The 970,731-nt window shown below is 43.3% G+C and overlaps 4 protein-coding genes, 1 long non-coding RNA gene, 1 other non-coding gene and 1 pseudogene across 15 annotated transcripts; 2 read left to right on the top strand and 5 right to left on the bottom strand.

Annotated features, from left to right (window-relative positions):
- Positions 1 to 22,050: 22,050 nt before the first annotated feature.
- Positions 22,051 to 23,678, bottom strand: FBLL1 (fibrillarin like 1). The gene is made up of 2 exons (XM_059174254.1): positions 23,660 to 23,678; positions 22,051 to 23,420 (listed from the first exon to the last, which is right to left on the bottom strand). The coding sequence occupies exon 2, from the start codon at positions 23,165 to 23,167 to the stop codon at positions 22,172 to 22,174; it is 996 nt and encodes a 331-aa protein (XP_059030237.1). The 5' UTR covers positions 23,168 to 23,420; positions 23,660 to 23,678; the 3' UTR covers positions 22,051 to 22,171.
- A 25,866-nt stretch (positions 23,679 to 49,544) lies between these two features.
- Positions 49,545 to 76,372, bottom strand: RARS1 (arginyl-tRNA synthetase 1). Its single transcript, XM_059174252.1, has 15 exons — positions 76,260 to 76,372; positions 74,580 to 74,714; positions 72,865 to 73,053; positions 70,960 to 71,068; positions 70,345 to 70,445; positions 69,655 to 69,776; positions 67,964 to 68,084; positions 66,176 to 66,305; positions 64,575 to 64,679; positions 61,291 to 61,469; positions 60,671 to 60,780; positions 56,359 to 56,464; positions 51,381 to 51,553; positions 50,996 to 51,243; positions 49,545 to 49,760 (listed from the first exon to the last, which is right to left on the bottom strand). The coding sequence occupies exons 1-15, from the start codon at positions 76,302 to 76,304 to the stop codon at positions 49,651 to 49,653; spliced, it is 1,983 nt and encodes a 660-aa protein (XP_059030235.1). The 5' UTR covers positions 76,305 to 76,372; the 3' UTR covers positions 49,545 to 49,650.
- Positions 76,373 to 97,120: 20,748 nt separating this feature from the next.
- On the bottom strand, positions 97,121 to 248,768 carry WWC1 (WW and C2 domain containing 1). Of its 3 annotated transcripts, none has more exons than XM_059174249.1 (23): positions 248,018 to 248,768; positions 175,386 to 175,495; positions 166,586 to 166,789; positions 155,473 to 155,549; positions 154,036 to 154,115; positions 148,844 to 148,973; positions 147,309 to 147,455; positions 146,045 to 146,118; positions 142,431 to 142,673; positions 136,786 to 136,875; positions 135,462 to 135,997; positions 132,283 to 132,391; positions 131,763 to 131,843; positions 131,027 to 131,113; positions 129,661 to 129,853; positions 120,065 to 120,217; positions 118,203 to 118,294; positions 112,166 to 112,283; positions 110,767 to 110,931; positions 105,263 to 105,355; positions 101,711 to 101,962; positions 99,143 to 99,264; positions 97,121 to 97,951 (listed from the first exon to the last, which is right to left on the bottom strand). In XM_059174249.1, the coding sequence occupies exons 1-23, from the start codon at positions 248,134 to 248,136 to the stop codon at positions 97,885 to 97,887; spliced, it is 3,342 nt and encodes a 1,113-aa protein (XP_059030232.1). In that variant the 5' UTR covers positions 248,137 to 248,768; the 3' UTR covers positions 97,121 to 97,884. The 3 variants fall into 3 exon arrangements, with proteins under 3 accessions (XP_059030232.1, XP_059030233.1, XP_059030234.1); XM_059174250.1 differs by having other exon boundaries at positions 101,711 to 101,944; XM_059174251.1 differs by lacking the exon at positions 175,386 to 175,495 and having other exon boundaries at positions 248,018 to 248,153.
- On the top strand, positions 229,311 to 229,412 carry LOC131832882 (U6 spliceosomal RNA). The gene has a single exon (XR_009354233.1). It is a non-coding gene; the product is annotated as a U6 spliceosomal RNA (small nuclear RNA).
- Positions 248,769 to 248,782: 14 nt separating the features above from the next.
- LOC131831884 (uncharacterized) lies at positions 248,783 to 270,821 on the top strand. Of its 3 annotated transcripts, none has more exons than XR_009353851.1 (5): positions 248,783 to 248,918; positions 250,214 to 250,366; positions 251,110 to 251,208; positions 266,959 to 268,464; positions 270,461 to 270,821. It is a non-coding gene; the product is annotated as an uncharacterized LOC131831884 (long non-coding RNA). The 3 variants fall into 3 exon arrangements; XR_009353849.1 differs by having other exon boundaries at positions 266,959 to 267,111; positions 270,461 to 270,732; XR_009353850.1 differs by lacking the exon at positions 251,110 to 251,208 and having other exon boundaries at positions 266,959 to 267,111; positions 270,461 to 270,732.
- A 382-nt stretch (positions 270,822 to 271,203) lies between these two features.
- TENM2 (teneurin transmembrane protein 2) lies at positions 271,204 to 934,047 on the bottom strand. Of its 6 annotated transcripts, none has more exons than XM_059174241.1 (28): positions 933,924 to 934,047; positions 648,975 to 649,184; positions 570,493 to 570,727; positions 539,672 to 539,910; positions 487,485 to 487,607; positions 474,521 to 474,726; positions 451,779 to 451,974; positions 445,947 to 446,048; positions 422,230 to 422,424; positions 416,342 to 416,542; positions 414,399 to 414,611; positions 383,386 to 383,532; positions 359,394 to 359,604; positions 355,133 to 355,252; positions 351,508 to 351,769; positions 350,465 to 350,732; positions 344,917 to 345,060; positions 344,040 to 344,289; positions 336,286 to 336,306; positions 333,064 to 333,296; positions 331,701 to 331,855; positions 329,591 to 330,465; positions 322,663 to 322,838; positions 320,925 to 321,160; positions 288,031 to 288,327; positions 284,970 to 286,584; positions 275,038 to 275,168; positions 271,204 to 273,395 (listed from the first exon to the last, which is right to left on the bottom strand). In XM_059174241.1, exons 1-28 carry the CDS (start codon positions 933,967 to 933,969, stop codon positions 272,634 to 272,636), a joined length of 7,869 nt encoding a protein of 2,622 aa, XP_059030224.1. In that variant the 5' UTR covers positions 933,970 to 934,047; the 3' UTR covers positions 271,204 to 272,633. The 6 variants fall into 6 exon arrangements, with proteins under 6 accessions (XP_059030224.1, XP_059030226.1, XP_059030225.1 ...); XM_059174243.1 differs by having other exon boundaries at positions 414,426 to 414,611; XM_059174242.1 differs by lacking the exon at positions 336,286 to 336,306.
- On the bottom strand, positions 571,101 to 571,671 carry LOC131831878 (protein C10-like; annotated as a pseudogene).
- Positions 934,048 to 970,731: the final 36,684 nt, after the last annotated feature.

The following is a 970,731-nucleotide window of genomic DNA, read 5'->3' as shown; positions in this document are numbered from 1 at the left end:
CAGAACTTAACGTTTATTAAAATGTAGAAAACATAACTTTTTCTCAAAATGAGGCCATGTTACCATATATAAGGAATGAATGTCAACAGAGGGGTTCTTCCAAACTCTGGACATGCTCTACAGGAGATGCCAGAACTTTGTGTTCTCTTGGAAGTGTAACTTCATACATGCTTCCTCTAAACCAAAACTTCATTTACTTATTTTTTTATTTTTTTAAGATTTTTATTTATTTATTTGACAGATCACAAGTAGGCAGAAGCGCAGGTGGGTGGGGGGGTGTGGATGAGCAGGTTCCCTGCTGAGCAGAGAGCCCAATACAGGGCTTGATCCCAGGACCCTGGGATCATGACCTGAGCCAAAGGCACAGGCTTTAACCCACTGAGACACCCAGGCATCCCTCATTTACTTATTTTTTTTTTAAAGATTTTATTTATTTATTTGACAGAGAGAGATCACAAGTAGGCAGAGAGGCAGGCAGAGAGAGAGGAGGAAGCAGGCTCCCTGCTGAGCAGAGAGCCCAACACGGGGCTCGATCCCAGGACCCTGAGATCATGACCTGAGCCAAAGGCACAGGCTTTAACCCACTGAGACACCCAGGCATCCCTCATTTACTTATTTTTTTTTTAAAGATTTTATTTATTTATTTGACAGAGAGAGATCACAAGTAGGCAGAGAGGCAGGCAGAGAGAGAGGAGGAAGCAGGCTCCCTGCTGAGCAGAGAGCCCAACACGGGGCTCGATCCCAGGACCCTGAGATCATGACCCGAGCCGAAGGCAGTGGCTTAACCCGCTGAGCCACCCAGGCGCCCCTCATTTACTTATTTTTAATAGACAATGACTGTTGGATTTGTTTAAAAAAGAAAAAAAAAAAAGGAAAAAAGATGATCTTAGTATGTGAGGAATTAATTTGGAAAGTTTATCATTTTCAAATCGAATGTTCATTCCAGGCACATATGAATGGTTGAAAACATGAAGACTACAATATGACTTGGGGAGTACATAGCCTTTCTGTTTAAGGGAAAAAGAAATCCCTTGGAATGCCTGGGTGGTACAGTCATTTAAGTGGTTAAGTGTCAGACTCCTGGTTTTAGTTAAGGATCATGAGATCAAGCCCTGCATTGGGCTCCTCACTCAGCGCTGAGTCTGGTTGAGATTCTCCCTCTCTCCCTCCCCACACATTTCGCTCTCTCTGAAATAAACCTTTAAAAGAAAAAAAAAAAAATCCAGTAAACAGATGAAAAAAAGTGTGAGATGGTGACTAAGGGGAAAGATGATGAGTCTGGTGTGGAAATGCAAATTTGAGATGTAGTTTAGAAGTACCGCAAGCAACTGGGAATAAGTCGCTGAAGAACAACAAAAGTAGTTCAAGGTTATTACACGTAAGTGCTTCATTCAAAACTCACTTATTCTGGGAGGGAAAGAAAGCTCATACTGGATTCTATTCACAGAGCTTACAAATGTTGAAAGCAAAATGCCTCCTTTCTCTTGACGTGTTCCTCCATTAAAGGTATTGTATATTGAGCAAACACTGTTAATGCTTCTGCATCTAAGGTCTGTTGATCACTTAACTCTTTTTAAGATTTCCAAATTATTTTTTTTTTAGATTTTATTTATTTATTGGACAGATCACAAGTAGGCAGAGAGGCAGGCAGAGAGAAAGGAGGAGGCAGGCTTCCCACTGAGCAGAGAGCCCGATGCGGGGCTCGATCCCAGCACCCTGGGATCATGACCTGAGCCAAAGGTAGAGGCTTAACCCACTGAGCCACCCAGGCGCCCCAGGATTTCCAAATTATTCTTAAGTAACCCCTACCACCAACATGGCACTTGAGCTCACAACCCCAAGACCAAGAGTCATGCATTCTACCAACTCAGCCAGCCACATACTATTCTAAAAGCTTTGTGTATTTTGTATTTTAAGATACTCCTATGCTTCTGGGATTTGAGGGGTTTTTAAAGAGCTTTGCTTTGGGTTCTTTTCTAAAATAAACTTGGGAAAACCTAACATCTCTGGGACTGTACCTCTTTTACATGAAAAAAAAAAAAAAACTGGTCTTTTTAATGTTGCTTTTCCCACATAATAATAAGAACCCCAGAAGTGCATTCAAATGGATGTTGATATAAATAAATGGGCATCTCCAATCAGGGCTTTAAAAAGTAAACTTTACAGTTTCTGGAAATAGAAAAATTATGGAAACCATGATGGCATGTTCTTTTGGAATGAAGAGCCTAATTTGCTTGTTTTTCTCTAGCAAGAGTTTGGAGTCAGCTATCCCTGATTTCTGGGGGGGGGGGGGGGGGGGAGGGGGGGGTCAGGGAGAAACATCAACTACATCATTTAGAAAACTCAAGGCTCTCAACTTGAAAAAGATAAATGAATATATATTATGTAGCATGTGGCTTGGGTTTTGTTGTTTTTAAATATCCTGTTTTAAGAGTTGAAATTTTAAAATCCTGATGTTTCAAATTTCTAGAACATTTCTTCAGGTTTTTTCAGGATAACAGTTTAATACTTCAAAAAGTGATTTCAGTAAATTTGTGATACTGGCTTTTGTTTATTTTTGGTTTTGGACTTTTTTTTTTTTAAGTAGTCTCCATGCCCAGTATGGAACCCAGTGTGGGGCTTGAACTCAACAACCATGAGATCAAGACCTTAGCTGGGATCGAGAGTTGGACACTTAACCAAGTGAACCACCGAGTGCCCCTGGGACCTATTGTATAAAATCCTCTTATTGAAGTATAGTTGAAGTAAAATAGTAGTTAATTATATACTTAAGTAAGCTTGATAAATTTATACACCTCCACGACTACCACTCCCACGGTACTTCCATCATTCTTAACAGTTCCCTTGGCCTCTCATCTTGGTCCCCTCCCATACTAATCCTATGGCAACTGAGAAATGCTTTATGATAGTAAATTCAATTTACCTTTCCTAGACTTTAAAGATAAGTGGGCTCATAGGGTATTCATCCTTTTTTCACCTCCCAATACCCCATCCCTCCCTACTTTAGGCTTTCTAGAGTTACAATCTACTTTCTGTCTACAGATTTACCTATAATATGTACTCATACCTGACTGCTTTCTCAGCATATTTTTTGAAATTAGTGTATGTTGTATCAGTAGTTCATTCCTTTTTACTGCTGAGTAAATATTCCATTGGGTGAATATACCACAATTTATATATATCAAAGTATATTACTAACATTCTGTTTTTTTCTTGGGTTCCTTTCCATAATGCTACTTTAGCCTGAAATTGTCCCAGTGCTGTAAAGAAAGAAAAGCTATCTTGAATCCAAGTCTTATTTCAATGAAACTGTGCAAAAAAAATAAAGACTCTTCATCTAAGAGTAAACTTCAAATTTCAATTGCCCTAGTATCTCCACATTCCAGTAGCCAGTGACCAGCCAAGTTTGGGCATAGAGAATCCATGAGTTAGAAAGAATCTTGCAGGGGTGCCTGGGTGGCTCAGTCATCAAGCGTCTGCCTTCAGCTCAGATCATGATCCCAGGGTCCTGGGATTGAGTCCTGCATCAGGCTCCCTGCTCCCTCTCCCACTCCTCCTGCTTGTGTTCCCCCTCTCACTGTTTCTGTCAAATAAATAAGTAAAATCTTAAAAAAAAGAAAGAATCTCACAGACTGCTGATTCAAACCCAGGATTTTACAGGGAATTATAAAGCTCATGGAAGTCAATTGTCCTGTCCCAGGTCACACAGCAGGTTATTAACTGAACTCTAGCTTTTCTTAACCCACGCAGTGGTGGTGGTGGTGGTGGTGGTGGTGGTGTTTTTAACCCTCCTTCTGTTGGGCAAGTAGCATACAGGAAGAGAATGTTATTCAAATTAAAAAGAATAAGGTTAGAACATCCAAGAAAGAACAATCAATATAGAAAAATCAGAACAACTACAAGTACAAAAGCAAAACCATAGAAAAAGTATCTTCATAAACACAATAAATATAAGTGTACTAAATTTGCCAATTAAAGGAGTAGTCTGGGTTTAAAAGGAGGAAAACATATATATGCCTTTATAATGTAGAATATTAACTAAAGTAAAAGGTGGGAGAGGCAGAGTAACCATTTTAGAGTAACAATTTTAGAAAAATAAAAAACCCAACACCCAGAGCAACAATACAATAGGGAAGGATCTCACCAGATACACACTTCTCTAGAAGTGAAAAACCATATAGATGAGCATTCTTCCCAGGGCAGATCTCCAGAACAGGAGGTACCCAATTTGGGATCCCACATAAGGTAGTCCAGCCCTTAGGATCTATCCCAGAGAGAGAAGTTCCAGAACATCTGGCTTAGAAAGCCAACAGAAAAAATAATAATTAGAAAGCAGGGGTGGAGCACCTGTCCAGCGCACTGGGTAAAACATGTGACTCTTTATCTTGGGATCGTTAAATTTGAGCCCCACATTTTGGTGTAGGGATTACTTAAAAAACAAAATTTAAAAAAAAGAAAAGAAAAAAAGGAAACCAACAGAGCTAAACCAATGTCCAGGCATCCGAAAGTGCTATAGGAAACAGGTTCCTCTCCTGGAGGATTCATATTCAGTCTCACTAACCCCAAGACTCAGAAAAAAAAAAAAAAAAAAAGTTGGAACCCACTTTTGTGTGTAGCCATCAGCAACCCACAAACATACAGACTACCACAGGCACAGAGGACTTTCCTCAGGAGTGAGGGGTTGAAGCTCCAAACAGTACCTCCTGCTCTGGGAGATCTGTCCGGGAGAGATCTAGCTTTGAAAATTGGCAGGGCTTAACTCCAGGGGCTTTGAATATTAGTGTGTTTAACTCCAGGAGAGCCTGAGGGTTATGGATTACTAAATCTCTGCTATTAAAGGGCCCAGGCACCATCTCACTCACTCTGAGGCCCAGAACAGAGTCAGCAGTTTGAAAAGCACTGGGCCATAAATGTAGGTCTATTGACTGATTTTAGGTGCATGCCAGAGGGACAGAGATCTGTAGGAACATTCTCTGGGAATAAAAGTGATGCCGGGCACCATTTTTCTTGACCCTTTTCAACCTAGCTTGCCCAATGTTGGCAGACACTCTCCAAGTACATTGCTAGCAACATTCATCCCACCCTGGAATTTCCCTGTGGATTTACCACTTAAAATCCACCAATCCAGACAGGTGTATCTCCAAAACAGTTCCTGCCCTGCTTCACCCAATAGGCAGTCCATTGGGACCAGCATTCCTCCAAAGCAACACCCACCCTGGGGAGGAAGGGAAGTACCTCTGCCCACCAGCATACATGTAGCAGTGCTGGGGACCAGGCCTACCCTCTAACAAAAGCCCCACAGCAGTTACCTCCCAGGCATAACACGAGTGTGCACAAAGTCCACAAACAGGTTATCCCAGGAGCATCTAGTTCTGGGTACCAGAGGGAACTGTGCTTCTGGGCCCCACAGGCCCACACATAATACCACTACCTTCAAGACCAGGAGAGGAAGCTGACTACTAATGACTACTAATCCATAGAAAAACAGAGAATCAGACCAAATGAGAAGACAGAGGAATATGTCCCAAGTGAAATAACAAGACAAAACCTCATAAAAAGAACTAAATAATGAAGATAAACAATCCACCAGATAAGGAATTCAAAGAGATGGTTATAAAAATGGTCAATGAATTTGGGAGAAGAGTAAAACTCAGTAAGAACTTCAACAGAGATAGAAAATACAAAAACATAATCAAGCTGAAGAATACAATAGCTGAAATGAAAAATACACTAGCATGAATCAACAGCAGATTAGAGGATGCAGAAGAATGGGTCAGTGGTCTGGAAGACAGGGTAGCGAAAATCATCCAAGTTGAACCAAAAGGAAGAAAGAATTATTATTATTATTTTTATTTTTAAAGATTTTATTTATTTATTTGACAGAGATCACAAGTAGGCAGAGAGGCAGTCAGAGAGAGAGAGAGGGAAGCAGGCTCCCCGCTGAGCAGAGAGCCCGATGCGGGACTCGATCCCAGGACCCTGAGATCATGACCTGAGCCGAAGGCAGCAGCCTAACCCACTGAGCCACCCAGGCACCCCTATTATTATTTTTAATGATGATAGATTAAGGAATCTCCAGCAAAACATCAAGTGTACCAACATACACATTATAGATGTCCCAGAAGGGAAAGAGAAAGAAAGAGTATGGAAACTTACTTGAAGAAATAATAGCTGAAAACTTCTCTAACCTGGGGGAGGAAACAGACATCCAGATAGATCCAGGAAGCACAGAGAACCCCAACAAGATGAAACCAAAGAGGGTTACTAAGATACAGTAATTAAAATGTCAAAAATTAAACATAAAGAGAGAATTCTTTAAAAAATATTTATTTATTTATTTGAGAGAGAAAGAAAGAAGGGAGGGGGAGGAGCAAAGGAAGGGGGACAAGCAGACTTCACATTGAGTGTGGAGCCTGACACAGAGCTCGATCTTACGACCCCAAGATCATGACCACAACCAAAATCAAGAGTTGGATGCTCAACCAACTGCTTCACCCAGACACCCCAAAAAAGAGAATCTTAAAACAGTGAGAGAAAAGAAACCAGTAACATAAAAAGAAATAACCATGAGACTATCAACTGAATTTTTAGGAATTTTTCAGACCAGAATAGAAGGGCATAATATATTTAAAGTGCTGAAAAGAAAAAACCTACAATGAAGAATACTCTATCTTGTAAGGGTATCATTCAGAATTGAAAGATCGATAAAGAATTTCAGAGACAAAGAAAAGTTAAAGGTGTTCATCACCACTAAACCAGACTTACAAGAAATATTAAAAGGACTTAAGTGGAAAATGAAAGGTCATAAGTAAAAAAAATTACAAAAGAAAAAGTTCAACAGTAAAAGCAAACATATAGTAAAGGTAGTATAGATCAGTCATTATCAAGCTAGTATGAAAGTTAAAAGATAAAAGTAGTAAAATCAACTATATAATAATTAATTAAGGGATACTAAAAATAATAAGATGATGCAAATTCCATAAATCTTGTGGAGCAGGGCAGAGAAAAATGTAGTGCTTTTAGAATGTGTTGAAAGATGGGATGCCTGGGTGGCTCAGTTAGGCCGCTGTCTTCACCTCAGGCCATGATCCCAGGGTCCTGGGATTGAGTTCCACATCGGGTTCCTTGCTCCACAGGGAACCTGCTTCTCTCTCTGCCCCTGCCTGCCACTCTGCCTGCTTGTGCGTGCTCTCTCTCTCTCTCTCTCTGATAAATAAATAAATAATAAATAAAATAATTAAAAAAAAAAAAAAAGAAAGAAAGAAAGTTAAGTGATGGGACACCTAGTCAATTAACCATCTGGTTTCGGCTCAGGTCATGATCCCAGGGTCCTGGGATTTTGCCCTGAATCAGGTTCCTTGCTCAGCAGCAAGCCTGCTTCTCTCTCTCCCTCTGCCTCTGCTCCCCCTGCTTGTGCTTGTGTGCTCTCTCTCTCCCTCCCTCTTGCTCTCAAATAAACAAATAAAATCTTAAAACAAAAAGAAAGTTAAGTGACTATCAACTTAGTGGGTGGCTAAGTGGGTTAAAGCCTCTGCCTTCGGCTCAGGTTATGATCCCAGGGTCCTGGGATCCAGCCCCACATCGGGCTCTCTGCTCAGCGGGGAGCTTTCTTCCTCCTCTTTCTCTGCCTGCCTCTCTGCCTACTTGTGATCTCTATCTATCAAATAAATAAATAAATAAATAAATAAATAAAATCTTTAAAAAAAATAGACTGTTACACATATGGGTGTTATATATGAACCTCATGGTAACCACAAAACAAAAACTGAAAAGAAATACACAAAAAATAAAAATAAATCCAAGCATAACACCATATAAAGTCAACAAATCACAAGAGAGCAAAAGAAGAAAGAAACAGATAAGAATTACAAGAATAACCAGAAACCAACTAACAAAATGGTAACAAATAAATAACCTATCAACACTTATTTTAAGCTCTCTCCTCCAGTTATCCAAGATGCTGAAAGAAAAGAAGGCTAAGGGGAAGATGACCCCAGCCCCTGCTGTTGTGAAGAAGTAGGAGGCCAAGAAGGTGATCAGCCCACTGTTTGAGAAAAGGCCCAAGAATTTCAGTATCAGTCAGGACATCCAACCCAAAAAGGACCTCACACACTTCATGAAATTGCCCTACTATATCCAGATGCAGTGGCAAAGAACTATTGTCCATAAACATCTCATAGTGCCTCCTGCTCACCATAAGCAGGTGGGATTTATTCTAGGGACACAAAAATGGTTCAATATCCATAATCATGATATACCACATTAACAATATAAAATATGAAAATCATGCAGTCATCTCAAGAGATGCAAAAAAATTTGATAAAATTAAACTTCTATTCATGATAAAAACTCTCAATAAAGTGGGTATAAAAGGAATATAGCTCAACATAATAAAGGCCATATATGATAAGCCTACAGATAATATCATATCTAATGATGAAAAACTGAAACCTTTTCCTCTAAGATCAGGAGCAAGAAAAGAATGCACACTTGCACTTTTATTTAAAATAGAACTGGAAGTCCTAACTGTAGCAATCAGACAACAAAAAGAAATAAAGACACCCAAATTAGTAAAGAAGAAGTAAAATTTTCACTCTTTGTAGATAACGGATAGTCTATACAGAAACCCCAAAGACTTCAACAAAAAAAAACACTAGAAATGATAAATGAATTCAAGAAAGTCATAGGATAAAAAAAATCAATGTATCAATTTTCAAAAATCTGTTACATTTCTATGTCAATAATGGAGCAGCAGAAAGAGAAATTAAGAAAACAATCCCACTGAACGCAAGCTGGTGCAGCCACTCTGGAGAACAGTATGGAGGCTCCTCAAAAAGTTGAAAATAGAGCTACCCTATGACCCAGTAATTGCACTACTGGGCATTTACCCTAAAGATACAAATGTAGTGATCCGAAGGGGCATGCTCACCTGAATGTTTATAGCAGCAATGTCCACAATAATCAAACTATGGAAAGAGCCTAGATGTCCATCAACAGATGAATGGATAAAGAAGATGTGATATATATATATATATATATATATATATGTATATATATATATATATATATATATTTTATATATATATCGTGTGTGTGTATACACACACACACACACACACACACACACAGGAATACTATACAGCTATCAAAAACGAAATCTTGCCATTTGCAACAATGTGGATGGACCTAGAAGGTATTATGCTGAGCGAAATAAGTCAATCAGAGAAAGGCAATTATCATATGATCTCTCTGATATGAGGAATTTGAGAGGCAGGGTGAGGGGTTGTGGGAAGTAGGGAATGAAAAAAATGATACAAGATGGGATCTGGAGGGAGACAAACCATAAGAGACTCTTAATCTCATGAAACAAACTGAGGATCACTGGGGGGTGAGAGGGTAAGGATAGGGTAGCTGGGTAAGGGACACTGGGGAGGGTATGTGCTATGGGCAGTGCTGTGAATTGTGTAAGACTGATAATTCACAGACCTGTACCCCTGGGGCAAATAACACATCCTATGTTAATAAAAAAAAATAAAAAAGAAAAGAAAAGAAAAAGAAAACAATCCCACTACAGTTGCACCCCAAATAATAAGATACCTAGGAATAAACCTAACCAAAGAGAGACAAGACCTGTATCTGGAAACTATAAAACATTGATGAAAGAGATTGAAGACAACACAAAGAAATGGAAAGACGTTCTGTGTTCATGGATTAGAAGAACAAATACTGTTAAAAATGCCTATACCACCCAAAATATTATACACATCTAATGTGATCTCTATCAAAATATCACCATATTTTTCACAGAACTAGAACAACACTAAAATTTTTATGAGCCACAAAAGACCCCTAGTAGTCAAAGCCATCTTGAAAAAGAAAAGCAAAGCTGAGGCATCACAGTTCCAGACTTCAAGCTATATTACAAAGCTATAGAAATTAAAGCAGTATGGTACTGACACAAAAAATAGACACATAGATCAATGGAACAGAATATAAAATGCAGAAATAAACCCACAATTATATGGTCAATGAATCTTCAACAAAGTAGGATGGAATATGCAATGGGAAAAAGAATGAATCATCAATAAATGCTGCTGGGAAATCTGGACAGCAACTTGCAAATGAATGAGACTGAACCCCCATACACAAAAATAAATTCAAAATGGATTAAAGAGGGGGTGTCTGGGTGGCTCAGTGGGTTGAGCCTTTGCCTTCAGTTCTGGTCATGATCTCAGGATCCTGGGATCGAGCCCCACGTCAGGCTCTCTGCTCAGCAGGGAGCCTGCTTCCCCCTCTCTCTCTGCCTGCCTCTCTGCCTACTTGTGATCTTTCTCTTTGTCAAATAAATAAAATTTCTTTAAAAAAAGGGGGGGGGGATTAAAGACCTAAATGTGAGATCGGAAACCATAAAAATCCTGTAAGGGAACATGGGCAATGACCTCTTTGACATCAGCCATAGCAAAATCTTTCTAGATAGGTCTCCTGAGACAAAGGAAACAAAAGCAAAAATGAACTGTTGGGACCACATCAAAATCAAAATCTTCCACACAATGAAGGAAATAATCAACAAAACTAAAAGGCAGCCTACTGAGGAGTACCTGGGTGGCTCAGTTGGTTGAGCCTCCAGCTCTTGATACTGGCTCAGTCATGATCTTGGGGTTGTGGGATCAGCCCCATGTCGGGCTCCACTCTTAGCAGGGAGGCTGCTTCTCTCCCATTCCTTTTCCCTCTGCTCCTCCTCTGTCTCTCAATCTCTCTTTCTTCCTCTCTCTAAAAAAATAAATAACTTTTTTTTTTTAAAAAAAGGCAACCTACTGAATTGGAGAAGATATTTGCAAATGACATACCTGATAAAGGGTTAGTATCCAAAATATATAAATATCTTACACAGCTCAACACCAAAAAACAAATAATCCAATTTAAAAATGGGCAGAAGACTTGAACAGACATTTCTCCAAAGACAGAGATGACCAACAGACACATAAAAAGATGCCTGACATCACTCATCATCAGGGAAATACAAATCAAAACTACAATGAGAGGGGCGCCTGAGTGGCTCAGGCTTAAGTTAAGCGTCTGCCTTCCTTCGGCTCAGGTCATGATCCCAGGGTCCTGGGATCCAGTCCCGCATCAGGATCCCTGCTCAGCCGGAAGCCTGCTTCTCCCTCTCCCAACCCCACCCCCCGCTTCTCCCTCTCCCACTCCTCCTGCTTGTGTTCCCTCTCTCTCTGTCAAATAAATAAATAAAATCTTAAAAAAAAAAAACTACAATGAGATACCACCTCACACATGTTAGAATGGTTAAAAATCAACAACAGAAGAAACAACAAGTATTGGTGAGAACGTGGAGAAAAAGGAACCCTCTTGCACTCTTGGCCAGAATGTGAACTGGTGCGGTCATTATGGAAAACAGTATGAAAGTTCCTCAAAAAGTTAAAAATAGAACTATGCTCTGATCCAGCAATAACACTATTGGGTATTTACCCAAAGAATACAAGAACACTAATTCAAAAAAACACAAGCACCCCTATGTTTTTAGCAGCATGATTTATGATAGCCAAGATACAAAAGCAGTCCAAATGTCCGTCAACTGATGGATGAGGAAGATGTGGTGTGTGCATACACACACTAGAATATTATTCAGTCATCAAAAAGAATGAAATCCTGCCATTTGCAATGACATGGATGGACCTAGACAGTACTATGCTAAGTGAAATAACTCAAAGACAAATGCCATATGATTTCACTTATATGTGGAATCTAAACAACAACAACAACAAATGATTGAACAGAACAGAAATAGACTCATAAATACAGAGAACTAACTAGTAGTTGCCAGTGAATGGGAAAGTGGGCAAAATAAAAGGGGATTCAGAAGTATAAAATTCCAGGGCGCCTGGGTAGCTCAGTTGGTTAAGCATCTGCTTTCAGTTCAGGTCATGATCCCAGGGTCCTGGGATGGAGCCCCACATGGGGTTCCCTGCTCCACAGAGAGCCTGCTTCTCTATCTCTCCCTCTCTCTTTGTGTGCTTGTGCTCTTGCTCCCTCTCCTTCTCACTTTCTCTCAAATAAATAAAATCTTTAAAAAAAGAAAGAAGTATAAAATTTCAGTTATAAAATAAGTAAGTCATAATAATGTAAAGTATGGCAGAGGGAATACAATCAGTAATACTGTAATAAATTTGTGTGGTGACAAATAGTAACCACACTTACCATGGTGAGCATTTTGTTATAGATATATAAATAGATAGGGTCACTACACTGTACACCTGAAATTAATATAAGATTGTATGTCAACTATAGTTCAATTTTGAGATAAATAAAATTAAAAAATGATCAGGCAAACATTAACAGAAAGCTTGGGTAGTTATATTAAGGTAAGAAAATAAATGTGAAGACAAAGGCCATCATTAAGAACAGGGCCCATTGTACAATCACAAATGTTAAATTAATCAAAAGATATGATAATTTAAAATATATATGCAAGTAATAGAATAGCCACAAAAATAAAGCTAAAATTGATGAAACATTAAGTCATAAAATTGCCATCACAGTGGGATATTTCAACACCCTTTCAATTATTAACAGTTCAGGTACGGGCACCTGAGTGGCTCAGTGGGTTCAGCCTCTGCCTTCAGCTCAGGTCATGATCTCAGGGTCCTGGGATCGAGCCCCACATCGGGCTCTCTGCTCAACGGTGAGCCTGCTTCCCCCTCTCCCGCAGCCTCTCTGCCTACTTGTGATCTCTCTCTGTCAAATAAATAAATAAAACCTTTTAAAAAAAAACAGTTCAGGTAAACAAAAATTCAGCAAAATATAGGTTTGACTACTACAGTTAAGCTAGACCTAAAGGTCTTAACATTAACTTATCAACCAGCAGTAGGAGAGTACACGTTCTTCTCAAGCACACAGAACATTTACAAAATTGATCACTTACAAGACCACAGGGTCTCACTAAATTTCAAAAAATAAAACCACAGTCTCTGAACATATCACAATTAAATTACATGATAATAACAATGTCTGCTGATGGCTTGAGAGGAAGTGTAGAGCAGTGGTTAGAAGCAAGTGTTCTATAACATGGATTTAAATCCTGCTCTGACTTATGAGGCACACGATATTAGGCAAATTTCTTAACTCCATGTGCCTCACACATGCAGGACAAGGTTAATAATTGTACCATCTTGTGGTCTTCATTAATGTTGTTTAGCAGAAATGTTCAATATTCCCCTTTTCAGACACATAGCAGGATTGCACTTCCTGGCTCCCTTGTGGTTAGACTAGTTCTGGCCAACTAGTGAGTGAATTGTGATTGGAAATGATGTGCACTACTTCTCAGCTAGATCACTTAATCACTTGTTTGAGACCTTCCAGAGCCATCTTTTCCCTCTAGTATAACAACTAGCAGTATTCAAGATAGAGATCAAGCTAACAGGGCAAACACTAAGTGACTCAAATAAACAGTCTCCCTCACCCACCACCAAATAATGAATGTGCTGCAGTGTGAGGGAGAAAACCACTGTTCGCTTAGGCTTTTAAGACTTGGTTCATAGCATAATTCATCTGATATACCTATCCCAACTGATACAGATGTTGGATGAGAAATGGAATGCCACAGAACACCAAAAATTTTAAATACGTGGCACTGGATTAGGGGCCAGCAGCTAGGAGATGATGGAAGGGTAGTCAATTATGTTATGAAGAAGAGAAGCTTTCGTCACCCAATAACATGGAAGGTGGGTAACGTGTCCGTGAACTTGGGACCTTAGGAGAGGTTGAAAAAGAGTGTTGGTAGCATCTATTGGCAGCTTTATTTCCATTTGATCAAGTGCTCCAAGAAACAGCTGGGTTCAGAAAAGAACTGGACAAGGAATTCAGCCAGGACATAACTATAATGGACCATGAGATCTTAGCCAGGTAAAGAAGGAGGTGAGAACTTGGGGACAAGAATCAGGGAGTTGAAGGAGTGATAAAAAGATGGTGAATCACTAGGGCTAATAATACATTATATGTTTATTTAAAAAAATTATTAAAAATTAAAAAAAAAGAAGAAGGTGGATCAGAGAGTTGGGGGTCTTCATGGGGTTGAATGATTGTTGGATCTACCAGTCCTAAAGGCAGTGAGGTGGACAAATAAGTGGGAAGGAAGGAGGTTTGGATGAGAGAATATTAGAATCATAGGAGGAGATAAGAAAGACATGGTTCACCATAAAAACAACTTCTAGTTTCTTGCTCAGCTCTTCTTGTCCAGCATTTCTGGAAGCCGTCTTGTGTGACGGAGATGAAACACTCTGCCACACATAATGGCTACTGCATGTAGCCAGACTTCTTTTTTCTTTTTTTTTTTTTAAGATTCTATTTATTTATTTGACAGACAGAGATCACAAGCAGGCAGAGAGGCAGGCAGAGAGAGAGAGGGAAGCAGGCTCCCCGCTGAGCAGAGATTCCCGAGGCAGGGCTCCATCCCAGGACCCTGGGATCATGACCCGAGCCAAAGGCAGAGGCTTTAACCCACTGAGCCACCCAGGCGCCCCTAATTTTTTTTTTTTTAACTATAAGCAACAACTTTAATAAGATGTAAATTCCCAAGCAAATGAGATGCAGAACAAGAGGAATAGGGAGGGAGGAGAGACTTTATTCTCCCCTAAGCGCAGGAGGGAGGGATGGATGGATGGATGGAACAGGAGGCAGAGAAAACCGTCCATAGGACGTGTCTGAGCTAAGTCTGAAAGCACAAGGAAGGAGGAAGTCAAACAGATGATGTGGAGAAGAAAGTACATTATAGGAAGAAATAATCACGGGCAAGGCCCGTGCTTCTGAAGCACAAGAGAATACAAGCAGTTCAGAATGACTGAAACCTGACATTCAGAGTGATGTCAAACAAGAGTGAAGAAGTAGTTGGCGGGCCTTTGGTGGGCCTTTGGAGGGCTTTGAATGCCATGCTGTTTTAGTCCCTCAGGTGACAGAGGCAGGGTCGTTTACAGACAACAGGATCCTATTTTTTGCAGCGCTGAGGCTGGAAGTCTGAGATCAGGGCACCAGCATGGCTGGGCGCTGAAGAAGGTCCTCTTCCAGCTCACAGACCTGCAGCTTTTTGCTATGCCCTCATGTGGCCGAAGCAGGGGAGATCTTTTTAAGAGATGGCATCTCTTTTATAAGGCACTAAGCCCATTCCACAGGGCTCTGCCCTCATGACCTAATCACTTTCCGAGTCGGTTCTGTCCCCCAATGCCACCCTGTGAAAGCGGGGCCTGTCTCCGTCAGCAGTTCTCTGGCACCAGCTGGTTGCCCTATGACGCAACTCAGTTCTGACACACTCCAGAGCCTCCATTCCACAGGCTGAGGGCTCAGCCCCACAAGATTCCCACCCTCCTGGGGCGCCTGGGTGGCTCAGTCATTAAGCATCTGCCTTCAGCTCAGGTCATGATCCCAGAGTCTGGACATCAAATCCTGCATTGGGCTCCCAGCTCAGCGAGAAGTCTGCTCCTCCCTCTCCCTCAGCGGCTCCCCTTGTTGTGTTCCCTCTATCACTGTGTCTCTGTCAGATAAATAGATAAAATCTTTAGGAAAAAAAAATATTTCCACCCCCCCAACTTAGGACGCCAACAACAAGACAGGACTGTTACCTGTGCTTCTGAGTAGCTATGAATCAGAGGAGCCCCTGCTGGGGGATGTGTTCAGGCCCAAGTCCTGCAGGCAGAGGCGTGGCTGGAGGCAGTAGGTGGAGAAGTGTCTAGTGGACAGCGGACATGGAGCCATATTGGACGGGAGGCTGGGTGGCCACCAGAGAATGGAAACGGCAAGCAGGAGAAAAATAAAAGAAAAATGCAAAGGCAACATTTTGGGAAGAAATCTATACATGTTTTTGCTCAAGAGACAGAAAAGCCCATTCAAAGCAACTTATATGTTGAGCACTTTTAGAGTCTGGCTCCTGATTAAATATGGGTGCGCAGTCTCTTGTGTCTGGTCAGAGGGGATCGCAAAGGCTCCACTCCGCAGACCCGCTGTGGGGTAGGGAGAAGGTGCCTTCCCATGCCGGTCTCGGGGCACAGCCTGCACCCTGCAGTCTCAGAAGCACTCGGGGCCCCCGGCAGATAAATTCACATTTCTACCCTGTCTCCTCCTGTTTCTAGGCGTCCTTATCTGAGGCCTTAGAGGTCTCCTTCAGGCTTCTCTGCCACCTGTTGGAGGCTGCAGGGGGAAATGAAGATGCCTTTCCCCTCTCTGACTCAAAACTCAAAAACTCCTCCTCATCTTTCCTCTCATCCCCCATTACCCACCTCAGAGTCCATAAAAGTGTCTTTTGTTCCAGGTGCTGGAAATAGTGAGATGAGCCTTACTCCCGAACCCCATGTAGCTCTCAGCCCGCTGACCCTCAATCAGGACCATTGCATGGGAGAAGTGAACCACAGGGAGTCACCACTTTCTCTAGTTTTCGCCTCTTGCTTATTCCATGGCAGTAAGTACGGACTTAACTCTGATACCTGGCAGCTCAGCTGAACTCCTGACCAACATGATCTGCATGTAGCTCTCAGGGGCCAAATGCACAGAAACAGTAATAACTTTGTTTTCAGGCACAGACTTAAAACCTCTCCTCCTCTTTGGAATCTTAGGGAGTACTTGGGCTGTTACAGAGGCCCCAAGTACCAGCAACCAAAGAAAAGCTCAGCTACTGTCTTCCAGTTATTCAAAATACTGTACTAAATCTGCCTTTCCCAGGGCACCTGGGAAATTTTTCATTTAAAAACTTAACAAAAAGAGTTTTTCATTAAAAAACTTTTTTTTTTAAAAAAGATGTTTATTTATTTATTTGACAGACAGAAAGGCAGAGAGGCAGGCAGAGAGAGGAGGAAGCAGGCTCCCTGCTGAGCAGAGAGGCCGAATGTGGGCCTCCATCCCAGGACCCTGAGATCATGACCTGAGCCGAAGGCAGAGGCTTTAACCCACTGAGCTACCCAGGCGCCCTTCATTTAAAAACTTAACAAAAGTTTTCAGAGCCACTGAACCCTGGCTCAGTGGGTTAAAGCCTCTGCCTCCGGCTCGGGTAGTGATCCCAGGGTCCTGGGATTGAGCCCCACGTTGGGCTCTCTGCTCAGAGGGGAGCCTGCTTCCCTTCCTCTCTCTCCGCCTACCTGTGATCTCAGTCTGTCAAATAAATAAATAAAATATTTTTAAAAATAAAAAATAAATCTGTCTTGGGGCACCTGGGTGGCTCAGTGGGTTAAGGCCTCTGCTTTCGGCTCAGGTCATGAACCCAGGGTCCTGGGATGGAGCCCCACATCCGGCTCTTTGCTCAGCAGGGAGCCTGCTTCCCCCTCTCTCTCTGCCTGCCTCTCTGCCTACTTGTGATCTCTGTCAAAAAAATAAATAAAATCTTTAAAATAAATAAATAAATAAATAAATAAATCTGCCTTTCCCAATCAATGACAAGAATAGTATGGAATTGTAAATAGTGGGTTAGCCCTGGGTACACATTAGAATCACCTGCGAGGTGGATGAAAAACACTGAAGCCATGTCTTTCCCTGGAGCATCTGATTTTCATTTCATTAACTTAAAGAACCAACACAGTCCTGCTCTCCTAGTTTCCTTTTTTTTTTTTAAAGATTTATTTATTTGAGAGAGAGTGGGGGTGGAATGGGGAAGAGGGAGAGAATCCTCAAGCAGACCCACCCCTACCCCTGCTGAGTGCAGAGCCCCATATGGGCTCCATCTCACAGGCCATGAGATCAAGGCCCAGGCCAAAACCAAGAGTGGAACACTCAGCTGACTGAGCCACCTACGTGCCCCTGTTCTCCTACTTCCTCACTAAACTATACTGGGTGACTCATATCACTTTCCGGAGCCTTGGTTTCTTTATCTGTGATGTAGGGGTGATAACACCTACCTCCCAGGGGTAGTTAACCAAGGTGGACTAAGTTAAGCAAGGTGTCTGGAAGCCTAGTAAATGCTACCTCAATCCGAATGTGAATGAATCAAGGGCTTTCGAAAGAGGAATTTCCTGGGAGCCCAAAGGTCTGGAAGACTCCTTGGAAGAACTGGATTTGCATCCTTAAGAAGGAATGTTGACACTTGGATGGGTGGAGAGGTGAAGAGGCCACTTGAAGGCAGAAGCAACCAGTAGCCCCTTCCTGGACTTTACAGGACTCTGCTCTGGTTTTCCTATGTCTGCACCTTGCCCCGCAGGGCAAGGAATCCATAGAGAACAAGGCCATGCCCCCCAGGAATCCATGTCCCCATTTTCTAGATCCTGGATCAGGCGCAAGAACCCAGCCTGAGCAGCCTGGGTCTGCTTCTATTGTATTCTCCAGCCCAGTGTTCCTGAAAGAGGGTCACACTCCCAGTCTGACACTCTAGCTCTGTGGGGTGCCTTAAAGGAGGCTGTTTATTAAAAAGCATGGGGGAAACTTGAAGAGTTTATTAAAGAGCATTGGACTTGAAGGCAGGGATTCTACAGACATGCGCATGAGGACTTCAAGGTTATAGGCAGACCAGGGGTGGAAGAGGGGAAGGGACAGGCCACGGGCTTGCATACATTCTCTTGCTTCAGACCACACAAATGTTAGAATTAACTCCAACACCAGTGTTCATGTTATAGCACTCCATTAAACTGAACATTAACGTTTCAGTATTTTTCTGGTACGTTTGTTCTCATTATTAAATTTAAAATAATATTTTTTAAAAATCAGGGGCACTTGGGTGGCTCAGTGGGTTAAACATCTGCCTTCGGCTTGGGTCATGATCCCAGGGTCCTTGGATTGAACCCCACATGGGGCTCCCTGCTCAGCAGGGTCTGCTTCTCCCTCTCCCTCTGTTTGCTGCTACCCCTGGTTGTCTCTCTCTGTCAAATATATAAAATCTTTAAAAAAAAAATCAAATGGTACTTAGCTCCCAGCCTGAGACCTCCTAAGCAAAAAACACGAGTGAGGCAGAACGCAAACATACTCACTGCAACATGGGTGTGCACCTAGCTTCACAGCAGGACGGCAGCGAGGAAGGAAACTGACGGACATTAGGGTGATGGTGAGAGTAGGAGAGATTGGATCTGTGTGTTCTCCACACCACACCCCGCCCAGCTTCTGCTGACTTGCTTTGGCGCAGAGTTCATCACTCCTGATTTTCGAGTATCAGCCTCTTACCTCCCTGCACCTGTTGCAGGGGTGCCTACAGCTGGTCACGCACTGGCGCTTGGGCCAGGCTCCACTGTGGCTCTTGTCAGCCTGCTGATTCCCTGAAACTCAGCAGCCACTTGCATGTACCATTCAGCTGGAACATCAGGCCCCTCCGAAAGCCCTGCTGAGTTCCCCTCAACTCCAGTGCAGCCCCAGGCTTTTATGCTCCTCCTTAATTCTCAGCTACCCCGTCATCTTATATGGACAAACGGAGGAAAGATGGGAGGGAGAAACAGTACGCGGAGCTCGGTACGAGTATTTCACATTGGACGTTGCTTTCCTCAGTCAGTTCTCACAAACCAGTAAGACAGGCATTTGAGCTGAAGGTTCCTGCCCCACCCTCGTGTTATGGGCTGAACCATGTTCCCCCAACGTCAAGTGTTGGAGCCCTAACCCTCAATATGACTATATTTGGAGATGGGGCCTTTAAGAGGTAATTACGTTTAAATGAGGTCATAAAGGTGAGGCCCTAATTTAATAAGACTGGTGTCCTTACAAGAAGAGGAGGAGAAACCAAAGATAACTTTCCCTATCCCCTCTGCCCCCCACCAAACACACAGAGAAAAGGCCATTAAGGACACAGGGAGAAGGCAGCCATCAACTAGCAAAGGAGAGAAGCTTCACCAGAAACCAATCCTGCTGGCAGCTTGACCTGGGACTTTCAGCCACCGGAACGGTGAGAAAATATGTATTGCGTAAGCAACCCAGATTGTGGTATTTTATGATGAGGGCCCAAGTGGTCTAAGACACCTAGATAGAGATCATAATTTAATACATTCTAGGAACCCAAGCATTTCTGGCTCTGAGCATGTCAGGTGCCCAGTGTCACTGCTGCTTACTTCTGGGCCGCGCTGCCCACTGGAGTTACAGTTCCATTCTTTTCCCTGCCTTTATTCTCCAAATCAGGTTCCAGCTTCCTTCATTTGTTCCCTCAGTCTTAGTCCCATATTTCTCTTGGTACTTACTGTGTTGTTCCATTGGCCCAGGAACCCATCTACAACACAGAGATATTCTTTAGGCGGTTGTTTTTGTGTCATTTCTCCATTAATGTCCCCACTGTAAGCAGCATCAGACATGGACTATAAATCGGCCCTGTGGGTATACATAGGAATGCTCATGCCAAGGAACGAGGCTGAGTTTTCCCTGTAAAGAAGAAACAAGTGCTCCTTTTTGAGGCTGAGCCAACTCTGACCAGGACTGGATCCTGTCACATTCTGGAACTTTCCTGGGAGTCCAAACCCAGCCTCAGGGATTCATCCCAGCATCAAGTTAAATAAGCCTAGGATTGAAGAGCGGGATTTTCAAAGCAAAGGAGCCAGTATAGATCTGCAGGAAAGAGCCACAGATTTAGGAATCTGTTTCCAATGGGTTTGATTTCTGGCTGTGAACCCTACTGGAAGGTCTTAAGCTGGTTATGTCATCTTTCTGAACTGCAGTTTTTTCTCATCTGTTAAATGGAAATTATCATCATTGCTTTGCAGGATTGTCATGAAGATTTCATATTCTTTTTGGAAATAACAGGTTTGGGTTTCTGTAGGCATTTATTCCATTCAACCTATTCTTCCTGAGTCTGTCGGGGCCAACACACCTGAATGGTAGTTTTCACCCTGCATTATAGCATTTATGTGCATGTGGTGGGAAATGAGGAGAGGAGTGGAGATATGGACGCCTTTTTAAAAAATCTGATTTATATTATTTTACTCAGGAAATACCGTCTCAGAGAATGCAGACTAAGGCAATCTCTGCCCCTGCCCGTCTTTAGGAAGGCAGAACCATTCTCCAAAGAATGCATTAGTGAACAATCATCCCCAGACTCAGTATCAATGACCTTGGCAATGGGGATTTTTTTTTTAAATATATGAGTGAATTAATAAATAAAATGTCTTTTTAAAGGCCTAGTTAGGGAACATTCCCAGTTCCCCTGGGATTGCTTACTCTCCCACTCCCTTTGGACTGGTTTAGAGAGCCAGAATTAAAGGTCCAGCAACTCAGGGTCTGCAGGAAATGCCCTTCAGTAACATACTTTCTGAAGGCATTTTTCTGGTTGTTTCTCAGACACTCGGTGATACCATCTTGAGTATGTTCTGCCTTGCAGTGGGGACACTTTGCAAAGTAGACCCACATCCTACCCCCACCCCCACCTTATTTTGTTATTTTGAAATCTAAGGACAGCAGAGGAAGGTGAAAGAAAGAACACAATAAAACCACAGAACTCTGCATTTTGTCCAGTGTGGGTCATGTAGGGAAGAGCTATGATCCCAGTGGTATAGAGGAAATTGCTGCAGCTTTAGAGCCCAAAAGAGTGGGATTTAAATTCTATCTTCTAACTGATTATGCAAACTTGGGCAACCAGTTTACCTTTAAAAGCCCTGTTGCTTTGCAAGTAAAAGGGGCATCGTTAACAAAGCCATCCCAGCAGGTGGGGTGAATAAGTACTAGGGGATGCAAAAAGGGCTTAGTTGAAGAAGAAAGTACCAAATACACATTGTACCAGAACTCTGGCTTAAAGTCAGACACTCGGGTGTGTTATACTATACTATGGTCCATCAATATTCAGGACCACTCATTGGAGTCAGGGTCAGTCATGTGACTTACCCAATGTAAACCCAAGTGCTCCCTCAGTTCTAATGAGACTTTCCAGGCTCATTAGTAATTCCCCAGCCCTCTTCCCCATATCCCTGTGATGGGAAAGCATGTGTAAGGAGGAGCCCTGGGACATCAGGGCGCTAAGTGATTAGAGTAAGCACAACTCTCATGCTCTTTCTTGGTGGGTTCCTATCACCAGCTGTTTTAGCTCTTTAGGGATTCGAAGATTTAGAGACTTAGGGATTGATTGTTATTGCGGTAAAACTGTCTGGCTTTACTCATGATACGCCTCAGTACTGTTTCTTTATGCCATTTAATAGACGAAAGAAAAACAAGCCATGAAGAAAACACATACATAGTTATACTGAACACAGCACAGTGTTGGGGACATCGCGGGGACAGCCCTTGCTGGGTGCTACTTGCTGCTGCTCTTGGGAAGGGGCCGGTACACGCCCACGACCACAGCGTGGTCCCTCTCGTAGGGCTCCAGGGTCAGTTGCTCTTGGGGCTTTAAGTTCTCCTGCTGCAACTTCCTCACCTCGGAAGCAAACACCGCCTCCGCAGATGCAGTGGAGTCGATGCAGTTGGCCTTGATGGAAATGAGAAAGTGGCCCCCATTGCGCAGGAAGGTGTGGGCATTCAGAGCCACTATCCGAGACTGGTCAGGCTGGGCCACGTCGGCAAAGATCACGTCCACCATCCCTATAAGCATGCGGTACTTGAGCGGGTGCCGGGCATCTTCCAGAACCGGGATGATGTTGGTTCGCTTCTTGGCCACGTTCACCAGATCGCGGCCAGCGCGGTGGGAGAATTCAACTGCGTAGACCACGCCGTCCGGGCCGATGATGTCAGAGACATGAGAGACCGTGGTCCCTGAGGCAGCGCCCAGGTACAGCACTTTGGACTTGGGCTTGATGTGAATCTGGTCGACCCCGCCCAGGATGGCCGCTGCCAGCTTGGAGCGGAAGGGGTTCCATGTGCGGTACTCTTGTTTCACACCGCCCTCTGTCACAGTGACCCGCCGCTCGCCGTACACCGACTGGCCCGGCACCATATTCAGCGTGACGAGCGCGTCCTCCGCTCCACGATAGATGAAGACGCCTTCGTGCCTGTGTGGCTCCACCGTCACAGTATTAGCGCACTTCCTGCGGCGGTTTTTGGTTTTGCCCACACCGCCACGCCGCTGCCCGCTGCCACCACGGTCCCTACTGTCCCCCCCTCCGCGCCCCCGGCCCCGGCCACCGCCACCGCCGCCAAAGCCACGCGCCCGCGCGCCAAAACCGCTCTTGCCCCCGGGGCCGCCATCGCCTCCTCCTCCCTTGCCCCCTCCTCCCCGCCCCCCGCCCCAGCCCCAGCTACCACCCCCACGGCCACCCGACCCACCCCCGCGTGAGCTGGAGGCAGACTTCATGGCGCGCCCTGGGCACCCGGGTGGGTGGCTAGCGGTGATTTTACGGTGTCGCGGAGCTGGCGGCGGTTGTCAGGGGTTACCAGTGGCTTGGAGCCGTTGTCAGGAGTCACAGGTGGTTCTGGATGGTGGTCCTGACGTGGGACAATGGCGACAGCGGACGCTGCTGGCCTGGTTAGCCACAGCAGGAGACTGGGGCAAGGTGCGCAGTTGTCGGGAACAGCTTTACCGCAGTGCCCGCATCCCTGGAGCCGCCCTTTGACGCAAAGATGGGCGTGATTACATCACAGCCGCGTTGGCGACCCTGCAGCCCCGGAAGCCCCGCTTCTAACCCTCAAGCAGACGCAACCTGCTTCCTTTTAACTCTTCCCCTTCCTCATCTCCTGGTTTCTTAGGGGCCCTTTGCACTTCTCCTGGGGCGCAGAGAAGGAAGCATCTCTCCGCTGCAGATGAAGATGAGAGTACTTAATCGCTGTGTGGTCTTAGGAAGCTTACCTGACCCTCTCTGAAATTCTTGTTTCAACTTGGCCAAGTTTTTTGAGCTGAGTCTCAACATCCCATCTGTAAAACAGAACATACCTCAAAAGTTTGTGTTAAAGCGCTTCATACACTTATCCCAGCCATGGCGCATGATAATTACTTTGTGTTAGTTTTTTTTTTTTTTAATGCATTTCTTTTGGTCTTTTTATTGATGTATAAATAAATATAAATTGAGGTATAAATAAAATAAAATGCATTAATTTTTGTTTGTTTCTTCTAAGTAAATGTATTGCGGCTTAGAACTTTTGGCACTTGTGCAAGAGTGGTTTTTGTACCCTTATACCATATTGATGAGCAAATTGGTACACGTATTCTGACAAAACACTTAACCAATATACCCATACTCTAACTTATTCTACTTTGAAAATGTTATCCTAAAGGGATGATCCCAGCAATTATTATGGTAATTTGTTTGTTTGTTTGTTTTAGATTTTATTTACTTCTTTGTCAGAGAAGAGAGTACAAACAGGGGGAGCAGCAGGCAGAGGGAGAAGCAGGATCCCGCGGAGCAAGGAGCCTGATGTGGGACTTGATCCCAGGGCCCTGGGATCATGAACTGAGCTGAAGGGAGATGTTTAACTGACTCAGCCACCCAGGCATCCTACCAATGATGGTAATTAGAACTGCTAGAGCCGGGGTGGTGATGGTGGTAGTAATAATGATTACTGTTGTCAGAGAAGTGGCAGAGATGAGATGAAGTGGACTAACCAAGCCAAAGGAAGTATTTAGAAGATAGAAGTCATGGGGCTTTCTGATGGACTGGATATAGGAAGTCAGAAAGAGGAAAATTCCAAGTCAGAGATTGCCAAAGTAGAGTGACTCCCCTTAAAATAAATAAATAAATATTTAGAAAATTATTTATTTGTTTGAGAGAGTACAAGTGAACAGACAAGCAGGGTGAGGGGGGACTGGGAAGGGGTAGAGGGAAAGGGAGAAACAGATTCCCTGCTGAGCAAGGGGCTTAATGCAGGGCTAGATTCCAGGACCCCAGGATCATGACCTGTGCCAAAGGTAGACACTTAACCAACTGAGCCACCTAGGCACCCATGTGCCTCCCCTTTTTGGTTAATACTCTACAAGCTGCAGCCCTGGCTGTTCTCTACTTAGCTTTGCTCTCTTCCATCAACTGTGCTAAATCCCAAAATTTGTTCTGGGAATATGTAACAGCAAGAAATTTTTGATTCTTCAGTGTGAATGAGGATTCATGGGCTCAAGCCCTAAATCCTGTAACACAACTCAGTAGGAGCCAAAATCTTATGTTTACTCCCCAATTCTAGTCTGTTTCAAAAGCTGTGCTCTTTCCATCTACAGCATCTTTTTGAGCATTAAAAACAAAAACAAAGATGAAAACACTAGGCAGCACAATACAACAGGGAAAACAACTGTAAGGAAGAGAAGCATTCAGTCAGCACCTCGGACAGCGACACCAACCGAACCGTTTTACCTACTGTCACTGGTTTGGGACTCAGCCAAGAGTGGGGGAAGGTGGTGTATGTAGGTGGTATAAACAACCTGTGGACCTCCCTATTAGTGGAATAAAGTGTCTGCTCCAGAGAAAGACAAAACATACCTGAAGATGAGGGCAAATGTCAGGCAGGATGTACTGAATACACACATGTCAAGGCTTTATTTCATCCTGGACCAGAACTCTTCCTGTTTCAAATTCATGGACAGCAACACCAAATCTAGTTTTCTCAGAGGGCCAAAATGCCTCCTTAATAAGGGCCATAAACTTATGTGTTGGAATGCGGACAGGCAGTTAAAGAGTGCAATGTACAGTTCCTGAAGTGATGATTGTTATAAAACATTCTCCTTGGAGGTTTCTGCTCTCATTGCAATTGAGGAGTTCTCCAAATTGATGAACTACACTTGATGCCTTGGTTTGTATTTCTCCCAAGCCAGACCCTATAATGGTTAATTTTATGGATCAACTTGACTGGACCGTGGAGTGCCTGGATGTTCGATCAGACTTACGCAGATGTTTCTGTGAGGGTGTTTTGGGATGAAATTAATATTTAAACACGTAGACTACATAAGCAGTCTGTCCCCAACCCCCATTATGTGGGTGGACCTTATTCAATCCATTGGAGGCCTAAATAGAACAAAAGGCTGACGTTTCCCAGAGAGAATTCTCCTGCCTGAGAACCTTTGAACTGGCACATTGACTTTCTGGTTCTATAGCAGCCTGTCTGCCTTCAAACTTAAACTGCAACATTGACTCTGCAGATTTTGAAATCACTGGTCTCTATAATTGGGTGAATGATTTCCTTGCAATCTCTCTCTATATACAGATGTAGCTGTGGATGTAGATCTAGATGAGATACAGATCAATCTATTTATCTGGAGGACAGACTCTAGGACAAGAACATGGGTCCAGGTGGTTTTTTTGAGAGGTGATCCCAGGAAGCACATATAGGGGTTGGGGAAATAAGACAGGAAAATAGAAAGGCTAAGATAAGGTACATTAATTAGAAGATTACCACAGTGGGAGATGAGGGTTCAAATGTCCTGAGCACCCTCTGTGGAGGGCATTCAAGCAGTCTTCAATCACAGGCTGGGAGGCTAGGGCATTAATTCACCATTCTCCCTTTCTCTATTGTTGAGAGTTGTTTCTAGGGCATTAACTCTCCTGCCCTTTGAGTTGCTCCTCTGTGTGGCTCAGCAAACTCCTCTAATGCTGCAGAAAGCCATCAGGCAGAGAGGCAGGCTCTGGGGTAGGAAGATGCTGTCATGGTGGAAACTGTTTATTACAGCTGCAGATAAACTCAGAGCTGGGCCTAGGGAATATTAGGTAAGGCACTAACAGTTCACTCAGCTACACTGTCTCATATACAACCAGAAAGTTGTAACTGAGAAAATGTGCATGAGCTCATAAAGTTTACCTCAGCATGGGGGGAAGCTTATTACATCGGGAAAGAAAGTCATAATATAAATACACTAACATCACCTGTAATATAGGTATACAAACTCTCCTCAGTATTTTTCTTTTTCTTTTTTTTAAGATTTATTTACTTATTTATTTATTTGATAGAGAGAGAGAGCACAGCAGGGGGAGCAGGGGAGGGAGAAGCAGGCTTCCTATCCCCACCCCCAGCAGGGAGCCCAATGCTGGGCTCCATTCCAGGACCCCAGGATCACAACCTGAGCTGAAGGCAGACATGTAACCAACTGAGTCATCCAGGGGCCCTCTCCTCAGTATTTTTCACTCTAGTAGACAGCATCATGGAGGTCTGCAATTGTATTTGAATAGCTAATTCCTTTGTTGTTTTTATTCAGGGTATTAAAGCACAATCCTCCACAATGAACCCTCTCTATTATGCCTCCAGACCACTGAAGAGGATCCATATTCAACACCAAGAGATCCACCAACTTTTACCTGAGTTAGTTTAGATAATTCTGTACAGCATTCCAGGTATAAGCCGTTAAGGTCACAGCTACTGACACATTCCAACCTTTGTCTTATCACTTTCTATTATACTATTATTAACATCCCTTTACCACAATACAAGCAAGCATCTCTCAGGTTCCTGTTCCTAGCCTGTGTTACATGGACTGAGGTGGCTTTTCCAGTGCACATGCTGTTCATTTTAGAACTGAAATAGTCAAGAATGTCATGCATTTCCTTGTGATTTATTACATGGAATCTCCTGGGAGGGGTGGCTAGTGATTTCAAACTCTAAATCTAATAACAACATCTTCCTGAATTTGTAGTCATTCTCTGGGAGTAATTTCTGCCAACTGGCAACAGCAGTGGGATACCTCACTGGTGGTACCATCCCTCAGGTTTTGGTGGCCCACTCTGCACACCAGATTTCATGCCAGGGCTTGAGGCAGCCTCTACTTTACTATAACAGAGACAATTCTCCAGATCTCTTCTCCCCCAACCCCATCCCCCATCAGTCTCATTATGTTACTGCTGTCATTTCCAACTTGCTTAGCAGGTTTCCAATCTGCTAAGAGTTCCAGAACCACCCTACTTATGTATGCAAGCCTTGGGAACTTTCTTAGACCTCTGTCCCACTGCTGGTGACAGCCTTAGAACTGCTAAAAATTAAGTTTTCAAGTTTTGCTTTTCACCAGAGGCATTCTTGCCCAGAACAGGGTTTGATGACTCCCGGAGAACTTTTCTGTCTCCTGGCGTTGATTCCTACTTGGAAAAGCCATTTTTTGAATAACCTATCTGTTGTGATGCTGTAACCTGGGAGCACCCATGAGCCAGCAAGAGCTGTGCATGGCCCCGGAATGCTATCAGTGCAAGGACTCATGCCAAGGATTGGCATCTTAAGGCATCAAAAAACCCTTCCACTAAAATTTTCATTTGGAGCCACTGATAACGTTGAAATCTGTTTCATTCTCAAAGGTTCATGAACAATGTGTTCTACTTACTCAAGGTGCTTCCTAAAGTGATAATCTGTTTTTTTCTGAAGATTATCTATTTACATATTTGACACAGAGAGAAAGAGAGCACACAAGCAGAGGGAGTGGGAGGGAGAAATAGGCTCCCTGAGCAGGGAGCCTGATGGAGAACTCAATCCCAGGACCCTGAGATCATGACCTGGTGCCGAAGGCAGATGCTTAACCTGACTGAACCACCCAGGAGCCCCAGGTAATTTGTCATTATGATTAGATACTTCTCTCTGACAGTGAATAAGAACAACCATAGCCACTTTAAATTTCTATTTACAGTTGGACTTCGTATTCCATGATACGTCCTATAATAATAGGGCCTTAATAGTTAATATGGAGTACACCAGTCCTACTTAAAGACTTAAAAATATACATGAGCAACTTTGTTTTATTTCTCTCATATACCATTCTAGTAAATTGACTAACAAATGACTAGCCATGATTTAGATAAAACAAGCTGGAAGGCTGTGTAGCCTCATTCCCAGTCTCATTCGTATTTAAACAGTCATGCATGAAGTGGTTTCCCCAACCCGGTTTCTAAAAACCACGGTCCACTTCCAAAGGTGACTCCAGGGATTTGCATCTCCATCCCAAGTGACAGCCATAGCTGTATTTGATCAAGGTGGGCTGGGCCAAGATTCAGCAATGTGACCCTCGAATCTCAACGGATTAATTAAACTATGTTCATTTCTTGCTTACTTTTTAAAAGAGATTTTATTTATTTATTTGAGAGAGACAGAGATAGTAGAGAGAGAGAACAGGCTCTTGCTGAACAGGGACCCTGACATGGGACTCGATCTCAGGACCCTAGGATTATGACTTGAGGCAGACACTAACTGACTGAGCCACCCATGTGCCCCTCTTGCTTACCTTTCATGTCCACTGAAGATCAGTTGAAGGCTTGCTCCATGTAGTCACTGAAGGGCTCAGGTAACAATGTCTTGTGGCTGTAACATGAGAAACAGGAGAGCTTATATTGTCACCACTGGGGAAAAGTGTGCATGAAGAACTCACATTCCCTTTCCTATGGTTTGGCCTAGGGTTTGATGTAGTCATTTCTACTTACAACCCATTGGCTGGAACTAGTTATATGCCCTGTCTAACTGTCTATCTGGGAAACAATGAGTGAGATAATCAGTGATCAGTAAAATGTTTTTGCCAGAAGTATTTATTGCATAATGCCAGGCTGGCATACCTTGACCAGTGTATCCAACACAAAACATCACAAATGAAATTTACTGTTCAATGTACATATATTTAAATTTACTAATCAAGGCAAAATATCAGTATCTTTTTACTAACACAGGACTAAAACCCAGAGCCATAATCAAATACCAACCGTGTTTCTAATATAGCATGTTAAATGAAGTAGAAAAAAGAGAAAATGTCTCTCCTTTCCTAGTCTGTGCCCTAGAGAACAGCTTAAGTTCCTTAATTGGGATTCCATTAATATTTGGCTATTCCTTTGCTGGGTGTGGTACTTTGTGTTTAGGGTGGCTTAGACTCGCCCTCTATTGCCCTCTGCAAAATTAGTGACTGGAACTTAGTTAATGTTTAGAAAGCTTTGATGGGTGTATTAGTCAGGGTTCTCCAGAGAAACAAAAATTTATTTTCTCAAAGCTCTGGAAGCCGGAAGTGCACACTTAGAATGCCAGCCTGGTCGGTTTCTGGTGAAAGCTCTCTCTTTCTGGTCTGTGGAAGGTTGCCTTCTCACTGTGCCCTCAACTGATGGAGAGAGAGTGAGTGAACTCTCTGGTGTCTCTTCTCAACTGACCTCAACTCTTATTTATTTCCTTATTCTAAACACAGACTTTGAGAGTTAGGGCTTCAACATATGAATTTTGGGGAGACACAATTTAGTCTATAAATAACAACCTACCTTTTCAAAGATCTTCCTTCTAGAAGAAACCTTAGAAATCATGAGTAATTCCTCATGGAAAATGAGATTCAGAAGGGAGCCAGCTTGTCCATACTACAAATCCTCTAATCTACAATCCTTACCAAAAAAATTACCTAAAATCCCCACAAAAATACAGTGGATCTATTTGGGCTTTTATCAGTTTGTTACATTTTACATTTTACAAGCATTGCCTATACTTAAGTCATGGAAACGTTGGCTATTTGGAAACGCAAAGCATCAAACAACAACAACAAAAAATCAAAAAGTTTTTACCTCAACTGACCCCATGTAATTTCTCCAACTTCAATAAAACTTCTATAACCCAACTGAATATTATTTAACTAATTTCCCAAGACAGTTAATGCTGGCAACTTGAGCTGATATTGGCTAAGAAGGAAGTCAAAGACTGACAGGAAAATTACATCATGACCTAGTGTAAATTCTTTGTAAAAATTAATTGTTCAATGGAGAAAAAAATCAAGGCTGCCAGATGACTCATCATTTGCCCCAATATATTAAGAATGATTTCTCTATGACCCCATTTGTACTATTAGTTTGTTCTGCTTTCTAGGGAAACCACAATTATAGCCATAAAAATTAAAACAACACATTTAGGATCACCTGGGCATATCAGTCAGTTAAGCATCTGCCTTCGGCTTTGGACATGATCCCAGGGTCCTGGGATTGAGTCCTGCAATGGGTTCCTTGCTCAGCAGGAAACCTGCTTCTCTCTCTGCCTGCTGCTCCCCTTGCTTGTGCTCTCTCTCTCTCTGACAAATGAAAATAAAATTTTAAAAAATATAAAAATCTTAAAGGTTAAAACACAAGTCTGTCAAGGGGCACCTGGATGGCTCAGTCAAGTAAGCTTCTGCTTTGGCTCAGGTCATGATCTCAGGGTCCTGGAATTGAGCTCCACATCAGGCTCCCTGCTCAGTGGGGAGTCTGCTTCCCCCTCTCACTCTCCCTCTGTGCTTCTCTCTCTCTCTCTCAAATAAATAAATAAATAAAATCTTAAAAAAAATAAACAACCCCCCCAAAAAAAAACACAGGTCTGTTGAAGTACAATGATTCTGCCTCCACATAGTACTGTAACTGAACTCTTTTAATTCTGTTCCCTTGGTCACAGTATGAAATTGTTTTGGCCAGAAATATTCAGGTTCTCCAAACATGCCATTTTTAAAAGCAGCACCTTCAAAATATTCTCTATTTATCTTGGAAAGGCTGAGACTGTTTCACTGAAACACCTGCATTGTCTTCAGTGACTCCGGGACTCAGATTCCTCTGAGTTCCTTGGCTCCCGGTCCCCTGTGCAACTTGGTATGTTATTGAGGGCTCTGTGCCCTGCAAAGAAAGGGCACCCAGTATCCCTCTTAGTCCACCAAATGCAGGGTCATGGGAACAGATGACCTGGAAGCCATAGGGATAGGTGATTCCCCTGGTAAGGTTGCGAAGGTAGGCCTGAAATCTGGATAGACTCGAAGGAAAAGGAAGGAATCTGAAAAGTAGTGAGGAAAAAGAGGAGAGAAAGAGAAAGTGGAGAAGGAAAAACATACACTTCAAAGCAAATGGGCATAGGTCCCAGTCGTGGCTCCTTGAATTGTTAGTTGTGTCTTCAGTGGAAAAATCAGGTGGTTATAAGGATCGTAGAGCCTTATGATAAATGCTCAAATGAATAGTTCTTACCAAAGCTATTAAGGCAGAGCAGGTACAGAGGGGCTTTATGATGTTGGCAGAATTCCTTTGCTGCTAGATATTGGCACATTTTAACTATGCTTGAAATCTCCTAAGCATATAGGTATTTACTAAGCAAAATCATAAGAAAATATTTCTTCCTTTCTTTTCCAATCTCTACTCTTATTTCAGTCTCCTCAATTGGTGCTTCAGTCTTCTTAGATTTTTTCATTCAGTCAGGCAAGCCTGGTGACAGGAAACTCAACATCAGCCTAAAGGAATTGAAAGGATCATTTTTCCAAGAGAAAGGGGAAAGACTCTCGACAAAGGTAAAGACTTAATTTGACCAAGTCTCACTGATTCAACCCTGATTTTAGAGTTCCTCAGAGAAGAAACTCTTTGGGTCGTTAATTTGTCAGGCATTGTACATTATTGCTCTAAATGCTTTTTTAAAAAAGTTTATTTATTTATTTTTAGTAACCTCTATACCCAACATGGGGCTCATGCCCAGGACTCTGAGACCAAGAGTCACACACTCTTCTGACTGAGCACCCCTACACATTATTTTTCTGACATCAATTTCTAAAACATTCTTTTTTTTTTTAAGATTTTATTTATTTATTTGACAGAGAGAAATCACAAGTAGATGGAGAGGCAGGCAGAGAGAGAGGAAGGGAAGCAGGCTCCCTGCTGAGCAGAGAGCCCGATGCGGGACTCGATCCCAGGACCCTGAGATCATGACCTGAGCCGAAAGCAGCGGCTCTAAAACATTCTTAAGGGAAGAAATGTTCTGTGTGTGTTCCTGGTACTGAGCTAACAGTTTTATCCCTTACAGTCCTCAGAGGAACCTCGGGGAGAAGGTATTATTATCTCCATTGGACAGTTGGGAAAGCTCATAGTTGAAGAGAAGAAATAAGTTTCCTAAGCCAAGGTATATAACTTGTAAGTGGTAAGTAACATTTGATGAATGTCTGCTCAGAGCTATCTCAATTATTATTACTGGTAGTAGTAGTACCAATTATCATTGTTGAACACTGTGCCTATAGTAACTATATGTATATAATTGTTAGCTCATATATAATACATAATATATAATTCTGCAATTCTGTCTAGGTGGGAAGAGTAAATAAGAATATACACATACACACACATCCTCATTTATCTTTCTCAACTAGACTCTGTGTCCAGAGTCACACAGCTAATAATTGGTAGAACCAGGATTTAAAACCATCCATCCAATCTTACACATTCCACCCTTACCTGCAATGCTATCTGGCCACATCCCCACTGTGTTAGTCTATTTGAATTGCCATAACAAAATGCCACAGCCTGGGGGGCTTAAAAAACAGAAATTTCTTCTCTCATCATTCTCAACACTGAAAAGTGAGATCGAGATCCCAGAAGGGTTGGTTTCTGGTGCAAACTCTATCTTTGCCTTATAGGTGGCTGCCTTCTTATGTGTCTTCATAAGGCCTTTCTTCTGTGCATGTGCAAGGGGGGAGAAAGAGAAATACTTCTGGTGTCTGTCTGTCTCTTCCTCTTATAAGGACATCAGTCCTGTCAAAGTAGAACCCCATTCATGTGACCTCATTTAACCTTAATTACCTCCTTAAAGGTCCTATCTTCAAGTACAATCACATTGAGGGTTAGGCTTCAACATATGAATGGGTGTGGGAGGAAAAGGGAACAAAATTCAGTCCATAAACTCACCATCCTCAGAACCGATAAGCAAGATTAAGGTGAGGAGATATTAAGCAATCAATAAGTGTTTGAACTGTGTAAAAATCCAGTCCATATTTTGTGAATTTCTTCAGAGGAAGGACATGTCCTTCTCGTGTATTTTACAGACTTAGGGTACAGTTTTTAGGCTGATTAAGTTTTCCAGTACTAACCTTGCATTACCAAACCTGTCAAATTCAATGCCCAGCATTGATGAAGGTATAAGGACATTGTTGCTGAGACTGTGACATGGGTACCCTCTCTCTGGAAATCGTTTGTTAATGTGTGCTGAATCCTGTAATATGAGTGTGCCCTTTGACGCAACAATTCCACTTCTTTGCTATTTATTAGGAGATCGTCATGGATATGTGCAAAAATTTAACTCCAGGAATCTTCACTGCAGTATTACCTGAAAAACGTAAGATGAGAAATAAGCACTATGCTCAACAATAAATAATATAAATTAGTCATTTATGTAGTATATACATAAAATTAAAAGGATTTCAGCTAATATTGATGTTTTGTAAGAATATGCAAAGCCATGGAACAATGACCATGACATATTAACTAAAAAAAGACTGGTTAAAATAGGACTCTAGGGGCGCCTGGGTGGCTCAGTGGGTTAAGCTGCTGCTTTCGGCTCAGGTCATGATCTCGGGGTCCTGGGATCGAGTCCCGCATCGGGCTCTCTGCTCAGCAGGGAGCCTGCTTCCCTCTCTCTCTCTCTCTCTGCCTGTCAAATAAATAAAATCTTTAAAAAAAAAAATAGGACTCTATTCCATTATAAATGTAAACACGTGCAGATATTCATACACAAAAAAGAATAAATGTAATAGGATTATTGATAACTTATGTTCTTCTTTTCTGGTTCATCCATAGTTTCTAAAATTAGTTTCGTTGCAAGAAAAAAAAAACATTATTTTTTATTTTTTTTTTTTTTTTTTTTATTTTTTTTTTTTTTTTAAAGATTTTATTTATTTATTTGACAGAGGGAGATCACAAGTAGGCAGAGAGGCAGGCAGAGAGAGAGAGGAGGAAGCAGGCTCCCCGCTGAGCAGAGAGCCCGATGCGGGACTCGATCCCAGGACCCTGAGATCATGACCTGAGCCGAAGGCAGCGGCTTAACCCACTGAGCCACCCAGGCGCCCCAAAACATTATTTTTTAAACGTGGGGCTTGAACTCACGACCCTGAGATCAAGAGCAGAGATGAAGATTCAGATGCTTAATCAACTGAGCCACCCAGGCACCCACCCCACAAACATTATTGTTTAAAAGAATAACTATAAAATTACCTCTGAATTGAATTTTAATTAAAACAATTTGAGTATCCATAGAAACAAAGAAAATTTAAGAAGGAAAATAATAAAAACTTTACATTCCAGCTTCAGAAAAATAAGCTGCATTTTTCTGTAATACACTAAGGGAGTGGTCTAGATCAGAAATACGTAAGGTTCATGTAGAATACAATGCTCAGACTCTGCTTTCCTAACCATAAGCCAATATTTATTTTGGGGGAAAAAAAAACACCACTTTTTAAAATTAGGAGTTTCTTGAATAGTTGACTCAAACTCTCTATTGAATGTGCCCTTGATATTCTGCAAATCTTTATACAAATCAAAGCAAGGAAAGTATGCTGGTCTAGAAGCTCCAGAGGTCAAAGTTAGCAAAGAGCCCTTACACAAACCCCATACCCTTTTATTTAAATAAACTATTTTTTAGAGAAGTTTTAGGTTCACAGCAAATTTGAGTACAAAAGACAGAATTCCCATATGATTCCAATCCTACACATGCACGGGCTCCCCCACGATCAACATCCTATGCCAGAGTAGTACATTGTTCCTATCAGTGAACCTACACTGATAAAGAATTATCAACCAAAGTCCATAGTTTATATTGGGGTTTATTCTTGGTGTTATATATTCTATGCATTTTGTCAGACACAATTTATCTTCCTTAAAGAACTAATTTTATTAAAATTAGTTTCATAATTACAGCTAGTATTTACTGGGGAGGGTGAAGCAGTGTTGAGAAAGCCAACTGGGACTGAGGGAAGATTGCATCATTGTCACCATTCCTTCTTACCTAGGGGAGGGGGCAAAGGTGGTGATCCCAGCAAAGCAAGGGTTTCCCTGAGGGTGGTCTAACACAGGCTCTACTCCCTCTACACACAGTCTGCAAAATTTATGTGGGATTTCTGGATTCCTCCTGTGTCAGGTGCCAAGAGAGGACACCCAGCCTGGCATTCTTTGTGGCATAGCACCCTCTCAGCTCCACTGAGGTCCCTACTGTGCATCTAAGCTCTATGTTCAGTTAAGACCTGAGAATGGGGCCTGTCCTTCTCTTTCCTTTACAGAACACAGGGACCAATCCTGGATGGCCTTTGTTATGTCCCAAACCTCTTTTCCTTGCCAAACTAAACGACTCAAACTTTCTGAAAATTACGGTAATGCTTGTCTCTGGTTACTGTTTGCTGCCCCCCAGGTTAACTGTATAGACTATGTCCTATATATCTCTCTTCAAGCTGCTAGTCTCCAAAGATGCAAGCTCCTCCTGCTCCGTCCCACTTCACACCACTGTGCTGGAGGCTTTCTACTGCTTTCTAAAGTGAAGAATTCTTGTTCTGATCTATTTTGAAGAAAGTGGGTTGGGAGGAAGCCCTTCAGCCACACCCTAGACCTCAAAATTAGAGGCTTAAACTTTTTCAAGTAATTCAATTCACTATTTTAATATATTTATTCATATCTAATCTGGTTCTGGAAAGCATTTACAGAAGTTTGAAAACATTCCTTCCAATAAGGAGGGGATTGCAGTTAACGAGTCCATCTGGAGCTCTGGGATCTCCAGGTGATGAAGAGCAGATGCCACTGCACCCATTTCAGAAATAAGAAAACTAAGGTTTTGTGAGCTTGGGTCTTTTGTCCAAGGTACACAGTAGAGCTGACAATAGACCAGTTTCTTGGCTCTTGGTCCCTGTTCTGGCCTCTGAGGGGTGTTACCCTGCCTTAGAAATGGACACATCTTTCCCAGGCTCTGCTGGATGGTGACCCAAGCCTGGAGGTTCAGTGGGACTCTGAGTAAAGGCTTCTTGCCCACAGAGCACATGGATAGGCAAGATTAGGTATGGTAGGCTGGTAAATGTCCCTAAAAGATAACAAGTTCTAATTCCTGGAACCTGTAATTTTACCATGTATGAAAAAAGGGGTCTCTGCACATACAGTTAAGGATCTTGAGGTGAGGAAACTGTCCTGAATTATCCAGGTAGGCTCTAAAGGCAGTCACAGGTTACTCCACAAGAGAAAGGCAATGGGAGTTCTCACCAACAGAAGGAAAGATGATATGACGGAGGCAGAGACTGGAATGATGTGGCCACAAGTTAAGAAAAGCTGGAAGCCACCAGAAACTGCAAGGGGCAAGAAATAAATTTCCCCTAGAGCTTCTGGAGGAAGTGTGGCCCTGATAATACCTTGATTTTGTCCCAGTGATACTGATTTTGGACTTCTGTACTCCATAATGATGGAAGAATAAATCTCAATGATGTCAAAGTACCCAGTTAGTGGTAATTTATTACAACAGTGATTGGAAGTGTTATCCATTAGGATATGTTACAATTACAATCACTGTAAAAAAAGGAACGTTTACTCCATAGGGCAGAAACTATGAGCTGGTGACCCAGCAGCATTCCCAATTCCCTTTTTATAAGCACTGCCTGCACATGCACACGTGTATGTGTATATGTGTGTAGGAATTTAAGGGCTGCACAGGTTCACGGAAGATAATATAGTCCAGAGGGACGTAACAAAATGACAGAAAATCATGTCACCAGCAAGATACAGTCCTCCTTATTCACGATTCGTATTTGTGAATCTACCATTTTGGTAACATTTATTTGTAACCCCCAAATTGATACTTGATGAGTGAAGATTTTTTGCAATCATTCATGGATATTCACAGAGCAGTGAGAAGTTTGACTGATCCAATGAACACATTCCCAGCTGAATTACAAGGCAGTGTTCCGCCATCTTGTTTCAGCTATTGAACAATTGTCCTTTTTATGCCTACTTAGTGTCACACTTTCACATTTTTTGCTTTTTGTTGGTAATTTCACTGTTTAAAATGGCCTCCAGGCATAGTGCTGAGGTGTTTGTTCCTCAGTGCAAGAAAGTTGTGGTGCGCCTTACAGAAAGAACGGGTATTACATAAGCTTTTTCAAGCATGAGTTATACTGCTGTTGGCTGTGAATTCAATGTTGATGAATCAACTATATTAAATAATGTCTTACAACAGAAACACACATAAAACAAAGTTATGTATTGATCAGTTAATGAAAATGTGACCAGAGGCTCTAGGAAATCTAATCCTGTTATTTTTCAAGGAGTAATGGTTAAGTTTTCATGAATTAAATGCTCACAACAACTTTATAGAACATAACTACCACAAATAATAAGAAATGACTTCATAAAAATTTTACATTGTTATATATCAAATAATAGAACATTAAGATACACAAGGCAAAGTTTGACCAAATTAAAAGGAGAAATAGATGAATCTAAAAGCATAGTGGGGGGCACCTGGGTAGTGGATTAAAGCCTCTGCCTTTGGCTCAGGTCATAGTCCCAGGGTCCTGAGATCGAGCCCCGAATCGGGCTCTCTGCTCATCGGGGAGCCTGCTTCCTCCTCTTTCTCTCTGCCTGCCTCTCTGCCTACTTGTGATCTCTGTCTGTCAAATGAATAAATAAAATCTTCAAAAAAATAAATAAATAAAAGCATAGTGGGAAACTTTAACAAACTTCTTTCAGCAACTGATAAAATATCAGATAAAAAAATAATCAGAACATAAAAGACTTTTAAATTGGGACAAAAATCACATAACACAATTCATCAATTTAACCACTTAAAAGCGTGCTATTTGTTGGTTTTTAATATATTCATAATGTTATACAACCATCACCACAACCTCATCCCAAAACATTATCATCTTAAAAAGAAACTCCATGTTTATTAAACAGCCATTTCTAATCCCCCCTTATTTTTAGCTCCTGCAGCCACTAATTCATTGTCTTTATGGATTTACCTATCCTGGACATTTCATTTAAATAGAATCGTACAATTTTGTCTGGCTTCCTTCACTTAGTGTGTTTTCAAGGCTTATCTATGTTGTAGTGTGTATCAGTACTTCACTGCCTTTTGCAGCTAGTACTTCATTGGATGGATTAACAACTTGGCTTATCCCTTCATCAGCGGGTGGGGGTTTGTCTTTTATGAATAATGCAATTAGCATTGCGTACAAATTCTTGAGTGAACATATGTTTTTGATTCTCTTGGGTACACCTAGGACTGTTGTTGCGGGGTCAAGCAGCAGCTCTATGCTTGACTATTCAAAAGCTGTTTTTCAGGCTGTTTAACCAGACTGTTTCCCATAGCAGCTGCACATTCCCACCAGCTGTGTATAATGGTTCTAATTTCTCTATATCCTAATACTTCTACTTTTTTATTGCCAAACCAGTGGTTGTAAAATGTTGACACATTATGGTTTTATATTTGCCTAAGGGCTAATGATGTTGAATATCTTTTCAAGTACTTATTGGTCATTATATATCTTCTTGGGAAAATTTTTTTTTTTTTAAAGATTTTATTTATTAATTTGACAGAGAGAAATCACAAGTAGACGGAGAGGCAGCCAGAGAGAGAGAGGGAAGCAGGTTCTCCGCTGAGCAGAGAGCCCGATGCGGGACTCGATCCCAGGACTCTGAGATCATGACCTGAGCCGAAGGCAGTGGCTTAACCCACTGAGCCACCCAGGCGCCCCTTGGGAAAATTTTTTATTCAAGTTTTTTGTCCATCTTAAAATTGGGTTGTTTGAACCATAAGTGACTCTTAATCTCACAAAACAAACTGAGGGTTGCCGGGGGGAGGGGGTTGGGGAGAAGGGGGTGGGATTATGGACATTGGGGAGGGTATGTGATTTGGTGAGTGCTGTGAAGTGTGTAAACCTGGTGATTCACAGACCTGGGGATAAAAATATATGTTTATAAAAAATATATGTTTATAAAAAATAAAAAATTTAAAAAAAAAAAAATTGGGTTGTTTGTATTTTTGTTATTGAGTTCTTTATCCTGTAAGAGAGCATAGGAGATATATATTCTGGACAATACACTAATATTTGATTTGCAAATATTTTGTCCCATTATATTTCCAAAATATTATCTTTTGACTTTGATAGTGTCCCTTTGATGCACAGTGGTTTTTAATTTTGATGATATCCAAATTATTTTTTCTTTTGTGGCTTTTGTGTTTGGTTGTCAGATTTAATAAACAGTTGCTTAATTCTAGGTCATGAAGATTTATACCTATATTTCCTTCCAAGTTTTATACTTTTAGCTCTTACATTTGACATTGAGTCTTTGATTCATTTTGTTAATTTTGGCATATGGTATGAGGTTGGGGTCTAAATTCACTCTTTTGCATGTGGATATCTAGTATTACAGCACCAATTGTTGAGAAGACTACTCTTCACTCAACTGAATAATCTTGGTAAACTTGTTGAAAATCAACTGACAATAGGGATGCCTGGGTGGCTCAGTCAGTTAAGCATCTGTCATCAGCTCAGGTCATGACCTCAGGGCCCTGGGATCGAGTCCTGCATCAGGCTCCTTGCTCAGTGGGGAGCCTGCTTCTCCCTCTCCCCCTGCAGCTCCCCCTGCTTGTGCTTGTTCTGTCAAATTAAAAAAAAAAAAAAAAACTTAAAAAAAAAAGAGAAGAAAATCAACTGACAATAGATTATGGGTTTATTTCTGGACTCTAACTTCTACTCCATTAATCCAGGTCTATCTTTAATGACAGTTCCATACTTTTTTAAAATTAATTAATTAATCAATTAATTTTAAAAATTTTTAAAAATTTATTTTCAGTGTAACAGTATTCATTGTTTTTGCACCACCCCAGTGCTCCATGCAATCCGTGCCCTCTCCAATACCCACCACCTGGTTCCCCCAACAAGCACCCCCCACCCCTTCAAAACCCTCAGATTGTTTTAGAGTCCATAGTCTCTCATGTTTCACCTCCCCTTCCAATTTCCCTCAACTCCCTTCTCCTCTCCATCTCCCCTTGTCCTCCATGTTATTTGTTATGCTCCACAAATAAGTGAAACCATATGATAATTGACTCTCTCTGCTTGACTTATTTCACTCAGCATAATCTCTTCCAATCCCGTCCATGTTGCTACAAAAGTTGGGTATTCGTCCTTTCTGATGGAGGCATAATACTCCATAGTGTATATGGACCACATCTTCCTTATCCATTCGTCTGTTGAGGGGCACCTTGGTTCTTTCCACAGTTTGGCGACTGTGGCCATTGCTGCTATAAACATTGGGGTACAGATGGCCCTTCTTTTCACTACATCTGTATCTTTGGGGTAAATACCCAGTAGTGCAATTACAGGGTCATAGGGAAGCTCTATTTTTAATTTCTTGAGGAATCTCCACACTGTTCTCCAAAGTGGCTGCACCAACTTGCACTCCCATCAACAGTGTAAGAGGGTTCCCCTTTCTCTACATCTCCTCCAACATATGTTGTTTCCTGTCTTGCTAATTTTGGCCATTCTAAGTGGTGTAAGGTGATATCTCAATGTGGTTTTAATTTGAATCTCCCTGAGGGCTAGTGATGATGAACATTTTTTCATGTGTCTGATAGCCATTTGTATGTCTTCATTGGAGAAGTGTCTGTTCATATCTTCTGCCCATTTTTTGATATGATTGTCTGTTTTGTGTGTGTTGAGTTTGAGGAGTTCTTTATAGATCCTGGATATCAACCTTTCGTCTGTACTGTCATTTGCAAATATTTTCTCCCATTCCGTGGGTTGCCTCTTTGTTTTGTTGACTGTTTCCTTTGCTGTGCAAAAGCTTTTGATTTGGATGAAGTCCCAACAGGACCCATCCATATGTTGTCTACAAGAGACCCATTTTGGACCTAAAGATACACCCAGACTGAAAGTGAAAGGATGGAGAAGCATCTTGCATGCCAATGGGCCTCAAAAGAAGGCCGGGGTAGCGATACTCATATCAGATAAATTAGATTTTTTTTAAGACTTTTTTTTTTTTTTTTTTATAGAGAGAGGTCACAAGTAGGCACAGAGGCAGGCAGAGAGAGAGGGGAAAGCAGGCTCCCCGCTGAGCAGAGAGCCCAATGCGGGGCTTGATCCCAGGACCCTGAGATCATGACCTGAGCCAAAGGCAGAGGCTTAAACCACTGAGCCACCCAGGCATCCCGATAAATTAGATTTTAAACTAAAGACTGTAGTCAGAGATACAGAAGGACACTACATCATTCTTAAAGGGACTATCCACCAAGATGATCTAACAATTGTAAATATCTATGCCCCCAATATGGGAGCAGCCAATTACATAAGAAAACTGTTAATCAAGATAAAGAGTCATATTGATATGAATACATTAATAGTAGGAGATCTTAACATGCCTCTCTCAGAAATAGATCATCGAAGCAGAAAATCAATAAAGAAATAAGAGCATTGAATGACACATTGGACCAGATGGACCTCATATATATATATACAGAACATTCCACCCTAAAACAACAGAATACTCATTCTTCCTAAGTGCACATGGAACCTTCTCAAGAATAGACCACATACTGGGTCACAAATCAGGACTCAATACCAAAAGACTGAGATTATTCCTGGCACATTCTCAGATCACAATGCTTTGAAACTGGAGCTCAAACACAAGGAAAAGTTCAGAAGGAACTCAAACACTTGGAAGCTAAAGACCACCTTGCTTAAGAATCCTTGGATCAGCCAGGAGATCAAAGAAGAACTGAAGCAATTCATGAAAACCAATGAGAATGAAGACACTTCAGTCCAAAACCTATGGGATACAACAAAGGCGGTCCTAAGGGGGAAATACATAGCCATACAAGCCTCCCTCAAAAAAATTGAAAAATCCAGAACACACCAGCTGTCTCTGCACCTTAAAGAACTGGAGAATCAACAACAAATCAAACCAACTCCACACATAAGAAGGGAAATAATCAAGATTAGAGCTGAGATCAGTGAGGTAGAAACCAGAGATACAGTAGAATGTATCAATGAAACTAGAAGCTTGTTTTTTGAAAGAATCAATAAGATCGATAAACCATTGGCCACACTAATCCAAAAGAAAAGAGAGAAAGCCCAAATTAATAAAATTATGAATGAAAAGGGAGAGATCACAACTAACACCAAGGAAGTAGAAACAATCATCAGAAGTTATTATCAACAGTTATATGCCAATAAGCTAAGCAACCTAGATGAAATGGATGCATTCCTGGAAAACTATAAACTCCCAAAATTGAACCAGGAAAAAATTGACAACCTGAATAGACCAATATCTAGTAACAAGATTGAAGCAGTGATCAAAAACCTTCCAAAAAACAAGAGCCCAGGACCTGATGGATTCCCTGGGGAATTCTATCAAACTTTCAAAGAAGAAATAACACCTATTCTCCTGAAGCTTTTTCAAAAAATTGAAGCAGAAGGAAAATTTCCAGACTCTTTCTATGAAGCCAGCATTACCTTGATCCCCAACCCAGGCAAAGACCCTACCAAAAGGGAGAATTTCAGACCAATATCACTGATGAATATGGATGCTAAGATTCTCAACAAGATCCTAGCCAACAGGATCCAACAGCACATTAAAAAGATTATCCACCATGACCAGGTGGAATTCATTCCTAGGCTACAAGGATGGTTCAACATTCGCAAATTAATCAATGTGATAGAACAAATTAATAAGAGGAGAAGAACCACATGGTCCTCTCAATTGATGCAGAAAAAGCATTTGACAAAATCCAGCATCCACTCCTGACTAAAACACTTCAAAGTATAGGGATAGAGGGAACATTCCTGAACTTCATAAAATCTATCTATGAAAGACCCACAGCAAATATCATCCTCAATGGGAAAAGGCTTGCAGCCTTCCATACTGTTTTGATTACTATCACTTTGAATTGTTTTGGAATTGGGAATTTTTAATTTTCTCATTTTGTTCTTTCTTTTCAAGATTTTTCTCTAATTGGGGTCTCCTGCAATTCCATATAAATTTTAGAATCAGTTTGTCAAGTTCTCCAGTCACCTGGGATTCTACTGAAAAGTTTAGGTAGAATCTGTAGTTTAATGTGGGGAGTATTTCCATTTAACAACATTAAGTCTTCCAGTCCATGAACACGGAATGTCATTCCATCATTTAGGTTTTCTTTAATTTCTTTCAACATGGTTCTGTAGTTTTTAGGGCACAAATCTTACACTCCCTTGGCTAAACGTATTTGTAAGTATTTTATTCCTTTTGATGCCATTATAAATGGAACTATTTTCTTAATTTCATTTTGTATTGTTCATTCCAAGTATGTAGAAATGCAAGTAGTATTTTTTAAATTACACCTGAAGTTGTGGCAGCCATCTTGCTATCCACTTGAGACTGAAGTCAGTGCTAAGAGATGGCAGAGAAGAGATAGGGAAACAACTAGGGCTCCAGATGATACCACAGAGTTAATGAGTCAACTCAGTTTGCAATCTCTACAAGTGGACTTTGTTTCCTCATTACTTAAGCCAGTTTGTTTCTTCAAGAAAAAAAAACTTGATGTGGAAAACACTGCTGACCATCTGCCCAGTATTTCCCCCTTTATTTATTACTATGAGATATTATGAGAGAATCTCATGAGAGGTCCAATCCTCTCCTCCCCTGAGAGAGGGAAGGGCAATATGCCCAGCTGAAAACTGCTTTCTCTTCAGATCTTTTCAGCTAGGAATGGCCATATGACCCATGCAGTAATTCCAGCAATTGAGAGACAAACATTTCAGAGTGGGGACACATGAAAAATCTTTTTAATGTGAATAGGTTTTTTCCCCCACCTTCTAAACTCTGTCATATTGGGGGTTATAGATAATACTTGCTTAATTACAGAGTACATGTAGGTATAAATTGTATATAACTTCCAGAATTTGAAGTATGGCCTTGTTGCCACCATTTAGTTTCAGAATGTATACAGTTTACATAATTTGAGGTTGTTTTTCTTGAGTTTTGTTTTTGGTCACAAATTACTAGATAATAGTAAACCAGTCGCTGGTGTTGTTAAGTAATGCACCATATTTATTTTCTATTTGCCTTTGACTCCCTTCACCCATATCTCCCACCCTCCACCGTATCTCTGGCAACCACCAATCTGTTCCCCATGAGAGTTTTTTCATTTTTTAAAAATTCCACATGTAAGGGAGATCATATGGTATTTTTTGTCTTTCTCTGACTTAACTTAGCATAATGCCCCTGAGATACCTCCTGGTTGTTGAAAATGGCAAGATTTCATTCCTTATAATTGAATTAATGTAACAATTTAGTATCAATAGCATACAAAATCTTTGCTATGTCTGCTCTTGTTGTTTTTGTCACAGATTACATCTTTATGCCCATAAACACAGATTTATAGTTACTGTTTTATGCAGCTATCTTTTAAATAAGGAAAAAATTACCAAAAAATACATTAATTCTGCCTTTTATGCTTATCTATATAGTTACCTTTACTGGCATTCTTTATTTGTGTGGATTTGCAATATTATCTAGTGTCCTTTTATTTTAGTGTTTAGCATTTCTTGTAGGGAAGGTCTCCTTGTGACAAACTTTCAATTTCTGTTCATTAAGAATGTCGGTTTTGTCTTCATTGGGGGGCTATTTATTTATAGAAAATTTTAATTTCATTATGGTTAACATAGTATAGTATTAGTTTCAGGTGTACAATAGTGATTCAACAATTCCATACATTACACAGTGCTCATCATAACAAGAGCACTCCTTAACCCTATCACCTATTTCACCCATTCCCCGCCCCCTTTGGTAACTAACCATCAGTTTGTTCTCTATAGTTGAGTTGTTTCTTGGTTTGTGTTTTCCTTTTCCCTTGTATGTTTTGTTTTCTTAAATTCCACGTAAGTGAAATCATACGGTATTTCTCTTTCTCTGACTTATTCTGCTTAACATTATATTCTCTAGGTCCATCCATGTTGTTGTAAATGGCAAGATTTCATTTGTTATGGCTAAATAATATTCCACTGTGTATCTTCATTTTTGAAGTAGTTTTTCCAGACATTGAAGTCATAGTTAACAGGTTTTTTTCCTTTCACCTCTCTGAATATACCATTCCATTGTCTTCTGGTCCCCATGGATTCTATGGAGAAATTAGCTCTTATCCTGATAATCAATTGCACATGAGTAGTTTCTTTTGTTTTCAAAATTCTCTTTGTCTTTCAACAGTTTGATCATGTGTCTACGAATGGATCTGAATTTATTGAGCTTCTTAGAGTTCATCAAGCTTCTTGTATGTGTAGATTTGTGTTTTTCATCAAATCTAGGAAGCTTTTGGGGATGCCTGGGTGGCTTAGTTGGTTAAGCATCTGCCTTTGGCTCAGGTAGTGATCCTTGGATTGATTCTCATGGTGGGCTCTTTGTTTGGCAGGCAACCTGCTCCCTCTGTCTGCCACTCCCCCTGCTTGTGTGCTCTCTCACAAATAAAATCTTTTTAAAAAATTTAGGAAGTTTTCAGCTATTATTTCTTGAACTTCTTTCTGCCTCTTTCTCTCCTCTGGGACTCCTATTATACACATGCTGATGTTTTTGATGATGTCCTACACATCTCTTACGCTCTGATCCCTCTTAAAAAAAAAAAAAAAAAAGTTACTTAGACTGGATAATTTCAGTTGGTTTATCTTTAGGTTCACTAGTTCTTCCTTCTATCTATTCAACTTTCCATTGGGCCCCTCTAGTGAATCTCTTTCCAGTTATGCTTTTCAGTTCCATAATTCTACTTGACTTCTTATTCCTATCTCTTCATTCCTAGTCTCTTTTTGGAGAGATATTCTTATGGTTTCCTTTAACTCCTTAAATATATTTCAGGGGTGCCTGGGTGGCTCAGTGGGCTAAGCCTCTGCCTTCGGCTCAGGTCATGATCTCAGGGTCCTGAGATCAAGCCCCACACTGGGCTCTCTGCTCAGCGGGGAGTCTGCTTCCCCCACCTGCCCACTCTGCCTGCCTGTCTACTTGTGACCTATGTCAAATAAATATAAATATGCATAAATATTTATATATTTATATATAAATATATATAAGTATTTTATATATATATTTCAAATAGCTAATTAAGTCATTGTCCTGCATGTCCAATGTCAGGGTTTCCTGGGGAATAATTTCTATTATTTCCTTAGCTATGAGCCGTATTTTGTTTCTTTACATGCTCCTGTAACATTTTGGTTGTTGACTACTGGACATTTTAAATATTTGAATGTGGCAACTCTGTATAAATAAATCAGGTACTATCCTCCCCACCCCAGGGTTTGTTAGTGATGTTTGTTGTCATTGTTAACTTTTCCCCACTAATTGCTCTGTGCATGCTGGTACAACTTTCAACACTCAACCAGGAAGGTCATAATTCTGCCTCAGTATTTACTTCTTGCTTGCAGAGCCTTAAAAATCAGCTGGAGGTGGACCTTTTAAAGTTTTTGTTGAGTAGGTGCACAATCCTGGATATGAGCATGGCTTTCTAGATACCCAGTAGTATGTCAGCACTTTTCTAAGTCCTTATTCATCAAAGCAGTCTCATTCCCCAGCCTCTTCCCAGGATCTTTGGTTATTCTATACCACCCCCCAAACTGTTATTCATTCCCCAGTCAGCAACAACTAATACATTTGCCGGTGAGTGTTTTTGATAAATGCCTCCTAGATAACTATTTCCGTACTGGAGAATTATGAGTTAGGCAAGACAAAGGCAAATCCTTTGAAATTGTTCTCCAAGAAGCCACCAGATGGTTCAAAAGAAACAAGCACATTTTTTTTGCAAGTCAGTTCCATTATACTCACTGTGGTACTGGTATACTCACAGGGGATGTGGCTGTTATCTTCAAGGCCACTGCTAAGCTAAGGAGAGGGGGAATGAGACCAGGCGAAGTTAAAATGCCACAAAGCTATCTGCTCTTACCAAGATTCAGCTGTTTCTTCTTGATTACATTGCCCTGGTCTGTAAACTTTTAGTTAGTTTCCAGTTCTGAAAAAGTTGACTATAACAATTTTTGCCAGCTTTTCATTCCTTTTATGGAATGCACACTTAAGAAGTTCCTCAATCCATTTTTGCAAACGTCAGGATATAAAAGATTTAAAGAACTATACAGGATAGTGTATCCAATAAACTGCAGACATCATATTCAGGTATATGCGGTGCACTTGTAAAAACTAAACAACTCCTAGGTTATAAAGCAAGCCTCAACAAATTTCAAATAATTGAAATAATGCATTTTGGAATAGAAATGTGTTTTCCAACAATGATGGGATTAAAATAGAACTCAATGACAAAAAGATAATTAGAACCTAGCAGCCAGTCAGTTACTAAAGGATGGCTATAGAGACCATGACAACATGGTTTTCTGGGGCTCTGGTCATATGCATGTCAGATCATCAGATGTCAGGGTTGAAATGCAGGAACATTAGACAGGTTCTAGTCTGATACCTCCCCGCCCCCTTCACTTTCCTAGGAGACAGAAAACCAAAACAAGGTCACACACAGAACTGTTGGCTAAGAAATAGTTCTGTATACCAGGACTTTCAACACATTGCTCTGACAGAGAGCTGCCTCAAACCTTCCTTCATCCAGAGGTCTGGACTACCAATATTCACTTTCTCCCTCCAAAATCTCATACCCTCACTGGGAATTCTTTGTTTCCTGACAGTCTTCCCATTTTCTCCCAAAGACTAGCACCTTAAGCATAGGCTAATTAGAACTCTATTATTTCCTAAGGACAACTTTCTGTTATTACCTATTACCTGATATTTATAATTTCTGATAAGACAATGTTTTAAAGATTAAATAAGCACAAAGTTATTTTATCAGGAAGCAGAAGACTGACTTGTCAGTATACGAACTAATTATGACCTTTGGTTAATTTAACATGCACCTCAGTCTTCCATTAGTTCCTCCTATATCTCACTGAATCCTGTTTTTCACCCATAAAACTCCTGGATCTCCTGACCAGTGGACTCAGTAGTAGATTCTCTCTTTGCAGTTACCAGGCTAAAAGGATAATTGTTTAGCTTCAATGTTTGCTATAGAGTAATGATATTGTGTGAACATTTCAACCTTTTATATACCCATTTGTTTCTCAATTGTAGCTACTGTTTTAATTCATTAATATGATCTCTTAGGTTCCTTTGGGCTTGGAGATGCTTAAAAACAGCATGGTACAACACAGCTCATGTTCATTTAAGCATTTGTTTCCCAAGTATTGTTCTTTACATGAACTCTAATCTTATCTTTATATTGGCAAATTACATTAACTATTAACCCAACAATCACCCCCTTCCCTGACCACCTTCATTGTCACCAGAAATCTTTACCTAGTCTTTCTGTAACTCCAGTTTCTTGGAGTGAAAAAACTCAACGTGCCTAGGAGATGAATCTTGACTGATCTAAGCTAATAATGGCAATTCTGTGTTTTGTTTATTCAAGTTTTTCCAGCTTCCCTTGCAACTAAACTGGTACATGACCAATGACATGTGAAGAGTTAATCTATAGCTTCAGAAAGCTTCTGTAGCTTTCTGAAAAAGTTCCAGTCTGTTAATTTTCTTGACCTTCCCCTGAATCCAGGTTTGTTATATTCCCAATGCATCTTTTGCTAAAAAAGAAAGAGGTTAAATTGAGGAGTCAGACACACATAGATATGAATTTTAGTCTTCTATATGAGTACTCTAGGGCAAAATACTTACCTCTGCGAAGCCTCGGTTTTGTCACTTGCCAAACAGGGGTGAGTGTAACAAAAGAATAATGGTATGAGGACTATATGGGACAATGAAGACATGTGAAATTCCTGGGTCTATAGCAGAGCTCCATAAATGGCACTCCTTATCAAATTAAAATGAACAAGAAAACATCCAACACAGCCTACCCAATAAAAACTCTCACTGAAGTATACAATAAACCTTACTCCATGACCCCACTACATAATTTTTGCTTAAATGGTCAGCAGAAATTAGCATATTAGTGAAAGTAATGTTTTTCTTTCCAGAGGCCTGGTTGTTAGAAGAATAAACAAAACAAAACAAAAAAACACATTACATAGATCGCTGACAAATTTCCTTTACTTATTTTTGTATCTGCATGATTGTAAAAAAGCAAATAGTGTTAAATGGCTATTTTTGGTAAAAACACACAGTGTTCAAAGAAGGATTACATTCTTTGGACAGGTTTTATTCCCAGGATATCAAACGCCTTGGCCATAACAGCAGCTACCGCTTCACAAAGCAGCATACGCCACATGTTTACCTTCAACACTTGTCCTGAGAAAATAAAAGAAGAACGGGATTAATGTGTCTTTTAAAAAATCATTACTGAAGAGTCTTTGTTACTTCTGTATTTTACTGAAAGATGAACAGCCTACTCCATCATGTTTTAGAGCTTTAACTAGAATTACCTCCATATTAAAAAATACAGATAGATAGGTGGCACCTTGGTCTTTTTTTTTTTTTTTTAAAGATTTTATTTATTTATGAGAGAGAGCGAGAACGAGCACAGGCAGACAGAGTGGAAGGCAAAGTCAGAGGGAGAAGCAGGCTCCCCGCGGAGCAAGGAGCCCGATGTGGGACTCGATCCCAGGTCGCTGGGATCATGACCTGAGCCGAAGGCAGCTGCTTACCCAACTGAGCCACCCAGGCGTCCCGGTGGCGCCTTGGTCTTAACCAAGATCTCAGAGTCCTGGGATCGAGCTCCACATCGGGCTCTCTGCTCAGCAGGGAGCCCGCTTCTCCTCCTCTCTCTGCCTGCCTCTCTGCCTACTTGTGATCTCTCTGTCAAATCAATAAATAAAATCTTAAAAAAAAAAAAATACAGATAGACAATCTAAAAAAGAAAGGTGTTCCTGTTCAAGACATCTGTTTCTAACTGATAAGGGGAAATAAGATCTGCAATGATTTATCTTTCTTTTTAAACTCTTCAAGACTTTTATCTTAGGCATCATGGTCTGATATAAACTATAAACCTTAATTCCAGGATAATAGTGAGATTATTTTTTCGTAATACAGTTTCAGTTCACAGGCATGACCCTCAAAAACACCTACTTGCTCTATAACAAATTATTCAGTCTACTTCAAGAACTATGTAACCTTAAAGCTTAGATAAGAAAAGATACCAATTTTCTCCCAAGGGCAGTTTCCATTAACAAGAACTCCCAAAGACTCGTTCTGGGACCCTCAGTAATTCTGCTTCTGTTGGCAATGTCCTATTCCTAGTCCTCTTTCAACTGTTTTCTTTGGAGTCCTATGGTTCTATGCCATGTGCCTGAGGGTGGGAGAAACTACTCTGGGAATGAGAATTCCGTTTATGCTCTTATGAGATCTAGTTGAATTTTGTCTGTTATGTATGATATGGACCAGTATATAACTGTTTGCGGGGGAAAGCAGTGGGGGGTGGGGTGGGTTCCAGTAATAAAACAAGTTGAAAACCATCTACATCCAATTCAAAGAAATGCCTTGCTGATGCCCCACCCTCCAATATGACCACTGAATGAGACACTGACCAGTTTGCCGATCTTTTTCCACACAGTAACAGTTATCATAGAATTCTGTAAAAGTAGTTGCCAGCTCATAGATATAATCACAGAGAGTGTGGAGAAATAAGTCATCTAAAATCTTCTGGAGAATCTCAGGGAACCGTAAAATGCACCGCCCTAGTTTCCATTCCTTCTCATGGTCCAAAATGATCTTAGTCTCTTGAGCAGCCTTCTTGAGCATATCTTCATCAATATTGGCCAGACGTGCTATAGACCTAAGAAATCAGACAACAGCCATCAATTTCTATGGTCAGGCACATTCTTCTCCACTTAAGAGACAACACAGTAAGAAATGACTGATATAGCTGGAAATCCTATCAACTAATTCAAAATAAAACAACACTACAATTACCTGATTCTAGTGAAGGCATACAACAAGTAAGCAGCTGTGTTTCCTCTGTCATCCAGCATTTTGTCAAAGGAGAAGATGTAGTCATTCAACCGGTTATGAGAAAGATCTGCATATTTGATACAACCATAAGCAACAGATGTCTGAGCAGCCTTTAATTCCTCTACGGTTAAGACCTTTAGGGAAAAAACAAATACTTTATAGTTTACTGACCACTGCCTTTGTCCTGGTGTCTCAGGCTCAAGACAGGGATTGGGAGCATCTAATGGTTTTCCTTTATCAGTAAACTAATAAATATTGACACTGAGGGAACATGGGCCAATGTACAAAGGGAAGAATAATGAAAATACAACTCATCAGCTCTGGATAACAAAGAATGTTTCTATGAGAAACCTGATCTATAAAATATGAAGTGTTGGCTTGAATACTTTCCTCAAAATATATTCAGTAGAGATGAAATAGAAAACACCAATTATCAGAGAAAGACAAATACCGTATGATTTTGCTCATGTGGGACTTAAGAAACAAAACAAATGAACAGATTAAAAAAACACAAAAAACAGACCCACATATATAGAGAACAACCTGGTGGTTACCAGAAGGGAGATGGGTTGGGGGTATGAGTGAAATAGGTGAAGGGGATTAAGAGTACACTTATCTTGATGAGCACTAAGTATGTACAGAATTGCTGAATCACTATACTCTACCTGCAACTAGTAACACTGTATGTTAATTACATTGGAACTTAAACGAAACATGGTGTCAGAAGTAGGAGAAAGAACTCATGCACTGTTTTGTCAATTTTGGCCATGTATTCTCAAGCACTATCAGGCCACAAGTGATTAAGGTGCTGTTCTGGACATGAGGGAGTAGCCTGTAGTATACCAACCCTTCTACTACCAAAGGCAGCTATTTAAAAGTTGGATAAATCATATGAAACAACTATATGAAGTCACTAGAGAACATCAACACAAGCTAAGTTTGAGGGGCCATGTATAAGGGAAACACAGAAGTTGACTGAGTTCCACATTTATGTGACCTTTCCCCCTAGGACACTGTCCAAATCACTATGTGGTGGGCAAACATGGAACAAAAGCTGGGCAGAAAGAAGTGGTCTTACTGGATTAAGAGGACAGAGCTGAGTTTGGAGATGCCAAAGCAGTGAGGACAAAATCACCAAGTGGGAGCCACAGAGGAGTGAAAAACCACCCAATGGCTGGCATTAACAAGGCAGGACTCCCCACAAATCCAGCAAGAAAGAGCAAGTGGGTGGCTGAGGAACTGACCAGCAGCTGTGTGAGGCGAGGGCATCCAGCAGGAGCAAGGGGAAGGGCACTAGTGAATACATTAGAAGGGCCCTATTTCATCAATAAGAACCTTACCCCAAGAGTAAAATTGAAATGTTTCATTCGGCCCTAAAAAAACCCAAGACCAAGACTGACAGAATTAAGATAGTAGCTGGTACACTATCTGCCAGAGGAAGATTGAAATGATTATTGGAAGATGACATTATAGAGGACTTTTATAATTTTTCATTCACAACACCTAGCATCTAGTTTAAAAAAAAAAAGGGCAGCTTAATAAAGCTAATAGATGTGACTGAAAATCAAGTGGGGGGGTTAGGTCGGGGGGAAGATGGACAAGAAAAGGAAACAAAAACAACAAAAGCAACTTTAAATTTGGAACTGCTTAGAATAAAGATATGAGGGGCACCTGCGTGGCTCAGTGGGTTAAAGCCTCTGCCTTTGACTCTGGTCATGATCCTAGAGTCCTGGGATGGAGCCCCACATTGGGTTCTCTGCTCAGCAGGGAGCCTGCCTCTCCCTCCTCCCAGCTCCTGCCCTCTCTTGCTATTTCTCAAATAAATAAAATCTTAAAAAAAAAAATGTGAGAGACATGGAGGACACATAGTCAAAAATTCTAATACAGTACTCAGCATTTTGGAAAGAACAGAATATGGCAAAGATACAATAATTTAACAGCTATGGCTGAGAATTTTTCTAAACAAATGAAAGGTTACAACCTACAGATTAAAGAAGCCCAGCTACTTCCCAAGCAGGATGAGTTCACCCCCACCCTCCACCCACAAAAACCTCAAACCACACTTTGGTCTTTCTTAGTCAAAGTACTAAAAGTCTAAGAAAAATAGTAAAAGTAGTATCAGAAAAAGTCACAGTATCTTCAAAGGAGAAATAATGAGACAAGTGATATTCAAAGAAAGTACAGAAGCTAGAAGACAATGGAACGCCACCTTTAAAATGCTGAAAGAACAACTACCAGGCTAGAATCCTATGCCTGATAAAAATACTGTTCAAAACTAAAGGCGACAAACCATGAAAGACTATGGATTCCGAAAAACAATCTGAGGGTTTTGGAGGGGTGGGGGTGGGGGGTTGGGTGAGCCTGGTGATGGGTATTAAGGAGGGCACGTAATGCATGGAGCAATGGGTGTAGTACATAAACAATGAATTCTGGAACACTGAAAAGAAATTAAAAAAAATAAATAAAAATTAAAAAAAAAAAACAATAAACAAAACCTAAAGGCACTACAAAGATGTTTTCAGAAAAACAAATGCCAACAGAATTTATCACCAGCAGACCTGCACAACAACCAAAAAAAGTACTAAACGGAGATCTGCAGACTGAAGGACAATAATCCCTAATGGAAGCAAAAATACTTCAAGAAGGAAGTGCATAGGAAAGGGTAAATATATACATAAATATAAATGAATATTGATGGTCTGCAACAAATAATGGTTAAAAGACTTGAAAAGATCCTTCATAAAAAACAAATATACAGCCAATTAAGCATTAAAAAATATAATCAACATCATGACTCATCAGGGAAATGCAATTTTTTGATAGAGCGAGCAAAAGAGCAAGCACGGATGTGTGCATATGGAGGGGAGGCGCAGAGGGAGAGAGAGAATCTTAATTAAGCAGGCTCCATGCTCTGCTCAGAGCCTGATCTCATGTTCCTGAGATCATGACCTGAGCAGAAATCAAGAGTCAGAGGCTTAACCAACTGAGGCAGGCATCTATGCACCCTGAAAAACACAAATTTTAACCACAGTAAGATGCCACTGCCTTCACCAGAAGACTGACAAATCCAGTATTGGCAGACAGGGGCAACTGAAGTGGTCATATATTAGTGACAGGATTGCATACTGGTTATAGTACTCTCCTTGGGGGCATGTATTGCATGGAGCACTGGGTGTGGGTGCATAAACAATGAATCTTGGAACCCTGAAAAAAAAAATTAAAATAAAAACTAAAAAACAAAACCCCCCCCAAAAAACTCACAATACTCTCCTTGGCAATTTTTAATAAAATTAAGCATAAGCCAACTCTAAACTTAAGTCTACCAATGATATTCCTAGATATATATCCCAAAGTGAAAGTGCATGTATCCATAAAAGGGCTATAACAATATTGAAATTAACATTTTATTAATATCAACCAAGACACGGAAACAACTATAATGCCCATCAATAGAATGGATGAACAAAATCTGGTATATTCATACAATAGAACACCATTCATTAGCAATAAAAGGAAATGAACCTGATACACCTAGAAAACAGCACCATATTTTATGAAGTCCTAGAACAAATAAAAGTGACCCATGCTGACAGGAAGTTTTCTGGGGTGATGGCTGGAGTTACCAGGCATACATATGTGTAAGAGATCATCATGTTTCACATTTTACTGTATGCAAATTGGTCAAATAAATAAAAGAGCCAAAGCAGTTTTTACCATCACTCAGAATAAACAAATTGGTGAGATGACCAAAATTCCCAGCTTTCATCTGATTGTGCTGGATATGCCAAAGCCACGACTAAAAGGAAAAACTACTCAGGAGATACCAGCTGTGGAGGCTTGGCAACCACCTAGTAGAAGTAGAGAGAAAAGCTATTTTACATTTCGTTTTGTTGGCAATGGAAAAGGAGCGGGTGGGGACAATGTAGTCTCATAGCCTGCTTTCATCCTCTCTAGACTGTCCGTGATCTATCTGAACCAAACAAAAGGGCTTTCCCTCAAAGGACCTTCTTTTGTGTTTGGCTCTTTCATGTCTCTGTTTCATCCTTCTCTATTTCTCTTTCTGTAATTGTACTGTTTATAGTAGTTATGTTCATTCCAAAATATCACTTGACTTACTGAAGAGTAAGAGACACAAGACCCTTTGAATCTCACTTTGACTTTCCTATCTTAAAAAATGTTTTCCTTGGGACGCCTGGGTGGCTCAGTTGGTTAAGCGGCTGCCTTCGGCTCAGGTCATGATCCCAGCGTCCTGGGATCGAGTCCCACATCGAGCTCCTTGCTTGGCCGGGAGTCTGCTTCTCCCTCTGCCTCTGCCTGCCACTCTGTCTGCCTGTGCTTGCTCTCGCTTCTCTCTCTATGACAAATAAATAAATAAAATCTTAAAAAAAAAAAAAAAAATGTTTTCCTTGTCAAATTTTCTTCACTTTGCTTTAATCATTCAAATTACACACAAATCTAACCACAGTCCTTTTTAAGGGTGCTATGAAAGCCCACTACATTGTTGCTACTCTGATGGCTGACCAATGGCCTTGGGTGGTAGGTGTTGACTAGCCAGGACTACTATTTTCCAAGTGCTACCAGAAAAAGGATCTCAGTAGATGTAGCTCCTATGGTAAGCTGGAGAATCTAGCCTCTTAAATAGAAATAGTTTTGAATCATTGGTTCAAAGTGGTAATAGGAAAATGCTAACAAGAAGCAGAGATACTATGCCACATTAACACAGGAGGAAACAGAGTCTTTTTAATAGCCATAAACTGTATTTTCAAACTAAATACTCAGTAAGGGAACAAACTTACTGTGGAATAATTTCTGAGCAATATAAGTTTGTCCTAAGTGGATTTGCTCCTCATAATATTCCCCAGTTCTCTTGATAAAAACAAAAATGAAAAAATCACAATACAACACACAGTACAAACTATGCAGTAAGGCTTTGGATTACCTTATCTCTTTCTTTCTCCTTCAATTTGTCCATGGATCGTTTTAGTCCTTCTTCTAGAAGGTCTATGAGGCGCACTGTTTCACCTGACCGCGTTTTAAACTTCTTCCTAAAAAAATTTCAGAGTCTCAATTATGTAGATTTTGAAACAGAACTTCTCACTTAGAAATCTTTGAAGATGAAGGTTTGACACTGCCTTGTTCCAGCTGGCAACCAGGTAAGATGCCAAAATAAAGAGTGGTACTTTGGGGAAGGGAGGGAAAAATGAAACAAGACGAAACCAGAGAGGGAGACAAACCATAAGAGACTCTTAATCTCAGGAAACAAACTGAGGGCTGCTCGAGTGGAGCGGGGTGAGAGGGATGGGGTGGCTGGGTGATGGACATTGGGGAGGGTCTGTGTTACGGTGAGCACAGTGATGAATCACAGACCTGTACCCTTAAAACAATACATTATATGTTAATTTAAAAAAATAATAATAATTTAAAAAAAGAGTGATACTTTAAAATTATCTTTCATCTATTGCCCTCAACTCAAAGCTTTCTAGTGTTAGGCTCCTAATAGCATTCTTTTTATGTTGACCTATAATACACTGCCCAAAAGGAAAACAAAGACATTTGTTAATTTGCTTGTTTTCATGAACAAAAAGCCTGGCTTATTTTGCCTTCTCTGAAAAGTTAATAAAATACATGTTTGCTCCTAGAATGGTTTAGAGACTATACAAATTCCAAACTGGAATCTCCTTTGCATTTCTCTAGATAATAATCCCACCTGCTGACTGGCAACCAACTCTGGATGCACAACAGAAATCAACTTAAAAGCTTAAGAAAAGCAGGATGGGGGCATCTGGGTGGCTCAGTGGGTTGAGCCTCTGCCTTCAGCTTGGGTCATGATCCCAGGACCCTGGGATTGAGCCCCACATGAGCTCTCTGCTCAGCGGGGAGTCTGCTTCCCTCTTTCTCTCTGCCTGCCTCTCTGCCTGCTTGTGATCTCTCTCTGTCAAATACATAAATAAAGTCTTTAAAAAAAAAAAGAAAAGAAAAAGAAAAAAGAAAAGCAGGATGCCAGGGCTCCATTCATACCCACTGAAATCAATCTGAGGATGCAGTAAAAGCACTGATAAGCACTGTCCTAGGCAACATTATCATTAAAACTATTTCACAGGGGTGCCAGGGTTAAGCATCTGCCTTCAGCTCAGGTCATGATCCCGGGTTCTGGGATCGAGCCCCCTACTGGGCTCCCTGCTCAGTAGGGAGCCTGCTTCTCCCTTCCACCCTGCTCATGCTCTTTCTCTCTCTCAATCTCTCTCAAATAAACAAAATCTTTTTTTTTTTTTAAAGATTTTATTTATTTATTTGACAGACAGAGATCACAAGTAGGCAAAGAGGCAGGCTGAGAGAGGAGGAAGCAGGCTCCCTGCAGAGCAGAGAGCCCGATGTAGGGCTCGATCCCAGGACCCTGAGACCATGACCTGAGCCGAAGGCAGAGGCTTAACCCACTGAGCCATCCAGGTGCCCCTCAAATAAACAAAAATTTAAAGTATTTCATAAACATTGGATTTTCCTGGGGCCCTGGCTGGCTCAGTTGGTAGAGCATATGATTCTTTTTTTTTTAAGTTAATTTATTTATTATTTTTTAAGATTTTATTTATTTAACAGGGGGAAAGAGAGAGAGCATGCACAAGCAGATGGAGTAGCAGATAGAGGGAGAGAGAGCAGCAGGATCCCCACAGAACAAGAAGCCTGATGCAGGGCTGGATCTCAGGACTCTGGGATCATGATCTGAGCTGAAGGCTTAACCCACTGAGCCACTCAGGTGCCCTCAGCATATGATTCTTGATTTTGGGGTCAGGTGAACAGAGATTACTTTTTAAAAATTGGATTTTACCTATTAAACAGAAGTTTGCACAACAATGAGTTTATAACATTTTTTTTTTAAGTTAAAAATTCTTTGGTGTGTCTGGCTAGCTCAGTCAGTAGTACAGTGTGTGACTCTTCATCTAAGGGTTGGGAATTCAAACCCCACACTGGGTACAGAGATTAACTGGTCTCTTCTGTTAGTCCTTATCTGCACCTGTCTTGAATTTTTCTGCATTTTTGTGGGTTTATTCCTTGGCCCTGGTTCTAATACAAGGGATCCATATCTGAATACTGAAAGTTTTTTTAAAAAAATACCTAACACCTATTTCAGAACCTAATATGTCAATAACTGCCCTGGTGGGTGGGGCCTGGCATGTATAGTTTAACAGTCTCCCCAGGAAATTGTTCCCCTTCATAAAATAAGTTCCTTCAAGAAGGTCATGTTCTATTATCTCTCTGTATACACTGGAGCACCCAGCCAATGTCATGCACAGGTGCTCAATAAACAGGGGTCAAAGGAATAAGAGGAAGATGACTAAAGGATTAACTACTGTAAAACAAAACAAAACAAAACAAAAACAAAAACCAAAAAAACAAAAAAAAAACACTTTACAACAAAATTTAGGACACCTGGGCACCTCAGTCAGTTAAGTGTCTGACTCCTGATTTCAACACTGGTTATGATCTCAAGGTTATGGGACTAAGCTCTGTTTCAGGTTCCACACTCAGTGGGGAGTCCGAGATGCTCTCCCTCTCCCCATTCCCTTCCCCGCACTCATGCACTCTCTCTCCCTAAACAGATAAATCTTTAAAAATAAATAAAACAAAATTTCACTAAGAAACAGCAAAATCTGACCATTTTAATGTACATATTTAAAATATGGTAAGCTGCCACTGGTTAGCTATCATTAAAATTCTTTTTCTTGGGCGCCTGGGTGGCTCAGTGGGTTAAGCCTCTGCCTTCAGCTCAGGTCATGATCTTAGGGTCCTGGGATCAAGCCCCACATCAGGCTCTCTGCTCGGCAGGGAGCCTGCTTCCTTCTCTCTCTCTCTGCCTGCCTCTCTGCCTACTTGTAATCTCTCTCTGTCAAATAAATAAATAAATTCTTTAAAAAAAAATTCGTTTTCTTCTTTATGGCCTAGGATGCCACAACATGATGCTGAGTGCATAAATATGAAACAGCAAATAAAGGGAAAAAAATCCCTTAGCATTATACGGCCAACAAGTTAAATGCCAAGATATGAATATTAGTGATTAATATGGATATAAAAGTAAATCTGATCATTTCACCTAATTGTAAAAATAATCATCTAAACATTAGTCTAAAAAATGAACAGTTAAGAAACTAAGAAAATATAAGCCATACTCAACTTATTGGTTAGTTTTTAAGCACATTCTTTGGAGACCATGGATACTAAAATAAAGACTTTGTGTCTTTTCATTCTAAAAAGGTGCAGCTCTATAGAGGAGTCCTATATTATAATATAGAAGTGTTTGATGTTGATTCCAATAAGGTCTGTGATCTCCACATAATCTGTATCTAAAATAATAATCTGACACACCTAGCCTGACTTTTACAATGCTTAATTAAGGCTTTTGTAACATTGGCTAACCAAGCATCTTGAGCAATTTCATGCAGTTGTGTTTTTTTTAGGGTTTTTTTTTTTTTTTTTTTTAATTTGACAGACAGAGATCACAAGTAGGCAGAGAGGCAGGCAGAGAGAGAGGAGGAAGCAGGCTCCCTGCTGAGCAGAGAGCCTGCCGCCACCAGGCTCAATCCCAAGACCCTGAGATCAGGACCTGGGCCAAAGCAGAGGCTTTAACCCCCTGAGCCACCCAGGCGCCCCCTTCATGCGGCTTTTAAAACCATTACCACCTTTGTGTGACATTTGGGCTGTATCACTAACTCTAAAATGATTTTAAGAGACATGATAAGTAGCTAAGTGACCCTAAAACACAATCAAATGCAAGATGCTAAAAATTTTGTGCCTTTGAATTGATGAATACTATCTATCTATATATATTTGCTTGTATTAACCTTTTAGTTCATGAACATGGAAAAGAACATGGGGAGATGACTGGAAAATAGAAAAACTGGAAATATATTAACACGTAGGTCTCAGGGCACCTGGGTGGCTCAGTCAGTTAAATGACTGACCTTCGGCTCAGGTCATGATCTTGGGGTCCTGGGACTGAGCCCTACACTGGGCTTCCTGTAAATCTGTTAAGTCTATTTTATTCAACTTTGTCCATATCTCCCTAAAAGGCTACATTCTCTAGCAGTGATAAGATATAGGTATAAAAAGCCTCAGCTGGATTCACCACTACCACACATACAGACTATAGAAAATTGTACACGTTTTAATTCTAATATGGTATCAAATGAAATGTAGTCTCTTCCAAAGAAATCTGGGGGTCAGGTACATTACTAACACCCAAGACTCTCCAGACTTACTTGTCTTCTCCCAGCACCACACCAAATCCAGCATGAGACACTCGAGTTACTTTCGGGTCATACCAACCAGCCATCTGGGCAGCACCAAATACTGTCTGGAAGTGCACAGACTGCAAAGAAACAAACAGAAAGTGACGCACTCAGCTTTCTAATAACAAAAAAGTGACTTAAAACTCTGTGCTGAGGGATAAAGATTTGTAAAGTCCACTCACAAATCTTAGAAGGCAAGCATAATTGTAAAAACTCTTCTTTATACCCAAGAAGTAAGAGTGTAAATATGAGAGAGTAAGAGCAGAACTGTTGTACTTTCTAAGTCCAGAGGTTTTTAAAGTGGCTGAATTAAGAATAGCTTCCTATGCAATAATCTCAATTAAATTTTAGGTCCACGACCACCTTTTCAGATAGGAAGGGTCACTGATTTTTATGGAAATAAGCTGAAAAGCTGGAAAGTTCTAGAGTACGACCAAATCCAAACCCTGTTTTTCATCTTATGTTCCACTGCAGTTCTGAATTTTAGTCTTTGGGAAGACTTATAGTCTTCCAGTGCTAAATGCCATAAACCCCACCACACTGTCTCAGCTCCAAACGGATGATGTAAGAACGTAAATCTACAAACTCACTTGTCCACTGTCCACCACATAGATAACCATATCTGCTTTTTCCTCAAATAGTCTTTGTTTAAGAGCAGCCAGGTCAGATGTATCATAGGTGTAACCTCCATCTGATTTTACTATGGTTAATGGTATAGAACATCCTGGGACAAAAACAATCTTTCTGCCATCATCCACTTGCACAAATCCTAGGAAAGAAATCTTTATTAATAATGTTAAAAGAACACTAAAGGAATGTAAAAGATGATGCCATTATAAGATATTTACTAAAGAGCTCAAGAAATCACATTTTCCCCCCACATTATAACCTATTATGAGTTTTAGAAAATGGCTATTGTCAAGGTTGTATTGGCACCCACAATGTTCCCAGGACACAGCTGAAATATCCTGGTAGTTTTCTGGAGTCACACTATACTTGGCTCCAAATGCTTATAAAACACTTTACAGGGTGCTGGGTGGCTCAGTCAGTTGAGATTCTGACTCTTGGTTTCAGCTCATGTTATGATCTTGGGGTCTTAGGACTGTGCCTTGCATTGGGTTCTGCACTCAGTGCAGAGTCTGCTTGTCCCTCTCCCTCTGCTCTCCTCTCTCTCATAAATAAAAATAAAATCTTAAAAACACCTTACTGAAGCCCACCTACTCAAAGGTACAGAAACGGGAATCCATGCTCCGTTTTCAAATTAGAGCCATATACTTTCTCTGGGGAAAAGATGCAATTTCTACGACTGCCTCCTGAAATGTATTGAAAGGAAGTGAAAACTGTACCAGGGTCCAGGAAACAAACATGGCAGGGCTTAGCATTTGGAATGATTAGTGGAAAGAAAATATAAAGTCATGTTCATATATTCATGTTGAAAAAGGCAAAATTCTGGGGTTGCCAGGGTGGCTCAGTGGTTTAAGCCTCTGCCTTGGGCTCAGGTCATGATCTCAGGGTCCTGGGATCGAGCCCCACATCAGGCTCTCTGCTCAGCAGGGAGCCTGCTTCCCGGCCCCCGCCCTCCCGGCCTGCCTCTCTGCCTGCTTGTGATCTCTGTCAAATAAATAAATAAAAATCTTTAAAAAAAATAAAAAGAAAAAGCCAAAATTCTTTGATGCAGTAAGGGACAAGAAAGAACATGATGACAATAACAAAGCTATATTTGATTACTACTGTGTAGTAATTTCATTAAGTCTGAAATTCAACCTTCACAATAACTCTATGTAGCACATATACTATTAGTATTGATTTCTTACAGTTTAGGAATCTGAGGCTTGGTAAGGTAAAGGCAGTATAAGATTGTAGTTAAAAACAAGTTCTGAATGTGAAGAAAGGGGACCCTCTTGCACTGCTGGCGGGAATGTAACCTAGGGCAACCATGCTGGAGACTAGTACAGAGGTGCCTCAAAATGTTAAAAATACAGCGATTCTACAATCCAGCAACTGCATCATTAGGTATTTACCTAAAGAATAAAAAAACACAGATTCCAAGAAAAACATGCACCCAGATGCTTATGGCAGCATTATCAACAGCTCAACTATGGAGAGCCCAAATGTCTACTGAATGATAAATGGATAACAATGTGGCAAATAAACAGAATGGAATATTACTCAGCCATCAAAAAGAATCAAATCTTGCCATGTGCAACAACACAAATGGAACCAGAGGATATTATGCTAATGCTAAGTGAAATAAATCAGAGAAAGACAAATACCATATGATCTCGCTCATATGTAGAATTTTAAGAAACAAAACAAATGAACGTATGAGAAGGGGGCAAGAAAAAAAGGAGAGTGGAAAATAAGCTATAAGAGACTCTTAACAACAGAAAACAAACTGAGGGCTGAGGGAGGGAAGGAGGTGGTGAACGGGCTAGATGGGTGATAGGTATTAAGGAGGGCACTTATGATAAGCAGTGGGTGTTTTATGTAAGTGATGAATCACTCAACTATACTCCAGAAACCAAGAATGCATTGTGTTAACTACCAAAAATTAAAGAGGAAAAAAAAAAAAAGGCACTGAGGCTAGACTTCCTAGGTTTAATTCTCAGACTTATTAGCAAAATTACCTTGGTAAGTTACTCAATTCTCTGTGCTTCCTTCTCATCATTAAAAAAGTCCCTAAAATTTTACTGTCTTAAAAGTATAATCCCTAGGCCACAGATTTTGAATAATAAATATCAATTCCCATTCAAGGAACTAGGCTTTCTTGGAGATAACAGGTTAGCTGATTCTAGCTCTGAGGCAGGACATAACAAAATAATCTTAGAATGTTGGGTACTTGAAAGCAAGCAAACTATCAAAGACTAGAGACTATAGGGGTCAAGAAAAAGACAAAAAACAAGAAACCCAATTTGAGGAGGCTACCTTTAGCCAAAAATGGGACAGTCAGAATTAAAAAGGCAAATGATTAAAAAATATGAAATATATTAAATGCTGTTTATAATAATGCTAAAAACAACTCAGTTGAATCTAGAAGATGCTAAGAAACTAACTTATTATTCTGAAATGGACGAATCATACATTTACACTGTTTGTCTTTTGTGAACTGTACTTCAGGATAACCCAAAATAATTATGTGGCAAAGTGTGGCACAGGAGAATTCAAAGTAACAAAGGAGGAACAACAGAACACTACCAGTTTCCAACCTCCAATGAAGTAATGGATCAAAGTCATGATCATCAATAGCTGCTAAAAACAACAGAGAGGGTCTAACAGGAAAATCTGTGGACAGGAGACGCCTAGGTGGCTTAGTAGGTTAAGCTGCTGCCTTCAGGGTCCTGGGATCGAGTCCTGCATCAGACTCCTTGCTCAGTGCGGAGGCTGCTTCTCTCTCTGCCTGCTTGTGCTCGCTCTCTCTCTCTCTGACAAATAAATAAATAAAATCTTTAAAAAAAAATCTGTGGACAGATCAGACTGACACCTGAACCTACTAATCCATCTTAACATAAAGAAAGCCAACAAAACACTGACGACTGTTTGTAAATAAACAAAAGACAAAAATAGAAAACACAAACCATAATTTAAATCAAGCCTCTTCAGAAGACAGAGATGGAGGAAATGTTAAATAATACCATGTGGGAAATTCTCTAAGACAAATGGCCCAGTTTCTTCAATAACAAAAGGGAAAATAAGGGAGTAGGGAGGGACTCTAAGGATTTATCTAATTTTTAAGATGTATATTAAATGTAATGTATGTCTAGATTTAAAAAAACCTAATGATTAAAGATCATAATATTCTCTCCACTTTTACCTGTTTGAAAATTTCCATAATGAAAAGCTTAAAAAAGAAAAAAACAAAAAGTAGAATGCCTACCTTTATCTTCAAATTCCTTTACAATATCATTCATCCTGTCTTGATAGAAGGATTCCCCCCTCTCTACTAAAGAGATGTCCAATGCGTCATAGATTTTATTGAACTCTAGGGAAAAATGTGACCAAATTAAAAAAAAAAATGTGTAAGAATTTAAACAAATAGGAGACATGCATCTTACATTAAATGAAATTCATTACTGGGGCACCTGGGTGGCTCAGTTGGTTGAGTGACTGCCTTTGGCTCAGGTCATGATCCTGGAGTTCTGGGTTCAAGGACTACATTGGGCTCCCTGCTTAGTGCGGAGTCTGCTTCTCCCTCCGCCCTTCCCCCTCTTGTACTCTCTCTTTCTTTCTCAAATAAATAAATAAAATCTTTAAAAAGGATACATGTACAAAGACTTGTTTTTTAAAAAAAAGATTATTTTTTTTTAGATTTTCTTTTTTAAAGATTTTATTTATTTATTTGACAGAGACAGACACTGCGAGAGAGGGCACACAAGCAGGAGGAGTGGAAGAGCGAGAAACAGGTTTCCTGTTAAGCATGGAGCCCTATGTGGGGCTCGATCCCAGGACCCTGGGATCTTGACCTGAACAGAAGGCAGATGCTTAATGACTGAGCCATCCAGGCACCCAAGACATTTATTATTTAACTGCAACATTTTAGGGGCACCTGGGTGGCTCAGTCAGTTAAGCGTCTGCCTTCAGCTCAGGTTATAATCCCAGGGTCCTGTGATCAAGCCCCATATTGGGCTCCTTGCTCAGAGGGGAGCCTGCTTTTCCCACTCCCTCTGCACCTCCCTCTGCTTGTGCTATCAAATAAAATCTTAAAAAAACAAAACAAAACCCAACGCTGCAACATTTTAATTCATTTATTAAGTAAGCTTAAAATATGATGCACACTATATACATACTGCCATTTTGAAAATGTGAAAATACTGGAAGACACCCATCAAAATATTAACAGTCAGTGAGACTATATATTTTTTCCCTGTCCATTATGTTTTTTCTACAAGCAACAGGTGCTTCTTGTTTAACTTTAGAAATGTTACCCTTAAAAAAATGTAAATGAAAAGAAAAAATGAACAAGCTTCTTCCTCTCCCACTCCCCCTGCTTGTATTCCTTCTTTCTGTGTCTCTCTGTCAAATAAATTAAAAAACAAACAAACAAACAAAAAACCCTTAAAAAATAAAAGATCATGTTTGAAAATCTGAAACTGTCTTATATCCTGCTGTCTATTTCTCTTCACTCTGGTCTGACACATTTCTAAACAAATTTATTCCAATGAGTATTATATCTTTGGTTGCTACTATGAATAGGATTTACCCTCTTTCCTTTCCTAATTAAAAAAAAAATGTTTTTGGAATTGAATTTTTCCTAATTAACTTTTCCTGGTTTCTAAGAAAGTTAAAATTTGCACTTGACTATCTTAATAAACTTTCTTAATAGTTGTATCAGTGTCAGAAAGTATTTTTTTAAAAAAATCTATTTGCCCATCTTTTAAAGTTTAACATGTTGCTAAAGGACAACTGAGTAAAGATCCAAGGAAGCTGCACACAATGATATTTCTGGGATGAATAAATAAATTAAGCCTAGAAACTCACCTTGGCGGGAAACATCACAGATAAGCTTCCAACCTTTTGTAATATCTGGATTTTTACTTTGGAGCAGAACTACACACTGGTATGCCCGCTTCTTAAATTCCTCCTCAGTATCAAATCTCTTCTTGGATTCCTATGTTTGAAAAGGAAAAAGTAAGTAATATTTATTAAGAAAGAGCCAGGCTTTTATTTCTAGATCAAGAATTTATTCATTTCTAAAACAAAAAGCAAACACACACACACAAAAACGAGTGAGGAAAGTGAAAATTTACAACACCAGTACAAAAAAGAGAACAATAGTCAACAATAGTTACGAATCAATGTGCCAAAGAATCCTATGACTTCTTCTGAAATCATTTTCTTGAAAATACAAATTCTCACCACAGTGCTACCTCCACTTTTCCGATGCACAAAAACCTTCTCCACCCCAATGGCTTAAGAGTATATAAAGAATAACTAACAGAAAGGGTTGAATTTTCTGTGCTTCATCTTCCATTCTAGATATGGTCCTGGACGGATAATTAATTTTTTGTAATTAAAAATAAAACAGCTTTCATTGGTTCTATCTATTCTGAAAATAATACATGCTTACTGCAAAAAAGGAAAAAATATATAGTTAATCCTACCCCAACCTAACCATGGACTACATTTTGCTACATTAATTCTAGACATTTCTTTTTTTTTTTTTTTTTAAAGATTTTATTTATTTATTTGACAGACAGAGATTACAAGTAGGCAGAGAGAGAGAGGGAAGCAGGCTCCCTGCTGAGCAGAGAGCCCGATGCGGGACTCGATCCCAGGACCCTGAGATCATGACCTGAGCCGAAGGCAGCAGCTTAACCCACTGAGCCACCCAGGCGCCCAATTCTAGACATTTCTTTGCAAAAACATACCTATGTGTTTTAACAAAAACTGGAATATATGGCTTTTCTTTTACTGCTTTTTAAATTTAGTAATGTATCATAAACCCTTTCTAGCAAACAGATCTACCTTATTATATTCAGAACACAGAACTCCAATAGATTACAACATTAGTTATATAATTGATAGCCCCACATTAGTCAACACATTGTTTTCAATTTTTTCATTAGAAAATACTTACAAGACAAACCCCAAAAAACAACAAGAAAAAAACCCACACAAATGTTTACTTTTTAATACTGTAATCCTATTCTTGGGAAGTTGTCCATCAAAAGGAAATAATTTTAAGAACAGAAAAAACTTGTATGTACAAAGTTGTTTACAAAATGGATAAATGCACTCCAAAAATTTGGGGGGGGGGATGAATAGGGATTAGTATGAACTTCAGTACACCAATCCAACAAAACAATGTGCAGTCAAACCATACAGTAACATGAAAGTTGATAATGAAATATAACACAATACAAAAATTATATTATAATCACAAACCATGTAATAAAGATTTGTATATGGATGTCACAAAGGGAAAGTTGACAGTGCTTAATTTAAAATATAGTACCTTTGTCTTTTAAAAACCATTCTTACACATAACATTTTCAACTCATATAAAAAAGAACATCAAAAAAAATTTTTAAATACTAAAATCTTTTGATCAACAAACTCCTAAAAATTCACTTACTAATGGGTAACATGGTAGAGTTCAACTTTTAACATGCATTAATTAAAAATGGAAAAATGCTGTGTGAAAGGGCAGAGAGTTTAGTTTTAACCCCACGGTAGCTTCAAATACATTCTGAACTCCCTAAAGAAAACTAATAATTATTATGAATGGTAAACACACAAATACTGTAACAATAAATGGTTTCTAACCTTATAAAAGGCCTGAAGATCCCCAATTGGAGGTGAAACTGTTAGGTAGTCTGGAAATTTATCTTGTAGGTGAGCGATGAGCATGCCAAACTGGGTCCCCCAGTCTCCTACATGGTTTAATCTAATGCCAATCAAAAGAAAAAACCATTTAAATGACAAACATGCTTAAATTAGACAAACTACATTCCATTATGAACCACCAACATTTAAGTGCCATTACATCATGTTCAAATAACATCTTGTTTATTCAGCCGTCTCCTCAACTGGTCTGCAAGCTCCAGGAGAGGCAAGGACAGCATCTGTACATTTAGAAATGTTTACCCACTGCGGTGCCTGGGTGGCTCAGTTAAGTATCTGCTCAGGTCATGATCCCAGAGTCCTGTGATTGAGTCTGATGTTGGCCAGCAGTCTGGTTCTCCCTCTGGCCCTCCCCCTGCTTGTGCTCGCTGTTTCTCTCTCTCTCACACAAATAAATAAATTAAATCTTAAAAAAAAATTTTTTTTTTAAATGTATACCCACTGACAGTCTGCACATAACAGGCCTCCAGGATTTGTAGTCAATGAAGTTCCTATCAATGGACTGTGATTTGTTTATTGTATAGATAACTGAGACATAGGCAGGTAAACTAATGTTGATCATCACAACTTTATGAGAATTTTAACTTCCAACCAATTATCTTAGTGTGATTTAAAAACTAACATCAGGGGTGCCTGAGTGGCTCAGTGGGTTAAGCCGCTGCCTTCGGCTCAGGTCATGATCTCAGGGTCCTGGGATCAAGTCCCGCATCGGGCTCTCTGCTCAGCAGGGAGCCTGCTTCCTTCTCTCTCTTTCTCTCTGCCTGCCTCTCAGTGTACTTGTAATTTCTCTCTGTCAAATAAATAAATAAAATCTTTAAAAAATAAAAAAATAAAAATAAAAACTAACATCAGTGGACAAAATTCTTCAAAATGTGTCAATCCAACCACTTTACACCCTTTACTGTTTTTAACTAATTTCAAACCATCAGATCATCTCTTAACTGGACTATTACAAGAGCTGTCTAACTTACAATTCTGCCTTCTTTGCCTAGTTTCTTCACAGAAGCCAGACTAATCCTTAATCAGATTACACTGCTCCTCCTAATTAGGATTCTCTAATAGCTTCCCCTCACACTTAAGAATAAAACTCCAATTTCCTGCCATGGCCTACAGGCCCAGCATAATCTCTTTCTTGCCTACCTTCCTCCTAATAGAATATAACCCCATGGATACAGGAAGCACTCAAAAAGTACTTGTGGGGGTGCCTGGGTGGCTCAGTGGGTTAAAACCTCTGCCTTCGGCTAGGGTCATGATCCCAGGGTCCTGGGATCGAGCCCCACATTGGGCTCCCTGCTCAGCAGTGAGCCTGCTTCCCCCTCTCACTCTCTACCTGCCTCTCTGCCTACTTGTGATCTCTGTCTGTCAAATAAATAAATAAAATATTAAAAAAAAAAAAAAGTACTTGTGGAATGAATGGGGTAATTTTTCCTTGGTTGACCCACAGACAGTCTAAAAGGTATCAGTTCAGAGAAGCCCAGGACATAATTCATTTAAAAAGCCCACTGGGTGATCAGAAGCAGAACCATACTTACAAAACACTGATTAGTCAAAGATTCTTTCTCAAACAACTTTTTCCATTTTCTAAAGAAATTTCTAAAGGCAAGAGCACATACCTTAGCACATCATATCCTGCAAATTCAAAGAGGCGGCACATGCTCTCTCCTATGATAGTTGACCTCAGATGGCCTACATGCATCTCCTTAGCTATGTTGGGAGAGGAGAAGTCAACTACAACCTGAGACAGGAAGAGGAAAAAAGTTTTTTGGACAATATTGTACTTTAATTATTTAATGTGATAAATATAGGTACAAAGGCCAATTATGTTACAATATATAAATGTATCAAAGTAACATCTGGTAAATCTTAAATTTGCATGTCATGTCAATACCTTCAATTAAAAAAAGTTTAAAGAGGTGTAGACATTTTATTCTGCTAACATTCATTAATAACATTTAAAAATAAACTCAGACTTAGATAACAGGTTACAGTTGTAATTCAACTGTGTTAGATTTCTGGTGAATCTACTTGCCCATTAATTGAAAAAGAATCAAAATTGTTTATACAAACTTTATGTTTCAGCCAAACCTCATAAATATCAGCAGACTGCTTCAAATGGCTTGTGGAATAAAGTGGAAAGAAAAGCCACATACAATCAAGACCCAGGCAAAAGGCTATTCCAGTTATATTCATAATCTCGAATATTAATAATTAAATCTCAATATAAAAAGTGACCAACGGTTCCCTCCCAGCCCTTGTCATACAGTTCTAAGGTGTTAATATATCATTGCAAACTGTGCATATACCTTTTTATTCTCACCAAGGGCAGGGAGTTTAACCCCATTCACCAGGAGATTGGTCAACTGTTGCGATACAAAGTCCTTTCTTAAGTGAACATTTATAAAACCTAATGAACAGTAAAAGAGAGAAAAGAAGTCAGATAGTTTCCGATTTTAGAAGACTGCTCACTTCCAGAGACTAAATTTCAATTATGCTGGCTCCAGAGTGCTGATATGGCTCTGGCAAAACAAAGACTCCAACACCACCTGAGGCCCTCTTGTTAACTCCTTCTTTCAGTATCTATTTCAAATATTACCACTCTCTTGAAGCTTCCTACTTAATCGTGGGCCCCTTCACTCTCAGTATATGATTTGTTGGTGGCCCTTTTAAAACACTTATCTGCAATTATCACCTTTTTACTAAAGAAAAACTCAGTCACAGGGAGGTGAAATAACTCATCCACAATTAGGCAGCTCAGACTAGACTAAAACATCAGCTCTGTTAACTCTCAATCCAAGGTATTTCACCACCTTGTTTGGTATACCAGTTTAAACCTACACTTATATATTATATGGTTCTTTTTTATTTCAAAAAGGACCCAACATCAATACGACTACTTAAGAAGGGTAACGCTGTCATACCAGGGCCGGCAATTTCAACTTTTTCAATACACTCATTGTCTGGGAGGTGTTTGGTAATGTTTTCGGCAATTTCTCTTGGATTAACTTTCTGTTCCTTGGTTTTGAGGATCTATAACACAATGTAAAATGATTCATTACACAAGAGTCCAGCAAGTTACTCGAAAATACACAACTGATAAAGCATGAACTGCATCTGCCATTAAGACCCACCAAGAGGCAGAAGCAGAGAAGTCCAATGACCTTGTAGATGGACAGATTAGAGCAGCAAGCATCAACAGTGCCAAGAGGAATTCAAAATACAAAACAAAACAAATCTATACATTATCTAGAACTCTTTTATGAAGATTTAAAATCTTTAGTTATGGGGCGCCTGGGTGGCTCAGATGGTTAAGCATCTGCCTTCAGCTCGGGTCATGATCTCCAGATCATGATCTCTAGATCCTTAGATTGAGCCCCAAGTCAGGCTCCCAGTTCAGCAGCGAGTCTGCTTCTTCCTCCCCCTCTCCATATGCTTGTGTTCTCTCTGCTACTCTCTCTCTCAAATGAATAAATAAAATCTTAAAAAAAAAAAAACAAAAAAAAATAAAATCTTTAGTTATGATGCTGGTGAACAGGATATTCACATCTGGAATTTTCAAATCATCAAGGTGTGCAATATTCAGGCTTGGGTAACAAAAATAGTACCCTTATACCTTAACCAAAAACCTATTATACAATGCAGCTATTAAAACTCGGGAATTCTGGGGCACCTGGGTGGCTCAGTTGGTTGAGTGTTAGGCTTCACGCTCAGTGAGCACAGAGTCTGCTTGTCCCTCTCCCTCCCCTGGCTCCCTCTCTCTTGAATAATTAAATAAAAATCTAAAAATGTGGGAATGGGGGTGCCCGGGTGGCTCAGTGGGTTAAAGCCTCTGCCTTCGGCTCAGGTCATGATCCAAGGATCCTGGGATTGAGTCCTGCATCAGGCTCTCTGCTCAGCAGGGACCCGGCTTCCTCCTCTCTCTCTGCCTGCCTCGTGATCTTTGTCTGTGAAATAAATAAATAAAATCTTAAAAAAAAAAAAAAAATGTGGGAATGTTGTTGGCTTAGCCAATTAAGAATCTGTCTTCTGCTCAGGTCATGATCCCAGGGTCCTGGGATCAAGTCCTGAATCAGGTTCCCTGCTCAGCGGGGAGTCTGCTTCTCCCTCTGCTGCCTCCCAATTCATGCTTGCTCACCCGCTCTCTCTCATAAAGAAATTTTAAAAATAAAAAGTGAATTAAAAAATATAACTCAAGGGATGCCTGGGTGGCTCAGGTGTTAGGTGACTGCCTTTTGCTCAGGTCATGTTCCCAGGGTCCTGGGACTGAGCCTCACAACAGGCTCCCTGCTCAGCAGGAAGCCTGTTTCTCCTTCTTCCACTCCCTCTGCTTGTGTTTCCTCTCTCGCTGTGTCTCTCTCTGTCAAATAAATAAAATCTTTAAAAAAAAAATGTAACTCAAAATGGTTCTTATTTAAAAAAAGGAGCAGGTATTCCTCTAACAAAAAATGAAATACATAGGCCCACCTCAGATACCACAGTTGCATCACATATGTAATGGCAACACTGGTTGGTCAATGGCTAACCTGTAATCTCTCACTTTCCAATACTCATTAGTAACACCAAGCAATCCTGGACACAACAGGAGAGAAGTACCGAGAGTATCAACTACCACCCTTAAATACTGAAAATACATATAAAATATACATATAAAATTTGAATATTCAAACTTGTGTTTTAAAATTAAGAACATACTTCCCCCTTCCTTGAATTTTTCAGAACTGTGGAAAATAGTTTGCTACTATTTATGATGTAAAAAAAAAGTAATGATGATGATTAAAGTTCAAGAAAATCAAATCACCAAGAATGCTTTAAAATAATACAATCACCTGAGAGATACCCATAGCACTATTACACTGATAGTCCCCAAACTTGGGCTGTTGACTTGGTGTCACTATCAGAGGAGGATTTTCCAAATCTGGATATGCAGCCTTAATGGCACAACCAAAGACTTCTTGCAGTCGGCTATTGATGTTAATCATATTTTTAGTTGGTCTGGTTCTTTCTGCTTGAAGACTCTAAGGAAAGAATGAAAATATCAACAAAATATTAAATATTCCCCCAAATTTTGAGAAACCTTTAAATGTCTTGAGAAAAATTAGCATACATTGTGCAATGCTCATATCTGGGACAAACGTAATAGGACAGCCATCCAGTAAGTGGTTATAAGTCAGAGTGTGTGACGAAAGTGACCCAGCGAAAGAAGTAGAGTGAATGAATGGGTGTCCCACACAGTATTTTATTCATTTATGACTTGTTTTCTGTTGTTTGTGCACCTTGTGTTTAGCTACTGTTTTTCAATAGGGCAAAGTATCTGTGAAAGAACCCATGAACCGCACCCCCCCCACGAAACTGACAGTATTCTGTGTATAATGTGTTAAGTGTACACATTAAAGCTATTATGCATTATGGAAACATGTATTAGAATACACTGTACTTGGGGCACCTGGCTGGCTCAGTCAGTAGCACATGGGACTCTTGATCTTGGTTGTAAGTCTGAGCCCCATGCTGGTGTAGAGACTACTTAAAATCTTAAAATAATAACAAACTGTACTTATTTTCTGTGTTTTTCCTCATACCTTCTACCACACAAGAGACATCTAATAATATTTCTGAATTAAAATAATTACAATACTTGTGAATTAAAATAAATACAGAAATGAATACCAATGAGTGCAGAATAAATGAGGTAATCAGAAAAGTGAGGTATCTGGGGGAAGACTTCATGGAAAAGAAACGTTATTTTAAAAGACTCAAAGACAAAGTTATTTCAAACAGAAGAGATCCCAACAAGGTGATAAAAAGACTGCATGGGAGTGGGGTGGGCAGAGTCTGGATAAATGGAGTCAGCTTTGGAAAGAATTTAATGCCAGTGCAGCCTGGCTGAACGTAGTCTACACACACTGCAGAACAATTATGGGGGTGAGGTCATCCTCCAGGATGTGTCATCAGCAGACTTGAAAGGCAGACCAAGACATTAAAACCTCCACTAAATCAAGCTCAGTTTTTTTAAAAAACTGATGAACACTGTTAGATTTTAAGGTTATTAAATAACAAATAAAGCACAAGATTTGTGGGGAAAAAATTCTGAACTACTAAGTGAAAAAAAACCAAATATGATACCATAAAATATAAAATGATAAAATAACCAACTTAGGGCAGAGGACTGTGAGTATATTCTATAATATCTTCTTTTGAAAGAGGCAATTTACTTAAAATTCAAAAGTGGTCTTTTTAAAAAAGGGACTGGCATAAACTATTAAAAGAAATGTCTCGACCTTATTTGAAGCCTACTTCACGCTGGTCAGATTATTTAGCATGATCAAACATTTCAAGGGGCCTTGGAAGGACAAGGCTATACCAACTTCTCCATTACTTGAACCAACAACTCAATCCTAAGTAGCCTAAGACAGGGGAAAAGATAGGGTTTCTTTCTTCATGTCTCCATGTTCCTGAGTATACTTTCTGAATCTTGGATAACAAAAGTTTTGTAAAAGATACAGTAATTCAAATTACATAAGGAAGAACAACCTGGCGTACTTACCTTTCGAAGGATATTCAGTCGATACTTTAATTTTAGATTTTCTTCTCGCAATTGCTCCAAATTTGGAGAAGCTTCTAAACAGCCGCAATTTTTTAACCGATCAATTTCAGCAGTCAGAGACTTAATCTCTTTTTCCTAAGAAGGAAAAAGGCACTTTGTTCAGTCCACAGTCCACTTATGACTGATGACTTCTGTAATGGGAATGGTACCATAAACTTATTCTTTTCCTCTCTCCAACAGGGCATGGCAGAGGTGATGGGAACGAAGGAACTTCCCTTTGATAAGCCGTGATTTTTCCTCCTGGAGGCTTTTGATTACATCAGCATATTATTCTTTGGTATGAAAGAATTAAGTGTGTACGTTGCAGGAGAGGTATCAAGCACATAATGTATCCTGTTTCTCTGGTCTTAGTAAACCAGTCTGCTTCAGTGAGAGTACCAGCTAAGTTCAAAAGCAACCAGCCTGACACAACTACCAAATCTTAGAATTTGGGGCTGTTTTAAAAAGGGAATGCCTTTTGTCACATTGAATATACCTCAAGTGCCTTTTGCCCTTTCTTAGACAAAATGACTTCCCAATTTTCCCCTTACTTTCCATTGTCTCAGGTCCTAGACCAAGTATTTCACTCTAATATCGAAAACTAAAAACATGCCAATTCTTAAGAAAATAGTCTCCAACATAAAAAGAATTGCTAAGGAGGAGATTCCTCACTTGAAATTTGAGAACGTTTACAGCAGATAGTTACCGCAAGAACAGGCTGCCATAAATCAGCATATATATATATATATATATATATATATATATATATATACATACACACACATATACATATATATATTTATATATATTCCACATACAGCGCTAAACCTTTTCCAGAAACTATCTCTATGATTCTTTACCACAACCCGATGAAGGTACTTATACCCCCCACCCTGACAAAGAATATATGGCTCCAAACCAGGAAGAACTTGCCATTTTACTTCACCCACTTGTTTGTCGTGATTGCTGGTTTAATATAAACCAGTTCCCTTGATACAAGTACTTAAACCACTTTCTTATTACTCCTCCCTACCTGAGCATAAAAGATAATGGAAATGTCCCATTTTCACTTGTATAAGCTGTGACTGTTCTTCCCCCAGGAATATGGACAGTGGGGGGGCAAATGAACCACTGTGTGGGCTTGTTCCATTCCTCTTGCTCAGTATCAGTGGAGGACGGCTGAGCGGCGAACCAGGACCCAGGGCTCCGGCTCTTATCCCACCTCCCTCTCTGCCCGACCCCCGCATCCCGAGAGAGCACGTGTGTGTGCGGGTTAGGAGGACCACAGTGGAGAAAGCCTGTACTGAACACGCCAAGCTCCGGCGTACCGAAGACCCTGATCTGGGGGGCTCTAGGAGGGCGAGGACCTCTACAGCGGGCATGCTGGTTTGGAAGGCTGAAGATCACTGTCTCATGGGCCTTGTGAGGATGGGTTCTTCCTCTCCAACCCCGGAGGGGCATCCCTGGGAGGGTGTTCGCTTCCGAGGTAGCACAGGCCCGGATCTCTGGACAACGCTGCCCGCGCCTGGGGGGACCAGGACGGTCCCCGGGCTCCCTGAAACTGTCCCATTGCAGCTCGGGCGGGAGGCAGATCCTAGTCCTTCCTCTCCCAGGCTTTTCACTGGTCCCATGTGACCCTACCTGCTGCAACAGCCTCGCGGAGCACTGAGACACTAAACCTTCCATCCTCCCGTCAGCGACTCACACTTCAAGTGTCCGGAAGCGGAAACGAGCGGCCCCTTCCGGAAGCGGAAACTTTCCTTCCCGCGCCGCCCGCTCTTGTCAACTGTGTGCCGCCACCTCTGCTGCCACCTGGCGGGATCCCGGCGACGCTGCGGAGAGAACCGCACCCCGGGAAATGTTGCCGGCTCCCTTTGGACTCTAATGGTGGGGGAGGGGCAGAGAAAGTGAGGGGAATCGGCCAAGAGATGCCCTGTGCTTGGTCTAACCTGGACAAAGACACTTACCTAGCACTTCTGTCTCTCAAGGGCTTCAGTCGGCCCCTCTGTGAAATGATCACACAATTAACAAAATTCATTCATTTACTCAACTGGCGTTTACTGTGTATGTATACGTGGCGGACGCTCTTCTAGGCACTGGAACACGACCTCGAAACAAGACAGACAAGGTCCTCGCGAGATATGCTAGACAAAAGAAGTAAACACTCTCAGGTAGTTTTAATTGCCAGGCAAGTGTTGAAAGACCAAAGTCAAGTACATCTGAAGATTTAATCGGCTTTATTAAGTTATTCGTGAATGAGGCTGCTTCCCATCTTGCAGTTGGAAGGAAGATCTAAAGGGCTACAAAAAAGATAGGATTTATAGATAAGACAAAGAGTTAGTAAACCACAAGGATTATTTAGAGTGCGGACGCTTTTCTTGGGAGACAAAACGGCTTTAGGTTGATTATGTTATCTGCCTTGGGGGGGGGGGGATGGAGAGGGCCCAAGTGACAGATCGATATCAATCTGGTGTCAGATAATACCACTTAGGTATTACTGGTTCTGACCAGACAAAACGTGTTTTTTTACAATTTTTTTTTTTTAAAGTAATCCCTACATCCAACTGAACTCAACAACCCTGACATCAAGAGTCACCTGTTCCTCTGGCAGAGCCAGCTAGGCATCCTTGACCAGAACATTTCTAACTGCCCAATTAAGACTACATCTCTGGGAGAAGCTGAAAGTGCAATTAGGTTAAGTATTAAACTGGGCTTGGTGATTTGTCCTAAGTGATGCCATTTGGGCCCTGTGGTTTTCTTCTTAAAAATAATGAGGTAGAGTGACGGGTCAGGGAAGACCTCTCATCTGACTTAAAATTTTAAACACCTTACTTGGAATTTAAGTTCTGAGAGGACAGGGATGTGAATAGTCTTTTTACACTCTTCCCTATGGCCCCAGTGCTTAGAAGCGGTCTCTAAACTTTTTTGTTTCTGTGTCTTATAAAAGAATTTTAAAAATTTATACTCCAACAAAGATTTATTTTAAGTTGAAACCCCAAAGCTCTTGTCACAACTTTTTATTTTTTAAGATTTTTATTTTTCTGAAAATTTTATTTATTTATTTAACACAGAGAGAGAGCACAAGCAGGCAGAGTGGCAGGCAGAAGGAGAATGAGAAGCAGGCTCCCTGCTGAGCAGGGAGCCAGATGACATGGGGCTCCTGGGATCATGACCTGAACTGAGGGCAGACACTCAACTGACTGAGCCACCCAGGCGCCCCTAAGATTTTATTTTATTTTATTTTTTAAAGATTTTGTTTATTTATTTAATTTGTCAGAGAGGGAGAGAGAGCACACAAGCAGGCAGAGTGGCAGGCAGAGGCTGAGAGAGAAGCAGGCTCCCTGCCAAGCAAGGAGCCCGATGCGGGACTCGATCATAGGACCCTGTGATCATGACCTGAGCCGAAGGCAGCAGCTTAACCAACTGAGCCACCCAGGCGGCCCTAAGATTTTATTTTTTAAGTAATCTCTACACAACGTGGGTCTCAAACTCACAACCCTGAGATAAATAGTCGCATGCTCTACTGACTAAGCCAGCCAGGTGCTCCTGTCACAATTTTAAATAGTGGCAATGACCTATTTCCTGGCCTGTAAAGTTTTTCCAGCGAGATAAACACAACACCAGGCAAAGCGGGTGCAAGGCAGATTTATTAAAGGCACTCTCCGGTGAAGTTTCAAGGCTCAGGAGAAGGGGAGCCGGGAAAGTTGTGCCCGGAGGAGGTGGACACCCTTGGGCGAGGTTCCGTGACTCTGGAAAGCAGAGTGGCAGAAGTCGCACCCAAGGCAGGGAGAAGGGGACTTTTAAGGGGCCTCGAGGGGAGTTCAGGGGTCTTTTGGCAAGTTTCCCTTATTTGGATATTTCACCTGCTTGTCGGGGTCCCATTGGGTCCACGGGAGCCCAGGGCAGGAGGGTTTTCAGATTCCTGCTTGGGTCCTTGTTTTCCTGTCCGAGCTCAGGTTTTGTTGCGGGGACTTTGCCATCTTAAGTAGCCCTTTCTTTCTGCCAGCCCAACATGGCCTAATGTTTCTTTCTTTCTTTTTTTTAAGATTTTATTTATTTGTCAGAGAGGGAGAGAGAGAGAGCGAGAGCACACAAGTAGGGGGAGCAGCTGGGAGAGAGTGAAGCAGGCTCCCCGCTGAGCAAGTAGCCCAATGCGGGACTCAATCCTGACCTGAGCTGAAGGCAGATGTTTTAACTGACTGAGCCACCCAGGACTTCCTGCAAGATGTTTCTTGTGTAAGAATTTCTCAGTGTATTTTCATCAAAACTGTAGAGCTGCAACAAATGAACGAAAACCTGTAGAGCTGCATATTTAACCCATCTGGAATGTCACCATTTTAATTAATTGGCAAAGCCAGTTCTCCTTGTCAAATCAAATCGTTCAAATCATATTTACTTATTTTTTAACTTAAAAGTATATCTTTATTTTTTATATTTTAAACCAAGTAAAAGTGAATATATGTTCCTGTGACACCTTCTTATTTCTAAATTCTTAGATAAAAAGATTGATGTAGAGAAGGAGGTATGAGTTGGTGGATGGACAAAGCGATGGACAGGTAGATCTCCACCTTCAAGATAAGGCAGGAAATAAGGGCCGTCTTTTTACAAAGGATCTTTTGCTTGGTGCTCAAGGATTTGCTTTCAGGAGAAATTCATTCTTGGAGTGTACCTTATTCAGTTCCTGTTATTTTACACAGAGGGCAATGGGAGAGGTGTTGTCTCTTCTTGTGGACGGAGGAGTATAAAAAGTCGGGTAACTGCGTTGCAGGCAAATCAATTTTAGGAAAAAGGATACAAAAATTCAAGATCCGTGGAGAGATTTCCCTAATGTATCCAGATCCACAAACCTCTAAGAATGTCTTCTTATACCTCAAGGTATACACACACACACACACACACACTATATATATATATATATATATATATATATATATATATATATATATATATATCTCCCAATTTGGAAGATGCTTTACCCAGAGTGGTGCTTCTCATAAGGATTTGCTCAAAAACTGTTTCCTACCTGAATGAATAGGAGGGTTCTAAGCAGAGAGGTATCCAAAGCAAATGACCTGAGGCAGGAGCTAAATTTATTTGCAAATAGAAAAGAGGGGGATTGGATATGACCCAAGTGGGGAAATTGGCAAAAGGGAAGCACATAGGAATTTATAAATCAGAGCAGAGTTTTTAAATTTTATTCTAAGCACAATGGGAGCCGTTAGAGGGTTTGGATGGGGTAGTGGAGGAATATAATCTTTTGTTTTCCAAAAGGGGTGCTTTGGGATTAATTGTATTCCTCCCAAATTCATGTCTAAGTCCTAAACCCTAGTACCTCAGAATGTGACTGCATTACTGGGATGTCTATCCCGATCAAATGGGAGCCCCCAAATGTGGGGCAACCGTCCGGTGGGGACTGGTGGTGCAGGCAGAGAAAGGATTCACCAAAGGCAGAACAAAGGAGAGAGAAGTTTATTGAATATGCAAGGGATCTGCAGGCAGGACAGCAAAGGAGAGACTGGCTGCAACACAGTAGAGTGAACCGTTAGGGGTTTCTGAAGGTGGAAGATGAGGGGCGTCTGGGTGGCTCAGTCATGCATCTGCCTTCGGCTTGGGACCTGATCCCAGGGGATTGAGCTCCCCATCAGGCTCCCTGCTCAGTGGGAGGCCTGCTTCTCCCACCACCCCCCCTGCTTGTGTTCCCTCTCTCACTGTCTCTCTCTGTCAAATAAATAAATAAAATCTTAAAAAGAAATAAAGGGGGCAGATGAGGAGGTATGGGGATGTATGGAATTTTCCCTGTTTTGGTAAATGTGCCTGGTTGTAAGTAGCCCATTGGTCCATTAGGGTCTATGGATATTTTGAGGTGGGTTTGCCTGATGGGCCTATCTATCTATATTCAGCCAGGTGGGCCCTGTGGGGCCTATCGCCTTGATCAAGTTCCATTGCTCAAGCCTGTTGTCTAAAAGTGGTCTCTACTCTTACCTATCAATCTATCACAGCCACTAACTCAGGAAACAAAAAGGGAAGGCCCGGGAGCGCTGCCTTGGCCAATTCCTCAGTCCTAGAAACTCTTGAAGGAGGGGACAAATCAAAAGCACAGTTCAGTTCTTGGTTGGGTTTGCCCAACTTGTTGCTGAGTAAAACTCAGGTAATCTCATTGCAAGAGAAGCCAGTAACTCAAGGGATGCCGGTTTGGAAAAGAGAAAGGGAGAAATTGATTTTGGGTGCTGGCATCCAGAAGATGTGCAGGCTCCGGCCTTACCAACCAACCTTTCCACCTACAAGATGGAGGCCTCGTGTTGGCAGGGAGAGGTTCGGGGGGTGTATGCAGGAGAGCAGGTAAGCAGCACGTGATCATGGGTGGGGGTTGGTATGTGTTCAGTGCCTGATCCTGGGCCAGGAAAGGGACGGAATGTGGTCTTTTAGTCATTCCCTTGCTATCAGAGCTTTTCTGGCCTGGTGGTTGGAATGTTCCGGTCATTATAAAACATCTTTGTCCATACCTCAAGAAAGTGTGATAAGAAATAAGCACGATGGGTTTTAGTTGGAGCATGTGGTAAGCAGTCGTGTCTATTTCTGGTTTTAACTGTTGGGGATCTAAAGTTGAGCAAGAGGGCTAGCTGACAATTGTGTGTAGAGAGAAGGTCGTTGAAGAGGTAATTAAATTAGGGGCACCTGGGTCGCTCAGTCAGTTAAGTGTCTGCCTTTTGCTCAGGGGATGATCTCAGGGTCCTGGGATGGAGCCCCATGTCTGTCTCCCTGCTCAGCGGGGAGCCTTCTTCTCCCTCTCCCTCTGCTGCTACCTCCCTATCCCCCCACCCCCCAACGTGTGCTCTCTGGCTTTATCTGTCAAATAAATGAAGTAAAATTTTTTTTTAAAAAAGAGATAATTAGGTTAAAATTAAGTCAAGAAGATAGGGCCTTATCTAATCTGATCTGTGTCCTTATAAAAGGAGATTAGGACACACCCCCCCAACATCATGTGAAGACACAGGACGAAGAATGCCATTTACAAATCAAGGAAAAAAGGCTCAGAAATAACCAACCTTGCCTGCCAACAACACATCCATCTCAGTCTTCCAGTGTTCAAAACTAAAAGAAAATAAATTTCTGGTGTGTCAGCTCCTGGTCTGTACTACTTTGTTATGGCTGCCCTAGCAAACTAATACAGGAGGCTTTGGAAGTCCAATCTTTTCCTCCATGCCAGATTCTATGGGGACCGGGGATGATGCCTACAGGATCTTCTTGTGGCCAAGGCACAGTAACATTTCTGGATGCTGCTAAATTAAGGTGTAGCATTTGTGAGCCTTGTTTTGTATAACAAAGGCTATAGAGAAGTGATGATAAGCTTTGCTATATAGCAAAGCAACTTGAGGCGTCCATCTTGCAAGAGGTGGAAAAGTTGGTTGGTAAGGCTGGAGCCTGCACATCTTCTGGATGCCAGCACCCAAAATCAATTTCTCCCTTTCTCTTTTCCAAACCGGCATCCCTTGAGTTACTGGCTCCTCTTGCAATGAGATTATCTGAGTTTTACTCAGCAACAAGTTGGGCAAACCCAACCAAGAACTGAACTGTGCTTTTGATTTGTCCCCTCCTTCAAGAGTTTCTAGGACTGAGGAATTGGCCAAGGCAGCGCTCCCAGGCCTTCCTTTTTTGTTTCCTGAGTTAGTGGCTGTGACAGATTGATAGGTAAGAGTAGAGACCACTTTTAGACAACAGGCTTGAGCAATGGAACTTGATCAAGGCGAAAGGCCCCACAGGGACTACCTGGCTAAATACAGACAGGTCCATCAGGCAGCAAAAAGAAACCGCAGCCCTTTGGTTTCATCTCCAGATTCCCAGATTCCCAGTTGGAAATTGCTGGTGGAAGTTCTCCATTTGTTTGGAATCAGTCCACAGTTTCATTCTTTGGGCCTGCACATTTAGTTCCTTCCACACTTCTCAGATGATTAGTGTGGATCTGGGCAAATAAAAGGCTTAGCTGAAAGAAGTGGGGTTCTTTAAGTCCAGGCAAGTGAGCCTGCCGTGTTCTGGCACACCCTTTCTTTTTTTAAGATTTTTTTTTATTTGAGAGTTTGAGCACAAGCATGGGGAAGAACAGAGAAAGACTGAGAAGCAAATACCCCGCTGAGCAGGAAGTCCAACACAGGACTTGATCCCAGGACCCTGAGATCATAACCTGAGCTGAAGGCAGCCACTTAACCAACTGAGCCACCCAGGTGCCCTCACACCTTCTTTTCTAAGAACTATAGTCCCAGAAGTTGCAAATATCTAGTAAAATAGCAAAATCTGGGGCGCCTGGGTGGCTCAGTGGGTTAAAGCCTCAGCCTTCGGCTCAGGTCATGATCCCAGGGTTCTGGGATCCAGCCCCACATCAGGCTCTTTGCTCAGTGGGGAGCCTGCTTCCTCCAATCTCTCTCTCTGCCTGCCTCTCTGCCTACTTGTAATCTCTATCTGTCAAATAAATAAATAAAAATCTTTAAAAAAAACCCCAAAATTATTACAAAAATAAAATATAAGTAAATATAATAAATAAATAAATATATAAAATATATAAATAAGAAATAAAATAAAATAACCAAAATTATTTTTAAAAAAATAAAATAAAATAGCAAAATCTTACTAAAATCAACCTCGAGTTATAATAGCCATTATGGGGAAATGGTCCAATTAGATAAGATCATCTATGCATTTGAAAGCAAGAGCTTCCCCAGGTGCCTGGGTGGCTCAGTCGGTTAAGTGGCTGACTTCCGCTCAGGTCATGACCCTGCAGTTCTGGGATTGAATCCCACATCAGGCTTCCTGTTCTGTAAGGAGTCTGCTTCTCCCTCTACCCCTCCCTGCTTGTGCCCACTTGCTCTCTCTTTAATAAATAAATAAATAAATCTTAAGGAAAAAAAAAAAGGAAAGAAAGCAAGAGTTCCCAAGCTAAACACAATGGGAACTAACTGCATGCAGAAGCCTCTTAAAGGTTCCAAATCTGCAAAATAGTTTTACTGAGAGATTCCTTGCAAAAGAAATGAAGAATTAAGGAGAGGAAAGTTACCTACAACCGAAGACTTTGAGACAGATACGTAAGACTGACATAACTCCTCTTGCTCCCCTCTGTCGTCCCATCGCCGAGTGCCCATTCAGTGCCCATTCTCATAATCCTCCATCTGAATTGCCTTTCTACTCGGAAGAGACTTATGAAAACGGTGGCCTTTTAACATAAGATGACCTGAGGCTACAGGCAATCCTTTTCAGGCTTCTTTCTTTCACTCCTTGGTCACGGCCAAAAGAATTTCTTCAATCCAGGGAGAATCCTCAAAAGTTTTGGTAAATAGATTACCTCCTGAGCCCAGCAGAGAGAGAAAGAGGAAAATAAAAATTCATGTTGTCCCTTCCTTTTCAAATCCAAACTAATTGGTTATTGATCCTTTCTCTCTCAGGGATAGCTGTTGCCTTCTTGCTTATCTCATGTCACATCCTAAGGATTTGCCTTAGCTTTCTGCCTGCCTGGTACATGTAGGTTGTAGGTCCTTTCTCTCGCTATATTTGGGAGTGACTCTAGACCTGGTGAAGAGAGTATCTTTTGCACCCTCTTTAAGGACACCTCTTGGGTCCATTAAGTCATTTAATACTGCCAGAAATAGTTACTGTTTGTCCCAGCTGAATCCTGATGAGATATTTGCAAGAATTTAATGATTCTATGATCAGAAATCTGGCCAGTTTGGAAGGGGAGTTCTGAACCTGCTAGGAATTCCTTTAGGCATTCAGCTCTAAGCTAAATGTACCCAGAGGGAAAGGAAGATATCATAACTGAGGTGAGTGGGGTGTCAGTCCTTGATATTATTTATGTGGCAACCCAATTCTTTGAGGCATTAGAAACAGCTGTCCTTATTTTACAAGTCTAGTCTTTGCAGGACCAGAGGTATGGTTCCAGAAGTAATTCCAAGTTCACCAATCCTTTTTACTAATCCCCAAATTTCCCCTACTTATCTCAAATGACTTGTAGGTATTGTAAAAACTCTGGCCTTAAGTGAACAAAAGTCCTAGGAGGAGCTTGCTTTTCCCCCCAACCCCCACCCATGCCTTTAGATATAATTAGTGTACCCAGAGTCTTTTCCAGAACTCTTATCTAAACCATTTCTTAGATATGCCAACTTCAGAGGGCGTAATTCCTATCAAAAGGAAAAAAAGGGGAGTTGGGGGAAAGAGGTCTTTTGGAACGTGACCTGTCAAGGACAAAAAACATACCTTTAAGTGTCTTTTCCACAAATACTTTACAGAATTTTAGCAATCTAGACAGGTAAACTTAACCAATTCCATCTGCCAGTAAACAAGCTTAACTCCAGTTTATAACTGGTACGTTTTGTATTATCAAATCTATTTTATGGCAGTAATTTAAAACCAGACTCGTGCCATCCTGATGTCCGTGTACCGCAGCAACAGTCTGCTCCTGAATCAGAGAAATGAAGATGGGTCAACAGTGGCTGCCTATGAAACAGCTGGGGTTATAGGGAATCCAAGACAGTCCTCCTGCTACCTGACAAACTCCATTTTTCAGTGTTTGCATTCCTTCACCTATCACAGTACATTTAAGATGACTTGAATTATAAATAGATCTTGGCAGGGAGACTTCTATAAAAGTGCAAAAACAGAGAACCCACAATGTCTGATCTGCCAGGCCCATAATCCTGGAAAAACTATTTTTACTCCCAGAGGCCTCAGATTTCCTCCCTCTGGACCCTTTGAACATCTGTAGCCTGACTTCAGCTGTCACTTAGTATGCCTTATCAGTATGTTCTTGTATGGATGTTTTCTGGAAGGGTGGGAGCCTTTAGAGTGGCAAAAAAAAAAACCCCTAAGAACATGTTTCCCACTTGGGATATACCCTCCATCATCTTCAGGGATCAAGGCACCCCCTTCACTGGACAAATCATATGACCTTAATGAAAATCCTGCAGACTTCCTGAAATTAACACTGTTTTATCATCCTCAGTCACCAGGCAAGGTTGAGAGAACTAGGGGTGTTACCAAAACCATCACAGCCACCAACTCAGGAAATGAACAAGAAAACCCCAGTGCTGCTACCAGCTGCCTTATCCCAGGGAACCCTGAGAGGTCTGGACAAATCCAAAGCACAGCTCCCGGCTGCCTTTGCCTATGGGAGTTGCTGAGCAAACTCCCATAGACTCATTGCAAGAGAAGCCCATAACTCAAGAGATGAGGGTTTGTAAAAAGAAAGGGAGAAACTTATTTCAGGTGCTGGTAGCTGGGGAGGTAGCAAGTTCAAGCCTTAACAACTGACCTCTTTTGATAAGATGGACACCTACAGTTTCATAGCAAGAGGTTTGGGGGGGCGGGCGTCGATAAATGCAAGAAAGCCAGTGATGAGCATGTGATCATGGGTGGAGGTCCGTAGGTGTTAAGCCTGTGACAAGGGGAAGTATGTGGTCTTCTAGGCATTCCATTGCTATCAGGGCTTTTTTTTCTGCTCTGGGGGTTGGAATGTTGCAGTCATTGTCAAAGCCTAACCAAAGTGCAATAAGGAATAATTAATGTGGTCCAGTGTTGAGCAACAGGACTCACTCGAAATGGGATCCTCAAACGCAAAACTTCTAAACTTGCCAAAGCTACTGGACCTCCTGAGTCAATCTATTGCTTTTGGTCTTGCTGACAATCTGAAGTTCCCCATTCTGGAAACATAAACTCATGTTGCATGAGAGTCACTGGCAGACCAATGTCTATTGGCATACAACCTTCTGCTGATCTCTTGTTGTCTCATGCTAGTATGACCAGCCACTGGAAGTCTCTAATGTCTTGTGCTCAAGCTCATCATCAACAGATTTAAGAAGGTTTCTTGGATCCCAATTCAAAGGATACTGTTGGTCATGAGAAGACTTTACTTATATTTGACATCAAACTTTTTTTGTATCAAAAACTATTTCTTTAAATTTAAATTCAATTAGTTAACTTAGAATGTATTATTGGTTTCAGAGGTTCAGATCTGTGACTCATCAGTCTTACATAATACCCACTGCTCATTACATCACATGCCCTTCTTAACGTCCATCGCCCAGTTACTCCATCCCTCCACCCACCCTCCCCTCCAGCAACCCTCACTTTGTTTCCTGAGATTAAGTCTCTTATGGTCTAGTTTCCTCTCTGGTTTAGTCTTGTTTTATTTTTCCCTCTGTTGATTCTCTGTTTTGTTTCTTAAATTCCACAGATCAGTGAGATCATATGATAATTGTTTTTCTCTAATTGACTTATTTCGTTTAGCATAATACCCTCTAGTTCCATCCACGTCATTGCAAATGGCAAGATTTCAAGTTTTGATGGCTGCAAAATAGGGAGTGTGTGTGTGTGTGTGTGTGTGTGTGTGTGTGCGCGTGGCGCACGGCACACATCTTTATCCATTCATCAGGTTTTTTCTTTTTTTTTTTAAGATTTTATTTATTTGACAGAAAGAGACACAGTGAGACAGGGAGCACAAGCAGGGGGAGTAGTGAGGGAGAAGCAGGCTTCCTGCCACCAAGCAGGGGCTTGGTCCCAGGACCGTGGGATCATGACCTGAGCCAAAGTCAGATGCTTAATGACTGAGCCACCCAGATGCCCCTCCATTCATCTGTCGATGGATATCTGGGCTCTTTCCGTAGCTTGGCTATTGTGGACACTGCTGCTATAAATATTGGGGTGCAGGTGCCCCTTCAGATCACTACATTTGTATCTTTGAGGTAAATACCCAGTAGTGCAATTGCTATTGACCTCAAATTTTCTGAGTAAGTTCTTTCCAACCTATTTGTTAACTCAGGCAAAAGACCCTACAGGCAAAACACCCTGGGATGGGAACCCAAATTACCCCTCAAGCCATAGACTGCCCTGAGCCAGCAAGACTGCTTGTGATGGACTTGACCTTCACTGCTCACCTGCACACACTCACCAACCTTGGTTCTACACTTTCTTTTATAAACCTAGGAGTATTTTCAGCACCTTGGAGACAGTCTTTGAACATTCCTAGTCCACTGTCTTCTGGTGTTGGCTTCACTGAAATAAATCCTTTTCTTGTTTCACCACCCCATGTCTCTCTGCCTTTGGATTCTGTCAGCGGCAAGTGGCTGGACATGTTCTATTTGGGACCCCTGGAGCCAGGAGCTCTTGCACCACTGTGCCCCAGCTGCAGTCCTGATCTTAAGCCTGGTGACTGGATATTCTGGAAACGTATAAGAGGAAGATGGCCCTGGAGCTGTGGAAGGCTCCTTACCAAGTGCTCTGATCACGGACGTTGCTGGAGACCTCCACATCAACTTGATGAGAAAGAGAAGTAGCTGACATCGAGCTTGACTGCTCCCAGTTCATACTAAGTGAACATGAACACTTTCTCCTTTTCTTTTCCTTTCCTCGACATTCCCTTAGGAAAATAATGCTCTCACCTGTTATTTCCCATGACATCGCTAAGGGTGGGGAGGGGGGTGGTGGTGGAGTGTGTAACCTGGGATTTAGAACAACCTTTCATTTCCAGCTAGAAGAAAATCTAACTGCCTCTAATTTTTCACAAGCAAAATAAAAGACCTCATTGGTTGATAGCCCCCTGCCCCGAATTTACACTGTGGAGTTACAAAGGACCTGGCAGGAGGCTGTCAGGATTCAGGATTTTGGCAGGTCCCTATTTCTCTGGTTAGGGATAAAGACAATGAGGTTTTCTTCCAAAAAATTAATTCTTGAAACCATTGCAGAATCTGCCACTAAAGCAATAGCTGCCCGATGAAGATTTTTAGCCTCTCTGGTCAGAGTTATTTTTGATAGGATAGCTCATGATTATGTTTTAGCTGAGCAAGGAGGTGTCTGTGCTGTGCCTAACACCACCTGCTGTATCTGGGTTAACACTTCTGGGGAAGCTGAAACTCAGTTACTTAAGATCACTTGGCTTAAACGGCTGACTCCTGCAACGGGGTCTTTGATTGGTTTGGGTCTTAGGGACCATGGCTCCAAAGTACGCTCCAAATATTAGGAACTATCATTCTTATAATCTTCCTGGTGCTTTATACACTCTCAAAAGCTTTTTTTTTTTTTTTTTTAAGATTTATTTATTTGAAAGAGAGAAACACAGCGAGAGAGGGAACACAAGAAGGAGGAGTGGGAAAGGGAGAAGCAGGCTTCCCGCCAGCGAGCAGGGACTCTGTCCCAGGACCTTGGGATCATGACCTGAGTTGACAGCAGAGATCTTAAGCAGGCTCCACTCCCAGCCAGCGCAGAGCCCAAGGCGGGCTCAATCTTCCAGAGACTGAAACATTGGAGACGCAATGAGAACGAGTGATTTAGACTATAAGCCTGGAGTTGTGATCTGAGTGTATCACAGGGTTAACCCAAAAATGTCGTGAGCAGGGCGCCTGGGTGGCTCAGTGGGTTAAGCCGCTGCCTTCGGCTCAGGTCATGATCTCGGAGTCCTGGGATCGAGTCCCACATCGGGCTCTCTGCTCAGCAGGGAGCCTGCTTCCTCCTCTCTCTCTGCCTGCCTCTCTGCCTAACTTGTGATCTCTCTCTCTGTCAAATAAATAAATAAATCTTTAAAAAAAAAAAAAAATGTCGTGAGCAGTGGTTACCAGCAGTGGAGAAGAGAACCTGCAAGAGCTTTGGGGTTGGTAACAGGAATTAGCATTTAATGCCTTAAATTTTGTGCAAATCTCTCAGGCTGGGAGTCAAATCAAAGGGGGGAAAAGAAAACCACAGATCCTAGATGGTATCACTTAAGCCAAGTCACCAAGTCTAGACTGAACCCCTAATCTAACTGCAGTTTCAACCTCTCCTAGAAATGTAGTCTTAACGGGTGGGTCAGGAATTTTTTGGCCAGCATCAATGAGGTCATCTGCCACACGGAGCCTCTCTCTGCTCCAAAGGAGTAGGAGATAATGGGCACCATTGGACACCCTGCCTTCCCCCAAAGGGAAGGCGATCATGCGCAAACAACCCTTTTCTTTTGTTAGTAACTTCTTGCCCCACCCTCCTTCCCACAGAAACCTTGCATTTTGCACAACTCCTCATAGCACACTGGTACTTGCTAGATAGGGTGCCACAGATTCATGAATCATTTAATAAACTTATTAGATCCTCAAATTTATGCAGTTGCATTCTGCTTAACAAGGTCAGTTATTTAAAGTGGCAACTAATAGATTAGCTAGGATTAATTGTAAATTCCAGATGAGGGTGACTTCCACATCTTATGTCCTTTGGTACCTGAGTTTTTGCTTTTTTACCGCGTGTGCTCCTTACTTACATGATAATAGAAAACAAATTCTTTTTTTTATAAACTTTTTTTTTAAAAGACTTTATTTATTTATTTCACAGAGAGATAGAGAGCACAAGCAAGCAGAGTGGCAGGCAGAGGGAGAGAGAAAAGCAGGCTCCCCACCAAGCAAGGAGCCCGATGTGGGACTCCATCCCAGGATCCTGGGATCATGACCTGAGCCAAAGGCAGCTGCCCATCCAACTGAGCCACCCAGGTCTCCCAGAAAACAAATTCTGAACTAAAAAAAAGCGGGTGACACCCTCACAAACAGATTCCAGAGGAGGGCAGGCCCCCCTTTCTTAGCCTGGTGGTCCTGAAAACTCCCTCACACAGAGTGACTTCTACAGAGAGGAGATGGGACTGAGGCAAGGCCCTAGCAGGAGGCATGTCCTCCCCATCCCATCTGAAAGCCTCCACATCCCCTCCCTGCGACTGGAGAGGTGGTCCTGCCTCTCCTTCCCGCTGAGCCGTCCTGTGTCTGGGTGCCGCCTCAGTTACAGGGGGGCAGCACTCTTGTCCCATGGAGTTGAAGAATGAATCCAGCAGATACAAAAGGGGGAAGTGACATGAAAGTTTATTAAGAGAAGGTGAGCACAGAAAGTAAAGAAAAAGCTCTCCAGAGTGAGCAGGGTCCTGCATGGGCTGCCACCGAGGGCTCTCACTGGCAGTCTTGGATTGAGAACTGACCGGGAAGCTTGTGGCCTTGAGATTCTTGGGCCATATTGGTTTATACGTGGACTATCAGTGACATCCTTAATGGCTTACTTCTCTCAGGTCTGGCCATTTTCTGTGATTACAAAGTAGCTGCCAGCAAAATCTACTCCCTGACATCCTGGGCCAGGTGGCCTGGTTTGTTCCCTTATCTCTGGTTTTGTATACCTCAGCGCTTCTCCACATTTGGGATTTCTGTAAGCCCAGTCATACAGCCCCTGGGAGTGAGTCTCGTCAGGGGAGATAGGGGCCTCCTATCTTTCCCTGCCTGTACCTTAACTCTTTTCTTCCTCAACACCAATGTTCACACTCACGGAGGAGGAAGACAGAGAAAGTTGGGGCGGACTGGACAGTGGCAGTTTCCCCATAACTTCCCCCAGCTTGGAAAAGCACCCTCAGGACTCTTGAGGGTTAAAGGGAAGAGGTGGGCATAGCTTGGCCCCGGACATCCAACCCCCACTCCCTCCCCCCACCCCTGAGCCCCGTGCCCCAGAACCAAGAGTTCCAGCCAGGGAGATACCCTGTTTCACCTGATAGGCCCTTGTGTGAGCCAGTTTGAGCTGGATCAGAGCTGAGGACCTACACAGACTCCCACACCTCCCCTCCTCCCTAAGTTACCTTAGCCCATTATAATACTAAGATCTCCTCCTCTGGGCGGAGCGTTCTGCCATTTCTTGAACATACAATGTATGTACTAGCATGCTGACATGCTAGGTTTGTGCATATGAACCAGGGTGCTTATGCAAGTTCCCTTCCCTCAACCCCTAATACCCTGATTAAAAGCTTCCTGTACTAACTCCATGGGGAGACAGAGCTTTGAGTCTTATCTCCCTGTGTCCTTACATCACTAGGCCCCATGGCTCAGAACTGGGCACTGGGGACACAGATGAATTATCGTCTGTACTCACAAGGTGCTGACAATGTAGTATATTGGGAGAGAATCACATAAACTACCCTACCCCTCTTTTTTTAAAGACTTATGTATTTACTTACTTATTTTAGAGGAAGAGAGGAGTGGGAGGAGGGGCAGAGAGAGAGAGAGAGAGAGAGAGAGAATGAATCTCAAGCAGATTCCCTATTGAGCAGGGAGCCCAACATGGGGCTTGATCCCAGGGCCCTGAGATGATGACCTGAGCTGAAATGAAGAGTTGGCTGCCAAACTAACGGAGCCACCCTGGTGCCCCTCACATCTTTAAGAAAAGGAAGGTGTGTGTGGGTTGTTGATGGTGGTGGTAGGGAGGCCTGGGTGATAGGTGTTAAGGGTTTCTAGAAGTGATATTTGGGCTGGGTATGGGATGAGCAAGGGCATTCCAGTAGAAAGGAATGTTGCTGGTGGGGAGAGGCAGGTGGCACCTGAACACAAGGCCAAGTTGAAGGATAGGACTCGGGAGTCAACATTCTCTCTCGCCTTCTGGGTCTGCACTTGGAGGGGAAGAGGACTGGGTTCTGGGGGACGCTGGAGGCAGGGTTAGGCACTATTTCTGAAGCCTTGTGACAGATCCAGAGCAGTCATCTGTGTTCTCTCTCCTGTAGTAATGGGAGATGATCCAGACATGGGGGCTGGCACCAACACAGAGGTTGGGACTTGAATGAGGAGGAGGGGATAGCACTGCTGTGATTGTTTTTTGCTGCCTCTTGCATTTTTAACTAGATCAGCAATTTTTTTTTTTTTTTTTTTTTAAGATCAGTAATTCTTAACAATATGGATGCGGCAAGGGTTTAGAATTTCTGGATGAGGGAGATGTATTAGAAAAAAGCATATGCCATATATTCCATATGGTGATTTTTATATTGGGAGGGGCACCATTGCTTTAATAATATAAATTAGAGCAGATATAAGCTTTTAAAAATAGGCAGAGTTACCAAGAACTCAGCTTATTGCTGGTAAGGCATGGCTTCTGAGCCTACTTTCCTTATCTGTGAAATGGGAGATCATGCAAGGTGACCCTTTAGACCTATTCTAAATATATTAACTCAGTCTTTCCCAAATGTGTTTCCATCATCAGTGTTTTTGCCATTTCTTTGTGCCACTATATTATGCTATCTTTTCTTTAAATTGATTCATTTTTTAAAAAGATTTTATTTATTTCAGAGAGAGAGAAAGAGAGAGAGGGAGCACAAGTGCAGGAAAGGGGCAGAGGGAGAGGAAAAGCAGATTCCCTGTTGAGCAGGGAGCCTGACAATGCGGGGCTCCATCCCAGGACCCTGGGACCATGACTGGAGCAGAAGGCAGCCGCCCAACCAACTGAGCCATCCAGGCGCCCCTGTATTGATTCACTTTAACTTACATACTTATCCTCATCCAAAGCTGTAATATTTTCGAACACATGGGTTTGATATGCATGTTAAAATTATAGACAAAAATTAAGCTAGGTACCATCTAACATTTTATCTGATGCTTCCTTTTGGGAAACAATGTATCAAGTCATTGTTATCAAGACAGCCTGTTGAGAGGGTCAAAAACCACTGGAAAATATTCATCCAGGTTTATGTTACTTAGTAGGACTAGAATTAGAACTTTGGTCTTAGCCTAATTTATTCACCAAACAATTGCTTGATGGTGGTCCACCTGTCAGGGACTGCTCTGGCCTTAGGGATTTAAATAGTGAACAAGACATGAATAACACCTGCCCTTACACCTCCAACAGCCTCATGGGCAGACGGCCAAAACAAAACAAAATCAAATAGGTAAGTGCAAGTGGTAAAAAATACTGTCAAGTTTATGTCTCCTTGTTACTTCCAATTGGTTTTGCTCTGTGCTAATGACTTACCATTGTCTTCTAAATAAACTTATTTAGTCCCAAGTGCCCTGGGGAGAAGAAGTCTTCCTGATGGTGTAGGACAGCTTTTAAATTTACTTTTCCCAAATAAAATCTTTAAAAAAAGAAGGAAAGGGGCATCTGGGTGTCTCAGAGGGTTAAGTATCTACCTTCAGCTCAGGTCCTGGGATCGAGCCCCACATTGGGCTCCCTGCTCAGCAGGGAGTTTTCTTGTCCCTCTCTCTCTGCTCATGCTCTCTGTCAAATGAATAAATAAAACCTTAAAAAAATAAATTTACTTATTCCCAGAAGCATCCAGAATGTAATTAGAATATACTCCCCTGATAGAACATAACCACTTCCCTTGGGGCACCTGCGTGGTTCAATGGGTTAAAGCCTCTGCCTTCAGCTCAGATCATGATCCCAGGGTCCTGAGATGGAGCCCCGCATGGGGCTCTCTGCTCTGCGGGGAGCCTGCTTCCTCCTTTCTCTCTGCCTGCCTCTCTGCCTACTTGTGATCTCTATCTGTCAAATAAATAAATAAAATCTTAAAAAAAAAAAAGTTCCAATTAAAAAAAAAAAAGTAAAGAATATAACAACTTCCCTACCATTCATTAACAACTTGCATCTATCTGTTCAGGACCTAAATGGATTATTTCTACAAATCCTCAGGCCACTTAGAGTAAGTAGCAAACATGCTGAGAAGAAATGTCTGAGAGGCAGTTTACAGCTTCATGTGGCGCTCTGATCGTGCACTTCAAAACCACAGGCCGTCCTTAATCTACAGATACATTCATAGGCGTGTGAAAGGATGGAAGTACAAAGACCAATCAGACGCTGTAAAAGCAAGAGATTGGCTACAACATAACTGTCCACCAATTAATTTACGGTATACCGTTCAGTGGAATATTGCATCATTGCTAAAAAGAGTAAAGTTGTTTGGGGCGCCTGTGGGGCTCAGGACACGATCCTGGAGTCCCAGACTCGAGCCCCACACCTAGCTCCCTGCTCAGCGGAGCATCTGCTTCTCCCTCTGTCCCTCCTGCTGCTTGTGTTCGCTCTCTCTCAAATAAATAAAATCTTAAAAAAAAAAAAAAAAGCATGAAGTTGTTTATAAGTATCTTCCTGAGAACAGTAAGTTCATTTACAGACAGTTCATGTACAGACAGTACATTTAGTGTGCATTTTGCACATTTAAGGGTCCTGGTGCCTCCAGTGAGCGTCCTGAGAACAGACAGCGGGTTTAATCCCAGTTCTACCCCTTACTCTCTGTATGATGTTGGGCAAGTCACTCCTCTGAGCCAGTTCCCTCAATGGAAGGATCCTAACAGTACCTACCTCATGGGCCTGGAGTGAGGAGGAGTTAAAAATAAGTCAACATTTAGAACAGTGCCTAGGCCCACAGTGAGGGGAAGGATGGGCTCCCGAGGCTCCCGTGAACCCTTTGCATTTTGTGTGGTATCTGTGTCTTAGCTCTTAACATAACACGACTCATTGTTACAGGAGAGGAATGATTTCGGGGTAAATAACCTGACTTTTCCCTCAAACCAAGTAAATGTTGTGTGTGGATGTTAACCATCCCAACCCCTTCTGCTTCTTTACTCCGTAGGGTGGCCTGAGTGTATCTGGGAGGGGAGGGCTGCCCTGAGCTGAATCAGAGGGGTGTCTACAACCCCACACCCCAAAGAACAGCCTTCCGCACTCTTGTTCCACCCCGACTCTTCCTCTGCCGTGGTCAGGAATGACAAAGAGGGGAGTACATACAGCTCTGGAGAAGACATTTGATCTCATTCATTTGTTCCACAAATATTTACTGAGGACCCATTCTGCATTCGACTCAACGGAAAGCACAGCCATCAAGGTCCCTGCTCTGTGATCTCCCGTTTTTAGAGGGGAGAGACAGAGGAGGGGATGTGACCAGATGACTGCAGAGAACACTGTTCTGAACAAACTGGGTCGTTGTCTGAGAGAGGGACCTGTGGGAGGGTAAGCTGGATAGGGTGGCCCAGGGTCAGAGGGAGAGGTCTCTCTGAGGGGTGGAGGCTTGAACTGGGTTCGAAATACTGATAATCAGAGAGCTGTATGAAGACAGGTGAAGACGTGAAGGAAGAGTGGACTGGGCAGAATGAACCAGAATTGTAAAACACAGAATACAGAAAAGCAAGGTTGAGGTGGTTAGAGTCTGATTAGCAGGGGCACGGTTAACTGGACAAATCTTATTAGTCTTCTTGGATGTAGGAAGCACAAAGATCACCAATGCGTACATGGCAAAGGCTTTGTGGTCAAAGGTAACCCTTGGTTTTGTGAATGGGGCCGAGCTGGTTGGTCTTTTCTCAGGCTAGGGTGTCCTAGTCACACCACCTTTCTCAGATCCTCCTGCAGAGAAACCACAGGCTTTCATGACCTCATTCTTCAAAACCAAACATTCAAATTCCATTTAAAAAAAAATAGATTTTATTTATTTACTTGAGAGAGAGAGAGAGAGTGAGTGAGAGAAAGAGCAAGGGGAATGGGAGAGGGAGAAGCAGACTCCCCACGGAGCAGGGAGCCCGATATGGGACTCGACCCTGCGACTCCAGGATCATGACCCAAGCCTAAGGTAGACGCCCAACTGACGGAGCCACCCAGACACCCCCCAAATTCCCTTTGAGTAGGGCCCACAAATGACCACAGTGCCATGAAACAGAAACCAGAGCTGACAACACAAAAGACATTTTGGAAGCAATAGACAGCGTTTGTGTCCTAGCTCTGGCCATTTGTTATCTGAGAGACCTAGAGCAGATCTTTCCACATTTCTGGAACTGTGTTTCCTGAAGATTCTGGAGAACACATGTGCACGAATCTCAGTGAAATTTCTTTATCTATCCTTCAATTTCTCGCTGGGCAAGTGACAAGATGTATTTATTGCTGGTGTGCCAGTGAACTGCTTAGAATTCAATGGCATGGCAGACAGAAGGCTGCCGGCAAATGCTCTGTCAGCTGAAGCAACACTGAGACACACTGCTCAGGTAGGAGGATTTGCTCCACACAGCCTTTTCCACACACGAGGAGGGCGTTAGGAGCTCTGCTTCCCAGAAGCTGATGCTGTGGGTGTCTGAGGGGCTGAGACTTGCCGGAAGAGAGGACGGCAGATAAAGGTGTAACTGAGTGAAAAAAAATCCTACTGCATGACCTTCACGTTTTTATTAGCTCTCTCTGTTTAAAAGATTTTGTTTATTTATTTGAGACAGAGAGAGAGAGAGAGGCACAAACAGAGGGAGCAGCGGCAGGCAGAGGAAGAGGGAGAAGCAGACTCCCCACAGAGTAGGGGACCCAATATGGCGCTTAATCCCAGGACCCTGGGATCATGATCCCAGCCAAAGGGAGACGCTTAACCCTTGGAGCCACCCAGGCGCCCTTTTATCAGCTCTCTTGTCCTGGTTCACCAGAGAGACTACGACTAGAGAAAGGATAGAGGATTCAGACCTCTAGGTTTCCCACTTATATTTCCTTGTCTCTGAGGGACCGATCCCAGGAACATGAACCATGGCTACAGACAGCTTTGGGAAGAACAAATCCAGGTAAAGGCTGATTGCCCATCGTCTGCCACAGCCCCTGCTGGGCAGTGGTTTTAAACTCAGTGAGCAAATGCGTGGTGGTGCCTGCAAGAGAGAAACCGTCCCTCTGGAGACCGGCGGGGAGGAAATGGTGAGAGAGGAGCAGGAAACACTGAGTGAGACACAGATGAAGTGAGGGGTGGGGGAAAAAAGAGAGAGTGAAAATTCGTTCAGAAAGGCCACTTTATTGATGGAGAAGAAACTGAAAGGAGCTCTCCACAGCCCTCCCTCACTCACTTCAGTGGCTTCACGGGGCGTCTGAGACCGGTGTGGGCAGGCCTGTTGCCACACGGGCTGGGCCGAGGGGCCAGCTCCGTGCCGCCTGCCCACGTCAGGCGGCCACATACAAACACATCACAGCTCATGAAGACTTGCAAATGCACCTCAGAATTCCCCAAATGGTTCCAGACATTTTTTTTTATATTGTACAAAATATGGTAAGTAGGAAAGATCAGCTGTGCTGTTGACACCTGCGGGACGTCTTTTTAGGATTACCGTCCCTGAAACATTATTTTTTATTGCAGTGAAACCTCTAGAAGGTAGAGCTGTACAAAAAAAAAAAAAAAAAAACAACAAAAAAAAAAAACCCCAAAAACAAAAAATCTAAACAATTTTAAGAAGAGCAGCAACTTAACACTGCTTTAGTTCATTTAAATTTTCTTTCTCAAAAATACATTCCTAAATATACAAACTATACAATCTTGTCATTTTAATGCTGGTTTTCGTTTTTTTTTGTTTTTGTTTTTGTTTTTTTAATAATAATAGAACCCAAACTAAAAAAAAAAAAAAAAGTCTGTTCGTCTTCCAACCGACGAGAGCGCTAGAGGGATTGTGACTCAGTACCTTCATATAACACCACATAAATAACTTTAGCCACAGTCTACGTTCACAGCGTGGTCAGTGGAACAAAGGAAATACTTTTCTGGCGACTAGACATCATCTGCAGAGAGCGTCGGGATATTCATCCGAGGCTGCGTGAAAAATGCCATCTTCTCTCTGCAAAAGAGACCAGCCCTTCAGAGCAGGGTTTTCAACCTCATTTTATGGGTATTAAAAAAAGAAACAAAAAAAACTTTATTTATTTGACAGACAGAGATCACAAGCAGGCAGAGAGGCAGGCAGAGAGAGGAAGGGAAGCAGGCTCCCTGCTGAGCAGAAAGCCCTATGCGGGGGCTCGATCCCAGGACCCCGAGACCATGACCTGAGCTGAAGGCTGAGGCTTAACCCACTGAGCCACCCAGGCCTCCCCATCACTTTATGGATATCACAGGCAGGCTCTCTCTTAGTTGCAGGGGTTGTCCTGGGCATTGTAGGAGGTTTAGCAGCATCCCTGGCCTCCAGCCACTTGGTGCCAGTAGCAGCCACAACCCCCCACCCCTCCCTGCCTTTCTTCCAGTTGTGACAACAAAAAAAGGTCCCCAGACACTGCTAAATGTCCCTGTGGTGCCCAGTCACCCGTGGCTGAGAACCACTAGTTTAGGGACATTAGTAGGACCAGCCCTCTTCAGTTCAAATCACGGGCCTGAGTTTGAAAGGGCCCTCGGGCCACCTGCAGTGTTCATTTGTTTGTTTTAGATTCCCAATTGGTTAAATATTAAGAGGTGTCCAAATACAGTTAAACAAATGACAGTATATTTTAAATGTTTCTATTCCAGAAAGGCACGTTTCCTTTTTTTTTTTTTTTTGGAGCACATATAAAACCACGAGTGCCTTATCTAGGAGGATATCATGAGTCTAAATGCAAGGGCCGCTGTGAATGGCAGGCCCTGGCCAAATGGCATTTGGGGCCCTCTTGAGATGTGCCTAGATCCAGGTGGGCAGAGGCAGAGTCAGGGAGGCCCGGCCAAAGCACCTGTCACCCCCAGGCTTATTTATCCTTCAGCCAATCCTCCGTAATTACCAGTGATGGGAACGATCAAAGGAAAGCCTGGAGCAGGTGGCTCACGGGTTCAATAAGAGGGTCTAACCAATTAGTTCAAGCTGTGTGGGGACTGATAAAGACAGCTGAGGGAGAGCACCACGTGCTCCCAGATCGCCAGGGGCGGTGTGGCAGAGGGCGCACATCTGTTACAGGGAGCGCTAATGCTCTGCTGGTGGAGGGAGCACAAGCCGGGGCTGGGCAGACGGAGGTTGGGGAGGCTGCGTGTGAAAGGGCAAGGTGGGCAGGCCGGGGGCCCACCTGCTTACCTGAAAGACTGCACTTCCGGGGGCTCCTTACAGCTCTGGCCTCGAAGCCTGTGCACATCCTTGGCGGCTGCCCGCATCATCTTGTCTGTCTGGAGCTCACCCTTGTGCTCTCCTCGGTCCATCTGTAGGGCAAAGCAAGTGGGGCTGTAAAGTAGTACAGAGTCCTCAGGGCCTCTAGAAAGGGGTCAGCCAATGACAACTTCCTAGCATGAATGAGGAGTCTACTGTAGACAAAAAGAGGGTCACAGAATGGGCTCGCCCACTCCTTCCTGTTCCACAGCAGGATCTTCTGTTCAGAATGGTGAGGAGACACGATCCCACTGTCCGTCACGGTGGACAGGTTTTTAGGGCCAGGGAACTGACTATCTGTGTGGTAAGGAGATGAGGGCTGCCTAATGAGGGGTGTGCTACCTTTCTAATCCTCAGGGCCATAAAAAGGTACATTTTATAATTACTTCTATATTATAGAGTGGCAGAAATCCAATTCCAATCATTCAGCTGCACTCAAGGGCTCTAGGGACGCTGCACCCCTTCTTTTTTTTTTTTTTTTTAAGATTTTATTTATTTATTTGACAGAGAGAAATCACAAGTAAGCAGAGAGGCAGACAGAGAGAGAGGGAAGCAGGCTCCCTGCTGAGCAGAGAGCCCGATGCAGGACTCGACCCCAGGACCCTGAGATCATGACCCGAGCCGAAGGCAGCGGCTTAACCCACTGAGCCACCCAGGTGCCCCTGCACCCCTTCTTTCTTTCTTTCTTTCTTTCTTTTTTTTTTTTTTAAAGATTTTATTTATTTATTTGACAGACAGAGATCACAAGTAGGCAGAGAGGCAGGCAGAGAGAGAGGAGGAAGCAGGCTCCCTGCTGAGCAGAGAGCCCGATGTGGGACTCGATCCCAGGACCCTGAGATCATGACCTGAGCCGAAGGCAGCGGCTTAACCCACTGAGCCACCCAGGTGCCCCTGCAACCCTTCTTTCTAATGCAAACCCCTGTACGCACTTTTGAGAATAAACCACAAAGAGCCTTAAAATACCCATGTACCACATACTTGAAAACACTGCAATGAAGATGGAATTTTGGTCAATGAAGTCATGATTTTTTTTTTTTAAAGATTTATTTATTTGAGAGATAGGAGAGAGAGAGAGAGAGAGAGAGAGAGAATCCCCAAGCAGGCTCCTCACTGAGCACGGGGCCCGATGCGGGTCTCAATCCCAGGCCCCCGAGATCACACCCTGAGCTGAAATCAGCTGCTCCAGGGAAGCCATCATTTAAATGGTTCTTTAATGGGAGGTCACTCTCCTCTCTCTCTCAGTCAAATAAATAAATAAAATCTTAAAAAAAAAAAAATAGGAGGTCACTCTCAGACAGTCATGGATATCCTATTCTTTTGCTATTTGAGAGATCCGGTTTCCTCCCTCTCCTCTCTCCCTCCCTCCCTGCTTCCCTTCCTCTTTCTTTTCTTTTTCTTTCTTTCTCTTTGACTTTACCTATTGTAAGGATATGGCATATAAGTAATAAAGTAGAAACAAATAAACCTTTCTGGAACTCCTGAATTACCAGAGTCCATTTGAAGCCCCCAGGCGGGTCCAGACCTCAGGGGCCCACCACCCCTTTCCTACACTAAGGCATTCTCACCTGCACCAAGAGCTGGGACTTCAGCTAGTGGCACTCCCAACAACCCAGGCAGGTGCCCTCTGTAAGGTATTTTGTTTGGCTGCAGAGAAAACTAGCAAGGGTCATTCCTGCCCTGGGGGACAGTCCAGGAGTGGCAGAGATCTTATACGGGAGTTGAAAATGGCGCCTGTGTATTGACCCTGTGTTGCAGCTTTTTCAGGACGGGTTGGGACCTGTCAGCTCACAAGCCCTCTGGTGCCAACGTCAAATTTTTAAGGCTCTAAATATCCTATTGCTCTAAATATAGCTCAAAAATGTAAATTTTTTTTTTTAAAGTCATTTAGAAACTGCCAGCTTTGCAGACCCCATAAAGTTGTACCCATCATCCGCTAGCCATAGATAAGATAAACCTCAGGGCCATCAAGGACTGGAAGCTGCCCTCTGGAGCTCTCTGACCCAGACAGTCCTGTGCTGCTGAGGACCAAGTCTAGACGCTACATGCTCCCCATCCCCTGCCCTCCTCTCCTCTAGGTGGCGGCCCAGAGCCGTCACCTTTGGGAGTTCTCCTGCTGGGAGGGACCTCCTCCAGGTGCAAACGTGTTATCTTTGGAGATAGTATTCTGTGCAACCGCTGGAGCAGACGCTGGGGCAGGTCAGTGCTCTGTATCTACTCTATCCAGGTGTGTGCCCCATCGCAGATTAGGTCCCCAGGAAGTGTGACTAATAGGCCTTGCACAGACATGGAAATACAGCAAGAGGGCCTGCAGCCAGGTTGAGAGTTAAAAAAGGGATGCCTGGATCCCTCTGCTGATAGGAATAAGAGGCCCTGGGAACACTCTTCGGTGTGCCCTGGGTTTGGAGGCCCTGTCTGAAGCTCTGGCCTCCCGTCCCTGCAGCCCGGGGCCGCCCCCAGGGCAGACCGGGCTGCCCCCTTTGCCTCTTGCGAGGCTCTCACCCGCTTCTCCAGCATCCTCAGCAGCAGGCGGAAACGGTCATCCTCACGCAACCACTGTGGCAACTCCTTCTCCCCGTGGCTCTTGGCTTGTTCAAGCTGCTCCTTGAGCTCCTTCAGCACTGAGATCTCCTGAGTCAGCTGACTGTGCCACGTCCTGGTGGCCTGCAGGTCCAGCTCGAGGTCCAGCGACGTGCGGATCAGGCGCTCGGCGCGCAGGGATTTGACCGATGAAGGCTGCGGGGGAAGCGAGAGCTTTGACTGGTTATTAGAAGGCTGGATCCCATGAGCCCCAACAACCTGCCGCCTTAAACCTCAAATACCTCCCTATTGTTCATTCGAAGGCTTCTATTCCACAGAAATGGGGTTCGCCCTCCCCCAGAGCCTGCCTTGATTTCTCCCACGTCCACGGCTTATGTTTAGTGAGCATTTTTATGTCCCAAGCATGGGGTTGGTGGCAAAGCTGAGGCTGTAGCCCAGGCAGTTGGCCCCAGACCGCACCCACTCACTCCCCACACTGCCCGGTTTCCCGGCTCTCGGTGCCCTCAACGTTCACACTCAGTAAATGGGCTCTTGTCATGATCGTGCTCTGAAGTTGCCTCTCAGTACAGATCTGCCCTCCCTTGAGGGGTGACGTCATGTCTTCCTGACTTTATGTTCCCCTAATGGACATCTGTTGTTTCTGCTTGTCTAGCACCCGCTCCCCTGGTCTGACAGTAACCACCACAGTGATCATCTTCCCTTGGGAATCCACTCCTCTGGTGGTTCTCAGGGGACTCCAGGGACAGGAATGTGACCCGAACCTGGACAGTCAGAACCTCAGTGACCGCTTCAGGGTGAGTTTGTTGTCTAAACCCAGCCAATAACCTGCAATTCTGGCACCTTTGCTGAGCTCCTTGGAAAAAAAGAGTCTTTACACAGAGGTCAAGAAGCCAGCAAGATATAAATCTGGAACTGATCATGGCCATCTTTCCCACCATCTGGGGTGACCCTTTTTAAGAATTAAGCTATCTGCGGGGAGCAGGGCCATGAGATGGGGACTGAAGCTTGACAGTCTCAACAAAGGCTCAGTTCATGCCTGAAGGTAGTCCAGCATCCTGGGGTTTCCCATTTAATGAGCCAGTAAATTCCCTCTTGCATTTTCAAGCTATATTTGAGTTCTTCAGTTATCTGTACATAAACAATCCTGAGTAATACAACCACTTATTCTCCTTCTTGATCAAAAAATTCTGTAATGATTACAGAATAACTATATGATTGAGGGAGGCAGAATTCTCAGTTGGCCTGGAGTTTCCCACTCCCAACATACATGCTCGTAGAATGCCCTCCTCTTCAGTGTTGGGGGCAGGTGGTCTGTGAATATCATGGGATAGCATGCCCATGATTAAGTAATTCATCAGTTGACTCTGAGTTAAAAAGAGAGATGTTCCTGGGTGGGCCTGACCCAATACAATGAGCCCCGAAATGGTGAACTGGGCCCTTCTTGGAAACAGGTCTCCTGCTGGCCTTGAAGACACAATCTGTACTGTGGAAAGGACCACATGGCAAGGGCCCAAGAATGACCTCTGGGTCCTGTGAGCAGCCCCAAGCCCAAGCTAGTAAGAAAACACAAGGCGAGGGAGTCTGCCAGCTGAGGGAGGCTGGGAATGAATCCTTCCCTACTCACACTTACACAGGACGATGCAGTCAGTCAGCACCTAGATGTGAGGCTGCTGAGACCCTGAGCGGAGGCTCCAGCTAACCTAGGCCTGAACTCCTGACCTGTGGAAACTATGAGATACTGAATTTGTAGTATTTTAAGGTGCTAAGTTTGCTGTGACTTGTTATGCAGCAACAGAGAACAAACACAAGGGCTGATACAAGGATTTGGGACATGGTACAGAAGACACTACTGTGAGAGCTGCCCTGAGTCAAGGCAGCCAGCACACTTGTGGGACCATGAAGCAACTCAGAGCGGAAGTTCTGTAATGCCCTTCCAGGGAGAGCCCTGTCTAGTCTGTACTCGTAAGTAGCACGGTCAGGAAATCCAGCTGAGGGATCTCTGCGACTCAAGTTCTCAGAGGAACAAGTGAAGGTGCTTTGTTCTGACTGACATCCACTCCCGGAAACTTGCCCGGACAGGCCGAAGCAGAGACTAAGCTCAGGCATGGAGTGGAAGAAGAACTTAGCACCCAAGCACCCAGGCCCAGCCTCCGGACTCTCCTGTGTCTCAGATCACAGGGCCTGAAGGAAATGCAGGCTCAGATCCATCTGTCAAGGGCTCCCTCTATCAAGTCTTCCCCTTGGCTAAGAGGAAGAAGAAGGGAAGAAGGGTGAACTGTGAGAGCCTGTCTTGACAGGGAGTTGTAGGCAATGGAGGGGGAGCAAGTAGGTGCTTCCAGAGGCATTTCTCCTGGAGCGGATCATGAAACACTTGTTCTAGAATCTTCCAAGGGGCTTATTATAATGCAGTTTCCAGGACCCCACCCCTACTGCCTGAATGAGACTGTCTGGGAGTGTGGCCTGAGAAATGCGCATTGTTAGTAACCTCCCCAGAAGACTCCCCGTGCTCTTGAGACTGCAGCACCAGCTACAGCAGATGGGGGTGGAAAAGGGGAACCCAGGCTGGCAGTGGGCCAGCCCCTACCATTGGAGGCCAGGTCCATATTCCTGGGCAGCCAGCCATGTGCACCCTCTTCTGGGTGGCTTCCTTTCTCCTGCGCTCTCTAGTTCCAGAGACTGGGGGGCACGGTGGTGACAGACAAAGGACCTACTCCTGGTTGGCAGGAGTCTGCTGTTGGCAGCCAGTCTGTGGGAGGTCTGTGGGAGGAGCCCTTCCCTGACTGGGGCCGCTGGCACTTTCTCCCTGCGCCTTCTTTTTGTTTTGCTCTCTCTACTTTCTGACATTCCAACTCCTGTTTCTTCGAGTTCTGCAAACTCCCCAGAACTGCCGGGAAGTCTGTCTATACTGACAGCCCAGAGTGGGAAGGGCCCGTGTGCATCTCTGCAGCTCTGACTTGCAACCAAGTGTGCATATCAGGAGTCAGTCCTTTGCCTAACACGGTCCCAGCCTGATCTCTGAGCCAAGACTCCATCAGGCAAGGGGACATTTCTCTACAAAGGCAGCTTGTGGCCTCTTCCCAGTGCTTTTCCAGCTGGACTGAGAAGCCCGTTTGCACCTCCCCGCTTCTGGCTTGGAGGTGTCCAGCTTCTCTGCCAGCAGGGTGGGCTGTCAGAACATTTGCTCAGTCAGCTGCATGACGCGCTGGGCAGAGTCATGCAAGAGGCAGCTTCCACCAGCCTGGGACACCCTGAGTTGGTTAGTTCTTTATGACTTTGATTTCTACTCTGGAAGACAAGGATAAGTATGCACACTCTGGACCTAACCTATTCAGCATCACAATGATGTGACATTTGCCCTCTGACACCTCCCTAGTGCCTACACACGCCCTGGGTTCATAAACACTGCCACACTTGCAAAGGCAACCTTCTTCACACAGGGGCTGAGAAGAAACGGTCAGACACAGGGGCATGTGCTTGGGGAGATGACCAACAGCTCCGAGGGGACTGTCTTACCCGCTTCATCCGGACACTGCGCCGCTCCAGGGAGTTTCGAACAAAAGGTGGCTTCTTGGACAGCGTGGAGCTGTCGCTGTCACTTCGGTTCAGCTGCAGGAGATAAGTCCTGGGAAGTTAATTAGAACTCGAGTACGTCTGGAAGGCACACTGTGGCCAGAAGGGTGGTGGGGTTGCCACGCAGTTGGCAGTGCTGTGGGGCTGTCACCACATAGACTGACTCCAGGATCTCATGGCCCCTGGACCTAGCACAGCAAGGCTGTTTGCATGGACTCTTCCCTGTCACCCACAGAGCCACTGGCAAGACACACGTGGCTGAAATGTCTAAGTCAAGATGGGCGGGCACAGACTCTGTGAACTCTCCCCTGCTCATGTCCTCTCCCCAGAGGACCAACACTTACTCTCCGTGGCCGGAGATCACGCTTTTGTACCAAGAGTGCCCCTGACTGAGGAAGACAGGAGAGGGAGGCTGCAGCGACTGCACGTCCCAGGATACACAGCCCAGGGGTTTCTTTCTCGAATCACATTTGCAGGGCAGGGCGGTGCAATGGCCACGGCCTGAGGCAACAAAGCCCTCCAGAGAAGTTCTTTGTGCCATTACTTTTGTGGTTACTGATAATTATTAGTAATAATGTTATTTTCTGTATTATTAATAACTATATATAATTTATATATTTATGTATAAATAATTTATAATTAATTAGTAATATTAATAAATGTTATCAATCTGCAATGTTAATGGGCACAGGAACCCCAGGGATGTAACTGACAAAAGCTCCTGCAGGAGGCAGAATCTGGATCAGAATCAGGACGAGAATAATAGAAATAATCATATGGATTGTGCCACGTGCTTTATGGACAGTACATCTAATCTTCACACAGTCCTAATGGAGAACATTAAGGCCCAGGGAGACTTAAGAATTTTTTTTTTTTTTTTACAAACCGCAAGGCTGGTGAGCATCAGAACAAGAGTTCCAAGTCTGGTCAGTCTGACTCGAGGCCAGGTCCTCTCCTAGCCCCCAGGATGCACGGAGGGCCCAGAGTTGAAACTACATACAGATGGAGGTGTGGACCATCTTGACTGGGATGGGTGTGTACAATGGCTCGATACTCATACCAGGAGGCGGCTTTATCCCACACTGCTCCCATCCCAAGGCGACCCTCGCAGACTGTGCCATACCACCTAGCCATACCCATCAAAACCATTGATCCTGAGGTGGTAGCTGCTCACGGGTCAATGGTGATATTAGAGAAGAGTGACGAAAGCCACATTAGATCCTAAACTTATCTCTTCCTCGTGTAAAGATGTTTTGCTGCATTCACTCTCAGCCATGGTAGAGAATATTGTTGCTCTGTAATATTTCTATGTAATAACTAGGGAAACCAGCAATGAAGATGTGAAATATCTGACAGTCCGAGGCAGCTAGTTCAGGAAGGCGAGTCTTGGAAGAACTGTGTTCATCAGGTCAGGGTGAGCCGAGCATGTGACAGTACCGCGGAGAACTCTCCAAGTGTCAAATACACAGGGGCTGTGGAGAGCTGGAGGGAGTATAATTAAATACACTGTCCCTACACTCATGGACTTCAAGTTCAGCGGCGCGCCCGATCCAGGGAAACTAACCAAATGACACCGGCTGTGCTGAAGATCAAAGAAGGGAGAAGCCAGCAGAGGACACTTGGTATGCAAAAGTGTGACACCAGGCCAGCAGAATAGACAAGGCTTCAATAGACTGAGGGACAGCAAAGGAAGTCCTTCAGGCGGTGGCTCTGAGTAATAGGAAGACTGTGGGTTCTCCTAGCTTTGCACCTAATAAGCTGCATGACCCAGAGCAAAGTGTTCTGACTTTCTGAGTCTCGATTTCCGCATCTGTGAAATGGGGTAAACACAATTTACCTTTGCAGGCTTGTTTCTGAGATCAGAGGACCCAGAAAACATGTGCTTTTTTGTGGGAGAGGTTGCTGCTTAGCATCCCAGACCCCATCCCATGCATGGGGAAAGCCGCAGCTTAGGACTCAAGGTGGGAGACAAAGCCCACCCTACATGAAGGAGGCTGGCAGTGCCGGAGTGTGCCTTTCCTGGCCTCACTTGCAGCTACAGTAGGCACAGACATGGCTTTGCCCATTGGACGCAACTGTCCCAGGCTCTGAATCACAACTTGGTCAGCTGTACCCAATGCTCTGTGACTGGGCCTCTCAGACTGGACAAGCCCACCTGCTTCTGTTGCACGAGCATGCCATACCTGTACCTCAGGGAGGTAAGGAGAGGTGACAGCAGCAGGCAGAGTGGCTCTGGCCTCTGTAGGGCAGGAGCCTCTGGGGGAGAGATCAGTGTCAAATCCGGTGGCAGCAGTGGGACCAGCTGGGCCAAGTTCGGCAGCAGCTCTGGCTGTATCCTCACCTGACTGGCTGGGGTCTGGCCTGCCCTCTTCCCTTCTGATTTCTGAGGCTGGTTCTGCAGTTTTCCCACTCGTCCAGTGAATATGTGAGCTACTTGGTTTCTTTTCCAAAAGACTGTTTCCTGCAATAGCGTTCACAGTCTGTTTCTGTTGCTCCCATGAAGAACCTGACTGGCATAAGGAACTAGAGTGCCCTAAGTCCCAGACTGGGAAACATGGAGCTGTCTGTGTCCCAGAGGGGAGGCTGGGGCCCAGACCCCAATCCCAATATTTCCTGTTGAGAATTTGGTAATACTCATTTTGTGGGTCCAAAATGGAGGGTTACATTGTTACCAGACTGTATGCCAACAGAGTTTTAGGGGAAATGATAGGAAGAAATTTAGGCTATTGTACCACTGGCTTCTTCCTGCAGCCTTCAGTAAGATTTTACAAGATGAGATAACCTTGGGAGGAAGTGGGACGGTCAGAAAGCGAAAGAGGAAAAATACAGGTATGCCTGCTTTCTGAAAGTTTGCGGGACGTCACTTTGCCTTTACAAAAGACCCACGTTAGGACCTGTTTTTGCTAGCTGAAAGGAATGTGAAGAGGATTTTCACTTTTATGAAAAAGAGAAAGAACAAGGCTCAGTGTGGGATTTGCAGTGAGCCCTTAGGGAGGCAGCAGCACCCTGAGGATGATGGCGCACCCCCCACTCTCCTTCCCCAAAACTACACTGAGCATCCCAGCAGCCAGCTCCCATTGCTCTCAACTGTGTCTGAGAGCATCTGTGTATTATCTTGATTTATGCTGATACATCTGATACATCTCACTGTATCAGAAAGGTATCAGAAAAGCCTCTTTGAGGTTACTTTTTAGGTCTGGGGATGTTAAAAAATTTTCCATAAAAATTATGGTAACTGCTTCTTCACCTTTTGTCACTTTGGCTTTGCTGTGAGAAAGGCCCCTTTTGCCTGTTGCATGGAACACACGCCGCCTAGGGATTTCTTAATTTGCAGCCTTGCAGGGTTGGAAACTGGTCCGGATAATGAAACAGGGGAAGGGGCCCCTGTGGTGCTAGGTGTGTTACAGTTGCTTATTAAACAGCTTCAGAGATCCTGGTTATTTGAAGATGCCAATCCTGGGAAAGGGCCACTTAACATGAATCCATATAAACAGGGAACCAGGGATGCCTGGATGGCTCAGTCGGTTACGTGTCTGATCCTGGAATCTGGGGATTGAGTCCTACATTGGGCTCCTTGCTCAGCAGGGAGCCTGCTTCTTACTCTGCCTGCCCTGCCTGGCGCTCCCCCTGCTTGTGTGCTCTCTTTGACAAATAAATAAATAAAATCTTAAACAAACAAAATAAAACAGGGGACCAGAATCTTATAGTAAATATTGGGGGTGAAAAACTTCGTGTCTAGTTGGAAAGGGGAAATACTTTAACAAACTTATATCTTCTACATTCCATTTGACAAAATTACAATTGCATTCTTTAATTCTGATGAAAAAGAATGAATCAAACATGAATTTCTTTCGGTGTGATTTTTCTGACAAGTGGTGTTCTTTACTCTATGTCTGAATTCCACTGCACAGTCATAAAGCCAGTAATTTTGCCCAAACCAGAGGATTGGGCTTTTCTAAATCCTTCAAATTATTCACATTTGCAACAGGAGTTGGATTTTTCTCTTCTTCAGCTGTGAGTGGCTTAACTGCTGGATTCTCCACATGTGATTCATGAATCCCCTGAGGTCAACATTCCCTTCAGGGACTTCAGGAAACTCTGTACCTTTCCCGGGATATAGCCACCGTGACATGTTTACAAGCTCAATTAGCTAAAGGCGGGACACAGAAGGAAGGGAATTACGTTATTTTTGGGAGGGACTAAGGGAATGTTTTTGTGGGAATAACTGGTGTACCTTGTAAACTGGTGACACGATCATATTATAAAAAAATTAGCTTCTCTACTCAATCTTAGAATTTTGGCAGTGGATACTGAATCCCCTCAATATCCCCTGTTCCTCCCAAATTACAATGGACGGCTAAGTGTCAGGTTGACGACATAGGCTGGGTTGCATGGACTTCTCCTTCTCTGACGACTTACTGGAACATTAGACACAGAAGGTTCTGTCTTTGCTTCTAGTTACTGTTCGCTGGTTCTCCATGGTAGAGGGTAAGGAAGGATGTTGACCCAGGACTCAGGGGAAGTGTGCCTGTGTTATATCTGTGCCATCCCTGAGGAAGGCTGGGACCCTCTCAGACATGGGAAGGGCTCAAACCCTCCATTTATAGTGGAATGAGAGAAGGAGGCAGGCCTGGGAAGGGGTAGCCTAATGAGATGGATACACAGGGAAAGGGACGAGGGAGCACGAGCCTACTGCAGGACTTCTTAACTCCAGTGCAGCCTGTAAGAGAAGGCTGGCAACCAAAGCAGGTAAAGAGGGCCAGGGGGCCAGAGTGAACTTGCCAGCCCATCCCCTCCAACCATCTAAGGGCAGATGCCTACACTGCTTAGCTCCAGCCCCCTGCTGCTGTGAGAGAATGTGCAGCCCATGGGGACAGGCAGTTTTTCTTTTTCTTTTTTTTTTTCAAGAGAAACTCGAATTTTATGTAAAATCTCTTCATTTTTATTTTATTTTTAATCGCCTTCCCTGACTTTTCAATGTTAGCGACAGGTTCAATGAAATCCAACCAACCAACCTGCGGCTACGTAGTATGGACATGTTGCCTTTTTGCAACCTCAGACTGCATGCTAGGATCACCCTGCAAGTGGCGAAGGAATGCCCGTTTGGGGACAGGGAGGGGTCAGTCTGATCTCAGCAAGTGGTTGTGTAGAAGGGAAGGGCAGGCTGTGAAGAAGGAGGGGAGAGCTGGAGGGAATGATAAAGGAAACACTGGCCTTGCACAGCTTACCAAGCTTTTCCCATACTTGCTCTAATTCAATCCCTGGGAACAATCCTTTGAAGTCGCTGTATTAACTCTGCATGCAGTAAGGTGTTAACTTGCCCGAGGACAGCTGACAAAGTAAGATGCATCAGGATTTGCACCCAGAACTATGTGAGGCCCCAGCCTCTCATGACTCCTCGGGAAGCAGGTGTCCTAGGAGAAGAGCAGTACCGTGCATTTGCTTACCCGGCACACATACTGGCTTTGGGGTCCCGGGGAGAAGGTCTTAGAGCGGATGATGGTGCTCCCCCGCAGAAAGGGTCCTGGGGATGGTGCGCCCACCCGGCGGTCCTTGGGCCGCACCACTGTGGGAGAGGGGGCCGGGGTCTCTGTGTTGGTCTCTTTGTCCACCTGAAGAAGAAGTCAGATCTTTGAGGCTATTCGTATCCACAGTGTCTTGGCCACTGAGCTGAGGCTCTTGGAGCAGACTCCCCAGCTGCTCCCCACTCCCATCATCTGGCCGTTGACCCACAGATACAGCTGGGGGTTTTGTGCCAGGACAGCACCCGAGTGCTGGGCGGGCCTCTATTCCTTCATGTGGCTTGGAGCATATTCAGTCCCCAAACAAGCTCACTTGAGCAGTATGTGGACAGATGTCCTCGACTTCATGCCCTCAAGACGTCTATGCCAACCACATTTTGACAAAGCCACACCCAAGGCCTCCAGTGCTGCCGCCAAGAACCGCAGATGCTTCCCTGGAATTACGCAGGCAACCCACAAATCTCAGTCTTTCAACCCGGGGAGCAGGTTTTCTACTGTCCCTTTACAGGGGGCACCAGCAACAGACAAGCAAACAAGAACACCTGAATGCAGAGCCCTGCTGGCCTACAGTGCCTTTGCGTAATTTTGAGAAAGGCACCCCTTCTGACTGCAGAGGCTGTAAAAAGACTACTCCGGGCATGGAGCAGCTGGAAGGCTGCCCGAGATTCTTCTCAGCCCCTCTCGGCCAGGCACCTTTGTGCAGTGCGCAATCCGCAGCTCCACCCAGGTGCCCTGCTCGCCCACAACAGGTTGCTCTACTTCCTGCTGGAGCAGAAGACAGAGAGCTCTCTGTGGAGATTGACTCTGGTTATTGTGATTAACCCTTGCACAGCAGGGAAGGAGGTGGTGAGGTGAACCTTACCGGACTCCTTTTTCCTACTGTACTTTGGGTAGATCCAAACAAACAAGAAACACATTCCTTTGAAACTTAAGAATGTGTCAGTGAGGCTGGTATTATTGTATCCATTTTAGAGATGAGGAAATGAAGGCTGGAAGGGACGAAGTCACCTGCCTAAGCCTGCACAGCGAGAGAGTAGCAGAGCCAGCACCTGAACCCAGACCCAGCTGGCCACAAAGCTTGAGGTCAACCTGGAGATACGGGAGGAGCAGAGGGCAGGACAGAGGAGGGGAGAGCCAGCCTCTCCTCCTTTATGGTCACTGAGATGCCCTGCAGTACAGGCAGGGGTGCTGCTATACAACCTTCTACAGATCACCCCATTCCGAGGGCCCCCAAGGCTGGAGGCGCCTTTTTGGAATGCCTGGACTCAGGCACCGAGGGCTGTTTCCCCAAGACAGACCTTCCGGCCTCTCTGGTCCTGCCTACCTTTAACGCTGGGCCCTCGTCCCTATCAGGTGAAGCTTTCTCAGCGAAAACATCCTCTCCCTCTTCCTCCTCTTCCTCCTCGGCCACCGCTTCGTTCTCGCTGGTCTCCTCGTACCTCCTGTGATGACAAAGAGCTTTGGTTACCAGAGACCACTCTGATTTGCTCGCTTGCCTCTAAATGCACCTCGGGCAGGGCTTCCAAGCCTTTTCACAGCTGAGGACACATTTAAACAAACAAAAATTAGTGAGGTCTAACTGTTGTACAACACAATGCATTTTCATTGTATAGTTTCATTTGGCCAGCGTATTCCCAGCCGATGTATTCCCCCGTGTAACTACTGCCACACTCGATACAGAACATTCCCCGACCCTACATGGTTTCTTGTACCCTCTCCTACATAACCTTTCCTACCCCCAGCCCACCACTGATCAGCTTTCTGTCCCTGCAGGTTGAGTTTTCTAGCATTTTGTAAACATGCAATTAGACAGTATGTGTTCTTTTGTCTCTGGCTTCATTCTCTCCATCTAAAGTCTCTAAGATTCAACTATGTTGGTGACTGTATCGGCAGTTCACCCCTTTTCATTGCCGAGTGGCATTCTCAATGACATGGATACATCACAATTCATTCAGCTATTCATCTGTCTGGTGAGGAACATTTGAAAGACTTCCATTTCTTGGCAATTATGAATAAAGCTTCTTTTCTTTAAAAAAAATTATTTATTTCAGAAAAAGAGAGAGAGAGTACACATAAGCATGAGGGGGAGGAGAGGCAGAGGGAGAGGCAGACACTCTGCTAAGCAGCGAGTCTGATGTGGGGCTTGATCCCAGGATCTGGGATCATGATCTGAGCTAAAGGTAGGCACTTTACTGACTGAGCCACCCCACCACCCCACTCCTCTTTTTATTTTCTTCAGATTTTTAAATTTATTTACTTGGGAAAGAGCTAGAGCACAGAGGCAGAGGGAGAAGCAGGCTCACCAGATATGGGGCTTGATCCCAGGACCCTGGTATCATGACCTGAGCCAAAGGCAGCCGCTTAAATAATGGAGCCACCCAGGGGCCCCTATTTTTTTCTATATGGATATCTGATGGTGTTCTGGCACCATGTGCCAGAGAGTTTATTTTTGGTGATACTTTTCATGATTATTCTTTCCCTTCGGACGTCAGGGCTGGGAGGAGTCGTGACAAATAGACTGCATTTGTTAATTACTAATTTATCTTTAGTCCCATCTTCTCAAAGACATACATAATCACCAGTCTTCTTCCTTTTTTTTTTTTTTTTTTAAAGATTCTATTTATTTACTTGAGAGAGAGACAGTGAGAGAGAGCATGAGCAAGGAGAAGGTCAGAAAGAGTAGCAGACTCCCCATGGAGCTGGGAGCCCGACACGGGACTCGATCTGGAGACTCCAGGATCATGACCCGAGCCGAAGGCAGTCGTCCAGCCAACTGAGCCACCCAGGCGTCCCCATAATCACCAGTCTTCTGATCAGCAGGAGAAGGAACTGGGCTGAAGGAACTCCAGCCCAAAGCAGAGAATCTGACATCCAGTTAGCTGGCTCAGTGAGACTGTGGATAAGCACAAAATCTCCTTTGGGATTTTCCCGATGAGGAGAAAAGATCTTGGATCTCCAGCCTCATGACTAAAACCTCCCCTGCCCTTAGATGGGGACCAGTGCTAATGGACACCCCTTGCTCTCCCTCCCACAGCTTCTTGATCTACTCATAAAAGGGCCATTAAATATGGGAACACACGATGAGCACCTCCTTAAGAATCTGGCAGATGCCACATCACCCAGCATTTACGGAAGACTTAATAAGCATCAGGGGCCACGCTAAGGCCTTACAACAACACTGAAAGCAATTTCTGTCTCCATTTTACAGATTTAAAAGCCAGGATCAGTGAATTTCTAGGTCCCATCCAGTGTCACACACCACGAAGGGGGCAGCCAGGTTTTCCATCCAATCTGTCCAACCCCACTAAGTGCTTGACCACCAGGGAAGTCTTTTCTTTTTGACCGTGAACCTGATTTAAATATTTCCGGAAAGGAGAACCGAAAAATCTCAATTGTCATGAGAAACATGATTAAAGTCGACAACATCTTTTCACCCTTTAGAGTGGCCAAATATAGAGAAGGCATGGGAAACGGAGTATATGTCAGAGCAGCCAGTTTGCACAGTGCAGTGTAGCAGTATCCACTGTAATAAAACATGGACGTATTTTTGATGAAGAACTGTAGTTAGACTACATGTAGTATCAGAAAGGGTGTAGGGTTAAGGGTAGTCTTAATTACTGCTGGTGGGACCATCTTATTTGAGAACTATTGTGCAATGCCTATTAAAATGTAAAGCACACGTGCCCTGGTACCCCACAATACCATTTCTCAACCTCTGCTCTAGACACACACACACACACACACACAAGTTCCCAAGGAGGCAAACACAGGATTTTCACCCTAGTATTGTGTGTGATTACAGTCTCTTATATTTTCTAATACTCTTAGAACTTCGTTTTGCTTGTGGATCTTAAGAAAGTCCAGGCTTGTGATTGTGGGCACTAAATAAAGCTAAACAAATACAAGGAGGGAGTAACTATGGCATCCTGGCCCTTGGGTGCTGAGAGAACAGAGCGGAAATTAGAACAGAGGGCCAGTCTTTGGGGGACCCCCACATAGGACTCTGCAGCGGAGCGGACACAACGGAGTTAGTTAACATTCCAGGCCAAAAGAAGCCTCCAGTCTTGGGGGGAGGAGGCCTGCAGATGGACTGACTCCAGCACAGCAGCTCTGGGATTCCCAGTCCTCTTTGTAAGTCAGTGTCTAGGGAAGTTTGAATGGCAGGGGTGGGGAGAGAGGGGGCCGAGAAGGGAGAGAGAACAGAAGGCAGTTGCTAGGGGATGGCTTGAAAAGTCTCACCACAAGCTTGGAATTTGGCAGAAACCACTGATCTTGTGCCAGGGTTTTGGAAGACAGGTCCTGGGCCTATTTCCGGCATCAGACCTTTGCACAGCCCAGCCCAGCCCAGCCCAGCGGTGTGCCACAGAGAGAGAGAGAGAGAGGGAGGAAGGAGGAAAGGGGAGGGAGGAAGCGTTGGAAAGGGAGAGGAGAGACAGCGAAAGAAAGGGACATAGGGAGGGAGAGAGAGGGAAAGAGAGAAACTGAGACCGTTTCGAGTGAGCCCTAAAACAAACAAATGAACATACGAAAATTCAGGAACCTTGCCCTACCCTTTAATCGTGTGGAGAAATAAGATGGTAAAAGAGAAGAGTAAAAGTGGGGTGAGGCGGTGAGACAAATCTAGCCCATGGCCAATTTTGGAGAGCCCAAGCTGTGAGTGGTTTTTATATTTTTAAATGACTGAAAAAAAATCAAAAAGAGAATGATATTTCATGACATGTGCAAATGTATATGAAATTCAAATTTCGGCGTTCGCAAGTGAAGCTTCAATGGCAGAGACATGATGGTTGGTGCGTGTGCCACTGAGGACTCCTTTCATAGCACAATCACAGAGGTGAGTAGACACACCAGAATCCGCATGGCTCACGAAGCAGACATTTACTCTCTGGCCCTTTCCAGAAAACCTCTGCTGACCCCTGGAGTGAAAGGTATTAACGAAAGGCCCTTTCTGAGACCCAATGCATAACTGGGGGGAGGTAACAATAATACAGAAGAGCTCCTAAGTGTTTCCTATGGGACAAAGTCTGTGCTAAGAGCTTATCATGCATAATTCTATTCCGTCGGCTGAATATCCCAGAGTTGTGGCCACTCTTTAAATCTGTTATTTCCTGGAGGCAGAAACAGGTTTAGAGCCACGGTTGAAAGCTGCACATTTGGGTCACTCAGGGAGCTTTTAAAAATTCAGTGATGCTTGGCCTCACCCAGACCTAGGATCCCCCAGGAAGCTGACGGAGTCCCCAGCCCTCTGAGTTCAGAGCACGTGCACTGAAGCCTGCCGATATTTCCTCCCAGAGGGCAAATTCACAGGCTCTGGTCACTTCTGAGGTGGAATTTGCCTTCTGCCTTCTGAGCTGGGAGTTAGCAGGCTCTCTTCTCATTTTCTGAGAGATCATTTCTACCATCGACCAAGTGTCCACCATGAGCTTTGGGCTTCATCTTCATTACGGCAGCTTCCCCTTCAGCCCTACACAGCAAGCCCCCCGTAGCCGGTGTGACAGCCCAGCCCGCTTTTCCAGATGAGGCTCAGACGAGGTCACAGTGACTCGCCTGACAACAGCTGCCCTGTGGAGGGCAGTGGCCTGGAGGAAGCCCACTATGGGCTCTGGAGAGTCGGTTATGCTCTGTTTCTAGATCTGGATGCTGGTTACATGGGTACTTTGGTTTCTGAAAATTCACGGAGCCGTACACTTAGGGGAACTTTTAGGTAAGTGTGTCATACCACAAGAAAAAGTTAAAAACGCTTTGTTAAAGGTGACCAAAGCATAATGAAGCTAAGGTTTGAATTTTGGTCTATACCATTGTTTGCTATGTGTCAGGAGATCTCTCTTTCGGGATCCAAGAGACTAAAGAGCCTCGAAGCACACAGACAGAAAGCTGTCTCCAGCTCTCCTCTGGATACCGAGAAGTCTCTCTGGCAACACATGTCTTTAATATTGCTGGAACACTGACTAATCTCCCTGTTTAGCAGTGAGAGAAGACCTCAGGCCCAGAGCCTTAGTGAGCAATATGTCTAGGCATGTTTTATTGATTACTGCTTGATTTTCATGACATTTAAACTTTCTATTACCTTCTGAGGCAGACTTGTCTCATGGCCTACCCAGGATCCACTTCCACTGTCTTCCTTGGTAAGACAACCCTGATATTCATACCCAGCTTTACAGACCTCATTTCCCAGCCTCCCTTGCAGTTAGGTAGACCAGATGGCTATGCGTGCCCAATGAGAATCAAGCAGAAATTGCTGGGTGGGACTCTGAGGAATGCTCCGTGGTTAAAAAGCATACAAGCACATCTTTTGTCTTTCCTCTTTTCTGATGCCTGTCTGATGGCTGGTGACTCAGCATCCATTTTGAGCTATAAAGCAGTCTCGGTGATGGCAGTCACCCAGTAAAAAGAGCAAAGTGGAAGGAGAGGAGGAGCCTGGGTTCCCAGCAACACCATGGAGCTGACAGATGAGCCTGGGACTGCTTCCTCCCATTTTTCTTTGTAAGCAACAAAGAAATAAAAGATCTTAATTTAAGCCCATTATTTCTACTCTCTGTTTCTAGCAGTCAAATGCAATTGCTTATTGAAACATCTTCAATTTATGGCAGATTATACCTACTTCTGATATATAGTAATATAAGTCTATTTTTTACCAAAATAAATATAAGTGAGTAAATGCAGACACAAATATGTAAACTAGCACGAGTGAGTTATAGATCACAAAATGACCAATTGGGAAGAAATTTTATCAGGCTATATACAATTTATCTTGGAATAACACAAGTTATGTGCATGGGTCCACATATATATGGATTTTTTTGATAAATACACTACAGTGCTATATACATATCTTCTCTTCCTTATGAATTTCTTAACATTTTTTTCCTAGGGGCACCAGGATGGTTCAGTTGGTTAAGTATCTACCTTTGGCTCAGGTCATGATCTCCCTTTGCCTACAGCTCCCCCTACTTGTGCTCAATGATTCTCTCTCTCTCTCTCAAATAAATAAAATTTTTAAAAAATTAAAAAAAAATTTTTTCTAGCTTACGCTATTGTAACAATACAGTATCATCCATATAACATACAAAGGATGCATTAATGCACTGTTGAGGTTACTGGAAAGACTTCTGGCCAACAGCAGACTGTTAGTGAAGTTTTGGGGGAATCAAAAGTGCTATGTGGCTTGGGGCCCCTAGCCCTTGCACTGTTCAAGGGTCAGTTGTACTGCCTTATTGCCTGTAGAGAACCTGTGAGGAGAGAGGTTCTCCATTTTTGCAAAGGGGAACACTTTTCTTGGTTGCCCTGGGGTTTGGGAATCTCATTACTGTATCCAGGTCCACACCAGATCAGTTCCGGAAGCCCAGGGGAATGCTCCTTACCAGCCGTCTTCCAGGGTCTGCGTGCTGCTCCTTCCCTCCTGCCTCTTCTCCAGCTCCACTGCTGTCTGTTCCAACAGAGCAGACACGGCATCCTGTGGAGACAAAGGTCCAGGCCTTCATGTGCATGCCACTGGAGCCACCTCACGGGGCAAGAATTGGAGCTCAGAGTGTGACCCTCCCCTTGGATGGAGAATAAAACTGAAGAGCAGAGTGGGTGAGCATCCTGCCCCACAGTCACTTATAAACTGTAAGCACAGCGCTCAGTTCACCTAACTGGCAGTTCTCCTGAGAATAACCCCTGTCCGCTTGGACAGACTTTTGGAAGACAGTCAAGTTTAATAGTTGAGTGAGGCAGAATTATAGGTCTCTGGCTATAAAGAGATTATAGTGTAGCCGGGAAGACCATCACATGAACTGTCAATACCAAAATAACGTGATATGTAAGAACAAAGGAGCAATGGCAAAGTCAGCTTGGTGCATTCAGGGAAGACTTCCTGGAGGAAGATCATCCATACTGAATGGTGTCTACAGTGAGGAAGTCTGTGTGACTTGAGGAAACTAACCTCTCTGAGACTCTGTTTCTTCTACAGTAGTTTCTAATAACTACCACAAAGGGCTGTTATGAAGATTAATTGAGAATATGTCCATAAGGCATATTGAAGAGTACCGAGCACATAATTAGCATTCAGTAAATGGCAGCTCATAGTAGAGCAAAAACTGCTCTTGTAGTTTTCTAAGCCCATAGTTAATCAGCAAATACCTTTGGTCGTGTGGGCCAGAGCCTGAAAACCCCCTGAAATTTTCTTTTGGGGAAGAGGGAACAGAAATCAGTTGAAGGCCTGGTATACGTCATGCACTGATAAACAGCTTCTGTGTAGCATCTTATTTAATCTTTACAACTATTCTGATAGGTAGAGCTTACAATTATTCCCTTGAGAAATGGGAACAAGGAAATGAATGTGTCTAAGGTTGACGTGACTCACCAAAGGACATGCTCTAGAAAGCAGAGGATATTTTCAAGACCTTTGCCAGCTCACAGACTCCTTTTTAGAGTGAGGGAGACCTAGCTTTGTTGCTTATTGGATGTATGTCCTTAGGTAACCTTTCTGAGCCTTGGTAATGGCACATAATAAACACAGAGGGAAGTGCAGAAAATGAGGAGGATGAAAAAGGAGGTGGGGGGGGGGTGGGGAGGAAAGAGATTTAATCCTTACCCTTATCCTTAACTGGATGACCTAGCCCATCCCCTCCACTGAAATTCTGGGCAATGACTATCCAGAGTAACCAAGTACAGACTGTTCTTTACATGTGCTTCTTCAAACCTTCCTAATAACCTTTTCAGACTCAGATTAGACATAAACAAACAAACAAACAAACAAACAAAACCCACAGAGGCTCAGGGAAGTGAAATGATTGACCTGTCACCCAACTAACAATCACCCAGTTCTCTGATTGTCCTTCCTCTGACTTTCTGTTGCCTCTTAGAGCAAGCCTCCACTACGGACCACGATGCAGGGAGTGGCTTCTCAAAAAGGGTTAAAGTTTTATTTTACACAGGTTTCTCCTTCCTACTCCACTTCACTAAAAAAATAACAACATAAATTAAGGTTTTCATCAGCCAAGTTCTATTATGTCAAGCCAAGTACAAAAGGGGAGAGCACAGATGTGGAAGATGTGCAAATGGGAGCTCCCTGCCCCTTAGCACAGTAGCTTGTCCTTCTCTCCTTCTCTGTTCCAATACCCTCGGCTGCTTCCCCCACCTCTGACGCCCGCCCTCCTCCAGTTCTGGGAGAGGCTTTTCCGTCCATCCATCTAGGTGCTGCAGACATAGGAGGGTGGGGCCAACCCCGGACCCAGCTCACCGTGCTTTCAGGCCCTGGGGTGGAGACCTTGGCTCCCACTGGTTTGGGTTCCCTGCTCTGTTTCTTCAAGTATTTGTAGCTCAGGAGGTTGTACCAGCGAGTCGACCTCTCCCCAGACCGACAGACCTCAGCCAGGCTGATCTGGGCGCCTCCCTGTTGAGGATGGGAAAAGGCAAGAGGATAAGCCAGGGCTTGACAAGGTATTCTGGAGGAATTCAGCTCCTGAGGGAAGTAGGAAAAACACCCCCAGAGGGGATGGGAACTTCTGGGAAGAGGAAAGGATGAGTTCTGAATCATTTTCTACAACTCACTCATTTACTAACTTACTCATTCATTGGTTTACTCATTCACCAAATCCTTATTGAACACCCACTGCATGTATTTTTTTGTTAATTATGATAAAAAACATAAAACTTACCACCTCCTGTCCCCCAGTTTTACTAAAATATAACTGACATGTAACATTGTACTAGTTTAAGTTGTACAACATAAAGATTTGGGGGGTGCCCGGTTGGCTCATTTGGTAGAGCATGTGGCTCTTGATCTCAGGGTCGTGAGTTCAAGCCTCAGGTGGGATGCAGTTTACTTAAAAAAATAAAGATTTGGTAGAGTATGTTTTGTGAAGTGATTACCACAACAAGTTCAGTTAACATGCATCACCTCATGGTTATAATTTTTTTTCTTACATGAGAACTTTAAGATCTATCCCAACAACTTTCAAATAATACAGTGTTGTTAATTAGTCCCCACCCTGTACACCAATGGCCACAACTTACTTATCTTATAACTAGATGTTTGTACCTTTTGAATACCTTTTCCCATGTCCACTACCCACCCTCCACCCCCCATTTCTGGCAATGATCAATCTGTTTCTATGAGTTTGGTTTTTCAGATTTCACCTGTAAGTGAGATCACACAGTCTTTGTTTTTCTCTCTCTGGCTTATTGCACTTAATACGTTATCAAGGTCCATCCATGTTGTCATGTAAAATTTGCCCTCTTACTGTTAAGTGGATAGTTCAATAGTGTTTATATTTACATTATGCAATGGATCTCTAGTACATTTTCATCCTGCAAATCGGAAACTCTATACTCATTAAGCAACTTCTTTCTCTCCTTTTTCTCTTTCCCCGGTCCCGAGTAAACACCACTTTCTGTTTCTATGAATTTGACTATTTCAGATACCTCATATAAGTGGAATCACTCACTGATTTGTCTTTCTGTGACTGGCTTTTTTCATTTACCATAATGTTCTCAAGGTTTATTTGTGTTGTAGCATGGGACAGGATTTTTTCCTTTTTAAGGCTGAATAATGTTCCATTACACACAGAGATCACTTTTTTTTGAGACAGAGTGTGTGTGCGAGCCGGGTTGGGGGGTGTGGGAACAGAGGGCGATGGAGAGAATCCTAACTAGGTTCTGCGCCCAGCACGGGGACCGACGTGGGGCTCAATCTCACAGTCTCTGAGACTGTGACCAGAGCCAAAATCAAGAGTCAGGACTCTTAACTGACTGAGCCACCCCAGTGCCCCAGAGACCACAATTTTTAATCCATTTATCTACGGACACATATTCGGGTTGCTTCTGTCTCTTGACTATCATGAATAATATTGCTATGAACACAGTGTGCAAGTATCTTTTCAAGACCTTGTTTATGGGGGCATCTGGATGGGTCTTTGCCTTCAGCTCAGATCATGGTCTCGGGATCCTGGAATCGAGCCTCACATACGCTCTCTGCTCAATGGGGAACCTGCTTCCCCTTCTCTCTCTGTCTGCCTCTCTGCCTACTTGTGATCTCTGTCAAATAAATTAATAAAATCTTAAGAAAAAAAGACCTTGTGTATAGACCCAGATATGAGATTGTTAGATCACAATGCAATTCCATTTTTAATTTTTTGAGGAACCGCCCATGCTTTTCCATAGCAGCCCTAACGACTTAGACCCGATCAACAGTGCACAAGTCTTTTCTTTTTTCTCACATCCTTGCAAACATCTGCTGTCTCTTGTCCCTCTGATAATAAACATTCCAAGAAGGATGAGGCGCTTTCTCACTGTGATTTTGATTTGCATGTCCCTGGTGATTAGTGATGGTGATCATCTTTTTATGTACCTGTTGGCCTTCTGTATGTCTTCTTCGGAAAAATGATGATTTAAATCTTCTGCATGTTTTTAACTTGGATTGTTTGCTTTTTTACTGTAGAGTCGTACAAGTGCTTTGTACATTTTAGATATTAACCCTTTATCAGACACATGACTTGTGGACACTTTCTCCTATTTGGTAGATTGCCTTTTCATTTTGTTGACGATTTCTTGTGCTGTGCAGATGCTTTTTTTAGTTTGATATAGTCCCACTTGTTTGTTTGTTTATTTATTTATTTATTTATTTTTAAAGATTTTTTTCATTTATTTGACAGAGATCACAAGTAGGCAGAGAGGCAGGCAGAGAGAGAGGAGGAAGCAAGTTCCCTGCTGAGCAGAGAGCCGGATGCGGGGCTCGATCCCAGGACCCTGGGATCATGACCCGAGCCCAAGGCAGAGGCTTTAACCCACTGAGCCACCCAGGTGCCCCCCACTTGTTTATTTTTGCTTTTGTTGCCTGACTCCTTTTTGAAGTCAGATCCAAAAACTCATCACTAAGACCAGTGTAGAAGATTTTGAACAACTCAGAGCTCCGGCAACAGGAGACTGCAGAAATAAACCATAATATACCTACCCGATGGGCTATTATATAGCTATATACAAAAAAATGAGGAAAATCTCTAGGTGCTGATGTGGAGAGACTTCCAGGCTGTACTTTTTTTTTTTTAAGATTTTATTTATTTATTTGAGAGAGAGAGAGAGAATGAGAGAGCGAGAGCATGAGAGGAGAGAGGTCATTGGGAGAAGCAGACTCCCTGCAGAGTTGGAAGGCCGATGCGGGACTCCAGGATCATGACCTGAGTGGAAGGCAGTCGCCCAATGAACTGAGTCACCCAGGGGCCCTCCAGGCTGTACTGTTAAGGTGGGGGGGAACCCCACCCACAACAGCGCAGAATGGAATATGCCGTACACTACATTTTGTTTAAGAAATGGAAAGGTGGGGCACCTGGGTGGCTCAGTTTGTTAAGCAATTGCCCTCAGCTAAGCTGGAGTCCCAGGATCGAGTCTCACATATAGCTCCCTGCTCAGCAGGGGGTGTGCGTCTCCCTCTGACCTTCCTCTATCTCATGCTTCCTCTCATTCTCTCTCAAATTTAAAAAAAAAAAAAATGGAAAAAGGGATGAGAATACATATATTCTCTTTCTATATATACATACATTTTGCCCGTTTTTGAGGTGCAAGGTGAATATATGTGCAAAAAGAAATGCTGGAAAGATAAAGAAAACACTAATCAAAGCGCTTAGCCATCTAGGATGGGGGGGGGCTGGGTGCAAGGGTCAGGGGGAACATGATTTCTCTTCAGTTAATCTTTCTATATAGTTTTTCTTTGAATTGTGTAAACGGATGTCTTAAGATGGAGTGAAATGACACTGTATCAACCTAATTGAATGTAACCTCCCAGGGAGAGGATTTATTTCCAATGACACACATCCTGTGGCAAAAATGATAAAATAATTCTCACCACTCCTCAGAGGCCTTATTGTTTCAACATGCCCTCTTTCAAAGAGCCCTGACCAGGTCCGGGGTTTGGCTGACTCACCATCCCCAAAACAGCGGCTGTGCCAATGGGGTAGCAGAAAAGCCCACGAACCAGTTTGTGAAGTTGGCCAGTAGCCACGCGGTGGCTCGAGTGGCCCCTGAGATGAGGAGGGGCCTCTCCAACCCACCTGGGATCCTTTCCCCCAGTTCTTCCTTGTCAGGATGGACCAGGCATGGTACGGACTGTGCAAACCCAACGTGTGGCTCATGGCTAATTTCTACAACAGTGGTCAGTGGGGAAAACAAGGCTAATTTCTACAACGGTGGTGAGTAAGTGAGGAAAACAAGGTAAATAACTCCTACCCGCAGGACTAGGGTCAGTTCAGGCATTAAATGGCTGCTGCATTTTAGGCACCTGTAAAACGTTTACATATACACAAATGTGAGTGTATTACGCATTTATTCATTTAATAAATATCCTGTGAGCACTTCGCAGCAGACTTACACAGGAATATGGAAGACAAAGTTCTGCCCCCAAGGGGCTCAAAGACAGACAAAAGCATCAGACATTATGGTTCAGAACATGCCAGGTCATGTTCAAGGGGTAGGAGGGAATGAAAATAATGACAGCTTTGAGGTGTGACACTGCCATCAGATCACTAGTAATTCTAACAAGATACACCATGTATTTTGGGCTGGCTCATAGGTGAGAATATGGTCTACTTTGGTAAATGATTCACTTTGAAGGCATTCATTTATTTATTCAACACACACACACACACACACACACACACACACACAAAGTAGCCTCTACGTGCCAGACACTGTTTTGGGTGCTGGGGCTACCGGAAGATTTAAGGCAGATAAAAATCTCTGCCCTCACGAGCTCACATTCCAGTCTGGGGGAATCAGATAAACAAATTGAAAGTAAATACTAGCTTGTATTTCATGGGACTCTAAGATGCCATTAATTATACAATATACTATTTCATGCACTCTAAGAAAGAAAAATAGTTGCCAATTAAACTATGACCCGTCATCTAGTATAAAGTGCATCTTGATTTTAGAGATTCATTAAAATGTGAAAATCACGTATGCCCTAAAATCTGTGATATAAACAAAGGGGGAACATGCCGCAGAGAAAAAGAATACAGAGAGAGGGGAGCGGAGGCGGATAAGAGGGGGGGAAAGGGGCAGTGATTTTAAATAGGGTGGAAGGAAGACCTCACTGAGAAGGTGACTTTTGGGTCAAGCCCAGAAGGAGGCAGGGGAGTGAGCCTTGCCCATCAGTATCTGGGAGAAGAGAATTCCGGTCAGAGGGGACAGCAAGTGCAAAGGCCTAGAGCGGGGAGCACGCTGATGTATTCAAGGGGCACGAGGAGGCTGGAAGAGTCATCCTGGGATGAAATCTGGGACAGTAATGGGGCAAATCCCCGAGGGCTTTAGGGGGCAGGCAAGGAGCCCAGGAGTTGACTCTAGGTGGGGACAGAAGCTACCCTAAGGTTTTAGGTTAAAGGAGTCTCATGCACTGATTTGCAATTTAATAGGCTCCCTCTGGCTTCCATGTTAAGAGATGAAGGGAAGCAAGGACCGACACAGGGAGACCTGTAGAGCCGGCTGTAGGATCCAGGTGACAGATGGCAGTGGGGTAGTGGGCAGTGGTAAATGGCTGGGATCTTTTTTTTTTGGCAGAGGATTTTTAGTTTTGTTATTTTTAAACTTTATTACTTAGAGCTGTTTTAGGTTCACAGAAAAAAAACTGAGTGGAAAGTACAAAGAGTTTCCATACACCTTCTGTCCCCCAACACACACAACCTCCCCCACTATCAACATCTAACGGCTGGGATCTTTTGAAGATGGAGCTGCCAGAAGTTTCACAAGGACCGGATGTGGGGTGGAGAGGAAGAAAGGGGTCAAAGATGACCCTGTGGTCCCCAGCCTGGGCAGTGGAAGGACAGGGTTGCTGTCATCTGGGACAATGAAGACCCAAAAGGAAAGATCAGAGGTGTGCTTGTGGACAAGTTCATCTGAGATGCTTCCTGGACAGGCAAGAGAAGATGCGGAACAGAGAGTGGGAGTGTAAGGCAGCTGCGCGTGCAGAGGCCCCGGCTGGAGCCAGACATCTGGCATGGTGGTGGACACCAGAGAACGAGGCTCTCAGTCACTGGGGCAGGGATGCGAATGGACAAGGAAGAAGGGTGAGACCTGAGCCCTGGTGCCCTGCGACACAGCAGTTGGGGAACCGAGAAGAATCAGCGGAGACAGAGAAGCCAGTGATGAGGGGAGGATGCTGAGAGTGAGGTGTCCTGGAGGCCAAGTCAGGGCAAAGGATGCCGAGGAAGACTCGCCGAGCAGAGCGACTGAAAAAGCACAGCTGACTGACCCAGGGAGAGGAGGCCAGAGCAGTGGCCTCCGATGACCTCACTGAGCACACTTCTAATGGCATGGTGAGGACGGGATCCCATGTGAGCTGGTTTCTAGAGAGAACATGAACACCCTTTCCACATTTTAGTCTAAAGGAAAAAAACAAGGTAGTAGCTGGAGGGAGAAATGGGTAAAAAGCTTCTCTCTCTCTCTCTCTCCCTTTTCCTTTTTTCTTTTTTTGCTTTTTGGGTTTCTTTTTAAGCACTGGGGCATTCCCAGCATGTTGGTATACGGACAGGCCAGATCCAGGGGAGGAAGGACTGGAGAGAGGACAGAGCCCGAGTCACCAGTGCCATGGTGTCTCTGAGAGAAGCTGCTTCAGACGGGGCGTGGGGGAGGGCCGAGGTGAGAGCTAGGAGAAATGGCAAGAACGAGTGAGGCAAGGGCCTCAGCAAGGGGAGCCTGACCTGGAGAAGCTGCTGCTGGAAATGTGAGGACAGAGGAGAGGGTAGGAACTTGCCCCTGGGACAAGGGGAAGGCAATGGGCCGAGGGAGAGGCAGTATCGGTGCTGAGTAGCATGAGGGCTCATGACCCTAATGAGGTTTATGACCTCAATTTAATTTTTTTAAAAGATTTATTTATTTATTTGAGAGAAAGGGAGAGCATGAGCACACATGCACACTTGTGTTGGGGGGGAGGGGCAGAGGAGGGACTCTCCGGCAGACTCCATGCTGAGCGTGGAGCCTGACACAGGGCTCCTGGGACTCTCAGGGCTCTCGACCTCATCATGACCCATGAGATGACCTGCACCGAAACCAAGAGCTGGATGCTTAACTGACTGAGCCACCCAGGCACCCCTATGACTACTATTTTATTTCTTTTTTTTTTAAAGATTTTTATTTATTTATTTGAAGACCGAGATCACAAGTAGGCAGAAAGGGAGGCAGAGAGAGGGGGAAGCAGGCTCCCCGCTGAGCAGACAGCCTGATGCAGGGCCCGATCCCGGGACCCTGGGATCATGACTGGAGCTGAAGGCAGAGGCTTTAACCCACTGAGCCACCCAGGTGCCCCTCATTTTATTTTTTATTAACAAATAATGTCTGATTTGTTTTAGGGGTGCAGGTCTGGGATTCATGTCTTACACAATTCACAGTGCTCACCACAGCACATACCCTCCCCAGTGTCCATTATACGACTACCATTTTAAAATCAGACCCCAGGGGCGCCTGGGTGGCTCAGTGGGTTAAAGCCTCTGCCTTCAGCTCAGGTCATGATCCCGGGGTCCTGGGATCGAGCCCCGCATCAGGCTCTCTGCTTGCCGGGGAGCCTGCCTCCTCCTCTCTCTCTGCCTGCCTCTCTGCCTACTTGTGATCTCTCTCTGTGTCAAATAAATAAATAAAATCTTTAAAAAAAAATAAAAAATAAAATAAAATAAAATAAAATCAGACCCCATAGCTTGGCTGTGTTTCCCTCCAAGTGCAGGGGTGAAGAAGAGTTCACTTTGACAGGGCGGGGGTTTTCCCCAGTGGGGAAGGCAAGGTGAAACGGGGCAAGGGAGCCTCTTTGTTGTAATGGTTACCTATGGGATAGGAGTGGGGCCTGGGAAATGGGCTTTCTTAACAGAACCTGTGCCAAGTGGCACTGAGCTTAGCAGCTGGGAGTGGATGACCAGGGCGTGAACCACCAGGGCCCAGCTGGAGAGCCTGTGACCCCTGTTATGCCATACTCGAGCATTTGGTAGAACTGTTACCTGAGATATTGGGGAAGGCAGGCCTCGTATTCATCCTAACTCATAACTCAGGTCTGGAGGCCGGGGGGACACAGGAACCCCCTGAGAGGCAGGACAGTACAATGCCTGTGTGGGAGGAAGCTGCAAAGGAAACAGGCTTCTCCACCATCTTGACGGATGGCCTGGGCAGGCTACTTAGCAGTCTGGGACCTTGAATTATTTTTATTTTTATTATTTTTTAAAGATTTTATTTATTTATTTGACAGAGCGAGAGCGAGAGAGAGAGAGAGAGAGAGTATGTGTGTGTGTGTGTATAAGCAGAGAGGAGAGGCGGATTCCCCACTGAACAGAGAGCCTAATGCGGGGCTCTATCCCAGGACCCTAGGATCATGACCTGAGCTGAAGGCAGACGCTTAACCCATTGAACTACCCGGGCACCCCAGGGGGCCTTGATCCCTTGTCTGTCACATGGAGGCAATTCTGACATCTCTTCCTCAGGCTGCTGGGAGGGTTGAGTGCAATGCTGCCCACAGAGTTCTTTTACAGTCCTAGACATGGACGCTGCTCAGGATGGGGACCACTGCTGAAGGCTGGCTGATAAGGCAGCTCCAAACAGATCAGAGATTCCCCACACCCAGCCCTGTAAGGAGACCGCGTGGGAGCACACAGCCTTTCTCCTCGAGTCCCACGTCCTCGCCTGCTCCTCTAACTACCAAAACACGGCAGCCCGACACTCCACATCCCCACAGGAAACAGGAAAGCAGGTTTCCCATTGGCCACAGACAGAGACAAGCCACAGTGGGATGAGCGCTTTGGCTGCTGCCATGACAACCAGCAATGGCCAGACTTCAATTAGGAAGGAGGAATAAAAGACATCCAATTAGGAGAAGAGAATAGGATTCTCTTCTTATTGAGGAATTCCCAGGGCTGAGGAAGTGCTTCAGCAGAAGAGACTGGCTTTAGAAAAGCTTTCTGCTCTAACATCCAGTGCCTCCCCTGCTCGCCAGTCTCAATCGCTGTCTGAGCTGTGGGCTCCGGTGGGTCTGACATGAGTGGGCGGCGCGAGGGGACCTGCTGTAGATTCTAACCGCTCCAGCCACTGGGTGACCCTGCAAAGTTCTGTGACCTCGCTGTTCCTCAGTTTCCTCACTCACGTAACAGTACCTGTTCCATAAGATTGCAGTGAGGGTAGAGAAAGCACACGTAGGGAGCTTAGCTCAGCACCCGCCACAGCAGGTCCCTTCAATCTAGGGATGTTATCGCATTATTGCCAATAACAGTATCAGCAACTCTATAGACGGCGATGATATTGTTCTGTACCTCAGCTGCGGAGGGGCAGGAGTGGGAAATGAGAGCCAGCAAGCATCTAGTCTGCACAGACACATCACTGTTTTACTTGCTGTGGGAAGCAGCAGCCATCGGCAGTGCTTGGGAACTTAATAAAAATGCAGAAACTCCTGCTGTCCCCGCCTGCCCCCAGTCTTGCGGAATCAGAATCTGCATTTTTAACCAGAGCCCCAGGTAACCTGTGTGCATGTTCAAGTTCCAGAAACTCTGCTTTAATCCTCCTTTAATCCTCAGAGAGCCCTCTGTGAGGTAGGCAGTGTTAGCTGGATTTTGTAGATACGAGACAGAGAATTAAGAGTCGTAGGCAACACAGCTTCATGCACAAGGGACGCGGCTTCAGTTGCAGGGCTCAGAAAGGAGCTTCCCACTTCCTCGTCCCCTGCTCCGTGTGAGTGTGAGAACGCTGTTCGCCGTCTCAGAGTTCCCTGCCTGGAACCCAGGATGAGCTTGTGTTTTCTCTAAGCCTCCTCCCTAAACTGCAAGGTGCACCCATCCCCAGAAAGACAGAAGGCCAGAGACAGACAGACAGAGCCCTCACCAGGCACTCCTCCAGATGGCTCCTGTCGGTGGTACAGACATCGACTCTTAAGGTCTTCTGGTGAAGGGCTGGATAGGACATGGACACCCAGAACATTTCATTGAACACGAGGGTGTCTGAGGCGTCCAAGGGCCGGGTCCGGAACAGGCAGGTGGTGCTTTCGGAGCAGGGAAGGATAGCTACGCGAATGTTCCTAGAGGGAGACAGAGGAGAGCCCAGTTTAGTCAGGCTCTGGGCTGATGTGTTGAGCTAAACGGTTGCTGCAAATCCCTCAGCAAACAGCAGCGCGGAGTCCAAGTTCTCAAGGGGTTGTGCAGGTATTCGTAAGGGAAGCAGAAAGGGCCCCCGGATAACACATCACTCTTCCTTCTTCTGAATCCCCCAATCCCCAGAACCTCAAAGTGGCTGGAGCCTGAGGCCAACAGTGTGCAAACTTCTGTGCACAAAAGAATCAGCGAGTCTGCTTGCTGACACTCGGGAAGCCTTACACAACCGCCGGTAGGAAGGCAAAGTGCTACAGCCTCGCAGAGGGGACAATTACAGAGGCGCTGACCCCGTGACCCATTCAGCCGGCATCTGGATACTCTCCCACAGATACCCCTGCACAAGAACCAATGAGAGACGGAGCAGGTCATTCATTCTGGCTCTGTAAGAGCGGAAGACTGAAAACGACTCTGCTGTCCCATCTTGTCGTCCTTCTGTTTGGCCGGCTTTCCTCCCGCCTTTCCCCTTCCCACACATCACAGCCTCAGATGCTGGCTGGGTGCAGACGACGGAAATAGGAGCTCCTGTTGCTGTCCCAACGCGCACCGTCTAGTCAAAGGAGAAACATGTAGGCAGAGGAAATGCAATGAAATGGAGAGCCGGTGGGCCGTGGGAAGAGCCCACAGGCAAACAGGGAAGTGTCCGCTACATCATGCCCTGTTAAGGTAAGAGCCATCACACCCTTCCGACAGCAGCGCAGCGTCGGGCCCTGACTCCTGAGAATGGCATCTCCTTCTCCTTCTGTGTGGAATACTTGGGCTTAGAGCAGACAAAAGGGGCCATGACCACCTTCTTCATAAGGCTTCGAGTTCACAAGGGCAAGGATGTGCTCAGCACCCCATTCTTGGGCCGGCCCACGGCAGGGGCTCACAGCGTACGTGGGAAGAAACTAAAGCCGTGGAGAGTGCTTCCCTTTACAGTTAGTGAGTTCACCTTCACGCCTGAATCCACACTCACGGTACGGACGTGTGGCATGATGACGGTCATACGTATTAAACACACACGCAGCCCACTGTCGGAGCAGGACAGAGCAGGAGAGCACCCCCAGGGAAAGCCACAGAGGCTGAGAAGGTGACAGACACTGTGTCAGCGATATACTCACACTTTCTGGTCCTGCTGCAGCGGCAGAGCAGAGAGGTTACTGAGCTGGATGATTAATATTGCAAATTGCTTATTCTTCTCATCGTACCTGAAATGGAAAGGGGCATATGGAGCTTCTAGGAGTGACACATTTCTCTCTCCCTTAAGGATCACCGATGTGGCTGCTGGCTGCTCGGGGGGCTGTGGTGAGCTCAGGGGCAGAAGGCCCAGGCTTTGCTGCCATGCAGGGGTGTAGGTACAGAGCTGTCAGTCTCAACGTTTAAAGAGAAGCCAGAAGATTGCGCTATCTGAAATTTCTTGATATTTAAATGTTGGCCATTAATTTCTACTGAAAATAATATCGAGGTCATCCTACATTGAGAGAAAACCACAAGAATAACAAATCTGGGCTGCAACTCCCAGAGGGTGGAAACCTCAATGGGATGGTAAGACAAAAAGCCACAGCAACAGTGACGGAACAGACCAACATGCTAGAGGTCTCAGTCAGGGTCTGGCGTTGCCATCGGCCAGCTCCGTGGGTTGGGGCAAGTTGCAAGGTCTTCAAGACCTTATTTTTAAACTCTTTTGTAAAATGTGGAGCTGAGAAGGAGGGAGAGGGTTGGCCCCCTTTAGCTGGGAGCCCACAGCTCCTGGCAAGTCCTGCTGGTTCTGCCTTCCTCTCCGGGGCAGCCATGAAGGTCAAGGCTGGGAGGATGCTGCCCACCACCCCCACTGCATTCGTCTTCCCAGTCACTTACTTCAGGGCAATCTGAACCCGGGTTGTACCCACTGCTTCTGATTCATCACTGTCAAAAGCAGCGGCTTCTGAAGCACCCAATCTGGAAGGCAACGTAGGGAAGAAGAGGGTCAGGCTTCCCTGCAGTAACCTAGGGCCAAAACCATTTTCTAGACACGGGGTTCTCTCGGGCAGGGTGTGTCTGGGTCCTCAAAGAGGGAAGTCTGGGTCAGCTCAGACTCCCTGCAGACCCTTCCTTCCCACAGCTGCTCAGGATTCCTCTCTGGAAGGGGCTGTCCTTTTTCTAGCACTCGCCCCCTTAGCTATACGCTCCTTCGTGGCAATCACGGGACCAGCACTCCCGCAATGTGACGTGCCCCCAGCCCCAGGAGGAGCAGTGCTGTGTACACCTTCAACACAACCGAAACAGGGCTCCCGGCGGGGAAGGTGGGGTCACCTGGCCATGCCCTCCCACATACCAGAGGGGGCCCGGGCTCTGCATTCTCAGACTTCCCAAAGAAAGCCAAGACTCAGGGACCCACCTCTGCACGGAAGCCTCATACACACCACTGTCCCCGGCCACGGATTCATCTGACACAGCAGCTGAGACACAGGCCACTTTCAGGCTGCACCCCTGGGCTGTATTCATAGCTGGAGGAGGAAGGGGGAAAAAGGAAGGATGGCATGGCAGGGCTCAGAAACCAGGACACTGTCTTTGCAACATATACTTTTGATCTACTCTCTGTCCTAAGGTGGTCCTGCCAATACCACCTCTGAACTCAACAGCAAGGTCCTGCCTTGCTTTGGGGTGTACGTTTCTGTCGTTTAACATCCCAGACTTGGAAGCCCAAGTGCCTGGGTGCACATCTCAGCTCCACCACGTACTGCTTCGCGACACTGAGACATGGCCAGAGAGTCTGTGATTCCTTCTCTGTAAAACGGGAAAAGTAACACCTACCCTACGAGGCTGCTGGGAGGACCCAATGGGACATTCTAGAGAAGTCCTCAGTACAGAGCCTGATGCAGGAAAGCACTCGACAAAATTCAGTACCACTATCCTTACTGCAATGCTCATTCCCACCACTGTGCTGATGCCTTCTAGATCGATCCCTACGCCTCTGGGACAAAATAACAGCCCCTGGACCCTTGGGAGGGGCAAGAGGAAAACAAGGGAGGATTTTACCACTTGGCTTATTCCATCCCATTCCTCAGTCCGCTCCTTAGCCCCCTGCCCTTGACAGAGGCCCTCAAAAGTCTCCGACCCAGGGCTCCAACCAGGCACTTGGCCCATGCTGCACATTCCTTCTTCCCCTAAGTCGCAAGCACCGATGGTGAGCCAGGCCCCCTGCCAGGCTCTGAGCTATCAAGAGGGACAGGACACTTCCTGAGCTCCATGCAGTGGGGAAAACTGGGTTCAGGCCCTTCAACCCCACAGCCAGCATTCGGAGTGCCTGCTGGGTACCAGGCACCGGGGCAGCCCGGAGAAGAGACCGGCCCAAGCTGAGCGAAGGGATGGGGACAGTGAGCCTGGGGGAAGCCAAGAGACCATCTGGGTGCAGCTTTCCCAGCCCGCGCATCCCACGCCTGCTGTGGCCAGCGGAGACTTCCCGCCTTTAGACCCACGCATCTCCACCCTCCACTAAGCCACTTAAGGAGATTAATTTGTCTGCTGACTGAACAGCGGCACTAATCGCATAACCTGCTTAGTGTCAGAGCTCAGCCTGGCATCGCTCACCGCGGGGATGGCGTTTGGAGATGGCGTGAAGGAAATCCCCGTCCTGAGACATGTGCGGTCCTGGGCCCACAAGTCCCAAGGACACTCAGGGAGAAGGGGGGTCGCTCCGGCACCTTGCTGGGCCCCTTACTTGGCATGTCGCCCGCCTCTGACAGACTGTCAGGAGCTTCGGGAGCCTCCTTAGAGGTTCCACCCGCACCCGCTCCTCTCCAGGGGGCAGTTTTCTGAAGTTGGCCACCTGCTGTCGTAGGAAGCCTATTTTTATTTTTGTTTGAGAGCACTCAGCAAGACTCCCTTCCTGATGAGGGAGCCCCGGGGATCTCTCGGCTCCTCTTCTAAGGAAATGGCTGGCACTCACCCAGCGGAGCCTTTAATTAACCAGGAAATCTCATCTTCCCCCCACCTTGCTCCCACTGGCCCTTGCACTCGGATGGGTAATTCTGGGCATCGCAGCAGTCATCCTGACTAGTCCTGGCGTCTTAAGGCTGAGATGGGTCTAGCGTCTCCCACCTGGCCTCATGAGGAGCCAGGAGGAGGAGCCCTGCGCATACAAAGCCCGCACGTCTTAGTGTGGATCTGGGCAGGTGGTCCTGGTGCCAGTCCAATTCCATCACTTCCTAGCCATGACACTGACCTTACTGGGCCCCACTTCCTTTGTAAATGAGGATAAAAATTGCACCCGTCTCACAGAGTTATTATGAGGCTTAAGTGAGTAAATACATAACAGTGACCGTATGCTGTATACCTGCATTTATACCTGCACTGGGCTCAGTTTTGACCTTCACACCAGATGGGCATGGTGGGGCCAGTAAGCACCAGAGTGTCTCAGGAGCAAACATACAGAGCCGCCTCACATCAAGAGAGGAGTGCCATGATCAAGAGGTTGGGTGCTCGGGCAGGAAAACCCAAGTTTCAATCCCTTCTTTCCCCACCTGTTGGCTAGGGGATACCACCTTTCTGAACCCGCTTCCTCATCTGTGAAATGGGCATGATAGAAATAACCTATTTCACTGTATAAAGCACATTGCCCATCACATAATATACCCCAATAAATGCTAACTATTATAATTTAATATGTAGTTGCTGCAAAAAAAAAAAAAAAAAAAAAAAAAAAGAAGAATTTCTCTCCTGACAAATCTTAGCTATATTGTCAGCATTTCTGTCTTGAAGATTCCAACTTGAATCTCAATTCATGGCAAAATGTTCTTTCCGACCCCATGCAGAATGGGAGCCAGATCATATCATTCCCCAATTCAAGCGATCATATAGGTCCCTGCCGCTATTAGGATAAAATCCTAACTCCCTAGCATGGCCCGCTGGGCCTCAAATGACCCAGACTCTGCCTGATTCTCTGGTTTGCTGGCGACCTCTAAACGCTGGCCTCAGAGGTTTTGCTCCTGCTTTTCCCAAGGCTGGCTCCTTCTCACTCTTCAACTCAAATGTCCCCGTCCTTTAATGTCGCCCAGTCTGAATGTGCAGACCCCCCCCAACCGGAATGGCCCCACCGCATCCCATTTATTTTCCTTCTAGGGCTTTCATTGGTCTGACAGACCAATCTGACTTTCTGTGCCTTCATTTCACATGAACTTCCTGGGGACAGGGACCTTGAGCTTGCCTGCCCTTAACGCTGTATTCTTGTGACTAATCCTGTGCCTGGCACATGGCCTATCTGTTGAACGAATGAAGGAACCTGTGTACAACCATGAGCACAAGACCTGGCATTTAATTTTAACAGATACTTAATATCTGTTGAGAGAAGGAGTCCACCACGGAAAACCCCCTTAGCCCAGGACCCAGAACACAGTAAGCTCCTAAAAAGTGCCTACTGAATGACTAAATCAATTGATAGAGATGTGAAGGCTGGGCACACAGAAAGCAGTCAGTGAATGACCACAATTATCACTGGGATCTGTGCTCAGGCCTGAATGCAGGTCCTACCCTCCTCCCTCCCTGTGGTCCCCCTTCTGGATATGATGCTCTCTCTACCTTGGCCCAGTGGTTTGCCTTCCGTTCCTGGTTCGTCCAGCTGGTACCTCTCCCGGGTGCTGCTGCCGAGGCTCAGTTCACAGAGAGTGGTACTCAGCTCTGGGTCTTCAAACTCCAGAGGGCTCAGGAAAGCGTCTCCAGTCAGGAGGGGGTCAGCAATGAGAGGGGAGCAGGGCGGGGACGGAGAGGAGAGGGAGGAGCGGGGGGACAGGGAGGGCATGGACTTCGGGGTGCCAGACAGGGAGCGCAGGGCCTGCAGGCGGCTGCCCCCCTCTGCCTTCTGGGTCTTGGCCACCTCGTCCTCATGGATGGTGGTGATGCAGCCTGAGGGCCGGAAGCCCGTGGCCCCCTCCAGGATCAGAAACTCCACCTTGCTCTGCAGCTCTGAGTCCAGTGGCTCGAAGGGGTCATAGTAGAGGTCAGTGAAGCTGGCTGAGGTGGAGGAGTCCAGGCTGGAGGCGGCCAGGGAGCCCCGGCTGGATGTGAGGGACCCAGGGCTGCTGCCTGAGGACAGGGACTGCATGCTGCTTGAGAGGCTGGGGGCAGGGAGAAAAGAGAAGGTGAGTAACGCAGAACCGAGTGGGCCATCTGGAACCTCCTTCCTGGCTCGGAAGAGCACTATGGCCACTTACATCACCATTTTTGTTAGACCCTCTTGACAGTCTCAGGGGAGACCCTGCACCCCCATTTCACTAAAGAGGACACCCTCAGAAGCCCACATAATCAGAAAGTGCCAGAGCCGGGATTCAGACCCAAGTCAGCTGCCTTAGAGGTCTACCTTTTCTTGTCTCCCAAACCTCCACTGGCCCTAGTCCATTTTCACACATTTCCCTGTATGAATCCATCCCTATTTCTTGATAGTTTTCCTCAGATAAACTCGGTCATTACTCATCAATATGTTTATCTTAAAAAAAATTTTCTATCCTAAGTGTGATTGGAAAAGCAGCATCACTTACTGCAAATAGAAGGCAAGCATTACACATCTCTGATGGAACAAAATGTTATTAAATCCCAGCGATGCGCTGCTGCCCACCAAGGCCCAGGTCTGAGGCCCGTGTTCCGTGTGTCGGGAAAGCGGGTGGGCAGGTATTTGAGACGTCAGTGAGACACACAATGAGGGCCTGCTCCTTGGTGCTGGCAGAAGGACTGAGGGCGCCACAGTCCAGAGAGCTGGAGGACCCAGCCCCTGGCCACGCCGGGCCCAATCCAAGCCCACCAGCCTGACCAGCTGCCTGCGGTGCTTTGAAATGCCCACACTCAAGCCGTGGAGCACACTGGAAGGGCAGAGCCCAGCCGTGCGGCCACACTCACGCCTGCCACTCACCTTTTCAGCTGGGAGTGCAGCGCTGCGACTTGTCGGGTGGCTTCCTCCAGCTCTCTCACCAGCTGGTTCCTCTTACTGTTCAATTTTAACCTGAAGGGATAGAGGGCATGAGTGGGGAGCCCCAGGAGATCCAGCCTCTGTCTGCCTGAACGAGGAATCGTAGGCAGGTACTTGCGGAGATGTACACAGACCCACAGTCATTTATTTACACAAGAATCTTCCGGAAGCATTTTACCACGTTTTTGGAGACAGGGCCTCTGCATACGACCCTCTAGTCATGGCTATACTCATCACCTACTACATGCCAGGGGCTGTGCTAGGAAACGTCTAACGCAGCCTTAATCCATCTGCACAATAATCCTGCACAGCAAAAATGGCTTTAGCACTTCACGTATGAGGAAACTGAGGCTCTTAGAGTTCAATAATTTACTTCAATCTAGAGAATTAGTAGCAGAATTAGAATTCTACCCAATCATCCCTCCCTCTCTTTCTCCCCCTTCCTTCCCATCCATTGGCCCCTAGCCACCCGCCAGTATCTGCTGAGTACCTGCCTCATACCAGAAACTGTCGTTGGCACTAGGGATAAAGATGTTGTTGGCACTAGGGATAAAGATGTGAGCGACACGGAACTAGTTTCTACTCTTATGGAGCTTACATTCTGCTGAGGGGTGGGGGGCAAATATTAAGAGAATACTCAGATCTCTAGTAGATACTAGAGGTTAGCATGCTGTGTGTCAAGGTTTATAAGGAAAAAGTATAGAATGGCAGAAAAGAACGCAGGAGAGACCCAATTGAGACTGGCAGGTGGGCCTTTTTGAGCAGATGACTGTGTGGCTGGGCCTGTTGGTAGATCTATGCTCTCCTCTGCTCCCTGGGCCCACAGCCAGACGCCTTCACAGCTTCCTGGGCAGCTGGGTGGGTGGAACGTGGGACAGGGTTTCAGACAACAGGATGTGAGTGAGGAAGGCGCATCAGGCTGACGTGGTAAAGTTGGTGGATCTTCCCCCCAGCCGCCCGGAGGGCTCTAAGAAGGGAGGTGGGACGAGCTTGGGTCCTGACGGTCCTGAAAGACCAAACACATGGAAGCCTGCCTGTCAGCCATGCATATTTGACTGGACGCTATGCAGGCAAGACCCAAGCTTCTGCTGCATTAAACCATGGAGATTTGGGGGTTGTTTCTTGCAGCAGTTGACCTGCTGACTAGTAGAGACATTTAAGCTGACAGGAAGGATGGACAGGAGGTGGTCAGGAAGAGTGCAGGGGAAAGAACATTCCAAGCAGGGAATCACAGCAGGGAACTCTTTCATGTTAAGGTCACCATGGCTGCCGTGAGGAAAAGGGGTAGGAGGCTGTGGATGGGAGGCAGAGACAAGACGTTGGGGTGGCTACGATGGTGTGATTGAGAAGGCGTGGGTCAGGGTGACACTGGAGTGGACAGAGAAAGGTCACGGGCTGGATGAGGGGAAAGGCTGAGGGAGTTAAGAGGAAGACTGTGAGGTACCTGCCACTAGCAACTGAACAGATCTGAGATGGCTCCTGCGGAGATGGGAAGGTGAGGCACGGGGCAGCCCAGGGGAAGAGAAGAGTTCTCTTATGGATGTGTGGGCACAAACGCCAAAGAGCTGGGCTGTTGTGAAGGTGGGGAGCCCCCAACACATGGGTCACCACGCAGAAGAAAGGACCGTCTGCTATGGATTAGACTATGTCCCCCTGCCCCAGAATTCATATCCTCAGGTCTTAATGACCCACTCCCTCAAAATGGGATTATATTTGGAGAAAAGAATTTCAAGGACTTAAGGTTAAAATGAGGTCATATTGATGGGTCCTAATCCAACATGACCCAAGTTCTTATAAAAGGAGATTAGGACACAGACTCTGCATACAGAGCAGACCAAGCGAAGACATAGCAGACGTTCGTGTGTGGATGGCCGTCATCAAGCTAAGGAGAGAAACTTCCAGAGAAACAATTCTGGCAGCACTTCGGTCTTGGACTTCAGGCTCTGGAACTGTGAGAGAATACATTTCTTCTATTGAAGTCCCTGGTTTTATGGCACTCTGGTTTGACAGCCCTGACAAACGAATGCACCGCCATCGGGTAAAATATAATGGGGGAAAAGGAAGGGGCCAGCACTAAGCTCTGAGTATCTACAGCACCACATGGTTGAACAGATTGGCAATAGCAGGCAAAGGAGCCCAAGAGAGTGGGCCCAGAGAGTCCAGAGAAGGGGCAGGTGAGTGTGGTGCAGTGTCCTGGATGGAACATGGGAGCAAAGATCTGCACGGAGGAATGGCAAAGCAGGTACGAAAGACCTCCCTGGAAGCAAAATCCTTGCTTTTAGAAGAACCTGATGGATCCAGGCCCACCTCTCAGCCCCCAGCCACTCCTGAAATCCCACATGGAGGGCAGCTTGGGTGGGCTCTAGGGAGGGTGCTGGCCCCTGGAACGGCCCCCTCCAACCACTGGAGTGAGCCCCGCTCAAGGTCCCAGCATCTAACTGAGGAGGGGCTCCATCAGGCAAGGTTGTGCCCTCACAAACTCAGGGCATGGGCTGCCCTCAAGGAGCCACTATTTAGGGTTCTCAGTGTGTGGTCCGCCGACCTCCTAGAGCGGAAAGGGAGGTGTTCTAATTAAATGCTCCTTCTTGGGTCCTACTTTGATCAACTGAATCAGAAGGTCTGGGGCAGGACCCATGCATCTGCATCTCTGAGGGCTCGCAGGTGGTTTTGGGCACACGGAGCTGCTGCACCAGCGTGTCCTGCTCTTCCAGTCTCTTCCCAAGCTCCCGCAGTATTTGCTGCAAGGGCCACTTTCTCCCAGGGGAGGGAGGCGAAATTCCTTCTCTCTGCTGAAAGATCTGCCTGCTCTATGTCCCATAGACAGACGTGTTCCACTGTGGGGCTCATATCCCCTTAAGCCCCTTGCTAGAAGGACTAGCAGCCTGGCTAGGGCCTGGGAGAAAGAGTTCCTTCTCATGGAAAAACCTAACCACACTGGAACCTCCACCAACACATTGAGACCTGCAACACAGGCTCTGCAACGAAGACCAGAACTTGCTCTGCACAACTCAGCAAGGTGGTGAGGGACTTGGCCTGGGTCTCGGCCGCTTCGATCCCTGGTGCTGTCCTTCGAGAGTCCCGCCTGGGGCTGGCGGGGCAGGCGGCGGGCCAGCAGATGGAGCCCACTGTGCACAAAACCCTTGACCCAACAGAACGGAGAGGGCTGTGGAGTCTCCTGACTCTCCTTCAGAGCAGAGGCCTGGAAGGCTGTGGGGTTGCAGGGCCAATAAACAGCTGGGGCTCACCATTTCCACCTTCCTTTTCCTGTTCTTTGGGAGAAATGTCACGGAGATGTGTTCTGGGAGACAATACAGGTTCCATTGGAGCCCCGCCAGGATGCTAAGGGGACCGGGAATCGGGGGCCCTCAACTTCCTGAATGTGGGGGAGTACCACCTGGAGCAATACACAGGTGCCGGGCCCTCCTCCGGGGGCGCTAGGCTTGGCGGGCCGTATGGCACTTGCGTGTGATGCCTAGCACATGCTGGGAAGCCACGAATGCACCCAGCATGGAAGTAGGAAGAGGATCCAGAAGGTGGAGGTGGAACCCCCACAAGCTGTAGCTCCGTACCTGGGGTCCTGGCTCACAATCAAGGGCTTGGGCTGCATCTCAGACTAGGGAACTGGTCCCTGGGGACAGGCCAAGGGTGTCCGCGCTCTACCCAGCCCCCTGTGTGTGATGCAGAGCAGCTCTCAGAAGTGGTGCTGGGGGGCTCACGGAAAGGCAGCATGGAAGCAGGGGGGTAGGACGTGGGGTGCTGAGATGTCTGTGACTGAGGTCTGGCAGGCCTGTGGGGTGCTTCCTGGATGAGTCTATTCCTGTCCTCAAAGGCCCCTGGAGTGGAGCAGCTGATGTGTGAGGGTGAGGAGTCTGACTCTCCCAGCCTGAGAGAGAGAGAAAGAGAGAGAAAGACAGGAGAGAGGAACAGGAAAAACAATGGGAGAGAAAGAGACCTAGAGAGAGAACCCCAGAGTCCGGGGCATGAACGCAGACAAACACGGGAGCAGAGCGAACGGCTGTAGGCGTGGACAAACGACGGCCGGGCCGGCGTCTCCTCTCTCTTCTGTCGCGGCTGCCAGCACTGCGCTCTGACGTGCCCACTTCTACGAGGCCGCGCAGAGGCCGCTCACCTCGATCCATCTGGCCCTCTGCGAGGTGCAGCTGGGGCTCATGCAGGGCTAGGGTAGGAGCGAGAGTCGGGGGCTGTTGAGCTCAGAAGCCTCCCTGAAGGTATCTCAGGGCCCGTCACGAGGGGACACAGAGAGCGTGCCCCCCGGCACCTAAGGCGCCTGGCCTGCTTCCACGGGGGTGCAGGCCGCTTCACCTGCTTTATCAACCGGGCTTCTGCCTCTCAACTCCCTTGCTCATCCCTGTCCCTAGACAGACACACACACACACACACACACACACACACACACACACACACATTTGAAAATCACCTCCTTCACTTCAAAGCTCCTAAAGGGCAGGGACTTTGCTCAAAGTCTGCTGCCAAAACAAGTGAAAATGACCAGGATAGATTTTAAAGGCACTTGGACAGGGACTGCCACTTAATAGTTTCTGAATTCTCCAAACTGCCTTACACGGAGAATACACGCATCATAATGTTTTGCAAATAAATGAACCAACGATGGGCCAATGGACAGAATGAATGAATGAATAAGACCTAAGGACTGCAGGGCCTACTCTCCACACAGGGCTGTGCTCTGTGCATTGTGGGTGTGGAGCCTGGGGGGACTCTGAAGGAAATAAAGTCTGTTATCCAGAGAACACAGATCAGTGGCTTTTGAGCTAAAACATACCCAAAGATGAAGATGATTTGGCCTTCACAATATTTTTAAAAGTTACTGGACTAGTTGCCAGGGGTTAAAAGTTAAAAATGCAAACAACTCTTTTCTTGAAGTATGGGGACCTCTGGCCACCCAAGGCCCGAATTCCCACCTGCTGGAGGTGGGAGTCAGCACCCACTTGAGGCAAGTGGGGTCTACGCACGCCAGCCTGACCCAGTCTGCCTCCAGGAAGGCCTCCAGCATTGATACTGCCTGCCTGGCCCCTAGAAACATCTCACTTTGCATCCCCATCTAAACTAGTGTTTTGCAAAGTGCAAAGTGCAACCCCTCAGCCTGAGGTGACATCAGCTTGGTGGGTCGTGACCGTCACGAGAAGAAATGCAATGTAAGAGAGACAGTCTCAGAGGCTACAACGCAGAGAAAGAGTACGCACGATTTTGTGAAACTTCTGTATCACGGAGTCACCCGTCACAAAGTTGCCTAGTGACTGGTCTCCCTTACATAGGGTTATGCGGCTGACCTTAGTCATAACATAACTTCTGAAAACCCGTACCTGAGCAGACATTTCGGTACTGGGATTCCCTGTGCGAACTCCCAGGGAGCTGGCCTTCTAGACAGTGAATCATTTTCCCCAACTGGCTACTTCGGAGAGCTGTGGGATCTCTACACTGGGCGTTCCTAGGCCAGAGCCCTAGTGTCCCAGGTGGCCTCCCTCGCCCCTCCCCCTGCCTGGGCTGGAGGACAGACTGGCAGCGAGGGCAGGGTCCCATGCCCGCTCCTGGCCCCAGCCCAGCGGTACCTCTCTGTCAGGGCCTTGCTCTGCGTGTCCCGAGCTGCCTGAAGATCCTTCTCCAGCCGCTTCCGGGCCATCTCCAGTTGCTCTACCTCCCCCTGGGTCCACTTTCGGGGGCTGACGAAGCGCATCTCCTTCAGCAGCTCCTCCTTCTCGTTGATGAGGATCAGCCGGTCCCTTTCCGAGTCCAGCACTCCTGGCCAGGCCTCGCTGTCAAGCTTGGCCAGTTGGATCTTCAGGTTGGCGATCCTGTGGGCAGAGAGGCGAGCGTGACGGGTGTGCCCTGGGGCACTGCGGGAGCAGGGTCACAGGCTGTGTTTCCAAGGTTATGTACACGGAGCCGTGACAGCCTCCGAGCCATCTCTGGTGGTGACTGTCTTCACTGGACCAGCGTGTCCTCTCAAGGAACCTATTTTTATCTAGCAAATACATGTGGTGCCTCCTCTGTGCCAAAAATGAGTAGGCTCTGCAGGGGTGGGGAGGAGATGTCAATAAGGCAATGTCCTTGCCCTGAGGGACACGAGCCTGGTAGAACAGAGAGCAGAGAGCTGGATTCATCACCAGGCGATAGGCTCCTACCGCCAGCTATGGGACCTTGGGCAAGTCGCTTCGTGTCTCTGAGGGAAATAACGAAAACTCCTTTGTCATATGGCTGTGGTGGGAGGCTTTAGACATATACTAGGAACTCGCAAAGCCCGGTGTTTGGCACGGAGTGAGCACTCAAATGAATGCATCTGCTGCTGCCGTTTTATTACCTGGTTTGACAACTTACTAGGTGTATAATGTTGGGTGAACTCCCTGAGCCTTGCTCTGAAAATGAGCCACTAACGTATCCAGAGGAGCTGGCACAGGACAGGTGCTCAGCCACCGGCCGCGGGGAGCCCACTGCTATGACAGTGCACTCTGCAGTTGCTCACTGGGCATTCCCAGTCCAGAGACTGGGGTCAGAGGCCTTGAGCCGGAGAGTCTTAGATCATTGGTAATGTGAGTTTCCAGCACATGGCCTGGTATACCGCAGGCACTTATGAACCTCTTTGAGATGCAGTCTCCTCACTGCAGGTGAGGTCAGTACTGTCAGTACTGACCCCACTGTAAGGTGGGGGCAGTAATGGAACCCACAAGGTGGGTTATGAGAACCGAATGAAAACTCACCACCCAGAGCTCTTTATACGTTGCCAAGTGCTGGACAGAAATAAAGTTATCTTTGGACCAAAATGAGATTCACAATGTAAGATGAGTGCTACAAAGATCTCAAAGAGATCCTGACCTAATCCTTTTGGATTCAGCCTTCGCAAAGGCTTTCGGCATCACACTGTTGCCCCACCCAACCCCTATAGTGTGGATAAGACCTGGCAGTGAGGCTGTGGGACAGAGGGCCATAGGGGACCTGGCTCACCGAAGCCTGCATGGCATAAACACGGCTGGGACTTGATGTGTGCCCAGGCCTCTGGACTCTCAGTTCGATCTTACCTGCAGATGTGCGGCCCAACCTTTCATTTATAGAAACGTTGCTGGGGACAAAATCTCCACACCGTGTCGTGAAAATTCCAGGCAGACACACACATCTGGGTTTGCTCATTCCCAGCCAAGTGCCTCAGAGGAATTCTTGGAATTGATTAATTTATATGCCACATTCACAAAGAGAGTAATCTGGGACAACTTTGTAGCTTTTGCCTCTCTGAGGATGGAGTGGTCTGGGCAGGTCTGGCAGGGGCTCCACTAGGGATGGTACGCTGAAGGGGTGATGGATGCTTCATGCTTACATGTACTTTCTAGTGGAGCTTTCCCTTGTGCTCCTTAACCTTTGGGCCACCCACCTTTTTGTGGATCTGATGAAAAGCACTAGACTCGCTCTGCAGAAATGCACACATGACAAAACTTAGTGTGCAGACTTTTCATTACAGCCACCTGCCATCCCTTCTTCAAGCCCTGCAGCCTCTGCTTTCCAACCAGTGGGCCGCTCTGTCCTTGACACTTAAACTACCTCTGGGTGAAAAGGGGGTTTGAAACTGGGTAATGGCACATGAGCCAGGAAGCTCTGCGATTAGAAGTTTAATGGTTCAACCCCAGAGGGAAGACTGCAGTGCTTGGGTCTCTCCAGAACTGATCCTCTAAGATCGGCATTACTGTAGGCTAGAATGGATCCAGGGTTCAGAGTGGTCCCCTTCAGAGGGGACAAGGGGCTGTCCAAATGCAGAAGTCTTACTGTTTTGCTGGGCCTCTAGGGGGAGCTGAAATAATGCACAGTGTGTTTTCTCTACCTGATTAGGATCCAATTTCTCCTCCTCTGTTAACAATACTCCACATTTTCTTTGGGAAGTCACTCCTCCCATACTTAAGCCATTTGGTTCCCACAAAGCTGATCTCAATCCCCTTCCCAGAGTTAAGCACATGACCCATGCCTGGACCTTCAGAGAATTCTAATTCTTCCAACTCTGCAACAATGATTGGTTCACCAGGAAAAGCCAGGGAGCCTCAAACTCAAAACCCAACGAATCTCTGAGGTTGCTACCCTGATAGTATATAACTCTAGAATTACTGGGGGTCACCTTTACATTTTGTTAGGGAAGTCTGTCAACACAAAGGCAAGCAGGGTGGACAGGGGAGAAACTAAGTCTACATAACATGATTTGAATCCCTAGATCCAGCTGTGCCTGAAGGTGGTTTATCCTACAACTTTGGAATTCAATAAGCCAACAAATTCCCTTTTCCGCTTCTTCTAGTTTCTGTAGGATTTCTGTCACTGCTGGGAAGGGTTCTGCTGCTCACACAGAGTTGGCAGAGGGGCAGAGATGGGTGCTCCCATACTCTGTGTGGCCTGGTGTCAAATGTCCGTGGGCCATGTAGCATGTGGATGTGATGTGCCTGGCTTCAATCACCCCCACACTCTGTGGGTTCCTTCCCAGGAAGGTTGGCTCCGTGCTTAAGAAGATTGCAGACTGGGAGCCAGATTCTTCAGAGTTCAGAATCTGACTCCATCATCTTGAGAAGTCCTACAACATCTTAGACCTTACCTTTCTCTTCTCTACCATGGAGATAATACAAACCACGCTATAAGGTTGTTCTTAAAATTCAGTGAGATGATACACATAAAGATGCTTTACTATAACACCTGGGGTGCCTAACGGATGCTCCAAAAATAACACCTTTGCTTACGGTCTTAATTTTATTTGTGGCGTTGGATCCCAACTGGGGTCTACACGGTTTGTGAGCACAGCTGGCTCCTCGTTGGGCAGGAGACACTATAGTGCTCAGGATCCAGGGTCTGTTTTAGGATCCCTAAAACCTCCACTGTGCTCCTTCAAACCAGGCTACTCAGGATCACTGGAAAACCCTGATTACAGAAACCGAGCCGAGTAAGTGGAAAGAGAACAAGGCTCTGAGGTTTCACAGATCTGGGTTCAAAGCACAGTGCCACTTTTTACCTAGTTAAGTGTCTCTGGCTCGGTCATTTCTTCTCTGAGCTTCAGAGAGGGTTAAAATATAAAGATCGTAATCCTTATCATCCTGATCGTGGAGGATTAAAGAGGAGGAGGTGTGTGAAGAGTCAGGCAAGGAGCAGACACTGTGCAATGGTGGTTGTCATCACTGGAGCCATCCCGTCCCCAGCCCCTAATTACCTTCTCTTAGCCTCTTCGTATCGAAGGCGCAATCTGACCTTCTCTGCCAACTGATTGTTGCTGCTCGTGGCAAACTGGGGGAAAGAACAAAGTCGGGAATTATAGGGCCATTGTGGCCGGTGCGGAGTTGGATTTCAAGAGCTCATGAGAGACTTGACAGCTTGCGTGGGAAGTAACTAAGAATAGCCCCCAATTACTGAGTTGGCTGTGTGATAGCAGGGAAGCTAGTCAGGCAGACATTTTCCTTCCTACAGGCTGTGGGAAGACCCCCAAATTCAGACATCCATCACTTCCAGTAGAGAAGCCGAGCGCCTAGAATATCATCTTGCAGCCCCGAATGGCTTGGAGCCCATTCAAGCCCCAGCAGCATGGAGGACAGCTGGTCAGAAGGAAACAGGGGCAACCAATATACAAGAAAGATATCCTGGGCGAGATGGGGAGGGGCCCAGCTGAAAACTCAGGGAGGCTGCAGGCAGGACTGAAACACTCAGTGACTGAGAAGAAGGTCCTGGAACTGGCAGGGAGGCCTACAGTGGCTTGGAGCTGAACACCTGGGCAGCATGGAGAGGGAGGGCAGAGCCCACTGGCCGCATCATTCTGTCAAGAATGGCAGGAAGCTCCAGGGCTCACCCAAGCAGACATGGACAGAGCTTCTCCTCCCAAATGGGGACACAGCACAAGTAACCAGAGAAGAACAGCATTTAGCCACGAGGCTGGGAGGTGGGTCTGTGCGATGTCACCTGCTCTAGGAAAACAACAGTTCTCCTAACGATCCAGATGGCCGTGGGTCAGTCCTGCTCTAAAACTTCCATGGAGTAAATCCGGAAGGCACTCACACTATTTACTCCTGTGACCAGCCTGAGCTTTCGAAGAGAGCTGTCTGAAAGCCGCATGTAATGTTTCGGGACAAACAGAGGGAAGATATCACCTGCTTTATAGCTGGTGAAAGAAAAACAGAATGGTGATACAAATCTGTAAAAAGGGAGCCCGAGAGAGACCCTGGTCCTTCAGACCTGCTTTCTGTGCAACATCTGGAGATGCAAGCACGTGGACAGGCAACAACCAGGACCATGGAGTCGGCACTGGTTTTTCCTCACACTGTCACCTCATGTCATCCTGGGGCCAAGAGGTCTGCAAGAGAAGAGAGCTCCAGGAGGCTGAGTTAACAGCCAGGCCCACAGAGAGACACCAGTCCACACCTCAGGTGAGAAACAACAAGGTGGTGGCCCTCTACAGCCGCCTCCTGGACGCACGGCCTACTCACACTTCCCGAGATGTCCGTCTGGGAGCTCACATCCAGGTACTGTTTCGGCAGCGGGAAACCCGAACTTTCCAGAGAGCTGCTGCTGGACCACAGGTCAGAGTGGGACCCTCTCTCCGTGCGGAAGCCATCCTTCAGCATGGCGAGGCTCTGAAGAGGGAGGGCAGGGTTAGCAACACAACTCTGGTCTGTCCCCCTCCATGTGCTCTCCTCCCCGCCTTGCGTCATTCAGTAGGAAGCCACGCTCGTTCCGGGAAGGTAAGTAAAGAGCTAGCAGCAAGGGGGTAGTTGCTCGATGCCGGGGCTTTTCCCTGGGAGACACCGGTATGGACCCTGGCTCTGGAGCCACATGGCCTGACCTGGAATCCCTGCACTGCTACCTCCCAGCTGGGTGACCTGAGCTAGTTGATGAAGCACTCTGTGCCTCAGTTTCCTCTTCTGAAAAACAGGAAGAATCACAGGTCCGAGGTCATGGTACTATCAAACTGATTTAAAGAGGTGACCAGGCTAAGGTACAGGTAGTACAGCTGATTCTTACTACCTGTCAGCTTTACCACCAGCTTACTGAATCCTGACATCGGTCTTGTGAGAAATGACTGAAGAGTAGCCCCATTTTATTGATAAGGGAGTTTTTCCACGGAAAGGCTGGCAAATGACAGAGGACGATTTGGCCTGGTCTGTCTGACGGAAGACTTAGCACTCTTAATTGCTAATTACAATAGGAACACGGCTCCCTGTCAACCAGGGCCTGGATGTTTTCATGGGGCTGCTGCCCTGGGCAAGAGCTTCAAGATCATTCTCTGTCAGAGACCGTAAAGCTCCCTTCACGAAAAGGATAAAGCTTCACGTAAAGCTTCCTTCACGATAAAGGAGCCTGACTCCTAATCTGCCAATGGGAACACAAACACACCCAGTATCTCAGAGGTCAGGGTGGCTCCTGTGAGGGGAGGTGGAGTGTCCAGGGATTAAAAGAACAGGCTTCTGAGTCCAGGTTCAAATCCTGGCTCTACCCCTGACTCTGAGCTGTCCCGTTCGTTGTTAGCTGTGAGAAGGGGTGAACTAGGGCTAGTGTAAGAGATGAGTGAGGCACAAAGCGTGCAAAGTGCCCAGCATATGAAATCACACTGACTCTCATTTGTTCAGTCCTCAGCAAAGACAACAGGTGATGAAATACTTAGGAAGATGTTACATTTTGATGTTGGGGCTATCGACGTCGAAACCACCTCCCCATCTGGTCCTTTGAGAAGGAAGCCAGGTGGCCAGAGTGAGTGGTGAGGACATGACCTTTGGACCGGAGCAGCCGGCTGCTGTTGCAACTCTGCCAGCTCTGTGACCTTACACAAGTCACCTAATGCTTCTGAACCTCCTTTCCCTACTCTATGAGACTGGAAGGGCAAGAAAACGAGCGGTGAGAACTCAGCGACTGTGCAGCATGCAGAAACACCGTGAGTCCTGGCAAGGAGAGGCGCTCGGGAGAAATCGACGTGGGACCCCCCGCCCCCACCCCACCCCGCCGCTGATCCCTGGAACTCTCGTACCTTAATGAGATCTTGCTTTTCTTTTTCTCCACAAGTGATGGCCTTTTTGATGGCTTTTGTTTCTCTCAAGACGGCCTGAGCTTCATCCAATTTGTAGCTGCCCTGAGCATCAGACATTTTCTTATCGATTCTAGGAAACAGTCAATGGGGGAAGGTCAAACAAAGACAGGGTGAGGGATGGAGTCTGAGTCTCCCCAGGGCAAAAGCAGACGATGGACTTCAGTCCTGTGAGAAGGCTCCTCTCTGTCCTGCACACCCGCCCTCCCCAGGTCCTGCCTATGGGATGAGGCACAGCAGGTGCCTGTGAAATGTCTCATGGTGTGGGGCTTCTGTACCACCCTTGAAATCAAGCAGCAGCTCTTACAGGACGTTTTCCCTGATGACCTCCCTGTCTCTTCCAGGCTGGGCTAGGAATTCCCCTCACACTGTGTGTAGCTACGACACTGCAACCCTTACGTTGTGTTCTACTTAGTGCTAGACATGGTGGTGTCCTTGACTGATCACTGGGACGGGGTGGGACTGAATAAACTCAGTATCTGGCTTAGAACATTCCTTTGACTTGGGGTCTCTCAACCTCAACATCTTGACATTTGAGGAGGACGATTCTCTGTGGTGGGGGGCTGTCCTGTGCATTGTTGGATATTTAGAAGCCTCCCTGATCCTGCCCATGAGATGCCAGCAGCATCCTGACCCCGAGCTGGGATGATGAGGAGGACGATTCTCTGTGGTGGGGGGCTGTCCTGTGCATTGTTGGATATTTAGAAGCCTCCCTGATCCTGACCCCGAGCTGGGATGAACACCTCCATACTCTGCCCAGTGCCCCTTGGGGTCGAGGAGCAAGATCATCCCCAGCTGAGACCCACTGGCTTTAATAAGCATTTGCGAGTCAACAAGCACAATAAAGGAAAGCTGTGAATGATGAAAAACTCCCAGCCCTGTGACTCAGCAGCGTGACCTTGGGCATGGCCCTCAATGCACGGAGGCTTGGCTTGCTCCTCTGAAAACACCTGGAAAAGGTCACCTGCCCAGCTCATGTTCACGAAAATGTTAGGAATGTCAAACAGGATAAAGGATGGATAGTCAGGTGGTGGACTAGGGTGTATGGACCAAACCAGCTTATCGAGGCACTCCATCCAGGTTCCTTTTGGTGGTGGAAAAGAGTAAAAAAAAAAAAAAAAAAAAATTAAGGGTCTTGATGTCGCTTTCTGAAGATCAGACCAAACCACAGATAGTGGAGGTCTGGGCCCCCTGGGGAAGGAGGCTGTGGTGTGGAAGAGCTTCTGAGGAAAAAGATGATTTTTACTGCTTCACACTTTCCCCAAAGGCTAGGCCTGAGGTTCAGTCCCCAGTGGAGAAAAGGAAGTCTTACAGTCTGAGGGAACACCAGGAACCCATTATTTCAGGATGAGAAACCGCTCACAGGCATTCCTCTCTAGTTTCCTGCTAGAGGCCAAACTGTCCTGGGCTAAAAATAACCTGAGTGGGGAATCACTGATGGTGGCGGGAGCAGGTTTTCCTCCGGGTCTGTCTGTGCCTCAAGCAGGAGAGAGGGAGAGAACCCGGGTCTCAGCACGGCCCTCCCCCTGCCCGTCCGTTATGTCAGCCTCCGTGGAGAGAAAACAAAGCCCCATTTATGTGTCCCCACTAAAAATAGCCTGTCTATTCCTTTCGAGGACTTGGGCCTGAGCAAGCCTGCCAGGTTGGCTAAGACTGGTCTCAGATTTAGTTTGAAAAATTAGTCTAAAGGGAGCTTTCTGTAGCAGAGGCCTGCCTGAGATGCTCTGTGGAGAGGAGGGTCCCCCAGGACCGGAGGTGGCCGTGCCGAGTCGGGGGTGGGGGAGGGGTGCAGGAGAGATGCCATTTGCTCCAGCGGGGCTGGGGGCTCCGGGGAGGGGGCTGTGCCCTGCAGTCCTCTGCCAGCAGGATGAGGAAGGCTCTGAATCCTCAGCAGGATGAGACAGAAGCGGTTTGTCTGTTGTGCCCTGGACTCCTCAAACAGCCTCTACCTGATTTCTCTCAGGGGCCTTAGCAACCCAGGCTCTGGAATTTGGCTCCAGAGAGGAGCTCCAAGAGGGAACACTCTTAGGATTGGGGGGGGGAGGGGAACAAAGGGTCTCCATTATGTGCTCAGTGAATGAATCTCTCTCTCTCTTTTTTTATTTAAGGGAAAGAAAAGTTGTGTGTTTGCAGGGGAGGGGAGGGTGTAGTGGGCTGCGTGTGTTTTAGAATTTCCAAATCACGCAGCTGTCCAGAGAGTCACACACCCGCTAGCCACAGCACAGCCACAGAGAAGCAGGGCAAAGGCTCTGACAGCAGCCAACTCCTTTTGGTCTTGTCCAGGCAACTCTCACCTGGGCAAGGAGGCTCTGGGGACATGGGGAAAGACGCCGCATGGCCCTCCTCCCCAACAGAGGACATACCAAGTCTCTCAATTCTTTCCTCTTTACAAGGGCTCGAAAGTACTGAGCTTTCATCTCGACTTTCCTTTTTAGTCACCATAGAGGTGTCCTTCACTTCTCAGCAGCCTTTCCCTTTTTTGAAACTGGGATTGCTGACCATGAACATGGTCATGACAGCTGGATGAGTTTCGCCTTCTCCCGTGCTCCGTGAAGGGAAGAGGCTGAGAGGTAGACGGGACGAGATCACCTCCCACCACCAGCCTCTGAAAAAGACCCCCAAAGCACATGGAAAAAGGCCTCATGTTTTCTGGGTGTCAGGAGGGGGTTATTAAGGATGAAGCCAGAAAGGAAGGTATTAGCACATGAGTGGCAAAACACAAGAGTCCTGGGTTCTAATTCTGCCCTGCTGCTTACTGGTGGGGTGGGGGTGGGGTGGCGGGCTAAGGTCTGCATTCAACCTCATCAGTGCCCTCATCTCTTAAACAAGGCAGAACAAAAACTTCTCTTAAAGGGGAAGAGACAGTGAATTGAGGTGACTGATGCATAGTGTTTGCCCAGCATAGCCTTTAGCCTGGGGCTAACAGAGTTCCTCCCCAAATCGAAGCCAGCAAGTAGTTGGAGGTCATCCCCCCACATCCCTTGCTGACCCTACACTCACTGCCAGGCACTGTCACACGTTTCTGTTTCATCTTCATAATCACTTACTTTTCAGATAAAGAAACCAAAGCTCAAGGGGGTTAAGTCATTTTTGCAAGGTCCCAGGGAACTGGGATTTGAACCCAGGCCATTGGCCTCTTGAAGCTACATTCTTAACCCTCTCTGCCAAGGTGCGCAAGAAAGCAGATGCCTTCTCTCACGCCGAACACGGAGCCAGCTTCGGGTAAGGGGTGTGGGCGGTCAGGGCTGCCATGCGTCTTATCTGGGCCTGATATCAAACATCAGTTGGGCGGAGGGAGGAGGCAAAAAGGGAGGCTTGTCTTTGGGGTTTCAGCGTCAGCTTACCAAAGAACAAGAATTTTCAATGCTGTTACAGGGTGACAAAGTGGTAAAACAGGTTTGTGGTGGCTCAGAGAATAATGGGAAATGTTCTAACCAGAAGCTTCTGAGGATTGCAGGAAGGTGGGGGAGGGCCCCTGCGGTAGGATGACATGGGAGTGACTAACCTTTAAACTATGTGTTCAGAATCTGGAGGGCTCATGAGGCTATTTGCTTTATAGGTCACAAACAGGACTTTCCTAAGCTCATATTCCTGCTCTTGCTGACTGTCAGTGGCATATGGACATAGATGTATATTAATAACATATGTATCTATATAAGCACATAAATATATAAAACTGTATTTTATAATAATTTATAGTACAAAAATGTATTATTACAATCTATGCTTTCTTAGACCTTGTGTGTGGGGAAGATCATGGTAGCTCCCCCCACCAGGCCGTGAGGGCTTGGGGGATAGGAAGATGGGAATAAGAACCAACCAAACCCTGAGAGTGGTCACAGTTCCTTTGATTCACAGAGCCTGGAGGCAGGCATCCCAAGGTTTGGAACTGCGGTCACAGAGTGGTGGGGATGGATCTGAGATTCAGAGGATGAGGAAAAGGTACAGGCAGAGAGAGGGAGAAAAGGCAAGTGACTAGAGAAGCAGTTGTGTGTAGGGATGTGGCCTCCCTGGGAATCTAAGTGAGATGTCCCTTACAATGGAGAAACGGACTGCATGCCTGCATTGGGGCTTCCAATAGGCCCCCAGACACCCTGCAATGACTGTACACCGAGTCTACTAGACGCACTGAAAATGACTCAACACACAAGTATTCGCTGCCTGTGTGACTCTTCACAAGAAGAAGCTAATGCTTACTGAGCACCTACTATGGGACTCGGTTTCCTACAAGAACATTCCTTACAGAGTAGCAATGAGGATGAAATGAGGTCACCCAGGCAGAAACACTGAAAGTGCTTCCTGGAAGAGAAACTGCTCAGCAAATCTTAGTTAGTGTAATAATGATAATAGGAATCAATGCACCTGCTCTAAGGAAACAACAGAGCTCTTTGCTGGTGGCAAGTCAGCTTCTCAACATTCCATTTGGTCAAAGTTACCCTGGAAACTCCGTAAGTCGCCCGCAGAGTATAGTGAGCGTGGCGCTGGGCACGCTCGTCTGGTGATCTGTGTGTTATGGAAGAGAGCCTTGTTCCTTCAGCGGGGCACATGAGCTGCTCGTCTTTAGGGGCCAGGGGAAAGAAGACTGTGTTTTGTTTGTGTGTGTACCAGATCCTACTGGATCTTCCGGAGGAGATGAGACAGGTGACCAGAAATGCCTAGCAAACTTGTTTCTATGACTGCCTGGTAAAACTCAAGGAAACGGAACAGACTTTAGTGGCTTCAGGAATTCAGAGGACAATGAGAACTCTGGTTTGAAAGGATTTCCCTTGGAGCGCCTGGGTGGCTCAGGCAGTTAAGCGTCTGCCTTTGGCTCAGGTCATGATTCCAGGGTCCTGTGACGGAGCCTGCATTAGGCTCCCTGCTTGATGGGAGTCTGCTTCTCCCTCTGCCCCTCCCCCTATTCATGCTTGCATGCTCTGTCTCTGAAATAAAATCTTCCAAAAAAAAAAAAAAAAAAAAAAAAAGAAATGATTCCCCTTTTCTCTTCCCACATCTCAACCCTGGGAGACAGTATCTTCGGTAAATACCAGCGGACAGCTGGAATCGAATGATTAGAGTGGCCTTACAGAGAGACAGACAGGGGCAGCCAGGGGAGGATGGGACCTTCCCACACTCTGCAGACACAGTGGACTTACTTCTTCAGGGTCTGAAAGCCACGCTCTTTGAACTGCAGCTCTTGCTGGAGGTGAACCATCTCTCTCTTGAGCTTGTTGACCTGGATGGCAGCAGACCACAGATGGGGCCAGATCAGAGGTTGATATGGAACCGCAGGCTGCCTTCTCCTCCAAGGGGATCCCAGAGCCCCCCACAGCCCCTACATAATGCTTCAGGTTGATATCCCTTGGGCCCCATGGTCCTAACACCTTCCCCTCACTGATGTTGCCTTGGTCACTGATGTTGCCTTGGTCTCTGCAGCTGCCCATGCAGTCGGCAGCCCAGCCTGGCTATCCTGCAGGTCATCCCGGGTCAGCCCTCACTTGAGGGAAACAGGAGATGGACAGTGCTCCCTGACCTGAGATAGAGCTTAGCCTTCTTACTGCCTAGCCGGGTGACCTCTGTCAATCCACCTTGCCTCTCTGAGCCTCCCTTTCCCATTCAGACAGATGAGAAACATGGTCACTCGTAGGGCTGTGCATTACTTAGAGCAGGTAATGGGTATAGGGGTGCTGGGCATGGAGGCAAGAGGCAAGACACAGCCCATGGAGCCAGACTGGACCAGCAGGAATGCTTTGTTTGGCTTGTAGTTATTAAATAAAAATGTTAACTGCTAATAATGAAATATTGAGAGATTTCCTATAACAAGCCTAAGTATAGTAGTTTTCTAAAACTAGAAGGTCTGCTGACTCTGAGCCCTCATTCCAGCATGGCCCCAGTGGGACATGGGCTGCAGCTCAACTACACCTTTAGGCAGGGCCCAGCTCTCTCGGTCACTCACTTCCCACCAGTCCCTCCTGCTTCACCCCAAACCCACTGCCCCCTTTCACGTTCTTTTGCAGGCGTGTGAATTTGGAGAACCTACTCGAAGTGTAACTGAACCACTGTTCAAAATACTGGCTTTCCCTTGAGCAAGTCCCTTAACTGCTGTGCTTTCGTTCCACATCAGGACAATGGGGATCCTATTAATCCGCAAGAAGTCAGGAAGTCATTATGGTGAAGCAGTTAAATAAGACAATGGAGAGCATGCAACAACTAGAAAGACAGCACATGATGTGAAGCCCTGTGGAGGCAGCCTGAGTCCTTGTGACCCCGGGCGAGCTCCTCAGCTCCCCTCAGCTTGTGTGTGCTCATCACTAAAGTGCAGACGCGGACAATAGCTGCTTCATGGGCTTGCTTTGAGAACACGAGACATATAGCCCTGAGCCCTGTGCCGGGATGCAGTGAAATGGCAGCTATGGTTACCGGCACAATTACTGGGACAACTGCCGCCCCTACTATCATTTGGGATCCTGGCGGTCGGCACGGGCCACCACTGCCTGGTGGAAGCACCTGCTCTGGTCTTGTGGGCGGATGGGCAAGGGGCCTAGGGCTGCCTCCATGACCCCCCCTCCGCAGTATGGGCAAAGGGGACCTACCCGGGATTTCGCGGTGGCAATCTCAGCCTTCAGGATCTCAGGGTCGTACTTGGAGCTGGATGATGAACCCGACACCACTGCAACGAGAAAGAGAAGAAAAAAGTTCTGTAGAAGAAACACATTTTGGTAAAGATGGCTTGTTTGGCCATCTACATAAACCCAGAAAATAATGACTACAAGTGAACTACCTAAATGTCCAACAAAGGGGGCAATGTGCTGCGTAAACAGGGTGCGTGCATAAACGAGGACAACACAACTTGACGTGATTTAAAATCATGGCGCATGCTGGTTAAGCGTCTGCCTTCAGCTCAGTTCATGATCTCAGGGTCCTGGGATCCAGCCCTGTGTCGGGCACACTGTGCAGCAGGAATTCTGCTTCTCCCTCCGTCCTTCCCCCCTCCCTTCACTCTCTTTCTCAAAACAATAAGTAAAATCTTTAAACAAGTAAGATAAAATGATGGTGCAGAGAAATCCCAAGCAAGGGAAAATGTTCAAAAACGTGCCGTTACCTGAAAACAATAGTGTACAAAAAAAAGCAATAAAGAGTTACTTAAATTTGGAAAATATACAGTTGACACATACACACACAGATGCATCTAAAAAAAAGCACAGAAAGAAATATACCAAAAAGATAATAATGATATCTAGAGATGTAGATGATGAATAATATTTTCATTTTTGTATTTTTATTTTCTACATTTTCTAAGATGAACATACTTTTACAATCAGAAAAAATTACTAAAGATATTTTTTATCATACTTTGCAATATTAATATACATTTTTAAGGGAAAATAAATTACTCATTCCCTTTTTAAGGGAAAATAAATTACTCCCATCACCCCAATACAATAATCTTTTCTCACAAGTTATTTTCCACTGCTTATCGACAATTCCTTGTTTCCTTTTTTTTTTTTTTTTTAAGATTTTAAATTTTATTTATTTGAGACAGAGAGAGAGAGAACATGAGCAGGGGGAGAGGGGCAGAAAGAGGAAGAGTGGGTAATAGGCTCCCTGCCGAGCAGGAAGCCCAACGTGGGACTCGATCCCAGGACCCTTGGATCATGACCTGAGCCAAAGCCAGACACTTAACTGACTGAGCCACCCAGGCGCCCTGCTTATCCACAGTTCTATTACGTCGTTGTATTCTTGCTGCATTTTTAAAATGTTAAAATAGTATTTAGGTCTTGAAAAGACATCTTAAGACTTACAAAAATGAGCACAAGAGTAAAATATATTTAAAGTAAGAGAAATGAGACAAAGGAAAAACAAGAATGAGGAAGCACACCCATGGGTGTGAGGTTAGTTAGGGCTCAGGCAAACAGGGAAGGTCCCATTTCCTCACCAGATGCCACAGCCTGACTCTGAGCTTCCGAACTGGTGTTGTGAAGAGGGAAAGGGGCCCGATGGAAGATTCATGGTGCCCTTAATGTAAACACAACCTCACTGTTCAGGACAAGGACAGGCATTCTTGGTATGGAGGCTGGGGAAGTTTCTCCCGTGGGGCCTTAAACCCACCATACTTGCAATTCCATCCTCCCCCACCCCCCACTGTTACCGCAACAGTGTAGCAACAGTGTACATGCAGCGAGATCACCTGCTGGGACCTAGCGTTTTCTGAGGATAGGGACTGGTGGCAATGTCCAGGGTCCAGAGGTGTAAGTGACAGTTGCGAAGGGCATACTGCTCTTTGGATCTGGTTAAAATACTGGAACGGATCTTCCGATCACATGGCGGGAAAGTTAAAATGTAACACTGAAAAGTTCAGCAGAGGGGAAATAAGAATGTTCTGCCTAATAACAGAAAAGATGTTTTGCACCAAAGGCAGTGTTACATTCCTGCCCAGTTTACAATGAGGAAGAGGAGGAGGTGGGGGGGCTGGGTTTTCCTATAAGAGATGGGTGGCAGGAACACCTGGGTTGAGTGGGGGAAACCTTGCGGTCCTCCTTGTGAGCGTGGAACAGAGATGTTAGATGCAGATTCTGTTTCCAGCTGGAAGCGTTCATTTCCTGCCCTTCTAATTCCCTGGTGGCTGCTGGAGTTAGGGGTTTCAGGGTGGGACTTGGCTGGATACAGAGCTGGAGGCTGATTTAAGCCACATTTCCCAGACAGGCAATTTTCAACAAAATGTTAAGGTCATTGATATTTGTTACCCCCTGATCAATTGTAAAAACACAGTGGAGAGAGTCACTGATGAGGAAAATGGGGCGAGCTCAAGAAGGAGGGTGTCTGTTCTGTGAGCGGCCCATCCTGCCTCCGCTGTCCTCTGCTGTCCCGAGATGCTGCTGGACTAGGGTCGACAGACACTCCAGGGAACGGTAAAGGTGAGCATGGAAGCAGCCTGGGGACCCAGGAAAAATTGCGAGACCTTACCCCACCAGACAGAGCATGGCTGTGGGGACCGGCAACGCCACCCAGCGCTGACCTGCAGAACATGGAGTGGTCCTGGGGCATACTCAAAAATCCTGGAGGGACGGGAACCCAAAAAAGAAGAGACTCCCACCAACTGGGCCACTGGGGGGCTTGGATTTCTCTGATCTGGAGCACCACTGCTAAGTGCACTATCTGTACCACCGAGCTGCTGAATGGGATGTGGCTTGATACTATTTTTTAAGTAAACATTTTATCTTACTAAAAAATACACGAGGAAAGGTGCACAAGTCATGTGTGCAGCTGGATTAATTTTCACCAAAGAAACACACTTGAAAAAAAAAAAAAAAGAAACACACTTGAGCTCTTTCTACCCATGGGTCCTGCCCCTATGCTTTCATAAAACCACCTTTTTGCACTGGGAGCAAAGGAAAAAAAAAAAAAAGGTGAACACACTCACCTTACCAGCACTGTAATCAAGAAACAAATCTTTAACCTCCCTCCCCTTGGACCTCTGTCCCTTCACTACTCCTCTAGCCAAGGAATCTTATATTCAAACTGGACCGTAAAGGCTGACTTTAACTGCCCACCTTTTTATCATTTTTAATTGTTAAGCTTTTATTCAAGTTATATACAAACACCAATTTAACAGTCCCACACAGGACAAGGTTTTGCTCTAAAAGAACATTCCATAGGTACCTATCCCATATCTCATTCCTCAAAAGGGAGTCATTTCAATATGTTTAGTTCATTTCTTGGTTATCAAAAAGCAGCGGGGTGCCTGGGTGGCTCAATGGGTTAAAGCCTCTGCCTTTGGCTCAGGTCATGCATGATCTCAGGGTCCTGGGATCCAGCCCTGCATAGGGCTCTCTGCTCAGTGGGGAGCCTGCTTCCCCTTCTCTCTCTGCCAGCCTCTCTGCCTACTTGTGATCTCTGTCAAATAAATAAATAAAATCTTAAAAAAAAAAAAAAAAAAAGCAGCATGGTGTTTTTGGTTTAGGCATTATTTACTTACTTCTCTCTCTGGAGGCCAGGGATTTAGCTTCCCTCCCTTTTGCAGCCCTGTCCCAGCACCCGTGCCCCCTTCCCCGGCCCCCGTCCTCACAGACAGCAGGCTCGGTAAAAGCCATCTTCAGTGTTTGTATTACTTTTACTCTGTAAACACTCCTTGGGCCAAAGGCATGCAGCTGACTTTGCTTACTTTTCCTTTCCAGCAGATTTTTGGGGGTTTATTTTTCCTAGAGTTAATAATTGTCATTTTTATGCTTGCTCACTTTCTACAAACTTCTCACAGATTCCACCTCACGCTCTGCCAGTTATCTGAGCCTCCCCTCCCAGGGTCTGCGCGGCCGGTCAGCTTCCCGCCCGGTCCCACTTTTGGCACTGCCTGGCCTGGGCGCGTGAGCTGGTCGTTCTCTCTGCCCCACAGGCGCCCTGAGATATCCTCCTCACCTTGCTCCTCTTTCCTAAATACCATGTCTCCCCCTCCTACTAGCTCTTTCAGTAGAACACCAGCAGCTGTCCAAGAAAAGAAGGCCACAAGGGGAAGAAACTTTTGAAATCGTGCCTGTCTAAAAATATCTTTGTTCTACCCTATAGTTGATTAAAGGTAGTTTTGCTGGATATAGAATTCTAGGTCGGAAGTGATTTTCCTTAAAAATTTGAAGGCATGGCTCCATTGTCTTCTAGGTTTCCAGTGTTACTGTTGAGCTATTCCGAGTTTCGGTAATTTTTGTGTGACCTGGTTTTTCTCTCTGAAAGCTTTCAGGATCTCGGATGGCTCCATGTTTGAAGTTTCACCATGGGTATGTCTTGGTGTGAGCTGACTTTCATGCTTTGTGCTCACTGAGAGCCCTTTCAACCTAAAAACTCTCCTCCATCTGTTCCAGGAAATTTTTCTGAAATTATTTTACCCGACGCTCCTTCTCCTCTGTTTCCTCTGCTCTCTCTGGAACTTTTATTACTCTGATAGATTTCCTGGCCTGGTGCTCTATTTTTCTCTCTCTCTCTCATTTTCCATCTCGTTCTATTTTTGCTCTGCTTTTTAGAAGATTTCTTCAGTCTTACCTTCCAGTCTTCCTACGGATTTTAAAATTCTGCTATTATATTTTAATTTCTAAAGGCTCTTTTGTGTTGTCCGAGTGTTCCTTCCTGTAAAATGTAGCACCCTCTTCTTGTTTCATGGGTATGTAGCTTCCCTTGAGGTTTTCTTCTTCATGTGGACTCCCTGGTCCCTCCAAGCACCTCCCCACCCATATCACTTGTTTTCTTTCTTTCTTCCTTCCTTCCTTCCTTTCTTTCTTTCTTTCTTTCTTTCTTTTTTTTTTTGTATTGAATCACATTTATTTTTTCCCCCAGAGGGTAATGGCTATGATTTATTTTATAATTTTTTATTATGTTATATTGTCATCATATAGTACATCATTAGTTTTTTTTTTTTTTTAAGATTTTATTTATTTATTTGACAGAGAGAGAGGGAAGCAGGCTCCCCATTGAGCAGAGAGCCTGATGCGGGGCTCAATCCCAGGACCCTGAGACCATGACCTGAGCCGAAGGCAGAGGCTTAACCCACTGAGCCACCCAGGTGCCCCATACATCATTAGTTTTTGATGTAGTGTTCCATGGTTCAGTGTTCACGTATAACACCCAGTCCTCCATGCAATACGTGCCCTCCTTAATACCTAAACCAGGCTCACCCATTCCTTCCTCCCCTCTAAAACCCTGTTTGATTCCCAGAGTCCACAGTCTCTCATGGTTCATCTCCCACTCCAATTTCCGCCCCCTCTTCATTTTTCCTTTCCTTCTCCTAATGTCCTCCATGCTATTCCTTATGTTCCACAAGTAAGTGAAACCATATGATGATTGTCTTTTTCTGCTTGACTTATTTCATTAAGCATAATCTCCTCCAGTTCCATCCATGTTGATGCAAAGGTTGGGTATTCATTTTTGATGGCTGAGTAATCCATTCTGTACATAGACCCCATCTTCTTTATCCATTTGTCTGTTGAAGGGCATCTTGGCTTCTTCCACAGTTTGACGACTGTGGCTGTTGTTGCTATGAACACTGTTTTTCATCTATTTTTCATGCCAGAGGCTTTCCTCAGATTTGTAAAATCTTAGCTGTCTGCTCACATTTAAGAATGGGACCCCAAAACCAGAACAAGGTGGAGTTTGTTTACCGTGGGTTACGTGGTACATGCTTTGGCTAGATTGTTTCTTTCTTTCTTTCTTTTTTTTTTTTTAAGATTTTATTTATTTATTAGACAGAAAGACAGATGACAAATAGACAGAGAGGCAGGCAGAAAAGAGAGAGGGAAGCAGCCTTCCCGCTGAGCAGAGAGCCCAGTGTGGGACTTGATCCCAGGACCCTGGGATCACAACCTGAGCCAAAGGCAGAGGCTTTAACCCACTGAGCCACCCAGGTGCCCCAGACAGGATTGTTTCATCCAGAACGTCTTCCCATCTCTTCTATCTGGTCAGATTCCTCAGCTTCTGCTCCTGTCCAGCCTAGGCAGGAAGAGCTTGGCACCATTCTAGGGAACAAAGTGGTGCATGTAAACTCAGGTCTTAAATCCTGTGTGTCCATGTTCATATCTCACTTTTCATTGTGGTTCACCCCAGCTTTGAACTTGCCTTATATCCCACAGTCCAGAGAATATTTATTCTTTTGGGGAAAAAACCCCCAAAACAAAAAAAAAACACCAGGCTGGGGATGGGCAGAGCCAATTTGGGGAGGAGATCTGGTAGTCCTTCTCATAAAACAGCTTTCATCCAATCGTCTTTATTTCAGGCCTTCCTCTCCCCACAGCTTTTGCCAGTGATCTGCACGGACCAGAGTGCTGGTTTTCCTTGTGACTGGCCCGTATTCTCTTTTCTTGGGTCTATCAGACAGGCTGTCACCTGCTCATTTAATTCCCAGCTTCCACATCTTGTTGTTGTTCTTTTTTCTCCAGGTCTCTCTCTTTGTACATGTACTCTTCAAAAAAAATCTCTTATTTGATACTTCCTTTGTTTCAGGAGTGAGTGAGATTAGGTAGCTGGTTAAAATGGCATTTCTAACTGCTAGGTTCCCAATGATTTCTTTTTCACATGGGAGACCAAGGCCTAGAGAGAAGAAGGAATGTGATGAGGTCCCAAAGAACCCAGCTTTCCTGAGTTCCCATCTTTCAGAGGACAAGAAGACCCAAATGTAACATAAGAACCTTAGAATTTGACTGGTTGATTTGCATTAAGAGAAGTGTTTTTGAGGTCAGATACTCCTGGGTATGAAGGCTAGCTCTGCCACTTTTTACTGATGTGACCTTGGAGCAGCTCCTTCCTCTGTCTGGGCCTCAGTTTTCTGATGTGTAAAATGGGAATGACAGTATTTTGAAGGATTGTTCAGAGAGGGAAGGCTACTTTAGATAACATATGTGGAATGCCCATCATATTGCCCTGCAGGAATATAATAGGTACACATTAAATGTTAGTGCTCTTCTCCTTCTCTGTGGAGCTAGAGACTGCATGAGAGTTGACAACAAAGTCTCCATTCCCAGGGCAGGGACCCACCCATGGCCAGGCCCCACTGCAGCCAAGGCCAGGTGGCAAGACTCTCACAAGCCTGGGCAGGACATCTGAGTTAGAAGCAAGGCATGTGATCTCACCAGTTCAGCAACATGGTGCAGAGTTTGACTTGGAAGGCAGACCTGGCTTCTAAAGCCCAAAGAAAGTAATGAGACTTTAACTAGGATGCTTGGGCTGGAGACACCCCAACTCCTGGCTGGTTTGGATCTCAGATCTAGTTACCTGAGATGACCCTAGTCACTTCCTATGGAAGTTCTTTAACATTCAAATCAGTGGTGCCTTTGGACTTGGTGGAGCTCTTGGGAGCATCCAAGAGTCAAATGATAGGACTATATCATTACGTCCTACCACTGATCATGTATTTATTCTTATTGGCTAAAATAAGAACAAATAGATCTATTAAAATTTTTCATCATTTCAATGCCAATGAACTAATAATTATCAAATAATTATTATTTATTGAGAGCTTAAGAATATGACAAGTACTATTCAAAGTACTTTATATCTGTTAATAAATTTAAGCCCCATAACACCTCAATGAAGGTGATACCATTATTATGTCAATTTTATAGATGAAGAATTTGAGGCAGAGCAAAGTGACATAACTTGGACAAGGTTACATGGCTGGTGAGTTGCATATCCTGGATTTGAGCCCAGGCAGTCCAGCTCCAGAGTCCACACTCTCAAAATATTATGTGAAGTGTTTCCTGCTAAGAAGAATATTGAGCCATTAACATGTTCTAAAGGTATTGTTTTACCTATACCATTGGTTTTTGGCTGAGGTATTTCTGCACCCCCCTAGAATACATTTGGCAATGTCTGGAGATATCTTTGGTTGTTCCAGCCTGGGGTGGAGGGCTACTACCAGCATCTAGTGGGTAGAGACCAGATGTGCTGCTAAACATCCGACAATACACGGGACAGCCCCTACAATAAAGATTTATCTGGCCCCAAATGTAGGCAGTACTGAGGCTGAGAAACTCTGACATGAGCCCAGGAGACAAGGGGACTATTAACATTCCATATTTAAACAGAAGGAATCTCAAGTGTAAAGAGATGTGAAGCATGTTCCCAAAGAGGACAGAGTAGCCGTGGAATGGAGATTTGAACCCAGGCCCTTTGACTTCAGAGTCCAGTAACTTCCTTTTCCCACCGCACGTTTCTCTGTGGGAATGCATTTTTCCCATTTGGCTCTTTTCCCCACCTTGAACTTTTATTTTGAAAACTATATGTACAGAGAATTTGAAAGAATAATATAATTATGTCCTCCTTTACCTAGAGGTCCACCAATTTTTAACATTTTCCCACATTTGTTCTACCCATCCCTTGGTCCACTCCAATTCTTTCAGTAGGTCACCTGGTTTGTAGCAAGCCCTCAACAAATGAATGATGATTAAAAATGGTGACCCAAAATGAAAGTTTACCCTATTCAAATCTGCCCATGTGTCATCGGCAGCTACTGATCAGCTCCCTTACACTGACGGCACCGTTGTTTCTTTTCGTTCCTGCTTTTTTGAAATGAAGCTGCAAACAGGATGCTCTGTGCATGTCTTTGGAACAAGGACATTCTCCTACACAGTCGCAACATGATGATCGCACTGAAGACAACCTTCTAAATGCCCGAGAACGTCTTCTATGGCTGCTTCCCACCCCCTACCCCAATCCAGGGTCTAATCAGTCTGCAGACATTTAATTTGGTTTATGCCTCCATAGCTTTTTTTTTGTTGTTTCAAGTCTAGAATAATTTCCCCTTTTTCTGGTTTTTCAGGGTTTTTTTTTAACCCCCAAAGAGTCCAGGCCGATTATCCTGTAGGGTAGTCCATGTTATAGGTCTGTCTGGCTGCGTCCTGATGATTTGATCGGAGGCAAGCGTTTTTGTCAAGAAGCCTCCATGCCGTTCTTACTGCTTCGTATCAGACAGTGCGAGGTACCAGCTCGTCTCCTGATGGTGAGGCTAATTTTACACCTGTGTAAGGCAGTGACTGCAGCTCTCTCCCGTGCGAAAATAACAGTTTACTCTCTCAAATTACAAAGTGGTTTGTGGGGGGATCATTTGGGTCCATGTAAAAAGCATCCTGTCCCCTAGCAAAACTAGGAAGTTTTGCTTTTATACACACTTGTCACTTTTCAGACTGTAGGACTTCAGAGAGAAAAAAATGACCCTACCTCTTCAAACCCGAGTTTCACTGGGGACAACAGTATCTCCCTGCTAGGGCTGTGGCAAAGGTAATGCTACAGACTGAATTCTGTCCTCTGCCCCCGTAATCCATATGTTGAAGCCTCAACCCCCAATGGGACAGTGTTTAAAGATGGGCCTTTGGGAGAGGATTCGGTTTAGATGAGGTCACCAGGGTGGGGCTTTCCTGATGGGTTAGTGACTGTACAAGAAGAGACACGAGACAGCATGCTGTCTCTGTCTCTCTGCTAGGTGATGACACAGTGAGAAGACAGCCATCTGCCACCAGAACCAGACCATGCTGACACCCCGATCTTGGACACCAAGTCTCCAGAACTATGGGAAAAAACACTTCTGTTGTTTAAGCCACCTAGTCGATGAGATTTTGTCACGGCCGCCTGAGCTGCCTAAAACAGATTAAGTGCTCAAATGCTCAGGATAGTCTCTCGGATATTACTTGACCTTGAAAAAGCTAATGTGTATAATGAAGTTCTCTTCTACAATCCGAGATGCTGGGGGTTTACTCGGGTCACCAAGGAAAAGGGCAGGGCTGGGACAGGGAGGAACTGGGCAGGTTTTGTTCCCCCTGGGTGCACTGAACTTCTCAGAGTGTAGACTTCACACAGGAGAAGTGTCCAGTGACCCAGCTAAGCCATGGCCATCCTACCAGCATGGCCTAATGTAAGGCCCTTACTTGGCCCATAGTAAGAATGCTGGAGGGACAGAGGGGATGGGCTTACAACTTACCGCTGCCTCTCGCCAGCTCTAAGACCCTGTGCGTGTCCCCGACCCCTCTAACCTGTTTCTGTTATCTACGCAGGGGAGATTAACTGTGCTTGCCCACAGGGCTGCAGTGAGGATTCAGTGAAACAGCAAGTTCAGCCCCACATGTATCCAGCACTCAATAAACGTGGGGAAGGAATGGTTATTAGAAATAGTGGTAAGAGACAAAAACCTCCAACACAGAGCAAGAGGTGAATGGGCTCCCGTACAGATACTGATCTGGCAGAGCCCTGGGAATGAAGGACAGGGACCCCACATGCCCGTTCTTCTGGAGATACCAGCATAAGCCCAAGAGACAGGAGCCCCACCCCGACAGAGTGAATACGCCCGCGGAGGGAACACAGACGTGTAAGCAGACGTCTTGTGACACACGCTATGAAGGGAATAAACAGAGAGCCATTGCAGAGGCTAACGGGGGAAGGGAGTCTGTGGAGGCAGTTGTCAGAAGCGAGCCTCTCAGAGCTGACAGGAAGAAGGAGACCAGCAGGGTGAAACCGGAAGGGTTAGAGGGAGCCAGCTGTGCAAATGGACAGACAGAAGAGCATTTTAGGCAGAGGTGCAGCAAGAGCAAAGGCCCTGAGGCGGAAAGATGCAGGGCAGGCTGGGGGAGCCGAGTGGGGGGCTCTGGAGCCTCATGAATGAGCCCGAGGTGCAGGGAATGGCTGCAAGAGTTGAGGTGGGCATGGCGGGCAGGGGCCTGATCACTAAGGGCAGTGTAGGCCATGGAAGGAATGACAGGAAGCCACTGAAGGTTTTTTTTTTTAATTGTGCTAAAATATGACAGAACATAAAATTCACCACTTTAAGCATTTTTAAATGTCCCGTTCAGGGGCATTACGTACATTTATACAGCTGTGCAACCATCACCACTATCCATCTCCAGAACTTTTTTATCTGCCCCACTTGAAACTCCATCCATTAAGGATGAACTACCTACTCCCCACACCCCTTTCGGTGAGGAGCTCTGTCTCCCAACGAGCAGTTGGTACAGCTGGAGATGATTGCAGACAGATGAAAGCAATGGAATGACAACGGCTCATGAATCACTGAAAGGCACAAGCAGGAGCAGGAAATGCATTGGCGGTGGGAGAGGACAGTGGTTTGCAGCAGAAGCAGAGATGGAAGGAGACAGGAAGCACTGGGAGGCAAGCCAGGCTGGACGGAGCACAGCCCAGAGCTCCGGGCAGGGGTGCTGGCGGGGCGTGGGTGGGGGAGGTACTCACAGCTGACCTGGGAGCCCAGCTTGTGCTCCCAGACGGCATGTAGCTGCTGGTACTCCTGCTGCGCGAGCTCCAGGCGCTGCTGCTTCACCTGGTAGATCTCCTTCTGCGCGCTCAAGGCCTCCTGGGCCACCACCAGGTAATCCTTCAGCATGTGCTCCTGCTCCCGCCGCCATTGTACCCGGGGGTCCTCGATCTGGGTGGTTTCTGGAACAGACCCCAAACACCCAAATCAGCACCTCACAAATGTCTTGCTGGCTCGGTGGCCTGTGGAATCCACTCCCAGAAATCAAAAAACACAGTAAGTGGAAATCACAATAGAAAGCAGATTGGTTAAACTTACCTATTAAACAACAGTGACTCTCCACTTGGATTAAACAAGCAAACACAAAATAAACCAGAATCAATTTCCATACCCAAAGTCAAGCCATCTCAGAACAGCCAAGAGAAGGACAGTGCGAGATACCAGCTTGTCTCCTGATGGTGAGGCTAATTTTACACCTGTGTAAACAGGTTTGCGTTCTAATCTAGATAGAGGCTGAAGGACATTAGAGAAGCTTAAGGTCAACTGTTCTGGTGGAGTAAAGAAAAATAAATAATATCTTAGAGACTGTGGAAAAAATAGGGACCTCATTCCCTGCTGGAAATGTAAATTAGAATGAACTTAGAAGAGGACTGACTACGCAAATTAAGAGCTTTAAAATGTGAACACCCTTAGATCAATAATTCCCCCATAGTAATTTACTATTAAATATAATAAAGGAGTCAGGTAAAGATGCACTTGTACCAAATCAGGATAATAATGATAATAATAATGAGAATAATAACTAGCACTTATTTTACATTAATTGAATGCCAAGCACTGTTCTAACTACTTTATATCTCTTTACCCCCACTGGCCTTACACCAACCCTAAAGAGCAGATTCTGTTATGACCCCTGCTACTCAAAAGAGAAAATCTAGACACAGGTCAAATAACTTGCTCAAGGTCACATGGAAAAGAACTGGCCAAATAGGTCTGCTGTATTTTACATAATTCACTGCCACAGCCACTAAAGTGTCTTCGAAGAAATATGGATGAAGTGGAAAGGAGCCTCTGACAGGCGAGTGGAAGTGCAGGGGGTAAACTGCATAGAGAATTTCATGATTATTCAAATAATACATCCATTGTCAAAAAGATTAGGAAAAAATTTAGTATGTTGTCGAGAGTAGAGATGTCTTGGTAGTAGGATTTTTTTCTTCATTCTTTTAAAAAAAAATGATGTATAGAGTAAGTAGGTACAGCGATCATTTGGAAAAAAAAGTCAAAACCCCAAAAGATAGACATTTTTAAAAAGGGACAGCTGGCAGCCGAGCAGACACGAAAGAGGTCACATCAATGTCAAAGAATCAGTGCCCATCACCTGCCAACCCTCCAGAGAGCTCCCAGTGGTGGGTGGGGCTTGGAGGGGCTGACACTCTGGAAACTGTACCATTAGGACCATGTGGTGAATCCAGCCAGTACACACACAGGTGTTGCTTAACCCTAAGTGTTTCACTAACTGTGAGCTGGTAACTAGTATGTAAAAATGGGGAGACCAACACATTAGAATCCTAGTGTCTGGTTTCTCAGAAGATCCAGCCACGCTGAGGCCACAGTTGGCCGCAGACCTGTGCCTGGTCTGCTTCATTCATTTGTGTCATGAATCTGATTCCTGGGGTATTTGAGTTTATGCCACCTTTTGCAGGCCCTACAGCTCTCATTTCTCCTGAGCAGGACCAAATGAGCATTTCCAATGAAAGCAAGAAGGGATAGGGAGAATGATTTCAGAAGCAGCAGGACCGGGGTGCCTGGGGCAGGGGTTGGGGGGGGGGGGGGCGTGGGCGGGCAGGGCTCAGTCAGTTAAACACCTGACTCTTGATTTCAGCTCAGGTCTGATCTTTGGTTGTAAGATGGAGCCCCGCATTGGGCTCTGTGATCAGTTCGAGTTTGCTTGCGGTTGTCTCTCTCCCTCTCCGTCTGCCCCTCCCCATTGCTTGCATGCTCTCTCTCTCCCTCAAATAAATACATAAATAAAATCTTAAAAAAAAAAAAAAAAAAGCAGAGTCAAGTTTTCATTCCTGCCAATAAATGCTGTGTTACAATGAGCAGGCTGCTTAACCTCTCCGAATCTACTCCTATAATTACTAAAGAGACTAATGGGCCCTGACTCCCTGCTTCCAAGGAAGCCGTACAGCTCTTCTGCCCAGGTAAAGTAAATAAACAGTGGTTGAGAGTAAAGCTCAACCTATTTTCTGGGACCAGTTTTTTTTTTTTTTTTTTTTTTTTTTTAAGAGCATGCTGGTATTTTTTCTAAAGATTTTATCTACTCACTTGACAGACCCAGATCACAAGTAGGCAGAGAGGCAGGCAGAGAGAGAGGAAGAGAAGCAGGCTCTCTGCTGAGCAGAGAGCCTGATGGGGGGCTCGATCCCAGGACCCTGAGATGATGACCTGAGCTGAAGGCAGAGGCTTTAACCCACTGAGCCACCCAGGCGCCCCGTGGGACCAGTTTTTAAACTGTCCACAAATAGCAATACCTTTAGCTCTTCCTCCTCCCTTTTTCTGGGAAAGAAAACCAGGTCTGAAGGTTGCTGGCAGGAGCCACAAGATTGCTTCTTCTAAGAAAAGCTTTGCAACCTTTCCACCAAGAATGGAGGAGGAACATCTGCAAGAAAAGATTAAGAAGGGAAGTATTTATAAAGCTGGGCCCTGGGGTGCCTGGGTGGCTCAGTCAGTTAAGCATCTGACTTTGGTTCAGATCATGATCCCGGAGTCTCAGGATCAAGCCCCACATCGGTTCTCTGCTCAGTGGGGAGAATGCTTCTCCCTCTCCCTCTGCCTGCCACTCTGCCTACTTGCCCTCTCTCTCTCTGTCAATTAAAGAAATAAAATCTTAAAAAAAAAAAAAAAGCTGAGCCCCGTGTCCCATCAGTAGATGTGGACTCCCTCAGATTCAGTGGCTGCTGAGTGCCCCTCAAGCACTAGCCTCAGATCTCTAGCTGAGAAAAGACACAGAAAAGAAACAGCTGGTCTCGGCCAGGCTGGAGATGTCTTCTATTGTAACTTTTAAAACTCTACATTTTTTTTTTTTTTAAGATTTTATATATTTATCAGAGAGAGAGGGCGAGAGAGCAAGCACAGGCAGACAGAATGGCAGGCAGAGGCAGAGGGAGAAGCAGGCTCCCTGCCGAGCAAGGAGCCCGATGTGGGACTTGATCCCAGGACGCTGGGATCATGACCTGAGCCGAAGGCAGCTGCTTAACCAACTGAGCCACCCAGGCATCCCTAAAAATCTACATTTTTGAGGAAAAATACTGAAAAACACAAAAAAGGAAAATCTCACAATTCTACCACTGCAAATTTATCAAGTAGGAAGTGAGAGTTTCCATGTCTCTAATCCTGCTCCTCGGAGGTAACTGCTGCTAGGAGTCTCACACACTAGGAGACACTGTCTTCTGATGATACATAAATTGGTTTATACATGTGTGTCCATATGCACTAATTTATTTTTAGTGCAACATGGCCCCATGTCCCGTCTGCTAGTCTATAATCTGCAAATGATATATCATGTTCATCTTTCTTTGTGGGTACAGATGTAACAGCTTTTTTGTTATTTATTGTTTTAATTTTATTGCTGCTTTTATTTATTTTTAAATTTTTTTTTTTTAAATCTACTTCAACCATTTAAATAGTTGTATAGTATTCTACGGTATGGCATTAGGCTTGACTGGTGTTAGTGGTTTCCCAGACCACTATTGGGAAAACATTTGGATTGTTTTCAGTTCTTTTGCTACCACAATCAATACTGTAGTGACAATTGTTAAAAACATGATTTTATGAACTTGTGTGATAATTCTGCAGGATATATTTCTTATTAGAGGGAAGATACAACCAAATTACCTTCCAAAATGTTTTATCGATTTTTATTCTCATGAACAGCCTATGAAAGTGCCTCTTCCCCCAGATTCTCAGCAAAACTGCTTACAAAAAAAAAAGTTCATACTTCATCCAGTAATTTTGGGGTCTTGACAGTGTAGTAGACTCAGCCGAGGAGCTACAAAAACCAAAACCACAAAAAAGCCAGAAGTCTGCCCCAGAACACTTACATGGGAATTTCTCGGAGTGGGAGCCAGGCACTCAGAGTTGGAAAAGCTTCCCCAGGGGACTCTGAAACGCAGACATGCCTGAGAAGCCCTGACTGCGACATGAGAATCATTCCACGATATATTAACACTTCTTTTTTTTTTTTTTAAAGATTTTATTTATTAATTTGACAGAGAGAAATCACAAGTAGACAGAGAGGCAGCCAGAGAGAGAGAGAGGGAAGCAGGCTCCCTGCTGAGCAGAGAGCCCGATGTGGGACTCGATCCCAGGGCCCTGAGATCATAACCTGAGCCGAAGGCAGCGGCTTAACCCACTGAGCCACCCAGGCGCCCCTATATTAACACTCCTGATGCCCAGGTTTTAGATCAGAATCTCTGCAGGGTGGGAATGAATCAACGGCAATTTGCAAAGCTTGTCCAATAATTCCAATGTGTCACCAAACGTGACAACCAGATGGGCTGAGTGGTCACTGAGGCTGGCAGGCAAGGCTGGCTGGTGTGATGCTGAGTTCCAGCGCGGACCACCCACCAGAGCGCTCGCTGTAACGCTGGGCCCTGGACAAACAGCTAGGGCCCCCCCCCCCCCGCCCGGATGAACCCTCCCTCCAGTGCCTGCCCTGTGGCTGAGGCTCTACTCCTTGGAATACGAACAAACAGGACAACCTCCGCTGAAGGCTGGCTTGGCTACCATTTTTGGTGGCCCAGGATCTCTTGCAGCAGAAACCAATACAGATAGATGAATGTACACACAGACAAACAACACACAACCCCACATCAGAATACTGGTTTCAGCCTGGCTGCACACTGGAATTACCCCAGAGACTTCCATTTAATTGGTCTGCAGTAAGAAGAGGGCATCAGTACACTGCTTCAATCGACTTTACTAAGCCATCATTTAAATACAATGAAGTGCAGGCTTTTGAAGCGTATATAGTTCACTATGTTTTGACAAACGTGTACATTATAAACCACTGCTTGAATCAATGTGTAAAACATTCCCTTTGCCCTAACAATCCCTGTACTCTTTTTCCCAGTAGTCCCCCACCCCCTCCTCCCTTCGCTTCTGCCTGTTTATAACTTGGTATCAATGGACCCCGTACAGCGTGTGCTCCCTGGGCCTTGCTTCTCATGCTCAGTCTAAGGCTTTGAGACTCATTTATGGTTTGTTTGGGGTTTTTTTTTTTTTTTTGAGCAGAGAGCCCGATGTGGGACTCGATCCCAGGGCCCTGAGATCATAACCTGAGCCGAAGGCAGCGGCTTAACCCACTGAGCCACCCAGGCGCCCCTATATTAACACTCCTGATGCCCAGGTTTTAGATCAGAATCTCTGCAGGGTGGGAATGAATCAACGGCAATTTGCTCTCCTAGCTCTCCCTTTTATGTTTGGGTCTATGGTCAATTTGAGTTTATTTTTATGTATGGTGTGAGGTAGGGACAGAAGTGCAGGTGTACTTTTTTCCATGTGGGCCAGCTGTCCCAGCAACTGTTGAAAAAACTGTCCTTTAGAACTGGGCTTTTCAAAAGTGCCCAGGGGGTTCTATGGTATTGTGTTAAAAGCTGTTAACAGCTGTTAATCCTAAATTAGTCCTGAATTAGTCTTACTCTGAGGGGGTCCTCCCAGGCCCAGCCTCTTCCACTCATACTCCCCTTCCTTAAGCCCATCAAACCCAAACAGATACCTTTACACTCCGGCAGGATCTTTCACATCACCTTGTCTAGCTGCTTTTCAGTTTTCCTTTTTATTAAAGCCATACATGGACACAGTTTAATCACTCAGCAGGTTACAAAGTTGGCTACATAAAACAGCATTCCCCATTCTCTTTCTCCCCAAAAGGCAGCTACTGCCAACAAACATTTAGCCAACTGAGTGAAACCATCATTGAGAACCCCTTCTCTGTCCTCTCTCATGCTCCCAACCTCAACCTGCAAACACATTCCACACGTTCTCCACACTCCCGAACTCTGCGTTCCACCCCCGACCTCCTCCACACACCACACACCCACTTTCTACACACACCACACACACACCCACGTGGCTAACACTACTGTATTCTCCAAGGGCTTTAACAATCCTCTTAAAAACAGCTGAACATCTGGAGAATGCCCAACCTTGTTACTATGCAAATGAAAAGTAGGGAAGTAACAGTTTCAACCTATGAAGAATTTATCAAATAATAAAGAAATGAAAATAACCCCATACTGATCAAGGTATGAGGAAAACAGTACCCTTGCTGCCGGTGGCAATACAGACTGCTACAGTTTTCTGGAAATACTTATCAACCTAGGAATATGGACCAGAAGTCTCAAAAAATTTTCATGACCTTTCACTTAGTGACCCTGTATTTGGAAATAGAAAGGAAATTATCACAAAGGAGAGAAGCAGTATGAATAAGGATTCTCCCTTTGGTTTTATTTATTTATAACAAATAAATGGAAATAACACAAAAGGCGAGCAATGAGGGCAATTATGGTGCATTTGTTTTATGTGTTAACATGTATCACTCCATCTATTTGATGCATTAAAAATGACAAATAAGGGCCCCCTGCATGGTACAGTCCATTGAGTTTCAGCTAAGAGCAAGAATCATTGCCATTCTGCAACTCGTCATGTATCCCAAGTTGTGAGAACAGTGCCTGGAACATGACAGGTGGTCAGTGAATATTTGCTGACTGAATGAATGTTGGATAGTAGATTTAACTTGTTCCATTCTATTGGGTCTATAACTCAAGAAGGTAATTTCTGTCCATGAATAATACACACATGGAGGACTGGTCCAAGTCCACGGCTCTGAATGCCTGGGCCTCCTGGAGGGTCACAGTCACACCACTTCCATCCCTGGCTCCTTCTGCAGAGGTGGTGTCCTCCCTCCAAGGAGAACACGTTCAAAGCAAAAGGCACCTGCTAGCCTGAGAGCTGGTAAAACTCTCAGGCAGAATTCTTCTTATGGTGGCCCCCATTTATTCACCTGCCCATACACCCCGTTTCGGCCCTCATCCTCTCAAGAATAAATTCTGCTGGTGCCTGCTACTCCTTCCTCCCTCCTAGTTCTCCTGCAACTCCCAGAAGCACTGTAAAATCCCACTCTCGCCATCAGATTTTAACGAGGGGGATGAACTCAGCAATTAGACACAAGGAAAGAACTGGTTAGGGTCCCTATACATCAGTGTTTAACCCAGTATACTGTGCAGCCCTCCAAACATTAACCTCATTCCCCGCACACACTCAATTAGGCATATTTACTTCTCATTATCCAGCATGCAATCATGAGTGCTAATAAAAACCTCTGCTACCCCCTCAAAAGCAATTAATGCCATTAGCTGTCCCTCAGAAACTCTTCAATGAAGTCGGCTCATTCATTCACTCAGTCATGAATTCATGCACGTATGCCCTTTGCTATTTAACAAAGGTCAAGTGCACACCTACTATGTGCCTTACCAAACACAGGCCTGGGAATGGAGCAATGAATGAGATACTGCCTTGCTTTATAACAGGCAAAGTGATGAGCGGCACAATAGAGCCCGGCCGGGTGCTAGTGGAAACCTGAGGAGGAACTGAATGGGGAGGCACAACTTGCCTCCCTGGTACCAGTTCAAATCCCAGCTGTACCGCATTTTCGCTCTGAGTGTTAAGCAGCCAGTTACGACTTCTAAGTTCTATGTCTAAGATGGGGATATTCCTCCTAACACCCCACAGGGGAGCTGGGAGGATGAAACGAGATGACGCCTGTCTGGTGCCTCGCTGAACACAAGGCACAGGATGTATGTTCAGTGACCAGGGGCTATTAGCATTTCCTACCCTATTCTCAGCCTTCAGGCTTGGCCAGGCACATCCCATTTCAGCCCACTTTCCTCTGGCCTGAAAGGACAAAGGGAATCCTACACTTCAGAAGTTGAGAGTGAGACAGGCCTCGGACAAATGGGGCAGCAGATCTCAGAGGACACGATGAAGCCCAAATACACAACTCTCCCTGGCTGGGGGGGACCATGACCTGAGTTCCTCTACCTGTCAGCCAATATGCCTGTTCCTTTCTTCTCCCTTTCTCAATCTATCCCTCCAGCACAGTCCCAGAGACAGAGACCCTAGGAATGTGCACTCTGGATCAGGATACTTGGATCACGGGCACAAAGTGAGGGTGGGCTGACCAGTATGATGGGCCGGAGACACACACTGGTGCCCATCCACTACAGAGACAGGCATGCGCATGCTGCTAGGGACATGCTGGGGTTCTGGTTCCAAAATGGCCTGGCAATGACAATGACACATCTGCCTCACATGGGAAAAAAAAAAAATTGTAGGCACCAAAAATGGAGATATATTAAAAAAAGGAAAAAAACAAAAGAATAGATGCATGTACACACAAACATACAATTGGAACATTTCCGGAACGATACACAAGAAATTATTAGCAGTGGCTGCTTCTGCAAAACTGGGGAGCTGGGTTGCAAGGGGGGAGAGTTTTAGATTCTATTTAAAACCCTTCTAAATGGTTATTTGGTACGAGCATACATTATCTATCTATATCCACATCGACATCTCTATCTAACTCCACATAAAACAAAACACAATCTGGCTTTAAGAGCCTTTGCCGGCAGCTCTTTCAGACTCGGGGAGGGAGGTGGGTGTAGAGGTAGAGGGATGGGGTGCAGGAAGGGGAAGGGAGGCCGGCCAGGCACTTACTGGTATTGTGGTCTATGAAGTAATCTCCAACCTGCGGGTCATACGCCTCTTCCCATCCTAGCGGCAACTCATCACTAATGCAGTCAGCAAAGGTGAGCGGTTTGGTGTACCTGGCAAGGGAGAGGAGAAACAGACTCCATCAGCCCACCGTCCCCAAGACCTTGCAACTCCTTGCTTCTGTCAGCCTCCCTGCTCCTCTGGGCTGGCCCGACAGAGCCACAGACTTCGCCCTGGCCCCGGCTCTGCTGTCCCCATGGTCCCTGTTGTCCCAGGAAGGTGACTGGATTAGATCACCCAGGAGCGAGGTGGGGAATCTGCATTCTGGTCCCAGCTTTGCCACGAATTTGGAAATGATTTGACCAAGTCATCTTCCTTCTTTGGGCCTCTGTTGCTGGATCTCTGGGGGGTTTGAGGAAAAGGGTTCAAATGTCAAGTCTTGTTTCTGGACTCAGACTCTAGTCCTCTCTAGCTCCTTCATCTGCAACCCACCTGCCCACCCCACCCCCATTCTTCATTCGGGGTCTATCCCATGTTTGTCACGCCCACTAGTCCTCTGGAAAGCTGGCTTACAGCAGCATCTAGAATAGCAGATGTCCTATCTCTATGAATTTGGCCAAAAGAAGTATTTATTTTCCTCCTGAGCAGGTCCCCAAATGCCTACACCCACCACTGTCCTTCCCTAAACAATCCAGACCAAACCGATCTTTTTAGTAATAACCACCCTCTAAGACCCCATTTTGGTGGGCAGTGGTGGTAATTACCCACTTGGTGGCTAAGTGAGAAGACAAATCATCCAACCAAATGAATTAAGGGCTGTGAAGCCTGGAAAAGAGCACAAGCCATCAGTCAAACATTTCAGCCAGTGGGTCTGAGCCCGTGGGTCTGAGCAGCCCCTCTGGAAAGCCTTTGGTTTCTCCCATTGCGGACTCTGCTTAAAATACACATTCAGATGTTCTCCCTCTCCTGTGTGTTCCCACCCCTTCCCAATCCTGGAAAACCAGAAGGCTCTGTTTCATCACTCTTTGGATAGAGTGGCAAGCTGAGGTACAACAGGAGAGGAAGAGAAAGAACTGGATGGGGTCTCAGAGTTCTGATGAAGACCTTCCCTCCAGGCCTCGGGAAACTACCCTCTCTCTTATGCTGTGCAATCTCCTTTTCTATCCCCACTCCAAATCAGACTTAAAGAAAAATATATGGGGGGAGAAAGAAACACTGAAAGGGCCCCTGCGGACAGGACGCGGTAAGTTCATGTGCCATCATATATCCAAGTCAGGCAGGCTGCGAAAAGTACCTCCTGACTGAATAAATGAGAATCCAAAAGCTTCCGTTAGTCAGTAATTCACTGTTGTATTGTGGGAGTCGATGACGATGAAGCCAGAGGGATCTAGGATATGCAACAGACTCTGCTCCATAGAGGAAGGATTCAGTGAGCATCCCTTAGGGTGGTGTGTGGGTTTGGCAACTTAATCTCTTTGAGCTTCAGTTTTTTATTTTTAATTTTTTTTTTTAGAGAGGTTGGAGGGATGGGGCAGAGGGAAAGGGAGAGAGAGAACCTCAAGCAGGCTCCATGCTGAGTGCAGAGCCTGATGCGGGGCTTGATCTTATGACCCTGAGCTCATGCATAAGCCAAAATCTAGAGTTGAATGCCTAACTGACTGAGCCATCCAGGTGCCCCACGCCCCCCTTTCTTTTTTAAAGATTTATTTATTTGGGGGAGAGAGAAGAGAGAGAGAGAGAATGTGACTGAGGTCAGGGGAGAGGGGCAGAGGGAGAGAAAGAGAAGCAGACTCCCTGCTGAGTGTAGAGCCCCAGGCACGGTTTGATCTCATGACCATGACCTGAGCTAAAATCAAGAGTCAGACACTTAACCAAAGGAGCCACCCAGGTGCCCCTGAGTCTCAGTATCTTTATCTGAGAAGTGGGGATAATAGTAGCAACTGTCCAGATTGTTGGTTAGGTTAAAGAATGTCGTGTTTTAGGAACATGTAGCACAGATCCTGGTAGGAATGAGTGCTCAGAAAACACTACTGTTATCTCCATTTCCCAGAAGGGGAGACTGAGGCTGAAAAAGACAAAATAACATTCTCCAAGTCAGTGACAAGTCTGGGACTTCAAATCGGTCTCCAGTGCTCCTGTTGTGAGCTACAGGGTTCTCTCGAAAGCTGACATTCTCCGTGTACCTCCCGAGTCCTGTGGAAAATCATAAGCCACTGTAGAATCAAAGGGGGAAAAATGGAGAAGACACACAGGGGATGAGGACCTCCCTCCACAAAGAAGGCTCTTCATTCAGGCACACCTGTGTCAGTTTGGATAAAGTTCCTGCAAAGCTGTCTTCAGCCCACGCCACCATCCCCCATGCCCTGCACAGACTTCAGAAACTAAAGGCCACGTGCCACAGTGCCTCCCCATCCTCAAACTTCACCAGGTGGTTTGTTTCCTCTTCCTTATGGAGAATGAAGATCAGTGACCACCAGGAATCTAATCTCCTCCAACATCATTTTATACAGTAAATCTCTGAGAGTCTCTGAAAACTCCACACACGGGCATACCCTTCCACAGGGAGTCACTGTATTACTGAGGACAGAAAGATCTGGGAGGGAGCAGGAATGCACCAGTCAGACCTTCCTTTCTGGCTCATTCCTCTTCCCGCTCTCTGCCCTGAAACCTCTGCCTGCCAGCCCGGCTGCACACATATGAATTCTCTCTCTCTCTCTTTTAAAAGATTTTATTTATTTCTTTGGCAGAGAGAGCACAAGCAGTGGGAGCAGCCAAGGGAGAGGGAGAAGCAGGGCTTCTACCCGCTAAACAGATAGACCAATGCAGGGCTCAATCCCAGGGATCACGACCTGAGCTGAAGGCAGGTGCTTAACTGACTGAGCCACACAGGCATACCCACAGAAATATGAATCTTATTACATATACTGTCTGTAATCCAGAAAACCAAGAAGATATGCCCCTTCTGACAGGTCCCCTGGATCAGCACCTTTCATAATTCTTCCCTGGGGATCAATTAAGTGGTTTCATCCAATGGTGCATCTAAGCAAGAGATCCCTGGGTCCCCCACAACAGGTGCTCAATAAATATTTGCGGAATGGGTGACTATGATAATGAATATGTAGGAATGACAAATAATGATGTATTGTTCTATATGTTGCTAATATGGGAGGATGATCTCATATATTATGAGAAAAACAACACGGAAGAGAAAATCTACAGGATACTGTTATCATATATTTTGCCTACAAATCCGTGTGTGTGTGTGTGTGTGTGTGTGTGTAGAAGAGAAACTGGGTGCTTGCTTCAGCAGCACATAAAGAAGGGAAACTGGAAAGATGTACATTAAAATGTCATCTTGGTACATGGTTTCTAATGTAATTGTTTTTACTAATTTCTCTGTAATGTTCATATATCAGTATAATTAAAATATTTAATAATGGCTAAATGTAGGCCTAGAAAGCGAGTTATATATATCATGTTCTCTCTCTCTGGGTAGCAGGCACTCTTACTCCATTTTACAAATGAGAAAATGTGCCCAGTACCACACAGTTAGTAAACCCTAGAAGGATCACCTAAAGCCACCTACTTGATTCCCAAACCAGAGCTTTGTGAACATGAATGAACAAGACCGAGTGAGTCTCACAGCAACCTGGAGCACAGAGTAAGCTCCAGATACAGGTAATGACAGATGCCAGTCTGCAGGCGAAGGGCCCTGGAGCTTTCGCACATTTGCACCTTCGGTCATCAGTGTCTTGGTACAAAGATGTTCAATACACTTGGATCATGCAGAGCTGCTTGACGAAAAGAAAATCAAATGTTTCAAAGTCACCCAAGTCACCAATGCCACTAATTCACTGAACTCTCTCAGTGGGGAGGGGGACTGGAGATGGGCAGGTCTGAAACACCAAAATGCATCACTTTTCCAGAAAACCCTGAATTCCGCTGATGGTTCCGGCCTTCGACACGGGGAAGTCAGAAGTGAGATGAACATCAGCTACAAGGTTCAGTAATGTGACTGTCTTAAGACCACCCCACTGAGATGCCGACTTCCACATGCAGTGAACACAGCGTGCCCATCGGGGTAGAGAAGAGTGAGTCAAGAGGACCCGGCGTTGGAAGGAGCGGGCCCGAGGAGGAGGGGGGCTCTGGTTTGATATTCAGGGTTCCCCTCTGATGCAACCTTGGGGGAAAAGCCAGAGGGCTGAGAGCCTAGCTCCCAGAGCTCTTCCATGGGAAAGAGAAAACGCTTCTATGGGAAGACTATGCAACTTACAAGAAATCTGGACAGCAAGATTCTCTCTGGAACAAATGCCAAGAGGGAGATGAATTATTCAGTGTGCAGCAATGTGTCATTCAGAGAATCAGGATGAAGAGAAGTGATTTTAGTTGCACAAAGATTTAAACACACACACACACACACACACACATATGCACGTGCAGACATTCACTCTTCCTGCCAGAGAGAACCGTCTGTTTAAACCAGTGCCCTCTGGGAAATGGTGGGTGCTTCTCTGGCCTACAATGTTTCCCCTTGGGCAAGTGCCAAGAATGTGGGCTGGGAAGAGATGTCCACTTTCAGATGCGGCCCGGACTTGGGGGCTTGCCTGGAACTCCCAACCCCCACCCTCCAGTGAAGCGATTCACCCCATTTCAAGCTTTGGAGTGGTCTCCAGCCCCCCTGTCCTGGGCTACCAAAAACCCCAATCATGAGATCAAAATGGCCCAAATGCTGGAGGGGGCAAGAGGGAGGGAAGGAAGAGTGCCAAGAGAAAACTAGTTCTGCCTCTTCTTAATTACAAATCTCTGAAGGAACACAAACATTCCTGAATGTTTCACAATAGGCCCTCCTGGAGAAGTGGCCCGGATGTGTCACCTTGGAGACAGGTAGGCTCTGCCAGGAGCACCCTATGGGGAGCACATTACAGGGACCTCACCGGCCCACCTGTCCAGGAACACAGGCTCCCTGCCCTCCTGCCACGGCGTCATGTGACAGGGGCTCCCAGATCGCTAGGGCCAGTATTCGGTATTCAGATGCTGCATCCTTTCTGAGCAAGGCAGCTCAGAGAAGGAACGGAAGACCTCTTGCCAAGTCTAACACTGGGTGGTGATTCCCTGGGGACTGAGGAACGAGTAACCTATCTTTCATGTTCCTACTGCTTCCCCAGCGATCTGAATGCTTCCCACAGCAACCTCTTTATCGCTGTCCAGCAGGATGCTGGCCCCGGGAGTGAGCTCTCTTCGAAGGACAGCTGGGCGGGATCACTTTCTAAAGGGCCCTCCAGGCTGCAAGCCAAGAACTGTCCAAACTTTCAGCTGAACCTCTCCTCCCGCCCAGGCACAAGAAGCCCGGGCGGCAGGCTTCTCCGCCTGGGGGTGTTTCCCATGCATAGTTCCCATAGCTTCCATTGCACAACTCCGACCCCCGCAGCCTCACCTCCAGGCTGCTGCAGAACAGGGCTGCATGTCCCCTTCACCTTTGGCATGCTGAAGGCTGGGGTGGGCATTGAGAAAGTGCCATATTGGAAGTCCTCCCTTCCTTTAAGTCAGACCCGTCCAAACACCTTTATTCAGACATCTCTCCCAACCGAGGGCGTGGGGGGCAGGTGTGTGGAAAAAACAACCATCTCAGAGTTTGTGAGGAGGACTGGGCACACCGAACCCGGCTGAACCTTCATCGACGCCAACGGCAGAAGCGAACCAGATGGACAGGGACCTGCCCTGACATTCTGGTCGGGAGACACACCCCAACCAGGAAACAAGCTGCCAAAGTCCCTCATGGCAGAGATTCATGCTGTGCAGAAAAATGCCACAGGGGTGGTGGGATCAAGGGTTACGGGGGAGGGGAGAGGAAGGGAGGGAGTGTCAGAGGAAGCCTCTTGCAGGAGGCGATCATTGAGCAGAGACCCCATGGGGGGAAGCAATGGCAAGGGCTAGTTGGGGTGGGATGATGCTGGTGAGTTTGAGGGGGAAAAAGCCACCTAACACCTCTTTCTGTTGTAAGTGATGGGGTGGAGGCACAGGGACGAAGAGGACCGCCTTCCCTTGTAAGTGCCACCTCTAAACTAGGCTGCAGAAGCAGACGTAGAGAAGCTCCCTGCCTCACCCTCTGCTTTCCTTCTCTCCCCCCCACTTCCGGTAGTCCTCCAAGCAACAACCATTTACTGCAGGGACACAACAGCCTAGTCCCACACTAGACACCAGGGGGACTCTGACATTTGAATAAGCCTTATTTCTGCCTTCAAGAGCAGTGGGTCTGGCCAGGGAGCAAGGTTCACTCTTAAAACAGGCAGTGAGCCATCACCACGGCATTTGGTGACTGTATGAGGTGGCCATGCTAAGTGGGGCTGTGGACCACAGGCAATTAATTAGAGGATGTAGGGATCGTTGATAAGCTGCTAGGTCAGCCGTTCAGACGTGAAAAGGCCCAGGAGTTGGAAGACCGGAGAGAGTTAGGCAACAGGATAGTCAGGAAAGGCTGGAGGAGGAAGGAGCCCAGGCAGGAAGAAGAAGATGGTGGTCAGCTTCACAGTTGCTGAGGACGCAGACTAGCTATTACCCACAAAGGCTCAGGATCCCACGCTGTACCTCTTCCACAACCAGGGGCATGTTACATAACCTCTTTAGGAGGAGTGTCCTTCTCTGTGAAACTTGAAGTCCCGATCTCATAGGGTGTGGTGGGGATTAAAGGAAATAACCCACATAGAGTGCTCCGCGCAGAACCTGGCGCGGACGGAGCCCTGAGTAGATGCGGGTTGTTAACGGGATCTGTGGGGAGGACTTGTGTTCTGTGCACCATGAGAATCATGCCCGTCTTCCATCTCAGGGATCAGACATGTCCGTGACCCTCGGCAGCAGTACCCTTCACCCTAACAGGCTCTAGAGTCAGCCCCCTGCAACCCCATGCAGACACAGTCACTTACTCTTTGGCCTTGGGCATGAACCCTAACCTGCCCCAATCTGCTTCTTTGTCCGAAAAGTGGGGATGTTCAAATCAGCTGTGCTGAGCCCATGGCACACGGGGCTCAACCAACATTAGCTGGTATTATGAGCTGGGTTTTCTATCCTTATTTCCATGATGGGGAAACGGAGGCAAAATAAGTGTCCAGGTTAAGCACCAATACACGCCGCACTGTACTCCAGGGGCTGGCACTGCGTACACACTCCCTTTTTGGAAATTAAACCAGGAGTTGGGAAATGGCAGCCGGAGTGGGTTTGGCTCTCATAATGTGCTCTCTGGAGGAGGTGTTTACACTAGGGCCTTCTAAACTCTCGTTCTTAAGAGAACACTTCCCTCCCTCCCTCCACTCTCAAAACACCGATCTCAACATCCTGGCGTTTTTACCCCCAGACGTCTCTGCTTCCCTACTTTGGTGGGGCTGGATTATCTGGAGGCTTTCTTGGCCTGGTCACTCCCACTCCTGGAATTCTTTTATGGGGAAAACAAGAGGAGGGAGCAAACCAGAGGGAAGGTTCCAGACTGTTCTTCATGCTTCCCTCTCCTTTTTAGGCTGCCCCTTTCCCACACACACAGGTGGCTCACGCCGCTCCTAAATCTTGTCTTTACTCTGCCCTCACTGAGTTCTTGGGCCAGGCCCCTCCTCTGCTTCCATTCCCAGGTCTCTGTGTCTATCCATTCCACAACTTCTTCCAGCTCATGGACAGGGGTGAATCCATGCTGCTACCCCTCTGCATTTCACTTGCTGGGATTTAAGGTTACTGTGCTGAGAACCAGATTGTGCACTAGAGTAGGCATGGCCAACTAACAAGCGGAAGGCCAAATTCAGCCCACATTCTGCAATAGCCTGTTTGCCTATTACAGCTCTGTGTTTTGTTTTGTTTTTAAGATTTTATTTATTTATTTGACAGACAGAGATCACAAGTAGATAGAGAGGCAGGCAGAGAGAGAGAAGAGGAAGGAAGCTCCCCGCCAAGCAGAGACCCCGATGTGGGGCTCGATCCCAGGGCCCTGAGATCATGACCTGAGCTGAAGGCAGAGGCTTTAACCCACTGAGCCAGCCAGGTGCTCCGACAGCGCTGTGTTTAAAAGGAGAATTAGCATGCCTATGGTGAGCCACACTCCTGTTGCACACAGTACCCTTGCTCTATAACATGTTACTCTAACTTCTGTCTTACCTAAAGGCAGCATAGAGTAGTAGTTAAGAACACAGGGTTCTGGAGTTAGACTCCTGGCTTTGCATCCAGGCTCTGCCATTTTCGAGCTGTGCGACCTTGGGCAAGTCATTTAAACTCTCTGTAGCTCCGTTTTCAAATTTGAAAAACAGGGAAAAAAACACATTTATTAAATACTTACCGCATGCCAAGAACTTTTCCAAGCACTTTGTGGATATTAACTTACTTGACCCTAGTAACAACCCTTTTAGGTAGGTACTTTTCAGACCTGCTTCACAGTGTTGTTTGAGAACTGAATGAGGTAATGCACAAAACGGAACTTCAGAATATGTGTTGTCCAAATGAGGCCTCTGGTGCGGAGGTATTAAGAAATGATAAAACTGAGCAGGGGATTTGGAATCTGACAAATGAATGCCCTTGTTCTTCTGTTAAGAAGACTCGGGCACAGAGAGAGAAGACTTGCTCAGAGCCATGCAAGAATCCAGTGACAGGGCTGAGAATAAAGTCTGGAATCAACTCCAGGCCTGTATCACACTCATGACACCAAGAGATCAAGCCAACCCGGTGCAGAGTTCAGCTCTATAGGAAACACAGTGAGTATCTGAACATCCTGCAAGATAGAGGTACTGATAGTATTTTCTGGGCTAACTGCCCTTATGATACTGAAAGGAGAATGACCATTGGACAAGAACCTGAATGAGACTATGAAGTTCCCACTCATGAAGCGACAAGGCTGAGAGAAGGGCCCTTCCTTTGGCCCATTTCCTCATCGGAGGGTAATCTCCTGAAAGCCCAACACCCCAACAGAACAGGGCACCTGGTATGCATGTTTGTCCTGCATCCAGCTCCGCCCCACCTTCATCCTCATTCCTGAATTGAGAGTTAGGCTAAGGCAGTTCTGTGCTGTATAAAAGGGCCAGTTTCATCCTTCTTAGCTGTGTAATCTTAGTCCATTCTTTCTCCAGCTCTGAGCCCGAGTTTCCTCATAGGTATAAAGCAGTCAAGAAAATCTGCCTTGCAGGGTTCTTGCAGAGACTAAATGAATTAGTACATGGGAATGACTCAATATAGCACTTGGCATATAATGCTGGGTACAAATACAGAGCTCCCTTCTGTAGTCAGGATCTTGAGAACATTCAACTCCCAGTTTTTACTCCTTCCAGTCCCAGGAGCTAGGTTGCCAAGGGGTCTTCCCAGGTGCTGAGCTGTCCAGGAACCTCCAGCTCCAAGAGCAGAGGATTCCCCTCCCTGGAATCTGACCATTTCTCTATTCCTTGAGCTCTGACCTTCATCCTAATCATGCAGGCCTGAGGAGCTGGTCCTCCTAGAAGGAACTGGCCATGAAGGCTACTTTGGGATCCTTCCATGACAGCACAGCTTAGAGCACTGGAAGGGGAGTGAAAAGATCTGGGTTTGAATATTGATGTTGTCATTAGAATAGCCATGCTTGTGGGCTTCCTACCCTCTCTGGGCTTCCCATCTCTAAAACAAGGGAGCTGGAATATGGTATCTCTAAGGCCCCCTTTACAGTTTTAGCCTTTATTAATCTACTGTTGGGCTACCCATCGCAAAGGTCAAGAGCATGGGAAGGTTGCAATGAAACAATAATGAGAATGTCTTTTGCTGAAAGCCAATTAAGTATGAGGCACTGGACCATATACTCTATGTAAGAGGAATCATTTCCTTTATCTCCACAACTTTTCTGTGTGTCATGTACTGCCACCTTCATTTAACCAACAGAGAAACCAATACTGTTCAGCATTGGTTATGGTATGTTACAGTAAGAACAGTAATAATAATAATAATAATAATAAACAATGCTAGACTTTGTTGAGGTTGTACAAAGTAGCAGGCACGACTCAGGCTCCCTTCCACAGACTATCTTCCAGTTATCTTAAGCAGCACATTTAAAAATATTGTTTAACATCCCTGAAGTGGGGCTGTGTGTCACCATGCTTACTGACATCTTACAACACTGTCAGCCAGCCTGCAATCCTGATGGAGATTTCCCTTCCCGTGTACAGACATCAAAGGTGTCCTGGCTTGGGATGAAATCCTAAAGACAACAGTGGCGCACTTTTAACCCCTAGGAGCCAAATGGTTGTGGGGAAGGGTTGAGGAGGCAGTGAACTGACCTGTTTAGCAACATTCCCCAAGCAGGAGTGCAAAGTAAGTAGGCTAACTCTACCTGATTGCCACGCTGGCTGCTGGCTTCAGAGCCCAGCACCAAAGCCTTTGAATTCCCCTGTGGGTCCTTTTACCAAGGCTATATCACCAACACTTTGAGGGCAACAAGGACGCTATTCAAAGCACAGACACCAATAATCCTGGGTTAAAAAGTAACTCCTAAGAATTGGATTCATGAAACTAATATAACACTGTATGTTAACCATACTGCAATTTAAATAAAATAAATGTTTATTAAAAAAGGAACTGGATTCTGAATAGGAAGATGTTTTAGGAACACTGGAGCTTTATTTTGTTTATCTAGTTGGGTTTTTTCCTTTTTGTAATGTATAAAAGCAGTATGTGAGTTAAAAGAAATCTAAGTTCACAGATACACATATGTATGTCAAAACTCATCCAGTTACACTTGTTAAATATATACAATGTAGTGTGTTTTAATAATCAATTTCTCAATAAAAACTGTCAAGAAAAAAAAAACCCATATTTGATGTACCAGAATCTTAATTTGCTTACAGTAATCTTATAAGTACTCTTATCAGCTCCATTTTCCAGATGTGCAAACTGAGGCATAAAGAGGGGACCTGACACACCCAGGAACACTTGGCCAGTTGAGAGGTAAATCCAACTGGCCTCAATTCCCAGCTCTGCCACTGAGTGACTGTGGGTGGCCAATTCCCTCTCCCATTCTGGGCCACTATTTCCCCATCCCCATCATGAAAAGATGACATAGTGATTGCTAGAGGACTTTTCAGTACTGAGTTTCTGAGACTGTCTCCAGTACTTGTCCAAGGTCACATGGCCACAATGGAGGGGATCCTCCCAGCCACCCAGATTTCCTGACCTGCCCCCTGTTTCCCACACCCATATTCATTTATTCTATGAGAACCCTTCCTGGAATCTCCTTATTGTACACAGCAGTGGTTCTCAACCTTGAGCTGCATCAGAATCCTCTGGAGGGCTTGAGAATTCACAGACAGCCAGAACTCATCCCCATACTTTCTGATTCAATAGGTTTCTGATTCTGGGTGGGGCTGAGAATTTGCTTTTGTAACAAGCTCCCTGGGGATGCTGATATTGCTGGTCCTGGCACCATGCCTAGGGCCCACTGGTGTATAATAGCATCCCCAACCTCATAACTGCAGGGACTCTAAAGAAATGCCTCTCCTTCTCTATCAAAGCTTTCAGCCTCCCCATCCTACTCTGCAGGTCCTGTCATGGTGACTCAGCCTCTCCCTGAGCACAGCCCTATAGGTAGGCTGTATCAGCCCCTTGCTAGTGTTTGCTAAGCTCCTGTCCAGAACAATGTCTTGTCTGAGGTCCCACAGCCAGTGAGCACAGAGCCAGCTTTTGGATCTGATCTGGAAACTCAGGTTCTCAACCACTTAGCTGCTGTATATGTAGAAGGCCCTCAGTGAGGATCATTTTCTTTCTGGTTCATTTCACATTAAACAGCCCCCTTCCCTTTGCATCCATTTGCAGACGGAAGGTCAAGCAGGGCTGGGGCCTGGGGCAGGGGCAGGGGCAGTCAACAGTTCCTGGACTACAGACTCTACAGGACCTTGGTCCTGCAGGTGCAGGACTAGACCACAAAGCCCAGTGGCACCATCTCTCCAATCATCAGGGGTCTTCTGGTGTCATCTGTGTCTTCAGATAGACACCTGTCAACTTGGGCTGTAACTCACACAACCTCCATCAGGCCAGGCCCTGTGTATCTTGCTACCTCTTGCTGCTGCCATATGCATTTATCAGGGGCTCCAAACACCTGGCTTCCAATTCGCCCTCTTCTCCAGGCCTTTCCACCAGAACCACTGGAAGAAGCCTTTTCAAAGCTGGGCCACACATTTCACACTAGAGGTGACCTGCCAAAGCCCTGGAAGGAAGGACACTGTCCTCCCTCACTCCCCTCCGACCACCACTATGGGCCCCAGGGTCAGGGTGGTTTCCTGGGTTGCCTAGGTGGGCAACCCAGGCAGATAAGGGCCTTCCTGATATCTTTCTTTGACACTGCAACTGGCTGCTCTAGGGAAGCACGAGTCAGCACAATCCGGTTGCGTCCTAGAATCTGAAATGCTGCAGACACCCAAGTGTTCACGAATTGCATCACAGGGCGCAGACTGATCTAGTCCAGAAGCTCACCTTGTCTGCTCCTCTCACTGCTACTTCCTTATTTTCCAAGATCACCGAGCCCTAGAGTACCTGACTACAAAGGATCTCTGCACAGGAGTTGAAAAGGGAATGGCTTTCACCTCTGAGAAATAGGACTTTCTTTAAGGGCCTATTTTCCTCCCATCGTTTCTTTTTAAAGAAGAAAATAAATAGAATGTGTCATTCCCTGAAGGGAAAGCCCCACCTGCAAGTCAACATTAAACACCGAAGTGTGCTGCGCTGAAGACAGCCGAATTAAAGTCAGCAGTGAAACAAGTAAGCAATTAAAACAGCTATTTCAGGAAGCCCTGGAAAGCAGCAGATACAATATGAATTATTCATTCATTCTGCCAGGATGACTTCTGGGCATTGTCTTCTGTGCTCTGTTCTCTTACTCTTGTGCATGCCGCCATTCATGCACAGAGAAGGGACACAACACCCCGGCCCTGGGACACGGGTGCCTGCATGCACGCGCGCACACACACCCCGCAAGGAGGCCAGGTGGGCACTCCAGATGGTGAGCCACACGGAAAAGAAACCCACAGGTTGGCAGGCGCCTTCAGCTGCAGTGCCAGGGGAGAAGGTATGACTAGCCAACTGGCCCAAGAGAATTGTGGAGGGAGAAAGGGAGAGGGAGAGAGGTATCACGGAAGATTACCTGCACGGTGCAGAAGAGACTATGTAGAGTGTTTTTAATATCCCACAAACTTCCTACCTGCTCTGGGATTGATCTCGGAGCTTGAGAGGCAAGGGGAGGGATCTGGGACATCAGCTGATCTCCACACTGGGCCTGCCTGAGCTCTGGACATCAAAGGGTGTGTCCAGCAGAATTGGTGGAAGGGCCCCATCTGGATTCTGAAGTCATCAGGCCTCCTAGCCGCCTGACTGTGGGAGAAGCTCTGCTACATATCTTATATCCATCCAGGTGACCTTGGTCAAGACCCCTCCCCTCCTCGGGTCTCTGCTTCCCCCTGAAACAAGGAGGATGGACTCCATCTCAACCAATTCTTCCAGATCCGACATTTCATGGTGCCATTTTGTCATGAAAATCTAGAGTGTGAAGGATGCCTCCCATACTCCTCTGTAGGGACCCAATGTCAAAACCCTCAGAGAATAATAATACCAGCACACGTGCTGTTCCTTACATGTATGCCATTGGCATTAAGTTCTCACAGCAAGCCATGTAAGCAGCTCCTATGTTCATCCCCTAGCATAAACCAGTGGAGCCTTCGAGAATGATACTGAGTTGCCCAAGGTTGCTCAGCTGATAAGAGGCAGATTAAGGATTTGAATTTAGATCTTAGCAACTATTCAAAAACTGAGTAGAAATTGCTGACTACACCATTGGGTGGCCAGAAGAGGGGATTTTTTAAATACCATGGAATTTAAAACTACTTCCTAGAAGTTTAAACCAGAAAGTCAGGGAAGAAGGGAAAACCGGGGGTGGGGAGGAATATTTTTATCCCCAGCTACAAACTGGACATTAGGAGTTTTATGGGAATGTGGTGAGTAAGGCTGTGGGAGACAAGGAGGAAAAGAATTGCCCTAGATAAACTGAAAGAGATGCTCATCTTAGAGCCCCAGGAGCAGAAGTCAAGGCTGATGACTGACGAAACAGGAGTCAGAGAAGCACCCGATTCCTTAAAAACTTCATCACTTGTCTCACCGCTATTTTCAACCTACCCAGGTGGAAAGTTTCATACACAAAGATGTTCAATGCAGCATCATTTATCATATTAAAAAAATGGGCACAGGGGCACCTGGGTGGCTCAATGGGTTAAAACCTCTGCCTTCAGCTCAGGTCATGATTCTAGGGTCCTGGGATGGAGCCCCACATCGGGTTTTCTGCTCAGCAGGGAGCCTGCTTCCCCCCCATGCCTCTCTGCCTCTTTGTGATCTCTGTCTGTCAAATAAAGAAATAAATATTTTTTTAAAAAATGGACATAGCCTCAAAATCAATAGGGACTAGGCAAACTATATAGGGACTGAATGGTTGGTAATAACCATTTGATGCAACTATTTGAAATGTACACTCACGAAGCCTTTCGATGAGAGCAAAGAGTGCTTGTATTACAGAATTTAAAAAGAAATAAAACAGCAGGATATAAAACTGTGTGTGCAGCACAATCTTACCTGCCTGCAAGAAAAAGGGAAAAGGACTACAAGGAAAAAGGCCAAAATGTTGACCGTGTTTGCCTTTCAGTGGAGCAGGTAATGTTCAAGGACTCCCACCCCCCGCCCATATACACACTGCTTTTATAACCAGAAAAAAAGGCAGAAAAAAATACTAAAAATACCAAGTACATTTTCAACACAACTTCAGTTCTCCTATTTAGAACCTCTTACTACCCCTTCATTAAAAAACAAAAAACAAAACAAAAAAAACCCCACCATTCCAAATGAACCCTAATTTTCTTCGTAGGGAGAAATGCAAAGTATAGAAAAATATTAACACATTGAAAGAAAACAAGCCTCAACATTCGTTACATGATCCTTGCTGAGAAGTGGAGCCACAATGCCCAGTGGAGGCTGGAGAGAGCCCCACAAGGCCCTGGGCCGGCTGCCAGGACAGGAACGCACCCAGCCCTCCTGGGTCCCCACCCCAGAGCAGACCCCGAAGGGACCTGGGAAGCTGTCTAGGGGCTGATGTGAAAGGCCCTGGGGGGACCTGACAATTATTTCTAGATCCTCCCCACAAAGGCTCTGGATAGACAAACAGAAAAATCCCAAACCATTGTCCATCACCCAAATTACAACCAGTTAGGTTTCGCTGGAGGAGTGCTAGTGGAGGGTGGTAACCAGGGGGCAGCTTGGAATACTTTGTGTCAGACAGAATGTGGATGGGGATCAGACCAGCCTGTGACAACACAAACTGTGGTAAGAAGACTTGACAGAATCCTGGGCCGTAGGAGCTGTTAAAACAACTCTGACCCATTCACATCCATGATCCCCTCAGCCCTGACAAGGTTCTGGCTCAGAAAAATGGCAGCCTCCTGCTGCTGCGGCTGCGGCCATGGCTTCAAGGCCACCCCATGCATACTCCACGCTCTTTCACGTGCTCCATGCCTCTCTCTTTGCTGTTCCTGCTGCCCAGAACATCTTTCCCTGGGCACCTGCTGATCTAAAGCAGGGATTGAAGAGTTCTTTCTTTACCATCTGCGTCTGCCACCTCCACGAGTTTTAAGAGGGCCTGAGCAGCGTCCTACAGAGCACTGCCACCTCAGCACCTCACAGGAGGGAGTGCCGAGGGAGATGCTCACTGAATGAACACACGACCTCATGAAAGAACACATGAAGACGGAAATATTTCACTGGAATTCCCAGCAGGGTTCACAGTGAGGGCTTCTACCTTCCAAGTTTTGCTTGACCTAACAAAGGGAAAGTTGTAAATGAAGAAATCCTTTAGGGTCCTCAAAGTGCTTCCGCATGCTTGACCTTATGTGATTTGCAAATAACCATCAGGACGACGGCATTCTCACCATCATCATGGCCCCCCCATTTTACAGATGAGCCAACTGGGCACTCTGAGACTTTCTGAAACTGACAGGGCTCCCGGGGCCCCGGTTTGTGTCAGAGCTGGACACAGGCCACCTGAGCCCTGGCTCACTGCTTGTTTCCCTCCACCACGAACTCTTTCAATAGGACTCCCTCCTCATTCCCAGCTGGTAACCGGAGAAGTGTGGCAGCAGCCAGCTCTCCTTCCCTAGGAACTGCGTATCCCACTGGGTCCCCACGGAAGCCTCCGGCCCCTCCTCCTGTTCCATTCTCATGAGTACCATCAGCACATGCAGAAGGGAATCTCTCTCTGGCACAGGCATTCTGTGACCCTTGGACAGTCCTGAGGGAAGGAGTTGACACCCGAGGGCAGGAAGGATCCTTGTGCATTGTCTGTGGGTTTCTGTTACTAGGGAGCCACGGCTCCATCAGCACAGATGATCCCCAGACCAGGGCAGGGCGCGGGCCAGCGTCTCCCGAGCCCAGCTGACACGGAGGACCCTCGCCTGACACTGATGTACTACTACTGCTCCCATTTCACAGACAGCAACAGGGGAGCCCACCTAGGTCAGGGGAAGCACACCAGGCCTTTGAGAGCACAGAGCGCTGGGTTCCCCTCTGCAGGCCCCATGCAGCAAGCACCCCAGCACGGAACAAGGGCTCAACAGGGTGGGCCCCTGTGCTTCCTTCTACTTCCCATCTCTGTATTTGCTTATTGACGGGCTGACTGTCTGTCTTGTCTTTCCCACGGAAATAGAACTGACCTGCCCAGCTCACTGTTGCTGTCTTACTACAACACAGCATAGGGGTAGCTCCTATCTGTTGAATGAATGGAAACACAGGACTTGTGAGTGTCCTCTCTTTTCCACGGGGAAACGTTTTGAGTTGGTAGGGGCTTTGGGGGGTTTTTCCCCCCTTTCCTTCCCTCCCGAGGTAAAGTCACTGAGCCCAACACTTACAAAGCCAGCACCAGCCTTCTGCAGAGTCCCAGAGGCACAAAACACACAGCCCACTCCAGGGCCTGTTACAGGCTTACCCTTGAACTCAATGCCCTCCATACACCCCAAAGCAAACCAGAAACCCCCCAAAGAACAGGACCTGGGAACACTCCTTGTGAAGATTTTGAACTGACAGAACCAAAATAGGTCCACAGAGGAGAAACTCGCCAATGGAGGAGACTCTGTGGGCACCCAACACCTCCCTCTGCAGATGGGCAGAGGTCAGACCCTGTACCTGGGTTCAGAGTGAACACTCAAGTGTCCTGGGAACTTCAGGAATATTTATTTTGTACAAAGGACACTGCTAGTGCTTGGTTCAGCCTGGACCCAAAAAATGTAGAATGGAGGACAGAAAGGATAATTTTTTAAAAAGTAAGCTAAAATATGGGGTGCCTGGGTGGCTCAGTCGTTTAACATCTGCCTTCGGCTCAGGTCACAACCCTAGGACCCTGAGATCGAGCCCTGCATTGGGCTCCCTGTTTAGCAGGAAGCCTGCTTCTCCCTCTCCCCCTGCTTGTGTTCCCTCTCTTGCTGTGTCTCTCTCTGTCAAGTGAATGAATAAAATCTTTTAAAAATTAAAAAAAAGTAAGCTCAAATATATTTCAGAAATTTATTCGAATGCTTGAAATTTTCAGTTTCCCTAGAGAACCCAGAAACCAATGAGAAAGACTTAACAATTAAACCTCTATCTGCTCAAGGGCATCAATCCTGAAAAACATTCATTTTTGAAAGAGCCTAAGCTAATGATCAAATATCTTTTGCACAGCTACTATGCGCCTAGTGCCAAATTCTACATAAACTTAAAATCCCTGGAAATAAACATATTCATTCACACATGATAATATGTATATGGAGGAATGAAAACAATGAAGACATTGTTCAAAAGGAAACTTTCATGAGAGGTGCCACAGGATTCCCAAAAAGGAGAGATCCCTGTATGCTGGGCTATTTCTAGGAGGCTCCCGAAAGGAAGCAGGAAGTGGCCTGGGTCTCTAAGGGCAGTGATTGTTCAACCAAATAAATAACATTATATGTGTCCATCCTTCACAACCATGTACACGTCCAGGAGAGGAAACTAGGCCTTGAGAGGGGCTGTGATTGGCCAGTGGCACACACAGCTATGAAGGAACAGCCAGCCAGACCTAGGTGCAAAGGCAGAGGCGGTCCAGCTCTCCTGGAGACTTAGGGAGGGGAAGGGCAACAACCCTCCTTCTTTGGGGTGGGAGATGAGAAAAACCTGGGCAACTGTCAAAGCTGGCTGGTGCCAGAAGCAGGGCCGTCCTCTGTTTGTACATTAGTAGCTTCTTGTCTGTTTACTTGAGAAGTTGACATGCAAAGGGCAAGAACTGCCTCAGGGTCTGGAAGAACAGCAAGGGACTGGAAGAAAATTCTGGAAGGAAGAGACAGACTGGTCATGGTGTAGCTCTAAGGAGGCTTGGGGGTTGGGGGGGGGGAGGTAAGTGCCTCGTCTTAGGGAAGACAGGAGGAGGTGAGCAAATCTGCAGAAGTGAGTCTGGAAGGCCCGGGGACGACAGGCAACATGGCAGGAGCTGTTCCCGGTCCCCTAGTAGGACCCAAAATAGAGAGAAGGGTTTCCAAGTGGGGAGAGAAGCCTGTTAGCGAAGTGGAAGGAACAGCTGGGCTTTGGAGCACATAGGTCTGGGTTCAAATCTAGGTTCAGTCCCCTCCCAGCTGAGTAACTTCAACTCATTAGGTAATCATGGCAGCGACAGTCCTCATTTCCAAATGATTACTATTTGACAAGCATTGACTTAAGAGTTACGCATGCTAACCCAGTGTAATCCTCACAGCAATCCCATGAGAAGATTCTGCTTTGTATAATTAAGGATTGTTATCTGCATTTTAGATGGAAACTGAGGCCTGGAGAGGCTAAACCAAGTCGCTCAGGGCCCTACAAATGGCAAGTGGCAGAGCCCGGACTTGAGCCTAGGCAAGCAGTTTCTGCATTCTCGTAACCACCCAGCACCACCCGGCAATTAGTAAAACAGGGAATACAGATGCTCACCCTGTGCAAAGTTATTTTGACAGTCAGAAAAGACAAGAGTGGGAGGCCCTGGCACCAAGCTGGGAACTCAATGACACTAGAGCAATCAAGGGACAAGCCCAAAGTACGGCTGAGGCCACTCAGGCACAGGAAATAGCTGTGGAAGGCCTACTGTGCGGTTCTGGCTCTGTCAGTGTTACTGATCACCTGGCATGGGCATCCCATTTTTCAGATGATGACACTCGGGCTCGAGGAGGTTACCCTGCTTGAAGTCACAGAGCTGGGAGACAATGAGGACAGGAAGCCCACAATGTTTCAATTACTGGTTACACTCAGTAAGCGTGCATGGGACATATTTTCCAAAATCATATCTGTTTGTGTTTACTGAGCTCGCGCCATGCCAGGTTGTGTGCAAAGCACTCTCTGGGCCCTGGCTCCTCTTACACTCCCACCGTCCTTGAGGTGGGTACTCAAGATGACTGCCCGGTCTCCGGGAAGAGGGTCCTATGGCTGGGAAGGAGCAGCTCTGGGGTCTGCATCCCCATCGGCTGCTTCTCCTATCCCAGCTGCCACTCCAGGACCACAGGGCAGAGAATGTGGAGCAAACCAGGATGGAGAGCATGCAGGGAAGGGGCAGGTCACTGCGTAGACATCCTGGTCTCGGTGCTGAATGGACAGTCCACTAATCAACACTGTCAGGATCCAAGTATAAATGCGACACCTGAGTGGACAGAAACAGCACCGCCACGGGCAGGCCCCGGAAGCCCCTCCCCTCCCATCAAGGCCCTGCCACCGTCACAGGTTGCCCAGGGAGCCCTCTCTTCCGGTCTTCCAGCGCGTGTCCTCTGGACCCTCCTTCCCTCACGTCCTCCTTGACAGCACTTTCATTCGTGTTCTGCGGCTTCTCTCACCTACTAGAATGGAAGTCGCTTCGAGGCAAGGTGTTGTGTTGGATTCACTTGTGAACGTCATCAGTAATTTACATACCCCGGGTGTGCACTACACTGTTGGGTGGCACACAGGACAACAGCACCAGCACACATTCAAGGCAGGAGCAGGCACTGGCTCTCCCAGGGAGAAAATGGATACCCTTTTCAATTCCCTTCCAGCTTTTCAGATTCCACTGAGAACACAGTCTCAGTCTGGTGACACCGAGTCTTTAATCTCCAACATCTGCCGGGCTCCCTTTTCATAAAGCAACCTCAGCCCCCAGGCTCACAGCCTCCCTGTCAGCTAGCAGCTAGGGATTGAGAACATCATTTTGCTTCATGGCTTTTGCCAACAACTGGGAAGAGGGTGCCCCAATGACTGAAGTTTGGAAAACTCTTAAACCCACTGTCTGCAAGGCCTTAGGTGTTAAGGAGTACTTATTGAACAAAAAGCTGAGTAATCCAATGAGGAGAATGAGTACACGATTGTGATAAGTCCGGCTCTCCTCCATCCCCACCCTGCCATCACCACATCCCATTCATCGCTGCGTGGAGAAAAAGAGAACCTTGCTTAAAGGTAGAGGCCCAGGGTATGTGGAGAAGTTAGTCCACAAGAGGAGCTCTCCACTTCTGTCCAGGTGCCCACCTGGCCCATGTGGGCAGCCTGCTGGACTGGCCCTGGGGACGAGCAGGGGAAGGTATGAAGGACAGCTGCTGGGACTTTGACACCAAACAACCATTTCTACCTCTTTGGGTGAGCACGCTGTCAGTTCTCCAGGGCAATCATCTCTAGGATTCTTGGCCCCTGTGCTTTCTTTGGAAGGTGATTTCACCCCAGCTCTGGAGATGGACACTTGATGCGGGCTGACCGACCCCCACTCCATGCCTCTGAACCCTCAGCCCCAGGTCAGGGGCAAACAAGTGATCCAGTATGGGCCAGTGACAGATGACCCCCAGGGCTTCTGTCCTGAGCCACGAAGGAAAGAGACCTCTTTCTGCACGTGTCCTGAATCCTCGAAGCCCATTGTATGAAAACTGAATGAAACCAACATAGCAACAGCGGGAGTCAGGAGATGAGAGAAGCTATGTCCAATGAGATCACTGAGGGAACAGCAACTTCTGGACTTTTCCAGTGAGTGGTCCCTGGTTTCTGGTATTCAAGGTTCATGGAACCCTGAAGGAATAACCTGGAGGTAGAAGATGAAGCAGGTGTTTTAAGCAGCAGAAGTAGAGAGTGGATCACCACCCTTTCTGCTCAGTTGAGTACTGCTCTGAGGAAATCAAGGTTACTAGGAGACCTTGTACCTGTGCCTTCTGCAACTTACTGGTTACAAGGTTGGGGCTGTTGTAACTGCTGGTCCAGACCACCTCTTCTCAATGCAGGAGGGTTTGGAAGACCCTGGCCCAGTGGGCCAGAAGCAGTCAAGCCTACTCCCAGCCCTATGCTGCTCTCTGTCTGCCAGCAGAAGCAAAATGGGAGCCAGTTTAACAAGGAGAAGGAAGAACAGCATTCTTTGAGGACCTACTATGTGCCCTATAGGAGACCATGCTGTAAGTCTCAGCTGGGAGTAGCCACTTGCCGACTGCGTGAACTCGAGCCAGTCCTGTGATGGGTGGGCAGTAAACAGCAGAGGGCTGGTGATGTCTGCCTGCAGGGCTGTCCTGAAGGCAAGGCTGCCTGGCCATGACCAGGCCCTGCAGAGAGGGACAGGAGACAGAAAGCTTTGAGGAGGAAGAGAAAAAGGGGTCTCCTGAGCTAGACACAGAAGACATTTAAAACAAAAACCTCCCTACAGTCATAAGCTGGGGACTGCTATATGGGAAAGGAGATTTCAGGAGGCTTGCTCAGAAATGTGTATGCATGAGGAGAAGTGGAGAGGTCTGTTAACAACTGAGGTGCCCCTCTGTGGCTGGGGGACCCTACAAGTCCCTGTGACACATCACGGTGTCTCAGTACTGAGGACTTTGAAATAATTATGTCCATCCATCTCATTGTGGAGATGGGGACACTGAGGCCCAGGGAGGGGAAGTGACGTGGCCAGGGTCACTCAGTGGCAGAGTTGGAAGGAGAATTCAGCTTGCTCCTCCATTTAAGCACTCTAGAACCTTGGGCATGCCAGTTAACCTTATCATGCCTCAGTTTTCTCCTCTGTAAAGTGGGGCTAACAGTAGCCCCCACCTCACAGGGCTCCTGGGTGGGTGGGGCGGTTACAGAATATGTGTGTATGACACTAAGTATCGTGTCTGGCATATGAAAAGCAGTCGAGTCTTGTTAGCTATTGTCATTCCCGGACTACTCGGGAACTTTTCCACCAGGAGAGAAACCTCTTTCTTCCCACCTCGCCAAGAACCCAGACTATGGTCCGGGGACTGGCCACCCCACCCCAAACCAAATTCCTGCTAGGCCAACCACATTCAGGAACAGCCTTCTTAAGGCGCTCTCCTGGGCTGATCATTTCTATCTTTCTTTGTGTTTCTCAGGCAGACCCTAACCAGCCTACTCCTCCATCCCCTGCGGCCCCAGCTTTCCGGAGGGAGCCTTTGTATTTCCTCTTTGGAGAAGCCCTTGTTTGTGATGGCCATCACTCCCGGCTGGCAAGTCAGTGGAGCTCCCCTCTGGCCCATCCAACACCGAGGTGGGATAAAGGCAGGCCTGTGTTCACGGCCAAGCTCCCACCCCACCCCGGAACTTGTTGAGAGGTGTGTTTCACGAAAGGGACAATGATGTGTAGCCCTTCCCTCTGCCAGCAGCGCCAGCAGCTCTTCCCATCCGGCTGTGGATTAAAGGAGCCTGGGTAAGTGCCCAGGCGGAATAAAGCCTGCAAACATCCTGGGGACGTGCCCCTCCTTGGCAGTAAGACAGGAGAGAGGGTGAGGGTAATAGCTTGGGTCTCCCTGAGCTGCACCCTACTGTAACTTCTGCGCAGGCACACGTGTGAGACACACACACACACACACACACACACACACTGCAGTCACATCCCCGGAGCTCAGGGCCAGCTCTGCCACTTGACAGCTGTGTGCCCTGCTTACATCGCTTCATGTCTCCATGTAGCGTCCCACACCTGCCAAATAGGGCTGACAGTAACATTCACCTCATGGGGTAGAGGGGCCCCGCCATGCCAGGTGTTTGTATGGTGCTTAGACAGAGTAGGTGCTCGGTACTCTATACTCAGTGGTCTTGATCATGGCAGGTATGTCAAGTAATTAAATTACCATCACAGGAACAATACTCCTCCTACCTTCCAGACCAGGTTAGATCCCAGCTTCGCTTCGAATCACTTAACAGTCTGACCCTGTGGACAACGACCTTGACCAAAGGCAAGCATCAGCATTGCTCAGGTCACTGCGGTTTCCCCAGGGATCAGTGCCCAGAACAATGCTTATGATGATAATGAACCTATAGGGGTTTGGGTTTTTTGGTCTGACTTTGCCTGACAAGGACCCTATAAAAACACCTCCATCAGATTTCAGCCAGGCTAGGAAATGAAACCGATCCACATACGGCTTCCTCTTCATCTTGTTCAGCCCTCTCGCCTTGATTTCAGGGTGTATGTGGGAAAACGAGGCCGGTGTCCAGACTGGACCATGGACTGAGACAATGGCAAACATGGGGTTCTCGTTCTACCTTGGTGGGGGAACCACAAACAGGTCCCAAGAGAAAGAGCAAGATCTGCATAAGACGTCTTTTTCAACACCGGTAGCTCAACAGAAGGTGCAGGGGGATCCTGGAGCAGCCCCTGGGATCTGCGGCATAGAAATCCAAACTCCCTCTCCTGGCAAGGCAAGGGTGAGCCCCAGGGAAGGAAGAATGGAATCCCGGAGGGAGCCCTTCCAACACAGTGGACTAGAAAACAGTCCCCACAGACGTGCTTCACGCCGGGGGTCTGTCTTAGAGTGGGGGTGGCCCAGACCAGTTACATCAAGAATTTCCTGCATCCCAGGCCCCAGGAAACAGCGTTCACTCCACTGCTCCAAAGTCACTGCAGCTGACCTGGGGAGACCCCAGCCTTGACCTCTGAAGAGGACTTTTGTCACTCAGGGGCCAGTCCAGTGGGTTAAGGGCTCTTGCCAATGCCTGGGGGTGATTTCTGAGGACCCCATCAGGAAAGGAAGAAGGAACCTCGAGTAACAATCCCACTGTCACAGATTCAGAATGATTTTCTTAGGATCAGGAAACCATGGCTGCCTAAGACAGGAGCTACAGGTACATTTCTGGCTCTGCTCAGCTCCCTCTGCCCTTCCTTCATGGTCCCTGAAACGCCGAAGAGACCCTAAGAACATCTGTCCACGCCCCAATGTCAGACAGAAAGCAGGTGGGGGACCGACAGAGACACAGCGCCTGACTTCACCACAAGGCTCCCACTCAAATCATTGTACAAGGCCCGAAACATCCACTGTCTCATTAAAAAATAAGGCATGTCTGGCAATCATTTCTAAACCACCACCAATTTATGGAACAATCTCACTCAAAGAGCATTCCAAACCTGGGCCCTGGGAGGTCCTCAGCTTTTACTTTTTAACTAATTCTAAGTAGTCACACAAGTTTCTCAACAACAGCTCAGCTGAATTTCTTTGCTTACAGCAAAACAGGAGGTGTTCCAGCGCATTCTGCATGCATTTACTCTCTCAACAAGCATTCAGGCGTGCCTGCTAAGTGCAAGGTGTGTGCTATCTCTTTCAAGTGATTTTGCATCTCCAAAATACAGATTCCTAGCCTAACTCCAGATCTGCTGACAGGAATCTGTTAAGAATCTGCCCTTCCCATATCCTTTTTCTTTTTGCGGCTTCCATCAGACACAAAGCACCTAATTAATTTCAGGGAGCCCCAAGCTCCAAACAGCTGGAGAGCAAGGGCTGGGGCATGCCAGGCCACAGCTCTTGAAGGTGCCTTCCTCTCTTGGCCATCTGGTTCTGTTATGAGATGGGATCTGTCATTTCTCCTTGACAAGGTGGTATAGGGCGGAGCCTTGCACACCACATAAAGTCCTTGGATGCTGGCCATACTCTTGTTCCAGACTACTGCAGTCTCATTTATTTTAGACCTTGGATTTGGAGGTAGAGTGTTACTGCCATTGTGAACAGCAGCTCCACAGAAAAACTGCGCCACAGATAAGCAAGGTTCTAATGAAAACTATGAACAACAACACTTGGCAATAATAGTAATTAATACTTGCTGAGGATATAAGAAGTTCCAGAACTAAAGCAAGCTCTTCACAGCAACAATCTTATTTAATCCTCATAAGAACCTCATGAGTTAGTGATTAACACTGTCCCCTTCAAACAGGTGGGAACACCTGAGACTCCGATAACTTAATTATCTTGTCAAGGGTCACACATCTACAAGTAGATGCTGGGATAGAAACCCAAGCGTCCTGACTTCAGAGCCCACACTCTCGGTCATGGGAAACTCGATAACTGGATATTTATTATGTTGATCCCTGTACTTAGAAGATCATGAGCAGAAGCAAGAGTCATCACAATCTGAAAATTTAACCCAGGAACCAAACACTTAAAAAAATCAGTGCTACTCAAATATTATTCTCCACTTAACCTCGGTGTCCACCCCAGCCCAGGCCATTAACATTTTAAGTCAACATCCTCATGGGCTGGCTGGATGTCTCAGTGATTGACAAAGCAGTGCAAGGAACACGCACATCAACTGAAAGGAAAATAGCTAATATTCTAAGTGATGCAGGGTGAAAGCATCCTCAAACCAGGCCCAAAGAGTGGCAGAGTTCCTCAGTTAACAAGTGAGGAGGAGATCCACTGGGATGAAGAAGAGACAAGAGGCTGTTCAAGAGAGAAGAACGTCAGTGACAACAGGAATTAAATGAGGCCCTTGGGAACCGCTGAAGCTCTCTCCAATATTTTGCAAAAATGACCTTATGAGTCTGCTGAGAAAGTCAAACGAGAAGAGAAAGCTCTTATTGCTATTGTTAATTGTGCCCAAATAATTATGCAAAAGGGAAATCAACACTTTGTTCATACTAAGCATTACGGCATAGTTGCAATTATAACTTTTGTTAAATATAACATAAAATACACTTACTTGTCATGACTTTCAGTTCTGTTTTCCAAAGTGAAGTCCTAATAAAATGCCCCCTCCCCCAATATTTACTGTAAATGTCTGGCCTCTGTTTTAAGTGATTCCTCTTCTAAATGAACCCTTTCCTTGGAACAGGAATCCCTTGCACTGCTTTGTCAAGCCTCCCTCCACCCTCCTCCTGCTGTGGGAGCAGGGAGACAAGCTGCTAAGGCTTGAGCAGTAATACCATCGTCGCAGAGACGTAGAGAGGTTCTCCCCGCTCACAGTATGTTCCCATCTACTGCTTCATCAGGTGACTTCAAGAACCCCAGGAGCTAAGGCAACTGTGTACCGTTATCCCTCACATGTATCTCCACTTTGTCATTTGCAGAGCTCTTGTCACTTCTAGAATCTCACCCTGACCCACAGAACAATTCTACAAGGCAAAAGTAACACCCCCACGTTACAGTCGAGGAAGCAGATTGAGATCCGAAGAAATAAATGCGCAAGGTGCCACGACTTATTGGTAGAAGCTTTAGGCCTGGCAGCCGAGTTTTAACAGCTTGTCTTTTCCCATGGGATACTGGACTCTCTCAAGCTTAGAAGGACACATGAAAATTCTTCAGGCAAGCGGCGCCTGGGTGGCTCAGTGGGTTAAGCCTCCGCCTTTGGCTCAAGTCATGATCTTGGGGTCCTGGGATTGAGCCCCACATCGGGCTCTCTGCTCAGCCAGGAGCCTGCTTCCCCCTCTCTCTTTGCCTGCCTCTTGGCCTATTTGTGATCTCTCTCTCTCTCTCTTTGTCAAATAAATAAACAAAATATTTTAAAAATCAAATCAAATCAAAAGAAAATTCTGCAGGCAAGCTAGTGAACATTTTTTCAGGCCCATAAAGTTTCTTCAGAAACGATCTGCAAGGCTGCCTTAAAACACCCAAACACATCTTCTTTCCATTCACAGAAAGGGTCTGAGGTCTTTGAGTCCCAGAGTGATCATTAATACATTTCCACTGTCCTCTCCTGACTGTTGCAGGTGGAAAATAAGGATGAGAGGAGCTCTAGTTCAAATGCTCAGCACAGAGAGGACCTGCGAGCCTCTGCTGGAGTCTGCAGCTCGATGGCGTCTTGTCAGCTCCGCTTGGCCGTGGCGGTGCACTCTCGTCCCGACAGAACCAAGGGAGAAGCACACGGGTTACCAAGAAATGCCATCAGTGGAGGACTGGGTCGGGGTGCTGGGAGGAACCTCTGAGAGGTCCAAACCCTAAGGACTAGGAAGAAACACCCGGAAGCAAGAGTTCAGCTTCTGAGGTGTAAGTCGGCAACATCTTTGCAACCAGGTCTTTGTGCTGCTGCTGACAAACAGCATGGGGTGGTGAAGCAGGGATGTTCTAGAATCGGGCCGATCTGAACCCTGTGACCTGGGGCAAGCTACTTCCTGTCTAGGAGGCTCGGTTTTCCTCATCCATACAGTGGGGATTTATCACTTACACCTGTTGTGAAAAGTATGCAAGAGAATGTAGACACACCATTAGCCTAGAGTCTGCTTCATAGTAAACACTCAAAACACAGGCTATTACAGATAAATCTTGTGCAAGGCTCGTGACTGCACTCAAGACGTGTTAGGTCCTTCCATCCCAAGAAGGTACTTCTGTGTCCCCTAGTTGCTGGCAGCCCAGTTGTTCCTTGCAGGGTATAAACAGAAATGAGTTGCTTTACTTTGGAACTGAAAACGCCCTTTGCTCCCCACTTGGCGCCCAGACACAGGTAGTTGGCAGTGGGCACGAGGCTAAGCCCCCTGGGTCAGGGTGGGAATGCTCAGGAGCCCCCACCACAGTGTCCCCATGCAGGCACGACGTGATCTGTTCGCTGTGCTCTCCTCTCCTCAGGAATCTCTGTGGGCTCCTGTCACTTACAGGCTTCCTGGACTAGATCGAGGCTCTTCCTCATCTATGCTTTGGGAGTTCTCTGCTTTTCCACAAAACCTCTCGTCCATGCAGCACGGTCCCGTCCCTGGGTCCTGTCTCACTTCAATGTCTCGGCATGTGAGGTCTTCCATGACCCCTTGGGTCACCTCCAAACACATGAGTTCCTGCCCTTTCAAGAGCTATAAAACCTCAGGACCTTCATCAGGTCTCAGAGATCTCCCTCTGCTTGAACCCCATCAGCTTGACCCCAACCCCACATCTCTTTCCTCTGCTTAAAACTTGTGTGCACACTTCAACGGCTGAACTGTGAGCTCTTGGTTGTGGGGGAGGGGGGCGGGCTTTGCCATCTATGTCTGCGATTCACCCACAGCACCTAACACTGTGACCCAGACCCAGCTGAAGGCCTGCCCCATACCTGCCCGGGTGCCGAGGACCTCACTGTGCTACGAGACTCTCCCCTCCATGGTTCCTCCCCTGTTTCAGCTCCGTCAGCCCCTGGAACCTACGACCCCGATCTGTGTTTTCCCTCTCCCTTCCTCTGCTCCGCACAATTCAGATAGAACCAGGTGCACTGGACTCGAGCTGCGTCTAACCTTCCCCACCTCTGAAAGTCTCTCAGTGGGTTCCCTATCCCTCCCCGCTGAGACAACCCCCTGTAGAGGGCCAGTCCCAGGGTCTGAGGAAGCACTTGGAACCAGTGCCTGCATGGCCAGGACTGTAAGACAGGCTGCACACTCAGCTCCAGATCCTGCTGCCCACTGGCACCAGGCAGGGAGCAGCAGCGCCTAAACGTGTGGGATGCTCCTAATTAGCTCACGATACCCACTCCCAACCCACCTGGGGAAGTGGCAGGCTCAAATGCTAGCAAGAGATGACAAGGGCTTTCTCCTGCAGACCTTGCGTGAATGACCAGGTCCTCTGCACGGCTCACTTAAGAAAGGGTCAGAGGAGGACCTGGCTGGCCAAACCCCTGGCAGAAGTGCATCTGTGGATTGGTACCTTACTGTCCCTCAAATCCACTATTCATCGGCCAATGACACCCGTGCCTTTTGAAGAGGAATGGATATTCTTTTCCCTATTTGAAAGGCCTGTTACCTGGAGGGAAGAAGATAAAAACCACCACCCTAGGTTCAGATCTGAAGCATACCAACCTTTTGAGGTTTCGGATGAGAGGTGGGGACTGAAATCTGCACAAGTGCCTGTCCCCCACCCTGCGCCCCCCACGACTGAGACATCGGTATCATCTGACAGCAAGACAGGTCCCTGCCTGGTGCTTGGGCTGGAGAGGTTTTCCTCAGTCAGCACTGTGCCTAGGACCTGTGATCTATGGAGCCCTGTGCCTACTAACTGCTGGGTTAATGCCTGACCTCTGAAGGATTCATACTCCCCTGGCCCCACCCTGGAAGGCTTGCATGCGTCCGAGGCCGCTCTCCCCTTCCTTCCATCTCTGGTTAGCATCTCTGCATCTTGCAGACATAGTCTGAGCACCTCTCCCGAGGGCAAGTCCCAGGACCCACCAACCCCCCTGCCAGCACCTCATCTATCTTCCTGCTGTGACAGCTGTCACACTAGCTGTTGTGTGAGTCTTTGTTTTGTTGAAGATTTTATTCATTTATTTGACAGAGAGAATGAGAGAGTACAAGCAGGGAGACTAGTAGAGGGAGAGGGAGAAGCAGACTCCTCACAGAGCAAGGAGCCCTAGGCAGGACTTGATCCCAGGACCCTGGGATCATGACCTGAGCCAAAGGCAGATGCTTAACGGACGGAGACACCCAAGCGCCCCTTGTGTGAGTCTTTGATTATTTACAGCGTGTCTCCCAGTCAGCTTCATAAGGGCAGGGACATGTTGGCTTTGCCCTCCTGGTCTCTGGCTCCACGCACAGTAGCTGCTGCCTAGAACACTCTCAGGAGGGCACAGTCTCTGGAACCAGACGGCCTGAGTTCTGAGGGCTCTGTCACACGCTAGCCGTGAGATACAGGCAAGTGACGTAACTATTCTGTGCCTCGCTTTCCTTCTTGCAAAATAAGGGTAAGAACGGTACCTACCAGATACCCAAGAAAACGTAAACTGAGACACACACTAAAGGTCTGTAAGTGAATTTCATGCCAGTATTATTCAAAATGGCCCAAAGTAGAAATCACCCAAATATCCAAGAACTGATGGATGGCCCAGCAAACTGCGGTGTATTCATTCAGTGGAATATTATTTGGCAATAGAAAGGTATGAAGTGCTGAAACCAGGCTACTGCATGGGGGAACCTTGAAAACATGATGTTCATGATGTTAAGGCAAAGAAGCCAGACACAAAAAGCCACATATTACATGGCTCCATTTATGTGAAAGACCCAGAATCCATAAAGCTATGGAGACAGAAAGTAGATTAGTGGTTATGCAGGGCTGGGGGGAGGAGTGGGAGGAGATTGAGGGGGCTTATGGCTAAGGGGTACAGGGTATCCTTTGGGGTGCTGAGAATGTTCTAAGAGTGATTGTGGTGATGGCTGCAAAACTTCGAATATACTAAAAGCCATGTAATCTTATGTTTTACATGGTTACTTACAGGCTATGTGAATTAGATCTCAACAAAGTTGCTGAAAAAAATCGTAGTACCTATCTCACAGTATTAAAGTAGAGATTAAATGAAATGTATCGCTTGTGAAAGTGTTTATCTGAACTAACTATGTAATAATGAATATTCACTAAACCTTGCTTATGCACTGTGAGCTCTGCTAATAAGCCCTTTACAAAGAGAATCTTGTTTCAGTGGCATAACCTGGTGAGGTAGGTACTTACCCATTTTATAGATGAGGAAGTTGAGGAACACAGAGCACAAGTAACTAACCTACAGTGACATAACAGGCAAGTGGCAGACACAAACAAAACCCATACACTGAACCGTCACATACAGAGAGAACAGCATTCCCCAAACCCGGGGGCCCCTGGACTTGAAGTGGGAACCGGTTGGCAAGCACAGACCAACAACATGCTCCTTCACATTAAATGAGAGTGCCCCTGACAGGCCCACGACCTGTCAGCTGGATTCTCTCCTCCTAAGCAACTAGTGGGGGGGGCAGCTCCCTCCTCCCCTCCCCCAAGTCCTGGGCCCTCCACCCCAATCCCTCAGCTCTTCAGAGCCCAGCTGGTACAGTTCTGCTTCTCTCCTCTCAAAGCCCCTTCCTTCACATAACTCTCCCACAGGTGGCGGGGCACGGCTCCCCGGGAGCCAGGATTGGCTTCTTTAGCACCTCTCAACATTTTGAACACAGGAAAAAAGTCCCTTTCAATTCACAGTTTTAAAATCTTTTTTTTTAAATAAAGGAGATCCTATCATATCCCTGTTAAAGGCTTTCCAGTGGCTTCTCACTGTGTTTAGAACAAAGCCCACGCTCTTGCCCAGGCCTAAGTCTGACTCTCCAGCCTCCTCCAGCTCTGATCATTTTCCCCACAGCTCACTCTACTCCAGCCGCCGAGCACACTCAGACCCATGCCAGGAATGCACTCCCTCTCTCTCTGCATGGCTAGCTCCTGGGCTTTCAGATCCCAGTTTAACTGTCACCTTCCCAAAAAGGTCTCATCTGACTGAACCATCTTAATTAGGTCCCTCTTGCTTAATCTTCATCACGGCACCATTTCACTTCCTTCATTTTATTTCCTGAAGACACACGGCAATTTTATGTTTGTTTCTTTGTTTAGTCATATCATCTCTATTCCCTATACCCCCTGCAGTGCACACTGGGCGACAAGATCGACACAAGCAGCGGACCGCGTCTGTCTTGTTCATCACCAGGCCTATATGGTGGGTGCTCAACATGGCTTTCCAGGCGTCTCCACCTTGGCCTTCACCATGAGCCCTTGTTGATGTTTTGGGCCAGATGATTCTTTGTTGCAGGGGAACTGTCCTATGCATCACGGGGTGTTTAGTCACATCCCTCGTCTCTAACAATCAGATGCACCCTCTCTCCCAGTTTTGACAACAAAAACGTCTCTGGACATTGCCAAATGTTCTCTGTGCTGGGGGCGGATGGGGGAGGAGGTGTCAAAATCTTCCCCAATTAAGAATCACTGATCTATCTGTTGAAAGACTGAGTAAGTCAAAAGTAAGGAAAAGAGAATTCATCCATAAGTGCCATACATAGTTTGAGAGTGGGGGGTCTGCACACCGGGCAGGGCTGTTTGCCACCACGTAGACCTCCCAGCTCAGTGCCTATTTCTAACTATGGTCATAGTACATTAGAAATGATGAATGCTTTGCAATCGAGATTATTAACAATGACTGATAATTTGTGGAGCATGTACACCAATCCCCCAGTTTCATACTAGAGTCTGGGCAACATCGCCTCCTCGACACCCAAAGAAACAAAAGCGGGGGGGGGGGTGCCTGGGTGGCTTAGCTGTTAAGCATCTGCTTTCGGCTCAGGTCATGATCCTAGGGTTCTGGGATGGAGTCCCACGTTGGGCTCCCTGCTCAGCGTGAAGCCTGCTTCTCCCCCTCCCACTTCCTTTGCTTGTATTTCTTCTCTCACTGTCTCTCTCTCTCTGTCAAATAAATACATAAAATCTTAAAAAAAAAAAAGCAGGTTAGGTAGATAGGACAGGTTGGGTGACTTGCCCATGGGCACAAGCTTCAAGGTGAAGGTGCAGCAATTTCAACCCACTCAGGTTAATGCCTTGCAATAACTACTAATTTATATGGATTTCCTTGCAAGTCAGAACACCAACCACACAATGAACTTTCTATCTATGCCCTATAGTTAAGCCAGTTTCTAAACACACTGGAGGTGTATTCTGGGACATATGCTCAATATATTTGGCTTGGAGTCCCAAGGAGATGTTAAACCAGAAGGTATTGCTTTTTAAAATGAGAATGGGCCCTGGCTCTTCTATTAACTCCCAAATTACAGAAGCAGAGACAGCAGACTACACTGGAAAGGCCTTTGAAAGTTGCCTACAGCTGAGATTCTTAGACTAGGTTCTGTTTGAGAATATATGGGATATAGGAGACCCCCATATCCAGGCAGGCTGGTGACATTGGGAAAGGGAGGGCTTCACATGCCAGGGTTCAAGGTAAGATTTCACTTGAAAAGGCTCCATTGCTTAAAAAAAGAAAATAATTTGGAAACGCCTGACATTGTCCACTGCCCTCATTTTACAGATGAGGAAACCGGGGACCAGAGAGGAAAAGTGACTCTAAGCCACACAAACCTGTCTGCTGAAGGTACAGAAAAGCAAGGACTTTGCAGGTGGCTGAAACCGTGTTTGAATCCTGCTTCTGCCATTTAACTAAGTTCTGTAAGCCTAAGCCTCCGTTTAGTTATTTGAAGAAATGAGAGTTATCCTATCTCCCTTATCAAGTTTTGTAAACAAAAGAGCTAATGAAGTGGCAGGAAGACTCTGCTATGTTCAGGTGCTGGTTGTCAAGGCAACCCGGAGCCAGCCCAGTGGTCAGAACAGGGGGTAGGAAGCCTCGAGATGGAACTACGTTCAAATCCTGGCATTTCCTCCCCCAGCTATGTGACTGGGCAGATCGTTTCAATTCCCAAGCCCTGATTCCTCATCTGCTTAAGCGGCTGACTTCTTTGCTTACAGGTGTGGCGAGGCCCCCATCATGGGACACAGGAAAGAGGCTTATCCCAATGTCTGGGACATAAGAGATGCTCAGTGAGCACCTGCTTCCTTCTGACTTCTGTGGCACCTTGTTTGGGGTTACGGCTGCAGGAACCATTCCCGATAGTGCCCTGGGAGCATGAGCCAGGGAACCTCACCTCCTCCGCACTTGCATTGCCCAGGAATCTTGGGAGTCACACCAGCACCAGCAGGAAGGAGGTCGGGGTGATGAGTGGAGCTTGACTTAGAAGCCCCCACCTCACAGCTCCCTCAGAAAGAATGCTCTGCATGACTGCACCTTTTATCTTGATTTTTTTGAGAGGGGGTAAAAAATAAAGGCAAGAACTTCAAGGTCAGGTTCACTTCCCTGCAGGCTCCTCCTGGGCCCAAGTAAAATTTCAAGAATGCAGCCTCTGGGCCCAGTTTACATTCCCACCCTCTCTGGTATCCAGGATACCAGAGGGACCTGTCGCATTCCATCCCACCAATCAGCCCCCTCAGTCCCATCCTGCTGGGGGCAGGGCCCGCCGCGGGTTCTTGGGAGAAGCATCACAGCCTTGTTAGCAGAAGGGTCATCCATCCATTCATTTGTGTAACATAGATGTTCAGAGCTTACTGGAGCCAGGCACAGGGGATACAGTTTTATGGAAAACAGACCAAATCCCTGGTCCTGGGGAGCTTTCAGGGCAGTGAAGAAGACAGCCCGAAATAAGGAGAGCAATGCAATGAAGCGGCCACACACAGAGGCACGAGACTGTGTACAGGGGGTCTGACCTACTCAGCAATGTTAGAGGAGGCTTCCAGTTGAGCTCAGGGCTGAAGGGTGAGTAGGTGTAAACAAGTGGAGAGAGGAGGGAAGAACATTTCACGTAGAGGGACGAGCGTTTGCAAAGGCTCTGTAATGCCTCTGCAGACCTATCACCAGAGTAGGGAAGGTGGAGGGTGGGGGACAGGATGGGGCTTGAGAAGCAAAATCAGGGTTGTACTTGGGTGAACGTTCCAGGGGCCCTGTTAGAGCATCAGAATGTTTCATGTAAGGGGATGGCATGGATCAGGCTGCCTAAGAAACTTTGGAATAAGATCATCTTGGAGACTGGAATGGGAGGGGAGGGTAAGATGAAAAGACAGGACACAAGTTAGGGAATTTTAGGAGCATGTCCAAGTCCCCAGAATGATAGACCTGGGCAACTGGGCTGAACGGCAGGGGGAAGGGGGGGGGGGGGCGGGGAATATGATGCAGGTGGAGGTTGATTTGGCTGTCTTCTTTCCAGATGTCCGCCTCCTTCTGGAAGGCCCTGGCAGCCACCCCAGCACTGAGCTCAGTGTTTCTGGACTGACATTGCCTCAGAGGAGCCTCTCTGTGTTGCAGAGGTGCAGTCCACCATTAGTAACCTGATAAAATGCCACCTGCCCTCACATCAAGATTGCTATAAGGAGGGGTGCCTGGGTGGCTCAGTCATTAAGCCTCTGCCTTCAGCTCAGGTCATGATCCCAAGGTCCTGAGATCGAGCTCCACATCGGGCTCTCTGCTCAGCGGGGAGCCCGCTTCTCCCTCTCCCACTCCCCCTGCTTCTGTTTCCCCTCTCACTGTGTCTCTGTCAAATAAATAAATAAAATCTTAAAAAAAAAAAAAAAGATAACTACACGGAGAAGCCATCTTTCCCGTGGTGAGGCTCACATCACCACTGCCACATTATCAGACTTAGAGGCTCTGAAGCGATGGTCAAGGATTGTAATGACATATGCATTTTTCAGGCACCTCTGCTGCAAAATGGACACCCCCTCCAGTTCTAGAAGGAGGGGGGGTCCTTTAGATGTTTGACATTATACCCAAGAGACATGCTCGAAAACACGAGGAAAGAAGGGAGACAGGGAGGGAAGAGGGCAGGAACATAGCTAAATGGCTGGCGAGTAGTTTCTTTGAACACCCAAGAGCCTCATGGAGTTCTTGGTCTCCATGTTGGAGATGCTGGCTGCCTTTCGGCCTGGGGAGAGGGATAACCAAACCTGGCTACATCTGGGGTCCCACTCTTGAGATCTCGAACTCTGGAGGCCCAAGACAGGGTTGATACTAAAGGTTTCTTCACTTCTTTAAAGGAAAAAAAAATTAGAGAAAATAACAATGAAAAAGAAAAACGAGAAACACAAAAGCTCCACAAACACAGGCAACAGAAACCTTTTCCCTCCTCACGCACAGACATGAGCCCCTCAAGGAAGACGAAAGTTAAGGTTTCCTGTGTGTCCTTCCAGAAACATCTTCCCAGTCATACCAGCATGGGTCTGTACCCAGCACATGCACACACACGTGTGTGTACATGTAGGCTGATCGTACATGCTCATACTCCACAAAACTGAGAACGCAAGCCTCAGTGACATAACCGTGTTCTTACTTATGAAACGAAGAAAGAAAAACATGCCAATAAACTATAGACCCGTGCTTTCTTTACCTTAGAATATTTACTTTACATATATTGAAAAAGCTTTCACTTGGACTTATGTAGACATGTAATTACACAGCTCCTTTCCATATATGGAAAAAAAAAAGAAGCAAAATAAATGAGCTCAGGTTTTGATAAGACGGAACCCCTTCTCAGCGTTGCGTCATAGACACCTGTGCGCTGCTCACACTGGCGCTCTTTGTGCCGCTGGGAGCTGGGGCAGCACCTGCTCTGATAACGTCTCTGTGGTTTCCTTCCAAGCTCCTGAAAACTACTTTGAGTTCGGATCCTGATCTCTACTTGATTTTACCCAAAAATGCCAAAGAAAGGTTTTCTGATGAAAGAACAAAGGTGTGTCCACAGTCGTCCTTAAGCGGTCTGTGGCCAGAGCTCAGCGGGAGGGACAGCAGCACCGGCTGCGTTAGCGGGAACACAAGCGTCTGAGTGGGTTGTGGGCAAGGACCCGGGCCAAAAGCATTTCTGAGATGCAGCCCTGATGTGAAGATGTTAACACACAGAACGAAACAAAACAAAACAAAAGCCCACAAGTTAATCTTAAAACGGATGAATTATACTACAGGACATACATAATCTCCCTCACCTGACCCTCAGTTGACTTGGGGTTGCACACTCAAGTCACAACGCCAGCCAGGCAGGACACTGAGTGAGGTGAGAAAAGTGGGGCTGTATGAACACAAAGTGGTTCTAAAGCTGTGATTCCCCAGGGGTGGTCCTGGAGCAGCAGCTACTTAAATGTTTCCATGGAGTAGAGAATTCCTTCAACCCCCTCCATAAGATTAACACATACGGATGTATACATATTTTGAACCCCATTCTTTAAATACAGAATATACTATTCTGATTGCTATTTGTTTAATTATGTATTTTGGGGTTCTCTCCCTATCGGCACCTGAAGCTCGAGCTCATGCTTGTTAATTACTATGCAGCACTCCACTGCATGGATGGCCCTTAACTTCCCTCTGCTGCTCCCAGCCTCATAGTCAGGCTGTTTTCTGGTTTTGCTGCTCATATTCAAGGTTATGTGAGGAAGTGGCAAGGTTGCAGGCTGAAGCATGACCCTGAGTGTGGGAGTGGGGGTAGTCTGGTGACCCCAAACCTGGGAAGGGCTGTGTAAGTCACCCACAAGGGACTGTCTTGAGGTCAGTTTGGGGCTCTGGGAAGGCAGGAAGGGATTGGTTGTGGAATATTCTGACCACACCAGAGATTCAGCAGCTTGAGCGGTGAGGATGGTGAAGAGGGCCCAGCTCTTTCCACCTCTTCCTCTTCCTAATCTGCAGAGCCCTGTATCTCCTAAACCCAGCCACGGTCTGCCCACAGTCCCAGACTCCCTCAGGGCATGCCGCTCAATGTTCTAGGTCCCCTTCTCCTGCCCGGCCAGCCCCACCCGCTTCTAGATGAACAGAGATGAAAGAGCAAAGCAAAGGGGACCTCAAGGAATGAGTACCTGTGGAAGTGGAGGTATGTCTTAGTTTCTTTATCCCAGGGTCCCCTCCCACCAGATGACCTTCCTCCAGCACATTCCATATATATATGTGGGCTCTGTAGGGGTCACAGTAATGGTTACTAAACACTACGCTGAGCACACACAATCTCAAGTCAACCTCACAACTGAGAAGGTACCAACTGTTAGCTCCATTTTATTGATAGGAAAACGGAGTCTTGGAGATGGTGAATGCCTTTCCTCAAGTTACACAACACATAAGTAGTCTTCTTGGGCAGCAAATTGAAACCCAGAAGTCTTTTTAGTGGCAAGCGCAGGTCCCCAGGTCAATCCCCAAGACCCTCCTGTTCATGTCTGTGGATGTGGTGAAGGGAACCCAGGTTGGCAGGGTGGGGGGCGGGGGTGGCAGGTGAGTGGAGACTTCTTTCAGGAATCATGGGAGGAACTCAGAGTTTTACTAAAACCACAATATTTAATGAATGTTGCTTTACATCGTTTTACTTTCCCCTTTGTTTATCTCTCTACCCTTTTCTTTTCTTTTCTTTTCTTTCTTTCTTTCTTTATTAGATATTTTATTTATTTATTTGTCAGAGAGCGAGCGAGCACGAGCACAGGCAGACAGAATGGAAGGCAGAGTCAGAGGGAGAAGCAGGCTCCCTGCGGAGCAAGGAGCCCGATGTGGGACTTGATCCCAGGATGCTGGGATCATGACCTGAGCCGAAGGCAGCTGCTTAACCAACTGAGCCACCCAGGCGTCCCTTCTTTTTATTTAAAGATTTTATTTATTTATTTGAGAGAGAGACAGTGAGAGAGAACATGAGCGAGGAGGTCAGAGGGAGAAGCAGACTCCCCATGGAGCTGGGAGCCCGATGTGGGACTCGATCCCGGGACTCCAGGATCATGACCTGAGCTGAAGGCAGTCGTCCAACCAACTGAGCCACCCAGGCGCCCTCTCTACCCTTTCCTTAATTATTGTTTTGGCCTGTTCCTCCCACTTTCATTCACTGACAGCCCCCCTCCCCCAACACCCCAACAGGGGTGGAAGCAAGGCAGGTCTTCCTAAACTCTCCTCTCTTCCACTGGGCCATGGGCACAAGGTCCAGGAATTCCTACAATGTAGCAAAAAGGCAGTCTACTAATTCTAGGTTCATTAGCATGGCTCATTAATTATCAATGCTCCCCTCCCCAGCCACCCTTCTCCCCAAAAACACCCAAAACAGCAGATTAAGTTTTAACTTTTGCTGGCAGAACACCTGCTTCTGAAATTCCTCCTCCCTCCACCTCCTAGGATTTACAACACAAAAGTAAACATTTACACTGGTTAAGATTTACCAAAAGGAAGTGTGGCCTGGAATGAGTCCTTTGAAGTTCTGTCTCAAAAGAAGAAGGAGCCCTTTTTAAATATGGAAAATAAGAAACCTCAAAGCCTTCTAAGTGATATTGGACTTGGGCTTAGGGATAACTGGGCCTTCTCAATTTTTCACTTGGGCCTTAATGCCAGCATACGTTATCCTAAGTATAACTCCAAACTACAGGTCTCTGTGCTCCAGGGTAAATGAGGTTATCAGTCCATAATGCAATCAAGTGGCTTCCTGGAAACTCTAGGGTAGAACATTCTTCCCGAGATACTACCAAGGGGGTAGGAAAGGGTACCCTGAGAGGGGAGCCAAAGGGCAAGGCCGATTTTACGGGCAGGAAAGATCCTGAGGCACACCTGTTCGTCCAGACAGAGGGGATTTTCTCAATGAGGCATGTCTGTTTTACTGGAGGTGGGAGAAATGGGAGCAGCCAGCCCAGGATTCATGTTGGTGAAGCAGACCGAGTATCAGATGCCCCAGGCAAAGAGTCACCAGACAGTGAGGTCATGCAGATACCTTTGGGGAAAAGGAAATGAGACAATTCCCCATCCATACCCCAAGATTGCTGGCATAGACCAGTGGAAATGTTGGAATCAGAAAAGTAGGGATGGCTGCACCTAGATGTTTGCACCCAATCAGAACCTTCTGTTTTAGTGATAGCACCCAAGATGCAACCAACCAAGAATCCTGAGCACCCGGGGCAAGTCCCAGGCGGTGGCTGTGTGCACCAAGTGAAGGCAGAGTAGATGAAGCAAGGTTTCCTCAGGAAACAGCACCGTTAATAACTGACTTTGTCCTGGGTACCTGATGGCTGCTTTACCCAAAGAGCTCAATAGTCTTCAGCGCAGCCCAGGCATGCACGTGTTCTTATCCCCACATGCAGATGAGATCGTTGAAGCTGAGCTCACTTGGTCAAGGTTGCAAGCGGTGCCTAAGCCAACCCCCTTCTCATTGTACTACACAGCCTTCAAGTAGAAGATAGGTGTTAAATGCTGACTGTATGATACGCTAGAAGAAGCAGGGACCCTGGATTCCTCCACGGTGGGAGGCCCGGTTCAGCTCTTAGCTGAGTGACCTGAGCAAGTCCTTCAGTCCTCTGCAGGTGCTTCTGCCCCCACTGCTGTCCTCGGCCTCAGCACTTCCGTGGGTTGCGCACTGGAGGAAGGAGTCCACACCCGCCCCGCTTTGCTTCGACTTCCGGGCTGATCCAGCCAAGCATTGAGAAGTTTTGTCAGCAGGAATGCAACATACTCTGACAAGGCTTTTTTCTTGCTCCTGGATTCCCTATAAAGAAAGAAGCACGCTCCGTCCAACGTGAGCTTGTATTATCATCATCTATCCTTCCAGAGTTGGGAAAGGAGCCAATCTGATGCTATAGTATGTCATTTGACACTTGGGCTTTTGTTAGGGACCATCGACAAGCACTGGCCTTTCATCGTTCTTCAATCAAATACAGCCCCAGCAAGGCCTCATCTTTACTTGGAGAGAGAGAAAGAGAGAGAGAGAGAGAGACATCCAGAGACCCTGAGCATTTAATCTTGCTGCCTCCAGCTTCCTGGGGTCTCACAAAGCCATAATGTCACCCAGAGCAACACCGTGGCTCTGATTCTGAATTTGACCTAAGGACCAATTACAAACCTATTTCTCTGCACTCGAAAGCTCCATTTCCCAACTTGTCAACTGGGAAAGAAAGGCTTTATCACATAAGGTTGTCAGTGGAGAGCTCATGAGACCCCAGAAGGTAAAACTCTTTTAAAACCGTCTAGCATTAACTTTGTGCTGGGCCCTTTAACACACCATTTGAATAAGTTAATACTAGACACGCATGTCAGAAACAAATACAAAAATATAGGACACGGGGTGAACAAATGAACCAATGGATAAACGCAGAAGTGGAAGGAAGGAGAAGAGGAGGGAGAGGAAGAAGGACCTAGGAAGGCCGGTGGGGCCCTGAGTCAAGCTCAGAAATTGGGGGTATTGGAGAACCATGACAAGTTTCCAAGAAGAAGAGCAATTTGCTCTGGAAAGCCCGATGGAAGGAAATTCCAACAGGACTTGCAACACGCGTAGCTGGAAAATCATCTTGGGAGTCTGGCTACTCTGTTAGCCAGGGGCGATTAAGGTGGCCAATGCCAGAAATGAGACCTTAACTCAGTGGGTCACCACGGGGACACAAAGGACAAAGGATTGGCAGAGGCGTGGGGCAGACTTTAAAAGACCTCAACCACTGAAAAAAATCTTGACAGCTGATCCCTCAAAAATGCAGATTTATAAGGATAAACAATCTCAGAGGCATGTTTTTGTCACGTCAGTGTCCCGAACCACTAACTTCAATCCCTACATCCACCTCATCACCTCGAAACAAAACAGAACAGGAAGGAATCACTGCTATACCCTCATGGTCACTGGAGCATTATTTGCAAGAGCCGAAAGGCAGAAGCAACACTGGTGTCTACCAACAGATAGAGAAACAAGAGGTGGTGTATCCTTACCATGGAATATTATTCTGCCTTTAAAAAGGACATTCTGGGGCCGCCTGGGTGGCTCAGTGGGTTAAGGCCTCTGCCTTTGGCTCAGGTCGTGATCCCGGGGTCCTGGAATCAAGCCCCACATCGGGCTCCCTGCCGAGCAGAGAGCCCTCCTCCTCTCTCTCTGCCTGCCTCTCTGCCTCCTTGTGATCTCTGTCTGTCAAATAAATAAAATCTTTAAAAAAAAAAAAGGACATTCCGACATGAGCTGAGATGTGGGTGAACCTAGAGGACATGACGCTAACTGAAATAAGCCAGTCCCAGAAAGACAAGTGCCGTATAATTGCGCTTACATGGAATACCTATAGGAGTCAAATTCCTAGAAAGTAGAATGGTGGTTGCCGGGGCTGAGGGAGAGGCGGATGAGGAGTTAGAGTTAAATGGGGACAGCGTTTGGGTCTTGCAAGAAGAGAAGAGTTCTGGAGATCAATGAGGGTAATGGGTGCACGGCAATGTGAATGCGCTTGACACTACGGAACTGGACGCTTAAAAATGCTTAGGATCGTCCATTTTGTTAGATGGATTTAATAAGAATTTTTTAAAAGTTTGGAAAGGAAGGAAGCAAGTAAGCAAGCAAGCAATCGTTGCGGGAATTGTCAGAAAATGGGACAGCACGAAAACAATGCAGGTCTTTGCCAACCAGGCACACCCCAGCCGAGAACCTGCTCCTCCTCCCTCATCCAGGCAACTTTTCCTCACTGCTTTAAGATTCCCGTAACCCCTTCCCCCTCTCCTACCAGATGCTGACACAGCCCCTTGTTGCATCGGAATGGCAGGAGTCCGCCTCAGGATGGACGTGGCCACCTTATCCTGTGTCCTGGGACACCTAGAGTTCCCAGTGACCAACACTGACCATGCCCATCACTCCAAGACCCCAGCTGCCTCCAGCCTCAGGAACTACACCCCCATGAGCTGGCTGGCATTTCACGTGAGAGCGGCAGATTCCAGAAAATGCTCTGTAGCAAGAAGAGGTGGACTGCCTTGTGGGAGCTCCATATAAGGGCTCCTGTCACAGAGCCCCAGGGCCTGCCTTCTGAGAGGCACAGGAAGGACACCACTGCTCACAACGCTGAGCACAGAATGAGGCCATGGAGTCCAGCTTGCTTCTGCCCACCTCTGTCCTCATCACGGACTCAAGAAAATCAGGCCTAGAATGAGGAAGCCTTCCTCTTGCAAAAAGCTGCAAAACCAGCTCCACTGGATCCAGTCCCTCACTCATGTAGTTTGAACTCTGCTATTAGGTGTACACACATTCAGGATCTTTTTGAGGAACTGATCCATTATAAACAAGACCTCTGACTCTGTATCTGGTAATACTCTTCTTTTTGGCATATTTTGTGTTTTGTTATTATAGCCATTCATTTTCTATTGATTGGTATTTTCCCATCCTTTTTCATCCTTTTACTTTTAGCCTAGCTGTATATTTTTATTTAAAAGGAATCTCTCGGGGCGCCTGGGTGGCTCAGTGGGTTAAGCCGCTGCCTTCGGCTCAGGTCATGATCTCAGGGTCCTGGGATCGAGTCCCACATCGGGCTCTCTGCTCAGCGGGGAGCCTGCTTCCCTCTCTCTCTCTCTCTTTCTCTCTCTCTGCCAGCCTCTCTACCTACCTGTGATCTCTCTCTGTCAAATAAATAAATAAAATCTTAAAAAAAAAAAAAAAGGAATCTCTCAGAGGCAGTTTATACATTTTTGCCTTTTCCCTCCCCAACCCGACAGTATCTACCTTTTTTTTTTTTTTTTAAAGATTTTATTTATTTATTTGATAGAGATCACAAGGAGTCAAAGAGGCAGGCAGGGAGAGAAGAGGAAGCAGGCTCCCCGCTGAGCAGAGAGCCCGATGCGAGGCTTGATCCCAAGACCCTGGGATCATGACCTGAGCTGAAGGCAGAGGCTTAACCCACTGAGTCACCCAGGTGCCCCCAGTATCTACCTTTTAACTAGACTGTTAATCCATTTACTCTTAATAAATTATTAATATATCTGGATTAGAGTCTACAAACTTGCCAGTTGTTTTCTATTTGTCTTGTCTGTTTCTTTTTTTCCTACTCTAGAGAAATCATCCACAATACACTATTATGTTTGCTTTAAACAATTATCTTTTAAAGAAATGAAGAAAAACATTGAAGTCATTTATATTTCCGGGGCTCTTAATTTCCCATGGAGATCCAAGTGTCCATCTGATATCCTTTTCTTTCAGCCTGAAGAATTTCTTTTGACATTTCTTTTTGTGTAAGTCTGCTGGTGAGAATTTCTCTCGGCTTTTATCTGAAAATATCTTGATTTGACCCTCATGTTTAAAGGACTTTTTCCATTGGATATAGCATTGTAGAGTGACGGTCCCCCAACCCCCTGGCTTAGCACTGTGGAGATAGAATTCAATTTGGGGGGCTTTGTTTCTGATGAGAAGACAGTAACAGGGCTCATTGTTCTCCTGTTATATTGTGCATATTTATTTGCTACCTGATTTTAAGGGTTTTCTCTTTTTTTTTTTTTTTTTTTTTAAAGATTTTATTTATTTATTTGACAGAGAGAGATCACAAGTAGGCAGAGAGGCAGGCAGAGAGAGAGGAGGAAACAGGCTCCCTGCTGAGCAGAGAGCCCAATGCGGGACTCGATCCCAGGACCCTGAGATCATGACCTGAGCCGAAGGCAGCGGCTTAACCCACTGAGCCACCCAGGCGCCCAGGTTTTCTCTTTTTTTAAAGATTTTATTTATTTATTTGACAGACGGAGATCACAAGTAGGCAGAGAGACAAGCAGAGACGGGGGAAAGCACCCCGCTGAGCAGAGAGCCCCATGCAGGGCTCGATCCCAGGACCCTGAGATCATGACCCAAGCCGAAGGCAGAGGCTTAACCCACTGAGCCACCAGGTGCCCCAGGGTTTTCTCTTTTGTCTTTAGTTTTCAGCAATTTGATTATGATGTGTCTAGGTGGGATTCTTCCCACGATTCTCCTGTGTGGGGGACTGACCTTCAACGGTCTGTGGGTTAATTTTCATCGACCATGGAACTTTTCTGTCATTACGTCTTCCAATATATTTACTTCCTCAATTTCTGTCTCACTCTCTTTCCTTTGAAGAATCTAAATACACATTTCTTAGACTGCTGAATGTCCCACAGATTGCTGAGTTTCTGACCTTCTCTCTCTCCGCTGTTCTCTCTGGGCCCCGTTTGCATAGTGTCTATTGCCCTGACTTCATGTTCAGTGCCCCCGTTTTCCTACAACATCCAATCTACCATTCGATCCCCCTCCTGGATTTTTCACTTCAACTACTATAGTTTTCATCCAGAATTTTTATTTGGTTCCATTTCTCTACTGGTGCATTCTCCTTTGAATCCTAAACATACCTATGCTACTTTAAGGTCATTTTTCTGCTAATTCCGTTATCTGCCATCTCTGAGTTTGTCTCTGCTGTCTTTCCTCCTATGTTTAAGTACCTTTTCTAGTCTGTGCTGCACATGGGGAAGACTGAGCTGCTGAGAATCTGGATTTTGTGTTCTGTCTTTAAAAACCTTTGTTGTGGGGCGCCTGGGTGGTTCAGTCGGTTAAGCCTCTGCCTTCGGCTCGGGTCATGATCTCAAGGTCCTGGGATCGAGCCCCACATCGGGCTTTCTGCTCAGCAGGGAGCCTGCTTCCCCTCCTTCTCTCTGTCTGCCTCTCTGCCTACTTGTGATCTCTGTCAAATAAATAAATAAAATCTTTTAAAAAACAAAAACAAAAACAAAACAAAAAAAACTTTTGTTGTGGGGTGCCTGGTTGGCTCAGTCGATTACGTGTCATCTTTCAGCCTGGGTCGTGATCTCGGGGTCCTGGGATCCAGGACCTGCTCAGGGGGAAGCCTGCTTCTCTCTCTCCTCCCTGTTTGTGCTCTTTCAAAAAAAAAAAAAATCTTAAAAAAAAAAAAAAAAAGTTTTGTCATGATGGCAGTTAATTTATTGGCAGATTAACTTTATTCCCTTGAGCCTTTTTAAGCTTTGTTGGAGCCATGTGAGTATAACGATGGAAGAAACATGCTAAGAATGGTGGAGCAGAGATGCTGAAGGAACCTGGGTCCCTGGTGACCATGTGCAGCTACTGCTCCAACCCTGACTGGCCTGTCTTGTGATTTTTTTTTTTAATATGATAAAGAAGTAAAGTTAAATCTTGAAGTTAAGGGGCACCTGGGTGGCTCAGTCGTTAAGAGTCTACCTTTGGGGGCGCCTGAGTGGCTCAGTGGGTTAAGCCTCTGCCTTTGGCTCAGGTCATGATCTCAGGGTCCTGGAATTGAGCCTCGCATCGGGCTCTCTGCTCAGTGGGGAGCCTGCTTACTCTCTTCTCTCTGCCTACTTGTGATCTCTCTCTCTCTCTCTCTCTCTCTGTCAAATAAATAAATAAAATCTTAAAAAAAAAGTCTTCCTGGGCGCCTGGGTGGCTCAGTGGGCTAAGCCGCTGCCTTCGGCTCAGGTCATGATCTCAGGGTCCTGGGATCGAGTCCCGCATCGGGCTCTCTGCTCAGCGGGGAGCCTGCTTCCTCCTCTCTCTCTCTGCCTGCCTCTCTGCCTGCTTGTAATCTCTGTGTGTCAAATAAATAAATAAATCTTTAAAAAAAAAAAAAAAAAAAAAGTCTTCCTTTGGCTCAGGTCATGATCCCAGGGTCCTGGGATCAGGCTCCGTATTGGGCTCCTTGCTCAGTGGGGAGCTTCCCCCTCTCCCTCTGCTGCTCTGCCTCCTTGTGCTCTCTCACTTTCTCTGTCAAATAAATGAATAAAATCTTAAAAAAAAAATCTTGAAGCTAAACCACTGTTTTTTATACATTCTGACTTGTGCTGCCAGCAGCTAAATTGCTAAAAGTGCTGAATACCTACTAAGTAGACCAGACCAGGGGGTAGGTACTGGGGATAAAGTAATTAACAAATTAGATGGGGTTCCTGACCTGTAGCTTATCGTCTGGAGCAGAGGATGGCAAACTATCGCCTGCAGGCCAAACGCATGCCGCGCCTGCTTCTGTAAACATAGTTTTCAGTGGGACAAGCCATGCCTATTTGTCTCCATATTATCTATGACAGCCTTTGTGCTCTAAATTTGAGTGGCTAGGACAAGTGGTATCATCCACAAAACCTAAAATATTTACTATCTAGATCTTCATAGAAAGAGGTTACTGACTCATGATTAGGGTAGCAGTTCTCAAACCCGCTGGTCTTAGGTCCCCTTCACTATCTTAAAACCTGAGGACACCAAAGAGGTTCTGTTTATGTGTGTTTTCTTTATCAATATTTACCATACTAGGAATCAAAACAGAAAAAATTTGAAAATATTTATTAATTTCTTTGAAAATAAAAACAGTAATCCCATCGCATGTTAACACACACATGCTTATAATTAAATATAATTTTATATTTATAAATTTAATATAAATTTTAAAACATTTTACTGTATAACAGATTTATAATTTAAGTGCTTTTATACTTAAATGTTTTTCTAAGTTCCCTCCAAAAAAATTGGTGAGAAGAGCCACATTACTTTATATTTTTGCAAAACTTTAATGTATGGCTTAACAGACAGCTGAGTCCTAAGAGATGTATTTGCATCAGCCTGTTGCAAAACCATATATCATGTAGCCTCTAGAAACTCCACAGTCTTCTCATGATAGACACAACATAAAAAAGGCAAATGACTTCTTAGTATTATCATGACGTTTTGACTTTACAGACCCCCTCCGAGAATCTCCAGGACCGCCAGGGACCACACTTTGAGAATGGCTGTCTAGAAGAGTCCTAGGCTGACATTAAACAGAAAACACATGAGATCTAATTAGCTAATTATCATCGAACAACTGATTTAAAGGAAAAGAATACTGCTCTACGAGCGTATGTAAACACCAAACCTGGCCCCATCTGGGGAGTCAGGGAATGATTTCTTGAGGAAATGATGTTTCAAGCTGGGCTTGGAAAAGATGGTTAACCAGGTGAAGGCAGGAGAAGGGAAGCTCTCCCTTCCTTCAGTGAGTTTGCTCCTCTTGTTTGGCTAAGGAAATTGGGTTAGGCTTTAGGGAAGGATCAGGAATGAGGATGACTTTGCCAGGACATCTTCCCCTGAGGGTACCAAGTCAGAGATGTGCTCTGGGAAGCAGAGGGAAAGCTGTAACCCCAGGCTTCTCCTGGCATGCCTGGAATTTACCTCAGGGAAAGCAAACCCTGATCTCTCTGGAACGAGGCTAATGCTCTACAGATGGGGCACTATATGGAGGCTCAGACACTGAGACACAGGGGACACAGGCAATGCGGGCCTGGGAACAGTTACCCAGGCCCTATGGTCATACGGGTAGCAACCCAAACCTTAGCTGTCTTCCTTTAAGGCATTAGGAGCTATTCCTCCTCCAGATGGTTACTTGCTGTAAAGCCTACTGGTTGAGGAACCACAGCAGCTTCCTTTCCACTAGATGGCCAGGCCCAGTCCCACTTCCCTACCAATTACCAGCTCTGTAAACACTCACTCTCCAAACCAGATTCTGTCAGGTTTCAGGATGGTATCAAAGGCTGCCACGGTTCTTCTTCCCCCTGACGTGCCCACCCTTGGGATGTGAAAAGCCACCAGATTCTAGCCACCATCTCACCTCAAACACCCCTACTTGAAAAAGAGTTGGCAGAGAAGAAAACTATTCCTGGCTGATGGAAGGCAGCAGATTCAACTCTGTCCACTAAGAGTAATGACGCAAAGCCATCGGCCCATCCATAGCAAGTATTCTACAAGACATAACGGGATTAATGCCCTGAGTCTTCCCAGTAGGCTTGTGAGATCTGTTTTCATGGGATCCCATTTCACAGATGAGAAACTGAAGCACAGAGAGGTCTTGCAGTGGACCCAGGTAACAAAAGTCAGTAAGGAGTGGGACTCGCAATAAACCCAGGCTGTGTGGCTTCTAGGACTCAGCTCCTTGAACATACATTTTACTGCCTCTCTCTATTTGAAAGGACATGATGATTTTTTATTTTTTTTAAAAGATTATATTTATTTGAGAGAGAGAAAGAGAGAGCATGAGAAGCATGAGAAGGGGGAGAGTCAGAGGGAGAAGCAGACTCCCCACTAGCCTGATGCGGGGCCTTGAGCCCAGACTCTGGGATCATGAGCTGAGCTGAAGGCAGACGCTTAACCAGCTGAGCCACACAGGTGCCCTGAGGAGTTAGATTTTTTTAAGAATATCTGTGTAGATGCCCCACACTGCTTATTATCAGGGGAACGCAAATCCAAACCACGGGATGCCATTTCACACTCATTTGGATGGCTACTATACACCAACCCAGAAAATCACAAATGTGTTGGTGAAGGGGCGGGGAAAAGGGAAGGTCTGCACCCTGCTGCTGTGGGTTTAAATGGTACAGCTACTGTGGAAAAGAGTGCAGGGACTCCTCAAAAAATTCGAAGTGGAATTGCCATATGATCCAGAAATTCCACTTCTGGGAATAAAGCCAAAAGATTTAAAGGCAAGTACGGGAACAGATATTTGTACACCTGTGTCTGGAGCTTCGCTATTCATGACAGTCTAATGGGGAGGGCAACCCTGGCCCGTGAATGGGAAGTGATAAACAAAACATGGCATCTACATACAATGGAATACTAGTCAGCCTCAAAGAAGGAAAGAATTCTGCCTCATGGGACACCATGGATGAACCTGGAGGGCGTCACGCTGAATGAAACAGACCAGTCACAAGAAGACAAATACCGTGGGAGTCCATTCATATGAAGTCGCCCGAGCAGTCAAACTGGTAGAAACAGCAAGTAGAATGGTGGCCACCGTGGGCTACAGAGAGGCAAACGAGGAGCAGAGAGTTTAATGAGGCACAGTTTGGGGCGCCTGAGGGGCTCAGTGGGTTAAGCATCCTCCTTCAGCTCAGGTCATGATCCCAGGGTCCTGGGATGGAGCCCCGCATCAGGCTCTCTGCTCTGCAGGGATGCCTGTTCTCCCTCTAATTGTGTTTCCTCTCTTGTTGTGTCAGTCTTGCTGTGTTAAAAAAATACTAAATAAAATCTTAAAATTAAAAAAAAAAAAAGAGGAGTTTCAGTTTTACAAGATGGAAAGAGTTCTGGAGATGGACAGTGGTAATAGTCCCATAGCAGAGTGAATGTGCTTAACACCACAGAACTGGATGCTTACTATGGTTCACATGGTAAATCTTATGTATATTTTACCCAATCAAAAATACATGTTTTTTCTTTTTTTTAAGATTTTATTTATTTGACAGAGAAGGAGGAGGGGCAGAGGAATAAGCAGACTCTCCACTGAGCAGGGAGTCTGACGTGGGGCTTGATCCTGGGACTCCAGGATCACAACCTGAGCCGAAGGCAGATACTAAATCAACCGAGCCACCCAGGCACCCCCAAATTACATGATTTAAAAAGTAAACTAATGTTTCAAAAAGTAAACTAAAAAGTAATACATCTCCGAATGTCTATTATTATAATTACAGTAGAAATGACCCTAAATAATTTTTTTAAGTGGGCAGGGGGGCACGACGACTTTTCTGAACTTCTGATACTGAGAGGGCCCTTGCAAACAGATTAAATGCTATGGCCTTTCCCTGGTTCACATGCCAAGCCAAAAGAGGTTAGATTAGCAGGCTTACACTACTGGTTTCTAATCAGAAAGTTAAAAAAAAAAAATCCTTTGTCAAAGAGAACAAGAACAAAGGGCCAGCAGGCCCAGGGGTTATATAATTAAAGCTAAATCATGCTGTGTAGAAAGGGCTCTCCATCTCCTCATGGCCATGTCCTCCTAACACCAGGATCTTCAAGCCGTCGGAAGGCTATGGTACCATTCTGATAACACATCATTCAGTGAGGCCTGGCCCCTCACAAAGGCGGGCAGCACCCCTGCATGCAAGTTGGACGTTTAGGACACAAATTCCAGGAGTCATTAGCAATTGCATCTCAATGGTTCCCATACACTTGCCTCTCCTTCCCACGCAATCCTGCTTCTGTCTGTCTCTCTCTCCAGTGAGTAAGGACACCAGGAATACTGGAGAACAAGACTCTTTCTGAAAAGACCTCTGTGTTCAATTTTCCAAACAGCTAAGACTCTAAGAGGGCAGGAGCCAAAGAGGGAACTAGGAGAGGAGGCTGTGGCACGGAGAGGGCCCGAGTGTGAGAGCTGACGGGGGATCAGGTGCCCCGTGGGTCATCATGACCCCACCCCCTCCACAATCTCCGTCCATGCTGCCCACCAACCGCTGGGCAACACCTCCTGTCCTCACTGTCCTGCAGAGCAGGGTCTGTGGGATCTGGCTGCCCGTGGACTTTAGGAAGGAGATAGGAACTTCCTCCAGCGCCTGGATTCCAGTCGCTGCACCCTGGAGAGTGCAAGAGCTTAACTAATTCTCAAATCAGGACACATACACAAAACCCTCTGAGAAGTGGTGGAGAACTCAAAGAGTGTTAGCAATGTTACATCAGCGCGAGCCAACGACCTCCAGGAGACCATGCGGCAGTGATGAGCACTGAGTCCTGGATGGAAACCCAACCTCGCGCCAACTTGCTGTGTGACGCTGATAAATTCCCTGTATCCCTGCTCTCTCTGGGCCTCAGCAGCCTCATCCGGAAGGTGAGGACAAGCGAAATAGTGAATGCATGTACAATGGCTTGGTACACGGTGACTGTCACAACCTCTAGGAAGTTTCATCAGCATCCAGAGGGATTTTTGAACTTTATTATCTTTGAATATAAAATCCTGACCAAATAATGCACAGCACTGCCTTCCTCCTAGAAACAAATTGAGTGTAATCCGGGGAGATGAGAAAAGAAAGGGAATAGATTGAGAAATAATATCCTTATAAAAAATACACAAAAGAAACTCAGTAATTAACTATGATCTTCTAATACCTGATTCCCTCATGACATTATATAGCAAGCGCCTGAAGATTCTGACACAGCCCACATCAACGAGAACTGGACGCTTCCCTTTTACCAACTCAACTCAAGCCGCATTTGCTGAGGGCCTGCTGCATGCTGAGCCCTCAGCGGCTCAGCCCTGCCCCTCCAATTCAGCCACTCCTTTCTCTTCAAAGAACCAAGGAAGGTTCTGGCACCACTTTGGATTGAGAGCAGACTGCCCTTACCCTGCCCTCATGCATCAAGAGGTCAGCTGTCTCCTGTGCTGAGGTCCCCTGAGGTCACAGCAGTCTAGGCTAACCCCAGAGTCCCTCCAGGTGCCCCCACCTCCGTGCCCGTGCCATGCACACAGATAAGCAGGCAAGCTCAGAGGAGGGACCCTGGACTCCTACAGCAGGTTTTGTGGTACTCCAGTGAAGAGTAAGGAACTGCAGCTAGTTTTTCAGAGATGGGTGATGGGCAGCATTCTTCGACCACAGACAGCTGGCTCTCCCTTCACTGATGCGACAAAGACAGGCCATGGGATTCCCGCTGGGCCAACAGTTACCAGTTTGGCAAACAGCAATACGGAGGCTTACGCAGAAAACCACGGTAGCAAACGCTGAGAAACTTGGGGGTAAAGAACTCATGGGAGTTCCATGGCGCCAAAGCTCTATTTTTTAATGCCTCATGACAAGGCGAAGGCTTGCACATTCTAGCGGCCCTGGGTGTGGGGTTGGGCCGGGGCTGGCACACCATCCTTGAGTTTTTTTCTCCACATCAGGAGACTTCCTGAGCGGCAGACAGAGAGCTCGGCTCCCACAGGAGACGCCTCCGCCCCATACAGGTGGGCGGTGTCCGCAGACACTCAGAGCCCTGGGAGCTCTCTGGTCCAACACTGGCTCTCTGGGTCCAAAACCTGACTTAGGACTTCAGACTGACCAGAAGAGTCAGGACGTGACAGATTCTCACCAGGAAGCATCTATCATCATCATCCTTTATTCCGGGACTTTCCTGTCGCCTCTCAGGTGACTTTGGGAGTATCCATCCACTTGTTTACTGGTACAGTTGTGTGCAAGAGGCAGTGCTGGGCCCAGGCGGCTGATAGGCCACTACCCCATTCAGTGGAGAACATGGACTTGAAAAGGAGGATGGCTCCTGGTGGATGCATGGGGGAAAAGGTGCACAGCAGCTGCCCTTACGCAAGCTGGGACAAAGCAGGCTCCCTCAAGAGGAGGTCTTTAAGCCGGAGGAGGGGAGATGGGCAGCAGGGCTCAGAGGGAGAATCAGCAGGCAGGGCACACACTCGGTTCATGGAAAGCAAGGAGAGCGCTTCCTGGCGCGGGGAGGAGAGGGTTTCAAGCTTAAGGCGTGTTAGAATTGTCTGGGAGGCATATTTAAAATTAGATTCCAATAAATCAAATCCAATAAAGATGCAGCATCCTGGAAGCCCCCGCTGAGGTTCGGATTCAGTGTATTTCAGGTGGGGGCCCAGGAATCTGTTCTGTGGGCTCCTTGGGGGAGTCAAAGGCAGGAGGTCTATGGACCACAGTCTGAGAAACCCTGCTTTGAAGGAACGGGAAAAACAACAAAAAAAAGCCACTTGTGGCTTTGATGGAATATTGTTTTCCTGGAATGTTCCCAAAGGGACTTTGGACAGCTCACTAATGACTCGTTCTTCAGTCCTTTTACACAGACAGACATGACCAACGTCAAACAAACCGAAAGCGAACCCCAGCAGGGTGTGAGGAACTCCACTCACGTGGACGGCTGTCACTGTGTTCCATGGGATGACGGTGGGCCTTATCTCAGGAAGGTGTCGGGGCAAGGTCCACACTTTAGCCAAAAGGCTGTCCACAGGTGAACCAGGGCCCAGCGAGCAGTGACAGGTAAGCTTTCTGGAATCTGGCCACACCTCCTTGCCAACCTTGTGTCAGGAAAGGCAAGGCAGTCTACGGACGTCTTACAGACCTTCTCTATTGCCCGTGACTGGCTCCCTGCCCCTCCATCCTGGGTGCTCCATTGGGAGTCTGGTCTCTGTTACCCCAGTACCACCCCCTAAAGGCTCCTCCTGACTTGGACCCGGGGCTGCAGGTGAGGACTCTGGCTCCACCAGCCACTGTGGCTCCTCCACCCAGGCCATCGGCACTGTTTCTGCTGGCACCCTCATGGCACTATTTTTCCCTACCCGGAGCTAGTCCAGCCATTTATTTCACTGGCTCAAGCCCCTGCCTGGGAAGCTTATGGGGGGACCTTCCCAAGGACCCTACGCCTCCCTGTCTTGCTCTTGCTACTGTTCCCTGAGGGCTGGAACCCTGCCTTTGTGATCTCTGCCCACTGCCTGCTGGGCCACCTCCATATTATGTGTTAGAGTCAGAGGCACTACCCTCCTAAGACTTTCCACCTTCCAACAGCCCCATGTCCCCAAGGGCCATGTTCTGCCACCCTGGGGACTTCCCACACAGCCCCCTTCTGCTCTGGCCCAGCCGCTGAATACGCTAGTCTCCCGACCTGCCTTTTCTTGGCAGGGTGACCTCCTTTGAACTGACCTTCATACCCATCCAGCTTCATTCCCTTATTCCATGTGGAGCTCTGGGAGCAGGCTGAGAAACTCTTTTCCCCTGATGCTGTTTAGGACTGACTGTAATAATCCAATGTTTACTGATATTACAAATACGTGGTGTGCTCAACATCAGAGCTTAGTAAGAGGCAGTCAGCCACAGAACAAAAACAAAAAATTAAAACAAACAGAAAAACCAGGGCTGTGAAGTAGTAAGCCCTATTGAATGGTCTAGCTAGTGCTACTCGAACATCAACATGCTTAAGGACCACCGGGATCTTGCTAAAATGCAGTCTCTGCCGCTCGCTTCGGCAGCACATACATTAAAATCAGAACGATCCAGAGATTAGCATGGCCTCTGTGCAAGGCAGATACACACATTTGTGAAGCATTCCATATGAAAAACAAAAAGCCAAAACCAGTTTCTGATTCAGGGGGCCTGGGGTAGAGTCAGATCCTGTGTTCTTTTTTTTTTTTTTTTAAGATTTTATTTATTTATTTGACAGAGAGAAAGACCACAAGTAGGCAGAGAGGCAGGCAGAGAGAGGGGGAAGCAGGCTCCCTGCTGAGCAGAGAGCCGAATGTGGGGCTCCATCCTAGGACCCTGAGATCATGACCTGAGCCAAAGGCAGAGGCTGAACCCAAGAGCCACCCAGGCGCCTGAGATCCTGCAGTCTTAACAAGCGGGATCCCAGGCAGTGCTGCTGTGCTGGTCCACAGCCCACACTTCCAGCAGCGAGAGGGTAGGGGTCACACTAATGAGTGGGAGTCTGCCACATGGGGACGAGGCCAGAGCAGGGCTCTGAATCGAGCATGCGCTCAGATACAGGAACCACTGAGTCCTACTCACTGCCACAGAATCAAAACAATCAACTCAGAAGTTCTGAGAAAGGATGATCTAGGGATGGCCAACTGCCCACAGACTCTCTGGGCAGGCAGCTGCTGTGGTTGGTACCACAGGATCCCTGAGTCTGGTTTCCAGTACCAGGTGAGCCCAATTCAAGGTCAGCTCTGTAATTTTCCAAATCAGCACTAAATTTTTGGCCACTGAGTTAACTGTGGTTAACAGCTGGGCTGGAGGGTTATGAGACAGGCTGGGGCCATGGTGGGGATAAGGGTCCCCTAGAGCTCTGATAATGTCTAAGCTGTTAGCATTTGTGAGTCCTTAAGTCTGAGCCCTGCTGTCTGCTAGGTGCCTTGCGTGGAAGCATTCATGCTGCAGTTCTCCCAAGAACCCTTTGGAATGGGTGCTCATTTAAGAGCGGACACTCTGGAGCCAGAAGCCTGAGACTGAATCCCAGCCTGGCCACCTTCTAGCCGTGTGACCTTGGGCAACTAACTTAGGTCCTCCATGCCCCCACTTCCTCCTCTGTAGATGGGAAGAGTTAGAGCACCTCCCTTAGACAGTTGGTTGAGTAAATATAAGACATTTAGTGCAGCACTTAGCACTCAATAAAATCTGGGCTATTCTTTTAGCTTTATTTGTAAGAAGCAAGGACACGGGGGCTCGAAGAGATTAAGCAGCTTGCCCAAGTTTACACGGCAAGTTAGAGGCAGAACTGACTGTGAATTCATGAACACATTTTAGATCTGCTATTTGCAGGTATCGGGAGGTAGCAGAAACCTCTGGTGGCCTCCAGCTGCAGTCCCACTTGCCCAGCAGTGCGGGCCTCTATTCCCTTCCTTAGATTCCTGTGAAATCTAAGCTCACAGCAGCTTCTTCCTCCCAGAGCCATCTGATATGGGTTTTCCCTGCTTTGGACTAGAAGAGACTGGACTTAAAGTAGATCCCTTCCAGGCGGGAGCCGGGCGGGAGATGGTGGATGAGGGAAGGCCTCGTGGAGCAGGCAGCATCCCTGTGGCCTGGGAGGGATGTGGGGCTCCCACGGATACCGCTGGGGCTGGGAACCGGGCCCACACTGGGAGAACGGCATAAAGGCTCTGCCTGTTTCGGGACTGCCACTGACCCAGGTGGACCACACACAGAGGACTGATCAAGAGAGCTTACGAACCACAGCAACGATGACTGGCACCTACACGTTGCGGGGCACTCTGCAAAGTATTTAAATAGTTTAACAGAAGCTTATTAAAACTGGACGTAGCGTAGTTATGTAAGAACACGTTTTGTTTCTTATATACACATATACGGACAAACATGGATGTATTTAGTGGCAAAGAGACATGATGACCAACTTAAGAGTAATAACCAACTTAAAAAAAAAAGTAATAACCAGCTTTTTCTTTAAAGCAGGCTCTGTGCCCAGCATGGAACCCAACGTTGGGCTCAAGATCTGAGCTGAAATCAGGAGTTGGGAGCTTATTAACCAACTGAACCACCCAGGTACCCCTATAACCAACTTACTCTTAAATGGTTTATATACGTCATGGTTTCACATAATTACATATGTCTGTATACATAGGCACACATATCTAGACTCACATACTCACACACAAAATGAGAGACTATAAGCTACACGGGCAACAAGTAAAAATCGGTAAATCTGGGTAAAGGGTATATGGAAATTTCTTATATTTTTGTAATTTCCCTGTTAGTTTAAAATTATATGCCAACATGTAAAAGATACCAAAAGGTGCATGGGAAAGGTTTTTTGTAAAAAATATCTTTAAAAATAGGAGGAGGTCAATACTACTACTACCCTCATCTTACTAATGAGGAAAGCGGGGCAAAGCATTAGAGACATAGAAAATGAGGCAGGCCCAGCTTTGAGGAGCTTTGATGGTCAGGCTAAGAAGGTTGTACCTCCGCAAACTTGGGGGTGGGGTGACCAGAGTGTGAGAGGGGCAGTCAGCACTGGATTATGCAAGACCGATCTGAAAGCAGGCCACAGCTTGGCCAGAAGGGAGAGGCCTCTAGTTTGGCCTCTATTTTCAAACAAGCCTCAGTAGGAATAAACAGAAAAGGAAGCAGGTGTCAGAGCCTGTATAAGAAAGGGTGGCAGAACTTGGCAGCCAGACAGGGGCAGGGAGGGATTCAGAGGATGGTGGCCTGTGTGTAGTGGGGGAACTGGGCCCATGGGTACCGGGCGGAGGAATACCTACGTTTTGCTGCACACTTTTTGGATCTTTAGAAGTTGAACCAGGCATGTTTAGTCATTATAGGGGGATCTTCTCATGGGAAGGACTGGATTCAGGTTTAATTCTATAGTTGAGTACAGTGTGTGTCTGGACCCAGAAATGATGTCCAGCAGGAAACTAGTAATGGGCCCTTCAGGTTTCGCTGGAGAGGAGGTAGCAGGAAGTATGGGGTCACGGGACACTACTAGGGAAGAGCAATGGGAGGTGAGACTGCAAAATGCTCTCCCTGTCCTGGAACAGAGTGACCGCCCATAGAAGAGGGTCAACACCATCCATTACCAGAGGCCCGTCCACTGCTGGAGGGAATGTAAGCTGGGGCAGGCACTAGGAGCAACAGTATGGGGGCACCTGGGGAGCTCAGCTGGTTAAGCATCTGCCTGAGGCTCAGGTCATGATCCCAGGGTCCTGGGATCAAGACCCACATCAGCCTCCTTGCTCTGCAGGTAGCCTGCTTCTCCCTCTGCTGCTCCCCCTGCTGGTGTGCTCATGCTCGATCACTCTCTCTTTGTATCAAATAAATAAAATCTTTTTTTTTTTTTTTTTAGATTTTATTTATTTATTTGACAGAGAGAGAGGTCACAAGTAGGCAGAAGGCAGAGAGGCAGGCAGAGAAGGGGGGGAAGCAGGCTCCCCACTGAGCAGAGAGTCTGATGTGGGCCTCGATTCCAGGACTCTTAAGATCATGACCTGAACCAAAGGCAGAGGCTTATTAACCCACTGAGCCACCCAGGCACCCTCAAATAAATAAAATCTTGAAAAATCAAAAAACAGTATGTGGGTTCCTCAAAAAATGAAAAACAAAACTACCATATGACCTAGAAATCTCACTTCTGGGTAACACTGAAGGAAATGAAAACACTGATTCAAAAATATATTTGCACCCCATACTCACGGAGGCCTCATTTACAACAGTCGAGATAATGGAAACAGCCTAAGTGGCCACTGATGAATGAATGGGTAAAGGGAATGTGGTGTATATATATAATGGAATAGACCTACCATGAAGAAGAATGAAATCTTATGTTAACATGGATGGACCTTGAGGGCATTATGCTAAGTGAAATAATATAGAGAAAGACAAATACGATATGATCTCATATGTGGGATCCAAAAATAAGACAAAACAAGCTCACAGATAGAGAACAGGCTGGTGGCTGCCAGAGGCAGGAGGTGTGGTGGGCAAAATGAGTGAAAGGGGACAAAAGGTACAAACATCCAGTTAACAAAATAAATAAGTCCTGGAGATGTGTAAGCCTGGAGATGGGATATGCAGCATGGTGACCATAGTTCACAATACTGCATTGCATACTTGAAAACTGCTAACAGCAGACAGTACAAGGTCTTGTCACAAAAGAAAAAAATACTCTAGGTATTGAGGGATATTAACTGGACTTACTGTGATGATCATTTTGCAATATATACAAATACGGAATCATTAGCTGTACACCTAAAACTAAACTTACAAGTCAATTACATCTCTACAAAATAAACAAAAATTAAACAAAGACACCAGGAAAGGAGGAGGGTCCGCCGTGTTGTCAGGTGGTACAGGGAAGTCAGAGCTCACCGTGGGGCTCCTGTGACCTTTCTGGAACTGCGGTCAGAGGAGGAGTTGGGAGGAGGAGGAGGATGTCCAGTGTTGGAGCATGAGTGGGGGCTACGGAGCCAGTGGCTATGGAATTCCTCTGTGTTCTTCTTTGGGGTGGGAGCACAAAAGGCTGAACATTTATTCTTGGAGAGGGAATGCCAGAGCACACTGGAGAAGAATGCACAGAGGTCTGGAAGAAGGAAGAGATTTCCTCGATAGGAGGTCCAAAAAGCAGGCCAGGTTGGGGCAGAGGCCAAAGGGATTCTAGTCCTGGTTGGGTTCAGGGGCTCTCAAACTTAAGAGGGTATCAAAATCACTTGAGGGTGCCTTTCACACACACATGGGGGCTGGGTCCACATAATCCATGGGTTCTGATTATGCTGACGGGGGCTGGGCCTGGAAATAAGCATTTGAGCCACTCCGGCAGTTCAGATGTATGCAGTCAGCAGATGATGCCGGACTCAGGGGAAATGTGGCTCCTTTGCCCAAGGAGAGAAGAAACCCTGTTGGTGGTCACTACAGGGAGGATCACAATCTACTCACCGGAATTAAGAAGCCCTGTATGAAGAGGGAGACGAGTGATCATTACAAATGCATCTTATCTAAAGTTCACAGCAAACCCAGTTTTTCAAATTCTGGAACTTTACAACTTTATGCCTTGACCTCTGGTGTCAATCACAAGGACTTATTTTCTAATACAGCATCTTTTTCATTTTCATGATCTGTAATTATGTTTATGTTTTTATTATTTGGCTGTTAAGTTCCACGAGAGGCGATGTTAGCCTTTATTCACTATGGGATTCCGTTCCTAGTACAGTTCCCACCAGGAACCAAATACACAAAGGTAATGACATTCTTTTGTTTCAGTTCTAACCAAGTGCAATAGAATTGGAAGGTAGTTCATGCCCAGTTAGAGCCACTTCGGGCCTGAGATGCCCCAAATGACTTCTAGGGACCCCAAAACAAACATCCTAAGGATGTTCTAGTTGGCAAGCAAGAGTGCTGCAGACCAAGCCCATACGCTGGGCAGACACCAAGAGTCCAAGAGGAACTTGATTCTTGCTAAGTCTTTGGTGCCAAAGTAGTAAGAGATGGAGACTTCTTGAACACAGCCCATAAGGAGGGTAAAGTGGAGATGCTGATCACCGCCATGGACGGAGAAATTTGGTTGAGGACGTTCATCCCTGGGGGGTAGATTTTGAAAAAAACCTACTGTACTCTGAAAAACAGCTCACTCACCCTGCTTCCTGAAAAGGGACATCTGCTAGAACAGGAGTAGAGCAAACACGAAAGCCTGGCCTCTCCAAACAGACCCCGAGCAACTGGAAAAAGTGGTCAGTGCAGGAATCACCATACTGAAAGGGGTTCTGGTCTGAATGACCAGGATGAAGTCAGTGTTGCTCTCCCTTGACAGCCTTGCCTGACCTACGCGATCGTGAAGAACGTGCATTTTGGGGTGGGCAGACTGAATCTGAATCCCAGTTCTGCTACTTACTAGCTTACAATCGTGGGCAAGTTTTCAACCCCCTATGCATCACTTTCCCCATCAGCAGAATGGAGATGGTATCGTTCTTACTTCACTGGGCTGCTCGGAGAATTACATTGGATAATGCATTCAAAGCCCACAGCCCAGATCTTGGCACAGTCTAAGGTCTTAATAAATGTTAGCTATTATTAGTTCTTACCCACAGGCTATGATCTATATGGTGAGAATGTCTGCACGCCCCACTCTCTTGGAGTTTCAAGGACACAGATGTGTGCATGAAATCCAGACGGGGTTCTGCTGAGGTCAGACAGAAGCAGCACTGGGGGCCCAACCCCCAAGACTGCAACTCCGCAGTAGCTTAGACCAATTTGTTCAAAAGCATTACTGCTGCAATGGGAATTTAAAGATTTTCACATTAAAGTAAAGATGAGCTTAAATCTCTCTGATCCTTAACACTCCAGGAAAGAAATCACAAGGCAGGTACAGCAAGGTGACTGAAATCCCCCAAAGATCTACTTCTCCCCTACCACAACTGCTTTTTAAATATTTCCTAGATCATCTCAATTTTTCTATATAGAACTGTAGAAATCTTTATTTTTAAAACCTTCTAGGAGGTACTTTCATATAATCTCACTGAAACCTTGCAAGTGTTTATAAGACCATTATCTACCTACAGTCACGGTTCTCCAATCTGGCTCTACCCTGGAAGTCCCGTGCCCAGGCCATACCGCAGTCCAATTAAACCAGAATGTCTGGGAGTGGGCCAGACATGGGTATTTTTAGCACTCTCCTCCTGTGAGACCAATGTGCAGTTGAACTTGAGAATCACTGACTGATCCTTTTGTCCCCCAGGTCCAAACACAACCTCCTATCCTCTGTTGCAGAAAGGGGACCAAAGGTTATTACTCCTCCACGGTAGAGCAATGGAGGCTATGGCTCAGGGAAGGCAAATGACTTGTTGCTCTGACCAGAAGCAGAATCTAAAACTCCCAACTAGGGAGCATTCATTCCCTGACTCGTGCATTCCTACTGTGTGCCAGCCACCAGGCTACCCAACCACCCCAAATGGAGAACATGCAAGGAGGGGGCCACGCTGTTCTACTACAGTGTAAGGTGCCATGGGGGCCAGGCAAAGCACATGGGGAGGGCCTTTCTAACCTTCATTTGTGAGCTGAAGCTCGATGTGGGAGGTCAAGCAACGGTCGGGTCTGGTGAAAGTGTGAATGAGGGTCTATCTTACACAATACAAGTCTGAGGATGATACTAAAATAGTCATAAGCCAATGAAGACCATTTCAACTGGCCCCACCTGCCAGTGCTCAGAGAGTTCTTTAAATCTGATCAGTTTCAGGGTACCTGGGTGGCTCAGTGGGTTAAGCCGCTGCCTTCGGCTCAGGTCATGATCTCAGGGTCCTGGGATCGAGTCCCACATCAGGCTCTCTGCTCAGCAGGGAGCCTGCTTCCCTCTCTCTCTCTCTCTCTGCCTGCCTCTCTGCCTACTTGTGATCTCTGTCTGTCAAATAAATAAATAAAATCTTTAAAAAAAAAAAATCTGGTCAGTTTCTCCCTGTGATCACTAACAAAATATCTTAGGTCATTCTGGCTGCAAACATTTGGCCAGTTGATCTGAGACTGAGGGGCAGTAGAGTCAAGTTTTGGATCCAGTAGGTGGAATGTGAGTATCTGAATTTCTCTTTTTTGCTTTTTTTTTTCTTTTTAAGATTTTCTTTCTTTATGAGAGAGAGAGCGCGAACAAGTAAGCAAGAGAGCACAGGCAAGGGGAGCTGCAGAGGAGGAGAAGCAGACTCCCTGCTGAACAGGGAGCCCAATGTGGGGCTTCATCCCAGGACCCTGGGAGCCTGACCTGAGCCTAAGGCAGACACTTAACCGACTGAACCACCCAGGTGTCCCAAGAATCTGTTTCTATCTTTCTTTCCTTTTTTTTTTTTTTGGAGAATCTGTGTTTCTAATGGGTTCCCAGGAGAAGCTGATATGCTAGTCTGGGACCACATTTTGAGAACTTGGGCTGGGTGACCAGTAAGGAAGCTAAAAGAAATACCCAGGGTCTCCAATGCAGCTGGCAAATGTTTGTTTTATGTCAGCGATGGAAATAAAGCACTCAGGCTCCTTTTGAAACTCCTTGAGCTGTTAAGATACCTTTCAGTAGTCCCCTCTAGCAAAAGTCATTGTTTACTGGACTATGTTTATCGCTGAAGTATGATCAGTTCTCCCAGAGAAACAGGAAGAATATGGTTTATGCCCAAGAACTCTGGTACTCAAAATATATGAATTGAGCAGTAATTATATAGTGACCGATAAAGCTATAAAATGTACTAAGGAGGGGCATCTGGGTGGCTTAGCTTGTTAAATGTCTGCCTTTGGCTCATAATCTCAGAGTCCCACATCAGGCTCCCTGCTCAGGGGGGAGCCTGCTTCTCCCTCTCCCTCTTCCCCTCCTCTCTGCTTGTGCTCTGTCTCTCAAATGAATAAACAAAATTTATTTTAAAAAACATTTTATTTATTCATTTGAGAGACAGAGAGAGCACAAGCAGGGGAGAGGCAGAGGGAGAAACAGCCTCCTTGCTAAGCTGGGAACCTCCCGTGGGGCTCAATCCCAGGACCTGAGATCATGACCTGAGCCAAAAGCAGATGCTCAACCACCTGAGCCACCCTGGTGCCCAAATAAATAAAATTTTAATAATAATAATAATAATAATAAAATGTACCAAGGAGGCCTTACTTGCTGCTTGTAGAACTACCCAGAGAATAGTTATAGTTATTTAAGTTTAGAACTTATAATGAGACACCTCTAATTTGGTTTTGTGCAACCCTATGAGGTACACTCTAACGTATTCTCATTTGCCAGTGAAGACATGGAGACTCACTAAGGTTTAAGTAACGTAACCAAGCTCATAGAACTAGCCACTGACAAGGCTGGGATATAAAATCCAAACTGTGGTCAAGGGGACCAAGAATGGACATTGGCTCCCTCAAAATTGTGAGGATTCAGCGAGAATCCAGAGAGGGACTTGCCTCTTCCACACACCTCCCCTGTACTCCCTAGAGCTGAGGTCGGATGGGGATAGGAGGGTCTGAAAGTTCCAAGGGGTGAAGGAGCCCGGCAACCCTCTCTCTCGGCAGAGCAGCTGGGCATGGATGTCCTGGCTCAGCGCCAATGAGAAACAGAGAGGAGGGTTCCCTCTGATCCTCTCCTGAGTACCGATACAGAGATCCTATACATTCCGATGTAAAGAGAGGTCCCTCTGGCTTCCAGAATCCCTTCAGACTTCCTGCTTCCCTGTGCTTTCTTTCACAATGGAGGGGGGACCCCTACAGATTTTGCCACCGCTGGGCTTCAGGATAGCCAAAGAACTAGGACAAGGGTATGCTCATGCCATCACAGCCGTGCAGGGACAGCGCTTGCTCCCGAAACCACTTTCTCTCGCTCTCTTGGCATAAGAATGAGGACCAGGTATCCTCAGCCGCTTTCCTCGGTTTCCCTGTCTGTGAAACAGGAATAATACAGTCCTTTTCCAGGCTACTGTGAGGATTCAATGAATCGACTGCCGGGAGCAGTGCAGGGCAAGGACCAGCAGCAACATCTGGGGACAGGTTCAACACGCAAATTTCCAGGCCCCACAGCACCCCTATGGACACAAACCAGGCACCGGTGGCAGGGAGTAGGAGTGGGATTTAACAAGCCCTCCGGCTGGTTCTGATGCTTCCCCAAGTTTGGCAACCTCTGCTCTAAAGTGTAAGCTCCACGAGGACAGGATTTCTGTTGGTCCTGTCACTCCCAAGTCCCCAGTGCTGGAATAACGTCTGGCATATTACAGACACCCTACCCACTTCCAGGCACTCAATAAATATTTTTGAATGATTAAATGAGTCCAGTTGAAACAGGGGAGGAAGGAAAACCAAGGTCCAGAGAGCCTGGCATTTCTAACTCTATCTGCATAGCTTGATGACTCTCTTACTCATTTGTAGTAAATATTACAAGTCGCAGACGGACTGTTGTGTCTCACCCCTGCATTCCCAATTCCTAGTGCAGTGCCCAGTTCATCCTGACAGGCTCTTGGCAACACCCTGCCGAAGGCACAAATGTCTCCCAGGTCCAAATCTTAAGTTCACACCACAAACGCCAACAGGGGCAGCAGGAGGTGGAGGGTCTGTCCCTCCACCTTCCCAAGATGGGTAAAAGAATTTCGGAGAACACCAAGCCCCCCAGCTGTAATGTAACTTATCTGTTTCACTGTTTGCCCTTCTCCCTCACCCAAGGGTGCACCCTGCTGCCGCAGGGACTTTGCTCTGATCTCAGCCCTGGCGACGGAGCCTGAAGCCCAGTAGGCACTCAATAAATACCTGCTGGATGAGTGGCCAGCCCTGGCTGGGTGGGTCATGATAAGTACCAAGGACCTTCTGCACCACCACCACACTAAAATCAGCAGCTTGGGTCCTCAAATGGCTCTCCGGCAGTTCCGGAGGCGGGGGGTGGAGAGGAAGGAAGGACTTCTGGAGTGAGGAGACATGGTATCAAGGAGTCACAGATGAATTCCAGATACCTCCAGTTTCTGCAGCAGCCTTTTCAGTTCTGCCTTGACAACCGCGATTCATTACCCTTGCTTCACACTCAGCTCCGGTGCCAGCTCGCCCGCCAAGAGTCACTCCGCTCCAGAAATTCCAAAGAAGGGCTTGTCTCCGATAAGACTGGGGGTGGGGTGGGGGGTAGACTTTATTGACTTACTTATCTAACGAGTGCTGCCAAGGCGGTTTGCAAGCTCTGATGTCAACGTGGCCCAGAATGAGCCCTGGCCTACCAGAAGACACTGGAGTTGCCAAGGAAGGAATGATCATTCCACTTCCCCTACAGATGTACAGGAGGGCAAATGCGCCTCACCAGGAACAGGTGCCATCAGAAAGACTGATATGCACTCGGCACTGGGCTAAGACTTGCCGAGTCTGGTGTCATGTCATCCTTGGGTGTAGGGAGGTCCTACTCTGAGGAAAAGAAACTAATTTGAGGTCACTGACTATGTGTAACGAGAGAGCCAGAACTTGGTCTGGTGCCCTGCGAAGATCTTTATGAAGACATTATCAATTGCAGGGAATAGTGTGGAATTGTGGGACCCGTATTTGGCTGCAAGCACACAATCGTGTTTCTCCACAGCGAACACTACACTAATAGGTGTGTTTCTGTTGATTCCTCTGTCGTTAAAAAGTTCCTTTTCCTTATGCTTCCCTCTCTCTCTTCCCTTCCTCTCTCTGAATTTACTGAGAGTGCCGTCATGCCAAGAGGAAGGCATTGAAATCAGATGGACCTCGATTCAGATTCCAACTCTGCCTTTCTACCTGCCTGACCTTGAGCTTGTCATTTGCCCATTCTTAGTCCCAGTTTCCCTATTTGCAAAATGCCAGGAATCTACAATGAGCAACAGAGCTTGCCGCACGGCAGGTACTGGATAGAGACGATTACATCGAACTATTATTATCTTCATTATCGCCAACGTTAAAACCAGTTACTGTTTGCCTTGTTAGCAGTAAAAAGACAAGCCATGCACTTGGGAGGAAATTCCTGGAATACGAAGTGAAATGCTTACAGAGCCCTAACTATCTAAGAAAAGCCACAACAGATGCAAGATCAGAAGGCTGTCCCAAGGTCACCTCATCCTAGAAGCCACCTGATGCCTGTATCTTGATATTTCATCCTTCCAAGTCAGGCACCAGTCAGTGGATCAGAAGGGCTGCCCCAGTGACCAATCAAACAAGCAACCGCCACTGGGCGGGGAGAAAGCCAGCGTGGGGACAGCTGGGCTGCTACAGAACCAGGCCCAGCAACAGCAGGCAGCCGGCTGGGGAAAGTCAGCAGCTGCCGTTGGCCTGGTGTCCCGGCTGCCAGAGAGTGATGAATGGAGCAGGGGAAGAAAAAAGGCAACAAAGGTGTCCCTAATCTTGATGCAGCTTCATTTTTTTTTTTTTTTTTTTTTCTGGCTGACCATTGAGTGAGAACTTAAGCCTGGGTCCTTTTTCTTTGGCAGACATTTGAAACTGAAAGATCCCATTTCTTCCCAACGGTGAGATGTCATGGGTAGAAGCATTGAGGAGGCAACTGCGGGGGGGCGGGGAAGGGGGGAGGACTGGAGAATGTGACCCACCACACTTGTCCATTTTTCCACTCCTCCCCACTCTCTCGACTCCACCGGCTCCCCCCGCCCTCATCCAGCATCTTTAGAAAATGTTCTGTGTGCTCCCAACATGGCAACAGTGAACGCCTGTCCCCGTCTCAATCTCCCCCCATTATTTTGGCAAGAGGTTTTCTGCTCAGGAGCTGGAGGCTTAATGGCCTGCTGGTGAAGGTTGAATAACAAAACACCACTGTATCCAGTTTCTAAGTTTTCTCTTCTTTTATCTCACTCTGAAACAGGGATTCAAGGCAGCCCGAGAAGCTTGTCAGCAGCAAGCAGAGCTTCTCGCTGTTCTGTGGCAGGGTTTGCTACCGACTGGCCCTGCCCGTGCTGGAAGACACAGGCCGTGTGAATTTTTCACACACGCTCAGCCCAGAATCAGCCCTCAGCCCTGCCCAAGTGGAAGCCCCAGGAGATGTCAGCCCAGCCATTTCTCCAAAAGAAGTGGATTTTTCTTGTCCAGAGCCCCCCTCTGGGTGCTGGGGGTTGCAGGTCCTCACTGCCTGGAGGAGAGAGAGAGATGGCCCGAGAGAGCTCCTGACAATCAGCATGGACAGCCAACTGCCCCTCACTTGGCAAACCCTGGAAATGCCACCATAACTTGACTAAGGCTTCTTCCAGTTCAGGAAGGTCTGCAGCAACATGCCGGCCACCTTCCAACTCAGACGTATTTGAGCACTGTTCTCTCCTTATGTGCACCTGAGCTTGGTGTTACAACCCTCCCAGTAACTAAGGCAACCTGATTCTCTTCTCTTCAAAAGAGCAGTGTTTCACAGCTACCTGGGATCCCGGGGGATTGGAGAATCAGGTCAGTTTGGCTAGGCAAAAAGCCGGGGCAGGGGGAGGGGGTGATGACGGAGAGTAGCTGCCTTGGCTACTAATTCCCTGGCCACTGGGAACATTTACCCAAGCAACTTGGAAATGACTTTGAGCTCTCGACACACACTGTATCCTTTAGAACTTCTTTGCCTCTGTTTCTGTGCTCTCTTTCCCAGAGCTCTGGTTAGCTGGCTGCTTCCAGAAGGTGGGGTTTTTGCCCAACAGCCTCCTGATCTGCTGAGGATCTCACAGGCACTGATCAAGCATCCTCAATATCTCCCTGAGAGGCACAGCAGGTCGGCTTCAGCGCAGGAATACATGGAAACTCCCAAGCCCACCTTATTGACGGGTTATCTGGAACAGCTAGGAGTTCCAGATAGGAGTGTGGACTCAAGAGTCCCACTACCTGGGCTCCAATTCAAGGTGCATCACCTACTGGTGACCTTGAGCAACTTGCTTTACCTTTCTAAGTCTCAGTGTCCTCCTCTGAACACGAAAATAATTACAGTACTTACTTCACAAGGTTGGTGAAAGGATGAAATGAGATCCTAACAGGAAAGGCTCAGCCCAGTGAGTACCACAGAGTAAATTCAGTGTCACAGTATTCCCAGGACACGATTCACAAACGGTTGGGATGGTATGAAAGGAAACTGCCAGTCTACACAGTCAGAAAGGATTATGGAAAATAACTCAGCCACAAGCCTAAAATATTCCCGAATCATTACAATGGGTGAGGAGAAACTGGATCTGATTTTTAGGGAAAAGTTTATATAAAAGAAAGAGGGAAGGAGACCATTCCTAGTGATTCAAGGTGTGACCTTGGGCAAGTCACTTGTCTCTGAGTCTTCGTTTCATCAGTGAAACAAGAGGGAAGGGTTACATGACCGGAAAGGTCCATCCCAGCTGCAAACTGCTACAGAGCAGGGCAGAGACTCAGTCCCCATTTGATTTAAGTGTTCCACAGGCACTTCCAAGTAAAAGCCAGAAGGACTGGCATTCCCAAGCGCCTCCTGGGTATTGGGCTCTGTGCTAACTGCTCTACCTGACTTAGCTTATTTAACATCTGTAACTACCCTTGACAACTATGTGTACCTCCCTATTGTAGAAAAGACAAAAGCCAAGGTTTGCAACTTGCCAAGGTCACTTGGGTAGCAAGTAGGACATCCGAGATGCCACCATTCAAAAGCTCACCTCTTTCCACTGTCCACACTTGCTCTCTGGTTAACTGTGGCCGGGCCACACCAGAATGGTTACAGGTAAGTGAAGTCAGGCCTGTCCCCACTCCATTCCCCAAGGCCAAATTCTTTAGGCAGTGGAGGCCAGGCGGTGGAGCAGGGCAGAGCAGCAGTCAGATGTGTGGGCATCAGTGCACTTAGCAATCATATCTCGCCTCCACAAAAGCTGGCTTTCACCAAACTCAGCCCCCCGGAGCCTCAGGCACCTCAGAGATCATAGTACCTATTCCCAGGCTTGTCAGAAGGAGTAAAGGAAATCGCCCATATAAAGCTCTCTTTATAAAGCCCATATAAATTGGTGAGCAATTTCTAGGTTAATCTATGGCAGGAGTATGAACCTGGGGTCCAAGAGCCCCCTGAAATTATGTGCCAAAACTGAATTTGCACTTTCCTTCCAGAAGCATCTTTAGCCTTTATCGGATTCTCATAAGGATCTGTGGCTAGAAGGAGGTTAAGCTCTTTGGATGGTAGCCCAACTTCCTATAGTAGAAGTAATTTCTGAAAGAACAGGATTAGCACATGTTCCCCCAATCATGAGAGAAGTTGTGGAGTCCTCTTAACATGGCCTCTTAGCCATGTGGGCCTCCAGAACAGCCTCGGAAACTGTGCCCACAGAGCTCCTGGGTGGTTCCTGGAAGAAGGGTCTGAACGTACACCACCAAATGAGCAGGAATCAGGCTTCAGGAACCTTCTCTGGCAAGGCCAGTTCAAACAATCCATTCTTCCTCGGAGAACAATCAGCATATTTGTTTTTGCATACCACTAAGTTAAATACACAAGGAACGCTGGCCCTTTGTTGGGAGCTCCCAGAAGCACCCAGAGTTACTCTGCTGAAGGAACACTGCTCCAAGGGGCTGAGCTCTGAGGCCAGAGCATCTGATTCTCCAGGTCGGCCTTGCTTCAGGAGGAGCGTGTGGTGCTGTGGGAGCCTTTGGCCCAGTAGGCAGGGCCCAAGCTGCCCCCTGGACTCTCTCCGGTTGTTGGGACAACCGTCCTCAGGAATTTCGGCCTCCCAGTCCTGCCCTGGGTGAGAAGGGAAGAGAGCTGGCAAGGCTGGCTGCCTGGCTGCTCTTCTAACCCGCTGGTGAAAGGGGAAGCGGAAAACTGGATTCCCTACCCCCAGCAGCCTCCATGGCGGACAGCACAGAAAACAGCTCAGCCCCAGAGGGAGGAATGTGCCAAGACATTCTTCAGGGTTGGTAACCCGAGACGCTATTTTGTTCTTCGTGGCTAAGAAATCACTTTTCTGACTGAAGGCCTGTTTGACTTACTTCTTTTAAATTCAAGGGAATGGGTGGGCATCCCCTTGATTCAGGTAAGGAAAAAGCCAAGACAAATGCTAACACACACACACACACACACACACACACACACGTACATAAGCTTCAGGAGTAGAACTTTATTTTTTATGTGATCGTTTGTTTAAGAGCATTAATTAGATGGAGAGATGTAAACACCTTGGTAGATTTTTATCTCCCCTACCCCACCACCCCAAGGTGTCTGGCTCTTTTTGACTTTGTCATTTTTTTTTTCCTCTTCCTTGTTACAATTCCCCCTCTCCTTCTGCCATGGGGTCGGGAGGGGTAAGGTGAGGCCGAGGAGTCTGAAATCACATCTGAGACCTGGCAGGGTCCTGTGAACACCTCTCATCAACCATCTTCTCTCACCAATGGAGCACATACTTGTACCTCAGAGAGGTCAAGTGATTTACCCTAGGCCACACAGGTAAGACTGTAAGACAGAAATCCCAAACGGGGTGTGCAGGAGAGAAATCCCAGACAGCCATAAGTGGACGCCCTCCACTTAGCCCTTTCCCCAAATTTTCAGTTAGCCCACCTTAACAGTGACCCCAGGATTGTGCTAGGAACACCTCAGCACCCCAAACTTCGGCACCCCCTAACTAACCTAGTGTGGGTAGGATGACCAGGAAGTACAAAGATGCATTTAAAACCAATGACTTGCAAGGTGAAAGTGAGTGGCTCAGTTAAATGCTACTATGTTTTTAATTCCTCTCCAATGCTTGCCAGTCTGTTTAAAAACAAAGGCTGGGAATGGGGTACCTGAGTGGTTCAGTCGGTTAAGCATCTGCCTTCAGCTCAGGTCATGATCTCAGGGTCCTGGGATCAAGTCCCCTGTTGAGCTCCCTGCCCAGTGAGAAGCCAGTTCCTGCCTCTCCTCCCTGCTTGTACTCGCTCTCACTACCTCTGTCTCTCTCAAATAAATAAAATCTTATTAAAAAAAAAAAAAAAAAAGCCCACAAAGGTTGGGCATACCTATTGCTGAGATATGGGCAAGCTACAGTACAGACCTAACATATAATGGCGCTGGGTTGTTATTTTACTCCTCCTCTACTATTTCTTTCAGGATCCTTTCTATTTATGCCAACAGATATTACTAGTTTCCCATTTGTAGAAGTGGTTAAAAAATTTTCAAATTGAGTTGACTTAAAGTCACACAATACAAGTTCATTTAGTACAACATCAAGGTGGTGGTTCACATGATACCAAAATTTAAAAAATAATGCTCTAGCCAAGTCAGTTTTCCATTCGCCCTTGTCCAGGGATGAAAAATTACTGCTGTTTGAGAAGCTTTCTATAGCTATATTATCCTCCCAGAGGCCCCAGAGAAGTCCCTAGATTCGTGACCTAGGGTAAGTTAGCAGCGCTCAATGTGGGGCTATCCTCCAACGTCCAGCCGCTGACAGCACACCAGCCTCAGTGAGCTGCTGGGACCAAAACCAGGCTGGAAATAGAAGACTGAACTCATGTCTGTTCTATAAGGAACAAGGGGCTGCCCTGTTCACCAACAGGGCAACAGCATCCCTGGTACAGAGGACCCTGAGTGGGGCAGGGAAGGATAGTGAGTCAGGACAAATTTGGAGGTCAGAATGTCAAGAGCTGGTAAAGAGTCTGGCATATGGGGAGTGATGGAAAGATCAAGATTTTCAAGCAAATCACACCTCAGGGCCTCAAATTTTTTCTTAGGTTTGAAAATAAGAACTGGGCGCTGATTATCTATGCCCCTTCCAACTTTCAGAATTCTTCTATTAGTCCTTCCATTCCAAGCAAACAATTAATCTGACAAACAGGGAACCTGGGGCTCAGTGGTTAAAGCAGCTTGCTCATGGGATGCTTCCTTTAGCAAAAAAAATTTCTCTTCCAAGGCCACCTGGCTGGCTCAGTTGGTAGAGCCCACGAATCCCAATCTTGGGCTAGTGAGTTCAAGGCCCACACTGGGCATAGAGCTTTCTTTTCTTGATTTCTCTTCCAGGTTACATTAATGAGACATCCCGTGTGGTACTGAGAATAAAGCACGCACCCAGTAAATGTTAAATGAATGAACTTAAAGTGCTCACAGAAACTACTTGGAATCTCAACTCAAATTTTCTTTCTGCCTCTTTTTTTAAAGCCTCACCTTGCTACACACCCCATCTTGGACTTCTGGGACCTCAATCCCAACCCCGCCAGATGAAGGGTCCAAAAAATTCACCTCTATGGCTTTACAGGCACCTGATACCCAAGGTCGCGATGACGAGGTGAAAATTCCACATTCCTAAGACAGTAGGACCACAGACCAAGACATTAAGGACAAGGCAATCTCAGAGGGTGGTCCTCTCCACCCCTACCCCCAGGGGGCACCCCAGGATATACATGGGGATGGTATGTGTAAAGAAATGCCAAGCAATCAAAACCGGGAGAAAGTCTGGAAGCTAAGAACCACACCAGTCATCTCATCTCAGACTCCACCTGTCTCAGCACGCGCGCGCGCGCGCGCGCGCACACACACACACACACATCCCGTGCTACAGTCAGTTTGGTGCCCACCAAGGTCACGACGCGCTGGTACACGGCTGAGGAGCTCTGGCCCCTCAGGAAGAAAGGGAGGAGAACGAGGTGATGGGCTGGGCTTTGCGGGAGGCCTCTCACCTCCATCTGCATCCTAAGAGCTTCCAAGTTGCTGTAAGATTCCTGGAGAACCAATCTTCCCCATCAGCCCTCCCCCGCTCCTTCCTTTCCTTCCCACTCCCGGCCTCCAGGCCCCCTGGCTGCTCCTGCGCTCTTCTCAGAACCTCCCAGGCACCTGTCAAAAACCACACTCCAGGCTGCCTTCCCCTCTGCCTAGTGTCCTTCTTCCTCCAGCAGTTTCCCCCTGGATCCTGGGTCCCAACTACCCCCTCCTAACCAGATGCTTCCCCATCTCCCCCCATCTGCCCGGGAAAGACTCCCCCGGAAGCCCCAGAATCACTCGGCTAGGTTGCTTCCCCCGCCCCCGCCCGACCTCTTCCTAAAGGGGGCGGAGGGGGCGGGGCTAGAGCTTAAGGTCAAAACTCCGTGCAGGTGCCGGCTGGGGCCTAAGCCCTCCAAACGGGTGGCGGTGGGACTGCGTGGGCCAACCCACTGGCCGTCCTCTCCTCCCAGCAGCCCACCCCAGCAGGAGCAGCGCCCCAGACAGCGGGGGGTTGGGGAGGGGGTGGCAAACTAAAGACAGCGCAAGAGGCTCACAGAGTTCCCTTGCACCCCCGGCCCAGTCCCGGCTGGTGGTCCCCGGGGCAGGAGGGGGCCCAGGCCGGAACGCGAGGTGTGCGGGCTCCCCGGGGTCCTACCTGTCCCGCGGATCGATCCAGCTGGTGGTGCGGCTCGTGTGATCTATGTAGTAGACCTTGCCGTCGAAGTCGCGCGCCTCCTCCCAGCCCTCCGGCAGGGGCAGCTCCGGCCGGGGCATCTTCCCGAGCGCGGCCCGCGCTCCCCCATGCAGCTCCCGGTCGCCGCGGGGGCCCCCGGCTCAGCGGCTCCGGCCGGCCGTACTCAGCCCGGGCGGCCGCCGAGGCACCATGATGGGGGTGGGGTGGCGCCCGCGGACTGGGGGCCCTAGTGGGGGCCGGCCGCGGTGGCGCCGCGGTCCATGCGGCCCTGAGGCTCCGACCCGGCGCTGCCCGCTGCTCCCGCCACCGGCCTCTCACGCTGCCATGTGCGCCCGCAGCGGCGCGGTGCGGGCCCGGGGACGCGCCCGGCCGGCGGGACAGAGCGAGCCGAGCGCAGCTGCCGCCTGCCCTCCTCCGCCGCGCTGCGCGCTGCGCCCTCCACGCCGCCGCCTGCAACCACCGCCTCCTCCTCTTCCTCCCCCTTGGCCGGGCGCCGTCGCCACTCTCCGCTGCGGCGTTCTGCGCTCTCTCGCTTTGCGACTTCTGCCTCCGCCAGGTGCGGCTCGGGCGGTGCAGGTAACCGCGCTGCCCCGGAAACAGGAGGCGGAGCGCTGGGCGCCTGGGTTCCCGGGTCCCCTCCCCGCGCCCAGCGCTGCGAGGGCGGGTCCTAGGACCCAAGACGCGCCCCCTCGTGGGACAGTCCGAACCGCCGGCCGCCCCTAGGCCGCCCCTGCCAGGGGAAAGGGAGACCACCCCTTACCTGGATCCCCGACGCGGACTGGATCCCCAGGTGACTGGAGCAAGAACCGCTACGCCCCTGCTTCCCAACGCTCCTGGCTCTGCACCTCGCTTCTAAGTACAGGTGGCCCCAAATCTTACAACTCCCCACTTCTCTTTTATGTAGAATCACGAGTCAGGCAAGAAGTGGTTAAATGGAAACATTCTTACGATTCAGGGAACATAAGTTTTCCTGGATCTCTGATCCCTTCCCCCAACACACGCACCATCTGTCTCCCTCTCATTCCATTCTTCTCCCCATGTTGTTTCACCATCCCCCACCCCCACCCCCACCCCCATGTTTGCTAATGTAGCTGGCTCTCCTCTGGGTCCCTAAAATTAGGAGTGCATACTATGAATCCCCTCCCCCCGGGACGACTTCCAAGGGGTGTCAGGGGAAGCATTTTGTAAAGTAATAGGAATGATGGACTTGTTAGTTAAATAGCCCGTCCCAGGCTGTGGGCTCCAGCTTCACAAGCGGTTCTGTCCTGTGATAATTTGAGATAGGTATGTTATGGATTTGGGGGAAGAAGAAACAAAGCAAAATCACATTTTGAAAAAAATTAGAAGAAATTTTAAAATCAGATAGCGTTTCTTGAGAAATTAAAAATATGTAATTAAATATAAAAAGTTGGCATGACTATAGCTAGCTCGTCTGTGTTTCCTGAATGTGTGTTTAACCACTTTTGCCCTGGATATGTGGCAGGAACCTGGCTGGGAGGAATGGAGCCCAGTGCAGTGTATCCTCTTGTCTGAGAACCTCAGTCTCCCAGAGGAGCCAGCATCCTGTGCTGTATGGGCCAAAGTGTCCTGAGCAAGGGAAGGAATCCCATGTTTGTGGGCTCATTTTCTCTTAATAGATAAGACCCACTATGGCAGTTCCTTACCTCCAAATGCCTTCTGCAAAGTCAGTTACTTCCCTGAGGCCTGACCTAGGGCTTCGTGTTTAGCCCTTCTTACCCACCTTCATTCCACAGATGCCATGCACGGGAGTTCAGAATCATGGGCTCAGACTGGCTCACAACACCCAAAAGTAGGAGTTCCCCACCCTTTTAAGGAGGATTCCCATAGCCTTCATCATGTCCTCTGCTTGGGCCAAGCTTTCACAATATAAAATCCTATTATAGATTAGAGTAATAGCTCAAAAGCCAGCATGGTGTTGGGTGCTTTACACACATGATCTTATATAATCCTCAAGGGAACCCTCTGGAGTAGGGCACACTTATACCCATTTTACTGATGAGAAAACTGAGACTCTAAGATGCTATATTATTGGCAAGGGATATAGAACCAGTAAGTATACTCAGGTCTGTTTGATTTCGGCACTTAACCACTAACCTATACTTTCTTTTCTTTTCTTTTTTTTAAATTATGCTGCAGTTCCCATACCTACCGTAATCTGGATCTGGAACACTGTGGATGGTGATGAATGCTTGTCTCTTTTGATGCTTGCTTCATAAGTATTCTGCTAAGAAGCAGGAGCTCTGGAAACTGTTTGGGGCCACATCTACCCTGTTTTCTCCCAGTGTTACCGTGAGTAACTTCCTTAACCAAAGTCTCAAGTCTTAGGTCTGAAAACCATCCCATAGATTCCACAGGGCTTGTTTTAATGGCTCCAGGAGATGAGAAATATAGAGGGCTTGGCACTCAGTGGTAAGCCATCACCTCGGGGGCCTCATTGTGGTACATTAGGAGTGCCAAGCCTGGCAGCAAGCATGCCCCTATGAAATTGGAATCAATGAAGTCTTTTCTGTTCCAAAACACAAACCTGTGGTGTCCTTTGCCTTCTTGAAAATTGGGCGTGGTTGCTTGTGACAATCCTCCCAACTGCTGATTTCCTTTTTGTCGTCTCTTGCAACCTAGCCTTCTCACTGGTTGGTGTTTGTTGTGAAGGGAAACATGTTGGAGACTGTTAAATTCAGCTTGCTTTTTAAGCCCAGGTGCCCAAGCCCTGGGATTTTCCCTTTTTCTTTGGGCTTTGAGACGTGAGCAGGGGAGCAGGAAAGAGAGACCATAATAGAAAGTAACTCCTTAAAGCCTTCATCTGCTTTTGAGTCCTGACTACCTCCATCAAACCCGCCCCCAACAAAAGAATCCTAGGTTATCTCCCAGAAGCGGCAAGCAGGGTGAGGTAATAAAACAGATGACTGCTTGCCCCATGTGATGGCGGGTGAATCATCCCCAGGCATTCTCCAAGGCTGAGGACAAACGTGAAAGGGATTAAAGGTAAAACCAGCTCAGCCACGAGATAGGGCGAGCTGGACATTATTCTACAGGTGACTGAACTACAGGAATGTGAACTGAAGACAAGAAGCCCAGCCTCTCCCGGCCTTCCTGTTGGGGCCGTGTCTTGCTGCCCATGAGCTGAGCTGGAGGTATGGCCGGTACTGGAGCTAAGCAGAAGTGACCAAAGGACAAGCCTTTCCTCATTCGCTTTCACCTCCAGGGGGCCCATAGGAAATACCTGAGCCTGGCACAGGTCGCCTTGTTTTTGTTTTTGTTTTTAAGATTTTATTTATTTAGTTGACAGACAGAGATCACAAATAGGCAGAGAAGCAGTCAGAGAGAGAGGAGGAAGCAGACTCCCCGCTGAGCAGAGAGCCTGACACGGGCTCCATCCCAGGACCCTGAGATCATGACCCGAGCCGAAGGCAGAGGCTTAACCCACTGAGCCACCCAGGTGCCCCTCGCCTTGTTTTTGTTTTTTGTTTTTTTTTTTACAAGAGACGCCCACTTAAATCCTTTCCCTCACTGCATGAGCAAAGAAGAAAGGCCAGTTTGCACACATGTGTTTCAAGCATTTCAGAGTGGCAAGGTAACATTTCATGAACATGTCAAGGAGGAGAAATTAAGCTTTAAAAAAAAAAAAAAAGGAACAGACATATTAGCAGTAGAGTAGTTTCTTGTTCGACTCTACATTCTTCAAGGAAAATGGAGGCTGTGAAGACTTCTGCTGAGATTTTTCTTCCGACTCCATGCACGTACCTCCCTACCCCATGCTGTCCCTCCCACACATCTCAGACAAGGCACACAGTTCCATTTCCATGATTGAGTCCAGAATGTCCTTTTTCTATAGCCATGCATTATTTGAGGTTCATAACTGGGCCCATGGACTGTTCTTTTCAATGATGGGAAAACATGTCCTAAGCCAGAGAAAATTAGGATAGAAGAAACCTTAGCATTATGAGAGGCGAAACAGAAGAGATGGCTTTTTAATCTACTTCTGGGTCCTCAGTGCTTAATACAGTGCATGAAAATAAACTGATATAAGTCTGGCACAGCCTCCTCACTTTACAGGTAGGTGGAGTGTCTATGACTAATGACTCATTGCCCTGGCTCTTACTAGTCCCATTTTATGGATGTGTAAACTGAGACTCCAAGAAGTGAAGTGAATTTCTTACAGTGACATAGTAAATAATAGAGCCAAGATTCCCACTCAGCTCCTTCCAGTAAGTAGGTTTTAGCTTCTAAATTCACAGCGATATGAAGGAGTGCCAGTGAAGGAGGAACTTCAAGACAGAGGAATATCCAGATTATTTGGAACTCCTGCTTTCGTTTGGATTGCTTATCTGCTTGGCGTAGTTGGAGGTGGGAGGGGGCATGCTGCGGTCATAGCTGAGTTTACAATGAGAGGACAGGGTTGAGGTGGGGGTTCTGACTTCTAAGCTGAATAGAGACCAACATGATTCTTGACCTCCTCTAGTGCCATGGATGAGACCCATCTGGGGAGTTAGGTATCAGGGGGTTCAATAGGCTAAGCTTTCTCCATGGAACGAGGAGCACTTTTCTCCCTAGGCTGCTTGCCTCTCACCCCCCACCCCCGGACTTACCCCCCAACCTTGTTTGTTCATTTATTAACTGAACTGGATTTCTTCTTGACAGGGGGCTACCACAGGGCTGGTAGGAGAGGCTTTGATTCTCCCATGCAAGAGTCTTCTGGGTACGGGGGGCTGGGAACTGTTGAGTCTTTCACCCGGGGATGAGGAAATGAATTATGCACCGAAGGAGGAGGTGGAGAAGAAATCTCAGTTTCAGGGGTAGGGTGGGGATGTGGAGAGGAGAAAGAAAGTAAGTGTGAGCAGAGGGAGGGAGTTCCTGCTGAGGGGTGCTTTCCGCTACCCCCACCCCAGCAGCAGCAGAGGAGCCCTGGTGGGAAATGGGTGGGGGTGCCAGTGCCATACCCAGCAGGCTGGCTGAAAGGAGCCTCGGGTATTTATAGAGCTTGCATCACCATGGTACCCAGGCTCTGAAATAAAACTCCGGCCCAACTGCTTAGAGACGGGTGTAATGAAGGGCTCTTTACCTGTCCAGTGCTTGCCGTTTGATGCCTCATTCTCCGAATTTTAGATGAGCAATCTCTGTGAATTTAGTAAGACACTAGCAAGAAGAGTGTAAGGTTGGGGCTTAAACCCAGATAAATTGCCTCAGCAGGGGGGCTGGGTGGTGCAGTGGGAAATACATTGGTGGGGGTGGGGATGAAGAAGCCCGTGCATGAAACTTTGCATCTTGGTCAGTGTGTGACTTTCGGCATGAGACTCTGCCTCCTTGAGCCTCAGTTTCCCCGTTTGTAAAATGAGAGCAACAATACCCACCTCACTGTCAACATGTGACAACTAAATGAGATGCTGTAGATGAAGTGCAGGCTCAGCCCCCTGCAACATGGGGTGGGGGTGGGGATCTCTGTGTATCAGATCATGGGGGAAGCCCTCAGGACACAGGGTGGTTATTGATCCCATGGACCTTAAGTTTAGCAGTGGTGAGCTACACTATACAAGTCAGCAAATGAAATATTTGCACATTGTGGTCAATAACAAGGGGGGGGGATGGTGCAATGATAAAATTTAATAGTGTGGGGATTGGTAGAAAATCTACTTTTGGCAGGGATGGAGGAGAAAGCCCTTTCTGAAGAAGTGACATTTATGCAGAAAGCTGAGGTAGCCAGCAATGGGAAGAGGCAAGGAATGTGCATTCCAGGCTATGGGAGCAGCAGGAAGAAAGACCCTGAAGATTTAGTGTGTTCAACACACCAAGAAAACCCTGTTTCCATTCCACTAAAAACCACAGGAGGTTGTTTCCACAAGGTGAATCCAAGCTAGGAGGTGGTCACCCTGAAATCATGCAAGTTTCTCTGACCTCATGGCTTCCCACACTGCCATTGTCACCTGATCCAGGCTGAACGGAGAGACCTATCTCTCCAGCCCTGGTTACTCAGCTACCATAAGTAGTAGCCTTCAAAGGTCTGAGACAGCCTAGTAAAGCTTGGATACTTTGTTTACTGGGTCTTTAGTTTTCAGAAGCTGAATTTTGGGGGTATCTGGATGGCTCAGTCAGGTAAGTGGCTGCCTTTGGCTCAGGTGGTGATCCCAGGGTCCTGGGATGGAGTCTTGTGTCAGGATCCCTACTCAGCAGGGAATCTGCTTGTCTCTCTCCCTTTGACTCTCCTCCCTGCTTGTGCTCTCTCTGTCTCAAATAAATAAAATCTTTAAAAAAAACAAAAACAAACAAACAAACAAAAAACCCACCAAAACTTAATTGTGTGTCTTGGCATGGATTTCTTTGGGTTTATCTTGTTTGGGGTTCACTAAGCTTCTTGAATTTTCAGTTTGATGATTCCTGTCGAAGTCGGGAACTTTTCAGCCATTATTTCTGATTCTTTTTACAGTCTCACCTTTTCTCCTCTCCGGGACTCCCATCTTTTATTATATTTCCTCAGTTCCCTGGGGCTCTGTTCTCTCCCCACACCTCACCAGTCTATTTTCTCTCTGTTGTTCAGATTAGGCCATGCCTATTGTTCTCTTTTCCACATCACTGATTCTTTCCTCTGTCCCCTTCTTTCTCTTCTTGAACCCAGCCTCTGAACATTTAAATTTTAATTTTTTTAGGATTTTATTTGAGAGAGAGAGAACATAAGCAGGAGGAGTGGCAGAGGAAGAAGGAGAAGTGGGCTCCCTGATGAGCTGGGAGCCTGATGTGGGGCCTGATGCAGAGTTTGATCCTAGGACCCTGGGACCTTGACCCAAACCCAGGGCACTTAACTGACTGAGCCATCCAGACACTCCCATTTTAATCGCTAAAATTTTCATTTCAAACCTTTCCATTTGGTTCTCCTTTATTTTTTTGCTGAGGCTTTCTGTTTCTTTCATTTTGTGTCAACTGTATTTATCATTACTCATTGAAGCATTTTTTTATTGTGATGCTTTAAAATTTTTGTCAGAAATTCTAATTTTAGTGCTGGCATCTATTGATTGTCTTTTTTTTTCCATTCAGCTTGAAATGTTCCTAGTTCTTGGTATGATGAGTGATATGTATTTATTTAATTTTTAAGTGGGCTCAATGCCTAGTTTAGGGCTTGAACTCACGACCCTGAGATTGAGAGTCACATGCTTTACTGACTGGGCTAGCCAGGCACCCTGATGAGTAATTTTTTTTGACCAATACCTGGGCATTTTTCTATTATACTCTGAGACTTGGATCTCATGTAAACTGGTTTTTGCTGGCTTTCTCTGATACCGTTCCAGCAGGGGTGGAGAATGGCCTCAGGTGGTGGGGAGATATGACATCCTATTACTGCTGGGTAGAGGTGGAAGTCCAAATTCCCACTTGGTCTTATTGACACCAGGGGGATACACATTGGCCTCTCTGGCACAATCCTAGGAGGTTATTGGGGTTCCTCATGAAAGCCTCTTAAACATGGTTGTTTAGGATTACTACTTGGCCTTTATTAGTATGACTGAAAGTAGGGCCACAGTTTTTCTCTGTGGCTAGAGAAAGATGTAAAAAAAAAAAAAAAAAAAGCTACAGTAAGATGGCTGTTGTCTAAAAGATTTCTGTGTGCTAGTCTGCCCCTTTTCTGGTCTTCCAGCTAACTTTTGTTGAACATTTTTTGTCTGGACCAATTGACATTTCTGAGTTTTTGGTTTCTCTAGCACTCAATCTGGGATGTGTGAGACAAAAAGAAAATCCAGGGAACTCATATGTCATTCCTCAGGTCCTGAGGTCCCTAGCCATCTGCCTCCTTTTCTGCACTTTGGGTCTTCTTACCTTTGTTTTCTGTATAGTGTCCAAAGATCTTGGTTTTACTTAGTCTAAAGAAAAGGGAAAAGTTTGCTTTTTCTATTTTTTTTATAATTTTATTTTTTTATAAACATATAATGTATTATTAGCCCCAGAGGTACAGATCTGTGAATCGCCAGGTTTACACACTTCACAGCACTCCATAGCGCATACCCTCCCCAATGTCCATAACCCCACCACCCTCTCCCTACTTCCCTCCCCCCGGCCACCCTCAGTTTGTTTTGTGTCATTAAAAGTCTCTTATGGTTTGTCTCCCTCCTGATTTCATCTTGTTTCATTTATTCTTTTCCTACCCCCCAAACCCCCAACGTTGCATCTCCACTTCCTCATATCAGAGAGATCATATGATAGTTGTCTTTCTCTGATTGACTTATTTTGCTAAGCATAATACCTTCGAGTTCCATCCACATTGTCGCAAATGGTAAGATTTCATTTCTTTTCATGGCTGCATAGTATTCCATTGTATATATATACCACTTCTTCTTTATCCATTCATCTTTTGAAGGACATCTAGGTTCTTTCCATTGTTTGGTTATTGTGGACATTGCTGCTATAAACATTCGGGTGCAGGTGCCCCTTCGGATTACTACGTTTGTATCCTTAGGGTAAATACCCAGTAGGGCAATTGCTGGATCATAGGGTAGCTCTATTTTCAACTTTTTGAGGAACCTCCATGCTATTTTCCAGAGTGGCTGCACCAGCTTGCATTCCCACCAACAGTGTAGGAGGGTTCTCCTTTCTCCGCATCCTCACCAGGATCTGTCATTTCCTGACTTGTTAATTTTAGCCATTCTGACTGGTGTGAGGTGGTATCTCATTGTGGTTTTGATTTGTATTTCCCTGATGCCGAATGATGTGGAGAACTTTTTCGTGTGTCTATTGGCCATCTGGATGTCTTCTTTGCAGAAATATCTGTTCATGTCCTCTGCCCATTTCTTGATTGGATTATTTGTTCTTTGGGTATTGAGTTTGCTAAGCTCTTTATAGATTTTGGACATTAGCCCTTTATCTGATATGTCATTTGCAAATATCTTCTCCTATTCTGTTGGTTATCTTTTGATTTTGTTAACTGTTTCCTTTGCTGTGCAAAAGCTTTTGATCTTGATGAAGTCCCAGTAGTTCATTTTTGCCCTTGCTTCCCTTGCCTTTGGCGATATTCCTAGGAAGAAGTTGCTGAGGTTGAAGAGGTTGCTGACTGTGTTCTCCTCAAGGATTTTGATGGATTTCTTTCTCACATTGAGGTCCTTCATCCACTTTGAGTCTATTTTCATGTGTGGTGTAAGGAAATGATCCAATTTCATTTTCCTGCGTGTAGCTGTTCAATCTCACCATTTGTTGAAGAGGCTGTTTTTTTCCATTCGACTTTCTTTCCTGCTTTGTCGAAGATTAGTTGACCATAGAGTTGAGGGTCTATTTCTGGGCTCTCTATTCTGTTCCATTGATCTATGTGTCTGTTTTTGTACCAGTACCATGCTGTCTTGATGATGACAGCTTTGTAATAGAGCTTGAAGTCTGAAATTGTGAAGCCACCAACTTTGACTTTCTTTTTCAATATTCCTCTAGTTCGATATAATTTTTAGGATTAATTGTTCCATTTCTTTGAAAAACATGGATGGGATTTTGATAGGGATTGCATTGCATGTGTAGATTGCTTTAGGTAGCATAGACATTTTCACAATATTTGTTCTGCCAATCCATGAGCATGGAACATTTTTCCATTTCTTTGTGTCTTCCTCAATTTCTTTCATGAGTACTTTATAGTTTTCTGAGTTGCCTATTCTATTTTTCTGGAAGCAGAAGTTGATGGATTACTGCGAGCCAAGAAAATTCAATGTGTCTAATTCACCCCTTTTCCTCAAGTTTGTTTTTCCTCCTCTGTTCCTCCTCCCAGTTCCTCCTCCTCTCTTTTACGTCCCTATCTCCATTCATGTTGCTTACAGTCATCTAAGTAGGAAGCTGAGGATTCTGCATTCATGGCCTTCCATACTTTCTTCTTCTTCTTCTTCTTCTTCTTTTTTTTTTTTTTTTACCTAAGCCCTGGCTCAGGCCCTTTTGTGTGATTCTTGTTATTTGAATAGTGTTCTTAACTGATCTCATGACTTGGATTCTCACCAATCTTTGCCCTTCCAGAATACTTCCTAGTCTTTCCAAAGTGAGTGTCCACGGGTACATTCTTTAGAATTAAACTGAATATAAGCAAATACATTTGGAAAATGTTGGCTTTAACAAAGAGACTTCCTCGCTGTAGGACTCCTCAAGACTTTCAGTGTACCTATATATCCACAGTGAGAAGCCAAGAAAATGGTATAGAATTGCCCAATCTTATTTGACTAAAATATTGTTTTTCTTCATGAGGCATCTCTGGGATACAGTAATCTATAGCAGAGGTTGGCAAATGTTTTCTATACAAACCAGATAATAAATATTTTCGGCTTTGCAAGCCATATGGTCTCTGTTGAAACTACTCACCTCTTCTATTATAGCAGGAAGCAGCCATGGACTATGTGTAAACAAGTGGCTGTGTGCCAAAAAAACTTTATTTACAAAACAGACCTCTGGCCCACAGGCTTTAGTTTACCCAACCCTGTTCTAAAACATTTTTTAATTACAAAGAGCTCAGTATCATCCTAGACTTATCTCTTTTTTTTATTCCCTGTGTACATTCTACCTTCAAGAGCCTTGGATCCTGTCTCGGAAGTATGTATCTGTTGCTGTCTCCATCTGCACTTGTTCTGCTTTTTCTTTCTTTCTTTCTTTCTTTCTTTTTTTTTTTTTTAAGTAGGCTCTATGCTGGGTGTGACACCCAATGTGGGGCTCAAACTCACAACCCTGAGATCAAGGCCTGAGTTTCGATCAAGAGTTGGGTGCTTAGCCAACTGAGCCACCTGGGCGCCCCACCACTTGTGCTACTTTGGATGCAGGCCACCATTGCCAGCACTGAATACAGCCTTCAGGTGGCCTTTCTCTGCCCACTTATCTGATCCTTCTGTGGAATGTGCCAGAACACCTTCTGTTAACCCCTCAGTGGCTTTTCGCTGGTCTTAAGAGAAAGTCCCAGCAACTTAGCGTGTATTGTAGGGCCCAGCCTGGGCTGCCCCAGTGCATGCTTCCAGTCTTGGTTCCATGCCTCCTGTCCTTACACTGTGGGACTGAGCTTGCGTATGTGGCTCACACACGCGTGCTCTTCAGCTGTTTCTCAGAATACTCTTCCTTTGTCTTCAGCTGCAAGATTCACCTTCAGCTGGCAGCTTAGATGTGCCTTCCTTCCTCACTGTCCAAGGTTGGGTTATATGTCCCTCCATTTACTTTATCCTTTAGAGATCTAGCCTCATTCTTTTCTTTCTGTCTCCTCTCCCCAACCCTTTCTCCTAGCTGGACCATAAACCCTGTGAGGACAGGGTTTTAGTTCCCCCCACCCCATTCCCAGTGCCTAAAATAGGCCCGGCACACACTGACCCCAGCATGTGCTAGAAGACATACCTGATCAGGACCTAAGACTCCCTGACACCACTTTTTAACCATTCTTCCTCCTTGTAGGGAGCAGATGGCATTAATCTGTTGGAAGAATTAGGAGCCCATATGCCCCTGTAAGAAATAATTTGCCCATCTGTGGTGAGGAATGAGAATGCAGCATCCAAGGGTCCTTATGGAAGGTTTTTCTTTTTAGTTTGAGTCTGAAGGTTCTTTCTCAAAAGTCTTTATTTGAGAGCTCTTTGGTTTTCTTTACAGAGTTCTATATCCATCAAATCATGAGGAAGAAGCCAAATGCAATGATACTTGAGTGTATCCTGGAGTAATTAAAAAAAAAAAAAGCTACAGAGGGCATCCTTGGGACAATCGGGTAAATGTGAGCATGGACTATATTTTAGACAATATTACATCAACGTTAAGTACCTCATGAGTGGTCACAGTACTGTAGTTCTGTAGAAGGATAGCCCCTGTTCTCCGGAGGCAGAGACGGGACCATGAAAGGAGGAGTGTTGTGATGTCTATAACTTACGTTCAAACTGTTTGGCAACCATTTGAGCAGTTCAGAGGGAGGGAAGGAGGGAGAATTCAAGTATGGCAAAAATGTTCATAAGTAAACAATAATATCGAAGGTACGGGGGTTTATATTTTCTTCAACTCTCCTGTCACTTAGCACAGCACCTGGCATGGAATACACCCAATAAATGTTGGCTGAACTGCAAGAACAGCTACTGGGTGGCCTAAAAGTGTGCCCTGCGTTGCTTAAGATGATCTCTTGCCTTCCTATCTATGGACTTCTGATATTGGACCTTGAGCAGCTTTGTAACTGAGAACCAGTCAACCGTCCTCTCTCTCCTGCTGAGCCAACTGGTCCGAGCTCCAAATGTATTTCATATAAATTAACATTTTTTAAAAGATTTTATTTATTTATTTGACAGAGAGAAATCACAAGTAGATGGAGAGGCAGGCAGAGAGAGAGAGAGAGGGAAGCAGGCTCCCCGCTGAGCAGAGAGCCCGATGCGGGACTCGATCCCAGGACACTGAGATCATGACCCGAGCCGAAGGCAGCGGCTTAACCCACTGAGCCACCCAGGCGCCCATAAATTAACATTTTTTATAGTAAGTCTTTATAAAGGACAACAAACAAAGATAGGGAAGAAATTTTCCCATTATATTCCAAATTAGAGAAAAGAAATATGGGTTTAGATGTGACTGTGGGTCACAATTTCTGACCCAGAGTAAGGATAGAGACACTCTCCAGATCATCTCCTTGGCCAGCTCCCTGGATGTCCCTTTAAGAGCTCAGCAGCAGGTGCCATGCAGCCCCTCTGATGTCTACCTTCTGATCCAGCTCAGGGACTGAAATTGCTTGGAAGGCTGAAGACTTGCACCTGCATGGAATTAGCAGGGGTCAGTGGGCAAGTGAAACCCTTTCTCTGGCCTCAGTCACTTGGTGTCTTCTGTTCCAGTTCATGGTGATCAAACATAAGGTCCAGCCCAGAAAGGGAAACCCATACATTTGGCAGCCCTTTAGGCAAGGGGATAGGCCTTCAGAGTTGGCCTGCCTTGTGATATGGCCACGGCCAGAGGATGGGATGAGAGCAGGCAGATGATGCTTCACTTCCAAAGTGGCTCAGCTCTGTAACCAGGGGCTTCTCTGGGGGACAACAATGAGGCAATAATAGTGGCAATTGTGGCCATTGAGCGTTACCCCATTCCAGGTGCTGATGGCGCTTCCCATATCCAGTACTCATTCTGGCCTCAACATTTAAGTAAGCCAGGATTCAGACCCAGGCCTGCCTGCCACAAAAATGGAGTGGTGTACATGAGCAATGCCCACCCAGGGAATGTCGAAGGGTCCCGTGGCACGTGGGATCTTGGTAAAGTTCTAGGTGAATGGTGACTGGTGCAGCTGCTACTGTGAGGGCGCGTGAAGAAGAAACTCCTCCCTCCACAGGTTCTCGGGCTTCGCTCCAGCACCTCAGGAGAGAAACTCATTTCCAATCAGCAGGTTAATAAGTAACATGGTTGCCCCTAGGAGGGCCAAGGGTCAGCGCTATCAGTGAGCGCCTCGGTTGGGCAGGGGGATTAGTGAGGGGGGTGGGAGGCAAATTCTCTCTCCCCTTGGAACCACCGGCCGCGTGGACACAGCCCTTGGCCTGGAGGGTGCTCAGCAGAGCCCTCCTGCTAGCAGGGACGCCAGGAGTACCCGCTTCCAGGTGGTGGGGAAGCTCTCCATCTGTGTGTGCATCCTGTATTGGAAGATGGAGCTAGGGCTCGCATCACAAATGGGCCTTCCGAGCCAGGAAGCTGGCAACCAGTAAGTCGGGCAGGCCTTCGAGGAATGAATGAATGAATGTGTTTTGTGAACATCAGAGGGTCATGCACAAGTGAGTGACCGTGCTAGAGGCTAGGATTTGGCCAGGACCAGGAGCAGATCCCAAGCCTCATTCTTCAGCTTCACCTCTTGCACTGAAGGTGAGCGGGGCCGACTTTGTCCCATTTCCCGGCTCGGCTCCGCTTGGCTCAAGAACCCACACCTGGAATGCAGGCTGTGTGTTTTGTGCCTGGAGGGAGGGAGAGGGTGCGTCTCTGCGAGCTCTGATCTCTGTGTAGCCAATAGAGCAGGTGGCTGTGGCTGCAGAGGTCCTCTTTTGTTGCTAAATCCAACAAACAGGTGACATTCTTTTGTCCCCTTGCTGTGCCCTTCAAGAGAGATGCTGGCTTGGGAAACAAACAGTAACCCATGTGCACACACTTATTTCATCATGCTTCTCCCTCTTCTCCCCCACCCTCCCATCACGAAGCGCTTAAAACTAGCCCCTGCAAAACACGCCATGTTGCACCTCTCCAGAGAGGCCAGAACAGGTTGGGGGTGTCTTAGATTGAGGGCCCCTGGGAAAGATTCCGGGCTGGAGATTGCGTGCAGGTTGTTTCCTAGAGAGTGTGCCAGGAACACCTAGGAGGGAGTAAGATCCCAGGACTGGGCACCAGGGTCAGGCAGAGGTGAAAGTCAAGCTGTGATGGCCCAGTGGGGATGACCTCAGCCAATCCCCTTTCCAGCTCTGGAGCTGGGATAGCTCTTCACCGCTGGGGGCGGGGCGGTGGTGGTGGTGGTGGTGGTGGTGGTGTCACAGGGCGGGGCACAGCCAGCCTTTGTAGCCCCTGTATTGTCCTGATGCTGCGATGAACCCGCCCACCCCCCCAGGGCCTGCAACCTCCCTTCAGAGAGGGCAGGGGTGGGGGTGTTTTGAAGTGTCCGCAGGCCGCATTCCAGGGCCTGGGGGGGTTGGGGGTGGGGTGGGAGGGCGGAATGAATGCCTGGGCCCCCAACAGAGGGATCTGTGCCCACTGCAGAGGGTGGTCCCAACTGTGGCCCAAACAATGTCATTGTGAGGTGGTTAAACACACGCTTAAAATTTGGAGGAATGTAGAAGACTTTCTCTTGCTGCTTCTGCCAAAGTTATTTTTAATTTTATAATGGTGCCAGGCCTGAGCTCCTGACCTTTGAGTTTCAAAGTGCCCACATCCTTGAAGTCAACCGAAAAGCTTTTTTTCAGAACTGTAGTTGACACAATGTTCTATTCGTTTCTGGTGTACATCTGAGAAAGCTTTTACCCGAGGATCTCCTTTTTCTCCTCTTTCCCAAGGCCCCTTGGACAATTTTGTTCTCTTTTGTTACCCCTCCCCACCACAACCCCCCCCCCCCCCATCCTGGAAATGGACTGCTTTCCTCGGTGCGGATATCCCCACAATGTCTCATTTCAAGCCACCAGGGGGATGTCACTGAACACAGGGCTGGGAAGAGACCCACATCACAGTCTTGTGAGCAGTCCCTGCGCCTCCCAAGTTCAGGCTGTGTGGTAGGTACCTCAGGGAGAGGCAGGGTTTGAGGCCCGGAGGCAGTGGGGTGAGGCGTGCATGTGGTTGGTAGGGAAGGGCTGGCCTGCCTTCTCTCTGTTCTTAGGAAATCCTCCCGGATCCATTGCAGGGGCTGTGTGGCCAGCAGCACAGGGGCAGAACGGGAAGGAGGAAATAAAACAGGACCCCGTCATCTCTAGTCCAAGCATTGTCCCCCAGGTGCCCCGGGAAGGTGCTCTCACGTGCAATGCTCTGACCCTCCTCATGGTCACAGTCACGCTCAGGCGTCTGCTTCTGGCTGCAGACAGAGCCTGCTGCGGCTCTGTCTCAGGAACGCTCAGGGCCTCTGCCTTCTTCTGAGCAGGGGCACCTCCTTTGGAAAGACTGACTGGTGGCAGGTCGTGGTGGAGGGAGGGTCTGGGAGGGGAGGAGGAGAGCCACCAGTTTAGAGTAGGCTCACGAACTCAGCTACCAAGTAACTCCTGGGTGGTGAGCCCTGAAGAAGAGGAGAATCAGGCAGAGTTCCAGAACCCCTGGCTTGGAGGTTGTTCTGGGATGAACGTAGGCAAGTACTGGTAGATGTCTCTTCAGGGAGAATTAGCCTGCGTAACCAGAGAGCAGAGGCTTGTTCTTTCCAAAGGCTGGGGGTCTGGAGTCAGGAAAGAGTGAGGGCAGAGGGAGTAGAGGGAGAGTGAGCTAGTGCAGTGATTCTCAACTGAGGGCGATTTTCCCCCCTCCAAAAGACACCTGGCCAGGTCTGGAGACATTCTGGGTTGTCGCAGCCGAGCAGGGAGCTGCTACTGGCACCTAGTGGGTAGAAGCCAGAACTGCTGCTAAACACCCCACATTGCACAAGCCCCACACCAGCCCAGCCCACATCCCAGGGCCACCAGGCTCCAAATGTAACTGATGCCCAGATTGAGGAAACCTGCACGTGAACTGGTCTGATGGGCAGAACCTCTCCTTACGGAACATGGCTGACACTGAGGAGAAATCATGCTCCCCTTGTGCTGAAGGAGGGAGGGAGAAAGTGAAGAAGTGGGGGACATCCAGCCTCCTATACACAGTTCAGCCCAGGGAGAGGCTCTCCAGACTGGTGTTGGAAAGAGGCTTCCTGTCTTCCCAGGGAAAGGGAAAGGCCCATGGTAGGTGGGCAAGAACCTGGATGGGAAGCCATAAGGGGCTGGATGAATTTTTCGCTCTTAAGATTCAATCTCTATGTTCCCAGTGCACTACTTACACTCATGTCCATGTCCTCCCTCCCAAATCCTCACCATGCTCAGTGTAGTTCTTTCCCCAGCACTTCCATGTTGTATCGCTATTATTTGCTTGTGTTCCTCACTAGATCCTGAGTGGCTGTGTTTTATTCATCCTTGTATCCCCAGCACCTGGCTTTGCCAGCTAAACACCCAAGATGTGTCTGGCACTAATCATTAATAGAATGGGCAGATGTGTAATTTTAGTTTCTGTCTGGACAGTTGTCTTCCTTGGGGGACCACCCTTTCCCTCTCTTTATGGCCCTAATGGGATTGGGGCTCATTCAAGTTCTCTGTGAATTAGAGGGAGAGCCTCACTGCCATTTCCATGGACACTACAGGGATGGAGGTGAGAAGCTGCCAGTAGTCATCTTTCCCACATGTGGAGAAAGCCCACCTGGGAATAAAACACACCCCAAAGGAAGCAGAACTGGAGGTGGAGCAAAGACCTCTTTTGAGTCCCTGGATCCCACCATGTCTGAAGCGACCTTCTCTTTGAACTTCCCAGTTTTTGCTTTGAGTTGGGGTTCTGTCACTTCACATCTCTAGTTTCCAGATTAATCTAGTCACGCCACCTGGGGGCAGAGCCAGGCAGTGGTCATGGTCTCCAACTCCTCTAGCTCATGAGGTTGATTGACAGACACCGGGCAGACTTCTGGCTAGGAGCCCGTCTTTGAATAAAATCTGCCTGTATTTGTCTGAGATGACGTGAAAATAAGGGGCTGTGGGAGGAGTGGCCTGGAAGTGGAACCAACTCGTGGTAGATTGGGAATAGGAGGAGCTCCAGCCCCCTGGGAGGGGCCTGTCTTAATGGTGTAGTCTCTGGTCACTGCCTCTCTCCAAGCTTCTCACAGGTCTCTCAGGGGGTGGCGAAGTTCAAATACCATCCATTTGGGCAAAAGGGCTTTTGAATGCATCAATGCAAGGAGATCGCTTTCACTGCCACTGGAATTGGTTCAGTGGGAGAAGGAGACCAGGGTGGGGAGCTATTGAAAAAATACAGAGGAGCAAGGGAGGGGGGTGAAGGGGATGGTTTATGTAGGTGGCCCCCTCATGTAACACTGAAGACAGGGAGGGGGCATGGGGCAGAGGAGATTCCATTCTGTTCTCACTAGGCCTGGGGACCCTGGAGCCCTGGTGAGGGCTGTGGAGCTGACTTAGGTGTTGGGGGATCACCTCCCATCACCCTTACCCTTGTAACTGAGACCCCAGAGAAAGGACCCAAGTCAAGCATTCCTAGCTCCTCTCTGGGAGGATGGCCACCGGGAAAGTCATTCCTGGAGGGTCGCGGGCCTCCCATCCTTAGGGCCTGCTAGAAGAAGAGCAAGGCCCTTTTGCTTTATGTGGCTATGGGGTAGGAGGATGGAGGGGGCCCTGGATACTTGACTCCTTCCCAGGTCCGGCTTCAGGACTGGGATGTGTATGCAGTTAGTCTTAGGGGGAGGGGGCCTATCTTCAGTCCTCACAGGCTGAGAATAGTAGTCACTGGTGGTGGGTCAGTAGCCATCCCCACATGCTAGGAACTAGATTGGGTGTTCATCACAACAATCCTGAGAGATGGTATTGCCCCCATTTTACAGGGGGAGGAAACTGAGTCTTCAGAAGTAGTTAAGAGCCCAGGCTTAGCTAGAAAGGAGAGCAGTGGACTTTAAAGTGGAGTTTGTTTTTTTGTTTCTGGCTCTAAAGACCATAATTCAAAAATGTTCCGTTATTTTCCTTCAATAGTAGCTTACCATTCAGTATGCACTTAAGTGCAAGGCACGACAGAGGGCTTTGCGTGTGAAACAGCCTGGACGAGCCAGGCGCCGCTCTCAGAAGATTTTATGGGGACGGCCGCCATCTAGTGGCCAGACTTCGAGCCCAGCATTTACCAGCATTTACGAAGTGATCAGGGGAAGGTGGGGCTTTGGGAACCAGGTGCAGTCAGTGAGGAAGAGACTGGATGGAAGGGGGGACTTGGGTGTGGGTGTGGTAGACCAGAACTCTCCTGGAAAGTCCCACCTTGGGCCCCTCAGAGGATTCCTGAAGGTAAGCCTCAGCTAGACTTCCACTTGAACCCTTCTCCTGAGGTGGTGTGTCCTTTTACCGGAGTGAGGCGGGGAGCAGGGACATTGCTATATCTGAGGCTTCCCCTGCAGAGCGGCCCCGAGTTTCTAGCCCTTGGAGTTCTACCTTGTACACCCCCTGCCCCCACCTGTGAGAGAGTTCTCCAACCTTGTCCTCATTTCTGGAATAGTGTCCTGAGGAGACCTCCCTCTGCCCTCGCCCTCTCACCCCAGTTCAGGCCCTCAGCTGGGCGGGTACAGTCGGGCTGAGGCCATCTCCCAGCCTCTGCTGTGTTGGCCTCCCCTTCTGATCGAAGGATTTCCTAGTTGTGGAGGACCCCACATCGGCCCCCTCATGGCCTGCAGGACAATGTCCAGTTTCCTGGCCCGATTTTCATTCCTGCCTCATTCTCTCTGACAGGCCCCATCCCAGGCCATGCATCTCCTGTTGGGCTCTGACCCACGTGCTTCTTAGTCCTGGCGGAACATTCTAACCACCTGGGGGAGCTTTGAAGCCTACACTTGCCCAGAACCCAGGACGTGGAGCTCATGGATGGATTTAGAAAGCCCCCAGGTGATTCTAATACGTAGCGGGGGGAGTGGTGGTGGTGCTCAGGTGTAGCCATGGTTCCAGCCTTTCTGAACTTCTCCCCAGTGGATCTGCGCATGTGTCCATCCTCCCACATGCAGCACACACTGTCTTCCCCTCCACAAAGCCTTCTTCCAGCTTTTCTAACTGGCGTTCTCTCCCCTGGGAAGGCTCAGCACAAATGCTCTTGGAGAGAACTTGCAGTCCTCTCCTCTGGGCTTCCTATTTGTGCATCACTTCTATGGACCCTTGAACCTGCTGGGTCCCATTGCTCGGCTTGTTCTCCTTGGACTGTGAGCTCTTGACCGTGATGGTCTGGTATGCCCAGTTTCTGACAGGGCCAGGGACAAAACTGTGCTTGGTGATGGAAGGTTGATGGATGTCCCAATGAGTGTCCTGCTCAGAGAGCCAGTCTTCATGTAGCTGAGACCTTCACCCTTCCAAATGCTGACCTTTCTGAAGAGCCCTGGAGGCTGTGAGGCAGGGTCTCACACAGGGTGTACATGTTCATGCTCCCCAGGCCTGGGAGAGGGGAGGGGGCCACGCGGAGTGGGATTTGAGGGAAGGGCCTTCTCCCTCCTCCCAACCCCTGCATAAAAATCTCTCCTATATGATGGAAGGCTCAGTCCTTAGTTTCCATGCTTCGAAAACCTATGCTTGAAGCAAAGATTTAAAAATAAAACCACCTTTTCCTGAGGACTCAGCTTACATCAGTGATACATGCAATATTCCATTTAATCATCATTGCCGTCTTGTGTTCACCTGTCCTTACGGGCCGGTGAGGAAACAGAGGCTCTTGGATATTGATTTATATACCAGAGACTGCTTGGGCTCACCGATACCCCGTCTCCTCCTCCTCTGAGGATCGTAGATGATATTCTTCTGGTCTCCTTTGCAGTCCATGGATATAGGAGGGTGGAGGCAGGGGGCTTGGCCCTTCATCAGGTTGTGGTCCATTAAAAATAAAATAGTCCCGGGGCGCCTGGGTGGCTCAGTGGGTTAAAGCCTCTGCCTTCAGCTCAGGTCGTGGTGGTCTCAGGGTCCTGGGATCAAGCCCCACATCGGGTTCTCTGCTTGGCGGGGAGCCTGCTTCCTCCTCTCTCTCTGCCTACTTGTGATCTCTGTCTGTCAAGTGAATAAATAAAATCTTAAAAAATAAAATAAAAAAAAATAGTCATTCACAGGGTCTTGGATCTTTCTCCCTCAACCAGCTCAGTGGAGAGGATGTTAAAGATTCTGAGGATCTGGAAGAGCAAGCCGCAGGATGAAAGGGGGCTGGGGCTCTGAGGGACGGCGTGAAACAGCCGTTTCCATCACTGACCCACAGCTGACGGCTGTGTGAGTAAGAACTCAAGGTTTCTGTGTTAACTTATGTTGGGTTTATCTCTTGCAGCAGCTACTGCTATGGACCCCACTGATCCATATAACCATCTCCAGCTCCCACGTTCAGGGAGGGGGGTCCAGTGAGAATTTGTTTCCAGGCAGGCTGACTTCAGAGTGCACAACTCTATCCCCTGCACTGCCTTTCCAGAATTCAGTAACAAGGGGCAGATACCTTGAGAGAGGTCAGGCATTCCGTCCTGTCATTCTGAGACTAGCCTGAGGACAGGCAGGAGCGGATTCTTACCCAAGGCTGTCTCCCCCTCCCATGTTATGGGTATGTGTGTATTATGAGGGGTTGGACTGGGCTGGATGTAGTAGGAAACTCATGAATAATTCAGAGATGGTTGGCATACAAGAAGAGAGTTTCAGGCTCTTGTGCATTTCTTTCTTTCTTTTTTTTTTTTTTTAAAGATTTTACTCATTTATCCGACAGACAGAGATCACAAGTAGGTAGAAGGCAGGCAGAGAGAGAGGGGAGGAAGCAGGCTCCCCGCTGAGCAGAGAGCCCGATGCGGGGCTCGATCCCAGGACCCCGAGATTATGACCCGAGCCGAAGGTAGCAGCCCAACCCACTGAGCCACCCAGGCGCCCCCTCTTGTGCATTTCTGGTGACATGGGATTTCCCGAGTGCCATACTATGTGTCCGTAGTCTACCTTCCACCTACGGGTCTGGTTGGGGCAGAGGAGCTCCGGGTTGAGGGAGCTCCCCACTGGTTTCTTGCTTGTGATGAATTCTGTTGTGGATGGTCCCACTGGCTGCTTCTCCCCAGGGAGACACAACGCAGTTGTTAACCCCTTTGTCACATCCACCGAACCAAGATTCAGGCTGGTGCTGTGACCAGTGGGAGGCTGGTCTGTGAGTGCAGATGCAGGTGGTCCTGACGCCCATGGGATTAAACAAGGCAGGTGGCAGAGCACACAGGAGGAGCAGTCTCCTGCCTCCCTGATGAGGGGAAATGGACCAGACTCACTTGGCAAAGATGTTCATATGTGCTTCTGAGAGGGAAGTTGTCTGAGACATTTTTGTCCTCCTGTTTGCTTTACTAAATCATAGCTTTTGCTCTGCTGCTGATGCTAACAGGGCCTATGAGACCTGACACCTGGTGTAAAGCAGGGTAACCCGGCCTTTCTCCCCCCATCCTCCCACCTGGGGAAGCGACCCCTGGCCTGGCTGCCTGACTGGGAAGCCGGCAGCGGCTCTCGGAGCGCTGGAGGGGGTCTCAGTGCTGTGCTAACTAGACTTCCTGGGGAATGTCTGAAATCAGCCATGACTGGGCTTGAATCTGACTCCACCACTTACCAGCTCCGAGGTGGGGGGTGGGGGGTGGGGGGTGGGGGGGGTTAGGGGGTTGGGGGGTGGGGGTATAACTAGCTTCAGTCTCCTCACCCACAAAGTGAATGCAATCTACCCCCTCAATTCAATTCTACTCCCTGCTGTAGTCCCAAATGCCTTCATCTCAGGCCAGGGGGCACCAGCCTTCTCTGTTGTCTCATGAAGATGACCACATCTGCTCCCCAACCTGTTCTCCAAACTATATCCAAAGCATTGGTTTATGAGATTAAAACAGACTCCCTCTTGTTTTTAATTAAAAACAACAACAACAGCAAAAAAGAAAAGAAAAAAAAACTACCCCAGTCTTTAATCTGTGCATCTTCTGATTCCTGCCAAGCTCTTCTGTGTTCTCGCCTGGCTCACCACTGGCCCTTTGCATAGGCCAGTGCCCTGAGTCCGGAATGCATTCCTTTCTCTTCATCTGGTCAATGCTTACTTTCAGATTGCAGCAACTTCTGGGCCATTCTCACTCTAGGTTACCTTTCCAGCTATGTGCTTCCATGACTTTATACATCTTTATTTAAAAAACATTTTAATTTTCAATTAAAAAAATTTTTTTTTTCCATAGCTTTATACACGCTCTTGGTGCTTAACATCCCGCCATTTTCATTACTTAAGGTAATGCTTTGATTATCATTTGTCTGCAAGAGGTGAGGACCCACGTGGATGTCTACCCGCCTTCTTTAGCCCCTGAGCACAGGACCTGGCATGGGACAAACTCTCCATAGGACGCTGCTGAATGAATGAAAAATGAGGACTATATGAAAATATTGTGTGCAGAGTACTTAGCACTCTTCTTGGCATTAGTAGGCATCAACAGATACTAGCTGTTGTTGATAGTATTACTCTGTGGGCTTGATGGAAATTAAAAAAAAAACTTGTCTAAATCATAAGTGTTCTTCTTACTTGGGTTGCCCCCGCTGTGCCAGTTTGGGGATTAATGAATCTGGAAGAAAATACAGACACACACAGATACACACATGCCTCCCAGTGTGGCAAGAGTGTTTGTCCTCACTTCCTGCCAGCATTTCCCACAAGGAGAATGTGGCCTCGGGGAGAAGCGTGGCTGTCCCTTTAGGGCTGGAGGGACCCATCCATGGGTGGTTGGGTGTGAGGCTCCTCCGGACCCGGGTCCAGACCTTCCTCTCACCCCTGTTCCACAGAGAGAGGCTGCAGGCGTGGGCAGAGATCACTCTAGCATTCAGAGCAGTTTGGGGAGCACTCCGCGCCTCTAACACAGTCTCCTCCCTGAGTCCAAAATACCAGCTCACCCTGTGTGTGGCAGCAGCCACCCTTTCCTCTGGTAGCCTCTACCTTTTCCTCACCCCGCAAGCATTCGTCACAGAAGACCAGTGTCCACAGGAGTTTTAGAGACTTTATTTATGTATAAACAATTTAAACACTTTGCCATAAATTATCTTTGCCTGTCCCTAGTCTTTGCTTAGCAGCAAATTAAAATTAATATAAAAACTCGATGAACAATTCATACATGTATATTACAAAAAAGTTCCTGTACCAAAGTTCTTATTAGACTTTTTTTTGTTTTGTTTTGTTTTTCTGATTTTTTTGTTTGTTTTTGTGGTTTTTTTTTTTTTTAATTTTTTTATTTTTCTCTCTTCATGGTGACTGTCATGTGATTGTCTCAGTTTCTGGACCAAACAAACACACTAAGAATTTTAAATCTGAAACAGTGATTGTGCCTTGAGGCTTATGTATGTACAGGGTGATCAGAAGTGGTGCCCGTTAGCAAAAGAGTGTCACAACACCACACCTCTACCGCAACTGATACCCACGAACTACGGAATCTATACAGACTACACCCTGTAACTGCGTATTACTGTCCACAATGGAATCTTCAAAGACAAAAGAGTATGAGATTTATCTGGAGTGATTATAGCCACCATTTTGAATTAAATTGTACACTCTGCGCTCAAATAAATTAGCTCGGGCCCCACTAAGTTGGGACCTGAGAGTTAAGTGCTGAACGGTATTATTTCGCTTTGATTTTTTGATATTAATTTCCTTTTTTGTGTATGTGTTTTTAGTTTTTTTTTTAATTTTCTTTAAAAATTATTTCCAGTGTTCACTCTTTCACTTTTATTTCCCCCCCCTCCCCGGTCGCTACACACAAATCACCCCCAAAGTCGTGTTTTAAATGCACCTGTATTTGTTTAAACGAAAATGTCTGTAGGATTTGTCCGACAAGCAGTCTGACTGGGTTTCCTCAGCTGGTCTGTGACGCCGGCCCTGCTGGATATCTCTGCGTCGCTCACGTGTGGATGAGTGAGGTAATAGAGTATGAGGCCTTCTTGTCTTCACGTCTTTGTGTTTCGGTCAATGTGTATGTTTTGCTTTTTTGTTCTTTGTGTTCTTATTTTGTTGTGTTTTCTTTTGTTCCTTTTAGACATTTTGCGTCTTTTTCCTTTTTTTTTTTTTTTTCCTGTTGTTGCTATTGTTTCTTTCTCTATGTAGACCCAGAACAAGTGGGCCATATTTTAGGGGAACTTGGAACATTTTGTGTGTGTGTGTGTGTGTGTGTGTGTGTGTGTTCATTCATTCGTTTGTTTTTTTTTCCTCAGGATTTTCAGCCAGGCTTTAGTCTACTTCAGGATGTGGGACTTCTTGCTTGGACAGTAGCATTTGAACTCAAAAAATGTGAGCCTTCTTGCCACTTGGTATCCTAAAGCAGCCCGGCCTCAGTGCCCCTGTTAGGTCTTCATCTCCTTAGGAGAGGAGATAACAGTTACTCCTGCTGAGCCATCCAGACAAGGAATGGCAGCAGATTATTTTGTTACCTCTTTCCCATCTCATTCTGTCTTAAAAACTGGATGTTGCTGCTACTGTCTGCAAGCTCTGGGTATTGCTCCACGGGAAGCACGTAATATCCCTCATAACCTTGCACGCGTCCCGTGCTCAGAAGCTGCTGCTTCTCGCCCTCAGTCCATAGGCGGCTCCCCTCTCTCCCGTCCCTGGCTTTCTGCTGCTCCTTGGCCCAGGCGGTGCCCAGAGCCCTCTGCCTCGCCTGGTCCAGGACGCGGGCCTTCTCTTCATCCAGGGTGTCGGGGGTGAGGCCGTAGCGGATGCTGAGCAGCAGCGTGGAGCACTGGAACTCAATGTTGGTGAACCTTCGCGTCCTGCCGTTGACCAGCAGCGTGGGCTGCGACACGGTCACGTTCACCCCGCTCTCCAGCACCTTGCGGCCGATCGTGGTGCCCAGCGTGACCAGGTCGCCGTCGGCCGAGCCGATCTTCACGAAGTAGTGGGTGTCCTTGCCCTCGATGCTGTAGTGCATCTTGTCCAGGTAGTAGGCATTGTTGAGCACGGAAGCCACCTTGCGGCTGTCCTCGCTGGCGATGCTGGACACGCCGGTGCTCACCTGCCCTTCTTTGATGGCGAACATGATGCCCTTGCCGATGATGGGTGTGGTGGTGGCAAACCAGTGGCCTGCTTTCTCTCGGATGTTGGCGTGGAGCTTTTTGGAGATGACCTGCCCTTCCAGAGCCATGAAGGCCTGATTATGCCTCTCTGTTGTCTGCTGGACGCCTGTAATGAGCTGTGGGCAGAAGGAAACACAGAAGGCTGAGATGATGGTCTGGACAGCTCTTTGCATAGGCCGAGAAGCTCATTGAAAAAGGGTCAGTAAGGGAAATACTTGGACTCCCTGCAAGAACTAGTCTTCCATCTGTAATGATACGAGTTCATATAGTCCTATCTTTTGAAGCTAGCCCAGGCTGGCTGGTTCCCAGTGCTCTGATGGTGTGGCCTTGTCCGCCTTGTAACTGTGACCAACTAAAAAGACGGTGCAGAGGTTCGCCGCCTTGCTGACATTTGTATCCAGGCCTATACACTTGCCATGTCTCTCTGTTATTGGAGAAGAGAGAGTCGCTCTGCTCTCAGATGGTTTGGCAGCTGCCTTGCACACTTCAGACCCGGGAATATCCTGACCTGAAGGGCAGGGGGTTCCTTTGAGAAGCTATGAGCCCTGCTGCTGTGACCTAGATTGTTTTCAAGGCCAGTGCCCTGGGTGTTCATTAACTTCCTTGAGTTAAGGCCTTGCTACGCAAAGCACAGCTAGCAGCAGGGGAATTGTGGGGACCTGCCTTGTTAGAAAAACAGAATCTCAGGACTCACTCTAGACCTAGTGAGTCCGAAGCTGCGTCTTAACAGGACACACCCTGCGTGGTTTGTATGCTATTGTTTGAGAAGCACTGGACTAAGAGGTTCTGGCATTGTGGGCCAGAGGGAATATCCCCAGGCTTTAGTCATTTGCTTTGGATCTTCGCCCTGGTTCTGCAGAGGGACGACATCGCCATTATCTCCTTGGCCTTGAGCTCTCTACTCACAAATTACAACTCATCTCAATTGGTGGTTGGGGGACAGACTGGGATAATGGAAGGGGCTGTGTTTGGGAGGTAACGGCACTTAGATAAATGAGAGAAATGATGGCTATTCATCCACTGAGTGGTCCCCACAGGGCAGAACTGAGAGAACGTTGTTCTCAATTACCCACCAGCTCCTCCTCATCTCTCTCGAGTTACACAGTGTGGATGGTTATTCAGAGCATCTGAGACCTTTCAGACTTTTACGTGGCCGGGTGTTGTCTTATAACAGGAGTTATCTGAACACCGATGCCCACGCCTCCTGTCTGACCGGGCTGAAGGTCTCAGCAGCACCCAAATGGAAAGTGACCCCCTCTTGGTCATCGCTGAAAGACCTGAGCACAAATTATGTTCTATTCTAAAAACTTAATCTGTATACATTTGGGCCATAAAGCGCTGAGGTTTTATGTCAGGCATAAAAATGTTCTTTAATGGGATAGATACTGCAAACCACAGTTATATGACATCCCATAAAAGCCAAAAGGGTTATGATCTTATAGGCAGTGCAGATGGTGGGTTGCTGCTAGGTTTCTCTGTGCTGTTGTTAATCAAGGAGAGACTCAAGGGTATATACTGAACAGATAATGATACCACAATTAAGGTAATAATTGAGGTTGGGCAGAAATATGTGCTGTGCCAGACAGGTGACAGCACTGACATTCGCTTTCCTGGGAAGTCACAATGTTTCATGCACCTTTTTATACCCAGCTCCGATGTTTGCCTCCTCTACTGACATGCCCTTGGCTCCTGTGCAGTTCTGTTTACAAAAGGGAATGAGGACAATCATTCAGATTCTTGGCAGTAACCTCCGCTTACCTGTCCATTCTCACTGGCTTGACTCTCTGACAATTCATAGGGAGGAGGCACGAAATACATTTTGGCTCTTGGGAAGCCAGGAATTATGTTGCTAAGCTGAAATCCAAACATCACAAGCCAGCTTTTCACATCTATGGTAGAAACAAAAATAAAGATTTATGAATCATGATGGATGGAAAGCAGTTGAGTATCTTAGAGAGAGAACAAAACAAAATGAGTGGTTGGGTGTGGAGTCCAGCAAGGGAGAAAGGTGAGAGCTTGTGAGGGTCTCCTGGTCCAGACCCAGAGCCACTTTACGTGGTGGATCCTGGGAAGGATGTTCTTCCAACCTTGGTCACTTGAGTTACCGTGTGGTGACTGAGGGGGCCAGTGCTGGAGTAAGATCTAGTTTCGACTCCTCTTACTGTGTGACCTTGAGTAAGTTCCTGCCTCTCTCTAAGCTTGGGGTTCCTCATATGTGAATTGAGATGATAGCTGTACCAATGTTGTTGGGTTGTTGTGAAAGTGGAGGAGAAATCCTTGTCACCAGGCCTGGCACATAGATTGCTCAGTAGATAGGAAGGCCTTCATTTGGGGGCATCTATTATAGGCCAGTTGATGTGTTTGGAAGCTAGAGGTACAATGATCAACTAGAGGGTAAGGGGTGATTATGAACACTGTGCAGACATTGGCAGGGGTGGGGGACTGCACTGCAGCTGGCTCATTGTGGAGAGGGGGTTCCAAAAGTATGTGGAAGCCACAAATTCTTTTAGCATCTGAGACCCTTTTCACAGATGCCCACTCTTCAAAGAGAGGCTAGAGAGTGCTCTTGTGTGTTTAGAGTAAGACTTCCCTTCCCCTGCTAGGGTCATGGCTGAGTCCCTTGCTTTGGGAATTATACCTCTTTCCTCACAGGTCCTGCTCTCAGAGTAAGACTGCAGCTCCCAGGCTGCCTTGCTTCCTTCCACAGTGATCAGCAGAGAGCCCTGGACATCCATCACTTGCAGCACTCACAGCCCCACCCATGCCATCTGCCCACAGTCCAGCACGAATCCCCTTTTTAGGCTCCTTATCCCTGTTTATAATGGGCGCCCAAACATCGTGTCCTGTATCTTCCCAACTCTTTTCCTACCATTGCTGGGCCTGGAGATACAAGCGCTCCTTGTTGCAGTCATTACTGATTCCCAGGCCACTCACCTGCATTTCTTGGTGCTTTTCTGCTTCATTTTCCTTCTCTCCACCTCTCTCCCTAAATTCATTCATAGTGATTCCATTATACAAACACTTGACTCCTCTAATGTCCTGGCCTCTTCATTCCTTTCATGACCAGCCCCAACCCTTGATCATCCTCTGGACCCTGTCATCACCAGTAATCCTGATCCTCCATTATCTTAATTTCTTACACTTCAGCCTCTGACCACCACGTGAACTCTTTGTGATTTACTCCTTTTTGTAACCTGACACCCACGCTCCTTGATCCTTTCCTTTCCTCCCTAGGATTTTCAATCCATCCTAAACTTCTTGTTCCTATTCATCAGCATCCTTGTCTCTTTTCTTACCTAGCACACGTCCATGGCCAATCATGACACTCATTCCTTATATATATTCTCAGTTCCTGGGTCCCTTTCTTGCTTTAGCACACTTGCTTGGTGAAATCACAATTTTGGTTAAATCCACACGTTCGCCTATTTCTTATTTGTACCTGTGCAGCTGAATGTGGCTGGAGAAACAAATGTAACTACACTGACTGGTGTCACTTTAAATTCCTGACCGTGAACCCCAGCTGTGCCTTCCTACTGCCTGACTTTACTCCCTTCCTTCATCAGTCATTCTCCTATTCTGCGGGGGGATGTTACATCTTCTCCTCTCCGCTAAAACCATCAACATCTGCTTTCCCTTCTCACTAGAGCAGCTGACCTTGTTTTCTTTTCCGAAAACACCCAGGGCAGTCAGAGGGGAATTCCCCTAAACTCTCATCATCACATTTACTGGCCTTCCAGCATCTGTATCCATATTTCCTGCCTTCTTCTTGTTACTCTAGTGGAGCTGCTGAAGTCAGCTCTCCCTGTGTGCAGTGGGTACTGTCTTCTGTTGTGCCCGCAAGGACATCACTCCAGCAACTCTCTCTCTCCCCCATGGCATTGCATTACTCCTCTTTTCAATGGATCAACCTGGTCAGCATAAAGACATGCTACCAAATGCCCACTTTAAAAGAAATTCTTTTCTTGTCCCTTCTTCTCCCATTTGCTACCATCCATTTCTCTCACCCTCCTTGACAAAAATGTCTCAGGATCAAAATAATTCTCTGTACTACTTGTCTCCCATTCTCCTTTGAATCAGGCTTTGTCTCTAAATACTCCACTGGAGCTACTCTTGTCAAGGTTGTGAATGACCACCATGTTGCCAAGCCTGACATTAATATGGGTCCTCATCTTTTTTTGACTTATCAGAAGTACTTGACAAAAGCTCCTGCTTTTATTTTTTTCTTGGCTCTCTGGACAATATAGTCACTTGTTAGTCCTCCTCCTACCTTGGTGGCCATTCCTTATCCTATTTTGGTTCCTCCTCATCTGCCTCCTGATCTCTTCAATGTTGGAATGCCCATGACTCAGTCTGTGAACCTCTCTACTCTCTATGTACTCTCACAAACATGGGGCTCTGACCCACCCTTAGGACCAGTATGTACCATCAACATACTGTTGCTGACTCCAAAATTTATATCTCCATCCTGGACCTCTCTGTGAATTCCAAACTACTATATCTAATTATATTTCAAACATTTGTCCAACACTGGACTCCTGATCTTCCTCCCAAACCTGTCCCATCCATAGACTTTTCCATCTCACATAATGGCTACTCCATCCTTTCAGCCATCATCCTTGTTCCCTTTCTTTTCCCTACTCCCCATATCTAAATCCATTGGCAAATGCTTTATTTTTTTTAATTGAGGTAAAATTCACATAACACAAAATTCATCGTTTTAACCATTTTAAAGCACACAATTCAGTGGCTTCTAGTACATTTACAGTGTTGTACAACCATCATTGCTGTTTAATTCCAGAACATTTTCATCACCCCCAAAGAGGTCTTATCCCTACTGGCAGTCATTCTGCATTCTCCTTTCTCCTCAGTCCCTGATAGCCACTAAACTGCTTTCCATCTCTGTGGGTTTGCCTATTCTGGACATTTCTTATAAATGCAGTCATACAATTGTGGCCTTCGGTGTCTGGTCTCTTTCATTTAGCATAATGTATTCAAGGCTCATCCGTATTGTAGCACATAGCAATAGAGTTCATTTCTTTTCATGGCCAAATAGTATTCCATTGTTTGGTTATACCACATTTTGTTTATCCATTCATCAGTTAATGGGTATCTGGGTTGTATGCATGTATGTATGTATTTATTTACTATTATGAATAATGCTTCTATGAATATTTGTGTACAGATTTTGTTTGAAAACCTGTTTTCAGTTCTCTTGCTTATATACATACCTAGCTGTGAAATTGCTGGGTCATATGGTTCAATCCTTTACTACTACTTTTAAGATTGATCCCAAATTTGTGTCCACTTGTCATCACTTTGCCATCTTGATCCTGGCCCATCGTCCCTCACCTTGACTTCTAACTGGCTCCCTGCTTCCACCTTTCTGCCCACATACCTTATCGGGCCAGAATGAGTTTTTAAACCTGGAGAAGACCATGCCATTCCCCAGAACACCTGGGGAACCCCCATCTTTCTCAGTGAAGAAGCCAGAGTCTTCCGACTGGTCCATAAGGACACTCGCCTGTTACTGTCTGACCTCATGTTCTCTTGCCCTCTCCCTTGCTCCCACAGCTCCAGCTTTGATGCTATTTCTTGAACATGCCAGGCACACACTCATCTTAGGCCTTTGCACTGACAAGCACCTCTGCCCAGAGTCTACTTCCCTAAAAGTATTTTTTGGCTCTCTCTCCTCTTTCAAGTCTTGTTCAGATAAGGCCTCTTGGATAAGGCAAACCCAACCACCACATTTAAAATCCGCTCCCCCTCTCCACCTCCAGCAATCCCAAGTCTCCTTATTTTGTTCATCCTCCAGCCCCTGCCCCCAAAGCAATCCCATTCTAACATGCTGTATCATTTGTGTTTATTGTTTACTGTCTGCCTCCCTCACTGAGAATGTGAGTTTCATTAGGAAAGGGAGTTAAAATTTTTGTTTTATCCGCTGCTGTTCTCCCAGATCCTCTGATAATGCTTGGCACAAAATAGGTGCTGGATAGTATACATGGAACGAGTGAATGAAAGAACACCGAATATATGTGGCGAAAGCCTTTCTGAGTAGTGTAACAAGAGGAACTAATGGTGCCCGAGAGAAGGCTTCTGAAGGGGTTAAGCAAGGTATAACCACCTCCTGCACTGGGACTGTTAGGAGGAGTTTAATGTTGACTTTGCTTCTAAACATGGAGGCATAAAAGAACCTTCTGATGGGAGGGAATCTGGGATCCACATTCCATCCATCGCTGTTGGCCACAGACCGGTTCCTTGAATAATTTGGACTATGACTAATATGTGTAGTTACCATGGAAGGGTCATTTAAGAATACAAGTTTGCAACTGCCTTGTGTCTGCATCTAGCAGGCAGTAGCATGGCTCTAATCCAGCAATGGTCACATATTTACAGAGCACCTGTTCTGTGCATGGTGGCTGCTGGCTGCTGTACAGGATGGATCTCCCAACTGTGGACATTCACGGTCACTCATCTCGATTGATTTGCCATCTCCAGGTGTCTCCTGTAGTAGTATTGACTTAATGATTAAAAAAGATAAATTTGCCTGTTTCACTTAAGTCCATTAAAAAAAAAAGAAACTTCATATTACTACCATAAATGGGAGAGCAGACTCCCTTGATGCAAACAGAAAACAACTGTAAAATTAAAACAAAGAAAACATAGCAATGCGATTAAATTAGAGCATGATTTTTGTTACCTGGTACTGAGGAGTCTCAGACCTACTCTCTTTGTTAAAAGGGGAGATTGGAAGTGTTAATGGGGTGTGAAGCACATACCAGCATTAGGTGGTGACTTTCTCCTGGACTGAGTTGGAAGAATCAAAAGAGCACTAAAGAGGCAAACTTTCCCCATTTGTGTTTCCATGTGATCTAATACCTTATCTGTAGACTATCTCTAATCATCCCACCTTTCATCAGGGATATGTAGGATATATGCGGAATCCCAAGAAAGGCAAGAGAGGTCTTGCCTCCCAAGACTATCCCCATCCTGATCTTTTCATTGCTGGGATCCCTCCCTAGTAATTGGGAGGTGATGCTGAGAACCCACTGCTTTGAGACTGGACGTTTTAATGGCTGCTTCCATGAAGGCCAATAGCACATGTCTTCTACCTTCTTTTCTTTTCCTTAAAGTTTCTAACATGGCTTAGTTTCTGAGTCTAAACCTATCCTGAAATGTTTATTCAAGTAGCTCATCTCTTCCACTCTGCAGAGAACACTTCTGGCACCACACAAATACCCTTCTTCCTTTTTGAGGTAATTAGTGTTATCTAGTGACAGGCTCCCTACACAGTCTGTAGAGAGGGAGCCTTTGGGGCAGGAGCTGATGAGGGGGCCCCTCCTAATGGCTCATTACTATTCGACTCTCATGTTCTTCAGGGCATGTGATGACGTTGTGGCCACCAAGCATACCCTCCGTCTCCAGAAATGCTGTCAGAAAAGTATCTTAGGTGTTAAGTGTAGATCTAAGACCGGGGTTAATGTGAGAAGGAGGTTGTGACTTCCTCCTTACTCAGGGAAATTCAACTCCAGAAAATCCCACTATGCTCACATGGGCCTGGAGTTTGTAAACCCCAAAGACCTGCCAGGGAGCAGGGGTGGGGAGAAAATACAAGTCATTGCAGATGATTTCTAGGACGATTGCTTAACTCACGTTTGTCTGGGGTGTCAGGTTTGCCAAAGAAGTGCCACTTGGGCCAGAATTTGGATCAATTTCAGGATGGGTCTGGGGGGGGGGGTTCTCCAGATGTATTGTTTCCTTAGAAAACAACACAGAGGTGGTATCTCCACTCTTCATCTATGAACTCCTCATGTCCAAGTCCATGGCTGCTTATAAGTAACAAATGCGTCCCTACCATTCATTAGCCTTAGCACTGCGCTAGGCACCTTACACAGCAGGCTGCATTTACTTTTTACAGCCCCATGGCGTGAACATTATGATTACCACCATTTTGGCGGGGAAGAAATGAAGCCTCAGAAAGTTTGAGATATCATCCAAGTGACACACAAGTGATTAGCAATGCCAACACTTGGGTCTTGAGATGGACTCAGGTTCTAACATCAGGATGAATGGGCTTGAATTACAGACCAGGCTTGGGGGTGGAATGGGTCTCCCATTTGTCGGGGACTGAGGAGTTTCCTGCCATGCCAGAACTGGAAAAGACTGAGGTCCTGGAAGTTGTCAGAGGAGGGAGTCTGTCTCCCAGTCTGTTTTTCTACATCCTTTCCTCTAATATCTGGTTATCACAGATGTATCAATTGTCAATATATCACCTTAAAAAACACTGGTTGGGAATGTTTCTAGCAGCAATGTCCACAATAGCCAAACTATGGAAAGAACCAGATGTCCATCAACAGATCAATGGATAAAGAAGATGTGGTGTATATACACAACGGAATACTATGCAGCCATCAAAAGAAATGAAATCTTGCCATTTGCGATGACGGGTATGGAACTAGAGGGTATTATGCTTAGCAAAATAAGTCAATCAGAGAAAGACAACTATCATATGATCTCCCTGATATGAGGAAGTGGAGATGCAATGTGGGAAGTTTGGGGGGCGGTAGGAAAAGTATAAATGAAACAAGATGGGATTGGGAGGGAGACAAACCATAAAAGACTCTTACTGTTACAAAACAAACTGAGGGTTGCCAGGGAGAGGGGGGTAGGGAGAGGGTGGTGGGGTTATGGATATTGGGGAGGGTATGTGCTATGGTGAGTGCTGTCAAGTGTATAAACTTGGCGATTCACAGACCTGTACCCCTGGGGCTAATAATACATTATATGTTTATTAAAAAAAAAATACCGGTTGGGCAAGGTGCTGCTGTGGAGGCTGTGAGTGGGAAAGGAAACCCTTCTGGCCCTTCTTTACCCTGTCCTGGTGGCTACAGCTCTGCTCGAACCCCGGGGGGCCTCTGAGCTCAGGGGGACTCTATGCTGTTTTCCTTTGTGCTTACAGTTTCAGGAGGAAGCAGAACATCCTCCAGCCTCAGCAGCTGCCTCCTGCATTCAGAAAGCTCTGTTTCCAAAACATCAATGATTTTTTTTTGAGCACCAGCGAGAGAAGGTTCTGTTCTCTGCGTTCCTCCCGACTACATCTTAATTACTTCTTCTGCTTAAATTGTGAGCGGCAAGTTCAACCACTCTGCTCGTCTCCTAAGTGGCAAATTAAGACTAATTTAGATGGGGTTTACAGATTAGCCAACATTCAAACAGTAGAGAATGATTTGGTGTTCTCTGCTAGGATCCTCTCTCCAGGGGGCAGCTCATCTTGAATGGGCAGCAGGTGTGGGCTTGTGCCTGGTCTGACACTCTGCTCTGCCTGGCCCCTCTTTTCCCCAGCTTTGACTGCTCGCATCAGCTCTGTGCACGTGCTTCTCTAACACTACCTTTTATTTTAGATGCTTTCGCATAGTTTCTGGATTCAATTTTGTTGGGCTTAGTTCAACTTGATTTGATTCCCACTTATTGAGTCTCTGTGAAGCTCTGAATGAGGAGAGTCATATTGCTATTCAGAAAATTCTGATAATTTCTTTTTTTTCCTTTGCAGGAGAACTAGGGAAGTCGTTGAGGGGATTTGTGAGTTTGACTGCTCTGTGAATGATTTTGTTTGGACCTTGGCAGATCTAGTGTCCATTCCAAGGGCTTTCTTTTTATTTGACTCTGGCTGACTCATCCCTAAGTTATCTAATGCCAAGCTGTGTTTTGGGAAGCACATTCTGGAGAAGGAGGGAATTCTTCTCCCAAGGCTAAGATAGGCATGGTCTGCCTTCCCATTCACACTGCTTCCTACATCTAGAACACTCTTCCTCTCCCTTCTCCACTTCATAAAGGTCTCTGCTCAAAAGCCACCTCCTCAGAAAGTCCTCTGTGAGCACCCTAAATATGGGAGATGCTTCCCATCATGATCTGTCTAACCCCAATCCCATTTTATCTACATAGCACGTATTGTTACCTGAAACTATGTATGTACCTATGTGTGTGTATGTTTTCCTGAGAGGTCCTTTAATTTGAAAGTGCAGTCAACTGGGAGATAAAAGTCATGCTAAACCATGGGAATGAGAGACCATGGCAGAGTACCATGGGCAGGGCCTCTTGATGAGGTATGGTGGGGAGAACAGGAGGGAACTAGCTTGGTCATAGCTCCTGGGCTTAAAACGTTCCAGTTGCTATGGTTGTAGGGGGATGCTGGGTTCATCTTCAAAGGCTCTGGAATGTAAGGATGAGGTATGCTTGGCTACAAGTTGATCTTTAAGGTCATCCTTCTGTATCCTGGGACATTGAGGGCAGCCCTGTGCTTGGCTAGCTGCTTCTTCCTTTCTTGAGGGTGTACAAGTGAGTTCTAGTCACCTGAGCGTAGGGTCCCTTTGAGTTTGATGTCTCCTTGGCTCATGACCAAGAGCTGTTAGGTTCTTGGACCCTGGGGGGGGGGGCTTGGAGTTGGGGTCCCTACTGTTGCTCCTCAACAATGCATGGACAGACAGGGTGACTCTGGCTTCCTTGCCAAAAGTTGGTCTCTCCATCCATCCATCCATCCATCCATCCTGATTTCCTAATTTCCCTGAGGATAAGGACTTTCTTTATCTTGCTGTCCACTGCATCTCTCATACTCAGTATATGTTAGATATTATGAAAATATTTGTCAAATAGGTGAATGGATGGATATATGGATGGTATAAGAGATAGGGACCCTTATTTTACCAATTTCTCATTTATCATGAGGCAGGAGATTATTTGCCCTCCTTGGCCCCTCAATCCATACCCTTCTCCAAGCTTCCCATGTCCTTTTAACTCATAGTCTTTCTTTAGTCTTGAGCTCATTTCTGCCAACCAAGATTCCCTTCAATCTTTAGGCCCAGTTTGACACGGGACACTTCTGTACTATGTCACAAATTCCAAACTTAAAGTCATCCACACACACACATGCACAGGCACACACACATACACAGCCCCCTTTGAGAGAAGGGTGTTTGTCTTATTCATCATTTCTATCCCCAGAATCTAGCCTAATGTCACTCTATAAATGTTTACTGAATAAACAACTGAACAGACAAACCTAATTCAGCTCTGTGTTATCATTGGCTCTTTGTATCTTGCCAGCCTGCTTGTGAGGTAGGGAACTGGGTCTTAGTCATGTCATACCTATACTAACTCAATGCTTCATTTGTAATTATAATGGTAATAGCATGAGCAGATACTCTTGTAAGCACCTACTGTCTAAGTGCTAGGCACTAAGCTTTACCTACGTAAGTTCATTTACTTCTCACAATCACTCTGTGGGTTGGTTTTATTAGTACCTTTCCACAGAAAAGGAAGCTACAGCTCAGAGAGATTAGAAGCCTAGCCCAAAGTCTTTTGGCTTCTAAGTAGGAGAGAGAATCTGACACCAGAGTCCCATTATTTCCCCCTTCATGAGGCTGCTTTCCTCTCTTGGGGTAGGGAGGGCTCTTATAAAAGTTATTTCAACTAAATGGGCTTGAAAATGGCTAGGACATCTTCAAGCAGATCTGAAGACTGCTCTGTACTGCTGTTATCCGACTGTTCTAGAGCCTGTTCTAGACAGACCAGTGTTTATAGGTCTCCAGGATTGCCCTATCATTAGAAGTAAGACCTTCTTTTGAAGTTCCCAACAGTCTGGCAGGACAACCACCCCACAGGGAGTCGCTGACCAACTGAGATGGTAGTGTCCTCACCTGTCACGTAGTTCTTCAAATCCAGCTCATTGCTGAGAGGATTGTTGCTCTTGAACATATACAGGTTAAAGGGGGCTGGCTCCTTGCCCACATTTTTCCACATGGTATAGTCTGGAGAGGTCCATCGTCCTGCTAGCACATCATAATCACGCTGAGTGAAATGGACCAGCTTGGTCAGGGGATCATAGAGTCCGCCATGGAAGCCAATGACCATCTGGAAGTCAGGGTTGGAGTCATAATAAATCTCCCCATAGGCCGTATACTGCAGTTGTTTGATCATGAGACCGTTGATGCTGAACACAGCCAGAGGAGTGCCTGTGTTATCTGAGGCAACATAGTACTCCTCTCCACTGCTGCTCTCCATGGCAAAGAGGTGACCCTGGAGGTCATAGTAGAGTGAGGTTATCTCTGAGTTGGAATGATTATAGACATGGGTGATGCGGGTGGGGTTGTGGAGGTCAGAGTAGAAATATTGCAGGTGATGGCCCAGGTTGGTCTTGTAGGAAGCCCGCCGCCCCACACCGTCATAGCGGTACTGAACACTCCACCCACTGGCCTTGTTGTAGGCTCTTGTTAGGAGGCCCTTGGAGTTATACTCAAAGATGTCAGCCCCTCGTTGGCACAGATAGCCATCATCATCAATTTTGTACTGTACATCACCAAGTCTGGTAATCCGATCCCGGAGATCATAGCGCAAGGGCATAAGGCGTATACTATTTCCTGGGTTCAGCAAGTGGAGGTTCCCATTGAGGTCATAGCTGTAGCGCCAGGTTGGGCGGTCATTGACCGCTACACTCTGGAGCTGCCCATCCCCGTCATAGTCATAGGTGTATTTAGTGGTATTAGCATAAGGCCCCAGTTTTAGCTCCCTCTTAATCACCCTTCCCATACTGTCATATTGCACTGTCATCCAGTACATGAGGGACCGAAACATCTCATATTGGACTTCCTTGATCCGCCCGTGGGTGTCAAAGTGTTTGCTGAGTGTCATTACAGCGGTGGTGATGATCTGGTTAATATCATAATAAATGACTCCAAACTTGCCGAAGTGTTCCACCTTGCCAGAGATCTCATCATAGCGGTAGAGGTCCACAGGAAGGGGAGTCTCACTTATGACGGGCTTGATGCTTGCAATCCGGAAGCTGTTGTCATGATAGGTGTAGTCAAACCTGGCATTGACCATGCCTTCCTCAGAGAACCTGTAGATCTGCTTGTCCACAAGTGGGCCTATCTTCCGGTACCTGATTGTGCAGGAAAAACCCCCACTTTGAAGACTGACCATTTTTAAAACACCGGTGGTCTCATCATATCCGAAAGTGACAGCAGTACTGTCATAGACAATCTCTGATAACTTGGAGAGTTTCCCATACTTGTAGAATACCTGGCGCCCGGTGCCCAAAAAGGATGTCTTGAGGATGCGGCCATCATCACTGTAGTCAAAAATGACTGATGCATTGCTTTCAGGGGGATTATAAATGTTGCGGATGTAGCCAATGGAGGTATGGGTGGACATGCTGTGTCGGGCAACACTGGGCATGGTGACGGCATGGAGACGGTCAGAGGAGTCATACTCAAATATGTACTGACGCTGACTCTGAAGCAGGAGGACCATAGACTGGAGGAAGGAAAAAGGGAAGAAATGCATGAGTCAGTTCTTTAAGACCAAGCACTCAAAAAGCCAGAATCTATTCCTTTTCCCAAAATGGCAATTCAAAAATCATGAAGGGTAGGGAAGTTTAGACCAGAGATTATGAGTAGATTGATTTCACTGGGCAAGCTAATTCTGATGGACTATGGTGGCTACTTGGACCAGTGCTTCCCGAACTTTAATGTGCATGTGAAACACCCAGGGATCTTGTTAAAAAGCAGATTCTGATTTAGTAGTTTGGTGGGAGGATGAAGGATGAAGGGGGAGGTGGCCTGAGAATCTCCTTTTGTAACAAGCTTCTGGTTGGTCCTGATGTTGCTGGGACCATACGTTAAGTAGAGAGGGCTTGAAGGACTGAGGTAAGAGGCATTGAGTTTGCCTCTCGGGCTTGATAACAAGAAATCCCAAGATTGTTTAGAAATGACTGCCACTGGCCCAGTACAGGACACCTATACTATGTTTTGGCCACCCCTGATTACATCTTAAGAGAAAGCGTATCTTTCGCTTAGAAACTACTGAAAAGATGAATCCAGAATCATCAATTTTGGGGGCCAAAAATGGTCTCAAACCTGAGGCAATTGGGAGATTTTTGCCTTCCCTGGTCAACCATTCTAGTATTTTATGGCATAATGAGAATAGGATTCAGGGATGACCAAAGGGACATCAGCCCCACTCTTACAGAGGAGGTCACTACTCTGTCTGCAAGTGACTGTTGTAATGGAGAGGCAAGAAAGGAAGAACTGGAGCTGGAACCTGTGTCGTGGTGCATATAGGGGAGAGGCCCAAGCTGAGCAAATACCTGTCTAATGACTTAGAGGACCAGGACAGCCTTCAAAAGTCTTGACTTGTGCCCCAAAGCGACCTCTGTTCACTGCTGCTCTAACCTGACCCTTTCTGACCTGAATTTGGCACTTTCAGACACAGGGAATTATGTAGAAAGAATCCATTGGCCACTTCGGCCAACAGGCCATGTAGGAGGATGTTGCTTCCTGTGCTTGAGTTTTAGGCAAAATTCCCTACCTGGATGACTTAATTTCAGGCAAGGCAGAAATGAATCATTGCATTTCCGATACATAAATAATGATTAGTTGTGATGCCAGTGGGATGATTCTGTCTGCTGTCTGCTTCAACAACATTTTCTTTCTTTCTTTTTTTTTTTTTAATAAAATCAGACAATCCATTCTTTTTGCCATTACCAAGTGTCTAACACTTTTTTCCCCTCCTTTTAATGGTAATAGAGATGAGCTATGAAACTTTCCTCCCTCCCAGTGAGGATGGGAGTATGAAGGGAGACCTTGTAGAGTCAGAGGAAAGATGTTAAATGTCTTGTGGCAGAGCATATCAGGTCAGCTTAAAAAGAGTGGTGTGAATAAGGGAAAGCCCCATCCCAGTGAGGACAGCACGTTCACCTACCTTGTCAAGATAGGAGTAGCTCCACACTTTTCCATCAGCAAACATGCGGGACACAATTCGGCCTTGCTTGTCGATGTCTGTCCTCTCACTCATGGCCCCACGCTGAAGGCCAGCCAGGCGCCCGTTGAAGAAGTATGAGACATTGACTGCTGCCAGCCCACTGCTAGGGAGCCAGAGAAACGGGCGGCCCACCTGGTCATAAATAATCCTCAGGGTGAACTTCCGGTGATCATCATAGATCTTTTCTGTCCGAATATTCCGGTCATAGTCAATGGACAAGAGATTTCTTCCATGGACCTAGGAAAACACAAGGGCTTGGTTTGAGAGCTATCACCTGGGTATGTTAGCTTCTATGGAGGATATGGCTGACATGGCCAGGGAACAGGTGTTCACTGGAGGAAGAACTAACCTTGAAGTTATTTTGAGTAGTGTTTTCTAAACTTCTTGAAAGGGGTAATATTTGTAAGGTGCGCTAAGATACAGAAATGAGGCTGCTTATGGTCAGAGATGACTAAGGTCAGGACTAAGGTCAGAGATGACTAAGGCAGTCAGGCATGGCTTCCATGAGCAGTTACATAGACCATGCACTGCCCAATTATAAGGAGTGTCATCCGGTCATAGAAAGTGTGAACAGTGAAAATCGTGCACTGTACAAATTAGTCATATACAGTAGCCCTGGACACTGGGGTTCTGAATGCCCTGCTCAGCCTCCTTGGAGGGCAAAATAATTTGTATATTTGAACACTTTCAACCCCTCTCTGGCACATCACTGGCTGAGTAGCTACTGAGCTTTAAGAGTAGGTGCCAAGGGGCGCCTGGGTGGCTCAGTGGGTTAAGCCTCTGCCTTCGGCTCAGGTCATGATCCCAGGGGCCTGGGATCGAGTTCCGAATTGGGCTCTCTGCTCAGCAGGGAGCCTGCTTCTCCTCATCTCTCTTTCTGTCTGTCTCTCTGCCTATTTGTGATCTCTCTCTCTGTCAAATAAATAAATAAAATCTTAAAAAAAAAAAAAAGAGTAGGTGCCAAGATTTTTTTAAGGTACCCAGGAGGGTGGGGACGATGACTGAGAAATCTGTATTTTGCAAAGATCTGGGAATAGGAAAGCTTATTGCTATGTGAACTTCTTCACTTCTGTCTAGAGAAAAATTTTGCCACTGTCAAGGATGCAAGACATCAGTGGGGAGACCTCAACAGCGCTAGGGAATTCCAACAAAGGAACTGGTTTACTCAGATTTGAAAGAAAAAGTGGAACACATCTCAACATAATTTAATATTTATTTAGAAGCTGATCTGATCAGAGAAGAGAGCCTGTCCCAGAAGGCGGAGCTGGGTGACTAGACTCTGGTTAGGGGCAAAGGAGAGGGACTCTTGAGATTTGGCTAGTCCTGAGTGGATAGCTGGAAGTGAATAAAATGAGGCCGACTGAGCCTGGGCTCTTTCAGGATAATAGACTGCAAATCCAGATGTCCCTGGGGTGACCACTGAAGGCAAGGAAAGATTTAAACAGGCAGAAGGAAGAGAAGTGAGAGAGATCTGGTATCTCCTTATCTTATCTAATAATTCAATAGCATCTAATAATAACAGTGATGATGGTGGTGATGATGGTGGTGATAATAACTTTAACACATGTTGGGGTTAGTGTACATAGGCATTGTGTTAGGCAGTTTGCATCTCTGTCTGAGCTGGAGTTTGACAAATAAGGAAACTGAATCCAAAGCAGAGAGGTTATGTACTTGCCCAAGGTCACATAACAATGAAGTGGTGGGGTTGGTCTGGAACTTCGGTCTTCCCACTTGAGCCAGGTAACCACTTAGACATTTAACCGGCTTTACTGATTCCTGCATTATATATGCATTGAGTGCCCTGACTTGTCAAATGACGAAGGAACTGTGAAGCACTGCCACAGCCCCTGGGGGCCCCTTATTATAGCTTGATGGGGAGACACAGAATAATTCTGATACCACAGACATCTGTATTCCAGGGAGCAGCATTGTACCCAGGTAAAGAACTACATTTCACAGCTTTTGACAGAGACAAAGGTGGCTAATGTGCTGTAAGTGCTGGCTGTCAGCTGGGTCTCCTGGGAACCTTAAAGGAAACTGACTGCACTGAGAAATAGGCACCCATTGGATCTTTCACTTTCCTCCTTTTCCTGGGTAGAAGGTGGCTGTGATCCTGAAGCTCCAGCATTCACCTTGTAAATATGGGGTGACTTTGAGGATGCAAGCCTCAAAGATGATGGCTCATCCAGAGAAAGTCGAGATCCTTGTTGACCTACATGTCTTCTAATGGTCATCCATACTAGCCATGAATGGCTTCCCTCTAGACTCCTTTTAGGTCATAACAAATAATAAAGCCACATTTTATTTAAGCCATTGTTATTTTTAATCTCTGGTTTTAGGAGTTGAAACTAATCTAAACTGATATAAGGCCCTCATGCGTTGACAGGTACTGTGCTAGGTACTTTACACGCCTTACTCCATTTTAATTCTCACAACACAGGCAGAAATTATTTTACATATGGGCAGTTGAGCTAAGAGGGGGTCATAAATCTAGACAAGTGGTAGAGGCTGGATTTGAACCCAGGACTACTTGATTCCTCAAAATATTGCTATTTCCATGGAGTCATCTCAGAGAGAAGGGGATAAATCACTCGAGAGAGAACATTTCAGAAAGAAAAAGCATCAAAAGATGGAGATAGGATAAAGGTGGTGCGTTCTTGGGATTACAGGGGACCCAACTTCAAATGGAAGATTCATGTAATCAAACAGGCAGCCAGGGGAAGAACAGTCAAGAAAGCAAAGGGGGAATGGTAGGATTTTTAGAAAACAGGTCCAGGGGTACCTCGGTGGCTTAGTCAGTTAAGCCTCTGCCTTTGGCTCAGGTCATGATCCCAGGGTCCTGGGACTGAGTCCTGCATCAGGCTCCTTGCTCAGCAGGAAGCCTGCTTCTCCCACTGCCTGCTGCTCCCCCTGCTTGTGCGTGCTCTCTCTCTCTCTCTCTCTCTGACAAATGAATAAATAAAATCTTAAAAAAAAAAAAAAAACCCAAACAGGTCCAAAAGTTAATGCTGTCAGAATTATTGAGGATCTTGAGCCCAGATTAGAGTCACCATATTTAAAGCAAACCACAAGCTGGGGTCAGAATGATCACTTCCTCTGGAAATAGAAGTTTGGTCATGTTGGGTTGCTTCATTTGGGACAAATGCAGGAGGCCATCAAGACTATTAATTCTGTGAGTCTGAAAATTTCAGTTCAGGCCTTGCCAACATTTTATTAGGCAGAATGAATAATGTGGTAACAATGGAGAAGGATTTTCAGGGTTTCTTGAGCGGGCTGCTGATGACTCCTTACCATGCTTATGTATTTCCTATCTCCTTGGTCATCTTTCTATCCCCCTTCCCTTTCCTTACTAATTTCTCTCTTTGCTTCTCATTGTTAATATCAGACAGCTCCTTGTGCATTTATTATTTACTGAGCATTAAATCTCTGCTGGTATCGGGCTTGGTGCCTACTCTGGAATGCAGGGATGAACAACACCAACAAAGCAGTGTTTCCTGAGAATTTATGATGGGCTTAGTGTGTTCTCAGAGCTACCCTTGTTTTATCTTATTTAATCCTCACAACACTCCCAGGCAAGCACCATTATCCCCACTTTACACACAAGGTACAGACAGGTTTAAGTGCCCTGTTCAAGTTTATACAAATATTAAGTGCTAGAGCCAGGATCCGAGACCAGAACTCAGTGTCTCCCCGCTAGGCTGTACCCGCTGCTCTCTACCGGGCATGTGGTTGTACACCACCTGGGATGCTCTCTCAGAGCACTGCTGCGGGGCTGATTCCACAGCTGCTGAATCAGCCCCCTAGGGAATAGGGGCTGGGTGATTCTGATGTATACTCTTGGTTAAAATACAGTTGGAGTGATAGAAATCTCTACCTTCAGTTACCTGAGAGAGGCTCACAGGCAAATCATATATATATAACCATATATATAATCATGTGCATATCTATCTGTGTATATATATGAATATTTACTGTATATGTAACCATGGGAAAGAACATGCAAATCATATATATAAACATGAGCATCCTTATAACAGTTATATTCGTAGGTAAGCGTGCTAAGATTATGGAAGAAACTGAATTGTGGGCAAAACCAGAAGAGGGGTCCCCAACCTCTGACTACTAACATTTGGGTTTACTGCTACTATGTAGAGTTGACAAGGCCTCTGACCCCTGGCCTGGGTGTACCAACTATAAGGTAGTAGTAAGTGCTAATCATTAGCCATTGATAATTTAAGGTGGGATTTTATTCCTCATTTTACCACATCCCTGGGAAAGGGATTTTGTTATAGCATTGGTTCAAATTAACATATTCCCCCCAACTTTCTTGAGATATAGTTGATACACATCAATGTATAGATTTAAATTATACAGCATAAAAGACTTATGGGTGTAATGAAATGAAATCCTTAAGAAGTTTAGTTAACTAAACTATATGAGATGACTACCTGTCATCTCATATAGATGGTTTTTTTTTTCTTTTAAAAAAATTTTCACTTTGTGATGAGAACTATTAGGATTTTATTCTCTTAATGACTTTTCTATATAACATACAGCAGTGCTAACTACAATCACCCATAAGTATATCCCTGGTACTTATTTATTTTATAACTGGAAATACGTACATTTTGACCACTTTCTTCCAATTCCCTTTCCACCTGGCCTCTACCTCTGGTAACTACAAATCTGATCTCTTTCTCTCTGAGTTTTCATTTGTACTTATTTTTTAAGATTCCACACATAAATGAGATCATACAGTATTTGTCTTTTTCTGACTTATTTCACTTAGTGTAATGTTGTCAAGAGTCATTCATATCATTGCGAATGACAGGATTTTCTCATTTTTTATGACTGAATAATATTCCATTATAAATACATAAACAGCTTTTTATCCCTTCATCTGTTGAGGAGCACACAGGTCATTTCCATGTCTTGGCTATTGTAAATAATGCTGCAGTGGACGTGGGAGGGCAGATAGATCTTTGACAGACTCTTTATTTCTTTTCGATATATTCGCAGAAATAGAATTGCTGGATTTTGTATTATCCGTTTTTAAAAATTTGAGGGTCCTCCGCACTTTTTCCACAGTGCCTGCACCAATTTACAGTCTTACCAACAGTGCACAAGAGTCCTCTTTTCTTCACATCCTTGCTGGCATTTACTCTTGTCTTTTTGATGGCCATCCTAACACGTGTGAGGTGTTACTGTGGTTTTGATTTGCAATGCCCTCACCATTAGTGATGCTGAGCATCTTCTCATGTATCTTTTAGCTATTCATATGCCAAAATGGTCCTTTGTCCATTTTTATTATGTATGTATGTATGTATTCATTCATTCATTCTAGTAATCTCTATGCCCATATGGGGCTCTAGCTGATGGCACTGAGATAAAAAATCACATCCTCTACCAACTGAGTCAGCCGGGGGCTTCCCTTTACCTGTTTTTAATTTGCATTATTTTTTTATTTTAATTTTTTAATTAACATATAATGTATTATTAGCCCCAGAGGTACAGGTCTGTGAATCGCCAGATTTACACTTCACAGCACTCACCATAGCTCATACTTTCCCCAATGTCCATAACCCAACCACCCTCCCCCCCCCCCCCGCAAACCCTCAGTTTGCTTTGTGAGATTAAGAGGCTCAGATGGTTTGTCTCCCTATCTCATCTTGTTTGATTTATTCCTTTCCTATCTCCCAAACCCCCCACATTGCCTCTCAACTTCCTCATAACAGGGAGATCATATGATAATTGTCTTTCTCTGATTGAGTTATTTCCCTAAGTATAATTCCATCCATGTTGTCACAAATGGCAAGATTTCATTTCTTTTGATGGCAATTTGCATTATTTTAATGTTACCATTGAGTTGTATGAGTTCTTTTGTTTTTTGTTTTTAAAGATATTTATTTATTTATTTGAGAGAGAGAGAGAGAACCAGTAAGAGAAGGCACAAGCAGGGACAGAGGGAGAAACAGACTCTCCACCGAGCAGGGAGCCCGATGAGGGGTTCGATCCCAGTACCCTGGCAACATGACCCAAGCCAAAGGCAGCTGCTTAACCAACTGAGCCACGCAGGTGCCCCTATGTTTTTTTAAAAAATATATTTTGGGTATTAACCCCTTATTTACATGTAACTTGCAAATATTTTCTCCCATTCTGTAGGTTATCTTTTCTCTTTGTTAATTGTTTCTTTTGCTGTGTAGAAGCTTTTTGGTTGATTTTGTCCCATTTGTTAATTTTGATTTTGTTTCTTGTGCTTTAGGTGTCATAAAAAAAAAAAAATCATTGCCAGGACCTGTGTCCAAGAGATTTTTTCCTATTTTCTTCTGGGAATTTTATGGTTTTAGGTCTTATATTTAAGCCTTTAGTCCATTTTGAGTTAATCTATGTGAGTAGTGTAAGGTATGGGACCACTATTGTTATTTTACAAGTGAATGTCCAATTTTCCCATCACCATTTATTGAAGAGACTATCTTTTCTCCATTGAATATTCTTGGCTCCCTTGTCAAATAGTATTTGGCTATATATCCTTGGGTTTATTTCTGAGCTCTCAATTCTGTTCCATTGGTGTATTTTTTTTTTTTTTTCCTTGAGAGCATTTATAACATGTTCTTAGAGACAAATGGTTCAGTACAAACGTATTTGTCCATTTTTATACCACTACCATATTGTTTTAATTACTATAGCTTTATAGTATAGCTTGAAATCAGGACATATGATGCCTCTTGATTTTCTTTCTCAGGATTACTTTAGCTACTCAGGGTCTTTTGTGGTTTAATATGAACTTTAGGATTTTTCCAACTTTTATAAAAAGTGCCATTGAAATCTTGAGAAAGATTGCATTGGATCTAAATATGGCTTTTGGGAGCACTTGGGTAGCTCAGTCCCTTAAGCATCTGACTTTTGCTCAGGTCATGATCTCAAGGTCCTGAGACAGAGCACTGTTTGGGGGTCTCTGCTCAGTGGGTAGTCTGCTTGTCCCTCTCCCTCTGGCCCTCTCTCCACTTGTGCTCTCTCTCAAATAAATTAAATCTTAAAAAACCTTCAAACCCCATGGCTTTTGGTAGTATTGACATTTCATCAATATTAATTTTTCTAATTCATGAAAACACAGGATACCTATTCATTTGTGTCTTTGATTTCTTTCATCAATGTCTTACAGTTTTCAAGAAGAAATCGTTCACCTCCTTAGTTAAAATTTATTCCTGGGGGCGCCTGGGTGGCTCAGTGGGTTAAAGCCTCTGCCTTTGGCTCAGGTTATGATCCCAGGGTCCTGGGATCGAGCCCCGCATTGGGCTCTCTGCTCAGTGGGGCGCCTGCTTCCTCCTCTCTCTCTGCCTGTCTCTCTGCCTACTTGTGATCTCTGTCAAATAAATAAATAAAATCTTTAAAAAAAATTATTCCTGAATATTTTATTGTTTCTGACACTATTGTAAATGGGACATTTATTTTAAGAAAATTCAGCATAAATGTATAGAAAGGCTATAGATTTTTGTACATTAATTTTTCATATTGCAACTTACTGAGTTAATTTGAGATCTCAGGGTTTTTTTGGTGGAATCTTTAGGATTTTCTCTATATAAAATCATGTCATCTCCAAATAAAGACCATTTTACTTCTTCCTAAGTTTGATGCCTTTTATTTATCTTTCTTGCCTGATTGCTGGGTCTAGGACTTTTAGTACCATGTTAAACAGGAGTAGTAAGAGTGAGCATCCTTGTCTTGATATCAGAGAAAAAACTTCCAATCTTTCACCATTGAGTATGATGTTAACTGTGGGCTTGTCATAAGTGGCTTTTATTATATTGAGGTCCATTCCTTTTATACACTTTTTGTTGAGTTTTTTTTTTTTAAATAAGATTTTATTTATTTGACAGAGAGAGACACAGCAAGAGAGGGAACAAAAGAAGGGGGAATGGGAGAGGGAGAAGCAGGCTTCCCGCTGAGCAGTGGGCCTGATGTGGGGCTCCACCCCAGGACCCCAGGATCATGACCTGAGCCAAAGGCATAGGCCTAACGACTGAGCCACCCAGGCGCCCTGAGCATTTTTTTAAAAATTGTGAATGGATATTTACTTTTTTCAAATGTTTTCCTGCATCTATTGAGATGATAATATGATTTAAAAAATTCTGTTAATGTGATGTATTACATTGCTTGATTTATGTACGTTGAACTACCATTGTATCCCTGAATACACCCCACTTGGTGGTCCTGGTGAATGATTGTTTTAATGTGCTTGCTGCTAAATTCAATTTATTAGTATTTTATTGAGAATTTTTGCATCTGTTTTCATCAGGGATACTGGCCTGTGATTTTCTTTTCTGGTAGTTCCGCCCCCACCCCCGGTTTTGGTATCTGATTTACTTAGGGTAATGCTGGCCTCATAAAATGAGTTTGGGAGTATTTCCTCCTCTTATTTTTTAGAAGAGTTTGAGAAGGATTGCTGTTAATTCTTTTTTAAATGTTTGGCAAAAATCATTAGTGAAGGCTTTGGGTCTGATCTTTTCTTCTTTGGGAGATTTTTGATTACTGATTCAGTCTTCTTTTAATCTCCCTCAAGATTGTTTTGTTTCTCTTGCCTAAGAATTTGTCCATTTCTGTAGATTGTCCAGTTGGTTCATGTATAGTTTCTATTATTTTATTATTATTATTTTTAAAGATTTTATTCATTTATTTGACAGAGACGTTGAGAGAGGGAACATAGCAGGGTGAGTGAGAGAGAGAGAAGCAGGCTTCCCACAGAGTAGGGAGCCTGATGGGGGCTTGATCCCAGAACCCTGGGATCATGACCTGACCTGAGCCAAAAGGCAGATGCTTAACGACTGAGCCACCCAGGCACCCCTCATAGTAGCCTTTTAACGAGCCTCTGTTTCTTTTTTTTCTTTAATTTTAAGATTTTATTTATTTGAGAGAGAGAGAGAATGAGAGATAGAGAGCATGAGAGGAGAGAGGTCAGCGGGAGAAGCAGACTCCCTGCAGAGCCGGAAGCCCAATGTGGGACTTGATCCTGGGACTCCAGGATCATGACCAGAGCCGAAGGCAGTTGCTTAACCGACTGAGCCACCCAGGCACCCAAGCCTCCGTATTTCTGTACTATCAGTTATAATGTCTTCTTTTTCATTTATAATTTTGTTGGTTTGGTTGATCTAGTTCAGGGTTTCCCTTGATTGATCTTGTTTCCCTTGACTGATCTAGTTCAGGGTTTGTCAGTTTTAAAAAAAATCATGTTAAAGAAACAATTCTTAGTTTGATTAATCTTTTCTATTGTTTGGCTATTCTCTATTTATCTCCACTTTTCATTATTTCCTTCCTTCTAGTAACTTTGGGTTCAGGATGTCCTTTTCCTAGTCTTTAAGGTATAGAGTTAAGTTGCATATTTGGAGCCTTTCTTCATTTTAAGCTTTTTTTTTCAATTTTTTGTCTCTTTTAACTTATTTCTCCCACTCTTTATAACCTGCCTTTGGCAACACCGATCCATTCTCTGTAATATAAGTTTTTTTTTTTTTCTATATTCTAGGTATAAGAGAGATCATATGGTATTTGTCTTTCTTTGACGTTTTTCTGAGGAACTTCCATACTGTTCTCCATAGTGGCTGCACCAATTTATATTCCCACCAACAGTGCACAAGTGTTCCCTTTTATCTACATCCTTGCCAATACTTGATATTTTTGTCTTTTTGATAATAGTCAATCTGACAGCTATGAGGTGATATCTCATTGGTTTCACTTGCCTTTCTCTGATGATTAGTGATGTTGAGCATCTTTTCAAGCCCCTTGGCCTTCTTGTATGTCTCTTTGAGAAAATATCTATTTGAGTTCTCTGTCCATTTTTAAATCAGGTTATTTGCTTTTTGATATTAAGTTATATAAACTTTTTATATATTTTGGATACTAATCCTTTATCAGATGTATGATTTGCAAATACATTCTCCCATTTGGTAGGTTGCATTTTCATTTTGTTAATAGTTTCCTTTGCTGTACAAAGGATTTTTGTTTTGGGGACACCTGACTGGCTCAGTCATGTGTCTCAGTCAGTAGAATATGTGACTCTCGATCTTGGTATTGTGGTTTTAGCCTCAATTGGGTGTAAAGATTATTTAAAAAAATAAAATCTTAAAAAAAAGATTTTTATTTTGATGTCCCAGTAGTATATTTTTGCTTTTGTTTCCCTTGCCTGAGGGGACATATCCATGAATATGTTGCTAAGGCTGATGTCTAAGAAAATACTGCCTATGTTTTCTTTGAGGAGTTTTGGGATTTGGGGTTCTAATCCACTCTGAATTTTTTGGTATATGATATAAGATAGTGATCTAGTTTCATTCTTTTGCATATAGCTGTCCAGTTTCTCCAGCATCATTTATTGAAGAGATGGTCTTTTCAATGGTCTTATTGACCAGATGGTCTTATTTATGTTCTTGCCTCCTTTGTTGTAGATTAATTGGCCATATATGGTGGGGTTTTCTCTAAGCTTTCTGTTCTATTCTATTGATCTCTGTGTCTGCTTTTGTGCCAGTACCATACCGTTTTGATTACCTGAGCTTTGTAGCATATCTTGAAATCAAGCAGCGTGATACATCCAGATTTGTTCTTCCTCAAGATTGTTTTATTTTTTCAAGGTTTTTTGTGATTCCATATAGATTTTAGGATTCTTTGTTCTAGTTCTGTGAAAAATGTCATTGGTAGCTTGACTGGGATTGCACTGAATGTGTAGATTTCATTGGGTAGTATGGACTTATTTAACAATATTAATCCTTCCAATCCATGAGCACAGAATGTCTTTTCATTTATTTGTGTTATTTTCAATTTTTTCACCAATCTTAGTTTTCAGAGTATAGGTTTTTCACCTCCTTGGTTAAATTTTTTTTCTAGATATTTTGTTTTTTCTTAAAATGACTGAAGTTTATTTCTTATTGAGGCTACGTCCAGGAGACTGTCCAAGGTAGCTGTCCTTTCAGGATGCTTTTAATATTATGGCACTTTTGTGTTGATACAAACTTCCCTGACATCTCTTTCACTTCATTTAAAAAATTTATTGATTTTTAATTTTTAAAATATTTATTTGACACAGAGAGGGAGACCACAAGTAGGCAGAGAGGCAGGCAGAGGGAGAGGGGGAAGCAGGCTCCCTGCTGAGCAGAGAGCCCGATGCGGGGCTTGATCCCAAGACCCTGAGACCATGACCTGAGCCAAAGGCAGAGGCTTAACCCACTGAGCCACGCAGGTGCCCCTATTTATTTTTAATTTTTATTATTGAAGTACAGTTAACATACAATATTAGTTTAGGTGTACAGAATAGTGATCCAACAATTCTAGACATTATTCAGTGATCATCATGATAAATGTAGTCACCATCTGTCACCATACAATGTTATTACAATATTATTATTATTTTTTTAAAAGATTATTTATTTATTTATTTGACAGAGAGAAATCATAAGTAGTCGGAGAGGCAGGCAGAGAGAGAGAGAGGGAAGCAGGCTCCCCGCTGAGCAGAGAGCCCGATGTGGGACTCGATCCCAGGACCCTGAGATCATGACCTGAGCCGAAGGCAGCGGCTTAACCCACTGAGCCACCCAGGTGCCCCTATTACAATATTATTGATTATATTCCATATGCTATAATTTTCATCTCATGACTTACTTTACAACTGGAAGTTTGTACCTTTTAATCCCCTTCATTTGTTTTGCCCTTACCCTCAACTCCCTCCCATCTGGCAACCACTGGTTTGTTCTCTATTTAGGAATCTGTTTCTGTTTGGTTGGTTGGTTGGTTTTTCTGATTCCATATACAAGTGAAATTATGTGGTATCTGTTTTTCTGTGTATGCTTTATTTCACTTAGCATAATGCCCTCCAGATCCATCCATGTTGTTGCAGGTGACATGATTTCATTCTTTTTTATGGTTCAGTAATATTCCATCATATATACATATACACACACAAATACACATTCCAATATATATATTTCATTATACAGATGTGATTGATATCTACACATGATATTGATATGTGTATATCAATCACATTTTCTTTATCCATTCATCTACTGATAGACACTTGGATTGCTTCCATATCTTCGCTATTGTAAATAATGCTACAATAAATATAGGGTCACATGTATCTTCCTTAATTAGTATTTCTGTTTTCTTGGGCTAAATATCCAGTAGTGGAATTACTGGATCATATGGTATTTTTATTTTAAAAATTTTGAGGAACCACCATACTGTTTTGCACAGTGGTTGCACCAATTTTCATTTCCACCAAGAGTGCATAAGAATTTCCGTTTCTCCACATCCTTGCCAACACTTGCTATTTCTTAGCTTTTTGATATGAGTTATTCTAACTGGTGATATCTCATTGTAGTTTTGATTTGCATTTCTCTGATTATTAGTAATGTTGAGCATCCTTTCATGTGTTTGTTGGCCATCTGTGTGTCTTCTTTGGAAAAATGTCATTTTTAAGATTATTTATTTATTTATTTGTCAGAGAGAGAGAGCGAGCGAGAGCAAGCACAGGCAGACAGAGTGGAAGGCAGAGTCAGAGGGAGAAGCAGGCTCCCCGCGGAGCAAGAAGCCCGATGTGGGACTCGATCCCACGACGCTGGGATCATGACCTGAGCCGAAGGCAGCTGCTTAACCAACTGAGCCACCCAGGCGTCCCTGGAAAAATGTCATTTTAAGAGTTCTGCCCATTTTTTTTTTTAAGATTTTATTTATTTATTTGACACAGAGAGAGAGATCACAAGTAGGCAGAGAGGCAGGCAGAGAGAGAAGGAAGCAGGCTCCCTGCTGAGTGAGCAGAGAGCCCGATGTGGGACTCGATCCCAGGACCCTGAGATCATGACCTGAGCCGAAGGCAGTGGCTTAACCCACTGAGCCACCCAGGCGCCCCATTTTCTGCCCATTTTTAAATTGGCTTATTTGGGCTTTTTTTGGTGTTGAATTGTATAAGTTCTTTATATATTTTGGATATTAATGCCTTATTGGACATATCCTTAGCAAATATCTTCTCCTATTCAGTATGTTGCCTTTTTGCTTTGTTGATGGTTTCCTTTGCCGTGTAAAAGATTTTATTTTGGTGTGGTGCCAATAGTTTATTTTTGCTTTTGTTTGCCTTGTCTAAGGAGACCTATCATACATATGAGGCTAAGGCTGTTGTCCAAAAGATTACAATATGTCTATTTTTTTTCCAGATTTCAGATGTAGGTCTTTCATTCATTTGGAGTTTCTTTTTGTGTATGTGTAAGAGAGTGATCTAGCTTCCTTATTTTGTATGTAGCTGTCCAGTTTCCCCAACACCATTTATTGAAGAGACTGTCTTTTCCTTATTGTATATTCTTACTTCCTGTGTCATCGATTAATGGCCTATATAAATGTGGGTTTATTTCTGGGCTCTCTATCTTGTTCCATTGATCTATGTGTGTATTTTTGTGTCAGTACCATACTGTTTTGATCACTATAGGTTTGTATTATATCTTGAAATCAGGGAGTGTGAAACTTCCAGTTTTGTTGTTCTTTTTCAAGGTTGCTCTGGCTATTTGGGGTCTTGTGGTTCCACACTAATTTTAGGTTTGTTCTATTTCTGTGAAAAATGCTACTGGTATTTTGATAGGAATTGCTTTAAATCTATGGATTTCTTTAGGTAGTATGGACACTTTGATAATGTTAGTCCTTTCAATCCATGAGCATGGTATATCTTTACATTTGTTTGGGTCATCTCCAATTTCTTTTACCAGTGTTTTGTAATTTTCAGAGTATAGGTCTTTCACTTCCTTGGTTAAATTAATTCCTAGAAATTTTATTCTTTTTGATGCAATTATAAATGGGATTATTAATTTCTCTCTGATACCTTGTTATTAGCATAGAGAAATGCAACTGATTTCTGCATGTTAATTTTGTATCCTGTGACTTTATTGAATTCATTTATTCTAAGTTTTTTGGTGGAGTTTTTAGGGGTTTTTATGTATAGTATCATGACATCAGCAAATAGTGACTGTTTTGTCTCTTCCTTTCCAATTTGGATTTTCTTTCTCTTGCCTAACAGCTCTGGCTAAGACTTCCAATGCTATTTTGAATAAAAATGGAAAAAGCAGCATTTTCTTGTTCCTCCACTTTGAAGAAAAGTGGTTTTTCACCATTGAGTGTGATGCTAGCTGGGGGTTTGTCCTAGATGACCTTTACTATGTGGAGGTACATTCCTTCTATACCTATTTTGTTGAGAGTTTCTGTCATAAATGGATGTTGACTTTTGTTCAAATGCTTTTTCTGAATCTATTGAGATGATCATTTTTATCCTTCATATTGTTAATGTGGTGTATCACATTGCTTGATTTGAATTTTTTTAAAAAAGATTTTATTTATTTATTTTACAGAGAGAGACACAGTGAGAGAGGGGACATAAGCAGGGGGAATGGGAGAGGGAGAAGCAGGCTTCCTGCCAAGAAGGGAACCTGATGAGGGGCTTGATCCCAGGACCCTGGGATCGTGACCCGAGCCAAAGGCAGATACTTAACGACTAAGCCACCCAGGCGCGCCGGATTTGAATATTTTTAACCCATCCGTGTATCCCTGGAATAAATTCTACCTGATTGTGGTTTATGATCCTTTTAATGTATTGTTTAAATTAGTTTGGTGATATTTTGTTGAGGTATTTTGCATCTACGTTAATCAGAGGCTGTTTTTTGTTTTGTTTTGTATTTTTTGAGGTGTCTTTTTTCTGGTTTTGGTATCAAGGTAACATTAGCCTTATAAATTGAGTTTGGAAGAACTCCTTCCCTTTCAATTTTCTGGAATAGTTTTAGAAGGATAGGTACTAACTCTTCTTCTTCTTCTTCTTTTTAAGATTATTTATTTGACAGAGAGATCACAAGTAGGCAGAGAGGCAGGCAGAGAGAGAGGGGGAAGTGGGCTCCCCACTGAATAGAGAACCTGATGTGGGGCTCGATCCCAGAACCCTGAGACCATGACCTGAGCCAAAGGCAGAGGCTTAACCCACTGAGCCACCTAGGAGCCCCGGTACTAACTCTTCTTTGAATGTTTGGTGAATTCACCTTTAAAATTATCTGGTCCTGGACTTTTGTTTTGTTGTAACTTATGGATTCAGTTTCATCACTTGTAATCTGTCTATTCAGATTTTCTATTTGTTCACAGTTCAGTCTTGGAAGGATGTGTGTTTCTAGGGACTCACCCATTTCTTCTAGGTTGTCCTAGAAGTTATAATTGTTAACAGTAATCTCTTACTATTCTTTGCATTTCTCTTTCATTTCCTTTTTTATTTGGGCCTTCTTTTTTCCTAATGAGGCTGGATAAAGATTTATTGATTTTGTTTGTCTTTTCAAAGAACAATATCTTAGTTTCATTGATATTTTGTTATTTTTTTTTAAGTTTCTATTTCATTCTACTCTGATCTTTATTATTTTCTTCCTTCTATATTACCTTTGGGTTTCTTCCCCCCCCCCCCCCCCCCGGGTCTTTTAGGTTTAAAATTTGATTATTTATTTGGAATTTTTCTTGTTCCTTGAGGTAGGCCTGTATTGCCATGAACTTCTCTCATAGGATTACTTTTGCTGAATCTCATGGATTTTGGGTAATTGTGTTTCCATTTTTATTTTTCTCAAGGTATTTTTAATTTCCTTCTTTCAGTGACCTACTGGTTATGTAATAACATGTTGTTTAGTCTCCAAGTGTTGGTGTTTTTCCCCCCAGTTTTCTCCTTGTAAATGATTTCTAGTTTCATATCATTGTAGTTGGAAAATATGATTGATATGATTTCAGTGTTTTTGAATGTATTGAGACTTGTTTTGTGGCCCAACTTGTGATTTATCTTGGATAATATTCCATGTCCACTTGAAAAATAATGTGTATTCTGTATTTTTGGATGAAATGTTCTATATATATGTATTAAGTTCATCTGGCCTAATATGTCGGTTAGGACCAATGTTTCCTTATTAATTTTCTTCTTTTTTAAAGACTTTATTTATTTATTAAAGAGATGGAGAGAGAGAACAAGTAGGCAGAACAGCAGGCAGAGGGAGAGGGAGAAGCAGGCTCTCTGCTGATTGGGAAATCTGATGCGGGGCTTGATCCCAGGACCCTGGGATCATGACCTGAGCCTAAGGCAGCTGCTTAGGTGCCCCTCCTTATTAATTTTCTGTCTGAATAATCTCTCCATTGATATAAATGGGGTATTAAAGTCCCCTACTATCACTACTGCCAATTTCTCCTTTTATGTCTATTAATTTTTGCTTTACATAATAAGGTGCTCATATTTTGGCTGTATAAATATTTGTGAATATTAAAATTTTTTTTTGATTCTTGAATTGTGTATCATTACATCATACCTTTTTTTTTCTCTTTTGTTACAATAATGTTTTAAAATCTATTTTGTCTGATGGAAGTACTACTCTACCAGTTTTCTTTTTGTTTCCATCTACACTAAATATCTTTTTCCATCCCTTCACTTTCAGTCTGTATTTGTCTTTAGGTCTGAACTAGTCTCTTGTAGGCAGCATGTAGGTGGGGTTTTATGGCTTTTTTATTTTTTAATCCATTCAGCCACCCTGTGTATTTTAATTGGAACATTTAGTCCATTCACATTTAAAGGAACTATCAATAAATATTTACCTATTACCATTTTGTTAGTTGTTATTTTTGTAGTTCTTCCTCTCTTGGTCTCTTCCTCTGTGGTTTGATTGTTTTTTTTAGTGTTATGTTTGGGTTCCTTTCTCTTTATTTATTTATTTTTTTTTGTCTATGTATTTTATGTTTTTGGTTTGTCGTTACCATGATGTTCATTTATATTTGCATATATATATATGTATATATATATATGGCATATTTACATATATGCATAGCATAGTTACACACATATGTCTCTTTTAAGCCAATAGTTGTTTAAGTCTGAACACATTTTAAAAGCACATTTTTATGCCTTCTCTCACATTTTATATTTTGATGTCTTATTTTACATATTTTAATTTTGTGTATCTCTTAACTACTTAATAATACTTTTGTCTTTTAACCTTTATTCTGACTTTTTTAAAAAAGATTTTATTTATTTGACAGAGATCACAAGAAGGCAGAGAGGCAGGCAGAGAGGGTTGGGGGGGGGGGAAGCAGGCTCTCTGCTGAGCAGAGAACCTGAGGGGGGCTTGATCCCAGAAGCCTGCCATCAGGACCTGAACTGAAGGCAGAGGCTTTAACCCACTGAGCCACTCAGGCACCCCTCATTTTGACTTTTTTTTTTTTTTTTTTAAAGATTTTATTTATTTATTTGACAGAGAGAAATCACAAGTAAGCAGAGAGGCAGGCAGAGAGAGGAGGAAGCAGGCTCCCTGCTGAGCAGAGAGCCCGATGCGGGACTCGATCCCAGGACCCTGAGATCATGACCTGAGCCGAAGGCAGCGGCTCAACCCACTGAGCCACCCAGGCGCCCCCTCATTTTGACTTTTTAAGTAGCTGATTTACTGCTTCTACTATATATTTGCCTTTACTAGTGAGATCTTTTTCTTTCATATTTTTTCTTATTTCTAGTTATGGTCTTTTCTTTTTGGCTTAAAGAAGACCCTTTAACATTTCTTTTAAGGCTGTTTAGTGGTGATGAACTTTGTAAGTTTTTGCTTTGCTGGAAACACTTTATATCTCCTTCAGTTCTGAATGATAACCTTGCTGGGTAGAGTATTCTTGCTTGCAAGTTTTTCCCTTTTATTTCTATTTATTTATTTTTTAAAAAGATTTTATTTATTTATTTGACAGAGAGAGATCACAAGTAGGCAGAGACGCAGGCAGAGAGAGAGAGAGGAGGAAGCAGGCTCCCTGCTAAGCAGAGAGCCCGATGCAGGACTCGATCCCAGGACCTTGAGATCATGACCTGAGCCGAAGGCAGAGGCTTAACACACTGAGCCACCCAGGTGCCCAGTTTTTCCCTTTTAGCACTTTAAATATATCTTATCAATTTGTTCTGGCCTGCAAAGTTTCTGCTGACAATTTTTCTTTGGCAGCCTTTAAGATTTTCTCCTTATCTTTAACTTTTGCTATTTTAATTATAATGTCTTTGTGTGGATCTCTTTGGGTTTGTCTTGTTTGGGACTTTATATTCTACTTGTGTCTGGATGTAGCCTCCCCCACCCCATCCCGTGCAAGGTTAGGGAAGGTTTTAGCCATCATTTCTTCAAATAAATTTTCTGCCCCTTTCTCTCTTTTCCTTCTGGGAACCCCATGTAAATATCAGTATGCTTGATGTTGTTCTAGAGGTCCTCTAAACTATTCTCATTTTTTTGAAATTCTTTTTCCTATTTGCTTTTCTGTTGTCTTTCAGGTTGCTGATCTGTTCTATATTATCTAATCTGCTGCTGATATCCTCTAGTGTATTTTTCAGTTCAGTTATTGCATTCTCCAGCTCTCTGTGACTTCTGTCTGGCACTTCCTTACATTTTCTTAATTCTTGGTTGAAATTATCACTGTATTCCACCATTTTTCTTCTCAGTGAGCGCCTTTATGACCATTACTTTGAACTCCTTATCAAGTAAATTATTTATTTCTCTTTCATTAGCTTCTCCTCCCCCTACTGAGGTTTTATCTTGTTCTTCTTCTTCTTTTTTTAAAATTTAAATTCAATTAGCCAACATATTCTTGTTTTTTTGTTTAAAACATAGTCCTCTGTCTCATTTTGTTTGACTTTGTTTTCCTTTTATAAATTAGGTGGAACAGCCATCTGTCCTAAGAGTGGCCTGATGTAGAAATATCCCCTGCATAAACTGTGTGTGCCTGGTAGGATGACTGGAGCTGGAGTGGCTGCAGATCAGGGAGTCCTGGAGTGCTCTGTGCCAGGGGTATCCTGCCAGGACAGTTGAGCTGAACCAGGCATGGGCGATGGGTAGGGTCTTAGCATGCTTGGTTCTGGAGCTGCCCTTGTAGGATGACTGTTGGAATGGGAGTTGGCATGGGCCAGGGGTTCACACAGTATGTTATACATCAGTGCATGGATCTCTCACCACCTTGATTAAATTTATTCCTAATGATTTCATTAGGAACCTTTATCTAAAAAGGTTTTATTTATTTATTTGAGAGAGAGAGGGAGAGAGAGCTTGAGAGAACTAGTGGGAGGAGGAACAGAGGGAGAAGCTGACTCCCTGTGGAATAAGGATACCAATGCAGGACTCAATCCCAGGACCCTGGGATCATGACCTGAGTCAAAGGCAGATGCTTAAGTGACTGAGCCACCCAAGCACCCTAATTTTATTCTTTTTGATGTAATTATAAATGGGATTATATTTTTAATTTCTGATAGTTCATTAGCATATGGAAACAAAAATTTTTGTGTATTGACTTTTGTATTCTGCAACATTTCTGAATTTGTTTATTCTAACAGTTTTCTGATGGAGTTTTTAGGGCTTACTTGCTTTCTTTTTTCCTCCCTCTCCCTTTCTCCTTCCCTCCCTGCCTCCCTTCCTAAGATCTTACCTATTTATTTGCCAGAGAGAGAGAAAGAGAGATAGTACAAGCAGGGGGAGTGGCAGGCAAAGGGACAAGCAGGCTCCCTGCTGAGCAAAGATCCCAATGTAGGACTCGATCCCAGGACCCTGGGATCATGACCTGAGCCAAAGGCAGATACTTTACCTAATAAGCCACCCAGAAATTCCTAGGGTTTTCTATATATAATTTTATGTCATCTGCAGAGAGCAGCAGTTTTACTTCTTTTTCAACTTGGATGTCTTTTATTTCTTTTTCTTGCCTAACTACTCTGACTAGGGTTTCCAGTACTATGTTGATTAAGAGAGGTGAGAATGGGCATCTTTGTCTTATTCCTAATCTTGAAGGAAAAGCTTTTAGCTTTTCACCATTGAGTTGGGGTTAACTGTGGGCTTTTCATGAATAGCCTTTATTGTATTGATCCCAGGACCCTGAGATCATGACCTGAGCCAAAGCCAGAAGCTTAACAAACTGAGCCACCAATGTGTCCTCAATCTTGAATTTTCTAAGACTTGTTTTGTGGCCTAACATATGGTCCATTCCACTCCCCCCGCCAAAAAATGTTCCATGTGCACTTGAGAAGAATGTGTATTCTGCTCTTGTTGGATAGAAGGTTTTGTATATGTTTGTTAGGTCCATTTAGTAAATAATGTTATTCAAATCTATTGTTTCCTTTTTGCTTCTGTCTTCGATGATTGTTGAGAGTGGGATATTAGAGTCCCCAACTATTATTGTATTGCTTTTTATTTCTCCCTTTAGTTCTATAAACTAGGTGTTCCAGTGTTGAGTAAATATTTATAATTGTTATGTCTTCTTTATGGATTGACTTATTACTATATAATAATACCATTTTTAGTTTAAAGTCTATTTTGTCTGATAGAAGTATAGGTACTCCTGCATTGTTGTTGTTATTGCTATATGCGTGAAATCTTTTTTCCATCTCTTCAATCTCAATGTGTATGTGTCTTTAAGCCTAAAGTGAGTCTTCTATAGGCAGGATACTACTGAATTTTGTTTTTTATCCATTCTGCCATTATATAACTTTCCATTGGAGAATTTAATGTGTTTATATTTAAAGTAATTATTTCTAAGTAAGGACTTTCCTTTTAAAATACTGTTTTCTAGAGGCACCTGGGTGGCTCAGTGGGTTAAAGCCTCTGCCTTTGGCTCAGGTCACGATCCCAGGGTCCTGCATGGAGCCCTGCATTGGGAGGGGGGAGGTGTCTCTGCTCAGCAGGAAGCCTGCTTCCTCTTCTCTCTCTGCCTGCCTCTCTGCCTACTTATGATCTCTGTCTGTCAAATAAATAAATAAAATCTTTAAAATAAAATAAAATAAAAATAAAATACTGTTTTCTAGCTGTTTGTAGATCTATTGTTTCTTATATGCTTTTTTGTTTGTTTCTTTAATGTCTTTTGGTATCAGTATGCTTAGAGTTCTTTAATATGTTCTTTTGTATATTTACTACAGGTTTTTCTCTGTGGTAACCATAATTTACACAAATTATCTTCAAACTATTATACTATATTTTAAACTGATATTAACTTGATTTTAATAGAATTACTAAACTTTACACTTTTACCTCCTCTCAAATTTCAGGTTATTGATACTATAGTTTACATATTTTTATATTATGTAATTCATAATAGATTATTGTAGTTATTGTTATTTTTATTTACTACTTTTTTTTAATCTTTTAGAGGTGTGATTTCCACACCACCATTAACATATTATAGAATCTAACATTTACCATTAAAAGGAGTTTTATGCTTTCCTTTTTTTTTTTTTTTTTTTAATTTTATTTTTAAATAATCTTACACCTAACAGGGGGCTTGAGCATAGAACTTCAAAATCAAGAGTTGCATGCTCTGTCCACTCAGCCAGCCAGGCTCCCATCTCTTTTTAGTTTCTTTTATAATGTTAATTAGCATCCTTTTATTTCCTTTTTAAGAACTCTCTTTAGCATTTCTCATAAGACAGGTATAGTGATGATGAACTTCCTCTGCTTTTGTTTGTTCAGGAAAGTCTGTATTTCCTTGAGTGGAACGTCTTTTTTCTTCCTGCTCTCAAAATTGTCTTTAAAAAATTTTTTTTAATTTTTTTTTTTTTTTGAGTAATCTCTACACCTAACATGGGGCTTGAACTCATGTCCCCAAGATCAAGAGTTGCACGCTATACCGACTGAGCCAGACAGGCACCCCCATGTCTTTGACTTTTGACAATTTAATTATAATGTGTCTTGGTGTTGTCCTATTGAAGGTAATGCATTTGAGAGCCTTTGGGCCTCATGGATGTCCATTTCTCTCCCCAGGTTGGAGAAGTTTTCAGTCATTATTGCTTTAACCCTTTTCTCTTTGTCTTCTTCTTCTGGAATTCCCCTAATGGAGATATTATTTCTTCTGAATATGTTCCATAAGTTCTGTAGGCTTTCTCCACTGTTTTTCATTCCTTTTTCTTTTTATTCCTCTGACTAGGTGATTTCAAATATCCTATCTTCCAGGTTATTGATTCTTCTGCAGGGTCAAGTATAATTTTGAAGCACTCTACTGAATTCTTTAGTCACTGTATTTTTTAGGTCTAGGATTTTTTTTTTTTTTAATGGTTTCTACTTCTTTGTTGAACTTCTCATTTTGTTCATGCATTATTTTCCTAATTTTGTTCAGTTGTCTGTCTGGGTGCTCTTGTAGTTCTCTAAACTTCAAGAGGACTATTCTTAATTCTTTGGCAGTTAATACATACCCATTTCTTTAAGGTCAGTATTGAAACTTCATTAGTTTCCTTTGGGGGTGTCATATTTACCTGATTTATTGTGATTCTCAATTCCTTACATTTGTATCTATACATTTGAGTAAGCAGTTTCTTCAAGACTTTAAAGATTTGCTTTGGTAGAGACAGTTCTTCCCCAGTCAGCCCAGTCTGGGTTTCTGGATGTGCCTGCTGATAACGTCCTTAGGTCCTTAGGCAAGTGTGTCTTGCTTGCTTCAGGGTCAATTTTTGGACAAGGCAACTGCCTGAGCTTTGAGGTCAGTGGTGAGGGAGTGTGCTGCTGGTTGACAAAAGTTGAAGCAGCGTTCTGGCTTGGGTCTTTGCCCAGCTGAGGCTATAGGATGAGCTCAGTGGTTTCTCAGTTCTCTGGTCAGGCTTACTACACTTTTGGGACTGGGTACTATATTCAGCCATAGATGGAGCTATGAATTCAGCTTCTCTGCTCCGGAAGGGCAGCACGATGGGATCTAGGTCCTTTACAGCCTGCTTGGAGACTCCTTAACAGGGAAGAGTTTTCACTGAATTCTCTGTCTGGGTGGGGCCATTCTTTTTGTTTTGTGTGGGGAAAACCAGGGACTATGCCTTCTTTTCAAGTGCTGCTGTGAGAAGGGCTCTGCAGCTCCCCTTGTCTCTGGTTAGGTGCCTTGGTAAGGCTATAGATTAGTTTCCTTGTCTTGGTGCTGCAGAACTTGTTCCAGAGCTTGTAAGGTTCTCTGTGGTCTTGACTCAAACCGACCCTTGCTCCAAGTTTCAAGGCTGAGTACAGCCACTGGCTTTGCTCCATAGGCTATCAGCTTGTGTCCCTGCCTCTAGGTATGCAGCAAGGCTTGACCTTGCTGAGGTATGTAACCTCCAGGCATTCCCACCAGCCCTTCTGGCCAGTCAGGGTGGGGAGTCACACTCAGTAGTGGGTGTGGCTTTGATTCGGCTCCTTTGCCTGGGTAGGTGGGAGGGCCTGCTCTGAGAACTTACAGAATTTGCTGCATGGGCTTTCTGGTCAGGAATGGCCAGGAGCTGTACTAAACAGGGAGTGGAGCTGTGAACCAACTCCTGTGTGGGCATAGCAGGGGAACCCTCCCTGTCTGGTACTGGTTTTGCTTTGGGAGTGATCAGCTCTGTCCTCCTCTCACCTTGTCATTACTGGGGTATTCAGCTTTCAAGTGTTCCCACCAGCCCTTCTAGTCAGATTGAGTTGGGAGCCACACCTAGAGCACATGGGGTTATGATTCAGTTCCGCTGCCTGGGCAAGGGCTCCAGGGCCCTCATGTGAGGCCCTGAATACGGCAGATTTGCTTCCTGCTGAAATTCCGTGGTAGGACTGCACCAACAACTCGGTTCTGCAGATAGGTGCTGGTTGAGAGTAGTCTCTGGGCTCTGTGTGTAGGAACTCGGTCTACCAAGATCTGTGTGCTGGCTGTTGCAAGCTTCGCCTTCCTTCTTTATCATAGTTTCCTCGGGGTCAAACTCTGGGGTAAGACCAGAGTAGGGGCTTTCACAAAGTAACCCACAAGGCTGTATGTGTGTGTGTGGGGGGGGGGCGCTGGATGTCCCCTCTGGACTCTCATCCCCCTATGGAGGACCTAAACACTCCAGGGAGACCTCTTTGTGTGCTATGACACTGGCTTGGGGCAACGTGGTCAGTGTGTAGCTGTTGCTCTTAGACTTCTATTCCACTCTGTCCTGGTCTCTGTGGCCTCACCCCCATGTTCTAGGATTGTCTCAGTAGTGTCTTGTCCATCAATAATTGTTATTCTTGTGATGGGGGACAAAGTTGGGAATGACTGAGGTTGCCATATTGGTCATGTCACTCTGAGTCAACTTTTGAAATGTACAATTCTTATAAAAATGCCCGATCCCTCTAATAATCAAAAATGATAAACTTACTGGCAGCTGAAAGTTCAGGTCTGTTGTGTAGCCTAATCAAGTGTCTTTAGTTATGAGCATGCCATTTGTGAAAAGGAGGTGCCTTGGCTGGGGGCTGGGGGCCGTGGGGCATTGGAGGGCTGGACAAGCATGCTCAGTCCTTCATGGGCATCTGCCCCCACTTGAGAGTGTTCAGGAGCTTTAATTTAGCCACACTGTTCTCTTATTCTGAATTAAATTACCCATCTAACAATATTTAAATTAACCTTGAGGCTTCCTGGAGAACATAAAAGTTATTTTGAATTATTTTCACTGCCAGGATCAGCACAATTCCCTTCCCAGCCAGCTTGGTAGGTATTCAGTGATAAAGAAACCAATTTTTAAATTAATACAATTTTGTGTTTGTAAGGAAGCCATTATTTTTAATTATCGGGCATTTTCCTCAGCCTGGCTTCCCCAGTTAATAAAACTCAGCTATTTAGCATGGTTTTTATTTTTGCAGAGGGCAGACTTTGGGAAGTAGTTTTCCCTGTGGAATCTCCCCCCAGAATGTTTTGATCTCACCAAGTACATGCCTGTCACAAGGAGGCTCGTAAAAAACCCTGAGAAAAGGAAACGCTGTCGTCAAAATGGCCCTGCTGGGCCCATAACCAGTGACTCTAACTTAGCTTGAGGGGCAATGACAGGAGCTGGTGATTCGAGAAACATGAAGGAGGAAATTAACACTGGGCTGGATCCCCTCCAGGAAAAGGCATTGTAGCACAGCAGGAGAGGTTTCAGCTAGACTTACGGAGGAACACTTTGCCTGTCATGTTTTGAGTGTGGGAAATCCCAAAAAGGTGAGTGAGGGAAGGCATGAGATTTTCCACGGCTGGAGACATTTAAAAGCTGAATTCCTGCTTTAGCGAGTTTAGATAGTCACCTACCCAGAGGAAAAGTCAGGCCTAGAGGACATCTTCATTTCCTTTCTGGGTCAGTCCTCTGGGATTTCTAAAGCCGCTCCCTCCTGTTGCCATGCAAGAAGACTCAATGCTACATTGGGATCAGTGCTTGTGCAGACAAAACAACTTGCTATAAATTTAATATTAGCTTAAATAATGCATAATTAGAAGGGTAAGTCTCCGCAAACATATTAAATAATGTATTCCCTAAGCAAACATTATTTTTTGGATGACTTGCTGTTTTGGATGATGGTGAGGTAGAGAGGTGGAAAGACCTAAGGTTTTTTTTTTTTTAAAGAATTTTATTTATTTGACAGAGAGAGATCACAAGTAGGCAGAGAGGCAGGCAGAGAGAGAGGAGGAAGCAGGCTCCCCACTGAGCAGAGAGCCCGATGTGGGGCTCGATCCCAGGACCCTAGGATCATGACCTGAGCCGAAGGCAGAGGCTTTAACCCACTGAGCCACCCAGGCGCCCCCAGGAAAGACCTAAGTTTGAGCTGCAGTTTTGACTCTTCAGTTTTGACACTGATTAGTTTTATCACTGCAAAGCTGTCTTTCACCTTTAATGCCTCAGTTTCCATCTGTAATGGCCTGTGAGCCTTTGATGGGTAGGGACCTTATGTTTCTTAGTGTCCATTGTTATTTTTGAAAGTCATTGGTACTCAGCACACATTTGTGAATAAGGGGGTTGAATGGGGCCCAGTATAAGAACCATGGCAACTCTCATGATCTAAGGTTCTAATGTGGAAAACTGGGAAGAGAAAATGGGACTAGGACATCTGTGATCTCCAAATAACTAAACGGCTTCATTCCAAAGAACAATTAGAGTCATTCTGGGAGGCTCCCAAAACCTGGAATTAATAGAAGTTAGAGAGAGTGGATTTTCATGATGTCAACTTAAAATCCCATTTATTAATTCACTAAATATTTACTGAGCACCTATGGTATGCTTATTACTGGGATCGGCATTCAAGGTAGAGCAAGACATTTATGGTCCTTGCTCTCATGGAACTTACAGGTCAGAGGAGCCAACCATGAAAAAATTATGCTGTAATGAGAGCAAACACAAAAAACTATGGGAAGGAGGAAGGACACTTAGAACTGGGCTCACAAGGACCACTTCCTAGAAGAAGTTCTGTGTCAGTGGGAGCTTGAAGGATGACTAAGGTGAGGGCAAGGAAAGGGTTGGGGAGAATATCCCAGTTGGGAAGTCAGCAAGTGAAAGCTTGTATAGTAAGCAAAGGCCCCTCACAGGCAGAGAACTTCATTTCAGGTACTGTGGGAATATTCTAGTAGAGGTGGGTGGGCTGGTAGAGAAGAGAGGCATCTGGTATGTAGGCTCAGCCTGGATGACCTGAATAGGTTTTGTACTTGTCCCCTCTCAATCTGAACTTTCCAGAATCCCAGCATGTCGTGTGTCTCCTAGCCTCTAAGAAGGAAGATAGTCTAGTCTGCAGATAAATGGTCCTTTTCATTCACCAATGTGTCCATCTGGGGAGGACTTGTATATTTCTAAGATCCTTACCAAGGTCACTAAGGGCCTGTCTCTTTGACCTTGCCTCCAGCTGGTTTGCTCCAGTCACACTAGCTCTCCTTCCGCTCAGGGTATACACAACAGTCTTGTCTGCTTCAGGGCATTTGCACATGCTGATCCACTAGAATAGGAGGCTGCCTCCCATCCCATGCCTGGAAAGTTCCTACTCTTCAGTTCTCAGCTCAGATATCTTTCTCTTAGAGTGGCCTAACCTACATCAGATATTCCCCCTTACTTGCACCCTGTATTTTTCTCTTTAGCACCCATAACAATTTCTTTCTATTATTTGATCAGTTATTTGATTATTATCTGTTTCCCTTTGCTATGACAGGAGGGTCTTTCCACTTTTCCACCACACAGTCCAAAATAGCAAGTCAGCCAAAAGTAATACTTGTGTGGGGAATACATTGTTTAATGTTTGCAAAGGCTTGCCCTTCTAATTCTATATTATTTAAGCTGATATTAAATTTATCACAAGTCCTGTCTGCACAAGCACTGCTCACAGTGTAACATTGAGTCTTGACGGTTTCGTTCACCTGTATACACTGAGTGCCTCCTACACTGCCGACACATAGATGTTTGAAATATGAAATATCAGTGCAGATTGAGAGCACTGCAGCAGGAAGGGACTGATAAAGCCCAGGCTTTCTTGGTAACTGTGGCTATTAGCAGAGCTACTTCAGCGGGCTCCATGTACAACTGAGTGCATGTGTGTGTTCGCACGTACAGCTGCCTCCCACCTCGCTCCTGGGTCACTGTCATTTGCCACAAAGGTCAAACTAACACAAGCCAGTGGGTAACTGCAATGTCTTATTAATCATACGGAAGCCCTAACAAAATTGCTCCCACCTCTTCTTGGGAAGGACACTAATACCAATATCATGATGAAAAATGATCTTGGAAATGATTTTTCTTTTGTTCTGCTACCTACACATGTAGTTGCTTTTTGCTTCTGCTATCTCTATGTAAATCGTAATCAGGAGGCAACATCTTAGAGGGTGGATGTCTGCTTCCTTTTCAGAGAGAATCATGCACTGAATCCATTTCAGGGAAGAGCAGGAGTTTTAAATCTCAGAAGAGGTTGGTTTCTGTTCTCCTCTTGCTGGTGGGGAAGGTTGGGGGTTGGGGGGAATGATACATGAACAGAGCATCAGGACCAGAAGTCTGACTTATGATTAGGCTCTGGAGGGATGGAGGGTGTAGAATATATCTGGTGTGTGTGCACGCGCATGTGTGTGTGTGTGTGTGATTTAACCTATTCCTTCCTTCTTTGGGTGCAGCACTCCCTTTCTGTAAGGTTTCCCTGTTTAGGTGGTTTTACTGAGATGTCCAACACAAGATACATGTGTCCACATGTGACCTTGACCTTGTACTGGCCAATCATAGACCTCCTGGGGTTTTGTGTGTGTGTGTGTGATTTTTTTTTTTTTTTTTTTTTTTTTTTTTTTTTGGAATAAGTGGTGTGGGAGATCCTTTCTTCTGCATTCACTAAGCTAAGCTGATGTCAGCCTAAAGTCACCTTTGGCCATCTCTGCCTGACTCCCGTGTGACGAGGTCACCGGTCTACTGTGGGAGAAAATTAGTTCAAGTACCAAGAGAAATAATGTTGGGGGATGGAAGGGGACCACAAAAATGGGAGAAAAAGAGGTGTCAGCCTGATGACAACATTTGGGCTTGTGGGGGCCCAATTAGGCAAGACAATGAATGCCCTTTCTTATTATGCAAGTCTGAGTGGGCTTCCTGTGTTTTGCAATGGGAAGATTCCTGACAGATACTGGGAAAATGGGATTGTGAACTCATGCCTGCTTTGGTGAGATTGGGGGGTGGTGTGGAATTCACACACACATGCACCTTCTAGGGAGGACCCTTAAAGGGGCATGGACATCCCCTTGTCCCTCCTCACCTGTTGTCTGAGTGCCTATCACATGGCACTTGTCATCAGGGACACAGCGGTGCAGTGCTCACGTAGCTTACAGGGGCCCTGATGAACCGTTTTGTGTGTTTGAAAAGCCAGGGAGAACAGAGAAAGGAGTGGAGTAGAAAATCTTTCAAATGAGATTCCTTGAGACAACCTTGGGAGACATGATGAAAATGAGTCTCACGTTGAGTTTGTGCTGGAAAGAAAGGACTAACACACTAAATTTTGCCAAAGCATCATAAAACTTTTGGTGGAAGGTTCTTTGTTGGTCTATCCGTCCACCATCTGACATTTCACTCGCCTATATGGAAAGGCTGTTCCTCACCCAAGAGATGTCCCTGACTAGGTTGCTGGAAGAAGGACTACCTGGGTGGCTTAGAATTTCACTGGGGTCTATCATGGTAGCTTCATTGGGATTTTTGGTTTCTTCTGAATTCTAGGGAAGCTTAGCCTTGCTCCTCACATCACTCAAATGGCCAGACTCCTAGAAGCTTGATGGCACCTGGGAGAGGTAAGTCAGCTTGCTTCAGTGCTTGATCTCCTCCGTTGCTGCACCACAAGTTCTCTACAAACTCCCTGCTTTTCATGAAAGAGCAACGTTTTTTCCCCTATATTAAGAAGCAGGGCTGGGTCTGCTGGAATGTCACACGTCTGTCTTGGGGTTCAGTCCCCAGTTTCTCTCCTTCACAGAGGCTAGACACTCAGTTTCCTAGTCCGTAGGATTGTGGGGAGGGAGCCTAAAAAGGAGAGCCAGATACAGCAACCCTGCTCCTTATCAAATCCTGTTAATTGTGTATGTTAAGTATCTCTCAGATCCCTCCCTCCCCCGTCTTTCTCTCTTTACTGTTAGTGATTTAGTTCTTTGTTTGGATTACTGCAATTGCTTTGTTCTGTCCCTCTCCTCCTATCTTGTCTCCTTCTAATCTATCTTCTTCCACACCTGAGGAAATGCGAGAGTCTTTCTAAGACTACACATCCCAACACATCACTCTGCTAATTAAAACCTGGAACAGTTCCCCACAGTCCTCTGGATAAATGTCATCCTAGCAAAATATTCCTTTCCATGTGTTGCCTCTGGCCGACGCATTCTTTTTCTGTACCATAGTGTTGCAAGTTCCCTTTCCCTCTGGCGCACCTGACTTAAGGTTTCCTGAAATGCTCTTCCCCTTTTTGACCTCTCTGTTGCGTCACAGGGAACATTTCTGATCTGATCACCCCCTCCCCATATCTTTGCCAGGCTAATTCCTACCACTCTTCAGTCCTGAAGCTCTTCCTGATCAAGATGGCAGAGACCCTGCTATGTGTTCACCAACTCTTTCCTTTTATTTTTCCTTAGGCTCTCACAAAGGCGACATTTCCTAGGCTGTCTTGTGATTCAGGTGAAGTGATGCAGGCCATGCCCAGCTCTGCTCATTCAGCTCCTTGTCCTTCCAGAGCAACCCAAGAGGTCATTTGCCTACTGTGGCGGGATCACAGGACAGCAATGCAGCGAGTCCCCACGAGGCCGAGCTGCTTGCCTTCTCTGCACTGTGATTGGAAAGCTCCTGAGATTGTAGGACTTATTTGTTATCTGGCCTCAGTCCATCCTCTCCTGACACAACCAACTACTGCTTTCCTTGTGACATTGCCTCTGTTACAGCTTACACCACACGATTCACATTGCTTTCTCCACTGGAATGCAAACTTCTTGCTGGCAAGGATTTAGTTTTCTTTCTCTCTCTCTAGTCTACTCACTCCATAGTGCTTGGCATAGAGTTGGCACTTAGCAAACGTGTTTTTAAAAAAATGTATAGTATTGGTTTAATTTGCAGCCCACATACAGAGGAGACTTAAAGCAAAGAGAAAATGTAAAAAAAAACGAATTAGTTATACACAGGAAAACGATGACCGTTGTAAAACGCAGCATTCTCCTCAGAGTCCATTCTTGTAATCTGAAGGAATGAATGAAAAATTTCAGGGCCCTGTTTGACAGTGGAAATCAAGACAGAGGGAAAAGAAATGTCAGCCCTGGAAGTGAGAAGAGCCTGTTGCCCTGTGCGCGCCAACAGGTACCCTTAGTTTAGGGGCTGCAAACCTCCTTGCCTTGGGCTCCCGGAGAACCTAAAAGGACACTCCCCAGTTCTCTTCATCCACAGCACGCTCCCCCTTTCTTTTACACCTTCTTCCACTTGCTCCCCTGCAATTTCCAGGAGTTGCTTTTATTTCATTCACTAAACAATTTATGAATTGAATTAAAATAAATGAGATGCAAATAAATTCCAGGCTTTCTCCCTCATTTTCAAATTACATTTTCAGTCCACTCAACCTGTTATAATCTCATAGTGATTTTCATTTAAGAGAGCTAAATGGATATGTGATTATTGTTACAGGAACTAACACCAGACAATTAAATGTTGAGGTGTTGATAGATAAAGCTGTGTTTTGATTTGCATAAACATGATGCCAGCAAATCTAACCCTGGCAGAAATTCAGTTATAAGACTTGCGTGCCTAACTTCTGCTAATTACCACAAGTATCATTATTAAGATTTTTAATATTCAGAGTTGGGATTATAGCCATTTTATTTTAAGGGCCACATTTATCTTTATTTTGCAAACTTAGTCAAAATGCATAACTGATTTATCAGAGAAAAAGCATGATTACTACTTATAATCAACTTCTACAGTGCAGCATATCAAAAATCAATTATACAGCCCTGAAATCCAGTCATTAAGGATTTAGCTACTAATCTCATTTCATTTTTGTCTTTAGGAAGATATGGCCGTTTGCAACTTTGCAGATACCAGCATAGGAAGAAAAACATGGGAGACTGCTGATAACCTAATGTGAGGAATGGAGCTCCAACTAGACAAAGGCAGAATCCTAATATGGAGTGGCCTGGCCCTGTGGGGAGATAGGCTGGGTGGGGTGGATTTCGACCCAATAGCAGCCAAAGTTATTACCCAAGTGTGATTCCCAAGTAGTGGTTAAACCCTGTGGGGCTGCATTGTTTACTCTCAGGCCAGCACGTATCTTAATCTGCAGTTACTTGAGTTATTCATTAGTATACTGCCTATCTGCCTGTCTGGTTCCTTTCCCCACCCTTGACCATCAGGGGCATGAGGGAAGGGATTTTATTTGGGGTACCGTATTGACTTCCAGTGCTGGCTTATAGTAGGTGCTCAGTATTTAATGTGTGCTGAATTTGATGAGGACTGGGATCCCTAGGTTTCCCTGCCATGGGGGAAGGGGTTAGCATGATATTAAGAATCAGACCCTCCTAGTGCTGGGTAAATGACTAGGGCAGGACCCAGATTATCTGGATGACTGTGAATCCCATCATTGGTGGTGAAGGATATGGGCAAGTGAGGCAGACACAAAGATGGAACTGGGAGTGGGTCCTGGCTGTGCCATTTTCTAGCCCTGGTGCCTTTGGACAGGTTATGTAGCTTCCCAGAACCTGTGTTTCCTCATCTGAAAAACAGAAGGAAGTCCCTCTGGGGGGCTGTTGAAAATAAGTAAAGCATGTAACATAGAGCTTGCATCATGAAAGTCCTTAGTGAGTGTTGCGTGTTAGTTTTTTTGTGGATAAGCTGCCCAGTCTGGGGAAGCTATGGTTGGTTGAAAATTTCTGCTGTGGTTTGCTTGTGATTTCCTCTTGGCAAGCCTTCCCTGATCACCTTGGGCTGGGTGATATCTCCTCCTCTGATTCTGTCAGGCCCTGGATGCTTCGCTCACTTTTTTTTTTTTTTTTTTTAAAGATTTTATTTATTTGACAGATAGACATCACAAGTAGGCAGAGAGGCCGGCAGAGAGAGAGGGGGAAGCAGGCTCCCCGCTGAGCAGAGAACCCAATGTGGGGCTCGATCCCAGGATGCTGGGATCATGATCTGAGCTGAAGGCAGAGTTTTTACCCAGGTTCCCCGCTTCTCTCACTTAACCCACTGGATTACCCTGCTCCTACATATTCTACTGGACTGTTAACTCCTTGTGTGTGAAGAGTACATTATAAAATTTCTGTTCTTCCAGTATTCATCAAATTACTCCACACAAAGCTGGCACCAGGCACCAAGTAGTTTGTCGAATTGGCCAAAGAGTGAGAGTCTAGGGAGCAGATAGCAAGTGTGACAAGAAGACTGTAGCTATCCCAAGCTAGAGTGGAGGGTAAATCTGCACCATTTTCTCTCCTAGTAAACAGACATGGTTTTCCCCAAAGGGATAGGGCTTCTGTCTTATGGGAGAAAGACTTGTCTTTCCCATGGAAGAAAGGAATAATGGAGGCTTGGGACCTGGGAAATTGCCTCAGCTCCTGAGGAAAAGGTGTATCCCCTACTACTTAGTGGTGACGAATTGGGTGGAACCACTTACCCGGAGCTTCCTGCCAAAGATGGTGACTTTGCCTTTAATCTGTTCCTTTCTTAGGCGCCACTCAATGGAGTTGAGGCCATTCTCCATGGGCAGGGAGATGTTGCAACGCCCAATGGTGGGGGTGATGGTGCCCGCTAGGACATGGGGCTCACTGTGGAAGCTGACACCCATCCCATTGGCATACATCACCCTCAGGGTACCGTTATTACAGAGCTGGTAGCTGTTCCGCACTTGATCTGGAGAAATGTAAGTGGGGGTGGGGGTAGGGAAAGAAATTATCCACTCTGTTAGTCATAAGAGAACAGAACCCCTATTTTTATGGGTTTCCATGGTACTTTGCAGCTGTCAGTCTAAGGCTGCCTTCAATTAACACACATACAATGTTAAGGTGAGTAGCAGAGATGCTACTGATCCGTGGAAAGAAAAACATTATTAATATGTGGCACTCCAGAAAATAATTATGCTGTGATATTTTTCTTTTACTTACTGAAGACTATTAATAGTACCTTTAAAGATGTCTATTGCCTACACAATTTGTGTCAATCAAATCCCTAATCTTTAACATATATATTTTATCTTAAATGGGGAAAAAAAGACTATTTCTTTTTTTTTTTCCCTTTTGCCTACCATCTAACCTGAAGTTGATGGTCTAGCTACAGATCAAATCAAGAGAAAAAGCACCCTTCCTGGCCTTCATGCTTCTGCTGCGGACTCCACCACCATGCCAGCTCTCCTCAACAGAACTCTGGAGATTCAAACAGCGTAAGGTAGACTGAGCTAGTGGGTGCTGATAACATGTGTTTATCTTCCCAAAGGGAATCTACACTAGTCAATCAGACTTGTGACCTTTTTCCTTATCGAAAAGTTCCAGGAAGGAAACGTGAGTCTGAAACTCCTTTATAGATATATTGCTTCCTGATTATTTGGGCAAAGGAGTCCAGCTTGGCTGGCTTCGAGATGCTGGCTTTTGGGATAGTGAGCAAATGTGTATCTGTCACTCCTGAAACTGCAGCCATCATGCAGAAAGACAGAATCTACATCATTAATCATTTGGCAGAGCAGAAATAGAGTCATTGAAACAGGCTCTGTCGTGGGATAATAGTCCAGAAATGTCACCATTTATCTACTGAGAGGACACTTTTATCCTCTGACAACGGGCTAGCCCACTGACATTATATCTTAATTAAAAGAAAAATTAATCTGCACAATTCCTTTTCTTGCCAGCTCCTGTGCTTGTCCCTCACTGTGTGTCATGTCAAACAGTGCTAGTAACTATGGGGTGGTCAGAAACCTTTGAGATCCCAGTCTGGGCAAGAGATTGCTAAAGGGCTCTGATTCCAGGGCAATCAACCCAACAAACGAGTGCTTGGAAGAAGAATCAGGATGTGGCCAAAAAAGGAAGATGTGTAGCCAAAAGGATAAAGAGCCTTGGAGAAGGTAACTGTGTGTGTTGGGCTGGTGGGGAGTGCTGATGATGGAGAGGTAAAACCAAGTGGGGATGGCAACTGACATTTTCAGGGAAGTACATAGACATTCCCAAAGCTCTAGACATTTCATTTAGTATAGATGACATTCTCCTGAATCTGATTAAGTCATTTTCTACAAGACTGACCTCTTGTAGAATTTGTTTACAGTGGACACTTGACTAAAATAACAAGCTAATGGGTGTTCCCGGTCTCTGGAAGTCCTCCCAGGCTTGCTGGGGTCTGTGGGTGAGTTTAGTGGGTAGGGGGCTTACCTTGTACCACTGTGTAGGAGGCCTCCACTGAAGACAGATTGGTAATGACAGTGACATCATCATCACGGTTGGAGTTCTCAATGTCAATGGTGATGGACTTCTCCATTTCCCGGTGCAGACTGGTCACCACCCCCGTGGGGCGTGTCACATTGGTCAGGCGGCCTTCGTGGTCATAGCTGGAGGACAGACACACTGGTTTGGAAGCACAGTTACTGGAACTGAAGGCTTTCCCACCACTCAGAATCACACAAGAGCCAGAGAGACTGGAAGGTAGAGTGGCTGGGTAGTGTATCACACTGAGGCTCCTTGTCACAATCAGTAAGACTTGGCATTGTAGACCATCTATGTCCTTCCTCTTCCATACTCCTATAACTTCATCGCACTTGCCACCTCCTAGGCTTGGATTGTCAGCCTGGGCCAAATGCAAACTCCATGCCTTGGCTCAAGCATCGCTGGTCTGACTGCCTATACTCCTTTCTCTGGTTTTGTAGCCCCAAACAAACCAAGCTCCCCAAGCAGCCTTCCTAGACTGTTTTCATGATGACTCACTTGAATTCAGCCCCCGAGTCTAGGTATACCTGATCAAGTTCTGCTGCTAGAAAGTTCCCTGAGAGTGGCCCTTCTCCTTTGTGAATATCATCTCTACTCTTCTCTTAAACTGTGGAATTATTGCTTCCATCTCCTTTAGCAAAAAGCCTTGGTGTCCCACTGGTAGAACATTTTCCTACTCTGGGAGATCCATTGTAATCAGCAAGCTTGGGCCCTCCATAGGCCGTAGGAAAGAAACTCTTTTTAAGGGCTGGATGTAGAGGCCTTTGAGCTTTCCCACATGAGATGTTACTAGAGAGGAGAGGAAGGAGGAACAAAGAAAGTAGTTGACTTGACCTCTAGGTGTGACTCCCTCTTGACTGGGGACAAGGACAAAGTTGGTTGGTTCTGAGTGTTGGAGACTGGATCTTGTACAGCATGTAGGACAGCCAGTGAACAGAACCATCGTGGCTTATTTGACTTTGTCACAGAGGACTACAAAAGCAAATACAGATGGTGCCTGGCAAACAGTTTGAGAATAAAGGAATGCAGAACTGGTAAGTTATTTGAGAAAACGTGATAAGAAATTTTGCTTCTGGAGATGTCTGAAGGCTGAAAACAGAACCACATTAAGCTGGAAGGCCAGTTGGACAAAGGGTGTGGGGAGGGGAGAGCTTTGAGTGGGGATCCCAGGTTTGGCTCTACCCTCATCATTTGCCCAGAGCAGTAGGCAATGGGTAGTACAGATAATACATTATAGTGGTTACACCACCAGGGCTTTCCGGGTATACACAGATGGGAATCAGGCCCTCCCTTTTGTCATCTAATCTGTTAAAGAAACTGCCTCTCAGATGGGTGTACAAAGATGTTATTTACTAATAGTGACAAGTTAGAATAATCTAAGTGGTCATTTGTCAGAGATTTGTTAAATAAGGATATATCCATAAAGTAGAAACCTCTAAAGCCATCAAAATTAGTGACAGTGATTTTTTAAAAAATTTATTCGACAGACAGAGATCACAAGTAGGCAGAGAGGCAGTCAGAGAGAGAGGAGGAAGCAGGTTCCCTGTTGAGCAGAGAGCCCGATGTGGAGCTTGATCCCAGGACCCTGGGATCACGACCTGAGCCAAAGCCAGAGGCTTTAACCCACTGAGCCACGCAGGCACCACAATGACAGTGATTTCTATCCATTAGGGTGAAAAATGTATATATTATTGAGTAGAAAGAGTGGAGCACAGAAATATATTCCTGATAGTATACAGGGGTGAAAAATGAGTATGTGTGGAAGAAGTTCTCTCAAAATACAGACATTTCAACATTAAGGATAGTTTTCTGCATATGTTTGTATGTTCCCATATTTTAGGAATTATTTCTAACCAATATGCCTGATTTCCATGTTTTCTGACTACAAACAAAAGGTATTTAATTGAAATAGAGGGTAAAAAGATCAATGAGACTAAGACATGGTTTTTTAAAAGATAAAATTGACAACCCTTAGCTAGACTCACCAAGAAGAAAAGATGACAGGACTCAAAATCAGAAATGAAAGAAGAGACGTTACTACTGATACCACAGAAATACAAAGGATCATAAGAGATTACTACTAAGGAGTTTCAATCAGTAATCAAAAGCGTTCCAACAAACAAAACTACAGGGCCAGATGGCTTCACTGGTGAATGCTACCAAACATTCAAAGACTTATTAATAGCAATCCTTCTCAAACTCTTCCAAAAAGCAGAAGAGGAGGGAACTATTCCAAACTCATTTTATGAGGCCAGCATTACTCTGCTACCAAAGCAGGACAAGGACACCACACAAAAAGAAAATTATAGACCAATATTTCTGATGCATATAGATGCAAAAGTCCTCAAATCGTATTCATATTTAAATCAAATGTAGAAAATCATATTCAGTAGTACTTTGAGAGTGGGATTTATTCCGGGGATGCAAGGATGGCTCAACAGTCGCAGAAAAAGCATCTGACAAAATTCAACATCTACTAGTGATAAAAACTCTCAGAGGGAATGTACCTGAACATAATAGAGGCCCCATATATGACAGATCCACAGCTAACATCATATCCAGTGATGTGATTCACATCATATCTAGTGAAAAACTGAAAGCTTTCCCTCTAAGATCAAGAGTAAGACACAACAGGGATGCCTGGGTGGCTCAGTGGGTTGGGCCACTGCCTTCGGCTCGGGTCATGATCTCAGGGTCCTGGGATCGAGGCCCGCATCGGGCTCTCTGCTCGGCGGGGAGCCTGCTTCCTCCTCTTTCTCGGCCTGCCTCTCTGCCTGCCTCTCTGCCTACTTGTGATCTCTCTCTGTCAAATAAATAAATAAAAAATTAAAAAAAAAAAAAAGAGTAAGACACAACAATTAAGCAATAAAAAGAAATGCATCTAAATCATAGAGAAGTAAAACTGTAACTGTTTGCCGATGATATCATGTATAGAAACTGTTAGAACCAATAAATTCAGTAAGGTTGCAGGATACAAAAATCAATACATAAAAATCTGTTGTGTTTCTATACACTAATAACAAACTTGCAGAAAGACGATCCCAATTATGATTGCATCAAAAAGAATTAAAAAACCTAGTAAAAACTTAACCAGGGAGGTAAAAGTCCTCTTATACTGAAAGCTCTAAGACATTGATGAAAGATACTCCATGTTCATGGACTGGAGAAATTATAATGTCCACACAATTCAATACAATCCCTAACAAAACTATAAAGACATTATTTGCAGAAATAGAACAAAGAGTCCTAAAATTTGTGTGGAACCGGAGAAGACTTCTAATGGCCAAAGCAATATTGAGAAAGACAGACAAAGCTAGAGGCATCATGTTCCCTGATTTCAAATTATATTACAAAGCTATAGTAATCAAAACAGTATGGGATGGACACGAAAGCAGACATACAGATGAATAGAGCAGAATAGGGAACCCAGATTAAAAACCCACACATGTATGGTCATTTAATTCACCACAAAAGGGCCAAGAATATACAACAGAGAAAGGATGGTCTCTTCAATAGATGGTGTTGGAAAAACTGGATAGCCACATGCAAAATAATGAAACTGGACTGTTACACAAAAATTAACCCCAAATGATAAAAACCTAAAAGACCTGAAACCATAAAACTAGAAGAAAACCTAGGTGGCTAGCTCCTTGACATTAGTCTCTGCAATTTTTTGATTTGACCTCAAAAGCAAAGGCAACAAAAGCAAAAATAAACAAGTGGGACTGAATCAAGCTGAAAAGCTTCTGCACAGTAATCCATCAACAGAGTGAAAAGGCAACTTACTGAATGGGAGAGAATTTGTGAAAATCATATTTCTGATAAAGGGTTGATATTAAAAAAACACCTCATTCAATTCAATAGCAAAAAAAAGCAAACCACCTGATTAAAAAACATACAGAGGCTCTGAATAGACCCTTTTCCAAAGAAGACACACAAACAGCCAACAGGTACACGGGAAGGTGCTCAACACCACTAATCAATGGGAAATGCAAATCAAAACCATAATGAGGTATTACCTCACACTTACCAAAATGTCTATTATCAAAAAATATAAGAAGTAAGTGTGGGCAAAGTTGTGGAGAAAAGGAAACCCTTGCACACTGTTGGCAGTGACGTAAATTGATGGTTTCACGATATATACAAACATCAAATCATTATGTTGATGATTTGACTATGTCAGTTTTATCTCAATAAAAAAACACTTCTGTTTGGGTACAGTTGACTATGTCCATTGGACTTCCGTATGTCAATTTTATCTCTATAAAAATAAGAAAATAAAACACTTTTAAGTCTTTGTGTACAGGGTACCTAATGGACTACTCAGTATCAGATAATACCTTCAACTCCTTCAGGCAAGCCGGGACTGTATGGGGAGTTGCATGACCTGGGATCCAGGCAAAGATTTAATTCCAGCGCACCTGGACCTGGATGATGGTGCCAGCTGCCATACTTCCTAATGAGAGCTGTAGTAGAAACTGGAGATTCTAGTTTTGGGGAACAGAGGATTGGGGTTGAGGCCAGGATCTCAGGGGCCACAGAAAGAGCATGTTATGTTCTCTTTAACTGTCAAAGAAGAGTAAGTTTCCTACAGCTGTCCTAACTTGCCCATGGAGTATTTTCAGGTTCAGGTCTCTTTGCAAGTAAGTCTGCACATAGTTGCAAGGAGCTGTGTGTTCCAGTAATAGGATCTGGAGGCCACTTAGTAGAGCCTTTGCAGTCTTGGCCTGTGTGGGGCCAAAGGGATCAAAAGACTCATTTATTCAGCAAGTATTTACTGCCTGCCTACTATAAGTCTGTCATTGTTTGAGGTGCTGGAGACATGACTAAGAACAAAATGGGTGAAAATCCCTGCTTCTGTGATGTACACATGATGGACAGGGCAAAAATAAACCATGGTTTAAAATACAGAGTATGTCAGATGGTAACAAGTGGTAAGGATTAAAATAAAGGAGGGAGAGAGACAGAGTATGCGTGTGTAGGGATGGTTGTAATTTTAAGTAGGGTCCTGGGCCCTTGAGGGATGCAGGCTGCTCTTCCCCAGCTGACCATGTATAAAAGTACTCAACAAAAGGAATTCACCATCTTTTTAGGAGGAACAAGAAAACCTAATGCATTTGAAGCCCTACAATTGAGAATTTGTGATAATTGGATTTATCCACATTACCAAAAAGCAGCTCTTTAAGAGAACAATCATGCAGTTTCCATGTAACTTGTGAACGTCTTCTTCATCTTTTTTTTTTTTTTTTTTTTTTAAGCATCCTGCTCCTATTTTAATTCAACTAGGGTCCCCTCCTGGAAAAATACTCCCCCAGTTAGAGCTAGTGTCTAAAGGAGGACCCACGCCCAAACTTCTTTATTATGGTCTCTAAGTCAAGCCTAATTCTGGCCTTCTGAGAGTGACATTGTTTTGTCCTCAGTCATGTCAGTCCACAAATTATCTCTGAAATGCGCTGGGTCCTTAGGTGGAACTGCTAGAAAGTGAAAATCTAACCGGTGTTGGGGTTATCATATAGTTTTAGCCCAAGCTGGTGTGAGAGCTAAAGATAGCACTCAGATGGTGCCTACAGGGGTAGAGTCACTGGCTGGTAAAGTCTGATCAAGTCCCAGCGCCTGAAGGATACTAGGATGCTTCTGAAATCCGAGAATGACAGCTTGGCCCAAAGGCAGAAGGGAGGAAGGGAAAGAAATTATGCAATGCAGGAAATTTCCAGCAGGTGGCAACAGCTTCCTTTCCATGCTCCCAAACCCATCTGCCCACCAACTGGAAGTGAAAATTCCTGGACTTAGGAGTTGTCAACAATGGGGTTTTCTGTTCCCTTGCTTGACCCCCATTCTTTCTGCAACAGCCCCTCCCCAACTCACTAAGTTCTCAGCCAGCAGCAACACCTCGACAGAAAGCAAGCAAGTACTCCAAAGGCGAGCTTAACCAGATCCTTCACGATCACAGAAAGCCCGACATTTGCAAATTCCATCCCAGTCTCATCAGGGACTGGGGGAATCTCGTCTCAGCAATTTCCCCTAGCCAGCATCCCACTGGTTAATACCTGTGGCAGCAGGCAGTGTGACCAAGCGCTGGCTGCAGGAGTGATGGAAAACAGCTTTTTTGGCAAAACAAACGGCAGGACTATTAAGCAGGAGATAATTGTTAGGGGAAATATGACCAGCTCTCACATCTTTTAATATACCTAGCACTTTATCTGTATTGATCTGCTTCTGCTAAGGAGGAAATTCAGAGTTTATCTACCTGTCTGTGCAATCAAGTGTGTTGCTGGACCTACTGGCAAATTACGGGAGTCTCACCAGGATCTTGCCTTTTAGATTCTCATTTCCGCACCCATGGCAAACATGAATAATCAGCAAAGTTAATGAGCACTTGCTCTCCCAGGCGCTGTGCCTCTCCAATATCCTGAAACTGGAGGGGCAAGCAGGCAAAAGAAATCACCAGCCCTTGTAGGGAGGATGCTCAATATCAGAGACCCAACAGTGCAAATCACTTCAAAGTCAGGGAGAGGGGACATGAATATCTTGAAGCCACAAGTTGACATTAAAGTCAGGAAAACAGGGACACCTGGGTGGCTCAGTCGGTTAAAGACTCTGCCTTCAGCTCAGGTAATGATCTCAGGGTCCTGGGATCGAGCCCCGCATCGGGCTCTCCACTCAGCAGAGAGCCTGCTTCCTCCTGTCTCTCTTTCTCTCTGCCTGCCTCTCTGCCTACATGTGATCTCTGTCTGTCAAATAAATAAATAAAATCTTTAAGAAAAAAAAAGGTCAGGAAAACAAAGTGACTGAGCAATTCTAAAAGCTACGTGGACAGCCAATCCTGCTGCCAGCTTGGATAGGGCGCTGTCGAGAAATACTTTACAAATGTACTTACTCATAGAAAGTTGTCCATCCTGTTTCATCACTCTTGGTGGCTAGGAGGCCAGTGTTTCCATCATACGTCATGAGGCCAAGCTCCAGGTTCTGCGTGGACACGACTTTGAGACCTCCATTGGTGCCCACTGTGAGGGTGATGATCTGGTTGTCAGGCATGAGCAGGTGGCGGGGCACGCCACTACTGTCCCGACGGATCTTCAGGGAATTCCCGTTATTGTCAGTCAGTTCAGTGACATCGTTGTCAGCACTATAAGTGAAATTGTACAAGTACTCCCCAGTCACCAGGCTCACAGTGTACTGGTGGATGCCATCGGCGTTGAAAACATACAACTCCTGTTCTCCGGGGGATGCAGCCTCATACTGGTTGAAAGCATTAAGAACAGGCTTGTTTTTGCTGACCGCCCTGATCCGAATATTTCCAAGGTCTGCGATGTAGATGGTACCGTCTGGAGCTACAGCTAAGGACGATGGGGAATTCAAGATGGCGTCAGTCGCGTAGGCATCGTCTCCCGAGTAGCAGTTGCAATTGACATCGTTTTTGCAGTCACAGTCTGAGGCTGCCCCAGCTAAAAGGCAGATCTCCCCATTGGTTGTGACCTGGCGTAGACGGTTAATCTTCTTCTCATCCGTCTCGGTGATATAGAGGACCCCAGTGTGAGAAATGGCGATGGCACTGGCTGACTCCAGGGCGGAATGAATGGCTAATTTGCTGAGGGAGTAGTCAATTCCAGGAACCTGGCAGTGCATGGGGCGTCCTGCGATGATGCTGACTTGGTGATTCTCAGTGATTCGAAGGATGACGTTGTTCTCAAGAACATACAGGGAGTTGTCCATGGGGTTGACAGCAAGGTCTGTTGGCCACTCCAGGCGAACCTGTGAATGACATGGCATCAAATTAAGGAGCAGCCTCCAACATGCCCAGTGTTTAACAGTAGGACACGTCTATTGGTTTTATGCAGCTGGGGAACAGGACTTTTTTACCCACACTATATGAGAAGTGTCTGTCACCAAACCACTTGCTCATTGCCCATGTTGAATATACACAATGAAGAAGAGGCCATGTAACAAACATTTCCTGTGATATCATCTACTGTGCCTAGAGTAGATCACCAGCTCTAGCCATGATGCTCTTCTCCATCCCAGATGATTGGACCAAGGTCAGGGTCATCATATATAGTTGTACAGATAATTCACTGCACAAGGAGCTAATGTAATCCATCACAGCCTCTGCTCACCAAGCTATGGGCCTAAGGAGGCTATGTTCATTTCGAGGCAGCACTTTTATCTAATACACAAAAGAAGCCACGCTGATTTAAGGTGGCCTGACCCAAGGGCCACCAATGCACAGGCTGGCTAGTGAACTATAACTTGAGAATTTGCTTGAAGAAATGAGCTGGGCCTTTTCTGCAAAACTGAAGTGACCATCTCGGTGGCAACTGTCAGTTTGTTGTGCAATTTGAGCTGAAATTAATGAGGTTGACTGAAGGTTGAAAAGGCCCTTACAGACAGGGCAAACATGTATTTCAGGATGTTTGAGGATCTATCTAAGAAAGTTCAGTTTCTCCTGCTGCACATCTGTATGAGTCTCTCTTCTCTGCCCCCATAAGAGCCCATACCAAGATAATATCACTTGGGAGATTATTGTAGACAGCTCTGCTCTAGTTTACTACTGCACAAAGTAAAGGTTTATATAGTAAGGATGCAATCATTTCAGATTAACAGGGAAGTTCTGATTGACATATAACACTGTATAGTAGTACATTCTCAAACCTGCAATAATGATTGAGAAGAGAGGTAATTACACAGTAACTCCTACCCTGTAATCTGCCATGGCTGGAGTGTGTCACCGGCTCCACTATCTGAGCAGAAATCATCCCCACCCCCCAACCCACAGCTTTCCTTTCTCTCTTGTGCTCTCTCTCATTCCTATCTGACATTTCTCATTCCATCTTGCTGTGTAGTTCATCTCAAACCTTCTACAAACAAACCTGTAATCTCTATCTATATTTCTTCCTCCCACTCCCACTTTCAACCCAAACAGGCTGCAGGTGAGAACTTCAGGCTAAGAGCCAGGTGTGGCATAGTAATGAAAAATAAGAAAGTCCTACCTGGGCCACATCCATGCTGGAGTCACAGCTCAGTGGCCGGACAGCAGTGAGGTCGTTGGAGCCCAGCAAGGTAGAGATGATTCCATTCTGGTCAACCTTCCGGATCATGGTGGCATCAACAAAGTACATGAGCCCGTTCTTGTCTACTGCAATACCTGATCAAGACAAACAGTGGGAGTATGTCTCTTGGCAAGGAGTAGGGCTTGTGGGGTAGAGGTGGGGATGCTCTACTGGGCATTACCTTCTAGGACCGGGGACCTTACTGGACGAATGCTCAGGCTTTGAGCAGTGGCTCTCAACCTTTAAGGGTAACACCCTTTCTCATGAACACTGTGCTAAGACCTGCGTAATTCCTGGGGTGCTGGCTGTATCACCACCCAACTGAAGAATGAACTTTGGGCTGCAAATGAGCTAAGTCTACAAATAAATAAATGGGGAAATAACTTGGCATCTGCTCTCTTCAGAAAAGAAGTTATTTCCCAAGTTCATTACTTGAAAAATTATTGGTAGTAAATTACTTGAATACCCTTCACAACTAATTACAACAACAAGATGAAGAAACAGGGATTCTTGCTGTCACAGACTCCCAGTTCAAAATATATCCTTCAGGAAACATTCCCAGTTAAGCCTTGACTCTACTCAGTATGCCCTGGGGGAACACCTGTCCTAGCACGCTCCCCGTAAATGCAAACAGTGGCTTCTATTTCTTGTGCACCTTTACCCTATGCCCCAAGCCCAAGGTTCCTCATCCTTAATCCACACTGCCAGATCCTTTAGTGGTAGCTAAGAATGCTAATAAGAACTGGGCCTTCAAAGGACCAATCAGTCCTTAACCCTAAGTATCCTTGGTCCTTTCCAAACAGAGTTCCTTCAATTCTAGGAACATTCCCCCATCCCTCCGGCCAATCCCAGGTCCTTGGAAATTAATCCCATTCTTAACTGCTACCATTCACTTGACTCTTAAAAAACGACAGGGCCTGTGATTAAGACTATGCACACTACTGTCGACCATGAACATCTGGGAGTGGTTGGAGCCCCTCACTGGGCTCTGTCTCCAGCCCGAACAGTTGCCACTCTGGCTCATGGAGCTAACATTTCCCCCTGACTCCGTGTGACTGGCAGCAGTCCAAAATCTCTAGGAGCAGTCCACCCCACTTTCCATTTGGGGTCTATGTGGGTAATGACGTTTACTTCAGATAAACACAATTTTTTTTTTTTTTAAACACCCACATATCAAAGTAAACTATCAGAGTGAGATTACTATAGGGGAAGCTATATTTGGGATTGCCTGGGCTTAGTTCATTTCCCGTTAAGAGGCAAGCCAAGCTTGAGACAAGGGGCTTTCTTCCTTGGTAGCCTTTACCTCGAGGGCTCATCAGGGTGGCATCCACGGCCTTCCCTCCGTCCCCACAACGGGCTTCATCGAAGGGCAAGCATTGCTCTCCGGTCCCCGCCACCACTTCTGAATTCCCAGCCAGGTCTTTAGCTCCACTCAGAGACTTGACTCGGTAGATTCGCCGACTGTTGGTGTCAGACACGTAGAGAGAGCCGGACACAGGGTCTACTGCCAAATAGTACTTGTGTGCTGGGTTGTTGCTTTGGAAGAAGCACAGAGAGAAATGAGAAGGGGGCTAAGCAGCTGGCCTATGGGATCAAAGAGGTGACAAAAATCCTAGCAAGACTTTAGACATTTCTAGCGTCTTTCCACTTTATTGAACTGGAAAGAATCTAACACAACAGCTTAGTGTTCTCACATGTCCTGGCTCTTAGCTACTGCCTTCTAACTGGACCTGAGCTCCTCAGGCTACGCAGAGGGTTCACGGTTTCCCGTCGTGCTAAAATACCACAGTTTCACTTAGCTGGTAGGAAAGATTCTGCTCTGGTCCTGCTTTTGTGTTTATGTTTTGTGTGTATCAGTCTTCTTTACTTCCCCCTTTGGGTTTGATATGTTTCTCAAGTGGAATTGAGGAACACTTCCATGAGACAAGGTTTTCTTTCTAGTTCATGTTTTCTCAGTGCTTCCAGGATACCAGATCATGAAGACTGGGGCAACCTAGAGTTTTCCTAACTTTGTGTTGGGAGGTTCCAAGAGGGATTCCCCAGTCCACACCTCAGATCTTCTCTACTCTTGTTCAGTGTGGATATGAATAAAGTTGACTTTTTTTTTTTTTTAAAGAAATTTGATGTCTTGCTGATATCACACCCAGAATCTGGATTACTGAGGGAGGAGACATAGTTTTTGAATTTGGGTAATAGTGAGGCCACAGGTGTGAACCAAGATCTGCCAAGGCCCTAAGCTACACTAGGACAGAAATTCTCTTGTGTGTGAGAAATGTAATAGGAAGGCACTAAGCCTCAGAGACTTGGATCTCTTTCTCTGCCGTGCATCTAGCTGTTCTATATGCTGCAGATCAGGACAGACTAAGACACAGGAAACTCTAAACTCAACACTGACACAGCTGGTGACCTGAGGTAAGTCTCTTGGCTGTGTTGGGTCCTAGATTGCTGGTTTGGATAATGAAAAAATCAGGTCATTGCACATGTCCCTTTTGGCTCAAAACCCTACCGTTTCTTCCCTTTGCAGTGTCTGTCGCGTTATAAGAGGTTCCCAACAGAACAGGAGCTCATGCTATTCCTATACTGTTATTAAATCACTGCCTTTAGGATACCTCTAGTCAATGCCTCTCTGCCCTAGGGTGGTAGACAAGGTTTTGATGCCACATGCTGAAAATGAGCACAGGCCTCTTGTTTTTCAGTTATTTTTCCATTGTAGTTTGGAATTATGGGAAGGAAAAGGATAGGAGAGGTGAAGGCAAGATGAGGGGATGATTGTGTTGGATGCATGTGTCTTGTAGACATCAGCTGGTAAATTACTAATTAAAACACCCCTATTTGGGTTCTTCCCCGATTTAAGGAAGAAAAGAACTATGAAGCTATTTTTAGGAACAGTTTGTGAATCGAGACCATCTTTAATTCCAGCTTCTCCTCAGGTTGCTATTAAGACACATAATTGAACTGGAAGTCAAGGTCTTTCTAAAATTCGAGCCTAGATCACTTGTTTAAAAGAGTAGGCTACCAGGGTTCCTTTTCTTTCCTTCCCTACCTTCTTCTTCTTCTTTCTTTTCTTTTCTTTTCTTTTCTTTTTTTTTTTTTTTTTTTTGGCTATTAAGTCTTTAGAGAATATCCACATATGCAAAACAAATTAGGGCAGAAAGGGAAAACTTCATGCCATTTTTTAATTAGATGCTGTACTTTGTTACTGAATGAATAGTGGCTGGCGTGATCAACAGAAGGATGAGGGCACTGCACATCTGTGCCTATCTATGAGCAAGATAATTAATTCTGGGCTTTCTAGGGAGCCCGATTCAAAGAGGCTTTTCAAAAACTCTGGCAGAAGAGCAGATGTGTGAGGATGTGGGGTCAGTCATTGCTGGGGTCTTATTCTTCCCCATGGTGTCATACCCATCCCAACCAAGATTCTTATAGAGACTCTTGGGTAGATGGACAGCCTTGTTTCCATATCTGTGGCTATGGTGAAAGTCAAATGGGGTATGTGAATTTGAATGGAGAGTGTCCTTCCAGGGCATTGCTGATTTTTTTTTTTTAAACTTGGCCCAGTTGGGGCACCTAGAAGCATCCCAGATTTGGAGTATGGAGGAGGCGGCCAAGGGCTTATATGCATGGCTTTTCCACAGACTTTGATGATCCTGTAAAACCTGACTCCTCTCTATGTCTAATTCTCATGTAACATCAGGAAGAAGTCCCTTCCCTGTTTCATTTCAAGAAGTAAGAAGAAGCATTCCCTTGAGTTTTAAAATACGTCATTTTGCTTTTCTATCTTCTTCTAAATAAAAAGGTCACTTTTCCTCCATTTCAGTGCAACCTGGGGTCCTGACATTTTCGTGACTTTGTAATGGGAAGCTCCCCAGAGCCATATGCACACATATGTGTGTTGTGCACTATATATGTGAATTTTACCAATATTGTTTTAAATGATAACCTGGAGCAGTTGAATGACGAAGGCTATTTAGACGAAAACTACTTGGACTACGCCCTTCCTACTCCTTAAAAGTGATTTAACTCTATGAAAATTCCCAATGCATCTGACTGTTGGATTCATTCTGACCAGCAGATTGGCAATTAACTTGTTTTTTTTAAAATGACCATATATCCAGGGGAAAAAATCATTAATGAGTTGAAAATGAGTTTTTGACCCGTTTCCAGTTCATTAAAGCTTTTGTGAACCCAGTCCAGCATTTACAAAAGCCAGAAGTTTGCCTCAACTGTTTAGCCCAATTATGGACCGCACTGAGCAATCGGGATAAAAGTTCGCTGAGGGTTCATTATCTTGCACTTGCATCTCCCGGAAATTCTAATTACTGTCAGCTTATTTGGTTGCTTTTTGACTGCATTTCATAATTGCTAAAGCTTATCATATCCACAACACACAATTAGCACATAAAAAAGTTACTATATTTGGTACATAAAAATACACAACATTACACAAGAAGCACAAAACAAAAAGCAAACACAAGGAAGCAAACGAACCATATCAAATTATACGGGAAAGAGTTCTTGGTCTTACCTATGTTTAAACTCTTTATTTCTTTATAGAAAGAAAACAGAAGGAAAAAGAACAAACAGTTAGCTGAAGAATTGATGATAAAGCAAACACAACATTTTTATTTCTTACATAAAGGGGCCCAAAAAAAGTCTTTTTTTTTTTTTTCCCCCTTCTGGATGACAGCTCCTGATTCAGTCATGTGGGGAGCACTCCTGATTTTGGACTCCTCCTGGCCATTGAAAAATCTAGACAAGAATGCTTGAATTCTCTGACCAGCAATGTGGCTGTCCCATGACATAGGTGGCAACAGGTGAAACAGGTCTTCCGGCTAAAGAAAGGATGCCAAATAGGTCACCTCTCGAGTGCCAATACCTATTGATGAGTAATGGCTGCCAGGAGGGCGGGAGTATGATTCTGAAGCCGAATGCAAGCCCAACTGTAAAGAGTGTTGTGACTCATTTGTAATGTCTGTCCTGGGTGTGGGAGGGAGCCTGGTGCCACCTGTGCCGTCTATTTGCCATTGGTGCATTACAGGGTAGAGTCCGCACCACCCAAGAAAGCCTCTTCCCAAATCCATCTGCAGTTTGGCAATCATTCTCTTGGACCCTGAGAGTCTTAACCATTTCCTATCCCTGCTCCATGACACCTTCCCTCTCCCTGTCTCATTCTGCATGTGTGGGACCCCAAATATGCATTCTTTCTTACAGATAACACCCATAGGTGAAATTCATGGCTATTAATATCCACTCATAACTGCAGCCAAAGACTCCGGTTACTGTTCCTTTTCTGGGAAAGTGGTAAATGTTTTGTTTGTTTGTTTTTGTTTTTAGAACAAAAATACATGCCAGTTTCAACAGGAAAGTGGCTAGAGTTAACACCATTAGGCGAAGAGGAAAGAAGCTAAGGTCTCAATAAAGAGAACTGCTTCTCATTCCTGAGGCTTCTAAGACCACAGTGGAAGGAGTCCTTAAACCCTCTTCCCTTCTGGTTGAGGAGCCAGGTTTCAGGAAAGGGACAAAGAGGGCTTAATGTCCTGATTCCTGCTTAGGTGCAGCCTGGGCCTTTGCCAGGGGCCATGCTTAGTAGTGGGTTTGCACAGGGATTACATTTTTATATTTTATTCCAACGTGTTAGTTTTCGTTAAAAAAAAAAAAAAGTTAATTAAATGATGCTGATAACTCCTGAGCTCTGACTGACATAGTGCAATTTAAGATTCATTCTGCAAAGCCTGGTATGTCAGGGTGGCAGCCGGGAATTCTCGCGTCTATTTTATATTGCTTAATGAAAGTGAAATGTTATCTGCCACCAGTGGTAGTCATATTTGGCTCTTAATTATTGCAATATCAATTCCAGTTTTTTAGTCAAGATTTTGTGAAAAGACTGGATGGGATTTGGGTCTGCAGACCTGACCTACTTCTTTCCCGAGAATATCTGCTTTAAGTTGATTAATATAATATCTATGCTGGGGAAAGAAGAAGGGCAGGAGTGGGGAGACCAAGTCACTGAGGGTATAGTCCAAATGATAATATGGATATGAGCTTCGGAGAAAGGCTGAGTCACTGCTATTCCAGCCCAGGGCCATTGGCAGAGAGGGTGCTTAGCAGCCAACAACCTAAAATAGCAGCACTGAGTCAGTCTATGTAGATCAGCACTGGGGCCTTCCTTACAAGGACAGACCTAAGCTGTGTGTCCATGCCTCAATGATGCAAACCCTTTAGGCAGAGCTTTTGAGGGCAAGGTGGCCTTGGATTCAAGAATCAAGATGGCTTAGCTCTGCACACTGTGTCTCAGTGAGTCTTCTGGGAGGTCTTCAGGGCTCTCCAAGCACACTCAGTTCATCATGCAGAGCCCTCATCAGGCTGTGTTGTGATTTATGTGTGTGTGTTTGTCTTCCAAACTTTGTTGTGAATGGGAGCAAGTAAATATGGATACGGCATACTCATCTCCTTGGTGTTGATTCTTAGTAGCGAGCCCTTGAGAGAGAAAGGACTGGGAAAATGGGTTCTTGAGTGAGAGAAGGAAGAAATGAGGCTGCTTCCCTTAGTGTTGGGCAGACCATGCCTTGGACTTGTTCCAGTCACTCATGTTCTGCTCAGAATCACAAAGCTGCAATCAGTTGAGACTATTGCCTCCTTCCTTTCCAACTATCTCTATGCCATAGAATAGGGTAAAACTGGAGTGGCCCCAGTTTTATGTTTGTTTGAATTCTAAGGAAAGGGAAGCTGGTTGGGATAAATTTAGTTTAGATTTGGGGGAGCATGGTTATGTGACTCATATGGAGTTCTTTCTCTGTCTAGTTAGATTATTGCTAGTCATTATGGTAGAGGAGTGGCTTTCAGATTCTGCAGATTAATCTAGCATTATTAGTGGGAGTGTAATGCCCATGTCACCAAATGGGTGTGGCTTGGCTTACTCTGAGTGGACCCCTAGCTCATTCCATCGATGTTAATGGCCTCCACAACTTGAGAGACATGGAACCAAGGACAAATTCCAACACAAGGCAGGACACAGGTCTGTGTCTCCTTTAACTCAAGCAGGGGGTCTAGAAGCTTTGGTGTGGACCAAACACTACTCTAGGCATCAAAGGGCTAAGACACCCGAGGTGCCTGCTCTACAGAAGCTTACACACTAGCACCCTGAAGACTTACACAGAATATTTCACTATTACCAGGACATCAATGACAAGTTGGCTCATGAGTGTCCACTCAAAGACTACTCAGATTATTCACTGTACAAAGAAACCTGAAGTGCCCAGAAATACTATGAAAGAAGCTTGATCAAGGTTTTCCCAAATTTTAAACTCTTAACAATTTTCACAACATCAGCAGTAATCAATTGTGAACATGAAACATTTACTAATTTATCAATTATCTGAAACACATTTTGACTATCATTATCCTAGAGGAAAGACAGAATATTGATCTATTCTTTCTATAGATAATGACAGTATAAAATCATTGTCATATTAAAAGATGATCAAAGAGTATGCAGCCAAAAAGTGTAGGAAAATAAATATCATGGAAGTGTACTAGTACTTAATGAATAAAAAAATTTAGGCAACTTATCTGGACTTTGTGATGTCTGTACTAACTTTCAGTTTTTCAAAATGTGTAATTTGTTTTGGTTTCTTTTCTGATCCTGAGTAATATTCAGTTTCACTCTGAAATTATGTAAGATTCAGGCTCCATGAAAGCTGGACCCGTCTTAGTAAAAGGGCTTTGAAAACAGTGCCAAGAATTGCTCAAAGTTTCATGGGAATATTGTGGTTATTGTTTTTCTGGGGAGGGATGCTGTGTTGTATTTTGTTTCATGACCTTGGTGTTTATACTCCGACCAGACAAGGAAAGCATTTCCTTGGTAACTAGAACCATCTATTCCTCCCTAACATTCTATACTGGTATCAAGCAGCGTCTCCTGTTGAAATTCTCAGGCGAAGCTTATCTTTGGTGAATGATTCTTCCAACCTCTGCTGCCCTTGCCCTCATTCCTAGGCTCCCACTTTTTTGTGACTCTTCCCTCTTCAGCACTAACATGTCTGGACTGGACAGTTCCCTTCCCTAAAGCTCTTCTCTGATGCAATGCGGCTGTCGCCCCACTTCAACAGCACTGTCAGAATCTCAGCATGGGGAAGTGTTTAGTTGGGAAGTGGAAGTGATATTTAATATCATAATATAATTTTGAATTTGGAAAATACTTTTTTTTTTATTTTTTTTTTTAAGATTTTATTTATTTATTTGACAGAGAGAGATCACAAGTAGGTAGAAAGGCAGGCAGAGAGAGAGAGGAGGAGGAAACAGGCTCCCTGCCGAGCAGAGAGCCCAATGTGGGACTCGATCCCAGGACCCTGAGATCATGACCTGAGCCGAAGGCAGCGGCCTAACCCACTGAGCCACCCAGGCGCCCAGGAAAATACTTTTTTTTAAGAATTTCAAATATCATAGAAAGTGTGAGATTCTTGTGTTTTAGTACAAGAGGTCAAGTTAAGAAAAGGGAGAGAGGCACTGTCCCATACCTTATAATTTATTGCCTTAAATTGTGATCCAATCCCTAAGATAATCTCAAGTTGAGGAGGAAGGTAAGATTTTCCCAAAACAGAAATGCACTCTAGGATGTCAGTGACTGATAAATTTACTCTATAAGCCTTGGGTTTTCCAAGGATCACCTAGAGAGGGTGTAGTTGTAAGAAAGGAATTGGGCTGCTAAGAGTGGATAACAGGTTTTTTGGGAAAGTGGATGTTGAAAATGTCTTGAACGCCAATGGAACTGAAACATACAAGTGATGACCATTTTACCTAAGAAGGCAGCTCTTTTTAACATTAGAAGTTTTCCAAGTGTGTAGAACTTTGCCCCTGATGTTTTGGATAGGCAAAAGGAGGAGGAATAGAGAAGGATAGTGAAGGAACCATGGGAACATTTATATACAGTTCTGATTCAGAGGCTCAGCTCTGGGGTATGAAGTGAGATTGGAAGGGCACCGACTTCTGAAACGAAATCATTCAGCTGCCAACTCACAATGGAGAAAAGACATAAGCAAGACAGTTCTCTTTCCCCTCCTCCTTCCCTCTGCTGGTTACTGTTTTGAAGAGAGGGGATTGACAGCCCTTTGTTTTCTGGTATGTAGTGGGAAGAAAAGAAAAATCAAACCAGTGTTCTTGTAAAAGCTTAACTTTTAATCATCTCTGGATACTTGACTGATGAAAGCAAGAATAAGTCCAGAGGTGGTTAAAAAGTTTAAAAGTCAAACCAAACCAAACCACACATCTGTTGAGGGAAATTGGCAGTTACACTCCCTCTAGCTTGATGTCACCATGTGGGTGAAGCGTGGCTTGTTCTGAGAGGGCCTTTAGCTCCTATCATCAAAGTTGTGGCCTCTACAACTTGAGAGACCTGGAATCAGGGAGAAAGTCCAACAAAAGGCAGGACACTGGTCTGTGTCTCCTTTAACTCAAGCAATGTGTCGTGAGCCCCCGGTGTGGACCAGGCAGGGCCCTAGGTATCAAGGGGCAAAGTGCCAAAGGCATTTGCACTCTAGAAGTGCAAACACTAGGGGCCTGAAGACTTGCATGGAAATAACTGAAAAACAAGGCAGTAAAGAGAGTCAGTTTTGGTGGAAAACTAGAGTTGAAGTGACCCAGAGGAAGGTGAGAATTATTTTTGCAAGGGTGGTCAGGCTTTATGGAAGACAGGAACCTTCAAAATGAGCTTTAAAGATGGACACAATGAGGCAGATTAGATAGAGAAAGTATTTAAGTAGAGTGAGTAGCATGAGTAGTTTGGAGCCAGGGATGTAGCTGGCAAGTGCTGGTTTGGCTGATCACCTAGAGCCACAACAAAGAAGTAAGCGTGAAATGTGGACAAATTGCCAGATTTAAAAAAAAATGCCAGATTAAAAAAAAAAAACAAAAATGCATCCCTCATGGGAAAGCAGAATGCTACCTTCACCCCCTTCCCTGCCTCCTTCCCTGGCTCTCCACTGCCTATGGGAATCCTGAAGAGAGGACTCTCCTAGGATAAAAAGGGAAATAAATGTTTTGGGAAGGAGACCTAGCTGGGGAGCTCTAGGAAATGTGGTTCATCTGATTATCAATTTGACAGCTTGAGGATTATCTAGCCTTTTCTATTTTATCTCTTTCCTCCTCTCATTGTTCATCTTTTGGTTATTATACCTTCCTAGTCCACCCCATGGCCTCCCCTTGTTTCCATGATGGGTCATTGGTTCTTCTAGAACAGTGAGTCTGAATGGTCTCTCCCTTCCTGGTGCCCATCTGTGACCCTCACCTGGGCGCCCTTTGAGCCTGTTTCTTCCCCTCCTAGACCTGTAGAGCTCAGCATATGCTTGGCTAACATCATGCTCAGTAAATGCCCGCTGGATCTCTGAGGCTATAACCTTCTTGAGGTGGAGTTGGGGTTTTCTCCTCTCTCTCTCTTTCTCCTTTAATCCCTCCCAGTGGTTGGCACAGTTGCAGCTCCCAGGAATACTCAGCAGCACTTGCTGATCCTCCAGTCACTTATCTTTCTCCTAGAAGGGGCCACCAAAAGGCAGGTGCAAACCTGCTACTTCCTCTAAGTCCTTCACGTGGTAGCTGAGGCTACTTCAGAAGGCACCACCACCTATGCAGCTGCCCAGGTCAAAATCCTAGTCATCACCCTTGATTCTTCTTTTTTTTTTCTTTCCTCTATTTTATTCCACCTGATCCATCAACAATTCCCATCACATTTACTTTGAAAATATCTCCCAGTTGGAACACTCCCTTATCTCCCCTGCTACACACCACCATCACCCAAATCCTGGTCAACTGTTACACTTCCCTGTGGCCTTCTGTGCCTCTACACTTGCACCCTACAGTCCATTCATTAACACAATGACCAAAATAATCTTTAAAAAAGGAAAATTATGTCATGTCAACTCTACTCCACTTCAACATCTAATAGCCATGCATTGTAATGAGAATATAATTTACACTTGTCAACAAGGTCGTAAGATGCTGAAGCATTAGTCCCCTTCTGACCTTTCTGACCTCCTCAGAGACACTTTCTCCTGACCTCACTACCCTCCAGGCCATATTGGACTTACATCAGTCTCTTAAATAAACCAGATTATTTGTTTATATCAGGGCTTTTGCACAACTTACTCTCTGCCTGAAATACTTTTTCCCAGATCTTCACATGGCTGACTTCATCATTCAGGTCCCATCTCAAATGTCACATAGTACGAAATGTTTCTCTGACTACTCTGTCTCATATAGCTTCCTTAACCCTCCCAATCCCCACCATAGCCCTAGTTTTTACCCTGTTAGGTTTCTCTTAATGCATCATCATTATTATTTTTAATTTGTCCACATGATTTGAAGTTCCCTATCAGACCACAAATACAACAACTAGGGCTTTGCTTATTCCCAACTGTCCCCTCCTCCCTTGGCAGATAGTCTTGATACATATTACACATTCACCAAGAATTTTATCCCTTATTTATAGACTTCATTTCTTCTCCAGTTACAGAACTAGGTTTGAGGGCCTGGAGTTAACTTTCCCAGGAAGAGAGTTTACAAGAACTTTTGCCCAGCACAGAGGAGTCTGGACTTCACATGTAGTAGCAAGCAATGACCAGGAGGACTCTCTCAGGTGTGGCCAGAAGTTGCCTAGCAAGGCCTATGCAGCAATTCTAAGTCATATCCTAGTGAATGTGCAAAGAACCAGAGAATTTATAGAAAGATAGTGCAGAGAGACACTCAATATAAACATGTGAATTAGTCATTGAACATCTGTGGTTCTCAAACCCTGATGTACCTCACCAGCTTCCTCAGAGCTTGTCAAGGATAAAAGATGCCTTGGCTCTTCTCTAAACTTACTCAATCAGTGCTTCTGGGGTGGGCTCCAGCAGTCTGTAGTTTTAAGAAGCATCACTTCTGAAACCACTAAAGCAGACCCATATCTTGAAGTCCTGGTTCTTTCTCTGGGATGTGTCAGATTCTTGTGTGGAGGTTTTACAAAACACAGCTACTCAGGTCCCATCTCAAGCACCATGACCTAAAGCTTTCACCCTTGTTTTTAAGTCAGGTGTTAACAATTGTATCAAATACATGGGTTGTGTTTCATAGATTCAAAAAACAATTTCCCAACCCTTATTTGATTCTGCACCTAGGTTTCAAAGCTCAGCCCATTATGTGGAATATATATTCTCTGGAGAATCCCCAATGTAATCATCATTTACCCAGTGAAGCTCTGTAGCAATGGGAGCAAAAGAGCAAAGGAAGGTTTTCTGTGTGGCCACTTACCGTAACTCCAAAATGCTGGTCACGTTTCGGGAGGGAAAGATGCGCCGGATGTAATTGAAATCTCCAACGAAGAGGCTCCCATCAATTCCAACAGCCAGAGCTACTGGGGCCAGCAGCTTGTTGCCTTCGGCAAGGCCGTTGCAACTGGGACAGGAAATGCTTCGGCGGCGGCCATTGCCCATGATGCTGGTGATGATGGCAGGCTGCTGTGTCAGGAACTGGTTCTCCCCAGTGCCCTTGTGTAGGATTCCTTGGGGAAAGGAATTGGGGATGGTTACTGCAGCCTTCGCAGGAGGATACTTCTATCGGCTTATGGAGGGCAAGGGGCAGTGTTAGAAGAGAAACAGTAGGAAATTTTGACCTGTGAGGAACTCCTTTATTACCTCATGATGCTGAGAGAGCTGTAATGGGGCACTGACCCCTAAGGTTAAGATATCATTTGTAGGGGTAACTGAAGAAGAATTGTGAGGTACACTAAGGCAGATGGTTGGGGAAATACAGCCCAACATTCTTTGACAGTTAAAAGGGGAAGATGGAGGGGTGTGTGGTGTGGCTCAGTCGGTTAAGCATCTTAGGCTTTGTTTTGGCTCAGGTCATGATCTCAGCATTGTGAGATTGAGCCCCACGTTGGGCTCCCCTCTCAGTGCAAAGTTTGCTTGAGATTCTCTTTCTTTCCCTCTCCCTCTGCTTGCATGTGCTCTCTCTCTCAAATAAATAAATCTTAAAAAAACTTAAAGGAGAAGGTGGAAAAACCTCTGAGTATTTTGGACATTTGATGAAAAATGCTGAGAGAAGAGGACAGTCTACCCTTGAATGTCAAGGCTGCAGAGAAGGTTCTGGAGGAGCTGTATTTGGGAAAGAAAATGAGCCCACATACCACTTTTAACGTTGAGAATGTGATGCTTGTCCAGAGACCAGCCACCGAGGTTGGAAGGGTCCAGCTCGAATCCTTGAAGGAGGGCGGTCCTTTTCTCCCACAGAATTAGACTGGGGCAGGTCTCATACTCAAACCCAACAGACACTGAAAGATAAAAGTGGGTGGGGCAGAGTGGAGAAAAGAGTTTCCTTGATTACTCCGGAGCTTTCCAGCTGGAATGAGAAACACATGTTCATGGTAATTCGGATTCCTTTCCAGAAACTCACTCAAGGAGGCGGGTTGATTGCTTTTCTCCTTGTGATTCCACACAATATTAAATTCAGATTTCAAGCTGAACTCAGCCTTGAAACTTTATACAGTAGTACTCTGTGGGGATAGAAAGACTTTTCCCATGAACAGCTGGCTTTCAAAAATGACCCTAGTGACGTAGAAGGAGAAGCATCATTTAAAAATGAAATATAACTCTCCTTTAGAGATGGACAGGAGACTGTTTCTCTCAGGCTGCTGTTCATGGCATGCATTTATTACACTCGGTGTTATTTATTTTAGCTCCCGAGGAGGAAGGCCTATGGAAGCAGAGTGCCTCATTTATAAGGAGACTCTGGAGGCAACAGCTTGTGTAAGTTAAGGCTCTCTATATGATCACTTAGGATTCCAGAGAGTGCCAGGCAAGGCAGGCACGGGGACAAAGCCTGCCAATTATGTGACAATTCAGTGGGGAACAGCATCCAAAGACTGTAAAAATCTTGCATTTGCCACATAGACAAATGGGAGAGGGATGTGGGAGATGAAGAACTTCAGTTCTAACTCGGTTCCTGCTCACACTTCTCGTGGCTCTGTTTTCCCCACATGTAACATGGAGCAAGTGAAGCCTCAGTTTCTCCGAGAGATGTGGTAAGGATAAATGAGACAAAATGCCAAGATGCCACACATTTCTAAAGGCAACATTGCTTCAGAAATACGAGGTGCTGTTATTACTTGTATTCCTACTACATTACATTCTTAACTATGTGTGCCACCTCTCGGGATTTTCCACGGCTTCTTTTAGATCCTGAAGTATAGGAGCATTGATATGAATGGAAGATATGTTTTAGTAAACAACAACAACAACAACCCACATATATTTCCTAACTTGTCCTGTGAAAATTCTAAGAAACAACAATCAACCCAGAAGCAAAGAGAATTGCTGGTGTCTGGCTTGTGGCCTTGAAATATTGTTTCTTATTAAAAGGAAATCAGGCAGGACTCCTTGACGAAATGGCTGGAGCAAGAAATGTGTAAGATGAGACTAGGCCATTTTATTATACCAGAGAGCAAGGAAGAAATAAAAATCTACTCGAGTTATGTCAAAAGAATCTGGGAGTCAGTCTGATGAGTGCCCCACTGACCGAAAATGGGACAATTCAACCATTAGTAGGGATAATAACTTCATTGGGTTGAAACATATTAGATACATTTTATTCTATGAGTTCATGATACTAGAAAATCAATTTGCTACCATTAGAGGATATTAGAGGACCAATTTATTATACTGAAAATAGTAAATAAAGGGAAACAATTGAGCATTTGTCTCTTCTTTCTTATTTGAACTATACCTCATATAACCAAGTAGCTAATGAGAAAATATCTCTATATAAAAGTATTCCCACTATTAAATGGAAAAGCAATGATAAAATTAAAATATGACTTTGCAATTCCTAATGACTTAATGGATCTAGGCAATGAGCATCAGTGGCCACCAAAGTCACAGAAGGAAAAACAAGAAGACCTTATATGCCTCCTGGTGGAAGATGACAGTACCTATCCAGCTGTCCTGCTTAATAGGAAGATCAGAAAATAAGAAACCTGGGAATAAATTTAACCAAAGAGGTGAAGGACCTATATGCTGAAAACTACAAGATGTTGATGGAAGAAATCGAAGAAGACACAAATAAATGGAAAGATATTCTGTGTTCATGGATTAGAATGATTACCATCATTAAGATGTCCACACTACCCAAAACAATCTATGGACTCAATGTGATCGTTAACAAAATTCTAATGTCATAATACTGAAACACAAAAATGAACAACAATCTTAAAATGCGTATGAAACTGCAAAAGACCCCAAGTAGCCAAAGCGATCTTGGGAAGGAACAAAGCTAGAAGCATTACACATCCTAATTTGAAACTGTATCACAAAGCTATTGTAGTCAAAACAGTATGGGATGGGCATAGAGACAGACACACAGATCAGTAGCATGAAATAAATGGTCCAGAAATAAACCCACACATATATGGTCAATTAATTTATAACAAAGGAGGCAAGAATATATTATGAGGAAAAGACAGTCCCCTTAATAAATGGTGTTGGGAAAACTAGACAGCCACATGAAAAAGAATGAAACTGGACGACTATTCTACATCATACACAAAAATTAATGCAAAATGGATTAAAGACTTGAAACCATAAAACTCCTAGAAGAAAACATAGCTGGTCTTGACATCTTGACGTTGGTCTTACAGATGATTTTTTGATTTGACACCCAAAGCAAAATAAGTAAGTGGGACTGTATCAAGCTAAAAATCTTGTGTGCAACAAAGGAAACCATCAACAAAATGAAAAGACAACCTACTGAATGGGGAAAAATAGTTGCAAATCCTGTGTCTGATAAGGGGTTAATATCTAAAACATATAAAGAACTCGTATAACTTGGTATGAAAAGGCAAACAACCCAAGTAAAAAATGGGCAGACTACCTGAATAGACACTTTCCCAAAGAAGACATACAGAAGGCCAACAGCTTCATGAAAAGATGCTCAACATCACTCATCATCAGGAAAAGGCAAATCAAAACCACAATGAGATACCACTTCACACCTGTTAGAATCGCTACTATCAAAAGACAAGAAATTACAAGTACTGGAAGAGATGTGGACTAAAGGGAAGCCTCATGCACTGTTGGTGAGAATGTAAATTGAATGCAGCCACTACAGAACACAGTATAGAGGTTCCTCAAAAAAAAATTACAAATAGAATTACCATATGACCCAGAAATTCCACTTTAGGTATCCTTCCAAATAAAATGAAAATGCAAACTCAAAAAGCACCTGTACCCCATGTTCATTGCAGCATCACTTACAATAGCCAAGATATGGAAACAATCTAATTGTCCATTAATGGCTGAATGGATAAGGAAGGTGTGTGTGTGTGTGTGTGTGTGTGTGTGTGTGTATGTGTGTGTGTAATATTATTCAGCCACAAAAACCCTGAAATTTTGCCATTTGCAACAACATGGATGGACCTTGAAGGCATTATGTTAAGTGAATAAGTTAGAGAAAGAAAACTACTGTATGATTTCACGTCTAGGTAGAGTCTTTAAAAAAATAAAACAGAGTTACAGAGAGAGATTGGCTTGTTGCTAGAGGCAGGGTGTGGGAGGTGAGAGAAGTGGGTGAAGGGAGTTAAAAGTAAAAACTTCCAGTTATAAAATAAACAAGTCTTGGGAAACAATGTATGGCATAGCAACTATAGTTAATGATACTGTATTGCATATGGTAAGTTGCTAAGTGGTAGGTCTTAAGAGTTCTCATCACAAGAAAAAATATTTATAACTATTGTGTGATGGATGTTAAGAGACTTGCTGTGATCACTGCACAATATATGTAAATATGGAATGTTTTATACCTGAAGCTGATGTAATGTTGGATATCAATCATGCCTCAATAAAAAAATAAAGTTGATCTAGATTAAAAAAAAAAACCCTCAAATCTGAACCTTAGAAAGCCTCAAGATTCCTCTCTCACCTCAGTTTACAAGAGATCTAGAACAAAGCAATATTTTAAGCAGACACAGGGACACAATCAGAAAACAAACTAGACTATAGAAATTCTACAGGCAAACAATGCAGTTGATGTAAAATAAAATATAGAACTTAAAAAAAAAGGAGCTGGACATGAAAGGGAAAACTATAGCTTAAAAAATTTTAAGAGAAATCAAAATTGCAAAAGGTGAGTCTTATTTGGATTCTGGTTAAAACAAAGCACTAATATTTTATGATATTCATAAGAAAAACAAAATATTAAATAATGGACTATTTGAAGATATTAAGAAATAAGTATTTTAAAAATTGTGATAACTGTTGGCATGTTTTTGAAGAGTTTTTTAGAGATACATGGTGAAATATTATGGATAAAATGATGCGATATCGGAGACTCAGAAAAATATCAGGAGCAGGGAGGGAGGTGGATGAAAGAATGGAAAAGCCAGTATCCATCATGACTTGATAATGCCAGAAGCTAGATGCACGGGAATGCACTATAATATTCCAACTACTTTTTGATGTTGGGTATTATTTTGATATTGGTAAAGACTGGTATAGGATTTGATGGGTCACTTTATATTAAGTGGCACTAGTTACTTCAGTCACGTATTACCATCTTTATTAAGAAGTACCTGAACTTGCCCATGAACCAGACCACTAGAGCCATCTCCTGAGCATGTGTAACCTGCTAGATATGAGGATTTAGGCAACTCCTTCACCCTCTCCGTCCTGTCTTATTGGCACAATGGGGTAAGGAGAGTGCCTCTTTGATAAGATTATTGAGAGTTTACTGGGGATAAAGTATTTAGCGTGGTGCTCTGCACAAAGGGAGTGTCTCATAAATACTGGCTGCCGATGACAGTGAGAATTTCCAAGTTTGCTGGCTTCTTATTTTGGTAACTTATTATAATTCTTGGAAATTGCAAGCCTAGTGGTGAAGAAAATATAGGATTCTGGATTTTAATTAATCCCACACAGCTTTCTACAAGTAGGAAAAGATACTGGGTCGGTTGGTATTCATCCACAGCTCACAAGTCTTCAGAGACTGATAACCAACAGACTCTTTTCTTATGGTGGTCTTTCATCAGTGGGCCATCGTGCAATTCCCTTGAAGGCACAGGCTGAAACACAGCATGTGACTTTCACATCCCCTCCAGCTCTGTTTTCTGATTCTCGTGGTGCATTCTGAGCCATCTGCAAGTGCTCTCTGGAACATGATCTAGCCCCTGTTCCGCCTCTTTTCCCTATCTCGAATGTTCTCCTGTCCATACATTCTACCCACACTGGCCTTCTCTTTATCTTTCAAACACACCTAGCTCTTCTTGCCTTTCTTCCCCAGAAAAAGAAGGCTCTGTCCCTGATTTTCACATGGCTCCTTCTTGTCATTCAAGACAAGAAGGTGCCAAGAAGAGCAGGTGCCCCTGCTGAAGTGTCACCTGCCGAGGAGACTTCCCTGAATGCCTCCCACCCCCACAGTTCCTCTTGCCTCCCAGCAAATATCACTGATTTTTACTTCAATATTAGCCCATATCACTGCTTGATATTTTCTTGTCCCGTCTGTGGTTATTATGTTGATCCCTCAGTAGTGCAGAAGGTCCACGAAATAGGACTCTTGTCTTCCTCACTGATTACTGCATTCCTCTCGACTAGGATAGTGCCAGTAGAACTCCTGGTAGGAACTGGATATAGATCAAATTAATGCATGACTAAACCCAAGAGTCAATAGGAGTTGAAACCAAAACATACCAACAGCATCAGAGAGTCCATATACCCTTTGGCCGTAGGCATCTGTCTTATCCCAGATGAAGGTGTAGGCCAGGTTGGGAGAGGCCTGGAATGACTTCTGGAAGAGGTGGCCCTCTACAGCTACCATCAGGTGAACCTTGATAAGGTTCAGGGGCACCGTGGACTGGGTCATGGTGATCTTCAACAGAGACTTATAGCCCGCGGTCCTGGAGCTCAGGTAGCGAAGCTTCACATTGGAACCAGGGAGCTCAATTTCTTCATGAAGAACCTGGGGAGGAGATACTGCAACCAATGAGTTCTGGGCAAGTGGGCCGCTTACACACCCGAGGTTGCCTCTCTGTTGCTCTGCTCACCATAGCGTCATGCCTTACGTGGGGGGCAAGAACCACTTCCCACGACTGAGAGAGAGAAAACAAAAACAAAAACAAAAACAAAAACATCCAAACTTTATCCTACACCATGGAGTGAAGGGGCTGAGGTTATGATTTTTGGATTAATAATTATTCACTGTTGTGTTTCTTTTTAAAAACCACACTGTTGGCAAAAGATGTAAATAAGAACAGCAGGCTTTATTGCTAGCTGCATGTAAGGAGGCCACAAGAGGCTGTAATTATATGAACCTGCAACTTCCAGTGACAATTGGTATAAAGCAACAGGGAGGCAATAATGTAATATGCCCTCTGTCCTAACACTGATGTAGATCGTTAAAGTGCCTCTTATCATGTATCTCTGTGACTAACAGGAATAAAAAGCAATTTGCAGGTGGGTTGCACATATGTATATTGTTTTTATTTTATTAACAGCTCCGGTGACTGCCAAAGCCTTGAACGACTATCTGAAAACATCTGGAATATCCAGGAGAGAATCAGTTTTCTCTCCAGTGACCATGAATCCTATGGTGTTCCTATTTTTTTTTTTGTCCCTCCCCCTTAATATTAGTCTCTGGCCCCCCTAGAGTGTGAGATGAGTTGAGGGGAAGCTGGCCAGCCGGTCTGGGTGAGGGCAGTATGGAAGAGTCCGACCCTGGTACCCGCCATTCCTACCTGGGTCTCCGGCACGATGGGATTCTGCCCCGGGGAAGCACTGAAGAAGGTGGACAGCGGGGAGGAGATGATGATAGGATCCGGTCGGACAAAGCCACTGAGGTCACAGCTGGGGATAGAGTTCTCCTCGGTCTTCATGACCAGGGTGTCCATGGCGTAAAAGCTATTCCACGGCAGCCACACGGTGCGCTCCTGGCTCATGAACGGGGCTCGCTCGAAGTGCAGGGTCAAGGAGGCACCCCCGTTGGCGATCAGGTCAAACCTGGACAGGGGAGAAGCGGGCTCAACTGAGCGGGCTGCATTTACCTTCAGAAAAGGCAGGGGCTCTGAACTCCAGCCCTGAGGGCAGTGCATAAGAGAACGTGGGCTTTGGAGGCAGATGGGCCGAGTTAGAACCCAATCTCTGCCACTTCCTAGTTGTGCAGCTGTGGGCACGTTACCAACCCTCTCTGAGCTCCTTTCTGCATCTGTGAATTGGGAAAAATTATACCAACTTCCCAGAAGGGCTGAGAGAATGACATGCGAGGAGTGTGGAGCACGGGTCAGCACACGAGGCACCCCCGAGCTAAATCCAACCTGCCACCTGTTTTGGCAAACAGAACTTTTATTGGAGTACAGCCACGCCGATTTGTTTACTTATCCTCTCCAGCTGATTTCGTGCTACAAGGCAGAGCTGAGTAGTTGTATCAAAAACCATATGGCATGCAAAGCCTAAAATATTTACTATCTGGCCCTTTACAGAAAAGTTTCCTCTGCCCCTGATGTAAAGCGCTTAGCATTGTGCTGGGCTAACACAAGTGTTCCATAAATAGTGGAGTTATAAAGATCACTGCTAAGTCATGGGAGAGCCTCATGAATGCTTTCATCTCATCTACCCGGACTATTATGAAATATATATTTGGTTCACGGAGCATTACCGTTGGAGAGACAACTGACATATGACGTTAGTTTCAGGTGTGGTATAACATAATGATTTGAAATGTTGCATATATTACAAAATGATGGCCACAAAAAGTCCAGTTAACATCTATCTACGCGTAGTTACAAATATTTTTGTGATGCAAACCTTTACGATTTCTTCTCTCAGCAACTTTCAATATGCATACAGTGTTATTAACTATAGTCCCCATGCTGAATATTACATCTCCAGGATTTTACTTATTTTCTAGCTTGGAGTTTATACCTTTTGAACCCTTCATCTAACTTGCCTAGTTTCTGATATTTTTGATAATTGTTCTTAAACCTTATTCTGGTTTGTTCCTCAAGAGCTGGACAAAGGTGTATTCCTAGTAAAATGAAACAAAGGTAGTTTTTTCCCAATTAACAGAAAAGGAGGAGGTTGATGGAGAGAAGTCTCTCAGTTTTATGTTTCTTTTCCTCCACCAGGATCTCAACTCTTCAAGGATGAAAGATGGTGAGGCTTTCTTGCTCACTTCAGAATTCCCAACAATTAACAGACTTGCTGGATCATAATAAAAACAGTGAAAATATACAGGTCTGCTGGCTTCACCCATTTTGGGTAATACTTCTGGTGGGTTTCGTTTGTTCGTTTGTTTAATTTTAGTTGTTTACTTCTGTTTTTGTTTGTTTACTTTTGGTGTTTTAAAAAAATTTATTTATTTATTTGACAGAGAGAGAGAGATCACAAGTAGGCAGAGAGGTAGGCAGGGGAGGTGGGGGAAGCAGGCTCCCCGTCGAGCAGAGAGCCCGATGCGGGGCTAGATCCCAGGACCCTGAGATCATGACCTCAGCTGAAGGCAGAGGCTTAACCCACTGAGTCACCCAGGCGCCCCACTTTTGGTGTTTTTTTTAATAGACATAAAACGCATGGGTGAGGAGCACAGGAATACTAAGGTAAATATCTGAGCACAGGATATTTGTTTGTCTATTTAATTTGGGCGTGCACACTGCTGGGGATGGTGCTGTACAGGACACAGGAGAGAGTCAAATGTCTTGATATGATGGAACCAAATCATCGATGTCTGTGGCACACATTACTACACAACAGATTGTGTGATTCCTCAGAGCCTTCACAAATATATCCTGTTATTTCCAAGGCTTTGCAAACTGAACAGGCTGAAGAATCACCAGTCCTGGAGGTTGGATAGATGATATGGGAAGTGGGTTTGGGCTGTAATTAGTCAGGAAGCAGCTGAGGGGGATGGGGCAGCATAAGGTAGGGGCAGGCAGCAGGCCAAGGGCTTAGAAATGTCCTCTGCATTGCCATCAGACTGCAGGGTAAGAACACTGGCTTCTAAGAATGAACAAGACCTGGGATAGTTCTGCACACTACACATCACAGTCAGTCCTAGCGCGTTGAAACAATTAGATTTGGCTGTAGAAGTGTATGAGTGAGGGGGCACCAGGGTGGTGTAGTTGGTTAAGCATCCAACTCTTGGTTTCAGCTCAGGTCGTGATATCAGGGCCCTGGGATCAAGCCCGATGTCGGGCTCCACGCTCAGTAGGGAGTCTGCTTGGGATTCTTTCTTCCTTCTTCCCCTGCCCCTCCCCCCACCCACCTCTCTCTCCCTCCCACTAAAATAAATAAATAAATCTTAAAAAAAAAAAAAAAGAAATGCATGAGGGAGCTATCAGAAGCTTTGTGAATATTGGGATTTTGGTGGAAATCATCAGATGTCTTCTTGGAGTTTCAGAGGTGAGGATGTGAGGATAGGGTTAATGGGCTTGTCAATTTGGAAACAACCTGCAAGGCTACCTTAGGACATTAGAGAGTAAGCCCAGACTCTTCAAGGCAAGAAAAGGCAAGGCTGTACTTCTTACCCACATGCTACATCCATGATTTTCCAGACTCCTGTTTTCTAGAAAAAAGTCTTACATCAGATTTACAGTAACTGTTTTCACTTTCATTTGGAATACAAGGCAATAGTTTGTGGGGTTTTTTTTTTTTTTTTTTTTTTTTTAAATCTCAGGGTGGGTGGGTGATTTCCTCATCCCATAGATTTCTTCTCTTCTTCTTCTTCTTTAAATTTCAACTCCATGCCCAGTGGATTAAGGAAATAACATAGCTTTCATCTTGGTGGGGGCTGCACGGGTGCATGTTTCCAATCAGAAGATAATAGGAAAAGGTTGCCGTCTTCACGCAGCAGGGTGACGGCTAAATGTATTTAATTAGACTTCTCTGATTACATCCCACCCCCTCAAAACAGGCACGAAAACAACACAGCTCCTAAAGCCACAGATGAGAGCAGAAGGGGTTCACCACAGGACACTATGTCATGTGGATCCTTGTCACCCTGCACTGCCTTTGATTTAAAATAGGAGTGAGTTTCCAAACGCCGCTTTGCCTTTTTCTTTTTAGAATAGGCCCTCCCCCCGCTCCAGCTCCAACACATGCACAGACACAGAAAAGCACTTATCTGACATGGAAGAAAGGAGAATGATGGTTATCGGCAGCCCCAGATAGCCTGTCCCTTCTCTCTGTTTTTAATTTTGGATACCATGCCATAAAGCAACAAACGTATTTGGGGGGATCCTCACTGGGGCTCTGGCCTGATGGACATCCCAGTCCACAAGGGGAAGCCACGTGGTTCCAAGGCAGTAGCCCCATCTGCCTCTTTGCTTGCCCCCTCAGCCCTGAGTAGGTAGGGCTCACGGAGATACTTACGTGCCATCTTGGCGGGTAATGGTGTAGCCGTACTTTGGGTATTTGACAAAAGACACGTTCACTCCAACCAGAGGAGTCCCATCTGTAGTTACCACTTGTCCTCGTATGAGAGAAACCAAGCTGAGAGAAAAAGAAACATACGACTTGAGCCACACAGAGGAGAATAAGACGACCAGGGGGTGTGTCAAGTTTTCCTCCTATGTTGCTGCTGTCCCCACCCATCCTCCTTTGGTCACTAGGCTTTCAACATTTATTTCTGGATTCATATGATCACACCTCATGGGGAGGTCTTCATGCTTGCTTTCCTTGAGGAGCAGAACTGGTGACATGTTGGAATGAAATCCCCGGACAGCCTTCCCATTCACTTAGATGGGCAAAGGAGTCTCCTGTGCACAGTCCCTCTACCCTTGGCCTTGCTCCATTTCCTGACATCATTTGGCTTTTGTTTGGCCCGAGCTTCAGGCTGCCCCTCATAACTCATGCTTGTGCCTTAGTCTGGCACAGAGAGTATTATACGCGGGTGAGAGCTTCCCCATCTGGCTACTCATTTCCTTTTTCGGCTTTGGAGAAAGGCAATGTTACTCTTCTCCTCCAGGCTGGGATGTCAGAGGGAAGAGAGGGAAGCACACAGAGGTTTTTCTTTCTTGTCTTTTCTTTTTTTTTAAATGAAGCTGGGACATCTACATACATTGTGTTTTGTTGCCCTCTAAGAGCAAAATTTCTTTCAATCCATGAGAGCCCGAGGAAAAGAGAATATGGGAGATATATTTTTTTCTGGATTCTATCTTAGATTCTGGATTCCACATAACTCTCTTTCTGTTTGTATAAAATTCCTGCTATTTGATGGGGCAGGGGTTGAAATCCCACACAACTTTTTTCCCACTGTCAGCAAAAGCTATGATCTCTCCAGATCATAGTAACTAGAACTTTCTTGAGGATGCCACTATCCAATGAACAACTTCTGCAAAATCCCATAAAGCAACAGAGATAGGACGAGAGTCTTCTCAAACACCACAGGGGGAGAAGGCACATGCCTCCTCTTACCTAAATTTTCTGATTTCACAGAAATGGGCTAATGAGAACTTCCATTTTTGCATTTAGCCCCCAGCCCACCAAGCAGGTCTACAGCTGTTTTTGTGAGCCTTCAAGCCACTGGGCATTTGGAAGAGGCAGAGAGGTACTCAGGTTTTCAGGTTCCTGGACAGAGTCCCAATTTCTAGGCTAGGTAATCAAACTGACCTGTTCTTTGCCAGAATCTTGTCCAAGTCTGCTTGATTTTTGGAATGCACTTACTTCTGCCATCTCAGGTGACCCCAGAACTGGAGGGGTGCTTTCTCCAGGCACCTCTCTTTTTATTAGCAATACCCCCAACTGTTCAACTCCAACCCTTTGATGATCTCGGGAGGGCTTAGACTGTTCCACTGACAGCTCTAATTGTCTGCTACCGTCAGCCTAACAAATGCATCCCATTTTTAGCTGGTTCCAACTATAATGCTAGAGTCTTTTGAAAGTGGAAAACTAAATTATGAAAATAATTCTTTTGTTCAATTCCATTTCCTTATCTTAGTGCAGACTAAGATTTCTTTCATGCCTTCCGAGACACTATTTTAAAATCGATGTGTGTTGATGACCACAAGGTACAAAGCATTTGTGATGAGAAAACAAAATTGGGAGTATGCCCCGCAGTGGTTTTTTTTCTCCCCTCCTTTTTTATACCACTGTTATTTCTTTTAAATCATTCCCATAGCATGAGATTTTGTATAGCGTCCCAGGAATAAAAGAGGCCTAGTTGCCTAGGCTTCCCACCCTCTATTTTCCTAATTCTTCATTGTTGCTGGCTTCATATCGTTTCTAGGAAGACAATTCACAGAAAAGACTCAGCTAAGACATGCTATCAGTTCATTTCTATTTATGATTATTGATGTGTAACAATTATCACATTATCTAGATAGTGAGATCTGCTCTATAAATTATAGTGGTGGAGTCAAGGCATTTTAGTGATTTTTGTATGCCATTATCTCGGGGAAATGCCTTCTTAGAAGTCTTGAATTAACTTCTTTTTTACTCCTCGCTTTCTCCTTCATTTTTCTGTCAGAGGATAATGCACTAAAATTCTCATGCTTGGTGAACTTCAACCTGTCTTGGAGTAACATTTTGTATTTCTGAATTATGTATCTACGTCAGTATGTTGGAATGTGGGCTCACGTGGGGGGTGGTGTCTACGGTGACTTTCAAAGCTCCAGAGATGCTTTCTCTAAAGCAAGCCTCTTCCTCCCAGATCTCTGGGGCTGGTCTAGTCCACCAGATATTCTGGAGTCCCTGCCTCCTCTCCTGAATCTTGGCTGTAGCTCAAGGTGCCTTCTGGAAATGGCAACTTGGATAAGAAGGAGAAGACTGAATTTTAAGGGACAAAAAGGAGAGTATCAGGAAATGACTGGATTTAGGGTGGGAAAAATGAAATGCTAACAGGAAGCTGAACAGAGCAGGGGCCTTTGAGTTGCATTTACTGTACAAGCAAATTGATGCAAGCCCTCCTGGAATGCTCCCAGCCTGGTGCTAGGGCCACTCGTGACTCATTGGCAACAGGAATTATGTTCATTATTAAAGGGAAACATAGCTGTAGAATCCCTGTCCCAGAACTAGGATTCTAGCAGGCAAATGCTTCTCTGATCAAAGATTTGTGGTTTCTTTTATTTTTGAGGGGTTCTTGTATTAAATAATACAACTGTGCAAGTATATTCTGTAATATTCTAATTTTATCAATCAAGAAACTGAAGTTTATGAGGTTAAATAACTTGCCTAATGTGGCACAGGCGAGGGGGTGTCAGGGCTGAACTAGGAGACGGCTGAGATTATTTTTTCTTTTCTGTTTTACTTTTAGGAAAGCAACAACAGGTGAGAGGCTAAAGTTGCTGGCCCAAAGTGACCATGTTAAGAGCCCTCATATACAAACTGCTGCCAGGAATTGGGGCTGCACACCTTCCCAGAGAGTTCTTAGGGGTTGTGGAATTAATCAGCTGTACCATTACCACCTCCCCATCCCACCAGACTGTCCCAAGGGGGAGGAGCAGAGTCTAAGTCATGGCCTGATGCTGTTTCCTCCCCAAGGTCTACTGGGAGGGGCACCAAGAGAATCATTTAAAAAGCTAGGGGCTCCCGTGGGAGGTGAAGTCTGGTATTTCCATTACGGGCTGGAAGCCTGCTTGAGCAGCATACTTCCTGAGTTGCTGCTGGGCCTCCCCAGAACTGAGTGAGGATAAGAGATATAAGAGAAGGATGGCACGAGGAGGAAGGTAAGAGGGCTGAGGAGGCCAGGAGCACCCCGTTCAACTTCAAGTTTCCTAGAGGTTTCGTGAAAGAGGACCCAGCCAGCAACTCTTCTTTCCCGGTGGGAAGGAGACCCGAAATGAGACAGACAACCCCAAGAAGACCTCATATCTGCAGACACTGTTGACATCTGGACCCAGACCCACCAAGAGAGAGATCTGTGAGATGCAGGCAGGCCGTAAGAAGACCCTTGCCTCTCTGTCCTTCCTCTCACCCTCAGAATCATGACCAGTACCTTGGAGCGGATGGGGCGCCTCAAAGCCAACTCTTCCCTCATTCTCCTTTCCAGGGGTACAGTTCTAACTTGGAAGGGAGGGGCCAAGCGGACTGTAAAAGAAACCCAGAATTTTCCCCAGAACTGCTTCAAATTAGCTACTGAGAGCAAAAGTAAATTCAAGAGAAACCCCATCATTTTGGAAAGAAAGGGAAAATGCCCCAGCACGACATCTTGCCCAAAGCAGGTCAATAGCAGGTATAATTGATAGGGTTGGGGGGAGGATGGGAAACAGTCTACATAAAGGCTCTGGCTTAGGAGAGGCGCTCAATAAATTCTAATTAATGCTATTCAGCTAATAGCTGCTTTCAAAAATACTCTGTTGAATGAAGTATTTCAGGGGTGATCAGACAAAAGGTACTATCAGAGGTATTTTATAAAGAGATAAAATAGTAACAATGATATAATAAAATAACAGATCAGAAAAGTGATCTCAAAACCAGACCATCCACAGATGTGTCCAGCAGCTTCTGGGGTGAAGGTGGCCAACTTCCACAGACAGGAAAGAGCCCTCTGTGAACCAGAGAGAGGAGTTGCCCTCATGGGGTAGTTTCTAGGCCAACGGGGCCCGCAGAAAAACCAGGAGCACTTCCTTCCTCCTGCTCTGCCAGGAAGGAGACCAGCCACCTCGGCAGCCTGTATGGACGGAAGGGTGCCCACCTGCTGTTGAAGGGGTTGTCTCCAGGGATGATGTGGGTGCTGTCTTTGCCTGCCAAGAGCTTGATGCGGTCGTAGAAGGACTTCACGGCAGGTGAGTCTGTCTGGCTCTGCTGAATGATGTCCAGGGGGTCCCGGGACCCTCGGCAGAGCAGGCTGTTCTGACAGGCTGACTGCAGGCAGCAGTCAGGGTCCAGGCAATCCACCAGGCCATCTGGAAGGACAGAGGCAGGACCACGGTCAGGGCATTTCATGGTAAAACGCTGCGGAGAGATGCTTGCACCTTTGCCGGAAGAGCATCAGCCCCTCCCAAGGGTTTTTGAAATGGCAGAAGTCACACAAATGGGCCTAGTTTAATTCCAGCACACATGCAGAGAAAAGCAAAGACCGAGAGGTGGATGAATGATTATCCCCAGACAGTAGGTGAGTGTGCCTCTCTCTGTATTAGACTTTTCTAGGATTTCTACTTTTTTCGGTCCTGAGCAAGTGTTATTTGAGTGGTTGGAAACAAAAACAAGCATTTTGCTTTTGAACAGCACAGCACAAAAAATTATCCATAGCTGGTTCTTGGGGGCCTTTGCTAATGCGCGTACCAATCATCGAAAGTCTTGCTTGAATGGTGAAAATGTTCCATGCCTGTTCCCTCTCAGACAGGGAGTGTAGTGCTGACCAGTTTGACAGCTGGGTGGGGGGAGTTCTACATTTTCTGGGAAATGCAGAGAAACGGCTTTAGTTGTAGTGCCCGGAAATTAAGCTATTGGTTCACCTAATCGCTTCTGGTGCTACCTTGCTGCACACCTGTAGCACTTCGAACATCCTGATTTACTTGCCCAGATCCCTGCCCCTCCATCCCTTTCTGGTCATTCATCTACAATTCCTATCATTCATCTATAACACAACAAATATTTGAGTGCCATCCCTGTCCTGGAAATGAAACATGGGACAAAGGATGAAGAATGATGGTGTTCTGAAGGAGCTGACTGTACAATGAGGGGGAAACAGATATGATTCATCCTCTAAGACCCAGACTAGGTATGGCCCCCTTTTCTAGGAAGCCTTCCTGGTGATGTCTCTGGCTAGGTTAGGGTATCCCTGCTCTGTGTATCCCTGAATTTGAGCTTGTCAGAGAATGGTTTCACAACAAAATCCCATGGGGAGAATCAAGGGTCTACCCCAGAGCTTCCCAGAGAGAGCCTCCAGAAGCAGGTCCTGGCACCTGCCTTTTATACAGGCTTCTCAGTTGATTTTAATGCACAGTAAGTTACAGAAACCTTTGAGAATGCCAACTTCCTTGTGCTACGGTTATCTCTGTGTGCTTGCGTTCCTGTTTGGAAAATGAGCTCTTTGAAGAGAATAACACTTATTCATTTCTATATTCATATTTTACTCAGTGCCAACCACAGAACTGGGTACTCAACAAATGTTTGTTGAATGAATAAATGAATGTTTCCCTTTCTTCATTTGTGTGTTAAGGCTGAGCATGGGAATGTTTCGGGCAGTCTTTGCTCCTTGGAATTCCCTATTAGAACGGATTCGTTGGCCAACACTTATTCACTCTGCTGGGCACTGACTGAACATGCAGTAGAGAGAAAGTCTTGGAGAATAATTTGCTTGCATCTCCCAGATTTGATAGCAAGGTACTTTGGGGCCATAATTAACATCGTAGGAACATGTACTCAAACCCTGGGCTGTGGCTTGACAAACATGTGTACTGGAGTACTGAATCAGAGGCCTGCCTGCGTGTTTTAAATTTACTACAATGTAATTTTTTGGCATTACTCTTTCCGTTTGGTTCTGCTAATGAAATTGAAATATGTAATTTCACCAAAGTTCCACTGTAATTTAGCAATTAATGTACAATTATTTTAATGCATTACTTTCTTTTTAGCAAACAAACAAATTAGGAGGTTGTGTGTTTTGCTTGGCTTTAAATTACTAAAACTAGCCTCTCATTTTCCACATGGGCAAATGTTGCTTCTGTGCCTCGTAATGCATTTAGATTTACGGAATTTCCTAGAAACGCAGGCACAGGAGGGTGAGCAGGCACACACACTTTAAATTTAGAGACTTTCCAAGTCAGGGCTCTGAATACCTCTGTCTGATGGGCTGGGTGAATCGGGTTCTCCCCAGAGGCCCACAAATCTCAGACCCAAGAAACAAGATCAGAGAATTGTATCTCGGCAGCGGGATGATGCTGGGGCACGGTCTCAGATGTGTGTTGAAATTGTAGAGTGGATCCCAGAGCCCTTCGCAGAGTAAGAAAAAGACAAGAAAAAACCTGCACATAGCATGCCGCCTTTAACATCTCCTTCCGAGGACCGCCTTCACCCAGACAGACGGGATCCACGGGGGAAGGCCTGCTTTGGATTTAAAATCATCCCGCTGCGCTCTGTTGGCCGGTGCTCCTTTCAGCAGAGGCAGAAACTTCTCAGGTGAGAAGAGACACATTGCTGTTATAGCACTACAGATTTCTTTAATGCCGCTGGCCTCTTCCCATTAGAAGTTCCATCTGTCTCTGGTGGGCTTTCCCTCCTGAAGCTGGGAACGTCCCCTACCCCTCACCTGATTTACCACCCCTCTATATAACCAGCTTGAGAACCTCATTGGGCTCAAATAGGAAGTTGGGACCGTTTTCCTCTTAAACACTCAACACTCTCCTCCCCGACCCCTGCTCATCTGCTACTCGTTCTGGACTTGTGACTTCTTCGAAAGTGTAGACCTCCAGCTTCTCCACTGTTCTGTCGATTCTAGGGCTTTTTACTCAAAGGCCCATCTGGCAGGAGATGTCCTATAAACACATCAGCAACAGCAGATGGCAAATGCTAAAAAAACGGGGGGGCGGGGAGGAAGGATAGAAATGATTTCCTCCCACATATTTTACATTTACCTGCTCCGGAGATGGCGCATTTGGGGTTCTAACGGTTATTAAGCGTGAGCATACGTTACGCCTGTAATGACCTCATCATGTTGCGTGATTATGGGCTGCTGGTGCTGAATGCTTTCCGACGACACCGTGAACTTTAAATTGGCACTCCAATCTCCCAGTGGCCTGTCAGTCACGAGAGCCGCATCTTGATGCCAGCAAGCCCCTCGCATGGAGTCTGACATGGCAATCTTCAGTAAATTACCCCGTCACTGACAATCTTGCCGTTATCTCGCAAACAATCAAGCAGGCAATCAAACTGTTCTGAATTGCCAGTTCAGGACCTGAGAGGCTGTCGGCGTCTCTATTCAACAGGGGTGCGAGAGCAGCACAGTCCTCCCACGACACTGGACGGTTTCTTCCTTTATTTACCCACCTCCTTGTTTGCCTGGTGGGCTTTTTCCCAGGGAGGGTGGGAGGGAGGTGTGCAGAGTCCTCCAGCAGGACCCGATCCTGACTCAGCATTTGGGGAAATTGACCCAGGCCTTCCCGGCCGGGCCCCACGGAGGTGAGGCGCCTTTGCTTCATGTGCCCTCACGTAGTTCACTCCGTGAGATGCAGCCGTGGAGAATTATCTAGATGCTGTCAGAAGGCAGGCTAAACCACAGCCCTGGCTGCGTGCCACGCGCATGTGTCATACGCTAATTGTAATGGCCATTTCAGAGAAATAGGGATGTGGCGAAACTTTCTGGGAACAATATGTAAGATACTCTTTTAATTGCTTTTGATAAAGGAAATCAGAGGGAATCTTCTGTGACAGGTCTAGCAATATGAGGCAGAAACCAAGGTGATGCTGAATTGAAGCCTTTGAATTAGAATTCCTATGGTAAAATTTTAGGCAAAAAGCCTACACGGTGTCTGAGACAAGAGCCCAGCCTCTGGAATCGAATAGATCTGGGTTTAAGGCTCATGACCTCTGGTCCCTGGCTATGTAAACTTAGAAAGATAACCACCCTTGATGAACCTCAACTTCTTTGCTTTTTAAACTGAGTTAAAAGAGTGCATATGTCATAGGGTTCTGTGATGGAGAACAAATGAATCGAGGTATCTGCTTATCTATCTAATGTCAGTCTGGCATAGTATGTGTTCAGTGAACCCTAGATATTACTAGATTCAAAAACTCAGAAAAGTTTTCAACTTTTTCAGTTTATAAAAATTGGACATGGATATTAGTAAAATTAATATCCCCTACTGGAGTCATTCCCCGCTGTGTGCTATGGGTAGGTTGAATCTTGGGCAAGAATGTAATGTTAACTTAACACACAGTGTTAACTTAATTGGCAGTAATAATAAATGCTACAGATTGAACAAGACTTAGACATATTCTTGATTTCAGTCCTCATGGCAACCCCGCAGAGCAGACCATAACCTTTCAGCCTTGCAGTCCGGATTCAGGGGTTTTGGGTTTGAATCTCAGATCTGGTGCTTCCCATCTGCTGACTCTGCGGAATTCACTCCTCTGTATCTCAGTTTCCTCACGTACAAAACGTGAGGAAATGTTTTTTGATTGATGATGATGTTAGAAAGTGCTGTTTGGAGGACTAAAGCAGTTACTATATATACAGCGCTAGGAACAGTGCCTGGTCTAGTGAACACTCGGCTAACTGTGTGTTATGCCCATTATCATGCCATCACCCACTCTACAGAGTTGGAAACTGAGGCTCAGAGAAGTTAAGTGAGTTATCCAAGTGGCTAAGAAGCAGGTCTGGATAAAAAGTAGGAAAAGGTAACCAATGAGATCATTACCCTCTCCATCTTCTTCATTATCAGAAGGAGGAGACGTTTCTTTCCCAGAGGGAGCCTGAAGACAGGGCAGTGGACACCCACCAGCAGGGGAAGCACGGGTGGCCGTGCGATTTAATAACTCGTGCAGGTCTGCCTACATCCACAGCTGGGAAAGAATCAGGCTGGTTGAAACAAGTTTCTAGAAAGGAATCAACAGGAGAAACAAGATGCCAGGGAATTCATTCCCTGTGATGCAGGCTACGGAGGACCACACTATTTACCTGTGAGATTCAAACCCCATTCAGCTGTTTACCATTGGCACAAGGTGGCACTTGCCTTCTGGGCTGGCTACAGGTTTGTGCCAGCTGTTTTCAGCCCCTGCCTAGTTCGCACGGTCGGATTTTTAAAGGAGTCCCTGAATTGGCAAAAGATAGAACCTGAAAGCCTTCGCTGAACACATAGCAGGGAAGCTCTGCTCAGTGGGGAGGAGGCCACGGGTCAGTGGAAAGGCTGCAGAGAGCCCCGGAGGAGGCTGGGTGTTTCAGACTTGGCTGAGACATGCATGTCCTTCCTGTTTAGGAAAGGCTGCCTGAGTCCACACATAACTCTTACAGAGAAGGGAGGTCTCTAGGAATGAGAGGGTGTTCACTTCATTCATGTCATTTATTTTCCTCTTTGATCTTTGTAGACTGGGCAGCTTATGGAGAATCTAGATGGAAGCATTTTGTTCAGTTTTGGTGCCTTTTATTCCCTGGAGCTTGGTAGGCAAGTGATTCCCTTTATAACCTGCCTGAACTCTCCAGCTTTCTTGGGTATTAAAGGCTTCAGGAAAACATCTAAATGTACTTTTCTTGGTTTCATTTTGTGACAGGGTGGCACATACTGACTCCAACAATTCACTTCAGGTGCCACGGATGGCTCTGCTGGTATCTGCACGTAGGACCTGACTGGGAGCTGGGCAGCATCTCAGATTTTAAAAATGAGTTCCAATCTTTCCAGATTGTGGTCTGATGAGAAGTATCACCAACCACCAAATCTACCTTCCCTATTCATCTGGACAAGAGGCTGGTTAAAACTAGGAGGAGTACACATGGTTCCATTTACAGGATGTTCAAGAACAGGCAAAGTTAACCAGTTATGGTAAAAAGTTAGAAATTGTAGTTACCTTAATGGGGAGGTACTGGTGGGAAACTTTCTGGGTGCTGGGAATGTTCTAGATCTTCATCTTATTCACCTGGCTACAACACACATCAAGGTGTGTGTTTAAGATTATGCAATTCATGTACTTGCTAACAGACTGACTTTAGGCCAAGATACCAAGCTCTTTCTGTTCTGTCTTCCTTATCTGTAGAGTGGGGGTGATGCAGATACCTCACAGAAGCAAGGAGAGGACTGAGATAATCCACACTAGGTAGAGGCACAGCTGTGAGCACCTGGTAACCTAGTACAGGCTTCTGAATCTTTTCTACTTCTTTTCTACTTGGCATCATATAGGTTCGTTTAGCATACAGACTGAGGTACTTGGCAAGTTCTCATCTCCCCAAGGAAAATAGAGGGAATCCAGGTGGTGGACCCCATAATCCTAGGGACCTTCTTGAGATCAGTTAATGATGGGGAAGTAGAAAATTAACAGAGTGGAGAAAAGAGGGGAGGCAACAAGTTGGGGCAAGAAGGAAGAAGCCTGCTCCGTTTGCTCTTTGTGACGGAAATAAAGGAGTGGTGGGGGGTAGCTGGCATAGGCCCAAGGCACCAGAGTGGCCAGTCACATAAAAAGGTTCTTGAATAGGCGCACCTGGGTGGCTCAGTGGGTTAAAGCCTCTGCCTTTGGCTCAGGCCCTGATCTCAGGGTCCTGGGATTGAGCCCCACATTGGGCTCTCTGCTCAGCGGGGAGCCTGCTTCCTCCTCTCTCCGCCTACCTCTCTGCCTACTTGTGATCTCTCTGTCCAATAAATAAATAAAATCTTAAAAAAAAAAAGAGGTTCTCGAATAAAGAGAAATATGGCAATCCTAGGGTTCTTTTTGCCTTGAGATTGGTTGGTTGATTGATTGATTTCCTAAGGAGAGCTTCTTCGGGACCATGTCTAAAGTGTATGGGGTCCCTAGTAAATCATTTTTTCCAGGCCCCTGTCTATCTAAACAAATTGGGTTACCTGAATTGACATATCAGCACCATTTTCATTCTGATGTCACATGATCTTGCAAAATACTCTTCCAGCCAACAGGAACAATCTACTTGCCAATATGTCCACCGGAATTAAGGTCGGGCATTGGGCCCTGAGATACCTCATAAATGCAAATCTCCCAACCTCTCTCAAAATCTGATCACCCTTACATGCATGGGTATGGGGTTAAAGGATGGTAGAGGGTCAGAGAACACCCTGAAAGGGAGAAGTAGGGACCAGGGCTCAGATGGGTCCTAGTCTGGGCTGGCGTGGTCCTCCCAGATAGTGTTGCTGACCTGGCCAGTACCTGCCACAGGGGGAGCACTTAGAAAATTTTACGGAGAGGGGGGCACTCCAGAGCTCAAGGACTCACCCAGAGTAGCCCTAGATTCTTGGCTCAGTTATATGTATGGCAAAAGAATATGGGCATCAGAGTCAAAATGGTTAAAACCTGTTCTATCATTCATTAGCTATGTAAACTTGGCAAGTAACTGGCTTCCTGGGACTCAGTTTTCTCAGCAATAGAGTGGACCCAATAACATCTACTTCACAAAGGAGCATGGAGATCCTATAAGATGGTGCCTATGAAATGAGAAGGTGAGGGTATGGCACCGAATACACAGTAGGAGCTCAACCAATGGAGGCTCATCTTCATATTTTCTGCTCTCCACCAGGGAAGGCACTGTTCCATTTGCATTTTACCCAATGCCTGCTGACAAGTTGGAAGGGAGGGATAATTGAAAGTATTCTGGCTTGATGTAACTAAAAAGTGAAAGGAGCAGGCAAGGCTGACTTGATTTAACCTGGCAATATGAGATTAGTTCTTCATTGCCTCTGTTAGGCTCCTGCATTGCCAACCTTTTAAAGCAATAGATTGGCTGACAGGGTGCTCATTTGGAAGGTTTCACCTGCCATTAATACCCTTGCTGCCTGATGGACCATCGGTATGCAGGCATCCCCTCCCTCCAGACCACAGCAACTGCCATTCTTAAATATTGCAAGAAGTGAAATTGTATTTGCGCTCCATCTGGAAGACCTGTTGGAAGCTTTCCTCTTGCTTCGTGCCAACTCTTTTTTGACAGTCTCTGAATTCCAAGGCCAGAACTCTTTGCTCTGAAGCCCCTTTGGCTTTTCTTATGACTTAGCAATGGAAGATCAATCATGTCTGACCAGAGAGCTGACAGTGGAGCCCCCACTGAGAGCTGCTTTTTCTGGGTTTCCTACTCTTCAGAATGGATGTGGGAAAGAAAGCGAAGGCTGCTTAGGAAAACCCAGGGACTGTTACTGAAGACAGGGGTGTAATCTAGGTGAGACCACTTCTTAATAAGACTTTGGCTTACTTTGAAGCTACTGGAGCATCTGGTCAACCCTTTACTATGGGTGGGGGTGAGTATTGGTAGGAATTTTATGACAATAAGCTTGCAGTATGTATCCATTTTTTTTTGAGTTTATTAAAACTAAACAAATGGAAAAACCCAGAACAAATACTATCAATAAAAACCTTTAAAACCAATGCTTCTTAAAATCTAACCAGCAATGGAATTACCTGGGACCTTGTTAAAATATAGATCCCAATTTTCTGATCTTACTGTGCTCTGCATGTCTTACAAGTTTCTAGGTGATGCTGACGTTGCTGTTCTGAGCACAGTATTTCCAGAAGTCAGACGCTAAATAGCTGTTGGTCAAGGTCTGTTCCCTGATCTCCTGCCCTGGAACCACCTTAGTGATTTTGAAATGCTGATTCTTGCTGTCACCCAGGCCTACTGAATTTCTCAATGTGAAAACTGAGAATGTGCATTTTTTAAAAGGATTTATTTACAGAGCGAGACATAGCACACGTACATGAGTGCAGTTGCAGGGGAGGGGCAGAGGGAGGAGAGTGAAAATCTCTAACAGATTCCCCGCTGAGCATGGAGTTGCCCACATGGGGTTTAGTCCCAGGACCCTGATATCATGACCTGAGCCAAACTAATGAGAGTTGGATGCTTAACCGATTGAGCCACTCCAGTGCCCTGAGAGTATGTATTTTAAAGAAGATTCCCAGGTGATTATTTTGCTTACTAAACCTCAAGGACACCTGTTCTGAATTATTGAAAACATCCCTCAAATATCCATAGAGGTACATCTGACTCGAGAGACTAAAGGAGCTTTCCCGAACTATGTCTCCTTGGGGATGTTAACATGGGTTCCCTGAAACATAGAAGTGGAGGTGGCACTGGAGGATCTGTGGTCAAAAACAACTTGAGGGCGCCTGGGTGGCTCAGTGGGTTGGGCCGCTGCCTTCGGCTCAGGTCATGATCTCAGGGTCCTGGGATCGAGTCCTGCATCGGACTCTCTGCTCGGCAGGGAGCCTGCTTCCCTCTCTCTCTCTCTGCCTGCCTCTCCATCTACTTGTGATTTCTCTCTGTCAGATAAATAAATAAAATCTTTAAAAAAAAAAAAACAACTTGAGAGATGTTGGTTAAACAGTTAAACTAGTTTCTTTACAGCAGGACTTCTCAGAGCTGTTAATGAGTGAATATGCATTATGAATCTTTAATGTTGCAATGGAGCACACAGCATTTCCTGACCACAGACCTCTTTTGTCGCAGAACTTCTACCCACAACAGTCTAGTGCAATACAAGTTGGGAAGCTCTTCATGAGAACAGGGCTCTAGGCTCGGGAGCGCTTTCCTTGGAAGCACCAGCCACACCTTCATCTGCATAATAGCCCCCATGCTTGATTGATCTCATAAAATGCACGCTCTGGAGTGATTAAATGTAACACAAACTACATCATCACTACTAGCACATAAGCTCAGAGCCCCTTCCCTTAGCCTCCCAGTGCCTCCCAAAGCCAGTGTATTTCAGCATAGAGACCCTATGTGCACATAGGGACACATCCTGGGAGTCAGTAGGATGATGAAGCATTAATGGCAACCATGTCTAATCAGAGCTAATGGTAGGCCCTTAGGAAAAGCTTACTAGGTTTCAGTCACCGTGCTAAGTGCTTTACTTGTATCCCTTTGTTAAGTCACCAGAATTCTAGGGATCCTTAGCGCCATTGTTTATAGGTGAGGAACTGGAGCTTTAGGACAGTAAATAACTTGCCTAAGACCACACAGCTTCTCCATGTTGGGGCTGTCTTTTGACCCAGTTTGCTGTACTCTGAAGCCAAATCCTACATGAAGCTGCCCTGTGAGGGCGAGTAGAGTAGAACATTCCAGATGGCACACAGGAGCCACTGTGCCCGCCACCATGACATGGTAGTGCCTGCACTGAGCTCTTTTACCTAAGGCAGGACCATGTCAAACAGAAGAGGAGCAATTTAAATAATACTGGAGGGAGATTTATTTTTTGAAAAGTTGGGATGCAGACTGTTTTAGCCGGTGCTCTGCCCAGCTTCCACTTGGGACAGGTGGACCGCCATAGGGCTAGTCCTCTGCCAGCCCTGAAGCTCGTCTGTGCTTCTGCCGCCTGCACCTTGCCCCCTTATCCAGCCCTCATTATGTATGTTCACATGGATGCCTGGAGGGGCCATCTTTAATCTCCAGTTTGCAGAGGAAGAAACTGAGGCTAGAGAGGTTAAGAGACTTGGACACACAGCTAGTAAATAAGGGAGGAGGCTGTCCAGCTCCAAAGCCTATGTTTGGCTTCTATCCTCAGTTCTTCACAGTAGGCTGTGAGTAGTCAGGCCATTTGCAGGTATCCTGTGACTGGCCATATACAGGATGTGGGGAAGGAAGGGCTAAGGCTTCACAAAACATCTTCATTCTCTAGTTGCTCTTTCTCTCAGCCTCTCTTTCTCTTTCTTCTTCCCCTACCCTTCCCCCTCCCTCTGTTGCCTCTCCTCAACCTGGACAGAGTCTCTAGGAATAATGAAGTCACTCGATGAGAGTTTGCCCACCTTGGCTGACAGGCCTCTCTGACACAGCCTCACCCTTGTTAGCCTGGGGCCATGTTTTTTTTTTTATACCTGGGGGATTTCTATCCTGGCTGCTGCTGTCTCCCTGCTGTTCTGTTACAGAAACTACTGGCAAGAGAGAGCAAGGGTCTCTGATCTCAGCCACCAATATCCCCAAATGCTTACCCTCTGCCTGCTGTTCCTGGCCCCTCCTCTCTGCCCCCCATCAACCTCCCTTTCAGAGAGACCACTGACAGGTCAGACAGAAGCCAGCCCAGCAGGGGGTGGCAGGCTGGTGGGGTGCCAGACAGGGACCTGCTGGGCCCCTCAGAAAGAGAAAGGGCTGTCACCACCGACACCTCGACATCTCAGAGCAACAGACTGGAACAGTTACTTTCTGCCTGAAGAGAGACCCTGTCTCCTGTGGGCAGTTGGGAGGACTGGTCCCCAAGCTGAGAGAATTAGCAGAGGCCAAGATGCCTGTCCTCCTGGTGCATAAAGAAGTACCCCTAGACTTCCCAGTGGGAGAAGGGACCAGACTCAGCTATCAGGCTAGCTTCCAGTTGGATCAGGGAAGTCAGAAGTACTAATTGCTAAACATGGCCCTTGCCAGGCTTCAGGTATGTGCTTTGCATGCCCTAGAAATCTCATTTTATCTTCGCATTCACTCTGTGGCATGGGGGCTAGGAGCCAGGATGGGACTGCCCATTAACGTCACGAGATCTGGGTTTGCAACATACTGGCTGCGTGGCCTTGGGCTAATCAGCTTACCTCTCTGAGCCTCAGTTTTCTCATCAGTAAAGTGGATACAGTTATGATACTAGTTTAATAGGGCCTTTGTGAAAGATTAAATCAGCCTTGTGCAAAAGCATTTAGTGGATAGCAACCTTCTGTTTGCTCTGTATGGATGGAGAACCCAGGCCTGGAGAGGTTGTTATTTGACAAGGTCGGGCAGCAGATCATGAGTGGAGGAGGTGGGATTCGTACACAGCAGGCGCAGCCTCAGATTTGCTGATCTCTCTTGCTACTCTGGGCCTCGCAAGGCCGGCCATGGTTTGGGCAGTCCCGCTTCACTCAACCCTGCCTTTCCTCTCGTCTCAGAGGACAGCAGAACTTGCAGACCTACTGCCACCAGCCCCTGGGAAGTCCATACACAGGGCGAGCTATGTTGACAATAGAGATAAAGAGCTGCATAACCATGTGTTCGTGTCTTACCTAAAATAAATAATATATCTTACCTTTAGATTTTCTTTGCATTAATAAAAGGGTATGAATGGTATGTAGTGACTTGGGTATCATTGCATGGATGTGTTTTTTTAATCCTAAAATGAAATGTATTCATATTAAAATAATGTATTGAATAAAAGAAAATGGCTTTCTGTCCTAGAGACTTCTCATTAAAACTTCCGTTTATTCAGTTCATTTAATAATGAGCTGACCAAGACAGACAGGGAGCCTGCAGTTAGGAACCTAGATTCTAGAGGGGAAGCAGACAATGAACAAAGAAATGTATAATAGACTCTGAGAAGGTGATAGTGTTCTACAGAAAAGCAAGGCAGGGGAAAGGGTTGGGAGAGTGTTGGAAGGGGGTGGGTTGCTGCTTTAGGTGGGGGTAAGACAGGGAGGGCTTCCCAGGAGTGACGTTAGGGAGAAACCTGAATAAGATGAGGAAACAAGTCCTGGAAACTTCTGGAGGAAGACCATTCTGGGCAGAAGGAACAGCAGGCGTAGAGGTTCAGGGTGGGAAAGTATCTTGAGAGTAGGAACAAGTTGGCGGATGTTGGGCTGGATGATAGAGACAGGTAGAGGATGACGTAAGTGCCAAGTGGAAGCAAGAGCTCACTAATGCGGAGTGATGGCTGTGACCCAGATGACATTCTGTGGGACGTGTGATGCCCAGGGAAGGTTTGCACAGGGGCATCATATGACCTGACGTTTAAAAGGATTCTTCTTTTTTCACGCAGCGGGGGAGATGATGGCCATGCAGACCGAGCGTGCCTACCAAAAGCAGCTGACCATCTTTGAGAAGAAGAGGGACCCACTTGGAGAAACTGGTGAGGAAGATCTGCGATACTTCAACCACATGGGTCTGGGCTTCAGGACACACAGGAGGCCACTGAGAGCACCTATGTTGACAAGAAATGCCCCTTTCCTGGTCATGTGTCCATCGGAGAGCAGATTCTGTCTGATGTAGTGACCAAGATGAGGATGCAGAAGACCACTGTCACCTACCGAGACTACCTCCCCTCCATCTGAAAGTACAGCCGTTTCGAGAAATGCCGCCAAAACATGCATGTGCCCTGTCCTCCTGCTTCTGGGATGTCAGATCAGTGACATTATCACAGTGGGCAGTGCCAGCCCTTATGCAACTCTGTGTGCTTCCACACGCACAAGGTCACCAAGCCACCAACACCAGCACGTAATTCCAGATGATCTGAGACTAGATGTCTGCCCACACCCCAAGAAAATAGTTATTTTCCCAGTCACGGATGGGTCCAGCTAAAAAAAAAAAAAAAAAAACCCAAACAAAAATAAAAGTGAAAGGATTCTTCTGACCACCTTGCGTGGAATAGACTGGAAGCCGGAGGACCAACGGTCCAGTCCAGTGTCACTGGTGGCATGACCCAGGCGGAGGTGGAAAGATATTGAGAAACCACGACTTTCGTGGTTGGGAAGAAAAGGAGGGGCCAGACAAGGGTGCGCTCACAAATCTGAGCAGCAACACTCACAAAGGGGGCACGTGAGAGATGTGGTAGCGCCCACGGCAGCGGACCTCAGGGTAGCTGGGAACGGACTACACTGAGGTTTCGCATCAAAGGGTGCTTTGGATGCTGGGTCCCCGTGGGCTAGAGATTTCTCCCTGGATCTGTGCCCTGTGAGCCATGTGCTCTATGAGTAAGCTCAGCAGAAGGAAGAGTAGGAGAAGCCTATTCTGGTGACTGTAGGGCCCCTTTCTCTATGGCTTCACCTTTCTCTCCCTTATCCCAGATCCCAGCAGCTTTGGACTCTCTGGTGAACCTGATATAGAACTCGTTTCAGAAAGCGGGTCTGGGAGGAGAACAAGCAAGACATTTAGAATTAGGGGAGCCGGGCTCCAACCCCACCACTTCACTGTTGACTTTGGACAAACTACTCTCCAGCTTCTCAGTTTCTCAGATGTTTAAATGGAATCCTCTATTGTAACAGGTCAGCAGCTAATTCAGGGACTTTTTTTTAACCCTATGCAGACCAGAAAATACATCCAGGGGCCATCTAGATCCCTGGGTTGTGGTCTCTGAGGGAAAATGTGCTCATTCCAGCACGAGTGGGTGTGAGATTGAGGGGGATTATACATTAGAACAGGCACCAAAAGATGGATTTCTGATTTTAAAATGTTGTGCATTACTTGGTATGATGAGATTTTGATTAGGAACGGTGTGTATGTGTTCAGAGTCTCTGAAGTCACATTACACAGGGAGACACTAATAATTAGATCTGTCATTTAAATAAGGTGGTATTCAGCCGCTTTCTGGAAACTTGCTAGTCAAACCTCTCAAACGGCCTGTGAGGTTGCTGTTGCTGTTCCCAGTTTACAGATGAGGAAACAGAGGCTTGGACGGCTCAGGTGCCTTGCTCAAGGAAGCAGAGCGGGTAAGAACTGGAGTCAGAACTAACACAAGTCGGCCTGACCCAAGAGCCTGCAGACCCTAGCCCGAAAGGTCACAGCGCCAACTTTGGGCCCGAGGGGGATGGGAGAAGTCTCAGGAAGTGACAAGGGGGAGAGACCTGTCCTTTTCCAGCATGCTCTTCCCACAGCTGTGCTTTACTCCAGTGCTCTTGAAAGGGGGGAAGGGGAACAGATCCCAGGGAGTTGGGGCCCTGAGCCCCTCTCTATAGCTACAGCTCTGGGGCAGGTGCTTCAGTGAGTACGGTTACATACCGGGGTCCGTATGCCAATCAAGCTGGCACAGCCTGGGACGCAGAGCTTTTTGAACTGTCCTCCCCCTCAGGCAGCCCAGGAATGCCACAGTTGGTGGCACTTGAGTTCCCCCCAAAATGGTACCCATTGCATCTAGTCAGTGGTTCCCAAAGCATCAGTATCCCCTGGGTACTTTTTAGAAATGCATGTCCCTTGGCCCTGCACCAGCCCTACTGCACCAGAAGCTCTGTGAGCTGAGCAATCGGTGCGCTATGCCTTCTGGGTGATTCCAATGCCCAGTGACCTAAGAGAACCTCGGTACTAAGTATTGTCCATGTGTTAATTCATCTGAGGTCACAGTATCCTGTGAGGTGGCAACTAGCATTAGTCCCACTTTACAGAGGACAAAGCTGAGGCTTACAGAGATGGGTCAACTTGCTCCCATCAGTGGTGGAGCCGGGACGTGAACCCAGAGCTCCCTGGCCCCATAGCCTCTTTATCACCCTGCCAGGCTGTCTCCTCCCCTCGCGGCGAAAGGATGCGCACGCGCAATGGAAGAAGCATAGAGAAAGGCTGCTCCTTCTGTGCTGTGAGCATATGTATTTAAGAATCACCCAAGCAGAGATACCAGCCTTCTGTCGGAGGGAAGAGGGGTAGTTGTGACTGTGGAGACCAAGATGGGAACTGCAGGAAGGCAAAGCAAGTACTTGGGGTAAACGTCACTCTGCCCAGCAAGGCCCGGCTCTGTCCAGACCCGCTTCCCCAGCCTCACTCACTCTTCCACTCTCCGTCAGTTTTCTCAGAGGTCCCCCAGATTTGCACTGCTGTCCCTTGCCTCTGCACCTTTGCCATTTCTTTGTCCATAATGCTTTCCCTAGATTCCTGACCTAAGCCTTCTGTAGCTTTCAAAATTCAAGTTTGCCTGCTCTGGAAATCTTTGATGCCCTTCTCTGGGCTGTCCTAGCCTCTTGGCCTCATTCTATCCTGGACCCTTAGTATATGGCTTTGTTGCAACTAGTTTCACACCCCAGCAGACCTTGGATTCTTTGTGGCAGAATCTGAGTCTCACACACCCATGTGGTCTGGCTGGGTGTGTGCGCGCGGCTGGCATGGGGGGAGGTGTTTGCTCTCACCACCATTCAGGACAAGAGGTGTGAACGGGCCCGGGGCTAAGGAAAAGCTGGCCTCGGGACACAATTAGAGAAGGGGCTCACTCTTGGGCACACAGGTGCCCCAACTCCTCCTAGTCTAGTTCCTAGGTCTCAGACTGATCTTACCAGTAGGGTCAGCCATACGATCTCTTGAGGGTGACTGGGTCCCTTTGGGGGTCACATGGTACAGAGAAAAGCATACTAGATCTAGAGCCAGGAAGCCTGGCCTCTGGCTTGGATCTGCCCTACCCTGCTGTTTGGCCTTGAAGAAGTTAATTCCCCTCTCTGGGTTTTAAACCTGCTGAGGACTCCGTATTTTAGTCTTTGTGCATCCGACATTTGCGGACTCCATGATTCCTGTGAATCAAAGAGGTAGCGTGCCTCAGCGTGTGTGGCTATGGAGTTCCAGGAATTGGGGCTGGCAGATCAATGATGAAGTACCGCAAGCTCAGGAAAAGGGAGGGAATTCCCCTGGAAAGGTCTGGTCTTTGCGGTGTTGGGAGGCAGGGGCAGGGCAAGCATTGCACACAGCTTTGGGACACACCTTGCAGCTTTCTTTGGATCCATACTTGGCCACAGAATTCTTGGCCCCTCTCCAATCCCCCAGAGCTCTTGGCTGAGAAGATGGAAAGTCAAAGAAAAGAGCACAGACCTTGGGCAGCTGCTCTTGCTGTGCTACAGAGAGCGTCTAGCTATTTAAAGTCCAACTGCTCCACTTTCCCCTGCTTGCACCCTGGCATTCCAGTGCATAAGCACTTTGTGGCAAAAATGCATTCCAAATCCAAAACGGGGGGGGGGGGGGGGAAGAGCTAACGCTAATGCTATTTTTCAGAATGCTGCAGAATTCGTGTTTCTGAGGGGAGGAGGGCGTTAAGCGCTCACAGATAGCCCTGCTCAGATCCCAGGCGCGATGGTCAGCGGCTGCGAGGGGTCCACGGAGAAGGCTCCTGGCTTGGGTTCTGAGTCCTGGTGTGGTGGCCTTTTAGCTGCGGGGCCTGGGTCTGCCACTCCACTGGTCTGGCCCTCAGTATCTGCCTCTGTGTAAAGGATACTAAGAGGCTCGTAGGGCACTTGTGGGCTATTATCACGATTTATTTGGGCAATGTGGGTAAAGTCTTAGTAAGTGCTCGATGCATCAGGCCCCTGACATCAAGCCAGAGATGCTCCCTGCTCTGGAAATGTCTGGACCCCTCAGATATGTCCCTAGGACATGTCAATCCCTGCACCAGATTTCTCCATTTTGGCATTATTGACATTTTGGGCCTAATCATTCTGTGTCGTGGGGGCTGTCCTGTGTATATAGGATTTTTAGCAGCATCCTGGGCCTCTACCCACTAGATACCAGTAGCCTCTTCTTTCTTCCTCCCTGCTGTGACTCATAAAATGTCTCTTGATGTTGCTAAATGTCCCTCTTAGAGAGTATAGTTGTCCTCGGTAGAGAACCACTGGTCTGGACTGAGGGGAAAGCTGTGAGAGCAAAGGAGCTAATCCTGGTACCAGGGCCCTTGAACCTTCATTCAAATGCTGGTCACAGGGACCAAGAGGGTACTTGCTACAATCTAGGCCATTTCTCTGGCCAGTGCAAAAATACGGGAAGCCAACAGAAGGAAATAAATATTACCACCAGATAAATCTGTGTTTTGATCTTTAATTCCCTAAAAGAAGTCCACAGTGGTTTCAATTAATTTTTTTTTGCAAATTATACATTTTAATCACAATTTTGTGATGAATACTTGATTTGTCATCTAATCAGGGAAAATATAATCCCTTGAGACACTTAATCATCATTTAAACTACTATAAACTTGATTAGGAAAGACTGAAGGTGTGATGTTAGATAAACTCATGAACTTTAAATACCTCCCCTTCCCCAACAAATTCCACAGTCAAATATATTGACTGTGAGAAAGTCTTCAGTGGGCAAGTTCTATGTTTGAGGTGACTTTTCCTGAGTCCTCTTTACAACCACAAAAATTCTGTACTTGTTTGAACTTTCTTCAGAAAACAGCCTCCAAATTTAGTTTCTATTTGAAAAGAAATGAGCTTCTGCCTTTAAAGTAGCCAAGTGTTCTATCACAGTGGTTATCTGGAAGCCTATTTTGCATACTGCCTTCTCTACCCTCTGTATCCTTGTCTGTGACATGGAAAAACTATGAAGAGACAAATTCATAGAACTTCTATGTCTCCTGTGACAACACAGACCATAGGCCAAGAAGATACAGATGGGATAATTTAAGAATGCAGCATTTTCTGTGAAGGAAACTCTACAGGGTGATGGGGGAGGGGTAGAGGTAGGTCAAGACAGGCAGCTAAGAACAGAAAATGGCTGCAAGGAGCCTGTCATGTCAAATGCCCAGATCAGAGCACTTCTGGCCCTGGATCAGCAAAGGCCCTGAGGTACGACTAAGCTCAGCATGTGAGGACGAGGGGCTGGTGGGAGTGGATGCGGCGGAGCTGCTGTGGAGGGTGGTGGGGGATGGGCAAGAGAGGAGGAAGGGGCACATCACAGAAGTCGCTCTAGGCTAAGGAGAAACATTTGATTTTGATTTTAACTACATGAGAAGCCCTTTGAGGGCACGGCATGATCTGATTTACCATTCAGAACCATCTCTCGGACTGCTGTGTGGAGGAACAGAAAGCACGGTGCCGGGGCAGCAGTAGAGATGCCCACCTGTTGGTTGCCCATCCATTACCCAGATGCATACAAAGCTCAGAACAGGGCTCGGTGCGTGTTAAGCTCTCAAAAATCTCACTGATTACAGTTTTTATATTCGATAAAGAATGAATTCTACTTTTTTTTTTTTAAGCCTCAAAAGAAAACTGACTCCCAAACCTCAGTTTCCTAAACAGAAGATTCTTGAGTCAAATACACTGGAAGATCCAGAATAAGTTCAGCACCCTGTTGCCATGTGGTCCTCAGTTGGGGTTAGTTCTGCTTCCCTCCCAAGGAAGAGAGACCCAGCGCCTGGCTAGCTGGCAGTGGCCTCAAGGCCACATTTCCCTCGTAAGCATTAGATATATTGCTTTCCTCTCTGGGAGCTAATTGGGGACTCTGTTTATGGCTCCAGCTACATTTGCCACAAGGTCTTTGGACTGCAAGGGGAATCCTCATCCAACCCAATTAATAGAGCAATGTTGCACTTCTAAGCTGTCCCCCACCCAACCAATCCATCAACATGATTCACACACATTAATCAAGGCATTTACAATGGGTTCACCAAGCTTTATCTCTCATTGGATGAAGAAATGGGACTATTTGGACTTGAGAACTATAACTCTTCCAGAGTCCCTGAAGTCCTGAGCTTGGCTCTGCTACATGCACCGACAAGGTGTTATTAATTAACAATTGAGATAAATGCCGGAATAGCATCCCTGAATCATGTCAAACCAATTTGGATGGTTATGGGATGGGGAAAGGGGGAGGAGGCGGTGGGCAAGGGGTGGGCTTTGTCTGTTCCAAGTGCTTTGGACAGACTCCAGTGTTATTTCTCCTCATTTAGACCTGGCTGGAGTGCCTGGAACTCAGGCCAGCATCCACATCTCTTAAACCAAGGCAGCCTCCTCTGGAGCAAAACAAGGAACCAAACTTCGCAGATGGAGGTAGGCTGCGGAATACTTTGAGGGAGATCTTAATTTAGGGGGAGAAGTGTAGAAGCTGCTGGTGGGTGGAAGGGCCCCCATCATGGGTTACTGACCACAGGTCCGTGGCTTTGAGTACTCTCCCAGGAGAGAGACTGAAGTTGTGGGGCTCAGTGTGGCGATGATGGGCTTCTTTCCTGTCCTGTGGCCGACAGCCATACACCATGACAGTCGCTTCTCTACACTCCCATGGAAGGACAGTCCTCCGCCCTGACAGCCCTCATGGTAATAACTACAATAACGTGTTCTACATCTTATCTCTTCAGATAGATGCGAACTCTTGGTGGACAGGCATCGTATTTGTCCTAGTATTTCCAAAGGCCTATTTCCAATGTCTAACATTTAGCAAACCCTCAAGGAACATTTGTTAAACCATCAGGGAGGTTATGGAGTGCTGACACGGGATAAGCACTGGTTAGAACTTCAGTGGTTATGGACTGTGGGAAAACGACCAGTTGGGTTCCATCTGTGTGGACTCAGCATCCGTTCTAGAAATAACAGCAACATGACCGCCGATAACATTAGAGCCGGCAGCAAGCGGCATGTGAGCGCGCTTCATGAACCAGGCGCTTAGTAAAATGGCCCTGCATACGCTCTGTCAGTGAAACCACACACCTGCTTGTGGAGTCGGCATTATCATGCCTACTTCACAGACAAGAAAACGGAGATTTGGAGGAGTCAGGTTAGTCCCAGAAGTGGGACCCAAGGACTGCTTCCTGAGCCCAGGCTCTTCCCCAGCACAATGGGACAGCATCACCTGAGCAACCAGAGAAGTGAGAAGAGAAGGAGCAAGAGTCTAGCTTCTAGTGCCATGTGAATGCCCCAGGAGACGCCGACAGCTCGCTAATTCATGAAGACAGGATGGGACGCGCTGTTACCCAAGGACAAGCTCCGTGTAGAAGGGCTTTCTCCTACCCCCTCCACGCCAGGCCTCCACCCACACACAGGGGAGAGGGCGTCTGATAGGATTCCAAGGGAGGCTGGGCTTTGTACAGACAGAGGGCCCGGGCTCCTGACTCAGGAAGCTCTGGGTGATAAAGGCCTGAGGGGAAGGAGTATGGCCTGTCTTTCCAGGCCAGGCGGTCTAACAGTGCTTCCCCACCTCGAGGTTCCCACTTTTAGAGGAAATCTACACCCTTTCTCCTACCCCTGGCTGTGATGAACTGAATCTCACACCTCTGTCGTGGTGGTGATAATTAAATATTATCTGCCTGTCCCCTGAAGCACATGTTGTGTGTATTCTCCGACTTTAATGAGCTGGTATTTGTCTTCTGGAAGCAAAAATATTTCTTTGAGTCTCTTCTTTTTCAAATTGGGGTGAGCAGTTCAAGTGAAGATCTTTCACTATTAAAAAGACAGTCTGCTTGCCGGCAGGTCTGTCGAAGCTGATTCTACCTCTCGGGGGCAATGGCAGGGACATCTCCTCCCTTCAGCATCGGCTAGTGCTTCCTGAGGTTAAGTTAGCGATCCCCTGGCTGTGGGGCATTGGGAGACTTTCAAAGCGATGGGATTAAGAAGGTAGGGAACGGGCATCAACTGTCTTTGGGGGATAGTCCTAGCCAACTTTTTCCAACAGGGCTTCTCAGCTAGGCACCCCAGAATACAGAAAACGTTTGAGTGAGAAGTTTCTCAGGTCTTCTAAAGATGGCACTTTGGTGGTACCTTTTTGGACACACAGGAGACAAGTCAATTTATTCTAGAGAATGAATCTCTCAGGACAATGGTTCTCAAAGAGAATCTGCCTCAGCATTACCTGGAAATTTCCTCAAAATTAAAATTCCTGTACCCCCACCCCCATACCTGTGGAATCCGGAATTCTGGGGGAAAAGGTTTGGCAATCTGTGTTTGTTTAATCAAGTGCTCCAGGCGGTTGTGGTGTCAGCTACAGTTTCTGAACTATGAGTGGCCACAAGGCACCAGGGACTAATTTTCTTCCAGAGGAACCCAGGTTGAAAAAGGCTGATAAGGGCTTCAAATATCTGTGTCCATATTTGGATCTATATCTATCTCAGTTTAAAATAAAAAAATATCTATCACTTTCAACTGAGATTTTTTTTCTTTTTAAACGTAGAGTGTTCCCAGATGAAAAAATGATTTGCCTCTTCCAGCTCACTGTGGACGAGCACTCTATTACTTCCCCATTCATGAGCTCAAAACAAATGTGTTCATTGCAGCTGCTCCCCAGGCCGGCATCCATCCTCTGACCTGCTGTCAGGTTCAGATAGCCCACAGCCCTGCCAGAGCGCCCAGAGCAGGAAAGAGCCTGGGGCAGAACTCCCACCCCCACCAAAACAAACACAAAAGTGATATAATTAGTGTGCTGCCGGATTGGATCTGGAGTTGATGAGGAGCAACTTTAATATTTATCAATAAACAGTAAAGTGCTTAGCACACCTCCTAGGGAAGTAATTAACCATAAAAAGGATACTCCGCACGGAGGAAATCTCCTCCAAAAAAAGAACTCAGTTAATTGTGAATTGCTTACACCGGGTGAGAGACAATCCGAGCGTCTACCTCTCTCACCTGACATAAGCAACTCTGAATTAACTGGGAGTTTCTTTTTATAAACACTGTGCAGAGCCTTTTTTTTTTTTTTTTCCTGGTGGCTAATTACTTCCTTGGGAGGTTCGCTTTAATAGTTCCCATAACAAGGCCATTATTGTCTTTAGCATAATCACTGCCTCATTTGCTTCTGTGCCTTGCCTTCCTGACGCTCTGCCTTTGCCCACCGGGAAGGACCCTGGGCTGCACGTGCCTACAGAGCAGTCCTCAGGCTTAGACCGTCCACCACCGAGCACCTCTCCCCCCTCCTTTCAGTTCTCCTGTGTCAGGAACTTGGGCTCTTGAAAGTAGCCACAGGGTTGGTAGAGAGGGATGCCGATGGTGCAGGGCGCGTGGGGGAGACTGAGTCAGTCCCCCTCCCCTACGTGCAGCATTCCAGCCATTTCCTATCTTTCCAGCTGCTGACACCTGCAGTGGAGAAGGGAGCCCGGACAGCAGCTCCTTTCTGGAAGAGGAAGGGAGCTGATGTGTAAGCAACTTCTTTGCTAGGTGAAATCACCAGGGACCAGACCTTATCAGGAGAAGTAATGCAATTTTGACTGTCTCTCTTGGGGGGAAAAAAAATGTATGGATATATGCTGTTATGGCTCAGTTCATTGAAAAATGAATTAAAGTGATTTCTATTTTGGCTCCATTTCAGGAAGCTAAATGAATGAATGGGAGCTCTGTAAATTATATCAGGCCTATAAACTTTTTTGATTGGTGTACTCCTACCATTGTATGTACATTTGCTTATTTATACATTATGTACAAGTATAACAGCAATAATAGATTATGTAAATTGCAAGTGTCTATTAAGATGATGAGGAAAAATAAAAACAGAGTATCTAGTACTTTCATGCATCACCCTGGTGGATTGCTCCCCTTTCAGGACACTACCTAAGCCGATGCCCTGGGGCCATGGGGGCAGGAGCTGATACTCTCAGAGCACAGGGATTGACAGGGCAGGACCAGATGCATTTCTATTAAGTCAAATAGTTGGATGCGTGGATCCTCTTACACCCTGAAACTACTTCTGCTCTGAGGGAATTCTGACCATTTAGTCGTTTTGGCGGGAGTAGGTCACCCACCTGTCCTGAATGTTAAGGCAGCATTGCTCCATAGTCTTAGGAAATCACGCAACCTGTGTGCTACCGCAGCCCCATTTAGCCCCAGGATCTCAGCACTCCATCAGGGATAATACAGGAAAATCCAGTCCAGAGGTTCAGAACAGGGATCGGCAAATTTCCCATAAAGGGTCCGAGAGTAAATATTTTAGGCTTTACCAGCCATGTGGTCTGTGTCCATCTCCTCAATGCTGTCTTTGAGGGTGAAGCATACATTGACAGGCATTGTTATGGTCCAATAAAACTTTATATGTACACACTAAAATTTGAATCCCACTTTGCACATATCTTGAAATATTGTTCCTCTTTAGATCCCCTCCCCCAAACTTTAGAAATGTAAAAACCATTTTGCTGCTCATGTAAAACCAGGCAGTGGGCTGGATGTGAGCAGCAGAGGTTATAGTTTGCCAGCCACGGGTCGGAACGCGGACTTTGGAGTCAGATCCGGGTCTGGGTTCCAATTTTACTATTGGTGGTTGACTTCTCTTAAAACAGCTACTTAACTGTGGTCTAAGCCTCAGTTTCCTCATTTACAAAGGAACATCTCAAACTGTCGTAAGGATGAAGGGATTGCCTGAGATGTCTGAGTCTAGCGTGAAACACATACTGTGACCATCACCATCGATTCATTTGTAACTCCCAGCCCCAAAGGCTCAGGCAGGAAGGCGCACCCAAGGGCCAAGCCAGGGCCCAGCCACCTTTCTGGGGGTGGTGTGTACTTGAAAATCCAAGGCCCGCTTCAAACCCCAGTAGTCCCAGCCCTTGTCTCCAGGAACCTCCCACTGGCCCAAAGATGCCCGTCCTCTGCGGCATTTACTTCAAAAGAAATGTTACAACAGCATTTGACAATAGTATGGGGGAGATCTTTCAGCAAAAATGACTCATGATGGAAGGATACACAATGCTCTGCACTTGAGGGGCTGGGAATGAGAAGACGCTTGCTCACCTCCCTCATTATCCTTGTTATCAGCACAGGAGGTTTCCATGGCAACGTTGCATCCGGGCCCTCTCCAGCCGGTCTGGCAGACACACTGCCAGCTGTTCTGACCCAGTGTGCATCTCCCGTTGCCGTTGCACAAATCGGGGCAGCCATCTGGTTGGAGAAATGCAGAGGATGAGAAGGAGGGGCGCGAGACCGCGCTGGGGCAGCAGGGGAGCCATGCAAAGGGGGAGCAAGGCCGCAGGGCAGCCACTGGGCCAGCCTCAGAGTGGGGCCCGTGCCTGCCTTCGAAAGAGTAGGGGAAGCAGGCAATGCATGCAGTCGCAAGGCACAGTGGGGTCCCAGATGCAGGGGATCCCCAATGACACTGACCTGTGTGAAGGGGTCTGAGGCAACCTTCCCAAAGTGGGGAATATTCCAGAAAACTAAACCAGCTCTGAGATTACAAACCTAGGTAGGCTGTAATTTCCAGCTAGTAGCTTAAGATTGAGGCTACCTCAAAAAAACACAAAAAACAAAAACCAAAACCCCTTTTCTCTTTCTTTCTTTCTTTCTTTCTTTCTTTCTTTCTTTCTTTCTTTCTTTCTTTCTTAGAAATACTTTCTGTGGAAGACAGGAAATTCTTTATCAACCCAGGATGGAGGCAAAGTGCCTTCCATCTTTCAGAATTTTAAGGATATATTTATATGAATGGATGAAGAACAGGCTGGTTCTCCTGGGCTATTCTTGTATTTTTGTAATATTTAGTTTTAAGGGGCACTTGAAAATGTTGACTGTTTATCATTCAACCTATTTATAGCATAATTTGAAAATACTGCTGAGTCGGAAGGCCATGGGAGGAGTAGGTACTTAGTGCCTTGAACAGGGAAAAGAGAAAAATGTGTATGTATATGAGGAATGAGGTGGCATTCGAGTAATTCTTATTTTGTGGTAAACTTTTCTTTCTTTCCTCTTTTTTGGGGGTGGGGAAAAGTATGAAATCAGCAGCCTGCCTAATTCCCTAATTGCTCCAGCACCTAAAACAACTGTGGCTACCACCCTTCTGACCTGAGTGGGGGGCCCGGGAATATGGGTGTGGGAAGATGAGAAAGGGTGGCAGGGGGCGGGCCACTAAAGCAGGGTGGGACAGTCTCCCCAGCAGAGCCCCTGCCACCCTCTAGAAGATGCAGAGAGCAGCACAGAATCGGTAGGATGTTGCCACCCTCAGAAAATCTACTTGCTGGCAAGAATTCCTGGATATGTTTTCATTTTTCCTTTAACAGCTTTATTGGGTCATAATTTATATACCATAAAATTCACCTGTGTTAAGTGCACAATGCAGTGACTTGTAGCAAATTTACAGAGTTGTGCAATCTAGGTGTGTTTTCTTACTTCATTTAAATAGACCCCAAATGACTATTAATGTCATTGTCCTCAGAAAGAGACTTCCCTGAATATCTACCTTTAATTCTGTCTCCCTCTCTGTCACCATGTCTATCTCCAGCTCTGTGTTTTTTTCTTTTTTTTGAAAGGTTTTATTTATTTATTTGACAGACAGAGATCACAAGTAGGCAGAGAGGCAGGCAGAGAGAGAGGAGGAAGCAGGCTCCCTGCTGAGCAGAGAGCCCGATGCAGAACTCGAACCCAGGACCCTGAGCGGAAGGCAGAGGCTTTAACCCACTGAGCCACCCAGGCGCCCCACTCTGTGTATTTTTTTTCAAACCACATGAAATGCAAGGTAGACTGGGTTGTGGTGGGGGGATGAAGAGCTCTGCAGTGAGGGAAGTCATTGATTTGAAACCATTCTGGCCCAAATCTTCTGAATCAAAAGCATGCATCTCCCCTTAGTTCTCCCTCCCATGTTCCAGAGGCCTTCGCCTGCCATCTTTCCTCTCTTCTCTTGAGTAACCCTCATGAGAATGCCAATAAACCCAATTTGTGCATGTGGCAGTGGTGGGAATTTTAAGGCCTCCTCCTCGGAAAGAAGGTTTGGAGGGTCTGAAAGTGAGTTGAAATGTACCTATAAATTTATTTATGGTATCTTACTTTTGAATGCTCATTCCCTCCCATCCTTTCCAGAATGTGGTATGGGGTTAGGCCCTGAGAGAAGAGGGTGAGTGAAAGAGGAGAAGTTCTCTGTGGGGAGATCTCTGTGAGGAAGCTGAGCTGTCTTGAGAGGGGAAAGCAGGAAACTGTTGCCAGAGAACCTGTTTTCTTTGCTGCAGTAGGTCCAGCACTGAATCCAGGATGCAAACGAAGCCTAAGTGCTTGCGTTCCTCCACAAAGACGTGCTGGTATTCACACCTATCCTTACAGAGCCCAGAGGCCCAGATTCACATTTCTATTCCTTTCCTTACCAAGCTGGTCCCCCCCCCCCAACCCCCGCTCTGGGCCCTGCCTGCAGAACCAGTGACATCCCTCTTGTTCAGACTGTGAGAATGTTCAGGGAGTAGAAGCCATCCCCAGTTTCAGAGAAATACCATAAAACATTTCTACAGGAGCAAAATGAGACTCGGTAGGAAAAACCCAAGGGACATTTCAGAGGTTCTCAAGGAATAGAGTCTATCTCTAACCTCCAGCCACCTCCAGCTTTACAATCTTTACCAGAAGAGTTTTGGTTGAATGGGTCACACGGAACACTATGACAGACCCAGCAACATTTGCTCAGCATGCCGTCTATTATATGTGCTTTGTTATTCAGCCATTTTGAGGTCTCATGTTTGACTAAAATCATGCCCAAAGTCTCAACAGAAGCCTCATTGTGTAGGAAACCCACGTCTACTACATAAAATTTAAATTTGCAAAAAACATTAGCACGTCAGTCAGAGATATGCACTCAAAATATCTGTGCTCTTAGACTGAAATGAAGCTTTTCCTCCCCCCTGCTCTTTCTCTCTTGATTTTTTTCTCCCCCCAACCAACTGAAGTGAGATAAACAGACCACAGTAGCAGGTTTTCTCCACATCATATGAGGAAGATGAAAACACGAACAGTGGGAAGCTGGCAAATCTCTGAGAAGTTTTGTGGTAGCTGGGAATTAATGGACAGGACTTTGCTTTTAGCTTGAAGAGGAAGAAAGTAGCCTTGGCAGGTGCATGGTGTTGCTAGGCAACCCCAAGCTGCCCCCAGCACAGGTTTGTTCTGCTGGTGGCCTTCTGAGGAGGTGATCTGTTGTGTTTATAAAGTGCAAAGCCAGCTTCTGCTTAAGGAAAAGCAGAATGTAGGAAGTAATTAGTCTGGAGGGGAAATGGGCATCAGGGGGCAACTTTCTTTGGAGAGGATGGACTGGATTGGACTGATGGACTCCTACCTGGGGATCCAAGAAATCTCCTCTGTGGAGTCTCCTGGATTTCAGGCTAGCACTGCTGATTTCCTTGAGTGTCCATCTCTGAGATCACTGATACAGAAAGTGATAAGGCACAGTTTCTGATTCTTTGCACAGCTAGACTGCTGGCTATCTGGAGACTTCAGGTTCTGTCGTGACTCTAGACTAGGGATTCTCAAATGAGTCTATTTATTTCCCTTTTCTTCTTCTGGAGGACATTGTCAAGTCTGGAGACATTTTTGAGGATAACAACTTGGGGACAATGGTACTGACATCATTTGCATAGAGGTCAGGGGTACTGCTCAACCTCCCACAGTCGACTGGACAGTCCCCACACCAATGATATGGCCCCAAATATCAATAGTGCCAAGACTGAGAAATCCTGCTCTTGACCTGCTCAAACTTAATCCTGCTCAAACTCCATGGAACCGGAGAGTTCCTTGTTTATTGTTGGATCGCAGAACCTGGTATTGTGTCATGCACATTGTAGATACTTGAATAAATGTTCGGTCAGGTTGTGCTAGATCATTTCAGCCTGCCTTATCTATAAACACTCCTGAGAGGCATGAGAAGATAATGGGGCCTCCTTCTTAAAGATCAAAACAGAAACTTCAAAGGCATCAGCAATGTCTTGGGCTGGTTCTATCAGACTTCCAATGCCTTTGACAGGATGGAAATGGTATTAATTTCTAAGACTTCCACACTCAGAATTTCAACCACTTAAAAAAAAAAATCCATCAACATAGTTACGAGGTAGGCAGGCTTTTTGCTTTGACAAAAATTAGACCTGAAGGAGAAATTTGGGATTGAAAAATCCCAACCCAAACACACCCTTACATTCTGATGACTCCTGAGTTTTCATCTCCAGACCTCTGATGCCTAGACCTGGACTCCAACTTGCATCTCAATGTCTCCAACTGTTTGCTAACAAGCATCTTAGACTCAAGAGAATTTAGCCTTTTTACACCCTCTCCCCCCAAATTCTGATCCCTTGATCAAGGAATGGCACCTCAATGTACTTTAGTGCCCAAGACTAAAACTCTGGAGTCATTTTTAACACCCTCTCCTGCCCTCCACCAGCTCTCTCATCTCTTATATTTAGTCAACAAAAAATTCCTGCCTGATTTTTCTCTTAATGACAAGAAGTCCTACCTGTCCTTCCTCCTAAAGATCTCTGGAATCTGTCCTCTGCTCCCACCCCCAGTGCCACTGCATTAATTCAAGTCTCCTCATCTTTCCCCTGGATTCTTGTGAAAGCCTCCTAAGTGGCCTCCCTGCCTCCAGTCTTATAGCATCATCCATTTCTCTCCGCTGAAGACACTGCTCAAAACACTTCCACAGCTTTCCACTGGCCCCAGGGGAGACCCTGAAGTCCTGAATCTGGCTAACAGACCTTACATGAACTGGTTCTCATGTTAGCCCATCTCAATACCACTTCAGGCTTTGGCGAGATCAAAGCTGTTTAGTCTTTCCTTTTCTCTTTCTTCATCGGCCTAACTTCAACACATTCTTTAGATCCCCACTCAGAAGTCATCTCCAGGAAGCCTTTCCAAAACTCCCAGATCCAGGCTAGATACACCTGTCATGGTGCTTTATTCTATAGCATTCTACCCTACACTGCCCTATTCTGCCCTACCCTATCCTGCCCTACCTTATTCTACCTTGCCCTATTCTGCCCTATTCTATCCTACCTTACCCTTTCATGTCCTATTCTATCTTAGCCTCACCTATCCTATCCTATCCTACCCTACCCTGGCCTACCCCACCCTATCCTAGACTACCTTGTCTACTACAGTGTATCGCAACTGTCTAACATCATGCTAGTCCATGTAGCAGCCATTCCTTAAGACATTTTACTGTACCTGCTGGAAAATTATTGTAATAAATGTGCACATAATCAACTATAATTTGAATGGTGCCCCTAGAATTGTGCAGTGTACAAACTGAACAGCTGCCCTGGGCACTCCTGTTATGAAGTAATTCCATCAGGGCAGGTGCCGTGTCTATCTTGTTTACTCTCAGATTGCTAATACTCAATAAATAGGGAAATGAACAAATGACTTCTGGCTGAACTCAAGGTCTCCAACATCTTTGGTAGGGGGGAAATGTGATCATCTCCAAGACTTTGTATACATTGAATTCCAAACAGTGAAAAATAAAGCCAAAAACCAAACAACAACAACAATAATCCCTCCGATGATGCAGTTACCAGGTAGGCAGGCTTTTTGCCTTAACAAAAATTAGGCATGAGGAAAATAATGTCTAAAGCACAGTAAAAAGGGGAGCATAAATGCGCTTGAAGAAAGCTATAATTACCATAAAAGGCTTTTCTAAAAAAGCATCAAGGAATGTTCTGCCATGTGCAGCAATTTAGAGGTAGAAAGAAGTGGCTAATCGTGTATAAGGGGTGGAAGGGGTGCCTGGTGTATAAGGGGTATGGAAAGAGAAGTAGGATCTTAATATTCAACATCGAGCACACTTTCGAAAAGCACAGAGGACAATGCCCCACCCAGATAGAAGTGCAAGTGAAAACACAAAAAAAGGCTTCATATAAATGCAGACAGATGACAAAGAAAGCTGGAGAAAGGAGACATCCGTGCCCGGCCAGAGACTCCTGGGGGAGCTACTGCATGCTGGACTAAATGCTGGTGGAAAGCCTTCTGTCAAGGGAAAACCTTACCCTGGTTTGGGGTCAGATACTTCTGGGATTAAAACCTAGATTTGCCCCTTGTTGTCTGTGTGACCTTGAGCTGGTAATGTCACCTCCTCCTCCTGTCTGTACAGTTATATATCTTACAAATTAATCTTATTTGCTGTCTTTCCCAATAGAACATAACCTGCAGGAAGGCTGGGATTTTTGTCTGGTTCACTGAAGCATTTTCAGTGTCTAGAAAAACAGTTGGCATATAACAGACACTCAGTAAATGTTTGTTGAATGAACAACTTAACAGAGATAATGATATTTTATAGAGGTGCCAGAGGGGTTAAATGAAATGATAAAAGTAAAGATTTGAGCATAGAACTTGGTATGTTGTAAATGTTCAATAGGTAGTAGCTCTTGTAGCTTGCGTACAGTTACAAACATTGTAATTAGTGGTAGGCTTTGCCCTGGGGCAGTCTTAGGTGCTGTTTTTCTACGTCTCACTTCCAGATCAGGAAAAAAACCCTATAAGCCTAACCTCTTTCAAGTTAAAAACAATAATAAAAACAAAAACAAAACTCTGGTACCCTCAGTGTATGACTGCATCATATCCTAGGAAATCCTTATGCCCCCTATGACCACCATCCAAGATGCCCAGTTGGTCTGCATAAGTGAGGAGAAACCCACGGAAGCTAAGGGCAATTCTGAGGGCCAGGAGAGTTCAAAGTAGAATAAATGGTGGCTCCTTCTCTTGGGCAGAATTGTACTTTTGCATGTTAGCTTAATCAGCGAAACTCTCTCCCACAACTCTTTTAACTCTCACGGTTTCCTGAGTGGGAGCTGTGCATTGTTGGACTTGAGAAGCAGATACACACTGGAAATATGGAATAGAGTTCTTCCATTGCATTCCAGAACTCTTCAGAATTGAAGACAGATGAGGTACTGGGAATGGGGGGGATCACTAGGGGTTCAGTGGCCATTTATACTAAACAGCAGTGGCAGACACTCAGAAAATTAATTTGGTGCTTCAAGACACTCTGGGGAAAGCTCCAACTAATTTTAGAAGACTGTCTGCCAAAGCAGCGTTTTGGTCCCTAGAAAACGGAAGGGCTTGTCTCTTGCTCACCTGGGCGAGGAGAAGGGAGCTGTGTAGGGACTCTGTGTCTAGGTACAAATTGGCATGGAAACTCAGCCACGAACCTGTGCTTGAATGGCTGCCCCTGCTTTGTTAGAGAAGACACGGAAAATCCAGAGGCAGATGGTTTCCTCGGTTTCAACAGCCTCTGTATATCTTAAAGGGTTTGCATAGGGGAGCGGATGGAGGATGCTGGGTAGGGATGCCTGGGAAGGCCAGTGATCCTTTCCATGGTTCGCTGCTTATCTTTTGCTCCTAAGGCAGAAATCACAGCAACAGAAGCAGCAGAGCCTCCATGAGGTGATATAAATTTGGATCCAGCTGTCTATGCTACATGTTTCCTGGACACACCTGGATTCTCACTGATCAGCATCATCTCTGTCTGCTCAGGAAAAGGAAGGCAGTAGGCTTAACCTTGGCCTCAGAGAAAATGGTGAACTTAAAAAAAAAAAAAAGAGAGAGAGAGACATATATATATATATATATTTTACTGTTTTGATGCTCTAAGTTCTTATTAACACATTTGTTTTTTTCAAAACAGTAGAAGATCATGGGGTGGGTGGGGGGAGGGAAGAAAACAGAGTTTAGGCGACAGTAAGTTGGAGATAGCTCTTCTTGGGAGGCAGGAAGCTCATGTCAATTATAGTAAATTCCAGACTGAATCATTATTACCCAGTAGAACCAGGGTCTCACACAAGCCTGTGCTTCCCTGGGGGGAGCCTGCTTCCTTCCTTGGAACATCCCCTTTCTTTATTACACTTCTCTACCATGGGAGGATGTAGGGCACCAGTGTGGGGAAAATCTTACCATGTTCCTAAGGCAAACACCAACTGGTACCACACTGAAATCTGCTAAAAGTCCCTGCCACGGGGTGGGGGGGATGGGCTTTCTCCCTTGACTTAGATAGGAACGGTGCATCTTAGAGTGTGGTCCTGGGGCCAGAATGTCATCTGGGAACTTGTTAGAAATGCACATGCTGGGGTTCCATTTCAGATGTATGGATCAGAACCTCGGGGCGGGGGGTGGGGGGAGGTGGGTCCTGGAAATCTGCATTTTGACCAGCCCTCTGGGGAATTCAGATGTCTGCTCTGTATGAGAACGAGATTTGGATTAAGTCTTGGATTAACTTTTGGATTAAGTCTTGAACCCCTAAAAGGGCCTTGAATGCATTATCTGCATTATCTGGCCCTGCCCATTTCTCCCTCTCAACTCATGTCACTGGAGGCTCTGCTCACTCAGGTTTAGCCGACCTGCCTTGTTGGGTTCTAGAATGGAGTCTGGATCTTCCTTTTGGGATTTTGCCCATCCCTGTCCCTAAACAATACTCCCCACACTCCGGCTAAAGCCATTCACGCTGGGATTAGCCAGCACTTGCTCGGAAGGTCCTTTGACTTGCAGCCTGGGTTGGTCCCCTGGAGTGATGTCATGGTACCTCCCACTCCTCCTCCTGTAGTCCTCCTGCCTCCATTCTGACTCATCCTTTCTTTCTGAGCAGCAGGTCTCAACCCGGCTGCACCTTAGAACAGAATTGGCCGAGAGTTCTGATACCAGGCTGCACCCCAATTAAATCAAAATCTCCAAGGAGGGGACTCAGGCATCAGTATTTTTATTTTTTGAGCTCCCCCAGGTGATTCCTGTGTGCGGCCGAGACTGAGAACCTGCAGTTTAGCGCCCGTCATCCTGGGAGCCTCGGAACCTCCCCAGAGCAAGGACTCCGACTTGGCGGGGTATAGCTCTTTTCCCAGTGCTCACCCCAGCGCCTAGCGTTGACGATATTTGTTGAGTGAATGCATCCATAAGCCACCTGTGAGATGTTTCTGCTGCTTCATTGTGCCCTCGATTCAGCAGCCAGGTAAAAAAAGTAAACCTTCCCTCGGGCCAGACCCCAAGCCCCTGGATGGATGGCACGTCCCAAGCAAAAGAAACAGCTGGTTGTAGTACAGGGTCCCAAACCAAGCGGACAACAGTGGCTGATGAGGAGTGCTGGGGTAGGTCTGTGCCTTTCAACTTGGAAGAAGCTGATACCTCCCGACTGAAAGAGACAGAATAGAGTACCCGGAGAGGTAGAAGAGAGCACGTTGGTAGATTAAGAGGGTGACAAGAGTCACACAAAGGCAGGGATGACAATAATAAGGAAGTCCAATGGTTTAATTTGGTTCTTGGAGGATAATCAAGTTGTTGTACCTCATGTTGCTTATTCCCACAGCTGTCCAGCGAATAATGAATGTGGTACCTAGCCTGTATGGAAATAGGGACAAAGCGCGACTTTGATTTCTTATTTGTTATTTTTAACCATCCAATTTCTACACCCACTGAGCATCCTTATAGCCACAGGAGGGTCATAAAAATACAAATAACATCTAGGAGGCCTGTGGGCACGGACTCGTTACTTACTGCAGGGCTGACGGCTTTCTTTTAACTAGTGTAAAATCAGGCTGGTGATAAATCGTCATATATTTTGTTGTTGTTGCTGTTCGCAGCACAACTCTAGGAAATGTAAGGAAATCACTAAATGTTTGTTTTTAATAGATGTGAAAAGAGCTGGGCCAAGAACCTACCCCAGAACTATGGGTTTTAAATTCTGGATTTTAGGATGCTTTTAATATAAACACCTCTTGGCTATACGATCTTAGGCAAAAATGATTAACTCCTTATTCCTTACTTTCTTCATCTGTAAAACCAGGGCAGTAAAAATACCTATTCCAGAGGGTTGTTGGGGTTTAAAAGAGAAAAAACCTATTGCATGCTTAGCATGATGTATAAATACATGTAAATATATCTAGTAATATGTAAGATGTATAAATCGTAAGTAAATGCACATAGTAAATGTTTCAGATCTGAAAGTTATTATTATTGTTTAAAATAACATCAAATGCTGGCAGAAGGGAGCTGAGGGGAGTCTTTGCTCTGCACTTGGCGATGAGGAGGGACTGTATACTATGGCTGAAAACATGGCTGTCAGTACAGCAAAGACCCCAGGAAGGTGCCCTCCAAAGACTGAAATGGAAATAAGGAAAATGAGGTAATTTCCTGAGAGTTCCATGAGTAAGATCAGCACATAATGGATGTGACATGTTACCTAAAGAAGTCCTCCTAAATCATAAGAGGCATGTGAGGTGCCCATGTAAACCAGGCTCAGAAAAGCATGTGAGCAGAAAGGGGTGCTCTGCCTGTGGTGTGGAGAGGGGGCCGTCGAGGGGGCAGGGCAGAGGACTGGCTTGATCGGGCTTGAGCTTCGAAAGCTTTCCTTTGTGCTGGGAAAACAGACTGAGGTTGAGGCAAGGACAGGGCCTGGGAGGCTGTGCGGGAGGAGGTCACGGGGACGATCTTGGTAAGCCATGGGGGCGTTTCGCGTGGTGTAGGCAGGTGCCCTGCTACCGGGACTCCCCGCAGCAGGGCCAGTCCTGTATGTGTTTAAGCTTCCCTACGCATCCCTCCAAAAGGAAAGACTTGTGGCACAGATGCAGAGCAAAAGATAAAATACACTGTCCATAAATAGCACTCCGGTTGACACAAACTTCATTTGGGAATCGGCAAGTAACCAAGGTTGGAGAGGCTGGGTTTTGTGATGATTCTGCCCTTCCGTCTATGTTGCTTTTTCATATTAAAGGCAACATCGTAGAAGTGAAAGGGAAGGGTACGTGGGTGGAGGGGCGCAGAGAACCGCGGGGTCACCCAGGCTCTCTCCCCAGGTTGAACTGACAATGTAACATGGAACAGCTCCAGCAAAGGACCGCGCTGACCTTCTTGATGTCGTGACCTGACACCAGAAGTTTGCATCAAGTCTGCCAGCATCATCTAGTTCTTCTAGGCAACAGAACTTCCTTGGGTCAGCCCTCCCAGGTTATTACTCCTGGACTTCAAAACCTTTTGCAATCTGTTTATCCCTATAGGTCAGCTTGACGCATCTGAATTGTGGCACTCGAATATACTTCAAAAACTCCATCGGTGCATCTATGAACCATCTGTCCGTCCTTTATCTATCTTTCATCTATCCATCCATCCATTATCTATTTGTGTATACATAAATATACACATATATTTATATTCAAGATGTCCTAACCAACAAATCCCTCCAAATCCTCTGAAGACTTGTTCTCAAAACACTACGTATTAGATGACCTCATACACTAGCTGTATTTTATCTTATTTTATGTTACTTTCTGCCTGTACAGAGACAATAAAAACATTTCAATCTTTCCTTTGTTTCTTCACCCTTTTTTTCTTTCCTCTGGCTAAAATGGCGGCTCCCAGCAGCCCTGTCCTTGTTCATTAATCCAGCACCTTCTATCATTCACTCCTTCCCGTCCTTGTGACCCACATAACCCCGAGTTCTGAACTTATCCTGTTCTTTGAAACTCTATCTGCATGTTTTGTTTTAGTCCTTTTCTTCACAGTGTTTAGCTGGTTAAGCACTTGAGGGAAAACTGGTTGTTACGAGGCCTTTATAAATTTTGTGATAAGTCTCGATCAGAGGGAGTATGAAGAATAAGGAGATGTTTGTTTTCTGAAAGCATATAGAATAGGAGTCAGAATCCCAACAATCTGGCCTGTGCTGTTCTCCAATTTTGCATAATGAATGTGCCCTTAGGAAGGCGAGAGCTTTCTCTTCGAAATCCTCTCATTTACAGAGAAACAAAAATCCCTCCTTTCAAATATATTTTAAACATGCAAAACAGCAGTATGTTTCTGTTAAGTCACATTTTAGCTAAATGGATAATTGAATGGTGAATGGGAGCTGCTACTCAGCTGCTAACCTGCAGAGTTTACACACACACACATACACACACACACTCCCAAATTGCAGCAGAGCAATCCCCAGGAGGCAGAAAGCATGACTGATTTTTCCAATAAAGCTGAAAAATCGATAATCCTTGTAGACGGGATGCTCGCCTCTCTAACCACCTCAGAGTCTCATCTCCCTCTGCTGTCCCTCCCAAACAAGCTTCCGTCTTCACCCTGGTACCTGTCACCAATTCAGTACTGCCAGGATTTACCCTGAGTTCTATTCCAGCTCTACTGAACGCACCTCTTAGAGAGGCCCTGCAGTGCATCTTGATTTAGAGATGCTTGGGTTTTATGTGACTCTGGGAAATGTTGTTTAGCTTTTCCAGAGCTCCAGTATGTTCTGATGTATGGCCGTGCATGCCTGCATGATTAATGGCACAGGCAAGGACTTGAAGCCTTCAGAGGTCACCCTGTGTGTACTGAATAATACAACGTGATCCAGAAATACCCTTGGATGAGAATCCCGGCTCCTCACAGATTCAATGGCATCGCTTGCTTTCATTGACATTGCCTGAGCCTTGGCGCCTCTCACTGACCGCGCTTCTGAGGAAAGTCACCACCCCCAGACAGACATTTCTGAGGAAAGTCACCTCCCCCAGACAGACATTTCTGAGATATAAAAGCAGAACCATTTGGGTTTGTTGGCTATTTCTCTCTCCAGTGTCAGAGATACCAGGATGAGGAGGAGGGCTGGGAGCACAAGCGGCCGATCTGCCAGACTCTGACAGGACTTCCGGGTTCAGGGGATCCAGGCGCGGGCGTGAAGCAGATGAAGCTTCCATGCAAAATATGCTACGGTGTGCAAGGCTGTGGCTGAGAATTTAAATGCACCAAAGTCAAGAGATTCAAACTGATGGTTCCCACAGTAACTATAACTCAGTTCTCTGGTGAATATAAAATTAACTTTATTGCAAAACATGCTGTTCAATTTACGCCTTAATATAGTCATGGCAGAGTTACAGTTGCCGTGAGAACGCTAACTCTGAATTGTTTTGAATAATTAATTTAATGAAAAGTTGGTAGAAATGTGAACTCTGATAGAAAGTCAACTTAAATTTAGGGAAGTTGGCCAATTATGCCTGTGCTGAGGAGTGATGATTCATTTTGGGAATCTGAAAGAACTTGGTGCACTCTTTGGCCTGGGGGTGCTGGTAAAGCAGAGAACCCCAAAGTATTACCAAGTGGGGGACAGCCCCCCGATCACTGAAGAAACATTCGTGCAGGTGGTGGTGACTTTACCAGTAAAGGAGGGTGCCCCCGGGTGCCCATACACTCTGATTTCATTGCTGGCCTCCAGAGAAAGCCTCTTGCCATAACTAGCTGGGATCAAAATAGGCGATCAAAACAGTCTGTGGTAACACCTGGTTTCTGTCAAATAAACTGAGGGTTAGAGCTCACCTCCCCCTGGCACTGACAGTTCAGACTTACCCCAAGGGCTTCACCTCTCTGAGCAGTGTTCTCACCTGTACGATGATGAGGACAATTTCTACCTCACAAAGCTGATGTGAGGATCAGGATATGAGAAAGTGTGTTAAGAACCGAGCACAGGGGCTGGCAAGTTTTACGGCCGGTATTCACTAACTGCTAGCTGCTTTTATCTGAAGAGGGAGTTCAGCAAACGAGTGAATTCAAAACACACACAAAACCAGCTCTTCGGCCCATTATTGCCGTCTAAACGGATTTGGTACAGACCGAAAGCAGCCGGCAAGGGGGGTGAGAAAGACAGAGACATGACTTGGCAGAAAGTTTCCTAAGCAGGAGTTTGTCTTCAGTAAAGATACTCGAGGCCACTTCTACTGAAGTTCTGGAAGCAAATCAATCTATCATTTCTTCTACCAGATGAATCTCTCTCCCCTGGTTCCTCAGGAACCATTTGAGATCTTTTCCTCCGAATTCCTCTCCTCATCATGAAATTTTAAAACCACAGATACACTCCAGATCTGCTTATTTGTTGCATAGATATCTGTGCTTTATGCATAAAAAGGGTAAGATTTCTCGACTTGCTCAAAGAACCCCTTTTCATTCTGTTTGTGGTGATCCTGTCCTCATTTCAGAGTTGTGCACTGGACTATAGGCCAACGTGTCCCTTGTTCAAATCCTCATGCTCCAAAACTCCAGAAAACCCCTTCATTTATTTAGTTATTCCTTTCACTATTTCTTCCTCAAATTTGGCTCCTGATTTTTCACTAATGGGCTCTTTTGGAGCTAAGAAACACAGTACTTTTGAAGTTAACTCACGGTGGCTTCTCACTGTATCTGTCCCCACTGTTCTCCTCAGATATAATGTGGCTTCTCTTTCTCTTAACTTTTTTCAGGAGGGCCATGCCCAGGGAATCTCAAGCCAGCCAGCGCTTACTGAGCACCTGGTGTATTCCTGTTCCAAGGCAGAGGGTAATTTAGGTTCCTTCTGGATACTATGTTTTGCTGTGGAATGCCAGGCTTGACCAAACCAGAGGGGTTGTCCCTGCCAGAGAGCATCTTTCTTGGGAGGTACTGTCAAGATTTTAACAGAAAGGGGCAAAGCCATAGCCTGGGAGGAAACACAAATTAAAAGGAAACTCCCGAGCAAAGTGCATTTCTAGCTTCAGAATCCACTCCCAGCTTGGCTCTAACTACTTTCTTTATGTATTAGCCTCATGTTGTTTTCAGGGCCTCTATCTCCTTCCCCTCCAAGTCTTGGCTTGTGGCTTTTTACCTCACTGTGATCAGTATCAGTCAGATTTTTTTTTTAAAAGATTTTATCCATTTATTCAACAGAGATCACAAGTAGGCAGAGAGGCAGGCAGAGAGAGAGAGAGAGAGAGAGAGAGAGAGAAGAAAGCAGGCTCCCTGACAGGCAGAGAGCCCAATGCGGGGCTTGATCCCAGGACACTGAGATCATGACCCGAGCTGAAAGCAGAGGCTTTAACCTACTGAGCCACCCAGGCACCCCAGTATCAGTCAGATTTTAATGTCTCCTGAAAGACATGATTTTATAGCACTGCAATCTTTTGCTTTTACTGCTCAGAAAATATTGTGAAGTTGCACTCCTTAGCGTAAGCCCATCTCACTGGTGCTGGAAGCAGAAAGGTACATGTCAAAGTGAAGTTGTCCTAGCACGTGGAGGTCTGTCAGATGCTCCACTTTAAAGGAACTTCTTGGTTTGGCCAAGTACTTAACTAAACCTGGAACTTCACGGCAGCTTCGGTAACCTGTGCATGGCTGAGTGCTGAAACTCCAGGGGCTGATGTCCCTGCTGACCCGTGAGTCTGTTGGCTTGAGCATCCCTGAGTTGCACTGTTGACCTATAGGAGCCAATTAAACCCAAAGGCTGGCTCAGCCAGGTGAGCCTGAATGTGCTGACAGACCCACCATGAGGGTCTCCTGCATGGGCATTCTGTACATCATACAACAGGCTTTAATGGATTTGGCAGCACTGAGAATGCCTGTGGCTTCCTTATTTTGAACTTCTAGAATGTCACCCTGAGGCTACTATGATAAAGATGTCCCCTACATGGTGCACCTTCGACTCCCAAGAATGGATGTTTGTGTATGTATGTGAAAAATACAAATTATGATTTGTCTATGTGATATTTTGAGAGACATCATGAATGAAGGTAAAGAGAAGCCTTGGCTGACCTTTGGAAGCTTCCATTCTGAACAAATGAATAGCATGAGTTGATTTCTCCCAAGGCAGCACAAAAGCTACCTTTTTATATATTTGGTTATAAAGAAATACATACCTGAGGATATAAAGAGATGGCTTTTTTAAGCTACATACTTGAAAAAATTTTCAGTATTGATTTCGATCTGTTGAGATGAGCTAAGACAGAATGGCTGATTCTAGATGCTTAATCAACTGCACTTCTGACTAGACCGAGAAGGGATTTCCAGTGCTCTTCTGTGGAATCCTTAAAGTTCCCAATGAAAAGGCAGTTTCATTGGACTCTGCTCTAAAGAAGAGTATCCTGATTTGTGGGATCAGAGGGGAAGCTGGTGGGTATGGCAGCCTTTGCTGTCCCAAGTGTCACTAAGTCTAGTCCCCCCTTTCACACATGCATTTAGGACGGCCAGGTGTCGCTCTAGTTCTGCATCTGTCTCTGAAGGATGTCCATGGCATGCTCGCATGCAGAGAATGTGAATGGCTGTGGTAGAATATCATGCTGGGAACCGTTCCCAGGAATCAGCCGTCTGATCTGAGACAATTTGGAAGGAAGAGCAAGGCAATCTAGAAAACGGGGATACTTGTCCTGGGAAAAAGACCAACGGTTTTACACTGCCATACTGGAGTCTTCTCTCTGGGTCATGCCTGCAAAGCCCAAGGAACTCCCCTGAGTAGAGCAGGACAGAGAGCATATATGCCCATAAAGCAGAGGAGAAGGGGGGAGGACAGGGGGATGGTGCAGCAAAACCCTTGAACCCTGTCTAGAGGGGAAATGACCGTGGTGGAGCTCTAATCACTGCTGGCCAATGGGAATTTCTTGGGTGTTCTACCCAAGGCAACTCAGAGAAGATCTTCGTTCTGGCCTTCCACTGCACTGCTCTGGCCCTTGTCCTGCCTTTCCATGACCACTCCTGGTAATCCACTGTGGCCAAGGAGAGGGCACCTATCCCAGTTCTGTAAGGGAAAGGCTTCTTCATAGCTGTAATTCTATCTGTTTAAGGAAGAGAAGGGAGATGGGACCCAAGGGGCATGGATTAGATGGCCACTGTTAGTAAATGCAGATATCCAGAATCCTGCAGATACCCAGTCGGCGTTTCTAGGTCTTGAGCACTTGGCAAAGTAGAATTTCAGAGCATGGCATCACACCAAGGACCAATACAGAGATGTGTTGTAATGGGTGCAGATGAACCATGTGGGGCCTGCCGAGAAGTTAGATGGGCACACATACATGCATGCACTCACAGACGTGTACACACTCACACGCACGACAGGAATTAGTCACTGGCTCGGTTTGCTTGTATATATTGTTGAGATCTGGGGCTTAGCTGTCAGCTGGAGCAAACAGAAGGAAGATAAGCCAAAAAGGGCAGCAGAGGAGGCAGCAATGGGAAACCCTGCCTGCGCTTCTTGAATGTGGTAATTTGCCAATTGTGTAGACCATGCATGTAGACCAAGGAGTCAACCTAGCTGCCTGTTTAAAATATTTAATGCTGCTCCCTGTGTGTCTTGGGGCAATAGCTACCTGCTTGCCTCACAGGCCTGTTGTGAGGTTGACGGAGGCAACACAAAGTCTTTTGAGCTCCTTGGAGAAAATTCAACTTGTAAGTGCAAAGAAGTTATCACCATCACACCCTGGGCAATGAGACTCCTACCAGCAGAAACCAGTCACCAGGAGAGTTGGCATCCAAAAAAAAAAAGCCAAAGCTGTCCCAGTCTCAACCCAGACAAATGATGATGTTCCCTAACTCGATACTAATCTTGCCCTGGAGCTCGGTGTCAGCGGCCACAGATGGGTGACCCATGTGGCCTCCAGTCCTATTTGAACGGCTCATAGACCATTTCCACATAGTTTGAATTGCTTGCCAACATTTGAAAACTGGGAGAGTATGCATAACAATCCTGATACCCGGCTTTGTACTGAAAAATCGGAAATTTTGGTCAAGCTAGGTTTGCATTTCTCTATGGCAATGTTCAGTGGGACACAGGCCATGTCTTCCCTCCATAGAAGGGGCGTACACTCTCCAGTGTATCACCACTCCCTACTGTCTTCTACCCTTTCCAGTGCACTCATGGACATTGCTCCTGCCTCATCCACATAGGGGTGTTTGAGTCTACAACTCTTTCTACAGGTTCTTCTGTCCCAGTCCTTCCCACAGTCAATGAAGACACTGAATTCATAGTGCTCTCATTATCTAGGCCACCTCCCCTAACAGAGGAAAGGCCTGCCCAACCACCTCCTGCCAGGCGGAGACAAAAAAAGAACTTGGTTTATCCCATTCCCTCCCTTGCCAGTAATTCCGTCTTAAACCTCAAGGTTTTCTTACTTAGGGATGTCCAAGCAATAATCCAACTAAATTAGATTATAAGCATCGGAAGGTTTTTGTAATAAATAAAAATATAGATATAGCTAAGAGAAGATGAGATTTAATTAATGAATGTTATTTAACAGAACAAGTTGTGCCATATACGGAGGATTAAAAGATAAGAAAGGATAGGAGGGAAAATCAGATTTTAATGAGTTGCCATCTTCATTTGATTTAACCGAATTTCTTCCGCTGTTGAAAATATTAACACTTATGAAGGAGTCATTTGTGTGTATCCACACAGTTTGATACCTGACTGCTTTTTTAATGTAATTATATTGTGTTACAAATGAATTTAAACTGCCATTGGAAGTTTAAGGCTTCCATCCTTCCGTTGATCTTCTTGGGAAGCTGTTAGGAAGAAACAATGTGGAAAAAGAAACCGAAAATGATTGGCAGAAATACCGGGAAGGGTGCGTTTGTTAGAGAACAGCGAAGTCTCATGTGGGCAAGAAGACAGCCGAGGTCTTCAGTTCCTCAGACTGTCACCAGCCCCTGTGCCAACCACTTCTCTTTTACTCCTGCTACCCCTGGGGAGGCTTATGCTGCACTCAGCACACATTAGATGCTCAATAAATGTTTCATGAATGAAAGAATGAACGGATGGATGAATGAATGAATATAGTTGTCACTGCTCAGCTGTAACCACATGGAGGAGGTGTGGACCTCACACATGCCATGGAATGATACCCGTGTAACTCTCTTCTTTATGTTTGTAACGCCCATGTCCCTCCAACTGGCAGACAGATCCTCAGTGGGCCATTTCCAGATCTCTCTCTGCATTGCTCTTGCTCCCTGTGTTCTCTCTTCTTGCAGGCAGGGCATCCAGGTGCCTCAGTGACCTTCTCCTACAGGAGTGGAGCAGGTGGTGGGCCCAGATCCCTGGGCTACCATTAGGGGCATCAGCATCCTGGTCTCTCTTTGGGGAGTTTGGGGCCCTGGGTATGGTTGTCTGCCACCTCTATCTATCTAATGTGCCACCACTGCTAACTATGCTGTCCACAAAGATGCACTTGGGCAACTCTGGCAAGGACCTGCAGGTGCTCGTGATTTTTAAGCTAACATTTATGTAGCATCAAGGACTGTGTTAAATGCTTCACTGATAAGTGAAGTGCTCCCCAAAGTAGGACAAGGGTATTATTATTCCCAGCTTACAGATGGGAAAAGTGGAGGTACTGGAGATACCTAGCTTGCCAAATATCACCCAACTTGCAGTTGATGGAGGCTGGGTTTGAAACCAGGCCTGTTTGATTCCAAAGCCCATGCACTGAAGCCCTCTGCTGCATACTTCCCCTCTCCAGCCCCACCCTCTGAATGCGCGGTAACTACGTGAGGAAAGCACTGAGGATGAGGAAGTTCCTCCAAGGAAGGAAGAGGTTACCATCTACAAGCACAACGCGGGAGATGTTGGGAGTTTGGAGTGGGTGTTGGTGTGTATTATGTGTTTCCAACTGCTTAATTCTGGGTAGACTAGTTTCTGTGCTAGGCTTCTGTATGGTATGGTAATATTTCCTCTATCAGACCCCCAGAGAACAGGTCTGTAAGTGAATGCACATGGATCTTTCTTGGTCCCATTAAATGGAAATAAAAAGTTAAATTAGTTCATATTCAAAGTGTGGTGAGAAGCAGATAGCAACATGCTTAAGGGACCCAACTTGACTTGCCTGCATTCCCTGGATTAATAGGAAAAAGCTCGTTTCTCTTACCACCTCTAATATCTTCTTCAATCTCTCTCCCTATTCATGGGAATTGTTATCATCAGTGACATTTGGGCTTCCTGGGCTCCCATACACCTAATGTGGAGAAACAGTCCTATTGCCTGACTTGAGTTTCATGTCATTAGAGAGGGCATGTTTCAGTGCAAGAGCGTGACTGGTGATAGACAGCTTGCTAACTTGTTGGAATAAAATCAGGTACAAATGTTTCCTCTGTGCCTGTGAGGTGCTTATTTTATAATCTCTGGGAGCCCCCACACCCTGGCATTGTTTCTAGACAACTAGACAGGGCTGTCTGGCAATCCCTCTTGAAGTTAAACCATGATTTTAAAAATAAAGAAATGCAATTCACACTTATCAGAGCCCATCACTCTGCTTAGAGCTTTGGACAGATGACCCTTCTGAGCCAAGTTCTAACCAACTTCATTGCTAATTTGACCAGGTGCTGCTGCAGCTAAATTTGGAATCTGTGGGCCAGGAGTCTCAGCAATTTAAATCCCTCTGGACAGCAATTCTGTGGGACTTTTTATCTCTGGAATATCAGTTAACTCTTCCTTTCCCTGAAGTCTGGCAGGATATAGCTGGATGTCACCCATGATTAGAGTGAGCCGCCTCAAAGAGCCATGATAGAAATTGCTGGAAAACTGGTTCTAAGGGATATGGAGACATTTGCCTCTCCACTCCTTTTGTGACACCATTAGCAGAAGGATGGGAGATCACAGGGGCTCCTTTACTTGTAGTTGAGCTGGCTGAAATGGAAGCAACCCTTAACCGAAATAAGAAGGAAGAAGGAGATCTTCTCAAAGGACTAGTTGTGTAGATGACAGGGGTCCTCACTGATCTGAGTTGGAATTTAGAGCCTGGGTGTGTTTGAAGAACATGTGAACATCCCCCACCACTCCTGAGTCTATGGAAGGTATCTGAGTTTGAGGGAAACTGAGGAAACCGAAAGTGAGGAAACCAAATTGCCTGTTCTATAGTCTGATCCTGGGACAAAACCTTGATGGATAAGAGAGATGCTATAGGCAAATAAATAAATAAATAAATAAAGGGCAAGCTTCTTTCTCAAAGGAGCGTGGAAGCAGCTGATAAAGATTCCCAGTGTCGGCAAGTGTGGTGGCCTCTCCTTCACTGTGGAAACCCAGCAGGGCTTGAGTTAAGTGGACACTGAGGGTGCTGGTTGGCACACCTCTGGCAGTAGGAGGAATACTGTAGGGCTCCCCTGAAGTGAATTTTGTAAACATCAGGCCTCCATGAGGAGACCAAGCTTGAAGAATCTGAATGGGCTGACCATGAACATGTGAGACAGCCCTGGAAACTTCTAGGAATGTTCAGGATGCAAGTGGGGAGTGAGCTTTGTGGTTGGGATGAGCCACAAAATTAGAGAAGTAATGTCAATGATTCCTTATTTGTGAGACAGATTTTTAGGGCTTGGGGTGATGTGGGTTCTATCAGTCTTGGAATAGAACCTATGAAGGGTAGAGTGTGTCCCCATTCTATTTTATGAATGTCTTGTGTAACCTACTTATCTTGTTTTGACAATTATCTCAGTTCATGTGTAAAACTATAAAAACCTCTGCTACATTAATCTCCTCACTTGACACTTATTGGGCAGGAGGAGTCAACCACATCTTGACTGATCTGGGAACAGAAAGAGAGGTATATCACCACGGACCATAGAATGAGGTCTTTTGTGGGGAATCCCATGGCGAAAGCTATGGGAAAAGATTGAGTAGGCTTCTTAAGGATCTTAATAATAAAAAAAAAAACACTGGCTAGTAGCTTTTAATTACTTTGCAGCTGTTGCCTTCTATCACTGAGGACCAAAGAGGCCTCCCCCTTACTGATTACAATGAAATATGTTTTTAAAACTAGGGATACTTATTTAAAACTAGGGATACTTTTTTAATTAGAGGGAAGATTAACTAAATGCATTATATCTTGTAATTTAATCCATTCTAATTATCCTGAGAATGGTTATGATGAAATACTTAACTTTCTCCTAGTTGCTATTTTACATGTTTTTTTTTTTTTTCTTTATTACCCATGAAGAGAAAAGCTCAGAGATGGTCAATGATATGGTGGCTTTCTTTAAGTCTGCTTATAAAGATGCATTCAATGCATGATGAAAAGGATGAGAAGAAAATCAATAAACCCTGACTGTTGTGGGTTTTCAAAATGATGGTACCCTCTTTTCCAAAGGCAATAAAGACAAGACTTTAAAAAAGAGCTTGTGAAATAGAATGCTATGAAAGAAGTGGCTGGTGTAAGATTGAACCCCATTAGGCAGGCAACTTGGGAGGAAATGCAAAATCTGTTCCCTACATGAACATCTGGGATACTCTGTGTGGCTTCTGATAACCCAGGAGATGAGCAAAGGAACTGCAAAGAATCCCCAGATGTTACCCATGGGCATTGCTCCAAGGAGTCATGCAAGGAATGAGGGTAATTGTGCAGTTCATTGGGCTGAGTAGGGACAATCAGTGCAATTCCTGAGTCTCCAAAAGGCATGTGTGACTCAACTGAGTTCAGTTGAGCCTCCTGGGTTATTATTCCTTTTTGTACAGAGCAAGTACAAATATAATCTTGGAGCCTAAAGTCGGAAAACGAGAGACCAGAAGAAGGTATTCTAAGCGTCACTGACCTGGCAGCATCCTAAATAGAAGAATTGCTAGGTTCCTTCTTAAAGGAAACAGTGTTATTCCAAACTGCTCTAGAGTATGTCTGGGTCCCTCGTTTAAGAAATGCTGGCTTAAAAGAATTGGAGTTTTATTCTACTCAATAATGACACAATTCCAAACCAATATTTCAAAAGACTTTTCTTTTGAACTATACTTATTATAAAAATGAAACCCAAAATTAAAAACAAATTCTCATAGACCTCTTGGCTTCCCTGGAATATGTCCAAGAAGTTTAGTTGGATAAATTTTGGTTGAAAGTAGCAAACCCCAATTTCACAATACGTTTCCATTAACATGAGGATATTCAGATGTTTGATTCCATGTATAATGGGGCTGTTTGGTAAAAAAAAAAAGCAGGTTCCATTCCAGGTAAGAGAGCCAGTTTACATTTCTCTGTAAGAAGCAGCTACTAGCGAGTTATAGAACAAAACTTTGCTTGAGAAATTGGTAGTGGGTAGGGGTTATTTTTGAAACATGGCTAATGATGGTAGGTTGGAGGCAGTTATATGAAAGGGAGGTTGAAAGAAGCAGAAATGAAATGAACTATTGGGACTTCATCAAGATCAACAGCTTTTGCACAGCAAAGGAAAGAGTCAACAAAACCAAAAGATAACTGACAGACTGGGAGAAGATATTTGCAAAAGACATATCAGATAAAGGGCTAGTATCAAAAACCCATAAAGAACTTACCAAAGTCAACACCCAAAGAACAAATAATTCAATTAAGAAATGGGCAGAAGACATGAACAGACATTTTGACAAAGACAACTTCCAAATAGTCAACAGAAACATGAAAAAGTGCTCAACATCACTTGGCATCAGGGAAATACAAATCAAAACAACACTGAGATACCACCTCATCCCTCAGAATGGCTAAAACTAAGAAGTCAGGAAATGACAGATGTTGGCAAGGACACAGAGAAAGGGGAACCCTCCTACACTGTTGGTGGGAATGCAAGCTGGTGCAGCCACTCTGGAAAACAGCATGGAGGTTCCTCAAAAAGTTGAAAATAGAGCTACCCTATGACCCAGCAATCGCCCTACTGGATATTTACCCTAAGGATACAAATGTAGTGATCCAAAGGGGCATGTGCACCCAAATGTTTATAGCAATAATGTCCACAATAGCCAAACTATGGAAAGAACCTAAATGTCCATCAACAGATGAATGGATAAAGAAGATGTGGTATATATACACAATGGGATACTATGCAGCCATCAAAAGAAATGAAATCTTGTCATTTGCGACAACGTGGATGGAACTAGAGGGTATTATGCTGAGTGAAATAAGTCAATCAGAGAAAGACAATTATCATATGATCTTTCTGATATCAGGAATTTGAGAGGCAGGGTGGGGGGTTCTGGGGGTTTGGGAGGGAAAAAAATGAAACAAGATGGGACCAGGAGGGAGATAAACCATAAGAAATTCTTAATCTCAGGAAACAAACTGAGGGTTGCTGGTGGTGGGGAGTAGGGGTGGGGTGGCTGGGTGATGGACACTGGGGAGTGCTATGAAATGTGTAAGCCTGCTATGGTGAGTGCTATGAAATGTGTAAGCCTGATGATTCACAGACCTGTACCTCTGGGGCAAATAATGCATTATGTGTTAATAAAAAAACAAGTTAAAAAAAAAAGAAAGTAGCAGAAATGTCTCAAAGAGAAATTTATTTTAATGATCTTCCCTTGCTTTTGTCTTACATTGGTAAGAGATTATGGGGGTGGTGATGGGGCAGGGGGATGATGATGATGATGATGACATCAGCTCACATTTGTTTGGCTCTTATCTTATGGTAGGCTCTGTGCTCATACTTTACATATAACTTAATGAAGTAGGTCATCTCTTGTTTTCGCATTTGCAGACAAAGAAACTGAGGCACAAAAAGGTGAGAAAACCTGCAAGGATTTGATCTCAGGCAGACTGACATATAAGCCTTATTTTATGTGCTTCGTTATGCTTGCATTGCCCTGAATCCAAGTAAAGTGGATATAGATAGATAAGCCTCTATTTAACACCATTTTTAAAATCAACTAACATAATATAAAGGAATAAGTGGACTCTGATTATTCAGACTATGGAAGGAAGTATTTCAATGAAAAGAAAAAATTTCCTAGGTAAACCGGATAACTGGAGATGAGCAGATGGAGAAACTAACAAAAACTACCATTGACTATCCTCAACCATTCAAAAAAAAGCATCATCAGTGGAGCCAACACTACATTGTATCCAGTCCTTTAATGTAAAGTGTGTATTATGGGATCTTACTTGGAAGTCCCCCCCATTGCCTTACAGGAAAGAGAAAGATTTGATTGTGCTAGAGTGGCCCATTCATATAATTCATATAATTTTGCATCCAAGTAATACAATTCAGGAGTTGGACCAGTCCTTAGAGATCATCTCATCCAAGTGTGTTCTAAATTCAGTCGATAATCTATTGCATTTGTGGTATGTGCAATATCTGCACTGTTATTTACTTAATATGTTTCTTTAGATTTATTCAGGCCTAATATTGCTACTTACTTTTGCCACATCCCTAAGCAATACCATGAGTTTGATGAGCTACTCATAGTTTTCCCAAACACATATTTTTAAAAACCCTACGTTACAATTCAGTAAATTATATTTCCACACCAACAAAAAGCATTTCATGCTTGGGACCACACTGTGGAAAGCAGTTATGTGGTCCAATCCCCTCATCTGCCGCAGGAAGAAACTGGGCTGGGAATGTGGGTGACTATGCCAAGAGCACCCTGGATATTTAGGGTAGAGTCAAGTCTAGAACACAGATATCCTCCATTATCCATCAATCTATTCTTCACGACACCACAACAAATCAGACAGTGAGTGATGGGAAAATACCCATCATGAATACCTACAGGGGCTCGGATCTCTAGGGCCCTCTTTGTGTTCCTTTCCTTTTAATGCCAAGTCTTGAGGGCATCTAGGGGGACCTGAGAATCCCAAACTTGGAAGAAACTTGTTTTTAATAAATTGAATGGTTGATTCTTTGTCAAAGCTGAAGTAACAGAGTACTCACTACTTACACTAGGGTAGAGAATTCCCCCCTCCCTTTTTTTCCAACAGCTCTTATTCTTCTATGTTTTCCTTAGAGTATAGAATCTTTTTCATGTTAACCCTCACCCATGGGTTTCTGTCCTGAGAGTTCCAAACTACTTTAGTTCTGTGCTCTTGTGAAATCAGTAACACTTCATATTAAGCTATTTATTTACATGTTGAGTCTGGCCCCAGCACTGTTGGCCACGGCTAGTGTATCAATAGGATCCTCTGAAACAGTAAGGGTATGGTATGGTACAGGAATGCTCCAAGTTACTGTGTCCCCACAGAGCTAAAACATCGAAGCTCCGTTCCCTCTTTTCTTCTACCTCCTTTTTTTTTTTTTTTTTTTTAAGTAGTCTCCATGCCTTGCATGGAACCCAACATAGGACTTGAACTCAAGACCCTAAGATCAAGACCTAAGTTGAGATTAAGAGTTGGAGGCTTAATGGATTGAGCCACCCAGGCATGCCAACCCCCTTTTCTTTTTTGATAGGAGCTCCTTACATGGGCACATATTACTAAATCACATAGGAAACAATACAGAAAAACAAAATTCCATTTAAACTACAGAATGGTCAAGCCATTAAGTGAGAGTGATCTTTATGTCTGTCTCTGTGATCTATTTTCCAACAGATGCTTAAAGCCCTTCTTCAACACCCAAGCCAAAACAGTCAACACTTTGAGTGATGAGAATCTGATTACTTGTAAGGCACTTTTCTCTTTTCCTTTTATTTTACTTTTTGGAGTGAGTTGCAAAGGTGTTCCTGTAACTTTTACCTTCTGGTCCTCGTTCTGAGTCTGGGTAGGAAAGTTGGATAGATTGCCTGATCCAGACTCAAAGAGAACAACTGGTCATGTGGTGGCTCACATTTTGGCCCAAGTGTGGGGGAAAAAAATCAGAAGTGTAACTCCGCTAAAAGTCTGTCCATAATCTCTAACAGTGAAGGACCATCCCTTCCAGTTTTCACTTCAAAAAGAATGGAGCTCCTAGTGTAGGTTCTAATAAGAGTCCCCAGAGGAATAGGTTAATTAACCAATCAGAGAATTAGCTGCTCCCACAGACGTGGTGCTAAGGATGGCTCCGCAGTGGCTAATTTCATCTCAACTTGATCTCATTGTGGAGTCATGAAAGCTCGAATGTTCAAGGATAATAGCTACAAGAAAAATGTTTCCATAACTTAGAATGAAGCTGGAATGAGATGCAGAAGCAGCTGTACTCAGTCTGAAGTTGCTTAAGTTTGATAGTCACTTTCTTCCCGTCTTGTTCCCTGTAGCTCTCAAGCTCTCTCCCTCTTGGACTGTGACCCTGTCTACTTCTGATGACAATCACTTAATCGTCATATCAGATTGTCACATGGCTGGTTTTACCTTGGGTAAAGATTCATTTTCCTTATTAACATCACAAGAACCTATTTCTTTCCCCAACCAATTAAAGAGGAAAAATAGAAGGGCCCCAGGGCAATAGAGAAAAAGAAAACTGTTCTGACTTGGGGCACATGGCCAGTCAGCCCCACAGAAATCAAGTCCTAGAAATCAAGTCCTCATGATTCTGAAATGCAACTGGAGGTCAAGACCACAGAGATAAAATAAACAAGTTGTAATCACTATTACCTGCGTTGCTCACTACTCCGATATCAAACAGTTCACCAAGGGTGGGCACCTGGTGTTGGTGGATTTATTCTGTGGGTGTGTTTGTTTATGTTATTCAGAGTGGAGGTCTGGACAGCCCACAGTCAGGAGACAATATCAACAATCCTCAGTTAGAATTTAGTTTCCCTCCTCTCATTCTCTGGCAAAATGTTATTTCTCCTTATACCTGGCTCCACTATTCTGCTCCCACAGCACAGGAACAATTACTCGGCAACAGACACTTAGCTGAGTTTACAACAGTTCACCGTGCTTTTTGACCTATTCTGTAGCCCCTTAATGCCTTGGGGGTATAGTCTGTGGATAGCCTTCTCATGTTCAATCCCCGGTTCAGTAAGGCGTTGGTGGGTGATAGAAACAACAACCCATTTTAGGATTATGTTTAAAGAATAAAACTAATCTAAGCACACAATGCACTTTCTGATTTCTTCCTAAGAGTAAACTGCAGCCTATCCAAATAATACTAATATATTCCAAAGATAAACAAGAATTGTGGTTCATCTGGATTCAAAGCATACTTCTTATCTATGAAATTTTGTAAGTTTCAGCCATACCTTACATTTAACTTGTTGGAACAATGTAACATAAGAATTACTGCTCGGTTGAATCCAGTCTACCAAGATGTTAACTCTAACAGCTAATATTGAAATGTTATTCTTTATATTTAAATCTTTAGCAATACGTACTAAATTTCCAAACATAAAAAAATAATAATTTGGTTGAAAATTCCAGAAATGCATTTGACCAAACATGGATAGATCCTACTCAATTGAGTTTTAGAAGTCTGTGTTTTTATCCTCATTTCCATGCGCCCACCTTGGCCAACCGCCCCCCCCACCTCCGCATCTGTCTTCTTGCTTCCTTCAGCACAATAAACGCCATCCACTAGTGCTGTCAATTGTTCAGGTGACGATTTGCAATGATCCTAAGAAAACCACCTCTTACCACAACCTTTTGAAAATAGGCTGCAGACAACCCTAGCACCCCAACACGATCCACTCAGGCTCAGCCTCACCCCAAATCTCCTAATGCGCTGTTTGCAGACTAGGTGCCATTTCATTCTTATTTATTTTCTATTTTCAAAATACAGCATTTGAGGCTCTGCTTAGAAAGGACCAAAAAGCCTCTCTTTCCTTTCTGTCGGTATCCCTGAGGAGGAGGACCAATTCTGGGCTTGTAAATTGTGGCATTTACTTAAAGTGAATTGACAGGAGTGTCTCCTCAAAATGAAAGTCTAAAACTGCACACAGCAGCTCCGGGGCCAGAGGTTGAAAAGCAAAAGAAGCAATTATGTGCGTCCAAACATCTCGAGATTCTGAATAGCAAATCTCACCAGCCAAGGTATTGTTTGGTTTTTTTGAGAGTGAGTCCCAGTGAACGTAACTATGAGGATAGAGCACCTATCCTACACATGAAACCAGGGAGCCTCAATTTCTCAAAAGAAAAGACTTTGGTGATAAATATCTTTATAACTTACAGAGTGTAAACGCATACGGTTGCGAGAGATTATAGTTCTGAACAAGAGACTTTCCTGGACCTGAGACTCCCTTCATGTTGGTAGCTTCACCTGATTCGTGAATTTGCACACTCTCTCTGTCTGCCGAGCGCTCACGCGTGTTAGCGCATGCACATGTGAAACTCAAACCAGGCACTTCAAGTCGCAGAAACACCTTCCCCCAGTTCATCTCACCCACAGGGCTGCCAGAAGGAAGCATCTCCTAAGTTCTCGTGCTGACCATATCCTCACCATCTCCTACCCAGACTAGAGGGGCCATCCTCCCATTTCATCTTCAAAGGCTCCAGAGACAGGAGCACTCCATTATTATTTTCTCCTCTCTCCCCCACTGGACCTTGTTGTTTCCTCTGACAACGTTCAAACCACAGCTGGGGCAGGGCGGGGGTGCTGTTCCTAAAGTGAGTGTGGACCAGCTGCCTTCTCTTCTTTTTCCATCAAGATCTGTGCAACTCTCTAAATCAGGGGAGGGCCGATTGCTCCCATAAAGGGCCAGGTAACCCAGGGCTCTGAGGACCGTAAGGTCTCTGTGGCAGGGATGTAGCACTTCGATGGAACGTGCAGGCTGACAACATTTCAGTGAATGGGAGGGGCTGTCCTCAACAAACACTTTATCTAATGGACACTGAAATTTGAATTCAAGTATCATGTGTCGGAAAACACCCCTTGCAACTTTTTTCAACACTTGGTCAGTGCAAAGACAGTCCTTAGCTTGTCAGCCATAGAAAACCAGTCAGCAGGTCAGCTCTGTCCAGTCCCCTCCGCTGTGGTTTTCCAAACTGTCCCAGTCTGTCTGGGCTGTATTCTTGTGAGCCATTGGCAGAGTGAGAATGAGTTGTAAGTGGGGGAGGGCCAGCGGGCTTGACTGTGGGGGCAGCAAAACTTCGCTGGGTGTGGGAAGGGAGCGCAGAGGGGAGAGGCTGGCTGGTGTGAAGAAAGTAGGATTTTCTACCTAAAGGTTATTGGTTGGCAAGAGCTCTTATTTGAGGGCGGTGTGAGGACTGAGGCCATGGAGGTATGGGGTTGGGGAAAAGTCTTTAAATCACCCCGGGCATGCAAAAAGGTCCATCAATAGGAACGCCCCTCAAGAGTGGGAGCTGCTGGTGCGAACTGTGAACTGGCTCGGTAGGGGGCTGTGCGCACCCTCCCTTGAGAGTTTTCTGAATTATCCCCCAGACTCTGCAGGGAACAGAAGATGAAAGCAGCCGCAGGGGAGCGGGATCTGGAGCATCATTGAGAGATTGCAAAAACAATTCACTGCCAACAGACTGTCCCGCCAGGGTCCCAGTGCTATGGTCATGGCCTAGATCGGCATGCTGCCCCTCAGATGCCCAATTAGATGGAACCAGGGTAAATCTGATGCAGAGTATGCTTGGTCTCTGCTTCACCACTCAAATGAACAGCATGGGAAATTGAGTCTGACCTCATGAGTCCGCCCTGGACAAGCTCCTAACACCGCCTCTCTCTCCGGGTAGCCAATCTGTCGACCGGGGCCTTAGGGCTAGGACAGAGGGGAGGGATGCAAACGTGATGGCTAGCTTCAAAGGTAACTGTAAGGGGACAAGTCAGTAGTTTGCTTGGAAACGTCTTTGAGGATTTTCTTGCAAGTGAGTGGATTAGCCAGCTTCACAGTGAACTCAAACCAGCATAAGCAAAAATCACAGGTAAGAAAATGATACTCAAGTGGACAACTTTGTCACTCTGATTGTCTGAGGGATGTGGAAAACCAAAGAGCTGTTGGCTCCCATCCTCAAAGGGATAACTGGATATATTCAATCCAGTTTCATCCTACCCTGAACCACAATATTGACCAAGAGCCATCAAAACCAAAACTGAAGACACCTAGAAACGATTACTCCTCAAGAGATAAAACAACCTTAAAAAAACAAACAACAAAACAGAACAAAAAAACCCCTCGTTGAGGAACTTAAGTAGAAAGGTGACCGAGAGAGAATGACATGGGGCCAGGGAGACGCTGAACGATGGTAGTGGTGATGGGGCGGATCAGGGCCCAAGCAGGATGCCTTGTCTTGGGACAGCAAGACGGTGCACAAACCTCTTCCAGGGGTCCCTGGCTACCCTGGAAACTTGGGAGTCCTGCCTTATAAGTCACCTGGCCTAAAACAAGTGAGTTCAATTGTTGCCAGCAAGCAGGGATCCAGTGATCCAGCCGGCGGGGAGAGTATTCAAAAAGTGGAGACTTGCAGACTACCATCATGGCTGGTGGGGATGGGGGGTTTGCTTGAAACCTTCAGGTCCTGACAATTTCCCATGCATGTGCATTTTTCCCTCCCCAAATCAGTCATTTGAATGGATTTTATCTGGTTTTGTTCCTTGCCTCCCAATCTAGAATTCTGGAAAGAAGGGAAAGCATTTTTTAGTTGGGGACTTTGCTTTTCCCTTCCCTAGCCCCCAGAAGATTTGGAGGGGCAGCAGGAATGTTGTAGAGCACTCGTGTCCCTGAAGGAACAGCCGGTTGCAATGCACGACCATCACTATAGATCTACGATTTATGAAAATAAAGCAATATGTGCCTGTTTCGGTGCCTGCCGTTTGCCTACCAATGGTGCAGTGTTCACCATTCCAGCCCTCTCGGCATTCACATTTGCCATCTTTACAGGTCCCGTGCTCAATGCAGCGGGGGTGGCACACGCGCTGGTCACAAGCTGCGCCTGTCCAGCCCTCTTCACAGCGGCAGACTCCCCCGATGCAGACGCCGTGAGTGCCACAGTCTACTGAGCACACTTCTGGAAGAAAAACAATGATTACAGCTCAACACCACAGCTGGCAAAACCCTCCACTGGAGGCCAGACCACACACATGGCCTGGGTCCCTGGAGCAGGCCCCAAGGCCCAGCAGGTGTGCCTCCTGGGGAGGCCTGTCCCTCCACTGGGCTGGGTACAAACCGTTATGTAGTTTCTAGAGCAGCGGTTTTCACAGTGGGGTCCCTCGACCAGCAGCATCGCTGTCACCTGGGGACTTGGTAGTCAATGCCAATTCTTGTGCCTTGCTTAGATCTCCTGAATAAGACGTTGTGGGAGTGGGGCTCAGAAATTGGTTTTCTCAAGTCCTCCAGGTGGGTTTGATGTGCACTCGAGGGTAAGAACCACTGTGCTAGAGCTCGAGGTCACCCCAGGTGGAGGTCAGACCCCGGCCATCCAGTTTGGCAAAGCTGTGTGGGAGGTGCCAACTGAGAACATGTATGTGCATCCTGACTCCCTGGCCAGCTATGATTTTTACCCTGTCGAGAGCTTGAACTGAACTAAGACCACTCGGGAACCCTGCAGCTCCATCCCCACGATGACGGCAAACCCACCCGTCAGCCCCCTCGGCACCTTGTGGCAATAATGTCTGCTCAGATTGTGCTGCATTTACACAGCCTCTTTCTCAAAGGAGCTCAAAGTCTTTTGTGCTTGGGGAGAAGACAGACAGACAGATATACACTCTCTGGCGTTCCAGACCTCTCACTCGAGGACAAGCACATGCCAGACATTCATCCTTACGACAGACTGCTGAGGGAGGCATGGCTCATCGTGCCAGGGGAAGGAAAACTCAATCAGGAGGGGCAGTGACTCACTCCAAGTCACACAGCATATCGGCAGCACGGTTGGGCCTTGGATCTAGGGGTCCTCCTCCCCCATCCTCTGCAGAGCTTGGCCTGGACCACCGGCATCAGCGTTGAAGCCAGAGGCAAGTGGGCTGAGAAGCCGTCTCAAAATAGCCCATTTTAACTGACTCTTTTTTTTTTTCCTTTTGGAATGAAATATTCATTTCTTTCCCATTGTAGGCAAAGCCTCACATATATTCCCTTCCTGATTGCCATGGCAATCTGACAGCTGTCTCACTACCCAGAGGAAGGGGGCGGAATGATGATCGCTTGCTTGGATAGGCACTTGTCACTGTGAACAGAACCATTCTCGGGTAGGTTGGGACTGGCTTGAACTGTTGAACCGTTCCATTTTAGGGTCACTCGGGAGGTAAGACGCATACTCTTAATTTTAGGAAAATAAAGTGTACAGCGCAACTTCATTATTTTCCTGTCACTGGAGTATTGCAGTGCTCTGTAACATGTTCACACGGCACCCCGAGGGAGCCTCTTTTCTGTTTTATAGGACGTTCCATTCAGTTTGTCTGGGACTGAATTGTTCTGTTTTGTTTTCTGGTACCTTGAGGGAGTGTACATAAGAAAACCTATAATGCAAATGGAAGCATCCCTCCCGGGGCCTCTCGTCCATTTGTAGTGATGGAACAAACAAGGCACGAGGACCTGTGGTGTTTTTGTTTGTTTGTTTGTTTGTTTCCCAGGATCACAGATTCAATGACTGAGGAAGAGAGAGTAAGAAAGGCACTATGCAATTACCCTGCATTCCTTCATCCCAAGCTAAGTATGAAGAGTAGATTCCCATCCATTTGGGCTCATAGAAGGAGCACAGGGCATGAGTGATGGGAAAAGTAAGGAGGAAACCTCTTGTCTTACCCACAGAGCAGTCGGGACCCATCCAGTTGGGATCACAGCTGCAGAGGCCTGTGTCGGGGACGTAAGTGCCGTGCCCACTGCACTGGTCTGGGCATTGGACCCTTGCCAGCTCACAGTTTAGACCACCCCAGCCAGGGCTGCAGAGGCATTCTCCATTTATGCAGACCCCATGGCTGGAGCAGGTGGGATCCAAGCAATCAACTGAAAGAAAGAGCCAAAAACAAAACAAAGAGGAAGAATATTGATCACTCATGGGGAATGGGCCACGAGATGCCAGCTTGCTGCTGAAGAAATGCATAATTCACTAACTCCTATCCCCTGGCAAGCAAACGGAGCAGCCCAAGTAATACTTACGTGGTCTTTTGAAGAACAACCTATAAAAAATTCAAGACTTTTTTTTTTATTTGCCAAAACACCGAATCTCAAACTCGAAGGGGAGGTAAGAGAAAGAGGGGCTTTCTCAAACAGACTTAGGAGTAATCAGATATAGAGGTGTGCCATTCAATGCTGAGAACCTTGTACTTAAAAAAGTTAGTACCTTCATTAAGTCATATCAGAGCTTCTGAGCCTGGGACATGAATACTTGTGATATCTCTACATGTATCCCCAAGCCCAATTATCCCTCACTATCAGAGAGGAAAAGAAGGCTCATTCTAACTCCACTAATGCTTGTCTTCAGAAGGTAACAAAGGATTACAAAGAAAACCAGTGAAACTCATAAATGAGTCACTTTCCTAATTAAATGTCACTTAGGCTAAGTCTAAAATTAGGTTTCATTTTCCGAGCACACATCTACTGCAGGCGTTAGCCAAAGAGCAGGATAGAAGAGGTGAAGCTGGGTGTGGAATTGATCCCAAGGAGTTAAGGGTCCCACACAAAATCAGGAGTGACCTGAATGGGTGAGTCTCTGGCCGTGGTGCTGACACCCTCAGACTGTGTCAGTCAGATGAGTTAATTCTGGTCACTGTCATTCTTGGCAGTTTCATGCTCAGGTTGTTTGGACATCTTAATACTCAGAGTGGATATGCATCCAGTAGGTAATAGGAAGATTCTCACTGTGGAATCAACTCAGAATGAGGAGAGTTGTGAGTTGCAAAGGTCAATTCTCAAAGACAGGACTTTTTGCATGGGAATGTGACCCCAAACTTTGGATATCCATCCAGGCTCAGAGATGGGCAAAGAGGGCTTGGTAGAGGAGGACCGACTTCCTCGGGTGTTACCAGAAGATGATGCAGTGGCGTTTGGAGAAGAAGGCACAGCACACTGTGGGATCTGAATGACCAACGGTGGTCCTGCAGACGGCTCAGATACGTCTTGTGTAGCAGAGAAATAGGCAGGTCTCAACACCTTATTTAACTAAGACACACATTTTCCTTATTTTAACAGCTTGGAAATCAGGCCTCCTGGCCTAGAGTAAAGCATTTGCTTCTGCCATCATCTGGGGGCACAGCCAGCTTAAGACCACTTTAAATTCCTTTCTTGAGGTTTCTTGGACCACACTGCTGGTGTAATTGAGTCCCTCATATGCATGTGTGCCATCTTGTAGTTCCAATCCACAGAGATTTTGATTTCTCTCCCTGCCCAATGCCAAGATTGAAACATGCAAGATTTTTGGCGTCTATATAGTTCACCATGACACCGAGATGGCAACCCTTTGGGGTCCCAGCTTTTTGTAGCATAGTCTCAATTTTGTTTTCTTCTTATGGCATACAAAGTAATGATAGGTTTTAAAATTGATGATACTTTGGCTCTAAACAGGGCATTATTCAGAATTACCCATGCCACAAACTATTTCATTCCAGGGAACATTAAACTCAGGAATTTGGATTTCTTAAAAATCACAGTATTCCATGAAGTTTCCAAAAAGCACTGTGCTCTTGAGGCAACAATAAGAATTTTTAGTGTAAAGAGGTGTTTCTGAGCTGATCTATTTGAATCTTCTCAAGAAGATATTATTTACGAAAACCAGCTCAAGACTATTTGAGCCTTGGGGAAACAGAAGCTGCCACTGATATAACAGAAATTAAAAAAAAAAAACAACACTCTCAGAAAGGGGAATTTCAGTGATTTATTATTAGTTGGAGATGTTTAGGATAATGCTAGTTGCTCTGGTTGAAATCATTTTAAGGTTATATTCATTGTCTTGGGGACTATAACTTCTGATGATATGAACCCTTTTTGATACCTTCAGATTTGCTCAGGATGGTGGAGGGCATCTGGAGGTAAATGAATCGAAAGTTTCAGACACATAGAAGACATGTACAAAGAGGCCGTGCAATGCTTTGGTGTCTTTCTCATGCTCAGCAGGGGTAAAAAATATAGTAGGTGTTCAAAGTCTGCAACGAATGGCAGACTTTGCTAGAAGCCTTTGTCATTAGTGAGACAAACATCCAGGAAGAACTGACATGAAAGAAATGGTGCTAACAACTTCTTGCTTTTGGGGAGGAATGCTATGTAATTTGGGATCTGTGCAATATGAACTAATTCATTCAGAATGAGTCTTGTCCATATTTTTCTAATAAGAGAAAATCCCAAGGTTGTAGTTTTTTCTCTGTCCCTTTTTCTAATACAGCAAAATCAAAATAGACACAAAGGAATCCCAGGTGCTATGTGTCCCCAAACTTACTCTCCACCGTAATTAGCTATTTAAAATGTTTGGTGAGGTGCCAACAGTTAGGAGCTTTCAAGAAATACATCATAATCTTTTTCTTAAAAGGATGACATAAAAAGTAATATACCCCACATCCCCCCAAAAAGAAAAAAGAAAATGTCACTTTTCTTCTAGATAAATTAGCTTTCTCTTCTCTATTTTAAATTATAATATGAAGAAAGGAGGAAAATCCACTGGGATTTATTAGCCCAGGAGTGGAATGCCATCCAAAGAATCATTTATTGTATCTAGAAATATGAGCTAACCCTTTCAGTCATACCAGTAAATATGTTACAGCAGCTGATGGAATAACTAAATCCAGACTTTAACAAGAGCAGTTTCACGATGAATTTTAAATTTGCTTCCAATTTCATAAGATGGTCTTGTGGCCACGTCCTTAGAGTTTTTAGCAGGCAGGAGGGACTATGGCATTTTACGAAGCTTTATAAATAGAAACAGTGTTATACTTAAAAGGGGGACAGTGGCCTTTACCAGCTAAGTACCGTGTGCCTTACAACACCAGCCCCCTGGCAGCTGAAATCATTAGAACTCATTTAGTCTTGGGCCCTCTGTAGGTTTGACAAAAAAGGGTTGTGAATGCAATTTCTATCCCTAAGGATAAAAAAAGAGGTCAAGGAGTTTTACAAACAATATGTACTATAAACCCCCGAAGAACCATGAATTACATTTATGAAGTTAAATGTCATTGAAAAATGACTCAACCATGAAACTGACATGAAAACATGGCTGACTTAAACTAATATGTCAGTTCCTCGCTCATCACCTTCCCACTCCCCCAGACATCATTGAATGAAACCTCGGGAAACCGTCCTTTAATTTCTTGTGCAAATTTGTTAATAGTACAACAACGTTTATGCAGCAAAAATGGAGGAGGATGGCGACTATTGATTTCATTGCCGTGGCCATTGCAGGTAAATTGTTTGAACGTATGACTATGATGAATATCAGAAATAAAAGAGCTAAATGGAAGAAAAAAGTGCTGATCCAGACTTTCTGATTTCATTTCCTATTTTGAAAACAGCATATGAATCACCTCGGTTCATTCTTTTTGGGTAGCAGAAATCAATAGAGGAGATTTCATCCTTTCATAATGGTCCACGTGGCTTCCTTGTGTTGCTGGATGGTTAATTCATTCGGAACATTTAAATACGACGGGTTGGGAGAGGAAGAAAGTTGAGAAGTCACTTGAAATTCTACTCATACAGATATGCGCAATCTTTACTGGAGGGAAAAAATTCTAAGACGGGCAATGTCATTGCTCTATCATTTCCTTCTCGCCAAATGATGTATGCAAAAGGTCGTTTTAACCTTTCTTGTCATATTATTGGCCTCTCCCATGTTTTCAGCAAATGCGGCTTTGCCTTCTGCAATCCATTTATCTTTGAGAACTTCAACCTTTCAAGCAGGGTTATTAAATCAGTCCTTCTTCCATCCAAACTCCCAATTTGGTTTTATGATGCAGATGGAGGGAGGCTACCTTTTATAACAGAGGAACAAATATATAAAGTGTTGAGCCAATGAAGATCTGGAGGTCAGACTTCTGGGTCCCATTAAGGGCATTACCACTGATGTATCGGAAAAATCTTAGAAGAATAATGTCATGGAAGTGGACTCTCTTTTAGCCAGAGTTCTATAAACTATGAAATGGGAGATTTCAGAAGGGGAGCTTCGGTATGTTACTAAGGGTGAGTTACTGTCATTACTTTGTGGTAAAGGCAGTAATGATTGGTTAGGTTTTACAGAACACTGGAGATCCATAACTTAATGGGATGGGAGATCAGATATGCTCACACCTGAGAACCTCAGAGCGCCTGAGGTCCCTACTTATCAGCTTGGCATTGAGAAGCTGAGAGAGAACACGGGATATGGCGTCTAACAGTCTTTTCTTGGGGGGCATGCTGGGTGGTTCCCTCAAGCTGTTTCTCATGGGGTAGGCTGTGGGTTTCACTTTTTTCCTCAGTTTGTTGGGAGAGTTGACACTTCTTTCTCCACTGGGAGGAAAAAAGGCTGTTTGAGTTGTATGGGGATGTTTGCCTGGATGACCGATGTAGAGGATAAGTGGCTAAGCTGATAAACACAATTGAGTCAATTCAAAGGTTGGGGAGTGGACGAGGGATGGACCACACCTAGGCTCACGCCTTCCTACCAACTCTGCTTGATATTTTATGTGAAGAGAAACAACAGATGGGCAGCCAGAGACCATACTCGGGAGGTGCAGATATAGAGGGGGAAGGCTGGCAGGCAGTTTGGCGGGGTTCCCTTGCCTTATAGATCCCAACACCTTGGTACCAAATAGCTTTTCTGAAAGCACTAACCAGAGTGACTCAGACTCGTGGAAGCTAGCTATGGATCACATCGGGAGAGGAGCGTTCTCTATCTGATCACCAACTCGCATCTCTGATCACGTTTTTTCAGACTAGATTCAGCTGACTACACCCCTAACTTTTCCCCATGGGTTTCAGAGGCCACCACAATGCATGCTAAAGTGAGCTCTTCAGAATTCTCCTACTCTCTCACTACTGTGCTACACCCCCACCCTCCTCTATGTGACTTAGGTACCAGGATAATGTGACCTACATCGTGTCTAAATGACATGGCTGCCTTATATCGTCTTTCAAGCCTGACTGTTTTCTATTGATATTAATTTTTGCTAAAATATACGCAGACATATGTAGGTACTAGATTACCAGGGAGAGTTTCAGGGGGAAAAAAAAAAAAAGCAACAACAAAAACAGCTATAGGGAAGACAGGAGATTAAGGATTCTTGGGTGGTTTTTTGTTGTTGCTGTTTTTGTTTTCTGGATAGCTTTAGTAATTCCCAAATCAGAGGATTTTAAAGAAAGCAAAGCAAAGAGGAAGGAAGATAAGAGACTGTGGAAGAAAGAAAAAAAGGAAAAGAAGGAGCAGGAAGGGAGGAGGAGGAGTTACAGGGAAAGAGCCGAAAGACAAAGGCAGAGAAAGCAGTTTAAAGAGGAAAAGTAGCTAATTAACATAAAGAATGGTAAAACAAAGCATTCCTCCCAGAACCACTCCGCAGGCTGTGTTTTCTTCAACCTTAGAAGTCTACAAAAGCCAAGGCATTTGAAGTTCTCTGTGCAAAATGTTTAAGTTTTCCTCTGCAAAATGTGGAGCCTTGGACTGGGCTCATTAGCAAAAGTCTGAGTCTACAGACGCCTCCCTCCTCTGCTGCTGCCCAGGCTGGCCCTGCAGCGCTTACCTTCCTCACAGTGCTCGCCTTTGTATCCAGCGGAGCACACACAGTTCCCATCGATGCAGGAGCCATGGCCCCCGCAGGAAGGATCGATGCACTGATTCATGGGCACGTCACACTCTGCGCCTTTCCAGCCGCTGTAGCACTGGCACGTCCCTTTAGAATATTGTCCATTCCCACTGCACAGGACAGGGCAGGCAGCTGCAAAAGCCAGAGACAGAGCACCAGGTCACAGGGGGCAGTGCCTGCAGGGATCTGTCCATCTAAGGGGGGTGGAGCCCACCTGGAATTTCAGCTTTGCTTGCAGCGTCCTAGCCTGGGGACCCTGGTGGTGGAGGGGCAGAGCCGACCTTAGAGAGACCTTAGAGAAACAGTAACCATCACGAGGACTACCACAAAAATGCTACTAATAATAGCAGCTACCACCAATGCCATTCTTGTTATGCGCCAGGCACAGCTTTAAATGTGCAATTTATTACTTAACCGTCATAAGTATTCGATGATCCTGATGGGATCCTGATGCCCATTTTACACATGACGTACAGACCAGTCAGGTGTAGATAGGTGGCCAAAGTCACAAAGCTCAGAAGATGGGGAGCCCCCTTGGAAAGCAGGTTGGCCCAACTCTCAGCTCTGCCCTTGATAAAGCTATGTGGACACAAGTGTCATTTTTAGTGGTGCAGGGGATCAGAATCCATTTTGCTGAGTATTTTATCCTCTGGTTAGTCAGCTCCTATTCTTGCCAAGTTGATGTCCATTAAAAGGAAGGGGGATTAATCTCTTTATGCCTCAGTTTTCTTATCTAGACCACAAAGGGATGACTCTGCCTACCTCAAAGCACAACATGTGTAATAAAGGATAGGCTACAAGTGCCTGGACTAATAAAAAAAGCAAGAAGGGGAGAGCAGGCAGAAGACAGGAAACCTCTAGTTGTTCTTGTCTCAGCTGGGACTCTCCCGCATCCATTGATAGGAAGAAGGCTGAGAATTGGTGAGGACTGTCCAGTACGAAATTACCGATGGTTCTTACCAGTTTTGCCTCAGTTGTGCCAATTCACCCCTTTCAGAGATCAAGAATGGGATTTTAGTGGTCACCTTCAGGCTTTGGACTTTACGTTTCAGAATCAGTTTGTAAAGAACCTAAATTTCCCACTGGGTCTCTCATTTGCGGCTAAAAGCAGGATGCAACTTCCTGCTATGGCACCGGCCCTCAGGGGCCTTCAGGGATGGCCAACAGGATGTTTCAGTGACTCCCGGTCCTCCTGTGATTGGGAATGCACATGTACGTGGATGCGTCCAGCCCACGCCATGTCCCGGTCCTGTGAAGCGGTGGCACCTCTAATCACATCACTCTGCAGTCCGACTGATGACTGGCTCATCAGTCATCCCCTGTTGTCAGGTTTCTGTCCTGTTTTTATAATAGTTGACTTTCCTTCTGTGAGTGTCTAATTTCCCAGAGCTCTAGGAAACTCCTTGAGGACAGGCCCATGTTCATCACTGTTGATTTCCTTTCAGCTCGGCATTCATCAATGTTGACATAAGTAAATATTTCTCCTATGTTCCTGATATTTAGAGATCCTCAAACAGGGAGGTTATGGGCAAGTGCTAAATGGGCATTTATGGAAGATGTGGGGAAAAAAAACTCAGCTTCTGGAGGAGACCTCATGTTGCACACACGGTACCTTTTTCTAGGGGAAGTGCATGTTTTAACTTAATTATAAACTGACCTGACCTGAAACAAAAACATCTTAGCAGCTGACATGTGATTGAGAGATATCCTCTCTGAAAACATTTTAGAACACAAAAGTTGTGAAAATTATTTAGGGTCTAATTCTCAGTAGAATTCTTACCCTTCTTCTACCCTCTATTACCAGAGGACAATAATGAGTTCAAAAGGGAGAACATCAAAGCCACATATTGAATTTTGGCTAGACTGTCCTTGAGAGAGTAGGGAACATGCTTTCTATCCCCAGGATACTTAATCAGAGATCTGGATAGAGTCGTTACCCATACTGATGGTCTAGGAGAGGGTAGAAGAAAACATTGAACCCACGGTGCCCAAGATCCTGGTTAGGAACTGTGCAAATATGAACAATAAGAAAAATATGAGCTTTTGCAAAGTTTTGAGAGGGCTTGATAGACAAAGGAAATTTTTTCGATGTCAGTTCCTCACGAAACATGCTAAGCTCTATGCTAGGAATGGCAAATACATGCACACGAACTACTATTCTCCCTTCCTGCACCTCTGCAGACATCGTCGAGTGATCACGATCATGGCATCTCGTCACCCAGAGCCTAGACAGAGCCTCAAAACCTCAATGACCAAGGCTGAGACCTGCAAGAAGGCAGAGTTGGCATTCGAGAGGAAACCCACTTTCCATTTCTAATTTAGGCAACATTACAGATATTTCTTCTCCTAGGAAGACTAGAGTTGGCATCATTTCTTACCCCACATCTACTCTCGCCCAATGAAATGGGAAACTAGTGAAGAGGGCAGCCATGCATGCAGTGGAATGAGCTTCCAAGGGCTGTTTCTGGCTGGAGGATCCTATACTGGACAAGCTGCCATGAACAGCAGAGAAAGTTACATCAAATCACCACCACTGGACTCCCACTGCACCTCCTCGCCTCTCCAAGAGTAGAAGAGAGTAGAAAGTAGGAGCAAATAAGTACTATCATTATTAATTATAAAGTACAGTTATAATATTTTATTTATCCATATTGAAACTTTTTCTTCTGCATAAACTTCATGTGATGAAAAAAAAAAAAAAGGGATTGTCCGGAAGGTAAGAATGGATTTTATTTAAAACCAGGTACCTGGGAAATCAAATTTAAAATGTGACCTACTTAAATTACTCAGGGGAAAAATGGAGAATAGTGAGGTCAGAGAATTCTCCACATTCTAAATGCAGCCTTCTTTCAATATGTTTGCTGCGTGCTCACCAGGAGTGTGGTAAAAAATGCAAAACTCTGTGCTGTTCTCTGGAAAGCAGGCCACTGGATGGGCTTGGCTGATGTCACATCAAAAAGCAGAAGCAGCTAGAAGAAGAATGAATTTCTCCTGTAATCCATTGGGCACTGGGACAGAGTGCAAAAGCCAGAGGTGAGCCTTCTAGTGATCACTGTGCTGACCCACACGGAGAGCAGGAGTAACTGATTCATTCTCAGACATAACTCAACCCAGAGCCTCACAGTATGCTAGGCTCAGGCTGATCCTCATTAGAGAGGCTGAATGTGAAGCGCAGACCTCTCATATTCATAACTCTTCTTGTATTTTTACTATCACTAAATCTACATGATTTTTTCTGATAGGTTATAGGACAAATAACTCCTGACTCCACACACCTGCCCAAAGGTGATACAGAACAGAATTGGAAAGAGTAAGGATTTTGGTGGCAGAAAGAGCTGGGTTTAAAAGCTGATCTGTCACTTACCAGCTCTGGGATTTTGGTCAAATTATTACATTTCTCTGAGACCCAAGTTTACCTTCAAAATACTGTCTTTCAGAGTTGATGGGAGCATTAAGTGCAATTACGTGTGTAAGGACTCAAAGCAGTAGCTGACACACAGTTTATAATGAACAGATGTTCCCTCTGGAAATTCCAAACTAAGTCTCCAAATTGACTGCAAGGGTTAATGAAATTAAAAATGCAGTATGTCTCAGATGTACACATGCATGTGCACACACATGTGTGCATGCTCTTTCTCTTTCTCTCTCTTTCTCTCTCTCTCTCTCTCACACACACACACACACATAGAATTACCACACCACCTCCAGCACAAGATTATAAAATAACACTAATGGAAAGAACTCATCTTCTTCTTCCCCCAATTTTCTCTGGTTGTGGGTGGGAGGGGGTTCTGGAATCACATGTAGAGTGTTTTATATCTTTGCTTCTCTCTCCTCTTCCTAAGGCTTACAGGAGCAGAACACTGTGCATTCATGCTACTATTTAAAATTAATTAAAATGTTTGTACCAAGTGACTATTCTTGTTTTATTAAATCTAGTAGATGGAAACTAGATTCATGCAGAAGAAAAATAAATTACCACTACCACTAACGACGGTCAAGTTAACAGGCTGATGACAGAGAGGGAGAGAGAGAGAGAGAGAGAATTTAGATTCACCTAAATTGTGTAAAATTCATTTATGATCAAGCTGGAGCTTTTTTTTTTTTTTTTTTTGCTCCCAAAGTTTTCTGTAAGGGATGAAATGAATGATCAGTGTTACTTACTAAGTGGAAAGTTACAGGACAAGCCACCCATGTCTGCTGTTTTAAGTAAAACAAGTCCCATCTATCTGGAGTTTGCAGTAGAGGAAATACCTGGAGAAGATGTAGAGATGTTGAAAAGGCTGAATCATAAGGCAAGTGAAAATATCTGCATCTTGCCAAGTCATTTATAGGCTGGGCTAGATGTACAGAGGCAATGTCAAATATTGTGCCTTTTAAAAAAAATTATTTGAAATTTGACTGAAAGCTTCTGTGGAAAAGAGACGAGAATACTTGAACCTAGTAATCTGGGTAAACTGTCAAAATCGCACTAACAATTGGTGGTCTTACTTCCAAGTTATTCAATAAATATTTGTGAATAACCTAGTATGTGCTAGTAGCTGTGTTAGGTGGTAGGAAAAAAAGTGATGTAGAAATAAAAATGCCTTAATTCTCCTGAAGCAATTGAGGATGTAATATTTGGGCTACCAAGGCAAAGCAAGCAAAGTTCAGTGTCTTTAACAACAAAATTGGTGCCCCGTTGTCTTTCCTGATTGTGGAATTAGCTTGGTTGCCAAGCATAATGTGTTAGGAAAAATAGGTTTCACTTCCTGCTAGGTCCCTGCAAATGGCAATCATCTGGTAGGCAACAAAGCTTAACATCTACTGGACAGTGTATTCAAAAATAAATTCCAGAGTGATGTCACCAAGATGGTGGCACTTCCCTGACTTTGTTCTCTTTACAAGAAGAATAACTAACAACAATTCATGAATAAGATAGAAGTGAGAGAATCTGAGAACAAGGTGGGTAAGGCTGAAGACCCTCCTGCTGCTCAGAGACAGACAACAGTACAACCTGACATGAGCGGCTTCCTTCGACTGCAGTGCCTCCCCCCATGCCGTGGCAGCACCACGTGGGGACATCTCCCTGAGCCTTCAGGGAAAAAAGAATCCTGGAAGTACAACCAGCCCCATCCCCCACCATTGCGAGTGGCTATGTGGGAATCCCCTACTCTGATCTCAAGGGAATCACAGGGGATTGCAGGGGAATCCAACCACTGGGGACTGCAGGAGTATTCCAACCACTGGGAATCTGACTGCGAGGGAGAATGGGGAGGGGCTTGCCCCAACTAGCGCATGGATCCTGGCAGACCAAGTTCATACCTACACAGCCCAAAGGGTATCCCAACCAACAGTTTTGCTCATCTGCAGAACAAAGGTGGGGGTGTACTCTGACCACAGGACTTGGTGGGGTGCAGACTTGGCTGATATGGATCTTTAAATGAGGATTTTGTGGGCTCTAGAACCTAGTTTGCCCATATCCAAGCAAGGATCTGAATCACAGCCCTACCCATGGTGGAGAGGGTCTTCCAGCGCCATCTGACCAGAAGGGCTGGTGACAACTCCTGGAAGCAGTGTAGCCCAATGGTGCTTGAGTTAAAAGGCAGAGAGGAAGAGCTGATTGCCCCTGAAGCAAAGCTAGTACCAGGCATGGAAGGTTTCTGTGCTATGCACAGGTAGAGGAATTAATTCACAGTGAAGGCTGAAGGCAGCTCTCAGGCCCTTCCAGCTAGAGAGACTGTTTGGAAATCAAGAGTAGCCTGGAGCAGTCCTTCCCCCTCCCACCCAGGCAAGGGGGCTGAGAGATAGCCCCACACACTGTGGAGTGTGACCTTTGGCCCTACATATTAGGACTGTCAAAAAACCATGAAAACTGCTTGGTCCGGTGGTGTTAGAGCTGAGAATAAGGGCAGGCAGAGCCAACAGTTTGCAGAGCAAAGCCAGTAGACCTGTTTGGCCCTGGAGCTTGGAGTACAAGTCAGTGTGCATTAAGACAACAAAAGAGTTTTACTGGTTTTAGAGCAGCTTCCCCCACAGTGCCGTGGCAGGGAATCTAATTTGTAGCCCTGCTCATTGCTGAGTATAGCCTTCAGCCGGTCTGACCAAGGAACCTGACCAGAGCACATGGGGAAGCTACATAGCCCATTCAACAACCCTACATACAGTGGCATTTAAAGAGAGAGCAGAGCCTGTGGTTTCCTTTGTCTGGAAAGCAAAATGAGTAGTTTCATATGACCAGAGAATTCAGTGAATACCCTGGCCTGATTTAAACTCCCAAACAATAAACTGTACAAACCTTGGGTCTTGGCCTGATGCCCTGACTAATTCATAGTCCACCTATTACTGACTATAACATCTAGTCCTGACCATTTATTAAGCCGGACCAGAGAATCCAGGAAACCACGGAGCCTATCCGATAGCTTCCCCTGGGTAGGGAACCAAGCCAGTAGTCATATTCAACTGTTTTCAGCCTTATCCTTAGGGCTCGAACAGTTGTCTTGCCCCCAAACAGACCATAATAGCAGGCCCCACCTGCCCAAGGACATTACCACTAGACACATCCAGAAAGCCAAAATGAGCTGATTGTGGAGAAGCTGTATTTTCCAAAGCAAATCTATAAAATCTGGAAGAGTCCCCCCATTACTCAAATATGCAGATAACAGCATAAAGAATCAAGAACCACAAAAGAATCAGGTAAGTATGACACTACTGAAGGAAACTCTAAAATTCCAATAACTGACCCTAGAGAAATGGAGATGTATGAACTGTCAGACAATGAACTCAAAATAATTCTCTTAAGGAAGTTCAGTGAACTACAAGAAAACACAACCAAGTGAAAGTAGGAAAATGATGCATGAAGAAAATGAGAAGTTTGCAAGGAAATAGAAACCATGAAAAAAAGTCCTCAAGTTGAAAAATATACTAACTAAATACACTAGAATTCAGTAAAGAATTTCAAAAGTGGTAGATTCTTTCAAAAGAAAGAATCTGTGAGCTGGAGGATAGAACAATGGAATCACCCAGGTGGTGGGGCAAAAAGAAAAGAATGAAAGAGTGAAGAAAGCCTATAGGAATTATAGGACATATGAAAAGAAATAATATTCACATTATGGGAATTCAAGAAGGCGAGAAAAAGAAGACAAAATATACTTAAAGCAATAATAGCTGAAAACTTCCCAAACCTAGGGAGAGAAATGGACATCCAGATCCACGAGACCAAAAGAACCACAAATAGGCTGAACTCAAATAGGGCTACACTGTGACATATTAATTAAATTGTCAAACATCAAAGACAAAGAAAGAATTTTAAGAGCATCAAGAGAAAAGATCGAAGTTATATACAAGGGAATACCCATAGGACAATCAACTGATGTTTCAACAGAAAATTTTCAGGCCAGGAGAAAATGGGAGGGCATATTCCAAACATTGAATACAACTAAATGTCAACCAAGATTTCTATACCCGTTGAAGTTATTCTTCAGAAACACAATGGAGGGATGATGACCTACCCAAATAAACAAAAGCTGAGAGAGTTCATGATCACCAGGCCTTCATTACAAAAAATGCTAAAGAGGGGCGCCTGGGTGGCTCAGTGGGTTAAAGCCCCTGCCTTCGGCTCAGGTCATGATCCCAGAGTCCTGGGATCGAGCCCCACATCAGGCTCTCGGCTCCGCGAAGAGCTTGCTTCCTCCTCTCTGCCTGCCTTTCTGCCTGCCTCTCTGCCTACTTGTGATCTCTATCTGTCAAATAAATAAATAAAATCTTTAAAAAAAATGCTAAAGAAGTTTCGTGAGTGAAAGTGAAAGAATGCTAATGAACAGCATAAAAACATGAAAAGGTAGTGTAAATCTCACTGGTAATGGTAAATATATAGTTAGATTCTTCAATATGGGAACTAACTTACAACTAACTTACAGCACTAGCTCTAGTTCTAAGTAATACAATATTAAAAAAACATGTAAACTCTAATAGCAATAATCTAAAATGTGAGTGGGGAAAGTGTAAAATATAGGAATTCTACTGAAATTAAGTTGTTATCAGTTTAAAAGACGGTGTCATAAGTTTGAAATATTTTATGTAAATCGCACAGTAACCACAAAAGAAAATCCTGTAGTAATTACACAAAAGATACAATAAAGAAATCTGAGTATACTGATGTCAAAAGACAACAGAACACACAAAAAAGACAGCAGGATAAGAAATAAGAGACAATGGCTCTACAAAACAACCAGAAAACAATTAGCAAAACAGCAATAGTGTTTACTTATAGATAATTATTTTAAAGATAATTATTTTAAATAAATATTTCCAATCAAAATACAAAGAGTGGCTGAATGGATAAAAAGACATGAGCCAAAATATGCTACCTAAGAGTCTGGTGTTAGCCTCAAAGACACAGAGAGTGAAGAGATGGAAAAAAAGACATTTCAAATAAACGGTAACAACAACTGTAACAACAACAAAAGAGAGTAACTATACTAATATCAGACAAAAGAGACTTTAAAAATGATAAAAAAGAAACAAGGAAAGTCATTATATAATGGGGTCAATATATCAATAAGAGAAAAATAATTGTAAATATTTATGTTTCTGACACTGGAGCACCTAAATATATAAAGCAAAAACTAACAGAGCTAAAAGGAGAAATAAACAGTAATACAGTAATAGTTGGGGATTTCAATACTCCATGCTCAACAATGGATAGATCATCCAGACAGAGAATCGATAAGGAAATAGCTGATTTGAACAACACTATGATCAAATGGACCTCATAGACATATACAGAACCTTCTGCTCAATAACAGCAGCATATACATTCTTCTGAAGTGCACATAGAACATTTTCTAGGATAGACCATATGTGAGGCCACAAAACAAGTCTTAGAAAAATCAAGAAGATTAGAATTATACCAAGTAACTTCTTAGACCACAGTGGCATGAAAATAGAAATCAATAGCAAAGGGAAAACTTGAAAATTCACAAATACATGGAAATTAAAAAAACATCCTCCTGAAAAAACAATTGATCAAAGAAGAAATTTAAGGGGCAAAGGATTTCTTGAGACACATGAATATAGAAATACAACACACCAGAACTTATGGGATGCAGCAAAAGCAGTTCTAAGTGGGACGTTTACAGCAATAAATGCCTACATTATGAAGGAAAAAGAGCTGGCTGGCTCAGTGGGGTGAGCCTCTGCCTTCAGCTCAGGTCATGGTCTCAGGGTCCTGGGATTGAGCCCTGCATCATCGGGCTCTCTGATGAGCAGGGAGCCTGCTTTCTCCTTTCTCTCTGCCTGCCTCTTCGCCTACTTGTGATCTCTCTCTGTCAAATAAATAAAATCTTTAAAAGAAAAAAAAAAAAGAAGCAAAAAGAGTCCAAATAATCAACATAGCTCTATGCTGTAAGGAACTAGACAATAAAAAAACTAAGCCCAATGTTAGCAGAAGAAAAGAAATCATATGGATTAGAACAGAAATAAATGAAATAGAGAACAGAAAAACAATAGGGAAGATTAACCAAATTAAGAGTTGGTTCTTTGAAAAGATAGATAAAATTGACAAACCCTTAGCTAGGCTAGTCAAGAAGAAAAAAAGAAAAAGGATCCAAATCAACAAATTTAAAAACAAAAAAAGGAAAAACTACAACTGATAATATAGAAATACAAAAGATCAGAGAAGGCTACTATGAACAACTATTTACCAACAAACTGTGCAACATAGAAGAGGTGGAAAAGTTCTTTGAAAATCTGAATAAACAAATTATCAGTAAGGAGACTGAGTTAGCAATAAAAAAATCTCCCAGTGAAAAAAGCCCAGAATCAGGTGGCTTCATTGGTGAATTTTACCAAACATTTAAATTAGAATTAACACCAATCTTTCTCAAACTCTTCCAAAAAATCCCAACTGGAGATTTCCTGCTTGGGAAACTGAGAGTAGCCTGGAGTGGCCCCTGATCTTCCCACCCATGCAAGGGGGCTGAGAATCCATTTTATGAGGCTAGCATTGTTTAATACCTGAACCAGAAAATAACCCTACTAGAAAATAACACTACAGGCCAGTATCCCTAATAAATATAGATGCAAAACTCTCACCAAAATACTAGCAAACTGAATTTAGCAGTACATTAAAAGGATCATTCACCATGATCAAGTGGGATTTATCCCTGGGATGCAAGGATGGCTCACATACATCAACCAATTAATGTGACACATTATGTTAATAAAAAGAAACAAAATAATACCATCTCAATAGACACAGAAAAACAGCATTTGACAAAATTCATCACCCACTCATGATTAAAAACTCTTAACAAATTAGGCAAAGAAGGAACATATCTCAACATAATAAAGGCCACATATGATGAGCCTACAGCTAACATCATAGTCAATGGTGAACGGTTGAAAGATTTTCCTCTAAGATCAGGAATAAAACAAAGGTGTCCACGCTCATTAATCCTATTCAAAAAATTATTAGAAGTACCAGCAGGAACAATCAGGCAAGAAAAAGAAATAAAAAGCACTGGAATTGGAAAGGAAGAAGTAAAATTTTCTCTATTTGCAGATGACATGATTTTATACAGAGAAAATCTTAAATGATTCAACCAGAAAACTTAGATCTAATTGAAGAATTCCATAAAGTTGCAAGATACAAAATTAACATATAAAAATCAGTAGTATTCCTATATACTAATAACAAATTTTTTGAAAAAGAAAGAAACTAATGCCATTTACAATAGTATCAAAAACAAGAAAATACTTAGGAATAAATTTAACTAAGGAGGAGAAAGAGCTCTATTCTGAAAACTACAAGACATGATGAAAGAAATAAAAAAAGACACAAATAAATAGAAAGTTATCCTGTACTTATGGATTGGAAAATTTAGTATTGTTAAAATGTCAGTATTACACAAGTCATCTATAGATTCAATGCAGTTTATAAAAATTTGTGGTGTATAAATGATGAATCTTGGAACACTGAAAAATAAAATAAAATTTAAAAAATTCCAATGGCATTTTGGTTCACATAAGACCACAAATAGAAAAAGAAATCCCAAGAAAGAACAAAGCAGGAGATACAACACTTCTTTAGTTCAAGCTATACTATAAAGTTATAGTCATCAAAACAGTATGGTCCTGGCATAAAAGCAGACACATAGACCAAGAGAAAGAACTGAGAATCCTAAAATAAACCCAAGAATATATGGTCAACTAATATTTAGGAAGGGAGCCAAGGGCATTTACTGGAGAAAAGATGGCTTCCGCAATAAAAAAAGCTGGGAAAATTGGATATTCACATGTAAAAGAATGAAACTGGACCTCTCTTTTACATTACTCCCAAAAATTAACTCAAAATAGGTTAAAGACTTAAATATAAGACCTTAAATTATGAAACCCCTAAGAGAAAACATAAGAACAAAGCTCCTTAACATCCATCTTGCTAATGATTTTTTCAGCTATGACACCTTAAGTAGAAGCAACAAAATAAAAAGAAACAAGTGGGACTTCATCAAGCTAAAAAGCTTCTCCATAGCAAAAGAGACCATCAACACTGAAAGACAACCACCAGAATAGGGGGAAAAAAAAAAACCCACAAAATTGCAAACCCCATGTATCTGGTAAGGGGTTAATATCCAAAACATGTAAGAAAGTCATACAACTCAACAGCAAAACAAACAAAAACAAAGCAAATAACCCTATTTAAAAATGGGCAAAGGAACTGAATAGGCATTCCTTCAAAAAAGATATATGAAAGGCCAATGGGTACATGAAAAGATGTTCAACATCACCAGCCCTTAAGGGAAGTGAAAATTAAAACCACAATGAGGTCTCACCTCACGCCTGTTAGAATGGCCATCATTAAAACATGCTGGCAAGAATGTGGAGAAAGGGAACATGTGGTCACTGTTGGTGGGATTGTAAATTGGTACAGCTACTGAAGAGAAGAGTATAGGGATCCTCAAAAAATAGAACCACCATGAACTAGGAGTTCCACTTCTGGGAATATGCCCAAAGCGAACAAAACCACCAACTAACTCAAAAAGATATCTGCACCCACCTATTCACAGGAGCATTGTCTATAACCACTAAGACACAGGGACAGTCTGAATGTTCACTGATGGGTTAATGAATAAAGAAGGTACAGAATATGTACACAATGGAATATTAACCAGCCATAAAAAATGAGGACATCCTATTTGCAACAATATGGATGCAACTTGAAGACACTATGCTGAGTGAAATGTCAGATGGAGAAAGACAAAAGTGATCTCACCTACATGGGGAATCTGAAAGTAGCACAACAACAAACCAAACTCATGGAAAAAAAAAGATCAGACTTGTGGTTACTACATGTGGGGGTGGGTGGGGGAGGGGAATTGGGGAAGGTGGTCAAAAGGGACAAACTTTCAGTTGTAAGATAAAAAAGTACTGCGACTATAATGTACAGGATGAGGACTGTAGCCAACACTGCTGTCCAATATATAGGACAGTAGTGAAGAGAGTGAAATCCCAAGAGTTCTCATCACAAGGAGAGAAATTTTTTTTCCTGTTTTCTTTTATCTTTCTTTTCTTTTTATGAGAAAGACATCTATATGAGAAGATACGGTAGGTGACACTATGGTAATCATTTCACAATCTATATAAATCAAACCGTCGTGCTGTATGCCTTAAACATAATACAGTGATGTACGTTAATTATTTCTCAGTAAAAATGGAAAAAATTCCGCACAGATTAAAGATCTAAATAGAAGAAAAAGTGACAAAAGAATTAGAAAAAATACTGAAGACTGATTTTATTTTCTTGGGAGGAGGATATGTAAGAAAGACAAACTCTCCAGTTTGAGAAGGATAAGAAGATCGGGTTTGATTACATAAAATTTACATCTTCTATACTATAAAGAATGCCCTAAACAAAATTAAGGGATGAACAACCCCAGGAAGACATATTTTTAACACATTTTAGAGAATAAAGTTTGATATCTGAAATACACAAAGAGCTCCTACAAATTGGTTAAGAAGTGACGGATGAATGAAAACCCAGGCAAAGAACATACAAATAGAAATATAAACTGCGGAAAGAAGTATGAGAAGACACATAGCTTCACTCGCAATTAATTAAGTATAGATAAAATAATGAGAAGAAATAATCCTTGGCTTATTAGATCGGGGGAAAAAACAGTCAAGAGACTGATAACCACCAATACTGCAGTGGCTGAGGTGAAATGGGGCTCTGTCAAACACAGCTGGTGGGGGGGGGGTGTGCAGAAATGCAAACTATTTCTCCCGGTGCTGGAGATAATCTGTCACTGGAGAGCTCCATGGCTCATTGTGCCCAACTGAGAAGCCTGCTGACCTCCATGCCTCAGTTTTCTCTCCCTAGTAAATGGGCAGGCGATAAAGGGCTGTTCGGGTAGGAAGAGTGAGGACAGTGGAAAACAGAAGTAAGGGACAATTATAAAAGTACGAACGCAAAGATCTCGAGCCATTCCAATCATCATGGTCACCTCTAACCTGAACAGCACCCCCCACTTCCTGCCTAGAACATTCCGATGCTAGTTGGTCTCGGTGGGGGCAAGACCTGGCAGGACCCGCATGAAGAGAAGGAGAAAGCAGAGGGCACTTCTGACAGACAGGGGCAGACTCTCTGGCTCAGAGGGCCAAAGTTCAGGTGCACCAACTTCCTCATTCCTGTTCTGTCAAATGGCACATTAATAAGCAGGAAAGCGATTCAGGGAAGAATTTCCAGAAGGACAAAAAACTCATCAGGTGTGTCAGATCTCTGACATTCAGGAGCCATGTGGGGAAAGATGCACACGCTGACTTAAGCACGAAAGTATGGATGCTTTAATTAATCCGGGGTGAATTTAATTGCTTTAGTTAAGTGGAAATCGGGTTAAAAATGATGCAGAGCATGCTGGGGTGTGTTAAAAACATGACATATGAGTTGGATGAATCGATAAATTAAAAGTGCACAGATGTTTTAATTAAACCCAGGGAAGTTAACGAAGATCGCAAGAGACTTTTAAGCCTATGATTAATTCAATTCATTTAAAATACCTGTAGAGATACGGGGAGGCCTCCATTTTGAGAGTTATAAAAGTTCTCAATCGGTAAGTGCTTAAGCTGTTCTTAAGAGACGTCTAAGTTTTTGTGCGTGTGTGCATGTGCGACTGAACAACATTAATTACATAATTAATATTTAAATTCTTCACAATACACAGTAAACCTTTCTGCAGCTCAAGTCCAGAAATGAGGTAGCTTTTCACTTATTGTGGTTCAAGCAATGAGAGGTGTTCACAGATTACTTGTGTCTTGTTATCTATAAGCACGGAAGCTTCCAGAAGACCTAAAGGGTCTATTTATTTACTGCTGTCTCCCCAGCCAGTAGAGCAGTTCCTCGTAGAGCATAGGCTTTGGAGTTAGCCTGAATTTCCCTTCATTTTTACTTGCTGTGTGACAATAGATGCTATTTTCAGCCTTGATTTCCTTATTTTTAAAGTGTGACAAGAATTCAGGAGTACCTACCTCATTGTGTTTTTAAGCAAGTGAAGTGAAATAGTATCTATAAAGTGCTATGTACAGTGCCTGGCAAATCATTAGAAATCTATAGATGGATTTTATTATCATTTTTTATTAGGAGAAAATTATTCTGACTCATCCCATTATAAAGGTAAAACACCCTCTTGCACATCACTCATCCCAGTCAATTTCTTCTCTCAACACTGGTTTATTTACAAATACAGAAGTTTTTCCTAAAATTCAACTACTTATACTCTGTGCGTCATATCGATAGCAAGTTCCCCCAGGGTTAGGCACTCTGCTTCCTAAGACTGCTTCGCAACTTACCTAGTCGTTTAAAACAGGGGAAAAAACCACAAAAAACCTTTCTAGTCTCGAAAGCAATTTAGCTGGGGGAGGGCTGACTGATTTAAGCCCTGAGAAGCGATTTGTTTGGTAACACAGCAAGCACGGGAAACGCCAACAGCCAGTTTCGGCGGCGGCGGGCATGGGCTCACAGGAGGCCACTAAATAATGGACCCTGTGACTTTCGTGTGCTGGAGGTGTGGTTCCTTTGTGAGCCGGGGAGCCAGGGCAGGGGTCAAAGTAATGTTGCTGCTTCTGGTCACAACTCTCTTTGGGGAGTCGCGGCAGAGTTCAAGGGCAACGTTATCTAGACTCAGACCCGAATGGCACAAGAGTCTTCTGGGTATCCTCTAAGAGTGCAGATTCTGATTCAGAAGGGCTGGAATCAGAAGATGATTCTGACTCATCGGGCCTGAGGATTTGGATATTTAGCAAGCTCCCCAGGCTGAGGCTAGGACCCCAGACCTACTGACTGACTCAGAAACTCTGGAGGGAGCCCAGCAAGCTGTGTACTAACAGGTGAACCTGATGAGTATGGTTCTAACGCCGTACTTGGGCAAGTGCCTTACCTTCTCTGAGCCTCAGTTTCCTAAGCTGTGAATGGGGAAAATAACGATGTGCGTTGTGGAGATGAAATGAGATAATCATACAGAACCATTGGCATAGTGCCTCAGTCTCTTCTGCAAAGTGTTTTCCAAGTGCCTCTGCTTTAAGCCCCTTGTCCTAGGCCCTTGCTGCCAAAGAATTCCCGCACATTTTCTCAGGTCAGGGGTGGGTAGAAGGAGAGGTGGGATTCAGCCATCAAACCGCAATGTCCTGTGGCAGCCACCATGGCCCCTGGCCCTTCTGCATTATTGTGGATTGTCAAGGGGGCTGAGGGAGCAGAGGGAGACAGGTGTGCAAGACCAAGGGTCTGAAGGAACCATGCACAGGGTGCATCTGTGCTTGTTCTGGGAGAGGACCAGTGTGGCCCGAGTGTCTTCAACTGAAAGCTGACTCTGGCTGAAAAAGCGGGAGGTGACTTCTGTGCTAAGAAAGTTCTGCGAGAGGTGTTCCTGGGGCGGTGGAGAGGACCCCTCCACCAGCAGGGAGAGGCTGAGGGGCTTGTTGTTCCTTTCCTGAGTGCAGAAGTCCACTAAGGGAAGAGACTAATGGGGAAAGCAGGTTACGAGGCCATGTCCAGCTAGGACGGGGAAAGCAGGTTACGAGGCCATGTCCAGCTAGGAGCTGTCCATGTGGGCTTTGGGAATTTTAGCCACCCTCGATTTGGGGCATCGTCCTGCCAAGCTTCTCTCCTGTGTGGACGTTAGGCCTAGAAGCCTCAGAGTCAGCCAGACACAGCTTCAAAATCGGGTCCTCCTATGTGACTGTGGGCAAGTAGCTTACTTTCCTTAAGTTTCTGTTTCCCCAGTAAAATAAGGATAATAACAGTGATTTCATGAAGACTCATGAAGACAGATACTACCTAATGTCTATGGAGCGTTCGGTCCATGGCAAGCATGGTTCTACACACTAGACATGAATGTACTCTTTAGTCCCCACAGGTAGTATTACTGTAAGAAAACCAAGGCTTCTGGAGGTTAAGTAATTTTTTTTAAATGGGTCCAGTTAACTGGAGAAGTACGGCTTCGATTCTAGTAAATTCAGATTCTCGGTTTCGTTCTTAATCACTGCGCTCTTCTGAGATAATGCACATAAAATGCGGGATCGAGGTCAACTTTTTTTCTTTCTTTTTTCATTCCTCCTCTTTTCTTTCCCTCCCTCCCTCCTTCCCTTCGTTTAAATTTGTGCCTCAAAGTTGGCTTGATTCGTCACCGCATGATTAATCTGATAAATTAGAACCCTGTTCCCCAGCACTCATTTGATTCTTGCACATTTTCTGGCAATGTTTTCCTCTTTACGAGTCTTACCCCCTAACTGCCGATCTCCGAACATTTAGAGACCACACACCGCTTCCTGGGAACCAAACTGGGTGCGAGGAGGTGTCATAAAGAGTACGGCTGGAAATGTGTGATCCAGCAGGAGACGGATGGAATCGCCCGGCTAGAACCTGGCCCAGCATGAAGGAAGGGACACTGCCAAGATGTTGCTAAGCCCTGTGTGACTGCAGGGTCCTGTCTAGGGGTGTTTCAGGGAGGTGGGAACCTACCTGGGAGTAGCAGTTTGATAGGAAAGGTTGGGACTGATGAGAACGTTCCAGCTGAAGAAGCAGCATGAGCAAAAGGGAAGAAGCAGGGCCATGATGCTTTATGGATGACAAGTAGCTAGAAAATATGGTGTATGAGCTTTAGTAGCAGATAATAGTGCAAAAGCTGCTTAAATCATGAACGATCTTGAATGTTACTTTAAGAACGTTCTTTATTCTCAGAATATGGTCCCTGGCAACCTGCATCAGAGTTCCCCTGGGAGGCTCGTTAAAAATGCACATATCTGAGCCCCAGCCCAGTCCTATGGATTTAGAATTGGCTGGTGGAGGTGGGGAGGGGGGTGGGGCAAGCCTGGGAATATGCATTTGTAACAACTTCCCCATGTAAACATAAACGTGAGCCTCTGCAAACCAAAGTCTGGTAACCTCTGTGGGAGGCACCTGGCTCTTGAAGGTGTTCGCAGAGATAGTAGCTGTATGTGCACCCGGAGCTCTGCAGAATGCTGGAGGTCCTGAATAGGGGGAAAGCCATCGGAGAGAGGCTGGTGGGCGCATGCGCCGTACAGCGATGGTGAAAGTAGAGAGGAGAAGCGGAGCAGAGCGTGGTGGAGGTTGACAGGACTTGGCAAATGATGTGATGAAGAAGATGACGAATCTCTCTGGGAGGGGAGGAGAGTGGCGCAGAGCGGCAGGCTCGGAAGTCAGACGGACTTTATTTTGAACGCCGGCCCAGCCGCTTTCTGCTCAGTAAACTCTAGTTTCCTCTCCTAGAGAGTTTCCTTGGGTCCAGATCCAAATCCTAGCGTGCCACCACCACACAAACTGCTTGGAAAGCCCCTCTTCCTTATACCGCACCTCTCCTAAGGCCGATCTCATGGTCTAGTATGAAGAGCCCGAGCCAGAATGCTGGGTTTGAATCCCAGCAATACCCCTTACTGGCTGAGCGATCTTTAGCAAGTTACCTAATCTCTCTGAGCTTCGTTTTCCTCATCTGTAGAAGGGGATAGCAGCCGTACATAAAATAGGGGTATTGATGGTTAAATGAGAGAGCTATGTGGTGGCTGAGAACAGCGGTTGGCGCGGAGTCGGAACTCAGGAAGTGTCAGCCATGACAGATGAGGAGGAGTTTGACTCGAGCGCTGGAAGCCCAGGAGGGCCTGGGTAGTGGGGACATTTGCCAGTTAACAGGAGAAAAATGGCAAGATCCCTGTTCTCTTTTCTCAAACCCTCACAGAAGCTGGGTAGGAGCTGAGACCCACCCCCAGAGAGAAGGCTTTGCATTCCCACGGCTCTGGCATTTCTGGGCCTCCCCTGACAGCTGCTGAGCAGTGGCGGCTGTCACTTCTTGTCCCTGTGAAATACACATTACCTAACAAGTAAGGCTCTGGTGTTTTAAGTTTCTGATGCAGGTTTGGGGCCTCAAGCTCGGAAGCAAATGAGCCAGTCTCAAAACAGAAGAATGGGAAGCCTCAGATGTTTTCTGAAATGCAAGACGGCGTTACAAGCAACCCAAGGAGCATCTTGAGTCAATGAAAGACCTCCAAATAAAAGCAAATAAAAGAAAAAAGGAAGCATAATTAAAAAGCATCCCGCCCCCAAGAAACAGCACTCAAGCCATGAGAAAGTCAGGCAAGGGGGACAGTAATAATCAAAACTGGAGACTAAACAATAATTTCAATAATGAGCTTAATTACAGCTGGACTGAGAGAGGCACCTGATGGAGAACGGGACAAAGTACTGGAAAAGAAATGCCATTTGCGCATGAGCCTGAATCCAGACACATTGCTTATGACACTGCACAATTCATGAAATTCTACATTGAAAGACACTTTCAGTGTAGTTCCTTTATTGAACTCCTTCTCCATAGAATTTTCTCCACATTCCCTGATATTAACTGGCTATTTTTATAGATTCATACTTCATTTCTTCATAAACTTATCTTCTTAATAATGCCTATGTCTTTTGGGATGCCTGGGTGGCTCCATGGGTTAAGCATCTGCCTTCGGCTCAGGTCATGATCCCAGGCTCCTGGGATCAAGCCCCACATCAGGCTCCCTGCTCAGCAGGGAGTCTGCTTCTCTCTCTCACTCCACCTCTCTGCCACACTCTCAAATAAATAAATAAAATCTTGAAAAAAATAACGTCTCCACCATTCAAAGTCTGCATTACAGCATTTAAGACTTCACACGTATACTTCCCACTTGCTGATCACGTGCATGCAGCAGACCAGAAGCTCTCAGAAGGCAGGGCCCTGGCAGGCACGATTGCTCCTCGTATTCCCGGCACTTGGCACAGTCCCTGACTCAGAGCAGGCCCATAATAAGCATCTGTTGGAGGCACGAGTAAGTTCTGTCCCCTCAGCTGACTTGGAACAATATGTTAGAACCCTTACACATTCTTCTGATGTGCGGGTCAACTCCGTTTTGACTTCTGAGCCCCTGAGGACCCCAGGTCGGTGGGGGCCAGGGATTGAATGCTCTGCAAATTCATGCTGACTGATTCCTCCATTCCCTGCAAGGCTGTCTTCAGATGCCTGATGCGGACTGGCAGGTTTATAAGAAGACAAGGAGCTGCCGTCTGCACGGCACGTCTGAGGGCACGGGAGGTGCCGTGTGAGGTCAAGGGAGTAAATCCGTATTTCTGTCACTTGGACACAGACCTGGTTGCTCGGATGTGATGGGAATCTCGCCTGCTAACGTGGCAAATTTCTCCCCTGGTGGGAGGGTCTCAGTCTGCCTGCTGCCTGCAGCAGCGGAAACTGGCGGGACCGGAGGCATCCTGGGCACCGCTGTCAGGAGGGAACAAAGGTGAACACCAGCTTGTGTTGAGGGAGGACTTGGGATTTGGGCCCTCCTAAGGCTTTTATCAAGGAAGAAGAGAAGTGTTCATGGGCCACAGCTGGGAGATGGCATGTGCCACTCTGCATGGCAGGAGACTCAGGGCCAGCTGTCTCTCCTCTGCGCTGGCGAGCATGATCCCCTCACTCTGTCTGCTGCACTTACTTCCTGCTAACACTTCAGAGCTTCTTGGGCTCAGAAGCTGCGTATGAGTGGCAGCCTGTCACAGCCACAGACAAACCGTGCAGGACCGGCGGGGTGGAGCCTCACAGCTCTGGTGGGAACATACACATACACACCCACACTCACAGACACACACACACACACACGCACACACACACACGCACACACACACACCTACCCCCCCCACTCTCACACACCCACACACACCCACACTCACACACACACACACACACACAACCACATTCTATTTGTTTCTTCTGGCTGAAAATCAGAAGTGCGTCTTTGATATGACTCACTAACAACGACATGGCATTTTGCTAAAAATGTGCAACTTCCACCTAATCTCAAGAAAACATCAGACCAGCCCACATCAAGGGACATACTGAAAAACACCTGACCAGGATTCTTCGAAATGAACGAGGTCATGAAACACAAGGAAAAGACTGAGGACCCTTCACAGACTGGAGTGGACAAAGGAGACATGACAACTAAATACAATGTGGGATCTGGACCAGGAAAAAAAAAAAAGTCTGTAAATTAGTCAATAACAGCTTTCGTGTTAATTTCCTCATTTCAGTGACTGAAGCATGATCATTTAAAATGCTGACATTAGGTGACTTCTGTACGGGAGCTGTATGTACTATTTTTGCAACCCGTGTGCAAGTCTGAAAGGATTTCAATATTAAAAAAAAAGATACCCTTAAAACAGGGGGGGTAGTTAAAATAGGATTTATTTCATATTGTTGATATGAGAAAGGATAAGATGGTATGTCTTAAGTACTTCATGCAATGTCTGGTAGATGCTGAATATTAAATAACTATTAGTTGTTATTTAAAAACAATCTAAAGTGGAGGCTTAACTCGCCAGTAACTCAGGTGCTAATCATTACATTTACTCACTTGAAGCTTATACCGTTAAATCTGTGTGCCTATTTTTTCTGGTTTCTCACTTCATCACAGAGGGGTAGTTAGCGATTTTTGTTACTCTGAGGAGCCAATATTTAGAAAATGAGGTGTTCAAGGTTCGAATCTGTCTAGAAGCCAGGATCTTGCCCATGGGCTCAGGTCCACTTTTGGGATTCTTGGTGTGAACACATGTGTGAGAGGCTGACCTGGCTTGAATGCCCGTGACTGAAAATTTTCCTCTCTTGACAGATCAAAGGTGGCACGAACATCTCCTCTTATTGCAATTGATAAGTTGTTTCTTTTTAAATTTTGGATTTTCACATTGTTCCTTTTAGAAGAAATTTATCTATGTAAACATAGCGAGTTGACTTAAAGAGATACGTTAAGTACATAATAATACAGGTTGAATTGGGCAAAAATCATAAAGGCGGCACATGAAAAAAGTTCAGGAAATAAAGGCTTGGAATATTTCCCAATATTGTTGTTAATGAAGGAGCTTAAACTGTGTCCATTTCAAAAATACTAAGGAAGAAATATGGCTAGGGCAAAGACGCAATTTACTTCTAATACTCTAAAGGCAACTTCGCCAAAAATGAAGAGGGAGACAAGGAGAAAACAATTTTATTCTTTAATACTTCAATTCTGTCCACTGTAGGCCTCAAGAACGAAATTAAAATATGCAACAAGTTCAAAGGCTGATTTCAGGAACAGCGCCTGAGTATGCAGGAGTAACTACTCTTAACAGCCGCTCAATATTTGTTTCACAAGGATCAATTATATACCATGGCTAATGCACCCTCGGAGTGTGCACCCAGCCACAGTACAGGTGGTGAATGCAAAACACACACCGAGAGTCCTTTTAAGCAGCTAAATGCACACGCCATTACAGATCCATAATGCAGAATGGACGTCCATCTGCAAATGGATTTAGAGCGAGGAGTTCTTAAATGGCTGAGGTACTTAGGGCTGAAAGGCCAATAACTGGATGGGCTATCAGAGCCCACATGGTTTTTAGGATTAATAATACATTGACGTGTGTCAGTGTTAATACACATTTACAGCTCACATGCCATGCAGCAGAGGGTTCAGCCCATTTGCAGCCACATGTGAAAGGACCATTCCGTCCTTCCTCTCATTAATGCCTTTGCTCCTAGGAAGATTAGATAACGCAAGAAAGGCCATTCGAATGATCCTGAGGTTTTCCCTCCTTTGCAGCGTTCTCCAGGAAGGGCACTCAGCATGGTGACGCACCGTGTCAGCCACCTTCCCTCCCATCATGGTGCCTCAGAGGCTGACTGAGCAAAGCACTCAAGGGTAGGAGCTCCAGCTCTACGGTCTACCTGGGGAGGTGTCTGCATGCCATTAGAGTGTGCAGAGGCGACAGTCTGGTGGCTTCTAGCTCTCTTTTCCTTCCAGCTTCTCTTTTTCTGAGGAGTTTACCAAAGCATTTGCATTATTTTGTGATAGAAGATTATGTCTGAATTGGTCTCATGCACGGGCAACCAAATCCAGAACTTCATGCCCAGGAAGTCCCATTCGCTCACCAGTCAACACTCAGAAGGCTGGGTACCGCCCATCTATGAAATGCTGAGAATAACTGAAATGCAGTTTTCTTCAGCAACTGTGGTGAGCATGGGAAAGAGGAGTGGCACTGTTGAGCATTTACAGAGTAGCTTTATTAACAACTGCCTCTCTCTCAGAGCATCCAGGCAGCATGGTCTTTTAAAGGTGAGCACATAAAACTATTATATAAATATGTAAATAAATATAAGGTGATATACATAAATAAAGATGGTAAATATGAACCCTTTGAGGGAACACACCATATTCTGCTAAGAGCTATGAACCCTTTGAGGGAACACAACATATTCTGCTAAGAGCTCATCCCATGCTCACAAAGAATGTGTAAAGGAACCCCCCACTTTTCCGGAGGAGGAAATAGAGACTCAGACATGTTAGATCCTTGGCTCCAGATCACACAGACCCTCAAGTGGCAGAGGTGGGATTCAACACAGGAGTGCCTGGCCCTTCAGCAAGGGCCCTGAACCCCTCCCTCGCTGTTTCTCAGACTGGTGGGTGAGGAATCAACATACTTGGTTTCCACTGGAGCTTCTAAGCTCTGCTCTCTACTACTTTTGCCTCTAATAGAGCCCCTTGAAGGTTATGCTCAAGGTCTCCTGCAAGCTAGGTGTGCAGCCCCTAAGTCCCTGTTCTTGCAAGAGTCATTTTCTCTTATATTACCTTTCCCCCAAGAATCCCAGGGCCCCAGCAATTCTGTGCAAAGGAGTGTAGATAAATTAATAACACAATTTAAAACCGATTCCTTCAAGATAAATAGCGCTTCCTAGATTAAGAGTGTAGCTGGCCAGAATGAATGAAATTTACTAACCCTGAGATGCTTAATCTTCCATTACATAGAATTTAATGATTATAAGAAAGGAGTGATGGTAATTCACTTTTGCTTTTACAGGAATCCAACCATCTCATTTTTAGCAAATCTTTCTTCTCAGCATACCTCAGTGCCAGGGATAACCTCCCTGCTCTTATAGGTATATCGGCCAATTGTCATATATTAAAGCCTGCTCATTGCTCAAGGGTTGGGCCTTCTAGCATGCATGAGCTTGCAAGCTGTCCCAGTAGAATCTCGCAGGGAGGCTTCTTTAGTGCCCCCTCGCTCTCCCCCTCAGAGAAGCCTATGCATTGTTTTCCAACCGTAGCAGGGAAATAGTGGCAAGTACCTTTAGCACAGTCGGCTCCTAGAAATCCTGGGAAGCAGTGACACAGCCCAGACACACATTCGCCATTCCCGTGGCAGTTTCGTGGACAGTCCTGCACTGAATCTGAAAAAGAGAGAAACTAAGCAACTACCTTTTCCTCTATCTGCGGATGAAGCAATGTCATCATCAACCGCCCACCATTTCTGAAGACCAGTGGGAGTAAACCCCCAATACCCCCAGGGCACTGGCAGGAACATGAGGGAGCAAAGGGAATGAGAAGTTAAGGGGACCAGGACAACTTGGAGAATGCGTGGGAGTAACCACCGCACTCTATTTGACCAGCATCTGGGCAGGGATGCAGGGTAAGTACTGTTGCAACTCCTGGTCTTTCAGAAGAAACAACTTGTTTGGGTTTAAAAATCTGAAATTTCCCATGTCTGAATGTTGGCAAGTTTAAAGCATCGTGAGTGCTGGCCCCTTCCCACCAAGCCCCTCCAATATCAGACTCTCAGTCTGAGATTTGGTCTGACATGTGTGATACTGAGCCTTTAGCCTCAGGTGCAGGGGATGAGTCTCCAAATGACAGTGGATGTTTCTGATCTCAGGTTTGTGGAGTAGAAAAAATTCTTGCTTTCAGGAAAGAAAGATCCAAATGTGTAAGACTGGCCAATGGAGGCATGATTTTTAAGTAAGTAGGTTTTAGGCTGTACAAAATTCCTTTTGGGCTGACCTTTTGTACATCTTATTTTTCATGAAAATCAGTTAGTTCCCATTTGTTCTAACCTGCATAGCCATCTTATTTCATGATTTACCTTTCCCTGTGTACTCTCAAGTCATCACTTCAAAGGGATCATTTAGGGACCTTTTTCATGTTGATTTGGGTCTACACAGACACAGTCATATTCTTTTAAAAATTATTATTCTCATTTTTTTTTGGCCTTAAATTAAAATAAACACATTCAGAATTTCAGGCTCCAAATTATTAAGAGGATGAAAAGAAAAATCCAAGCCACTCTGCCCAGGCTGTGTGACATTTACACAGCCCTGGGGAGTTGGGGTCATTGACTCAGTGATGTTGGCTGAAAGACTATCAAGTCAGATGGCTTCTAATGGAGCAACCTGAGAGCGGCAAAGGTCCTTCCCTTAAACAGGATTTCCCATTTATTCCCACTCTGTACTGAAAAACCAAACCTTGCATATATTGCTTTCTTTCCACAGTGTTTCCTTTCTCGGCTCTCTTCTTCCGGAACCAAGCAGTAGTTGGATTCTTGTATGCTGAGGAGAACTCAGTGAGCGTATCTGCTTCTTCAAAATCAGGCAGGACACCGTACACTCAGAGCAGACCAATTTATTTAACGTTTATCAATTAACACTTCAGGCTGAAAGTCCTTGAGGTTGGCTCTACAGGTGGGCTGAGAAACATCCAGTGGCTCCTGATTTCCATCTATTCACCGTGCATTCATTCATTCAAGAAGCTTTTGGTTGAATCATGAAATAGTTGCTTGGGCAGGCCCAAAATCAGCAATCTCACATGGTTTTCAGAGACCATTCTCCATGTCTCCAATTCCCCACTCATGTTTCTCAATGTCTTGTGAGCCAAGACACCGACTGCCATAGTTCTGGACTATCTTTTCAAGGTTGTCTGCATAGTGAACCACATTGGAGGACAGATATGGTGTCTGTCTCCAGAGCAAAGGAAGGGTTTGCTTACTCCCCAGTGTAATAAAGATAATATCTTACTCTAGTGCAAAGAACAGGCAGGCTCACCGTCACCTCTGAGAAACTCAGGTGTAATAAACTCAGGATTTCCCCTCTGTAATGCAATCCATTGCATGTGTCGGTCCTAGCTGACCCTGTTGATGTTGCCCTGTGGGAACTGGGGCTTGAGGGACTGGCACATTTACCAGAATCTAGATATTGCCTTGCTCTGAGTAATAAAGGCCCTTGTCTTTGACCCAGGAGTTTCATGTATTCTGATAATATCTATGAAATTGTGGCAGGCTGACATATTAGCTTACAATTAGGGTGAGCTCTCAGAACTGTCACAGTTCCTGATGTATGGCTCATTTTATTAACTAGAAATCTATTATTTGCAAGGCACTGTAGCAGGCATTGGTGAATCCAAGCAGATAGGCGAGTTCTCTGGCCTCATAGCATTTTCACTGTCATAGACAATACAGGCTGATATATATATTGATTCTGTGACCAACGGAAACAAATAGTTTTAAACATAGAAATGGCACTGTCTTGTTTGCATTTTAAGAAGTACCCCCTACAGCGAATTAGAGATTGCTTTTCCCTAGACCAGCATCTAGGTCTGGGGATGGTTTGGTGGAAACTAACATCTGTGAGCTCAGACCTCCCTTTTCCAAACCTAACATCTTCAGAGACAAAGCAGCAGAGGCCGAGGGAGCTCTTTCACCATCAGAGTCGCACAGAGAGGGACCGAGCTCTTTGCATGGGCTCTTTGTGGGGCTGGAAGGCCTCCTTGCCCTTTAGCTGAGGTCCTTCGATGTCAGTTTAGGAAATATGTACCTTCTGGGCACCTTCTTTCCTCACCTTCCCTCAATCAGGAAGGGTTTTATACCCCTTCTCTAGGCTCTTGTAATTCTTATGGTTGCCTTTTCATGTGTCTTTCTTCCTCCATCAGGCTCCATGAGGAAGAGACCTGATTTGAATCATTCACTGAGGTATTCTCAACTCTTGGCACACAGCAGGCCCTTGGTAAACAGCTGTCAGAGAGTGTGTGTGTGCGTATGCACATAGGGTAGGAGAATCCCAAATAAGCAAAAACTGTGACAGAGACTATTTTTCATGGCCTTCTCCCCGGATTTCTACAGTTTTTGAGAGAAAGAACAATCCCACGGTCTGGCTGAACTGTGCAAGCGACCCCGCCCTTCCGGTGGCCATATTATCAGTTTTCCTTTCTGTCACCCTGGTTTAGGTTTTCTTGAGGAAACAATGGCAGGTGCTGAGAGGCAGCCCAGTAAATGGGGTTTTTACGCAGGCGGAGGGCGGCCTCCACACCCGCACCGTGCTTCAAGTATGCCACTCTGTTGTCCCCTGAGATGAAACTCATTTCTGAAAGCAGGCTGCTTCTCTCCAAAACACATCAAAAGACTTCCCTGAGTCAAAGGTATATTTAGCGTGATCGCTGGTTGACACCCGTCTAACATTTTCCCTTCTGTTTCACATCACAGGGGCTTTTGGCGCTCCTGGCTGCTCTTGATGGAGAACGTTCTGATAATAGATATGTGTGGGAGAACCTCTGAACCAAATAAAACACTGTTCTTTTCCCTGCATTTCAGGCCAATTACTATCATTGCTCTATCAAGATGTCTGCCCAATTATTAGGCCGATTACCTTTGACTTTCTCTTTGAGTTACAGTCCAGACGAGAGAGATCCTCTGGGGAGAATTGCTATTCCCATCTCTGAACGAGGGTAATGGCCTGGGAGAAGGGCATCTCCCTACTGCAACGTCTGTGTCTATGTGGATAGAGGAGACGGAGGGCAGAAGCCACTATTAGATAATCTGGCCCCCAGAAAACTTGTTGAGCAGGGGGAAAGGCATTTATTTGGCAGGAATCCAGAGCAATCCAGTGGTTAAGCACAATTCTCTGGAGAGTTTGGGTGCCGACTCCACCCCCTGATTACCACGTGTGACCTTGGGCAAGTTGCTTAACTTCTCTCAGTCTTGCTTCTCAAGTAGAAAATGGAGCCCTGGGAGTACCTCCCTCACGTAACTACTCTGTGAGTTTGCCAGCCTCGTCCCCACAGAGGGCCTAAGCCAGAGGCTGGCCCCTGGTCCGTGCAGCATAAATGTATGGAGGGTGGTGGTTGTCGTTGGTGTCATTTTCCATCTCACGGAGTCCTTGTAGACTCCAACTAAGCCAGCTGCTGTTTATGGCGTGGGCTCTTAAGGATGTGCGAAGTTTTTAGTTAAATACAAGGTGACAAAAAGGATGTCATTTCTCATCATGTTCTTAAAGACTGCTTTTAATCTCAACATCTCAAACCAGTTTTTTTCTTTTTTCCTTCTGTGAGTTGATTTTTAATCCTTTTTGCTTTCTTTCCCCCGTGGATCCATAATCTGCTTCTGGAAATATTCTCTAACCATGGAAGATGTTTTCCAGTGGCTTCCATGATACAAAGTTTATGACATTAGTTGGGAGCAGGGGTTGGGAAACTTTCACTGTAAAGGGACAGAAAGTAAATATTTAGGATTTGCTGGCCAAGCTGTCTCCATGGCAGCTACTCAGCTCTGTTGTTTTAGCTGCCATAGACGATATGTCAGCAGATGAACATGGCTGGGCTCCAGAAAAACTTTATTTATAAAAACAGGCAGAGGGCCAGACTTAGCCCATGGGCTATAGTGTGCCAAACCCCTGCCTTTGTATATTTGGCCAGTTCGGATAGGATCAAGTTTTCCTTGGCAGAGGGAATGAGGGTTAACTTTAACACTACGGTCACTACCAAATCCTGATTTTAGACCATTTGAAAGTTGTGGCTGCTGATAAAAAAAGTAAGCCCTGAATTTTAACTTGGCTTCCCTACCTCTTTCAAGAATCGAGGAACCCTTCAGAGAAATCCGTTGAGACCAGTAAAGAAGTTCTGAGGATCCAGTCAATAGGAAAATAGCTGTATACGATATGCTCCTAAACAGCCATCTGCTCTCATTCGGTGGCGACCCACGCCATGGCAGATGTGTTCCGGATGTAAAGTTACATCATCCTTCCTGTCAGGGATGTGGTCCTTTTCACAGAGGAAGCTGAGGCTCCAGGGGGTAAGTGACTTTCCCAGTCAGGATGTGGGACAGAAGAGTTGCGATCTGATCCTCTCTCACCAGGTCTCTCCTCGTAACACTACTCCTTCGGTGAACCTTGAGATCCACGACCCAACCCTGTGGGGATGACATGCCCAGAGGCCCAGAAGCCCATCCATTCCTATCATGTCCACATCCTGGGACTCGGAGGGACCGAGTTTTCTGAGTCTCAGTGGATTTTTCTGTGAAGTATGTCTAACACGCTGCCCCAACTCACGGACATTCTACCCAGGATCTGTTATCCTCATCAGGATAAAAACCTAATGACAACATAAATTGAATGAAAGTATCTGTGGCTTATGTGATTGGTAAAATTCTTAAGGTTTGCTTTAGAAAATTTCATAAAATCCTCTCAAACTAATGGCCCTTTCAGGAGTTTGTATGCACATATAAGAAGAAATTTTGAATAAAAGCATTGCTTCTCCTTTAATAGCTAATAAAAAAACAGGGCTAAAACATGCCAAAAATGGCAAGTGTTTAATTAAAACATTTTGAGATTTACCTCCTTGGGAACAAAGATATGATTTTTTTCCCTTATGTCTATATCCTTTTCTTGATTTATTTTTATGTGGGTCTTTTTTCTTTTTTTAAACTTTTGATTTTTAGCTTTTCTGGATTTTCAGAGAAATTCTGAGCTGATGTGAATGGTCTGTATTTATTGGCTTTACTGCATATTTAGAGTTTTATATACTGTATATTATTTAATTCCTACAATTAGCCTTATATGGTGGGTGCTAGTTGGTTCTTTTTTACTGTGAGGAACCTGAAGCTTACAAAAATCCACTGATTTGCATAGGTTGTGTGGCCAGGACTTGAGCCAGCCTGTCTGACCCAAGCTCTTTACCACAACTGGATCCTATTTAAATCTGGGCTAGTTTTAGGTGGAAAATACCATGAGGCTTAAATAAAGGATTCTGGTCTGGTTTCCTACAGGGTAGAAACTACATTGGAAGATGATTTTCTGTGGAAAAACCTAGAACGTTTCCATTCTTCCCTTGGTGGCATGATCACTCAGAGACCTCATACCTACCTAAGACAACAGTGTTGAAGGAAACCATCTCTTTGTCTTTGCCATCATTGTAGAAGGCCAGGTGCCACAGGCCTACGTCCAGGTACTGTACAAACACGGCTTCATTCTGCACCAGGGTCTGTATGCTCCGGCGTTCCCTGGGTGACTCAACCACACTCCACTTCTCCTTCCCATCCAGACGCTCCATGAAGTCATACTAGAGTAAGAAGAGAGAGCACCCCATGTGTGAAAGAGGTGGCAGACCTGGTCCCATGACTAGCAGCTTCCCTTCCCACCCCATTAGTTAGCTAAAAAATACTTTTGAGCGCATTTTACGGTGAGCTCATCCAGTAAAAAAAAGAAGAGTCAGAAAAGTTGTAACAGTAAGCCACCATTTATTATGCTTATCATTATTGCTAATAGTTTTATTACTATAGGCACAATCCCTTTTCTGCTGTTTGAAATCCAAAAAGCTTTAAAGCCAAAACTTTTGTGTTTTCTCTTGTGTGTGTGAGAGAGACAGAGAAACAGAGGGAGGGAGGGAGGTTATTGTTCCAATCTACACTGGGGTGTTATATAATACCTAGTATATGCCAAGTGTAACTTTCTTGGAAGTCCCAAAATTCTGGATTCCAAAAATCATCTGGCTTGGCAAGCGTTTCAGATAAGGAATTATAGACCTGTGTTATCGGCTATCATTTACTGATCATCTACCAGCAGATTAGTTAAGAATGAGGGTTGTGGGGGCGCCTGGGTGGCTCAGTTGGTTAAGCAGCTGCCTTTGATTCAGGTCATGATCTCAGGTCCTGGAATCGAGCCCCACATTGGGCTCCTTGCTGAGTAGGGAGCCTGTTTCTCATCTGCCTGCCATTCCCCCATTTGAGCTTGCTGTCTTCCTTTCTCTCCCTCTTCCTCTCTCTCTCACTTTCTGTCAAATAAATAAATAAAAATCTTAAAAAAAGAGAATGAGGGTTGTGTCTACTATGTTGTACATATGAAACTAATGTAACACTATATGTCAACTATGCTTTAATTTAAAAAAAAGGATGAGATCTGTGCAGCTAGACTGAGAGAGAATCTCTCACTTACTAGCTCTACCTATCCGTGCCTCAGTTTCCCCATTTGCAAAACAAAACAAAAAAAATAATAGCACGTATGTTACAGGTTGTTGTGAGAAATAAGATCATACTTGGAACAGTGCCTGGCACAGAGCAAACACAAAATATGTGTTAGCTAGCGATCATCATCACTACCATCCTCATATCATTCTACTCCTGCAAAAACCCTAAAGATAAGTACTCTTTGTATCTCATTTTGCAGATGAGAAAACTGAGGGGCAGAGTAGCCAAACAACTTGTCAAAAGTCACACGGCAACTACGTAGCCAAGCAAAAACTGAGACCTAGATCTCTCAGATTAACCAGCAATTAAATATGAAATTCTGTTTCAGTGGAAAGTGGGCTTCTAACTAGAAGGGATCAATGAGAGACAGAGTGGCCAATGAAGGCTACCAAGATGAGGGGAATGGGGGAAGCCAGTGTGACCCAAGAGATTGGCAAAATCTGCTGGTGGGTTAGTAGGAGCCACTGATGATCTCTGAACAGTGACTGACGCAACGAAAGGACTGTTTTGAGGAATTCATTTGCAGACAGGATACAGCAGAGGGGAACATGAAAAGAACCAGGAAGACCAGTTGGGGAGTGATTATAGAAGCTCAAGTATGACACGACGGGGGTCTGGATCAGGACAGTCAGTGAGGAGAGGAGACAACTTTGGAGGAATATTTTTAAGAAAGCCCACCCCTTGACCGTGGGCTGGACAGAGGGGATGAGGGAAGAGGCAGAGGACACCAATGTCTCTTACTTGTTGACAAGAAAATCGATAAGACCCCTGTAGAAATGGGCTAATCTTGTGAACTCTTTCAAAATCACTGCATGGAAAAGTCAGTTGCACTGTGACTTCCCGAGAACATTCAAAGCACAGGTCTGTAGCAGATAAAAACCACTACTGTGGGATTAAGCTCTCTCTCACCACTTCCCCCTCCATAAAAAGGATTTTATAGGTTACAGACATTGACTATAACCTCTTTCATGAACTTCATAGAATTAAACTCCAGGAATCTATTAATGCGACTTCCCCATGATCAGAATTGCCAGTTTTTCCCATCTGAAAAGTGATCATTGAAAACAAAGAATCTGTAATCCGTAGTACAAAGGCTTTACCATCAGGCAAAGGTGGGTTTGAATTCTGACTGCTACTTGCTATTGTTTGAAGTTGGGTCAATCAACTTTTAGCCTTCTCCTGGTTTGCATACTAGGTAATAATACTCAATTTTTTTTTAAAAGATTTTATTTATTTTTTTGACAGACAGAAATCACAAGTAGGCAGAGAGGCAGGCAGAGAGAGAGGGGGAAGCAGGCTCCCCGCTGAGCAGAGAGCCTGATGCGGGGCTCGATCCCAGGACCCTGGGATCATGACCTGAGCCGAAGGCAGAGGCTTTAACCCACTGAGCCACCCAGGCGCCCCAATAATACTCAATTTTTGGAGATGTTCTAAGGATGACATGACATAATGCTTCGGGCAGTGCCTGGAAGGTACTAACCATGTTACTAAGTACCTCCAGACTATGAGTTACTTATTTGCTAATCATAAGGATCAGAGAAGAGAAGTACATGGTTCCAGTTTTTCCATCGGGGGTGGCAGACAGCTGCTTAGGAAGTGGAAATTTCCTCATCTCTCAGAAAACGAGTATTTGTTCTTTAGCTTTCCCCTACCCCATATCCCACTGGTCAGGGGTGTCTTTATGGGATAAAAGAAATGATACGCAGTGATACATCAAACCAGAGCTGCTTTCGGAGACCTTTGTAACCAAAGCATTTGTTTCTTAGCAACCTCGTAAATGTCCAGCTACCCAGACCCATGTCTACAAATTGCTGTCAGCCAGAGGAATGAGCGTAACTTCCTCGGTGCTTAGGTGAGAAGAATATACTTCATTTGGGGTCCAGAAAATCACCCCCATGAGAAAAGTTGGGAGAAGGTGATTACTTGTGTGGGGTCATTGCTCATTATTAATTTGGACATCAGTCATCTCTCGCTGAACTGGCCTGCTGGCCAAGAACAGAAATGACTTAGAACCAGCAGCAGTGCCCACTGTACAACCAATCAAATGGCTCTGGGCAAAGGTATTGTCAGAGGAGAGAGAAAACATCTATTTTCGCTGGCTCTTCCAAGTCACTCCAAAGCAGCAGTGGAGGGCAGTTTTCATTAAAGAAAGACTCTGCAAGCCAGGGGCTGTCAAACAGGGTATGGGGACATGCCGGTGTGAAACAGCAGTGTCCAATGCGCCTCAATCCTCTACCCTTTAACGTGCTTTGCTTTTCTCAAAACACTCGTCACTCTCTACACTGCTATGATCTGGTTTTATGTGTGTTGTCAGTCTAATGAGAAGAATGTAAACTCCAGGGGGGCAGGGGTTTTGCCTGCATGGCAGAATGGTTAAGTGGACTTCAGAGCTGGGGCCCCTGGGTGGCTCAGTTCGTTAAGCATCTGCCTTCAGTGTAGGTCATGATCCCAGGTTCCTGGAATGAGCCTCCTATCCCACTCCCCACTGAGCAGGAAGCCTGCTTTTCCCTCTCCCTCTGGCCCTCCTCCTGCTTGTCCACTCCTGTGCTCTTGTTCTTACTCACTGTCAAATAAATTAAAAGCTTGGGGGGGAAAAAAAAGACTTCAGAGCTGGAATCCCAGCACTGCCACTTACTTCTTGCCACACTTGCAAAAGCTATTTAAGTTCTCTGTGCCTCAGTCTCCTCATCCTTAAAATGGGGACAATAATCACATTTCTGTCAAAACACTATTGTAAGGGTTGAGTGAATAAATTCATGTGCAGTGCTTAGAATCGCACTTTGTGTGCAGTGAACAAGCCTCAAGGTGTGAGCTACCGTTATGATAATTCCCTGCCATCCCTCATTTATCTCGAGCAGAGTCTGGTCAGTAAATATTAAATATCAAATGAATAAAATACTAAATTCATAAATAAATTCCACCAGAAAGAAAAAAAAATTGGAATATGGTCCAGGTTTAGTCTCTTAGTAATAATCACTTGCACTCCCTAATGTGCTTTCTTTCATGCAAGAGGAAGGGGTAGCGTTACAGTTTGGGAGGCTGATCAGGCAGCAGCCGGTGCAGAACGGCTGTGATGGGACGTTGTGGGTGTTTGCACATTCACATATATTAAGATTTGAAAGGTGACTTTATAAGGCCGTAATGACATCACCTTTCCAGTTCTCAGTGGGATGCTGTACAATGCCTGCTTTCTTCCCCTGTTCCTTCTTTTGTTTTCCCTTCCCACTTTGATACTGTTTCTTAGTGTCCTCTGTGGGAGTGATGGCTGACCCTTGTCCATATCAGGGTCTCACTCTTTTCCTGGCTCCTTGCTGCCAGGTGGGAGCACGTCGTAGTGTTCAGTCAATGGAACTTAAGTAGTGGGATGGGCTCCTTCTTCTAGATCCTGCCATAGAATATCTGGTATAACCTCCTATTGCTCTCTCTCCATCCCTCTCTGCCTCTGGAAGGTGCCGAAACAGCCATCAAGCCCACAATGGGAGAGCCACAAGACAGGAATGGCCTGGTTCCTAGCATGAGCCCTTGCAGGAAGGCTGAAATTGACACAAGCAAGCAGTGAACATTTCTTAAATGGAAGCACTGAAATGTTGAGACTTCCTTGTTACTTCAGCATAGCCCTCAGAGATCTCTGGATGTTATGCTTCTCTTACTTCCTAGTTCACTTGCCGAGAGCATGGACGGTTCCAGCATACTTGCCAAGGCGTCAAGCCACAGCCTATTATATGTGGGGTGTCTGTTTACCCCTGTTTGCCCAGAGGTGTCCTACTTGACACCTCTTGTTCCTCCTTTCACTCCAGAAAGTGCTCCGGTCTGGATTATATGTTCCCCGACTTGCAGAGGAACAGGTGATAAGCAGCGTCATGGAGCACCACTGAGGGCTGCTATAACCTTGGGAGGGGTTGGAGGCTAGAAACACAAGGTAGATCAGTGCAGCCAACTGCAGACATGGCCTGCTAGGGCACGGGTGTGGGAGCTCAGGAAGAAGCCTGTTTGCAGGGAGGCCATCTGGTCCAGAAGAGCGCCTGCTCTCTCGGATTCCTAGACTGCAGTCTGGCCAGCTTCCTTGGCAGCCTGGCTGACTCTAGAAGGAGGCCATTTTCCAATGGCACAGGCCCTGGCCAGAGTTTCTTTTTCATGTCCCAGCACTGGGGATGGATAACTCAGGCTTAGTACCAGGGACATCTGTCTCCTCTGTTCCCAGACCGCATCACGCTCAATCCTGGATACAGGGATGCTCAGGAGATAGTGCTGGGCTTGGATGACTGAGAGGTTGCTCCATAGCATATTCTATCTAAGAGATCTGCCGAAGCCCTGGAAGAGAGAAGGGGGCTCATGACCAAATCCCAGCAGGAGACGGATGTGTGCACGGGCTGGCTACGGGAGGAAGTCTGTTTCTCAAGGCAGCTCGTCTCTCTTGACTCGGCAATAAAGCCACCCAGAAAGTGAGAGTGCAAGAACCCAAAATAAACACCCCCCCACTCCCAGTTCTCTCTTTTTCCTTGGCCTTTGAAAAATAACCTGTGTTGGCACACAACACGAGGACCGTGCCTTTGAGTCATCAGTCATACTGAATGCGGCAGGAAAATGCAACTTTTACGAGCACTTGAGAGGCAAAAAAAATAAACCACAGCAAATATTTGACCGATCCAATTATAAATCTACCCCACTTCTTGGCAGAGACCAAGGAGGAATGGTAATTAAGATAACTTAGTGGGTTTGCAGGAGGAGCTGCAGGAAAGAGCAAAGGAGCCTGGACCATCCAGCCGGGTCTGCCACTCCCCCAGAAGGGAGAGCATTCACGGGCATGCAGTATACCGCCAACAGATGCTTCTGGAAGCCACCCCCGATACACACCTGCCAAGGAGGGCAAGGTTAAAGACAGACTCATTGCCCTTCAGAAAGATGTTATTACAGGGTCCACGACCCTGAGAAGGGGGGAAATAACTTAATCGCCATTTGGAACTTCTGCTTGCTGAGGGTCGATGTGGACAGGAAAAACAATAAATGGTGACATTTCCCAGGGACGGCCTGCTGCTCCCGTGCCCCGTGCTGGCGGCATCCCTGGTCCCAGCTCAGATGTGGATTCTACCTCCCACGGCAAGGCGCACTCAGCAGGGGAGCAGCACATGTGAGCGAGGGCTGCTTGAAGCCACATTACCACAGGGTCTCGGGTCACATCCAGGGACGACTAGCACCAGCGGGGCACTCACGGGGGCCTGTTCATCTTCTGCCTCCAGCCAGGCTTGTGGCAAAGGGAGCCCGGCCAACTCCTCATTAAAGCTCAGCACACTTTCTTTTCTCTCCTTCAAAGAGGCTGACTGCTAAGGGGGGGTTGTGCAAGGATGAGAGCAGCAGGGCCGTGCTCCAGCGGGGGCTGGCTTCCCTTCGGGCGGCCTGCCTGCGCTGCTCGGGATGCCAGCTCGGGTCCGACGTAGAGCGTTCGAGTCACTGAACGAGAGGCCGCTAGGCCCAGCCGCGTGCACTGCTGGGACTGCTTGTCCACTAGCTAGGAGAACGGGCCCCTAGGTTCTGGACAGGACACGGCACCTGGATCTATAGATCACAACAAGGCGTTTTGCAAGACCCCACCGTAAGGACTGAGCAGACGGAAGACAGAGAGGACCCAAGCTCAGTTCCGAAAAATAAGGAAGCGGGGGTGGGGGGTAGGACACACTTGCAAGGATGGAATCCCCGACTCTTCCATTCCACCTCCTCCTGCACAGCAGCGGGAAAAGTCATCATCAAAAATACGGAGCGTCTATTATTTTTCTGGGCACTTGTTATGTGCGAGGCATGAGGGCAAGTGCTAACATATGTTATCTCTTTCCATCCTCCCAGAAACCCGATTTGCATCCCCATTTCTCAGGAGAGAGTAATGGCTATGACAGAAGTAAAGTAACGTACCCAGGGCCCTTGACAGTAGTTGGTGGCCAAGCACAGACTTGAACTTGGATTTGTGTGAGTCTTAACGACTATGGGAGGTAGCTTCAAATTTCCCAAGAACCCGGCTGCCTCTGCAGGCAGATCCCATGGCTGGCCTGCTGTGTGAGTCTCCTAAGGATGCTGCTGAGCAGAGAAAGGGAAGGAAGGCAGAGCCCAGGGATGCTAGGGCCAGACTTAGAACCAGGCTGGACACCTGAGGACAGGGCGGTGTCCCACTGGAGTAGATGGAAAAGGGTGCCAGGAAGATGGGGATGGCTTTGCTAGCTGTTGGCCCTCCCTGGTCTAAAAACTCCCTTTGCCGCCTCCAAACTTCTCTGTTCTTGTATTTGGGCCACCCCATTCTTCTCTGTTCCTGACACTTGTCAAACTCATCCCAGCCTCAGGGGTCAGGCACGAGGTAGCCTCTCTGCCTGGCCTTCTCTTCCTCCTGATCTCACACCTGCCTGCTGCCTGTCAATCCTGCCTCTGCCTAAGCACGGCCAGTTCAGAGTGGACATCCCTGATTCCCGATTCAAATGCCTCGACCACGGCTTGTCTCTCTCCTCAGCAAAGACGCATCCCTCTCTAAAACCAGCACAATTTATTATCTTTTGATTGGTAGTCCATCTCTTTCTTCTTGGACACAAGCCTGGCAGAGTGGGAGACTTGTCTGTTTCACTCAACACAGATCCAGTGCCTGGTATACAGCTAGGGCTCAGTAGAGGTCTTGACTGACAGAATGAAAACATTTCAGCTCAAGGGAAATGGTACTAGAGTAAAGTCTATACCAACATGGTGGGGTTTTGGTGACAGGACCCCTGAGAAGATGTAAACTCTGCAGGAAAGATTTTAGGAAATTTTAGTCAACACTGCCGTTTTGCAGTATTTTTGTTTGCTAACTGTCCAGATGACATCATGAGGGCACATTCAATGAGGCCGGGCACTGTTCTAGGAGATTCACATGTACCACCTTATTGAGTGCTTCCAACAGTCCTACTGAATAGGACTTCTTGCCCCAATTTGCATATGCAGAAACTGAGGCACAGGGAGGTTACTTTACTGGCTCGGGATTGGTAAGTGGTAAAGCTGAGAGCTACATGTGGGAGTCAGCTTCAGAGAGCATTCCGTTACCCCCACTGTGTTACAGGTTGCCCAGTGTGGCAGGGAGGTGGCCGGTACCTGGTGTTGACCAGCCTCGCTCGTCTGGAGGGAGCGCAAGGCATTATTCTCCTGTTCCCTGGGATGAAGAAAGTGTACTATGGGTCAAGGGCAGGAAGACCTTTGATGACACAATGGGCTCCCAAAGAAGACTGCAGAGCCTCTAGCAGAAGAAGTAGGGGTGTCAACAGAAAGGCATAGACAACTTGTTTCAATATTTGAATCCCATGTCTTTGGCCCACAGCATCTGTTTCGTCTCATGAAGTTGCTGTGCTAAGACAAAAATTAGGGTGTCTATGGGTTACAAGGTACCTGCCCATGTGTAACGAGATGGAACAATTTTACTAATCTCTTTGGGGGAAACAGCCCTTTAACAAACTGTTCAGTGTAGAAATTAAGAAACCGAGGAACAAGGGTGTGGGCGACAATATCCTCAAGAGACAAAGGAAGAATTTGGTTGGGTATGAGAAACGGAGCTAGAGGGAGGATAGGGAAAGGAGGGTAGAACAATAAGGTGTTGGGGACTCCCCAGGCCACAGGGCAGCCTCTTCCTGTGACTCCCTCCTTATACACCCAAATCCAAGGAAAGAAGAAAATGAAGGGGAGATGTGGCCAAATTTCTTATGGAAACCAGCGAGGACAGTGAACACCATTCTTGGATGTCACAGGGCAGGCAAGTGAGGAATAAGCCACAGGAATTCAGAGTCATAGGCGGGTTCACAGGGTGCAGACACACTTAGCCAGGCATGGCTGGGCTAACATCTGGTTTCACCTGGAAGGCCTAAAGATCTCTAGACTGGGGTTCACAGAAGAGATCTGAAGCATAGCTCACAAACTTGTGCCTTGCCCAGGCCTTATGTTACAAAGGGAAATGAATGTAAAAATACCTGTGCATTCAATAGACACTGAGCACTGCCTATGCGCCTGGCCCTGCTCTGGACACTGGGGCTCCAACAGTGAGTCCTGTGGACAAGGTTCCAGCTCTCCAGGGGATGACATTGCCATGGGGGAAAAGAATGTCAGGGACTGATGAGAGCTTTGAACAAAACAGAAAGCAAATCAAATACAATCCAAATGCCCATCAACAAGTAATGGACAAACAAATTACAGTCTATCCATACAATTAGAAATCTACTCAGCAACAAAAGGAATGAGCCGCTGATACCACAATGTGGGTGAATCTCACAGATATTAGGCTGAGTGAGAGGTCAGAAACCAAAGAGCATAGGGTTCCCTGTTCGTGAAACTCTAGAGAAGACAAATTTCATCTCTACAGAAAGAAAGCAGATCAGTGGTGGGCTCAGAGGAGGTAGGCATGGGGCACAGGGGGCTTCTGAGAGGTGGTAGTGTTCTAGATCACGACTCTGGTGGGGCTTACTCACACAGATAAGGTTTTCACCGTGTGAGAATCAAACTGTACACTTAAAATGTGTATCTTGGGTGGCTTTTAAATTACACCTAAACTGATGTGAGATCAAGAAAGCAGGGTCTGTGATAAAGTATAAAGGAGTGTCCACTTTTGAACTCCCTTGTTGGGAAAGGACTGAGGGCATGGTGTGTGGGCAGAGGCCTGGCAAAAGCAAGGAAGGAGCCATAGGATTACCTGGTGGAGAAACATTCCAGAAGGAGAGAATGGCCAATGCAAATGCTCTGAGAGGTGACTGGGACAACTGAGGAGAAAGCAGGAGGGACAGAGCAGGGGAGTGGAGGGAGTGAGGGGGAGATGGCTGGCTGGCCAGCGGGCAGAGGTTTGGTGACTGAATTGCCATCAGACATGTACCGAGCACCTATGACGGACAAGCACTGCTGTGTTGCCAGCAGGTAACCCTACAGTCTTTGCCCTTCCAGAGCGCACATTTCAGAACAACTTCAGATTTCCCTTTTAGCATGATGGGAGGCTGGTGGAAGAGCAGAGAATGAGTGCTCTGACAGTTATAAAAGTTGAGACTAGAGCTTTCTTTGTAATAAGAAGAGAACTTCTCTTGGTGTGTTCACCATGCCTGGTTCCCACGAGGGCCCTCTTGGCTTGGCAGTGTTTTTGGTGGTTTGCTGGCTGAAGATAAGCAGATTAAGTGTTCTGCCAATTCTCCTTTCCCCTATGTATCAAGCCTAAAATGGTGGTTTTCAGGTTTCAAATGAGGATTTTTTGAATGTCTCTGGTATTGTGCTGGAGGTGGGGAGGGTGGAGGAGGTGGGGTGGGGTTGACATGAGGGGGTGGGGTGGGGGGAGGATAAAAATGAATATAAATGGATTAATTACCTAAAGAGATATGATGAGCATCTCAGCAGGCCTCCCATGTAGCTCTTCCAGAGTAGGTTGCCAAGGGAAACAGGGAAAATCCCTAAACAATGAGGCAAGGGCAGGGCAGAGACAATGCGCTCTCTGGTGGCTGGAGCTCCCTGGGATTTCTTGGAGGGGTCTTTTTTTTTTTTAAATATATTTTATTTATTTATTTGACAGACAGAGATCACAAGTAGGTAGAGAGGCAGGCAGAGAGAGAGGAGGAAGCAGGCTCCCCGCTGAGCAGAGAGCCTGATGCAGGGCTCAATCCCAGGACCTTCGGATCATGACCTGAGCCGAAGGCAGAGGCCTTCACCCACTGAGCCACCCAGGCGCCCCTCTTGGAGGGGTCTTAATGCCATGGTCCACCAGCCCCACAGGGCAGGACCAGCTCTGCCTTGTCCATTGCTGCAGTTCCTTGAGACACGACACATAGTAGGTGCTCAGCTAATGTTGGTGGAATCCAATATTATGGCCTGCTGTTGGCAGAATGATGACTCTATTGGAAGACAGGATCTCCCTGGGAGACTGTTAAGCCTTTCATATGAAATTTTTGAGAACAGGGAGAAACAGTTGAAAACTTGAAGTCCTGATCTCCTCTTTCCAAGACCTTCTCTCAATACCCATTCCCTCTCATAAGAGTGACTCTGAGCCTCGTGGTATGGGGCCACTTCTTCCTTTGATTTAACATGCTGGGCTGGGCTGTGTACATGGCTGTAAGCATGCAACCACTCCACGCAGGGCCAAGCCTCAAAACCGCCAGAGGGGTCATCCTCCTCCGTCACTCCTGGTCTTGTAAGAGCCAGTACAGGGAGGAAATGCTATATCCTTGTTGGCAAGCAATGGTTAAAGAAAAGCGCAGCTTTTAAAAAGGGAACAATCATCATGGGAAGCTTCAACACAGCGCACACAATAAGGGATATCTTCCCTGTCTTTTGCTTGGAAAGATCTTCCATTCCCTTTCCTCTTCCTTTATCTGTTTGTCTAGCATCTCCTCCGGGAAGCTCTCCTCAAATCCCACAAGGGTTATATCTGGTGGCCTATTTTTATGCTCTTAAACCTCCTGTACCCAACTCTTTAATAATCGTCATAGCTAACGTTTAATTAGTTATCACACAAGGAGCAAGCACAAAGTCCGTAAATGCTATACAGCATTGGTTCAGGAAACATGCAAGAGAGGAGTGCTAGCAGGAGGCCTGCCGTCCACCCTCTCCCATCCACGGGGAGCTGTGCTTGGACTGGACATGGCTGGATGCAAAGTGCATTGTGCCCCAGGAGAGGTACCCTGACCCCCTGCCACCTCACATATTTACAGAACGATTGAGAGGGGGACAGGAATCACTTGGCCACATTGGAAGACCCTGATCTTTGTAGTCTTGCTTAAGGGCTGGAGGAGGACCAGCTAAAACTTAGTTTGCATGCCTGCGCTGGTTTCTGCCGGAAGCCTTACCATTCTCCCTGCAGACACCGAGGGTTGCTCAGGTACCTGTGAGTGAGCTGTAAGGGTTGTAGCCGTCAGACTGACTGACTGATGGATCTCCGTAGGGTGCTCACTATTTGCTAGGCATTATCTCATTTATACTCACAACAACCTGATGATGTATAGACCTCACTTCATGGATGGTGAAACTGAATCTAGAGAGACTTGGCTATAAACATTCAGCTACTACAGAGCAGAGATAAGATTCAAGATTCAATAAAATTCAATTGGCCCAGAGCAGGCCAATTCCAGAATTGACACTCTGGAATGTGCGCCCGGTTGCACATCTCACAGCCCTCCCTATGTCATGCTGCCATTGTCACTCAACATGTCAGGTCTCCATCTCCTTAAAGTAGGGCCAATGCTTTTCATCTCTGTGTTCCCACTATAGGCATTCAATGAACATTTGTTGAATGCACGGATGGATTGATTTCATACTTTGTCTTCCCACAAGCTCATGCCCTGATCATGCTGTCTTTCGATCCAACCCTGGAGAGGGGCAGGTAGGAGGTATTGCTCTGAAGACCAAGTGAGCCACAGCGCAGAGGTCAAGTTCAGTGAAATTGATGAATACCTCAAGGCTATTCCGGGAGGTGCAAAACCTCTCCCACAAGGCCAGGAAAATGGAGGTTTTACTTCTCAGTGCCTTGCTGAAGTGAGTTCTTATTTACCGCACATCCCCATCTAATGGTCTTTAGCCAACGGCTTGTCAAAAATGTCACATTTGGCTCCCCGCCCTCCCAAGATCAATAGGAGGGTCTTATGTGGGTTGGTTGTGAAAATGAATCAAATCCTTGAAGAGAAGGAGAGAATTGGGAATGTGTCCAGTCACAAAATGGCTTCTTAAGCACCGAAGAGGAACAGAATTCCAGGCACCAGGCAGCTTCTCTCAGAGCATGGTCTCAGTATTCCCAGGCAGCAACAGCGTGACCTTGGGCAAGTTACTTTGGCCCTCTGAATCTCCACTCTCTAATCCCTACGCCAGCGATAATAAAGGCACCTACCTCTGAGGGCTATTAGGAGTCGGGGCGGGCTCATGGTAAGCAATCACTGTCAGCTATTCTTATGCCTATTATTATTGTTATAAAAGCTTGACATACTATAAATCCTTTGTGCTAGCAATTCCACTCTTAAGAATTCATCATAAGGAAATTATTAAAAAAATACATGAACATAAACCTGCAAAGATGTTTTCTATAGTAGGATTATAATGCTGAAAAAGGGAGATTGGTTCCAAAAATTTTTAATCTTTAGAATGGACTATTTATGAAGCATTTGCGATGAGTTTACGGAAGAATATTCAGATATAGAAAGATGTTCCCTACCTATCTTTATGTAAAGAATCAGGGTAGAAATTGCATGTATGGTATAATCCTATACTTGTAAAAACGATTGCTACATGTGAACAGAAAACTGTTGGGAAAACACACTAAAAATGTTTTCGATGTTTCCTAGCATCAATATATATTGTTTTTATAATGAGAAAAACACGAATAAAGGTTATCATTTAAAAAAATTGAAATTTGTATTGTTTGTTTGGGGGCTTGTGTTATAGATGCTTTAGAAAAACATGGTACAGTAGCTTCTATCATTCCTTTTTTCTTTTTTTTTTTTTTTTTTAATTTGTATGTACTGGCACAGTTCCAAGTGCCTAATAAAGATTACCTCATTTAAACCTCACAGCAGTGCTACGAATGTGTGGTATTACTGTCTCCATTTTATAGATGAGGAAATGGAGGCACACAGAGGCTGAATGACTTAGCCAAGACCACGCAGCTTCGGAGTACTAGAGGTTGAAGTTCAAGACCAGGCAGTCTGGACTGGTCCATACATTTCTGCCCATGCTTATTTGTGTTGGGAACAGCGGCATCGGCATCAGCATTCTGCAGAATGTTTACTGAAGCTTTATTTTTATCTGTTTATTTACATATTTTGAAAATTATATTTAAATCCCCAAACTGACTCGATATCTACAATAGGATCAATAATCTGAGCATATTTGGACTTAATAAAAGGCCACTTAAAATGAATGCCCTTAACAAATGGGAACAGAGGTAGGACTTTGTCTTGAAGAATGAAGCTCTAATTAAGAACAAATTATTTTCATCTCAGACTTAGGAAAATTCAGGTTATATTAGGAACTACAGTCTAATTGTTCGAATGCACGTTTAGTTTTCATCCATACACAAAAATGCGACGGCAAACATTTCATTGTCTCTCAGCTGCATCGATTGCAAAACATATCCTGGTCTCGGGATGTCAAAGACAAGCATTATGTGCATCTCCAAATCGATGGAACACTCGAGAACAATGCAGCATCACTTGAGCTTGACTGGTGAACAGTCAAAAGGGATGCTTCTGTAAACACACTGGACGTCTCTGTCAGATGTCCTAGGACCTCTCTTGATGTTATTATAATCCTCCTCTCAGAAGGGCCGATTTCGTCACCTCGTTGTTACTTCTTACCGCTGTATATTTCTTTGCATTACCTCAGCAGGAGCCCTGTTTCTCAAGACTTCCTCTGGCACTTGAAGGCAGATCTTGGGCACCACTGTCACTGATTTAATGAAATTCTGGTCTGTGCAAGAGCTGTAACTGCAGTCCATCAGCGGTGGGGTTTACCTTGCACTGCGTGCAGGCAGCTCCTAGAAAAGAGTGCTGACCAGCGACAAGGAAAGAGAGGGGTCTCACTGCTCGGCCCCGGACGGACCAGCTTTGCTGCTCTGAATGCTGTGTCCATTCTTTCACGTGTAAAATGGAGCCGCTCCTCTTAGTGCCTACCTCACTGCATCATTGTGAGGATAAAATAATTCACGGGAAACAGTCCTGGCATGTTGAGCTCCCAGCTAATGCTGACTCTTATGACCATAAGTAGTGCTACATGGGGAGGGAGCTCCAAGAGGAGAACATTTTTGTAAGTGATCAGATGATTAATGGATATTTTTGTCTTATAACAACTTTTGTTTCCCTATGAAACATCCTTAACCTGAAAGGGGTTTCAATTAACATTTTCAAAGCCATTAATTTCTGTGAAGAGGTTGGAATACAATTTTTCTTGATATCTCTGAACATGGACTTGAACTTCTGTAACTCTCTTTTATTAGGAAGCTTATCGATCTGCAAGCAGTTTTCCTTGGTGTGTGTTTGCTCGGATAAAGTTGTATAAGCAAATGTCCTGGAGGATCCTGTTCCACCAAATGTCGCATAGAGCGGAAATACAAGTTCGTGCCAGAATGTGACACCAGGAGTGCAATTTCAAATGGACATGTAAGATGTCTCATACAGGTTATATATGAGTATAGGTATATCTATATATCTCTGTATCATAGGTCTGTATCTATATTTGTATCTATATGTATCTATACACGTGCATGTGTGTGTGTGTGTGTGTGTGTGTGTGTGTGTGTATTTTAGTGAAGACAGTTTCAAAGCTAACTTTAAAATTAGGGTGCAACCTCTCTATTTCTGTATTTAAGGCAAGGGATGGAAATAGTTGTTGGGTATCTGAAGTGATTTAGTCTTGAAACAATTATTTCCTATCGCTCCTCTTTCAAGCTTGTGGATCAATTTAATTGAAGAGTAGTCAGAGCCGGTAAGGGAAATGATTAAAGAAAATACTGCTGTGATTTGCAACTACGTGTGTGTGTGTGTGTGCGCGTGTGTGTGTATTCATTGTGATTTTTCTTAAAACGGTGCAAACAAAACAAAGTATATAAATAAATTGAATCTTGAGAGTGATATAAGATTATAGTCACCATCTATAGCCTCCTAATGCTTCTTTTACTCAAAATAGATTCAAGCTTGTCACAAATGCACTTTTCTTAAAGAGAGAGACATTATAAAAATTAAGAAAAGTATGAAGAATATGGTAGCAAATACCCATATTCGAACCACTCAAATGAATAAATGCTAACATTTTGTCATATTTATTTCCAATCTCTGTGTTTGTGTGCTGGGGATGGGGAAGGAGTTTGCTCTACTGTTAATATTTTATTATGGATAAAAGCAAGTGCTTTTGAATCTAATTCTTTGTCCTGTTCTTACCTACTCCAAGAGGTGACCACCATCATGAGTTTAGTCTCTCTCCCTGTGTCTCTATCTGCGTAGCTATATATAGTTTTTCTCTCAGTTACACATACAGTAAACATACATTTACCAAGATTAATGTTATAATAAATATGGATTTGAACTATACACTACATTTATGCTAATAAAATCATTGCTTTTATCCATTTTATTTATGGCGTTCTACATAAGATCTCACTTGAAGATAAAGGTCTTTGCCTAGAAAATTTGCCAACTCCTAAATTACAGCGCCTCTGAGAGTCTATTCGGTCTAAAAACGTGACGTGGGGCTGTCCTCTATTATTCATCCCTGCCTTCCCAGTTTCTGTCTTTCTTCCTGAGTTCCATGTTCTCAAACATGACCCTTCCTGAAAAACAACTGCAGTGGCCTCCCCTGTTCCCCCACCTCCCACCAGTGCCAGCTCTCTTGTAAAATCTCAAACATCCCTGGAGATTTCTCCAAGCTCTGCTTGGTGGCTGCCCAGGGGGGTGTCTGCTCCCCCAAGTGGCAGTTTCAGTTCTGGTTAGGATGCAACAGATAATCACAAGGGACCTCCTGAGGAAGACCCTTCCAAAAGCACTTTCAGCACCATACGGAAGAAACCAAATCTCTCTTGGTTTCACAAAATCTTTCTCCATACTTCAAATTCCTTGGGAAAGGAATGGTCTGAAAAACATGCCTGTAAAAATATGCCTCCCTCCGAAAGGCAGATAAATCGCTATGTGACGCGCTATGCAAGCCGACAGTCGTACCCTGGAATGCCCTCTGAGTGAAGCGTACGGCTGCCCCAGAATGGGGGGAGTCTGGGATGAGCCCATCTGACTGGTCAGTGGGCACCATGAGGGCGTGGAGATGGCAGCATGGGGGGGTGAAGCAAGGTGCTCAGAGCACTCAGGGTCCCCGTGTCCCAGGGATCTGGCCAGTCCCAACTAGGACTGCAACAGTGTGCCATTTACGTACTTGGGTGAGAGAGAAGGGGACAAAGAAAAGTGAGAGTTCATTTTCAAAGAAGGCTCTGAATCAGAAAGGGGTAAGCCCGAGGGGGCAAAAGCTAACATCACTAATCACCATCTATAAATGTGCTTTAAAAAATGTCATTTAGGGGAATTCAGCTGATGAAGACAAATAGGAACGTGTGCTCAGCTCATTTTATCTTGGTCCACCCACGCTCCACCTCCCGGACTCGTGAGGATTTCCTATGATCCTGGAGCAATTCGTGGTCTTTTATGCAGTTCTCTATTGTTTAATGTGTCTGGTGGCTGGTTTCGCTCCCATCCCACAGTCACATCTCAATGTAAAGCCCAGGGGGTCTTCGGCGTCTGCTTCATCTTACTGCCATACAATCCCTAGCATCTCCCTCTAAGAACCCCACGGGGGCTGCGAGCCCACCCTCTGCTCCTCAGTTGTCTCTGGAAGTCACTGGGCTCACGGCTCCATCAGTCTGAGTGATGAAATAGGCATTTTTAATATTTGCTAAACAGGACTGTGGAGAAGGTGAGTCTCAGCAGGGCTCCCAAGCGGTAAGAGCATCCTGTTGTCTCAGGTTAATCATGTACCTCATTTGCTGATTATTGACTGGTTCTCACAAAGGATTTTACTTGGCTTGACATATCAGTAGCAATCGGTGATGAACTGTCAAGCGCGCTTGCTCACCGCCTTAACCCCCCAAGACCCTGACTTGCAGCAGCAAGTCACTGAAATTTCCTTTGATGCCTGGCACCATAGCCAGGTCAGATTATTATTATTATTCAAGTCTGATTGGTTTCCTTTCTAGAAAGGGGGTTGAGCAAATCTCATCCAGTCTGTCCGATTTCAAATACGTGGCAAGATGCACTAGGCTTCCTCACACACCACCCTTGCTAAGAATTCGAACTGCGTGGCTGAGATTGGCTTATATTGGCTTTGTTCTGTTTTTTTCTAGGTCTTAAAAAAGGTCATACAGGGTGTCAAAATGCTGCATTTAAAAGCCTATATAAATATTAACTACCTTTCAAGTAGACAAAGAAGAAACAAGGAAAACACTCAGTGTAAGGATTCAGGTAAATAAAATGGGCACTTATGCCCTGGGCTGGTAGTTAGGAACGTAGGGTGCGTTAAGTGGTGGAAACTTCCAGAGGGACAATTTGGTAATTCATACTAAGTCCTCAAGGGTTGACTTTCAGGAAAGAATTAAGGGTGTACACAAATACTAGCCACAAGGACAGGTATCTCAACATTTTATCGTGAAGTCAGTAGGGCTTCTCGTTGATTTATCTGGTACTCCACATCTCAGGGTCAACAGAAGATTGTATTTCCTGCTCCACTGAAGTTAGGATAGGACTTGCTTTGGTCCGTCGGACAAGGGCTTAAAAGACATGCGTCACTTCCAAGCAGAAGTATTCAGGGGTTGGTCCAGAATTCACCATCTTCTCCTTCCCTTGCTACAGGGAATGAGTATCTGCCTGACAGGGAAGGCCCCATAGGTCTGTGTCCTTGAACGAGGCTGACAATGTACCAATCTTCTTCAATCGATGCGAACGTGTGAAGCGGGGTTTCCCAATTTCAGCACTATTGACATTCTGGGAGGGGTAATTCTCTGTCGTGGAAGCTGTCCTATGCATGTTTAGCAGGGTCCCTAGGCTTGACCCACTAGTCACTAGAAGCAATTCTGTCCCCATGTGAAAAGCAAAAATATTCCCGAACATTGCTAAAAGCATCTGTGCTGAGGGCAAAATCACCCCTGGTAAATGAGAAATAGGTTTTGTTATTTTAAGCCACTTAGATTCTTAGTCCACCCACCCCTGCAAACTGATAGATTTTATTAAAGCAAAAATACATGTAAACATTTACCAAAAGGGGTTAAAATTGTGGCAGTTTTTGCTTCCTTTGGTTTCTCTGTCTTGAAATTTTTTTCTACAATGAAAATACAATTTGTTCTTCCATAAGAAGGCAAACACACTAGAAAATTAATTTTACTTTAAGAAGCTATATTTACATAATTGCTCATCTATATACAGTATTTGCTAGGACCACACGGAATTTCTTAGTACCATGAAACACTTGTATATGCTATCTTTATATTGTGCTTTAGTGGACAAAGTGTTTTCCCATTCTACATTTGATGTATTAGCGCGATTACAGCAGCATTGCGAGCCTGGTAACACAGGTAGACAAACTGAGGCTAAAAGATGTTAAGGGCTAAGTCTGAGGTCTCCTGGTTAATATGCAGCAGGGCCTCCATCCTACAATTGCCGTACTTTCTCCCCCATGCCCCGTTGCCTCTGTATTGCTATAAAAAACTACATTCAAAAAGTCTACTGGGACTCACTCTGATTCTTGAAAAATTTAAGCAGGTAAGAAAGGATTCTCCTCTGTATTTAATATCCTTGGACAAGGATACTAAAACTTGTAGGCTCTTGGTCAAAGCATGATACTCCATAAAATTTAAGCATAGCTATTTCATGCAACACAGCCAATAGAATTTCATAACCATTCCCCTTCCTGTCTCTTTCTCTTGCTCTCTTTCCAGCTCAAATGAGTCACCTTGGCTAGACGGCCAATCCCCTAGAACTTATGTTCCTTGATAGGATATGCCAATAGAAATGAGAAATTCTATAACGGTACGAGATGTGAGTTAGTCACCTGTCTCTGCAAGGAGCTAAGCACCATCTCCTCGAGGAAATGTAGCTCATCAAATGGATATGAATGCATGTAATGACAGTGACTGAATGTGAAAATGTGTAGGGAGTCGGTTTTTTCACTTTTTCTTTTTTTAAGAAGCGCCCCTATATTGTACCTGTCTTGTCCATTTCTAAGCATCTGCACAGTGTCTCGCTTACTTGACCCTCTAGTGCATGCTAAACTCCCAAATTGGCAGCTGGACTGAAACCCTCAGCGTACATCAGCCCATGCCTATTCATTTCCCTTCCCTTGAACTGTGATGAGGCTGTCCCTGGAGTGGAGCTATTTTGAGAGGACGACCGCTAGAACAATCACTAGCCTGGCAGGAGATGGACAGTGTGGTGTAGCCACAAAAGAAGAAAAGACATTGTCATTGAGGGTTTGAGTCCTGCAATGTCAGAACAGCAGGGAAACTGGGTAGAGTATGTTTCTGCTGCTGTCCACTATCACTCAGTTACAGGGAGTTACCTACTTGACTTGCCATGATCATTTGCTTTTCCATGATACTGGTTGTTCAGAGCATGCAAGGGAAGGGGGTTAGCAGTGCTTTGGAAGAGTGTCGGGAAAAAGCATTTTTCTCCAGCAAAGCTCCTTGCATCCAACCGGCTGAGAGAAAAGTTATTCTCAGTTGTGCCCAGAGGCATGTTCATATTTCCTTGAATAAGGCCAATAAGCAGATTTCACCACTGCAAGTCCTTCATTGTACTGTAGTAGAATCAGTGGAGCTTGAAGGTCAAGGACACCACCTCACAATTTGCATAACTTCCCAGAGCAGCACCCTGCTGCCTGGCCAGAAGTCACAGAAATAACACAGGGACTCCTCTCACCTGACCTCCTCTCTTTCTCTGGATGCAAAATCTCTTGGAAGAGCAGATGCAATTTTTGTATCAGGAGTTCTGCTTGGTTGGGGGCTATGTTAACTCATCTCCGAATAATCAGTGTCTGGACCAATGAATATTTTTCTGGAAGGATGGATGGATGGATGACTTATTGATTACCACTTCACATATTGGTCCCTATAGCCTGGGCGGTGTATGGTAAAACAAAACAAAACACAACAGAAAACAGGCAAAGAGCCCCACAGCCCTCCTCTAGTCCTTTATACTGATTCTTCGATCCTTTCAGGTCATTACGTTGGAATTGCAAAGAAGTTTCATTTTGAGAGCCAACACTGGTACGTTGGTAGTGGCTGCTGCCATGAAGTTTCTGTTGGAGGTACTGTGCGTTGAGCTCACTGAGGAAAAAGTGCAGCCATCGATTAGCAATGTCTGCCACAAGCCAAAGACAAAGAAATGGTGGCCTGATTCCTTCGCATTTGCCAAAGGGTTTAGAGCTTTCAATTCTTTCAATTCAATTTTCTAGATGAATACCTTTCCAGCACATTTTAAAGTCAGCTTTGACTGGATATAATGAGTAGTCAAGGAAGTTTGCCTTCCACTAGGGTATTTTCCTAATGTACTTCTTTTTTACTTGCTGGATTTGAAAGCCAATGAGGCAGGAAAACCGTACTTGGTTTTTCTCGGGATATACAATTCTTTTTTTTTTTTTTTTAAAGATTTTATTTATTTATTTGAGAGAGAGACAGTGGAAGAGAGCATGAGAGGGGAGAAAGTCAGAGGGAGAAGCAGATTCTACAAAGAGCAGGGAGCCCGATGTGGGACTCGATCCCAGGACTCTGGGATCACGATCTGAGCCGGAGGCAGTCGCTTAACCAACTGAGCCACCCAGGCACCTGGAATATACAATTCTTATTGGAAAAGAAAACCAGGCTAGGTGGGTGTTAATCTATACCCAATGGTGTGTAGATAGTAAAATCGCTACCAGGACAAATTAAAGGATGGATGAGAGGGAAAACAAGGAAATCCATAATCTAATCCAATCTCTTCATTCCCAACACTGGGGATAATATCACTTTCACAGTGCCAAGGATATCCCAAGGAACTCAGTAGAGGAAGGAGGAGAAATCACAGAGAAATGGCTGAATTTTGGTTACACAACTCTTCTTAGCTATACTGGGATATCTCCTACTGATATTTTAACAAATTAATCCAATAACTAGAATACCTGAAATGAAAATGCCCAAGGATTAACCTCCAAGCTGGTGAAGCTGACTTCACCAGGTAGAATGTCATTTTTTTTTTGAGATACCATTTATACAACATAAATTATCCATTTTATAATTCAGTAATTTTTTTAAAAGATTTTATTTATTTATTTGACAGAGAGAAATTACAAGTACACTGAGAGGCAGGCAGAGAGAGAGAGAAGGAAGCAGGCTCCCTGCTGAGCAGAGAGCCCGATGCGGGACTCGATCCCAGGACCCTGAGATCATGACCTGAGCCAAAGGCAGCGGCTTAACCCACTGAGCCACCCAGGCACCCCTAATTCAGTAATTTTTAAAATATATTCACTGTGTTGTATAATCGTCACCACTGTCTAATTCCTGAGCATTTACATCACCCTTCAAAGAAATCCCATAACTACCAGCAGTCAATGCCAATTCCCTCCTCCCTGCTCCCTGGCAATCCCTCATCTCCTTGCTGTCTCTGTGGGTTTGCCTATTCTGGACACTAAATGGAATCATACAGTTGGTGGTCTTTTGCATCTAGTACCATACTTTCAAGATTCATTCATGTTTTAATAGGTAACAATACTTCATTCCTTTTTATAGTTGAATGATATTTCGCTATATGCATAGGTCACATTTTGTTTATCCATTTATCAGTTCATGGACATTTCGGTTGTTTCCATTTTTTAGCTATTAGGAATAATGTTGCTCCGAACACTCATGTATATGTTTTTATGAGAAAGAACATTTTCAGTTCTCTGTGTGTATATATCTAGAAGTAGAATTGCTGGTCACATGGTGATTCTAGGTGTGCCTTTCTGAAGAACTGTCAAACTCTTTTCTACAGCAACTGCACTGTTTTATGTTCTCACCAGCAATAGACCAATGTTTCAATTTTCCACATTCCTGCCAACACTTGTTATTGTCCAACTTTCAATTATAGCCATCCTAGTAGGTAGGGAGCAGGAATTTCTTTAAACTCATAGTTGCATCGAGCGTGATCATACCTGGGCATGAGATGGTGGAAGTCCCCTTCTTATGTAAACACCAAAGAGAGCATCTTTCCCAAGGGAGATGTTGAACTTTAAGAACTGGGGTTGACTGATGTGAATCTGTGATCTCCAGAACACGCCTGGGGGTACTTCTTGGGTCACCCGTCGACCAACTTCTGCTTCACCACTGTCTATGCTGCTGTTTTTCAATGACCAGGGCACTGCAAAACAGGAAGTGACATCAAGTCAGTGACATTAGTACACGTTTGTTGGTTTTACATTTCTGTTTATTTGCATGCCAGGCATTGAAAAAAAAATACAGATGAAACTCGTGGCAAGTTCTTTGTTAAGTATAAACTCCTAACCCAGGGCATGTGAAATACTGGCACAATGCTTCCTAAACTTCTGTGATTGCTCTTTACTGATCAAATACAGTAGGAGCTGGAGTCTGGGAAGTCCATGTAAAGCTTCCAACAACCTCGAATAGTGCTGGAGTGTACAATTATCAGCAGGGGAGATGAGAATGATATTAACTTGGCACCAAATTTAATTTTTTTAGCCTTTAATTATTCTTCCCAGCCAGAAACAAGTCCAATATACTGACACTTTCATAAACGAAAGAAAAAAAAAAAGGAAGCAACAGTGAACAAACATTGGCCCAAAGTAAGTAACAATAGAAAATAAGGACTGGATCTCAGACTAATGTAATATTGGGGGTAACTCCTTCCCTGGGAGGGATCTAAGTAACATGTGGAAATCAGACTTCTCTCATGGTGACAGTAATGCATCTCTGTTGCATTTGAAATCATCTATGTAGAAAATATTGGATGCCTTCAGAATTCTAAAAAAAGGAGTTGCAGAAATACCTATTTTTTTAAAAAAGATTTTATTTATTTATTTGACAGAGATCACAAGTAGGCAGAGAGGCAGGCAGAGAGAGAGGGGAAAGCAGGCTCCCTGCTGAGCAGAGAGCCCGATGCGGGGTTCCATCCCAGGACCATGAGATCATAACCTGAGCTGAAGGCAGAGGCTTTAACCCACTGAGCCACCCGGGCACCCCAGAAATACCTATTTTTAAAGAGGATTTCTTATTAACCACGAAGCAGCACCTTCTGCACTCCTGAGGGTGCTCTTATTTGCAAACACAGAATTAAGGAAAAGCTGGGAGTTAATGGCTGGCGCCCAAAGAAAGCAAGTTCATCTCTTGGGGCCTTATTTTCCTGATCCCTTAAATGGGAATAGAACCTAAGTGGAGCCTCGTTTTCTAATGACCATTTGTGATTTGTTCAGATGGAAATTCTGAAAGAAGTTCTGGGGATCTTTTCACTTTGTAATCGATCACGCTGATGGCCTCATGGGTTGGAAGACTTCTTTAGCCTCATGGGCATAGGATGAGAATCAAGCTCCCTTCTGCATTCTGCAACAGATGGGCTTTTCTGAAAATATTTATCTATCTTTGGCTGCAATTCCATGCAAAAGGTTTGGACAGTCAGGAGAGGTCATGGGATTGCTGAAGGCTGGCACGAAGGGTTAGTGAAGCTGCCTGACTTTGCAACCCTCGTCTGTTACTATCTGGCCCCTGCATTAAGACAAGACTCCTAAATGACCTTGGTGCCACTTTCTCCATCTGTAAAATGGAGAGGAGAAATGTTTGGCTCTCTGAAGGTTTTCCATATATAAATTATAAAAAAAAAAAACCACAGGATGATTTGAGGGTATGAAGTGGTTTTATTTTTTTCCTTCCTTTTGTTTTTATTTTTTTTTTTTAAATAAGAGAAGGGATGATTCATTTTTATTTAGCTCAATAGCAGATCAAATAAAAAGTCAACAAGGGCTTAAAATAAAGCAGGAGAAACAATGATTTGGACTTTAAAAAGAAACTCTTGACCTTGAGAATAATAAAACCAGGGCACGGGCTTCTAAAGGAAGTGTGGAAGCTTTCATCACATAATATCGTTAAGAAGAAACAAGTAAGTCCCAAATGGGTCAGACCTTTAGAATGCAACTAGATGGTTTGCTTCTCAAACATGTTATGTGGGTGATGGACATGGAATACTTCTTTATGAGGGGAAGAATACTACACAGTATGGAAGAGCAGAGATTCTGGGCTGAGGTTGCCCTGGTTCAAATCCTGGCTTTGACACTTGCCAAGTGTCTCAGCTTTCTGGGCCTCAGTCCCCACGACTGTACCGTTGGGACACTTATTTATTTCACAGGGTTGTTATGAGGATTTAATGAGCTAATTCATGCAAAGCTCTAAATATAATTTTAGGTACAACATAAGTCCTAAATAAAAATTAGCTATCATTATTATTATTATCTGTAAGGCTCTCAGCCTAAACAGAATGTTGTTTATTTTGCTGAAATAATGACATGTCCGGGGGAAACACTTGTTATCATCCATTAATCAGAAGCTCTAATTATTATAATTTGAAAACTAATTTGTACTTAAAAATGCTGCTGTTGGCAGACTTGCCCCTCCCCCCACATTAAGGCCTTTTGGGGGAAGGGATATAATATAAGGACCTGGTAAGGAAGGGGTGTAATAGAAAAGACCCCTGGTGAAGAAAAATTTAGAGACCAAAAGTAACCCCAGCCATCATAGTGTGGCAACAAGTTAGAGAATTCATTTAAAATAAAAAAAGAATTTTAAAGAAATTATTCATCTTTAAACTTAATAAGACAGGCTTTCCTTCATGTCTGTTGGGCTTTCAGGGGTTGCTGGGTTAATGACAGGATATGAAAAAGAAGCAGGAAATCAGCACCCACGAGCCCGCTAATCTACTGCTGAAACCTAAACGGATTTTGATAATGTCAAGCCAAATGAGGATGCAGGAGATTCGCAAGGGAGCCAGCTGCCAGAGAGCAGTTGCTCTGGAGAAATTCAGACACAGAGCCTCAGGGGTCTGGTTCATATAGTAGTGGGATCCCCATTCTTTCACTAGACCCAACTTCAGGACATTGCCTTCGGTAGGAGCTGCAGTCAGCAGTGAGGACAGGCTGACTTTTCAGTATTCACACCTCCTCCTAGGGTTTCATAGGCTCCCCTCCTTCACATCCCAGTCTCTAAAGTCCTATCCTGAAGCCAGAGAGGGCTGGGTTAAAATTCTGTCTCTGGTTCTTCCTTGCTGTGTGACCTCTAGCAATTTGCTTAACCTCTCTGGACCTCCTTTTTTTTTTTTTTTTTTTTTTGTAAAATGGAAATGATAATAGTCAATGTCTTATAGGTGGGAACAACAAATGGGAGTACACAAAGGAGGGCTTGTCCAGGGCCTAGCACATAATAATAGCAAAATAAACGCTAGTTAGTCCCATTTAATTAACTTAAAAAATGAAAAACTAGGAGGAAAAGCATGTGGCTTTCTTTGTTGAGTAAAGAATTTTCTAAAAGAAAGAAACATTGCATGGATATGTGATCTACATGTATGTATACACGCATATGTGTATATATACATGTTTATGTATCTGTGTTCCCATCAATCGAGAGAGAGAGTCGAATTCTTCTGACACAGACTTAATTATGGGAACGTGTGTAAAATTGGTGGTCTGGATCTATTCCCACTACTGATTTTTGGTGGGACTTTCCAGGAGCTGGTATGGCCACTTTATCAACTAGGTTACTTTATTGGTAAACCTGCTTTATTGAGGAGCACTGAAATTAAGGTCCTGCTTAGCCACACCTTCACACTGATGCCCCCCCCCTTTTTATTTCACCTTGTCTTCACTCCTACCAACAGACAAATAGGCTCCTTTTCTCAGTATTCATAGCATCTACACTCAGCTGTACCTCAGGGTCTAGCACCTGCTGTTTGGTCCTCTAATGGATCTTGCATGCCTTCCTAAGTCCCTCATGTTAGACACTGTACTCCCTGTGGTCAGACAGAGTTGCAAATGCATCTTTGGATTTTCTGGAGTTTGCACCTGGCAAACCATGGGTGATTTGAACTTGTTGAACTGAATCAAGTTTCACTTGTCCATCAGATGGGGCGTCTTAACATAATGCCTGCAACTGCTAGGTAAAACGGGAGCCTTAAGGAAGATTTGCTTTGAAAAATTGCATGTAAATTGACTCACCCCACACACACACACAAAGAAAAGAAAAGAAAAGAAAAGAAAAGAAAAGAAAAAAAAGCTCGAAAGCTTTATGAGGAAATTTACTATTTAAAGGAACCCTGCCTATGGATCCTTTTCAAAAATCATGAGTAAACTCTTAATTTATCTTTTGTGTGAACCCTTATAAATCAATAAGCAAACCAGGGGAGCTAGAATATAGTGGAAAGGTCTTTAGATTAATAACCAAAAGCCATGGGTCCTAATCCTGAAATTTAAAGACATTGGAACTTTTGTGGAAAGGAACAGCGGTGTAAATGAACTCTTTGGTTGAACGAACTCTCCTCCTTGCTACTAAGCAGCCGCTAAGTTCGAGGCCCATCTAGCCCTCAGGTCTCAGTGTCCTTAACTACACAAGAGTAGTTGGGACCCACAGATATCTTAAGGGGCATTCTACTGGAGTCTACTGTATTCTGCAGACTGAGGGGTGGGTGGCATCTCTGGGTACATGCTACAAAGGGTATAAGTGTGTGTGTGTGTGTGTGTGTGTGTGTGTGAGTTTAGCCCATGGGAGGGAGCAGGACTATCAGATTTCACTTTGAATAAATTCAATTCATTTAACATAAGTCACGTTATTGTTAAAGGTTAGTGATTACTTTCAAACTGAATTCTCTAGATACGCAACTGAATTATGCTTTTGCAAAATGGAGTTTTCACTGCTGCCCACAAATACATATATATATATATATATATATATATACACACACATATATATATATACAATCTTCATTTTTGAAATAATTTCAGGTTTACAGAAAATTAAAAAAAAAAACCATACAAGGAAGTCTTGCATATCCTTCACCCAGATTCCATAAATTTAGTACACATTTGTTCTACGATTCTATTTTTTTTGAAATCTTGAGACTAAATTACAGAAGACTGTTCCTTTACCTCCTGATATTTCTATACGTTTTTCCTAAAAATAATGATATTCTTTCTCATAACCACCGTATAGTTCTCAAAAACAGAAAATTAACATTGATACAAGGCTATTTCTAATTTATAGATCTGATTCAGATTTGCCAGCTGTTACACTGACATTCTTTATAGCCAACGAAAAAAGCTTTTTCTATATACTTAACAAATCTTTAAAATGAATATGCAGAACTTCTGTAATTTTAAAAAGAACAAAAAGGAAAAAAATATGTGATGCAAGCATTGCCTCAAAGGAGATAAAAAAGGACAGTGGCTTTTGTAACCTGCTGGAACCTGTGTGGGGAACCATCTCCGGACTCTGTCCCGGGAGGGAAAGTCCCTGGGCTGGTGTCCAGGACAGAATGTCTGTGCTGCTCTTGAAGGTCAAAGAGGCCGGGACCCTGAGCCAGGCTCCCAGTCCCACTAAGGAGGATCTGAACCTGGGCTCCCACTGGCACTGCTAGCTATTCTAGGACCACAAAGTTGGCTAATTCTTAACAGTGTGCCATTGAGAGACAGGCAACAAGGAAAGGTTTCTATCTTCCTTGCCCTCCCTGGGTGCGGATGTCCTTACTGATAAGACCTGAGACCTCAGGAGGCCTGCTGCACAGTGGAGTTTTGTCAGCCCTGGCTTTGAATCTCAGCTCTGACAACTACTAGCTGTGTGACTTTGGGCCATCCACTGTCCCTCTCTGGGTTTGTCTACTCATCTGTATAATGGAGTTGCTTCTGAAGATGAACTAGGGTAACATAGGCAGTACCCAGTTTATGGTACGTCCACATCTTTCTACCCAGGTCTTGTGCTGCCTACACACAGCTGTAGCTATTTACTGCAGATTTGGAGTATAAATTTGTGATGGTCTAATTAAAATAGACTCTTCCCTCATATAGGCACAATGAACTAAAAAAGGGCCAAGGGGTGGCATAAGACTCAGTGAAACAGGAAGTCACTTTCCAGGGCAGCTGACATCAGTACTCAATGAGCGATCAGTGTGTCTACAGACAGGGAGGGACCTGTCACGTGAAGGAAGCTGCTAAGGAAAGAGAAAACAAAGTCTGTTTTCATGGGCTCCCAATTCCAGATGTTGATGTAATACTTGAGCGGCTTCTCAGATGGACAATTCTGTGCAGCCTGCCTCAGTGAAAGCTGCTGGATTTTCTTTATTTAATAATAATGAATGAATGTCCCGAGCAATGCCGGGTGCGTCATTCATTCATACTTCATGCAACAAACACTTGTCAAGCATCGACTATATAGCACTAGATAATTTTTGGTCAACATCAAGAGTTGGGATGTATGTCATACTCCCATGATCCTTCATCCAGACAACGGGGCAAGGTCATCTGGACCCTGTGTGGGCTGGGAATGGTGGCATCAAGAGAAGAAGATTTAAACAGCCATTCCGCAATCACCAACCGAAAGTTTGGCCCCCACCCTTGGGTTCTAGGTAGGGACTGAGCATGGCGTCCTGGCAAGCAGCACAGAGTCCCACCTCCATCTCCCTGAACTGTGGCTTCCCTGACAGACTTTGCTCCCTACCTAGGAGCTGGACAAAATGGGGACATGGTGATCATTTGGCCCTAAGAAGCCCGTGCTCCATGATTGTCCTGGCTGGTTTATCTCCAGCTTCAAGATAAGATTTCTGGGATTTTTGAGGGAACACTCTAATGATCAATTTTGCAGGCTAGGCTACCTCTATAACTCCACGGAAGATTGCTCATGTAAATGTGAAGCTATTGCCTATTTCAGAAACATGTACCTAAAATTCCAACCAGTTAAATAAGACTGATGTCGAGCAAAACGACAGCCTTCCATAGCCACATTAGGAGCTAATCATTTCAGAAAATGTTGCCATAATTCATTTATGGAAACAGCGAGACTATTCCCCAAACAAGTGATAACGGGAATGGACTCATAGTCATACCAGGGAAATGAAGCCTCATATTAATACTTCCTAAACTTAACCGAGCTCCAGAGGCACCTCGGCATAAATCTGCCTTACAGATTATTCTGCCTCACATAGTTTTATCTATTGCAAATAAAGTCGAATTCAGAATATTGCTTCAGTCATTACACCTCGTTTCCATTTATTTGGGAATCAGGACAACCATCTGAGGGTTCTGTTTAACCAAGAGATAGGCAAAAAGATTCTCCTAAGGACATTAGATTCATTGCCTCTCACTAGAGCTCGTCTGAGTCATCGGCAGCCCGTCAGCCTTCACCCTGCTTCTGGCTGCCTATTCTTCAGGAATAGATTTCTATCCTGAGCTTTCACTGTTCCCGTGATGTGTTCACAACATTGCATAGCAATAATGATTTTTATAAAATCCTTCAGCACTTGGGACTACATGTGGCCTCTACATCTTTTGAAATCCCAATTTGTCACCTTTGATAAAAATGGCCAACTCTTTGCCACTAAGGGGGTTAACAGTCATTTATATATCTGACCACTTGGTTGAACGTGATGCCGCATGCACTTGTAGTTCGGTTTATTAGTCTTATTTATAGCAGCTACAATTTACTGAGTGGTTACTGTTCCTGGTACCTTAGGATTTTTCCAGTTTTCAGATTAGAGGACCTAGAGATACAGTGACTTGCCTAAGGTCACACAGCTCTTACGTGGTGGGGCCAGGATCGGAAGCCACATCTGACTGTTTTCAGAACCCATGTATCTAACTGCTGCGCTCACTGCTTTTCAGATGCTGGGGTAAGTACAAGACACGCAAAGGGGTGTGCATCCAAGCACACAGCAGAGAGCCCCCTGTGGGTGTACAGGTCAACTCTGAAAGAGAAACGTGCCAACACAAGTGAGGACTAATGCACTAGGGAGGGAAATTGATTATCTGGCTGTTAGTACACGTGTCAAGCCACAGGGATGTCATGTTCAACAGAAACTATACAGCTTAGAAGGGGGTGGCGGGTCACAATGAGAAGCCGAAATCACCAAGATGAGGCTCTTAAGCAATACTCATCTATAACAAAGGGAGTGTAAGATGGCTTCCAAAATGAGGGGAATTGTTGCACTAGTGTGTGGGCTATTGGTTTCTTTGCCAGGAGACGTGCAGTATTGTGCTGGTTGGCTCAAACATAACCACCCTCGCCCTTCTGGGAACTTCACTGACTTTGAAAAAGCCCCATGTAGGGAAGTGATCATTTTGAAACCCTGGGCTGTGTTCATTGAGAGCCTGACAAGAGCCAGAGGAAGAATTACCAACCTCCCTGCTAATCTGGCTCCTAGTACCATGCATTAAGCCAACTAGTAAAAATCATTATGAAGTTTTTGCTGAAAGGGCAAGTGTAGAAAAACATGTTTCTAAACAGAATAACAGTCTTTGCCATTTTTTTCCAACTTGCATACCATCTGGAAATTCTGATTTTTTTTTTTCAAAGGGTAGGAAAGAAATGTGCTCCAGGCACAAATAAATGTTTACAGCTGAGTTATAAACCGAGAATGGTAGGGCTTAAAACAGACAGGCTGGCAGTGATGGAACACGCGCTGCAGCGAGACAATAATGCTGTGGGGGACGGGCCAGCTTGTTTTGTACATTGGCCCTTTTGAATGGGAAGTCTTGCTTCCCACTGACCTCATCAAGCAAATGTTTGGGAACAAGTCTTCACATCTGGGTTTGTTCTAATTCTTAGAAAGGGAAGGAAAAAGATGAAGCGGAACGATGGTGTATCTTGACATTCTGAAGGCAGCCTTCACCTTTGGAAAATACGACACCTCACAAGAAGTGGCAGCCCGGGGATGCTTGTTAAATAGAGCAACTGAGAGATGGCGTGCTGATGTCAGTGACAACTAATATTCACAAATCTCTTATTAAGCTCCTGATAACCACACACTGTGTTTTACAAGCATCGTCTCACTTATACTGGATGCCAAGTGGGTGAGAGGTACGTTTTACAGATGAGGAACCGGTGGCTGAGGGAGGACACATGACCTGCTTGTGTGCATGCAGCTGAGTGATGGAGCTGGAAGCTGCAACCAGCTGGACCAACTCTAGAGTCTTCTATTACAGAGGATCTGTCGATGGAATGTTACCAAAAATATGTCCATCACTGGGTCAAGAAGGAGAGGCTGATATATTGGGAGTTTGGCCTCTTCTCCCTCATCTCCTATAATTTGTTGTTGCGGAACAGTCCAAGGAAAATAGAAATGGGCTTGCAAATGATACAGAGCATCAGGCAAACTTCCATAATGGGTCAGATAACAAAGACTTGAGGCTTTAGTGGGCCATCTCATCTCTGTTGCATTTGCTCAGCTCCATTGTTGCAGTACAAAAGCAGCCATAGGCAATGAATGAACATGGCTGTGCTCCAATAAAACTTTATTGGCAAAAATACATGGCTGGCCTGATTTCGTCCCTGAGATGTTATTTGCTGACCCCTGATATAGAGGACACCTTGAATTTAAAATGAATGATGGGTTTTGAGAATGATCCATGAAATTCTACTTGGGAGTTCATTCTTTCTTAAGATCAGCGCACAAATTGGCTACATAGGATATGCCCTTTAAAAGCTCTTGTAGTCTTTGCCTCTGGGCCTAGCCAATCAAACTGGATTCCCTTATGTTATCTGACCAGGTCAGAACACTGTATTGAATCTTCGTTCTCAAGGCTTATCTAATCCCAGATCTATAGAAAAAGTGCTCTGTGCTCTTGTAATGAAGATGTATGAGTTCATTCCTTTTAACATAGAAATACACTCGAGATGGTGAGTGATTCTGGCAGTCTGTGGGCTCCCTTTTCTTGAGGTGAAACCCAACCACCAAACCAACCACATGAAGGTTTGATTGAAAGAGAGAACAGAGAAAAAAACAAACGATGAACAACAACAAATGGAAACGGGAAAACAAAGCCCAAAGAACATACTCTCCTAACTAATTAATCAAGTGCTTTGTTTCCACTAACATATCAGAGTGTGTAGGCTGCCCTGTCTATTAGGCTCCTTTCTAAATCTGAGCAATGTAAACACTCCTAAAGACCAAGTAATGAAATCTCTATCGATGTGGCATCTTAGCTGGAACTCACATACCCTTGTTTTGCTTACATTTTAATTTGCTTCTGCTGGATAGTTACCCAGTAATTGCTTAATAAGATTAACCTCCCTGGCAATGTGTGGTGTATCTTGATTAAAACATTATCGGAGTGAAGGATTATCGTATACCACAAAAAAATGGAGGGGGTGTTATTTAATTAACTTATTGCCAATATATCTTGATTGTCTCTTTGAAACACTGGAAAACTAGTCGATTGGAATTGATTCAGGTTATCTAAATGTATAGAATTGGGGAGTGGGGAGGAGGGAGGTCCCTGCGTAAAGAAACCAAAACCTGAGGTCACTTTTAAAAAAAGACGTAGGGGGGTGTGAGAAAACGAAAATCTTTCTAGTTATTTATTTATTTATTTTTTAAACCAAACTTTGCAACAGCTTAAGAGATCTGCTATCTTCAGTCTTAGGAAGAGTACTATTTTGGTGTTCAGAAAGGAGATGTTCCCAGTTTTCTTTCAAGTTTAAGCAATTTTAAATTCTCACACTTTTTCATAAGAATCCTATTGACAAAATTCATTGGACAACAATTTGGCCACCACTTCTCTGTCTCATAACTCATTTGGAAAAGAACTGGCGATGTTATAGGACTTACACAACATTTTCGAGAGCACATTGCATCAGAGGGGAACATTGTGGTCTTTTCCAAAGACACCAAGGAAAGCGTTTCTTCATTTGTTAATTCAGAGACACTGTACTCTTAGTTAGGACTTGTTCTCCACAGCAATCTACCATCTTGCTGGTGTGGGATGCTCACGTGGGGGTGGCCGTTGGAAACACAACTTAGTCACGAATGCGCAGAGCGGCTGACCTTAATTTACGGAAGTTAATGCCTATCAGCGACTCTCTTTGGTAAGGGATGCTATTTAAAAAGCATTTGTGTGTACAGAGGGTTGCTGGGGGGAGGGGGGTTGGGAGAAGGGGGTGGGATTATGGACATTGGGGAGGGTATGTGCTTTGGTGAGTGCTGTGAAGTATGTAAACCTGGTGATTCATAGACCTGTACCCCTGGGGATAAAAATATATGTTTATAAAAAATAAAAAAATTAAAAAAAAAAAGCATTTGTGTGTAACTTCAGGATGTAGACACGTGCGAAATACATCCCTGGGCCTGATGTGCCAATATGCACATTCACTTTCAAATGTGTGTCCTGCGTTTTTCTCAAAGGACAGGGAGCTGCTGACTTGCAGATTAAAGGGCGTTCATGGATCAAACAAAGCAGAGACCCTCTAAAGCTTCGTTTCTCAAAGAGCAGCACTGTGGACCTCTTGGGCAGGATTGCTCTTCGCTGCAGGGGCCGTCCTGTGCACGTGGGTTGTTGAACTGCAGCTCAGCCTCTCCCTGCTAAATGCCACTTTCACCTCCTCTAATTGGGACAACCAAAGAAGTCTTCAGTCATTTGCCCAGTGTCCCCTGGGGTCCACAACACCCCGTGGAGGACCACTGTCATAAAGGAAACGGGAGTTGCGGATGGTGTCAAGTACTAGAGCAGAACGGACAGCACATAGGAGGCTCCAGGCTTTTTGGTCAGTTAAGGCAGAACACGGTCCATTAAGGCAAAATACACTCTCCATCTTTAGGTCTAGTTATAGTTACCTGATAAAGGAAGGCATAGAATTTCATTCTTAGATAAAACTTTTTCATGCTTACTTAAAGGTAATTTAGTATTATGATTAGGATAGATGAGTAAAGTGATTCTTAAAGATTAGATAAAAAGACAAAAAAAGTCACACTCAAAACCATTAGGACAACTCTGGGGAGAATAATTGAAGCACCATCAGCACTTCAGGATGACTCACGAACACCTCTGGGGGAAGATGAATTCTAGAAACTTCTCTGTGGAAAATGACTGCGCTAAGGAAAACGCCGACATCTTGCCCAAAGATGCACAAGGCACAGACTTGAGTTTAAATTCGTCCCTGCCTAGGTGTTTGATTTGGAGTAAGTTTCTAAAACATCCTGGGCCTCAGTTTCCCTGAGATGATTCCCTCCCGTTAAAGCTGCTGAAGGCAGGAAAGGCTAAGCTTGGCACACACCACGGGTCCAGTAAACATTCCTTCCTTTCCTGTCTCTGAAATACCTCTGTGGGGTATTTTCAGAAATGTGGGGGCCAACTGCCCAGGTGTGCTAAGAGGCAGAGTGGAAGCGTCTGTGTTTGGAGAAGCCCTTCTGTACCACCTCACATGTTGGTGATTTCCATCCAGAATCAGGCAGAATGGGTGCCTGGAGGCTGCTGTGGTTTTATTAACTGCCCCACTTCCCCGCCTCCCTGCAGTCCTGTTTCTCTCTTCCTTCTTAGCACCTTGTTAGCACCTATTTTTTTTTTTCCTACAAGAATACAGTTGCTTAATTGCTTCAATAAACATTTCCATGGCCCCCTTTGCTGTTCTGAGAAGAGGAGCTTTGTTCCCCAGTTGTCAAAACTCTTTTCTATTCTCTCCCAAAGCAGAACAGCTTAGAATCTCTTTCTGCCAGGCAGTGCTTCCTCCCTGGGGAGGCTGCAGCTCTCCTCTGGGGAGAGGGCTCTGGTCTAGTGGCGTGTGCCGCCTGCTGCTCTCGGCTTTCGTGATTAGGCAGGACTTTCTCCGGCTGCTGCTGCTGCTGCTGCTGCTTCTGCTCGGGCCTTGGGAGGCTTTCAAGTCGCTCCAGATAGCACAGGTATGCACATGGCACAGAGAAGGCACCGTGCCAACTCAGTGACTCCAGCCAAACACAGCTAACAGACAGGAACAGCCAACAGCTTTGAACAGGGGCAAAAAGGGACCATTTTGTCCCCCCACCCCCTCCGTTTCTTTTCCCTTTCGCGTACCTTCCAAGATTTGGATTAGAAAACCTGAACCCATTGGTGGGAGCTCTGAATTTCCCCGTGACCTCAAGAGGGCAAGCAGCAGCTGTAACCTCACCTTTGCCTCCAGATGGCATTGTTGCCACATCATCGTTTCCTGGTAAGCCGGTCCTTATCCCATTGTTAAAGGTGTGCCCGTCTGCTGGCTGCAGTTGCCAATTGAGTCCGAGCAGATGCATTGCTGCAGGAGAGACAAAGTAACGAAAATATGAATAGATAATCCAGCAATGCAAATGTCAAGGGGGAGGGCCGGGTGCCTTTGCCAAGTGATTGCCATTGTAGGAAGCTGCAGTTCAAAACCGGCTTGCCCTGGGCCATGGGGATTAGCTAAATACAGAAAGCAAGTAGATCTGGGTGGTTAGGACTCCTCTCCCTGGGCTTCTGTTCACCACCTTCGGGGAGAGAATCTGGAAGGTGGGCGGAGGAGGTAAGAGAGATCCTAGTTCAGACAGTCTGAATGGTGCTACCAAGGAGGGGGAAATGTCCCTTTGGAGTCACTGTCAAGGATTCTGCTCCATCGTGTCCAGCCTCCCCCGCAGTGTAGACGCGGTTGTTGATAGACTGGTGGTCCCGGGGCATTGGCAAGGATAGCTTCACCCAAACTACTCACAACATAAATCGGTTTCAAAAATGGGACTAGCCAAATGGGACCTGTCTGCAGTGTGACCGTAGCTACCCTGGGTTAGCAATGCAGCAGGTAGTAGTGTCAGACCCACCGGAAAGCTCACCTTTCCATTCCAAGCTTTCCAACTGCTTGTCCTGCTAAGTGCATCCCTTTCAGCCCATTGTGGGAAAAGCTTGGGGGGCGGTGGTGGAACAGGGCCCTTTCCGGAAAATATTACTATTACACTTACTTCTCTCTCACACCCTGCGCCCACATTGCCACACTACGGGACAGAATGAGCCAGAGCACAAAGGCGCTGTGCTAAGGAGGCAAGCCTGTCTGTCTTGCTTTACTTCCCTGTGCACCGGTACACCTCCAAACACAAACTTCCTTCCAACCTTCTGGTCTTCCTCGTCACCCTGTGCCAGTTCCCCTCTTCCCTGGGGGTTTAGCAAGCTCAATTCCCCCACCTCCTCTGGTTCTGGGTGAGTTGTTGTCAAAACAATGGCTGGGAGGGAAAGGCAAATCCCAAACACCTCTATTCTTTCAAAGTCCCTATCGAAGACATGCTTCATTTGCAAATAAATAAGGAGTTCATTCCTCTGCATCTTGCCTGTTCAAACAATAACGGGGGCAGCACCCCGTCTGTCTGGCATTTCAACCGGACACAGGTTGATGCTGTGGCTACGGTTCCGGGACTGCAGGAGAGACAGGGCTGTTGACAGGGAAAGGTTGTGAGTATGATGCGGGATGGGAGAAACAATTAACCACAGGAAACGCAATTAACAATGCTTAGGAAATTGTTCACACAGCAATTAATTCTGCATGCCTCCCACCACTTAAAGTCAGGCTGCATTCTATTAAGGTTAAAAACCTATCTTCAAACAATACAGCTCAGATTGATGGCCGCAGATTAAGGTGCCAAGTAGTCCCTGGGTATATGTCTGTTTTTTTCTTACATACTTCCCCATCGCAGAACCACATTCCACCCCCCCCATACATTACTTTGAAGTGCAAGGCAACTCTTTGAGATGATAAATACTAATAAGAATAAGTGACATTTACTGTACAGTTTCCGTCAAGGTAACACCTAATTTTCTCTTACAGTTTATCCGTTATATGTAGGTCACTCACTTGAAGAGACCGAATTCCGTTGCCTCAAATAGTGACATATTTCTCTGTACAGTGAAAACTGTACAGAGGTCAGGAAATGAGAACTAATCATGGCTGCTTCAAGATAACGATAGCTTCTGATTTGTAATTACCAGGTGAAGGAAGCCAAGGAATTAGCTATTTTAGAAGGATTCCTTTTTTAATGTTGCTCTTGGGTTCTTGGGGCTTGCCTGGAGCTAGGCTGCTGCTGATGTGGAGGGGTGGCTCTTTCACGGTGGGGGGTGGGGGAGAGGGGAGGAGTGTCTCCTTGTGTTCTAATACAGACGTGGACAGGTGCTGGCACTGCTGGGACTCAGACCTACCAAAGCCCCGATTTTCGCATCTACGGAAGGAAGCGGGGTTCTGTTAGGCAAGAACGGCAGCCTCCCTGGTGCCCCATTAGTGTGAGATCTCTTTTCAGAGTCATTCCCCTCTTCTAATACCCCAGGAGCATGCTGTGACCATCAACTTTGAGAGGACAGCAAGCAGATAAAACCCTCATCTTGCTGCATGGAAAGAGAGCATTCATGAAACCGTGTCTTCTCTGTTTCCGGGGATGCTTGCCCTTCCCTTTTTGTTTTGGATCCCATAGCAGCTCTTTATTAAAAAATTAAAAAAAAAAAAAAGTATTCTGAGAACAGGAAGACTAGAGACGGGATGAGAAGGGTGAGGGTCAGAGTTGACAAGTAACTGCTCAGACAGCTCCCAGAAGCGAAAAGAAAAATAAGAAAGTGAGAGGGAGATGGGAAAGGGGAAAAGCCAGATCTGCGGAGTGTGAGCTCTGTCGTCCCCGCAGAAGCGAGGCAACAAAGATGAAACTCAAGTTTGGGCATATTTTCTGTTGTTGAGTTGAACGTTAAGTAAATAAGTGAGAATTATATCAGGGGTATAACCACCTTCTTTTGTTTTTTGGGAGGGAGTCTGAAATAGGCTTTTGTTTGTACTTTTTTTTCTTTCTTTCTTTCTTTTTTTTTTTTTCTTGATCAGCTATTTCTTCTCTCTTGAGTAAGAAAATGCAACTATCTTTCTGGCCTAGGGGGGATGGACGAAAGTGTCCTTAGGATAAGGACCCAGGGGAGCTGTGAAGTAAATGAGTTTCCTGACTAATGAGAAATCTGTTTCTTATTCTGCTACTGATTTGCTCTATGGCTGGGGCTGAGAAATCCATTCTCTCCAACCACCTCTCCCTTTGCCTTCTGAAAAGGTTTCCCTTTCCAGGGGGAGTACTGGCTGCTGAGGGCCTGGGAGAGGTCGAGCATCTACCTCCAGAGATCCAGCAGAGGGTCTTGAATCTAGGAGGCACTCCATAAATGTTTATTAGGATAGATAATGACACCTGGGGGCAGATACGAAGGGTTGGACTGCAGGACATTGTACTCTCGTAAATCAAAACCCACGCCACAGAGGTATGAAGGGTGGCATACAAGAGTGCTGGCAGCAATAGGGGCGAGTCTGCCCCAAGGAGGGTCTGTCAAGGCCTGCCGCCCATCCCCGAACCCCGCCTCTGGCCCGCAGTATAGGAGACACTCTGCAGAGGTCATCTTCGTCAAGAGTCACGGCTTACATTCAGGACAGTACTGTCCTATCCCCATTGCGCAGACGAAGAAACTTGACTAGGAGGTTTGATCCCCCCGGGGGTTTCAGAATCAGAGGGAGATTACAGTGGGAAGTGGTTATCTGCTTCGTATTCCACAGTGATCTGGGTACAAATTCTGGTTTGCAATGGGATCTCGGCAAACCTTGTCTCTTTCTTGAAACTCAACGATCACCACACTGTGGTTGCTGAGTGACCATCTTCTATATGCAGCACCCCTTCATGGGGGGATACACCTCCTCCTCTTGTTGGATTCAGATGCGGCCACGTGACCCGGCAGCACACACACTTGTATGCCTTTTTGCCCTCTGCCACGTGGTCAGCCATGGTTCAGTCTTGAGCCGTGGCTGACCCGTGAGAAGACACAGCAGGAGTGAAGAAATAAACTGTTAGTGCCAAACGCCGCTCAGAGCCTGGGTTCTTTGTTTTAACAGCATGGCTGAGACCTCCCTGACTGGAGACGTTCACTTAGCACAGCCCCCACTTACCTACGGGGCATATGTGCCAAGACCCCCCATGGATGCCTACAACTGTGGACAGTACTGAACACTATATACACACTTATGACAAAGTTTATTCTATAAATGAGGCACAGTAAGAGATTATGATGATAACTCATTATAATACAGAACCATATAAAAATATACTGTCATAAAAGTTGTGTGAAGGTGGTCTCTCTCTCTCAAAGTATCTCACTATGCTGTCCTCGCCCGTTTTCTTGCGATGGTATGAGCCAATAAAATGTCTCCGTGATGAGACGAAGTGAGGTGAATGGCGTGGGCACTGTGGCACAGCATTTAGCTACTACAGACCTTCTGACCACTCCATCTGTAGGAGCAGCACCTGCTTCCAGACCGCTGAACCTCAGAAAGCAGAACTGCAGGGAAGGACTACTGTGTAAGCCCAGTCAGACCTCCCATTTCTACACAACGGGCATCTGTGCATTCCTCCCTTCAAGTTATTTATGTATTTAGTCAGAATCCTTTCTAAAAACCAGCCAGGAAAAGCTAGGACCGCTCCGTACTTAGGGTCACTACATTTGCTTCTATGAACAGCAACAGCACAAATAGCTCTTTAAATATTATGTCATTAAATATCCAGCTGTGATCCACTCTCAGATTCAGAGTTAGAAAGTCTCAAGATTTTGGGTGAACGCCAGCCTCATCAACTTAGGTTTTCTCCAACGAGGCTCCCTGGATGCAGAGGGGTGGTCCCCTCTCTCGCTCCCTGCAAATCCTCTAGCAGCTCCTCCCCAAAAGGTCCTGTTCAGACCATCCTAGGGTCAGAAGTGAAATGAGTTTGGGAGGTCCTCTCCCTCACAGGACTCACCCCCATTGACAGCCAAAACGCACAATTTATCATGATTTGGCAGGTGCTGCTCCAGAGAGACCCTCTGATGGAACAATGGGGCTCCATGGGTCAGCAAGGATGGAACGGGGAAGAGCTCCAAGAGGAAGTTCGTGTAATCCAGGTGGCAGCTGGGAAATCAGCCACTAAAAACACGAGAGGCAGCCAAGCCCTGCAAGTATCCCTCTGGCTCAGTGGAGAGAACTTTCATCAATGTTGAAAGTGAACCAAGGCAGAGTGGACAGACCACACACAGATCCCAGATTTCAGCAAGAATAATAAACAGACCCACTTGGAGTCTGGGTGGTATTTCCTTAGCGAGGTGGCCTGTGTTTGTGCCGGAGGGGCTCTAGGAGAAATGCCCCGAGAGGGAAGAAGGGAAGATTCAAGGGGAAAGGTTGCCTGCAGGTACCAGAATCCCCCAGCAACCGCAGGACCAGAGATGTTAGGCCCCGAGTAGGGGCAGCTTGGAATGGGGGCTGTCTGAAATAGTAATTAGGGTATGTGTGGGCCCTGCTGGGTGCCACTTAGAACCTTCCATGTTCATTGGCTGGTAGAGGATCAACCTGACAAGAGAGTCAATCAATATGTCAACAGAGCTTCCCAGAGAGCTGCTCAGCCCCTGCTTGTCAAAGAGGGCAAACACGGGGGCCACGGATGCTCTGTGTTTGCTGAGCAGGCCTCCAGGAGCAGGGGGTGTCTTTAAAGATCAGGCTTGTCGATACATAACTGGAGGAAGAGATTGGGCTTTCCCTTTGAAAATGGAAGCCTGGAGGCCACACAGGGCTCAGGAAGCAGGAGGAGGGAGCCTTGCCTGCTGGTTCTTGTGGCTCAGCGCGTGGCCAGATTCACAAGGGCCTTAGAGACCATGGCAAAGCTCCTTCAGAGACCAAGTCGGCTGGGGCTCCCTGCCCCCCCCCCCCACCCCACAGCAGCCAATTTAGACAACAGTGCCAGGACTCCCGTGGGAAGTGTAGCCAATTCCAAAAGTGCCACTGCTGAGAGGAGAGAACCACAGTGGAATAATCAGGACTCAGAGGCACAAATGCTCACCCTGAACTTGCACAGGCAATCTGCAAAGGCACTTTTGCAAAGCAGTAGTGAAAATTAACACATGCAAATGAGCCTACTCAATGATGATGGTGACAATTAACATTTACTTTGGCAATGTGCCAGGGATTGGGCTAATTATGTTAATTGCATCATTTATTCATTACTTATCATTTAGCAAATGTTTCTTGAGCACCTACTGTGCGTCGGGTATGTTCTAGGGTCCAGGAATAAAGCAGTTAACAAAGTTCCTTGCTCTCACGGAACTTACATTCTAGTGGGAGACATAGAAACCACACTCATACCAGTGAAAAGCAGAGCATGAATAGGGTGGGGCATGCCAGGGCATGGGGGTGAGTAACTGCAAGTTTTTCTGTTTAGATGTAGACTGGTCAAGGGTGGAAGGACTGGAGCCAAAGCCCAAAGGAAGTGAGAAAGCATTTCAGGCTGACATCTGGGGAACCGTGTTTGAGGTTGGCGTAGGGTCAGTGGGAAAGGAGAGTGCAGGGTGACGGGGAAGGGGGCTAGTGGGGACTGGGTACCCCTGGAGAGGCTTTGCCAGATCAGATGGCTCTGGAAGATTCTAAAGAGGATGAAAGCCCATTTATTCCATTCTCACTCTAGGATGTGATAATGTAATTTACATTACAGATAAGGAAACTGAAGCTCAGGCAGGTGAGTGACTTGCTCAAGATCCACAGCCAGTAACTGGGAAATCTGGAATTTACACCCAGACGTTTGTAGCTGCAGAGACAGAGCTCCCAACCCCTATGCTATCCTGCTAGTAACTTACTCAGAGTCCTCACTGGTGGCCAATTAGGCCCCGAATTCTCTAAGCAAACCACTCCTTAGCAAAGACTGAACAGGGCAGTGGGCTACAGAATTACCTACTAAATATTGTCGGGGCTCACTCAGCAATAGACACCTCCCTTTGTAAGCAGTCATTAGTCTTCTAATAAACCTCTGTCCTTGGTCAGAGACCAGCTTGCTATTTAACTTAGAGGAATCGCGAATGTCAATAGAAAATAAGTCCGTTTGGCAGCCTCAGTTTGCAGTCAGGCAGGCTAATGATCAATACGCTTGGTGACTTTTTCCTTGGTCAGTTTGCTTATCAGCCTTTGGGGATGTGGTAGAGTACGGTGCTTTCTCCTCAAAGAGGAGGGGGTCCATTGCAGGGGGTTAATGGTATCCTTTTTAGGAACGCTCTCAGTGCCAAAATTACCTTCTGCCTAAGAGAAGAGATACAAACAAAACCACGTGGGATATTCTCGGAAATGCCTTAAGTTTTAAGGAGTTTAAAAAATTTAAATCTTAAGGAGTTAAAAAAAAAATCCCTTTCAAACCACACCTTGGTGAAGTGATTTCTCTTATTCCGCCCCCCCCCCCCAAACTGTATTGCAATACATTGAAAGGAATGAATTTTCAAAGCACTGCAGGGAAGTTATGCCCACAAATCCCTTTACCAGTAATGGGATTTGTGTACCTATCTCCCAAGAATGCTCCGAAAAGTTACTTGCCTGTATCCAACTTCCAGCTTGCAGCTTCCAAAATGGTTGCAAAGCTCATGGCCGGGGGAATGCCACTGAAGAGGAAGCATGAGTCACAGATAGGATACCAGAGTCCTGGCAGAACCACTGCAGATGAGAGGGGGGCTTTGGGGAAATACACCTGCATTCACACTTCTACCTGTACTCTCTCATCTTACAGCCATGGTGCTAACTAAAACAGGGATTTTGTCTCTGCCTTCCTAATTCTAGTCCCTCACAAAAGCACAGAGGCTTTCTGTCCCCTCCTGCCTGTCTGCCATGAGAACAAGGTGACAGTTGCGTGAGGCAGCTCTGAGACTAGGGAGCAGTGTGTTCTCGAGACAAGAAGAATCCACATGGAGGGACTGCTGCATTCATCTACTCTCATGACAGGCTCAGGATAGTAGAGCAAGTGGGAAGTGGTACGAGATTAATCAATTCCTCTGTTGGGAGGAAACAAATGGGGCTCCTTGCAGCTTTAGGATGCACGCCTCCTCCACAACCCTCTGCACCGCTGGTCTAGCTCCTACCCCTGGAGTCACACCCGCTGCCGTGGTAGTTGTGCTGTGGGAGGCGACTCTGGACACTGCAGGGTGTGGCGGCTGGTGTGCCCAGGTGACCTCTAACAAGGCCCTTTGCTCTCGGCATCACCAGGCAGATCGATCCGTAAGACAGACACACATGCTCACAGCCACTGTCTTCCATGTGCAGAGTCTCCAGGAATGCTCCCGGGAGGACTGGCGGTGCTGGCCAGGCATCCCATTGTCCACTGAGCCAGCTCATCCTCAGGCAGATAAACACACGCCTGGAGCCACTTGCCACACACGGAATCATTTCCGACCCAGACTACCCCTTTCCTGCTGCTATTTTTCCCAGGAAGGAAATAAAATAAAAGTCTTTCTTTCTCTAAGAAAGGACCCATGTGATCAACATACCTTTAGAGAATGATAATATCGGTAGGTTTTATTCAGCAAATAAATCATGGTCTTGGATTTTAAGAGCGTTTGTGATAGCAAAACACATCCCCACGATCCACACACATACACCAAACGCATCTTTCTTCTCCCTCCGAAGCTTGTCATTCAGTGTTGACAACCCAAACAATATTTGTCTTTCTTTAAAGAACAGCAACCAGCAGCCCCGTTAAAGAGGGGGCTGGTCCGCAAGACTACTTACTACAAAGGAAAGGCAACGCAGGCTGCACGCGGTATGTGGCCACCGGAATCATAGGAAGCAGACATTATGAATGTTTTAGAGGATAAGATGTTATATTGATTGGTAGATGTGCAATGTGTGCTGGAACAAAGAGGGGGAACTCTTCCCGTGAAAAAGAGGCTTCGCAAGAGGCAGTGGGGAGGGGGGTCAGGGAGGTGGCGGTTAGGGAACTGGCCGTACTCTGAGGGGATGTCGCTTCTCTCTGCTGCAGCAAAGGAGGAAAAGCACATCTGGATTCATTTCCCTTCCTGAGTTCCTGGGCAGACCCCATCAGACTGCTTCCAGGGAGCCTTCTAATGGAACTCTGGAGCTTCCAGACAAGTAGCCTGAAGCCAGCAGCAAAGCCAGGGGTGCCTTAGGAAAAGGGGAAGGAGGAACCATCTCCCTATTCTGGGTCTTTGAGAGAATAGACCCATTCTTACCAGGGTTCGAATCCCCACACCACTGCATATAAGTGGATGACCTTGTGCAAACGGACTGACCTCTCTGAGCTTCAACTCTCCTTAGCTAGAATAAAAAGTTAGCATTTTTGCAAAGTACGGCCTCCAGGTCTAACATTGTGTTAAGAACTCTACATGCATTATCTTATTTGCCCTTTGCAATAAGCCTAGAGTAGTTACTATTATTATTCCCATTTTATAGATGAGACACTGGAGGCGGTGTGGGAAAGTCGCCCGCATTGAGAGGGCTGGTATGTGAGGCAACTGATTATAGAACCAAACATGCACTTTCAGCCACTGTAATTATGTCACTATGGGAAAAGGGGTGGTCAAACAGACCTTATAGGGGTGTTGTCAGTGTAAAGGAGGCAGGAGTCTGGCAGTATCAGACACATAGGAGGCACTTAAGAAATGTGTCACTTTTTACTGGGTCTTGGGTCATTTTGTCATTACAACGAAAGCCATAGTAACTAATGTTTAATTGAGCCCTTAGTGTGTGCCAGGCGCCAATTTTATCAGCTGTGTCTATTAATTTCCCATTTTGCAGATGAAGACAATGAGGCTCAAAGAGCTGGAGTAACATGCAGCTGGTAAGTGGCAGAGGTGGGACTCGAGCTTGAGCCCGACACCTAACACCTGAGCACCGCACCATTCCAGCTCATAGCAGGACAGATGTCAGCCCAACTCCAAGCACCAGTGAAGACTGGGGGTGTATATTCATCCAGATATTCTTCCCCCATTTGCCTGAATCCCCTTTCAGAGAAACCTTTTTGGCTCCTTTTTTCTGTAACGCATCAGAATGGCAGAGCCACAGTCACGATGGGCTCGCAGGTCATCTGGTCCATCTTTGTACAGATGGTTGTGACCTTGAGTCTCGCTTTCATGAAATGACTAGCCCAAGCTCAAGACAACCGATGACCGGCTAAGCCAGGATTTGAAATTTGGTCTCCTGACTCTCTGGGGCTCTCTCTACTGTCCTTTTCTATCTCCTTAAAGACAGAGAATTTTGAGATCTATGGGCAATGCAATGTCTAATCAGAGAAAATGAGGGGACTGCAGTGAAACCTCCTTCTCTCCCCTGCTTAAAAGTTTTATTACTCCTATTTGCTAGAGATGAGCAAAAATAACTTGTTTATAAACTGGTTAACAAAAGGAGCACCCTGATCTCTCCTGATCCTGACTTCATTACACTGGGTTTCTATGACAAATTACTTCTACTGCAAAAGCTCATTCACAACAAGAATCTAAAATCATCATTTTTCTAATTCCACCTGGTCCGAGGACGCCATGGTCGATATAGACATGGCTCCCTCCTACACGTGAAGTTGGCGATATTTCAGGAGTGAGAAATGAATTAAAGAAATAAGGATGCTGAGCAAATCCTGCATGTAATTCTCATGTCAATTTGGTCATTTGTTCAGCAAAGCCAAATTAGGCACACGGGGAGGCTGCCAGTGTTCCTTTCAATTTTTAATTTTTGACATGGTTCTTTCAAGGATTTTTTTTTTTTTTAACTCAGAAATAAGAAATCTTGTATTAGCAAATTGGGCTTGATCTTTCTCTTAACTGGTTTTTTAGTCAAGTGGATTTCATATGCCTAACCTGAAACATTTTAGACTTGATCCTAATGGAAAGAAACATTGCATTAAAAAATTAGTTCTATCTCTCAGAGCCTGATGACACAGTGGGAGATAAAAATCCCAGGAATGCGGTAGTCCTGGTCCGACGATATTTTTAACATCAACATGGTCAACTTCTTACTGAGGGAAAGCTTATCTGGAAAAAAAACAAAAGGATGCTTCCTTTTTGGAAAGCAAGCCACCTGTATGCATAAAAAAAGAACCACATTTTCATCTGCAATTAGATAAATGACACAATTAAACTTATTTTGAGTTTGTGACAATTTACTTAATAGAGCTAATTTCAGGGGTTTTATGTGACACTCAAGTCCCACACATTTCTTTCCCGCTCAAGGTACATATTTCTCTCAACAGGTAGCAACATTGTAACTGCTCTGGCACTTTGGCTTATACAAAGCACTGTGATGACAGCAGAAAGACGTTCGACATTGTTCATTATTAACCTCCCTCCTCTTTTTGGCTTGCGCTCCCCCCATCCCCCTCAATCTCTGGAAGATCTTAATCCAGGTACAACCCAATTCACCTACAGTTGGGGGCTGGTGTCTCCTCTGATACCAGCCTGGGAGAGAGATTCTCCCAGACCTGCATGCTCAGAGTTCCAGAAAGTTGAACACGTTTGTGAAGTTCCCCCACCTGTTTTCATTACTTAGCTCTTTTAGGCTTAAGTTCCTACATGTGTCCTCTACTGGTCTACTGTTCTTACCTGATTTCAGCTGATCTTTAATACAGGACACTAATGAGGTAGGTATTTCATTGTCCCTACTTTACAGATAAAGTGACTGAGGCTTGTTGCAGATACGTAACATGCCCAAGGTTGAGAGGTGCTGGTTGTTGCTGTTGTAAACATTTTGTTAAATCTGGCAACTCTACGGAGTTCCCACAGTTAGGACTAATTCTCAGAGACACCACTGTCCTTCCACAGCGCTCCCCCCTTAAACCCCTGGCAAGGAACAGCCTCCTAACCAGTGTCCTCAGATCCTCTGAGCTTTGCTCTAGAACTATCAGAATCATTCAAGGGAGTCAGAGTTGGGTTTCACCTCTAAACTTCCCCGGTTCTTGACTCAATGTCACTTGTACTCTGCTTCTGGTCCAACAGAAATAGAACACAAGCCACATATGCCATTTAAAATTTTCTAGTAACCACATTAATAAGTAAACACAAATTTAATACTATGTTTGGTAACCCAATATATCCAAAATATTATTAGTTCAATATGCAACCAACCTAACAATCATTAATGAGGTATTTTACTTCTTTTTTTCCCCTGTGTATTCTAAATCTGGTTTGTGTTTTATACTTAGGGCCTATCTCAACATAGATGCTAAATCTTCAATGGTTAAAATGAAATGTGGTCTTTCCAAAATAACAAACGTGTGTTAAGTAGAAAAATATTTTTACTGCTTCAGTTTCAAAATTTACATTAATTACAGCAAAATAAAATGAAAAATTCAGTTCTTCAGTCTCTCTGAGCAAGTTTCAGATGCTCAGTAGCCACCTGTAGCTACTAAACAGAGTAGTTCTAGACTACTGTGGCCTAGCAGGGTTCCCCTAGGCTCATCTCCTCCTCCGTGCTTCCAGGATATTTTGTATCCTCACTTCACAGTATTTATGGCTTTAGATGATAATGACTTATTTACTGATCAACCTAGTTCTCCCTGCATCAAACTCTGGGCTGGGAGCACCTTGACAGATGAGAGTGAATCTTCATCCCCCGGTTTTGAATTTGCAACTGGCAACAAGGTCTAAACACAGAGGTGTTCAAGAAATATTTCCTGAATGAAACAGTGGTTTGAAAACTTGTGTTTAAAAACATCGAATTAACCAAGTTCTTATAGTGTACCAGGATCAGAGGAATAATGGTAATAATAATCGCAAATACCTATGGAATTCTTAGGCTGTGCCAAGCTCTCAGTTACTACCTGCTTTTGAGGCATTTCTCCTTTGATCAACCCCCCTGCCCCGAATCACCTTTGGAAGTAGGAACTATTATTCCCACTTTCCAGATTGGGAAACTGAGGCTTAGAGCGATACTTTGCCCACTCTCACACAGCTGCTGAGTGTCAGCACCAGGCTTGTGCAGATGGATCTGAAACCCCAGCCAGGGTCTCCCTCACCTTAGTGTTTAAGAATCATGTTCACGAGCAGTATGTGTGCGAGGGGAATCAATGAAACAAGATGGAATTGGGAGGGAGACAAACCATAAGTGACTCTTAATCTCACAAAACAAACTGAGGGTTGCTGGGGGGAGGGGGGTTGGAAGAAGGGGGTGGGATTATGGACATTGGGGAGGGTATGGGCTTTGGTGAGTGCTGTGAAGTGTGTAAACCTGGTGATTCACAGACCTGTACCCCTGGGGATAAAAATATATGTTTATAAAAAATAAAAAATAAAAAAAAAAAAAGAATCATGTTCACGATTCTTACTAAATCTGAGCTCCCCGTGTACGATAAATTCCTTAGCATATTTAAAAAATCTAACCCATTTAGCCTCATTCCAAAATAGTGTCTGTGAAATAAAACACTTGATGTATTAGCTATAAGTCTTTGTGATACATTAAAGTAAACATGTAACTATTGAAATCAAGCCATGTGCCCACACGCCACATGAGGTCATCCTCTGCGTGTGCCAGAAGTGGTATGCTTGCCGTACAGGGAAATGTGAGTTTACAGCATTTGTCTCTTTGTCCCCACAGACCAAGTATTATTTGTGTTGTCCTCTATGGTGGTCTAACAAAGTCTAACAAAGGAGTAGCCGCAGAGGACAGGCTGGAAAGAAGGTTCCCCATGCCTGCCTCGAATTCCTAGCTGTATAGAAGCAATACACAAGGCAAACATAAGACCTAACCTCCCACCCCTCCCACCTTGTGGGATTTAATGCCAGAGCATCAAACGTTGCTTCAGAGAGGCTGCATCCATGGGGTCAGTCCTTCCTGCTGAACGCTCTCCTATCTTAGGCGAGGTGATGCCAAGAGAGTCTGGCATCTGTTAGAATCCAAGAGCCCTATCCTGCCCACCTGCCTTCTACCAGTCCTGCAGGGGAAGGGTCTCCATAGCCCACACCACCACAGATGTGTTCTTGGCATCACAACTTCTAGTTCATTCATGAATTCACTAGCGGTTGTTGAACACTTACTCACTGTTTCTCAGATATCGCAACCCCTCAAAGCAATGTTAGGTAAGAGTGACAGCCAACACTAACACGATGCTTACTATATGCAAGAATGCTCTTCTAAAAACTTCAAATACGTAGACATGAAATTGTCATTTTTGGTAGATCAAATATTATAAAATACCAGTAACTTCACATGGTTTAATTTAAATACATTAATCACTTAATACAACAGAGCTAAAGCCTTTCATCATAGCCACATTTATAGCTGAAGAAACTACGGGAGAGAGATTCAGTAACTCGTTTAAGGTCTTTATGTCAATAGTGGAAGAGCAGGGTTTTAAACTTGGGGACCCTGGCTTAAAGCTCTTAAATGCAATGTTTTCTGCCTCTTCCAGAACAAATGTCAAAAAAGGAATCCTGTCTTATATCTGAAGGCTAGAATCTGCATTTCAGGCACCCTGGGTAAAGCACACTTTTGTGGAAACAACAGAGCATGTTGGTTAGAGTAGCTTTGGAAACAAGCAGATCTGGCTTCAAATCCAGATTGAGGCCTTGGCCCACAGTCTCTGTGAGTCTCTGGGAAAGTGTGAGTTTCGCTTTTTGATCTCTCAGACCGTCAGTTTCCTGATCTGCAAAATGGGAGTGTTAAAACCAGGCAGGCATAGCATTTAGCTTAGCTGGAAACAGTTAAGAGCTCAACAAGCAGTAGCAGTTCTATGGACTGGTCGGAAATAACATTGTCTGTCTGGAGACAAGCATCTTTCAGATTCCAGATGGCTAGGGTTAGGAACAAAGAGTCCATGCCTAACCTGGAGATGGCCTGACTTCTGAATTAAATCTACAGAAACCTGTGTAGGAAAATAGGGATTATGTCCTCCAGGCTCATTACAGAAGAGGTTCCAGAGACCCAGAGGGGTTAAATACCTTGGCAGGGAGGCTGCACGTCATTTTTGAGAAACCCAGATCCCTGATCTCATTCGCTTCCACCTTCCTGCCCTGACTTGAAGCTGTCCTTTCGGAGTCCTGCTTTAAAGAGGAACCTCAGACCTGCTGACCTGAATCACAAATTTCGTGCTCGTGTGATGTCACCGGCGACACCAAACAGCGGTTGGGAGGTGCAGTTGGGGTGGGAAAGAGAATGCTTCATGATTTCCACCAATCTACTCCAAAGTAACCACAAATATACAATCTAAGTAAAAACTGGGTATTTCCTATGCAAATGTAGCTTCCAGGAAAGCCCTCAAACCTCCCTCTTTGTACTGAGATTGCTGCTTTGAATCTTCTATGTTAATATTCTGGAGAGCCACTACATAAAACTGCATTAAATGGCAATATTTTCTGCATTTAACCTGATATCACTGCAAATTCAGGGTGCTCACGTGATGGGCCTCGGCACTGTAATAGGACAAAGGCTTGTGTCGCACGGGAGAGCTGTGTTAGTAAGCATTTCCTAACGCGCCCAGTGCTCAGTTAGGCTCTGGGCATGCAGGCGTGACTCAGACACTGTCACCCTCAAAAAGTTCACAGTCCAGGTCAGCAGTTTTGGGCTGTGGTTCCCAGATGGGCACTGGCCGCATCCCCTGAGCACTTGTTAGAAGTACAAATTATTGGACCCCTTTCCAGAGGAGCAAATCAGAAACTTCAGCAGGGGGGCGGCCCCGGTATCTTATGCACCAAGAGCCCTGGAGGTGATTCTGGTGGATGCTCAGGTCTGAGCACCACTGGTCTTGTGTGAAGCAAGGCTGACAGCAATTAGGGAAAAGGAACCTGATGGAAGGAACAAGCTTCCCTTGTCTATTTCCGTGAGAGGGGAGAAGGGGAGCTCAGACCCTCCCTCTGAGTGCACTATGTCTCCGTCCACATTGGCAGGATGTCGGAAACAGTCTGGAAGATGTCAGATGGAAAAGAGACATCCAAGCCAGGGTGGAAAGATGGAGAAAATGCCAGACCCACACTTGGGCCAAAGAGAAATGGAAAAGCAGGTAAAGTTTCTTTTTAGCATGTCTGCTCTTCTTCCAGTATCTGCTCTATGTCCATTCTGCCCCCCTGAGATGACCAGTTATCAGAGAGGCTCACTGCCACCACCCAGCTCAGCAGGGTCCCGCGCACGAATGCTTTCCCAACACGACACAAGTTTCCTGGACTCCCGTCTGATTCTCTCAGAGCAGGGCTTCCCAAACTATCAGCCACTTCAATAAAACCTAAAACAAATCTGTTGGAACTTGATATATGAATTCACCCCTAGCCCTCCCTTTAACAACTGCACATTTTCTACCATTGATGGATGTGCAATTATAGAGGAGATTAACGATTTCAGCCGAACGCATAAACGCTAAGGGTGGAAATTTTAGGCATGATGCCATGTAGCAGGGGAGATATTTCTAGAGAGCAGGTATTTTGGACAGCAGTTCTGAGAAGGCAATAGGGGCAGGCTCCCTGCTCTGCTCACTGGTCAGCCCTGGCCGTGGAGGTACTGACGAGTGGCAGATGGGCCTTGGGGGAATCTCCGCTCTGTTTGGCAGAGTGACGGGATCCCCCTTCCTTGGATGGCACAGAGCCACCCAAAACCAGATGACCCACTGGGGTAGCATTATTGGTGGGGGGATCTTATTGTAAATACCTGCCTGTAAGCACTCCCAGGAGGCTCAACTCAGGAGTTTGAGCTATGTATTGGCTTAGGACCAGGAGGGGTTAGCTTCACCTGGCTTAAGCAGAGAAGGGAAGTTACTGGAAGGCTGTGAAGATAGCTCACGGAAGTAAAGGAGCCGCAGGCCAGTCAAGCCCTGGCTTTAATCTCTCAATGGGCTTTCTCCATGAGGAGGGGGCAATGGCCATGCACACTGCCAGACTCACATCCCCACGCCCTTGGGCCTCCAAGGAAAAGAGAGCTTCATTTTTTCAAAGTCACTGACAGACATCCTAGGCAAGGACTCTGGTGGTCTTGGTTGGGGGTCACTGCCTTCCTTGGGTGAGTCGCTGCAGCCAGCAAGGAAAGGTAACACTGTGGACTCTGTCTGGGAGCAAGGGCTGACTTGAAGAAGACATAAGGAGTGTTGAGTACAGACCTGGCTGCCCAGCACAATTGCCAGATTCAGCCAATAAAAATACAAGATGCCAGTTCAATTTGAATTTCCCAGGCAATATTTGGGGCATACTCAAACAAAAAGCATTATTTGGTATTTGTGCGAAACTCCGATTCACCTGGGCATCCCACAGGGAACCTGCCAACCCTGTGACCAAGGAAACTTATGTGAGCCATTCAGGTTCCCCATGTTGAGTCTACTGCAAGTTGTTTAACATTGTGAAGAGGTACAGAGTTCGTTCTAGAGAAAAGCATTGTCCAAGCCCAGAGGTTCCCCCTGAGCCTCTTCTCCATCATGTGCTGGGATAGCTCTCTGCCCAGATGAGAATCTGACTGTTTCCTCTGTAGAGCACGAGGGTACTCTTTTTATCAACCACACGGATTCCTGGGTGGGACTTAAGGAATTTATCAGAAAATTCAACTAGGATCAAATTGTGATTCCCCTCTCGTCCAAGCTCCTGGAGACATCTGATACTGAGGAAGCCAGCATGAGGCTAACTAGCTGGCTGGTGCCCAGCTCTGAGGCTGGGTGTTGGTCCCTCCTCTGAGCAGGCTCACTACAACTAGTTTGTAAGGCCTGCTGCTCCTTAGTCTTGGCTAAACATCTAGAACCTGAAGATCTCTGCAAACTCCATTTTTGTCAACGGTGTTGATTCTTATAAATATTTACTAACGTTGCTCTGCAGTCAAGGCACAGCCCTTTTTTCTCTTCCTTCTGGAAGGAAGTTTATTACACAAAGTAATAGGTGATGTCTTCTTAGTACCACATAAATCTACAGTACCCATGTGTTGAACTTCTCAGACAGCAAGAACAAACAGTAGTTGCTGAAACATTCCACACACAGGAAAACAAGAAAACCAGAAACAAAAGCAAAATAACAAACAAAACTTACATAGAGATTTATTCTCTGCTAGAATCCTTGGCACAAGTTAGAGCAGTCCAGAGCTGAAGTTCTATTATACTTCTTACAGTAGGAAACCCAAACAGTTCTATTTTATATTTCTTCAGACCACACTTTCTTATTCTGGTGATCAGGAGTGAATTTTTCAGTACCAAGTATCCAAGAAAGAACTCGGATTTGGGGGGTATACACACAACCAACCTTGGATTCAGGACACACAAAGCTAGAGCAGGAACGAGGTCAGTTCTAGGCAAGATGTGGAGCTAAGCAACTTTTCTTTCGTGTTCTCCAATCTGTTAACAGAAGTGATGGTGCCTGAAAAACTTCAGGTAAATTATATGACAGGTTTAGTGAAGTAAAAAGCTGGTGTAGAGGCTTCTCAGCAGCATGTCTGGATTGAAGGAGAGGACAGTATTTCTTCTTCCTGGGAAAGCCCCATGCACTTAGGATAAACTCCTTAATGAAGTGCCAATGATCTCAGAGTTGACCTTCCAGGTCCTTTCCACACAGCCTGTGCTTTGTATCACGGTTAGGAGCCAGCTCTCATTGGGTGAGGGTGACTTGGTTCTCTATAGTCTTTCTGGGACATGTGCTTCTGGGTCATCTCACATGTGTGCATGCATGTGTGTGTGGCGGGGTGTGTGGGAGGGTGTAGTTGATTTCCTGGCAAGTCTACATGTGACTACTTTGTCCATGGGAGGGATTATTTTAGTAAGTGGCTTTAGATCATTAGTTTATTTTTGCTGAGATGGTCCCATTCCATACTCCTAATTTGATATCTTTATTTCATATAGAAACTGGAAGCTTGATTGACCCCTGAATAGATGCTGAGTGGTTCTATTTGGGTGTATTGCTGGATCTTCTGGAAGGGTAATGATTAAGCATGTCTGGTTCGCTACACTCAGAACCTAGCGCATAAAAGTCTTATTTAGCTCCTTCCTTTGCCAAGCACTGTGCCAAGGGCTACTTAAGAATGATCTCATTTAATCTTTACAAAACCCCTATAAAACAACAACTAATACTGTGCCCATTTTATAAGGAGGAAACTGAGTCATAGGGAGAGGCAAAGTATCCTGTCTATGCTCACGTAGCTAGTAAGCGGAAAAACTGGCATTTGATCTTGAACGTCTGGATCCTGGAGCCTGGGCTCTTACTTTGCACCAGAAAATAACTGTTTTATAAATTAATGAGTTAAGTAGATGGCTAGGAAGTGTAGGATTCAAGGAATTGGTGACAAAACCATGGTTTTTACCCTTGGTTGTCAGACCCAGAATTCACATAAAATTCTCTGAACATACTGTCCATGTCTGCATTTCTCCTTCCGACTCAAGTCTGTGACCTTCCACACCCACCGCTGCTCAGGCTGACTTCACTCTCTAGAATGAGCATCACTCCTACAGTTCTATTACAGGAGCTCTCTGATACGGGACTGCTGATTTTCACCCCCGTGTCAGCGGATGAATGTTTAGGGGGACACAGCTTCCGACTGCTATTGGCATTTCCAATAGCATTCAAAGGAACCTCAGCATTCAAAGGAACCATAGTCCAACCCCCCTGATGAAATGACAAGCTTCTTGTTGTTGGAACTACCCCCAGAGATCCAGAAGAGGCCCACCTGAGTTCACACTTCGAGAAGAGCCAAGAAATGTGGAAGATCCACACTGCAATCATTCTCCAGATCACTCAACAGACCACTGTGATTTAGAAGCTATTTCTTTTTTTTTTTCTTCTCAATTTATTACTCCACTCCCCATCACAGACCAGGGAAGGGGGTATCACACCCTCTGAGCGGAGACGGGAGCTGTCTCAAACAAGGAGACCAGACCTCAACCTCAAGGCTCGTTGGCTAATTAAGCCTTCGTTGCTGGATAATGCTACTCCCTGTGGTAGTTATTTTAGTTTAAACAACTTCTGGGTGGTCTTTTCCTGTTCAAAAACTTGTGTCCATCTTTTCATGTGTAATTTACACAAATAAGTCTTTTTTTTTTTTTTTTAAAGATTTTATTTATTTATCAGAGAGAGAGGGGGGCAGAAAGAGCGAGCACAGGCAGACAGAATGGCAGGCAGAGGCAGAGGGAGAAGCAGGCTCCCCGCTGAGCAAGGAGCCCAATGTGGGACTCGATCCCAGGATGCTGGGATCATGACCTGAGCCGAAGGCAGCTGCTTAACCAACTGAGCCACCCAGGCATCCCTACACAAGTAAGTCTTAAATGGTGGAATTTCTGCCAATCTACAGGACACGTGCTTCTCTAATTCTATACCAAAAAAACCAGCCCACTTGATCCACAAATTTGTTTGCACTTGTAACTCATGCCGAGCCAGGAGACAAGAAGAGAACATGGAAGGAAAGTCAATTTGCATTCTACTCTGCTCCCCAATCAAACCCCCAAAATCCAGTACTCAAAGCTTCTCTTTGCCACAGAGATTGCAATTTTCAATTCCCAGTCGGAGATACCTGGTGTTCTCACCATCGCGTCATCTGTTAATGTCCACTGCCCATGGGGCATAATTACCCAACACTAAAACACACGGAAAAAAACAAAAAACAAACAAAAGAAGAAGAAGGAGGAAGAGGAGGAGGAGGAGGAGAAGGATTCTACTTTCGAGACCAATTTCCAGGAATTGCTACTAAAGACAAATGACAAACACTCTTCCACTTTAATCATTTTCAAAACTTTTAATGAATCTTCTCTTTTAAACAAATAATGCCATTAGCATGGATGCTATGCAAATGAAATGCAGGGCCCGCATTTTTTGGCTTCCTTGAAATTGTTTCAGAAACCTGATCACATCAAATATTTTTCAGTTTATGCAAAACAGAACCTCTCAATACATTTTTTTTTTGAAGAGTATGTAGTTTTTCATTTGCATGTTGGTCCCAAGTGGTAAATTTACACTTTGAATGTAGGATTAACAAATTTCCATGTCTGAACTGCATTTTGAAACTTAATCAGAAAGAAGTTACTTTCAGATGCCAAGAGCCTTAAGAATCTGAAATCGAATGACCTTAAAGGTACCCGGATGCCAGAGTTTAGCCCGCAGATGGCGTCTGGGAAACCCGCGTTCCCTTAGGAAGGCCATTGTGGGGGTTACCTATTTCATCCGGAGGTCCCTCAAAGGCGGATCTCTGGTCATCTTGTGGAGAACGCAGGGATGAGAATACATTCTCTGCAGCTAAAAAACCATTCAGATCTGGGATCCGCAGGTCTGCCTCTGAAACCCCTTTTCGAACTGCTCTTTCTCCGTCTGGCGGGCAGGCCGGTCGGTGCCACCGTCTCACTGTCAGTGAGCAGAGCTAGGGCTTGGGAGAGTTATGCACGATCACACGCACTGTAGCATCAACTATTTTTTTCTTAATTGTCCTGAGATCCTAGAAAGGAAACAAGCGTCTGTGCTGACAGAGGAGCTCAGCGTGAACTCTCATTTTTCACATGGAGCTAATTAAAAACTGAAATTAGTTAAATATGGAAATGACACTTGCAAGCACTTTAGTAGAATTCTGGCAAAATCCCTCTGGAGTGCTGTGACATTACCTGCTGCTTCGAAACTCCCCAACTGAATTTCACAGTTAAAAGGCTGAGCAAAGGGAAAGTTATTATTGAGATTTCGGATTCAGAATGTGTCTGTAAAAGTCCAAATTAAATTTCACGGCTGGCCCTTGAGTGGCTGGCGGTGTATAAGGCCGGCCAATGGAGTGGGCCGCTAACAATGTCCCTGCAAGAGGACGCTCCAATTACCCCTCTTTAGGCACGGTGCTGTGGGTGGCCCAGTACGACAATCAGAAGGTTAACGGATGTATTTCTCTTGGAATCTGACTCAAGGCGCTTCACACACACACACATGCACACGCACACGCACATTCCAATGCAGAAAAGAGGCTAGACTCATGCAAGGCTGTAGGATGGACCTGATTGTGAAAGCCAAGCAGGCTCCTTAGGGATAACAAGACACTTTTTATGTATGAATTCTCCTCACGGGTTGGTCTGTCTAGCTATAAGTGTATACATATATATGTACATCAGTGTGTTTTAAATGGGTACGTACATATATGTATGGGTGTGTTTACATCTATTTTCTTCTGCATCTGTCCATGCCTAATAGGCATTTCACAGTTTTCACTGGGAATGGCGATACGCCATCACAAAGAAAGGAACTCAGCGTCCGTCTTAGGGGCAAGTGAGAATAAACAGCCTTTCCAAATGGACCAGGGTGAAGAGGAACCTTCCAGAGAAGGTAGGAACAACACCGTCCAGGAGGCCACGTCCCCCTTAACAGGCAAGAGCAGTAGCATTTGCTCAAGGGCAAATTACGGTGTTTGTACATCTGCGTACAATTTAATTAAACCCACCGAAGACATGTCTGCTGGCCCTGGATCTGTGGCGGAGTATTTGGGAAGTCCAGGCACTCTCCGAACAACTGGAGTGTTGTGAGTTTATTGTTTTTCTGACACTCCATCCATTTGCCCTTGAGGCACTCCCTCCTCCTGGACCCTGGCCACCACCGAGGCGGGCACCACGCGTCCCTGCCCGGGCAGGCCAGTGAGAGGCGCCTGGTGGTGCCAAAGCCAGCCCCGCTCCGTGAGTTGGCTGGCAGGGAGCCGTCAGCGGGTCGGGATGCCAGGAAGAGATCTCTGGCAGCTCCCGCGCTCATCTTCCCATCACACTCGGGCTTTGCTAGTCCGAGGCCTGGAAATCATTGCGGCTTACCCAGCTGGATGGGAGGAATGCCGCAGCTGTACCATCGGGCTGGCTTATTTTTATTGAATTTTGAATATCCAATTTCAAAGCAATTCAAATGAATTTGCCCAAGGCCTCGGATCAACGTGGTTGCTGACACTCTCGGCAGTAGGGTTTCAAAGTTCATATTTCTAAACAAAGGCAAGATTACAGAAGCTTTCCTTGTCAGGACCAGCGCCTCTAAAGCACCCTCTCTAAGAACTCTATTAGGTCCCATGCTGACAGCCATGGAAGCTGTTCGGCTAATCCAGGTCCCTCACGAGTCAGGCTGTGGTGGGCAAGCAAACTTTCTCTGTGGAAGGAAGAAAGAGAGGGGAGTGTGGTGGGGGTGTCGAACAGGATGCAGGACACAGAGGCTGGCACGGGCAGGGCCGCTTACAGAGCATAGGCTGGACAGATAAAATGTGCCCAAGTGTGGCCCGGAGCAGGCGGAGGGGGCAGGGGCCAAGGTCAAACTGTGCCCTCATGCCCCGCCCGTCAAGATGGCAAATCAAAACAAAGAAACACTATCCATGCTCTAAGATGACTGAAGGGAGGCGGGAACCCTTTATCTCATGGAATCTCTCCTCCAGCTCCAAAAATCTGTCTTCCCTCACCCCTGCCTCCATCCTAATCCTGCTACACCCATGCGTGGAAGGCGCAGCCTTTAAATGCACAGAAGGAAATTTAACCCCCTGGTAGAAGACTGTAGGGTTGCAGAGAAAAACAGGCTTCCTGAGAAAAAGCCCCACGGGCATCTCAAGGCTGAGGGAGGCTGCACGTTCCAAGCACAACCTGCTCTCTTTCCTTTCAGTATGACTTGGGAGATATTTAGGGCTTGGCACGCACTGAAAACTGTTTTTAAGAAGCCTTGGGACCAGACCAATTCAGCAACTACTGGTGTTCACAATCTGTCAACTCCTCCCCTCAGGGGTTAAAAAAGAACCAAACAAACCGTGAGAGCAAAGAGCAAACTGGGACGTGAGGGGAGTGATACTACTGTGGGCTTCCCGGAGCAGGCGCCTGTCCGCTCTCCTCAGCAGTGCACCTCGGCTGCCAGCAGCCTGCCTGGCCGTGAGGAGGTACGTACTGAATATCTGTGGAACAGGGTTGTTGTCTTAGGTCACCTGGGGTGCAATGCTGGTTTTAGAGTCAGAAAGACTCCAAATACAGGCACCTGGGTGGCTCAGTGGGTTAAAGCCTCTGCCTTCAGCTCAGGTCATGATCTCAGGGTCCTGGGATGGAGCCCCACATCGGGTTCTCTGCTCAGTGGGAAGCCTGTTTCCCCCCTCTCTCTCTGCCTGCAACTCTGCCTACGTGTGATCTCTCTTTCTCTCTGTCAAATAAATAAATAAAATCTTAAAAAAAAAAAAAGACTCCTAATGTGGCTACCATTTAATTGTCCCATAGCACTGGATAAATAACCTCTAGGCTTCTATTTTCCCAACTGTAAAATATCTTTAACAATAGTACCTGCTACGTAGGATTGTTTTAAAGAAGAGACGAGACATAATAATAATAAAAAAAAAAATTGAAAAAAAATGAGATGAGAAGGGGCGCCTAGGTGGTTTAGTTGGTTAGGTGTCTGACTCCAGTTCAGGTCATGATCTCAGGGTCCTGGGATCTAAGCCCTGCATGGAACCCCCATCTCAGGCTCCCAGCTCAGTGGGGAGCCTGCCCCTCCCCCTCCATCTGCTTTTGCCCTTTCCGGTCCCCCTGCTCGTGCTTTCTCTTTCCCTCTCTCTCTCTCTCTTTCACATAAATAAATAAAATCTTTTTTTTAAAAAATAGAGATGAGAAATTGAACAGAAAAGTCTGCTACCTTTTCAAAGGGGCAGATGTCAAGCCCTTCCTCTCTGTGTATCCAATTGGATAAGTCACAAATCTTCGTACCTAATAATGTACGTTCCCTTTGCATCCTTCCATGGAGTCTGCCTCTTAAACAGGAAAAAAAAAATTTTCAAATATGTAGGAGAACCTCTGTTTTTGAAAAATTGTGTAGTCCTTCAAAAGAGATTATTTTGTCTGCTCAACACAGTATCTCTTGTGAACCTCAAGTGTACACTGTAAATGAAGGAGCCGTGATTGTCCTTTAAGGACTAGTTCTATAGACTCAGATACAGAGTAAAGACATGGAAACCAAAATGGAAAATAAATAGCACCAGGATAAAGCAAAAATCCCGAAGATTGAAGTAAAGAAAGGTTGCAGATGTCAAGAACCCAATGGCTGGAGGGGGTTGGGGGAGCTGGGTAGATGCTTCTGGAAACCAGAGGTAAGAACAGATACCCACAAGTCACACCCCTTTAGTGTACAACCCAGCCAGTTTTTAAATCATTTGCTCCTTTGGGCAAACAGTGCTGCTGGTTAGTTATCCAGTAGATGTTTTTAATTACAAGCTGAAAAAGTCATTCTGTAGCCCTGAAACCAGTGCCCTCATGCCTAAGAAGTGCTTTTTAATATTTATACATCTAAAGAGGGTTTGCCCTTCCAGACATAGAAAATCATTAGGAAGCCTTCTCAGGAGGATATAACTTTGGTCAAGGTCATGCACAAATCTAAACTTCAGATTTCCGCCAACGCTTACCAGTAGGTGCCACTTTTGTGCCACAAACCATTTTGAGTCTGCTTTCGACTTTATTTCTAGGTTATCAATTTTTAAATAGAGGAAAGGAACAAAAATATGCTTGTGAGACAATTCTGAGCATATAAAAGTTGAAGAAACTTTTCTGTTTTTCCTCGTTACTTGGCATATCTATTTAATAGAGCTTTTTTGATTTTACTTTTTTCTTCCAGAACAGCAGATGAATGGGCGAACCAAGGAAACTGCACTCAAAGAAATGTCTTGTAACGGTTCTAACTTTGGTTTGGCATGTCACCTCTGTAACGATATCAGGGAGAGGAAATATTCCGTCAAAGCTGTGAGCATGGAAGGAAACAGCCTGGATGGTGTCCAAAGACATACAGCATCTTAGCAACTTCTGAAGTTCAGAAAAGCCAACATTTCAGTCCGGGAAGCCGGCTGGTAGAAGCTCCAACCTCCCCAACCACCAATCACTGAAAGACACGCCTTAAGGTGGCAGTGGCCATCATTTTCGGGACCTGCTCCCCAAGCTGCCAAAATCGAGGGGCTGGCAGAGGGCACGCAAGCTTCTCTTGTCAAGAAAACAAAAGGCTGCCAAAAACATGTGAAACCTGCGATAACCAAGGTAGGGTCAAACACACTATGATTGAAAAATGCCTGGCAGGTGCATAATGCCCTCTTCCCCAGTATCCCCAACTCCGCAAAAGCGTAGAACTGATGTCCATAGGAAGAAAAGGAGAGCAGGGATCAAGCACCCTCTATTCTAAGAACTTCCCTCTAAGAATGGGGTCTGTGCCTTTGTCTCCTGAAGGGAGGGCTTTTTGAGAATCCTTCTTTCTCACTTATCTCTGGAGAACAACCAAACAACCACCCACTAAAGATGTCTTGGGCCTCGCCTTATAACCCCTAGCCCTGTCTTTTGTAGCTAAGTAGTAAGTGTGTATTTGTGTGTGGCAAGGTCTAAATCAACTTATCCTACCTCTATCCTCAACATCATCCCCCCAAATCTGATACTGAATGTTAATCCTAACAATCTAATCCCCGACCACTGTCAACCCAGCCCAGCGTGGATCCTAGCCCTCAGATGACCCAGTATGTAATGGTTGCAAGAGCAGAAATCCCTGCCCCTTTCTAAATAAAGCCCAGCTCAGATCACCTGTACTGAAACCATTCCTTACACTTAGGCAATTAGATCAGCAGGTAGGTGAAACATGTCTTTTCCAATGAAGAGAAGTGGGTGCTTGATGAGCCTTTTCTTTCCCCGCACACCTATTGTCCTTAAAACATCATTCAGTGATAAAATGGGAAAGTTTGTAAAGTCTAATTCTACCATTTCCTAACTTTTCCGTGACTTGTGTGAAAATAACTTAGAAAGTACATTCTTTGTCATAGAGCCTCCAGCACCAACCCAATCCAGTGGACATGACTGATGGAACACATGGGACTGATTAGGCTACATTCTGAATTATAGACACAGGAAAACTTCTCGTAGCTCCCACGCTTCCTGAGGATGGCCGCAAGAGACCCTGTCCAGGACAGAGCACAATTCTTACCAATTTAATGGAGTCATGCCTGGTGTCTCCAACCTCTTCCCACCAGATTCAGTCAGTGACCAAACCTGGACATCCAACCTCCAAAACGTCTCTTTTAGAATTGCTCTCTTCTTGGGCTGCCCTGCTTCTGCCCTTGTTCTGTCCCCATTCTCTGCTTCCTGGGCTTTGAAACAGTCTCCTCAGTTCTCCCTGCCTCTGGTCTTGAGCCATTCTCTTCAGGCTGTGCAGGGCTGCCAGACTGCCCTGGGCTCCCCTGACTCAGAATTCTCAGCACGTTGTACATCACTTTGGAATCAAATCCAAACACACATTTGTATGGCATGAAAGGCTCTTTGTCATCTGTCTCTTTTTTCTAGTTCCATCTCCATTAATATGTATTAATGTATACATTGATTCCTGTATATTTTTGTTTCAGTATTAATGATGTGTGGTTCCCTACAACATCATACTTTCCTGGGCTTTAATCACTATGTTCTTCATTCATGAAATGTACTTCTCCCCGCTTGTCCTTTCACCAAACTCCTAGGTACCCTTCCTGGTAGAAGATAAATGACACCTCCTCTCTGAAGTATGCCCTGATTGCTTCAGATAAAGTCCTCCTTTTCCTCTTCCCACTCACTTCAAACAGAGCACAGTATGGTCTCCTTAGTGTTGTGTATAAGTGATCGTCTGTGCCTGTTTTTCCTATTTGTGTATGAAGATCTTCTGGAGGGCAGGGACCTTGGTTACTCCACTCTGCTTTGCTATGTTCTTGGCACTTCGAGAGAAGGAAGGATTCAGGAAACATTCGCTGCTCAGATGGGTCAAGGACGGAGTCAGTTCTCAGGAGGTACCCTAGAATCTACTCAGGCTTGAGAATGAGGTTTAAAATTAAAATACTGAGATGGGGGTTCTCTCACATTAAAAGTCCTCAGCGGCCAGACTAGCCCTATATTCACAACTCAGCCTCTTCCTCCTCTCTTCTCTGCACTGTCCAATTCCTATCTGGGATTTCTGGGGCAAGGATCCAAATGAAACTGCCCCCCTCCTCCAAGGGTGAGAAAGTCCCCTATCTGCCGTTACTCCAGCGATCAGAGACCCGCAGTTGTCATCAATGAAGGAGACCCAGGAACACAGGGCAATCTGATCCTTTTCTTTTCCAGGCTCTGTTTTCTTGGAAACACTTATTTCTTTATGAAAAAAAGAAAGAGGAAAAGAAGCTCACAAGACCATGTTAAAGCAAATGCTTAGAAAATATTTTTGAAACATTTGGAAGTAATTTCTATTCACAAATTATCTCCATTCACAAAATGAAAAGGCAAATTATGTGAGCTGGATAAATTGAGAAAGAGAAGAAATCAGACTTAATGCTAGGAGCAGAAGAGGAATAGGAAGAGAGAAAAAGAGAGAAAGACTAGTAATTCTTGCATTTCTATAGTAAGTAGAATTTTAAAGGCACTGAACATGTATTACTTCCTGTGAATGTTACAACCAATTCCAAGATGCTGGTAGGCAGTTAATTTTTCCAGAAGGCAAAAGAGAAAGTTGAAGCTAAATAAAGATAAGTCTTCCATCACCCATCAGGGCGAGAGCTGGGACTATCAAGTGAGAGGTATGGAGGAAGAGGGACAGACGAGAAAGATCACGATGGAAAGATGGAGAAGGAGTAAAGAAAGCCAGTATGTCCAGAGGAAAGTGACAGGAGGGGCCCAAACATTCACCCGGCATCAATAGCACACGGCAAGAATGGCACGAAGAGCACTGAAGCCATCCTCTGCTTTGGGTTCTTGAGATACGAAGCCTCCTACTCAGATACCCATAATGGAAAAAAAATAATTACGGAACCAATGGAGCCTCTTGGTTCTTAGGAAGGTGAACCCATGGATGGTTCAGAGGCTCCAACCCTGGGCTGAGTGCTTCTGCCCATGCTGATGGTCATCCTGCTTTCCTTGTGATCACATGTTTCTCTAATTAATAAAAATGAAACAGCTATACATTATTCAAAAGTAGTTTGCTGATTACATGCGGTAAGAGACCCACCAACCACAGGCGGAGAGGGAAAGGTTCAGGAGACAAACAATGCCAGGTCAACGGAAGAGAACTTGGGTAGAACTCATATTACTCCTCACAGGCCCACCATAAGCTGCCCAAAGCAAACGGGTTGGCTAATCTAAAAATGACGCTCCTTTTCCTGTGACAGGCCAGCACTACAATTATCCTCATATTTCGTCCTACTGATAATCCTGCAGGAATGGGCATTATTATCCTTGCTTTAGAATGATCATCTGAAGCTGAGGCTGTTTAAATAACATCCAGGGCGCCTGGGTGGCTCAGTGGGTTAAGCTACTGCCTTTGGCTCAGGTCATGATCTCAGGGTCCTGGGATTGAGTCCCGCATCGGGCTCTTTGCTCAGCAGGGGGCCTGCTTCCCTTCCTCTCTCTCTGCCTACTTGTGATCTCTCTCTGTCAAATAAATAAATAAAATGTTTAAAAAAAATTAAAAAAAAAATAACATCCAAATTTGAATCCAGGCCTGGGCAGATCCTAGTTCACGTTCTTTCCACCTTAGTCCCCTGCTTCTAAAACTGATCATGAATTATCTCTACTTCTTTTCCTTTAGAGGCCCCTCTAGCTGGGTCAGGACAAAGTGAGTGAAGAAATCCCGAGAGCAGGAGAAGCCCCTGCTAAATGCTTAGCAGGTGTAAGGAGCATAAGCAGGGTGCCTGCTAGAAGGAGCCCCAGGCAATGGGAGTCCCATCCTGGGCCGGCTCAGCCTGGTGACCCTATGAGGTGTGCTCTAATCCCTTTTAACAATTACTGAGCACGTACTTTATACCAACCGCTACATCAAAAGCCTTGTATGCAACATCTGATTTCATCTTTGCAGCTCCTCTTGGAGGTGAATGCTTTTATTATTACTAAATCACAGATAACAAAACTATCTCAGAGAGGTTAAGTAACTGGCATAAAGTCGTATGGGGTGGGAACTGGAAGAGTGGGGACTCCTGCCCTATTCTCTCTGGTTCCAGCACATTGGCTGTTAGCCACTAAACACACGGCTTTCTTCATCTCCCATTGAGAAGACACTCAGGGAAAGCTCTCAAGTTCAAGAGGACGTGAACACGGTTTCGCAGTGTCAGCTCCCCAGGATCTAGGTTAACCTGGGAACTGGAATTCAGGAGGTCTGACTTGGAAGACACTCCTGCCCATCATTGATTGGATTTCTTTAAGCAACTTATTTGATTTGCACCCCAGTTTCTGCATCCGAAAAGTGGGAATAAAACAAAAATAATGTGTTTTTTTTTTAAATATTGCAAACTCCCTATAGAGCTGCTGCTAGATTTGGGAGGAAAAGTACATACTGAGGTTAATAAGTCAGAAAAACTGGGGTGCCTGGGTGGCTCAGTGGGTTAAGCCTCTGCCTTCGGCTCAGGTCATGATATCAGGATCCTGGGATCGAGCCCCGCATCGGGCTTTCTGCTCCGCAGGGAGCCTGCTTCCTCCTCTCTCTATGCCTGCCTCTCTGCTACTTGTGATCTCTCTCTCTCTCTCTGTCAAATAAAAAAATAAAATATTAAAAAAAATAAGTCAGAAAAACTAATGGATTGATAGAAATTTAGAGGCATGAGTTACCTTGAGGATGACCCATTCCCCAGGACTCATGGACTTTACTTGTGAAATGGAGATAAAAACTGTATGGCTCCACAGGTTTGTTGTGAGGATGAAATAAGATGATGTAGGCAAAGTCCAGTGACCTGCATGTGGTAAGTGCTGCATCAATGCTCTATTTTGGTGGGGAAACCAAGGCCGTAGAAAAGTAAATGCTTGTCCATGCTTACACTGTGAGTTATTGGTAGAGGAAGGAGCACAGGCCTTTTGGCTCATGCAACCTTGGACACATTCCTTACAATTTCTAAGGCTTAGTTTTACCATCTGTTAAGTGGGGACAATCTTTCTTGCCTTTACTGATAAGGACGTGGAGGGGAATTAAACAAGCTATTCAAGTAAAACCCCCAACGTGAAGCATCTTTGGCGCTCACTAAATGTTAGCTGCTATCGCTTTCCCTTCCAGTTGGATTTGAAAGAGATCTTCAGGAATTAGAATGAAAAGAATCTTTTTCTCCGGGGGTTGTTTGCTGAGTCAGAGAATGAGTGGGGAACACGGATCCCAGAGGAGAAGCAAGTGTGCAGTGGACAAAGCCCAGCCTAAGGGAAGCCACCCTCTCCCAGCGGAAGTCATAGGAATCTCATCCCCCAAACCAAACCGACTTCTCCTTGAGCCTCAGCACCTGGAATAAACACCTCAGTCCTCTACCTGGGATTCTTTCCCTTTCTGGTTCTTCTAGAAGCTTCTGTCAGCTCAAGTCAGAAGCACGGCATTCTAGCGTTCTGCAGCAGTGCAAATGTCACCATATCTGGAGACTGACTGCTTGGGTACCAGCCACACCATTGTCACTGACTAGCTGTTGCCCTGGACAAGTCCTTTCCCTGAGCCTCCATCTGTGATTATAAAGTGTGGACAATGATGCCCGTCAACCACGCAAAGTCATGAGGTGCCACACAAACGTAAAGGATTGCTTTCTTTTCACTATCATTTCCCACACCTTCTGCCTCCAGTCTGGAGGCAATGAGAAACCAGTGTGATTGCCTTTAAAGAGCCAAATTTCCCTCCAAGACCCCAGTACTTTATTTAAGAGGGAGCAGCCTTCTTTTCCATGTGTGGTCCTGTTAAGAGGAGGATGTTAGCAAAGCACTGGACAACTGTAAGTGGCTACTAAGGCTGTTTCATGGTGAGAGGGATCTGTTACCGGGCTGTTTAGCCAAAGCAATGACTATAAAGCAGGGGGAGGTTGCACCAGACTGTACAGATCAATGCCAGGTGCCCAATGGCTGAGAAGGGCCAGAAGGATGGTGTGAAAGCTGCGCTTCTGCCTCCTGACCTGCTTGGCTATGGACAACTCCATTTCCTCTTCGTCTCTCAGAGTCCCCTTTGTGTCAGAGCAGAACTACTGATACCCATGAGACTGGGCAAGACCCCAGTCCCCGGGCCCCTGCTTTTGCCTCAGAGGGGTCATATTTGGGTTTCTGTATGTCATTTACCTTCAGTTTGGGACTTGTTCCTCTAAGGGTGATTTCGTCTTTTAAGTGAACTTTTGAGGAAGGATGAAGTACTTTGCGCAGATGGTTCTGCATTTGAATAAGAGGAAACCATTACACCCAGTGCAGAATGAAGTGCTTGGTGTTTCTAAGGCAGCAAAGAAGGCTTCTGAGAAACAACAGCAACAACAAACCAAAAAACAAACAAACAAAAACAAAAACCCCAAAAATAAAAAACAAAAAATACCCCCCTTTTTTTAAGCTTTAGAGGTAATCAACTAGTCTACCCTTATTTGGCACTGATGAGCAGGAAACATGTAATACAAGGGATGTAAATGGCTGTGGTAAAGGAAGTGTAGTTGGTGGTTAAACGTGAGGAGATAGATATAATGCTAGCATTCACCTCATGCGGTGGTGGCATGATTAAATGAGAAAATCCCTATATGGGCTGCTTAGCATATATAGTAAATACTCAAAAATACCACCTGTCATTACCATGAAGATACCGTGAAGGAACCTGAGAAATCTAGGGTTATATAGGTTGAATCGTCTCCCCACAACAAAAGTCGTTGAAGTCCTCCATGCCAGTATCTGTGAATGGGGTCTTATGCGGAAACAGCTTTCTTTGTCAACGATCACGCTAAGTACGATGAGCTCATTAGGGTGGGCCCTAATCCAATCCCTGACTGGTGTCCTTAAGAAAAAGGAAAATTTGGGCACAGAGACATATATGCACACAGAAACCGTGCCATGTGAGGACTGCAGTTTTGCTCCCATAGCCGAGGAGTTGCCGGAAGCTGGGAGAGAACTGGGACAACCAGGCTCAGACCCATAAGGCTCCGCGGACTCTTCCTCACTTCTAGGCTCCAGAGGATGAGATAAGAAATAAACTTTTGTCACAAATCCTTCATTTAGTGGTACTTTGTTATGGCAGTTGTAGCAAACGAAGACACTCTCTTTCGGAGTGCCACAATGGACAAGTACGTAAAAGAGATATCTTAGAAGTAGCTGTTGGGTCTATTTTCAGCAGAGTGGAAGCCTGAGTGTAAAAATCACTATAAAAGGACACTGAGGGATTCTGGATTTGTCAGACAATTCCAACCTTCTTTTCTTCTCTCTTGATTCCAAGGAGTCTAGAGAGGGTTCCCTGGATTCCTTTGACGCAAGGGACAGCCATGTGACACGATTCTAATAAGACACAAGTAAAATCCTCTTAGAATGTGTGTGGGGGGGAGGGGTAATTTAGGGTTTTCTAGATAAAAGGGGCAGATATCTTGAATCTTTCTCCCCTCTTTCACTCTTTCACTCCCCCTCCCCCCCCCCCCCCCGCCTTGAAGATGGATATGAGGCCTGGAGCTGCAATAGCCATCTTGTTATAATGAGGAAGCAAAACCAAGGGAAAAGAAACATAAAACGCTGGCAGGGGCAAAGCAGAGAAATAGGAAAAGTTCATGTATTGGGAGGCAACACTGAGCAGGCATAATATGGTGTCAGTTTCTGCCAGCATCGGATATCTAGCTAGCTACGTGAGGAAAATAGAGCTTTGTCGTTCTGCAAGTCATTAAGGATTCTTATAGTTGTCAGTTTATGATAACTTGTGGCTGAATGTCTCCCCTAACTGAACCACTATCTTGACTGGCCGTCCTGAGTAGGACTTTGGGCTCTCCTTCTGAATTTCAGTGTTATTTTTTAAATTATTATTATTTTTAATTTTATTTATTTATTTGAGAGAGAGAGTGAGAGAGAGCATGAGAAGGGAGAAGATCAGAGGGAGCAGCAGACTCCCTGTGGAGCAGGGAGCCTGATGCAGGAGTGGGATCATGACCAGAGCTGAAGGCAGTCGCTTAAGCAACTGAGCCACCCAGGCGCCCATGACTTTCAGTTTTAAAGTGCATTTCATGTGTTTCTTACTTCTTTCTGCCTGCCCCCTCTTCCCACAAGCCTCGACACAGGGAACTGGTTAGGGAATGTGTCATCTTTCCGCTGCCAGGACAAGCTAAGTTTCAGCGGACCAGTGTGTACATGACCAGAGGGACTCTATTCACTCTCTTCTTGGGAGCATTGTCATTAAGAGTAGTTGCAAGGACTCCTGGGGGTTGGAGATACATGAAATCAAAGTCACCAGGCACATGATTATAAGTTGATGGCAGTAAATATATAGGTAAACACACAGACTTGGAGGTTAAATAGACACGTGTTTAAATTGCAAATCTTGACTACTGACCAGAATGTGACTGTGGGCAAGTTACTCAACCTCTATGAATCTTGTTTCTTAATTTTAAATAGAAAAGTTAAGTCATTGGGAAGATTAGATCAGACCTTGAATGTGAAGTTCCTACACATAGTAGGTCTTGAAGAAATGGCTGACGTCTTTGTCCTTTGGAAAAGATCTAGATTCAAGGGTACTTGTCATTATACCTCCTCAGGTGAACTCTCTTCTCAGAGTACAAATTTGACCAGTTCAGTCAAATAACTCCTCGGAACTTAGCACCACAGCTTGCCTCTGTGAAGGGGATTAAGGACTCTGAGCATGAAAAAATAGCACCAGAGAGACTAAGCAACAGAACCAAAGCTGACCCACAGGGGGGCGATAAATAGGTCTGAGATCTCATTTTAATTTTGATAGTAGAGGGAGAAAAAAAGTACATCTAAAGATATTATATATATATAAGTCAAGGAGAGGAAGATTTCTCAACCTTCACACTATTGACATCTTGGGTTGATGATTGTTTGTTGTGGGCGACTGTGCTATACATTTAGCAGCATGTGAATAGCTAATTTGGCCCCTACTCCCTACCTTCCAGTGGTGCCTGTATCGTCTCCCCATCGTGACAACCCAAAATGTCTCTAGACATTGTCACATGTTCCTAGGGGTGGAATGGGGGTGTGCTGAGCCAGCGCAAAGGGCAATAGAGGGCTGACGTACAAAAGGGTCTCTCCGGGGGTATGTTACTGGTGTCGATAAGCAAGTGGTCCCCCGTGCACTGTAAGCCTGCATAATGTAAAAAATAGCACAAGAAGAAAGGAAAGAATTTTGCACATTCCTGAGCTCTGACCACCTCATTAATGAGCAAAGGTCCAGGAGACTGGTTATTACTCCATCGAGACTGCAGAACAAGGAGTGATAATATTTGGACTATTTCATCAATCTGTGCCAAGGACCTCTTCAAATCAAGTCAGCTTAATGGGTAAAATATTTGATATTCTGTAAAAAGACCTAGCGGGTTCCAATCCATCCTTTTCACACAAAGCGCTATTCCAGCAAAAAAAATCACAGGGAGAACAGTTATGTAAAGGAAGTGGAGATGGAGAAGGAGCCTCATCCCTGTTTTCTAGCCACACCCCCGACTTGAATACAGAAGGGCATCCCTCCTGTTACACGGGCAGCATTTGCAAAGCCCTCTGCTCGTCTCACACACCCAGACTATAAAAGATCTGTTAATTGGTGTAGCTGCAGAATAGGAACATTTGCATTTTACTTTCATTCTCCACTACTCCCAATGATTTTTAGAGGGTTCTTCCCCATGAACATCCCTCCTCATCCTTCATCATCTACTTACAAAAACCCAATCTTAGAGACAGTTGCTACTCGTTTCTACTTCTCTCAGGACCTTTTTGGGAGCCCTTGGTCTTGAGATTATAAAACACTGTTGTAAAAGATTCTGTTGTATATACCACGAAGCACTGAAGAGGGCGAAACTGGGAAGAAAGGCTGTTCTGCATGAAAATATTCATACACATTATTTCATTATACACTTGAGAAATGACAAGTCGGTTTGCAAGAATAGTGTAAGATGTTCTCTTACAATTTTACCCATGGTTAAGAGCCTGTTCACTGGGTTCCAAACTCCACTTTAAACTTCTCCTAGATGTCTTACAACTCTCAACCGATCTTCGAGTCCTAAAAGCAGGTGCGTTTCTATTCTAAAGAGGTTTTCAGGGTGTCGCCAGCTACAGGAATGCTATTAGACAATAATGCCGTATTATCACGTGATTATTCTAACTGGCTGAGAAGCCGACTAAATTTAAGTGCCATTTAAGTAACTCTCCACATTTATGATTGCTGGGGCTTGCTGGGGATGCCCCCCACAACTAATCACCACGCAAGCATGTTATCCGATCTCCCATCTCCCTTCTTGGGGAGGGTGCAGGAGGGCTCCAAAGGCGTCAGGGGTGGACTTAGGAGAGCATCGTGATATTGCCTCTCATGGAGTGGAAAAGGCAGAGATCTGACATCTGTCTTAACCTGACCAAGCACAGAAAATGTTGCTGATTTAGGAGTCCCTAGAGACCAGCACCATGGCTTGGGGTCAAAAACTAGACAGGAATGGGATGTCCAGTCTGGCAGCTGAGGCTTACCTCTTGCTCTCCTATAGCAGAAGGGTAACCAGAAGAAGTGAGATGTAGGAAAAGGAGAAAAAGAAATCACAAAGACATAATTACTGCTAAACTGAAGCTCATCTACATGGTCAATCCAGATAATGCCTTTGGGCCAAAATTCTCTTGGTTGTTTGGAAGCTTAAATTCCCCAGCTGGGCACACTGTTTGAGGCTGTACTCTGGGCACCTGGCATCTAAGAGAGTGTTTCATGCACTTCAGTCAAATGTTAAAGCATAAAAAATAAATGGAGACTTCGGCATGGCGCAGAGGGAGGGCAGAGGGGAGGAGGGCGCAGGCGCATTCCCTGATGTCTGGCCCTCTCTGCCTGGATCCATAAACCCACAGCCAACCTCATCCATCTGACCCTTCAGCCTGGGTACAGTGAGGCAACCTCATTTGCAGAGACACGGGCAGCTGCATTAGAGTTGAAACCTGCTCATACGGTGAATATGCACCAGATTTATCATAATTTCAAACCTGCCTCTAACCAGCTGATCAAAAGGCAACCTTCTTCTTTGAAGATTTTCATTTGTAAGCTTCGCTGCCCCAAATCAAAAAGGGCAACGGTATAGACTCCCAGGACCACATTCTGCATTTGTCAGGCAAGTGCCTTCAAGTCCTGGAGCGTGCTTGTCTCTTTATAAGGGGGTATGCTGAGTTTCAGTGTATAACCCGATGCCTCTTTTGGTTCATGAAATTTGCACTATGTACGAGCACGGTTACGGAGGCATTTTGCTAGCCTTTTAGAGTTCAGTTTTAACCCAATTCTGCTCTCCTTTTTCTCCACAGACTTTCATACAAAATCCAGAATGAATGCCTCAGAAGGGGTCTTGATGGGTTTTATTGGATCAAAGGGCCCTCTCATAATAAAGAAACCGCACAGAGATTTACTGAGTGCATTAAAAAAAGAATGGCTTCTTGCCAGGGCTGGTAGAATTACACGTCAATTAAAAAAATGTTTGGGCCAACCGTGCTTTTAGAAAAGTGTATAGTGATTTAAAGATGGTGGGCTAATTTTTAATTTTTCGGTTCACCATTCTTGACACCACTCCTCGATAGATCTGGGTTAGAAACCTGAAGGACATATCAGGGTATTTCTGTTTTCTTCATCTCCACAGTCAACACAACACAAATCATATCACAAATCTGCCTTTTCTTCTCTGGAAGGAGTCTCTCAGAGATTCACTCTGTTTCTCTGTTTCCATGGTTCCCCTTCTAATCTAGGCCCTCACCCATTCACAGACTCACTGATGATGGTGAGTCTTTAGATAAGTCTCCCTGTCTTCTGTCCCATTTCCCAGTCTATCCTGAATCCTCAGTCAAGTAGCAAATAAATATTTACGGAGCATCTACTAGGTAACTGACATGATAGCATGGCATAGTTTTTATTACGTTCTTGCTCAAACTTTAGGTACATCCCTATAGCCAAACTAATCAAGTTCAATCTTCTGCCAGAATTCCAGGCCATCCATCATCTGGTCCTGGTCTACCTTCCCTCCTATTTTCTTTTCTTTCTTTTTTTTTTTTTTTTAATTTTATTTATTTATTTGTCAGAGACAGAAGGAGAGAGAGCGAGCGAGCACAGGCAGATAGAGAGGCAGGCAGAGAGGCAGGGAGAAGCAGAGGGAGAAGCAGGCTCCCCGCCAAGCAAGGAACCTGATGTGGGACTCGATCCCAGGACCCTGGGATCATGACCTGAGCCAAAGGCAGCCGCTTAACCAACTGAGCCACCCAGGCGTCCCCCTCCTATTTTCTACCATTCCTCACTAAGCAGCCTTCACCTCACTGGCTGAGCCCCTCAACTCCCCTGCACCAGGCCCTGTTACTTCTGGCCTTTCCCCTACCCTGTTGCCTACAGTGCTTCTCAGCCCATTCCCATGGCCATTTCTCTCCATCCTTCCAGGGCTGGGTGGGCCGGGAGCCGCACCCACCCAGCCATCCCCGCCTCTGCCAGTCCCTGGGAATTTCCCCCTTCTCTAACCGTTAATGGCCCAATTTCTCAATTGAAACCTTAGCATTGTGATTTTTTTTTTCTTTTGAGTGAATGCACAGGCAGCACGAGAATCAATAGAGAGCAATATCTGCATTAAATGTCACACAGGAAGACTACGATAAAAGTACCACCATCGTGATAACTATTATCAATCGTTTTTTTTACAGTTGAGAAAAAGGAGGTTCGTGGCATTAACTTGACTTTCCCTAAAGCACGCGGTTACTAAGGGTTCAGATGGGAACCTAGCCAAACTAAATTCAGGGCTTTCTTCACGGGACTTCTCCAATGCCCAGCTGACCCTTAAAGTAAGGGAAATTAGGTTTCCCGATCCAGGCAAACAATGACACTGGAATTATGAAATTTCAATGAGTCATCATGTGGGTCAAGAATGAACAGAGGCTGGGAATTCTGTGTTGACAGCATGTGCAAAAGAAAACACATTTCGGTGTGAAATCAACTGCCCTCATCATGGGTGCGCTTTTACACCCAAGTCTCCAAACCTTTCTCAAACTCCTCCTGCAACTCTTCTCCCCCGACCCCATAGTTTCCTTGGCTGCAAAGGGGCAGGGTGGGCTTAATTCAGTTTCTTGACACCTACATCTCAGTCCTGAAAAGAAGGGAGGCCAGAGTGTGCCCGGGGCTGCTTTGAGTTCCTATATTAGGAAAGCCTCAGATGAATAGCTGAGTTTGCTTGAAATCAAACAACAAAACTGTACGGTCTTCAAAGCAATGTATACGTGCAGGTGTCGGCGCACATTCGTGGGTCAAAATAAGCTAGTCACCACCAGCACCCCAAACCACGCTGATTTCTCCATTCGGGCTTCCTTACAGATCCGAGCAGGCACCCAGGTGGAGCCCGACTCCAATTGTGCCTCATTAGCAGAGACGACTAGAAGTTTAAGGGAAAGTGTGCCATAAACAATGCTAATCCTGACTTAAGTGGAAGAAAGCGACCTTTCTCCCTTCCCTAAAACAAATCGCTGTCTCAGGCTGCACGGGCCCGCTTTACTATTACCCGTTAATACGTCTGCAGGCAGAAGATGCAGCTGGGGCCCCGCGAACGGGCTCCACAGTCAGGCCGAACATAATCCCTCATGTAATGAAAAACCTATTTCTATTTCTGAGGCCTCACTACTCTTCATACTGAAGAGCCTTGTGCCTGTCACACATTTATTGAAGCTTATTACTCATCTAGGCAGCGGGGCCCGGTTAGTATTTGGAATTATATTTTAAATCACAATTTTTCTATTATTTATTTTAGGATTCCAAGGCTATGGTGAAAGCATGTCAGTGTTACTCCTGATGCGCTTTCAAAGGCATTAAAGCCCCAAATCAAAATTCTTTTCGACGCAGGGAACCTTTCTGCATACGTGGAAGACCTTAAGTCAAGACACCACGGTCCCTGGGTCACCCTGGTGGGCCGGATCCTCAGGACTCTGCCATGATCATGTGGCTCAGGGGGGAGATTCCAAGTCCCTCCCCATTCAGCATCAGACTCATCTTTCCTGGGCCACTGGCTTTGCTCCCTCCTCTCACATCATGCTCTTTTCTTTGGCTTTCGGAGATAAATGGATAGAGTCTCTTTGGAGGCTGGGGACAGGCATGTGAAGAGACGGGCTAAAACTGTAGCCTCATCATCCAGTGGAAAAATAAGAACTGGCTTAATCTAAGTCCGAGGATTTTTCTGAGCTGACCACGGAGTCTGAGCTCCGTTTACTTGCTAGGCCAAGGGTGAGCATGTGGTTTTCTGGTTCTGTAGAAGCCCGTGGAAATGGTAATTGTCTCCCATCACTCACTGGAGCCCCTTCTCCTTTACATGCTCAGGAAAAAAACACACACACACACACATGCTGTATGTGCTACAGTGACTCAAAGGAACGCCTTCCTGTATTTTTGCCCCTGTGCATGCTTGCTTTTTCTCGTGATACTTGTTTCTCCCTTGGCATCAATGAAGATTCTTTGCCATTAGGGTCTGCACCCTCCTTGGCCCCATCACATGAATGACAATCAGCCAAAACGTGACAACATTTGCACATTTTGTTGCTTTTCATGTCTGGAGTCCTTCTCTACGTTTCCCCAGGGAGAGATGTTGGACCAGCCCTACAAAGAAAACCCCTGCTGTCCGTTTGACCTGGTAAATGGGTTTGGAAGAGTGCAGCGACAAGCCCAGAGCCAACTGGGTCCACTCTGGGTATCTCTCCACAAGCCAGGTTTTTTGGCGTGTTCTGTCATTCTGTGTCCTGCTACTGCAGGAGTCAGAGACACCGGAAAGTGTTTGGTCAGGGGTGAGGCAGCAGTAGTGTGTGATCAAGAAAGAATTCCAAAGGGCGTGGGTCAATTAGCCAAGGTACTCAGACATGCAATTATGAGAAGAGTTGGGGCTTGGCTTCCGTGTGATCTCTCCCCCTCACTCTTTTTTTCCTTCATGTTTTGACAGCCTTCTCCCTGGGTGGGGTACACAACAGCTTGTTTAATAAACCCCTTAGTCATGGGAACGTGACAGACAATTCTTTTTCTTCCTTCAGGACAAATTTAGTCACAGATACTTCAGTTGGGTCCACTCTCCAATTTGCCTCTGACATTAAAACAAGCCATTGGTATTTCACTACAATACAGAGAGCACTGCTGGGTCAGCTGACCTTTCCAGAGGCTTAATTCCTGTCAGTTTTGAAGAGAAGAATAAAATACCACGCAATCGGCATCCACATCCCCACAAAGGAAATAGAGATATTTTCTCCCAGACAAGGCCAAGACTGTGAGCCCTTGGGTATACTTTTGCCCTGACCACCCCACCCCAAAGACCCAAGGCAGGGAGGCGGGGGGTGTGGGGACAAGAGTGGGATAAAGGATGTTTTTTAAAAAGTCTAACATTAAGTGAACTGGAATGTATGTATATTCCTTTAAGAAAATTAAATCTGACAGAGCAGGATACACCTGGACTTGCAGTGAGGATACTGAAAGGCAGACCGTGTAGAAGAGGGAATGGGAGGGAAAGAAGCGGTGACATTCCCATCTGCGTGAAGGCAAACGCTGTGAAAGATTAAACCTTTGGAACCAGGGTCAGAAGCTAGTTTCCTTCAAGTCAGAGCAAATGTACCTGTCCAAATGTTTCATTAAAATGTACACCTATTGGGGGCGCCTGGGTGGCTCAGTCGGTTAAGCACCTGCCTTCCGCTCAGGTCATGAGCCCAGGGTCCTGAGATCGAGACCCACCTTGGGCTCCCTGCTTTGCTGGGAGCCTGCTTCTCTCTCTTTTGCTCCCCCTGCTGTGTGCTCCTCTCTCTGTCAAATAAATAAATAAAATCTTAAAAAAAAAAAGTGTTTAAAAAATGTACATATATTGAAGACTGTTCCCGAACATCTGGGGCAGGATTTTTAGGAGTAGTGGTGTGGGGGCACCACTCACACACATGCCAAATAGGGGGGCTGACCTCCTGTCCTTCCTCTTTCCCTGCCCCACTCCCTTGCCCAAGCCCTCTGAACCTCCCACCTCCAGACTTGGGTGAGTAGTAATTTGCTACCAGCCTGGGCATACCCATGTCCTATCTGAGACCATAAGACATGCCCAGTTAGGAATTAGGAAACCTTTCCAAATGTTAGAAATTCCTAATCCTTTGGGTTTGGTTGGGAGCTAAAACTGTCAGGTCGCCTCCGATATTCCTACTGGACCTTCCTTTACACCATAAAGAGAGGCAAAATAAGGCAAAGAAAGGATGTAGTATAAAATAATACTCTTCCCTCATGTCCATTTCTGATCAAGATTGAGTAGAAGACTTTCACGAATGCTCTCGCTTGATTGAAAAGCAAATACACGTGCTTCCTAGCTTCAAGGGTCATTCTGAAGACAACACATATGAAGAGAAAAGTGATTTTTCTAAGCCTAGCTTTCAATGCTCCCCTGGGAGCCAAAAGGCATATTCATTCTTTCCTTCTCTTATATCATTTGCAGTAGCAAAGGCTGTACTGGAATTACACGAGTATCAATTAGACCCAACAGAAGATAAACCAACCTTAGTAAGAAATCATTTTGTAGGAGGTGATTTTCATGCCCCCACCACAAGATGTTCAACATTAGACACATTACTCTCATCTATTAGGCAAGGGCCTGCTGTGTCTATAAATTCAATTTCCTTTATCATGGTGGCTTTCTGGTTTATTTGGATAAATGTTGAGCTGTCCACTGTTATTTATCTAAGTAGTTCATGAGGCAACCGAAAGTTTAATGATGTAAGATGAGAGTTTAATGATGTAAGATGAGGGGGTGAAACAGCACCTCCAAGCAATTCTCATGGATTGCTTTTCATCTCATTACCTTGGTTGGACTTATTGGTTCAAGAAATCATGCAGAAGATTATGTGTCATTTGATGTGCTGGGTGTACTGTTCCCCCATTTTGGTGTCTTCTAATTGTTCCATGTTTTATCCTGCTTAGTGGATGGCATCTCATAGCTGGCATTGCTCAAAAGCTTTTCTAATTACTCTGTTCACAGCTTCTTATGCCTTTTCCTTTACTTTTTGTCTTAACTCCAACCCATTCTTTTTGGTATATATTCTCTTTTTTTTTTTTTTTTGGCTCTTCCCTGCTGTGTTCCTGAGAAGTATAAGCTAATCACAGGCAAGCTTCTTTGTTTGAGAGAAGCTTTACAGTTTTTAAAGTAAATTCAAGAGGAGATAATGCCTTCATTTGACAAAAACAGACTGGCTAAAAATAGACACAAATGTCCTCAATTTCTTATTGTGTAATGGTTAGACCACTTCACATTTCTAGGGGGAAGAAAGGATGGCTGACCATTTGCTCGTACTGATGAGTTAATAAAAAGGTTTTTAGTATAGAAGCTTCTGTTCCCTGATGGGCCTGGGAAAAATGAAATGCAAATGTCTTAACATCATGGCACAGGTCGTTTATGCAAAACATAACTTACCTAGGCTCTCTCAGCTTTCCTATGAAGTGTTCTATTTTATGGGGTTGCTTATGAGACTCTAGGTCTAGGAGAAAATTGTGAGTAAAAATGTCCTAGATTCTGAGGCTGGGTCAGCAAGTTCTAGCAAGTACAATGTGACCAGCCAACCACTTGCCTAAAGAAAATTTCTTGTGTAATGGAAAAATGTAAAATTAATAAATTTAATATATTTTAAATTAATAAAAAATATATTATATGACCATACAAAGCTGCACAAAGATTTCTCACATCTTTAATCTACAATTCTCTCAAGAGAAGAGAGAGCTTTCTCAAGGAAGTATACTGAACTTCTTATTTAAATACATGAACTCTAACTCAGCGAATGCCCTACCAGTGTAGGTTTGTAAAGTTTGGGGCACAAGGTAGCCTTAAAACCACTTTCAGCAATGCTTCTAATTTCAAAGGCACACCAAACTTCTTTGCAAGATGTCATCTTGTTTTTCATGGCCTGAAGAGCAGAACGCATGTGACACGCTGCCACTTACTTTTCCCTCTGGAATAGAAGCAAGTCTAATCTAAACTTCATTAACGTGCCTCTAAAGCGTTCATGGTGTAATATAAGTAAGCGAACTGATAGGATTGCATCATGACCGCAAAGGCAAAAGCAAGGTAATATGCCTTTCTTTCATAAAGATCAGAGCCCCCAGGGGAGTGCCAAACAGGTTTGTACAAATCTTACTACAAATGACCTAACTCCACTGAAAACCCATCCCAAGGGAAGGGCCGTCCCTAACAGCTGTGAATCAAGTCATGATGAAAGGAAGGCAAAGATTGGAGGCAAAGCAGATCCTCCCTTCTCATCCGTAGCTTTGGATTTTAGGGAAGAAAAGCCTTTGAAAGATGATGCATATTATGTATCATATAAACTTCTCTTTCCAAGAAAGGAGGACACTATTTTCTTCAGCAAAACTCTATCCTTATCATTACATAGCTTCAGACTGCTGTGTTTTCTGAGACATTCTGATATTTACATATTTATTTAAGGCTAGAAGTTGATAATAAAAAAATGAAATTAGTGGAACATGCAATGCATTATCCTCTCTTTTATGGTAATATTAAATATGTTAATGTAGTTGATGGACCATTTGCTCTCCTAATGCAGAGGATCTTAATATGAGACATCGATTTAATAAATGATTTATTTGATGAAGAAAGGGCTCGGGCAAAAATTCTGTGTGTCTGTTCTTAACAATCAAAATGTGAATTTTCTAGAAAGGAATTTTCAGGGAAGGATACAAGAGGTATGAGTTAAGGTGACCTTAAGAAAAATACAAATGTTCTAAAAGTTCACTTCAGGGTCAAATTTCTGTTGTATGAGGCTACACAGCTAAGTAGGGCATTTCAGAGCACAAAGGATTCTGCATGGCTTGTGTACACAGACCTAATTCACCATATAATAGTCCTTTTCTCTATTTGGTGCCTTGTAGCAATTGCTTCATTTCTTAGCACATCCTCATTTACAGGGAAGCAGCCAACAGACTTTCAGATTTATGCCATTATTTGCTTCTTCACCTTGAACTCCAACTAAATTCTGCTATACTTTTGTAATATGCGTGCCAAATGGTGGCTGTATGCCAGACACAAACACTTCCCAGTTTCACTCAGCTAGCTCTCTCGATTTCAGGGAATCACAGATTCCTGCTAGAGGACTTAAATGTGGTGCTTACACATCCCCCCTAACTGTTCCATCGCCTAACTGCTTTCTAACTTGGAAATGCAATTTGGGAACAGAGGCAATTACAGCATCAGGGAACCAGAAATTTCCTTTTACATGAGCGAACCAGTGAAATTAGGGACCAAGGATTCTGGGTACTTGGTAATGCTGTCAACAAATGATCCAACATATCCCTAACCCTAATCGGCATTTATGAATTCAAAATACATTTATTGATGCTTACACGGTGTTAGGCACAGTTCTGGAGATACAATGATCCAAGAATCTGGTTCAGACTTTGCCATGGACCTGGTCAAGGAGTGTGGTAGCCAATACAATCATCATAATAAGCTTCTATTGTGTGCCAGGTTCCACCACACTTCAGTGATGCTAAAACTCCGAGCTTTTCACCTTTTTTTCCTCTTTGAAATCAGAATGCATTTTATAACTGGTGATTCTGTATAATCGTGGCTGGCCAGGCAGCACACTGGTCTGCCGGTCTGACTATGGACCTATCAATTCACATGGTTGCATGTCCTTCCAAGTGGTCTGTGACTACCTCTTTCCCAAGTTACAAAATCAAAATGATAAATGCGTAGTACTTGTCAGGACTTTGGGATATGCACAGTAGTGACATTTCACATACTTGAGGACATACTGCATTTGAAGAAAAGCTAGATATATATACAATTTTAGTCCACACCTGAAGCATCTTTACAAGGCAGGAGCTATTCCACTGTCCTGGGTAAGGAAACAAGCACACAGAGATTGAACAGCAAGCCCAAGTCTTTTAAGCATACACATCAGAATTTGAACACAAGTCTATCTGACACTAAAGCCCGTGCATGTGCTTTGTGTTACATCGAGCTGGTTCTTTTCTCTTCTTTCTTTCTTTTCTTCTTTCCCCTCCCTCCCTCCCTTCTGTCCTTCCTAGATGGGGGAGGGGCACACGGAGAGGGAGCGAGAAAATCTTAAGCAGGCTCCACACCCAGTGTGCGAGCCCCATGTGGGGCTCGATCTCTCAACACTGAGATCATGACCTGAGCCGAAATCAAGAGTCAGATGCTGAACTGACTGAGCCATCCAGGTGCCCCAACTGGTACTCTTCTATTTACCGCAGCAAGAACCTCTGCAGTTGTGTTATGGGTAAAAATGTAGAAGGAAAGAATACTTAGAGTACATTGGACGCTATATCCAGAAATCTAAATTATGCAACAAGTAAAAATAAGCAAACACACGCATGACTTAAGAAGGAATTTAAAGGCTTCCTGTGGAAGGTAAAGGATCTGTGTGCTTGGTGACTACCCTAAGTGATCCAGTCAAATAAACTGAGAATGTGGAGAGAGACACAATAATGTCAGAGTATCCTGTTACTGCTTCTAGAGAGAACACAGTCACAGAGAGATTTCAGGACAAAGGCTTCAATGGTGAGTTAAGGGATAGATCGGTGGTAGACACTCCATACGCATTCACCCGACACAGCCTCCATGGGCTGGCGGATTCTACTGACGCCCTAACTCCCTGTCACGGTGCTTGAGGGGTGTGCCATGCACTCTTCCCTGGTTTTGCATTAAGATGGTCTACAGACGAAGGACCAAGTGTTGTTTCCTCTTCCTTGTCCATGGAGCTTGCCAGCAAAGGCGAGAAAGTCCCTTGGTGGATGACTACCTTGATTTCCGACAGGTGCCTCGTAGTGGGAAAGCAAAGAACTTCCCTGAATGTCAGACACAGATACACATGCTGCCACATGGCTGCTAGGTGATGGTGACCTAGCTAATGACTTAATTTACTTTCCATAAATTGACAGATCCTGTGAAATTGGGTGTGCAATTATGAAATGGGAGCCCCACTGCCGAAGACTCACCAGTGTGTCAGCGCTGACAGGACTTCATTATCTGGTTAAGAGCACATTAGCATATCTAAAGTCTGTTACTAACATCGGAGCTGACAACAAGGCTGGGTCCCCTGACTTCTCTGCGGGCAGGTCTCCTCTTCCTCTGTGGGGCTCACTACAAGATTTGACCAACGGGGGGCAGAGGAGTTGGGTAGAAATGTTACTTGCAGGATTGTTCGGATTTAATCACCAGCCTTTTGCGTTTTAGAAACAGGAGGTAAACCTGTGTCGTCAAATTTGTGCAGGGGGTTTAGCGCCTCTCTGGATAGTCAAAGAACAGTGAGTCTGAATGAGAGGGCCACCATTTTTCCTGGGCTGTAGCCTCACAAAGGGTGCTGGGTAAGTGTACTGTTCTCATCCTTTTTTCTGTCATTTTCTTTATGTTTTCCCCAAATCTGCTCCATTCAGCGAGATGGGAATACACAAAATAGCAGCTCTGAACGCCAGATTCATCAGTAGGAGTCTCAACATATCAATTTTCAAGTGTAGCAACTTTAAACACATTGTAGGCTTTTAGTTTCCATAGAAAATAATCTCTCATTGTTTTCAAAAGAAACTGAAAGCACCCCAAATTACCACACTTTTAACATCCTGACATGTTGATGGCCCGTGTTCTTCCCAGATCAAAGTGAGAGTGGCAGAAGACAGAGCGTTGAGCAGCTTACTTAAAACATAGTATTTCATATTTGGCAGGAATTACTGTAGTGAAAAAAGACAAGGTGACTTTCTAATATATATATGTATTTTAGTTTGGCAGAGATCTGAAGAGCTAAAAACTAATTTAGGATGACATAAATGCTCTTATCTTTTCCTCCACCCCCTTTCCTTCCCAACCACGAGAAGAGCTTTTGACAGAAACTCAGCATATGTTACGTATTGTCTTTAACTTGCGGGTGATAGTCTGAATTCTGTGTCATGGTGAACTGTTGTGTTGACTCTCATCTGAGAATTTCTAGGATTATCTGGATTTCAACAGTGAAGTCATCCATCACGAGCACCCCTCTTCCTTGACGTGGGGTAGCTGTTAAAGAACTTTGGTGTCTTTTAAGGAAGCCAGATCTTTCCAACCTTAACCTAGGACGAGGCAGAGATGTCCTTCAGTGAACCTGCACCCTTACCACCTGTTGGGAAACCCCGACAAAGAAGTTGGGAAACCCCAATAAAGAAGGCACCAGGGACTGAGGCAAATTTGAAAATAGGCAGTGATTCTGCGGAGGAACCCGGGGTAACTGAAGACTGACGATGAGGGAGTATGTGGCAAAGTTTTTTGGCAATTCCATACCACCCAAGAGTTGAAGCTGTGTTTCATGCTGTCTATTAGGACAGACATTTTTACCCTTTGGAAAGTCTTCAAAGAGAAAAGTGACTTTTTCTACTTTTTCTACTTTTTGGTTTGGATCAGAAAGTCAGGTGTAATTATTCATTACAAAGTGGGATTGCCAGCCTCAGAAAATAATCACCTGCTTCATTTACAGCGGACATAGAGTTGGACCCTTAGTTAGGCTGAAAGCAGATCTTTCTTTCTTTCTTTCTTTCTTTCTTTCTTTCTTTCTTTCTTTCTTTCTTTCTTTTCTGTAAAAATGGAGATACTCTGAAAAGGTATTTTTAGGAAAAGAATAGTAATATAATCCAGGAGGGGTCGGCAAACTGTGGCCCAAGGACCGAATCCAGTCTGCCACCTGTTTGTGTGTTTTCAACAGCATTGGAGCTAAAGAATAGTTTACCTTTAAAAAAAGTTGGTTTTTTTTTTTAAACCAAAAGAATAATATTTCCTGACACATGAAAAGTACATAAAATTTGAATTTTGGTGTCCATACTTAGAGTCTCCCAGCATACAGCCATGTCTGGCCATGGCCATGGTGGTTCTTGCCAGAGGAGGGCAGAACCGAACAACTGAGATGAGAGCACATGACTCTCAAAACCAAAAACATCTATGATCTGGTGCTGCACAGAAAATGTTGTTTTCTGACCCCTGTAACAGACAACGCTTGGGAAAACAGCCACCTAAGGACAGGCTAGGAGACTGAGGAGGAGAGATGGTTTCTCTCCACTGTGGGAATCAACAGAAGATGGTTTGGGAAGGAAAGGAACTACTTATTCTCCCTTGTTAATGAGGATAAAATCAGATTCAGGGAGTTGATGCTACAAAAGGGATCATTTAGGTCTCATGCAGTATTTGGAAATAACGGGGAGAGTAATCAGGAGACCCAGGACCTAGTCTTACCTTGCAACTAGCCAGCTACATGACTGCAAGCACTCTGGGCTTCAGCATCAACTCCGTAAAATGACCGTAATGCGCTGATTTTATTTTCTGATAGAGCGTATGGTGGGGGCTCGGGTAGGGCTCACATTTAATAATTACATAAAGGTGCTTTCCACGAAAAAGCCGACAGTTCTCAACAAATGGAAGTTGCCAATCAGTTATTGTTATGTGTGCTATGAGGATAAAGACACAGTAGAGTTGGCATAAAACAGGGGAGGAATTCTATATTGGTTACATGATTCAGAGACTGAGGGATCTAGAGGGATTTCTGGCATCGCAGGCCAGGAGAGCACTTGAGGGGCCCTAGCATGTAAGACAAGTTCCTGAGAGGGAAGCTCTCTTGCATTTCACAGCCAGTACTCCCAAGAAAACATGTGGACCAGGGGCTGAGTGATGCACAGAATGATCCCCAAGGGGTTTATGCAGCTTTTCAGAGTAATTTACTCCAGGAAGTTATGTACGCGGGAAGAATCTAGCATAGGAAGAATCTGACTGGAGAGTGCATCCTGAAAGATCTTTGTCCCCAGTTGTGTCAGCAGGAACTGGGGGATCTTTCCTGAGTTGGTGAAGGCCCACATCTTCCAATGTGCACAAGTCTGCTTTCACACTCACTCGCGTGCTGGATGTATGGAAGAACTCATCATGGCGCTGAACTTTTCCAGGTGGCTCATTTCTGGAGTCTTCTCTTCATGGGTTTGAACATGCAAGGAAGGTAATTTGACTTAATTGTCACAGCTCCCGGCAGGCCTGAACCCAGTGCCTATCCATAAATATCTCGGGGTTGATGCTTCAGTTCCAGGACTTACCCTGTTCTACCGAACACGGAGTCATGTATGAACCAGAATGAGCTCAGGTCTTAGAAACTCAGGTGTCCTTAATAGGAGGGCTTTGATTTTTATGTTGCCCTTCTGTCCTTCCCTGATGACTTGTTTTCTCGGTGGGCACAATTGCTCATTGCTCCCAACAGCATTTTTCTCTGTGTTTATAATGCACTGTTTATGCCCCTGCAGCTCTGTAATTAATAATATACTGCTTTTCATCTTCAAAGTGATTTATACACATTAATTAATCCTCACCATACTTTGGAGTTTTTGCACGTAAATAACCATCATGCTTCCGGATTTTACTTAGGAAACTTAGATGCAGAAGGAAAACAACTTTGTCAAGGCAGAGGAGAATGGGATCACTGGGTCAAGATCAGCATTCAAGGCCATGACCCCTCATGGTGACTGCAGCGTTGTGGTCCCCTCTGGAGAGCAGGTCTCTGGCTCCACACTCGCCACCATCACCGCCGGGGACACTGGCCCCCACCATCACTTGTTTTGAGTCATCAACTATGCTTTAATACTCCAGGGTTAAAGAATAATCTTACCTAAAGCATACATAATAGAAAATGATAGATGATAATCTAATAAACCATCCTAAGATGCTCAGGTCCAGCTTCCAGTAGCCTCCAGACGGAGGATAAATATGTGTCCTAATCCATCATTTACAAGTTACATACCGAATTAAAACATTAAACTCTCACTGTATGGTTTCCCATTTATGTAATCACCCTACAGAAAGCTATTATATTTTAACTATCAAGCTCAATACATCAGGCAGTAGTCATCTATCTCTCTCTGGCAAGTAGAGTAGGAGGTACACTGGGGACGGTATTGGCGGAGGTGAGTAGTGCCTCAATTTCTGTATCTGGGCTCCCCATGGTGCCCATCAGCTCAGCAGAACATTAAGCCTGAGAAGTGAGCTCATGGACTCTTTTTGAAGTTTCTGACACAAAGCCAAATCATGCAAAGACCCTGAAGGCAATTCAATTTGCTTCTACCATGCCTCCTTGAACAGTTACCTGGGGAAGTACACAAAACTACCTCTAATGACGTAAAAGATTCTACACAAGTGGCAGAGCATGCGACGGACACCCTATCCCCTCCCTCAAGTCAATCCATTACTCCATCCTTCATCAAGAGCAAGTGAGAAGCAGATATGACTTTAAATTAGGGGTACATGGATGTCAGACCTCAGTCCCCATGTGGGGCTGGGGTTTATAGCACCAAGGCTTTTGCAGAGTTCCAGATAAACATGGTACCTTTCCCCTGAGTGTCATTCCTAGGAGATGCGACTGGCAAGAAATGTAAAATGGATTTTTCTGTATTAAGGTTCGCATAGCGATCTTATGGAAGACAGTGACAACTTCACATCAGTTTTTGGCTAGTAATGACCTTGGGCAGAGCCCCAGATTACTGGGGACGCAAGGCCGCCTGCCCTCACCAGCAGGCAAGCTTGCAGAGAATGGTCTGGGAAGTCCTGGACCAATTCCTTCTCTGGAAGATACCACACTGGCTGTCTGAGGATGAAGGAAGTGTGCAAGCCCCAGTGTTGAGGGAGAAGGGACAGAGTCCCTTGATCAGGATTGCCTTTTTCCCTCAGCACAAGTACTGAGAAGAACTTTGCAGTTGGCCTCTTTCTGCTGGTGTTTTATAGGCTTGCTTTGCAACATGGCGCAGCCCAACTAGGGAGGCATATCACAGCTGCCCTGAAACCAAGCTGGAACCATCAAGTGTTTCAAATATACTTGAACAAACATCGCTGTGGCCTCTGCCTTGGCCAGGAGCTCTGCTGTTGGTAAGCTCAGTTCACAGAGAAGCAACACCAGGGCTCTCTGTTGGGGCCAGGAGCTGTGATCAGGCTTTGTGGCCAGCCCAGGATGCTCATATGCATGGGGTGCCCTACCTCTGAGCTCTCGCATCCACTGCTTGCCAGAGTTACAGGGCTAGCCCCGATGGATGCAAACCAACATCCCTGGCATAGGAAGAAAGATAACCCAGCAACCTCACCAGCCTGCTACCCTAAGTTATAATCTGAGCTCGCAGAAGCACAGCTGGTATGAGACATGAACCTGATGCACAATCGTGGCGCAATTTGAGTTAAGACTAAGGGGGCAGAAGCTAAGGAGGGGATGTGGGCGAGATCCACAGTATGTGTGGGTGACCTGATTCCACACAGAGATGACTGGATTGCTCAATCCTGTTTCTGTTCCACATCTCTGGAAATAAGCTGGCTACTCAGCTAGATGTTCCCTTCGAATCAAGATGCTCCCAGAATGCTGGTCGCTATTCCTCTCTTCGGTTTTTGGTGGAAGTTAATCCATGTTGCACGCGTTTTAGAGCACAGACCTGGGTTAAAATCCAGGGACGGAAGAGACTAGAAGGCTACTTTGGGAATGAGGGATGGGTTGGGAGAAACAACAATTTTTAGCTCGTCTCCAAGAAAGAATACAGTAGGGATGCTTACTTACACATCTGATAAATGTTATGTAGAATCTTGAGAAAGGAGTTCATCAGATTTAAACACATTTCAGGAAAGAAAAAGCACTCCCATCCCTCCCTCATTGGTTACATCTTTCAGCCAACAAGCAAGCTGTACAGACAAGAGAAGCCTGCTGTATTCACAAGTCCACGGCCTCTGCCCCACCCCTCATGGCCAGGGTCATGGAGCAGGCTGCCCCGACTTACCGATGAAATACGCCAGCAGGATCGCCAAGAGGAGGGCTGCGGCGATGGCGGACAGGGCGGCGCATTTCCAGCTGCAGTATTTAGAGGGCTTCTTCAGCTTGAAGGCCTTCCTGGAGAAGGTATTCCGGGGCAGCAGGCGGGGCGGTGGCGTGTAAACGGTTCCTGAGGTCAAAGGGTATCCCGGAGAAGAGCTGCTAAACAGGGGTGTGCTCCCCGAGGAGGTCTTGAAGAGAAAGTGCCTGGTGAGGAAAAGGGAAAGAGTCAGCATGGACATGGCTGGCTCCTGGGTGACATCTAGCTGCCTTTTCTCTCACTCTGATTTTCTAGTTCTAGTACGGTCCTAGGACCCAGCTCTACCTTGTCAAGGACAGAAGGGCAAAGATTTCATTTGACGTTGACATAAATTAATTCCGTAAACTCACAACATTTTCTGTGTTCCCATATAGGTCTAGATTTTACCTTCCACAACAATTCTGAAAAGTATTCAAAGCAAAAATGGAAACTGGGTTACTGTCTGTCACTTGGAGATGATGAGGATGATGACGATGACGCAAAGCAGTGTTGTGTATTACAACCGTACTAGGAGAGGCACTAGAAATAGACTCTCACAGGTACTTACAAACTAAGTATTAAAATATCCATACATTTAAGATATGGGAGATCAGGCTTAGAGAAGTCAAACAATTGTCCAAGGATGTGAACTCGGAGCTCTGTCTCATGCCGAAGTCCGAGCTCTTGAGTGTTACTCTCAACTGTCTTTCCTGAGCCTTCTTCCTGAGCTGTTTGCCCTCTGACTTGCTTCCTGTCTTGGGACCGCCTCTCTAGCTCATGTGATGATCATGGTTTTTTCTTTGGTAATCTCTTTGCTTACCAATTACACAAGGTGCTCTTGGTCTCTTGGGCTACAGCGTGGCAATAGGGTAATAGGGCCTGCTGCTGACACCTACCACAACCCTTCCTCAGGGTCAGGGGATGGTCTTTCCAAGGACACTTCAAGGACCATAAATTCTCTGAGGGATTTTTCTCTCTTATGTGTGCCATTTATAAGACTTCAAATGTGACTCGCCACACCTTGTTTCGAATGATGAATTCTCTTCCAGGAAATAGACAGTGGACTTTAAAGCACGGATTAAGTAGTGTCTCGAGTTTGAGCAGCTGGAGACTGGGGACTGTGTCTTCTTTTATACCTTGTTCGTTTTTATGTTCCCAGTACACAGCTCAAAGCTTAGCATGCAAGGGAAACTTTAGTCAGTGAGTGAATGAATGAATGAATGAATGAGTGATTGAATGGAGTCCCCTCAAGTTCTGTGACCTCGAGATTCTAAGACTCCAAAATGTCATACAGGTAATTGCTTCTTCTTCAAGTCTTCAGCAGGTACAACTATACTTATGGGCTACATACCATGTGTCAATTATGACGCCAAATGTTTAACTTGCATCCAAACCTCACATCAACCCTATATATTTTACCACAGTTTTACAAATGAGAAAATGGAAGCTCAAAGGTAGCAAGCAGGGTCACTGGGGCTACAACTCCCATCTGCCTGACTCCAGATCCTTTGGTTTGACCTCATGCACCATACTGCCCCTGCATACAGGACCCAGCAGGCTATCCCGGTGGGATTCTGAGGCCGGCTTGCTATTATTACAAGTATTTGGATCTTAGCTGCTTCCAGACAAAACCTTGAAAGTATTTTAATCCTTGACAAATATCAAACAAACTTGGGATGACTGACAATCAAGTCAGAAAATGAGTATCTGGTTAGAGAATGATTTGGCATAGCTAATATTAAAACAAACAACTGATACTTAAAAACGTTATTTATACTCTAAGTATGTTTGATGATCTGAATTAAGGCAAGAGGTTGGATCCCATAAATAAGCCTCTATATTCCTTAGTACTTAGTACTCTCTTAACGCTCTGGATGAAAAGTACCTTTGGAAGAGGTGGCAGGAGGCACAGGGTTTAGAAGAAGCATTTTGGAGGAACATTCACCTGGATGGAAGTCTTAGCAGTACCATTCCTGGACAAGTAAGCTTCTGTGAGTTACACAATACTGTTCTTAAAAGCCTCCATCTCTTCATCTGTAAAATGGGGGTAATGATGGTCCTGGCACCTCCTGTCACAGCATAGGTGGTTGTATGGATTACATGAGATCACGTAGGAAAGGCACCTAACTAAAGGTGTGTCTCATAACAAATGGTCGATGCATTATGAGTAGCTTTTATTATTAATTCTCAAAATGACATAAGGAGTCTGAAATACGAGTTTTAATTTAAAGCCTGACAAATGTCAAACAAACACCTGAAGAGTTCTCCAAATCACTAAATAATAGTCCACAGCCTTATAATTAAGCTAGAACATATGCACACCAGAAAGTCAGGGTGATGAAAAGCGCTGGAATTTGATTCAGAACTAGCTTAGATGTACTTCTTGTACAATTTCCCAAGGGTGGGCTGTGAAAATAGGGTATTAAACTAAAACCAAGAAATATAAAGACATAGTAAGCCATTATTAATAAATATCTAGAAATATAGCGGCACCAAATCTCAACCCCACAGAGATCTCACTCCTTCCCGTGGCTTCAGGCATCCTATGACTCAAGTCATCAAGGGTCCATTTCCAACCAGCTTCCTCCCTGAGGTCCAGACTCCCATGCCAGGTGTATACTGAGCATCTCTCTCTCTCTCTCTCTCTCCATCCCACAGCTGTATTGCACAAGTACACCCAAGCACAGACTCTTTTCCTTCCCCTCCCCATTCACACTCTTCCTGCATTCCTGTAATTCCCAAGCTGCCATTTTTCACTTCCTCCTTTCCTCTCACCTGCTCCCATATAACGGGTGAAAGAATCCTATCCATTTTATTTCTGAAAACCTCTCCCATCAACCTTCCCCTTTCAACCCTCCTGCTGCTTTTCTTTCCAAACCACAAATGTCATTGTGCGCTGCCTTATAAATCCTGGCTGATTCTCCAATGCCTGCAAGAAGAAATGCAAATCTCAATACAGGACCAGACTCTTCACAATTACCCAACTGTTTTACCCTTGTCTCTAACCTTGTGCTCCCTGATCCCTGAACTCTGCTTCAGCCACACCAGAAGATGCATCTTTCCTTAACCTGGCTGTCTGTGCTGCCATGCCTTCAGGAATGAAGTGCCATGCCTTTGGGAATGGCTGTTCCTATGCTTCCCCACCCACTGTACCCTAGCCAGCTCCTAGTCACTCTCTTGGGAACCCGGTTTCAAAAGATTTGGTATCTCTACCATCTTCGATCACTTTTTTGCATTCAAGAATCTATTATACACTTGGATATCTATCTACCTATGTACCTACCTATATCTATGTGTATATGCATGTATCTATCTATCTATCAATCATGTGTCTGCCTCAGTGCCTGGTGACTGAACATCGGTCATATTTGTGGACAGAATCTGTAAATTGGAAACAATGTTTTGGCAATATCAGAGAAGTCACAAGATGAAGATTAAGAAGTTTAATTGCTTTAATGTCATTTTTAATGCACTCATTCATAAGAAATAATAGAAGGAAATGATTTTTTTTTTTTTTTTTGGTATGGGATTTTTTTTTTAAGATTTTTTATTTCTTCATGTAACAGAGAGAGAGATCACAAGTAGGCGGAAAGGCAGGCAGAGAGAGAGGGGGAAGCAGACTCCCTGCTGTGCAGAGAGCCCGATGTGGGGCTCTATCCCAGGACCCTGGGACCATGACCTAAGCCAAAGGCAGAGGATTAACCCACTGAGCCACCCAGGCATCCTGGTATGGGATTTTTTCCCGAGATCTTAAAATTGTCTACTGACAACTCAGTGTATTTTCCACACTTCTTCCTAAAAAGGAAGTCAGGTTATGTCACATGTCAATAATATTCTCCCATGCCCTCCCTCAATCAATCAATCAATCAATCAATCAAGTTTTCCAATAAAATAAAGTCACAAGTCCTTCCCATGACCTACAATGCCCTGCCGTGGTCTGCCTTCTGGCTTATAGTCTTTCCAACTATACCTTCTACCACTTTAGCCTCTCTCACTCCATCAGTTGACCTGTCTTTTTGATATTCCTCATCATATCACATCCAACCCATTTTCACCTAAGGGCCTTTGTACATGCTGTTCCCTTTGCCTGGAAATACCTCACAGCTTGTTTTTTTCACATCATTCTCCACTCTGCTCCATGTCACTTTCCCAGGGAGATCTTTCCTGCCCTTCCCCTGCTTCTTTCTCTGTCATTCTCCATTCTGTTTTAACTACTTTATTTTTTTAAACTTTTAAAAAAGATTTATTTACTTATTTGTCAGAGAGAAAGAGAGAGAGAAACACACACACACACACACACACACACAGTGCAAGCACACAAGCAGGAGAGCAGCAGACAGAGGGAGAAGCAGGCTCCCCGCTGAACAAGGAGCCCGATGCGGGACTTGATCCCAGGACCCTGGGATCGTGACCTGAGCTGAAGGCAGAGGCTTAACCAAGTGAGGCACCCAAGTGTCCCTATCTTTCTAAATAATATATGTATTTGTATATTATGTATTATCTATCTCCATCATTAGATCTGAACTTCTATGGCATTTAAAATAAACAAGTGCTTTGTCTCATTTGTTCAACACTGTACCCTGATGTTTAGAAGAGAGCCTGGCACATAGTGGGTACTCAGCAAATCCTCGTTAAATGAATGACCTACGAACTTTCCAAGGCCAAAACTGTGAATGTTAACAGGATAGCACTGTGAACAATTTTAATTTTAAAATTAGGATTCCTTCCACCACACTGACTTCTGTTTTCCAGATTTACAAGTTTATTTATGTGCATTGAGGCAGATGTTTATATTGATGCATACAAACTCATGTCCTTTCACTAGAAAAACAAACAAACAAACAAACAAACAAATACCACATACTTTTCCAGACTGCATTAATCCTAGCAGATTATAGCTCTCAGCCCTCTCTTTGCTATGGTGGTGTCTGGAATGACCTTAGCTAAATGAAACTCATTTGGTTATCATAGCCCTTTTTTTTTCCAGTTTCTGATGCTTAAAATGATTAAACCAAAGTACAAAAGATAATGTAGACTCCTGTTTCTTCACAGGAGAGCTACACCTGCTGCTGCAAATCTTTAGAAGGTTAAATTCAGCAAATAAAGAAATTTTTTAAAAAAGGTTCTAAAGAAGTGATCTTCAGAGTATGTCTTATAAATACGTGCTTTGTGATCATGGGAGTTCTCTGTTAGGAAAGTACAACTTTCTGGCCTCCATCCAGAGCCAGGGCTAGGGTCTGGGCAGTTATTGGTTAAGAAGCTCCCAATGGGATTCTAATGTATTTTGAAGTTCAAGAAACTCTACCCTAACCATTTTGTACCTCTCGAATGTATCTGATGGTTGGTAGATGTATCTTAAAATTCTATACATCTAGGGAACACCCTAGATGTTTAGTAGATGTATCTTTTTAAATGAGAGTTTTGAATGCTGATGTCTTCAGAGGCGAAGTGTCAAGAAGGCTACAACTTACTTCCGAATGATTCAGCAGAAAGATCTCTAGGTCTGTTTCTAGATAAGGCAAATGTGGTAAAACGATAGCAATTGTTGAAACCAGGTGGTTATTCTTAGTTTGTACTACTCCCCCAACTTTTCTGTATGTTTGAAAATTCTTAGGATCACAAGTTGAAAAAAATGCAAGCTTTGATTCACCCAAGGATTGCTGTCACATGCTGCAGGAAGGAAAAACAAGATCAATAAAATGAAGCAAGGCCCATAAGGTAATGGTCTAGCCAGATGGTTATTGGGAGGACCAAGGCAGCTTAGGGGACTTCTCCTGATTTTTCCCTGAACTGGCTATTAAGACAGCTTTTCCCCCTCGGGGGCCTGCTCAGTATGCTCTGATGAATCATTTGTGATGCCCCAACTGAACTTCTTCCCAGCAGTCGGTCATGGAAGTAGCTCAGCTCAGGACTCCAGGCGTCAGCAAAAATGTGTAGTTTCCAAATGCACTTGACATTTTTCAAGCACAACTCAATTGCTCTCAGAATTGGCCACTTGTGCCTCGGAAAGGAAAGGCAAATGAGGGGCCCCAAAGTGCTGTCCTTGGAGTTTGCTAACACTCAAAGGGATAGAGAAAACCAGTCCTTGATGTCTTACAAAAAATAAAAGAAGAGCTCGCATGCTTCTTTCCCTTCCTAGCCATGTGCGCTTCAGTCCTGGCACCCAGCGCCCTTCCTGGCCCGGGTTAGGGGCTCCAAATGGCCATGGAAGGGAATGGTGAGGCTAAGGAAGGACAGTGGCTCTGCGTCCTCAGCTCTGGACCCTAGATCCTAGTGAGTTCTTAAGAATACAGTCATCATCACTTCACCTAAAGCTATCTTTTTGGTAAATGTCATTTTTCCTCATGTGAAAACAAAACTATCTAATAAAAACTGAGAGAGAGCGAGAGCGAGCGAGCATACCTAACAACCATTCTCCCAGACATTTTACATGACAGCAAAGACATGTATCTGAGGCAGAATTCTGGCAAACCAGGATTTCAAATTGGCTTAGAAAATTAAGGGCATATGTTTTCTCTGATTAAACAAGCATGGAAAATTTTAAAAAGACGTCTAACAAACAAGAAACTCATGCATAGCATCCGTGTAAGAGGGACCCCCATCAATTCAAAATACTGTGAATTTTTATTTTATTCTTATGATACAGAAGGAGCTTGACTAATCTAGGATGGAAGCATTGAGAAGTCATAGCTGGTTAAACTACATGAGATTCCAACAGAAGATTTCTTTTCCTTTTTCTGAGTCAATCACCAGTAAACTCGCTCATTAACCTCAAACCCTACCGAAGAAGGAAACAAACGGAAAATCCCTTAACACCAAGTGCCATCACTCAGGTTGCAACCAGTGGGATCCTAAGAGGTAGTCTCCTTATTTTCTTTTTTTTTTTTTTTTTAAAGATTTTATTTATTTATTTGACAGAGAGAGATCACAAGTAGGCAGAGAGGCAGGCAGAGAGAGAGAGGAGGAAGCAGGCTCCCTGCTGAGCAGAGAGCCCGATGTGGGACTCGATCCCAGGACCCTGAGATCATGACCCGAGCTGAAGGCAGCGGCTTAACCCACTGAGCCACCCAGGCGCCCCTAGTCTCCTTATTTTCTATTGGTTTGGCTTTATTCCAGGGGGAAATCCCAGCAGGGCTTTGAAACAGAAATGTACTACACAAATAATTGCACTGCCTCAACTCCAAAGGTCAAGTTTTTGTCCCCACCCCCACTGCTCTCTGTTCTCCTCTCTCTCAATCTATTTCCCACTATTTCCTCACAGTGTACCATTCAGCTAACTGCAACAACGAATGACTAACAGTGCAGATGAGTTCTCTCCTGCTCATGAAGTCAGCTGCAGGAAACATTCTCCTTGAAATCAAGCAAAACTATTGAATGGTCTCAACATAGCTCTGTGTGCAAAACTGCAGATCTGGTTATCAGAGAAAACAGGTGTTGACTGTTGTTCTACCGAGAAAATTGACCTCCCCTATAAATAAACTCACAGGTATTCAGAGGAGTGGATGAAAATAATGATACACAGCCCATTAATCCCTAAAAGATGTTTAATATCATACATGCAGTTGCTGAAATTTGATAAAAAGCCAGAGAAAGGATAGAAGCAGAAATGTACCTGGAGTGGGGTTGGGGTGATCAGCGAGGGAGATCAGGTATGCCCTGGAAAATGGGCGATTTCATCACATTTCACTGGTCCTGGCTCTGCCCTTTGAAGCATCAGGTTTATTCTCTCTAAAGGAGTAAGTTTAATAAAGAGGCAGCCCATAAAGGGTACTGTAGCATGTAAAGTTACTGTAATTAGGTTTTCAGGAGTTATAATAAAACATTTAGCTGGAGAGAGGTTAAATAACCACAACACTTTCCAGCATCATTATTATACTCTCCAGTACAAGAAGGAATGATGGTGGTAGAGGGGAAACTCGATGGGTGGGCTCCTGAGAGAGATGCAGAGAGACCTGGGGCATGGAGAGAAAGAGAGAGAGAGAGAGGGAGAGAGAGAGGGAAGAGAACCTTATAGGATGGGATGGAAAAAGCAGGAGAGATAATGAGGAAGATGATGTTGGGTATTATACTGTTGAGTCACTTCTTGAAGAGCAAAACTAAGTTGCTTTTTAAGTGTTCTATCTTTTTTTCTTATTTTCAAATATAACATGTACATATTATTAAAAAATCAAGTCATAAATTAAAAAATAGAGAGCAAAACTCTATCCTCTTTAAAAAAAAAATTAAATTAACATATAATGTATTATTAGCCCCAGGGGTACAGGTCTGTGAATCGCTAGGTTTACACACTTCACAGCACTCACCATAACACATACCCTCCCCAATGTCCATAACCCCACCACCCTTTTCCTACCCCCCTCCCCTTAGCAACCCTCTGTTTTGTGAGATTAAGAGTCTCTTACGGCTTATCTTCCTCCCGATCCCATCTTGTTTCATGTATTCTTTTCCTACCTTCCAAGCCCCCCACGTTGCATCTCCACTTCCTCATATCAGGAGATCATATGATAGTTGTCTTTCTCTGATTGACTTATTTTGCTAAGCATAATACCCTCTAAAAACTCGATCGTCTTGAGAGGAAGACTAGTAAAACATTTGAGGTTTAGAGTCAGGTTTACATAGAAACATTTTTTTTTCTTCTTATTTTTGAAAACAGTAGGATCAGATCAAGGAGGCAGGATTAAGCCTGCAGATTCTGGACTTGGGACAACCAGGATTTGGGTCCTGGCTTCTATTCTTGTCTATTCTATTCTTGTAACTAGAGAGTTTACTTATCTCTCTAGGTGGCCTCACCTGTAAAGTGAGAGAATGTTAGTACCTTCATGGGCTTGTTTAGGGAGATTGGGTGACTTTATTCACGTGAGATGCCCAACATTGAGCTTGACATCCAATGAATGGTCAATAAATGCAGCTATTAATCGCCTGAAGGCAGGAATCATTGCTAGGTCTCCCTGACCTAGGACAGTACCCATCTCATTTAAAATATTTGTTAAATGCATGAACCACTCTAATCAGCACAATGACTAGGACTTTGTAGGCATCCCAACCCCCTAAAAACAATTTTATTAGGAAGGGAAGGAATCGAAGGTTTTACTAATGTGCTTCTTCTCTTCTTCCAGTTGGGAATTTATGCTTGGGCTGAGAAGTGAACTGTTGCTTTTTAACATAAAACTTTAAAAATGTTTTTAAAAAATTGCTACTTCCCAAGTTTGAAGAAGCCAGTAACCCAATTAGTATAATTAAAAGCCCATTTCATTTCACGATTCCCTAAGCTTAGACTCAAACCAATTTTGATGCAATGAAAAATAGGCTTTCAAGGTTTCTGATCCCTGAACCTTTTAGATCATAGGGGACTATCACTACATTTGCATATGCCATGAACAACAGGAAAATCCTCTATTTTGCCCTCTTCAAAATTTGCAGTCATACCAAAAATACTCACAGCTGGAATAATTAGCAACTCAATTTATTGCCTTCCGTTTTTTAAATAGAAGCTTCGACTCTTGATATTTAAATAGTGTCACACTGTGATATAACATAGCATTTTTCATGGTAAAACTTCTTTTTTCCCCCCCCATGAAATGATATACTGCTCAGTGTGACAGGCAAGGTCTCTGGAGGTCACTAAAGAAACCTGGTGTTTTGTGAGCAAATCCATTTTAGAGTCTTTGGGATGAAATGAAGAGTCTTTTTTTTTCCCCTGGAGTTGTTAACTTGTTGACTTTTTTCAAGTTAATTGGTAAAAGTCTTGATATAGTAGAGGAAAAAAACAAAGACTTCTGACTTTGACTTCAAACTTGACCTTGAATTCACCACACACTATAATATGGGAGTGTAGAGACAGCCATTTCAAATAGACTTGCGTTTGTGTTCACCGGCAGCCAGAGGTAGATGAAGAAAGAATGCCCGCCATCAGATACAATCAACGAGCAGAATGATTTCTCCCATCGAGTTTATTGCCTGTACCATTCAGAGAGTCAAAGAATTTTTGAGCTGGAAGAAACCTTAGGGCATATCCCTTTATCATATTCTGCTTCATGCTACCACATTTGTCCTGTGTGTTTGCCTTGTCTCCCCAGTCATATTACAAGCTTCTCAAAAGCAGGTCCTATATCTTTTGCTTCCTGGTATCTTTCTCTGTTCATAGTAGGTGCTCACAAACTGTGTACTGTGTACTGAAGGAACACAGCAATTAAGAACAGTGGAAATGCACAGGCTTTGGAGTCAGGCATACCTGTACTCAAATAACAACTGCGCCAGGAACTGCATTTTGTTGGGAAAGCTGGTATAATGTCCCTGAGCCTCAGATGCCTCTTCCAAAAAATGGGTAGGTAACAGTATCTGCACTACAGAACCGTGAAAGGGGTGAAATAGATCATGAAGACCATCTGTGAGCACAGAGGCTGCCCCAAAGGAGGTGTCTAACACACAGCTGCCATGTTCCCCTTTTTCTTTGAAACAATTCAGAATCTAAAATACGAAGTCATGAGTCAACTAGTATTTATTGAGCATGGAATATGTATCACATGGTACCAGATGCTTTGGATAAAATGTTAAGTCCTCCTCCTCAAATAGAATTACTAAGTGGATAGACAGGTGGAATAAACAAAACTGAAGTCCAGGTGAACCAACAAGTACATGAGAAATTATAAATTGTGAGAAATGCAATGAAGGGAAAAGGGACTAAGAAAAAGTTGGGACTATATTAGTATGGTCACTTCTCTCTGAGGAGATGATCGAAAAGGGGAAGTCTAAGGATTAGGAGTTAATCATCCAAGGAGCGATGAAAAGAGCATCCCAGGTAGGGGAAGCAGTATGTGCAAAGGCCCTGTAGTAGGAAGGTCTTAAATTTTGAGGATACGAGAGAACGACCTGTGGTTGGAACACAGTGACCCACAGGGTAAGCAGTGGGAGAGAGGTAGGCATGATGACTACTACATTACACAAGGTTTTGAGGGCATGGGATCTGGATTTTAAAACAAAGGGTTTTAAATTATGTCTTCTCTTTGAGCAAAGGAAGGTAGATCTTTAGGAGCATTCAATTTAAAAAAGAACTAAGGTAGGATAGGATAGACCCATTGGAAATTTAGTCCAGTCTTTGGTGATAAAAAGGCTTGGTGGTCTTTTTTGTGCTCTGCCTTGAGGGTCTTGGTTTTTGTCCAGAATATTCAAGCCACCATCAGTACTGCATCTATCACCCTATCTGCATTTGAATATAGTCAGACATCTCAAATTTACCAGGACCCAGCACAACTCTTGATTTTCACTGCACACTGTCCTTCTGTTCCACCCATGTTGGTTAACGGAGTCATTGCCCATCAGTTGTGCAGGTGCCATCCCCAGGAAGTAGACTCTTAGAAAGAAATAGGCATGCAGGCAGCAGCTTCTTAGAAAGTGCTCTTGGGAACAGCACCTGTGAGGGAGTGAAGAAAGCAGTCTGGGCAGAGAGAGAAGCTGACCCATGATGCTGTTGGAAGGGTTCCTTGGTCAGTCTCATGGGGAGCTCTGGAGCTGTTGGGCTTGTGTCATTGGACAGCTCTGGAGAGCTGCTCCATTTTGGTCTGAAAGGGTCGGGCCTTATCTAATCTATGGACCAGCCTCCAGCTAAAGTCCAGTTGCAGAGAGAACTTGGCAGAGATGCATGTGGATCACCAACATTTCCAACAACTAGGGAAGCATGTGTGCTCCAGTCCTGGTGTGTGGCATCTGGCTGGGTGCCATGCCATGTACCTAGCTAGACTTCACTATAGTTCCTGCCGTTCCCTGATCCCCGATTCATCATCAGTTCATTTCTCTTGGGCTCTGACACGTACCGGTCCTCTTCTTCCCACTTACACCTTGTACCTGGTCCGCTGCCTATAGCAGCCTCAAATGGGTCTCCTTGTTCCCACATTGGTCCCTTGTATCATCTCTACACAGGAACCAGTCATTGTCTACAAACACAAATCAAATCCTATTACTTTCCTGCTTAAAAACCATCTACTTCCTTTATACTCAGAAGTAACCTATCTCCTTATCCAGGTCTACAAAGCACCTCAGTATGGTCTATCTCACCCCTTCTTCTCCTCCCCTGGTTATGTTCCTGAGGTCTCTGCCATACTTTTTTTGCCATCCCTCGAAGATGCCAACCTTCTCTGAACCTCAGTGTAATCACAATGTGTTTCCATGTTCTCAGGTCCTTCAAGTCTCCCCTCAAAGCTCATTTTCTCAGAAAGCCTTCCTTGATCAGCTTTTTATTATCCTACGTTGGCCAAGGTTACGGCTCAGGAGCTGCCCACCACCAATGACTGGTTGTTGTGGGAGGTGGAGTGATGGCGCTGGTATGAAGACCCTGGTGGCTCAGTCGTTAAGTGTCTGCCTTTGGCTCATGTCATGATCCCGGGGTCCTGAGATGGAGCCCTGCATTGAGCTCCCTGCTCGGTGGGAAGCCTGCTTCTCCCTCTCCCACTCCCCCTGCTTGTGTTCTCTCTCTCACTGTGTCTCTCTCTGTCAAATAAATAAAAAAATCTTAAAAAAAAATGCAGGCTTCTCATCTGCTCCTTTGAGTACCTCTTTCCTTGCTTACCACCTGCTTCCCTCCCGTGGCACATACTTTCCTTGAGAGCCCAGATTTAGTCTTCCTTACCATTGTATCCCCAGCCCCTGGAAATATGCCCGGCACATGTTTGGTGCTCGATCCATTTTTAGCAAGTGAACAAAAGAACGAACCGATCTAGAATTTGAATTTCTATCTGTTCTCAGATCCAACACATCTATTTATTTATCCTGTGGTGTCCTCTTCAAGGGATGCCCTGTCACTCTGGGTTTCGAGATTTTGGTAAACAAGACCATGTTCTCATTATGCCTACACATGGTTATTTTAAATCCTTTGAGAAACCCGCATCTTTCTATTCTGAGGAGGCTTTTTGGCACATTTTAATGAGAGCCTTTCCATTTTCTTGATCTTTTAAGTTGGAATTCTCCTCCGCTTTTCTGGCATTCTTGAGACATGTCAGCTATAACTGCATGGAGTATCTCCATAAGAACTCACAACAGTCTACGAAAATAGTGATAGTGCACTTTTGGCTAATTTCTGGGGTTCTACTCAATGACGCTGTGCTTTTTGCAGCCCTCCCCTCCTCTCTTTCCTCAGTGACCCAATAGACATACATGTTCAGGCATTAGTTTACACTAATCTCAGGGCCAGTTTCTGGTTTGTAACCAGGAGCTCAGAGATAATCTTCCTACAAGACTAGAAGGATTTTTTTTTTTTTTTGGAAATGTACTTACTCCTATCTGTCACTTCTCTGCCCCCCTACAGAGCAGTTTATCATCATAGGTTTGGTATCTCTGCAAACATAAAGATTTCATGGTGCATTTTCTCTTCCAAATCACTTTTAAAAGAATATGAGAATAGTTTTCATCTCTGAAAAATCTTATGTATACGCTCCTCCACCCAGAGAAGAATCCATTTATCTTTCTTTACCCTCCCTCCCTCCCCCTCTGTGACAAAAGAGTCCTGTCTCCTACGCCTTTCTTTATTTCCTTATCTTTGGTGCTTCAACAAAAGTCTGATGGGTTGAGTTTACCATGGTGCTCAATGGGGATCATGTTGACAATTCCAGATGGTAATATCCTGCACCCTTGGATCCATTTATCAGTATTAATCAAATCACATGTACTGGTATTTTGTGTAGTTCCTTCAGAGTTAACCATTCCAAACCATGTTTTAGAAACAGACATTTTTTCTTAATTTTTTTTGGGGGGATGGGGTAGGGGAGAGATCAGAGCAAGAGATGGATTCTCTAGCCTATCTTATTGCCTCTCCCTTGAGTAGACTTTTCACACCAAGGGGGGATATACTTATCCTCTAGTTATTTTTCTTTAATTAATTAATTTATTAATGAAATTGTTTTCCTATTGAGGTGAGATTCACATAACATAAAATTAACCATTTTAATGGCATTCAGTACATTTACAATATTGTACAACCACCTCTATTTTGTTCCAAAACATTTTCATCATTCCAAAAAATCAAAATGCCATTAAATAAAAAAAAATGCCATTAAAAAAGGCAACCATCCCAAAAGAAAACCCTGTACCCATTAAGTGGTAATTCCCATATCTCTCTTCTCCTACTCCCAGCTCCTGGTAACCACTAATCTGATTTCTGTCTCTATGGATTTTCCTATTATATATATTTAATATATATACATATATATATTCATTTATCTATATACATATATATTTATTTCTCTCACTTTGCATAATGTTTTCAAGTTCATCTCCATTGTAGTATGATCAGCACTTCACTCCTTTTTAAGGCTGAATACTATTCCAATGTGTATATATGTATGTGTGTGTGTGTCATATACAAAATATACATACACCACATTTTGTTTATCCTTTCATAAACTTTATTAAACTATTTTGATCTTTTGGTTATTGTGAATAGTGTGGCTTTGCACATTTGTGTAAAAATATTTCAGCACTTGTTTTCAATTTTACAGGAGATATACATAGGAGAATTGCTGGGTCATAGGGTAATTATATGTTAAAACTTGTAGGGGATCCTTTAGCTGCTCTCAAAATGTAGAAAATGATCAACCTTGAACCCCTCAACAAGGTCAAACTCGGGTCAGCCCTAAACATGTTACGAGTCTCCTTTCATCCTACCTGCGTTACGAGATTGTTTTTAGAAAACTTCCAGCTTACAGGACCACAAAGCATCATCAGAGGGCCTAGTAGCAGTAGTTACAGAAAGAGTAATAACACTTCCTAGCTTACAGAATGTTTTTAACATGCCAAGTCAACAGGTTCTCATTTTAGGATAGGGGTTTTAATGGAAAACTACTAGGGTTTATATCCTAGGAATGGGATCTATCCATGACTTTTTTTTTTTTTTAAGATTTTATTTATTTATTTGACAGAGAGATCACAAGTAGGCAGAGAGAGAGGAAGGGAAGCAGGCTCCCCGCTGAGCAAAGAGCCCGATGCGGGGCTCGATCCCAGGACCCTGGGATCATGACCTGAGCTGAAGGCAGAGGCTTTAATCCACTGAGCCAGCCAGGTGCCCCCTATCCATGACATTTTTATAAAAAATTTTGTATTGTGAGTACATATTCTGAGCATTGTATTATAAATAGTACTTCCTCATCAGGCCCAAATACTGCAGAACCCGATGAATGAATCTGAGCATGGATGAATTTCTAAAGTTCTGGTGCTTAGAGAAAATTATGTTTTATCTTAGAAGGCAAATTCAGAGAGTCTTTCTCTAGCAAGGGTTTGGAGAAATCCTATTTCCTACTTCCTATTTCCTCTTTGTTGTGAGATCAAAGAGGGTCTAAAATATTAGATCTTGAAGTATCTTCTTTGGATCACTGAGTGTATTTGTATATTACTAGCTTTAGGTGGTGAAAGCATATAATGATACTTGGGAAATCCTGGAGTAAAAAGAATTTAGGGGATTACTACAGGATCTTCACAAGTCTTTAATATCTTAAATATCCCAGTACTCTACATATAACATTTATCATTCTGCTTATTTGGTCATGTTAGTTTTATACCACCTACTTTCCTAGGCTTAAAACCAGTATTCCATAGGGGTATATGTTTGAGAAAGAAAATTCTAATTCATTTCCCTATATTTTTGAATGATTACACTAAGGCCCAGAAAGAAATTAAAAGCAAGCCAACCAGGGTGTCTGGGTGGCTCAGTTGCTAAGCATCTGCCTTCGGCTCAGGTCATGATCCCAGGGTCCCTGCTTGGCAGGAGGCCACGTCTCTCTCTCCCACTCCCTCTGCTTGTGTTCTCTCTCTCACTGTGTCTCTCTCTGTCAAATAAATAAATACAATCTTTTTTTTTTTTTTTAAAGCAAACCAACCAAACCACCAATAATGGTTATTTCCTAGATTTTTGTAGGTTCTTCAGACCTATTGGGAGAATGGTGGGAAGGAAGGAGGGGGTGATGGAAGGGAGGGAGGAGGGTAGGAGGAAAAGAAGGAAGCTATATTATGGCATAAAAATGAAAAGGGACAGATAAAGTATTTTATGGGATTTCTTCAAGGCTTAGAAAGAAAAACAAAACTGATATACTGGAATTCTTGCATAGCTAAGAATAATTCTTGAGAGGGAGAGAAAATCGTAAGCAGGCTCTATGCCCAGAGAATAAGCCCAATGTGGGACTTGACGTCAAGACCCTGAGATCACGACGGGAGCTGAAATGAAGAGTCGGACACTCAACTCACTGCACTCCCCAAGCAATTCTAGATGTGGGGACCGGCGGAGGAGAAGGAAAACAAAGGACAAAGAAACAACTATTCCTCATTTTTGTGTGTTAGGGATTTTCTTCCACATCGATAGTGTGTAGAGATTTCTAACATTTAAGTTTGGGGTTCTGTGGCTTTTGTTTATTCTTAACACTTAAATATAGTTATCGTTAATACAATTTCTTTTCCCATTTGAATTTATATCAGACCCTTTGAGACAGGAGCAAGTTTACAAAGACCTATCAGTGTGTTCACCCATATTTCTTTCTATGCAAAATATACACAGGTACAATGTTTTCTTCTTATTTAGCACTCTTCTTGAAATGATATAAGAGCTTTTGAGGGATATTAATTAAACTTTAGAGCAACCCCTGTGACATGTGTGCCTGCCTACATATATCTGTTGGACACTTAGGAATTAATTTTTGCAGAAATGTGCCATTTATGGGTGCTTGTTAGGCCAGCCACAAAGTCACTGACAAGGCACCAAACAGATCCATACATTTCAGTCGTCAAAAAAAATGCCATTAAAAAAGGCAACCATCATTTAGCATCAACACGTAAATATTGCCATGGTGCTTAATATACTCTCAAGCAGGTCCTGCAGTGTCCCTGTCACAAAAACGAGTCCCAGGGAAGCAGGTTCTGAAAGCTTGGCTTCCTTGAAAGGCTCCTGGTTTCCTAAATGCTGGGTTTCCTAGGGCTCCAGGCAAGGCTTTTTAAAAATGCAAGTGTCAAGGAGAACTGTCATGCATGTTTGCCTTAAGTACCCGAAAAGCTTGTCACTGCCATCTTGGAAGTCTTGACGAAGACGCGGTTGGACATGCCAAGGCACGGTAAATTGAAAGCTGCCTGACAGGGAGGTGCCTGTTAGACTAACAGCCAGGTGCCCGCCTCCAGGCATTTTCTTTGCAAGCGGCAGAATTAAACAAAACCAAAGGAGAGTCTTTCAGGGGAGGCTGTTTTTGCAGAACATCTCAGAGGCTTGGACTTGAACTGGGGTCCTTGCCAGCTCTTAGGTTTTGCTTGATAAGAGGTTAAGGGGCTACATGAAACAGGAAGCACAGTCAGCATTTCTGTGAGGGCGGTGGGAAGCCACCGGGAAAGAGCAGTGGATGGAGAGGGCAAAGGTCAAGAAGGAAAAGGAAGGTCAAGGTCAGGGTTAGGCTGACATTGCACTTGCTTGTTCTAGGAGGCTGAACAAGGCAGTGGTGAACCAGAGAACTATTGGCAGCAAGTGAGGTTCAGAGCCCAGTAATCTGGGTGACGTTGGGAAAACAATTTGTTGAATCTCAGTTTCCTCAGGTGAAAACAATGGAAAATGTTGCATAGGGATACTATGTGCATTAAATGGACTTAGTACATTCTTGCCATATAAGGAGACCCCTTAATAAACGCTAGCGTCTACTGTTCTGGAGAGAGCTATCAATGATCTCATAAACTGCCTCTTTGGAGGACAGATCTTTCCTTCTGGTCCCGCCCCCTTTCCCTTCCTTCCTTCCCTTCTCCTTTCCTTCCTTGAACACGAGGTCCTTCGGTTAGCTCTTATGAACTTTTATTTCTTGTCTTTCTGGTGTGTCAGCTGAGGCTTTTCCTACTTCTCACTGCCAATGTGACCATAATACACCTTCACAGGCTCCCCGTCCCACACAGAACAGACCATAAGGTACTTCAGTGATCCCAGAAGGTGGCTGTGGCATGGACCACAAGACCTTTCTAGCATTGTCTCCTGAGTTCCAGCCCAGCTGATCAGAATGCTTACACACTCTTGCTTTTCTGGCCTTCTTCTCTTACCTCTTCCTGGAGTGGCCTTTGGATGGGGTATACTTTTCCATCAAAATGGGAATCAGACACTATTCCTTCTGGCTAGGTTTCCCAGACTGGGTAGATGGGGTATCCCCAACACCCTGTGTTCCTGTACCACCCTTTTATAGTGTTTTATATTACTATAAATTATTGACTTAGCTGACTTCTCCCACAAGACCACAACTGTTGGGGGACAAGGGCCATATCTTTTTGACTTTACCCTCAGTATCTTGCATGGTGGTCAGCCCCTAATAGAACTACCGTAAATGTTGGCTGCATTAAGCTGGAGTCCTATGAACACAGCTGCTAATGGGATTACCAGTGGGAGGTGGGAAATTTAAAAAAAAAAAAAATCCTTATTTAGCATAAAATCGGAGTTGCAGATAAAGAAACGATATAAGTTTGGCCTGAGGGCCTCTTATTGACAGAACCCTCACATACTTATTTCACAAAAGGGGCTGACTTCATTGCTAGATTTTCAAGCCCTTGATCATAAACACTCTCTTATAATAGTTAGAGCAATGATACTGCTGTACTAGGCATTTCTCCTGGGGACTCAGAAACTTGACTGAGTCGTCTTAGATATTTGTATAATATCCCCGTTAGGTGGATAGAGGCAAGGTAGACAGGGAGAAGAGGCAAATTTAAACATTGCCAAATTATAAATGAGAAAACAAAAGGCAGCAAAAGTTAGGTACATTGAATCATGTAGGCCAGGTTGTGGCACAATTTGGGAATAAAGAGAAGGGCCCTACAGCTAGAACCACAGGAAGTGAGTGAGTCAGATTTTCCCCACAGCTATGCCTCTTCCTCACACTACACCTGGCACATTAGAAGGGGAGTTGAGTTCCTCGAGTATTCTAGTATTATTTGATACATTATTCTTTGAAAAGAAAGTTCTTTCAATTCTATGTTTAAAATCCAACACCGTAAACTTCAGGGCTCTTATTTTAAGCCCATAAAAGTAAATTCAACCCATTAAAGAAGGAGGAATAAGGAGAGACGGGAGCATTTGAATTGAGATGAACATAATTTGGCATAATCCATCAAAATTTAAAAAGCACATTATACATACCCTTTGATCTAGCAATTTCTCTTCTAGGAATTTGACTCTTGAACATAATCATGTAAGTATGCAAAGGAAGGTATATACACAAGACTCTTCATTACGGTTTTGTTTGTAATAGCAGAAATGTGAAAGTGATCTAAGGGTCCATAAAGGAGAGATTGGTTAAATAAATTACGACATTTTGGAATATTACATAGACTTTAAAATAAGAATGAGGTAGGTCCCCATGAAATTACCTGACGTGATTTCCACCATATTTCATGAAGTTAAAAAAGGAAGTTGCCAAATGGTGCGTATAATACAGTCCCATTTACATTCAACTTAAAAAAAAAAATATGCTCAGACATCCAAAAACATTTTGGGAAGCCTAAAATAATAAACCTTCAAAAGAGATTTCCTTGAAAATAGAAGGGGAAGGGCAGGGAATATTCCTTTCCATTTTCTAACTTCTTAGTTGTTGAATATTTTTACCAAGAGAATGCATGCATTTTGTAATATAAGAGTGGAAAGACCAAATCTATTGCAATATGGGCTCTGATCTTTGTCTAAATTCTTGACAAATCTTTTGTGGAAGGAAATGGAGAAAAGATTCTGTGCAGAGGGAAGAGGCAACAAAATCCTGTCATCGTGCTGGGAACAGTGAAGCATGGAGAGGTATGCTTGACCTACAGGCCTGCTTTATCTCACTACTTGGACATTTAGAGTGGGAGGCCTTCACTGGTCATCTGGGTCTCACTCCCCTCACATAAATAGATACTGGACTGTACTAGGTAATCTTAACATGGCCTCCAGCTTGAAAGTATTGCCTCTGTGCTGCCAAATGATTTCCAGTTCTCTTAAATGATCAAGCCAACCTCATTCATGTTTACCTTGACTCCTTCTCCTGGTCTGCCTTCTAAGGTAGTGTTCAGAATCAAGAGATCAACTTCCCAGAAGATGGCATGTTCTTATTTCTGTATTCTAGTCACCAGACCCTTTCTTCTCGGTCTCTTCCTCTCTGACTCTGACTCGCTCTCTGTGCCTGAAACAGCCTTTGGCTTTAGCTCTGTAGCAGATTCTACAATTCCTCTTTCCCAAACTGAAGGGTACCATGAACCTGAGGATGCATATTAGAGGCAGGACACGAGGAGGCTGCTCCCTACTTGCCTATTTCTAGACAAGGCCAACAATGGGGAAGATTCAGAAAATGACTCAGAGTATGTGTAGACACACATGGACTGTGTCCTTGCAACTTGTCTTCCAGTCACATCATTATTATGAAGTTGTAGGTGGGTTTAAATATATGTGTGCTACCTTTTCCCTTATGACACTGAGTTTGAGTATTTCTAGTAATGCCACATTAAATCACAGGGGTGTAAATAGTGGTGGACATAATTACTGACATTAGGATGTGTTGCATTTTAGGACAAAACTTTTTGTCTAATTAAATGTAGAACTATTCAATTGTCACCTACACCATGGTCCATTGTGGAGATGACTGACCCCTGCAAAATGTCCTACCTACGATTTTCACCATAAAGAGGATAAAATGCATTGCCTAGAACAGGAACTTGCAGCATGGAGTTAAATGGTTTCCATTCATGGTCTTATTAAAAAAGCAAAACCAAAAATTGTCCAAAGCAATTCAATTTTATAAAGGTAAAACTGCATCCCGAGCCATTTTCAGGAGAATAGGAAATGCATCGAGTTGTTTTGAGTTAACTTTCTCATCATGAGCCCTCGTAAAGAGCACTGGTTAGTAAGACAATAAATGAGCATGTTTTAATTAGAAAATGTGGAATCCAAGCAGTTTTGCAGGAAAGAAGATGATAGCTTCAAAGAGACATCAGGAGACTAATAAAAGTTAAAATGCATTAAGTGGCCATAGTGAACTCAAAGGTAAAGTTGTGGGATGTTTGAGAAGTGAACCAGAGAGGGCAATGAATCAGAAGGGGATGGAAATTAGTCAGTGGAACTTATTCTTTCTACTTCATATTAGAATCAGCTGTAAACCCCCTTCTGTGCCCAGGCAACTGAGATAACCTGATGCCCCTAAAATTTTCCTACTCCTCCATCCTGGCTAGAACTGTGTGGGCCCAGAGGAGAAAATCACTATCATTGGGCAATGTGAGTAGGTAGCTAGGGCTAGGACAAAACTATTATTGAACTTTATTTTATTTTATTTTATTTTTTGCCTGCAAAGCCTCCATTTTATGGTCTCCTAAAATCATGGTGCTCAGTTACGACCATGACATTCTTCATGCTTTACACCCATGCTCTACATTCTTCATGCTCTACACCCATGCTCTACATGGGTGCGTGATCCAGGTCTAGCCAATCAACACGGTCTGTTCTCTAAGTCTTGGGGAATGGGTCCACTGTGGGTATGTGACCATTGTTGAGTTCAATGAAAATTTAATGAAAAGAATGTTGTTGAAATATCAGAAAGAAGACTTCCTTTTTCTGTTAAATTTCTAAGGTGTGAGAACATAGCCTGAAGTTCCAACAAGGATCTTACAAATTAAGAACGATGGTGGGAAAGAGAGAAAAGTGAAGCTGAGGGACAGATTCCTAATGCCTGAGTTTCTTTTCATGAATCCAGTTCTTCCAGAATCTTGAATCTGTCTCAGGCCCTTCATCTCCCCAAGTTCCCACCTCGCAACATGCCAAATAAAGGACAATAATATCTATCAGATAACATAAAGTGTCTATTATGATACTTGGCACAAAGTAGTTATTCAAGGGATGATGATGTCTAAAAATCAAAACCGAAGAGTGTTCAGTTGTTTCCAGGAAGTGAAAAAATATCTAATCAGGCCACAATGTCTGCTCACGCAGATTCTGAAGTCTAGAAGCTGAAGAAGATGATCTTTGCAGTCCCTTGTCTTTGGTAAACTACTGAAGGACACTAATGTACCAAGAGAGAACAGCTCAAAGCTGAGGAAAAGACACCCACAAAACCTGGAGATTCAAAGCACTGTCCTACTCCCAGGGGGCTCTCATGTTTATTCTCATTTTCCTGAGGCCAGGGTGGGGTAGATTTCTCCAGGTCCCATCAAATGCTTTAATAGGGTCCAATATCACCTTATGCCCTCTTATCCATGTTCTCTAGTAGAGAAAGTCTGGGTTGATAAGAGATCAAAAAGTCACTAAGATTAAGCTTTCCATTTAAAATTCTTATCCAAGAAGAGCAACATCTTCCACCTTCTTCTAAGTGCAGAATTTTAAATCCATTTGTTCAAAGAATTTTTTAAAAATGAGATTTTAATCATCGTATCATTGGTGTGTGACATCTTTACCAGAGGACTGAATGTGGAGAAATGGACTTATGAATGTTTGTACCCAACCAAAGCTTTAACAAATTACAACACAAATTCAATACAATCTCACAAATGAAAAAGAAGGGTTACCCATTCTCTTTTGAAATATAAGGCAAGGACAGTTAAAACAACGATGAAAGAAATTGGGAGCATTTTCTGATTGTTCAGTCATTCTGGCTGAGAAGCAATTCTTTAAGGGATTTAAAAATACACAATTTTGAGGGTGAGCCTTTGTGGTTAGCATTGTCATGACCTCTAAAAATGATTATTTGCAAACATGACTCATGACATAGCCTGAAATTGTTTGGTGGGTTTTGGAGGGAAGAAACCTGTCTGAGAAAAAGTTTCTTCAACCATCTCTTGTAATCTAGAGTACTCAACCCCAGGAGAGGGACCTGGCTGAGAGCCTTGTACAGGACTGCAATTCTGGGGACACAAAACTCCACTTTACAAAGACAGGCAAGGTGGAGGCTAATAAATCAAAGGAAGCTGCAGAAAAGTTGCAGAGCCTACTTCCCCTGCCTGGGAGAGCTGGGAATGCCTTATCTGGCCTCTGTGAAAAGAAAAGGATCATTGGGGAGCCAGAATTAGAAAAAGACTTGTGCTTCATCAAGTCTCTCCCTGTCTAAGCCAGATAAAAGCCTCTGGGAAGGCTTCAGGAAATGCCCCAAGGGAGTGACAGCTGATTTTAGCTGAATGGGTGAGAAAGCACAGACAGAGATGGAAATACTTGGCTTTTTTCGACTGGCGAACTTAACCCACTGCATTTACAGACTTGGGGCAGAGGCTTGTGCTTACAAGGCATGACCACGAGGTGGCCTCGATCCGTAATTGGATCCCCATCATCCAGGTTGCAAGGGACAGCCTTTTAAAAACGTTCTCTTACCTAGAACCTTAACTGTGGTTAACTTACAAGTAAAAAGTTCAAGTACCCAAAGCTTTAATAAACTTAATTAGACTCTAGTTTTATAGCGGGAACCGAATTCGAAAAGGACAGCCTCTCCTTGGATACCTGTACCTTCAAGGACGCTTCCCAATTTGCAAACCATACCAAGAGCAGGCTGGAGTGGTCCTAAATAAGATGTAATGCTTGTTTCTTTCTTAATGCACCTTGTAATTTGCACACGTGTCACACCACTTTATTTATTTTCTTATTAATGGGTTTGAGTGTGTTTAACACCACAACCCATAAATTGCTGAGCAGTAGCTCGGCGTAGGTTCTATTTTCCTGCCAATTGTCAGAAAATGATGTGGGGTACGCAGGTGCCTCTTCTAACCGACTTTCTCTCTCCCTCCCCACCCCTTGCCTCGATCCAACAACGAACTCCTTGTCTCCATCTGCCAAGAAAAAATAAAAGACACAGCCTCGTTTCTCATTGGAGAGCTTGCCTATTGAGCAGCTCAGTTATTGAGATTAATAAGCTGCCAGTTTCCAAGGAAGACTACGAATACTATAAAATTAAAGTGCACTGCAACGTGAAATGCTGCTGGTGGCCAGGCGGGATCACCATGTCAAAAAGGCAAGGTAAAGCTATAAAATAAGGCTGAGCTTGAAAGGCTAACCTAAAGGTCTCATTAATTTCCATGTTGCCTCTGATGAGAATTTAGAGGGGGCATAATGTTTTGCAATATGGAGAAACCAATCTGCCTATTGATTTGAAAAGTGCTTGAATGCATTGGGTGCACCCAGAATGAATTCTAGTTTTAAACTTCACTTAAACAGACACACACACACACACACACACACACACACACACACAACCAAACAGGTTACCTTGGTTTAATATTCTCAAGATCAAGCTTGTCAGTGATTCTGTCAGAAAATTAATCCATAGGTAGAAAAATCAATCTGAGAACAAGTTTGGAATAGTCTTTGGGCTCAGCATGGCAAGGATGTTTCAACAATCTTGTTGCTTCTCTGTGAGAACCTTATTTACCAAAGGTCTTGTGTCTCGATTCCCAAATACGCACTACCAATAAAGCATCCAGATTAGGCTACGATGACTTCCTCACAAAGACAAAAAGTGTGTTTTCTGAAATTCTGAGACCAAAATTAGATTCTTAAAATGCTGCCCATCAAGCCCAAGGTACTCCTTTCTTTAGCAGAGCCCTTACACGACTTCCTGCTAACAGGAATAATCATGGTACTCTAAGTATGACCAAATGGTCAGCCAGGGTACCCCTAGCGGTTTGGCTTTCTCCTGTTAATGTGGCAAAGCTCTGTGTGGGAGAGAAAGATTCAACAAATCACAGAGCTGAGGAAGTAGGAGGGCTTTGATTTCTGCACTGTCAATTTGCTCTCGCATTTTCTACGATGCAAAGTATCTGTCATGAGCTCACATGGAACCTATGCCGTCCGGGGCCATGGAGTGCCGAAGCCTCAGACCCACCACACTGGTTGCCACCAGCCTCAAAGAGCTGCAAAGAGGAGTCCCTTACCTCTTGCTTGGCTGATGATTTTGCCAATGGCTAAGGCTCTATCGTGTCACAGGCTGGAATTCAACCCATAGATCATTTTCTTTTTCCTTATGTCACTTATCACGCATTGACTTCACCATTTCCATGGCCTGGCAAATCAATCTTCTGTTTGCCATCAGAATAAGCATAGCTTTGTTTTGTTTTTCTAGTTCCAAAAGGCACTACTGTGGGGTGGTCAAGAAAATGGCACTGGTAGTCAGACCCAGTTCAAATCCCAGCTCTGCCGCTTACTCATTTACAGATCTGTACATAACTTCATTTTCCTGAGCCCTCAGTTTCCCTTCATTTAAGATGGGGATAAGTAACATATACCCACCAGAAGTGTTAAGGGGTTAAATGGGATAATGTACGTAAAAACTAAGTGCCAAGCAAAAAGCATTTGATAAAAAAAATTGTTATTTACAGGCATATATGATCATGTAGAGTAAGTGCTAAATTGAACAAAATTTCTGGAGAGTTATTTTTAAAAGAGAAAAAAAATCTATTGCTGAGAGCTTTGAACACACTAAATATGCTGTTATTTGTAAATGGATGAATTTCCATGTTACATCTATTATCTTGGAATCAAAATATTTAGAATCCAAACAGCTACACTTAAGTCTCACTGCATCATAGATTTGATGTGTCTGAAACGGCACTTCTGTTTTCTGCCACAAAACTGGTTCCTTCTTTGGGAAATGATATCACTAACCAGCCACCCTCCTAAGTCAAAAAGCTGGTAATTGCACCCTCAACTGCCTAAGCCACACAGGATTCATTCCGACCGATTCAAAATACACTTGACATCTATGAATGTTCACCTTCTTGCCAGAAATGGGTAGGAGAAAGCAAATATGAGGCTACTGCTGCCAGGACCCCAGCGGGGACCATCTTAATCATTACAAGACTCTCTAAGCTGGATCTCTAGACTTGTTCTACCTTCCACCTTACCCCCAGTCTCTTGGCCATATGGCAGCTTCCAGAATTCACAACAACAAAAATATTATTTTATTGTTTTATTTTCCCATTTAAAATGCTGCAGTGACTTTTCATTATTCTTGGGCTGGAGTCCAAAACCCTTCACCCAGCCCAGCACTCTGCAGCACACTGCCCTTGCCTGCCCTTCTAGCTTGCTTTCATTTCTTGGCATCCTAGTGCTCCTCTCCCCAACAGATCATTGTTTTTGCCATCTAGAACATTCTTTAAGTCTAATTAACACTTACTCATCCTTAGGGCTCAGCCTAAACATCCATTTCTCACGCATCTGACTTCTCTATATCTCACATGGCACATATTCCCCCTCATCGGAGCAGAAGGGGCATGTGTATAATCATTTGTTCACATCCGTCTACACCCAGCCTGGAATCACCATAAGGGCAAGGACTTTGCTTTTCTCCTTCACTGAGGTCTCCTTGGTGCCTGGCGCATGATAGGTTCTTACAGATATTTCTTGAATAAATAATGGATGGCCGTCTTACAAAGCAACTTGCAAACTTGTTTGTAGTGTGAGGGTCTTGATGTTTAAAGGGAAGGCTTCTGGAATTGAGGATCTGATGGAGATTTTTCTGTGTGTTTATTTTCTGTTTCCCTTGTGTCAAAATTTATAAAGATAGAAAAGGTATTACTGAAAAAAAAATCAGAGCTTCTGGTATTTCAGAGAAAAAGTAAAATCAGGGGGACATTTTGTCCTGCTTTGGGATTCTCTTTAGTGACCTGCTGCTAAGAGATTGAGAGAGAGAAGCTTGCTTCAGCAAAACACACAGATGAAGGAAAGTTAGTCATCAAACTACTTTATACTGTTTTGGACAAGAGAAGCTGACTTCAGAAACTCCCCAAGAAACTGTTGGCCAGGAAGATCCCCGAATTTGCTGCTGTCAGGAGAGGAAAGAGTAGAGAGGTGCTATCAACCAGCGATTACCCATGGATTTACTTCTAAGACCTAAGTAGGTGGAGAAAAACATGGTGATGGAGTGATTTTGTGACACACCATATTGGAGAAAGACAAAACAGACTGCTTGCAATTAGTACCTCTGCCCTGAGTTTGTTTTTCCTTGGATTATGTTATGGTTTATACATGAATGGACTGGTTTTGGTGGTAGATATTTATATGCATTGGTCCTTTACATGATTGACAGTGCTATGGAACTTTCATTGTAGGCTTTTTTGTCTTCTGTTAAATTCCTAATTTGTACAGTCCTATTTTCGGGCTATGTCTCCTTCATCAGCACCTTTAATTCTACTTGCCACAGAAAAAAAAAAAAAGGAAAAAAAGCACAGTCCAGAGAAGATGTAACATGCCTCATTAAGACTGATGGGAACATCAAAAAGCAATGCAGAGATGCCAAGGTTTGTTCCTCCCTCGTCTAAAGAAACACGCTGGACTTGGCATAGAGTCGCCGGGGGTGGTAGAATGCCTGCTCATCACCTTCCAGGGTTATGAAATTCTTCCATTACACCTAGAAGTCTGTATTAGGGAGAGTAAAGGTGGTGAGGCTGTTTGTAAATTTCCACTGCATTTTCGAAATTGCTGACTACATCACAATCAGCCTCCACAATGACCTGCCTTCAATGGTTCTCTCTCCTGGATGTAGTTAATCAATCCTTATTTGGTATAAAAATAAGAATGGGAATCCCAGCATGGCATCACGCCCCTAAAAGAACAGCTCCGGACCTACACTTTCTCTTGTGGATAAGAAAAGGATCCGATGAAACTCACCATGTTTCAGCATTTGCAGGAGTGAATTTTTTCAGTTCTACAGTTTCTAAGACTATATTAAAAAAAAAATAGGGGATGGGAACAAATAATATACCATAATCTTTGAAGTCTTTCTACTTATCTACTAGACAAATTCTTATCCTTCTTCTAAAATCCAGCTTAAACAGACCCTCAGCTGTGAACTGTTTCCTGCTCATCCTGGGAGAGTTAATCCCTCCATCCACTGTACAGTGACCTTACACTTCCATTGCTGTACACGCTGCACTATCCTTTTGTTTCTGTACCTGTCTCTTCCTTTGGGTTGTGTGAGCTTTAAGGGCAAGATGCCTGTGTTACCCATTATCTTCCTGGCACCTGACATAGTGCTTGGTATACATGAGGGACTCAGTAAATATTTGCTAATAAGAGACTGAATGAATAATCTTTTTAAAAGAAACACAAAGCCCAACAATTCTACTAATTACTGCTGAAGTTTTCATATATGAGACTAGACGCACACCCAAGTTATACGTATTCATGAATTCCATGAACGGAGTTTCAAATATCTGCTGACTTGTGCTCCCTGGGCTTGACTTTTGGTGACCTCATGATCCCAAGGGCCTCACAGTCTCTAAACTTTGGCCCTTGAATGTGCTGATCAAAGAACATCCAGATGTTGCCCTTGTTTGATTTTCCCTTCTGACTGACTTCAACATTTTGGCAATCCCATCTACTCTTCAAGCCTTGTATTTAACTTGCCTCCTCCAAAAGCACCACTGAGAAACCCTAATCCTTGGAGAAAAGACAAATATCCAAATGGTCTGCAGAAGGACTCTACAGATCAGATACAAATTCTAGGGAAGCTTACTTCAGAAAACCAGGAAGGTGACAAGCGTGGCTCTGCTGGCCCTCTCTACCAGATTCTTGTCAAGATAACACTTGACTACAAATGGTTTTATAAAGTAAATCTCCTGGAGAGCCAATTATTTTCCTCAGAAGCTGGGAGAGGGGAGACAGTTCATGCAGTATATGCATTCTAACCACCAAGGGGAGGCTCTCTGTGAGAAGCAAACACTCTGATGGAGTTTGCCCTGTAAATGTAACAGTTAGGGCAATAAATGTAGTTTTGTAGTTACTCATCAGAAGAAATCTTGGCACCTTATTTTATGTGTGGAAACCACTATAGTTCTGTTCAAAGTGGCTCAAAACATCCCATCTCCCTGAAGTCTTAGGCCTCTTGCAAGTTATTTTGCCCTTTGACATCCAGATCGTCCATCTTTAAAATGGTGGAAATAATGGTTCCTTCCTACCTCACTGTATCTCTTTCAGGCTCTCATGAGAAAACACAAGTAAAGAATGAATGCCAGCCATATACAAAGTGCATAGTGAAAACTGGTGATTAATGATGATGGTGGTCTTCTTCCTTCTGCTCGTCCCCTCCTTCTCTTTCTACAAGAGCTACTACACTTCTCTCTCCCTTTCTCCTCATCATTTTCCTTCTTCCCTCTAGTCTACTCTATGCAGCCTCGATGGCCAGAAACTCTTTTTCAAACAATGGTCTATTCATATAAAAAGAAGCTAATGCCCAACAAATTCGATGGCAGAAGGAGGAAAAAGAGAAAAACGTATACAGCCTTAAAGATCATCATCGACTATGGGATATCCTGATGGACCAGTCACGGACCAGTCTGCTTTCAGCCTGGAAACTTTCTGGCAAAGCTGTTTATTGACAGGTTACTATATGAGTGCAGATGTTTCAATATATCTATTACATATAATATATGCATATAGTTTCTACTGACTTTACATATTTTATGCCTCAGATTAAGACTATAGGCATGTGTGGGGCGCCTGGGTGGCGCAGTGGGTTAAAGCCTCTGCCTTCAGCTCAGGTCATGGTCCCAGGGTTCTGGTATTGAGCCCCACATCGGGCTCTCTGCTCGGCGGGGAGCCTGCTTCCTTTCCTCTCTCTTTCTGCCTGCCTCTCTGCCTACTTGTGATCTCTGTCTGTCAAATAAATAAATAAAATCTTAAAAAAAAAAAAAGACTATAGGCATGTTTAACAATAACCTATAATCAGAGAACAAATTTTATTTAAGTTTAAAGTGACCACAATGACAAGAGTACACATGTTATCCAAAATCTTTTTAAAACAACAACAACAACAAAAATAAGATAAATGCTATGGCTTGCATAGTTGCTTCCAGCTGCGTGCAGAAAATTCGCTGGCCGTTACCGGAAAGATGACAGATTCCTGTCATATTTCCTCAAACGTAACTTATTAAAGTTTAAAAACTTAAGTGGGAACTTTTTGGAGGGTCAAAGTGAAGCTTCTGCTTTCTCCGTTTCTCTTCGTGGCTCTTTCGGACAAAGAAACAAGAGTAACCGGAGCCGCCAAAGCCTGAAAAGGGTGTGGGTTTGGAGCACAAGGGCCATTCCCCATCTAGCAGCCCACCCACAGCCTTCCCGGCCATTCGGCCCCAGCCGGCTGCACTGTCACCCACGCCCCCTCTCTCAGGGCATCAAGGTGAGCACGGTTTTGGAGCACAAGGCGTGAAGGTAAGAAAGGGACTGAAGCAGAGGCAAAACAACACAAGGCCAGATCTGGAGATCACTTTGCAACTCTTCACTCCAACCTAAGTGCTGCCCCTTTTTTCTTGTTTGTTTTTGTACATTCTTGTCTGCCCCTCAGGCATCAAGCTGTTAGTGTGTACAGGAGGGATTAACGTGAGACGGTATGTTGGATGAAATATAAATTAAAATTATACTTCTGTCAGTCTGGAATCAGGGATTGTTTCTCAAGGTCTCCCCAAACACTTAATTTCAAATGAGTCTTCATTTATTACTTCAGGAAAGGCCAAATGCATAATTTATCAGCAGCTTTCAGTCAATATACCCTTATAAGCATGTTTCCCATGAGCCTTTGAGTAAAAATATGTTATGCTAATTCTATTAGTTGGGTACACAAGAGCTGTCTAAGAGAGTAAACAAGCATTAAAAGGAGACACATGTGAACCAAGAAATACCTATCAACCTACCATCCAGAGTTGAATTACCAAGGGAACAGCAAGGAAGTGGTAAACTCGTCCTGTTATTTAAACCAAGACTGTCTCCCCGACAGGAATCCCGAGCCATCCTGTGGTGGATCTTGTGGGTGGCTCTGAGAGGGCAATGGGCGTGACGGGCAACGGGCACTTACCGGGTCTCTAGCGGCACGTTGCTGTTTAGCACCCAGCTGTCCTGAAGCTGAACGGACTCTGGCGTGGTTGCTAGGTCATTGGGTGCGGGAGCTGGGGCGTGGATCTGGCTCCGCCGGTTGGTCAGTGAGTTCCTGTTGAGGGAGTTGGCAGACGAGTGGTGATGGGACAGAGTGTGGTTGTGAGGGGGAGGCAGAGGGGGCCTCAGAGTCGACTGGCTGTGGTGGTTTGGAGGACCTGGAAAGAGAGGAAGGAGAAACGGCCATCAGGGACTGCAGACTCTAGCCGCCAAGGCTCTGCAAACCCACAGAGTAGAGCCTAGAGCCCATGCCTCTATGTGGGTTAATTTCTGAAAGTCACAGACTAGACACATAGATAAGACTGCAAATGCCTAATTCCAGGGTTGGTTACTCATATGTAACATGGTTTGCTTTGCTTTTTTTCTGCCAGCCTCAGAAGAAGGAGAAACTAGGTTAGTAAAACCAGGCTAGAACATATTAATCTTGAAGAGGAAGTCACATGACAGGGCTGATCATTGTTGTAGAAAGTCCGTATACTCTCTCCTGGTAAACCAGTTCACTACATACAAGCTTTGCAAATATTTCCTTCCTTTCTTCTTTTTATTTAAGTCACAGGCACGTTTATTATCCTCTGGAACATTAAGGTCTTCCCCGAGTGGGAGGGCCGACCCTCAGGAGGCAGCCACACTGCCACCAGAAGCAGGACCGTGGGGAGGCAATGTCATGGGGGGCAGGAACAGTGCCTTCAGCTTCCCGGACAAGCTAGCAATCTCAGGATCCTGGGCTTCGTAAGACTTGACCAAGTGGGCAACTTTAGGACACCTTCCCCGTCGCAGCTGAAGCCATAGGCCTTGATAACCTCCTGCTGAATCTGCGTGGCCACGGGCAGCACGAATTGCAGCATTTTGCCCAGGTCGTTGCACGCGTTGTCCCGAGCCTCGTCCATGCGCACGGCGTTCTACGGGGCCGAGAACGCCTGGATTACCTCCGCCAGGACCACCTTGGCTTGCTCGGCGCTCAGGGCCGCGGGTGGGGCCGAGGCGGACGCCATAGGGTAACAAAAGCTGCACGTGCAGCGAAACCAACGAAATGCTCAGGAGAAACGAGATGCCTCTCAGAGTGGCTCTCAAAACCGATGGAAGGGAAGCTGCATCAGCTGCAGCCGGAGAGAGAGAGAAAGAGAGAGAGAGAGAAGGTGCAGAGAAGGAGGGAGAGGGACAAGCAAACCCCACATTGACTGTAAGCCTGACATGGGGCCCCATCTCATGACCCTGAGGTCATGACACGAGGTGAAATCAAGAGTCAGATGCTCAACTGACAGAGCCACCCAGGAGCCCCAACTATCTCCTCCTTCTAAAGGTAACAAAATAGGGTACCCTCTAAGACAGTAGCATACTTAAATACCTGTGGGGGCCAGGCAAGAAAGGGAGGCGGGCCAGTTGTGGACCGAGGGGACCCGGAGAGGGCAGGAAGCAGCCCTCCCTCAGATCTGAGCCCATGTGGCCATGTGGGGATAAGGGTCCAAGGCAGCCAGATCTAGTTTTTCAAGGAGAGCTGGAGATCTGGACTTTTAGATAAAATTTCCTGGGCTTTGAAGATGGTGACAATTAATTTTTTAAAAAGTATAGGTGTTTTGTACACACACACACACACACACACACACACATATATATATATATATAAAATTTGTTTTTAAATAAGACTTTAAGAAAATACCTGTGAGCCTGCTCAGACATTGGGTCTGATGTTTTCAAACCATGACCCTCACTCCAAATTGCATCTATTTTCTTCTCTTGAAATCCTCTCTCCTTGCAGGAGAAATGCACAAAGGGGAACTATACCTCTGCGTGTATCCTCTTGTAAATATGACCACAGATGACAACTCCACACAGGGTTTTCCTAGCAACCCATTCTCAATCTACAAAATGAAATATTTTAAGCATAATGAAAATGAAAGTAGTTCACTATGCAATGTAAGCCTATAATTTGGTTTTAATGGCTGCTGAAACATGACTTTTAATTTGTGTCCTTTTTTGAAGCCTCTAGTCGAGGTTGGCAGCTCACCAGGTGACTGCCAAGCCTTGTCATTTTGGCCCCTGCCAACTTTTAAAATCCTCAGCCCCTGCTGTCCTGGCTTTAAGAAGTTGGCTCACATCATTTAAACAAGCAATTTGACACAAATTTCAACTACTTGTCTCCTTATGTGGCCAGGCTACATCTCCAAAAGGTGTAATCTACATTCCGCGGCTCCTGGGAAGCCTGCAGAAATATTCCGAAAGAAAGACAACATGTCAAGAAGATACTAGGTTTGGAGAGCATCATGACTGAGGAAAACAAGAAGGAAAAATAACAGAGGAAAGTGGTTCTTCGAAGTTTGTGTTCCTGGGCTGAAATTACTTGGGGGGATTTTTTTTTTTTTTTTTTGGTCTTCAGAGAAAGACAACTAAAACTAAACCCCAATGGGAAATGCCATTGTAGAGTTGTACAGATTTTAAATCGCGTCCTCCAAATGAACCTGCAATTCGTATTTTACATTATGCACCAGTGACATTTTAAATATATCTTTGAGAGAGTTTCATAGCTGGAGCGGGCTATTACATTTCCTGGCATTGTTGTCTGTCGAGTAATGTATTATTATATAGTTATTTAGCATTTGTCTGTCTCGTATTAGTGGGAAGAGGTGAGAAACAGGGGTGAAATGATGTAATAATGGTCCTTTAGAGATGCTATCCAAGCCCCTCACACAGGGTTAATGAATTCTCATGCCTTCCTTTCCCTTCTCTCAACTTCCATCCAAGTGGTCATTATTTGCCATTAGTTAGGTAATCTTGAGACTTGCCTCAGGAAGATGAGATGAATCAGTGTACAAGTGGGAACCCAGCCTCCTCAGCCCCAAGCCCTCACTTTCCATCTCCCTCAGCAACCCGTCCTCACCTCCAGAGCTCCAGACCACACACTCTCCCAAAGTACAAAGAGGCCCTGGGAGGTATTTAATTCACTAAATGAGATACCAGAACCCTCTTGCTTCCTGTCTATTCATCCCGAGCTGAGGTTTCTTTGCTAACTCCAACTTGGGTGGCCCTTCCCTGTCCATCTGTGTTCTGTGTGGGTGGAATTCCTGTGGTTTCCCATTTGTTGATCATATCCAGGGGTGGTGCTGGGGGGAACGGAACCATGGACCCAGGTGTTATGTGGCATAGTCCCAACAAAATGGATGGTGAGCGTTCCAGTTAGCTGGAAGAGAAGTCGAGCTGCTAAAGAGAAGGTCTAGAGCTTCATGGAGGAGAGCAAAGCAGACATAATTCTCTGCTCACCCTGCCCTCCTATAAAGCATGTTATTTCACTGCAAATAAATCACATTATTGACAGCAACAACAACCACCATCTAGCATCGTCAGTATTAAAAGATGTTTTCCTCATTACTGTTGTTCATTTCCACTGTGACACGGAGGATATTTGCTCATCTATCTATCCATCTAACGATCATATTTTGCAACTAGGTGCAAGAACTAAAAAAGACAATTAGAATAGAGTGGTAAAAGCTACCACCGGGGTGTGTACAGAGAGACAGGGGAGCATCTGGGGGGACACTTAGTCCATGGGTAAAAACCACAAATCTAAAGAGGGTTCAAGGGTTCAAGGATTGGGTCTGCCCCTTTCATGTTGTGTGAACCTGGACCTCCAACCCCATGTCTGTAATCCCGAGTACTCACCCATCACCGGTGACCACAGCACTAAGTAGCCGTGTGTCAACATGGAAGATGCAGGGAAGAGGAACGGGGAGTGCCAAGCCTGCCACTCAAGGCTGGCAAGTTCCCCAACCACGTGCACAGAACCCTGACTGCTTCCGTCAGGAATAAAAGCGTGAATAAGACATGACTATGGCTCTCAAGGAGCCCAGATTTGAGTACAGGACGTAAACCCAGATTTCAACCCTCTAGGGCAGAAGTCACAAACTGACAGCCCCCAAGATGCACATGACCAAAATTTCAGAGTCGGGATTTTGTAGAACGTTCCAGATCATTGACTTCTCTTGAGAACAAAACTAGAACAAAAATATGGAGTCTATTCTCCCACAGTAGCAACTAGATATAGCTTAATGCCTTAGGATGGTTTGTTTTCTGGTTTGCCATCAACCCTAAAATCCCTGTTATTTTAATTTGGCCGGATATATGCATTTATGTTACTGCGGGTAGGCATTTATGTCTTTGATTGCTGGTTTCCTCCGTGGTACCTTCGTATTCTGGGTAGTTCATGTATCTCTAATATAGCAACACCTCTGCTACACCTAATGATCTCAAGTATTTTTTGTGTTTATCGGTTTTCATTACAGTCATCCAAAGAGCTTGCTGGGTCTGATGGTTTTCCATTTCAAAAAATGCAAACAATGGCCAGCAACATGCCTTACTGCTTTCCATGAGGCCAAATTACTTGGAAAAGCCCTTCTGAAAGGCAACTCGTGTCTTCAATAGATGCTGAAACAGAAATGATTAACAGCTTAGCTTGATGAAGGAACCTTCGCGTCTACTCTGAGTTCCACACAGTTATTGGGTTTAATTAATGTGCATATTAATGGCTCTTCTATTGCATAAATATGAAATCACATAGTAATGCAATTGAGCCACGAATAACTGTGTAACATAAATGCTTACACACTATCAACTTAATAAGTATGCTACTAGCAGGCAAAAGGCAACTGTCATTACAATCACAGCGCTAACCTATTATCTTGTACCTGATTTATCTGGAGTTGAGAACCTAGAATTTATTTTTAGGTACTGTGTGGCCTTTCGTCTGAGGAAGGAGGAGCGGCACACTGGTCCTCTGTTAAAAGCGAGGGCAGGAGCACTCTCATAGAGGGGTCATGTGGCAAAGTACCCTTCTCCAAAACAGTTAGCCTTCATTCCTCTGAGGGGAAAAAATTGAGAGAGGGAAAAGCAAAGCCGACCCAGTTGGCCTCAACTGGACTGTTACTTCAAGTTTAATTTATAAAATGCTTGGAAAGGGGGAAAAAAAAAAAAAAAAAGGCTAGGGCAGGATAGTTAAGATTCCCAGCGAGGAGAGGATAAGTGAATTTAGTGAGAAGGAGCTTCCTGTATGTTTATTTTTTTTAAGAGATGTTATTTATTTATTTGACAGAGAGATCATGAGTAGGCAGAGAGGCAGGCAGAGAGAAAGAGGGAGAAATAGGCTCCCTGCTGAGCGGAGAGCCTGACTCGGGACTCCATCCTAGGACCCCAAGACCATGACCTGAGCTGAAGGCAGAGGCTTAACCCTCTGAGCCACCCAGGCGCCCCTGCTCCCTGTATGTTTAAAAACTAAGTGCTTGAATGAGTGCTTGATTTGTCCTGTTTGCTCAAAAAAACTATGCTTAAGATTTGCTGTTGCCAGGAATTTTGGTCCTGAGAGGGATGCCATTCCCATATTCTCACCTTCCTAAATGCCAACTGGTTGACAGTGGAGTCGTAAGAAAAACAAAGTAGTTCTTCTTTGTTGGGCAACAGTATCAACCTAACAAAGTTAGACCTGGGGACTGCAAAATGCTGGAGTATCAGCTTCTGGGTTAACTTGACTAGCAAAGCTCAAACAGCATGTGGAAACAACCAACGCCCACAGTGTCAATAATGTATGTATAAAGGAAGGATTTTCTTTGGAGCTAAGGAAGGAAATTCTTAATAATTGGCTATTGTTGCACTCTTCCTAAATAAACAGGTGAGTGAGACATTTAGGCTAGGTTTACCCTTGCCAAGAAGGGGTGGGTGTGCAGGAGAGTAGGAGGGCAGGGATAGACTAAGATAGCTTTGTCTTGCTCTGTAGTACACCCTATTTTTTCCTGGTGATTACAAATGATAAAATATATGAAAGAAAAAATATATAAGTATAGGCTTGCCTAACTGCTCATAATTCACTCATTCTTGGAGATGGAATGCCAAGTGCTGGTCTTTAAAAATTTCAACCCCTTGGACCCTAAGATGATGAATTAACCACAGACTCTCTGCCCCCTTATACTGAACCATGTCTTTGGAGCAAGTTCCATCTTGACAACAATTTGAAGATGCTAGAACTGAAGATGGAGTTGGCACACATTTTGAAGTCTCTGGCTGGTGAAAGTTGGCACCTGGACACACTGTTCAGATCTGACCTCACATGAGAGGCAGAGAGAATCAGAGGTAAAGACTTTAAGATGACAGCCTCGGGGCTCCTGGGTGGCTCAGTTGGTTGAGCGACTGCCTTCAGCTCGGGTCATGATCCTGGAATCGTCCCAGAATCGAGTCCCACATCAGGCTCCCGGCTCCATGGGGGAGTCTGCTTCTCCTTCTGATCTTCTCCCCTCTCATGCTCTCTCTCATTCTCTCTCTCAAATAAATAAAAGAAAATCTTAAAAAAAAAAATTGACAACCTCTAGTTAGAAGGAGGAGTCTGTTGTTGATGGCCAGGCTCGTGGATGGCTTTGAACACTTGAGTGGCCACTTACTAACAGTGTGACCCCTGGAAAAGAGGGGTCTTTTCCAAGTTTGTTTCTTCATCTATGAAATGGATAGAGTCGTTTTACTTTTCTCATGTGGTTGTTAGGAGCATCAAATGAGAATACATCTCTAAAAAGCCTACCATGATTCTTGGCACATAGTTGGTATTAAATATTATTATATATTATGTGTTATAATTAATAGTACTGACAATGGTAATAACAGCAATAGCAACTTTAGATCTGGGGGAAATGAAGGATGGAGGATGGTATCAAATCAACACAGAAAGGCAAAATGACCAACCTCAGACCCCCTCCAGCCTCAGATGTGGTCTGCAGAAGGACCTGCTGACTGAGTAATATGGGACAGGCATGACTAGGGACAGTCCCAAAAGCATCTCTCTCAGAGCTTGCAGAAATAGAACATGGGACTCCGAAGTGTTCCATTTCCATAACCAAAACAATTGATGTTAAGGACTACAAAATAATACCGACAGGAGTGTGAGGAGTTAAGCTCTCCCTGTGTGTCTGGTCCTGTGCGAGCTGCTGTCTGTAAATTTTCTCAGTGTGCTGCCACTCACTGTTGTGGGACAGGTTCTCTTATCATCCCCATTTTACAGATCCAACCAGTAAGGCACAGAGAGGTTAAAGTAAAGCCCCCAAGGTCATGGGGCTTAGTAAGTGGCTAGCTGCTTGTGGATCCCAGGGTTTCTTCCCCATTCCACCACATGCCAAAGAGCGCGGGGGGCCCTCAAGGCCACTCACATAGGAAGAGAACCAAGACCCCTGCCCTGCTTTACACTCACCCTGGCAAATACAGAGGAAAACAGCCTTAACTCATTTCTGTGCACATTTGCTTAAACGGCAGAATGCCATCTTGTGAGAAATTGGAGGCAACTGCCCACCTCAAAGCTCTGCACCTCACAATGCTGCTTGAATCAGGAGAAATAGGCCAGAACAGCCGAACTGCAGGGCAATCTCTTTTCTGTGCCTTCCCAAAAGGCTCTCCTGGAACTTCCTCCTCCGTGCTGTATCCCTGGCTCCCGTAACCAGTGGCATCAGGGATAAGCAGCAATTAGGTCTGTTGCAGGCAGAAACAAGGGCACACTGGGTCCCAGCTCATCCTTCCTGCTCTGACTGAAGGTACTTTGCCAACAGCCTGGGGGTGGAGGGGGTTGGTGGAGGGGCGGGGGGAGTCCAGATCCAGCCTCCTCCCGTGTTTAGAAAGAGATGGAGAGAGATTTACTTGTGTCTAAGTACCAGACACCTAGGCATTCAGCCTGCTCCCTCCTTCCCTGTTGTAGCATCTGCTGAGTGATTCGTCCTCTGAAGAATGGACGTGGATTATTCGGTGCTGACCCCCGTGTAGTGCGCTGGTGTCGCAGGGCCGTGAGCGATGGCACTGTTTCTTGCATATGGCCACCACTAGATTGAACTGTAGCCTTGCTGCATATTCCAGAATTCAGGAGAAAAAAAGAAGGCAGGAATGAAGGAATGAGCCAAGTTATGACCCCCTTCTTGTCTCCCTGGGCTGGGCAGACGCTCTGACCAGTCCCTCTGGGGCTGGGAGTGTAGGGTCCTGGATTCAGGGTGGGTGGGTCAGTTGCCCCTGATGGAAAGGCTCCACTCAGCCTGAGCAGAACAGCAGGGAAGGCAAGGGCTGTGCTCAATCATAAGGAATGATTTGTAGTTCTCTTGCTTACACAAAATATATGACCTCAAAGAAAAAGCATTCAGAGTGCATTCACAATGACGCACACATCCACACTGCACAGTGGAAGCATGGGGACTGTGCTCACAAAGAACAATCATTTGCAGGCTTGGAAACCAAAGTTTTGTCAGCTCTACCTACATCCATCAACAAAAAATAGGTTTAGGGGGACACCTCAGATCATCGAAGAGCAACTGCTCCCATTTAATAAGCACCAGCTGCGTGGTAAGAGCTCGCCTTATTTAGACTTCTACTAACCTTTGAGGGAGATGTGGTTCTCCATTACAAAGATGAAGAAAGTGAGGCACAGGACATTAAGAGAGGGGAGTTTCTCTTCTTACATGTTGCATTGAACTGTCATGCAGCTGGGCCCCTCCCAAGGGCACACTGGGCGCCTCTTTTTCATCACCCTTGGCATATGGTTTTCTATCGTTTTTGGACTCTCCTGTGTCTCCTATAGGACTGTGAGCTCCATTCGGCACAAAAGTCTGTATGTCTTGGTGGGGGGCGCTGGGTGGCTCAGAGGGTTAAAGCCTCTGCCTTTGGCTTGAGTGGTGATCCCAGGGTCCTGGAATCGAGCCCCAAGTTGGGCTCTCTGCTCGGAGGGGAGCCTGCTTCCTCCTCTCTCTCTGCCTGCCTTGTGATCTCTGTCTGTCAAATAAATAAATAGATAGATAGATAGATAGATAGATAGTCTGTCTGTATTGTTTTTACATCCCGGGCACAAGGCTCTGGTGCCTGGCCCGGAAGTAGTGCTGAATGAATGATGGAAGGAACACATGGTGTTTGGTGGCGGGAGGGCGGTCGTGTTGGGAGAACCTCAACTGATCTGAGAGGGGATCACAGCAGACGTCTGCCTCTGTTCTGTGAGCATTTCCTGATTGCCAGAATCTGATGGGCCTTTCCCTTAATTGCCTGAATTCTTATTACCCTCACAAGTCCTTCAACAGGGAGATAGTTGGACCCAGGGAGAAGGTGACTTTGTTTCCCTTTGTCTTTGTTTGTTTTTCCCTGGTTCTGCCTGACGACCCATTCTCTCTCTTCAATAACAGATGTACTGACGTATAATGACAGTCATCTTTTAAAAGTGTACATTTTAGCCTTTTCTTTTATTCTATTCCCCGAGTTGTGCAGCCATCACTACTGTCCGATCTTAGAACATTTTCATAAGCTCCCATAGGAAACCTCATACCAGGAGCAGTCACCGCCCCCGCTCCCCCCCGCTGCCCCCGCAGCTCCCCTACCCCCAGGCAAACAGCAATCTACTTTCTGTTTCTATGGATTTGCCTATTCTGGGTATTTCATATAAATGGTGATTCCCTCTGTTTTTTATAACCATGATGTCTGTTGCAGAGCCTCGCCAGAACCAATCAAATTTAGATCTCAGATGGGGCACACTTCATACCACTTAAAAATATCTTTCCCTGGCAACCGGAAGCTGGTGTTCACAGGAGCTTTTTGGCTGGGACTCCACTGCTGTTGGTATTTTTCAGAGATTGTTAGGTATGGCCATTTGAGAGTCAATTGTAGACTTGAGGGCCCTAGGGGGACCCTGGAATTTGTTCCAGTGCTTCGGGACCGTCTGTAATCATGGCAGAGAGCCATTCCTACTCAGCTAAAACACAAACCACACATTGTTGGGACACTGGGGGGTGCGTGGGGGGAAGGGAGGGAACTCGGACTTGGGTGCCAAACCGGCAATAGTGCTTGACTCACGACCTTAAGAGCAGTTGTAGATTGGTGACCCTCCTGCCCCAACTGGGCAGGTTCTCACATACGGTGAGTCAGAAAGGGATTTTAATCATAGATGTCACAGCATTTTACCCTACCCCCATACTCACTCTTTGTGTTCTTAAATCATCTGGAAAGTATCACTTGAGATCAATGTCAACTCTATTAGCTAGTTTCCAAGTGACAAAGACAAAAAAAAAAAAAGTCACTTGAAATACTTGAGAGGAACCCTTCTAAAGAGAAGATTTTATTGCAAAGTTATGTCTGAGCAGTGCCTATCTGAGCATTTCAATAAATCTACATTACCCTAGGTATTTTGGCCTCCTCTGGGAGAGGAAAGCCTATCAGTAGAAAGTAATGATTTTGGGTTTTTCAATTGCCCTAAGGATCTTGACAATGCTATTAAGACCCATGCTCTCCCTGTCGAGAAGTTTAGGAGTGAAATTATTAATATGCCCAGACGTTATGTTGATTGTTGCGCTGTAGCAGAAAATACTCTCTCTGTTATTTGAGCTGCATTATCACTTTCCAAAGCAGAGAATTGCATCAAAAATTTAAACTCCTCATTCCAGCTCATCGCCTAGCTTTTCAAGGTCTTATTATAAAATAGTCTGGGCAAAATTTGGGTATTTCCCTACCCATGGAAGATAATAAGTTTTTCACAGCACAGACTATATTTTTGAAAAATAAAAATCATATGTTGGAGTTTTCTTCCATCAAGATGTCATTCTTTAGCTCTTTAACCAGGTTTTTGTTGGGGTGTATTTCATTGTTTATTTTTTCCCCTTTGGATGGTCACAATGTTTTCCCCTGAACACAGGTAGAAGATCAGAGCAAAGATAAAATATGATTTTGATTTTAGGTTTAGTCTCTGATGAATGGAATGATGGAGACAAGCTCTGATGTACACCATTCATTAACACTGAGAATGACTGAAGCATACCAGTTAAATGGCAAGAACGGGATAAAGGCTCCTGGAGCATTTTCACTACAAAGCTCAGCAGAATTATTTACTATCTGGGTGACCTTTTCCCCAAATCTCTCATGGTACATGCCTTATAGGACAAGGGAACAAAAGTTTCTCCATACTATATAAACAGAAGTCAGCTGAATGTCAGACCTTGGACTGCATCTGGTTTCATGTCAAGTGACAGCTGATGTAATGGGACGAGCGGGGCGTACTGCTGGGGATCTTTTCAGGATACTCTTTCTGCCTTCAAAATACACACACACACACACACACACACACACACACACGAGCGAGTAATTACACAAGAAAATTATCTGAGTGCTTCCTAAAGAAACATCCCCCACCTTGGGTTCCATGTCCAAGGGAGTGCCCTCTGGGTTTTTATTTATAACAGTAGTTTCTTTCAAAGGTGTCTTGAAGTTGCTTTGCATTTCCCAATTAAAGTGGATGAGACTGTGCTCAGGGCCTTTCCATCAGGCAGCACAGATGATAAGCAGCAATACCCAGGGACAAGCAGAGATAGATGATGAGGTCCCTCCCGTCCCATCCAACAGCCCTAGGATGCAAACAACTTTCAGAAAAATCTGGGACCAGTGGGAGGCCAGCGTGCACTGTAGATCTCTGTTCTATGGAGGAAAAGGTCGCAGGTGCAGTGGAATCGGGGTCTCCCACTGGGACCCCCCAAAACAAGGGGTTTTTCCTAGCCACACGGCTCAGAATGCCATTTTCAGGTTTTTCTCCATCCTTCTAACACTGACCTCTCCAGTTGTGCCTGAAGGACTCCCAGAGTTAGACGATCAGACTTACAGAGCCCTCAGCCTATCTGTGCCTCTGTTTCCCCCTCCAAAAAAGGTGGTGACTACCATTCCTCCTTGGTAAGGAGTTAAATGAGATAAAACATTATAAGTGAAGGTGTTTAGGAGATGCATGACTGATAGGAAGGACTTAAGAAATGTCAGGATTTATTTATCTTTGCCGGAATAGGCTAATTCTTTCTTGAGGTTGTGAAGAGAGGAGGGAAATAGAACCTGTGATTCAAAGATCATTATCGTAATGACTTGGAAAACTTCCTGTTGTCAGATATTTTTAAGGGAAATAGCACCATTAAGAATCAAGGATCCTTTTCCCTTCTTACGAGTTATATTAAGTCCTCTAAGTCCTACAGACTCCCAAATTATCAGTAGTCTTCATTTTCACCTTTTGCAACTTAAAATAAATACATTGAAATAAAACCACCTAATGTTAGATAATTTGAAGGGTCCTACATTAGCTTATGTTTCCTAAATTCTCTTATTCCTTATGAAAACCAGCATAAGGAAGGCTTAGGTTTTCTTGAGCCCTGATGTTCCTACTTAGCCTTGGGTCCCATTTCCCGTGAAAAACTCAATGTAAAGTCAAGATTTTTCTTGTTTTTTTGTTTTGTTTTGTTTCTTGTTGTTTTTTTTTTTGTTTGTTTCTGTTTTTATTTTTTTGCTCATGCTCATCTGTGAGCCGTGCAGTTTGCTCTATCCTTGAAACTCATCACTGAGCAACTCACGGAGGTCCTGAGTTATTCATCACATTTCGATGGTTAAAGTCATGAATTAGCAATTTGTTTCTCAGGGCTTCTTGGGTTACTGAAACTTTTTAGTATTTATCATCTCAAATGGGATCATTCTTAATCCCATAATGTAGGGAGTAAGTAATCTCTCTCATGAAATATCAGATTTGGAGGAGAAAATAATTTCCATTTCTAACACAGCTTATCTGACACTTTAATAGTGTGGTCTGGGAAGGCTTCTCAATAAGATGATATTTGATCAGAGACCCGAAGGAAATAGGGAAAGACACATTCCAATGTCTGCGGGAACAATGCTCTAGGTAGAGGGAAAAGCAAGAACAGAAACATTTTGCAGTCAAATGCTCTACCACTGAGCTATACCCCCACCGTAAGAACAGAGACATTTTGGATTGTGTATAGGGGTTGGACAGAATATCAGCCTTGATTTGCCTCTTCCATTCAACTGCAAGCCTACTTCTCCAAGAAAACAGTGAAATAAGTAGGGAAGGTCTTGATCCTTACTGGCTTCTGATTCGGTACTGAGCCAGGCAGCCTTCTGTCCCAGGCCCTTTGCACTTGCCGTACACTAAGCCTGGGGAGACAGATAATTAAGTGGTGCTCTCTTTTAATGTTGGAAAATCTCAGCTTAAATCTCCCCTTTAAGACACACCTTTCCAGGGCACCTGGGTGGCTCAGGGTGTCGAGCTGCTGCCTTCGGCTCAGGTCATGATCTCAGGGTCCTGGGATCGAGTCCCGCATCGGGCACTCTGCTCAGCGGGGAGCCTGCTTCCTCCTCTCTCTCTCTCTGCCCGCCTCTCTGCCTACTTGTGATCTCTCTCTGTCAAACAAATAAATAAAATCTTAAAAAAAAAAAAAAAAGACACACCTTTCCAGACAACTTCAGCAGTCTTATCCTCCTCACTATGCTGTTTCTCTGAAGCATTTTTTTTTTCCCCAGTAATTGTCCTTCTGCACTAGGAAGTAAGTACAGTTAAGGTAAGGATGTTATTTTATTTCCTGCTGAATTCCTGGCTCCTTGAACACTTAGTAGGTGCAATAAAGGATTTCTGAATTAACAAATTAATTAATCACATATTGAGAAGTATGGCAAGAGCAAGTGAGTCAAGAGGAGAGTCCAAATCCCAGGAGAGATTTTCAAAAGACTCAACAGGTCTTTCAAAGGGACTGCTGTGTGATGTCATTGGAGACAAATCTCAAAAACTTGAACTTGACTAATGTTCCAGAAAAAAAATCATTGCAGGCATCCTTGCCAAAACACAGCTCTATCTCACGCAAACTGTAGCAATTTTTTCTCTTCCTTCAGCAACCCAAACATGACAACAAATGCCTTACAAGCAGAAATCCCCATGGAACTAATGATGGCTGAGGCCTCTGACACACCCCAAGTGGGAATAGACACATTTCACTTCTAAACTCCGACTAACAGGATCTCCTGTGGCTCTCTGTGCCACTTGGAAATGTTCGCTTTCCAGCATGGATCTATCGTATTAGAGGATCTTTCCTACAGGCCACTGCCTCACCTGAACAGGCTGAATCCTAATTCATCCAAGCAGTGGGTGGAAGGAAAAGCAACCGGATGTGGCAAGGACACAGGCTATGCTGCAAATGATTTGCAAGTCAAAAGCAGGGCATACGGAATTCTTCCTCCTTCAGGAAGCCTTCCTGGATTGGATCAGGTGAAGTCCAGTGGCTTCCTAACTGTGCTGATGTACATAAGATCTTTCATGGTGGCTTGTGTTCTAGGTCTAACATCAGAACTAAGACTGGCATACTATATATGGAATGACTCCATTTGGCCATATTTAATCTATCAAATCTTTATAAACCTTTCTAACTTCTATGTGGTGTATCACTGGAAATAAATTTTTTTAAGATTTTATTTATTTATTTATTTATTTGAAAGTGAGCGAGCAAGAGAGAACAGAGGGAGAGTAAGAGGGAGAAGCAGACTCCCTGCTGAGAAGGGAGCCCTACATGGGGCTCCACCCCAGGACCCTTGGATCATGACCTGAGGCAAAAGCGACGCTTAGCCAACTGAGCCATCCAGGTACCCCATGAGTTCTAACTCTATGGTATTTTCTTACTGTGGAGCCTTGCAAAATTATTCCCAAGTGGGCACATGATAGAGCCTTTCTTATTTCCTGAGAGAAACCCAAAGAGACACCATTCTCTCCACATGATTCCTTTTGCTTTCTCTCTGATTCGGACACAAGAACCATGGCCTATTAGTTAAGCTCACTTGTGACAAACCATTTCCAATCATTTGCTTGCTGGTTCATTCCCTCACCCGTGTCTCCATTTGTTCGAGTGCTCATTCACTTGGTAACTCATTATTGAGCATCTATGTTGGGTCTGGTGGATTCTTGACGTTCCAGAGTCTCTGGCCTCTAGGCCAGGGGAAGGTAAAGAGTCACATCCTACTTTGACCTTTTTGTTGAGCCTCAAAGATCCTACTGTCACTCTTCCCTTTTCCTTCCAGTTGTTATCCAAATGCTTCACTTTCCCATGTATGTTTTTATTCATGTTTTAGCATACAGATAGCAATCTCATAAGGGCCATTTTGACACACTGCTCTGAAAACTTTTCATAGATGCCTATCATTAAACATGAACCCTTTACCCCTGTCCCTACACCTGTCTTATTTCCCAAGGTGAACTCATCCTTCTGTCATGTCTACACACATGTATCTCCCAATATGCAAGATTTTGTGCTAGGATACCGAGATTTACAGGCACACAGAGAAATTCACAAGAATGTTAATTATTACCTGTGGAGAAAAACTATCACATTTTGATTCTTTTGTGTTTTCAACCAAATATAATATTTTCAACTTTCTTTTATTTTTAATTCTAGATATCAGAGCATGGTGAATTGGAGCTTCCACTGCGTACATGGGATATACACACTGCGTTGCTTTCCTTGCAAGATTAAGACTTGGAACTCTGGCCCTGGGCTCTCAGTTGTGTCAATAGGATTCATATGGCCTTTGGGGTCCTCTTTGCACACACAGAATGGAGGGAGACATCTAGATTCATGAAGTGGAAACAGAAATAGGATAAGGGAGAGGTTTCACCACTTGAGTTTACCCCAATTGTCCCAGCCCCATCTACCTGCACACCTATAAGTACAATGAACCTCATCACCCCGGTTTTATAAACAACAGAAAGACTATTTGCTTATCATTTATATGTTTTTCTAATTGAAACACATGTAGTCTAAACCAAAGAGGCCATACCAGCATTGAGCAGAGCAGGCAAACACACTTCATAATTTTTTCTTTCTTTCTTTCTTTTTTTTTTTTAAACTTAACCGGCAGAAAATTTAAGGCCTGTCTCTTCAGGGCACTAAAAAACAAATGACCTATGGAATCAACCAGAAGCAGCACGTGACAAAACAGAGTATTACGCTAGAACATATGTTCCACAGACATGAAAGCTAATCAAACTTCTATGACAGAAACGCTCATATGTTGCTAGTAGGGATGCAAAAAATACATAGACTTTCTGGAAGTTTGCCAGTTCCCTATGATGTTACACTTACCATACCACACAATCTTAATCCTAGGTATTCGCCCTACAGAAATGAAAACATATATTTTCATTAATGTCTATTTACCTGAAAACCTACCCGTAAAAGTTTATAGTAGTTCTACTATATAGAACTTTATAGCAGTCCAGCACCCAAAACTGGAAACAATCCAGATACGCTACAAGTGAACTGATCAACAAGGTGAGGTAACCTGTATAATGGACCACTCAGCGATGAAAAGGAATCAACTACAGATAATGAACAACTTGGATACATCTCAAAGGCACCGTGCTGAACAAAAGGAGTCAGTTTCAAAAGGTTGCATACTATATAATTCCATTCATGGGACATTCTAAAAAAGACAAAGTGACAGGGTACCTGGGTGGCTCAGTGGGTTAAAGCCTCTGCCTTTGGCTCAGGTCATGATCCCAGGGTCCTGGGTCTGAGCCCCATGTGGGGCTCTCTGCTCAGCAGGGAGACTGCTTCCCCCACCCTCTCTCTCTGCCTGCTTCTCTGCCTACTTGTGATCTCCGTCTATCAAATAAATAAATAAAATCTTAAAAAAAAAAAAAAAGACAAAGTGACAGCAACTGAGAACAGATCGGTGACTGCCAGGAACTACCAATGGGTAGCAGGAAGGAGGTTTTTGAGGTGACAGACCTGCTCTGTATCATGGTACCAGGGGGGGTGGTTATCCAAATCTCTACATGGGTTACAACACATAGAGCTGTACACAGTAAAGACCACTTCACTGTGCGCTATGTAAAGAGTATACAATAAAACAATAAAAATTACACACGTAGGATGGGTGTTAAGAACAGGACAGAATATCTGGTGTGGAAGGGGACAGACTTGCATCAAAGCCTGAGCCATTCTAGGTGGAGATGTTGAGGCTGGAAAACAGGGAGCAAATCCTCTCTAAAACTTGAAGATCTGTTTCCAATACAGAGGTCATATCCTTAAACATAAAAAAAAAGGCTCACTAGAAAAAAAAAAAACAAAAATAGCATCAACATAATGGGTAAATCTTCGACTGGCGCATCACTCATTGTTTTCGTTTGAGTATGGCTTACTACACCTCAAGCAGTGACTCCAAGCTGTTGAAGAACCTATACTGTGTAAAAGGGAGAAAGAAGGGTTTTGCTGCCCAACACTGTCAGCTTCTCTCCTGACACTCAGCACAATCTCTAACCTTGTAGAAACATTAACAGCACTACATTATTCATCACAATAAGATTATTAGTTGATGGGAAACAAATTACAGAGAGCGTCGCAACCTGCTGTACTTCCTGAATGCACACAAGGCAGTTTTTCATGAATGGAAATTGCTACCCAGGAAGAGAAACTTGTGTTTGTCTTATGTCTTAGGAAATTTCCAACAGGAGAAGGGATCAATTCTGGGATCGAAAAAGTGCAATAAAATAAGAAAAAAAAAGTTTAAAAAGTATTTAGGAAGACCTCCTAAGGGTACTCAGAGCTCAGCAACATGTCTGCTGGAGATACAGACCATAAGCTCGGAGAGATGGAAAAAGCATACCTGTTTCGTTTAATGTGATGGCACAGCTCCGCATGACGCCATGGATTTACTGGAAAAACACCTTTAGAAATGTAGGAAATGCCAGCAGTGCTGGATACAGGTCTGGCAATTTATGTAGCCATCTAAAACGGCTCGGCTTGTCCTGGTCCCTGTGCGGTGAACACCAGCAACTAGCAAATGCACAGCTCATATTTTACATCTCGCATCCTCCTGCTATACCTTCCTGGCCACTCTCTCGCCCTGTGGGGGACAGGGCCTCTTCTCTCTTTCACAGCCTCTAGGTATCACACCCAGAGGCTCTTTTCCCACCTGCCATGCCTTCCCGTTGTCCCTGTCCCCTGGTGTGAGGGTCTGAGCCCCAGGTCCAGGGTGGGTGGGATGAGGGGAAGGAGGGGCAGCACTAACTGCAGGTTGGTAAACAGATGAATGAAAAGGGCTATCAAGGTTTCCAATAGCAACGGCTTAACCTGGGGAAACAGGTGTGGTGTAATTAGCATAGTGTCTGTGTAGCTCCCGCACCTGTGACCCACATCATTCCTGTCCTTCAGAGCCCGGGAGGTTCCTAACTGCTGGGGCTAGAACGAGCTGAGAGGAGGGGGAGTGCAGGAAAATGACACTGCCTGGGCTCAGGACAGGGACTGTGGCTTAGGAGGGCTGGTCCCGGGAAAGGCACCAGGGCAGAGCGCGCGTGCAGGGAGAATTCTAAAGAGGGGACGGTAGGCTCTGACAGATAACTCAGGATGCCCCATTGCACCAAGTGCTCTTCTTGGCTCCTGTTTCTCTCGCAGGTTACGGAGCGCTGTGTGTCTTGTTTCCTCTTCCCTTGCTGGACACACTCCTTCTCTTGCTCTGGCCTGGCCTCTTAGGTGTTCGGACTTTGCCCACAAACGCTCTTGAGTACCCATTTAAACACAGGGCTTTGATACTTCCCACCCCTTTCCTTTTCTTCCAATCTCAGGGAAAATTCATGAAAAAAAAAAAAAAAACCAAACAAAAAACACCCATTATTCTGCCTACCTGGACGCGTGGAGGCAGTGCCCCCTGCACAACCGTCTGGCTGAACTCGTTAGTGAGCTAAGGCTCCTCAGTCGCAGGTGCTGAGCGTGTTGCAGAGGACACCGATGTCAAACCCCGAAAAACCGCTGTTGCATGGACTGGAGTCAAGGTTCTCCCTCAGTGAACACTGGGTCCTGAGTGAGGAGAGCCTTGCGAGAGGGCAGGAGAGTGCCAGAGCTGCGGACAAGCCCCGAGTCAGAAAGGAGGGAGCTATCTTTGTCTTTCCTCTCAGGGATCTCTCTGCCAGTCTGGTTAATACCCAAAGGCTCTCTTGGCATTTCTCACTGCTCAGCCAAACTCCCTTGTCCCAATTTCTTCCTCTGAACCAGCCCTTTCTCTGTGTTACATCAGTGGCTAGACTTGTCATTAGTACTTGTTTTCTAGGAGGAAGCAGCCCTTTTCAGGTCCTTTTGCTTTTAAAGGTCACAACCAATGTGGCCTGTCTGCATCCCCACTGGGTTACACTTTGGTTATAAAATGAAGTGTGTTTTGAAGCCACAATGGTGTGAGAGAAATCTGAAACTCTCCCCTTCTCCTAGGAGGGGGTCTGGTTTTCTCAGGTGATTGATAGGCAATTGTCCCATTCCACATCCATGCCTTCTTCTGTTGTTTAAGAACATAACAATTGTAATACCCAGAGCTTGTCACATCACATCCCCTCCTTAATGCTCATCACCCAGTGTTATATGCAACTGATGAATTGTTAAACACTACATCTGAAACTAACGATGTACTATGTGTTGGCTAATTGAATTTCACGAAAAAAAAAAGAACATAATGATTCATGCGAATGGATGTCAGAAATTCAAAACAGCTGAGAGTTTATAAGACGATCTGTTGAGATACTATATGGGTGGACTTTACGATGCTAAAAACAGCCTTTTTCAACCTAACCAAAGAAAGTGGTCCAGGGGTAAGATGAGATGTTGCAGAATTAACCCCAGTTAAGCCTGATATCTAGAATTGGCTTGATAATTATAGATTGAGTAGCACCTTGTCTAAGGTGAAATCTCAGATGTCTTCACTATATAATTTTAGGTAATCTCCTATAGCACCACATGTATGTCATTCATTAAAACACTCATAAACAATTCTGATGAAAATAATTATAAAACTAATAGTTAACTTTTTTGAGCACTCATTTTGTGCCAGGTTCTTAAGAACTTCACTTTTATTTAACACAGAATAATATATAATGACAAGATGGTGACTTACTTAATACACAGTAATAAGATTATCTAAGTGTGGTAATCTTACTTAGTCCTCACAAGGACCCTAAGGGAAGGTGCCCATTATACAGATCAGGAGATGGAGGTTTGAGAGATTGAGCGACTTGCATCAGGTTGCACAGCCAGAAAGGGAGAACCGGCCCAGGCTGCCAGCTCTGTAACCCTTACCCTTCATGCTAGATAGTCCTGGTCACAAATGTGTCTTTTATCAAACGTCATTCATCAATGAGGAGGTCCAAATGAGTGAAATTTCCAGATAACTAAAACTCACTGTCTGCAAGTGCTAGATATTTTTATTTTACCCATGTTGTGTGGATGTAATAATCCAAAATGGGAAGCTAAATTTGGCTGCATTTTTAAAGAGAGCATAATGAGCATAATTCAACACTTAATTAATGACTGCAAACCTATTAAGAGCAAGTATAATTGTACTACGCAGCCGTATAGTTCTGTATCTCCTTTTGATTTATTCTGTCTCCTTCCTTGAGGTCAGGCTTTCAGGTGTCAATCTTGGAGTTGCCTCTGGGCCTCCTACTGTGTTCTGCACCTCCACACCTGCCCCTCCATTATCTGTGCATCCTATAAGTTCTTCTTTGTTAAAAAGTTATTAAATCGGTTAAAGACTACACGTTAAGGAAGAACGAACAAGACCCCGGATGAAGGCCAAGTGGAGAACGGAGCAAGATCTTTCTTAAAGCCCTTTGGAGAATGTAAGAGGGCATTTTAAAAAACTTATTTCTCAACTTGGGGTTCTATTCCAGAAAGCCAGAGTTGCAAAGGGCCGGTCAAGAACACTCACTGTGCTCTGAATTGTTACTTAACCAGTTTCCATACAGGATCTTTTTTTTTTTTTTTCCCAGCGGGAATGTAGAATTGGGAGGTGGAGACCCCTGCGTATTTGGAAATTGAACACTTTCCAGTGCTTCGGCCAGGGCAGCAAGAGCCTCCAGAAAAAAACTGAAATAAGCTGAAACCAGAGAGGGAGAAAAACCATGAGAGACCCTTATTCTTAGGAAACAAGCTGAGGGTTGCTAGAGAGGAGGGAGGTTGGGGGATGGGATGGCTAGGGGATGGACAACGGGAGGTGTGCGTGGTGGTGAGCGCTGGGTGTTGTGTAAGACTGATGAATCACAGACCTGTACCCCTGAAGCAAATAATATATTATATGTTAATTAAAAAAAAAAAAAAGAAGAAGAAGAAGAGTCTCCACTTCAGGAATTGAGAGTTTAGCTCTTTTCAACACAAGGTGAAGGCTGCTATGAGAGATGCCTGGAGGGACATTGGGCTTGAACAAACCATGGCCCACTCACCATATTCAGCCCCTGAGTTAACACTCTTCTGTCCATTCTAAAGGGTTATTAAAAAGAGAGAGAGAAAGAAAAAGAAAAAAAAGAAATGTGATAAATACCAAATATGGCTCTGAAAGCAAAACCTAAAATTTTACTGTGTGGACCTTTACCGAAAAATTGCTGACCCCTGGTCTAGAGGATAAGAGAAGACTTCCTGGAGGAAGGGGTGTCTGAGCTGTCACGTTATAAATTCATCAGGGTCTGCTTTGGTCTTATACGTGTATTATGTTTGTTTGCATGAATGATGAAACAGACAGGTGTAATTGGTAGGTTCAATTAGTCTTGATCGCGGGCTATGGTTCTGGCTCAATCCACTGAGCTGACACCTTAAGCAAACAGTCTCTTTCTAAATCAGACACATTTACATCAGCTCATGGAGGAAACAACTGAAACAAAACAAAACAAAACATAAAACAAAGAAACAATTGAGTTTCCTTTCTCAGGTTCCAGATTACAGCCAATCGATCTGTACAGGATGGAGACATTCAAATATGGAATTACCACAAGGGGTTGTGCTGCTAAGCATCCGATAAATTACACCTCTCCGAAGTTACCATTCCCTCCTTCCCCTCCCCACCTGCAATCAGCCTCCCCGCTTACAACAGTTCACCTAGGAGGATGGTAAAATCAGCAAACGTATCTTTTGCTTCTCTCGTGTTTTGTATCTCGCCGACTATTTGAGCTTCCTTGAAACAGAAATGTCACACTGCTATCTTTAGAACACTCAGAGAGTTTGAACTAAAAAACACTGTAGCTGATGCCCTAGACAAAAAGTGAGGGGATGCAGATTTCATGTCTGAACAGCAAAAGTAGACACAGTTTTAAAACAGCTATTAATCCGCGAGAGGGGAAACGGGAAACGGTACAAAGGTGCGAGATCTTCCTTCTAACCAGTCAAAACCCAAGTTAAATAATCCAGCTATTTCTAAAGCAATTAGCAGTATGTATTATTTCCGGGCACTCATGAACAGAATCATTTTGAAAACCAGTGCTCTTGACACGTTTCACTATAAAATCAATTACTTTTAAAAGCAAGAAGCTCATTCTCCACCCTGGGAACATATGATACACCACCTGCCTGTTCCAAGAGACGCTTCATTTTTTTGGGGGGGATTATGGGGATAGGGTGCTCTCCCTTCTGATATTATCTGCACATTTCTCCAGTAAGGATGTTCAAACTCATCCCTATATGGCCATGACCAATTCACAAGCATTCTGAGTCTGCGCTATCAGGACACTTTCATATCCATTTAGGAATTTAAGCTTTTCAAACTTGATATGATCTTAATTATCAGAAGTGCATTCTTGCCCAGGTTCAATCTCTGATATCATAATAAAGTACAGTAGCTCCATTTCAGATGAGAAAAAGCTGATTCAGGGAGATATTGTATATATCTGTTTGCATAGAAGGAATCAGGCCTGAATTTATTTTCTTAGAGATGTTTCATGGATAACATTTTTATTTTCATCAAAGGCAAGCAATTTAAAAGTTTCTCTTGCCGTTGACAGTTTTAGAGCTCTAGCTGGGGACCTGGGCTGATTACAAACGGCAATGTTTTTCAGAGGGCAAAAGGTGCTATTTTATTTCCAGAGAATATAGTGCAAGGCATGGTCAGAATGCTGTGGCACTACTGTGGGATCTTTTGCTTGTAGAAATCAAAGGAAAGTAACTACCCCCCACCCCGCCCCCCACTGCTGCTAAGGCTGGCATGGATAAAACTGTGTTACACAGTTATATGGTATGGTGAATGGTGAACACATCTATCAGTAAGCGTTTGAAACTGGTCATTTTCTATCAGAGCAAAAATAGTAGCTTTTCCTGGCCATTTAAAAGGTTCTTTAATGAATTTCCAGTTTGGTTCAATTAATGACATCTTGAAAAGAGATGTTTCTTTAAAAAAAAAATCTTTTTCTGCTTTAGGAATGATCTACTCACTGTCAGAAACTGCCTAAGTATCGTTTAAAAGACAATAAAAAAAAAAAAAAACTCAGGTAATTTAAATGAAATCTTAAGTCATTTGTCAACAGACATCAAAATTAGGATTTTTGGAGCAAGCCTGAAGTCTGTGCCATAAAAGCAAAAATATCTGCCCCCCTTTTTTGACTCATTAAATCATCCTACAACATCACAAACTTAGTTGTTCCTACAGCAAATGAAAAATTTTGTGTCTAGACACCCATCAGAACCTTCATAAAAATTAATTGTTAAGATATCTGTATTTGTGGGGATGTGTCTCAGGTCAGCTCAGATCTGTCACATAGTAAGTTACCTCTGAAAAAGCCTCCTCTCTCTGAGATAGGCCAAACCCAATTGATCTTTTTATGTCTTTGGTCTTCTCTGGAAGAAAGTAAAAACTGCTATTTCCCCAGAGCACAGTAAAGAGATCTGAGCATGCCTCTTCTTTAAGCAATAACCATTAATATGGGTTCCGCTTGTACCAGACATCTGTAATGCTCTGGGCTGTATTTTCTGGCGCGATAACAGTGTTGTCTTGAGAACTGGTGCATGAAGAGGACAGAAGGCAGAGAGGCGGAGCTGAACTGCTCACTTGTGCTCCTATAGAAGGGACAACACTCTTATCTTGTGGGAAAACATAGCCCTGAGCCATAAAGGCAAGTTCCATAAATCTTTCCCACCAGTTTGTCAGTCTCTATTCTTGCCTGTGGCCCATGCGTGACCTTGTTTAGAATCCAGTCTCGCCTGTGAGGATTCAAAGGGATCTGAAATAAGATCCCTGAAGAACATCTCTCAGATTCCTTCAGGTCCAGACCCCAGCTTCCTCGTCAACCCATTCTGTGGACAATCTCTCCTGAGCAGCCACCAGCAATCGTGCTTGGTAAGTTCCATGGACATTTACTGAGCATCTACTTTGCACCCTGGGCCTGAGCTGAATGCTAGTGATGAGGGAGCAGGAGGCTGGCTGAAGACAGAGCAAGGGCTGGCACCTTGTACCCCCTCTCTATCCGCTCCATCTCAGTCATATGTGTAGCATTCCTCAGTCACCCCTGACCTTATCAATAGCACAAATTTCCAGAGGCAAATAACTGAGTTCCTCAAACCCTAATGTCACCTTCCCCACCAGAAACAAAACCGAAGGAGGCTGAGGTAGAAGGGAATATAATAAATATAGTTAAATCTCTTCTAAACCTAAATCTCACTAACAAAGACGATTGATAGCAGGATTGTGACATCCCACCAAAAATCTCGCAACTATCTTGATGTTAATGGCTCCCTAAAGACAACATTGATCAAGCCACAAGAGCAAGGCCTCAGATATCTTGGCACCTTGTAGGCCCTCTTTAGCATATGAAAACTCCACTGACACCTCCCTTCCCCTCACCTTCCCCCAACCACAGGGTACATAACCTGCCATCTCTCACAACCCGGGGCAGCCGCTCTTCCTGCCCACGGGTCCTGTCCCCGTGCTTTAATAAACCACCATTTTGCACCAAAGATGTCTCAACAATTCTTTCTTGGTCATCGGCTCCGGACCTCAGCTCACCGAACCTCACCTAGGTTCTAGAACGTCATCACTAGAACAGTGCAGTATCTACGATCTAGTCCCCCTCCTTGACGTGTTTAGGTGGTCTGGGAAGAGGGACAGACACTTTCAGTAGGGCCTTTAAGTGCTAATAAGAAAGGGTGTTCTGGAAGCATCTCCTTCTGAAAACTCAAGAACTTCTGTATGGAGTCACAATTTTCTCTCTAGACTAGAGCAATTTCATGGTTAAGCTCTCACATCCTGTTAGAAGTAATTTTTCAAATGCTCCCAGGAAAGGTTAGGAATGACCCTGCCCTTTCTCACAGATTCTCCCAACACACACTTGGGTGTCTGCTCGTGCCTGGGGGTGGTACCGGGATGTCACTCTGCGTACCGTTACTACGGAATCAGTACACAGGCTCCTCTTCACGTTGGATGTAATTTGGGGAACATGAAAGCTCTATCTGCCTAAAAATCTTTCTCCCACAGTTTTACTGTGGTGCCTGGCATAACATTAGGAATATCCTTGATGGGCCTAAGGAAACGTGCCTTCGCCACACTTGAGAGCTTCGTGTTATCTGATTAATCTAATTACGGCTCACTGTCTTATCAAGACTCGGGGGCCTGAGGGGCTAGAAACTAGAATTGGTAAGTTTTGATGTTGGAGTGAAAATGAGATGGGAACCACGGGGTGTTGTGGGGGAGCCGTTCTTCGAAAGGGTAAAGAGATGTTAATAGAAGAAATGAGAAAAGACAAACATCATTTCCATACACACTTGCTTTAGATTCTTACTATGCCCCCTCTCGAGGAGGAGGAGGAGGCAGAGCAAGGAGAAGAAAAGGAAGATGAATCAAAGGAGATGAAGAGGAAGAAGGAGGAGGAGAGAGAGGGAAGATACGAAGATTTGGCTGTGATTGATAGTCCTCTCTTTGAAATGGAATAAGCCATACCAACCCACTCTGTGGTCGCCAGTGGTCATAATGGGATAATGTTGGTGAGATCCCTGCCCCCCAAAAAGGCAGTTATCCTCTCTAAAATACACCTTTGTAATCCCTGGCATTTGTAATTCAGAATATCAGCATTACTATAGCAGACATTTGGCTGAGGTGGAATCCACAAGGCAAGGTGCCTCTCAGAAAGCTGTGGGCAGGCACCAGGAGACAGGCCAGCCATGGCGACTGGCAGATGCCATTCTGCAGCCCGAGGCAAGCCCAGGCAGCTCCCTGTTTTTGTCCTGACTGACATCAACCTCCTTCCAGCTGACGAATCCCTTCTTTCTCAGCTCCATTCAAGCCAGAGCTGCTGTCCCAGGCGAATTAAAGAAATAAAAACACCCCCCAAACTAAATTCTGATATTGCGCACTTCACTTTGTATTTCTTCAAATACAAGCCATTTGCTCAAGGAGGCATCCTTCCCTCCCTCCCCATGTGCAGCACACATGAGGAAGCCCTCTGTATGGATTGGAAAAAAAAAAATAAGGATTGATTTATGCACTTAAGGCCCCCAGGGGAGTGACATAAACCCAGTTGGTGTCCCTGCAACCAGGAGACTACATTAGCACTACTGCGTTACCCGGGAGATGTGCAAAATCACATGTGGCTGACATCTCCCCCCACTCAGCAGCGAAGATGCCTCACAGGCACTCTTTGCTCCACCATGGGACTGGAATAATGGAATGTTCAAGAAAGGGGGTCCTTGTACTGCCGCACAGCAACCTTGGGTTTATAAGACACTGGGAAGATGTGTCGAGTGATAGAGAGATTTTTGACCTTGGACTGATGAAGTCAGCCCCACTGAAGGTGTGAAAGTTTAATCATGAGCACACAAAGATAAAAACAAAAACGGAGAAATCAAGGCCAAAAAATAAATGTAAAAATACTGAAAAATACTTTCCCATAAAATGTGCGCATGCGCACACACGTATATTCAAACACCTTGGGTCACTTAACAAGAAAACTCAGATCCCAAGCTCACATACCTAATGTCGGTTGCTTTGTTTTGTTTTTTAACTAAACCTTTCCGATTTGAGAGAACTGTAGATATACATTCCATTGTACAAATCCAGACATCTTCTGAGTATTCCTGATCCAGTGATTAGATAAATATCTTGAGAAACAATGGCACAATATCACAACTAAGACACTGACACTGGCACAGTGAAGATAAACATTTCCAACCCCAGAAGGATTCCTCAGATTGCTCTTCTGCAGTCATCCCCACTTCTGTCCCGCTCTCCTTTCTAAAAATTAAAACTTACCCACCCAAACCGAAGCATACAATTTGAGAAGTTTTGATACATATATACAGCCAACATAACTATCAAAAGGTAGGCTATTTCCATCACCCCAGAAATTTCACTTGTGCCCTTGTCCTGGTAATCTCTAACCCCTTACACCATGCCATGGATTCTACCACCATCAATTAGTTTTACATGTTTTAAATTTAGGTAAAGAAGATGGTAAGTACACATTTTGTAAATGACTTCTTTTGCTCAGCATGTTTTTGAGATTCATCCCTGCTGTGTCTGACCCCTCTGTATTGCTGAATAATATTCCACTGTGTGATAATGTCAGAGTTCGCTTCTCCACCCATCTGTGGACGGACACTTGAGTTTGTTTCCAGGTTGTGGTCACTGAGAACCAAAGTTGCTATTAACATGCGTGTATCAGTCTACTTACTCTTGAACACTTTTTTTTTTTAAACTTAAAAAAAAGAGATTATTTATTTATTTATTTGACAGGCAGAGATCACAAGTAGGCAGAGAGGCAGGCAGAGAGAGAGAGGGAAGCAGGCTCCCTGCTGAGCAGAAAGCCCAATGCGAGACTCGATCCCAGGATCCTGAGATCATGACCTGAGCCAAAGGCAGCGGCTTAACCCACTGAGCCACCCAGTTGCCCTTGAATGCTTAGTTTTATTTCTTTATGACAGTACTTGGGAGGGGGATCACTGGGCATAGGTTTAATTGTGTAAGAAAATGCAACCCATTTTCCAAAGTGACCGTACCAGGTTCCAATCTCACCAGCACTGCATGTGGGCGACTCCCAATCCTGGCCAGTACTGGTGCTGTCAGTGTTCTGAATTTCAGCATTTGGGTGGGTGTGAATTGACACCTGTTTTAGTTTCTTCTACCCAAAGACATGGCAAAACGCTGGCCTTGAGACACATTTTGCAACCCAATCTGACTTGGAGTCAGATCTCTGTCAAAGCCCCGGCTCCAGCGTGCAGCTGGCAATGTTAGACCATCTCAGGCTCTCCCGGTGCTTCTAACGCAGGTGGGCTTCCAACCTCACTGTGAAAAACAGTGCTAGGGAATAAGTTCCATGTATTTCTGATGTTATCCGTTCCAGTGGAGCCCCTTTTAGGTTTAATGAATACTTTCTCCATGCTTCGGTTGCCTTGGGTCAAAAGAAGGGTTAACCTATGTCGTGAACTCCAAATATTTTACCATTTTTATGCTGTTGCCAGGAGAGATAAAACTTGGCTGACAGGTCAGAGCAGCCAGTCGGACACTTTCGCCTACTCCGCATGATCCTGTCGAGAAAGACAACGTTTGGCCCATCAATGGGCATCCTGTTGACTCGCCTGCATGGTTCTTGGCAAGCACCCATGGACAGAAATGGATCGGAGCTGGTTCTCCCTACCCTGGCACAGGAGTCAGCAAGAGCACCTTGCCTGTCATCTGGGTTCTGCTAACTAAGCCCGAGTGCCAACTGCATGCCTGATCCTATTCACCTGTAAAGAACAGGTATCAAGACAAATATGTTACTCAAGTTTTGATGTGGAGAGATGCTATCATCAGACCCCTGAGCTAGCATGAAGCACCCTTTCCTCTACAGGGTGCATTTAGGAGATGAGGAAACAGAAATATGGAGACCCAGGACCGGGATACCCTACCATCATACACAGTTGCTCACGCGTATAAACACAGGGGCGTGGTTACGTAACAGGCATGATTGTAAAACATTATGGTAGATTTTCTGAGTGTTTTATTCTGACATCTTTCTGCTTCACAGTCACGCCTTGCGTCTCTGTATGGATACACATAGACTCTGAGAAGATCTGGTAGCAAGATGATGGCTAGTAAGGGGAAAGAGGGGAGGCGGCAGAGTGGGAAACCCTGGGCTTGCCACCATAGTGAGGATACACTTATATATGAATATACATATACGTTGTCTTTCTCGACAGGATCACATACATATGGATACACATATACTCTGAGAAGATCCCGTAGCAAGACGATGGCCAGGACGCAGAGTGAGGAGGGTGAGGCAGATGGCATAGTGGGAAACACTGGGCTTGCTACCTGGAAGTTAACTCCTAACATCCACACGTATAAGCCATATGAGGGAGCTCTACGGACAAAGTATTTAACATATTCAGGATCCCACTTTTCAAATCTGTAAAATGGAAGTTGTAACACGTATTTTTTAGGGCTTCTACAAGGAATAAAGGAGCTGATACCTGTGGAAGTCATCTAACTCACAGCTCCTCACATTACTAGGATTTGAATGTGGACTGAAGCTGACAGCATACTCCATGGGGACATATTTACTATTTGAAGTCACCCAAATTGTCTTTCTACCTCACCGGCAGAGGTTCTGAGATTATACAGGTAATTTAAATTATTTATGCATCAACTAATCCTATTTCTATTCAGATGCAAACAAGGCTGTTGGAAAAGAGCTGGCTGATAGGCCAGCTGGTCATCTCACATTATGAACGAAAGCCTGCAAATATCGCACACTCTCTTCACATAGCTCTGGTGGGAGTGGAAGAGACAGGTACTGAGTGAGGGTCGGGGAGGGCATCTAGAATGTCTTCAACCCAGTAGCACGTTTTGAAGTCGAGTTTTTGGGACCTGTGAGCCATTCTATCATTTCTTCGTTCTTTCACTGTTCCAGGAACATGGTGGGAATACACATTTCTGATCCGGAAGGGGCAGTAAACAATTCAGCAAAATGCCAACCGATTTAAAAGTGGTATGTATAAGCAAACGGAGCAAGTACTTCTGTTTGGGTAAGGGGAACTAAGAGACTTCACAGCTGAACTGGCTGTTGAAAGATGGGTTGGAATTCACCTGATAGTTGAGGGAAAAGGGGCACCCTCGGTACCGCAAAGAGTGTGAATGATGATAAGTTGAAGGTGGCTGGGATGTTGTATTTGAACATGGGAAACAGAAAAGAGATCAGACAGGTAGACCAAGAAGAGTGTGAGGGCTTTCCATGGACTAGTCACTTCCTTGGTGGCAGAATACATGTTTCACTTGCCCTTGTGTTTCCGCACCTGGCACAGATCCAGACAGAGTTATAATACAGCTGGATTGGGTCTTTAGGAAGACGGTGCTGACTAACAGCAAATATGATGGATGGGCTGGAAAAAGGAGAGGCTGGAGTCCAGAAGGCTAGTTTCTCTAGACTCAGCTACAGATAATGAGGTCTAGCCTAAGACAGCAGAGTAGACTTGAAGAACTGGGGAACAGTTCAGGCAGATCAAGGAAAGGAAATGACAGGAGTGGGAGGTGAACTGGTTATGGGCCATAAGGGAAAGGGAAGAAGGTTTTTAGCCAGGGACCTCAAAGGGAGCATATTATAATAGAAGCTAAATGACCATTTGTTGGTCTTACTTTTCTCTTTTACCATGAAGTCAGTTCCCATTTCATGACTTATTTCATTTTCAATATCACAGTCTTTCCCTCCATAGCTGCCCCTTGTCCACTGGGACTTTACAGTCAGACAGATATGAGTGTCTGTCGTGACCTGGTACGTAAAAGCTTTGAGGCCAGGGGAAAGTTCTTTGATGCCTTCCATCTTTACTCCCTCATTTGTAAAGTGGGGATACTACGACTACTTTTCTCACAGGATTGTATGTGACAGACTGTGTATAGTGTCTTGCTCATAATGTCTTCGATAAAGGTTCACCATTGTTTCTATTATTTTGCTATTTGGGTTTGTGGTGGTTATTATTATTATAATCATGTGTCATGGTCATTTACCACTTTTTCTGAGATACATGAAAAGCTTTCTTTTTCCTTTCAGACTTCCTGTCTAGGACAGTGTGATTTGCCTCTCAGCCTGCACTTGTGGAACTGTAAGACACAGGAATCATCTAGGTCATCTTGTCTAATTCAGGATACAGAATCTAATTGGGGAAGTCTGGGGTGGGGTCTGAGAGGCTGTATCTTTCCCAGGCTCCAGGGACTGCTAACGTGCAGGTCTGTGGGCCCACTTTAGGGAAAAAGGATCTATACTCTCTAGATAATTGTAGACAGGAAAACAAAATGCAGACTGTAACCAGTTTTGATTTCTTTCTGTCTATCATTCCCACTGACCAGGAAACACGTCCTTTTAGAACAAATAACTTCATTGTAACATCACCCTTTGCTTCCCCATCAAAGCATTGACCTCTGTGAATGGGACCAACTTAAGTTTATCTTGTCTTTGGTGACTTGAACATACTTGGAACTGAAATGGGCACAAAAAAACAAAAAACAAACAAAAAACAAAACAAAACAAAAAAACCAGTCCTGTTTATTTCGTACGCAGCAAATGAAATCCTTGCACATCCAAATGTAATAAATATATTTTTCAATGTCTGTTCCATAATTTATCACACAATTTCTCCTTCTGCTTACTGTGGCTTATCATCAGGACAACACCAACTGGATAAGATGAAGACACTGCCAGTAATTTTTAATATTATGGTGAAATCATATATTTTACTAGATGGCTGATTTGATACAAGGCCTAAGCCCTAGTCCATAAATCTTTAGGTGCTTGAGATTTGTAGTAATTTCGTACTTAATCTATACCCTATCGATAGATCATCAGGACCTGAGAAATGATTAAGAAGAGCTTGGAAGATAAGCATGGGTGGTTGTGGATAATAACCTAATTCTAAATACGTTTATAGACAGAGGACCCTGGCATGGGCAAAATAAGTCGGGTATTTTTTTCCCCTTATATCATTGGTAATTTTTATTTAACTCCTAACTTGCACTTTTGGTTCCTTGGGGTGTTTTCTTGGGCACTATGGATGCTGGCATCCATTGTGAACAGCACCAAATGCAAACCCCAAACCAAAACCAGAACAAAAAACAAACCACCACTGTTCCTTTTCTGGAAATTTTATCTAATTAAAGCCTTATATTTGAGTTTCAAGATCTCCATCAATTACGTGTCTTCTTCAAGGGTAAAATTTGCCTAGAGCTGGATGTGAGGCTCTATCTGGCCCAAAGCCTGTGACTTTGCTTGATGCACTGCTATATCCCCAGCATCTAGAATACCCGACACTTAGCAAATATTTTTTGAGTGATTGAATGTTGGGGTGTTTAATTCTCATTCATGTATCAGAAGCCACCAAAAGAGTCACTGTGAAAACAGCATTTTTACTTGTTTAGCCTGGGTGTCAAACTGCACTGCTAAGCTCCTCCCCCCAGATCTTTCCCATTAGATGGACCCACCCCAGAACAATCCCCAGACACTCGGAAATGCAGACCCCCTTGGTACTATTCCCCTGACTTCCTCCTCTACATCCCAGCAGTAAGCTGAGATCAGCGTACTCAGTCAGTAGAGCGCTACTTCATATTGGCCTTGAATCATCTGCAAAAAAAAGATCATCTTGATTTGTGCCACTCTGAGTCACCAAGATCGTGCAGGAATTTAGGAAACACAAATAAACTTGAAGTAGAAATGTTTGTGATCCCTTCTCCCTCCAAGAACCCTTGCTGGATCTATCACCCAGCACTCTGATATGCACTCAAACATTTTCGGTTTACTGCTCATAAATTCTTCACCACCTTCTCTGCTCTGTACCTTCGGTAGGGGGATTTCAGGAGTAGACAAAGGCAGCTTCTTTCCAAACAAAACGGGTCCCCCTGCAGCCTCCGACCAAGGCTCTCGTCTCAGGCCAAGGGATCACCTCCCACCTCCCACTCTGGGAATCCAGGGAGAGCCGAGTTCTCTTCTCTCACTTAGAATAAAAGCCGCAGAATAATGTGTCCTTAAACTGTAATTTGCTTGCATCTGGCAGCTTTCTATCCAGCCCCACAATAGTCCTCTATGTAAATCAGATTTATTTATTCATAGGTGCTAGCTTTCCATTACTTTCATCAAAACCAGTCAAGCTGCATTCAGCGGTTTCTGCATTCTTAGGAACTAACTGGAAAAGCAATTAACATTCGCCAGCACTTTAGGTAGTGGGGAGAGGGCGAGGGACCCCACGACACTCTGGGTTACACAACCTCTGTAGGCGGATGGCCGTGCGAAATGACTGCTCCTCCGTGTCAAGGGAGATAAGAGAAGTGACACAGATTAAAACAAATTGTTGATCCATACCAGGGAGAAGCTAGGGAAACAATAGAAGTAAAAGCATAAATGTCAATTTGGGATGATAAAGGATACAATCTAAATGTAATATGAGAGGCCCCCAGACAAAAGCAAGAAATCGAGATTGCACATTAGTGAAGTATCAAAGTACTAGAGCATTCTAACACACGCGGGTGCGCACGCCGAGTCATATGCTCCCAGCATATGAAAATACAAGTAACACATTGTTGATTGCTCAGCAAACCCAATTATGAATTAACCGGCTATTGCAGAAATTCTCCAAAATTATGCTCATTTCAAGCTGCTCGGAAGAACATTTTGTCCCTGTGGTAAGTTTGCTTCCCATATTGGCTTCGTTCTCCTGCTTCTTTTCTTCTAAGTGCCTACAGGCTACACACACACACACACACACACACACACACACACACACACACACACACGGGACTGCTGTGGTTGTCAGCCTGAAGGGAGAGTTCGGCCAAAGGCTCACTGGTCTCTCTGATAGAAAGATTAAGAGGGAGGTCAACTTGCAAGGTCATGATCTCAGCTTCCAAAATACTGCCACACGGCTCCTGCCTCCCTGCCTGGCAGTATGCTGGATAAGTCAAGATCTGAGAATTCATTCCTAATGACGCTAGCATCATTTCTCGTCCTGTCTTTATGGTGACAAAAATCAAACCATGGGCTCAGCTGTGGCTCCATCGAACAGAAGCCAGGCAGCGGGCAGAGCTTCTGGGGATGTGTGCGTGTGGTCACGCATCCCGCCATCCTCACAGACGGGGACAGCAGCTCATTCCTGATGGCTTCAAGTGTCAGGGTAGTTATTAATTACCAGAGCGGTCAGCATGATGTGGGAGAGTCCGGGGAACTAACTGGCCACATTCTAGAAATGTTTTGCATTCGCACAACACACATCTCAACGCCTATTTTTAAGGACTGACCGTAACTGCTGTTACTCACTCAGTTTAATTGTTTTGTGTTTTAATAAGAAAGAGAAATATAAACAAACCACCAATGCAATGCCAAAAATGTATACAGAAAGCAATGTTTTGCAAGGCAGGCTCTGCGTTGTTTCATTACTATCTTTCATCGAGTGCTAACTTCGTGCTTAGTACTATACTAAATGTCATATACCAGTAAATAGCAGCTGTCACCGCTGCCTTCTATAGCCAGTAATAATCACAACACTAACCACAGCAATGATAATAGTACAGTACTGGGCTGGTTCCAAAAAATCCTTCACAGAATAATTTGTCACAAGATTTCCTTATACAGACTTTCCTCAGTATACTGAAAATTTTATTTATCACTAAAGTCAACTCAATCTCGTCCACGTATGCTGAGTGTCCATGAAATGCAAAGCAACGTGGTAGGCACAGGGAGACAGGAGTTGGAAGCTTTGCAGGTACCTGCCGGTTACCCTACCGGGCCATCAGCTCTGTGGGGTGCAAACTGTGTCCGGCGCTGCTCAAAGGGCTCTACAACAGATACTTATCATTTATTCTCACGACAAATCCCCCGTTTTACAGGGCAGGAACCCAAGATTCAGACAGGTGAGGGGGGTATTTCAAGGTCACCAGCAAGCAGTGGCAGGGCTTTATGCCCTCCCTGCCCCCACCTGTTATGACATATCCTTCTTCTGGCTTCCTTGTCTGAAGTGGAAATAAAGTCCTTCAGCTTAGTAACTCTTATTTAAAAACTCCCCGCAAGGGACCCCCTGAGAGTCCCACCTCACTAATGAAGATAATACGACATATCTACTAGGTTTACAGCCCTTGACCCTCAGAGGCCCCAGAGACTCTAAAACCTCACCAGTGGATGAAGTATGTTCCTCCAGCTTCCCTCTCCTTTTACTTGGCTTCTTAGGGAATGTTCTCTGGGGCTAGAACAGGGATTTGCCAATCACCCTTGATTCTACAGGCAACTTCCTAGGTGAGCAAGACTCCTCCTATAGCTCAGTTTCCACACTGTCCTTCAGGAATGAGGGAAAAGTGGGAAGAGGGAAAAAAAAAACTCTTTTGAGAATTCCTCCTTTCAAAGAAGAATTGTCAGATACTTCTGATCCCCGGTGGCATCAAAGACGGCCCTTCCTCAGTGTGAAAAGCACTGGCGCAGTACCTCCCCTTTGGGAATAGCTTTTCCTTTCCCACCTCCTCCTAACTTCTTCCCTACACACCTCTGCACCTGGGCCCTGAGTGAGAAGCCCCTCAGCTCCTTCTCGGAAGAACAACCTCCACGAGGCTAACAGTGTGGAAATCACAGCCGCTGCTGCTGCTAGTCTGTGGACGGGAGAAGGAGAGGCTGGCGGTTCGCTCACCCCGAGAAGGAACTGAGCTGCCCAGTCAAGGGCAGTGGACCACTAAGGAGGATAAGTGAGGCCTCCCATGGATTTTCTTTTTCTCTTTTCCCTCCCTCTCTCTCTCTTTTTTCCCCCTGTTCCGGTGGTTCCCTCCCTCCCAGGAAGAGCCTAGCTCCGCACACTGGCGTCTCAACCTTTCAAGGTGAACCCCTACTCCTGGAGCTGTGCTTCCCGGCAAAGGCTGGGGGAGAAGGGAGGGAGGGGGTCCAGATCAAAGTCGGCTTTGAAGTGAGTATAATTTTTGGAATGTTGCTAAGAGTGTAACACACAGTTCAGCAGGAAATTGGCTCTGGAAACAGCTTTGTAGTTGCTCCCCGGGACTGATGATTTCCCTGACCTGGTGGCAAAGGTGGGGAGCCGAACAGTGGGGGAGATGAAGATTGCTGACTCTCACCGATCTGATTTACATTTTTCACCAACCAGGTCCTTTGGCTCTGACTCGCCGAACAAAAATGTAGTACAATAAAGTCTGAAACAAACCCCCAGAGAAACTGGGGCTCTTTCAACGGATTCTGAGCAGGTTCCAGGCTTACCGGACATAAAGGACAGTAAGGAAATCTGACTTTCCGTGGCACACTGGATGAAGGCACGTAGTAACAAAAATAGTGCCCATTCACTGTTTAGTCCATGTCAGACCCTCTGCTAAGTGGCACAGAGCATCACGGGACAACCCATGGAAAGTGCTCACGGGGTCCCTGGCACACAGCACGTGCCCCATAGAAGCTATTACCTTCTTTATCCTCTTCACAAACCTGTCAGTTAGGTACCTTTTTATTCTCATTTTACAGATAAAGAAGTAGACTAAGTTAGCTCCCCAAGGTGGGTCAGATTAAACGGCCACACAAATAACTGAAAGCACACCTAACCGAACGCGCACCCGCATTTCACACTTATAGAGCATCTGCCTTGCATCTGGGGCAAGAAGAGTTAACAGTCAAGTCCATTTTAGAACCATTTATGCCCTCCAAATTAAGGAAATACTGGCGTTTCATAAAATAAAATCCTGAGTATGTTTTCCTCTAGAAAAAGAAATACAGGACAGATAGTCTTTCTTGTTAGTATACAGGTTTTCCTCTCTCAGGGACTCTACGAGGGCTGCTCTTTTGGTTTATGCTTTTAATTTCTGTTGTTGTTATTGTAGTAAGGGGAGGGACTGGCGAGTGGGGATTAGTGGATAATTGGTGAATCGATGCAGGGAACAAAAGATTTTGCTAGGAAAGTGAGATCGAGCCACACGCTTTGAATATCAGTAGAGTAAGAGAGGCCAACGCCAGCTGAAGGGAGCTGGTGGTTGGTGGGGGTGGAGAGGAGAAAAGAAATTCAATATGGAGCAAACTTCACCCAACAGGAGGGGAAAAGACACTTCCAAGAACGGATTCAGACACCTTCAATGAAAGCCCGGTTGGGATGAGATGTGACCATATGTTGTCAGGGATTTAATTTCTTCCTTTTCATCCTATCTCTCCAACTCCCTTCTCTGTCGCTGTGGAATAAAATCACTTTTGACAACACTGTGTCTAGTTGTCCTTCATGTGTAATTTGGGGTCTACCTCTTCTGGCATTAATGGATCTTGAGAAGTTAGCGTCTCAGAGCCTGGAGTAAACAGAAACTTAGAGAAGCTTCTTGCTGTTTTTTGTCTCATCCAAATCAGGAATGAGAGGGACCTGAAGGGGGATTGGAAGGTGGAACAATAACCCCTTAATGATGCCCATGTCCCCATCCTCAGAACCCATGGCCATGATTGGTTACGTGTTATTACAAGTTGAATTGTGTCTTCTCCCCCACTCTCCCCAAACATGAAGTTCTAAAACCTAATACCTCAGATGTGACTCTATTTGATAAAAGAGTCATTGAAGCTATAACTAGTTAAGAGGAGATCATACTCAAGGAGAGTGAGCTCCTAATCCAACAATACTGGTGTCCTTTTAAGGAAAAGACCACGCAAAGATGCAGAGACACACAGGGAGAACGCCAAGTAACGAAGAAGTCAGGGTTTGGAGTTAGGCAGCCGCAATCCCGGAAGCACAGAAGATTTCTGGCAAAGCACCAGGAGCAAGGGAGTGGCAAAGAAAGTCTATTCTCCAGGTTTCAGAGAGAACATGGTCCTACCAACATCTTGGTATTTGGACTTAAAGGCCTAGCGTTGGGAGCCAATGAATTTTTCTTATTCTAACCTACCTAGTTTGTGGCACTTTGCTATGGCAGATCTAGGAAAGCGATGCAGACGGCAATGGGGAATGAACGTTGCAGATGGAATTAAGATTGCTCATCAGCTATCTTTGAGATGGAAAGTTATCCTCACTTATCTGCAGTGAGGGGCGGCTAGTGTGATCAAAAGGGTCTTTATAATCGGAAGAGGGAAGCAGAAGAGAAAGAACTGGACAGATGGCAGTATGAAAAAGACTCAGCCCAACACTGCTGGTCTTGAAGATGGAAGAAGGAGCCAAGAGCCAATGAATCTTCAAGAAACTAGAAAAGACAAGAAAACAGATTCTTCCCTTGAGCCCTCAAAAGGAATGCAACCCTACTGACACCTTGATATTAGCCTCATCAACTTGGCTCCGACTTCTGACTTCCACAGTTGCAGGATAATACATTTGTGTTGTGTTGAGCCACTGAATTGTGGTAATTTGTTACAGTCGACATAGGGAACTAAAACAGGGGGTGATGTGGAATCCATGCAAGGAAAACTCAGTCAGGGACACTCCAGGCCAAGTACAATATAGGAGAAAAGGGAAAACTCAATCTTGGTGGAGCTCCCCCTTCTCCCAGTTCTGCCTCCCGGCCCTTCAGTGGGAGGTTGGCCTCTTCTTACACATGTACCAAGAGTTGCAATCGTGAGAACAGCTACTTACCAGAGGCAGGCACGGTTCTTAGCATTTCACCTACATGATCTCCTCTAATCCCTGCCACAATCTTTTTTTTTGTAAAGATTTTTGATTTATTTATTTGACAGAGAGAGATTACAAAGTAGGCAGAGAGGCAGGCAGAGAGAGAGAAGGAGGAAGCAAGCTCCCTGCTGAGCAGAGAGCCAGATGCGGGACTCGATCCCAGGACCCTGAGATCATGACCCGAGCCGAAGGCAGCGGCTTAACCCACTGAGCCACCCAGGCGCCCCCCTGCCACAATCTTAGTACGAGGTTCTGCCCTTATTTCCACGTACCAGATGAGGAAACAAAAGCAAAAGAGATTAAGAAAACCAAGACAAACTTGACCATCGCCAGTGATGGAGTCTTGACTGCAAGGGACAGAAATGATAACTGGGTGGGAATCAGAATTCCTTGGAGTGCATCGGCCTCCTGAGGAGGGGATGGCCAGACCAAGCTGGAGAAGAGCATGGAACTTCTCTCTCCTTTCTGCCTGTGAGGACACTGGAGAGGACAAGCCCATTGCAAGGTGCCCTCTCTTTCGGTATAAGACTTCTATTGTTTTCATTTCTCCACCACAAACTAGCAATAGAGTGACATTGAAGACTTTCAAAATCTTGATGTTGGTCTCAATTCAAAGTTGGCAGTAAGGGGATTGAGAAATGGGAACATGTTGCTCCCCTCCCCCTCCCCCCCATTTCAACTGCGGTGCCAATACCCTGTCGAGAACAGGATAAAAAGAGCGTCTGTATAAATAAATATGCTTTGTAACGTCACTTAAACTTACTCTTCCTGCTTGATATTAAAATATGGTGGGTGATAGTATGTGGCACTCGCTGCTTCCACTGCTTTATCAAAGTTTATAAAATCCACTGATCTTTGGCATGGAGTTAACACACTCAAATCCCAGGCAAAGGGGATGCATTCAGCCATCTGAACATCATCAAGGCTCCAGGCTGTGCAAGAAGAAGAGGCAGGGGGAAGAAGAGATCAAGTATTCCAGAGCAGGCTGGTCAGGCAGCACAGGAGGGTGCTCCCATGGTCCTCAGCATCATAGTCCTGCTGCTCCATCTCACTGACGGTGTTGCAGAGTTTCGCTGGAATGCAAAGATGCTAAGGACTGAGCGCCTCCAGGCCTTCGAAGAGATACCCCCTCATCCATCACTTCATGCTTGCCTGAACCTCCCTTGCTGTTTGGCCAGTCCTGTTCCACTTGGAAATGCCTTCTCCTTTCTCTGCCTTTGCCCAGGGTAAACCAGTGGCTGGCACAAGGAATAATGATCCGAACATGCACACTGAGTAAAGCATATCTGCTTCCCACCTGCTCTTGAGGGAAGGAAAAGGTACCTGGTAATTCTATTTTCAAAAACCACACCAGACTCAAATTACCTTATGCTCCTGTCCTTCCCCTTGTTTCTTAACACCTAACTTACCTCCGATTCATTCTTTGCATAGATCTGAAATCATTCTGCGACCTTTTTTGCATGGCTAGGAGGTTCTGAGATCTCAGAACGCAGAGATAGCAGACTTGTGCCCTGCCCTTAGGGAGCTCATTGTGAAAGGAATGTGCAAAATCACACAAACACACTCAGGGGCTCTTCACACTGCCTTTGTATAATCCATTTCAACAGCATGTGTTTACTCAGTGCCTACTACGTGCTAGCACTTTGCTACTTGCCAGGGACCCAAGAGTGAACTAGAGAGGGCATGGTTACTGCCCCCAAAGAACTTCATTCAAGAGACACTTGAAATGAATCATTCATGGGTTCTAAGCCACCATTCCTGGTTGTACATATTTCCATAGTCTGACAGTGCCCCTGGAAAGCAAGAGCGCTGTCTGGCACAAAGAAAACATCAATAAGCATTCGTGGCATGAGTGACTGTTGGAGACTGACTGCTCACTGCTTCTTGCACCCTGCCATGGGCACTCCCTTTGGTGCTTCCAGAACTAACCAAGGGTCCCTCAGTTGCAGTTTTGGTGCCTACCACAGAGGAGGTGCTCAACAGTTATTTGCTCATCTGATTTGTATTTCTTACCTCACTCCCCACTCTACAGCAGGAATTGCCATTCCTGTGAAGCAGCTCCATTCTACAGTAATAATTAAAACCACAGGCAGTTATATTTATATCAAGTAAAACATGATATGATCGTCCCTTATCACAAAAGGAAATAAAAAATCACTCTTAATTCTAGAGATTGTTGCAGTTGGAAAAAAAATTCAAATCTTCTAATAAGAAGTTTATATTTTGAGCTCTTAATAACAGGTTTTTGATGCATAAACATGCTTTTTTCCTAGGGTTTGTTTAACCAAAAAAATATGTATTCATAAATTGCATAGTCCTCAATTTAGCAGAGATCTAAAGAGAATCTGAGAGTAATGATAGGTTTTTGCTCTTATGAATTTAACTGTGCTGCCATGGATTTACTTATTTTAATGTAACTTAGGATAAGTTATTCCTCTATAAATATAACTCTTTCAAGATTCAGAATATTTCATTCTGTGCAAGGACAGGATTTAGTATCAGTATTCAAGACAAAGGAAGCTAAGTATTCAGAGCTATGGGCCCATAGAAGAGTGATGTAATAATAGTAAAATTATACTATAAAGGCTGCTTTTTTCCTTTTTTGGAGGAAATGAATATGAACTGAACTCTAAGTTAGTGGATTTCAGTGAGTGCTCCTTTTGTGCAAGAGCAGTTCGGATCTTGGATCCACAAAGAAATGCAAGGATATTAGAAGTTTTTCTCCCAGACAGAACCTACTTTGCACATCTTTATTCTTTTTATTTATAATGGAGGAAAAGACACTATTAAATACACATTCTGAAGAGGCAATTATAATAGGTTTTGGCATCCTGGCTACCCCAGGGAATCACATCTGTGAGATTGCCATTTTACGTGATTATTGCCCTGAAAGGCAAATGCATTTCATCTTGCATGCCAATTTGATTGATTAGTAGTGGCTGCTTAGAGAACTGTTGAGAAGTATTGGCAGACTGCATCTGCTCCCAGCAGGAAAGAGGGCTCTGATCGATTAGTGATGTCTGCCCTGGGTGCAAGAATAAGAAGTGGTAACACATGTGCTTAGTATCTGCCAAAATGAGTATAATTCCAAAACCAGGAGAGACAATTTTTCACTGTGCTGGTATGGCAGATAAATAAATTAAGCTACACATCTGAATGGGCCAGGTATTTACAGAAGTCAAAATGGAGTCCTATGGGAATCTGGGGTGATAAATCATTGGTCAGTAATTGTAGGAGCCTGGTTTGCCCTCAAATTAAAAGACAAAAATGTATTGACACAAAGTCTAATATTCTGTATAAATGTAGGTCTTGTTGGGAAAAAGCCTTACAGTTGCAAATCCAGTCATGAACATCAGAAGGCTTCATTTTCCCTAACCACCTGACTTCGATAGTCTCTTATTCCTTCCGCAATAGAAGTGTTCTCCTCAAGTTATTTTTCTGCACCAAATAAACCTATTTATACAAAATCCTATTTCTAGTTTGCATGATAAAGCCCGATCATTTGGGTGATAGGACAACACCCTAATCCTTGTGTTCAAATCCCAAGGAGGTGTACTTTTTACTTAAAAATTAAATCTCTAACCTTTGCAAATGTTGATTTGATGACTGATGGCTAAGTGAAGGCTGGTCCTTAAGGCTCAAAGAGAACTTGTAACCTAAAGAGTACTGCCAAGTAAGAATTAATGGCCACACAATTATAAATGCAGTCCAAGAGCAGAGTACTGACAAAGTACATCTCTTTATGAGTAATTTTATAGTGACACTGCAATAATACTTTTGATAATTCTTGCTCTAAGGAAGGGAAATTAAGCACAATGATTTCATTATGCAGCAGGACAAAGGGAATGTGGTTACAATTTTGAAAGTAAGACAACAATTAGACCTTTAGTCCACTGACCCTTTCAAGTTCAATGTCCAACTTTAAACTCTGACACACGGTCCAGTAAACAAACAAACCCCCAAAACAAAACAAAACAACAAACAGTAACAACACTTCCGTGTGACATCCAAGATTTAAAGATTGAAGCTGTGAGTTTCTAGTTCGTTTCTCTCTTCTCCTTAGAAAAGGAAACTCTCTCCCTTGGAAAAGAATGAAACTAGTTCCATTTTTGCTTTTAAAAAAAGAGAAAAGAAAACGAAAATATAAAATTCAGCAGAAATGTCACACTGAGGAATCATAATAAGCATTAAGCATTATTTAAGTCATGCATAACCACTAAAATATATGACCCCTTTCCATAAATTGAAAGGCACTGTATTCAGCAGATTATAGGCCTCCAATGCTGAACTAAGGGAAGCTCCTAAGACACCCATGCCTTATAGACCTAAAGATTACCTCTGATCCGTGGTAGCTTTCTCTCCGAGCAAGCAATACGCTCAGCCTGGAGAAATGCCCGGGTTGGGCTTTTCTCTTCCATCGGGGGATATTTGCTGAGAACCTATATGCTACGGGCTGTGTTGGGGAGCGGGAGGAAGGGAGGGAGGCAGGGGAAGAGGAGATTAGAGGTGTGGATACAGACTTTCTCCTCCAAAGTTTTATAGGCTGCTGAGATCCTGCCAGTCATCACCAGACAACACTTTTAAGACTCATCTGTTGCTAACAGAACGTGTGGTTCTAAGGACAGAAAGCCTAGAACAGGGTGATTCTGAGAACAAAGAATTGGCCAGAAGTATGAAACCTGGGATCAAAGAAAATGTTCCATTCAAAACTAATTTTAATTTCGAGACAGAAAATTTGAGCTCTTGAAAGGACCCTAGCAAATCATGAAGTTCAACACCCTCATTTTACAAATGAGGAAACTGAGGTACAGCAAAAGGTGACTTGCTCTCTTTTGGTCATTTTGCTAGAGCACAAGGGGTCTTTATGCAACAGAGAACTTCATGTTTTCCTGAGAGCATCCATGGTTCAGCCCTATCAGATTTAATTAAGTTAGGGCAGCATTGTATTTAAAAATTGGTTGTACAGCTATTAATGCTAAGTTGATGATGCATTAATTTCCATGGTGGACAACAGGAGAGAAGAAGGAAGAACACCCCTTCCTGAATTTTTAGCTCCATGAATATGCCGTAAGCATTTACAAAAGTGTGTATTTTCATTTTCAGGATGACGAAAGCAAATTAAAGCCTGCAGGACCATCTTCACCAGAAAAAAATTTTTTTTTTTTTTTTGCCTACTTTCATTTATACCTCTTTTTATTACTGAGTTGGCGTCACCAGTGACGTCTAAAGTGACAATGTTCAACTTCTAATGCAGGATTTTGCAAACTAGGGTCTGTGAATTCTAAAATGGCGATGTGAAGATATGGAGTTTAACATTTCAGTTTTATGTTCTCTGAAGTTTATCTTTTTTGATTTGCGATGTCATCGGCTGTACCTCTAGCACAGAGCATCTATTGAATGGGGTTCCACGTCCTCTCTCAAAAATACCTACTTCCCAAGCTCTCTCCCCCTCCTTTCCCTAGCTTTTCTCTTCTCTCTCTCTTAATCAAGGGAATGTAATGTAGCCAGTCAGCAGAGAGCCTCAAAAGAGAAATCAGAAGCAACACGGGGCATCATTCACATTGGACACCCCCAACGCACAACTTTACATAGAGAACAATGAGAATGGCTCCCCCTGGAGTTGTGCGCCCTGCCGCGCGGCGCATACTTCTAGCTGAATCAGATGGTGTGTGGAGTCAAGATCTTGACTCTTAAGCCTCATTACAGACAGACTGAGGCCAGAGTGGGTAGGAGGTGCAGATGATTGCTTCAAAACGCTGACCTTGAGTAGTTTTGTCAAAGGAGAAATTGAGGGGTTTGATCGTGGCCACTGAGTTCGGGGTTGGTGGGTAGTGGTGCCTTTCTCAGAAAATCAGGGGTTGTACTCGGGCAAACAGGTGCACAAGCTAATTGTCTGCTCCCTGGCAGAGTTTGCTAGCCACTGGAGAGCGGGCCCGCGCCTTAGGAGCTCTTTGAAATGTTCACTGATTTGATTGTTTAGCACCACCCACAAGAGGCTCTTAATTGCATTCCTAGAGCATTGGCTTTCTACGGAAATTACTTAAAACACAGCTTAAGTGTTAAATCTGAACTGTGTAATGTGCAATTGAGGGTTTTTATTTTATTTTATTTTATTTTTTTAAAATAACCTCACTCCTGGCTGCCTCCTTGTAGGAAGCACTGACAGGTTCAGTGGGAAATCTTGGGGCTGGTACACATTATAAGTTATCTCCTGCAGGGTTGGCAGGTGTGAGCTATGTCAAATAAATTTATTACAGTCTGTGCTAATAATGAAAATTATAGAAAAGCAAGATGAAAGTGCTCTACAGCCAGCTAATTTGAAGCTACCTTACTAGACAATAACAAGCTCCTAACAGTTTTTCCTTTTTTTAAAAAACACTAATTATGCTTAATGTTCCCTGTCGCATTAGCTTTCATGGTAATTATATTTCAAAACTTTTGCAATTAGGGTGCAGTTAATATTGTGGAATATTGCAATTATTTTTCATTGTGACACCTCTATTGAAAACTGGTGGCATAATGATCACATTGTTCAACTAAATCAGAACTGTAGAAATATGGCAAATGAACCAATTACACATTATTATTTCTAATTACAGATAATGTCATTTTCTCCGCTTTTGTCCAAAAGAATTTCTCAAACACAGATATCCCGAATTCTCCTATTCGTCAAGACTCTCGTTCTCTCATCCACACACTGGTATATTCTTATATTAGTGCCTTGAGTGCTAAATTTAAAAAAGGTCTCCTAGGGATTACTTGCATTTTCTTCCACCACCTCTACGCCCTTCCTGTGGAAATTTTAAGCCAGATGTTCTCAATGAAAAATCTCAGCCTCGGCCCAGCTACAGACAGCATGCCTCTGCCACGAGCCGGTGTGAATCCAGCTTCTCAGACTCGTCATTCATGACGGCTCATTTTTATTCATTCAACAGGTCGAACCTCTCCTCTCATTAGCAGTAACTCACTATATCCCAAATACCTCCTAAATAACACCCATTTCCCTCTTTCCATCACAAAATGATGAGGCTGTAAAGCTGACTTTTTTTTAACCTATATTACTACCTATGTATTTCTGACTGTCTGAAAACTGACTGAAGACCAATGAGGGTTTCCAGGCAACAGTTATGTTTGCATTTGGGGGATTTATTTTTTTCCTTGTACCTCAAGTATTTTCATATGTAGTCACCCTAATAATAATGATTGGGACTGTGAAGTGGTTGGGACGCAACATTCCCTGTGATATATGGTCGGAAATGCTGGGCAATTTCATCCTTCGATCGTGTCTGGAGAAATGTAGGCTAGACGTGAATATCCAGTTTTATAGATAAACTGAAGCTTGAAGAGGGGCTCATGGCCTTAGAGCTAGTCTGTGGCCATCAGACTGAGAGCGCTCTTGACTTCCATCATGCCTGTAGTCAGGACTGAGGGGTTCCTGGGGTGCCACCCTTTCGGGGTTAACACCAGGCCAGTCCCTGGAGGACCGAAATGGTTGTTCACCCTATCTACCGCTGAAGTCAACTTCTCTCTCAATAGAGAAACCCACAGCTGAGAAGTTTTCTACATTGGGTTCCTCTTGAGTTCTGAGATGCCAGAATAGGAGACAGAGATACGAGTCGGCAATGGGGAAAAAAATAAATAAAAATGCCCTTCGAAGCTGGATTTACCTCGAAGCTCTTTACCTCTTTTCCAACTGAGTTTGCGATCTCTGTGTGCAGGAGGTGGTGGGAATATTTTCCCACATAGGCTCCAGCACAAGTATCCAGCCTGTCGTAGGTGTTCAATGACATGTTCGTGAAATAATAGTACTGATATTAATAGCTCATGTTTATAGAGCCCTTATTAAATACTTTCCTAAGTGACTGAAATGCATTTTCTCAATTAATACACATACCATCTTACTAAGGGAAGTGTTAAGCTACTGTTATCCCTTCTATACCAATGAGGAAACCGGGACCTAGACTGTCTATGTAGCAGGGTCACTGTTGCCCAGGTAGGGGTCTGGGGAGGTGGATGGGGATACAGATCTGGTGTTCAACAGCCCATGTCCTCAACTATATGGTGACACTTTGGGAAGGACAGTCATGGCTTATGTACCCCCATGGAGGTGTTGACTCTCTGGGAGTCTGAAGACAAAGCATCTCATTTAGGAAAACATATTTTCTGCTTTGCTGCCTGGGAGACATAAATGGGCATAATCTTTTCTGTTTGCTCATACTCTTGGGACAGCAGAGTGGTTTCCCAGGTACACAGCGATGCTTGGAATTTCTCTGCAATCTAGTATTGATTAAACTCACCTCTGACATGAGCTACTTACAATGGCCTAACTAGTCCTCCAGCTTTCGTTCTGGTTATTCTCCAATCCTTCCCCATCAGCCACAGCAGTCTTTAAAGATGTAGCTAGAGCATGTCACGCAATGCTTCAAGTCGACCAGTAACTTCCTACAGCCATGCAGACAAAACCTGACCCTCATCCCATCGCCTGAGCCAGTGATTCGGAGATTTCAACGTGCAGGCCCACGAACCACTGGAAGACTCTGTCTAGTGCAACGTCCGTGCTAATTCAGACGGTCTGGGCTGGGGCCTGGGTTAGCTCCCAGATGGTGTGGATGATGTGGGGCCAGCTTCCACCTACTCTACTGTCTCACCTCAGCCTCTCCCTGCTGGGCGGGCTACACTCCAGACTTACACACCTTTTCTTCGGGTTCGCAACAGAACCAAGAGCCTTCCCTGCCTTTCCATTCTAGGAAAACAAAAGCCCTCCCATCACCCACTCCGGCCCCTCGAATCTTGTTCCATCGTGACCTCAATTCAAAAGATTTGGGCTAAAGTTATCTCTTCAAAATTCTCGCTCTCCCTTCTAAGTGTGTGTGCCCGTGTGTGTGTGTGTGTGTGTGTGTGTCCATTTTATCTTAGCATCTGGTATGTTTTTGTCACAGTATTCACATTGGTAATCACACTTATTAGTCCGAGATTTTTAAATTCCACTTTAGAGCAGAAGATTCACGATGCCAGGGGCACCTGGGTGGCTCAATGGGTTGAGCCTCTGCCTTCAGCTCAGGTCATGGTCTCAGGGTCCTGGGATCGAGTCCCACATCGGGCTTTCAGCTCAGCAGTGAGCCTGTTCCTCCTCCCCGCCACCTGCTTGTGATCTCTCTCTCTCTCTGTGTCAAGTAATTACATAAAAACTTAAAAAAAAAAATTTCACGACGCCAGGGGCCACGTCCTTCTTAGGTACTGTCAGGCCCCATGGTGCTGAGGAAAGTGCCGGCTCGCGGTGGGTGCGCAGTGATTATAAGCTGAATGAACGCACTATCCCGTCAAATGGTGGATTTACTTTACACCAAAACATTCATGGGAATTGCTACAGTTTGAACTGAATTTCCCTTAGGTTGCCAAAGCTATTTTTCCCAGGAGTACAGAATAATATGTAAAAATGCCAGATTTGTTTTCCTGTTCGGAACAAATACAGCCAACCTAAGTGCCTCGCTCCTTTCATATAAACCGGGGGAGTACAAAAGCAAACTGTCACACACGATCACTTTCCAGGCAGAGTTGAAGCATTGCAATATGAAAACAGGTTCCCCTTCATAAGATACAGAGAGCTCCAAAACATTTAAGTGACATTGGGTCTCATTCTCGATGAGTCGGCTGCCATAACACTTTATTTATACTACTCATTCCATTCCTGCGAGGAGTTTTACAACCATCTTACCAGTTTTCCTCTTGAGGAGGTAACTCCATAGAAGGGATTAATCCTCTTAGACTGGGGCAGCCGAAGGAAGTGAGTTATATTATTTGTGTCACAGAGACAGAAGCGGGAGGCCAAGGAGGCTGGAATGGCTTTGCATGGGCTCTACTGAAAAGGGCAAGGTCATGAAAGCGACAAGGCAACCAAGTGCACCAATGATGGCCGCAGAATTCTTCCCTTCATCCTTGAGATTCCAGCCCTGGTCTGCACCATGAGTACAGCACTTTCTATACTTTGCTTTGAGCACTTAGATTTATTGACAGTGCCAGTCTGGCTCTTCTCTGATCCTTCTGCAGCTTCTCAGGACAGAAGGTCCACCCTCTGTGCCCCTATTCCTTCCTCCCTCCCCCTCCATGCATCAACACCCAGATCCTACTCCTAAACACCTGTTGCTTGTTGGCAGAGCAACTCTTTGGCCCAACTCAAGATGGCCTCTTCAGGAAGAGAATTTTTTCTTCAAAAAGAACCTGTGCAGGGGCACCTGAGTGGCTCAGTGGGTTAAAGCCTCTGCCTTCGGCTCAGGTCATGATCCCAGGGTCCTGGGATCGAGCCCTGCATCGGGCTCTCTGCTCAGCGGGGAGCCTGCTTCCCCCTCTCTCTGTTTGCCTCTGTGCCTACTTGTGGTCTCTGTCAAATAAATAAATAAAATCTTAAAAAAAAAGAAGAAGAAGAAGAAATCTGCTGTCAGTATAATTTAAAAAAAAAAAAAAAAAAAAAAGAACCTGTGTAAATGGTGCAAAGGAAGCAGCCTGGCTCACTGTTGTTGGTTTCTGGGCTGCTGTGACATTTCGTTGGCAATATATAAAGTTATAAAAAGATTCATTGCCTATTACCTTCTATTTATCCTTCTATGATTTTATCATAAGGGAAGAATCATAGGTATACAAAGCAATTTTTGGATAAGGATGATCTTGGCAGTGATATTTTTTAACAACAAAAAAATGGAAAGAGCAAACCAGGCCTGACATAACACATCAGCATGAGGGACTAACATCAATATGATGCTCGAAACACTATTTAATCACATACAATAATCCTAATTACCAGTATTTACGAGCGACTTTGAACTTCCTCATCGCAGTGCTAGGCACACGGTATGGACTCGTTCATTTTCTCCCACGAGGTTGCTACGCTGTAGGTATTTTTATGGCTCCCACTTTACAGATTAAGAAACTGAGATCTCAAGAAATTAGGAAACGACTTACGGTCACCCTGCTCATAAATGTTGGAATGTAGATTCCAATGTAACCCGCTTGGCTCCAGAGCCAAAATCCTGAACCATACTGTTCCCATGTGCTGGTTCATGCTGCTGTTTATCGCCATGAAAAAGAGAGCATGTGTAGAGTCCTATCGCATGTTGGGATTTAAAAATGGTATGACTATCAAGGTACTTATAATTATGTGTATAATATATGATAATATATAATAAATCTTATGCATTTTTCTTTCCATCCTTACATCAACAAATATTTCTTGAGCACCTGCTATGTGCTCAGGAACAGTTCTAGGCACTAGCAATTTAGTTATAAACAATAAAGAATAGTCCCTGCTCCTGGATCTAAGATTTTACTGTTTCTTATGCATATGGAGTGGTGGGGCAGGGAGAGAGAGAGAAGCTACATATCAAAAGGTTACTAATATCTCTGGGCCTGTGATTTTGGATCATTTTAAACTGTCTTCCTGAATCTTGTCTATATATGCCAATTGTTCTATGTTCATAGGATATAGAGAAAAAGAGAGCATCGTTAATTCATGTCATTAACGAAAAAAATTCAAAAGTTAAAAAGCACACTTCAAAAAAGACACATCAGGCTGTTTTTACTCTCTTGTCCCCCTGGGGGCTCCCCATGTGTCCTGAACTGTCAGTCTCCACCAGAAAAAGCCCCCTGGGGCTGTCACTGTCATCCTCCCCTCCTGGGCAACCCTGGCCAAGGTGCCAGGGATCCCAGCTGGCCGCCCCTCCCCCCACTCCTGCCTTTGTGCTTCCCCCCAGCCTTCCATCAAGACAGGACACTCCAGGCTGACTGAAGGCATGACCTATTTCAGACATTCTCTCTCTGCCACCGTCATAACCAGGTAGTTATTAACCAACCCCATCATTAACAAGAAAATTAACAGTCTGAAAACAAGGCCAATCCTCCAATCCGTTCTCTTCAAAAAACTAATCTGTGTCAGCCTCCTCTATGTAGCTCATTTGCAATTATTTCTCACAGCCAAATTTCACTTCCAAACATGGGAAATGATATTTAAAAACCTTGCGTTTATAAATCATTACCCCAATTCCCAAATTTTACTTTGGATCATCAGAGCAGCCCTAATTAGAAAACAAATACAAATATAGAAGTTCTCCTGCAGGCCTGGGAAAGTTTTTTTTTTCTTCCCTGCTGGGAATGTCATTTAACCTCTCAGGACCACAATTCCCATCTTCATGATACACAGGTAATCATTCCTCCCCCACATAAGTGTTGGTGCTTTCCTGTAAGTAAAGCACACACACACACACACACACACACATATATATATATATATATATAATTAATTAATAAGTTTAATTAAATTTAATTTTTTTTTACATTGTAAGGACTGTTTCAAATCTCCCTGCCCCCCCCGCCCACACCTAAGGCTTTCCTAATGCACCCCAGTGAAAGGTTTGCCTCCGTATGATGTTTCCAGGGGAAGATATCCTTCCCTTTTTCCCCCTTCTTTTTTTAGTGGGGTGAGGGCACAAATGGAAAAACACTGGAAGAAACGGCATGACGTCTAACCATTTCAGGTGTGAAATGAACTTTCCCCGGCATCATCCAGAATGCGCTCTGAGCTGCCGCGCGCACTAAACTCGGGCAGGTGAGCCAAGGGTAGAATAAAAGCCTTAATTGAGAACAACTTTGCGTGAGTGGATTTAAACAAGACCTTTCAAATTAATTTAACGTACTCTCTTTTATTTAATTCTCTTTGTTCAAATGTCAACTTTTTGTCAGAACCGAGCGTGCTGCTTTCCCCTCATTCTGATGGGCTCCTGTTTGCCCAGTGACCTTCTCTGGGTCAGGAGAACCCGCCTCCTGTGTGCCACTCTGGCTGGAGCAAGCTGGGAGGGGTTTCATTTACCTGGACAGCATGCCCGCTAACGCTGGGTTTTGCACTCACAGGAAAGATTGCTCGCTAAATGGGTCACGCTGGTTCCCACAGAGAGGTCCGGTGTCCAGAGTCTGTCCACCTCGAGTTCTTGTCCAGGCTTGACCACTTGCTCTCTGTGTAATCTCGTGCAAGTTACCTGTCTCTCTGTGCCTCAGTCTCCTTATCTGTGAGATGGGAATCCCTAGTACTTCATGGGTCATTGGTGACTTCATGGGAAGCTCTTGGCCAAGCGCCTGGCTCACATTAAATGGGTAGGAACCACAAGCTGTGATCATTACTACTAATGTTATGACTTTGCCAGCTTTTTTCTTACCTGAAATAGCTAACGCTCCCCGCCAGTCTTTAGCATCTGATACCATTGGCGATACTACTTTCTGCATCCGTCCTCCACCTACTCATAATTTAGCTTCCATGATGCAGCATCCACGTGATTCTTCTCCACTCTTGCCCTACTTGTTATCTTCCCCTCTATTTAATTTTTTCTGAACGTGCTGGGGGCTAGTGTCCTCAGACCTCTTGCCACCTACTGGCAACCCCCCTCTCAGAAATGGCATTCTGCCCACTGGCTTCAAATTTCACCTCTGCCATGATGCTGCAAAGTCCCAGCATCACCTAGTGGTTCTCATGGTCTGTGTTTCCCTTCATAGCACTTCTCTCCTTGTCCATTCATCTCTTCCCTCCCGTCTCTACTCTCGGAACTCTAAACCCGAATTTCAGCTTCCTGTGGGAGCACTGCCATCAGAGCAGTCCACAGCTTATCAGGGTCACAAGTATTGTCTGCCTCTCAACAAAGATCTCCTTCCTTCCCCAAACCCAATCTTTCTTTTCCTAAGAAGGGCTTCATGGTTCTCCTAGCCATGCTCATGAACTCAGAGCTCCCTTTGATTTTTCCTTCTCTTTCATTCCTCCACATTCCCAAAACATGCAGTATCTCTGGCCTCTCCCCTGTCATAGTCCTGGCATCTCCCAGCCCCTGGTGAGACAAAGCCCAGCATATGTTGAGCTCATAGTTGAGGGCCTGGACTATATCTTGCATTGACCAGTGAATGCTCTGCACGTCTCCAGCCCCTCTCCCCAGTTAGTCTTACACCTGTTTCCATGTGAAACCATCCTCCAGAGCATCTGGGGAGCTTTTTTTTTTTTTTTTTTTTTTAAAGATTTTATTTATTTATTTGACAGAGAGAAATCACAAGTAGTTGGAGAGGCAGGCAGAGAGAGAGAGAGGAGGAAGCAGGCTCCCTGCTGAGCAGAGAGCCCCATGCGGGACTCGATCCCAGGACCCTGAGATCATGACCTGAGCCGAAGGCAGCGGTTTAACCCACTGAGCCACTCTGGGGAGCTTTTAAACACCCTGGTGCTCAGGCCTTTTCCCAGTCTGTTACACCAGAATCTCCAGGCTGGTACCCAGGCATCCACACTGCGTCCAATTTCCGAGGTGATTCCAGTGTGTAACCTCGCCTGCCAACTACAGCTGAAAGAGAGAGCTAAGCAAGCCTCATATTCAAGGTCAGGTCTTCTCCAACTTCAACAGATGGTAGGATCACCTGGAGAGCTTGGTAAAGCATAGATTGCTGGGTCTAGCCCTAGAGTTTCCAATTCTGCAGGTCTGGAGAAAGAGGGGAAGGGGGTGCTGAAATTTGCATTTCTAGCAGGTTTCTAGGAGCTACTGATGCTGCTGGTCTGGGGGACCAAGCTTTTTTTTTTTTTTTTTTTTAAATTTTTTATTTTTATTATTATTTTTTTTAATTTTTTATTTTTTATAAACATATATTTTTATCCCCAGGGGTACAGGTCTGTGAATCACCAGGTTTACACACTTCACAGCACTCACCAAATCACATACCCTCCCCAATGTCCATAATCCCACCCCCTTCTCCCAAACCCCCTCCCCCCGGCAACCCTCAGTTTGTTTTGTGAGATTAAGAGTCACTTATGGTCTTAATGCACTGAACTATTCTATTGGAGGCAACTAAAAGTGAGTTCACTGAGAGTGAAGTCACACTTCATTAGGTCTGAGTAGACTAAGGGGTCCTAAGTAATGCTACAGCAAATGGTTCGGAGATGACCCCAATTAGCAGGAGGAAGAGGTAGTCACGTCTTTGGTTCACAAATCCCCTATCTCTCAATCCCTTTGTCCACTGTGAAAAGATTAATGCTCGGACTCTACTTCCAATACTTAGGGTGGTACCAGGTGCCCAACAGATGCAAAACAAAGAAGAAAAAACCCATGGATTCCGTGGCTTGTTTGTGTGTGATTTTCTAACTCATATTTCTAAGGGATTTCCCAGGCTCACGAGCTTAGCTCTCCTTGGTTCTCTCTCTACTTATCATCCTACCTGTATCTATATGCCTACCAACCATTACCTATCTGCCTGCCTATCTATCCATCTACCTACCTTGCTTCTAAAAATATGGGCCTTTGGACTAGCCCAAGGCAGCTCTCACAAAGGTGCAAAGGATACTGACGCCAACAAGACAATTACAGAAATATCCCATTACTGGGAAGCATGTGGTTTCTCCTTTTTCATTTCATTTAGGTTTTAAAGGTAATTCTGATCTGGCACGCAGATAAATCTGTATTCAGCACCCCCTGACAGAGATCATTGTAAATAGCATTCCTACCCGAATTCTTGAGACGTTAAAGTAAGAAAGAAAGATGATGAATAAAATCTGGAATGGAGTTTATAAATCTTTTCAAGACCTGATTTTCCTCCTACTTTTCTGAGCATCTGTATTACAACCAGCTCTTTAGCTAATATTGTTCTTGTGCCGAAAAGCAAAGTTTACCAGAGCTGTCTTGACTGTGAGCACTTTATAAGAGAAGGATGAGTCTCTGAATTCAGAGCAGGGGGGCGGGGGAAGGTACCACGAGCTGTACCAGTTGAGCTAATGGCACAAATGAGACTTAAGAACCAAGTGAAAGAGTAGAAATAGCGCGGGTCCTCATTGCTTGCTAAATTGGGGGAAAAAATCCTACAAAGCTAAACTAAACCAGCTCATCAGTCAGTCCTTAGTCATATTCTAAAAGTGTGGATTAATCAGGAAGCAAGGGAAGAATGGAGCAGGGCCCCTGCCTCCCATTCTTTGAAGCATGATAGAATGATGAGCCCAACATTAGAAGCCTTTCTGCCATCACAGGCCGACCGGGTTAAGCTCATTCCGGGTGGCTATAAAGATTCATGCAGCAATTATTTAGAGGGTTCACACCCACCCTTTAATCAGGCTTGGGAAACGCACATGCCAGCTATTTTCTGAATATTTAGCAAGGAGGAAAAAGCAGGCATGATTCTAGAAGCAATTTCTCTCTAACTGCCTTGGAGTTTACACTTCCCAGCTTCCATCCCGAGACTCTTTGTGGTGAGGCAGGGAGCCATCTTTAAAAGTACCCAAAGGGGCGCCTGGGTGGCTCCGTGGGTTAAAGCCTGTCTTCGGCTCAGGTCATGATCTCAGGGTCCTGGGATCGAGCCCCGCAGAGAGCCCAGGCTCTCTGCTCAGCGGGAAGCCTGATTCCCTCTCTCTGTCTGCCTCTCTGCCTACTGCCTACTTGTGATCTCTGTCAAATAAATACATAAAATCTAAAAAAAAAAAGAAAGAAAGAAAGAAAGAAAAGTACCCAGAAAGGTTGTGAGAGGTTGATAATGGGGACCCGCGTGGCCTCCCGGCTCTGACTCCCTCAGGAGGCACCTCAGACCCAGCTCCGGCGATGCTCCCGGCGGGCAAGCTCTCCTCCCGCATCACTGCAGAACCTGCATCCTGCGTCCCAGTGCCTGTTCATAAGGGCACGTTTTCCACCTCCTTGTTGGACTTCAGATTGTCAATGTTTCCTTCTCTTTCTAAGGGACAGGCTCAGAATTCAAGCCTCCTTCAAAATGCTCCCATCATCCAACACCAGCTCAAAAATGTTTACTGAATGAATCCATGGAGGAAGAAATGGCAGCTATCACAGAGTTGGGTTAGAAGGCACAGACTCGGGACGCCTGGGTGGCTCAGTTGGTTAGCGGCTGCCTTCGGCTCAGGTCATGATCCCAGCGTCCTGGGATCGAGTCCCACATCGGGCTCCTTGCTTGGCAGGGAGCCTGCTTCTCCCTCTGCCTCTGCCTGCCACTCTGTCTGCCTGTGCTTGCTCTCGTTTCTCACTCTATGACAAATAAATAATTCTTTAAAAAATAAAAAAAAGGGGCGGCTGGGTGGCTCAGTGGGTTAAGCCGCTGCCTTCAGCTCAGGTCATGATCTCAGGGTCCTGGGATCAAGTCCCGCATCGGGCTCTCTGCTTAGCAGGGAGCCTGCTTCCTCCCCTCTCTCTCTCTGCCTGCCTCTCTGCCTACTTGTGATCTCTCTCTGTCAAATAAATAAATAAAATCTTTAAAAAAAAAAAAAAAAAAAAAAAAGAAGGCACAGACTCCACTGTGAGCTTCCTAAATGCTTGGCCTCCCAATCACAAGCCACGGTTTGCAGCTGAGGCCCCTGCCCACCAGATTCCACCCTCACGCCCAGTCATTCCCCCTCCTCACCTCAATCCAGACACACCTGCGTGCTGGTCTTCGCATCAGCATTTCGAGCTTTCCCCAAATGCACCATGTTCTTTCATATCTCCATGACTTCACCCTTGCTGTTGGCTTTTCCTGAAAACCCACCTGCTCACCCCAGCGGATGACTAGTCATGGTTTAGGATGCCAGGCAGGTGCCCACTCTGTGGGCGAGTTTCTCCAATCCCGGATCCAGCCCCGGATCCAGCCCCGATGGAGCACAGGCTTTGCTGTGCCCTTACTCTCCTCACCCCGTGCTGCCACGAGCTAGAGTAGGGCCTCCCGGAGACCACGTACCCGGTCTTAGTAATGGCTCACTCTCTGTGTACTGTATGGCATGTGTCTGGAAGGGTAGGTTCTCTGTAAATATTTGCAGAATCAAAATAGAGAAGTTATATCACTTGAAGGCAGTAAAAACTACCTGAAAGAGGCTTCTTAACACCTCCAAAAAGATTATTACAGAAAACATGAAAGATCAATTGTCACCGTTTAAGCCACGGTTTCTCCAAATGGCCCAGACCAGCTGTATCAGACACTACCTTGAGACTCATCGGATATTCAAAATTTCAGGTCTCCCACCCCAGAACTACTGAATCAAAAATTCTGATACAGGACCTAGACATCTGTATCTTACCAGCTCTCGAGGGGATACTAGTGCTTGCTAGCAAGAACATCTGCTTTAATGAATTAGAAGGAATATTTGGGGAAGAAGCATGCAGCAGTGGGGACCGTAAGACCACTGGAATCACACAGGAGTGGTTCAAATCCTAGCTGCTATGCTTGCTTTGATGGTTAGGTGGATTTTCTCTGTGAGGCTCACTTTCCTCATCAATAAAAGGCAAAGGGACCAAAGCGAGTGGCCAACTTAAAATGCCTAGTACAGCGCCTGGGACTAAATGTTCAGCAGATGCTGGTTCTTCAGTTACTGTTTCCTGAAAAGTCTGCCATTGAAGACTTATCACAATTAGGGCATCATTGAATACTACATCAAAAACTAATGATGCACTATGTGTTGGCTAACTGAACATAATAATAAAAAATAACCCAACATATCAAAAAAAAAAAAAAAAAAAAAAAAAAAAAGATTCATCCCAGAAATATTCAGGAGGAGGAGGAAGAACAACAATGTTGTCTGGGTCAAATATCTGAGAAGGAAGGCATCTGTTCATCTCTACAGATTCTCAGTTCACCTAAGCATGTTAAAGACTGAGAAGTCTTTCAACTTCTTTCAACACTTTGATCCCACCTTTTTCAAGGTTTTGGTTTGTCTGGTTGTTTGGTTGGGTTTTTTGTCTGTTCTCTCTCCTCTCCTTCCTTTCCTTTGTATTGGGCTGAGTGGGGGTGGGGACGGAGGATGGAGGGGACTAGGAGGCAAACATTTTGTTTCCGGTTATGTAGGAGGACAAAGCAAACAGAACATTTCTACCTCAGATTTGCACGTTATATTGTTTGCTTTCTTACTGGAATTTTGGAAGAAGAATGACCTCAAGAGTTTTTTTAGTGACATATTGAATGTTTGGAAAATAGGAATTATGGTTTGGCAATCAGCCAACAAACATTTATTGAATACATACTACATGTCAGGCATCCTCTAGGGTATTGAGCAGCCAGAAAGAGGGGAAAGGACAATTTGGATCAGGAAGGCCTGTCTGAGGAGAAGGAATTTGAGCCCAGTGGATGAAAAAGTCAGCAACAGGGAGAGAGAGGGAAAGATCTAAGCATCTGCAACACAGCAGCAAGGCTGTCAAAGGAAAAAGTTTGGTGCTTTGGAAGAATGCAAAGAAGTCTGGTGTTACCACAGAGTGGGGAGAATAGAGAACAGAAAAAGAAGAAGTTTTGAGTGTTATGTTGGCCAGACCACATCATAGTAACCCCAGTAGCTGGTTTGATTTTATTCTAAGTGCAGTGAAACCTCTTTTACTAAATATGCTGCTTTGGCCTAATTTTGCTTTGCCCTATATTCTGTCTTCACTGGTAAAACACGGAAACTTCAAACGCCAAGAAAGCCAAGTATTTTCACTCCATGGACCCAACCCCTCAACTATCCCCACCCCTCCGCCCTCCCACTCTCTCCAAGTGTCACCTCTGGCTTCTGGAATGCCAGGCACTGTGCTTAACAAATAACAAACATAGAAAGGTAAAGCTTCCTCTCTCCAGGAACTGATCATCTAATAAAATACTTACAACGTGAAAGAGGCCTGGTAGAAGTATAAATGATTATGCTCATCTCATCAAATGACCTCGCCATATTTCTCATGGGAAGTCAAAATGCCTATTGGGGCTAAACCTTTGGGTAGAATGAAACACCACACAATTCTGTCACTTACTACATACAATGTGTTCTTTTCCCATATTCAAAGGCATGTGAAACATAATTGTTTGGATCCTAAATTTGTGTGGAGCACAGAAACTAGGGTAATAAGAATTCAAAGCTGACACATCAAACTTAGTTCCTCTGTCACCCAAAAGACCTAATCTTGCTTAGGGGTTGATCCCATACTTGAATGATTGTCCTACTACATGGTTTTAAAAGCCTTTGGAAATTATTTCCTTCTTTATTTCATTAACCAACCTCTTTTCCCCTCCAACACTTTTTTAAAATGCCTCTTACAAAGACCTCTTTCTGTTTCCTGTGGCAAAGGAAAGGAAGAAAAATAGTAGCAACGAAGCATATGCTAAAGTAATTTAAGAGTTGTGATAACCCAAAAGGAAAGACAAACAGCCTCCAGAAACCCACAAAGTTAAAGAGGTTGTTCCTTTATAAAGAAGTCTAATTGGACACGGCAGGGGTCTCGAGCAGTGTGCTTACTTGTTTTATGGGCGGAATTTTCTACAACAATGTAGGAAGTTAAAGCATGAGCTCAACTTCTCTCCAATTGCTTTTCTCACATCTCTCAATCAACGTTGAACTGGAATGACCAGTTTTGGAGGGAGGTATATGCAGTTTTTAGAATCTGCCAACTCTTTGGCCTAAGCAGCTACTCAGTCATTGCTGCATTCTAAATTTCTCTTGTGATCCTTCTAGTGGGTGAGTTCTGAGTTGCCCAACCCCAGTTGTTTATAGGAGGTCCTACTGAACCATAAAAAGGCAGCAAGAGAAGAAGAAACCCAGGAAGAGGTAACGCTCTTCCTCTGTATGGTCTCCAGACGAAGCTCAGAGTCAATGTTAGAGTTAACAAAGGAGTCCGGACAAAGTTTCTAAGTTCTCTGGGGGAGAGTACTGGATTCTCCTGTCCAGGTAGGGTGTCATTACTATTAATAAACCATAATGATAACTTGGCATGCCTGTTCCTCACTGTGCAAAGGGGACTATTTTATCCACACATTGTCTTGAAGTATAATGATCCCTGTGTTATAAATGGCGAAACTAAAACACAGAGAAGTTAATTAAAGAACTTGCCCAAGGTAACAATAGTCCAAATGGAAAAGGGAATAAGGCGTAGACTCTAGAGCTCTTAAGACAGGGTTTTTCAAGAGCTGTGACGGAGGCAAAATAAGGCCACGGACTCCCACTTTTCCTTGCCGAGGAAATATTTTTTAAACTCTTTTCCTGCCCTTGCCCCTGAAACATAATAGGTTTTGAAAATAGAAGCACTGCCACCCCCGTGTAGCCGCGCAATGGATTCTGGATGGCACATGCCTTCCCGGGTAAGCTCTTTCCATATGATCTCGCCTTTGGTTCTGTATCCTGACAACAGGGCATGCTGCGCTGTTGGTTCTGCACCTCAAGAAGAAAACCACGCCTGCAATAGACGCCCTCGCAGATCCTGGCTGCACCACAACATGGGAACATGTCATAGATCAACCTAACTGGATCCGGGTTGTTCAAAACACACAACTCGGTGTGGATATGAGCTGGGCATACACCTTCCATACGTGTATAAGGAACTTGTACTTATATTAATAGACGTACCATACTTGCTCCATCCCAGGGAAGTTTTGTACATCTAATGTTCTGAAATTAGGACTTGGTAATTATTGCTCACTTTTAAAGCAGTATTGATTTGCTTCCCCAAGAAATGCTGTAATCCAGTCCATAGTGTGCTTACTACCAATGCCACCTTATAATCAAGAACATATCGTATTTTTTTTTTTCTATCATAAGCCCCTTTCACCAAAGGACTTGAGGCATCTTAGAACAAAGTACAATGAAATATAAACAGAATTTACGCAGCACAAGAAGTCTCACTTTGTACAAGTATGAATCTTTTCCAAAGCAGGGTACAGTAAAATCAAACCATAGAAGCCTCCGGGTTATTTTGAGAAAGGAAACTCATTCTGATCTTGTGCTGCTCTGAGAACACGGGCAAGTTAGGACCAGCCGAACCTCAGAGTTGCAGAACTCATCAGTGTCAAACAGATTGCCAGAAGGAAGTCAGGGGAGCTGGCTCTGGCGTGACGATGGCCCTTCCAACCCAGGCAATGCCCAGCACCTGTGACACGATGGACATACTGTGGATATTTAATCAAGATGTGCTGATGGTCCATGGCTAACATCAGAACCAGAGGTTAGGCAATCTTCCACACTACATACTCCCATGTCAAAAATAACAACAACGACAACAAAAATACTTGATTTTGAATTCTTCTCCTTCTAGCTCCTCAGCAGTGACCTTACCAGACCAGCATAAAACTCAGCTGTGTTATAAAGATATTTGGTCCAGGCTCCCTAAAACTCACCTAACCTTTTCATGACTCATGTAAGGCTTCCTTATTATGTACTTGTTGTTAAGTCCACCTAGGGAAGTATAGAAAACCAGAAAAACTGTGCAAAGGAGCCAAAGAATTTGTCCATCAGAAGGTGATGGTTTTACTTGGTAAATGAATTAAACTCATTACTGAGAGTAGAGGTAAGATAGTAACTTAAGGTAGGTGATAAAGCTACTGGTAGCTTAGGGGAAACAAGAGAAATCAGTTATGAAAGTAAAGGCATATTTAGGGGGGTACTATTAGTTCAGCATATAAGAATTTCATTAGTTCAAGTATGTGAAACCAAATCAGTGTTTGAAACACACATAGAAATGTGTAACACAAAATGAGAAAACATACTATGACTTAATATATGTGAATAAATAGACAAAATCCTACAAATCATTGAGTACATGGGGGAAAATAATAAAAGGAGATCTTGGTGGTAGGAAGTTTGAGACCATTGGAGATTAGACACTGCTCACTGACAAGTCATTTGAGTCTTCTGACCCTCAAATATCTTATCTGTTAAGTAGGGATATTAGTACCCTTTATATGCGCCTCACTACAGGGTAGTAATAGAGCTTTTAAGCCGATAATGCACATGACAGTGTTTTCTAAAGGCAAAAGAGTAAGCCAACAGGGATTATTATTAATGAAAATGGTGATGGTCTTATCACCACCATGGAGGTCAATCAGCTGGATAGTTGGGACTATAAGTTCAAATACCTACAGAAGCCAGGGAAATCACAGAAGGGAGCAAAAAGAAAATGCCTGCCCCATGTAAAATGGGCATCCTCTGCTTGGCTTCAGTTATTTGTGGCTGTGATATAATGCACGAGGATAACGTTAGATTTGTTATTTAAAAAAAAAAAAAGGAATTACAAATGTTTGTATAAAATATTCTAACTTTTCAATGTTGTCACCTAAATAAAAACATTAAAAAAATATCAGCAAAAACAAATCCAAATAACTTAGTAAGCTCATTTGTCTATGACCTTTGAGATATATACATGAGCTTATTCCTTGAGATAGAAAAAGTTAATTAACATAAGTGATTATTATTTAATATCATCGTATCACCATCATCATCAGTCCAAAGGGACAACAGTTTGTTTGTTTATTTTTAGAGAGGGAGCAGGGGTAGCATAGGGAGAGGGGGAGGGAGAGAAAGAATCTTAAGCAGGCTCCACACCCAGCACAGAGCCTGATGAGAGGCTTGGTCTCACAACCCGGAGATCATGACCTGAGCTGAAATCAAGAGCTGGACACTCAATGGACCAAGCCACCGTGGGGTCCCCAGAGAGGCAACAGTTTTAGTTTCCTGTCTTTGGGAAAAGTTGTTTTTGTGCTTTTAAAGAGAGCTGACACACTTGGCAACTCAAGACATCTATGAAAATAGAGTAAATATGTTATGCTCAGTTCTTGCTCTTTTCCTAGAGTTATGACATTTGAAAGTTGGAAGAGATGTCTCAACACATCTGGCTCCAGGTCTCTCTACACTACAAAGATATACCATAATCATGAACTAGAAGACTGTTGTTAAAATGTCCACACTATCTACAGTAATGTACAGATTCAATGCAATCCTCATCAAAATACCAATGGGATTTTTCTCAGAATTAAGACAAAGAGCCCTAAAATATGTATAGAGCCACAAAAGACCCTGGATAGGCAAAGCAATCTTGAAAAAGAAGAACAAAGCTGGAGGTATCATGTTCCTGATTTCAAACTATACTGTAAAGCTCTAGTAATCAAAACAGTATGGTACTGGCACAAAAACGGACACAAGGATCAACAGGAAAGAGCAGAGAGCCCAGCAATAAACTCATATGTGTATGGTCAATTAATTTATGACAAAGAGGGAGGAATATACAATGGGGGAAAGACAGTTTCTTCAATAAACTGTTTTGGGGAAACTAGCCAGCTACATGCAGAAGAATGAAGGGGACCACTATCTTACACTATATACAAAAATAAGTTCAAAGTATATGAAAGACTTGAATGTAAGGTCCAAACACATAAAATTAGAAAAGAAAACACAGGCAATAAACTCTTTGACCTCAGCTCAGCAATATTTTTTGGATTGATCTTCTCAGGTGAGGGTAACAAATGCTAAAATAAATGGGGTTAAATCAAATTAGAAAGCTTCTGCATAGTGGGGGGAAAAAAAAAAAAAAAAAAAAAACCAAAATGAGAAAGCAACCTAGTGAGTGGGAGAAGATGTTGCAAATCATCTGGTAAGAACATGAGTTAATATTAATATAAAACAAAACACAAAACAACCTGATTAAAAAATAAGCAGAATACTTGAATAGAATAGATATTTTTCCAAAGAAGACATCCAGAAGGCCAAAAGTCACAGGAAAAGATGCTCACCACCACCAGCCGTCAGAGAACACACATCAAAACCGCGAGGAGATAATTACTTCATATATGTTGGATTGACTATTAGCAAAAAGACAGGAAATACCAAGTGTTGGTGAGGATGTGGAGAAAAGGAATCCCTGTGCACTACTGGTGGGAATGTAAGTGAGGCAGCCACTGTGCAAAATACTATGAAGTTTCCTCAAAAAGTTAAAAATAGAACTACCACATTAGCCAGCCACTCCACTTCTGGGTATTTCTTCAAAGAAAAGGAAAACAACCATCTGAAGAGCTGTATGTTGTTGCAGCATTATTTACAGGAGCCAAGATACGGAAACAGCCCAGTTGTCCACTGGGAGACAAAAGCATAAAGAAGGTGGGGACAATGGATTAGGACTCCGCCATAAAAGAGAATGAGATCTTACCATTTGCAACAACGTGGATGGACCTGGCAGGTATCAAGCTAAGTGAAACAAGTCAGAGAAAGACAACGACTGTATGGTTTCACTCGTATGCAGAGTCTAAAAAAATGAAACAAATGCACAAACAAAAGAAAACAGGAACAGACTCCCATATAAGAAACAAACTGTTGGGGAGGGGAACAGAACAGGTAAAGGGGATGAGGAGGCACAAGCCTCCAGCTGTAAACAAGCCATGGGATGGAATGTACAGAACAGGGAATATAGTTATTAACATCGTAATAACTTTGTCTGATGACAGATGGTAACTACACTGATCATGGGGATCATTTTGTAATAGATAAATCACTATGATGGACACCTAAAACTAATAGGATATTACATATGAATTACATGTCAATAAAAAGAAATTCTCCCAACACTACAGAAGAAAAAACAAAGGGTCCAAGAGGACAGGTGACTGCTGTAGTAACACAGTGAGTTCTCGGGAGAATTAGGACTCAGGTCTGGTTTCTCTGGCTCCCACTGTCTCCAGGGGTCTTCTCTTTTTTTACAATGACTTTCCTTCTTTGTTTTACAGATTCTTTTTATCTTCTGAACACTTTCAGTGACTTCAGATCAATAAAGAGAGTCAGAAAAGGCCAAGCCTGCCCAGGGTAATACGGCTTTTTTTCCTCCCTGTGAATTATTTTCACAACCAATCTCAGGTTCTTATATTCTAACCAGTTTCCAGTCTTCAAGAGAAGGTGCACAGGTTAGCAAAAGAAATCATAATGCCAGCATCCTAATATTTAAATAAGTGGTGTCTCATCCTATCTCTTCCCATTTTTTTAAAGCAAATTGCTTGACCTGAGTGACAAGACCATGGGAAGAGCCCATGCAGAAACAGGTGCAGGGTCTTAAGCTGGTAAAGACCACTGCTCCTCTACTGCAACAACACAGTCTCTGATAGGAATGCATCAAAGGCACCAGCTACTGCAGAAAGAGTAATGTATAAACCAGCATCTTTTGCAGGCAGACTGGAAGGGGTGACTGGGTAATGGTGAGGTGCCCCAGGGAGATGGGAAAGGTCATTCAGATGAAAATAAGCTTGGGAACTTGGAAAGAGTGCTCCATTACCACAGATGGGAAGAAAACACAGTAACCAATCATATGGAACAGATTGAAATGTGATTCCAGTCAAGTGTGAATGCCACCGAAGGCACTGTAGCACTATTTGGGGAGCGGGCATGAAGGCATCCGAGTCCTGTCCCCACTCCTCAGTCCACGGTTGGACATCACACAATTCGAAAGCAGGGATTTGTAAGGTCATCACTTGCGTGAATGAATCTTGGTAAAGCCCAAGTGACGATGAGGAATGGGGGAATGTGATGAAGACACATCAGGGGTATTTCTGCACAGAGGCACTGGCTGTTCTGCTGAGGTGTTAAAAAGATGCGACATCACTGGCTTCATTTATTTATTTTTTAAAATTTAAGCAAAGGGATGCAGAGTCTGCCTTTGGAGCAGAAGACAGGGCGGGGGGTGGGGAGGGGAAGAAGGGAACGATTGATCACTGCCTTTATTGTTAGCTTCCCATGGTTGAGTGTTCACTGATAGAATTGGTTCAACTCCAAGATGCTGTCTTAGAAACAATTATTGTTTTCCACTAAAATACAACTCCAGCAGAAAACATTAATTTAAGTGATAACTGCCTAAATGCTTCCGTATCAAGAAGGCGTGCGTCCTCTCATCTTGGGATTTACTAGCCAAGAAATCAGGACAATAAGCAACAGAAATTGCAAAACAAAAGATTTGATAGGAATCCCATTCTGGGTTAATCTCCCTTCCCATGTCTCTCTGTTATTGAACTGTCTGTGCCATATGACTGCCTTGGGGAGTGGGCCCGTGGGGAATCTGGGAAAGGCCGGTCCTGGCATTCAAAAGTGCCACACGACTATAGTCCTCCTGTGTCTGACAGTTTCTTCCGATTGTAGAGTTTAGCTATTAACTCTATTTGCTTTCTTTATTGGCTTTTTGCCTTTCTTTGCCAACCAGGCTGCCCTATGTCATCCGCCAGAAACACCTTTTTCATACTTTACCTTCTACTTTACTATTCTACGCCAGAATGAGGCCAACAGCTTGCGAGCCAGGGTCAGCCCCTGCTCCTTTGCTGGGGACCATTCTTTAGAAACTGAAAATATCGTCTGAGCACCTTCCCTCCATCCTTTGATTTTACTCACTATTTGTTGTTCATTCACCTGACATTTCTTGAGAGTCCGCTATGTGCTAGGCTCTATGCTGGCTGGACGTGTAGAGTAAAACAGAACATAGGGAGATTTGATTCTTGTCTTCAAAGAGCTTAAATCCGATGCTGAAGGCAGTCATATGGCACAGACAGTTCAATAACAGAGAGACATGGGAAGGGAGATTAACCCAGAATGGGACGATCAGAAAGGTCTCTCGGGGAGAAGAGCACCACGCACGGAGACTCTAAGGCACAGCTGCGGCATATTCAAACTGTGTGTGTGGGGGGCGAAGGGGTGTTGAGAGATGGGGATGCGGAAGGGGCACAGGAGTCTTTTATGAGAGGCTTAGAGGTATAGACTATACCCAGGGAACAAGGGGGAATTTTGTGGGTTTTTTTTTTTTTTTTTTTTTTTTTTAGTTTTTAATTTTTTAAAGAGATTTTATGTGTGTGTGTGTGTGTGTGTGTGAGAGAGAGAGAGAGAGAGAGAGAGAGTGTGAGCGAGCGCAGGAGGGGCAGGCAGAGGGAGAAGCAGGCTCCCTGCTGAGCAAGGAGCCCATGCCCATGCGGGGCTGGGTTCATGACAGGAGCCAAAGGTGTATGCCTAAGCAACTGAGCCACCCAGCTGCCCCCCACTGAAGAGCTTTAAGCAGCAGAGACATTCTGTCAGGACACTCTGCGGCTTGAATTGTGAACGGGCTTAGCAGACAGACAGACTAAAAGAAAGATGAATCAGTCAGAACCACTCAGCTCTCTGGGCCGAAGAGAACACTAACTTGAGCTAGGGCAGTAGCAGTAGAGATCGAAAAATATCTGAGTCAAAGTTGATAAGGTTTGGCAATTTATTCTAGGTAGAATTGGTGGGTGGGAAAGATGCCTTCTAGGTTTTGGACGGGAGCTCATGATTGGACGATGGGCCATGCCCTGAGATGCAGGAGACTCGTGAAGAATCAAGATGTGTTTGGGTTTCAAGCTGTTAAGTTTCACTTCAAAATGGTTGCATTTGAACTGTCTATCAGGCATCCTAGTGGAAATATCCAGGGGGCATTTAAATAGATTAGGTAAAAGATTTGACCTAGAGACACGGACAGCAGGGTCATAAAGTCATAAACAATAATTTTTAGTTTTGAGTGTGAATGGTCTTCCTGTGGGAGCATGTGTAAAAAGTACAGGGAGAAGGGCCTGGGTTGTAACTTACAGATACCTTGGCATTTAAGGGATAAACAGAGAAAAGATCTTCATAGGAAGACAGAATTGGTCAGAAACAAAGGAATGAGGAAGAGAAGAATGGAGAACCACAGATACCAAAGGAAAGGGCATTTGAAGAGGAAGGAACAGTCAGGAAGGGAGGTGTGAGACGTGAGGGCAAATGTTTACTAGATAGAGCAAATAGGAGGCCATTGGGAAGGTCATCAAAGTAGTGAACAACTAAGTAAATATAAGAGGTTGCAGAGTATGTGGGAAGTGAGAGAGCAGAGAGGACAGAGAACACCTCCAAGAAATTTTTCAAGGAGAGGAATAATTCTCTACATGTTTAAGTCCCATTGGCAAAGATCCTCCAGAGAGGGTATGCTTAATACAGGAAGAAGGTGAGATCAGATGGGACTTAGAACACAAGTGCAGGGAAAGAAGAGGGACAATGCTTTCTCCATTGTGGCAGAAGTAAGAAATGAGGCTTTGAGCTCTATTCCCACATACAACATCCAGTAGCTTTGTCCTACTTCCTATTCAGCTGGATGCAGCTGTGTGTTCAATTGTGTCCCTGAAAAAAATATGTTGAAGTCCTAACCCTTGGTATCAGTGAATGTGATCTTATTTGGAAATAGGGTCTTAGCAATTGTAATTAAGATGAGGTTGTATTGGATTAGAGTGAGCCCTAAATCCAATCACTGGTATCCTTATAAGGAGAAAGAGATTTGGAGACTCCGAGACACACACAGAGAGAAGGCAGCCACGGGAGGGTGGAGGCAGAGATAGTCCTTTGCTACAACCAAGGAGGCCAACGATTGCTGGCAACCATCTGCAGCCAGGAGAGTGAAGAAAGGATTTTCCCTGAGAGCCTTTGGACGGGGTGTGAACCAACCAACACCACGATTTTGGACTTTTAGCTTCTAGAACTGCTAGAATTGTTAAGGAAAAAATTTCTGCTGTTCAAACCATCCCATTTGGGGCGCCTTATAACAGGAGCCATAGGAAACGAACACAGATTGCCAAGACCATGCATTTACTAGGCCAGTACCTAGAGATTATGGTTGTGCCACCAAAAACTAAGCATTAGAGGCAACTAACACAAAGGAACTAACACAAAAGACAGCAGCTACTAAAAAGAACAAAAAAAGAAATATTCCTTAGATCCAAGGAAGACAATAGATTGGGCAAACATGCTTCTTTTCTCATCGCACCATATGGCACCCTCTTCTGTTCTCTCTAACCGTGATCAAGCTCACACCCACAATCACAGATGATCTTAGGTCTAAAAACATTACAATGACCTGCAGTCAACAAGCCCAAGTAGGAAGGCCCTACCAAGGATGCATCTGCATTTTAATGCTCCTGTCTACCACAATCCGTCTAAAGTTGGATCAATAAAGATGTCTTGGAATGCATCTCGACCTGCACCAAATGTTAAATGATACAGAGAGACCAGAGAAATGACCCTTGTCTTTAAGTGGTGACAATTTAATGTTGACACAGTGACTTATATGCATGAAATACCAAGAGAATATTACAAATCAGAATGTAATGAGGTGCTAAATTGAATAAGGCAGACTATAAGATTGTTATGCACTTCTGACTCTGGCTCTAGTTGGGCAGAGTTGGTTAGGAAAGCTTTGGGTAAGAGATGGGGCCTGTACTGGGATGGGTACTTCATGAGGAAGCATGGTAGTTCCGTTATCCTCTCTGGTTCATGCCATCCTCAGCCTGGGATTTTTTAGTAAGGCTGGGGGCTAGGTTGGGATAAAGAGTTAAGTCCTAACAACTCCATAGGGCTCCCTAGTCAACAGAAGGAGAAATAGATTTATAGGTTTGATGAAGATGCTCCAGCCCCTAACCATTCAAGTTCACAACACCTCGTACTGTCTCAAACACACAGCCCCTAATCAATACCTATCTGTTGAATGACAATAGGTCTGAGAATACCGAACAGCAACCCATTGGAGATTCTGATATTGTACAAAGGGTTCTGCATGCTTCATCTTTTGTCCTTTCTTCAGAATTTTTTCTTTTCATCAAAATTTTTAAAATGAATTGAGTTTAAATAATCAAATATGTATATAATGTTTGGTTCAAAAATAGCAATCATTTTCCATCACCAAGTTTTTCTTTCCCAGAGGCAACCACATTTACCTTTTTTTTTTTTTTTTAGCTGATTATTCTGGTATTTATCTCTAGGTCTATAAATATCATGTTTTGCTGCTATTTTTTGCATTTTCAATCTAGGCTTTTTGCTCTACCTGCCCAATCCACATATGTACCTTTTCTATCTCCCCATCTTTCTTTGATGATGCTTGGATTGTTATTCAACATTAACTTTATTATCCATGTAAATGCTATTCAGAGCTGAACGTGTAGTCAATGAGGAGTATTTTTTAATTTCTTGAGTATTTTTTTCTGGAGTCATCTTTTTCCAATTTAGTTTCATTTCTATGCACTCATCACTGTGGAGACCGATTCCTTTGGGTCACGTTCCCATTGTACTATTTAATTGCTATGTATCCTTGGGCAAGTTACCTAACGTCTCTGTGCCATAGTTTTCCCTTCTGTAAAACATGGATAATAGTAATACACAGTGCAATGGTGTCAGTGTCCTCCAGACAAAACACCACAAAGCACGCTGTGGTCAAACAAAGTTGGGTTTATTCACTCACTGCAAGGAGGATAAAGACACACAATGGGGAACCATGGGGGCTTTAGTAGGAGGATATTAACAAAGGGCTGTTGTTACATGACTTTAGAGAAGACTCAAGGAAACAGGTTAACTCTGCATTTGGTGCTGTCAGAAAGGGAATGATTCTGTGATCTGCCTTCTCAATGTATTGTATCTATAGGAAGGGCTAACAAGAAGAGGCTAATGCTGTAATAGGTAAAGAAAGAACAGTCATTCATTTTAGCATGGAAAGGAGAACATTTTGAATTTTTGAGTTTGGGATAGTAACTCTGTTTCTGTCCATGTTTAGGCAGTAGTATTAAGTGGTATTATTTCATCCTAGTCACAGAGTGGACTTCTTGAGTGCTGGTGTTCTCCAAGATTGTTTTTGCTCAAGGAGAGAACACCATGACTCAGCCAGGAATGCCAGACTAGCTCCTAACAGCACCTATGCCTAGATGTTAGTGTCAGGCTTGTTCCCAGCACCTAGAGCTACTTTTCTATGTCTCAGTTGTAGGGATTAAATAAGCTATCATTTATATAAAATATATATTAACAAAATGGTTGCCTTAAAATGTTTGTTATAAGACACTCAAATCACAGGCAAAAAAAAAAAAAAAAAAAAAAAGGTAGGAAGGTGGACAGCAAAATTTTAAAAAAAACTTTGATTACCAAAGGACACTCAACAGAGTGAAAAGGCAACCTGCAGAATGGGAGCAAATATTTGCAAATTGTATTTCTACTATGTGATTGATATCCAGAGTATATAACGAACTCCAATTCAACAACAAAGAGCAAGCCACCTTTTAAAAAGTAGGCAAAAGATTGGAGTAGATATTTCTCCAAAGATGACAAGCAAATGGCCAATAAGTACATGAAAAGATGCTCAAGATTACTAATCATTAGAAAAATGCAATCAATGGTATATCCCCTTATGCTCATTAGAATAGCTATTCTAATAAAAAAGGAAAACAGAAAATGAGCATTAGCAAGGATGTAGAGAAATTGTAACCCATGTGTATTGCTGGAGAAATGTAAAACGGCACCATGGGAAGCAGTATGGCAAGTCCTCAAAAAATTAAACATAGAATTACCGTATGATTCAGTGATTCTACTTCTGGGTATATACCCAAGAGAAATCAAAGCAGGTCCTGGAACAGCTATCGGTATGCCCATGTTCATAGCAGGATTATTCACAACAGCCAAAAGGTAGAAACAACCCAAGTGTCCATTGACCGATAAATGAATAAACAAAACATGGTATAGACATACAAAGGAATACTGTTCAGCTTAAAAAGGTAGGAGATTCTGACATATGTTACAGCATGGATGAATTGTAAAGACACTGTACTAAGTGAAATAAGTCACAAGAGGACACATATTGTATGGTCCCTCTTCCAGGAGGTACCTAGAGTAGTCGGATTCATTCACTGTATTATTCAAAATAATACAGTGGTGGTAGGGGGATTGCCAGGTAAGGGGAGGGACAGAGTTAGTGTTTAATGAGCACAGAGTTTCTGGTGGGGAAGATTAAGACATTTGGGATGGATGGTGGAGATGGTTACCCAACAATGTGAATGCACTTAATGCCACAGAACCGTATGCTTAATAATAGTAAAAATGGGAAATTTCCTGTTATATATGTCATTGCAATAAGCTAATGCTAAGTTAAAAAGTAAATAATATCAAACTTCACCTTTGTTCCAACTAAGTTTCCTTTCAAGTTACTTAATGCAAAAGAATGCTATTTAATATTCTTAAAAAGTCAACGTTTTATTACTTGTATTATCTGTTTTAGAGGTTTAAAAAAATGGAAGACCTATTACATTATTCAAGATCATAATGTTAGAAATTGGTTGAGGCTGAGCTATAATTTGAATCCAAGTTGTAGGGACATTAGAGTCCAACTCTTAAGAATATGGTTATTCTTTATTATTTTGGGGAGAGATCAAGAGATTTACAGAGGCTAGGACTGTAACTTCTGTTGAAACTGCCTATTGGTAAAAGAAATCTTTTCATTCAACAGAGAATCGAGAGATCTCTAATAAGGGATTGGGGTCGCATTTTAAAGTGGCTATTCAACAGTCTGAAGGAAGCTGTTTAGGATTAAATGCACTCTTTAAGGGAATTCAGGAGAAGCTGACGTTCTGGGTAAAAATTGTTAGGGCAGGAAACTGTTAAGATGTGGCATATAGCTCCTATTCTCTGGGCTTGGCCCAGGACATCTTTTTGTATGTACCAAGGAGCAGGGACAGAGATGGAGAGGTAGAATGTACACAATGCTTATCGACCTTGGGAATTTTGTCAATAGCAAGATTATTTGCTGAAGAGGAGCAGTTCTCTGCCATATGTCACTTCTCTGCTGCGCATCTCCAAAGGAATTACCTGTCCATCTTGCCTGTGTGCTCATTTGCACCATGGTGCAGATGAGCAGTCCCAGCCCTAGTGGTTGGAAATTGCTGGACTTTCAATCAAAAAGTGTGTCTGTGTTGCAAGAAGGCACACATGGGCGGGGGTGGGGGGAGGTCTGATCTCTGTGTGCTATGCTCCTGGGTCAGTTACCAGTGTCAGGAGAGTCCTGAGAACCATCAATTCCCAATCCTCAGGGTGGGAGACAGAGTTTCAGAGGCCAGGGTGAGCCTCGAGGAGCCTGGGTCCATGCTGGAGGCACTATGCTTTTTCCACTTGCCGCTGGGAGTGCTTTCAACATTTTCAGCCAAGTGTTACAGGACCCTAGATCATGTTTCTCAATTTCTGCAGGAAAACTGCAAGGAGCTGTTCTGCATGACCCTATAGGTCTGTTTTGTCACTGGTCTAGAGGGTGGAGTGAAATCCGCACTGTCCGGGAAGGGGGGTTTGGGGGGCCTGTAGCTGGAACATCCAGGACAAGCAGGACACAAGGAATGTACAAACAGAATGGTAGAGCAAGAATGGACCTTTGGGACCAAAGGCCAACCTTGAAAGGGAGAGAAGCAGAAGCACAGGACAACTGAATGATTTGCCAAAGATCAAGCTGTGAGTTAGGGACCGAACAGAGAAGACCCAAGCTCCCCGACTTCCACTTTGGAGTCTCACTGTCACGTTCATGCTCCCTGAACTTGAGACCAGAGGAATCTCTTGAAGGGAGCCATAAAAGCATAGTTCCTGAACCCTCTGGAATTAATAAGCCAAAGTCTAGGAGAATAGTGTGGGGATATGGGTGCTTTTCAAGCAGAGAAGAGTATTTTGTGATGCTGTACGTTTTTTCAACTTTTAAAAAACTATAACCCATGCCCCTTAAGATAATGTTTTCAGTGCATTCTGTGTATCTCAGTAAGCTACACAAAAATTTTAGAGGGTAACATTTAAGAGAGGCCCAAGGGGAAAAGTCTCTGAAATTAGGAAGTTTGGATTTGAAACACAGGTCCTTCACTTCCCAGCTTTGTGATTTGGGCAAGTTACTTAATTTCTCTGTGCTACAGTTGTTTCATCCATAAAATGGGTACATTAGGAAGACCTGACTGCATATTGGGATGTGGTGGGGAACAAATATAAGCAAATGAAGGAAGGAATAAAGTGCTTAGCATATGAGCTAACATGAAAGGAAGAAAAGGAGAGAGCCAAACCCTGTGAGGCTGCACATTTGGAGCAGGGGCAGGGGCTGTCTCTGCGACCTCCACAGCCTTGAGATGGCTTTCTGGACTTGTCCACACTGCCCAGGAGGCTGGGAACTCCTCTGGAGGAGAAGCAGCCAGGGCCAACCCCTGCCTGGGAACCCTGAACATCTGGTTCAGATATCCAGGTTGACCCCGGGAAGATTTTTGAACCAAGTGGCTCATGCGCAGAACAAACTCAATGTGATAAAGGGAAGGATGCTGGGAGTTGATTTCCTAATCACAAAATCATGAGTGAAGAAGGAAGCCTCTCCCAGACAGGGGCAGCCTCTCCAGTCAGGAGTCCCACCCCGGACTCCTCCAGGTTCTTTGTGCTGGCCTTGCTACTACTTCTAGTGATATACCGAAGCAGGGTTTTTCGAAAACTTCTCATATACAGAGGAACTGTAAAGTTCTAAAGTACCTAAAAACAGATAGAACATGACACAAAATAGCTATATGGAATATATTTTGTAAAATGTATTTCCCCATGCTGGGACATTCTGATCTGCCGTGCCTCCTTAAATTATCCATTCCCCCCACCCCATCATACACGATGAAAAGCAGTAAATTGATAAAACGAAGGAGTCACTAAAGATATCGGCTAACTAATTTATTTAATGAATATTGAGCATCTACTATGAACGGGAGATCAGAAACCCTGCAGTGAAGGTTTCTGAGCAATGGAATGAAGCCAAGAAGAGAGAGCAAAGCCTGTAGAGAACAGAGGACAAAGTTTACATGCAGTTACATCAGGCGAGGTAGCACAACCACCTCGCCAAGTACAGACTTTTAAAAAATGAGTCCATATTATCAGCACAGTACGATCATCAGTGTGCATAGTAACTGCTGTGAGCTTTTCAGAAAACCCAGAACTAAATTAAATTACAGTGAGCCTAGCTGCTTAAGAAGGAAAGAGAATTTATAATGTGTTAGAGGAAAAAAACTTTCCCAAACCCAAAATATATAAGGAGAAGTTTCATTGACTTAAAAAAATTCTGGGGGCCCTGTACTTGCTCGTCCCAAATCCAGCCCCACGGATGGTGGGTTGGGGCCCAGATGTGTGAAGGCTGTCCTAGAATGGTGGGCTTTAGTATTCATCAGAGGATCAAAGTTTTTCCATTTCTATAGCTGTCAAGTCAGATTTGTAACCTAGAACATATGTTTTTAGAGTTCTGACTACAACCTCAAAGTCAGTTAACTCCCATAAAAATTCAGTTCTGAGCAATGATATTTAAGTCCCATTGCCAATGGGAATGTAGTGTATGTGGCCCTTTAGTAAAACTAAGGTTGATCCATGGATCAAGTCAAGTTTGATCCCTGGTTGGGCAATGTTTGGGTATTTGTAGAATTGCCTTTTAACTCAAAGTGTTTTCTATGTCTTATGTGGAGGGCGTTTACAAGAAATTTTGACAGGAAATTCTTTAGCGTGTACATTATGGCAGGTTACTGAGATTTCAGGCATTGGGGATGACACATTATCTCTTTTAAGACAAATTTCTTTCTGGACTCCTTATGAGGATTCATAGAGTTTTCCTGAAAGCAGTTGATATGTGTTTTGTTTTGTTTTCTCATGGATGTTATGCATCTTATCTTATCTGTGTTTCCCTTTTCACTTTGGTTCCTAGGAAGCTCAGAATCAAGTTTTCTGTCTATCTTAAATAATGGAACAGTATTTTACGTATGAGGCTACATGTCTGTTTCCAGCCCTGCTGTGTTTTTTCCCTTCACCCTTACTGTGACATCTAGTTATAGTTTTCCATTTAGAGTCACACATTATGGGGGAGACGTAAGGAAAGGAATGAACAATGAACGGATGGCTGCTTGAAGAAACGAATGCAAAAAGGAAGCTTCTGCTTTATGACACTAAATAAATAAGACAATCATTAAGTTAGGTAAGCAACTGAATTCTTGGACCACTCAAGGAAACCTGAAGCTTGCTTATTTTGATGTACTATTTTCATTAGTAATTAAGACATTGCCTAAAAAAGGTGAGGGGGGGCACTCAGGCACCTTTAATGCACTCAGTGACAGAGACTTTCCAACTGGGACAACTCCTTTGGCACATAGGACCCACTGAAAGGGTCCTGGCAGAGGCACCTCGATTACATCTCTTCTCTGTAGTCTGATGTTACTAATGAGAGTTCCAAACCCTTTCCTTAGACTTCAAAAACAAAAAACTCAACCATTTATGAGAGGGGAGGTGAGCCAATGTTTTTAGATTCTAATGTGGTGCATGTGTATTTTCTGCCTTGTAGGCTGACAGCAAACTGCAAACCCTATCCTGATTTGGAAGGGTGTCATTCCTCCATCTGCGGGAGCCTCCATTATGCCGCTGCTGGGATCCAGATTTTTTAATTTTTTTCCAGATGAGTTATTTCATAGGATTTGAAATTATGCTTCCCTATACAAGCAACCCTCCCTGGCAGAAGGTCAGAACACGGAGAGCTCAGCTATCTGGAAGAAAATGCTTGAAGGGAAAGGAAAGCGCCCCTCTTCAAAGCAACTCGTGGGCTCTTCCTGGATACCTGCTCAATTGGCATAGATTGGATGTTAGAGCAATTTGGCTCCAGAGGCATCCAGGTTTTTGTATCGTCCACTGAAGAATGTGCTACAGTCAAGGAAAATAATGACAGTCAAGTCATAAAGGTGAAGTTTTGTTGTTGCTTTGAGGATGTTTTCATGTTGTCAGAAACATTTTAGTTGTGTAGTTTATGTCGGGTTTGTCTCTTTAGAATAGAGGCACTTTGGGCAGGAAATGTGCGCAGTGGCTCTCCTTAGTGATGGGCCTCACTGATGTCAAGTATTAACAGCAACAACAAGAGGACAGCTGCAAATAAATTTTTTACTGCCATGTATGAGCTGGACATGCTGGAAGAGATTTTATTTCACCTAAGAAAGAGACAAAGGTCAAACTGCTACCAGATCTTCAGAACACAAGGTCACTGACAAGAGACCAGGTTAAAAAAATTCTGTGCGATTAACCAGCTAAACAGAACACAGCCACGCACATGGTCGTCTCGTTTGTGCCAAGGCACCTACGGGAAAATCCAGCCCCTTTCATCACATTCAATTCAGAACACCCAGCACCACTCTGTACTTTGCATCTTCTGTGTCAAACTCTATTTTCAATCCTTTATGTCAAATTTAAATTCATGGCAACTGCATTTTGATCTTGTTAGAATCTCCAATTCACCCTGGACCCCAAATCCATTCCACAAATCCATTCCACAAGACAAAGACATACACACACACACACACACACACACACCCCTAAGAGCACACATTTTTGCACTCGATTTGCACTTACTTAGCTAACAGTCAAGAGTTTTGAATGACTGCCTGGTGGCCAGAGCTTCAACAAGTTTTCAGATAAGCACCTGCTGAAAACAAGAGTATTGCGCAATTGGGTCATCACCCCTCAGGTGAAGAAATCATACCCACACAGCTCTTGTTTGGGATGAAAATGGACCCTCAAATATTCTGCAGCATTTCCCCCTGTTACTGAAGCTTGCATTGCTATCAATCTTAAATGAGCTGAACAAATTGATGTGAGTGATGAAAAACGGCCAAGTTTGACTCTGAATGCACAGATCTGTTCTTCCCCCCAAAATAAGGTCTTGATTAGGCAGAAAGCCAACAAAAGCACCCTATCAATAACTTATAATCTGATATGATATCAAAAAGAAAAGAAATCTCTCAGTGCTATCACTGAAAAAACATTCCAGGTGGCCCTAAGATACAAACTGACCTCTCTTCTGGAAATCATCTTTGCCTGGCTATCCATATATGCATAAAAGGATATAGTTTTTAAAAGCTCATTTTCTCCCTAATAATTGTCTGTTCTTAAAAAGCTATCAGCAGGTGCACCTCATTTCAAAAGCCTCTTGTCCTTCATAATACAATATTCATCACGATTACATAGTATGAAATAAAAAGCAGCAAAACATAAGCGAGGATAGTTCAATTAAATGCAACATAATCTCTGCAGCAAAAAAAAAAAAAAAAAAAAAAAAAGGAAAGAAAGAAAGAAAAAAAAATGGCTCTGTAGCTAAAATCAGGTTCCAATGAAAGAAAAAAGGGAATGTATTTCCACATATTTTTAATTATATAGAATTTCCTCAAACATGATTTTTCATAATATATTCCATTAAGTTAACATCACATTTGAAGAAAGAGCATTTTCCGATTTCATTTTAAGCCTGATTTTGAGCAATTACAGTGTCATTGTTCCGCGGTAGAAAGGTTGAATTCATTTACTGTGTGGTTATGCTAGTTATGATTGATGTCTCTTCTCCAAATGATAAACCAATCACCCCAATGATGTAATGTCATTTTAAGAGTGCCATAATCACATTTCTCTCAAACTAGAAGCTCTGATGAGTTCTAATAAAGATTTATGGTAGATTAAAGGCCTTCATAATATCAACAATGGATTGCTCATTTGATGAGAGATTTGATTAGGTAATTTTTTTGAAAAAGAATACGAGTTTACTAAATATATCAGGCCTGGCTTTGAAGAAGGGCATGGGCCATGATAAGTAGCAGTCCATCATTCCATCTTCAGAACGCATCATCTTCAGTGTGCTTGGGAGGTCCTCTCTAATTGTAGGGGTTGAGGCCAGTGGTAGCATATTCTCATGGGTGAAGCCAAAACCCAAACTTATCAAGGTACACTCTTGGCGTGGGAAGCTCTATTCTGCCTTTGATGGGATATATTAATGATCACCACGACTGGCCAGTTCAGAAGATAACTCCAAAGCCATTGGTTCAAGAGCAATTAATTTCGGCAATTGTCTCTCCTTGGGACACGGGTCATTAACCCTTGGTGTGGCCCGCTCCTGTGTTCATGTATTTTGTGAACCTTTCACCAATAAGGCAAATCAAAATAAGGCATGATTATTGCTGAGCTTGGGGTAATTCTACCCAAGATCTAGAGACTGGGAGCTGAGGCAGGAGCCACAAAATCCTCAAAGGTGGGCAGAACCTTGTGACCAGTCCCTTTGCTCAGGGCGAGGGAAAACCACGATGAGAACTTGGGTTTCCGAGGTAGGATTTATTGTGGTACCATGCGATCAGGCTGTTAAATTCAAGTGGAGTGGCACATGCAGAGGGTTAGAGGAGAGGTCACCATCCCCCCCACCCCCCGGAACACTTCAGACTTGGCAAGGCATTCAGTATTCATGTCAAGGGAACGCATTTTAATCACAAAATCATCTAAACAAGCAAGGAAAAAAAAAGTCAGAAGCCAACCATCAAAAACCAAGAGATCTGAAATGCACACAAATTGGGCACGTGAGGGTGTCCAGGGTCATTCGGCTATGACCAGAATTGTAGTAATACAAAATTCAATATTCCATTGTCTCTCTGCGCTTCACCTTTGAGACCTGCAAGCTCTCGTGTGCAGCAGTGGGCAAATTCCTCCCACGGAAGGAGGCCCAAGCCCTCGTACGATAAGCAAAACCTCGCCAGTAACTGTGACCTTCAATAAATGTATCCTGGAGCCGTAATGCCACAAAGCGACAGGCGCGTTTCACCTGATGCTCCCCACACCACCTTCTCCCCAGCCCTCCATTCAGGGCTGTCATTTCGCCAGAGACTCGAGAATGTCACACAGACAACAGCGCGCATTCAGACGCCACAGTTTCCTTACCACTGCTGGAGGCTTGCTGGGGCCCTGAGCATGCTCTGAGCAGGTATGAATTGGGGGAGAACTCCTCATCAGGGTTGGTGTCCATGATTTGATGGGAAGTGTTGCTGTCTAGCAATGGCATCTGGCAGCTAACTGGTGGAGGATTATGGGAGCTAGGCAGCTGAGCAGATGGGAGGAGGCTAGACGAGGATGGAGGTGGAATGGGACGACCTGGGAAAGAGGACAGAGGGGTCAAAGGTCAGCAATGCGTGTCATGAGAGCATCCAGAGAAAGTTACATTGAAACCACCTCACCATATAAATATCCAAACAAAGAAAAAAAGAAAGAAAGAAATGCTCCAGATGAATGTTGTTTCAAGCGGTTGGATGTTTCTCCAAATGTCCAAATTCATCCTGCAGGTAGCTGTGTGTCTCACAAAAGGGGCATACATGGAAATATCCATCTAGACAGCTGCAGTGCAACCTGTCAGGAAAACATCCATTTCCTTCTGTCTCCCCTACCACAGTCCTACTAGGATCCCACATTGTCTCTCACTGGACCATCTCGCTGGTCTCTCTGCTTCCCGTCATGCCAGACACCCACCTACTCCCCATCCCTTCTCCACAGCAGCCAGAATAATATTTTCAAGACAGAAGTCAGGTCTCATCGCTCTCCTGCTTGGCACCCTCCCACGGTTTCCCGCTACATGTGGAAGGAAACTGAAACGTCTTATGATGACTCCTTATGACCATGTCCTGAGTCCTCTGACACCAACTGCCTCCCCTTTCTTCCCCAACAGTGGCCTTACCACTCTCCACTCAGCCCCGTGTTCCCCAGCCAATGTGGCTGTCTTTCCCTCTCTTGCTTCAGCATGAAACACCCTTCTGTCTTCTGAGTCTTTCTGCTTCCCATTTCCTCTGTGGAGTATTCTCCGCACCCACTGCCTCGCTGATACTCACAAGCCTGCCCCTTCTCTTGAAACTTTTCCTGTTTGCCTTTTTCCAAGTTTCTCGCCCATGCATTCCACCCTTTTAGTCTTTTTATAGTCCTTACTACAATCTGAAGGTGGACACCTGTCTACATGACTCCCCGCCCCCCGTGCCCCCAATTTTCCTGAGGAATAGCACCTGTTGAATGAATGAGCAAATGAACAAGATAGACTCTAACCAAATTAATTCATTTAGGGTAGAAGTAGAAAGGGCCACATATGTGCATCCTAAAGGATTGGCCAATCCCCCCATTCTCCTGACCACCATTTTGTTTTCATTTTTGTCCTGTTTTGTGGATCATGGGGGAATTCCTACAAAGCACAGCTGCTCTGTGGCATGAGGAGGAACAGCCAGCCCGGCAGGTGGTGGGCAGTAACTTGGAACTGCCCTTGATTCAAAAAGTTCTTCTTCTACACAGAAGGCTGCTGCAACCTCTCTTTCACACGGCGGGGAGCTCCTGGCAGCCACGTTGCTGAGTGAAGATAATTGCTGTGTGTACTTTCACCTGATTCATCCTTATGTGCTGGGGTCCTTGCGATTGCTTGCCTGCTGGTGTGTTCATTTGGGAAGCTCAGAAAAATGAGCCAAGAGTAGCAGCCCACGGGATATGCCCAAAAAGCTGGAGGTGTGGAAAGAAGGGTAAGGTGTCGAGAAAGCAAACTCAAGAATCCGGTTAGAGTTTCAACTCCGGCAGGAAGTGTCAGAGTCGGAAGAAATGTGTTTTCCTGCTTTTCAATGTCCTATATATGCAAATACATTTTCAGGCATCAGATGGATGCTATTTCTTGTTGCACTTTTATTGTCTTTCCTGATCTATTCCTCGGTGCATTAAATGTTACGGATTGATCAATTTACTTCAGTAAAATGGGAGTGCCTCTTATGTATACTCTGCTGGACCTTGAGAAGACAAAAATGAGCAAGGCATCATTGATGCCCTCAGAGAACTCACAGTCAAGTGGGGGAGGCAGACAGGTTAAGTACATCATTTCAGTAGCAGGTAATAAAGAGGAGAGTGGCATGTGGACACACGGTGCTGTGGAGGCAGGAAGAAGGACACGTGGTCCAGCCTGGCCAGGCAGAGGCAAGGGTGGACAATGCAACAAAGATGCCTGGAGAAGTTGATGCCTGAGCAGTTTTTGAGAGAAAAGGAGAGGGACTTCTGGTAAGAGGAAACTCGCCAGACAATAGGACAGAGCCACCAACCGCTAGTCTGTTACTTTTTGGAGAGTGGGAGTTTTGGAAAGAGACAGGAAATAAGAGACTCCTACGGCTCAAGTGTTCGGGGCTCCTGTCCAGTAACACAACTGAAGCATCATCCCTAAAATAGATCAATGGATAAATGGAATTTGGCTTGAAACATTCAGCTTATATCTAACAGTTTGGGAGCCTTGTAAGGCACGATGTTTTTGCCAAACGCTCCAGCAAAAGTAGCCTGTACACGTCAGAGCTTCATCGGAATCGGGGCTCACACTTAATCCATATTTCTCCCATAACTCTCCCTCTACGAACTGTCATCACGGTTACTATTTTAACTGCTCTTGAATTTGGGCAATGACTATCTGTCACTTTATGTATAATATCTCTATGAGGTTAGAATTATTATAATCCCCATTTTGTAAATGAGGACACCGAGGCACGGAGCAGTAAAATCGCCTCGTTAGCAAGTGACCTGGGCCAGGAGTCACGCTCAGGTTTGCGGGTTCCAAAATCCACCCTCTCACCAGTCCGTGCGGTGTTTGCCCTAACAGCATGGTGGGGGCCGGGGAAGAGGAAGACATACAAGGAGGGGGGGGCGGGCTGATTTACACATCATGTTTCCAGTTTCTCATCTCCCAGTCCCAAGGCACTCTCAAGATTTCAAGTAAGAAACATTTCTTTGAATAAATGGTTATTTATAGCAGCTGTCATCTGGCAGAGTTCAAAGCTTTTCTTGTAATTTTGTTATGAAGTTCAAAAGTGGCTCCTTCACAGCAACATTACCCTGTGCCTTCTTCAAGGCCCCGGAATGTAGCGGTGTCCTGACCAGGGTCCTGGGAAGTCTGTGTTGATGTCCACTTAGCAGCAAGGCTCTGGTAGGAACAGATTCTAACTCACAATCAATAGGCTTTAATGTTTGTATTATGGAGACCTATCTGGAACTGCATGTCGAAGACCAAGAATGGCCAGAAGCCAGTTTTTAAATTCCTTTGAGTGACTGAGGTGGAACTGGAGTTCAAGTGCAATTTTCCAGGAGCCCGATATGATAGTTGCTGTGAAATCACTCTTTACATGAACTTTTTGAAATTTTGTTCAGCACGAATTCATTTCATAGAGTAGACAGAACTGCTTTTTAATTCATACAAATACAGACAATGGAAGAGCAGGCGTACCACAAGGAAAGTGCTGGGGTTACTTCAGTGTACTGAAATACACGTCGCAGGATTGTCTGATGGCTGTGATTCCCCTGGTCTCTTGAAATCCAAGCTTTGGGAGCTCCTTCAGCTCCTCGAGGGTCCTTACTGTTACTTGGGAATTTTCTCAGTCCCTAGATCTAGCCCCCAATCAAATTGTATGCTGCTCTCTGTTTGCTATGTCATTTGCTAATTTGGTTCACTTATGCTACATTTTTTCCCCCGACTATTCCAACTGACAGAGACCATCTGTACAGACACAAACAGGTTCCAGAGTACAGGGGAAAAAGTTGGAACTTATACAGGCTCACTTTATAGACCATGATTTCTTACTAAAACACCTGGTGTGGGATGGGCATGTAACCAGGGGCTCTGCACTTACCTGCTTCCTACTTTATGTACTACAGAGGCTCCCTGACCCCCAAACTATTTTTGAAGTTCCACTTAGAATGTGTTTAGAGTCTCCAGCAAATAAAGGGAAAGCCAGTTTTAATTAATCTGTTAAAAAAGCAAGAGGAAACATGCAAAGGCAGCAATATGTCATTCATTAAACTCATATGGTCCTGTGTATGTGTGGGTGTGTATGTGCGGGTCTTTTCCAAGATCCCCATGTAAATCAAAGTCTAACTAATTATCTGTGTGACTGGGTTCCCCCACAACCTTGGAAATGGAGACTAATTTAGATTTTACCAATTTATCTTTTTCCAAATGAGTAAGATTTTGGGATATTTCAGCTCATGAAATATTTCTGATTAAAAGACTTACAGCTGGACAAAGCAGTTCCCTAGTTAACTCTGATAGATGGGTAGTGGCTGTTTGGAAAACTATATAGAGAAGGATTCTGGGGTGCTCTGGGTTCAGTGGAAAATGCTGTGATCAGTTAGAAAAATCACAGACCAGGAGTGGGGGCAAGGCAGCAGAGGCCAAGATCTTACTTGCCAGCCTTGCTCCTGGCCTTCATTCGTCAACAATTTCAGCCATACCAAAAAACTTCCTTCTACACCATCCGTGGTTGAAGTCACTTTTGCTCTAATTCCCATTGTCTCAATTACAGCCCTATTTTTCTCCTTTATCTGATCTGGATCCAACTCTAGTTCTCTAAGAATGGGCCATAATCTCCCTCTCATCCCCAAAGCATTAAAGTTAGCTATGAAATTGCTGCTCTGCCCAAATCTTGGTAAGACATTCACTAATTTATGATAGGGAGCAGGCTCGCAGATCAATGCCCAAACTTAACTTAAAACAACTGGTTCCTATTTCATTCAAAAGATTAATGGCAAGCAGATATTAAAATGTTCTGTGTAGACAATGCATAATTGATCTAGGTAGTGACAGGGTGTCAGGATTTTTGGTGGAGAAGAGAGATATGTTCAGGAGATGGTAAAAAGCAAACCAAACCCCAAAAACAAACCAACAAAAAACCCCAAACCCACCAAAACACCAAAACAAAGCAAACCTGCCCACCAACAACCTTGTACCAGGAATTATCAAATCCAAAATAATAATTTCAATGACCTTATTATTGCTTATAAATGAGATCTTGCTTTGTGTTCAAAACTGAACAAAAATTTTATGTATACTTTGCTCTTTTAGCACCCACAACTTTTTTTTTCTGAACAAAGTATTATTACCATCCCCATTTACAGATGAAGAAATGAAGGTTGGTTGGGCTAACTTTCCTATCATTTCACCGGTAGCAAGCAGCAGAACTGGCTGGATTTGAATTCAGGAATTCTGACTCCAAAACTAAGCCTTGAATGGTTCATTCTATGATTTTCACACCAGAAAAGAATGATTGCACAAAATGATTGAGATGTAAAATCCAATCCCATGGGTCTCTTTCTGGAATGTACCACTGAGGTCATCTTAGGAGAATCAAGGTTCCTCCTAGAAATAGACATAGTGAAAACTCCTCTCAAATAAGTGATTTGTGAGGAAAGAAAGCAATTCTCAAACCAGAAACTGGAATTCCTCTGTGGCTTTGTAAGTTCAAGAATTTAATAAAAACAGCTTTTGTGGAGATGCTTGGGTAGTTCTATTGGTTAAATGGCCAACTCTTGATTTCAGCTCAGGGAGTGATCTTGAGGCTGTGGGTTCGAGCCCCGTGTCAAGTTTCACGCTGGCTGTAGAACTTGCTTAAGATTCTCTCTCTCCTTCTGCACCTCCCCACCTTACACTCTCCTTCTCTCTCTCTTTCTCTCTCTCTCTCTCTCAAAAATAAAAAATTTTAAAAAAAGCGTTTGTGTTAAAGTTGAGTATTGCAAAACAACAGTATTAACGTAGGCAAAACCATTGGTTAGTGAATTCAAACAATTGTCCTAATGATATTCCCCAATACTTTATTCAGATATCTGACTAGTCATTTTCTCCCCAGATGCTTGGGGTTTGTGAGGCCCCTATTTTTGATGGGGTTAAAAAAACAAGGTGCCCTGAAATGGTGGGGGGGGGGAGGGATGAGGTAGCTGGGTGATGGCCATTGGGGAGGGTCTGTGCTACAGTGAGTGCTGTGAATTGTGTAAGACTGATGAATCACAGACCTGCACTTCTGAAACAGAGAGTACATTATATGTTAATTAGAAAAAAAAAAAACAAGGTATCTATCTGTGTAAATAGAAATAATGTCAATATCTGAGATCTTACCTTCCTCTTGTTTGTAATCAAAGCATTTTTTTAGAAAAATGCGCCGACTTGCTTTTGAGTTCAGTTGAGAACTTTCTTCAGGAAATGCATCAGATTTTTGAAGAGTTCTGCACATGGGTTTGTGAAGGGCTGTGCGGCAGAACATTCTTCAAGGTAGGATGGGCTTCAGGGGAGCACTGGGGTGTGGTAGCCAAGGTTACTGCCACAAAAGGAACAAGGTACCCTGAGAATTTAGCTGGATTCCCTGCCTCCAGCTGAAGGGACATGGATGAAGTCACTGTACATCTGTTCAGCTTCTATTTTGTACTAAGTATCTGGCTCAGGGATCTTATTTCTGCCCCTTCCATAACTCTCACAACACTGTCCAGAGACTCAGGAATGTGAATCACACACCCGAGGGTCAGGACCAAGACGGGCACTCCGGTCTGTGAACTGCCAACACTACAATGGGCTGTTCTTAAGCCTGGAGTTGCCCCCCACTGAAATTCACCTGTAAATCTGCCCCTTCACCCAATTCATCCCATTCTTAATTTTTGCCCTGCCCCAGTTGAAACCCGGCACTCCAACAGATGCGATCACCTGTCTTTTACAAATGCTTGTTTCTGCCCTCTTGTGTGTGGTATTTCTCTGCTCTCTGCAACCCATCCCTAACCTCTTGGCCTAATTGTTTCTGTCCTCCAAAGCCCCAGTGAGGACCAGAGAGGCACAGACTTTGAAGCTCGGCTGACGGAGCTCTGCTGCTTGCTGTATGAGTCTGAAGGCCCTTCTTCACTCTTCTGGGCCCATCTGCGAATAACAACTCTGATTTCCCATGTTGTTGTAAATGCTGGAGAGAATACGGATAAGGTCCCTTGGAATTGTGTTTGGCACATGGTAGGTGCAAGGGCCTGGATGGAGCTAGTGGGACTCGCAGCTTATCGTTTCTGTCTCATTCGCAAGCACCTGCTGTGTGTGCCTGGCTGGGCTATAGTTAGGGAGGCTCTGAGGCTCTGGGACATGCTGAGTTTGGAACTATGCAGCCTTCCAAACACTCAAGGGGAGAGGCTGCCTAAGAAGTGAGTCAACAGGGAGGCAAGCGGACATGTGGTAAGAAGGGGGAGACATCCCTGATGGCATCAGTAGGGTACCTGCAATCAGCCAGGCCTGAAACATAAGCCAGTAAGCTTTTCAATATATGAACTAATTTATTCTCTATCCTACCTTCATTGTGTTTTGTTTTTTAAGCCAGCTTGAGTTGATTTTTGTCACTTAGAACCAAATGCATTCTGCCTAAGACTTATCATCAAGCCCAAGTGAGAAAATGACTTGACCAGTGCCACACGGTTATTTAGTAGAACAGAAAATGGATTCCAGATTTTGTGACTCCAGTATTATAAGAATTTCATGTTCTGTAAACTGATTCCCTTCCTTTTAAATCATGAGAAATCAAGCATGGGGTGTCCCAGAGAAACCACTTACAGTGGAAGGTGTCTAGATTTAAAAGAATATGGTGGGCACTAGAGAGAAGAGGAGAGACACAGGCAGGGAGCTGACTACTGGGTACCCATCAGGCATGTCCTACAGCAGCTGTTTGTCCTCAGTGCTGGGGAGAAACTCAGATCACCTACCAGCTGGCCCTGGGCCTTACATACACCACACTGATCTTGGGGTAGGGTGAGAAGGATTCAATTTCTTATCTACATCTTTTTTTTTTTTTTTAAAGATTTTTATTTATTTAATTGACAGACAGAGATCACAAGTAGGCAGAGAGAGAGGAGGAAGCAGGCTCCCACAGGACAGAGAGCCCGATGCAGGGCTCGATCCCAGGACCCCGGGATCATGACCTAAGCCAAAGGCAGAAGCTTTAACCCACTGAGCCACCCAGGAACCCCTACATCTTACTTTTTTTTTTTTTTTTAAAGATTTTATTTATTTATTTGACAGACAGAGATCACAAGTAGGCAGAGAGGCAGGCAGAGAGAGAGAGAGGAGGAAGCAGGCTCCCTGCTGAGCAGAGAGCCCGATGCGGGGCTCGATCCCAGGACCCTGGGATCATGACCTGAGCCGAAGGCAGAGGCTTTAACCCACTGAGCCACCCAGGCACCCTACATCTTACATTTTTAAAAAAGAACAGAGTCGGTAGTTTCAATTATAATCATAGAATGCAAAAAGACTACAATGAATATAGCATCTTAAAATGAAAATACATGCATATGTACATTCATATCTTGTACTGTTATCACATCGTACATATTCCCTGCAGCCTCCTTATATTTAGTGCTGATGTTAGGTTGGATCAGTCATTCTTAACAGGTGACAATTTTGCTCCCCAGGGGACACTCAGCAATGTCTAGTAACATTGTGATTGTCACAGTTTGTTGGGGAGGGGAGAGAGGGTGCTAATAGCCCATAGTGGGTAGAGACCAGGGACAGTGCTAGACATCTTACAGTGCAGAGAATAGTTTTCCACAACAGAGAACTTCCAGGCCCAAATGTCAGCAGGCTGAGGTCGAGCAACCCTAGGTCTGCTGGAGTGATGGCTTTAGATTAGCATACTTTATGATACATGGCCCATCTTTAAGCTCTTTTTTCCAGTTGATAAGAATTGGACAGATACTAGAAGTGAAAAATTTGATTCAGTCAGCTCCTTCCCCCACCCAAGAAAAGTTCAAACAAATAAGCTTCCACTGTCATTGGGAAATTTCTGTTAGAGGGCAGGAAAATTTCCTCAGGCGGAGTCTAAGTCATCACTGAGGGAAGTTACAACACGCCTTTCTGTGGAGCTAGGTGAGACCTGTTTGTCGAGAGATGGTCGGGCTGTCTTCACAGAGGCAAGAGAGCCAGGGGAGAGTGTTTTGACACAGTTGTGGCTTACTGAACCTCACCTGAAGAATTTTCATGAGGATCCATCGTGTCTTGTCAATGAGGCGGTAGCAACCTAACTCGTTCCATATCACCTGGTTTGAAGTTTTTATTTTTACAGAAGACCTAATTGCCCTCTTCACTCACACTTCACTGAACTCAGTAAAGCCCAGCTAAGCATTTCCTGGAAACAGAGTGTTTTCAGATGGCCCTGACAAAGCCATCCTGATGGCCCACAGCTCTTATATATGATTTATTGGAAGAGTGGAAGCTGCTGGCCTCACCGCAGGGAGAAGGCCTCTCTCAGGAGTGCTAGCATGGACTGCCCTCACAGTGTGGGACCCTATGCATGTGGTGTGGTCAGTACATCTAGCAACTTGCATGTTTACATGTCACATCTTCCTGAAAGCATTGCACTTTGGAAGGTGTCAAATATAGATCAGGCTAGAGATGGAGGGTAGAGTTTATTTTTTGAACTAATATGATTTCTATGATTTTCTAATGCCAGCCCTTTCATATTCATGAGGTGAAATGCAGTGAATCTGTGTAGCGTCCCCTTTTGAGGACACAAGTCTACTCTACCTGCAGTGACATAACTGTCCACCAAAAGGTAACGAACTCTCAAATACCTTCTGACCAGAAATTCCCAGTTGCTTGATATATACACCTGAATTACATCACCCAAGTCCTTTAAGATGACATGCCACCGTTATTCTGGGGACATGTGCGTGTCTAGATCAGTGCTGTCCAAGAGAACTTTCTGTGATGGGTGACATGATCTATATCTAGCATGTTTAATACATTTAGCTATTGAGCCTGGAATGTAGAACTGAATTTCCAACGAATTTAAGTTTAGATAGCCACAGCCATATATGGCTAGCAGCCACCGCATTGGGCAGTACAGTCTAGATTATGGCTCTAGCTTCCCCGTTATTCCTATCCTCTACTCCCATGTGTCTCCCCTCTAAGAGCCAACATATTTTTGAATGTGCAAATTTGCTCACATCATGCTTCTTCTCTCAAGTTTCACAAGACAACCCACTGCCTACATAATAAGGTTCCTATTCTTGTATGGCAATCATCTCTTGCCAGACCTCCCCATCCCTATACTCCAACCACATCAAAGCTACTATACTACTGAATATCTATCTTGCCCTCCTCACATCCTTCCCTGTGCATGGTAGGTATTCCCTTCTCATAGGCATCACCTTCCTCCTGAACACCTCCTTAAAGACTCAGCTCAAAAATAACCTTTTTGTAAGTCTTTCCCGATCACCCTACCCAGAGGTACCCAGGACAAACTTTTATCATTGTACAGTTGACTCTTGAGGAGCTGACACTGCACATGTCAAAAATCCACATATTTTGGGGGGGGTCTGGAGAGAGGGAGAGGGAGAGAGAGAATCTTAAGCAGGCTCCATGCTGGGTATGGAGACTGATGTGGGGCTCAATCTCATGACCCTGAGATCACGGCCTGAGCTGAAATCAAAAGTTAGAAGCTTAACCGATTGAGCCACCCAGGCACCTCAGAAATTCACAAATAACTTTTGACTTAATGATTTTTAACTTAATTAATAATAGCCTACTGTGGACCAGAAGCCTTACTAATCATATAAGCAGTCAATTACACATATCTTGTATGTTATATGTATTATATACTATATCTTTACAATAAAGTAAGCTACAGAAAAAAATGTTAAGAAAATCAAAAGAGAAAACACATTTACAGTACTGAACTGTATTTTTTGAAAACAATCTGTGCATAATTGGACCTGGTCAGTTCAAATCCATGTTGCTGAAGTGTACACTGTACTTGTAATATGTTAGCCTATTTGTCTAAACGTCTGGCTCACTCATGGGACTGTGAGTGACCAGGGAGAAAGTGTGGATTATATACCTTTCTATCCTAGCACCCAGACCAGAGCTTGAATGCAATAAAATAGCAGTATGATGGATTGATTACAACAGTTCACTCCACAAATACTTGTTAAAAATATATCAAATGCACATGGCGTTGGTTTCATTATGGGAGGTTTTGTCTGCTGTTCTTCGGTATTAGGTGTCTCTCAATGTGTAAGTATTTTGTTGAAAAGAAGGGATTCTGATTTTAAATGTATGTTTTCCTTTTTTAATCAAGTGGCTAGAGTATTAGGTTATGACTTCAGCTGATGCTCAAATGAAGACTTAGCAGTCTGTGACATACATGGAGGAAAAACTTACTGTTAGATTTATTCAGAAACAATATGTCAGTCTCAAAGGTACACCTCTCTAGATAATTTTCCAGAGTGGTGGTGTGCCTGTACTTTTTGGCTCAGCTATTGAGCTTAGAACCTAATCCCTGTGTAAGATTTGACCCCACTCTAACCATAAAGCTTCCCACCTAGGGAACTGATGGGGAGATGCGACCCAACATCACCTAAGAACACAAGGTCAGAATGCTGAACTGTGTGGACGCTACAGTCCCTTATGGAGTTGTCTGTCTGAGCTGAGTAATATGCAAAAGTTATGCTGGATGATTCCTTTGCCTACCTGGAATCTATACTACATTCTCGAAAGAGCTTAGATAAGGGTGGGGAAGTTGTTACAGAAAGATTTGAAGAAACTGTATGTTCATGCTAAGATTTAATTTTCAAAGGGCCTTGGAAAACCTCCCCCATGACACATGGAATCTAGCTTACTTTTATGTTCATTTGTCGGGTTCATGGTATATGGAAATAACAATATCCACTCACTAAGATTTACTGTGTTCTCATGCGCTAGGCATTACTTCTAAGTCCTTTACGTATTATTCTATTTAATCTTCTAACAACTCTTTGAGATAGGTAATATTAACCTTACTTGAAAGAAGGTAAGACGGAATTAAGAGGAGATAGGTTGGCTGGGAGGAAGAATTTAAGTCCAGGCATTCTGTTTCTAAAGCTCGTATCAGAAGCACACAAAATGACAATGGACTTGAACTTTTGTAATGATGAAGTACCAGTCACTGATGACAATATGGTTGGCACAGGAACCCAGCTGAAGTTCAAGTCTTGCCTCTGCCACAAATCTGCTGGGGAACTTTAGGCAAGTCACTTAACTCTTCCGTCCTCGAATGTTTCATAAGCAGAATGTGTATAAATAGAATCACAGATTATTATAAACATTAAATGATACATTATATAAATATTCTGAAGTAAAGGGTAAGTATTATTTCCATCTATTAGAAGGGTATGAGGTATGAGGTTCCATCTAGTTCCCCTCCAGGACATTTTGAGAATTAAGTAAGAACATATATGAACATACATTGCAAATGGTGATGTGTTCTGCAAACAGTAATTGGTTTTTCCTCCCCATTATTGGAAGATTTCCTTTTCAGAGGCTTTGTCTGCACAGAGCAAACAGTTTTCAAATGCAAGTCTGTGTTTTCCTATGTGCCTAAGAGACCATGAAGATAAAACATGGGCTCTATGCAGGGGATACTTGGACCATTTCATCTCTCTGTTGCCTACCCTCATAGGACCCTACCCATTTCTCATTGATTGGTCCTTGATAAGATGCTACAGAAGAGATATAGGGGGAGTCTAACCACGAAAACCCAACAGGAAGACTGAAAAGCTCCCCATCAAAGATATAAAAGTGTTTTGAAACCAGGATGGACAATGTAAACTAGACTGGCACTAGGTCTAGCTTTTTAGGCCATGAGTGTCATACACATTAGTTTATTCCTTCTCTGAACAGTCATTTGAAAGTCATTGCCTTGTATTGAACAACAACAAAAATCCCTACTAGCCATATATTAGAGCACTAGAGTTAAGAATCCAGGGCTCCTTATTGTGGCTACTAGATGCTAGCTATACGTGTGACTTAGAGCAAACTGCTTACCCTCACCAGGCCTCGGTTAGCATATACAATGTTACTGCACTAACACATAACAGCACCTAGTAATTTTAAGAAATGTGATGATGTAGTTTCATATCCTTTCCTATGCATGAAGGTATTCTCTTCTCCCTGACAATCTCAACTTCTTCTGAACATCTCCTTAAAGGTGGTCAGGCTTTTGGGTCTTTCCTGATCGCCCCACCCACTGGTACCCAGGACATACTTTTATTGTTGTCCTAGTAATATGTCAGCCACATCAAACCCACACTGAGTCTGTGTTCCATTGGAAGAGACTAGTGTTCACTAAAATTTTTTGAGCATTCACAATGTTCTAGGTGGTATGCTTAGCACATTTCTTGATTTGCCATTTATGTAATCCTTCCAATAATACTGGAAAGTACTATTATCCCCATTTTACAGATGAGGAAACTGAGGCTCATAGAAATCAAGGGGTTTGACCAAGGTCACACAGCAAGTAACAGACAAAGCCAAGATACTAATTCAGATCTTTGTGATTAGACACACATAGATATTGCAACATTAGAGATGTCAAAACAGAAGGGTGGGTGATTCTAGCTAGGATAAGCTGGCAAGGCAGATTAGAAGTAGCAATGTGGGGTAACACAACAATCAGTAGGGAGCTCTCCTTCAGCTCTAAAAAGTCCACAATTTCAAAATATCTTTCTGCCTGCATAGCAAGTATGGAGATCAATAATTGGGTCAAGACCACAGGTGAGGTAGTATCCTAGCAGGAATTCACATCCTGACTCACACTTTCCTCAACTTCTCCAAGCCTGGCTTCCTTTCTTCATGAAGGTCAGAATAAATCTTCAAATTTATCTCTTCAGTCCCTGCAAAGGCAGTATTTGCATGGGACTGATCTCTGAAGGCTCACTTAGTACAGCCTTCAGAGAAAACTATACATTAATACAGACAGCTGGAGACATGAAAAAAAGCGGTGGGGGGGGACTTAGAGGGAGCAAGATGCTTCTTCTTGGAAGCATTAGGGAGAGAAAAAGGAGAATTAACCCCACCACTGGGAGCATGATCATCTTGCCCACCAAGTACACCAGCCTCTCAGCTACTCAGCCTCAGGATTGGGTGCAGAGCGACAGATTTGGGTCTGAAATAGCACAGTACTGTGCTGGGGCTGAAAAGATGTGGAAGAAGAGAGGTTTCTGAGAGTTTCCTCAAAGCCCAGGCAGCCCAGTCAGATGACAAGGGTGTATTAGTTCAGCTCATGAGAAGCTGTTTTGTGTGTTCGCACGTGTACACATGCGTACACACATCCATTCTTAAATTGACTAGAGTCAGCAAAATTAATACGCACCCACAGGGCCCTGTTGGCGAAGTCTCTATTTTTATAAATAATGCCTTTCTCGCCTTTTACAAGCCTGTTTGAAGACCTGCAGTGCATCCTGGCTACAATTCAAAGCCCATCTAATGAAAGCACCTCCACTGTCAGCAATGTTAATGTCACTTTAAAGAGTGTGAAATGTTGCTAAATGTGTCAGGAAACAATTAGATAACATAAGAGGCATGTTTTCTCAGTGCACAGAGAAATATATTATGCAGGCGGGAGATAAACGCAAAGTTTTCTGAGCTCCAGCATATTCAGCACTCTCCCTCCCTCTCTCTTTTTAATCCAACAGAGAAATTGTTTGGCAAGAGTAAGCCCTGTTTCAAATACTTGGAGAAGGGAGAAAGGCCTGCTTTGCCTCTGACTGCTGTCGCTTGAGCCCTGTGCTATCAGGCTCAGCGAGATACAGTCTTCCACTCAAATTAAATGTGTGCCCTCCTAATTAGCATTATAAATATAGGTTTCTCTGAGCCAGAGTTGATAAAATTATAGTGTTGTGCTGGAAAGGAACCGGCAGCTCTCCCATGCCAACACAATGGCTGTAGCGTTCGTACTGTTAGAACAATACCCCCAGAGTCTGCCCCCATCTTCAGAGGTCAGTCTGGGGAAGGAAGGTAAATGCCAAGCGGGCTGACATTAGGACAGCAGCAGGGCCCAGATGCAATCTGTTCTTTGTATGTGTTGGTGTAGTGTTTGGCTCCTAAGCTCTGGGGAGAACAGTTCTTACTCCGAAGCTTCTTTGTAGAGTTTTGTCTTCTCAGCCACTTGTGGGATTCTAGATGAGAAGTGGAAACCTGAAGATAGTGGATTATCCTGAGTCTCTATCCAGAACTGCTCTCCATGGTTCTGAAACATCACCACATACTAGGAACTGGTTTCTTTCCTTCCAAACCTGGAGAAATGGATGCCCAAATTCTTGGGGGAAATTTAAATTAGGCGAGGGAATCCATGGAGAAGAGAAAAAACAAGAGAGTAAATAAAGAGAGGCAAGGGCAGGGACTCTGGAATGGGCATAGCCACTGAGTGATTGTCAGGGGGTAAAAGAAGGAAATGATTTGTTTTGACACTATTTTCGAATAATCGTAGTTGCTAAGAAAGAAATCACTGCCGACCAGAGCTGAAATGCTCAAAGACCTAAGGTAAGTGAAGAGTTTGCATGTTAGATGATGCAATGATGTGCAATTTGGGACATGAACAAACAAGTCTGTGTGGGCAACCAGCAAACCCCAGCATGGCGGAAGTGATGTGATTAAAGTTGACATATGCAAGAATTTTCAAGCTTTTTCTCTCCTTATGAAAACTTGCCACATTGCACAGATGAAAAAAAAAAAAAAAAAAACAAAGACAATTGTGGCTAATAGTTTCCGTTTGTTTTACATAATGTATAATTCTGCAATGTCAGTAAGTCTTAGAAGCTGGGAGTAGGGTTAACTTGCTTCTCATTCCTCTTGCTATTTTGCTACCTCTTGCTACTCTTTTTTCCTGAGATTAGTAAAATTCATAGAATACTCTGGACGAAAGTCAAAGAAAGCTTTGGCTAAAGATCATTGAATGCTAGCTATCTAAAGAATCTCAGATAATATCTGGACCAAGCATTTCACTCTACTGATGATAATATTATGGCTCGGGGAGAGAAAGTGCCTTTTCCTACACTACACGGTGAATTAGTAATCTGAGTCAAAGGCTTTGTCCACTGAACCACACTCCCCTTAGTAATACTCAAGTTGAAGGACAAATAGAAGACCCAAAGTTCAAGTTTGGATAGAGAAAATCTGATTTCCCAGCCAACCATATTTATGGGCTATAATCCTACACATCTAATGCAAGATGCGTAAAACAGTTCCACCCCCAAATAAAGCCCAGCATATAATGTTACACTCCTCTTTTCCAAAGTATATTCTTTAGAACACTGAGTTTTCTCAGTATGTAAACATGTGTCCCAGGAAAGAACTGCCCCATGACCAGTTTGTGCAAGAGGAGATAGTAAGAGAAGCATAAGAAAGTGAGTTCCACTATAGTCTATGCTCTGGTGATCACATCTGGATTAGCTGATCTATTCCAGCCCAGGTTTACACTACCTTAGAGAACCATGTTGAGAAACTGGATTTACTCAAGGGCGGAAATTCAGACTGATGTTTGCACTAGATATCATCTAATAGGTTATAGGCCTAAAGGTCTTGAGCCTTGAGAAGAGTTAAGGAAAGTTTTAATAATCCTCAAATAATTGAGCCATGGCCCATAGTAGAAAAAATGGACTTTTATGAATTGGCTCAAATGTCAGTTCCAGGAATGATAAAAGTTAACAGAGGCAGATTCAGGTCAGTATCTACTGCATTCATCTATGTCTATACAAAATGTGTAATAAATTTCACCTAGTATTGTGGTTCCTTAGGCTTGTGGTTTATCATTCTTCCTAGAGTGCCATCCACTCTTTCACTCATTCAGTGCAGGTTTATTGGATAACTACTACATTACCAGACTGTCTTACAGGCTAGGACACTGCTCTAGGTGACTACTAAATCTGAACTATTAGTGTTGTTCCTAATTTTTCCATCTCCCAGAGCACCTAACCAAGTACTTGCTCATAGAAAGTGTTTCATAAATATCCAATGACAAAAATGGCTAAGAGTGCAAAGGGCTTTCTAACAACAGTTGCCGAATAACATCAGAATGTATCCTTGTCGGTAATAAGATTCCTGTCACAGAGATTATGCAAGTTCTTCCTGAGTAGCACCCATCAGCAAAACCAGAGAGACTGTTTTGGCATTCAGTGAGAGGAATGATTATAGGCCCTTTAAATTCAGCTCCAGCTCTAAATCCCTATAAATCTCTGAGCATTCTTGTCACTGTCCCTAGGAGTAAAGGAGACACAGGATCATTTCAAAGCTATCTCAAAAGTAAGCAGTCTACTCAGAGAATCTCCCTGCCCTAACAGAAGTTGGAAACACATTTGTCTTCCTGCCTTCTGCATATCTGAAAAATTTTAGCTCCCAGCTGAAAAGTGAGATCCATATAGATTCATGCCTCCTTAGAGGAGTTAACTTTATTTAAAGGAAACATGTCACTGTGTTGAAGCTTAAGCTCAAATTAATTATAACAAGTGTAATATTTGGCCAACCTTAGTCTCATGTTTCAACATTCCTGCTTGATCAGTTTCCAGGACTAAATGAAAGCCTATAACCATTTGCAATGTAATAATACTTTTTACTTTTATGGCTGCTTTCATCTGTGGATCTCAAAGCATGGTCCAAACAGTAATTAATGTTCACCTGGGAGGTAAGGGTGTATTTGCTCTGCTCATTTGGCAGAGTGGGTGTAGGATGGAGTGACTGCTCAAGGTCCAGGCAAAAAGTAAAATGGCGGGCTTCTTCTTCCCATCTAGTTTTCTCTATGATCCAGTAAACGAGTCACATTTGTTTAAGCACAGAGTTGGCATATGTACACTTAAACTAAAATAGTTTCAGTCCAGAATAAGAGAAGTTGAAATAGGTGATTATGTGGAAGCTAAAAGGACTAGTGGGGAAATCTCATGCGAGTTCATACCTTAACCATCATAAAAAGAGATTCTTAAACCCTGCCTTCTCCCCTCTCTTCCTCCCTCCCTTCTTCCATTTACTGAACACATAATCTTTGAGTGTCTAATACAGGGGACTGTTCTAGGGCTGGGACTATGAAGTGAAAAATCAGAATCTTTGCCTTCATGGGGCTTATATTCTGGTGGGGAGGAGAGGAAAACCAATTTAAAAAAATGGCAAAAACTAACAACTAATAAATGTATTTAAAGACACATATCCAAACATATACATGTAAGTATGCAAGCATACATGGGCCATAGGGGAAAAGAGAAAAAGGTGAGGAGAATAGGGACTGGTAGGGTGGGGTTCGAGAGGTGCATGCTACTCAATGCCATGTCATCAGGAGAGACCTTCCTAGCAAGGCAAAATTTGAACAGGGACCCGAAGGAAGCAAGAGACGGAGCTATGCTGGTATCTGCGGGGAAGCACATTGTAGACACAAGGAATAGCATGAACACAGGCTGTGGGCTAACAGCATGTCTGATGCATTTTAGGAATTTCAGGAATACAAGCCAGTCAGAGAGCCTGCACTGCGATGAGAGATGGGGGAAAGGGAGATCTTAGGGGTCACTGTGAGGACTTTGGCTTCCACTCTGAGTGAGATGGAAGGCTGCTACAGGGTTTTTGGGAAGGAGTGACATGTCTGATGTTTGGTATAATGCAATCACTTGAGCTGCTTCCTTGGGCTGTATTGTTAGAGCCCAAGGAAGGTAAGGGAGACCCATTAGAAGGTGACTGCAATAATCCACGTCTAAGATTATTGGGGCTGGGACTGGAGAGGGAGTGGTAGCAACGAAGGTGAAAAAGATCAGAACCTGGATACATTTTGAAGGCCGAGCTATCATGTGTTCCTGATGGACTAAGGAGGGTGTGACAGCAAGAGAGAAGTCAATAATAACTCAGTTTAGGCCCTGAATAAACATGGTGACATAGGCATGAGTTCTACCGCATTTAGGCTATGCACTTGTTTTAGCACATGGTATGAGATGAAAGAGAAAACTGGATAAAAAACTATGATAAATGTTGGCGAGTGATGCTAACTGTTGCCTAAAAGACCCTTCCTAGATAGATAGGCAAATCATGATTTCATTCACAACTTTACCAAAAAATATCCCCCAGGAAGAAGAAGGTAAAAAAGGGCTTCTAGATAATCTGGAACAGAAAGAACTGATAAAGCTGACACCCATCTTTTATCTGACTTAAGGAAACCTAATAAAATCAAAGCGGAGAGAGTTGAACTTTTATCGTTGTTTGGGTAAGACAATGTGAGACATACTCAGAGTTAAAATTTCTCAATGTATTCAGGGATAGGAATGGTCCAGAAAATAAGCCATTTTCCCCTGCAAACTCATATTCACATGTGGTACAGAGTAGTAAATTAATTTTGGTCCTGTTCTCCGATTTCTCCTTTAGCTTGACCTGATTTTCTTGCAAGCCTCAGGCACAGTTAATTTGTAGGGAGGGGTGCGTGTATATATTAGAGAATATGTATTTGTGCGTGTGTGTGAGTAGATGGGGATCTCTGCTGAAATATTCATAGAGCGCCTTTTTATTATTATTTATAGGAGAACTATAACTTCGGGGCTTTTAAAATAAAAAGAAATGGAAGATAGGTGATGTGAAATTATTTTTTAGTGTTCATACCCTTTGGTTGATATATAAATAATACAAATGAAATGGTAAACAGCATTAAGGGTACAATTATTAAGTAGAAATGTAGATTCACCACAGTCCAAAGTTCCCACTTATCATGATAGGGAAGCGGCTATTTGTGAAAAGCTCTGGAAGGTTGTCTTTTTTTTTTTTTTTTTTTTTTTTGGTCTTATTTGAATTTTACTACAGTTGAATCATTTTATTACAGAACTAGAAGATGAATTTCTATCTACAAAGTTGAAAAACTAAAACTTGGATAGAAATTGGCCACAAATATACAATTGCAATCTGCACAGAGTAAGTGGGAAGCAAATTGTGACAGTCTACGGAATGAAACAGTTGTTTAATTGGTTTTGAGTGACCCACCATTCTAGATTGGAGTGCAGTATTAATGGTGGAGAAACCCCTTCAGACCTTTCCAGGAAAATATGCCAAATCCTGTAAAGGCAGGCAAATGTTTTCCTTACAACACTAACAAAGGAAATATCACTGCAAAATCACGTTGGAACCCTCAACTTAAAACTATGTTATGAGTGAAATTTCCTCTTCTCAAATGGAGCCTTGATTAAAATGAATGTCTTAGCCCTGTAATCTCCCATAGGCTTATGGAACCTTATTTATTTAAATTGGTCGGCTGTCCCCTGAGAGTTCTACCAATGGAGTGATGCGAAAACTCATTAATGCCATTTTATTTTTAAATTCCTCGGAACAGCCTCAAACAGAGCATGATGGCTTCCCCAAGGGCTCCCGCTGTGGGGCATCATTTGCCCCGGGAAGTGCACCAGTAAATCATAATGTCCATCACTCAAACGGAGGTTTCTATCCTGCCCACTCTCCTCTATCACTTTGTGGGTAACAAATCCAGTTCATCATGACACCTGCTAGGAAAACAGGACTTACAGGCTGGGCACATGGGCTCCTTTTCATCTGATCCTGCAGGTTCTAAAATGCTACGAGGAGGACCCGAGACTTGGAATTCCATGCTAAGGAGAAATGTAAAAGAGCCGATCGTGCACATTTGCTTTCTAATCAGACTCATACTCAGCTTATACAGTAGAGGCATGAAAGCAAAGAAACACCAATTACCATTAAGCCCAGATGTAAAGAGATCAATGCATGGGCTAACAATTGGGTGCTGTCAAATGTTAAAACCGCTAAATTCTCGTCTTGTTAAATCATCTGATGGCCATTTCTTCTTTAGTTAAATAGGGATAAATAATAAAAAAACAATTTACAACTAAAAGATGCTAGCGTTTTGCAGCTGCTGAATGTCTTTTGGGGAGATTAGATTCTATAATGAGGAGATATAACCATCATTTTATAAAAGCTGTTGCTGTCTTGGGAAAAACACCACTGAATACGATTAGAAAAAGCCTTTCCTTCATGAACCTATTACAGTCATGTGCTGATTGCTTGGCATATGCTTAATGATATCTCCATAGCTGAAAAACAATAATTTGTTACTGTAAATCTTGACATAATATATTAAGTTCAACTATGCTCTTATTAGTTCTGCCTTTGACTTGAATGGTTTAAACTTGCTAAACCCTACAAAAATTGAAAAGCACATCGACTACCCACATTTTTAACACAGATTGATAGATCTATCTATCTATCTATTTCCCAATAGCTTAATTAGAAGTTTTTCTCAAGCAATTTAAATATTATTTCAAACATCCCTAGCTGCTGGCTCTCCATTAAGGGTATCAAAGATACAGTAATGGGGGGATGGGAATTATGGAGTGGGCAAAATTCTGTGTGTCACACAATTAATATTAGGCAATAAACAGCTAACATTACCATCCTCTCCATTTAAAAAAAAGATCATAAATTCAATTAAGAAAGTATCAACGAATTTAACCCTAACAGTCAGAGACATTTCCAAAAGAGATAGTAACACTTTGATCTCTATTAGTTCTTGTAGGAAAGAAATGAAGAGACAAGGAAGAAACACGGCAGTTCTATTTCCTTCTTTTCCAACCCACCTTCCCTCCCAAGCATGTGAGCTGCAGGAATCCCCTCTTGTCCCCAACAAAAACACCCAATCAAGTCTTGACTAGAAGACTTTTTTTTTCCCCCTGCTGCTGCTGCTTCCCACAAAAAACAGAAGTGTCCACTACAAAGCTCAAGTCCTAGAACATTTTTATTATTTGCAATCAAAATTCTACCCTTGAGCTCTAGTATTATATCCAAGACCAAAATCAGAAGACTTGCAGGAGGAACTTTTTATACCCTAAAACAAGTAGATGATAAAACATCCAGAAGGGAAACAGATGATAGGTTTTCTCACCTTACCAAATATTTCTGTAGTATTTGGCATTATGAGTTCTTTGTTCGATATCATCAGTGACTAGGACAAATCTGGGTGTATATATATGTACACCACCCTTTTTAAAATCAATGACTATACACACAAGCATTAAGCAAGTATCGTCTCATCTAAGACAAAGAACTTCATACCAGGTCTCGGAATCATGGGTCAGAGAACTAAGATAAACTTGGGTCTCTCACAGACTTTATCCACCACTGCCCTCCACTTTCAGTAGATCTTCCCACTGATCAACAACCTCCACCCTCGTGAAGCTTCCACTTACTGCAAACAACAGAATTTCTAAGCTGTGAAATGGAGATCTCCACACAAAGGCTGACACATGTCTTCATAAGTAGGTTTCAAGGTTTTGCTCTTTGCTGCTGGGTTCCATGGAAAAATTTATCTCCTGGGACTAGGATAACAATTAGAGATTCATGCACTCTAACAGTGATAGTACTAGGTGGGAAAGATCACACACATTTGTGAATGAACACGAGAAAATTCAGAGTTGTAATTACTTAGCATTTTTAATGCCAAACCTCATCTATGTCACACCAATCTCCGAATCCAGCATTACAGACCTACTATTAATTCCCTGCAAGCTAACTGGGCGGGGGTGGGGAGGTGGGGGGGAGGTGGGGGGTGGAGGGGTAGTGATACCTGAAGTCAGCCCTTGATGACTGGTTGAAGATCTGGGTTTCTTGCTTTCTCTTCATAGCCCAGGTCCCAGGTGCTTTGGAGATAAGTTCTGCCTCAAGTCTCACTAAGCCTTACCTTTATGGCCTCCATCCTCCCGAGTAGCCCCTAGGATATAAACTACAAGTCTTTTCCTGAATCTTATTTATAGTTTTGCTTACTTTCAGAAGTTGGGCTACATTGTTGCTGGATTAAGTGTGGGAGGAGGAAACAACTTTGTTTTAAATTTTCATCTCAGGAGAGAAGTCTTCACAACACAGATTGTGACAGTCATCTAAATCCAAGTGAAATCCTCCTCCTCAATGAAACTCTCCTGCCTATAGCTCCCATAGTTGGTGAGAATGAATGTTAAAAAGCAGAGTGCTTCCTCCCTCTAGCTGACCTCGTGGCCATCATTATAATTCAATTACAAACATACGTGATGGGTACAAGTCATCCATACCCTAATTCATGGGGCCTGTGAATATGTCATCTTGCATGGTAAAAGGGACTTTGCAGATATAGTTAAGGATCTTGAATTGGGGAGACAAGAGGGAGACAGGAGGGACAGAGTTCAAGGAGGAGATGTGACCACAGAAAGAAAGGTCAAAAAATGTAAAGAAGGGGCCTCTACAAGTGGAAAAGGCAAGGAAACAGATTCCTACCTAGAGCCTCCAGGAGGAATGCTGACCCGCTGATACCTTGATTTTAGTCCACTCAAACTGCTTTTGGATTTGTCACCTCCAGAAATACAAGATAATAAATCTCAGTTGTCTTAAGTCACTAAATTGGTGGTAATTTGTTAGACTAGTAATAGGAAATGGACACATAAGCAACATGGTTTTAAGGAAGGTCTGCTTGAAGTGGTTCATCTTATCCAGTATCAAAACCACCCACAGCAGAGTGCTGGGAATAAAGTAAAAGTGGGACAAATGTCTAGCCTGCTCCCAAATTCTTTAAACAGGAAACTTAGTTATCTGAGAGCCATCAGATCAACAATAAACAGAAATAACTCCATCAACTGCCAGTTCTGGCAAAAAAATCACCAGTTAGTGAATCAACTACCCAAGGAGGAAACATGCCTAGATGCTATTCAGGAGTGAGAATCCATGGAATCTTTAAGAGCCTGGGGATTTCTGTCATATGGGAGAAATTTACAAATCCATTCCCTGGTTCTTTTTTTTCTTTTTTTTTTTTTTAAAGATTTTATTGATTCATTTGAGAGAGAGAGAGGCAGAGAGAGCACAAGCAGGGGGAGAGGCAGAGGGAGAAGCAGACTTCCTGCTGAGCTGGGTGCCTGATATAAGGCTCGATCCCAGTACCTGGAGATCATGACCTGAGCCGAAGGCAGACACTTAACAATTTGAGCCAGCCAGGTGCCCCCTATTCTCAGGTTCTAATGCTGCTCTCTAGAGCCGAGCCTGTCCAATGGCAACCCACTGGTTTCATCTGGCAAACAGACATATATATTTTGACCAAAGTAGTGGGATTTTGTTTTCCTTTTAATTGCATTTTAATGACCTTTATTAAATATATACTCTCCAATTTACCACAGTCTTCACCATTCCCTCTTCTGATCCCTGGCTATTTCATTCATTCACATGATCTAACTGGTTTTTATAGACACCTGAATTTTCAATCCAAGAGTAAAATCTGTGGTGGTTTGATTATTACACACTTGCCCTTTAACACTTTGGAGCAACTTTTGTGATCGATCCAGCACTCATGACCTATTCAATCACCTGTTGTGACCCATCTATCTTCTGCATGTTCCCAGTAATATCTACAAGTTCCACTGGTGGACATTCTCAGTGAAAAATTGAGTAAGGATACAAATAATAGTCTTAACATATTTGTAGAGAACATAGTGCTAGAATTAAATGCTTCTATTTCCAACAAGAGAGTAAATGAAGATCCAAACACATCTGAAGCATCTCAACTGAAATCTAAGAGGGTAAATGTGAAGTTCTGCATTTAGGATAAGAGAAGAAAAACCTATACAGGTACTAGCTAGGAAAATAGGATTCTACAGAAGCACATATGAAAAAGGCTTTGGGGTTTTCTATCAGAAGCTATGGTATGACACACTGATTGATGTGTTTGGCTCAAACAAATCACTAATAGAAGTCAAGGTTCTGATCAAGACGAACCAGACTGCAAGTCCTGCTGTAAGATAGTCAGAACATACTCATAGAGGCAATAACCTTTCAAGATGGACATCTGTAAAGGGGAAGATATTCCTAAGAAAATTGGCAGGATGGTGTTGGGTGGGGGCGGGTAAATGTGAATCAGGTGAAGATCCGAAGAAAACTAAGACGCTTCGCTAGGAGAACCGGAGATGCACACGGAGGGTCTGGTGTGCACAGGGACAGATTAGTCCGATCCTACAGGAGGATTTTGGCATTTATTTTATTTGCAGAGGTGAGACTAGGAGCCAAGGAATAGAAGAGATAAGAGAAAGCATCTGACTAAATAGAAGGACATACTGTCTAATGATCTGACTAGTGGACAAGTGGGATGGGCTTTCTTGCATGGGAGTAAGTTCACTGTGGGTGGAAGCATTCAAACAGTTATTAGGTGGCCCAAAAAGGGGATGGAAAGGAGAAAATCTGTGTGTGGATAAAATAGGATAAATGGCTTCTGTGTTCTAGTACAAAAGCAAGATTCTCTGGTACCAGGGCCCTACTGTCCTTAAGATAACAGGATTGGGAATGTGATCCACTGGAGGCAGATGGGGAGAGACCAAGTTCATTTATGTAGAGCAAGAGAGCCATTTAGGGACAACACAAAGAGGCTTTCTCCCCCAATAAATAAGTCCCTGGTGAAACCTTAGGCTTGGGGATGTGGTTCTTAAGCGCGTCCCAGGCTATTAATTTGTTCATCCAAGAAACCCAAAATATCCTACCATTTAAATTTTCAATGTTATTTGTAGCATTTTTCTCCATGGATTCATCTGTTCTCAACAACTTAAAAGATTCTTGGCACCTTGTAAACAACACCTGAGCAGTCTAAAAAAGACTCCCCAGCACTGTCAGGCTACTGAGGGGTGAAGATTTTCTAATGATCTAAGCCCTGCTGACAGGCTAGAGGCTCCCTTTCCCTCTCTTCTGACTCAGGAGCATTTTTAAATCAAATGATTCGCCGGTCAGGCACCGACGAAACAAGCCGATGAAGAAAGAAGTTGAGAGCAGGAGTGCTCTACCTGTCTACCCTACCATTTGCCTCCGTTTGCACGCCTCCCCTGAGGGCTGACTGCCAGCAGGGCTGGGCTAGAAAGGAGGGACCCCACGGGAACCCGCTCGGAATTCACCAGGAATTCACCCTTTGGTGACGGACACACAAAGGGAAACGGGCGGCTCCATTTTCCATGGGGTCCCTGCTCTCGAAGGGATGGGCTTAAGGTAGCAGGGGAACGCAGAAGAGGGACAGTGAACATTCCCTAGGGAAGGAGGGGTTGTTGACAAATGGAATGCGGAGACACTTTTCAAATCGACTTCGCTCAAAGCTGGGGGCCTGGAAGAAGGAGTCCAGAAGGAGGTCTTGCATGATGCTGAGTCGGTGTAAAGTAATACACAGGCATGGCCATGGGAAGAGCAGCTCGAATTAGTGGCTGGGGCCCTCCCCTGACTCTAGCTACCAACCGAGTGCAGTTTTTGATGATTGTGTTTCCAGTGAGAAGTAGGGAAAATAGAATTCTATGTACTTACCTCCCCTGACTCTTTTGAAGATAAAAATGAGAAATGAGTGGGCGAGGAGGTGGAGGGCACATGCCGGCAGCTCAGGTGGTTAAAGCTGGTTAAGCATCTGGCTTCAGCTCAGGTCATCATCTCAGGGTCCTGGAAAGGAGCCCCGCATGGGGCTCAGGGAGGAGTCTGCTTGTCTGTCTGCCTCTGCCCTCATCTCCCTGCCTTGTGCTCATGCGCGTGTTCTCTCTCTCCCACATAAATAAAATCTTTTTAAAAAATTAAGAAATGAGAGGATGTGGTCTTGGAAATGTCTGAAGTAAATTTAGATTGGAAATCACAAACTCTGCAGAACAGGGTCCACCTGTCTGTAAGGATAATATTGGATGCCTTCCACAGGGTCTACATTCCCCAGGTCATTTCAGGTCCCAGCAACCCCTTATCTTATTCCACATTCCAGGCTGCTCCCAACCTCTGCAACCTGACGAAGACCAGAACAACTTCATACTAAAGCAGTCTGCACAGAGGAATGTGGAAAGTGTGAATATGTTTGAGTCTGGCTCTTCCTCTTAGACAGTGGGAAAGTGATACATTATTCTGAGCTGTGACATTAATGAGGGTGATTAAGAACAGGCCTTTGATGTTAGAGTTCTTTTCCACTTGGTCCCTTTATATGAAAGTAAGTATCATTCCTGCCCAATTCAGAACTGAGACATGCTCTGAAAAATTCAGGGAGAGAGAGAGAGAAAGAGAGAGAGAGAAATGGAGGTAAAGAAGAAAGGGAAAGTAATGAAGGGGTGTGTTTCTACTTGAAAAAATAGAAACTAAGAAACCCCTATTTCAATTGTTTAGGGTATATTCTTAAAGTAAAAAGTTCTTTGTTTTGTTTTGTTTGCTTTTTTTTTACCCAATTTGCAAAAAAAAAAAAAAAAAAAGGGCAAACAAACCTGAAAGTCGACTTCTAGATGGATGTCTCTGGCAGTCTTGCAATATGTGGTATAAAATACAGTCCATTTTACAGGAAGAGGTATGCGGAGTTGGCTAGAAACGACAGACGTTCATGAATTCAGCATGGCAGGAGTAGAGGAAGAGGAGGAAGAGGTTAGAGAAGTGAGTAGGAAAGTAACAGTGAAAGGTGGAGATACTGAAGAGTAAAGATAAGAAAAGTATGAGAAGGTTTTTTTGGACACCCTCCAATCTCTAAAACATTATCTTTTACATAGTTGAAAACTCCAAACTCAAGTGGAAGCAAGATAAAGCCAATTAGAGCCATTATGCCAGGAGGGAACCATGAAATATTGGTAGAAGGAGAGCTCACTGACTCGAGTGTGCCTGAAACCGACTGTTAAGTAGGAAAAGTCTGGCAAGAAATTTCCTGTATCTCAGCTGCAAATGCCTGTTTAAAGCTGGTGTCCTCCCAAAGTTTGAGAGCCATTTACGAATGCATTCTGGTGATGCATAGCCCCAAATTACCAAATCCCATAACAGAACAAGGCTGCCTAGGAATCTGAACTTTGTTTACACAATTAGGAGACACTCACATGTGCATTCCGTAAATGACAAGGTTCCCGCAGCAAATTAACAAGAATAATTTTCCCATCTCAGGAGCTGTCAAGATGGGCCCTGCTGGCCAATTTATCTCACTCTAGCACATCTCTGGTGCTTGTCAATCAATATGTGAAACATTTGGTGCTGATTGCCATTTTTCTCTCCACTTCCTTTTGCCTCTAGTACCAGGCAATTTACTGCAAGTCAATCAAGGTCGAAGCCGACCTTGTTTAAATAAAACACTGTTGAGCTTTTTTCACACCAACAAAGACAGAATGAGCTATATCTTTTACATTTACACTACCTTTTCTTTCCCCACTGGTTCTCCTAAAATGCCACCCTGGAGTTATAAGCCCTAACAAAAGCCACCTGGAGACTGAGAAAACAATGTTGAGAGGGGTGAGGACATGTGTATTTCAGATTCCTATCTGCACTATTCAAGATTCACTCAGCCAGCAGAGATGTCTTACCATGAAAGACATTCCTAAGGGTCCTACTGACACCAGTATGCCCTGATCCGAGGCAGAGCCCCACAGCACAGACCATATACCCCCCATCATCAGAACTTGGAAACACAAAGCAAGTAATTTCAAGTGTTTGCCCTGGTGATTAGGGTCCTACAGTTGAGAAAGTCTTAAGACATTTTGGGAATAGTTCCCAATGAATCAAACTTAAACCTTTATTATCATCACTCTATGTGTGGAAGAAGCAGCAAGCCTACTGAAGTTCTTGAAAATAATCTGCTCATAGGTTTTGTTTTCAAAACCTCATTTCTCCTGCAAACCATCTATAATCTCTCTCTCTTTTTTTCTGAATAAATCCAGCTCTGGTTGCTTAGTAAAATATAACTTTGCAACCCCACCCCTGCATATGTTAAGAATAAACATTGAAATGAGGCCTGGCTAAATTTGACTCTCAAAGAAAGGAAGAAAGAAATACAGTTAGACAAATATAGAACTTCCTGAAAATAGTAACATGCAGCTTAACAGCTAAAGTAGTGCTATGCTCTCAAAATGATTAATTAGAAATGAATGCTTTTTAAGTGTCTACTATTATATATAAGGCGCAGCTCAGTGTTTTCAATAGTGTGATTTCTCCCATTTAAACCTAAAATAAAAAATCCAAACAAAATATTCTTATATTCTCAGAGCAAGAACGATCCCTTCCTTTTATGCCAAATGCAGTACTAATGGGGTTAACAGATCCCGTGTTAGCTCGTGGTCCTATTTTGTTTCATCGTTATTCTCAAGACACTATTGATGAAGTCACTCTTCCATCTGTCTGTCTTTTCTTGAGTGTCTATTACACATCAGGCACTGTGGAAGATTCAATGGTGGGCAAAACTGAAGAACTCTCTGTTTCATGAAGTTCAGAGTCAGGGGAGGGTGTTAGACACTAATGAAGTCATCTCAAAAATAAAAGCGTTATTACAAACTGAGATCAGCACTGTGCAGGGCCACTGGATGGTGGTCTAAAGCAGGCAGAGAACTTGGGAATGCTCTTTGAGGATATAAAGCAGCTCAACTCTGACTGACTGGCGTTACCTGCCCTAGTCCAGGGCTGCTCCACGTGTAGCCCATGAGCCCCAACCAACCAGCGTCCAAGGGGAGAAATACAGGGGTTGTAAGAAAATGGTTAGAAACTTTGATTAGAAACAACCTAACATTGCCACAATCAAGCACCTGATTAGTAGGAATGAGTCACCATTTTGGGTGAGGTCAACCTCGCCCTTGGGAAGTCACATACAGTACAAGGTGCACACAGGTCCTGTGCAGAAAGACCATATTTAAAGAGTCCCTTAAAAATTGGAGAATAAAAGCCTCCTTCACCACACACAGTTTAAGAAGTTCTGATCTGAGGATGTAAACAATACCCTCCCCCTGTCTACCGTTCATTACGCCAAACACTTGGCCTCATGTAAGCCATGGGAGACAGCAATGCCTCCTTCTTGGTCTGAAAGGCCAAGATGTCTGGGTTGCCACTGAGCGGTAGCACTCAGAGACCTGTGAGAGAGATTCTGGGATGAAAGAGTTGAATTTGGTCAGAAAGAAAGAATTCGCGTTTCTACATTTCTTTTTGCTATACAGCAAGCCCTGCAAAGTTAACTGCTGAGGAAAGCCGTTGGGTGCTGGGTTTATGTTCCGTTTCTCACTTTGGAGCTGGTAACATGAGTGTGATCTGTCTGGAAATTCACTGGACTGATACGGACATCTCTCTCTATATATATATATATCTATATAATGCTTTTCAAGTGCCTACTATTATATATAAGATGTATGTACACACACACACACACACACACACACACGTTTGACAACTAAAAAGTTTTAAAATGTCACCACCAAAAAAGACAAAGGCAAAGGAATTCCTTCAGGTTAAAGGAGACAGAAAAGACATGAAACACAATGCTACGTGTGATCCTGAAATGATCTCCAGCCCAGGGAAGCAAGAGCGGACACCAGCCCATTCGGGGCAATGGATGATATTTACATATGGACTGAGGATTAGATCATGTATCAGTGCTAACTTTATGCTTTGGCACCTGGACCGTGGTTATGGAAGAGAATGTTTTTGTTCTTAGGAAACACACACTGAAGTACTCAGGGGTAAGTGAGCTTGATGTGGAGGCAACTTACTCTTAACTGTTTCTGGGAAAATTAGTGTGTGGGGGGCTGGTGAGAGAGAGGCAGAGAAAGGGAATATTACTGAGCAAGGCAGAGAGAAGTGGGGGACAGAATGATAAAGCAAATGACAAATGGGGCAAACACACACAACGGGTGAGCATGGTTGGGATGTACACGTGTTCTTTCCACTATTTCTGTAATTTAAAATCTACCAAAGTAAAATATTACAAAAGTGAGGGTGACAATTTTAAATAAAAGTGAACTGGTTCTTGGAATGAATGACCAGCCCGACTGGGTGACACACAGTTGCTCCAACAAATTGGGTGTTTTGTGCAATGAAAAGTGATGTGGCAAGGTCTCTCTCAGCATTCAGAGTCACTGGCACAATTACCCCTCAAATGGAGGTTGGGAAAGCTTGACAGTTCCCTAGGCGGACATGATTTTCAACAGAGTCTGACACAGCCTGATAGACCAAACATTCTTTTTTTTTGACATTAATTCACTTGTGATTTTTACTGCGATGCTGAGCATCTTATCTGGAGGTGGTCCTTAATGGTGCATGGTATATTTTATTGATGTTTCTTTTATTCTGGTGTTTATCTTCCTCGTGATTATATCTGTTGCTACTCTCTGTCTCCTTCAAAATGCTATTCTCTTGTGAGACTAGGCACTGCTTGGAGGCTTAATGAGGCTTCTAGATTGTTTGCTGATTTATGGGGTTGGGTTCTCAGTTAGCATGGGGGTGGGGAGAGGAAGGAGGCCGGAAGAAGTAGGGTGCTCTAGGATCAATGAAACAGTTTGTATCAAGTTCATTTTTTATGTGTGTAGAATCCTTCAGGTATAGTGGAACCTGTTGGGCAGAAAACACTCATCTTTAACGCCTGCTGTCCTTTCTCTCTCATAAGTTTTAAAGTATTATTATGAGATCCATGCATCACGCTCTACAGAATTCCAAATCTGTGTCTTAAGTTTAGCATAAAACTGAGGGTCCCAGCTCTTCTGCTCTGAGCTCCCAGGCAAAGTTACACTTTTCTTTCCCTAGAGTCAGCTTGACATTCAAATGCTTAACTATTGTTCCTTTTACACTTGCTTTGGAGCAAGGCGTGTGCTGGGTGTGCCTTAAATAAGGACATCTTGTGAATTACGTAGGTACTTCAGTTTCTTTCCCGTCCTTGGGAAGTTTTCCCATCGTTAAGAAAAAAAAAAAAAAAGAGTATTCTTTTTCTAAAAGAAACTAGAAACACGGCATGTGCTCGTTAAAATTAGGCCATCGTAATGGAGGACATAGTATTACATTTAGTTTATATTTTGCTTTCAATTCTTTAAACATACGCATGCTCGCATGTGAGTAGGCACACACGCAGTCTTTCATTTCCAAAATAAAATCCTGTTAAAACACATCTGCATCTCAGGTTCTACCTAACCTCTACATTTTTCTCTCCTAAAAGCTATGATGCCTTGGTTTTCGATGCTAACAAATGTTATATGACAGGTTCACCGATTTACTGCTCTGCACCCTTTTTAATTATGGATGTATGAAGGAAAATTTCACTGAGAAAAAACAATAAATCACCAGTGAAATTATTTGTTAGTTGAATGAGCTGAATAAACAGTTGGCTTCAGGGCAAAGATTCGTCTGGCATCTTTTAAGTCATTCCATATTCTCCCATTCAGTTGCTACACAGAAGCAGGACCGGGCCTGCAGGAATCAGCTGGGAACATAGATGTTGACGCCTAAGTGAGGAAAACGTAAACACTTGATCCACAGATGTCTTGAATGCTGGATAAAATAATTTTTGTCAACTTTTATTAATAATGACAGCCTTTAGAAACAGTTGAGTGCATACTGTATAGGCATGCCATTTCACTTAATTCTGACAACAACCCTATCTCCCTACACTCGCAACAACTTCTTGAAGCCAGAAAGTGGCAAACCCAGAATTCAAACCAGTTTCTGACTCCCGATCTGGAGCCCCTCAGCCATCAGATGCCTACAGAGTTCCTCAAAGGAAACCACACTGTCTCCAAAAAACCTTTGTGTGTTATTTAAGCTCTAAAAAACAGAGCCCAAGTTCATGGTTGAAACCCCGGTTCATGCTACCTTAATTTCTACAATGTTCTTTACGTGATGAAGAAAGCAAGTTTTTCCAGTTCCTCCTCTGAGAAAACTGAGTTTGAAACAAAGTATGCAAGGAATAGGGCAGAGATGGGAAGCACAGAAAAATGTGCCATCCCTGGACTTCCTTCTGGGAGCAGAAAGAAGAGTAATAAGGTGGTTAGTTTCAATTTGAAAGCATGGGATGTGTCAGGAATGATAACTAGCTATTGCTATTTTTACAATAAATGTCTCCCTCAGAGTCACAAGCAGACATCGAACATGGGAAGCTTCCATGTAGGAATTAGTTTAGTGCCTTTCCTGGATGTCCCCATTGAACTCATCCAAAAAGCTATGAAGAATCATGGCCACTTTGAACGCATTCATACAAATAGCACTGACAGTTTTTAAGCAAGGACAAATGTCTAGCTTTGGACTTCTTCTCCCACCAGCAAGTCGGCTGCCCATAGTGCATCCCATAAATATCTCAGCTGGAAACTTTGTTTAAAGGTACTTAAATGGACCCTGGAGTTCCCAATTCTGGAAACAGACTTGAGTCTGGTAATCAGATCCTCACGTTAGAATTGCCAAGCATCTCTGCAGCTTCTCTTGTGTCATTAAGCTTCAGAGTTCTCATCCGTATATTGATTAGATACTGCTTCATGTTGGACACTACATTCTTGTGCGGAGACAACTGCTTTTGATTTAGGATTTCAGACTAGTGGCTCACATCCTTATTTCTGATGCGCATTTTCTACTTGCCTCAATACTGTGCGGTTGCAGGTTTCAAAGGGCTTCATGGGGACATTTCAAGAGAAACCAAGACAGGAACCCAGGGGCCCTGGAAGATGGAAGATAGCTACAGAGCTCCCTGGGGCAGTTTTATTTATGGCTTCCTGTTATGGTTCATGTTGCTACGGTTTCATGAAAGATGATTGCACCCTTTCTCCCGACTACAAATGCAGAAAAAGGTGATGATGGGCAGAAATAATGCCCACTTCACATACCATGAAAACTAGCTGTGTACTCTGTTCTATAGGCCATGGCATTTAGGCACTGACTACCTGGTGGCTTGGAGGCAGACTGAAAACTGCATCAAGGATGTAAAATCTTGACTGTGTCTGTAAGATATAAATACATACCTCAATAGGAAAATGGGCAAGGCGGAGGTGGACATGGACTGCTCAGATGCACACCCATGCAGCTAATTGTAATGAGATGAAATGAGGTTTGACCTCACTAGTGATCAAACAAATGCAACTTTTAAAAAAATTATGGGATGTGTATTTTTAAATTAACAACTGGACCCAGAGTTTAGTAAATGTAATATCTAATGCTGGGAAGTGTCTGGGAAATTCAGCATTCTCATAGAGTGAAAGGAGAGTATATAGAGAAATACAAATTTTTTGGAGAGTGATTCAACAGTGTGTTCACAACCTTGAATTATTCAACTTCCAGGACATTCTCCTGAGGTCATTATCAGAGAGGGACAAGAAACAGGTGCGGCGGCTCCCTCTATCCCTTTCTCTGTAGTGGTAAAAACTAAGAAATTCTGTATCTAACAGGAGCGGTGTACCTAAGTAGCCAATGGTGAATCCGTATGTTCCATCACACATAGTCTATAAAATAGGATTTTAGAAGAATACTAAGCCATGTGAGCAAATATAAACACTATTATACATATCTATGTACTTACACAAAAAATACTGTATATTAGTAGGATCATTGCTCATTTTCTTCTTTATATTTTTCTCTACCTTTCTGAATTTACTTAAACTTAAAAAAGTGAACATAAGGTACCTTTGTGGCATGTGTGTGTTTGTGTGTGTGTTTGTATGTGTGTATAATTGTACATATATTAAAGATACATATGTATCTTTACCAGGAATCGTGGCCTTTTCTGATGTCACTGAGTTAATTGTACCCACCCACAAATCCTATAGGAAATGGACACAATAGGATATGTTCTGTTTTACTAGAATGTTCACACTTATCACAGTGCAACAAATAAGGCACTGTGATGAAAGTCCTGGTTGGAATTGTTGAAAGTGTGACACTCTTCCTTTTTTGTGGTAAGGCAGCTTCAAAACAGAGTAGGCCAACTCAGTGATATAGAAATCTGAAAATGTGTCAACCCACAGCTGGGTGGGTCCTTCAAAAGATGTCACATTTGTCACAGTGGCTCCCACATCAATTTTGAGAGTCCACAAACTCCTCATGCTGTCCTCAAGTGGTCTTAGATGTCTCCACTGCAAGCTCGCAGGGGGTCAGGCCTGGTCTGAAACCCTTTGGTGAATGGGACTGTTTGTTAACTCCAATAGACAATTATGAAGGGCAATTAAAAATTCAAATTATGTTAATAGGCCAGAGAAAAATGACTGTTTGCAGAAATCAGTAGCAATTACCAGACATAATGGTTCTCAATTAGGCTGGAGGGGATTTTCAGTCATTCATAATTCACTATCTTAAATGTATCATAAAAAAGTAATTGTTACTTGTTAATAAAACTTACTTAAAAACAACGCAGCTATCTTGGAGAGAAAGTAACTCTTCTCTCTCCCTCCTCAGTTTTTAAAAAGGTAGCGTCTTAATTTTAAAAGCTAGCGCGGGCTGGTGTGAAACAGAATCAAACAATGCAAATGGGTTCAAAAGAAAAAAAGCTGTTTCTGGCCCTCTACTTGCACTTTCCCAGGGGAAACCATTGCTTTATCAATTCAGTGAATATTCTTCCTCCCAATCACCTCTGTGCTCCCATTAAAAAGAGGGGAGGGGGGTCGAGGAGACTGTCCAAGGAATATGTTGTATTGATATTTTTAGTCAATTAAAGGTGAAAACATAAAAACATTATCTTGCTGCTTCTGTCATGTTTGTTTTTCTTCCAAGGTTTTTGATTTTTTTTATTTTTATATTCAGATGCAGCTTCCATTACCCCTAGGAATATAGTCAGCATTCATGCATGTCCTTACAATTCTATTCTGAGGCAATGCACTTTGCTGTATAAATTGTACTGCACATAGGATGCAATTCAAGGACTCTGACCAGTTGGTTCCAAGCTTTATTTCTGGTGCTTCTGGGAGAACCAAAAAGGGCTACAAGAAGCAAGAGACAAGGTGAAAGGGTACGGGAAAAGACTCGTAAATAACCCAAGGATTAAAAGAACGGGTTTTTCTCTTGCTGGGTGCCACCTGATAATGCCTCTTTTGTCTATGGCTCGTGTTGAAAAAAATGACAAGCCATTTGTTATGGCTCATGTTGAAAAAAATGACAGTGGTGTTCTTAATTTTCTTGCTTAATCTAGAAAACATACTACAACTTTAAGACCCAAATTGTAGCTCTGCATCCAACAGAAAGACTGCAGTGAAGACAAGAATGAGCCCTTTCTGTCCCCATGCAATGATATTCTCACTTTGCTGAGACGCAGTTCAGCAGCATTGCCAGAAACTTCTCTACAAGGATGCTCTAAGCTACTCTGACCCAGGAACTTCATAGACATGATCTTATTTAATTTTTCACCATCACATCATGAAGTGGGCATTTTTCTATCCCCATGTGACAGGGGAGGGTACTTGAGCCTTCAGAGAGGGTCAGTCCCATGCTCAGAGTGATACTGAGTTAGTGGCAGTGCTGGTATTTGAACCCAGATACATCTTGGTCAGAAGTATACAAACATTTCCCTCCAATGCACAGTCTTTTTGTTGAAATCATATAGACATGCACAACTGTGAGATGTCATAGGTTATGACATCTCAACATACGACTGCCATATATTTTTCTTTCTTTCAGGGAAATGATGCTACTACCCGCTACCTTGACCGGTGAACATCTTTGGGATAGTTAAGAACACAGAGTCAGCCACACATACACAAGTGATCCTGATTTTGTATGTTTTTTCAAAAGTATTTGGAGCAATGAACACTGCAGGAGTTTATTTTGAAAACAATTATCAATAAAGAAAGAAAGTACCTACAGTCTGTCCTTCTTGGACTTGTGTCTTAAAAGTGGGTGTACTTTCAATGGGAGCAGAAAAATATCCCCACAAACAAGTACGTAGCATATACATTTTGTAGATCTGCCCATGGCTGGCTTCTTGCTGTCATTCACATCAGAGTTCAAGCTTCCCTCTCAGAAACGATTTCCCCTCCAGCCCCTCTAGAGTAGGGGGTTTAAAGTAGCCGTTACTCTCTCTCTCACACCCTTATTTCATGGTCTTTCAAACATGACTTACACTGATGTTCTGCTAGTTTGCCTATTTATGCCTGTCTCTACTTCCTGGGGAGTCAGCTCCACCAAAGCAAGGTCCTCGCCTAGCACATAAATATTTGCAAATGAACAAAGAGAGGTTTACAAAATTAAGCGCTGATTTTCACAAACAGTCAGGTATGGGCTTCTAGGAATGGCCTGTCATCTGTAAGAGTCCTAGGATGTAAAGGTAACCAGGTCTGAAGTAAAAATAACACCTGGACTTGGTGGCTGTTCTAGAGATGGAAAAACTGACATCATCACAGGAATTTGGAAAGGAAGCGGGGAACCAGGAGGTCTCTTCCCTCTGCCCCTTCCTGAGGCTGACTAGAGACTCAGCAGCCCAAAGTAGCAAAAAAAAAGCATCAGCATTGCTTCAGTTGGGGCTAGACAGTTTGCCCATGTGGATGGTACTGTTTTCAGTGGGACTGCAGCTCTGCTGTCCAGAGGAGAGTGCTTTTCTCTTCGGTAGTAGTGTTTCATGGTTTTAATGAGGCCAGGACTGCCAACTCAAGGCTGTTGATTAGGTAAAAGACCATATTAATATTTGCATCAATTGATCAATGGGAAGAGATGAGACTTGGAGGTACCACGGTGACTTTCTTGACTAGGATCTGCTGGGGGATGGGTTCTGACTGCGAACACACCACTCTTAGGGACTGATCAAGTTAACACTCTGTGTGTGTTTCTGCTTTACTCTTAGGGACTGATCAAGTTAACACTTTGTATGTGTTTCTGCTTTTGAAGTTGTCACCATGGAAAGACACTATTCCGGCTGAGTCTAAAGTCCTCTGACCACTCAATCCTAGCATTTTCATTGTTTTTCCTTTTTATGTATGAATGCTTTGCACCTGACTTACAAGGTAAGAGTGATTGATTCTATTTTTAAAAAGTTTTCATGATATTTGCAAATTTTAAAATAAAACACAATCTTGAAATGGATAAATAAGTGCTTAAGGAACTTTACAAAGGAAGATCTGTATAAAGAGGAACGATGTCTTCTTTTTCCTCCTCCCCACCCTCACGCTTTGCCTCCCCCTCCTAGTAAACCCACTCTCTGGCTAGAACTACTCTGGATGGTTTGTTATGTGTCCAGTGAAACACCGATCGAACTTAACAATCAGCTCTGCAGAAATAAGCAGCTCTGATTTGAAGCGTTTTCTGATTTCTGTGGAGTAAATACTCTCACCACCTACAATTTCAGGTTAAGGTTATGGTGGAATTGGGCAAGGATGTTGAACGATCAGTTCTACGAGACAGTGCAAGTTGTCTCTAGCACGCCGCTTTGTGTTCCCTTGAATCATCTCTATTGCTCTCCTTTCCTTCCCGCCTCTCTTCTTGCTCCTTCCATCCTTCCTTCTCGCATATCTCCTTGTACACAAACAGACCTATGTCAGTCATTGTCACACGGGAACACAGCATTTTGTCTGGCAACTTCCGCTTTCTCACGTGTTACACGGCGGCTCTGCATTTTGAAAATCTCTTGACACACTCCTTGTCACTGGAGACACCCCACGCTAGCTCCAGAGCAAGGCTGAGAGTCCCTCGGTCCGCACAGACCAGCCCGGGAGCGTGCGTGTGAGCCCACATACCCGCTGCAGTCTATCTGTCGGAAAAGGGAGTAATTCATCACTGGGCAGCAGGTTCTGCTCGGGTGCTTTATTGTCCTGACCTCATTAAAAGCATGTAATCCACGCAGTGCCGTAAATCTATGCCTCTAAATACTTTCCTCTTTAAATTTTTAATACCGCACACATGAAGGGAAAGGTTAAAGCCAATTAAAAGAGATACAAATACCATTATTACTGCCCTGACAAACAGTTAGTTATTGGATTTGGTCGTTTCAGTTTAGAAAGCCATTACTTTTGTTCCTGAATGAATTAGTAATCAAGCTGTTTATTGACTTGTCTCATCTCCGAGATGCTAAATATTTTTTTGGTCCATTCTCTCTCTCAATTGGCATCATTCCTACACACATAAAAATTACAGACAACTTAAGGTCTAAGTGCAAACAGTAGCTGCACAGCTGCCTGTGGAAGCCCACATATGGACACGGCCGCCGTTTGCACTGTGGTCCAGAAAGGAGAGAGCCACTCAATTCATTCCTACGCAGCAAATAGTTGTTATTGTCCTTGCTGTTGTTTCCCCTCCCATTAAAGCTATTATAGGATCCTGACAAATACTAAAAGCATTTAGAGCTGAAAGAACGCTGGGAAAATTGCCGTAAAAGGATTGACAAATGATGATCTTTCTGTCCGCAAGGTTCTTATTTCCTGTGCAAAATGGACCAAAAGAATAAAGAAAAAGAGACAATCATTAATGTAGGAATTTGGTCTTGTTTTCTGACATGAATTCATATTTTCCATTGCATTGAGCCAGAAACGTGACTCTGTTTATGACAAGACTGTAGCACTGTTGCTGTTTCAGGCTGTGTGGGGTGCCTCCGTCGCCTCTGACACTCTCTCTTCACTCCCCCTGGAGCACAATTTAGGTTCTATGGGATCTAAGAAGACCTAAGGATATGTAAGAACTGATCTGAACTTGGACCAAATGTCCAGCCAGGCAACCTTGTCAGAAACAATGCTGTTTAGTGTTGGCTTCTGCATAAAGGCACACCTGCAGACCTACGTCCTTAAGAATTTATACAACTCACAATTCATATAAGTGGCCTATCATTTTTCCTGGTATCCTGCTATTCCTACCTGTAAGAAGTGAAAGTCAGGTATACGTAAAAAAAAAAAAAAGAAAGAAAAAGAAAAAAAAAGGGAAGAAGAAAGGAAAGCTTTCAGAATTCACGGAGCTCAAATTTCAAAGGAGAGCATGAAACACACATGTTGATAAGGAAAATCACAACAGAGAGCAAAAGAGAGAGAGAGAGAGTAGAATGAAATATTTTCCAATTAGGAGGATAAGAGCCTTAAACTGAGAAGGAAGACTTTCTATATTATCTTGGCACTGGAAGGTCTAGGAGAGTGAGCTAGGAGTGTGTCCCCTGGACCGGCAGAAACACTACTTTTTGAGGACTTGTTAAAAATGCAAACTGGGGGACCTGGCCCAGATAGACTGAAGTAGAAATTTGGGCTAGGGCCCAACCAAGTGTTTCAACAAGCCCTCTGGAGACGTATGACACCCAGTGAAATTTGAGAATCTTTGTTCTACAGAAAACACTTTGTTCAGCTGGTTCTCTTCAGTCTGTTCTTGTAGTCGGTCGTCATAACCTTTTCAACATGAACGGACCACTCTGTCCTTTGTTTGCATACCATACCACACACCACAACACACCACACCGATCGGTTTAAGTATCTTGCTCTCCTACTAGACCTTAAGCTCCTTGAAGCCAGGGGCTTTATCTGATTCACTTCTTTATTCTCAGTGTTCAGCCAGGGGATTGGACCAAAGCAGATGCTTTAGGAAATTAAATATAAGATAAAATGGCTAGATAAGCCCCATGAATGAAAAAGAAACTAAGAAGTATATATATCCATTGAAAGTCTTAGTTCTAACTTAGGAAGACCCATGCCTACATAAAAATGACTTCTTTCTTTTAAAAAGAAAGAAAAAGGAAAAAATGGTCAAAGGAACATTCTTAAGCAACTTCTAATGGGGTCACTGTTTATTCTCTTGGGAAAAGCAAGAAATAATTGAACACACCCCACACTAATAGCATCTTACAAAGTGTGTTGACAACCCTGTTGGTCTGAATATTCCTTTGAGGTTTCACATTCAGACAGTACCCATCTGCCCATGTGACGATAGACATTCTCAAATTGAAAATAATCTAAATACAGGCTTATAATAAACCCACAAGAACTACTAGTTCCAGCCCAACGGATTAATGATGTCAAACCCCTTGGAGTTTCTGTCCCTCAGTGTGTCAGAGGGTCGAGGGCAGTTCTTGGAAAGAGGAGATATCCCGAAACTATTCTAACTGCCTCTCCATGAGGAGTTCAAAAACCAAGAGGTGACATTCCTGGTCCTTTGTAGACTTTGGTGACACTCTGGAGATGTCCTGTTTAACCTTTATTTTCTCCCACGGAGTTTATCATGGCATTACATCTAAACTGGGGAAGGTCTACCTTATGCTCTGAATCAGATCACTTGTGTTCTAATCCAGGTTCTAATACTTTCTGGCTTCTTTAGCTTTTCTAAGCCTCAGTCTCCTCACTGTAAAATGGGAACAGACATAATACTTAAAGATTAAGTAAAAAATTTACATACATATACACATGCATGCAGGCATGCATATATGTATTTATATGTGTATGTATGTGTGTGTGTGTATATATGCATGTGTGTGTGTTTACCTCTATATAAAGTTATCTGATGTATAATAAGAGCTTAATACTACTATTATTAACTAATAATTATATGCTACCAGGGCTTCTTAAACTAGAACCCATGGGCCTGTAGAAATTCATGAAATGGACAAAAGAATGTCCATAAGCTCCCTGAGATAATCAGCAAAATGTTTCACGTCTGTATAGATTCATTTTCTCTGGGCATACAGCCCAAAACTTTAATCAGATTCTCGGTGTGGCCCATGGCTCATAGGTGGTAAAGAACCATGGTGTTGAGGGTTTTAGTAGTCAGAGTGTGTCCTCAACAAGTTGGCAAACCAGGAAAATGAGGCAGTTTCTGTAAGGCTGGTGTCTCACGCTGGGCATGATGTGTGGCTCTGGGACCTCCATTTTTAATGCCACGCAATGTGTGTTTGTTTATTTTCCTTCTTCCACTTCCTAACAGGAAATAGCATTTCAAATGCATTCCACCACGAGGATATTCAGACACTTAATTTTCACCTTGAACACCCCCAAGATTTAAAACAAAAATACGAGAGCTTCAGTCGACTTCTCCCGACCTGCCAAGCACAGTGTTCTTAGCAGCAGCAAAAGTCAGTCTGAAAAAACTTCTCTGTTTTTGATGGGTTTCTCTGGATGCTGTCAGCCTGGGAGACTGTATGAGCAAGGCAGAGGGGGCAGAAACCACACTGGCTCACCTGTAAGAGCACTGGGGTTTGTCTTGATCACTGTCCTGACCAGCCCCTTACTTGCACCAAGTGGCTTCTCCTCCAGGCTTCTCTCTTTACCTATCAAACAGGAGTTTCACTGGATCATCATTTCCCAATCTTTTATGTACAAAGGTCCAGATTTAATATAGAAATGATTATGCTGGGGTGTCATTTTTTTAATCAACTGACCTATAATCATAAAAAGAGCCCCTCCTTTTTGAAAATTTGAAAAAAAATTGGAAAGACTATCCATCCGGATGGACAGATGAAAAGTACCGTTTGTTCTGGCTACAGATAGCCAATGGTGAACATAGGAGTTCAAGGACCCATTAAACAAGTATCTATACAGCATTTATGAAATGGCAGTGTCTTCCATACAGCTAAGGATATAGCATCAAACAAAAATAGTTGGTGCCTTCAAGGACATGGACCTTCCTTGAATGGAAGAGACACCTAAAAATAAATACACACAGGATGGTTTTAAACTGTACTAGTGCACATTGCAAAGGGTTACAGGATCATGAAAGAGAAAAATGGGGGTAGGGATGATTTTAGATAAACGTGACAGGGTCAGCAACTGAACTGAGATCTGTGGGATGATGGTAGCTGACCTTCCAAAGAGGCAGAACTTTCTGATGAAGAGAGTACCTCAGGTCAGCAGGGTCTAGTGTAAGGAAGGCACTTTACTTCTCTTGGACTCATTTCACTGTCTGTAAAATGGGTATGATAATGGGACACAGTCCATTAGGCTGCTACAAGGATTAAAATAGCTAGTAATTACAGTTCGTTTAGGACAAAACCTGGCAATATGCCAGTGGATTGCCACAAAATAAGTATCATGATGAGAGAGGTAAAAGCATGTGCCAAGGTCCTGAGGTGGACAAGAACTGTGTACCATTGAGAAACTCTAAGGAGGGTATGGCTCTTAGGTAAACTGTAAGTGAGAAGGTGGTAGAAACAGAAGCTGGAGAAGCAGCAGGGGAAGGAGAATTAAATCCCAATTTCAATGGGAAGACAGTGGAGAGTTCATATCCCCAGAGGACCCCTCCCGTTCATTCTCCAAAGCCAGAAAATTATTGTCTCTGATTTGTTTTTTGTATAGCAGATGATTCTCTAATATAACCCCTCAAAGGGAACAGCTTCTTTAGGTACGAAGTTTTAAATAAATAACCCCTGTTTCATTCATGCTCATTAAACTATTTTCCCCCCACCAAGATCCCTGCAATAATAAATATAATTTAATGACTTTGGTTCCTTGAGCTGCAGGTGTTGGAATATTGTATTTATTAACATATTTTAAGCCCTTTAAAAAGACTGCATTAATTCCTATGATAATTTAGTACCCATAATACATTCTCTGTTCTGAATAGATGTTAATCACCACAGAATGACTGATTTGCCCGTGTACCAGCTAAGCCATGCTCTAACTAGTAGCTAGGAACTTTAAAATTCAATATTGTTACTGAAACTGTTGATTAAAATTTAGTTGCAATAATTGTTGAGGACTCAAACCAAGACTGAACAATTGGATTCTCTGCCACTGAAGATGAATGAGATATTTCTGAATGTTTGTGTTTCCCATAACACTATACTTGGGGAAGAAAAAAAAAAAAGGTTCAGCTAATTCTGGTTATTCTGAACTAGCCTGGGTTGGTTAGTAAATAGCAGCAAGAAGGACATTACTTCTGAGAAGCATACTGAACCCCCAAGCCAGGCTGGAGGGAGGTAGCTGGTCTGCCCCCTTCTATCTTGAAGATGGAAGGGGAGGGTCATAATTTTTATTTTTATTTTATTTTATTTTATTTTAAGACACAGAGAGAGCACTGTGTTTTTTTAGACACAGCGGACAGAGGGAGAGGGAGAAAAGCAGACTCCCAGCTGATCAGAGAGCCTGATGTGGGGCTTGAGCCCAGGACCCTGGGATCATGACCTGAGCCAAAGGCAGAGGCTTAACCAGCTGAGCCACCCAGGTTCCCCAGGAGTGTCAGTAATTGCATGCCAATTTCCACCCAGTGGAGGCAGGCCCAGGGCTGTGCCACAGTCCCAGTACCCTACCAACTTAAATTTCTTCTGTGGAAACAGAAGAAAAAGCCAGATCATGAAATTTGGACTAATGAAATGAAATGATAAAATTGAGTACAGAGTAAAGAACAACTGCAAATGCCAGGTTCTGAGATAAGGGCCCTCTCATGAATTATTTAATCACATTACTACCCTGTCGGAGAGGTACCATGATTAGCCCTCATTTCACCTAGAGCTCAGAGAACTTAGGTAACTTGCTCAGAGTCGCACAGCAGGTAAGGGGTAGGACGTCCAAGTCTGCACTCCTACCTTTTGTTCAGATCGCCTCTATAGCTGATGACTCAGCCATTCAATCAATCATCCATGTAGGAAGGACATTGAAATGCATAATAAAATATGTAATACAGTACTATGTGTCAGAAAAACTCTTATTTAAAACAAAAACCTAACAACTTTTCCCTTCTGGCTTGGAGGTTGGTGATGGGAAATAGTATCATTTGCATCTGTAGGGAACTCGACCTCTATATGATTGTCTTCCTTCAGCAGAGGGTGTCGGGATAGAGGGAACAGATTGGCTTCTGTCCACCAGTGTGCTGACAAAGGCACTGGCTTTGGGGGCAGGGGCGGAGTAGTGTGCTGGTGCCGTGCTGCTCTGAAGACATACAGTGGGACAAACACTTGAATTTCTGGCCAGATGGGGAGAGATTCAGAGGGGAACTTTGCAGGGAGCTAGAGCGCCAAGTGGACAGATCTTCATTCACTTAGCTCACTTGAACAGCAGAGACTGTGTAAGAAATCAGGAGGCCATCGGATATTTCAAGTTCTTTCTACCTCTGGCATAGGAAAATCTTTCTTTCCCTCAAAACTACAATGAAGTCTACTCGGTATTGAGGTTTTGGGGAGATGCTTTTGTTTGCTGGTTTGTGACTTGATGTTTGCACCTAAGAAGGGAAAGAGGCCAAGTCCCACAAGCACCTCAGTGTGAAGCAGAGAGAAAGGAACAACACAGGCTTCGATAGGCTCTTAGACCTTCAGAACTTGGTGCTTCGGAGAAGCATCCAGATGTAAAGGCGTCTAAGGACAGAAGCCCAGAAAACACACAGAAGTCGGGGACCAGGGGTTTGAGCTGATATCTTGGTCACAATTTATTTTGGTCATCGTTAACATTATCCCCACAGAGTTGAGAACTATTAGCATCCGCTCTTCAGACAGACACACGAGGACAGTGAGCGCTCAGTCACTTCAGCAAATGCTATGACGCCTAGCACTCTGACTCAAAGGCGGCCACACAGCCCTGGCCCATCCGAGGTCTCCCTGCTGCCAGCCTGGTGCTTACCTAACTCCCAGAGAGCACTGACAGTGGGGGAGGCAGAGCCCATGGGAAGCTGGTGGGGTCCTGACCGGTCTCTCCTGGGAGGCGCTGCTCAGAGTAGCAGCAGCCCTTTCCGGCCTGGGGCCAGGTGAGGGGTAAGCAGTAGTAGAACACTGAAGGTCTAGAAAATTCCTCCCAGACTCCCTTCCACCACCCCAAGTAAACATCAAGTGGGGGCTGTGTTCTCAAATGACAAGCCCGTGGAACCCCCTAGAGCTTTCTATGAGAAGTGGAAACATCTCTGCTGTTACCATGGGGTAGATAGTTAAATTATTGGTGAGAAAATTAAAAAATTAAAAATAAGGAGAAAAGATCCCCACACCATGTACTACAGCGGCCAAGCAAAAAAGCACTCATTAGCTGCGACAGATTAATTGTGTGTGTCGGCGTTTCAACCTGCATTTCTGTTGCCACCTCCAGAAGCTTTGACTCCATGAGGAATCCAAACACGCCCACCATTATATAAACACACACACACACAACACACACACACACACATACACACACATACACACAAGTCCAGATGTAAACAAATGTAGGTCTTTAACACCTATTTCAAAAGCAGATTTTCAAGTGGGGGCACTTGGAAATTGCAAAATTTGGGGGACAATTTCTCTCCAAAGACAGTTTATGCTGTGTAAAAGCTCCTCTAAAATCTTTTCAGATTTAAAGCAAGTTAGCCAGAGGATGAAATCCCTTTATGGGAACCTGCTGTCCATTCGTAAAGGTTGCAAGCTAGCAGCCCCCAGGCTCCATCTGGGACCTTCGCATTTAACTGTTTGGTCCACACAGTGGCAGCCAGCACAAGGTTTTTTCCAAGTCAAATTAGACATGGAAATTGGAGCTCTCACAAAACCTGTGTGCTGGTATTTTTGTGTTTTTTTTTTTCCTTTTTTTTTTTTTTTTTTTTTTTTTGTGGCTGGTCCTTGCCGTGTGCCCATCCATGAACTGCCTAGCTGCCTTGGGCTTCCCACAGGCTGGTGCAAACTGGTGGTGTGGAAAGCCATTCACTGTGAGGCCTGTGCTAATCCCTCTAGTACGATCCTCTGCCTCCTTGTATACTAACATTACTGGACCTGGCACCCGAAGTCAACCATTTTCTGGGCCCAGAAGGCTCTGTCCACTGTCTTCCAGGGGACATTTCCAGGCTCCTCTCTTGACCAAGAGCCTCTATGAAACCTTTCTGGACCTGCTGTCTGAAGACTAGCTGCCCTTTCCTCGGCACCCACCTAGTACGGCAGCCTCTCAAAGGCTCTCCTTCCTCAGTCCCTACAGCACCCATGACTATGCTTTACACATTTTTGTTAGCACATCTCCTCCATTAGACAGGTGCTCCTTCAAGATGGGAGTCGTGTCTCATTTGTTTTTCCTTCCAGGGCCTGTCAGAGTCCCGGGCACATAGAGGGGGCTCAAAAGAGGCCTCCTGAAGTTAGAGAGAGGTCACAGAGGCAGCAGGGAGGGTGGTGGACAGCTAGTTGTGCCTCTGGGTAGTAGGGACAGCACACGGCATGAGTTTTGTTCAGACCACTTCAGCTGGGGGTGGGGAGCACAAGCCAGGGATGCCAACCCAAGGCCATTCAAGGCAAGCTGGATCCCATTGTGATGGATCTCAGCCCCGGACCCAAAAGCCTAGAGTCTGGAGGAAATCCCAGGGAGTGGGTAACGAATAGGAGCCCCAACCAGGGGCTTCCCTGCTCTCCCTACTCCTTCCCCAAAGGAAATAGGGCTCTCTAGAAGTCCCGAGCACTCTTTTGCACTCCCATTCCAGAACGCAACCCACACGAGAGTCAAAAAATATTCAACTAAATAAAGTATTGGCTGCTACTTAGATTGGAGTTAAAACAATTTTTTTAAAGGTTAAAAAAGCTGCTTGCTCTTCAGGTCAGTAACTGTCATAACGATTTTTCTCCTGCCATATGCTCCTCTGAATTGCATTAATATGACATCTCTCTGAAGCATCTGGTCTCAGCCACTTCAAGGCACACAAGGAAGCCGCACATTCAGACTAAGTATATAACAACATGAGAAGTATCTGCACTCTTGCCATCACAAAACACAATACCACGTTGTGTATCCTACAGCATCCAGAGACGGGGCAGGGGAGAGTTCAAATGAATGGAGGCAGAATTTGGGGAGCTTTTGTTTGCCTGTGTATTATGTGTGTGTCCGTGTGTGTGTGTACAAATGCATATGTGTACACATCTACACACGTGTTTTATGAACTGGCAATCCCCTGCATTGCTCAAACATTAGTATAATTTTCTGTCAGAAAGAGCGAAACATTTTAAGCATCAGATGCAAACTGAGCCCCAGTAACCCCGCAAAATATGGATGGAGAGGTGGGGCATATCTATATTTCAGTTCTTGGAAATACAAAAAGGGAAATTTTCCATCATAAGCCAAAGGCAAAGTAGCAGTATCAGCCTCCAGCCACGTTTTCCAGACTAAGAAAAATCCTGGCCAGCCACGCAGATGGCCTCTGCTTATTGGTAATAATCTTTGTCAAACTGATAGATTTACTTGAATTTTCCTAAGGTCTCACCCCACTTTCTTGAATAGTTATTAAAAAATCCAGACGGGTTTAATAAAGTTGACCACCGAACATGTGGTTCTGACACCCATTCTTTTCTTGTCCTGAAGATCCTTGTGCTTATTTTGTCAGAAGCACAAGAAGTAGAAATGCAATTCCATTTGTGCTGATGCTAAATGTTAATAGATTTGCCTAAATGCCTGCTAATAGTGCCCCTAAAATTAGCTAGACTAGTAGTGCATGCCTAATGTGTTTTTGTTGTTTTACTTGCTTTTTTGCTTCTCCTGCTTTTATCAGGGGTGGGGGGGAAGAACCCTAGAAAAAGGATGGGTTCTCAGCTATGGGTCCAGTGTCATATGTGAATTCTACAGAAAGAACATATATTTTGAAACTATCCCACATTTCTGACATTCTGTCATGAAGGTGACAAATCCTAGTGCTCTAATGTTTCATTAAATTAAACATGAAATGTTTAATGTTTTGTTAAATTAAACATGAAGCCGTGACTTTGCACCCGAGAACCATAGCCTTCTATCAATTCCTCACATTCCTTCAGGTCACTTCTTAGGTTATAGAAACCGAGTTTTGTTTATTAGATGTATTGTATTTCTCTCTGCAGTTAAAACATACTTCCTTCTAATGCACTTATAAATAAAAACCAACAAGCAATCAGTTTGCAGGGGGGAGGCACTTAAAGTATTTCTCAACTCAGGCTTACAGAAAACCACTTACACACAACCCCTTAGCTAAACCTCTGCTACAACTTTTTTCAAGGATTTGCAAGCATGACTGAGAAGCTTCCAGAGAGCCGAGCGTTCCAGTTTCATCGGGTCTCAAGCCCATTTCACAGATGTGCCTGCTATTGCCTGAAGAATGAAAGGATTGCTAGAGAACTGTCGAGGGAGATCTTTCAGACGAAAGACATTTCAATCCCCTTATGCATGATGGCAGAAACCCGCAGGGAAAACAAGACAGAACCACTCTGATCAGGGATAGAAAGCATTTGCATAAGCAGAGAGGAGGGTGTGGGGCTCTCGTGTCTACTGAACACACATTTTGATGGAGGACTTTAAAATAGCAGGTAAACAAAATCTGGGCACTGTTGGGAAACGATGGAATGAGGCTGAGGGGAAAAAAAAAAGTGCTTCTTTTCCACCAGTTTAACCAGATCGCTAAAAGTTTGAGAGTTCTTAGTAATACATTCAGAGGATCATAACACAGACAAAATTTGATAAAAACACATTTAGGTCATACTTTTTTTAAATGCAGAGAAAAGCCAGAACAAAAATGTAGCAACTTAAAAGGAAAAAAAAAATACACACATTCCATGATGTAAGTATCTGAATATTTTTACATTTTTCTCGTGATCTAAGCGGGTAAACGAGGTGTCCAAGTCCAAGTGAGGTCTCCGTATTGCCAAGCCAGCAAGAGCGAAAGAACGATCCCGAACGTGACAAGCTTCACAGACCTTCCCAGTCCAACCAAACTTGTCACCAGTGCTTTCTCCAGGTCCACACATCAACTTCGACCACTGGCCAAAGCTACACAACAGCCCAGGTTTGCTAACAGGTCCTTGCTCAGAACACCCGCTCGAGAACCCCTCTCCCCGCGTGTCCCCACCCCATAGGAAGATAATTGATACTTACCATTCTGAAGCTTCATGTCTGTGAGGCAAACTAAATAAATTAAACGGATCCTGCTTTAATCTTCTTTTCTAGACCCCAAATGCCTTAATCAAAAGGAAAAACAAAAACAAAAAAAAAACAAATGTTCCCTGAGGTCCTTCTCTAAACCACCAGAGTATAAGCAAGGAATAGCTGATTTTTTTCTTTTACTGAGTGCCCAGAACCTGTCCCTTACTGAGCAACAGAGAATTATTTCTAACATCCTTCTACTCCCCACCCATCTTTTCATTCACTTATATGGTTGGTGCCCCAGACACGGCTTGAGTTACACTTTAAATTAAAATCTGGAAGATGCTTCAGTTGGAAATTTGGCTTGGCAGACCTCCTGTAAAAATCCCACGTGAAGACACATTTGTTTCCCTCCTGCAAATGAACTGTGGCGTTTGTGGTCCCCCTTGTTCTCCCCAGTGCATACTTTGCCTTTAAATGAGTTTAAGCTGCAGGACTTCATTTGGGGTTAGCTGTCCCGCCAAGCTCATTTGGCTCTTACCATTAAGGCAAGAGGCTCTAAAAGGCTAGCAAGATGCTTTTAACAATGTTTGAGGGGCCAGTCATATCTTGTTAGCAACAGCTACACACTTACCCAGCTCTCAGGGCCTGGACAGAGCTGTCCTAGTCCTTCTGGGATTAAGAAGGCAAAATGAAATTAACCAATCGTTAGCTGGAGCCGCCCGAGCTGCTCTAGATTCTCTTTCTCTATAAACCAAGTGAGGCGCCTTCCTCCAAAGTGACTCCTCCATCCGCTTCTGCTGGCATACACAGCCCGCCAAGGCCCTGGCTGCAGTTTCAAAACTGCTACTCAATAAAAAGATTTTAAAGGCTGTGCCGGGAGCCGGGAGCTTCAGATCCCAGTTTGGCTTTTTCTCCATCAGCATTCCTCAGCAAGTCTGCACAAAGCGAGGTACGCTACATTATTTATGTCAGCTCTAGGCTCTGGAAAACACACACTGGCATCCTGATTACTAAGAATCCTCATGGATACAATTAAACCATTCCCACATATATCCCCCCCCCCTTCCCAGATTCAGCCTCTTTCAGAGGAAACAGGAGCACTTTGAGGCATGTCCTAACTCATCTATTAGGAGACAAGAAAGCATTGAAATATGGCCACAATGGCCAATGAACCAGGGGGAAAGGACACTTTCCCTGGAGCAGACAGACGACACTCCAGGGAGGAAAGTTCAGAGAATAGTTCAGGGAATGCCCGGCAAGTGGCTACCCTGGGTCAGGAGCGCGGATATGGAAACAGCCAAGTTGAAGCACTACGAAAAAACCGTTTTGATGAATTCATGGAAGATTGATTTAGAATGGGCTGTTAAGGGAAGTAAGGCACATTTGGCAACATGACTAACCTTCCAAGCTAGATGCAGAGCAATCACGCTCACCCAACAAAGGCTCCTTGGTGCCCCATCCAAGTCACAGCATTAGATGGCAAGACCACTGATTTCGCCAAGTAGAGCAATGACTCTGTCCCCAAGTCTCTGCTTCAGCAAAACGAACAATTCTCCAAGTCGCAGTCCACCACTTCCCCTCTTGTCAGTAGCTCGACAACACATTATGAGCCGGGCGTGTTAGGCACAGGAAGAAAGAACAGTATGTCGGCACAGAAAAGAGAGGATAAGGACAGAAGCTTCCTCCTCTGTGGGAGTTGTGAGAAGGCTAGGCATTTCCCTTGGTGTCTAGCTAGAAAGTCCCTGCTTGGCAGGCAGAGGTGACTTCACTTTGCGAAAGCCCCAGGCACTGCTTAATGAAACAACCTTTGGCAGGACCTCACAGTTAAGTCAGTTTACCTAGGCAAGAAGTCAGCTTGGGCAAAGTCAGTTGTCCCATCCAGGAATACTAGGAGAAAAGAGCAACCTGCTTCTCTCCAAAGGCTTCCCTTGAATATGCATTTCTGGGTTTGCCAAGTTTTTATTTTTTTAAGTGACTGTCATATCTAATGACTTAGTCCATCCCCATTCAGATAGCTTGGATGGAAAATTGGTGTCCGAGATGGAAACTATGATAAAGAACACAGTGTAGGTCAGTAGAATAGAGCCCAAAGGGGTTGCAAACCCACTCTTTTTTTTTTTTTTTAAGATTATTTATTTATTTATTTGACAGACAGAGATCACACGTAGGCAGAGCAGCAGGCAGAGAGAGAAGGGGAAGCAGGCTCCCTGCTGAGCAGAGAGCCCAATGCAAGGCTCAATCCCAGGATCCTGGGATCATGACCTGAGCTGAAGGCAGAGGCTTTAACCCACTGAGCCACCCAGGTGCCCCAAACCCACTCTTTGATACATACCATTGCAAAGCAATGGGGAATTTGCTGTGGTGTGTGAAGAAGCAGAACATCCCTTGATAATAAACAGATGAGAGGTAGCATGATAACACACACACACACACACACACAGAGTCACACGCCACACAATTATACAACCCAGGTGCCCAAAGATCTGATGCATGGAAAAGCAAATACAAGTTGCCCTGTCAGATGATTTCAAAGTTGTGGTATTGGCTCCTCATACCCAAATTGCTGGGTTGTCCAGTCCACTGACCCTTCAGGAGGCCTTGGCCACAGGAGGGCACAACTCTGCTCTCAACTTGAGGTGGTTCCTCTAATTCTTGCCACTAAGGAGTCTAATACACACTGTAATTTTTTTTCCTGGTAAGGATTCAGAAGCAACTAACTAAAGTGACAATGAAGAAGGATTCCTTGGGGGGAAGGTTATTCCAGAATATCATTTATTCCTCCAATAACTAAGCCATAATCAACTTAGAGACTGACTGAAGACTAGAAGTCTTAGTGAGGGGCCCCTGGGGGCCCTCTTTTTATGCTGCAGAACTACAAGATGGGAAAGGCCTTAGGTTCTGTCCATCATCTCCTCACCTGTGACCTTGGACAAGCTGTTCATGCTCCCTGAGCCCCAATTTTCTTATCTGTAAACTATGTGTAATGAAACTCACTTCCAGAGTTTTGAGGACTCAGTCAGAAATAAAAGGTATTTAACTCAGTGCCTGACATCTTGTGAGCTCATAATAAACCTTGGTTATTATGAATTTTCAAAAGATTATCAATCAAAAGGCACAAAACTTACACTGGCTGGTTCACAGATGCCTGAGCCCCATCTCTAAGTGCTCCCCAAGCCCACAGATCATTACTAACAATTTGTGTGCAAAATGCTGCAGTTATCATTATCATTTACCTTTGATAAACTTGTTTACAGTAGTTGCCTCATGACAGAGGTCAATAAAAACTCGAGTATAAAAACAGAGTGTTAAGGGGGAATTTGTTTTTTTAAAGGGAATTCCAACATTTTAATAAAAAGCAACTGAACACAATAAGGAGTGCCTGGGTAGCTCAGTGGGTTAAGCCTCTGCCTTTGGCTCAGGTCATGATCCCAGGGTCCTGGGATCGAGTCCCGCATTGGGCTCTCCGCTCAACAGGGAGCCTGCTTCTTGTCTCTCTCTGCCTGCCTCTCTGCCTACTTGTGATCTCTGTCTGTCAAATAAATAAGTAAAATCTTTAAAAAAAAAAAAAAAAGCAACTGAACACCTTTCTGCTGATTAAACCATAAACTAAACCTATTTCAGAATTTTGATAGCCAGAAAGGGCTGGCTGTACTGGAGATGGGGTGGGGTGGGCTGCAGGGGAAGAGGCTTGAAGTCCCAACCTCCAGAATCCCCCATCTACTTAACTATACCTCCCCTTTCCCGAGCTATAAGCAACAGAGGTTGAGAGCCTCAATCTAATAGAAAATTGGCATCTTAATGAAAAAGGACAAGGGCGACTAGAGAGATGAAGGGACTCACTCCATTCCAGCACAGCTTTCCTGGAATGCAGAGGTCTGACTACCTTTCAAATGCTCCTTCATCACCACACAAGGCTAAACATAAAACCAATGGAACTCACAGCTAGTTTCTTTGTCGCCTTCCAATCCAGTCTCTTTGCTTTAATAAAGTGCTTATGGGACCAACACCTCATGATGAGCTTAGTGGGGTTTTTTCTGGTTTTTTGTTTTTTGGTTTTTCCAGAAAGGGATTATTTTAAATTTTGATTTTAAGTTTTTCAATAAATGAAGTTCTATAGTTTTTGCTAAGCCATTTTACCATCTATGGGTTTTGCTAGTAATTTCTAAATCTTCCAAATGAGAAAACTGTATTGCAAACTTCATAATTTATAAAGGCTGCATACGTTATTAATATCTTTGAAAAACACAGAGTTTTGCCCACAAATCTCTTCTCTAATGATATAGTTAGCAAATAACTACGTCTTAGTTCTATATAAACAATCACAACACTGTCTTGAATATGCAGTTATTTTTAAGTACGAATCACTTCTTCTTGCTTACGTAAACAAGGCCTCCCCAAATGAGAAGTCTTCAAAATAAATAGGGTCTACCACTTTTCACGGCTGAGGAATACCCACACACATTGTGACAACATCTGACGGACAGCTGGACCGCCTGGACATCAAGGCCCTTTCTCAGAGTTTCAAGCAACGCCATCTTTTTCTTTTTTTGTCAAACCACTTGAACAAAAAGACGGTATGTTGCATCATTTGCTGAAGTTCTTTCTCCAGTTGAAACATGAATTATGAGTCCTTCTGAAACACATCAGCCAAATCAAGTTGTAACATGGCCTGGCTTTATTCACTGCACAGATCACCACAGCTAATCGCTTTCTGATGCAAGTCATGCTTTTGCTTCATTAAGTTAACATTTCCCTTATTTTCTCCCCTCCATGCTATGTACCAAATTAGCCAGCACTGACTGGAAAATTTCCTCTCCTACCAGGTATACTTCATCCAAGGGGAATTCTGACTTTATTGGGCCCTTTGTACTTTTATAATAGGGGAGGTTAGAACGCTAGTCTTAGGACACAGGCTTTTCTCTGTTTCTGTAAATAATATGAAGGCACGCTTGGTGGTCTTTAAATTCTGTCTTTGTTTCTTTTACCCTCTGTGGAAGCTCAAACCCAATACCTAATGATGAATTTCCCTAAAAACGTACTGTTCAGCCTACCTAAGAGGCCTACGTGAGTCTTGGCAGAATTGAGAAACTATCATGGTGTCCAGAACAATACAAGGAATTGCCTGAGGCACTGACTTCCTGTTTCCATAGAACGGACTAATTGTTTAAGGCTATCTTCAGATTGGTGGTGTAAGAAGTTAAAGTGGCAGAGAAGATGATCCCTATCTGAGTAAATTTCTTAAATGAAGCAAAAGGGAAGCAGTCATCATATTCTTTGAGGTTACAGCTAAGCTCTTTAGGGAGAGGACTCATAACGTTTTGCTGTGTACAGAGGCTGAATGCGAAAGTTGGATGATCCCACAACATTCCAATTCTATGCATGGGCAAGAAGGCAAAAGGCTTCCGGTATAGAGCCCAAAGAGGGAGGACTGGAAGGGGATAAAATGTGGGCCCTTTTCCCTGAGTCATGCCCTCTTCCCTGCTCTGGAAGGAGAACCCCTATATAACCTTTCCTGGGATCATTTATGATGGTGTTGCTCAGTTGTCTTTTTCCAGATGGAGCCACTTGTGAAGGCAAGGTTTCCCTAGTGTTTTAGCAACCACTGTCCAATCCAACTCTCTCTTCCGAAACACTGCGTGTTCAAAATCAAAACTAAAATAAATTGCTTTTACCCTAGTGTAGATTCAACGTGGGTTTTTTTGTTTTGTTTTTTGTTTTTTTAAAGATTTTTTATCTATTTACTTGACAGAGAGAGATCACAAGTAGGCCGAGAGGCAGGCAGAGAGAGAGAGGAGGAAGCAGGCTCCCCGCTGAGCAGAGAGCCCGACGCGGGACTCAATCCCAGGACCCTGAGACCATGACCCGAGCCGAAGGCAGCGACCCAACCCACTGAGCCACCCAGGCGCCCCGATTCAACGTGTTTTAATGGGACTGACACGGCCATTTAGTCCCAAACCCTTATAATATAGGTTAGAAAAAAGATGGAGGAGAATACGTATTTTCCTCATGTCATTAGGACTATACAATAGACACTGTGTTGCTATGACTATGGATCTGGAAAGACAACCCTGGCACATATATTACCTTTTTTAAATATGGATTTATTATTTTCTCTTCATTCTCTTTCCCCTATACGCCCCCCCCCCCTTGCCATAACTGAAAAAAGATCATGGTCAATGTTTTCTTATTCTGTGATTTCCTGTTGCCAGGGACGAAGTTTAAATCTGGACCCCGTTCTAAAGAAGGCTTTGTAGGATTTTCAAATGCCCATTGTGAACAGCACCAACAGCTCCACGAAGAGTCATTCCCCCAAAGTGTTCACAGCTGGACAGTGGCCTCTTATTTGGACTTGCGAATGCAATCCAACCTCTTCATCAGATGGAACTGGATTTGGATCTCCCTGCTGTTGTAAGTCACTAACTTTAGCTCTCCCATAAATACACCAGGGAGAATAGTGGTACCTGACTCCCCGAGCTCTTCGGAAGGTTAATGTGCCGTGGCTGGCTGATACTAAAGACTCAGTGGCTAGGCACTACTGTCGTCATTTTTCTATCATGGGCTCAGACACATCCTGAGAGAGTTATGAATTCTCTCCTTGCACCTTTGAACCCAGGGCAGAGCCTACCCATTTGGAGGACTCCCTCTCTGAATAGCCTGTCTCCTGAGTGACCTGTAATATCCTGTCTTACATCATTTCATCATGAGGAGGGCTGATATGACACATCCGATGGAGGCACCATGCGCATGCAATTTTCTGCTTAAAACCACAAGGAAAACAGGACTTCTGATAAAGGGAATTGTGACTCAAATCCTGGTGAGCCACAGGGAATCAGTTATAGTCTGTCTCAGCCTGGGGATGTAGGCTCATCCATCCACACTCATCACCACTGGCCAGGAAAGGGCAGCACTGGTCCTGACTCTCCCACGCTCATCACCACTGGCCAGGGAAGGGCAGCACTGGTCCTGACTCTCCCATTAATTTTAGGTGGGGAGTTTCCCTAGATCAGCACTTCCCAAGTAGGAGTCATTTTCCTATTGCCTTCCAGACTTGTGCTCCATGCAGTCCTTCTCTGAAACAACGGCAGCCACCATTCCATCTGACCCTCAGCTCTCTATTCATTTAGTAAGTCTGTTTAAAGAAAAATACTGTTTCCAACTTTACCTCATCCTAGCTAATGATATCTGTGCAATTGCAGCTTAGAAGTGCTAGCTATCTATAACCACAACTGTGTGTGTGTGCGTATCCACACGCACACATGCACAATTTATAATATGTAATGCAATTAATAGATCAATATCACATTTTCAAAGAGGTGCCCCTTCAGGATGTCTTGCATATTTGTACCACCCTTACCGGTCCCCGCGTGACACTCAAACACGTGTTTGGAAATAACGTCTGAGATGAAATGTTATTCTTTTCCTTTTGAACCAGCCGAGTGTCTACGTTGTGCCCTTTTCTCTTCAGAATGCAGTGCCTCACAGTGAAATGTCACCAGGAAAAGAAATGCTCTAAAAATGAAGTTTGATTATGTCCTATAGCACAGAAGGAAAACTCAGAGAAGAGCCCACATGCTACTTTTCATCCTGGGAACTGATGCTTGAATGTGTTAAAATGCTATTTGTTTTCCTACAGGCTACTTGGGCTTGGCACCATGTAAATCCAAAGTGTTTGTGGAGGTTCCCTTGGGGACCAAGGGAAAATCATCTGTATAGATCAAATGTGTATTAGCTGCATTAGCAATTGGTCCCTGGGGACCCGATAAAGACCTTTTTAGACAGATTTCACTGCAGAGTTTTTTAAGAGCTTTCACTGAACTCGCCTTGGGTATCATGGGTTTGGGGCTTCCTTCTCATCCTCAGTGTCAGAAGAGAAAGATGGAGAATAAGAAGCGGAGCTGAGAAGCGCTTCCTTCATTGTGGGCGAACCTCACTACCACAGCCGCGCTCCTTTCCCCCATCAATATTTCATGGTCTCGGCGTCCTAAGAAAATGTATCTGTAGCCTTCTTGCATTGTAATGTGTAGCATGGTGGAAATATTATTACAGCCCAGGTTCAAGAATTTAAAAATTCATCATCTTCTCAATTTAGAAAGCTGATATGTGGTTAGAACTTAGGAAGGCTCTACAGGCCTGAAATGACCAAGGGGGCCAGAGCCCTGCTCCTGAGAAATCTATGGGACGGGGGCGGGGGGGTGGCAGACAGAGGAGGGGGTGGCTTCCACTGCCGCTGCTCAGGCTGCAGCCTCAGCCAGAGAGGTAGAGGCTGACGACCCACTGAAGGTTCGTCTTGTACCATGGCACTGTTTGGAAGAGTAGAGAGGGAAAATGCTGCCCCAGTTGTAAGCTCAGCAGCAAAATGCAAGTTGGGAACAAGTGGGTGTTCTCCCTGCTCTTTGACCACCCTTTCCACTGCAGCACAGTGCTTCCCAGGGCTTTGCTCAGTTGCGCATGTGTGTTTGCACGGTCTGTTACTGTACAACTGGTCACCTCTCTAGTAAAGCACTTCGCAGAAACCTGGACAATTACATAATAGTCCTCCATCCACTGAAGGCCTTCCAAGTCATTCAGCTAGGTTGGGTGGACTCCTTTCCTTCCATGACAAGACATATTTCAGAGACATTGTCTTACAACGTCAACCTCATTCCCACTAACCGGGATGCCCCCTGCACTCTCCAGGACACAGTGTCTAGCCCCTGCTCATGAAAAAATGGGAGCCACTAGCCATAGCAAGGGTGGCAAGGAAACTTGCCTGCTTTCCAGGACAGGAAGCAAACTTCGTAATTCCAGCACCTGGTTTACAGAAACACAAAGGAGAGTTTAACCTTCAGCAAAAAGGTTAGGGAAGAAATGAGTGTCACTTTCTAAACTGACACGTATTAGCTCATCATCTCATCCCCGATGGCCTACCTTTCTTGCAGTGGTAAGTCTTGGGGACCTCATCACCAGTCTGTGCGCCCACCTAGATACCTCAGTGTGGCTCACATATTACGGCTGCCTCTCTCCCTCCACCCCCACCCCCCCACCACCACCTTTGTCTTTTGCCCTGTCAGTCAGTCATGCTACTGGCCATCAAAGATAGACATCTCTCAGCATGCTGGTTTTCCATGACCTGTAAGTATGAGACACAGATGGCCTCACACACAGCCCAGTGGAAAGGCAGGTGGAAGTTAATGTGATTTCCAGCCAACTGTCCAAGGGGTGTCATTCCCACAGATAGTCAGTCAGTGGTATACACTCAGGTTGCTGCATGAAGAAGGCGGTGCTTTCTAAGAATCAGATTTGATACAGAAGTATTATGTTTTCATGGGCAAGATTCACCAATAAATAAATATCTTGATTCCTTTCATTTTTAATCAACAAATGGAATGTCCGGGTGTCTGATCCCTGAGAGCTCCACACAAGTGCCTCAGGCAGGGGAAGAGGTATCAAGGGACAGCCCCAGAACCAACCTGCACTGCTCTTACTTCAAGAGGGACAGGAGCGAGTCCGGATTTCAGGGTGATTTTCTAATATAGAAATCTGAACATCATCCCTACTTACAAATTCTCTTCTTGTTCCATCACTTATAGGACAAAGCCTTCATTCTGTTCTAGTGTCTTCAGCTCTTTTCCCACCACCTGCCTCTCATTTTATGCTGCAGAAGGAATACCCTATTTCTTGGATGATATCTTATGGTGCATACTTCAGGCCTTTTCTCTATTTAGCAAGGGTTTTCTTTCATTCTTGTATTTCTAAAGAATAGCATATAATTCCTATACTTCCTTCAAATCCGATTCAGACACCATCTTTCAGGGGATTTTCATGTCCTTTGTGCTCCCGGTCTCATAGTCTAACCTTGTCTAACCTTGTCCCCTGTAAAGCACTTAGAACTGTGAATGGCACATAGTAGGTTTAAGAAGTCTTAAGTTTTTTAATTTTAAGAAGTTATTAGTATTGAGTTATCACTATATTTACTGTCATATATTTCTAGTATTTGCTCACCTGCCCCCCCCCCCCCAGCTGAGATGCTCCTGCCAATGACTTTATTGAACAATTAGTGTCAAGCTAATGTCTGGCACATAGCAGGTCTCAGGTAGGATGTGCTGAGATAAAATGGATTAAAGTAGTTTGGGAATCCCATGAGGTGCTTGGTTTCTTATTGCAGTGAGCCTTTATGCAAAGATTTGTGGTCAGGCTCTTCCCAGTTTTGTTTGTAGGAGAATAGGTCTTGTGCTTTCCTTTAATTCTGTTTGGGCATACTACTGTCCAGTTGTATTACCTACTGGGCCAGTACCCAGAAGCCACATGTCTTTAGAGCAAAAGCAGCAAGATGCCAGACAAGAGCTTGCTCTCCCCCTCTACTCCTCTAATCAAGCTATGTGTTACCCTGCCTTTCTTTAATTTGATTTGAGAAGAGCCTTATAGCACAGTAGAAGCAAAGAATGAAGCGATTTCTTCAAGGAGCTGCTCACTTAAATGGCAATTTTTTGTTGTCCATCACAGGAAGTGAGGCCCCTGACTGTGGCCAATTGTTGCACTTGGATCCAAGCACAAAATTGGAAGATTTTTATTTTTCTTAATTTTTTTAGAGGCATAAGTCAGCCCTTCCTGATTTAATTAGAGTTTTGTTTTGTTTTGTTTTGTTTTGTTTTTGGTCTATCTTCCTGACCTTCCACTTGATTATGTGGTGAAGTCTTCGTGGAGAGCAATAATCCTGTAAGCTTGACATCAACCCTCACAGCTATGAAAATGACAAAGCTGTCAAAATCTCAGCCTTACAACTTCAGACGGGGTCAGCTCAGAAATGTAATGGTTGGGAAACTCAAGGACCAGGGTCCGTTAAGAGAAAAAAAGAAAAAAAAAATTAAGAGTCAAATAAGGGTCCCAAACAATGACAATGGAAAGCTTTAAATTTCAGATTCTGCAGGAAAATTTTGCCTTTCTGTGCGTGCCATTAACATAGGGATTTAGTAATTTCGGTGGGAGATGCCATCTCCTTGGAGTCAGAGAAAATGAGAAAGTCTTTTTTTCTCCCACAGTATGCAAACAGAAGCTTAGAAACATGTTTGCATTTGGATTCGATGATCTAAACCAACAAAGTTCAACCTTTTCACTAGGAGCTGTGAGCTGTTTGACAAGACCTACTTTTTATCAGGCAGGTTCAAAGTCTACACACTGCAGAGGCTTCCTTAATAAGAGGGGCTAATAAGATTATTTCCTTAAAGATCTAACTTTGGCACCCATCCTCCTACCATACAGGAGAGTAGAGTCATTCTCTAAATTGCTTACCTTCAAAAGAAAAGCTCTGTTGGCTGGAGCTGGGCCCCAGCATGGTGTACCAAGTTGCTATTTGTAGGATTCTCATTTGGAATTGAAGTGGCTATTATTTTTGTTTTGTGCTCTTTTTTCTGTGATTATTTTCCCCCACAATATTTTTCCATCATCAAAAAATTAACTTCCCAAATTAAATACAAAGATTTCATTTCAACAGGTTGAGTCAGAATCACTGATTATTCACCTGTCCCCAAATCACTCCAAACACCTTGCCTTTCCTCGGGGACATACTTAGTCAGCTACATAAGAAAAGAAATGTATAAACATAGGCACATTCCTGGGCAAGCAGGCTTTAATGTAAGGATTGAGAAATACACATACATATATGTATATATGTATATATGCACATATATATGTATATATATATATATATATATATGTAAAAGCAAAGGGCTCTTTTCAAAAAAAATTTTCCAAGCTTGTATTTTGACTCATTTGGGATCACAACATAAGATCTTCTGTTGAATGGGGAGGTTTGAGAAAGAAAGATCATGTGATCATCAAATTGAATTCCCTCTAACTTCTTGCCTCCCGCCTTCCTGTATCATGGCTTATGTGATCTGCTGAAATAATGAGACATTTTCACTCTCCCATCCATGCGTGGGATGATGTACAGCCATTTCAAACTGGCCGTGTTTAAAGAAATGTGATTTAAAAACGGGGACCATTCGAACAGGGCACTGTATTTCTCAAAGGTGAAACAGTGATCAGTGTATGACATTAAATGATCTAAAAGAGCCATAAAAGAGAATTTTCTCCTCGTCAAACTGGAAATCAACTCTCTTCTCGGGAGAGGGAAGATTGAAGCCATCTGTGGGTTTTAGTCCTTCTTGGCCTTGACAACTGAATCCGGAGTGTGTATAGCTCTGTGTCTCAATGCCTGAACTCCAGGAGGATACCGCATCTCACCAACTCCAGGATGTACATTTCCTTGTTCATTTTAACATTTATGAAATAGGAATTCCTCTTGGAACTGACGGCATGTTAGAGTGTCGTTGGCAAAGGTTTTTCCTCTCTTATTCTGACATAAAGTAGCAGTGAGTTATTTTGCAAGTGAATGCATTTTAGGATTGATGAACTATTGTCATAGATACTTAATACATCTTGCTTAGAGAAGTCACTGAAAGGAGCACCTCCTATTGGGACTCAATACTTAAGGGAACAAATATATTTAACAACAAAAAAACCTCAAATCTTTGCATCACTGACTGAGATAGAATTAAAAACAAAACAAAACAGAACAAAAAAAACCTTACGTAGACATGTTAAAAACCAAACCAAACAACAACACAAAGCAACAGAGTCTAAAAAGCAGGAGAAAAAAAAAGACTAGGGGACTCTCTCTGACCAAAAATGTGACAGTGGAAGGAAAAGAAGTGACATTTGCTACGCCAGACACTTCCTCTATTTCTTTCAGATGTTCCCTGGAGCAGAGGTTCCTCACAGATGGGGAAATCAAACCATACAGAGGCTAAGACACCCACTTGAGAACCAACACTTAGTGAACGTAAAGTCAGACTCAAACCCAGACCTGGCCAACCTAGGTTTTGCCCTACAAGCTGCTGACTCTCAGAAGCAGTTCTTCTGACTGGTGATTGGGTCATACCAGAAGCTAGTGTTCAGAAGTAGAGTTTGTGTTGTTTTAACACTCTGGGACAATAGTTTCCCAAAGTGCTGCTCATGGAAATCCTCAGGGATCCTTACAAAAACAGAGATCACTGGATCCCTTTTCCAGCCATTCTGATTTCCCTGTGTCAGGCGTGACCTGGGCATTAGAATTTTTAAAGGTTCCCCAGAAGATTCCAACATGTGACAAGCTTGGGAACTACAGCACTAGGGAGTTTTCATATTGCTCCAGGGAAATGAGACAGCAACTCATTCTTGGTGGGAGAACACAGGAGCAATCACTACAGAGCCTCCTCAGCGACAAGTTGCTAGTCAGCCTCTTTCTTAAGTCCCACGTGTCATATTTTAAGAGGCTCTGTCTCTTTAAAAAACTACATTTACTAAGTCAACTTCAGTTCATTTTCCCATGGACTTGCTAATGACTTCCACTTAAATCAAAATAAAAGGAACTGGGTGTTTTATTTACTGTGTGGAGTCCTTTTATAACCCAACACAGACTTTCATCCTTTTATTTACTTTTAAAAAGAGCTTGATCAATGTCCAACATTCTTGAAGGACCAACATTCCTCCTCCCTCCTTTATGTAGTGGGCCTGCTGAATAGTCCTGCCCCCAGGTCAAGCCAGGCGGCATATTTCCTCTCCATGCCAGAATGATTGATTTAGGGATGGACCCAAGACCACATTGGAGGCCAGGGCTGTTTTTGGAAAAGTTGGGGAATTGTGTAGTACAAAAAGAAGTCTGTCCAGCCTTTGCCCTGACTCTGGAGAGGTAATCTCTTAAGTCCTGGGAATGCTCTGCCTTATTAGCATCTCTGTTCACCTGGCAGCATTGGGCTATAATGGATAATCTAAAAATGTGATTTACAGTGGGAACTCTGAACAGTGTGGATCAGGTTGACCTCTGGAGAGACTAGAAACTAAAGATCAGCTACATGGATGGTCAACTGTGTCTCTGTGACTGAGTCCCTTTAAAAACTCTGGACACCAGGACTTGGGAGAGGTTTTCCTGGCTGGCATGCTGTGTATATTGTCACACACTGTTGCTAGGAAAAGTCAGTTCTGTCCATGACTGTTTTGAAGGAGCCCAACTAGACACTGTGCTACTTGAATTTTTCTAGACTCTGTTCCATAAGTCTCTTCCCATAACTCTAGTCTGTATCCTTCCACTGTAAAAAACCATAAATATCAGTTTAGTAGCTTTCAGTGAGTTCTGTGAGTCCTTTTGGCAAATTATCAAAACTGATGGTGATCTTGGGGTCCCTTGGACTTGGCAATGGGTGTCAGAAGTGCGGGTGGTCTCATGGACTTTGCTGATTCTGCAGGAAGTGAATCTTCTTTTCCATGGGAAATTGATCTTCAGACCATATAAGTTGGAGTTGATGGGGGTCGATCTTGATCATCACAGAAAAAGCCCACAGGGAAAAAAGAAGGGTCCTGGGATATGGTGTGAGCCTCAGAAATCCAACTATCCCAGAGCTACCCCTGGACTTAGTTTCAGTTCTATGAACTTAGTTTCAGTTCTATGAACAAAATACTTCTTTTTGTCTCAAACTCAGTCTTAGTGGAGAGGTTCACGTGTGTCATTTACTACTCTACTCCATTGGGTTCTCAATAAGGATCCACTGAAGAGTGTGGTACATGAAGAGCTTAGTATAACACCTGCAACGTAGTGCTTTGAAAAATGCTAGCCCCATAATGATCATTACTGTCATTTTTATTTTTGCTATTTTCCTATCGAAAAACAATTTTAGGAGCTCAAGGAGACTGAAGTTAGGCAACGATGTGCTGGCTGTGAGTGGGTCCTACCTGTCTCGCCAGCCCTCTCACAGCCTGAGCAGGACTCCTCCCACTCACTCAATTGCCTGCACCTGCCCTTCTTAACACCAGAGTCTCAGATACATTTGGGAGCACACTTAGGACTGTCTGTGATAAAATATGCATATTTCCTGAAACCCAAAGCATTCTCACTGAATGTAATAAGTGGAAAGTTATCTTACAGGAAATGAAAATCTAAGATTAATACTCTCTGATGCCATCTAGTCCCCTCAGGACAATTATTCATTGTACTACAGCAAAATAAACTTGCAAAATGTGGGAATTGGTTTTCTCCTTGGGTTTCTAGGAGAAGTGAACCCGTGAAAGTACTCAGGTCGGTTCCTGGATGCTACCCCCAATACCTCACCTCACTAAAGAGGCATCAGGCTTCTCAGAACACAAGACTTCAAGAAGCTTCATGGTCATCTCCCTAGAGCTGGGCAAAGGCATAGGAGAAGATAGAGATTCAAAGCTAATCAATCAATCAATCAATCAATCAATTTTTATTGATTGCTCTTTACTAGCATTGTGGGAGATAAGTTGCATCATCACTGACCTCAGGAAACTTACAGCACTCATCCATTCCCTCCTTTGGTCAACAAATAGCTACTGAACTTTATTCCAAGCACCCAGCCAGATATTAGAAAATAAAATGCCCTTACAGAGCTATAGTTTTAAAGACCAGCAAATCCCAAATATGGTCCATTCCAAGAAGGAAAGCCTTATAAAAATTTAAGTATCTGAGCCTTTGGTCAAGATGACTGTATCAAAGACTTCTCAGGAGACAAGAAACCTATTTAAATAAGTGGCTCCCATGACTGTTGTGCTTAACCAAATTTGAGAGAACCACAGGGATAGATGATAAAACACACATGCATGAAAACAATCTAATACAAGGCAGTCTTTATCTGCTAGGTGGCAAACAAGTGAGACACTGAAGAGTTAGCTGAAGGAGAGATCACTGCAGACAATGTCCCTCTTACACCTTCGAAGTTGGCATATAATAATGACCTACTCTGAGTTTATTCAAGCCACCAAATCATGATGCTTCCCCAAACATTACCACAGATTGGTGAAGTTCATTCCCAGATGGAGAATCACCAAAGGTGAGTCAAGCAGCAGCTTGTCCAAACACAGACTCATCCTCTCACTCAGCCTCACACAGTGCATAGTTCAAAAGACGACGTCTCAGAAATTCCAAGGCCATAAGCATTCTTGCCTGAAATCATTCCTTAATTCCCATAATTTTGGGGTGGTTAAGTATGATGTTAGCTTAATTTTCCCTTAGAGCCATAAGTTTTGATTTTTTTCTTTCTGGCAATAGAAGCAGAGCTCCAACAATGAGACTGTCCCTTGATTCATTTGTCTAGAGATGGGATAAAGTGCAACTTTTAAAGAGGCGGGGAGCAGGCACAGAGAGAGAGACTTGGGTCTGATTTCTGGCTTTGGCACTTACTGTGGAATGACTTCGAAAAATGCATATCATTTCTCTGAACCTCAGTTTCCCTAATCTTTTTAAAGGCAGAGAGCCCAGGGTGAGAGTTAAAGGAAATAATGCATTTAAAGAAAACAGCCTAGAATATGGTCAACAAGGAGTTGAGATTATCAGTACTGTTCCAATTACCTGGCAACGAAAGGCTTAATAACTTAAGACTTGTATAACCCAAGAAATAGGTTCCTCTTCCTGCTGGCAGTAACAAGCACCATTTCATTAAGTCTCAGTGTGGAACATCAAGCTATGGTGAAAGGAACAGCTCTGCAAACCAGACTTCGCAGCTCCAAAAGACCATCGTTTTCTCCCGTCTCTTTCTTCTCATGCCACAGAAATTATAATAGCATAATAGAAACTAAAAATAAATAAATAAATAAATGAATTTAAATACATTTTTTAGAATAAGATATTACAAAACATGCTTCCTTGGTTTTCAAATAAAAGAATATTATCTATCAGCCCGTTTTGGAAGAGGTTTTGTATGCTAATTAAAAATAAATTGGGCAGGCATGAAGGAAATTTCTGCTACAGTGGAAGTGCTCTAAAACTGGATTTGGGGGATGACTGCTTAACTGTATAAATTTACTTAAAAAATCATTAAACTGTACGTGTACAGTGGGTGAATTTTTTGCTATGTAAATCATACCTTCATAAAGAGAAATGGCAAGTAAAATTTTAAAAATTAAAGAGGGAAGGAAGAAGAAACAGAAAAAGGAAAGATGAGGTTTAGTCTCTGAATCCTAAGTACTTATGCCTCTGTTCTAAATAATATTTCCACAAACCCCAAAGTATCAGATCTGTGTCTGAGTAATAAAAATTTGGATTTCCATAGGAGCTCTATAGGTCTGGTGTGTCCTCTTTCATGGTCTGATATTAGTCCAGGAAGCAGAGCTGTTCCTGGAAATAAGGAAAAGTGGAAAGTGGGAAATCTACCACTGACTCATTTCTGTCTCTATGAAAGACTTCCTGGTTGACTCCGGCAAGATTCCTAACACTTTCTTTAAGCCTCGCATTCATCAAAATCTACCAAATATTTATCTGTTGAAACACACAGAAAACCAGTAAGGCAAGGGAAGACAGAGCTGAATATGCTTAAGAGGTCATTCCTCCCTGGAGGACCCCTGATGGGTAGAATTCTAGGTGCCAGACCACAATGCTAGAAGCAATAGGGCATCCTCTAGTCTTTGATGACCACCTTGAAGAAACCTGACCCAGGAAGGCAGATTTGATCCTGATGGTCTAAGAGGGAGAAAATTTGTTAAAAACAAACTAGTGATTTGGGGCAATGACTGATTTGCTGCCTTTCATGTCTATGCTTGTGGCTCTTCCCAATGCCTCCTACTGTCAAGTACTTAGCTTTGTCTGTATTCAGGTCTCTGGAGGTACATGCCTGCAGTTGGTATTCATTTGATATTTTTGAATACACAGGGTGAATATGCCTTCCCAGGACTCATGCAAGTTAATACTTGGCATCCCAGGAAATAAGGGCTACGCTCATAGTGAAAAAAATAAATAAATAAAGGTTGACAGGTGTGAACCCTGTTCACATATCATTAGCTGCATTACAATGCATCTACACTTGCACAAACCATCACGAGTGCTTGATTGCTCTGATGGGGGTCAACAAGAACCCACGTCAATGATCAGAAGATGCATTACAGAAGCCGACCATTAGAAGTTTCAAACAATGTATGCACTGCCCGCTACATAACTGGTTTAATTATCTCAAGCTGTAAGGAACTTGTGGGGCATGCCTCAACAAGTATTTTGAGATGCCCAAAGGGGAAAGTCTAAAGCTCAATTCGTTCTTAAGAAAACCACACATTTTAAGGAACTGGAAGGAGTCAGTGATTATAGTCAAAATAAGTTGTTTTGCCAGCCTCCGCTCTCAGGTGGTTATTCCACATCATCATCTCATTTAACGATCCCAGTAACCCATAGAAAAAGGTATTTTCATGGATGAGTCATGGAAGGTCAAGAAATCTTTTGGAAGAAATGCATTAAGTGTGAAGATATGATTAGTCTTGACTCACGCTCCTCATTGAGGTCTCCAGGGTCTTAAACAATGAAGGCTCTGATACATCTGGAGTTTTCCTCTCCAACTTAATTATTCTCACTCTTTTCCTATTTGTGAGCTCCCCCTGTCCCTGCTAAGCTAGGTCAATCTACCCAAGCATCGTGTCCCTAGCAGTCTATGTAAACAATCTCAAATATGAGCCAAATTCATAATCATCTCTTAAGAAACAACCTCACCCCAACCCTGGCCCCTACCACTTTATGATTCCAATCTGCCTCATTTCACTCTCCCCTTCCCGGATCTCTGGTTCTCTGTCCCTCAGTTTCAATACCAACTCTTCTTGGGTGTCCCCCCAACAAAGGATCTCATCGATCTGTCAGGTCTTTGTCTCATCTCCCTTCTCTCTATCCCTCCACCTACTACTGTTCCTAGTTCTCTTAGTACCACTCATTTTGCTCCACTGTATTCACCTACATAGAAGACTGGCATTCCTCACAGTCCGTTCCATTAGGAAATGAAACAGGTCTTCTATATTGTTGTACTTTCAAGGCACAACACCCTGCCAAGCACATTCCAGGCACTAACTTATTGACTGAGAGATGAATAAACATCATCTTTTATTACATAACAAGCCACCAAGAAACAAACAAAAACCCCAAAAAACTCCTTCACAGTAGCTGCAATCATTTCTTTACAAAGTAAGAAATGCTAAAAATATTCTGTTCCTGTAGCATTTGGCCCACTGACTTGGGGAACCGAATATTTTCCCCCAAATGCAGGACTTTTAAAATGTAGAGGAAATAAAAAGTGCTGTACTTAGTTGCTTAAAATTCTTTATTTGAAACCTGATCATCTGGAATTAGAGCATTGTTTTTCCAGGCAGTGGTTTTGAGACACCCAGAAGTAAGGTCTGGAATAAAGGAAGATCTAATAAACTCTAGAAATCAGCCTATTCATCTATTGGGACTACTGGATATAACTTTCACAGCGTCTTCTAAAATTAACTTGGTCCCTGAAGGAATTCGTTCACTAGGGGATCAAGAAGTCCCTGCAATGATTGAAAGGACCTCCAAAGAGTGACTAGAGACGCAAATAGGGTGGGTGTGTTATTTTCCAGTCAGCACTGCCTTATGGAAAACACACATAAAGATAGCAGCCCTGGCAAAGCCCACGGGGCTGCCAACATTCCTGTGCTGATGCCCAACAGAACCGAAATTCAACGGAAATCAAGGAGCAGATTATGTGTGCTGCAAGACTTGAAAACTAACATGCAGCCCTAATGAGCGATTATAACTGCAGGCTCTGCTTGTTAACTGTTGAAAATATTTTCACAAGGCTCTGGGTATGGCAGGATAATGCTAGTTATGAAATGTCTATGCTGAAAGGAAACTCTGTGTAAGCCAGGCTCGAGCAAGTCACCTGGATAATGTCAGTGATTAGAAATGAATCATCGCACGTTCTGGACTTGGGTGTTCCATGACAAACCCCACTGGTTTTCACAGAGACCAGAGGTAAACAGATTTGTCAGGCTCAGTGAGGAGAAAGGCTGTCAAACTCCTAGGAGGGAGATGTAGGGGAGGCAAAACCTGACTCAATACTTGCCTTGAATGGGAACTGGCATGGATCTTATATGACATCAGTGGCATTCCGTAAGAACAAGTTTTTAAGAGATTACTTTGGGCATAGAAACACGTACCCGTTACGCAGAAACGAGGGACCTCTGTGGATTGTCCAGTTGGATGTGTTACCCTTGTATGGGTAAATATAATCACCTCAACTTTCCAAAAACAGTCTTGGGGTCTTGAGGGGCCAAAGATATTGACAAACTACTTAGGGGTTTGCTGGACACAGGCTGCGTAATTTGGACATTTATTATTTTTTATTTAGTATTGGAAGCAGTAATGTTGTCACTCCTCTTACAATGTCACTCCTCTTACAATGTCACTCCTCTCAACACTGGAAGGCTATCTGTTTACAAAAATGTAGTCACGTGTGTTTTCTCACTTCGGTCTACACATGACAATGGGTTCCAACACTGACCAAATTCCATCCGTGGAAATTCTAAGTTGAGAGTGCTCATCTGTGATCTGGGATAGTTATTAAAATGCACATACGTCCACCCCACTCCAGACACACTGAAATAGAACTTCCGGGGGTGGGGGGTGGCAAGCATCTCAATTTTGGTAAAAAACAAAACAAAAACAAAACAAAACAAAAACCAAAGAAGCCAAAGTCTTCCAGAAGTTTGATACCCAACACAGCACGGTTATCACAGATGACGGTAATCTACGGACTACGACAGCCAATGGACGGGGGATGGAGGTAGCTGCTCCAGAGATTGTCTTTTATTTATTTATTTGACAGAGAGAGATCACAGGTAGGCAGAGAGGCAGGCAGAGAGAGAGGAAGGGAAGCAGGCTCCCTGCCAAGCAGAGAGCCCGACGCGGGGCTCTATCCCAGGACCCCGGAATCATGACCCGAGCTGAAGGCAGAGGCTTAACCCACTGAGCCACCCAGGCGCCCCCAGAGATCGTGTTTTTGATTCTGCCTTTAGGATCCTCAACTTGTTGCCCGACTGCTTCATTAGTGTTAAGGATGTGGCACAGTTTTTGACTTTCCTTCAGAATACACACGTGTAAGAAGGCATTTGCCTAAACGATGCAGATCAGTTCACAGTGAGCTAGAGCAAGGCATGACTCAGGGCCTCCTGATCACCACTTTTGTCAAAAGGTAGTCCTTCCTCTATTCTCATAGTCTTTGCCTTATGGTGTTCTCTCCTTCACTTACTTTTTCTTGAGATCCACTTTTTAAGTAGATCTTAAATCTAATTTTTTCCCTACATGCATCGATTGAAAAAGAACATTTTTTTTATCACAAGAAATGTAAAACAAGCATCACCTGCCACGAATAGAAAGTAAAGGTAAAAATAGATACAGCGAAAAGAAAGGAAGATGATAAGAACACTGCAGACATTCTCCTTGATTTAATCTGAAGGAGTACAACAGGGTTGAAAAGGGTTTACATCCTTGTGCGATTCAGCCGTTTAAGGCACACGGAGTACATCCAACAACTCAAGGAATCCCCCCAATACTACCTTGAACCTGCCCAGAGGAATGCCCCCCACTCTTGTGCCAAAGGGAGGGTACAGGTGAGTGCCTCCCTAGGAGGTCTGGGTTATGAGCACTGGGGAGGGGAATGTGGAGGACAGACGCATGGGGTCTGGGCTCTGGGACCCCTTCATGGGGGCCTGTACAGAGGACACTCGTGCAGCCCCCGTGGACTTCCCCAGTTTTGTCCAAGGCCACCCAGGCTCTGCCTATTCTTAAGACTGCCAAAGCCTCCTCATTAGGTGTTCACGGATGGCAGGCGGAGGTGGGGACAACTGGGAAGGAGAGAGAGAAACGTTCTTTTATTCCAGGTTTGAAGCTCATCAAGGGTAGGGTTCGGCATACTAAGTCCTTTTCTGACTGTAGAGATAAAAAGATAAAATAGCTCCCTCAACCACAGTGGAGTTTAGTGTGTCTTTGACAAGCAGCATAATTAAGATCTAGCATAAACACAGAGCCTCCGAGGACAGTAAAAGCTGACTAAATGGGAATTTGTTCTGTTTGGCTTTTCTTTCCTTTATTTAGTTTTGCTGTGGAAGTTTCACTTTGAAGCAGGGCCGGCCCCAGGCAGAAGTGCAGAGTCTGCGGATCCCCCAGAATACTACTGGCCCTGCCCCGACTCTCTCCCTTTCTGGGCTCCCTCCTGACCTGGGTCAAGATTCCCGCCCACCCACCCACCCGAGAGCGTCCCCCATGTGGGCAGAGCCTCTCGCTGGTCTGCAGTGGCCCTTGTTGGCTCCTTTTGTAAAAGGATGTATTCAGTGCCTCGTTCTGTGCTACAAGGTTTGAAGCCCTCATCCTGTTTCCTCTTTCAGAACATGAGGACAGCGCCCTAAACCACCAGAACATTCACTCTGTGCTGCACAGATCTGTGCTGGGAGCAGGTGGCTGGCGGTGGTTTCTTTGCTGTTAACAAGGGGCTTTTCAAAGGAGTGACCCACTTACCATCTGTAAGTTACAGAAAGCTGAGGAAGATGGGGCTTGTAGCAACAGGTCTTGCGAGAGGTGATGGAGAAGATAGCATCTATGGGGGGTGGTAGTGGTGAGGCTCTGGTCCTGGAGTTAGCCTGCCTGCATTCAAATCCTAGCACTCCTCTTTTCTAGCTCAATAAGCTCAGGCATTTATTTATTTACCTAAGATTTTATTTATTTATTGGACAGACAGAGATCACAAGTAGGCAGAGAGGCAGGCAGAGAGAGAGAGAGGGGAAGCAGGCTTCCTGCTGAGCAGAGAGCCCGATGCGGGACTCAATCCCAGGACCTGAGATCATGACCTGAGCCGAAGGCAGAGGTTTAACCCACTGAGCCACCCAGGCACCCCTAAACTCAGGCATTTAACCGAATCTCAACATCAATCCTCTCATCAGTACATAGGGCTGTCAGGAGGAGTCAATGAAACAAATCACGGAACGACTTGACACAGTCCCTTTGGGGCCCCTGGGTGGCTCAGCTGGTTAAGCAACTGCCTTTGACTCAGGTCTTGATCCTGGAGTCCCAGGAGCAAGGCCCGCATCGGGCTCCCTGCTCAGTGGGGAGCCTGCTTCTCCCTCTGGCCGTCCCCCCTCGCATGCTCTTTCGCTCTCCTTCTCTCATTCTTTCTCTCAAATAAATAAAATCTTAGAAAAAAAAGACTCTGCACAGTCCCTAGAATTTAATAAACATGAACTTTCACTGCTATTATCCATATGATCAAATATCTGTCTTATAAAAATAGTGTTAGAACCACCCATTGATCAGAATGACCCCTAGCAAGGAAATGCAGCATTTGTGGAGTCAGTAACACATTTCACTTCATGGCATCCATGTTTCCCCCTCAACGAATAGAGAAGACTTTTCCCCCCTGTGGCTGTCAGTCAGCAGGAAGTTTCTTCTCCTTCCCTTTTCTGACACAGTACTCATTTTTGACACATGGCATCACTCTTCGTTTCCCAGACACTGGCCAAAAGGCAGCGATCTTGAAGGCAATGAGAGAATTAATTATCACATGCGAAACATACTCAACCTTCAGATCTGAAATGACAGGTAAATAGCAATTTGAAAGGAATGTAATCTCCTTCCTCAGAAAATGCTCAAGTTAGAGGGGTTTCTATTTACCCACTGTTCTCTCATATCATGAAGGAAATATGACAACTCACAATAAAGCTGCTATAAGCCCCATTGCCAGAAATGTTTGCAGGTGCTATCCCAGGGAAAAATGAGCAACTATCCTCCAGTTTCAAATTAGTCCATAATGGATAATTTGATGCAGGCATTATTTCTAAACAAGAAATTCCCTAAATGCTAATTGCTTCTATGAGCTGTTCAGCTAAAAGGGACAAATATTTCTGCTCATTAACGGGGATGCCATTTAGAATGGGTCCTAGTTAATGCAAGGAAACTTTAAGCAGGATGCCCTAAGAAGAAGGAGGTCAGGATTCTAGCAGTCGACACCTCCCACATACCCATGTGTCTCACTAGAGGGTTCTAGGCTGAGTTTGGCTCAAAAATCAGAAGGCCTGACAACACTGAGAACGTATTTCTGCATATCAACCATTGCTAAGTCCCACCACGGCAAAATGGTCAAACGCTTGTTAATCTCAGGCTAAGATTAACAAGTAGAGATTTTCTTCCCACCCCCACCTCATTAGCACCGTAACAAAAGTTATAGAAATGTCCTACTTAATAGGAAATTCTGACAAACCAGAGAGCAGATCCTTGTTTGCTTTCTGTAGGCAGTGGAATTTATGTCTCCTATTGGCAAATACTATCCTGATAGAATGAATGAGAAAAGAATGAGATAAAAAAAAATTTACCTTGAGGAGGATATGGCTGATGCATCAAGCTGCATCAGGACCTTGAAAGATGGCTAGAGAGGGTAATTCCAACGATACCACAGAAACACCTGAACTTGGACAACCCGTCTTAGTAGCAACTTCTAAAAGAGGGGCAGCTTCCATGTTCTGGATGCTATTTGCAGGCCATGGGAAATGACTCGAGAAAGCATGGCATACCAAGAGCCTTGAGCTACTTCCAACTTAATGGGGGGCTGGGAGTGGGGAGACAGACATGACTCAATTCTGCATGCAGATGTATGTGGACGTGTGTACACATAGACACACAGAGGCTGAATGAACTGCAAGTTATGCTTTTATACAAAAGGAGATGCCATAGGAGTATATAAATGGGAGAATTAGCTTGGGCCTCACCTGGGTATTGATACCTGAGATGAGACCTACAGGATGCGGGGATTAAGACAGAAGAGAAGGGCAAGGCAGAGTAAGCACTACGTACATGTTACAAAGGCTCTGCCGAAGAGGAAATCATAGTGTTTTCAAGCAGTGGGAAGTAAGCCAGTATGGTTAGAAGCAGAGAAGAGGAGAGGGGATGGTGTGAGATAAAGCGGAGAGGCAGCCCCTGGTAGGATTTTGATCTATATCCAAAGAAAACGATGCAAAGTGTTTACTGAGGGGGAGGGGTATCCCATGATAAGATTCCAGTTGAACTTGTGAATACATGAGGATGGGTCATAAAGTAGATGTGAACGGATGCGATTAGAGGCTATCATGCCTCTGGATGAGAAATGGTGTTGGTGTTGGTGGAGACAAAGCCAATGCCTGTACAGTTGACCTTGTTTCTATTTTTTTCCCAGCTCCTAAAGGAACACTCTTTCCTATCTATTACCTTCTCTAGCATCGGTAGCGTGTCCTCCTTCCTTTCTCCTTTCACAAAGAGAGTCTTCTGTCTTTAAGAATAACAATCAACTAAGACAACAATGAAATGCTTTCTTCCTCATACAGAGGCATCCATTATTTGACATCTTATTTCTCTCTCTCTGGAGAATAATTTCGTATAAAGGTGGAATGTGCATTTTTCATTTATTTCTTCTCTTCTCAAAGAGAAAAAATCTGGCTTTTGTCTTCATCACTTCAGTGACATGGCTATCTTGATGGCCATTATTTACCTCACGAGGGACATCTGTATGGCTCCTATTCACTTGCTGGATTTTGGTGCATTTAACAGTATTGTCCACCTTCACCTTGAAATCGTCTCCTCCCTCGGCTTCTGGAGCCATGCAGCCTCATGGCTGTTCCCTTGGCTCCTGGACCTCCTTTTTCTCTTGCCTTCAAGGCTCTTCCCCCTCCCTTGTAACACCTCACTGTGGATTTCTGTCAAAGGATGGTCCGTGGAGGACTGTTCTCAGGGTCACTCCCCTGCACCATCAAACTCCAACTCCATGTGGGTTTCTCCCTCGACTTCTCTTCTCATAAGCCTCCATTCCCTTGAAAGATGAAAGATAGATGTATTTGCCACTATCAGTGCATGCTCAGAGTGTTAGGGGGAAAAACAAACATAAAATATTATCTTCCCCCAGAATGATTTCCTTCAAAAGAGCTTTCTAACTTGGCCATCTGTACCAGGATGAAGATTCTGCAGCCCAGCATTCCAGTCCCCACTGATACGGCACCAGCCTTCCTGTCCATCTCCCCCCACCTCCCCAAACCCCAGGTCAGCTTAATGTACTGCTCTACTCAATATCTCTCCCCCTTGGTTTTCTTTTACAAAATACACTATTTTGGATGAGTTTCAGATAGTAGAAAAGTTACAAAGATAATCCAGTGAGTTCTCACGTGCCCTTTACTGAGGCCCCATCATCAACATTGTAGACCATCATGGTCCGTTTGTCAAAAATAAGACACGAACACTGGCACATTCCCAGAAATGCAGCTCCAGACTTCACTAGTTTTTTTTTTTTTTCTGTCCCAGGATTCAATCCAGGATACCACACTGCATTTAGCACACTTGCTTTTTAAATTCCCATTGCCATGGCTTTGCTGTAATGTCTCCTTTCCCCGCCAATTTTCTTCTTGTGAACCTTCCAGCTTTTCTCTTTTCCTTGGTGTTTCCATTTGTGCCATGGATCTAGTTCCTAGTCATCTTTCATGTGAAACCTCTCTATGGGATGGTTACCCTATTTCTCTTTCCTTCTAACCTTCCAGAACTTCTTTGTTCACTAATTTGACCCCTGCTGTATACACTCCTATCAACCTCAGTACCTCTAACATAGAATGAATTAAACACTTATCAATTCACTTTAAACCAAGAACATAAAAAACGCATGTTGACAAGGATTCATTACAAATGTAATCCCCCACTCCATTTTCCTATTCAAGGAATCACTGAGGACTTGGACCTTGGAATAGCTAACCTCTTCCTCTTAAGCTGCCAGGACCAGACCAACTTTATTTCCCTTTGAGGTTCCCTAGCAGAAGAAACACATTTGAAATAAACATGTGTGATTTGTCATGCCCAAAAAAAATGTTTGTTTTTCTCAAACGAGTGTTTTATTTGGCAAACATGTGCCCCTTGTAGCTATTGTATAATGTGTGTTTGTAGAAGCAGCTTTAGATTTTATCTGGGTTCTGAGTGGACTGGTGGGTGACACATCTACTATAATATATTCCTCAATTAAATAAGTGGATAGAAATAGATTTTAAATATTCAGGAATAATAATTGTTGGGGAGAGAAGCCTTAAGCGATATTCCTCACTGTCTATCACTTTTCTATTCTTATTTCTCAAATTTAGGGCTTATTAACATTTTTCTAATATTTTTCTCCAAGCGAACAGAGAGGTGGATACAGAAGTGAAACTGAAGAGTAATAGAAAGTAATGTTATTATTATACTTTGCACTCTTCAGCTGGTCACATTTACTGACCTCTTGATGTTTCTTAAGAATAAATTGTGCTTTGGGGCACCTGGGGGGTGACTTTAGATTCAGCTCAGGCCATGATCTCAGGGTTGTGGGATTGGGCCCCGCATCAGGCTCTGCACTCAGTGGGGAGTCTGCTTGAGATTCTATCCCTGTGCCTCTACTTCTGCCCCTCCCCCTGCTCACTCGTGCTCTCTCTCACTCAATAAATCTTTTTTTTTTTTTAAGAAGAAGCCGTGATTTCAGACAAAAATCTTATTTACACATGCTTTGAACAAAGAGAAAGGAAGAGAAAGAATGGCTAAGAAGAGGTAAAAGTTGAAAAATAATAATAAGTACTTATTAAGCATTTACCACAATCTATAAAATACGGTTATATAGTGCTTGTCCTCTTCTCCCTTAATTCTCTGAACCAGTTCATGAAACTTACTATTATAACCCCCATTTTATAGATGAAAAAAACAGAGCCTCAGAGACTAAACAATTTGCCAAAAATCATACAGTAGGAAGAGGTACAACATGCTGTTGTCTTGATCTCAAAGCCTAGATTGCACTACAGCCCCTCAGAAGGGACATTAAGAATATGTAATTCCAGACCAGGATTTAATTCTACCTATGCAGAGCAAAGTAGCAGAGAGGTTTTAACAACAAGGAGAAACCCTCCCTCCAGCCTATTTCTAAAAGCCCATAGCAATGCATATTTGTTGCGCATCCTGGAGAATCCAGGAAAAGTGAGTGCGTAAAAAGCAATGGTTTTCTTTCCCTGCCTGCTTTCTGTGCAGCAGAACTGGCAAAAGAAAGGAGGAGATGAATTGGAAAACTCAATCAGGGATAGAAACCTCATAGGAGAAGTCTCCTGCAAAAACTGTGAAAACGTTACTCAACATACAACAAAACTCTTTTTGTACCACCGCACATGTTGACATCACTATTATCATGTAAATGCCTGTTAACAGAAGGATACCTCATGGGGGTAAAAATGAATCACCTTTAAAAAAAACAAAAGGCACTGCAGACCTCCTGGCAGATCCCTATGACCTCTGCTAACCACTCGGAGGGAGGCATTATGTTCTATTGAGTGAAACACTTGCTCTGGAGGAAATCCCTCAACTTAAGGATGTAGACAACTGCTCTTTGTGGCTCCCAAGGAGCTATTAGAGTCAGCGAGGTAGACAGAACATGTTGTCTTCAAGTCTCGAGCAACCCTCCGGAGCTGCACATGAACTGTCTCCTCTCCTGATGCATGCTTCTCGTTGGGACACATTCCAAACACCTCTCTGCACCTGTGTCATGAGGAACGCCGGGGAATTGGTGGCAGAGCAGAGTGTCCTTCCGACATGGGCCACCATGCTGTGCCTTCATGAGACACATCATGACCTTTGAGTCAGAAGTCCGTGGCTGCCTTTCTACTCATTCAGCTGGTCGGGGTGTGCTCTAATGATATCATCATGTCAGTTTTCTCCTCAAAGGAAAACTGCCAGGTAAGGAAGTGACAATCTCGAGGTTTGTTTTGTTTTTAATTGTAGGCCGACCATCCCCAATTTTCTTAAGCACTGTATAGGTCACAAAAAAATAGGCTCGCTCCCTTAAATAGTATAGGAGGGTTGAAATAAACACTATGACTCTCTTCCTGATTCCAAGTTGCAAAATTGGGGAATTATTGGTCATCTTTAGGGTTCCATTTGCTTCCCCTGTGTGCTATACAATCATTATTGTCATATTCTGTGGAATATTTCCATAGGTAGGGTGTGTATCACTTTATACATAAAATACACAGATGTATAAAAATACAGGCACATGCATACATAGGTGATATAATCCCTGTTTTTAGTATAGAACATATTAAAGATGAAGATTATGCAAAAACAGGTATGACAGCTGACGTTTCACTAGAGAGCTTTTAATAAAGACCTATGCTTTGCTAGATACAATCTAAGGATATCAGACAGGCTACGCTTACACACTTGGGGTCTATAATACAAGCCAAATGCATCCTTTTGGGCAGTTACTGATAAAGCACAGACACAGAGAAATAAGAACTTTTGGCAGAGATGTGACTGGCCGTGAAATTTTGAGTCCTATTCCAGGGGTTGGAGTGAAAAATGAAAGGCAAATTTCTATTTTTCACTGATTACAAAAAAGGGAGAATCACTGTGATTGCAGGAAGTCTGCTCCACCAGTGGTGGAGACGCATGTTCAATATGGAAAGCGTTGGATGGAGGAAGCCATGTGTTTTTAGACAATGTTTGTCTGATGGGTGAACTGTCACTTGGGGGCTTTGGGCAAAAAGGTCTTTGCGGGGATCTGGTGAGAAGGACAGAGAAAGGAGCGCTGACAAGTGACTTGGAACCTCAGTACCATCTCTTGGCAACTATACTGGAAATTTTGCTTATATTGCTTCCCGTGGGATGGTCAGAGTCAGCGGGAGATCAGCTCCGAGATAGAGGGGTTACAGGAACCCCCTCTTTTATACACCGACGGGTCCAGGCTCTTTGGCATTTATGTTTCTAGGTTTGCTTTTGGGCAGGGACTGTCTGAAAGCCCATTATTCCTCTCTCTATTTTGGTTCCTCTGTGTTAAAAAATGATGTTCTGGCAGTTGGAGAAGGCAAGCGTGTGCATTTTCTAAGTCGGAATCATGCAGCGTCGAACATTGCCTTACCCAAATAAAACTTTTTGCTTTCAGACTTTCAGTGGGCATGTTCCTTTTTTTAGCCTAAAAATTTTCTGGTCTGTATTAACAGCTTCTTTCACCGGCTTAGTCTCTCCCATTTTGCCAGCTGCGGACCCTGCCAGTGTGATTTCTTTTGTGCCCTGCTTTAAACAGTCTTCGAAACAGACCGTATTCTGCCATCAATCCATGCAGAGACATCGCACTGACATGAATGGAGGCTCCGTGCAGGAATCAAAGCCAGGGCATGGCTTCATCATATCTTAAAAAAAAAAAAAAAAAAAAAGTCCTCTTTTTATTTTGTCTGTTAATAACAAAAAAATACACTCAAAGAGCTGAGATAGAGGTTAAATCAAGAAACCAGGCAATGAGAAACTGAACTTCCAGGATGTTATTTCTTTTATCTGTAAAGTATAATAGGATCTAGTCCCTTTTTAAAAATGTTCAAGTATGAATACCTAGATAATTACAATAAAATAATACTGGTTAACACTTATTAAGGACATATTATGTCTTGGGCACTGTGCTAAGTACTTTTTTCTAATAGAATAACCTTTTAGAGTAGGAACTATTATTAAAGCCCTATTTTACCCTTCTGGTAGTAGCTGAGCCAAGATTTGAACTAAGGCAGTCTGACAGCAGAGAGCGTATTCTTAACTACTTCTCAAAACTGCCCAACAGGCAAAGAACGTTGTCGGCCCTGAAAAACAAATGAAAGCACACACTAAAGTGGTTGATTTTTAAGGTAGTTGGCTGAAATCAGAACAACCTAATTGAAAATGAACAAGGACAACTCGAATTAGTTTATGCGAATGCTAAAATAATCATTAATAACAAGACATTCAAAATGTCCAACCAACCTGGAAAATGACAAACCCATGGCCAGGGGCGGCCAGAATTGGGTAGGCTGTCCAGAGGAGAAACACTGCAATCTGCTCTTTCCACCTGCTCAGGGTTACTTCTGGCTCCTCTTTCACAAACCAGAGAATGAGGTGGGCTTCGCTTTGTGGAAAGGCCCAGAGTCAGGAAGAAGGTAAAACAGTTACAGACCTACTACTGGTTCTGGCTTTCTGGCCTGGGAAGTTCTTGTTCCCAGGAATCCTCTTTTATCTCCAAATGCAAGGTAGGATAGAGGAAAATATGGATTTCAAATGCTTGCGATTATTTGCTTAGGAATTTTTTTTGTTTTGTTTTTTGGTTTATTTTTTTTGCTTAGGAATTTTTTTCCAAGGCTTCTCTTAATTATTTGCCAGTTTGTTTCATTAATTTCTTTCCTCAATCAGGAAACATCAGGAAACATTTATGTACCATGTGTTATGCTGGGCAAGAAGGATGCAATATCCAATGAGCCATTGCACTTTCCTTGAGATGCTCACAAAATCACGGGCTGTGCTGTTATATAGTGCCGTAGGATCTAGGTTTTGCCTCCCCTTCCATTGTCAAGAGTTGTTCCTAGGACTCGACTTGCCTCCAAGTAGGGTTACATAACTATTAATATAAAGAGAGAGGAAGTGACGGGTCATTGATTAAGAAACAGTGGTATTTCCCACTATTGAATAGAGAGGATGCTGATGATCCAAGTGGGCAGATGAGCCAACAAGAAGGAGTTTGGCTTCCTGAATAATCCACTGGACTGTGATGAAAATAATCTACACCATTCTTCTAAGTTAAGCTATGAGGGGGATCCAAACTTTTTTGCTACCATAGCTACCATCACCTTAATATACGATCTATAAGCAAAGTGTATTTGAAGATCTTTTCTGTGATGAACTATTTTGACTCAGAAGATCTAAGTATTTCTTTGATGTTCAAGATATTGTTTGATATTTCACTGTTGATGGTTCAACAATTACTAGTAACACTTCCTTCACAATGAATCAGTCAGGTATCTTTTTTTTGATGAAATAGATTTAATCTAGGAAATATTTTAATAGATTCCCTTACTGTAAATTAATCTAGAGTTCACATATTCTAAGGAATTTTCAATTTCTTAAAGATTTTCTTTATTTGTCAGAGAGAGAGAGAAAGCACAGGCACAAGCAGGGGAGCGACAGGCAGAGGGAGAAGCAGGCTCCTTGAGCAGGAGGAGGAGGCTGATTCTAGACTCCATCCCAGGATGTAGGGATCATGACCTGAGTTGAAAGCAGATGCTTAACTGTCTGAGCCACCCAGGTGTCCCAGGAATTTTTTACTTAAAAGGTTCCTGAGGGGTATATCACTTGAAAAAGAGAAGAGCAATACTTCCCATGAGCTAGGCGTTATACCAAGTCACATATATATGGATATGTCAATATATATACATGTGTATATTTTATATATATATATATATATACATACACACGCACACACACACACATACACACACAAACACACACACACAGCTTCAATTTATCCTAACAAAATCCTATAAAGGAGAAACCTTGAGCAAAGCACTGGCTCAAGGTTCCACAAAGATACACAATAGTGACCAGGATCTGAATCCACTATCTGTCATCTACCATATCTGCATTTTTGTAGTGAAGAACACTTACGTGTTCTTTGGGCAAAACAGAACCCATTTTTGGAAATCTTTTTGGAAATCTCCACGGACCATGTACCCAACACAGATTATTTATGTTCTCATACTTGTCATGGGAGAATAAAAAGAATTCAAAAGAAGGTTAACATACAAACTACCACTTTGAAGGCATATCTGTAACAAAAGGGAAGCAACACTATATATTCAAGTCTTCATTTGAAATTAAAGGTCTATGGCTCCAGCCCCATCCATTACAGTGCTGGTATACATTCTTGCCTACCACCTTCCACTAACAATCCCCTGGCTTCCCTTTTTCCCATCCCTCCCATACCCCGGGCCCATGTGGTTTGCAAGCATTGCCTCCATTCCCAGGTGCACAGGTGGGCATGTGAGTCCAGCATGGCCAAACAGAGCACGGGATTCCTTTGGACACAGAGGTTACAAATAGGCGTGCCATGAAAGCTGGGTCATACAGGTCGAAAAAGACTTAATAATGGGGTGTTTCTTGTTTCTTTCTTCTTTTTTTTTCTATTGAGAATGTCAGAAGGCAAGATGAATGCCTGAAGCTGCCTAGGAAGAGAGACAGATTCTAAACAAAGTCAGAAGGGGAAGCATGATAGGTATACATCTTCCTTTCACATGGAGTCAAAGAATGGAACTGATCCTGAAAGGAAGCCATCCAAATTAGGAACCTTGGGAATCAGCCCTTCCCGAACTTTTCTATCCTATCATTTCAGTCAATATATTTTCTTTCTTTGTTCCCTTTTTTCCCCTGAAGTTAAATTAAGTCCTGTAACTTGTAATCATATGAATACTCAGCAGTAAAATCATTACTTGCTAAGTGACTTTCAGTGAAAAAACAGTGCCTATGGCTTTTTAAAAAATTGGTATGCAAAACTTGAATATTTAAGATGACAAAAGAGCTGCTGTGGTTGAGACAGGGCTGGCCCGTGATCTGCTCCTTCTATTCTCCCAGCCCCTCCTGTACAGGGAATCTCACCGATCACTAGAACACCATTCAGAACCTTGAATAGCAGATGCTGCCTATTTGCTCCTAGGAATAATCATCTTTGTGCTGTGAGTGGGGAAAATTGAGACAAGGAAGAGGTTAACCTTTGGCATTTGAGTCACTAGGAATTATACTACTCCCTAGTATGTGCCTTCTGGTAGGTTCAGGGACTCTAAGACATGGCTCTACAAATTCGAAACCCTGAAGCCCTGTGCTAAGCCTTGTGGGTGGAGACAAGCTCTGAGCTGAACATTCAGGGGAGTCACGACCCATACCCACGGTTTTAGCCTGCCAAGTTCCCCTTGTCTCCTTTTGGAGCATTGTCTCCATCTTCCCTCCTCATTGCCAGGCCAGGAGGTTCACTGGAGAGACTTCACCTTGTGGCCAATATGTGTATTCTTTTCTCCTGGCCACAGTGATTGGTTCAGGGAAGAATCTATGTCCCAAATTATTCCAATGAGATTCCATCTTAGGACCTTTTGCTGGTATCCAGGTGGAAAGGGAAACTCTACTACAATCTGTCTCGGTTCTTACTATAGGTAGATATGTAAGCTTGGACCTAGCGGGATTTACCTTATACTGTAAATGGAATCTTTCTAAAAATGATGCCAGCAGAAAACAAGAGAAGAACCAAGAGATGGAGAGAGTGTGTCTTAAACGATTTGAGCGTCTGCATCCAGTCATGCTTTTCACTGTAATTTCCCTGTTGTATGAGGCAATGTATTTCCCTTTAATTTTTGCTGAAGCCAGGTGAAGTTCAGTTGCTGTCATTATTAAGGGACATCATTTTGTGTAATAATGTAAGCAAAAGCTTTCCATTGAGCTTAGACCTAAGAAGTTAGGGTTAGTTCTCCAAGCTACAATTTGAACTTTAAGCATGGCATTTGGTCAAGGCATTAGGGACAGAGAAAAAAAAAATGTGGGCCAAAATGACCCATGAATATTTTCATTTGGCTATTATATTTCCCTTACCCCTAGTGTGACTTAAAAAAAAATTTTTTTTAAGATTTATTTATTTGAGAGAAAGAGAGAGAGAATGAGTGAGAGTAAGAGAGAGAGAGAGTAGGGGTAGGGGCAGAGGGAGTGAGAGAGAAAGCCAAGCAGACTCCACACTGAGTACGCACTGTGCAGGGCTTGATCTCACCACCTTGAGATCATGACCTGAACTGAAATCAAGAATTGGACGCTTTACTGCCTGAGCTACCCAGGTGCCCCCCTAGCATGCCTGCTATGAAAGTAAGTAGACAGGTGTTACACTGAAGCAAAGATAACAGTACTTCAGCATTTACTGTCTCATACCTGTCTGCCTGGTACTCGTGGATATTTGGGTTTATAGTCCCTTGACTAATGCTGTCGTAGAACCATCATTTGATGTTTCTACCTTGGATTTGCCTATTTCTCAAGTCTGAATTTGTAAGTTTGGCAGTTTGGTATGGCAGGACATATTGGAAGAGGGATGAATGTGGGTAGCACACCTTCCAATTAAATTTCTATTTGAACCCTATGAAGTGACTCTCCTGGGGATTTTCCTATGGATGAGAGGGCTGTTCATACATTCAGGACGTGGATGATATAGAAGCATCCCACAGGGCCTGTATCTCAGCGATCAATCCATCTGCCTTCTCTACAGCTTCCCCTTTTCCTGCAGGGCTGGAAATCAATTGTGTGTTAGCTACTGTCTAGGTCTGAATCTGGGGAGCCTGGGAATTGAAATGCACATTGTTTCATCAGCCACATCAACAAGGAAAAACAAAAGGAAAGAAAGGAGCTCCCCTCAATGACTTCCCCACATGAAATGCATGTTAAGAAATTGTTGATTTATTTTACCAGGGCACTGAGGAAAATTAGGAAAAATAAAGAAATTTCAGGGACCACATTAAACCATTTCACATGATATCCAGAGATGAGGGTCGGCTGAGACAGGAGACCAGGAGACAGGAGAGAGAAACTCTGAATGTACAGAAAATCTCTATACACACATTTCTCAGCAGACTGTATAGTTGGAGGGTGTGGGGAAGAAATGCTGTCTTTTTAAAGAATTAGATACGTGAAAAATTTTCCTGTTCATTCAGATTGGCTCAAAATACCATACAGGCTGGCATTAATGGAGATTAAGTATATTTAGAGAGAATAATTCAAAAGACTTTATCAATTTGGTACTATTTCCTTCAAAATGGAAAAACCTTAATTTAACAGGATATAGATGAATTCCTAGATTTATTAAAATAGTTTGGAGCTGAATAGATGGAGTAGGAGTCACAAATCATTTGTCCCTGATATTTTAGATTCCGTATCTTGAATTAAAACCCAAATAATAAAAACTCTCAATTTCGTGGGATGTTCTAAAGAGGCTGGTACACATTTTGATATTTCCTTCCAGTGTCTGACATCCCTTTTGACCTTCTTTTCACCCCTTTTTGGAACAAAAGAATTACAGTGACAAATGCAAATGTGTGCAATCTTCTATTCACTGGTTGGCTGAGAGAAAAACATAGTTTTATATTTTGCTGGTACCCAAAACTCATTTAACTGCTCATGCTGGAGAAGGATAAAAGCAAGTAAGCAGAGGGTACCAGGTAGGAATATAAACTCTGGAAGACAAGAACTATGCCAACTTTTGGTCAGGGACTATATGCATGATTACTATTAAGGTTGGTATTACTTTAGCATATGATCTAGCCTAAAATGGGAAGGGGAGTGATTTCTGTGAAAATCACAATTCCTACTTCAAATGATCTAACCATAAGAAGAGAAGGGAAAAGAAGAGGATGGGGAGGAAAGGAAGCAGCAAGCCCTGAGCTTCCACTGCCTTCTGTGAGGTTTCTTGTCAATCATACTCACACATTATTTATCTCTTTACCAAAACAAGGCCCCCCAGCATAAGTAAACCTTTTGAGTTGCCATTATCTCCCCTCCCTCCGCCCCATTTTACAGAAGGGGAAATGGAGGCTTCAGATACTATGTAATTTTGTCCAAAGGTTCAAAGTTAAGAAGTGTTAGAGCCAGAATTTGAAATAGACAGTGATTCTTAGATCTATTCTTACAATTACTATTTTCACTATGACTGTTGAGGTTCTGGTCAGCAGTTCTCTATTAAATTAATCCTGAATTTGGTTGCAAAAAAAATCTTCAAAGTTACAATCTAAGGGCCAGTAAACTTCACCTTGTGGTTTACTCCCTTACCCCCAGAATTCCCAGAATTCCCTCCTCTCACCATTCACGCACAGCGCTATTCATTAGATGCCAGATGTATCACTGTACCCACTAACCTGACTAAGCTCAATCTGTGTGAGTTCTCACCAGGGCCAGAGATCTGCTGGTAGGGAAAAACAAAAAAACAAACAAAACAAAAACCCTTCATACGTTGGCTGACATTTTTATAATGTTAGAAACAACATGGTGGATTGGAACCATGCCTGTGCTAGTTCTCGGGAGGCCAGAAGCATCTCTGGCAGGTCAGGGTAGAGGAAGAGGCTGGGCTAATGGATGGAGGGGTTGCCTTGGCATTGATGGAGCTGAAGAGTGCTACAATTCCTCTCTATCTTAAGCACACGCTGCCATGGCATCCAACTGCTTTAATGAATTTCCTGGGGATTGGAAGTGGAGTTGTAGAGGGCTTGTTCAAATGGAGTTCAGAAACCCTTCCTTCTGAAATGACGTGCTCGGGCTCCCCGCAGTGCCAGCTGCTACCAGTGCCGCATGAGCCTTCCTTGCAGCATACAGTGGTCATCCACAAACACATCTCAGCCTTGCCCTGCACAGCCCTGGACCTGGCTCCCACCACCTCCCAGACCTGTATGACCCTTCCCTTGGACTTCCTGGGTGAGCTGATCTGGGTGCATGCTGGTGAACACAACGGTCTTGGAGGAATGAGGATTAACAGGAGAAAGTGAGAGGAAAAGACCCTTCTGGTTTGCAGTTGGAGTGATCAGTGTTTCGTCTTCCGTGGAGCTCAGAGAACCTGAGCTTACATTCAGTTTCAAAAGCATTGTCCTTCTACATGCTTTGAAAATTCAGCAGTCACCTTCCCCCTAGTAAGTAGAAGCTACAAGTTCGGTGATGCTAAGAAAAGTGAAGCCAAGTGCAGACATATAACTGATTAGAACTATGGTGAAGACAAGTGTTTCTGAATTGGGGACCTTTGTTGTCCAGCACAAAGCTGGCCAGTGAGCTAGGTGAGCAGACCCTGTGTTCATGGCGTCTGACAGCTGCTTGATTGACTCACCTACATTTGCTTTTTTAATCCAAAACAGCCCTCCCATAATGTTCGTTTCTTTTCCGCCAGCAGTATTTTAAGCTGAGGTGGGGAAAATTAAAAGCTACTAATTCCTTGGTGAAAAGATCAAAAAAGTACCCAAAAGGCAGCTAAGGGGACTTTTTGTCTCTTTAATTGCTCTCATTTCAATTTGACTGCTCCCTTGTACTTTTTTTTGTTTTTACATCTTTTGCTCCAAGTGCCAAAAGCCTCCTTCTCTTGCATTTACGATAAAGCAAGTTACACAACCATGTGCTGCAAAGAGCTGAACTTGGAAATGATCTCAGTGTCTTACTAAGGTGTGGTGTGGGGTTACTCCCTTCCCAGAACTGCACGTGGGAGAACCAGCTTGTTTGGGCCATTGGACAATTAAAGGCCACGCCTGGTGAACTGTATTATTAACAGTAATTCAGAAGTCTGCTATTAATTATAAGAAACCTTAGAACCAATACAGAAAACTCCTCATCTGTGATCTTCATAAATGCTTTCGAGATGGTTGAAGCCTCAACTTGAGTTTAGACTGGCCATGCGCTTAATGGAGTCCCTTTCATTCACTCTTTGCATTTCCAGGGAGCCATGTTCCAGTACCTTTGTTCAGTTTGCTGTCCACTCCAGAACTGGATTCTCAGGAGGCAGTAAGTAAGAAAGGTGTAGAATCAATGCTTTCTCCAATTCTAGGGTCCCGGAAATTCTTTTGTGCCTGCTTCCTTCATGTCTTGTTTTTGGGTGTATATTTACTACCATATTTCCTAGTACATAGTATCATTTACGGAGTATTTCTTCTTTAAATTAACTCAGTTATTTCCCTTGAATTTATCCGAGGAACAGAAACCTGTATCTCTAGTTTATAACGCAGGGAAAATTTACGTTAGTATTTATGTCGTAAATAGAAGGTAAGAGCAGGATATGAAAAACAAGTGGAAACAGAAGCATTTACAAAATCGTACAAAATGCTATTGCCAGCTAATTATAAGTACAATTGTCATGATTTGTGGTAGTTAGGTTTTATAAAGTCACCATGAACACTGGGCTAGGGAATGCTGAACCATTGTTCCTCCAAGAAATACAGGCTTAGGTTCCTAGGGAGTCGCTGGCCACCAAATTTTCATCAACCTATCAACAAATAACTTGGTTTTATGTATGCTTCAGCCTAAGAATGTCTTATTTAATGGATAGTGTTGATTCATTAACAGTGAGCCCATGGCCAACAACACTGTAACTCCTGTCTAAGCAAAGCCCACTTGACACACTTCCTCCATAAGGCACATTCCAGCCTTCTTGTGATTTGGATCGCCAGATAGCCCTCTAGCACTGCACTCAAGGGCCATTTTAAACAGCAGGATTATCAACAAAAAGCACAAAGTGTGGAAAACCTGTCACTGAACAGACCATCAAAGGACACTGTTTAACTTCATGAGAACTGCAACAAGAAGGCAGAGTGCTCTGCACATGTCCCTAAGTAATGAGTGCCATAAGTACTGATTTGGGGGTTACCAACACATTTTAGGGAGGATGCAAATTGACAAATATGAAATCCATGAATAATAAGGATTGACTCTATTATGAAGTCATACTAGTATCAAACGGAAGTTTTCTCCTTGAGATAAAGAAGAAGATTCTAAGAGTGTGAACGCCAAACACTGCTCCTGCTATGTGATTCAGTGTACTTATGACCCAACTATTCCCCTGGAGTATTGTCCCTGGTGCTTGTCTCAGGATTTGGAAATTCTCCCTTATCTCTATAAATCTGGGATATTTGAGATGATCCTATGGCTTCCCAGTAGCTTGGCCCCAGCCTCTCTGAGACACTAAGAGGTGGCTCCCAAGCTTCCATGGCAAAGTATAAAGCGGGCTATGTTTCTTTCCTTTCTCCCTCCCTTCCCTGTGGCCCCAGTTCCAGTTGGATGTGGCCTTCTCAAGAGTTGTGCCAGGAGCAGAATAGATTTTGTAAGCAGCATCTGTAGATCTTTGTAATGCCACAGCTTATAAAACACTCCAGAAACCCAGTCTCTCTAAGCCCCATTTGTCCTAGTGTGTTACCTGATCCCAATATCAACAGGAGGGCAGTGACTAATAGTCCTCCTAAAACTCGTATATTCAAGTAATTCTGCCCTACTTTATGTTGTTTTAAGTCTATTGGTACCAGGACTACAAGAGAGTTGGTCCTAGTAAAGTCACCATACATAGACAATAGGAAGTCATATGTTGTCACTTTTCGCAAGAGATTGCAGCACAATTGCCCACCCAATCTTGGAAATTTTTAGATACCAAGAACGCACACTCGAGATCTCACCACGTAAATTCTAGGGTACTCAGGATCATGTCCACCTCTCTTGCCCCAACCCCCTATTGAATTCTGGAGAGGTTCTTGGTTGGTAGGGTATTAAATATCTTCTAACATCATCTCTCCCATTGGTCTGTTTCTTGGTTCTGAATTGCTAAAGACCTTTTGTCAATGAAGCCTTTGTAATTAACAGAGGGCCTCTGAGATACAGCACAAAAACCCTCAAGCCAGTGGGTCATGTTGCTGCCTACCCCTGTAGGGCTACTTGGCATTTCAAAGGTTGTGTACTTGATGTGTTCTTTTCACTTTACATTTAGGATGAAAATTTTCTTCTTTCCACCTCATTACCACTATGATATTCTGTACAACAATAAAAGTCTCTAAATATACCCTAAGCTCTGGGTGACAGCTCAATACACGTTAACATGGTCGAAACCCTTGGCGGAGGGCTAAACCGAGTGCAAGTCAGATCAGATGTTGATACCTGGCCAGGTAAGTACCTGGATTTGCCATCACAGAATTCGCATGGAATAAGATGGTTTTTGTGTTGTTTCCCTAGACTATGGCTCGGGCAGTCTGCATACATGCGTATACATGACTTTTAAAGAAAGGCATGGTGAGCCTAATCTACGTTTTTATCCAGATTAAGTCTCCCATTTTGGAGTTATTATTTTACTTTTGTAGGAAAAGATTATGTTATTCTGCTAATGTTGATAAATTCTGCTGTTCACTCTATACTACTGAGCCTATTGCTTGAGAAGAAACCCACAACGTTTTCTTCGTGAGAACGGGGGAGTGAGTTCTTATAAGGATCAAAGAACTATGTGAAACTTCACTTGCTATTTCCTCCCACCACCACTCTCGCGGAGACCTGATTTCCTCATCACCCTGTTATTCTCACAGGCACTTACTCTCCCATGACAGGTTTACCCTCCGCAGTCCCTGCACACACCCCACGGGCAGATCATCTCCTATGAGCCATATTGTGCATAAGTTTGTCCTGCTCAACAGCCTGTCCTGGCTCCCTGTTGCCCAACACACTAGGCCTAAACACCTTTCTTGTTGTGGACAAAGATCTTCGCCGTGGGTCCTCCTTGACTCAGCCAAACTTTTTTTTTCCTTTTGTTTTTATTTTTTTTTTTTTAATTTTTTAAATTTTTTATTAACATCTAATGTATTATTATTAGCCTCAGGGGTACAGGTCTGTGAACCAGCCAAACTTTTTTTCTCTACTTCTGAACACTAGTCTTCCACGAAAACACTTCCTGGTTTCCGCTGACTCCTCACACACGTGATAAAGGTACCCAGGTGAGTATCCTCATTTGCCCACCCCTTTCTAGTTCACAGAGTCTTCTCTTTTTACTCCAACCTACAAAGATACTGCCCTCAATGGATTCCCTACAGCAGGGGTGGGCAAACTTTTTCTGTAAAAAGCTAGATAGTAAATAATCCAGCTTCTGCGGTCTATGTGGTCTGTGCTACAACCACTCGACTCTGTTTATTACAGCTTGGAAAGGGCCACAGACAATAAGTCAATGAAGAGTGTGGCTGTGTTCCAGGAATTTTTTTTTTTATAAAAATAGGCAGTAGGTCAGATTTGGCCCATGGGCCAACCCCTACTGTACCACATCAAGACAAACACACATATACTCTCAATCATTCACTTAGCTTGATTTTTTTCTTGAATGATACTCAAAGCTCAGCCTTGGTTCACAGTTTAGAAATTGAGCCCCTTGATGACATAGGAAAATAAGACTAAAACAAGACCAAGCTAATGTTTAAGCGCTTCCTCTGTGTCAAGCACTCTTCTAAAATCTTGGTACACTTTATCTGATCTTCATACAATCCTGGATGTTGGATTCTATTACTGCTATCTCTGTGTTGCAACTAAATAAAGTGGGGCACTAGAGAGGGCTTAAAGTGAACCTTCCTGAAGTGGCACATGAAAAAGTGGCAAAGTTCAGATTCAAAGCCTGGGAGCCCAACTGCAAAGACAGTGCTGCTAACAAAACTTGTCATATCGCCTCTCAAACACCCTGTATGTCATATAAACATAGGTACATTTCACCTTTCATTTTTAAGATTTTTAAAAGATTTTTTAATTTATTTATTGGACAGAGATCACAAGTAGGCAGAGAGAGAGGCAGAGAGAGAAGGGGGAGCAGGCTCCCCACCGAGCAGAGAGCCCAAAGTGGGGATTGATCCCAAGACCCTGGGATCACCTGAGATGAAGGCAGAGGCTTTAACCCACTGAGCCACCCAGGCACCCCCATTTTTAATATTAAAAAGTAATTAATTTAATGAGTAATTTGTCTGCTTATGAAATATAGTTATTCATTGTAAAGACTTTGAATAATACAGAAGTGGAGAAAAAGAATTTCTGCTTCCAGAGAGACACACTATTCACATTGTGGTAGCTGTTTTTTCAGTCTCTCTCTCTCTCTCCCTGCTAAGGGACCAACCTGGAGCTCCCCTAATGACCTTAAAGTTGATGGGCTTGATTAGCCTATACTCTTTTCCCCTCTGTAAAACATACTAGGATACCCAGAGCGTGTAGCTTGTAGGTTGTTTTAATAACTTTCTCCCCTTTTGTGCCTACAAATTGTGTTTGTCCCAAACCTATTTATGCCAGTTGCATTTTAATCTAATTTCACAATTCATTTAAATATAAGCATGAACCTATAAAATGGTGTTAACACAGAGTGTTTTCTTAAGTTCTTTGCTTTGAAAAAAACTCCATGCATGCAAGCAAATTGCTCCAAACAATATTGTCAAATTAGGTATGGCTACAACTGAAGAAAATTGATGTGGAATATGTAAACATCTAGAAGGATTCAGGATTCAGACTTCTTTGCAAGTCTTTTAATTTCCACTTTATTTTGAAGAACCCAAATAGGAATTATACATGCTGAGTAATGGGAGTGGTCTATGTAATGAACAGTTCCACACTCTAAGAAAAAGTTTGGCCTTCCTCCTTAAGATCAGTGGGAAAAACAAAAACAAAAACAAAAAACTTTTCTAAGTTTTAAATTTTTAGCTTACATTTTAGGGTGATTTTCCCCCCCACTCTTTGCTTTACTGATTGAGTTAAACCATTAATCACTTAGTTTGGTCCATATAGGATAAAAAGGCTTCTCTTGTGTGTGTGTGTGTGTGTGTGTGTGTGTGTTCTCTTTTCACAAAACTAGGAACATATTATATACATTCCTTGGTAAGCTGCTTTTGTTTAACAATGTATTTAGAAAAATATTTTCTGTTCCATTAAATATTCTTACAAAATATAAAATTTCTTCAAAATCTTTTAATTTGTAGATATGTTTAACCAATTCTCTCAGTTGCACATTAGAATTACCCATTTTTGCTCTTATAAACAGTTCATGATGTATATTCTATAGTCACTGAGCACCCTTAACTGCCAGTCACCATAAAATAACTAATAGACATTAAACATAAATCTGAACACTGCTTCTTTGGATAAATTCCTAGAAATAAATCCCCTGGTTCAAAAGGTAACAGAATTTTAAACTGTATACTGCTATACTGCATTATACTTACTCTGATACACCTGTTTCTCTCCCAGTCCCTGAGAATAGGGACCATGTCTTGTTTATCTTTTTATTCCACAGCACTGAACATAGAATGTGCCCAGAGTAGGTACTCAAAAAATGTTTATTGAATCTTGAATAATGAATAGTCCTTGACTGAAGTACTTATTTACTAGAATTACAGATTTTTTTTTTCCTAAACACTCTTAGTAAAGTCAATTAAAAATCATTACTTGCATTTGTAACAGAAGGAAGGATAAGAGAAAATATCCAAAAGTGAAAACACTTTTATCAAGGATGCATCTGAGGGATTTAGTTAAACTTAGTTCTGAGTTACCAGCAGTTTGGAAACTCACCAATGCATCCCAAATCTCAGGAGAGTTTCCAGAAAGACCTGGACATTCTTAGGATAGAAATTCCATCTGCTGAGGGACCACACAATCTGGTGTCCTGCTCACTTTTCCTGGTGAGAAGACCTTAGGAGGTCTCACACTGAGCAAAAGCCCCAGCGTGTCCTCTGGACCACTTGCTAATTAGGCAACATTCATTCACTCTTTGGACGCACTGGAGAGACTGCCACAGAGATACGGTGTTACAGATAGGTTTTAGAAGTCATTCATTGCAGAAAAAATCATGGGTATATGGACGCACAGGCTTGTAGACTGCAGCTGGCAGTCCTCCATTTTCTCACCCACCATTCCATGCAGAATATATTGACACACCATTTTGGAAACTTTTTATACCCCCCTTGATCCAGTGATTGGATATTACCTAGAGTTTCTTCTCAGGAAATTGTGACTTCCCAATTCCCTTTCAAAAACCGCATTAGGCAACCAGGGCTGTTTCTGTATTAATTAAATGGATGTCCACCTGTATTTTTGTATTTTTTCTAAAGCTAATGGTAGCTAAGAAAGATGGTCCCTCATACAGCTACTGAGATGATAAGTGGCAAGATGAAAATACAGCCCAGTTAGCACCTGCTTTGGTGTTTCTCCAACTACATCTAAAGAAGACCATGAGTAAACTTAGGTACCCAGAATTTCTGGTAATGAAAGTCAAGTTATCTCCAAGGTGTGTCTATACTGAACACTGTCAGACAGATATGTATATATCACACTTCATCTAAAGAAGCTCATCATATTTCATCCACCTGAGAATCAATCAACCTTCCTTCCTTCGCTTTTTAAAATATCAAGTTGGGCGCCTGGGTGGCTCAGTGGGTTAGGCCTCTGCCTTCGGCTCGGGTCATGATCTCGGGGTCCTGGGATCGGGTCCCGCATCGGGCTCTCTGCTCATCGGAAAGCCTGCTTCCCTCTCTCTCTCTGCCTGCCTCTCTGACTACTTGTGATTTCTCTGTGTGTCAAATAAATAAATAAAATCTTTAAAAAAATAAAAAATAAAAAAAAAAATAAAATATCAAGTTGACAATTGTTCTGATTGGCAAGTGGGGCAGCCTTTCCCGCAGCTCTGTAAGAACCCAGCTTCTGTTGGCATGTGGGTCACCTGCTTCTTCTAGGCATGCCCTTAGATTAGTTAATTTGTTAGCTTGCTTGAATCACAGTCGAGAACCCTTCAGCTTTGGTTTGCAGCAATAAATTCAACTGACAGCTGAAATTTGGAACGCTCACTTAATATTGATTCTGAATGTAATAACAAGCGACATGACCTTTTGGATGGTGTAAAATATGGCCGCCACAACATCTGTGCCACATTTCTTGCTGTTTAGTAATATGCTGTAACAGCATGGAGCTGGCATTAAAGCTAAGCTTTATTATCAAGCAGATCACTCCATCTCTCTGGCTTCATTTTAAAAAATGCTTTCAGCTTCTGGAGCTGATATCGTGGCTAATACATGTTGCTGCTTTTGAGACCTAATTTCTCCTGCAGTAAGAAAGAGAAAGGTATCTGATGACCAAATGGGAAGGCAGGGAAGAATAGGGAGGGTAAGAAAGGCTACCTAACACCCCAAATTCCAATGGACCAGAAACTGACACAATATGCCATGACAGTAGCAGGGACATTAAGCATTCCCAATCGCATCCTTGAAAAAGGTCTATGAAGTTGATGTCATTTAGTGATTCCCACAAGATGTGAAAATATCTTTCTTTTCCTCAGCCAACAACGCTCCCCCCATTAAAAAAAAAAAAAAAGATGATTACCAGTGGTACTTGCCCTGACGCCTGAGAATCATTCTAATTTAGCATTGCCCTAGGAAATCCTAAACTAATTTTGCTAGGATGGATACAGGGATGCTTGCATCTGATTTACTCTCACTGTTTTTCTTTGAAGTCTTGGTATCTTTAAAACATTCTCCAAGTAGGCAGAACATCAATTTGTGCACTTTAAAAAATCCAATTTAAGCAGGTTAAAAATTGTCAAAATAGTCCAACCATATTTCTCCAACAGAATTTCCAACCATAGAGCACACACAAAAAAATGCTAAACTTGAAAGCATTCTATCATTTCAATATATTCCATGGCTCAGATTGGCTTGCAGTGGGTGAATAGTGAGGACTTAAATCTCTTTATCACAAGAGGCAGATCTGGACTCTGAAACAATACAGCATCTTCTCTCAGTGTGGGGATATTTTGACGGTTTGGCTGAGCCATCTCTGGAGGCTACAAACAAAAAGTTTTTAAATCCTTTTTCTCTGAAGGGAAGAAAAAAAATCAAATCATATTTAGGAAGTCTTCTTCTCTGTAAAATATGCTTCCAAAATAAAAGACTTGTGACTTGTTTCCGAGAGGCTAAACATACAGAAAATGGAGAATAGTTTTATTCCTTCTACTATTTAACATTCAAGCCTGGCTATAGGAGGCGCTGACCCTTGTGCACTGGCTATCTATCCAAAGCAAATTACTGATAGGGACTTTTGGTATTAGGACCTGTAGAAGAGTGGGTCTGATATTGGGGAAGTTTTTTTTGTTTTGTTTTGTTTTTTCAAAGAAAATACCAGGTCTAGTAGGTAACTGAAAAAGTCAGTCTTCAAAGACCTAACACCAAATGAGAGAAGTTGCCCTGTACCCTTTCCCCAGGGAAAGCTAGGAGAACACCCATTAGGATTTACTTCCAGAAGAGTAGAGAGCCATGGTGCCTTAAGGGGCGGTGGGGTGACAACTCATCAAGCCAAAAGTGAGCTGTCCTGATAGTGAGACATTGGTAAGAAGAAAACCTCACACAGTTGACAAGTCTTTAGGTAGATTTCCAAGACTGACAGGCGGCTACCACCAGTAATCCATGCTGTTTTCTCCTATTAGAGTCCAAGAATTACTAGGTTGTTTTCTTGATATATCATTTGTTCAAGTATTATTTCTCTGAGGAAAGAGCAGAAATGCTGGAGGCCACTCCTATATTTCAGGGAGCACATATTTATTTATAAAGACCAAGCTCATTACTCATGCATTATAATGTGGGTAAAAGTGATTGGATTCCTTTATTGACAGCAGCCTATGCCAGATGGCTGAAATGCCACTCTCATTTCAGGAAGAAAGGAGGACTTCACAGCAAAGAGGAAGCCTGGAGTTGCAAGGTAAAATCGTTCTTAATTATCAGTCCCTGGCAATGTATGGCCTCCACTACATTTAGGCATTTATGATTAGAAAGTGAATTTCAAACTAAGGACTTTCCCAGTACAAAGTCCACTATTAAAAAGCAGAGTACAAATGACAATGGGTCCGGGGGACTGTAAGGGGCGCTGGACCTAGATAAGCAAAAACATGCCAGCTTTAAGATGAATTTTTGGCTCTGGGCTTAGAATGAATCAATCCTCCAACTTGGCAAGCTATAATTAATTCCAGGAGTGTATCACTCATCTGTGTAGTGGCTGCTCCCTCAAATAGAGATCTTACAAAACTCTCCCTGGTGAAATCAGCGAAGCCATCAGACATAGCCATATGTTCAAAGCTCAGAGAGGATTGGTCATGAGGCAGTTGTCCATGGATTGAGATGTTAACCGCCCAACAAAATTTTAGTAGCATAGGTTGAGAACCTCAGGGTTGTTTCAACTGTTACCAAGAAAGCAAGACAAACAAACGAAAACAAAAACCAGAACAAAACAACAAACAAACAAACAAACAAAAAAGCAAACACAAAAACAAAACCCCAAACCTCTTTGAACATTTACATCTTCTCCTTTTCTTTTTTTCTCATCTAGTAATTGATTTCTCAGATACTAGAGTGGCTTTGTTGAGAGCACCCACTGAGGCCAACAGAAAGGATAAAATGATTGGGAGAAAGAAGTTCTCACACAGACAAGGTAAACAGGCAGGAATTGGATTATTCCAACATCCTCCGCTGAGGTAGGATTCACAACTAATCTGATTATATGAATATTATGAGCCACTAAGTATCTTTCTGCAGCAATTACCAAGCTTTGCTGCATTAAAAAAAGGGCATTTTCTTTAGTGCTGGGTTCATCTGTCAAGTGTTTGGCTTCAAAGCAAAAGTTAGAGACACAGACAGACAGACTGAAGTGGGCTTAAAACGTACCTGTGTTTCTCCTCAGCTTTCCCTCTTTTCTCCTTTCCTGCTCGTCTATTAAAGACCAGGGGATGATTTTTGTTCCTTAAATATCTTGAAACCATTTTTAAATATAATACTGTGTTTGCCCCCTTTAAATTTTTTTGGAATGCGGGTGCCTGCGTGGCTCAGTGGGTTAAGCCTCTGCCTTCGGCTCAGGTCATGATTCCAGGGTCCTGGGGTTAAGCCCCACATCCGGCTCTTTGCTCGGCAGGAAGCCTGCTTCCCCTTCCCCGTCTGCCTCTCTGCCTACTTGTGATCTCTGTCTGTCAAATAAATAAATAAATAAAATCTTTAAAAAATTCTTTTGGAATCATGAGTTGGTACCAGCTGAAAAAGCTATGCCATCCTCTCTCAGCCATGGCATTGCCCAGGGTGACCAAAAAAACATTCGAGCCCTCATTTCTACACCTCTACCTGAGGCCTGAAGACCTAAGATTTGGGATAAAGGTGACAAGAGCTGTGTCAGAGTTCATTGGTGTTCCCTCTTGAGCCTGCCAGCAGTTAGCCTGGCTTCTTTTTATGCAAACCAAATCAATGCCGACCTAAGTCAGAGACTCTACAAGACCATATTGGCAATGGATGACAACACGGAGTCAGTGTCACACTTGACAGTGTGAGGGATGCGCCCTAGAGATGAAGCACAAGATGCTGGTCATAAGCTCAGGCTCTGGGTTTCAATCTTCCACCTATCACTTCCCAGCTGAGGAATGACATTAGTTCACTACTTTTTTTTTTTTTTTTAAAGATTTTATTTATTTATTTGACAGACAGAGACCACAAGTAGGCAGAGAGGCAGGCAGAGAGAGAAGGAAGCAGGCTCCCTGCTGAGCAGAGAGCCCGATGCGGGACTTGATCCCAGGACCCTGAGATCATGACCTGAGCCAAAGGCAGCGGCTTAACCCATTGAGCCACCCAGGTGCCCCAAGATTTTTTTTTTTAAGAAGGGGGGAAGCAGGCTCCCCGCTGAGCAGAGAGCCTGATGCGGGGCTCAATCCCAGGACCCTGGGATCATGACCTGAGCCGAAGGCAGAAGCTAAACCACTGAGCCACCCGGGTGCCCCTATTTCACCACTTTAGGCTGTAATGTTCTGAGGCACTGGGGAAAACGGTATACTTAGTACGCACTATTGTAATAGAGTTGGTTTGAAAAGTCAAGATGAAACTCCCACCATATCCTAGGTAAACTCGTACTGATCACTTCTCGAGAATTACTTTGGACTTGGCTTTCCCTGGCTTTAGCCACCCAGGACTTCACCCCATTGCTTACCTGGCCATGTACCCACTTGTCACCCAGCCAAGTACCTTGCTTCTCTGGCCTAAGATGTTCTTTCCTAGTCACCGAGCCTTCACTGTTCTGTTCAGTTTGCCCTTCCTCAGAGGAAAGCTTCAGGAATTCCCATGGTGACACCACATCCTCCCTAGTCCCTAGAATGGCAGCTGTGTGTGGCAGGGACTGTGCCTGCCTTTGATCCTCATTCCGTTCCCAGCCAGGGGCTGAGGACTGAAACACAGTAAGAACTCCATAAATAGTAGTTGCTATCACGACGCTATATGTCAGGTCTTAGGAGCAGAGGTTGGGAAATACTCATGTCTGTCTTTGGGGATTGCTAGGCACTAGGAAGGTAAGCAGGGGCATAGCATTGGTGGTTTTGAATTTTTCAGGAGGACATGAGCTCCATCAAATTGTGATTTTAATGAGCAAAACTGTTTGCCGCAAAATTCATCAGAATCTAGCTGTACACCTGTACTGAGCTGTGATCATTGCCAGGCGTCCTGGGCTCACTGGCCATCGTCTTGAAAGCCATCCCTCAATGTGTGCCATCCTTGTATTCATAGGCAATAGCCCAGGAATTAGTATTCAAGTTAGATCATCTCTCTGCAAATCCAGTGGCTAAATACATATTTTAATTGAGCCCAGGAGTGTTGACTTGCAGACACAGGGTAGAAAAAAAAATCACTAGAAAAATGGCAAGTGGAAGCAGCCTTTTACCTTTGAATAGAATGTGATACTTACAAAACATCAATAACAATTTTCTATTGGGGAAAAGCCTGCGGCAAGAATAACCTGCTTAGGTTTTTAAGCTGTAACTCAACAAAAAAATTAGCGTTTCTTTTTCTTTACAAAACAAAACTGCCGTAGTAAGCCAGGTAAGGTAACTTTAACTGGACGAAATATAATGCAATCAGTTGTCTGTGATATTAAGATATGGGAATTGTCATTAGTCAGTGAAAAGGCTCCTGTGTCCAAACTCATGTTTGCGGGGTGGGGGGTGTGGGGGGAGGTTCCACAATGATTAAAATGAACAATATAAATTTAGTAAGAAACAGAATGACCAGAGGAGGGTAAGGATATGCCTTTGTTGAACATCAAACTTGTTATGAATCAAGATTTCTCATCTCATTTGTACAGTATAAAGTACTACTCAAATTTATCACGGATACCAAGCACTCCATAAACTATCATCACTCTGCCTGTTAATTTCACTGTCATATATACATGTTCACGCAAAAATGACTTCAGTGTGTATATCTCTCTCTCTTTATCTGTCTATATGATGCCTTTACATACATTTATTTTCATACATAATGTATTTTCATGGCAATGTTATTTGTGGTTCACTGATGGTAACAGCTAACATTTACTGAGCATGTTTTCTAAGTTGGGAACTGTTCCAAGAGCTTTTTTTTTTAACTTTTTTTTTACCTATTTTTTTTTTTTTTAACTTATTTGAGAGAGAGAGAGCATGTACATGTGAGCAGGGAGGCCAGAGGGGGAGGGAAAGGGAGAAAGAATTTGACTCGGACTCCACGCTGAATGTGGAGCTTGGGCACGGAGCTCAATCCCACAACCATGAGATCACCACCCAAGCCAAAACTAAGAGTCAGAGGCTTAACTGACTGAGCCACCCAGGTGCCCCAAGAGCTTTACATTTATTATCCTACTTAATAGTCACAAGGACCTCCTGAGATAGGTGTGACTATGATTCCCATTTTGTAGATGAGGCCAGTGAGGTTTGGGAAGATTAAGTGAATCATCTAAAGCCACAGAGCCAGTCAGGGGCTTTGCTGGGATACAGCTCAGGCAGCTGGACTGCAGAGTTCCGGACCCAGACACAACTCGCTACCACATTGTAACCTCATGGTTCAGACAATTTTGGCAACATCTCAAACAAACAAAAGGACACTCCTGTGGGCTTTGGAGGTTCCACGAGAAGCCCGAATGTGGCCCTTCTATAGATCATTAAGTCTTACATGGAGTGTCTGCTCATAACAAACATTTTCTTAATAATCTAGTTATCTTTCAAATTCTAAGGCAGTAGTGTGAGATGCCACTAAAATTGGGTGGATTTTCAATTTTTTAAAAAATAAACCTTATCAACATTCTTAACCTTTCTAGTGGGCTTCCCAACTGCTTGTTTCTGTACCACATAATTATCACATAAAGAACTACCTACTTATGCGGAAGCAAGAAAGAGAAAACAAAACAAACGGAAAACACAAACATAGGCATGTTTGTTGTTTCATATTGAGGGTTATTTAGCTTGGATAATAAATCATTACAATGAATGTCAACACCGCACAGGGGAAAGGGAGTAGTTAGTTGCATATGCTAATGGAAGACATGCATTACTAATAAGGAAGAGAATGAACGACTCCAGCCACACGCTAGTTATCACTGCAAATCACAAAGACAAAGCGTGCTCACATAGAGCATATGACTGCTAGATGACAGAGCAGGCAAATATTCACACGTCAACAGCAATCGCTCCCATATTCCATCCAAGACTACTGAAGAGTTTAAAAATAAAGCTCTCCCTGTCATGCACCAAGATGTCAAGTTTAAACACATCTGCCAGTCAAAGGGATTTTGCCAGTCTTTACCCCTGGAAGTGTGGTCTAAAGGCTCCAAGTGTATTCTAACTACAAAGAGCGGTGATGTTATCCATCAATATCCTGTAGCTTTTCCCTTTAAGATGGGTCTCAGACCCACAGAGCCTCTGCTTCCCTGTTGCCTCTAGCCTACCATTGCCTTCACACGGAACCAAAGCAACAGCCTCCTGTCTGCCTGCCTTACTGGTCTCTTGCTTCCTTTCTATCTAGCATAAAATAGTGGGAACTGCTTTTTTTTGGTAGGGTTTTTTTTTTTTTTTGGTGGTAAAATAGACATAACATTACCCATTTTAACCAGTAAGTGTACAGTTTGGTGGCATTATGTAAATTCACATTGTTTTGCCACCACCCACCATTCATCTTCAAGAACTTTCTCATTTTCCCAAATGGAAACTCTGTCTCCATTAAGCACGAACTCCCCATTCTGCTTCCCCCAGCTCCTGGCAACCATCATTCTCCTTTCAGTTTCTCGGAACTCGACTACTGTAGGTACCTTGTACGTGCGGGGTCCTCTAATATTTGTTTTTGCATCTGGCTTATATCACTTAGCACAAAGTTCTTCCAGGTTCACTGTGTGGAGGCATGTGATAGAATCTCCATCCTTTTTAAGGCTAGATAACATCCCATTGTGTGTATATGCTGCATTTTGCTTATGTATGCATCTGTTGGGGCACAATGGGTTTATTTTCCCCTTTTGTCTATTGTGTATAATGCTGCTGAAACATGGGTGTCCAAATACCCCAAATACCGGGGTCCTTCCTTTCAGTTCTTTGGGGAACATACTCAGAAGGGGAATCACTGCATCAGATGGTCATTCTACTTTGAAGTTTTTGAGGTACCGTCACCCTGTCTTCTCCAGAGCAATACTATCTTACCTTCCCATCAGCAATTATAAAGTTTCCAATTTCTTTACAACCTTGTCACATTTTTTTTTTTTAGAAAAATACAGTTTTTAAAAATAGAAACTGAACGCAAAAACTCTCTTTCATGGCTTCCAACTGCCATGCATAGTCAACTATTATAGCATGAAATAGTCAACTCCTTAGCGTGGCTGCAAGGCCCTCTCTGCGTTCTCTGCAAAACCTCTTTAATTCCATCTCCTCCCACTCAGCCTCCTTGTTTTGCACTAGACATGCTCGTCTCCATTTCATTTTTCAAACATGTCGGATTCTTCCCCAGGTTAGGATCTTTGCACCTACTAATTGTTTCGGCTCGAAAGCTCTTTCTCTCTTTATTTCCAAGACTGGCTTGGCTTCATCCCTTCCGTCTCAGATTAAACACTGTTTCATCACCAAGAGAGTTAGTGATATTCCTCTCCATAATCCCCTCTCTTCTCTTCTTGCTCTTTCCCTCCATAGCACTAGATCAATGTACAATCACAATCTTCCTGCTTGTGTATTTTATTGTTCATCTCCATGCCTAGGTAGAGATCCTCTAGGAGAAGAGCCCAGATCATGTTATGTCCCCAGAGTAGACATAACATGTCTACTCACTGTTATGTCCCCAGAGTAGAACAAAGTGCCTTGCACACAATAGGTAGTCAGTGAATGTCAATTACGTTTATGAGTGAATTACAGAAAAATCCAGGCCCACAAACAGAACTCAGTAGCAGGCTCCAGTGATAACCTCACTCAGTTCTGGGAAAAGGTTGGAAGGAACATATCCCATGCAGATATTCATCAGCCCTGGCAACAGGCACTGTGTGTCTTTGGCCTGAAAACCCACACATCTCAATAACAATGGCATCAATTTTGACATTAACACGAATATTACCAAAGCCCAAGAGATACATTTAAATTCACCAAGCTCTGCGGCAGATAATATAAAAGCTCTAACTTGCTCTCTAGAAACAAGAAACTTTCATTTATGGCTTCCCAGCTCTTGCTAATCCTGCCCATTAGGCCAAAATATTGCATTTTACACAGGATGCAAGATCATACAAGAGACTGATGTAATACTCAGGCACAAAACCAGCTGGCAGATTTACCACTGAAATCCCCTCTATTCAGAAGGCATAAATCAGCCCGTGATGCCTTTCTTGACAGATTTCTGCGTGTTCCTCATTAGGGATAGATGAAAGAAGGCAACCCTGCATTCGGGGCTCCACTCCCCCTCCTCACATCTGCATACTCAGTCATTTGTAAATGGAAAGAAACACATCCCCACATTTGCCCAGAGGTGGTTGTTTATTCAGAAAGGTGACTTCTGACATTGACAATAATGTCAGTTTTCCATCTGCATATTTTAAGGTAATGCATCCTTCCTTTAAGTGCTTTCAGCGCAGCTTCTTGGTTTCCCTCTTTCAATGAGCACAGTGACACCCAGACCTCTAGGTCTCAATTTGAATAACTTTCTGGGAAAAGTGAAAAATGCAGTAACGGCTTCTCACCAGCCCAAGGACAGGGGCTCGGGTTGCTAAAAAGTGAGCGCGGATACCACAGTCCTTTCATCTTCCTTAGCCCGCCATACTCGACTAGCTAAGGGCGGAAAGGCTCACCCCAGGCTGTGGATGAATCCATCTCTAAAATGTGGTTTATCCCCGGAGATCTCTCTGGAACATTTGCGCAGGTAGCTGAGTGGTTCATCAGCATAGCAATTGGCCCGGTCAGTTCCATCCGTCAGAGCAGAGAAGTGCGGCTGGTGGAGGGGAGACTGGTGGGAGAGCTCCCCACGGGCAGGTAGAGAAGGCACATTCATCCAGAGATCATAAATATGCATCTGGGCCCTCATCTTCTCTGCATGAGGGTGGTAGAATGAAGAAGGCAAAGAGGAAATCCTCATGGCCCAGAGTCTCCAAGTGTCCCTGTTCCACCTAAGAAAGTGCTCTCCTTAGATCTAAAAAGGCAGGCAAATTTGCCACATGTGTCTCGACGGGCTGACAGAAACACAAAGGAAAGAGAGCACACCCTTTCCAGCTTCCAGATCCCCAAGCTCACAAAATCCCAGCCAACAGAGGTTTACTCCTCGAGAAGTTACTCCATGCCAGGTGGAATCTGACAATGAGTAAGACAGCATCTCGCTCCTTGGAGAACTGACAATCTAGACATTTTAAATTCAATTGCTAAATTAATTTAAATAGGATCTAAGAAGCTCTGCGATGGAAAAAACAGATGGTGCCGTGAGAGCGGGGGCAGAGGAACCTTACTTAACTGTGGGTGGCGTGGGGCGGGGTCACTGAAAATTTCCCCGGAGGGGTGAAAACCGGACAGAGACTTGACCAGCAGCAGCTTGCAGGATAAAATCAGGGTAGAAGAAGGAGAGGAAGGACAACTCTGCAGTCCCTCGATTTTAACCACAGCACTATATACTGTTCGCTTTTTTGCTGGAGCTGGAATGTCAAGTTGAGAACTTTCTAGCATCTCCCTCTTGGCTGAACTCTAAAGACACCTATGCTGAGAAGCCAAGATAAGGAGACACAACATAGACCATCAGCAAGACTGGCTTGGAAATTCTGACTTTCACCGATCAAGAGGCTTCTCCCCGAAGAAAGACCTGATTAACGACACGCTGTTTGTCAGTTGTTCGTCGCTGTCTTTGCCCGACAAGGATGAGACAGTTAAAAAGAGAGAAAGAAAGAAAAGGGGAAGAGAAGCAGTAAATTACTCTTTATCAAGCTCAGCAAGTTGGAGAATTGGTGAAGTCTTAATTAAAGTAAGCAGACAATTTCAAGTAAGGAGAAGTTCATCCTACATGGGTGAAGAATTCTAGGTTATGAACATCAGTGAAAAGTTAAAAGTATCCACTACCATTTGTCATTTATCCAAGGCGTGGGTGGTAACAGAGGTAGTAAACTGCTCCTAATAGCAGTTAGTATGACTTTGGTCATAGCAAGATGGCGCTGAGCAACTAAAGGTAAGGTGTTTGTGCCCATGCGAGCCTTCTTCCTTCTTGCTTTTCTTCCCCTCACCATCCCACCAGAAACATGATAATAACAACACAATCCCCATTTGGCAGGCAGTGTCTCACTATCTCAGCCACTTGCTATGCCTGAGGATACTTGACATTTGCCAATCTCTGGGGAGCTTCTGCAATTTCAAACTCTCAGCGTACAGAATCGAATGCAAAGAACAGAATAACACAGACTTGGGAACCAAGAAGAGCTTGTTGGTCAAAGTTGTGCTTTCTGTGGTCCGGGTAGGCAAGAAATAAACCTAACAGACAGGTTAGAACATAAACATAAACCAATCTATCTAAAGAATTTTTTTAAAAAAAGATTTTATTTATGTATTTGACAGAGATCACAAGTAGGCAGAGAGGCAGGAGGGGTGGGGGTGGGGGAAGCAGGCTCCTCGCTGAGCAGAGAGCCAGACGATGGGGATGTAGGGCTAGATCCCAGGACCCTGGGATCATGACCCAAGCCAAAGTCAGAGGCTTTAATCCACTAAGCCACCCAGGCACCCCCTCAAAGAAGAATTTTTAAAAAGAGCCTTTCAAGCATTCACTTGCTTGGACCATATTTTTGTCTAGGCAGTAAGCATTGCAGGGGCTGCCTTCGAAGAGAGAGTTGGAATACATACTTTGCAATGCTGAGTGCCAATATTTAACAGTGTCTGTCTTGGGGCCACCATCCTGGTTTCTGGAATCACTCTGCAAGAAGACAGGCCAAAGAGTAAGTGTAAACTTGGAATTTATAAGCTAGATAATCGGTTATCATCAAAAAGGGATAAAGGAAGGAAGAAAAAAAAATCTCTGATACTTCCACTGGATTTTGATAAAATATCTTGTATGGCAGTTATTCCTCAGACCCAAAGACAATAGCTTCTGGTGGGTAAAATGTAGAGTCCTTGAAGTAATTCTTGCGGTAGCAATGGTCGGAAGAATTCTGATCGCTTTGTAACCTCTCTGTAAACTTAATGAAGCACCTTTGGTTGGAGGTTTTTAAAACTGGGTCAAAGAAAGGAGAGCGGCCCCCTGAACGCTGATGCTACTTTATAACAGATTGAATAAGTTGTGGCAGTAAATCCGCAGAAACCTTTGCCTAAGCACAGCAGTGAACCAACACAGCAAAAACCTTTCTGATAAATGGAGATCAATAGCAGGAAATATCTAAAATTGGTTTTTCATCCCTAACCTCGCCACTGCATGGTGGCAATCGGAGCTCTGCATTTTTGGGGCACTCACTGAAGTCATAGGAGGTCCTAGAGAGGAAAAAATAAATGGATGCAGGAAAGAGGAGAGGGAATCCAGCAACTCTCTGGGAAGATGATTGGCCATCTTGGACGTTACTCATTCCTTTTCATCTTTCATGTAATTTCTTCTGTCTGATAAAGAAACTCCAATGCTATATGCAGATAAAAAAAAACGTGCTCAGATGCAGCTAATTTCTCCTGTTTTACTCACACCTAAGAGTATAATAAGGGTGTCTGGGGATGTGGCAGGAGGGGATCTTGTTCCTCCAGAAGAGCTGGTCAGATGGTTCGTTCATTTGTAGGATATCGTAGATCTGTGTATGCACGTACGTGCATGTGTGAGGGAGCGTGACAGACTAAAAATCCGTCACTTTGATTCTCTTCCAGAAAGCCATCTGAGAATCCAGAACAACATGTTCCTCAGGGTAGCCCCAAGTTAGGCAGTCCTTGGGCATCTGCCTAATTCCTTCCAGCAGAGGAGCAGGTTCCTGTGACACTCCTAGTCCAGTAGTGCGAGCATACTGAGGGTTCAAAGTTGATCAAACTTTTCCCGTCAGTGATATTGCAGGACATGGCCGTTCTGGCACTCTCTTTGGGCTTCTGTTCCTGGCTCAATGACTCTAAGATATTTGTAGGATGCCTCTATGGTGGGAGGGGGAATAGCCAGTCCCCAAGCTTGGAAGAGCTGTTGGGAAGCCCCAGAACCTAAGTGGGAAAGTTCAGTTTCCCTAGAGGGCCCCTGGGATGGATGCTGATTCTTGGCATTAGGGCCATAGGTCCTCAGCTGTCTGCTGAGGAACTGGTGGAGTTGTGCGCCACGTGGTGATTTTAATCTTGAGTTTTCAATTTGTTAATAATCTAAAGCTAAAGTTAGATTTTTATCACTTGCAAAGACAAACTTTTCTTTTGCACGGATATGGTAATTTCCATAGAATACACTTTCAGTGAGTTTTCCTAATAGCAGGCTATATTCCTCAAGGTGGAGAAACACAGCACTGGGCCTTTATGCGAAGTTAAGAAATTTGCAGAAATGTAGGCCACTAAAGTTCTTTATGACACTTTTTTATTCATTGTGCAAAATATGGGCAGATAGCCTGCCTTGTATCAGGCATCACTCGGGGTCCAGGGGCTCTATCAGTGAACGAGCAGATCAGATTTCCTTCCCTGGTGGAACTTGTGTGTTAGTGAGACAAAGAAAGAATATCAAAATAAAGCATTACATAGCAGGTTAGAAACTCCTAAGTGTCATGAAAAACATAACAAAGTAAAACAAAAATCATCAGGGTGATGGGGTTTCAGAGTGAGGGAGGGGAATGGGAGAAAGGGTGACTTTTGCTTTTCGACAGCATGTTCAGGATAGGCCTCACGGAGAGGGTACATCTTCAAAATGACTTAACAAAATGGAACGTAGAAGGAAAGACGCAGTCACTCACTATCTTAGTCATAGATAGTTCTGGACATTTGTGTTACAGAGGTATTCGACGGTAACTTTGGGGTAGAGGGGCAGGCATTGCCGTGTGGAGAGAGCGACAAGAAGCTAGCTGGGCAGGACACTCATTTAGTTACATGTGACCCCCAGTCACGGCTACCGAAACTCAAATAGGTTGTTGACTCCAGGGGCAATTACCTTCTGGGCCAGATAACAACATGACAAGACAAGTAAAAGAGAAAACAGGGAGAAAGGAAGCAAGTGGGAGAAGCCTGGGCTGCCGGCAGTCCGATATTCACACCAAGTCTAACTCGCAAAGGCTATCCAGCACCATGGACATCCTTCTACGTTCCCATGGCCTCCAACAGTGTATTAAATTCTTTCCTTGTCCGACATCAAGTGATGACAGAGTTGTCACTGTCCTGAGTAACAGGGGATGGGATAACTTAATTTCTTTTTCTTTCAGAGGCATGTCACGGGGCTGTAGGTAAAGATAGAAGAAAAGCACTAGATCTAGGTAAAAGAAGTCATAATTTACCACACTCTTGGAGAGACAAAGAGTAAAGTCACTGAGGGTAAAATGTACCACATGGTGTTTTAATCGACAAAGAGCTGTGTGACATTTTCTACCGGAATCAGTAGTGTAGGACGGTCGAACTCTGCTGTCGAAACATCCCTAGCTAGTCCCCAGGACAAAAAAGTTCGAGTATTACTGATTTCACATCTCTGAATATTCACCAGTAATTCAAAATGAAGAATAAGTATATGAGAAACAGGTTTTTTGTTTTTGTTTTTGTTGTTGTTGTTTTTTAATAGGAACACCATGCTTTATTTGACACTCTAAAACTAAAGACATCCAGTCTCTAGGTGGGGGTTCAATAGTCCTTTTGGAAACTAGCTCCTATCTTACTATTGGTGCAGGAACATCCAGGCTTATGGCTGCAATCTCAAGCAACACATTCCATGGTCTCCTCCCAGGTCAGCCAGTCAGGAACTAGACTCCTATGCTGCCAATTCAAGTCCCTCCCAGGCAGAACAAAAGCTTCTGTGCACATCCAGTCTTGCCCATCACAGTACTGTCTGCATTCCTGTTCTATCTGTCCTCGCATCCCCGTGACTCACACCTCCACAGATCTGCACCCCCCACTTCCTCATCACTCTTCAGGTCTTGGGTACTGATGACTCTATCCTCGGGAAATTTTATGACACCATGCAAGGATCAGAAAAATTTGCAATTTTTTCCATTTACTGAACCAAAGCCCTAATGAATGTTTCTACAGATAGGATGGGAGTCCTAATGGCTCATAAATGCTAATAAAAAGCAAACATTTAGGGGCAACTGGGTAGTTCAATCGGTTAAGCATGTGCCGTCGGCTCAGATCATGATCCCAGTACCTTGGGATCAAGCTCTGCATCAGGCTCCCTGCTGCTTCTCCCCCTCCCTCTGCTGCTCCCCCTGCTTGTGCTCTCTTATAAATTTTTAAAAATCTTAAAAAAAAAAAGCAAACATTTATGGAACACTTGCCATATGTGGGGTGTGCATGAACGTTTACTACTAAACCAGCTTACATGTGCTAAGTTCTCTGAGTGCACTAGTGTCTTTATCTTCACCATAACCTTTCAGTTAGGAAAGAGGATACTGAGACACGCAGAGGTTAAGCAACAGTAAGGGGCAGAACCAGGATTTGAACCTGTAGTTTTAAGTATTACATCCTATTGCTACTACGAAAAGCATTACGTACTTACAAAAGATGTACTTACACAAAGTATTAAGCTACCCATAACAAAAACAAAACAAAACAAAACAAAACAAAAACCTTATGGTAGACAGACTTAGAGTAAGGCTATGGAGATGGAGAACCAGCAGGACTGTAGTTTTAGCTGGAGATGTTGCTAGACCAGTCAAGGTCACAGCATGGAAGCAGATGGCACCTAACTGGGTAATGTGAGGAAAGTTTATTACAGGCTCCTTTTAAAAAGTTGCGGTCAGGGTTTGGGAAACCAGAAGGGATGACACAATGCTCCAGGGCTAGCAAGATAGAGAAGTTGCCATTGGTAGTCCTGCAGGGGCAAGGAGAGGGAATGACTGGAGGAATCCAGAAAAAGATAGAACTGTCTGGAGAAGGCAACCTGAGAAGGCATGTGTCCCTAAGACAGGCAAATAGCCAGCATCAGGCACCAGGACAAAGAGGAAGCTGGTAATCCGTGCCCTGCCTCCTCTTCCTCTGCCCTCTGATCTCCTGCCATTGAGTAAGCCAGTGGGCAGCTAGAGGACAAGGGCACCCGTTGATGCAGCCCACATAGTCATTTTTCAGGACAGAGAGCAAAGTCTTAAAGGGTTCAGGGCAACATGAAGGACAAATGGGAAATATGTAACATGTCATTCCAATGATAAACTGGGACAATTCTCAACCTCCCTGGGACTCAATTTCTCATCATTATAATGAGACAATTGGACCACACGTAATTTACACTGCCTTCCAGCTCTGACATTTCAAGGTTTTATGAATCCACCCTCCACCTATTTCTCAAGAGATTTTCCAAATAACTTCAAAAAATAATGACTACAACAGAACCCCCACAATGCAAACTCTAGTGATATCGTGCATCACTCCTGCCCATGTGTTTTGATAAGAGTGCGAATATAGACCACGGCTGAGGTGGGAGGGCATTCATCTTCTCTAGAAAGTAACCAGAACGTTGCTAAGTGATCTTAAAAGAAGCCTGGAGAATATGAAAACTGTCTTGGAAAGGATAACAGAAAATCCCTTGCTGTCTTTCTGATACAGAAGAAAGTAGTGCCAAGCATACTAGGTGAACCTGGAGAGAGGTGCTTCGTATGCTTTCCTGGGAGTCTGTCATGCCTATGTTCTCATCAAGAGCTAACGGACACACATGGTTGGACACTGGATGTGGATGTTGGCAGGGAGGGCCTTGGTTGGGGGGAAAAAGAGGGATAAGACTGAAAAGAGAGGATTGTATTCTCCTGAATCATTTGAGGCTTATCTAAGTAGCCTTTGAAGTTTGCTCTTCGGCTCTTGTTGAGATGTTTTTGGTTCTCAAGGTCTTTGGTTGATTCCTGAGGGAGCACTAAGGTTATCTGTTGTCTAAAGAAACAGATGTCACAGGCTCTTCATGAGGGCATCTGCCCTCCTTAGCTTCTGGGGACACACGTCGTTGTTCTCAAAGGCTGAGGTAATTGATGTGCGATAATTTAAAGGACGTTGGACTCTTTTCCCTGCCTCCCCCATCTCTACTACTCAAATAAATGGAGTGGAACTACACCATTACAGAGTCATCCCTTTGTTTTGCCTTGACTCACAAGAGGTAATACTAACCCTTTTTCAGTTTCATTGATTTTCTTTTTTCTTAAATGAGAGAATACTTGTGTCATCTTGAGACCCCTAAATCTAGGAGACCAAGGATATGTACACGTTTTGTAAAAAGGCGAGCTATGCTCATTTTGGACTTATTCTACTTCACAACTATTCCTGCCATGGTCTGAAGGATGAAAAGGAAGGGGGGTGGGAATGGCAAATGTATACACATATATAAAAAAACAATACGCAAGTAAGAACCTATTCTCATGTGGTTGTGTCAATACCACCTGTAGGTCATACATATAAGGAAACAAAAGCTTGAGATGTAGAGTGGGTTGAAATACCAACATGTTCACTTACTAGTTGATGACCTTGCATGAGTACTTTGCCATTGGTTTCATCGTTCTAAAAATGGACATCATGGCAGTTTTTAATACCTAACACACAGGATGGATGTGGCAAAATGAGATCAATTCAAATACTTAGGATAAGAGAAGTAAATGCACTTCGTAAAACATACATTACCCTAAAATGCAAGGGATTTTTAAGACTCCATTTAAATTGACATGACAGCAGCATGCCCTTTGCAGGCAAACGGAGCACCTGAAGATTTGTCAACAAACCCGGCCACCTGCAGCAAAGACACCAGGAGTTTCTTAAAAATCTGTTCAGCATACTAAATATCAGATACAGGTCACAGGAATAAGCCACGTTTTGAAGTTCAATTAACAGAATGAATCATTTCGCCACCCTTCCTTTTGCCTATTTTTAAAAATGTCTTAACACAGCCACAATCAAGGGTAAAACCGATCAGTGTGCAGGGAACTATCACAAATAGGTCTCTGAAGGGTGAAAAAATGTGACAGATGTATAGAGAGTAACTTGAAAGAGTATTTCGGCAACAGACACAAGACGCTTGACTTAACAGATGTTTACAGTTAATAAATCCCATTTTATAACTATTTCACAGAGTATTTTTCTGGTGAAATACCTGGCAGCCATCATGAGGGCAGCAGAAATATATTTCCGATCGACAGCCTGCTGGGAAGTATTAATTACACTCAGTGACAAGGACTCACAGCCTCTACGCGCCGCGGAGCAAAACCAGGGTCATTGCCAAGTCCCCCACTTCTTCCTAGATACTCATTGGAAGGTCCAAGTAAATGCTCCACCAGTACTGTTGATTAGGAAAGGTCCTGGTCAAGCCCCCACTGCATGCACCTTAGTCATCCTTCCCCAGAGACTCTGTCACAACCTTCCCATGCACAAAACTCACTTGCTGAGGTGAGGCGCTGGCAAGTCTCCATGAGAGGCGGCCTGGCCGGCATTCAGTTGTGCCGGCCGCATTGATGACCAGGAGCGGCTGGCTCACCATTGGCACAGGCTGGGCAAGGGAAGCTCTTCCTTTTGTGTTCCCCTCTAACTACAGAAAATCACCAGCAGTCCCAGCCCGACGCAGCTGAGGCCTTCTCCAGCTGCGAAGGAAGAACATAATAGGCAATAGCTGCTCTCCCCTCCTCCCTTTTTTTTTCTCCCTTCCCTGTAGACACACTCAGCATGAGGTTCCTGAGGAATTAGTGGCGGGAGGACGCCTCCCCCGCTGGTAGCCAAATGCCAACCGCACGTCCTGCCCATGTAATGTGTCTGACATTTCTGCATCGCTCTGGCTTAACATTGTTTGACACAGACTTTTTGAAATACCTCTTTAAAAGGTTTGTGCATATGTGCATGTGTTGTACGTGTGTACGATTTCTGTTGTTTCACAGCATCATTGCCTGTATTTATTATTATTCTTCTAAATTATTCTCTTAGTTGCTGACACATCGCTGCTTTGGCATTTCCACTTAGGCAGAAGTAATTGGTTTCAGAAGGCTGAAAACCCTTATTTGAAACCATGTGCACATTCTTGTTGATGGATGCCACAAAATGTTCAAATATCATCTTCCCTCAAGTAAAACAAGCGTTCAAATCCAGAAGGATGGAGTGTGATTGACAGCACGGCATACTTACATTTTAACTACCTGTTGTCAAGTTATTTTAAAGCACCTGTATATGAAATGGGGTCAGTACTCCTGGTTGGTCAGTCACCTTTAGATAGATCTTATCAGGTTCGAAAGGGATTTTCCTTCCCTGTGCTGGAAAGGACTCTCCATTTCTCATTGTGTTTCCTAATGGGCAAAGGGCTGATGAAGTCAAGATCTCTGTCCAACATGCACACAAGGTGCTATTTGATGGAGAAGAGAATGAACAGCTATCCATTATGTTTGGAAGAAAGATCTAATTGTAGCCCTTCTACTCAGAAAGCAGAGCTTTTTTTCTTGCAATGTTTTTGGACATTTTTTTGTGATTTTATTTTTAAAGATGTCATGGCATGGCTACTGAAATGGAGTACACAGATGACATTAGGATCTCAGACAAAAAAAAAAAAAAAATTCTCCCAAGAAACAATGAACCTCAATGCCAGATCATGTAGGGAAGGCAACAGGATGCCTGGGCACAGCTGCCGCAGAATGGCCAAGTAGGCATGTGGGTAGGAGCTGTGCATGTGTTTTGCACCACCATTATCTGCCTAGGTGAGGCACCACAAAATGCACTGCCATTGGTGGTATCTTCAAAGACCATCCTGGAAACTCAGGGCAGAAATTCATCCACAGCCTCTCTATGGGATGCCTAGAACAATACAGCAGCACAGTTAAGACTGCAGAGTCTGTAACTGGACCGAGTAGGTTCAAATCCCAGCTTTGTCAGCTACTCATTGGATTTAGGCAAGTGGCTTAACCATACGGTACCTTGCTTTCTCTATCTGTGCTACGGGAACGGGAACGAGTCAACCTCAAAGGATTGTTTTGAGTATTGAGGTCACATATGCAAAAATGCCTCCCCCATTGCTTTCACTGTCATTACAAGTCAGTCTCTTCCTGATGACTCCACACACAAGGAGGACTAGATTCCATTCCATTCTTGGTTAGATAGTCTTGCCTGAAGTTTCATCTCTAACACCAAGCACAAATGACGCTCCCTGCAATTTCAATCGATTTACCCCAGGTCTATCAGGAAAGGCAGAGCCAGGAAAGTCTCATTTCTGTTCTGCTGATAGTTCTTCACAATATTTGAGACAGCCGTAATGTGTCCTTGAGTCTTGTAAAGACCAAACCAAGCTAGTTTTAAACAACTTTTCCTCACCTAGCAATGGTCAGATTTTTCTTGATCTTTATCACCTTTCTTCGCTTCATATTTGTCAGCGTGCTTAAGCTGCATCATCTCAAATGGAACAAAATTTTCTAGCTGTGTTCTAAGAATTCAAGCTTATAGGAGACAATTTCTTAGGCCAGATATGCCATTTCTTCAATCTTAGAACCAATCAGGACATTGGAAATTTATAGTCAAATAGCCAGCCCCAAATATGTTTTTCAAATAGATCTCTAAAGGAGGGTTTTTTTGGTTTGTTTGTTTTCTGACATCAGTATGAAGGAGACACTGGCTCGTGTATAGACCCATATAGCTAAATACTTGTCAGTATCCTGAGGCTAAAGAACCTTCTGAAAAATCAGTTCACAGTTCTCCGGGATAGAAACCTACATGTGGAACTAAGTTTGCAACGTACCTGGGTGATCAGTCAGAGTAACTATCTTATTTTTCCAAAGACACTCAGCGAGCTTCAATGACTTCCCCAAGCCCACAAAAAGATGGAGCTGAGAGTCGAACCAATGTGAAATCATGGGCTAGAGCTCGCCTAATACTTCTCTACATGGCCATCAAGCATTTTCTTTCTCATGATGTCAATACAACCCAGCCTGTTTCTCTTCAAAAGAGATTCGCCAGTGGCACTCGATAACTTTTCCATCACAGTCAATCAGAGCAGTTGAAGGGTCATCCTATTAAAACTGAGCCATATGTAGGTGTGGACAGTCATAAAGGCTTATATTTGTGTTTCAGAATGGTGCTTCAAGAAGGGGCCCCAACAGCTGTAGGAGAACCATGCGTATGTCTTTCTAATTGCAATCCATTCTAGATTTCTCAGGATAAAGTCATCCCGTCTTTGTTCATTTGCACAGACATTAGTGTGCGCCTCTACATCCCAGCTGTTGACTCAGCAGCAGCATGTTCTCCAAAAAGAGAAGCTTTATCTCTAAGCCCTTCCCGATTATACTGATAGATGACCTGGAGTAAGAAATGAAGATTTCACTTATTCTTTCCTAAAAAGAGATTAATAACAAACAAACAAACAATGATTTCTATCTTGCCTGACAAAGATAATGTGAACCTGAATATAACATGTTTGTGCATTTGTGGCTTTAAAGAAACAAAACCAGAAAAGGTAGAAATGCTATTTTTAAAATATTTTCTCATCCTGAAAGCAGTTGTAACTAAAAAATAACAGCTAGCGGGCATAAACCAAAGTAAAACAAATCTCGGGTCACTGGAGACTTTGGATCCTGCTCAACATGTAAGAAGATATTTCCCTGTTTCTGCTAACAGTGACCTCTTCCTCTTCTTACTTGATTTTGCAGAATTCCATGACACATCACATATGGCACTGTAACAGTCCTGGGTACGAATGTCTGCTCCCTTACCAGAGTGTAAGCTTCCGAGGGGCAAAGACAAACCATCATGTTGTTTTCTACCATCATGGCATTTTGCCCAATTCAACAAATTCCTGTTGATTCTCTCAGTATCACTCTTGTTTCTCTAATCCTTCGTCTGCATGGCAGGCAAAATGATCTTTTAAAAACAAATCTGATCCTTATATCCCCTTCTTAAAAATCCTTCACTGGCTTCCATTTTTCTGAGGATAGAGTTTATACCCCTTTCAGGGTTCCTGATCCAGGAACCCTCCTAGGATCTCTTCCCTGTCCGCTTCTCAGTGTTCACTCCTCTCTCCTGCTCCCTCCTTCTGCCCCAGCAACCCTGTCCTCCTTCTGGGTCCTGAAACACGTGATTTTCCTTCCCAGTTCACAAATACAACTTCTCTCCCTCCCTCCCCCACAACCCCTTCCTCTGGTAACCTTTTAGAAATCAGTTCACTTCTTTAGGGAAGCCTTTCCTCATATCATATTCAAGTCAAGTTTTCCTGATGATACGTGCTATTGTCCTAGCCTATAAATTTTCTCCGAGACCTTCTGAAGGCGCATTTCCCGATACGCTAGTGAAGTAGGATATAATTGTATCAGAAAATATTATATCTCAAGTTCTAACATTCTAAGGAGCTGTATCATGAAAGGAGGAATTGTATCTCCCTCCTGAAAACAAAGTACCAGTGCGGACATATTTTGGGGCAGGGGGAGGGAGTCAGAATCTCCCATAATATTTAATCAGCCACCCACACCATTTTTACTTTAAAAAAAAAAAAAAAGCCCCCAGGCTGTTTAATGAGTTTAATATTTTAAGAAGCTCCCAAAGGTCTAGAGAGAGAGAATCAAAGTGTAGGTGATTTACTATGTTACAGTCTATTTTCAAGGTTTCAATTGGCCATTTCAGAAAAACTGCCTCTATGGCTTATCAATCATCCCAGAAGCCACGTACCACACTTGGACTCCTCCCCTTTATATTCAGGCTCAAAACTTTGGAAAAAGGCCAGGTCAAAAGAAAAGGACCACTGCAGGATCACAAAGCCAACATTCTCATACCAAATTCTTTAGCACATCAAGTTCAAGGAGAAACATGGCAGCTCTGAGAATTGAGTACCCTGAGTGTGGGTGGCCTAGGAGCCCACAACATTCTAACTCACATGTGTATCTCAACACCAACTGAAGCACCCAAGAGCATAGGACTAAATTGTCATGGGGTGGGAGTGGGGGAAGAAGAATGGAAAATTGTATTCACTGAGCATCTGTTCTGGCCACTTCTTCTGCTAGGGGCTTGATACCCAGTTTACCATTTAATTCTATTTGTCGCTTGGCTCTCTTTTTCCTTTGTTAGAATTCTCCAGGTAGGCTAATAACTTTCCTCCTGAATAATGAACCAACACTGCAATTAGCCTCTGTATGCCTTTTCAGCTTAAAAAATAATCTCCATTATTTTTGACAAAGTCTAATACACCCGATCAAAGCAAAGGAGAGATTATTATAATGTTGACTTCATCTGAATGGCAATGTAGTAGGGATCAAGCCAGTTCCAGATTCCAAGTTCCTTCCCAAATTTCTTCCCTCAAAAAAAAGGGGGGGGGGTCTCCTTATTGATTAATATACATAGTGCAGAGATTTGGAGTAAAAAACAAAACAAAACAGACACTGATTCAAAAACACAGATATCAAATGTGAATGCACCGTCATTGGCTGATTTAACTGTGCTTCTCCTCTTCTCAAGCTGACCTGGGAGATGTTGGTCACAAGACTCAGTACAGGATTCCTGGAACCACTCAGCCCACAGAAGCACCCTCTTTCCCTTGAACTTTTACTTCCTTAAGTTCATCTTCTTATTATTATTATGAACATCTTTTTCCCTAACCTCCTCAAGTGTAAGTCTTTTAGAGCAAGAGTCAAGTCTTATTTATCACTTTATTTCCATTGGTTCTTAGTGTAATGGCTTCTGCGGTGTTTGTCCTAAATAACTTGTTTTCACTTTTGTCTCAGTTTCTCTACTGTTCCAGTAAAAGTGATACTCAATTATTCCAATAGAGATGGAATGAAATCAATATCATTGCTTGGTTCCTTTTAAAAAATGAAGATACATAGACAAACATGTGAATTGTTCTTTTTTAAATGAAAATCCAGAAGCCCTTACAGATGGAGAAATTTCTTTACACATCAACACCTTCAATGTAGGTCAGTAAAACTTAGTGGAATTATAAAAGCTTTTCAACATGTATCATAAAATAATTTAACCTCAGTGTGGGGTAGGGAGAATTTTATATACCCTTTTTATGAGAGAAGAGAATTAAAGAAAAACAGGAGACCAATGGGAATTATTTTTGTTAATGATGACAGTCAATTGGAAGGAAAATGAACAACTAATTTTTCAGTAGGAAATGCTACAGGGTAGCAATTTTTCAAAAAGCCAGTTTGATAAGATGTGAAGATTATGAAAGGTAAAACTAGACTTTTTTCCTAGAATCTTTAAGTAAAAATGATCCTGTAACTAAAGGCTTCTGACAACTGGAAAGTACTGAGAATTAGAAAAGCTTCATAAGGAATTGTGGAAAGGACTGAAAATATATAGAAAGGAGCTGAAATAAAAGCAGTCTCACTGAAGATTATAAAAAGCAGAGACAAGGACAGGAACATACACTCATTAAAAGAAATTTCAGAACTGGGGTTACCTGTTGTTTTGCCAACTCATGAAATAATTGAAAATAAAAGGCATAGGATACTGTTGATATCGAAGGCCAAATCGACGGCAAGCAACCAAAAAGTACTTTCAGCTTTAGTCCCCTCAGATGAAAGGAAGGGTATTTTTCTTACCCCACAGGGAAGACATCCCCAGGCTCCCATGATGAAATGACTCAGAAAAGGCCCAACAGATGTTACTAAAATTTGGCAAAAGGATTCACATTTCAGCTGGGTATAAGCTTGAGGTATTACAGCCCAGGGGCCTATCTTTAAGAGAGTCATAGGAGCACATAAATAGATTCTTAGAATAGAAATGGCTCTTTCAGCATAGGTTAATAGAAGATATGTTATCACTAAGTTGGGCAGGAAAAATGGAGAATTGATATATTAGGTTACCCACGCTTGTTAGAGAAATTGCCAATCTTTATAGAAGATTTGCAGAATATTTAAAAAAGATACAGAAGGAAGGGCTTTACGTTTTTGAATGTATCTTTCTTTCCATCTTTCCTGCCAGCCTCATATTCGGAGTCACTGGGATATATCACATGCCCCCTGCTAATGCCTCCTGTACACAGTGGCTTGAGATCTTGTGTTCGGACTTTTTGTTTTCCTTGGTAAGGTTTTGGTTTGATGTGGATCTGGGCCTGAGACCACTGCCTCCTGCCCCTGACCGATGTATCAAACTCCTCCAGACATCCTCTTTTTTGTAGCTCTTCCCACAACCTCGATGATTTCTGTATTTGTTTGTTATCCATTGTCTTGGTCAGCTTTGGCTGCCATGATACCATACACTGGGGGGCTTCAATAACCGACATTCATTTCTCACCGTTCTGGAGGCTAGAAGTCTGAGGTCAGGGTGCCAGCATAGTCGTGTTCTAAGGAAGACCCTTTTCCCACTTGGTAGATGAACACCTATGGACACCTATGAACACCTATGAGCCTTGGTAGATGAACACAGATGGACACCACTGTGTCCTCATGTGGTGGGGAGAGCATGGAGGTCTGGTCTCAGGGCACTAATCCCATTGTGGGATCTCCATACTCATCCTCATCCAAACCTAATGACTTCCCAAAGACCTCACCTCCAAATACTGTCACTTGGGGATTAGGGCTTCAACATGTGGATTTCAGGGAACAGAAACTTTGAGCAGAGAGCATTCATCTTATCCCCAAGTGTGCGAGCTCTAGGAGGTCAGGGAACTCTCTTTTGCTCCCCATTGAGGCTGTGTGTTTTGTACTCTGTACCTGGAACACTGTATGTCTTCATCAAGATTTAGGAGACGTATGTATGTATTTTTGAGAAAACGAGATTACCCAGTTCCTACCTGAGAAACATGAAAAACTGCCTTAAACGACGTTAACATTTTTATGTTTCCACAGATTATCTTCTCTGTAGCTCCTACATTGTGTAGAGTCCAGCTCTCTATATTCGTAATTTAGCTCCACAGTGTCCACATAACTCGAAAAGGAAAGAGGCAGGTGCCATGTGAATTCTAAGTGGCCTGGGTATTAGCACAAATTTTTAAATAATCAAAGCTCTCAGGACATGTGTCGCCGGTGCTCTGTAATTCAGACGTGGGCACGCGCATGCGTATGAATCTTGTCTTTCCATTGCACTGCCCTCAGGGGACCATGGTTGTTTGCATCCTTACGGTGCCTACCCTGGTGCTAAGCATAAGGCAGATAATTAATACATTTGCACTGACCTAGGTATCAAGGTGAAAATTGGGTCGGAAGTGACCTCTGGGGCTGCTGTAATTTAGAAGAGAATATTTCTACATGAAAGAATCCTAGGGCAGATCAGCAAACCTCAAATCCATTTAAAGTGGCCACACTGGGGACTTTTGTTATGGCTAGAGGGGGAGGACAATGCAGCCCAGACGCCTGCTTCTCTGTCAGTGAGACTACCTGGCATAGGGCAAAGACCCTGGGCTTGAATTTGGGCCCCAGATACATTTGTTTAAATGAGTTGTTTCTTCATAAACCTTGTTTTCCCAATTAAAATTCCAGTCTCACCAGTTGTAAAGTCTCAAAATAATGCGTTGAAAGGGATTAGTATAATTTTGCAGGGCACATTAGCACCTAGTAGGCGGTAGTTAAGAACTTAGAAACACAGGTCCATGCCAAGAAAGTTATGTGAATGTTCCTAAGATCGTGATAGCCCCAAACTGGAAAAAATCCAGACACCCATCACTTGGTGGATAAAGTAAATGTGGTGTGTCCACATCAATGGAATGTTCTTCAGCAATAAAAAGGATATACAAAACGGATGGATTTTAAGAACATCATAGTATGTATTGTCTAATTCCACTAGTAAGAAATGCCCAGAAAAGGCATGTTACCAGAGATAAAAAGATCGATCAGTGGTGGCTTAGTGTTGGGAGTAGGGCAGAGATTAGGAGCAAATGGGAATAGGGCATTTCTGGATGATGGAAATGTTGTGAATGTGAAATATGTCAAAGGACGGACATAGAACTCCATGTATTTGATAAAAAGTCAGAACTGTAGATTTTTCACAGGTGAATTCTATTGGTGTGTGAGTTATACCTCAATGGAGCAGGTTTCTTTTTAAGGTCTATTAGAATGCCTAGGGAAACTGAGTAAGCAAGCAACCGCGACGCACCCCACCCCCAACACACACACACACACACACACACACACACACACACACACTTCATATTGGAAGAAGAATTTCGGGATTAGGATGGAACTCTGCAGAGAAGTGGACACAGAGGGAGTGGCCTCACTGGGCAGAATGATGGCGGAGCCAGCCCCGTCTGAGACTCTGGGGAAATAGTCTGACGCCTTCACAGAGCTGGCCACAAGCCAGGATCATATGGGATGACTTCTGCAGCCAATCCCCATGGAACTGCTGGCCTGGGAACAGTTGTCTCCCTCAGTGGGAGCCAGAGACCTGCAACCAGGACTGTTTTAAAATGGAAAATTGGGGTATTTCACATTCCTGCTTTCTAGCCTTGCTTTCCAACCTCATTTCACTGTAATTATTAACCAATGGCAGGCAGCTCATTTGAGAAGTATTTGTGGGACTTGCTGTCCTGATGAGGATCTTTCCAGGGCTTGCTGGCTGTTTCCTGTCTAGAGAGGTTATTCAAAGAGAGACAGGTGATGTTGACACCGGCTCATGGTGTCACACAGAGACAAAAAGCTACCTGGAAGACCATCAGTCAGCCGCAAACATCCTAGTTCCAGTAACAGGGGAATAATTGACATATTAAAATCTATAGGTCCTAGGAGGATACTAAACCCATCACATTTTTCTAAAGAGAGAGATAGAGAAAGCACGGTGCTCACAATACATCAATTAAAACCTGCCATTTCCCCAAAGCTGTCAGCTGCAGCGCGGCTGCCAGAAGTCCCCCTTCTCTGAGGGCGTCTTGAAAATGAGCACCTGGGGCAGCCAGAGCTATTAATAGGTGGAGGGAATGATAGAAAATGTCACAATGCACCTTTCCAAATAAAAAGGTGTCCAGACTTCTCGGGAAGGGAAGCAGAAGAGGAAAATGGCCCAAAGTACTTAAGAAATTATTGCATTTTCTTGTTCTGAGCTCCTACTATATATTACAAGGGAGAGCTTGTCACTTCCAAGGTGTCTGGTCTCTCTCATTGCCCAGCTGGAGTGTCTCAGAGCTTGTTCATGGCTAGCAGGTTCGTCTTGCTTCATTCTTTTCAGAAAAGGGGCCAGGGAGGCATTGCTTCTGATCCAACCAGGAGAGGTGGGAGGTGTTGACTATTGCTAAGGTATAGCAGGAAGGAGAGATGGGGCTCTCCTGACACCATTTCTTCCACTGCCCGGTACCTCGTTTGGATAAGGAAGAGAAACTTGGGACCCTCAATTCTCAAGGACTTCACAGGTATACTCAGAATCCCCAGCTACACTTCTGGATTGATTTCAAAATAATCTCCATGAATTTCTTTTCAGCATGATCCATTCCCACTACAACTGATTAACTCATTCTAGGTCTGGAGACAGTAAGTTTCAGTTTCTGCTGATTTCTAGAACATGACCTTGAAATTCAAAAGCTGGGTGAGCATGGGCAAGTCACCAAATTGCTTTGGACATCACTTCTTCCCATCATAAGATATTCCAACATCATGATGATTCAAGCCCACCTCTAGTCTTAAAATTCCTAGATTGTATCAGTGAGCTAAGAATTTTGCCCCAGAACAGACTCAAGAATGCTCTCAATGAGGGGTAAGGTCAGTCATCATTGCTTAAGTAGAGGCTGATTAAAACATCCACTCTTTCTTCCCTTTTCTTTTTCTTTCTTTCTTTTTCTTTTTTTTTTCTTTTTTTTTTTTTTTTTTGAATAGCAAAGGTTGTTCTATTTTCCTCCAACCCAGCTATCAAGCTTATAGTTGCTCTAATTTAACTTTATTACTCTTTTGTCTTGTCAATAAGAACATAATAGTGTCCTTAAAGAAAATGACAGCTTTTTTCTTTCTCTTTGAGGTTTATTTCAAACAATTTTCTTTCTCCCTAATGAGGCTGATTCCTGTTTGCCACTGCATATTGTGTTCTCTTAATGGGAAGGTTTCAAACACAGAGGAGAAAAAGAAAAGCCTGCTTTCTTTTATTTATTTTTTGCTAGCCTTTTTGTCAGTTCAGATAGTTACCTTACACACCACTTATGAATCATGGTCTGTGCAACACGGTGCATTTTGAGGACGATGCCTCCTCCTTGTCTTTATTAAACGAGGTCTTGCCCAGCCAGTTGATGGGCTCGTGCTGTCCCACTTTCTGAGACCCTAAGTCTCCAGGTTTCCTTCTGCAAATGGTAGGGGCCCAGCAGCTTTAAAGCTTTTTGATCTGGTTTCATGGGAGGAGACATGAAACATTAATGGGCATATTGGAACCACCACTGAGGCACCATTAGTCAACGATTATTGGACTCTAAAACTCTGGTCTCAGCTGTCCCCCCAGTAAGGGTACACCCAGGCCCTGTACTGAAAAGGAAAAGCAACCATGCTTGTAGTTGATGTTTCTCCTTCAGTGTTGAGATGAGCTCAAGAATATGGATTGCTAAAGATTTAGTGGCTCAGAATGCAGGTCCTATTCCGTGAGCCACACGGCAAATGTGGATGAGCAGGACAACAAAGGTCACATCTGCCAGCATCCTCTCTTTAGCCTGCTTCCTCTTTTCCCCTTTCTTACAAGCATCATCTTTCCCCAAGTCCCTGGAGAAAACCTCCCTGTTCATTCCCCACTTGTGATGGGAATTTTATTTGGGCTCTGATAGTCGCTGCTAACACACTAGCCACATGGATATGCACCTCGTGAGCCCACATGGAAATGTGCTGGGTAGAGCATCTTCAAAGTCAGGGAGTCATGTTTGTAGGACTAGCTTTCTGCCTTTAAGCCTGGGAACTCGTTTTCTTTTTAATACTATGAAATTGTTAGGCCAAATGATTTTTAAGGTTTCATCCAAATCTAAATTCCATGCCAGGTATTACAGGAGTAAGAACGAAGTTTAAAGGGACAGTGAAGCAAGTGGCTTGGCTGAGAAAGAATTCTTAGAGAAACATAGGGATAAATGAGAGCAATAGATGACTAAGGAAGGTTGAGAGGCTCAGCAGAAGAACTCTCTGGATCCCAAATGAAGTTCGTTTCTGAAGAGGAGGGAGAATAATTGATTGTGCTGTGGATGAGGAGTGTGGCGACGATATGCAAGATATGGTGAAGACATTGTCGCTGAGGGACGGTGAGCTCCACGTGAAGAGGGTCTGGCCCCAGAGAGTGGCGCTCCTTCACTGTTTTCTCATCCATTGAAAACACAAAAAGGAGACAGTGTTCCAGGGGGACCCGGGGAAGGGGGAGGTCCTGTTTGTTTATAGGCTCAGCTCAGTGGCTAGGAATAACTGCGGTGCTGAATGAACACGTGACGGCGTAAAGTAACACAACACCTTTCTGATCTGTTGAGAATGAGGGACAAAAGACAGCTAAGTGTCGGTGAGATCTGGCTCTTTTCCTTCGGGGACGATGAGAAGATGGGCACTGAGAGCAATGACAAGGTGGTTGAGAAGGCAAATGTTGTCGCTGGGCCAGAAGTAACGATAATGCTCTCAGGACGTTGAATCTGAGGAGACAGAGTCTAGACACGATAGAGGATGCTGTGAGCAGGGGGCGGGGAGCACCGGCATCTCCTGTGCGGCCGGCCTGTCGGAAGCAGGCTGGCCATGACAAGGCCTCCTCTCAGAAACAGGTCATGACTGGCCACTTCTGAAGAACCACGAACCTCAGGGCTAAATTTCTTCAGGTTCCCTTTTCCAGATCATTTATGTATATTCCTCTCCAGTCCATCCTTCCTTACATCCCTCCTTACACTCCTCTTCTGAATCTATTCATCCAACAAATATCTGTTGAGTATCTCATCTGTGGCAGGTTTAGGTAAAGAAGGTGGAGGGGAGAAAAAAAAAAAAAAAAAAAAGAGGCCCTGATGGCAAATCCTAACAGACATGACTCTTATCTTTGATAGTAAGAAAGTTAAGGAGAATGTAGACTATCACAACGAAATAGAGAAGGACATAGTGGAGATGGTGACATGGTTGCGCCTAGGGTGGTCCGGGGAAGATTTCTTCAAGGAGGTAACATGGGAGCTCACGTTGAGCTTCTCAGACTGGGGAGAAGGACGCACCAGAGTCACTGGGAAGGAGTGTGCCAGAAAGAAGAAACAAGTGCCAAGGTTCTGAGATGGGAAAGAGCCTGGTATGTCTGCAGGGTCGAAAGGAGGCTGTGTGGCTGGTGCCCAGTCAGTGGAGGAGGTGAAGGAGGTTGATGGGGTCAGAGTGTGGAGGTGGAAGGAGACATCATCAAGAAGGAATTAAGAAACAGGTTAGGGATGCATTTTCTCACTCAGAGAAAAATCAAGACTGTGCTTTTTTCCCTCCAAGATTAAGGAATCAACTTCTGTTTAAACTCTATCGGGTACCTTTTGTGAATCCCTAGGCCCAGTAATGGAGACTAAAGGGTGGTTCTTATCATGGCAGTATCCCAATTGTGTTTGCACAGGTAAGATAGGGATCAAGTAGGACATGGAATGGAAAAGAAATAAGAGAGACGCACAACATTGTTTCTCAAAGATTGGCTGAGCTGAGGTATAAAGCCACTGGGACTAGAAACGGGAAATCCTAGCGGAAGGAGAATTGAAGTTATATAGAAAGGGAGATTGAAGGGAAGGAGAGTCAACAAAATGTCAATTGACTGCACAATCCAAGAGCAGACAGGGGAGGCCTTCTCTCAGGTGGGGGTGTGCAGGGTTCCTCAAGCTCCATTCGGCCTATTTCAGAAGCTGCTGTCTCGTACTGAAATGCAAATGGCCCTGAATTTCTGAAATCACAATTATTTGCAAACGTTTCTGCATCCTGATTTCTGTAGTCCTATGTCATTGACTAAATGAAGAGAAGGCACTGACTGGAAAGGCAAAGATATGGATTTGGAAAGGCATTGTTGATTCCGAGAGGTGATTTCTTAGGCAAATGAAAATGGGAGAACATCCGCAAACCCAAACAAAGTCAGCTCCTGTGGAGTATGGTGAGCAAGGCGACAGGCTTCTAGACCAGCACGCCTCACTCATGAAAGCTTTAGGAGCCTTTGGGTCTGTTCATCATCCCAGGACTGTACTCTCAATAGAATCCTAGCAATTTCTGACTTGCTAAAGGGAGCAATTGTTTCCAGGAGACATGGGTTGGAGAGGGTGGTAAGAAATTAGTTGCTGTACTTTGCCCGGGGACGACACTGGAGGGAGGGAGAACATTCCATATGTTTCTAGCTTGTCATTTCATGGGTCAAGATAATCTCCCAATTAAGCGCTGGAAAAAGAAATGCACAGAAAACGTCAGCGGAACGGGGTGGAAAGCGGTCCTTCATGTTGTTGTATCAGTTACCAACTCTGAGCTTTGGGGTAGAGTTGGAAAAGGGACAAACGTTTAACTGTAGAACTAAGGCCTTTTCCTGCTGCCCCAACCACCGTATCCCCCAAAGTCAAGCGTCACCGACATAGGAAGAAACAGATGCAAGGCAGTAAAGGGCTGTGCCCAGTCACCAAGGTGGACTTCTGGAACACAAGCAGGCTTTCTCCGATTTCAGAAGTTGCTTCAAGTTGCTTCAAGTTGTGACTTAGGACCCATCCTGAGGCAGAGACTTCTGCTTCTCCAAGACTCTGACTTGCTTATACCTGGATTCCCACTAAGGAAAAAGGAGGATATACTTTGTGGTGCCTGTTTTCTCTCCACAAGCCTTTCAGAAAGAGAATCACTGAAGGTTTTGCTCTTAGCCCAGTGGAATAGTCAGAAGGAGTCTTTCTATTCTGGTCTGCTTTCCTCAGCATCACAGAGGGGTGCAATGATTCCAAGCTCTTTCTCAAAGAACCGGGGCCCGGAAATAGAATGACTGGTCCCAAGTTACAGAGATCATCTATGACCTAGCCAAGCCGGAGCAGCACTCCTGGCCTGCTGGCTGTAACGCCACAGCCACGCTCTCTTTCTATTCAAGCGAACAGATGAGGGACAGTGGGATCATCACAAGGAATAACCCTAACCCATTTTAACGTAGTTTTTATGGACATTATTCTCCAATTTCTCCACTTGAACATGAACCAATTTTCCGTGATATACTTCATCCTGTTTATGGCATTCGTCCCTGCTTTCTGAACTGGGTCTTCAAATTCCTCTGTCGAAGTCCTAACCTCCAGTACCATAGGATGTGACTGTAATTGGAAATGGGGCCCTTAAATAGGAGATTAAGTTAAAATGAAGCCATTTGGGTGGCCCCTAATCCAATCTTACGGGTGTCCCTATGAGAAGAGAAAATCTAATCTGCATGCGTGCCCACACATAGGCACACACCCCAGAGATGGGCAGAGGAAAGGGCCACATGAGGACGCCATGATAACGCAGCCATCCACAAGCCAAGGACAGAGGCCTCAGGAGACGTCAAACCTGCCAACAGCTTGCTCTTGGACTTTAAGCCTCCAGAATTGCGATAAAATGAATTTCTGTTGTTGAAGCCACCTAGCCTGCGGTATTTTGTTATGGCAGAGCTAGCAAACGAATATAATCCTTTTAACAGCTATTTTCCTGAGCACTTAATTCATGCAAGTCCATTTAAGACACAATGAGAAAGAATGCACATGTTTTCAGTGCCGTCATGGGAATTACCATTTTATAAGGGGGGGAAAGACATGCGGCAAGTCAGGTCACTAATGATTATTTAGAGTTGGGACATGTCTTTTTTTTTTTTTAATATTTTATTTATTTATTTGACAGAGAGAGAGAGAGAGAGACCACAAGTAGGCAGAGAGGCAGGCAGAGAGAGAGTGGGGGAAGCAGGCTCCCTGCCAAGCAGAGAGCCGATGTGGGGCTCGATCCCAGGACCCCGAGATCATGACCCGAGCTGAAGGCATAGGCTTAACCCACTGAGCCCCCCAGGCGCCCCGGGACATGTCTTCTAAAACCCAGTCACCTAGCTCAGGACGTCTCTTCTAGGAAGCAAGAGCATATCAAAAGTGTGAAGATGTCAGGCTGACACAACATGAACTCAAACCCAACATACCACGGTGTATTCTCAGAGCTCCTAACCCTACTTTATTATATGCACCACTAGCATTTCACCGAGCCAGAAGCTCCCACCATGCCGCTGTCTAGCCAGACCATGAGCAGTCACACACAGCAACCAGCCTTCTGGGTTCAGAATCCACTGCCACCCAGGCCCGGACTAGAGAGCCAGGCATCCTGGGATGCTCACAGATGCCAAAGAGTATCAACAAAATCGTGCAAGTACCCAGGCAGGCAAGAAGCAAACGGAAGCCAGGTGTTCCGAGTAGAAGGATTTACTAACAGCAGCCAGGACTGCTGGGGCTCCCTTGCCTTCCCCCTGGCCGCAGAGGGCTCTGGATCAGCTCAGTGACCCCATAAAACTACCTGGGAAAGAACCTCCTGCATCAGAGGGGTCCTAATCTCCTTAGGAAGTCTCCCTTTAGCCGAGGTCCGATATCGTCTTACACTTCTCTTGTGTCTGTAAGAGACAGAGAGAACCCTAACAGGGTAGGGACACTTTCTCTGGGTCTCTGCTAACTGCTGCTGGTGGTCTTTTTTTGCAAGAGCCGCGCTACATCCAGAGGCCTGACCAGTCCCTTAATTCCTGCAGCCATGACTGCCGAGCTCTTAATTACGCGGAGCCTCCGTGTATCATCTGGCTGCCTCCTGCTTCCGTGTCTGGACTCCCCATCATGATTGCAGACCCCCAGAGGGCTGCAGACTCCACAGGACTGGACCCCTCAGCAGGAGCACATTAAATATTTGTTGAGTTGAAATGAAGGAGAAGATTGCCTGGAACTGGCAGCTTCCCAGCTGGGTTCTCTCTTCCTGGGAGGTACCAGCATGGACCCTCCGAAGCAGCAGCCAAATAGTTAAGCCTCTGCCAAAAGACAGATTTTTGGACTCCCAGGCTGGGGCAGCGGCCCTTTCGAGCAGGCCCCGTTCAGTAGCCGCCGGCGCTCTGTGACAGGCATGTTCTGATCAGAGGAGAGAAGCTTCCCACCTCCCAGGGAAACTTGTTGATGAGCAGACTGCCTCCGTAGGAAGCACAGAGGCTTTGCAGGGGCTCCAGAGAGGAGGCGGGCAACGAGAGGACGGTCACTTTAGACTTGTCCATTTAAAATGCTTTGACGTACTGGCTAAGTACCCAGAGGTTAACTAATGAACTTAAAAATAGGACATGATTGGGAGCGACAGGAGTTGTCTTTCTGGAAGGCAGAAAGATTTGAATCTTAACCCCAGGTGTAACAGGGATGGATTCTGTGGCCTTAGGCAAATCTCATCAACTCAGCTTCACTTTCGCTACCGTTCCGCGGGGAGGCTGGCAATTCTCCGCAGCCGGGGCCCTGGTTGTCTGCGGCTGGGGAAGGCAGGCATCCTCGCTGGAATTGGCTAGTGGGGCCACTCCGCACCCCCTCTAAGGACCTCGTCCTTCCTTTTGGCAAGTCTTTCAGCCTCCAGGCCTTCAGATTTCAATAGCATTCCTGGGGATCCCTCTGGGGTGCCCTCACTTGGCGGGGTATATTTTGGGGCTCCTTCCCCTCCTAAGGCCCTCCTATATCACACCTCCAGGGGTTCTGGCCCACACCCTGGGTCTACAGAGGTTCTACGTGACTGACTGCCAATCCAGCAGACTCAAGAAGAATTCTAAAGGTTTTGTCACGGTTTGCCATGTTTTCTGAGTAGATAACATCTTTTCCTGACACCCTAAACATTTTAACTCAAAGAAATGAGTGAGAGAGGATTTTTTTTTTTTTTTTTTTTTTTTTTTTTTTTTTTAGTGGTAAGAGGATTTGAAAAAACATTTTTTGCTACCTATAAGTATGTTGCATTCTTGCTTCCTATAAAAATCACAGACTACAGGTAGATGGCTCTTCTGTGTTCAAACACCTTTCGGTTAGAAGCAGAAGTGGTTATTTCTAAGTTCATTTCCTAACATGCATCTCACTTACATAACAATTTATATTTTCTCTCTTTCCCCACCAGATAGAAGCACCGTGAGGGCGGTCCACAACTCACCACCGCATCACATTTCCATAGGTACCCGGGGATAACTGATGAACGGTTAGGGACAGCTCATGGAAATTTTTCGGTCAAAAGTTCCCACATGAGGCTTAACTCTTCTTTGAAAAAAATCTCCTAAGTATTTCTACTTATTAAAGTTTTTGTTTACTGAACTGCATTCATTCAGTATCCATTTTCTAACCAAGAGAAATTTTACATGTTAGCTTGTACCAAGAAGGGTATACTACCTCTCTTTGGCTTTCTGAAATACCGAAATGGCCTTGGGCACTCCATGTAATTTGTTTAGCTGTACATTTTGAGAATCGAACCCATAATGAGTGGGTCAGAATTAGTATAAATATTATAGCAAACTGGATCACAATTTTCAATCACCTCGGATCTAGCCACCTGACATTCCACGGTACGACTGTAATAGCACTAATTGTTTTCTGTTATTTGTTTCCTTACCTACAGCCATTTGTCATCTTCCCCGAACTCTAAGAAGAGCCAGAGGCACAGTGGATATACTTGGGTAATTTGTCTATACCACACTAGACACCCAGATGCTTAGATGCTTGGAGACACTATCTGACTAGCATTTTCAATGTTCATTCAGACTGTCTAAATGCCATGTAGACTGAAGCAAAGTTAATCAGTCTTCCACCAGTTTTGCAGGATAAAAACTGGGTGTGTACAATGGGGGGGAGCTGAAGGGAGGGAAGCAGAGGAGGGGAGGGAGAATGAACAGAATTGATTTTTGCTATCACCTCTGCTGTGTGGATCCTTCTCCTCCCTACAAAAGAGGGCAGTAGGTCAAGCTCAGTGTTTAATTGCCCCCGTATTCTTAAGGGTGCAGTACAGATTATGCTAATCATCCCACTTAAATAATTCATACCACATTACTGAAAGCTGCAGAGTCACTGCGAATAATGCAGGCAGAGCACACCGAGAAGCCATGGAAATTGCAGGAGCGGTATCTGTTTGATGCGAGAAGGGTGGGATGATCAAACAGAACATTCTTTTCCTCAAATAGCCTCATTATTAACTATAATTATTGACATCTATAATAAGCAATCCTTTTGCTTTTTACATTTTAACTAGCTGCCAATTACTCCCATTTATTTCTAGAAGTGAGTGGATATTTGTCATTCCATTTCATAGAAAGGCCATAGAGAAAAGCCATGGGTCTTCTCGTGTGAGTCCTCACCAGTTAGCTCTGCCAAGTCTCAAAGATGAGGTGATGGGTTGCATGATAAGGAAATTAAGAAGAACTATGACCGGAACCTCAGAGAGGCCATGAATGCTGTCCATGCCCTGCTCAAATCCTTGCTTCCACCTGTATTTTGGTTAGTATCGGAATTTGTTCCCTTCACGTGTCTCCTAAGTTACGGAAAATCCCCAAAGCCCATGAGCACATCCTGGAAACATGATCTCTCCAGAACAATACACCAAATGTGGGGCAGACTAAATGATGTTTGAAGTCAGACCAACCTGGGGTCAAGTTCCCACTCTGCCCCTTACTACCTATGAGGTGTGATCTTGGACAAGTTTGTACCTCTCTGAACCTTAATTTCCTCATATATAAAATGGAAAGAGGGCTTCTTCCCTGCCTGTTCTGCTGAGATCATGTCAACTGAGTGTTAAGGATCTCCATTATGACGCAATGGGATTCTTCTTTATTAAACGGACAGCAAAGTCTGAAATATCAACTTCGTGTAAATTTGTGTCGTTTTCTGGTCTTGAGCAGACAACTAGGGGCCTGTTTGAAAGGAATAAATGTGCTTGCATTCGCAGCTGCATGTGTAAACATAAACCAACCAGATCATTAGCGTATTACTAGGAACGAGATTTCAGAAATCAGGGGACAGACATTTTGACTCAGATCTACCTTCTCCATGTCATTTCAGGAAAGCCACTGGACTCCTTTGGATCCCAGTTTTCTCATATGTAAAACAGCAGCTGCTGAACGGAGGTAGTGGTATGCTGTTACTATTATAGGCTTGTGAGAGCCAGTTGTTAGTATCTCTTCTAAATTCCACATTCAGCATCACATTTAAAGCTTGACATTGGCCATGGTGAGAATGTTTACACCCTGAAAATCAAATCCCCAAATGCTACACACCAGCCCCCACTCTCGCCCCCAGAGGCTGTTAACCATTCACCACACAGTGTTGACTAGAGATTCTGTCAGAACTAACCATCTTGATCTTATATTTCATTCATAGGGCTTGCAGTTTTAGAGTCGCATCAAGTGATTAAAAAGGGGAGGGGCGATTGTGTAGTTTTACCAGTTAGTATCTTTTGATTGCAAGCAATGGAAAACTTAAGGGCAAAATATTGGGTTATGATACCAGAAAGTCTGGAAATAAGGCAGGCTTCAGGGATGGTTTAATTTAAAGGCTTCGAACTCGGCTTACACTTCTTTGAGATTCTTTATCTCTACCCTTTTTGAGGGCTCCCTTCATTTTCAGGCTGGCTTCTCTCTCAGCACCTCCAACGGTAAGCAACAGCTCCTGTCCTCACATCGTTATACCCTACGGACTCCCACTCTGAGCTTCTCCATCTCAGAGTTGGAATTAGGAGTCCTAAGAGGCTTTCTGATTGGTCCAGCTTAGGTCCCATAACCATATGGCTGGAAGGATAGAATCAACTGACAGGCTTTGCCTAAATCTTCCTTTCTTGACTTTTATCTCCAAACAGAAACTGGGCACTGCTGACAAGGGAGTGTGGAGATTTACCTTTCCCTGAGGGCTGGGCGGGGGTGGGGGGGGGGTGGGAGGGGGTGTCAGGTGTTAACCAAGAGATGTTCCTAACCACTTAGGTATATGCCTTTCTGGGACTTCTGCACACCAGTTTGAGGAATAGAACTGAGAAGATGCTGGTGTTAAAGGATTCAGGGAGGGGTGCCTGGGTGGTTCAGTGTGTTGAGCCTCTGCCTTTGGCTCAGGTCATGATCTCAGGGTCCTGGGATCTAGCCCTGCATCAGGCCCTCTGCTCAGCATTGGGCTCTCTGCTTCCCCCCACCCTCCCGCCTCCCTCTCTGCCTACTTATGATCAGTCAAATAAATAAACTAATTAATTAATGAAAAGAATACAGAGAAAATTATTTGGACTTCCCTTTCTGCTCCAGAAAAAATACCTTTTGCTGGGAAAATAAGAATCCAGCATCCCAAAACAGAAAGGAATGAAGAGACTGCCCCCAGGACAGTGTATCCTACACATTTCACTACGTGGCAAACCGTGAAAACATGGTAGTGTTCGTGTGTTCAGTTACCTATAACCAAAAATGATCAAGGAAAGAGTCTTCGGTTTCAAGGCTCCACGTTTCACGATCAGTCTGTCAGACGCGGCGCACCTACAGCCTGTTTGTAGACCAGAAAGATTGGCTCCAAACTTCTCCATTTCATGATGGAATAACATTTTCTTGGAAACTCGAACCATGTCATCTATCTCTGTCAGAAAAGCGTCCGTGCACAATAAAGTGAACCGTCACCACATGTCACTAATGAGAAATTTTCTTGTCCTCCCAACACTTCTAGCCGGGACACAGTAAGTGGCAGAAGTGGCTCTGACCGGCAAGCTCTAAAAGCTCAACTGAAATGCAAAAAAAGCAAACGGTCAACCATTTGGCAGCAAGAAAAAAATTATCTTCTTAAGTCTTCCTAAAAATACAGCGTTTGGTACTTTCTCCCCTCTCTAATTGATCTTAAATCTCATCACATTGACCAAACAGGGCCCGAAGTGTAAATTTTACACTTCCCAAACCCTCAAATGCACTTAAGTTTTACATAATAGACATTACATTCGCAGGGACACATTTCTCCTTGGACAGCTTAAAAAAAAAAAAAAATCTAGAAGAAATCTAATTAAAATAAGCACAAACAGCATAATGGCCTAGTGATTTTTATATATCAGGCTCTGGCCATCCTCCTAGGTACTAGTAATGACCATCTGAAGGAAAGCTAAATACAAAACACCTCATCTATCTGGAATCCAACTACTTCACAATTCTGTGGATTCAGAGCCCAGATCCACATCAGGAAGCATTTTCAAGGTGACCTCTCGACAGTACAAACAGATGCCACAAAGTTCAAGCCCCTGATGACTTTTTATCCCTCAGGTGAGTTAGATCTTGACTTGTACATCAATTTGTTATATATATCGCTATTAGATTTCCAAAACCTAAACAAATTACAAGTAGACAATTAAAAAAAAGAAATATAACCATATGTGTGCAACCAGAGGGACTACAACAGAAGTGAAAAGTGACAATCATTTATTCACTAAATATTTTATGAGCACCTACTATTCACTTACTATGCACCTACTAGGCACTGTGACAAGGTAATACCATGAAAGCAGCACAATGAGAAAGAAACATTATGTAAAATAAAATAAAATAAATAAATTTAAAAGCTCAAAAGCAGTAGTTTGGGACCATTTAGGAGATAAGAAAATAGCCCTAACAATCTGAAAAAAGATCTCAGATATGGATGCTTTACGGATCATCCAGAGTCCATGAAGAGATTCAATTATACCAAACATTCTAGAAAGGCAGAAGCAAAATGACCTATCTTCAAATAATAAAATAGCTAAAATGTTTTTAAAAAATGCTTTTGTCATGAAAAAAATTAAGCTACCAATACGATTACTTTCTGAAGGTCTAGAGGGCTGAGAATCTGAGTTGGTTCAGCCACTAGGAAGTTCAAGGTAAGTTCAAGATCAAAGAATACCTGCTTTAGATCTCAAAAATCTGGATAAACGATCATGCACTAGAAAAAAAAATGTTAGCGCACAGACCAGAAAAATCTCACTCAGCAGGTGCCAACAAATTTCAGCTCCATGGAACGCATGAAACTAATAGAGGCAAACATCTTTCATTTCGTGCAAAATTCTATTGATACAGCTAAAAAATGAACTCTTCCCAATAGAACTGGCAAAAAAAAAAAAAAAAAAAGTCTCAAGGATAAAAACCCATTTTAGGCAACTGGCATGGGTTTTCATCTGGTATTCTGCTATCAGAAGTGAGAGATTACTCGCACCTTCCAGTAAGGCAATTAACCACATGCATGTAGCCTTTGGACATCGGAACTATGGGTATTTCTGTCTAAAGAATCCTTGAAAGGATGTAGAAATCAGAGTGAAACAAAATGGTCACCAGACTGTATTTCAACAGTATATGGGATATCTTATAACTAAGACAATTTTCCTGTGAGAAGCTTTCTCTTGAAACTGTTAGGAATCCCAGTATATTGATATGCTTATTATTCTATAGTTCATATTGCATATATTTAGTAGAGGATAAATGCAACTGCTAGTTTGGTAAATTCTTCAGGGGGAAAATGGAAATTCAGTCTGTTAAGATAGAACTTAGTATATTAATTTCTGTTTCCAGCAAATTAAAAAAAAAATAAGCTTTTGTTCACCAACAATTAGATTGATAAGTTCAGTACTTTTAGTATTGGTCATAGAAGTCCATGGACAAATTGAAAACATATCTAACATGAATAAGGAAAATTTAAATAGATTAAACTCTGATAGTTTGGTCCCAGCTTGATGGGGGAGTGGGGTGGAAAAGAGAGTGGAAAGCTTGTCATATTGTATGATAAAGAAACACTTTATCTCGCTCGTTGTCACAAAAAGTCCTGGAAATTTATTCATAATCCACCACCTACAACGATTACTTTAACTTTGTTGAATGACAGTAAGAACAGGTGTTTACAGAGAAACTGAAATGTGAGGCTGTCTTATGGTGTTCAAAGCCAATGACTCACAAACAATATGCGGTAAGAAATGAGCTTAGAGATCGAGAGTATTACTCCTACCTTTGTCTTCACAGCCTCATTCAGAACTATCCTAACATCCTCAGTTGACCTCAATTCTGTAAATTGCATAAGTGACCCAAAATTCCCTTTCCTACAACTATTTGGAAACCACAAGATATTTTCATAAATAGGTTCCACTAGTATGCTCCAATGAGAACACTGACACTGTAAGAATGAGCCACCACCAGTTCCAGTTGCAGGCTATTGAGAAGACAATGGATTTTTAGGTTGTTTCACAGATGGAGTTATTTCCAAGGGTGGAGAAGCTAAGAAATTAAGACCCATGATAGGAATATTTCCTATTTTCCTGATAGAATGCAATGTTTCAAGAGCAGAGAGAGGTCTTTATAATCTCAAAATCCTTTTCTAAAGGCAAACTGTCTCCAAAAAAGGGGGATGGGAATAAAATATCTTCAGGTATTTCTACATAGGTGCCCACAGCATGGTGGCAGAAGAGCCACGCGGCCATTCATTGCCAAGCAGGAAATGACCTTCACAGAGGAGAAATATTGTGAGTATAATTTCCTATAAACTGCTAAATTGAAATTTCTATTACTAAACAGAACCTAGCTTTGACAAACTGAAAAGAAAATATAACAGATTCAATAACAGAGCAGAACAAAATACTCATAAACCTTCCCTTAGGCCTTAGACAGTCATTATTACTTTACCAGGACCATCTTCCAATCTACAGGAGAAAATTGATTGTTTAAACAATATTATTTAACAATCTCCCATTAATTGACATTTCCCAGTTGTTGGGTTCACCCAATTACATTAGCCTTTAAACAGGCAGCACACTTCCATAATTTTTAATAAAAATGGCCATTTTGCAAGATTTAACTTGCTAAATAAGGGTATTAATTTCAATAAAGCAATTAGCACATTTACATAATTTGATATTGTTATTTTAATAGAACACAAGAGCTTTAAAAGGCAGCTTCTAATACAGGAAGGAGAATAGTGGCCTATTCACATGCAAAAACTAAACTTTAGCTCCCCGATAAAAAGTTAATAATAATAGGCCTTTATGTTTTAGAAATAAGTGAAATTAGAAAGTTAAGGGCTTGGAAGTCAGCGTTCAGAATGCTACGGCATCAACACCTCGACAAGGAGCCAACGTGGGAGAGGAAGTGGTCTTTCAGGAATACCTAGAAGCTACTTGGAGGTAGAAAATGGCGCCTCGTTTTCTTTCAATGATGCTTTTGCAGATTGGTGAGTGTGTAGCATTGACAAGGATGTTTAGTTAAAGCATAAAGGAAGGTAATAAAAAAATGAACAAAACAAAGTGGGGTTGTCCCCGAAAAGATGCTGCCAAATTGAGGTGGGAAGCATTCGTTTTGTTGATAATGTCTACATTCCAACATGACAAGCGTCTCTTCCTGGAAACTGCCTGGCTCTCTCATACAGCCAGCCCGGCCTTGGTTGCATCGATTTTATTGGGATCTCCTCCTCAGTTTAAGAGGCTGGGCATTCCCAGGAGCCCTTGTGGTTTCCACCTAACTGTCCCAGAAATGGAGCTGGGGCTCATTTTTGTTGGGGATGCTGGTGGTGCTCAGGCCAAGGCTGAGCTCCAGGCTTCTAGGCTGCAGATAATGGAGCACAAAATGGAGCACATTTTTCGCTCGGCCACTCCATTTAAAATTAAGAGGCCTCATCCAATGCTTCTAAACAAGCAGGGCTGACAGTTCTTGATTAAATAAAGTGAGGCAGCTTGACTTCATCATCCTCAGCCTTCTGGAGATAAACCTTGCCAAAAAGGAGGGGTGGGGGGATGAAATCGAGTGGAGGAAAAGAATGATAGGAATAGAAACAGTGTGTGCAGAAGGCTTGCATCATAGCACTGGCCCTAATCCCATGAGTCAACTCAGTCTTCTTTCCAAGTCAGCTAGGTTTAAGACTGTTACCTGGCACGCTACCTGGAGCCAGAATGTCGACACAACCCCTGAGTCAAGCCCAGATAAGCTAAGTGCAGGCCCACAGACTCAAAACAAGCTCTTCATGAAAAGTGAGTATCCAGCACCATTCAGTGGCCCACAAGGTGCCCATGACCTGCTAGAGGTATCCGAGCTCAAATCGAGTCCAGCAACGCCAAAAAGTCGCAGAATCCAGGTGGCTATGAACAAGCCTGTATCTATATGACAAGAGTTGGGAGCCTCTCCACTTCCCCCACCCCAGTCAATAAATTACAGATCTACGACCTACTCTTTGATTCAGGGGGGACTCAGCAGATGCCTATGGGGGCCCAGCAAGATACACAAAAAGCAATGTCAAGAAATGACTGGATTTATTAGTGAGTCTGCAAGCTTGACTTTGGGGAGCATTCGAGGCTTCATTTTGGGCCAACAATTTAAAATTTAAAACATACAAATTTTGCATTTGCACAGCTGGGATTTCTGCAATAAAACATATTTATTAACCTATCATGAAGACATATTCTTTCAATTAATGACGAACAGCGAAAATTCAACACAATCAATTCTACGGGATAACATTGAAGCTAGGGGAGTTTGAGACTGTTAGAGGCATCTCTGGTCATCAGCAAGCCCATGGAAGGAAAGGCGCGGTATTGGCAGAGAGTTTAAAATTTGAAATGACTCTTTTTTTTCAAAAAAGGAAGAAGAAAAGGAAAGAAAGGGCAAGGAAAGAAGTCTCTCTGCTATTACTTCTAAATACTGGGTTCATCAAAGTAACTTTTTGATTGTAGATCATGCAACTAGACGTCAAGCAATGAGGAGTTAATCTACCACTTTTTTCAGAGGCGTGTGATGTAAAGGCACGTTTTAAATAAAAGGAAAGCTTCCCTAGTATACTTGCTCTGTGCCATGCAGTGTGTCTGGCCTTGGGGATTAAGAAAGGGACCTCACAGCCCTACTGCCGGCTCCCATCAGCTAGCAGTGGAGCTGGGTGGCTAGACAGGCAGCAATGACAACGGAGAATCATTTTGATACAGACAGAGGCTGCGGGGCACCTGGGGAGGCACATCCCTAGAGAGGGTGATGGGCATAGACAGGGAACACAGTCCGTAGCCTGTGGGGAGGCCTTAGGCTGGGGCTTAAAGGACTGGCGAACTTGAGTCAGGAAGAAGCAGAGGGGTGACGTTGGGTGGAGGAAGGGCATTTCAGGCAAAACTATAGCATGAAGGAAAAGAGCAAGGCTTCCCTGGAGGAAAGAAGGCATTGGGGGGTGGGGGGGCGGCTGGTAAGCAGAGGTAAGAGAGGTACTCAGAAAGGTAAATGAGGCACAAAAAGAAGGTCCTGGACCACTAGAGGTCCTGGGAGGCCAAGCAAAAAATGTGCCAATAGGGAACAATGGGTCCGATTTGCATTTGAGAAGAGCTCATTGTGCAGCTGCTACAGGAATGCCAGGAGGAAGCATGGGAGTTGGACAGACAGACAGCGGTGTTTGCACAGAGAAAACCATGCACAGGTACCAGAGGTGCTTAGCCTGCAAAATCCACAACATTGCTGATAATTAACAACCATTCAGCATGAGGCATAATACAGTCACCAGTCAGAATTCACTAGGAGAACAAACTGACATGCCAGATTGATGAAAACGGAATTACTGAAAGATTGCCAGAGAAGACCTTCAGAGCTTCTTCTGATTCATCAGGCTTCCAGGAAGTACAGTTGTTAGTGCCCTTGACCTGTGGTCAGTTAGCTCTCCCCCAACACACACATACCTCTCTGTTACCTTGGATGGAACATTACTCCATTGGATCTTTGTGTCTCTGATTCTTCTCGGCCTTTAGGTCCCAGTACAAAGGGAAGCCTTCCCTGATGATTCCACCTTAAGTTGTTCCTTTCTCTCCTGTGGGTACACCTCGTTTCTGTTCCATCACTCTGGGTTTTTGTTTTTGTTTTCTTCCCAAAATACTTCTCACTCACTGGAGATATCTTACCAAATTTCTTCTCTACTTCCTACTTTCCTGCCTGTCAACCCCCAAGAGACCGAAAGCTACCTGAAGAAAGGCATCTTGTTTGCCTCCTACATCACTCTTCCTCTAGCACTTGGGTAATGCCTGGACCATAACAGCTGTTCCATAAAATACTTATTACATGAACTAATGAGAACCTTAGGGAGTAGAGGTTTAGGTTTTTCTTTTTTCTTTTTTTTTTTTTAAGATTCATTTATTTTATTTGAGTGAGTGAGTAAGAGTGAGTGGGGGAGGGGCAGAGGAGAGAGTCTCAAGCAGACTCCATGCTGAGCACAGAGACTGATGTGGGCCAGATCTCAGGACTCTGAGATCATGACCTGAGCCAAAATCAAGAGTCAGATGCTGAATTTTCTGAGCCACCCAGGCACCCCAGAGTTTTTTATGTTTGTTTTTTTTTTTTAAGAATCCTGCTTCATGTAGGATGAGATTCAGAGAGATTAAGAAACTTGCCCAAAGTCACACAGCAAGTGAATGGAAAAACTATCTTACCCTCAGAGTCTTTTTCAATTGGCAGGACTGCTACTGGAGAGGAAGGTAGGTCACACTGAAGATGGACGGGTGTGCTAAGTGAAGAATGGTATTTATACTCATATTTACTGATGGAAGAGGTAGTGAGATAAAGCAAGAATGGACGGAAAGAAAGAAACCTATCTCTGGTCTTACTGCAACAACTCTTGGTAAATTACAAAGGACTCCAGAAATTCCCTTCTGATCAAGCAGGTGCTGCCAACTGCACAAAGTCAGAAGGGCAGCAGAATTCACACACTTACACCTCAAGCAGTATTAACACTGACATTTATGGCCTCCCCAGACACTGACTTTTACATCATATTCAAGTTCTTGCGTAGTAGGTTACGTATCCAATTTTGGTAAATAAAGTCTTGTTTTCTTTCAGACCTTTTCAAATACGTATCAGATCCCAGTGATGTGGCATTATTGTACCAAGTGCTAAAGACAGCAATGAAGTAGTTAGTTATGGTCCCTGCTCCTATTAGCTAACTTTTTTTTTTTTTTAAGGGAGACACAAAACTCCCAAATATGTAGGATACGTGTTATCAAGGAAATAAGCAAGGTGATGAGTTGTAGAATGCAGGTGGTTTCAAAAATAGGGCTGTCAGTAAAGGGCTCCATGCACAAGTGATGTTTGCTTTTTCTGCACTCATTCATTCAGAAGATACTGAGCACTTACTAAATGCTTGTTTTAGAACCTGAAAAACCAGTAGTAATGAGGGAGGTGAGGGAGGGAGCCTTGCATATACCTAGGGGAAGACCACTAAGATAAAGCTCAGCAAAGGCAGAGGTCTAGAGATGGGAGAATATTTGAGGGATGTGGAAAAATCAGCCTATTTGAGGGATGTGGAAAAATGTAAGTGTGATCAAGAGAGAGTGGCAAAAAGAGGAGGCCATAGAAGCAACTGAGGCCAGATTGTGGAGGGTCTTTGAGGTCCTGTAAAGACTAGCGAGATGGGTGGCCTTCGGAAGGCTGGGAGGGAGCTGGGACCATTCAGACTGTAACACGCGCCCTCTGGCGGCTGTGTGAAGAACATTTATGAGTGAAGCAGGAGAGGAAGATGAGTTTTGCAGGCAGGGGTGGCCAGTACAAAGATCCAGAGACTGGAGAACTCTTGTGCTTTCCAGAAACAGAAAGAAACCCAGTGTGACCACAGAACTAGGGATCAAGGCAGAGAGTGGCAGGAGACAAGCATGAGGGAGCCCAGTCAGGCAGGGCATCTGGATTTCATGCTGAATATAAGGAAAGCCACAGATACAAGGATCTTTTTATAAAACCAGCATACGCCTTAGGCCAAGCCTCACTTTCAAATGCTTTTCTTTGCTCAGTTGGCCTGAGCCAAGAGTGGGACAGCAAAATGTGGTTTATAAGCCACTGACTACAAAAATGCCGTAATTTTTAAAAAGCGTGCCAATAGAGTCATATTTACTCAACACCACAACCTCATGTGTATTTAAGGACAGATCCAGTGATTACAGTGCTAAAGTCCTTCAAGGAAAAAGAAATCGAATGCTACCATTCTAGCTCCAAAGAGGGTTTTTGTAGTTGGCTGCCTTATCACACTCTCATTACCAATAAATTGCCTCATTTCTCCAAGACTAGTCATAATGGAAACGTATATTTTCTGTAATTCAGGAGTAAGTGATCTAAGGTCCAAGTAGAAACATTTTTAAGAAATTAGATAAAAAGTTGAGGATTTTCAGCTTCCGGACATGCCCCTTCTCCTTCTTTTCAATCTACAAGTACCGTGAATGAACCAGGGTCCATTCCATAGCTTTCAGGGAAAATGAGCAATACTTTATTCTGGCCGTGACATCTTTTGCATTAGAAAGCCTGGCTTGATATGCTCAAAGAGAGTTTATCTCCAGTGGGTACACTGATGGGGTTCAAATGATTCCTTTTACCAAATATTAACAGCTAATCATGCAGCCAGCCGTAGCCACATGCTTGCTGACACCAGTAATTGTCTGCTTGTAGGATTCAGTGCCTGAGGGAAGGCAGAAGTGACACAGCTGGGCTTCACTGAGCTAGACACATGTCTGGGTGACACATGGGTATTCAGAGTTGGAAGTTGACAGGGAAGATGTTCCACCAACTTCTACTTATCTCTAGTCCTGGGACAAATCCTACTCAGTATCTTTGGGAATTTTATTTCTATAGCATGAACAGAAAAAAAAAAAAAAATGAAGCTGAGGATTTCGTGTCTGGGTTAATTTAATTTTAAAGCTGAGGAAGTAATGACTCATGTTTTAAATACACTTTGAAATATGAGTTCCTGAATTTTGCGAATCATTTGGAATTTCTCTCAAATCATATTGGAGAGGAGGAAATAAATCATGGTAGACATAATAATAAACTCCCAAAGATATCCGTGTCTTAATTCCTAGAATTTCTGAATGTTACCTTCGGTGGCAAAAGGGGCTTTGCAGATGTGATGAAGACTGAGGACTCAAAGATGGGGAGATTATTCTGCAATAACTAGAGGGATTAAATCTAATCCATGAATCCCTAATAAATGGAGAAGTTTCCTGGTTGTGGTCAGAGGGAAACAGGACAATGGGAGCAGGGTCAGAGAAACACTGCACTGCTATCTTTGAAGACAGAGGAGAGAGCCATGAACCTCACAGTGCAGGCAGTCTGGAAAGGGCAAGGGGCTGAGTTTCCTCTAGAACCTCCAGAAAGGAACACAACCCTACTGACACTTGGATTTCAGCCCAGCCCGACTCGTGCCACACTTCCAACCTACAGAACTGCACGATAATAAATTTGTGTTAAGTCCCTACCTGTGATAATCTGTTACAGCAGCAACAGAAAAAACTAATACATAAGGTTGCTAGTTGTGTTTGATACAAAAGGAAGCCACTCATATATTTTTTTCATCCTTCTTTTCAAGTGATGTATTACCTTCTTAAAAACCTGCTAAATAATGATAGCTGATTATACTAACTGGCTTTACTGCAAATGGAAATGGGGATTAGGTGTAACATCAGGCTAATGAATGACTGAAGGACAAAAGGTCCTAAGGCTTTTAATCTTTTAATACTATGGTAAGCAGGATCAAAAGAGAAAAGATAGAAGTTTTCTCCTAGAAAATTAAGTAATTGGGCTACTAGAATTCGGGGATTTATTATGCTAAATACACATGCCTATTTCCTAATAAATTGCCATTTGTAACAGATTACTGAAGATTCCAGTCCAACACAGCACACGCCCTACCTGCTCTTCTGCATCAAGCTCATTCCAGAATGTCTTTGGCGTAACACATACTACGTTCAAGTAACTAAGGGAACTTAGAGTTTCGATATCGTCTGTGAACAATGATGAGTTGTCCCCTTCTTTTTTTCTGGGCTTCTACTTTCATTCAGAAGCTCACTCTCAGCCCAGCACCTCCATGTAAATTATCGCCCCGTGTGCAACCAGGGAGCACATATTCCTCTCGTCCTCTTTTGATTACGTCTTAAAAAGAGATGCGCTAAAATAAATGCATGCGATGTTTCAGAGAAAAAATGCAAGTGAATAGAATTCTTTTACAAACAAAGTAATTAGATATGAGCATCTGCTCTAACTACTTACTTATAAACACGCGTGGGGAGAATCACTTAAGTATCAATAATAAATTCAGTTCAACAAATGTATTGAGTGCCTACTAGGGGAAAGGTTGTATTAACATCCTGGCATATTGATGCGGCGTTAGACTTTGTCTTTCTTACTACTACAGATGCTATGAAGGAGGTATGGACTAGAACATTCTTTTGTTTTGTCACTGCCTCAACCATCAAGTAAAGTACACTGTCAGGATGCAATCTTCTGTGCCCTCCGATTTTTTTCCCCCTATATGCTTGGCTAGGTTTTATGTTTTGTGTGTGTGTGTGTGTGTTAAACAATTTAAGGTCAACAAGTTTACTTTTTTTTTTTTTCCAAATAAACACCATGGCATAAGTCACTAATAAGCCATTAATATGAAAAAGTGATTTGTGTTTCACATACTATGTTTTGTGGAACACTGGCAACCTACTAAAGTTTTTTCTTGGAAAACTGGCTTTAACAACGCTTTCCTTTTATTATTAGGAAGCATTCCGGTTCTGTAGCCAGGAAACCAATTTGCATTTGTTTGTCAGGAATCTTCCTGAATTCACTGGGATACACAATCTCCCTTCCTCAAGCACCATTCTTTGCCCCACCCCCCTAAAAGTGTTTTTATCCTGTGGCATGCCAGTGGAACCCAGTTTGGAGAGTGCTGTTCTGGACCAAGTTTTCTTAATCTGGGCACCCTTTCTGGGCACCCTTGACATGTTGGGGTGGGTAGTTCTTTGCTGGGGGCAGGGCTGTCCTGGGTATCCCAGGATGCTTACCAGCGTCCCTGGATTCCATCCACTAGATGCCAGCACTGTCTGCAGACACTACCAAAGTCCTCTGGCTGCAAAATCACCCCCTGGTGGAGAATGGCCTTTCTAGAGGATCTGCTAAGTCACTGGAAAGACCATCTTTTGTGTCCTTAATCGCAAATACTCTCGTTATGCATTTTTTACTTCCTTATTGCCCTTTGCCCTCTGCCCAGACGTCATCCACAATGCAGACTCCTTCTTGTCTGTCATTCTGCCTCATTTTCAGTTCTTTAAACATTCATTTCACTTTTCACCTCCCGAGAAAAACACTCTCTCCCAGCGGAAGTTCAAGCTGCTCAAGGCACCCCTCTGTAGGTCAGGAGCCTCTGAGCTACAACATTGCGCAACTCTTCTTAGATCTCACTGCTGTCTAAAAATCTCCATCCTTGTCACCAAGGAGCTGCCTTTTCTCCCTGGTCCTTTGTGATAAGTCATTGAGACCAAGGGTATGGACTCGAGAACAGAACTTGGTCCAGCGGGAATGTCACAAGCGTGTAGGCTAATTCATCTCAAAAAGTGTTTCCATTCTCAAATTCACCTTGAAGGATGGTGCATGTGTGATTAGGAATGGGATCTCCTACCTGACAAATAATTTCTTTCATCTCTTCTAGTTTTACATTTTCAACCTGTCCTTGCCTTTTTGCGTAGAATGCTTTTTAACCTTCCTTTATTTACATACCTGTGACTACCTCAAAAAACAATTTGTAACAAGAAGGGAGTTTGAAATCTAGTTGAGTTGAAGAATGTAAAAACTAGAAATAAGAGTCAACACTGTTTTGGTGTTTGGGCCCTGGGGATCTCCAGGATTTTGCTGTTTTTTTGTTTGGTTTTTGTTTGTTTGTTTTTGTTTTTACAGATTTGGTCTCTAATGCACACATAAAAACTGAAAACTGGCAAAATAGTATCACTGGTGTGCCTGTGAGGAAACTGAAGCTCACAGATGAGTGAAAGGCCAAAGGTCACAAAACTGGTAAATTTTGAAGAAAAGAAGAAAAAAAAAAATCAAACCAAACTATTGATTCACACTAGACTTTCACTGGAGCTTGTCTTGTTGTGTTGGGAAATTGGTTTCTCTCTAATTTGTATGAATCCTGATCTATGTTATGACCTGAAAACCCATATTCTTTTTACCATACAATGGATAAAATAATTCAGGTATCAAATCTCACTCACCTTTGAATTACATATTTGACTTTAACCCCTTTTAGTCTCCAAGGGTTAGGCAGGCTCTGGGCTTTTCATTAGTACCAATGGCTCATCTGGGATTTGTTCATCCCAGGAGATTTTTCAAAGCACTTTAACAGACATTATTTCTGGTAAGGCAGAGAAGACAGAGGTGATTGCCCTGTTTGAGAGATGCAGACACTGAGCCACAGAGAAGCTGTGACTTGCCCCGGTCAGCAGCTCTTCTGAGAGTGGTCCAGCAACAGGACCCAATTTGTCAGACAATAAGCCCCAAATGTGTTCTTTACACCACATGGCTTCAGGTGAGGTCTTTGGAGCTGGACGAGCTCTACCACGAAAGAGAGAAGGATGGATTATGAGGACATGTAAGAAAATAAAATATACTCAGACCAATGGATGATGGCTTTCTGGACCCTCACTTTGCAAGGAGATTTGAGATTCTCCTGGTTATATGAAAGCAACTGTCCCCCTTTGATTCAGGAAATCACTTCTATAGGAGGTCTAAAATCACATTCATACATGGATCATGGATATTCACAATTTCAGAAGAGCAAAGGCTTCAGAAATCACCTACTTAAAATTAAAACTCCTTTGCAAATTAGCAGCACTAAAATCAAGGTTTTGTCCCCCGGGCAATGACAGTCTTGGCATATTTTAATCCCCATTTTGCAGATTCAGAAACTGAGGCTCAGAGTAGCGACCTCAAGGGCACAAGTGTGTCAGTGATGCAGCTTTGATCCTGAGAGAGCAGTCCAAAGATCATGCGCTTTCCTTTGCTTGAAATCCTCTCAACCAGAAAAGGAGCAGGAAAGTATCTTCCTATTTTAGACATTAATGAAATCTCTAAAAAGATAGATGGTATAAACACTATCACGCCAGTGAAAATTAAGCATTTGAAGAGGCAAAAAATTCAGAGTATGAAGATTGTGCCAAAGGAATCATTCAGTTACAACTCTTGGGTTATTTTAGGATATCCGAGATTATCTTCAACCTATTTCTAAGTCATCTCACTTTAAGATTTTAAAACTGAGGATGTAGGAGGGGTCAGTTTATAGTTAAGGACAAAGCTCTTAAAATAGTGAACTGATGGTCAAATTAAAGGAAGCAGGTTAGTGTAGTCCTAGTAGTGATGGAAAATGTACAAAATTTGAATGAAGATGGCTTTATGTATATTTCACTCACTGAAAATAAAGGAAATGTAAAAGACTTAAAATTGATTTCTTTTCCCCCCAGACTTTTATATTACAGATACAGAAATGGTTTGTCTCAGAAAGTTGAGTTCCTCCAGCTAGGAGGAACTCCTAGGACTTAGTATCCTAGTCCTTAGGATTGCTAAGACTTAGGTAAAACAGAACCTTCCACTTCACTTTTGTCAGTTTAACTAGAAGCCATTCAACTCATTTCATTAATGAAAAACATAAATAAAATACAATTTTTTAAGAAAAAAAAAAAAAAAAGGAAAGAAGCAACTCTCTGAGCTTCTTGACCTTGGTTCATTCTGCATTCCATTGATCTCCCTACCCAAAGGCCACAATCTGAAAGTTATGTAAATATTAACAATAGAAGTCAATGAGTGAAACTGCTGTTAATTTCAACTGACGTTAATCCATTGCTGATGAACACTTGTGTCTAGGTAATAAACTCTCAGATGAAAGGCAGGGCAGTGATGTATATTTCACAGACATGGCACAACAATGAGAACCGGGTGGTATTCAAGGAGATGAAAGCAGAAGTCGACAGACTAGCAGATTGCTGAAAAAGCATGAATGTTAAAGAGATATCTTGGGATCCTTCAAAATACAGTTTCCCAGTCATCATCAACCCTCAGGTGACTTGTTCTCAAGTCTTCATGACAGGAGTCACTGTTCTGACTACAAAGGACCTCTCCGTGTCCCCGTGTTCCCAGGCTGGGATCTGGGATGAATGGGAGACCATGCTCCTCAGTGGCCTTGAAGGGCTCCGAGCACACACTGGCAGCTGGCTGTGGGTATGTACAGCGGCTGGAAGGATCAGACCTTCCCTCCGAGCTCCACTTCTTTTGGTGATATGACAGCAAGCCCAGTGTGCCTAATCATTAGATTTCCACTGTCCCTCTTAAAAGTCCCATTTGAAACATGTTCAGTAACTTCAGAGGGAGTTAGAAAATTAAAAATTTCTCCAGTAATGGAAGCATTCTAAAATAACTGAATCCCCGAACTAAAGTGGATCCCTTATGTGTCACAAACAAATGCTAGAATGTGGCAGGAATATATTCTGTATTTAGCAGCTTGCATGACCTGTATTAAAATGAGAACCCAAAAGGGGAAGTTTTGACCTCACCACTATTTTGTTTTGTTTTTTTTTGTTGTTGTTGTTGTTGTTTTTTTACTATTTTGGATTGTTCTTCTCTGTCATTTTGACACCAAAGAGGATCTGACCCCATCATTTACTCTGGCTAAATGAGTACTGTATGGAAAGGTATAGCAAATTGATTGAGAAATTAAATTGGCTTAATCCTATCATCCCTAGGAAGTATTCTCAGTAAGTATTCATCAATCTTGGTACAATTCTGTCAAAAATATCTATGTTCATAACCATAACTTTGCAACATCCTAGGGCTCAAAACACCGAAAATGACGTTTTAATTCTACTGCTTTAAAGCCTTCAATGGCTCATTTTGGATTTAAATGGGTTGTCACGGCTCTCTAGCCCCTTCTCCACCTTGTCCTCCACAAGTAGCATGCGTTACCCATCTCCAGATGCAGATTTCTTGAAAAGTCCTCAATTAAACAGGTGGTCAACACACACAGACACATACACACACAATATCATATATACATAGATGAACACATACCATATGCACCACATATATGTACAATACGCACACTCACACCCACATTTCTTTGCTTGGACTTCTCATCCCATCTACATTAATGAACGCTTTGCTTTCTCCTAAGATATGATCTCCTTGGGGCCATACACCAAGCCCGCTATCTTCCTGGTATCATTTCCCTAGCCTCCCCCATCACTATCCATCTATCACTATCCATCTATTTCTATACAAATTCTCCATAATATTAACTTTCTGGTCTCTTCCTTCCAGGACCATGAGCTCTTTGAGGTCAGGGGCTATGTTGGCATCCTTAGACCCCTGTCACAGCATCCTTATAATGAGTATGAAGTAAGTATTCAAAGTCTAGTAACTATAATAAAGGGTATGTTATTTAGCAATCAGGAACAAGGGTAAAAAGTTTATAAGTACATACATCACTACTGCAGGCCTTTTTAAGCTACCATTTGGAAGCCTCATTTACGTTGTGTTCCCAGGCCCTCCCATAGAGGATGGAGAACAGTGACAGGGTGCGAAGTGTAGGGCTCCCTTGTAGGCTGTAGAGGCAACCCCAGTGGCACGAACTCTGGGACAGCATCTAAACATGGAGGGTGATGGGCAGAAGACAGGGAGAACAACCCACAAATCTTACGGGATTTGAACCGTCAGAAGTTTCCTTTGTCTGGCTATGAAATCCTAATAAGCGTATTTCCATTGTGTCACTTTGTTACACAAGCCAGCTCCTCTTACTTGGCAATTCTTCAGGGGCCTGCCCTGCAGTGGCTTGTTGGGCTGCACAGGGACAGATCTCAGAACCCTGAGCTCACAGGCTCAGGAAGCCCAACTCTGCCTGAAAGAAGAAAGGAAAGATTCAAAGGACTTGGTAATTCAGCTAGGAGACAATCCTCCTCTTGTTCATGGTTCCCCATTTTTTCCACATACTTAGCAGAGATCAGACCCAGAGATGCCCTTTCTCAGCGTATGAAACAAAAGCAGAATAGGGCAGAGACAAGATCCGCGAGGAGTAATAAAGCCACTCCCCGATCCATGATATTTCATGCTAGCAGCAGAAACAACTGCAAAAATCTCTGTTCTCCATCTAATGCAAAGAACACTGGAGCACTAGGGGAGGGCTGGACACCAAGATCCCGCACAAGGAAGTGATGGCAGAAAAGCGTTAGAAAACATGTGGAAATCCGTCCATGTGATTACACCCCCGTTATAAAGGAGAAGACAGTGTGAAGCTCTCAGTCCCATGTCCCTCACTTATTACAACATGGACAGCCCCAGTTGGGAGGCAAGGCCAAGGCGACCCTCGTTTCTTGAGGGTTAAGCTTCAATAATTTGATGTTTCTTCCACTGAGGCAGGTTATGAAAACATCCGTACCTGGTACACGGGACTGTTCATAGATCCTGCAAAAAGACAAATCCAGGCCTTGTCAGGGGAAATTTCATATTCTCAGCAATGGTGAGCTAGATCATAACATCAAGCATCTCAAGATTGGGGAAAATGGGAATTGAAAAATGGGAGCAAAGGAAAAAATTTGAGGTGGGAAATGTCTGGGCAAGGTGTCCAATCTATGTGTATGCACAGGCATGCATTGGCTTATATGTATGCATATAGAGTGTACCTGTAGGCATGTTCAAGTGTGTGTATATATATATATATATAGAGAGAGAGAGAGAGAGAGTGCGTGTATGCACACAGAAGCATGCAAGTATGCACAGGCACAAATGCGCATATATGTACGCACATGTGTGCACGTGGGTACACGGATATCCATGCTTATTTGCATGTGGGGAGGTGCACGTGTGCCTGTGCTTCCGTGTATACATGTATGTGTGTGCCTGTGTTTTTGGTACCTGAGATCAATACCCTATGCCCAAACTGCTAAAATGATTCACCAGGAAGATAGTGCAAGCCAAGTCCAAAAGGAAGCTGTAACTAGAGCTGTCTCAGCCAGCTCCGACACAGAAACCCAAAGGGAGGACCAGGGAATGGGAGTAAAACATGGGAATGGTGTGTTAGCTGAAAAACGCAAACATGTTGCATTCTTTTCAAAATGCCATTAAAATGTATTCATATACAAACACAAGTGCGTATATACACAAAGCAACTGTGAGCCTGTGAGGCAGGAATGTACTTTGTCCAGACGGTGTCTTAGGCTTAATTTGTGCAATCAGATGCTTCCAGCAAGAAAACACTAAAACCCAGAGCTAGAATGATTTTATCATTTAATAAGAGAAACATGTACATGCTACATATGGGTATTTGCTGAAAGAAATATTTTGTCATTTTAGAGCAAGTAAATTGTTTTTTCCACTAAACTCCTACTGGGGTAGAACACTGAAAAATGTGTTTTCATTTGCTCATGTCTAGATTCATGTTTTATTCCATATTCAAAAAAACTTCCTCAGTCATGGGCTTTTCTTTCCTTGTGGTATTTCAATCTTCACTGAAGCTCTGTTTATGTAACGGATTAAGACTACTGAGCTAAGACATCACAAAACCAATTCCTAACCTAGGACAGAAAGAAGTATCGTGGGTCTCAAATACTTCTGCCCTCTTAAACAAAGAATAAAGCAGAACTTTTGAAAGAGAACACAGTGCTCTGAATAGGAGTTTTGTGAACTGACCAAGTTAGGCGTAAATACAAGTGCTAGGTAAAGAAGTATAATCCTAGGGTGGAAACTTACTGTATTGCCTTCCTTAGATGATACAACTTGTTTCCACAGTTTCATATTCACATTTCTGAAACTGGAACTCAATTTGCATTCATGCATTTAATTCCCCCCTCCTCTTCGCCTTATTAAAAAAATCTTAATGAATGGTGGCATCTTAACACTTGTTCGTAGTATCTACTAAAAAACATAAATTGAGATATTAATGATGCCTGCTCGTTTTTTACTTGTTAACTTTTTTCTGTCCAGTAATTCACTAAGACATAGAAACGGGGAGGGAAAGTATCATTTAAGGGCTAAAATCTAGTTGACTGGAGTTTCACCCACTTCATCCATTGGCCTTACTTGTGGCTTACTGAAGGATGGTGAAAGTTGTGTTCAAACAAAACAAAACAAAACAAAAAACAACAAAAAAAACACCAACCTTTTTTATAGAGGAAAGAATTTTAAAATAGCTGAATTGGAATCGTGCACACATTTTAAACAATGCACTGAAAATAATTTGCACACAACTGATAGAACAAGGCTCACTGGTGGCAAGAAAAGAAACCACTTCTTTTTCTGAAATCTCAGTGGAGAGAGGAGAATGGAAGGAATGGAAAGACAGGTGGAGGTGGGGCAACTAACTTGAGAGACCTCAGCCTGCAGGACCTTGATACCCAAAGTCAGTGGCAAAGTCACCCTGCAAAGAGCAAGTGGCTGGTTAGGGTGTAAGGAGTAAGGTAAGGTGTCAGGTGCAGAACAGGAGGGGAGGGGGAGTGGGGGAAGAGGAACAGGAGAAGGGGGAGTGAGAACATTAGTCACAACTAATATTTACAGGCACCACTCCGTGGTTTTCCAGGAGCTGGCACAGGGCAAACGGGCAGCTGGGTTTGATTCCCCAGAAAGTGGCTGACATAGGTATGGTGAAAGATCAGGGCACAAAGCGACTAATGGAATTCTAAAGGACAGGGCTGGAAACATTGCCCGAGGGACCCAAGCCAAGAAGGATGGAGAGAAGGACTAACCACAGAAGATGGAAGGGCAAGGGTCTGTAGCGAGCAATGTTGCAAAATGACGGACTCGTAGGTGCTCCATCAACTGGGATGAATGTGGAACAACCTTCCTCAAATATGGAAAAAACTCACTCCTTCATCGTCTACTCTCCCAGACACCACCCCAGGCTCGAAATATGGTTGTTAGCTCTGTGCATTCTTCTCAGTCTCAGAACCCGGTCTACTGTCTAGTCTGGATAATTATACACACTCCATTTTCCTGACTGTATCTCCTCTTCATAGCTATTGCCATTGGGATAGTGGTTAAAGTTATTGAAGTCTGTTGAAGGGACTTGCGTTTTATTTTTTTACTTATTTATTTTTTTTTAAGATTTTATTTATTTATTTGACAGAGAGAGATCACAAGCAGGCAGAGAGGCAGGCAGAGCGGAGGAAGCAGGCTCCCTGCTGAGCAGAGAGCCCGACGTGGGACTCGATCCCAGGACTCCGAGATCATGACCCGAGCCGAAGGCAGCAGCTTAACCCACTGAGTCACCCAGGCGCCCTGGGACTTGCGTTTTAATGTGTTTTATTTTTGTTTTTGGTTTTTTTTTTTTTTTTTTTTTTTTTTTTTTTTTGCCACTTATTGACTAAGAGAACTTTGGGGGAAGGTAACTCATCCCTAAGCCTCACTTTTCCATCTGTAATACCAGCACTTGACATCATAGGCCCTTTCTAACAACTGAATAAATTGATCTGTGTAAGATAACTAGCACAGTGCATAGCACCTAAGAATGTTAATAGCTCTTTGTTGAATTCATAAACAATTGGTAGCTATATTATTAGACTTCTGTTTTCGTTTATGTCTCCAACATCTTTCTCCTAGTGCACTGCAAAAGTTTGTTCACTAGTCTCCCTGTCTCACAGATGGTCGTCCTCCCGAATCCATTTTCCATATGTCTGCCAGGTGATTTATACAAGACACAAGTTTGACTGTCACTCTTCTGCTTAAAAATCTTCTGATGATTTCCAAATGTCCTTAGGTTAGTACAGATTTATTAACCTTGACAAGTTTCTTGAAAATCTACCCCCTTTTCCCTCCCTACGACTTACACTTCAGGCTCTCACCAAGTTTGAGCTATATGTCTGTGAGTGTGTGTGTGCATGTGTGTGTGTGTGTGTGTGTGTATACACATACATATATATACACACACATAAACAAGTTCTTCTGAATCTCAGGTTCAAAAAGAGTTAAATTCTGTTTCTTCATTTCTTTTTCTTCCTTCTTTCACCTATCTATGTCCTTCTACCATTCATTTCTACCACGGTGGTAGACCGTTGGGGGTTGCACCTGATTCAGTTAGATTCCCCTTAACTTATCCATGGGTATGGGAATGCCAGAGACTTTTGCAACCCATCTTGGCTTTCTTGGCTTGAGATTGGACCAGCTGTGGACAACCTGACCAAGCGTAGAGTGCCTTTATCCTTTCCCTCTCTTGCTCATTTGCTCTATTACCTTGATCTATTTCTAAAAGTCAGAGCCAATTTCTCAAAGATGATGTAAACCTTCAGGGTGTCAGTAGTGATGCTCTTCCACGTGAACTGGGAATCAGGGAAAATGGGTCTGCGCAGAGCAGAGAATGATGGAGGTCTATGCAGAGACAAAGAAAGAATGTGTCCTACGTGTCCATTTCCCATTTGTTCTGGCTGCCCTGTTGCAAGAACAAGCGTGTACCCATGGGACTAACTTCAGGAGCAGCTACCATCTCTGATTTCCACCCCACTTTGTTCTATTTATAAGTGTGTGGACATGAGAGCTAAGCATGTATTCGTACTCCACAATGAATACCCAGCTGTCAGGGAAGACACAACACATTTAGAATCCAAACTGGCCTGGATGCATTGGAAGGACCGCATGAAATGAAATTCAAATTTGATACCAAAAATTTATGCTTAGAAAAGGAAAAAAAGTTTTATAAAAACCTAAGTAGAGAAGGTCTGGGGAGAAAGTGATAGAAGATCAGGTCAGGAGGCCACACCACAAGCCCACACTGGAAGAGACAGACAGTACAAACAGGAAACCAATGTGGTCAAGGGGATGTAGGCAGGAGGGAGTAGACAATTGTTTACTTACGGTCACTCCCAAGGTGTCCTCCAGAGCTCGGGTTCAGTATGTGTGGGGGGGGTGCTGCACTTGGATTCAAATGCTGATACCCTCACCATCAGAGAGGACTAATTTTTTTTTAAGTTTTTTTTTTTTTTCAAGATTTTATTTATTTACTTGAGAGAGAGAGAATGAGAGAGAGAAAGGTCAGCAGGAGAAGCAGACTCCCTACTGAGCAGGGAGCCAGATCTGGGACTCGATCCTGGGACTCCAGGATCATTATCTGAGCTGAAGATAGTTGCACTAGGCACCCAGTTGCCCCTGGAGAGACCTTTTGAAGCACAGGTCTGACTCATCAAGGGAGGGAAGTGCTCAATTTTCCCATTAAATGTAAGGCAAAGAATGCTTTGGGGAGGTTTCTTAGCTGATAGAAATATGTGGAATATGTATGAAAAGGGAACAGTCTTTTGCTTTTTTGTATTTTCATTTCTATTTCCATTGTGCTTTGCATTTTATAAAAAGTTTTGACATCAGTAGTATTAGTCAATGTTGGCAAATGACCCCAATTACATGGTACCGCACAAGGTGTATTTCTTGTTCACTGCAGGACACTACAGTTTCCAGGTGAAAGGCAGGAATGCTGGGGGGAGGCCTCAGGTCCACACAGCCTTTCGGAGACTCAGGCTCCTTCCTGTGGCTGCAGGCTCTTCTAGGTCCTCTCCATTCCTTTCACCCATGCATGGAGAAATAGAAAGGGGATCATATGCACAAAGATTTTCCAAGTCTGGAAATGGTGATGCAAGACAACACATTTTTCCCACACATTATAGTCCAGAACTCAGACACATGACTACACCTAACTTCCAGAGAGTCTCACGTTGTAGTTCAGTTGTCTGCTAAAGAGCAAAAGGAACAATGGGCTGATGAACAATTAGCAAGTATCTGCCACCTGTACAGTGCAATTTCATTCTTGTGATGACCTCACAACTCCAAGTGCATATGCAATCGTTTTGGCACTATGGTGTATCCATACATAGTAAGTAGGTCTGTAAAATACATTACTTCTGCCTCTTCCCTGCCAAGGCAGGAAGTACTCTTCATTGTGACCTTTTCACTCAATCCCTGTAGAATGACATCCTAACCTTCTGATGATACCTATACCTTAGGCAACCATGAACCATCAAGAACAATCAGAACTTGAAAGAAAACGTTTGTCTTCCCAACCTTAGACTGTATCTCAACAATGGTTTCAAGTTTATTAAGACACAAGAAAGTCTTGATCATATTCACTGGGCAGAAAATGGCTGGCCCCCAAAACGGTCAGCATCGCCCATTCCTTTCCATTTTGTTAAATTGTAGCTTGTATTTGGTCTTTTGTTCAGTCTCTGAAGGCAGTTTCTCTGCATGATGGGGAGTATCTACAAATTAGAGTGACTTCAAGACTTAGCAAGACTATGGTGTCTCCGAGTGCTCTGAAGAGATCCATTATTCTGATGGTCATATGCATCTTCAGTCTGGTTTGGATCTCCACACGCAAGGTTTGGGATAGAATGGAATGTAGCAGTTAAAATGCCCAAGATTCTGGGTAGGGATCAAGTACTGGGTTCTAGGTTTTCTCAAAGTTTATAATGGACAATGCATGCTATTAATTTCGGTGTGTTTTTAATAATGCCTCTATGTATTAGAGTCTAAATCACTGCTAAGCATAGAACAGAAGATGCAATCGGTATACTACCCTGGACAGGATGAATTCTAACCTTGCGTTAAAAAAGCCATCCTTGGGGTGCGTGGGTGGCTCAGTGGGTTAAGCCTCTGCCTTTGGCTCAGATCTCGGGGTCCTGGAGTTGAGCCCTGCCTTGGGCGCTCTGCTCAGCGGGGAGCCTGCTTTCCCTTCTCTCTCTGCCTGCCTCTCCCCCTACTTGTGATCTCTCTCTCTAAAAAATATATAAACAAATAAAATCTTAAAAAAGAGAGAGAGAGAGAAAGCCATCCTCCCCCTCCCCATCACAACCAATAAATACAAAGTTTTGCTGTTTAGACTCCTTAGCTTCAAATTCAAAACTAAATTATAGAGATGAGCAAATGGTAGGAAGGTGCCAGTAGTAGAGTCAAAAGTAATCAAATAAAAATATTCTCAAGTTCCATCCAGATCAATCAGCAGGAATAAAATAGAATACAGATATATGATTTCTATCAATTTTTCTACATTTGAAAATTAGTTGTAAGATGAGGTATTATTCGGTTTCATTCAAATATGTGTTCATCCACTAGCTAATTTTTTATTGGTATTAGAGGATCACTTAGTTTAACTCTGCAGAGTTCCACTCGTATGCAACAGGAGCGAGATAGCCATGACTGCTCCAAGAGTTATTGCAGAAGCCAAGTTTTCCCTTTAAATATTTCTGCTAAGAAATTAAGTTCATCACGTTTCACATTCTGATACACAGAAAGTACGAGGTAGTCAGCATGAGAAGACGTTTTCTTCCTCCAGTGTTTCTGCCAACTCGAAGTAACATATGGTTTCTTGACAGTGACTTTTACCAACTGCAAGGTATTCAAGCTCCACCACCAATAATGCATGCCACAGAACAGGCTCCAAATAAGCCAACAAGACACCCAAGCTCCATCTGCCTCCATTCCGTTCTACCAAACCTGAGCCCTCTTCTTCCACCTCAGGTGCATTCTGGGAGGAAAGCTTAGAAGACATCACATTTCTCCCAACATTAGGAATTCTAGCCCAGAGATACTGTACAAAAAATTTAAGCTACGCAAGTAAGAAAGCCTGATTCTTTCAACTCTGACACAGTGGCAAGAAACAAGACCAGCTAACTCACACAAAGTTACTCCAACTCCATTACTCTCCGCCATTTTTATTCAAAACCTCCTTTTCCCTTGATTTTTCTGGCCTGCATAGCCCTCTTCCTCTATGACCTCTCTGTGTCATTGGTGTTTCTATATCCAATATTGGTATTAACTCTTCTGTTCATATATATTTTATCTCGCTAATTGCAGCGAGAGGTGAGGGTGGGACATTCCTTTATGAGAGGCATTTACTTTTCCCCACCAGGAAGGACTTCACACAAAGTACTCATTTTTGTATTATGGGTTTTGTATTAAATGAATTCATTGGAGGAATTGCTCCTACTGGGCAGGATGTCCTCGGATTATAGCTCTCTAAAAAGATAAGATTTTTAAAGTACAATCAAAGTTGGGTAAGGTTGTACCCAGAAGAATTATCTGTAAAAAATAGGGGTCCTTTGTCAAGACAGGGACCCAAAATACAGATGAGACCCAAAGGATGAACACGCTGCTCACTGCAGGCCAGCTAGGGCAGGTGCACACACACCCCCCCACCCCCACCGGCCCCCGCCACCTCTCCACACGCCACATCATGGCCATGCTGGACTGAGGGAATAAAAACTTCCAGCAGAGTAAGCCCAGAAAGGCTAGCTCCACAGCCAATTTCTACAACAAATGTCTCTAAAGGAACCAAATTCAGAACTGCCTGGAAATAATTTTTCACCTTCAATCAAGTTCTTCTCTTACTGTCGCACGGTTCCTTCAGTCTCCTGCTCTATTCCTTCTGCCTGTTCTGACCAAGAGAAGGGGCTGGAGACAGGGAATGAACAGCAACAGTAGCAAGAAAAAGCAAAACAAATTTTGGAGGGAGAAGAGTAAATTCTCGCTTTTTTTTTTTTTACCTTCCCCTATTAGTCCAAAAGAACACTATCTGCTACCCCACAAAGACCTAAGTTGTTGAAAACTTTCCTAAAAACAGTAAGTCAATGAAACTAGGAACCAATCCATTGTACTACTTGCTGGGTTCTATTTTAAGTGTCTCGGGGTGGGGGGGGGGCAATGAAAACTTTCCCAAATGATATAAAGTAATCCTAGGATAAGGTTTTGTTGAGTTAGAAAAGAAGAACCACACCCAATTTACTTACTGCTTAAATCAAGATTTAATGTGTTCTTAACGCCATATACTCTCTATGGTGTCACATGGCATGTATTATACATGGCTTCGGATTGGAAGTTTCTGGACTCATTGGAGCCAAAGCAATTCTGGGACGTGATCTGACGCTACAAGAAAGCAAGCTGAAAGGGCTCTATGAATGTGGGTATAGGCGCGTGTTTGGCCATGATTGCAAGAGAGAGAAGCAGGCAAACGGAGCTGAAGCTGGAGTGAGTGCGAAAGCACAAATGAGACCTTGGAAGGAAGGAAGAACAGCAGTTCTTGGAAAAACATTTACGCTTTAAAGGATTCACATTGTGGCAAAACCAGCCCTTTCTTCATTAAAACAAAGTGAAATTCAATGAGGGACATGGCCTCATGGAGAGAAGCAAGACCCAAATGAGAACATCAATGTATCAACCAGTATGTTGGCCAGGTGGAGATGTACGCTGTCAAGAAAGGACGTGGAAGGGATGAGAAGGCAGAACTTCCCAGGCAACGACAGAATACTCAAACCCAAGCCCTTCCATTCTTTCTTACCTCATGATGGGTTTAGTCACCCACACACGGAAGTGTGTTTGGTATTTATTTCATTTGTGTGGCTGAATGAATGGGTGGGAAGAGTGAATAGCATTTGCTCATTTAATAGTTCAGTCAGCATGCTGTATCAGTGATAGGTGCATTAAGCCTTCCTTTGCTATTTCGTGGTGGTTCCTCTTCTGCATAAAAAGAGTCAGTAAGGGCACCTGGGTGGCTCAGTGGGTTAAGCCGCTGCCTTCAGTTCAGGTCATGATCTCAGGGTCCTGGGATCGAGTCCCGCATCGGGCTCTCTGCTCAGCAGGGAGCCTGCTTCCTCCTCTCTCTCTGCCTGCCTCTATGCCTACTTGTGATCTCTCTCTGTCAGATTAAATAAATAGAATCTTAAAAAAAAAAAAAAAAAAAAAAGAGTCAGTAAGCCTTCCCCAGATCTCTCCAAAGGCAGGGGACATACTTTATAGTTTTCTTTCACTGTTGCAGTGTTCAAAATGGTATGAAAATTTCTCAAATTGCATAAGCCTGGTCGTTTGATGAAAGCACGATATACTTTTATTTGCCAAAGCAAGTATGCTCTTAAAAAGGGACTTGGAAGTAATAACATTTAAAGAAATATTTATTTTTAGTATAGTTCAAGTTTATTGCACAATTCATTAAAATAAGAAAATATTTATACAGGGATGTGGGTAGATCCTTTCCCTGGGCAAGGCAGAGAAGACGACAAATGAAGGAATGATGAAAGCTACAATTAAGTGTCCTCCTAACTAGGACTCCAGCACTTTGCCAAACACTTTATTACACATGGATTCAGTGAATCCTTGTAACAGTGAAGGAGGTGAGGACTGATCATTTCACTTTTCCAAAGGAGGACACAGAACCAGCGCATAAGTGACTCGCCCAAGATCTCACCAGAGCTTCGTGAGCAACAACTCCGAAGAGTTGGCCCGATTCCAAAGCCAATGGTCTCAAACAGGATTTGTCAGGAATCTATGTTATTTTTCCTTCCCACTGAAGCTTCAGAAGCTACGCGGAGTTAAAGAGTAATTGCTACCATATGCTAATTTCATGCACAGTAATTTGAAACAGGTATAAAAAAATCATGATAATGCTGCTATTTTATGGTTTACCTTTCGAACGTATTCCTAACTTCATGTACACATAGCTTCAACCAAGTCAAAAAGGGGCTGCACTGAACCACGAATTTGCAACTTTTGCAAAAATTCCACATCCTCCAAGCGTGGGGGAGGAGATGTAATGGTTGAGAAAAAAGATGTAATAGCTAGAATACAAATATTAGATTTTCCATCGAACTGCCCCATTTCTCCAGCAGCTGTCATTTAGGAAGTGTTACTGGTCACACTCCTCATGTGGCTATTCTGTTCTTGTAACATAATTTACCTGCCTAACTCCTGCTGTTTTTTTTGAAATAAATTAATTCCTATTATTTTCCCTGGGGTTCCCCCTCCCCCCAACTTACCGGATTTTGTTGTTTTGTTTTGTCTAAAGACAGGATAGGACCACACGTGTGTGCTCTTGCTGAACCAAGTACATTTCTGAAGAGCAATTTTATTTTTCCAAGGCAAGCTGTACTAGGATGCAGGATAATGGTACTAAATATAGAATCAATACATATTCAAATGAAATCTGTTTATTTTGCTTTGAAAACCTATCCCCTCAAGATGGGCTGAATTGTGCTAGTGACAATCTACGATTAATAGTATCAAATCATTAATGGCTGGCTTTGTGTCTCCTCTGAAGCCTGGTTTCACACAAGCCAGGCAAGCATGGCCACACCGATTGAATCAGCCTGTTCTCTGCCCTGAGCCCGGATGCTTGCTGATACGTATATCAGTGCACAAGAACAGTAAGGAGGTAGATCTCGGAGGTAGGATGCTCTGTGTTCAGATCCCAGCTCAGTCCTTTTCTAATGACATGAAGCCTGAACTAACCACTAAGCTTCTGCATTCACAGTAATAAATGGGAGAATATTCACCACGTCAGAAGCAGAGCCCCTGTACTGCCCTACACCCCAAGCTACCATGAAGTCAGAGTGTCTGGGAATGGTTTTTCAGGTTTTACAGTGAGCATTCAGAATATATAGAGCCTGCTCTGGGGTTGTGGGGATTCGAGCCATTCTGTTTCTAAAACACTTCACCCAAACACTTACTAGCATGTAGTAAGTCCCCAGGGAAGGCTGGCGCTTTTTATTTTATTGTTTTTATCTTAGTGTAGGTCATCTATAGCTTCTAGTTCCACATTCCTATATTTAAAAGGCTTAAGTACTGTGGTCCACGTTTCATCTGATTTCCCTATCAAGGGAGCAAGGGGATTTTATAAATTTTCTAAGTCAAGTACTCTTTATATCTTTTTAGATAAACTGTCTTTGCAAATTTCATTCTGTTTCCATGATTTATTGTGTCTGTGAAGAGGTCTGAAGAACTCAAGATGTCCTCAAATGTGCTATATAAAAGTCCCCCCACAACCCCAGTGTATTAATGCATTTAGAGAAGCGAATTTGGAGCCAGACAGGGTTAAATCCAGCTCTCTCCATTTTCAGCTGTATCATTTCCCCAAGTTCATCTGTTAAGCCTCAGTTTTCCCATTTGTACTTTGCGGATAGTTATTCCTACCACCTAGCACTGGGGGGTTGGTGAGGAAGAAACTGCATAGCAAGTGTTTAGCAAAAGCCTGGCTCATAGTTGATACTAAACAAATCACTGCTACATTATTACTAGCTGTTAGTCTGCGGCTCTCTCCGCCCCTGGCAGAAGGATAGAAGATCCAGAAGCCTCTTAAACTGCAAGTCATGCCACAGGAATGTTGCCCCATGAACTCAGCAGGGTTCAGAATTCTTAGAAAGATAATCAGCAGGGCATTGTTCTAGTTCTATCTCTGCTATTGTGGAGACCTGCTCAGCATACTGATTTTATAAACCTTAGCAGCTTCATCTGTAAAATACAGTGATTAGATTCAGGGATTTCGTAAAACGGCTCTTGAAGTAGAGGATTCTCTGATTTAAACAAGGTAAAATAGGCAGAACTTTTGTTAGGATTTTTCTTTTTAGTTACCTCTTTAGACTTTGGATGTGATACCTGTGGCCATCCCTGCTCAATGTTCACAGTACATTTTACTGATTGGATCTCTTTTCATTGAGCTTGGTGAGACCTCAGAATCCTACTCAACACAGTATGCCAGTGTATTGAGCCTCTGTCAACATTTGGAGTTTTGATTTGAAGAACCTCACTTTTATTTGGCATCCCTGTGTTGAAACATCTTCAATTCTTAGGACTGTCACCTTAGTAACCATGTATTTTTTTTTTTCACTACATTTCATCTTTTGTAACTAGCTAACAATAGAATGGATTCTCAGTTTCAGGGAATTTACATTTTTAAGGTATTTCATTCCTTTAAAAAACATTTATGGAAGTTCTTCTCTATTCCTCCCACTATGCATTTCCAAGCAATGCGGGGTTGGGGAAGGCCAGTGAACAGGGGACTGCAGGTGTAGTGTTTGAAGCACAAAGACACTTAGAAAATCAGGGACTAGGTAGATGGGTGGCAAAGACAGGCAATTAATCCTAGAAATCAAAGAAAATTGTTTCTAGGGAAGGCTATGGATGAAAATGCTCTAACACAGGGAGGAGTGCCGCCAAAGCCTGATGAAGAGAGATACCGCGGTCTGGTTGGGAAATGTTATGTCCTTCAAAACAGGAAAACACACCATAGAGTGGGCTGGGCTTGTTGGAATATGGGAGATAAAAATGATAAGGTCATCAGAAGACACTGTATTAGAAAAATGCAATACTTGAGAGAGAATTTTAAAGGTAAAGCAAAACAAAACAAAACTACCCAAAACAGCAACACCTGGGGGCAGAGGGACAGGGTAATTGTAAAAGGAATATTAAGAAGAGTAGCTTTTGAGGTTAAATTACTGCATCTAAAGGCTTTTTGTCCAGGTTAATCAGCTCCGGGTAGAAGAACAGCTCCTAGAATGAGGAAAAGGGAGGAGAAATTCCCCTCTATGGCATCTGGAGTTAGTTGTATTTTCGTGTCACCAATAAGGCAAAGACCAAAGCACTTATTTGTACCTGAAATAGGACAGCAATTTAATCACTGAGAGAATTTGGTGGGCTATTCAGAACTTAAAGCTTTTTCCTAAGATTTATTTATTTATGTATTTATTTGACAGAGATCACAAATAGGCAGAGAGGCAGGCAGAAAGAAAGAGGGGGAAGGAAACTCTCTGAGCAGAGAGTCCCACACGGGGCTCGATCCCAGGACCCTGAGATCATGACCTGAACTGAAGGCAGAGTCTTTAACCACTGAGCCACCCAGGCACCCAAAGCTTTTTCTGTGTGAAACCACCCAAATGCTCGCAGCTATGGACAGTGCTTGTGCTAACACAGTACTAGGCACATATGATTATAGAATGAAAATTTCACTTTGTGGATTCAAATGCTATTTACAGACGTACAACAATGTGCACTGTGGTAAGTGCTACAATCAAGGCCATGAGTCAATGAACGTGGCTTCAAGGAGTTTCTCTTCAAACATACAGAGAGCTATTAAGCTTGGGGACAAGCACTTGCAAGGCAAAGCATGGACTCAAAGTATCACATGAGAGGACTTTTGCAAGTAGGAGTGGGGGCAGCTGTCCAAGCACAATGGATGCTGAGCTCTCAGAGGTGAAAAGGACAAAGCCCCAGTAGAGCCAGGTTTCTCAAGTGGGGAGACATCTGGCACCATGTAGAGGCACTGTTTGTTCTAGGGGGCAGGGGACGCAGCGCTCCTAGCATCTAAGTGAGTCAAGCCCAGAATGGCCAAACATCCAGTAGGTCAGCCTCCTCTAACAGAATTATCTGATCAAAACGTCAGTGGTATCGAGGGTGAGAAACTGAGCTGGTGGGAGCAGCATCGTCTCTGCCTTAAGACTCACTGCTTGCAAGAAACAGGCTAAGATGAGAAAATGAAGGAAGGTCAAGGGGCTGGCATGAGGTGGGAGCCTGAGCGGAGGCCCCAGAATGGCAGGGACTACACTGAAGGGCCTCGTTGGCTCATAGTGTGGATGGTACCCCCCAGCCCCGCTGCAGTGATGAGCTTCCCAGTTACCGAAGCAGGACAGCCACAGGCTGACTCACTTAAGATCTGACCGGCAGCTGAGTGACAATGGAAGGCAAGGGGGTGAGAAGTGAGGGAAGAGCCCAGGGAGGCAGCAAGAGGAGACACGGTGGTGCTGAGTGTAAGCAAGGCCTTGGCATTGATGGAAACATGGTCACCACAGAGCAAGTCATCATTTTAGCTTCGAACGTTTCATCCACTCTCCTTCAAAACAATACCTCACAATCTTTGCCCCCTCGGTTTTCTTATTTCTGTTGCCTTGTTTAAACATTTATGGAGCACTTTCCTGGAAAGCAAAAGGAGGGTCACCATTTTGGATACAGATGAGCAAGTCAGCTCCTGTTGGTACAGCATGAACATGGGAGGCATGGAAACGTTAAGATGAGAGAGGTGGTAAGAGAGGACATGAGATTATATGGTATTCCTCCACAGATGATTAAGGGAGGCAATTAAACCACTCTTGCTCTGTGTATTTCAACAGTCATCTCAAGTTTTAACCTTATTTTACTTTGGTTTTTGTATCTCGGCTGGCTCTGATGTGAGTAGGTGGATGGGGAATTTGTGTGTTTAATTGGTTTTTCTCCCCCTCCAGAAACACAGATATTCCTCAAAAAAGAAAAAAAAAAAAAAAGGCCACTCAGATAATCGAATCTAGATAGCAACTTCCCCAAAACTAACCCTTCAATACACATCTCGTGATTGTTGCCAATTCATAGGTCAGCTGGATTCTTGGTATCTTTCTGTAAGTCATTTTTTAATCATTGTTCTAAACACATCATTCATTTAACTAGACATAAATAAAAGTCGGTTCAAGAAAATAAAATGTAAGGGATTCAATGCAATGTGGTTCAATTCTGGCTAAATAGCCCTGTCTGATCCAGAGACCAGCATGAATCCTTGGAGTTAAAAACTGAAGTTCACAGGTTTTGGAGATGCATTCAAGTCTATCAACGCACATAGGATTCTCAGGCAGGAGTCACAACCTGGCCCACCAATTGTTTCTGTACCAACAGTAAGCTGAGAGTTATTTTTATCTTTTTAAAAAGCTGGGGAAAATATCAGAGTAAGAATACCATTTAATGACCATCAAAATGAAGTGGAACTCCAATCCCGGTGTCCATACAGAAAGCCTTATTTCGAGACATAGCTATTACTTCTCGGGCTGTATCAGGTTGTCGACATTTGGCTTCCGGTTAAAATGGCTGAACTGAATAGTTCCAGAGGCTGCATGACCTGCAAAGTGTAATATCCTTACTACCTGGCTTTTAAAAATCCAATATTCATCCCCTCTCTGGGATCCACCTCAGAGTCTATACCTAAATCACTACGTCCCACCTGTGGTATATACCACCCTCACACTGGAAAATTCTGTTCTGTGACTGACTATGGCTAAAGACTGGGGTTTTGAGGGTGCCTGGGTGGCTCAGTCGGTTAGGTGTCTGCCTTCGGCTCAGGTCATGATCCCAGGGTCCTGGGGTCAAGTCCTGCATGGGGAAAAAAAATCCCTGCTCAGCGGGGAACCTGCTTCTGACCTCTGCCCCTCCCCCACAACTTGTGCTGGCTCTTATTCTAGTTCTCTCTTGCCAAAATAAATAAAATCTTAAAAAACAAAACAAAAACGACTGGGGTTTTGTGTCCACAAAACAGCAATAAAGTTCCAGAGAATTATGTATCCCTTTGGGAAATGACAACAAAAGCAAGAGTACATGAATACTTTACAATAAATATATGTATACATATATAAATACAATAAATATGTACTATATATAATAATATATATAAATATATATAAATATATTTATTTATTATAATATAAATAAATATATAAATATATACAATAAATATACACAATAAATATAAATAAATAAATAAATACACAAGATATATCCAAATTTCTAGCTCTTTGTTGAAGCCTGACTGGAAAATCAATAGAAATAAGTTTGGTGGCTGTTTGCTGTTTTTTTGTGTAAGAACAGGCTAATTATCTAATTGCCACGACAATGATGAGGTGTTTTTTTTCTCCATGTAAACATTAAAATCCATTCAGATGAGCACAGCGATCACCCAGTCCAGTCTCAGAGAAATTCCATATTAGTTTCACTTCCTGCACTTTTTACAACCCCTGAGAGCTATTCACACATGCTGGGCTCTGCTTGGATCAGGACTGAGGCCCAAGTTCATGGCTTGCTCTGAAAACCAAGTATCAGAGCCCCCATCCCCTCTTTTTATTTTACTACTACTACTACTACTACTACTACTACTACTACTACCACCATACTTGTAATAGAAATAAAGTTTGTACTTGGAGTTCAAAAAAAAAAAAAAAATCTAGAAATCACCATCTAGAAATTAAAAAGCGACCCAATCCTCAAAAGTTTGGGCTACCACCAAAATGATTAGCAAGCTCCATCTGCACCAATTAAGTCCACCACCGCTAAGCTCACTTACAGCAACATACCAAGGCAGCAAAGCAATGACAGGTGAATAAACGCATCATGATGGCTCCTCCCACAAAAACAAGACTGTGTTAATTGTCCTATAAAAATAGGGGCATGACCGTCAAAGTTAGGGATAGAAAATAAAACCGAGTCACCTCTAGACTTGGGGAAAGGGACACTCCTCTCTCATGCAGGGCTTCTGGAACCAGAGTGCGTTGTGCAAAAGAAGCAGGGCCTTTTACAACTTTAAAAAGCCTGAACCTCAGGCTACGCCCCCAACCAATTAACCAGCACCAGGGGTTTGTAAAGATCTCAGGTGATGCCAGTGGGCACCACAGCTGAGAACCCTTGCTCACCAACTATCCTACTGTGGGCCCCTCTGCCTGCAGGATGCTAAGGGGGCTCGTTTGGTATGAGAAATTGAGTCGATCATGTGCAGAGGGGGTGGAATGAACAAAGGGAACTCTGGGAACGTATCGATTTAGAAGGCTGATGGTTTGGTAGATCTCTGATAATACTGAAATCTTCTCGTGAGGTTTATAGTGCCTGTCTAAAAAATCTTCAGTTAATGGGATGTAAAAAGTTCATTCAGCTAATTAGTCTGTTCTGTTTCCATGACTTAAGTTATTTTTAAAAGTTAAAAGGAATGATTATGCCGGGCTCCTTGAATTCCTCCTGAAGCTAAATCTTTGGGGAACAGGAACCTGGGGTAAAGGATATTCCCCTAAGTAACTAGCTGTCACATATGGCGATGATAACACTGCAACCACGTTCTGTACATGCTAGTCAGTACACTCTGAGATAGAATCAGACTAAAGGCATTGGAGTCTATCTGCTTATTGGTTTTGCAGCTGCGTACAGAATCATCCGCTGTATCTTTCTTCCACCATTCACCCCGGATCCCTCCACCCTGACTTGTGCTTAATAACCCTTGCATTAATCAATATCAGTTTTGCCTAGAAGTTTCTCAGAAGGCAGATGACAGATGGAGGAGCCTCAGTTGTTGGCATGTGACAGTTGCCTGGTCCCCCAGGAACAATTCCTCAGTTTACCCGCTGAAACCATTCCCTAAGAGGTTAGTTTTGGAAGTCATCGGGATCAAGCCCAACTTTTAGGCTTCTGGGAACCCAATCTGTGTTTCAGGAAAATCACGTATTTAAAAATTCCTTTACTAAAATACTAACTTAATAGAGCCAATGTTAAATGAAATTTGGCAGAGGGATTTTTTTTTTTTTAACATTAAAGTCTCATTATTCTCACTTTTTCTGCCACCCAGTCAAAGACCTTTGGCTGATCCCCCTCTTGCCTAGTGGGGACAAGATTTCTTGGACCTTGGAGACTTGGTAGGGCAATTTCTGGCAATGGGATGATCTGAATTAACCTTCCCAGAGGTTGCGGTATTTGCAGTTATCGATCACCATCTACATAAAACGTGTCCTGTCCTGACAGCTCATCACAAACCTAGGAGTCAGACAATATTATCCCTAATTGCAGCTGAAAGAGCCGAGCCTCGCAAAGGCTACGTAAAATGCCCTACATCACAGTTTAATCAGTAGTCATTCTGTGATTCAGACCAGGCCTGTCTCACTCTAAAGCATGGGCTCTCAGTCTCGACTCTATACTGCCACCTGGATACAAACAGCCCTCCAGGGGACTGATGCAAGATCCTGCACTGGCCCCATTCCCAGCCCACTGTGGGTATGCTACACTACAGTCTATCTGCCATAAATCTGCGGTGTATCGATGCCATTCTAAAAGAAAGCCCAAGGCCATTTGGGCAAACTCTCAGAAATTCACCATTTTCTCTGTTAACCTAATCTTTTTCTTGGGGAGAAGCCACCTGCCTGGTTAACTGGTCTTCCTACCTTATCGCAAACCGGCTAGGAATTAATACAATTGTTTCTGCCAGAAACGCATACACAAACTGGATAAACCTTTGAGGTATATATTTTAAAAATCATGGATACATAATCAATTGCTCGCAACTCAGGAAATGTGGCTTAGGTGATGCTGACAATGAAGTTCTGCCTTCAGTAAAAGTCCCCATGGTAGTAATTCCCATATATTGGTCCAGGCACTGGCTGTGTCCAGTCACTGAGATGTTATTTAAAAATGCAGATTCCCAAGCTTTACCTGAGACAAACGGAATCAGACTATCCAGGGGTGATGATCTAGAAACTGTGTTTGCAACAAAGCCCCAGGTGATGGTAGTGCATAGCCAAAATTAGGAACTAATTCACCAAGTAAGAGCAAATGGTGACAACTGCCTCAAACCAATCCATTTGACTTTTCAATCAATACTTATTGACCTAACATTATGTGCCAAACACTGTGTAGATTCGGAGGACAGGCTGTGGACAGGGCAGATAAAGTTTGTCATCAGAAGCCTGCAATCTAGTAGGGCAGGAACAGCAGTAAGCAAGTAGACACATGCATAAATGAGATAATTTCAGGTAGTGGCATTACAGGCTGCTGAAGTAACAAAGAAGATAGAGTTACTAAGTGGTGAATCAGGAAGGCAGAGAGTTGGATTGAAAAGAAAGGCAGAGGGTGAAGAAAGAGGTATTCTCCTCTCCCAAATTGTGCTATTTCAGATTTCAGATCCTCAGGAGTTAGAAGTTAGGAAAGATCAGTCATTGCATATCACATACCTATAGCAAGAACAATGTCTTGGGGACAACTGGTTGGACACCAGGGTTGGGGTGTCAGCCTCTAATCTTTCCTCTGCCTATGGGGCTCTGCCCCTGTCATCTCCCCAGAGACCTCCCCTGGAGAACCCCAGTTCTCCCATTCACCAGGAACTATTGCCTCTCTGCCTAGATGTGGGGGACTTGGGGTTTGAATCATGTTCTCTTCGATTGCAATGCCCATGCTCTTTCTAAAAACCATAGGATGAAATAGAGTAAAGGGTTAATAACTGGCGGGGGAGTTCCTGGGGGTTGGGGCAGCCAATAACAGGATTAGAGAAATATGATACAACAGAAAACTCTTGGTCCCTGTTCTCAGCTCCATGGTCATTTCCACTATTCACTTTATTTTTTTTTTTTTAAATTTTTAAGATTTCATTTATTTATTTGACACAGAGAGAGAGAGAGAGATCATAAGTAGGCAGAGAGTCAGGCCCGGGGGTGGGGAGGGGGGAAGCAGGCTCCCCGCTGAGCAGAGAGCTCGATGCGGGGCTCGATCCCAGGACCCTGGGATCACGACCTGAGCTGAAGGCAGTGGCTTTACCTTAAAACTGATCCTCCTGAGTAAAAGGTCTGCTGGTGGAAGGCACAGTGGGGCTTGCCTCCCGCCTTGCCTATGTGGCTCTGTCTACTTCCTTCTCTTGAACCCTTCCCGAAGAAAAAGAAGGGAATGTTCTTATCTGTTCTGTGTCTTAGTTTTTCCATTTGTGAGTCAAGATGCAGGGAGAGCGTCTCTGCAGTCATAGGACTAATAGCTCTTACAAATTTTGCAATTGAAAAGATGGGGAGAAATGATGCGCCACAGGTAGGTGAAGGTGGGGGAGAACAGAAATCAGAAGTGCATGAGATTGAACAGATACGGAATAGATAATTTTTTCCAGTGGATCCCAACGTGTAGAGCCCTGGCCACCCATGAAATGATATTAGGTGTGAAAAAGTATCAAATAGCATTCTCACTAGAAATAACTTGTTTTCAATTTTCCATCAACCTTTCTAATGACATTAAAGAGAAAGCCTCGGTTTTCTGCTAGCATTTTTTTTTTAAAACCTTTCATTCCCTACATACACCTTATGTTATATTCATGTGCATATTTATATATGTGCCATATATTTATGTCTATATTTACATATATATTTATCTACATAAAACATTTAAAAATTTTATTTATACCTAAAATTCTACTTGTTATTCTGGTGTTCCATTCTAAGTAGTGATGTAATGTTTTCATTTTAACTACATTTAAGTTAAAAGGGAGGAATTGATTTAAATAAAAATCAAGCAAATAAATGAAAGGTGGTGTCACAGATGTGGCAAAAATCATGGTTCTGGAGGTGGCTAACGTTTGGTAAGCACCATTTAGTACAACCTTCTTTCTTTGGAAGTTAAAAGAAAATTAAAAAAAAAACCCAAAAACAACTGAAGCCCAGAGAACTGAAAAAAGTCACAACCACACCCCTAAGATAGCAACTGATAATTTAGCAGGCATATCAGAAGACAGTTATCAGTAGAAATCTTTCCCAAACCAGTACAGTAAAAGAGCCACCAGGATCCAGAAACTCTTTAACAAACCTATTCTTTGTACCAACTCAGGAAAAGCGGAGGAAGAACAAGTTTAAACCTTTGATCTGTCCTTTGTAGTTGCATGCCAAGGAAAAGTTGCCAGTGCTGTCTTAACTTCACTTTCCTCATCTGTTGCAAACAAAGAAACCAACCCAACATCGCAAACAAAAACATGAGCCCACTTCCCTCAGAAGACTGTGAAGACTGAGAAGCATGACAATACAGAGTCCTGGCACACAGAAAGTGACCATATAATGCAGCACTCATTTTTAACTCCTGCCCCTCAAAACACGTTTTGAGATTTGAACAATTAGAAAGCACGTATTCGTTCCTAAAATCTCTTTCTCCTGTGCCCAGATGAGTTTCCCATTCAAATAGGAGGTGGGGTTCCCAGGTTCACTGGCCAAGAATTATGTCCCACCTCAGGAACACTTTCCACAGAATGAAAATTAGTAGTAGCAGCAGTAGAACCCTTGGGAGCTTTTAAAAGAGCATATGAATAGGTAAGAGCTGAGTTAAGCATTCTTCTCTTTCCAGAGGCCGACAGAATTTAATCAAAACTGGGCTCACTTCTCCAACTACGCTAACCTTCTGCTGGAGACCGGTGGAGACACTGCGGGAGGAGAGATCATTTAAAATATTCTGTTTCCTTTTTTAAAAGACCTACAGAGATCAATGAATGCAGCGGTCATCTCAACTCTCTTTGTCATCGCCTATGGAGGTATTTGTGGTGACCATGAAAACATGCCCCTCAAGTCTCCTGCTTTGGGAACAGGGGTGGCTGAGAGCTACAATGGCTGTCCCCTTTGAACCCACCACTGTATCCACATGGAGGCCAGGATTCCTGAGGACTGCTCTGAGCCAATGACCGAGCACAGCGGAGAAACTAAGTCAAGTCTGTATCTGTGGGATGCAGGGAAGCTCTCATGGGTGACTTTGGCCCTTGGACTCTTCATTGTCCTACCTGACACTTCTATAGAACATGTTGCAGTCTGGGACTCTCCTTCCCAAGCCTTCCCAAGCCTTCACAGGTGTCCCCCTCCCCAAATCCTTGGCATATCTAATCCTGTCTTTGTGTCTGCTTCTCAGAGGACCCCGAATAACACAACATGGTTCCAAAAGTTTAACTACTGCCAACTAGATAATTCTGCACACGCTTTAAAATGAGTAAGTAGCTAGGGACTCAGACATGTCCCATTGGTTATAGTAGAAAGGGAAAGAATGTTCTGTTAGCATTTTGTGTAAACTTATGACCACATTTAATCACCCAAAGTGTACCTTCACTGACTACCAGATGTGTCATTAACCATTTCTGAAAAAAGTGAAATAAAATCACCCAGCATGAGAATGCTGTGGAATAAGTCAATACTAACAGATGGTGTTTATTTTGTCACTGCTTGTGTTAAAAAATTGCCACCTAGTCCCATCAAATCCATTTCTTTAAGGTGGAAGCTTTATGTAAAAACTGCTACAGAAAATGCAATATTTTATCAGCTGTCATTGAGTCCCTTAAAATATGAGCACTTGTTTTCATGGTTTTCAGTTTTCTAGGACATGGTGCAATACACAGGAGATGGGTTTGTATAAATCTGACACGATGGAGTATTTTGCCAGCAGCTCTGTCTTGCAACATACAATCTGTTTTGTTTTTCAAACAAAGTTGGTACATGAGTTAGTTGAAACACTAGTGTTTCCAGGATCAAGACAGAAATTCCTCAATTAGACAACTTTCTGGGATGTGATACCATCTATGTGCCCAACAATGAGGGATCATTTAAATACATTATTACACTCCCTTTTAGATGGAGTCACAAGGAGAATCACAAAAAATGATATAGTAGAAGACTACATAAGGGAAATTCACAATACGTTAAGTGAAAAAAAACCTAACACAGTAAGTAAAATATGAAGCCATTTTTCTTTTTTTCCAAAATACACACACTGAGAAGCCGTATAACAGGGTGACTAGGAGAGGTAATGGCGAACCAGGTTGTCTGAGGGTGAGTCCTAGTTCTCCCCCTCTCTCACTGCATTTATAACCTTGTGAAAGTCACCTGACCTGTCTCTGTTTCAGTTTCTCTATCCATCAGGAATGATAGTAATACTCTACCTATTTCATGGGGCTCTTTGGAAGACTAAATATAAAACATTTTTTTACAGTGCCCAGAACAACGTGTTATATAAACATTATTATTATTTTAATTTTTTATTACATGTAATTGTAGAGAAAGCCTTGGAAGCATATCTCACAATGTCAGTAGTGATTCTTGCTAAACGGTAAGACTGTAGATGATTTTCAAGTGATTTTTTTTTCTTGGCTTACTTGTTTATTCTAGTGTTTTCTTACACATCCCAAAATGTACCATTTGAAAAGAAAAAAGGAAAGGAGATGGGGAGAAACAGGAGGAAAATTCTCACAGATTTTTGCTGTACCAAATTCTGCTATTATAAAAAGTGTGTAATTGGCTAAAGTGGTTTAGTGTTTTTAAGTCTTAAAGGAAAAGTACCTTGATCATCTAGAATTTCTTTTTAAATGCCTTAACTAAAACGTCTGTGAACTCTCAACCTCAGTGCTAGCATGGTTAGTGAACAAAATCACATGTCAGTCAATGTGAAGATAGAACAAAATGAAAATACTAGGTAAATGGAGAAAAGAGTTTTCCCCTGATAAATAAGTTGGAGAATAAATGTACTCCCTTGCCAATGCTTCCACTTCATCGTTACCTACTTTATGATGGCAATCAGGCCTTTTCTCTTTCTTTCAGAAAGCAGTGGTCCCTCTAACCTTTCTGCCCATGCACAATTTTTTAGAAATGTACTGACAATTATAATGAATAAATACATTGGTTACATATGCCTATATGCTCTAACCATGTAAATAAATTAAATGTCACATATGTGCCATTTGATCTAAAGTGACTGACTTGAAGAAATCAAACTTCATTTCTCAGTACGGTATAGTACGCTTTTCTCTGAGGTTAGCAAAGAATGCGTCACTAGCTCAGTAGCAAAATGCCAAATGATAAAATTAAAGCAGAGATAAAACAGCCCCTATGCTCTAGGTGTACTTTTTGTTACACACGTCTGGCAATGTGTTTGCTCTGAGAAATCTGACAATAGGTATTCAGTAGGTAGGAGTCTGGTCATGAGACTGGGATTGTTCTGAACTCTGACTTTATCTCTTTCCCCCAGAATGTCAACAGGGGCTTGGTAAAAGGGGAGTGGGGCTCCTAAGCTCAGGGCTCACCCATGTACCAATAGGTGATAGGCTTCACTTCTAAGGTTCCCTACTCTTCAATATCTAAAGCATCAGCTCCTTTAATGGTTCCATCATTCCACCCAAGCTTTAGTGATAGATCAGTTTTACTTTTTTTCTTAATCTTAATAGTTAGGTTGACCATCAAGAAAATTCCAGAACACATCTTTGAACATCATCTTATCCCATGAGATTGGCCCTTGTAATACTGAATGAGGTTACCATAGAAACTCATCAAGTTCCACTTATGCTAAGACTTGCCTCCCTTTGTCCTCTGTAAACATGTTTCCATTTTTAAAGCCCTAGCTCAATCAAAGTGACTGGTGTGCAGACACTACCTGGTGAAAATAGGCCCTTCACATAAACACACAGCAACCTTTGGGCTATGGAATAGATGCCTGAGAGCAAATAAATCTTAACAAATGTGCTGCAGCTCCTTTAAACACTTAAGTCATCAAGACATGCATCATTATTCGTCCAAGACAGCAGACTTTTCCATCTCTAATCTAAAACATTAAGGATAAGAAAAGTCATAGGCTCTACATAAAACCTTTTTGGGGGGCCATTAAAGCATGAAGTTGCATTGCTTAAGCGTTTAATGAGTTGCCTATCCTTTCCACATTCGTATACTCAATGTGTCCTTATAAAGTCAACATTTGTCATGGGATGGATAAGTGGATCGTGGAAAATACTAGGAAGTGACCAATAAACCCCAAGTTTTATTATGGGTTAGGCATGATTCTAAATGCTTTAACGCATTATTTTGTTGAATCTTTACATCAATTGTATGAGAAACATACATTTATTATTCCCGTTTCACAGAGGAGGAAATTGATGCAAAAAAGCTGGTAAGTGACTCGCTCAAGGTAATCTTACTATTGATGGCCATGCTAGATTTGAACTGAGCTCACCTCCTCCCACCAGCTGATATTAACCTGCTTCTACGTGCCAGCAACCAGTCCTAACTCTCTGTTGAAACACCTGATGGGTGTTCTTACGCAGACACGGTTTTCCATTCCCTCTATACCCTTTCATCACTTTTGGAAAGGTAGATGTACCCTGTAGTTGGCAATAGGGACACAGGGTTTTATTTTTATTTTTTTTAATCACCTATCACAGTCTACAATGTATCATTACAGATTACCTATTATAAATGACCTCAACCACATATATTTTTGTTGATGTTTACAATTAAACCATGATGAAAATTTCAACTTAAAAAAAGGCTTTTATGTTTTCACAAGACTTTTGTAAGCATTGGGACCAGGTAGCAGCCCATAAGTTTAAGGTGGGAATGAAAATTCTTTGAAAAAGAATTATTGACATGAATTCTTGAACTGGCAGTACCCACCGCTGAGATATTGAAAATGCATTTCCTCCCAATAGTATTTAAAAGATCATCTCAGGGATTCCCTAAGAAAAAGTAAATTAAAGAGAGAGCGAAAAAGGAGAGAGAGGGAGAGCATAATGCTTGCTTGCTTGCTTGATTCAAGGTGGAATGTAAAAACCCAGAAGTGCATGTACTTGAGGTATGGAAACAGAATGACAGAGTTTACGTTGGCATTGCAGACTTGGGATATGTGGCCATAAAAAGAAGAAATAACTGATACTCTTCCCAGATGGTTTCAATTTTTTTCTTGTTAAACTAAACTTTTGAGTCACTTTTCAAAAATATAATTTATATTCAATAGTGTAAACATTCTACAACTTTCTTTTAAAGTTGGTTTCTGAAACTGCAAAGTTGGACAGTAATGAAAAGGAGGGCTTAGCTCTTGAAGACTAATGACTCCACCTGAGGTTTCAAAGAGTATGTTTTTAAAATGTGAGCCTAGGATAGGAACCACTAAGATAGCACTGAGTATCAGCAGGAGAGCTGAAGATACAGTTTTCTTAAGATCTCATTTGGGTCCCAATTTGACCTCTCCACTTACAAGCCATCTATCTCTTGAGCTAATGGCTCTCGTCTATATGACTCAGCTTATTTTATGTATACTATGGTGATATTAATAGAACCTGGATATTTTTATTAGCAAAACTTTCATGAACTAAGAAAATGTATGTGAGGACGGTTCAGTGTAACAGTGCTCAATGAAAATGGGTAGTCTGATGACAGTTACAATAACTATTACTACTTATCTTATTATTAATGGGGAAAGGACTTTTGGTGATCAAAGGAAATACGCAGTGTTCCTACAATAGCATGTAACATGCTTTATTCTTATCATAAAATATTCTAACTAAATTCTCCCATTGGTTTTCACCTTGCAAGAGCGGAACAATGGACAAGAGTATTTGTGTTGAGGAATGTTTTCTTAAATATTACCTAAGCTCTATTTTAAAGGTACAATATTTCTTTATTTGTTGCAGACTCATTCTCCCAGCTTAGTTGTTTATACTATGAATGCCATGTCAGTGATAATTATTGATGCACTTTTGCACAGATATTTACAGGGAGTGAGCTGGGAGTTTCCTGATTTCAAAAGCCTTCTCCTCTGTGCCAGTACCTAGACAAAGGCTCTTCCTGGGCATACCCATAGAGACTCCAGAGCCAGGTGGCATCATTTGGGAAGACCATCACCAACTGGGACAGATAGCCAAGGCTGAGGCCATCTGTCTTCTGGAGAAGAATCCAGTGTTCGAGACCTCACCAGAGAGGCTTCGTTGTTCCCTTTGTGCTATTCCTCATCAAAATAAATTTGAGTGTTGATCAGGATCCTTTTACTAAATTATGACTGCAGAATATGAACTGACATGGATCTGATCTCCTTGCCAGCTGCAGGAGTAGACCCTCTGGTTTGTCCTACTGTCAGAGCCACACAGTGTGTGGTGTGTCCTTTTCAAAAGCTTGGGAAGCCACAGACAGACACAATGGTGACCCAGCCACCCAAAAGGAATTTCTTTTATCCAAGTACTACAGGCCTTTTTAATTTAAAAATACTTCCAATTACATTAGAATCATCATAAATAAGAGCACAATGTGGTAGAGAGTGAAGCTGGCGGGCCATTCATAGATGGATTGTTATTAAAATTAGCATTAGTATGATTCCATCAATTATTTCTACACTTTGGAACGTTTTGTTTTCTTCCAGACCTCCTTGCATGCTTTTGTGAGTTTCATTATAATGTCAGGTGCCCCTTTCATAGGAACATAAATTTCATGTCTGACAAATACCATTTTCCCTATCTCACAAAACCATTCTATTTGGGGCATCCAGAAAATGACAATGTTATTTCTAATGCTGGTTGTGTTTATTTCCTCACATAAACCCAATTATCAGCAGCTTTTGGGACTCCATTACAGTCAAACAGATATTTATATAACAACAACCGCACACTCTAGTTTTTAATGATAAACATAATGGGCATTATTCTATTTCACATGAACAGTGTTCTTCTAAGAGATTAGGGATATTTGTGCAACCAGGAAGTCAGATGACTCACAGAGACCATCTTTCCTTTTAGCAAGTAGGACAAAGTAGTAAAAAGAGAGCAGCCAAGGCAATGTCTATTTTCTTGACTTCCCTGTCTCTGATGTTAAGTGAGTGAGAGGACACAGTCCCACCTGTCAGAGAGTACTGACAGAGATGGACAATAAATATTCAACCACACAAATATACACAATTAATACAGATTATGACAACTGCCACGAAAGAAACAGGTGTAGTTGCTTTTATTACTATCTATGAGCACAAAAGACTATACTAACAAACATCCAACACATTAGAAAGATGTTATGCATTTCAATAGTAATAGGGAATATAGAGCCCTATATAATTCATTTGGAAGGTTCCATATGGGAAAAACTGGTACTACTTTTTTTCCCCTTTGTTGTTTATTTGTCTGCCTACTGATAAAACAACAAAGGGAAGACCATGCTAAGATTGTTCTCTCCAAAGCAAGCTCTGAACAAAGAATTTGATTACATTTTATTAAGTATCTAAGTTCACACGTCTTGCTGTTATGCCCAGGGTCCCCAACTTCTCTGACACTTCCACACACACTCTGCCTAAAGGGCTATGGGCATCACTTATCTCTCAGCCACTGAGCCCTGGAATCAGTGCTCCCATTCCAGAGAGAGTTCTCCCAGGGAAACAGAATTACATAGCTGCTGCGATCTCCATGCCAGCTCAAAATCTGTATATATCAACACAAATTGTCAATAAAGAATCACCATGTATAAGCACCATCAACATTCTGGAGCAAGAGAAATGCCTATCTCAAAGAGTTTGCCAAAATCCAACAAAAAGTTCTCAAAATTATTTATAATTATTAACCACAGAGAAGTGACAAAGCATATTGTACCCATAACAATAGGCTTTAGGGAAAAATTCTCTCTTTTTTGTGTGCTCTTTCTCTCTTGACATAAACAGCACACACACACACACACACCCTCCCTAAGATAAGGTTTGGATTCCCGAATGGCAGGAAGGACATAGCTAATGAGTAAATAAGTGCTTCGAAAATAAAGCCTAGGAAATCACCTAGACGTACTTCAAAATTGGAAGAGTTGAAAATATCTCTCCTTCATCTTGGCCAGTGTGGGTGGGGATGTGGGTTCAGGTTTCCCTGTTACCGGGAAGGACGGCATACCTGTGAAGTCTTTCATAAGTCAAAACGCGTAACATAAGAAACCGTTATCATTAATTTATACGGAAAAAATTTTGAGCATTCGCAGACCCAAAAAATTACCTCTCATAGGCTTTTCTGATACCTTAGGACACATCTTGCTAACGGATGCACAAAATGAAAGCACAGATGCTCACAGACACGGTTCAAAGCTATGGCAGCTTGATGCTGAGATGCTGAGTGTAATTTTGGGGGAAGGAGCTTGGCAGCACCACCGTTGCTGCTCAGGATACCCGCTGCCTCTATAATGATGTACTGCAAAACAAACACTGAACCCTATTTTCGCGTCTTGCTTTTTTTTTTTTTTTTTTTTTTTTTTTTTTTTGCAAAGGCAAAAATCGTCTTCGGATTTCTTTTAGTTAGCGAAAAAAAGATACTCAGGCAGGTGTTTTATAAAAGCAAAGCAGCATAATGCGAACTTTCAAAAAGCAAAGGACACCTCTATTCCTACACCATTGGTGGTAGAATACATTAGTACAAACTGTTTGTAAGGCAATTTGACAGTATATACATGTACTTATAAATACATACATACATTTATACATACTTATAAATACACATATATAACCTTTGATCTATAGTCTAATTCTAGACTTTTATCCTGTAAAGTATCTGTACAAAGATGTCCATTTCAGCTTTGTTTATAATGGTGAATGAAATAGATAAAATTAAAAATGCCTACTAATGGGGGAATAGTAAACCCTCTGGCTTCATCTGTGGACAAGCTGCAACTGTTAAAGGAAATGAGCTAGGTAACATTTCCTAAATGGGAAGATATCCATGTTATGTTATTAGAAAAAAAGGAAGTTGTAGAAGTCTATGTAATGCATAATCACCTTTTTATTAAAGAAAAGAAGAAAAACGTGCATATGTGTGTGTGTGTGTATCATAGAAAAGTTCTGAAATAATCCAAACAATACTGTTGGAAGTGTAATTTGGACTGTGGGTTTAGGGAGCTTACCCAGCAATTCATAAGTGTGTGAAATTACAGGGTAAAAATACTTGTTTCTAAGTTTAACTTCATTATTGTTTTAAAATATAAAAATAGAATATTTAATTTGAAAAAAACACATGGCATAGTTAGCAACTTTAATTACAAATTTTTGTTCTGTTTTGTTCCTGGGTTTTTTTGTTTGTTTGTTTGTTTTTTGTTTTTTGTTTTTTAATTTTAATTCCAGAGCATCTGGTGTTCTATTAGCTTTGGGTGTACAATATAGGGATTCAACAACTCTAAACATTAGTGCTCCTCACAAGTGCACTCCTTAATCCTCATCACTTATTTCCCCCAACCCCCACTCGCCTCTCCTCTGGTGACCATCAGTTTGTTGTCTAGAGTTATGAGTCGGAAAACACAACTTCTTTGGATTATGATTTTAGTGAAATTTTTCTAGAGGTATGAACATAATAACATCAGTCCAAGACAGTTTACAACACAGAATCAATTAAGATTTATTCCTGAATGTGTGCAAAGCACCTAAAACACGTTGAGCAGAGTTCAGTTCTCAATTTATTAAAAACTGCCTGTACAAGACTCACAGTTTTATAGGGAAGAGGGCAAAATAAGTCATTTTAATTCAGAATGACAAGGGTGATGGCTAGACTCATAATTGGATCTCAAAGTCCTGCCATGTGGGTTTCCTAAGCATTACTGGCACCTGTCCTATTGTGCTTCCCCAGGTCGGGCCCAGACCGCTGTCCTTATGCAGTTTCAGCATCTACAGCATCCTAAATAGCTCCTGCCTGTTCCCCGGCTTTCCCCACCCTGGGTTTTCTGAACTGTGTTTACTCCATGTCCTGTGCATATGCTTAATCTCTTTCTCTGTCCTTAACATAGCATCCGAACTATAACTTCGCAGTCTTCCTGGTCTCTCACCCTCCCATAGTTTCTCCATTTCATTTCTGCTCTTCTTCTTGCCCAGGACTTTTGGTTTTGGAAGCCACCACTCTCTTATTTGTCTCAGATCTTGATAACTCCTCTTTGCCTGGAAAACTCTTTCCCAACTCTTCTGCTGAATTCCTACTTATCCTTTAGATTTACCCCTCAATGATAATTTTCACAGGGAGTTTTATTTTCACCTATTAGCCTTCCTCATATATTTTTTTTTTCTCCCTTAAGACTATTTGTTCTGGTTTTCTCTATACATCTGCAAGCCTTCTAGAGGTAGGGATCATTTCTTCCTTCAACACCATTCCCAGTGCCAAGTACCGTACCCATTGTAAAACAGGTTCAATACTGGTTGAAGGAATAGAGTGATTAATGAAATAATTAGGATGCAAAGTCTAGGGGAACACTGAGCAGGAAAGTCCACATAGCCAGGAGGATACTCTCTCCAAAGCCTGTGTCTTGAGGAATGATAAGGAGAAGACAAAGGCAATGCAGAGACAGACTTCTGATATTTAACCAGGTGGTTATAAAATCTGTGTTCACTTAAAAATAAAGTCAGTCTTGGCCAATGAAAAGAGCTGACTTTTAAAAGAGCTGCTACCATGATGAAGCAAAAATGATAAATGCTGCTTATTCCATCAAAGATCCCAGACTACCCTAAATGACCACTGCAACAAGGTTTCACTTCCTTTTGCTACATGTGGACACAGAGACTCCACTTCAGAGTCATCATCAATGCAATCAAATTCTTTCTGCAGAATACTGACCTAGAATAAAAACCTAAACTGCTTACAATGTCAGAGACTATGAATTTCTAATATCACATTTCAGGAAGACAGCCTAAGAAACTAGTTTCTAAGGTTTCTCTATTAAAGGATCCTTTCTAAAATAAAAACTTACATTCAGCATCAATAGAGAAAACTGGTTCAGAGTTGAATTGTGAATATAATACTGGAATTAGTTATGTGATCATAACCCCTTAAACTTAAATAAGTCTAATTACTCCTAATCTAAACTGAATAAAAATCATGTACATATTTTCAAAAGAAGTATATTTATAGTACTTGCTGATAACATATAAATTCATGCCTGGATTCCTGAATTGAGAAAATGTTTTTATTTTAACAACCCAAGCTTTGAAATCTAATGAATTACCTATTTTATTTTTATCACTTGAATTTCACCGTATGAATGTGGAAAAGTAAGTATCTTCTAGCAATGCAGTTTAACATATTATTAATACCATTTTTCCTAGGTAGATCTTGAAGACTGTATAAGTAGATGATAACAGGGTAAATCATATTTTAAACTTAGAGAGAAGTCAGAAAGGCTATAGGAAATAGTCTTGTGGCAGCTGATAGGAAATTATAGGTACTTCATCAAAACCCAGCCAGCCACAGCTACCTCATAACTCACGCTCAGAGCTTCATAATGTGATTAGGTTTTCAAGAGGGTGCATTTGTGTTTTGGTTTTCTTTTAATCACTTTATGTTCAGCTTGGCTTCCAACTGACTACTGATTGACTACAGTCATCATGGCGAGAATAAAGAGATTGTCAACTTTGCTGAAGAAAAGTTATTAAATTTTAGTTTTCCTAAAGGGAAACATTCCCTGCAACAGTAATTGAAAAAAAATAAAATCTTTATTGACATTCTTTGAGGGAAAATACAATATTCAACATTTAGGCTGAAGCTAGATAGGTAAAGGAAATACAGATTTGAAGCAATTATACAGACAAAGTCAGGCAAGAAAATTGGCTGTGAAAGAAGGTGTCTTGTCTGCTGTTATCCTAGTCTGACTGGCAGCAAGTTTCTACTTTTTTTACTTTCACTCAGTCAATCACATACTTACTCCACAGACTTTTAAGAATGCTAAAAATGTGAATCATCTTTTCCCTCAAATGAGATGCAGGCTTAATGCATAGTTGGGTGTGGAAGCAAAAATTACTAAACAAAGGAATGGACTTTGAGGTGGCAAGTGTTACCACAGAAACACAGACTGGGGAAAGACAGAGGAACCAAAAGAATGACACTGAGTCTACCAATCTCCAGAAACTATACCATCACCACTGAAGTGGAAAAGGCTCTGCACTGAGTATATAAGAATTATTTTTTTATGGCTTTTTTTGATAAGCAGGACTTATCTGCCTTATGTGATAATAATAAATGTTTTATATCTGGCTTTTTAAGACAAATACTTTTCCCTGATGAAAAACATAACACATGTTCTTTGTAGAAAATTTAGAACACACACGCACACAAAACTACAAAAATGAAAGAAACAGAGAACTCATCAGTAATGTCACTGTTTGGAGACGGTCATAATTTTATTTCATATATTTCTAATCTTTTGTGGGTATATATGTGTTTCTGTTATGTGCGTGTATTGAAAGCTATTCTTGGCCATAACATGAACAGTCCTAAACAGACTATTTTGTAGCCTGCAATTTTACATTTTATAACATATCACAAATACTATTCTATATTTGTAAATGTTGTTCTACATCATGATTTTAATAGTCACATATTATTTTACTGCATTAGTACATCAATTTTTTGAACCAAGTGCCTGCTGATGAACAAGCAGATTATTTCCTGTTCTGTATTATAGACATTGTAATAGCTTGGATCAGTTAAATTTGGGAAGGGAGATTAATAATTTTAACCATATCCTATTCAAATTTATCTTAAAATCTCTGTTATTATCAATCAGAAGATTTACAGTATTTTCTTTAGTCATTATATTTTAAACCATATTTTGTAGCTATCTGGTCTAAGAAAATTGATGTGTCCCATAAGGCTTTATGTTGAAAAGTAAATTTTAAAAAATAATGAAGCTTTTTAGGTGGTGAATAAGAATTGGGGAGCATGAAGAAAAGAGGGATAAAGTTAGTATGCAGAATATTTGCTATAAATATCTATAGATTTTGCTGGAGGGGAGCAAAAGTTTAGGTCTGATTTGCTATCAACCAATAGAAACAAAATATACTATTAGTCACACAAGTGGTAATCACTTCATAATTTTTAAATCTATCTATTCCAGTGTTTTCTTGCAGAACTTCATAAAGATCTGTGTGATGTAATAAATGATATCTTCATTAACATAAAGTAAATGCAATTTTTTTTGTTTTTGTAAAACTATAGGTTTTTGTAAAGTTTTACTGATTATTAAGAATAATTAAAATAAACTATATTTAGGCAATCATTTCATATATCATAAATGGATATCTTGAGATACCTGGAAACACTGGAATATTGTTAAACAGTTTTACTCTAGGAGCTGAGTAAGAGATTTGATGACATTTCTTTGTCCTCCACATGCTGAAAGGCAAGTGGAAGAGTCTGACAGAGAGCCGGGGGAAAGGCCACTGACTGCCTGGTGCCCTCACTGTACAACATGCATACATTTAGTTGAGAGAATTACCTACAGACAACAGCTGATGCTAAGAGGTCATTTTCAGGTACTCTGTTCTCACATAGTTTAATTAGTTTGACTTTTTCTTGATGACAAAAAGCATTAGATTCATAAAAAGGCCTAGTATAATCTCAACTTCTTCAAGGGCATTTCAGGAGTGAGGAAAATGTATTTTTAATTCTATGAAGCATTGTTACAGTGGAGGATATAGTAGATTACTGAAAACATGTTCTTCATGGAATGCAGAATAAGCCTGCAGGGAGCAGTTATTTTGCATAAAATCTGTCATCTCAAAGGTCCCTTTTCAGCTTCTCAAGTGGAATCATTTGTCATTTTTCCAGGAAGCCTTCCCTGACTGATAATCCTCAACAATGATCCTGTTCCTTCTAGGCAGACATGAATGTATGTATCCTACATACAATGGAATAATTTTACACTTACTATATTGCTTTGTACACATTCTCAAGTTCACTTAGTTTGTCAAATCCTCCTGAGTACCAGGCATAAGAAATAAAGTAAAATACAGGTGTGTCGAGTTTTCCTTTTTAACCTACACTGTATATATCTAAGTAAACCAGGAGCCGTGTCTGCTAGTTTTTATTTTTGAGGGATGATTTATAAGGTAAAATGTTTAGCACTATGCAGAGAAGAATGAGTGGAAAAGGGTGTTACTGAGTGAATAAAGATGTTTAATTTCAAAGGAAAAAATCTGGATTAAAAAGAAAAAGACTGAAATTTAAGTGGAAGATAGCGGAGGTAGAAACAATATAATCAAAGATTTATAGACTAGACCTATCACTAAAATGGCGATACTTGTTACATTCATATTCTGGAAAAAATTGACCATATGTAGAAAAAAAGTGCCATGTAAATAGCTATAACAAGCTGATGCAGGGATATAGGGCTTAGATGATAGGATTTTTTTTTTTTTTTAATTGGCTTCTTGAATTTGCTTGAAACTTCACATTGCCTATTCCAAATTATTGTCAAGTATCACGGGGTTAGTAAATACTCCAAAGTTTTTGGAAAGTCAGCCTGATCTCTGACATTTCTATATTCCCCAGGTGACCTAAGAAGTATACAACCACTGGGACAAGAGGGAAACATAGAGGGAAGAAAACTTTCTTGTATAGGTATTTGCCTGGATCATAACAATATTTGTCTTGTATTTTCTATATGAGAATGTGACTTTCTTACTTAATGAAACAACAGCCACCACTTATCAAGTAATGAATATGGGCTAGATCTCATTTACTCCCTTTGAGCTAGGTACTAATGTTTTCCCAGTTATATCGATAGAAAGATACATTCTCTGAAGAAAAATCAAATTCTAAGTAGTAGAACTGAGATTCTTATCCCCTTAACAACTATAGGATTCCAAACTGTCTCTCACCTAAAGTCCTTAAACTGTGCTCAAGAAAACATCCTAAGATTCTGTAAACATGAGTCATCTTCAACCCCAGGGAGGCCATGATTAAATTGAGGCAATGCTAGTGACACTCAGACATAGCAATGGCATGTAGTAGAACATTCAGACATGATTCTCCAAAGTACAGATCAAACACATGGTGCAAAGATGTGCTGTGGATATGTGAGTTTAGAACCAAATATTGTTAATGGAAAGATAGGACTACAATTGTCTGAACTTAGATTCCTTTCTCTTTTTCTGAGCCTCATGTGGCAATTTACTGTCAAATTCTACCTCCTCAGGTTTATTTAAATACCAGCAGGTACGCAAAAGTCTTTGTGTGTCACACCAAACAACAGGAAACAAGATACGTTATCTTCCCATTTCAAAAGAAGCACAGGCCATTAATAAACCATGCCAATCTCGTTAGACTACAACATCGCTTTAGAAAAAAATCTCATTATATCATATTGGCATTGGGCTTACTTGATATTTTCAGAGAGCTTATATGTTAGTGGGGTGATGTGTTCCTTTCTTTCCACCATTCATTGGACAGCACGTCAGTTTGACAGAATAGGTGCTCTAAGTTGAAGATTTACTTTCTTGCAGTCATTTTTGGAGACAGTGAAATACAGAATGCAAATGCGGGGAATGCAAATTTGGAGCTGTCTGGGGCTAGAGCTTAAACAGAGCTCAACAACATAAAGATTGCAGTGTTTTGATAGGGAGACATTTATAAAAGCTGCAGTGCTGACAGTGTGACCAGCTAGTACATAAACACAATCTAAATTCTGGGTTTAGGAAGATTACATTTCTGTTAACTGATACTCCTCTGATTTAAAAAAAAAAAAAAAACAAAAAACAAAAACTCAGATACCGTTACTCCTGGCCCTGCTGTGATCAATGCTATTATCACTTCCTGAGTACTTCCTAAGAGTTTTATATATCTATCTCACTTCATTCATCCCAAGAGAGAGGGTCTGTTAATGCCCCCACTTTCCACAGGTGAGGACATTGAGTCATACAGAGATGATACAACTCGCCCTGAGTCACAGGGCCAATATGTAGCAGAACCTGGGTCTCACATTTTAAATGTCTTGCCTTTTCTCCCCACCCACCCCCAACTCTAATTCTGCTTTTCAAATAAATGCTTTGGACTGTCTGTTTTGGGAGTCTGGCTCCATGGGAAAGGTTTTGAATGTGTTAGAAGCATCAGTTGTGGGTCTCTGTCTGCATATGTACTTTCATAGGAATAAACATTGTGGGACACCAAATCAGAGGTGAAGACCTACAGAATGAATGTTCAAAGATGCCAAGGTAGAACAAAGGTGATGGCACAACTGCATAATCAGTTTTTGACCCCCGGTGACCTCACCTGCATAATTCTGGAAATTCATTTGTCTCCATCAAAAGGGCAGCTGAGTTGACTAAACTGCATGCAGGAAGGTCAGATGGCTTCAGCAGAGTGACTGGAGGCTCAGAGACTCAATGTCAATATCCGCACACAACCACACATCCTGGAGTTTATTCCTCTTTTAAAGGGAATGTAATATAGAAATTCTACTCAGCGATAAGTTAGCTTTTTCAAGAGTCTAATGACATCATTACAGAACATTCTAACTTTGCTCTGTGGATACAATGTCATTAGGGCCCCTGGGGCTTAGACCATGCTATCTCAGTTATTCTACACAGCTTCTCTCCATGTTGTATCCTCTTCCATATGTTGGAAAAATTGAGAGCTTTTATAGACACAAAAGGGTCTGCAGTAGGCCCAAGAGCACACATTATTATTTTATTCATCAGTTGTCAAGTGCCTGCAGGGTTCAAAGGGACAGGTCAGTAGAAGGGTGTATGTTATATGAATCGTTCTACACTAAAAAAATAAATAAAAAAAATAAGGTATTTGCAGGAAGGTGTCTCTAGGGGTCAAATTTAATAGAAGCTGCAGATTGAATTAGAGTCTCTCTCAACTTCACTGCGTTTCGGAGACCACCGACCTAGAAGACAGTATTTGAACTATGATTTGAATTTTCCTTTCTAATCATTGAATATTATATTCTAATGCATCCACAAGCATCTTTTACACTAAACTCTGAAGCCTTCCCATCACATTCTTGCCAGCAATCCCAAGGACATGAAATACAGTGTACCTAATGGGTGCTCAGTATGTCTTAGGTAAAGGAAAAAATGTCAGGAGCTTGGCTAAGACAGTCTATGTTCCAGAGAACTTCCCCAGTAGGCAGCCGTGAGGACCAGCATTTCCCTCAATCAGTAGTGAGAAAATTTGTTTTGGCATAGGGGCCAAGTGAAAGGGTTATGGGGAACCATATTTTATTCTAAAATTGGCATAACTTCATTTTCCCTTATTAGGAAAATGGTATACACACATTGCAGAATCAAAACAGTACCAAAAAAATAGATATTTTCTGCCACCCAAAACATATAATACATTAAATAATAAAGTACAACTTAATTATTTTATTGAGCCTACCCATGGGTATTGGTACAGAAACAGCCATGTGATAAATGGCACCTACCCAGTGGTCACACAGCTATACCTGAGTCATAAGAGACATGGCACTTTAATGCTCTCTATACCAAGTCTTGCAGAGAGTGTAGAGTATCTTTTAGTATTCTGTGTGTTGGGCATTGAGGGGTTGGGAAAGGAGGCTTGGTATCTCTTGAGAAAGCAGCATAACTCTTCTGATGATAAGAGTTAAGCAAATCATCACATCTTTCCTTCTGCTTTGCCCAATATTTGGCTTGCTCTTCAGTAACCTTCCTCAACAAAGTTTTCTTACATGCTATTATTCTAATTATTTATATTTTTGGGTACTTGGGTCAGTAGTTTATCTAAAGTCCTTTCCTGAGAGAAATATGTGCCTGCCTGTATACCCATATTCACATCCGTAAAGATAAATTTTCATTTCAGAATCAAACATATTAGCACCTGGTTTGATTTTCAGATCATACAGATTTACTCTCAGTAACTAAGAGAGGATATCACGATGCAAACTTTCTTCAGACGGCAGTGCCTATAGTTATTTCCTTCCAAGTTTCTCCTGAAAGCCTTGTGGAGAGAAATGATGGGTCAGAAAGCTTTCCTGTGGGGACGCCTGGGTGGCTTGGTTGGTTAAGTGGCTGCCTTTGGCTCAGGTCATGATCCCAGGGTCCTGGGATCCCAGAGTCCCACACTGGGTTCCTTGCTCAGCGAGATGCCTGCTTCTTCCTCTGCCTGCTCTGCCTGCCGCTCCCCCTGCTCGTGTTCTCTCTCTCTCTCTCTTTAACAAACAAATAAATAAAAGCTTAAAAAAGAAGAAGAAGAAGAAAGAAAGCTTGCCTGTGGGATAAATATTCCATTCACCTCTCTAGCACTTGAAGTTACATGGCCGTAAGGTCATGGGTTTGGACCTCAGTTTTTTGTTAAGAGGAATGAATCTGTACAGAATGAAATTCTTAATGCTATGGCTTTGGCTTTTATCAAAGGACATTATATGTGCATGTAAAACCCACTTGGGTCTTTGTTATCAAGAAGGCCATGGAAATATTGCCTATGCCATCAATTCATATCCCTGATCTAAAAAAAAAAAAAAAAAAAAAAAAGCTGGGTGTGAAAAATGCACCTTAGAATTTGATAGCTGGAAGACTTTTGTCTTCTTGAGTAACTTCTATATTTTTCGAACCCCTAAGCCCATTTTGGTAAAAATGAAAACCGACCAAAAAACTATTTAAGTACCAAGACCTTAATAAATACACTGAGAAATTCAGAGTTTAACACTGAAGTTCAATGTAAGCACTTATGTTCCTTCTGGTTGATATATTCACAGCCTATTTTTTTCCCATCTGCTTTTTATTCTTTATCTCATTACTTTGATGAATATACCTTACAGTGTAGCTATTTTAGATATTTTTATGCAAAGGGGGTAAGAAAAATTAATACGAGTTGTTGTATTTTTGTCATTGATTTCAAGTTCTCTCACTTCTTTATAGTTTTTTATTAGAGAGTTTATAAATGAGGGATGCTATAGACATGCATGTGGCTTACACAGACACGTGCACATGATTCCTGGGAAATTTAGTACATAGGACAAAGATTTTATTTTACACAGTTTGGCCGATAATTTAGTTTGATAATTTACACATATACACATGAAACATAGAGATATTCTCTACCTTACGAAAAGATTTTCACTTTTAAGTTCTATAAGTGTGCCATTTTGACTTTATCATCTATTTTTCTAAAGGGACATTCTAATAATAATAGTTATTATGAATCAAACACTAACTCAGGGCTCTGTGGTATCTATATATTTAACCTATGTATTATATTTGTTCCTTATAACAACTCTACCTGGAAAAGTTATTATCTCCATTTTATAGATCAGGGTGACGAAGTCAAGACAAAGAATCAAATCACTAAGAAAGTAGAAGTAGGATATGAATCCAAGTCTTCCTGAATCCAAAGCTCATATTTCAAACCACCAATCCATCTTGTCTGAAACTAAGCAGGTCCAAGAACAGAGTCCTTTTAAAACCACAACACTTTATCTTTAGTAATAATAAGTCATTTCAAGAATACCAAGTCATAGTATTATTCCTTCAGGAAAGCGTGCTGTCAGTTTTCTTAATTAGAATTGAAAACGTACATCTGCTTCTCAGCAGTGGAGTGCCACAGATACTGGAATCAGGGTTGAGGGAAAGAGGCACATAGAAGAAGCAGGGCTCAGTCACTCTTAATTCATGCAATATGTCTCTGGGTTTCGGTTGTTACATCTACAACACAGACTTAGTGCCACCTCCCCTAACGGTTTTTCTTTTCTTTTCTTTTTTTCCCCATTTATATATAATTTATTATTTGTTTCAGGGGTACAGGTCTGTGAGTCATTGGTCTTACACAATCCACAGACACTCCCCAATGTTGAATCACCCAGTCACCCTATCCCGCCCATCCCCATCCTTTCCAGGCATCCTCAGCTTGTTTCCTGAGATTAACAGTCGAGGGGTTGCCTGGATGGCTCAGTCATTAAGCGACTGCATTTGGCTCAGGTCATGATCCCAGGGTCCTGGGATCGAGCCCCACATCGGGCTCCCTGCTCCCCTCCCAGCGGAGAGGCTACTTCTACCTCTCCCTCTCTGCCTGCCGCTCTGCCTACTTGTGATCTCTCTCTCTCTCTCTCTCTCTCTGTCAAATAAATAAATAAAATCTTAAAAAAAAATGTGTCTGTTATAGTTTGTCTTCCTCTCTGGTTTGGTTCCATTTCATTGTTTCCTCTAACGGCTTTAACAGGGCCATACTGAACATCAAATAAGGTAAACACTGAGGCAACATGTGTCCAACTGAAAGAGCTCAGTAGAGATCAAAGTTATGACATCTCAGAATAAGAGAAAGCTTTTGTATAGCTTTATAATTGTGTGAAACATGTATCTCTTTTAATTTCTACACAGTTGCCTAATGGCAAACACAACAGCATATCCCTATCTTTGCGAGGATCACACTTTTCCTAAATGAGACTTTCATGTACGTAGGTATTCTCAATGCCAGAAATACAGAGCAGGAAAGAGAAGGGCAGGGGGAGTGAAACACCACCTTTCCAAGAATGCCTGATACCCAGAAATGAAAATTTCCCCACCAGCGGGACGTGGCTGGTACTATGATCTTGTATCTACAACAGGTGTTTCATTATTCTGTATCAGGTGATAGGCCATTGGCAAATCAGAGATCATGCCAGTATAATTTAGAATTTCATCAGCTAATGCATAATATTCTCCAGCGCCTTAATGTTTTGTGTTAGAAATAATGGCAGAGAACGAGAACATGTTTGAATGCAACACATTGGAGAAGAAGGCAGTAGCAACTCCCTGACTTCCACTCACCCTCACTACCACTCACCCCACATTCTTACTTTTTTTTTTTTTTTTAAAGATTTTATTTATTTATTTGACAGAGAGAGAGCACAAGTAGGCAGAGAGGCAGGCAGAGAGAGAGGAGGAAGCAGGCTCCCTGCTGAGCAGAAAGCCCGATGCGGGGTTCGATTCCAGGACTCTGAGATCATGACCTGAGCCGAAGGCAGCGGCTTAACCCGCTGAGCCACCCAGGGCCCCCACCCCATATTCTTATTTTGACTCATTTTGACTGTATTCTGTCTTGGAAGGACTTACTGTATTGTTCTCCGTGATGCTTGTGTATTTTGCTCTTATTTCCAGAGCTCAGTAGTCTTTACTTTTCATATCCTTTAATCAATTTGCCTTTAATTTTTTTATTAAAGGTAAACATACGTAGACACACAAATGCATACATGTATACACACACAAATTAGAAATTTATTAATACCCTGCTAAGTGCTTCATTTTTTTAGGATTGTCATTTTTTTGTTGATGTTTTGGTTACCAAGTTTGTATAAGCCTTTGAATGGTCAGCCTCAACCTAGATTAATGTAAATCATATTTTTTGTGTGTAATTTTGCACTAGACAAGATTTTTAAAGAATGTATATGTTGCATTAGAGCAAAAACGCAAGCACTAGTTTCACAGGTTTATTGTGAGGATTAAATGAGATAATGGATGAAAAACATTTCTCTTGGCACACTGTGCATAGAGTGAGCTCAATAAAAGATAATTATCATGACTATTAACATGTACATACCTCAGGAAAAGAGGTTGTAACCTATTATAGGCAGAGTAAATCATTCAGAAATTGTGAATAATTTTTAGGGAAATATTTGTGGCCTATAATATTTCTGGGAATGTGTATCTATAGGTATAGATTATATATAATATATAAAATAGATATCCTAAAGGAATTAACATAATATGATAATGGGTATAAGTAAAGGAGATACACACACACACACACACACACTTGGGGTTCACAAAAACATACATTAAAATCTCAACATAATATATGACAGGTCCATGGTTGTTAAATCTGGCTGGATGTCAGAATCATTTATGGAAATTTAAAAATATATTCTAGCTGAGGCATCAGCCAGGTTGTTGATGAGAAGGCTTGGGATGGTACCCAGTCTGTGTAGTTCTAGAAAGATCTCCAGATGACTCTGACTTTATCTGGCTTGAAAAAAATGTCAAAACATGAGAATGAAATTTCTTTCTTTGTAAAATAGAATGACTAATTCCCAACCAGTTTTATGACTATGCTTAATAAATATGAGCTTACTCTTTGGCTGATGGACTCTTAAATGCTTCTCCAATTATTTCAAAGCTTTATAAAATAATAGCATAGTCTCAAAATAAATTTCATGTTAGCTCACATTATCTTTACAAAGCTAAAGTCTAACAGTCACCATTACAGGGCTACAGGGTGGAGTATGTATGTGAAACCAAATCACTTTAGTGATGTCTTGCATCTATACTCCTTACATTTTGATAACTGAGGGCCAAGGCTTAACTCAAAAGATGGAAGAAAAGAAAATCTGTTAAAGATTCCACACTTACTGCCACATCTGGATGGGTGTTGGCAGACAAATGAGCAACCTGTTACTTAATTTGGTGACAGAGGACTTCCTAAACTTTCATGGTCAAGACTGCTCTTTTCACAGTCTCTCCTGTTCAAAGAGAGACTAAGCTCTGAGTGAACATAATGGTTCTGGAGGCAACAATGTACTGGGATGAACGTGAAAAGACATGTGACAGAGAAGGATGGAGAAACAGAACACCCGAGGTCTTCTTTGGCACATGATAGAGCTGCCCAGCACACTCTTGAGAATAGCGTGCATAACTTAGAGGAGACTGATAGGAAAATCTAAAAGACCCATCTCAAGGAAGAAATGGACAGGTGGAGATGGAAACTAGAAGGCCAACTCCCTCTGAATGTGCATGTCATAGGAGCTAATAAAAAATTATTAGTTTTAACTGTGGTATCTTGTCTGAAGAACATACCTGAGTAGTAATACACATTGTAATTTGAATAATCAAGTCTAGGTATCAACTTTTCTGAGTGTTATAGAGGTCTTTTAGCATATGGAGAAAATTGTTGTGAGACACAGACAGGGTGAGGGGGATGGGAAGGGTGGGGGAGGAAGAGAGAGTGGAAAAGAGAGAGAGAGGGAGAGAGAGGAGAGAGGAAATATAAATATATCTGGCCAAAGAGAATGAAATTAATAAACTGACATGAAGAGTACACAGGCTGTGGTTGACATTGGATCACATTGCCCTTTATAACGTGTATATGTTTAGTAAAATTGCACGACTTCCTTTGTCCTTATCTCTGACCACCTTGGGAGTTTTGATCCTTAAAATTACAAAGAGGACAGAGAAGGATCACAAAGTACTCCCTTTTGCATGCACTGGCATCCATCTTTTTGATGTGAAACATCTAAAACCAAATTCTCAAAAATAATTTTCCACTGAGCATTTATTCAGAGCTCTGTTTCTCTGGTGATTCTTAACAAAGGTTTTGTTGCCAGTGCCCAGAGGAAAGACTAATTTAAATGTAGAAAGAGACACTTAAAAAATAATGTCATCTGTTGGCAAAATCTCTGAGGGTATTACCTTCCTTTCACACATGCAGGGAGCTAAACCCATTGCATTTAGGGTTATCTTTAGCAGCTATACTCAGAATCAAAACATTCTCCTGAGGACTATTGTTCTAACTAATCTACTTATTAAGCTTTTATTCAGTTTTAATAGTCCTTTATTAAAAAAAAAGCTCAGAGGGGACCACAATAGATTTTGCAATTATTAGCAAGGAAAGCACAGCCTATGACCTACAACCACTGGTTCGTCTAAGAATGTTCCTCCTTTGAAAGCTATAGTTTAAACCATGATGCTTAATTACCGGTGCTCACGGCCACCCCCTCTGCTCCCCCCAACCCCCGCCACACTGCCCCCCTATCCCCAACAAACTACGGCTGGTGCGAAGCTGACTTTCCAATACGTTGGAGTGGGAGGCGAGAAAGCTCAGCAGGTGTGATGCGTGACCACAGTTTAAAGGAAGGAGAGGAAGTAGTGAGGGCAGCATATCAGAAAAAAAAAATCACCCTATAGAATATTTGTGAGTAGGGTGCTCAAAGCTTTGTTGAAACTGCTTCTCTGTGCCATCTAATGTGAATTCGTGTCTTTCACTTTCTTTATGTGTCCCCCACTTACTGTCTTCAGGGGATAGAACAAATCAGTTTGATGTGCTCCCTCTTCTTTATGTGTTGTACGTGTTAGGCAAGAGACGTTCACATATTTCTTTTGACTGAAAGCTATATTCACCAAACCAACTAAATGAAGATTTTCTAATTCCTTATTTCTTATTAAGGACTTCCCCATAACCTAAAAACAGTATAATTTTAAAGCAGATGACTCTTTTTTTCCATAGCCAAACAAACTACCCACTGTGCATCTGAACACAGATAGAAACCACAAACAGCTATAGAAATATAGAGAGAAATGCATGACAGGGGATCACGAAAATGTTGAGAACCATGGCAGGTAGAATCCTATCAAAATCATACTGGATTTCCTGGAAATATTCCCACTGTTTCTGTTTCTTAAACTCAGTGTGGGGATTCCAAATAGAAGGACTAGTTTATGGCGATGTTAAATGTATGCTCAGTTAAAAGGCAGGGCCATATGTCTGCTAATTTATTCTTTTAACTCCTAATCAAATATTTTATACATTAGGCCTTTACCACCAAAAGTCACTGTTTTCCAGATCATTCTCACTCAAGGTCCCTCAGAAAGGTTTTAAGAATCATCTAAAAGCAAAAAGGAAAATTAAACCTTACTCTGCAACTGGCATTTTTCTCCATTTCTAAGAAGCAGGCAATGCTCAAGGGACCAACTCCCCCATTAGAGTGCAAGGATGATACTCAGTGTCGTATTGATGCAAATGGGGAATGACCCAAGGAGTAATAGCACTTAACATTTGTGGAACATTTCTAAAATGTATTAAACATCATAATCACTAGATAATGAAACCTTATAACACCCTCATAAGAGACATAAGGGGTATGAATGAGACAACAAACCTTGACAGCACAAGGCAAGTCTCAGTAAGCAAGGATTTCATCATTTACACGAGAGCTACAGTTCTGTTTTCTCATGAACTGGTCTTGGTAAAGCTAAGGAAGATTTGCTTCAGTGACCTTGAACTCTCATGCTTGGCCCCAAGAAGGAGGGAAAAGTGTAAACATTCAGCGCACATAAAGACAGTGACCCAGGGAGTTGAGAAAGATTTTCGAAGGTGAAAGAAACAGATCATATTTTCTATGTTGAGGACTTTGCCATGAGAATTGGTGCATCAAAGTTCCAATGAAAGACTTTCTCCTGAGAAGAAAGATCAATATCTTATTTGGTTTGCAGGCAAGAAATAAACTTCAGAATGGAGAGTTCCTTACTGTGTTTTCCTTGATTAGACTCTTCCAGTTTAGAAGAGGGGTTGGCCATATCTTAAATGACAGAGAAACTGAGGCATATCGATAAGTTTCACAAGAATTCTCTGGGCTTTATGATCTATTCCACCATTAGATGGTGGCCCATCTGCCATATTCCTCAGGTACCTGGGAAATCAACAGCACGAAGTACTCAAATCAGTGGGATGAATGGCTGATTTAAAAAAAAAAAAAAAAGGAGGGGATATTAGAGAGATAGCTTCCCCCCTCTTCCCAGCCCATGGTAAATACCATTGATTACCTACTCAATAGCCATCAGTTGTTCCTCCAATCTCCCTCCATCCTTCCTCACAGATCCCACTCTTGCTCATGCTGAAAGGTGCTCAGAGAAGGCTGGCCCCTCCCTCAGCCCTGTGATGTACTTATGTTTTGTCTAACTATCTAGTAATTCCATGTACTTGCTTAATTTTGATTGACTGATGGGTGAGTAGATGGCCCAGCTATGTGTAAGGAAATAGAAGAGAAACCAAGCTGGGTTGGATTCAGAAATAATTCTACTGAATTATTTGAAATGCTTGAAATTGCTCCACTCCCATGTTTGCTCTTCCTGGTTTGGTTAACGTCATGGGAGAGTGAGATGCTTGAAGAAAAAGCTGAATTTGTCTCTAGGAGCAAACATGGCCAACACCAATGCAAAGATTCTCCAGTCCTCAAAGACATCGTGGAATTATTGGACCAAACCAGAAACCATTTACCTCCTGACTTGGAGATCTTTTATTGTCACCATTTTAGTTTGGCATCTAGTTATTTTTGAAGCTAAAAGCAGCTGTCAGGATATATGCCTCCTCTCTTTGCCCTTCCCTCAGCACTGAAGGATTTGGTAAATTTACACCATTACATGTTGTTTAAAACTCATCAGATTTGAGTGCTTTACAGTTTTTAATAGGGGCTATAAAATCTAAGGTAGCTAACTCAACCAATCCCATGCCTGGGACTGTCCTGATGTTCACACTGAAAATGCCACATCCCAGAAATTCCTTTGATCACAGCAAACCCAGATGGTTGGCTACTCTAAATGCATAAAAGAAAACCTAACATAGAATTTATTCTACCCTAAATTGAGAAGTTTTCTAGATAAATTAATATTGGAATTTTTTTTTCCTCCTGCAAATATCTGGGCATATCAAGCACAAGTAGAACTGGACTGAATTTAAAGTCATGTCTTCAACTGACCACTTTGCTTTCCAGATATAAGTTGAGGAATGGAGATCTCAGACCATTTTTGGGAATAAACTAGTATAGGTTAACATTAAGATTAATATCACAAATATATGTACATGCATCTATGAAATGTGCCAGACCTTTGAAGTGACATACTGGAATGATTTCATTTAACTCTTAGGTAATTCTAAAAAAAAAAATTAATATTTTATTCCCATTTTATAGATGAGGCAACTGACCTTTAGAGAAGTTACGTCACCTGCTGAAGGTCACTCAGATGGTAAGGTTTAAAGAACAATTCCCAATATTTGTGAGCAAACCTAAGTAAACTTAGTTTGCAATTGAAAGTGTCTTAACATACAGTCAACACTTATGTGAACTGAGTTAGAACATCCTAAATGCTCACTACCATTTCTTAAAAGTTTCACTTCAATTCCTTCCAACCTATCCGTTTGAGCACAAGCCCCTGGAGAAAATGAAAAACATGTGCCTGGGAAAGTCCTGCTGGTGCAGGCTCCAGTTGGTACAAGTCAGCCTCAGGGACCTACCGATTCACAGAATCTCTGCACCCAGCAGGAGGAAAGTCCAATTAATGGCAAATGTCACGTCTTGCATCTTTGCTGATGGGAATCACCTGTTTTACACGAATACCTCTGACTCTGGTCCAATGGAAAAGCACACAGAACATTTCAAGTAGTGGAATCAGAGGTTACTGAAGCGGAAGTTATCAGCGAGACCCTGTCCTGTATTATCTGCTTGCAGGAGAGGAATGAGAATGATGTTGGCGATTTTTGATCTGATTGTATTTAGAAGATAATGTCAATGAAAATTGAGTGTTGTTACTAGTGCAAAGTAAATGTCGGGGCAGACCAAGACATTTAAGAAAGAGTGGAGAGGCCATTTTCCAGGGTAAATGGTTCAATTTTATTAACATTACAGCTATTACATACCACATGCTTTTTGTTTTGTTTTATTTGGGGCAAAAAAAAAAAAAAGTAATAATAAGATAATTGAGGGAACTCAATGACCAAATACAGAGTCAATTTATATATGAGTAAAATCTAGGATGGAAATGTAAGTGATCTTATTTATTTGGTTAGTTGATATCTCTCTTTTTCAAAATACAAGGCTCCCACAATAGCACATCCAAACATATTCTAATGATTGTCTTCTGAAAGGTCAGTGATTTATATATGGGTGCCTGCTGGCACCCATAAAAATCTAAATAGTTTGAGGGGATAAGTATTGACTTTATCCTGCTCATATCTTATTCTGTACCTCACTATCCAGATACTTGGTTTTAAAAATATGAAATGGGATCCTTGCACTTTTTGGTGACATTTGTGATCATAATAAAATTAATATTCATTCACTAACAATAATAAAAATATCCATGTTACCAGTAAGAATAGTTTCATTTGACCATTTACCACAAGCCTTAAGATGGATAATTTTATATGCATTTACCTCACTCATTTTCCAACATAACCCTATGGTAACCCTAGAATTATTGCCCATGTCCAGGAGGGGAAACAGGTTCAGAATAGGAAAAGATTTTGCCCAAGGTCACACAGCTAGCCTACAAGGAGAAAGCCTGTATTGGAACATAGCCCATTTGACTTCCGAGTCCAAGCTTTACATCACTCTACTATATACCCTCCGCGTGCAGAGTGTACTTACACAACAAGATTTATGATACTTAAAAACATATTTTAAAAGGACCTCAGGGTTATTTAGTCTATGTCCTGACTAGTATAAGATCGGTTCCATATAAAGCCATGCCTTAAGGTTGTACAAACCAAAAATATAATGAGAGTTCAAGAAGGGTTTAGAGAAATTCTTGGATGATAGATCTTTCCCAGTTAGGGATGCCCCCTTTGAGGACAATATCATGAAGGGCAACTATCATCATGTCACACCAACGTCCCTTGGTGCTACTATAAAAGACAAAATACTGAAAAGTTTGGACTGTAAGTCTTATCCCATATGACTTTTTTATGTTCTTATGATTCTTAAAATATATCTAAGTAACCTATTTCTACAATTCATCAAGCTTAACCATGAGGAAAAACTGAATCTTGCTGTTACTTGTCCAACTGGAGGCAAAGGTGAAGCCCTTCTTATTAGAAGAAGGCATTACTATTTTTGTAGCTTGTTTTGTTGGAGAGAAAATGATTGGACTATGAGAAGATCTGTGTTCTTTTTTCCTGTCTGCCTCCCAGGTGCTGTGTGGCCCTGAGCAAGTCAGACTCTGAGCTTCACTTTACTTATTAACAGCATGAATGACTTGAAACTGGGGAGCTTCCCCTCAGGGAAAGAGTGGAGAAGAATTCACCAGTCAGCAAAGAAACAGGCGAGGGAATTGATTTATCTAATGCTGAATTCTAGATGAAAAATAAGGACCTTCTGAAAAATTCATCACCACAGGCCCGGCCTCAGGCAAATTTGGGATTCAAAATTTACATAACCAGTGTATATCAGGAAACCCCAAGACACAAATTCAAAGTGGTCATGACTTGGTTGTATTTTATAGAACTTGGTAGAAGCCAACACAAGTTTCTCTACAAGGGTAGGAGTCTCTACAAAGATGGAATGCACCCTCCACTATGGCCTCACAAAACATCCACAGATTAATTCCAGCGAACACAAGCTCCTCTCTAAAACTGCAAAATGAGCAGGAAAACAGGTGTCCATGAGCAATAATCAGCAAGAACAACAGAAAAAGCTCTGGATATTGGAATTATGAGATTCAGATTGTAACATAACTCTATTTTTTAAAGAATTGATATAATGAGCAAGAAAAAGATACTATATAAGAAAAACAAGTCAGATTATAAAAAGAACTTCTAGAAATGAAGTATTCTAAATAGAAATTGAAAAAAGTGAAAAAATAAAAGCATCAAAACAAAAACTCAGTGCATATGTTCAGTAACATATTAGAATTGGAAGATATAAAGAATTTTTCCTGAATGCTAAAGAGACAGACAAGAAGATCAAAATATGAGAGCATAAGAGACCCATAGGAAGATAAAATATAAATGCTTTGCATAAGTCTAACTAACTTTCCAGGAAAAAAAGAGAATAAATAGAATATGGGACAATAGCATACCTAAGAATTTTTCAAAAATGATGAATGACACAAATCCTCCGAATAAGAAAACACAACAAATCCTAAATGTAACAATAAGTAAGAAATACATAAGTAGCCGCAATGGAGTAGCGTTGTACAATCTGAGAAGATCTTAGAAGCAACTAGAAATTAAAAACTCAGATTGCCTACAAAGGAAAAGGGTTATTCTCAACAGTTTTCCCAGAAAAAAACAGTTGAAGCCAGAAAAGAGTAAAGATCTTTTAAAACCTTAAATCACTGAGGGAAAATAAATGCCAATCTAGAAATGTATAATTGGCTAAACTATTATTCAGTAATGAATAATAAGTACTTTTCAAAAAAATAAAAATGAGTCTGTCACCAGTTGCTCTTAAAAAAAGGACCTCTTAGAGCAGTGGGTCTATGCTCAAAGATCCTAATTTAGTTGTCAGAGAAAGGGCCTTAGGGTCTACAAATCTCCATGTCTAAATATGTATAGTGATACTTAAGTTTTCAAGCCACATAGGAGACTTGAATGCCCAGCCAGTGTGGAGAATCACTGTCCTAAAATCAGGTTTCTCTAACTTTAATGAGTATAAAAAATAATCAGGATGTCTTACTAAACCACAGAATCTGATTTAGTGAGCCCCAGATTCTGTGTTCCTGACAAGCCCCAAGGTAATGCTGAGGATGTTGGTCCAGGGACCCCCCTCCCCTTTACGTTCCAAAGGAATAGTTTAGGGAAATGAAAATTTATCTCAGGGGAAAGATCAGGATTCAAGAAGCAATGATGTAAACAGACTTTGCCAAATGTGGGTAACTCTACACAATTATTAATTGTATAAAATTATATTAATAATTTTTAATTTTGCATAAGAAACAAGTAAAATGAAAGAGAATAATCAGAGTTAAACTATTGCAAGAGCTTTGTGTTATTCAGATGAAACAGATTTATTAGAATGAATACGTAGGTGAAGATCAAGAGTTTTACAACTGTGTTTGACGGACAATAATAGATCTCTGAAATTCCCCAGGATCGAGCAACCCTAAATTTCAACAAGCAAAGCAGAACAGTTTCACAAGGAAAAATGGGTGCTATTAATAGTTATGCTGGCAAACCAGGATCATCCCAGGAAAACCAGAACAGATGGTCAGCTTCCCTCAAGAGCTGTGAGGTATGGATGAATAATCAGGTCTCTGGGCTCTTTCCCTATTCCCAGGACCATCCAATGAGAAATTCCCTCTTTTTCTTTGATACTTTATGTTTCTATTAAAACGTCCATTTGAAAATAATATAATGGGTACCTGTTGATTTTGCCTGCCTCGCATCAATTCTCCCTTCTTTGGGTATCTGTGCCTCAATATCCTTGCGGGAAAACCACACCTGCCCCACTCCCTGTCATTCACTATTGGTCTGTGCCAACTCCAGGAATAGAAACATCTCCTGAGCCTGGTCCGTCAGATCGTTCTACTCTCTTGATCACTGTGACTGGTTGCAGCATAAGCAAATGAGTCAGGACAGCCCAGTGAGAGTCAATTATGAGAATCGCTAAAAAGAGGTGGCTCTTCCTGTTGGATTTTCTAGTTGCAAGGCTTTTGTAAGCCTGCAGCTACCGGGAATCAGCAGGTGGAGGGGAGTGTTTGAGAGCCATGCCAAAACAGAGAGAGACATACACACACACACATGAGGTCCCAATGACATGCTCTGTACCATTGAAGCCAGTTAAACCTGAAGCAAATTGTACGCCTACTCTCTTCAGGTAAAGTGAGACAACATCTCCTAAACATCTCTTGGCATTTATTTGTTAGTTTTATTATTGCTGTTTTTCTTCTTTACTTAAGCTAGTTTGAACTGGGTTTCCTTACCAGCAAATGAAAGGAATAATTAATAAGATGTGCAGTTTGTGACAAAAACCCTGGACCAAGCTAACTTGGTAGTCTCTTTCATCTCTAGTAACAGGACCGAAGTGGCATCAGAGACCTAGGAATGAGAATCAGAATTATTTTTTTCCATGGGCTATTATTCAAATCTATAGCTTGAAGCTTCTCTGAACTTTCAAAATGCTTACTATTTCTAAAAATAGGTTTTCTAACCCAAATCACCTTACAATTGGAAAAAAATGGGCCAGGTTTCTGCAATTCTGCATTCACATTCTATGATAGGCAGCTTATATAATTTTGTTTATGATCTGATTTTCAAAACATTTGATGGAACTGGTTTAGATCATAGAAATTCATCTAAAGCAAGAGGCTAGATTCAATGCTTTCGAGTTTCTTTGCTTCTGATTCTAAATCTCATAACTATGGGTTATTTAAATGCATTATTGTCAGTATTCCAGGGAAAGTCATGACAGTAAATAAGGTACTTGCTCCCATCTAGGTGCCCTAATGACATACATGGAAAAATACCTATTGTTTTGCGATTTTTCTGAACTGTGAAGATTCTAAAATAGTCTGAATTTGGTGTGCTGTGATACTTTGATTTTAAAATATAATTTATTATTTACATTAGCAACTGCTATCTTATATTTTGAAAACAAAATTAAAATATACTATTGAACTGATTTATTCTCAGTACCCAACAGCCCCCGACACAGAGACGTTTATCAGATATTTGCTGAATGCATGACAAATGAATAAACATGCCCAAAATGTATACTAAGAAACATGCCTGAGGAGCTATAAAAGAAGCATAATAAAAACAGAAGAAAGTACTTACTGATAGTTACTAGTTACTACTTAGACCAGGGTTTTCCTGGGAATACACATGCCAATGCCAGGTGTTAGATTTTAAAAATATATTCTCTGAACAGTTTAGAAAAACAAAGCTTCATACATGTCTTTCCTACAGAATTTCCCAGAACTTCCAATATGCCAGGATGTCTTCAAATATCAAAGAATGAAAACAAGCCAAGCCGTGGTTCTTAGATATTATTCTCCTGATTTAATGATCCCATTGCATTTTCTTATGAAGAGTGGTCATTGTGAGAAAGAACTTCCAGACTCCCCCAACCAATATCCAGAAAATTCTGGACTAATGTTTTCTTTGAGAAATGTACCGTAAAGCATGGAAAAATCAGAGAAACTTTTGTTACGAGTTCAAATACATTCATATCATTAACTGTTGCCATTGAACAATTGATTGTTATTTTGATCAGGCATATTTATAGAAATAAGTGTGATATTTAAATTATTAGTTGAGATAATCAGTGAACTGATATGCCACTTAGCAACTTGGAAGAAAGAGGTGGCATTTTCTCATTCTTCTGGGTTTCATTACGGCAAACACATCATATGGGGAGGCAGGTGTGTTTCCTATGTTGATAGAGGAATCCAACATTCACTTACTAGGATGCACAATTAAACTCTACAAAGAGATTCCCCCCCCCAATGGATCCAACAAAACAGATAGCTTGGAGGAGTAGAAAGAATTACCCTGGATATAGAACTGATCTGCATAAATTCATCAAAGAATCATGCTGTGGATACACATATTATTTGAAAGAGGAAACTTGTGAATATCAAGCCGTGCTTTAAAAGAAAGCTTACAATAAAAAGGATAGTGTTTTAAAACTCAAATGTAGTTCTATAATTCTTATGTATCAATAAAACATGGATGAACATGTCAAAGAGAGTTTGAGTACTTCATTTGCCCCTTGAAGTCGACCGCATTTTGGGTTATTCCTTATTGATTTATGATTTTTATTAAGGCCCTAGGGATATGTTTCCCTGCATATTTCTAGTTGATGATTGAATGTGTATCTGATGTTTTGTAGAGAACACGTGGAATGCTTTCTTACAAAGCTTCACCCTCTTTTAAAGCAATACTTATAATAGAAGTTCAATACGACAACAAATAAGCATCATTTGTTTCCCTCTTTATCTTATCTTTGTTCCACAGGAATTTAAATGCAAATGTGAAATAGAATGAACACCAACAAATGCATCAACTGCTCCCGCAATATAATCGCAATATAATCATTGCAATCTATAAAGCATAACAGGCTCTCTTGTGCTGTCTGCTTACTGTCACAGTATTTTGTGGTTGGAAATACATTCTGTGGGTGTTATTTTGCAACCAAATTTGAAAAGGAACACTCTGAGGAATCATCCCAGTGTTTATGTGAAAAGAGTGTAATGTTTGCCTGTGCATGTATGGAACAGCTTTATTCTTTATTTAACTTATTTTCACAAAACAATTAAGGGAAATGTATTTTTAGCATCAATAATTAAAACCAGGGAGCTCAAAGGGAGGGCTGATCTTCTCAGCCTTATCTAAGCAGAGCGTTCTCCCTTGCTACTACTATAATACACTCTGCAGTATAGCCTCCTGGCACTCTCTGTTCCAGGTTATTGGCCAGTTCTTACAACCTGCCTCTTGCCCTTAGATGAATGCAGAATGTTCCAATATTAGCCCATCTACACCGAAAGTGCTTCTGCAGGCCGATCAGTTATATTTTTCAGTCCTCTACTCTGAGGGGAATGGATTGGGTTTCTAGAACAGTGGCTCTCAACCTAATCACACACATAATTCTCTAAGGCAACTTGCTAATAAGCACTGACTCCTCAGCTTCAGACCCAGACATTTAGGTTCAGTGTGCCTGGTGGAGGGCACAAGAATCCGCATTTTAATAGGCATCCCTTTTGAAGTAGCTGCAAACGGTCCCATGTTCTCCTAGTTCAGGGATTGGTAAACTAAGGCTGGTGAACCAAATCTGGCCTGCTGCCTGTTTTTTATATAGAGTTTTGTTGGAACACAGCAACATGTATTAGTGTAAGTTTTGCCTTTGGCTACTTTTGCACTACAATGAGAGCTGAGGACTTGCGGCAGAGACCATATGGTCTGCAAAGCTTACTGTATTTACTATCTGGCCCTTTGTAGAAATATTGCCCCTTTCTGCTCTAAAATAATATTGTATTATTTTGTGTTTCAGACTTAAATGAATGTACCAAAATATTATGATATTATAATACACATGTCATTTCAGTGTATCTCTTAGCAACTTAAAAACTTTCCAATGGTTTCCTATCACATTTAATCTCCTACCCTGGCCTACAGGCCCTTACTTGACATGGATCTGGTGCCCTTCACAGACTTCATTGCTTCTTTCTTACCCATAAGCCTTTGCTCACTGTATTGCAGGCATACCGGCCTTTCTTTCTGGTCCTCAAACCCACCATGTTTGTTCATAACTCAGAGTCTTTGCACTTGATGCCACTTCGAAAACAGGGCTGGGATTCTCATGCCTTTTTTTTTTTTTTAATTCAATTTATATTTATGAGACATTTACTGTGTTCTTTGGAATCATGCTAAATGCTTGGCATACACTAGAGAATAGGGGAAGTTTGGTTCTTTCCCTTAAGAAGCTTACAATTTAATATAGGAAAGAAACATCAAATAACTAGATACACAAAAGCTGCAATAAAAAATTTTTTAAAATGCTATAACGTTAAACAACAGATGTCCTTAGAGAGAATAACAAGAGAGACCTGATTTGGTTTAAAAAAAAAACAAGGAAGGCCTCTCCTAGCAAGTGACATTTATACCAAGATCTACATATGAGTTGGCTTTATTCAAAAATTTTGTTTTTTTTTTTTAAATTCAACTTTCTGTACTGGGAATATATGAAAGGACTTTAGGTATATAAATACATATTCTAAAAGCTGGTTCTCACAGACCACCACCCTTGTAGGAGATTCAGCATTTTGTACATATCTATATTCTAAGTCAGCCTTCCACGATGGATATCAAGCTATATTTTGTCTTGAACCTAGCAGAGTGATTTGCTTCATGTAACAAATAGTTGAATAAATTAAGAACAAGATTATTTATAAAAATAAAAATACCATTTCTTCCATGAGTTAATACCCATTCTTGAAGAAAAAACAATTATATAGCTATATATGATAGATATCTGTATCTATATCTATCTAGGCATCTGTATAAAATTGAGATATAAGTGAGATATAATTGACACAGAACATTATAGTAGTTTTAGGCAAATAACATAATTTAATATTTGTATCTATTGTAAAATGATCACTACATTAAGTCTAGTTGACATCCCTCACCACACATACTTAACAATTTTTTTTTTCTTGTGATGAGAACTTTTAAGGTCCACTCTCTAAGCAACTTTTTTTTTTTTTTAAAGATTTCATTTATTTACTAGACAGACAGAGATCACAAGTAGGCAGAGAGGCAGGCAGAGAGAGAGAGGGGGAAGCAGGCTCCCTGCCGAGCAGAGCCCGATGCAGGGCTTGATCCCAGGACCCTGGGATCATGACCTGAGCCGAAGGCAGAGGCTTAACCCACTGAACTCCCCAGGCACCCCTCTAAGCAACTTTTAGATAGGCAATGCAGAATCATTAAGACCAAACATTCTGTGCATTACATTTCCTGACTGACTTCTTTTTCAACTGGAAGTTTGTACCTTTTGACCCCTTTCACTCCTTTTGCCCACCCCTTACCTATCAAATACATTTTGGGTTTCAGGAAAGTGATCTGTCTTGGATAAATCAACATGTTTGAGGTCTGGCTACAAAGAGGATTCTAGTGGTGAGAGTGTTGTCGTTCTTCTTCATCATTTTTGCCTGTCTCCTACCTTGGCTGCCCTTCCTCCAGAGAAAGTGTTTTGAATATGGATTGCACGAACTCTAGGATTTTTTGTACCGCACTACAGTCGCGAGTGATGGCTTTTGTTTAAAGACATTAAAAGTTGCAGCACCTTGTGGTTTAGATTGTAGAAATGTTTGCTCATTTCTGCTCTAAGTAATAATGTATGATTTTGTGTTTCAGACATAAATTAATGTACCGAAATATTATGGTATTTTAATATGCATGTCAGAATAGCTTGCAAGCAATTCTGGCTTCCTTTGTTTCTGTGCTGCTCAGGATTAGACATAATAACATGCAAGGCGCAGTGCAAAATGAAAATGCAGGCCTTCCGTTCAAGTTGTTAATAACTTCAAGAGAACAGCAGTATGTTAAAGCACGTGTAGGGTGTTTCTGAGCACAGGGCAACTGCAAAGGTCACAATCCCATGACACTAGCCTTGGTTCCTCTCTTTATTGGTGGGGATTTTAGATGGGTTTGGATGCGGCTATCCTGGGGGCAGCTCTGAACCACTGCAAAGGCCTCAGTCGGGCAGCCTGGGGCAGCTGAACGCTAAGCATGGGGACCAAATCTTTGGCTCTTTTTTCTTTGCCTTTGTTATCCTCTGACTGGGAAGGATGGTACCTGTTTTAGACTTTCCTTGAATTTGACACTCAGATCAGGTTTGTAATTTCAGAAAAGGAGAAAAACGGGACTTTCAGCATGCATTAGCTTCCAGTTCCTTAGCCCTAAAATCCTCAGACAAACCGGTCTCCTATATGCTCTGGCCCACCTCACTAGAGCTCTACGTTGGTAATTGGAGTCAATGCCCGCACTAATAATAACGTTTCCTGATGCCTGGCTTATTTGGGCTGTGCACACATTTATTAAGAATCCTCCAAGGGGAGCGCCCGGATGGCTCCGTGGGTTAAGCCTCTGCCTTCGGCTCAGGTCATGATCTTGGGGTCCCGGGATCATGTCCTGCATTGGGTTCTCTGCTCAGCAGGGAGCCTGCTTCCCCCTCTCTCTCTGCCTGCCTCTCTGCCTACTTGTGGTCTCTCTTTGTGTGTCAAGTCAATAAATAAAATCTTAGGGAAAAAAAAAGAATCCTCCAAGGGGACAAGGGATAGTCTAGGACAGACTTTTGGGTTGAAAAAACAAAATCTGTGTCTTGAACATTGTCATTCCCCACATCTTTGGCAAAATCATTCCAACACAGCTCAAAGACAGATTAGTACAATTCATTTGCTAATACATGGCAGTGTAAGCTTCGTGTAGCCAAACTGATGAACTAAAATACACCAAACGCTACATCTTTTTTTCTACCAAATTCACCCATATGCCTCAAAGCACAGCTTCATGCTTCCAAAATTTGAGCAAATGTGATGTGACTACCACAGCAAAGCGTCTTGATAAAGTCGTTTTGCTTGCGTTCAACACAAATTGGCAATTGACCCAGGATATGTGTGAAGTAGGACAGTGAAGGTTTTCAGATTCTAGCTTATCAAAGTAATGGACATCTGTTGTTTGTGTACAGTATGGGTAGAATTTTACAAGAGAATGCCTTGCTTTCTCTTGGTCAAGGAGTAGACATATGATCACAACTAGGAAATGAACACACTGTCCTAGAGATTAGTCTTGAGCAGAATAATGCAAAGCAAAGCTGAGTGGAATCATGTGAGGAAAACTGTGGGTGAGGATGTGTCCAACTTTCATGTGATGGGGCTACAGATACACATTTTTGTTATCTGGTTCTCCAGCCTAGTCTAACACCTTTGCTTTCAATCTGTTAATTCATTTGACCAGACATTCCTTTCTACAACATTTTCTTTATCTGGATTCAGTTTCTGTTGCTTAGAACCAATGAACCAATACCAGCACAAATACAAAGTGGCTATTGATCTCCCACAATTTTAAGCAGCTAACAGAATTTCATAAAACATGAAGATGCCACATTTAGAGCCTACTGCGCTCATCACGTAGGCTTTGTTGATTTCATTGTCTCTCTAATCTATTTATTTAACATTTTTATTAATCATAGGTGCCAGCTTGGAAGCAACTGTACCACTGAGAATTCTAGTGCAAAAGTAGCACATCTGTGCTGGCATGGTGGCTCACTCGATTGACCTAGATAATGAGTTGTATAATTCTGGCTCAATAACAGATACTGAACTATGGAAATATAAACAAAGGAGTGAAAATTCAACTCTTTCCCTCTTATAGTCCATGTTATTTCTCCATGTACTACTTAGTACAGTTGTTCCTTCATTGGCTTGCTGGGAAATGTAATTTAGAGGTATTTAGAGTCATGCCATCAACAAACCATCCCAGTGTTCATCACATATTGGTGAATGACTTGGAGATAAAGAGGCAAAGGCTAAAAAAAAAAAAAAAATAGATCAGCCATGTCAGATGAACATAATGTTAAAGAAAATAACTCACTCCTAGAATAAGACCTGGGTTGAGGACATGGAAGGGGTAGATCCAAGGAAAGTTGACACTGGGGAAGCAAAAAGAAATCTTCAATATATATGCCTTCAAACATGGATCAGATGTTGACTATTAGAGAAAAGGACATCCTGAGAAGACAGAGCATAAGCAAAGAAAAATAGGCAGAAAATACTAGGTAGTATTCAGGATTAGTTCGTTATTCAATGTAGGTTCAGTGCAGGATATATTTAAGCACTACTTAAAAATATAGTTACTTCTCTAATACTTTATTTTTGTTGTATGTTTTGTTTCTTTTATACCACTTCCATGTGCGCACGTGCGTGTGTGTGTGTGTGTGTGTGTGTGCTTGAGCCTTTCTCTTCCATCAGAATGAAAATTTCACACTTAAATTGTTCAATGTTGTATTTCTGGGATCTTGCATATTATTGGAACTTGATCAATATTTATTGAAAAAATAAAGGAATGAGTAAATAGAATAATAAATGAAAGGTTGGAAACCAGCTTAGAAAAGTAGTAGAGGACTTTGAAAGTCAGGCTAAAGAGTTTAGACTTTATTAAATGGCTAATAAATATTTGGGAGCATGGACATCAAATGATCAGGGCTGTACTCCATAAAATAAATTAATCTTACAGCTTTATAACCTTAAGTGAAAGAGAGAAACAAGAAGGAGGTGTTGGATGACCTGTTGGGATGGCATTGCACTATTTCAGGTTCTGAGGACCTGATCTGAGAGCCAACAATGGCAATAAGAAAAGGTAAATACAAATCAAGGTATGTGTGTGTACACACACACACACACACACACACCCCACAGGAAAGTTGGTAAGCAATTAAAGAGAAAGAGGGATGGAGAGGAGCCAAAAGGAATGATACAGTGAATTTGGTTCCCTATTAACAACAGCAATGCTATTAACAGAAGTCAGGAGCACTAGTTGCTTAGTAGTTTGGGGAAGGATATGATGAATTATAATATGGACAGGCTGACCAGAATTCAGGGGGCATATTTTCCACTACAAGCATGAACTCTGCACAGTTGTGGGGCTAGAGACTTCTTCTCCTAGAGGAGGAAGATGAGAAGGAGGAGGCTGAATTTGTGTAGGAGGAGAGAAGTGGTGAGGAGGAAGAGGAAGGTGGGAGGGAAGGGGTACATAGTCAAAAATTACTGTTTGGATATGGTAATGAGTCTGAATTTTATTCTTTACAGTGAGAAACTATGGATGGTTTTTGAATAAAGAGATGCTATGTTTTGATTTCAATTTAATTTTTATAAAGATTCTGGGTGCTATCAGGGAGAATAGAATCAAGGTCAAGTAATGGCCAGTCCCAGAGATGGATTCATTCTCTTAGACTTGTCACTCTCAACCCAGGCGAGCTGGTTAAGGTCCTCCTTCCAGTTCTTCCTTCAGGCTTTTAAAACAAAACAAAACACATCAGAACAAAACTCTACTGTTAAGTACTGAAAACAGGAGGAAAAGAGAGTAGGGAAGAGAAAGAGATTTGTGAAGTAGAATCTTTAGTCCATGTAACAGCTGCAAAATTGAGGCTGAGATAATTAAGTAGCTGGGGAGAGTGGCAATGATGACACCCAAATGCAACACCAGCAGCTTTTGCTCTTGGCCATTCTGTTATACTTGCTCCTGGTGAGTGTAAGCTCATTGCTTAAGATGTTGGACTGAACCACATTTCCTTGGGTAATGCTTGTGGTAGGTAAAGATCTAGAAGCTACGTGTTTCCAATTTCCGAACACCAAGACCTCTTTGTTTGACCTATACTGGAACAAAAGGCTTAGCTATTTTGTCCAAAATCACACAGGTACTCAGAGTGAGAGATGGACACAGCAAACAGGCCTCCTGAGCTCCTCGGGGTAAACCCATTTTCCCACTCCTGTCATTTGGCCTCCTTTCTAGGCTGTTACCCTGGCTGGATCTTGAGAGTTACAGGGGTTGTAGTTGTAAACTGGGAACTTTTAGAGTAGGAGGTCATGTGTTTAGAAGCTACACGGACCCAAAGGGTAACTTAAATGGTAAAGAGTAAAGCAGGTCAGGAGTAAAAGAAACTTTTTTTTTTTCCTGAGGCTGAGCATGACTTATTATTCATCGTATATTCAGGCTCATGCTTAGTTCTTAAAAGTTTTTGCTTGGCCCTGACATCCATGTAAATGAGCTCACTCAAATAAATATGGATGTTCAAAGGAAGTCAGTATGAGAGGTGGTTCTTATTTGGAGGCTGCTGAGGAGTATCTTGTTTTTTGGTTTTGTTTTTTCTTTCTTTCTTTCTTTTCTTTCTTTTTTTTTTTTTTTTTTGATTCAAATTTCAAGTAGGGTTAGTGACACTGATTTCCAATGAAATGAGGATGGCCTTTTATCAATATACAATGTCATTACTCCTTGTCCTTATAAACATGCTACTGTGTACCTATAATAATAAGTAACATCATCCTTGCTGTAGAAAAAATTGGGACATCATGACTTAGTGTTTATTTTAAGATTAATGGTTAGCAAGTAAAAAGGACTATTTAGATGGTTTTGTTTATACTAGCCTTCATGATCCCAGGATGGTTGAGCCATAGGCTGTCAATTTCTCTACCTGTGGCAAGTCAAGTGACAAATTCTTATAGCCCATACCTGATCCAGCTTTTTTTTAAAAAATTAAGTTATTTGTTTATTTGAGAAAGAGGCAGACAGAGGGAGAGAGAGAGTGAGCGTGCATGAGTTGGAGAGAAGGGCAGAGAGAGAGACTGTCAAGCAGACTCCCCGCTGCGTGTGAAGCCCAATGTGGGGCTCAATCTTATGACCCTGACATCACAACCTGAACTGAAATCAAAAGTCAGACGCTTAACCAACCGAGTCACCCAGACACCTCAATCCAGTCCTACTTATCCATTCGCCGTAAAAATATCAGCCATTAATCTTCCGTGTCACCTCTTTTTCAAGTGTCAATTCAATGTTCTTTTGCCTGCCAGCACCATCTGATTTTACTTTCTGCAGTTGTTGCTCCTGGTTTTCTAAATTCCCTTCATGTTGCAAAAGAAATGGCTTCATTTTGTTTGAGCAACTCCTATAAATAAAACCAACCATATTGTAATGAGTCTTAAAGTCTTAGTTAGCACGTTCCTAACAACCTTTCAAAGGTAGATCGGTATTAAAGATGTATTACCGGGATCTCATAAAAGTTAAATATATTTCCCAGGAACCTTAGCTGAATTAGGGGCAAAGCCAGAAAAAAGAATTATTACCTCGACTTTAGCCTTTAGGCCATGTTAGAGGAACAGACACCCCATCAAACAACTTCATAAATGTGAAGAACCTAATTAGAAAATTAATTCCCAATTATGCATATAGAACGAAGTCTGCTAAATAAGGAAGGGACCACAGCGGGGAAAGTCAAAGTGATGTAGAAATTCTTTCAGTTGGGAGATTTGCTTCTTACAGAAGGGTATAGAAATTGATACCTAGGGAACATGATTTAGTTTACGGAAAAGACCCCATGGCTTCATTTCTCTGGCCTTGGGGATTTTCATTATTACTTACAGAAGGTCAGGAAGCCCTAAATGCTTTGAAGTTTGGGCCACTGCCCATGATGAGGGAGAGAATAAAGGAAGAGCAAAACCTTATTAACCATTCTTTTATTTTTATTTTATTTTAAAGATATTATATATATTTATTATATTTATATTTATATATTATTTATTATATTATATATTATTTATATTTTTATCTACTATTTATTTATTTGAGAGACAGAGAGAGAAAGAGAGAACACAGGGAGAGTGAGAGGGAGAAGCAGATTCCCTACTGAGCAGAGAGCCAGACACAGGAAAAGACACCAGGACCCTGGGATCATGACCTGAGCCAAAGGCAAATGCTTAACCAACTGAGACACCCAGACACCCTCAATGATTCTTTTAAATGAGTAATTCCAGAGTCACAATGTATGCATATTTTATCTATATGACTTAATTTCCATTTGAAAAACTAGAAAATGCCCATGCGTAGCAATGCATATTTTGTCTTTGAAAGAGGAACACTACTCTGTAGCCTGAGATACTTTGATATGAATCTATTACTTATATAAGGACAAGGGATTCATGTACCAGAGAACCAAATATATTGCATTTACTTAGATACCCAGTACAATGTTAGCACCCTTAAGATATGATGATGACAGCCTAGGTAACTGGCCAGCTTCTCTAAAACACACCCATATCACTCCTCTCTATTTTCCAAGGGAGCAGTCACATTATAACACCTCTTTAAATGGGTTTTGCGTACAATTAAAATGAAAATGCCATAATGGGCTGTGACACGAGAACAAAACATGCTCTTAAGAGGGTTTCCTCCGGTGTTTTTTTCCCCCAACACTGAAAATTATCTCTCTGTCAGCCCTGTAGCATGGTCACAATGCAAGGCCTCAGATGAGGGAAACGTGTTCATTAGGAGAATTGGATTACTAGGCAGGGTGCCAGGTTGTGTTGCCTTATTTGGAGGAAAAAGGCAAGCGGGATTCTCCAGCACCACCTGCCTGTCAAACCTCTGAGCATTTGTCAGCCTCTCAGGTCAACTTGGAAAATGTTAACTTGAGTCAACAAAGGATAGGGCAGGAAATTTGACTCCAAACCTATTAATTAATATACTGTCTTACAAATCAAGATTATGTTGCAAGAGATATTCGTGGTAGCGTTAGCCAGGAGTTACACAAAAAAGAGGAAGGGAAGTTTCAAATTAAGGTCTAAGGGGCGGGGGGGAATTATCAAGTACACTGTCTGTGGTGTGAAAGATACAATATGATTCTAAAAGTTGTTGTCATTTTACTATCAAGGAAACCACAAGGGCTTTGAAGATGTCTGCTAAATAAGAATGGTACCATAATAGAACAAAAGGACCAAAATCGAGGCCACTGCTGGGCAGGGGCCAAGGACTGAGCCCTTCTCATTTTCCTGAGATCCCTGGAAAGTTGCCCTAAAGTTTCTCAGATCAAAGTACATGTACATTGAGAACAGTGCCTTCAAACTCTTTCCTAGTCCCTCAAACCAATTTCAACTAGTAATTAACAGATTCCCAACATCAAAAGGTAAGATATCCCAGGAGGAGCTGAAGAAGATCAAAGCCTGTGGTGAGGGGTCCCCCTGCACCCCATCCACCCTCCGTCCTCTTTCCCAGACAGATATCCATCCGATTGCAGCAAGTGAATAGTCACATTGCTTCTCACTAGAGACCGACATCAAACAGACTTCCAAATAACTTGCTGGAGTTTTCAAGCTCTGTTAGAAGAAAATGAGGAAGGCATAGGTATTCGACCATATGGTCCAGAATTTCTAGGATGGTCTAGGTTTGTAATATTCAGTCCTGCTATCCCTGCTGCTGAGATGGAACCCGAAACAAGGTTTCCAAAGAAAACCTGGGTAGTACCTGGCACACAGTACATGATAAGCAAATGTTAACTCTTGTCTTCTGCATGTTACCAAACAGCAGAATGACGAATTATTATATTTGTTCAAATATTTTGTGTTTGTATATCTGTGTGTGTGTGTGTGTGTGTGTGTGTATTTCTGTCATACAAAAGAAAAGAGTATTATTGCACATTGGCTAAGCCAGATGCTGGACACAACCCTGTCAGAGCTGGTCAGTTTCTGTGCAGAATGGTCTGTTTTCCGTGATGCACTTACTGAGGCATCATTCTATGACATTCCGACTTGCGGTTGAATAGTCTGGATCCCCTTGCTCTCACTCATACTGCTGATTAGTTTTCATGGCTGTTCACAAAGGTATGCACATGGACAGATCCACCTGAGCTGATCTTTGAGATTGCCTTTCAGACAGAAAAAATCTGAAGCCCAAACTTTCACAGATTTGTTTCCCAGGGGACTCTTGGAAACAAAACTCTAGAGGGACCCGCAGGTAAAATGTACCTAAAGTTTCAATATAGGAGAACAATGAGAGGGAACATCAGGTTAGGGGTCAACTTTCTAAAGTGGGAAATGTTCTGTCAGTATCTTAAACACAAAATACCTGGAACTGGATCTCCAAGCACCTCCTGCAGGGGGGGTGGGGCAGCTCACGGGGCAACTCCGGGTCAGATACACACTTCTCCTTTCTCCCATTCCTGTGCTTGGGAATGTTTGCCCATATGAAATAACTCATTATGTGCTGATTGGACCCTGCCTCTGACCTTTTAAAACTTGCTCCTTTTCTTCTGGTACAATATTATCAGTGGAACCAACCTCTTTCTTGAGAGTCTCCACCAACATCTCTACCTTCTTGGACCTTTCCTCCCATCCTGAATCCAAAAACTCCACCAACTTCCCATCTGTCTGTTAGTTTCCAATGCTACTCTGCTAATTTTAGTCCTCGTGACTGACTTCTGTAGACCATAACACCTCAGGACTGGTTTCCTTATTACAAGTCCCTGAACATAGCACCGACCAACTTGCACATGTTACATTCTTATATCATCACACCCCATCGCCTGGGACGCTGAGAGTTCCACAGCACCTACAGGAGGTAAATAAATTAGAGAAATTGTCCCATATCTCTAAATCCCATCCAAGGTATTAAAGGGCTTCCTGATTGCTGTGTTCTCTCCCTTCGGCTGCATGCAACCTTTACCCTCCTCTGGATTTTTGACCCAGATTTTAAAAAAAAAACAAAAAAAACAAAAAAAACAAAAAAGGAAGGAGCAATTGGTTTGAGAATTACAGCTGTGTCCTTTTTATGAAGCATCTGGCTAGCCAATACCTGTCTAGGCTCAATTACATGTCTGACATGGAGGTTGAATGTCTATTACTTTCTAAATTTGCACTTGTACTATTATTTTTCTTATCACAAGGTGAGGGGAAATATGGAATCGTCTTATTGCTCCCAGATCTCTGTCACCAATCAGCCTTGTCCGCTCACACATGCTACCTGCTTAGCCTCACTACCCTTGAGTTTGTGTCTCCTCTGCCATGGCCTTTGTGTAACTGAAATGGAACAGGCTAACCCCAAAGGAGAAGTTAGCCACAACTCAAAGTTTTAGCACCAAATTGTCTCATTTTCTAAGGTTCAGCTTGGTTTCCTCAGAATTACCTGTTGTATTTTCACATTTCTCCTTTCTTCTGGCATTTTAATGGAAATAACCATACCTCCACAGCATTTAATAACATCTTCCAGAAATAAGCCAGCTCTTCGATAATGACCCACTACACGGATACCATCAGAAAATAATACCCGAGGATAATAACACAAACCTTTTGCAGAAAAGAATAGCTATGAGGTGAAACCCATTACTTGGAATGAATATCAGAAAGGATTTGTTGTCGTTGTTGTTGTAATATATATTCCTTTTTTGTTTTTCTTTTTACATATAGCTTCCTTCGGAATAAGTTTTGTGAAAAGATAAAGGTATCAGAGTTTAACTTTTTGACCTTTCTTGCACTAAACTAACATTACTGACATACTGTGAAAGTCTTACATAACTGAAAGGACTCCGGAATGCATTCTTTTAAAAAAATTTTATTTATTTATTTGACAGAGAAAGAGAGAGATCACAAGTAGGCAGAGAGTGGGGGGTGGGGAGCAGGCTGTCTGAGCAGAGAGCCTGATGTGGGGCTCGATCCCAGGACCCCAAGATCATGACCTGAGCGGAAGGCAGAGGCCCAAGATCATGACCTGAACCGAAAGGCAGAGGTTTAATCCATTGAGCCACCCAGGGGCCCCAGGAATGCATTCTTTAAAAGCTACATTGTCTCCTTCCTTTTCATCACTCATTATTGACCTAAACACGTGCACACACACACACACACACACACCCTCTGCTTTCTAAATGACACGTCTCCTCAGACGCTGAAGAGTTTCTGCTTGATTTTCAAGCTTGATTTGATGGGTGCCTGTTAGGACTCCTGGTGGCAACTGCAACAGCCCCAGCCCTGTGTGGTGGGGACCACCATCGTCTTGCCTCTCGCGCCCTTCCTCTGTGTTTACACAGAGCTGCCATCTCTTTCCTTTCCAACAGGCAATTGATACTGATTCTTTCCTCACCCCAGCCTTGAGTCAGTCATCTTAAGAGATTAGGGAAATGAAAATTTGATTCTGCTCAAGGAGAGGGACCTGGTTTAGAATGAACCTCTCATCCTTTAGATTAATAAGCAGAGACCTTACAGGTCATTTGACTTGTTAATGTAGTTGAAGAGCCAGCAGGGGTGGGGAGGGGCAGGTCTCCTGCCTGCTGTTTTGAGAGACAGTTTAGCATAATTGTTAAGAACATGGGCTTTCGTGTGGGAATTCTAGACAGAGTTCAGAGTCAAGTTTTGGCTCTGACACTTGTTTAGTGATTTCGGAGAGGTTACTCGACCTCTTTGAGCCTCAGTTTCTTCTTTTGCCTGATGGAATAATGATAGAAGCTACATTTTTTTTTTAAAGATTTTATTTATTTATTTGACAGAGAGAAATCACAAGCAGGCAGAGAGAGAGAGGAGGAAGCAGGCTCCCTGCTGAGCAGAGAGCCCGATGCGGGACTCGATCCCAGGACCCTGAGATCATGACCTGAGCCGAAGGCAGCGGCTTAACCCACTGAGCCACCCAGGCGCCCCTAGAAGCTACATTTTTAAGGCAAGGCGCTTATCTTACCAATGCTCTCAGTGTTCATGGCAGAGTATGTGGTACGTAAGAGTGGTTACCCCATGTACTGAGTGAACAATTCCACTCTGACTATTACAGCTGGGTCACCACAAATCCACCTACTGACCCTTTTTCCCGTCCTCTGGCACTGCTTGAATCTTTCAATCCACACTGTCTTTGGAAAGGCCTCTCCTGTCCCAAGGAAAAGAAGACTGTGTTTGCCCCCACATAGAAGAGAAAAGGGGAAAGCAGAAAAATGCACATGATATGTGAGAAAAACAGGAGCTCTAACCTCAGGTTACAAAGTATATTCGTGCGCTCCGGGAATTTCATGTGAATCCCCATTACCAAGCTGGTTTAATTTGTTTAGTTAATAAACTTTATATGACCTGTTTTTATTTAGCGTGTGTACTGGCAGCTTTTTTATATAATTTCTGAGTCCACAGTGGCATGCTTTCCCTGAACATTTATGACGTTCCACAACTCAACTTCCAAAGAAACCCATTATGAAATTAAATGGATCCAGGTGGATAATTTGAGAGGGTAACTATATTGCACACAGCAAAGACAATATGTAAATATTGCAGCAATCTCTCTGACACGATATTAGAATATGAAAGAAAATGAAATCAACAAAACTATGAGATACTGAATTAATTTACCTTCAAATATTAAAAGTAATGAATCTTCTACTTATTTTCAGATTCCTATGACTCATCTTAATACTATGATAATTTTTAACTCCATTACATTACTTAACACATTGCCATCACAGCACACTCCAAATGAATGCCTGGCACATTTTCTCAACTGTGGTTTGCCAGAAATTGCTTTTAAATTTTCACCATTCTGGGGTTGAACCAGCTATTCTGAAATTTTGGAGAGTGCAACAGGACAATCAGCAGTCAACATTTGCTGGGATGTTTTCTTTACAAGATGAACAAATACACGGCAAAGAAGGTAGAATCAGCCACAGCCATTACGTGAGATATAGACAACAATATTCTGCAGCTGAATCTATCTTGTTCTTCCTTGGAAATGTGTTTTCTCTTCAGTTTTTGTATACATAGAGTTAAATAACTATGGGTCTTTAAAATTTATTTGACAGGAGCTTTTGGCTTAATAATTCAGCAATAAAAGGAATGAACTAGTGACATAGTCTACATCATGGATGAACCTCAAGAAACTTCTGCCAAGTGACATAAGTCAGACATGAGAGACCATATATTGTATGATCGCATTGACAGGAAATGTCCAAAAAAGGCAAATTTATAGAGACAGGAAGTAAACTCATGGTCAGCTGGGGCTGGGGACAGGAACGGGGATTGAACTATAAATGGGCATGAATATCTTATTGGAGGGACAAACATGTTCTAAAACTTGGGCACCTGGGTGGCTCAGTTGGTTAAGCAACTGCCTTCAGGTCATGATCCCAGTGTCCTGGGATTGAGTCCCACTCAGGTTCCCTGCTCAGTGGGGAGCCTCCTGCTCCCTCTTCCTCTGCCCCTCCCCCCGCTTATATTGTCTCTCTCTCTCTCTCTCTCTCTCTCTGTGTAAAATAAATAAATAAAATATTTGTTTTAAATATTCTAAAACTTACTGATGATGGTGGTATCTCAGTAAAGTCACTAAAAATCACTGAACTGTATTCTCAAATGGGACAATTTTATGATATGTAAAATACCTCAATAAAGCTGTTTAAAAAAACCAACAACTGGGAAGCTGTGATTAATGCATACATGATCGAAAACTTGCACGACAGGCTGTTTGAGAGAGGAACTTTCTGCCTTTTGCAAATCACAAAGTCATACCCCATTTTGCGATGATATATAAGGACATCTGGGAATTCTGATGACTTAAGCTTATCCACTGAGGGCACTGAGGCATGGAGGGGCCATAAATGAAGCCATGTGGTTTACTTGTAGAGCCGTTTCTAAGACTCTTTTCTGCAGAAGATATTGTCCCTCCCCATGCTTCACTTTCTCATTGATACAGTGTGTACTGAAATGAGCTTAATATCTACAAACTTCAAGTGCAAACTCAGATGATATCAAGATTGGTCCTTGATCCCCTTTTTGAATTCAATGAGTTTTGCCTAACACTGTATTTTTTCCATCCAACAATGCTTTAAGGCCAATCCTTTTACAGTCCTATCGTATCTTTTTTCTTCCTGTCTTCAATATTTTGATCTTATGCCCTACTCTGATACTTACACTATACTTCAGAGGAATGCTATTAAACCACAGCTCTATATCACATAGGTAATACAAGCACACAATAGACTCAATTTGGTGTGCAAGAGTGTGTGAGCCGGTGAGAAGAAACACATAAACATAAAGGCTTGTGTGTAAGGAGCATGATAAGTGGGAATGAAACAAGAGTCTAATACGTCTTTGGAATAGCTACTTAAGTCTTCCTGTCAACAGTGTACAGTCCTCTCGGCAGAAAAGAGCTCATTGTGTAAATACCATTTATACTGATACAAGTTATTGTGTTTGAGATTATGTATCTCTTCTCACGTTCATGTCTTTTCATTTCTTCAATACCTGATATTTTAGAAATTGAGGTGTAGCCAAAGAGAAAAAGGTGTGGACCCTGAAAAAGACAGATTGATTGCTAAGGGAACAGGAAAAGGGGAAGCTACCAGAGAATGAGGGGCACTTATGGTGCCCAGCTTAGTGGTATGCTGATGGGTCTTCTCTTGCCATTATCTCATTTGGTCCTTACAACAACTCTCTGAAGCAGGATTTATCATTCCCTTCTCACTGATGAGAAACCTGGAGAACGTTAACTAACTAGCCCAGGTTCACTTAGCTAGTAAGTGAAGCAGACAGATTTGACTCGAATACCTATTTGTTTTGTAATTAAAATTGATTTTGATGCCCACTAACTTTTACTATCCTGGTAAGATTTAGTAAACCATTACAGCAAGGTACTCTGCTCTCCTGTCAACTCCAAAAGGACTGTTTGAGAGATGAAACAGCAAGCATTCTGGGAGGCAAAAAGAATGACCATCTTTTTAAGAAAACCAAACCCATTTTGTTGTTTTCTGAACCATCCTGATAAATTCCTTATTTCCTCAATGCACTGCCTAATTGGAAGGCATATCTTTGTAATTACTATGACCTCCTTCTGCAATCAGCCATGATATGTAAGTGATCAATTATTGGTCTCCTATTTCATTTTGGGTAACTACGCTCCATGGTTTATTTGGTCCTCGACTCATTATAGGAATGAGTAGGTGACATACTTTAATGCAGATTTAACTTTTAGGTTTTAAAATTAACTTCTATGAGCAGATATACTAACACAGTAAGTCCTCATAATTCTAAGAGTTATCATCATGTTTATCTTATTAAATCTTTTATAGTAAAAGTTCTCAAACTTGAGTATGAATAGGACCTCCTTGGAGGCCTTGATAAAACACAGATTGTCTGGCTAACTCCCATGGTTTCTATTTCACTAGGTCTGAGATCTGCCAGAGAATTTGCAATTCAAACAAGTTTTCAGATGATGTGGATTTGCTGAATTGGGGACCCTTTTGTGAAAACCACTACCTAAAAGGAAAGAAGAAAGGTCTATGTATCTATGTATCTATTTATCCCTTCTATAGCTAAGAATGCATTGTCTTTTCTTTTCTTTTTAAGTCTTTATTTATTTACTTGTCAGATAGAGAGAAAGCACAAGTATGGGGAGTAGAAGGCAGAGGAAAAAGCAGACTCCCGGCTGAGCAGGGAGCCTGATGTGGGACTTGATCCCAGAACCCTGGGATCATGACCTGAGCTGAAGGCAGACACAACCGACTGAGCCACCCAGGTATCCCACTAAGAATACATTTTACAGTTTCTTTGGAATTTCAGTATCTGAACCCATTTAAAAGTAGACCACAAAGAGTTTTACTCTGCTTTATATTACATTATTTAGTGGCATCTGGGTTTTGATTACTAATATTTCAAAGCATATTTTTCTTATTTACCACATAATTTTAATTTTTAAAAAAAATTTTTAAATTTTATTACTTGGCTCTTACAACCACCTGACTGATCGAGCATGACTAGTTTATTACCACTAGTTTATTACCCTATTTTATAAATGAGATAGCCTAAAGCCCAGGCCAGTTAGGTGACTTGTCCATATAGCTAGAAAGGATTGGGGGAAAAAATGAAGGCAAGTATCATGCTAATGGTGCATTGGGCCAGGAATTTAAAAAGTTTGGAACTAATTTTCTCAGTCTGTTCTAACAGACTCTTTTAGGTGACAAATCATAGACACAAAGAGATTTCAATTTACTCATCTATAAAATGAGGAGTAGACCAGACTACTGATATTCCTTTATCATTTCCTTTATAATATTCATTTATCTAATTTCTCATTGAGTAAATATGCATTAAGAATTTAATAGGCACCATGGGGGCACCTGGGTGGCTCAGTGGGTTAAAGTCTCTGCCTTCGACTCAGGTCATGATCCCAGGGTCCTAGGACTGAGCTCCGCATTGGGCTCTCTGCTTAGCAGGGAGCCTGCTTCCTCCTCTCTCTCTCTCTCTCTCTGCCTGACTCTCTGCTTACTTGTGATCTCTATCAAATAAATAAATAAAATCTTAAAAAAAATTTAATAGGCACCAGTCTCTGTGTTAAGACTTGAAGAGAAAGGGATGAGTGAGATACCTGACATGCCTTCTTACATGTCATGAAGCTTACATTCTAGGCACAAGACAGAGGAGTAAAAGAGGAGTAAAGTCACAAATAAGCTCACTTAAAATAGTGAGGATAGGGACGCCTGGGTGGCTCAGTTGGTTGGACAACTGCCTTCAGCTCAGGTCATGATCCTGGAGTCCCGGGATCGAGTCCCGCATCGGACTCCCAGCTCCATGGGGAGTCTGCTTCTCTCTCTGACCTTCTCCTCGTTCATGCTCTCTCTCACGGTCTCTCTCTCAAGTAAATAAATAAAATCTTTAAAAAAAAAAAAAATAGTGAGGATATTTAATAAGAAAACAAAATTGGATTCGGTGAAGGAAAAAGACTAGCTAAAATGCTACTGAAGCTTAGACTCATGGAGGTCCTCCCTGAGGTGATATGTTAGTGGTCCCTTGATTGACAAAAGGGAACCAGCCCATAAAGTGACAGGGGAAGCATATTCCAGGCAGGGCTGTCTTAAATGCAAAGATCCTGTGATGTAAGCCAGCTTGGCCTCTGTGAGAAACAGGAAGAAGGTCAGGATTCTGGAGTTCCATGAACTGGCAACAGGTAAGATACAAAGTCTGGAGAAGTAGGCAGAGCAGATCAGTTAAAGCCCATGATAAGAACTTAGAGGTCTTTAAGCAGAGAAAAGCATGACCTGATTCAGGCTAAGATGATTCACTAGTTCCATGGGTATTAAAGCAATGCATAAAAGTGAGCATACACACACACAAAAACGAATTTCAAAACTTTTGACCTTTAAACAAATGATTCCCCCTACTTATTTAGCATATCAATGAGAACATACAAATTAATACACCAGACAAAACTGTGCCTTCGCCATTGATACTTTAAGAATATTACTAAGTATTATAAACATGGGCAACTCAAGTAATAATAAGGGGGAAAATCATATGGAAATTGCTAACAAACTCATTAGAGTGTGCTTAATTATTGCAGTGAAGGGTTAGCAAGAGGATTGGAGCTTACCGAATAAATCTGTTTGCACATGGATTGATATGCTTGTATCATAATTACTCACAGCTGTTGGACTTCTGAAGTTTATTAGGAACTTAATGCTAAAACTTTCATGCTGAAAAGATTTTTTAAGAGGCAAGTGTTAGCCCAGTGCCAGTAATGTGAGTATGGAAAATTTTTCTAGCAATTCTTTTCAGCGATTACTTAGAGAGTAACTACAGATCTCCTCATTATACATAATGAAGTGGACCTGCTCATTTTTGATTTTCACACACTTTGCAGAAAGAGCAAAGCCTCGTGATTGAAACTGCTTGAGCCCTGTGATGAGAAGTTGCATGTAATATGTATTCCAATTACAGAACGATCTCAGAAAACAGGCTTGATGCCTGATGTATTCATTTGAAAGCAATTCTTGGCTAAATTGATCTTTAAATAATCTATCTATACGCTTGTTAATTTAATAGATCAACTGACATCAGGAGAAGACAGGAGTGCTTCATTCTTCACACTCGGTCTTGGAGCTGACAACTAATTCTCTTTTCTTGGAGATTCATTTATTATACTTTATAAATTAGAAGAAATGTACAGGGTCCCTGAAATACAGCTGAGGCTATGCCCAATAGCTTCTTCCTACTTATCATCAATCAGAAAATTAATATTGTGCCTGGGCTGGCAATTTTGACCTCAGTCTAATTTTTGGTCTATTTAACTGATGGCTGCTGTCCTGACTTACAGTGCTACTGAGCATAAATGAAGTGATTGATTATTTGTACCAAAGTGATTTCCTTTCTTTCTAAGGCTCCTTTTCAGATCAGCTTTTGATAAGTTCTAAGATTAACTAATGAGAACAATTTAAAAGGAAAATAATAACTTGAGATCCAAGTATTATCAGAATCAGTGAATTTTCCAGTGTGAAAGCGTGTATGAACACACACACATTCTCCCTATATAGAAGAACAAATCATAGTATGAAAATATCTTTTACAGTCTGACCTTTTAACCCTTGTTGTCATGCACATTGCATTTCAGACTCCCAAACTGCTAATTTTTCTTCAAACTTATGTTGAACTAACATACAGCTATGCATGCATCCATTTCATTCATTTTTCCTCAAAATTCTTCCTTACTTGAATTGGGATCCCACCCAACCTTCCAGAACTAAATGAACATCTCTTCCTATGAAAAGAATTGCCTCATTCTCTCCCTGGCAAAATCAACATGTACATAAACTTGGTGTTTAATACTATTATTTCTCATCAATTAAAATGCATATAGTAACAGCAACAATCATAGCGATAGCAAACACTTAAATTGTTCTAAGTTCTCTGTTCACTGTTCTAAGTTCTTTGTATATTATAATCTCATTTAAATTTCCAATAGCCTTCTTACATAGGTGATTTTATTTTCCCCATCCAGCACATGAGCGAAAGAGGTAATGAGAGATCAAATAATTTGTTATGAATCACTCAGACATTGAGAGGGCTGGACCTAGTCAGTGTGGCTTCAGAGTCTAGCCTCTGAGCTCCTACACTGTGCCACCATGCCAAACTTGCAGGGGAGTTGAAAGTATTAGAATAAATCTAAAGTACCTGGCATAGTATCTCAAACATAATTCAAGAAGTGATGATTTTCTTACTATTAGGTACAATAAAATATTATAAAATAATTTATATGTAATAATAAATCTGATATATTAATTTTTCTTTCTTATGTCAAATGTCAGTCTTTTATTTTAGGTTGTTGCTTTATCATCCAGTAATCACAACTTTTATGCATGAATCTGCAACACACATACATGGCTGTGGTGCAGAATAAGCATGCAATAAACATTAAGTAAAAGAAGGAGTGAATGAAATGAATGAACAAACCTAATCCAAGAAACTTCTGGATGGGCTTTTCACTTTCCTCCACGTTTCCCTGAGGCACAGTGCTAAATCCCTCAAAAATCAGACAAATATTAAGCCACTGAAGCATGGATTAAATCAACTTTTTCCTTCCATTTCAATGAGTTATTATTTAAAATAAAACCCACAAAGCAATATTTTTGAAAGTCTACATCCCGAAGTAAAACATGGAAATTATCTGATTAATGCAGATAGCCACTCACCAATTTATATTCTTGAACTCAAGAGAATCATTTAGCTAATTGTATAGGTGATTATTATGCTTTTCACAGAAGTGTGTATCATGCATTTAGAATTTTTAAATTGCAGCTCCAAGAGAATCCTCTTAAATCTAATTATTGTATACTTAGAATTTTCCATAATCAGCTAAAAGATTTATTTATTTCTTTAAAGAAAAAGAAAGCTTTTAAATATGTGGAAATCCTCCTGTGAGAAGGTGAATTAAACATTTAAAAAAATAATTAAGTAGGCTATTTTTTAAGTAGGTCGACAAATAACTGGTCAATTAAAAAAAAAAAAAGATCTTTCTCAATATTTCTTCCCAAGTATTTAAAGTTGCTAATGTGATTTCAAAAAACCTATGCAATAATTCAGCAATAGAGTTCTTACACTTCGGGAGATTCTCTGACATTTCAGAAAATATGTTGACATAAACTGCTGATAAAAACCATTGAGTTTGGAAAATGGCTGAAATTCTTTGAACAACCTATGTGATTGGTGATTGGATCAACCTCAAAAGTGCAGCAACCTTGAATTTGGTCTACTGAGACTACAGATTAGCACTTAGGAGACATGCTCAGAAAAAAATAAGAGGAAGAAAGGAGAGAGGGAGAGAAGGAAGGGAGTCAGGCAGGCAGGAAGGAACGAAGGAATAAAGAAAAAGAAGAGAGGGAGGGGAGGAGGGTGAAAGACACTCACTGTGGTGGCCTGTTGCTCTCGGTGGCCTTGGATAGAAGCAATAGAAGAGCTAGTTTTCAAAACTCTGTCAGTGGTCTGAATTCTCTTTTTACTCAAGTGTTCATATCATTTTTTAAAAAAGGCACAAACTCACACTATCCATACTTATTTATAAACTGTGTACTTTTGCATTACATCTGCTATATTACATGTTATTAAACGTCCAGAACATATACAGGGTGTGATAAACAAAATATGTGAGAAGATGCTCAATAGCTTTTTTTTGGGCCACGTTGGAGAAACATTGCTCCAGACAACAGCAATGTCAATATTTTAAAATATAGGATTTCCCAGTTGGGACTTCAAAATGTCAGTAACCTGTATCCTTATTTGCCAAAATAAGGCAACACTGAACCTAACACTGGACCCATCAACTAAAATTAATGCTTAAATCTTTTAGTTAATTTCATTTTCAAAAATCTCTTTTTGTTGCTCATCTCTTTGCAGAAAAAAAAAATTTTTTTTTTCCAAAGATGAACGAATGCTTTGGGAGCCTTTGGAGGCACTGAAGTTTTGTTTAATAGTTTCTCCCCTGCTAGGTTGGGGAACTTAGGGGATTCAGGTGGGATTGCTGAAAGTTAAGTACATGGTGGCAGTACTTTCTTTATGGAGACATCAATTTTCTTTATGAAGCTGGAACTACAGAGAGAACATTGGACTATGAATCAAAACATGTGGGTGCTAGCACCATAGGTGATTCTGTCACTAAGTAATTGGATGACCTTGATGAAGTTGGTCAACTTTTCTGCATCTCCCTGAAAAAAAAAAGAAAATCAACCAAAGTCCTCAGACATTTATGGCCCCTCTTCTCTATGCTTGGTATAATAAGAAAGCATCACACGAAAAATTAACCTTGATCATTTTGAGCATCTCTTAAGACCCCAAAAAGAATTTCTAACTTTCTAGACATTTTCTCTAACTTTGTGGGATTTTAACATTTAAGTCATTTGCAAAGTCTATGCCAAATATCAGCAGAATGCCTTGCTTGTAACAGCAGCCTGGATATGCTTCCTTGGGCTATATGGGAATGCAGTTATTGGCCAAATATTCATTATAAACTGTAAGTGTCTTACAAACAGAAACAAATGCCAAGCTTTTCAAATTCCATGTTTTCAGATTTCTTGGATCATCAGAATCACTTGTTGAGCTTTTCCGAATCCCATGTCCCAACCTTGGCGTTTAGGATTCTGTACATCTGAGCCACAAATTTGTTCCAAAGCCCAAATTTTCTAGCAGCCGACTCAAAGCGGAAGCCCAAGCAGTTACAACACCCATGGTGTTCATAATACAGAAACAAACCAGTTGCTCAGGAAAAGCCCAACCATTCCTTATAACAGGAGGAAATTTCTCTCTTGGGATTGAACCAATGAACCAAAGCAGAATTGCTGGTGGTAATAAAAAATACTGCCTTTCACATTGGGACTACAAGATGATTTATTATGTTCTTTGAGATATATTTCCAGGAATGGATTTCCATTGATTAATCAAACCTCTCTTTTGAAGAATTGTACCTATAGGAAGGTACAGTACGTGAACCATATAAGGTTATTAATATTTGTGAAAAGATGGAGAAAAGAAGAAAATAAGGAAGAAAAGGAGGGAGAGAGGGAGAACAAAGGTAGGAGCACAGCTCATCTACTAAGACTGTATTTCCAGGAGCCAAACTAAACCACACAATGGTTAGGTTGATTGGCACCATCAATTCAGTTCTCTTTAGAAAGGTCCCTGAAGCGAACACTTGGAGAGCTTCAAATGTAACTCTACCTGTTATTATGAAGTAAATTTGCTTGGATTAAATCCAGTAGTTGCCATGCGCTTTCAAGAATATTTTGACTGATTTGCTCTAATTTTCCCTGAATGCCTTCTAAGAACTTTGCTCTCTAAATTCCACTCATTTTTTAAGGGCCAATTCACATCTTGTCTCCCCCTCGGCCCCAACCCCCTGGAAAAATGTGTTAACAGTTCTAGCCCTAGACGTTTTTTCCTTATCAAAACTTTTTTGAAATTATGTGTTGACAAGTAAGTATATCTTGTCAACCTAAGAGGAGTATAAGCTCTTTGAGTGAAGAAGCCACACCTGATAAATCTATAGAACTCCCAGTCACTTAGAGAACCTCCTCAGGTTCTGCATTATCACCTTTTCTATAGCTGTATTTACTAAACTCTGCTGGTTCCCCATACTGAGCTCTAGCTTAAACTTCTTACTTGAGCCACATGCCTTCCAGACATCTTCACATATGTATAACACTAATGCCTCAAACTCAAAATATCTAAAATTAAACTTCCATTTTCTCCTAGACTTGCTCTTTCAGGGATATTCTTTATTACAAAACCCAGACGCCTTGCAAGTAGACTCAATTTCTCCCTCTAGTAACTCCTACTTGCAATGTATAAACTCTGTCAATTCTACCTCAGAAAATGATACAGGATAATGGCAGAAAAATCACACTTCAATGCAATAAAATGCTTGTCAAGCCATATCATCTTCTGTTTGTTTTTTGTCAATGTGATCAAGAGTGAGGCATTTTCCTTCATGAAGTATTTTTTTAAAAAATATATTGAATAAAAACAGCCAGATTTGTACAGTGCCTGCTTTGTGCTGTGTGCTATGCTGGATACCTTACCTTACACACGCGCACACAGAGGTATGTGTGCATGTGTGCGTGCATGTGCGTGTGTGTGTGAGTGTGTGTGGTGCCTGTGTGTGTACCAGTCACCTATACTGGGTCCAAACAGAGTCCCAGGACTGCTTCGCAAGTATAGGGTGAAGAGCTTAATCACTTCAGGACTCATAACTGATTTATCTCTCTGAACTGGGTAGATTTAAATATGACTCCAGTTGGTGATCCCCTTACAAATATGTGTTAAAAGCTGATTCAACATGTAGTGCTGAGTAGATTTATTGATTTTCTACTCTAGTGTCACTTGGGCATTTTGTTACATTTACATGTGTTCACATATTTTGTAACAGACCAGTTTATTCACAGAACAATTTTCTCTTAGAACATTCTCTCTCTTGTAGAGTTACCTGGTATAATTGGATCCAGGATGCGCTGCCTCACAGATCAGTAGGACTAGTACTGCATGAAGGGCAAAGACCTTCCACTTTATTTTCCTCAACAGGGAGCTTCAATGGGGCCCCATTGAAGGCTGAGCGGATGTGGAAAGCAACATCCATAGGGTCTGTTTAAAACTACTACTTCAGCCCTAAAAAGGTGAGATAGCAGAATTAGATCCATTTGTATTCCTTTCTCTGGCAGTGAACATACTGCCAGGATCAACAAATATTTGCTGAACATGTCTTATACACCAGGCATCAAGGTAGGTGCTGAAGGCCCAACTTGAGCAAAACTGACACAATTCTTCACCTTACAGTGCCCATAATCAAGATAGAAGGACAGATAAATAATCAGATGGGTAAATACTTATAATCTTCAATTTTCTTATGAAAGGGAAGTCCACACAATGTTTATGAAAGTATATGAAAGGCATCCCGACCTAGTCTGGGGTGGTGGGGAATGGGGGGCATTTTTCTGAGGAGCTGAGTCTGAAACAAAATCTGAAGGAGGAATAGAAGTTAACAGACAAAGGATAAGGGGGTGAGATATAGGAGAGCATTTTTAGAAGGGTGAGATGAGACTAAACTGGAAAGAAGAAATGCCAATCAAAAGAAAAGGTCCCTGGGCAGGGGCTCAGACACTAAGATGAATCTTCTGAAGAGTGAAGAGCCAGGCCTTTTCATACTATGTTAAGCAATTTGGTCCCCACTTAATGACAACGGGAACTCCCTGCTGAGTTATTTAAGAAGGCACAATACAGGTACAATGATCCAGTTTCTACTTTAGAATGATTGTTCTGGTTGCAAGATAGAGCCGTGATTGGCAGGGCTGTGTGGCTCCCCGGGGAGAAGAGCTGGTACACCAACAAGCATCCAGGGGAGAGCTGATGGCCCCTTGAATGGGATAGCAGCTGTGCATAGGGAGCGTATAGGAGATGGATATTCAGAAGATAGATTAATCCAAAATTGATAGTGGAGAGAATATAGGAATGATGGGAGAAGAAAACAAAAGGCATGCCTGGAAACCTGTTTGTCCTTGGCAGAATGAAAAAAAAGTTCTTATATTTATTTTAAACTTTACCATTAGTCATTTATTCCTTTGCTTTCAACACTGGCTTCCTCTTTTTAAAAATATCAATACTTATGTGAACTATAACCTAATCGGTACCCAGTTCTTTTAAATGACTATGTTTCATGAATTCAGTAATTAGGTAGCACAGGGAGGCATGGTGGAAATACACAGGCTAGGTAGTCAAATAGACTTGGGTTCCATTTCTAGGTCTTAATTACTAACCTTGGGCAGTCATTTCACCTCTCTGCACTGCATTTGTCTCATCTGTAAAATGGGCATTAAATATATACCTTGCAAGTTTGTGAGGATAAAATAAATGGTGTAAAGTGCTCGGAATAGTAGTAAGTATGTGGTAAATGCTCAATAAAATTAGTTCATTTCTAATTTCAGAGACTCCCCATGGAAGAGGCAGTAATAAATTCTGTCAAATTCCATGCTAAGGCCTAGAAGACCATATATAATCTGGCTTCTCCTGCATCATCTTCTACCATTTGCTCTTTACTCTTCATACCTCAACCACATACAACTTCTTTCTGGTTTTAGACACAGGCACATGAGTCCTATGTCAGAATCACGCTGTAGCTATTTCCTCTGCCTGGAACACTCCAGATCTTTCCATAGCTGACAAGTCCTCATTGTTGGAGCCTCAACTCAATGAGACCTCCCCTGACCACACTCTAGGAAGTAGCTTCCTTTCTTGTTTTCCTCCATTCTACTGTTTCACTGTATTTTCTTCATAGCCCAGATGACTAGCTAAGGTTACTGTGCTTATGGCCTTTCAAGCTTATGGATTGTCGTTTCCAACTCTAATGCAAGCAACAAAAGGGTAGGATCTCATCTATCTTATATTCTGAGCAGTGGCAGTAGTATATGCATGGGACTCAGTAGGCACTCAGTGAATAACTGCTGAATGAGTAATGAAATAGTAACAAGCACAAGTACTACAAAAGAGGAGTAATCCCTGCCAGTGATCCAAAAGCCTGTTATGGTTATACAATGACTGGGAGCACTTTCCTAGATACATACACACACACGATCAACAAATATTTGCTGAACATGTCCTATATGCCATACATATATGTATATGTGTGCGTGTATGTGTATATATATATGTATGTGTGTGTGTGTATATGTGTGTGTGTGTGTGTGTGTGTGTGTGTGTGTGTATATATATATATATATATCCATCTTCTTCATCATTTTGCCTCAGGAGATAATTTTCCACACTGGGGTTTTCCCAGTAGAGAAAATATATAGTTCTGTGTATTTCTACCTTGCCAATTTCCCCTCTCAGCAGTGACACTCTTAGAACTACATTCCTAGAATATTATTCCAGGTTGCCTTGAAATATACTAGAAAAGTTGATTCCGTTTTAAATAATAAATGTTTAGGGAAGTGTGAGAGGTTTAATTTGAGATACATTCAAGACCAATTGTTGCTGAAATCACAAATTGCCTGAATCCTTTAGGTCACCCAAAGGAGTAGAACTGTATTTTCCACAGCATTGTCCCATTTCTCTTTCTCCTCCTCCTCCTCTTTCTCCTTTTAAATGTTTACACAGAGACTTAATCACAGAAAGATACAAGCAGTGCATTTCTGGGTGATTACAACACACCCTGGGTAGTGTCATAGGCACAAGAAGTACAATAATTTCTCCAAATCCCAGAGAGTCTTATTGTCTTGATATAGTTGACTCTCTATATAACAATGAGAAAACCAGATGTGCGTCTTTACTGGACACTGCAAAGGTGACCATGGAATGTTATTATCACCCCATCAGTAAGCTTGAAGGTATTCTGAATCTGAAAAACACCATCCTGGTTTAAGTTCTAGTGTGAAGTCAATTCATGTACTTGCTCAGTTCTAGATTTTCTATGACTTATTTAAACTATTTTGGTACAGAAAGACTGGTATACCAGTCAGTTGAAAAAATTGTACCAAACAAAGCATATGCATAAGATTAAAGTGTACTGATAGAGCCTCAATGGCATGGTAATAATATGAGTTATTTCATTTAACCTCACAAGAACCCTAGGAGGTAAGGACTATTAATGTTCCCATTTTACAGATAAAGAGACTGAGGCTTACAGAGGTTAGGAAATTCATTCAAGGGCATACATCTAGAAAGTGGTACACCAGAATTTAAACCTAGGTATCTCTTTCTTGATCAATCTCTCTTTATTTCTCTTTCATTCTTCAAAAGTGAAAACTTTAACACTGAGCCAATTAGCCTAGTTCAATATATTCTACTCCTTTTATGTTATAGGACCTTGAATGTCTAAGTGCAACTTTTCTAACCTAGAAAATGGTGATGATAATAGGATTTACTTCATAGATTGTTTTCTGAGTTAACACAGCAGAGTACTCAACTTGTAGTAAGTGATTAATAAACTATGGTAATTATCCATATCAATATTTTATGCAAAGCTCCATGCCTCATTCATTTGTGAAGATCCAATGACACAAGCTTCTTTTAAATGGTTGCCAATGTATTGGGAACACATGCAAGCAATGTATAGCTGAAACAAGAGTGAGAAATACCAGCGTATAAGGGTAAATGGTCAACTGCAGAATATTAGCAATAATAACACTACGCTAAAGGCTTTTTCTGTCCTTATTGAACTGCCATCATGTTCCTAAAAGGAAGGCGTTATCATCTTCTATTTACAAATGAAACTCAGGCCAGAGGAGTTATTTGCTTTAAAGTCATACCATTAGAAAGCAGTCGAGGCAAAATTTAAGCTGAAGCCAGCTCACTCTAAAGCCTACATTCTTTATACCACCTTGTCTTTTGCCATCTGCGTCCCACAGTCACAGAAACTCAGAGAATGAGGGGATCAGCTTGCATGAGGAGGAAAAGAGCATTGTAGAAAGGAAGAGGTATTGACTAAGACCTAGAGCATATCTTCAGGAGGTGGAACACCACTGCAGTAGGAGAAATGTCAGATCATGAGCAAAGAAGAACCCTCATAAGGCATAATACTATGAGAGAAGGTCATGAAATCCAACACTGAAAATGTAAGGAAGGAGAAATGGACCAGGAAGAACCCTAAATGTGAAATTACAGCTTTTGGGTCACTTCTGCAAGTATTGGAAACAACTGAGATTTTTTATTAGGGCAGTGAAATGAGGACAATAATGTCTCTGGAAACAATTTGTATGACAGGAACATGCAATCTAAAGAAGAAGTCACTTTGGAACTTTCTAAAGTAAACAAACAAAAAGGAATAAAGACCTGAATACAGTGGGAGAAGCAACCACTGAAAGATACACACAGATGAGCTACTACTAAGAATCAGGTTCCAAGTCGGCTAAGTGCAGCTTTATAAGGGCTAGGGCTGTATGTTAAAATTCTTCTACTACCTGGGCATAGAAACTTGATATGTAACAGTGCTTTTTACTTGCAAAGGTCTCTAGAAATATAAGGCATTCTTGTAATCATCCTTATTTTGTGTAACACCTACAGACACTTTATTTTTAGCAGCTTATTCAAAATAATGTGGGTCCTCTAGACCTAACTAGCATAATTTCAGGTAATAGGGGTGGAGTTGGAGCAAAGATGATCGTCCTGTCCTGAGGAATCAAAGCCTTATAAAGATTTACTGGGCCATATCAAAATACATCCTGAGGATACTGAGGTTGTTGGAAAAATGGTTGTTAGAATTATTGTCTTCTTCCACAGTGTAATTCCCACAGGTGAATGCCAACAATTGGTCTCTACATTGATAATGGGACCCACAATCTCCTTTTCAAAGGAAACTCATATACTGAATAATCAGAGTCCAGATGAAATCCAGTTAATAGCTGAAATTGCTGTTTTCTTTAGGGTGTTGCCTTATCTCTTTTTAACAAGCCTTACTTACTAGGGTAATTGCACTGAATTCAATCCATTATCTATGGATTAATTCATTAGGGTGGTTTAAACTTTGGGGAAATGGATGGGTTTTAACAGTCCTCCCCTCAATTCCACAAATTGACACTGTAAAACAAGCCTGTGCCATTTTTATGGAGGCTCCAATTCATGAAATAAAAATCAATGAAGACATTTCCTTTCCAAGCCCTCATGTCATTGTTATGCTCCCTTGGTTACATGGAAAGCCTTTGGGTAAAAGGAGGACAACTCTAATCAGAAAGAGAGTCATTGTCTTCAGAAAGCGTGAACAATGCATTTCTGGGCCAGTGCCCTTACCACTGTGACGGCCCCTTGTGTTACTGCCTTCAGGAACAAAGCTACAGAACCAGATAGTCATTGTCAGTCAGGGGGTTGGTGTGGGGAAAGTACCTAGAAACCAAGACTGAGCTTTGTCTGAATGCAAAATAAGGTTGATTATCATGAGTGCATCAATGATTTCCTTTTTTTCTTGAAGTCATCCTTTGCAAGTGATTTTAGTTGGTGAATAGATTTGGTTAAGTGTGGCAGTGGTTCCCAAATACTGATCTTACTGGCTATATCAGAGTCACCTTTAAAAGACCATAATAATTCTCAGGGCTCTATTCCCTAGAATTTATGAGTTAGTAGATCTGGGCTCTTGGCCAAGCATCTTTATTTTTAAAAAGCTTCAGGTGAGTCATATATGCAAAATCTATGTTTATAAACCACTGACCTAGTCATGTTTTTGTTTTCTATTAAAAAAAAAAAACCTGCCACTTAGCCAAATGAGTAGGGAAAACTGGAATTGTTTTATTCATGACACCAATAAATGGTTTTAATTTTATTAAACATATCAACCAATCTGCGAAGACATGCCAGAAATACACAGCATGAAGAACCACAAAATACTGTCCAACCCAAGGCCATTCTGTGTACCTGGAATAACCTTGTCCCCACACTGGACTTCTGATCACAGTTTGAGACCAATAAAGAAAAAATACTGACAATCTACGAATTTGTGATATAAATAATAAAAGTTAAAACTACAGGAATATAATGTGGTATTTTAAAATTATGTTCACAAGCCCGTTGATGCTTCTTTCTTCCAAAGGCAGAGTCTAATCCCTCTCCCCTTGAATGTGGACTTACTGACTCCATTCTGATGAACAGAATGTGGAAGAAATAACATGATACTGAGTCCCAAGCATGGGTCATAAAAGAGATTTCTCCTTTTTCTCTTTTGAATCTCCTACTTTGGGGGAAGTTAGCTACCATGTCATAAGAACATTCAAGCAGCCTGTGGAGGAAAACCAGCAGGGAAGAACTTGGGCCTCCTGCCAACCATGTAAATAAGCTACCTAGCAAACAGATCCTCTAGGTCCCGTAAGCACTACAGATTCTGCAACTGGGGTACACATCCTGACTGGAACCTGATGACAGGACTTGAGCCGGGACTGCCAACTTAATCCACTCCCAGATTTCTGACCCACACAACTATAAAGCATTATTAAATATGTATTATTGTTTTAAGCCATTACATTTTGGGATAATTTGTTATACAGCAACAGATAACTGATACACTTGTGAGGACATTCCTGTGTAACTTATATTTGTTTTTACCTCTACCTTCATGTGTTCCTTATCTGAGATACACAGACACACACAAAAAATACCACACACACTAGCAAAAACTTCATAATTCATACGCAGTATTATAAGTATAGTTCCTAAAAAAAGAAACACATGAGTAATAGTTAAATAATAAAATTTTGGATGGCTTCAGTGAGGTGGTGTACGATAATAAAACAGTTAAGGTAAATACAAACTAAAAGATAAATCTGAACACTGGGGGAGATTTTAATCAGGAAATGGTTCTTGTAATTTACAAAGTCATATCATAGCACATTGAACTCACTGGGAACAACAGGCAGCTGCAGTAGGCAATGTGAAAAATCTTGGTCCTAGCTTTGCAAATCTTCTAAGAGAGTAAGTAAGGAAGAACAGAGGCTAGGATTAGTACACAGGAGAGGATGATGAGTGCCAAAAGTCTGAACCTGAAAGGTAAACCTGTAAAAATGTAATGGGAGTGTTCTCTGTTTTTGGTAAACCAGGCATGATTCAAGGCGGTGATTTGCTAAATGAGGCTTCAAGGAATGGAACACTGACAATCAGCAAATAGTTAAGAAGGGAATGACAGTTCCTTAGTGAAACAGGGTGAGTGTAAATGCAAGAAGCAACCTTGTTTATAGCTCTCCATATTCTGTTATGTATCTGCAGATAAACACTTCAGCTAAGTGCTTGGTAACGAGATTAGAGAAATTTGTATTTTGCCATTCCCAACAAATTTTCTTATAATGAAGTCCTAAGTTAAAAAAAAAAAAAAATGCCATCAGCTCTCGTTAAAGAAAGGTTCTTGAATCTCAAAGTCTTAATGGACAGAGTCAAATATCTGAGGCCCAAAATAGTCTTTAACTGGATGAGTAACTGGTTGCATCAGGATTTTGTCTTTGAGAATTAAGAAGTAGTATCCAAGTTATATGGCAAATAAAACACGAAACTACCTAGCTTTTAAATAATTATTGAAATCTCCCAAGGGAGATAGACTTTATTTGGTTACAGTTGGGGAACAACTATTTGGTTACAGTTAGCATCCCCACTCAATAGCAACACACACACACACAAACACACACACACCACATACTACATATAACCAAAGCATGTATAACTGACATACAACTCCTGTACCCAACTCAGACACACAGACAACCAACTCACACACTACTGACACATATTAATGCAATCAGTACATATACACACAAACATTCTCCTCAATACCTAGGAGCTGCACAAACAGAAAAAAAGATGGAGGCGGTAGAAAAGATCAAGACCAGAGTGGGTCTCAGCAGGAGTCCTTCAGAGACCAATGCGTGAAGCAGCCAGTTGTGAGGCAATTGTGAATGGTGGGGAGTGTGCTCATCTAAAGGCATTCACATTCAATTAAAAAAAAAATCACTGTGCTGGCTAAACAAAATCCTATTGGCCACAATGCAGCCTGAAGAGTGCCAGATTACCATAAAGTCAGATTTGGTGGCAAACACAGGGTTAAGGAGGAAATTAGAATTCTCTGGCTACATGGACTGGAGGTGCTGGAAGTAATCTGAAGGAAGGTAAGAAGAAAATTCTCTCTCTCTCTCTCTCTCTCTCTCTCTTTTTTTTTTTTTTTTTTGAAATGATAAAGAAAAACCAGATTAGCTGGGAAAAGGGGATTCAATCATTTCTGGTAATTTTCTGTAGAAATCATGATATTGAATAAAAAAGGGCAACAAAAATAATAATAGGTTAGAACCTGGTACTAGAAAGTGAAAGAAATACAGTCTCCTATGTTTTCAGGGGAGGACAAGAAGACTTGACTAAATGATCTACATTCAAATCAGTTGGCTCTGAAACAAGAAGTAGCAGCCCTATTTCTTGGACAAGGAGCCCCACAGCAAATTTCAGCCTTCTCCTATCTTGTGCAGTGCCTTACAGCATCGTTTTATTTTATTTTTCAGACAAGATTTTAAGAGAATTTTGTTTAAAGGTGCTCTGCCTTTTGGTTTATTTGTTTGTTTGTTTTCCCTGCCACAAGTACAAACAATGGTATATTTTTGTTAGGAAACAGATAGCAGCTAAGAGCAATGGATTGATGACATGTGCAGCTTTGACAAGACAGTGGAAGAGCAGAATATCATAAAAGAGCAAACAGAACAAAACCCCTGAACATGAAATGAAGAAATTTCCATTCTTCCGACCTCCTCTTTGGCTGTTTGGAATGGAATACACATATAGCAAAAATAGCTCTGAAGCTGTGTCCCTTCTCCTGGCTGAGGGTCTGTCATTTTCATCCTTGGAAACACTACTTGAAGCGATTGCCATGTCTACAGTGTTTGAAGGATTTTCAAAAACACAATGTACTTGGAGCAGGAACAATTCCCTCTCGCTTGAACCATGTGGTATGGCTTAATCTTAATGCTGAATCTTTCCCTCTGATATCGAACAACTGAATAGGGGAAAGTAAGGAACCTAAATCTTCACCAAAGTTCATTCTAAATCATGACCCACTGTTTCATTATTATCCAATTTTTCTTTTAAATATGAGTTCACGGAGGCAATACATGTTTATCTATGTATTTGAGAGAGACAGAGCAATCATGTGTGCAAGTCAGCAACATGGGGGGGGGGTTGCAGAGGGAGAGGGAGAGAGGTAATTGTAATTAGGCTCCACACTCACTGTGGAGCCTGATGAGGGGCTCAATCTCACAACACTGAGATCATGACCTGAGCTGAAATCGAGAGTGGGATGCTTAGCCAGCTGAGCCACCCAGGCATCTCAAGGCATAACATGTTTTTAACATATGGCTTTCTTTGTGTCACTCTGTTTTTATGCAGAGTTTTCAGTCCTGAGCTCTTGGATTTTACAGTCTGGCACAGGCTGCCGAAGGAGGTTGTTCCTTGTCACATATCTTCCTCAACCAAGCTCAGGTTTGCTTTCTGATAATAAAAACCAAGTAAATAGAATAGAGCAAATGTAGAAATAGCAGTAATTTCCCAATTTCACTCATTCTGTTTGAATTAATAGAGATAAATTATAAGTATGTTAAAAATTAACACACTTATGTAATCTTATTAAGATCCAGTATATAAAATAGTGTAAACTCATGCAGCTGTCAGCAGGAATCTCTCATAAATATACACACATATTAGCCTAAGTACTTTTGCCTCTGAGATGTGTATAATATAGTAGGAACATCTTGGAAAGATGAAAAGGGGGTCAATTCTCAAATTTCCTCTGCATATGAATTGCCTATGAGCTTGCTGAAAATGCAGAATAGGAATTCCATTCCCAGAAAGTCTGAATTTGTAAGCTTGGAGTGACGCCCTGGAATCTCCATTTCAACACATCTCCCTATATGACTTTGATGCAGGTGGGCCATGGCCACACTTTGACAACACTCCAGCTCCTTTATTCAGACATATTTGCTAATTACATACCAGGTCCAATATCAAGTGTCCAGGGCAGAGCCTTTATTGAATGAGCTCACAGTGTTGTGGTGGCAATGGTGTGAATCTCCTTGTGTTTGTATGACTGTTCCATCTCTACATCAAATCGAGGGGCAGGGCACTGTGATTTTTTTTTTTTCTTAATCTTTTAGAAAGATTATAGGCAGTGAAGTAATGGCTCTGCTTTAATATCCTTACCACGATACAGAAGATCTGAGATGACTTGCCCTGCTTACCTTTGCCTGTACCTTCCCCCATTGTCCCCACTTCACTGGTCTTCTCACCTTAAGGTCTTTGCATTTGGCATATTTTCCCCAGGCCTCACTGGGGTCTATTCTTCCAGACATTTAGGTCTCAGTTCAAATGTCACCACCCCTATATAACTTTCTCTGACAACCCAATCTAAAGCAACAGTAGATGACAGCTTCCAAAGACATCATCCTGTTTTATTTTCTTCACAGCAAGTATTACTGAAAATGACTTTACTCACTCAAGTAATTACTGTCTGGTCCTCCCAATAAAATGCATTGAAACCTTGTATTTTTTTTTGTTGTTGTTGTTCACCCTCCAGACATTGCTCCTGGAATAATATTAAGCACATATAGTAACTTTTTAAATACTTGCTGAATCAACCAGTGCAAGAATAAATGAACATGCCCAGTCTGTTCCATCCTCTCTTCTTACTTCTTAGTATTGATACGGAGCTTAGTAAAACAAAACAAAACAAAAAACAGTTGTGTGTAAGGGACTTGAAAACTGAAAGCAGTCATAAATGCAACACAGCCTCACACCACTATTATTAATTATTCAGAGACATTGTGAACTGAGACATTATCTTCTTTATGAGGAGACGCCAAGGAATTCTTTACTGCTAACTAAGGATCAGGAACATGGGGTTAAGGGGTGAAGACAGAAAAATAACTTGGGACATGGAGGTAGACCAGAGCTCTAAATTTCTTTCAAAATCAAAGATCAGTAAAATCATTCTTCTCTCATGATTGCTTCTCTTGAGAAGTGAAAGAAGAGGGAAGGGTTGCAAGTCTAGCACGGTAGCCCTCTCATTGACAAATACCAACATTTCAAGTGAGGCAAAGCTGAAATAATATACGTTCTCAAAAGTCGCAGTTTTTTATAGCACAATTTGAGCTCGGTTTTTAAGAAAAAAAAAATACAGAACACACAAAATTTGTATCAAACGTGTTTTCAGATAGATATTTAAATCCACAATAGCATTGCTAAAAAGGAAGATGTACAATCCCAACCTATTTTCAAGTAGACAAAAATAATGAACTACGAACAATCTTTGGCCCAAGGAGTCACATGCTTATTTTAAAGATGTCTTTCAGGGTGCATGGGTTAAGTGGGTTAAGCTGCTGCCTTTGGCTCAGGTCATGATCTCAGGGTCCTGGGATCGAGTTCCGCATCAGGCTCTCTGCTCAGCGGGGAGACTGCTTCCCTTCCTCTCTCTCTGCCTGCCTCTCTGCCCACTTGTGATCTCTCCCTGTTAAATAAATAAATAAATAAATAAATAAAATCTTTAAAAAAAAATAAAGATGTCTTTCAGTAAATTATGATCAAGAGGGAATTGAAAGCTACCATAGACATACTGAAAAGGGCTAGCTTGAGGCTAGCTTCTCAGGAACATATGAATTGTTCTGATTTCTCTCTCCAAGTGCTCCCCACAGCTGTGTCCTGTCCTCTTGGTTTAAACCGATTATCATTATTACAGAGACACTCTCCTAATTGCACGTACCATCATCAGATCTAATAGCAGGTCTGAATTAGGCTGCAGCTGTTCCGGCTGCCCTGCATAACTAGCCACCCGGCTGACTGTTGACCTCCGAGGAGGTTAACAGGCATTTATTGACTCTTCACATCTAACACAACCCTACTCTTAAAATACATACATATATTCATTATTAATCACACTTTCCTTCTAATCATCCCAAAGAGATTTCCTCTGGTTCTACAAGCGTAACCTCCGGATCGGTATGGTCCACATTAGAGGAGGTAGGAAAGAGTTACATAACTTGGGGTTTTGTCCATCACCACAAAGCTGTCAGTCCTGGCAGCCTTTGAAAAACTGAAATAATAGGGAAAGGCCATGAAATGTCAATGGAAGGAGTAGTAAAGGAGGAGCAAACAGGTTTACCTAACCTGCTTAGAGCTTAAATACTTGAGTTCAGCAAGAGCACTGAGACAAAGTTATGAGCAATGGTTTGCTAGATTTTAGTCTATTACAAACATTACACTCCTTAAGTATATCTTTTATATTACTAGGGCCAGTACTTTAGTGGTAAACATTTTATACACACAATTTAATTTAGTTCTCCGGACAAATGTGAGAGTATTTTTCAGATCAGAAAACATAGGCTCTGGATACAAAATAACTAATCTAAAGTCCTGGAGCTGATAAGTGGTAGTAAGAAAGTACCCCTCCACCAGACTTTACTAGAGCCTGTGCCTTTAATGCCCCCTCTAATTGGACAGTGCATGTCTCTAAGGTTCAATGTCACAGATGATGAAATATGGTTCACAAAATTCTATGCCTTGTCTAAAGACAGAATGCCAGCTTGGGCAAAGATTAGAATTCAGTACACTTGGTAGTGAGGAAAGATAAAGTACGTTTTTCAAAATGCAAAAAGGTAATGGACTAAGGCAGCTATCTGCTTTAAGCTATACACAAGTTCTTTGACTTTGTTATTGGTGACATTCTACTGACTCGCACAGTGCCGAAAAGAAACAAATCGAACTAGCTGTCAAGTAATTTTGCAATAGAAAAGCAAAGCAAGCCAAAAATTAGATTTTTAAAGTCCCCTGAAAAACTGTAAGATCCAGAATACTGGGCACATTTCTTGGTGGCTACGCTTGTGAGTTTAGAGTAGCGAGAACCTCTACAAATGGGATGTGTGTTTCCCAGTTTGTCCTGGTGATAACCACTTCTGTCTTTTAAAAATGGGATACTCATTACTAAAAGACTTGTCTTCATTTATTTACCTCATCTGCCTTGTTCCTCTACACAGGTAATTTTTTAGGATTTCTGGTGTAGAACCTCCCTTCCTTCATTCTTTCCTTCCTTCCTTTCATTTCCTTTTTTGCATATAGACACATTTACATAAGTAAAATACTATTAAAATGAGCATCAGTGGCTGCTGGTGGGGAGGTATGGAAAGCCTATAGCTGAGAATATGAAAAGAAGGTTGCTAACAAAGGTGGAAAATTTATTGCAAAAAAAGACAGACTGCCAGTTCTATCTCTCCAAAGGTAGGTGGCTGGGACAACTACTATGCTTTGCTATGGTTATGCCCGATAAAATGAACTTAGAGAAGGAATAGCTTCCATTCCTCAGAGACATTGAGTGAATTCTCACATGTAGCTAAGTGAGTGATGCTTACCATGGCTGCACATTATCAACTCCATGAATGTTAACAAAATGCCTACCCAGATAAATTCAATAAGCAGGTCCAAGAGGACATCTTCAGATGATTCTAATGTATCTACATGGTTGATAAGTGCTCACCATCTAAGTACATGAGAGCACTAGCATGAAAGACGTGACCATATTAGGTCCTCTGAAGTCAGGTCTCCTGGGTTCAAATCCCAGTTCTGCCACTCAAAGGCCAACTCTGGAAAGTTATTACTAAACTCTAAGCTAGTAACGGAGTAAAATTAAAGTGATAGAATGCATGCAAAGTGCTTAGAATACTAATCACACAATAAATGATAACCATTATCACCATCATATGTTGCTGATGGCATTGATTCCCATTTGAGGGACAGGTAATTAGTGATAACTTTTGTCACAGTCGTCCTAAATGAGGTATCACTTCAAGACCTCCAATCCCAAACATAGCACCTCAGTGAAACAATGACAGTTAATGAGTGATTTCAGAATCTGAGCCCATCACAAAGTACTCAAAAGAACAAATGGCTCAGCAGGAACTGAATCCTATCTTGCTAAGGTACAAAAGTCACATATGAACAACATTAATTAATTAACTTATTCTTTCTTTCGGAATATGCAGTCTTCAATGTGTGGCAAGCACTGTGCTAGCAGAGCAGCTCTTAAATCATTTAAGCATCACCCCACGACTTATTTTCCCATTAGAATAGCCAATAATCAAATACACCAAGTCCAAATCAAAAATATCAAGTCCAAAGCTACCTAAAAAGACCCTTTGGATGTGGACCCTATGCTAAGGGATATTAGAATATAGTAGGAAGAAAACACATGCAATGTACACAGAGGTAGAAGAAGAGAATTATGAGTATATAAAAGGCTGGTGATATCTGAATGTTGGCAATTAAAATGAAATTAATTTAATACAGATCAGTATTTGTTGGTAGCAGTCTAGGAGTTAATGGACTAAAACTACACATTATTTTTTTTTAACTTTTTATTTTGAAATAACTTAAGACCCACAAGAAGTTGCAAAAATAGGACAGAAAATTTCTGTGTAGGCTTTATCCATGTATCTCCAGTGATATCATCTTACATTATCAAAGTGAGGAAACTGACCAGTGTCAATTACAATCATATTAAGTAAGCCATAGACCGTATTCAAATTTCACCAGCTTTTACATGTATTCATGTGTGTGTACGTGTACATGTGTCTGTATAATACCATGAAATTTTATCATAGGCATATATATGTGTAGTAATTTTAATATGTGGAGGAAGTATATAACAAATAGCATCTCAAAGTGACACAGTTTAAAGGGAAGAAACCCAACAAAAAGTTAAAACTAGAGCAATTAAATTAAAACTAAATTGTTGTACCATTTTGTTGTACAAAATGAAACACTATGGTCTCTAACACAGCAACTCGGCTCCAGCTGAATTTCAAAGCTATATTTGCATAATCTTTATAACAGATTATACAAAAAGTTTTAAAGTGAAAGGTGCATTTGTACAGGCACAAGGAGAAGAGGAACAAATGCAAAAATACAAAGCCGACTAATCACCCTAGAAGTTTTCCCACAGAACAAATGCTTAGTCTGAGCTAGAAGGATGAGAACCTTCTCAAATATTTCAGGTGTGGAAGTAAACTAAAAAATCCTACATGTAATCAGAGAAGGTTTCAGCTCATATAAGGATGCATTGTCCTTTTTATATTTCAATCAACTAAAAGAAGAAGAGAACAGTGTTCCCCTGTTTTCCATCATAGTAAAAAGAAACCCAGCTTTCCTTCCCCTCGGTCCCCTCCTTTCTTCCTTTATTTTTTCGGAAATGATTTTGAAAAAAAAAATTGAAGATATGGTTTTTCTAATACTCTGCCAGCCTTTTAAATGAATGCATACATGCTCATAATTACCAGTAAGGCATTTGCTATTTTGCATCAGTGGAATTTAAGAAATTAAAAACCAAAAGGGGGTTTTCAGGAACACAGCAGAATTGCCTTTTTAATAATAGATTTGGCTCCTCTAATCCATTCTTAATCTAATTAAGACAATGAAAAGCATCGGGCTGCCATCTCAGAAAATGGCAAGGATGCTATAAACAGAGTGCAATAAAGTGATCAGTTCACACCCCATCAAATTTACTCACAGTCTGAATAACTGTTCTTATTTTCTGTGTCTCATTTTTACAAGTTAACAAATGTTTTCATTTGATTTCCACGGCTTCATCTTCAGATCAAGCACAGGCTGTGGGACTTCTAGTTCTGGGAAGCATGTCATATCTGCTGAAGCAACACCCTGTATGTGATTATGGAACCCTACAAATTGATGCTAACATCTCCAATAAGCAAAGATAATAATTAAGTGGTAAACCTTTGGCATTGAAAACAGCAACGGTGTTATTAATACCCAAATGGGCACCAAAACAAACAGCACTGATGGAATTTAATTAAATCATTTTATGATTGTGTATTCTTTGCAAGCTCAGCTGATTACACTGGTTATCCTTAGATGAGCATTTAAATCTGAAAGCTAAGATTCTATCTAATGGCCTTTTGTTCAAATATTTCCTAGGAAAAAAAAAAAGGTGGATTTTTTTTTTTAATCAAAAGTAGAAATTGAATACTAGAGAAAGAAACGAGCTGGATTTTAGTCTCTATTTCCACCGCCAGAATAAGAAATATTAAGGGGATAAAGTTTCAGTCTACCTGGAGAGTTCTGCTTGGCTTTGTTTTTAAGTAATGAGCGACTCTGGGAGAAAATGGACTGTTGGCTGTTTCCCTTAGTTATAATTAAGATAGTTGGACTGTTTATTCAACTATTAATTTTATGACACTAAAGATTAAAACAAAACAAAACAAAACAAACCCTGCCATGTCACACGTGTGTTTCCTCTCTTAGCAGCATCCAGATCTGTGAATGCCAATCGGAAAATCATAACATAACTGAAGAACATCATTTGCTGTTTGTTTTTGCCGAGCAAAATTACAGTAAATAATGAGTGGTGGTAAAGACCAAAGGAACCAAGTGGTCTCAATCTCTACATCAAGGATCTATAACTTTCTAATTACTTTGTTAAAAACAAAACAAGCACAATCAACCAAGAATGATACCTGGGCTCCAAAACATACAGCCAGCCAATTATCAATCAGTGAGGCTTGATAAGGGTAGGGTCACCTAATAATATTTACTATCCACTAATCTTTAAGGAAGAATCATAGACATAAGCAGATATTTCTAAACACAGAGGAAAAAAATTTGCCCCATTCCATATTAGACACAGTAATGGGGCAGTACACAATAGAAATCCTATTATAATAAAAATCCTTTTTAGGTGACAAAATGTCTTGTTCTGAAACAAGATAAAGTTGTTTAGAATGTTTATGAATATCGTCAGAAGCTCCATACAGTTCTCATAAATTATAATTTTACACTTGGATCCCTCGTTTACATAAAATAACTAATATGAAGGATTCTGAACCCCCACAGTGAGATAAAGGCAGCATTTGCTTCCAGTCGGAGCTATCAATGACGATGAAGTGCATAGATAAGCCAGATCGTCCTCTCACATATTTTATGAGGACTTTATGCTTATTTTATGGGAAAATAAAAGGAAAAAGGAGGATGAGAGATGGATGAGCTTTAAGAAGCTGACTGCTATGGGATAGGTTAGCATGAACCTGTAAGTGGCTTGTCTCAATTCTCCCAGCATTCTGCAGGGCTCCTTGTTCATTCTCACAGATCATAGGGGTGGACCGCATGTCCCTGTTGATCCTGGTGTGTTTCTCTTTTCCTCACATAATCAGAAAACCATAGGCTGGAAAATCTCTCTTTTATTTTCCACAATCCTTAAATCCAATCCGGTGAGTCCGACTTAAAAGTGATTCCTAGGAACCTTTCAAAGACAATCCTAGGAATCCAACCCAAATGTTTTCCACTTCCCAAATATAAATGCAAAATAGTACTTCCTTTCTTGCAGGAGCTAACAGACCCCACGACTTTACCCTTGTTTTCTAACAAGGAAAGTGGCAGAATAATATAGTGAAAGCAATCAAGGCACAGAACTTGGGGGTGGGGCAGGGTTCTTGTCTTGTAGCATTACCACCCCACTGCATGCTTTTGAAGAAGTCAAAAGATGACCTTGACTTTCTTTCTGGGTGAAGGTTTCTTCGTATGCAAAACGTGGAGATCAGATTAAATCAAAGTCACAAAATGGCCCCGGCCATAGACCAAAAATGGCCTGCACATAGGTATTGCTTATCCCACAACAACGTTTATACATTTTTTTTTGAACTGGTTAATGACATTCAAAAACTAGGAACTTTCTCATAAAAGTCAGACACTATGTTGCTGCTGTAGTTGTCTAACTACACAAATCTGTTAGGTGTATCAGCTGGGCCCAGCACCATACGCCTTCCCGCTCGCTCTGATTATGTCATTCAGTTGTCTAGATAAGAACAAGTACATCTGATGAGCTGGGCACCTGAGAACTCTGGACTCATAATCCGTAAAGATTCCTAAAATTAAAAATACTCTGAGTTATTATTGGTTGATTTTCAGGTTTTTTTTTTTTTTTTTTTAATGCTAAAGCCCAAGTTAACTATAATAAACAGTAAAAAATAGCCATTTTCTTTGTTCAGAACAATATAGGGTCTAAAACTAGTCATTTCTAGATAAAATTTCTTCCACAGTTGCATTTTTAAGATATAGTTAGTCAGTTATCTACTTATTGATGTTTTCTTTAAACTGTGTTAAAAATATGGCAATGTCATATATACATACAAAGCTTGGCTTATTTTCTTTTTTTAAAGATTTTATTTATTTATTTGACAGATAGAGGTCACAAGTAGGCAGAGAAGCAGGCAGAGAGGGGGGTGGGTAGCAGGCTCCCTGCTGAGCAGAGAGCCCAATGCAGGGCTCCATTCCAGGACCCTGAGATCATGACCCGAGCTGAAGGCAGAGGCTTAACCCACTGAGCCACCCAGGCGCCCCTTGGCTTATTTTCTAACAAGAGAAAAAGGAGCAAATCTGAGGACATGTATGTGTTAAAAACCAACTGCCCAATTTTAGCGGGGCATAAATTTAGATTTCTGTTTTTTGGTGCTTGGATTTATATAGTTTATTTTTCTCAGTGAGTGACAGTGGGCCGACTCCTGATGGCTCCGCATCCAGTAACAGTTGACGTAGGTGGGACCTTCAAGTTCAATTACCTACCACAGTTTACAGATGAACAAACTGACTTAAAAGGTGTTGTCAGTTACCTGACTCCTTATCTCTGCCCCTTCCTAGATGGGGTAACTCTGGACAAAATAAGCATTTCTTGAAGTTCCCATTTCTTCATTTGTAACTTAAAGTAATGCTAAGAACAGCCATCTCATAGTGTGGTTGGACAACTAAATGAATATGCACAAAGTACCTCAAAGAGTCCTCCTGTATAATTATAATAGCTGACATTAATTGAACTCAGATTATCCACATAGTAACTCTATGGGGTAAGTAATTTTATTGTCCTGGTTTTACAAATTATAAAATTAAAGCACCTCAATGTCAAGGGTCTTGCCCAAAGTCACAGAGTAAGTAGTGGAGCCAGCATTTGGACTTAGACCCTCTGACATGAGAGCCTGGGCTTCCAACCACTAGGTTCTTTGTGTCCAGCACTTAATAGTGGATAGTTGCTATTCATTTTAATAATGAAATTGTTCTTATAACCAGACCTGATCTTCTATGTCTCTATCTGCTCAGATCTGCCAAAAGGAAATTTTTATTCATGACCCTTTTGTCTTAGCTGTAGTCCAAATTTTGCAATTTTCCACCTAGAGCAAATGTGTCTATTTTTGTTATTGGAAACTCTCCAGTGGACATTTCCATTTCTGAACAAGCATTTTGAAGATTTTCCAAATGCCACCATTTGGAAAACCTTAGAGTTGAATGCTGCCACACTTGTCATTTGATGGTCTCATGTCATCTAGGAGGTCAAAGAGAAGTCATATTTTAAAGTTCCCCTCAAAACATTCTGTACGTCAGCGATGTGCTACATAAATGTAGCATGCTTGTAGTCAATGTATGATAACAGTTTGTCATATACAATTCACTGAGTCCAATTGAAATTAATGAAGGGTGTAAAAATGACAGCTATCTGACATATTTCAAATCTCAATTTGACATTTACAACCTTTTAAAGTTATTTTTAAATTCAGCAGTGTTTAAAATGTATTGAATATATCATGTGCCACCAAGCCACTGTTGGATGACTGGGAGTGTAGCCATGGAAATTAACACAGGGCCACATTTCCCAGTCTTTAAAAAAAAAAAAATCATGCAAGTATATCTAGATATAAAGGAAATAAGGCCAGGAATCTTATGAAAATTAAATAAATGCCACCTTCCACCTATCTTTTTGGGGTGTGAGTTCATTTCTATGGAAATGTGTATCTCGATAGAAACTCTGATACAGGTAGAAATGTGCATGTATAAGCATAGTGAAGGAGGGGACAGAAGCAGAGAGCAGTGGACGATGAAGACAGCTCTATTTAGGATGGCATTTTGCTGCTGCGAGCTGTGTGGGAGGGAAGCAAAAGAAGCCAGCAAGGCTAGACTCTGAGAATTTGTGTTCTAGTCCTGACTCCAATAATAATGCACTAATTCTGACCTCAGACATGACACTGAGGCTTTGTTTTTCTTCTCTGTAAAATAAAGGAGTGGGAATTTTGGTCAATTGAAGTATATATATATCTATATATATCTATATAGATATATAGATAGATAGATAGATAGAATGATATCTATCTATCTATATATATGTTTGCTTTAGAGTATCTAGAACATGATACAAATGTATCATTCAATGTACATGTTAAATATTCTCAAACAACTTCCTCATCTAGACTTTTTGACAACACTCTCCCTTCTTCCTAGTGGGAACCCCCCAGTGCCACAGTGTTGCTACCATAGGCACACCCAAAAAGAGAAGGGGGGTTCTCTGATACAAGGCAGCCTTCTTCTGTGGCATTACCTGCATGCAGCCCTGGACCAAGGTTTTCCCGTTCTTCTTCTAGTAGGACCGTATGTTCTAGGGAGGTACTCAGTGGGCCAAACCAAATGGAGACCTTATACCCCTATTTCAACCATGAATGTTCTTCATTTGTATATAGCTGCATGGAAGAAGACGTGTTGCTAAAGAAAAAAATTAGAGATAGTAATACTGATTGATACTGTTAAGTTAAATGACATTATGACCTAGAAAGGAAATGTTACAGGATCAACATACAAGCTCCTTCAGAGTAAGAGTGTGATGATCCGGCAATGCAAACCCCTAGGTTATACTAGAGGGTTATTATGAAGGTAGATATTTTAGGAAGGCTTACAGGTATTGGTGGGCATGCCCAAAGCAGGTTACGATGTCCTTATAAAATAATCCAAATTCAACCAGCAGGAGGCCCTGATTTCCTTGGTATTCCCAGGGCTTAGTCCAGGGCTGGGCACATAGTAAATGTATAATAAAATTTGGTGAATGAATGTACTTATGAAAGATTATCTTCTTATGAATCAGAGAGTATTTAATATATTGAAATTTCTCTTGTTCAGGGATCTAAGAAGATTGTAATGAAGAACCACATATAGATCACATATTTTCCTATGAAAAGGTTATTGATAATAACTAACACATCCAATAGAAATGAACCAGCACAAGTATCCACAAACATTCATCTAAGTAAGACTTCTGGAATACAACAAGAAAGGGAATTACTTAACAAATGCTACTTTATTCTACTTAGTCTGTGTCAAGCTTATCATTCCAGCTTGTTACATCACTTAGGAGAGTGAATTCACAAGCCCCTAATTGGCCTATATGGAGCAGCATAGAGTAGCATACCGAGGGTTCTCAGAATCTAAAACAGCAATCCCATTTGTTTGCTCTACCAAAAGTTCACTCTCTCTCTTTTAAAAAAGATTTTAGTTATTCATTTGACAGAGAGAGAAAGAGCATACAAGCAGGGGGAGGTGCAGAGGGAGAGGGAGAAGCAGGTTCCCTGCTGAGCCAGGAGTCCAACATGGGACTTGATCCTAGCACCCTAGGATCAGGACCTGAACTGAAGGCAGATGCTTAACCAACTGAGCCACCCAGTATCCCTAGAAGTTTATTCTCTTAAACCATTATTTAGAGTAGCTGATTCTATCTTGTAAAGTATAGCCAGATAGAAGTTTCCAACCCTGTCTCTTTTATTTCGTTCTCTCCTCCAACGTTAAAAATAAATAAATAAATAAACAAACAAATAAATAAAAAACTCTAAGTAAAGTTTTTTGCATTCTCAAAAAAGGGCAGAAATCACATTCAAACTGACCAGTGCAAGAAGGCTTGGGGAGAAGAGAATGACTTGGCAGTTGAGTTATGAAGCAGCCATGTGTGGCTGACATAAAATCACTTCTACAAATGGCGTATTTTTTATTGGATAACCAAAAATTAACAAAATTGTGGACTTGAGTCATGGATTAGAAATACGACTCCATTCAGGTAATTCTGGGCAACAAACTTTCTAAGTCTCAGTTTTGTCATCTCTAAAATGAGAGTGATAATGCATGGCTGGCCCATTTCAAAGGGTTTTATGGCTGAACTCTGAACAAAGCATGCAAATATTAAATAAGGCATCATGCAAAGCATGGGTTTTAATGAAGTACAAGATGATAGAAAGAAAGAGATTCACCCTCCCATCTCCCTCAAATGATTTCCCAAAATTTAAAGACAGAGGTAGAATATTCACTCATGCAAAATAAAGAATTGTTCCATTTATTCTTTACTAATTTAATTCAAGTGTATAGGGTATTCATTTCCTCAACTAAAAAACTTACCATTGCCTGTTTGACCACAAAGAAATGACAGCAGTCACTAAACTGCAAAATCACTAGATGAATGAAAAGAATCTATTTCCACTTCTACGAGAAGACATTTGGGTGTCCTATCTGACAAGCTTTCAAAACCTCTCTCCACCAAAGCACAAAAGCATTTTTAAGAAACACTGGACAATCCTCCCAAAAAATAACGTTTTGTTTTTTTGCAAATCTGTAGGCTCCTGTGAGACACAAAGCAACAAGCTCTAGTCCATTAGTATGACAGGTAGCGCTCTTACTAACAACTGCTTTTTACTCCTTCTGACAAATGTGCTTGGTGCCATGGTTGACGTTTGTGTGGTAATCAGGAGTGATGGAGAGGGGACGTCGGCGCTGCCGAAAGTGCCCCCCGATTTAATGTGAACGATTTGTCAAACGTGCTGTGATAGCGATGCTGTCAGACCCGGGCAGGGAAGCACTCTGTCATCTTTGCGCCAACCAAGGTCACTTTGGCGGGAGGAGGAGGGCTCTCGCCAATGAAATTTTCATGTTTATCAGTGATGTGCATGGCCTACTTTCACAACTTGTTTTTCCTTCTATTAACAGATAACCATCTCAGGGTTTGGGAAACACTCCCCTGGAGAGAAGCCTGCTACAAGAAACAGTCCCAAGGGTGAGCCACTTGGCATTGCTGAGTGCCAAAAACCCAGGTCCTACAGAAAAGCCAGGAGCCCATGTGAACTAACAGCATCCGGGGGTCTTTGTTCCTGGCCGAATACAGCTATCCCATATTTTGCATTTTAAATAAAATGTTGATGAGACTAGTCATTAGCACTGCATCAGGGGATGAAGTTTTGTAGTTTTATATCATATCTAGTATTATGTCATTCTCTTCTGAGCATCAACTACCTCCAAAGCATCAATAGACTGAAGGTTAGATGTGGTCTTCATGTAGTGAGCCCAATGCCTTGACCATTTTTTTAAACGTGGGTAAGAGGATGGACATTTTTTATCATTAATAAAAACACCAAGAAGCAATAGATGCTTTAGAGTGGGTTGGATTAGATGTTTTCATTCTGTCTTCCTGTCCTATTCTTCCAGGCAGTCCTCACTCATCACACTGGGCGTATCTCCTAGACTAGACTAGAAGCAGAGTAGGGCAGGGACTACGTCTCCCTGAATCAGGTATCTTTATCCTGCAGCACAGTATCTGCTCCATAGATATCGATAGCATGAATGAATAGGATGCACAGAAATGAATGCCAGAACATCGAGGGAAAGGAAATCAGGATCCGTGCCAGAGATGGCCAACTGGGTGCTGCGTTTTGTTTGTGGATGAACAATATACGTAAAAAACAATGGCTTAGTGGATAGAAGAGACGGAGCCTAAGGCCCAAAGGAATGGTCCTCAACTAGTAGCGCACAGGCCAAATGGGGCACACAGGCAAAATTCAGACTATAATTATGTTTTGTTTATACCGGGCAATGTTAGCCTGTAAAACGCCGACTGCGTATGCATGAGTGTGTGTTTGCGTGTGTGTGTGTTTTAATTAGCTGCTAATGCTTTAATATTGGGAGCGTTTACCTAAAAGCATGGGATTTTTGGATTGTCGGAGGGGAAACTGCGATGATGCAGCAGAGCTGTTCAGAGGACAACTGGTTACCCCGTCCAGACGGTGTTCACTCCAGCTTCCCCAGGTCGGAGAGGCCGACAGACGCAAGCGGCCACTTGTCACCATGTTTGCACTAGGACTTTTCTAGGAGCAGGGAGACACTTCTCTCTACTATGTTTCAGTCAAAAGAGGCTCAGAGCACCAAATGATCTTCCTCCTAGTCAGCTGGTTTTCTTTCCATTTACATGATCTTCCCTGGCCTGGAGGGTATTGGAACCTGGGACATCTGCGCTATGCTTTCTGGTGGTGTTGGCTTCCTGCTATAATCAGAGCAGCAGCAATTTCATGTCAGGGCTACCAGAAAGCCTGGCTCTTACAAGCTCTGGTACCCACCATTTAAAATACTGACGACATCTGAAGCTGTTTATCAGAGAAAGATAGTTCATTAAGACTGGAAGTTATATTTTATGATACTTTGGAGTTAACTCTACATTTTGATATCTGTAATCTCATGTAATCTTCGGCATAGCTAGTCATACTATTTCCATTTTGCAGATGAGAAAGCTAAGGCTTTAAGTAAAGTCATGCCACGAGCAAGTGAAGCGTTAGGCCTGGCATACATATGAAGCTTGAGTCTCATGGGCTCGGACTAGAGAACTGGTATTTCCCTAAGGGCTCCCAAGTGACTCTAATATGCAGCCAGGGGTGAGAACCACCCTCTGATTTGTCATGGACTGACATTTGTGTTTTTCCAAAATGCATCTGTTGAAGCCCTAACTCCTGATAAAGTAATAGTAGGTGTAGTAGGTGCGATTTTTGAGAAGTAAATAGGTCTAGATGAAGTCACCAGGGAGGGACCCATGATGGTATTGGCGTCCTTATAAGAAGAGAGCAGAGAGGCGTTCTCTCTCTCCCTCTCTCTCTGTGTGGGTCTCCCTTCCTTCCCTCTCTCACCGTCTTCTGCTTCCCTCCTTCCACCTTCCACCATGTGAGGGTACAGCAAGAAGGTAGCCGTCTGTAAGCCAAGAAAGAGAGCCAACCAGCGCTCTGAATCTCAAAGACGCCCAGCCTCCAGAACGCTGAGAAATAAAGGTCTATTGTTTAAATCACCAAGTCTATGGTATTTTGTTAAAGCTGCCCAAACTAATGTATGTCAATTACCATTCAACTTTTGTCAGATTAAAGCAATGCAAACACAGATGTCAGGGCAGGCTGGGTGGACATAGAATGAGGTGTATTCTGTGGGAACTGCCCTGGGCTAAGCCACACGGGATTGAGCTTCTAGTCCTAGCTCTAACAATGTATGCCGTGGTTGTGTTGTAAAGGATATCTGATTAGAATCCATGGTTTTTCAAGCAGGTAAATATGAGAATCTGCCAGGGGAGCTTCAACACTACAAACTTCCCTGGTCCTACTCCTTACCTGGGGTTAGCGATGCCAACCCCTTGAGTGGCACCCAAATATGCATATTAAAAAAAAAAAAGTTTCTCTCATGATCCTGATGTGTGTTCCTGGTTAAGAACCACTGCATGAGATGATGAAGACCCTCCAGTGCTCACAATATGAGAAATGTGAGGGGGAAAAAAGCCAATGTACCTTGTGTCCTTATAGGTACAATTACAGTAAGAGGATGTGGTTATACTAGAGATTCACATACATGCCATTCAAAAGTGAATTTCCATTAGAGAGCAACACTGGATTTGATGTGGAAAATGACCACCATGTGGTATCTGTTCTACCCAATGACAAGAAGGACTTATTGAACACATAATCCTCTAGCACACATGCAGGTGGCCTAATTATTCTCAGTGGCAATAACCCCAGGGGAAGACTTCCCAGTGGGGACAGAGGGCTATATTTAAAGGGAGGACTTTGGGATGAACAGTTATTCACTGGCCCTTAATGGATAATGTAACTTATTTTAATCATTGCCTCTGAGAGTCGAAATATGTCCTACATTGAATATTTATTCACTGTTCATATTCTTATATCCAGTGTACAGACAAAACCTGATTCACAGTAGGTTTTTAATATCGAGCAACGAATAAGTATTTAAAAGTTAAAAATTGAGTACTGTTGTTTCCATATTCCTGTTTACCCAAATGGTCTTTAAAAAAGTAAAGATGAACATAGAATCATGACATTCTCCTGTTTAACATTCTTTAATGATTCCCCATGGCCTAGAGCGTAAAGTGGAAAACATTCAGTATATTCCAGGAACATATGCATGATCTGGCCTGGACAACATCTTTGATTTCATCTTTCACTGCACTGACAAGGGATGACCTTGTCATTAATTGCAGTTCAAGGAACACACCTTATTGCACGCCTCTGTGTCTTTGATCCAACTGTTTTCCTCGGCCTAGAGTATCATCTTCCTATTTGCTTCCCCGTACCTTTCAAGATTCAGCTCTATGGAATCTTTCTACATCTGTCCAAGTAGAATTAATCATTCCTTCTCTTTTTGCATCATCTACAGACTTTATTCATGGCGTCTTCAGCACCTTATACCACTTCAGAGTGTGTATCTTCTTTCCCTAAAGTCTATAAACTACTAAAGTCTTAGTCCTAAGTTTACTTACAGCCCTGCTTTTTGCCAAAAGACCTAGGTCATTGCAAGCACCATCAAAAACCGTTCTATTTAACTCACCAATATGTCTTATTCCCATCCTGATGCCCTGGGTGTCAGGGACACACTATAGAGGACCCCCTCTTCTCAGGCAAGAAAAATAGGAAAATTTTGAGTGAGAAGCCTTTAGAGTAACACAAATCCAACCTAAGAATTTACTCACAGACATGGAGACCCCCTGGATATTTAAATCACAAGAAAGCTACCTCAATAGATCAAAAGAGACTAAATCATTTAAAACAAAGCCTCTGGCTGACCATCAAAACAACACTGATTTTCAATATCAATTTGCAATACAAAGGAGGAGATTTTTAAAAAATGGCCTGCTATCCCATTCTGTCAATGAAATGGTAACTCACTAACTCTTTTGAGTTTCAAGGCTAAAAGTTAAGGCTTAAGCTATTTTACATGCTGTAGTTTAAATGTCAAGTGTGTACTCATTTCCGACCTCTGCCTTCTAACATTTTTGACAAATATTTCCTGAGTACCTACTATGTGCCAGACATTATCTTAGTAGAAAATGAAACTGAGAGGTCCTGTTCTCACTCATGTTTCATGTTTGTTTGCTTTGTTTCTTTCTTTTCTCCCTTTCTTTCTCTTTCTTTCTTTCTTTCTTTCTTTCTTTCTTTCTTTCTTTCTTTCTCTTTTCCTTCCTTCCTTCCTTCCTTGCCTCCTTTCTTCTTTCCTTCCTTCCTAAGACAGGATGAGGGGGAGCAGTGGGAAAAAGAGAGAGAGAATCCTAAGCAGGCTAACATGGGGCTCTATCTCACAACCTTGAGATCATTGCCTGAGCTGAAATCAAGGGTCCGGTGCTTAACCGACTGAACTATCCAGGCACTCCTTATGTTTATCTCTTCTTTTCCTTTCACTGTCCCCTACCATTCTTCGTCTTTTCAGATTCAGTGTTGTGAGAAACTAGGGTAGTCTTCCTTTATTTCACTCTCATCAGGATTCAGAGTTATGGAAATGGGGTAATTCATACCTTGCCCCTGAAACACATCGAAACCTACAGACCAATGTTACGTGAAATCAGAGATCAGTAAAAGGAGGTATTTTATGAAAACTACAGCACTTCTATATAGTTTCCTTTTCATTTCACACTCTCATGTTCCCATTTCCTCTGCTAGCTCTTACTTGCAAGTGCTATGTCTTTAGCAAGGTTTGGAGATACAGAATATTTCTGCTTCCCCTACATCACCGTGGATGAGCAAGACACCACAGTGCAAGTCCGGCTTCTTCCTTTCTATTCATCATACCGATTCTGAGGTATTAAAGAATGACTTTAAGGATCCTGCAAGTATTTCTTAACCTAGACCTTCTTGTTTTTAATGCTTAGAAAGGAACTGCGACACCTGAACACCAACATGAACCTTCTCCCCAAAAGACATGAATTTGAAGATACCTCTGGATTAAGTTTCAACAATAAAACCTGAAATGATATCGTAACGTCATAGTCTCTATTGAAATGTAAAAAGCCATATGGTCTATTCATGGATCACTAACCCATGGCATGGGAGCAGTGGCATTGTTGATGGTTAGACATCTAGTGATACTTCCGTTTCTACAAGCTTCTCTCAGGCCACTCATTCTCTTCCTCATGCTCTTCAGCCCAGAGGACTTCCCTGTGCTCTTCTACCCCTGAGAATCCGAAATATCGGAATCCTGTCCATCTCAGGGTCCTTGGCCTTGACGTTCCTCGAAAAGTCTTGCCACAGCTCATCCCAAGGCTGGTTCTGTCCATCACCCAAGCCTCCGTTCAAATGTCCCTGTTCCCACGAGGCTTTCCATGATGAACCCCTCTTGAGGGAGCCCTCCTCATGGTCAGTTACTATCATGTTCCTTTGCATTTATTTATTGTATAGCCTTCATCTCAAAGAAGTTTTCTCTGGTCTCTTGTTTATGTGTTTATTTTCTTTCCTCTACCAGGCCCCGCCACCTGACAGAATGCAAGTTCCATATATGAACATTTCTTTGTCTATCTTGTGCTCTCTCTCTCTTTCTCTTTCCTTCTGTTATCAGAATCTAGGCAAACCAGTGCATAGGGTGCACTGACTTCATATCAAGTGAAAAAATATATGCATTTATATGAGTTTAAATGTATTCATGAGGAGGTTATTTTTCCTCTTCAGTGGAGTTGAGTGAATCATCTAAAATACTCCAACAGCATATATGCTTCCCCATCCCCTAAGCTTGTTTGACCCGAACCATGACCCAGAACACTCAATCTTCAGCAGAAATTGATAGAGAAATATTTTTTCTTTGCTCTGCCCTCATCAATAAAAAAATACAGATGGTGAGACAATATGAAGGCATGAACTCCAAGTGGAGAGGTGACACACACAGCCTTACAGATGGCCAGCAGTGGGTTTCATATGAGGCAGTGAGTTAAAAGGTCCTGGATATCAATTGGAAAGGAGAAGGAGCAGAAAATTGTTTGGCTCATTTTTTCCTTCTTTGGCGAGAAATAGAATGAGAAACAAACAAGAAGCAGCTGAGGAATGTAGGGCCCCAAAACACTCGATTATTCTTGATACCACAGAACTGCGGGGAAAAGGAATCTGGAGGGCAATAAAAATGCTAGAGGAAAGAAATCTGATAGCATCTTTAATGATCATAACTGTACGCACGGTCAAAGGACTCTCACGTTTGCTGGCAACAAAGGCTACCTTCTGTAGGTTATTTTCACTCAACAGCACCCCCTTTCTCTTCCCTTTCCTTTTCTCTTCCCCTCCTTGCTTTTCCCTTTCTCTTCCACTTTGCACTGTTCTCCACCCCAGTTCCTTCCTGTCTTTCAATTCCCATCACTGAGAAATATATACCTACTAGGAAATGAGAATGAGAACCTGGTTACAGTGGAATGATCCTAAATGTAACTCTGGGTGATAATGTTTGCAGCTTTCACTATGTGGCAGCACAAACTAAAAGAGAATATTTATGGTAATAAATCATATTAATCAACTAAATTAATATACAGTCTCACTAATTCATGGAGTAACAATAACAAATATAAGACTGGGGTTTGGAAAATATCCTCACTAAGTACAGAATTCAAGACATAAATTAAAGATTAATTTGTGTTCTACTTGCATGCTAAGATCAAGGACATTATGTCATCATTTTTACCAAATATGCAAAACACTGTCATCTCCTCATGGATTCTCTTGGTCTTTGAAAATGTTCCTTATAGCTCATCGAATGAGTGATAAACCAAACTCATATATACCTTGTTCTGTTTTTACACTGTACTAATTGTCATTTTCAAATGTAAAAGAAGATACAAGGAATACTATGATACATTCACGCCAACAGAGCAGCCATGTGTGGCCATTTATATTTAATGTAAATTAAATAAGATCACACAAAACTAAAAATTCTATTCCTCAGTCAGAATAAGCACCTTGCAAGGTCTCAAGAGTTAAATGTGGCTAAAGCTTATGTACTGGAAAATGCAGATGTACAATATTTCCATAGCTGTGGAAAATTCTACTGAACACCCTTTCATAGCAAACATTTATTTGCTGGCGGTAAAGAACAAGTTACAAATGCTAGATGAATTATCTTGCTGTTTATCACATTTTTATGTTAATTACATATATTTGTACAATTATTCAATAATGTCTTTCTCTCCTAATGGATTGCCAACTTCACAGGGCTGTTTTACTTTGCTCTGAATGGTAACCTCAGAGCCTGGCAAAAGGCTCTAGACAATGCTGGTACCCGATAAATATTTGTTGAGTGACCGCATGATGGAATAAATATCAAATGGCGGTGGCAAATAATTACAACAAATGTATGCTCAAGGACAAAACAAGAGAAAGAAGGAGGGAGAGGATGCCATTAAATTACATATAAATACAAATAAATGTCTATTTTCTTTCTCATTGTTTTATCTGCCTATGCAGAACCCAGAAATCAATTCCATCCTTAACATATGGGTCTTCTTGCCTAGATGAGCAAATGAACCTTAACCATATCAGTTGAGAAAACTGTGAAATTAATTGTGTTGACAACCATTTGGGCAGAAAACAGTTAACCCAGAGTGACAGGGTTATGATAGTGACTGAAAACTCCTTGGAGGCCCTCGAGAAAGAGTTGTTTTCATCTCATTATGTCTGCCTTGATAATTATAACCAACTCATCAGCCTTGAGTTGAACACCACATATAATCACTTTCCTGCATATTTTTTGAAGGAGGAAGCATAATAAGGTAAAATCTGCAGACTAATTTATGACATTTGTGGATCTATTTTCAGGAAAAGAAAAACTACTACTCAGTGGGGGATGTTAAAATTCTCTTTTAAATGGTGTAGATTTTTCTTTTAGAACTGTGCTTAAAATTAAGGGTAAAAAAAATCTTGCCTATTCAGAAAAGAACAAGCATTAACACTTGATATTTTTTTTTCTATTAACAAAAAACTTCTTAACTTGCTCCCCAAGTCAATCTCCATTTTTAACTTCAAGAACATATATCACTAGAAAAAAGTAAAAATCCTACACTAAATACGAAAACATATCGTTAACGAGTACATATAAGGAAAAAAAAAATTATTAGCTTAGACTGAACCTGAACATATTTGTGCAATAAATAGCCTCAGGGGCATCCTTTCCTTTCCTTCCCTCCCCCTCCCCACCCCTCCCCTCCCCCCCTCCCTTCCCCTTCCCTTTCCTTTCCTTTCCTTTTCTGGATTCCACATATCCAGAACGTGAAAAATAATGAACCTCTTAAAGTGATCTCAGTTACATCACTGAGATTTCATACTTAGCAAGTGATTTGTCAGCTATCTTAGGACATTTCAGTAATCAAAAAACAGGGAACAATTAAAAAAAAAAAAAACCACCAACTCTCTGTGCTAAACACAAAATAAAATCAGTCAAACAACAAATAATAAAAACTCCAACAAAGCCATCTGGCTATTTCTATTTCAGGTCATAGAAGCTAAAAATGGCATTACAGAAGACTGTGAACTACATGGGAACTGCTCCCACCTACAAGAGTTTGAAACAAGTAAAAGGGTCTATAAGCTGTGGCACAGAGACCACCAAACTCTTCTTGCTGGCAGTATTTCCCCCGATGGAATCGAACTGATCCACAGAAAATTCTTAATTTTGAGTTGGTGATAATGTTCAGATATAATCAGATTTTAATTATGGGGAAGAGGCAGCACTTGAGAGTTATATGGTTTATTTTTAACTGTGAAACATTAGGTGTAGGTGGTTTTGTAAAAATCAATTAAAATGCCCATCAGCAAATTGGGGATCTGCATTTGTATAACGTCCCTAATTAAAGAGCATTGTTCTGCCCTTTCTCTTTCTTTGCCTTTGATAATTCAGTGCCCTGATAGAAGGACACAGACTCACACAAAAAACTCCAAGCCCTTCCTTAGCTGCCTATCACTTTCCAGGCTAAGGCTAAACACAGAGTTCCGCACAAAGATAACAACAAGTCACATGCCTTCCACCAACCCTGGCTCCTCTCCTATACATCTTTTGCCCTTTAATGTTTGCTTCCATGCTCATTTATTCCAAGTGTTCATTTTATCACTCAAAAGGAACGTCTAAAAAAATTCCCACTTCTTCTGAAGTGAAACAAAACCCTTTAATCTTCGAGGCTTTTCTAGGAGAGCACTGTTGCTCAAACGAAGTTCAAAAGAACTCCTAATGTAAGAACTTTCCTGATGGGGGGAGTGCGTGATTAACCTAGAGTCTGAATTAGGCTTGTCTAACTTAATTTCCAGTTTAAGGGAATCACTTTTTTCCCCGTTACTTTGATAACTGCCAACATTTACATTTATTACACAGCGCTTCCAACATTAAAATACTCTGACAATCATACCTTCAACTCTAAGTTAAAATGCTAACAACTCCAGGAAAGAGAATAGCTGTTAGCAGCAAGGCTGTGATTAGACGTACTTTAAGATTCACAGTAGGGTTCTGAATTGTCATAAATACTCCAGACATAACTTTCCTGATGCTTTTCATCTTCTAACATGGGGTGACCACCTAATAAAGAGCAATAATATCCTTCCTCTCTAGACATCATTTGCTCTCCCTATTTACCCAAGCTGGCAAAATATAGAAAGATGATTCCTTCCAGCCTTTTTAATTACCAAAATTCAACTTGCTTTTAAAATACCATAGTCTCCCTTGAGATTTCAGGAGAGCTGGAGATCACCATGGCAATAAGAAAATGGTGCCAACATCATCTTGGCATCAACTCACTACACATCTCGGGAGACTTTCGCATGAGAGAAAATTGAACTTGTGTAAAAAGCAGGCGCCCTCCCTTCAATCCTTTATTTTGGGAATCAAATGACAAATTTCATGTTACAGGAGGTAAATAAGAAAATGTTGTAACCATATGCCTTCCACTAATATACACAATTAAAATGCAATATCAATCTGCTCTCCTAGTATGTAAAGTAAAAATGGAAAGTTAACAGACAGTAGCCCACATATGACGTCCACGTGCCTGGTTTACTTCAGTCCTTCATGCTTTACTGATCTCCCGCGAACCAGCCTCTCCGGCTGCAAGAGGGGTTAATGCATCTAAACTCAGGGAATGTGGGTGTAATCTCCTTGCATCCTGTCGTTCGCAGAGTTGTTCATTCATTCTTTCAGTCAACATTTCAGTCAACATTTGCTATCTACATAGAATAAGCTGGGCAGTGGGGGTGGGGGCTAGGGGAGGAGAGCGTGGAGCGAGGCGTGCACAGCAGAGTGGGAGCAGAATACATGCATGTGTGTGATGATGAAAGAACGTGGTGCACCTGGAGGGAGACGTTCGCACAGAGAATTACAGAAATAGTGAAATAGAATCTGATGCCTCTTCTTGAAAATAATACTAGAGCATTACCATGTTAAAGTAAATGTCACACAACAAACATTATAATGTAGTAACCTCCTAATACATACATATTAGGAGTAAGAACATGCGATGATCTTTAACCCTCTCCACGGTCCTCTCACCTCTCCCCCCATCTATGGTGTCAAATGCCCGATTCACTGTTCTGTTTCAGTGAACCATTCCCGGAACTTTCCAAGGGACATTTTAAATGTGCATTTGATGCCCCAGCAATATGTGTCCCAGTTTCATTACTTCAAGCCAGAAGAAACACTCATAATTCCAAGAGGTGGAGGCTGAAAAGCAGAGGGTTAAGCCCACGGAGTTTTCACTTAAGGAGCTATATGTGGAAAAGCAGGGCTCTGAGCTGGTCTCTTCGTGGGTTCTTGGGAGCTCTAGCATTCTTTTATGTCCTCCTAAGATAAACTGATGAGTGGAGAAAACCTGCACCCTTTCCTCCAAATCTAACACAGAATTCCTTAAGGAATTCAATGCCTCTGCATATTTCTTTTTCGCCACTTACACAGAGAATTTACCGATGGCTCAATGAAGTCAATGGGAATTGGCCTAAGAGAGTATTGGAATTAAGGGTCTGTGGGTTTCCCGGGAGAGGGCAGTCTAGGAGAATGGGGAAAATAGGAGCTTGGTGGAATCAGAGTCAAGCTTTCTGCTTCCTGGCTATGGGGCCCCATAGAAACTACTTAGACTTTCGGACCTCCGTTTCCTCATCTAGAAAATCGGGATGATGTTTACTTTCACTGTTTAGGTTTACTTGAGATAATGACAGTAAACAGTCTGCACATAATTAGCACTAAGTCAGTGTTGCTATTCCTCTGGTGCCCTCAAGAGCTGTTGAGTCATCTAGCAGACACTTGCCATCATGCTAAAAGAGGACGGGGGGGACACAGGGCCAAGTAGCATTAAGGAATAATTCAAATCAAAAGGGGAAACCCAAATACAGATAGGGAGGTTTTACTTTCTGTTAACAATATCCTTAGGCAGATGTGAACATTTACACACTGAAATTACATTTAAACCAAACAGTCATTCTGACGTTCCAATATTCCCAATGCTTAGTGAGTGCAATGGAGTTTTTCTTCCTTTATGTCTTAGGAGGAAGGGGTTGAGGGGAGAGATGGTAGATAAGGGTTTATATAAGCCTGTTCTTGCCGCAGATTTAAGCAAGTATCTATTTGCACGTTACAAACATCAAAGTACAAATACTCCTACCAACCCTAGACCTGAAGTTCTATGTCTGAAACAGCATATATCTATTCTATATCTGTTAACTGATAAGTCATGTTCCGATAGGAGAGGCTTCCTTCTCCAGACACAAATAAGTCTGAGATGGCTGAAGGAATACAAAACAACTAAAGAAATCCAAATGGCTCTCTGTTTATTCTCCTTAATGAGAAGAGCAATAAGAGAATAAATAATATTTCACAAAAGCTTCAGGGCTAGTAGTTTTTGAGAAAGTAATTGGTTTGAAAATTAACCTTTTGTTTTGGAATAGGTCTATTTACTGTGAATGTTGGTGACGTTCGATTTCATGTCATAAATCTTGATCAGGGACAAAAATCAGAGTGAGTCTTCATCAACTGCCTAGTCCTAATTTGCTGTATAAGTAATTTCCAATCTGTGGGCCTCAGTTTCTCCATATTTCAAATATTGCCTTTAGAATAGATATTTCTTGGCCTTAGAGTTTCTGTGATTCTAAGTGACTAGCAAAACTGTAATTTTATTGCTTACAGTCTTTGGATTCAGTTTTACTAATTCTTCTTTTATCACTTAGTCTCCCGGTACCTTATCTTTTCTTTCCGTTTTTAATAAGTGAGGGACTGTCTTGAAAGATAGTAGCTGCCCATGTAAAGGAAGATTTATCTGATAATAAAGTGAGATGATTATCTTAAATCCTTGAAATTGATGTTCCCTAAATGAAGGACTCAAAAAGGACCCGATTTTGCACTGATCGGTCCTGGCAGTTTCAAATGAGTGGTTTCAGTTTCGGGGCCTTTCCACGGTTTGGAATCATTCCATTTCCATTTGAGCTGGGGTCAGAACAAACAAACATAATGCATTTCAGACTGCCCGAGCCCATCAGTCTTTCACTTCCTAATCTGTATTTGTAAGTAAAATTGCAAGGGCTTTGGTATATCAAAAATGGTGTACCATAGGTGAACTGATCAGAGTTTCTTCTCCATCATCTTGGATAGCATATGATCAAAGACAGATAATCAGGGCTTGAGGTTTGATCTCTCCGTATGAAAAGACACTGAGGTACACGATGCTCTCTGTCTCCACTGTGTGAACCTTTGGCTCTACAGAAATAAATACTGAAGCATGCCACAAAATTGCAATTACTTTAACAGCATTCAATTCTCTTTCTAGGCCTTAAAAATATTTTTTTAAATATTTAAAACATCATCTTCTCTATAAAATAAAACACATGGAGATTACCATACCTGCATAGAAGGAAGCTGGTTACAAATACTATTTCTAAATTGATTCTTATCTTGATAGAACCTGATTTCTAATGTCTAGAAGAGAGAGACTTGTTTCATGGCAATTCTAGTCTCTAGAACCATATTCAATTACTACATTCCCATATGGGTTAGACTAAGCATTATATTTTTATAGATTATGTATTTTAAAGATTAAAATTAAAAAAATGTGCTTTCTCAAATTTGCATTTCACATATTGCATTTAGGTGCAAAGTCTTCTGTTCTGTATCAATGAGAAATACAAATTCTATACTGTCTGGCTAAACAACTTCTATACTGGCTGGTTAAAGACAGAAGGAAACCGAAAGTTGGCACCTGGCATTGTATGATATGATCTTAATGCAGTTTAATTTTAGCAGTAGATGCATCAAGCCAGATTTCTAATCTACCAGCAGATTTAAAGAATTTAAGTTCTTCTTAAGTACTGTATATTTTTAAATTGTTTCAATTTTATACAATATTCTTTTTATCAGGCAGGGACTATGTAACTGAAAGAATGTGCATGGAAGTCTAGACACTCGTGAGAAAAGACACGTTTCAGCAAAGAAAGGTACTCTGGTCACCTGTAAATCTACATGTGGTTGTCACCCAATGACATCTGCGTGATGCAATTCACATGTTGTGCCAGCAACCTGGGTATTTCCCTGAGGTGAGAGAGAAGACGGGGGCAAGCATTCTTGCTATGCCAGGACCCGTTCCAGAAATACTCCTTACAAGTAATGCAAAGGCCTACAATGATGGTTTAACTCAAAACCCTAAAGGAAGCAGCTGTTATAAGGGGCATCTTTTCCAATTTCTGGAGTGTGTCCATGAAAAGAGTGGTCAGACTTAAAGAAAATAATGTGTAGATTATCATTGAGAGGCAAATCTATAAATCTCAGAGTGAAGAAGAGGAACAGACATGTACAGCTTTCATTTAACTACTAATTCCCAACTTGTCTTCTCTGAGACACAGAGCCTACAATAATGGATCAGGCAAAGAATGTGGGGGTTCTAACCCCCAAATGCAATTCAAATAGAGTGTTATTTTGAAGGGCCTAAACAGAGGGGCAGAGTTTATGTCCACGAAGATGATCACGTTAAGGGTACACACTAGAAGAATTTCTACAAAAGATGGCAGAACATAGAAAGCTTCTCCAACGCTATATACTCTTTTTAGAAAACTCTTATATTCTTAGCATGAATAGACAGAGAGGGCCAGATCAAATATGAGTGGTTCAATTAAAATTAAAAAATCCTAATAGCTCCAAAATGAAAGGAGATCCAGTTTCCAGCAATAGAGGGTTAATTCCACAGGGACATGGGCTATGTCTGTTTTATCTGTTACTGTGTATTCAGAAAGTAGGGCAGGGCCATGTAAAAATCGAGCACTTAATAAATATTTATTTAAAGAAAAACTGTTAAATGAAAAAAAATTACACATTTCACAAGATGAAAAATTACACAATCATTAAAATAAAACTCTTAAAGTATAGAGAAAGAGCACAAAAACATCAATTTAAATTGTAGGTTTCTAAATAAAAAAGTATGATATAAATCTCATTTTTTAAACATTTCATAGTATATGCATAGAAAAATATCTGAGCCCGTATTTTTTCCACAATATTAAATACTATAATTATGTCAGAAAAAAAATTTTAAAAAACCTATGATTTACTAATCTATAAAGAGTATATACTATATTGAAGTAATAAAGAATTTCTGTTAAAAAATATAATCAAAGCTAAAACTTGCTAACGTAACTATGAATATGTTCACCTCAAGCCCGTGATACAGATCAAAAGCTTCCAAATTTAAGTCTTTAGAAGTGATCAGAGTTTGGTGAAAGAAAAATCCATGAGACAGGCAGAATGAAACCACATCTCCGAGGCACCATTTGTGTGAGTAAAACAACTTCACAATCAATGTAAAATTTTATGGGTAACCAATACGAGGATTGAATTGATGGTTCTAAAATGCTGAGGTGACAAAATGCCAGGAAGGATCCGGGCCGTCTTATACCCTTAAGTTGCATCCTATAAATAACACAGTGTAGAAGACCCACACATGGAGAATTACAGTAGTCTAGACTGAAAGTAATAAAGGGGTTTACCAACATTTCCACATCATTCTTGCTGAGCTGGGGCTTCGCTGCCACGAGGATAAGACAATGCTCCAGGACAATGGCAGGATGTTTACTCACTGATGAATCAGATGTCAACACGACACAAAGGCACTCATAACTTTGGGATGCTTTTAAAATCACATGCCATAGAAGGGTTATCTGAAAAGAAACCCAACTCAGCAAGCACTTGGAGCCGAGGCACTGAACTTTGGATGTGACTTTGATTCAGTTCCATCGAATTGTGTGACAGCCTTTGATGATGTTCCACCTGCGTAAAATCCTCCTGTAGAAGGGATAGGTGCTGCTCCTCCTTCTGGATTCGCATATACTAGAGCGACTAAGTGCCCCCTGAGAACCACTGTACCACTGGATTTCAGCTCCTTCACTGCCTTTTTCTGTTCTTTACTTATTTGGATGCTTACCCTTACAAGAATACACAATAAAATATACATAAATTACAAAGTATTATGAAATTGTTACTTCTTATTGCACCACTGTTAGGGTGTATGAGAACAGGGAATAGGTCTTATTCATTCTTCTTGTAAGTGATTCTTAACTGTAATGTCAACTATAATTTTATACGTGGCTACTTCATGTAGAAATTGTTTTAAGGGCTCTATATGTAGCATTGCTGCTGCTCAGAACTTCCTGCAAGATACTGTTTCCATTTTACAGACAAAGGTAAGTCTGCAAAAAGCTTATTTTACAAAGTAGTATAAAGCTACTACATCTGATGGCTGTATATTACCTACTATAGATTCAACCAGCACTAATCATTAAATAAATGGTCAGTGAGTGAAATGCTTTGAGACCTGTGGCCAAAGAGCTGAGTGGAACTATCTCATTCTACACCTAAAAGAAACAAGACTCACTAGAAATTGAAATTGGTTGGAATAATGACTGGATAAAATTAATAGTCAGTGTAAATTCATTAGTTGAGTAATGGGTATTACATTTACCCTACAACATAAACCATCAAACCAAATAATCTCCCTCTTTAAAAAAGAAAAAAAAAAAGCAAATCTCTATGCTGTTGATTAAATCTGGGAGAAACTAAGGTCAATAAATCAAATAAGTTTTTATTGTAGAACTTGTTAGGGCTTTTAATATATTAATAATTATTATGAAGTGCGAAAAAAAAGGCTATTATATGAATCATTTCTCAAACTTACTCCACCAAGGAACACTTTCTTAGTAGAGTTTCATATTAGACTGATTTTCTATGGATAATGTTTTACAAAATTCCACCCTGGGGAAGCTTGAGCAATCGGAACTCTTTAGACTGTTAGTGCCTTTATTCCTGAAACACAAAGGTAAAAAGACCAACTACGTTAGATCAGCATTTTATTTTGTGCAGCTATATTTCAGAAAACATAATTTGGCCCTTGGTAGACTAATATAACGAGCACTTTACTTTTTAACAGACATACATTATTTCCTTAAGAAGAACAGAAAGTGGGGCGCCTGGGTGGCTCAGTGGGTTAAGCCGCTGCCTTCGGCTCAGGTCATGATCTCAGGGTCCTGGGATCGAGTCCCACATTGGGCTCTCTGCTCAGCAGGGAGCCTGCTTCCCTTCCTCTCTCTGCCTGCCTCTCCGTCTACTTGTGATTTCTCTCTGTCAAATAAATAAATAAAATCTTAAAAAAAAAAAAAAAAAAAAAAAAAAAAAAAAAAGAAGAACAGAAAGTAATGTGGGAGAAATTTCCTGCATCATTGTATGCAAATGAAAAAGCATTTCTTTTATGAAATTGTAGGAAAAATGACCTGATTTGGACACAAAAGCAAAAAAAAAAAAAAAAGAGAGCCACAAAAGGAAATCAGTCAAGGGGTGTTTGGGTGGCTCAGCTGGTTAAGCAACTGCCTTTGGCTCAGGTCATGTTCCTGGAGTCCCGGGATCGAGTCCCACATCGGGCTCCCTGTTGAGTGGGGAGTCTGCTTCTCCCTCTCACCCTCCTCCTCTCATGCTCTCTCTTTCCTTTTTTATTCTTTCTCAAATAAATAAATAAAATCTTAAAAAGAAAAAAAAATCAGTCAAAATAACAAACCCAAATACTCAAAAGGACAGAAATGTTTTATTGGGGAAAAAAAAGAAAAAAAAACCCTATCAAATTAAAGAGAAAAATATTGATAAATTTGGTAGTTTTCTCATTTTCTATACACACATACAATTGAATAATCAAGATCAAAATTTAATAAAGTTCAATTTAATATATAAATGGATGTTTAAAAATTTTAATATAATTCTATAACTTATTTGGAAAAATAAATGAACAAGAATAAAAAAGTCTAAAGAGAAGAAAAACAAGGAAAGAGAACCTTCCCCTATTACACTGAACTACTATAAACTTAGTATAATAAAATAGTTGAGTAACAGTATAAATATATATATATACACATATATATTTTGTATATATAAAATATATATATACACACAAGCATATCTGATAGAGCAAAATGTCTTAAAATAGACTTTACTGCAGAAGAGATTTAATAAAGAATACAAACGAAAATTCTAATAGTGATTAACGTTCTGGGAAAAAAAAATAGATCCTCGTGTGACACATACATTGATTTCCAGATGGACTAAACTAAACAATTGGTAGTATTTTTCCTTCTATGGTAAAATAGTTTACATTTACTTATTTATTTTCTGAAATTATTTTACAAAAAACATATAATTAGATTTTTATAATTACAAAATTAACACGTTATTTTTTATATCATTATATATATATATATTTTTAAAGATTTTATTTATTTATTTGACAGAGAGAGATCACAAGTAGACAGAGAGGCAGGTGGAGAGAGAGGAGGAAACAGGCTCCTTGCTGAGCAGAGAGCCTGACGCAGGAGTCGATCCCAGGACCCTGAGATCATGACCCGAGCCGAATGCAGCGGCTTAACCCACTGAGCCACCCAGGTGCCCCTCATAATATATTTTTAAGACATACATTTTGGTAGAATGTTAATATCTTTTTGAGTGCTATTTAATTCACGAGACAATTCCCAGAGTATGACAGTGAATGCATGAAACAAAATCCTGATTTTTAAAATATTCATTTCTCTAAATAGATTAAAAGTATAGATTCGAATGAACCTATGGTGATTTTTTTAAATGTTTAATTTGTTCTTGAATTTCCAAACTTCTGCAAAGTCCATTCTATACTTTTAGAGTTAGAAAATACATATTTAAATAAAATGTATTTACTTTTATTGTTATCATAAACTTGGAGAGTTTATTGGAAAGTTCTACCAGAAATGAATGAGTTAAGGTATAAAATGTGGTTTTCAGTATCCTTGTGTCTTCCACATGATTCACATTAACTTTTGAATTCTGATACTAGTTTTTAAAATACAAAAACAAAAACAATTATAAAAAACACACTACCTAATCTTACAAAGAGTCATATTTCATTGTTCATTTGCTGATCTTCAACGAATGTTAAATATGTATATTGTGCATTAAAGGAACATCAAGAGAGACAACAAATGACAAGTTCATAGCTTTAGGAAGATAGTAAAGACGATACATCATTCTCTCATTGAAAGAAACATTAATGTCATCTGATCTTTATGTTTCTTGGCAGATCCGAAGGAAAGTTTCAAGAACAAAGAGACAAGACAAATTAAGTGGGACCAACATAATGAAAAATAGAAGTCCAAACTCCACTTGCTGAATAACCAGCATTCCCTATATTGTCCTTTATAAAATACTAAGTAATTCTACATAGGTTTTACACATCTCTTCTATGGTTTCAGTAATTATCTGCTAATGGTCTCAGGTATATGTGCTTAAAAAAAAAAAAAAAAGATTATTACATCAGTAGGTACCTATAATAGATTTTATTTTATTTCATCTTTGTTCGTTTGAGCTTCCCAAGTGATTGTGGTCACAAAAATGTTTTGAAAAGGTAATCCATAACTAAAGATCAAAAGGAAATAATATCTTTTAACGATGCTTATTTGTAGCAATTCATCGGAATGAAGACTAATTGTATCTGAAGTTACATAATTACCTTCTAAAATGAATTTCATTCAACACATCCAACCGATGGAAAGAAATAATACTATCGTGGTCTGTCTAGAAATATGATAAGGGATATCTCAAATTAAGGAAAAACTCAATGCATGAATATTCAGCATAAATATGCAAACCATTCTATACCAAGGCATCATATCTAAACACTGCCACCAGGTTTAGGCTATTAGCTTTAACCAGGTGGAAAGTCAAGATATTTAGAATATGGAGACAAGAAGAAATTTCCCCCCAAATACTGCATTTCTACTGCCATCGAGTAGACATTTTCATGTTGCAATTATGTTACACACTCATTCCATTTATGATGAAACATATGGAAACTTAATTCTCTGAGAAGGTGAACAACAAGCCCTGGGAATATCACTCACTTTCAACAGATTGAAATGGTCTGATCACCTCCTGCCATTCAGGGCCTTTTTCTGAGTAGAGACGCTGGCCTCTTTGGATCTCAGCATGCGATTCTCATTAATGGCAGCAGAGGGGGGTACTGGAGCTCTCCATGACCACGCTTGTGCATTAAACCAGACTTTTGCAAACCAACAGATTCATGGGCTAGGGGGAGAAAAGTGGGAATTTCCCAGTCCCAGTAATGCTTTCTGACATATAAAGAGGGAAAATAGTTACACCTTTCACTGCATCACTGTGGGAAACTAATTTGTTTTGACATACTGAGAAATAATCTGATGTTCGTATTTATTCCGAAAAAAAGCTGTATTAGCTAAAAACAAATTTCATGAATAAAACCAGGGATACATAATCAGACACGTATATCTATAAGCAAGTCTATATATAGGGAATTGACTATTGCTCATACACCTCTCTTTAAAGGATTCTAATTTCTATCACTTTGAAATCTTTCCCAACTCTTCTTTCTAGCACTACTAGGACCCAGGACACAGCTGTCTCCAGGAGCACATGGAAACATTATACCCAGAACACTAGCGGGCATTGATCCGACCCGCTTGTCTCATGCTTCTCCTTCCAAAAGGCCTTATAAATGATCTTGATTGAAGAGCTATTTCAATACTATTCTTGGCACAATGACAGTCACTGAAAACCTTTCTGAGCTACAGCCGGTTTCACAACAAGCTGACACACCACCTTATTTATTTATCTTCAGTTTATGAAAAGCTAATAGCTAAAATTCTTTTTAAACTTAAAAATCACAAAATCACCACTCTCTCCAAACTCCTCTGGTTGGGAAAGGCTTATAGAAATATATCAGGCCTTAGAGATAACAGAAAGAAGGGGTGGGGGGTAGAAACCCCAGTGAAACCATAGTGAGTGATAAGGGACTCGGAGTTACAAGTATTAAAAGAGATGAATTGCATTAACCCCTGCCCTTCCCCATTATATTCACTGCCCACTGGAAACAACAACAGAATTACTAAAATCCCACACTCTCTAATGGGATGGTAATAGGATTCAGAGGCCATTAGGGTAAAGGCAATCCATATTTTACACTGTAATAAGCTCAGACTGAAGATACTGCACCCCTCCTCTGAGATCAACAATTACCAATTTAACATTAAGAAATCCACAAGCACTTTCAAAACTGCAAAATAAACCCAAGTTAAGAGTCAAAGGTCTATTTTTTATAACTCTATATATTTTTGTAAGTAAAATCATCTAACTAAATTGAAATAATTTTTTTTTACTCTGATATTGATGATTTTTCATTCCAGAACACTTCAGAGAGATACTGTGATTGTTATAAGGTGGTTATAATTTTTTTTTTACAAACAAAGCATGTCTTCTTATGGCAAGTACATCCCATTTTTCAAAGAATTACCTTGTTTTTCCTTAAAAATATTTTCTCATTCAGTAAGAAATATAATAAACCATTTTTTATTTTAAGAGTTTCTACAAAAGATATACGAGGGGATTTAACAGGACATTTTTTGGAGAAGGAAAAGCTGAGTGAGAAAGGAATGGACATCTCGACACCATCTTCATAGGAGCAAAAACTAAGGTCAAGGGTGTATGTAAAATAGTAAAAAATAGAAATTACAGTTGTGAACTCCAATCATTTAATCTACATATTTCCAGGGGCACAGTAAACTGATCAGCTTTTTAATGTTTATTAGTATGACTTAAGATAATATAATGGTTTGATTAAAATTTGTATTAAATTGTTATCTAAAGAACTTCTAGGATGGCTGCAAGGTTGTTGATGTTTTTGTATAATATAGAAAAACAGTGCATTTTTAAAAGGTTTTATATGTTTATTTGAGACAGAGAGAGAAGCATAAGCAGGGGTGGGGGTGGAGGCAGAGGGACAGGGAGAAGTAGGTTTCCTGCTGAGCAGAGAGCCCAGGAGGGCTCCAACCCAGGACCCAGGGATCATGACCTGAGCCGAAGGCAGACGCTTAACTGGCTGAGTCACCCAGGAGCCCCAGAGACTGAATTTTTAGGAAATATTTTGATTGATGAGTTCTTAAATTTTTACCAGAAATGAAGATAAGGATTTATTTATTATTAATCTCTACATGTTCCTCTTTTTAGTCTCCCTGAAACAACATTAAAAAATAAAATCTCTGATAAAAGACAGCAAATATTACCAAACTATAGAGTAATAGCCAGCTGCCCCTCCCACTCCATGTTATATCAGGTATGGTTAGTTCTTCCTGAAACCTCCATTATTCTTTCTTAACAATAATGTAATTCCAACGCTGCTTTCATCATATAAATGTATGGAGTAAATCCCATTTTATATTTTTTTAATAAAATATTTCCTCCTTTATACAGTACTGAAAATAAACGACAGTGAGCATAGGGTTAGATGATAAAGGCAGAAAGTAATTTTAAATGATAACAATAATAATAATATAATAGTAGATCCCATATCTGAATGCTCTCCCATATTCCTCACGCCTCTCACCAAATTCATAACACATTTGTGATTAAAAGGTAATACCTGAAATGCAGCTCAAGATTAAAGTTGTTCATTCCTTCCAAATCCATTCTTAACCATCTTTTGGGATACTATGAGAATAATTTTCTACTTTAAGGGTATGACTTAAATGTCCCAAAACAACAAATAGAAATGAAATGGGTTCTCTGACAACAACTGCATGAACCAGAAGTTACTTTGTCATTTCAATGTGTCCATCTATGGAGAGCAACTGTGTGGGGATCCAGGAAAGCTCGTGTTAGGGATGCAAGCACAAGTCCCAGTGTGTTAAATGGGGGATTGGCACCTGTTAGGGTTTTTTGATTATAGGAAACTAGGAAGAGCTCCATCTTATTAAACCAGAGAACTCAAAGACCTCACTGAGACATTTAAGGAAAAGATTTGGAAAAGAGCAGAAAAGTATGATCTAGGAGGAGAAGAGCCTCACATAAAATGATTTTGGTCCCCTAGACGCAACTAAAAATAAATCAATATGTATTTATGCTACACTATCATTTCTGGATCCCCACTCAAGCCATGTTCATGGTGCTCAGAGTCCAGTTCTTTTTAAGTAGTTCTGATAGCCAAGGCTCCCAATCTTGAAGCCAGTCACGAGTGTAGAGAGGGGAGCCACCACTTTTGAGCTTCACGAAAATAAGTCTTCCATCTATCATAAGTAACATCACTCGAGACAAAGGAGAACATCACTCGAGAAAAAGGGGAAAAACACAGCTAAAAAGTGTACAACTCCATCTAGCTAGGTGGATGGATGCGTTCTAGTACTTAGAGACCTGGAGCAATTTCAAGGTAGGTAACGAGATGCAGAAGAAAGGTGACACCTAAGACTTTAAACCTGTTCTTGACTAAGACTTGAGTCCAGGCAAGGATGTGAATCCTTCCCAGTCCCTTAAAAGATGTAATATCACCTTCATCTTCGCCTCTTCCTCCTCCTCCTCCTTCTTCTTCCTTTATCAATACACTGTGATTATTTATGTATTTAAACATTCATTCAAGAGTTACATGTTAAATAAGCTTTATGCTACCAGGTGTCTCACGAGGTATCATAGTACATCTGTGCACAAGCTAGCCCCAAGGTGCCTACCCCCACTGAGCTTAAAGGTTTATGTAGAAATGGACAAACTGGCAGTTATGTAAATTGAACAGTGTTATAATAAAGGAAATACATTGTTAGAGGGTCACAAAGAGGGCTCCTAATTTAGACAGGGTGTAGGAGTCCAAGAATGTGAGAGGAAGTGACATTTAAACAGATACCTAAACGATGAATAGGAGTCAGCCAGGGCAACCTGGAATGTTGCAAGAAGACAAAAAGGATGAGCATTTGCAAGGACAGGGTTAGGAAAGTTAGAAGAACTGAGAGAATGTTGCAGTTTGAGAGAGGAGATGTGTGGGCACAGAGGCAGGGGAGATGATGCAAGGGCAGTGCCCAATTATCTTAACACCTTCTTGAGAACAGGAATACATTGTATCTTTCTCCTTTAACAAAACAAGTAGATTATGCATTAGAAATGCTCTATCAACATTTATCAGTGATCTCGGTGAGCGAAGCCACTCCAGCCTGAAGTTTTTTTTAAATACTCCACATGCTCACCTTCCAAAAATGCTCAGTAGATTTTTTTTTGGTTTCTCTGTTGTGTGCGTGTGTTTACAACTGTATTGCTTTTACTGCCTTCCGTCTCCTCTGACTGTCTGATTTCCAACCACACCCCTCTAAGCACTGGTGTTTATGACCCCGGATTCTGCTTTATCATGGGGGAAACTGAGCTTCAAATCCAATTCACTAGGGTGTAAATAGAGAAATATGGGACTATGGGAAATGTGGGAATACATAATTGATAAATTATTCCACATGTCAGCTGGAGAAAATATAATATCTTACCAGGGTGAGTGATACTAATGCGGGCACAGCATATAAAGTTCAACATCATGCAACCTCCAGTTAAATTCAGACGCTATCTGCAGTCCTGCTGCACTGTTGTCTATCACACGGGACGGTGAGGAAGAGGAGCTGGCTACTCTATCATCAGAGAGCTCACAGCTGCATGCCGTCAGTTTCTGCACTTTTTGTGCATGACTTTTCTGGGGAAAAACTTAAGCAACATGCCAGCTGTGCAGTAGTTTGCTGAACTATCAACATTTTTAGCTTTATATATATAATAAATCACATTTTTCTAATACATTTTAAAAGGGACATTTAGTTCATAAGAATAAATGGAATTGCAACATATAAATCATCAAATCGTTCATTTGTAAGAGATGAGGAAACTGAATTGGCAGCTAAAATAGAAATAAGTTTTGGATATAATTAATCAAGTGCTTAAAAACAATTTACCCTTAGGTTCTAGTAATGTTAAAATATTTTCAAAAAAAGAGTACTAAGGAATCAAAGTCTCATAATAAACCATTGGGAAGTAATTATAACTTGAGTTTCTGTCAAGGTTCTTGCCGTGTGAATGTTCATTTATCTGAAATTTGCTTAAAACAAATAGATTAGATTCATTTCAGGAACAAGAATGACATGACTTTTTTGTTAACACTGATTAATGATTTTAGTTCTTAATGTCATTAGTAGACTATTATCATTTTGCCATTTGAAAAATGGTCCCTAGGATCTCAAAGTCTCATCTAGATGTGAATGTTTGCCCATTTCTTATATTCTACTGACCTCTAGAGACTATATGTGCATGTCTATAAATCACATACAATATGTGGTTATAAACACATAGAGCATATACATCATAAATGCCATAAAGACTGAGAATAAAGGGATCTTAACTGCATAAGCCCATTTCACTGTAGAAAAATATGCACATATTATTTGCATACATTTTCAAACAAGACCCTTAGGTGTACATGTGTAATAATAAGCATGTAGATAGCATTTTCCCTGTGTCCTCACTTGTATAGGACTCATCGAAAAGTGAATTTCAAACAAACTAACCCTATCTTTGCTTTGTGTCTTGCCAACAGTAAGGAGTAATACAGAATTCAGGCACACTGGTCAGGCTTTTCCATAAAGCCAAACTTCTTTCTAGTTGAGACTAGATCACTTTATGTGAGGATATTCTTCCCCCAAATCACACTTACTGTATTTCTTTTCCAGGCTTCTTCCTGACCAAGGCACAAAGGATGTCAAATTTAGACGTACCTAGTGAGAGCTCAGATGGCTTGGTTAGCCTTGAATTTTTTTTCCTCTGTGTTTCCAATTGTTAAACATAGTCCCGAGTGAAACATTCAACATTAAAATAATTTCTAATTGAGGACTAGATCATGAACTCCTTAAGAGTTATGTCTGGTTCGCCTTGGCATCCCTGCTACCTAGCACAATGAATGTCAGGTTGTGGGAAATGAACAAGGTTAGTTGGAGAAAATGCATTATCTTACCAGGCATATAGTTGCACTGTTTCTTACTAGAATATACCCTTCTCCCTCTACCTCTGAATGTTGATGTAGTAGATAAAGATATTGATATATGTACTGATACAGAGACAGAGATAGATAGAAGTTTGGACATATATAGGGAGAGGAAACATATATGTATGCATGTATGTATAGATACATATGCCCATAAATGTGCACAAATAAAAAAATGATGAGGGACCTCCTATACATACAGAACTCATGACTAGATTTATCAATTGTTTTTCTAGTAGTCATTGAAGTTTTCTGTTCTCTGTACTGCATACTGAGTGCTGCAATTTAAATTCTCATTTAAAATATGGGTGGTGGGCGCCTGGGTGGCTCAGTGGGTTAAGCCGCTGCCTTCGGCTCAGGTCATGATCTCAGGGTCCTGGGATCGAGTCCCGCATGGGGCTCTCTGCTCAGCAGGGAGCCTGCTTCCCTCTCTCTCTCTCTCTGCCTGCCTCTCCATCTACTTGTGATTTCTCTCTGTCAAATAAATAAATAAAATCTTTAAAAAAAATAATAAAATAAAATAAAATATGGGTGGAAAAAAATAAAATAGGGGTAGGAATCTATGGCCATTACACTACAACGTCAACCACACCTTGGCATTTAAAAACCCCAATTCTAATATAGTCAATTTTAATCTAGTGTTAATATTTTTAGTATCAAGACAGTTGTAACATTTTTTGCCCTTCATTATATTTGTGTTAACTCTATTACATGGCATGTATCTTATTACTTACATTATGTTAACATAATAGATTTAGAAACAGAAACATCTTATGAAGTTAGATTAGGCACCTTATGGAGCAACCAATTATTTACAGACATGTTTGTCAAATAAGGATAGTATGAGACAGAGTCAATTATTTGCCAAGACATTGTTGCAAAGTGGCAGATATGACCACAAGGTTTTTAAAACGTCCAAGCTACAACTGATGTATACACAAAGGAGAGGAAATCAAATTTGGATTCTGTAGCAGTTTTCAGTAGGTAGAATCCTGCGCCCTGTTCTGTAAACTTGGAAAGTGGCTGGGAATGCCAAACTCTCTGGAAAAGCCAGCTACACTTCCAGTACCACTTTCACCATTTCAGCCTAGTTCTGGTATCTAAGAGGCTTTAAAGTCTTTAAAGTCCTCTGGGACTTTGAAGACCTCCAAGGGGGCAAATTCTAAATATAAATAGTTTATCAAGGACAGACTGGCAGTGAGCTGATGATGGAAAAGGGCTAGAAATGGTGTTGGAGATTAGCTCAGTGGGGTTTGGGCACCAATAATCCATGTTTGCACTTACTACTAGAGGAAAATGCTAGTCAGAACCCTGACAACCTGCACAAGGTACACTGGCTTGCCCTAAGTGGCCTGATAAAGTGCCAGCTAGGTACAATATCCAACTAGTTAATTCAAAATGATAGTTGGTCTGGATGGCAGGTGAGGGGGGAAGATATAAACCAGAACAATGAAACCAATTACTTGACATCATTCAGGGAGGTTGGTTTACTTTTTGCCTCTTACAATGACGGTAAAATATTGATATATGAACACCTACAGTAAATATGTAAGTAGAAAGAGGGGCACCAAAATTGAAATTTAGTCAGTGAATAGTTTCAAATTTTAGTGAATTTAAATTTTAATGAATAGCTTTAAAAATCTAGCCACTCAGACTTTTTACATAATTAGGTCTTCTGAAAGATAATTTACTGGTTTGGATTTTGCTGCTCAAATATGCCCTTCCCTACCATTAGCAGAGGTGCCAATGATTAGAGAAATGATTCACGTCAGGTAGTTAGAGAAAAGACACGGGAGTCAGAGAAGAAATCTGGATAATCCCCATGCTGGAAATTCAAACCCTGGAGAATCAGGACTGTACTATATATGCAATTATGATTCTGTCCAGTTAAGAGAAATTTGTAATCCATTCAGTTTCAAGCCTATGAAGTCACATTTTTCAAAAACTTGTATTTCGGCCTCCAATGGCTTAAAAAGTTCTCCTTTCTAGATTGTCTCCAATTACAGAAATCCTTCCCAAGTACAAGGCTGCAGAAGTATATTAAACCTGTAGGATACCATGTAGCTGGCTGTTTTACAGAGCTTTACAGCACACGCAATCCCGATGCATGATGTCATACTACTGAAGCTATTCACGACAATCTGATAACACTATTTGTCCAACTCACAAATGTTGTCCTATATATGCCAGGGAGGGAGGGAATTGTTTTTGATAGGAAGTTCAGAATAGTAAGCAAAGGGAGGTATAAGTAAATCTATATTAACTTTAAGAATCCCTCCCCCGACCCTAACACACACACAAAGATTTCATGGGTAGACAGACTCAGGACTGCTACAGATTCAACAGATTTCAGGTCTATGCAGCAATAATGGAATTACTGCAATGACCACAGATGTGTGAGTCAGGAAAAGGTTTGGCCACAGCTGTCTGTCAGAAGAACTGAAGTCAACGGTGATAACACAGTTCAAGTGCAAGGCTCAACTTCGGTACTGCATCAAAATGTGGTTGATGCCTAGCAAATAATAGTTAATAATAGAGTTGTAAATTTCCATTGTATTAATTTGCATCCCTCCAGTGAACATAATGGTGTGTATGTTATAGATTCATGAGGACCGATTTTTCCAGGGTTTTCAGAACTCTTTGAAAACCCACAGAAGCAAAGACAGTCAAATGAGGCAGGCTGGAGGAAACAGGGGAGGAAAAAAAAACCCCACCTACATTCAAGGTATGAAACAATAATTTCTAAGCCTTTGGGATCTATTTTTTTCCCTTGCATTGTAATGCAGTCAAGTGCAAGAGTGATGCCTTTTGTGTTTGATAATGTCAAGTGTGAATGTCATGGGCAGCCCCCATTTCTGATGGTATTAAAATGGTGGGAAGATAAAAAGCTTAGAGAAGTAAATGGAACAAATTAGATTAAAGTGGTTGGAGGACAAGGCAAGGCAATCATCTATAGCTTGGTTCCAAGGTGATGTTGGTAACCCTGTTCACCTAAATAGTCTCTGGTTAAATCAATTTCTGAGAAAAAGGGTGGCACTCCACTTACTTAACTATGCTAATAATTATTTCTGCTCCTTCTCATTATGAAGTCTATTGCGTGCAAGAAAACATCTTAAATGTTAACATATAAACTTTCATTATACAGTTTGGGAGTCTCCACAGCTTAGTCAGTCAAATACACTATACATCTAAGAGTTCAAGGTAAGTTAGTCAAGGTTTATAGAAAGTAGCTGACAGATGGGCAATTCAGAGAGGTAATTAATTTCAACAAATACAGCATATATGTTCTCAGAGAGATGAAAACCCTTAAAGGATCATAAAAATCCATCCTAAACAATGTCAGAAAACAGGAAATGAACATAACATTAATTGATTATATCCAAATAGTATGCAGAGAATATCACACCTTCTAAATTACAGGTCTCATCTCTGACAAATGGTGAAGGTTTTTTCTTGTGAAAACAAATGCATAGACACAAAATCCCTGCCTAATGAGGCCATGACATCTACAGTACATACAAGAAATTGCAATAATTATAATAGGAAGGTGTTTCTCAGAGTCATTCTCCCTCCCCTTGACAGTGTTTCTCAACCTTACCACCTAGGTCTAGGCTAATGCAATAGATTAGCCCCTGGTTTCTGGCCTCTAGACAAGGGGTTCTCACTGTTTTTTCACCAACATACTGACAGAGTAAGGCATTATCCCACTAGTAACAATAGCTCTCTCAAGTCCACAACATAATAGAAGAGCAGATGGCCCTAGATAGGTATTACAGTGTCTGTCTGGTGGGCAGGGGGATGGTATGGACCCACTATTCCACTCCTTCCCCATTCTCTTTCCAAAGGAACCCTTCCAGAAGATTCCAGATCTCATCTTTTCAGTGGCTCTTGAATACCTTGACCTGCCACTCAAGGCTCTCAATCATATTGGCATCACCCATTCTTGCTGGTATTACATCCCATATGACCCCTCACTCTGCTCATCAAGATGATTTTGTATCTTCACCTTTCACTCCTAACTTAAAAGCTTCCACCCTCAGGATCTCCTTAACCTGCAGTGACCTTTTCTGTTCTGTTCTGTTCTCTTAAGGAAGGTATTAGAACTGGGTACATTTTAACCCACTAGGCAGTTCTCCAGGCATGGTTCCCATCCTTTGTCCTTCCTAAGGTTCTCATAGAGAAGAAAGACATTTGCTGTTGTTGTGTGAGGTATCATTTGGTACATTTAAGTCAGGGTGTTTGGGGCATAGTCAGTGCTCAAGAGCTATAATGAAAACAGAGAATACCAAAAGTGAAAAGCAAACACACCGGAAAGAGAAACTAAAATCTCCTATCAAATTGTAAAGGTTTTCTTAAAGACAGAAAAAAAAACAAAACAAAACTACTATAGGTCAAGCACAAAAATGTATTGGAATCAGAGCAAAAAAAAAAAAAAAAAAAAAAAAAAAGGACCATTCTTACCCACTGGACTTATAGTGCTAATTACAAAATAGGAGTAGTGGACACGCATGTCTTCTAAAGATAAGCTTTTTTTCTCCCAGAAAAGAGAAACGGATGGGTGCTAAATCAAAACAACCTCTGGAGCATTCTATACCTCAGGAATGAAACCTGACAAAGAAGGGCTTCAATGAAGAGGGGAAAATCCACCAAAAAAGAGCTCAGACTGGTGAAGGTAAGAAAAACCGAAAGCTCTACCACATAGCTTGTACCCTTGTCCTATGTGAATGTGCTTTTGTAATATCCAAGGCCCCCATGCGCTGGGGGAAAAAAAATACATACACTTCTCTTTGACAATTGAAATCAGTTAATCGATCATTTCCAAAAATAAATATTCCCACAGATAGAGGTCATTGGTTGCCTGAAATTGCATCAGTTCATGTCTGGGTACTAGAATCCCAGGCTCCTCTGGGACATCTTTGTCATTTTATCAGAGTGATTACAAGCAGAGTAGTTCCAGCGTGGGTCTCCTCAGCTTGTAGTGCTGATGCTTGCTCTCTGCATTCCTATTTTCTCCATCAAGCTTCGTGGCTTTTGCTTTGGAAATCTGGCACTTAATATCCAATGTTAATTACATTTCCTAGTCTGAGGAAAATCCTATTGGGCTAATTTTTCAAAATCATATAATGAAAGAACTTCAGTGACAAACCATGTAGGTTTTCGATTGTTTTTTTTACGGATAGATCTATTAAGCACTTAATATTCAGTGGGAAAACAGTCTCAGAGCAATGAAATTCTATTACTTTAGAGGTTGCATGCTTTTAATTTCTTAATATTTCATTACATGTTGGCAACTGGTGCATATTTTTATAATGCGTTTGATCATTACTCTTCTCAGAGTATTCTATTTCAGTTCTTCCTCTGACATCATATTTGCATGTTAAAGGGTTTTAGCATTCAGGGATGAAATGTTCTGAATAGTAATGTGCTGTTAACTTGATTTTTTAAAAACGGAAAACAGCAAACAGACATTATATATAGGGACTAAAGAGAACAATCCCATCATTTTAAAATCTAACTCAAGTTTTAATAGCTTTCTATAGAACATCATAAAAGGTAATGATTCAATGTAATTCATTAATTAGCAGATTATGCAAAATGCTATCAGCGGAGTTTGGGGAGAAGGATCTTTTCTGTTGGCTTTTATAAGTCTACTGCATTTCTTTTTTTCCTGTAAAAAAAAAAAAAAATCTTTTCTTTGCTCTCCAGCAACATCTACTGGAAAAGCCAGAAAAATGCTATTTATATGAATCAGATAGTTTGAGTAAGGATAGTTTTGGTTACCATCTGCTTAAAAAGTGCATGCTGCACTATCACCCAGTTTTACAACCGAATTATTTCTGCCCACATTAGCTCTACTGAGCCGTCTAGGAGAAGGGCAGAAGGGCAGTGGTTCGCTGACACAGAGAGCCAAGCAGCAACTTCGAATTTATCATCTCCTCACCTTGAAGAAGTCATTTTCATAAACAAAATTAAAACACACATGCGATGCAGACAACCTCTTTCTCCTGGCCCATCTTCTCAACACTTGTCACTTCTTTAGGAAACAACCATCATTATCAGCGGCAGCCTAACACTGGGGAGTTGGGTGAAGCGAGAGTCAGAGAAAAGATTTTATGAGAGAAAGCAATGTCGAGACACGGACTGAATCTGAGAGGAACTACTTCGAGATTCTGCAAAGTTTCTTAAGTTGAAGAAAGAAAACTGCAGGTGATGTGATTTTAAAAACTCACTAGGGTACCACCAGCATGACTCCATCAACATGCTATCGCAGTTCCTTCTGCCTCTGTCCACATCTTTCTCTGCTCTTTTCACCATGATGGAGATATGAAGTTGCCCCACACCTGTCTGAAGGGGTCTTCCGTCAGAACTTCCGCTGGCTATCTCTCCATGATGAAGTCTGATGAGACCCCACTCCCCAAAATTCAGCAGCTCCTCACGTACACTCATAAAATTGGATTCACGTGCCGCACCCACAGAATGCCAGGAGAGGGTCTGGCAAACACAAGGTATGGTAGAGCAAGTCCAGTTTGGAAAGTCGGGAAGAAAAAAAAAAAATCTTATCATGAAATAAATACATAAAATATCCTCTCGTTCATGGTTGTTGGACTCAACGGTGCCAAACAGTACAGCAGCTCTTTCCAGGACCAAACCTTGTGGAGGCATTAAAGTCACCTTTCTATATCTCATTCCAGAGAAGCATTCTTTCAACAGAATTTTGTACTTTTAATATTCAGATTTTTCCATCCCCCCAAAATTACCTAAAAATTACTTCCAACATTTTAGGTAACATCCTAGATAACAAACCTGGATACAATTTGGATTTCTGATATCCTTAAATAAAAACTCTGGTTAATTAGTTAGGGTTTGGTTTTTTTTTCTTTTTCTTTTTTTCTTTTCTTTGTGTTTTTGCTTTGTTTTGTTTTGTTTTTGTTGTTGTTTTTTGTTTTGCATCCCCAAATCTCAGTTCATTCATGCCAGCAATATATTTTAGCAGCAGAGGCAGTGAACACAAAACCAACGAAGACCGAGGTTAAAAACAAATTATCAAAACCTTAAAACAACAGCAGCAGCAATAAAAATCAGGCACCGGGAGACCACAGTATATTGCATTTTGTGTTTGTTCAATGTTAAAATAGATGTGAGCCTTTTAAGCTTCATCCCAAAGCTCTTTAAAGGAGAAATGCCATCAAATATAATCCACAACTCTCATTCATAGCGTACAAAAGGGATAGCTTCCTAAAAGCCACCTACGGCGAACATCCACATGCATTCTATATTTAGGGTCCTAATGCAAAGTTCCAACTTGAGCCTGATAATTAGCCCCCTTCATTATTGAGCTGCTCAAAGCCAGGAAGGCTTACCAAACAGCACCTCCAGAGTTAACTCCCTTCTCAAACTGTCGTAATTCAGTTATCCTAATTATTTACTGGATCCCTTTCTAAAACATGCCCTAACCTGATGTTTTAACTTCATATTTCATTTGGGACAACACTCAATCTCCATTTATGAAACATCCACCTGATACCGGTTACGGACCTCCAGCTTCACTGACAAGATCCACACCAAACACACCCCAGCAACTAGACTTAAATAAACTCTACCCTTGCTTAAACCTCTAGTGAAAAATTATTATAACACATCAGAAGTTCAGTTAGAAGAAAAATTCCAAATGCCAGCTCTCTCCCAGGCTTTAAGTCCCAGAGTTCAAAAACAGGATCGATTGGATTATTATTTTTCTCCGTTAGCTGTTTAGAATTTAACATAATGCAAAGTGCTATTCGGATCAAAATCATCTTTCTCATCTCTCTCCTTAAATAAAACGGAGGAGAAATCATTCAGTATAAATGCATTTACTATACAAATCTATTTTCAATTGAATTTGCTGCATGCTCTAATTCATCAAAATTAATACAGGTACTTTCTATGTTAAACAAAAGGAAGCCGACTGAAAAATCGGCTTCTGCTGCGGATGCCTTTCTCAATTACAAAACGGTGAAAACAGAGTTTTAACTAAGCCACTCAGTCAAACCCTCCGATGGGCGCTCTTACCTGTCTCAGCTGAAGGCTTCCTTCCCTTGTTAGCAGCGTGCAACATCTCTAGCTCGCCCCAATCCTCACCACCGGTCTCCAATTACACCGCTAAATCCACCCCCCTGCCTTTTTTTTTTTTTTTTTTCCCTCTCTCTCTCTCCCTTTTCTTTCTTTCTTTCTTTCTTTTTTTTTTTTAGTTTTCCCTAGCAAGAAAATGCTTATTGAAAGTGATTAGTTTTTGTTGTCCCTTTTAAGTCCCTCCTGCGGGAAGGAACAGGGGAGCAATGTGACGCCACCTTTTAATCTTTTGTAAGAGTGAAAAGGCAGAAAAGGAACGCTCGATCAAACTGAGCTGCACACATGACTAAAACTCGCAGGAGAGGCTGCCGCTGCCTGGCGAAAGCACCGCTAGGCTTGAGTGTAAGAACAGAGAAGAGGAGAGAGTCAATGGAATGTGACAACGTATGTGCATCAAAGGCAGGAGGAGAGAGAGAACAATGAGCGAGGGAAAAGACAGTGAGGAGAGAGGGAGAGAGGGAAAGAAGGGAGAGAGAGGGAGAGAAGGAGAGAGAGACACAGAGAGAGAGAGAGACAGACAGAGGGGGGGAGAGAGGGGAGAACACGGAGAAAAGATAGAGCGGGTTTCAGGCAAAGGATTCTGAGAATAAAGCCACAGTGCAGTGTCTGGCAGCTTCTGTTTTTATCTCAGCGAGCATGATACACTGCCTCTCTCATTTAGAAACACATTCGTGTATCTTCCAGGTTTGAAAACTGAGATAATCGCAATGTGTCTCTGGTTTTGTCTGATTGGCATTTAACTGTGCGGTGTACCTGTGATTTTTTAGGATGCATTTATGTGCAATTTATTTCGCATATTTATTTATGTAGGCAAAAATGAAAGCTGCTAATTTCTATGGCAATTTGCAACGTAGTTTTACTGGCAGATGGAACTCTACTTATCATAACTGCTGACAAACTGCCATGGGTAAACAAAAGAAGAAACAAATGCTTCGTCTTGATAATTGTCTTTAAGAGAAGAAGCCCACACCAAAATATTAGTACTTGCAAAACCTCGGTTTCCGGGTTAAAGTTTGAAAGGCGGCTTCTCTCTCTTAGTTTTTATTAATAAGGGCAAAATAAAACAGAGCACAAGATGTTTGAAGGAAAGGTGGGGGAAAAGAAGCTATTAGGAAAGTGAAAACCTAAATTCTTTCTGGTTTCCCTCCAAATGTGACAACAGGCTTGCCTTCTTGAGTCCTGGAACCGAGTTTTTGAGTCACTATTTCCATAGACTTTTGCTGCATCCTTCTGCCTCCCTGTACCATTTTAAAGTAGGTTCCATTTTAAAAATAAAGTCGAAAAATGATTTCCTAAATCAAATTGTTTCAAATGGTGTTTTACCAGCTTTGTTCCATTTCTACTCATCTTCTGCCACATGGGGGCTAGGATTACACAGTTAAATTCCCTAAGTGACCTCTCTTCTAAGGATGTAAATTACCGATTCCAAGGTCAAGTGTTTGGTATAAGTTAAGTTATTGGTGAAAATAATTGCTGGCTTTCCATGGTAACCTGAACTAACGTGGTAGTAATCCAGCAGGAAGAGGAGACACCCAAGCTTTCGACTGGCCATATTTTTGAAATTAAGCAATTCTAATAATGGAAAATAAGTCCCATGTGTCCTACTTACAGCAGTTATTCTTCCGGAAAAAATAAAAGTAAAAACTCAGTCATTTCACGTCAACTATTGCGCATCCCACCAGTACAGCCATGGACCCGAGGCTTCTTGCGTTGTGGAGATCCCGTGTCAGCGGCCAGATACAGAGTGAGAACCAACCGGTCCAGGAAAAAGACCTCCGCCCTGGTCACAGCACTCTATCCCAAGAGGGACTGACTGCTTGCTCATATGAAACTCGAAGTGTTATAATTTTTGTGGTTTGCCAATCAGAGGATATGTTTTCAGCTTGGACCCAAATAAAGAAGTTCACAGTCCCCCACCCTCCCTCCTTGCACTGTGATCAAGATGAAACCCTCCTTATCATTAAGGCAGAGCAGAGAATGGAGAACACACAGGGGCTGAGCAGAAGGCAGCTGGCCAGAGAACAGAGAATGCTCAGATGTAGAAGAGGAAGGAAGCTGCAGGGCCAGCGAGTAGCGAGGGAAGTGTGCCCTGATAAATCCGAAATTCTCTGCAGACATTTCACAGAGTGTATTGGAAGCAGCCTCCTTTAAATGACATTATTGATACAGGTTCTATAGTTAAAATTAACTTTATACAAGGGAGTAAGTAGACTGAGAATTTTCTGCCAATAAAAATAAAGACTCTCTTACAAGAATACAACTGTTTCAGGGCAATAAAAGCAGGGAGGGGCCTGGGGCTTATTGACCAGGATCAGCGAGACATTAGTCGAGGAAACATAAAAACAAATCAAGGTGATAAAAAGATTTTTTTAAAAAGCTATAAATGGCTGTCAGTGTTGTTGCTTATTTTTACCGCTTCCTAGTGAGGAGGTAGGTACCCTGAGTGGACATCACTTGTAGTTTGATATACGTGATTTATTCTTCAGATCTCTTCCGTGAAGAGGGCTGTGCAGGGCGCCAAAGGTGGCCCCAATCATGTAACATTTCTTAATGGAATGTGACTTTTTACAAGACATTTCTCTGTGGGACAGCTTTATGTTCATGTGTTTATATTGTGGAGTATGTGGTGGTTGAGGGCTGTTTTGGGAACCAGGCTGCCTGGGATTGAATCCCCAGCTCTACACCACCTTGCTGTGTGACCTTGACCAAGTTATTTTGCTTTTCTGTGGCTCTTTTATCTTCAAGTGGGTGTCCTGATGATACCTGCCTCACAGGGCTGTCATTAGGAAAAAATATTGCATGTGCTGTTGTGAGTTCTAGCACACAGCGAGCACTTCATACATATTACCCCCTATTACAAAATCCTCCCAAGGGATTTTTTTATTTTTAATAGCTAAGATAGACAATAGCCGACTCACAAAGACTTCCTCCCCCTCGATCTTCCCTGTAAATTCTAGTTAGTCAAACTGTTTTCTGGGTCCTCCTGCTTGGATAATACACTTAACAACCTCAACAAGTTGGACAAGGAAACTCATGACCCCGCTTCTCAAAGCAAGCGGTAGTTCTTCCATTTCCTCACCGGCGTGAGGAGCGGAAGTCTAACAGTCACCCAGAGCGCTTTCTTTCCATCCTTTCTCATCATTCAATCATCAGGAACTCTCAAATACCACCCACCCAACCCATCTCTTAAAGTTGTTATTTCCTTTCTAGACTTGTAGGATATTTTCAGTCTGGGCACTTTGGCCTGGACCGTAGCAATCACCCTTTAATGCAGCACTTCCCCAGGCGTCCCCATCCTGAGACACATGGAAGCTGATGAAACGCAGCACTCACTCTCCTCTGGGGACACTCCTAGGGTCCTGCCAAAGACCGAACTAAATTGTGACACCTGAGCCTTTCCCTCTTGCAAGAAAGCACTTGGAATTTAAGTAAAGGAGGGCGACGTTATTCTAGGAATGACCTTGAATCTGCTCTCATGGAGAAAGCAGCTAATCTTCGGCGAACCAATACTTGACTATTAGTACTTTGTTAGTGGTGACACTTCTCCCAACTGTCATGACACGGCTATTGAAAATGACCATTTTGAGAGGTTTTCTTTTCTTCTCCAATTTATCCTTCGCAAGCCAGAATAACCTTCTTAAAATGCCACTCTGACTGACATCCATTCCCAATACTTATTGATTGGGCAATTGAAAGTCTGTTTTATTTCATTATCTTAGGTATCAGCTTAAAACCCATCAAAGGTTAAAAAAATGATAGGGAAAGCCATTACCATCTGAAGAAACAAAGAGCAGGCAGCAAACACTGTAGGGGAAACAACCCTAGAGGTGGAGCAGGCTGATCCTAAAACGATTGTGTTGCTTTCCTGGCCATTGTAATATTTGTAATGACGGGCCTTTTCGGATTTGTAATTTGTGACTTCTTTCATTCTAAATGAATATTAGTATTTACAAGAAAAAAAAAAATCACCCAAGGTTCACAATTCCTTAGAGAACAAAGTGCAGATGTTTTCCCCCTCATATTACAGTAACTTCTGCATTTTGACACCAACCCCTCCACCTCCTCCGGGGAATCTGGGGGCTCCTCTAGCTGGATCTCACCGGCCCTCCCAGAGCCTCAGGCGCATTCCTTGCTCTTTTTAGAATAGTCCCTTCTCCTTCATCAGAACACATTTAACTCTTTATCCATCTCTTTACCCACGCTCAGCGCTCAGGACAAATTACCTGTCAGCCCCAAAGACTTGCTTGGCCTCCTGAAGTTTACAATGGTGAAATTGCTTTAATCAAAGTAGCTACTCAAATGCTCCAGGAAAGACGGTATGGGTAAGTAGAAGCTCTGCTTTAAGTTGTTCCTAAGGCTAACTCCTAACCCTGAAAATTTGCTTCCTAGTTGTGGGACATCGATGAGGTCCCTTCCCTTGTTCGCCTTCTCTCTCCTCATCTGAAAAATACTGCGATGACTTAACTTAATTAGCTATGAATGTAAAGCAATTAGCATAATAGCTAGTATACAGCCAGCACCTACACAATAAAAAATATTCTGTAATAATAAAAAAGAATATTTAGGAATAACATAAATGCTTATTAAACGACCAAGATTTATTCATTGCCTCTAATTTCTGAATGTCATGACAACACACCAAATGGCTGCTATTAGAACCATTTTGGGGAGGAAGAAATTGAGGTTTAGCAGAATTAATTTAGCCAACGTCACACAAGGAACAAATGGCAGAGCCAGGATATAGACCCTAGTCTTTCAACCTCCTAGCTGCTTTTATCCACCTGATCATTTACAACTTAGCCTATATTGTATCTGGTTTATTACCTGGATTTTCAGGTTTATGCCCTATTTTTCCAATTACATTACAGACTAAAAGAAAGCAATATTCATGTTTAAAGCATCTCCGTATCTTTAGTATCTCCCGTAAGTCTTTAAACAAAGTAGCTTGCCTACGCGGTATATGTTTGTTGACTGCTTGATCATCTGTGCTCATGGGGATTAAAGTTTTTAACCATATTTAAATTCAGTGACTCTGTTGTTTGAGGAAATGGTATCATCATCCTTTCTATGAAAAAATTCATAATTATACAAAATAATAGAAAAGATAAACATTACATATGAATGAGGCATGCAGATAGAAACGAATGACGTTCTACACACACACACACACACACACACACACACAAGCTGTAAGAAAGTGATACTCATCAATTTGATTTCGTTCCTCATCCTTGCCATTTATAGTCTGAGGATAGGCCCCTCAGGCCCCCCATCCCATGCATGGAAAAGTATAGGTTATTAGCTGAAAGTCGTCTATTTAAGGTTACACAGAAAAGCAGAAATAACCACTCACATAACCATGCTGTTCAGTCACCTTTAATTCTTTCTTTTTAAGTAAATGCAATAATTATATTCTCATTTGTTTTCCTTCTAGCTAACTCTATACAATGCTAAAGCACCTGAAATAATATAAAATATTCAGCCAACCAATACATGTTTTTTGACGTACATGGTGATAAACAATGTCTTTGAATATTTAACAAGTTGAATGTGTTTATTAATATAAATATATATACATATATTTATATTTAAAAGAGATACACATGAATTCATGTATACACACACAAATACACATATGTGCGCACATACATATTTTTGGTCCCTGCCTGCCTATGCACAAGTGAAAAGCAAGAGAAATGCCCTGTGTGCCCCAAACAGGATAATCAATGGTATCAAATTCTCGTTGTCTTGTAACAGTCTTTTGATATTCACATAAACTTCATGAAGTCAGATATGTTGTTGTTCACTGCTATATTCCTAGTATCCAGAACAGCGCCTAGCATATAGTGGGTGCTCAATAGATATATATTTGATAATGAATGAGTGAATAGTCATCCTTCAATTTTGCCTATATCCACCTATTTCTAGTGACTTAAAAAAAAAAATCCTACCCAACTGGTTTATATACATCCACATATATTTTATATTTTGTTACGTCCATCTGTTATTTCTTATGAAATTTGTTTTGTTAAATGTATGCTACCCTTTGTTCAATATAAAAATTCCTCATCCTCGAAGAATCCTTTCTAAATTACATTAGTTCATGGTAAATGCTCTTTTCTTGAATTTCAAAGAACCCATTGCCTGGAACATTTTATTACATATAATTTTCCAAATTAATCTCGTCCTGCCTTTGGATATCTCATACTGTTGGTGAACTGTTATTCTTCTAATATCTGCAGGTCACTCTTATTTCCTCACATCAATTTTAAGTTTCCAAAAGGTTGTAGGAAACGTCTTTACTTTTTAAGAAGGAATATAACACATATTGCTATTTCTTTGACTACAATCTTGTACATAGGGTATGCATGTGTGTGTGTGTGTGTGTGTGTGTGTGTGTGTGTGTGTGCTTATTTGGTGTTTGCACTGAACATATTGATAGGTATAAAATTCTAACATTCAGAAATTATGTGAAAGGGCTTATAACACAGTCTCTGGCCTTTAGAAAAGTGTTGTTAGAATACCGCTAGACTAGGGGCAAAGATGCATAGGAATTTTCTGTAGCTTTGTCACTCCTTAGATAGTATGAGGGCTATTCATTATTTACTTGAGCAAATGTTCAGAGTCAACCAGTGTTTAAATTAGTGTCAAAATTAACTCATTCCAACAAACTGAGATCCTTACAGTAGGAATAATTAGCAACTGTCCCCTTGAAGGATATCATTTTTCCTCAATCATTTACACATTAGTTTGAAGTCAGCTTGTGTTGACCCACCAACAACTAATCCTTAGACAGAAGGTTTCTCAACGCCATTGGGTCTCACCTGTCAGGTCATTCCAACCGCAATTATACACTTACCTATTCTGGGAAGTTTGTTCTTCCTTAGGGGATTATGATGGGAAAGAACACTGGGGAAGACCCTTTACCCTCATAAGCCTTACTCCTTGGACAAATGGAACTTCCTTAGGGAAGATTTTTCACCCTCATAGTGCTTTTATCTGTGATTGATGGAGACTCAAGATACTGGAATTGTCCAGAAATTACTGTTTTTCAAAAACAAAACAAAACAAAAAAAAAAACTCCAAAAAAAAAAAAAGGCATAATCCCTAACGTTTCAAAAAAGCCCTTAATGTATCCTTCTAACTTGTAAAGAAGAGATAATTCAGGTTCATCTTCATGTCTGTTTTCAAAATTGCAGTGAATATATAATATGATTAAAGGATGGTGATATAGTTTTCTGAAATCAGTTTACCGAATATTATAATTATATCAGATCTTATTTAGCCAATTAAAACAAATTATTTTGCTTATAAAATTGCTTACATTAATTACCATTGTTCTGACATTTTGGTTTTTGTCTGCTGAACAGAAATCATCTCGTCTGTGTTCCATTTCTGTTTTGTGTAGTGATCTGAACGCCTCCCCCGACTTAAGTGAAAACCGAAGTAGCAGCCACCTAATCATAAAGCAAAAATGGAAAGCAAGTCAAGAGGGAACCTCAAACCTCTGCTTCCCATGGTGGACCGAATAGAGTTGGCCTCAATGAAACTCTAAGTAAGAATTCATGTTCCTCTCCGTTGAGTTGAATACAGGCTTTGGTGGACTATTTGGTTCTTGTTACTGATGTTTTTCAATACGGAACATTTGAAGGCATCCAACCAGAAGTTGCACAATGATCACAGCCTTGAATGTATTCATCAGAAAAACACGTTCACAGTTACAGGCTTGATTTTTACAGTAACCAGTGTACTGCACTGTTTGCCAGTTTCTCCAATAGTCTTACCCATGACAATCACAAAAGCAATTCACAACCTTACTTATCAGATAGTTCTGTTTTACAATAATCTGGTTGCTGTTTGTAAAATCCAGGATAAAACAGTGAATTTCTGTTGCTGAATATCTGAAAAGCTCTGGAAGCTGCGAGGAAGAGATATGCACTAAAATATGTAATGCGATGGAATTACAACAAACAGACATTCTGGAGGGTGTACACTCAAGTGCATCTTGGAGTGCATGACATCTAATGGTGCTACTTCCGAGATTCACAAGAAAATTCTGCATTAAAACTGCCCCCATCCACTCACGGCCTTTCTTAGCTCCATATTTAACTCGTTCATGGAAAAAAAAAAAAAAGGTAGAACCTCCGAAAGAATGATCAATCAAAAAGACAATTGCCATTGAATAACCATTTCCAGAATAAAATGAAAGTAGGGAATCTCAATTAAATAGTTTATTTTATGTGCTGGTTCCTAAAGCTCTAGATGCGCTCTGAAAGCAACAGCATCTTTCTGATGAGAATTTAACTAACACAAAAAAGTGTTGATTTTAACAGCTGACAAATCCCCTATAATAAGGGGCTTAAAAAAAACCAACACAAACAAACAAACCACTTTTCCAGTGATTAGACGATGCAGATGTCAAAGAACAGTGTGTCATATACTCCCTGGAAGGACACAGATGACAGTTAAATCTTTTTAGGTGGAATTTTCATGACTGTATTAGTGTGAGAGAGAAACGGTAGTAATATGCACCACTGAGAGGCAGTGTTATGCAATGAAAAAGTACGTATTTCAATCCCAGACCTGCCACCATCTCAGTACGTGACCTTGGCCAAATCATTTAACCACTCTCTGCCTCCACTTCTCCATCCACTAAATGGGACTAGTATGTCCCAGTTGCTGATAACAAGACTCATTAAAAAAAACATTAGCATATTCATAAAGACAGAGGATTCTGCATATTTTCCCTATGTAGCCAGATTCTGCTAAAGCTAAATCGAGTCCAAGAAAATAAGGAATCATAATCTGGAAGCTGAATGCTTTTCTGGAGGCTGCTGGGGCACCAACTAATAGACTGAGGCCACAAACCCCTCACTGCTTCCACATGTACTGGAAGAATTAATGCAGTTCACCTCTGTGACTGCAAGTGCGATACCATGCCCTCGGACAATGCTCAATAAATATGAGTTGATGACGATATTGACAGGGTGCCATGTACAGTCACAGCACTAAGTGAATTACGAAGTTTAAAATTGTTCAGAAAACTCATTGGATAATTATTAGCAATAAAAAAAAAAAAACCCTATCCCTGACCTTATTTACCTTATTGTGATATCATCTCATGCATAATAAGAACATCACCAATCCCTGGAACCTAATAGCCTTATCCTAGTGACTTAGGGAGAATAAAAATCTGGTCATCCCTCAGACCAGAATCAGAATCTGAAAACCTCCAGTGTTATCCCTCTGGCGCTCTCCATGGCAATTTCTTTCCTGGATTGTTGTAGAGCTTCCCAGATCTCTGTGATTTTGGCCTCCGGGGCTGATCAACTACACTACCTGTTATGTGTCTGTAGCCTTCTGTAGTGCTCCCACACTGACTCTGGTAGTGCCCTTGAGACTGGATTTGGCCAATGGGACAGAAGCAAATGTCACACAAGTAAAGGCATGATATGTACTTGTGAATTGGGGCTTGCCTTGTTGAAAGGATGCCACCTCCATAAAAGAAAACCTTGTCTGGCCTCCTAGTGGATGAAAGACCACACGGAAAGAGAGAGGCCCAACCATTTCCTCAAGTCCAGCCCCCACTTGAATGAGCAGGGGGATGTAACCATGTGAGTGAAGTCAGGCAAGTCTGGCCAAAGAACTGCCCAATTCCAGAATTGGAGAGATAATACTCTTGTTTCAAGCCACCAAGCTTTGGTATAATTTGTTATCTAGTAGTAACAGATAACAAATTACATAATGGCCTTTTACTGATTATTCTCAGTTCTACAGTCAGAGTGATTCTTTTTGTACTGTAAGTCAGATAGATTACCTAATTCCTCAAAACCCTCTAGGAGCTCCTTCTCTCACCCAGAGTGAAAGTGAGTCTTTTCCAGTGTTGGAAAGATTTGACATGCTTTGTCCTGCCCACAGTTTACAAGATCTCAAATCCTACTAATTTCTCCCTCATTCTCTTCCCACCAGCTATGGCACGCCTCTGCCTAGAATGTTCCTCCTTGTGAACATGGATTACTCTCTCACCTAACTTGACTGTTTCCCACAACATCATTTTTTTTTTCAGTGATGCCTAATCTGATCATCCTATTTAAAACCACAAACCACATCACTCCATCCCCCCAAGATCCTGCTTCCCCCTTCCCCTTACCGTTCTTTCTTTTATCCACTTAACACTAACAAATCACTATAGAATTTGCTCTAACAAATCACTATAGAGTTTGCTTATTTTGGTTGTCATCTGACTCTTGGAATATAAGCTCCAAGAGGCCAGGTTGTTGTTCCTTTGGTTCACTGTTGGATTTGCACCACCTAGGACCATGCCTGGTCCATGGGATAGATCAATAAGTATTCGCTAAATTATAAAATAATCCTGCCAGGTTAAGGTGCCCAGAGCTACAGATTGGGTTCTGTGTTTTGTTTTTTTAAAAGATTTTATTTATTTATCAGAGAGAGAGAGGGAGCGCGAGCGAGCACAGGCAGACAGAGTGGCAGGCAGAGGCAGAGGGAGAAGCAGGCTCCCTGCCGAGCAAGGAGCCTGATGTGGGACTCAATCCCAGGACGCTGGGATCATGACCTGAACCAAAGGCAGCTGTTTAACCAACTCAGCCACCCAGGCGTCCCAGTTTCTATGTTTAATGAAGATACTGAGAGTGGGTAGAATCCTTAAGTGAACACAGCTGATGCAATTTGCAAAGATTTATGGAACATCACTTGACGGAGCAGAGAAGTAGCCTGTGGTCAAGGGAAAGAGAAGGTCAAGAAGGTTGTTTGGGAAGTATTTCATCCGGGAGTTTCTTCAGCAGGTACCTGAGACCTTCAGTGAAAAGCAAAGAGAGGTGACTGTGCATCAGAATAGCCCCCCCCCCCCCCGAAAGGCTCAGGAGGAACCCAAGGGAAGGAAAGCAGACTCTCCCACCCTGCTTGAATCAAGAAAGCAAGTGGGACAAGGGGAAAGATGCATCCGAGGGGTAAATCTCGTCTTTTTTTTTGGAAGTCAAAGTTTGTGTTGTGCTTGTACCTTTCTCAGGGACAGCCTAAAACTAAAGAGAAACACCTCTGAGGCTTTGTCTTTTCATGTCGGTATCAGGGTAGAGAATGCACCCCGCAGAACCCTGTTATGGACCCGGGCACGTGCCTGGGGACGGGTCGCACTGGCGTCGATTTCCTGTAAACACATATATTACAAGACTTGCCACCGTTTTCTTAAGAAGCCAGCACCTGATCTGACTGATCCCAAAGTGGCTCAAGCACCAGTCACAGGCTTCCCTTTAAATCCTTGACTTGGCATAAAAGTCCATCTTACAAAGGCTCAGCCTGGGCTGCCAGCGCGGTCCAGGTTGCAGCACAGGGGTGCGGCCAATAATTTACCTTAGTTAGTGCCGAGCAGACAAGACCCGGGATGACTTCACTTCACCTCACTGACTCAATCTTTGGGCAAATCTCATCCGAAACCATCCATTCTCCGCCTTGCCCACACCTCATTTTCCCTGTTGCTCTGCAATTATTTATTATCTGGCTCAGTAATTGTATTGTTTATAGCAGCCGTACAAACTCTATTGTTGGGGGGGGAGGGAATGCCTCCTTGCCCAACTAGATTCTCTGGTGTGGGGAATAAAGGATGTCGGTCTCTTAGAGCTCTTAATATACAGCTCTCTATGTTCAATTTCCCTAAAAATGAAAATTGCCAAAAAGCAAAGTATGCAGGAGATGTATGGTTGGATGCTACGGCAGCTTTGCGTTCCTGCTGATGGATGGTGTCCCCGGATATCTGGGAGCGCTCACTAGCTCGCTACCACAGCTCCCGCTATCAGAGAAGCTTGCAAATCCAGCCCTTTGGATAGCCAGTGCCCCACCCCCACCCACTGTCTCTGTCACTGCTTCAGTTAGTCATTCATGGCCTTTTCCAAAACCAAAACACCAACAGGCAGAGTGATCCCACAGCCCCAGCGGATGAAGAAGCTGACAGTAGTTCTGGGACTCAGTATCATTCATTCATTCATTCATTCATTCATTTATTGGGTGGCTCTCATGTCTATATTCCAGCATCTGATCCCACTTGACGTAAAGTATTTACTTCATGATTTGTGGTGGGGGAAATGTCATTTAGAAAAAAATCCCTTTCACTTAATTACAAAAGATGTAAATGTGGTCTCACTTGTGGGGAAAAAAAGTTACTCTTAACAATGAGGTGTAAATTGGTGTCTGCTTAATCTGTTCGCAGTAGGAATAAAGCCTCACGCTCCCCTCCTCGCCCTTATTTTTGAAGTAGTACCTGGGAAATTAATATTTTCTCTTGCAGCATCTCTGATTTCTTCAGGAACCGAGAGAGAGGAGTTTCATGCTTGATCCTTCTATCGACTGTGGGAACAGTTCCTTTGTTCTGTTTCCAGCCTCTCATGTGAACTGTGGGGCTGCAACCACATTGCCTGACCTCAGTCACGGGCAGCAAGGGTCCAGCCTTCTTTGGCCTCTTTCCTCTCCCCAACGACTGTGGCCTCCTGCATGTCCCGAAATGGAGTCAAATTAATAGGGAAAGCAGCGTTATTTCTACAATGACCTTGTGCTCCCTGGGAAATTACAGGCACTATTCTTTCACTTAGGATGTTTTACATTTCAAAGAACTTAGCTCCCTTTGATATTAAAGAACGGACTGTGCGGTGTAATTGTTATTGTTTTCTGACCTTTGATAGGTTGATCAGACCTGCATCGGGTTTTCCAGAATGTGGTTTCGTTCCAAAGGAAAGGACTGGGTTCCTCGTCAAGGAATTCTGACAAGGGGGACCAACGTTAATTGGTTGAGAGGATAAATGTACTGAGGTACATAAATCCTTAAGAAAAATGGTGAATTTGATTACCTCAGTCCCTGTGTGGGTAAGAGAGGGTTTCTCAGCACTGGTGCTCTTGACATGTGGGGCCCTATCACACTTCATTTGGGAGGGCTGCCTTGTGTAGGATATCCTACAGAATATCCCTGGCCACTGTCCTGGCCTTCTGTCCTTCAGGGGAATCTAATGTCTCCAGATACTGCCACAGCCTCTGGAGAGCAAAATGAACCCTAGTCGAGAACTGTAAGGTTAACTTAAAAAGTGGTGGTGGTGGGGAGTCTTTTTGGGTTCTGAAATGTATGGAATTGACTGGCTTAAATGATAATTAATATAATAGTAGCTAACAGGTATTGAGAACTCACTAGGAACTAATTAGCACAATGCTAATTGCTTTATATGTTTGATCTCATTTGATCCTTAAAACAAACCTATGAGGTAGTTGTTATGAGCTGCATTTTACAGTTAAGGGAACTGAGGCTTAGAGGAGTTAAATAATTTGTCCAAGACTCCTGAGCTGGAAAGGGGAACAGTTAAGTATGCACAAAGCCACAGCTCCATGCACCCCCCTCTCTTCTCTTTCTGGCTTGCCTACTCTCCCTGTGGTCATAATCTAAGTATCTAAATTAAATTTAGGAGTTGATTAAGCACCACTATGTTCAGGAACTTCACCTACCAGCTAGAAAGGTCTAAAAACCTAAGACAACGCTTGCCCTCAGATAAAGTATGCAAAATAGAAAGTGTAATACAGAAATAAATAAGGGAAATATGTGGTAAGAGACACCAGAAAGAGAGCAGAGGTCAGAGTGCTTGGGTCAGTGCTTCTCAGACCTGAGTGTACGTAGGAATCACCTGAGGTCTTATTAAAATGCAGGTTCAGAGCCCGTGTGGACTGGGGCCTGGGATTCTTATTTCTAACCAGCTCCTGGGCGATGAGGCGGCTAGTCTGAGGACCTTGCTTTGAGCAGGGAGTCTCTATTGTGCTGGGAAAATGTAGCTTCGATGCTTTTGAGAAGTGAGGCCCAACAGTATGTATGTGATGTGCCAAGAAATCATCCCCACAGAGTGGAAGGGGTGGGCAGAGGCGGTGGGGATTGCCTTGGCCGTGACAACCACCCTTGTCTCTCAGCACTTCACTTGGAACATGGACGGTATGCCTACTCATGTGGACTGCCCACGTATCAGCTAAACATCTGCCGTTTTAAAGGACAAATATTAATTTGAAGCACGAAAACACCTACCCATTGAACATAAGTTCTTTCTGCAAACAGATTACATTCTTATGATCGAATTTTTACTTTCAGAAGAGAATACTTCTCTCTTCAACCTACTAGGCTGTCGGCTACATAAAATATATCATTCCCCCTCCAGACTCTGTGACATGAATGACTATTGAACTGCAATTGGCCAAGAACTTATGCAACAAGGAAAAAAAAAAAAATATATATATATATATATATATATATATATATGAAGTTGAAACCAAAAAGGGATTTTTTTTTTAATCCATTGCAAGTCACAATTAAAAATTACAATTGTAAGAATTATAAACTAAACTGCCCCTTGTTTTAGCTGGGCTCCAAGAGAGAATCAAATCCTGTAACAGATATTCACAAAGAAATGGTTTAGGAACTGACCTCCATTAGTGGTTGGGACCTCTTCACCCAGACCCCAGTGACCGCTGCAGATCACTTATTGCTTTGTGACATCTGGGTTTGACCGTAGGTCATAAGGAAGGGGATGATTTTGAGTCACTTGAGTCTCTGAACACATTCAGCTAATTTTCCACCCACGTTTCAGGGGGACACAGGAGCGAAACGATTCACTGGGGGTGTAGAGAAGAGCTGTACTGAAACAAAGGCCGAGAGGCTAAGAACTGGAACCACTCAGTTGCTAATGCTCAGGTATAACATGGGCCAGGATGGACTATATGTGAAGTTATAGGTATCACCACCATCCACATTGCATCGTGCTGCTGGGTTAAGATTGTAAATTTAGGTTCCTTCTTTAAGTGTGTTTCCTAGGCACATGCTATGTGTCAGAACCTCCTATATCAGTTACTCAGAAGGGGAACTGTCCTCAAGGGTCAGTGAGAATCAGGTGTTTATCATTCATGAGTCATTCGGGTCACACCCTCAATGATTTTTGCCGTATCTACTACTGCCTATACTGATATTTACTCAGTATTTTCTCTTTAGGTGATTTCACTTTCCACCGTTTTAACTTGGCCTCATCTTAAGCAATGACAGCGTGAAAATATATATTTGAAGTGCTTCTCAAGGCTGACCAAACCGGTAATTAAAATACTAATACATGCTTCGGTGACTATGGGCACACGACGCCCCAGCTTGGGAGTGGCCACCGCCACAACAGCCACCTTGGCTTAGCTCCCAGATCCTCCCACCAATGATTCAGCAATGTCAGAGGGGTCAGGCCTGGTACAGGAGGGGGTTTCTAGTCCTCTGATACTACACTCCCGACAGTGTCTGTTCTGATTGAGGTGAGCCCTCCCTTAACTGTTTTGCTTCCACTAAACACTCAAGGTTTCTGTTTTTGGGGTTTTTAGAGAGTGTACACATTCATCTTAAAACCAAGATAGGGGCGCCTGGGTGGCTCAGTCAGTTAAGCTTCTGATTCTCAATTTCGGCTCAGGTCACCCTAGATCTGAGGGTCATAAGATCATGCCCCTTGTCAGGCTCTGCACTCAGTAGGGAGTCTCCGGGAGGATTGTCTCTCTCCCTCTGCTCCCTCCCCTCCCTCTCTCAAATAAATAAAAAACAAAAAAGCAAAAATGAGAAACCAAAATAAACCCTTCTGCTGCAAAAGGCTATTGCATAGTGGTTAGATACACCGAATCCGTGGTCTAAGAAGTTAGAGTTTTTCCAAGCTTCAAATCCTCTCTTCTGTAAAATGTACCTAATATTAATAATCCCCAACTCGTGGATTAAATCAGGGGTTTTCAATCTCATCCTATTAACCTCGTAGGTCAGATAATTCTTTGTTGCAGGCTACTGTTCTCTGCATGGTATGAGATTTAACAGCACCCCAGGCCCCTGGCCACTAGACGCCAGTAGCAGCCCCGACCCTCAGTCTTGGGAATCCAAAATGTCTCTGGACATGCCCTGATATCTTCTGGGGGAAACACTACACCCCTGTGGAGTACGACTGGACTAAACAAATCAACCATGTAAACTTCTCAGCCTTGTATCTGGTACATAGACCTCATACACTATGACCTCACTTATTAAGTGCTTCCTGTATGCTTGGCAGGCTTTTAAGCACTTTAACTCTATTATCTTGTTGGAGCCACACATGACTTGTGAGCTAGGCCCTATTATGATTTCCATTTTACAGATGAGGAAAATAAATGCCAGAGTGGTCAAATTAACTAAAATTCCACAATCAGTGAGTGGCTGAGCCATAATTCTAATGCAGAGAATCTGTCTCCAAAGTTCAAGCTCTCAGCCCTTTGGTTTTCCTACCTTTGGGGAGGAAGAAGTCTCTGGAAAAATAGGCAGCATGGTGACCATCATAATAAGGTTGATTATTTAAAAATTCAATAGCATTCAATAGGTTAAGATTTTCATATGGAGAAATTATATTCCAGTGAATGAGACTGACAAGTATACAAGATACCTGATAGGAAATTCAAATACAGATTATCTGCAATTAAATGTTTATATGCCAGTGGTTTGTGTACACACACATACACACTTTTCTCAGGATGGTTAGAAAAATCTCAGCTTTCCCCAAACTGATAGACATTTAAAAATTTAGAACTTCTCATGTCAAATAAAGAAATGTGCATCATGCAAGAACTGGTATGCTGGCAGGGGTGGGGTGGTTAGGGAAACCAGGAACTATGCAGAAATGCAGTGTTGGAGTAATCAGGCTGGGGCAATATGGTGGCCTAAAAGAAGGATGATGACAGGGCACCTGGATGGCTCATTCGGTTAATCGTCTGCCTCTTGATTTTGGCTCAGGTCATGAGCTCAGGGTTGTGAGATCAAGCCCAAAGGGGCTCTGGGCTGGGTGTGGAGCCTGCTTTGGCTTCTCTCTCTCCCTCTACCCCTCCTTCTCTCTCCCTCTCTAAAAAAATAAATAATCAATAAAACAAAATAGGAATGATGACCAAGGGATGGGGAGCACCTGCCGCACTCCCTGTGGGTTACTAAACCTAGGCAGCCAATAGACCTTGTAGGCATTGACACAGACAGACTGGGATCCATGTGTCAAGGCTGGTATAAAAGCACTTGGGAAAGCCCACTCAGTTACTGTGGGAGCTGGACAGCTAATTCTCCTACCTGCCCTCCTTCTTACCGGAAGTGAAAAAGAAATACTTTGTGGCAATAAATGCCCCCAGAAAATGATGTATATATGTATATGTATATGTATGTGTATGTGTATGTCTATATGTAGATACACACGTGTTGTTGCCCCTGACAAACAAAAATTCATGCACAAAGGTGAAAATAATACAAACAGAATAAGCAGATGTAAACATAGGATTTTGATATGGAATATGTACACACGAGAGAGAAAGTGAAACAGAGTCTAAGAATAACGACTGGGAAAGATACCGGTTATTTCCTTCCTTTAAAGTTTTAGAATCCAGGCTAACGTTGAATTAATAACTTTGTCATTGTTGAACACAGAAAAATGGGAGCTTTTCTCCATTTGACTGAAAATCTTTGCATTTCTACCAGTCTGAAATAGAAACTTGCAATTAAATCAATTAAGCAATGAAAATCAAATATTCCATTAAAATCTAATTTTCCTCATATCTGATTGGTTGTAACTCAACTGAGTTGGAAACAGATGAGAGAGGCAAAATGATTCAAAGTCTGAGACATGGAGACAGGAGAAAGGGAACATTTTAAATATGTTCATATAAAATTGAATAAGGGCATTTTATTTTCCTTCTGCTCGTGTAAGTTTAGCCATTAGGGGTTCCCCAAACATAGGATTTCAGAACCTATTCTGCAGATTGAAATGTGAGTAACAAGATGCCTTTCTTTTCTGTCCTCTTGTTGCAAACATGTCCTTGAAGTTTTTTTTTTTTTTTTCTCTTAAGGAATTTGAAAAGGCTAGTCCACACTCCATTCAGAAGGTGCTGTGTGTCTTTGTGCACTCTAGCGGGCCTCGAATGTAGGTGCTCTAACCAACAGATTGGGATCGGCCATGTTTGCTAATTCCAGGAGTTACTGTTACCCAACAGGTCAAAGAGGGATTTAACCCTCCTCGTAGCAAAATGGAGGCGCTTTCTCTTGGAGACGTTGGAAAAGAATAAGCCCACTGACTTAAACATTCTTTTGCTCCTCTGTCTTTAGAGGTGAAGACACAAGCTGGCTACTTTTATCCCGGCCATCACTCCAGGGAAGGAAGGCCAACTATCAAAGGATGGAACAGAGAATGACTCCATTAGTTATCTAAAAACAAAGTTAGTGGGGAGAAGACAATAATTTTCCGGTAAGATGCCTTCCCAAGGTTTGACAGACAGCAGGATGGCCTCCTGAGTCTGAATTAAATGTAATATATTGAATTTGAATTTTAAAAATAGAATATGTAAATAGGCAAAAGAAAAGAAGAAGAGAATGAACCACAGTGTGTTTCAAATTTTAGATACTATGGTGCTGTTGGGTCAGTATTTCTTAGAAAGGCTTTTCTTAAAAATTCACTCGTCAGTCATTTTTAAGGCCTGAACTGTTGGGGGCTTTCCAGAGGGCTGCCATAGGGAGCCCCAAGTTATGTGAATCTGAGAAAGGGTAGAGAGAGCCACAGAACCTTTTCCAAGTGTCACTTAGAATGTGTGTGTGTGTGTGTGTGCATGTGTGTGTGTGTACGTGTGTGTGCATGCGCAGGTGCACCCCTGTGTCTATGTGCTGAGGGAAAAAGGGAAGGATTCAATTCATTGGACACCCATTAGTTTCCACAAAAATGAGTGATGGGAAATTTGTGTTTTTAATCCTTAAGTTTAAAAAAATAATAATTTATAAGGATTTTCTTTGCTTTGCTACTCACACTCCCCCCGCCAAGCATCTGTCTCCTCTGAGCAGTTGGAACAGGTTGGAGGAGGAGGAGGAGAAACAGAACAAGATAGAAGTTCTTTGAAAATAAACAACTGCTTCTGAGTTTCTTATCTCTGCCACCCTCTCAACCCAATCCGTTTTGTGGTGATAGAGATAGTGATTAGGAACATGGGCCCTGGAGCCAGGCCGCCTGGTTCTGAATCCCAGCTGCTCTGTTTACCAGCTTAGTGACCTTGGGCAAATTACTGCTCTATGCCTCAGTTTTCTGAAAGGCAAAATGCAAAAAATAAAAATAAAAATAAACTGTATACACGTTCTAGGGTCGTTATGGGAGTTAAAAGCATTCTAAGTGCCTCTCGGTAGCTGAGTATTCATGGCCCTACATACACCTGTCAATGCTATAGCCACCCTGATAACAATACGGCAACCCCCAGTCTCTTTTGCCACTGGATTCATTTGAAAACTGTGTGGTGAGGTCGCTGACTCCAAGCATCTGATCAGAACAACTGTCAGAAAACTAATGGGAAATAATCATTGCTCCTTTTAAAAACACATATGCTCAAGTCTTTTGAAGGAGCTTGACTCGGTGAACATGTTTTATGTTCAGAGTATAACACATCCAGCTACTGAGTCAAGGAATGGTGACCTTCCTTACTACAATGTAGCCATTTTCGAGGCAGGTCCAAAACGGTGTCATTCTGTTTTAGAACAGAGGCAAATAACAATGTATTGTCCAAAAAGTCAGAAGGTGGTACCGCAGAGGTAAGTGAGGCAGTGGATATTGCTCTGGTGGTAATTCTGAACCAAAAATTAAATTATGTCTGGGGAAAGCCCATCTGTTCCATTGAGTAATTCCCAGGAGCTGTTCTGATGAGAAGGAAACCCTGTCTGAGGAACCCATGCCCCTGTGTACCACGCTGTTGCCAGATCTGAAGAGGATCCTTCCATTCTGACAGCGGGAGACCCCATCTTGCCCTCCTCCTCCCCTTCTGAGGGAGACAGTTGGGCTCTGTCCAGCCTGTCCTGCCCACCTGGAATCTTCCAGGCCTTTCGGTCACAATACTGCTTTAGAAAAGTCTGTGTGAAGGAGAGGGCTCTGGTATTTAAATCCATCCATCAATGTCAACCCCTCTTTCCCCTCTACCCCAACAGCTTGGTACATTTACCTAAAAGCTGAATAGCCTAAATGGATGGATTTTGTGCTGGTCTCATTAGAAAGGGAAATTAGCCAGGCACCGTTCAGCTGTGCAGAAGGCATGCTGATCCTGAAAGCTTATTCCAACCCCCGCCCCCAATCTTTTCTTCATCACATATGATGTCCATGATCCCTTTAACATTTCTTAAAGCTTTCATTATCTACCACTCCAGCTCACAATGAACACAGAGATCCTGGTTCCCATCTCCTCTCATTGCCTCGCAGAAAACTGGACACAGACCTGGGGCCTATGTGAGGGTCAATGAGCTCAACGTGCTTTCACGCTCTTCTACACCTGTTCATATATTGAAAGTCTGCTTTTGAAAATCAGGATTATTGACTGACATGGTGCTTAATGTTTCGGTTCCTGCTTGCCCCTTCAGCCCCAAGCACACCACTCTCCTCCAGCCCTGTATTCCTGCCACACCAGCCTGCTATCAGTTATTTGGAGACCCTGGGCTCCCTGATCACCAGGCCAGGGCTCATACTATTTTGTATGTCTGCTCTTCACATAGTTCAATCTCCATTGTTTTGTTTTCAGCTCATGACTCACCTCTTTGGAGGAATCTCCGATGCCATCAAATGTGATCAGTTTCCTTGGATATGTGTTCCCTAAAATCATGTTTCTATTGCTCAAAGCATTTCTCCTCAGCTTGTTTTGATATTTTTATTTGTTGCTTTTTTGATTAATGTCACTACTAGAATGTAATTCTGGTCCGTGGAACAGGAACCCATATCTCTCTCTTTCATTCATTTATTCACTCACTCATTCAGTAACTTACCATTGCACACCAGCATCTGTTGTACTGTTTGGCAACTAGCCCGTATTTACTAGATAGTCAGCAAATGAATATCAGGACACCACAAGGAGCTATGGTATTAGGGCGTTTAAATTTATAATTATCCTATTTCTCTGTCAGTTTTGATCTCCCTAAAGGCAGTACCAGAAGAACTCTCAGTCCTATGTACAATAGACATTAATGGAACATGCAGGTCATCTTAGATGCCTAAAGCAGCGAACTCCACCACCACGAATAGGACTGCAAGGCTAGGAGGCCAATGGGTTCTGTACAGTATTCACATGCACCCCCTCACTCTTATTTCATGAGGATAAAGAGATAAGAGTCTGCTTTTGGTTCTTCATAATCTCAGTGGCATTCAGTTTTAGCTAAATAGGGTGGATTTCTAACCAGTGTTTTTTTTTTTTTTTTTTCTTAAGTTTTTGTTTTTAATTCCAGTTACTTAACATACAGTGTTAGATGAGCTTCAGATGTACAAGGTAGTGATGTAACACTTCCGTACATGGCCCGGTGCTCATGGCAAGTGCGCTCCTTCATCCCCATCACTTAGCTCACCCATCTCCCCAACCCACCTCCACTCTGGTGGCCATCAGTTTGTCCTCTGTAATCAACAATCAGTGTCTTGTCTAACCAGGGCTTTCTAACCAGAGACTGATAGGAGAGGCTCTGGAGAATCACATAAAAATTAAGTGAAGGAATTATAATTCTTCAAAATAATTTTAAGTGTGACCATTGAAATTTCTTGTTGAACTAAAAAAAAAAAAAAATACTGTTTGGCTATGCCCAACGTATATTTCAGTCTATCTGCTGCTTGCTCTTTAGGACTTCATCTTGTTCTGATTAATCACACAGCTATCCCAAGCTGTTTGGTGCAGGTGGACCAAGGATTTTGTCACCTTGCCTGGCATGTTATTTACGATAGCTTTCCACTAAAAATGACCTAGAGATACATTCTAGGGCACTTGAGAATTTGAATCAGTAAGTAATAAGCTAACGTAATTTATTGCAAGTACTATATCATGCTTTTTTCCCCCCAGAAAACGCCCAACATAGCATTTCAGTGAATGAACAATCAGATAGCAATCACCATGGAGCTGGTGTGGACTTTGCTTCAAGAAGCTTTACCCCAACCTTCTATTTCCTTACCAATGGCCTAGAGGTCAAAACCCCTTAGGAGGCCTCACTTTTAAACCAGCTCCCCAGAGGTTGCGATTAATAGTTCTGATAAAGAACAAGCTGGGGACCTTTCATATTTCATAGAAATAAACATTTTTCCTTTCAAAGAAGGTACACAATAGAGTTAGTTTGTGTAACCATTACCTTGTAAAAAATTAGTAACCAGCTTTGGTGAATTAGAGAGAGAAAGAGAGAAACAGAGATGGACAGATAGATAGATGAACTTATCTGTAAGCTTACATTTTATGTGTTAATTTAGATATTATTTATATCTATAGCTCCCCAGAGAGAGATTTCATTCTTACAGGCAGATAAAATAATCTGTAAACTTATGTTCTGCTTATGGATTCATTTATTAGTTTATTATAAAAGATATATATTTATACATATGTTTATTGCTTACAGATAGGTTAGACAGACAGATAGATAGATAGATAGATAAAATTGTCCATAACTTTATAATTTGCTTACTTCTTGGGTATTTATTAGATTTTTCTCATGGGAATAGGAGCAGACTGAGAGCAGAAATCTTGTGTTTCTTGCTCACATCTCATTCCCAGGGCCTGGGAAAGTGCCTGGCACATAGTAAACACGATTTGCTGAATTACTAAGCACTCTACACTCTACAACACGTAAATGCCCATGCACTACTATACAAGGAGTAACCCACCCAACCATTTATACCTCATGGATGGCTCAAGGGATTTTTTTTTTTTTTAAATACCCAACAACGTCCCTTAGAAGACAGGAAGAGAGAACATACTGGAAACACAAGAAGGCTGCTTAACTGTATTATGGTCCTTCTGTTCGAAAGACTATTATACAGCCCCCCCCTTTTTTTTAAGATTTTATTTATTTATTTGACAGATAGAGATCACAAGTAGGCAGACAGGCAGGCAGAGAGAGAGGAGGAAGCAGGCTCCCTGCTGAGCAGAGAGCCCAATGCGGGGCTCGATCCCAGAACCCTGAGATCATGACCCGAGCCGAAGGCAGAGGCTTAACCCACTGAGCCACCCAGATGCCCCCTCGAGGGATTTTTATAGGCAATTTTGATCATGCTTTATCTTTGCTCTCCATGGTGACAGTGACTTTAGACTCTTCCCTCAAATAGGGCAACTCCACTATATCAGAAGGTTCTTCACTGTGTAGAAATCACTAGCATCACAGGGATACCCTTGTTTGACGTGATGTTTCGAGTACTGTCACTGTGTCCAAGATTGGCCCCTCTACAGAAACAGGCTACACTTCGGTGTGGGGCTACTAACAAGTGTTTGCACACAAGCAGGGGTGTGTCAATCTTTGTGCATAATGAGGTTACCCTTTCTCCCTCCCCAAAATGGTTATAGCCATACACGACCATCGCTTAACCAAAATAGAAAGCGCTTTCTGACTCCATGGCGGAACAAGAGTATTTATACGATATTCTAATTCTGCAAGGCAAGAGTTGTGAGAGACTCTGGCAATAATGTAAATCAAAGCCGAGGGAATCCAGCACCATAATAAAATCGATGCTGGGTGCAATATGCTTCCGGAGAAGAGCAAACCAGCAGTGTGCACCATTGCCTGTCACTTGTAGCTAGGTACTTACACTGCGCCATATGCTGGTTTCTTTAAGTAACCCATTACACAGAAATTAAATATCTTGTGACAGATTGTTTTGACAGTGGAAAAAAAAGAAAGCGGGAGAGAGTGGGAGAGATTTAATTTTTTTAAAAAATGCATTTGACTGAAGGCAAAACGTTAGGTAGATGTTAATTTAACAGATGTCTAGTTTTGCATCATCAGCCTGAAACGGGCAATTTCTGGCAAGTCTTCTCACCACATCGCAACACAAAATCCTCTCAATTCCACATGGATATGCCTTTCACAACCTTCCAAGTGAGCCATTTTCATTCAAAGGAAAATGCCTGAAATTACTCAGGGAAGATGCTAACACCTGGCAATAGTTTTGAAGGAGGAGTCCATGAATGCACCGAGGTATAATGGAACAAAAGTCAGCTCCAAGCAACTTTTTAGTGGAATAAGAAAGCAGGAAGAAATGTATTCACACTGCAAAAACAGCTAACACATCACAAAGTTACTGTGTATGGGAAAATAATCCCCGCCCCCAAACTGGTAACTAGTAACTAGTTCTTTTTGCAAATATATGACACATACACTTCAAATCTAATTTTCCGTTATCGTGAGGGTGCCTGAAAAAGAAAGTCCTTTTTTGAAAAAAGATGCTTCGAGACAAAAATGTTCCTAGAATGCGTCTTGGCAAAAAGCCTTAGCCCTTCAGGTCTATATATAAATATATATTATATGTCAAGTATATATAGATAAATACTTAAGAGTTATACGAATACCTAATTTATATATAAGTGCATGAAAGTTAACTTAGGCAGCAGTTCATCCGTTGACATAATGCTAAATTTGGTATTCAGTAGATATTTAATTAAACTTAATTTGGATTTTGTCATTTTACTTTCATTTTGGAGCTAATACACTTGAGTTTTAGGCCACAGACATCTTCATAAGCTTTGTAAAGTTCAAGTGTACTAGACACTATGCTCATGACTCATAGGGGAAATATCCTATGTAAAGTAAAACAAAGCTTATAGATTTTGAATTGGTGTTATCCTCAGTCTTTTCACACCAAAAGATAGGTTGATACTCATTCCTTGGTAGAATCCATAAGATTATTCTAGTATGATGGCTGAATTCAAATACCACTATACACACAGGCCCTTGCACAGTTCCCGTTGTGATAAATATTTCTAGAAAGGAGAGTGGAAGGCATAAAAGGAGGGAGGGAGAGAGTAAGGAAGAGGAGAATTCCACTACAAAGGATTAAGAATTTATTTTTGCAGTTCAAAGGCGGCTCTACAATTCTGCAGGATTATTAATTAGCACTCCTTACTTTAATAGCAAAGAACATTTTACAACCGATGTAATAAAACAGTTCACTCTCAATAAACTGCAAATTCTATTGCTCCTCCCTACCCAATGCACAGATATGTTGAACAATCGAAAATACATTAGAGAGCTTGGGTGTGTGAGTGTGAGAGAGACCATTTGATTCAGCATTTTTATTTTTAGGTATTTAAAGTAAATGGTCTATGTCTTGTTTTCTGACAGAATATGGCAAAAGGCCATTTTTAAGGGCTGAGAGAGATTAATGATATGATGGCAGCCTTTGGAGAATGAAACAAAATTGGGCTGGTCTCCAAACAATTCAATACAGGAGGTGTGTGCTTATATGTGTGCACATGTGCGTGCATGTGTGCCTCTGGGACACGTAATAAATACTGAGTTAGAGAACACCGTCCCCAGGTAATTCTATTTTACTTTGTAAACATCACAACCATGGGAAATGAGGAAAATTAGCCCTGCACATTCAAAGGGGCTAACATGCATATTGGAAAAAAAATTACCAAAAAGGAGGTAGACAGTTTCCACCAACATGCATTCCCTCTCATGAGAGCTGTACCAAGTCAAGGACATGATCTGAAATTGAAAAAATTGGTAGGAAAAAAAATTTAAACCACTATAGGACTGCAAAAAGAATAAGAAAAAAACCTGTCAACACAAAAGATTCCTTTCTCACTCTCTGAAATTCTAATCCAGTAATCATGTCTGTCTTCTAAAGCACCTTTCATCTGACTATCTCCGAGCCCTTTATGGTATTAAACACTCACCGAATCCCTGAGGTGGGTAAAATTATTCTAGTCATTTTACAAATGTATCTTTTCTCTCAAACCTCTCATCCAGGGGAGTGATAAGTCTGGGAATAAAAATCAGGAATCGATGAATGACCAGAGTCCTTATTCCTTTAACCTGTTTTATAATTACTTAGGGGAAAATTCTGTGATTTGCTCTGGGAAAGTGCCCTGATGAATTGAATGTAAGTTTTTGATTTGGTGTAAATTATCTTAATATATGCTAATGTATTCTTGCTCCTATCCTTGTCTCCACCTTTCCCCTCATCCCTTTAATTGGAAGGATTGAAGAATATGTTGGGATATGATAAAACAGAGAAATAGAAGTAATTAAAAGTGTAAAGAGAAAACGAGTTTAGTGCACATTTCCACATCTTTGGGTCTTAGGGAATGATATAAGAAACTACAATCAGTTAGCCATGTGACCTTGAACTAGGCATATAACCTCTCCAGGTCTCAGTTTACACACCTGTAAAGAGAAGGTTAAATTATATAAATTTTGAAGTCCCTGATTGCTCTACAATTTATTGTGTGGCTCCACATTCATAGCCAACATGGTTTAAGTACTTTGGCATGAATCTTTACAATAAAAAAGAAAAATCTAAGATAAGTATTTCAAAATATTTCCAAAAATTACATGTGGCTGAGAAGCATTTATATTATCAAAACCATTCTTCCTCCTTATGCCACTGCCTCTCACAGATCCTGAAGAGCAAATACTCCAATTTGGAGCCCACCGCCAGACAGATGCCGGTCTACCAAAATAAGTGGATCTCAAGGATACGTCCTGTTCAGATGACCCCATGCTTTGGACTGACACGATACGAATGTATCAAGTGCAGTTGATGTGACTGCCTCTTTGAAGGTGAGATAAGTGGAGCCTCTATACCCAGATTACCCAGGAGAGGAGGCCAGCATGATGATTGAGGTGTCAATTATGGGGAAGGGGATAGAAATATGGCCTAAGGGTGTTAAGTTGTAAATTACCACACTGGAGTTGACAGAGAGATTAGTTCAGTCTTTGAGTGTGGAAGAAAGCCAAGGGACCATGGAATATCAGATGCTTAGTTGTCATTACTTCTGCCTCCAAAAGCGACCCCTCCCTTTTTAAACTGGAGTCCCTGCCAACACCTCTCTGGAGGACACCTTAATCATGAGACTATCAAATGTAGGCACCCATTCATGATCAATCCTACCCGTTCCTTCCTAATTTAGGCTTACATCTCAGAGAATATTTACCTTCTGTGCAACCTTCTGTCACTTAACTGTTCAGTTCAGCAGTTAGCAAAGACTTAGTGTTAGTCATCTAGGGGAGCTCTGAGCTAACAGAGGCACCAGGATCCATTTCTTGAATAAAGATTTCCTTTTAGGTCAGGGATTGAAACTTTAGCAGTATAAAGTTCACACTGGACGGTTCCTGGGCAGATCATGATATTTAGAGGAGATAATTCCAGAAGACACACAATAGAAGAATTTAAAAAGCCAGGCAGTAGGTTCTGAATTAAAAAAAAAAAAAAATAGAGAACATTCAGGTCTAGCTCTACAGCAAGTGACATGAATCACTTAGCCCCATGTGTTCTCCATCAGGTAGTCCGTACTACATGCTGATGAAGCCAAAAAGATGCTGGAAGAGCAATAATAGGGTTCAGGTCTCTGTTTCCCCACTTTCTTACCTATGTATTTGAGTAAGCTACTGAATTTCTTATGGTCTTATACTGCTCATCTGTAAAATGCTGATAACACTTGCTAACTCATGGAATTGTTCTGAACATTGAATGAACAACTTCATATTTGATATCAAGTAACTTTTTTCTAAAGCTTATATCATTGCAAATAATTATTATTATACTTGGAGATGCATCCTACATGACAGTACCAAGTTGTTCACTACCAAGACTATTGGTGGTGTTGGCATGTATGACCTATCAAGACTACAAGTGTGGTCATAATTTACACATGGGGGGTACAAAAGGGAGCCCTGTCCAGCGGGATGTCCAGCAGATACAATTAAGATTATTGTACCCAAACCAGGAAGATAAAATACAGTCTTAATGCAGGGTATTTATAGAGGGATTTTTAAAGATTCACAAATTTTGGATGCACCCATAAAAGTAGAAAACCATAAATAATATGTGAAAGTATGAATCAGTGGTTTTTGTTAATGCCCTTTTATTGTATTTGACATATAACACATCATTGGAAAATCATATGTTTTTGAAGATGTAAAAATTAACTATGGTTGTTTTCTTTATCTGGGTAGAAGAGCAATTAACTCTTTTAGGAAATTTGTTTATCCAACAAGACCATGTTTTCAATGTTGGACTTTCATGGTATACCAAGTGCTTGAATGATATCATTTGAGAGAAGGGGATCTTTGATCTGACCTCATAAGACTACTTTTCAGTGGCCATTTTCAAAGATTATCAAGAAGACCAAATTGTTTGAATGAAGTTATAGAGGAAAATGAAACACACATAAAAGTATATGTTAAGCACTTACTTGCTGAAGATCATGGCTGGCAGTGTCATCTATGTCATCTCATGTAAGCTTTAGGACAACCTAAGAATCAGGTACTATCTTCAGTACCTGAAGATAGTAAGGTAAGTAGTAGTGATAAGATAGTAGTGTAAGTCTATCTTACACTATAGACAGAGACAGTAAATAACCACGCTGCCAAGCCTCAGATCAAACCCAGGTTTCTTAGGATGCAAATCCGTGCTCTTCACACATGTCAACTGTCCCAACCAGCTTAATTGTTAAAGTCCATCAGCAACAGTTAGAAAATATCTCCAATAACTTGCAAGGGGCACTGAAAAAAGACTATATTATTCTTGGTTATGACAGACTAGATATTTAGATGTTACTATATTGAAGGACAGAACTTTATAAAATATGCTTTTAAATACACCTTAAATTATTTGAATAAATGTTAATTTTATCACCTGATTACATGTACATTCCTTCATACCACATTTGGCTGCCTGAATTATATTTTATGCTGCATATTTATTATGTTTTTTAAATTTTATATCTCCCTCTCTAATATCTGCTTCAGGAGGTGAGGGCAAAACAATATTTCATTATTATTTCATTATTTCTGATTCCCCAGTAGAAATTCAGTCTACATTTGTTTAATGAAAGGATGACTGATGGATAAAGAAATAAGTGAATGAATTAATACATAGATAGATATATGTATTTATATATTATATATATATGTGTTTTATATATAAATACACATGGTTAGACAGGTTTGCATGTTCTAAAATCCAAAGTCTCATTATACAAAGATAATAAAATAAAACCATCTCTGAAGAGTGCCAGGGACGATGATATAAAACCATCCTTTTACACAATTGCCACTACATATATTCCATTGCAGCTATCAATATCTCCAAGCCATAACATGATATTTTAAATATGCCCCTGGTATTATTATTCTAAATGGTATCACTAATTTTCATGCTATGTACTAGGATACTTTAAAATGCACAGCTCGGGAAGATACTGTCTTCTGTGGCTTCTCCATCATAACATACATAAGTATCCCATTTTGTGCTGGCGTTCTCTTCTGAGCTCTATGTCAAGATCACTAAATCACAAAACACTGATGTATCTATATATGCTACAGGGCCAAATATATACAACCATGTAGTAAATTAAGAGGTTAATTAAGCTCTTTGAACTCTACTCCTCCTCTTAGTAGAGTTATTCCTTGATTCAAAAATCAAAAAACATACAAAAATCATAAACTATACAAATGATATCTGGGAGCATGTTCTTGAAGTGAGCATTGTCAGCAAACCACCAGAAGCTAGAAAGAGGCAAGGAAGGATTCCCTGCGACAGGTTTCAGAGGGAGCACGGTACTACCGACACCTTGACGTTGGACTTCTAGATTCCAGAATTGTGAAAAACTAAATTTCTGTTTTTTTTAAGCCATCCAGTTATTTTATGTCCACCCAATGAAACTTACACAATTGACATTATATTTTGCACAGAAGAAAAAAAAATCCTTTAGGACAATGTTGGGGAATCTTGTTGACAGTATGGTATTAGGTCTATTAAATTGTTACTTAATATGGCAGATTGTATGCAAAGATGGCCAAAACAGATATTCCTGCTTCTGTATCCATAACTCTTTGCCTTGTGATTTTGTTATTCCTCTTAATAGGAAGTGGAGTTAATTTTCCTTCCCCTTGAATTTGGGCTGGCTTTGTAGTCTGCTTTACCTGATAGAATATATCACAAATGACACTGGACAACTTCTGTGTCTAGGTCTCAAAAGGCATTTCAGCTTCTGTTTTCGTCCTTCTGGAACATGGTGCCAACCACTTACGGAAGCTCAGGCCATCCCGTGGGAGGATGAGTCCTCTTGGAACAGAAACAGTCCCTCTTATCTTATGTTTCCTATATAAGAGTTCTTAATCTTGAGTGTGCTTTGGAATCATCTAGATGATTTATTAAGACAGATTGCTGAAACCCACTCCTAGTTTTTGACTCAGTAGTCCTGGGATGGTGTCTGAGGATGTTCACTTCTGATGAATTCCCAGGCGACGCTAATGGTGCTGGTCCAGCAACCACACTTTGAAAATCACTGCCCCAGATCAACCAGCCTCCACTTAGGCCCTGAGGTCAATCATGTGACTGACCCCAGGTAAGTTCAGCAGAAGATCTACTCAGTTGACCCACCTGCTCCTGAGTTATGGGGTGGTTTGGTGCATAGCAAGAAATAACTGCGACACCAAGTTTTTCTGGCATTTTATATGGCTGACTCCTCACTTACTACTGGTTTTTATAACATCTTTTAAGTTTTGACTGCAAAGCCATTTATGGTTAACAGAAAGAAAACCAGAGAATATAATGAGAGGCAGGGATGAAGTTCTTGCTTGGGTGGAAACAAAACAAGAGAGATGGCTTCATGTATGTAGGAAATAGATAAAGAAACTACAAAACATAAGCAGAAGAATTAACTACTTTTATCCTGTTTGACAATGACCCAGAGACATTTTCCCCAAATGTTAAGGTGCTTAAGTATCCTCTGAGAAGCTCACTGACATTCAGATTGCAGAGATTGACCCCTCAGAGATTCCGTGGAGGCACTCAAGGACCCAGTAATATGCATTTTTCAAAATAACTACCCTCATTCCTGGTGGTTCTTACTGAAATGGTTTAGGTCTACAGACGCCAAGGAAAGACCTGATGGTAAGTTCCTGGGGGCCCAGACAATGTTTACAAACCTTCACAGAGTTCATATGTAGAAAGGCTCTTGAAAAATGTGTTAAATCACCTGCTTGGTTGGGAACACCTTCTCTTCGATATAAAGAGCACTCTTTATGACTTCTTTCTTCTATTTGCAGTTATAATCACTTTCCTTCTTCCTTCTCTCCTGGCTTTTAAGAAATGGTATAAAATACCCTCTGCTGAGAAAGTTTAAGGGTTCTGGCTCACTGGCTCACTACTGCTACGCCATCCCACCCCACCTCAAGCCCCCTGCTGTCACTTTCCCTAAACAAAACTTCTCCACTTCCCAGAGCACCTCGAGACTGAGTGGGCACATCGAGTACACAAAACAACCTGTGAGTAATGTGGGGTTATTCCAGAATACCAGCTTTTCCTCTCCCCTCTCCCCAGTACAGCAATCATCAAAAGTAATTCCTATTTCTATATCTTGGCAAGTGATTATATGGTATATGTGAGTCTGATCCTATTCCTCAAATTATTGACTTATATATCAGTCATCTAAAATCAATATAATTTCAAAATATTTTGCTAATGCACAGGGTTTCAGAGAAAATGTATTAATGTTGCCCACAACCTTCAGAGAGATGAAAGGGAAGCCATTATATCCTCAATTTAAACTTCACTTGAAATGCCTTTAGTACTTTGCAGTCTTGTTTCACAAGAACATATGAATCAATTTGAATTATGGTCAGATTTCAATGTAGATATATTGATTCTAAAAGCCAATCTTACTATTTACATTACTAAACTTTGATGACTGTGTGTGTGTGTGTGTTATTAAAATTCCTGCTGCTCTAAAACACAGAGATTTTTTTTCAGTTTAGAGAGTAATTTCTAAAGTTTTCAATTTACCCCAAATCCTCCTCCCCGAAAACACCTCACCCTCGGGGGTGGGGGGAGTCTTAGTTATAAAAGATAGGCTCCCTGTGGCATTTAATGAGTTACCCATCATTAACTCCACAGGATACAGTCAATAAATTTAATATGTGTATACTTAAATGAAAGATCTGACAGCCATGAATTGTAAATAGGAATTTGGTATAAACAGAGATTTTTATGAGTAAAAAAATAAGAACAACATCATTGGAACTTACATTAACAAGAAATTTTTCCAGGCTACTTCCTTCCTTCAGGTTTTATTAGAAGAGGGAATTGATGTTTGAGGGCATTTAGGGACAAGATGGGGATAATGTACCACAATATTGGAGCAGAAAATCTTCAGTGAAATCATTTTAGTTTAGTATCTATCCCCTTTTCCATCTTACTCATAAGTGGGTGAAAAATAGTACTGCTCCCCTCCTGGGCCATTCACCCTTCCATTTAGAAACCTTCTTAAGGAGGGTGAGGAGGTTTAATAGAGAAATCTAGCTTTATTTTTTATATCAGAGGCAATGGGGGCCAAGGGGAGTAAACTTTATGGATTATCTACCATGAGTCAAATACCAAGTGGGAAACTTTATTTAAATAATCCTATTTAATTCTTCAAAGCCTCAGTTTTCATACATTTTTTAAGAGATTCATAATTCCTGTATTATAAACTGAGGGTTACAAATTTTAAATCCCCTACCCAAAGTCACCCAAGCTAACAAATTACAGGAGTAGTGTTAGTTTACTTGACTCTAAAAATGACTCTATTATATCTAAAATTTAGCTCTTAATTCTGGGCAGGCACATTTTTTTTTTTTTTTTCTGCAAAGGGGCAGAGAGTAAATATTTTTAGTCTCTGAGGGCCATATGGTCTCTGTTGCAATTACTGAACTCTGCTGTCGTAGGTGAAAGCAGCCAGACACTGCATACGTGAGTAAACATGACTATATTCCAGTGAAACTTATTTTTAATGGACACTGAAATTTGAATTTCATTTAATTTTTGTATGTCATGAAATATCTTTCTTTCATTTTTTTCAATAACTTAATGTAAAATCATTTTTAAAAATGTTTATTTATTTGACAGAGAGCGAGAGATCACAAGTAGGCAGAGCAGCAGGCAGAGAGAGAGGGGGGAAGCAGGCTCCGCTGAGCAGAGAGCCTGATGCAGGGATTGATCCCAGCACTCTGAGATCATGACTTGAACCAAAGACAGAGGCTTAACCCACTGAGCCACCCAGGCATCCCTGTAAAAACCATTTTTAGTTTACGGCCACATAAAACTAATTGAGTAACTAAATTTGGCCCAGGGGCCTTGGTCTGCAAATCCTTTCTTCAATTCCCTAAGAATCTGGAAGTCAGGGGCTACAGTTTTTCACCTCCTCAGAGTGCCTAAAATGGAGTACACTCTTGCCTAACATGTGGTGCTTGGATTGAAAGTGTGGTTCTCAGTGCCCTCATTTTTTATCTTTTCAATTGTGTATTCCTTGCTCTCCTTTTACTTGAGTCTAAATTTACTCCATTGCTGTAATTTGAAATTTTTTCCAAGAAAAATAAAAGTTGTGTCATTTAAAGTTACTGTACCTTAACAAATGCACCTAAAGTGGTACTGCTTTTGCATGCATGAAAGCTCAAAGCCTCAACAACTCCCATGAGCGATTAATCTTCTAACACTAATTAGATATTTGCTAATTAGTGTCTGATGTGTGAAATGAAAAAACATTTTGAAGCTGAAATGAATAGGGTCTAGGAAGATAGGGCTGTATTCCAGTTCCCCCTTTTCCATATTATTATCATATTTCATAAATATTAATAAGATCACATGATACCAGCCACTCTATAAAATTATCTCTCTGAACGAAGGCTTTTGTTTGATATAATAGGAATGTGTCAATATTTTGCATATGGGAGAAAGCACTCAATGAAGGAAAGCATTTTTTCCCTCAATGTTAAAGAGATGTCATATTTCATGAATCACTTTTATGCTCAATCAACCAGTCCTACTGTTTAACCTAGACTACTTCTTCCCATAAGGGAAGGTAGAAAATCTTTCTCCAAATCATCACCTCTCTTCCTCTCTTATGCCCTAATCTCATCTTGGTTTAAAAGAAAACTTAATAGAATGGAAAATATCTTAAACCTATGATTCTGTGCAATGAAATAATAAAAATCATTATAGAATGGTCAATTTCAATAAGGAATTTGACTAGTAAAGGAGAGACATTTGAATTTCATTAATTGCATGCATGAGGACAATCCTAAGAAACCTTATGCCATCTTCGTTAAAAAAAAAAAAAAAGAAAGAAAAGAAAAGAAAAGAAAAACAACAACAACAAACAAAACTGTAGAGAACAGGATAGAGTTTCAGTGCTTCCAATTTCACACACATAGTCTGTAATATTCAAGTCATAAATATTAAGTCATGTTGTATTCATAAAATGTAACATTTTGATTTGGAATATTTCTCAAGTGAAAGCCTACATTAAACATATTTGGTTCTGAAAGAAAAGACCTATAATAATAAACTATTTCAGTTGGTGTGGGATCTTTTGAAAAACCACTCACCTGTGAATGCTGGTCATATCACAAATTATATCTAATTACAGCATTGATACAGTAATTTGAAATGATAGCTAAGCACAAGTTGACAAAGGTGACATTGAAACATAATGACGATGAGATTATCGTTTTCTTAGGCTGACATTTTGTGATTATAATAATGCTGATCAAGATGATTAAAACCATAATGAAGGAAAAGCTCCAAGAACCAGAACAAAACATACTGAGACTAGAGAGAGGCCAACTATCATTTTGAATCCTGCTTCTTCAATAAGAGTTCTCCTGCCAGCATAAAATTAGGAATTTGTACTAGTCCCAGAGACCTGTGGGAACTTCAGTTGATAGACAATGTTTTCTGCCTACTCACAGAAGTATCTGTTTTTCAAAGCTGGAATGAGAGGATAAGGTCATCTATGGCAATTTATCCATGTGCACCGGGGAATTGTATTCCAATTAGCTTGGAGATTGATTATCAGCTCCCAGATGCAAAACACCAATACACCATCTGCATTGACACTCAGTTATAAGAATCTTCAGCTTAAAATTCATAATGATCTCAAGGCTCTGCCGTGTTGCAAACACCGAACGAATGGGAAAAGTCTGGCAGACATTACCCTTTCACTTATGATTAAATGAGAATAAAACTAGACAGCTTTTAATTACCAACAACAGAGAAATGAGTCAAGGGGAATCATACCCAATCAAGACATCACCAGTCAATCCAGCAGGCCGACTGGCTGAACCTGGGAAATGCATAACGTTCTGTACCTGGCCCAAAAAAGCCTATTTAAATTGTATCAAGTTCAAAGTACCTGATGAGACTTGTAATTCCAGCTGAGTTCTGAGCCTTATTTCAAAAATAGAGGATAAATATGTCTCAATTATTAAAAATCACCTTCCAAACTATCTACGTATTCTCAAATTTGTTTTTCATTTACCTATATTATTTGGTGTCTAAAAATATCAGAGATTCATTGATACTCACTTGGAAGTAATTTGAAAAAAAAAAAATCTATGCCACTAGCTAGGTTAGGTCCAATTGTTCCATTTTGCTGATGAGGTCACTAAGACATAGAGTGCCAAACTTGGACTGTAAGTATTGTTTCTTCAAGGGAAACTCTTCATTACCTACAGAATCCTATACTCTGAAATTTTTGAAAAGATTTATTCGTCCCTTAAAGTGTCAGCTGACTGCTTGTTTTATAGTTCAGATATCATCATGGTTTTGTTACCACCATTTATTTTTCTGCAGGTATAAGAAGGAGGTATGTTACTATGTCAGTTGCCTGATGTCCAAATATATCCCATTCCTTAGTGAAATCTATTTCATTTGTAATCTCCATCCTCCTACATTCCATACTAATGAAACCCACCTGGGTTATAATTACACATTTTCCCAAGGATCACCTATGATTTTAATCTTGCAGTGTGCCCAGGAAGATGGACGAGGACAAGGGTCCTGGGAGTTTACACATCTCCTCACTCAATGTCAGAGGTAGAATGTGGTAGCCTTTTCATAAGGTCTTGTTTTTTTTGTTGTTGTTGTTGTTCATTTGTTTGTTTTTCAAAAAGAAGAAGAATCGTCATTCTGAAAAAAACAGACTTTTCCTGATGGATGAGACTCCTGTTTCTCTACTTTCAGTCAACCTATCCTTAGAACTTTTAATTTTTTATTTCCCATCAAATGGAACTACTGATACACTAATTTGAAATGATAGTTAAGCACACATTGACAGGCGGAAGTGATGCTGTAATGCATATACTTTATGAAGTATCTCATTTATTTCTGACAACACTGTGGTCTCCATTTTACAGATGAAGAAACCCAGCTCAGAAAACTTTAAATCCTTTCAGTCCGTTCCCTTAAAAGTATTTGCTTAGCACATATAGCATGCTGACCACTGTGATGTGCCAGGCATTTGATCTTGAGCCAAACAGACAGCTGAAAGTCTGTGCTTCAACCAACTACAGGGGCTGGTCTGAAGTCTTAGGTCAAGTAACTGATGAGTTCTATCTCTTGCCTGGATCCATGTTAAAATCACATGTACCCCAAATTTCCAACCTCATAGACCTCTGTCCTTTCTCACATTTTATCCTTATCAGGAGTCATTAAACTATAGCTCATGGGCCAAATCGAGTCTGCAAATCATTTTGTATAGCACACAGCTAAGAATTTGTTTCCCCCACTCTTAAAGTATTGTTTTAAAAGAAAATAAAAGACTATATGAAAGAAACATTATGGCCCACAGAGCCTTAACTACTTATTTTTTGGCACTTCATAGTAAAAGTTTGTTGACACCCATTCTTTAGGAAGGAAAGTTAGGTTTGCCTTCAAGGTCGTTTCCATGAGTCCTC

This window comes from Mustela lutreola, chromosome 5 (genome assembly GCF_030435805.1).
Source record: "Mustela lutreola isolate mMusLut2 chromosome 5, mMusLut2.pri, whole genome shotgun sequence".
NCBI lineage: Eukaryota > Metazoa > Chordata > Mammalia > Carnivora > Mustelidae > Mustela > Mustela lutreola.
Note: the sequence above shows the minus strand (reverse complement) of the source record. Positions and strands in the feature narration are given on the sequence as shown.

What these genes read in the sequence shown, in the direction of transcription:
- FBLL1 (XM_059174254.1), bottom strand. Translation starts at nt 23,167, where the DNA reads ATGAAGTCTGCCTCCAGCTCACGCGGGGGTGGGTCGGGTGGCCGTGGG.
- RARS1 (XM_059174252.1), bottom strand. Translation starts at nt 76,304, where the DNA reads ATGGAAGGTTTAGTGTCTCAGTGCTCCGCGAGGCTGTTGCAGCAG. An exon ending in GCAGGATATGATGTGCTAAG is followed by an intron (nt 68,085 to 69,654) that starts GTATGTGCTCTT and finishes GATTGGCATTAG; the next exon opens with ATTAAACCATGTAGGAGACT. An exon ending in AAAGGAATTTGAAGATAAAG is followed by an intron (nt 61,470 to 64,574) that starts GTAGGCATTCTA and finishes TTTCTTTCCTAG; the next exon opens with GATTTGTGCAAGTGGATGAT.
- WWC1 (XM_059174249.1), bottom strand. Translation starts at nt 248,136, where the DNA reads ATGCCCCGGCCGGAGCTGCCCCTGCCGGAGGGCTGGGAGGAGGCGCGC. An exon ending in CTGCACTCCCAGCTGAAAAG is followed by an intron (nt 135,998 to 136,785) that starts GTGAGTGGCAGG and finishes CCCTGCCCCCAG; the next exon opens with CCTCTCAAGCAGCATGCAGT. An exon ending in TGAGGATGCTGGAGAAGCGG is followed by an intron (nt 99,265 to 101,710) that starts GTGAGAGCCTCG and finishes TTTGCCCTACAG; the next exon opens with ATGGACCGAGGAGAGCACAA.
- TENM2 (XM_059174241.1), bottom strand. Translation starts at nt 933,969, where the DNA reads ATGTTGCACGCTGCTAACAAGGGAAGGAAGCCTTCAGCTGAGACAG. An exon ending in AGGAGCCGACTGTGCTAAAG is followed by an intron (nt 422,425 to 445,946) that starts GTACTTGCCACT and finishes TGGCTTTTGCAG; the next exon opens with CTGCCTGCCCTGTCCTGTGC. An exon ending in CCAGCATGGATGTGGCCCAG is followed by an intron (nt 330,466 to 331,700) that starts GTAGGACTTTCT and finishes TGTCATTCACAG; the next exon opens with GTTCGCCTGGAGTGGCCAAC.